The sequence below is a fragment of the Lycorma delicatula genome, chromosome 2 (genome assembly GCF_047948215.1).
Source record: "Lycorma delicatula isolate Av1 chromosome 2, ASM4794821v1, whole genome shotgun sequence".
NCBI classification, from domain to species: Eukaryota; Metazoa; Arthropoda; class Insecta; order Hemiptera; family Fulgoridae; genus Lycorma; species Lycorma delicatula.
Window position 1 is genome coordinate 196120333 of NC_134456.1, and position 1090947 is coordinate 197211279.

General features: G+C 30.0%; 5 protein-coding genes across 5 annotated transcripts; 4 read left to right on the forward strand and 1 right to left on the reverse strand.

Annotated features, from left to right (window-relative positions):
* Positions 1–14227: 14227 nt before the first annotated feature.
* Positions 14228–47960, forward strand: LOC142320345 (pickpocket protein 19-like). Its single transcript, XM_075358049.1, has 9 exons — positions 14228–14371; positions 16734–16908; positions 18448–18590; positions 20508–20664; positions 31257–31524; positions 36971–37024; positions 40851–41001; positions 46292–46398; positions 47440–47960. The coding sequence occupies exons 1-9, from the start codon at positions 14349–14351 to the stop codon at positions 47574–47576; spliced, it is 1215 nt and encodes a 404-aa protein (XP_075214164.1). The 5' UTR covers positions 14228–14348; the 3' UTR covers positions 47577–47960.
* Positions 47961–51070: 3110 nt separating this feature from the next.
* LOC142320025 (pickpocket protein 19-like) lies at positions 51071–69469 on the forward strand. The gene is made up of 6 exons (XM_075357705.1): positions 51071–51156; positions 56528–56731; positions 59915–60089; positions 66809–66951; positions 67055–67211; positions 69185–69469. The coding sequence occupies exons 1-6, from the start codon at positions 51071–51073 to the stop codon at positions 69467–69469; spliced, it is 1050 nt and encodes a 349-aa protein (XP_075213820.1).
* Positions 69470–141371: 71902 nt separating this feature from the next.
* LOC142320026 (thyrotropin-releasing hormone receptor-like) lies at positions 141372–246243 on the forward strand. Its single transcript, XM_075357706.1, has 3 exons — positions 141372–142163; positions 231504–231664; positions 246093–246243. Exons 1-3 carry the CDS (start codon positions 141372–141374, stop codon positions 246241–246243), a joined length of 1104 nt encoding a protein of 367 aa, XP_075213821.1.
* A 42591-nt stretch (positions 246244–288834) lies between these two features.
* Positions 288835–922063, reverse strand: LOC142320027 (dipeptidase 1-like). The gene is made up of 13 exons (XM_075357707.1): positions 921580–922063; positions 765473–765560; positions 644040–644051; positions 554951–555125; positions 451023–451179; positions 325438–325570; positions 316038–316188; positions 314756–314825; positions 307182–307358; positions 303493–303577; positions 300934–301009; positions 291602–291740; positions 288835–288939 (listed from the first exon to the last, which is right to left on the reverse strand). Exons 1-13 carry the CDS (start codon positions 922051–922053, stop codon positions 288835–288837), a joined length of 1842 nt encoding a protein of 613 aa, XP_075213822.1. The 5' UTR covers positions 922054–922063.
* A 127036-nt stretch (positions 922064–1049099) lies between these two features.
* On the forward strand, positions 1049100–1051617 carry LOC142320028 (uncharacterized; the record flags this gene model as incomplete). The annotated part of the gene is made up of 2 exons (XM_075357708.1): positions 1049100–1051157; positions 1051357–1051617. Coding segments are annotated over 2 exons (2319 nt in total), but the record flags the coding sequence as incomplete, so codon positions are not given.
* Positions 1051618–1090947: the final 39330 nt, after the last annotated feature.

Genomic DNA, 1090947 nt, shown 5'->3' on the forward strand with positions numbered 1-1090947 from the left:
ATACTACAGTAATCTTAAGAAATAACATAAAATTTGTATATGTTACAAGCTGAACAAACATATTTCAGACTATATTGCTTAAATAAATCATCTTTGTGAGTATTAGGTAAGTTAGTAAACAAAATATTTTAGACCTTATAAAAATTCCATTAGGTCTAAATGATAAAATATTTAAAGAATTTTAAGTAGCACAATTATTTTGCATCGATCTGTTTTATACTCTTTTCCAAGAACAGATATGATATTTGAAGAATTTATGATTAATAGCAATGTTTTAAAATTTGCTATAAGGGAATATCATAATCTATGTATAAACATATCTAGCATTAAACAGAGATTAAGGGAAGGAACAGGTAGTTATTATTCTTATCTTATTTTTCTAATTAGGAAGGTAGTTTGGGATTAGAAGAGATATTGATAATGTTTGCTAGTTTTGCTTAGTGAGTGCAATAATTAATAATATTACTAGTTGCTGAGAGCTAATAAATTTCTTCTTTCATAAGAACCTAATGTTGTGTACAGTAAGAAATTGTAGCTTAAATAATAAAAAAATATTTAACATGAAACTCTGAGGGGAATTTTTGATTTCATCAGAATTCTATACTTGTTCATGGACTTTTTTGTTAACATTATAAGTATTTTTTAATTACATTTGATTTATGATGGTCTTGAGATGAATATCCCAAGTTTCCTTACATACATCTTGCTATATTTAAGGGTTGAAATCAGATTTAGGCAGATTTATCCACATATTTTTATATGCTAAATGTAAAATATTTCATAAGTTTTACTGTATCTTTCTTCTGCTTGAAAGATTGTTTGCTAGTGGAGATGATTTTAGAATGACTGTTGTTTAATTAGTTTTATCTATGTAGTTTATATAACTAAATTTTATTTTTCAGTTGCAATTGGAGGAGTGGCTGGTCTCTTACTGGGTTGTAGTTTGGTTAGTGTAGTTGAAATTTTATACTATCTTGGAAGGTATATTTATGCAGTTTACGAAGACAGATATCCTAAATTGTATCCTTACATTCCTTAACATGTATCCACATCTTATTAAAAAATGTTGAATTTAATATACTAAAATTTATATTAATTTAAATTTATAAGTTATTTATCTTTATTATGTAAAAAAACAAAAACAAAATAAAAACATTCATATTAACCAAAACATCCTTTAATATTTGATAATACATTATCAAAATTATCTCAGCTGGCTACAGTTGAGATGATTTATCATTGAATCAGATGTAGTGTCATTTGTCAAGATTTTGCTAATCGATATCAGCTTATTTCATTCAGTGGTATTTTTCTTTACTTTAATGACATTATTCTTAAAATTGTACCACATTCCAAAATTTTATTACTGGAATGTCACTGATAATTTTTTTTATGTGGTGTAATAGAGAAATTTGGAATTCATGTAATATGGTAAATAAAAACAATGGATTTGCTTGTTATAATTTTTCTTACATATTTTGTTATAATTAACTTTCCTTTCCTGCTGTTCTTAAATTATTTCATCATGCTTTATATTCTTTCTTTTAATTTTGTACCATCTTTTGTTTGTTTAATTTTGTTGGCTAGAATAACCTTAGTGATAATATAGAATAGCCTATATACTGAAATTTGAAATTCCTAATTGCTGACAATGCTAATAACAGTATTTAAAAAATCAAACGTGAAATACTATTATTCTCTGAAAGTTAATCATTAAGCTTTGATTTTCCTTCAGATTTTAAAAATGAATTTTAATAATGTAATAAAATGTTGTGTCTTAACAGAAAAGTGAATAAAAAGTAAAGTAATCTAACAACACTCATTTATTTTACTGTTAATATAAAAAGAGTTATTAAGTTTCATTTTCAAAATTACAGGCTAACAAATATAAAATATAAATGGAATAAAGTGATTCAGTTATTGAAAAAAAAAATTTTAATTACTAATATAGAAAAAGGATGTTATTAAAGGATGTCAATTAATCATTAAATGTTAAAACCATTACATTTGTATTAAGATTATAACTTTATATATCTGCCTATAAGAAGGCTTTTTCTTATAATAGTGTAATCTAATAAAATAAGATTTAATTAAAGCTAAAGTTCTGTAAAACTATAAAACTGTAAAACTATTATAGTTTTTACATTTTTTTAAGATAGAAGTAAAGCGAATAAGATCATCTGCATTTGAAGACAAGGAGAACAAATCAGTCTTTCATACCAACTTAACGTGCTGATTGTTCTGCAATAATGTGGAACTATCGGCACATAGGTTGGCACAAAAAACTACTAGTATCCAGCAAACATTTGGCACAGTATTAGGACGACTGAAAACATTGTCAGTTTGATATAGATGATATTTTATAACCAAAAATATATACAATGATATTTAATTAAAACATTTAGTATCCTAATTAATATTAAAATACAATGATATTTAATTAAAACATTTAGTATCCTAATTAATATTATTATTTTAAAGTACTTTAAATAATTATTTTTTCTACTCAATTTATTGCTGAATCTTGCAAATTCCGAAGTCGCTATCGTCGGTAGATTCTAAAGAGCTTGTGTCTGATTCTGAACTCACATTTATCACAGAATTGTTGATGTCCACATCATATTAATGTTCATCTTCAATGTATTTTTATTCAGTGTTGACAACATGCTTGCAGACATTGCTCCACTCAGCTTCAGTCACTTTATGAGATTCCTCTTCAGTTAACTTCAGAACGTTCGACATGTTAAAAGTTGTATTTCTTTTAGCTACTCGCCCTTCCACTTGATTCCAAATCATTTAAATGGAATTTAAATCAGGGTGATAAGGTGGTAACCATAGAACTGTGTGACCGTAATTTTTGAAGATGCCATCTATTAGAAATTTCTTTGTTTAATTTTATAATATCATATAATTCAGTCTTCGTCATAATAGGAGAATAGTTAATTTGTTGTTCGGCTAACCATTTTACCATATCGTTTTTAAAAGAGTTACAATTTGTCTGCTTTTGTAGCAGAACATTGTGATACGATGCGTTTATATGGTACAATGACTGACCGAGGTGACAAGTTGGGAATACACTTCTACCATAACCATTTCGTGTACTTTTCGGAATCCATCGATTTGTGATGATCTCCTTATTTGACTCATACATAAATAAAGCTTTGTTAATGAATACTTTATTACAGCAGCATAATTATTAATAGTGAGCCCTTGGATACTGGTGTTTTCAGTCCTTCATGAAGGTTTGTTGTTGTCTACCCACGATTTTGGTGTAGCATGATTACTGTGAATGTAGGTTTCATCTGTTTATACAATCGGCCTTCCTTCTTCGCGAAACGGAATTTTTCCGCAGAAATTTCATTCTTTGCATTTTAATGTCATGCCGTTCTATTATTTTTTTCCGATTGACTTCAGTTTTTATCCATCTAAATCCCATTTTCAATAATATTCTTTTTAAAGATTTTTCTCTCCCTTTGAAATTAAATTTACTTTCGCGGGCTTTTTGCATAATTCTCTTCACAGTAGAAACACATTTTTCGGTTACATAAAATCTATTTATTAAACGCTTCAAAGCATCCGTGTCAAACCAATCTAAACTGCACACAGTACTGGGGCGATTTACACGTTTTCTCGCCGAAACAAACACGGATGGCATCTCATTTCATTTGATTTCTTTTCTGCTATAATTCTTTAGACCGTTCGTTTTGATACTTTTGTCGCTTGAGCAACCGTACTCAGCAGTTCAGTTTTCCTCACTATTCCAGTTCTGGTACTGTTTTGTAAAAAGAAATTGTATACAATGATTACAATTTCCCTTACCTGACTATGATGAACTACTGTACCTTTTCCTTCTGCCATGGGCATTTTAAAAGAAAATAACTGTATCGAAATATTAAAAATTTAAATGACTGAATTTATGATAAACCCTTAAATGAAAAAAAAACATTCAAATAGTAAAAATAAATCACTAACAGCTATTCACTTCATTACGTAAAATACACCGCAATAAATTTTTCTATAATAACCACTTCTAGAACATAATTACAAGCAATGTGTGACATGATTTTTCACAGCGCAATGATTAGAGTAGATTAAAAATGAGTAATGAAATTCTTAGAATTGCGTGTTGTCTTTACAATTCATAAATAGCACATTAGTTATCTATGATTCATGAATGATTCTACTATTATTAGTTGCTATATAACAGGAACTAGCGTACCCCGTCGCGACTTCGCCCACAATATAGATGTAGCTTCACCCGCAATGCTTTTTTAATAGCAAACTTATTTTTTTATAAATAAATAAATATTTAATCAACAATATTATGTTTAGATTTTCATTAAATCCTGATAAAACTGTAAATAACATTTTTTATGAAAAATACTGAAGGAATATACGATAATGAATTGTTGCTCAAAACTTAAATAAAGGAACAAAAAAAAGGAGGATAATAAAGATGAACAATATTTGTTAGACCAATCTATTTTATGAATGAATTAAAATAGTTCAATATAAAAGTCCAATAAAGATAAACAAAAAAATTATTACAATCCCAAATCTAGCATCCCCATCGCGGTTTCGCTCGTGCTTTATGGTTACTTGCGCTTCCCGACACGATCAAGGGGTCATGGCTCGCTTCGTTCTCCCATCCCGTTTTCTGTTGTTTCCCTTTCCTTTTCCTGTCTCTCTTTCCTTATTTCCCTATCCCTTTCCTCCTCCCCATTTACCTTTACCCCTCCTCTTTTATTTTTTTCTCTTTTCCCTTTCCATTTCCTTTTCCCCGTTTTCCCTTTTTTATTTTTCCATTTTTCCCTTTTTAACCTCTTCCCTTTTACCTTTTTCGATTTTTCCTTATTTACCTATTTCCCTTTTTCGATTTTTCCCTTTCTACCTTCTTCTCCGCACGTAAATCGGTCCAGCAGTTTTTTCAGTCCGATATGTGGACACACATATCGGAAACATTGCAATAGAATCGTAAAATATTTAGTATAGCGTTTCTTGCTTTTACATCCAACAAATAGCGCTATTATTAAAAAAAAAAAACATTTAAAAAAAACACGAAATTTTATTTTTTTATCGATTTAAACCCCTTAAAATCAAAATTTCGCAAAATCCTTTCTTAGTGCACGCCTACTTAAAGATACAGAAGTACCCTGAAAATTTCAATTCTCTACCTATAATGGTTTTGGTTGTACATTGATTACGAGTCAGTGAATGAGTTTGGACATTCTCTTTTATATTAATGGAAATTAAAAGAACTCCTAGTAATTAAAATTAAATAAATTGTTTAAAATGTCCTTCATCACTACTTACATAATGACCCACTCAATCTAAAATTCTCATAGTAAAAAATTTTATTTTTTTAAATTTAAATTAAAAAAAAATTAAGTTTACGGAAAACTTAAAAAATCTGTATTTTGACTTAAGTTTTTTTGCTTTACACCAATTTAATCGGCTACTACTGGAACTCATTAAATATTTTTTTTTTTTTTTACGTTAAAAATATATCAAACCACAACTTCATCCAACAGTTGGTTTTCGATTAATTTTGGTATAGGTATACATTTTGCCCCTAAGCAGAATTCATGGTAAAATTCTTTGTTATTCCTAATTTAAAAACAAAGCCTTTTCCGGACTCATGTTTATTATGAACTTTCTTCATTATTTTAAACAGAGAAATACAGCTGTAAAATTTAACGGCATTTTTCTGGAGCACTCCACACTCATTCTGTCGCTTTGAGGGCGCACACGATGTATTAATATTACTTATTTGACAGATGTAGTGAATTACCTCATTTCCATGCTTTACCTACGCTTTTAATCAACCAATTTCTTTGCATCTGACATCTTCAATTATTTGCTTATATATTCTAATTTTTAATTCAATTTTAATTAAATTATTTAAAGTTTAATTTAATATTATTTTATTTAATTTTAATTAAATTTATTTAATCCTCTTCCTCTTTCACATTTTCCTTCCCCCTTCCTCTTTTCTTTTTTATCTTATCCCTTTCCATTTCCTTTTCCCGTTTTTCCTTTTCCCCGTTTTCCCCTTTTATATTTTCCCCTTCTTCCTTTTTACCTTCTTCCCCTTTATATACAATTTAGAATAAAAATCCACAATTACATATGTTACAGCAAGTTTATGAAACCTGTTTTTTATATATTACCATACCACAAAATACATATAGAAAATGACAATGTTTTTAGTTTGCTTGTAACAGAGGCCAGTGCATGCAAAATGCTATTACATTAGGTCCTGCACCAACTTATTTGCTGATACATCTACTAGGATGTGAATCAAAGGATGAATTGTGAATGCTTGAGAAACTGGATTACATGTTCTTGATGCAATGTGAAATGAATAAATCTCAGTAAATATCGTCTCAGTACTTAGTGGCTGGTGATTAATGAATACTGAATCTTATCACTTCAAGAATATAAAATATCTAACTCAAAGCAGGAACAAAGTTGTAATGCTATTGTTTTAATGTGTCAACTAATCTACACTAACAGAATTACTATTAGAAACAAGAGAAGAAATGAAAAGGATAAAAAAATACACATACTGGAAAAATTATCAAATACATAAAAGAATTTATATATTCTTTGATTATGTTGGAATAACATTTATAAAATAGGTTGAAAGAAAACAAATTATCTTGGCCTAAAAGTAAGAATATAATATTATGGCTGAACTATTGTTTTACAGAAACTGTTATCATAATATTATATTTAAAAATCCTTTAGAAGATTGTACTCGTGTTGCACTATACACTATACAGTAAACCAGTATACACTATACATTAAACCAGAATAGCTAACCACAAAAATTTTTTAAAACTTGTCATTTATAAATTTCTATGTAGATTAATAGTAAACATTTTGAATAAATTTCTCCAAAATAGCTAATAAAATATCGTAACTAAAATCATTTAAAAAAAAATTTAATCAAATAAGTTGCCAAGTAATTAATAGTAATAGTGAATGTAATAAGTGACAACTGAAGGTTGTTTTTATTCTCTATACAATATTAATTGCATAATAAAATACGAAGTTAGTCTTGCAGAATACATTGAAATATATACAGAGTGACCTTTATGAAGAATACAACAAACTTTCAGGTCATGTTCTATTAATATGAAAGTAAAGAAAAAAGTTCATATAAACGTAGGTTCAGAAATAGTTCATTAGAGATTGTTGCCTGATGAAAGATTTTGTCCTAATTTCAGCACCTTTGGTAAAATTAAGTCAGACTGTAATTCTTGGGACCCAAATTAAGTGATAAAATCTGACCTGAAAAATTAAAAAAAAGTCCTAGAACTGTATTTTAGTAGTTTTTGAGAAATCTGTGGTAAAAGTCAAAAGACTAGGGTTGAAAACACACCTAAGTTATTTTACATTATGTTTGGCATGAAATAAACTTGTAGAGAATTGATTCTGAGTAAAATGATATGAATAAAGTTCATAGAAACTAAATACAAATGTAAGAGAAGTTTTTTTAAAGAAACATATCAAAATGTGCCAAATTTTAACATTTTATTAAATAAAACAAAAGTTTCATTTGTAATTTCAAAAATTACAAAACAAAAGAATTAAATATTTTAGAAATTGAATATAAGGCAGCAAAGACAGATGCAAACATTTTCAGGGAGGAAATAAATCACAAAATTATCACAATGTTGTGGATAAACTTATTAATTCTTACACAGAGTAATGGAATGTGTACCACTAAAAATTCATATCAAGCTTTCATGTCTCACTTTCTGCTTCTTTTTAAAATGGAGCAGTAAATGATGAACATAGTGAATGTTTCCATGAAAATGTTTCAGTGATAGAAGTACATAATAGTAAAGAGTGATACTATTTAACTGGAGACACCTGCCGTGGCTGAGTAATGCTTAATTGTGGGTACGGCCCTGTGAGGAGTGTCTGATGAGGTAGAAGGTTTAGTCAGTAGGGCATAAACATACATACCCACTCTTAGTAACATAATTGCTGTATTTATCAGTGATATGGAGAGAATTGAAGACATGTTTTGTAAGATAATTTACAAATTTTTAATGGAATTATAATTTTTTGATTACTCAAAAATACTGTAAGATCAGAAGAATCTAAGTTATGTATTTTCCAGATATGGATGGGACTTTCAGCAGACTTCATCAATTACTCAGAGATGAATCTCAGAGATGAATAATAATTTTTATTGTCAAAAATAATTTCTAACACCAATGATAGTATAGAATGTTTATACTGTGTTTGCTGAAGTAAAGATGATAGGCTGGTAAGGTGACCAATCACATCATCAAAATATGGTAATTCTGAATGAATTTTGATGCTCCATAAAAACTGAAAATTTTATTGCACATAGTGATTTTCTTTAGTATTACATACATTATTTGAATGTTAACTAAATGAAAAGTAAATATTGATCTGTTACAACAATCATACAACCAAGTATTGATCTAAGTATTGCTTTAAATTAAAATCATTAAAATTAAAAGCTTTTTGAAATTCAGTTGACATTTTTCTGATACAATTATTATCATTTAGATATCTTGTAGCTAAGGAATCCATTTGACATTATGAATTATTTAGCATTATGAATTTTTTATACATTTTCTTGTTATATAAAACTGAGTAATGTATTTAAGTTCTATACTTTGTTTTAGTAGAGTGTAACATCATTAATTATGCATCCACTCTGGAAGGAGTATTGTACCAAGTCCTCTTTTCATGGTCTCCGTTACGTAGTTGCTGTTGAAAGACCTAAGCTGGAAAGGTTAGTATTTTAACTGGAAATATTAGTGTTTTTGAATGTTTTAGTACTATAAATTATGTCAATAAATTTAAAAAATAACTTTCAACTTATAGATTTGTGTAGATTACTTATTTGATACCTCAGTTAGCTGGCAGGTATATTAGCTATTGATTCTAAATTTGCTTTGAAAACTGAAAACCAATCCTTAGTTCTTTTGATAAATATATGATAGCTTTAAAAACACATAAGACAAATTTTGGAAGTAATAGCATGTGGTGGTTTTAATTTTTCATGAGGGTCCAATCTCAGCAATGGTCGACCTGAAACTGTACAAGACTACACTTCATTTCAATTTATAGGATGATTCTCATTCATCCTCTGGAGTAATATCTTACAGTGGTTTCAGAAGCTACAGATAAAGAGAGGTGTACAAGGAAGTCATATGGTGTCCATATCATTATTTGTTTCAAGTAATTTCTAAAATCCTTGTTTAGTTTTGTTGATCAAGTTCATCTCAAATTAGCAGGATTTTAAGCATGTTTGGCTTTTATCAAATTTCAATGGGACAGTTTAAGTGCCTGAAACAATACATTAAAATATAAATTATTTTTATTTCTCTTTGTCTATTGCTGCTGTTTTTTAATTAATCAAATTCTATAATTTCATATAAATTTTGATGAAATTATAGAATACTGACTTAATAAATTAGACTAATTTGTCATTTATAAATCTGCTAGTATTATTAATGAGATTGACAAACTTTTATAAAAATATTTCAGATTTGCATGGTTCTTATTATTACTATTTGGTGCACTTGGATTATCAAAACAGCTCCTGGAGTCATGGAATCAATTCAATAATGGTCCAGTTCAAGTGATTGTCCAGAATCCAAGGTTTGATTTAAAGTATATTGACTTTCCAGCAGTTACCGTTTGCAGTTTAAACAAAGTCAATGCAATCAAAGCTAACATCGTGTTTGATAGGTCATTATAATTTTAAGTCAACATTTATCTTAAATCAACTTTTTATTAAAGAAGGAACTTATAATTGTAATAAAAATATAAATGTAATAGTTTTGATCAATGCAGACTTGTAGGAATATTATTTTCATGGAGGAAAGGAAAATCTTTATAAATAGAATATGTCATTTTGGATTATTGTAGAAAATTATTCATTCTTGAATGTTAGCTTCAGAATAGCAATATCAGCCTCAATTGTGTACTTACTGAACTTATCTGAATAATGTTAACACTGTTGTAAGTACAAGTCAATAAAGCCATATTTTATGCCGATTTAATATTTACATATTCCTGAATAATTTATTATGATATCGAGTATGACAGATAAATGGCCATTTGTGGAATTGGCTCTCAGTATTCTTTTGCATCATACGTATAAATATATTTATATATTCACAGAGTTTTCATATATTCATATATATATATATATATATATCACATATATAGTTTAAACAGGGTTCACCGAGCGTCTGCTACTTGTGAATATATATATATATATTAAAAGCCTCTTAAAGTCTCTATATATTAAAGTCTCTTAAAGCCTCTCTCACTCTAAAGTCAACTTCACCTTCACGAGTAGCAGATGCTCGGTGCACCCTGTTTATACTAATGAAGCTATGATGACTGAACGACTTCTGGTATAAGGAGTCCTCCCTTACCAAGTGTCAACAGTCTGACAAAGGTGGATGAGCAGGTAAGGATGAGGTAACCCCTTGTCCCAGGGATGAGAAATTGTCTCTAAAGGTGGAGGAACCAGTAACATGGTCAATGGCAGGGGGATGCCGAAGGAAACAGAAAACCACTACATAAATTATCCTGTATAGGATTCCCAAAGTACTAATATGGTTGTGTCCAATTCAAAATTTTCCGAAGCTTCAATTCCCCCATTCGGATCTCCGCAGGGCAATGTCCAAGCTAATATCGTGTATGATAGGTCATTATAATTTTAAGTCAACATCTATCTTAAATCAACTTTTTATTAAAGAAGGAACTTATAATTGTAATAAAAAATATAAATGTAATAGTTATTGATCAATGCAGACTTATAGGAATATTATTTTCATGAAGGAAAGCAAATGCAAATGCAAAGAGTAGACATCAGAAGGAACTTTTTAGAATAGGAACATGGAATGTAAGGACACTTTTAAAAGCTAGGAAGTTAGAGGAAGTTAAGATGGTGATGAGGAAATCAGAAATGGACATTTGCAACACTAGGTGGGCAGGAAACTGAGATTTTCGGTCTGAAGATTTCAGAATTATTCACAGGTCAGGAAGAGATGGAGTTGCACTAGTTTTAAGAGGGAAATGATAGAACAACGTTTTGAACACATACCAGCGTAGTGACAGAGTAATCATGGTTACAATTAAAGCCTAACCTGTTAATTTGTGTGTTATCGTAGTCTACTTACCTACAACTAATAGTAAGGACAAAGAAGTTGAGGAAATATATGAACAGATAGATGATTTAATGAAGTTTGTTAAAGACAAAGATAATCTAATTATAGTCAGTGATTTCAACGCATCAGTCGGTGAAAACACTAAACGAAAATGGATGGGCAAATTTGGATTAAGAAAAATGAATGCCAAAAGTGAAAGACTGCTAGATTTCTGTGAACAGTATGGAATGAATGTCACTAACAGATGCTTTGAAATGTTCAAGAGAAGAAGGTATACTTGGACAATGCCAAAAGATGACAGGAGATACCAGATAGAATATATTCTGGTTAAGGATAAGTATAAATACAAAATAAAGTCTAGTCATTCGTACCTTGCATATGACGTAGATAGTGATCATGTCCTTGTAATAGCAAAGTGTGATATTAGATTTCAGAAATACAAAACAGCTAGCCAGCATAAATGGTATGTAGGAAAACTCAAGAAAGAGTTAAGGAGCTGAAAATAATGACAGATGAGTTGATCAGCAGAGAAGAAGGATGGGAAGGAATGAAAGAAACCATAACAGTAACGTCTAAGGAAATAATAGGGCTAAACAAGTTAGAACCAAAGAAACCATGGATGGCCAAAAAAATAGAAAAATGACAGTGCCGGATTTACCTTGGACGAGACCCCAAGCAAATCGATATTTTTGAGGCCCCCCTTTCCCCTATGAGGCCCCCCCCTGGAAGTTCCAGTTGCCTATTATCCTACAAAAATTCATTTGATAAACATATAGGTTATGATAACAGAAATAATCAGACACAACCTGATACATTTTTTAATGAATCTTATTGACCTTAATTTTTCGTTTGAATTTTTAAATAGTATGATTCGAATACATACCTTGTATCTTTGACTCAAGCAACGAAACAAGATGCTTCAAGAATCTCTGCCGGTTTAGACGAAGATGAACAAAACGTTTGACCAAGGCGCCATCTTTTTGTTACACATGGAAATGAAGCGCGGGAAAAAATGGTTTGCATGACAAACCAATTTTAAATACTGTCGTTATAATCTATGCTATAAATATAAATGAAGCTTTTACATAATTGAAGATAGCAATTACAATTATACATAAGTTATAAAAGTAATACATAAAGTATTATAAATATGTTCTTTATTTTTTGTTAATTTTACTTTCATTTTTCAAAATTTTTTACTTCGAGGCCCCTGTCAAAGTGAGTCCTCAAGCAGCTGCTTGCTTTGCTTTGCGGTAAATCCGTCACTGAAAAATGGATGACCTCATCAAAGACTGAAAGAAGTTAAGAGGAAAAGACCTGGAGAAGTACAAAAGGATAAAGAACATGATTAATCAAAAATGCAGACTGGAAAAAGAAAGGTGGATGCAAGACAGAAATGAGTAGATTCAAAAAAAGGAAAAACTGACAGAGCTTACTCAAGTATTAAGTCAATGATGATAAAATCGAGAACGAAAACAAATATGGTAAGGAATAAAAATTGGGATCTTCTCTTTGATTTAGATTATGTAGGTGACATGTGGAAAAAATATATTGAGAAGCTATATGAAGGAAAGGATATTGTTAACAGTAGGGAATACCTGGAAGATGAAAATAGGGTGGATAAAGACATGATGGGACCGCCTGTATCTAAGAAAGAATTTGTCAATGCCTTGAATAACCTGAATAATGATAAAGCGACAGGCACAGATAACATCCCAGCAGAAAAATTAAAAGAATTAGAAGAGTCAACAAATAAGTGTTTGTATAGGATTATTAAACGTTGCTATGAAGAGGGAACGATACCACCACTAGATTATATGAATAGCAAAACTGTAATAATTCCTAAGAAGGGAAATGTGATGGATTGCACCAATTGCAGAACAATCTCTTTGTTATCCCACACTTCAAAGATAATGCTAAACATTGTTAAAAGCCGAATAAAAGGAAAAATTGAAGCAAATTTGGGAGAATACCAGTTTGGTTTCAAATCTGGTAAGGGAATTAGAGAAGCGATAACACTAAGAGTGTTATTAGAGAAAAGAACTGGGCTTAATAGGAAGATCTTTTTGACTTTTATAGACTTAGAAAAAGGCTTTGACAAGGTGTATTGGGAATTGCTGTTTCAAAAAATGAGGGAAATAGAGCTCGATTGGAGGGATAGAAGATTAATCTTCTTATAAGTAATTAAGAGTAGAAGGGATAGGCACAAATGTTCAATATGCTTGTGCTTTCAGAGGTAGGATATCTAGATGATAAGCCATTCTGTTTCATTTTTGAAAATACCTTCTTCAATCAGAGTTACAGCAGTCCACAAAACTGTAAGTATCCTTCATAGAAAAAAATCCTCCAGAAGAAAAAATTACATCTGGTTAATGCCAATAATTGAAGCAAATAACTCATACTCATAATAGCTCCACCATCATTGTAACCTGTTTGTCCTAACCAAAGTTGTGGCAAATTTTCATTGACTTACCATTGGCACTCAACTGTGGTAAGGGTGAAAATATCTGTTTTGTAGACAAATGTAATACGAAGGTAATTTTTTTCAAGGTCCGATCGGTCGCGAAATAAAAACCGCGCAAAAATAGGATGAACCTTTGTGCATATGTGTTGCGCAGAGTCTAGAGACTCTGCGCAACACATATGCACAAAAATATGGCCTTCAATCACCCACGTCACTTCGTTTAGTTCTGAACACGCAGCTAGCACGTAAACATGTCTACAACAATAGCATCTCCCGCCAAGTGTGAAGTGCGTGCGGTAATTCGATTTCTTCAGGCTGAGAGGTGTAATGCAGCTGAAATTCATCGACGAATAAGTAATATGTACGGTGAAACTTCAATGAGTGAAAGCAAAATGCGATAATGGTGCAGGAATTTTAAAGCAGGACATACAGATATTCATGATGCAGGCGGTGAGGGAAGGAAGCGAGCGTCAACCGATGATCTCGTTGAGCGAGTGGATGAGGCAATTCGAGAAAATCGTTCAAAATTTCTGTATTGTGTGATCGTTTCCTGAAATTTCAAGGTCAGCTCTCTACACTATTGTGAGTGAGTACCGCAAACTGTGTGCGTAGAAACATGACTGAAAACACAGGCGGCTTCGTTTTATGACGAGGGTATTAAAAATTGGTACTACGCAACGACAAATGTCTAAATCGTAGTGGCGACTATGAGGAGAAATAGCGTAACTATGTAAGTACTTGTTACAAATAAAAGTTTTTTTATTTTCACTGTGGTTTTAAATTCGTGACCTTGAAAAAAATAACCCTCGTATATATGTCTTCATTAAGCTGCAATGAATATTTCAATATTAAATAAATAAATATTTAGCTGCCAATTTTCCAGTGTTTTCACTGTGTTTGCAAACTCTGAAAAGAAAAGTGGCTTGTATATATGGCTTTTGAAAGAGAGCAAAACAGATTCATTGTACATGTTTACTAACCATGTAGGAACTTCTGTTTTTTCATATTTGTACATAGAGGCTATTCACAGTCTCATACTCATGAAACGTTGTCACATCCTCAGAAATATGTTATTTTGAAAAGTCATTAACTTAAAATTTTCCAGCATTTTACTCCAAAAATAAAGATAAATTCTCGCTGAGCCTACATCAGCTGAAACTTGTAGGAATTAATCTTCAATCTAACTAAGAATTAACCAAACTGTTGTTCTTGAGATTGGGAACTTGGACATGTGGAAACTGCATGTAGACATCTGTCTAACATGATTCATTTTCTCTTAACCTACCAGGTCTAGCAGTAAACTTGTCATAAATCAGCTGATTTTGAAGTTAAGAGTTTTAAGGTAAAAATCCTAATAAAGGCAGTTGCTTTAATACAGGTTTGGATACTAAGTCATAGATACCAATGTTGTTTGGTGGTTTCATTTGAATTAACCACATGTCTCAGGAATGGTCAGCCTGAGTCTGTTCATTCACACAGTTCTTAATGAGTTAACTTTAATTGTTGATCCAACTATAACAAAAACTTTCTCTTCATTTGTTCCAGAATGCCTGTCTGAGGAACAGAACACAGAGACAGCCTTCCTAAAATTTTTCATACTGTTTCATGTTATTCATGTGCATGAGTACAACAATACCCAATTTCTTTCTGGAAGTATGTTTAAAATTATCCCTGCATTGTCACAACAGGTGTGATTTTTAACAAACTTCAACAAACAGAATATTTTCTCACATTGACTTAGTGCTGTTTTTTCTACTATTGCTGTCTACCAGAAGTTCATGGTAATTATCTGCATGTGATTTCCTCAACAATCGCTCCACAATTTGAGAAGTTTACCTTCGTTTTAACCCAATATAATCAAATACTTGTTTTTTTAATTTGTAAATGGTATTATTTAAACTATTTCATGTGCTTTGAATAACCTTGTATCTATATTCCAGTTTTGTTTCTCTTACAGATTTTACCTTTTTCACAATAATTTCTATAAAATAATTATGATTTAAATGTAATAACAGTAAAATTTCCATTATTCAGTTCAATGTTGGTTTATTTATTTATTGTGAAGCAAATTTGTCATAAATATTATGTGATTGCTCCTCATACAAGTATTAATTAGGTTTAATACTGAACTAATTCAGTTACATTATCATAAAAATATTTTATTATATTTTAATATCCATACATTTTACTTCCACGAAATCAGCTTTGTCTATGTCTTTGATGTAAAATTAAACTTAAACTTTTGTCACAACAGACTGAACCCAATTTTATAATAAAATGCTGTTAATAACTTCAAAACATTTCTAGTTATATTAATGACTATTCAGTAACTGGTGCTGAAGTTCACTGAAGTTTGAACGACATAATGCAGCCTTCAGAACAAAACAAATTATTACATATAAAATGTAAACATCAAACAAACAAAGCCTCTGGAGTATTTAAACTGATCTGTTCCGAATGTGAAATATTCTACAAGAGTCAAATGGGATATAACTACAGACAAAAATACAAAGAAATCCCCCTCAATCAATCTCATTGTAATGAAGGGTTTAAAAGCCTTTTGGTTAGTCATTAATAACTTTATATTTTAAAATTATTATCAGCAATGAAGATTATAAATTTCATTATTAACAATTCCAATATCTTTCTATATTACTTATTCAGAGATGCTCTAATTCAAATAACTTTTGCCATCTCAATAGCAGTTTTATTTCCATAGATGTACTATTTAATTTTATATTAAAATATTTTGGAATCATTCCATCTTTTAAAAATTTTTTATTGAGTTTCATATTCAAGTTAATGTTTAGTCATTTGTATAGATATTATTTTTATTATTAGATATCATTAATTATATATTATAATTAAATAATGTATGTTATTATTATTGTTCTATTAAATATTGTTTACAAAAAAATGATTTCTAGTAATAATAATATCCAAGATATCTGCTTAATTTCTATTAAAACTAAATGAAACGTAAAATATTCTTTTAATCTTATAATTAATGAGAAATGTTTTATCATATACATAATATATTAGTTATATTATCCAGCATTTTTTAATTATTATATTTTTGTTCATTCTTTCAGAATGTTTGGAAACAGTTCTGATGAAGAAACAAGAAAAGCATTTTTGAGATCTTTAATGGCATTGTCTCTTATGCGTTACCCATATTACAACCATCCAGTATCTTTTCATCAATCTGTAAATTTTTCATGGCTTTATGAATTTAAAAATGAGGATATTGTGGAAATCATGAAAGAGGTTTAAGCGATATCTTTATATATAATATGAATACTAGTATTTTATATAACTACTTTAAAGTTGGCAGCATTTATTACTGTTTCTCATGACAAAATAAAAAGGTATCGTGCTTTAATTCTAGCTTGCTGTACCGCAATGCTAATAAAAATATAGCCGAGTTAAAGAAGAGCGTGTTAGGTTTATTTTTAAGAGAATTGAAATAAATGTGACTGAACAAGTATTAAATTTATAATTTGCATTTATTCTTTATTTCTGGATTTGTATTATTCTTCAATACTTGTAGCCTCCTAGTTTCATTTCTAAGAGCTTGTTTATCTTCAAGTGTTATGGGAAAAACCTTATTCTGTAATTCTTAATGTTTTCCTAGGAACTTATTTAAACTATATGGACTCAGCCATCAACCATATTTCTAAAAAAGTTATTTTTTTTACAAAAAAATACTTTAAAAAAAAAATAAAAGCTAATGGTTAAATCTTTACTACAATGTATGACAGCATGATGGATTATAAACATTTTTTTTCATATTTTGATATAAAGTACTTTTTATTATAATCTGTAAAGTCTACTTGAAATGTCTGACTTGCAAAAGAATGAGAATTACACTGTTAGCATTTCAGTATCTACCTCATTTAATTTTTTTTTTGATAAGTTGTTAACAGACTGGTTTGGTGTTTGGTTTGGCTGTTTTTCATTCCTATTTATTCAATGATAATTTTTTTATCAACATACAACCAATATCCTATACTCTCAAGTATCGATTTCATACAGTCCTCTTGTCTTACATGTTTTTAACTGGTACACTTCTTTCTAGAACCAGATTTCCTAACTCTGATCATATCAGTATAGTTGCTAAGAGTGGATTACAGAAAGCTGTAAAATTATGAGGTGAAAAAGCTGAAAAGGCAAAAGCTTCCTTGGAAGAGGTAATAAGGTGGATAAAAATAGATACAAATGTAAAAATATCTGATAACCTCTATAAATGGGGTAGAAGTGGTTAAATGAATAGTGTTTGTTGTTTAAGGGCTACAAAAGTCATACATTATAAGAGATATAAGCATATTATTTTAATTAAAATTTGTTGTTTAAAATGATTTGAATGAAAGGGAAAATTCACTTGATATGAATGAAAATAAAGTATTAAAATCTATTTAATTCTAGGTTTTAATAAATAACACAACACCCTGAATTATAAACATCCATTTAGAGTATGGTAATTAGTATTTCGGCACCTTCATTGACCAGTGAAGATAAGTTGATCAACTTGGCTAAAATGAGTAATACTGGCTTGAACTCTGCAGTGTACAATTCAATTTTTTTTTATTTTAAGTTCATTTTCATTTGTTCATAAATCATGAACAAATATTTTCATAAACAACAAGAATAAAACCATTACAAAACTGTAGATATAATGTACATCATTGATGATTATGCTGTTGACTAGTTAACAAAATCAATGGAAAATCTATGTTGTTTACTGTCACTTTTTTATTTACATATTAAATTACAAATTGTAATTAAATTTTTTATTGTTTTATGAAGGTTAACCCAACAATTTCAGAAATGTTTAACAAATGCTTCTGGAGAGGGTCCGGTTATGACTGCAATGATATGTTTCAACCTCAAGTAACAGAGGAAGGATTTTGCTACTCATTCAATAGTAAAACAGCTGAATTTCATAACATGTAAGTATTAGAAATCAGGAGTCTGACTTTTTACTTCTGTGGAATGTATTAATCTGTTTTGTGGTAAAATACTGAAAGCATGTTTGCTTTCTGCATAAGGAAGTAAAGAGGGTCTTTTTGTATAAAAAAAAGGGTGGAAAGTGTAATTAAAATTTTCTTTAAGTAATATTTGATGCACTTATTAAGTAGTTGTCCACTTTTTCTGTGGTATGTACCGCAAATCAATTTCTAAGCATAGATTATTTTTACTTATATTTAATATTTGAATTTTTATTTACTTATGATTATTTTTTTCATTTTATTAATAAAAGAAAGGGATTGTTAGTTAATATTTAGCAGTAAAAAAAGTATCTTTTTATTTAGCGGGAGAGAGTTGTTGGAATGTATCTGGCCGGCTCCTCATGTGTCACCTCTGCATCAATAGCAGCAGAGGTGACCACTAACACAACCTCACACAAACACACACAAGACTAAACAAAGAAGACGGGTCCCCAAGCCAACATCCTGTTATCATACAGCTAGCGTTATATTTCAATTAAAAACGATTAAATTCTATATCTACTCGCTCCTTAAGCCTTTAAAAAAAAAAAAAAAAAATGTTCAGAAAATATTCTCTACACACTAATATTTCTTTCCTTAAAATATTTCTGTAGAATACTTAATATTCCCCAAGAGTTCAGGGGCAAAGACTCCTGGCTACACGGTCGGACGAGTGAAGTGAGCCCTGACAGACTTGTTTTAATAAATCACTCTCCATAAAAAAAGATGGTGCATGGGTTTGTTTGTCTGTTTGTTGTGTGCTCACATTTTTATTTTAGCTGCTACTGGAGCAGAGTGGATTAATGGTGGTGCACCAGGCACAAATTATTAATTTCAAATGATTTATATTTCTCGTAGGCCTGCCTGCCTTTTTTTCTAATTTTAATTAAAATCGTTGGTAATAATTATTTTAATTACATCATTGTAATTTGTGTTTTTATTTACAATCAATCAAATTTGTTTACTTATTTATAAATACTTATTTAATATTTTTTAGCTAGCTTACTAATTAAATTTTATACAAAACGGTAAAAACATAATACAAGACATGAAGCATGAATACTCAAGTAATTTTTATTTAATCTGGCAACTATTAGCATATGGCCCAATTATAATTATTAATGAAAGATGAATGTAGTAATTGTGTCATAACAATAAAAATATTTGTTGCTAAGTTTGATATTTGTAATGTGGTTGGTTTACTCCGGACCATTTAAATGTGATCAAGCCACCAAATTCTTATTACAAAATAAAGATAAATATTAGACAAAATTAAGACAATCCACCAATATTTTATTCTTTTGGAATCATTTTCAAAAAGAGGTTTACAAATCATTTAAACTTACAAGAACAAGTTTGAAACAGCAGATATTCTTATGTAACTAAACTGATTAGATGGTTTGAAACTGGTACAACACATCTAAACATACACTATGACAATATATAAAAATAATTCAGAAATACAGAAAATCAGGTAATGGAAATGGAAAAGATTATTAAATTATTATAAACATAAATGTAGTAAATACAAAACAACTTTCATGAACTTTGTAAACAAATAAGCACACCAACACACACACACACATGCACAACCCCCACACACACATATCTACTATATTGTTAAGAAGTTTCTACTATACTTTATTGGTGAGTTCCTCTGATCAAAATAGTTTTAAAATTCCATATAAACATAAGTCTTGGCTTAATTTTTGAGTTACAGCTATTGAAAGATTCCACTAGATTTCAGCTCTAAGGGTCAAATAATGGTGTATTAAAACTTTATGATAATATAGATTATTAAGCAAAATTATTTTATTAGCTATTTTCTGTCTTTATTTATCAAATTGTTTTTATGCAAAACCTATTTTTAAATCTTAGGTCAAATTCAACATCAACTTTTAAAAAAAAAAATGGTGAATTTGAAACATTAAGAAATAATGCTGCAGGAAAGACAACTGGTGTGGAAATTTTTATGTTGACTCCACCAGAGGAACATCGCCTTCCATATGATACATTTCGTCCTGCTGGATATTCTGTGAGTAAATGAATACAAAGAAAATAACTATAGTTTAAATAAGTTTATCTTCTTATAGGGAGAAAGTAATTTCTCTCTTTCTAGTTTCTCTTGTTTCCATATTCACCTTTAATCTAAGTTACAATTGTTTTATACACATTTAAATTTTGACTAATACACTTTTAAAACATAAAATAATTTATTTCAAATTTGTTAGCAGTATCTTTATTAAATTTTTGGTTGAGCAAGGATTGATTGATTCAGGATAGAAATAAATTTATTAATTTTAGTATATTATGAAAAATAAGTAACTGAAATGTATGTCAGTTAAGTGAAGTGAAATCAACCTTTAGTGACAGTAAGAAGATATTAAACAATTCTTGTACCTATTGGTTAATCAAAAGCTTTTCCTTGTGTAGGTGAGCTATGTTAACCAAAGCAATATCATTTCTGTGCTAAATAATTAACTTTTAAAATACAAACTGTACAAAATTTAAGCTTAATGTTCATTTTTTACTAATATAAAATTATTTACAGTGAATTTTATGGTCATCCTTAGTGAAAATAGATCAACTGCCACTAATCTGGAGGTCTTGCTGCCTTGCTGACTACACTCTAGCTGCCTTTGGGATCACTGACCATTTGCCCTTTAGCAGCTACGCAGTAGCGATAATTAACTGCACACAGGATACATGTGGATTAGTGTTGTAAAAAAAAATTTTACACTATATTTTCAACTAAAATTAAAATTACTGAGGCTTGTTTCTGACTCATAAAGACACACATTAAGGATATGGACAAAAAGTATATAAGATCTAATATTATATTAAATTTCATTTAAATAAAATAAGTAAATAAAACTTATTTCCTTATTTCTGAATTACAATAGAGTAAGATATCATACATATATAGAAAATTAATACCTGCTAAGGAAAATCCTCCCACAGGTATGAGCTGTTATATTTTCAGCAGAAATGAAAAAAGAAGACAATTATAGATGTCTTAAAATTATAATAACATATTGCATATAGGTAGTAGAAAATAACATTAAAATTATCTTTCAGCCAAAAAACTACAGCATTAATTTTGGTTTAATAATAAAATTATATTTTTAACATAAAAAATATATACTTATTAATACATTATATATAGAGCATACCTGATAACTAAGTTACATCAAAATAGATTTTATAGAACCAAAGACTACCAAAATTTTAATTAAATAGAAAAATTAAAAACGCCAGTAGACATAATCCATCCATCCATACTTTTGTGACCTTCTTGGTAAGATTCCTGTATATAAAATGATGTGCAATGTAAATGATTGATTTTTCCAAGATATACTTAAATTGTCCTCTACGTACATTTAAGTCAGTATCAATATTTACAAAAGTATTAGATAATGTTCATAGACTGTAATATGGATCATGATGGATAAATGTATATTTATTTTTATTTATACATAACTGTTGGTTCTTAACATACAATAGCCTGATAGTTATACATGGAATTCTTGAAACAGCTGTTTAGTAGAGTAAAGCCCACCTTATGCCTTTATGAAATATATTAATACTGACTGAACATATGCAAAGTAAATTAACCTGTATGATCTGGTGTCTTTTAATTTGTTTATTTTATTGAATTTAAATGTTAAGTATTTAAGCGTACACAAAGATTATATGATGATTCCATCTTAAGTATGAGTCGATTTTAACACCTAGATATTTTACCTATGGGACTTTCTCTAATTTTGGGCACTGACATGATGAAGTTGCTAGTGAATCACAATCTAATAAGTGCACAATTAAATTAGTAAGACTAGTCAGTTGATCATGGTCTGGTAGGGGAAAAGGTTATAAATATACCTTTCTTAGTATTTTTTGGGACCACCAATTAGGTATTGCTTCAGAGGATGAGATGGAATGACAATTTTTTAGCGTGTGAAAATGCCATGCCTGATCAGGATTTGAACCCAGAATCTCTGGATTAGAAAGGCCGAGATGCTATCACTTATACCACAGAGGTCAGCACTTTTCTTGGTATTAAGTGTTAATATATGCTTTGTGAACCAAGATTTAATAGTGCCAAGGTCCAGTTCAGTTAATTTTTTAACTTCATCCCAGGATGGACCTGTGAAAATTAATGCTGTCTTATCAGTGAAGGAAATAATCTCATAACCATTTGTATTTAATTTCAATAAATCATTAATATATATTAAAAATAGTATAAGAGATAGGACAGTTCCCTGGGGCTGATGATATTCAGAAATGTTTTCCATATTGATTTTGCTGTTCCTGGTAAGAAATTATGATCTATTTTTTTTTCAGCTAAGAAGTATGCCATGAATATCCAGTTAATCCATTTTCCTTAGAAGTCTAGAATGTGGGATGGTATCAAAGGTCTTGGCCAAATCCAGGAAATCTGCCAGAGTCTTTATTTAATGATTAAAAGTTTTTGTGATATCTATTAAATGAGTAATATCATCTTGGGTGCTTTTTTTTCCCTGGAAGCCATATTAATTTGTATGAAATACAATGTGTTTATTTAAATAGTTAATTAGTCATTATTTGATTACTTTTTCCATGATTTTAGAAAAGTTGTGTAATAAGCCCATTATTTCTATTAATTATTATTAAAATAGGTTTTGCTATGTAGGGTGAAGATTTTTTTTTAATACAGGTGTTACTTATTCTGTTGATATCAGGTGCTGAGTTGTTTTTGAAAGATTTGATTGTACTCATACTTTCATTTTCATTAGTTGTTAGGAACAACAAGTGAGAGGATGATAGTGCCAAATCCAGATATTTATGAAGATCTAAGATATTAATTTTTTCATTTATTAACTTTTCTGCATATATTTTACATATTTCTGTTAAATGTTTGTTAAAGGTATCTGGATCTATTTCAGGGGATGCATCGTTGCATTTAATGTCCAAAAGTTCATTTCAACATTCCCATGTTTTTTTACTACTACCCTTAGATTGAAAATCTTTTTATTATAGTATTCATATTCGTTTTAGAAGTTTATTAAGAAGGTTTCTATATTTTTTCTATTCAGCTTTTAAAAAGTGTTAAAAGGTTGTTTGGCAAGTTTCTTGCAAAATAGATTACACTCTCTTTAAATTTAATTAAACAGTTGTTATCCAATTTTTTAAAGGCTTAAATTTATGGGATATTATATTTTTAACTGTTGCATTTTTTATGTGATGCCACAGTTTATTTAAAAGAGAATAAACTAAATTGTCTACAGTTGTGTTGACACTAGACATTTCATCCCAACTTTTATTTTTAAGACCTGTTATTAAATCGGTTAAATTTATTTTTTCAGTAAGGTTTGTATGAATTAATATTTTTATCTTGTTTAAACACAGTTGTAGACATATGCAATAATGTTCTGTAACACTGGTCTTGATTACTGAACCTAAAATCCTATCAGATTCAATATTTGAATTTTTAAAAAAGATGTGATTGATTGTACTTGAATCATTATGAATTCTCATAGACTTATTAATATATGATTTGAAGCAGTGAGGACATTATATTGAAATATTCATTTCAATATTGGTTTTGCTCTGCAAATGAATATTCAAATCACCAATCAGGACAGCATTATTACATTTTAAAAAAATTTGTGAAATACTCATTAAGGAAATTAAAAAAAAATATCAATAAAAGATGAAGGAGAACGATAAAGTGTGATACAAGTAATGCCAAGATTTTCCTGTACCACTAGGTTTATTATTATCGAATTAGCTTCAAGAAATTCATAGTTTAATCTATTTATTTTCAGTTTATCTTTATAAAATACACTTATTCCATTACTCTTATTTAAATTATCTGGCTCATGTATTACTGAGTATCCATTCAAATTATAATCAGTGTCGTTAATATCAACTATCCAGGTTTTTGTTAATATTGTATGAAATTGGGTTTGTTTTACAATTTTGAATAATGTATGCAAATTCATCAAAATTTGTTTAGGCTTTGAAAAACATTAGAGATTAGTAACAGGTATTTCTAGTATAAAGTTTTGGCTGAAAGTTAATATCATTAATCTCATAACACTCATGAGAAATTTCATCATAAAAGTTGTCACTTAGTACCATAATATGAAATTAATTAAATAGAAAAGAAAAAATCCAGAAAGATTTCTAAAAAGTGAAAAGAAAGATAAAGAGAATTAAAAAAAAACAAAAAACACTCTTGCTTTAACCCCATCCCATGTGGAACAATATTTTCAAAAAAACAAAGGTAGTAAAGTAAATCATTATTACATAAACCTATAATTAAGAAGTAAAAAAAAAATGGATCTCTTATAAAGGCATCACATCAAAACCAGTGGTAGGGCAAATTGAATATAAAAAATGACAGTTAATACAGAGAAATAAATCTATAAAACTATATAATACTGTTTAGCTACTAATAATATACTACTATACATTATAAATAATATTTATTTAAACTCGGATACTAAAGAAATTAAATAAATTAAAATTAATAAAGAGAAAATTAATATTAAAATAAACAATCTTATCACACCACAGATCAGCCAGAATGGAGACAAATAAATCAGTTCACGAACAACTGGAAACTAAATTTCTATTTATAGATAAACGTTAATTAAAATTAAACATAGGTTTTAAGATTAAATTCATACTAAATACAAAAGTTGAATTACAAACTGGAATAATTTGATAGTAGTACACCGTAATATTCACATGAAATCAGCAGGTTGGTGCATAGAATTAAATATATTTTTAATGTGATTAAACTGACAGGATTTTAACTGAAATATATATATCCAGGTCATCCTTATTGAAGATTTTTCTTATAGACTAAGATTTTTCCATGATGGACAAAGGCCAATTCATTATCGTTTTTGAGCCCCCTGACCATCTCCAGCACAGTATTGCAGTAATAGACAAGTGTTCCTTAATGAAGACAGAAGACTCCTTAAATTTATCATTAATTTCTGTAGTTTACATACCTCACTTTTTTTTCGCAGCCACAATACAATACATTTTGACACCCTAGAGACAGCTTAACAGTTATGACTGTTGATGATTTAACAGTTGATACTCTGTGTGAAGGGATAGTTTGATGGCCTTCAAAATACTGAGGAGATCTAATTTTTGGTCTGTGGAATTCCAAATACTTTATTATTCTCTATTCTAATTTGCTGCTATTGGGAGTGTATCTCATTTTGTGACTTGTGATATATCATTAATTAGTTTTGCATTTTCCTTCTCTATGTGTTCAAATTTTTTAACAGCAATTTTTTTGTTCCTGATTAATTAACTTCCCGGTGAATTGAACTAATTGACATTTTGTTCTTTACCATATTTCTTCAGAGCCTGAATTTGGGTGGCCCTGATTTTTCTATTAAAAGAAATAAAAGCTCCGAGCATAGATTAAAAAGTGATGTCAGAATCTGGTTAAATGTGGACTCAGAAAATCCCTCATTTTCTGATGAATTAACACAATCTCATCACATTTACAGGCAGCCCTAGCCTGGGAATTTTTCTTATTAAAAAAATATTGAATATATTGTTATTATGTGTTTGTTTATCTAAATCTCTTGAGTGAAACTCAGCTACTGAATGAGTTACAGTAGCAAATTTGTAAAACAGATCCTAAATATGTGGGCTAGCTGCTGCAAAAGGCATAGCTAAATAAGCAGTCCTGGACTGATGTAATAGGAATAACTCGTACAATGGGGTTACCTGCCTAAATCCTAGGTGTATTAAAAAGCAGTGCTGTGTCATGACAAGAAACTGCTGCAATATATTAAGTTTCTGAAGGTAAATGGTCTTTAGGAAGATGAGGATATCCCAAAGGTGACAAGAGTGGAAAACTTAGGAGTTAGGATTCTGAATTAAACCTGAAAGGGAATAGCAACTTTTTTAGTAGCTGTTGAAAGCAATGATTAATTGAGAATTAATGCAGCCTCAACAAATAAAATTTAAAGCATATTGTTTGTTTAAAAACAATGGAAAACTACAGCAAAATTTTATGATGAAATATGTTACATTTTTCCATTTTTAATTTGTATGACAATGTTTTTGGGGTAAAACTGAGGGGAAAAAAGAGTAATTGTAGTAGTAATTGTAATAGAGTAACTCTATGTGGGAGCTATTCAAAAGGAAATATGTGAAAGATTAATCATGGCATTCTTTGAGCCAGATTGTAGAATGTCAGAAATATAAATAAGAGAGGTAAACAGGAAATGCCTGGATTCAAATTAGATGTGTAAGTAAATAAGAGATAAGGTGAACTGGTAACAGGCCTTTTAGTCAGGAGATTACAATAAATTACCATGAAATCAAACACCAGAAGTGTAGGAGGTAGAATAGTAATGAACAAGATTTTTATGACAAAAGTATGTTATTACAAATATTTTGGTAATATTAAAGGAAATATTATTATTCTCTTAAATTTAAAATAGGGAAATTATTTTAAGAATTCATTCAAAGCCTGTATAAAAAATCAGGTTTATATTTCAACCATTTTATCAGAAGATGAAGAGATAAATAGGATGTATGAAGAAATACATGATCTAATCCAGCATTTCTCAACCTGTGGGTTGTGAAATTAACCTATAACTTTACACATAAACAATAATCAAATTATCTTATGAAAAAAAAAATTATTATAAATAATTTACTTGCATTTATAAGTACACATGTAAAGAAAATTAATTAATGAGATGTATGCACTTGTTTTTCATTTCTCAAAAGTTTCTCCATACAGTGATCTATGTTAGAAATACACAAAAGCAAATTGTTTTCAAGTGATAAAAGATTATTCATATATTTCAGTTTTAGATGAAAGACCCTTTTTGCAGAGGTAAGATGTGCTGAAAGGGATTAATAATGTTAGTGCTTCTGTAAATGAATTTCCATATTCACTTTAAGAAGCATGCCAAAACATCATATATTACATCGTGAAAACATCATGAAGCTCAATCAGTAACGTATCAGCTGCAATAACATTTTTAGTAAATAGATTCAGTACCCATTTCTTTAAAAAATATTTTTATCTTCCAGGAAATATTACGCCAACTTAAATTTTAGTTCATACAAAAATCTTCATGCAATCCAAGCAGTGGTGAATATTAGTGTCTCAACAAGTTCATCCAAATTTTTCTCAATATAACTGAAAATGAGTGGAAACATCAAAATTTCTGCTTTGAAGGCAAATAATCCAGATAGCAAGCTTCTTTATGAAAGTATGAACTTTGTCTATCATTAATAAAATGTTTTCTCACTTCCTTGTAAATTTACATTCAAGTCATTTAAATGCCGAAATACATCAGCAGAATTTTTCTATTTAGTTAATAAAATTACAAAGGATACATGAAGTTGATAAAAGATGCTGGCTTATGCTAAAGCAGGGAGATTCCAAGTAGAAAGCTGCTATCTCAAACATAAATTTAGAAATTCGAAAGAAACTCATAAGAAATATTTATAGACAGAGAAGCATTTACAACAGAAAAACATGGGCAACAGTGAAATTAATAAAATAAAGAACAATTGTGGCTTTTGAAATTTAGCATTTCAGGAGACTGCTAAAAATTAGGTGGGTATTAAACAAAGATATTTTGAACTGATGGAGAGAAATGTGTGGCAAAACCTTATACAATGAAGAACAAGGCTGAAGACTATTGATTGAGATTTTTGGGAAAAGTGAATTTCAAGGAGTAGTGGGTAAAAACAACAGGGGGAAGATAAGCTATATTAGAATGTATAAATCAGAAAATATTGAATGTAGGATGTAAAACGTACTTGAAGGGTTAAAGATTGGTTCAGAATAGTAAAAATGGAGAACTATATCAAACCAGTCAAATGTTTGAAATACCTCCCAAAAATAATGTGTATGAAGTTTGTTTCCTTTTATTGAGTCTATTTAGAATGCCTGGGTTTTGGCATTCGTATAATTGTGATAATACTTTTTATCTTTGGTTATTGCATGTGATCATTGTATCTTTGTTTGAAGCTGCATCCAAGTTTTTTAATCTAGAAATTTGTAGTCACAACAGTTCAATTTTTATATATCTGGGGATTCTATTATAGTAGTATTTTCTGTGTGCAATAGCTTGTTTTGATTTAATTCTGAAAACCATTTGTATCCAGCTTTTGAAATTTTATGAGCTCTTTATCTGTTCCTTTACCTGCTCATATTAATGTGATGAATTGTTGTTGTACTGTTTTTATTTATTCTTGCTTTTACTTATTTGTGTAGTAGAATCAGTAAGTGTCATTGTCTCCATTTTAGGGTACTGGGTGTTTGTATACTATCAAATGTTGTTTAACAAAGGATATTATAACTGATTACAGAAGTTGAAATTTTTACAAATGTACAATTTTTTGATCTTAAGTATCTTACTAACCATAAAATAAGTAAATTGTATGTCATGAATAATAATTCTGATTCTTCTATGAAATTTACAATAACTAAAGTTTACACTATCCAAAATTATGTGTTGCAGTATTATAATTTTAGTATATAAAAGACATACAACCTTGTTATTGTTTTAGTTAATATGTTTATTCATGTCTAATTTCCCATTTGATTAAAGTTGTAGAGCTGTAAAGATACACTTGTAATGTCAACTTTGCCATGAATAAAAAAAGTGACGAGTCATTCCACTAAGTCAAATTTATATTCATGTGATCTATAAAATGTTATTTAAGAGTATATGCCAACCAGAAAAAAAATATATTTATTTATTTATTTCATTGAGTTCAGTTCTTTATTGGGTAACTTGTACATAGTTTTTTATGGTGGGTTTCATTGTATATAAAATTAAAGAATTATAACTGTTCATAATTGACATAATAAATTTTGTTGAGATGAAACCTTTTCATATTGAATACGTTTTCAGAAATTGTATATTGTAACTTGATGTAACTTGTAATTGAGTTATATGACAGTGATTTATTATGCACCATTGTCAAAGAATTTTATTGACAATTCATATATAATCAGTTTATATTAGTTTGTTGAAACTTTCTTTCAGAAATTTACAATATGAGTAGAAATTTCATTTGTAAAATGTTTCTAAATATTTTTTTGTTTTTTTGAGTCAAACAATCATTATTACAATTGCTACTTTTTTTTTTATACAAATGTCACTGGTTTTACTTAAAAAAATAAAAGCATTATTATGGCTCAAAATGTTTCATTAGCTGTGAGACAAGTGCTTCATGGTAAAGACTTAATGATTCCAAGAGCACCAGGATCAGCTTCTTGGCAAGAGATTCTTGACTGATAAAGGTGCACCTGATACTTTCAGAAGCATCTAGTTCAAGAGATAAAATATTCACACCAGAAGAATCAAAATATTCAACCATACTTCATTACACAAGTAAAAATCATTGACTTAGTTTGTGACTTGTTTTTATCTAAACAAGTGAAACTTAGTTCATGCTTGAAGGATTAGAATTTATTACACAAACATACTAAAATTTTATTGCATAGAAATAGAAAACAAAATTTGTTCTGCTATTGTTAATTGGCTGATGTTTGATCTGGTTATTACATAGGTGTTCATAGTTGGCATATATTTATAGATTCATAAAAAAAGAGCTTAATTCAAGTGAGTTTTTCTCTATACGTTAGCTCATTTTGCAGGAGTGAAGGACAGGTATGGCGGCAGTATTTAATTTATTAAAGCTATTAAATATGATAAATACGATAAATCTGCAGTGACTTGAGTTATGGGATTCTTCTCAGCCTACAGATTACCTTAAAAAAATTACTGTTGGTTTTGTGTTTACAGGACAATGCGGTACTAATCAATGTTGCTTAGACCGGCCAAATTGAGATAATTTTACTTTAGTACAGAAATATCTCACTGCTTAGACTCAGAATTATTTTACCAGCTTTATGTATAAAACTAGGACTGATGACAAATTTTATGAAAACATTAGATAAAGATGAGGAAGGCTATTAATATCTAACTCAGGTTTTTCTGTTGTGATGCTAAATTAAAAGAACCTAAAAATAAACTCATTGGGCCATTAAAAAAAATGAATAGAATATTCATTCTAAATTCACTGGGCCTAAAAAAATATTGTGCAAATATATATTTGATAGTAAACTGAATACTAAGGAGCTAGCAGTATAAAAATCATTCAAAGATGTCTTTCAGGGTTTTCTTGGAAAAAGGTTGAAAATTCTGATTTGTTAATACAGGAACTTTTTGTTAATTATAAAAATTTAAGCTGCAGAATGTTACAGAAAATCAATTTTTTTACATTCTGATTTTGATTTCTTCCCTCCAAATTTAGGCACTAGGTTCCATCAGATGAGAAAGGATCCATCAAGCTATCTTACCAGTAGAATAGCATTAACAAGGCAGATGGATGAAATTATGATGATGAATTTGATTTTAATATTAAGCATAAAAAACAGACTTAAGTTTTTCTACTTGTGATTCAGTTTTGAAATTATTCTTTTAATTTTTAGAATAGTGTTATTAATAACATATATTTTTTTTACTGATATGGGCATTGCTATATATTTTCATTTGATGAAACACAATTTTATGTACTCTTTTGTACTCTTTTTTTAAAATGAATGTGTTTAAATGGTATGTTTTTATTCTTTAGGTAATGGTTCACAGTCCTCAAGACTATCCAGACTCTTCTTGCAATATTGCTGTCACAGAAAAAGCTGACCAAGTTTACAGAATTGGGATATCTGTATCAGAGACTGAAGGGGATTCTTCATTGATGCACTTGGATGAATCAGTTCGTGGATGTAAAGCTGTTGAAAATAAGCATTTCACTAATGATAATAATTGTCACTTAAAGTGCCGAACTTCAGAAATTCATAAAATGTGCAATTGTACTCCATATTATCTACAAACTAATTCAAGTATGATTATTAGATATTTGATTATTAAAAACTGTTATTTATTATTAAATTCCCATCTAAATAGCGCTATAGCAAACCTATGGCTTTAGAAGGGAAAGTATTGTAGTTGGTCCAATTTGGGAAAATAAAGTTTTCATCAGATCTTGACATTTTGACAACTAAGGAACCCAAAAAACCAAATGGAAATTTTCCAGATGTTAATGTTCATATGTACATATTTGGTGTCGACCACTAAATCATCTTATTTCTCCAGAATTACTGGACCGATTTTGACCAAACGTGGTCAGATTACTTCTTTATATAGGCTATTAATGCCATTAAATTTTCAACTTAATGGAGTGAGGCTATAGAGCAAGATCACCCCCAGTTTCTTGAAACTTTGCCTGATTATGGTCATATTTTTCTTAGGCACATTTGTTAACAAATTTTTGTAAAATCCCACGCCCACCACAAAAAATGTTGTTGTAGTAGTCTGCTATGTTGAGTCATCACATATGAGTCGTAGTATTAAATAAATAAATAATACTTAAAGTGTAAAAGAGTAACTTGGTCTGGCTGGGTCTCAAACTCTATCACCCGGTTTACTTGGTACCTGGTGCATTAAGCCTCACGGCTACACCAGTCTGCTGACTGTACAAACGAAATTTGTTCTATGTACATTGTAAAATTACATAAGTTTAGTTAGTGCCGACCATTGCCGCTACTACTGCCACACCCGTGCAAATTAAATATGGTATGCCTGGGCACTTTAGTTGAATCATTGAATTAAATAACAGAAAAATATTGCATTTCAATAAAATGATAAATATTTTAAATTAAGTTGTGTGTGTAAACCATGCATAAAAAAACTGTGTTGTCAGCATTTTTTTCACTACATCCGTAGACTCGCACACATTATTTTTATCAGAAAAGAATTACACAAATAATAAATATTTATTACATACTAATAACTATAATATTTTTTGTTATGAAGTGGTCTTTTCTATAGGAATTTATTAAAAATGAGAAAGTCAAGTGAAAAACCTTAAATGTATGCTAAGAATTTGAAATTCTACACCATTTTTCACTATAAGGTGGCAACAGTAATATTAATAGTGTCAGTGAAGAATGGACAATAAGTGGAAACAAGGCAGGACACAACATGATAGCAATGCAGTGGTATAAAGGAATGGCACCATAGTAGCTCCTCATTATAAGTAAGAACATCCTGAGCCCTAACACTGACTTTTGATTTTTACTGACTTTCAGAATGATTGAGGGCTGTGATTTTGAAGATTAAAGGTTTTGATTTCAGAATGATTTTGAAGCAGTACGTATCTATGGGAAATTGTCACCAATGCAATATATACAGATTTCTTCAAGAGTCATAACAGGGTGAATTTTTGAATATAAGTGTTTTCTTGTAACATGCTTGATCTAATGCTGTTTAACTGTTGCAACCATTCAAGATCTCTCTTCCACATTCACTATTTTTATCAGACCTTGTTCTCAGTAATTTTCATGTATATAGTCCACTTAAAGATATGCTTTTAAAACATTAAACACAGAGAAAGAAAAAAAATAATTTGAGTATATATGTATATATATTAGAACTTATATATACATATGTATATATATGTAATATATATTAGAACTTCCTAATAAAAACTTCTAATGTATGTACAATATATATAACCATCAGAAAAAATGTTTATATATTCTTCATAGCTATTCATGATTGATGAAAATTCCTGTTTTGGTCACATCACTGCTGGTTTCTCTTTTATTTTTCCATAAGAGTCCAACCTTGTGTTTACAGCTGATTAAAGCTATAAGGTATTTCTCTTACAGAAATTGCTACTGTATTCAGTAAAGCAGTTCCATGTTTTGTTGTTAATTCATGATATTGTATTTGGCTGGTCTGGAATACATAGCATGATGGTCATATAATGCAGCCAAAGAATTGTTATTAAAGGTTTTATAGTTTATATGGGTAAGAAAGGCACATATATTTGCTACATATCTTAACAGTAAGATCTACCTTCTATATTTTAGTGGGATAATGCTGGCTTCTGATGTTAAACCAGTCACCAGGCTTGTAAGGAAAGTGCCTGTGGCATATCTGATTCCATTATTATGTATTACGTCACACTTTTGTAGATGCAACTTTCTAGCGGATGAATATACAATAAACCATAATCGAGCTTTGATTGAAGCAGTGCGGTATATAGCTGCAGAAAAATCTCCTTATCTGAGCCCCACTTGATATTTGAAAAACATTTATAATGTTTAGGTATTTTTTGCATTTAACACTCACATCCTGTGTTTGTAGTCCCCAAGTAAAAGGATTTATCTAATAGTAGACCTAAAATGGTACATTATCGTTGTATTCAATTGGATGGTCATTAATGATTAAAACAGGACTATGATAAGGAGTTCTCTTCCTACAGAGTGTACACAGCATGTCTTCTCTGGTGAAAATTTGAAGTGATTATTCTTTGTAACATCATTAAGGGTGTTTATCACTTGTTGCAATTTATACTTCACCATAACTGTAGTGTTGCCGGCATATAAAATTACCAGATCACCAATGTAAATGCTTTTGCTGATTTTTACTGAATTAGCTAATATTAGTTTCTTGATGACGTTCCTGAACAAGGTACTGCCCAAAGGTGAGCCGTTGTGGTTTGCCATTTTCCAGTTTTTTCTGATGAGTACTTATTGTAAATGTGTACGTACAGTACACATTCACTATTGTAAATGTGTAAGTACAGTCGTTCATATAGTTGTGGAGAAATACCAATAGATTGCTGCCAATGCCCCATACATGTAATTGAAACATTATTCCATGATGCCATATCATATCAAAAGCCTCTGCAGGTCAAAGAAGATTCTGACACAGTGTTTTTTTGTGATGTAACTGTTGTATATAACATTTTATAAATTGATCATTTGTTCAGTAGTTGAATGGTACTGTCAAAATTCTACTTGATTTGAAGATAAGAGACCTTCTCTTTCTAAAATCCAAAACACTGTCCAAGGCAACCAGACAATTACCCATTATGCACTAGGCACCAGGCAAGACGCTGTCCAAGGGATGTCCCCAGAGCAGTGTGTTAGGTCCTTTGCTGTGGGTAGTGGAGTTTGATTCTCTCCTACAGTTGAGGTTGCCCAGTGGGTGTCGTACTGTGGCTTATGTTGACGATGGGCTCCTGCTAGTTGAAGAATGGCCGTGGAGGGAAGTTGAACTCTGAGCCATTCAAGCTTGCAGGATACTTGAGCTGTGGGGGTCACCAACATAAGATGACGTTCAGTCTAGAAAAGACTGTGATGATGCTACTCAGAGGCTGTTTGGCAGTGAGTCGATAAGTACATGTTTTGATGTCAGACCAGCATATCAAGCATATTCAAGTTCAAAAGTACCTCAGGGTGTTTCTTGATGAGAAATTGAAATTTAAGAAGCATCTTCAATATGTTGCAGAGAAGGCTTGTAGTGACTTCTTTGGAATACGAAGTGTGGCCAACCCTGATTGGGGGTCTTAACTTCAAGATCATGAGTATTCTGTATAAAGGCGTGTGCCAGGCTATTGCTATATGCGATGACTGTTTGGGCAGATAGGCTAAAATTCAAAAGCGATTGGGATATATTATTGAGGGCTCACCACCTTATATTGTTAACGGTAACAGGTGGTTACTATACGATTTCATGGGAGACAATCTTGATGATTGCAGGCGTGAAACTGATAGATTTGATTTTGTCTGAGGAGCAACAGTGTAATGTTGCTAGGAAGTCCGGTGAGTTGACTTCAGAGTAAGTTTGGAAAATTGAACAACATGGCAATGCTTTGTGGCAGGCCAGATGGGATGAGACAGTGAGTGGGCGTTATAAGCATGATCTCTTTCCAGACGTTGTTGGTTTGTGGGGCGCCTCCTGGGTACACCCTAACAAGTACATGATACAATTTCTTTCTGGGCATGGTGCTTTCAGGAATAGATTGCAGAGACTTGGACTGGTGGACTCCGGTATTTGTCCACAATGTGGACAGTTGGATGATGCCTATCATCTTCTTTACATATGCCGTAAGTACGAGCTAATGCACACGGAGACTATTTGCTGCTCAATATTGTCGGGAGAGGTTAGATCTCTGTGTAAGTTGGAAGGACTGGGCCGAGTGAGCAATCGTTGAGAATTTCATTTACTTGGCAAGGGAAAGGATTGCAAAGGAGTTTAGGGTTCTGTTTGGATGTTCCTTATCCTACATTTTGTTTTATTTTGGCTTGTTTTATGGTTTTTGGTTTGATGTTTTTATGTTTTGTTATTGTTTCTTGTTTTTGTGTTATGTTTTGTACTAATGTTGCATGTTGAACTCAACTTTTTACTATTTCGGGTACCTACCCAAATCACAACTACAGTTGTGATTCAGTTCCTTCTAGTTGTCTATTTAGTGTTGTTAAAGACTTAGATTTGTGTTTTGTTTATTTAAAGAGCTATCTAGTAGGTAATAGTACATCGATGGGAATGTCACGTGGTTTTCGCATCAGTGGCATTCTGACTGAGGCAAGGATTCTGACTGATGCCTTTTGCCAAGGTTTTGACCTTGTAAAGTTATGGGTAAAGCCCATTAGAGCTAGGTACGAAGAGGGTGGCGTAGACTGAAACCGTTACATGGAGGGTATCTTCCCCTATGGATCAGGATGATCCTATGCAGTAAATTATAAAGGATGTTTTACTTATGTGAGATGTAGCTTAAAACAAATTTAAATTGAGTCATTGCAAATTATTTAAAAAAAATAGGTTTAAGTAACTGGTTCTGAAGAAAATAAAAGAAACAAATTGTAGATACAATAAGAATGTAAACTAAACAAATTTAGTTTAAGAGCCAAATTGATTTTATGAAAAATAGAAATTTTGAATTTTTATGAATAAGTTTTAAGTTTTCACTTTTTTCAAACTACGAATGATAGTTGGTGGACCAGATTTGAAGAAATATTGCAATAAATCTTTAATTATTTCTATAAGTTTACAAAACTACCATAGAAATCTGTACTATAGACATATGTATACATTCTGCCAACAACAGAATCCCAATAATCGGAAAAAATTCAGATTATCGAAAAAATGCTTTGGTTAAAGTTATCTAAAATTGTGTTAAAGCTAGAAAATGGCAAATAACAGTTTCTGATCAAGGGTTGGATGATACTTCTAGGATTTATTTTATCTAACTTTGAGTTAGGGCCAATATTACACCAACTTGAAGGTGTCATTGAAAACATATCACCTATTTAAAACTGATTACTGAACTAATGGTCAAATTTATTCATGTGTAATTGTACGTTTAAAGTTGGGCAAATCCATCATCACTATGTATATTCCTAGCTGGTGAACAGTCATGAAGTTTTTATACATATTGCAATCATATACTGTTAATGATTCTATTATGAATCACTTTTATTTATTTTGTTGCAGGTAAGATTCAGACATGTGGGATTCAGCATTTGGACTGTTTATCACTAAATAATGGTAAGTCTTCATAGGCAGTTACTTGTCAGAAAATTTATCTTATTTAGCAAATTACTAAATTAAAGTTGGTATTAATTTTAATAACTGTATACAGAAATCATTTTCTTTTAACAATTACAGTGGTCGACAATGTGTATTAGTAATTATTCATTTTGTTTGTAATTTAAATATCTGTCATTAAAACATCACATTTTTAAGTTGATTGCCACCATCTACCATAATTTACTACTAAACAGTTGGTCACCCTGCAGATTGATAGTGGGAATACTTGCATATTGTTTTTGCCCATGTTTTTACTTTCAGTAGAAAAACAACTTTTGTTCAGTGTGATTGTGAGTAATTATATGCATTTTACTTTTAAAATTTTAAGCTTTTACTGCAGATCTTGTTAAAATTCACTAGATAAGTTTTGCTATGTTTGTGGATGTTTTCTATTAAATTCCCAAATTCTCTATTCAAATCATGCTATGACATTTTGACTGAAAAATTGAATATGCATTGAGTTGCAACAAAGTTTGTTCCTCGTTTGATGACCTAACAGCAGAAAGAACATCAAGTGGATGTTTGTCAGCAACGTCTTGAACAATGCAGTGATGATGAAACATTCATACAAAGGATCATAACAGGAGTTGAAAGCTGGGTTTACGGCTATGACATTGAGACAAAAGTTCAATAATCATATGGATTAGCAAAGGATTTCCACGCCCCAAGAAAGCACGTTAGTCTCAATCCAATAACAAAGTGAAACTCTCTGTTATTTTTGATTTTAGTGGAATTGTGCATTTTGAATTCTTGCCTCAGGGTGAAGCAGTAATTGTGCGTACTATCAAGGTGTTTTACAATGGTCACGTGAAAAAATCCACAAAGAGACAGGAGTTGTGGCGAGACTGCTTCGCAAAGTGGAAACACCGCTGGGAAAAGTGTGTGAATAGGGGAGGAGAGTACTTTGAAGGGGACAAGGATTATTTGGTTAAACAGTTTCTATATTCAGGTATTTTTTTAATTATAGCGAGCGGTGTGGAAAGGATTAATAAAATAATAATTTCAAAAATTTCAAATAAATTTGGAAGTTTCTTGGAAATCTTGGTGCAGTTATGGATGAACAAGGATACAGATTCCACTAGGACCATGGAGACCTCCAGTTTTGGATTTGCTGATGATGTCGTGCTAGCGGTTAGTGTAGCCACTAACAAGGATATTGCCAACAAAATTTGGACTTCATATCGAGCAGTTAGTGCCTGGGTAGCTGGTGTAGGATTGGAACTAGCGTCAGAAAAGTCAGAAATAATCTTAATTATTACTAGGAAACGACGCCCAACCCTGATCATTGAATTGGAGGGAAAAAGGATTGTGTCAAAGCCTGTCATCAGATATTTGGGGATATGGGTTGATGCATGGCTTAGATTTGGGACCCATATCTTATAGGTCAGACAGAAAGCAGAAAGAGTAATGCACCGATTGCGGCTGTCCTCCCCACAAGAGGAGGCTTCTGTTGAGCGTGATGTACTTCTCACTATTACATGGTGTGGAGATTTGGGCTAGTGCATTAAGATATCACCGATACAAGGGAGTGTTAGACTCACTGTATCGGAAGTGTTGCCTGCGGATAACGTCCGCCTATCGAACGATATCTCACGAGGCAGTGGAGTTACTGGCAATCCTGGTTGATCTACTGATAGCCCTCAGAGTGAAATGAGCCGAAACTAGGAGGTTGCCACTCTAGGAGAAAAAGGAACAACTTCAGGTCTAAACCCGGGAACTGATATGCATATGGCAGAAGTGATTGGACACGGGCCAGAAAGGTTGGTGGCCCTGCCGTCTGATTGGGGACATTCAAGCTTGGTGTGAGAGGAAAGATGGCCAAATTAATTTCTTCCTTACAGAGGTTTTGGCGAATTTTATTGGCCTAACCATCACAAAAAGCATGGAGATAATTTAACAGAAAGTCCACATTTTTAATTCTATTATTTGAACATTTTTCAAATAATAGAATTAAATTTTTCATATGGCTGGAACATATGTTCCTGCCATATTTTTTATAATTTTTTTTTCAAGAACGTCTTTCATCACATTGTATGTCTGTTTCAACTTAATACCATAAGTGATTAATATCGAAAGATATTTGTTACTGTTGTGTGGTAGAACCACTTTTAAAATATACTTGGACGAATCTATGAAAAGGTGCTAGTCCTCAGGTTTATAAACTTGTCCTATGTACAATATAATCTGATCAATATTTGTGCAATAAACCAAATTATTTTCATCAATAAAGGTCTTTTTGTCAACTTTGAAAGCCCAAAATTTTTGTATTTTTTTAAAGTAAATTCCCACCTTGCAGTCTTGATCTTAACAGTTCAGCTTGATTTTTTGATAAATTTAAATTCTTAATCAAGTCATTTAATTCACCTTGTGATATGGCTTATTGGAAGATAATTCAAAATCATTGTTGTGTTCTTCAGTACGGCCTAAGTCTTCATCGCTACTTTCGAAACATACATTTACAGATGGCTCAGTAACTAGAATAATTTCACTGTGAAATACAGGCCTGATTGCAGATTACAATGAAGGATATTTTATAGTATGTTTAGATTTTTTCGAAATTCCATAAACACTTGTTAAACAAAAGTAACAATCGGTTACATGATCCTTTGGGTCACGCCAAATCATAGGTACACCAAATGGCAAAGCCTTCTGTGTACCTTTCAGCTATCCTCTTAAATATACAGAACAATTAGTGCACTATATGAGGAGCCCACGTCTTATCCTTATCACCAATTTTACACAAAAAGTACAAACGATTTTTTTTTTTAAGTAAAGGTGTAATGTTTTTCTATTTGATTTTACGGTAAACCCACCACATACATAACAAAAGGCATCCACATCATTTCCACAATGTTGAGGCATTATGATACTGCACTGTTAACAAACTTAAGACAGTAAAAAGACAACAAAATTAATTCATTCCTAAATTCAGTGCTTAACACAAACAACACAGCTATGTTTTCAGCTACATGTTATGACCTGAACAAACATGATAATCTTGACCATGAAGGCTCCAGTGTTAGGTATGATGTCATAATATGTGACTATGATATGATTTAATTCTTTGTCTAGTATTGTTTATTTATAGCTTTCAAATTATGTTAACAAAAGTAACAATAAAAATGTGGTAACAAAATACAATATAGGAGCTTAAAATGTTAACTATATGCTGAAAAATGAAAAAAAAATCCTTTAATTAAAATTATAAAATTTTTCAAAAATGGTGTGTGACAGAAAGATTCTGAGTTCATACTCAGTGACATGAGTCACTGAGTATGACATTTTATAATTAACTATCAACAAGATTTCTTCTGTTAATCAAAATCACGTAATAATTCTAGTACACATTTTGTATAAAGTGGGTTTATACCCATTTTATACAAAAATTGTTGTTTCCATAATGTTTGCCACTCACTTGATTGTGAAACTGAAAGTGATGTGAAAACCTACTTGAGATGGGTAGCTACTTGAGGTGGGAGATAATTGTACCACATTCAATATTGCTTCTTCAGCATTGGCATTTTCTTATTTTTGGTTATAGAATCATCTGCCAAGAGATTATTGTGCAATTTGGAATTGCTCTATATATTCAAATACACATTATATAATGTAGTATTTATTGAGACTCAATTATATGTAACAAATAATCTATATAATTAAATCTGAGTATATATGTAATATATATGCACATGATTATTTATTTGTGTAAGTAGATAAAAATGTATTTCATTTTACATTGTTAATCAATTGCTATTGTATGTAATTTAAATGTGTTTTATTTCAGTTCGCTTGAGAACCTCAATTGCACCAAAAGGGATTCAAGGATTTCCTGATTGGAGCACTCCAGACTTTATGAATTGTGATTGCTCCCAGCCATGCTCTTATGTAACTTATGATTCAGAACTAACTATTTCACATGTAGTTACAGGCAAACTGTAAGATAATAAAGAAAATAATCATTATTCCTTTTTCTCCCAAAAGTTATTGTGATTGTATATATGCATGAATGTATTGATAATATGAAAATGAAACAGTGTGAGGAGGTGAAAATAAAAATACCATTTTATGTTTTATTAATCAGAAACAAACAAATATTTGAATTAACAAATCAAGATCAAGATGATTTTTTTAAAACTAATTAGCATGTTACCAGTGAAGTTAACTGCAATGTTTTGGCATCTGTAATAAAAATATTCGGGAACTATTTAAATATTAAATCAAGCAATACATCTGATTTATGCTGTTTTTGTTCATTTAATATGTTATTTTTATTAAATTTTATGTGTTTGTAAATTTCATACTGTTCTAGTGTTGAGATCTTTGTTTTATACATTATTCATAAAGATTTAATATCATGTTTAATATCTTTGTATATGTGCCCCATTAATACACGATTATTATTGAAAATTTTTTATTCAGTTGCTTCATTTGATTCATGTGCTTTTTCCTCATATCTGTAGGTAAACGTGTCTTCAATCTATTCAATATAGTACTTACTGGAATCAGTGCAGTTTATTTTCTACATTTCTGGGTTCTGGGTTCTTTGTTTGTCACTGTGTTTTGTTAGTATTTTGTATAAATTTTCCAGTATTTTGAAAGGGAGCCATTTACTTATTCTAAAATGTTGTGTTGCTGTGCAATAAAAAGTATTAATTAATTTTTTTTGAGAGTCACTAGCTACTTTCATACTGTTCTCAATTCCTTTCTGGTCTGTTCTTACCTTTTAATCTCAGCACATTTATTCCATCCTACATCCTCGGTTAACTATTTTATATGTGTTAACTTTTGTCTTCCTCTATGGATTTTATCTTCTACACTTTTCTAGTTCCAGATTAATGAAACATGAATTTTTCATTAATTCTGAATCTAATTATAATTTATTACTAGAACTCATCAACCTAGGAATCTCATCTCAAAGATTCTACTATAAATATCTTTCATCTACTCTTCATCTTTACACCTCTTTGTCTTGTACTTTATCAACCTACTTGATTTTCAACTTTATTCTGTATCACACATTTCAAATTCTCTATTATACTTTTCTATTCATGTTTTGGTATTATAAAGCACTACACTCCATACAAATATTTTTGAGCATTTCTAATTCATAGATCTAAATAAGACTTCTTTTCAGCATGAAAATTCTTTTTATTTGTTCTTCACTGCTTTTGTTTTCTATACCTTATTTATTTCATTGCTTGTAATTTTTTTTAATTATATAACAATATGTGCAGCTGTACTGAATTATGTTACACTACTTAACATTTAAAGTATAAATAATAAAAAAAAATACATAAAAACTCAACAAAGACAATGTACTTGAATTAAAATCCAATATGCCAATATTTTAACAAAAAAAGGAAAACAATATAAATAACACGATGTGCATAATTAACAACACTGACATACTGCACAGTACACCTCCTTCAAACAAGCACATTTCCTACTCATAAATTAAAGACACAATTCAAAATCCTTTAAAAAAAGTATCATTTAGGCATCTGTTTCAACCGCATTGCAGATTCTATGCACAACAAACTATTCATTCACGGAAAACCCATGATGATATGATTGTCAGCATATACATAAAGAAAGTAAAACAACTTTTCAACAAAGCTAAAGATGTATTTATTCTGCAGAACTTCCATAAAAATAAATTCTATGATACACTGACATAAGCCATAACAGAACAAAACTATTTCACAAGCAATATTAAATCCCAATCAGGTCTATCAGTCCGAGTCCTGTTTCTAGTCTTCTGGAGAAGCATTTTTAGAATACCTTGAAAATATTTCCATGCTATAAAAAAAAAGAAATAGATAAAATAGTTCATTGTCATTGTTTCATTGATGACAGTACTACAACACGAAGGTATTATAAGAATACTATATTCTTTAAATGCCTTTTGTTGCTTTTATTCTTGTCATTTAACTTTATAAATTAAATTAGTTTAGGCTTATTAAACTTACTAGGTTTTACACATATCCAAAATAGAAACATATATTTAAGTATGTACATATATTGTAGTTGCATATATTTAAAATGTATGGGAAAATCATTGAAATTGACACACTTATCCTCAAAAAAATATAATCGACCCTCTTTCTGTTGTAATTAACTATTCAAACATGCACCTTTCTGTAGCAAACAAATTACATTGCCTAAATTTCTCTCTCATTTAGGCAAATTACATTGCCTAAATTCATCACAAAACTTGTGCTCATAAATACTCAGATTCAAATTTTATTGAGCTCATTAGAACAAAATCATAAATGCATTAGTGCCAGAGAATACATATCAATTATACAACATATTAGTTAGTGTCTAAATAGAATTATAATTTTTACCATGGTGTAAACTAAAAGGTTTACAAAAAAGTACAGAAAAGCTCTTGGTTTAAATTATATTATTATATATTGACATAATATATAATCTAATATATCTAATCAGAAATATATATATATATATATCTAATCAAAATGTTTACAAAATATAATATTGTACGTTGATAACAAATATGAACTAATGTAAAAAGTTATTTAAGTATAAAACATAATTTTTATAATGTAGTAAATTCAATTACCAAGTTTTTAGAGTACCAATGAAACATTTCAAAAAGGTAGTTAGTGGTTTAGGAGTAGCAGAGGATGGTAATGGCACACCTTTTACATTACCCAGGTTCTCAACAGATTAACTTATAATTTATAAAGATAACTTATACAGCTTAGTTTTGAAAATATTTTTTTTATTGCAGTCATACTTTATGAGATCAACTCAGTTGTAATTTCACCCATGTCTATTCCTAGTAACACATCAAACAGCCTAGGATCAGTTTTAATAAAACCCATAGCCAAATTTTCAGTCTTTCAGATATCACACCAAAATATATAATAGATTATACCCATGATTATCTGCCAGCATCAATATTTCTTTTACTTTAGTTCAATTTAATTTTTTTTTAAGATGGATATTTTTTCTGGCTTTATGATGTTCATCATATGCTCAGCTTCTTGGGAGGTGGAACCCCATCTGGACAAACTGAGACAGTCCCCTACTTTCAAACTGTACCATCCTCCTGCAGAAAGTCATCCATCATCAACTGAGATAGTTTGTGAAACAAATTCTCATTATTGAGATCATTAATCATAATATCAACCAGTCATATTATGTTTTTATTTAGATCAAAAGTGCAAGTAGTCTGTAAGGACAATAATGAATGTGCTTAGGATGTTCTGTTGCAAATTTTACATTCTTAAATTAGTATTCTCATTCTCTGTTGCTAATTTAAATCCTAGATTTACTTTTTCTAAAGTTAATTTCTCAATAATAATTTTCAGGTTACGAATTTTTTACTAATAATTTACTAATAACTAATTTCTACTATAATTATTCCCACTTGTCTAATTTTTGCAATTTCACTTTTTTATCAAACTTCTTTTTAGAATGAATGAAACATTCATTCATGAATGAAACATTTGGATTTTGCTAACTTTTGATTTATTTTAAGAGTAGCATCCACAATTTGAAGGACTTTAATAATTCCTATTAGAACAGTTGGATCAATCATTTCCAAAATTCTGCATTTGAAAGTGAAAATTCTAAACTTTTCAAAACTTTTTCATTCAGCAGATAACAGTGAATTCCAATCAATTCTTATAGAGGCTTTTGGAAATTAATCCTTTAACTACCTTGTTGGACTAACCATTTTAAGGAACACAGAGGTATTAATTGAAACGCAAAAGCAATTAATCTAAAATTTATAATTTATAATATGGATATATTATAAATTATAATAAGAAAAAATATTAAAAAATATTAAAAAAATATTGGAGAAAAAAAATATATGTAGAATTTGTTGAGAAAAAAGAGAAATAACGAATATTAAACTAAATTTACTTTTAATTTTCTAAAAAGGATATTTGCCTTCACTGGTTTTCAAGTATTTTGAAAATCAAACAAAAACTTCTCGAGTTATAAATGGTAATTAATACCTATAATATATATATATAAACAAAATATTTGTTTTTAAACATTTTAGGTTAAATAATAATTTTTTTTTTAAGTTGATTGAATCAGTTCACTCTAGTAAGAGTAATCATCCAAATATTTAATCATGTCTTGTGTTCTTGAATTAACTTTATTCCTTGATCTATTATTTAACTAAATTAGTTGTAATATAAGCTTAAACTAACAGGTTAATGTTTGCGGAAACTTAGGTTTTTTTTAAATTAGATTAATAGAAGACTAATACAGTCTTAAAATACAGTCTTATGTATATTAAAATTAAAACAAAATTAACAACTGCAGTATATAAACTTTAAATAATGATTTCAAGTTAATGAAGAAACAGAAATATTACAAATTTTATTACATATATTTTCTTTGCTTATCATAATGTGATTGTGATTTAGACAAATAATTATGTTTAAATAATTTTATGAAAAATGCACATTCATTTTGATGTTTACATTGATAAGAAGCAAAACCTTATTTTTATGTCAAATATTTAAATTTTTTTATGAATTAGATTTTAGTGACTTGTTTTTTCACTGTTTGGCAATGGATGTCCAAAGCAAGGACCATTTTCATGTGGTCTGTTTTTTTACAATTTACAGATTTGTCTTTCACCACGCGCCATTTAAGGAAGTGATATCTTTTATTAAGAAAAATAAATAATGAGTGCTTAATGTTAAAATAAAATATAGGCTGCCAGACTTTAAGTTAAAATAAATTTTATGCAAAATGACAGTTTTTTAGAAAGCAGTACCAGAACTGTGTTCTGGCACCAGTGCACCCTAAAATTAACATACTTGAAATTAAAAATCATAACTTGGAGTAAAAAGTAGTTAAATTTTTACAATATTTATTTAAAATTAAAGTATAGTATGCATGTGGAGGTTATTAGTATTAGCCTTTCCTTGCAGGATGTGACAGTTTGGGCCAGCTGAACCAGATCATCATTAATGTCTCCTCAATACCCTGAACACCATTCATTTGTTGGGTTTTAATTTACAAAATGTCCTCACATGGTTATCAGTGATTGTTCAATTGTAACATAAAAAAGGAACATGTCACCTGCAAGCCCTGAATGAAGAAAGTTTTGTAAATATGTGGAGATTTTTACAATACTACACAAATTAATCATAAAAACTGTACTGTTGTTGACTGAATAATTGTTAGATAAAATGTATTCTAATTAAAAAAAATATATTTTTGTTGTTTCAGGACATTTGCAAATGATCCCTCTTTTGCTTATATTGATATAGCTTATAAAAGCCCCTTTGCAGTAAAGTACATTATGCTGGCACAATATGATATCAGTGATGTTTTTGGTATGTATTGTATATTATTTTAAAAGTAATATGATTTTTAAAGTATTAATAATCCCATAAAAAATTACAATATTTTAATTGATATAGAGAAATATCTGGAGGTAAAACATATTTACAAATGGTATCCATTTGGAAGTAGATTGAAATTCCTTTCTAAATCTGATTGAATCTTAAAGAAAAATTAATTTGTAGTTTTCAAATGATGTATCATTTGTTGCAAAATTGACAGATATTTCTGTAAAAAAGTGCAAATGGAACTCAGGTTCAACATAATGTGATATTCAGCATGGAAATAATGCACTGTGCGGATGAAAAAACTCTTGCTATATACCATATGGTTTATAGAAGCTATACTGTCAATCTACTTTATTTAGCAAACAGAAGGATTGTCATAAAGAGTTTCAATATAAAATATTTCCCAATAAATCAGATGAGTAGAATGTAATGAAACTATTTTCCATCTTATGTGATAAAGACATTTATTTAGTTGCTGATACAAATATTACATTCTTAATTATTGATGAATGATTTGATTCATGACACCTTTTGTTTTTAGTTTAATGATTGGTAATACAGGAATTATGTAATAAAATCCTATTGATTTAGGAAAAATACCTAATACAGATTAAGAATATTCATACAAAACTAAATTGATCCTAAAACAGACATTGTAAAAAAGAGTAAATTCAATTCTAAAAAATAAACTGAAGTAAAAAAACCATATGAGTTGAATTGCTTAGAACTTCCTTCTGTTTTGAAGATTGTACGAAAAAATGCTCTGTAGATCACTTTACTTTAGTTAAAAAAAGATATAAAGATGTTGGTATGTAAAGATGTTCTCAACTGAAAACATAGAAGTCAAATTTTCATGTTTAAACTGTTTAATATTTTCAGAATTTTTTATAGTAATTTTTGTTGTTGTACTTTTACAGTAACTTATGTCTTTGTATTTATAAGTATATTAATCCTTTTTTCCATGTTTAGGAAATTAAGAGATTAATAAATTTACTACTAAAATTAAATGTGGAATTTTTTTTGCAGTTTCAATTGGTGGTGTGGCAGGTCTTCTGCTTGGCTGCAGTTTGGTTAGTGTAGTTGAAGTTATGTATTATTTTGGGAGATATGTATATACACTTTATAAATTCAGGTTCCCTAAACCATACCCTTACCTTCCGTAATATGAATCTACCTATGCCAGTAGAAGTTACTTTTTTAATTGCAGAACATTTTATGTTTATACCGTATTTATTCTAGATACTGTTATGCAGAATTTATTCTAGATACTGTTTGTTTTGGTGAACTAATTGTGTTTTTGCATTTTCCGATTTATAATTTATAATACACTGGTATCCTATAAACAATAAATGTTTTTTTTAATTGTAGTATGAATATTTTATAACATATTTTACACGTTTATTAGTTAATACAATCACTGTATTTCATTTTAGAAAAAAAAAGTTTAATTTCTATATGTACAGCATATTTTCTTAAGTATTATCATGCTTTTTTCAAACTATTGTTATTTTAATTAATAAAAAGTTCATGTGGTCAATGAAATTATACACAGATTTGGCTAATTTTATGTGTAGAATTTAACTCAGTACTTGAATAAATATTAAAATATAATGATTTTGGTATTCTTTTTGTATGTTTTCCTCTGTTCTTATTTGCAAAAATTAATTTTTCTCTACGTGTTTAATACTTAATTTAATTTTCAGAAAATGTTCCGATGAAGAAGAGATGTTTACAAAAGTATTGAAGCTGGAAGAAAAGTAGTAGAGCATTTAATGAAAAAATTAATTTTTACAAATAATTATATTTTGCTGTTAGAATGCAATTTGCTAGATTATTTATTAATTTGTACTAGGTATTTAAGGGATTATAATTATGAAACATCCATTAAAAAAATAAAAATATATGAAATTTCATGTATTACGAACTATTATGAACAAAGTTGATCACATTCATATAATCCTTCATAGGTGAGGGAGCTTTACTGTTATGCTATCATCTATATTTTAACGAACCAGAGATTGTTATTTCAAAATTACATAAATTTCTGAAGTTGTTAGGAGCTATTCAAAGAATATTTAGTAGAAAGGTATGAAAAGAGAAAGTTATTGAATTTTATGTAAGTGTGACTGCGTTGATACTGTTATATTACACTGAAACTTGAAACCACGGCATCTGTGATGAAGTTTGGAAAATAACAGAGATATTATTCTAAGTAGAGGATTTAGGCTATAATTGTGAGATCATACATCAAGTAATAGTATGTGCTACAGTTACAAATTGAGAAAGTTATAGATTTAATAAGGAGATACAAAGAAGAATGGAAGATGCAAGTCTGTAAGAGTGACAGTAGTAATAATAGAATAGTTATATTTCTACTGGTCTTTGTACGAGGTAGATGATCAGATTATAAACTGATGAGGATGCAACAATGAAACAGTTTTTATACAATTTTAATGTGTATTGTTTATGGTGGTGGTGACATTTTAAAAAGAAATAATCCATTGAACTATTTTTAAAATTTGACTTTTTCATATTCACTTATAATTACTATTTAGATTTTTTTTTTTTTTCGATTTAGATTTCAGGGAGTTATAAATAATTTAGGCACTATGGAAATGGTATCATTGAACACAAAAGACTAATTGACATTAGCATTATAAAATTCATTAAGTAATATATAAGTTATAACAATGAAATGAATTCTGAATTTTAAATTACATTTTAAACTGCTGCATTCTACCTCAATCACTCTGTAATTTAGAAATGCAGTCTGGCCCATAACAACTTTAACTGGGTAGTTTAGATGTTGAACTGCTTTTTTCATTTTATTTCCATGTACTTCAAAAACCAGTTTGTGCATTTTGTTCACTTTTATAGAATATTTATTCTTCAATTTCATTCTTTGTTCATGATTAAAAGTAAAATAAAATATTTCTATAGTTGATAAATCGGTTTCAAAATTTAACAGTTGTTAAAAAAAGGAAAAAAGTTGTTTGTATTATATAATAAATGTTAATTTGTAGCAAAAAATTTACTTTTTGTGTCTTTGCTGTGACTAACTTTTTGGGCGACATTTTTATTTCTTTGAAAATTTTATCATCCTTACTCCTTTATTTACATAAATTGTATTTTAATTTATACTTAAAATTCTCTGCAATGGTAATTTGAAAAATTACCTCGGTATACTTGGTATAATTTTACAAATAATTATGTCAGTTTTAATTCAGATTTGTTTTATTCTGTTTGTTTTTTGTTGACGGATATGGACTAACTAAATTCTACTATATGTAACTTCTAATTTTGATTAGTCTTAATAGTAGTTTTGGATATTTACTCACTACTGCTTAGATACTGTTAGTAGTGGTTGCTATTTAATCAATTTTGATATTCCGTTTTTTGAGTGTTCTACTCAACAATATTCGTTTTATGGTAGTAAATAATGAGAATAATAAATCACTTTGATGATAGATGAATATTAGCTACAAAAGGCTACCTGATACAATCTTGTTGTCTGTTCTATAAGAACTGTTCTTCTGCTTAAAGTAATGAAATTGTGGGATTAATTATAATTTAAAACAATTCCTTACTGAAATCTGATAATTATTCAAATTTGAACTTAATTATTCTGAACCTTATTTAATAATCTATGAGGGTGAGTAAAAAATTAACTACACTTTTTGTTCTACAATTTATTTACACAAAGGTAGGGGTTCAACATGTACATCATTTTTCTACATAATCACCTCCCTTGTCAATGCACTTGGTTAGCAGTCCAGAAGTTTATGTATGTATTTCCTTCCAAGAAGAAGGTTCACGATTGGTTGCAAAGCCACTTTTGCACTACTTCCTGCAAGTCTAAGTCTGCGGAGAATCAATGACCTTGCAAAGCATCCAAACAGTTGAAAGTCAGAGAAAGCAACACCTGGACTGTAGACAGAGATTTTCAACAAGTTGAAAATTCAACTTGTTGATGGTTTGGCAAGCTGTGTGTGGGTGTGTGTTGTCACGCAACAACAATACTTTCTTCAACAATAGGCTTTACGGAAGCTGAGCTTATCATGGATGATTTGATGGGCAAAACCATGACTGATGTTCAATGAAGATGCTGCCTCATTGATGATAATTTGCCTATTTGCTAGAACCTTTTCTCGAGCTGGTTGAATTTTGTTGTCCATGGTGGAAGTTGATTGAGTTCTGCTTCCTCTTCGTGCATCACACTCATGCAGTCACTTTTAAACTTCTTGATCCACAAAAAAATCACTTTTACATGAAAAAGCAATGTCCCCGTATTGTGATAAATGCCTGTAATGAATTTCATCCCCTTTCACACCCTCTGACCAGAGAAATCAAAACATTGTTCATTGTTCATCCTTAGTAGAAACTGCTAATTGAGCAGATATATCTACACTGCAACAGCCGGAAGGCAAATTGCAGTTGCAATTGATGCAATTTGGTTCAAATTTCACACGCATGACTGCAGTCATACCAACTCTAAGCGTGCATGCGGAGAAGACAGTATGACAATCTTGAAGGTGTTTATGGCAAAAGTGTAGATAATCTTTGACTCTCCCTTGTAATGATTTTTTATACAATAAGTTATACTATTTAGGTTTTATTTTACTCTTTAAATGGCTCTTTAAACATTAAACATGTTACTATGCTAAATCAAGTATTAACAGTATCTACTATTACCACTTTACCAACATCATTACTGTTTTTAAGTATTCACAGTATACATCACCAGTAGGTTACTAGGTATTTTATGCTTATTTGCTGACGAGAGCTCTCCATATAATGAATGAATCTTATTTATCGTAAAGAACAGTATAATATCTTATTGTATGGAATCTTATGTATGTAACATCTTTTGTTATCTGAAACTAAGGGAATAAAGATTTGCTATTACATCCACAAAAATACAGTTCACTGCTCAAAATTCCTTTTACTTCTCTTTGAATTTTTATCTTTTTTAAAAACCAAATAATAAATCAAAGTTATCTTAAAACTTAAAGAAAAAAGAATTGAAAATAGAACAAGAACAAAATTACTAGCTAATATTTAGTATTTAATTGGTTTAGAAATAATTAAACAAAGAAAGGATATGATTTATAATTTATTAATACAAAATAAATAAAGGAAAGCAAATTTTGAAACTGAAGTTATTGTTCAAAATATTATTTAGTCCATGGTTTGGAGGTGATCTATTGCTCATTAATGGGAAAACAAGAACAGTTGCCCCATGACACAAGGAAATCTCTTGAAAAATCAGAAAATTTATGTTTGAAATAAAATTGAATTATAGAGTTAATGTAAATATATATATATTACGTAAAATAAAAATAAAATATAAATGTTAAAGTACTATATTTAATTTGAACATTTATATTTAAAAACTCATTCGCCTAAGATAATTGAGTTTGTTAATTGTTATTATTAATTACTTATTTTATAATAATAAAATGATTTCATTTACATATAACTGCTTTATTAGGTTTTTAATATGTTTGGTTTATAGTCACTTTTTACAGTATTATTTTGTTTGGTTTGGTATTACTACTGAAGTAATTTTTATAAATAGAAATAACTTTTATGTTTAAATTAAAGACTTGTAAATTAGGGACAGTAATTTGTTTGTTGCTTTTATGTAAAAAGAAAAAAATGCAATATATAAATCAACCATGTATATCTTTCTTATCATTTAACTTAAAAGCTTTCTGAAAACACTTTCTGCAAATGCTGATTTTATCATTTTTAAAATACTTTAAATCAGTTTCTATTTGATATTCGTTATAGTATTACTTCACTCATAAATTACAATTTTGGATCAATCCCTCAGCTACTGAAACTGAATAACACACTTAAATGACAAATACGATTTAAAATTTTGTTGTAGCAATAAAATTCAATTACTTCACATTTATAGAATTCAAAATGCATCCTTTGTGGAAGGAGTTTTGTTCAAAGTCTTCTATATATTGTCTTCATTATGCAGTTGCTAAAGGAAAATCAATGTTTGAAAGGTTATAAACTTTTAAAATGAAACTTATTTGTAGAAATGTTATTTATTGGATTAAAACATTTTTACATTTATAATATTAAAAATGTTGGAAAGAGAACATTATTCCCAAAGATAGGAATAGGAGGTTCAGAAAATTTTTAGATCCAGAAATAAATAATAGCAAATTAGGATTATTATTCACTGTTAAATTTGTTTTAAATCACCTGAAGAAAATTATATAATATTAAAAAATGAGGGGTTTTAAATATATTTTTAATGATAAGTTGTTATTACTATAATTCCTTTTTAAAGATTACTGCTATTATTCAACAAATAGAACTGTGCATTAATTGTGCTAACTGTTAAGTAAGTAGAACTGTGCATTAAAATACAAAAATAGTTGCTAATATTTTGATATCTTTTTGTGGAGTGAAGCTAATTTAAATTACTCAGGCTTTTGGAAAGGTTGTCTAAGAGAAGATATATATCAAGAATTGGAAGTAAATTGGGAGGGGATCACTGGAGGAGTTTCACTCTTGCATATTTAAAATTTCTCCAGATTATTATGTTGATAATTCCACAGTAGGTATTGTTTATTAAAAAAAAGTACATAGAGTTCAATGAATTTGAAAGAGAGACTGAAATATTCTGTTTTATAATTTTTCTCTATAAATGTAACTACTTTGTTATGCTTGGGCTTAGAAATGTAGATCTGTGTAATTTTTATAGGTTTATGTGTACAATTAATGTAAGTGTATCATACTTAATGGCTTTTTCTGCTAAAGGGGCCACTGTTTGGTGACGTTTGGAGTGTATTCCTTTGTGGTTCTGTTGAGATTAAAAAGTATGACCTTCTTCAAGTAATGTGCTTTTCATGTGTGAAATTATTTTGTAGAACTCTGAAATACAACTTTAAATTATATTTAAGTAATTAAGTTCATTCAATTTCATTCATAAATTTAGTGTATCAGTCTATCTCCATGGATAAATTCAAATTTAGAGGATGGTTCCTAGCTGGGTAATGCAATCAGATTTTGATACATGTTCATTTAAAATAAATTAAAAAAAAAAAAAATTAAACTGACTCCAAAAAAAACCAATTAAAAAAAATTGGACTGAAATGGAAAAAAATTTCACTACTTCAATACAATCTTTGAAACGTAATTTTTGAAGTCGGCACCAAATTCAAACAAACTTCGTAATCTGTATCTTATGTAATATTTATTTTACAAGTCATAAATATTTACATATGTATCATTACATATGATACATATTATTTACATGAGATATTTTAAATCATAATTCATTTAAAATTTGGTGCTGATTTTAAAAAATAAATTTCAAAGATTTTATTGAGAGCTTAATGGAAAAATTATTTTTTTCCTTTTCAGTCCAGTTATTTAATTCTATTTTTTTTTGTAGTTGGTTTAATTTTTTTTAAAGATTTTATTTTATTCTTATTAGTGCTAGAACTTTGTTAGAGCTGGAATATGGGCAGGCTTACAAAACAGACTGCTATTAAGAGAAATGAACGTTCTCTTGAAACAGGACAGGATTGTTTGTTGTCCATTACTCTTTTCCATTGATTAATACAATTAATCAGCAAAATGGAACCCCTGCTAGCAACTCGCCACTCAATTAAAAAAAGATTCATCAAAATCAGAGATTCTGATCAAAAGTTATGACCAGACAAACATAAAAATTAATATTTGCCTTGATTATAATTTTTTTTCTCAGTACCTTTTTTTTAATGGTGCACATACTCAATAATAGTGTGGGACCATTATGGAATTATCTGCAATGTTTAAAAAAATTTCAAACAAATTTGTACACATGGTGGAAAGTTAATAAGGAGGACTAAGGCTATGGTATATGGCTAAATTTGGTAGTTTTTGGCCATTACTTATTTTCAATTGGTTTAATACAATTAAATAATGAGTGTAAACACCGCTAAAAACTCATCTATCAATTAAAAAAGTAATCATCAAAATCAGAGATTCTGATCAAAAGTTATACCTGGACAAATATAAAAAACCCAGGTTGAATTGATAACAAACTTCTTTTCAAAGTGGTTAAACATTTTTGTACTAAATTTCAAATGTAAAATATTGCTGCAAATGGCAAATATTGGAAATCCAACACAAAATCATTAAATAATGTAATTCCAACTGATGTCAACAATTATCAGTGAGTTTAGACATGTTAATTTTAAGTCAATTGTAACATAACAAAGTACTAAATAAATCAGTTGACAAAATTTGGGAGAGATGCAAAGATTGGAGCACTGCCAACTTGATATTTTAATTTTTTTATTAAAGCAACATATTATGATTTATTTTTTATTTATATAGATATTAACCCATCCAAAAATGCATAAGCACAAACCCAAGCACACCTTTTGAACTGCACGATCACAATATAACAGTAAATAATTTTTTTTTGTTTTTGTTGAAATTCTAAAATCATTTTGGATTTAGTTTGAGAAACTTACATAGAATTACCAGAAAAAGATTCCCTTTCAAATTAAAAAGAAAAAACTCTTCAAACATGTTTAGTACCAAAATTACAAACCAAAACATCATTAAAAAATATAAACTTATATTCAGGTCGAATTGAAAACTTTCTTTTTTTTTAAGTGGTTAAAAACTGTAATTAGATGGATACATTTTAAATTAAAACTTTAATTCCAGATAAAAAGTGTCATAATTAAAAGTTAAGTGATATTTTGAAATAGGAATATTTCACAGAAAAAGACAAATTTTTATTATGTTTTAGAAAATACAAAAAAATAAATATACAAAGTGGTTACTGGAATAAAATAACTAAGTGACTAGATGTGCATTTACATTTTAGACAAGTGTCATGAATGCTTTAAAAATAAGTTAGAGAAACACTTACACACAGAGAAATAAAAACTTAGAAAAGATAAACAAAAAGCAATATATATACAAAACTGAGTTAAAGACAATTATCTTTATAAAACAAGTAAAAAATTGAAAACAATCTCCTTTTGAGCTACCCAAGCCTAAAGCAAAATGTTAGCATACAATACAGCCTAAATTCCTTGCTTAGTCTGGCCACATTATAAACTTGTTAGTCTTTCAGTACTTTAAGTGTTCAAAAACTAAATATTAAAAGAAATAAAAAATACTTTTTCCACTCATGAAATTTTACTTATAAAGTTCAAAAGGCTAAACTTTAGCACCTTTTTAAACAAAAAGAATGAACTATCTTGAATGATTATTGGAATAAAATAACTGAAGTTAAATAAAATTATGCGGTGTGCCCACTTAAACTCCTCATCTTTTTTCTTTTTCTGCTTAGCCTCTGGAACCAGCATAAGGTACTATTTATGATGATGAATGAGGATGTGTATGAATGTAAATGAAGTGTAGTCTGGAATTCTTTTACTTGTAAAACTTACCAACAATTTTTTATATGTTCATTACATCAATAGCTTCCTCAATGAATATCTTCAGATCACTCAAATTTTTAATATATATAGTGTTAAAATCTCTACTTTTTTTAATATTAAAAAATATTTGAAAGATATCTCTATAAAAATTTATACAGTTTAAAATGGTGTAGTTATATCTATTAGTTGACAGTGCATTAAGAGTTTAAAAATATCTCTAGGGAAAACATTTTCTGAATCTACCTGATAATTCACAAGCTGCACTCAGATCTGCTTTTCATATATTTTTTGTATGTATGGAAAATTAGTGCAATGATTTTTAATTTCATTTGTTAAAGAGTACCGTCAAAATATCTACTATGAAACAAGATATTCATGTTAAAAATGTCAAAAGTTTAGTGTTGCTTATATTAATAATCTGTATTATTTTTTAAAATAACCATAATGTTCTTGATCTTCTACTGATTGCAAAATACAAGATCGATGAAATTTTGTACTTTCTTTTTATCATTTTAAAACCACTAATTAACATACGTTATGTAGGAATCTCTTGTGCGTGGAATAATGTTTTATAATATTCTATAATCACTGAAGTACATTCTCTTATAGATGTTTATTTAAAAAATATTCTTACCTTTATGTCAAAAATTAATTAGGACAGTTATAGCATAGCTGAATTTTTAATTAAAAATGAATTTCAGAATTGCTTGGTTGGCATTGCTGATTGCTGGTGTTTTTGGAATTTCAAAGTATCTGTTAGAATCATGGTTTCAATATAATAATGGGCCTCTTCAAGTGAAAGTTCAGAATCCAAGGTTTGATCTACATAATATTGAATTTCCTGCAGTTACTGTTTGTAGTATTAATAAAGTCAATGCTGTGAAAGCAAATATGTTATTTGACAGGTGAGTGACATTTTTTTAATGTATGTTAAAAAACATTTAGGTTAGTAAAATTGAATGAATTTGTAATTTTAAGGATAAAATTCCATTTTTAATTTCTTATTTCTCAGGCTGGAACCCTGTTGTAAATGCTTGTTACACTTTTTTACAACCCATTGTGTTTGGATCTGATACTGATACAAAGTAAAACAACTATGTATTAAGTCTTTTCTTTTTTAAATAGTTATTATCAGCATTTACAGTTCACTTTAAGTGAACTGAAAATTAAGTGAAGCTTCTATGCAAAATGAATTTCAATTAATTGAATTATTTCCTTCTTTTCTCTTTATTTCAACAGAAGTTTCTGCAGTTTAATTTACTATTACTTTCATAGATCAAGATAATGAAATGATTTTTATACTTTCTAAATATCTGGAAGTATGTTTCAAACAAATGTTGTATTTCTGTTTTAAATATTTTGAAAAGGGTCTTTCTCAATATGTTTTGGTTTCCAACCTCTATCCTAGATAACTTTTTATGTTTAAGATAATTAACCTAAATTTTACAGATCAACTCTACCATACCAATCTAAACTTTACAGTTTTGTTTTTCATCTGTTTTATTGTTTGTTTTACTGTTTTGTTTTTCCTATTACTGAACTCATCTTTTATTATGTAGAATTTCTTCCAATTTTGTTCAAATATTGGAACGTAGAACTGTCTGAAATATTGTAGACAATTTTTCTATTTATTTTATTTTCTCATTCATTTTCTTGTATATAAAATTCTAACAGCAAAAAAAAAAAAAATGAAAAAAATAAACTTATCTTTACATCTTTTGTTTTTTTATCTTTCTGATTAAGTTTTTGTAATATATAAATAAAGTTAAGTTTCTTACTTAACAAATTAAGTTTTTAAAAACAATTTTATTTTATTTACGTAAAATTATATAACTATATATATATATATATATATATATATATATGTTGAATTTCAGTCATTCCACCAAGTACAATATTAAAGAAACATTCTTACCTTTAGTTCTTAAAGATTTTTCTTAAAGTTAAGAAAAACTTCAAATTTACTCTATATGACAATGGTTGCATGGGAAAAATATTTCACATGTTTAGCATATGACAAGCCCCCCCTTCTTACAATTCCATTTGGTCATCTCTTGCTGTAACGCTTGGTTATATCAAAAAATTGTTTCAGACGGAAGTTTTAAGTAATGTTTTTAGGACTAACGACCACTTTAAACCGTTTTGATACTGTGCCTATTAAGGGAGGTATGATTCTTTTTTGTCTTCAAAACTCCATTTTTTCCAACCCGTGTACCAATGGTTGGTAATATCAAAAAATTTTACTTACATAAGTTTTATGCCCTTGTCCAAAAAAGAACAGAACTTTAAACGAATTTGATATTTTACTTAATAAGAAAGTTATAGCGATATTTTGTTTTTGTTTTTTTCGAATAAGCCCCCATTTCCACCCACATGGTCCGATTTTGCCCGTTAGCGAACTCTACCCAGATTTTGGAATGAGTTATTTTTAAGGAACAATTTGAAAGTGATTAGCGTAAAATTACAGCAGTTATCGTGTCCACAAGAAATTGAAATATATATATATATATATATATATATATATGTAAACTTTTGAGCTGATGTGATTTTGGGGTCTGGGGGAAGTGAAACGCGAAGATATGTCGAAATTTTCCGGAAGTCGAATCATGATACACATTACAATAGGTAGCTTTCTTATGAAATGTAGCTGACATTTAATAACAAATAAACATAATATAACTAGTTTGGAAAATAATTTATAAATAATTAAATAAGTAATATTGAACACGAAAATAATAAAAAATTAGAAATTTTTGAAAAATTTTATATATATAAATATAAACGTGAATTTAGTCTCATGTATCTGCTGACAGAACTTATTGGGAATTCTGTAAGACAAAATTTATTTCTTACAAAAATTATTTAAGTTGGTAATACGCGTGATAAGATTTTAATAAAATTAAATGTTTGCAGTAATGTATTATAAAACAACATCGAAAGAAATTTTAAATAATTTAGGTAAATTTTAGTAAAAAATTTTAATTTTAATTGCAATTTTGGTAAATTTTAATAATGATTTAAAAAAAAAAAAAAAAAAAAAAAAAATGTTGACTGAACAAATGTACGTTCTGTAAATGTTTAATTTTTTTAATATTTTACTCAATAACCAATTATAAAAAGTAACTAAGTGTAAAGATGTTGAATAGTAGTTATATGCGTAAATGTAAATGAAGATAAATCAGTAAACATTACTGAGGATGAGCTTACGCCAGAAAGTGCTCTAATGTAAAGGAAATAAAGGTAAGAATGTTTCTTTAATTCTGTACTTAGCGGATTGGCTGAAATTCAATATATGTTGTTAAAAAAAATACATATATGTGTTTTTCATAAATAATATACTAGTATATTAATATTGCAAGACAGATTTTTGCTTTCAAACTCTATATATACTGTACATCAGCGGATGAAATCCATTCGTAATTCATTAGGTTGTAAATAGTTTTAAATGAATGCAATAAAATTATCATCTCTGTCGCGCACTGGTAGCGTCTTGGCCTTCATCTAAGGGTCCTGAGTTCAAATCTAGTCGGATATGACAATGCTACACAATTCTATTTCCACATCCTTACATACAATCTTCTGTGGTGAATTAATTCATTAAGAAAATAATAAACGTACTTCGAATTTAAAAGTAAATTCTATTACACCATTTTTTTTTATTCAGATAATATTTAGTTATATTTCAGTCCAAAATATATTTTTGTTTTAATAATTAGTTATAAAAAAAAATTCATATTGCCTAACAAATGCAGATTTTCTTTTACAATAAAATTATAATCCAAATTACTGATAACATTACAACACTAGAATATATTAATTATAAAAGTGTACAGCAATTACAGCATCAGAAATACAGTCAATAGATATTAACTGTATTGCTGGGATTCTTAAGAAGCACATTAAAATAAGGGATACAAGAATCATGCTGATGATATTCTTGTATAATTTCAGTACAGTCTTGCATTCGATAAAGTATAATTTCAGTATTTGTAATTTGACAGTTGTGATTTCTGACAATTTAAGTTACATATTTATATTTATGATACATCTTTTTTATGTTAAATTATGTTATGTAACATATTTTTTAGAATGTTTGGCAACAACTCTGATGAAGAAATACGAGAAGCTTTTTTGAAATCTTTGATGTCATTATCTTTATTACGTTTTCCTTACTACCATCATCCAATGAGATATAATTTATCTACTAACTTTCCATTATTTTATGATTTGAAAAATGAGGAGATTGTGGATATTATGGAAAAGGTTATGGTTCTATTTATTTTTTGTATAAAAGTTTAACTATCTTACTTTATCTATTTGTTTAAATTATTTTCTTGCATTTTGAAATGAATATAATAATTAACAAGTACGAAGTATGTTTTTTAAGTACCATTTTGTCTGCTGCAGCGCGGCTGTCGCTGTTTCGCCCATGTCCTCGACTAAATTACATACTGGCTTGCTACAGACGCCATTACATGATTGTTAGTTTTTGTTTAGTTTCTTGTATTTGTTTCTTAAATGCAAGAAGTATGAAAGCGGCCGAAATTCATAGACAGATTGTTTAGTGTACAGGAATAACGTCATGTCCGATGGAATGGTGAGAAAATGGGTTAGGGAATTTAAAGAGGTCCTACAAACTTACACAATGTGACATGGAGCGTGGGCGATCCGTCTGTCATTACTGATTACCTGGTGCACAGAGTTAATTAAAAACCTCGTGAGAATACATTGTGTACAATTCCAGCCGTAAATAAACATATTCTAAGAAGGAGATACCACATAAAAACACTGCACACGACAGAGCGCTGTGGAACAACGTGCTTAAAAATAATGCTCACTAAACTTACAATTTTTTGTAATTCCTCACAAAATTTGATACTTTACATTTAATTTAATTAATTCTAATTACTATTGTAATCTCTTTAATTATGTATTTAACTATAATTATTTATTTAATTTATATTTATTTTATACTAAATTTTGTACTAAACTTATAACTTTTTAATTCCTCAAAAATTTTTAATACAATAATATCCCAAACAATAACTACCATATTATTAAAAATAATTAGGTAAAATACATAACTTGAACAAAACCTTACCATTTCGAAACATTAAGAAAATTGCTTACCGTATTCTCTGTCAGTGTCTGACAAACACTAGATTACTTCTATTACATCCGATTCATCACTCCAGAAGTGTGCGTTGACGAAGAATCATCTCTAACATTAATTATTAGTTAGTCGACCACAACATTGAGAAATTATCTAAGTTTCACATTTTATTTTCTTCTTCTGTAACATGCTTCACGCACTGTTTCCACGTATCAGTTGATAGCTCGTTCACGCCTTTTTCAAGCAGGATTTTAACCTCTTTCATTTTATATGTATTTTTATTTCGGGCAACATAACCTTTTACTTGGCTCCACACTAACTCAGTTGGATTAAGGTTTCCTTTCGTTTCAGCTAAATCATAGATAAAAAATTTATTAAATTTATCACGATTGTGTTTTACATGTTCAAGGAGTTGTGCTTTTAAACTGTTTTCTCTAAAGTGGATTTTTTTGATTGCAGCCATAAAGCAATTTCTTGTTTCCTTTATGAATTGTTTGGAATATTTTTTATTTTTACACTACGGTACACAGCATTGTCCAATAATACTATTTTATTGCAGAGCATGCAGTAATACTATTTTCGGGTAATAATGACAACACTTTTTCAAACCACATTCTAAAATATCTCCATGTCATCATGGTAGCCTCCAGATTTTTCGGATTCAAAAACGAGTAATTCCCCTTCTAAAAGTCTATTTTCATTGCCAATATGTACCATAAGTAATCGCTTTCCTTTATTTTTTGGAGGTTGCAGAACCCTGCTTAATCTTGACAGAAATGCTGTTTTTACCGATGTAACTGTCGTATCACACCAAAGTCTTGAAGTGGTGTGGCCTTCATTTACCTACGTCTCATCCAAATAAAATTTATTGCTACCGATTTTCTATAATTTGCTATTTTTTAAAAATAATTATGCCGCCAAATTATGGTCTCTCGATCAACAATTACACTTTCTTAAATTTAAAATTCATCGACAACAGTAATTTGTATAAACTAGTGCGTCCAATCTTTGGTAAACTCTTGTAACTGTTTATCACAGCCAGCATTTTTTTAAGGTTGTTATTTCATTTCAAAAAAAGAAATTATGTACAGTCAATCTTATTACATTTTTGTCAACTTCATCTCACTTTCCCAGTACAGGTTTTTGTCGTTTTCTATTTTTAACAAGAGTTTCTACCTTTGCTTTCCTATTTATTTCAGTCCGTAATCTATTAATATTACTAACCGACACATCAGTTAATTCACAAGCAAGTTTCACTATTTCCTTTTTAACCAAAGTAAGATTTTTCTCCAGCAGTTGACTGAATACGTTACATTTTTTTTTCACCACTTAGCAAACCTTTCCCTTTTCTGTGCTTATTAAAAGTTGTTCCTGAATTATCTACCATGTCGATAAACTAATCGAATACACACATATACAGGCTAATCACACTATCAGATCCTACAATAATCAGTAATAATCGCACAATAACCGAATATACACTCACACTTACGCGTACAAAAAAAGTACTGAAATAGAACTACAATTAAAAGAAAATTAAAAATATTCAGTATGGAGAATTTATACTGCAATTTTGAAGCTGGTGATCAACAACGATGTTTGCTTATAAACATCCGGTAGTTACAACCGCTCGGCGCGTACGTTAGTGTGCTGTAAATACATGCACTACCACACTAGCAATTTGTTTATTTCACATCTCCTTAGAATGAACAGAGAGAATACATTAGTGGGTGATAGAAAAATTCTGACTTCATATTTGTTTTCAGCATAAAAAAAAGACTAAAATCATGTATCGCATGTTAGGAAACAAAAATTATGTTTATCAGTGTTATCAGACGGGTATTTAATTTTTGATAGCGGTTATATATTTGTTTTTATTTTAAGATGGACGAAGTTGGTGGACTGCGTTCCGCTCCTTTGTAGTTCGGGTTTTGAAATTTTATTTTTACTTGCGTTATTCCTTGGAAGGTTAGTAAGATATTTGCGTCTTTCTTCCGATGTTAATCCCCTTCTTCAGTCGGTCCACTGAAGGCCTTTCTGTCTGGCAGGAATGCGCCTGATGGTCCCCTAAGTTTTGAAGGGTGCAATGAACTTCTTTCGCGGAGAAAGTGTTATCTTTAGGCTAATCGTTGTAATATGAAGGAAGGATAGTCAATCTCCCTACATTGTACCATATATAAAACATACGTCTGAAGTTAGCAAAAGTAAATAAAAACGAGGAAAGCGAGAATGAATAATCCATGACATGAAGTAACAATATATCTTCGGTATGTGAAATTCTGGAAAGGCAAGATGATGCCTTGTTAGTAGACAAATGGTTTTGAGAAGACTGCTATAGTGAATTAAACAAAAGTGTTTTACAGCGAAATAACAGAAGCAAGTGGCTGATATTAAAAGATACTAAATAAATCCACTGTGTGCATTTAAAAATTAATTTTACGTTCATATTTTTGACATTTTCATATTTTGTTATCTTAAAGACTTAATAGTAAAAGACTGATATGAAGAATAGTTATTTTTCTTATTGAAGAGAACAATTTTTTATATTTTTCTTATTTTAAAATTTACATTACTGTAATACTACTTCAGTAAGACGAATAACAAACGTATGTAATGTGTAACAAAATATTATCTTTATTTTCTTAATGTTATAATTAATTATTTTAACGTTATTACTTCTTACAACAAAATAACATTGTCAAGGGGAAGTCCATTTTCGTTTCCCCTAAATTTCGCTCTATCAACGAATCTCGAACCACCTATTACAGCGGATATTCACGAGTCGACTGTATAATGAAATAAAATAATACTGTAATTAATGGTCACACAGATCAGGCAAATCTTTACCATTCATTGCGATTGCAATGTCTCAATTAATAATACCCTACAATATTATTGCTTAATAGCCTAGTTAGATGAAAGAAAATGATTGTTTTATTTATTCTGTTTCGGCTTAGTGATAAATAACAAAAACGGTTTTTGGTACGTGAAGGTTTTACTGTATTCCTACTGTAATTTTTTTTATATTGAATTCCAAAATGAAATCGGAATTTTTCCATCATAACAGTTTTTATGTGATAATATTTTTGAAATATTGCTTTTGTGATTAATTTTAAGTATTTTTTAGGGATAACTTACGCACATAACAGAAGGTTGGGTACAAACATAATATTATGAAGGCAATAGCTTCATGATGCATTGAGCGTATATGCATGATGATTACATTTGGGTCGGTTCTGTCATATCAGCACATAGCATTTTTCAGAATCATAAAGGGTGGAGCACAGGAAATGCATGATTTTTAAACCACTAGTACTCGCGGTGAGTAAGGGTAAAAAAAATTACCTTCAGAGACCTCTGGCGGACAGCTCAGACTACACAGTTTCAGTCACTGAAGGCAAGGAGCCTTCATGGGCAAGATTAATCATGTTGTGCAGGTCAAAACATGTAGCTGAAAACACAGCTGTGTTGCTTGTGTTGAGCACTGGATTTAGGAATGAATTAATTTTGTTGTCTTATTACTGTCTAAAGTTTGTTAACAGTGCAGTTTCATAATGTCTCAAAATTGTGTAAATGATGTGGATGCCTTTCGTTATGTATGTGGTGAGTTTACCATAAAATCAAATAGAAAAACATTACACCTTTAATTTAAAAAAAAAAATCATTTGTACTTTCAGCGTAAAATTGGTGATCAGGATAAGACATAGGCTCCTCATATAGTGCACTAATTGTTCTGTGTATTTAAGAGGGTAGCTGAAAGGTACACTGAAGGCTTTGCCATTTGGTGTACCTATGGTTTGGCATGAACCAAAAGAACATGTAACCGATTGTTACTTTTGTTTAACAAGTGTGTCTGGAATTTCTAAAAAATCTAAACATACTATAAAATATCTTTCATTGCAATCTGCAATCAGGCCTGTACCTCACAGTGAAATTATTCCAGTTACTAAGCCACCTGTGAATATATGTTTCGAAAGCAGCGATGAAGAATCAGGCAGTACTGAAGAACACAACAATGATTTTGATTTTGAATTATCTTCCAATAAGCCATATCTTGTATCACAAGGTGAATTAAATGACTTGATTAGGGATTTAAGTTTATCAAAAAATCAAGCTGAACTGTTAGGATCAATAATGCAAGGTAGGAATTTACTTCAAAAAATACCAAAATTTCATGTTTTCAAAGCTGATAAAAGGAAATTTATTGATGAAAATAATTTGGTTTATTGCACAAATATTGATCAGATTATGTTGTACATAGGACAAGTTTATAAACGTGAGGACTGGCACCTTTTCATAGATTTGTCCAAATATACTTTAAAAGTGGTTCTACCACACAACGGTAACAAATATTCTTCGATATCAATCGCTTATGGTATTAATTTGAAACAGACATACTATGTGATGAAAGACGTTCTTGAAAAAATAAATTATAAAAAACATGGCTCGAACATATATGGTGATTTGAAAGTTATAGCTATTTTGTTAGGCATGCAGTTAGGTTAGACTAAGTACATGTGTTTTCTTTGCAAATAGGACAGCCGAGTTAGGGATAAACATTATGTTACCAAAGAGTGGAAGAAATGAGACAACTTAACAACAAATGGGAAAAGTATTATTCATGAGCCCTTAGTTGAACCCAAAAAAAAATATTTTTACCTCCTCTCCATATCAAGCTAGGACTAATGAAGAATTTTGTAAAAGCAGTGAAGAAGGATAGTCCCAGATTTTTGTACATCAGGCAGAAATTTCCGAATGTAAGTGAAGGAAAAATTAATGAAGGAATATTTGTTGGTCCTCAAATAAGAGAGTTGGTCAAAGATGATATACTTAACTCAATGTTAAATAATGTAGGAAGTGCAGCTTTGGGTTCATTTAAAGACATTTGCAAAACCTTTTTGGCAAACAAAAATCTGACAATTACAATGGTATTATTAATCTACTTCTTACTTCATACAGAGCTATGAAAATACTTTGTATGTCTATACATTACTATGTCTATGAAAATACATTTCCTCCACTCACATCTGGATTTTTTCCTGGACAACCTCGGAAATGTAAGATGTTTCCACCAATACATTTTGGTGGTGGAAAGCTGCTATAAAGGAAAGTGGAATACTATCATTCTAGCCGATTACTTCTAGACATTAATTCGGGATGTGCCTGAGGCTATTTATAAAAGAAAAGCATCAGTGAAATCATTCTAATACAGATATGGCCATGCAAAATTATAAATTCTACTGATTTTAACTATATTTTTTGTTAATTTTTTTTGAAGTGTATTTATTTAAAACTAAGGGTAATAGAAAAATTGTATTTACAAATCTGTAATGTACACAAAATATTAATTCAAGAAATGGTATTATACTTAGAGAAACATTAAAAAAATCTTTTCTTGTGAATCATTGTAATTAGAAAATCTACCAGCAAGGTACTGATGTCTGGACTCTGCGATTAATACAGGGATTAAATATTCTCCAGTGCATTCTGGTGCAATAAAGCCGCAAATGATCCTCGAAGTGGTTAATCCTCTCTTGGTCAGATGGTGAAGGGTTACTGAGTTTGTTATATTACATTACTTTATGTACTTTTATGTTTTTCTATAAATGTACTTGTTGCACTCCAATTCCAGTAGACGTTTTTTAAAACAGGCCACATAATGTGTAAACTAAATGATGTTTTTCCTTGCGTACCTTTAGAAAAATATACCTACCATTAATATTGTTATGTTAAAACATAATGAAAATAATAAAACAATTACTTATTAATCAAGGAATTATTTTGTAATTACATATTTTTCACAATTCTAGTACTTAATGAAAAAGTAAACATCAAAATTTCTATTAATTTTTTTTTTAATTATTATTAGGTTAATCCAACAGTATCAGAAATGTTTAAAAAATGTAATTGGCGAGGTATTAGTTTTGACTGTAACTTTCTTTTTCAACGTCAAAAGACTGAAGAAGGCTTTTGTTATGCATTCAACAGCAAAACAGCAGATATTAGAAACATGTGAGTTCAATTTAATCTGTTGAAATTTCTGTCATTTTTTCGTCTCACTTTCTTTACTAAAATATGTAAATGTGTGTTCTTAATGTCAAATTAATTTTTACAGTTCAAATGTAACATTTCCATATAGAAATGAGGATGGAAAATTGGAAGCACTGCGCAATAATGCTGCTGGAAAACTAACTGGTTTAGAATTGTTGATGAAATTTCCTAAAAAAAAACATAGATTACCACAAGATAAATATCGGCCAACTGGATATTCTGTGAGTAAACAATTTTAAGACAATAAACAGTAAAAAAATTGAAATTGATTAATTTTTTCATATTGTAAAAAAGTTAGCATTAATGTATGTCAAAATAAATAATGTTTGTAATGTTAGAGAGTCTAAATATGTTACACTTCAGCTTTAATTTGATTTACTGAATGAAAAACTGGAGGCTGGAAAAGTGAATGTTCAACTATTAATGTCTTTTACCTAAAGGTATTAAGAAAGCAATGAAAACATTTTGCCCATTAAATATAAAAACGCTATCTTTCATTTCAAAAATACCAAAAAGCCCTATAATAAATGTAAAATATTGGTTAAAAACTTTTATTATTTTTTAAATTATTATGACTTCAATGTACTTTTGCTCATATTTGAACAGGGAAGATAAAATGATGGATGAAATGACAATTGAAAAAAATACCAGATACTTGTTGGAATCAAAACTGAGACCAATTGATCTAGAAGTCAGGATGTTAACTATAACCATTAAGTTGGCCAAATGGTTTTCATTATTAATGACAAAGTGACTTGAAAAGAGCTTAAATACTACACAAACTAGATAAATGGGCTAAACCCTGTATCAGATGGATATAGGGTGAAGCTCCCTAACTTCACTTTATATCCATTTATACAATAGTTTTTATGTATGAATATTAGAAACTATATATTTATACTTAATTCAAAATATATTATGTGTCTACTACTATTCAGTTTTACTATAATTTCTTGTGATCCCAAAAGTTAATAAATTAAGAGATTAAATAAATACTACTAGCAGTGAGATCACATATAGTGGTAGAGAGGTTGAAACAGATTAAATGCTTACACACTATCCTCTCCAGTTAAATTTTAAAGTAACTGTTTCCCAGATTCATAGCTTCCTGACCAAATTTGTTGTTGGTAGGGAACTAATTAAAATTACACCTTGTTCTTTTGAACCTAGGGTGTAATTCCAGCTATTTGTGTGCTATTTACCATCTGCAAAATATGAACATCAGTCAATAGATGCCAACTAAATAGGTGCATCAGGTAGACCAGAACTTCCAGATTACTGTATGTCTTTCTCATTCAGTTATCTGTAAGTTATACTTTTGCTTTGAACATTTTTTCTGTCACTCTTTAATACAGAAAACAATATAATAAAGGCAGAGCTAAAATAATAATAATAAAACTATCTTGTATCGTAATTATTTAAATACCAATTTCTGTGAGATAATAAAATTTATAACTCAATTTCTAAAGGTCTGGAAGTAGGTTTCTAGATTTTTTCAAAAGATATAGAGTATTTATCACGAAATTGTCTTAAAGGACACTCAAAATTAATAGCACTAATACCTAGGAAGTGTGTCATGATTTTTGTAGCGTATAAAAGAGAAAATCTCATTTCATTATTATAGTCAAAGAATTCATTTTCCAGTTTAAAATAGTCAAAATATTATAGACTTTGGCTGAAAATTGTACCAAAACTATATCAATATACAAAGAATTCCTGTAAAAAAGAAAACAATCATAAGAAATGTATTCTTATTCTCAAATGAGTATTGTTATAGCAGAAATGAGATCCTTTTATTTTAAGACTTGTTCACGTAGGATTGAAATAAATCTACTATCCAAGCATTTATTCTACTTACTACTAAAAGGAAAATTACTTTTTACAAAAAAAAACCTCTTTAGAATCAAATTTATTTGCTGTATGTAGTAATAAGTTAGGTATGAAACCACTATCATGTAGCTAGTTGATTAAAATCATGGTACATATTGGATGAATAATCTGATTCTACTTGATGTCAGTAGAGGCTGACATCAAGTGGTTGAAAAGTGATACAAATAATTACTACAAACTCAATTATTAATTCAAAATTAATAAACAATGCAAAAAAAAGATTAAAAAAAACCTGTTTTTATTTATCATTATGTCTTTTTTATTTTAATTATTTATCTGTTTGAATATTGTTATTATTTTTTAGATTATGGTGAGCAGTCCTGAAAGTTACCCAGATTCTTCTCGTAATATTATTATTAATCAAAGAAGTAATTATGTGTACAGAATATCTGTATCAGTTTCCGAGACAGAAGGTGATTCTTCATTATTGCATTTGGATGAATCAGTTCGGGGATGTACTTTTGATGAAAAGGGATCAAAAGGGAGCATGTATCTACAATCAAATTGTTTTTTGCAATGCCGCAAATCAGAAATTTATAAACATTGCCAATGTATTCCATATTTCTTACCACATAATCCTAGTATGTGAATATAAATATTACACTTTTTTTTCTATTCTTTGTTTTACTAGAATAGGTTTATAATATATAAAAATAAATAAATAATATATTAAATATAATAATATAAATAAGAAAAACTATTACAAAATTACAAAGTTAGATTGGAATAAATTTATGTAGATAAATTTAAAAAAGAATGGATAAAAGAACAAAGTGTGATTCTTGTAAGCACAGTTGTTTGTAAAAGATTTTTGATATAGAATAAAAAATATGGTAATTATTTGATTATCCTGATGTAAATAACTCTTTTTCTGTTAATAATATGGAGGCAAATAAAAAATAGTTTTAAAAAACACAATACTACCAACTTTTAGAAATGTGTTCTAAAAGTAAAAGAATAATACTTATTAGATTAATGTTTAAATACATTTAAAAAAAAGTAAACTACCTTAATAACCTACTATTATTTAAAGAAGAATTAAATAATAAAAATTTTAGTTTTCTTTTAAATTTAAAATAGGGGTAGGCTTACAAACAATGCTGCCAGTATGAAAAAAGTTGTATACAAGAAATCCAGAATAAAAGCCACAAAACTGTGTCTTGAAAATATCAAAAATGAATATGAAGAAATGACATTAAACAATTATTATCAAATATGAGCTAAATGTCTTGAATGTTGGAAAAAAATGTATGTACTTGTAAGTGTATTTATTATAAAATATCAAAATAAAAGAGTGTTTTTTGACAATATTGTAGAATAATCTGGTAATAACATAAAAATGTTTTCTTATTATGAATATCCTGACTACATCATCAAGCTCTAGTATTTGCAAAATTTTTAAATTGATAAAAGTTCAATCATATGTCTGTTGTGTCTGAAAAAATAATAATGTAGGGAGTTTCAGTATTATTAGGTATAATGTCAGCTTCAGTTGACATTTGTATTTACTAATTTATCTTAATTTTATTTGTATAAAAAAAAATCTGTAGTTAACTACTGAGAATAACAAGAAAATACTTTCAAACCAAGCTGTTTTGAATTACTATTAATTTGGTTTAATAAACTAATTTTAATTAATAATTTAATTTTTATATTTTTCCGTTCACCATTAACAATGTTTTCCTATAGCAGAATCCACTGGTACTATATTAGGTAACTGTTTGGACATATCAGTGAAAGGTTATTGGTTCAATATTTACTACAGAAGTATTTCTATAGTAAGTTTAGATTATATATCTTATTTCTTATATTTTACTGTAGAGAAATTTTATATTTCATAAAACACAATAAATCTTTTTGTTCTTTTTCAGAAAAAAATGTAACTTGTGGAATTCAGCATATGGAATGTTTGGCAAAAATTAATGGCAAGTTGTAATTATAACAAAACTATTGATAACTTAAAAACTAATTAAATTTACCCTTTAATTCATTATTAAAAATTAATGTGATTTAATAAGTTAAAAGAATAATATTATAAATTCGAGTAATCTGAAGCAAATAATTGTAATGATTCAGTGTTTTCAGATCAGTTATGCCTTGAAGCTTTAATAAAGTTTAATGAAAAGCTTTTATAATTAATACAAGGAATAAGGATAATATATTCACACTAAGGAATAAATAAAAATTGTTTCATTTGACCTCTCTGTAAATAAGGATTAAATTAATTCAACAAATTTTCAAATAAGTAAAATTGCAAAAATTATTAAATTAAATTCTTCAAAACAAAATCAAGAAGGAAATCTTTTAAAGATGGGTGCAAATTTCCTATTCTTTTCTCATAGAATTCTGGGATTATACATATAATTCATGATTATATTTCTGTAATAACATCTAATATTTTTTTTGTTTGTCTTCAGTCATTTGACTGGTTTGATGCAGCTCTCCAAGATTCCCTATCTAGTGCTAGTCGTTTCATTTCATTATACCCTCTACATCCTACATCCCCAACAATTTGTTTTACATACTCCAAACGTGGCCTGCCTACACAATTTTTCCCTTCTACCTGTCCTTCCAATATTAAAGCGACTATTCCAGGATGCCTTAGTATGTGGCCTATAAGTCTGTCTCTTCTTTTAACTATATTTTTCCAAATGCTTCTTTCTTCATCTATTTGCCGCAATACCTCTTCATTTGTCACTTTATCCACCCATCTGATTTTTAACATTCTCCTATAGCACCACATTTCAAAAGCTTCTAATCTTTTCTTCTCAGATACTCCGATTGTCCAAGTTTCACTTCCATATAAAGCGACACTCCAAACATACACTTTCAAAAATCTTTTCCTGACATTTAAATTAATTTTTGATGTAAACAAATTATATTTCTTACTGAAGGCTCGTTTAGCTTGTGCTATTCGGCATTTTATATCGCTCCTGCTTCGTCCATCTTTAGAAATTTTACTTCCCAAATAACAAAATTCTTCTACCTCCATAATCTTTTCTCCTCCTATTTTCACATTCAGCGGTCCATCTTTGTTATTTCTACTACATTTCATTACTTTTGTTTTGTTGTTGTTTATTTTCATGCGATAGTTCTTGCGTAGGACTTCATCTATGCCGTTCATTGTTTCTTCTAAATCCTTTTTACTTTCGGCTAGAATTACTATATCATCAGCAAATCGTAGCATCTTTATCTTTTCACCTTGTACAGTTACTCCGAATCTAAATTGTTCTTTAACATCATTAACTGCTAGTTCCATGTAAAGATTAAAAAGTAACGGAGATAGGGAACATCCTTGTCGGACTCCCTTTCTTATTACGGCTTCTTTCTTATGTTCTTCAATTGTTATTGTTGCCGTTTGGTTCCTGTACATGTTAGCAATTGTTCTTCTATCTCTGTATTTGAACCCTAATTTTTTTAAAATGCTGAACATTTTATTCCAGTCTACGTTATCGAAAGCCTTTTCTAGGTCTATAAACGCCAAGTATGTTGGTTTGTTTTTCTTTAATCTTCCTTCTACTATTAATCTGAGGCCTAAAATTGCTTCCCTTGTCCCTGTACTTTTCCTGAAACCAAATTGGTCTTTTCCTAACACTTCTTCCACACTCCTCTCAATTCTTCTGTATAAAATTCTAGTTAAGATTTTTGATGCATGACTAGTTAAACTAATTGTTCTGTATTCTTCACATTTTTCTGCCCCTGCTTTCTTTGGTATCATAACTATAACACTTTTTTTGAAGTCTGATGGAAATTCCCCATTTTCATAAATATTACACACCAGTTTGTATAATCTATCAATCGCTTCCTCACCTGCACTGCGCAGTAATTCTACAGGTATTCCGTCTATACCAGGAGCCTTTCTGCCATTTAAATCTTTTAATGCTCTCTTAAATTCAGATCTCAGTATTGTTTCTCCCATTTTCCTCAACTTCCTCTTCTTCCTCTATAACACCATTTTCTAATTCATTTCCTCCGTATAACTCTTCAATATATTCCACCCATCTATCGACTTTACCTTTCGTATAATATATATTATTCACCTTTCTAATGTATATTTACCTTTCTTTTATGTATATTTACCTTTCTAATATATTATATCAATTATTACATGTCAGTTTCTTTGTATGCTTCTTTAAACTCTACAGAAACCCTAAAAAAGTTCCAGAATTATTATTTGGTCAAAAAAAACCAAAAACAGTCTAGCTTTAAATAAGGAAAGGCTATTTATGTAACAAAATTGATTTTTTGACAGTGATTAATTTATGTTTGATACCTTCCGATAATTGTTATTTTGTTTTGATGACATTTTAACACTTTTGTACAGAATTTGTTGGTAAACTTGAAAAGCTGCATGTAACAGAAATTCAATCTGAAAAAGGCTTTTGATTGTTTGAATTGAGCCTATGTTATATGAATATTATGGGAAAAAGAGGTATCTCCGTAGACCTTTGGAGAATATTGCAATATCTTTATTTAGTGGTTAAATGTGTGTGTGTGTGTGTATGTGTGTGTGTGAGAGAGAGAGAGAGAGAGAGAGAGAGAGAACGAGTGAGAAAGAGAAACATGGGTGAGATATACTGAAACTAGCATTATTAATGTATTGATTCAAAAAGGAAAAAATTAGGAGTTTTAAAAATTGGAATGTTTTAAAAATTGGATGGAAGTACAAAGCTAAGTTGAGATTGAGATTTATGTAAAATGTAAAGTTTAAGGAAAGAGATAAGTTAGAAGAAGGTTTTCAATTATTTTTGGCTTGCTTATGATGAAAAGGCAAGAAATTGTGATGATATTAATGTGAGGGATGATTTAGGATCGCTTCTTCCCAAATCAGCTGATTTGGAAGTCGAGAGTTCTAGTGTTCAAGTCCTAGTAAAGCCAGCTACTTCTATACAAATTTGAATACTAGATCATGGATACCGGTGTTCTATGGTAGTTGGGTTTCAATTAACCATACATCTCAGGAATGGTTGAACTGAGACTGTACAAGACTATACTTCATTTACATTTATACATATCATCCTCATTCATCCTTTGAAGTAATACCTGAACAGTAATTCCCGGAGGCTAAACAGGAAAAATAAAGGGATGAAGGTATTGGATAAGATACCTCCTTACCAATGTTGTGAAAAGTACCAATGTTAACATTTTCTGTAGTAGTGAAGGATACGTACAGGGATATCCCTGTATATTCTCTTTAATCAAGATACCAAGAAGATTTGGTAGAACTTCTTAGAAAATTGGAGGAAGAATTAAGTGTAAACAAATGATACAGTTGAATGATTTTAATGGTTAAAATTGGAGAAAAGAGAACAGTTGAAGAGGAGCTGATGAAGCTAATAATTGTGGTTATAGCAATAAATGCTATGATATATTAATCAATATGTGTGAAAGAAATGATCTTATTATGAACAAAATGTAGTTCGGAAAGAAATGTTAAACATAGTTGCAACGATGTGAGAATGAACAAAGACATTCACTGATTGCTTACCTGTTGAAAAACTAAGATTGAAAAAGTAGTTAGGAGAAATTAATGGCCATACCTGATGATGAATCAGAACCTGATGTTGATATGATAGGAGCTGAGTAAAACATCAAAAGAAAGAATAAGGAAAAGAAGTGTGGTTGTTAAAAGATCGGGAAGTTTTGCTCTAGCAGAATAGCAAAAGAAATCTTTAATTTAAACACAACAAGAAGATCTACTAGAAAAATATTAAGAAAAAAGTGAATAAATCCTTAAAAAAAGATAAAGATAAATAGATAACTTTCTGAAAAAGTTTTAAAGTAATTGTGAAGGAGAGACATAGTGTCAATGATCTGTACGTAGTCTGATGATTACTTTCTGTTTAAAGCGAAAAGATGTCGATAATGGCGAGGTGTAAATTTCATTTACACAATTTGTAAGTTTTATTCAATTTATTTTCATGGGGTGAGGTGTAGATTTCACACCTCATAAGGTGTGAAAGAAATTTGTAAAATGATTTTTATGGAGTAAAGTACACTATGGTTATTAAATATGAACAAGAAAACAAAATAATGAAAGATTGAAATAAAGAATAGGGCATTTTTAGAAGACTTGATGATCTTTTTTGAAGATTAAAGTTCTTAAGAAGAATTTGAGAAGTCAGAAGCCTCTGGAATTAGTACAAAGATTGATGGGCAATGTTAAAGATCTAGGACATTAGGTAATCTAATTGTGTAGAAAAGAATGCAGAATATAAAATTTAAGAGAGGAAAGGTTTCAATTTGTAAGAATTAGGTTTAATAAATATTTTGCACTTAAACTATTTGTAAAGAACCAGTGGCGGCTTGTGTATGGGCACTGTAGAACTGCAGCACCCCCTATTTCCACTTGATATTATCAATAACATTTAATATAATGAGTTTTTTTTCTTTAATTCTTTCTTTATACTTGTACAATATATAATCCTTAAGCTTAATGTCAGTAGCCATCCCCTAGCTTATGAAAAAGATACCAAATCACTATGTGCTTAAATACAAAGTACCATATTCTTGAATGTGATAAAATGTAGAATTAGATTATTATCCTGCTTCCAGATATTCTATTTCATTCATATTTTTTTTTTATTCTTTTATTTTACAGAAAACTTTAACTATGGCCTTGAAAAGGCCCAGAAAAAGATTTTCTAGAGCAGCACCCTACTAATTTTAGCTATGACCTCCAGTGTAAAGAACCTGTGTGGAGGGAAGTTCAAAGTGCAAAATAAAATTATTTTTACAATTTACATTTTTTTTAATGTAAGACTGTTGAATTTAAATTCTGTTTTATATTTGAGAAAAATAACAATATGGATTTAACAAAAGTAAAATCACAAAAGCTGTTTATTTTGTTTGTTGTGTTACCCATGTATAATTATTTTGAAAAACAAAACTGTTACAGTTCTACTCAGGACATCCGCAATTTTTGATGCTTCTGGGTTTTCTACACAGAATGTACCAGCCATGTCATGTGCCTGTCTTTCGTCATGCAATAATATAATTTATGAGTCAGAAATGAGCATTATTTTTGGACGTATTTTGTAAGTTTTATTCAATTTATAAGTATAATATTATTCTACAGGAATATCTTTGTAATTTTAATATTATATTAGCATATTATTTTGTTTTATATAGGATTTGGCTTCATTTTTGGCTAGATATCCTTTCTATTTCTAAATAAAGTTAGTTTTTATGTAGAAGTCAATATTTATTCATCTGTTACATATCTCATTAGTTTATCTATACAATCTGCAGGTCTCTTGGGATAACCAATAAGTATAATAAAAAAAAATTCATTGTTTTTGGAATTACAGATATAAAATAAGTATTGGAAATATAAAATAATAAATAAAAATAAAATACTAATTCATAAAACAAATTCCATTATCACAATATGAAATTTGCTTTTAATAGTAATAACTCTCCTTACAGCCAAGCAGTATATAATAAATAATGAACTATATTAAATGCTTAATTCATAAACATACTCATGTACATTTTCATAATAAATAAATATATAGAAATAATAAATATTGCATAAAAAAATCATTTGGGATAAGATTTAATGTCTTTATTTGGAGTATTTACATGTAAGCAATGTTTGTAATACAACAAGGTGTAAGATGAAATGAACATTCAAATTATTTGCAATTTTACCCAGAATTTTGTGGACTGTTCAGTCTGATAGTGTAGCATATTGTATGAACCAGTGTACTTCATTTTTTAAACAGAATTAGTCATTTATTTTTTCCTGTTTTTGTAATATTATTTTTTAAGTTGTTACTAATAATATTAGTAGCTTATTTTATAAATACTCTTTCAATTTTTAGTGTTACTGTTACATTTTGCCTTTGACTGTTGCATGCTTGATGTGATATTTAATGTTAAAAGTTGAAATGTACAGGGAAAATATAGTAAATATGATTGACTACTTTTTAGGGCGTGTACTTTATTTTACTTGTAATGTTATTTATCTATTTCCATAATAAACTTAAACTTTCATGGTAACTATTATGATATGCATCGTATTGGTGTTCAGAAATACTTTGGATGTATGGTAAAGGTATGACTGTCAGTGTGACAGCTATGGAAGTATTGTTTTTCATGCTTTTCTCTAGCCACTTTTTGTTTACTTGTCCATCCAGTTTTATATCTTTTACAGAGAAAATTAAAACTTGAATAGTGATGTAAAATAACGATCAATTTATAAAAAATTATACTTTCTTTGTTACTGTTTCGTTTATGTTAAGTGGACTGTAAATAAAACAAATACCAATTCATATTAACAATTGTAAATTAACATGTTCATGATTTAATTTAATTTATATTACATTGTTGAAAAATATATACAATTTAATGTATGTACATGTCTACTGTATGATGTGTAAATTTTGACTGAAAATATGAATCTTCAAATGAGACTAGACTAGATGAAACGAGACTGGACCTGACTGGACCACCAGATTTTAGTGCTGAGCTGTCTTATATAGTGTGGATGGAGCCCAATGAACTGCCAGGAGCTGTGTCAATGGTATGGAGCCGAGTGAATCATCAGAAGCTGTATCTCAACGTACTGTCCACCATAATTTAATACATCTTACGACAATATAAAATTGAATCCAATAAACTTGGTGACTAGGTCGTGTCATACTGTTACATGCTATGCACTAACAGTTAATGAATAATAAAATAACATGTTTAATAAAATACAAACAAATTATGTTAAAAAGAAGGAAAAATTAATATTTAACATCATATGGTGCCAGACAGCAGTGCTTCCTGAACAGTAACATTTCTGGTATTTAAATAGTACAATTTCACTTGAAATTTATGAAAAAACTATTCTAAATGAAGTTTTATTTATAATGATAAACATCTCACTTTCAAATAGCAGAGAAAACTAATTTGCTTACAACGATATATAATATTCTCAGCCAGGTTTCTAGTCTTGGCCGAAATATTTTCATAATAACTCAAAAACATTCAGGTATTACATAGTGACAAACAAGTAGAAAACATATTATACTGGTATCACTAAATCATTTCATTAATGACATTATTCACCAGTACAAAGGGAACAAAAGACAATTTTATATATGCATCAAATTTATCAAATAATTATATTGCAGTTAACATTCACTGCAGATAATAAATCACTTAATTTTCTTGATCTCACCATACCTAAACTAGATAACAATTGCAACCCAATTCATTAAAATATTTGACACAGATAAACCTGTTGCCTCCATCAGTTAAATATATATACATATATACAAAATGTGGGAAAAAACTAAGTCCCAGAAAATATGTAATGTTAATTTACATTTACCAAAATTATTCTAAGTTTTCAAAATTTTTAGAAAAGATGGTTACTGTTCAGGGTATTGATTTCAAAACTACAAACAAATTACTCATAATCTTTCAGCATATTTGTAAAACATACACTGATAAAGCAATAACATAGGAGTATGTAAAGCAGACTGTAATTATTGTATGAAATATTACAATGTTCACACTGGAAGAACATTCTTTACTCTTTGCATTATTAGATACAAAATGCATATTCAGGAACCACAACAAAGAATTAACCTTCACAAATTATTTCACAGAAACAGGAAAACAAACAAAACCATTAACCACAATATGCAAATTTGACACACTGCACCTTCAAACCAAGACATCAACCCTCTTAAACGTAAAGTTTAAAAACATAATAAATTTAATGAAACTACATATTAGGTGAACAAAACAAACATACTACAGATGGAATATAATGGTAGCATTTATTTATAAGTTTAAAAATAGTAAAAAATAATAAATTGCAAAAATCTTGTTAATTGTTAATTAACAAGAAGACCACTTATTAATTCTTTTCTTCCAAACCAATGTCTATGAGTGGTGTTTGATTCCAGAAATATTTAATAAAATTTAGACATATTTATTCATAGTAGGTATCATGACATATTTGTGGATGAAGCATGAGAGTAGCCTGATTGACTGAATTGTGTTTTAGACTTAACCTTTTGTCGGCAGAGCCACACATTTCATGTGTGATGTTACAACTAAATCATTTTGTTATCCATTAATATGAGTATAATGTTATTTGTATTATTATGGTAATATTAATCTGAATTATTATTTAAAAGTTTTACATTCAAATTTTTAATTAACATAATCAAAAGTATTTAATATATTAAATAATATTTTCTGAACTTGCACATTGTTACTATAGATTATTAATTATTATTACATTCTTTTAAACTGTTGTTTCATAATTTATGATAGAAAATCTTTATATTCTAGGTCACTTAAATCTGACAAGTATTTTGCATGTATTGATGTGTCTTATAAGAACCCTTGGGCTATCAAATATGTTATGCAGGCTAAAATTAATATATATGATATTTTTGGTAAGAATTTAGTTTATTTTAGTTATTATCTTTTTGTTAATTTAGAAATTAATATTTTATTTTCTTTTGAAAATGTTTATGAACAAAAATATGTTCATACTATCTGTAAATATATTTATAATATCCATGAATTTAACCCTAGAATCACAAACTTACACTAATCTCAACGTGTAGTCTCTCAGACTACTGTGTGGGTAATGATAAGTTAATAAATTGAAAATATTTCAAAATCAATGCATGTATTATATAATAATAGTTGTTTATAAACTTAAAATGTGTTCTAATGATAATTTTATTTTTTTACAATAATTTTACTGTTTGGTATAGTCAATACATTGCATCGCTTGGTGTTTCATATAAATATGCTTTCTGCATTTTGAGTACAAAATGAGTCATTCTTCACTTTTTTGCAGGACAATAAGTGCAGATGTTTTGTGATGAAGATCCTGGAATTTGTTCTAATAATGTTGCTAGGTCCAGCAATTTCATCACTGTGACATTTTAATGTTCTTGGTAAATTGGGTAGATTTCGTCTCTCCTGGAAGAATTGGCCTTTCAGTTCCATGCTGATTTCTTTAGGAAAATCTCTTCTTGATTTGGGTTTTTTTCCAGTTTTAATTTCTTGGTGGACATATATTACATAGGAAGTAACCAAAACACTATTTATCACCCCATGAAATACACAAAGAGACCTTCTTCTAGTTTTTTCTAGAGCAGGCATTGCACCTGACATCTCGTCAAATTTATCAACAGCACTCTATGTGTGATTATAAAATTTATCAATATCAGATTTTTAACTGCTATTAATCAACCCCTTTTCAAGAATTGTTGATAATAAAATAACATTTTTTGCTGTCTTTGATAAGAAACCATTGTTTTTTCCATCATAACAAAACATTGATGTTCCAAACCTCTTATGCTTCAATTTCAAGTTTATTCTTTTTCAGCATGCCCATTGTAGTTTATTTATATGTTTCAAGCATTTTAGCTGTTAAGGGGATGGATGTGAATCAGTTATCATAAGTAATACTTCTATTGCTAGCATATACAGGTTGTGTTAATTCTTTGACAAAATATATAGCAGCACTTAGGTTTGCAGTCTACATACATTTCCAAAGACAAAGGTACATTGATAAGGTATTTTGTTTTAACATCACACATGAATATCTTAAATAACATAAATATTTTGTTTTGACAGAAAATATATTTTAAATGGGCAATGACCACTAAAGCCAAGCAATTGTTCATCAAGTGTTAAATATGTTCCAGGTATATAATCTATATAAAATAATAAATTCATCCCATATTTTTCTTATACGAGTGAATTTATCATTCTGTTTTCTTTCTTTCCTTGTATCTTTTGAATCGAAACAAACAGTTCAATAAGAAATCAATCTATTTCTACTCATCACTGAAATATAGCATGAACCACTGAAGGATGAATCAAGCAACTCCTCACTGTTTAGATGATTGTCTTTGTGAGCTGCTGTAAGAACTAATAACCCAATAAACGTCTTTATTTTGATTATATTAGTGATTTTTAAAGTGGCATTCTTTATTTTATATGCAGCAGATTTTATTAATTCTTTTATTAGTGATTTTTTTCTAACATTGAATCTGATTGAACACAACATTGATAACAATGTCAATCAATTTTTTTGTTGAAAGAACCATTTCTCAATCGGATTGATCCGATTGATTTTTTTCTTCATTGAATAAATAATAATGCCTCTAATGGTGTTTCTATTTGTGCTGCTTTGTTTCTGAGTGAAGTGAATCATGTTTCTTGCAGCTGTTCTTGTTCACACATTTTCTTTACCCTTTGATGACCATTTTTCCTTTTCCAATTGGTTTTTGAAGGAAAAACAATATTGCTGTGTGAAGCAGCATGTTGAAAAATAGATTGATCATCAATGGTTTCATTATTTTCAATATAGTCTGGGTCACTAGCAATATCATCTGCTTCTGAATTAGTTTCATGTGAAGGTACATCATCACCATTTTCAACATCAGTTTTATCATCATTTTCACTTAGAATATTGTCATTATTGGACGAACAACATCCATCAAGTTCCAATAAACATCCTGAATTTTCAAAACTAGTATTTAGTAAATCACATACTTTTTTTAAAATGCAACATAATGTATTTAAAAATGATATGGAACAAATATTTATATTACAAATTAAGAAAAACAATATTTTATACATTTATTTACTGTTTACAAAAATGATACTACCACTACTGGTTAAAAATCGGTATATTTTAAATTCTATATGAGGATAGAAAACACTAGCGTAAATCACGTTTTGTCTGTGAGACTATGACAAACTCACTGACAAAAAATGGGTGTAGTTGTTGCTTTGGTGTCAAGGCCAATACTATGGAATATTTTGAAAGGAAACTACTAGGGAGGTAGTAGAGTAATAAATTTCATCCCTCCCAAAGTAAAAGTTATTTTTACGAGGCGCATAGTCTGCCAGACAATGCATTACAATTCTAGGGTTAAAGTAGTTATTAGAACACTTCATTACACTACCTAGTCTAGTGAGCACTATCTTGTTGAGAAGATTAAGCTGGAGTGGCTAAAGAAAATAAATGTAAGGTTGTGATCAGTAATCTAATAATAACATAAAAAATTCTGTGAGAATGATTTTTTTGGGTATAAATAAAACAAATATTATCAAATAGCACAGTAACATTACAGTGAAAGGAACAGAGATTTTTGGATTTTCTTGGACATATCAACTATTTCATATTAATATACAACATCTATAGTAACAAATGTAAGATTGATATTAAGAACTAATATACCTGTACTAATCTTCAGAGTAAATGTTGAAAATAGTCTCCACCAACAGCTAAGCACTTGTGTACATGGTTTAACAATGCAGGTGTACCTGCATCAATTCCGCTGGGATAATACTGGTAATATACATCCTGACATTCTCCTTCAGTTCATTGTTTGTGTGTGAATTGTTTTGATACACTAGTCCTTACAATATTCCCCATAAATAAAAGTCATTGTCGATTAGTTTGGTCATAAGCCTCTACTCACTGTTCTCTCAGGAGTAAACTGTTCATGAACATAAGCAAGTGATCTCAGAAACATGTAATAAGTCACCCCATCCTGCTGGAAAAAGCAGCAGTCATGTTCTTCTCCTATCAGCTGTTGAACAAAGTCTTCCAAAATGGTCAGGTAGACTGTGATCTGTGTTGACTGTTAACAAATATTAGACCAGTAACATGCATGACAAGCACAGCACACCACATACCTATCTTCTGGTCATGTAAGGATACCTTTTAAGTGCCGATTTTCGGACACCCAATATCTGCTGTTCTGGGCATTTACATATACTGATAAATGAAACCATGCCTCATCTGACATGATAACATAAATGGGGCCAATCAACCGTCTACAACCATATTCAACAATCATGATAAAAAGTCACAAATTTTCTCTTGTCTGATTCCTTCAATTGTTGCACAGCTGTGATATGGTACGGTTTCAACTTCAAACACACCTGTTGCGATAGTTTTCTGGTAGAATTCCAAGTACTATGAAACCACTTCGTTAAGAAATAAATGCATGAAGTTCAGAAGTGCAGACAGATGGCACCCTGTTCTTTGGTTCATTTACAACAGATTCTGTTTGTCATCATTTCTTCACCAATTGCTGAATGCTGTGTTTAGCTGGGATGGCACGATTCGACATGCTTTACAGAATAACTCCTGTTGTTTCCTTCAAAGAACCAGTTCTCAATTCCAGCAGACATCTGACGGTCAAAGCATGGGAGGGATGGATGGGAGAGTTGATCTCATGACTCATGAGAGGGGAGTTCTTACATAGCAATATATGTCCCCTTCCTTTGTCCAATTTTCCATGCCAATATCCTGAGCATGAACTTATGATGTTATTTTTTTGTTAAATATTCACTTATCTGGTGGGGATATTTCGTGGACCCCTCTGTATGTGATTTAACATTTAATGAGTGAATGGCACCCATAATTGTTGATGCCACTGTAGAAAGAAAGTAAAATTTTGTTTTAAGAAAAAAAAATTATTTGAAAAATTTTGTTTTTGGTAGAGGCTTAGATGGGATAGGACCATAAAGGTGTTACAATGTTGAGTCATTCTCTCTTTTATAATGTATTATTTTCATTAAATCAATCTCTGCAAGAAGATGTGGATGCTAAGAAAAAATGTAAGCATATTTTTTGATTCTGTAATCCTAAAAGCTTGTAAATTTATCAACTCTGTCAGATGCTTTTATGATCACTATATTTTTTCTATAAATTTTTGATATGTTAGTGTAATTCAACTATCATTTACCATGTAACATTATTCACTATTATTATTTATATCCTGATAATGATTTCCTTCCAGAAAGATACAGAATACCTAATGAAATGTTTTCATTAACAGGAATAAATTACTATGTTAATTCATACTAATGGTCTTTCTTATGAGTATGTGTGCATGTAAAAAATCTGGGGTTCACGTGACTCTGGTCAGAGTTGTTTTCTTTGTGTCTAATGATATTCATTGTATATAATGAAAAGAATGAAGTTTTAAATAGCAATGGTGAATATCAGTGTGTATCAGTGATTTGGTTTAAAAATGATATGCGACATTATATTTAGCTAAGTGAAGAAGGCAACAGAAAATTCTAACTTCTCACTTTTATTAGAAAGACTTACATTGAATCTCATTCCTTAGAGTGTATATGACATTTCCATGAGTGATAGATGTTTCATATCAGGTTATCCTAAAATAAACATTTATTTATGGCACACAGCATACATTTATTTTTATAATATTAAAAAAAATTCAACAAGTATTTTAAGTTAATGTAAATACTTGATACTATTTTATTGTAATAAGAACAATCATTTTTTTTTTTACAACTTGTCTTCACCATTAGGTTTTGTGGCTAAAATTAAATACCTAATTTCTAGAATCCTGTAAAAGAGAGTAAACTGCATCTATAACAACCTGAAGTCCTTTCTGTATTACATTTCAGAGGGTAGCATTCTGAAAAATGAAATACCAAACAGAAGTGAAATCAATAGTTCATAAAACTATCCCATAGATTACAGAACTTAGCAGTAACTGGAGTTTCTCTTTTGATAAATGTTTGCATGCTGTAGTAATGTAAAAAATTAGTAAATGTGTTTATATTTTTAATAATTAACATTTTTGATGTTCAATTTTCAGTGCAAATTGGAGGAGTGGCTGGTCTTTTACTTGGTTGTAGTTTGGTTAGTGTAATAGAATTTTTATATTATTTTACAAGATACGTGTATTCAACTTTTAAATATAAAAATCCTAAACCTAAACTTTACCCATACCTACCTTAGTCATGTACTTCTTACAGTTTTGTGATATGTGGTAATCTTAGTTATGATATTTTTGAATTGTAAAATGCTCACTGAGTAGTGGAAGTAAATACATTATCTACTGAACGTGTATTTTTCTTTATTATAAATTTTAAATGTTGTAACATTATTTTCTATCTCAGGGGGACATCTTGATATTTGTATATTTTGAAGGTTCCACAACTGGATCATCATAGAGAGCAACATATGTCAAATAATGAAAAGATATGAAATTTGAATGGCATGTTAATGGCCAAAGCTACATTTGTAAACTAAATTCCACAGTTTACTAAAATTTAACAATCCTGGGTACAGTAACAAGTTGGTTGAGTAATATTGTTAGCATATATGAATAGTGATTTCTGAAACTTTAAAAAAATTACCTTTTAATAAGAAAAAGGAGTTTCTGAAAATTACTGTAAGACTATTTTTATAATGAGTAATAAAGTTATTATCTCTTAAGAATAAATAATTTTTAAAGACTAAAATTTTGCTTTAAAAATAAGTTAAATATCTTTATTTCATTAGAAGAAAATTTAAAACACTATCTGGTCATGCTAGATTAATACAAATTTATCCCTTGTGGTTGGGCCTGGATACTGAGATGTTTAGATTCCATAATTACAAATGAAATTTTGGATTAAGAAAAGTGCATTATATCCCTGGGAATTAATGTTTTTATGTTAATTCAGTTTTAGTTTTTCAATAACATGAAAATCTCTTCACTTATTATAGTATTCATTATATAGATCAGTAACATCTATAGTGACTTGTAAGATAAATAAATATTTAACATAAGTTCATGTTTTAAAAATAAATATGAAAATATGTATTCCTTTACTTTCTGGAATTTTTAGTAAATATATATATGTATATGCAGGACAGTCAGTATCATTATGAACCACAGATTTAATATATTAGCATCACTGGGCTGTATAGTGATGTATTTTAATATTTTTAAATGACATGTAGCAGTTTCACTACATTTATTTTACAGCAGTTATTAATATTTTACTAGTATCATTGTTATTTTTATTACTGCTAGAACAGAGCTACAGAAATAGAAACTGCAGTTCAGTTTTCAGTTTTGTTTTTATATTTTGTTTGTTAGCATATCTAAATTTCAACTTTTTCTTCTATTTGAGGACTAGCTAAACCGTTTGAATTTTTGCTGGGGATGGGACCGTAAAAGCAATGGGACCTCTTCATCCAGTTACGTGTAAACTATTGTTTGAATAAAGATCTTTAACAAACGTTATTAAAAACACACAATCCTGGGAATGGATTAAAGAGAATTTAGGACACTTAAGAAATTCTTGATTGGCACTTTAACTTTTGGAGGAAAACTAAAACTTATTTACCGTAGCTGATAAATGTAGAACAGTTATGAAAAATTTTCTGCAATTCTATGACATAAAAATACCCTGATTTCTAAACTTTGTGAGTAAACTAACTTGAAATTCCTAATTGAAATAACTATCATTTGAAAGTAGCTCTTAACCGGAAAACAATTTGTCTAAAAATGCGTAAATTGGTAGAGGTCATTGAGAAAAGATTAGTTATTAAACGATAATTGGTGAATTAAAGAAGAAAGTTCGTTAGCGAGTATCGCTGGCAAAAGATTTCGCCCTGATTTCTAGCCTTCAGTAAAATTAAGTTGGACTGAAATTCTTGGGACCCAATTTAAGAGGTAAATCTAGTCGTTTTATGTGAAATCTTAACTGAAAAATTAAAAAAATAGATCCCAGAACTGTATTTTTAATATATATATATATATATATATATATATATATAGTTAAAATTAGCAGGAATGTGTTCTAAATTTCATTAAAATGACTAAAATAACTAAATAATATCATTAGTATGATATCGGTTTGTGATTGTTGTATTATTGTAATGGGTAGTATGATATTTTTGAATTGTAAAATACTCACTAAGTAGTGGAAGTAAATACATTATCTACTGAACGTGTATTTTTCTTTATTATAAATTTTAAATGTTGTAACATTATTTTCTATCTCAGGGGGATAGATTAATTAATTATGTGTAGTATGGTTAATATTTATTTTCACTAAATATTGAGATGTCTGATGAAAATTGAATTAAAAAAATCGAAACGTCGTAAAATTAATAATTAGTGTAATTAATAAATTTTCATCCACATTAATTCTAATTTTCACTTAACATCATTCTAAAAAAGTACCTTCTACATATTTTTTTTATTTAATAATTTTGATGTTTCATAACCATGTAACAGCTTAATTAATCAATTAATAAAAAATTAAAGCACTGTAAAAAAGCAACGTAGTTAAAATTTTTATCATTTTTCTCATTCTTTATTTTAACATCTATTTTACCAAATTTTAGATAACTGTAAATTAAAAATAATTTTAGAAAACTTTGTATAAAATTAATCAGCTAAAACATTATAAATTCAATTTTTTAAATATACTTTAACTATATTAGTAACTTATATTTTAATTTTATAAATGTTATAATTTATTTTACAAACTTAAATTTTTATTTTCAGAGCCGTTCAATACTTCATAAGTTGCATAGAATCAAATGAGAACTGACAATTTAAATTTGTAGGTTAAGTTGATTGTTATTGAATGCACGTGTATACATATTAAAATTCATGAAAAATCATGTAAAATACTCACTTCAATACTGCACCTCACAAATTTGCACAATGTACATTTTTTAATTAAACTTTAAAACGTTATTTCAATAAATAATAATATAATATAATATTCTCAATAAGCGCGCAATTCCAGCAGACTCGGCAATGCTTCGCTATTGCTAGATCTGAGTATACATACAGATTACATGACAACAATTGAAAGTTTCATAAAACCTTAAAAAGCTGAACATTAGCAATTTAACAAAATTTAATCTTTCACTCTATAAAAGTCAGAATGAAAATAAATCCAAATGGCAAAACAACAGCACTACCTATCGGATTTAATTCACACCACTCTCTAATCACAGTATTCGGTGGAAAATAATTTTTTAACGAAATGTGTTGTGGCTGCAAAATCATTACAATTAATACTGAACATTAAGAAACTTACAAAACATTAAGAAAACCTTATAAAATTTCACCTTTAACTTTATAAAATTCAGAATGTAAATAAATCCAATTGTCAGAACAGCGCTACCTATCGGATTTAATTCAAACTATTCTCTAAATACGAATTTTAATGTAAGAACAACACTAAGCTACGACGCAAGTAACTGATATGCGAAAAAGCAACAAAATAAAAAATATTCCTAGAATCCGATCGCAGCACCAACTACCGGGTTTGACTGATAAACCAAATAAAAACAACTTCCAAAACGCGATCGCAGCTCTGCCTACCGGACCCACACGCTGCCTACCGGACCCAATTGTGAACCTTAACCATCCCAAGATCAACAACACATAAATAAATTAAAAAAACATTTTCACTTCAATACTGTACCTTACAAATTTGCACAATGTATATTTTTTAATTACACTTTAAAACGTTATTTCAATAAATAATAATATAATATTTCTCAATACGCGCACAATTCTAAACGCTATCGCAGTGCTGCCTACTTGTTACTTAATAAGTTGTGATTTTGTTTACATTGGCAACGGCAATACGGACTCTTTGTGATTGGTCGTTGTGTTTGACAGCGGCCATCTTGCATTGATCTGATTGGTTTTCCTTTGTTTACATTTCCATCTGACTTATTAGCCTCTTATTTATTAAAAAACTGTTTTCTCGCAATTTTTTGTAACACAATAATAACACAAAATTACGAAATATTTTTCTCAATATTTTTCTCGCAGCACCGACTGTCGGGACAAACTAAAATTAAAATAGAATATTATTGAATATTCGATACTGCGATGGTAGTGCAGTCTGCCGGATCCAATGTAAAACATTCCAAAATCAACAACTAGTTATATATAAATAATTAATTAAAAAAACATTTTCCAGTGGACCAAATTGTGAATCTAAATCATTCTCGAATCCCCTTGAACATACACACAAAATTTCATCAAAATCAGTCCAGCCGTTTAGGAGGAGTTCACTTTAATACACACGCACACAAGAAAAAAAATATATATATAAAAAGATATATTTTTATTATGTATAAATCTGGGGTAAAAGACAAAAGACTGGGTCGAAAAACACACTGTTTTACGTTAGGCGTAAAATAACTTTGCTAAATTTGTAATAAACAAACGTTTTAAATATAACTTATAAAGCAACCTCCTCCCACCAATCATCACCACATATTATTTACTTATGCCCCCTCGCCATTTACACCAAATTTTGAGGTATGTACACATGGACTCAAATTTAGTTAAAGGCCTTGGGACCTGTTCATCCAGTTACGTATAAACTATTGTTTGAAAAAAGATCTTTAACAAACGTTACTTAACGTTAAGATATTGTTAGATTTTTATAAGTTACTGTAAGGGGGTTTAGGGCAACACCCATACAGTAAAAAGGGTCTTTTATTAATTAGCTGCCATTGGTTGTCCTGGAAAGAACAATTTATTTATTCGTTTGCAAACACACGTCAAATATACTTCCGACTCGACCCTTGAAGACCAATTGAAATTTCGCCGTCAAAGTCGGACGGCAACAACCGAAGTTGTCACTGTTTGTTTTTTTGTTGTCAGAGGAGTAATCCCATTTACAGACAAAGTGTCGGGTTCGCGAACAGGTTCCGCGGTTGTTGTTGTGTATTAGCCTGCGCCTTACCAACTAACCTCCTCCTTACTGGTCTCCCCCTCCCGAGACCGGAACCGCATTTAAGCACTTGTCAGCCCCGGGAGGTGCCTTTGAGCTCAGCGTTTTCAGAGTCTCCGTGCATCATCACAGTCGCCCATCCATGCAAGCACGAACGAACGTCAGCTCCGCAGAGGGCTGTCTGTCTCTTCAAAGAGAAAGACAGGAAGAGACGTAAGAGTGGGGGAGGCTGTCTCCCCCTTTCCCACTCTTACGGTTATCTTCACCTCACTCCTTGAAGTCTTTGCTGCTCTTCGAGCTTTCCTAGAGCATAACATCATTTGGAAGCCCAATATCATCATATCATAGAGCATATCATCATCTGGAAGATGAACATATCATCATCTGGGAGTCCCGAGTTCCGAGTTCCACATTATAGTGTGGGTAACCAAGGCATGTTGGCTGTCTCCCATTTTGTCTCTCTGTTCAGCTATTCTCTATGTTCCTTCTCTCTTAGGATTCTTGTGGCTAGTTCTGCTACTGTAAGCCACTCCCTTTCGCCCATGAGCATATACTCCAACGTATTGTCCAGCGTCAGTTGGAGGACCCCGAAATCTATCCGTAGCGGTACCCACTTTTCACAGCCGAAGAAGATGTGCTCTGGAGTATTTAGTTCCCCGCAGTAGACACACTCAGGGTTTGCACATAGGCGGAACCTGTGCAGGTAGGCTCTAAATTTACCGTAGCCAGTGAGAAGCTGTGCGAGGTGGTAATTAAGCTCCCCGTGCCTTCTGCCTTGCCACGCGTAATCCCTGCGATGAACTTTCAGGTCCACCTCCCCTTCTCCGACGTATCCCATTGGGCTTGCCAGGCTTCTGTAAGCTGTTGCCTGGCATCTTCCGGTGCCGCTCCTCTACGCTGCTGGGCTCGTTATTCTACCTGTAACTTCACTGGAGGTTGTCCTGCCAGTACACGGACCGCCTCGCTCCCGTAACCATCCTGTAAGCTGTTGTAATACGTAGTGCCACCCTGCGCTCTACGGCCTTCAGCCTTGTCGCCGTCACTCTGAAGAGAACAGACGATACTTCTTTCGTATTTGAGGTCCATCATCTTCCATGAATTTATCTCGTAGATTTTATTAACTTGGCAGGTGAAGAAATTTTCTCGTTGAGTAAAGAGACTTTTCGATGAATCAGGCATGATGCGTTTTCTTAAGAGTCAACTATTTACTGACAAACGTTTATACCGGGTCTAAAACAATACGGCATCGGCTCTCTCCCTACAATTGCTAATCAATCACACACATCCAGTAGAATGTGATAAATATGTTTATCACATCCGGTGGTTGGATGCATAGGAAATGCTAATTAAACATGTGTTTACAAAAAGTTTTTATGATTCGTAAAGTTATTGAGTAACAGAAGTTGAAATACAAAAGGGGTTTGTATCCATTACCCTACAGATTATTAGTCGATTATTAGTCGACAGGTGTATTATTAAATTACTATTTACATTGTACATTTGAAGTAGATGAATTTACTTTTATGAATCAATTTGTTTCAATCTCCTAAAAAATGGCCAAGTGAATTTTTGAAACCTTTATCGCTTACATAAAACGGAAGGTAATCGCTTTACAAGGTCAAGGGTAAAACATTTCTCATTTGACAATTATTCTCATCTACATGTATTTTTTTACGTTATTTTTTCAAGCATGCCCTCTAAAGTCTTGAAATATATTTAATTTAAAGTTTAATAAAATTTTGTGCAAGTACATAAAAACGGTACCTTACTTTACTGAAACCGATAAAAAAATACTGTATATTAATTTAGGTATCTTGTTTTCTCTCGCTCTATCACTCATCTGTATTGAATATATGCACATCTGTAATCTTTATACTTGGTTTTATCCATTTTATGTAATTTATAATTAATCTATCTAAATTTATTGATGTATTTCTGGAAAGTAAAAATTTTTTCTGTAACTGATTAGTATTTTTATGGAATTACAAAAATAAATACGTGGAACATTACTTTTTCCAATATTTTTTCGGTGAAAACTATCTATATTGGTGTTTCACTAATGAAAAATTTCTTAAAATCAATTTTATTTTTCTCGAATTAAATTTTTGATTCGTTAAGATTAAATTTTCGAGAAAAACTAAAGTGATGTAAAAAATATATTTTATAAAGTAAAGTTACGGATATTGCAATAGAGTATAAACTTAATAACAAAATTCTCAAAGGTTTTCTGATGTTGACTTTTGCTTCTGAAAGGGATTAATAAAGGGGATTACGTTTTGTAGGCTGCATTGTGCTTCTGTTGGTATTGACTTTAATACGGTTTACAGGTCATTAGTGTACTATATTGTGTACCATTCATGATGTCGAAAATTGAATAAAGCAATCGATGAGGTAATAATTTATTGAACAAACAACTGTATGGTAAATAAATGTGCACTGTTAGAGTGAAATATACCACAACTATGTCTGTAATACAGTTACTGTAACTATACCGCAGTTAAGATCTGAAAGCTCATATCTAATCAATGTATTTGAATTGTCATGCAAGTAGAGATTAACGCCACGCCCTACTGTTGATAAACGTGATTAAGCAGTGCTATAATTGTTAATATTAACGTTTTTGGAATATAACTCCAGGAATTTCTGAAAATATTCCTCCAACTTATTGCAGTTGACAGTAATATTAAATTAACTTTTTACATAAATTAAGAATCTTTTTTATAATACCCCGAATTATATTTTTTATAAAATGCCATATTCGTCTCAAAATATCCCAAAATTTTGCGTAATAAATGAGTGATTTATAACAATTTTATTAATTTACGAAAAATCTTCTTCTATTAGCGTTTTTTATAATTTAAATGAAAAATATGATTGTGTACTTATAACGTTGATACAAAGCTGATCGAATTATTGCTTAATGCTAAATTTTGACGTCATTAATTCCGATGAAGTAGTTCAATGATGGATGCATATTTCTACTGCTCAATAACTCTTACATATCTTCTCTTATCTTCTTTTTTTTGAGAAAAATAACGGGAATTGAGAATGAGGAAACTTTTCGCCCCTCCCAAAAAAAATAATATCATTAGCTTTTTGAATTCGATAAAGGTATTATTAAGTTTAAAAGTTTTTTTTTATAATTCTTATACATATAAAAATAAGAAGAAATAATTATTGAATAGATTTTTCATTCAGAAAAAATCTGTTGTGGACACTACATGACTTCCTTGTACGCCTATTAAAAATTACATATACACACATTTATTTAAAATGAAAAGTACATAAAATTTTATTTCGTTAATAACTTCTGATATTTTTTCATTTTTTTTATTGTTATTATTGAATTATCATTTATCGTAAAACTTTTTTTTTACAATCAGAGGTTAATAATTATTTATAAATCATATACTTAAATTAAAAAAAGGTGATGAGATCTGATTCTAACCGATGTGCCTTCCTCTAGTAAGATCCAAATATTTAATTAATTAAACATTTATTGGGCTATAACTCTGGATTCAATGAAGATAAATACCACTTATGACATATTGTTGAAAAGCTCTCAGTGGAGAACTTATTACTGCAGTTAAGAAAAAGTCCAAAATACAATTTTTTTAGATTTTCGGCTTTTTTGGAGACTTTTGGTACAGTCGATTGTAATCAAAGGGAAGATGCACAACTAGATATTACAACAGTCCTAAATCCAACATTTCAACATCCTACGGCTAATCGTTTTTGAGTTATGCGAGATACATACGCACATACGTACGTACAGATGTCAGACCGAAACTAGTCAAAATGGATTGAGGGTAGGTTAAAATGGATATTTCCGTTGAAATCTGATAACCGAAATTTTTTGCGATCACAATACTTCTTTACTTCGTACAAGGATGTAAAAAATGGTGACAACTATCTATCATTTTTGGTTTTCAAATAGTCATATACCTGGTGTCGGTCGTGGTACTGAACAAATCATTTGATAATAATTCTGTGAAATCTCTTTTTGAAGCTGTACTGTCAAATGGATTGTTACAACTTTAAGGGCCCTTAAATAATTCATTTCCGTAGTCAATATTGAGCTTAATTCATTTCTTCTTAAAATTCAAGCCTCCCAAACATATAACAGAGAAGAAAAATATCTTTAAAAATATGTTTCGTTCCATGTTGAGCCGGTTGGTGCTGCACTCTAGCATCTACTAGCGCTGGCCGGCGAGTTAGTTCATACGATCATTCCAGTCGAGAATCCGGCCGGGTGCGGTCATGTATTTAGTCTAAGGTGACTAACGGGTCTAATGTGACCATTCGACTGCAGAATCCCGCCGGGTACGGTCATGTAATACCTAGTCTCAGGTGACTAGTGGTATTTAGCATTTTACAGTCTAATGTGACTCATGTTATTAATTAATTGTATTCAAGTATAATTCCGTCTGCTGCGGTTAATTATTCATCGGTCTAATGTGATTTGTATTGCATAATATTTTGAAGACTCTAATGTGACAAATTAAATTCAACTATTCAAGAAGAATATGGTTTTAGTTCATTTCATCATCTCAACCATCATTTCAAAATACAGTCCATACTCGCTCTACGACTTAGCAAAATATTTGTATAAAGTGTAGCTGTGGAATCGAAACATGAACAATAGGAAAAAAAGGAAAAGAAAATGATTAGAGGGCTTTAAAATATGATGTACAGAGGTGTTAAAAATTAAGAGGAATAAATAAATCAAGAAATGAAGAATCTTAAGACAAGCAATTTAAATATACGAATAAGCGTTTTGGAATTGTTACATCCAGGTTAAGTAACTTGATAAAGAGGGACGTGTAGGGAGTAAAGACTGTAGAGGAGGACAAAGAGTGGAATTTATAAAATGGATAAGATGTAGATGTGATAATTATATTGAGGTTAAAAAATGATATCAACTCAATCAAATGACTGTTGACTTTATAAAAAAACAGCATGAATCGTGTAAAAGTTTTGAATTATACAATTTAATTCTTATTCTTGAAATTTATCTTAAAACGGGTTTCATCTAATAATTAAAAACACTCTTAAGTTGCAGATCTTCAAGTTGTAAACATAAGTTATTTTGAAAAGAAAAGCAATATTAATTTTCAAACTTGTCGACATTTGAAATGCGTTTCCAGTATCGATTTAAGCAAGTTAAGTTCTATATTTTCATACGGATTCATATTCTACTTTAAAAAAAAGAAAACAATTTTTCCAATTTATTTTTATTTAGTATAATAGTTTTAAAGATGGTGAAACAATCATAGTTTATACGATGTAGTAGTATGTTAAGATATTTATATTTTTCATTCTTAAAATAACACACTTAGAATATATGGTTTACGATTTTTTCAAGTAGAATGAGAAGATAAAAAATTATGAATTTTGGTTCATAATACATACTGGTAGTGATTTACCATTTAACTTTTTATTTTTGAAATAATCATTAAAAAAAAACTTTTATTATCTTTAAAATAGGTTAAATAAAAAAAATAGGGAATTTATTTTGAGTAGTATACGAAACCACTAAAATATAATATAGAATTTACAAAAACGTGCAGGTCATTAAAAAAAAAAAAAAACATCTTTTAAAAACAGAAAGAAAAATGTTTCTCATGAAACGAAGAAAAAGATTCCGAAATTATTCTTTCCAACAAAAATAAACTAAAAGTTAAATTGACTCAAAATAATGTTTGAAAAGTACACAAATAAGCTCATAATTTCCAGTTTTTCATGCAACAACTTTTGAAGCCAGAGATTAAAAAAATACCCAGTTTTGATTTGACTAAACCTTAAATTAGCCATGACTTCAGAAACAGAATTGTTTTTTCTATAGAACAAAAATTTATAATCAGTTTCTCCTGAGGAAACTATTAGTAAATAATAAGTTATAATATTACATGAGAGAGGACCATCCAATGATAACCACCCACGAAAACAAATAGTAAATGATTACAATAACAGTAAACGTCGATGTTAATAAACATACTTAGAGTAGCCTATGTTTATGAGGGCCATGTATGAGGATTATGGCCACGGGGCGCAACAGGAGGATCTTTGAGCGGGTACAGCGTTGTATGGCCCTCAAGGTAGTATCAGCATATGCCTTGGTATGGACTGAAGCGATGCTGGTGATCACGGGGCAGTCACCTCTTCAGCAGCTGGCAGAGGCTCGAGTATTGGGCCACCGAGGAGTGCCTAGGGGGGACATACATGCGGCCCTAATCCGAGATTGGTAAGCTAGGTGAGATACGTCCACCAAAGGCAGGAGGACGCACCGCCTTATCGCGGATGTAGAGCCGTGGGCGGGTTGGGGGTTTAGTGAGCTGAACTACTGGCTCACGCAAATTTTGACCGGCCGTGGGTTCTTCCGCGCCTACCTGTGTGGTAGGAGGAGGGCGGATTACCACTACCGCCCTTACTGTGGCGACCCGGATACCCCGGAACACGTGGTGTTCTGATGCCCATAGTGGTTAGAATACCGCCTAGCTTGCTCGGCGATTACCCGACCGCTCAGCGTGGAGAGTATCATCGGCACCATGTTGCGGCACTCCAAGGATTTTGATACCATCGCAGAATTCGTGACGAGGGTTCTTCAGGAGAAGGATCAGCGGGCTCGGAGATGAGGGACAGCCCTCTGCGGACCTACCGTTCACTCGGGCTTGCACGGATGGACGGTATCGATGAGGCACGAAGATTCTCGAACCCCCGAGGGAAGAAGACCGAGTCCCGGCGGGGATGCCTCACTCGGAGTGTCGTCACCAAGTCAAGATTAAAAAAAAAACCAATCGTGCAGAACAAAGCTCACGGGAACATTTTTGCCAATTTTTTTTTCATATTATTATTGCTATTAGTACCGAAAGATGTCAGCAGATTTCGTTATGGCTCTACAACTGATCGTATGGCTAAGCGGTGCGTTTCCCGAATTCATTTCATTGCTCCGAACAAGATTTTGAATGAGTTCTGCAGTGATATAATTGTATTACTAACCTGAATATTAAATTATTAAAAATGTATTTTATTAATTATTTTTATATGCAAAAATAACATTTGTAGCAAATATATTTCTTAAGCAAATGTTATCAAGAAAAACTATTAATGGTTACTATGTAAATCTTCTTACATAAAAATAAACAAAAAAGATAAAAATATTGGAATGTAAATGTGGCATATATGAATGTAAAATATCATTCTATAGATATGAATAAACAACATATAAATCGCAGAATATGTTCAAGAATAGAAATGTTAACTGATTTTGTAAAATTTAAAAAATGAGAATAGAGTAATTTTTCAACAAAAAATTTTTTTGTTGAAAAAACAAAAACCAAACAAAACAAACAAACCCAAAAAACAAAAAAAAGCAAACCCATTTTTTTAAAAAAATTGTTTAGATATATAAAAAATAAAAATTTACTTGAATAATGAATATAATTTTATCCTATTCTTGGCTGTAATGACAATTTATAATTAAATAGTCATTGAACATAGGTCGTTATCTTTTAATATAGAATGAGATTAATTATTGTACATTAGTTCAGCTAGTTGTCAGTTATTTAGAAACCGCCTTTGATCTCAGCATAGCATAATTATTAATATAGGTTAATTATAGTTATAAAGATTATTAATATAAATTATTCTGTTAAGGTATTGTAACTCCATATTAATTACTTATAATCGAAGGCAACATTGTTAGATATAAGCAAGTACGTTGGCCTTCCATACCTCCTTTCAAACAAGGTGAAATTTCATTTCTTGTTCATAATACGAGTGCTTTTAAGCACACGCATACATATGTTAGTACACACATTCCCACAAACAAACTTGTTTCTCGTCATCAGTCACTACTAATTTGATACATCTTGGTTTTACATTTAAAACTACTTGTTTTAGTCTGTAATTTCTTAATCTCAAAACTGTTACTAAAAGTATAAAGTTACATTATGCTCATATTAACGTTTTAGGTTTTTTCTTCTAAAAGTTCTTACAAGATTAAAACATCATTCATTCTTTTTTCTACTAATCTTTCTTTTTATTTAAAAAAAAAGTCAAAAGTGTAGTTTATCTTTTCCTGGAACTCTTAAATTTTCCTGAAACGTTTCCTGATTTGGCTTATCATGAGTTGAAATTTTTGGTTTTAATGTTTGTCACCGCGTGTAATTCCTCTATATTTCATATGGCACTATGTAAAAAAGCTTCTCTCCTTTTCTTTCTTGATTTTTATATTGAAAATATTTTGCAGCTACAAATAGCTGCATTGTAAAATGTTTTAAACTTCGTTCTATTATCTTTATATGTCGCAAAATTTTTATACTGTTTTTGAAAAGCTCTGATTTCTTGAACTACTTTCCTTCTAGATTTCTGTTTTCATACTCTGACATTTTAAGAACAAGCCCATTATTTTTTCCTTTCTTTCATATTTTATAATTTATGATTTATATAGGAAAGCAGTATATATAAGTGTATGTACTGTTACAGCAGTACATATATACATATACATATATACTACTAATTTGAGGGCGGTCCAGAAAGTAACTTACTTTTGTGGCTAGCGTGAAGATGGGTGGGGATAGAGCCGCCATCTTGGCATTAAAAGTTTCTACACTCAGTACGCATCAAGCTGTCGTAGCGTGTGGACTGTGATTTTTCTCCTGTGTTCGTTGTGAAGTATTGAAATGTGCGCTTCAATAGAAAATCCCGCGAGTTGTGAGGTGCGTTCAATGATTAGGGTTTTACTGGCAATAAACCTCAAACCAATTGAAATTCATCGGCAAATTTGTAAGATGTGCGGAGATGGAATAATGAGTGAAGATGGAGTGAGGCAGTAGTGCATTCAGTTTAAAAATGGTCAATGTTCATGATGAGGACCGCAGTTGTCGGCCTAGCCTTGTGACTGATGAACTGACGATGATAATCAACGATAAAATCCGTGAAAATCGCCGCATTACGATTACGGAACTCTCGCTTCATTTCCCCCAAATTTCACGAAGTTTACTGCATGAAATTGTATCGGGGAAGCTTGGTTATCACAAGTATTGTGCAAGATGGGTGCCAAAAATCTAATACGGCAGATTATTACAGAGAAGAAATTGAAAAGCTTGTGCACCGATATTATAAGTGTTTTAATTTAAATGGCTACTATGTAGGAAAATAGTTTAAGATTGTCCTTTCAAATGTATATAATACATTATTTTTTTAATTGGTTGATTTTTTATTTCAAAACCTAAGTTACTTTCTGGGCAGCTCTCGTAGCAGTATTATAATATATTTACACTTTAATTGGTATTCAATCAAAATTATTTGTAAGCATGTGTAATCACCTCCAAATTCTATTGGCTATTCTTTATTCAGTAAATCCGGTCTGATTTGAAAATATAAGAATCAACTCAAAGAGGAATAAAGAGATTACTTAAGCTATTTTTAGGGTTTTCGAAAGTTCTAAGGTTTAAATCCTTAGGGCAAATGGAAACATTGCCTTGGCAATAGTGCACCGTTGGATGGTGACTCACGGTCTGCAAATAGCACCAGAAAAGTCGGAGGCGCTGGTGCTTGCAGGTAGACGCCAGCTAAGGGAGATGCGCTTCCCCATCGATGGTGCAGAGGTAAGCCAAGTCTCGAGGGCCAAATATCTCGGGGTCTGGATGGACAAGCGCCGTTCATTCGGAACTCATGTAGAGGAAGCAATAAAGAAGGCAGAACAATAGCTGAGGGCTATCTCGAGGCTGATGGCGAACACAGTAGGGCCACGAGAGAAACGTCGACGAGTCATAGCTGCAACCGTGACATCAGTCCTATTGTATGCGGCCCCTGCATGGAAAAGGGCAGTGGTGGTTCAGAAGTACAGGAGGAAGCTGGAGGCCAGTCATAGGAGGCTGCTTCTGCGGGTGACATATGCCTACAGGACGGTCTCCTATGACGCGATCTGCATCATTGCGGGAACGCCGCCAATAGACCTATTGGTTGAGGAACGATGCTTGCGGTTTGAAGGCGTAAACAAAGAGAATGCAAGGGCGCAGATCATGGCCATGTGGCAGCAACGGTGGGAGGCGAGCCAGGTAGGACGGTGGACTATGCGTCTGATTCCGGACGTGAGTGCTTGGGTGGGATGTAAGCATGGTGAAGTTGGATACTGCCTCACTCAACTACTTTCGGGCAATGGGAACTTTGATAGCTATCTGCATCACTTCAAGAGGAGAAGAACGGCGGGTTGCAGGTACTGTGCGACAGCTGACACAGCCAAACACACCTGGCTCGACTGTGTCAGGTGGGAGGACGAGAGACGTCACATTCTGGTGGCCTTAACACCAGATAACATCGTCGGACACATGCTCCAGAGTGAGAATGGATGGAGGGAGGTAGAGAGAGTGGCTCGTCTCGTACTAACATCGAAGAGGCAGGAGGAACCCCCTTGACGTGCACACGGCCCTCGATGTCAAAAGAGGCGTCGAAATGTGTTTACTTAGTTGTTGTTGGATTATGCTGCCGGATATACCGATGGACATGGAGTGGGGGATATTGTGTGCGGTGCTCTACCGCTGACGGCGAAGGAGGCATGGCGCAACAAGTAATGAGGGGTCATGGGAATGCGTGGGGGATCGAGGACAGGTACAAGTCCATCTTGATGCATGTAGGGGCCAGGGAGGCAGCCTCTATGCCTAGGGTGTTCGGGCCTACTCACGCGCAAGAGTGGGTGGGTCGGGGCTCCCCGATGATGGCATGGGGGACCCTCGAGGTGTGCATGGGGGGACGCGTAACTGTTACGGGCAAACGAAATGTGTGTCTTGATCAGGTACAATAGGGACTGGAAGGGTGCTCTCCTGCGGAGAAAACTTCTGATCACCGCAAGAGGTGATTAGTATGTTTTCGAGGAGGCACGGGAAACCCCGATGGGATGTCCGAGTTCGGACGAGCTAGAGAGGGCAGACTGCGCTGCCATGAAACCCTGAGGCGACTGTGTTAAGCTTTTTAGCGTTGGCTGGTGGTCTTGGGGGAGTTTAAAAAAAAAAAAAAGGTTTAAATTTTAGTAAAGGTAGTTATTTTTGTACAAATTTGGATATTAGATCGTGGATATCGGTGTTCTTTGGTGGTTGGGTTTCAATTAATCACACATTTTAGGAATAGTCGACCTGAGACTGTACAGGACTACACTTCATTCACATTCATACATATCATCCAAATTCATCGGCTAAAGTAATACGTTACGATGGTTCCGGAGGCTAAACAGAAAAAGAAAAGAAAGTAGTATTGACATATCTTCGTTTCTAAGTGAATTTTATAATAAGGTTTTGGGATTTTTAAGCCCCTATTCTTGGATTTTCTGTAGAAAATCATCAAACATACAACAGCTAATTAACACTGGATTTGAAAATATTGTTCCGAGGCGTCTATCAAAATCTGTTGAAATTAATAGAGAACTTTTATTTATGAAAATGTAGTAATTAAAATGGAGATGTTTTTTCTATTTAACCTAGCGTTTTTAAAAAAATTCAATATAATCAATTATATGTACAGAGTCCACGTATTTAACTTCCATTGGCTTACTGCATGCAATTTACTTGATCTTATGACTCAGTAATATTTTTAAATGCTAAACCAAAAGACTGAATCCTAAACAAAAAGTTCAATTCCTAAAAAAAATTAAATATTTGGAGCATACTTGACTCTTATATTGATTCATTATTACAGTTACGAACTGCTAAAGAAAAATCGTAGTCTCAAAGCTATATTTTGTTTAACGACTCAATTTTCAGTGTGTAAAAAGAAGGAAGCCGTAAACGAGTAAAATTTCTCTAATTTTTTCATACGTATTTAAGTATGTGTATATAATTCTTTCTCTCTTTGGTCAATAAAATATTGAAACTGTTCCGTTATAGAAAAACTATAAACCCAAAAAGTTGATACAACTTCAAATCATGCTGACGCCTGTTGGAAATTAAAGTCAGAAAACTTTTCCTCTGAACATTACTTCCTGTAAAAATATACATCTATATTAAATATATCACTACATTATGCGATTATATGTAAAACTAGATAAAATATTCTTTTGATTTGGTAACAAGTTTGAACAAAAACATAAATAAGGAAAGAAAATAAATCTTTCTCTGAGTGTAAACTTAAGGAAAAGTTTAAAAGAAAAAATGGTGAAGGATGGAGAAAAGTCATTAAATAAATATAATAAGGAGAAAAGGGGATATATTACTGATTAGCTATTTAGATTGTATCTTTAATAATAAAGATAGAACAATTTATCAGTAAAGAAAGAACAACATGGATGATCTGATAGGAAATGAGATACAGAATGTCAAGATAGAGTCTGAACTGAAAGGAAAAGAGACGGAGTGGAATTTTTTCTGTTTCATCCAGAAGGTTTCAAATTTGAATTTCGGGAAGTCTTAGTATTTTTATACATTATAATATTAAATATCTCATTCTTATGGGGGAGGGGGTGGTAAGCCTGGTATATATAAGACAACAACTAAAATTAACAATAAAATAAACAGAGTAAAGATCCTTCTGCACACATACTTCTGATAATGATAGTTATTGAACTTAATAATTATGTAGGATCACTTCTACCTTATTATTATTATTGTTGTTGTTGGCAAGCACATAGAAGTTAATGTACTTGCCAACAACAATAACAATAAAAAATATGTTTTTTTTAATACAATCCGGACAACAAAGACAACGATAAACGTAAAAAAGTAAATTTTCTTAAAAGGCATTATTTATCAACACAAAAAGCATTGTAATATTATTTTTGTACACTACTGGAACAATAAAATACCATTCAAAGAAAAAAATGAGTATACAACTAGTTATGTTTATTTATTATATTCAGATTTTTTAAAAAAATATAGCTCATTTTATATATATATTAGTTTTCCATTAAACATCCTTTTTTCTATGAAAGGAAAGTGTTTTTTAATGGATATTGAAGGCTTATTTTTCATTAAATGGACTCATTTTTGATGTAACTTTTTTGTATAGGAATTTGCGGTCCTGTTGTTAATTTTGTTTCAGGTAACTAAAGTGGATTTTTTTTAAAGGAAAATTGCTTTATCTACATAGAAAATTTGAAGATTTTTTGTTGTAGTCATCGTTGCATGGTATTCGAATTTTACTCCACAAATATGTATGAATCATTTTGTGCGATGTTATTCTTACATTCAAAGTATTTTCACACGTAAACTCAGGAAAACTAGTTAATAAATAAGGATATTATGGCATCATATTCTCACACCAATGAGAGAAAGTGAGGAAAATTAAGGATTGGTTTTTGGTATTAGTTTGTTTTCGATTTGGCACCGACTTTTAAATGTTTAAAAATCTAAAAATTATTAAAAACTATATTTTTAGTTTTTTGTAAAGTTTGTATTATGTATTAAGTTTTTTATTTAATTTTTATAGCAGAGCTGTGAAAGGATTCATATAACGGGTATTCTAATTGAGATCAATAATTGAAATATTGTAATTGTTATTTCCCTCAATTACTATCTAAAAGATTTGCATTTATTACAATATTCCCTTTCATTGGTTGTATAATATAATACTACTTAATATTTATTTAGTACTTCCAAAAATTTCATTCATTTTTTTTGTGTGAAAATATAAACTTTTTGTTACCTTTTCATTGTCTCCGTAAATTTTCAATTTTTTTTGATAAGTTTGTACCATAGAGACGCAATTTAAAAATATAACTAAATCAAACAGAATTTTTGCAAGTATCGTATTTACGGATAATTAATCTAATTAAATGAAATTAATATGAGGATAAGCATTCTAAACTGTTCTATTCGATTATAATGGTTTGTTGAGATCAGATATAATTTTCATAGCTAGAAACTTTACGTGATGTGCCCATAATGCTAGGAAAATGATTACCGAAAATGGAATATAACAAGTTTAACTATTTTTATTGATTTTTTGAAAATCTCTTTAGAGATATTGAAAAATAAACGTAGGTATAATTATATGCTATTATGGGCTTACATCTGGTTTTGATGATATTTAGAATATACTTTTGTCTAATTTAGGACCAGAGTTATTCGTCGGAAACGAATGAATTCATTCATCGGTAATGCCTTTCTCCCAAGGTACATCTCTGGTATGTTACACAGTATACTCACCAACCATTTCATAATTCAGAACTGTACAAGTGTAATATACATGATTTCGGATTAAATAGTTTGGTTTCACAGAAATTAAAATAAGAATGAGATTATATTCACTTAAGACTAATAGAGGATAGGTTAGGTGAGGTAAATAACGAATCCGTGAACTGAAATTCACACGATATCAACAAGTGCAACCTAACCCTCTCTTCGCTGGCTATCTTCGTCTAATTAACGTTAAATTGTTAGGATAAGCCCATAACTGTATATAATAACCAATTATTTAGCCCGAAAATAATTTACTCGTATATTGCAGTTGTACAGAGATGAATTTTGGTCACATTTTTGGTGAGAGCACTGTGTAACTTACGACGGACGTAACTCGGATGAAAGGCGTTTCCGACGAATAATCTCCATTGTACCCCATAACTTACGTCCTAAATAAGATATACTTCAAATTTCTCTTAAATCCAAGGTGAATCGATAATTGTATGTAATTACCAAAACATGTGTATTCTGGAAATAAAGAATATCGTAATTAACGTATTTACATAGAATAATAACTACTCTTATAAATAATGGATATAAGAAATTTTATTTTGAATAAGTGCAACAAACAGCACGAGTGAATAACTATTCTTTATATTAAAGCCGATTTGCTTTTTCTTTGATTTTTTCTTAACTATAAAAATATATGGTAAACAGAATTATACGTATAGACTTATTGTATTTTTATAATGCTTAAGAGAAATTTTCTCGTTTTAGAAATCGTAAGAAAATCTTATTTCCTTTGAAGGGAATTCTTAGTAAATTATTTAAAGAAATATTTCTTTCTTGACTAAGTTTATCAAATAAAGCATTAACAATTTCCTAATTACATAAGAGACTCAGACAGTTTTCTATTTATATATTTATTTTCAATTATTTCATCGTTGCCCTTTGTTCCATCTTCTTATAAAGTTTTAAAATACGATGGAAAACGGTTACCTTACGTAAGTTACATTTTTTATAATCTTACTGAATGATTTTGAGAGTGTTTTATAGAACAGTAGTAAAAAATGCCGTTCTTATAGTCTGCTTTATACTTATATATCTTCTGCTTTATATAAATATATCTTGCCAGTTAGAAATGGGATGACGAGAAAACATAGAAATTGGAGATGCCAAAATCGATATATCAGTCCTTGAATTGAAGACGTTCTTGGACAGACGATAAGATCTAAAAATATGAAAGTCATATTTTATTCAAAAGAGAATAAACAAGTGTCATAATTATTGTCAAACATCAGCAATTTTTTTTTTTTAACTGAAAGTATAGTATGACGGTAAATGTCATTAGAGAATCTTTAATGTACTTTTTTAACGTTATGTTCATACATTTGTTTTTTTTTAATTTTATTTTCTTTTGTAGTTTTTTGCGTTTGGCAATATTAATTTGTATTTAAGGTAGCTTCAATTTCTTACGTACTTTCAGGATTTTTATGTAATTATTTTTATATATTACTTTTCTTTTTGTATATTACCTTTGCATTTTATAATAATGTATGTTAGAAATATAATTTATTGTAATTATAATTGGTGGGCGGTGTGTTCCGTTCCTAGTTTGACCCAGCTAGCGCTGCGCTGTAGTATCTACTAGCGCTGGCCTGCGAGTCAGTTTCATACTTCCATTCGAGTGAAGAATCCCGTCCGGCGCGGTCTTGCATTCTCTTAGTCTAATATGGAAAAAATAAATTCAACTATCCTAGAAGAATATGGTTTCATCATTTCATCCGAATATCAATACAGTCCACACTAGCTCTAAAGACTTAACAATATATAATAATAATAATATTATAATTAATATATATATAAAATAATAAATATAAATAATAATTAATTTCTCAAATATGTATATTCCTTCAGTATATTAGAAGGGACGGACAGATACTGTTTTTAAATTTTAACTATGATTTTTTAATTTTTGTCTTTAAAAGCTTAAACTTTGATGATGGCTTCCAAGTAAACCGAAAGATGTAGAGAATACATCAACGTGCGGTAAGGTGGATTATATTAGTTGTTAATTTATTTAAATAAATGATAATTAAATAATTAATAATAATAATATAATAAATATAAATAAATAAGAAATTATTTATTATAATTATAACTAAACCTTAAATTTAATGATTATATAACATACTACGTACTTTTCAAAAATATTCCCATTAAAAATAAAAAAATAAAAAATATATATATATATATATATATATATATATTTATAATATAATATACTGTAAATAATTTAAACATTTAAAAAAATATTAAAATAAGAAAATAAAAATAATTTACATGGTTATATGTAAAGATTATCCGTAAATTACAATAAAATTAGGAAACTGCAAAAGTGGAAAATCAATGAATGCTAAAGGAATGAAGATTTAAGGACCTAATAATAATAAATTTGACGAAGCAACTATCAATTTACTTTGAATTATTATCATATAATGTTTCAACTTATTTTATTCTTTCCGGCCTCCGTGGCGCGTGTGGTAGTGTCTCGGCCTTTCATCCGGAGGTCCCGGATTAGAATCCCGGTCAAGCATGGCATTTTTACACGCTACAAAAGTTGTCATTCATCTCATCCTCTGAAGCAATACCTAACGGTAGTCCCAGAGATTGAAAAATAATTATTTTAAATATTAAAAGAAGGAGGAAACAGTGAAGCTCGAAGAATTCAAATTATTCTACTGAAATCTATTTAAAGATGTTTGTGGAAGGTATTTATTAAAACTTTCTATTTTTAATTACATGGTAAGTTTCGTCATATCATTCATTTTCTTTGTTATTTCTTATGAAAGTGTTAAGAACTCTGGTTTTTCTAATAAAATAAATATAACTTTGTTATAAAACTTTTTTGAAGTAAAATTTTACACATGCACATACACTTACTGATTTATTGATATATTCTGTGTGTATCTTGAGACATTAAGAGCAACGTAAAGTTATAGGAATTAAAATAGCAATAGTATTCAAAATATTACTAAATACTTAAATAAATAACAATAATAGAAATTAAATAAATACTTATTAAATTAATACATAATATACTAATGGAAAATAAAGCAATTATAATCCTAATTAATTAATACATATTAGCTTTAAATAAACTATTATTACAATAAATATAAAAAATTGTAATTTTAGATAAGAAAAAAAAATTATATATATATAAATTTATCTGCTTTGATATCAAAAAGGCGTACTACATGGCCTGGCGACGTGATGTTCTAAACACTCTCAAACAATGGGGGGGTTAAAGGCAATGCGCTTGCTTTTAGTAGGGATTTCTTAGATCACCCAACGTTCCGTGTTCGTGTTGGAGATTCTCTGCCGGGTAGCATCATGATGGAGAATAAAGTACCTCAAGGTAGTGCATTAAGTGCCACTTTATTTTCTTTAGCATCAGCAGTATTACTAAATGTACACAGCCAACTGTTTCATGTTCTTTATTTGTTGATGATTTTTCTATATATATTACGTCCCGTTCAACAGCCGCAGCAGAGAGACTACTACAGACCACTATTTCTCTCTTTGAAGCTTGGTTCAAGGTTACCGGCTTCACTTTCTCACTTGAGAAAACAAAATGTGTAGTCTTTTCTCAGCTGCGCGACCCTTCCATTCCGCAAGTTTTTATCAATGGAAAGCAAATTGCTATCATTCCTGATATCAAGTTTTTAGGATTATTTTCTGATAGCCACCTTACGTGGGTCAAACACATCAAAAAATTAATTAACAGTTAGATTGCACTAACACACAGAAATTATTAGTTATTTTATTACATTACTTTTGATTAAAAATAAATAATAAATAATTATACAAAGGGCTGAAACTACATTTCAACTGTTAACACTAAAGGAAATGTTAAATTGTTTGCAAATACCCAGAAAATATTCCAAATCATTGGTAGATATTTTTTATCGTAAAAAGGGATTTTTTTGCAGATATTTTTTTTTTGCCATTATTAATCCTCCTTGAATCAGGATAAAATGTGATCCTCACTTAGTTGGACTTGCACCAAAAATACTTTTAGATAGTAGAAGTTTGACAACAATTTATTTCATAACGTTGTAAGAAGTCACAAAGTTATAATCTCTATACGACATAAATAATTTATAAATTACCTACGTAGACTGATCTTCTAAACAATATTTTAATGAAGTTCTTAGTGACAAATCATTTTTCATTCATTGAAAGTTGGGTGCAATTAAAGTTGTTCCTAAAACGATAAAACAATCCCAAAAATTCAATTTTCTGCAGTATAATTAAATTATTACACCAGTCTGTTCTAAAATGTTTTAAATTTGTTTCATGAACGACTTTTAACAGTAAAAGGTATGTGAATATTCTCCCTAAAATATTCACATCTATAGCTAGAGGAAAGTGCAGCAGGGATTATGCTTCCGCGAATCGGTTAATTTGATAGGTGAGGTTGTAAGTTATGATATATATATGGTCGTGTTTAGAAGAGGCCATATGAAAGTGATAGTAGGTTATGTGAAAACACTGATTGAAATGTTAGCCGAGGCAGTTGCATCGTTGGTATCCTGACAGAGACCAAATTGATGACTGTGTTGTGTTATTCTGTTTAAAGGCTCTGAAAGATGATCTCAGGTAAAGCCCATAGAACTAGCAACGAATGGTATCGTGTGGCAACCGGTATTATCTAAAGGCGGGTATCTTCTCCTACAGGGGTCAGGATGTTACTGTTGGCAGTTTACTTCATTATACCAACTTTTTGAGATGATCGTAATTCAACGTGCTGTTGACTATTTAACCACTACTTTGGAGAATATACCAAGTGCTAGCCGTCTGTTCGTCGATGTAAGCAAAAGATTTGATAAAATATGGTATGGTCCAAGTTATTTCTCCCATCCGCTTACTTTCCTCCACACCTTCTTATTCAATAGCTTCTTCTCTTTTCGCAAGTGTACCTTATCGGATTTCTTTTTTATAAAGGCCGGGGTGTCCCATAAGCTCCTACCCTAGTAAATTCTTCTTCAGTATTTACACATAAAATATCTCAAATCCTCCTTAAATATGTTTGCTTATTTCGTTGAAAATATTGGTTTCTTTTAATCTTCTCATAAGTTCTAGAGTTCTGATTTAAAATTGTACACTAGTATTAATAATTACAAAACATAATACACAACCTTTGCTCTATTTCATCAAACATGTCCACGATTATTTCTAATATTGATGCAATATTAATGAGATATGAGATCTTGTTTACTTTGTCAAACGTCTTACTGAGAACAAACTTATCCACAAAAGTGTTATCCACTATTTAACGATTAACAGCTATTGAAACTTCTTTCAGTTACTAATATTAAAAAAAAAAAATATGTGGGCAGCACATGACTTCCTTGTACGCCTATTAAATTACATATACACAATTTTTAAAAAAAATGGAAAGTACAAAAAAATGTTATTTAATTAATAACCTCTGATATTTTTTCATATTTTTTATTTATCGTAAAACCTTTTTTGCATTGAGATGTTAATAATTATTAATAAATTAATATATTTAAACTAAAAAAAGGCAAGAAAAAGGTGATGAAGTCTGATTCGAACAGATGTACCTTCCCCTTCTAAAATCCAAATATTTCATTAATTAAAATTTCATTTAGCTGTAACTCAGAAACCAATGAAAATAAATACCACTTATGATATATTGATGAAAAGCTCTCAATGAGAACTTATCACTACTGTTAAGAGAAAGTTCAAAATCTAAATTTCTTTTGGATTTTGGGCTTTTTTGAACACTTTTGGTTCAGTCGATTGCAATCAAAATAGGAGGTGCACAACTAGATATTACAACAGTCCTAAATTCAAAATTTCAACATCCTCCGGCTAATCGTTTTTTGAGTAATGCGAGATAAAAATGTACGTACGTACATACAAACATACATACGTACGTACAGATGTCACACGTAAACTAGTCAAATTGAATTTAGTGATAGTCAAAATGGATATTTCCGTTGAAATCTGAAAAACGAAATTTTTCGCCATCGCAATACTTCTTTTACTTCGTGCAAGGAAGTAAGAAGTTTGCTCCATCCAATTTTGGCTACATAAAAGACTGATTTATAGTTTTGTTAAGGTATCAGTGACGGATCGTATTCAACGCTTTAAATTAATCTTCCTGAGCGTTTTTTAGTCGTCTCTTCAATTTAAATATCATTCCAGATCTTTCATAATTACTTAAATGTAGCGTACCTTCCCTAAAGGAACATATTCTTTAAATAATAGTAAAACATTAATATCTCCCTATTAAGATGTTTTTATATTTTTTGAAACAAAATATCAGCAAATAAAATAAGATGTATAGAAAATTGATAACATGAGAAGAGTAGAAATTAAAAACAAATATGAATCATATTCGACTAATAATAGTTTAATGCAGTTGGCTGAATATCTTCCTCTACCTCAAATAGTAATTTTATTTAGATAATTACTTATTTTTTATCTTATATCTTTTATTGCTCTTTTTTACGTCATCTGTTACTTATTGTCTTAATTTTACTTCCTTTTACGAAATAAAGGAATTATTGTGATAATATCCATTTTGACCATCCCTAAATCCATTTTGACTAGTTTCGGCGTGACGTCTGTACGAACGTATGTATTTCGCATAACTTAAAAACGATTAGTCGTAGGATGTTAAAATTTTCGATTTAGGACTGTTGTAACATTTAGTTGTGCAGCTCCCCTTTTGATTGCAATCGACTTGACCAAAAATGTTCAAAAAAGCCAAAATCCAAATAAATTTTGATTTTGAACTTTTTCTTAACTGCAATAATAAGCCCTCACTGAGAGCTTTTCAACGGTGTATCATAATTGGTACTTACGTTAATTGGTTCACAGTTATAGCCTAATAAAATTTCAATTAATGAAATAATTTGATGTTAGGGGAAGGCACATCGGTTCGAATCCGACTTCATCTCCTTTTTTTTAACTTTTTTTTTTAATTTAAATATATTGATTTATTAATAATAATTATTAATATCTCATTGTAAAAAAAATTTACGGTGAATAATAATTCAATATAAAAAAAAATATGAAAAAATATCAGAAATTTTTAATGAAATAAAATTGCATGTACAATTTTCGTTTTAGAAAATTGTGTAAATGTAATTTAATAGGCGTAGGAGGAAATGATGTATTGCCCACATCAGTTTTTCTTTGTTTTCAGGTTTATACAAAAATAAGTTAAAATATAATTTTGTTTTAATTGAATAATTTAGAATTAAACTTTATAAAATAAATCCTTTGATAGTTAATAGTTACCTCTATGTAATGGATGTGTAAAATACTCAATTTGCCATTAAAAATTACTTATAAGATAAACGTTAATATTTTATCGATTAGATTATTTATAAAACGTGATAACTTTTAAATTATAATGCAAAGAAAATTGAGATTTTGAAAATTCACCGGCTATAAAACCGGTCTACTTCTTTTCGGTATGAAACAATTGAATTAATGAGGCTCCATGGAATAAAAAATTAACGTTTTTATTTGAAAGAGTACCGTAAGTTAGAGTAATACAAGATTATTACTTTGAATTTAAAAAAAAAAATAAATATTTCTCTAAATGCGGGAGGATCGACGTAATAATACGAGAATATTATTATAACTGTTATTTAATAAAACATATATATATTTACATAGTATTGGAGTATTTTTATTCAGCCAATAATTTTTTAATAAATAACTGAACTGATGTAAAGTAAGTAGCCTTTAAATTTAACTTAAAGTAATTTTTATGTTAAAATTTTACGCAAAGCTTTGCCATTTTCACCAGTTTAAATTCAACAACATCATAATGTTTTAACAAGTGTTTTTCTATTGCAATGTGAAGTTTCAATAAAATTTACTAGAATATTTCAGTTCTTATAAAAGAAATATAGGAGGAATATAAATACCATGAAATAATTTTTTAAGTAATGAAAATAAAAACAAGTATATTTAAAAATATTTATATAACATTTTTGTGGTTTTTTGTATTAGTTCATTGTTAATTGCGATTGATAACGGTAAAATTTCAGATCTTAACACGCATTTGTCCTTTGGTATACATTATTTCTTTTTTAACTTGCGCTTATGGATAAACAAATAAACTCTAGCAAAAGTTAAAATTAAATATAAATATGTAATATTATTTCTATTTTTTTTTTTGTTCATTTTTAGTGCGTTTTGAAAATGTTGGTTTTATTATTATTAGATGTTTAATTTTATTGGAATATAGTCTCAGGCAATTTCACAATGCAAACCAGTTGTTTTTGTATAATTTTCTTGAACATTATATAGAACATTACTTAACTTTTCTGTTTTTTTTTTAATTGTGAACCAAGTTCTATATCATTCTACTGATAAATATTTTATATATCCTAGCTTATGTACAATCTATCAAAATTTTAAACAGAAATAATTATCATGAAACATTATTTAAAAATCCTAACCGTATAAACATTTTTTAAAATCATATATTTAAGGGAATTATTGAAATATTAAACGAGAACATCGAAGTCCACATAATATACCATTATTGACCTTAAGATTAATGAAGTTTTGGTTTTTGGTATTATCTGTTCAGATTTCTTTTATTAAATAAAATGTTCTTTTTCTTGAATATAGCTGAATTTTGTAGTATTTTACGCTGAATTCGAAAATGTAAGAGGTTTTTTTTCAACACAAAGTGGACGAATGTTTGGTCGTAGAAGTATCTGCATTAAACAGACTAAAATAAAAAAATATATATTTGTGAAACATAAATAAATAATTAAATAAAATTCTTATTGTTGACATAAAACACGACTACTGCCAAGCAACAGTTAAAATAATTACTAATTAAAAAAAAATTATTAATTTCAAATCAACTAGTGGAGTGAGATGTTATGTAAGTAAAAACAATTTGTTATATTATTATTGAAAACTAATTTTTAAAAAAAAATTATTATCATAATAAGTAATTTAGATTTACATTTAAGTTTTTAATTTATATTTTAGATTTTCATCCAACACTACTGCGTGAAAATCTAAACAAAAATAATTATTTTAAACAATTTTTAAATTATTCAAAAATATTAAACAAATCTTAATACAGTACAGCCCCGCTATAACGCGACTCGACATGCTGCGGATACGGATATAGCGCGGATTATAGCCTGTCCTGCAAAATATATCTGAATATCTGAAAAATTAAATAGGATGAAGAAATGCTAGTCACCCACCACTGTATTCGATATCGGTGTAAAACCCACCATAAAACCTTTGAAATTTCAACAATACGCTTCTAACATAACATCTCAATTAGTCACGGCCAATTATAAAGCCTTGGAATTCACAAAAACATGATTCAATATGATCAACTAAACTGTGATTCTAATATATTATTAATAGGAGAAATTCTTATGATATACTGCACATGACTCATTTCCTGTAACAGCAATTAGACCATCAATGTGCTGCCTATATAAGGCACAGTATACGGTATCTGAATGTTATTACGTATTGTGATCTATTCTGAGTTAATTTTACTGTGTTTATCATTAACGTTAAGTTTTATTACATTGGTTAATTTATTAGATTTTGTAGTATTTGTTTTTGTTTGTATTTACCTAACAAGTCGTCGAAACGAAAAACGTTTTCTGTAAAAGAAAATTGGAAATTATTGAAAAGGTTAAGGCAGGTCGTTCGAAATCCAGTTTATCCCGGGAATTTGGTGTGGCTGATACGTGGTTGGGTGAAAGAAGATAAATTGCGTTCTTTTATTGATTCTGAAGATGAAACAGTCAAATTTGACCGCAAAAAGGTTAGAATCGGTGATAATGTTTTAGATGAGGCTATTATACCTTTGGTTTTCGCAATAATGGAGTGCCGCTATCAGGGCCAATACTTCAAGCTCAAGCACTAAATTTCCATGAACAAATTAACGATGGAGAAGAATTCAGTGCTTCTAGCGGTTGGTTATCACGATGGAAATCCGTCATGGCATAGGCCAAGTAAATATCGAAGGAGAATTTCGTTCAGCAGATACGACGGCAGCCGAAAATTTTTCAGAAACATTACAATCAGTTTTTTATAGAAGAGAATAACTTCAGTGACGAACAGTTGTATGATTGTGATGAAAATACTTTGTATTTTAAACTATTCCCAACAAAAACAATAAATGCGAAGCGGGCACCAAATAAATCTAGTATGAAAATGAACAAAGAAAGGGTAACTTTTCTTTTGGGTGTCAATAAGTCAGGAAATCATAAATTGAAGCCGTTACTCATTGGCAAGTATGCCAGCCCACGTTGCTTCAAATACGTTAATATGAATTCATTACCGGTTATTTATAAAAATAGTAAAAATGCTTAGATGACGTGTAATATTTTTTTAACGTGGGTTAACGACGAATTTGCGCCTTGTAATAAAGAATAAACATACAATTGCGAAAAAAAAAACGATGACTTCTTATTTTAATAAATAATTTACATTCAAAGAAAAGAATATCGTATCTTCCGCACTTAACTTTTTTTTTTTCTTTTTTTTTTTATAAGTGTTGCGGATAAATACCATTTACGTACCCCCTACAAAGTGCGAGAGTGTCGGACTCGTACAGGTTCGGCTAGATGTTATCAGAACCTATGTATGCCCGTACCCTACCGACTAAAACTCCTATTTCACCGTATCTCCCCACCCGAGGCCGAATCAATTGTCAAGCATAGCACAACCTCGGGGGTAACTTTTGATCTCAGGGGATCAAGAGTCCCCATGCCTCATCACCAGCACCCATCCGCTCAGGTGCAGACGAGTGATGGCTGCGCAGAGGGGTGTCCTTCACCCCTTCGCTCTCTGTTTAGGTAACGTCTTGTATCTTCCCATCCATCAGTAGAAAAATGTTACAGGTCAGTTCTCTGTTCTGTTGGGTTGCCTATAGCTCCTAGAGTGAAGTGGCCAGGTCCAACTCCGCACTTAACTTGTTTCTGTGTAAGTACACATTAACTGTATTTGCTTTTTCTATTACACTAATATTGCTTAATTTTTTGCCTATTTTTTAATTTATCCCTTTTGTGATTTAAAATTTACTCTCGAAATAACGCGGTTAGCCTATAACGCGGGTGTCACTTAAGTCCCCCGATAACCGCGTTATAGCGGGGTTACAGTGTATTTATTTTATCCAATTTATAATTATTAATTTCATTGTAATATTTAATAAATAAAATTCTTTTAAAAATGTTGTTTCTCCAGAAATGCATAACATTTCTAACCAAAAAAATTTGGTAAATATATCGACAAATATTTTAAAATGTTACCACGTAAAAGCATTTTTAATGATTTGTGTTATAACAATCTTGTCAAAAAATATTTCTCAATAAACAATTATTATCTATTAAATTTATTATATATGGTATTTTTTATGGTTATTTTCAGTTATTATATATGGTACATTTTTTCTATACCGTTTTGCAAAAATGTTTACACTACATCTTTATAGTAGTTCTGTTAAAACTTCCCTTCCAAATGTTTTTGATACTTTTTTACATAACAAACATACCAAAAATAAAAAAAATATTCATTTTCGTTAAAAAACGTTGTCGATAAAAAAACCATTTTCTTAAAAACAGTTTACAAAAAAAAATATTTATTATCGATTTAAGGAAGAATTTTGAGTTTTTATATGAAAAAAAATGTATTTTATGGAGGTTTTTTGTCTTCATTCATTTGACTTGTTTGATGCAGTTTTCCAAGATTCCTTATCTGGTGTTACTGGTTTCATTTCGGTATACCTTCTACATCCTACATCCCTAACAATTTGTTTTACATATTCCAAACGTTGCCTGTCTGCAGAATTTTTGCTTTCTACCTGTCCTTCCAATATTAAGGCGATTATTCCAGGATGCCATAATATGTAGCCTATACGTCTTATCCTATACATTTCAAAAGCTTCTAATCTTTTCTTCTAAGTTACTCCGATCGTCTAATTTTCACTTCCATATAAAGTTACGCTCCAAACATATACCTTCAAAAATCTGTTGTTCCTTCTAAATCTTTTTTACTCTCAACTAGAATTACTATATCAGCAAATCGTAGTATCATTATCTTTTCACCTTGTACTGTTACTCCGGATCTAAATTGTTCTTTAACATTATTAACTGCTAGTACTGTGTAAAGATTAAACAGTAACGGGGATAGGGAACATCGTTGTCGGACTCCCTTTCTTATTACGCCTTCTTTTTTTATGTACTTCAATTATTACTGTAGTTTTTTGGTCCCTGTAAATGTTTGCAATCGTTCTTCTATCTCTGTATTTAAACTCTAATTTTTTTAAAATGCTGAACATTTTATTCCAGTCTACGTTATCGAATGCCTTTTCTAGGTCTATAAATGCCATGTATGTTGGTTCATCTTTAATCTTCCTTCTACTATAATTCTGGGCACTAAAATTGCTTCCCTTGCCACTATACTTAGGTCTTCTCCTAACACTTCTACTCTCCTCTCATTAACGACATTGTTGTTGTTAATGGAGGTATGCATTCGATTTATTTAATACACTTTAGCAATAAAAAATGTAAAAGAAAAGAATTTTTCGTTAAAAACACTTAATTCAATTATTTTTGTACATTTCTTTTTGATAAGAAACAATAAAAATTAGTTTTCGTAGGAGTTTTCCGTTCAAAAAAATTCATCTAAAGAATTTAAAAAAAAAGTATTTTGTTATGAAATATTAAGATAAAATGCACGTTGTAATAAACAAAAAAAAATCATATATTTCCCAAGGTATTTACATTGTACACGTGTTTAAAGAGTTAGTTAAAAAATATATATTTATATAAAATTATATATCTTATATAAAATATAAAATTTATTCCGAAGGTATTTTATGTTGCAGAAATAAACTCCTCAATTGTGACTTCCGAATTATGACTGATCGAATGAGAAATCCCAGTTGTAACTTTCCGAATTTAATGGTATAGAATTGGACATAAATACACACATATTCAAGGATGGAGGTGGTGGTAGGGGTACACACAGGCGGTTTGCAGAATTAAATTTAAAGGTAGTAGATTTAAGGGTATAAGATTTTAGGGTATTAGATTCTAGGGTAGAGAATTTAAGGTATTAGATATCAGGGTGAAAGATTTAGGGTATAAGATATCACATGATATTAGGGAATAAGATTTTGTTGGGGACATGTTGATACGGGTACAAGATTGAATTAGGATATACGATTTTAGGGTACAAGACGTTGTAGAGGTATCAAATGTTGTTGTGGTTAAGAGGTGTTTGGGGTATAAGAAGTTGTTGTTGTTAGCATGTAAGATGTAGTTATTAGATGTAGTTGTTCTTGTTGTTGGCGTGTAAGATGTTTTTGTCAGCTTGTAAGTTGTTTTTTATAAGCGTGTAAGATGTTTTTGTTAACGTAAATGATGTTTTGTTAGCGTGTAGGTAATAATATGTAAGGATACAAGATGTCGTTGGAGTAAAAGTTGGTGTCGGGGTATAAAATGTTGAGGGGTAGGAATTACATTTTCCAGTTGTTTCTTGTTAGGCGTCCAAGATGATGTTTTTTTGTTAGCATATAAGATATTTTTTGTTAGCAAGTAAGATTTTTATTGCTAGCGTATAAGTTGTGTTTTGTTAACGTGTAACTTGTTTTTTATTATTCTGTAGGATGTTTTTTTGGTTAGTAGCTAGCAAGATGTTTTGGTAGCGTGTAGGGAATATGGTGGTAGATAATATCTATTGTAGGGTAAAAGATGTGTTGGGATAATAGATGGTGTAGGGTTACAAGATGTGTTTGGGTTTCAAATTGTTGTTAGCGTGTAGTTTCTGATAGGACTATAGGAGGTCGTTTTATGTTAGAGTGTGAGATGTAGTTTTAGTTAGATGGTACATTATGATGTTAACGTGTAGGGAATATTATGGTGAAAAGATACAAGATGTCGTTACAGTACAAGATGGAGTCAGGGTACAAAATGTTGTAGGGGGTACAAGTAGTTTTCTGCCAGTTGTTTCTTTTCAGGCGTCTCGAAAGTTTTTGTTAGCGTGTAGGAAATATGATGTTAGGATAAAATATGTCGTTGCGATACAAAATAATGGCGCGGGTACTACATGTAGCCTGTTCTTTTTTGTTAGGGTGTATTATATTTATTGTTAGCGTGTAAGATGTCTTTTTGTTAGCGTGTAAGATATTTTTTGTTAGCAAGTAAGATTTTTATTGTTATCGTATAAGTTCTATATTGTTACCTTGTAAGTTTTTGTTTTATTTAGAGTGTAAGATGTTGTTTTTGTTAGCTTGCAAGATATTTTTATAGCATGTAGGAAATAATATCGTGTTAGGGAGAAGGATTTTTTTAGGTTAAAGATGTGTTAGAGTAAAGACGTTGTTAGTGTACAGGCTGGTTGTGGGGTTTTTTAATGATGTAAATGTGTAGTCTTTGGTAGGGATATTAGAGGTCCTTATTTGTTAGGGTGTAATATGTTGTTTTTAGTTAGCGTGTAGGGAATATATTAGGGTACATGATGTCGTTGGAGTAAAAGATGTTGTCGGGGTACAAGATGTTGAGGGGTAGAAATAATTTTTTCCTGTTGTATATTGTTAGGCGACCAAGATGTTGTTTTTTGTTAGCGTGTAAGATATTTTTTGTTAGCGTGTAAGATATTTTTTGTTAGCGTGTAAGATATTGTTTTTGTTAGCGTGTAAGTTATTTTTTTTGTTAGCATTTAAGTTATTTTTTGTTAGTAAATAAGAATTTTATTATTAGCGTATAAGTTGTGTTTTGTTAGAGTGTAAGTTGTTTTTTTTAATTCTGTAGGATTTTTTTTTGTTTGCGCGTAGGGAATATGGTGTTAGATAATATCTATTTTAGTGTAAAAATGGGTTGGGAAAATAGATGGTTTACGGTTACAAGATGCGTTCGGGTTTTAAAATGTTGTTAGTGTGTAAATTCTGATAGGACTATAAGAGGGGTTTTTTTTGAAGGTGTGGGATGTAGTTTTAGTTAGCTGGTACGTTGTGATGTTACCGTGTAGGGAATAATATGTTAGGATACAAGATGTCGTTGTAGTAAAAGATGTTGTCGGGGTTCATGATGTTGAGGGGTAGAAATTATTTTTTTTTGTGTTGTAGTTTGTTAGGAGTCAAAAATGTTGTTTTTTGTTAGCGTGTAAGATATTTTTTGTTAGCGTGTAAGATATTGTTTTTGTTAGCGTGTAAGTTATTTTTTTTGTTAGCATTTAAGTTATTTTTTGTTAGTAAATAAGAATTTTATTATTAGCGTATAAGTTGTGTTTTGTTAGAGTGTAAGTTGTTTTTTTTAATTCTGTAGGATTTTTTTTTGTTTGCGCGTAGGGAATATGGTGTTAGATAATATCTATTTTAGTGTAAAAATGGGTTGGGAAAATAGATGGTTTACGGTTACAAGATGCGTTCGGGTTTTAAAATGTTGTTAGTGTGTAAATTCTGATAGGACTATAAGAGGGGTTTTTTTTGAAGGTGTGGGATGTAGTTTTAGTTAGCTGGTACGTTGTGATGTTACCGTGTAGGGAATAATATGTTAGGATACAAGATGTCGTTGTAGTAAAAGATGTTGTCGGGGTTCATGATGTTGAGGGGTAGAAATTATTTTTTTTTGTGTTGTAGTTTGTTAGGAGTCAAAAATGTTGTTTTTTGTTAGCGTGTAAGATATTTTTTGTTAGCGTGTAAGATATTGTTTTTGTTAGCGTGTAAGTTATTTTTTTTGTTAGCATTTAAGTTATATTTTTTGTTAGCATTTAAGTTATTTTTTTTGTTAGCATTTAAGTTATTTTTTGTTAGCAAATAAGAATTTTATTGTTAGCGTGTAAGTTGTGTTTTGTTAGAGTGTAAGTTGTTTTTTTTAATTCTGTAGGATTTTTTTTTGTTTGCGCGTAGGGAATATGGTGTTAGATAATATCTATTTTAGTGTAAAAATGGGTTGGGAAAATAGATGGTTTACGGTTACAAGATGCGTTCGGGTTTTAAAATGTTGTTAGTGTGTAAATTCTGATAGGACTATAACAGGGGTTTTTTTGGAAGGTGTGGGATGTAGTTTTAGTTAGCTGGTACGTTGTGATGTTACCGTGTAGGGAATAATATGGTGTTAGGGTATAACAGGGAATAGTGCAAGATGTTGTTAAAGTATAAAATGTTGGGGAATACACTGGGTTAACATGTTTTGTGTTGAGAATGTAAGTTGTTGTTTTTTGTTAACGTGATGGGTGTATTTTCGTTAACTTGTATAATGTTTTTTTAGTGTGTATGGAATATGTTGTTTGGATACAAGATATTGTTGCAGTACAAGATGGAGTCAGGGTACAAAATGTTGTCGGTGGTACAAGTAGTTTTCTGTCAGTTGTTTCTTTTCAGGCGTATTGGAAGTTTTTGTTAGCGTAGATGTTGTTTTTGTTAGCGTGTAGGAAATATGATGTTAGGATAAAATATGTCGTTGCGATACAAAATACTGGCACGGGTACTAAATGTTTTTAGCCTGTTCTTTTTTATTAGGGTGTATTATATTTATTGTTAGAGTGTAAGATGTCTTTTTGTTAGCGTGTAAGATATTTTTTGTTAGCAAGTAAGATTTTTATTGTTATCGTATAAGTTCTATATTGTTAGCTTATAAGTTTTTTTTTTAATTAGCGTGTAAGATATTTTTTGTTAGCAAGTAAGATTTTTATTGTTATCGTATAAGTTGTATATTGTTAGCTTGTAAGTTTTTGTTTTATTTAGCGTGTAAGTAGTTGTTTTTGTTAGCTTGCAAGATATTTTTATAGCATGTAGGAAGTAATATGGTGTTAGGGAGTAAGATTTTTTTAGGTTAACGATGTTAGTGTACAGGCTGGTTATGGGGGTTTTTAATGATGTAAATTTGTAGTCTTTGGTAGGGATATTAGAGGTCGTTATTTGTTAGGGTGTAATATGTTGTTTTTAGTTAGCGTGTAGGGAATATATTAGGGTACATGATGTCGTTGGAGTAAAAGATGTTGTCGGGGTACAAGATGTTGAGGGGTAGAAATCATTTTTTCCTGTTGTATATTGTTAGGCGACCAAGATGTTGTTTTTTGTTAGCGTGTAAGATATTTTTTGTTAGAGTGTAAGATATTTATTGTTAGCGTGTAAGATATCGTTTTTGTTAGCATTTAAGTTATTTTTTGTTAGTAAATAAGAATTTTATTGTTAGCGTATAAGTTGTGTTTTGTTGGAGTGTAAGTTGTTTTTTTTAATTCTGTAGGATTTTTTTTTTGTTTACGTGTAGGGAATATGGTGTTAGATATCTATTTTAGGGTAAAAATGGGTTGGGAAAATAGATGGTGTAAGGTTACAAGATGTGTTCGGGTTTTAAAATGTTGCTAGGGTGTAAATTCTGATAGGACTATAAGTGGGGTTTTTTTGGAAGGTGTGGGATGTAGTTTTAGTTAGCTGGTACGTTGTGATGTTACCGTGTAGGGAATAATATGGTGTTAGGGTATAACAGGGAATAGTGCAAGATGTTGTTAAAGTATAAAATGTTGGGGATGTAAGTTGTTGTTTTTTGTTAACGTGTAGGGTGTATTTTCGTTAACTTGTGTAATGTTTTTTTTAGTGTGTATGGAATAATATGTAGTTAGGATACAAGATATTGTTGCAGTACAAGATGAAGTCAGGGTAAAAAATTTTGTCCGGGGGTACAAGTGTTTTTTTCCCAATTGTTTCTTTTTAAACGTATAAGATATTTTTTGTTAGCGTGGAAGATGTTGTTTTTTTTAGCGTGTAGGAAATAATATGATGTTAGGATACAAAATATTGGCGATGGTACTACATGTTTTTAACCTGTTCTTTTTTGTTAGTGTGTATTATATTTATTGTTAGCGTGTAAGATGTCTTTTTGTTAGCATTTAAGATGTTTATTGTTGGCAAGTAAGATTTGTATTGTTATCGTATAAGTTTAATATTGTTAACTTGGAAGGTTTTATTTTAATTAGCGTGTAAGATGTTGTTTCTCTTAGTTTGCAAGATGGTGTTAGGGAGTAATATTTTTTTTTAGGTTAAAGTTGTGTTAGTGTAAAGACGTTGTTAGTGTACAGGCAGTTGTTGGGGTTTTAAACTATGTTAATGTGTAGTCTTTGGTAGGGCTATTAGAGGTCTTTATTTTTTTGGGTGTAAGATGTTTTTTTTTTAGTTAGCGTGTAGGGAATATGTTAGGATACAAGATGTCGTTGTAGTAAAAGATGTTGTCGGGGTACATGATGTTGAGGGGTAGACATTTTTTTCGTGTTTTTTTTTTTTTTTTTTAGCGTTTAAGTTATTTGTTAGAATATAAGTTGTGAATATAAGGTCGTTTTTTGTTATGGTGTAAGATGTTGGTTTTTGTCAACTTGTAAGGTGTTTTATTTGTCTGTTTGTAAGTTATTGATAGCCTGTAAGTTATTGTTCTTGTAAGCTTGTAAGCTGAGGTGTGTGGGAATATGTTAGGGAGTAGAATGTTGTTAAGGTACAAGATGTTGTCGGGGTGCAAGGTATTGTTGAATTTTAATATCTGAGTTTGTTTTGGTGTGTACTGTGCGAGTTTTTCGTCAAATATAAACTAATAATTGCCAACATTCACATAAATATCTTAATGGATGAATAAACACGTGGAAAAAGCCTGGTACAGAGAAAAAAGGTACAGATAGATTTACTATGTTTAATGAAAGATTTCAACTCCTCGACTGCAAAGCATATCCTGAAGCAGACATTGATTGGGATCGTAATTTAGTGATAATGAAATGTTGATTGGGTTTTAAACGCTGATAAGGTATCGGATGAATCGAAAGAATTTATAACAGCTTGCGGAAGAGGTGGTAGAGAAGGTTTTTGAGAAGGACATCATCGCAAGAGGTCTGAGTAAAAACGATAATGTAGAAAACATAGAAGATGAATAGGAGAATGCTAAGAAGGAAGTCCTTAAACCAGCAGAACCGAACTTAGGTGAAACAAAGAGAACTGGTAGGAAACATTGGATTTCAGAGGATATATTGCAGCTGTTGGATGAACGTAGAATGCATAAGAATGCTAATGATGAAGAAGGTAGAAGGAACTATCGGAAATTAAGAAATACTATAAATGGTACGTTCAAATTAGCGAAAGAACAGTGGATTAAATAAATGTGTTCAGAAGTGGAATGAGAAATGATCATTGGTAAAATAGACGGCATACAGGAAAGTTACGGAGAATTTTGTGGTACATAAATTAAAATGTGTTAAATTAAGATGGTCCACCGATTTATAATATCAAAGAAAAGGTAAATAGGTGTTTAGAATATGAGTTATACGACGAAATGAATTAGAAACTGGTGTTATGCAGGAAGAAGAGTAAGTCGAAGAGGATGAAAAGAGAGATCCAATACTTAGATCTGAATTGAAAGGAGCATTACATGACTTGAATATCAGTCATAAAGGCTACTGGGATTGGATCGATACCTGTAGAAATGCTGCGCAGTACAAGTGAGAAAGCGGTAGATAGATTATACAAACAGGTGTGTAATATTTACGAAAATAGGGAAGTTCCGAACAGGTGTGTAATATTTAAGAAAATAGGGAAGTTCCGTCAGACTTCAAAAAGAGATTTTTTGTCATGATACTAAAGAAAACAGGAACAGATATACGTGAAGAATACAGAACAATTAACTTTCGAATTAAAAATCTTAACTAGAATTCTGTACAGAATATTTGAGAGGAGAATGGCAAAGTGAAAGGAAGAAGACTAGTTTGGTTGTATGGGAACAATGAAAGCAACTTTGGCGCTTAGATTAAAAATAGAAAGAAGATCAAAGCAAAACAAACCAACAAACATGGCATTGATAAATTTAGAAAAGGCATTTGATAACGTAGACTGGATTAAAATGTTCAGCATTTTAAAAACTTCAGGGTTAAAGTATAGAGATGGAACAACAGTTGCTATCATTTATAGGAACGTTACTGAAACATTAATAATCGAAGAACATAAGACAGAAGCCATAGTAAAAGGGAGTTCGACAAGGATGTTTCCTACCCCCGTTACTTTTTAATCTTTATATAGAACTAGCAGTTAATGATGTTAAAGTAGCAGCACTAGGTGAAAAGATAATGATTCTACGATTTACTGATGTAGTAATTCTAGCCAAGAGTGCAAAAGATTTAGAAAAAACAATGAATGGCATGGATGAAGTCCTACGCAAAAACTACCGCATGACAATAAACAAGAACAAAACGAAATTAATGAAATATATAGTAGAAATAATGTAAATGGATCAATGAATATAATAGGAAGAGAAAATATTATAGAGTAGAGCAATTTTGTTATTTGGGAAGTAGATTTGCTATAGATGGACAAAGCAGGAGCGATACAAAATACCGAATAGCACAAGCGAAACGAGCTTTTAGTCAGGGATATAACTTGCTTACATAAAAAATTAATTTAAACGTCAGCAAAAGATTTTTGAAATTATACGTTTGGAGCGTGGCTTTATATGGAAGTGAAACTTGGACTATTGGAGTACCTGAGTAGAAAAGAAACAGATTAGAAGCTTTTGAAGTCGCATGACTGAAGACAAAAGAAAATTTAATGGTTGAAGATTCCTTTAAAATCTAAATATTCTAGATGTTAAATGATTATAAAATTTTGTTCGATTAGTATATCATATTTTTTAATAAGTAATTGATTTTTTTATTATATTACATAACGCTTGAAATAAAGATGTGAGGTAAAAATTTGTAGTTTCAGAAAATTTATTTTTACCCTTAAAAGTTTTATTCAAACATTATATAAAAGTAGAAAAATTTCTCTAATATTGGTCAAATTTATTTGATTATATTGCTTATTTAAAAACTGCTTTGAATTTTTTCTTCAGCTTTTACTTTCTTGTATGAAATAAAGGAAGTATTATGATCGCGAAAAAAGTCGCTTTTCAGATTTTAAAGGAAATATCAATTTTGACCATCCCTGAATCCATTCTGACTAGTTTCGGCGTGATGGCTGTACGTACGTATGTATCTTGCATAACTCAAAAACGATTAGTTGTAGGATATTGAAATTTTGGATTTAGAACTGTTGTAGCATTTACTTTTGCATCATCTCCCTTTTTGATTGCAATTGACTTAACCAAAAGTGTTAAAAAAATCCAAAATCAAAATAAATTTGGGTTTGGGCTTTTTCTTAACGCAGTAATAAGCCCTCATTGAGAGATATTCAATGTTACATCATATGTGGTACTTATTTTCACACATAAAGCAAAATCACACATAAAGTGACATTTGTCACTTTATCCACCCACCTGATTTTTTAACATTCTCCTATAGCACCACATTTCAACTTCTAATCTTTTCTTAGTTTGGCTCTCAAACAGATATCTCTCTGATGTGGTTGCACCTTCGATCCAGCTACTCTGTATTACTAAGCACTCAAGCTCTCTCACCATCGGCAAGGCCTCATGATTCATAGAGCGAGTAACTGATGATAAATTTATCAAGTTTTTGAAATAATTAATTGTAATTGTATTATATGACCATAATAAATGTTTTCTTACATCGAATAAATTTTATATATTGATACAATAAATTTGTTTGTGACAAAAAAAAAACACAGAAGCACACAAACACACAGAAGCAATATTAACAGAAATTTATCAATGTAAAATCTTTAAAAAAACAAAAAACACGGGCATTAAGAAGAAAATTGTAAAATTGAAAATAAAATAAAAACATGAAGTATCTATGAGTAAGGAATCAAGTAATAGAATTAGTTATTACATAGTAACAATAGAGTTAAAACTAAAAAGAAATTAATTTTCTGTATGATTGAAAATGTGGAGGTTGGAGGTAACTGAATGAAAATTATGAATAAAGAAGTAATAAGGAAACTTTAAGAGAATAGAAGCTTAATCAAAGGAATTTAGAAAAGGAAAGAAAACTGGTTAGAACTGTCATGAGGAAAGAAGGGTTGGTTACAACAGTACTAGAACGATTAGCAGAAAGTGAAAATATGGTGAAAAAGGGTGAAAATCACAGACTATCTAAATGATATGGCAGTATTTATCTGCAAGTAAAACTTTTAACTGGGAATAAAGTAGGATGAGGATGGACGCAGTGCAAGGAAACTTTCTCGCAAAAAACCCGCATCATGGGTCATGAAAAAGCTCAAAATATTAAAAGGAAATATTTGTTGCTCATATATAGATAAATTTTCATAGATAATATTTTTGCTGATTCCAAACAAAATTGACAATACGACTGATCAGTAAAAATTGTAAACATTTAATAAAATATTAAATTAGCTTTAAACGTTAAGTGACTTAAACGTTAAGATAAAATGTTTGTTTATATTCAGAAAACTAATTCATATTATTATGAATTGTAATTTTTATGTGTTCTATTTCTGTGCTTTTATTTAATACACTTTTTTCCTTAATTATCACAAACTGGACAAAATAAATAATATTTTCCCACGTTTTACTTAGCTTTGCGTTTATCTTGAAGACGTATTTACATAGTGAAAAATATATTTGATTTTTTGTAATAATAATTGTTAAAAGCGTAAAGCGTAGCAATAAAAGCGTAAAGCGTAGCAATAAAAGCTTAAAGCGTAGCAATAAAAGCGTAAAATATTTTCACGCGATAAAGAATGTAAATCTATTATAAAATTTATAGGAACTTCAGATTTAAAAAAGTCTATAAATTTTATAATGGATTTACATTTTCACATTTTCTAAATCCCATAAATGTTTTTAAGTTTTAATATAAAAATATTTTATGTTCCCTAAAAAACGATACCGCTGAAGTTACGAAATAAACTCGCTTAAAAATATTCCATTTTGTATCCCATTTGAAAATTTAAAGAAATTTTTTTGTACAAACTATTTACTTAATTAATACTTTGTACGAGATCAGAAATTATCATTTGCAGCCGAAACAGTCAGATTATTTATGTTACTCTTTTGTGAGCGGTTTTTTTTTCATGCTCATATTTTTATTTTTATTTTAATAACCGCTACATTCTTTGCATTACACAATATTTTTGTTGCATACAATGTACTTCATTGTTTGTTCATATTTCTTATTAATAAACAAAAAAAATCATTTGTGTACATTGCGTGTACGTTGTTTTACACCATCAATAATACATATAATATTACATAAGAAGTTTCGCTTCCTTCAAGTGTCAACGCACTGACGCACTCGTTTTTATTTTTTTAAAGTTCCGAGTGAATATGGTATCAAATATTAAATGACATCATCGGGCTTATATCGTCTTTAATTCGAGCGGGTGTGGCGGAATACTAACTAAATTAATGTAATTTCACAACTTGCGTAGATCAAATTTCGCTTTTACGGCGAGGCTTATCGAGCCAGATTCCGAGTCAACCGGGTGATCGAGTTCGAAACCTAACCAGACCGAGTTACTTTTTTACACTTTAAATATTTATTTATTTAGTTCTACCGCTCACCTGTAACTTAACAAATATGCATAAGAAAGGCAAAATCTTGAGATACTGAGGGTGACCTTGTTCTACAGCCTCACCCCCTTGACCTTTTAAGTGGAAAATTTAATGGCATTAATGCCCTATGTATAGAAATAATCTGACTCAAGTTTGGTCAAAATCGGTCAAGTAGTTCTTGAATATAGGGTGATTTAGAGGACAACATCGAACACACGTACATACGAACATCCGGAAAATTTTCACCCAGGTTTTCGGTTTTTGGGTTCCTTAGGTGTCAAAACGTCGAGATCCGGTGAAAACCGCATATGCCCAAATTGGACCGAAAGTATTACAATACTTTCCCTATTGGAGTAATAGCTTTCCTATAACGTTATGTAGACAGGAAGGTAAAATTATTATTAAAATAAAAAATTAAAAATTACAATTGTCGATCAAGTTATACAATTCATTTCTTTCTTTAAATTCTGGCTTAACAAGAAAGTTCATTAATTCTATTTGAATCAATGATAATGTAATCCCTTTTTATTAAAAACCAATTCAAATTATGAATTGTTTTTGTAATATACGAGGAGAGGTGTATTAAATTATTAGGAGAGGTGTATTAAATTATTTTAGTGACTATATTGATTAACAAAATACGTTTTCAGCATTAAAAGTTACAAATTGTGAAAATTCTTTTGTGGAGGGCCCATGGTCAACTTGAAGTATTCCAGTAAAATTGATTATTAAGAAAATCAACATTTATTATCACCTAAATGATGATAATAAACTTAAAAAAAATATTTTTTTTAAATAGTTTAAAAAAATACAAAGATACAGCCATAATTCTAAATAAAGAAGTTGCAATTTTCTAGGAAGGAGGCGAAAACTTTTGGCTAATTTTTTTTCAAAAAATATGATTTTTACATTAAAAATGAATTAAAAAAATTTCTTTTGTTATCACTGACTATCGGAGTGGGATGTTCAAAAAGATTTATTGCGGTTTGGAGACTTATTATGTAGAAAATATACATGGAAAAAAATTCCATTAACACCTTTTAGAGTCATTTTTTGGGGATAGGAGTGAATATTAAATAAAAACGTTTTGTAGTTTGTGATCTTGATAAAAATCTTTTGTAAGAAATCTTCATTTTTTTGCTAAAATGTAAAGATTAAAAATAAGATTTTAGCCAAAAACAATCCCCTACCCCTTTTACCAATCTTTCCAAATATTTAATATATCCTTTTCCCCGAAGGTAGTATCTGTCTACCAAATTTGAAGAACATTGGTCAACGGAGTCCATAGTTATAAGACCAAATACAGTCAAAAACATCCTTCTGACAAAAATAGATTTTTTGGACTTGGGAACATTGGATTAAATTTTCTTTTTTGTAGGTTATTTTCACTTTATTTAAATCTATTATTTTTTTTGTTAATTTTTTAAATGTCTCTACAATCAGATCAGGAAATACAATCGGATCTGGATACCACATGACTCCCTTATGCGCCTATTAAATTTTTTTTTTTGCCATATGTTGAAATTTTGGATTTAGGACTGTTGTAACATCTAGTTGTCCAAAAAAGCCGAAAATAAAAAAATGGATTTTGGACTTTTTCTTAACTGCAGTAATAAGCCCTCATTGTTTTCAACAATGTTTCATAAGTGGTACTTATTTTCATTAGATCAGAGTTGTAGCCAAATGAAATTTTAATTAATGAAATATTTGGATTAAGGGGAAGGAACATCGGTTCGAATTACACTTCCATTTACTTTTTTTAAATTTAAATATATTGATTTATTAATCTATTACTAAAAAAAAAATTACGATAAATAATAATAAAAAAAAATATATAAGTAGTTATTAATGAAATAAAATTTTATGTACTTTTCATTTTAAAAATATCTGTGTATATGTAATTTAATAGGAGTACAAGGAAGTCACGTAGTGTCCACCTCAGATTTTTTTAAATCTGTGGACACACCAGTCTTATAAAATTACTCTATACTAATCTGTAAAACTTTATTCAGTCTAAATTCTGTGAGACAACATACTAATTATGATTCTTACTGCTTTATCAATTCTTACTGCTTTATTCTCATTTAAGTCTTTCAGAGCTCTATAAGATTCAGATGCAGATTATAGTGTAAAGCCTTCTCTGAAATCATAACCAAAATTTTTCCTCAAACATTTTATTAGATAATTTTTCCCGTTTATATATAATTTAAAAAAAATTTCCTCCCCTTTGTACTTCGGCATTTTTTCATTTTATAACAAACATTTTTCATCCGTATCACTGATAAAGAATATTTGCAATATATCTCGGACTTTATGTTTGGTGCAATATTTCTTTTTAATTTTCTTGATCTTGATCATACTCTCCAGTCACTTTCTCCTTTTGTTCTTCTCGTGTTATTCATTAAGTCTCCCATCACTATCAAAACATTATCTCCTTTTACAAAACTGATTATAGTTCTTCAAGTATCTCTATTGATTTAATAAAAAGAAGGAAATGATATAAAACATTTCCTTTGAACATAGAGACTTAGTACTTAAATTAATTTTGCAAAGCGTTTTAATTTAAAATAATTATTAATTCAGTTATTAGTAGGAAGTATTGATAAATGATTGTTGCTTTAAATTCTATGTTAACCATTCTTATAAAAATCATGGTCTGTATTTACCATTCTTATACTCAATTAAAAATTATTTGATTTTATTTTAAAATAAACTAATGTACATATTTATTTTTCATGAAATTTGTTTCTTTAAATTGTTTATTTTTCGTTGTATTTAACTATTTTTAGACTGTATATATATATATATATAAATACTAGTATAAAAATAGTTATTTATACACACACACACACACACACACACACACACACACACACACACACACACACACACACACACACACACACACACACACATGCACACACACACACACACACACACACACACATGCACACACACACACACACACACACACACACACATGCACACACACACACACACACACACAAATGAAGTTTGAGGAATATTTAATACAGAACTATAGTCATGAAACATAATTGGTCGTTGATATTTTCCCATTTTTATACATTTTTTTTTTTTGTAATATGAATATTAGAATATAAGGAAACTAAAAAAAATAGTACTTATTTTATTTACATTTTATGATATTTTATAATAATTCAAAATTTTAAAATTTTACTCTGAATTGGTTTTTCATACTCAATTTCACGAGTATTCAATAAAATCAGGCAGTGGCAATATTTGATCGAGAACAAAAACGCTCTGTTTTTAAAGGGGTGGGAATAAGAATCCTACTTCAAGCTGCGCAGCTTCGTGCCCAACTTCGCTTCTCTGATTTCAGTAGTGCGGTACAGGTTGCCTATGTCATATCTGTTGTCGACATATTGCTGCTAATACAGTTAAAGTATCTTATTTCGTGTCTTTTTAAACTTAGACAGGTACATCAGGACAATATTTAAATTGCTTTTAAAAGAAAATACATGCTAATATATACCTCGGATAGAACTTATTGTAACTATTTTTTTTTTTTTAATTCTGGGAATAATACTGTGTTGTATGAACCATTAAAATTATTTGAATTGATGAGATAAATTCTATTAATATTACAATGCAAATTAAGTTATTTTATTTTTATGTAAAAATAATGCTTTATAAATATAAGTAAATATGTCACACAACGTTTCAGTCATACATAAAAATATGAAATCTAGATTTAATCTGAAAGAAGCATTTAGTAATTTCTTTCTTAAACTTAATAACTTTTTAAGTAAATTATTGTTTATAAATTCTGATAGTTAAATTTTATAAAAATGAATACTAATTAAAATAACAGTATTCATTTGTTTATAAAACACCGTAGTATAAAAATTGTCATACAGTCGTTCATTATCTTATTATATTAATCGATACTTACCTTATATTTACTGATAAATTGTAAGTTAAAAAAAAAATACTGTAAAATATTTTTATGGCAAATATTGTTTATTATTCACTTTTTATTTAGCGCTAGAATAATTGTCAGCAAATTAATTCCAATTATATGTTTATTTACTTAAATGATTATTATGTTTAGACCATATATTTGGTGCATTAAACACGCGACACACACACACACACACACACATAAACATGAAGATAAATTCAGTACTAATAGATATTTGTTGATTCACGTAGCACTTCTCGAATTAATTTGACATTATCCAGCTAGAATAACGAAACCCTTAAAATATGCTTATTGAGTTGTATTGTGACGGCCTAGTAGATAATTATTACTTGGTTTTAAATGTCCTTAATTGTAGAAAATTAAGTTGGATTTAAAGTGTTTTAAAAGAGGTATGTTCTTCGATTTATAATTTATTTCAATTAAAAAATATATTATAATAGAGCTACGATAATGTTTAAAATGAGATATTAATGTTGATAATTTTTTGAATGCCAGAAATTTTTTTAATTAATCTGAACCATTGTGTTACTTATTATGTCAACACCTCATTAATTTAAATTAAAGTGAAATAATACTGGGAGTTAAGCGTAATTTTGGTAGAATTAAAAATTGGTAGTAGCAAGAAAATCAATTACGTTTATTTTCTTAAAGTATGTTTTACCAACATGTTTCAACATGTTTTACCAACAGAATGCCGTAAACTTTGCTCTACCCTTCTGATATTAAATTTTTTAATTTTTTTTTAATGAAATATATAAAAAACAATACACACACACACACGCACGCGCGCGCGCGCGTGCGTGCGTGCGTGCGCGCGTAATAATAATAATGGTTATAAAATCTGCACTACTCTTTCTGGTAGAAGTTTTTTTTACATACGGTCTCTATTAAAAACGCAGACTATCTAATAATATTTCAAAATTCAGGTGTTAGTCGCCATTTATTCACCGGATTTTTGATAAAATTATAAGCTATATAAGCTTATAAAATATAATAAAACAACTTAAGAAATGACTGGGTCAAAGCACAGCACATTAAACAAAAAATGTTTTACTGACCTTAGATAACATTATTTCAATGTTTTCATATTTCAATAAACAAATAATTAATATTTGTATTAATCGTAGCTATTTGATAAATGTAATAAAAAATAAAAAAATCTAAATAAAAATAAGCATTAAATAAAATAAGATAAAGCTATAAATAAAAATACCGATTCCTTCAATATTTAGTTTTTGCACTTTCCATTTACGAGATTTATTTATTTATCGCACCAAAACACAACACCAATTACAGTCAAAATTACAAAGATTTAACAAACTAATATATGCTACTGCTTCTGGAGTCGCCATCAGGAAATCTTCTTCATTTACGAGAGTAGCTACACCAAAGCACTTATAGTTTTGCACCAACTTCAATAAAATTAAAAAAAAAAAAAAATAGAAAATATCAAAGGGATGAAATCATTTTCTACCAATCTTTAATTGCTTATTAGAAACTGATAATATTTTTGTAAAAAATAGGTCCTAACGAAAATAGGTCCTAAATATTTCCTAACGACTAGTGAAAAATTGTAAAAAAGTTTTTGTGCAATAATGTTCTTATAATACATTATTTTAAATCTTCCCTATAATTAGGGATCATATATATTATTTAATTAAATAAGTAGTAAATTTGATAGTTGTTATGTTTGTAAACTTGGTGTAATAATTATCTCTCAATAAGAAGATTTAAATTTCACTACGTTAGTAGAAGTACTATCAGACATTAAAAAAAAAAAAACTCGGTAAATTGGCAGTGAAAAATTTAAATCCAATAAAAATTAATTCCAGGTTATCAATTTCAGCAATCTTTATATTTTCTCTTTACTGAACTATTTTTTTTTATCACTGTAGTAAGATTTTTCTTTTTGTAATTTTCTTGTTCCTTCATTATTTCAGTATTTAGTTTTTATTAGTTTTTATGTTTTAAGAGGTTCTTCATCAATTAATGGGTTTAAATTGTTTTTTGAATACGAAGTAACTTTTAATTAATTTTTTGTAAATTCATCTTAGGTTTTTGTTTAAAAATTACTTACGAAAAGTTATTTGAAAAAATTTCAAGAAAATTAATTTAAAAAAATATAATAAAAGTAGTTGTAAAACAATTAATTCTTAAGAATACAGGAAAAGTTTATTAAACATAGAATAATTATTTTCTTAGAATTAAGTATATTTATATATTTTTATAAATCATACGAGATGAAATCGCTTCACTTCAAAGTGAGATTACATAAAAATGATATATTATTTTTCAGTTCAGTTCAATTTTATTTTTATAAAATTATAATTATTTTTATAATTAATGCAATATTTATCGATAGAACAAAAAAGTAAGTACGAGTATTTTGAAAAAGTAACTTTATTAATTTAATTTTAAATTATCATTATTAAATTTTATATAACATATTATATTGTATTTTCAATTAAAATACATGAAACAACAAACAAAAAGGAAGCATATTTATGTATTATACAATAAAAGTAAAGTATAATTTTATTATTAATAAAAAAAAATTATTGTGAGAGTAAAATTACAGTACTAGTAGTTCCTAAATTACACGCGTAAATTGATGTTCAGTCACAATGATAAGAACAACATAGAAAAAACACCAATGGTTGAGTGATTTTAATAACTTCAAATAACTTTAAATAAAAAGATAAATGAGCGATTTAAAAAGTTTGTTTTTCTTTAAAAAACGGACCTTATTCAGAACATTCCAGTCAAACTTACAAAAGAAATACATTTTTCAAGTTCTAAGGTTTTGTTGTATGTTTGATTACAACTTAAGTTTTTTAACTAAATCTTTGACTAACCACAAGTAAAGAAAAATATTTCTTCAAACTTCAAACAAAAAAGTAAAAAGGAATCTCTTATTCATAACTTTTACGCTAGTTATTCAAGATCTATTTTATTTATGAAATAAAGGGAGATTAAAGTTTAAATTCGCGCGACTAAAAAAAATAACAAAACATGTTAAGGTATTATAAGGAATTAAGAATATTTTCTTTTTAATACCTTCAAAAACCATATCTTTATACCTGAGATTAATCTTAAAGAATTTATAAACTATCATAGTTTACACATTTATTATGTGTATTTCAACCCACAGTCATTGTGTTAAAGAAAAATTTTCGACATTTGTGTTAAATTTTCGAAATTTTCAGATAAAAAGTTTTTAATTATTTAAAGTATAACTAAGGAAATGATTTTATTTTAAGATATTAATTATATTAATTAAATTACATGACATTTTTGATAAATTTCTAAGTTTTAAATTTATATAAAAATTAAGAAACGACTTTTCAAACAAATATACTTGCCCAAGCAAAATCGCCCAGGTAAAATCGCCCAGGTTTAATGGTTGTAAAATATATTGTGAATTTGATGTCTCGAATTTTTTGAGATTCTATTTCTGGATGTTAATGTATTTTTTTCGATTAAACACACCTTTTTAAACATGATAACGAAAGGACTCAAGACAAAATAAGAGTTTTTCCCGGCTATTAATCTTACGAATGGAAGATGATAAAAGATAAATTGAGGTAAATTAATAATAAATTTAATTTCATTGTATTTTAATTTTCATTTAATATTAAATAATATTGCGTTCATATTTCGTTGAAATGTTTTCAGTCTAAATAATATCCTTTTAATCATTATACTAGCTGGAAGTTTTTGTATTACAATAAGTAAACGTTTTTTCTTTAACATTCTTCTAGGAAATAATATTTTCCTTTATATTAGAATTTGTCATTTTAATATAAATCATTCTTTTAACTGATGAAATTCACTTAGATTATTGATTACCCTCAGTTTTAATCATCTAAGATAGATACACACGCTACATATTAGGTACTGTATTTTGTAAACATTGTATTTTCAATGAGATTACAGGTTGAGAGAGAGAATACAGGTTCACGAGGGCGCAAAATGCAGTATGAGATAATTACACGGAGAGGAAAGGAGGGAGCATAAACAGAAAATTTTCTTTAAAATACGAATTTGAAAACAGGAACAAATATTTTAATATCCTTTAATTCTGTTTGCATAAAATATATAAGTAAAACTATAACTTATAATAAAAGAAGAAACCAAATTTTAAAATAAAATTCAAGCAATCAAAAAATCTAAGACATTAAGAAAGGTTGAAATAAGAAATAAAATTTCGTAAAATAATAAAGAACAATATCGTTAATATAAAAAAAACCTTTATTAAGAATAAAAAATAAAAAAATAAATAAATAAAAAAAGGTAAAGTTTTTCTAGTATACATAATGCAAGAAGATTAATCATCTCCACTGCATTTATATATAATCTACCGATCTCTATCCGAAGCGTCTTATCATTCATTCGGATCTCTAAATTTGAATTTAATTCTGGATTTGAATTTTGGTTAGAGTTGGTATATTTTACACGCCAAAATAATAAAAATATTTATTGATTACCCAATCTAAGAAAATTCTTGATTTATTTGAAGTTAAACTACAAGATATATTATTAAAAGAAAAAAGAATTACCCAGTGTGGTTTAAATATTTCTAAATAAACTTGTTTTTTTATAGTTAGATTTATGGTAAAATTAATATCTTCTCAATTATTTTTCAGTTAATGTAATAAATTTTGTTTTAGTTTCTACCGATATTTTTAATTTTTAATTTTCATATTCATTCAACATTACTTACATTTTTATTTATATATATTTTTTAAATAAAGCAATGTTGTTTTATGAAAGCGCGCGCGCGCGCGCGCACACACACACACACACACACACACATACACATACACATACACACTCAGCCAACCACCAAAATACACTGGTATCCAATGTCTAGCATTCAAATCCGTATAAAAGCAACTAACTTACTGAGATTTGAACCTCTAAATTTCATTTTCCAAAATCAGCTGTTAAACAGCTGCATCCATTTCTAATTTCTATTTTTGTTAAAAGGACTAAGAAAAAGATTTATTCAAGTAATCATTTAACCTGTTCTTTGTTTGGTTTACGTTTAACTAGAGTGAAATATATCCTGAGACTACTACAATTCAAAAAGAGGTAAATCAAAATTATATGTAGTATAAACAAATTAATAAATTCATTAACAATTAAATAAATAAATTTAATAAAAATAAATATAGTTTAATATTTATTTAAAATTTAATAAAAAAAAAAAAAATATAATTTAATAAATTATTAATGAGCAATTTCATTAAGATTGGTTTATATTTCTTGCATGAATGAATCATATCAGGAATGAATAGTTTTGCTGCTCAAAGGATATTAAAGGAAATTTACCAGAATTTTTTTAGAAGGATTAAGGAAATTATGCGAAAACCTTGACAGTTATAAATAAAAAAAATTATATACAATAAATTAGAAAGTGAGCAAGAGGGAAAAAAATAGAAGTGGAAGATTTTTTAAAGTACAAAACAATGGTTAGAGTGAATAACTGTCTTTATAATATACTTAATTAATATCTGGCGAAACAAACGTTTTAAACGGGCTGTAATACGAGTTGGTAGTAATAATAATAATTATAAAAATACAAATTGGACTTCTGATCGCGACAGCTTGCCAACGACTGTAGAACAGAAAGTACAAAGTACTTAAAAATGTAAAGTAATTTTTTTTGGGGCATAAGTATTTGTTTTTGTATTGTGTCATAATTCTGATGAAAGCGTACCATTATAGATATACGAGTAACAGAATCGTTTTAAGCCTTAATAGGGCTGATTAACCGCTATAAAACTAAACTAATGATGATTCGCAGTAGTAACAACAACAATAATAATAATGATAATAGATAATGGCAAGCTATTATATTTCTGTGACAAAATATTTTCTCAATAATAATGTTAATTATTTTGTTTGAAACACGAATGTGATATCTTCATTATTTAACAATTATATAAAGTTTCGTTATCATCTAACTTTGTTAGAGTTTAGCAAAATATGTTCACGAAGTATTTCATTTTATATAAAATTTATGTAATCTTTAGTTTAAAATTATTAAAATTTTAATCTTGAATTTGTCTTTTTCTATTTAATTTTCATTATAAAAATTACAAAAATAAATTATCGATTTCCATACCCAAAATATGTAGACTAAAATTAACTTATTATCACAAATTACATTGTTTGCCTGTTGTTGTTTTTTTTTTATTTTGTGATAGAGATTCTTTAAACAGTCTAATACCAGCTAAAAATAAAATAAATTGTTTTACAAAGAACTTTTATTCACTTTGTGTAATAAACAATTAATTTTGTGCAATAATAATGATAAATAAAAAAAAAATATTTCCAGGAAAAAGTGGCCTTACATAAAGAAACAATTTAACGTTATATCATTAAAATATTAAAGCATTTAATATTTGTTTAATTAAGTCAGTTTAAAAATAAATCCAATTTTAAACATTCTAATTTTTCTAACAATTTTCTGGATCATACACACACACACACACATATTCTCCCAACCACCAAAATACACTGGTATCCAATGTCTAGCATTCAAATCCGTATAAAAGCAACTAACTTACTAAGATTTGAACATCTAAACTTCGTCTTCCAAAATCAGCTGTTAAACAGCTGCATCCATTTCTAATTTCTATTTTTATTAGAAGGACTAATTTTTTAATTTTTCATCAACCTTATAAATAGAATATAGTTTGTCGTTTGTTCAAGGTGCTCTATAATTATTTAAAAAATTCTTTGTATAATATTCTGTACAGAACTTGTATGAATTTTGGTAAAAATGGAATCAAGTTGTTAAATGTGTTTATCAATTTTTCCTCCAATATAAAACGATTTCGACGCCCTTTGATATTAGATATCATTTAACAAAAATCTAGCCCAAATATAATAATTAAGAAAAGGGTATACTGATTATGATATTAATTATGATGCTTTATGTAATATTTGTAACAAATCGTTAATAAAGGAAGAGGAAATAACTTTGCGCCAAATATTACCACTAATTTTCATTAACTGTTCATTCACACGATATTCTGCTTGCCTGTACTCTCACATACATACGGTGTCCTCATACGCACACCTCATTCAATTTATATATTTTCATAGCTTTTCTATTACATTTTAATCAATAAATGTTTTCGTATAATAAATCATACACTTACTGTTAAGGATGGAAAATTCTGTAGTATTTTCATTTTGTATTCATTTTTTTATGAATTTAAAAATAAAATAAATTTTAAAACGAACGAGAAGTAGTAAATATGAATTAAAAAAAACCCCACATTTTTTTCTCAAAGTAAATGATCTAAAATAAAATACCCATTCTCGATTGTAGATGGAGGCAAAGATTTTATAATAAGAAAACAATTTTTGTAACAAAAAAAATTTGATGTGTACAACACATGACTTCCTTGTACGCCTATTAAATTACTTATACATTTTTACAATTTTTTTTTTTAAATGAAAGGTACATAAAATTTTATTTCATTAATAACTTTTGATATTTTTTCATTTTTTTTGTTCTTGAATTATTATTCATCGTAAATTTTTTTACGAAGTCTAATTCGAACCGATGTGCTTTTCCCTTATAAGATCCAAATATTTCATTAATTAAAATTTTACTTGCTTATCACTCTGGAACAAGTGAAAACAAGTACCGCTTATGATATATCGATGAAAATCTCTCAAATGAGGGCTTAATACTGCAGTTAACATTTGTTAACTGAAGTTTAATTTGCATTTGTTAAAACATTTAATTTGCAGTTAACGTTTTGTTAGAAAAGTATAAAATATAATTTTTTTTTGGATTTTGGGCTTATTTGGACACTTTTGGTTCAGTCGATTGCAATCAAAAGGGGAGCTGCATAACTAGATGTTACAACAATCCAAAATCCAAAATTTCTACATCCTACGGCTAATCGTTTTTGAGTTAAACGAAATACATACGTTTAGACGTCATGCCGAAAGTAGTCAAAATTTCCGTTGAAATCTGAAAACCGAAATTTTTCGCGATCACAATACTTCCTTTACCAAAAATACGGTAAGGGAAGTAAAAATATTTCGTATAAGGAAGTAAATATATATATATATATATATATATATATATATATATATATATATATATATATAATACAAAAAAATTAATTATTAAAGTAGTCTGCATTTTACAATTTTCAATATTTTTATTTTTTGGGAAATTTTATTTATCTTAATGGAAAAGTTTTACAAGAACTGATGATTTTATCGTCTTTTATTTTATCAGTTACAACAAACGTCTATTCTGTTTCTTAAAAAAAAATCTAAATAACGATGATTCTATTCTTTGTAACAATTTGTAGCAACAGACATTACCATCCAAAAAACCATAACAAAAAATTTATGTAACAATTTTTTTTAAACAAAAGTAAAGGTCGGTCTAAAAATAATACCAAAATAACTTTTTTCAATTAATTCTGATAATAAATTTCATTCTTTCAAACCTTTAAAAATTAAAAATTATTTATAAGTGTTACTTCATTAAACAGAATTCTTAAATTAAGTACGTAAATAGAATACATAAATAAAGTACAACAGAGTTTTGAGTACGCTAAGTGTGTTATAATTTTTTACCTACGTTCATTATAATCCCCACTGAGATATGATTCACTTAAAGCTGTCTCAAAGAATCATTTTCAGGGGTCCATGAATGTGAATTATATACGAATATACCATATGAAGATTAAAAAAAAAAAATTATCTGTGTTTAACTAACTTATTTGTGTTTATTTTTACTATTTTGCATATTATCATCCATTCAGGCAAATTACTGGAGCAATTCCTTTTTTTTTACTAATGGAATCTGTGTTGTGTTTTCATTTGTTTGTACAAATGGCAACAAAATCAAACCAATATCTTTCTTATAAGTCCTAGTATTATATTTTAGCTCGAAAAGTTTCCTGTGTTTTGTTTTAGAAATTGATATTGTTGTTAAGGAAAAAATTACTAATTATTTTCTAAATATCTAATTTATTACAGTTAAATTATGATCTAGATGGCAGTTAAATTCCAAACAAGCACCACCAAAAATTTGGTAATAGCCATAGTTAAAAGGACTCAGTGTATTTGAGCTCCGACGGAATAAGTTGTAACTCTGAGCAACATATATTTATGTAAAATTCATTGTAACCGTTTGATAAATCCTGTGTATAAACGCAATATTTGTTGAAATTTTGCGGTGATGACTGTCTATCTTTATCAGGTTTCCGATTGGGTTAAAAAATTTTAAGAGGAAAGGAAAGTAATCGAAGATGATGGTCCTAGTCATCTTTGCACATCAAAAATATATTCTTACGTTAAAAATATCGGTGAAATCTTTTGAAAAGATTGTCATCTGAGCACTTGAACAATTGCTGGCTAACTTTGATAAAAAAACCCACAGATTATACAATAAAAACATTCTAATTTCCAAACATCATTCGTCTCATACTATTATATATATATATATTTTTTTTTTCTTCAAATTAGTTCATCTGTCTTTTCAGGATTTCAGCATAGATTCTAATTTTCTTTCTCTCAGGAGTAAGTAGTAGTCACACGATATGACTTAATTCTTTTGAATTAAGTCAATTAATTAAATATAAAAAATATTTGTCATTAAGCTCCATTTTTACTTCATGTAATCATACGAGTAAGAATGTTATCATACAAGTTTGTTGTTTGTGTTTGAGAATATGGAATAGAAGTTTTGTAGCGCAATAAAAAATTCTGAGTGTTCAAGAATCTAATCCGTGGTCTTCCGAATGAATGATAAGATGCTATCTCTCTGCGAAAGAAGTTAGGAGAGTAATTTTTAAACTAAAAAGATTGAAAATAAATATATTCCTTATATTTTTAAGCGTTTATGGGATTAAATAATAACAGTTAATGAAGCATTTTATTATTTTTGTTGTAATGTAAACTATAGCAGCTGTAGAATTTCATAAAAAACGATTATTAGAAAAAAAATTTTAATATTATTTACTCCGAAAAAATGTAATTACATTAAAATGTCTGATTGCTATTTTTATGAAGAAATTAACGTGGATAATTAATTATGTAATTAGTAATTAAACTAAAACTTAATCTAAAATTATATTTTTAGATTTATTTTTATGTTACCTTCGGTAATGTTCTGTGTAAAAGAGTATTTTATAGTCATTTATATATATATACACACACACACACACACACACACACACACTCACATATGTATGTATGTATATGGGTATGTGTATTTTATTCACAAACACACCCACTCATTATATTAGTTTTTTAATTGTTATTTGCTTTTTGAACTTTTTAAATTTTTTTTCATCATTTGCATCATTAATTTCATTGAAAATTGTGAATTTTTGTAGTGTTAAAACAGAATAAATTATGGGTGATATTTCATGTTTTAATGGCACGAAGACTTTATCAGACTGTTTATCTTGGACTGTTAAAAATAACTGTAATATATCTTCCGCTGAAGGTTATGGGCCTCCTATTTATTATTCGTATCGATATCGTGCAGTAGGTACATTTTTTCAAGGTGTAGTGTTCATAATTGGATTATTTGGTAATACAATGTTTGTCACTATTGTTTGCCGTAATCGAAGTATGCGTTCACCGACAAACTGTTATCTTGTGAGTTTAGCCATTGCTGATTTATTGGTACTCATAGCTGCAATCCCAGAAAATATTCTCAGTTACTATCTAATCGGACGATTATGGGTGTTCGGAGATGTAGGTTGTGCTTTGTTTATATTTTTACAATATTTAGGGATAAATTCATCGACTCTTAGTTTAGTTGCCTTTACTGTTGAACGATATACTGCTATTTGTCATCCTATGAAAGCTCAAAAAGTGTGTACTTTAAAACGTGCTAAACGTATAATCGGAATTACCTGGTTAGTTGCAGCATTATACTGCTCTCCTTGGTTAGTGTTAGCGACAACAAAACCCTTACACTACAAAGGATTTGAAGGATTAAAGAAGTGCGATTTCACTCTGCCAAGGAATCAGTACCTCATTTACTTCTTCACAGATCTAGTAGTTTTCTACATCACACCTTTAGTACTTACATGTATCTTGTACGGCTTAATTGCACGCACTCTATATACAAGAATGATGGTGAATTCATCTTCCATGAAGAGTACCGTTCAGGCTGAAGCGAAGTCACGCATACAAGTAAGTACTGAATTCTATATTTTATTTGTAACAGTAATTCATATTTTTAATTGTTTTTATTACTTTTGTAGGGTTAAAATTGTTAATGTAGAGAATCATATTAAGGGAAGTTCTCTGTAGGTTTAACTGTGTCTGTCCGTTGTGAATGTGGCTTCTCAAGAAATTGTTACGATGAAATAATTTTTCACGCTGGTCTTCCTTAGTTACAATTAATCGAAGGGAAGCAAGAATGGAATGATTCGAATAAAGACGTCAGGACTATGTAGCTCTGTAGCTTTCTCCAGAGTTTGTAATTACCAATAATAATAATAATTTACATTTATTATCAGTCGCAATATTGATAATACGTATATACAATATTGATGTATAAAAATATAGATTAACACACACACGCGCGTGCGCGTAACCTTAATTTACAATGTTAACTCAAAGAACAACAAAATTAACATTTAAGTAGTCTTGTAAAATGAGAATTTTTTGTTTCTGTTGGCAGATAAAATAACTAATTTTCTCTCACATAATCGTTTATTGTTAAAGGATATAGGGTGTCATTAAAAAGTCTCAACATACTTTATTAGTTTTCAGCTTTTCAGCGTTTTTGTTTCTCTGAAGGAGCAAATTTAAATATTCTGGCATTTGTAATAAGATTCTTCTCAAAAAAATTTCAAATAGTATTGCTGAATATTTATTTTAACGGAAATAAAATAAGTTATTATGTGTAATCAATTTATGTGTAAGGGTGTTAGTGAGTTCTAGGGAAAATGTATCTTTGTAAAATAATTTTTTGTGCAGAGTTATAGTCAGGTATTATATTGTAGACTATATTATTTGGTATAAAATTATCTTAGTATTTTCTTAAGAAGGATTTCATAAGGATCGAGATTTTCTCAAGATCCTCTCGACGTGCACATTCAAAAAAGGTGCGGCAGGGAGTGTCCTCTTGATCTCAGTACACAAAATTTGGTAACTTCCTTCTTTTAAACCTGTCTGAGTATACACAAAATCCTCCGTGACCGGAGAGGAATTGTGAAAGGTAGTACCCCACGTAGCCGTTTCCTCCCCAGCCACGGTCCTAGCTCAGGAATAAGTTTCTTTGTCCATGTCCAGTCGTAGCGGCGTTCTATTTCTCTTGCCAATCTTGTAGCAAGAGATTAGTGGCATCTTTCCTGTCCATGTCCTCATAAATCCGGTTCATTTGGGTAGTCCGTAACTGGATCGACGGTACCCCGGTCAGGACTTCCGCCGCATCCGCCGATACCGTTTGGCAATACCAGTATTGCGTATACCGAAGGTGTTCAATATAATCATCGAAACATACATATAGAGCGGTATAAGGACTTACCCATGGAAGAGGTCAGCGGAGACCGAAGGGGTTGTAATATGTTAATTATAATATATTTGCGGATAAGTATTATTCTGTTTATTTGTTGTTTACTTTCTGGATTCAAAAATTACTTATGTGTTGATTGTTATTTTTTTGTTATTTAATTATTTCAATTATGTATCGATTACTTTGGACTTTACAATTATTTATTTTTCAGATCAAATTATTAGAGTAATTTATATATTGTTATTACAAGTTTTTTTTTTTTTTTTTTTTCCCCCTACTCCCTCGGGCCGGTTATCCAATTAAGTATACGCAGCCCGAGGAAGTGTCCTTTTACTCAAAGGAGGCCTCCCCACCCACCGACTGTATGTCCGGCACGGTAGGTCAGCCCCCCGGTCGGATCTTTCCTTTTTGTTTTCTTTACATTGCCTGCCTCAAATTCCCAGGGCAGGAACCGAGTCCGACTATGCCGTCCCCAGCCCCAGCCCCGGGTCTCGGTCTTTTGGTGTTGCCTGCCTCTAACCCCTCAGAAGGTAGGCCAGGCCCGACTATGTCGTTCCCAACCACCAACTACGAAGCTGGGTCTCGGTCTTTACATTCCCAGTCCGATCTCGTAACGACTACTCGCCGTCGTAGGTTTCATACAGAGACAATACTCATGAATATCCTAGTTCTACAATTACTTCAGTCTTTATTAGTACCCCATACGTCTTTCAGTATAATTTTTCTCTTTTAAAACTAAAAAGGAGAATTTTTCAATATTATTCCAATTTTGTCTAGAACTCAATATGAAGCTGATTAGTTTCTCGGGTGTGAGATTCTGTATTCCCGTGCGAAACCTAAGTGTTGTCCATTTATCGCATTCAAATATTGTATCATCAGCTGTGTCATCGCGTTCACAGTACCAACAACGTGGAGAGCTTCTTTTGCCAAAGCGGAATAAATATTGCTCGAAATTTCCATGTCCAGAGAACATCTGAGAGACATAGTCGCTGACCTCGCCATGCTTTCGTTTGACCCATTGGCTAATGTCTGAAATCAACCTTTTTGTCCACATAGCCCCCTCATGTTGACTCCATCTACGCTGCCATGCCTGTATAACCACTTCAGAAGCATCACCCCGTTCCATGCCCCTGAAAGCGAAGCCAGTGTTCCAAGACCTGGAGTTCTATGGGTTTTGTGGACGCCAGAACGCACGCCGTCTCATAAGATATTGTGCGGTATCCGAACATCACCCCAACTAGAGCCTGTCTATGTAGACTCCTCAATCGTTTAGCATTCCTTTGCGTGAATATGGCTCTATACCAAACAGGTGCAGGATACAATAAAGCCGAGGTGCATGCGGAGACTAAAACCCTACGTTTAGATGATCTTGGGGCATCTCGGCCAGCTAATAGCCTTATGAGGGCTTGTAGTAATCCTTCGACTCTCTCGCATCTATATACTATATGAGCACTAAAGCTCAAGGTATTATCAATTATCACTCCCAGATATTTAGCCTGATTGACACGTTCAAGCCTATGTTCCCCTATCTCAAGTTCAAGATCTCGCAGCCGTTTCCTTCCCGCCAACATAATATATTGACTTTTATCTACTGAAAGTGTTAATCCTTTGTCGGTTGGCCAGTTATTTACGATCTCTAGAGTATCATTGCTCCTTTGTTCGAGGACATCTTCTGATCTCGCAGAGGTGAGTATCGCTAAATCATCAGCATAGGACACTATTTCCGTCTCTTCAGGTAGCTGTAGTCGTAATACATCATCAATGACCAGTAACCAAAGTAATGGTCCCAGTACTGACCCCTGGGGGACACCACCATGAACTTGGTATCGTATGTCACCATCAAGCGTGCTAACCGTAGTCCATCTTTCAGACAGGTATTCGGAGATCTGTCTCCTAATGTAAGGGCTTATTCGCCTTCTGACTAAAGCTACCATGATGGAGTCCCACTGGACGGTCCCAAAAGCATTTATAATGTCGAGCATAACCAGTAAAGGAATCTTCCTGGTGCGCCATGTTCCAGCCTTGACTGTTATAGCCCAGCTAGTTATCTTTTCAATCGCCTGAAGCGTCGATCTGCCACGCCTGAACCCATACTGGTTGTTATGAATACCCCCGCCTGTCTCTAACTCAAACAGTAACCTTTCTGCGATCAATCTCTCAGCCACTTTCCCCATATTGTTTATGAGGCTCAACGGGCGGTAACCAACCACTTCTGCATTAGCAGTCTTCTTGGGAAAGAACACAGTGCGCGACTCCCTCCAACAATTAGGGAAGGTCCTGTTCTGCAAGCAATAACTTGCCACATCTGTCATTTCCCAAGGGGCTTTCATCATAAGTCCCTTGAGGATCGCAGCAGGAATACAGTCTGGACCCGGACTCTTTTTGTTCCTGAGTCTAGATACCGCCAAGGTGACTTCATGTTGTGTGAATCGACCTGCATCGCATTCAACCAGCTCCGATAGACCCGATTCAGCCACCGGAAAAAGTGTTCTCAATTGTATACCAGCAACCTCAGCTGTAAGGACAGGCAAACGTCTACCCAGTCTTACCATGACGTCTTACCATGAAAAGGACGTCCCCACGGGTCCGAGTCCAGCTCCAAGCATAACTCCTTCCAACGTGCTCTCTTGCTAGATTTTATTAGGTAATTTAGTAACCGCCTGGCATCAGCAAACATATTTACAGCATGCTCATACACAGCACCGCCTCTTCTACGGAGTCTAAATTTTCTCCTTCGCCAGTACTGCAGAATCCGTCTTTGGTCCGCAATCTCCGCGGTCCAACAGTAAGCGGGTTGATACCCTCTGATATTTTGGGGAATCCTCGCCATCTCCGTGACTATTAATTCCTGCAGAACAAAAGGCGTCTACGATGAAAGGCGACTAGGTTTCTAGTGTAGTGGTGAGAGACGGCATGCTGAGGTGTGTCGTTCTCAATGATCCACTGAGGACTCCAAGGGTTTAGATAGGTTCCGATGAAGAAGAAGAGTAAGAAAAGACCCGGTGCCACGTTACGGCTATTTGAGGTATGTCGTGGTTCCCAAATGGGCAAACAGAAAATCACTCAAAAGAGCTGACACCGGCGAGCCGACCTGCCATGCCGGACGTTCAGCCGGTAGGCGGAGAGGCTCGTTAGAGTTTACCAGACACTCCCCTGGGTGCCCAATACCAACCAGTCGGACCGGCCCAGGGGAGAAGTGAAAAAAAAAAAAAAAAAAGGCGTAACCTCTCTGCCACCCATGAGCTTGCGAGCAACTTTGTCAACCACTACTTCTACCTGTCTTTTAGACAATCTCAGCGGCTTTGATGTTCTGCCGATCACCGGTCGTATACCGTCAAAAGAAAATATCGTGGCAAAGTGATCACTACCAGTTTCTGACCTCAAAACTGAGGTCAGATAGAGCGAAGGAGAGGATTGATAGAGGCAAGGATCCCAACTATTGTCAACCAATGTCAGGTCTAATACAGATCTATGACCTCTGGCTTCAAATGTATAAGAGTCGTCATTTAGACAGATCATATCAGTCGCCATCATCATTTCTGTAAAGATTTGCCCTCTTCTGTTAGTATAAGTGCTAGCAGTTATCGTGGTCTTGCAGTTAAAATCACCCATAACCACGGCTCTGTTCGGTGACTGTAAGATGACCCGTTGTATTTCGTCAATGTAAAGTTCATACTCAGCAATTCCAATATTAGGACTCACGTATTCAGCCACAAGGACAAAATTCGGCAAAATAATCGCTAAAATCCCCTCTCCCCTATGATGCAACTGCCATCCGATCCTATTACTGATGTTTGTTATAGCGACATCACCAACAGCATCACACAGCCAGTCATGACGAGCAGCAGTACCCAAGTTCGGCTCAGTAGTAATCACGATGTCAACATTCAATTTCCTGGCGGTCTCTCCCACTAAATCATGGGACAGAATACTCCTGTTGGCATTGGACAATATTATACTAATCATTTCTGTCTTTGCCGCACTTTACGCCTCCGGTGCGATGGTCAGTCCCATTACAATCGAGGCATTTGGACGCCGCTTTACAATCACGTATAAGCTGGCCTGTACCCCTACAGGTGTAGCACAAAGCCGACCTATCAGGACCTCTGCACTCAAAACTGGTGTGTCCCAGCGCCCAATATTTATGACATTTGACAGGATCCGTTCTGATGTATGAGCGGCAGTGCACCCAGCCAACTCTAAGTCTATTCGAAATCAATTTTAGTGCTGTTCTATGATTTGTGATGACTGTAGCATTACGTGTATTAACTAAGGCGTTTCTTATCGAGGTGATCCGGAACGTTTCAGCGGCACCAATAACTGCAACTATCGCCTCACTAATATCACGCTCTGACGTGTCTTCTTTTAAGTCCTTTATATGCACAACCGCTCTTCTATCACCCCTAGTTCTTACGTTCACTTGAAGGTCTGCCGCTCTGTCCTTAAGCACCGTAGTAAATTGAGCTGCTTGCTCGGCATTCTTGATCCTGACCTCTAATTCTTTGTTTCTTCCTTTTCTTAGAGGAAGAACTTCTCCAGCTTCTTCCTTGTTTATTTTGCCCTTCATGGTACGGAGCAAATCCGCATAGGACTTGCCCTGTCCCTTGATAACAACTATCTTGCTCCCCTCAACCGGAGGCGTCGAGCGACGAGCCGAAGCAGACCTAGATCGCCCACGGCTTGAGTCTGATTTCCTGGGTACTACCAATGTTGAAAGTTCCTCGTTGGTACTATGCAAATAAATAAGTATTTTCCTCAAAATATTGACATGTTCACCAGTTGGTAGAATATAGGTCACTTTGCATACACTGACTAGTACCTTTCTTAATGCATTTATAATGCATCTGGCCGCAAGCTTTTCCGCTTTTTCGGAATCGAAGAAAATAGTAAATTTATTTTTCTTAGTAGCCTCCATTTGGAAATTTTCCATCATTGTGGAGGAGTCTAATGCGATCATGCCTGCTTGGATCTTCTCTGTGGCCGCTCTCTTCGATTTACTGATGTCAACAAATTGACATGTATCCCCGTCTGTCGGAAGAGTAACGACTTTCGCCTTGTTCATTGCCCACGCAGACCACCTGCGAGGGAGTAACTGAATTAATTCATCATCAGACAAATCAAGATTTAAGATTTCTGTCTGATCCGTGTCAGAAGCAGGATCAGTCTTAGTGGACTGCGTGTTAACCTCTACGGGAAGGGGCACATCAGACAGATCAGTTAAGCCCTCATGTATTCTCCTCAGCTTCTGCTCGTGGACTGCTATATATCTAGTCAAACCTGACCCCGTATGCTTTTTCAGGGCATCAATCGCGTGTCCAAACTGGTGAACCAGACTACCAAATGAGTAGGGCGACCCATCCTCTTCTTCAGAGGAGCCCTGACGGGCTCTCTTTTTCCCTTTGATGTCCATTTTCTTGGCTACAGACGATTTCGTCGTGCCACCACTTTGGGAGAATGTACCTTCCAAAGGAAGTGACCCACGCCTTCTCATGGTGTGGCACTGGACTCAGAAGACAATTCCGAGTCCAGCGAGTGGTCGAGGGGGGTAAAATATATCCTCCCAAAAATTTAATAAAAATTTTTTTGGTGGGAAGGGGGAGGGGTCAAAAGTTGAGGATTTTTGTGATCGGGATTTATATCAAGGAAGCTTTTGGATAGGGTAACTATTGCAGGAGTTATGAAATAAAAGGAATTCCCCCTTAAATTCGCTTCGTAGCACTCAGTAAAATGTCCTATACACAGTAGGAAGTATTAGAGAATTTCCTAAGTCCTTGACCGATGTAATCAATTATCGTAAATAACATTTATATTAATTATATTACTACTTACTGATATGTTATCTGTTATCAGCTGGAGATAACCGAATAATCACGTACAGCGAAGAGACGCTCCACTATAATCCTTATTGCCTGTGACAATAAGGTTGAAACGACAAAAATCACAATAAAAAACCCGTCCGTTAACCAAAAATCGTAAAACTTTCAAAACACATCCAGTAAACACTCACCTAACAATACCTATTGTCCGTCTCCAAGAAAAAGCCGGAAAAACCAGTCCAAAAATATTATAATTGCACAACAACACGTCCGTACGGTACGAGTACACTTACTCAACTGTTATTACATATTTACTTGTGTTCCGTTCCACGTCGAGCCGTCTGGTGCTGCGATCTAGTGGGTGCTAACGCTCACTGAAGAGTTCCGCTCGTACTAGCATTCGGCGCTCGAATCTGATCCAAGGCAGTCACGTCAGACTCAGTCCGGATGGACTCCATTCTTTGTTCGGATGAATGTTAACTTTAATGTTTTATTTAATTTTATATTTTTTTATTTTTATATTCAAGTTATACGTTATGTTACAATTCATTTCATTAACTGTCAAAACGACAATTCATTAAACCATTATTCAATATGCAACAAGGCGTTGTCTTCATTCATCAACTATAAACATACAGTCCAACCTTGCTCTAAAATCTACCAACTATTTTTATTTTTTGAGAATTATTAATGGGCGCTTCTTCTTCTCTTAATTTGTGATATAAGATTTACTTATGAGGTAAATCGATTGTAAATAAAAATTATTGCAAAACAAAAAAATATTAACGGAAAATTATTCGTGATATTATTTAAACCCTTAATTATATAATGATAACAAGTATTATTTAAGTAATATGTATGAAGTATAGTTACTATTACCTTATATAAAAAAAATATTAGAATAAAATAAATAGCTTAAAATAAGTATGTATTTGAATAATGTGTTTCATTAAAAGGAATTCTTAATACTAACTATTGTTAGTATAATAATATTTTATAAACGTATGAAAAACATCAAACTGTTAATAAAAGAAACCTAAACTAAGGTTGGTTGAATTTCAGTAGTTTTATAATGGTTAAATTTAAGTCTTTATACTTAATAATCTTAAATCTTTGTATTTTAAACTTTGTACTGTAAAGTTGTGGTATATGTTTTTTAATTGTTACATATATTGCTATTTAAAATCAATCAATCTCAATTATTATTATTTAAAAAAAAACGAGAAAATTATTTCTTGATAATTAAATTTAATCTAGAACAATTATTCTTGTTCTATTTATAAGGATTATTTTTTTAATATTATTTAATATCTTTCTAAAGAATTCGCTTTCATTCCATTAAGTTTACAAACTTCTAATAAATAATTTCTTTATTTTCATCTGAACAGCAACAAGGAAATTAATACCATTGAATTTCATGCATATATTAATGGTTTAGGAGTTCATAGTTTCTGGAGCACAATATAAGGTTTATTAGAATTCAGTCGGTGAAATTCTGATGCTTTACATAATAAATTGAGAAACATACTATAAGTAAATTTAGCCTAGGTATAATTTTAATGGTATCAGCACAGAATAATTATACAAGCAACAATAATTATATAATTAATATTGAATTGATATTAATATTATTTTAACTGATATTGGTTCTTAAAAATATAAAGAAGAAAGTAATTTTTTGTCGGAAATATGAATCATGTTACGCAGAATTAACTAAGTTTTAATTCTATAACAATATTGATTAATGTGATTCTTTTAAAATCTACATTCATTAATAAACTCAATTTTTTTATATATTAAAATAACATTTTACCTACATTTATATATATTTTTTTTTTATTGTTATATTTTCTTAAGAGGTTAGGTGTATTTTTTAAAAATAAATAAATTACAGTTTAATAAAATCGTAAAATAGCTCCTTAGAACATATGTCTCTTACTTTTTTTATTTCATATTTTTTATGTAAAAAATACGACTACCATTTCACTTATGAACTGCATATTTAATCTTGAAATAATTGTATGTAAGAAAACGTTTGGTTATTCTATCTGAAATAGAATTCTAGCTCTCTAATAGATATTTAGAAATTCTTTTTTTGTGCTAGTAAATTATTACTATCAAGGATAAATTAAAGTTGGAAAACTAATTCTATATTCTGCAAATAATTATGATTAATTATATATAGTAATGATGTTATATTTTCATATTGTAATATGAACTGCAGAAAGAAATTAATATATCATTAGAATTATTGTTCATTGTAATTAATAACAATTAGTGAAATAATATACTTGGGAAAAATAAAATCTGGATCAGCTTAAGGGAAAAATCGCATTTCACATATGTTTCAGATTTTATATAAAATATTCACAGCCCCATGGTATGCAAGAATCAACACTAACAAATATGCAAGGAGTGACTAGTAAAATATATTCTGTACGCAGTTAGAATTGTACAAGGAATGATAAGAAAGGTTTTGTACGCATGTACATGTAAGCAATTTTCCCAACGTTTTAGAAAAACACCCACTTGTATTCAGTTTAAAGAACTTCACTTGGTTATCATTTTAGAAATTTTGGTGAAGGGAGCTTCATACTGATGGAATATCAAGACTTTTTTACAATGTATCTTTTATATTTGTTTGTTTATTTGTACCCGCACAACGCGAGAACCAACCAACTGATTCCTTTCAAATTTTCAGAACAGATTCCTGTTATCCTGTGGAAGATTTTAAGCTATAAAACGAGGTCCTAGCGCTTTGGAAGGTGAATTTAACAATTAAAAATATTCATTAAATAAAAAAAAGATTAATCATTTTACTTCATTATTACATTTCTGGCAACAGAAATAAGTTATGAATTTTTCGTCGTCAGAGGTCACACACCTTTAACTAACGCGTGACCAAAGAACGCATTTCTTTAGTTACCATACTTACTATACTTAGACTGGTTGGGGCTCGTTTCGCTCGCTCAACCGGCTAAAAAAATTAAAATAAATAAAGCTTTTTCAGAAAGTTTTACTTCGAGGGTGGATTCTAAAAATAGTATTAGTTGTTTATTTTTTTTTGTGATACAGCATTTTAAATTATAAATAATCATTGTATTTGTGCCTAAACACCAGAAAAATAGAATATTATTCTACGAATATTTTGCTTTATTTGGGGATTAATACTGAGAAATTTGAAAGGTCCGTTTCTGGAGAGCAGAACAAAATAATTTTAATAAATTTTTGTTATATTTATTCTTAAATAGAAAAATTGTTAATTATTACACGTACAAAAATATTAAATGATAAATTTTCACTTATAAAAGTTGATAAATTTCAAAACCGAATTGCTTAAAAAAAATAGATTTTAATAAATGTTAATTGTTGTTCATCAAAACTCTACCAATGTGTTGTAGTTCTCTTATGTGTGCCGTTAAGTACTCAAATATACGTTTCACAAATTTAAAAAAAATTATTTTTGATTTAAAGAATTGCAAATTGACAGTATTAGCTTTAATTTTAAAAATACGAGTACTTATCGTATAGATCACATATTGATGCAATTTCGTATTTTCCCATAAGATTATTTTTAAAATAAATAATAATATAACAAATTGCATTAGTTAGAAAATAAATAAATAATTTGTTTTATGATTCGACATTAAACTCACACAAAACAATTGTATCTAAAAAAATTAAGTCTGAGTACTACAGCAAATCTCTAATTACGGCAGTATAATTAAAAAAAAAATAACCATCCGCTGTTCAAGAAAGACTCTACTGAAGTCGCTAATGATACAATTCATCATTGTTAAGAAGGCCAACTATTACAGGTTAATGGGTATTATTCATATCCATTTCAAAAATGACGCAGCACATCATCCACATCCAGTTGAGAAATGTTATCGAAGGAAAATGGACTCAGCTGATCTCATGGTCAGATAAGGCGATTTGATAGCTGCAATTAGTGTAGCCATTGTCATTGCTCTTTTTAGGAAAACCTGTATAAAGATTAAAACTTTTCAATTATTCAGCCAGAATTCAAGGAAGTCTTCTTAGGCATAGACTTACAGAGAATCTCACCTGCATGAACTCGTAGAGAGGGATTTACGTTTGATGAAATTGGTAAAATTTTGTTAGAACAGCCATTCTTCTAATATGTGGTGTTATTTTGTTCAACACAGAGCCTCGATATGCGTTTTACTATCCCTTTTGCACTTTACAGAGCATAATGTAAATGGAAGTCAACCTTCGAATTTTTGAAACTTCTGACTCGTAAGGGTGACGTATTAACTCAAGTCCGTGCCTAAATTCTGAAAGTGGTAACATTTACCTCGAACGGGAGATTTATATGCTTCTGAATGGTATTTTTTATTTTTGATCTATATAAGTAAGTTGTATTCGGTGTTCAGAAAGAATTTTATCAAGGTGAATGATTTATTACAAATAATACTAAAGATTCATATACACGCTGCTGTAGGGTAATCAAGAGAGGTTTTGGATCACAAGAAATTTCTTTTTAATATTGACTATAATCAATTTTTTTTTTTGTCTTCAGTCATTTGACTGGTTTGATGCAGCTCTCAAGATTCCCTATCTAGTGCTAGTTGTTTCATTTCAGTATACCCTCTACATCCTACATCCCTAAGAATTTGTTTTACATATTCCAAACGTGGTCTGCCTACACAATTTTTTCCTTCTACCTGTCCTTCCAAAATTAAAGCGACTATTCCAGGATGCCTTAGTATGTGGCCTATGAGTCTGTCTCTTCTTTTAACTATTTTTCCAAATGCTTCTTTCTTCATCTATTTGCCGCAATACCTCTTTATTTGTCACTTTATCCACCCATCTGATTTTTAACATTCTCCTGTAGCACCACATTTCAAAAGCTTCTAATCTTTTCTTCTCAGATACTCCGATCGTCCAAGTTTCACTTCCATATAAAGCGACACTCCAAACATATACAATAATTTTTCATATTTAATTCTTCTCGTTTTTCTCTAGTCTTAATTTTCCTTTGAAAAATTCTTGTAAATAGAAAGTGGCTGGGCCCAAAACATGAGAAATAAATATTAATACGAATTACATTTTGAAATAGAAAAAACTTGCGGGCATATCTAGAATGTAGAATGTCAGTTTGGTTACGTGATTTCTACAGGATTGTGTCCGATGAAATTTCTGGAAATCGCCGATGAATAAAGTATTATTGGTAGATATTAATTTCAAGCTAATACTAATTGGGTAGGCCGATTTCTTTGCTGACAGAGTTCTTCTATTCGAAGAACGGCAATAAACATTCAGCAGTTATCAGAAAAAACACGAAGCTAAACTGATAAATTCCAAAGATATGTCATAAATTTACGAAAAAGGAACAATTATTTCCTAGATCAAATCGGGAATGCGGATCAGAATGCAGTGACTTTGGAAATGCTTCCAAAATCGATAGAAAATACAGGTGCAAAGAGGGTTCAGATACGAACCACCGGTTACGAAAAACAGTGTTGCTCGGTGATACTGACAATACTTTCGGACAGGAGAAAATTAACCCCATTTTTATGTAACTTTTAAAAGAAAACATCTACCAAAAGGTGAAAAATTTCCACCCGATATTGTTGTACAAGCGCAAGAAAAGGGTTGAATGAATAATGAATTAGTAATGGACGGGTTAAAGCATCTGGGAACATTCTTTCTTTTCTGTTTAACCTCCGGCACCACCGTAAGATATTACTTCATCTGGAAGCATTGACCAGGTTTTTTATTAGGTGTGTGAGAACCTTCCATACTTGTAACGGACAGTTTTAGGAGTCATACGACTGATGATATAAAGCGAAGACCTATTACTGAAAAGTATGATCAGGTTATTAATCTTGGAGGAATGACGTCTCCTCTTTAACTTCTAGATATCTGTGTAAACCTACCGTTTAAAATTCAGTTGTGTTTATCAAATTCTATAAACATTACATAAAGTGGATGGCCGATATGACCCACGAGTCTACATCATCTGGTAGTAATTAAGAAATTGTCTTTGATATAGATTTGTGCGTGGATTGTTTTGGCTTGCTCAGAAATACCGGATGATTGAATAAAAACGTTTAAGAGATGCATTTCTTACAATCTCAATGGAAATGAAAACGATTATTTTTGGTTAACTGATTAGGAAGACAATTGCAATTTTACGGATGACGGAAACTCAATCAATGATGATAGTAATTAAGATAAATACTACTATAATTACTCTGATTTTAATTAAATATTTACACTATAGATTGATTTACTGATGTTATGCAAATAAGAAATACTGTTATATGACAAATATTCTACTCTTACTTAGTTATTCAAATGCAAAAAAGTAGCTAATTTAAAAATTTTTCCAATTTTCAAAACCTGGGTGCGCGTCTTATATGATACGCATGGTACATAAGTGTATATAATATTTTACTTACAATTAGAAGAAAAAAACAAACGGAAATAAAGAAACCTGATATTAGTTATATCACAAAAGGTTAAATGTTGACAGGTGGATAAGTGCATAATCTAACTCTAAGGAAGTACTTTTTATCACTAAGATTTACTAATATAGATTCTATTTCTTATCTTAAGCGCCAGTTTTAATAAGTAACATTTTATCTGAACTTTCTAAGGTTGTTATAAAAGAACTCATTTCAAAGTAAACGAATTATTTTTAATCAAGTCATTATATTACAAAGCTTTTTAATAAAAATTTTTATACAGATTTCCAAGAAAGAAATCCAATTTTAAAATAAATTAAGTATAAAATAAATGTAAACACGCACACACATACATATATATATATATATATATATATATATATATATACAGTATATTATTTTCCCCCCAATATGTACGTTGCAATCTGTTCAACTAGTGAATTTGTATTCAGTAGTTGAACAGATTCACCAACCTAAATTCATCAAAAAAACAATCCATCCACGGTCCAGAGAGATGAAGATATACAAGACATATCATGAAATTATAGATACAGGCCCGCCATTCCTGATATGTGCGGTTAGTTGAACCCCAACTACCAAAGTTGTATTCACTATCCACTATCGATATCGGCATTCACTGTCTCGTATTAAAATCCATACAAAAACAACAAACCTTTACTAGGATTTGAACCTCAAAATTTTCGATTTCGATAATCATCTGTTAAACAACTGATTGATTTCTGACAACCACATTATGAAGAAATTACACAATTTCAGAAGAAGTAAAGAAGTGTTCAAAGATAGCTTAACACAAACAAAAAGAGCCTTATTACATAAAAATAGCCTATCTACATCAAAACAAATTCATCAACTATAATCAAAATTTGTAAGGAATTTTAAAATTATGATTTAAGCACCATTTTCTATATTTAATAATAAATATAAAACAATTGCAGTATCGCCTTAATTTGTAGTTATACTGGATTTTATTGAATACAAATAGAAATTTCCAGCATCTTTTAACAAATTTTAGAGTTAAATCACGCATATAGTTCAGCTATAAAATTTTATCAGTAAATTTAGGAAAATTTATCATCACTACTCATTTCAAACTTAAAAAACCATCCTCCATATTCTAAGATTACCTGAACATGTTGTTTTAATGTATTTATATTATTATAATACTTTTTCCAATCATTTTAACACAAGTTCTAACAAAATGCTGTTACTTTTCTCTAAAATCTATAATATTTCTTTGTGTAGTAAATATATCAAACTTATTATCATAGATCATAATTTTACCCTCACAATCTCCTCTTTTACTTCATGATTGTAGGAATTTTGAAGGCTCCACTTTATGATAATTTGTTGTGGATGTGGCTTTCATCTTGATACCAAACAAGTAATCGGTTGACAATAATATCTTATAAAAACAATCTATTTTTTTTTTCTTTTTCATTTTTCTTTCTTTAAATGTGTAGATTTTTATGTGTGCACTTAAAAAGGAAAAATTATAGATATAAATGAATTAAGGTACCAAGATTTTATTAATTTGTTAGTTAAAAATAATGAAAAATATAAGGAAAAGGACAAAGAAAGATCAGAAGGGATTTAAAACTTGAATTTAAAGAGAATACTAAAATATATTTAATTATTACAGAATTTTAGTATACAGTGTTTACAAAAAATCTGTTGAGGTTAGAAAATTGGTGTAAAGTAGAAAGGAAGGCATTAGGGTTGAAGTGAATTAAAACAAAAACATTTCAACCAAACAGTAAATTGTAATACATTTTTTCAATAACTTAATTTAAAAAAAAAAATGTAGTTCGAATCAGTTGAAAAACTATTATTAGTCTTAAATGATATAACGATTAGTATGCTATAGTATAGATTAATGGATTTTAAAATTGATTATGGATAGATAGTTGAATACAGAATAATCTTCAATCTGTAGTTGAAAATATTGTAGTACTAATATATACAGTATATGATATAATGTATTTAATGGTTTATTAGACTTTTACTAGAGTAACCTGTGATTAATTTAGAACCCTAAAATATAACCCACCGGGTTGGTCTAGTGGTGAACGCGTCTTCCCAAATCAGCTGATTTGGAAGTCGAGAGTTCCAGCGTCCAAGTCCTAGCAAAGGCAGTTATTTTTACAGGGATTTGAATACTAGATCATGAATACCGGTTTTCTTTGGTGGTTGGGTTTCAATTAACCACACACTTCAGGAATGGTAGAACTGAGACTGTACAAGACTACACTTCATTTACACTCATTCATATCATCTTCATTCATCCTCTGGAGTACTATCTGAACGGTAATTACCGGAGGCTAAACAGGAAAAATAAAGAACCCTAAAATATGGTATACTGCATCAATGTAACAGAATTTGATTGTCATCATCTACTCATCCTTATCGTATATTAGTACTATAAGCTACTAATAGCAGTAGTACATAATATGATTTTAATACTTAATCAATAGATAACACTACGCTTAATATTACTGAAGTTATTCAAGCATTTAAATTTTATTCTGAAATATTGGCAGATAACTTGTTTAATAACAAAAATTCATTAAACATTTTACTATAAAGATTGAGGCAAGATTAGATAAGTTTATCACATTTCTTTACCAGGAAACTGTCATATTCCATTAGTCAAATTAATCGAATAGCTAACCACATTATCAATTTAGTTAAAATAATTTTTTTTTTCAATTTGTCAACATTTTTTTAATATAAAATAAAATATTACAAGCAAATATCGATCCTAAAATTTAAATTGGTGTTTAAATCAAAGAGAAAACATTTACGAAGTAAATAAAATTATTTCTTAATTACATTTATATTGACTGTTTTTAAAAATTTCAAGTTGTCATCTTAAATATTTAATAAATTTAAGTTTTTTTTTTTTTTATCTGGAATAGAATGAACGGTAACCACTGCTATAAAAATATTTTACAACTATATTCTCAAAACAGGATTTCTTTCGATGTGTTTTATTTTCGTAAAGAGTTATTGTTATTCTATTAAATTGTAATTCATTGATTTATAAAACTGACACTATATAAAAAGGTAGTATACACTGTAGTTGATTGTTATGCTCTTCATATTAAATTGGTTGCAAACACATTTATATAGAACAAAGGTACTCGTTATCAGACGGTTTAAATTTTTAATAATTTTAATTTTACTTTATACTTTTACGTATGAAACCATTTCTTTCAAAAGAATAGGAGCTAAAAATAAGTATCATAAGTCTCTATCAATTTTTTGTTTATTGTAAATTAATTCTTATCAATAAGAAAAAAAAAATTCGATTAAAAAGAAAAAAAAACTGTACCTAAAAGTGTAAATCATTGTTTTCAAAATTTTATACTTTAATTTACATTTCAATACAACTTTACTCTTAAGAAGATATTTCTTTCTTCCACTTAATTCTATTACTTAAATAAATCAAATTAATTCTGTCTAATGTCAATGTTTTATCTCAGTCAATTTTTTACTTTATTAAAGCAAAATTCGCCTTTCATTTGCCAAATATATTTTTTATATCTTTTTTTATGGTCCATTCGTTGGAATTTTAGAGTTTAGATTATAAAATGCAACTTCTAATATATAATATATGCAGTTCCTCATAATTTTACTAAACAAAACATAAAATTATAATTATTCTATTGACATGTTTATTATCATAGCAAAAAGTCTGGTTTTTCCATCACTAGAATTTCTTACTACTCCAAGAGGCTAACAGTTGGATTTTGAACGTGATGGTTTCAATTTCTGTTATATTCAATAAATAAACAACACCATCGTGAAATTATAAATATTATCTTAATAATTATAAATATTTTATCTATAAAAAAAATATAATTATTTATTACTTGTGTTTTTAATAAAAATATAATACGAATTATTAAATAAATAAATTTACTTTATTAATTCGAAGTAAGTGATCTACTTAATTTCATTAATAGTATCTTATTTTTTATGTATCTACGAAGAAAAGCGATGTTTATACAATGATAAAAGTACTAATTATTTGCGAACTAGAAGCTACTTGACCTTTTAATAAGGGGATTACATAGTACGCAGCTTGCCTCCCAGATTCTTTCAGTTAATATATAGCAATATATTAACTAAAAGAAGGTATTGCTACTCGTACCGTTTTATAGACAGTTTTAGGATACAGTTGAAAATTTATTTAGCTTTACAAGTTCCAAATATACTAATATATATAGTCTTTGTAAAAATCAAAATGCGTTTTAACACTTTTTAATAAATGATATTAATTTTTTGTGCTATATATTAAAGTGGTAACTTATACAGATATATAACTTTCTGAATCCGGTATCACTCGGTATATAAATAGAATGATATTTAAATATATATTTTTCAACAATATTTCTAATGAAAAATAGTTTTCAGTGGATTATTAATTCTTCTTATATATCTCAGAATGATTAATTAATTAAATTTAATCACAAAAATAATAATACAGAGACAATCATCAAACAACATACAAATTTAAAGAATGTGATTTTTCTTTTACAATACTAAAACAATACAATTTTTTTATTTCTTAACAATACTAAATAAAACTCTACGCAGATTTCACCTCTGACTATTAACCATAGGATGTAACTGCTGTTTTAATTCTCTTTATACTTTTCAATCAGTCTATGAACATATGGAAAGAGCTGCAAAAGTTTGATATAAAAAAAAAAATCACGCACCCATAAACATCAGTTCAGTTACATAAACGTTAGTGTCACAGTGTCACTTCTCAAAGTCTTAATACTCAATGGTAAACTGTTGGATGTATGGCTATTAGTAGAATTAAAAAGTATTGATGAATATACATATTCTCGTATTTTTAGAAACCTAATTTTAGAGATATCCGCAAAAGTCAATAAGAAATTGTAAGGCTAACTTTTTATCTTATAAAAAAAGCTCGTTATAAAAATTAAAAAATACAATTCTATAATAATGGGTGTACATAAAAGGATATCGGATATATTTAAAAGCTTCTTAATAACTCTTAACTTTGACTTATTCTAATGAATAGCAAATAAAATGAAATACTAACGCTTATAGTTTTTCTCTATTAATGTTCAATGTGATCTTTCATTACGCGGCACATATCCAACCGTTAGGAGAAATCGTTCCATACTTTACCCGTCTGGAGTAATGGAAGCGAGAACTGCTTCAATCCCGTGCATTTTATTTCATTCTATTTCATTTATGTTTTCATTCTACGTCTGATCTGGTAGGTCGGTAGATAGCGGAGACACATGCACAAGATAGGAATAACTTTGGTGTATAGAATCTTGTGCACGGATAAAATTCCATTAATGATAACGCTAGTATTTCTGTTACCCACAAAGCGAAATTTTTGGGTAATTTATTATAAGACAAGTTCTCGTGAGATGATCAAATTGATTTCGCTTGTAACAAATTCGAACCGTATTTTATTGCTCGAAGGGCTTAATAAAATTCTAAGCTCTTCATCATTAAAAAATAATAATTAATCAGAGCAAAAAAAAAAACACGTTTATCTGTATTCCGTCCAACGTGTACATAAATAAGAGTTCAAAATAATTTTCAATAGCACCTTCTGAATTTTGATTAATTTTTTTAGTAATTTTTTATTTTTAAGGTGTTTACTTTTAATATTTTATTTGTATTTGAATGATTGTTATGGATTTTAACATCTATTTTTTGCCTTAAAATTAATTTTTATATTTATAATTTATCTTATATTGACGTAATCTATGTAATGTGTTTTTATATTCTTATCAGCGTTAAGATTTATCTATATATAGTTTTATAAACCTCATAGAAAAGAATCGTAGGAGCTTAAATCGAGTGATCTTGGGGACCCAAACAAGCTCTGTCATCGGATCTATGCCGACCGATCCATTGATTGGGGAAAGTCATTCAATGAGTCACGTATAGAGCTGCCAATGAGAAGGCGCCCCATCATGTTGCCAAATAAAATTCTCTGATCCATCTTGCAATCGAGGAAAAATCCATTTACGCAACTCATCAAAATAAGCAAATCATCTTACGATTACTTTAGCGGAAAGGTCCCCCTTTTTCCTGACGGTCCGTAAACTTTCCGTCGGGATATTGAAAAAAAAAATTAATTTTGGGAAGTCCCTTTCGTATTGTAAGAGTTCATGGAGATTTTCTGGCCCCCAAATACTAACAGTTTGACTGTTAACTTTTCCACTAAGGTGAAATGTTGATTCATCACTAAAAATTAAGAAATTTTCATGTTGCAACATCTCGATCGTGAAGTCGGCACAAATGCATAGCCGGTAGGTTTCAAATGCTAAAACACATGTAAATGGCATGAACGCATATGTAAACGTTTCCTTAAAATATTCCATATTGTCTTCACCTGCATTGATAGTTCGTACCTAGCCTTCCTAAGAGATTTTTTATGACACGAAAGATTCCCTGATACGTTCAGTATTTTATTCAAATACCCTTGGTTCTCTGACGAAATTCTTCCTTTTACATAGGCATCCAGTTTTTAAACTGATTTTTTCATCGACGAATGTTGCGCGCGCGTTGTTATCACTTTTTTTTAACCTCCGCAACCTCCGTTACTTATTGCTACAGCAGATGAGGTGAATGATTTTTAGCGTTTGAAAATGCCATGTCTGACCGGGATTCGAACCCGGGATCGAATGTTGTTTTCACTTGGAGGATTACAATTAAATTTTCTGCTCAACACACGATGAACTGGAACTACAGATTCACATTTAACAAACTGGAAAACATAGAAGGCTATCTTTGCTATCTCTCTACTCGCTATCTTTGCTAGTGACACTGTCAAGCGGAAAAATATGGAATCAATCTAATGCGCCACTGATATTGTTCTTTTTACTCTTTGATTGTAGCCTTAATGAACAATGTACACCTCATCCAAGAAATATTATAACAAATTCCCCCGATATTCTTTTTTGAACGCCCGATGCATAAAAATATTAATTTACTTAAATATAATATACGTAATAGTAAACAAAAAAGTATTATTTTAATAAAATAAGAGTTTTATATATATATGTATATACGTAGCGTTTTTTTTTTTTTGAGTAAGTACCGTATTTTTTTTACATAGAAAATAACAAGGAAATCTTTTAAAAAAATTGAGCCGCGTGGGCCGAGTTTTATCGTGAAGCGGTATGATTCCCGTACTGACCTGCCAGGCATTCTGTTTTTGGATTGCATAATGCAGTTTAGTCAAGGTCTCACAATTTGTTTTGGCATTTATTGTTTCATTCCAAGGCAAAAAATCAACAAGCAACAGCCGTTATCTATCCAAAACAGTGCACATAAATTTCCGAGCTGACATTGTTTTCTTGAAATTCATTTTCTTGGGAGATGTTGAATTTCTCCATTCCATAGACTGATGTTTTGATTCCGTTAGATACCCATGTCTCATCGCCAGTAACAATTTTGCTTAAAAACGGATAACCTTCATTTCTGTAACTAGAGAGAAAATTCAAAACCCTGGCTAAACTTTTTTTTTTGTGTAAATCAGTCACCGCTTCTGGTACCCAGAATGAGAATGTCATCCAATAATTTAAGCATAACGATACAACTGCATAGAGAACATTTCGTGAAGTTAAAGGAAATTCATCATAGTATGGAAATGCCATATCGTGTACGTTTGTACGGCCCTCTTTAAATGTCCTAACGCATTTGCACACAATTTCATCGGAAATAGTACTAATTTTTCGATGAATTTCGGCCGCTTTCGTATCTCTTGCATCTAAGAAACGAATTACAGCACATATTTCACAATTGAACGTCCTATCTATAGTTATAACCATTTTAAACACGCACAGGAAACTGTAAACAATCACCTAATAATGTCTGTAGCAAAGCCAGTAGATGTAGTTAATCAGTGTACGTGCGCGAAACGGCGACAGCCGTGCTGCAGGGAACATATATCAAAACGTACTTACCGTTTTAATATACCTTGTAATATATATATATATATATATATATTCACTCCTCCGCCATTTTAGTTTTTAATTAATTTCTTTTTCTTAAAATAAAATGTAAATTGCTTAATACATTAAAACAATTTACTAAAATGCATTTAAAAAAAAAATAACATAAATAAAAAAATAATAATTTAATCGAAAGAGCAAACATAATCAATGAAAAATTAAGATTTTAAACAAAAATTATAGTTAAAAGATTACATTTTTTATTTTATTGTTTTTAGTTTACTTTCGAAAAAATCAAAAAAATCTATTAGGTACTTATTAAATTCTAAACCAAAACTAATTGAAATCTCTAATAATGCAATAATATAAATACATTTTATATTTTTTCATTTTACAAAGATACATGTATTTTAAATACATGTATCTTTTCAAAAAAAATTATTAGCAAAAAAGAACAAATTGCTAAATTAATTCTGTGCTATAGCCATTTTGTTATTGTAATGCAAAAATAAAATTTAGAAATTCCAATCATTATTATTGAAAAGAGAAATTTGATAAGTCTTCCTGCGTGGAAACGATTTTACACAGGAAAATTGTTATAATATTAAAATTTATTTTCTTACAATTTTAAAATTGTTTTTATCTTATGGCTTGAATTTTTTCTTATTCATTTTTTTGGAAGAGCTATAATGAAACAAGTAATAAATCAAGTTATGAAATCTTGATTTCTTATTAGTTCAACGTTGGTAACGCTTACTAAAGAAATTGTTTTTGTCGTTAAATTAACAATATCTATAAAATAAACAAACATTGTAGGTGGCTCAGATATACATACATATATTTTTTTTTAAATTTGTTCAATATTTCATTATAAATAACGTAAAATATATGAACAAAAATCTTGATTACATTTATTATTCTGAAAATTTATCTCGGTGAATGGAAGCTGATAATTCGATGATTTATAAATTTTATGACCAAAGGGTTTTGAAGGCTGAAAATGGTATTTTTTATATCTTAATTTGCATTGAAAGGATATTGATCAAAACGTGATGCCGTATGTTTGTACAAGCAGATCTCTATTTCTAGCCTGTTAAAAATATGTCATCAAAATTCATGACTGATCACGTCACATCCTTCAGCGTAAATCTAAAAATATAATTATTGAAAATATTTTTCTGTAATTATAAATATTCTAGTTTTTAAAATAAAAAATTACACAATACTACTTAAATTATTAAATTTTAATTTCTGAGAAATAAAAATGAGTAAGTGTGTATATTGTCAAACCTATAATTTTTTTTGGAGGGGAGGAGATCACCTGCATCGATTGCTATGGTTATTTTTATTCCTACTAGAAATTAGTAACGCATGAAAAATTCCATGTCTGACCGGGATTCGAACCCGGCTCCTCTGGATAAAAGGCTGAGACACTACCATTCCGCCATGGAGGTCGGCGGAGTGGTAACATATAATTTTAATCTTAAAAATACTTTATAATATACATATATTAAAAATTCAATTATTTTAATCTTTTACGAGTAATTTGAGATATAATTATTATTATTGTTGGTTTTCGCAGTCATTTATTCGAATTGATGATTGGGCTTAGTAATGTTGCGTCAGGCATCCTGCAAGAAATCAGACGGTAACTTTTCTAATTTACAATTGTGTTGACTACTAATCATACTGCTCATTATATTTGTTGTTTCTAAAATCACTATCTTCTGGAGGGGAGTTATCAAATTATGATTAATATCCAGTTTCGTAAGACAGTTCTTGAGATTTACAGGGATTTCTCCCATGGCATCTATCACTATTGGTATTATCTTAACCTCATTCTGAGATCACATATCTTTTATTTCGTCAAATATCTTCCTATCTTCTCGTACAACGTTTTAAAAAATTAAAAAACCAATACTTTTAAACTTTTATCAGCTTCCCCACCACCAATATTTCCCTAAAGTATTTTTTTGAGTTACTTACATTACTATTATCCTTAGGAAGATAAAAAAAATCCGTTAAAATACATTAAAAAAAGATAGCTTTTCTCGATTTTTGGAAAGTGGGAAAATTTGGGGACCATTTCTCCTTTGAAATGGTAAGATAGCCTTGTACACATGTACTGAGCTTTTAATATAAAGTGGGATTATGTTTATTACATTTTAAGAAAATTGACCCCAAACAAACTGTCCACCGTACTCCCTGGAGATATTGATCCCAAACCTTTACCAAAACATTATTCTACATACATGAGTATCTGTGCTAAGTATCATCAAAATCGGTCGATTCATTCAAAAGTTATTACTTCAAATATGTCAACACGCGCACATACTTTCGTACATATCTACTTTTTTTCGAATATTACCCCCACTTTTTTTTATTTTTGGGGTCCTTGGGACACGAATGTTTGTCGAGAAGTGGAAAAAACCTATACTCCACTTTTTGACCTATTGCCATACTTTTATTTGCATCATAGTTGTAGACCTATAATGCAAAAAGAAAAGTGTTTTTACTCTCCAGCTATGCCGGAGAGTAAAAAAAATTATATACTTAACTTTATGGCTGAATAGGTAAACAATAAACAAAACAATTTTTCGGGTGATTCAAAAAGGAATTCACAACTTTAAAAGCATATACAAATTTCTTTAGATAACTTACAGATTCGGTTGAGGTCTCATTTCATACCAAAACTTCGGTACTTCATTAGTACCGAATTCGGCCACCAGCACTGTCACCAATGTTGTTAAAAATGTATATACTTTCTGGTGCGGAACGTGCTCGCTGGGTGTTTTCGTTTCACGATTTGCAGTCAGTAACTGCAATTCAACGTAATTTTTGTAGAGAGTACGGTATTGAGCCTCCTAGTAGGCGTACCTATTTACACACTCGCTAAATAGAATAAAAAAAGATATTTATTTATATACCTTGTGCTTCCATTATTATTTTAAATTCCCACCAGTTTATTTAAAATATAATACAAATTTATTTTTTACACACTTGCATTACTGTGTTGTAAGGTTTAAATAGTAATATTTAATTAAAAAAGAACATAAATTCTTTTCACTTTTGTGTAACGTATACAAACGGTTTGCGCTTACATAATTTTAATTAATTCCCGTAAAAAGTTATTCTTTGTACTTATTTTATTTCTTCGCATATTTATCGTAAGATTTTATCATGGTTCCCTTTGGTCAATAGTGAAAATTCTAACAGTTCTTTTTTATACGAAGTCTATCTATTTTTGAGGTAACCTACGGGTAGATGATCATTTTAATGATATATGTGTTAGATATGTATAATTTACTCATAAAATCAGGTAATAATGTATTTGGTATTATGTATTTAATAGAAAATATATTTTATGTAGGTACATAAAATTTATTATTAAGTACGTACCTAACAAAATAAAATGTTTATTTATTACTTTTTCTGATTAGTAGAACTGTAACTTGGATTACCCTGCTTGAGGCTGGCGATGAAGACCGAGTCTCAGTTGTGGAAGGTGGCAGCAAGGCCCATCACTGCTCCTTCCCCATGACTTGAGGCGAAGGCACCCCCTGGAGCTGTGCTGTGCTCAATTGTGGATCCGGCTCCAGGAGGCGGGGGAATAAAAATCCCACTCCGTTTTGGAAATGCTAAACAAATTTATAAGTTTAGTGCCAAAATTAATATCGGTTTAATAACATAAAAAGTTATTTATGTTACTACAACCTTCAAATTACTAAGATTAATCCTGCATTTTTTTTCTCTACTCCTCCGGACCGGTCCAACAGTTTGATATTGTGCTACCCAAAGAAGTGTCTGTTTACTTTAACGAGCCTCCCCACCTACCGTCTGTAAATCCGGCATGGCAGGTCAGCTCTTTTGAGTTACTTTTTTGTTGCCCTTTTGACACCACGCCCGAACGTTTCTGTCGAGACGCGATTCGTGTCTTTTCTCATTTTTAGTTTAGTGTCCTAACATCCCCTGGAGTCCCCAGTGGATCTTAGAAGCCGACACACCAAGGCATGTCGGCCCTCACCACTGAGGCTATCCTCCCTATCCTATTCTAAACCTCCTTCGTCGCTCCTCTATGTCCTTTTGCTTGATCACCTGTCTTACGTAATCATCTACACGTTTCCACTGCAATTCATTTAAATTACCAATTCCACCGGACTTTTCCTTGCAATTCGAGCTTCAACTCTCAAGGCGTTCCACATAAAGCAATCAAAAAAAGTATGCTCAGCTGTGTCGTCCTCACTGCAGTACATGCATTTAGGTTCTGGTCTTCTTCCGATCTTATAAATGTAATCATTGAAATTACCGTGACCAGTAAACAGCTGCGACATATAATAACTGATCTCGCCAAACCTTCTGCTATACCAAGCAGTAGGACAGGTATTAACTCTTTTGTTCGTCTGGCGACCCCCCTCTTCTCGACATCATTTCTTCCATTTTTCCATAAGCCTGTTCTTGGCCTCATGTTTATCTATGCCCTGTGGTATGCTTCTTCTTTCTTCGACCTGCAGTTCAAGCGGTGATGTAGAAGACAGTACACACACTGCCTCATATGAAATTGTCCTATAAGCTGAATCACCCCTAGTAACAGATTCCTATGGACTCTGATCATTCTTGTTAGCTTTCTCTTATACCTTAAAGATCCTGCATTTTACCCTTCAGTCACCTACCACCCTGAAAATAAATTAATTTCAGATATTTTAAAGACAAAAATTAAGTCTTTATATGAATTTCTGTGAAATTTTTTTATTGATTATAGTATATTTAAAAAAAAAAGTTTTTAATAATAAATTAGTCACTGAAATTCATACTAATATTCAAGGGAATAAAACTAGTTGAGAAAATGAAAAAACTAGTTAAGAGATGAGAAAATGTTTCCATTTAATATTTATATTTAATAATAATGAAAATATTAAATAATATTTTCATTACAATACAGTATATTAAAATATAAAAATAAAATACAGTACTAAACTAACTAATGTAACTAGTTTTTCGACTACGACTATATATCTCTACTTGTATTTTATTTATGTTAGTTGAATCTATCTTTTAAAAATTAATTAAAGAAACTCATTAAATTAACTGCTCGGGAGAAAAAGGTTTACACAAGCGGAAGAAACAAAAAAAAAGTAATAAGACTAATGTTTAATTTATTATGTATATAATAATATGAACTAAGTTCAATTACATGTATCCCGCAGTGTAAGTTGCCTGACAAATATTTAATATTGGCTGTTGGCAATTACAAAGTTTTTCATAAATATGTTTCTTTTTATCAGTTTTTTATGTTCATTTACTAGGAGAATAATTTATTAAGTTGATATCATGAGAAAGCTACTTATTGTAATGGGTACTACGATTCGTCTTCCGGAAAATTTCGACATATCTTCGCGTTTCAAATTCCCCAAACCCCAAAACCAACGTCAGCTAAGTTTATATAGAAATTTATATATATATATAAATTTCACTTTCTTGTGGACACGATAACTGCCGTAATCTTGGACCAATCACTTTCAAATTGTTTCTTAAAAATAATCGATCCAAAATCTCGGTCGATTTTGTTAACGGCAAAATCGGAAAATGGGAATGGAAATTTTGGGGTGGCTTTTTCGAAAAAAACAAAATATTGCTATAACTTTTTTATTAAGTAAAATATCGAATTCTTTTAAAGTTTCTACGATTCTATAGAAGGGATCTTTCTACGATCCTAAAACTTATAGAAGTAAAGTTTTTTGATATCACCAACCATTGGCTCAGGGGGTAGAAAAAATGGGGTTTCAAAGACAAAAAAAAAAAATCATATCTCACTTAATAGGCACCGTATTGCGTCGGTTTAAAGTGATTGTTAGTCCTATAAACATTACCTAAAACTTTTGTCTGAAACAATTTTTGATATAATCAACTCTTACGGCAAGGGATGATCAAAATATTCCTGGAATTGTAAGATGGGGCAATAAACATGTGAAACATTTTTTCACATGCAACCATTGTCGTATTGAGTTAATTTGAAGTTTTTCTTAACTTTAAGGTAGAAATCTTTTTTATCCCCTTTTTAGTACTGGTGAAATCTTTTTATACAACTTTTTTTTTATTTAATTATATTAATTTATTAATAATTATTAACCTCTGATTGTAAAAAGGGTTTTACAATAATACTGAATAATAATTCAGTAATAGTAACAAAAAATAAAACAAAAATTAATAAAAATCAGAAGTTATTAGTGAAATAAAATTTCATCTAATTTTCATTTAAAAAAAAAGGAAATGAAGTCGTATTCGTACCATGCACCTTCCCCTTGTAAGGTAAGATAAGATTTAAATATTTCATTAATTAAAATTTTATTTGGCTATAACTCTGGAACCAATGAAAATAAGTTCTCCTTATGATACATCGTCGAAAAGCTCTCACAGTGAGGGTTTATCACTGCAGGTTAAGAAAAACTCAAAAATCCAAATGTTTTGTATTTCGGGCTTTTTTGGACACTTTTCTTCAAGTATACTGCAATCAAAAGGGAAGGTGCAAATTAGATGTTACAACAGTCCTAAAACCAAAATTTTCTCATTATTTTTGAATTATGCGAGCTACATACGCACATACGTACGTACAGACGTCACGCCGAAAATAGTCAAATTGGATTCAGGGATGGTCAAATGGAAATTTCCGTTGAAATCTGAAAACTGAAATTTTTCGCGATCACAAGTAAGTTTCTTTACTTGTACAAGGAAAAATCGTAATTTATAAATAAAAATTAATTATTTTAATTGGTCCAAACAATTTTTATTGGTAACTGGTCCCTGATTATTGAATTCACTGCTGTAAAAATTCGATTTCGCAGATCTTGAAGAGTAGCAGGCTTTATCGGTAAACCTACCGGGTTAGTCTAATGGTTAACTCGTCATCGCAAACCAGCTGATTTCGAAATTGAGAGTCCTAAAGTTCAAATCCTAGCAAAGGCAAGAATAACTATTTTACGGATTTGAATACTAGTTAATGGATACCATTGTTCTTTGGCGGTTGGAATTCAATTAACCACACAACTCAGGAATGGTCGATCTGAGACTATACAAGACTACACTTCATTTACATTCATAGATATCATCCTCATTCATCCTCTGCAGTAATACCTTACGATAGTTCCAGAGGTTAAACAGAAAAAAAAGATAAAAATTCTGAAGTAAAAGTTTATATACATATATTTGTTGTTATTTATATTCAAATGTTGACATATTACAAATTAGAATTATAAACGAGTGTTCTGATCTAAAGTAATAAAAAATATACATTTGCTATTTAGAAATTAAATTATCTATTTAAAAATTAAAGAGATAAAAAATTTCATTTAATAAAACGTTACAATATTAAAAATAATATAATTTGTAAAAAAAATACGAATTATATACATGTAATGACTCACGCTTAAATAATAAATTATAATATGAAAAAACAAGTTTAAAATTATTATTATATTATATTATAATACAATACGAATAGAATATGGCAGATTACATTTTAATATCAATGTATCACTTTATATTTAAATGACTAAAAAATAATGTGATATTCAAAAATTAAATGGCCGATGTTTACACTATTATAAACGAGGTCATGGTTTTAAATGGACGTTTATTCAAAATCAGTAAAAGATCTTTAATAATTAAAAATAAATTATTGTTTATATTTTTATGTAAAATATCTTTTTTTTTCAAATCGGATCAATTATTCAATGGTAAGGGGTTGTAAATGGGTAAAACCCCCAAATTATAAAATAGCTTTAAATTTCATTATATTTTTGGACAATCTTATGTTTTATTAGATTTCATAAGACAGCTAGCTACCTATTGTAATGGGTATCATGATTCGAATTCCGGAAAATTTCGACATATCTTGGCGTTTCACTTCCCCCAGATCCCAAAACCACCGTCAGCTCAAAGCTTTATATATGTATATATATATATATATATATATATATATATATATATATATATATATATATTTCACTTTCTTGTGGACACGATAACTGCTGTAATTTTGCGCCAATCACTTTCAAATTGTTCCTTAAAAATAACTCGTCAGAAAATCTCGGTTGTGTTCGTTAACGGCCAAAATCGGACCATGGAAATGGAAAGGTTTAAAGTAGTCGTTAGTCCTCTAAACATTACCTAAAACCTTTGTCTGAAGCAATTTTTGATATCACCAACCCTTACGGCAAGGGATGACCAAAGTTTTTCTGGAATTTTGAGAAGATGGGCTTGTCGTATGCTAAACATGTGAAACTTTTTTAACATGCAACCATTGTCGTATTGAGTAAATTTGAAGTTTTTCTTACTTTTAAAGTGGAAATCATTTTTATCCCCTACTTAGTGCCGGTAAAATCTACCTCCACCTTCCGGCGTGCCGAATCGGATTTTTATATTTTGTATTGCACGCGAATTTTAGTAAAAATTATTATTTTTTACTCCGTTGCACGAAGTAAAGGAAGTATTGCTATGGCGAAAAATGTCGTTTTTCAGATTTCAACGGAAACATCCATTTTGACTATCACTAAATTCGATTTGACTAGTTTACGTGTGACATCTGTACGTACGTACATTTTTGTCTCGCATAACTCAAAAATGATTAGCCGAGGACGTTGAAATTTTGGATTTAGGACTGTTATAATTTCTAATTTTTCACCTCCCCTTTTGGTTGCAATCAACTGAACCAGAAATTTCCAAAAAAGCCCAAAATCCCAAAAGATCTGGATTTTGGACTTTTCCTTAACTGCAGGAATAAGCCCCCAACGATATAACATAAGTAGTACTTATTTTCATTGGTTCCAGAGTTATAGCTAAATAAATTTTTAATTAATGAAATACTTGGATCTTACAAGTGTAAGGGACATCGGTTCGAATTCAACTTCATGTCTTTTTTTTTTAAATTTAAATATATTGATTTATCAGTAATTAATAACCTGTGATTTTTTAAAAAAAATTACAATAAATATTAATTCAATAATAACAATAAAAAAATATCAGAATGAAAAAAATCAGAAGTTAGTGAAATAAAATTTCATGTACTTTTAAAAATGAGTGTATGTAATTTATTAGCGCACAGGGAAGTCATGTGGTGTCCAAATCAGATTTTTTCTACGGTATTTGAAAAAGTTTTAACTTTAGATTTTATTAAAGATGAGGAATCCATTAACCGGAATGAGTCTTCAATGGTGAAATCTAGACTGGTTTTTTTACTACCCTGTTCAAATACTGAGAAGTTCTCTTTATGCCCTGTTTTTCTTCTTTTTTGTTGTAAAAGATATAAGATGAATAATGGAAAAGGATATTACAAGTAAAAGAAAAGAAAACATCGGGCAGTAACTTACGTTTTTCTTAAAAAAGTTCATAAATTGTAAAATATAAAGTACAGTCTTATTAATTTTTTATTTTTTTCAATAAAAAAAATAAATATTTTTCTTATATATTCTATACTTTAGTTAATTTTTATAGGTTATTAATATTTATTTTTGTCTATCTCTTTTACAGAAAAACAAATCAGTTCGTGATAAAAATATTGAATAAATAAATTTTTTTAAAAATTAATGAAAAAAATAATTTTGACCTTTTAGAATAAACAATTTTTTAATAAAATAATAATATTTTAAAAGTATATTTCAAATTTAATTTAGTTTACAAGTTTTCCTATACCAAAATCTTCGTTTAAATCGAACCTTGGTCGGTTGTTAATAATTAAGAATATCTCTTAAAACGTAAAACACTCACACACGATTACAGTTGTGGAAATTATTAGAAATAAATTCGACGATTCTAAATAAATAAAACATTCAGAAAGTGGTTCTTTTTTATGATGACAGATAGTTTCGTTTATTGTAGGAAAATCTGAGATTAAGGCAACGATCAATAATGATTCACAAACGAGGGATAGATAAGAAGTAAACACATTTTGTAAAGCAAATCTAACATTTTTTTCACCTTAAAATTATTAGAAAATATTGTTCCTTTTTTATTATTTATGTAGACAATAATTAAAAAAATAAATTAATCTGTTCTATAATAGTACTAATAATAACAATATTAATAATATTGCGGTAAGAAATAAAACTGTATTAAAAGTTGTGTATATAGATATATATAAAACGTATAATTAAAATAAAACCAATAAAACTGTAAAATTTACAGACGGGAAGAACGAGAGTGTAAATTAAAATTACATGTTTTCAAAAATCTATTAATGACGTTTTCTTTTAATACAACAGCACTTTCACATTCAAGAGAAGAAATTTCGAGGAAGTACACTAATATATACATATTAATATATTTTTATCTTTTTGTTTTTTTAAAAGAATTAATGTTTAAAATTTCTGCAAAGAACATCAATATGAACTGTAGGTTAAAAATTAATTGGCCGATTAAAAATTAATTGGCCAAACTATTACTGTAATTTTGAGAGTAATAAAAATGAATTTAAGAAACCGGTCTTTGAAAAATTAAGCTAGCTAAATATTATTTATTCTAGCAAATTACTTTTAAAAGGTGGTAATCAATAAGTAACTTACAGATTTTATCGAATGATTTCTACCGATTATAAATTTCCTATGACTTATAGATTATTTTTGTTTCTTTAAAATAATTAAGGAAACGATAGAGAATGAAATAAAGAAATTTTTAAATTACTTTAAATTATTGCATTTAACAATTATTTTATGCAAGTGTAAATTAAGTAACTATCAACCATAACTACATTATTTCGACTCTCTTTTCATTCATAAATAGCATGAATATCTTAAATTAATTCATCGCCTATTTATCAGGATCATTATTCTACTCTAGGAGTTTAAAAATCTGACTAATGGTTCAAATTTTTATTTTCACCAATTATGCACTCTAAAAATTGACTGTATCAGAATATTTCTGATTTATTAGTAACATTTTTGGATTATCAAGACAAATGAAACTAAAAAATTCATAATAGAAAGAAAATTAATTTCTTTAAAATTTCTTAATAGCTATATCATGATAGTTATTTCTCACAAATAAAATTCATTTAGTTAAAAATTTGGATAGTTATTTACGAGTCATTATATTAGAGAAATAGATAATGTTTTTAAACGTAAAATATTTTAGTTAAATCGATTTTTCTTGTAAAATTAGTATTCTCAAATCATTTTTATTTTTCTTTAACGTTTTTACAAATGAAATTGAAAATTTGAACTCAACATTTTTATCTAAATTCAAGGGTTAGAAGTTCATAACTCATTAAACAGGTTTGATTTCGTGTCATTGTGGGAGGCTTCCTGAATTACCCATTTCCTACAGACATTTATTTATATGTAGGATTATTTTTTATCAAAAATCTATCAATACTTTTTTTATATTTTCTTTAAAATTGAATGTTAGAAATCTGCGATCGACATTTTACTCCAATTTGTCAACCTTCAGTTTTTCCCTGGTATTAAGAAATTTTAATTTAAAGAAAAAATGGGAAAAATGTTGATTAAATTACTTTTTAAAAGTCGCTTTTATTTTGTTAAGGTTAATTTTTTTTTACATTTTTATTTAAAATATGAATAAGCTTATAAAAACGTAGTAGGTGCAAAATAAACGTCTGTAAGAAAGGCAAAGATGTGTCATAATTTGGATGATGATAAAAAAAAAAAATGAAGAGCAGGAAAATGACGCAAAAGATTGCTACTAGTAGGATTGCTGAGTAGGTATTATTTTTCCCCGTAAGATCTTTGATTAATCTTCTAGAATTTATACAAGAGAATTATTTTAATATCAGAATGAGATGCTGTAATACATCATTACAATCATTTAATTGCTAAAATGATATTAATATAAACATAAAAAGTATTTTTAAATTCTCCTAGCCATTCTAATTTTCTTTTAATAATTTTTTACCAACTTTCACTAGAAGAAACATTCATGACTTTCAGTGGATCTTCATCTGCAAGCAGGAAATAAAATTGTTAATATGGGTGTCCATCTAGTGAACAGGATTTAATATGCATAAAAAAAGATTAGATATAAGAAAAAAATTAGGTATAATTAGATAGATGTATAAAAAATTAGATATGTATGAATAAAAATTAGAAATATTGATTTAAAAATTTCGTCTTGTTGTAATTGGTAATATTTTTAAAATGGTGAACGGTAGAGAGCTATTTGAAACTGAAGTACCAGAATTGTTAAAATTTCATTAAGTGTAAGTACGATACTAAATAAATATTTTTGTTTATTATTTAATGAATTATAAAAAGTAGGGATTAGTATGAAGAAATAATTATCACCAAAATTAAATCGAATTGACTTATTAGAATGGAGGAGATTTTTAAAAAAATTACTGGTGGATTTAAAAAAAAATTTAATTAAATTTTTTTTTTTAATTTAATTTAATACACTATATTAATCTCATTTCTATTATTTTCAATTTTTTTCATATCATCACTTACGAAGTGTAATTTGAGCAATGAATCTTTGATGTATACAATATAAAAATGATATTGTATGTGTTGCAATGAAATCTAGTTTTGGCTTCTGTTATTCCAATGTAACCAGGACAAAACCACTTTTCAATCTATGTGTCAGAGAGTTAGCTTAGCAATCTTCAAAATTCGTTATTCCTTCCGGGTATTGGGTTCGAATTTCACCCATGGTTTAACTTTTTTCAATCGTAAAAACTTAAATGGAACTCTTTCCAGTCGTTACAAGATTCATTTCTTGTAAATATTAGTGGAAAGGAAGATGTAACTGGGCATCAACCTGTAGCTGTCGGAAGGAATAATAAATAAATAATATATCAATAGAAAATATGCAAAAATTAATAACACAAACGATCGACTTCAAATAAATATAATGAAAAATGGGGTACGTACACTAGAATGCGATGCGATACATAAGGGAATCATAGGCTTGTTCAAACTTTTCCAGGAATGAATGTAACTCTTGGAAGTTGGAAGTGAGTGAGGTAAAAACAGTTTCATTTTCTTTTTTGTTTTTACCAGAAACGAGTTTTTCACGTAATTGTGTTTCTAGTTTATCAGTTATTCAATGTTATCAATATGAAAATCTGATAAAAAGTTGTTTTTACTTTTTTATTTCTTATCGAAAATGATTTGTAGCGACCTGAATTGGTCCAAAATTATTTAACATTATTATTTTTATGAGATTATTAAATATAATGTAATAAAAAAAAAGTATTTAATCATTTAATTTGATGTATTTACTGTGATAAACATTAGTATGTTAATACGAGTACAAAGGTGATGGAAAAGATTTTTATTCAATTAACCTGATATTTAGCGAACCATCTTAAAATATGATTACCTTGAGCAAACACTTTTGTAACCTGAATCAACGAAGAGATTCTTTTCTCATACTCTTTACTGCAACCATGGGTTTCCATACACATAGATATACGTACACATATGTACAACAAAATACATGTAAGCATACTCCTACTCATAGAAGCCATCACTCAACTATTGATTCAGCAACAATTTATTAAAAAAAAATAAAGATAAAAAACCATAAAATTGCTAATTTATTAGTATTACTGATTTTTTAATTTGAATATATCAAATGAAATCAATATAAAATTTTTTTCTAGTAGTTTCTTTAAATAAAAAATATTTAGAAAATGAATAATCTTATTTATAAAACTTGTAAACCAGTGTTATATGTTATTTTATTCTAATTAATGAAGTATACTCCGCAAAATTTCATTCCAGTCGGCGGCGCTTCAATATGTAAATTAATTGTTTTGTTTTAAAAAACTACGGAACAAAAACGTCAGAACTCTTTCAAATGTACAATCATAAAAAAACTCTTTACGAGCTTTAAAATTTTTGTATCTGGTATTAAAATTCTTTAAAAACAACGTATTTGATGTATTTTTTTTTGTAATTGGAACACTTGAGCTTGCTTGATCATTAAAAATCTCGTATCTGACTTTAAATTCTATAAAAATCAAAAATCATTTCTTATAACTGCACAGAATTGAATGATTCAAAAATAATGTTTTTAAACTTCATAACTTTTTTTTTATCGAGGTTGAAATGAAATAAAATTTATTTTTTAAATTAGTGATGATAAATTTTTATCAAAATATTACATGAGTATTTATGAAAGTTAAGCCACTACGATCCCTAAAATAGTCTTTTTCGTATTATAAATTCTAAAAATTGATAGAAAACAAAAATTTACTATATTTTTTTAACAGTTTATTAAGAATGAATTGATGTCTGCAGAGGGTTAATTATGAAATAAATATTATACTGACCATACAATATATATTAATTATTTTTAAAAAATAAAGAAGTTTACTGAAAATAATTTATTTAATAAATTAATACATATAACCATTACTATATATAACGTTGAATTATAAAGGTGAAATCATCGAGAAAACTATTTATAGAATAAATTAGTTAAATATATTTGAAAACTATAGTTCACTGTATAATTGTAATCCGTATGTAAAATCTTAGTCGAAATTAAATAAAATTTAATAGTTAATTATTAATATTTATAATGAAATAATATATTTTTTTTTTTTACAAAAAATAAGTTGTCCCTTATTTTATAGTTTTGTAGAAACAATATATATAAACAACTAGAAAACTACTGAACTGATATAAAATATATCTTGTGGATCATGACAATTCTTTCAAAAGTGGAATTAAATGGAACATAATGGCTTGAATTTTTTCAGATAGATTAATGAACATAGTTTCCTACATTTATTACTTATCCATAAGTATTAATAAAAGAAAACAATTAACAGGTATGCTCAACAAATAAAAAGTTAATAAAAATAACTATTTTAATGATATCAAGAAAACACTTTCAGAAGGGGAGCTTCTACGAATGACATAAAAAATAAATTATTTTGAGGAACAAAATTAATTTTTTTTTGTACAAGGTACGAAATCTTTCATCCTTATAAACATTTTACGCTGAAGTCAAATATGTAAATAGATTTTCTCCATCATCCACTGTGTTTTTGTGATAAATAGGTACCTGTGAAAGAAATGTTAAAATTAAATGCATTATTGACTTACCTAAAATGTTTATTTTTATTATTATGTTGATGGTTTATTTTTGTGTTTGGCAACTGGAAAATCCCTCTTTACAGTGTAAAAATAATTTTCGAGCATTCGTGTTCTTCACAGTCGCTCGTATCTGCTTTCCATGATTGAGATTTGCTGGTGAAAGCATTCCCCGTTCCCGTCACTGACGGCATCAAGAATGAACGAAAAGAAATCCAGGTATGAATCCAAGAAATTAATTTTTAAACACATATTATAGCCTGTGTTTTTGTAAAATTCACCCACCCACAATGTCACGGTAGTTGAAAGATTTATGATTTCCGAAAAGATTTTGTACATAACTTAAATGACCTTCACGCTGACTTTTCGACTTTGCTTAAAAATTCTTTGAATTGTCCATCTGCAGTCAAAATTCTTATTTGGGGACCTACAAAAATCCCTTCCTTGATTTTAGCGTCACTAAAACTAGGAAATATTTCTTTCAAATAATGAAATCCAGCACACTTAAGATCCATTGGCTTAATAAAGTTTTAGAACAGCACAAATATTGTTACAGTAAACTGAATGGTTTTCTTCAGAATATAAATCTTCCTGACGAACATATTTTAATGTCAGTATGGGAAGATTGCAGCTTTTCAGCCTAGATATTAAAATCTCGGCTTGTTTCTTCAACAAGTTCAAATCCCGAACAAGATCGTTTAATTCATTTTGAGTTATCAGATGAGGTTAACGGGAAAAACATTCTACTTCAAAAAAAGGAACATCTTATTCTTTATGTCGAACGTCAGTGACTACCTCATATTCTGATTCATCTTTTAAAGTTAGATGTGTTGAAGAATGCGGTATAGATAAGTTTTCACTATGAGATACTGACCTTATAACACACAGTAAATTCGGGTACTGCACTACCTGTTTAGATTTACTACTTATTGCTTTTTTATCTTTGTAATACAGAAATAACAGTCCGACAAATGGTCTTGGGATTTACGAATACCACCGGTATGGCGAAACCACCGGTATTTATGTGCCGATTACCGTTTACCCCAAGCTCAGCTGACAGACGTTTCATACAGGTCAAACAGCAGATTTAACGGCCCAGTTCTTCTTAACTTGGTTCCTATCTTTATAGCCAAAATACTGTTCATATATTTTAACTAATGGAGTCAAACTTCATTGTCCTTCTTTAAACATCAAATCCCCACACAAACAACAAAAATTATCCGGATCTTTTGCCCACTTCCTTGGCATATTAATTCACTAACACAACACTTGATACATTAACTATAAAACACATTGCAATGAAACCACATTTCGTTCAAACATAGGGAAAGTTTAAACAATACTGGTGTTTTCTTTGTATTACTCAGAAGACTGCTCTGTGCTGGCATGTCAGAACCTACAATGAATGAATCATCATGCATATAAGGTATTATCTTCATAATTTTATATTTTTACTCCACTGTTTATTAGAAATTATTTGTATTATTTTATGTACATAAGTTATACGTAAAAAAGTACGTAGAATTCCGCAAAAAAATATTTTAAAAATATTATACAAAAACTGTGGGTGATTGAAAAATTTTGATCACATTTTTAGATTCAGGATAAAAAGTCATATTAGGAACACAATAAAACTTTCATGTATTGTGCATTGAGTATTGTAAATAAAAACAAGAAAAGAAGAAGACTGCAAGGAAAAAATTAACATAATCAGAAGAACTAGCTTTATAAGAAAAAATTCACTAACAATATTCTTTATTGTTAGTGACTTTATTTACCTTACCGAAAGGTAATGGGAATTTGAATTTGTGTGTGTTTCTCTCAATTACCAATCACAAAGTTGTTGATATTCTTGGTAGAATCTTAACTTCTCATTAACTGGTTATCTAGCATCTATGTAAATGAAAATCTATATATATCAATTTAATAACTTGTTATTTCCACCATCTAAGTCTTTTAGAAATTAACTCGATGGGATAAGCCGTAGGTTCTTCAGAAAAATGTGTGTTTTTTTTTTACTACATAATCGTAAAAAAATTAGTCAGGATACCATTTCTCACCGACTACAAATTTTCTGTAACATATTTCCATTCACAAATTTTCAGAATTACGGTGTTTCATATTAATAGTGTTTTCTTAACAGCTAGAACAAAGTAGTAAACGATTTTGTTCAAGAAAGAGGTTGTGATTCTTTTAAATTTTACATGCTAATTTATTTTTAAAAAAAATAAATATTAAAAGGAAATTATGCAAAATCAAAAATCAAGGATAAATTTCTTTGAAAAAAAAAACGTTGTGGTTGTCTAAATACACTCATATATAAAACACATATTTTTTTCTTAAACTTGATGTAAAGAAAGTATATTTTTGTACATAAAACTGCATAATTACATTTAATTTGATTTTGCAAATGCTACCATTTTCAAGATAATAAATATTTCTTTTATGAGATAAATAACTTTGTTTTTAGATAGTAAAAATACAATTGTAAGATTTGAACCATTCATATTGTAAGATTTGGAATATAAAATAACGTCCATTTTAAAGAACTTAGAAATTTGGCTGATGGTTTTCCTACAATTTTTATTAATTAAAACTACAGTAATTTTAGACATTCTGAAAACTTCAGTTCTTCTTTAATTATAATACTAATAATTCTATTTTTGTCAATATAAATCAAGAATTATAAGACTGACAAATTTCAATTATCTACGACATAAAAATGACCTCTGCAGTGATTTTATGTGTCCATATTCTGATTGTTTATTGTTATACAGTGTGCAGGTTTTTCTTCTACATATGTAAGGAAAAAATGGAAAATCCAAGTAATGAATCAAACCCTAAAACTAAAGATTGTCGGTCAATAGCACAATCATTCATTTGTACACACAAACGCAACTTTCAAAATATAAGTTCTTGCTCTTAAATATGCATTTAATTTAACAGTAAAATTTTATTTAATGGGGACAAAGAAGCGTATTTAAACGATAAAAAATATTTAACAGACTACACACGACAAAAGTATTTAAGAAAAAGCTTTGAAATACTCTATTTAAAAAAAAAATAAAAAAATCATTGCGAAGATTTTAAATTTATTTAATATTACGCGATTTTAGATCAATAATAAATTTAAAACAAACAGTAAAAATGATGTTTACAACAAGTGTTCGATTTCAGTTTTAAAAACTGTATATTTCCTGATTTATGAGGTTATTTGTTGATAAATTTGCCTCTGTTTACGTTCAGAAATTGCTAAAAGCGATTTTAATTAAGTTTTCTATTAAAGTCTTATTAAAAGGTTTTTTTTTTAATTTCATTATTTTAATATTGAAGTTCGTAATTTATCTGTCAAAGCCGAGTATCAGTAACGCATCAAAGAGTAGCAAAATTACTAACATTCTTTAGAAATTCCAAATTACACCCATATTGTTCATTTATTATTAAAATTTCTGCAAGAGAGAACAATAAGTTGAATAATGAGATTATAATTTCAAAGATGTAAATTCTGAAATTTTTTAACTGGTCCTTTTTTAAGTTCTCATTCTACAAATCATTTATGATAATGATGTTTGAACATATGAGCTATTATAAAAATCTTATCCTAATTACTTATTAAACTTATTTAATTCATTCATAAATTCAAGAAAACAAAAAAAAAATTCGCAAAAAATTAACTGTACAATTAGGTTGGAATTTTATCGTATTTTTCATATGCTACAATTATTTCACCTCATACTCCCATCCACAAGTCTTGAGTTTATGTGCGTATTAATCAGCAGACAAACAATATATAATTAATAAATAACCTATTAAAACAGGAAAAATATATAAACCAAAATATGCTTAATCTACAAAAAAAAAAAAAAAAAAAAAATGAAAGAAAAATCTTAAAAACTTGTACAATTTACAATTTAAAAACATCCTAGATTTAAAGAATAAACATAGTGAGTAAACGAACACAACACAGATTAAACCAATTCGATGTAACATAAAAGAGTTTTCTAATCGATACATAAGACCACGATTAAGAGCAAACCACTAACATCAATGAGAAATAAATCGAACAGTCTTTTAAAAAATCTTTTGGAAGCGAATTATTTTGTAGTGTCTAAGTCGCTTTAAAATTGATTTTGGAATGAGTGTATAGATTATCTCTTTGCGAGAAAAGAAAGTCAAACATCTTTTCTCTGAGATTAATGTGAAGGCAATATAAATTCGAGAGTTCTCAGGTTTCAATCCTGTTAAAAGTAATCGCCTTTATTCGGATTTGAATACTAGATCGTGGTTACCGGCGTTCTTCCGTGGTTGGATTTCAAATAACTACACGTCTCAGGTATGCTCCGCCTGTGTCTGTACTACATTACACCTCATTCACACTTGCTAAAGGGACACGGCTGCCTAAGGGCTCCGAATCCAGAAAGATGCATGGGATATCTGGAAATTTCCGAAATATTCATACGAAATACAAACAATGATGATTAATTGATAACAGAAATTTATGGATTGATAATTTCCCGTAAAATACCGAGTGTTGTTTTGGATATCGTCATGTAAACATAACTTATAAAAGATTTATAGGTTTCAGAAGAAAGTCATTAGGTTTACGTTGGGGAAAGAATTTAAAAATCTGTAAACTTTCTTTAATATGTTTAACATAATTATTTTTTCATTTCTTTTTAAGCAATAAATAATTAATTGCGTCAAAAGGATTTCTAAAAAAATATAGGTCGTCATAAAACTTACACTGGAACAGTGGGTTTAGATGAGGATTATACAAAAGTATAATTTGCATAAAATACTATGGGCAGAGATATGATTAATACTTTTTCTATGTACGTAGGTATGTATGTAAATATGTATCTATCCTATATAGTTATTAGATAAATTATCGTATGAGATTAGTACCTGTGATGGTACATTTCCATAACAAGACTAAAGCGAATTATAACTTGAAAAATTTCATTCTCTTGAAGAATTTCTTTTCCACTCGTATAATTAATAGATAGGTTTTAAAATTAGATTTTAGTTCAATTACTAACACCGTACGCATAATATTACATCATCATTGGATAAAAGATAAAACAGCTACATCTGACCTAAAATTTGTTATTTAATACACCGCAATTACTATTTACTGAGTATAATACTGTGGACAGAGATACAATTAATATATTTTCTTTGTATGTGTGTATGCATGATTTATATCAGAATAGAAGTTGTATTTCAAATATACATATACTCATATTCTGGTTATTATTAATGAAAAGTAAACATTCATAATATAAGAATAAATTCTAATCTTATTACTCTAGGAGCTGTGTTTTTTCTGATGAGAAGGGAATCCCAGTTACGGACAAAATCCGTAATCAATTGATTGCGGATCCGTAATCGGATCCGCAATCAAGCACTACAGGGCCCCAGGAGGTGCCTTTGGGCAAGGGGGATACGGAGTCTCCGTGCATCATCACCGCCGCTCACCCGTGCAAGCGCAGACGAACGATGGCTCCGCAAGGAGCTGTCCTTCACCCTCCCCGTCCTTCGGTTTTGTTCTTCGGCCTCTCAGAGGACCTTTGCATGCTGATACTCGGTCCTGACGCCTTAGCTTCTAATGCGGGCACCCCGTGAATGAGACCCATACCGAGTTTCGGCTTCTCCACGAAGGAACGAGGGAATCTTAGTGCTTCATCATTACCTCCCATCAGTGCAAGCACCGAAGAACGGCAGCTCTGCAGGGGGCTGTCCCTTATCCCCTCACCGCTCCGTCATCTCGACTTTTCTGTTGAGGGATGTGTGCGATAAAACTGATTATTGCCCGAAACGTCTCCACTCTGGACAATATATACTTGATAATTTTCTCGACTGCAAGAAGACCAGTGACTATTTCACAGCCGTGGCGATCGGTGACCCACGTCCGGTAGTCGAGTGTATGTCCGTACGTCTTGTATACCGGTATGTTCGACGGGAGTCGTCTTATAGACCATCAACTGATTACACCTCACAGTAATAAGCCAGGCCTCGGTTGGAATGCCACCGATGTAAATGCCTCGGTAGACATTTACATCGGTGATTTTTAACTCAGCTTTTGCCTTCGCTGCAGGCCTCATACGGACATCTTGAATGTCCTATATACGGAACACGCCGTGGTCAGTTAGAAATTGGGTTAACCAGTAGAATACCTCATCGAAGTTGTGGTTAACCAACGGCTCGATCCGCCAGATCAGCCGGTGAGTCCATCGGCCAGTGGAAGCTTGATCCCAGCGGGCTTGCCATTCTCGGAGGAGAAATTGTCTATTCATCACGTTCCTGTCAGCACCCTGGATGATTCTAATTCTCTTCCTGATCAGCTGCTGAAATGGGGGAATACCCGTAATAAGAAATGCTGATTCGTTCGAGACGGAAGAGTATGCGGAGGGTGATCAGCCTCTGCGTGCTCACCCTCTAGTATTCCACGATCTTTGAAGGTCGATGTCATTCTTCAGTCTTGTGTCAATCAGTTTTCCCAGTAATTTGCATGAGTTAGTCAACAAATCGGCCGGTAACTGTTGGCGAGTTGACGACCTGGCTTCCGAAGTAAAATCAAGCGGGATTCTTTCCATTCCCTCGGAATATGGTCGGATAATAGCATACCATTCGTGATTTTAAGAAGTTCTACTGAGGCTATTTCCACTAAAATGTGCACAACCTCCGTGGGAATGTCATCTGGTCTCGGGCTCGTTCGTGGCTTCAGTTTCTTACTGGTCAACAGCAATTCCTCCATGCTGAATAGAGAAGAGGTGTCAATTACAATCTCTTTTCTCTCGTCATTATCGTCATTACATTGGAATATTTCCCGCACAGCTTCCATTTCTTCTTGTTCTGTAAGGACAGGAGCTTCCCGATTTTTCCTGTCGGATCCGGAATCTTTTACCCCAAGGATCTTGGTCGACCACGTCACAAAGGTCTCTTCAGCATTTTTTCTTGGTCTCTTTGATAGCTGCTTGTACATCGTCCTTTTCACAATGAAATTAAGTCGAGCTAGAAACTGAGCGTCCTGTAAGCCCCTCCTCATAGTCCGTTGGAAGGATCGTTTTGCTACTCATGCTTCTCATCTGAGACTGGCGATCCTATCGTTCCACCAGTAGACATGAGGAGATGGGTTGCAATGGATAGATACGCCTGTTGTTGGGGCAGCAGGCGTATTTATCAGGTGACAGAGTATTAGTAAGTCGAGCTTGGATAATTTCTCCAAACCACATGCATTCCCGCCTGAAGATGATCTTCCTGTCTGGGCTTAACACTCCTATGGAGAACTGAGTCGCGAATTAGATGAATAGATGATCAGACATCGATTCTTAGTCCAAAACTTCCCAGTTTGCAAAGTCACGTACCCTGTCATCCGTCACAAACGTCAGGTTTATTGCTGAAGATGAAGATCCTCTCATAAATGTAGGAACTCACTCATTCAGGCATACCAGCCCCATAGCCGTCGTTCTCTCCCTGAGGTCAGTGACGGACTCAGCAAAATCAGTTGCTTTTGCATTAAAATTTCCGGCAACTACCAGAGTTTCGGCTCGATGGCGGTGGAGCTCCAGAAAAAAACCATCCAGAAACGACAGAATTTCTTCAATACCAGTATTCGAGGAGCAGTAAGAGGAAAAACTGTTAGAACCTCAATGTTCACCCACACAAAGCCTCTTCCCGAGCTACTGGTCACTACCGGTGCCCAATTCTTGACAAAACCAATCGCTGCAGTTGATAACGTGTCCAGAAGCCATATGTAGCCTGCAGTGACTGAGTCTGGCGGCTCGGAGAGAAGAAAAACTTCAGTGGACCGTTGGAGGGCCACCTCCCAAAAAATATCGAGCGAACGCCTACTTCTGCCCGTTTTCAGTTGCAAGAATTTCATTTTTGGGCTGTACAGTCATCCATATTGTGGCCCCCCAAATCACAAATCGCACAACTTCTTGGGCAGGTACACTGGGCCCTTTCATGTACTACCTGGCCGCATTTGAAACACAGCTTGGTCTGGTCCTTTGCAGACTAAAGACATATGTCTACCCCCAGCATCTAAAGCACCTCTCCTCCGGAACAGGTACCCGGGCTCTAGAGTGTACTCACCCGATCCTTACTCGTCGTGGTACCAATTGTTTGACCGCAACGTACAACGTAATGAACGTCGCAAAAAACTGCTGGTTAGTCGTCCTTAAAGTTACGCCTATGTTTGAAATTCATCACCAAATTTGGAATTGAAAACGTGCAAGTGATTCAGTAAATTATATAGCAATTTATATTGTAGCACTGAAATACAAGCTTTGAGTTTTTGACTAAATAAGTAAAATTAACTTTGAATCAACAAGTGTATAAAACATTTTAAATAACTTTAATCATTTCATATTCTGTAACCTGGTTTATTATAAATTTATGAGTACACAGGAATTTATTTCGAAGGAATTATTTTCCTTTTTGTCCATCGTAGAATGGATTTTAATGCATGGTCCGCATGGCGGTAAAATGGATTTTAATGCATGGTTAATGGCGATATGAATCGCCATTTCCGATAATGCATGCAATTTGGTAATGTAGATAGATATATAATTTGCAGAAAATAATTTTCATTAATTTTTATTAATGAAATTGTAATGAATTACAGTTTTCATTTAAATTAAGTTTCAATAATAAAGACTGATAAAAAAAATGGGAAAAAGGGAATTTGGATAGGGAAATTTTAAGAGTATAGTTAGTATCACTGCGTCACATTCCACTTTCATTATGTATGAACAAACATACTTATGTTTGTTCAGTACGTATGCATAATGAAAATTCTTTTTATTCGTTAAACGATTCATCATAGGCTACAAAGCTGTTACCGGATGCAGAAATATATATTAATTTCGGGGGTGCCATTGCCGCATAGCCATTTTCTGTTTTAAAATGTATATTTATCTTCCTTTTTTAAATTTTATGTTCAGCAGATCATGGTTATAGTTACATCATACTACAATTGTTTCTGAGAAGCATTAAACAAAATTGCACTAAAACGCATTTATTTAGTTTATCCCCTCTCGTATCTATAAAATGCAGATTTACAACGCCAACACCACTTAACGAAATTTTCGTTATTTATTGAATAAAAACCTAATTTAGTTACAATTAAATTACTTAAAAAATATAATTTATTCTTATCAGTATAAAATAGACATAAAACTTTTTATGTATAGAAATTGAAATTATGTATGAAAGAAATGTGAAAATTAAGATGTAGAACAAATTTTCACTGTTAGAACAATAAAAATCTCTGAAAAAAGGAATAACGGGCGAAAAAAAGAATCGTCAGTCATATGTTATGTAGTACTGTTGCTTATAATGTAAGTTAACCGGCGTGGTACTAAAGAATAAAAAAAAAATATATAAAATATTATTCATGATGATAATTCAGGTATCAGTATAACAGGAATTTTTCGGTTGATATCAATACTTTTTAATATTACTGAAATAATAATTTTAATATTCTTCAATATTCTCATTTCATGTGCTGCACCTCTAGTGACATGTCTTGAACTGTAGTAGCCTCATGTCGTGTGATAAGAACAAACTAACCTATAAATTAAAAAAAAAGAAAAAACTCAGTAAAATTTATTTCTATGTATATATATATACATAGAAATAATATATATATATAATTATCGGTTTTTTGAAACATAAATTTTGTAACTTCTGAAAATAAAGGTTTATTTTATTGTGATCTGATGTAATAATTAAAATAATAGTTGTGATTGGAAGTCAATCAATACCTCTAGTACAAGTCTGACTTAATTAACTAAATTATAATGTTTCTACAAAATCTAATTTAAATCCTATCTTAGTAGGACTTTATTTGTGACATCATCCACATACACTGATATATATTTGTATATATATATACAAATATTTATATATATAGCATATATATATATATATATGCTATTCCACCTGTGATTAGCATACTTTTAAAGAAAATTATCTTTTATATTTGTCTTTAATTTTTTGTTTGATGTAATAATGGTTGTATTCATGATAGTATCTGCAATAAAATAAGTTTTGGGTTACACTTAAATTTACCATTTAAATTAAAATCTTTGTGGTCAGTGATAATAATCTTTTAGTAAGTAAACTAAAGGAAATACAGTTTTCATTATCTTTGTCTTTTTCAAAATACAACGTTTATTAAAATGATTTTTAAACAACTACGTAACAATTTACAGTAACATTAAAAAATAAAAATTATTGTCATATAATTCAGTGCATTAAATTATTTACTCACATTGAAAATTTTGATGACTGTATCCCATCTCATCTAACAAAAAAGTAAGCCTGTTCTCATAAAAAATTGTAAAAATGTATACAGAAAACTAGAATAAAAATATAGTTAGTTAATCAAAGAGCTGCAATCAAAACTAATTCTAATGAGATTCAAAATCTAATCTTATGAGATTCATTCAGGGTATGAAATGGTATTAATCACTTCATTGTATAATGAGATAAATAAGTTGTTTGTTTACCTCCCAATCGACTTCTCATATTTCAATTTAGAGGTTGTTAAATATATACTTTAACTGATAAAGTAGGTTTGCCAAACAATATTTAAATGGTGTCGGGAGACCTGTATTATGGTTCTTAATTAAAAATTTCCCCTAAAAACTGAGTAAGGAGTTTATAATACAAAGTTATAACAGTTACAAAGTGCTATTTAGTACAAAGTTATAAATACACAGTTGCATGTTTTCAAGTGCAGATATAAAATTACAACTGTATTTCTTCAAATTCCTATCTTGAAGGATTATTGATGACCTGAATTTATTCAAACTGAAAACACTACACTCTATTTATCTATTGTAGTTTAAATAGCGTTGTTTTATTGTTTTCCATTGAGATAAATAAAAAAAAAATATCAGGAAATATAAATTAAGTAAAAACCTATAAACCGTAGATTACTTAAGAAATATTAATTTTAAAAATAGTATCAGGCTATCTCTGATTCAAACTGGTATTAAAAAATATGATTGTGGAAAAAGCAAGAGCTAATTGAAATCTAAAACACTGGAAATAATATTATATAAGGTTAATGTTTCAAATTAAAATGAAAGGGTTTTTGAAGCGTGATCCATGAGGGTTTTTTTTATATTTATACAAAAAAGAACAAGTATTATTGCTTAAAATACGATAAAAAGAAATTGTTAAGGTAAAATATTACAATGGTATAACAAATATAGGCTCTAAATATATACATTTTTTTTTTTTATTATAGAAAAGTGAAATATAAATAATATAATATAATATAAAATTGAAAATAGAAATATGTTATTCTGTGCTTTAAAGAAAAAACAAGTTTATTTTTTGACATCTTTCTTTTAGATTTTATCTGACGTGAAATGTAGTTTAGGTTAGAATGTTTATATACTCTCTTACCAAGAATAAAGCTAAGAAGCTTATAAAAAATAAAATTATTATAGTATTAATAAATAAAACTGGAATTTGAAATTATTACGTTTAATTTTGAAAAAAAAAAGTTTAAATACAATCTAATTAATCTCTTCTTACTTTTATATTTTAGGTTTCAATATTTGAATCAATTAATTTATTAATTTAAAGAAAATATTTAAAAAATATTGATTTCTTTCTTTTTGACTTTTTAAATTAATTTTTTCAAATACATCAAAATATGAAAAAAATCAACCCACCGGATTGGTCTAGTGAAAAACTCGTCATCGTAAATCAGCCGATTTCGAAGTTCAAGTTCTCAGGTTCAAATCATAATAAAGGCTTTTATTTGAATTTGAATACTAGATCGTGGATACCGGTGTTCTTCGGTGGTTTTTTTATTTTTAACTCCCCCAAGACGACCACGCTAAAAAGCTTAACACAGTCGCCTCAGGGTTTCATGGCAGCGCAGTCTGCCCTCCCTAGCTCGTCCGAACTCGGACATCCCGTCGGGGTTTCCCGTGCCTCCTCGAAAACATACTAATCACCTCTTCCGGTGATCAGAATTTTTCTCCGCAGAAGAGCACCATTCCAGTCCCTATTGTACCTGATCAAGACACACATTTCGTTTGCCCTTAACAGTTACGCGTCCCCCATGCACACCTCGAGGGTCCCCTATGGCATCATCGGGGAGCTCCGACCCACCCACTCTTGCGCGTGAGTAGGCCCGAACACCCTAGGCATACAGGCTGCCTCCCTGGTCCCTACACGCATCAAGATGGACTTGTACCTCTCCTCGATCCCCCTCGCATTCCCATGACCCCTCATTACTTGTTGCGCCATGTCTCCCTCGCCGTCAGCGGTAGAGCACCGCACACAATATCCCCATCGGTATATCCGGCAGCATAATCCAACAACAACATGAGCAAAGACACATAGTACAATCATAAATTCCTAACCTAGCAAAGTACATTAACAACTACAAAAACATAACACATTTCGACGCCTCTTTTGACATCGAGGGCCGTGTGCACGTCAAGGGGATTCCTCCTGCCTCTTCGCTGTTAGTACGAGACGAGCCACTCTCTCTACCTCCCTCCATCCATTCTCACTCAGGAGCATGTGTCTGACGACGTTATCTGGTGTTAAGGCCAACGGAAAGTGACGTCTCTCGTTCTCCCACCTGACACAGCCGAACCAGGTGTGTTCCGGCTGTGTCAGCTGTCGCACAGTACCTGCAACCCGCCGTTCTCCTTCTCTTGAAGCGATGCAGATAGCTTTCAAAGTTCCCATGGCCCGAAAGTAGTTGAGTGAGGCAGTATCCAACTTCACCATGCTTACATCCCACCCATGCATTCACGTCCGGAATCAGATGCATAGTCCACTGGCCTACCTGGCTCGCCTCCCAGCGTTGCTGGCAGATGGCCATGATCTGCGCCCTTGCATTCTCTTTGTTTACACCTTCAAACCGCAAGCATCGTTCCTCAACCAATAGGTCTATTGGCGGCGTTCCCGAAATGACGCAAATCGCGTCATAGGAGACCGTCCTGTAGGCACATGTCACCCGCAGAAGCAGCCTCCTATGATTGGCCTCCAGCTTCCCCCTGTACTTTTGAACCGCCACAGCCCTTTTCCATGCAGGGGCCGCATACAATAGGACTGATGTCACGGTTGCAGCTATGATTCGTCGACGTTTCTCTCGTGGCCCTACTGTGTTCGCCATCAGCCTCGAGATAGCCCTCAGCTGTTGTTCTGCCTTCTTTATTGCTTTCTCTACATGAGGTCCGAATGAACGGCGCTTGTCCTTCCAGACCCTGAGGTATTTGGCCCTCGAGACTTCGCTTATCCACCATCGATGGTGAGGCGCATCTCCCTTAGCTGGCGTCGACCTGCAAGCACCAGCGCCTCCGACTTTACTGGTGCTATTTGCAGACCGTGGCTCAACATCCAATGGTGCACCATTGTCAAGGCAATGTTTCCCTTGGCCTCCACCTGCCTCTCATCCCTTCCTTTGATTAGTAAGGCCAGGTCGTCAGCGAATCCGAAGACTTCAACCCCCTTCGGATAAGCCTGGAAAAAAACTCCATCATATGTGATGTTCAACAAGAGAGGGCCCAGCACAGAGCCTTGCGGGACCCCCGCTCGAATCTGAAACACCCGTTCATCAGTATCCGTGAACGTGCACACTTCCCTGTGACTTAAGTAGTTACCAATGATCGCTTGAAGTTGTCCGGAAACTTCTTTCGCCCTCAACGCCTGCCCGATGACCTCCCATGGCAGGCTGTTGAAGGCGTTCCGGACATCCAACATTATCAAGGCCGGAATCGCTCTTGTTCGCCGCGTACCATTTACTGCTGCGTCTACAGAATACATCACCTCACGAATTGCGTGGACCGCTGACATGCCTTTCCGGAATCCAAATTGACGAGGGGAGAGTCCCCCTTGCTCCTGTACCTCTGCCAAGAGCCGCCTTTCCACGACACGTTCATACATCTTGCCCAGTGTACTGAGTAAGCAAACTGGACGGAAAGATCCTGGCTGGTCTGGATTCCTCCCCGGCTTGGGTAGAAGTACCAAGCGTGCCTTCTTCCAGCATGATGGGAAAGCACCCCGCGTGAAGTCCTGGTTAAAACAGTCCATGGAAACCGTCCATGGACGGTGCTGGACTGGTTGGGGGGGAATGCCCCCCCATCATCTTGGCCACCTCCCCTGGAATTCTATCCGGTCCCGGACTTTTCTTAGGGTTGAGCGCTGCCGCTGCTCCCTCCAGCTCCTGAAGCGAGATTCGCCTTGGCTCTCCTATTGGCGTCGTCTGCCACTCGACGGCCGGTAGTCTGGGGAAGAGTGATTCCACTAGTCCGTTGATTTGCTCTCCTGGGATGACTGGCAGTCTCCTTCCCTGCTTTTTGGTGACAAGCTTATACGCTTGTCCCCAAGGATCTCCTTGCAGCTGGTCAAGGAGACGCTTCCACGACTCACTCTTCGCTCTCCAAATCTCCCGCCTCAGCTTTTTCCTAGACTCTCGGAGCTGTTGGGTCAGCTCTTCTACGTCATTTCTATCCAGTGCTCTACTCCTCTTTAGACGGCGACGTGCTCGTTGCACGTCCGCCCTTACTTCCCTGACTTCAGCGGTCCACCAATAAACCTTCTTCTTGAGGCGTCTTATTTCTTGAAGTTCAAGGTGGCAGGCATCCAGGACTGCTGCATCCAGCTCCTCAGGTTCCCACTGCGATCCTCATTGAATACTTTCGTGAGCCTCCTCGAGATGTACTCTGTCAACGTACCACGTCGCTTGACTTCTGGCTGGACACTTCCAGCCAGAAGTTGAGTGGCCCACTGGCCACTCAACTCTACCCACAATCCCCTGTGGTCGCTCCCTAAGTCATCTGCCAGCACTACGCACTCCTGTACAAGTGAAGCCACCGTTTCTGAAGCGTATGCGTGGTCAAGGACCGACCCTCGTTCTCCTCTCCAGAAGGTGGGGGTGTCATCATTGAGGCTGACCAGGTTGAGTGAGGTGGTGAGCTCTGCAAGAGCCTTCCCTCGCATATCCGTCACACCTCCACCTCCCCACCCCAGCGTGCTTGGCGTTGAAGTCGCCGATCAGCAAGTCAGGTAGGTCCATCCACCGAACATCCTCTCTCAACGCGTCCAGAAACGCCGTGAAGTCATCCCACGACGAGTTGGGGGAGATGTAGCAACAATACACGAGGAGCTCCCCCACCTTAGTGCGAACAAATCCTGCTTCCTTCCGCTGGTCATATAGCGCATACCTGCCCGACAAGTCGTTGAGCGCCGCATCCTCTCTGGGGTCTACCAACCAGTCTCGGCCCCTGACCACCCCTCCATTTGGCTCTGATGTCAATATTATATCGGCCTCCTTGTTGACAGCTGCCTCCCACAGGAGATCGTGGGCCAGCTCATTCTTATTAGCGTTCATATAGATGAGCTTCATTGCGTAGTTTTCTTAATTCTACAAGCCACATCTCTGAAACTGTGTCCGTTAACACCGCACTTGATACGGTTGGCTTGTTCCTTGCAGTCGCGACGGAAGTGGCCCTCCCCTCCGCAATTGTAGCACATCTTCGAGCGGTCCGGCCCTTTGCATGCCGCCGCTAGGTGCCCTCTTTCCCAACATCGGAAACACTTAGGGCCGTCTTCCCACAGGAGCACCCTACACGACTGCCTCTCATTCGTCCTCCCGCCACCAGCTGATCCGCAGCGTGCTTAGGAAACACCACCATCGCATTTTGTGCATATCCATACGCCGGGCGTATAGACATCACCTTTATCTATGACGTTTTAGTCGCTGGAAGAGCTTCCTGCACCGCCTGGAGTACTTCTTCCGCAAATACCTCACTGTTAAGACTCTTGATGTGTATTGCCACTGGCTTATCCTTCTTTCCGCCCGGCGTATTTCTCACCTCCTGGACACTACTGGCAACTTTTTCAGAGAAAGCCTGCGCCTCCCCCGCTCCATTCCTTATTTTTAACTCCAGTCCATCTCCCCTGCATTTCCTGGCCGAAATCACAGCCCCTGCTATTTCTCCAGCCGTCCCAGCCTTGACCTCCCGTAAAAGCTGAGTGTATGACAGCCCTTCTTTGCGTATGACCACCGTCATTGCAGCTTCTCTCGGCTGTTTGGGAGTACTCTTCCCCTTTGGCTTTTTTGCCATGACAATCTTGCATGTTACTCCGTCTATCCTGGCCCTGTACTCCTGGATCTTACGGAGTTTGTCTGCAATCCGCCCCTGGACTAGAAGAAGAATAGTAGGAACATTAAACGAATTCGATAATTTACTTATAAGCAAGTTATAGCGATATTTTGTTTTTACTGTTATTTTATTTTTTATTTTTGGTCACCCCTTGCAGTAAGGATTGATCAAATCAAAAATTGTTTCTAATAAACAATTTATTTAATGTTTACAGGACTAACTACCACTTTAAACCGATTCGATACTGTGCCTATTAAGGGAGGTATGATTATTATTGTCTTCGAAAACAAATTTTTTCCACCCCCTGGGTCAATGGTTGGTGATATCCAAAAACTTTACTTAAATAAGTTTTAGGTCCTTATCTAAAGAATAGCAGGAACTTTAAAGAAATTCTATATTTTACTTAATAAAATCGTTATGGCGATATTTTGTTTTTTCGAAAAAGTCTTCGCAGTTCCACCCCTATGGTCCGATTTTGCCCATTAACAAACTCAACCGAGATTTTGGAACATTATATTTTATGTATAAAATTGAAAGTGATTGACGGAAAATTACGTCAGTTATCGTATCCATAAGAAAGTGAAATATATATATATTTATAAGTGTATATATCAACTTTTTAAGTCACGGTGGTTTTTTGGGTCTGGGGGATGTGAAAGGCGATAATATGTCGTAATTTTCTGGAAGTCGAATCATGGTACTCATTACAATAGGTAACTTTCGTATGAAATCTACCTAAAAGGCTTGTCAAAACCTTTATTAATAATAAAAAAGAAATCACGTGTATGGGTGTTTTTATTAATTGCGTTATGTTTTAGTATGACTTTTACTAATCTCTCATATTATTATTATTTTTTTAATATGTATTTTACCTGCGGTATTTTAAACATTCATTAATTTTTAATTTGATCACCTTTGTAGCACAAACGTTTGCGTGTTTTCTTACTACACTAAAGGTTCTGAATTGTTTGTAGCTTGTCAACCACAATATAGTCCACTAATGATGTCAGTAGGTTTGACTTAGGGTTGCAGTGGCTTACCAAACATTAAATAATATTTTTAATCACTTAAATCTTTTTCGTAATTAGTTTACATCCAGTGATTTATAGTAATACATCCAAATTAAATATATTCAATATTTCAAAAATAACTACTTAAAACATATTTCTTAATTCAATTTGTAACATGTAGTTTATTAACGTCTGATTTTTCAACTTAATAAAACAATTTTAAATGATCACTTTAATGTGTTTTCTGTCTCTTAAACTTTTTTCAAATTAATCATATTTTAAAAACATATACAATTATATAATTTGTTAATATTTTCATGATTATTTTTAAAAACGAGTACTTTTAAAATAATTATTTTCATGCATGATGTGTTTCGAAACCATTTTACAATAATTTTATTTTATTTCTCGTTTTAGAAGCAATTATTATTATAGATGAGCTTTAGTAAGGATTTTATTTTTTCAGTCAGAATAAAATGGTATTTACAAAGTTTTCTTCATTTCATGCAGAATTTGAGTTTTGAAACTTTTGAATAAAAAACTTTTTAATAGCCATAACTATTTCATGGAAATCAGTATAACAGTTCTCGTGTAACAGGAACAATAAATAAAAAAAGAAAGATAAAGAATAAAAGACCACCCATACATCTCTATCCAGCATAAAGAAGTAATGGTGAAATTTAATTTATTGGAAAATAAAAAAGGAATTATTTTACGTAAAAATATTGTTATTAATAAGAGTTTCATATTTAATTTTTTTGTTTTAATTCTACTATATTATTAAGATAAAACTATTTAATATTGATGAATTTATAGGGAAAAGATTTCAAACATTTTATTTACAGCTAGATAGATTGAGGCTGCATAAAATTATTTAGAAAAATTCATTGTAAGAGATGATATATTTATGAGATTGTTTAATATTAAAGAAATCAAACGTATTGTATTTTTATTGTTGAAAAATACTCGCATTCCCTAAAAAAGAAATTTAAATATGAAACGACTGTAAGACATCTCGTCAGATTTCTGTCCTTCAACGGTTTTAACATCTCGTGTTCCTTTCATTTTCTGGAAATTTAGTTTTCTTTTAAAAGTAAAAATTTCCCTTCATAATTATTATGTAATACTAAAAAAAATTTGTAGAAGGTATAAAATATATTCTATATTTATGCATACTCGTACGTACACACACACAAATACACTTGCATTTCTCTTTCCTCATTAAAAATATCAAAACCTTCCCTTGCTGTAGAATATCTCATGTATATATATATATATATATATATATATATATATATATATATATTTTAAATGTATCTTTTAAATTAAACAAGTTTTTATTTATTTAAACAGTAATCATTAATCCTTTATTAAACAGTAAAAAGAAAATTATACTTTATTTGAAAAAATATATTTAGTTTGATATTAAAATTATTAAAATTTTTATTTACTTATTCTTTATCCGTAATTTTTGCAATACTTTAATTAAAAGTTTAAAGAACATACGTTTTTTCGATGTACTAAGTTTGGAACCAAGATAACTTTCTCGTTGTGCACCTAAACAAAAAGAGCTCTCCATTTTTCCATTATAGTCAAACAAGTATAAATCATTTAACTAGTTTTCACACAAGATTCTATTTAAAGTAATATATATGTCAATATATAAATGCATATGCTACTCAATGTGTACAAATTAAATATATTACAATTTACCTAGTTTTACTTACAGATTGTAAGTTACATTAAATATAGCAGGATTTTTTAACTTATTCCTTTAAGTTTACTTAGAGGATATTTTTAAAAAACCTTATTACAAACACACAAAAGCGCAGTAACCAGAAAAGGCTGCTGCATTTATTATTAGTCATTTTGAAATTAGAATATATTTATTTTACCAACAGTAAATACTTATGTTTTAGTCATAGTCTTGGATTCATAAAACAAGCCTCACGTCTTGAATTCAACGTTTTGGAATGTTTCCATCTCAGGTACACTTGCCATGTAGTTACTTAGAGTAACTTTCACTATCTCCTACCGAATTGCGTTTTTAAATTCGGTAACGTCAGAGAGAGTGTGATTGAGAACTTGATTTTTTTAAATATCGCCATAAATTAAAGTTTTCTAGAGTAAAGTCCCCCATGAATGGAAGGATCATTGAATGTCACTAAACTTAGAGAGAAGTCACCCGGAAAGTAAAGCACGTAAGGTGTTCAAACACGTCTCGTTATATTTCAGTTTTGAAGTTCTTCAAGTAGGCAGAAAGTTCAACATGTGTTGTAATGTCATGGAGATACTCTCATCATCCAAGAAAAAGTAGAGTTCAATAATTAATTTCTGTGTGCTGAACGGGCACACCACACATCGATCTTAATACTATGTAGAAGCGCCCAATCGGCAGTTGTGTTTGTTTACAAAGCTATGGGGGAAAGAATAATAAATAAACCCAAAAAAGGTTCTGTTTGCGTCGGTATGCTTCTATAAGCTTCTATATGCTTCGTCACTCATGTTAAAACACCTCTCAAGGTCACCAGATATATATATGATACAACTGCACCATCTATTGACAACGGACGCGCAATACTTTGTACGCAGTAACTAATTCCTAGACGATTTGTCATTTATACTGGGGAAAATGCAAATCATTGTGTAAAATTCTTTGTATACTTTTATCCGTCAAATTTAAGTGTTGGGAATGCAGAAACTGATCGACATGGGCTCTTCTCCAAGGCTGTTTTCACACGCACAATTTTCAGATGACTTAATGGTGTTTCGACGAGTAAGAATCTTTATTCTGCATGGATGCATTCTCACCTCACTGAAACACAACCCATTAGCGATTATTTTTTTTTCAAGACTGCCCCTCGTTGCTGATCACGAAATCACCGGCGAAATTTTCACTGCACAGGTACAATAAACTTGCTTAACACAAACTGTTACACGCAAAATATGCGCTGTTGCAAGGACCAATATTCCATTATTCAATCAAAGGCAAAACAGAATTTAATTACACCTGTATGCGATCCTACCATAACGTAGACAAGCACTATATCTAGCTCACAATAGTGATGCTAAATACAACAACCTATTCTCTTCTCTTATGAAAATTAAGTAATTCATTCTAATTAGTTGTTTAGACATCATCACTTCTATTCCTAATATAATTTTATAAGTGACGTAATTAAAAAAAAACTGTAAGTTGAGATATATGGTTCAAAAGATTTAATTTGGCCGGGTCGGATTCCTTAAAAAGAATTATACTTTTACTTATAAAAACCATTTCTTTAACGGCAGGAAGCAGGTTCTTTCCTAAATCTTCACTTATGAAATAACCAACCGATCTAGAATCAATGCTAGATTAAGAACTTTGATTAAGATAACCTAGTGAGTGGGTTTTAAAATCAGTATATATACATAGCACTAATATTAGTGTATATACTTTAATTTATCGTTAAAAATTATTTTTTTGGGTATGTTTCAGAGAGGTATTTTCTAGTGATACAAAACAATGTGATCCAGATATATGCTAAAACGATGTTTTTGACCAAATGTAATTTTAAATAAAAGAGAGAGCAGTATAGTGTCTGCGAGAGAGAAAAAGCAGTATTGATGAAGTGCTTATGCATAGATATTTTAATAGAAATTGAAATGATCCATTGCGTAACAGCTGACCCCAAAGCATAATTGCAGTTTACCTAAATGCACGAGGTAGAGTATAGGTGAAAACAAATTTGCTAGTTTCTCATTCCACTAGACTGATTTATTTAAAACTTATATAAGTAAATATTTTCCTTATAATTATATAAATATTTAGCTCTTAAATAATATTCACAATTATTTTAAGAATAATTTTATTATTTTTAAAATTTAAAAAAATGTTTCAAAGAAGCAATTTTGGGTATGTACCTTGAAGGTTTGATTTCAAATCCTCAGTCTGTCTTCATTCTATTAGTTATATTTTAACAATTTTTTACGGTAAGACTTTTTTATATAAATTTTATAGGAATGTTTTCACTTAAGGTCCATTTACTTGCCATGAATTAGACTAGAGATTTGGTTGAGTGCTACTGAGCTCATCTGTTAAATACCAAAATAATCAAGCAATTTTTAGTTTCAGTAATAGATCATATTTAATGACCTTAATTAAATGCATAGCTATAATGGAATTTATGATTTTTCATTTCTGAACTTTTATTGCATATCGTTCAGAATATCCAGATGATGATCGAGATGCCGATTATTATTTCATTAACTGCTGTCCGAAACAGATAAATAGCGATCGATCAAAACTAGGTTCTTAGATTTTTTATCCAAGATATTTGTAGTTTACCAGGGTTCCTTTTTTCAAACCTCTTTTACGGGGAAGCAACTGAAACGGTCATACCGTTCCTCATTTCACAGTTCCTTCCTTTAAATTATGTCTAAGGACTGAAAAATTGTTAAGTCTGGTAAGAACTCGAGTGTTTGAACTTTTTCACTTCAAAAACAGAAAATATAAAATAGCGGCGAGTCTCAATCTGATGGGAAAAAAAATCTCAGGTCACAAAAAAGATCTCATCAAAAACGTGCTGGCGATTTCTATGTGACATCTTATTTTTCCTCTCTGATCCATCTTCTAGAACTTAGAACTGTTTTCTTAGCTTGAAAAACTTACATTGCAATATGTTGAAAAACTTAATGACAGTATTGTTAAGACGTTGTAATTCTCCATAATGTAAGACCATAGTCCTGGTAGGGGATCCATTTTGGGGTTCCTCATTAGAGGCAAGGCGTAAAGACCGGTGTCCCGGTGGGGGCCTCCATTGGGGTCTCTTCATTAGAGGCGTGGTACACAAATAAAGATCGTATCCCGGCTACGTGGATGGGACTTTGTTTCTACCGAGGTATCTTGAGGCGATGGTACCCCCTGGAGCTGAGTTTATGCTTAGTAGTGGCTAATCCAGCTCTGAGGGCGGGTAATACACAGATTTAAAAAAAATCTCCATAATTAATACTTTATTAGGTAATCCCGATTTTATGGGAAAAAATTCCATGGTTTTGCTCTTCCTGATTTCATAATAGAATATTTATTCTTTCTTAATATACCTGTTGGTAATATTATGACAGCAGTATTTTAGGCACTGAAATCAGATCAGATACACAGAAAAATCTGTAATACTAAAATTAAAAAAAAAAGAAAAGTAATAATAATGTTAGATTTAATTCCATTCAGATCAATTTATCATCAAATTGCATTTAAGTTAGAAATGACAAAACCATTTTCAGCTAATAAGGACACTGTTGTATATATATATATATATATATATATATATATTGTATAATTTAAGTTTGATTTATTCCAAAACCAAATAAATCGGATGAATAAAAAACTGATTAAGTGAAAACGGATAAGTTGTTCAGAAGTGAGGTAGATTGACGGAAAGTATTTGATTTTAATACTTAAATGATATTACTACACAGTTTGTATATTTGTTGACAGTTCACCTTTGAAAAGTATCTTCAAATCAGTATCTCCTGCAGTCTCGTATTTCTCAGTCTGTTTGTACATTTAAAATATGCGTACGTATAAATATTAATACACACTAATATATTCCAGAAATGAAATACTTTTCATTGAGCAAATATCTTTTTTAATATTTTGCTGTAACCAACTGCTTGAGCGCAATATTTAAAAATATTAAAAACTAACTTGTAAGTCAAGTCTCAACATAAAATAAACATTTACTTATTAAATTACTAAAACGACTGCGTATATTAGATCTGTAAATTCTCTGAGATTTGAGGTGAATCAGTTACCCCAGACTGTTATAAATTCTTCATTTCGTTTTGCCACTTACTTTTCTTGGTTCTTTAATTTATTTCACGGTTTCTTTTTTTGATTAGTTATTTTTTGTGTAATTGATAAAACTTTTTTTGGTATTTTCTTTGCTTTTTATGTTCTAAAATTGATCAGTGATCTTTGGGTTCATCTTTGTATGTACTTATTTAAATTTACTATAAATCTATGTATACCGTATAAGGTATACATATGCATACGTGTGTATATATATACAATTCTTTGAGGGATTTCAATGAAAATTCTTCTTTGCATGTAATTTTTTTTGTATCCAAATCTAGTTATGGTTCTGGTAACTGAAATCGATTATAAACACGGTCAAAGAAAAAACTATGTTTAACCAAACTGAGGAACGATATTCTTTTGAACAATTAGCTGTGGAAATCTCAAGGAAAAATACGATAGTTACTGATTATTAATGTAATAATACACATTTTCAAAGTATAAATGAGTTATTCGTTCTCATTATACGGTTTATTTGCAATTTTTTCGTTTTAATTTATAATTTTTTTTTATTTTCAGACAACTAATCAAAAGTTTTATTTTTAAGAAAGTTTAATTTCTAATTTATTTTTAAAACTAAGAGATCGTAAACATAATAAGGACACATTTTTCCTAAAATGTAAATATTCAGCATAAAATCACGGAATCTATAATAAATTGAAGATGTTTCATTACTTTTGTTAAACAGATTAACCAATTTTACTCAATAATGTACATTATTTTCAATAATGGTTTTACCAATGGTCATGTGAATTAAAACTTTATTACGATATTTTATACGCTTCTCTACGGATAGATTTAGAAAAACAAATGATTTAAACTAAGTAAAGATTTGAGTGCTTAAGCTTCCATCTATTTCTAAAAGTAGTTAGAGATTTCGCTGTCTTTACATATGTAGTTTCTTAAATTATATTTTTAAAATGATAACGTCTTACATTTTACTCAAATGTTGATGGCTTAAAACACCGTTAGACTTTCATCCTTGCGGTTAAAAAATTCTAATTTCTATTTTTAAATAGATAAAGTAAAATAATAAATTAATAAAAACTAAGACTAAAAGTTGATGTGTAAGTAAAAAAAAAGCTTCAAAACGATTGCTAGTCGCGATATTAAGTTTCCCCTTTTTTCATTAATTTTATATCACTTTGGGAAGATATAAAATAACGCAATAAACATGCAATTTCACACACTTTATTGTTCTGTTACTTTTTGTGTATATGTACAAATTTTGGGCTCTACTTTGAATAAAATATTTTCAAAAGGAGTAAATATACATCGAGGGATTTTGTTGTTGTGAAAACATTTATTTACTTTATTCATAAATCAGAGTGAGCTTGTATAAATGTATCTCCATCGAGTTTTACTTACAATTAAGAATCACTGGAGAAATCCGAATTCTATCAAAAAGTAGAATTATATATATATATTAATAGTTTAAATTATAAAATAAAATAATTTATTAATAGTTAATATTTATTATAAAAATTATAATATATGTTAAATATGAATATATATTCATTATATATATATATATATATATATATATATATATATATATATATACACCGTATATATTAGAGAAGTTAACAATCTGCAAAATTTAATATATTTATATTAAACTTTACAGAAAATTTAGCAAAAATAATTTCATTATTAGATGAACAGAAAAGTTAACAGAGAACTTGTATTTTACAGAGTTATTTTTCGTGCATAATATTTTGTGTTGGTTGCTGAATAACTTTCTGTAAGATATCTGGGGTAACATTAAAAAAATATTGATTTTTAATTTGATATTTCATTTTTCAACATAGATAGTGAACTGTACTTAAAATATCAGATATTTAATAGAAAATTAGATTATAACCGTTATTCATTTAGTGTACGAGTGTCGTAATTCTTTGTGAGCGCTAATCTTGTGTTGTATGTATAAATAATTAATTCTACTGTAAAGTTACTTTAGTAAATAATTGCTAAAAATGTTTTATTTTCGTTTTAAATTTTCATTTGTAACAAAATTATTAAAAGGGTTGTTACTTTAATGGGCTCTGTTTATTTAAAGTTACGTTTATTACCTTAATTTGTGTTTATTCTACTATTTATACAGGATTACGCACGGACAAAACAACCATAACAAAAGTTAATAAATAGACTTATGTTGACGAGACTTCCAAATTTAAACGAGTGAAATATTGGCAATATTTGTTTTCTTTTTGTGTAATATTTTCCGATGAAACTATTGATGAAACATAGATTTTAGGGGTTTAATCGCTCAACATGCGGTCTACAACACAAGTAAAAATGAAACAAATATCGAGATTAAAAATTAAACCCGATTCATTTTGGTATATTTTTGCAATTTAAATTTTCAGAATGCATTCAGCAAAAAATTACAAACGATAAACGTAAAGTAAACAAAATTTCATGCAAAAAAAAATATTTTTCTGAAACGTTTTGTAAAAACACCTTCTCCCACCTTCTGGAGAGACTTTTATTTGCTGTGGATGAATCTTAGTAAAATATTTCCAAAGAAATAAAAGAATTAAAGCACAAAAAATTTTAAGCAATTTTCGAACGAAATATTTAAAAAAACTTTGACTACAAGTTTTCTTCCAGATAATAAACAACATTTGGTATTTGAGGAACACCTAGTAATTGAACTTGTAATATTACTAATCGAAATTGTATAGACTAAAATTATGCACTAAAAATTTTTTTCGACGTGTAATATATTATATACATTAAAAAATATAATTTAATCCTACATTGAACAAAATACGTATTACAGAGATTTTTGTTAATATTTATTTGAAATATTACGCGAAAATGTTTTTTTAATAATTCCAATTTCTGCAGCAATCTGAGTATTATTCGGCTTTCTCATATTTCTAAGGATTGCTTTCTGTTATTGACATCCGGATGAACAGTTTGATTATTTAAAATATAAGGTTAAAGGATCGCATAATGCATAGGCCGTCACATTTTATAAATAAAAAAGTTAAAACAAAGGTCCTGAATATGTTTTAGAATGTTTTTACTATAAAAGTGCTATAACATTTAATTAAAAATGTAATTAATTTAATTTAATTTAAGTTACGTTTGTGGAGAGTATAGAATTGAAATTCACATATTAAATGATAAACAATGTATGTATATAATTTTATTAATCACATTAAAATAAGTCGATCAACAGTATGATAACAATTAATAATGAAAAAGGACACATAATCTATTTTCCATAAAGTATGCATGTGTTACATACATATTTTATGTGTTACATAAAATATGTATATATGTGTGTGTGTATATATATAATGTATATATATATATATATATATATATATATATATATATATATATATAATGTATATATATATATATATATATATACATACTAATGCACAATAATTAACAATAAATAAAAACAATTAATATTTAATCGAATTGAACATAAAGTGGAAGACATGAAAACAGGCACAAAATTCCATCAAATTTTTACCATAATTCGGCTATTTATTGACCGATTTAAAAAAATAAAATTTCATTTTGTTCAAAATAAAAGGCTTAATATTTTAACAGGAACTTACATTTTGATAAGTTATATTTATGGAAATATAACGGATTAAAAAATAAACATGGCCGCCATTTTGTAATTTGCGAAGGTATTTAAGTCCTGATTTTTGCTAATTTTAAAACTTTATTACAAAGACGCTTACTGAATATTAATTTGATTCCTCTATCCAAACTTGAAATATAGATTTGTATATAAAAACAATAAAATGGCGGACAAGGGGAGAACGAAGGAGAAATTGCCATCTTTCCTAAGGATAATATTTGTTTAGGTTTTAAAAGCAGAATCTGAAAAAGTATAGCCAAATCACCATTTTAAAAACAGTCCGTACATACAATTACGCACACATTTTATATATGTATATATATATTTACATAAGAGTATAGTTCAGGCCTAAACTTAGATCGGATAACACGGCAATTTGCTTGCGTACTTCTTGTAAATATATATATATGTATATATATATTTAATAATTCTAGCTAACCCAGACTTAACTACTTAAATCATCATATTATATATATATATATATTGAAAAACATGTTAGCATTAAAAAATTTGAAAGATTAGCGGTATCTGAATGGATATAACGGCAAGTCTGTGTTAATAACGCCCATAAAATAGTAAATATTTTGCAAGTATATAGTTTATAGCTAATACTTTTAAAGGGCTATCCACCTTTTAACATATTATTTAATATTTTCACAATTATTATTAATTTATTGTAACCCGCTACGATGTAAATTATTTTGTTTCTTATGAAAAGGAAAAACTAATTAATTTGTTGCAGTAGTTAAAAGTTTTAGGAATTACATGAATCTAATGTATGGTACTTGAAAGTTTCATAAAACGTAGTTAAATTACTTGAAAATATTTTAAGGGTATTAAAGAAAATATTCTTAAAACTGTAAATTCGTTCTCTACCTCTGTAATAAAAATTGAAAATTATTTCCACCTTGATAATGACTCTTTTAGAAAGATTAAATAATAATACAAATAAATAATGGTAATAAAAATAATAATATTAATAATAGTAATAATAATAGTAATAATAATAATAATAATAATAATAATAATAATAATAATAATAGTTAAACAAATAATAATTTCAAGTCAATATGGTAAAATAGTTAAAGGTTCTTACATTTTTAGAAGACCTATATATAGTTGTAAAGATTTAACATTAGTAACATTTAAAACATAACATTTGTGTTATTTAAAAACTGACAACTTCTCAAAATTAAATTCTTAGTTTATAGAGAAACAATAAATAGATTCAAGTCAGTACAGACAGAAAGAAAAATTGTGAAAATCAAACTTTTAAGAAGGGTTTCTTAACGGAATTCTTTTTTAAATTTTTGAATAGTATTATTTCATACAACATTTTATTAAAGATTAAGACAGAAAGAATGAAATTTTCATAATGACCTTCTTTTGAAAATAGATAAATTGACAAAAGTATTCTAATTTTTCAAACAACTTTTCAAAAATAAATATCCATAATAAATAAATTAAATGTCATGAATTTTATGTTATAAAAACAAATTTAGTGATTTTAGATTAAATTAATTATGAGATAAAATCAAGATTTACTCCAACATATACACAAGAGCTCTTATGTTCACGCAGTATCTCTCTTCATGATACTTGTGTGTATATATATATATATATATATATATAAAAGAACAAGTCGATTTATCAACAATTCCCAGAAAAAACTACTGAATTTGTATACACGTTCTTCTTACGGTGTAAGTGCAAACTAGAAAAGAAGTTTTTGAAATTACATGTTTAAAGGGTTAAAATGAAGAAACAATGAAATTTATTATTTTATTAATTTCTCTGTAATTAATGAAAACATCTACTTGATTTTTGGTGTGCGTAATAAAATTCATGTAAATATCTAAAAAAAAACATTTCTAGATTTTTTTGAAATTCCGAGTTCAAAGGGTTAAAATGGGATAACATTAAATTTTACTACTTCTGAATTTCTCTGTTACGAATTAAAATATCAGCTTGATTTTTGATGTATGTAATCTTCATGTGAATATCTAAAAACCAGTTTATAGATTTTTTGAAATTTCGAACAATGATTCCAAATTTTCCCAATTTCCGACTATACTAAAGAGATATTACTCAATTTGGGCTTAAAAATAATCTTTAGATAAATATCTGAAAACCATTATACGGGTTTTCTGAATTTTATTATTTTAAAGGTTAAAACCATGAATCGTGTTTTACATTTTTGCCGTTTTATGCTACCGGTATTGAATCAATCTTTATGAGATTTGATAACATTGTGATGGTAATTTATGTTTGTAATTCTGATTATGCATTTCGTGAGCGAAGTCGCAACGGGAAATCTAAAAAACAATTAGTGGGTTCTGTACTGAACAAACTATTGTTCTGAAGAAATTACAGCAGAATAATAATTTTTATAAATTGAACCGGCTTTTTTTATTTATGATTATAATTGTCACATGCATGAATTTAATACACATAAAAGGTTCAGGGAACAGAGTTTCCTGTCTAGATGGGAGAGCGAATGAAGCAAACTATGACCGACTAAACATACCCTGATCGTGACGGAAAATGCTAGAACCCGTATAGTGATAGATGCTATATATATAAAATCATGATTAAATTAGTTAAGTCTGAGTTAGCCAGATTCATCAGCATTGACGGGGATAATTTTTTAACTGATAAGAATACTTTTCTTGTGTTAAATTAAACGTCAGAGAAATTAAAAATGAGCGATAACTGGTATAAACAATACTAGAGAAAATAATACCTTGAGCAATTGGTACAGATTCTAGTATAAATTATATAAGAGATCTCACATGAAATATAATTAGCAGTACGACACAATTTTTCTGTAGAATAAAATTTCTTTTTTAATGTTATTGAATAATATTTCTTCCTGTTGCAAAATATGCCAATTTTATTAAAATAACAGAAAAGTTTTACATTTTCTTGAATGGTATTTTACGAGCGCACGTACACACAAAAATTATGTCACTTTTTGCCGTGATTCATGTTATTTTCTTGTAAAATAGTAAATGACTTTAATACATATTGCTTCGTAGTAATGAAAAAGGGGCAATCCAGTCAACCTAATTTTACTTCATGTGCTAAAGTAATTATTGTTGCTGTCATGTCAGATTTCGTTTTCTAAAGAGGTTATTATTTTTTTTAATTTTTTTTTTATCTTACTGGTAACCAGTTTCCAGCCTACGCTTGAAAATACGTCAGGAAAGTTCTTATTAATTTCTTTAAATTTTTTTACAAATATTGTTTATGTATTTATTTTCAAAAATACTGCGGTACAGTAAGTGTGACAATAATTTGTATACAGTTGTGGTACACTTTTAATGAATTTTAAATTGATTCGTCTTTTTTTTTTAATAATATTCACGAAATATTTTTTCCCTAACTTAACATTTTAATGCTATGTTTAATTTGCATTTGTATCCTTTAACAAATTACGTGACTCATACGACTGGTTTATGTATATTTTATATAAATTCCTTAGATGTGTATAACCTTTTTCATATTAGATTTTTAACATTTTTTATCATCCAAAAACTTATGTTATCTTTAGTACCAAGACAAAAAATAAAATATTCAAGCTGAAACTATAAGGTTAAAAATTTTGATTGACTATCAAACAAAAATCGAATGCAGATAGAATAGAATGTATTTTAACCGAAGAAAAATGTTTGATCGCTCTTGCTATAACAATTCCAGATATTTTCATAGATCTGATACAGACGCCTGCCTCTTTGCACATTTCACAATCCATCCTCGAGCGCATGCACACACATAACAAACAGAAACAAAATATAAATTTAAAATTTTTAGAAATCTCATATAGAAAGTCAGAAGTTCAGATTAAAAACCGCAATAAGTAGTTTTAAATAATAAAAATCTTTAAGTTATGCTAATAGATTTATTAGTGACTGATTAGCAGTGATGAATAACTTCTGTTTTACTTACGACCTTACTTAATTTTAATCATCCTATTATCTTCACTTATTTGATTCTTTAGTAACCTTAGAACTAATATTTTTACTAACACTAAATACATGAGAATTTATTAAAATCATTTACTTCTTTCAACTTCGTGTATATTAATTTCTACGCTGCATAAAGTTTAGAAAGAATAATTTATGTTCTTATGGGATTTAAGGAAAATATTTTACATCTAATTTTCTCACTCACTGTTTTATACATAGATTTATTGTGAACCAATAAACCATATTTGTTTGAAAAATATACTTATCTAATGATATTATATATGGATTTCCTGTAACGTAGATTTTGTATTTTCATTTCCCCGCCTACTTCCTGTATCATTCAACCTGTTTAACCTGTATTGAATCAGGGATTTTTTAATAATTTTTTTAAGAGCTTAAACTCACGCTGGTCATTTATTTTTATGTAAAAAATTGATTAAACTTGTGTGTATGTATTTAGTACCGTATAAATTGTAGAAATCATGAAGCCATTTTAAATAAGCGACATTCAACATACAATTTGCTTATTATCTTACAGAACACCTGTATATTTCTAACTACATCTGAATACTATAAGAAATAAAGAATATAATAAGTCTTCCTTCATCTACGACGCATACTAGAAATTTATGTATTAAAAGGATGCACGAGACGCTAATTAATTATTGGTGATATATCATGCAATGGCAGTATATATAGAAGACATTATTTAAAATATGTGATTTAGAGTCCACTACATATTTAAAGATTTTCTAAGTTACAGGAAAGTTTTCGAATTTCTGGAGCTTTTATACTAATTTGAGATGAACTAAATCACAGTTGAAATAATGAGAAAAAATCAAGTAATTGCTATCAAATCGTCTACCACTACAGAAATCAATTTAAAATTAAGATATAATGTAAATAATTTTTATTATAAGTACAATGTATAAGCTTTAATAATATTAATGATAAAAACAATAAGTCTTCCGTAAATTAACAGTGTTACTCTGAATAATACGGAGTATCTGACTTTTATGTACTTTATAAATCTGAAGGAAGTTTTTAAAGATGAAATATATATTTTGGCCAAAAAATAAACATTTCGAACTTAGTCGATGTAGTTTTTACTAAAACCATTGGTATTATCTTGTAAAGCAATCTTAATTATCAAATTATAGTTTTTTTTTCTATATTATTTTATATTTAACTTATTTAAATAAAAATAAACATATTTGTTAATAACTCAGAAAACTCGGATGTTTACGCCGTTTTCATACATGCAATCTTCATGTTCTATAATTATTTTAAAGAAATTAAAATAACACATATAAAATATACTTAAGTAAAAATATTTAATAATATTTCTTAATCCTAACATTAAGTTTTAATTGATGTTATCAGTTAATTATTTTTTAAATAGTAGATTTTTTATAAGAAATTTATATCTTTGTCTTCATATATCTAAATTATTTCTTTCCAGTAATATAGTTTTATACAAAAATTGAATAAAAGGTAACGATTTAAAAATTCGGTTGGGTGATGGAGATGAAAGAAACAGAGAAGTACGTGAAAAAACAAAATTCAATTTAAAACGTTCACTCAACTGTGTGTTTTGCTGTTAACAGCACATCGGCCTTCCAGACTAGAAAAAGCCATTGCTCAATGTACTCTAGCCTTTTGTAAGATAATTTTATTTTAATATTTTTAAAATTTAACGGGTATATTTAGTCTTTTCTATATAAAAAAAAAACTCTGATTACTTATCTGAATTCGATTTCTTAATAAATCTAAGTCTACTTATGAATAATCGAATTTTTTATTTTAATTCTACTACGTTATTATTTATTAATAAAAAAAATCACCTCGTTATTATCGGTTTGGAAATATTTCTAGTGACGGAGATATCTGTGACTTTCTTTTAAAATCAGCCAATATTCCCCAAAATAATTAACGAAATCGCCTAAATTAGCGAAACTTTCGCTTAAATTTCATAAATATAATTACATCTCTTAGAGATAAATACAGAAATTAATTTTTAACATAGGCTTACTACTAATTTTTGGATTTAATTATTTTATAAAAGAAATGAAGTTTGAAAAATATAACTCAAAGCCGATGGGGCTCCATCTACTATTCAGTGGAGAACACCAGTAATATTACTGAACAAATCCCACGTAATTTCGAACGAGTCATTGACTCTTAAATAGATAAAAAGAGTTGTTTAAATGGTAACGCTCTTTAAAACGTTAACCTAAATAGTTATTATGTCGCTTTTAAAATTATAAAAAAAATATACAAAACCCTACGACAAACTAATTAAACAGATTCTAATAGTACGATTACAATTAAAAGTGTATAAAAAATCAAAATGCAACCATTACATTAAATGTTACACTGATTAAATTTGACTTACATTCAATCACAGATTCAAAGAAAAAACAAGCATTACCAGCAATAGAATAAACTCTAGAAAATCATTTGATAGAAAAAGGATACACATCAGATGTTTCATGAAGAGATTTAAACCTTCGATTGATTGTACCGAGCCATTTGGAAAATCATTTTCACGAACGTGAAAACAAATCCAACGTATGAAAGATTTATTTTTGTTTTACAGAAATCAAATTGTGACTGTTTCTCCAAGCCAGATATATTTAAAAAAAGGAATTATCTAAAGGATTATATTTTAACAAAAAACTAATGATTAAAAGTTTCTGTGTTTAAAAAGTAAAATAAGTGCTGTGATAGTAAACGACAATAAATATGTTATGTAACCAAATCTGTAATACTGCATCGTAATTCAACGCATATTTAACACAAATATCCGAACACGTAACTATTAAACCATTATTATTTTACAGTACATTTGATTATTAGAAATAATAATCATTTTCACAATACTCTACGATTTCGGTAATCAAGCAAATTTTTGTACATCTGAATTTGCACATAAGTTGGGAGTTAATGTTATAAAAAAAAACCTTCCGATATATGGTTACAATAATTCATCTTTTCAGTCAAAATATAGCGTTAATATTAAATCAAACTCTGTTTTGAAAATTTCATTTTCAAAATACAATGTACAGTATTATAAAAATTAATTGACAATTTACCAACTGATTCCAATCAGATTCGTTTTGATTTCCTAGAATTTTCTTAGCCGATCCAATTTTATTTCAGTATTATAAAACCAAATAAAGTCAATCGAAGTTCTTAATTTCCATTTATTCAAGAAAAAAAATATTAGGCTATGTTCTTGTCGGAAACCTGCCCGTTCATAGTCAGTTAAAAAGGCCAATTTCAACATTTTACTCGGAAGTACAACGTTAATTGTTTATCACTTATTGAAATTAATACTAAAATTCAGTATTACACAATGATGAAGAGAAAAAAATAAATTCTATCTTCAAATTTGTATGTAAACACCATAATTTTTCTACTAATAAATCTTCTACTAAAGTTATGGGAAAAACTTAAAAACTTGTACTAAACCAATTTATAAACTTTATGTGAACAAACTTCAACTAAACTTGGAGATCAAAAAAAGGTATATAACAAATACTTTTTTATGCAACAAACTGAGAACCTTTTTTTTTAAATTATATAATTTTAATTAAATAAAAGTGTCCGAAAAATTGAATTTTATTTTTAAAGTTTTCAATTTTGTTTATATGCGTTAAACCACTGATAATCTGTGAATAGGTAACGCGATGTAGTATGATAAATAATATTATAAATTTAATACGTCAAGTATCTCATTCTGTTAAAAAATATTTGTAATAAAATTATGATAATAGAAATTCACTTACTATATGAATCTTGTTACATCCAGACACCTGAATACAGAATCCAACGTATAGTCTCTTTTAGATGACTCTAGGACGTTGGTATAAAATGTAGAAACCAGTCGTTAATGCAGTGTTTGATTTGAGAAATGATATATATATATTGAAGTTTGTATAAATCAATTCTACGAGGTTTGTAAATCATCTGCAAGATACGTAGATGTGCTAGTATCGTGCACTAAAATAAATAAATACAATAAAATAAATAAATAAATAAAATACGTGCACTAAAAACAGAGTACATATAATTAACACTACAAGTAATATGAAAATAATTACTTTAGAATGTTAGATTCTACTCTAACTTTCTCTAGACTTAGAATAAGACACATTTTCCATGTGTCTTATACACATGGAAAATGAGGTCTAACCTGATTAAACAACTCAGTTTGGTTTGATAGGCAATTGCTGTTGACGTAGAGTAGATTCTGAACTGATTTGCAATCCTACAATCTGCAATCCTAGGGTACTGTTTGACTATCTCAACTCCTAGTAAAGCCAGTTATTTTTACACGGATTTGAATACTAGATCGTGGATACCGGTGTTCTTTGGTGGTTGGGTTTCAATTAACCACACATCTCAGGAATGGTCGAACTGAGAATGTACAAGACTACACTTCATTTACACTCATACATATCATCCTCATTAATCCTCTGAAGAATTATGTAAACGGTAGTTACCGGAGGCTAAACAGGAAAAAGAAAGAAAGAAAAGAAAGGTATTTTCTTATTGGTCACAATCCGCGATCGTTCGTTGTTACGTGATGTTTGAAAGTTATCAGAAAAGAAAAGTGCTTTAAGGAACAAATTCGTACTGTCTCTAGTGAAGATAAAATAGAATAATACTTACATTTTATTTGTATCTAACACTAGGTAGGTATATTTTATTGCATTTTGCTGTTTATGCGAAATATCAACAAATTTGTTGGCAAATAAAATGCCTACGGCCGTCAATCTTTTCAGTCTTTTTGGGACCCTGATACACACATATTAACATTCTGAACACATTTTATCTATAGCACATAAAAGCTACTACCTCAAAGCGGCAAACTCATTAAACGGGCTACAACGACGTACGCTACGAACGAGAGAGACTGTTTTCTCTGTCGTTGAACCCCGTTAATCTGTTCTCGCCATTAGAAGCTTTTTCATCATTTTTAGTCATATGGCATGTTTTAATTTATAAGTATTGTTAATATATTCGCGATGTGTATATGAAAATGGTATACAGGATCTAAATACACAATTAACAATAAAATCTTAAGGTAATTTATCGGTAGTGTTTTCTATTTAATTCAGTATTAAGATAATTTAATTACTGTTAGATATAGCTAAAACCTTTCTTTGTGATAAATTCTAGTTTAACATTTTTTCATATAAAAATGTATTAAGTATTATAAAAGGAAAATTTTTTTTTTTAAAAACTACTTAACTAAGCGATCCTTGTTAATTTCTAATGCGAATTTCAAAATTTAATGAACAGTGTCAAGTACACGTAACGTTTACTCTTGTCCTTACTGTTTTCCGTCTTCTTTAGGTGCTGTAAAATTCTTTATAACTGTACCTTTATTTTTCTCTCTTTGTTTACTTTATTTAGTTTACCTTTTTTGATCTTAATTGAACTGTTTCAATTAATTAAAGCTGTTCTTGAGAAATCGGGAAGTAGTATTAAGAAATTCTGAAGATTTTCGTAAAAAATTGGTATTATACTTTTACAGTATTTTTTTCTAATACACGAGTATACTTAGTTATTCATATAAACATTTCCAGAGAGTTGTTATTTTATCTAATTTTAATTCTTCTTATTATTATACTTTTAATTGTCAACTTGTTCATATAAAATTATTTCAAAAAATAAGAATGTTATACAAAAATAAAATCTTTTTAATATTTCTGTAAGTGTGATACCTTTCTCTGAATTGTTTTTTTTTGCGATTATTGTAGATCTGTAAATAGAATTTTTCTGTCACCCTCAATTTAATAGAAATGGCATATTATTATGTCTATAAAAATTAATATAACTAACGGAGATGTCATATATCTACATTAAAACTTCTTAGCATATGCACTCCATTTGTAGGTAGTCTTAGATACAACTCAAATTTAAGTCGAACAGTAACCAACTAGCATATTAAAATCCATTTGCCTTTGTAAACCAACTTTCCAACTTTGAAATATCTTGCAGGAAACGTCTACCATGTTCATTAATTACGTTCATTGCCCCAAAATTTGACAAGAAGAAATCCAGATGTGAATGCAGGAAATGAACTTTTAGTGATTACATCTCATCGTTTATTACATCCCATAGCTCTGTAAGTATTTATCACTTTTATCAATATCCTGTTAATTTAGGAATTTATAGACACCCAGAAAATTCTGTGTCTAAATGCTACCTTTTCAATGAATTTTACCTCAGTCAACACAGAGGTAAACATTTCATCTCTGACCAGTTCCCTTATCTGCTGGCCAACAAAAATTCCTTTTTGAATTTTTGCTTCACTCTGGGAATTTCTGGCTTATATACAGGAATTTTTGATTGTCCTTCTTCATAGCTTTTACAGAATTTTTTATTAATCCCAGTTTAATATAAAGGAAGTAAAAATATTTTTTCTGGATTAATAGAGGCTCATGAATAATGCTTATTCACCATGGTTCTCAAAGTTCTCACATTTCTTTCACTGCTTTCTTGCTTAATGCTGATTCCTAGTTCGGCTGTCTTGTTCTCAAACAAAACAACAGTATTTTGTATAGCGTAACTACATACCTGACAAAAGAGCTATTACTTTTTAATTTCAAGACACGTTCAAAGTATGCTTTTTATTATTTAATTTTTCAATAATAGTTTTCATAACAATAGATAAAGAATAACAATTCTGTAATAAAAGTATAATTCTGTATCAAAATAATAATGGATACAGAAGAATATTTATTAATGTTGTGAAGCAGAACTGCTTTTAAGCTATAATGGAGGAATCAATGAAAATGCGTCACTTCTCAGAACCATGAACTTGTTCTAATTGTAACATAATTTCATCAATATCTGTACACTAAACTAAGTATATTCATCAGCAAAGTATTGAAAAAAACCTTTCTGTCAACTTCGATAGCCCAAGATTCTTTATTTTATTTTTTTAAATATACTCCAACCTTACAATCTTGGGCCTAAAATTTAAGTTTGATTTTTTGGTAAGTCTAAATACTTAGCTCACCTTGTGATATAAAATGTGGTTCATTAAATTGTAATTTAACGTCTGAATCATGATTGCTTTCTTCCACAATGTCTGCTTCTTCATCACTGATTTCACGAAACAAGTTTTCAGGAACCTAGAACAAGTTATGAAACTGGAATGGAATCACTATGAAGTACAAGTCTGAGAACAGATGGCAATGAAGGATAGAGTACAGTGTTTACTTCTTAGAAATTTCAGACACGTTAGATAAACAGAAGTAGCAATCGGTTAAGCGGTCTTTTGGTTCATGCCAAACCATGACACCAAATGCCAAGGTCTTTTGTGTTCCTTTTGACCATCCTCTTAAGTTGAACGCACAGTTCCTAGATATTATATGAGGAGACCATGTCTTATCCTGATAACCAATTTTACAATTAAAGAACAATTTATAGATTTCTTTAATTAAAGTTGTAGTGATTTTATAGAAATCTTAACACACATAACAAAAACTGTCCGAATCATTTAAACACTTACGAGAAATTATGAGTGCTGTTCACTAACTTAATACTGACTGTAGAGACTATACGTTACAAGCAGTAAGGTAACAAAGCCAACAATCTTTGTGATGCACGGACATAAATCTTGTTCATATACGCTTCAATAGAGAAATATGATGTAAGGATATGTGATGCATGTGTTGTGACTTAAGTTATTGTTTCACGGTCAACAACTAATAAATAGGGCTAAAAATACATACTAAGCACACATAAAGTAAACGTATAAAACAGCACCTTTCAATGTGGGATGACGACTCCCAAGGGCGGCAGTGATATGAAAGAATGGTCGTGAAATTAGCCTACAACTATACACTAAAGAATCCTTTTCATAAGAAAAAAATCATTTATTATAAACATTTTACTTAAATTTATAAGTACACATGTAAAGAAAATAAATTAATGCGATGGTTGCGTTTGTTTTTCATTTAAAAATTTCTCCATGCGTGGATCTATGTTAGAAACACACAAAAGCAAATTGTTTTCAAACGATAAAAGAGGATTCCTGTATTTAGTTTTTAGCACAACCATAGACGAAAACCCTTTTCACAGAGATAAGACGTGGCGAATGGGAATAATATCTTTACTTGTTTTATTTTAACTCACAATGTTTTTCAATTTTCAATTTTGTTTTCATGTTTGTCCTCAAATATTGCATCCTTAATTAAACATAATTCCTGACATTGCCTACTGATAAAATTTTGCACAGTTACTAAGGTCGTGTGACAATACAATATTCAACCATTACTTTTGCAAACATTTCCCCGTACACGGGTAAATTAAGGGTGCCGGTGTAATAATTTAACATCTCTTTGATTTTTCAAAGAGAAATCAAAGAGATGTATTTCCCGGAGTATCTTCCGGGAAATACTCCGCCAACTGAAATGTTAGTACACGCAAATATATTTTCATGCTATCCAAACTTTGGTGAAATAGTGTCTTCATGTAAATTTTTCTCAATATAATCGGAAATGACTGGAAATATATCACAGTTTTTGCTTTGAAAGCGAATAATACGGATATGAAGCTTTTTAATGAAATAATATACTTTTTCTGTCATTAATAAACTGTTTTTTTTAATTGAATATTAAAAACATCACTTGAATTCACTTGCTGAATTATCTGATCACGAACATCAGCAGTCATGTCATTGATTCGCCTAGATACTGTGTCATTAGAAAGCGGAATTTTTTTCAGTCTTCTGCTTATTCCAGCCACAAGCGCCTATCAAAACACTGACCACATCAATTTCAGTAGCCAATATGAGGTTTCAAAAAATTTCATCGATTTACTTTTAGGACACGAATGCTTCTTCCAAGAGTCGAATTAATTTCTATGGCTTCATGCTTTCATCGAAGAGAACTTGGTCAAACAACCCTCTGCAGTTTTCCATCTAATGAGGTAAAAACTAATTTAAATAACAAATCATTGTACATATCGATTCACTGGACATAGATGGCTTTCTTCGTTTTTCTCAAATTTATATATTTTTCATAAGAATTTATTTGCAAAAAAAAACACAGTTAAACCGTTTGACGGCGCATTAAAAAAACCAAAACCTCAATTATTTTTATTTTCAGTGAAATTACGCTTTCAAAGACTTAATTAAAGACACCAGTCGCACGATTCAAATTCGAAACTAAACTGACATTCTTCAATCACATACACCTGATATGAAATAAAAGAAAGCGCACGTCTATAATCATGTATCATATAATATCAACAATTTTCAATATTTAAATTTTGGAATTTTTCAAAACATAGGATGCTGGAAAAATTCTGACTTCAGATTCGTTTTCACCATTAATAAAACAGATTTATTTCTTGTATCATATTTTAAGAAAAATTGAAATTGTGTTTGTCACGGTGATTAATGTTTTTTTTCTCCTCTGACATTTTACCTCCCGGCTGTAATTAGGGAGAATTGGTAGAAATAAAAATGAAATCCCGGTTATTGAATTTTTCTACATTTTGAGGTCTCCTGAGTTTTTTTATATATGCATACATGTGTTTATATTATATATTTAAATAAATATATATATATATATATATATATATATATATATATATATATATATGTAACTTTTATATATGCATGTATGTTTGTGTTTGCATATATGATAATATGTGTTTATTTCAATTGGTTTTTATTTCATAAAATTGGTTTACCAAGCGAAATACTAATAAAAATTTGCTACAACAAATAAACAATATTTACATTTGTAAAACTAGTTTGTTTGAAAATTTCGCCTTTATAACAATGTCATAACTTTCGTTTATTGTGCAATATATTCAGTCTCAATAAGATATTATAAACAGTAGCATATCATAATCAGCGTAAAGCTTTAATTAATTTTTTTTGTGTTTTAATTATGTAACAGACTGTAAATCGAATCCTTATTCAGTTTATTCTTAGACTGATATAATTAAATAAAACATGATATTCAATCTTTGTTGCAAATGTTCTACTTCAACTTTTCAAACGAATTGATTTACTTTGAAGGGACTCCTGGATGAAAGGCCAAGACGGTACCACTCCGCCGTGGAGATCGGAAAAGTAGTAGTAAAACATTATTTTCATCAATAATATTAATTTTTGTGACGAGCGTATTTTTCAAACAGTAAAGATTAAATCAGATATTCAGATAATTACTAAGTGTATTAATTTGTTTGAAAATTTCAGAAAATTTGCTATAAAAAAACTAAAAATACATTTTTTATCTGAGTTTTGTTAACTGTTTGTTTATTTTAATGGGATAAATTTTGTTAGTCTCTAAAAATTAATTACACGAGTACTGACACTCAGGAATATATTATATACTTTTTTTTTTAATTTGTATATATTACATTACTATTCTTTATGATTATTTTATGATCAGCTTTTAAGTTTTAATGTATTTTTCTATATAAACGACAATTATCAACATTAAATAAATTAGTGTTCTGCCTTTTAATTAGTGTATACATTTATTTTAACTTTAAAATACTGTATTAAAAACACAAATTCTTATATTGAAATATATTTTTTTACAATTTAAAAACAAAAATTTATTAAGTTATCGAGTTTTCTGCTTTGAAATGTTTTTGTTAAAATAAATTTTAATTGTATTTTTAATTAATATCTCAATTACGGAAATTAATTAATTCTAGTCTGCAATATCTGTACAAAATCAAATTTCTGGAAATGTAATTTAAAAAAATATTGAAAATTGTTATACTGTTTCATTTGAAAATATGTTTATATAATAAATAAATTCTTGTAAAATTCACAAAACGGTTTATTAGAGCGAGCAAGGGAACAGTCGGGGAATGAAAAATTCAGTCTGAATAAATAAATATTGTTCCTCTACAGAGTGAAATAATGAGCCAGAGAATAATCTAAATAAATGCTGTCAAATCAATGACAACAAAGGAAACAATTAAATAACAAGTATTGACTAAAAAGGATAGAAACAAGATAATATTTAAAAGTAAAAGCAGCCTGTTATTATTTTAATAATAATAAATGTTGTTTGTGTTTTTATGGCTTCAATACCAGAGTGATATCTACCTATAACATTCTTACAAAGTATTATTGCCATTAAAACAATGGGATGACATCAGGTGAATTGGCAAAATTAATTTGTCCCGTATGATAAAAGGAATGTCATTGAAATGTGTTTATTGAACATGATTAGATACAGTAAATTAATAACTACTAACATTTCCTAAATTCCTCTGATTATATGTTTTTGATTTTATATATATGTATACATTTTTATTCGTAATTTAAGAGATAAATTAGATGGTTTAAAATATATATTTATGTATGTATATACATACAGAGAAAGAGAAAGAGAAAGAGAGGAGGGACAGAAATCAAATATTTTGAAAAATCTGGACTACATTAACATTGAATAACTGTAGCTAGGGGTAATCATTAAATTAGTTGAATGAAAATGTTGTAATAGTTATTAGATATAACATTAGTGGGTATTTCATTATTTTATTATCTTTTAATATGGATTAGGGATGACACCTGTTTAAATTTTTTATTATACTTATTAGGATAATATTTTGATACATATATACAAACGTTAAGACGTTAATAAACATGTAATATGATGACGCACGGGGACTCTGAATACCCTGAGTCCTAAGGCACCCGCCGGGGCCGGGATAATGCTTCAATGCCGGTCCGCCCCGGCCGGGGGCTTTGGTGAGGGGGTTTAGGTTTAGTCAGCAGGGCGCAGGAACACATACGCACTTTAATTAACACCTTGCGGAACCTGTGGCTAATCCGACACTGCCCCTTAAGGGGCGTACATAACTGATATTCCGCATCCTCACCAAAAAAAAAAAAAAAAAATATATATATATATATATATATATATATATGTACATATAATGGAATGTAATGAAATATTTTATCACCAGTATCTAAACAAAATTGAATTTTAAAACTGAACTGTTATTAGTCTATCTGAGACGCTCACTGGTGTATGGATCGCAGAAGATTAAAAGGACAAAGTGAAGCTAAACACATAGTAAACTTTCCGCTTAGTAATTTTGCCTTTAATTAATTGTAGTAAACGGGTATATAATTAAAACAAAAAAAAAATAAATAAAATTTTAAAACTGTTTGACGTTAACAAAATTTAATAATATTGTTTAATATTTCCATTAGATATAATGAGAAATTATCAGATCTTGTTTTAATTTTAATATCACATTAAATATATAAATATTATATTAGATTGTTACGTAGACTAAACGGAAAAGTTATGTCAATATAACCATGGATAAAAGGTTTACCAAAACTGAATCTGTTATTAATGAAACTTATTTTTTTCTGAATTCTTAATTTTGTAAAATCTTAAAGAAATTCAGGATTGCAGAATGTCAGTTTAGTTTCGAATGTTAAGCGTGATCCTTATAGATCCTGTATTTAAAATTTTTAAAAGCGTAGTTTCACTGAAAATAATAATAATTGAGGTTCCGGCTTTTTAGTGTGAGGTTAAACGGTGTAATTAGTTTTTTTTTCAGTTAGATTCTAATGCAAAATGGATAAATTTGTGAAAAAATGAAGTGAGCCATCTACATCCAGTGAATCTGTTGGTAAAATACAAGATTGAACAAGGATAGTGTTTAAATTAGGTTTTATCCCACTGGATGAAAAGCTAGAGTTTGTTGTTTGATTTCAAGTCTTCTCCAATAAAGAAATGAAGCCATAAAAATTAATTCGGCTCTTGGAAACTAAACATTCGGATCCTAAAAGCAAACCCTTGGAATTTTTCGAAAAACTTACATACTCTGAAAAATCAACAAAAGCTTCTATTTGTAAATCAAGCCATTCTGACAAAAGTACACTTGTAGCATCTTATATCGTACCTTTAAGAGTACCTAAGATGTCCAAACCCCATAAAATCGCAGATAACCTCATATTGGCTACTGAAATTGATGTAATCGGTTTTTTGACAGGCGTGGAAGAAGCAAAAATACCGAAAAAAATTCCGTTTTCTAACGACACAGTATCTAAGTGAATCTATAACATGGCTGCCGATGTTTGCGATCAGATGATTCAGCAAGTGTGTTAAAGTGAATTTTTTAGTATTCGATTTGATGAATCAATTGATGTGGCAAACATTTCTCAGTTCTTATTTTGTAAGATATGAATGCGGTAGGGACAGATCAATCAAAGAAAATTTGTTGTTTTGTAAATCAGCATCTGGTCATGCAACAAGACAATATATTTTTAATGTGTATTTTTATAAAGCTATTTTTTGCTGAATAATGAGTATATGTTGTTGTCGACTTATTCGGCTGATGTATTTTCATATTTAAACGACGTAAATTTAAAATGACGTGATAAACATATTTTATTAATGACAGACAAAGTTTATGCTTTCATTAAGAATCTTGATATCTGAATTATTCACCTTAAAAAAAAAATCTTGGTAAGTTCCCACTCAGTTCGGATTATATTGAAAAAATTTGGATGAAGAGTACACTATTATTCACTACAGTTTGGATACTATAAAGGTGCATCTGCGAGAGCTAAAAATTCAGTTGGCGGAGTACTTTCCGAAAGATAAAAATGATTTCTCAAACAGGTGGGTACTGAATCCATTTATTGAAAATGTTGTTGTAGTTGCTAAGTTACCAGTTGAGATAAACGACCAGCTCATCGAAATGTTTGCCGACAAAACTTTACATTTATAATTCACATCTGAAAATTTAGATACGTATTGGCTTGCTCGTTGAAGTAAACACGGAAATTCATTCACAAAAGCATTAACATTATTAACTCCTTTCGCCACTCCTACTTCTGTGAAAAGGGTTTTTCGTCTATGATTGCGGTAAAAATTAAATATAGGAATAGTTTTTTATCACTTGAAAACAATTTGCTTTTGTGTGTTTCTATCATAGATCTACATATAGAGAAACTTTTAAATGAAAAACAAACACAACCATCTCATTAACTTATTATTTTTACGTATGCACTTATAATAAACGACACCCCCCACGGGGGTCGCGGTGATATATTGTTTGCGAAACGCTGCTGTGGAGCTATGCTGCAAAAAGGAAATCATATGTGGTAATCAGTCAAAAAAAGGGCTATGTGTTTTATCGCATTTCTCGACGTTTCACGACCCAGGGACTCCAAAAAACAAAAACGTGGAGGGCAATTCTTAAGTACATAAACATGTACGTGAATGTACGCGTATTTGAGGCTAAATAACCTTTGACCGATTTTCATGAAATTTGGCCAAAGGCTTGTGTATATGGGACAATCTGTGTGTAAAAGTCTGGGGTCAATATATCTAGGAGGTGGTGGTAGATAGTTTCTTTAGGATCAATTTTCTCAACGTTTTTCAAACATCCCCCTCTATATTAATCTCAGTAGATACCTACTGAACTTATCTTACCATTTAAAAAAAAAATTGCCCCATCTACGAAAGTAGATCTTAAATTTCCTTAACAATGTATTACTTTCTAAGCTATTAATTAAAATATTTACAGGTAGTAATTGGAGTAATATTTAATTAACACTACACATTTCTTTCAAAACGTTTCTTCGTTATTATCATTTCTATTTTTATTTTATAAACTTTTGGAATATTGAGAATATTTGAAATATTTATGTTAATTTTTAAAAATTTTATATTCGAACAATACTTAACTTGTATATCCTATACTTTAGAAATCAATTTTGTGCACACAAATAACAAATTCTATCTTCATGTGAATAACCAGATAATGTGTTAAATTTTGACTTTGTCATCTCTTGTTCAGTTAATGATGATGATAAATTAGCAGTTAGTAAATTCAGATAATTGCAGGATAGAAAACTTTTAAAAGTAGGAGCATAAACTAGTCTTATATTATGAATAAATCTCATGCATTAACAAAAAAAATTACTTTTCAAGAAATTCTCAATATAATTTCGAAATATAAATTTAGTATACCTGTAGAAAATGAATAGTTACAAATAAAATGATCAATTATGACTCCATGATTTCAGATGGATCTGAAATCCATTTGAAATCATGAATTTCAAATGAAAGTTCATGATTTCAAATAGAAATCCATCATTTCATTTATAAATGCGCATATATTTATTACAAACTTGTATTTAGCAGTATTACTCAATTTATATATAGCAGCATTAGTTAGCTATTGAGAATTTCAGCATTCAAATGAGATTTGAATTTCAGTATTCATATGGAATTTCAACATGGGTGGGGAGAATTTGACATCAGCGGAAGGTTGAGTTGATCAAAGCACCAGACTGAGAGTAATTAAACTAAAATAAAGTATCGATTATAATTAATCCTTCATATTTTCAACTTATGGGACCATACAGCTTATTTATCTATTAACAGTAACATTTTACAAAACTTTATTCATAAATTATAAATAATTTATCATTTATAGATTTATAATAGCTATATATGTTAATTAATATAAGAATTTCACAATAATTCAACACGTAATTAATTATACAGGTCGAATTGAGCTGGCATTAATTATCTGATTTTCCAGATGGAATCGTTTAACATTTCAATATAAATCAACCTGTATTTTACTTTGTTGAATAAAATAAATTATAAATTCGTGCCAGATATATACAATTATTTAACAGTGATTTCATAAATTATGATTCATTATAAATTTTTAATATTACCTAATAAAATAGTGAATAGATATTAAAAATAATAATAATAATAAACAGTCACCACAATAATTCTACAAGATTTATAGGATTGCCAAATACAACTTTAGATTGTGAGATAAATTAATCACAAATTAAAAGAAACAAAATCATTAAAAATATATACAGACCACTCAGTCACAATCGAATGATGTTTATGCATGGTTTTCAAACTATTATATATCAATTAGTGCCATTAATTCACAGGTATTCACGTGCTGTAAAGTGGCAATTTATTTGAATAAAGTTAAACGAATGAAACATTTTTAAAAAAAAATGTATAAATACTATCTCTGAAGAGCATTTATACATTTATTTCTGTAGAAAACACCTTTTTTATGTCCCGATTGATGTATATAGTTATTGGTTGAATTTTATTTCTATTTTTCAGTAAAGTTTTATTCATTTAGACTTTTTTCCCAGTTTTTAAGCTGAAATCAATTTTGAAAGCTACTATAATTATATTATTGTTCCCTGTTTACACCAATATCACTATGTCAATATCACCAATATCATGTGAATCACTAACCCCTGAGGCAGACAGATACTTACTACTTCAATATCCATACACACAAGCATATACACGCACAAAAGTATACACATCTATTTGTATATGCTTATATATAAACACGTATGTAGAGATTAAGCAAGTTAGCGCGAATGTGTGAATTCATAAAAGACAGGGAAGTGTGTGTGTGTGTGTATAAAAGAGAGAGAGAGAGACAGACAGACAGGCAGATAGACAGACAGATAGGCAGAGAGATAAGTTTTATTTAGAGCTATCAAACAGTTTATAACGTAACATATAAATGTTACTTTTTGTTACTTAGATAACTTAAACGAGACAACACTAGCTCCTGTGCACTTTGGGTACATTTTCTTATAAATCCTAACATCAAATGAATACAATAAAACGTTTAGATCATTTTACTAAAAATACTTGTACTTAGAACCAAGAAACTCACACGAAAGTAAAATGAACATTGATATTCTACTAAAAACACAAGTGGAAGTTTTCAAACAAAAAATAGAACTTTTAAAGTAAAGACCTTTATCAAACGAAAATTTTATTTTCGTAGGGGTAAATTTTATCGATAAATTGACTTCTTAACAAAATAAATAGATTTAATATTAGAACGGTATGTCATACCTTACGATAATAAAAATTTACGGAGATATAATCGTCAACAAAATATAAGCTTGTCTTCCATTCTGTGGGTGGGTAATGTTGAGATCCAAATAGAAATAATTATTGGAAGTGTAATTTTTATTATTTTATAGTCTTTTATAATCTTTATTATTGCTAGTATAATTTTTTATTTTTTGTTCCATAAACACTTTTAAATAGTTACAAAATAGTTTCATTTTCAGTTTGTGGACAGGTTGATGAAAATTTGGGTAAATATTTACATTTTTGTAAATATATTAGTTCCTAAACAGACGAATTTTTGGTAAAGATTTTTTTTTGTTAAGCTGACTGACATCATACATTTAATATAACCTTCACACAATAACCTTAACATTTCTTTCCGTCTGCTCAGTTTGTTCTTGTTATAAAACAATCATCTGTCCAACCCATCTATATTGTGTCATAATATTTGCACTCATTATAGGATCTTCCATGCTATCATTCTTTGGATCCATCAAATTATATATATAAACGATTGAGGGTCAAGGACTACCACACACAATCTATATTCTTTAACAATTAAATATCCTGCCAATTTCTAATAACGATTCTAACACGCACATGATCGGCGATCTCCATGGCTAAGTGTTAACGTCTCGGCCTTTTCTCCGTAGATCTCAGGTTTGAATACCGGTTAGGCATGCCATTTTTCAAACGCTACAAAATTTATTTATCATTTACCTGGAAACTGTAAGTGGGTGTAAGCCTGATGTTACTATGTAAATAAATAAATAAAAGATTGCATTCAGTTTTCACTAATCAATGTGTTTTTCCTTTTGTTCATGTTTGAAATCAGTACAGTTCAAAGCTATGCATCTGATTTCGTAGATCATAGGTATAACTCGTTAATTAATAATCTTTTTTATTTCTTTTCAGATTTAATATTCATAAACATAACTCATTCAGATTTAACCCCTATTTTTCTTCCTTTCTTAATTTCTTTTTAAATTCATCTTTCTTCTTAATATACAAATTTTGTTACGTTATAAATTTATCTCTTCTATCTCAGTGAATATAAGTTATGTTTAAAAGTATTTGTTACTCAACGAAGCAATATTAAAAATAATTTTGAAATAATATGTATTTTAAATTTGATATTTTTAAGTTTTTTATTAAAATTTTGTTCCCGGATAATTACAACAAATATTGCATGCATTATTATAAAACAAGGAGTTGAATGCTTTGATATCTTTTGTTGTTTAAAGAGAAAATTTTATTTAATCTGAACAGTAGTGCAGTGTAACGTACATTAAAACCTCAACTTTCAGGTAAAGCGTAGCTGTTATAAATTTCGCTATGTGAATTTAACTGTATATCAATTAAAATTTATACGATGTGAATTATTATTATTACCGTATTTTACTTTGATTAATTTACATCTACTTTGATTAATTCGTGTAATAAATGTATTTTGCGATAAAATTAATATTTAAACATGTAGAAATATATATTAAAAAATTTAAAGATTGTTTTACTAAAGAAAAATTACTTTTTACTGTAACCAAATTAATAGAGCTGTATGTTTAAATGTGGAAAAATTCAAATTTAAGAAATAGGTCAAACATTAAAATTCCAGTTAAGAATTTAGTATTTTTACATTTGTTAATAAAAAAAAAAACGTTTTATAGAACGACTTAATAATCTTTATTAAATTTTTCTTGAACCTCTGTCAGTTAGTAGTTATTTATGAACGTTTTATTCACCACTATTGCTTTTTTTGATATGGTATTATTTCAAAACAATGATATGCAAAATGAACGGGATTCAAACGCGGAATCTAATGAATTTTGATCTTTTAGCACAGCCATGTTTGCAAATGACATAAACATTTCTATAAATCCTGGAAGAAGGCGAAGGAAATTTTTAAATTAGCCATGATTTTATAGAAAATAATTCATTTCGTAAGGTTTTTTAAATTTTCGTTCAAGTATCTTAAATGTAAAAAAAAATGAAAGAAATCTACTCTAAATTATTACGCATTAATATAAACTACTGCTGAATACAAACCAGCTCATTTACTGATATACACTGCACTCTAATGTTAATTGTAAAAAAAAAATAAAAGGAAACTTTATAAAAGTGTCAACAGTCAACAAAGGTTTTAATGCGCTTTTCTAGAAAGTAAGTTTTGTAATTAATTAAAACTGAAACTGTATTGCTGCAAGTGTTTAAATAATTTTACATTTCAGATAACTAAATAAGCTCTTCCTATGTATGCCTTTGCATATTAATAAAATATTTGTAGAATAATATTCCCAAAAGTAAGCTGATTAAAATATTATCCTTGCTTTAACATTTTAAAAATAAAACACTGTTAAAAGAATTTTCAATACAATTTTCTGGTTCTATTTTGTAATCTTAATTTCAACCGGAAATTAATATTATTTCATTAAAATAAAGTTTTATCGATGGAGAAATCTATTGATAAATCTTTATCTTCTTTAATATGCTTAATTCGGTTACTTCCTTTTGCAATCTTAAAAAAAAAATTATCTTCATGAAAAATTATTATGTTATTTTTTTACCGCATTTATTGTAGTATTTTTCTTTAGCAAACAATGATGAACGATGAAATAATTCATAATCCTGTCTCTATTTATGAATTTGATTGGTGATGGTACGTAGATTTTAATTACTATTGATGAAAGTAGAATAAAGGAGAAGAAGTCATTTTTTTCATACTACCTTTACAAAATCTAATAGAATCTGTAATTTAACAATTTATGATAACATTTTTTAGATGAATATAATCTAAACGAAAGAACTATGAATTGTTAAAATAATTAACCCAATACAGATAAATATAAATAGAATGATTGTCAGTCGTTTTTCTAAGTTTTTCAGTTATCGTTTTTCATCGCAGTCATTTTTCATCATCATTCCAAAATTTTAAGCTTATAACAAATCAAAAGACCTAAAGACTAAATCAGAAAAAATGAGATAAAGGGCATGGTTGATATTTTAAAAATTTAATAGAATATTTAACAAATTATCAACTTTACTAAAAAAAATAGCTCTAATCTTTCATGTTAGTCTTCATTGACCAACTGCGTAGTATAGACGTTTTTCTACTTTTTTTTTGTCTTCAGTCATTTGACTGGTTTGATGCAGCTCTTCAAGATTCCCTATCTAGTGCTATCATTTCAGTATACCCTCCACATCCTACATCCTTAACAATTTGTTTTACATATTCCAAACGTGGCCTGCCTACACAATTTTTTCCTTCTACCTGTCCTTCCAATATTAAAGCGACTATTCCAGGATGCCTTAGTATGTGGCCTATAAGTCTGTCTCTTCTTTTAACTATATTTTTCCAAATTCTTCTCCCTAAACTAAAAACTAAAAACTAAAAACTAAAAACTAAAAACTAAAAACTAAAAACTAAAAACTAAAAACTAAAAACTAAAAACTAAAAACTAAAAACTAAAAACTAAAAACTAGGGTAACCCTTTATTTATTACTTACATTCAACAATTCATTCAATTCCTAAAAATGATCAAAACATGACTTTTTGCAACTTCCTCCGCCATTCTTTTCCAAAATTTCCTTTCTAAAACATTTTTATACATTTAAATGGATTTTTATTGAATTATTAAAAAAATATTTTTTGCTCTTCCTGCGAATTTACACACGAAAAATTTAAGGAGCAGTTCTCCTGCTCAAATGTTTAACATATGTTTAACATATCAATAAGAGAAGCTATTTAAGCAAGATCACTTATGAAACTTTTCTATCGTTAAAAATTAATCCTACTTAAAAGAAACAGCTGTTTAATTATTCATTTGGAGAGAAATTAATGTGAAAAAAATCAAGTCAGAAGAAAATAAATCATGTTAACGAAAAATCCTGATAAAAAATATCGATATGCTATAAAAATGTTGTCCAACTATTTTTTCAAGAGTAAATGAAACTATTTTTATTATAAAAAAGCGTAAGAAAGAGTCCTATGAGATTTCTTGTGAAACGATTCTCTGGCTCAATGTTGCCTATAACTCGTAAGTGTCTAAATATATTTATATTCTATTTTCATGAAAATGCAACATTTTTAATGTACTGAAATCCATAGTCATTCATAATTATTTAATTTAATTTTAGTTGGGGTCTATATAACATCTTTTACAAAGATATATAGAACAGCTGAACATTTTCCCATTGAGATTTTATATGTCTATCCAAATTTTCTAATGTTTAAAGACACAAACATACAAATGTATTGAACTTACTACCGATACATATTCCTGTTTGCGTAGGTAGATATATAAACACCCAATATTCCAGAGTCAATTTCTGGCGCCTGATTTGCTGGCTTTGTTGTTTCTTTATTCTTGTCTATAACAAAAATTTAAAAAATTCTTCAGAAAAGAGTTATAAACTCTTAAATATTAGGAGGTTAACCGGAAATATTTTGTTTTACAAGAAGTTTGGGTTCGATTATTTGAGAAAGGTTCGAAAAACAAATGAAAATTTTTAGATTTCATTGTTGCCAACTTACCTCGTCAGTAAAACCTTTTCCTTAAAATTAATTTTCACTAACATTGCTTAACTAAAAATTCTCTTGAAAAAAAACTAAAATCACTCTAATAATAAAGAAATTATAAAAAATCATGATGTTTTCTTAATAATAAAAAAAAAATGACTATGCATATTTTTGGTTTCTTGATTGATTGGCAATATCAACTTTTAATTCCATTTTACAATAAATATAAAATTAAAATATTTTCATATATAATATTCTATGATTTCATTTCCAATTTTGTTTTGTCCTTTAATTGATATATATTTTTTAAATAAATGTTTAGGATGAATAGTTGATTAAAAAATCCTTTTTTTTCTCTAAAATTTTAAACGAAAACAAAATATTCCACTGGAAAATAAGCTTTGAACAATTAATTATTAATGGAAGCAATTAAAATTGCTGGAAGTAATTGCTAATGACTTTGCTATCGAACGTTTCATGAAAAATTCCGTTTTATACTCGTGTAAGCATTTTTTTTAATCAGTCAGTAGCTTCTACAATAGAAAAAAGAGGGCTGAATAAAAATAAAACTTAGTTTGGAGGGGCAAAATATTCTAAGTGAAGTTTCTTTGTAAAAATTTTTAATTTCTTTATTTTAAAAGTTAATGAAATGTGTAAAAATAAAATTATTTCTTAATGAACAAGACATTTTCTTTTGTGCAAATAAAGTTATTTTTATAATAATATAATATGCTATATTTTTCAGGTGGTAAAAATGCTGGCGTTGGTGGTTGCAGTTTTTGCAGTGTTATGGCTTCCATACCGGGGTCTTCTCGTGTACAATTCTTTAGCAAGCCTTTATTCACGGGACAGATTCATGAACCTTTGGTATTTAATGTTTGCAAAGACTTGTGTATTTATTAACAGGTAATAAATTAATCATACTGATTTTTCTATAAAAAAATGTTTATTCTACCGATTAAATATTTTTCATCCGTCGGTATAAAAAAACAAATCAAAAATGATGTGTTTGATAAAACCTAAAAGCAAACGAAGTAAAATATAAACCTTCTGCTTTTATACGGATTTCGACATTTTAAGAAATAACATATATTTTAATATATAATAGTATTTATAGAAAAATATTATTATTTTTATAAAATATTTTTTATTATTATTTATGTTGTTTATATGTTAGGATAAAATACATTTTACGTTATACTGACATGTTATACTGGCTACACCTTCCTCCAGTTGCTTGACTAAAAAAACAAAATTAAAAGATTGAACACTACAGGAAATGCAAGTAACCATACAGCACAGGGGAAGCTGTGACAGGGTGCTAGTAGTTTATTCAGTTTAAATTATTTTATTCAGTTAATTTTAGTTAATTCAGTTAATTTTATTCAGGTTTATTCAGTTAAATTAATGATTAGTAAATAAAAAACGCTCGAAATTATTGAACGGAAAATAAATATTCATTTCAAAACATCACATCAAATGTAAAGGTGAGTCTATATTTGCAGCTATGTCTATCGTATCTGTGTTCATATTATTTATTACCTCTGGTTTGCAAAAATCATTCATTAGATTTCAGTGTACTCTTACGTCTTGTCATATCGAATCAAGCCTATTTTGTACAACTACACTTATTTCAACAGCTATCAGTGTTTGATAAATGATATATTGACATTCGATGGTGATATTAATCTAATGAAAGTAGAAATTTCTCTGACGTGTCAAAAAGATGATATGGACCATCCGCAGATTATAATATATGCATATAATTTTATTTCCAAGTTGGTTATTTGTGACTTTTTATATAATAGAACGCCCTTAAAACAAATCTGGTGATAGAACTTTTACATTCAGGAATGAAATACATGAATTTATATACTGAATATAATAAATAAAGTAATTATTACTGAATAATATATATAAAGTAATTAATATATATATACAAATGCACGTGACAAATGTTACAGATCTATTTATTTGTAGTTCTCTAAGAGAGTTTGGCAAGAATCATAATTGTGAAAGTACTGTAGAAGATGGAAAGAAATATGAAAAAGTGAAAGCATTAAAAGACAGAAATCAAGATGAAAAAACACAATTACATATTTTTATAAAAAAAATTATCAGATTAAAATTGTTTTTTGCTTGGAAAGAAAGAAAACAAGAGAAATAAATTAAAAATTTAAGGCCATTTTTAATAACATTTCAACATCAAATCTATATTTTTTCAACCTAAAATTTATATTAATGAATCCATTTTCTTACACAAAAACCAACCCTAGTGAAGTTCTTTTTAATCAAACTATTATTTATGGTAACGTCGAACTATATGCGGGTGGTAGCGACTTGGCCTTTTTTCTGGAGGTCCCAGGTTTGAATCCCGGTCAAGCATGGCATTATCACACGCTACAAAACTTATCATTCATCTCATCCTCTAGAGCAGTATCTAACGGTGGTCCCGGAGGTTAAAAAAACAAAAAAAAAAATTATTTTTAAGATGTAGAAAGTTTACAAATTTTGAAAGGTACTGTTTTTCGATTTTTTTTTAATCTGTCATCATTCTTAAAAAAAGTTTTATGTTCTTCGTTAAAAATTAAGAAGCTGCTAAAACATGAGTTCTATTTTAAAAGGATGGCAATTATTGTACTCATATTATTCCCTTTATTGTACTCATATAGTTCCCTTTATTCATCTATCACTGAAGAGTCTTTTGTAGTAATTAATTGAAAATTCGTTAAATATCTTAAAACTTGTAAGCTGAATAAAAGAAAGCTAACAGTTATGGTCCTGTATCAAAAAGTTCTTCTTAAAAACATAAAGAAAATTCATTTTCACCCCTCCCCCCATCTTAAACCATGAGACCGATTGTAATACCCGATTTTTCTTCATAAAGTCAAGTCAGTATTGCAGAATTCGGCCATGAAGAAGAGTTTTCTTTAATTTAATTTGATCTTTCTAAAAATACTGTTCCGGAACAAATTTTTTTCATTTTTCAGGGCAGATATCATTTAAAACCATTAAAGTATTATACCTCTTAATTGGGATCTTAAGAATAGAAAAACGGTTTTGCGACCTACCTAAAAATTTGTAATTTTTTTTTATAAATGCATTAAATCTCCAACCATTTGTAAGGTATCATTTTGTTTACAATAGATAATAATTTTTTTTTTTTTTTAACAAAAATGGTTAAAATTCTGGCTAATAAAATATAATATCATAAAAACAGTACATCTGAAATATTAGTAATTTTAAAATAACGTACAAGAATTTTTAAATTTGTCAATATAAAATCATCAATTATTAAAAAGTGCAAATCTACCTTACCAGCAATTAATTTTAATTTCTCGAGATCTTTCAGTCCTCAGACCATTGTCAGGAGATTAAAATGTCATTATAAAATAAAGTTAAAGAATTGAAATATTAAGCAGTCATGACTGATTGCTAGTTATCAGTATACTTCTTTAACTTTATTTTATAATGATATTTTAATCTCTTGACGATGGTCTAAGGACTAAAAGATCTCGAGAAGTAAAAATTAATTGCTAGTAAGATGGATTTGCACTTTTTAATAATCTGTTAATATATATGCGGTAACCATGTTTGAGAAATTGATAAAATTATCACATTTACTAATTAGAGGAATTTTATGTAAATACATACCACCAAATACAACTAAGTTATTTGATCTACTCTTAAGGTGATGATTTGTTCATGTTAAAGTTTTTTAAATTTTATACAGTTTGTGTAGTACCTCCCATGAAATTATACTTCAATAGCTGCCCAATTACATATATTTTTTTAAATAAATGTATTATGTAACACTAATGTCTTTATTTAATTTGTCAAAGATCTTCGTACATAGTATCTAGAAAGTATTTGTATAAGTTAAGTTAGGTTACAGTATTAGTAACTGTTAAAACACTAAAATCCATATTGTAATAACAAGACTGTTCGACTTTTCTAACATTTGATTGCAAAAGCTTCATTAAGATATGTAAACACTGGCAGTTTGCATGATTAAATAAATTGAAACATTTCATTACAAGGTATTTGTGGGCTATTATGAATTTGTATTTCTCATTGAAATATACTAATGTAAATGAATTCACACATTACGAATGGTTTTACGTTTTGTGGTTGAATATTAATTAAGCGTGAAAAAATAATATTCAAGAAAAAGTTAAATGGTAATATGGATTGTGGAAGCTGATAAAACTGAGAGCCTCTGAATTGATCAATTTACAAATAGCTTCTTTTTTAAATTCAGCACCCTAATTAGTATTAATCTTGTCTACATGAAAGTATGGAAGAAAACATGAACTAAATATTATTTTTGTTTATCCATCTACTTGTATTATTTTTATTAAATACATTTCACTTTTGTAGTTAAAAATGAGAATAAATAATTGCAAAACTTTTTTTTTTTAAATTAAAAGAATCTAACATAAATGTGTAATGTCAGGAGATACAGAAGAACAACTGATCAACTATGTAGTATTACTTTTCCGTCTAGCGCTGTAGCAGATCTACACCTTTAGAAGGGGAAGTATTGTAATCTATCCCATTTGGGCATATGTGGTTTTCATCGGATTTTTATGTTTTAACACCTCAGGAATCCAAAAAACCAAAAAAATGGATGGCAATTTTCTGGATTTTTGTATAAACGTGTGTTCGGTGTCGCACTCTAAATCACCTTATATTTCCAGAACTATCGAACGATTTTGACCAAATTTGGTCAGATTACTTCTATGTATGGGGCATTGATGCCATTAAATTTTCAACTTAAAGAGTCAAGGGGATGGGGCTGTAGAGCAAGGTCATCCTCAGTATCTTGAGATTTCGTCTAATTAAGGTTTTATTTTTTTTAGGCACATTTTTTAACAATTAAAAAAAAAAATATTTCTAAAAAAACAATTTTTGAAAAATCGACCCCCCCCCCCGCAAAATACTCTAAATAAAGTTAGTGGCTAAGTGGGTATTCTACGTCAGTAGTATTCTCTCTCAACTAAGAAGCGCTTGTGTAACATTGACATACGGCTGCTGACATACGCTTAGTTAGAATCATTGAAATAAATAAACAAAAAAATATTACATTTAAATAAAATGATAAATATTTTAAATTAAGTTGTGTGTGTGTGTGTGTGTGTGTGTGTGTGTCCTGCATCAAAAAAAAGTCGTGTGACAGGAAAGTCCTACAGCTGTGTTGCCAGCAATTTTTTTTTCTAAGATTTTGAAAATGAATTTTGAACCATTTAAAAAATATATAGGAGCAAACAGGGATTATGTTATTTACCACAATTTATTATTGAAGTAATTTAGGTTGAATTCATATAATTAAAAAAAAAAAATTAGCAAAATATGATGATACAATGTACCAAAATAGAATAATTGAAGTTTGAGTGAACTGTAATAAAGAAATAGAATTTATTATGAGAGTAGATTCTGTAGTAAACGAAAGGATTAGGATTATAATATTATATTAAGGATGATAGAAATAACAAAAGAATATTAGAACCATAGGATGGAAACAGAAAGTATAAAACCATGAAAGATGTCGAAAGCACAAAAACATTAACTGAATCAAAATATCAAGAAATGCGTTTAACGGAAAACGTAAAGTAACTTAGATTTTTCTAAGTAGCTTAAAAAAATCGACTGAAAGATGCTGTGATGGATAAAAGAAATATCTTAATTCTGTGTTGTCGAACACAGTTACATACACAAAAGAATTCATAACGAAATAGATGTTTTTATGTTTAACAAGTAAAGATTTATTTTACTAGTATACGATTATTGCACTTATTTAATGCGATGTATCTTATGTAAATGAAATTATAGTCTAACTATTGCTGTTTAGAAAAACTCTAAAATTACTGTATTAATCAGTTTAAGGAATGAAAAAAATTAAGATTACTATTTTATTTTATGAACTTTTGTACTCTTTTTTATAACCTGTTTCTTTTATTTTTCTGCATGTAGATTAATAATAAAAATTCTGATAACCCTAAAAAACAATTTATAAGCAGGATACGGATTTACGGTAAATTACCTGTTCATCAGTTTAAAGATAAACCGATGATTTAATGATAATCACATAATCATATTTTTCTTATAACTGAAATAAGAAAAAATTAGATTGCCTTAAATATATAGAATTAAATGCATTAACATTAATAAAAATAAATCTGTGTACATTCAACCCGTTTATAGTGTACTTGCTTATTTACAGTAAAAAAGTGAAAGTTGAAAAAAGTGAAAGAAAGATAACAGGTGAATTTTCTTCTTTTGACATAGAATACCATCTTCACTGAAAATTAATATACGTTCCCATTAAAATACAATTGACTAAGCAAACTTCTAAAAAATTAATTCTACTGTTTACTTTTTCCTTTTCAAAATAATATCTTTTATCTGTATCGGTTTTTAAATAATTTTTTTCAATTATTGGTTGGAAAGGGTAACTTTAAAAACAGCTACCTGTTATTGATTTTTTGTAATTATTTTCTCGAACGTTATACCACTGTGAAATTTTTCTCATTCTCTGTATGAGCTGGCTGCCGCTTAGATTCATCATTTTCTCTTGAAAAACACCGAAATTTAATATTTTTAAAAATAATTTACATTTGCGTTTGTTTTCAGTTTGTTATTTTTTATTTCGAAATTTTATACCAAAATATGTTTGTATACTTGTGTATCAAACAGGTTTCTAAAATTTTTACCGATACAGTGTCTAAATTGATCTTATAAATTCAGATAATAACGACTTTGATAAATATTTAAAACATGTTTATCCTTCAAGAATAAACTATCTTTTATTAACTAAAAAATATTAATTAAAGAAAAGTTAACAAGGTTACCTTTTGCTTTTATTTAATTCCACAGCTTTAAAATAATAAGCTAAAGTGTCTTAAAATACTTAAGTTGTCTGACTTCATTATAATATTTCATACTAAGAAAAAACAAAAAAATAATAAATTTTCAATCTAAATAAGCTATTAAAATGGTGACTACTTTTATAAAAATAACACTGACAAAAAAATTGAATGTTTCTCTAAATGTGATACCATTTCTTGAATTATTTTTTTGCGTACATTACAGATTTATAAATACAATTTTTCTATCACCCTTAATTTTAAATAAATTGCGCTTCAAAAAAATTAAGGGAAAATATAGTTAAAATCTGTAAAATTTATAATTTAGCATGGCTATACTTGTGTTAGAATGGTTTCTCTGGTGCTTTTCTTTTACAAATAGCCTCGGGCACATCCCGAATTAATCTTCAACAATAATCAGCTAGCATATATTCCATTTCCCTTTACAGCGGCTTTCCATCACCGAAATATCTGGGTGGAAACGTTCACCGTGTTTGTCACTTACTTCTCCGAGGATTTCCAGGAAAGAAATCAGATGTGAATGGAGGATTTTCAAAGACATATTATATCCCATAGCTCTGTATGAAGTAAGAAATTGATTAACAATATCGTGGTAATTGTCGGATTTTTTCACCGAGAAAATTTTTGCAAACGTCTTTAAATGAAGCCCAAGCTGCACTTTCTACATTATTTAACACTGAATAAAATACATCGTCTTTGACCAACTCTCTTATCTGAGGACCAACAAAATTCCTTCTTTAATTTTTCCTTCACATACATTCGGAAATTTCTGCCTGATATACAAAAATCCGGGACTGTCCTTCTTCATTGCTTTTAGAAAATTTTTCATTAGTCCTAGCTTGATATGTTGAGGGGGTAAAAATATTTTTTTGGGTTCAACTAAGGGCTTATGAATAATATTTTTCCCATTTGGAACTAAGTTGTCTCGTTTCTTCCACTCTTTGGTAGCATAATGTTTATCCCTAGCTCGGCTATCCCATTAGCAAAGAAAACACATAACTGCATGACTGCATGCCTAACAGAATAGGTATAACTTTCAAATCACCACCACATATGTTCCAGCTATGTTTTTTATAATCTGTTTTTTCAAGAACGTGTTTTATCACATCTATGTCTCTTTCAAATTAATACCATAAGTGATTGGTATCGAAGAATATTTGTTACCGTTGTGTAGTAGAACCACTTTTAAATTATACTGGACGAATCTATGAAAAGGCGCCAGTTCTCAGGTTTATGAACTTATCCTAAGTGCAACATAAGCTCATCAATATTTGTGCAATAAACCAAATTATTTTCATCAATATAGTAATGAGAAAGTTCTTTTTGTGGGCTTTGAAATCCCAGATTTTTTGTATTTTTTTTGAAGTAAATTCCCACCTTGCAGTCTTGATCCTAACAGTTCAGCTTGATTTTTTGATCAATTTAAATCCCTAACCAAGTCATTTAATTCACCTTGTGATATGTGTTTTATTGGAAGATAATTCAAAATCAAAATCATTGTAGTCTTCTTCAGTACTGCCTGATTCTTCATCGCTGCTTTCAAAACTTACATTCACAGTTGATTCAGGAACTGGAATAATTACGCTGTGAGATACAGGCCTGATTGCTGATTGAAATGAAGGATATTTTATGGCATGTTTAGATTTTTTAGAAATTCCAGACACACTTGTTAAAAAAAGTAACAATCGGTTTCATGATCCTTTGGTTCATGCCAAACCATAGGTACAACAAATGGCAAAGCCTTCTGTGTATCTTTCAGCTATCCTCTTAAATATACAGAAGAAATAGTGCATACTATATGAGGAGCCCACGTCTTATCCAGATCACCAATTTTACTGTGAAAAAACAATTATATGCTGTTTTGATTAAAGTTGTAATGTTTTTTTCCATTTGATTTTACGGTAAAGTCACCACGTAAATAACAAAAGGCATCCACATTATTTACACAGTTTCGAGGCATTATGACACTGCACTGTTAACAAACATAAGACAGCAACAAGACTGATCAAAATTAATTGATCCTTTATACTTACTTCATTCATTCAATCAGTAATATATAAGCGGGTTGCCTATTACAAGTCATCTTTCACTAATAAAATTTTAATTACCGTGTCAAAATGATTACGTTTATAAATATGTTTTTACTGAGGTAAAAAATTCCTATAACTAAATTCAATTACATAAAACTATTTCTTATAACTATTCTTTGCCTAAAATATAGCAAAGACTCCATTCAGACAATTTATAATGAAAATTTAAAATATAGATTAAATTTTTCGGTTAGTACTACTTTGAAATATTGGAAAAATGTTGTATGTATATAAATATTTATTTAAAAAACGTTCTTACGTTTTTGATTTTAAAATTTTCTTTTCGTTTTATACTCTTTTTTAGATATTAAATTATTATTTAAAATCGTGATTTAATATATATATATATATACTGTGTTATAATTTAAAATAAATAAATGTATATATATATATATATATATATATATATATATATATATATATATATATATATATACAGTATTTTATACAATGTAACTTAAAGCCTAATTTTTTATTTCCGAGAAAAATCGTTTTTTTTTTTTTGAAGAGTTATTAAACTAAAAATACTTAAAATAACCTGAGAGAAAATTTCATTTGGCAGTTTGTATTGCACCGTTAAGGTGTTAAAAAACTGGGAGAAACAGCATCCTAATTCAATCCTTTGACTGTTTTTGCTGGGGTTTACTTTGACAGTTCTCATCTATGTGTCAGAACTGCGTGGTATACTGATATAAAAGTCTGATTACTTTATAAAATGTGAAGGTTCTACTTCACATATCCACTTTTATCTGCTTCTAATTCAAATACTAAAGTAATACTTACTACTGAACTTTTTCTCTTACGTACAAGTTAAAATATAAGCTAAATAAATAAAGAAGAAAAAGCATTCTTTACTAAAATAAATCTCATAATAAATTAGACTGTATTTTAATAAGATTGGTTGTGGACTAGTAGTTTCCGGAGAGAAAATAAACATAAAAGATACGTATCGGTAACATAAATATTTGTATAAATGCATTATCTGTTAAATATTTGTTTATTTAACAGATATTGAAGGATATATAGATATATTATTATTATTATTATTAATTCAAATGGATTCCGAACATCGATTTGTTCAAGTTTTAGAACTTTACAACATGAACTTCTCTATTGCTATCTGCAATTACAAAATATTATGATATATATTGTACTTAAACAAATGTCGAACTGCACGACGGAGTTGTAGCGTCTCTCTGCCTTTCATCCGGAGGTTCGGGCTCGAATCCCGGTCGGACATAACATTTTTCATACGCTACAATTTTTTTTTAATTAATTTTTTTTTAAATAAATAAAAAAACCATAATAATCGATGGGTGGTTAATAGTTATTAACCACCCATCTTAAAAATCTTAAAATCTTATCACTTAAAAAGTTTACACACACGTCCATTAAGTAACTATCCGCCTTCAAAAACTGTACGTCAGAATCCAAAACAAAAACCAAAAAACCCAAAAAATAAGACTGAAATTGCAGAGTAACTAGAGACATGTGCTAACCACAAGAAATCCTCCACTCAACTGCCAAAAAAATCCTAATTTTTAACAACAGCTGCAGGCTCTTATAGAATCTATACAGTTAGTCATTAAGAACTTTTTCTATTCTATAGACTTTTGAAAGGCTTTTGATAAACTCATCAAAGTTGATATCACGATACCTTTGCTCCAAAACCTTCCTTGTTTCCAAACAATTCCGATAACTGGCTGTAAGTGATTTTTTAACTAAGAAAATGAATATTAATATTTAGTATTATAAAAAAAATTATTCAAAATTATTTTGGAGAATGTATTAAAATATCAATACATGTAGTTTACAATATGAAACAATCCAGAAGTTGAAGGATTGTTACATCGAATCTGTTTTTATTTGTTACCCTCTTTTTTCCCCATTCTGTGTAAGGTGGCATTTTAAAACTTTTTTGTAATTTCAGTGATTATTGGAGTCCTTGTGAGTGGTATTTTCCGCTTTAGTTATATATGTCTGTTAATATTACAATTACATAATCAAAAAGCAATATTAAATTACAGTGTTTCAGATATTTTTTCCATATATATACTAGTAGTTTAATTTTAGAACAAATAATTTAAAAAAAAAAATTATAAGTAATTTTATGAGAATATAATATTATAAATAAGCCTGGTAAGACAGTTACAGAAAATCATATTAATCTAGACTGAGTTTAGTTAGTTTATATGTACCTCGGCCAAGCCCTGGATTATGATTAATTTAAATCTATTCTTCTTCTTTTTTAAAACAATCCTTTAATTTAATTATGACATAAAAAATCCCGTACACTACAACATTGATTTACTTTTTCTTATATTTTCAAATCCATATGGAAAATAGATGATTTCCTAACATTTATAGAATAAATGTGAGTAATAAAATAAACAAGTTGAAGTTAAATTCTACATTACAAAATGTTAATTAAAGATAAATTTTGTATAATATGTTCGAGGAATTTTATATACTTTTTTAAAAATCAACAAAAATAACATTTGATGAGATGTAACTTCACCAGTACCTTAAGAAATGATTGCATAGAGAAGATTGGTGTACTGGAAGTAATAAATCATTGAAACGATTCAATTTGTATGCTAATTTAGAGAATTCAATTGATTTGATAGCAGATGTAACTGAATGAAGTAAAAAACGTGAGTCACGAATACAAACGGATGCTCTTTTTCAAAGTAGACTTAGCATATCAATTATTGGAAAATTCTGTATTTTTAATTTAAAAAAATTGTTTAACTTGATTAATGTAGTAGTCATTCAGTAAATTGCTCAAAAATTAAGGACTTGAAGAAGGAAAATTATAATTATATATGTAGTAGTAATCAAGCGTGGGTTTTTTTTTTTGTTTTTTCACCTCACGGACCATTGTTAAATATTGCCTCAGAGGATGAGATGAGTGATTTGTAGCATGTATGGGTTTAATAAATGTGTATATGTACATTATGTATATTTACATACGTGCTTCTACATAATGAATGTAACAGATTTATTTTTTTATGTAATTTAATTTAATAGTAAACTTAGACAATTCTATTTATCATTTTCATGTAATTATTTACAATAACTCCAGTAAAAAATAGAATTTGCATTTAATACATACCAAACAAAATGCATTTCCATGCCATTTAACTCAATCCTTAATTACATAATTTTAGTGAAAATGTTTTTTTACTTGTCACAATGGATTCCGGTTTACAAGTGGTGTTATTCTTCAGATTGATTAAAGATTAGCTATTATGGTTAAGAAAAGTAAAAAGCTGGTGATGAATTTAGATGAAAATGTGCCATAAAAAAAGTGTAAGTTTACACTTTTATGCCAAAAATAGACAAAACAAGTTGAAGAACGTAAAATTGCATAAGTATCAAAAATGAATGAATGAATATAACAGTTGTCATGTGTGTTCAGAAATAAGGAAACTAGTTCCCTACTGTTCATTTTACCCTTAATTGCATGGGAGTTATTAAATCTTCAATATAAAATTATTTACATTATTTCTAAACATAAATTTAATGATATTTATAATTATTAGATTTATAATATATTTCATATCTCTAAATATAAAATTCCTTTTCTTTTATTTTTCACCAATTTAAATCCTAAGAGCAGTACAGTTGAAATTTTAAGATCTTCCGTACGCAACTACTCAAATAAAGGAATTACGTCAAAAAATAAATAAATAAAAAAAAATCTATGATGCTATTATGAAAACACATCCTTAATTCAAGATGCTGTCAAATACACTGCGTTATCACTCAACAAAGTATAATAAAATGAAAAACCTTCCTCGGTTTCAGCATTGTACAACCAAAACCACTAGACAATAATGAGCATAAGGACTTCTGTTTTTATGAAGAACTCCAAAGGTTGTTTATCTGGTATCACTGCTGAATATTTTCCCATTCAGCATATTTGATACAAAACCTTTTACTAATTATATAAAGCACTTTATACAAATCTAGATGAAGTTTACTATGAAAAAGCTAAAACTTTAAATAGTAATGTGAATATTAATCACAATTTTAACAACTATTGTTATGTTTCATCTGAAGAGATAGAGAAATAGCTGCAAAAAAGTTCTTACCATTTAAGCAAACTTATATAACTTATATCTTTCTGATGAAATTATAATTATAATATTAATTATTATTAAAAATTATATCAAGCCTTTAATATATCATACAACTAAATTAATTCAATATCTTACGATCATACTACCAAATAATCCTAACGCTAAGTTACTTGTTATTCTCATGTTGAATGCCAGTGATAACACAGTAACGACTTAACATTACCCTTAACATGAGATATATTGATGTAACATCAAATAGTGAATATAATTTTAAATTCATAGCTTCACAGTTTATTTTCTAATCATCTGGCGTTCACCGCTACGGCGGCATCAACATTTTCTAATTTCTGTCTTTTCTTGCTACCTTTTGATCTGTACAACTAATTAGATGATCTACCATTTCCTGGTCAGCCTCAAATTTTACTTTAAGACTTTTGCAGTGCACTGTTTATCGACTTTATTTTAACAGATTTTCTTCCTTCTTTTAATTTTTTGACTTTAGGTTTGTAACCAGTGTAACTTTAATGCTAAGCATTCCCTTTAATGCTAAGGAGTCCGATAGGACTCCTATCTGAGTAACTCTAAAGGTCAAAACTTTCATTCCTGCCTTACTACTGGATTATTCTTGAACTACTTTTCAACAACACCCACTAAACACCTAATATACTTCATTCTTTCATTATGCCAAGGTTAGTGTTTTAGTGATACAGAATTCATAGATGAATATTCCATTTTGTTCTGTCTTTTTCTCTCTCACATGTAATCCAATCAACTGAGAGTTTTTATGAAACTACATTACTGAAAAACTGAATTTCCATATTCTGTTAGTAATGTCAAGAACTATTCATTACAACAATACAATAAGCAGCCTTTTAGAATACCCAACACTTTACACCTAGATTGATGTCTTGTTATCCTAATAGTTACTTATGCATCCTAATTAGGAAAACAGACGGGCAAAAAAAAAAATAGGCAGCTATCCTGATTTCCTATCAATCAGAATTATATAATAGATTAAGTTGTGAGTTAAAAATCTGATTAGATAATTCAAACAACATGCGCACATTAGATGCTAGGTGGTACAGAAAAAGAAGGTTGCCTATAAGACTGTAATATGTTTTCTGTGTAATGTTTTATTAGTTTTAATAAAATTCATTAATGTAAAACCAAACCCCTTGTTACATAAAAAAAAATTTTAAAGATTTATCTTTATTTAGATCAATTATACTTTGTGTTTTAAGAAAAGTAATTTTTTTCTTTGTACATAAGTAAGTAGAAAAGAATTTCTAAATATGTCAAAGGAGAAATGAAAGTTTTCTTTATTTGTGTTATTTGATGAATTCACTCAATCCAGAATTTCAAAACTATTCTTGGAAACATTTGTGGAAATATAATACTTAAGTTTAAAATTTAATTTTTTGCAAAAGAAAAACAAATGATTTGATCATAATTGTAAAGAACTTTGATTTGTTAATAAATTTTACTTGTTAACAATTATGCAGGTTCAGCAGTTTCAATAAATGAATCAACACAATCGATGATTTGAAGTAGGACACAATCTGTTCCAGAAAATCTCATAATATATTTAAGAATAAAAAACATGTCATGATAGGCTTACTAAAATGAGTGATGTGTGAAATGGTTTCCTGTTGCTATCTACAATGGTATAATGTTGCACATCTCCATGACGTTACTTAAAAAAATGCAGGTAATATTCAAGTCTTAAAGTGTGGGTTTTCTGGTAACTTGATTCACTCTGGTAACTACTTTACAGGAACTGGCTGTACAGTAAACAGTCTTATTGGCAAGAAAATTGGATTTGGTGCCCTTGTACTTAAAATGTTTAAGTGCATCTTGAATCTTAATCATGATCACATAAAAACAGAGAGATTAATATGAATTTGTACAAGCTAGATTAGAACATTTACAATTATTATCATTAAAATACTTATTCTATAAATAAAACAAAGATTGGTCAGTTGTGTGAATTTTATTATAGAAGATGAAGATATGAATTCGGTTTACATAAGCCAAGATGAATCCACTCCTAACCAGTCCTGATGGGTACACATTTTCACTAATAACAGAGAAAACTGAGATTTGTACAAAAATGACTGTCATTGATGCCTGATGGATGACTTTACCCTCATGCATACCTGAAAAGTATGATATGTATATGTGTTTTATACTCATAGCAACAATTCATGAAATGGCAAACTATAATCATTTACAGTATGTTGAAGCTAATAATAACTGTTTTGTGTGTTTTCAGTGCCATTAATCCAATCCTGTACAGTGCCATGTCATCAAAGTTTAGAAGGGGTTTTCAGAAATTATTAATTTGCCGTAAAACATCTAGAACTCAATCAATATCATCTGGTCGCACCACTAAAGGACAGTCTAATATAACTGAACTAATTTAAAATAATTAAAATTTAACATGCGTTTTTATCTTATATTTGAGATAAAATTATATTTTGTGAATATATATTAATTATTATAAAATATTAATTAAATAAAAAGATTCAGGTGAATTCATTGTAAGTATTGTACTAATTTAATTAGGATTGTTCATTGGCTATTTAAAAGTGAAATTCATTAATATAAGCTGTCAGAAATAAAAGTTATTGTTTAAATACCAGTGTTTTACTTTTACCAACATCCATGATAATATTCTGTATAACTGCATGAAAGTATAAGGTTTTTTGTTTTGTATTTTTAATTTTAACTTTGACTATTGGTACATAAAACTTATTGCATGGTACATTGATTACATTTTTAATATCAGTTATTCCAGTAGTGAAGTAAGAAAAAGGCAGTAAGTATAATCTAACCCACCGGGTTGGTCTAGTGGTTAACGCGTCTTCCCAAATCAGCTGATTTGGAAGTCGAGAGTTACAGCGTTCAAGTCCTAGTAAAGCCAGATATTTTTACACGGATTTGAATACTAGATCGTGGATACCGGTGTTCTTTGGTGTTGGGTTTCAATTAACCACACATCTCAGGAATGGTCGAACTGAGAATGTACAAGACTACACTTTATTTACACTCATACATATCATCCTCATTCATCCTCTGAAGAATTACCTAAACGGTAGTTACCGGAGGCTAAACAGGAAAAAGAAAGAGTAAGTATAATCTAAATACTATATTATATATAATATCTAGTATTAATAAAATAATATCTAATATTATATTGCATAATAGTGGTGTATTTTTTAGCTTACTGGTGAAAACATAAAACAGGTGGCAGTTCAAATAAAACATTTTTATAAAAAATACATATTTACATATGTTACAGTCTGTGTGTGTATATATGTATATATATATATATATATATATATATATATATATATATATATAAAGGAACATCTCCTGACTGACTGATTCATAAACGCCCAGCAAAAACTACTGAAGATAAATCTATGAAAATTTATGTACATTTTTTTTCTTATATTATAAGCGCACGCTAAGAAACGATTTTTGAATTTCTGAGTTTAAAGGGTTAAAATGAAGTAATAATGGAATTTACTATTTTTTTTTTTTTTTTTTAATTTCTCGGTAAAAAATGAACATATCAGCTTGATTTTCGGTGTGTGTAATTTTCATGTAAATATCTAAAAGCCAATTTCTAAATTTTCTGAAATTCGATCTTGAAGTGGTGAAGAAAGGTAAAAAAAATTTAAACAATGATTGAAAATTTTCCCAATTTCCGATTGTAGTAAACAAGATACTTACTAGATTAAGGTTTGCAAACACTCTACAGATAAATATCTAAAAACCATTTTCGTTTTTTTTAATTCGATTTTTTAGGGGGTGCAACGGTATACGGCGAGACGACTCAACCAACACAGCCATTGTTGCGACGCGATTGGCTACACCTGTTTTCGCTTACTTAACTTAAAACGTAAAAGCAATTAAAGAATTAAAAAAAAAAATTATAAACGAAGGTCACCTCTTATTGGTGCTTGTCAGATACGCTAAGAACCGGGAAAGATATTTCTTTTACCCTTACGAAGGTACGGGTATCCAGTGATAGCTAATATTTTTTAAAATGGAGGCCGATTGTTTTGAAACCCACATTCTTAGGTCACTCAAATTTTTATTGTTCTGAAGAAATTACAATACGCTGATAGCTTCCATAAATTAAATAGGCTTTAATTTAAATTTATTATTATTATTCTCATAAGCATGAGTTTAATGAACGCAGGTAATCCAGGGGGCAGAGCCCCCTAGCTAGACGGGAAACGCAAGCAACCACATAGTGCGGGCGAAGTCGCATTGGGTATGCTGCTATATAATTTTATATATATATATATATATATATATATATATATATATATATATACACACACACACACAGTAATCTAAAATGGTGGGCTGGCTAAACTTTTTCGGATTCTACTTTAAAACTAAACAAAAAATATCCTTAGAAAACATTCATAAAATTAAACAAAATTTCATAAAACTTTCTCAGAAACTATTTTTGCCATTTTGGGCTTATAAATTATTTTAGTAAAACTTGGAAAAAATAATTTAATACTTGTAACACACTGAACAACTTTTATTTAAAATATTTCTAAATACCGTCGATAATTAATTTTCCGATTGTTTTTACCATTAATATACTGATATTTTAGTTTTCTGATGTGGATATACAATTATACCCCACATCTTTCAAACGAATAAATAAAATATTCATTAGAAAAAAGAATTCATATCACAGTATCACTTCTTAACTTTTAGATTTCTTAGTACTATAATTGTAATTTAGCAACACGAAAATTAAATAATATTTTTAAGGTCTTTATCATTTACCTCACGATTGGGTGAGACGACTTGGATGAGTTTATCCAATTTGAGTGAAGCTACCCAAAAGAAAATTAAAAACTAGAAAAAGGAATACGGAATTAAATAAAAAATAAACTCTAATTAATATTCCCTTTAACTACCACTATTAATTTTTTTTCGGTTCTTTTCTAGTAACCTACTAATTACAAAACACTTTTAAAACCACTTCAAGTGTTACAGATTATTTTTTTTTTAAACTAATTTCCTGTTAATCGACATATTTATAAATTTATATATGTATTTTTTTTATATTTTCATAATCACTCAACTAAATTATGTATATGAGATATGGATAACCGTACTTGATTTTGTCGCTTCCTAGGCAAAAATGTTCATGTAAAAGCAAAAAAAAAAGTAAGTAGGGTATAAATTAAAAAGTAAAATAAATTAAATTTTCAAGTACGTACGATTTAAAGTTAGGCAGTAACTTAGTAATTAGGTGAAAAACAGATCCTTATTAACCAACCGAAATTCAGTTTTGGAGGCCATCAGTGCAATTCTTAATGAATATTTTAAAATTAATATACGGACAAATATTTCTTTGGTCAAGTGGTAAGCCAATTTGTCCGTATGTTCCTGTTATATATATTTCACATGCGAACCGAAAATACGACTACTACCGCAAAAGGGAAGTATTAACTGGTTTAATTTTTGTCTAATTTAGTCAGTAAAATTTGATGATGAACTTCTCTTATCGTAGAACCGGGTTGTAGCTATGATGCGAAGCCTATAACTGGAATGAATTTCTGAAGAATTATCTGGAAATTAACCTTTGTTTTCAACAAAATTAACGTTTATCTGGTTCTCTTACATTAAACCCAGATCAAACTCTGAACTCAGAACTTTGATTATTAATTACGTTTTGAATTTATTATAGACAAAATAAATTTATTTTTTAACATAACAAACATTTCTTGTTATTATTATTCAATAATGAGAAAATATATTTTAATGATGATACCGTGTACGCAAATTAATTTGTTTATGTGGTTTTGTCAGACGTTAGGTATATTAATTAATTACCATGGATGTCTTTATTCAACATTTTGAACTTCATTCGCTTTAATTCATTATAATTTTAGTTGCTTATCACCATTTTAATACATTTATTAATATATTATATATATATTTCCAGAAGTAAATAAACATTGCTTTAGAATTAAATATTATTAAATAATATATGAAGTATTTACTGAAGTACATCTATAAAAAAAATTCAAATAAACGATAAATGTTTAAATTCATTATACTCATACTTACCAAATAATTATTTGACTAATTATAAGTTCAGATCAAGTAGTAAACCTAAATTTCGTTTTTCAACTTTAAGCTATAAATAGATAAATTTATTTTTGTTAAAAACAACCATAAATAAAAACAAAGAGTTTATAAAAATTCCACGAATTAATTGATGTTTAATTTTAACGTTTATTTAAATGTTGTAAAAGAAAAACACTGTTCAAAATTTAATAATTTTTTTTTAATCTCTGGTAACGGGCAGTTAAACTTAGACTTTTTTTACAGTAACAACTGAAATTTTACATTATCTTTTACACAAAGATGCTTAAAATTTAAAGTAGTAAATACAAATTAGATACTGTGAATTATTAACATCGTTATTTTATATATTTTAAGAGTTTAACTTTAAAATAAGACTTATAAGTTAAGGCCAGAAGAAATTTGTTCCTCATTATAAGAGAAATATTTCTTGTTATAGGATAACTACATTTATTAGATTGCTTATTTCACTGGAAAGTTGTTGCTCTGCTGAAGCTATTATCTCTTCCTCCCCTGACGAAATCTCTTCCGCAACTTCTTGCTGTGACACAGAATGCAGCTCCATAAGTTCTGGTGGTCAGCTACTGGCTATGATCTTCCACTAGCTCTCGATGTTGTTGCTATCCACCTCTAGTCCCACAATCTTGGCCAGAGACACAATCTCGTCGATAACAGGCTCCATAGGTACTTGCTCAAACCCTTCGGAGTCCCATTCGACAACGCTGTCCGGACAAAGCTTCTTCCATGCAGAAATAAGGGTGGGTTGTCTTGGTGACCCTTTCCATGCCTCTTCGATCATCTTGTGGCAGGCAACGATGTGAAAGTGGTCTTTCCAAAACTCTCTGAGAATGAGATTGCTTCCTTCAGTTACCTCAAAATAACGCTGGAAGAGCTCTGTAGTGAAGACTTTTTTTAAATTTCAAATAACCTGCTGGTCCTTGGGCTGCAGTAAAGGAGTGGTGTTGGGAGGCAGAAACTGGATCTTGATGAATTCAAATTCTTCAAGGTGGTCATTTTCTAGGCCTGGAGGATGTGCAGGAACGTTGCCCATAATAAGCAAAGCAAGGAGTGGCAAATTCATCTCAAGCAGTGTTTTTTTGTGAGCGTGCCTCACAACGCTGCGGATGCTGATTCTTCTCTTATACTTTTCGAACAACCCACGGCTTGTTTTGAATGCTTCTTCTTTGTTCGTTGATGATCCTGACGTTTTCTTAATGAAGTTGGCAAAAATTAGTTTCTTCTTCTCACAAATTATGTTTTCGTTAATAGTGTCGCCTTGAATTTGCTTCTCGTTGATCCATATGTGAAGCAATCTTTCAAAATTATCGAGAATACGTGGCCGTTACATAGAAATTATTGTGAAACTCTTTGAAATATCAGTCTCCTTAATCTTATCTTTGTTTTTGTGAATTGTACAAATCGTTGATGTAGATCGATTGTATGTGCGTGCTAGGTCAGCCACGCTCACATCTTGTTCTTGTTTGTCAGTGATTTGGCGTTCCTAACTTCCCTAACATCCCTAACTTCTTACGGCATTTCCTTTGGGGACAAACATGTAAGCATATTTAAACTTTGCACTAAAAAATATATATATATATATATATATATATATATATACAATAATGTGTCTGAGTGCAACTTTCACAAGCGACAATAAGATGATAGCTAAACGCTGATAGCCAAGATGCAGGCAGGATATGACGTCATGATATCTCATCACTCGTTCTGCGAAACATCGCAGGTTAAGGTAGTCATTTTTTTACATTCTGTTTTGCTCGTTATGTGAATCACTCGTTTTGGAAGGTACTCGTTACCTATATATCTAAAAAATACTAAATAACATAATACATTATTTTTAATATTATCGCGTGTTCGCGGCTCGACCAGGATGTTGAGAGATCAACAATTAAAAATCTTTATATAAGTACGATTTGCTGCTCTAAGAACGTAGAAAATAATATAAATAAATAATAATAATGATCATAATAATAGTAATAATAAACGACAATAATAATAACAGCAACATTATTAAGAATAATAGTGAATAAGTGACATACAAAATAGTATTTTGAATAAGTACAAGATTTTTTTTTTAAAGAGAGTTAAATTATAAAAACCAGTATACAGTCCATTTGACTGAAGAAATAATAATCACCGCTAATATTAACCCCTAATATTGCATTAAAACCAGATAACATTAGACAAGTCTAAAGTTCTTACAGTTCCATTCTCTGAAAATACTATTACTTCTGCTGTTTACAATAAAACTGCCCTACACTTTATGAATGAATTTAATACTATCACTAACTCACCAAACAACTTCCTGGATTCAACCATTGTCTTTACTATAATGTTTATGACGTATTCTTCACTCGTAATTACTACACGCTGATTGAAAACGCCGTCTCACAATCGCGTTGAACACGGCCTCGCTAAACTACTCGCTGTGTTATCGCGTCTACGCCCGAACACGCCCTCGCCGAACTAGTCACTTAATACTCCATGGCCAATGTTCCAAGCAGGACTCGCCTCATTCTTTAACTGCTGAAGCGTGAGAACTCTCATCGTTCGCGATCTTACATTTTCCCATAAATTCCTATTCCGATCTCGTCGAACAACAGCGGTTGGAGGTGCCATTGTCTGTACTACAAAGACAGATTGTTAAACGGACTTGTTAGCCTGAGAAAATGATCGCTTTTAGTTCCTTTAATTATTTTTTTCTCATAATTTCTTTTTAATTGGAAGGAATCCGCTACCCAGGTCGTTATAATGGTCATTTTACAATATATTGCTTATATTAAATACAATATTTACGTATGATGAAGTCTGTTTGATCATTAAAAAAGTAGGCTAAAATAACAGCTTAAAAATTCTGTATTAAAAATTTTACATTTTCTTTTTTTCTTTCTATTGAAATTTCTGATATATTATCAACATAAATTATAATAAATATAAACTCTTTTGTTTTGTTTATCTTTTTTCTTAGTAATATTTTATTTTGGAAAAATAGAATATAATTTATTTCGAATAATATTTCAGACGTGCATTTCAAAATATGATGTAATGTGACACATACGTACGTGCAATGTACATACGTACAAATAAGAAACCTACGTGACTTACGGTGTATGTAAAAGTGACATTTTATTAAGATGTCAAACATATTACCTCAGCATATTATCTCAAAATAAAATTTGTTTTTAAATTCATTATTTCACTGTATCGTATATTATATTTTATACAATTACTTTTTGTTCTTTGAAATTAATTTCAAATTGTTTATATTTTAAAGTTTTTTACTAACTATATTTTTCATCTTTTTTAAACACTTTTTCTAATTTATTTTAATTAATTGTATATATTTCGATGACAAATTCATCGATAATGCGTTAAGAAAAAATTCATTAATATGATTTTTATAAAAAGAAAACAACCATAATTATCTGCACAGCATTCATTCTTTGTATATTTATATCTTAGAGGAAATTTAATAAGTTTGTAAATATTTATTGGAGCCGGAATTAAATAGTTTTGTTATTATTTTATGAAAATCAGATGAATAATTTCCAAGAAAATATTTTTAATCTTAAAAATGCCTTCTTGAACATTAATACTAATACTTAAATTTTTAGTATATTACATCTTAACTTAAACATCTTTTGAAAAAAATTTAGTTTTTAGTTGTTTTTCTATTCATGTAATTGTTCAATGCGATTAATATTTAAGGATACACGAAAGCAAAAGATAAAATAAATCACATAAGATAGATTCAATCATTTTGTTTCTGGTTACGTTCGGAAAATTTTGAGACGGCATTAAACAGAACTGAAACCAAATATTTCAACTTCTATTCCTTCCGGACTTTACAGCAAATTCAAAAACAAATCCTTCATTATGAATTTTTTATACTTTGTGAGAAACCTTTATAGAATCTCTGTATTAAAGTTCAAGTTTCTATCCAAAGCTATTTTTAAAATATTAAAAATGTTATGAAATTTATTAATCTCGTTTCAACCACTTAAAGGAGCATTTCGAATGTTCCTTTTTCTAAAAGTGATGTTAAAATTACAAAGGGAGCTTTCTCTAATTCAGAGTCACTAGTCTAAACAGTCACAGATATATCTGTGCAATAATGATAAATGTGGGTGAAGAGATGTAAAATTAATTTATCGAAAATTAATTTTTCAGTATAGATTTAAATATAGCTGTAAGTTTAGAATTTGGCATCTACGATAATTTACAATATATTTTTCTCTTGGTAAATGAGTACGCCACGCCGAAACTAGTCAAAATGGATTCAGGGTTGGTCAAAATGGATATTTCCGTTAAAATCTAAAAACCGACATTTTCGCGATCACAATACTTCCTTTACTTCTTACAAATAAGTAAAAATAGCTTTTTTCAAATTTTATTACTTATTTTCACATGAATAATGCGTACTATAATAAGAAAATGTGATACACCAATAGTCAGTTAAAATAAATTACAACTTAATAATATTTTTGAAGAATATTTTAAGAATTAATATAATAAAAAAATACAAATAGTGAAAATTAATAACACATAACTAAATAAAAATAAAAATATTAAAAGAGAAAAATTTAACATAGAAAATTGGCTTTATCTTTATTTGGACAATACCCGTATTAGGCGTCCCCGACCGAAAATTATGTATATAAAAGTGTTTTGGTAATACCATGTAAGTTTGTGTACATCTGTTTTAAGAACTCATCATTGAATGATTGCTAAGGGTTTTATGAAGAGTACATTTTAAAATATTGTAGGTCTATAACCAACTGATCTGAGAAATTTTAAATTGAATTTTATGGAGGTGATATTTCTTGGCCGATCCAAATAAGTTAGTTGAACTATGTATGATCAGATAGATCTTGGGATACTGTTGTAGGCAATTGATATATGTTCTATGAAAATAGAAAATTTTGAATTAATACAAATAACATAAAAGAAGTTAAATCATTAATTTAGGTTAGTCTTTTATTCATCATTAGACTTAATTAATGAACTAAAGTATGTCTAGGCATCTAAAAATTTTTCAGATGGGAAGGGAAGGATAGTTTCTTCTACAAAGTTTTAAGGAAGCATTAAAGAGTTAAAGTTAATTTTTAAAGGTAACTTAGAAAATTTTACATGCAAGTTGTAGTTGAAATTAGAAATTGAAAAGTATCTTTGTATGAATTATTTTTGTGGAGTTTTGTGACTGATATTAGTGAAATATGTAGGAAAACCAGAAAATCAAGAATAGATAATTTTAAAATGTGGTAGTATAAGAGAATTTTAAAAATTAGATGGATTGAAATTGTACTTTTCGTGAGTAAGTAATTAAGAAGATATGGAGATTATATAAATCTGTTTACCGTTTTTACAGGTAAATATACTGTAATAATGAATTGTAAGTCTACATTAAGCAGTTAATTTGATAATTATAGGAGTGGTAGAAGAAATATTAGTAATAACTACAGAATAAGACACAAAAAGTGGATAAACTGTAACAAATGAAGAAGATTAAAAGATTAGTAGCATAGAATTGAACTAATTAATAAATAATAATAGAAAAATGATTAACAAAACCCAAGGAACTAAGAAGAGTTCATTCATTATATGAATTCAAATGTTATTCTACTCTTAATTAATTTTATTATTATAAAATACAAATAAAAGCCCTTGCTTCCTAAAAAGAAAAACTGTTTTAGAGGAAAAACTCTTCAAATGTATTAGTCACTCACTGTATATAATTAAATAAACTTATTTTTAAACAATGCAATGTTTGTTTATAGACTTTAGATTTGATATAACATTTCTTTCATCATTTTTCATAATAAGTTAACAAAAGATAAAACAAATGTAATTTATTGAAATAAAAAATGGATTTATGGAAACATCATTGAATACCTTTTTTATTGTTTATTTTCTTTCTAAGTCGAGGTGCTTGTAAATAAACTATAATAAATTTCAACCAGCAAATATATTTAAAAAAATTGTAATTAAAGCTGTTATAAACAGTTATCAACTATGTGAAAAAATCTTGAATAAAAAATATAACTATTAAAATAATTATTTATTTATTTTTTTTTATAATTTGTATATTATTAAGATAATAATGAATTTAATTAATTTTACACAATCCTTTTACATTTCACAGTCAGTAAAAATTATATAAATAATTGTCGAATACTTTATTTTTACTTTTTAATGTAATGGAATGAATGTTATTACAAGTAAAGACAGGTTAATAAATTTATGGTTAAAAGGATATTTTAAATTTTTAATGCTTTTTTAATGGTGTTTGGTTTTGCAAGAAGTATAGGACTGACCATTTGTATTATCTAACTTGATGAAATTTCTTCAGTACTTTTGATTAAACTTTTCCGTTGTCAAAGAGTATAGTAACAAAGTGTTTCTAATTTCAGTTGAGCTTCGTATTTCAATCTCAACTTGAGGATGCATTGTAGATCAAATATATTGGATTTCAAGCATATATACATGTTATAATATGTTTGTAGGTGTAGTAACTGTTATGAAGTAATAAATGTGTCACAAAGTTAAGTTCACATTTAAATATGTATTCATGATCTGCTCAAACCACATTTTACTATCAGTCTACAAAGTGCGTTAAAATAATCTCAGCTAAATCTGGGACTTTAAATATTTAAGATCATGCATCAAAGTAGGGTAGTTTTTGTTATTTGAAAGCACTTTTTTTACTAAATGATTATTTTTTTAAGTTAGTAAAATCATTAATTTACCATTACAATTTGTTTTTATAGCTTAATAATTTAAATAGATGCTTAAAAAAATTATTTGTACTTAAAATATGTTTTCCTTTTAATCTTTATATTATCTATTCTGTTTTTATTTTCCAAACAAATAAATTTCCTTCTTTCGTAGAATTGTGATAATTATTTTTCTTGATTCTATTAAAAAGAAAGAGTTAATTTTATAAGAATTCAGAATATTGAAAAATTCAAATTCAAACCAGAATGTTTTTTTTACTACCTAAACATATTAAAATAAACCACAAGTTCAAAAAAACGCAAAACAAATTGTTTAATGACTTTCTCTTGCTGCTCATATTTTTAAACATATGGCAGAATATCATTTTAGGAAAAATCATTCAACTGAAATATTTGGTAGGAGTAGTAAATATTTTTCTAATAATAATAATAATCGAATAATTTCTATACATTCACTTAGCTCTAGGCAAAGATTTTATGAAAATCTTTCAAGCTATTTAAATATTACATAAACAACATTGCACAGTAAACATTTCAGTACACAGTCTTCTAAACTTACAACCTTCTAGAGTGTACCACAAGTGAACAAATATCAAGAAAGTTTGTTCACATTTTCAATTGAAAAACATTTTTTTATCAATAACTTCAAATTTTAATTCCTCAGTTTAATAGAAGCAGGTTAAAAAGAGCAAAATTTGGGTGAGTAGTATTCTTATAAAATTTTGAAAATCACTAGAAAGAGTTTAATTTCTAAGTCAAGATGTTAGCAGGCTTTACATTACTAAATCTGTTCAGATAAAATAAGCACCAAAATATTAAATTTAACAAATAAATAAATCAAATTTGACTTCCACTTTTATTTAACTTATTTTGCCTCTTACCAACTTTGTATATTTCTTGTTTTTTATATTTTTAACTGATCTCAAAAAGGAAAATGTTTTCCGTTTTACCAGTACAGTTACCACATGCTATGCTTACTATCAGTGAGCGTGACACTAGCCGCTAGATGTCGGGGAACATGCAGTCCACCTACGCTCCTGCACATACATTTCTCCCACCAAGCAAGTTCACCGTGCAACATTCCTACCCCTGTAGAGTTATGGCTCCACCACACACTGGCCAGCTTTATAAGCAGGTGTCCATTACTGTGAGAGCATATACTCACAGACTATCACCAGGGGACGACCAAGAAGATGAAGAAGTACCCTGGCTGACCCAAAGTGGAATCTCATCGTAGAAGTCACAATCCTCACCCGAGCAGTAGGCCTGGTCGGTCTGACAAGAAGCACACAAGCACCAGGAGGTATAACTGAGAAGATGGAAGCAGTCAAGCACTGGTTGGGGAGAATTACCTAGGCCATGCTGGTGGAAGATGACCGACAACAGGGCTCTGGGGGCCATCACTTCAGCAGACAATGTAGTGGGAACCCTACTACCGCTAAAGGAAAGCTTGGTCCAATTCCAGGACAAGCCGCAACTCCCTGACTACTATAAGCTGGGCCAAGCTGACCGATGGTGGCAGAGATCGGTGACTGGACACAGCAGCCCTTTCAAGACCTAATCAACACTCAAATGGCCCTTTTCAGGGGCACCACTGCAAAATTCCAAACAAACCTTTTCAAGGCTACTACAAGGTCCTATAGTCCACGTGTTGCCGAAGCCATTTGACAAAAATACATAATTTTTATGTATGCTCAAGTCTTACTTACCAGCAAATGAACTAATTTTGATTGCCACTTTAAGTTGGAGAGAAAGAGCTGCTCTATGGTCTGATTGTAACTTTTTCCAAGTAGATTATATAGGAGGTCTATATTAAATAAAAATTATCTATGTAGACAATTAGAAGATATGAAAAATATCTTGATGTAAAGATGCAATCAATGTGGCAAATGAGTGGTAAATTTGTTTGTCGTCATTGCTTTGTAAGGATTGCTATAGCATGATTTTATATAGCCTGATCTCACTGTAATATTCAACTATTTTCACATAAATCAAGAAAGTTATTTGTGGTACTTAAAGCAGAAAAACAGTTGTCATATTCATAAATTTTAGACAATCCAACTCACTTATTGTAGGGCAGTAGTTTACTTACCATTGTTTTTTCTACATTATCTCTATTATTTTTATTAAGATGTTTTACTTAGAAGACCTTTTGTGTCTTGTAAAATATTTTTTTTCAAACATGGTCTTAATTTGCTGATCAACCATTTGTTTAAAATAAATAGAAAATATTTATAAACAACAAAAAACATTATTTTATTTACTTAAATATTTTATAAAAAACAATTAAAACAAAAAACTTCTGAAAACAAATAGTTGACTTCAAAAATAATCTCTGAGAAATAAAAGATTAAAATTATTCAATGCCTTTTAAATTTCAACATCTCTGAGTTGGTGCCAAATCAAAGATTAGTTTTTAAATTGATCCGGAAATAATAAAATAAAAATCCTTCTTCTTCACTTTATCGAACTCAAGTTGGAACAATCTCAATTTTTCTTTTTCCAACTCTCAGGAACAACCTCCATTTTTCTCTATTCTTACATATTTCCTTTTGCAATTCCAACTCTTCAACTCTCTTCCCTATATTTTCCTTCACCTTATCCATACATTTCTCCATGGTCTTCCTCTCTGCCGCTTCAATGCTGCAGTTTTACACACTGTCTCTTTGCCACTCTCTGATTTTTCATTCTGATTATATGTCTTTTTTTTTCCTGTTTAGCCTCCGGGAATTAACATTCAGGTACAGAGGATGAATGAGGATGATATGTAAGAGTGTAATAAATGAAGTGTAGTCTTGCACAGTCTCAGTTCAACCATTCCTGAGATGTGTGATTAATTGAAACCCAACCACCAAAGAACACCAGTATCCACGATCTAGTATTCAAATCCAAATAAACGTAACTGCCTTTACTAGGACTTGAACTGATTACATGTCAAAACCAACTCATCCCATCATTTTACGTAACTACTTCATTCCTCAGTCTATTCTTCCTTGTTTTAACTTTACAGCATACAACAAAATACTTTACAGCATCCACAGCCTCAATTCTTGATCCCTTCCTACTTAACAACCATGTGTTGGAAGCAAACAACCATGTGTTTGCTTCATATGTTAGGATCAATTCTTAATATGTTTTGAATGTCACTTCTTCACATTTCTTGGGATTATTTTTACTCCATATCAAGTTTCTTATTGCATTGAAAAACCCACTTCCTTGTCTTATTCTCCTATTCACTTCCAACTCTAATCTTCTGTTCTCCTCTATCTCACACCCCAAATATACTCTTGACTACTTCAAGGTTTTCTCCAACCACTTCAATAATGCCTCTTTCACTTTCTCCCCTTGACTCTTAACCACAGTCTTACATTTCTTCCTACTTACCCTCATTCCCCTCTTTTCAATCTTGGTGTTCCACACATTTATTTGTTCTTAGACTTCCTGTTCCCTTTTCCCAGTACCATAATATCATCTGCAAACAACCATGTTTTCTCCTTCTTCCTCTTTCTCTCAGACCTTTCTTTACCTTCTTGTGAATCTCATCCATGACTATTGCAATTAAAAGTAATGACAGTACAATCCCTTATCTTAGCCTCTAATTCAGAACCATTCAGATGTTTCCTCTTTGGTTCTTAATCTTCCCCAACACTCCTTATACATAGCCATCACCATCTATATTAGTCTCTTTGATATTCCTTTACTATGAAGTGATTCTCTGACTACTGATCTCAAGACACTCTCATATGCCTTCTCAAAATCCATAAATGTCATGACCAAATCCTTCCCGTATTCGCAACACTTCTCCATTCTTTGCTTTATTGTAAAATCCAAATCAGTTTCGTTTGAAACCATATTGTTCCCCTTTTAATTTTGACTTTCAACTTTTCCTTTAATTCCTTTTTCTAAAATTCTTTTGAATAAGAATCCTGTCCTAGGATGAGATCCCTAACTGCAAGCATCAGGTGCAGTCCCAGGTTGCAAATAAGGTAACAGCCTTCAGCATGATGGTTAGCTGTGAATAAGGGGCGATCCAAATAAGTAGTAGCAGACAGGCAGCAGCAAGGCCTGAGGTGTGGTGAGGTATCTCATGGTAAGAATAGCCTACAATGCGAAGTTTGGTTAGGAAACAACCAGGGTTAGGACATTCCCCCGGAGCAGTGTGTAGTTCTTGACTTTTACAGGGGCTATAAGAAATGAGTTACTAGCAGAAGTGATAAAACAAAAATTAATTTTTTTTAATTGCTATTTTCATTTTTCAGTTTATAATTTATAAAACAAGCGGTCTTGTTTCAATTGTTTTTGTTTTAAGCAACAATTATACTTATTATTTATTTTGTAAATTTAAGTTCATATGATGAACATTTTATTTATTTATTTTTTTAATAACTTCATATTTATTAAAAATTTGTAAGTTTATTCAATTTATTTCAAAAATCTTCATTAATATATTTATGTTTTTAATTGTTATACATCAAATTTTAATTTCATTTATTTTTTGTAAAGAAAAGAATTCTCTTTATTAATAATAAAAAATTTCATTTATTATTTATATTGAAAAGAGATTTTCACTAATTCATCTCATAAAAAAAAAACCAAAAGGCTATTCTATACATGAGTTGAGTATTCCAAAATGTCATAAATCATTTTTATTTTTAAACACTTTTTAATGAGAAATTTCTATTTGATATGGTGTTTGGGATAAGTTAAACAGCATGAATTTTGTCAGATATACAGAAATAACAATTTAAAAAATTGAAGAGAACAATATTTTAGGTAGTGGTGCACTAATTGCTAATAATTGTTATATAATGTTGTGGACATTCTTAATGAATAGAATAAGATTCATCAACACACTCAGAATTATTATATAATAAAAGTTTTTTTTTTTAAATTGCCTTTAATCATAATACTTTCATGAAAACACAAAATTAGAGTGTTGCTGATATTTTAATGAAAGCTTTGTTAACACAAAATTATAATGAAAACATTAAGTTGTTTTATTGCTTTGAAGCAAATTTAAAATTTCTGTGTTGAATAGAGGTCAAATTTCTAATAGGCAAACAGCCACATGAGTTCGATTAAAAAGGGTCTGCTTATTCATGTATAGAATAAAATAATACAAAATACCAAACTATTTTACTGAATGCTTAAAAAAAAATTGAACTTGGTAAATTACTAACTTAGTAAGAAAGTTAATTTTATTACTGATTTCTTGATACTTAATTCCTCACTTTTTATATCTAACTGCATTATCATAATTATGAAACTTTTAGTTACAGGTGTACCAATATTTTTAAATATTTAATATAACATTAATAAAATAAATTATTTTTAATGTTGTATTAAATATAATTCTATAATTTTATATATATATATATATATATATATATATATATATATATATATATAAAATACATACAATAATTTACATTATAAATAAGAAGAAAATACCATAGCAATAGGATCTTCTGTCACCAATGCTTGTGATAAATAAGTTACTCATAAGTAAATCTACACAAAGAGTAGGGAGAGACTATCAGTAGATTTAAGGTGTCCATGAGAGTGTACTTTATTACAATGAAGAAACTTATTTCTCAACTTATGTGCGAACTGTTTTAGCGTTGTTTTAACTGTTTTAACAAACTTTACATTTAATTAAAATTCAATTCTGTCTTGTATTTGATTACAAACTTTGTTAATAAAATCTAATAAAAAAACAAATTTTACTTGTATAAAACAACTGTTTTTGTTTTCTACTTAAAATGTTAATTTTCCAAAAGATGGTTATAAATATTTAGTTTGCAGTGTATGATATAGATATTAAAGCAAACAGCTGACTTAATGAAAGGATTTACTGACAGATGAAATTTATAGCATCCATTAACATTGGTATTTTTTAATACAATGCTTACATGAAGAATGCTATTATTACTATAAAAACATTTGATTTCTTTTTTAATAACTTACTTTATGAGATCTTTATAAAATGATGAAAGCATTAGTCTAAAAACAAAAGATATTTACCAAATTAAATTCTAAAAAGGTAGTCATTACTAGTTTTGATTTTGTTACCTACTTTGATGTTCAAGAAAATACATTAATTTAAAAAAAAAAAATTTCTGCTCTAGCTCTTGCTGCAGTGTTACATGTTTTGTGGCTTTTTTTTCTAATTTGATCCTTTAAATTTTTTTATCCTATACACTAAGAAGTCAGAACAGTATTTGCTTTGGTGTTTATTATGGAAAGTAATATTTTGTCCTTGGACCAAAGAAATGATTTTACTGATCACTTTGTTATGTATATATATATTTTAGAGAATTTTATAAGGTTTAATGGGTAAAAAGAATAAAAGTTTGATAACAGACTGTTTTCTTTTTCTAGCTGATTCCTCTTCAATTAGAGAAAGAATTTTGTTGATATTGTCTCAAATATTTTTTTATGTAGTCTAAAATTTATTAATTTTATAATGTCAGTATTGTGTACTTTTTTTTTAGTAATCCTTAAAACACTAGTATGCTTAGCAATCTGAAAAGAAGAGTCCATTGAATGAAAATAAAAGAGATTTCATTACTAGTGTGTGTCAATAAAAATATGCAATATTTCATTTAATAATTTTTCAATTAAAATTAAATTGAGTTCATTAGAAACATTTATAAAGTTGAAGAAAAAAGGTAAAAATAAAAATATAGGAGGAAAATAGTGATATTAGATTACACAACAGTCCAGGTGGCTTAATCTCTAATTTTTAGGAAAACTTAAATCTCTGACCAAGTCATTCAGTTTATGCTGTGAAAAAGTTGTGGTTTGGAACTACCAGAAATAAAATCAACATCATCATTAACATCCTGCGACTCTGTTTCAGAGTTGTTCAGTATATCTTCTAGTTTTTTCTGGAACTGAAGGTACAAGTACACCAGAGTCATGAAGTACAGGGCATATTGCCAAATAACAATTTAGATTCAAAATCTCTTTCTTATTTTTTAGATTGAACCCTTGTACATTACAGGAACAAAAGTAGCAGTCATCAATGTGATTTTGTGGTTCTCTCCAGACCATTGGTACTATGAACCGAAAAGGCTTTTCCTTTCCTTTTATCCATTTGTGTAGCTCTTCCATACAAGTAGAACACATTGTATAAGGAGCCCATATTTTATCTTGGTCACCATGTTTTACCCCAAAATATGCATAGCACACTTTGTTAACAAAGTCTATAATATTTCTTTGCTGTTTTTTCACCATAAAATCTCCGCAAATGTAACAGAATTTATTAGGTGAGTTATCACAATCTCTAGAAGTCATTTTGTAATATAAAAACACAAGAACAGCAAAAATAAAATAAGTTCAAAACATGAAAGAAACTAAAACACTATAGAAGAGTTAGAAAACTATTTAACACTAGCAAAACCTTTCAACACAATGTTCTAATTGCAACTGATTTATTTTTATTTCAGTTGAGTGAAAGGGAGCAGGAATAAGCGAGTCATCACCTTAACTAATAGCATGACAAAAATGACTCATGAAGTCACTCTAATTAATCTATTATATCATCTTATTAGTTACTCATCTTACTGTATCAAACCAAAATTATGAACACTACTAGTATTCATTCCATATAAGCAAACTAATAATAAAATTCAAAAAGATTGCCATGTAGCATGAACCTAATTTTTATTCAACATTTTATAAATAAAAGAGATTGATTATCAATTTTGAGAATATTAAAAAAATTGATTTAGTGAAAAAATGGTACATAATGGAATTTTTTGATTATTTTTCCTGAAACCAGCACACAAAAATCTATGAGAATCAGTTATTAGTTTTCAAACAACGTTTTCACTGTAGACCTGAGTAATCAAACAAATAGAGAGATAAGCATTTGCTTATCTCTCTATTTAGCATTTGTTTAGTAGCATTTGATAATTAGGAACAAAATAGGTAACATAAAACAGATAGCATTTCATAAAACTGTCATAGAGTTATAAAGTTTTATACATCTGTTTGCTCTTTTAAAAAAAAATAATGTCTATACCCCTGGGCTGAATTAGAAAATGTTATGTGCAAATACTAAAAACAAACTAAAAGCTCATATAGTTACAACAAATGTATAAAATTTGGGAATGAAGGTATTAAAATAAACATCAAACAATAAAAATACATTCAAAACAATACAGAATAAAGTAACTTTAAAACCTCTACATCCCTTCAAAAATTTACTAAAATAATCTATAAAATTTTATTGTAAATTTATTTATATTTTTCGCTTAGTACCTGAAAAATTATTGTAAAAAATATTATAATCTAATTATTAGAAATATAATATTTTATTGTTTTTTTAATTTAAAAAATGTTAATTTATGCTATTTTGGCCCATGCTTTAATTAGAAACAACAATACCTAGAATCGAGGGAGAAACAGTAGAAATAAATAAACAAGACAAAAATTTACCATAATTGCCTACTATTACTACTGTATAATACTGTTTATTTCCAAGTACAAAAACAATATACATAATATATACCATACAATAAAATAAAAAATTTGTGCAACAGTCATAGTAATATATATGGTAAAGCAACATATTCCATGATATGTATTAAGTGGTGTATCTTGTCTAACTACTAAAATAACAAAGGGTAACAAAAATATCAGATGCAAATACAATACTTAAGTAAAAAATAATTAAAAATTATAATTACAACTTAATTTTTTAAGAACAAAAGATCATACATACAATTACATTATTCTATTTTAAACTTAGAAAATTGATATGAACAAATAAATCATTAATAACAGAGCACCCTGTCTTTGCACTAATATTAATTGTATTTAAAGGCATACATAATTTTCTAAAAGTATACTAAGGCTGTATATAAATGAATGTAATAAGAAACATGTAAGTAACAATTACTATAATTGCATTATAAATTACTTAAATCTAATTATTTATAAAATTTAATACTTTCTAATGACGTTAAAGCAAATATCTTATTTTAATGTTATTTTATATATTTAGTAAGTAAACAAAATTAACTTCGTTCAAAATTTACTTTTTTATGATAATATTAATAATTATTATTACAGTATGTACATAGTTATTATTATCATATTTTTATTTTCTACTTACAAAGGTAATAGTTAAATGAATTTATTCTTATTATTATTATGATTTACTGGTCCATTTTTATTAATTTCTTTTTTTTTGTAATACATAAAATGCTACATTTAATACATTTATTAAGTAATCAAAAATTTATAAATATACTTTAAAATAATATCTATACCTTCTTATTATATGACTCAAAATAATTCATATTTCTTTCCTTATGTAATTTAATATATTATTCTAAATTACCAGTATTCAAATGTAAATGCAATCATTAAAGTTATTAAAGTAAATTGTCTAAAATTTAATTCAGAAATTGCTGGTTTGCTAACTCTTACATAACAATGATTTTGTCAGGAGCTCAGACATTATTTTCAGACTTTTTTTTTGACATTTGGAATAAAAAAACAAAATACAACTGTGGATGGTTATTTCATGTTAGAATTTAATTATTTTCAGCCACGTGTTTGTTTTTTTAATGCTGTAGTGTTAAATACAATATTTTCCATTTTCATTTAACAAATATTGGATCTGCTTCAACGGTTTTTATTGCAGTTTTTATTGTATAGTAAACATTATGATTAATATTAAAAATTCTAGTACTGCCATCAGCATACATTATTATACACCAGTGTATTGGTATTTTGTATATTATGCTGTACATCGTTATACAAGAAAGAAGTCAGAAAACTGGGCATAATATATCTAGAATAAATATTTATTTACTCTTAAAGTTCTTATAATAGCACATATAAATTTGTTATTTTTTAATTTACATTAGTAAACTTTCAATATGATTATTTTTATTTCACTAAAATTTAATTCATTTTATAATCCATTGTTTTCCACAGAATAGTTTCTCTTATTTTTAAAAAATATTCGTTTATATATTTATTAAAATAATACTATTTTATGTATAGAAAAGTACACATAAATAAATAAATAAACAAGTTTACATATTTACCAGTGTTATTTCTGTGTCTCACATGCGTTCTCTAATAAACTAAAATCTATTAACAACATAATATATAGAAGTAGTCTTATTTGCTGCAAAACCCAAAACTTAAATTAATATAAAAGAGCATGAAACAGAATAAATTATAACATTATAATAATATGTATGTATATTACTTTCCCGTTGAATGTAATTGAAATAGCTAGATTAAAGGGAAAAGAATGGTGATTGTGTCAAAAATAGTATAACAGGTTTTTTGCAAATCTTTATGCTTTATAGTCCAGTTAGTTCATCTAGACCAAGAAAACATATGTATGTGCATACTTATGTTCATACATAAATATGACCGTAAGTGTAGGTATCAATATAAGTATATGTTGTACTGCTTTTGGTCTTACATTTCAGGATTGACCAAACTGATTTTCTTTAAACTTGTCTCAAATATCTCTATATATAGAGCACTGAGCATTTGTTTTTTTCAAAATTAATTGATGAGGTGGGCAAAAAACAAATTTTTATTTTCTTCAGAGGCTTTATAGAGAAAACTCTACTAAAACAAATTTGTTACCTTCAATTACCTATAAATAATAGAAAAAAAGGTTTTTCAAAAATCAACCCATCTCTTAAAGATTAAATATATGTTTTTATTCTTTTGCTCTACCTGCCTTCATTTAAGATATTTTTCAAAGTTGTTTTGAAGGTTTTTACTTCATATAAACAGGTAACAAGAAATGCCTACAACTTTTTTAAATTATAGTCCTGGACCTAAAATGCAAAAAGGTTTTTTGAAAATTTTACTTTTCTTACTTAAGCCTCTATTGAATAAAGGGGGTGCATTTAGATAAAACTTTACTTAAGTAAATTTGTTAAGCTTAACCTGTGTACGTATATTTTTAGAAAAGGTTTTCTTAAAATTTATTCCCATTCTCCAAAAAAAAATTTTTTTTCTGCTTTTTTTGTTTTGTTTTTTGGCTCTAACTCTTTTATTTCTATTATTAATAGCTGGGAAAGTCATGCCATACCAATACTTTTCCAGCAAATATATATATATATATATATATATAAAACAGAATTTTCTGAAATTACGACAAGAAAAAATATTTATTTTTTTGATGAGATACTTTGGTAGCTCTCGTCAGTAACAAGAGGATTACATGATTTTTTAATCCATGTTTGTTAGCAAACCATGTAATTTACAAAATTTAACATAACAAATAAAGAAAACCATAACCATATGAAAAATCATTAAAATGATCATTTGATTTGTCGATAATTGAGAGACCTGATAGTTGGATGTGTTTTTATTCATATGTGTAAAAGTCTGTTAAGATTTGGTTTTAAAAAATTGGTTTTTTAAAAATGTTAATAGTTAAAAAGTAGAAAAAACCAAAATACTTTTTCAAGTAAAAGTCAAGTTTGTTCTTAAAACAGACATTAAATAGATCAATATTATATTTTCTACGATTAATTATTTAATTAATAATAATGATATTACTTTTCCATCTAGTGCTATAGCTTTAGGAGGGAAAGTATTTTCTTTTATTGTTGCTATACATATCAAATTTGATTAATGTAAAAGATTTTAAATAATCAAGATTCTGGTGCTATTTTAATAAAGTATTTGTCAAACAGTATATGAAAGTATAAAATTACCCATTTATCACATTAATTTAATGATCTTTAATGATAATTTTAACCAAATTGTTGGCATTGACCGTTTGATTGTAATATGATACAGATAGATTTGAATATAAACTAGAATAATATGTGAGGCTGATCAAGGAGAAATAATTTTTCTTAAAGTCAACATAAGCCTTGATCAAGAATTAATTATCTTACAGTACAGAACAAAATTACAAGAGCAGCCCTCTTAGTAAAACACTAAGATATGTGCAATCATTTGAGATGAATGAAAGAGGCTGATTCATCCAATCAAAGATAATTGGTTCAAGAGAATAAAATCTATTTTCTGTAAATCTTTTTCTGTGCTAATATACCAACCATCATTTGGGCAAATTATTTGGATCATCCATCACTACAATTATTAAAAAATTAAATTATTATTAAAATTAAATTATTTGCTTCAGCTTTATTTACAGCTGTTCTGTAGTTAAAGGAATGAATAAATATTCCAGTAAATGATGTCATGTAGCAACTTTTAATAGAAATAGAATAGCTATATTATCAGTGTTCTGTGGTCACAAGGGTTCTTTAACCACATTTCACAGTATTAGTCGCTTGATAGTTGGGCCTGATCCATTGCCAAATGCATTTGCAACCTGTTGTATGACAGCATAATAGAAAAATAAATATTTCTGTCCATACTTTAATCTGGACTGTTTCATATTGGCAAATAATATTACAGAAGTATAAGAAGAGGCCTTTCAATAAAATTTTAGAGGAAGTAAAGAAACTTGATCCACCATTCTTGACTAACTCAAGAATGATTTGGCATCATTCCTGACTAAATTTAATTTTATGAATCTAATTTGTGTCATTATAACTTCACTTCAACCCATCTGAGCAAATTACCAATAAAGTTCCTTCTAAAAGAATACATTTGGTTTTATATGTGTAAGGTTTTTATACATTTTTAAAAAAGCTTTTAAATGCCTTCCTTTGGTATACCTAGTAAATACAGCTTATTCAAACAGAAAAATATTTGGATTGTGTAAAGTACCCAATTAATAAAACATTTTTAATTATAGTAAGTGTAACTTTTTAGCTCTGCTAAGAAGAACAGAGTTGAAAATAATTTAAACAGGATTCTGTGTGCAGAATACAAAATAAATTGTAAATTGGATAGCTATGCTAAATAGTTATTAGAAAAATTAAGTAAGAATATTCTCAAAAACTACTTATACAACTCTGAAAAAACTAAATAAGTATTTAAATTGTTTAATAAGTATCATCAGGATTTACATACAAGACCAGTTCACATACACCAGCTTAGTTTTAGTGATATAGACTATAACAAATGGTAAACTTTAGCTTCCAGTTTGGCTAATTGTAATTAGGCTGGATTTCTTTTTGAGTTTTTAACTTTAGTTTAATATTTTATAAATACTGGTAAACTTTTGTGTTGGTACATAATGAATAATAAATATAGTAATATTTTTTAGTATTATTATTACTTTTTTTTTTACTAATTGTATTATAACAACATACAAAGAAAATTTACCAGTTGAAATGTATGTTTGATTTTTATTTACTGTAAATGTAATAAGTATATATGTACTTCATTTGCATAAAATGAATTAACAAATTATTTCAGATTGCTTTTATTTTCACAAACTCTTTACATCTACTTCTTTGTCTCCATGTAGATTAATGGTAAAAAAATGACTATTCTGGTTTAACACTTTGAGTTTTGAAAAAATTGTGCATTGTACTGGATCAGATTTTATTAATTTCTTTTGAAAACTTACCACATTCATTTATTTAGGTTTCTCTAAAGACAAATATTTTAGAAAAAATAATGAAACTGGATTTTGTATCCAGGATATTTAAAATGATGTGTAATGTACTATTTCAAATTGAGACAAAATTTTTAAAATAGGTTGTCATAACTATTTACTTTTCCTATTTTCTATAGAATTTAGTTGTCAGATTTTTCTTCTATTTTGAGATACACAGATTACAGAGAGAAAATTCAGTATAATCTTAAAAAATTATTCCTTTTTAACTGAAGTCATCTGCAATCATAATTATAATTTATAATAAATTATAATTCTTCTTTTTTTGGATAATTTATCTTACTGTCCTGGTAACTTAAAAGATATCAGATAGTAACCAAAACTTTAGTACTATTTGTAAAGTGTAAAGAAGATGTAAAGATATTTTTTGAATAATAAAAAAGTTAATTATTCTTTTTACCTTATATTTTTTATGGAAAAAGGTGACTAATAAAATCATTAAGCGTAAGTTGATAAAAGTTTTAATTGTAAAAATTTTCAAAATAATGTAATTTATTCTTTGGAAAATATTTTGAAGCTAATTACCAATACTTTCTTAAGAGGATTTACAGGTAGCACTGATTTTACTAGTGCTCATCTTAAAAAAAGGTTATAAAACCCTTTATTATGTAGTTGGATAATAAATATGTTTACTATCTTGAGGTTTTTTCTAATTTTTCAAGATGAATATTATTAAAAGCACAACTACTGATAACACTACTCCAAGAAAGTTCTGCTATTAACCACAAAAAGTCTTCTGGAAAAAAAAAATTATTCATTTGAAAGTGAATTGACTTGAATTGACTGGCTTTAATAATTTAAAAATTTGTTACGTTATTTATTGAATAATGTTATATTAACTAACTTCATTTGGGAAGATTTCTAAAAACATTTCTTTAAGTAGAAGTTTACATCTTAAAATAAAGTTTCATCCCAAGTTCTTTCTCATTTTCTCACTACCTATCATTTTGGAGGTACAATAATGAGTGAAATTAGAATATAAAATAAACAAATCCTGTTAGTTTATTCTTTAAAACATTTAAAAAGCCAAGAATTTTTTAACAAATTTAAATAGAAAATATTTTCTAAATAAACATTTAGTTACTTAACTAAAGAGTCAAACTGAATTAGAAAATAGAAATCTGTAGTAAACACTTTAAAGTAAGGTTACAGACTTTCTGAATCAAATGCTGCAGGGAATGAAACTTAACTATTCCCTTAATGTTCACATGTCATCATACCCCAAGGCAAAAGGATAATGTACCATGAAGCTGAAAGCAAATTTTACTTTTTTTTTTAAAGTATATAGTATTCCTTTTTATTTAATTTGTAACACTTCTAGTAAACAATGGGATTGAATATATTTCTATTAGTTAAGACACAGTTTGATAATTTGTAGGCATTTTTATACACAAAATACACTGAAAAAGATTGTTTTATATGAAATTTATTTTTGAATAATTATGCATTACTTTATAGATTGTACAAAAATACATACATGTCTAAATGCAAACTGAATATTCAAAGTTTAGTATTTTTCTTAGAGAATCCTTTTAGTACAATAACTCAAACAGCTATGTAATTTATATATATAATTACCACAAATATATCATTTTTTTATATCATATATCAAAATATATTAACATGTATCAACAACCTAATTCTTCTTATAATCAAATGACATATCATCACTTATTCTTATTTTAATCAATTAACCCATTTAGTAGTATGAGAAATTTAAAGTTTTGTTTCTTTATTTTTGAGATTATGTTACCTTGAAAAAGGCATTAAATTTAATTATAGTTTGGCAATTGATATTTTCCAGTTATTATATAACAGCGAATACTTTTTATTTTACTATCATATTATGTGTTTGAGGTAACCAAGTTATATCTAATGTTGCCATCAGATTCAATAAAAATCCTATGCAGTACATTAGTATAGTCAAAAAAAATACTTGACAAAGAGTTAAAAGTGGCTTTACTGAAAAAGATTTAAGTTATTTGTGACATTTCAATTTTATCTACTCTATGGTGCGTTTATGTATAGTAAATAAAGAATTATGAAGATTATGCATGATACTTGGAAAGATTATTGACATAGTACATATTTTTTGAGCATTGAAAAATCTCCTATTCTTGAAAATTAATATCTCTTCCAGAATAGATTTTAATTTATTTTTAATGAAGTCTCTCCTATTAATTAAACAACAAGAAAAATGGAATGTAAAATATGAAGAACAAGTAAATTTTTAAAATAAATTAATAAAAGAACCCTAAATTGTTATTTTATTAATTTAAACATTGTTCTGAAACTATAATGTAAAAATTAATTTTTTTTGTCACTGAAACTTTTATTACATTAATATGAAATATTTGTTTGCAATATTTGATTTGAAGAACTTTTGAATGAAAATCTTCTTATAATAAAATGACTGTTTAGTAAATAATATTTGCGAAATAGTGTATGAAAAATGAGATTGAATGATTACTTTAAAACATGACATAAGCACCTGCGTTAAAATGACATGAAAATCAATATTAAATTACCTAAACAGAAAAGTAAATTAAATTATTTACTGATAAATCTAACTTACTGTCATGAATAATTAAAATTATCACACTAATCATAATAACAAGTTATTATGTTAACTATAGTGGTAATAAAGTTTTTTGTATAAAATTAATGTTATTTTTTTATTTATAACCATAATTTGTTTATCTTATAATCAGTAAATTACAGTATTTTTCTTGCAAAAGCAATCATGTTATTTCATCACAAATTTATTTCATATTTGTATGAATCTATTTTAATGCAATTATGTTATCACCTGTATAGTGATATAAAATAAAAATTGTATCTCTTTTTAACACATAATTCCAACATAAACTTTTACTTGTGTGTAGGTATTAAGATGAAATTGTGGATGATGAAAGCAAAGATTTTGCGAAATCCTACAATCAAGAAAAAAAGCCAGGAAATTTTGGATGAAATACGCCAAAATCAAAGGAAAATCTGAACTCGATACTTTCAGAGTATTAATCAGTTTTTCTGCCAACTGAACTACCAAAGTTAATTATTTATCAAGTCATCCAACCTAATATTTTATTATTCTTTGATAAATGAAACAAGTATATAAACAAGTTTTATTTCTTTTTACATTATTCTGCATGAATTTTTATTTACTTCATTTCAAATAATTACTTTTGGAGTGCATTTTCTTTAAACAATTTAAGAATATATCTATATTCAAACTGAACCTTACATAACAAATTTCAGTTTAATGTATTTACTTAGATAGTAAAGATAAAGTAAGATAGGAAAGATATTTAAATTGATTGATTGATATTTTATATATATATATACAGTAGGTATCGTTTATAGTGACATCGGATATAATGAATATCGGATATAGTGACCAAAAATTTTCAATGGTTGGTTTGATATGCTGTTAATACATGAATACAGTATGTGTATTGTTTATAATTAAATCGGTTGTAGTAAGATATCGCTTATTATGACATATTTTTTCTACTACGTCATACTTTTTTCCAGTAACGTAGTATATCTACGTTGTAGCTACAGAAATATTTTAACGGTTAAAATGAGTCACTTTTTCCTTTTTACCTGTATATATACTATAGTTCTTGTTTTTCTTATCTTCTTCCTGTACCAGATTATTGTAAACTGAAGCAACCACATTCAGTTGTTATTAATCTTTTGTTGCGAGTGTGTCATATCGTGCGGGTAGAGTATTTTATTTTACGTATCCTGAAAATTCACTTAATCGTGATTTAATTATGACTTCGCGAAAAACATTCACGATAGAGGAAAAGGCTCACATTACCTGGTGGTTAGAGAATGTCTAATAAGGATATTGCCCAAAAATTAGGCGTAGGTCATTCGACAATATCGGTGTTATAGAAGAACCGTAAAAAAATTAAGAAAAAGTTTTAAACAAATTTTATGAAATCAATAAAATTACGGCCTAGTCAACATAATGATGTAGACCAAGCGCTGTTAAAATAGTTTAAATACCAGAGGGCTAGTGATATCCCTATTAGCGGTTATAACAACTACGGTGAATGATTTTTCTGAAAAAATTCGGTAAACCACGTGAAATAACTTCAGCTTGGATACAACGGATCCGTCAGCGTCACGATATTATCTCGGGAAGAATAAACAGCGAGGCTCCAACCGGTGTCAGAAAAATGGCTAGAAACCTTTTGGCCAAAATTAAAAGAGGGTTATTCGGACGAAAAAATCTATAACGCTGATGAATCCAGTGTTTTTTTTTTTTTAACTGACGCCAGAAAGAACCCTTCGGTTTAAAGGCGAAACGTGTTCGGAGGGAAAATTATCAAAAGGAAGACTAACAGTACTAATTGCTACAAATATGACTGGAACTGACAAAAAAATCCTAGTTATAAGGAAAAGTGCAAAACCCCGCTGTTTTAAACATTTGAAATCGCTTCATGTTATGTACGAAAGTAATAAGAATGCTTGGATGACATGGGACGTAGGTAATGACATCGAAGGTAACGATAGCGACAACGATGAAGCCATCAACCCGCAAAATCTTCCAGAAGTTTATATTTATATTTTGGTTACAAAAATGGGACCGTGAATTTAAAGATTGAAAATGACAAAATCCTGCTCATTGAGAACTGTCCGGCTCATCCACACGTTGAAAATCTTTCAAGTATAAAGTTAGTGTTTTTACTACCGAAAACAACAGGAGTCTTACAGCCCTTAGATCAAGTTGGTGAAAGTCCACACAAGAAACACCTAATTTTACAAATGATACAAGATTTAGATCAAAAAAAGAAAACACAAATAACTATTCTGGATGCTCTAATTATGTTAGAAAGATCATGGGATTTCTCCGCATACTAAAAAATTGCTTTCGACATGCAGGATTTTTACCACAGACTGGCGAAGTTAGTGACGTCGCATGTGAAGGCATCCTCAAGTAGCGTGGTTACTCAATGCTTCAGGAGTCAAAGCGGGAAATCTCTTGACAGCCTCATTAGAAGCAAGATTGATTGGAGAGGGGATGGATGATGGAGGCTCCTGTCAAGAATACATTTCACGTGGCCTACGTGGACTCCAGAGAAGACAATGACCTCGCACAATCTCTTGTAAGAATATTTAATAAGGTCAAGACGTTTAATGTTGGAAAGCTGGGCTAACTTCAAACAGAGTTATACGGCACTTCGACCGCTAACCTTACACGAAAAATATTGGAATGCGTGGGGAGGAAGACGGGGCGGAAATATCACCAAGTCGCCCAAGGAGGCAGACTTCCCTACGCACGAAATGATGAAATACCGGCCGAGACCACGCACAAGGTTGAAACACTTGTCGTAAAGCCTACAGCGACGTACGCGGACCTATTGAAAACGGTACGGAGCAAGGTCACGGTGCCCCCAACCACGGAGATTCTTTCCATACGGAGGACCGGAGACCGTATGGAAATAAAAATCAGAGAAGAGCGAAAAAATGGCGGGGAGTTTAAACAAACGGTCACTAACACAAAAAAGGATGGGAAGGTGACGGCAAAGACAAGAACAAGAACTACTGCGCTGCGCATAGGGACCTTGTATGTGGCACACAAGGCGTAGAAATAACAGAAGATCTGAGGAAGATTACAAGCTCTGAGCTCCCCGACAATATATGCTATAAAATAAGAACTGGCTATGGCGAGACACGTGTTGCCTTCTGTCGGCTACCAGCGCCAATGGCAGAGTTAATCATGAGGAAAGGCAGAGTGAGGACTGGCCTGGTATCATGCAGGGTGGACATTAGAGAGCAGCCTCTGTGGTGCTTCCGCAGACACAGACCCATGGGGGAGACCTTATAGACTGATAGCAAAAAGGGCTCTGTGACCCAGGGAACCCATTACAAGGGAACGTAACGAGATCACACATATCATCGATGGTCTATTTCCTCGTCGAGATATGATCGCTATGGAAGAACAAGGCGACGATGACCCCCACACCGCCCTTCACCAAAGAGGAACTGGCTGCTGTTGTAGTACGGATGCCAGCAGATAAGTCACCTGGACCAGACCTCCTGCCTAACTTAGTTATTAAAGTGGCGGCCGTGGCCGAACCGGAAACGTCCCTCGACGTGTTTAACACCTGTCTGGTAGAAGGAGTGTTCCCGATAGTATGGAAGAGCCAAAGGCTCGTACTAGTTCACAAACCAGGAAAAGATCCGGAGCTCCCCACTTCGTACAGGCCTTCGCAATGATAGATGCAGTTGCCAAACTCTTAGAGCGAATGCTACAGCACAGGCTTCTTGAGGCTGTTGAAGGGATGGGCGGACTCTCTTCGAAACAATATGGTTTCCGAAGAGATAGGTCCGCCCTAGACGCGGTAACTGCTGTGTGCGAGGTGGCTCACAGAATTACACGCGATGATGGAGGCCGGCCCACCGGCAGAATGTGTGTACTGGTCACCGTAGATGTCAGGAATGCTTTTAATAGCATCACTCACGCAGCTATTAGGCATTCCTTAATATCCTGTGGGATACCTGGATACATTACCAGGATAATAATTTCATATTTAACTGGGCATAAATTAATCTGCGAAGTGGAGGATGGCGTAGTGGAACGTGCACTGGATAGGGGAGTACCGCAGGGGTCGGTCCTTGGACCAATCCTCTGGAACCTTGCATATGACGAGATCTTCCGCCTGCACCTGTCCCCAGGAGTTGCACTAACGGGATATCAGATGACCTCGTCATGGTGGTCGATGCAATTACCAAAGGAGAGGCGGTGGGGAAAATACAAAACGGCTATGAAAGCATCAAAGAATGGATGCAAGGAGTCGGGCACCCGAGAAAACAGAGGCGGTTATGATATCAACAGCTAAAAGGTGATCCAGGCTGACAATCACCATCGAAGGACAGCGCATCACATCCAGGCCGGCCGTAAAATATTTAGGCATCTGGATTGATACCAGGCTGCGATTTGGAACGCATGTGTAGAGGCAAGCAAGAAGGCGGACAGGGTCATGGCGCTAGTTGCCGCCCTGCTGCCTAACTGCAACGGATCAAAGCAACAACGGAGAAAAATCCTGGTAAGCGTGGCCCACTGTACTGTATGGTGCAGAGGTGTGGGCGGGAGCCATGGTATACATCAAATACAGGGAAACACTGGCGACATATCACAGACGGTGCTGTCTACGAGTCATATCCGGATACAGGACTGTCTCAGGAGCGGCTGCAGAGGTTCTAGCAGGACTTCTTCCTATCGACCTGGTGGTTGCACAACGGAGAAGGATGGGGGAGATTAGGGCTCTCTCACCAGAAGAGAGAAGGCAGCAAAATAATAACATAAAAGTCGAGATGACAGCGGAGATGGGACCGGTGCGAGAAGGGACGGTGGAGACTTCGGATGCTTAGTGATGTCAAACGATGTAGAGGCAGACGCCACGGCTCCCTAGATTATTACTTAACGCAGTTCCTGACGGGCCATGGAGGGATTAGGTCCTACCTGTTCAGGTTCTGCCTGGACAATTCCGATGAATGTCCTGTCTGCCACGAGGAGGAAACCGCCTACCATGTATTTTTTAAGTGCGCAAGATACGATCGTAAGAGAAAAGACGTTCTACATAAATAGATGTTTTACATAAAGAGGATATGTTCACCCCAGAAGAAGTGCAAGATATATTATTGCACTCGGAGACGAACTAGAAGCCTGTCACTGACTATACCAGGACAGTCCTGCGGGACCTAATTACCTAGGGGAGATCCGCATCAGAGCTAGGCGTCAGAGGACATGTAGGCGGACAGGCCCTCGGCCGAGCGCCTAGGGGGCCCCCGGGCGCGTGTGGGTGGCCTTGGCGCGATGAAGCTGCGGGCACTTCACACAGGTGTTGGATGGCAGCCTGGGTGGTTTGGTATTTTAGGTAGATACTGTATCTGTGAAATGAACAGCTGTGTGCAGCTTCTGTGGGTTGCGCTTCTGGTGCGACATACTCTGTATTTTTGTTTTTATCTTTTAGTACTTACATAATTTTTAGTTTTAGGTATTACATTGTTTGTTAGCTGTATTTGTATATGTATTTATATTATTTTTTGTACTGACTATTTAATGATCACATGTAAGAATCTATATTGTGTTTTTAAATTAAGATCTGTACTTGTAATATGATATGACGTATGACTGTGTGTGTGTGTGTGGGCGATCAAATCCTACCTGATGGAATGCATTATTAGCTATACCAGGGAGGGTGGATAGCCAGGGGGGTGGGGGTTTAGTCGGTAGTGCGCATAGGTATACATACGCTCTTTCTATAACCTAGCGGGACCTGTTAGCGACCCCGACACTGCATCGGCATCTGTAAAATGGATTCCCCACCAACACACACAAAAAAAATTGCTACCTAAACATCGGTTATAATGATGTAAAATCGTTGATTCCTTGGAGGTCAATACTATAAATGATATATACTGTGTATATATACATTCCTTTCTAGCGAATTATTTTTTTTTGAAAGTATTTAGAAAACTTTAAAAATAGAAAAAAGTTTTGTTTATTGTTATAATATTTTAGATGACATTTCATTATAAATACTATTATTTGATTGTAATATGGTCATACCTTAAACAGATTGTTGATTCACAAAACAATTTAAATATCTATGAAATAATTGGTTTGTATAATACAGTTATATTTTACAACATTAAAAACATTTATTGGTTAATTTTATGTATATTATTTGATAATATTACACTCATAAGTTTTGTTAAGAATATATAAAAAGTATTATGAGTTTACTTAATCTAAAAACTACCTTAAAAAGGTTTACTTTTCTTTTACAATTTATAAGCTCTAAAAATTAATATAAATAGACCAACATAACCAAAATGAAACCAGAACACTGAGTGAATTCTCTAAATTTCTCCTGAATTATTTTTCAACAAAAAAAAAAAAGGATGAAACTGAAAATAAAATTCTATTCAAAGAAATTCTATAAACTATATTTATTCATTATGCTGCTTTAACTGAAGTTTTTTAATTTTTGCTCCTGAACTAATTTTTTCTATATGGAATAAGGCAGAAAAAAGAAAACAAATTATTTATTCATAAACACAAATAAAATTTTAAGGAAGTAATAAAATTATCAATCAAATTTTATTTTAATTTTAAAAGTTGCATTTGTTACATAAGTGTCAGAAATATTTTAAAATAAGAAATGCTGGTCCTAAAAATGACAGATGAAAGATCAGGGTGTGTATTTAAATTACAACATTTAAAAATGTTTATTTTATTCATATCTGAAATCAGCAGCTTCACATAGTTGAGTATGAAAGTTAAGTGGAAAACCAATAATACAAGATGGTGTAGAGATGTTTTGGTGATCCTTACAATCTATGAAAACAAATTTTGTAATTAATATAAACAATTCCTACTTCAACTAAATTCTCAAGACTGACATGAATTTAGATATATCAAAAATTATGGATGTGCTGTTCAATTCTAACAAATATACTTATGTAAATATTGCTGTATGTTCAATAACAATGATGCTCTGGAGTTCATTTACAATGCCAATGATGCCAGACTGGCATCATGTTTTTTTTTTTATCTTTAAAAACGTTAATCTTAATTTACTGTTACATTTACTATTAATTGCACTAATTTAGATTTACTTATGAAAACCATATTTGTAAATGATATCATCCTTGATTTACTTAATTCTGACTTAGTTAGTCTGACTAGTTAACATAAACTTACTTCTTACAACAAAAGCTATTAAATATGAATTCAACTGGCTGACAAATATCTGTTTAAATGGATCATAAATCAAATTTGATAATCTAACTATGATTTATTTCAAAGTACCTGACAGGAGTGCATATAATTGTTTAAAACTGTGTGTGTTGGCATTAATAAATGATGGTAAGATTACTTTTACCACACAAGTGTTTTGTGTCTGTATCTTACAAAATGTATCTCAATATTTAAGACGTCAACACATCAACTTAAAGCAAAATGGGTATGAAATTACTAGTAAAAGAATGGGTATGAAAAGATGGGTGTGAAATACGCATTTCATAACCATCGGTGAAGCACAGGTAAAAAAATATTTATTCTGTAATAACTTGCTGAAATTTTCATACTATTAAATTTTTAAAAGCCAAGTAATGAAAATGAAACATTGACGAATGAAGAACTTGAGTTGCAATACTGATTAACATAACAAAAAATCTATTTAGGTTCTACGAAATTGAGAATGATGAATGAGATAGATGTACAGATTATATTTTTGTTATTTTATTGTCACCATAATAGAGATCTTAAAATGTGATTATAATTTAATGGTTGTCACCATAATAGAAATCTTAAAATATGAATAGAATTTTGATGTAGTATTTGTACAACTGTAGACTTTTATTTTATATGCTAAGTTTTGAATATGAACAACAAATTTTCTGAACATATTTAAATAAATATTTTTTTACTGAATAACCAAATGATTTATTTTCTATTTTTATTTTGGCAACAGTTAAGTATATATATATTTATATATATATTTTTTTTTTTTTTTGAGCATCTTTATCCTTGCTTTCAAGAAAATTTTATTTTCAAGATTTTATTTCCAGGTACTGTGGGTATCACTAGTTTCTAAAGAATGTAGTTTAACAATATAAATTCTTAGTTGAAATAGAAATATATAGATTATGAAAGAATCATAAATAATTACTGAAATTTTTACAAGTAACATATTCAATATATGGCAAAATATGGATTGTTGTAAAGCATTAAAAAGCATTTTACAAAAGAGTGTATCATGGGAAATATCATTAAGTAATATTAGCAAATTACTTGACAAATAACTGAGAGTAGTTGGAGAAGCTGATTAATGAGATTGGTGCTTGGTGTAAATTAGAAATTAAAATATGAATTGGAGTTCTAATGTGGTTTAAGAAAAGGTAAAAGAGGAAAGGTTCTCATAAAACAACTCATACAAATAAATGACTGATTCACTGCTGTTCAGCAGTGCTAAAATGTTTACTTAATAAATCTGAAAATGTATGAAGGCTGACACAGATAAGTTAATGTGGCTTATTACTTCTCTTATCTGACCTATAGATAAAAGATAAGAAAACTGAAGTCCTTACTTCTCTTATCTTTTCCCTACAGGAAAGAAGTGATACGGGCTGATTATTCCTAAAATCTCTCTCAAAACTAATTGTTATACTTTAACAGTGTGGCTAGGTATACTTTTTTCCAGTAGTTGAGTTCAAAATTAATGGTGGAAGAAATTCTGTCCATTTTACTTCATCTTTTCTGTTCACTACAGAGGGCAAACTCCCTATAATTTACTATTTAATTTTATCCAATTTCAGGCTTAACATCTATAATACAGTACTGATAATGAACTCCACTAAAAATACATCAGAGTAGGAAGACAATTTAAATCCATTTAAGAATAACTATCTATATCTCTTATCATCTATTGGGGATCTGGCTAAATAATTTTTATTTCAGTAAAATGCTAGAGTATGTCATGCAAGTTCAAAAATGTGCAAAGAATATTATGTAATTTTGGATATAACTTTAGTTTTTTGGTAAATATAAAAGATAAGTGAATATTTTTTTAATTTTATAATATAAACTACCTGATAAAGAATATTGAGATAAGATATATCTTACCTTAATTTCATTATGAGACTTTCACAGGATCCTTCATCCTCAGTCATCATTGTACTACTTTATTAAACTGCATAATGAAATTAATAATATAATTTCAACAAAATAAGTGAACATTTGTATTTTTTTGATAAGTTGTTTAGTTTTAATGGGATTGACAATAAAAATGATCTATTAACCTAAAAGACTTTTAGATAATGAAATATTAAAGGAATAAGTATTAAGATAAAGGCTAAATGATGATATTAATTTTGTTAAGTAATATCTTCATTACTTTTAGATAAATAAGAAATCTGTAGCAAGTTTTTCCCATTAAACCAATTTGAATTAAATAGAAAATTTCTATTATATGTAATTATAATTACATATAATAGAAATTTTCTATTATATTATATGTTATTTTTAATCATAAATTCTTAATTTAATAATTTTTTTATTTAATATAAAATGAAATTACACAGGGGTAAACCTAAGTTTTGTGTCATTCTTGTAATAATAAAGAAATTGTTGTAATCGGATGTATATTTTATACAATAAAAATGATTAGCTCACACAATATATAAGATGAACATTAATAGTTTTATTAAAAATTAAGTCAGTGGTTAAGCTGTTACAACTAATCAGATCACCTTAATCAATGCTAGACTCTCAATGTTCTTAAAAAGTTTTAAGTATACACAAATAAGAACTCCATCATGCATAAACTTATTAGATAAGTAATCGAGTTCAATTTCAGTAATTGTCAATCATACTAGCATGTCTTCTAAAGAAATCTTCTTCAAATATTTTATGACATTCTTAAAATTTTTAAATATAAACAAATATATTTCTTCAGTAAATCTCCAACTGTTTTATCTGTCTGTATTATATTAGTTGAAAAAATTATCTTTTGTTGATGTTTATATTTTCTTAGTAAGCAAATTTATTACAATTTTCTCTGGTCTGAGTTATTATTATATAATTATACTGATAACAGTAACTTTCAAAATTAATGACAGTATATTATGATATTATTCATTATATTGTACAATATAATGAATTAAAGTGATTTCTAATAATAATTTTCCTTTTTCCCCTGTAATTAACAAATAATCATAATTGCAAATAATATCTTCATGATTCAGAAACACCTCCTTTCAAGTTCAAATTAGTCAGGAGGATCTAGTATGGTGTTGAAATTTCAACTGCCATACATTAAGTAGTAAACTAAGACTGATTTCTTGGTTGAATGTTCTCATAATAAATATAAAAAAATACATATAAATGTAAATCATGCATAAAATATATGGGACCAAACACTTTTGGCAAAGATCATAGAATTAATAGAGTATTGGGTGTGAATATCACCACAGATGTGAATAAAAAATCTAAATAAAATCAGCTCACTGGATAAACAGACAAAGTCTTGTAACAAAAATAGTTCACAAACTAACTTTTTAAAAATGTTTTTGTAATTTGTAATTATATAACATCAAGTTTCTTTAAAAATGAAAGCCATGTACTGTATTTGCAAGATCATAATCATGAACTAATTTTGTAAACTATTCATGTGGAAGTCAAAATTTAATAACTGATGCTAACATGATAAATGCAAAAAAAAAACAATTATAAATATTTCAAATTTGTCAATAAAATCCCAAATGTGAAACAAATTATTGTTATTTTCTGCCTGAGGAAACTAAAAACGAATTGCTCAGAATCATGCAGAAAGACTTATAACTTAACTATGACTTAAACCAACTTATAAACCTATCAAAGTGGTGCATAAGTCTTCCCTTTACTTTCATTATCTTGCCAGTACAATATTAATGCTACCTACAGTTTATTTTATACTATCGTCAATAATCTGTCCAAGAAATGTTTTATATTAATATTTTTCAAAGCTTAATTGTAATAAATCTGTAAAAACCTAAAAATAAAAAAGTAGAGTTCAATAATGAAATCAGATTAATAAAAATATTTTTATGATAATTAAAAACCTACAGTTATATTTTTTTATTTATTACAAAATTAATCAAGGTTGATAATTGATCAAAGTTGATGAAATGAAATTTTTTTACTCAGTTTATCAATTTGATGACAGGTTATATTTCTTTTATCTTTTTGTGTTTTAATTCTTCTCAAAATTTTCCATTCATTTATTTTTATCAAACAGATTAACTACAAAAGAAAAATAATGTTAGTTTTTACTGCTGATGAAGTCTGGACTATAGAATATTTATCCTTACGTTGTAATTTAAGCTAATGTCAATTTTAATATCTTAATTCTACTTTATAGCCATACATTATTGATAAAATTTATCATATTTATTTTTAATATAATGTTCATAATTTTTCAGTCATAATTATTTTTAAATTTTATTTATTTAAAAATATTTTCTAATCACAATAAAAATTACACTAATTAAATAATGCCACAAAGGATTTTTAAATATTGGATTTCTTATGTTTGATTACTACACAGTCTGGAATTTAACTAAAGAAGAAATTTTAATGAAAACTTGAAGTTTGTTACCATCTTCATTTGAATCCAAATTAATTTTGGTCTTGAAATGTAGCAAATGACAGCACCTTGTTGAATGTCTGACTTTTCAACACATCTGCTGGAAGACTTTAAAGATCAATACTACTCAGGAACATCCAAGTGATGCTATTACATGGTATAGTTCATACACAATTACCTTGAACAAAGATTTAAAAAAATATAATCACAATTTAACTTACTAATTTCACAAGTTTTTTCATATGTTTCTCATAATACTTTTTAATAATTCCTTCTATTCTCATGGTACTTATAAAAGCTAATAAGCTAGTGAAAAGCTACTAAATCTCTCACGTGTATCCTTTACGGAATAGACAGTGCATGTAACATATTATTTTGTACAGAAATATTATTTACTTTGTATGTTGCAGCCTTACCAACGAGTAAGTTGCATTAACGAAGAATTGCTTTTTATTTGAAAAATGGTTAATTGGAATCCAGTTCCTCTAATAAACAGAGTGAAGTTGTCACTTGTAGGGCTTACAGGGCTAAATATCACCTGCATTTCAGTGGGCTTGGTGTGGCGATATGTAACAGCATATTTGGAAGTGAAGAAAACAATGAGAAACTATTTCACTCCTCACATTTTTAGTATATCTGATATAGCACACTTATTCCTTGGAAAGGTAGCACTTTCAAAGTGAGAGGTATCTCATCTTCCCTTGTTTAATTCCATGAGATTAGTTATAAATGTCATGTTAGTAAAATATTTAGTGAATGTAATTGCATTTGCTTCAATAAAAGTTTAGGGTGTCTGAATTATCTTTAGCATATTTTATTAAAAGTTGTTAGTACATGATATTACTATAAGCCTGTACCTATGTCTTACCTTACCATGTATTCTATCCTACATAAATTTTCCTGATTGCCTTTTGCCAACTAAAACACATAGTCCACATAGAATAAGTTTTTATGCTAATATAAACTACAGATATTTTTCATTGTGGAAAATTTACCAATATTATATCAAGGTTAGTGATAGAGAAATTTATTGTATATTCTTTCACATTTTTGTATTAAGATCTTGAAGTTACACAGAAGGTAATAATCATAACCATTCCAGTAGTCTTCAAAGATTATCTCAACAAGCAAATTTACAAATATTTGTCCAACTGTAATAACTAACTTGCATTAAATAAAGTAAAACTTTAACTAGCTTTAACTTTCTGATGCTGTAATTTTTTAAATCTGCCATTCTCTGCCTTTCATCAGCTGATTTTGAGTTCAACACCCAATCAGGTAGAGCATTTTTTAAATACTACAGCATTTTTTAATATTACACTGGTCAACATGATTTTTATCTCACAAATACCAATAGGTATACTTAATGAAGTATTTTATCCTATTTTTAAATATGTATTTGGAATTTCTCCATCACCCATGTTAAATTGTTATTTTATTTTTTTTAAATATTTTTAAACGTTTTTCATCTATTTGTCAATTGTCAAGTTAAAGCTCCTACAGCATTGTAAATATGAAGGAATGAGTTAACTGAAAGGGTAGCGTTGCTACTGTTGTGCAGGTTCAGATGTGTATAGACATGTAAAAATGTGATCTAGTGTAGCACACATTCATCAAAAAGATGCCAGTTGTGAGATAGTAGTAAATCAGTAAACACGTCATTGTGAGTATTTTGTGTGTCTGAATTGTTGTGTATTACATATTACAACTATTTCTTTTAATTAATAGTTAGTTACAAAATACCTAGAGTTTGTTTAAATCATCCTAACAATCTTTTTTATGTATGTGGTGAAATGACGCTCAAGTCCCTAAGGTAAAACCTTACTACATTAGTAAAAAAGTGAATTTTATTTTGGGTGTAGTCGGAGACCAAACAACTGTCTGGGCCTCATATATCTGTTGTTTATAGGCGTGTTCTAGGCTTCTCAATGCATGGAAAAATGGCACAAGGCACATGCCATTTGCTATCCCTATTATTTGGAGGGAAGCCAAAGATCACTCTTCTGACTGTTATTTCTGCTTAACAAATATTAAAGGGATTAAGTCAAAATCAAAACATACAGTGATGTACCCTAACTTGCAATCTGCAATGAGACCAGTTCCACACTGTGAAGAATTACCCATACCAAAGCCTCCAGAAAATGTGACATTAGATAAAAAGAGCTCAGAGTCTGATGGAAGTAAGGAAGAAAAAGAAACAGATTCTGGTGATACAACTTATGAACAAAGCAGTTTATCTGAGCCTCATTTACTGACTTGAGAAAATCTTAACGATCTCATACGAGATTTAAAGTTATCCAGAAAACAGTCTGAGATGCTTGCTTCCCAGCTAAAAGGATGGAATCTTCTTGAAAAGAATACAAAGATATTTAGTTATCATAATTGTCATTCTGAATCTGAAAACTGTTTTTCTGAAGAAAATGGCTTAATGTTTTGTAAAGATATTTCTTCTCTTATGTAGAAAGTTTGTAATGAACATAACCTAAGAGAATGGCGCTTGTTCACTGATTCCTCTAAAGTTAGTTTAAAAGCTGTGCTTCTGCATAATGGCAATAAATTCCCATCAGTACCTGGTGGCTCACTATGCTAGTATGAAAGAAACATATGAAAACTTTAAATTTATATTGAAAAGCATAAATATGCAGTGTATGAATAAAATATTTGTGGTGATTTGAAGGTAATTGCACTTATTCTTGGTCTGCAGTTTGGTTACATAAAGTACTGTTGTTCTTTGTGTGAATTGGATATTAGGGACAGAAAAATCTATTCTTTTTAGAAATTTAGGCATTTTTTTTTGGGGGGGGGGGGATTTAGGTCATTCTTTACTAATAAACGAGAATCACTCATTCCTGAACAGAAAAATGAGAATCATGACCCATTGTGTAGTCCTAAAAATGTTTATCTACCTCCATTACATATCAAACTAGGATTAATGAAGAATTTCATCACGGCCATGGACAATACTACTGGTTTCATGTACTTAAAACACAAGTTTCCTAAAATTAGTGATGTAAAAAAGAAGGAATATTTGTGGATCCACAAATACAATCACTAATGGATGATGAAAAGTTTGAGGAGCAACTGAATCCACTGGAGAAAGCAGCTTGGCCAGCATTCAAAAATGTTACTCTGAGTTTTTGAGAAATCAAAAAGTGAAAAATTACCGTGATATTGTCAACGATCTTATAACATTTTATAAAAATTTTGATTGTAATATGTCCTTAAAAGTATACTTCTTGCACTCACACCTAGATTTCTTCCAGGAAAATCTTGGCACAGTGAGCGATGAGCACAGGGAAGATTTTCATCAGATTTCAGCTGTGGAAAAGAGGTATCAAGGCAAATGCAGTCCTAATACACTGGCCGATTATTGTTGGACCTTCAAGAGGGATAAAATTTTTGAAATTATAAATGCTTGTCTCTTGAAAACCTTGTATGATGGGGAAAAACCAATATCATATTTGAATTCAGGAGAAAAAATACTATCAGAATCACATATTTTTCTTCCTAAGACAAAAAAAAATTCCTTTTTGTTCCTCAGCATTATCATTCACCAGCAAATGTTAACAGGTCTCAAGTTATTTTGTTGCTGTATACTTAAATAAACAAATAATAGAATGTTACATTAAATTTGTGTTTCAGAACAAAAAGTAAGTAGATACATAAACATAAAAAAACATTACTTTTTTCAGCAAAAACATTTATCTTAATTTTTTATTTATAAAAATTTTATTGTCTAAAAAATTTCTATTGGAAAGTTTTATTTTAATTTATTAAAAAAAAAAAAACATTTAATATTTTAAAGTTTAAACTGATCTGAACAGTATTTGATCACACACAGCTTCTTTTTGCTCTTTTTCTAACTGTTCTCATATCACATAATAATTTCTTTATTGTTTTGTTTAATTTGTTGAATTAATTACATCTGAAAATTTAATATTTTTTTCTGCTCAGGTCTATTATGTTTAAACAATATATGTAAAGTATTCTTTCTGCAGTCAATACCCCTTTATATATGCATCCAATTTCAATGAGGTGATTTGTAAAGACCCCCTTAAGATTACCATAAAATTTATCAGATTTAATTTAAAATAGGTGCATAGTGCTTAAAGTTTTTTTTTTTAATATACAGGTGAGTGTAAGTTTGGTTTGCCAGTATATTATTATTTAATCTGTCACTGCATTTTCATTTACATAAATTTGGGTTGTGGCTTTATTTACCAAAATAATAGGATTTTATTTTGTAAATTACTAAAATTTAAAAAAGTTATAATTATGACCTATTACCTCTACTCAAGAATTTTGTGATATTGTTCAAGAAAGATACCTTTTCCAATTGTAAAATGGATAAAATTTAAATTAAAAAAAAAAAATGAATTAATGGTTAAACTATCAGATATGACTCACCTCCAGCAATAAAAAATATAAATTATTAAATGTTATTTTTCGCTACAATGGATCTTGTGATGTACAGTTGCTACGTCCTTTAAGATATCTAGGTGATATTGTATCTTCATAAGGCTCTTCTCCAGACTTTGCCATTTTATCTCGTACCTGAAATAAAAAATTAAAAGTTTATACTGGATTTTAAAATAAAAATTTTTTTAAATAAATTAGAAATTACATTATCTGCTCTAATTCATCTTGTTCATATTTAATTCACCTTCAATTATATACTCCTTCTCTATTCTACATTTCAATTCAGTTTATTTCCACGATTCCACATAAAAATTACAAATATTTAAGTACATTATTTTAGTATTTAAGTAAGTAGGTATTTGAAGTACAATATTACATTGTTATTTGTTACTGATAACAATATGATGTAGAAATTTCAGTCAAGAATATTTTCTCTCCTTTTTCTAAAACAGAGAAGTATTATTGTTTATTTGTCACATTTAACATACTGTAAAACAGAAGTTTATAACTTGATATTTGCCATAAAAGTAATAATAATAATGATCATAATAAAAACAAATAACAAAAAATTGGCTTTATTAACTGCTATTATCAATAACAAGATAATCTGCTTAATACAAAAAATTTATAATTCTTGTGGAGTAACATACTGTTGAAAACTTTCTTGGCAGACAGATATGGTGTCGGAATTAATTCACTGCAATACAATCAATCTGATTTGTTCAGAATATTTATTTTTTGTGCTATCCACATTACATTATCATATCATCATGTATTCTACACTTAGACATGGTCTATTTAGCAGATCTGTCATAAACACAACCATGTTTCATTGTTTCAGTGAAATTATGTTACAGGAATTTCTTCTTTCATCAATCATAGACCACTTTTTTATCTGTTCTCTGATGTTTGGGGATAAGACTTAAACCTGTCAACGAATTTGAAAAGAGTTTTTCACTTCTAGTAACTTTATGTTTTTGATAATATGAAATTCTTCACCTTCTCAGAATATTATATCTTCTATAATTTCAGTCTCTCTGGTATTTAAACTTCACTCTTAATATATTTTCATGGCTAAAAATAAATTCTTAAAGCATTATCAATCTTCTTAATTGTACAAATTTTTTCCACCTTTATAATTTACACACTCATTTATGAATATAGGGTTTGCTTCACTCGCCCTTTCCATCTAGTCAGGGGGCTCCACCCCCCGACACCAGATGTGTTTATTATCATCATACTTGTGAGTATAATACTGAAAAATTAAAGTTTGCTCAATTTATAAAAAATTAGTGTACTGTAATTTCTTCAGAGCAACAGTTTAGCCAACACAGGATTTAAAACTTTGAGTCATTTGAAGTATGCATATTACATAGTAGTCAGCCCTCATCTTAAAAATAGTAGTTATATCTGGTTACCAGTACGAAGGTAGGCAAAAAAGGTATTTTGCACAGTTCTTAGCATTACCCAGCAAACATGGAGGTGACCTCTGTGAATGCTCTTTTCTCAAATCAGTCTTTTCTAATTCTATTAAAAGTTACAATAAATGGTAAATATTAGTAGAGGTAAATTGAGAATAATTAGTCTAAGTTTACTGATCAGTACATGTAATTCCACTTTTTTTTATTAAACAGGACTTTGTAATTATAATTATCAATAGCTGGGAAAAATTGGTATTTTGTTGAGTAGTACGGATAAGGGGTATTTTAATGTACTACATAAGAGGTATATTCTATTTTGTATCTACTTTTTAATATTTAAAAAAATATTAGTCCTTAATGAGGTATTCTGTTGACATCTTTCCTTGTACCTTTATTGGGCCATTGAAATGTTTTCAAAATCCTTGCTCTATTAGAGTGCAGGTAAGTTTTACATTCTGCTGTTTGATGTCAGTACAGTCATAGATGTGATTAAACAAGTGTGTAGAAAAGTATATGTATTGCATTTAATTAATATTATATCCTAAGGAATTTTGAAAAAGCCTTTTTCTGTAAATGTATTCAATAGTTTTTTCCAAATGTATACAGTTTGTCTGTTTTAAATTCGTACAACTTTTTCTTTATGCAAAACAATTTTAACTTCTTCTATATTTTGAAATTCTGGGTCCATCTTTAGACTCATCCCTCTGCAATACTGCCAAATTTTTAATAAAGACTGACTGACTAATTTTTTTAAAGAACTATCACTCAATGACATGCCATGGTATGGGGTACAGATTTTGATAGTAAACGACAAAGCACTATTTTTGCGAATATTTTTTATGTGTAATTTATAATTTTAACTGCTGACAATGAAGTATTGACTTCAAAAATGCTACAATTGGTAAGTGCCACTTTTTAAAGTATTGTATTTGGTGGATTTGATTTTATAATTTTATTATTGATTAAATTATAAATACATAATTTATAATTTAAATATATTAAATTTAATAGATTATTTATATAATTTAATAATAACAGAAAATAATTTTGTAATAATTATATTTACTACTTAATTATTTGAGATGGCTATGCTACATAGCAGACTGAACAGCAGTAGTGAGAGTCACTAACTTCAGCTGTTTTCAATCTGACGAAGATAAAAGTCTATTTTAAAATCAACTAATTTAGAGTAGTTGCAATTATTTTTTAGGGAGTAATATCTATTAATACTTCAGATATGATTGATGATGCTAGCAGGATTACATGCAATAAAATTCACAGATTCACATACAAAATTAAAATAATGATCTGTAAAAGAACATTCAGATTATCTTTTATTAGAAAGTATAAAATAAAATTTTGATAATGAAACAAACCTTTTCTACAGCTTCAAGTACCCTAAGGAAATTTAACCCAGCCAATTTTTTAAGATCTTCAATAGACCACTGGCCTGAACCAATCAGTTCAGCAAACAAAGCAGGATAAGATGAAACATCTTCTAATCCTTTAGGTGTGCTGAAAAATAAAATGAGTTAAAATCACTAATTTAGAAATATATATTATATTCTCAATGCTTTACTCACCACATTGTTTTTCTTAAACTCTATCAATCAGAAACAACTGTCTCAGAGCCTACCAGAACTGTTACTGCACAAAGTTATTATTTAAAACATTTTTTCATGAATTTTTCTTATTTTTAATTTTAGAGTTCTTATTATTAATATTTACTTTTTCTTCTTTATATTTTTAACATTATTTGATTACCAATGAAACCATTGTTTACCAAAATGTTGAAAATTTACTGAAATTACTGAAAACATCACAATGGTAAAATGTTAAATTTGCATATTAATAACACTGATTATCATAAAATTTGCAACTGAAAAGGGAGTAGATATTCTTCATAGTACTTTATATGCTGAATCTGAATATGTATTCTGAAACAACCCACCATGTAACATTCTTAACTTATAACCCCTTAAATTTAATTATTCCATCATTCGTGGAACAAACAATACAAATAAGTTAGTACATCTATATATTTGCTTATTAATGTCTGATTTATATTGTGAAGTATGCTGTAGAACTATATTTGATATATAACAGTTGAATGATGTCATTTCATGTCAAGCCAGATGTGTATAGACATGTCAGTTAGTCTACTAATGAGTAATTCAACAGATGAAATTTTCTTCAGAATAAGTTCAGCTCTTAGTACGACTTGCTGTTTTCTTTGGTTGTTGTAGTGGTTTTATCATACACATATTATAAAGATTGTTTCGTAACGGCTGCCATAAATTAACTGAATGATTTTTGTGACAGAACAACTTTTGGAATTATTTTATTGAACATCAACATTTGTTAAGTTGTGTGTGTGTGTGTGTGTGTGTGTGTGTGTGTGTGTGTGTGTGTGTGTGTGTGTGTGCACGGGCGTGTTTGACATTGTGTTTTACTACATTTCATAGTGAAAAATTTTATAAAGTATTTTAAATAATTAAGTATTTATAAATTAAAACTTTATTATAAAAAATAATTAAGTATTTCTCTATTATCTCAGTCTACTTTTAATCATAAAAACATTTTGAATTTTGCAATGAATAAAAATCAGGCTTGTAAAAATTATCCAAATATTTTTTGTTATGTTTGTGGAGAATTCACCATGAAAAGTGAAACTAAACCCAGTATCAGATCCTCTGAAAACTACTTACAAACATTATTTTGACTGTCCCTTGAGAGACCAAGTTAACTCCTGAGCTCCACATGTAGCATGCATCAAGTGCTATGTTAAACTAACTGTGGTTAAAAGGAAAAAACAGCATTTGCTTTCTGGTGTACCTATCATTTAGTAAGAGCCTACTAGCCATTATGATGACTGCTATTTTTGCTTAACAAATAAATCTATTGTCAATTCAAACAATAAAAGCAGTATTGTATACCCAAGTGTTTCTTCAGCTATGAGAACAGTACTTCATGGTGTTCATTTATTGTTACAGTTGCTCCAAGTTCTCAGAAAGAAATTTCTGATTTCCCAGAAGGCTCAAACAATAAATCCTCAACTTCAATAGATATTAATTACATTCCAGAAGAATCAAATACTGATCCACATCTTATCACATAAACAGAACTGAGCGACTTAATTCGTGACTTGTATTTGTCAAAACTACATGTACAACTCAGAGATTTATGTCTTAAAGAATGGAATTTATTAAACAATGATACTAAAATTTCAGTATATAGAAACTGAAATGAGAATTTTACTGATATACTTTAGGAGAGATGGTTTAATTTCTTCCTACCATGATGTTATGGAGCTAATGTCTGAAATAGACATTGAGTATGTTAATCATGATTGGCGTTTATTTATAGACTCATCAAAAAGAAGCTCAAAGACAGAGTTGTTGCATAACTCAAATAAGTTTTCTTCTATACTGGTAGCACATGCTGTAGAAATGAAAGAAACATATGAAAGTATGTCAAAAATTTTAAAAGCTATTAAGTATTATGAACAGTCATGGCGAATCATTGCTGACCTGAAAGTGATAGGGCTTTCCCTCAGTCTCTAGAGTGGCTTTACAGAATATATGCGTTTCTTGTGTTTGTTGGATAGTCGGGCTACAGATAAACACTACGCTAAACACTGGCCAAAAACATTCAGTTTTCTCCAAGAAAGGAAAATGTCAAATAATATGCCGCCTTGGTTCAATACTTCGGTTAGGTTTAATTATACTAAATTTTATTATTTGCTGGTTCAATTAAATAAATTAAAGTCTTTATTTCATTAATAATACAATTATTTTTATCATACTTTGAACTTGTATTTCATATATATATATATATATATATATATATATCATTATATATCATTATTATATCATTATATATCATTATTATATCATTATATATCATTATTATATCAATATATATCATTATTATATCAATTAATGTTACATTCATAACAAACACACAAGTTCAGTCTTTGGAGGATGGAACTATACTGACTAAAAGCAGGGCATTAGATCAATTCAATTAATAAGAGTAACAAAAAGAGTGAAAATTTTTAGAGTAAGAAAAAAAATGAAAATTTTTATGTTAAAATTTAAAAGTCCTCCATTAATAAAATTTAAAGTTCCTCCTTTTAATAAAAAAGGAGCAAATAAAACTTGAGTCGTAAAATAAATGTCCACAAAAAATCATACTTTTTTTTTTGCTTTTAGTTGTATTTTATTATAATTATTAATTTATCACATATTTCATTATAAGTGAAAAAACTATTACAAACAATAACATGAATCATATGATTTTTGCAATTACGAGGGTTATTTTTTTTTCAAGGTCCGATCAGTCACGAAATTAAAACCACAGTGAAAATAAACAATTTTTTATTTGTAACAAGTACTTACATAGTTACGCTATTTCTCTACATAGTCGCCACTCCGATTTAGACATTTGTCGTAGCGTAGTACCAACTTTTCAATACCCTCGTCATAGAACGGAGCTGCCTGTGTTTGCAGCCATGTTTCTATGCTGGTCTGCAGCTTGATATCTGTGCCAAAATGTTGTCCTCCTAGCCAGCTTTTCATGTGAGCAAAGAGGTGAAAATCGGATGGAGCCAAGTCCTTATCCTCACGTTCTTAGTATGGTGGGTGATCAAACACTTCCCAATGAAAACTCTGCAGAAGCTTCTTTGTTACAGCTGCAGTGTGCGGCCGAGCATTGTCATGGAGAAAGACAATGCCTAATGACAACATTCCTCTCCGCTTATTCTGAATTGACCTTCGTAGACGTTGAAGAATCACGCAGTATGAGGCTGCAGTGATGGTCGTGCCACGTTCCATGAATTCCACCAAGAGAACTCCATTCCGGTTCCAGAACACAGTAGCCATACACTTTCTGTTGGAGAAGGTTCGCTTGAACTTCTTTGGTTTACTGAGAGAATGAGAATGCATCCACTGTTTGGATTGTTCTTCTGTTTCTTCAGTTTCGAAATGGACCCATGTCTTATCCTCTGTGACAATTTTGTTCAAAAAATCTTCTCCTTCATTGTGGTAGTGCTGGAGAAACGTTAGGGAAGCGTCCATTCTCATTGTTTTGTGATGGTCGGACAGCATCTTGGGAACCCATCTCGCACACAGTTTGCAGTACTGAAGTCTCTCTCACAATGGTGTAGAGAGCTGACCTTGAAATTTCAGGAAACGAATCACTCAATACAGAAATTGTGAACCGACGATTTTCTCAAATTGCTTCATCCACTCGCTCAACGAGATCATCGGTTGACACTCGCTTCCTTCCCTGACCGCCTGCATCCTGAACATCTGTACGTCCTGCTTTAAAATTTCTGCATCATTGTCACATTTTGCTGTCACTCACTGAAGTTTCACCGTACACATTACTTATTCGTCTATGAATTTCAGCTGCATTACATCCCTCAGCTTGAAGAAATCGAATTACCGCACGCACTTCACATTTGGCGGGAGATACTATTGTTGTAGACATGTTTATGTGCTAGCTGGGTGTTCAGAATTAAACAAAGTGACCCGGCGTGATTGAAGGCCATACTAGAGACGCTGCGCAACACATATGCGCAAAGGTTCATCCGATTTTTGCATGGGTTTTTATTTGTGACTGATCGGACCTTGAAAAAAAAACCCTCCTCGTACAATAAACCCATAGTGTTACATACATGATAAACCCATAGTGTTTATTTTCAAAATAACAAACATGTTTTGTTGTGAATAAATGAACAGTAATATAATTAATTTGTTAAAATTTATGTTTCGTTGAAATGGTATTTACATTCATTTGTGATATAAAATTAATAGTACTCATATAAAAGTGTAATAGATTAATTAAAAATCTTATAATAGTAATTTGAATAATAATAATCAGCATATTGCTTAAATAAATAATACAATTGAATATTTTAACCTATAATAATTTGAAATTATATTCACGTTAATCCTAAATAATAAATAAATCAATTGCCATGACGAATCATAAATGGACCGCCGTAGACTTCTGCGCATGTAGAGAATGGTCGAGAAGGAATAACTCTGGAAGGTGATAGCTGACCAAGTTGTTATACCTGGCTTTTTGCATTATATCTGAAGTATACCATACATTTATGAATGATAGAAGAAATAATTCTCTTACCATTTATAATCCACTATTTCTGATGTAAAGAATGATGTGTTAATTGAACACTGGAATGAAAAAGGTGCAAATGCTCAGCATTAGTAATCAGTTTTTTAATATTTGCATTTGGATATAAAATAAGAGGATGTTTAACATCAAAATGTAATCCAAAGTGTTGTAGTCTGCCTCCTATACAAAGTAAGCCTAAATTACAGAAACTGATCAAGTGATATAAGTTTGCTATGATTAGAAATAATTTGTTTTTAAGATTATTTATTTCGTTACTAAAATGCATGTGTTGTGATTGTTGAATAAAAAAGTTAAGAGTAGGATTTAATTCCTTTGTAGTTAGGGAGCCAATGAATCATTCTGTTTTAATTGATTTATCATTATGAAAAAAATTTAAAACAGTAACTAAATGTGCTAATTGAAGTGTGTAGTGAAGAAAGTCGTTCTGTGTAATCTAATACAACAGTAGATACAAATGATATTACTAAATTTTTGCATTTTTCTATTAAACATTAAGAATCATATTATAGTTATTAAAAGTAATACTATTATCTTTTGGCCATTGGAAAGAAGATTGTGAAAGCCATGGAGGACCATGCCACCAATGTGATATGTCAAGTAATTCACTTTGTGTACATCTAGACAATATGTCTGCTGGATTATCAGAGGATTTGACATAATGCCAATTAGCACTTGAAGTGTTTTTCTGAATATCAGAAATTCTATTGCTGACAAATACTTTCCACAATTGTCCATGCAGCCAATGTAGTGCTATTGTAGAATCTATGTGTGAGTATATCTCATCAAAATGTATGTTTAAGTCAGTAACTACCTTTAATAATAAATAACTAAGTATTAAACAACAATAAAGTTCAAATCTTGGTAGTATAATTTGTTTTAAGGGTGATAATTTTGCTTTAAAACAAAGCAAATTAGAAGTAGTTATATGATTAGCATATACAATTCATATGTACATGCAACAGCCTTAGCCTTTTATAGAGGTATCGGAGAATCCATGCATTTAAATAGAATTAATTCTACTATCAATGTTAGGTTTGATGGAACAATTTATTTTAATTGATTCAATCAAATGAAACTGGTTGTATAAATTGAGCCATTGTGTTAGTAACATGTTGGGTAATATTTCGTCCCAATTAAGTTTAAGTTGCCACAATTGCATAAAATGTTTGTTTATCTGAGACAATAATAGGACCAGTTGAGTTCTAAAGGATCAAACACACCTGCTATAATGAACAGAATATTTCATTTAGTGTCTTTTTTAGAATCATTAGAATGAGCAATTTGGAAAAGTAGCATGTCTGAAAAATTATTCCAAAGGATGCCTACAGTATGTAAATTCTGTTTTTGATTTGAAGGAATGGAATAATCGTGTTGAGAAGAAGAAATGGTACTATTATTGGAAAACCATTTATGGAGTGAAAAATGATATTGTTGTAATAATTAAGAAATATCAATTTTCAGTTGATAACTTCATTTAGTTATCTGAACCTGTTATGAAACCATCAACATAAAAATTATTTCAAATGGCCTTAGAGGCTTGTGGAGAATCATTTTCATTTTCATTAGCTATTTGAATTAGACATCTAGTGGCTAAATATGGTGCACAAGCGGTCCCATATGTGACGGTTCATAATGTGAAGTGCTTTATTTCTTGATCTGGAGAATTGCACCAAACAATACAATGTAAATTGGAGATTCACTACATTTAACTAATATCTGACGATACATTTTAGGTATGTCAGATGTAATGATGGACTCTGAATCTAATATGGAAAATTGGTCTTGTTAGACCATAGGTTCGACTAATAAAGTATCACAAAGGCCATTAGTGATTTTAGCTGAACTGTCAAAGACAACTCAAATTTATTAGTTAGACTAGAAGGTATGAATTCTGGATGGTGGGGTAAATAGCACACATTCGATTTGTTAATTAACAAATCATTGGAATTGAGTAATGACATGTGACCTAATTTTAAATATTACTGAATGAAAGCGGAATAGTCCATTTTAAGGTTGGCATTGTTGATTAGTTTTCTTTCTTAAGATAAGAATCTATTTTTAGCATTAACAAAAGAATCGCCTAGTTGAATGCTATTATCTTTGGGTGGTAACAACACCACATATTTGCCTTAATTATTTCAAGTAATGTTGGACTAAAAATGTTTTTCACATGTAGAGCTTTCATTAACTGCAGCATCAGTATTAATTTCTTCAATTTTCCATAAATTCTTGAGTGTAATAAAAGAATGGTGTAAAACAAGTAGAATAAATCAAAGAAAAGTTAAGAAAATTTTATTTAAAAACAGTATAATAGTCCAAAATGCATTCATTATACATACCAGTTTATAATAAATGCTCTAAAAGCGCCTGCCATTTTCAGCACATTTCTTGGCATGCTTCAGTACTGCTTGTTTGTTCTTTTCAGTTCTTCAGAGGTGACCTTAAATCGCTCAGCTACATCCATAATGAGGAAAAATAAATTCCTAATTCCTTATCTTTTTCTTTTGTATACAATATTTTTAATACATCCCCAGATGAAATACTCTAAAGGTCAGATCAGGTGATCTTGGTGATCAGGAATGTGGACCTACATGACCGATCCATTTCTCAGGGAGATGATGATTTAGGTGATTAGAAACGGTTCAAGAGAAGTGGGGAGGCGCGCCATCGAGTTGGAAGTATACTTTGTGTCTTGATGCTGGAGGCATCTTCAACCAGCTGCAACAATTCTAATTGAAGAAAAAGCATGTAGACCTCAGCATTTAAACGGCCAAGTAATATGAACGGTCTAAAGAGTTAATTGTGAAGAAAACCGCACTGTATGTACATTGACGCTAAATCGGTGTTGAAAATTGCCTTCCACAGTTTCATGAGGATTTGTCTCTGCAAATGTATGCTCATTATTGCTTATGTTGTTGAGGCCATCTCGAGTGAAATTTGCCTCGTCGGTAAACAAAACATATTGTAGAGTTGTCGCTTTGTATTCCACCAGTTGCAAGAACCCCAAGTGAAACGGACCATCTACTGGGCATAGTTGTTAAATTGGCTTTTTGTGATAAGGATAAAACTTGTTTTGTTTAAGCGCCCTTCAAACAATCGAATGCAAAAATCCGCTATGAAAGACGTCGTGTACTGACGCATCGATTATAATTTCATCAATAACAGCGTCCTGTTGGGCAGATCGTTCGTAACTGGTACAAATCCTAGGTAATGAATCTGTTTCCCGAAGATTGTGCTACTTGTTTTGGGATCCTGCGATTCGGAAATCGTATTTCATATTCTACTGCAGCAGCTGTAGAATACGATAATACACATTCAAAATGTATACCATATCAGCGTATTTCTCTGTTGTAAATAACTACGGTATTATTTCAATGGCAAATCGATCTCGCTGAAACTAAAATTCACAGAAAACCTTCGCTACCGACAGCACAGTTCACATTACCCGATATATTTAATATACGTTTATATAGGTATTGCTTCACAGGATGAGATGAATGACAATTTCTGTAGCATGTGAATTTGCCATACCTGACCGGGATTCGAACCCGGGACCTCCGGATGAAAGGGACGTTACCACTCGTGATTTAACATACTTTACAGGCTTACAGAATGATTAAAACATTAATACACTATTGCTCATTGTTGTCAGCTGTTGATTTATTTTATTGCCAACATTGAAATAATAATTTTTCAAACAATTTACTATATTTCTGTAATTAATAAAAAAATTATTTAAGTAATTTCTGTTTCAGAATTGTGGTATAATATTCCGGTTTTTTAACGGATATTTTTAACAGCAAATCTTGTTTTTACAAATTTTTCACATCACCAAGAAAGAATTTGGTTTTTGTTTGAATTAAAAAAGTAATTTTCCGATGAATGCAGTGATGTAATATTTATAAATAAAATTCTCATTTTTCTAACTCTTTTTTTTATTTCACTTATCTTACTTCACTTTGTTCAGGATTAAATTTTTTACAAGTTTTGTTTTAAAGTTTTATGTGTTATTACCAATTTAACAAAATTGATGTACGTCAAACATAAAAAAAACCAAGGTTTTTTACTCCAATTTATTGGTTTTCACCCCAGATTTCTTAAAAACTACTGCGCATACGGTTCTGGAACCTACTTTTTTCGAATTTTCAGATCAAAAACCATAAGAAATCACTAAATTAAATCCCTCCTTAATTAAGTCCTAAAAATTTCAGTACGACCTCATTTCACTGGGGTAGTGAAAATCAAATCGAAATATTCCGCTAGGCGTAACTCGCAAACGAAGCATTTTACGACATATGTTTTTCCCCATTATTTTCAGTAGTTGAATAGGTTAAGAAAGTCCTGGTTGAAAGAAAGTCCTGGTTAAGAAAGTCCTGGTTGTACAGAATGTATATAAATTACTCAGCAACTTTGAATGAGTTATGCATATTTATGTTGTGTCAGTAATTAGCTATTAATAAAACAATGACTCCATTATTGATAATTATCATTACACAATTTTTATTTTTAAAATGTATTTATACTATTTAGCGTAAACTAAACTTACAAATTTATCCCATCGTATCCTGCACCTAGACCAATGCTGTCGATACCTGCTACTTTCCTTATGTGATTTATATGTGCTGGAAAGAAAGTAAACTTATTAATTTTACTTAGTAATATATAATGTACATACATTTTATATATGCAAATATATATATATACACGTACAAAAAACCTTTGCATGGTGGAAGTTTCCGTGAACGGAATTATTAATGAAATAATTTATTTTAGCAAGGAAATTAAATTGGCATCTCATGATTATAATTTTTTTAAATTCTTCATTCTCTTTAGAAAAAAAACTTTCTTATCCAAAATTCTCTCCTTTAAAACCAGTCTCTTCTCTAAAGTTAACTATATTCTATTCTCTTTTTGACTATACATAGTCATTAGACTAATAATGTTGTAGATCTCTTGCTTTTTTTTTTGTAAGTAATGAAACATTTTTGTAGAAAGATACTTCTCTTCTATGTTCTCATAAATTCTGTACATTGATCTACACGGCTGGCTATTCAGTTCTCTTCTTAAAAAACAATAATTGTTATAGTGTAATCATTTACGTCTATGGCTTATTTTATTTTAAATTCTTACCTCAAACCACAGACTCTTCTTTAGATCATTATCAACTATTTTTCCTACTCCAACCACTCATTTGATATTTCCCCTCTGCTTATTTTTCCACCTGCTCTTTTTTTACTCTCTTTAAGTCTTTTGCTCAAACTTCTGATACTGATACATTTAACTTCTTTTCTCCATTTCTGTAAATATCTTCCTTTCCATAATTACATTTTTCTCTATATCTTTACCTCCCTTTCTAATATTCTTACTTTATCATTTTGTACTTTTTTATTATATTATTGTAGAACCAATACAGTTTTATATCTGTATTATATTTCTCATTTTTAAATTTTCTGACTTTGCCCATCAATTCTAATATATTTATTATTATTCTGGATAACTAACTTTAATGTTATTAGATAACACTGTAGGATTTTTCTTTAGCCTTATTTTTCTTTAACCTCAACTTACATTTCAACACTATTTAATTGTGACTCACTATTGATATAGGGTCCCCTGGATAGATTTTACAACACATAATTTAATTTTGAAACCTGACTTTTAAATCTATTATTTAATGTGTCTTTTGATTCATTCATTAGTACTGTAGATTTTATATATTTTTTTAAATGTGTTCATAAGCTTGTTCTTTTCAATTATTATTTCTTTCTTATCCTTTTGTTATTATGGAATTCCAATCTACCATTAAAATAAAAAATTTTATATTTCTTTACATTTACATGATGAAATTGTCTTATCTTTACTCATTTATGTTTCAACATTTCATTTTCTGTCGATGGATGTCATATAAAGTTTCTACAGTAGCGCAAATCAATATGCTACTGTAATAGTATCGGGATTTGAATCCTTTTTGACCAAAATAATTCTCTCACTATGTAGCTTGTAATACCTGTGTTTCCATTCTTTGATTTTTTGTAAATTATTCTATAATTCCCTCACCAAAACTTCTGCTCATCTTTTTGTCTTATTCACTAACTTCTCTATACCTAAATTCTAGTTACAAAAATGGATAGTCACGTCTTGTCTTTATTAATCTAACCTTTCACTTTTAATTAACCTTCTAACATTTCAGCTGCTCTGATTTGATTGTTGTAGGTTCTGTTTTTTTTATGGCCTCTGTTTGAGTAGTACCACCAAGACATTTGATTAGGAGACTGTTTAATCTACAGATGGTCTTGGTGATATGAAAGGAGGGTCAAAATATTAGGCTACAACTTTACATGTAAACAATGATGAATCATTTTGTGAGAAGAAAACCATTTATTAGATACTTTTTTAAGTACACAAGTAAAAAAAAATAAGGAGATGGTTGCATTTGTTTTTCATTTAAAAGTTTCTCCATATCTGGATCTGTGTTAGAAACACATAAAAGCCAATTGTTTTCAAGTGATAAAAGACAGTTTCTATATTTAGTTTTTAGTGCAACCATATGAAAAACCCTTTTCACAGAGGTAAGATGTGGCGAAAGGTATTAAAATGTAAATTATAGTTGAATGCAGCTAAATAGTTTTAATTATATTTAAATGGATTGTGGTTGGACAGGGTTGCAAAATATTCATTATATATTTTTTTTAATTTTTGGGGGTCATGGAGCTAAAAAGGTTGAGAGTCATTGCACTAGAGCAATTTGTTTACTTACAAAAAGAAAAGAATGAAGAAAATTATTTTCTTGTTAATTACATGAAATTTAAAGACTAAAATATGTTAGCTTCTCTTGATTTGACCATAAATTTGTTGATACCCTTAGCAACTAGTAGTAAGAAAAAGGTTAACTCTTTTATAAGAGCTGTTCTTTAATTTTGTCTTACCACAGATATGTAAACTAGCACTTATAGTGTGGTTTGTGCTTCTCAAAGGTATGGAAGCTTTCTTGTTAATGATGACAAGGTTTAGTGTTTCCTAGAAAGAGAAAACGATTAAATAATTTTTTTAAATCTTTGCTAAGCTAATGAAAAACATGTATAATTTGCATTCTAAAAATAATTACCAACAGCATCAGCAACAGTAGCAGAGTCTTGACATGATAAAAATCGTGAATAGAAGTTTACCATTACCAAACCTCCATTTAAACCCTATAAAAAATTATACATAATATATATTAATTATCACACAACTGTCATCATATTTCATTTTATCTTATTTTGAGATTACAAGTATTTATAATTCAAATAAATATTAAATTTTCTGAAAGTATGGAGTCATCATTCTAAAATGATCATAATACATAATATTCCTGTTTGTCAACAGTACTATCACCTATTAATTTATAAATCTTCAGTGTCACTGAAGAATATTGCTAGAATAAGAGTTTTGAAGTAGTTTCTTTTTGCCATATAATTGTTATAACTTGTCCAGAAGATCAACAAATGCAAAAAATGAAAATAAAATAAAATTCTTCTCAGTGAGTATCATAAATTTATAGAATTGTTAATACAGACATATTCATAAATAGTACATGTATCTATATTATACAATTCTTTAGCAATTATCCAATTTAGGTAGAGTATTGAGGATATTTTGTATGCTGGTACTCTAGCAATTGAACAACAGGTTGTATATAAAACATTAATTTTTGTAATAAAGTTCGCTTCTGGATATGAAGCTACTTTTAATTAACTTTCATGGTACATTCTGGTATTTCTCCGTTTTTAACAAATTCATTAAATTGTATTTTCTAAATAATAAAAGTTATTATTATATTTATTATAATACTTTATTTTCATGTTAGAATCTAAATACAATGCACAAAGTTTTTTTTAAACAAAAATTCAGATTCAGTGAAGGCTTTATCATCAATGGCATATTATATACTTTCAATTTATTTACTTCTACAACTTTATTTATGCCTAGATGAAAGAAAAATTAATAAGTGATGTACAAGAATCTCTTGATTAGTGCGCAAAAAAATTTGAGACCATCCCTTAATATATGCAGTACCAAATTTGATTCGTGCGCTCCAACAAGTAAGAATTTTTTTACAAACCCTCTGAAGTGTTGGCAACTAAATCTTGGGAATTGTATTCTACATTATTAGAGGACAGAAATAAATTTATTCATTTATTTGTTTTTTAATTCTGTTAATTTTGTGACTTTTGTCATCAAAATATTATATTTTAGATTTGTTTGCATTTTATTTATTATTAAATCTAGTGCGATTGCCAACTACTTAATGTGTAATAGGCATTACATTGTTGTATGTATTATTTGATTTGATTTATTTAAATCAAATAAAAGCTTGGGCGACACAATATTTCTTTGAAGAATGGTTCAATATTCATTTTGTCCCACAGTTGAGAAATACTGCAAGGAAAATAATTTAAACTTTAACGTTTTTTTTATTTTAGATAATGCCCTAGGCATCTCACTACACTTAATGATTAAATAGTAATTGTAAAAATTATAATATTTCTACCACCAAATATGACCGCTTTACTACAACCAGTGATTCAAGAAGTTATTTCTACATTCCAAGCACATTATACATGAAGAACTTTTGCCCAAGAAGTTCAACTTACAACTGGAGATAATACAATCACTCTAGAATAATTTTTGAAAAAAATTGAAATTAAACTAGTATTTAAAAACATTCACAAGTTTTGGGAAGAAGTAATGGCCAATTGAATGAGATCAGTCAGGCAGAATATTCTGCATGAATGACCAGTGATTTTGATGGTTTCAATATTACAGTTAGAGATGTTATTGATGAAATTGCTACATTAGGAAGAGACCTTGAATTTGAAGAAGTAAATTTGCAAAATGTTAGAGAATTATTGGAAATGCATTCAAAAGAACTAAGTAACAACGATCTACTTGAAATTGAGCATCAATAAGCACATGAGCAAAAAGGAAGCAGAAGAAACAGAACTCACACACAAAGAAATTTCAGTCAAAAAACTTGAGGAATTGTTCAAACAATTGAAGAAGCATAAGATCTCATTTTAGAGATTGATCCAAATGAAGAGAAAATATGAATGTTCACCAAGGACTAGATAAAAAAATTGACTTAACACAAAATCATGGAGGAGAGGAAGAAAGCAACCACTATTCAATTGAAGCTAAAAAGGTTTTCTTAGAATAAATTTTTAAGTTTTTTGATAAAATTTTAAGTTTTATTAGATAAAATAAATATATAATTGTGTAAAAAAACAATTTATGCAATTTTGTAAAAAATAATTTTTTTTGTGTGAAAAATAAATTTCAATTCTTACTATAAATTTTTAAATACCTATATATACATATTTCTCAGTGATTGAAAGTGTACTTTAAATCGTGTAATATTATTATTAAAACATTACTTATTTCTTAAGTTTTGAAAGAAAAAAGATACAAGGTTGTAATTTTAATATTTTCTAGGATTCATTATATGTATTTCTATTGGCTACGTATTTCTATATGGTTTTGTATAGTGAGGATTTATTAACTACACTAATCAAAGGATTCCTGTACTCAAGTTAATCACATTATTCACATATGATTTTCTGGGATAGGTCTCTCTTTAGTTAGATATAGTAATGTTCTGAAAAATCAGACTGCAAGAGATTACATCTTGAACTTGATTCATCAGTATTAACACGGAAAATATTATATGGAAGTCTGCTGAATTACTGAATTCCCAAGCATAAATATTTCTCTTATTTTTGCATATGATGAGGCATCAGCATTATACCTACATACAGCTCAAAAGATGCTTAATCCTGTCTTTGAAATTGCAGAACTAACTTTGTAATTGAATTGATCAAATTCTATGCTAGGATCCTGGTGAGACCACAAAAATGTTTACATTTGGTGTACTTCATTCTATAAAAAGAGGTAAAAATACATTGTATATTTTTATTATTGTTGTAGTTATAATCTTTACATAGACCATCTAACAAATCACACAAATTTTTGCTTTTATAAAGCAGGTTATCCCCTCATTTTTAATACTTGGCAAATTTCTAAGTCCATAAACATCAAACACAGTTCATTAATGACAAACCAAGTAATTCTATCATGTTAAAAGAATAAAGTAAAAGTGATTGTAAAAATTACTGGCTTCTTGTTGCTTTCACACTCTGCCTAACCAAAAATCCATACTACTTATTTATGTAAATTTATTAATAATCAATTTGAGTTGAAACTGTATGATAAGAAAAACATAATGTAAAGAACATATAATATGAAACTGTTAAAAGGACTGGGCTGCTATTTTCTAACTAACATGTTATGTAGTCTAAAATAACACAGATGTAGCAAAAAATTTGTCAGCCAGGAATCATGCTAGTGATAATTATAAATTACTAAATAACATTTAGCTCAAAACTTTTGACAGCAAATTGTAATGTACTTTATAAAGTCAAATAATAGAAAGTTTTGTGTTACAACATTAAAACCTGAACCTATTTGGATATCTTTCCTAAATTATGAAAACGAGGAAAAATACAGTTTATGTACTTCATTCCTACAGCAACCTTGAAAAGTTTATTTGGTCCTTTGGAAAAGTTTATTTTTTTAATCTTAAAAAAATTAAAATCAAACTTAGATCACTAGAGTTAGATATTTATGTAGTCTGTTTTCCAACATTTCATTTTTTATTCTATTTTTTAATACTGTCATGTTTTTTTTTAAAATTCAACTATAGCGTGCAATAATATAAAGTAATTCAATTTAATAAGATGAATGATAAACTTAACTTACCAATTGACCTAAAATATGATCAGGAACATTTCTGGAACTATTACAAAGAGCTCTTGCTGACGAATGTGAAAATACAACAGGAGCTTTAGTTACACTTAATGCTGCTTTCATAGTTTTCTCTGATACATGCGATAAGTCTACCAACATTCCAAGTCGATTCATCTCTTTCACGACTATCTGCCAACATTGTTTATATATCATGGACCAAAAGAAAAATTTAATCCGCTGTAAATTTCATTTTTTGAATATTAATAATTCACCATTTTATTTTTTTAATAGTACTCACATTACTTTGATAACATTTTTATTGTTATGAGGATAACTCAACTCGACTTAGCTCAATATACCAGCACTTCTTGGCATGTCTGAGGATTGACTTCTAACAAATCTTAGATGAAAAATGTAATCGCAAAATGAAAAAAAAGTCTGATCAAAAATCAGAAATTTAAAAAAGTGAGTATTTTAAATTTGAAATTATACTTCTTTACAACAAGTTCCATGATTAATTAATTATTGTCTAATTTTAAAACTATTGACAATGGTTAAAATAATAAATATTTTACTAGAATTTGGACCTTTCAATATCATGGAACAACCGTAATAATTATCATACCTATCTAGCAACACTTTTTTCACGTCTCTTGCAAGGAGATGCAAATGTAAAATTTCTGTAGCTTAATTATATAAATCTAGTTTTAAATTTATTATCAACATGATAAAATTTACTAACACTTTTTCAAAATATTAGCAATCATCAATGATTCATTTTTAAATTATGTTGAAATTATTTTTTAGATACTTTTCAATTAATTATACAAAAAATGCATATTAATGCTAACTTCTTCAATTCAACTGCTGGTGAGAGAGTTGTATGGTGACGTCTTTATTGGAAAGTGCTTATGAGGTAGAATAACAACCTTACAATATCTAAAGTACGTAATAAGCACACTAAAATATAAAGAAAACTCACTAAATTTTACAACTTATTCATAATACTTTTATTCACCCCACATCGCACAAACATATAGTACTGCTACACTTGCTACACCATCTAATACTACACTAACAACTCAATGAAGTAAATTCAAGATCAGCGGTTTAGTTGTCACACATTAATCAATAAGCTTACAAAATCATCAACATTTTCACAAAAGAAAATTACTGTGTTATAAAATATATAAAATCATCCAGCATACAAAAAAAAAACACCCCAAATATTAGTTTACACAGTGGATGCAAAAGAAACATTTACAGTCTTTGTAGGCATTTTTAAAAATGTGAGTCACATTTTTAAATCACTTCACTGAAACATGTACATTCAAATATACTAAAATAATACATGTTAATTTTACACAAAGCTTATAAATATTTATGCCTAAACAATATGATATTTTACATAAAAAATTTGAAAAGAAAACAGTATAGTAAATGAATACATCTAACAAGTATTATAATTGACAATGTGCTAGAGGTGTTTCTTAATTACTTAAAGGCAGGCATTAAAAGCATTGCTAATTCAAACTGAAGGATTAACATAGCTCTGAAAACATCATCTGGAAAACAATTTCTATATAAATTGAATGTATATTTTAATCATTTTTAATTTGCTCAATCTAAGATTGTACATTTATAATAATATAAAGAATGGTAGTGTGTAAAGAATAGTAGGATTACTGTTTATAAAATTGTAATACACATAAAACAAAAATACCTCATTCATATTGATTAAAAAAGATTGATTGGATTAACAATTTTCACTAAAAAGTGTCACGTTAAGAAATATCAAAACACTTTTGAAATTGATGTATATAATCATCTTTGTGATATTTAATTAACTATATCCAATATCAATGAAGCTGAAGCACTGATAGACTATTGAGCTTAACAATACTGACACGTATGGAGGAACATACCCTTGTTTTTTTTGCCCAAAGTAGGCATATTCCTTAAAGGGCAATTTTTTGGAGGGATAAAAAACATTATTATAAACTGCCATTAAATCTATAGAACAAGGTGACTGCAAAGTTAGCACATCTCCACAAAATCCCCAATGGTTACGAAGAAATCATTGAATTGTTTAGTAATCATCAATTGATTTATTTTGCTAGCAAAGAAAGCATTCTTCTTGGTCATCTTTAGTCTTTCAAGAATGAAGTAAGTTTCCATACGTACTCAAATTCTATTAAATAATAACTGTTTACTATTAAATAACTAAATTGACTCAGTAAGTTTTTGTACAAAATCTATGTGGTTGTAAATATTTACTTTAATCTAATATGGTCTCTATTATTGGGTGACATTGTTATTAACAATAAATTTTCCAATTTTCTCAGTAGAATTGTTTGATTTTATTTAACTCGTACATAAAGTACATAACTCGTACAGCAAGTTTCTCTTTTTAAACAATTATTCTTTCCCTACTTAGAGTAAACACACTTAAGAGTAAATAAAAAACGTTTTTCTTAAAAAAATAAATTTCTTAAAAAAGGGAAATTTTTTGTATAGTACAAAAAAGGAAGTGGGAGGCTGAACACAAAAATTGTGTTTGACCACAGGCATATAGCAACAGCCTCATTTGTTGCATTATCAGTACCTATCATCAAGTTATTTTAGCATCAAGTATCAAATAGTTCTATTTTTTTTATTATTTTTTTTGTAACCTCCGGGACCATCATTAGGTATTACTTCAGAGGATGAGATGAATGACAATAGTGTGTGAAAATGCCACGCCAGGACCAACAGATGAAAATGAAAGGCCGAGACACTACCACTCGCACCACGGAGGCCATGAAATAGTTCTAGTTACTCCTTTTCAATCAAAGAAAAAGTGGTTGTAATTGTTACAAAGTTGAGTGAACGAATAATTTACATTACATAAATTGCAATTATATTTTCTCTATTTAATGTATGGTCCCTGATTAAATAAACACTTTAACTAACAAAAGATGAAAACTTTAACAGCTCTTAAAGCCTAAGCTGTTTAAGTAGATGAGTTTAGGAGAATTTATTTTAGAAGATTTTATTCTTTAAAATTCTTTGGTTAACTTTTATCTTTATCAGGGGCATACGCGAGAGGGGTTACCGGGTTTAAACCGCCTCCCCCTTGAAGGACTAAGACTTTTTAATATTAGGCCTATATAAAATAAACATACTATAAATTTACACATATATATTTGAGTTTAAAAATCCATCGTATTCTTTCCTCTGATTTCTCACTGTCAGAGTAACAGAATCTATCGATATAAGATCCAGTCCGCCGCCTACCTTCTTCAATAATAAAAACCCGCACAGTACAACAGTCAATGTGGAACACAATAGCCGTCATTCAGCATTCTGAGAAGGCGGCAGTGCTCTCATTGGCGCGGTGGGTGTCAAAGCATATACACTCGTCGTCTACTGAAAGAGAAGAACCATCAAAGCCGTGCTGCTTATTAAGAAGGTACGATAATAATACCGACCTTGTAATAAAATAAGGACACCATATAAACCATGTAAGACACCATATAAATTTACTTATGAAACATATTGTCGGGACAGCTCTGCAGTGGCAGCAGTGCATATATGAAATACTATACATTGTCGAGTGGTAGTCAGGCGTTAGTCTGAGTTCAGATTATGTTGAGGAAAGTTTGTTTAACGTTTCGTGTATTTTGCAGTTGATATTTTTAAATAGAAACTTCACATTATCGTTCCGTGTTCTTTAATTGTAAAAAAGCGCCCTCAAAGTTCAATTTTTTAGCAAAACATCATGTGCCGGTAGTGATTCTTGTAACGTTAGTGAAAATTTCACACTGCCAAATATTTATTCGCTGCCGCAACGTGACTATACTGTCGCAAACGTTCTTCCCGAAACTAGTTTCACACCCTCCTGTGAAAACTCGGCTGGTATTGAATGTACATCGACATCACTCAATAATGTTGATGTGCCTGCTGAATCATTTAGAAGTGAAAAGTGTATTGTTCTGTTTCCGGAAGCTTCAACATCTTCAAGTTCTAGTGAAGCAAACGCTTATGATATTGGTGTTTACTTAGAAAAAGACTTGTCTAATTAAAAAAAAACTGAATTTCTTGAACAATATCTGGGAACCAAATCCAGGTTTTGTTTTTCCAACAAAAGGAAAGAGAAATCTGCGATTTCAGTTTAAATGGCTTTACCGCTGGAAGTGGATTGCATATTCCGAATTTAAGGGAGGGAGTTTTTGTAAATTTTTTGCACTTTTTACTCCAAGAAATGGTGTTTGAGTTGGCAAGCAACTCTTAGGTCAACTTTGTAGTCAGAAATCTGAGTACTGGAAGGATGCCGTCGAGGGACTTTCAGAACATGAGAATTATCTTTATCACAAAGAAAGTTTGGAGGTAGCCGGTACTTTGACCGAAATTTCGTGTGGGAAGAAAAAGGGTATAGATGTGGTGATAGATACTGCAACAACTCAAAAGGTACTGAAGAACAGGAAAAAACGTATTCCTATTATTGAGAGTATTTTGTTTTGCAGGAAACAATGTTTCGCTCTGCGAGGCTACGGGGATTGGGGACTATTACAGGACGAGGTCGACCAAGAACCAGAAGAAAATGATGGCAATTTCAGCGCACTTCTTTGCTTAGTAAAACTGAAACTGTATTAAAAAAATATGTTGACTTGTAGTGTTGGAAATGCGCATTACACCAGTCCTAGAATACAGAATGAAGTAACTGAAGTGTGCAACGACCTGATTGTTAGAAATCTCGTGAAAGAACTTAATACCATCACTTGCTTCTCTATTCTCGCCAATGAGATGTTAGACATATCAGGCTTAGAGCAATTATCACTCTATGTTCTTTATGTTGATAGAGGAAATTTCACTTGAAGGAAAAGTTTCAACAATTCGTACGATTGTGATCAAGGATATTATGGAGCTATGTCCATGTCAGGAAAAGTAAACGGAGTCGAGGCACATGTAAAAGAAATAATTTGTACGTCCACTGCTCAGTACACAGCCACAACTTCCAATGCTTGTGAAGTAACTGCCATTAGAAAATGTATGGGTACAATATCGTGTCTGTACGTATTTCTTAATACCCCTAAAAGGCAACATGTATTAAAATCGGCGATAAGTGAAATGGAAACTACGACTTCATGACGTGAATAACTCGTTCAACTTTGCGCAACACGTTGATTGGAAAAGTCCGTGGCCGCTGTGGTGGAATTATAGGACCCTATTATTGCAACCCTTCAAAGGATATCAGAATGGAACGACAAAGACTCGTTCTCACAAGAAAATTCACTTTTGTGTGCTTTTACTGACTGTCAATTTGTGATATCGCTGTTTTGTATTCAGTCTCCCATTGTGTAAATTCCTGCAGAATTCAGCTATTGATCTCGTGGAAGCAGTGAACCTTGCTGAACATATTAACAGTGAAATGAAATGTATACGCAAAAATGTTGAAGAATTTTCTAAAATTTTCATTTGTGCTTCTAAAGTTAGTTTGGGGGGTCCTCCATTCAAATCCCTTGCATGACAGTGCGAGCAAAAAACCGTGTAAACTTGGACTTGGACTTGGCGTCACTAATCAGTGATGCCAGAACATTATTTCCGTATCTCTACTTTTATTCCATTTCTGGATACCTTCATGTCCCAACTAGATTCGCATTTCTTGAAACACTAGGAAATATTGAAAGGTTTTTAGTGCCTTTTTCCTATGAACCCAGACCTTTTGCTCCTGCCATCTCAAGTTTATGCTTTCACTTTGCTCACAGAATTCTACGACAGTTACATAAGAAGCAGTTGCCAGGATGCCCTGAATAATGAATTAAAGTTGTGGTATAGAAAAATTGCATGTCTTGAGAAGGGAGACTAACTGAAAATGGCCTCAGATGGGTTAACTCTCTGCAGTCCCAACATAATGCCAAATATATTCACTTTGTTAGAAATATTAGCTGCACGCCATGTGTGAATACAGATGCAGTACCAATACTCACGTATGTGTTAGGTATAATAAAAAATAGTGAAGCAGAGTTAGACGAGTTGAACAGACTCACTAGAAAAATATTCTACCAAGAAAAGTCCCACCACATCCACTCGTCAAAAGAAAGATTCACACTCCTGAAAAAGGAAGGTGGAAGAGGAGTACTCGATATTAAAAATCTATGCTACAGCCAGAACGAAAACTTAAGGGATTACTTCCATGGCAAGCAGCACCCCTTCTATTAGGCCATCGTAGTGGCAGACCAAAACTAAACACCATTAAACCTAGCCGACAGGACTAACAGCATAGAACACACGAAAGAGAGCAATGCAGATAAAATTCTAGATTGGGGAAGAAAAGAGCTGCATGGAAGATATCGGCACCGTCTAGAGCAGGAAGGAGTCGACAAAGCAGCTTCGAGTAATTGACTAGTGCAAGGAAAGTTACATTCTGAGACGGAGGGGTTTATATGTAGCATACAGGATCAAGTAGTAGCATCAAGAAATTATAAGAGAGTAATTCTTAAAGAAAATATCAACAACAAGTATAGGCTGTGTATACAACACAATGAAACAATAGGCCATATACTCACTGGCTGTCTGATTCTAACTCCAATGGAGTACACCAGGAGGCACAACAACATGGCAAAAATTGTACACATGGAAATCTACAATAGATGCAAGTTAGAGTTTCAAAAAGGACCCTACTATACTTATCAGCCAGCCTCCTTTTTGGAGAACAACGCAAAAATTTTCTGGAACGAGGGAATTGTAACAGCAAAACCCATCAACCGTAATAAGCCGGATATAATAGTAGATGATAAAATGGAAAAAGTAAACTTAATAGATGTAGTCATCCCATCAAGTAACAGCATCAACACTAAACACAATGAGAAGCTGCAGAAATATACAGATCTTGCTTTTGAAATTAAAGAAATGTGGAATCAAAAAGAAGTTTATATAATCCGAATAATTATATCTGCGGAAGTAATAATACCGTCTACTTTGCACAACAGTCTTGAAAAACTGAAGATCCAGTGGAAGACCCACGCGCTAATGCAAAGGAGCGTGATAATTGACACCTGCCATGTTGTCCGGAAGGCACTTAGTCAACAATAGCAAGGTACTATCTTGTTGGTATAAATTACTCCGAGTTTAAGGAATGTCACCGGCAAAAGTGAAAGTGTGGGATAATAATAAAATAACACAAAAAATTTAAAATACCGATGTCAATTGTAAACAGTTTTAATAATGACCCCTTTTAACAAAATTCTCCATATGCCACTGATCTTAATTATAATATTTTGAGAAAAACATTACAATGAAAATAATCTGTTTAATACTTTCTAGTCACTTCTTCATAATAGACAAGTGACTGGAAATCACATCCAGTCACTTGGAGGGGTCTGAAATGAAAATGTTTTTTTCATAAATTCTTTCCTTCAAAAAAAAGTGCTCAAATCCTACAGAAACTGACCAGTATAAAATTAACAGGATAAATAAATTAATAGGAATTGGTTGTGTAATGCATTTATACAGGCATAGAGATAATTTATTTAAATTTTCTGTTGTACTATGTTTATTCAACTTAATACTAAATTTTGTATACACATTAATAACAATAACCTCACTTTTCCAAAATTTGTTAGTCCTCCATGTTCAGGTTTCTTGCCTGGACCATCGACTGTAGAAGAATCTGCCCTAAAAAAATAACATAATTTGTAAACTTGAACTGTTAGAATCAGTCATAGTGAAAATAGAAATAGAATCATTATGCTTTTTTAACCAATTGTGTAATTAACAGGTTGAATGAGAAGTTAATACTGTTGGATATTAATATTTGTAAAAATAAACTACAAGATGTTCTGCAGCGCTGAAGTTTAGAACTAATTCAATTTAAGTTTTTTTTTAATTGAATTTCAAATACCTTATATCTGTTGTTTTTTTATTTATTTTCTGAAAATGGATTTGGTATCATAGTTTTTTGCTTAAATCTTTTTTTCCTAATGTGTATGTTGTAGTCTGTTTACTAGTGAACATTAAGCAACCTACCCTGGCTCAGTGACACAGGGATGATATGTAAAACATGTAAATGAAGTGCAGTCTTGTACAGACTCAGGCTGATCATTCCTGAGATGTGTGTGGATAATTAAATTCCAACCATCAAGGTACACTGTTATTCACTGTCTACTATAAAAATTCATACAAGAGCAACCAAATTTTATTATGATTTGAATTTATGAACTATAAAAATGTATGAACGTTCATAATTTATAGACAATTAAACTTTCTTGAACTATAATTTATTTCTTATTGAAAAGCTTAAAATACTGACTATAACATTTTGTTATATATATATATATATATATATATATATTGCTTAAAAGGTTTTGGAATAAATGACATCAAAAGTTATCAGATAAGACAAAAGAATGCATCCATTACAATTTAGATGTTTTCATAAAAAAATGCAATATCTCAGCAGTAGAATTCTCAAATTGAAGAAAGTATATAAACTATATGAATGAAATTCATATAGTTTTAAGCAATTTAAATAAAACTTTCAAATTAGAGTATATTCTTTTGAAGATAATTAACAAAGAAAGTTTTTTAAAATTATAAATTCAAAATTTTTATCATATTTTAGCTTCAAATTTTAAATCTGATGTTTTAGAGAATGATGTATTAAATGGAAATGTATTTAAAGTTTTCCTTTTTTAATTATATTATTGTGCTACACAATATTCAAATCTGTCTAAAACAAGTATAGTTTTGTATTCAACTTATTATTGATGGAATTTAAACAAGGATTTGTATATCTTGTTTCTAAATTATTTTTCTTTGACCATAAATTATTTAATATCCTTTTTCTACTGCTAATAATCTGTAAAGAAAAGTGACAAATAAATTTACCATTGTGTGTTACATGTAGAAGTAAGAGTTAAGTAACGAACACCAAGGCTGTACAGTATTCTTAAAACAGATAAGCTATTCGCTAATGAATGACCACCTTCAACTCCAATCAAACTGCACATTTGGCCTTTTGAATGCGCTTCATAAATATCTGGAAATAAACATATTATAAAATTTAGAAAAATAATCCATTCTACTCCAACAAATATTTTTTATATTCATTAATAAATTTAAATTATAATTAAAATTAGGTTTTTTTTTAAAAAAATTCACTTTCTGAACATATTTTGTTTCTGAATTATTTGGCAGCTGTTTTTTATTTGAATATGTTCTGATACTTCATCATAAAACCTATTTAAAATATGAATCATTTAACTTGCTTTCTTTTTATATGAAACATTTAGTTCCAATAAGTGGAACACTATAAATTTATCTTTCAGACAAATACTTTACAGAAATATTTATTTAAATTTCTAAATAGATTAAAAATATAAATATGAACAGGACAGATATGATAAACTGACAAACCATTTACTCTATAAGGTTAAATTTAGTAATAAATTATTTTACTGGGCTATTCATATTTTTCATATGATAGCAAACACTAATTTGAATTAATATTATGATTTCCATAGTATTGCTAGTACTTAAAAATAACTTTTAATTTAATGATGGGCTGAATGTATCCTTTAAAAGAAAGGTATATTAAACATTAGTAAATTAAAATATTGTAACAGGACAGGTATAGTGGACCTGAGTAATGGATTCCTGCCAATTAAGAAGAAAGTTGTAGGAAATATAATAAAGGGTGGAATCCAGAAAGGGGCTAAAAGAAACCCTTTTAGTAAAGGTAACAGGTCTATTTAACAATGAAAATTTGTAATACTGCCTACTGACACAGCAAAGGAAATAACTGTGAAAGAACTTTATACATTGTGCCTTATACTTTATCTATTGTGCTATTTTTTGTTAATACAAAACTAGTGGTTTATAATGTTAAGATACTAGTGCAACAGTCATGCTAATGTCTTTTGTCAATGGGACTGAATTCTGATTTTCATTATTTATCTACCTGTGAATAAATCCTGACGATTACTTTAAATTCTGTTCTGTATGTAATCACTATTTTATTATTATTATTATTAACATTTATTATTACCATTATTATTATTATTTTTGCTGTTTTTTTTTGGGGGGGGGGGACATGTGGGCATTGACTTCTGCGATCATTAGCACTTGTCACATTCTTAAAAAAGATTTGAATCAGATTATCAAAGATTTTATGTAAGGGTGTAAAGGGCCATTACATTTTATTTAAATACACAAAATTATCAACACAGAACATTAATCACAAACACTGAGGACACTTACAGGATGTAAAGGGCCCTGATATTAAAAAGAAAACAATAAATAAAACACAAAACAAAATAAAAAGAATGTTTTTACAATACCATCATTATTCATATCCAGAATCCATATGCAGAGAGTCCATATACATAGAACTCTTTTCCTTACCTTCTTTATTAAGCATTCCTGAGGCAACTGGAAATACCGTTAAGCAGCACATAAGTCACTCCAGGATGTCGTGGCAGTTCACTCCTCCCTTTAAATTGTCCCGAAGGACTTAACCCATTGGAGTACTCCCTGTGTCATTGGAGCAATTCAAACACCTGTTCAGGATAGCCAAAAACCCTTTGCTGAGGAGACTACCCTTTGTGGTCCTGGCTCCTGGCATGCCGTGCACATACCGTTTGCCCTGCTCCCTCAGTCTACCTAAAAATCTACGTTTTGCAGTGGTATTCAGTTGCCTGATCATGTTATAATGAATTTCATCTGGACCAGCAGCTGTATTGCTGGCTTTCTCCGTGTTTTCACAAGTTTTTCTATTTTAAAAGATACATTATATGAATAATTTATATCAATTCTGAAATTTAGTAGATCCTCAAGTTCTGTTTTATGCATTTTAAAATATTCATTGTAGTTAGCTATCCTGCTGGCTTCTTCAAAATGATTGGCTGATAGTTGTGCAATTTCGTTTGGAGTATACATCATCTTCATACTGAAGGTAAGTTGTGGGAGCAAAGCTTGCATGTCCACAAATAGCCCTCACTTTCTTCCAAACACCTGATGCAGTTGTGTTTCTGCCAAAGGATGACATGTATTGCTGTCAGGATCGTTTTATAGAATCTATCATAAGTGTTTTTGAAAACTCCCTGTATTTTTTAAAGGCAATTACAATCAGTGTTGGATATTTCTTAAAGCGTTATATACTTTTTTCTTTCTTTTAACAGCTTCACTGAATTTTCTAAAAAATCGTTCCAATTTTTCTGAAACATTTTTCTAAATTGTTCCACCACGGAATGTGTTGCTAATTGAGTTTTCCAGATGTTTTGGGAATATATCTTGATGCTGAATCAAGTGTAGCATTCTTATAGCGTCGATATTGGCTTTGATAACTCCAGTTGTTTCAGGGAATATCGTCCTAGCTGTGAAGCTCATCCAATCTGTCGTATCAAACAGCCATCGTTTGAAGATGGGATATATCTTTTTTGTAACGTCAGTTACAATTTACACCGGAAAATGATCACTTCCATGAAGATCCTCTAAAACATGGAAAGTGAATCTCGGTGCTATCGATCTACTTAAGTGCTAGATCTATACAGAACGTCGATCCATCTCTGGCATTGAAAAAAGTTCCTGAACCATCATTTAAGATAATGAAATCAGAAGTCAATAAAAACCTTTACAATTCTCTTCCACAGGGATCGATCCGACCCTCAAAGAGAATTATGTGAATTAAAGTCACCCACCAGTAGTATGGGTGGAGGAAACTGAGGAATTAATCGTGTTATGTCATCCTCCTTCCAATCAAAATTTGTCAAGTATATGCTGCAGATAGTAATCTGAAGCTGACGTTTCATTCTGATTGCGACCGCTTGTAAATTTGTGTTTAGATCAACAGCTTTGGTGGTATTTCTAGTCGATGTTAATATGGCTACTCCAATTCTAACTCTTGTATTTGGCGGTTGATCTCGCTGAAATTATTTTATCTTCTTAACTGGAAACATTAATTTCGGCAGAAATGTGTTTCTTGCAGGCATATACTAATTGGGTCTACATCATGTATCATGCGTTGGAGTTCATGGATGTTTGACAAACATCCACTGATGTTCCACTGAATTATAGACTTGCTAATTTTTTAAATTATTTAATCTCTTGGTTTCGCCTTTCAGCCATCCTTCTTTCCTCTTCTTTTCCATTTTACGAACAGCTTAGTGTTCGTTAAGAAGATCTTTGCTTGTATAGCTTCTAGCATCCAAATCAGAGACCATTGAAACCGAAGATGATGATGGACATGGATCGGCGCTTGGTTTAGACAGCAGTTGTGAGGCGGGAACCTGACAGACCCCCAACACAGGAGTTGTATAAGTCACCGCCTCAGGTAGGGGGGAAACAGGCCCCCCTGTATGGTTTATTGTGGACTCTCTAGTTGAGAAGCCACCTCGGTTGTAGGAGGCTTGGGAGCCTCCATAGAAGACTGTGAAGCAGTGACTCTCCTTGTACCATCATCCAATACATCATGCAAACTCACTTTTGTCTTTGGTTTAGTAGCTGTCTTCTTGTGGTCAGATTCACTTTTATTCATAGTCGACTTAGCCTCTGGAGGCTTTACTTTTATTAAAGGCTTTTTAAATTCCTTGTGAGTGAGAGCATTCATTCTATTATCTATTATTCTCTCAATCATGGTACCCAACATGGGGGCAAGTTTGCCGAGAAGCTGGACTGTATCAACAGCAGTCGGAGGAGGAACTGCAGCCGCAGCTTGAGCATAAGTTGTTGTTTCTCTAGGCTTGCGTGCGCTTACAGTCTTCTTTGCTATAAAGCAGCTGACCTTTTGCAGGGGTTTGACTTCCTGCACAGCTACTTCGTCTTTGTAAGTAGGACCACACCACACCACATATGCATATTTGTGGCCTTTCTTACGGAACAGCGATGAGGCCAAAATGTTGACACTTGAAACCTCATGAGTTACGGCACAATAGCCTGTACATCCAGATGGTGTATTCCTGCCCGCACTTTCTCTGGCAGGCATGGTTTATTGAAAGTAAGCACATGAGATGCAGATGGAAAAACTTTGTCGTTCCTCCTCATGTTCAGCCTTCGGTATTCAAAAACTCCCTGAGGTGTCAACTCTTCTACAATCTACTGCTCTGTACAATTGAGAAGATCCCGACCAACCATAACACCCTTTTAGGTATTGAGGGTGCTGTGTGGATTAACTCATACAGCAAACTCACCTATCTTCTTCAGCCCAAGGATCTTCAGCGACTGGTTGTCATTCGTCGTCTCTATATGAAGTCCGTTGTATGTTTTATGGATTTCCTTTACAGGGCCTCAAGCGCAATTGTTTATCTCTTGAGCGTTAAGGAAAGGACTTAAAAATTGCCATCCTCCTCTACTAACGACCAGATATTTTGGTTTACCAAAGATATTCTTAAACAGAGCTCTTTGTATGCTCTTTACTGCCTTCTCCATCCTTCCAGCCTTAGTATTCTTTCTCCTTTTTGCGTCAAGCGATGTGGTTGGTTCCAAACAAGGGTGTTTGTGTGAACCCTTTGTCACGTTGGATGATTGTTCAATTTGCATGCTTTTCATTCCCTTCTGTATTAAGACTAGCCGCCGGTGTACACCCCCACTCCAGGGCTAACAACCCTGGAGGTTCTGTCCGGGTACTCTGGTGGATCTGTTATATGTCCTGGCAGAGAGCAGATGCGCAATCTCTGCACTAACTTCTGGCCTCTACGTACTGAAGTTTACAGGGCTCCCATGCACCGACATACGGAGGCACCTTAGCTACATGCTTACCATTGCAGGAGGCATGTGGACAGCGAAAGGAGCTGGAGCTCCGTTACACCTGCAATCACTTAGACCCTAGCCGCCACATCACCAGCTTTAATGATGGTGGTAATCCATTTCCTTATTCATTAAACTTTTCATATCTGCAGGTAGCCGAAAAATCAAATCCTTATTATATGACCTGTAGGTGGAATCAGGCCGAAGATATTTCCATCTCCGAGGGAAAACACTCGGAGCCCCATTAGCCAGCATAATGAATAGTACTTATGTACAGCTGTTTCCGCTCTGGACGTGGAACGTTTATGCTATGTTCTGGACTTGGGGATTATCTACCTCAGAGCATTTTTGTTGTTGTTGTGGTTGTGATCATTATTTGTTATTTATTATTGTCATTATTCTAATTATTATTGTGAGTTGTTTATTATTGTCGCATATTATTATTATTATTATTACTATTGTCATTATTATTGATTTGTTTCGTTTTACTTATGTACTTTGACTAATAAATGTAATTATATAAACATTTTCAATGGTCATTCTCTCAATATCCATATTGTCTCGCGACAATATGTTGACCAAAAAAAAAGTTTTCTTAAAACCATACAGCCAAATAGTCGTAAAAGTTTTAATTCTTATATCTATTCTTATATCTGACTATTACACAATTCTTTCTGACCAGAGAGAAAAAACAGGTATGATTTATTTAACCATAATACTTCTGGATAAACTAAGTAGATTTATTAGACAACTACTGAAGTTTAAAAGAATACATCTAAAAACAAGTTAACTAAGTTGAACATCACCTCATCCTATTTTACCATGTCTCAAAAATTACCTTAAAAGTTTTTATTTTTTTGGCCCAGTAACTATTTCACCAACTCATAAACTTCTGAAACATTATTAAATTTGTTTTAAAACTTATTCTTCCAGCCAAATAAGTTAAAAATTTATGGAATGAACTGAGATTGTTAATATATAATTGTACAATGAGTAACATCATCATAAATAAATTTAATGTAAATTATATCTTTATAAAAACACTGTTTTACAGATATCCTTACTCTTATAAAAAAAAAATAAATAAGTAATAAAATAAATGCTGAAGTAAAAATTATAATAAATATTTTTTTTTTGCTTATTACTGAATTTTATTTTCAAAAAAAATATTTTTTATTATTAGTATAGATTTTAATTTTATTATTTATTAGGTAATAACTCAAGGATTGATTAATAAGTCAGGTCTTCTACACATGGAAATACTATTAATTAAAGTAAAGCAGAACTATAGGTATTAGTGTACTATTATACCATGTAATACATAAATTAATATAAGGTACTGTAGCAGATGGTATTTCTATGTTTAGAAGTTAATATGTATGAGTATAATGAAATTTCTATGAAAGGACACCTCCCAACTATTAATGTTCCAAATAAAACATATATATGACCCCCTAGATTCTTGAGTTAAAATTCATTAATAAAAACATACTCTGATTGGGAAAGTTTTAAAGAATATATGAAAAAGCACACACTCAAAATAATGTGTCTAATTTTTCCCTGGTTTGAAAAATTAAAAAAAAAAAATTTGGCTATTCATAAAAATGCATCATTTAACATTAGTTTTGAATACAGTATGAATAATAAAATTATACACTAATTTCAATTTAATAAGTTTCCTTAAACATTACGCTGAGTTTTATTATAAAGCAAGGAACTTGATTTCTTATTAATAATTTCAAAATTAATAAAACTTTCATTTATGAATAGGATAAGATGACCAAATTACAGTGTAAGTTATTAAGTAAATTACAATATTGAAACAAATAAGTTTGTTAATACTAACTTAAATTTTTATATGAAGAAAGTGAAAATAATATTTTTAACTTTATGCAGAGAACTTCACCAGAAAATGGTGAAAATAGTGACAAGGAGTCTGGAAGTGAGATTTTGATATCCTGAAGACCACTCACTAATAATTAATTCAGGGTTAAATAATCAAACTAACATAGCTGTAAGAGCCTCTAGAATAAAATTAAAAATAAGAGAACCCTGCTTTGAGACGGCACAATGTTTTTAATCTTCCATTAAACAATTTTTCATTATATCTGATTGAAAAAATGCAGTAAAAACAAATTACAGATTTTTTTTCAATTAAATTTATAAAACGATATTCACTTTAAAAAATACATTTTTAAATTCAGTTTTTAATTTTAAGTTTACTACGGCTTATTTACCTAGTTTACTGGTTTATATCGACGTGGGTCGAATTAATTATTATTTGCTTTTGTTATCTTTTAATTTGTTTTTGTTGTTGAAATCTTGTCCAACCCACAACAATCAGAGGGTGCGATTCGACCCGATGAGGAGGGATTTTCTCCGGTAGTGGAACGACGTCCTCCAGAAGGGAAGCTTCTCGTTGCGGGAAGTCCTCTCCAACAGTAGTGGCCGTGAAAGCCTAGCGGAGATGGTAATAGAAGAGATTTGACGTGCAGATCGGCTAGTGACCAGGCGAAAAGAGAACAAAGGAGAAGCGTCGGCTCAGCGACAGCAGAGAACTCACCGGTTCTGGCCTCTGTCGGTGCCTCGGGTAGTGAGAGAGGTTATCCGCCCCTACTAATGAAGTTGGGTGAGGATATTGAGGACGACGGGTCGAGACTTTTGAGGACGGTGAAGAAACACAGGCTGCGGCTTCCCCCCCCCCCCCCAACATCAGAGGAGAAGAAAAAATCTGAGGTCAGCAGTAGGGGTTCCCTGTCCTCATGGGAGGACGCCTCTGATCTCGAACGTGGTTCTGTCTCCCGCATGAAAGAGGGGTGGCCAGGGAAAGCTAAACCGGAGGGTGGTGTAAGTGCCGACCTTTGGAAACAGAAGTGTTTGGCATTTAACACTGGAGTTTTATTCTGGTATATCAAAGAACTGAGCTTACTTGTCGGCCAAAACGAGACCACTAAGCTGGAAATAAAGGAGTGTTCCCGCAATATGGAAGGTATTTCCCGTACGGTGGAATTGTTTAAAGACGTGCTTGACGATACAACTGTGGGGCCTCAGGTGAGGCGGCCTGCACAGCTGGACAGACCATGAGGTCTGTGTGGCCTCATGGTGGATGAGGCCACACAGACTTACTTCATCATCACGGATGTGGCCTCACGGACACCGGACAGGGACATGCGGCAGAACATGGCTTGAACGGGTAAGGATCTGAGGCGGGCGATCGATAATGAGGACACCGACGCAGACTTCAAATGGCTGATTTTGAGGGGCTGGGCCTGAAGAGGTCTTCCAATCTTCAGCCCTGGTAGAAGATGCTACAGACTTGGGACTTGGAAGAAGGTATCAGATCCGTTTGGATTATTGATACGGCGATTAGGGTTGACAACCTTGTTCCATAGGGCTTCATGGATTAGGAACATGGCTCGTGCCAGGTCCCAGGGTGAATCTGGTCCTTTTTGTGCGATCGACTACCCACGATCAATCTGGCAGGGATGATACGTGTAAGAAAGATCTTGGAACGACGCATTACATTTCAGTAATCGACTCGACGGTTGGGGTTAATGAGCCTCTGTCATCTGCAGATCCACAAGTGCTAAGGAAGTGCTGAGTGCTGAGGAGTCGACAGGTCTGTTTTTACAGGGCGCCTGGGAGGATCGGACAGTTTTTAAGGCGTACCGTTGAGTATACGTGTAGGTGGGTAGGGAAGCGGCGTTTTGTTCATTTGTTACGTCCGTCGTCAACATTACGTGCGGTAAGGACGGCTATATACGTAAATATTGTAAGCAGGAGCCTCGATGTACATCCTGCAAAGTTGTACGGCCATGCGCCCGGAGATCGAGAAATTTAGGGAAAGAAGTGAAGAATTTTCAGCTGTAAATGTATCTTTTTATTTTAAATATATAAGCCGTATTTTTGCTCTATAAAAATAAAATTGACAGTAATTCTGAAAAACACATGAAAATCCATGCCATGGTGAATAGAGGTATGAACTTCTGGGGAAGTAGTAAAGCAATAAATGTACTATTTATGTGGTACATATTTAAGAACTGAAATTTAACATAGTTAAAATGATATTTTTTCCAAAAACATTTAGAAGACATGTTTATCTTTGTCCTACATCAAGGAAAAGATGTATCATTTGTATTTTCAGTTTTTTTTGAAAATAGATTTTTTTTAGGATATTAAGATACATTGTTTTTATTAATAATTTATTATAGAAAAAGATTATTATTATTTTTTTTTTATTTTAAACAAAAAACTTGGAGTTATTTAAAAATTAACTGTGTAATTCACCCCAACATGACTGTTTTTAGCTGGTAAATAATAGATTTGTAGATAATTATTTAAGTGATTTATCTATAATAACTGTTTAATTTTGGGGTTTCTGTAAAAATTATTAATATTGATAAAACTTCTTGCTTCTGACAAATCTGATTTGTTACACCTGAATAACTAACAACATTATTATCAATTACAAACTACGTATATGTATACAAATGATTTATTAAAACTATAACTGTCTGAATGTATTATGTTAAAATACTACTATTACCTTTGGCAGATGTACAGAATGTTAAAGGTGGATTATATTTATTAGTTAATCTTTTGATGACATCAATTTGTTCTAGGGTTAGTTGGACAGCATCCTTAAACTGGGACTCACAAGGCACGTATGCAGCCCAAAACTAGGACAAAATAATTAAACAGAATAATTAATTAACTAGAATAAAACTACAGCTTAATTATTTTTCAGAAAAAATTAAGCTAAAAAATTAGAACAATAAAACAATCACAATACATATTACTCACAAATTCTTAAGTATAATATATCTATTTGAATAAAGATACATATTTGATATGTAATAATTGATTTTATTTACTTATAAGCTAAGTTTTATTTTGTTTATAATCTATTTTATTTACCAGTCAAATAAAAATTTACTTATACTTTTGTTTCACACTTTATCATTTCAGTAAAGAAAAAAATATGCTTCATTGTGCATTTTTTCATTAATATTGCAAAGCTTATAAATGATAAAACTTACTTAAGATCTATAAGTTACATCTTCAGGTTTCATAATTTTGCACTTCTCTTGATGGATTCAAATAATTATTTTGCAGAAGAATTAAAATGAAAATTGCTCCTCTTTATTTAGCTTTTACAACTCATTTCTTTATTTATAGTAAATTGTGATTTTCAGTCTTACCAATATTACCCATACCTCTCTTTGAAATGAAATAAAATAAGCCTTTAAGGATTCTAGAACAATCAGCTTTATTCTGGTTTTCAAAGTAAAGGCACTGTTTCCTTAAAAACAAAATAAAAAATAAAAAATTAACCACTCTTCTATATTAGATAATACATTTCATAATATGCAATTTAATATAAAGATAAAATCATAATATTACATATTAATTTATTGATATTTTAAGGTCAGATGAAGAATTCTACCTTAAATTTTTTATCAAATCAAGAAACATAGCTTCTCTGTTTATCTTCCTCTTTGAAAACATAGAACAGTTATAAAATGTCATTCTACTTTATAGTTCGATAGGCTTTAATGTTGAAGCTTTAGTTCAAATTTTTTTTGACTGTAGATTTGTATCTACTAATACTTATTCATAGAAATCATTAGAAATTTATCGTCCAATAAGTAGAGTTGTAATTTCAATGATAAACAATTTGGGTTTAAAAAAATTCTAAAGCATTAAAAAATTTTTATTAAGGTCAAACAAAGGCAGATTTTTTACAAATGGAGAATTAAAGCTCTTTAAGCTGAGGTTACGAATTCCTTTTTTTGTTAAGTTAATAGATTGGGTGAATAACTTACTAATTTTACTTCTAGATTCTAACTTTATAAGGTAAGAAGATTTATGAAAATAGGTAAATATACACAGGTAGTACTTTGTCATTATTTACCAATTAAATTACAGTTAATAATAAAAAAAATAATACTTTTACGACAGTATACAATGTAATTTAATTATTTATTTAATAAACGTTTTCTTTTGTAGGTTTCAAGAGGTGTATATCTACTATAGTTCAAATACAAAATTTGTAAGTGGTAGAAAAAATTTGTAGTACAATATTTGTACTACAAAATAGGTACTACAAAATATATAATATTAATACTACATATTATATAATATATAATATTTGTACTACAAAATATTTATAGTACAAAATTTGTTAAATATGACATATAAAGTTTGTACTGACTGGCTAATTCATTTTCAACTTATAGTAGTTAAAATTTTCATTTTAGTTCCTCTATACAGTGATTACTATTTTCTCAAATTACTAACCATCTTTTGGCATTAATAAATGTATTATGTTTATAACAAATCTTTAAAGATGTACAGAAAATTCTATCCCAATTGTACTTTATTTAAGCGTAAATATTGTGAAAGGAGAAGATGAACAAAACTAAATGATTTTTGATAATAGAATTTTCTCAATCAACTATTATGGGGACGCAAAGAGATGATTTTTTATTGAATAAATATAAAGGATTTGCATAAAATTGGGATGAACAATTTAACATCTTATTCATGCAAATTAATGCAATGATTTAGATATTGTAGTCCTGCAAACAGAAATATACATGCAAAATTATTGAGCATAATATTTTACATTCCATTCTGTTAAAAATAACCTTTAAAAATTACTTCTATTTATATTTTTATTTATTTTATTTAATCATGGTATTTTATTACCCAAATTATTATTGTTAATTTTATTAACAAGAGAGTTAGCTGATATTTAATTATATTTTATATGAGGATAATGCTCAAATGAAATATTTCATTAAAATATGATTTATTCATAAATAAGATTTCTGATTGAGCCCAATTCACACGTTATCACATATTTTACTTGGCCAGTTAATTTATATTAAAAAAAAATGGAGAAAAAATATTCTGTGTAAGTTGAGTTAAATGTATTAGCTCATAATTAATGCTATACCTGTAAGATTAATATAATCAGCCTTACAGGAGGGTTATTAAAATTCCCTTACACTTGATTCTATACCTGAACTTGTAAAATGTATAAAGTAATATATTAGCTTATTAATAGTCTGACTTATTATTAGGTGGATATTGGTAAGTGTATTTCATGTTGTTACCAAATAAACTGTTACAATTAATGTAACAGGATGCACAAATTTATTGGGGTTCATAAGACAGTAACACTACTCTCCAGTGAGGATCTAGCAGAAAAGTTGTGTACTTTCACATACTATAAAGTTCTGGAAATATGGTTTTCCTTAAGGGATCCTGTTCTCTGATGGCAATCACAATTCTATATTGCCTGTGTAAAATTATTGATTAGCAATGCAGTGCTTCTATCCTAGATATTGATGTTACAGTCTTCTGAAGGATTGTGCACAAGATGGATCCCCTGGCTTGATGTCCACCTTGATTTGGGCCTTTTATAATATCTTCAAAGTATCCACTCTTATTCTTGATTCCTTCTTTCTCAATGAATTTCTATTGGTTTCGGCTAAATCTGATTGCATCTTTGTTAAGGTTGTGAGGATATAGAAGTACTATATCCTGAGTATTTATGTATTTAGAGGGGTGGCTCTATAAAACTAACTGAGTGTTTTGTTTCCTGTCCATTGGTATTATAAAATGTTTAATCATGGTTGATACATTTGTCAGGTAAAGTATACCATGCTCTTCCTAGCTAATGCAGTACAATACAAAGTTAATATTACAAAGCAATGAAGGAGAAGTGCTCACATAATTTTCATAGATGGCCAGAAAAATAATTATTTAAATTCATCAATTGATCAACATTAATTAGTAATTATTTAATTATTTATATATAAGAGAAATAGTTATATTAAGATTTTAAAACAAATGGATAAGAAGAAGAAAGAATACGTGTTTTAATTTATCACATTTACGTACAGACTAAGAAAGTATTTAATAGAAAGAACTATATTGCTTAGTTAGATAAGTTGGATTAGAAGAAGCATTTAGTTAAGTGTTGTGTTTGGAGTACACTTCTTTATAAATGTGGAACATTTGAATAGTTAAGAAAAATGGAAAAGAAATACTGGAGACATTTGAAAAATGGATATGGAGGAGATTACGTAGGCAGACAGAATGTAAAATTGAAGAAGTAATGGGAAGAGTTACTGAGAATATTAAAGATTAATTTGAACAGGTCAGAATGGAGAAAGCTAACTTTGGCTTTATAGTTTGGAAAGAATGTATGAGAAAAGAAGGCTTGATTAAAATAGTGAAAGAAGGATCAGCAAAAGGTTAAAAAAAAGAGGCTGAAAAAAAAAATAGAAATGTGAAATACGGAATTCTAAAGTTAAGCTGGGAATAGAGAAGAGTGGAAACAGACATGATGTGAGGAATGTGTCAGGATGGATAACTGAGATTGTTGAAAATGATGATTATATAAGATATATTTGTTGTTTTTATTTACTGTTGTTTTTTATTACCGAAATTTAAAAAAAAAATGAATAAAATTATCCACCTCAATAAAACTAACTGAATAATACAAGATTTAAAAAAAAAATATTAATGTTATTTTATGTTTATAACTTTAGAGAACATAATACATTTTAATTATTTATGTAATGTTACAGAGCATAAATTTTTAGAAATGTTATAATGTTGTAATAAAGGGAAATTTAAAGAAAAACAACTCTAAGAAACAAAGTTAAGAAAGAGTTACTGAAGTAATTATCCAGTACTATGAATTTGAGAATAAAATTTAAATAATAAAATTATTTATGATAAAATGAATTTTTTATTTTTCACTGATGCACTAGTCCAGGATCAAACTAAACAAAACTGTGATAATGTAAATCAATTGTTCAGAGTTAAGAGTCAGGTAGTTTGGGCTATATAGAAAGTTGCATAGGAATATTTACCCTGCCCATCCCAGTTAGCTGTTATTTGCATAACCTAGAACTGCACACTGTTTGCAGCATCCATTAGAGCCACACAGTTGTCCCAACTTTCCAACTTCCACAGCTTAAGTCCTGCCAAATTCTCAGTACCTCTCTTCTTTCCTTCCCCCTTCCTTCACTTTACAATTCATTGCTCTTGTTTCTTGTGCTGTCCACTAGGAATCTCATTTTCATAAGAGAAAATTAAACTGTTCAAATGTGACTACATTGCTAGATAAACTATTATATGAAGTATAGTAACTATTTCTAAGTTATAATTTCTCTTCCTTATAATTATAGTAAGCTGTTTCATTGGTTGAGTATCTATTATGTTTAAAAATAAATCTACAGAAATCTTTTATAAACTATGGATATGGAAATAAAAAGTCTTTAAGAAAATAATAAAGTAAATGTCAAAGTAATGTAAAAAAATAAAAATCATTAAATTTTAATAAGTTTCTTGTGAGTGCAAAGAAAGGGGCAAGGTAAAACTTTTAAAAAAATATTTTCCATGCTTCTGCTTTTGACTTCATTTTGCTTTAAAGTGGTCTTGCATAACAGATTTGTGAGTGTGTATTTGTATAAATTCAAATGAGAATGAATGTGTCAGTATGTGTGAGTGATCATACATGTATTAATGTGAAATTCTTTCAAGATTAACATTTCTTTTGACATGAAAAACATTTAGTTTTATGTTTTAGTCCATATTAAACTCTGTTATATGTTTTCTATTTCATAGATTGCTTATTTTCTGCAATGTTAAAAGTTACTACTCTGTAGTGGAAATTACTGAATTTTAAAAAGACTTGACTCATTGACTGTGGTGTTTAGGTGATGCTATTATTAAGGGTGTTGGAAAGGTTAAATAAGTGACAAAGTATTAAAGGAAACCTGTTTAGCATGTGAAGTAATATTAGCATGATAATGTTGCCAATCCTAACAGTGCTCCTTTCTGCACTTGTTACTGTGTTGTACAGAGATATTGACAAAAGGTTGCTGGCTTCTGACTGCAAGTATGTGGCGCTGTTCCATGCCAAGAAACTACCAGATGTGTTTATTGATGTTGGGGCTCTACTTGGACCAAATTACATGAATTAGCCAGATGAGGCTGTTGGGTGTGAGATTGGAAGAAAAGTAATGATTGTTTACTCTCACTGACTGAGTCACTGGTTGACAAGTGGTCATTATAGATATTAATTTCTGTTGTCTAGGTGGTAATACAATAGTTAAAACAAAAAAATAAAATTGGATTCAAACAAGTAGGGAATGGAAATATCTCCTTGTTAGTCTTCAGTCAATGATATTAGCTATCTTAGGAAACACTATGTCGAATATTACTGACAGAGTAAGATTTTTTAGGCATTGGGTAAACCTTCCAAATCAATTATGATTGGCAATTCTGTTGTTTAATTTATTTCAATTTTCACTTTATTATTTCAGTTTTTATAGAGCTCAGAACAATACAAAATGAGTGAGTTTTTCTGTTAACAGAACAATAAATAATTTGATCAGTTTTTTGTTTTCTGTTTTTGTAAAGTTTGATTGTTTATAAATTTCACATTATTTAGATTTGTTAAAACTTTATATTTTGAATTTGTGTGTGTTATCTCTACAAACTATTTGGTCTCAAAGACATTGCAATATGAAAATTTAACATACATATAAGCGTATTATAACCATGATCTAATTATACTTGAACATATTTTGAATATGAAATATTAAATATCTTTCAAAAAATTGAAATTTATTTGACAAAATCAAAATCCAAATGAACTAACTTTTTTTAACCTCCAGTACCACTGTTAGATGTTGCTTCAGAGGATGAGATGAACAACAATTTTTGTAGCATGTGAAAATGCCATGCCTGACCAGGATTCGTACCCAGTACCTACGGATGAAAAGCCAAGATGCTACCACTCGCGCCACAGATGCCGGCGAATTAACTAATTTAATGTTTATCAAATACACTATTAAAAACATATTTACATCACTAATAGAGAAGCTATGTAACAATTTTAAAAAATTCCTCTAGAAGCACAATCTCATGTATTTAGAAAATGAATCAATTTTTTTATAGTTTTTTAAATTTTTATTTCCTTTTTTCATATTAGTTCTAATTGTGTTGAAATTAGAACATGAAATATTTAATGTTGCCCTTCGCAACATTGTAAATATTTCATATAACAATATTGAATTCGTGTTTAATAAACCATCTCTATTTGACAATGATTATTTAGGAAAGCTAGATTTAATAAACAATTTGGATAGTTAACTGAAATAAAAATGAGATTTAAAACAGCTAATGTCAAACCGATAATCATAAAGTTGTTACTTATAAATATGAAGGATTGTCCTAAGAAAGGATAGGATAGTCTCACTAGGTATGGCTAGAGCAGAATTAAAAAAAAAAAAAAGATTTAATGTCTCATATTGTGAAATCTTATTTAATTTAATATATTTTGCAAATTGTAATAAAAAACTCTGAATACTATTTCTAATTTTCATGTTATTTTAGTACATAAATAATTATGTATATATTCTATATTTTATTTGATCTATATACTCATTAATCTTAAATTAATAATCTTCCTAAATTTTGTAACAATAATGAATCGCTAACAGAATAGTGCTGGAAAATTATATTAAAAAAGGAGAAATTCTTAATTTAATCTGAGAAAGAGATGTTTTTGTCAACATATTGTTGCAAGGAAAATATAAGTTTCCTTGCTAAGCTTAAAATATTGGCTTTTCTTTTTGAATTAAAAAAAAAATTAATTAATTTCCTTTTTAAAGAAGTGGCTTTAAAAATTCCTTTATTGAAAATTAGTTAAGAATACTTAGAATTCCAATATAACAGATTCATGATCATATTATTACAAGCAGTATACATTTTAGGAGAAAGACTGGTTTTAAAAATTTACGTTCTAGTAACTGTTTCATAAGTAATAGATTGAGTAGGTTTATGAAAGTCTATAAGACACTATTTGAACAAGGAGTTAAAATTGTTTTTAATTGGAAGTCTGTTTTACTTACAGAAGAGTTTATGCCTCTTCAATTATTTGTCTTTCTTGTTATGCAGGTAATTTAACTTAGGAGTTTATCGAATTTTAGTATAAACAAATCTAAAGTTATAAGTTGAATAATAAGTTGAAATCAATCTTTGCAATAGTCAAATCAATTCCATGAAATCTCTGTGTTTTCAAGTATATTTGTGTGTGTGGATTATGTTGTACAGTACAGTAGTATAATATAATACTGTAGTATTGTAGTATATAATATAGTAATATAGTATAATGTAGTGATTAAAATGTAGTAGTTCAAAAATATAAAATACAATATATTCTTTTGGAAGATATCTTTAATGTATTGGAATTTCATCCTTTTTTTTAAATTGTGTTTATTATTTAATTTGATGTTAAAGAAAATAACATATTCATGTTATATTCATATTCAAGAAAAATAATTTTTAAAAATGACACGTTTTTAATTTCCACAATATAATGAAAATAAAATGTTTTAAGTTTTATTTTAATCCTTTTTTTCCTGTTAAGACTGTATGAGTTGTTTTAGTGAACAGAGGAGAAAAAAGAGAGGAGTGGTAGAAAACAACGTGCCAAGCCGGTGTGAGACCTTAATCCTCCAGGTGGCTCATCAAAGAAAATGGGAAGAGGCAAACACACCACAAGAGGTGGCTTTTATAAATCAAGCTTACCTCCAGGCAAGGAAAAATTATTTTAGCTCTGCCAAAATAGAAAGATATTTTTAACGTATTGGAATTTCATTTTTTTTTTTATTGAGCTGAGTATTTTCAGCAGTGATATTTTTTGTGGTTATGATATTATTAGAGAATTTTATAATATTTCCTAAAAATGTTTTTAAAAACTAGGCATTATAATTTACACTGAAGACTATATTTACATTATTCAATGTAGAATTAGGTATTTCAAGTGAATTAGTTTATTATTCCTGATTTTTCCTGAAATTCTTTCTCCTGAAATTTAACTGTCATATTTTATGTTTAATTAGGCTTAAATATTTAAACTGCACTAATAAATTTTTTTTTTAGATATGAAATTGAAAATACGTTTTACATATTACAAATATGTTTATTAAATTAAATATACCTTAAATAACCTATACAATGATTAAAAAAAATCATATTAGTTAACACAAGTAATAAATGTTTTTTATTAATATTGCTTTAAAACATGGTCACTGAAATCAATACACGTTGCTCAAAACCTCTACACAAAAAAAAATATTTTAGCTTTACTGCATCAAAAAGTTTTAAGAATAACATTAATATCTAGTAAATTCTAAAAATTGTGATATTTTATGTTTGTAATTTCTCTTGTTACTTTGAATTATTAAAATATAATGTGTGTTGAAAAATTTAAGATATACTAAATAATATAAAATATCATTTCTAATAACAATTGATGTTTTATTCAATGATCCTTTTCATTTTTTATTTTTATAAATATTTATATAGGTTTATATAAACCTAATTTAAATAATTAATCACAGGATTGAGATTTAAAAATCTTCTTCACCATTTTACAAGCTGTCATATATTTTTAGTGTTTATTTTTTAAAATCATAGATATATAAAAAAAAATTACTCACTTTCAAAATTTTAATCCTTTGAACACAATCTAACCTGTAAAAATTTTCCGTCTGAAAGTACCTGCTTTTCTTTGTTTATACCCAATATGTTATATACAGTATCTAATGAGGAAATAGATATACTTTAGAAATGGATTCTACAAGTTAAAATAAAAAAAAGGTTTCTATAAAAACTGAAGTTGTATACAAAAATTTCTATCTAAATGTAAATTAATATCACAATGTATTTCTGTGGACATCACTTATGGAAAAATTTTGTGGTTTAAAGTATATTTTCATATGACAAATTTAAAAATTTGCATAAAGCTACAGTAATTGAACCCTCAAAACTGTTTCAAAATTAGACAATATTTTTTTTAAATTTCTAACAGCTTTTGCAAAGATCATTTTTTTCATGTTCGTAATTAATAAATGCTGTTAAATTACACCAATAATTAAAAAAAAAAATTAACAATAATTCTATAAAAAATTGAATCTTGAAAAATTTCAGGTTGTAATCCTGGTTAGGCGTAATATTTTTCATATTTACAAAATTCTTTTCCATATTCCCATGTATAAGCTTCAATAAATTCTGTGGTAAATTAATTAATTCAAGGAAAAAACTCTCAATCATAAAAATGGACTCTGCTATATTTTTATAGGTAACAATGCTGAACTTTCAGTATAAATTAAAGCAATCTAATGAAGTTTTGTTAAAATCCCTTTAATTCTTTGTAGATAATTGCCATGTAGGTATTGATTTTTATATTTTTTACCTTTTTAAAACTGTTGTAGACAATTTATAATATGTTTCAAATAACTGAATATACAGAGAAAATAATTTAACTACAATGTATTACTGGCCCCAGTGGTGACAGAATAATTTTATCACTTCATTGTTTTGTTCCCTTTTCACCAAATTTTTTTGCACAAAATTAAAATTGTGAGTCCTTAAATTCATTGGCAATTAACAAAGCTTATTTATTTAAAACATAAAAAAAGTAATTTTTGAAAAGAGATGTAATGAATTTTATTAAAAAATGTTGTTGGACAATAATGGAATTTTAATACTTAATTTTTTACACTCTTCAAGACAAATTTCACTTACTACCACAAATTCTTTTCCATATGTAGCATTTACGTGTATGTATATATGTATATATATATATATATATATATATCAATTCATATGTATAATCAATTTTTATGTAGAAATCTGGAAAAAATTTCAGAAGTAATAAATGGAAAAAAATATTTCCGATTCTTGTTTATAATAATCTGTTGTGGGCACCACATGACTTCCTTGTACACCTTTTATATTACATTTACATTTTTTTTGAAAATGAAAAGTGCATAAAATTTTATTTCATTAATAACTTCCGATATTTTTTAATATTTTTTTTATTGTTATTATTGAATTATTATTTATTGTAAAACATATAAATCAATATATTTAAATTAAAAAAAAAACAGGTAAATAAAAGGAGATGAAGTTAGATTTGAACCGACGTGCCTTCCCTTTTTAAGATCCAAATATTTCATTAATTAAACTCTGAAACCATTGAAAATAAGTACCATTTATTATATATCGTTGAAAATTCTCAATGAGTACTTATTACTGCAGTTTTGAGAAAGTCAAAAATCCAGAATTTTTGGATTTTGGGCTTTTTTGGTTCAGTTGATTGCAATTAAAAGAGGAGGTGCACAATTAGATATTACAACAGTTTTAAATCCAAAATTTCAACATCCTACAGCTAATCGTTTTTGAGTTATACGAGATACATATGTACGTATGTACATATGTACAAGCATCATGTCGAAACTAGTCAAAATGGATTTGGGGATAGTCAAAATGAATATTTCCATTGAAATCTGAAAACCAAACTTTTGGGATTATAATACTTCCTTGTATATTGTACAATGAAGTAAAAATATTTCCTTTATTATGTCCTGTAAAATGTGTTCCTGAAGTACCAGTACGTCTCTCGTGGTAAACTTTGTTATTCATTTTTTCTCTTTTAACCTTTTTCCTAATTTATTTTTTTCTGGATTAGGGTGCGAGATTAACAAAATGTTTACAATCAACGCAATGTTGTTCCTTGACATACTAGAGTAGAGAGTACTGTAGTAGAGAATTACTTTGTGCGAAAAATACTGTCTGACTTGGATTTGAACATGGAAATTTCTTATAAAAGATGATCATGCTACTTTGTCTTTCATCACGACTAGTGATTTCTTGTTTGTTCTGAGTGAGTTATTTGTTTGAAAGTGGTTTCTTGTTTGAGTATGTGATATAAAAATTTTTCGAAATTGAAAGTTTGAATAACCTTCTATCAAGTGTATTTCTTATTTCTATATGCAAACATTATTTAATCAGTTTAGTCTGATAATTTAAAGGTTTTAAATAGTTATTTTTTGGTATATGAAAAGCAAAATCTTATTCGCAGTGGAACTACGTAAGTAATTTATAGGCGTACGAATTCCAGTTGGTATATTTCCAACGATTTTTTTTTTATCCTATGCAATACAAGATGGCAGCTTTCAATGTTTTCAATTCAGAGAAATTTCGGTGCTAGTTATCTGGAGGTTTATTGCAAAGAGATTCATTTTATTAAAGTGGGTATACATTGCTCATGACTATCGCTTAAGGCAAGTTCAACCCAGGAGGCAGATCAAACTGCCTGATTTGTCACACATGGTGGAGATGTTTGGGTGAAGAAGTTTGTTCATCAGTCATTTGAAAACTGTTTTAATGAACAATATATCAGCTGCAGCTACATCTATTCTAATTTAAAACAGTCATAATGAACAATATATCAGCCGCAGCTACTTCTATTCTAATTTATAATTTAACTAAGGAAATAACTAAACAAAAGCACCAATTCTGATTCAAGCAAACATATTGAAACCGATCTCTATGTGCTAATAATCTGTTTAAAGAGTTGACATTTGAACTAATTAAAAACAAAGTAAGAAATTTTAGCTGAATGAAGAGACAGGACTTTGATACATTAATGCTCATTGATGGGAAACTGAGGTAAAGAAAATGCACACAAATATTTGAGAAGCCATTTCAGAACAAGAAAGTTTAGCTATAATATTTACATTTTTGGTCACTGGAGATAGCTAAAAGCTCATCCATTTGTAGAGAAATAAACTAAAACCATCTCCACTGACATAACTCTTCAAAATTTGCCGCTGCCCTTAAAACCAAGAATGAGCCTTTCGGCTTAAAATCATCTCTCTGTATGTTTAGGCGCGACGGTGTTCGCAATTCCGCACAAGGTAGTCTCCACTGTCCACGGCAAATTTTTTGAACTTACCTCTTGCATTAGTTGCGGGCAAAAGAGAGCCACTTTTAAAAATAAAACTGGTTTAATGATATTATTGAAAACATCACTGACTTATTATTATTATTTAAACAGAAAAAAACTGAAAAAAAATTCGTAAATGTAATAAAACATTACTTCAGAACAACAGAGAAGCAAGATCGGGAAAAACATGGATAAAATTGCATATTTTGTATATTCTTATAAACTTCATACAGCAAAGAAAAAAAAATGTTTAAAATACAATTTTAATGTTATCATGAACTAGCAATTTTCTTGAAGAGGCCAAAGATAAAACTAAACCCATAAAATGAGCGAGTATTTGTAAAGGAAATAATTTCAATTTGGGATATGTAGGGTAAATAAAAGAAATAATAAAAATAGATTACAGGAACATTAGACTCAACATAATATAGAACGCAAGAGAAATTGGCTGTAGTGCAATGTTAATATATATTTTTTTAAATATTTTTTATTGATGTATTTATTTTCTTATGTTTACTTTTCCCCTGTGATGATAGTATAACAATCAAAATGGTTATCTAGTTTTAGATATTATGTAAAGTTTTTATCAATGATTTCTGAAGGTAAGATTTTTTTCAACTAATAAGAGAATTATAAAAAAAAATTAACACTTCATATATATTCCCAAAATTTCTAGTATCCAGAATCAGGAAAGGATTTCAAAGCACAGAAATGGATTGCATTTTTGAAATTATGGGTAGTACTTATGTTTTGATTATGGATATACATGATCCTAGAAATGATAATTTTGTTACAAGCTCTCTAACTTATGCCAAAAACCATATGTTAAAAATTAAATTTAATATTCCTTTAGAGATAGCTTGTTTAAGTGTTAATTACATAAATCATAAGTGTTAATTTATGTAATCAACACTTATAGAAATATAATATAACAGCCAGGGATTAATGATTGCTTTTTTTATACTCTTACAATGAACATTATAGTTTTTGAAAATTTGCATTTTAAAAATATTTTTTTTGTTTTTAAGATGTTTAACTTTTTTAAATGCTTCAATTTTTTTAATTGGAATGGTTGCATGGTGTATCTGTTTCAACCGATCTATTATGGCTTTTACTTTCTGAACAAAGGTTATGTAATTTCGGTTTGTGAATTCTGTCGTACAATGTCTACCAATGTGCTGTATATGTTAGGATGTGTCCAAATTGATCTCATATAAGTGTATTTACAAAAAAAGGTAGAAGGTAAGTATGGTATAATAATATAGTAATTATTACTAAGATTACAGAATAAGGAATAATGGAATTTTGGCTTTAAAGGTAGGACACTGCTCTTATTGTAAGTTTAACATCATCTCATTCGCAGAAGTTACCCAAAAGATGATGACTGTGAATTATTAATTGACCAAGTGTTGATGTGCCATAGAAGATTTGATCATTAGTTTGGGATGAGAATTAGTATAGGTTACGTGATAATTTTTCAAGGATAATACCTGCCATATCATTTTGGTTTATACATCAGTCAATAATTACAGACAAGATTATGAGTGACATACCCAAGGGGGAACCAGTACTAATTGTTAAATTTGAATCTTATTAAAGAATTTTTAACTTAACGGATAGAAATACTTAATAGGAAAGGATCAATGTACATAAGTATAATTGTAAGAAAGTATTAGACATGTTATTCTAAATCTGATGTAACATATGCCAATTGGATAACCGTTTAATGTTCCTACTTGATAAATTAACATTGGATTGTGACAATGAATTTCATATTAGCATTTCTTAAGGGGGGAGACATCTACCTAGAGCAAACTACGTGACTTTCATTGTAGAGTAATGTTGGTTGGGATAAGGCTGAAGTATTCATTATGGTAGGAATCTTTCCCTTCAGGGCTGTAGATAGATTTATCTATACACAGTAGTAATTTAAAACAAAAATATATACTATAAAGTACAAAGAGTGTAATTTAGCATGTTTTATTTCAATTTAATAATTGTATGCTCCATTACGTGATTTTCACTCAGCCCGTTATTTTAACACAGGAAGAGAGAGTAAGAGAGAGAAAAACAATTGTAAGTTTACATCCATCTGTGATGGTTTTCTAATAATATTATTATACTCTTTATTAAGATGAAGCCAATTAAAACAATGATGGGACTAAATTTACATAGCGGACTTCTATCCTTGGGTTGAGATAATGAAAAAAAAATCCCAGTAGAATAGTGAGTGGGTGGATGATGGTTAGAGAAAGTTCAAGAGAATGAGAACTCTGATCCCCTCCACCGATGCAAATTGATTAGCTGGTTCATTCCCCAATTCGTGATAACAATGCACCACGTTACTTTACTACCCTCATCCCTCTTTACAATATATAACCCTGGATAGTCATTCTCTTCATCACAATAATTACAAGTTGAACAGCCAATACACTAAACAAAAATCTGCATCTTTACTTGGCAATTAACTTTACTATAAGCTATTAATGTTAAAAATAATCAATAACTTACTTAAAAATAAGTTTTCAAAAGTACTGCTGTTGATGATTTTCAAAATTTTTTATGATTTTTCATTCATTATAACTCATTTCAGCCTTAGAAAGTTTTAGGGGACAATGTATGAAATTTAAACAGATTTTAATTAAAAAAAAAATTAATCAGCATGAAATTACAAAAAAATAATATCACTTGTTGACTAAAATACAGTTGTTGAATGTATATATCGTTCTATTATTCACATTTAATGATGAACCAAAGACGCATGAGGTTTTATTTATTATTAAAAGTGTATTTTAAATTCATTACTATAATTTTAAGAATTTTTAAAATGATATTTTAGTTGAAATATTTTTACTGAGAAAGAAAATTGTTTGGTGGAATAGAATACATAAGCATTTACCTTTATTTTATTACAATAGAAGGATTATTCCCAGTTTTTGTTACAGCTATGAGGAATATAAAGCAGGTGAGTTACTAGCTACTCAGTTGCTTTCTCTGAGAGTAATAACGTTCATTGAACAGTCAGTCCATCTAATGAACAGAATAAATATATTACTTTTATGACTGTATATTCTAAATTTCAAAGTATTTTACATGTTGATTGTCATTGTAATTCTATTTTGATAAATAAATATTGAGTAGTAAATACTTCATTCTTCATTAGTTTTTTCTTTTCTTCACATAAGTTTTTTAGTTACCTGGCATCATAGCTTTAGAATCTAGAGATCTGGTGCAAGAAGGAAAATATGGTATCAGTTAAAAAATAAGGTATTGATTTTTTTTAATTTCTCGAGGTTTTATGGCCCAGGCACCTCAAAAAACAAAAAAAGTGGAAGGTAATGTTCATACATAGATATGTATATATGAACGTTTGTATGTGTGTTAGAATGTTTAAATATTTGAAGCCTAATAACGTTTGACTGGATAAACCGATTTTGATGAAATTTTTACAGTGACACGTGCGTTTGGGGCAATTTGTTGGTATTTGCATCCGTGGTGTCCTGACTGAGGCAAAACTGATGACTGTTGTGTTATCAAGTTTAAAAGGTCAAAAAGATGACCTCCGGTAAAGCCCATCAGGGCTGAGAACGGTGCTGTGGTGATCGGGATCATCACAAGACGGGTGTCTTTCCCTACAGGGGTGAGGATAAAAAAAATTTTGAGTTCAATATCTCCAGGGAGTGGGGTAGGTAGTTTTCGGGGTCAATTTTCTCAAAAACTTGCAAACATAATCCGATTTTATATTAAGCTCAGTACATGGATGCAAGTTTATCTTACCATTTTTTAAAAATATTTGGCCCAAAATTCACCCTTCCCTAAAATGTTACTTTTTATATTAATATAATTAAAATTTAAATAATACATTTTTAATAATAATTTACAATAAAATTTCATCATAATTTACCCTCCTCAAAAAAAGATCTTAGGTAAATATTTGTTGGTTGTACATTTTTACAAGATTTCATTAAAACCTTAAACACATGATATCCATGAATTAGATAATAACGAAAAGAGTATATCTTAAAGAATAATAAAAAAAAGTTGATATAGATATGTATATATTATTACTTTTTTTTAATTTCCGGATCCTAAAATTTAATAACACGATATTACACGTAATAATTATGCCACTTTTACAACTAATTAAGGAAGCTAAAAATCATTTAATAATATCGGGTAATCATGTGTAGAGATTACATTAATCCTTAAAAAATTATTCGTTTTATTAAATTAAAAAGGATGGATTTTTTAAAAGTATTTAATATTGTCCTAGTGGAAAATTTATTAATTACAAGGGGACAAGTTTTTTAAATGTTACGTCACCAAAAATAGTGGCAAATAATAATCCTGCAGAGTTAGTAGAAGTTGTAGCAGCAGCACACTAAAATTGATTAGGAAGGTGTTGTTTTCACATTTACTCAAGACATAATGGCTTCCTTTTGCTTAACGTACGCATATTCTGTGGATGAGAATGGTGTTCTCAGTGCCTGAAAAGAAAGAAACCAGCCCCTTAAATTTGTAGGCTATTTATTTTAACAGTAGATTTGTTACATTCATTTCTTATGAAAATTCCTGAAGTTTCCAGATATCCCATGCAACTTTCTGATTTCAGGACCCGTAGACAGCCACGTCTCTTGTTCGTAACGTGTAAGAGAGGTGTAGTCTTTACAGAGTCAGGTCAAACATACTTGAGAAGAGCGGTTAATTGAAACCAATTCACAATTTTTTTAAATTAATGAAAGGACGAGCGCTTTCGTTGATTTCGTACATAATTAGCTTCTTGTAAACGTATCTTAAAATCAAATGCTGCATATATGTTGAAGAATAACTATGCGGTTGTAGGCATGACATGATATTCAAATTATTTCAGAAATACCCAAAACCATTCACAACTGCTACAAATTCCAGAACAGGTTTATTAGGGAAAGTGAGGAATAAAGTAGTTTCTACTCACGCCTTTATTTAGCCGAATGCAGAGTTACAAATCAAAACTGGTATATCAGGCCCCTAGAAATAAAAGTGATTTTCTGATTTTCTTCTATGCTTATGAGAATATAATTACTAATTATATACTTATTATTCGATATTTCTTTTCGATCTTCGAAATAAAAGTGATCCATTCGATCTGTTCACTTTTGGGATAGGCTGTACAATGAAACTTATTGCTCTTAGAGAAAGCAACTATGACTGATGCATAAAATATTTCAGATTCGCAATAAAAATTGGGACAGATAATTTAAAGTAACAGATTAATATACCCTTTTCTGTTGAGAAACAATGAGTTATGTTTAGTAAATACTCTCCAAATGACAGAAATGTATTATAACACATTAGTGTAAAAAAAAGGAATATTGTAGGGTAAAAAAAGGGATATATTACAAAGAGAAGGATAACATTGGAAATAAACAGTCTGGAAAAGACAAACTAAAAAATAAAATATAAATTTATAATTAAAAAAAAAGGTTTATTACATTTCAGAGCTGGATAAACTGAATTCCAGATATTTTATTACACGTACATTATTCATTTTGAAATGAAAAGAAACTTGTAAATGCTAATGTTAAAGCTAAAATCTCATCATTTTAATCCAATCATTTGTACCTCAATAAATTAAAATTTCTGCAATATGTAAATTGTGTTTTACAAATTATTATTTTACATAAAATTGTATTATGTAGTTTGAAATGTTTAAGATAGATTTTTAAACGTGTGTAAAGAATAACAATTATTAGACAATAAAAAAAATAAAAAAAACATTAAAAAAAGTTACTTTAGGAACTATGTTAGTAACTAATGTTTCATTCAATTTAAAATTCCTCTTTACTGTAATTTACTCACACTTTCCGTTTTCATTTCAGTGAATAAAAATCTCTAGTTGAATAAATTAATGAGAACAATATTCTTGAAAAAATTGTGTAATAGCAACTTCTTGCGCTATTACAACTCGGTTTATTCTATTTCCTTAATACCCATAAACTTTTCCCATTTAAACAACACAAATGAATTGTTTTTCTACAAACAATACTTAAAAAAAGGAAGTTCGTGAAATCTTTCACAACAGTTCTACTTATCTATAATCTTTTAGTTTAACTAATTTCAGTTTGAAATACTTAGAATTATACAAATATAAAATCGTAATTTCCAAGAACTGAGTTTTAAAAAATTCCTAACAAGTTTAAATTATTGTTCTACGTGGGAGTTAGCTTCTTTATTTTCTAATTTATATAGTTCATTTCAGCAGCAACATTTAAAAAGATGAAATTTCTCATGCAATAATTTTAAAACAAGATAAATGGAAGACATTCATAAAATTCATTATTTTAAACTATAAAATCTCTTTTAATATTGGAAATGATGTATAAAAATTTAGTTTATTTCTTTGTTAGTATAATATGGTTTAATTAATTTTACGCCACCTCTTATACTCGTATTTGTCTGGGCTTTTAAAATGGGGTTTTTAAAATTTGTTCCGCTTGTTATCCATCCTAATTTTTGAAATTTAATAAAATCAATTTTCAAAAATAATTATATATTGTTTCTTATCAGCTGTTTATATATTGATAAGTTGCTCCTCATCAGTCTTTATTTTAATTTTTTTCCTGTTGCGTGTTTGAGTTTACTTTTTTCTTTTTTTTTTTTTTTTAGTTGTAGGTCTTGAGGTAGGTTACATAACCTAGAGGTCGCGGCGTTGCTATAGGCCAGTTTCCTGCTGTTACGCGTAGCAACGACTCAGCGGACGGCAGCTTCGAGGCTGTAAAAAACACATACGAGGTGCGACAATAAAGTAATGAGACTGATTTTTCTTTGCAAGATGTGGCAACCCTGCAGCTTGCGTAAGCACACTATCTTTGACCTTGGTCTATAAGCTACTTTTAGTTCAAGCGGCACATTGGTGTAACTGCTCAGTTGTGAGTTGTGCTGTAATAAGTGAACACATGTTTGTGTCTCTCGTCACAGAATGAAACCGCAAAATTTTGCACAACGGTATGCCATTTCCTTTTGCGTTAAATTGGGTGAAAATGCGACGACAACTTATGGTAAGCTTCAGAAGGCTTTTGAAGAGGAGGTTATGTCAAGAGCTCAAGTTTTTCGGTGGCATAAAATTTTTAGTGAAGGCAGAACGAATGTTGAAGATGAACACCGCAGTGGACGACCATCAACCTCACTGACAGATGTCAACTTGACCAGGGTGCGTGAAATCGTACGATCTGATCGAAGATTATCCGTGAAAATGATTGCAGATGAACTCAACATCAATCGAGAAACTGTTGTCTAATATTAACTGAAGATCTTGGTATGAGAAAGATTTGTGCAAAAATGGTCCCCAAAAATCTCACACAACAGCGAGAAACACGGAAAAATGTGGCAGCCGATCTGTTAGAGCAAACGGAAACCAATCCAGATTTGTTGAGCCGTGTTATCACTGGTGATGAAGGTTGGTTTTTTCAATACGATCCAGAGACAAAACGCCAAAGTTCGCAATGGTGCTGAAAGGGATCACCCAGACCAAAAAAAGCTCGCATGTCAAAGTCAAAAGTGAAATGCATGCTTGTGTTCTTCTTCGATTCCAAGGGAATTGTTCATAAAGAGTGAGTGCCTCCTGGACAAACAGTTAACCAATATTTCTACAAAGAAATTTTAGAATGACTTCGTAAACGAGTTCTTCGTGTCCGTGCCAACATTGCTGATAATTGGATTCTGCATCACGATAATGCGCCATCCCATACTGCTCTGTCAGTACAGCAATTTTTAACCTCAAAACAAATTTCAATACTACCACAGCCATTTTATTCACCAGATATCGCTCCGTGCGACTTTTTTCTATTTCCAAGAGTCAAAATGGCGGTCAAGGGACACCATTTTCAAACAACACAAGATGTCCAAAAAGCTGTGACGAGGATATTACAGAAGATGAGTTCCAGAAATGTTACCATCAATGCCAGAAGCGCTGGAATAAGTGTGTGCAATCAGAGGGGAACTACTTTGAAGGAGACAACACTAAACATGACTAAAACGGTAAGCAACATTTTTTTTCACATCAGTCTCATTACTTTATTGTCGCACCTCGTAAGATACCATTGTAGTTAAAATGTAACCTATGACTTATTTGTTTTTCTTCTAGTTGCAACTTCGCAGGCTTATGTTACTGGTGTTACATCAAAGGCAATCAAAAACATTTATTCATCAATTTAACAAATTATAGGTGAACAAATAGATTCTTCAGCTTAGCCATGAATAAAGTGGAAAAAGACCACTGTTCCAAACAGAAAATAATTCAACTAATTTCAAAGACCGAATGTTAAATGTTCTCTTAAATGTATAGAAAAATTTAATGCAATAAATTTTCTTTTTACATGGTATTACTGAATATATCCCGTTAACTGAAGCTAGTAGATTTATATTAATATTCCCCATGTACGACTCTGCTTAATTCTTTCATTTCTAATCAAAGTGCTAGTTAAACCGTAATTCCTTTCTTTGATTCAGTATTAAATTAAGGACATAGCGCAGGAAGCCATTTATTTAACATTCCTAAATTGGATAAGATCAGCTACAAAACTATAACTGGAATTATTTTTAGTTATAAGGTAATTTTTAACGTACGGGCTTGAGCGTGCTTATATTAAAACAATCAAATTCAAATTTAGCCATTCAGTCGCGTTCGACTCTTGGCGATTTCGTTAATGCTTTTTCCATTAGAATTTTCCTGGCAGGTTTTTATGAGTGGTTTGCCATTGCCTTCTCAATATGGTTAATTGAAACTCAACCAGCAAAGAACACCGAAATTCACAGTCTAGTATTTAAATCGGTATAAAAGCAACTGCCTTTAAGAGGACTCGAATCTTAAAATTCTCTACTTCAAAAATCAGCTCATTTTGCGATGATAAGTTTAACCGCTAGACTAACCCGGCGGGTTAGTCTATTAAAATACTCAACAATATTTTTTTTATAAGCAATCCATTACTTACAATCCTACATATGTTGCGTATTTTAATTGTCATTTTTTTCTTTATTATGCGAAATTAAAAATTGCTTGGGACGATTTTCAAATAATCAACCTAAAATAGTACGGAAAAAGACGTATGAATTGACTATTAAAAAATTAGCAGGTTAAGATATTAATACAGGAATGACGAAAACAATTCTTTTCAAAAATGAAAATAGAATTTCTTAAAAAAATAGTTTTTTCAGATTTACTGATTATAAAATCAGGCGAATGGAAAAAAATTAAATAAGTAGGAAAATCTGGTTTTGTAAATAATAAAAGAAAATTATTGGCAAGAAAATATTGAGTAAAATTATTTTTCAATGTGGGTTAATAGCGATAGAAAGTCCTTGAAATAAATTTTATTGTAGGTGGAAAAATAAAAATCCGTTATTTTGAATCGATCTGATTTAGTTTATTTATTCCCTAAACCAATAAATTATTAGTACAATTTTTTTAAGCCGTATAAAAGTCTCTCAACATAGTTAATAATTCTCAGTAATGTGCATATTAATTTCACACTTTTTTTCTAGCTTTCACCTAATTTTTAATTTAAAATATATACCTAATTTATTCTTATTTATATACTCGTATTCTGGGCTATCCTAAATCAACCTTTTCCTCCAGTATTTACGGTATCAACGTTTCAATTTTTTACCACAAGATACAAATCTACCCTTGTCAGATTAAGAGTTATTATAACCCTTAATTACTGTCAACTATTAATTTATATTTAGATATTACATTAACTATTATTAATTTTTAATTATTACATAATTATTTTCTAATTATATCTCAACTTTAATTCTTTAAACATTTTATACCTTATTGGTTTCCATTCTTTTTAAAAAAATGCCTTATTATATCCAAAATAATTTTTTATCATTCTCAACCAGCTGTTTCTTTTTCAGTCCTTCAATTTTTTCTTACATTACTCTTCCCATATTTCTCATAATTATTCTTAATGTTTAAAAATTTTTAAATAGCGGAAATATTTCAAACTGTATTTTATTAATAGAATAAAAGATTAATTAAACCGTCTAATTTTATTTTGTCTTCAAATGTCATTCTCGTATTCAAATATTTGCCTATTTAGCTCATCATTATTTTCTTCTCTCCTGAAATTTATTTTTTTACCTTAACGGTAATTCAACGAAATTAAAACGACTGTTAATGAATTTTTTTTGTTTTATTGATTTCAAAAACTATTGATTATCACTTATCAAAATCATGATCTTCCAATTATCACAATGTTCTTTTGCCGACTTCCAAAAAATAACTCTGTCATTTTGAGAACGTAATTGATTTAGTTAGATTCAATTAATATTCTTTCCAAATTTAATTTGTTAATTGCAAACTGTAAATGGGTGTGCAAGACATTCGGCAATAGTGGATCTTCTAGCTAAACTCGTATTTCATTTAAGATTTGGACAACCATGCCAGTAACATTCTCTTTTCTCTACTTCTCTCTTTAAAAAAATACCGTAGTTATTTGAAAAGTTTAGAAAAGAAAAATAACAAAAGATGGCTTTACGTAATTTTTCATCAACAGACTCTCTCAATAAGAAGATAACTTAAATACTGTAGTATTTAATATATTTTTAAACATCCGAAAATATTAATTACGTTTTAAAAATACAGTTTAAATTATTAAGTATCATAAACTAATTTTATCTTGATAAAATTCATTTCAGAAATTATTTGTTTAACATATACGTCACAGAGACGTTAAATCTATTTTTTATGTAAAAATACCAGTTGAAAGTACCGATATACCATCAATATTTTTATTAACTTCCCACTTTTGAAAAAAAATTAAGTCATATTTTTAACGGTAATAAGTACGCGATAACCAATCATTTTTTATCATTAAAGAAATAATGAATAGTTAATAAAGGATCTTACATATAACTATAATTCTTTAAGATTCGAAAACTATGTAATCGATCTGCTTTATAAATAAAAAGTTCATAATAAAATCTTTACTTTGTTTTGTAAAGGAATGCAGTTAGCATTTTAGTAACATACATTATTGAAAATGTAAAAATAAAAATCTTTTCAATTTTTTTTGGTGTGTTTACTACACGAAATAATTACAGATTTCAGTTCTCATTTTCTACTGCGGGACAACCTGTCAACATAATTCTTTCACGGTTGAGCTGTAGCGAACAGACATGACAAACGAGTAAACTTCATCAAGATACATCCAGTATAAAAGAGAAAATTTATTTGAAAACGCCAATTTTTCACCGTAAGACGAACATAATTATTTTATTTGCAGTTTAAAATTTTTTTGTCATACTCTAATAATCTACTACGTTTATTTAGTACGTATAATTCTCTCAATGAAAAAAAAATTTATTTTAATTTTTTTAGATGCCATTTCACAGGACTAAAAACAGATTCAATAACAAGTTTTATTAAAATATTAAAATTTATTTTAATTTGAATGCCGATTTAATGATTTTACAAGAGTTTTTGTAATAAAATTAGTGGAATTGTCTGAGGAATAATGAATAGTTGTCTGAAACGGATTACTTTTTCCGAATTTTTTACTCGGTTACATTATATTAATTTAAAGAAATGGATTAACAAGAAAAAATATTTTGTGGTTAGTAATTCAAGGCGCTCAGTAATTCTGAGTTCGCACAACTTATACGTAGTGGCTGAAGTGCGGAATATTTGTTCTTTGGTGATAACAGAATAACGCTAAATAAATTTAAAAAATCTTGGCCAGTTCTACGCACCAAGACCGACTTTTCGTTAATTTAATTTGGTTTTAATATTTTCAAGCTTTCTTTATTTTTATTTGGTTTAATATTGTTAACAATAAATACCGTCTATAAATACCGTCAATAAAGAATCGTCTACGTTCTAACTTGCAGCATCATGTCAAACCATGCTTCTAACTTGTCCCGCTCAAATGTTTTCGATTTTAAATCGAGAGTCACTCAAAAACGACTCCAGCAATCTTGATAAAATTTTCACATGCACAATTTCAGATGCACTATTACAGCATATATAAATTTAAATGAAATTAGTCCTGTAATTTTGGAGACTATTGAGCCACAACATTTTATACATAAGCCTATAAATATATAAGGAAACTACAATTAAAGTGAATGATATTTTCGTACTCTTCATACCTCAAAACGTAAAGAAAATACACTTTCATTTCTCCATTCCTACCATGCGCTGAAAGTATTACCGTACTTTTCTTCAAAAGTCATTAAACAAATTATAATGCTACAAGTGTTGATTACGCCATGTAGATAATTAACAAAAAACTTCTTTTTATCATTTAATCTTATTTCTGTAAATTGAAATTTTGAGTAGGCATTTAGTACGCTTCCACTCACTTCAAAATCTAAAGTTGATGAATCTCTCATGCGGTATCAATTTCGAAATTATTATAAAATCAAGTTGTTACCTCTTTTTCTGCAGCAAGATTAGATTTACGGTAATAATTTTTTTTAAATCTACCTTAACTTTAAATATAATTTAACTAGGAAGCTCCTATTAATTATATTTTATGCGTTAATAACAATGAATAAAAATATAAGTAAAAAAGTGTGATACCCATCATTTTTTCGCAACAATAATTACAATAATATAAAAAGAATGATTTTTAAACACTTGCCCTGTTGAGAATTCTAGTTTGGTTAACTATTACACTTCGACCACGACACGATTGTTTGGTATATGTTTCTGAAAAGATTAGGTTGATTTTGGACACATGAATTATAATTGTTCTCCATAGGGTTGCAAGGCAGTGAAAACTCGTTAAATAAAAAAAATATTAGGACACTAATTAGTTATAATTATGCCGTATTACTACTCAAAATGCCATAGGAATGGACTTTGTCTATATTTTCAGACAATTTCTTCATAATTCTCTTAGTCCAGTAAAGAATTAAATTAGGGATGAAAGTGAACTTAAGTGATTTGAAAAATAATCTAAGAAGATAGCAGCTGCTTAAGGATTGTTGAAGATTTTCAGTTTGGCATTTAAATTACTTATTATATTATTTATATTACTTATATATATTATATACATATTATATATTATATTACTTATATTTAAAATTTATTAACGTTTTTTTTTTCTTTTTAAACATCATTAATAGTAGTTAGAGTATACTGATAAGGACTGTTTAATTTACTATATCAGTGATTCTTCTTTTTTCTTTTTCAGTGATTAGTCATTTGACTAATTTGATGAAATTCTTTCTTTCTGTTGTGTGTTACTTCGCAGCTTATTCCAGTTAGTTTTTCGTTTCTTCTTTACGTCATTAATCCTTTGTTATTTTACTCCATAATTTCAAAATTCTGTAACTTCTAACATATTATGGTTCTAGTTTAATTTCTCATTATTTTCCTTTTTCTTCTTTCTTCTTATCAATTCATTATTTTAACTCTTCATTTTTTAAAATGGAATTTCTCCCTAAATGGGAGAATTGATTCCATTTAAACTTCTTGTCACTCATTTAAAAAAAAAAAAATATATTGTTACTATGTTTGATATTTAAAATTCTCAATTTATTATTGTCTGTAGGTGGCATATTAAAAAACGATGCATATAACAAAATTCTGAAATAAAGTTTTCACTATTTCAAAAACGGTTTCCACAAAAAATGAAGTGTTTCTATAAGATTTAGGACCATATTACACTACAAAAGTAACGAGCGATTTTCTAAAGAATAAAATATTTAATTGCTAAAATGGCTAAGAATCTTTCCCCATGTTATTATACCTAAAAAGCAAAAAAAATAAAAAAAATTAAAACGATAAATAAGTATATACAAAAACTGATCTCGTTAAATTAGTACCAGATATGCGTTCATGATAATGAAATAAAAACATAATTGTATGGTTGTTTATTCTATGATAAATTGTATATGTGAACTAATTATGAATAAAGGGGGCTATTTATTATTATTCACGTATTTTAGGAGCATAACATGTTTTTGAAAATTTTAATAAATGTTATTAAACAAGTTTATTCGGTTTATTTTGTACGCTATCGTGTATTATGTGCCATAAATTTAGGTTCTGACATGAGTAACGTGTCATTCATATCAGGTTACTGATTATAGTTTAACTTATATCAGTGTATAAATATAAGTCAGAATATAAACATAGATATTTTAAAATATTGATAAATCTATATGTATGAGGAATATATTCTATGATTCTGAATATTTTAAAGATACATTTTAGAAAAATGTTTTTAAGTTCTTTTGCAATTTATTTTAGTACCTAGCATATTGATTAGGTCACGACGTCTAGACCAGGATGCTTAAAAATAAATGAAATTTATATTTTTATAATGATTTACAATTTAAAGCAAGAAAAATGTAAGATATTCCGTTATTACTGTAAAACAGGATTTATTCTATTTTAAAAATAAAATGGAACTTGTAGATTTATTTTCACCTTTTTGATAAATAAATACATTTCATTTATTTATTTGAGAAGTGTGATATATTATTTTAGTCTTTTATATGATAAAACCCAAGATATGTTTGTAGAGAGATAATACGATGTATTTGTATCTGCTACACAGATCATTTATATTAATAAATGATCTGTGTATCAGGTACGTTCTTGTTCAAATTTAATGGAAATTAAACGGTCATTTTAATAAATAAAATATAGTAATAACGTGGGTTTAACATCCAAAGAAATGTAACTATACAGTTACTTGGATTTAAACTATGGTTCTGCAGCGTCAGAAGTATCAGTAATACGAATTTATAGCAAAAATTCTAATTTCTTTAATCAATCTTGACAAAATACATTTACCAGTAATTTTAACTAAAACAATAATTTTTCATTATAAAAGAAGGAAACACTTCTTGATTTCTGATAGAGATCTCTTTGTTTAAAAATTACTATAAAATCATCATGAAATCTGAATATTATTTTTAAAGTTTATTATTTTTCTTTAATTTTTACAAATATAGTATTATAAATAGGAAGTAGACTATGAATTAGATTTTACCAATGAACATTAAACTTTTAAAATCTCTATATTCCAATTATGTAAAATTATTATTAATTTAATTTATAACGTATGAGTTTTACTCTTACTTTTTAAAGTACCATTTTCGAAATATTTATGTAAAAAAATAGATTGAGTAAATTACATTTTTTAAATCGTTCCAATTAATATTTATTAATTTAAATCATCGTCAATTAATTTTTTTTTTCTGATTTAAACACATGTAAGGCAACGAGTTCGGCAATTAAGTATCACTCGGTCCCCTCAGGATATCGTGGCACCAGCCTGCTCTCACTGCCTAGCCCCCTGTAAAGGCATCCTACCGGAGTCTTCCTAGTATCATCAAGACACGCCGACTTCCTCTTCTGGATAGCCAACCCATCCCTCAGCTGGAAAGTTGCCCTTCTCGACCCTAACCTACGAAGCGTCAGGTGTGTATTTCGTATATCTGGTGTTTACCCCAAGCGACCCGTCCTCTCACACCTTGAGGGTCCCCCATATTATCATCGGGTAACTCCGACCCCCCACTCTTGCATGAGGGTGGACCAGAAACCCTAAACATGGGGCTACCTCCCTAATTCTAGACATCGCCACGTTTCGTCCCAGGCTTCATTATTTCATGAAAGCAAAAGTTCCCCTTGCCACAAGGCTATGTAAGAGTCAGCCTGCATCCCATACGCTGTACCCTGACTCCTTCTTCCGCAGGATCACTGCAACCCTTTCCGCAACCGTCGTCCATTCCTCGCCAGCTCCAAGCATTTAGGCTACTGTGTCCTCCGCCGTGATCCGTCCTAGGCCCGCTCGTGCTTTGATCTCGTCCCATCTGGGAAATTTATAAAATGTGTGCTCCGTAGTATCCACTAGTCCACAATAAATACAATATTAGGGAATTCCCTTCTCCAAAACCTGTAGAGGTAGGATCCAAATCCTCCGTGACTAGAGAGGAGCTGGCAGACGTAGTAATTAACTTCCTAATGCTTTCTCCCCAGCCACTCCTTCAGACTTGGAATCATCCGACGGGTCCAAGCTCCCGTATTCGTTGTATCCCACCTCTTCTGCCACCTCTGAAGTAGGAGAGGTATTTTAATTTTAATTATTTTTTCAAAGTATGCATCTGGAAAAAATGCGTTTAAAATTCTTAATTAAATAAAAATACGTACGGGTAATAACCAGAAAAAAAGGAATGTGGGAAGGAATTACTCTATTAGCTATTCAGTGGAAAGTGAAAGAATAAAACTAAGAAGATGAATGAGTTAGATACGTTTTCAAAATAAGACTGGTAATATAACTTACTATTAAAAGAAAAAAAAAGCGACTAGTGATCTAGAACCAGGAGGAAAAAGTGATGATAAATTTAAAAAAAACTTTCATAAGTAATTTACCAGTATAAAAGAAAACTAGATATACAATTATCCATCAGTTTGTAGCTACATAACTCGCTTGATAATAAGGTAAAAAATTAAGAGCAATCTTTATTTTATTCTCCAATAACCTTTCTGCTAATTTATTCAATTTCATTTAATTACTTAAAATATTTTCAGAAAATTAACAATAATTGAATCAATGTACCGTTTGTCGACTACTTTTTAATCTAACCTAAATTTAACATTTGTCCAAGGAACAAATAACACCTCTAAATATGTCCTATGAATTTCCTAATAACAAATCTTATGTTAAAAATCTTACTAAACTGTAACTGAGGTATTTTTGAACTAGTGTTCCCGATGTAATCCTAAACGGTTTCGCGTAATCCTTACTTTAGTCTTGTGTGATGAATATTTTTTTAAATATACAAAAACGTTTGTGTTCATTTTAGAAAGCCGAGTAAGAAAAAGTACGTAATAATGAAAAGAGGCTATTATTATGTTTCAAATATAGAAATAATATAAAATAAAAGTACGATAAAATATTTCACTCCTCTTATGGGTGATGTATAATAACTTTTGCTAGCGAGTGTAAACAACTAATTTTATGAAAATTGTACACAACAGCTACTATATACAAGAGTATGAGTTTTATATGACCTTCACAGTACTATATTCTTCCTAGCAATTACAATTTTTTTACGTACAACCTCTTTATCTTTATAATAAAGGTTACTTTTAATTACATTTTTTAAAAATTATTATTATTTTTCGCTTATCGAATAAAATATTGTTTTTAAAATTTTTTAATACTATTTTTTTACAAACTTTTAGAAGAAAAGTGTGGTATTACTTACGGTCGCACGGTGGGATTTGGGGGTGAAAATGAATTTTCTTTACGTTTTAATGTATGAGGTTTACGAAAATTCTATTCGTATATAACATTTTTTAACTAGGAAATCTCAAAAATAACATCCACGTAAAATATTTTGTGGCTAAAAAATCTCCAAAACTAGTAAATCAATTTCGCTGAAATTTAAATACGCTGTAATAATGTACCCCTACGTAAGTTTTGAGTGTGAAAATTTTATGAAGATTGGTTGAGTGTTTTTCAGTTACGCTAAATTTAAGGTCAACAACAGATAACATAACCTTAATTTGTGGTTATGTTGACTTTGTATTTGTGTATCTTTCATACGCACAATGAAGTGAGTCGCAGTGTTGAGTAAATTACAAACTTGATAGGTGTGCATCTAATCTTATTTTGAATTATTTTATCAAATTAAGGTTAAATAATTTAATTTTCTTATAAACGAAAATATATTTTAATATAAAAAAATAAATTATGCGTCTTTTAATTTTCTCATTTAATCTATGTTTCTTATTTTCTTGCGAAAATAACTATATAAAAAAGAAAAAAAAATTATATATATAAAATAAAATAACGAAATGTCAGTCTTCTAGTGCACAACTGCGCAAGAATTTTTTAAAATTATTTCTATCTGAAATAGCTATTACTTGAAAATTAGCTGACGACTGGAAAACTATTGATGGTCCAAGAATCCCTGAATTTTTTTTTTTAGCTTCTGGGGCTACCATTAGGCATTGGTTCAGAGGATAAGATGAATGGCGGCAACTTTATAGCGCATGAAAATGTCATGGCTGACCGGGATTCGAACCCGAGACCTCCGGATGAAAAACCGGAACTGAATGAATAAATTGCCTGAACTGAGTGAAAAAAGAACGTTATTAGACAATTAATAAGGCAAATATTTAGATTTTATGACTGAATTCGTGATAATGTACTTAATTTAATTGTAGAAATCAAGTTGATTAAAATAAGTCGATGAAGAATAATTTTATTTAGCTATTATTATTCAACTGTCATTCATTATTCACGCATTAAAGATACATTTCAGCAATAAAATGAAATTTAATAGCTTAACAGGAAAGTAGTTTAAGTAAATTAAGAACATTCGCGTTATCACAAGACGACCAGTATACAAAAAATATTGTTTTCTATATAAAATATACGCTTGGGATGTTTTGAAAATTTCAACATAATAGCTAATTTACTTTACTGAAGAAGTAGGTGGAACAATCGCGGTTTGATTATGCTTATAATGGAGTGGTAGGTATTGTTTATCGAGGGAATATTTCATTAAGATGGTTTGGATGTGGGAAGCAATTTATTAAAGGTAGAGACAGTTTATTGAAATTGTCGCTCACACTACGTAAGGAATATTAAACGTAGATTACACAAAAAGATTCAATTTCATCTACTTGAGGTGAATGATAATAATATCAGGTAGATATAAACTCCATTCTGCGAAAAAATAATTTATCAGAATTCCACACACGTACAATTCACGATTTCACTGTCTTGGTTGCCAAATCAATCGGCAATCAGTCTATTTCGATTCACACTAATTATAATAAACTAATCGTGGTTTAATTTTATTCCCCAATCGCATTTTTGTTTTCGAATTTGTCTAAATAGTCTTCTTGAATTATATATCTATCAAAACATTTTTATGAATGTTTTCAGTCATACGAAAATTAAAAGATTACCTCCCCTTTAAATTTTGTTAAAGAGTAGGGATATCTATTTGACTGTTTTGAGGTTCAGGCTACCTTTATTTTCTTGACATAAATTTTTATATGTTTAACTTATATGAGGCGTGCATTAGATCGTGATGAGAAACTTAAGTGACAGAAGTTTCAAGGGTTGAGATCTTTCAAGAAAATTTATAAGTTTACACTTTCTATTGGTATTGCGTAAGCGGCAACAGTTGAGGAGTATTTTTATTCTTACTTTAAAAAATACTCATTTTCGAGTGTGTTTCTTAAGTACTAATTATTTGTCAATATTTTTTTTTTTACTAATATTTTATTTAAAACGAAAAGATGTTTTACTAAAATTTATTAAAATGATCTTTAAAATCGTTCAACCCAGGTAAAACTATATTTTTTAATTAAATAATATCAAGAAAAATTGTGTCATTTTTTATTAATTGTCTTGGAACATTGAAATACCTATTTTAATTAAAACAATCCGATCTGTTCCTTGTAAAATTTAATTTATAGATTGTTTGGCTCCATTTTGTAACTTAAAATGACCTTAAACTAGTAGCATGTAAGAAATTATTGAAACCATAAACATACCATACTATGAAATCAAACAGTAACATTAATATTAATTCTAAAGAGATTTTAAGCAAAACTTAAGAAAAATTAAAAAATGCAATTGTTTTATTAGGTACAAAATTCATACTTGAAAATCTGATATGAAATACTACAGAATATAAATTTACATTGATCGAAGAACAAATATCAATAACATCTATAGCATTACTGATTTACTGTAAATCTCCGAGATAACACGAGTTAAATGACACTAGACTTAAATAAACTTAGTTTATCAACTTTTCTTTTATTTAAGATAGGTATAAAGATAGATGTTAGTAAGTTTCCATACCATAATTATTCTATTTTTAATTTAATTTGAATGGAATAGTTTAACAGGTTGTTAAAATATAAAAATACAACTGTTTTAGAGTTTTTGGGCGGAGAGGAGGTAGAAGTTATGCATAAAAGAAATCTAAAACTTCACGGGGGATTATATTTTTATAAAGACTTCTTTTCCTCATGAATTTAGTCAAGCGTAAAAATTTAATAGACGTAAACATTTCAGTTTAACCGAACGAATCAAATTAAATACGGTAGCTGGGAACAAGTACAAAGAACAGTTTACTATTTTTAACCGAGAAAGAAAAGGAAGCAATTTTATGATTAAATAAGGCAGTTGAAAAAATATGTTTATAATCCTCTCTACTACAACCCTGCAAAAAGTTCCCACATTTTAATACTTTTAATGGATGCCTAAAGTAAAGATTATTTCAGTCAGCTAAAGTATTTTTGAGTTGTTAAATTGTAAATTTATAGTTAAAGGTTAAAGAAATTCGGGAATAGATAAATAAATCGTTTATAGAAAAAAACCGTTTCTGTACCTTTAAATGGATATCATCATCTGAAAATTCAGATATCTAGGTGAGTAAAAAATAGGTGAGAAGACAGTTAAAGAAATGAGATCTGAATTCATAAATGAATGTGAACCATAATTTCAAAGTTTTAATATTATACATTTTCTGTCAGCTCCGAATAAATTCTCCTGACATCTTGTTGGTTGAGATAGACTTAAAAATTGCATTTCCAAATTTATAAAAACTCTTGTAGTTCGATTTCTTACGGAATAAAACTTTGTTACAAATTCGAAATATATTTGTAAAAACCTTAATATTTGTTTATTATTACATTCACTTTATAAGCTGAAGTTTGTGATTTGAGAATATGACACCAGGAATATTTTTATTTACGAAAAATTCCAATTTGTTTTTTGGAATGTAAAATCATGCAGTCAGACTATAGAAAAATCCTTTAGTCTGAAACCAAACACACAACTGAAATTTATTGGAATGAATCAGAGAGAACAGGAATGGATTATGTAAGGAGGTTAATGGGATTTCCAATAATTGGTGCCTGAAACAATAGGACCAAAACGATAAATCTATTACTTTTTGACATCTGTACAATGCTATTTTTAATTTTAAAAAAATATTTAATTTCCTATTAATAGATCTGAAAAATAAATTATGTAGTAAAAATCAGTTTCGACTACGGATAATGTGACGATACTTTTTTCAAAAGATATCACGTGATTTTGTTTATTGTGCACAATAAAGAATTAATGTAACGGAAAGAACAGTACGGTCGATTTTATTTCTCGTGAACGATTGATTACATTATGTCTTAATCACCGGCTATCAAAATAATTATAATAAATAAAAGTTTTCGTTGGTTATGTAAACTTGATTTATATTCTTCACTGACATGGTAATTTAATAAAAAAATTATTAATTAACTGCAAATTGTTATCATTTCACTATAATGTAAAAACACATTAAAGTATTAATACATTTTAATTACACGATAAAAATGTGCTCTTATTTAAAAAGAATAATTATTATAGTAATATCTCTGAAAATAAATATACAAATATTCGTAATAAAGATTTAAATAAAAATTACGAAATAGTTTTGAAAAATATCACATTCTATAGTGGTCATCTTTAGCGGTATTCATTCTTATAGCAAAATATATAGAATCTTTCTCTAAAAAATGTTGAACTAATTCATCGAATACAAATGAACTAGATTAGATGACAAAAAAAGATTAGTCCGTTGCTTTTGTCAGCTTATTCAGGCAAATAATACTAAACGATTCGGTAGAGTAGTAATTATTTTTATCTTCAAAACAGATTTTCACTAAGAAACACAGACTAAAAAATAGCGGTACGTGTAAATATAATATCCTTCAATTATAATTGTATGACAATTATAAATCACTTATTCAGCAAAGCACTAAACACTGTTTTATGAAGTTGACTTTTATTCAATGCAATTTTCCCCATCCAAACCATTTAACAACCAGTATTAATAAATCTGATGATAGCAAGGATTTAATCTTTGGAATGTAAGTATATTATATATACTCATAAAATATAATAATTAGGATAAAGCTTCTAATCAAAATGTTCACGACAGATTAATAAACATTATTTTCTGAATAGATCTAATTATCTTAGTTTTGCAAATGTATTCTAAATGTTATTAAAAAGTAGGCGATATACTTAAACTGTTTATATTTTAAAAATGTGCATGAAATATATGCTCACATAAAAAAAAAGAAACCGTGTAAACTAGAGTGATGCTCCATTATTATTTAAAACCATCTGACAGTATTTTACTGTATAAGAATATAAGAAGATAAGTTGTATGTTGTATATTTATTTTGCAAAAAAAAAGAGGATTTAGAGATAGAAGATGAGACATATTATCGCTACTGTTTTTATTTTTATTCATACATTTACACAGTATTTTAATTTTAAAAAATAGAAGAAAAATGAATAATGAGTTAAAATTACTAAGATTCAGAGTTGAGAAGAAACATAATAATGTGAATGAAATATAATAAAGAAATATAACAAAATCTTCGGATCCGGAATTGTAGTCAACATTAAAATAAATAAACCAAGAATATTAAAATATAATAAAAAATTATACAAACACAAATAGTACAACATCGGTCATTATGCAGCTTTTAGTAGTATTAAAAGTTGTTTATTACAAAAAAATTCTTTTTACAACTAGACACAGTATTTGAATTTTGTTTTCATCATTAAAAATAAAAACCTTTTAATATAGGTTATTTTTATATATGGATATTTTTGTTAGCCAAAAAATATTTTTTTTACATTCTGATGATTGCATAAAAAATTTTTTTTACTCTTTCTAATCTTAATCACATATCGAATTAAATACAACGGACAAAACCTAAAATCAGTCTATACATGTAATAAAAAATGATAACTATGGACGTCCCTGTGCCCGCATCACGCAAAACTACCGGCCTGGTTTTTAATTAGAATTTTTCAGATTTATACCTTAAAGGCTTGATCATTATCTCCAATTAAAATTAAAATCGTATCACTTTTCTGATTCAGTTTGTGCGTTTTGTTTCTAATTAAAGTTGAACTTCTCAAATTTCTGTTAATTTTAATAAACGCTATTCATATCAATTATTTCAAAATTAAATTCCCTGCAACAATAACTATTTTTATTTATTTATTTTATATTTGTACCCTGCTCTCCTGGTCGAATCAACAATAAAGTATTACACAATGATAACTAAAAAATTTTATTTGTTTATTGGTAAATTAACAAAGTTGTTTTATTCCAAATCTGGAAATGTGTATTTTTCAACAAAACATTTTCGTGTTTACCGTTTTATTTAAAACCTATGTCAGATAGAGGTCTGGAACCACTTTATTCAATTTCTTAGATCAAAAACCATAAAGAAGTACCAAATTTACCACTCGATTTGTACCCCAAGAATTTTAGTAGGGTTGAATTTCACAGATGGAGGAGAAAGTTGGGATAAATATTTCGCAACCCGAAACTCGCTAACAAACCGTTTTCTGACCTATGTTTGTATGAACCTTTCTCTTGGCTATAGAATCATCTCACCAGCGATTGCCGTGCAGTTTGGAATCATTCTGTATAAAAATGCATGTACTACGCTGTATATTGATCTAGATAAAAACTATCAAGCAGGGTATTTTCAATAGCATTTTAAAATAAATCAATTATAATATAAAAGTTGGTTAAATGTTGATTTAAGTAAGTTAATGTAAAGTAAGTAATGTTGATTTATAACATGGATCATTTTTAGTTTATTTTTGAAAAATATAAGTTAAATCTTTTAAAATTGCAATTTTTTTTTAAAGAAATTAATTTGATTTTTAAAGCAATATTATGGAAATAAGTCTTACGCTGAAAAAGGTTTCAGTTTGTTTGACTATTGGCCGTTTAAGAGAATTAATTTACTCCGAACTTAAAAAAGTGTTTTTGATTCCATGTCTTTGAGATTTATTTCCTTTAATATAATTTTTCTAATTAAATCATACAAATTATTAAATAAGAGAAAAATAAATAATTAAAATATAATTAAATATATAAGTTGAGTTCCAGGAACCTTACATCTTGAACAGAAATCAAAGTTAAATTTCTCGCTGCTCTTAATTATTTACAACCATTTTGCTTTAATTGGCTTTCAAGAACGCACCTCTATGTGTGATTATTAAATCGTCTCTTGTGCATCATCTATTAACAATGATATACTGTATTTAATTAAAGATTCTTTCTTTATTTAAAAATTAATTTTCAATTTTTTTTCCGCTTGTTAATGTATTGCTTTACCTTGAAATGTTTTTCTTTGTGTGGTAAAACTACGCTGAAGTTTTAATAATAATTTTAGGTAGGTTTCATAAGAAAGCTACCTATTGTAATGGGTACCATAATTTGACTTCCAGAAAATTTCGACATATCTTTCCTTCGCGTTTCACATCCTCCAGACCCCTAAACCACAGTCAGTTCAAACGTTTATATATATATATATATACATATATTTCACTTTCCTGTGGACACGATAACTGCCGTAATTTTGCGCCAATCACTTTCAATTTGATACATAAAATACAACTACCCAAAATCTCGGTCGAGCTCGTTATTGGGCAAACTCGGACCACGGGGATGGAAATGGAAGGGGGCTTTTTCGAAAAAAACAAAATATCGCTGTAACTTTCTTACTAAGTAAAATATCGAATTCCTTTAAAGTTCTTACTATTCTTTGGATAAGGGCGTAGAACTTATCTAAGTAAAGATTTTAGATATCGCCAACCATTGGCCTAGAGGGTGGAAAAAATGGGATTTCGAAGACATAAAACATCATACCTTCTTTTCTTTAATAAGCACAGTATCGAATCGGTTTAAAGTGCTCGTTAGTCTTGTAAGCATTACCTAAAAATTTATCTGTAACAATTTTTGATATGACCAATCCTTACGGCAAGGGATGACCAAAACCAAAAAAAATCAGTAAAAACAAAATATCGCTATAACTTTCTTATTAAGTAAATAATTGATTTCGTTTAAAGTTCCTAATATTCTTTGTATAAGGGGCAAGGGTTAGAAAAAGGGGGTTCAAGGATAAAAAAAAATCATAGCTCCCTTAATAGACACGGGATCGAATCCGTTTAATATGGTCGATAGTCATGTAAATATTACCTAAAACGTATCTCTGAAACGATTTTTGATATGGCCAACTCTTACGGAAAGAGATGACCAAAATAGTGTTGGATTTGTAAGAGGAAGAGGCTACCCATATATTAAATATGTGACACTTGTTACATATGAAACAATTGACGTATTGAGTGAATTTGAAGTGAACGCATTTAAACTGCCGTGGCTTAGTACTGTGTATATTTTAATTTTTGTAAGTGAAAATATTTTATTGCCAAGAAGTGTGATTTTCCTGTGTGGTATCCTGCTTAATGTGAAAGTGTGTAAATATGCCTAGAAAAGTTCGTTATATTCAAACAAGGTAGGGTATCTAACGTACCCACCGGGTTGGTCTAGTGGTTAACGCGTCTTCCCAAATCAGCTGATTTGGAAGTCGAGAGTTGCAGCGTTCAAGTCCTAGTAAAGCCAGTTATTTTTACACGGATTTGAATACTAGATCGTGGATACCGGTGTTCTTTGGTGGTTGGGTTTCAATTAACCACACATCTCAGGAATGGTCGAACTGAGAATGTACAAGACTACATACACTTCATTTACACTCATACAATATCATCCTCTGAAGAATTATCTAAACGGTAGTTACCGGAGGCTAAACAGGAAAAAGAAAGGGAATCTAACGTAAGATGTAATCTGGGTAATGTAAGCCTGTTTTACTTTCAAATTATCTTCTCAACGTCACTGTTGTTAAATTTATTCATATTTTTAAATAAAACTTTCTAGAAACATTATCTTTTTTATATCATTACAAAGAGACAAACCTAGAATCTCCCACTAATCCCCAAATAGGTGTGTTGTCAAACAGTTCAGGAAAAATCATAAGGAAGTCTTGATAAATTTAGCAATAGCTTGTAGTCTACTGAGAAAACGTAGTGTCCGTAAAACATGAAAAATAATGTTTGATACGAGCTCGTAGAATCCGTGTTCGCCTACTCCTATTTTGCCCCGGTGAAATCTACCTCCGCCTTCCGGCGTGACGAAAGGAATGTTTTAATTATAATTAATAGCTGACTTAATTATTATTAATTTATGACTTTTTTTCTTAAATTTGTATTGTATTAAAACTTCCTGTACTTATCACCTTGGGGAAAGTACAATTTTTTTTTTTTTTTTTAACTTTAATGAAGTAGTAATATAACGACACAACATTATCTTATTCATTTTTGAAAGTCATAAGCGTTTTATAAATTTAATCAGAGTCGGTCTCTAGTAGAAAGAATATTGAGGAAGTAGAAATGACCGTCTGTACGGTGTTAGGTCTAAGTGGCCAAGGGTCGGGGGTAGCAGAAGGGCTCCCTTGTGGTACTACAGTGCCAATATAGAAAGCCCATGCTTTATCATTTATGCAGCAAACTCCCTCTCTTCCAAGTCCATCCCTTTTTCATCCGAACTAGGGGCAGAACTTCAGTCAGCAGCATCTTACTAAACCACCATATTATAATTCTTTGTAAATGTTTTATTTCGTCTCTAATTTATTCCTAATATCTATTTAAATATTTTAATCTTTCTACATAATTTTGTTGAATATTTGAAAATGTGAATTCTCATTTTGTTCCAGTGAAATTTTAATGGCAAAATTAACTCCTGTTTAAGTTTTGAACAAATTATTGTTTGAAATGGAATAAATTTTTGTAGGAAGGTAGAGTAAATGTTTAATTTTAAACTGTTCAAAACTTACTATGTTGTTCTGGATACAATTGAAAAATCAAACTATATAAATAATTCGTGTTTGAGTTATTTGATTAGGTAACGTTCTGTACACGTCTCATGTATTGTGACTTTTAACACAGCATTATTAATAAAGTAAAACTATCGCTTTTAATTAAAAAAATGTCATATACCAGTAATATAATTATTATTTTTTTTATAAGTTAAAAAGTTTTTCGTTTTTTTTATTTTTTTATTAGTTTTTATGTTAGTTCATTTGTTAAACAAATAAAAATCTGTAAACAAAAGTTAATTATTCTTTTAGAAGTCCAAAAATTCAATCTTTAAAAACAGATGACATATTTGTGTTAAAAATGTATTCTTTGCAGGTATATTAGTAATTAATTAATTGAATAAAACATAAAAAATAAATGTTAAGGGTAAAAATAGCATTGAGAAGTAAAATCCACGCCAAAAAAAAAGCTGACAACACAGTTGTAGGACTTTCCCGTCACGCGGCTAATGCCGCGTTCTGGGAAAGTCCTACAATTATGGGTTGTTTCAAATGCACGGCTTACATACACATACAGTCACAACTTAATTTAATATATTTATCATTTTATTTAAATATAATATTTTTTCGTTTATTTAATTCAATGATTCTAACTAATGCGCGCGTGCATACCGTATTTAATTTGCACGGGTGTGGCGGTCCTAGCGGCGACGGTCGGCACTCACTAAACTAATGTAATTTCATAACTTACGTAGAACAAATTTCGCTTGTACAGTCGGCAGACTGGTGAAACCGCGAGACTTAACGCACTAGATACTGACTCAACCGAGTGATCGAGTTCGAAACCCAGCCATACCGAATTACTTTTTTACACTTTAAATATTATTCATTTATTTAATTCTACCGCTCACCTGTTATGTCACAACATAGCAGTAGTTTAGAGTATTTTTTTTGGGGTGGGTATGCAATTTTGCAAAACGTTTTTTGCAATATTTTTTAATTGTTAACAAATGTGCCTAAGAAAAATAAGACCTTCAATAGGGGAAATGATGAGATACTGAGGGTGACCTTCCTCTACAGCCTCACTCCTTACCTTTTAAATTGAAAATTTAATGACATCAATGCCGCATATGTAGAAGTAATCTGACCAAGGTTGGTCGAAATTGATTCAGTAGTTCTGGATATATAAGGTGATTTAGAGGTAAACACCGAACACACTTACATACGAAGATTAACATTCGAAAAATTTCCATCCGGATTTTTGGTTTTTGGGTTCCTTAGGTATCAAAACGTCAAGATGCGGTGAAAACCGCATATGCCCAAATTGGACCGACAATACTTTCCCTTCTAGAACTAGAGCTCTACTATAGCGCTACCTAGACAGGAAAGTAAAACAGGAATAACAATATAATATTACATTTAGATTTTAATGCACTACAAACTTTTTTTTAAATATTAATATTCCCATTGAAACGACGGGAATAAAAAACACAGAAATAATACTTTTTGCATATTTAATTAAATTTCAAAAATTAGAATTCGACAATATGAAATCAACTAATCAATGATTTGGCATCGACACCGAAAAGTTTACATTAATGAGACATTATCATTATTATTCTTTACTTCGGTTTTTTTTTGTTAGAAATAAAAGTTTGTCTTATTTTGCATATTTTATGTTTGTTTGAAGTATTGATAACTCTAATATAAAAATCACTACCCTTGTTAACTGGCTGTTCATAAAATGAAAAAAAAAAAAAAAAAACGGGGAAAAACAACGACAATACTGAAAAAAACTTATTTGCCAAAAACGTGAACTATGGCTTTTTGAAATTCTAGAATGCTATTAAAAACCTAATGAAATTTATTATATTTAACGTTAAGTTTTTTAATTAATTTTGTTAAATTTTTATGTGATAATACTTATAATTCTTATAAAAAGTACAGAAGGCTAAATATCATTAAGATATAACAAACAATTCATTTATAAAAAATGATGATGACAAAAATTGAAAAATATGTTCAAATCTTCTATGTTGACTAAACACCTACTCTTCTATAAGAAATGTTTATTTTATTCAGAAAAATTTACACCGGAATCACTAGAGAAACTATAAATACCAAAAATAATCATTCGGATGTAACGTAGGGATTGAATATATAAAATAAAAATTAATTAAAAAAATGAGTTGACTGAAAAATCTATTTCTTTTTGTGAACGTATATTATTTCTGTTCCAGAAAAAATGAAACAGGCGGTTAATTTAAATAGAATTAATTAGGCATATCGTAAGCTCTTTTTAGAATTTATTCAAATATACAATATACATTTACTTCATACTAATAAATAAATAAAATAAAATAGAACAAAAAAAAAATAAATTTTCTAGAAAATACTCGTCGAAATACATAATTTTCATCAAGTTAATGGTTTTGTAGCTTGTTCTGAGTTATTGGAGTATTATGAGATAAGTAAATGGAGTTAAATAAGATTATTCAACCAATTCAACTTTACTAGGAAGTTGTAGTGTTTCTATTCTTAGTCTATTCAATGACTTGTAATCACGTACCCATTTACGCATGATGCTGAACCTATAATTTAATAATGTTTTGTTCTCACTCAGTTACAGCTGGTAATATAATTATTATACAGCTAACCTGTTTTGTTAACTGAATCCATGTATTTGTATGAAATCCAGTTGTAATACAACGTTTTTGAAGTAATTGAGCCGGTTGTCAAAATTTTTTTATGAAGAATTAAGTAAAATATCTAATTAAAACATGAAGTAAATGAGAATTTATTAATTACAAAAATAATTACAATTTATTTACATTTAAAAACCGTTAATCGTTACCACGAAGTAACTTATTAGTTTGCAATTCCATACCTTTAATACAATAATATTTTGAGTAACTGTAAGCTTATATTGAAGTCTACATAATTAATTAACTGGATACGTTTTTACTAACAAAGTATAGATATTACTGAAATATACATATTTAAAAAAATTTTTTTTTTTTTAATTGATAAAGTAATTTATAAATGTAAATGTATAAATTTAAATGTCTTTTATGAAGTTATAAATTGAACAAATGTTTCAAGAATAAGTTTCATAACGTAAGGATATGATGTATTTTTTATTCGTTTAACAATCACAATAAAATTAAAAATACTCGTAGATAAGGTAGTTTCCTAACCGAGACAAAATAGGATAAATTTGAAATTGTACTAGTTTTTCCTTACAATACTAATTAATATTTGGAAATATATACCATTATATGGTATTCTGCCAAATAGAAGGTTCGTCGTACATTATTATTTTGATCAGCACTTTTACAAGACCAGCTCGTTTGTTTTTTCGTAAACCTTTCTCCAAAATTTTTCTATCAAATTTAATTCTATCCTCCTTTCATTTCTTTTATACCTTCTTTTTGTTCTTATAAAAAATATTATTATTTGCCTTCCCTTCCTTCTTTCTACATATGATTCAAGATTATTTACTTATATTTCATTTTTCTTTCTACTTTCCTCCATTTCCATTCATATAAAGTCTCTACCATAATTTAATAGTTTTTCCTTAAGATCTAAATTTCACAGCCGTGCAACAGAACATACTTTAGTCGACTAATTTCTTTTTCATTTCAGTCTTTGGGTAATAAAATTTCTTATTAAATTCTTCTTTCGCTATGGCTAAATAGTGGAATGTATATTGCTGCTGATATTCAATTGATAACGTAATACATTAAACATAGACATGTAAACTGGAAGGATGATTCACGGACGTGAATTCTGGTGCTTTTGAATTATTTAATATATTTTAGATAACGTAACCGTAAATGGTGGAGGAAACGTAATATAGAAGACGGGGTAGTTATTCTCAAAATTCATCCTAAGTTTACTAGTAACGTGATAACTGAACTGGTTCCCGCCGCCTTCATCACTGATCCGAATATATTCTAGCACATCAGATTGCTATGCATATTAAAATGTTGATATTTACCTTTACATTTCACATTTTGTCTCTTTTTATTAATTTCATTTTAGAGGCTGGCTGTATAATAAACGACTATTGCTCGTTAGAAAGTAATTCTAACTAGTATTCCTCGTATCTCTCATGTTTTACATGTATCACTTAAGAAAGATGGATGTATTTTGTATAATGTTACCAAAAATAAAAGATAAAAAATAAAAATAAAAGGGCTAATAGAATTAGCCCTAGTACGCGTACTTCGTAGTACGCTTAGTAAACGATTAGTAAATCGTTAAGTAAGTTAACGATTTCCTCTAGGTGAACAGTTTTGGTTTCTAAAAGAGTTTCCCACTCAATTATATTTATTCGTTTTTCTGCCTTACTCTAACTCTTGACATATTTTTTTAACGTAATATTCTTACAACGCCTATTCCTCTTTCTTTATCAAATTTCATCATTTATGGAGTTTGATTTTATCTTTTTCTTCAGAATTTTTTTTCCTAAAAAACTTTTTCCGTTTAACATATTCCTGCAGAATAAATTAATTGATTTCATCTTAATTATTCTTTATCCATTAATAAATTCGATTTTTTCAAGAGGAAATTGATTTTATTTTTTGGTTAGTAAAAATTGAACATGTACGTAAAACAATTTTGTGCATTTTTAAAAATATTTGATACAATTATTCAAAATTCGTAAGAATTCATTAAAACATTCATTTATCTTTGTTTGTTATATATTTACGAGCAAACTTGGTGCTGTTTTTAAGTAACCAAGTTTTGACAGAAATCCTTAGTGTAAGTGTTAAACAGTAATCATAATTAGAAATAAAATCTTAAAAAATAAATATACAAAGAAAGAGAAAGAAGATCCAAGAGATATTTTGAAAAACTTTTACCAAAATTTCAAAATTTTATTTAAAAATGATCATTTAAAAAGCAACAAAATATGTTGCGTCTTTTATCCTTAGTATATATTCAGTATTATAAAGGATTATAACGAACGTTTTCGATTGAGGTTCCCTTTATACATGTGTAGTAAAGTTTAAGGTTATGGCTACATTAAAGAGAGCATAATATTTGTGATGTGATGGATCAATAGAATTTCAGATAGAAATAATCAATACCTTTAAACGAGATAACATATTTGCACCCCTTAAATTGCTAGTAACCTCAGACAGAGGTAATATAGTACAAGTAATCGTTAAAAATTTTAAATTTCGAAATAATTATATATGCTTTATTTTAATTATTAAATAAATAAATGCACACGTTTTACTGCAGTAGATGCTTTCGTTCTTGTTCTAATTTCTTACTGGTATTTCCTTTTCAGTCGTTAGTCATGGTGTTAATTTTATTTTTGTTGATAATAATATTTTGAGTTTCTTCATAAATGAAAGATTTCTATAAATTGCTAATAAGAATAATAATTTTTTATTACTGTAAAAATACGAGTATTTTGTGCAGGTAATAAAAAATTTAGCAAACTATACCATTACGTTCTTTGCTGTACTTCTTTGGCAATAAATTTCATCCTTAATAACCCGCTTTATAATAAGCAATAAAAGAAAAGAAATATCCTTAGCTTGTTTCATAAACACTTTTTTGTTTACCTAAGAAATTTCATTTTGTTATTCGAATTTATCTTTCAAAAAATTAAGAACTACCTTTTCTGACTTATTAGATTTTAGGTCAGAATGAAACGCATTAAAAAGTAAAAAAAAAATAAGCTTTATTTATTACCTAACAACTAGTAGTTCTGTAAACAACAAATCTTGTACATTTTACATTGAATTTAACAAATTAAACTAAACGTCAACATTGAAATAATAAAGTGAAAATTAAAATAAAGTATAAAACGGAACTGTCAATGGTAATTGATTGTGAAATGTTTAGCCAGTTCCAAACGTAATCTTAGTGAAAAAGCAATATCGTAAACACTATTTCCCAGGAAACCGGGTATCACTGAGTGATGACTATCAGTGAGATATACCTCCGACAGAATGGGGAGCTTCATTCCAATTTATTTTACATTTTTATTATTTTTTAAACTACTATAAATATATATTAATTACTATAATCAAACTATAATCATTTAAATTGATATTTAAAAATGAATGTGTTCAAAGAGAAGATCTGATGTATTAATTCTGACTAATATAGACATTTTCTAAAAACTGCATATACCGGCATTATTAACTTTATGAAAAATCGTTACTGTTAAATTTCATACAATTCAAAAACGGATTTCGGTAGTAAAGCTTACAAACACATTTATAGGTGAAATTTCAAAAGATGGAGTTATCCTAGCTTCTCTTAATATTTTTTAATTGTTTTTGCTCAGTTTGGACGTTTCTAGCATAATGGTTTTCCAGATATTGATAATTTATTAAATAATAATTATTTCAGCCAGAAAATATTATTCTAATAACCTAAAATGTCTACATTTTGGTAAAGTTAATAAGTTAGTGTACTGATTAATTAAAACGGAGCGTTTTACGACGCAAACAAAATTAAATTTAAAACAAACTCTTTTGAGTTTAAAATTAGTTATTACAGAGAAAAAAATCTTTTCTGTAAATAAAATTCTTCCTCTGTAAGAGAAGAATCTCTAACAACCATGTTTTACTACGTAGTCTTTGCAACTGCTATTATGGACTGTTTCATGATAAGATCATTTTCATGGGTAAAATTTCTCATATTGACATGAAACATTTTACCGCATTTTTATTTAAAATTTTTCTTTTTATGTCTCCATCATAATAATGGATACTTTTAATTTTTGTACGCAAATTATCATTCAACTTATCTAATCGAACATAAAAAAAAGATTCCTGAAATAGCTATTTATTTGGTCAATAACTGGAAAACGCCAAAATTGTGAGAGAAAAATTGTAATAAGATTAATCATTGGACAAGTAACAAGAGATAAACATTAAAAATTATAAAACACGATTGCCGAAAAAACATTGCTCTTTTTGTTCTGGTTGGGTTACATCATGATTTGGTACCAGGTATATAACGGGGTATTTTGCATGTCTTGTAAAGTTGTCAGAAAGTCTTAATTTTTTTTTTATCAATGATTCAAAAAATAAAAATAAAATGAATTTTTATAGTTTAATATTTATAGTTTATAGTTTGGGGAAAAAATAAGGCCATCCTCTATTTACACGACTGTCCAGAAAGAAGTGTAAGGGTTTTAGGGTGAATGTATGTATGTATGTTTTTTCAACCGTACTAGCTCAACGGTCGAACCGATTTAGATGTATTACCCCGCGTTGAGTCCTTAAGTTACGGGGAGTGTTACCTAGGGGTGACACCCCTAGATATCTATATAATATCTATATAGCCTAGGTGCTATGTAATTTATATACATGTATGTTTTCAAAAAATTTAAAAAATGTACAAAATTGTCAAAAAGTCAACATGATTCAGAATTAATTCATCAGATCGGTCTCTTTGAATACTTTAATTTTTATATATTAATAGTTTTTTTATAGTATAATTAATGTATTTTTTTAGTAGTTCAAAACGTAATTGAACAATATTAAAAATAAATTGAAATGAAGCTCCCCATAATCATTCCTAAGTCAACATAACCATTCCTAATTGCTACAACTCAATATTGATTATCATTTTCAGTCTTTATACGCTCTAAATCTCTTTATTTTTCTAAAATTGATAATTTATGAATGCTATTAATACAGAATTCTTTTAATGAACAAATATCAGTAATTTAGTTTAGTCGTTAAGAAAGTAATTTTTATCGGCTTTTTGTAAAACCGTTACATATTAAAGTTATTACAATTTACGTAATTAAAATGATATTATCTCAAGGTAGCTAAAGTCTACTGAAAAAAAAAGTTATGTGAATAATTTTTTTGTATGGTAAGTTCTTTAAACTATTTTCCGATATAAGTTAGGTTTATTGTAAACATAATTATTATACTCTTTGGTTACCTTAATATGAAGTATTGTAAAATATAGGTACTCTAAAACGTGTATTTGTGCAAATGCTTTCGTAAAAGATTTACGTAAATTTTTTATCGATAAAAATTTATTACACTGTTATTAAATTTAAGTTACCAATCTGAACGTTCTAGTTTGGAACTGAATTTATTTAAAGTACAGTTTCTTAAAATATATTATTGTATAGAGTATCGAGTGGTTAAAAATAAACGTTTCTTTACCTGGATTAAGAGGGTTACTACTGAAAGAAATATTTATGAGTTGCTAAAACAGTTTATGTTCTGGAAGAAATAAATGTGTACATTTTGGCAAAGAATTTCTTAGCTAGTGGAGAAAATTTTAAAAATTATTTTAAGAAAATAATGAAAGATTTCACCTATTTACTTGTATACATAGAAATAGATTATATATATATATATATATATATATATATATATATAATCGAATTTATGTATTCGTGTTTAATTTTACATTTAATTTAATAATCATTAAACTAGTAGTTTATTTACATTAAAAATAAGATGTATAATTATTTATAAATCAAATTTTTTTTTTCTAGAAATAAAGCACAATAAAAAATAACTTTTTTCTACATCACATCACATTAAATTTCAACTGGGTTGTAACCAAATTATAATAATAGTCTTGTTTAATTTAGAGTTGCTAATGTATAGTATCATTTAAAATGACTGTAGTGGGAAACTTACATTATTGCATTCGGTTAGATATAAAAGCATCCACATCTTTTCTTTGATCTGAACCAGTCACCTGATTTATAATAGTTGAGAAAATATTCTGACTACACTTTGTGAGATCTTTTATTTCTTTACAACCATGTTTATTTAATAATGATTCTAAAGTATGAATAATTTTAATAAGGTGAAAATCTTGAAAACTTGAAGTTGTAAGATTACAGGTTTATAAATACAAATTTCTAGTCTCATCCATCACAGTTGATTAGGATACTTCAGCTCAGAATATTTAAATATTTACAAATAATCAGGTAACGATTGCAAGTTTTAAAAATTATGTTTTTCTTTTTGGATAAATTCTTTATTTCTTATTTTAGCCTGTAAATTTTTACTTTTTGGAAGTGTCTGTTAGCAACTTTTTTATTTATTTTTATTGTAGTGTTGTTATAAATAATCTTTTATGCAAAATTTGTTAAATTTTATAAGAGTAGAAATATAAAATATTTTATTTTTAGCATTTAAATGTTGCTATATAAAATTTCCTTGACAAGAATAAATAATTTTATTTAACTGTCATCCTAAACGATTTCTGAAAGATATTTATTAAAAAAACATACAAAATTCATGGATGAAATTGAAATCAAGATTTTAAGTTAATCTAGATTATTAAATATCTTAAAAATTTAATCTTTATTATATTTTACATTTATTTACGTTATTTTTATTTTAAGATTATCTAAACAAAGCGGTTAGATAATAATGAAATTAAATACAAAAATATAAAAATATCCTTCCCCATATTTATAAAATCACTGATTTTACTACAATCACAATAATCAAAAGCCTGCTACATATTCATGAATTATTGAGTGATATTAAAGTATGGATACGGCTTCTTATTTAAAAACTGAGTGATACTAGGGGTAGAAATAAGTGCTGATCTACATTGTTAAAAATTACTATTATTTTATGGTGCGTTTGAAATCTTTGTACATCATCTTGAATCAAACTTTTTTTTAAATAGGAAAGTGGAAATATTATACAAGATTTTAATGTAAAATATTACGGGAAAAACGATGCCAAAAATCATTTTCAAGAAAAATTTCTTAGTTTTTGAGTTATAAGCAATAAAATTTGCAAAAACCGAAAAATTGAAATAGTAATAAATTGAGGTAAAACGCCATGTAGTAGTTTTTGTATTCCGTATTTCCTTCAAAATTATAACCACAAATTTCAAAGAGATAAAGTTGAAAATAATGACCTAAACCTTAATAATAACAGCCTTTACATTAATAAACACTAATAATAATGCACAAAATTTGTAACATTACTTCAAATTAAATGACTAGGGCAACTGATGTTATTTACTCTAATTGCCATAATATTTTATTTTAAAATTTAGTTAGAAGTTTTCCGAATAGGTATTTGACTGAATACTTCTCAAGGGTATTTAGACAAATTTAAACGCAATTCCGTTGAGTTTCTTTAACATTTTCTTAAAATAAATGAAACATGGATTCACCACTATAACCAGAGACTAACAACATTTCAAACGGCGAGTGGAAGCAGATGAAAATGCAGCTTAGATAACGAAAATGATTTTATCTACAAGAAAAGTCATAGCTGTGGTTTTTAGGATTCTCGTGGTGCAGTGCTCATACACAACTTGGAAAAAGGCAGAACCGTCGCCGAAAGGGAATAGCGAACTAATACTGGCCCGGTTGCTACGAGTATTAAGGCTATTCCACATCTGGTCAAAAAGAAAGTGATCATTTGCCACAATAACACGCTTGAACACACGTCTTGGATTGTTACTGCAAAACTCTATGACCTACGCTAAAGTGTTTTCATTTGTTATATTCGCTGGATTTGACTCCAAGCGATTATGTCCTCTTCCTGATCCTGAAGAAATGTCTTTGAACGAAAATTCATTTAAATATTGAGGTCGATGCTGAAATAACCGTTTATTTTAAAGAATCGGACAAATCGCATTATACTGAGAATGTTAAAAGATTGGAAAGCCACTGGTCTAAATGTATTGAATTGCAATGTAAATACATTGAAAAAAAGATGTGATATAAAGAAAAACTTTTCTAAAGAATCTTTTATTTTCGTTTCAGGCCGAGAACTTTCCAAACAACCCTCATGTAACGCAACATTACTAAACATGTTTGTCTTAACACATGATCAATTAACATAGTTTGACCTTATAAGAGACCAACAAATTTCTCATCCCCTATTCGTCAGAAGATATCTTCATTTCGCAATTTTTCTACCCATCTAACTTTCAACATTCTTCTGTAAGATCACTTTTCAAACTCCTCTATTTTTATCCTTTCTCTTTTACCTTTTGTTCATTTTTCACCAATATAAAGCGCTTCACTCCCTATAAATTTTTTAAAGAATTTCTTTCTAATTCTTAGATCTATATATAATACTAACTTATTGTTATAAATACTTTCTTTTACGCATAAAAGATCTTTTTACTTATCCTATTCAACTTTTGATGACCGCGTACTTCATCCATCATTTGGAATTTTAAAAAACAACAATATAATACATTCAATTTTAAAAATAAACAATAAAATCTTCTCTTTCTGTTATAAATGTGTTCGAATACCTTAGTATTTAATTCATCTTTATCCTTCTTCCATTAGTTCTCATTATCTTTGCTTTATTCTTTTTTATTTTCAGAAGTTCTCTCCTAGCAATACATCCGTATAATTCAAAATAATCTTTCATGTCTATCAAAAGAAGATTGATATCAAAAAATTAAATGTCTTTATTTGTTCCTCCTTAGATAGATATTCCACTCTGAATTTGTCTTTCAATTTCTGAATTGCTTTCTAAAATAAACAACTGCAATGGAATCAATTCAGATTACATTTTCTCACTTCTTTTAGAGTTGGAGCTTGCCTTTCTTCACCTTTTATTCTTTTAACTAAAGGTGATTCTAGTAGAGATTGTAACTGCCTCTTCTCTCTCCGGATTTTAATATTTTTTTTCTTTTTAATTTTAAACATTTTATTTCATCCTACATTATCAAGTATCAACTGATTAATTTAGAGACAGTCAAAAACTACAGTTGTATGTTTAAGTAAGAAGCCAAAATGAGAAGTTATTAACTTGATTTGTTGTAACGTAAACAAAACTGAATTTTTGTAAAGTAACCGCATATTTACTGCTCTAAATCTGTAATAATTTTTTTTTAAATTGTTTAAATTTTTTCCAAAATTTATTGTATTAAATAATTTAGGACCGAAAACATTTAACCAAATTTTAAAATTAAATATCTTGATAGTAAAAGTAAATATTATCAGTTAACATAAGTTAGTCATACATGATGGAGATACTAAATTACAAATGAGTGAAAGGGTAACCAACAATTTCATTTTAGTGAAAACAGGTAAGAAAAAATCATATGCAAGCGCATCTTGCGCACAACACACACACACACCCAAAAATACATAAAATACACAGGTACATCTAATCATCTCGATAAAATGAGTTATTTATTCACGGTATCCGTCCAAGACCATGATTCATTACATAAAATATCCATTTTGACAGATCTTCAAAGAAAAAACTTGACTGATACACCAAAACGTACCTTGTCATAATGTAATTCATATCATTAGATTACCCGTCTATAACCAACAGGTACTTACAATAAATTATCTGCTTTTATCGTGATTTTTTTTCTTTTGTTTTCGTAAGGGGAGGAAAAAGCTCTGCCAGCCGCCGCCAGGCCCGCTCTGACGGCAAGTGCGGGGCTCTCACCCGCTAAAAAATCTCCCCCTCTAGTCACGCAGGGGCCATACCTAAGCCACATAGTATGTACACAGCTCCTGCGCATTCACTCGGGCGCTCTTGTCACCGAATTAGAATAGCCAGAGCGACGTCCGCAGGGGATCATCGGCGAACGACGACTCCGAGGAGCCCCAGGCACCCGCCTCCTAAGACTGGCCGTCCACAGCCATCCGGCATTGGTCGCTCCGTCTAGGGTCAACTGCACACTTCCAGCCTGCCTGCTCTTCTCCTCTGCTGCCTTGTTTCAAATTATGGCTGACACCGCAGTCGTTACCCCCGTCCAACCATCTCTGTCACCCAACATCACACTTATCCACATTTACTGCGTCATGCAAAACAACATTACGTGTTCCACCGTATCTTTTTCCCAACAATCATAGCAGCATGTCGTAGTACTTCTACGCATACGGTACACGTAACTTGAAAGAATCCGTGCCCTGATCGAAACTGCGTGAGCTCGTAATCGGTATCACTGTGATTCCGCTCTACCCAGCTCCTAACGTCACTGATGAGCCGGTGTGTCCACCGTCCTGTCTCTAAGAAAGAATGTAATGTATATAGCAGTTTTGAGATATTTTATGCTTGAACCTCTGGAACTTCTGGAATATTAGTCTACAAGACATTATAGAACTAAAAATAGAGAAATATAAGGTATCTGACTGACATTATCTTAACCTAGGGAAAGAGGTTGATCAACTTACGTTCTTCAATACACGTATAAGTACTTTTAAAATTTTGTTACTGTAGCATCAACGTGACCATTTCACAATATATTTTCATTAAATCTGATATATAAAATTTTTAAGAATTAAATTTATGATTTAAATTATAGGAATAACATCAAAGATCAATCTTTCAAAGAAGTTGATGACATTTAACTTTAAATAGTTTTGCTTTATTAGTAGTGAGGCAATGATGAAACCACTGCGATCTTTATTAACCTCAAAAGGTTTTTATGACTTAAGAGTAAAAAATTAAAAAAAACCATTGGAATAAAGATAATTACAATATATTGGAAATATCACTAATATAACAGCTAAATAGAAGAGATCGTAAGACAGTATCGAGTACCAGTAGTCTTAATACTCATAATTAACAAGGTTAGGTAGAATTCGAAGAGGCAGAAATGAAGTAAATTGACCGGTAGGTTTAACAGAAAAGCCCTGATTACTTAATTTCAAAAATAATAAATAACTTCTAGTACCGATAAAATGCCTTAGTAAAAAATTACGCAAATTTATAACAATTGCTTATCTCATACATTGGAAATATTGTGCTGGCAGGCAACGTTTGGAATATGTAAAACAAATTTTTAGGGATGTAGGATGTAGGGGTATACCGAAATTAAACGACTGGCTCTAGACAGGGAATTTTGGAGAGCTGCATCAAACCAGTCAAATGACTGAAGGCAAAAAATAAATCTCATGCGTAGAATTAGTAATACGAGTCAAAACTGTTCCAATTAATGCGACAAGAAAATCGACAAGACGACTGAAATTTATTTAAAGATAGAATTCCAAAGAAAAGAGCATATTATTTAGTTAAAAATAGTAAGTTCAAATCATAAGGAATATATCAATAGAATACTGACTAAATATAATCAGACAGCTCAAAATAACTTTACGAAATTTTGACGAGTGAGCGATATCAAACGTGCTAATATTAAGAGAGGTTTTTTCAGTAATTTAAAGTAAATATTGATTGTAATTGGAAGGGATCCAGGAGGTAATTGATAAATTATTCTAATAAAAATTCCGGCACCTCCGACTGCGTTATTATTATCTCTTATAACAGTCTTTTCGTCGAAACATTAAAACTAAAATCGATCAACTTTCACGTTATAATCATGATACTGGAGATACAGTAAAAGTTGGAGCATTAGCAAGATTAACAGTGGATTACAAAACGTTATTGAATTACATCGAAATAATTAACTGAATTAAATTAACATAACACTCAAAGAGTTGGGTGAAGTTTACAAAGTTATATCAAGTAACACAATCAGTGAAGTACATCCTTTAGAATAACTAATTATAAAAACTAATTATTTATTTTCAGTTACAAATATTAACTTATTTACCAATATGAAATGACTATTAAATATATAATATACCTTATAATAAATAAATTGTGAAAGGCTAAAACAATAGTTTACCATTTTAATGACGTATTTATTCAAAGCAAGGATCATAATTTAAGATTAGATGAAGTATCTGTATCAGTGTGTTTTGCGCGCGCGCGCGCGCGCGTGTGCAAAATCCGCTCGCATATTGTATAAATATCGTTAACTGTTGTAACTATTGTATAAATATCCTAAACTGCGATTTACTTTTTAGTTTTTTTTATATTTAGTATCTTTAATAGTACTTTAATGTTATTTCATATGTTTATATTTTTAATTTTTTAATGTAGACTTTAATCACATCTATTTTTTATTTCATAATTAATTTTTTAATTTTTGATTCTGCTCTGATAGAAATTTTACCAAGGTTCCTCTTTCATTACTCTAGATCAGATCATTTTTATTCGTGACATATCATATTATCTACAAATATCTGACGTGATGTTTTTAATATTTTATTAACGACGATCAGAAATAAAGGAATTATTCAGTAAAAGTAAAATAATTACATTTCTACAGCTGATCTTTAATAATATCTGTCTGGCTATTCCTATTAATTTTCTGTATACTGAACCGTCTATGATAATATTTTGTGAACTTTTCACTGAAATAAATGTTCTGTAATTTAATTTTAAGATTAATATTACGAGTAATTTTTTAAGTATGCAGAATGTGATTTGTATTCATGGTCATGAATTATAATGAAAATAATAACAATGAACTTATGAAGACTGTATTTAGGTTTTTTCGATACAATTATAGTAAATAAATTATCAATAATAAACAATTTACAAAATTTAATTTAAGAGAATATGTTTCCATTCGAAGGATTACCCTCTGATAGCACCATTTTTTAATCAATCGTGATTTCCTAAGTTTTATTTTTTATAAATGAATAATCATTAATTTCCTTTTACTATATTGGTACGCAGGACATTTTCCGATCTTTTATAATTTATTTAGAAATTAAATTTTTTTTATTGATCATACTTAATAGAATAGTAAAACATTTCTAATACTTAAAATGTAAAACTAGAAAATTCTCCGGAAAATCTGGTTGACGATACAAAAAATTGACAGGAATTGTTCTTGAACAAAACAATAATTGTTCTACAGAGAAAGCAAGCTTAAAGAGCAAACAGCTTGTTATTACGACTACAGAACAAAAATGGAGGGAAATATAGAACAATGCATAGAAGAGGTTTCAGAGAAGTAAACATAGACAAGTTTATACTACACTTTGCGATGTATTAAACCGTATAACCAACAGGAATTTAACTCTGTACAACATAAAATAATTTCATTTATTTCCCTGGAGTTGGTGATACCGCTTTTATTTTATATTTTATCATGCTTAAACTTTTATTCAAATGTCATATTTCTTTCTCGTACTTTTGTTTTGACACGATAATATTATTCCTGCGGGAACGAAACGGTTTCAGTAAAAACTTGTTTCCTGTATTACTAAATAAAATTACCCACAATTTTTATTTTTAATCTCAGCAAATAAGTTTTTAATAAAATTTAAAAACAACGGTGATGCTGAATGTGTAATTTTATAATTGAATCGGTAAAATATATAATTTCTTAGTTGTATTCACCTATAAAAATCTTAATTGATTTAATGTATTGATCTAACATTGTACTGAATTTATCACGGGTAATACAAGTTACACACGGAACATTGTTCTGTCGTTACTTTAAAATTAATAATCTCCTGGTTTTCAAAACTGATCACAATAAACATCTTCCAATAGTATCATTCCAAGCAAAAATGCAAAAATGAAATATTGAAATTCTGAATAATTTTACTCTTTGTAAAAATGTTAACGAATATATAGCATTACAACTTTTATTATGAACAAAGATGGATTATTTCATTTAATTCCTTAATAAAAAGTAAACTTAATTATTTTCTAAAAAAAATGCTTCTGTTTTTATATCGGTTAATGTTTGTAAAATTTAACTGATTGTTAAAACGCATCCCGAATCATTATATAAAAAGTTATACTATAAAAGTACATAAAAAAATGCGAAAAACTGGGAAAGACGAACATTACAATTATTTTTATTAATAGAGAAGGCATTAAAAACTTAACTGGATGTTCTTAAAAATAAATAGATAATTATCTAATGTTGTGTATTCATTTTTCTATAATAATAGAAAATTATTAACGAACAAAAGATTACTGGTCCGCTAAACCTGATTTATTATAAATTGATCGGTATATACGATGTAAATACTGAAACCACTACAACAATGAAATAACAGAGAGTTTATTACAAGTATCCAGTATTCTAATCAAAACCAACTACGAATGTGCAGCTGTAAATTTATACTGCTTTTAATCATTAATATTCTTTAATTTTTATTATTCTCTATTTTAAATACGGATTTTAGAGAGGTGGTTCACAGTCCGCACCCACAAAAAATCTAATGAGGGTCCCACATCTGGAGATTAAGATGTTGATAAAGATGTTTTTGGCATTCATTAAAAAGTATTTCTTTATATATTGTTGCGAAGCGGTAAAATAACAGGAAAAATCAGGCAAAAAAAGACGAAATTGGGTAAATGTATATAGTTTAAGTAATTTAGGAAAAATTAATTATCGAGAACTAACTGATCCAAGTGATAAATAGTTATTGACAATATCTGGGGGAAAAAGGTGATTTCTACTTATAATAGCCCATCATCGAATATGTGCGTAAAATTATAATTATAAGACTGTTATAATTAGTAATTAAAAACGTTTTCGGTAAGATGATATTCTACACAGAGTAATTTCCTGGTAGTGGATAATTAAATATTCAAAGAATTTTTCTTATGAGAGACCTTCCTCTTACAGGAGTTTTAATTTAATTGTGTCACTAATAAATTTATCATTTTGAACATACTTAAGCGTAATTCTAAAAAAATGTAGCAATACAACCTTCATTTACTACTAAATTATAAAATATTTCTATCCAAAAAGAATAAAATAAATAACATACGGCTAAATGACTTCACAAAATGTTTGAATTGAATAGGCTGAAAATGAATAAGTTAAAATTATACCGCCGCTGAATACAGCTTTAGTCTAAGTTATTAAATCCCAGTTTAGCTTTTGTCTTATTAAGGCTTTGACCAACCATTACTCAGCTTTTTATTAATTAAAACCCCAACGACCTAACAATACAAGTAATACGAGGATTGCAGTCCAAATAAAAGAAACAATATTTAATGTTGAAGTTAAATGCAGCAGTTTTAGACAAAATATGTTATTAAAGCTGATAAGCTTTGCTTATATACTTTAATAACATACTAAAAGTCATTACTATTATTGTTTATTGTTATAAAAACTTTAAAACAAGTTGAATCGGATCAATGTATCATTTTCTGGAAACAATTTCTTTTATTAGAGCTATATAAATCGAAGATAGAAATAGAACAGAATATTCAATAAAGATTTCAAGTACTGTACGATCTAAAAAATAATAGTGTATATATATATATATATATATATATATATATATATACACTATTATACAAAAAAAATAAATGGAAAATGAACGCAAGAAATGCGATAAATTTTGCACGGAAACGTGATGTTGATAAGAAATACCGGATGAAGAATGGTGGTCTAGTTGAAAAACCAGAGGACATGATTTGATAAGACTGAACTTTTTCTAGTCGTATGCAACAAAGTTAAAATTATTGCTGCGATAGCCAACATCCAGAACGACTACTTAAAAAATGAAAAAATTTTTAACCCATATTACAATGAAAAACATTGTAATTAAATGAACAACTATATCTGAGAAAGCGTAGTTTGGTATAAAATGAAACGAGTTTTTATTTATATTAATAATAATAATAATATAATGTTTAAAATGTTTTCAAAAATGACGCAAAGGCAAAAATCGTAGAAACCTATTAATTTATAAAATTCGGTTTTTCGAACTACATTTTTACTGAAATTTTTCCATTTCGTATATCATTATCATGGCATTTATGATCCCGGTATTGAACATAAAGTGGATAAACATGACTTCGATACAAACAAGAATATTATGAGCTTTAAAACCATTTCATAATAAAATAGGGTCAAAATTTGATAATCATATAAAAAAACAAATCCCAAACAAAAATTAAAAAAAAATTATAAATTTTTTACACATAACCAAGAGAGAATTACATTTTAACATATTTTTACAATATGTAGTACCCTAAAACGAAAATACCGCAAGAGAAACAGCAACGCCTATATCGCTGAAGATGACAAAAAACTGACCAAAAGGATTATTACGTAACTTAAACAAACGTTCAGTTGAAGTAAATTTGTTTGTCACAAATATTTATCAGATTTGAAGGTACAGTTTATGTTTGACTGAGTTTTTTAATAATAATGAAGTAAAGAAAAACGGTCTGTTTAAAAATATTGTTTCGAACTTGTAATTAAATAAAATACCATTCAATCCACACCTATTTCCTTGGTAGTTTCTTAGCTATTGGTATTCAACTATTGGTAGTTTCTTTCGTTTTTTCCGCATGATTATGATACGAAATTGCTTCATTCTTCTAACCAATTTTACTATTTAAGGTGTCTATGGAAAAAGAATATTCAAGAATATATTCAACAAGTCCTCCCCCCTTCTCTGTCACTAAGTTCAGAAAAACTCGAAAAAACAGTTTTTTGAAGAAAACACCTTTAGAGAAATAAGCAAGTACATTTTGAAATGGTAGCTCTTACATTTTTAAATGGTCTTTTGCATTATCTTTACAAAAAAAAAATAAAAAAATAATTTTTATTAATAAATTGTTGCTATTTTACCTACCTTTGTTCAACATAAAACTTTTCGTTTGATTCAAATATGAATTTCAAAAATCTAATATTTTTCAAAGATTTTACTTATCCCTTGTTTTCATGATGAAATCTTTTATGAAGGTGAGCTTAATTATCTTATTGTAGGAAAAACGTTGTGACAATTTGGATACTGGAAGAGGATAACTATATCTTAATTCTTGTATTAACTCATTTCAACTCAGTATACTTAGTTCAAACAGGTTATAATTCCACGAAAAAGTTTACTGCTGAAAGACAAAAATGAACTTAGATCTTCATTTTTTTGGTGGCTGCCAAATTCAGGAACGATAAAGATTTTTCATAAAATCCAAAAGACAATTTTTAAGTATACAATTTGTAAAGTTTATATAGTAACATCGGCTGTTAGAATTCAAAAGAAGTTATATAGAAAAAGGAGGTTATATAGAAGTAAGCAGATACTTTATGAAAAGCAAACTATGTTTTCAAGTGTTTTTTATAAGAACATATCGTTTGCTTGTATTGAAAAAAAATTTCAGAATGGAAAACAAGGATTTCTTAATGAAGTTTTTAGCTCATTAGTGTTCAGCTGGGCATAATCTAATATATAAATGAGAAAGTTTGTGGTGGTTTTGTCTGTTTGCAACAGTATCACGCGAGAACAACCAACCGGTTGCTTTCAAATTTTCAGGGCCGTGATATCTCGGGTAAGGTTTTATTTAAGTCATAGATCGAGACGCTAGCCCCCTTGGAGTGAAATTGTGAATCTTTCCTCTTACACTTACGACCTAATATCGATTTTGATTTCGTTCGACGTAAAAATAATGTATTATTATGAGTTTTATATTATATCATATTTTGAGCTCACTATCTTGACCCCTTACCGAGTTGTAGGGTATTATAGGGTTATGGAAAGGGAAACCAAAAGGGATACATTCATCTACGTAGGAGCGTATCAGAACTTTTATGTCAAGAACGAGGGAACATTTTAGGAAAGTGAGTTTTCAGGCTTTAATTGTTATTTAGCAGTATTATTCTCACAACCATAAGAATAACGAGCTCAGCGGGTGTCTAGGGAGTGAAACCCCTGACCGGCTAGTATATGTATAAAACACAAGTATATTAAACAAGATTAAAGCGGCGAGGAAATTTAAAGTTTTGTAATATCGAGTAAATTTTTCCAGATAAGAGTGGTTTTTCAAATATTTATATTACGGTAGTATTAATCTTACATGAATTATTTCATTTTCTATTATAAATCCATTAATTTATGTTACTTTAGTTTTATGCGCTCACATCTTTTTACGACATTTTAGTATGATTAAAAGGACACTAAAAAAAGTACAATTGAATAAAGACAAAGGAAATAATGATACTAGCCGGTTAATGTGAGATTAAATAAGAGGGCAGTAGATTAAAATTTACGTTTAAGGGGATGAGAGGTAAAATAGTATTAGAGGGTTTTGTGGATGCGGTGGGACAACACAAGAGAAGCAGGAAGTACACCCTCCTCGCTTCATTTGATGGCCTCATTTCACCTCAACCCTCTTTTAAATATTTTAATTAAATCCCACATACCTTAAAAAAGTAAAAATTTATTATTTATGAATGAGAATAGCCAATGAAATGACCACGTATTTTATCCACTTGAACTACCAAAAAAAAAAAAAAAAAAAAAAACTGAAGAAAGTGAGAAATAATTATTTTTTAATGGTCTATTCTTTACGAGTTTTCAAAATTTATTTTAGGCATAAATCTTTTTTAAAATAAATACATAGAAATTTTTAATAAAAATGAAAGAGCACTTTTTTATTCAACTCTAATATATTTTTTTCATTTCACGTGAAGTTATTATAAATTATAGAAATTGGGTAATAAAAAAAAAATCGTAAAACTGAAATTATTTTGTTTTCGTTACTTCAGTAATTTTTATGATAATAGAGAAATTACGAGGGTCTTTTCTGCATTTTTCAATTTTTAGAGTTAATTTTAGTAATTCAAGGGTGGAATTATGAGGTATTCAATAGTTATTTTACTTATTTATTTTTTAATAATCTCCGACAAAAGAACGAAAGAAGATCCCTTAGCTAAAGCTTTTTAAAAATTTTTAACTATAAAAAAAAAAAATAAAATAAATAACGTAAATTCATTTCAAATATTCAATAATATTTAAAAATTTTAAAAACAAGGTTTAAGAATAAGTTTTTTTATTTTCAAAAAGATGTGGAAGTAGTGCCTTTCGTGTTCTTTTTTATATGTGCAATTTTCTAGCTTTATAACTTAAAAAAAGAAATATTTTGTGAAAAAAGTGTTTAACATAAAATTTGTATTTATTATGTATCTGTTAACACCTTCACAAATACTCATTTTCAGAGCATAGGTAATTATTTCGGGATACTAGGAGTTAAAAAAAATGACATCTACATTTATTAAAATAGCTTTTAAATTTGATAAGCGTCTTAAGCAACTTGGTAAGTATGATTTTGAATTTAAAAATAGAAAAAAATTTAATCATTTGAATTTATTTATTATTATAAAATATATATATATATATATATATATATATATATATAATTTAAGTACGCTAACTGAAGACGAAGGAAATTTTTCCTTTTTTTTTTAATCAGTAAAAATCTATTTTCACTGAAAATTTCATCAAAAAGAGTTATATAGTTGCTTGAAAGCATATACGATTTGATGAGTGTAAAAATACAAATTAACGTACTACAAGTTCTACAAAATTGTTTTGTCAAAGTTTTAGAGCTCGAAAATTGCAAGTGCCAAATAAGGTTGTTAAAAAGTATTTTTCCACTTATTTTTGTAAATGTAGACGACGTGTTCCTGTAGTTTAAATGTTTAGTCCCCAAATAATTTAGTTTACAATTTAGATTAATCTTTATTTAAAAAAAATATATATATTTATATTATCGCATTGATACATTCGTAAACAAATGAAAGGGAAGGAGTCAGTTATAAGTAAGTAACTAATGATTAACAATGTGAAATCAGCAGAAACCCAAGCTAAAGTCTGTATTATTTTGAGTTTTCAATTAGTACAGATGATTAGTTTAGAAGAAATTAGTCAACCATTTTTCTATAAATTTAAGCTGCAATCTGTTAGATTCGAACCGAGGCCTTAGAATTATTATTCTATTGTTATATTATTTGGTAATATATAACATCCTATTCTCTTCTTATTACTTGTAATATAGAAAACTTTAGCGAGTCTTTTTACAATGAAAAAATTAGAAATGCTTTTTACAATGTAAAATTTTGTATCCAATCAAAAATTCAAAACATATTAAGCTAAAATCCTGGATATTCATCTGAAATGACCTCTTGATTCAGAGAATTGTATTTTCAGATAATAATAAATAAACAAATCGTCATGTTTTGTGATTTAATGAAATACCTAACAATACAAACGCCATGTAACTGCAAAGAGATTTTAAAGTCAGAACGGATGTTTAAAATCATTTTAAGCAATAAGTAACCAACGTTTTAAAAAAAAAGTTTAACTAAAATTACATTTTAAAAATCTTCTCTTACGATCTTGATTTAAAAAAATATATTTTTAACATATCTTCTACATGCATAAAATATGGATTTTATGTTTAAGAAGAAATATTTGGTGAAATGAACTACTTCAGTTGACATAGTTCATAAAAATGTCTTATTAATTTTGATTTAAACTTGTTTAAGAGTTAGAATAAAAAAATTAGGTGTCACGAAAATTATTGTTAAACACTAAAAATATATATTTTAGATTAATTTTTAATTAAAATGCGGTTCAAAGTTGATTTATATTAAAATCTAGACTTTCAAATGAAAATCATCTAATTTCTACACTTTTTTTCCGAAGAATTGAGACTTTCATAGTTCATTTAAAATTTGTTTTGTATTAAGCAAATTATAACCGCAATAAGTTGCAAAACAAAGTAAGTCTTCATTTTTATGAGAATATTTTTTGGTTGAATGACGGAGGTTATAAAATAGGTCATAATTTTTATGAAAGGACAGCAGTATTTGATCATATTATTTCGAAACTTACGACGTGTTTTTTTTTTTAAAACCATTATTCTGATACTGCTGATAAGAATACTGATTACAATAAATCCAAGCAGTTCAAATCTAAAAATATATAAAAGTTTTACTGTGAAGGTACAAAAAAAGTATAAACAAGCATTTTTCAGATTTAAATATCCAAAAGAATATCAGCTAAATAAAATTTAATTTGTTGCTTGAAATACATTTTAAAGAATTACGAAATATTGCAAACTGTTTTTTTAAGGAAAGTTTTACATCATTTTTGTATTGCTAATTGTTTCAAACTGTAGTCCCTAGTTTAAATAGATAGTTTTATCTTTATTAGTCTCAGGGTAACTGGTTGAGTCTTTTTAAAGCCCAGATTTCTGCTCATATAAACAAAAGGTTAAAAAAAGAGCGTGCTTTTGTAAATTTAGTCTATTGTAATGTTAATTTTGTTGTTGTGTTTATTTTGATCACCTAATGTTTAATTTTTTTTGTTAAACTACCTATTAGCTACATTACTACATCCTGCTGTATTATAAGATCTCATAATGTTTTTAATAGCACAACCAAATTCAATCTTTTAATTAACAATAAGTGACAAAAATATTTGAAAATATTTAAAGATTTCTGGTATTATTTAAAAGAAAGTTGTTCACAAATGCCTTACTTATTTATTTATTAATAATATAATTTATATTAAAAAATATGTTTAATTTTCACCGAAATATTAAAAAAAAACAAGAAAATTCTGCTTTTTTTAAAGAATTACTTTGTATTCTTAAAGAAGATACTTACTTTAATAATGAAGCATTAAAAAAAGATTTAATTCAGAAAACGATAGTAATATATTCGATACAGATATAGATCCAGATTATCCATTTTCTGAGCAAGAATATGTTGCAGAAATGATTCAGAATTAAATTGAAAGGTAACAGAATTTATATGAAATGGAGTTGAAATAACTGTAAAAGGAAGAATGGAGTACTTTATGAAATAAAAGTGAAATAATAATAAACAGTAATGAGAAATAAAGAAAGAATAGTTTTTTAACCTAATAAGAACAGCAGGAATCGAATAAAAAAAATTGATACATTTGATCGTTCCAAACAATAACTGTGTAGCATTTGAATTTTTACTAAATAAAAATTCAAAACTAATTAGTAATTAGTTAAAAAACAGTAGTTAATGTTAATCAATGTTGAACTTTAAAGCCTCAAAAAGAACTTTCCCCTTTATTATTTAAATTATCTTTCTTGTTGACAATAATATTTCTTAATATTAAATATATTTTAAAAATAAAAATATTTTTATCTGACGTCTAGTAAGCCTTATTCCTAAGTATCTTTATTACTAGTCTTATTTTTACATTATCATTAAATTACATTATTATTCATTATTATTAAATAAATAATTGAAAAGAGTGATATTTATTCCAATACAATAACATTTTTGATTCCGTAAATTTATAGCATAAGAAATCGTCATAGGTTTCTGCCGTTAAATTATGTCGATTTTCTCAGTGTATCTTGTAATAATAAATTTAAATGAAAAATTATTATAATAATATTAATAATAATGTTTATAAAACAATCATATAAAATAAAATAATAAGGCACACTTTAAGAAGAGTGACATCTGATTTTCCTATTTTTTTTTTAGTACCCTATGAATTTACAAATTTAGAATTCTATTAAATAATTATAGTTATCTTACAGAATCTTAAAAGAGCGCTCTACCAAAAAAGATATTTTTTCTGACGAAAAAATAGCTGAACGTGTTCAAAATTTATGTGAAAAGTCAGTAACTTTTCTTGAAATTTTTAATTAAGTTTTGTGTATTTAGCTTCATGATAAAGAATTCTTTCTCATTAAGTAACCGTCCTTTTTCCCTGTTATATTTTCTCTTACATTATAACGAAAGTAAAAAGGGTAAATTAATAAATTGGAAAAAAATTAACTAAGAAAACTACTTAAGAGCAGTGTTCTACTTAGAAATTTAAAAACATATGTAAAATATATTTTGATAAGGAATTAACCTTTGCTAAGGAATTAACCTATCTGTGCGCGAACGGTACCAAACTGTAGTATAACTTATTTAAATATAATCTGTTTTCAAATTAATATAAATATTTATGCTAACAATCCTACATTTCTAAACTATGCATACATATTTATCAAGATTCTATTGAGAGTTTCAGTATCTTCTGATATGATGTTAACCTACACTTAAAATAAACAAATTATTAGTTTTTTTTTAATTAAATGCTGTAAGTAATAGAATTTGGTTCTTTATTTGAATTTTTAATTAATTTTGCTACTTCATTTGAACTTGGGGGCAATTTAAAATTTAATTTACTAAGCATTTGGCACCGTTGGTATTAATACAATTGTGTAAATTAAAGTTCCACGTATCAAAAATTTTCAAAATATATTTCCAAGTACTTTCGGAGCCGTTACTCCATCATCAGGGATTTCTTATAAGATGTTAATTCAAATGTATAATTATATTTAATCTAAAAATTGTTACGTTAATAATAGTCGGTCGTCAAGAAAAAACTAATTTGTACATTAATAAGTCTTTAACGTCATGTTCGTAAGATCGTAAGATATCTATGATAACAGTCGTAAACATCTTACGGACATGACGTTACAGTCTTATTGATGTAAAAATTATTTTTTATTTCTTGACAACCGACTACTATAAACGTAACAATTTTTAATTCAAACATAATTATACATCTGAATTTTGAATTAAGATGATGGACTTATAAGAAATCCCTGATGATGGAGTAACGGTTCCGAAAGTACTTGGAAATATATTTTGAAAATTGTTGGTAAGTGGAACTTCATACAATTTAAAATTACTTTTCTAATAAAAAAATAACATTTTTAATAAAATTCATTAGTTAATTATACATTATATTAGTTGTGCTGATATAGTAGGTAGGTTATGACATGCATGTTATAAGAAGTAAAATGAATTATTTTTTTTACATTTGGCAATAAAACGTATATGAATTTATAAGTTAAAAACCGAATACAATTAATTAGATATAGCATTTTAAACAGATCTCCTCTTCTTAAATATGAATTCAAAAAAAGAAATTACGTTTAAGTACGATGTCAAGTGGTTATAATGTTTAGTAAATTTACATTAGTAAAATTATAAATTTAACTGTTCAACTAAATTATACTATTTTTAATAAAAACTAAAATTGCAAGTACTAAATTCAAAAAGAAAGAAAAGTATTTCATGTAAGCTTTGAATGGACCTTTTAATGTCCATAAGGTTCTATTATCATTTTCAATTATTAATTTCCAAATTTTTTAAAACAATGATTTCGGAGGTATGAAAAAATTAATTCACTTTAACGTGTTTTTTTTTGTATCTAAAATTATATTTACAATCGGTTTCGTAGCTTAGAAATCATAAGTAATTTTCATGACAATAATTAAGTTATAAAGAGGTTTCCCTTGAAACACCTTAATAGCATAAACATTGATAAAGTCCAGCCAGTAAGAAACTAGAAATCGTAATAATGTCCAGTACTATAAATTAAAACACAATATAAAAAGAATAATGGTAACATAAGAATAACTAACATTAGAAACATAAATCTTCATAAATATAAATAATATTGATCTCTATGCCGGAGGGTAGCGTCTGGCCTTTAATACGGAAATCCCGGGTTCAAATCCTGGTCAGGTGTGGCACTTTTTCTTACGCTACAAAATTCCATTTCAATATCCCACGCACAAGCTTATGTGGCAATATCATCGAGCAAAAAAAAACAAAAGTTTTTTTATGGTGCATAAATTAAGGAGAGAGCCCTCGCCTTGAGCATCACTATTAAGTTCCTTGGTCCAGTACGTGTGCCCGCTTTAACCGCCTTACATCTTTTCCTTTTTGTAAGAGATTAACAGTTAGATAGTTTACGTAGTCGTTAACTCTTATTTTGTACTTAGTTGCAAATAGATCGACTTCCTCTCGAACACACGGTAACCCTATGCACTCGTGAATTTCGTTGTTCCGTAAGAACCATGGCGCCTATATAATATATCTTGAAAATTTATTTTGGAAACGGAATAATTTCTATATTGTTGGTTCTCGCCGTACCCAAGATTGGATTTCGTTTATCCAAACCAATTTTAGAATCACTTTGTATAAAAGTAGTTTGTTGGATAGGGATAGTTACGATAGTTCCTACCTAATAACCAGAATAGCTCCTTAAATTTTATAGCTAATTCCTTTTTTCCTTATTGAGAACCTTACATGTTAGACGACGATGTAGGTGAATACCTAAATGCGGTATGCTTTCAGTTTGCGGGGTGTAACCTTCATCTAAATGGATTACTGGTCAGTCAGCTCTTCTCATTGCAAATGTCATGTGAGTCGATTTTGCTTGATCGATCTTTATTTTCCGTTTCTTCAATACTCGGCTAGAAGGTCTATCCCAGATTGCAACTTAATTGAGGCTTGAGTTGAATAATCATCGTCAGCCACGATTGCCGTGTTGTCGGCAAACGATGCAATAGTGATATTATCTATGACTGAAAGGTCCGCAGTGAAAATGGAGTAGAGAGTAGGCCACCAACACTGAGCCCTGAGGAACATTCAAGAAAGTATTAAAGGATTAAGATAACTCCTTGATTTTATACTGGGAGAAGCGTCTGTCCACGTAACTACGCAATTTGAATAAGAAGGTTGAGATAGACTTGGTTTTAGTTTGTGTAGCAAGCCAGACAGCCAGACCTTATCGAATACTTGCTTTATATCTAGAAAGGCAGCCGAACAGAATTTTTTCTCCTCCAAGTAGTTGGTGACAATACGAGTGATCCTGCGTGTCTGGTCAATGGTAGAGTGAACACCGCGGCAACAGAACTGGTGGTTAGTAATAACTTGTCCCTTCCCTAATTCAGGCCATAATTTCTGAAGGAATAGCCTTTTTTACTACCTTAGACTTAATATGGGGTAGTAGGCTTTGGTCTATACGAGGACACATCATGCATTGCCTTACCCGGCTTAGATACCACCCCTACGTGAGACACCTTTCATTCCGACGGCTAAAACGTCGTTCGAAGGAAATCATTAAACAGTTGAGTCATGTTAAATTACGAGCTTAGATGATACCATAACGAGCATTTTGTTGGTAACGAAATCAAATTCAAGGGTTTTCATTGAGCCTTTTCCATTCAAGACTGAGGAACGAATATTTTAAAATTGTGTCTAGGCAAAAATTATAGAGATGCGATAGAAGGCATTAAAATATACATTGTACGGTAATTCTAAATTTTACTGCATAATTACAAAATTAGAATGATTTACAGAAAATAATATAATATTCTTAATTTCATTGTGTGAGATGTGCCGTTATTACATAAATAAATTTACTTATTTAAAAAAATATATAGATTTGGAAGTAATAAACGTAAATATTTTTACAGGTAGGTAGTATGTGAATACTAATTCACGTGTTTGTTTAATGATTATGTTTGAAATCAGTTATTATTGATTCTTACGGAAAAAGTATGAATGAAATTTTTTGTATTTCAACTCACGTAAATACTTGCTTTATACTTGCAAGTAATATGATAATTACATAATTTGATAATACAGTATGTGATTTTCTGAAGCAAAGGAACTGGCCAATTAACTCTAAGTTAGCTTTAACCAATTAGTATTCTTTTCCAATGTTAGATAGTAATTTAACTGTTTTAAAGTTAACTGTATTAAAGCCTATTTAAAAATAATAATAAAAAGATAATGGATAAATTTTAAAATATGGCTGATTATTAATTAAAGAGTTTTGTTAAGAGTAATTTTCTCCATTTGAAGAAATGCACAAGGAAACGGGTTGAAAAGATGTTATTTGATATGTTTATTTTAGAAAATTCAAATGATTTCAAAAGAATTTTATCACCTCGCAGTACAAGAAAAATATATACTTAAGCCTATTTAGACTTCTTACAGTAGGCTAAATGATATATAAGTTAGCTATGTTTATAGTAATCTAATTTTTAACAGTAATAAATACGAGTAAACAAGCATTATAAAACAATATTCTAATTGAAAAGAAAAAAATTATTTTAAAAATATCTGAATAAATTTTTAATTTGATTGTATAATGCGCTATGAATAACTTTTTTCTTTTCTTCTACCTTAATTTTTTAAATCTGTTTTATAGGTTTTTCCTAAGAATTTTTTTTTGTGTATGTTTACGCTGCCTGGGCCTTTTTTTATATTTTTACACTTTTTGTGTTTATTTTTTTGTTCTACAATATGAAATAGAGTTTCCACCGTATCAGAAACTGAACTATTAATATAATGCAATCATGCATCCACTAGAATACATTATTTATTAATTGTCATTTGTATTTGTTTGTAGTTGTCAATTGTCATTTATTTCTTCTTTGTGTTTTTATGAATAAAAAATTCCAGTGAAAATATGGCTTGTACGAATTTGTATCTCAGTGTGTTTATTTAAATTTATTTAAATAATTTACATACTGATATATTTATTTAATGTTTTTAAATACCATTGTAAAGTGAACTGACGGATTGGAGCAATTATGGCTCTTGCTTTGTCCGTTTTGTAAAATGACTACTTTCATAAATAGTATTAATTTTCATAAGAAATGGGGGAAAGAAATATTTTGTACTAGTTGGAACTTTTTTTTTCTATTGTTTACAAACTTGTTCTCTTTATATTTTTATAATTTCATTTTCAACTGAACCGCTAACTAAGCTGGATGGAAGAGTATAATAATAATAATAAAATGGGTTGGTTTATATAATAAAGAATGCTTTATAATTGAAGTTTAAACAAATAATAAAAGATTAAATATATTTCGACAAATATACTTTTTTAAAAAGTCAATTTAAAAAAAAAGTTACAATTTACCAACATTCTATTACTAATTCGTAAGCGGGAATTGTAAAAAACTTAAACTTACTTTAACATTAAGTCTGGTAAAACCACATGGGGAATTGTGGAATGGCCTCTGCTATTTGCAGGTCCATCCCACGGGTGTTAGAGAATAAACAAGGTTGGCGGGTGTGCTTGTGTGATCCACAAGGGCAGGCCGGACAAGTCTTACGGTGGTCCGTATAGTACGCAGGTAAAAGAATGGGGAAAAACCTTTTCGTTCATCTGACACGGGCATCCCCATCATGGAAGCTGGCATGTAAGAAGCGACCCGCGGGTCCGCCGACTACTACAGTTGTGGTCAAGGATGAGGGGGGGGACCTTTGCAGATCTTCTCGGCTCGGTGAAAGGGGCAGTTTCACCAGGGAAAACCGGAGTCCTCTCCGTCCGGCACGGCCAAGGGGAAGACCTCCACCTACAGGTTCGGGCGGACAGTGGCAAGGCGGACCAACTCAGCAAGGATATTGCCGAAAAGGTAGAGGATGCTACTACCGTCCTGGCTAGAAGGGGCGGCAGAAGAACCCACGTCCTGGTTAAGGACGTGGATGCCCTAACATCACAGGACGAGTTCCTTCGGGAGCTTCGTAAGACGGTAGGTGAGTCGTTCACTATTGACGTCCTGTCAATGCAACCGGCTTATGGCTCCACTCAGGTGGTTACACTGGCAGTGCCGCTAATCCTGGCCGACAAACTACTATGTGATGGGCGAGTTCGGATTGGGTGTCGGATGCTGTTGTGTGGTGCGGCATACTTTTGACAGCCTTTGCTTTAGATGTTGGAATCCAGGCCACAGGGCCTAGTTCTGTTCGGGCGCAGACAGAAGCGGCCACTGTTTTATACGTGGTAAGGCTGGCCATTTATGCAAGGACTACCAGCAGGACCCTAGGTGCTTATCCTGCAAGTCACATGGTCATGCACGGGAGGGTAGGAGATGCAAGATGACTCTATCGGAATCTGGAACTGCTTCTTCGTAGGACATCATAGTGTCTCTTGAGAGACACCATGGTGACACCACCCCTTCCTAATCCGGGAGTGGGTGGGAGGCCTCGGTCTCCTGCTTACGATGATCGGGTGGGGACTCCCTTGCAGTACCGTTGGGGGGAATGTAAGACCTAGTCCCGGTGGGAGATCCTTTCTGGGATTCTCCATTAGAGGCACGGCATAAAGATCGAGTCCCGGTGGGGGTAACAGATGGGGTCCCCTCATTAGAGGCATGGTGCCTAAACGACCGAGTCCCGGCTATCTAGCGGGAACTTTGTTCCCGACGAGATAGTTAGAGGCTATGGCACCCATCGGAGCCGCGTTTATGTTTAGTTGCGAATCCGACTCCGGGGGACGAGAAAAAAAAGAAGGAAAAAACTCACAGCCTAATTAGCCACTCAATATTTTAACCGCTGAATATGAATTTATTGTTATTTTCCTCTCCATAATTAATTTTAGTTAGATTTTATAAGAAAGGTAATGGGTACTAAGATAAGACTTCCGGAAAATTTCGACAATATCTTCGCGTTTCACATCCCCCAGATCCCAAAACCACCGTCAGTTCAAAAGTTTATATAAATATATATTTTCACTTTCTTGTGGATACGATAACTGCCATAACTTTGCGCCAATAACTTTCAAATTGATACGTAAAATATACGACCCAAAATCTCGGTCGAGTTTGTCAATGGGAAAAATCGGACCATGGGGGTGGAAATGGGCAGGGATCGTTAGTCTTGTAACATTAAAAAAAGATTTGTCTGAAAAATTTTTGATATGACCAACCCTTACGGAAAGGTATAACCAAAACCACAAAAACAAAAAAAAAATTAAAATAAAAACAAAATATCGCTATAAATTTCTTATTAAGTAAAATATTGATTTCGTTTAAAGTTCCTATTCTTTAGATAAGGGCCAAGGGTTGAAAAAATGCGTTTCAAGGACAAAAAAATCGTAGCTTCCTTAATAGCCACAAGTTCAAATCCGTTTAGTGGTCGTTAGAACTGTAAATATTACCTAACAATTTTGCCTGAAACCATTTTTTAAAAAGCAACCCTTACGGAAAGGGATGACCAAAATATTGTTGGAATTGTATGAATAAGAACATGTGAAACTTGTTTACATGTGAAGCCATTGTCGTATTGAGTGAATTTGAAGTGAACGCATTTTAACTGCCGTGACTTAGTACGGAGTATATTTTAATTTTTCCAATTAACAATATTTTATTGCCAAGTGTGATTTTTCTATGATAATCCTTGCTTAATGTGAAAGCGTGTTAATATGCCCAGACTTAAGAAGAAAATTTCAGTATATACAAACCAAGTAGGGTACCTAACATAAGTTGTAACACTTACTGTGGGTAATGTAGGCCTGTTGTACTTTCAAATCATCTTCTCATCATCACTTTGTTACATTTAAACATGTTTCGAAATAAAACTTTCTGAAATATTGTTTTTTTTATCAATTCAAAGAAACAAACCTAGAATATCTCCCTAATCCTCAAATAGGTGTGTTGTCAAGCAGTTCAGGAAAAATCATAAGGCAGTCTTGATAAATTTAGTAATAGCTTGTAGTCTAATGAGAAAACGTAGTATCCGTAAAACATGGAAAGTAATGTTTTATACGAGCTCGTACAATCCGAGTTCGCCTTCCCCTATTTTGCCCCGGTGAAATCTACCTCCGCCTTCCGGCGTGACGAAAGGAATTTTTTTTAATACACCGCGAAATCAAATATACATTAAGAAATTATTAAATTTTTAGACTAACTTTGTACTAAACTAATTAATTAAGGATTTTTTAAGCAAATGGAATCTCTTATAAAAATAATAATATCAGAATAATTTTAAATTAATTTCAAGTTAAATATTTAGTTCTGTTTTCCTCTAAGTGTTATTTGATTACAATTTGCTTCGTAATCATCGCTTTTTTTATTTACAACTTAATATATATATATATATAACAGCTTAATTAGAACGATCATATCTTTTTTTATTACAATATTACATACTTTTACTTTTTCTAATCTCATCAGCAAACTACGTTCTACCTTCTAACAAATAATAGTAAAGAGTTAATATATTATTTATGAACAATTCTTTGGTTAGAAAATACTTCTATTTCATTTGCGATGAAATTGTAGTTGCATATTTAGTTGGTTATGTACTTTTTACCGTACATTAAACATATAAGTAATACATGGTATCATGTAGGTTATTATTTTTTGGGAAGGTGGAAGGAGGATGATTCAATTTAATACAATGATATTTCAACACAAACTAAAATGACAACTATATAAATTCATTTTCAAAACTAATTCGATTAATAATTGAGCTTGAAGTTTACGTGAGAGTAGAAGAGAATAAAGAAGGTGGCGCAAGGGTGTGTAGATAACCGCATTATGAAGAATCTTATCTTCAACGGTAAACCAATCCCGTTTTTTTATTTTGTTTTTAGTTATCTTTCAGGTGTTAAGTATACTTTTCACCCTTTTCCAATGTTGTTTTGTTGAGTTATTTTACATTTCCATCGACTGTATTATGAAAATTTATCTGCACTTTTCGACAAAATGTCTTCCCTCTTCACCTTTTCAACAGTAAATTACATTTTAATGTTTAAAATTTAGGTTTTAAGATAAATATTCTCTATATAGTATTAATAATTATTACTCAATTTTCACTGATAAACACATTTTCTAATTTGAATTGTTAACTAAAAATTGAGTACCATACAATAATTCTTTGTTTTAATAACAGTATTGTATACTTTTTCGAATTGTGTGATAATTTTTTTCTAAAAATTTTCAATAACATATTAAAAGAAAGTTAAACCATCAAATTTTTAATTTATTTTCTTGTAGCATTCTATTAATGCAAAGCAGATGATTACTTAAGCTGGTGAGTAATTCAGTTATGAAAAAGGATTTTAAGAAAATCTCTTCTAGGGGTTATATCATAACAGAAATGACCAAATTAGCTTACTTCTATAATTCAGCCTGCTATATATAGAAAATGAGCGAAAACAAAAGTCTATTGAAATAAAACGAATATGTGTACAAACACCGTTTACATAACATGCAACTCCAGAACTAACTGCGCGTATCGATTATTAAACAATCACTGTCAAGAGATAAAGGAATTAATAAGACTAATTATAAATACGAAAAACCAAATGAAAAAATCTAAGTTAGTTAAAATATAAAACGAAAACAAAAAAAAATCATATTAATCCAAAGAGAAAGCAGGAATATTCGTTTATCAATATCAATTAATTGATTTTTCCTGGAATAGCTCAGAACAAAAATTGTATGACTGTTTTAACTGTTTTCAAAATTATTTTAGTATTTTCGTATTTGGTTCTCTTTCTCCCACCCACTCTCTCTCTTACTCTCTCTCTCTCTCACTCACTCTCTCTCTCTCTCTCTCTCTCTCTCTCTCTCTCTCTCTCTCTCTCTCTCTCTCTCTCTCTCTCTCTCTCTATGTCTGTCTGTCTGTCTGTGTATGTGTGTGAGTGCGTGCGCATGCACGTGTGAGCATGTGCTTTTGTATTTTTTGGTTTTGTATTAACGTTCTCGCTTTTCGTAATACCTTTACAATTTTTGACAATTCGATATTATAATCGGCACAATTGGTTAATTATCAAAATCTTTAATAATCAAAATTGTTGATTTTACTTAAACATTTTTTGACTATAAGTTTAGGTATTTTAAATACTGCTTGTCCTCTTTCCCTTTAAGTTTATAACTTACTATTCGCATTAGAATTATATTAAAAAAAAGATAGTAGTTTCATTTAATTCCCCAATAAATTTCCTAAAAATTCCTTTTAAAACTTTTAACTGAAGATTTTTCAGATCAAAAATTTCAGGTTAGTGATCCCGGATTTTTTTTTTAGAAATAACAGTAATGGTTTTGTAATTTGAATTCTTATGACATAATTAAAAATAAACCGAATTTGTGCGTGCGAGCGTGCAGAAGAATTCTTACTAAATTGTCACATCCTTGCGACAAATAGTTGTTAAGTACATGAAAAATATGAATTATTAATCATTTAATTGAATATTACAAAACGTGCTTCTATGAATCCAAGATTTTATTAATATTTATATATATTGTGTTCTTTCATTTATTTAAAAAAAAATAGTGTGTAGTTTTTTTTTATTCAACTAGTGAAGAAAAATTAGTTTCAATTCATTCTTAAATATACATGCAAATTTTAATTATCTTTTATGAGTTTTAACTGGATCTGTCCGATTATCTGTCAAGAAATGAATTATTTTGGTTTGTACGTATTTTTACATCTTAGATCTTGTTACTTCTTTAATTTATTTCATAAAGCATAAATTAAACAAATTTACACCTGCTTACCTTTATTATGTAGAGAGGGAAAATAATACTACTATGACCTATCAGTTAACAAATCTTGATGTTGCTGCCGCCACAACTCAGCCAGGACGAGTCTATGAATGCTCAGCTTGTGCCGCATTTTATTGTGGAGTATAGCCAATCTCCTTGTGGTTTCTTTTACCTGAGTATCATCACCAGTTACAGGATCGAGACAAGACAGTTTTCATGTGATTCAAGACTTGGTGAATGTAGTTACACTGTAAATTTCGAATTCCCCGATATGTCTTCAATTTATCGAAATAATCGTGGTCTTTGGTTTTATTTGACAGATAGTCATATAGATCTGTCTAACAAAGCTCTAAATTGAAATTTTCTTTGAGTAACCCCTTTTCTTGTAGATAAATCACATTATTGAAGTTTATCAACAAATATTAGAGAAAAACTGGTTGAAAAATATATGTTATTGTAAGTCTTTAGTTACATTATTATACTTAAAATTATTCACGGGAAAAGTTTTATCGATCCTCGTATAATTCGTATTATTTTATTATTGGGATATTGTTGGGGTTTAAGACATTAATAACAAGTCATGAAAATTTTGTGAAATATATCAGTTTCTTTTAAAAAATTACCATATCATAAAACGGCCACTTTATCAGAACGCTTGTCCCTATATGACCCACCGGGTTGGTTTGGTTGGATGGTAAACTCATCATCGCAAATCAGCTGATTTCGAGGTCTAGAGTTCTAAGGTTCAAATCCTAGTAAAGGCAACTGCCTTTAAAGTAACTACTTTTATACTAGATCTTGGATACCGGTGTTCTTTGGTGGTTGAATTTCAATTAACCACACATCTCAGGAATGGTCGACCTGAGTCTGGGCAATTCTACACTTCATTTACATCTATACATATCATCCTCTGATGTAATACCTTCCGGTAATTCCGGAGGCTTAACAGCAAAAGAAAGAATGACTGTCCCTACATAGAACATTATTGCCGCTATATAGAACTCAAATTATTTGAGAGAGCAAATTATAACCCTTTAAGAAAGGTAAGAGCTGATTTTTTGTGATAAACTTCGTGAACGTAACAATGTTTTTAATTTTCCAGAAACAGAGACCAATCCTCCTCAATCAGGTGACAAGAATATTACAAAAATTCATTCAAAAATATAATTTTATGTCGTTTTTACTGTGGAAAATGAATATCTTTTAGCTACTTTTTTTATAGGTAGATTTAAAAACTTGTTTCTGCGTATAAGTTACAAAAATAAAGTTGCATCACGACATGACGCTGAAATTTAGTTAATATTCGTATTCAACAAAATACAACCACGTGTTAATTACTTGCTCCAAGTTAATTATTTGTTTTAGAGTCTTTTAGAGCTTAGTCATTATGATTTCAAAATAACACAGATAAATAAGCAACGTGCTGGTATGAGAGTATATTTACAGTAGAGTTCATTTATAGTAAGTAATAAGAGGAAAACTTTATAAAAGTATTAATTAAACTTTCTTGAACTAATTACTTAGTATTTCATGAAACTCAATTCCTGTTTATTATTATGTTCCTGTTTTCGATTAAAGACATCTTAGGGATATATATTACCAAGTTTAAAACACCCATAAATAGTTTTGATACATCTTCAAATCCGTAAATAAAAATATTTTTATAATTTGTTAACAAAGTGGAAAGTCTGATTTACAATTTTTTTATTATATCAAGATGGATGTTAATATATTTAATATTTATTTTCTAATTTAAACATAATAATATTAAAGAATTTATGTTAATATTTTTCATCAAAATTTTTAACATTACAATAGAAATAAAGAAGAGGGAATTATTTTTTTCTTCTAAGAAAATTTAGATATATTTTTAATACTATGTAGTAGTTTTCTTTTATGAATGAAGAAAGTTACTTCATTTTTAATTTTTTTTTTTATTATATTTAAATATGAATTATTTGTATGTATGTATGTATAGTAAACAGTTGTGCATAATATTACTGGTTATATGTGACCTACAATGAATCGCAAGTCTATTTCAAAAACGATATGGACACTATTCAACACTCCAATGATTAGAAAGTCAGGATTAATAAGAAGACTGAGGAGTGAATTAGTTTCGGTTGTCTTCTTCACTGAATTAAATAAACTGTTGAATATCAGCAGGTCCACTGCAATTCAGGTGATATTCAGCTCTACAAGCGATACCTTCACTATGTTCACCATATGGTCCGGTTGGGTTATGAACATCTTTATTCTTGATGAACTGCCAGAGAAAGCTTCTCTGACTAGTTCATATATATATATTACACGCTTTACATGCATCACAACCATAAGAAAGATTGAGACAGAAAGGAAAACATTAATAAACCCCTTTCCGTAATATAACAATGTGTTATATAGATTATTTCAAATCAGTAGAAGAAAGTTTTTTACACATCCTGAAAAAATTAAGAAATCTATTAATAAAAATATCCCTCCACACTTTGGAGAATGACTCCACATTATCAAACTGAAGAAAACATTTCCAATCGATATATAGATTTACAGTGAAAAAATATTAATTTTCTGTCTGCTAGGCGGTATTTTTAAATTAATAACTTTTCATAAGGTATTGTATCAAACGTTTTACGCACATTCTGTACGCGATATTTAAAAAAGATATGAAAAATCAATAAATAAATATTTTTATATATATATGCAACATAATTTTTTTTAAAATTAGAATATTTAATATAAAAATTCCATTGAAACTAGATATATTAGAAAAAAACCGGCAAAAAATTGCGTAGCATTTTAAGCTTCGTTCTTGACAAACCTTATTCTGATATACACAACTGGGTTTTAAATATTAATGACTATTATTTTTACTAAAAGTCGATCAACTAAATTATGAAATACAAATAGGAAACGATTTTGGAAATCGATTTTAGATAAATACTTTAGCGAACAACTTTTGAAATTGGTTTGTAATGAGTGTTGCAGGAGGTTCTATATTTAACTAGCTGCTACCCGATGCAGTAATATAAACTAGTAATAATTAATAACCCGTTGTATATTATTTCCCTTATAAAGAAAGATTTTAATTAAATGTAGTGCGTTAATATTAAATCGTTTTAATCGTTCAAGAAGAAGATTAATAAATGTCAAATCATGTACCCTCTTTCTTTACCCCCTTGTCTGTAGGAATATAGACTTGAAATCATGCAATGTGATAATTTTATGCCTGTTTTCATACATAATTTTCGCGTTAAACTTTAACAATATTAATCATATCGTAACTGTTTATTGATAAAATTGAAAAAATAAGGGGAAATGTTATTCACATTAAAAGGGTTTACAATTTATGAAATAGATTATTTTTAGATAAAATAATATTTACGAAGCTATTTGATTGCAGTTCTGGAATTTTTAAAGATAAAATTTCAAATTTATGTATTTTTTAGATATTTTTAGGTACATACAATATATACAAGATTTCACTAAAATACAAATAGAAAAAATAGAGATTTGTTCTTAAGATTTAAATTTTATTTGAGAAAACACAAAATGATGAACGAAAATAAAGCGAGTTAGGAAAATTATCTACTTTTTTCATTTTTGGACTTAGGGGGTTGCGAGATCTGCCATTCGCAAAACTACGAGAACGAAATTTTGGACCGATCTATCTACATTACCATTATGACTGCTTATAACAGCCATAGAGCAATAGACGGGAAATTAAAGAAAATAAATGAATTTTTTATTTTTACAAAGATGATACATTAATACAAAATTCAAAAAAATACTTTTGAAATATTAATATTTTTTTCCTATTATTAATCTTTTCTTTAATCTTTTCTTTAGTTTTGTTGATTTAAATATATGGTATGATAGATATAGGATTATTTTTTCAGTTTATGTAGGATTATTTTCCCACAACTAGAGTTTTTTCCATAACTATCCCATATTAAAATTATTTTCTTATACTTTCGAAACCCGTGGACCGATTTTTAAAATTCAAGTTTTATCTTTCTCGTAAGATTATGTACTTGCCCACTGTTTAGTTAATTTTCCAAATTTATTAATTATTAATGAATTTCAATTTTTTGTGTTGAAGAAAAAAGTAACAACGATTTATTCAATGGGTACCTTTTCAAGTGAATGATACGTCTCTATAATTAATTAAATTGTAAGGACTTGACCTCTTCAACACTCTTATTAAGTTGAATTAAATATTTCTTTTTTTTAAATTTTACTTTGGCAAATTTTCAAGCCTAAATAACGCAGTAATTAATGGACCGATTTTTATCATTTTAATCGATCATTTGTATTTGTACTTTTCTAAAGATTAATTAATTTATTTTTCATTTATTTTTTATGTATGTTTAATTTAAAATTTTTAAAAATTGTGTAGAATGATAAAGAAGAATCTTTAATTAGATAAATAGACTAACGTATATTTCTATTTTCATATTTGCGTCATCAATAGAGACGTATATAATTTAAGCCAATAATCTACTTTTCTTTATCGTCGGTAATTTTTAAATTTTGTCGTTAAACTAATAATATTATTTTTATTGTTATTATTATTAAACTTTATTTTTGTTCACCGACAGCAGATTACATGATCCAAAAAGGAAATTTTTCCTTAAGTTCAGTAATTTTATTTTTTCCTTTTTCTAATTTAAACGATTAATTTAAAATTAGATAGTTTGTATTTACATTTTCAAAAATCCTGTTTTCTGAGCCTTTGTTCAGGTAGTAAGAGCCTTTGTTCTGGCAGCCACGCAGTTAATCAGGCAGTCCAAGTCTAGCCGCGATGTAATGTAGTTGTTAGCCAGCCACCATGTAATGAACTGCTGTCCCGTCAGGATTTCTCCAGTTCGATCAATATAAATGTAACACGTCGGGTTAATAAATTATTTTAAACTTTAATAAAAATATTTTTTTAGGACTACTAATTTATTCTTTTTTATATAGAAATAGCGCCTCAGGAGTACACCGTTTTGTTTTTTTTTTTTTTTTTTATATCTATTCAGATTTGTTAGCGTTGTTCTATTGTACTATATTTATATTAATAATGTCAAATGCATAACTAGTTTTAGAAATTAATTTTTTTTTTAGAAATTAGCTTTCTCCTTACAAGGAATCCCGGACGACAAATCCTGCTTCCTTCATAATTATTATTACTTTTATTTTAAATAATAACGCATAATCTTTCTCTCTTTTTACTAAAATAATATGTATATATTTTTTATTTTTTAGAAAAAAGGGAATGATACGTACTCGTACGTAATTATTAATAAATAATTTAAAAAAATTGCATTTTAAAAATTACATACTTATTTCTTTAAGATGAAAAAGCTTATTTGTATTTCATTATAAGACCCGTATAATAAATTGGGACAGGGTTTACATAAGAAATTCATGAAGAAGTAAAATAAAATTAACAACAAAAAATTTTTATTGTTCAATTTAAAAGCTTATTATTTTTTTTATATATAATCGGCGCCGTAAGTTTTCTCTATTTTGCTGGTTTTATGAATAGTGTTTTAATAATCCCAACACGGTTTAGTCCTTGGGAAATAACAACTGCTCTTAACAATATCTAGGTTATATTAAAAATATAGTAGATTTATATGATATATATATATATATATATAGATTCTGTGGTACATGATACGCACTTTTATATGTGATTAGATTTTTTGTGCAATGATGCATTAATATATATTTACTAAAATTTAATATTTTTATAATCGTAAATTTTATTTACACATAGTCTATGAAGTATTGTACACAAATTACGTACGTATGTATACATATTTTATCTATTGCATAAGAATAAAGTAAATAGATTATACTTTAATTTTCAGTATTTTTATATCATACTTTATAAAATTCATCATAATGCATTGTTTTATAATAAAAAAAAAAAAAAAAAAAAAAAAAAAATAGTCAGTAATAACGATGTGTTATTACGATATTTTACAACGTAGTGGCTGTGGATTTATTGGGGAAAGAAGTTGATTTATTTATCAAATTTTCATTTTGGTTAATTCTGATGAAAGCAGAAATTATTCATAACCGACTTAAATAAAATTTCTTTTAAAAATCAGTTAAGGAATAAGGGAAGTTTATTTAAAGCGAATTTATTTGTTTTTGGTAATTTTTAAAATATAATAATCAGTTGATATCATACTTTAATGTAAACAGATATCCAATGATTTTACTTCATTACATGTTATGACAATACAAAGTATTTTTTAGGTAGGCTGTAGACATTTCAAACAAATAATATAAATTTTTCATTACCTTCTGTTAAAAGAAATTGTAAAACAAAAAGGCAAAATCACCGTCGCGCCATAGATTTTTCCGATTTATCGATCGTTTTGAAATTACCTAATTTCCAAAATAAATTTTGATTAAATAATTCAGAACTTATACAACGTTTTATCAAAAATACCAATGAAATGTTTCTAAAAAAACATTAACAAATTTACTTTTACCGTCAAATTTATCACTTAGAATTTTTTACGTTTATAAATATATTTTTTCTTTTACTAATTAAAATTTTCAGTTATAATTAGTTTCCCTAATCTATTACAGATGTAGAAAAGTATAAATTACTAAACGTATAAAATAATCTTCTTATTCAAATTTGACAACATATTGTCAACTCAAGTTTTTAAATTACTTTTTATGATACTTCACAACTTTATACATATACTTTCTGTATATTTAAGCAGAAAATTGGATTTTTATTAGCTTTTATTACTTTTTACTACATAGAAAATCGGTCTAAACCTTCTTTTAATTAATATACTTCTCTTTAGTTAAGAATAAATAATTAAATAAAGAAGAAAATAGGTATAATTTTAAAGGTTAATAATAATTAATTTTTATTTCTATTAATGAGGGAAGGGTTAGATTTCAAGCGATATGACAATAACTTGAAGGATGTGGGATATTTTGGTCATTATTATCCTGCTTTGGTATTTCCAATTTTGGTAATAAATTAGCGACAAGATTTTATTAAAATATTAAAGAGAAACAAATTATTTTGAAAGGCATTGTTCTTACAGTGTACTTCCCAGAGAATAGACAAAAGAAACTTACCGTTATTAGGTATTGTTTAAAAATAAACATATTTTAACATCTTAAAAGTAAAGAAATAAAATATTATTTTCCCAAATGATTTATAAGTAAGATTCTAAAGTGAACATTTTAGTAATTTTTTTTTCAGGGTTACTGTTTTTTATGGTCGTTTAGGAAGACGAAAAGTCATTTCTTATTTCACCCATGGGAAACGATAGGCAACGTACAGTAAGCTAAAAGTAAGGAGTTTTGTTTACTATTATTGGATAAAGTCTCTAGAAGCCATAATTTCTTGTGGTAAGAATTTCATTCTATAAATATTGTAATTTACTATGTGAGGACATATATATATATATATATGTGTGTGTGTGTGTGTGTGTGTGTGTGTGTGTATAATACATCTGTTATTATGAACTTTCAGCTTATTGCAACAGCATAAATATACCAAACATGCACAGTCGCTCCAAATGTAATATTCTTAAAGATTTTATAAAAAAAATATAATATATGATTTTTGATATACTAAAAAAAAATTAATGTCATTAAAAATTAAAAATAAATTTTAGGAAGAAAAAAGAAATGCGGAATTTTTTTTGTTAATAACTGATCGATTTTCCAACTTCGTTACAAGATAACCTCGTAAATTTAAAAAATGAAATGCTTTTGTACGAATTCATATTTTAAATAGTATTTTATTATTTAGGTTTTTAAAGAAATATGAATATTGATTTACTTAAAACAGGTAATTTAATTTTATAAACTTTAATAAGAAAACATGAAACTTAAAATTTTGCTGAAATATTGGAATATTTTTTTAAAGCAGAAATAGGAAACGAGTCTAAAATATGGAATATCAATGGTGTAATAAACCGAAGGGAGGAACTGATCTTCTCCTAGTCGTTATCTTTCACTCAGAAACTCACATTGCTAACAGAAACTACTTGAACATTAGAAACTGTTCAGTGTACACAACCAACTATCCAGCTGGAAGGGCACATAAGATTGTGGCAAAAAATGAACTACTGCATTCAGGCAACCTCGATTGAGATCTTGAATTGGTAGGGTGTGTTAGACTACTAGCAATCTACACCGGTATTCACGATCTAGTATTCAAATCCGTATAAAAGTAACTGCCTTTATAAGAACTGGAAATTTGGAACTCCTGACTTCGAAATCAGCTGATTTGCGAAGACGCCTTCGCCACTAGACCACCGGGTGGATAATTTTCTTTATCTAGCAAGGTCCTGCTACGTTAAGATTTCTTGAAACCGGTATGAACTTTCGGAATTGAACTCTGGAGCAAATCAGTAACAGCAAAGCGGACATCATTCAGGAGTTCCAGAATAAAATAATACTGCATGTGACACAAGCGCCGTGGTTTGCTAGGATTTATGAGACACTATTACGTAGGAATTCCATACGTTTGTGAAGAAGTTGTACGCCTAGTTTCGAGATATTTGTCCAGGCTGGAGAAACGTGTTAATCCTATAACTTTGAATTTACAACAGTGAGGATGTTAGGAGGCTGAAGAGGTTGATCCACGTGCTTGATCTGGTTGATAGATAGTTATGATGATCCGGTTTATTGGAGATACCAATTCTTATAATTGTTTTTATTTTATTTTCGATTTTTTAAAATTATAAGTGCTTCGTTTATTATATATCTATGGTTATTTTAAAGTTAATGTTTCATTTATTGTTTTGTTTCCGTACCGAACCTGATTAATGGTGTGAAGATATGCAGTAAATCTGAATTTCTTCTTCACAAGTATAAGCCAAAAACCTATTACTTTTTCCTTCCTTCTTTTATCTTATGTAACCTGGTCTCTTTATCTTTTCATCTGCCGTCCTAGGCTTCTTCTACCCTTTGGACTATATTTCTCACTTATATGAAAATTGGATCCTATGGTGAATAGTTCTGTGTAAGATTTTACCAATTCATTAATATATGTCTAAAACTATGCTAGAGTTCTCAGACATTAGCAGATATTACCATGTTAACTATGATTTTTCATAGTTAACTACTTTTCTTATATTTATTCATAATCTTATAAATTATTCTTGTACTCTTTGAGGATTTTCATTGGATGATCCTATTTCAAGTGATAGTCTATCATAAGACTTACTTGTAGCTTCAATATGGAAGCTAACTGTAAATAAATGAATTAAAAAAAAAAAAAAAATTGGAATGTATTTTATATGTAACGCCACTAATTCAAAGAACAATAAATCTCTTGTAAAAATATAAATTGTATTAATGTTATATTATTACATTTTTTGTTAACCACTAATCTTGTGGCTAACAATCTATGAACTTTTTATCAACAAATTTTTGAAATAGACTATATGTATGTAGTCACTGTAAACCAGATACTGTAATGGTTAATATACATATATATATATATATATATATATATATAGGAAGTTTTCCAAAAGTCGCAGTATAGCCTATTATTTCAGAATTTTTGAAGAAAATGAAACATTTGGATACACCAACGTAAATTAGATATGAGAGTCCCCTTTGGAGCATAACACAACAATGGCCGTTATTTTAAAACCCGTCATTTTGAATCGCCGTCCATTTATTTAAATGGAAAGGGGATCGTGTGACGTATCAAAACAGATTGAAATTTTACCAGGAATTCATTTCTGCAATCAGATTTTACATAACTGTTACGGTGTAGAAGTTATTGGCATCTAAAAGTTTGAAAATCTAATTCTTTTGCAGGTGACACATGATGGCTTTGTCGAAGGAAGAGCGAATTGAAGTGTTCCTGATGTCTGTTGCACGAAGCAGTCGAGTTGTTGCTGCAGATTTCAACCAGAGAGATCACCGATTTCGCATAACACTGTTGCATGTTTCATATCCAAATTCAAGAAAGCTGGAAATGTGCGACAGGCAACATAGTGGTGGTCCCAAATCTTACACTGATGAGACAACCTCGACGACGGTCTTGGCTACTTTTACGAGGAGCCCACAACGCAGCACTCGATGTCTTGTAAGGGAAATTGGTGTGACTCATTCCTCTATTCTGGGTTTTCTTCATAACAACAAATGGCACCCATTTAAGATGCGAATGCTGCAAATACTTTTTGAGAATGACCCAGACAGACGTATGAAGTTCTATACGTGAGCATTACGTCAATATCAGAATAACTCTACATTTCGACGGACTATGCTATTCAGTGACGAGGCAATCTTTTATGTCAGTGGCGAGGTGAATCGGCAGAATCACCGACATTGGTATGATGAAAATTCCCACTGAACTGACCCATCCAATGGGTCACTGAAATAACATCTCTAATTGGAGATGTTAAAATTATGGTGAGGTGTGGGATATGGGGTTCCCGTGTGGTTAGATCTATCTTCATCGATGGAACCCTTAATTCCGAGCGGCATTTGGACATGCTGAGAAAGTGTCTATCATTCCCTTTTAAATGAAAATGGAACATTCCCTTCGTTTTTTTCAAACGCCACACCTTTGGCCACACTCCGCCACACTTTTGGCTCGATGTCCAGTTGCCTGGTAAATGGATTGGTCAGGTGGCCCAGTAAAAAACGCCACCAAAATCACCCGATCTCACATCTATGGACTTTTATTTGTGAGGGCACTTGAAGAAACTTATTTACGCATAGAAGATTCGTGATTTTCACCATCTGCAACAAAGAATTACGCTGTGCTGCACGGAAATTGTACCAAAAGTGCTTCTGCGCGTGTCTGCTACTGGATTAAGCGACTGGAGTTATGCATTCAACAAAACTGTCGACATACTGAACACATCATGTAGCCCTTCAGTGTCAAATTTGGATGCCAATAACTCCTACACCGTAACAGTTATGTAAAATCTGATTGCAGAAATGAATTTCTGCTGAAATTTCAATCTATTTAGATACGTCACATGATCGCTTTCCGTTTAAATAAATAGACGGCGATTCAAAATGGCGGCCATTGTTGTGTTGTGCTCTACAGGTGGTCCTCATACCCAATTTACGTTTGTGTATCCAAATTTTTCATTTTCTTTACAACCTCTGAAATAATAAGCTGTACTGCGATTTTGGACCACTGTGTTTATATATGTGTGTATTACTTCTGAATTCCTTTTCCATTTTTCCTGTTTAGTCTCCGTGAATTACCGTCAGGTATTATTTCAGAGAATGAGTGAGGATGATATGAATGAAGTGTAGTCTTGTACATTCTCAGGTCGACCATTTCTGAGATGTGTGGTTAATTGAACCCAACCACCAAAGAACACCGGTATCCACGATTCAAATCCGTATAAAAGTAACTGCCTTTACTAGGACTTGAACGCTGCAACTCTCGACTTCGAAATCAGCTAATTTGCGAAGACGTGTTCACCATTAGACTAACCCAGTGGATATTATTTCTGGTTTAATTATTTACTTCTTGTGGTATTCAATAAAATATATTCTTTCTAAATTAATTGAAATATAATAAATTAATTTGGATAAGATCAATTATTTTATTTATCGCTTTAATATTAAATAATATTTTCCCATCATTCCAGTTGCTTCTTCAGAATTAAATTTGATATAAATTTTCTATATCATTATTATGATTTCTAGTATTCCTCAATGCAGTATAGTAAGTAATTTTACTTTTTATTTACTGTATGATGTCGCCTCATAGAACATGATTTCCTAATTTTAAAGAATTTTGTTGACAATGCAACAGTACTACAACTATATTCGCTACCTACTCGAGACTCTGCAAACTTGGACTCAATGGCAAAAATGAAACCTAATGGTAAAAAAAGAAAGCATCATCTCATATATATATATATATATATATGTATATATATATATAAGTTTAAGGAGCAAAATATATCGAACATTAACAGTACAAATTTTCTCCAGTTTTTCTTCCAAGGGAATGAATTAGTTGAATACCACAATATCGCATCTGTGTAGACGTTTATAATGGAAAAATATATATAAGAATTAAACGAAACAAACAGCTTGGAATAAGACTATTTCAGTTATTTTAGCTAGTTAGCAAGTCACAGGTCTCCATGGCAAACAAGAGAAAATTAAATAATACTAAAGCCTTTCTAGATGTACGGGATGTAATCTACATCAGCTACCCATGACATACTTAAAACTTCTCAGTAAAGTTGGTAGACTCTTCACCGGTGATCCATAGTATAATACTTGACAACAGGTATAGCAGGATCCTAAAATTTCAACGTTAAAAAATTAATTACTTTTATAATGAAAAAGGACCTGAAATATTTTCATAAATTACAACCAATTTTAAAATAAGTTTACCTCAAAAAAGTATTCAAAATGAAAATATGTAAAAAAATTGGTTTATCATATAAACTTGTTTATAACTGTCACTAATTAAAAATAAACTACATCGTTTAAAGTAATTAGATTCATATAAACTTGTCGTTATAAATCAGCTGATTTCAAAGACGAGAGTTCTCGGGATTAAATCCTAATAAAGTAGTTGGTTTTATAGGAATCTGAATACGAGATCGTGGATACCGATGTTCTTTGATGGTTGGGTTTCAATTAACCACACGTCTCAGGAGTGGTCTGCTTGGATTTGTTCAAGACTACACATTTACTGGTACAGTTGAATGACATTGATAAGTGATAATGACTTAAATTGTTGATCAGACTGTAAGTAAAAAGAATAAAAAAAAATCATATTGGTTGTTACGATTTTTTTTTTGCCTTCAGTCATTTGACTGGTTTGATGCAGCTTTCCAAGATTCCCTATCTAGTGCTAGTCTTTTCATTTCAGTATACCCTCTACATCCTACATCCCTAACAATTTGTTTTACATATTCCAAACGTGGCCTGCCTACACAATTATTTCCTTCTACCTGTCCTTCCAATATTAAAGCGACTATTCCAGGATGCCTTAGTATGTGACCTATAAGTCTGTCTCTTCTTTTAACTATATTTTTCCAAATGCTTCTTTCTTCATCTATTTGCCGCAATACCTTTTCGTTTTCACTTTATCCACTATCTGATTTTTAACATTCTCCTATAGCACCACATTTTAAAAGCTTCTAATCTTTTCTTCTCAGATACTCCGATTGTCCAAGTTTCACTTCCATATAAAGCGACACTCCAAACATACACTTTCAAAAATCTTTTCCTGAGATTTAAATTAATTTTTGATGTAAACAAATTATATTTCTTACTGAAGGCTCGTTTCGCTTGTGCTATTCGGCATTTTATATCGATCCTGCTTCGTCCATCTTTAGTAATTCTACTTCCCAAATAACAAAATTCTTCTACCTCCATAATCTTTTCTCCTCCTATTTTCACATTCAGTGGTCCATCTTTGTTATTTCTACTACATTTCATTTCTTTTGTTTTGTTCTTGTTTATTTTCATGCGATAGTTCTTGCGTAGGACTTCATCTATGCCGTTCATTGTTTCTTCTAAATCCTTTTTACACTCGGCTAGAATTACTATATCATCAGCAAATCGTAGCATCTTTATCTTTTCACCTTGTACTGTTACTCCGAATCTAAATTGTTCTTTAACATCATTAACTGCTAGTTCCATGTAAAGATTAAAAAGTAACGGAGATAGGGAACATCCTTGTCGGACTCCCGTTCTTATTACGGCTTCTTTCTTATGTTCTTCAATTGTTATTGTTGCTGTTTGGTTCCTGTACATGTTAGCAATTGTTCTTCTACCTCTGTATTTGAACCCTAATTTTTTTTAAATGCTGAACATTTTATTCCAGTCTACGTTATCGAATGCCTTTTCTAGGTCTATAAACGCCAAGTATGTTGGTTTGTTTTTCTTTAATCTTCCTTCTACTATTAATCTGAGGCCTAAAATTGCTTCCCTTGTCACTATACTTTTCCTGAAACCAAATTGGTCTTCTCCTAACACTTTTTCCACTTTCCTCTCAATTCTTCTGTATAGAATTCTAGTTAAGATTTTTGATGCATGACTAGTTAAACTAATTGTTCTGCATTCTTCACATTTATCTGCCCCTGCTTTCTTTGGTATCATGACTATAACACTTTTTTTGAAGTCTGACGGAAATTCCCCTTTTTCATAAATATTACACACCAGTTTGTATAATCTATCAATCGCTTCCTCACCTGCACTGCGCAGTAATTCTACAGGTATTCCGCCTATTCCAGGAGCATTTCTGCCATTTAAATCTTTTAATCCTCTCTTAAATTCAGATCTCAGTATTGTTTCTCCCATTTCATCCTCCTCAACTTCCTCTTCTTCCTCTATAACACCATTTTCTAATTCATTTCCTCCGTATAACTCTTCAATATATTCCACTCATCTATCGACTTTACCTTTCGTATTATATATTGGTGTACCATCTTTGTTTAACACATTATTAGATTTTAATTTATGTACCCCAAAATTTTCCTTAACTTTCCTGTATGATCCGTCTATTTTACCAATGTTCAGTTTTCTTTCCACTTCTGAACACTTTTCTTTAATCCACTGTTCTTTCACCAGTTTGCACTTCCTGTTTATAGCATTTCTTAATTTCCGATAGTTCCTTTTACTTTCTTCATCACTAGCATTCTTATATTTTCTACGTTCATCCATCAGCTGCAATATATCGTCTGAAACCCAAGGTTTTCTACCAGATGTCTTTATTCCGCCTAAGTTTGCTTCTGCTGATTTAAGAATTTCCTTTTTAACATTCTCCCATTCTTCTTCTACATTTTCTACCTTATCTTTTTTTACTCAGACCTCTTGCGATGTCCTCCTCAAAAATCTTCTTTACCTCCTCTTCCTCAAGCTTCTCTAAATTCCACCGATTCATCTGACACCTTTTCTTCAGGTTTTTAAACCCCAATCTACATTTCATTATCACCAAATTATGGTTGCTATCAACGTCTGCTCCAGGGTAAGTTTTGCAGTCAACGAGTTGATTTCTAAATCTTTGCTTAACCATGATATAATCTATCTGATACCTTGCAGTATCGCCTGGCTTTTTCCAAGTGTATATTCTTCTATTATGATTTTTAAATTGGGTGTTGGCAATTACTAAATTATACTCTTGCAAAACTCTATAAGTCAGTCCTCTCTTTCATTCCTTTTGCCCAGCCCGTATTCACCCACTATATTTCCTTCCTTGCCTTTTCCAATGCTTGCATTCCAATCTCCAGCTATTATTCAATTTTCATCTCCTTTTACGTGTTTAATTGCTTCATCAATCTCTTCGTATACACACTCTACCTCATCATCATCATGGGCGCTTGTAGGCATATAGATGTTAACAATCGTTGTCGGTTTAGGTTTTGATTTTATCCTTATTACAATGATTCTATCTCTTCCCTATCTTCTTACTCATTATGAAACCTACTCCTGCCTGCCCATTATTTGAAGCTGAGTTAATTACTCTAAAATCACCTGACCAAAAGTCGCCTTCCTCTTCCCACCGAACCTCACTAATTCCTACTACGTCCACATTTATCCTATCCATTTCCCTTTTTAAATTTTCTAGCCTACCAACCTTTTTTAAACTTCTAACATTACACGCTCCGTCTCGTAGAATGTTATTTTTTAATTTTCTGGTGACCCCTTCCTTAGTAATCCCCACCCGGAGATCCGAAAGGGGGATTAGTTTACCTCCGGAATATTTTACCAAGGAAGGCAATGATGGAGGATCATTGCTTTATGAAAATACAGAGAGCCACATTTTCTTGGAAAAAAGCAGCTGTAGTTTTCCATTGCTTTCAGCTGCGCAGTACTCAGAGGACTGAGTGATGTTGATATGGCCGTTTAAGTCATTCTGATTCACGCCCCGAACAACTACTGAAAGAGCTGCTGCCCTCTTTCAGGAATCATTCCTTAGTCTGGCTCTCAACAGATACCTCTCCGATATGGTTGCACCTTCGGTCCAGCTACTCTGTATCCCTGAGCACTCAAGTCCGCTCACCAACGGCAAGGTCTCATGATTCATAGAGGAGGACGTATTATTTTTCAAACATCAAATATTCACAGTTTTATTAAAAATGTTTTTAAAATATATTTATTTTAAAATGCTCGTTTTTTTTTTGTTTTATAAAAACAATATTCTCTAAATGAATCCACAGTTATACATTAATATAAAAAAAAATATATATTTAGAAATTAGAATGTAATTTACTCTTAGTACTACAAAATTTATTCTTGAAAAATTATGTTAAATTAGTGTGTACATTTATACTCAAGTGGGTATTTTTGAAATTAACAATAGCGGTTAAGAAAATAACCGCTTTGAAGCTTTGTCAATTATTTTTTTAAATAATTTTTTTTAATTTTAATTTTTACTGCTAATTTTTTTTGAGTTATACGATATTAAGGGAAGGTAAAAATGGATATTTCCCTTGAAATCTGAAAACCGAAATTTTTCGCGATCACAATACTTCCTAGAAAGTAAAAACATTATAATTTAATTAATATGAATTGAAAAAATAGTATGTAATAGTATTTAAAAAATAAATATATTTAAATATTTTATGATTTTTATTGGTAAATTCCCCCAAAAAATGCAAATTTTATAATTTCTAATCTATTTATAAAGATTATTTTAAAACTGTGTATTTGATATACGAATAATTTTAAGTAAAACATTATATTAAAATTTATTTCATTTTGCATTTTCTGTTTCGTAATTTAATAAAATAATTATGTAAATGAAACAGATGAGTCTGAATTTTATATATATATATATTTTATTTATTAAAAAAATAATAAAGAATAAATAAATTTTAACTTGGTAATATTAATGAGAACGCTTTTTTTATAAGAAAATATTATATTCATATTGTTTGTTTAGATGAATTAGTTAAACTCAGCTGGCTTGTGTTTTATTTATATTTACGGTACAATTCATCTCTCCTTTCATGTTTTAATTGGTTTCAAACGAGATTCTTTAAAAAAAAAGGAACAAATAAAGCCACGCAGAAATAAGTATGTTTGAAAAATAAGCACATCGTTTTACGGTCTTTTCTCGTTGTACAGTGTAAACTAAGTGTTTCGTTTCAATTAATGTTTAATTAATTAGCCTGTTTCGTTTATATAGCCATGTCATGAATATTCAAGTAGACACTGCGGACGGCAGGGTCGAATATATTTGTTTCCTTTCATGACCTGTCCGTTGATTTTCTACAAAGGAACATATTTTGCTCCATTAAACAAACGGAAGGTTTCCATAATTTTGGCTACATCGCTAGAGAAGGCCTCTTTCACGAAACTGCAGTACTACTGTCACTGTCAGGAATAAATGACATTTATTTCAATACTGTGTTGATTTCTACTAAAAAGCTATCCTGATTTTAATTCCTGACTAATTTCAATAATATTTTTTTTTTAAATGAATTTCATATATACATATATTAAACAACATTGTAGAATTCATACTGAGTATAGCTTTAAAATATTTACTCATTCCGTATGCCTTGGGTTTAATTTGTATAAAAACTATGAATATATCTATTTTATCGAAATAATTCGATATTTAATAAATTAGAAATATTAAAAAAATAATTCCATTAAAATAAGATGCTGCAGGAAGAATTGAAATAAATTATTTCAGAAAACTATTTTTGAGAGATTTATCCTTACGTACTTGTCATTCAGAACTTACGGACAGTTCATGAATATCATTTTTATAAGAGTACTTGTAATATGTAAATCACACACCAGGTGTTATCTTTATTTCATATAAGCTATGCCTTCTATAGATCAGAGTGTTTTCTTTTATTTGTGTATACGGTTGGAATCGATCCCAGAATTGTCTTTTAGTTACCAACGAATACTACTAACTGCTACACTATTTGATCAGTCACTGATGTATTTTTTTTTCTTTCCTTACCACCATTCTGTTCCATAAGGTGGGAGTTGCCTGCATCACCTTCTCTAATCCTCTCTATTCTTTCCTTCATTTCCTTCAGAGTTTTCCCCTCATATAAATATCTCAGTCTTTCTCCCGTTCTTGTACCATCTACTGTATCATTCATGTCCTGTTTGACTTTTCACCGCTCATTCTTTTTACATAACCTCACCATCAATCTATCTTTTGCTTTCCTCGTTTCTATTTTTTCCCTGATCTTTGTTTTATTTCGTATCCTATAATGTTTTGTATTCCCATTATATTTCACAGAACTTATACCCCTTTTATCATTTAAATAAACTGAGACTTCTCTGACCAATTTATTGCTTGAAGTATAATCAAAGATTCTGTTGTACTATTAAAAAACCTTTTTTCTTATACATTATTTATACATTTATTATCAAATATTCTGTTTTATAAATACAAAATCCGCGATGTCATGTTTATTTTATTTGATATCTTTTACTTCCATTTCCCTATCTTCAATTATAATAATACCTCAATATTCATATCCGTCCTCAACTGTTTCAACCTCAGTTCCTTCATCAAAATTGTTATCTTTCTACATCCATGCTTCATTATATTCAACACTTTGCTTTAATTTTTGTTAACACTACTTTTTTTATTATATCTGAACCTCCTAGTGTCATTTATCATTCGAATTAAATATGTTTATTGAGGCCATCTGTTTTGACGTATTAAAAAACTGAAAGGCTTTTCAAACAAGTGTAAAAACTTTAGAGATATAGAATATCATCATATCAATATTAATAAGCGTCATCAGAAGGGTGAAATAAAAGAATTAATAAGTTGAAGATAAATTGCAAGAAAATTAATGATAATATATATTAAAGCGATTGTCTGTTAACTCTTATATATAATGATAACGCAGAAGGTTTATTGGTAAAGTAATTCAGTTTAATTCCGTCGCTTAATAAAAACGTTTTACTTTTTTTTAAATTATTGTTATTTCTTCAGAAGTCAGAAATGATTAATCTTGTTTAATCTGTAAAATTACTTAATTATTTGTTCACTCAAGAAATATTACGTCCGAATATAGAGAGGTTAGTTTTTCTATTTATAAAGTGAGGATGAAATAATAATCAAATGCCAGAGACTTATGAGAATCGATCTCAGAATTGATCAATGAGAAGCCAAGGTGTAATGGAATCCATAACAAGGAATAGATGATGAAGGTAAAGAAGAAGAAAAAGATCTTAAAGGAATTGGAAAACAAAAACGTATATTGAGTGAATTTTATAACATAAATTAAAAAATAGGAAACAATAAAATAACTATACGTAGTGAAATTTCTTTCAACTTGACGAAGGATACTAATTAAATTTTTTGCATCAGTTATCAAAATTTATCTATTTTTTTAGCAGTGGATTTAGTACTACATGACATGTTCTCTAACTCTAAAGAAAATATCATTTAAATTTTTATAAAATATTAATGGTCTACATATATTATTTCGTTAGGCTTACTGGTTAAACTAAACATTATCCGCGCAGGCTGGTTCAACAGTTTACTTCAGTTTTTCTTTGTAGATACTAAAAAAAAAAAAAAATAAAATAAATTAAACAGAAAAAATATGTATTATAGTTCCGGTAGAGATCCTCTCTTCAGTTTTTGACTAAATCAAGAAATAAGCAGGAAGCATATTTGACAAAGGTAATAAAATAATAAAACCCAGATTTAACGTGACGTGAAAAATTAACAACTTCTTTTTGTACAAGTGCCCAAAGATAATATGAGGATTACTTAAAAAAAACAAAAAACAACCAATATTTTGTGCTTCTTTATTTTTGATATTTAATATGAAATGTTAAATTAATGTTATTAAACTAGTGTTACTGCCGCAATATAATCGTATTTCATGTTCTAAAAAAAAATATATATAAACAAAAAAAGAAACACGCTCTGCCTAGTTTACGTGGGATATTTTTAGTTACCGTTCTTGTGATTATTTTTAAATTAAAACAAATTAAACTCTGACTTATGTATGTTTATAATACGTTTTTACAAAATATTATATTTGATATCTGGTCAGAGGTTAATTTGGGAATTTACTACGTAATATATTCTTTCCACATGTATGTCTAATTTAATATCGGCGGACGACAACTGTAGCAGCTCAGATGTCAGCTGGAGCACAGTATACGTACGTGCTGGTACAGCGTCAATCTCACACCGCGCAGATGACAACGTAGTTCTCTCATTATAGAGGCGCTGCGGCCCCACCACTATCAGAATCTAATAAAAAAGCGTGCACGAGAGTGAGTTTTTAATTCATCGTCGACCACCACCTGGAGAAGACCAAGAAGAAGAAGAAGATAGAAGAAAACAGAAGAAGTTCCCTGGCCGCCTCAAGTGGGACCTCTCGGCGGATGCCAGCATCCCCGCCGGAGCAACAGGCCTAGCCGGCCCACCGAGGAAGCCGCTAGACGCGGAAGCTACCTTCCCGCTCCAGCTCGCCGGGTTTCAATCGTCCTGGCCGGAGGAGACTCAGCAGAAAGGGCCGGCCCAGCGTGGGATTGTTCGGGGAGAACCACCTCGGCCGCGCCGGTGAAAGACGACCGACGCCGACCCAACACTGCGGGGCTCTGGGGGCCACCACTGCCACGCTGTAGTGGGGAACCAACTGCCGCTGAGTGGAAGCCAGATCTGATATCAATGGACGAGCCGCAACTCCCTAAATTGGGTCCAGAACCCAACATCTCTTCTCAGAGCTAACGCAAAAAACGGCTCTTTTCAGGGCTACCACAAGGTTATTAGTTACAACGAGCCGTCGAAGCCAATCGACGAAAACAGCAGCCCTTCTCAGGGCTACTACAAGGTTATTAAGTGTCACGTGCCATCGAAGCCATTCGTTGACAATATATATATATATATATATATATATATATGTGTGTGTGTGTGTGTAATAATAATATTAATAATAAAATCCTTCATTTAGATTTTGATGATTAAAACCAAAATTTAACTATTAGATCGTGAACTTTGCAAGAATTACTATGGTTTTAGTAAAACGGTGATCAATCACAATTATTTTTAACAGTTACGTAAAATAAAGTTATACGTGTAATAGATAGATAAAAGTTAGAAAAATGATAAAATAACCCAGTTCATGAAAATCAATGTGAAGGAAAACAGATTACAAACAAAAAATTAATTATAAGTTTTATAAAAAAATAATATAAAAAAAAATCAGTGTTTTAATGACTGATGTCATTAATAAACAAAAGGTATCAGAACGGGTATTCTGAATAAATTATTAAAAATAAAGTTACTCCCATAAATCTTTTATAGTCATATCATGAAGAAGCAAAAATAACAAAATGTAAATTTATGAAGTTAGGAAATAGGAGGAAAAGTGAATATTTAAAAATTGTAAATAAGTTTTAAGTCATAACTGAGGATTAAACAGAATAAAAAGAAAGAAAGATATTATTTACGTATTTTTTACGACTTAATCTCGTGTAGGGTGAAGGCTGATGATTGAAGTTTTAGTATTCTTTTATCCCTATCTTTTCTCAGTGCGTGGTTTGCAGACATGAAGTCAATTTCAGGCGGTTTCATGGGCAACTGCTAACTAGTAAAATAAAACATCCATTACACCCAAGGCACTGATCAATCACACGTACAAACTATACAAAATTTTTCATTTTTGTAGTGGAAATTCCCTTGTGAGTTTAATAAAAATTATAAAAGTGATATGCAGGTATTGAACTAATATATACAAAATAAGATTAAACTTGTTAAAATCTGATTACCATTATAAGAACAAATTTTCATACTGTTATTTGTTATAAAAAAATTAAACATGATTGAAGGTCATAAACTATAAAGTAATAAAGTCTTTAAGCATTCTATAATTAAAATACAAATATTTATGGAATATTTCCATTACTGTCATGGATCCAAAGCTTTCTTCAGTTGAATTTTCAACAATATATGGTCACGTATAAACTAAATAAATATAAAAATCATAAATAACAAATCAATTAAAAAATTACATAAATAAGTATCTTACATTAGATTTAAATCGAATTACAGGAAATTCATTAAACAATTCAAATAGTTAAACATTGGCCGGGAAAAATTAAAAAAAATATAATCTGATTTTATATGCTAGTATTAATCAATTACCGTATCTATAGTCCGTATCAGAAAACAGTGCAGCATATATAAAAATGAATTCAGCACGCATGAGTAATATCTCACTAGTAGTTGGCTGAATTATTCTGTCACTCCCACGTGCAATTATTGCTTTAAAATTACGTACATTGAAGAAATGTTAAGAGTAGAATTTTTAAAAATACTAAAAATCAGTTAAACAAAAATATATTCAATATCAAATAGATGAAATCGCAAAGTCAAAAAATTTTGTCTTGTTGCGTCTTCCTTCATTGCAATTTTAACCCAAGAGAATTGATAAGGACACAACTCAAAGGTTACATTGCGAGTAATAACATAACAAGTTAAGTTATGTGATGTAAAAGATTTAATGATAGAAGGTATTAATAGAGTAGTTGCAAATGCCTGAAAAAATTGCATTCAACATATAATTAAAGAAAAAAAAGAATGGGAAGCGAGGAGGGAGTTTGCGTGAAAATGTTATTGAAGGTATAATGATACATTTTGGACACAAGGACAATAGTTCATTAGACAGTAGCTTATCGGGTATTACAGAAATACATTGAGGTAATAAATATTTGTTCTGTTTTACTTGATGAAATTTGATAAAGCGTAACATACTATCTTAAAAATTTTATTTTTAAGGTAAATATATAACTTTTTCATAATTTTCTAATTTTTTTATTACGTATTATTTTTAATTAATTTTTATGAACAAAAGCGTGCAGTTTTGTGAAACAAATTATAGACCGCTCCAACTAATTTTCAGAATAAAATGTCAAAAAAATAGAGAATTTCCAAATAAATTTAAAACGCTTTCATAAAATTAAGAAAATTTTACATTTTTATGTACAATATAAAAAACTGAGGGCCACTGAATACATTATAATTAAAAAAAAATACACATTATTATTGATTTATTTCTCACTTTAAAGTTCCTACTTCTAGAGCTGAATAACAAACAAACACATGAACGTGTGATAATATTTCACACTTGTAATGTTATATGTGAGGTAGTGGCTGCGGTAGTGGTGGTGTTGGTGGTGTGTGTGTGTGTGTGTGTGTGTGTGTGTGTGTGTGTGTGTGTGTGTGTGTGTGTGTGGAGGCGGATATTATTATTATGTTTCATTATAATCAGCTCAGTAAAGAAAACAGTGAAAAACTACTTATCTCCCGTTCGCGTTTAGCAACTAACATTTAGTTTTTTATGAAAACCTTATAATATTTTTGGTCCAAAATTTCATCATAAAAAACTACACAGGTATGTATTTTCTTCTTATTAAAAAAAAATTATTTGGTCATTCGATAGGTTTGTCACAAAATTTCTTAAATATCCATTATTAGGTACAGGTATCATCGTAGTTGGCTTATGTTAACTTTTTTTTATATGAAGTGTTGTATGTTACAATACTAAACCACTACTAAATTAGTTTTGTATGCTAAAATAATTTAGAGGAGAAACAGTAAAATTATTATTTAGTTAGTTAATTATATTCCACTAATGACTTCATTTCATATAAGAATGAAGTGACTTAACTATCTAATTAGATTTCAATTTGCAATATGATTTGTGTTTATAGAATATCTTCAAGTTTATTGATGGGAAGTGGTGAAAAAATTTTTTTTTGTATTTTTTAATATGCATTATCTGTGGAACTAACGCTTCAGAAGAGCTTATACTTGATTGATTACTACTAATATTACAAACGATTGACTAATTAAAATCAAATACTGTTAAAGAATTAAAAAAATTATTTTTACGCACTCCATAAAAAAATCTCATTTTATAAAAATATGAATTTAAAGTCAATGAAGTGTAAAATATAGATACATACATGAAAACTGCTCTCCTAGCTGTAAAAGTTGGATCTGGAAGTCGTAAAGAAAGGCGTCTGGCATTTGGCTGGACCAGGGAAATAATGAATGAGGACTGTGTATTGTACAAGAGGGAATATATACAGTGCATTATACAGGAGTTTCTTGTAACCTTCCTACTCGAATCATATTTAATTCAATTCCACACAATATCAATGAGATTTGCTACGGAATAACCGAAGGGTCTTGTGCACCCTTTACAGTCCTAAAATAAACTTTTGTAATAATTTCATGATTTAATTCCTTTTGTTTTATTTAACTTTCTCTAAAGAGATTATGTATTTTGAAAACTCAATCGTAGGAATAGCGTGAATTTTATTCACATATGAACATATTTCTTGTAAGGAAATGAAAAGGTAAGCTTTATTAGAAAAAAATAAAATAAACAATAACAAATGGTCTGAGTTCAGTTTCAGTAAGGAATTTGAAAGAATTTATTATATACTTAAGAATGAAATTAAGACTTTCATCTGAATAATTTATGGAGCTTGTGAATATTTTATTAATCTAATAAAATATATTAATAATCTATAATCATTCAACTTATAAGTTAATTCATTAATTTATAAGTTCAAAAATTTATTTCTACAATATGAGTTTGTAAAAAATTGCTTGAATCAAAACGTGTTACTTTTAGTCTCTTAACCTCTTATGTTACTTGTTTATGTATTGATGTAAATATTATTCTCTTTTTTATTCCTATTTTTGCTTATCTTCTGTTATTATCAGCAGTTCGTGTATTAACCAGTTTAATTGCTTTCACAATTATTTTCACTTATGCGTTCGACAACTGGAGATTTAACTTCTGTCAAAAAAGCAAGTACAGTTCTTAATGATATAATGGAAAAATATTGACTTATATATATATATATATATATATATATATATATATATATAGGTGTGTGTGTGTGTGTGTGTGTGTGTGGTAAGAAAGAGTGAGAGCGAGGGTGTGTGTGTACAAAGCACATATAATGCTCAAATTATACTTCTTTAATGTAAAATTTTATTTCTTATACGTTTTCCAGCGATTTCAAATATCTTTACCTCTTCTATGATGATACAGAAGACTACAAATAGCGTACCATCTGTTAAAATAAATATTCAAAGCATACAGTATTTATATATTCAGAACACTTCTCGAGGTCTTCTGAATATATAATTAATAATTATTAATGAAATTAATAATTGATTCCTGTAAATAATAATGAAATTAATAGTTTATTCCTGTAATTATTAATGAAATTAATAATTATTAGAGCTCTCCATACGAGAAGAAAATCCTATAGTGAAGAAACAATATTTATAGACAAAATTCTTAACGAATAATTTTAACACAGAAATCCAAAATTAGTAGGATGATACATCAAGATATCGAATACTTTTTACTCGTCTTAATGTGATGAGTTGTGAAAAATATTTTAAAGAAGAAATCAATATTATCGAACCTCTGCAAGAAATCGACTGCTTAAAATCAATGTTAATGCAAAGTAGAAAATATAAAATTCAAATTAGGTTAATACCTAAAAACACTAAAATGTGTGTTAATATTATTTTTTTTCAAAAATGAATAAAAAAATTATTGTATATTCCAAATTATTCTTTAACAAAATATCAGATTGTTATTCGGAGAAATCCAATGTAGGCTAAGATGATCTTAAATTAGAAAGAAAAAGTAAAGGGGCCAGAGTGGTTAAAATATATAACATCAGATTTTCTTTGGTAATAGACCCCTTTTAAGACGTATTATAGATATCTGTTTCGATACGTCAAGTGCCACCTAGGAAAATATTGTTCCTAGAAAGAGGCAATATCACTTGTAACATGTGCTCTTGTAAAGGTAAGTACTTATCAAACTATAAAGTATCTTCAAAATATAAAGAAATAACAATTTTTATATCGCAGTGCAAATTGTGAGTTACCATCAAGAATTTTTCACCTTTCAAAAAAAATAAACTAACCTTGAAGTCGTCAGGGATATCTCACTACATAACTTCATGCAACTCTCGTCAATATAAAATATTATTTCATACGTGCTAGAGGCAAATTAATTCTCTAATGAAAATCGGAAACAAAATTTTCAATATCTACCACCTTCAAGGGACCATTATCAGCTCAACATAATTTTTTTATACCCACAAGCTCTAAAATCAATCTTTAATAAAAAGCACCAACAAAACTCTCCCTTATTCCTAACAACGAATTCAAAGAAGCAAATTGAAAATCAGATAGAAGTAATCAGAAGTCATAAGGAAACTCACAAAAATGTCACATCTTTTTTCTTACATAATTGAAGTCGTAGTACACCGCTTTCGTTTAGGCCTTAGTATGATAATGAGCTGTATAGGCAAGAACTACTTACATTTATCATAGGTCAGAAATTAGATGATAAATTAATATCAGAACACACAAAACATGACTTTTTTTTAAAATGTTTCATTTAAAATACATTGATCTGACAGTAATTCAGTTACGTTGCAAACGGAAAGGAACATGGCGGATAGGCTTTACTTTTAAAGAGTTCCATCCATTAACTACAAATTACCTCCATACCCAATACATGAGATAAAAGCAAACAGATTTATTGAAACTAGTTGTCTTAGACTACTTTATACTTCTACAATTTATTTACAACCCAAACAAAGGATTTATGCTGAGATTCTAATTCTAATAAGATATTTAAACATATAAGGTAGGATACTTATATTTCAGGTAAACTTGTATACAAGAAGTACGTACTGGAGTTAAAGAATAATATCTCCAAGGGGTAGGTACTGTTAAAGTAATTTAAGACAAACTTTGATCTGTTTGTCTGCAAGCAAACAGGTAAGCTATCTACGTATTTACCGATTGATAAAATATGAATCTTAAATCTCCTACGTTTTACGATAAAAATAAACATATCAAAACGAGAAATTAGTCAATTAATCTCATATCTGAATATTTGGAATTATTATGCACTTTAATAAATACACAGATGGGGTTCTTTTAGCTAATGAAGTTGACAAAAAAACTGCAATTTAAGATTTAAATCCGAGATTTATATTCGTAATACTGCAGAAGATTTGATAAAGAACTACGCATTAGGTTAATAGGAGGAAGCCACGTTAGTATTGAAAGAATTGACAACATATCAATCAAACATTTTGAGAATAGTTAACAATAAGAAAAATACGACAAAAACGGAATTTACAGAACACTAGAAAACTAGAATAAATAAGTGTATTTTAATAACGCTGCTCAAAATCTTGATTAGATGTTGCAAAATATTGTAATTAATCACTTCAGCAACATTCAGAACTCTTGTCCTTACGTAATGACAACAACGGCTTATTACAGAAGCTCTTGAAAAATTTGAAGCAACCAAAAGGGTTTATTCTACTTTTATAAGTTCCAACAGGCTTGAATGAAAGTAATTATGAGAAATCTAAATTTATTACTGAACATTTCTTATTTAAACCACTTTAAAGAACACTTGAAATATATTTTGAATGTACGGATTAGGCATTTAACAGTACTTTTGTTTATGAAATCAAAATCTATTTAAAATCGAGAAACGGTTTTCCATTTAAGATGTAGGAGATAACTCAACGTTTTAATTAATGTTTATATTTTTAGAAATTCAATTATTCGTTTAATAACATATTATTTTTACTCATCATAAATCTGAAAAAAAACAAAGATCAATTATGAATTTATCCAATTTAATAAATAATATCGGACTTTTCTATAAATTAATACCGCCAACAGCGCTTTTTAGTACCACTCATCCTAAGCCTAGGGCCTCATCTTACAGCATGTAAAGAAGTATGCAGGTCACAATTGGGGAAGAAGGAAAAATTTCCCAAAGGTGAAAAGCTTTGAAGGGCTAGGAAATAAAACTTAAATTACAGGTAGGTTTAAAGAAAATAAGCTGACTTAAAAATAAGTTGAAAGAACAAATAAATTACTAAATAAAACAAAGAAAATATATTATGTGTACTTTGGAATAACCTATTTAATGAAATATAAAAACTAGTTCTGAAAAATTGTTCAGAGGAGAAAAAAAGATAAAATGTATAATAAGCAGTACAAAAAATGTACTTCTAGTTACAAAATGTTTGTTGTGCATACAAAAGAATCATGATTTTGTTAAAAATTAATTTTTGCTTTTTTTACATAGCGTTTTCTCTGTTGCTCCAAAAATGTAAAGTTTATCGGTTAGCAACAATTTAAAGAAAACTGAAGATTTTTCGAGGGGAAAGGATTTAATAACATCAATCAATTTAAAATGTTGAATGTAACTAATAATACATCCCGGAATAATTCAGGTAAAAAATTGATTTGATCACAGTTTATCAAATAGGTATACCTTTTGAGAAATAATGTGATATGCTTATATGATAATGCATGTGCAATTACTTGGCAAAATGTGTTTCTTTCGAAGGAAAAATTTTAGCACCGTTTTTCAATTGAGAGCTGAGTTTGTCTTTCTATTAATCATGGTAGCACTGGAAAGATTAAAAATGGTTTCTCTGTGACTGATGAAGGGATGTTCTCTGTGTAATATACAGATTCAGCTCTATATAAATACAAGATATATTACTTACTCAAAGTCTAATCTCAGTATCTATCTCCGAGCTACTGATCTTAGAAGTTTTTTAAGTTTCCAAGTTATAAACAAAAGGTTAGTTGTGTGCCTTAGTATTGAAGTTTATTAATCATTAAAAAATCTCAATTTATCTAGTTATAAAACAAGCGTACTGTTCTATAAACTTGCTATTATGAAATATTTCAAAACGAAGTGTTCCATACTATCGTTTATTTACTTTGTGTGCCACTAGCAGTGCAAGACTGTATGCAAAATAAAGAGAAAGTGAATGAGTAAGAAGTAGACTGTTTCATCAAGTAACAATTAAAAGAATTTTAAATTAAGTCTTAATAACGATGAAAACAGTATAATATGATTGCCTTATTTGACTCAAAACGTAGTTTCACTGTTCAGTTCATGTAAATAAATTATAAAACAGCAAAACGTGATAATGAAAACTGGAAAATAAGTAATGATTTTATTATGCATACATTTTACCGAGATAGCCTTCTGCTTTAGTAACTTTGTTGTGTGGATAATTTACCTGTTATTCATAAAAACAAGCAAAAGCACTCTACTCTGTGATGCATTTGATAGTCATTTGGTAGCTCACATCTATTCACAGGTCACTCATATTCTTCCTCTTTTCCTCTGTTTTGTTTAATTTAGCCAATTTTAACGTATTTGATTCAGCAAGCCATCATTAATAATGTTTTATCTCAAAATGTTAATGTATAAAAGTAAACAGTTCGTTATATTTGTAAAAGCTTAATAATTTTAAACAATGAACTGCTGTATAAGAGTAAAGATCATTAAAATTACGCTTATATGAAATGTAGTAGGCCATACATCGACATGTAATAGACAAAAGCAACAGACTAATTGTTAGTCTAATATTTACTAACATTGTGTGTAATATTTACTAATAATATGTGTAACATATCATTGGACACATATTATATTAACACTACGTGTACAAATGTCGTGTTAGTATAATATGTGTTCCACCAGGTTGGTCTAGTGGTGAACGGGTCTTCCCAAATAAGCTGATTTGGAAGTCGAGATTATTTTTACACGGACTTGAATACTAGATTGTGGATACCGGTATTCTTTGGTGGTTGGGTTTCAATTAACCACACATCTCAGGTAAGGTCGAACTTAGAATGTACAAGACTACACTTCATTCACACTCATACATATCATTCTCATTCATCCTCTGAAGTATTATCTAAACGGTAGTTACCGGAGGCTAAACAGGAAAAAAGAAGAAGAGTGTAATATGTGTTACGCTGTCTTTTAAGTTTAATGGTATAATGATAAATCTAGTAAACGATACCGAAGAGCCGAGATTTCAACTATGCTAATAAATTTATAAAGTGATTCCAAATTGCAAAGCAATCTCTCGGGAGATGATTCTATAGCCGAAAATAAGAAAAAAAGTTCATGTAAACACAGGTCAGAAAACGGTTTTTAGCGAATTTCGGCTCGCGTAACATTTAGCCAGGTTTCTGCTCCCTCTGCGAAATGAAAATGTAGTAAAATTATTGGAGTACAAATTTATGGGTAAATTTGATGCTTCCTTATGGTATTTGAACAAAAAAAATCATTAAAAGTCGTCCCAAACCTATATCTCACTTGGATTTTAAGAAAAACGTAAAAGTTAAAAAAACGAAAATATTTTAACGTAAAATACACATTTTTTAGGTTTATAATAAAATAACTTTGTTAATTTACCAATAAATAAATGAAAAATTCTAGTTAACATTAGAGAATTTATTTCTGCGAAAATTGATATAAATAACGTCAATTTAAAATTAAATACAAATTTGAGAAGTTAAACTTTAATTAGAAACAATTCACACAAATTGGATCGGAAAACTGATACGATTTTCATCAATGTTTGAACAACATAATATAAATGAAAACAAATAGAAAACTTATCGATAACAGAAAAAATTAATAAAAAAAAATAAATATCACATACTTTTTGGTTTTTTCTAAAGATTATTAAATATCAAAATGTTTACTTGATAAAGCTGTAAAACGGTTCTTCAAAGGAATTGCTCAATGTGTCCGCCATTCTATACAGTGCATAATTCAGCTCGACGATCCCATGATAGCTCCAGTTTCTATTATACGATGTTTCAATTCTGCTTGTGGGCCAATACGAGCGGAATATACTAACGACTTTAACCAACCCCAAAGAAAAAAAAAGACCCTTTCGGTACGCCGGAAAGCGGAGGTAGAGTTCACCGGTACTAAATAAGAGATAAAAAATATTAAGTTAAGAAAAACTTCAAATTTACTCAGTACAACAATGGTTGCATGTGAAAAGAGTATCACATGGTTAGCAATGATAAGCTCCACTCTTCTTACAATTTCAGCAACATCTTGGTCATCCCTTGCCGTAAGGGTGAACATATCAGAAATTGTTCAAACAACAGTTTTAGGTAATGTTTACAGAATTAACGACCACTTTAAACCGATTCGATACTGTGCCTATGAAGTATGATTTTTTGTCTTCGAAACCCAATTTTTTCCATCCCCTGGGCCAATGGTTGGTGATATAAAAAAAATTACTTGGTAATGGTTGGTATATAAAAAAATAATTGGTTGGTGATATAAAAAAAAATAAGTTTTAGGCCCTTATCCAAAGAATAGTAGGAACTTTAAACAAACTTGATATTTTACTTAACAAAAAAGTTATAACGATTTTTTTTTCAAAAAAGCCCCCTATTTTCACTCCCAAGGTCCGATTTTAACCATTAACGAACTTTATGAGATTTTTGATTGTTATATTTTATGTATCAATTTGAAAGTCATCGTGTTTACGAGAGATTGAAGTATATATATATATATAGATATATATAGACTGACGGTGGTTTTGGGGTCTAGGGGATGTGAAACGCGAAGAAATGTTGAAATTTTCCGGAAGTTGAATCATGGTAACCATTACAATGGGTAGCTTTCTTATGAAATCTACCTAAACTTATGAGATCTCTGCTGGCGAGAGATCTGGTGATCCAGGAAGCCGTTTTACTGGCTGATTTCGACCAATCCATTGCTTACTAAATGTGTTATTTATATTTAAATAATTCATAACATCACGGACATTAGTGAGCAGGTACGTCATCATTGAAAAACACATCTGCACTTTATCTGCAAGTTCAGTTTCTTCCTAGAGTTTCATCAGATTTGTTTGCAAAAAATGCAAGTACCGTTCTCCATTGTGTCCTGACGGTAAGAAAGAAGGATGTATGAGATTATCACCAAGACTACACCACACTTTAAACGAAAAGGTGCGATGGAAATGAGTTATTGCAGTCCCATGGGGATTTTCTTCTGCCAAAGTGTGTTTCGATAATTTACAATGTCATTTCTTGTAAAACAGGATCCACCTGTAACTAGAATATTACTTAGGAAATCGGGATGATGTTCACATTTTCTAACTAAACATTGACAGAATTTCATTCGTAACGTTCGCCACACACTTGATTGTGAAACATGAAAGCGACGTGACAACCTTCTGGTGCTTGAGATGGGAAATAATTGTACCATATTCAATATTACTTCTTCAGCGTTGGCATTTCTCACAAAACGTTCACGAACAGCATCGAATCGTTGCGGTTTAAGCAAACCTGTTTCTCGAACTCGCCTCTCCAAAGACTCAAATGTTTTACGGTGCGGTACTCTTCTATCTGGATAATTTTCCCGGTATTCACGCACAGCAGCCAATAAATCTTTATTTACATTACGACAAATTTATAACGAGTCTGTCAACTCTCCAAATGGAAAGAAATTTGTGGCATCTTCCGTTGTGAATGACTGATCGAACAAAAACACCGCTCCAACAAATATTCAAATGCTAGACACTAAAGTTAATTTTGGTAAATTAACGACGTTATTTTATTCCAAACCTAAAAAAGTGCATTTTCCGATAAAATGTTTTCCTTTTTATTCCGTTTTTCTTAAAACCTAAATGAGATAACTGGGACCACTGTGTTAAATTTCTTAGATCAAAAACCATAAGGAAGCACCCAATTTACCCCTCGATTTGTACCCCAAGAATTTTAGAGAGGGAGCAGAAAGCAGGGCTAAATGTTTCGCAAGCCAAAACATTTTATATGAATGTTTTTACTTACTTTTTGGCTATAGAATCATCTCCCCAGAGATTGCCGTGCAATCTGGAATCATTCTTAGATAGGCAATGAAAACTGTCTCCCTTCATCGTTAATAAGAAATAAATACAAATGCATCGGTGTAAGTAAGTGATTACTGTAACCATGATCCTAAGAATTCACAAATTTTGAAAAAGTACTGCCAGAAACATTTTTTACACGTTATTGTAAAGGTAATTGAATAGAAGAGAATGAAGACCGTGGGTAAAGAAATTGCCAATCTTTATCCACGGCATTCAAATTTAAATTCTAAAACCGTTTGAAAAATGGATATTTGAAGAGGGAATATGGTTTTGTATGGCTAGTGTACTCTGAAACTTGTCTTTTACATTGGAACTCTCTCCTTGTAAATAAAAAATCATATATTTTCTCTAATAAAGATTAATTTCATTCGAACAAATAATTTCAAAATGAAACACGAAACTTAAATAGATAATCTAAAATTTTTATTTGTTTATTCACTCAGAAGGAATTTGTTAACTTACAACTATATCATACAAATTTTCTTGTTTGTCCATAAGTAAAAAATAATATCACAAGTATATCTGAAAAAATTACGGATTCTCTCTTTAAAATAGATAAGAAATGATTTAGATAGGTTTTATAAATTCTCATTTAAAATAAGTAAGTATATCTTGGCTAAATACTAATTTTCAAAAGAGAAAAAATTATGATGTATAATAATATAAATAATAACTGAAATAATTAATTATGTTTAATAAAATCAACATCTGTAATAAGTAAATTCAGATGAATGGACTGACATTTAATAAGGAATAAAATAATTCAAAGTAAGATATTAAATACACTTTTTGCAGTTTTATAATTCACGAAATAGATAATGTTTAAGATCAATAAATTAAAAAAAAAGATAAAAGATACTGAAAGGTAGAAATTTTAATGAATTTTTAATTTTTTCATCCATGAATGGATTTAATATTAATTTATACATTTATTTGCTAATAATGAAAATTTTATTTTGTAGAAATTAATAAATATTTACAGATAAAGATAAAAAAAATTGACATAAAAATAATAAATCTAATCAAATTTAATTATTAAAAAACAAATAAATATTACATTTTAAAACCCACGTCATGTGGATTAAGTAATAATGTAGTGGTGAGTAATTTCAAATAGTAAATTTCTTCTTTAACTAACGATACAAAATGTCATAAAGTATATTTTATGTCTTAGAGAAAGATTAGCTTTGCGGTAACTTTTATGAGCGGATAAATTATGTAAATACGTAATTTATATCCCCTTTTAAATATAATAAAAATGAGAACGGAAGGAATTATTTAAGACTTTATACTCTAACTGAATTTATTAATGATACGATACCATATCAATTGTTAAACACCATTAAAATTAATTTTTATTCCGATGTTGGAAGAAATATCACAAAGGTATAAGATAGATAGATTATTAGATTATTAAGTCAGTACTGCATGGTATAAAAAGAGAATTTAATAATAAGTTTTAGAAAAGTAAAAAAAGAGATTAATTTCTTCAAAAAGTAAACATAAATATATTGATATTTCGAGAAGGTTTATAATCTCATAATTTTTTAATCTGACTAAATTTGCCAGCACAGATGAATAGTATTCATAGATAAATTGTATGTACTGACAGATATGAAGTAATCTGATAATAAATGCACGGCATTCATTTTTGATGGATACAAATTTAATCAGTCTGTCTTTCCTAAAGGTTTTGCATTAGTTCTGATAATCCTTGATTAATGTCAGAATCATATGACATATAAAGCATATTATTTATTCGTTAGGTAATATAATGGTTTTATTATTATTTTTTTTTACACGGGGAAGTTATTTTAATACCAACATTAAGTACAACTGTTCATGGTACTTGACTTCACCAGTAGCAACGACCACTATAATAATATAACATAACAAAATGAAATCTAACAAAGCTAATTTTAAACATTTTCTTTAATTTTATACCATCTTTCTAAAATGTTATGGCCACCAATAAAAATTAAAAAAAAAACTTAATGTTGTAAAATGTAAAAAAATATCAGTGTAATGTGTTGAATTAACTACAATTGTAAAACAATGAAGCCTTCTAGGAATTAACTAAATATTCTTATATTTTTAAAAATCTTATATGAAGTTATTTTCAGTGTTCTTATATTTTTTTGGCAATTTAAACAAAAAATGAAATCTTTTTTCAGTCTTAATCTAAAAATTTATTAAATAAAGAATATTTTATACTTATCAAACTGTGAGATAAAAATATGTTAAATAAAGAATACATTATACTAGTTTTGAAATTCGCATTTATAAATACTTATTTGCGAATTCAATTTTAACAAAATAATTTTATTTTCCAAGATCTATTATGGAATTGTATCCTTAGTACTAGCAAGAGATGAAATAACCAATATAAAAAATATAAGCAAAATAAAGCAACGGACCCAAGAAAGAGGCATACAAAATTTCTTTTTCAGTCACAGAAAATGACACTAATATGCTTACAAAAATATATTGATTTCGTTAATGAATAAGATATTAGCACATAAGATAGGACTTATTTTAGTAATACGTAACTGTATAATTTGTAGCAAATTATCAAATTTCTACAGTTATACTAAACCAAAGTAATAATCAATAAAAAAACATTAAGGTAAAGAAACAAATATATGCTAGTCTTTGTGCCAGAAAAAAGAAGAACCATACAGAACATAGAGGACATTACATCTGAAGCAGTTGGTAGGTTTAGGTAAGCTAGGAAGTATGGCAGATACTGAGGGAAAGTATTTATACTACAATTCAAGATATCATTCAAATGGAAAATAAGGAAAATTATGCAACTAGAGAATTGCTGAAAAGCAATCTAATAATAATACAAAATACAAATATAAAGTTATAATACAAAAATGGAAACATATAAAATGCTAATTACACCAGTTGTCACCTATTGATGTGAGAAGTGAGCACTGCCAAAAGGTGAGCGAGAAGCGTTAAGAAGATTTTTAAAGGAGGATCATACGACGTACTGTGGTCCAATTAGAGAGAATAATAGTGAAGAGGTAGATAAAAGTGGGAAATAGAGGAGGTTCTGAACCATGAAGATATCGTAAAATTCAACTAATACGGTGGCTGGGTCATGTGGAACAAATGAATGGAAAGCGCGCGTGCCGAAGAAAATAATTAAAAGGAAAGGTATATAAGAATAGAAGGAGAGGTTAACAGAAAGTAAGATGGGTGCATGATGTTCTTGATGATCTTGTAAATGTCGGTTTGTAAGGTTACATGGAGATTGCGATGAACAGGGAACGTAGGTACTAGATCGTGGATACCGGTGTTCTTTGGTGGTTGGGTTTCAATTAACCACACATCTCAGGAATGGTCGAACTGAGAATGTACAAGACTACACTTCATTTACACTCATACACATCATCCTCATTCATCCTCTGAAGAATTATCTAAACGGTAGTTACCGGAGGCTAAACATGAAAAAAGAGAGAGAGAGAGAACGTAGGTAAGGATTGATGTTGGGAGTCAAGTCTCACAGTGGGCTATAGTGCCAAAGAAGAAAAAAAGAAGGTAAAATATAAATCATAATTAGAAACTAAACTACTGCTTTCTTTGACTATAGTGAACGTGAACTACGTAAAAAAAATTCAAATCACTTGTCTTCAGCAAGTCATTGTTTTAATCTACTTACGTATTTCTTATGCTAATATATTTAACAAAAGGTATCAAAACCAATTTTTATCTCTAAAGTGGATAAAATTAATAGTATCTAAACTTTAACGAGAATCAGAAGAAGAAAACATACTGTCCATATTGTAAACTAAAGTCTTAAACTCTGAAGATGTATTTTTACTTGCTTTAAATTGGTTCTTTCTGTTAGGTAATCTTTTAATGGAATTAAAAAAACGTCATTGAAGATATCAAATCGTGTTTAAAAAAAATAAAAATATGTCCAACTGCTGAAGTTTTTAGTGGACTAAATATAATTTTCTAATTGTATATACTTTATGATAGCGAAAAGAATCGTTAAGAATAAGTTTTGGGAGTGATTTATGATTTTAAATTTTTTGAGTACTTATAACATGTCAAACTAATTCGAAGTAAATAATTGTTCTAATCGTATTCAGAGTTAAATGAAACGTGTAAGAAGTTTTTAAAATTATTCATGGTGAATGAGTATTACAAAATAATGACCAAAACAATAAAACAAAAGAAAAGTTTTCAGAACTTTTTTAATTATATTTTAAACGGACTTTTCTCACTAAAATGAAATAATAAATTCGTATTATAACAATTAATCAACAATATAAATATATATATATATATATCTATAACAATAAAAAGATTTTGTATTATGTAGGATACTTTGACATTTAATTTCGTTTAAAAAGAAAAACGTACAAAAAACATACATGCGTAATAATAGCTGTTTAAGATATAAGATACAAATCATTAAAGATATCAGTTTTTTACTTGATGGTAAATTAATTTAGATACCTGCTAAGCAGTTATTAAAGTAAGTAAAAAAATTTTCCAAAAAAAGTAGAAAATAAAACGAATTGTTTTCATGCATTGCAAAAAATAACTAATTCATAAACAGTAGTATTCAAATAAACAAAAGTAAAACTTTATTAAAAGTTCCTAATTCTCTAAAAAAGGTTGTCACGTATAGAACCTCCTTTGCCTTTGTGAGTTCTGTACAAACATTCCGTAGGTATGGCTCATGTAATAGTGTATTTGATCCTGATACAATTAAATTATTTCTTTCTACAGAATTTTTAAATTTCTTAAGAATGGTTTAAAATTTAATATAAAACTTTAAATTTTTACTTGGTTATAGAACACCGAAAAGGAGGAAATATTATTTTCTTTCATTACCCTTTAATCACACAATGCCAAAAATTACATTTTTTTTTAATGGTTCATATTTAGCGAGATATTGAATGTCGGTGTCAATTTTATCCGCGTTATATATGTTACAATCTTGATGGTTAAGTTGATTGATGTTTTAAATTTGACCTCATTAAGTAGTTTTCCCTTTAAGTACAGATTACATTTTTGGAAATTTTATTTATTTAGTTTTTCATTTTAGTGAAAATAACAACTAAATAAATAAAAAATAAAAAATATTATTCCACTCTTTTTTAAACAATCCAGTTTGAATGTTGCAAACACTGGTCATGATATTCATCAAAAACCAATACTAATAGCTAACAATTCACTAACTACGTCACATCTTTTTACGAGATGTGGTTAACAAAAAAACTGGACTAATCGATCTACAAACAGCGTGCGCGTGAAGGTCAAACAATATACGGCTGAGTTACTTGACAAACCCTTTCTACACTCATGCCGCCGAGTCGACTGCGGACCCCTTAGTCGGGCCGTTGGCTTCGTTTGTATCGAACTTTGCATTTACAACCCATGAAACTCAGAAAATCCATCATAGAAACTCATTCTTTGTTAAAAGAAGTATACAGTGATGAATATTTACCACGCACTAGGTTTTTGTGTGATTTAAACGGTTCAAAGAGGGACGAGACGAGACTGAAGAGACCAGGACATCTATGTTTTTTGACATTCATGATGGGGTTGCGTACGCAAATTAAGTTCCTGGCTCAAACTATGATCAGCAATACTACCTTGAGGTCCTAACTACGCTCCGTGAATGAGTAAGAATAAAGCGGTCCCAATTGTAGAAAAAGTCATGGATTCTTCATCAGGACAACCTCCCCAGCCCATATTGCATTGTCTGTCAAGACGTTTTTGAACAAGTATGGGATTCCTGTGTTGAACATTTACCCTTTCACCGGACCTTGCCCGGCGTGACTTTCTGATTCCCTAGGCGAAATCAGCAGTGAAAGGAACGAGATTTGAGAAAGTTGAAGCTGTTAAAGACAAAGCGACGAAGACCAAGAACATGCTTTCTGAATATGACTTTAAACACTGCTTTGACCACAGGAAAGTTCGCACGGAGTAGTGTAGGGATCGTGGAGGGGACTATATCAAAGTGGATAATTTTAAAATTGTTAGGAATAAAGATTAAGGTTTTTATAGCATTAATCCGGTTCTTTAACCGCACCTCGTTTGTAAGTTTAATTAAAGATTGAAAACTCATTTCAATCAAACGGAAAAATCCAATGGTAGCCCTTTTCCCCCGTTTTTCATTAGTTACTTTTATGTTGACTTGTTCAAGTTTATTTTATCATAGAAGATTGTTTTAAAAATTACAATATGAATAGAAAAGTTGCATTTTTTAAAGAATTGTAACAAATTTTTTAAATTTTTTATTATTTTTTTTTTTGCAAAAAATAATTCTAAAAATGTATCATATTGACTCCCATCCCATACGAACATTTTTTTTCACATTGCCTAATTTTGATTTTCTGACTAACTTATTAAATATAATTAAAGTTTTTTTAAATAATAGCTATTTCAATTACGAGAATTATTGTTTTAAAAATTAGATACTGATCTGTTTTTTTGTTAAGTTAGAAAATTAATGTACGAGACACCGTGGAATTTGATATTTTCTGCGCGATTGGTGTTACATTATATATTAACCATTAAAAAAAAAAAAATCCTTTTAGCAATGTACATAAACAAAGTAAAATCCAATTTACTTTAAGTTTTAAAGTTCGTGGAAATTGTTGTCGCGAACAGGTGTTAAGTGTAATTTTAATTACAGTACTACTACTAGTACTATTACCTACCGATTGTACTAAACTGTTACCCTTGTACCAGTAATCGTAATTTATTGGAAAAAAAAGTGTTAATTATAATAATATTAATTGTTGCTATTATGAAAATTTATTACCCAGTATTAAAAATAACAAATCCTGAAAATATAGACAAGATATATTATTTAAAAATATTAAATTAACACACCATTAAGTAATGTACAATCTGTGAACATTTCCTGTCAAGTGAAACAAATTAGTCGTAACAAATGAATCACTCTTTAAAAGTCCTGACAAACGGTAGACATATTTTATACGGATAGCAAACATCAAACGCAATAATAATTACCCTATATACCCATGTAACAGGCGCGTCATTTTTTTTCCGGATTGACGCTAGCAAAAATAGCTTTCGTGTCTTACACGGATTTTAAACTTTCACACTGATGATGATGTAATCATAAAATGTATATATATATATATATATATAAATCATCCATTGAGAATTGTAATAAAAACTGCTTTGTTTTGATGACCAACCTACTCCAAAATGAATTACTAAAATAATGATTTACAAAACAAAAAGCTTGGCTATGAATAAACAATTACCGGTATTCAGAAAATTAAACTCTTATTCGCAGCGTGGCCCCAGAATTATCGGTAGCTGTCCATAATTTTTTCACACATAAGTTACATTTATTTGAGATGGACAAATTTTTATCGATCATTTTGTAGTCATTTATTAATATCCGTCAGTCATTAATATCCGACCGTTCACGACAACGACCGTTCAATACGTAAAGATTTCATGTGTAACTACAGAATGAGAAATAAAAGACCGCCTTCATTCATTGTTGCAGAAAAGTTACATGTTACTTCTTATGCAAAGCAACACTGAAATCATGGCTGCAGGCAGAAAACTTGATACAGCTGAATCCTACATTAACGAGTAGCGAAAGAAAGAAAACAGATTACCTATAAAACCAATAAAAAACAAAAGAGTATCTCGTAAAATACGAAATACGAAAATAGAAGAAAAAAACTTGGGGCGCATGTATGGAATATTCATCAGTTTGAATGTGCGATTTCTGCAGAAAAATGTCAGATGAATTAAATATTAGTAGGGTTGAATTTAAAGGTAGTCTTTAATGGGAACACCAATTTCTTTGTTGATATAGCTTTTCTAATCAAAGAAGGACAGCAATAGCACAGCGATTAGTAGAAGATTACGAAGATAATCACACAAAGTTTCGAAGATATATCATAAATTTACAAAAACATAAACAATTATTACCTAGATCAAATAGTATATGTGGATTAGACACTTATAACTTTCGAAATGCCATCTACAACAAAACTGAAAATGAAGGATGAAGGTGAAAAGAGTGTTCAAATACGGACAACCGATTCCGAAAAAACAACGTCGCTCAATGATGTTAACAGTACTTTCGGATGGGAAAAATTATTCCCATTATTACGTAATTTTTAAAAATAAAAATCTACCAAAAGGTGAAAAGTTTCCTCTCGATATTGTCGTACGAGAACAAGAAAAGGGATGGATGAATTATGAAATAGTACTGGAATGGATTAAATGCGTCTAGGAGCGTCGACCAGTCGTTTTGTTACGAAAACTTTCCGTACTTGTAATAGACAGTTTTAGGGGTCATAAGGCCGGTTGCTGGAAAGTATGATGATCAGTTCCTGGTCGAATGACATCTATTCTGTTACCTCTAGATCAGCATAAATCGACCGTTTAAAACCAAACTCCGTAAAAAATACACAAAGTGGATGACTAACACGGGACTACATCATCTGGTAAAATTAAGAAACCGTCTTCGATACATACGGTGATTGTTACGAGTAGATTATACCGGTTTGATCAGAGATACCGGATGATTTGATAAAAAAAATCATTCAAGAAGTAATTCAAACGCTCTCGATGGAAACTCGAGCACGGATATATTTGTTAAGGAAAATATCTACTGAAATTTCTATCCTTTTCATTAAATGTTTACAGCATAAATTAATTTACTGATATTATGCAAATAACAAATCATATGTTCAATCTTGTATTTATTAATAAAATGCAAAAAAGTAGAATTATTTTGTTACTTTCTACATTTCAAAACCTGGGTCCGTGCGGTACACGGGTGAATAAGGTATGGTAAAATAAATGCAAGTGGAAGCAAAGAAAAAAACACTTTCAGTCGTTGCTTGTGCTTAATATGCGTTTCAGATGATACCCATTTTGATTTTTTCAATTTGTGTTAGCGTATCTTGTATAGAATAATTTATATTAAGAGTTTAAATTTCTGTATTTTTTTTATTTTAATTTCATGCAAAATGAATGATTTTAAAACCACATTGCAAAATGCAATTAAATCGTCAAACTGAGAGATAATTTATAATCTGTACGATTTCATGAAAAAAATAGTGGAAAAATTTGGAAAATCGGGAAAAGACGATTTGCATATTATTTCAATTCAATAGTATGAAAAAAAAACAGCATGCAGTGTAAAATAATTGGATTCTGAGAAAAAATGAAGTGTCGTAATACTTCAGTTCAGTAGGTTGTAACCTATACAAAGTAGACGTGAACCCCATTGAAATGGTATGACTTGAAATAAATGGTTATGTTACCAGACTGTCACTTATGACATTGACAATATTAAAGAGATATGAGAAAAAAAAATGAAATAGAGACGCAACGCATTGGAAGCCTGATTGCGAAAAAGTAAAAAAAAGTAAAACCTAAATACATTAGACAGTAGTAAATAATCGATAATACATCAAAATCTTTTATAACTTCTTTGGAAGATGTTAGTGATACTGAAAGTGACGATAGGGAAAACTCAGGATTAAGCAATTTGGATGATAAAATTCTTGATGAGATAAACGTAAAATCATACTATTTTATTATCAAAATTTTATGTGCAAACCTAATAAGGTATCGAATTAATTATGTTTTATTTCATTTTGAATTTTCAGATTTAATAAATTAAATTATTTTTTATATATAATTTATTTGAAAAATTACTTAATATACATAAATTTATAATCTATATATATAAAAATGTTAAATTCGTTTGTGTACGGCTTCAAAAACTCAAAATGTTCTGCACCGATTGAGCTAAAATTTTAGCACGATATATAAGCCGCATCAAAAATTGTTTTCATCTATTTTTAATACATCTATCTATCTATTTTTAATTTGTACATTTTTAATTTGGAAATGTAAACAAAGGAAAACCAATCAGATCAATGTAAGATGGCCCCTGTCAAACACAACGACCAAACTTTTTGAATTATATTTATCAGCTAAAACATCTGTATTTTATTAAAATAAAAGAAAACACACGATAAAAAAATTTTAGCACGATATATAGCCCGCATCAAAGATTGTTTTCATATATTTTTAATAAATCTATCTATCTATTTTTAATTTGTACAGTTCTTTAATAAATAACAGGCTAATAAATCAGATGGAAATGTAAACAAACGAAAACCAATCAGATCAATGCAAGATGGCCGCTGTCCAACACAACGACCAATCACAAAGAGCCCGTATGGCCGTTACCAATGTAAACAAAATCACAACTGATTAAGTAACAAATTTCTTTGAATTATATTAACAGCTAAAACATCTGTATTTTATAAAAAAAAAAAACAAAAAAAACACCAAAACAAAAAGAAAAGCCACCAAGAAGGATGACTTACAGTAAATAAATTAAAACACCCAACTTTCTTATAGCCCAGATAGACTTAAGACTATGCAAACAAAAAAAGTCGAAATAACAAAATACACAGAAAATAATATCCGTACATTTTGACCAATAAATTCTTTGTTAGGTTATTTTTTTACATATATATGACCAAACAATCGTTTTTTGGTCATTTAGCGTTCTTTGCTATGTAAAAGTAAAGAACAAAATTCACAAATAGTAACACTTAAACCACACAACTAAGTAATCGTTTTTTTTTTTTGTTTTTTCTAACCTCCGAACCACCGTTATGCATTGCTTCAGATGATGATATGAATGATTTATAGCGTATGAAAATGCCATGCCTGACCGGGATTCGAACTCGGAACCATCGGATTAAAGTCCGAGACGTTACCACTCGCCCCACGGAGGCCGGCAAACATATTCGTTAGGAGCCGAATAAAAACACGACTTACCAATATGGCGTTGTGTGTCAAACCAATTTTATACGGACTATAATTACTTTTAATACGCGAAACCCTTTGCAATGATTGAACATTAACTTAAACCTCTTCAAAAATTATTCCTTTTGAACTAAGCCACATTTTGATATCATTGTTTTTCTATAACACGGCTGGAATTCTTTTCGTTTAATGATAAGAAACGTTTTCGAAGACGATAACCAAATTCACTTCCAAAGGACATAATACACCGCTAAACTATTTCTAAATAATTCAAATTCGTGTAATTTTTTTTACGAATCGCGTTTTTATCAAAATCTCACCTTTTTCTCAATTGACTTGCAGGGTTTTGTTTTCTTTGGAGACCGTAATTCATTAGTAGATTTATACTCGAGAATCACGTTGTACACTGAAGCAGCACAACTTCTATTTACGTTAGCAGTTTATTAACATCTGAAATCGACGCCGTTTGATTATTCTGTAATTTGTAAGCATTTCTCTGCTTTTATAAGCATTTAAAATGATGTGTTATTTCACACGTCTTAAGGGCTTTTTTTCGCAGCCCACAAATCTTTATATATAAAAATGTTAAGTTCGTTTGTGTACGCTTCAAAAACTCAAAATGTTCTGCACCGATTGAGCTCAAATTTTAGCACGATATATAACCCGCATCAAAGATTGTTTTTATCTATTTTTCGCATCAGTCACATACCCGAGACCGCGAGAAAACAGTTTTTTTAACGGTCAGCTGTGTTCCAGTGACCGCGCCATCTGCCGGAAGCTAGGGAAACACTCGCCATACTAGCTAACGACAACCGCAGTCACATGTGAAACAATACCTGTTCCCAATTACATTGTTTATTAACAAAAAAAAACCTATCCACTTACATCTGATTCAGATTATTATACAATCTGAATTAAATATTCACTTTAATACTTTTGTGTGATCGTGTCGTGATATAGCTGCGTCTTTCACCAAGCTCTGAATTTATTAGAAAACGACCAACAGTGGGATATATGTATTAATGACGCGTGTAAAACTGCACATCCAAACCAAATTTGTGCATTATTCGCAATTATATTGACCGCTTGCTTCCCTTCATCTCCCACAGAGTTATGGGAAAGATATTGATCGCATATGGCCGAGGATATTTTGCATAGAGTACGCCTAGAAAATACCAATATGACCATGGAATTTACAGAAGGCATTTACAACGAAGTATTGATAAATATTGAAGACAAGTGCTTAGCTATTGCGAATAAAGTTCTTAATCAATTGGGAATGCCAGCACCCACCCGAGCTGCGATTGCTTCATTTGATGTGGATTTACGCAGTGAACAGAGTTACAACATTGGTGATCTTCAGTCATATGTCCAATCAAACATTCCCAAATTAACGCGTGAACAGAAAGGCATTTATGATCGCATAATGCAAATGATAAATGACGGAGTTGGGGGGACCTTCTCCTTGGATGCGCCAGGAGGAACTGGGAAAACATTCCTCATTAGATTGATTCTAGCAACGGTTCGATCAAAAAATGACAATTATCCTGTTGCGGAATATTAATCAGCCAAAGCTCTGCAACGGCACGCGACTTGCAGTTAAGAAATTGATGAATAATGTAGTGGAAGCAACGATTTTAACGGGGTCTTTCAAAGGTGAAAATGTCCTCATTCCTTGAATACCCATAATCCCGACAGATACGCCATTTAATTTAAAAAATTGCAATTCAAAAATTCGATTGGCATTTGCAATCACAATCAATAAAGCCCAAGGTTAATCTTTAAAATTGTGTGGTTTAGATTTAGATGCGGGTTGCTTCTCACATGGGCATCTGTATGTTGCGTGTTCCCGAGTCGGCAAACCAGACAGCCTTTATATCTACGCAGACAGTGGAAAAACAAAAAAATATTGTATATCCATAAGTATTGCAAAATTAAACTTCTATGAAACGTATACTTTGTTTTGTTTCTCATTTCTCATCCATGCAACCACAATGTGCCACAGCGAAGCGTGGCGGGTAGAGCTAGTTTTTTATAAATGTGTGTACATTTATTACTTCTGCGTATAATTATTCATTTGTTGTTTATTTTAGATTAATATTATTTAATGTAATTATTCTATTGTTCTATTGGAATTTAGATTATTTTTTTTATTACTTGAATGATGATTAAATTAAAAATTAAATTCATTTAAAAAAAAAATTAATAATAAATGATGCATAATGATACAAAAAACAACAGCTTTCCTATTACAATAAAAGGCAGTAAAAATTTTAGCTGGATTAGGTTCCGTTCGCCCCAAATAAGCTTCAGATTTTGGCAACATTGTCTGTAGTTTGAAAATAAAATAAATTGTTTATAAACAACAATTTAAGAATTTATGGAAACATTCAATCATTTTTTTTTTACTTTTCCGAAACAACCAAATAGTTTACCCAGAAGATAGTCGTATTTATACGCGCAGCATAGATACAATATCTCCATTTCTTGTATATATACTGCGTTTATTGCCCTTTTGTAATTCAAAAACACCAAGCTCCCCCCTATTTACTGGTTGAAATTCGACGTTAATTCCTTTCTTAAATTTTTCTTTACAAAATCATACTGACTGAATGGGGTTCCTTACAAAGTTTGATAACTGTAATATTTGAACTTCTGTTCAACCGTTTTTTAACGAGGTCATGATCTAAATTTTATGGAAATTCCTTTACGTGTTAAAAACAAACTTTTGTCTAATTTAGTTTTTGTATACATAAAACATGTATAATCAAGGTAGTTATAAAAGAGGTATTCAAGATTAAAAAAACAGGGCCATGGACAACATAATTGGATAAGTTAATTCTTCACAAACTCACAATATGTTAGATTCCAAATTACTCCTCTCATATATTAATTTCATTATAATATTATATAATTTTAGACTATTTTCATAGCAGATTGTTTAATGTGAATAAAATAAAATATGATGAGATAAAGATTGTTTATTTTCTTTGAAACAAATCAAAAGTGTCAAATTTTCTGAGTAGTTAATATAATATTTGCTGCTTTTTCTTTAAAATTTCTGAATCAGCTCAGATATGAATTAGGAAAATATCTGAGTTGAATAAAGAGATACCGCATTGTTAAACAAACTGACTCAAGAGAAGTACGGATAGGAATATATCTTTGTCAATAATCTAAGTTTTATAAAAAAACCATTAATGTATCCATTAAAGTAGATAAGAATTGAAGAATTCATGGATTTTCAAGATGTTTTTAAAGATATATACTATTATATTTATTTCTAAACGACGTCATCAAACAATATTAGAGAGCGTCAGAATATTTCTTTTTATTAAAATTTAATCTTCAAGGGTTTTATTTTTTTATAATATCTTACTTAAAATATATTACAGGTGTACATTTAGTGATAAGTCCAAGTATTGTGAATTTATAAGTTTTATTCAATTATTGGAACCGAATAAAAAATTATATGCAAAATCGACGTATATGTACGTATACGTACTAATTTACTCATTAAGTGCTACAGATAAATAGATTTAAAATAAAAAAAATAAGTTGAGTTTGTAAAATAAATTTCACATTAATTTAAAATAACTAATGTTTCTGTATTAATGTCAAAACTAAATTATTATTAATTAATGTGATTTTAATTACGTATTAATAACTATTACGGTTGATAAATATTGATTCAGCAAGTAAAAAAGTATCAAATTAAGTAACATGGATTCAATTATAAGCTTTTTCGAACTGTTGAATTTTGTTTTTAATCAACGGCTTTGTTTACATTTAGTTCGTGCACTCTTGTCGACGTAGTTTGTTCCCTCACTTTTACCTTCAATTTTACTTTATTTAGCTGTTCCAAATTGATCTGAATAAATAGAACAGTTGCTCACAGTACTTTTTATTTTATTTTATTTTTTGTAAAAAAAGATTGAATTTCATATAATCGTAATTCTTTTAAAAAGCAACTTTATCAATAACATTTATATTAAGCTTTAAATATCTAAAAATTTAATAACCTGTTCAAAAAAATATGTGAATTTAATGAATATGTATATATATGAAATTTTGTGGCGGGTTCTGTCTGTCCGTTTGCTATAGGATCACATGAGAACGAACCAATCGATTGCTTTCAAATTTTCAGGATATATTCGAGTTATCCCAGGGAAGGTTTTAATCCATAGATTGAGGCTCTAATCCCGAAGTTGTGGACTTTTCCTCGACAAAAAATTTGTGTATTTTAGTTACCATAGTCACTACTACTCTGTCTATTATAATTTAGTTTATTTTACAAGTATTTTTAATGTCTATATACAGAGTTATCATAAAAGAATGGTGCGGTTTCAGTAATTCATAGGAAGATTGTAGGGAAATTTCTAGATGTTATATTGGTATCCCTGAAAGCCTCCAACCCAAAAGTTTGTTTTAACCAATCAGCAGTTGTAATCACAACGTCAGTTCTTATATTGTTGTTGCGGTGAGTTTAGTGAGTTACTATGTTCACGGATAAAGACAAAGCAAAGTGTGTTTATTGATGGCTGAATTAAAATCCGTAATTTTAGTTCAACGTGCGTTTCGATGTGAATTCGGAAGTGATCCACCACACAAAAATAACATAACACGTTGGTTCAAACAATTCGAAGAAACTGGATCGGTTAAGAAACAGAAATCAACCGGCAGACCAAGTGTACCAGACGAAACGGTTGAACTAATTAGACAATCGGCAATTAGAAGTCCTGGGAAGTCCATCCCCCGTCGAAGCGTCGAATTAGGTATTCCAAAATCAACAGTTCACAAAGTTTTACATAAAAGAAATTACACACTTATAAAATCCAGATACTGCAGGAATTGAAACCCGATGATGGTGTAAAACGTTACAAATTCGCTGTTGAAATGTTGGACAGAATAAGTGAAAACGAATCATTTAGATGATATAATTTTTACAGACTAAGCTACATTCCATGTGAATGGATGTGTTAACAGACACAATTCACGAATATGGGGCTCTGAAAACCCACACGCAATTATTGAGAAACAACGCGATTCGCCTTAAGTTAATGTTTGGTGTGGTGTGAAAAATCGTGTAATAGGGCGTTTCTTCTTTGCTGAAAAAACAATTAATGGAGTTGTGTATCTTGACATGTTAACCAACTGCTTTCCTCAGCTTGATGAACTCGAAAACATTCATCAACTTTATTTCCAACAAGATGGTGTTCCCCCGCACTTCAATGGTCATGAACGCTTTGAATGAAAAATTTGGAGATCGATGGATAGGCCGGCAAAGACCCATACTTTGGCCTCCAAGGAATCCAGACCTGACACCTTGCGATTTTTTCTTGTGAGGGTACATCAAAAGCGTTGTTTATACACAAAAAATTCGCGACCTAAACCACTTAAAAAACAGGATTAATGAAGCAATGACAACCATTAACGAAGAAATGTTAACTAATGTTTGGAGAGAGTTGAGTATCGTTTGGACATTTGTCGAGCGGCTAAAGCCGCACATATTGAAATTTATTAATTATGTAAACAAATGTTTGAGATGACAAATTTGAAAAATAAAAAACATAAACTGTAAGTAATTCTGTTTTAATTTAAACCGCATGTTCAAAACCGCACCATTCCTTTATGATAACGCTGTACTTTAATTGTTATTTATCAGTATTATTTTTACAACCATGAGGATAACAGCAGTGGTCACGGGGCTGCGCCCACTAGTTAGACGGGAAGGGCGAGCGAAGCGAGACATGATCAGCTAGTTAATTTATAAACCTAATTAACAATTTTAGGGAATAAAGATATATACATATATTTTTAAATATTCCATTTACCTAGGACAAAATTAAAAAAAAAAAAATTCTATAATTTACAACCAGTAATGCATCAAATGATTTTAAATTTTACGTTTTTATTTTTCTTATAATTATAAAAAAATATCCATATGTAAAAATTTGTTTTAATGATACCGTTCCTGATGTAAACAATAATAAATGAATTATTTCGTTCCAGATTGTCTTTTTTTTAAATAATCTATCTATGTGTGTGTACCAATAAAACAAGAAATTTAAAAATGTTGTAATTCATTTATCTATTCTAAAAAACTAACTATTATAAATTTACAGATTATTTAATAACATTAATATTTATTTTAAAACATTTAATTCTGAATAACAAACTATAATAGTGGCCACCATTCATGCACTCAGGTTCAATTATTATATATTACATCACACGACGTAACATATCTTCAGAAATTGCGTTAAATTTATAACGAATTTTTCCTTTAAATTTTTAAAAATTTCGTGGAGCTGGATCACTGAATTGCCTAACTTTTGTAACAGTCACAAAATAAAAAGATCACGTACTGAAAGCCAGCGATCTCATTTGGCAAAAAAATATCATCGTACCTGGAAACAAAGAAATACGAAACAACTGTTTGACTGTAATCTATGTGACTGGTCGTTGCAGCTTCTTGAAATCATTTGAATTCAGATTAATATGTTACTGAAGGAAATAAAACTTTTTTCAACCATTTGGACACATCGTTCTGCTGTGAAGAAAAAAATAGCATTCCCAGTATTATCCTCAAAGAAATGTGAACTGAATGTTTTAGAGGGTGCTACTGCGCACAAATACTGATTTTAGTACTGTGTTCTGGTTACTGATGTATTTCATTAGAGTTGTTTGTTGTTTTTACCAGATTTTTTTTTTTTTTAATGTCTAACAAGTGGAAATCCGATTCATAATTCAGCTTATTTTGAATATATCCTCGTTACCATTTGTAAGTTCAAAAGTTATTGTTAAAACAAAACGTTATATAATTAAAAGCGTCTCTGAATGCCTGCACTGGCATTGACTTATTAAAATTTTGGGTGTTTGATGAACTAGGCAAGTGAAATTGGAAGTGTGTGGAAGATCGTTGGAGCTAAGTAGTATTTCAGCTGTTAAGGGTGTCCATGTTTTCAGTTGAATGTACATTCCTTTGTTTAGGAGGAAACTTCATGTTTAACGCTAAACTAGTTTTTTAATAGTTCTTTACACAAATATTTTAGGCGTAGGTGGATAGAACCGAATTATTCCAACATATATTGAAGTGGCGTCAAAACAATTGCTGCGCAGTGATAAAACTATCGCCATTTATTTTTTTTAGGTGCTACTCGAATTTTCATAGTTAAGAGAACGGAACGAAAAAGTTACTGTAATATCACATGAAATGGGGATTCAGTTCTTGATGAGAGTGTTTTTTACAATAAAGAACACTAAGAAACATTCCCTTATTTTAAAATATTTCATGTTTTCATCGCTTCTTGAGCTAAAGTTATTTTGGTGAATAAGGATATATGTGAGAAAAGGTACAAACATAGATCATTTCAATTATAGACTGTATATGTTTATGTTACGCTTACCTGAGCAGAGACGTGTCCGGCACGGAGACGTTGTAGATCAGTATGGGACCACGCACTTTGCGACCACGGAGGAACTTGACGTAAATCTTCCGCAAATTTCAGATCATTAAGTCGATTGTGAACAAACTTTCTGATATTCCACGGCAAATCATTGTGTCTGCACAAAAAGAAATAAAAATAAAGAAGGACCTCCACAAAGTTTTGTTTATGAAGTACACAATATTAAAGTAATAAACTAATTGCAAACTGATAATATTTATTTATAAATTCTGACTTCCTTGAGATTAGAGTACAAAAAACTCGTTACGTTAACGAGTTACGCTCGTTAACCTAAACGGGCGTAACTCGTTAACGTAAATATAACTTATTCTATAAATATGCTAATTTAAAAAAAAAAATTAACTAATTCTATTAAATTTAATAAAATATTAAAGATAACAAAAAATGAATCTGGATTTGAACACTGAAAGAAAATTGATCACGTAAAAATAATTACGTTAAAGTTTAATTATAAAAATTGAAAAATGGTTTAATATAATCAATTAATTTGATTAAAATACGTATCCAGTAATTTAACTAAAGTAACTCTAGGTTTCTCATCAGAACTTATTAAATTTCACTCAAATTTTTTAGACCAAAGACCGTAATATGTTTAAACGTATATTTATTTATACTGAATAGTCAGTTTTTTATCTCTCTAAAACTAAAACGGCTGAATCGATTTTCGTAAGATTTTTAAATTTTCTTGAAGAAACTATAATAATATAATAATATCATACTGATCTTTTGTTACAAGAGAGGACGTTATATTCAATCGGTGAAAATAGTTACTTAAAACACTTTTAATTTAGTATATACGAACTTGTTTTACTTGTTTTGAAAGTTTGAAGAGGTATAAATATTAAAAATCAAGGTAAAATTCATGAATATTTGTGTAGTTATTAAAGTGTACAATGCATACATAAAACAATTATTAAAACATGTATTACAAAACACAATTAACGTATTTATAACTCAAGATAACTATTAAATATTATTTATATTTTTTTTTTATCAACTGCAACATAACTAGCAAAATATGTTATTAGAGTTTCATAAAATTAAAAAAAATCACAAAAGCTGTTTAGTTACACGGTAACTTTCTTTGGTGTTACGAACGGAATACAAAACCAAAAAATTGATTACATTACAACAAAATAAATATAAAAACCAAAAGAGATAAATATGTAAAGCGCAACAATTCGGCATCATCCATTGTTTATGAAACATTACTATTGGAGAAGTCATAATAGGAAGGAAACTTCTTATTTCCTTAGGACATATTTGAGTTTCCATAATTAAATTATGTGTAACAATAAGGGCAAAAATGGAGAATTAACATAAAAATTAATATTTAAAATATTACATAACTTACGTCATTTTATCAGGAAATATTTTACAAATACACAGTTATGTATAATTATTTTACAAAGCCTAAGATTTGAAGTAGATGAATTTCAGAATGCATGTAATAATTACAAAAAATGATTATATTAACAACAAAGTGATTAATTTAAAAAAAAAAGTTTATGATCTTAAATCTTTTCTTCGAATAAGATATAAGCTAACTAAAAAAAATTCAAGTAAAACTCTGCATATTCGTTAAGTTTTTACTGATATTTTCTACACAATATCATTATTATTTTTTTAACAGTATTTATAATTAGGTTTAAATAATAAAATTTACTCATTATTTAAATTTCAATGAGTTAAAATATTTTCTTCAGTGTTCTTATAATAATTGTTAAATATCTCAATACTGAGTTAATAGATGTATTTCTTTACTTTTTTATTTGTTAAAAAGGACTCCATTAATACCGGATATATTGTCGATGTATTGAAAAATGAAAGTCTCAATTTTTGTCCGTTTAAGTAGTACAGTTTTAGGAAACGTATCTATCTATTTCCGACTACTATCTGCTCATATAACGTTAACGGTGGCCAAAATGTCAATGTTATGCACTTACTATCTTCCAAGATAAGGGCAAAATTATTCAGTAAGAATGCTAACAACATTCCTACACGGCTAAATATAACGAATGTAACTTTGATTCGTTATGAAATATTTTCCTGATATTATATATATATATATATGTATTGTGATTTTTTATTAACATTTATTATAATATGGATTAAAAATGTATGTAGATATGTATTATATTACTTATTTAAAATAATAAAATTTCACATTTTAGAAATAAATTATTACAGACATATAGTACATTTACCCCAGATATATACCCTATGATACGTTTAATAGAGTTTTGAAATAAATGTTTAGTTGTATTGATCTAATAATAATTATCATGTTACAATAAAGTAATTACAAGCACTAGTATTTAATATGTTTAATGTAACTTATAAATGGTAATTAAAGTAAATACAGTTAAAATATCAAACAGTCACATATAGTTGATGTATTTATTATGCAGCAATTTCTTTCAATTTAGCTAAAAATATATATATATATATATATTAAGAGAGCAGTAAAAAAAATATTTGTTTTGCATTTGAAAATAGTCGTCAGAGTGGCCGCAATTATTTATGTTGCAAATAAAGTTATTTTATGATTTCTGTAGAATCTGCATATAACCAGTATGAATATTTTCATAATAAACTTACTTCGTTAATATGTACTGTAATTTATTTCAATGAAATACAGCGTAAGTTGCGGTGTATTGTATAACTGTTATCCACATCATTTTAACCGCACTAATTTAAATATTCTGTTATATAATGATGTGTTAATTATAGTCTACATCAATATGAAAATGGTATCTTTCCTTCACATAGGTTATTAAAATGAATTTTGTTTTGTTATGCTTACCATGAGTGGTTCTACAGTATATCTAATTATTCTATTTAACTAGTGACTACTATGCTGACATACTAATAACACGATCGATGTACACACTTCAGTCATAATTTTAAGCACCTCACCAAACAATTTCTAATAAAATGTATAAATTATTTCCTATTGATATCCAATATACAATATTATATTTAAGATAGATAAAAAGTGAAAATTTTAACGATCAGAAATTTATAAATTTTATATTTGTAGAGGGAAAATTTGTACACTTTTTATGTTTCTTAATATTTTCAGGAAGATTATACAAGATTTTACGATAAGTTATAATAAATTTACTGTGTAATATCACCTAAACATATCCCACATATTACTAAAGGGTACATGCTATAATCATTTTATGACTATTCAAAATATTGATTTAGTAGTTTTTATGTTACGTAATTAATCGAAAATTTGGATGATTAACTTCTGATAATAAAAATTTAAGAGACTGTTCTGATTACGGAAGTGAAAAGAAGATACAGACACAATAAGAGAGAGAGAGAGAGAAAGAGAGAGTGTGTGTGAAAGAGAGAGAGAGAGAGTAATTGTTTTTAGGTGCAATTGTTGAGGAAGTAGTCCCAATAATAAATCTGTAGTAAAATTTTTAAATCAAGATTTTTCAAGACTGGGTATCTCAATTCCTTAATTATAATAATATTTAATTACATTAATTCTGAATTCAATGTTAATGTTTATTTTGAATGCTAACAACCGAAAAATTTTTTGAAAAGCGTTTTATTATTTAATTGCATACATGTTTTTCAAAATTGTAGTTCGGAGGTAATAAAATACAATACGTTATAAAATTTATAATTCCTTAAATCTTTTGATCTTAAAATAAATTGCTTAATTTTATTATACTTATTTTGAAATAACCGCAAGCTCATTTTGTTTGCGGTTTTGCCCGTAGACACTTCCAAATACAAAACAATGATAATACTGTTGATTGAAGTGCAACTAACCTATCTTGCATAATAATTCTAATTTAAGTAAGCAGTTTTTATTTATGAAAAATTAAATCTTATTATTGCTGACAATCTTTATTGTAATAGATTAAGAACCGATCGAACTCTGCTGGAAAATAAGGAGAAACCATAACGTAATGCAATGGAAGTAGAATACAGGAGGTTTCCGATTATAATAACTTGAAAATGGAACACCTTTTCTTCGAAAAAAAGGATATATATATATATATATATATATATATATATATATATATACCTAGGGTGCAAGTCTTGTTTTCAATAATTCATCATGTGGTCGTTAATAAGAAATAAACTGCATGACTTGTTACGTTTATGTATTCCGAAAGCAATACATATTGTCAGACCGCTATTTGGAAATGTCTAAAATCTAAATTTTCCAAGATTTGGGCAAGATGGGAAAAGCACAAACCCGAAGATTTGAGCAACCATATGTACGAGTATAAAATTAAATATTTTTAAAAGTAAAGTAAGAGAAGGGAAAACAAAATCTTGGGAGCGTTTTATAGCAGATGAAGAACGTGGTCTTCGTGGACATCAAACAATCTTATATATATTTATAAAAATGAATATTTGTTTGTCTGTTTGTCCCGTATGCGTTCCTATATCACTCATTCGATTACGATGAAACTCTGGTGAGTTGTTGTGCGCACGCCCGTGAAGGTTTCTAAATTAGTTTGGACCCGCTAGATGGCCCTGGGGTTGAAATATTTGGAAAAATCGCATTTTTGGTCCGATTAGAATATTTATGAAACAAACAAACGAACAAGTATGCATACAGACTTTCTTCTTTATATATATATATATATATATATATATATCTAGAGAGAGAGAGAGAGAGAGAGAGAGAAGATAAAAGATTACCTGTATGGATAAGATATATACTACAAAATATCATTTTTTTTAAATTCATTCGGAAGATCTCGCAAGCAACAAAGTACCTAAGCAAAAAGAAAAAACCTGAAGATATCCCAGAAAAAAGTATGTAAGTTCTGACACTTTTCTTTAAGTGGTCAGAAAAAGGACTGTGAAAGTGCATTAGTGAATGAAGTGTAAAAAATAAAAATAAAAATAAAGTGTTTAATAAATTTGTATATTAAATGGTCTGAAAAAGGACTGTGAAAAGGTGTCAAGATTCAGGTTTCATTTGCTCTGTTTTTATTAAAAGGAAGAACTTTAAACTTTATTAAAGGAGAACTTTTAAATATTAAAATAAAAGTTTTCCCTTTTTTTATTACTCTTATTTAAATATGTCTAATGGTCTACTTCGGGTTTTATCCTTCAAAGACTACATGTGTTTATTACGAATGCATAATTAAGTAATGCAATAATGTTATGTATATGAATTTATAAGATCAAAGATACTAAAAATTGAATAACGTATTTAGTGAATAACTTGTAGCTACATTGTAGTTCCACCAACCAACCTACCTGACTTTTATTGACTATATTAAAACTTTAGATGAAGTTAATAGATATAAATTGGGAGAATAATGTCAAATAGGGGATATTCTCAGCGTTTGATGAAAATCATTAAAAGTGTTTATGATAATTTACTATTATGATCCAGATGGTAAAAAATGTAAGACTCCATTCCAAAAAATCAGTGTGTAATGCAAAGTTGCAGCTTATCACCTGCTTTGTTTAGTATTTAGATTGAAATCCTTTCTGAAGGTGATATTTGGAAGTATATTCTAGCAATAAATTGTGTGAGGTTTCTTATTGAATGCTACCATTTATGCCCATGATTAGATAATTTTCCACAGTACTGAATATCAGCTACAAAATTCTTTTTAATTTAAATTGTATCATTTATACAATTACAAGTTATAACTATTAAATAAAGAAAATAATATGAAAATATCATTACAAAAAACACAGAAAAATAACTTTATCGGGCAAACATCCGCTCAGAATTAGTCTTGGACAATTTTATTTTGGAACATGTTATCCATTTCAACTATCTGGGCGGTGATATTACAAAAGATTTCGATAGGGATATCGATGGGGAATCGCGAATAGCTTTAGTTGTTTGTGACAATTAATAGAAAATTCCTCAAGAATAAAACAAATAGCGTTAATTTCATTAAGTAATATTGTCTACGCTAAGGGAAAGATTAAAGAATACTAACATTCGACAAAAACTACAATTCAAATGTCTGCAAAAAAGCTCTTTTTAAGTGAAAACAGGATTTTAATAATAATTTAAAGTATATAAAGTAATGGAAAATAGCCACATTCCAAAAATATGTAGCAATGTTATAAAAACAATTTGGAAGACAGTGATTGGAAAAAGAAGAGATGATTAAATGAAAACCGAGGAAAATGAGTAATCCTTACGTGGAGAAGATGATGAAGAACTATTGCAAACGTGATAACTCCCCAAGAGGAAAAAACGTCTAAAGTAAATACGATAAAGAAGTTAGGAAAATGATTCCAGTTTTTAAGGATAGAGGACTCCTTTATTATTTTAAACTATTAAAGAAAACTAAACTAAACTAAACTAGTATTCTCCGTAGTATTATTATTTTTATTATAAGCTAAGATACAAAAACGAGTAAATGTTTATAATTCATAATAATCTACAAGAAATTACAATTCCTCTTTGCATTTATTTTAATAATTTAATCTGGTAAATCCTCTTACTGCGCCACAAACCACATGAAATTTTGTAATTCTAGGTCAAAGTACATAATATAAGTCATAGGCTAAAAAAAAATCCATCAACGTACATAACTTACATTTACACAAAGAATTTTGTAAAAGAGATTTTACAACTTTGGACAACGGGATATTCATACTGTTGAAAACTTTAAAATACTTCGGAATTTTTTTTTGTGTATTGTAATACTTTTTCTTTGTTCTATACTTTTACAATCAGATAAATAAAAATTATTTACACATTTTTAACGATAACCTCAAAATTAATTACCTTTATCATATATCCAGTTTTATTTATTCAAAATCAAAGCTTCATTACTTTTACATTTCTTTTAATTTGATCATTCTTTTTTTAATTAAATTTTATTCCCTTTATTTGGTGATTTATTTCATAAACTATACTTGCAAGAATAAACATTCTGAAGATTTCAATCATTATAACAAGAGAACACCATCTGTTGGCTTTCTGCTTTTAGATGAGTATTTTCTTTTCAACTACTCAAAAGATTTTATATATCTCATTCATTTCAGCTATCTTTCTTATTAATTAACTTATTTTTTAGCTTTCTTGGACTTCCGGATGCAAATATCATATTAGTATGTAAAATTACTCACTGTTCCCCAATAATTCACCAGCAAAATATCATCTTCATTAAACTAGTTTTAGCGATTAATATTCATTAAACTTTTTCTGTAGTCAAGGTTTTAACAAGGAAACGATTTTTCCTAAAGTAAATGTGCAAAGTTTATAACTATCTACCTTATATGTACATTTTCAAGCAACTGTGTAAGTAACTTGCGTTCGCGTAAACGTTACTGTAAGTCTTAAGAAAGTTTTATGTAAGCTATCGCTTCAAAAACTGAGTTCTACAAAATGTAGAAGGTAACATTAATTTTCTTATCCATCATAATTTTATTTTCATCTTCCAAAGAAAAGTATAAACAAAAAACAAAACTAGTAACTGTTTGTATTTTTATCTTTCATTAAACTAATATCTGTATATATATTACGAGCAGTATGACAAATTCGATGATAATACTCGTACATAATTACCGACTATTATGAATAATTCCAAATAATATTGGAGAATATGCTTAATTTATCAAACATACAGAGTCGATCAAAATCAATTTACTGTTTTTATCCAACTTAATTTATTTTATTTTATTTGTTTGTTGATTCTGTTATTATTCTACTGTTTTTATTCTGTAATACTTTTGTACTACATTACTGAAAATTTAATGTATATTTTTATCATTTTATTATATCTATTTCGTTTTTAAAGATTTCAGTAATTGTTATATTGAAGCATAATTACACTTCATGGTCGACCATAAACTTTTATAAGTATTTTAAGATATTTCAAATTTGCGAGGCACTGTGCGCTCGCCCACTAAAAAAATCACAAGAACATTTTAAACGCACTCACTAAAAATTGAGGTTAGAAAATTGCCTAGTAAATATTCAACTCTATGCTTACATGCGATTGCGATAGTGTTTTTTTTTTAGGTTTCTTGGATAAATTATTAAAAAAAATCAGGTAAGAAGCAAACAGTATCAAGTTAAGTGTAAGTTTCCATTCACATTATTTAATTTTCTTATTTTAGATCACTTCATCACTGTGAAATCGAAATGGCAGATAGAAAAACAAAAAGATTATTTGGAGCTCAGTATAAAAAAAGGCAACAAGAAAGACAAAAAAACAAATGAGAAACTTAATGATATCTTAATAAATTATTTGGCGGAACTACCAACCAACCTTCGATATCATCACAAAATGTTACTGATATTCAAGAAGGTATGAAAATGAACGACGAAATAGTAGTCACTGTGTCTACAAATATTGAAAATATAGAAGAAAAAGTAGTGGAAGATGATGTTGAACCTTTAATTAATACTAGATGGTGCAACAGAGTTGACGCAAAAAACCATTATGATATAATTTAAATGAAATACGTGAGTCATTGAACGAAAATTTCCAGTTATATGTCAAGAGTGCAAAGCTCGTCACACGGCAAGTTCATTGTTGAATAAAATTTCAAATTGTAATTCTTTATGTTCTATTGTAATTTGGTACAATTTTTAAATTAATGTTGTAAGTAAAATTTTACAAAAACCAGATGAAAATATTAACTCTTGTTTAAAGTATTTGAAAGATTTAACTAGGTCTTTAAAAAATTATCGTTCCGACGAAACATTTGAAAGTTTTACTCTTGCTGCAAATAATTTAGCACAGGAAATAGAAATGGGAATGAGCTTTGTATATGTTAGACCTAAAAAAACACCAAAAAAAAAGATTATGAAACAGATGAAGTAATCATTATTAACCCAAAAATTACTTTTAAAGTTAATTTTTAGAACTGCATTCTAGGTAAACTAGATACTCTATTGAGACCAGATATTTTGTTTTGCATTATATACCAACATTTCAGATGAAGTTTGCAAATCATGCAAAGATTTTTATCTAAAATTAACGGATGAACAAAGAAAAGAATCTGACATCGATGGATATGATTTATAGCATGAAAGTTTGTCAATAAGAACACATATAAAAGCAGAAAACATTAATTTACAATATATCACTCCAATATATATTTACAATATATGTACTCCAATATATCTTTAAAAATAATCTTCAGGGAACATTTCCTAATTTATTTATAATATTAAGAATTATTTTAACTCTACTAGTTTCTGTAGCATCAGGTGCACGTTCATTTTCAAAATTAAAAATAATAAAAACTACTTAAGATTGACAACGTTATAAGAACGTTTAACGAATTTGGCAATTATGTCAACTGAGTACAAATTACTAGATCAAATTGATATGCGTGATTTGATAGCTGAATTTGCGTACAATAATGCTCATTAAACTTACTTTTTGTAAAATGATATGATACCTTTTTGTTATATAAAAATCTTTTATTTTCGTACTATATTTATGACTTTTATTTTTTTATTTTGTAATAAAAATTACAGACGGCCAAAAGTCAAGAACCGTCCTTGAGGCAGATCCCCCTGGCTAGACGGGAAGGGCGAGTGAATCGAGCCGTGATTGGCTAAACGTCCCTGACCGCGACGGGGAACACAAGTAACCATGTAACGCGGGTGAACCCGCGACGTGAATGCTATTATATATACATAAATATTAATTTTAAATAAAACGAGAACTAGAAAGTATAATTGTTGTAAGAATAAATATTTAGATTGGCTTAATAACAATAATTACAGGCTTATTTTTCAGTAAATAAGCAAAAGGACGTCTGTATACCGACATAAATGTGGGCATGAATTTTTATACACATTCATCGCTGATTTTTATTGTCAAGAAAAATAAAGCTGTTAGGTAGTAAAAAAGCATGAAATTAGAGATTCGGTTTCAATAACGTTTAAAAATTGAAATAAAGCAAATATTCACATTAAGGTTTACGTTCTTCATAAAATTAAAAGTGTATTAAAGGAAAATAAACAGTATATTCAGTTAAAGATTTTATTTAAAACTGAATAAAATGTTATATAATTTTTATCAAATTAAGTTGTAAATTATGAAAGGTAAATAGTAAATACTGTTCATACAGCTTATTTTCTGTGTACATCGTATTATCTACGTTAATGTTAGTTGTAGTGCTATTGTAATTTGTTGTATTAAAAATTTGTTTTTCTTACTTAAGCGTTTAAGGAATCATTTAATTCGTCCAGTTAGAACACTTTATGAAATCACAGTAGTTTATACAATTTTTAGGACACTGTGTTTATTGATTGTGATTATTTATTTATTGCCCTAAACCTACACTGAATTTGAATTTTTTAAATAATTTGAGCTACTTATTCTGAAATATTTTAATATAAAATAGATTATATTTTACTTATTTTTTTTTTTAAATTTATTTTGTGTACGAGTGAGGCAATAAATGTGTATTCATTTAGTTTGGGCAAGATATTTTATAAGGTTAAGTTTTTGTATAAGATCAATATTTAGCTGATTTGGATTGTTACAATAATCTTAGAATAATGATTCTAAAATCATAAGAGTTGATTGAAAACGAGTTGTTTAAAATTTGGTTAAATGTCTCTATTGATATTGGTTTCTGCCCAATTTGATAGTCGATTTTGCTAGTTTTTTGCGATAGTAATGTAAAGAAACTTTTTTTTTAACTCATCTATTATTATTATGTATATAATAATATATATATACATATATTTATTATGAATTGTTCAGACGTTTTTGTACAAAGTTGTTACGTTTGTACGGTTAGGTGTCATAATTGTATCTGTGTTAGTGCAAAGTAATATAAGCGCATAATAAGCGTGCGTTTTATGTGTTTTAAAATGATTTCCGTTAGAAAATAGGGAAAGATTACGAAAATTGTTTGTAATTATTGTTTAGGAATTCATGAAATTTTCTTTCCATACTTAATGACTTAATAAAAAAAGTTAACAAACAATATTCAATTTTACATAAACGATTGCATAAATATATTTTAAATTCAAAACCAACTTTAGTTGAAAAGTTGAAATTAGATTTTACGAAGCAACTTTTTTTTTTTTTTTTTTTTTTAAAATGACCGCTTGAAATAAATTTGGTTCTGGTTGTTGTTAAAAATTTATTAAAAAGCTCTGTTAATATAAAATGTTCGTCCACACAAGAAGAACAAACGCCAAAAATGTTCACACTACTGTAATCTTTTTATTGCTGAATATGTATCATTAGGAAGGAGCTATCATCAAGGATAGCTTCAAAGCTACCTTCGTTCCTAATAGTTATCAATTATAAATTCGAATATTTTCTTAAACGAGATCTCAGCCGATGCATTTATATTCTCAACGAACTTATTTACCGAATATATAAATATACAATATCAGAGATCAAATACAGATTACGGTGTCACTTTTTAGACCAGTATCATTTCTGTTTTTTGTTGCTGAAATGAAAGTTCTAATCATTATTAAAGTATAGGCTAACTGTACTCAAACATAACGCAAATCAAACTGAACTATTCATAGAGTACATAATAATAAAACAATAATAATAATAATAATAATAATAATAATAATAAATAATAATAATAATAATAATAATAATAATAATAATAATAATAATAATAATAATAATAATAATAATAATAATAATAATAATAATAATAATAATAATAATAATAATAATAATAATAATAATAATAATAATAATAATAATAATAATAATAATAATAATAATAATAATAATAATAATAATAATAATAATAATAATAATAATAATAATAATAATAATAATAATAATAATAATAATAATAATAATAATAATAATAATAATAATAATAATAATAATAATAATAATAATAATAATAATAATAATAATAATAATAATAATAATAATAATAATAATAATAATAATAATAATAATAATAATAATAATAATAATAATAATAATAATAATAATAATAATAATAATAATAATAATAATAATAATAATAATAATAATAATAATAATAATAATAATAATAATAATAATAATAATAATAATAATAATAATAATAATAATAATAATAATAATAATAATAATAATAATAATAATAATAATAATAATAATAATAATAATAATAATAATAATAATAATAATAATAATAATAATAATAATAATAATAATAATAATAATAATAATAATAATAATAATAATAATAATAATAATAATAATAATAATAATAATAATAATAATAATAATAATAATAATAATAATAATAATAATAATAATAATAATAATAATAATAATAATAATAATAATAATAATAATAATAATAATAATAATAATAATAATAATAATAATAATAATAATAATAATAATAATAATAATAATAATAATAATAATAATAATAATAATAATAATAATAATAATAATAATAATAATAATAATAATAATAATAATAATAATAATAATAATAATAATAATAATAATAATAATAATAATAATAATAATAATAATAATAATAATAATAATAATAATAATAATAATAATAATAATAATAATAATAATAATAATAATAATAATAATAATAATAATAATAATAATAATAATAATAATAATAATAATAATAATAATAATAATAATAATAATAATAATAATAATAATAATAATAATAATAATAATAATAATAATAATAATAATAATAATAATAATAATAATAATGCCCTGAGGTAGATATTCCCCACGTCCGGAACACAACATCTACGTTCCACGTCCAGGGCGGTAACAGCTGTACTCAAGTACATTACATATAGCTGGCTAACGGGGTTCCGAGTGTTGTTTCTCGGATATACTTTTTTCGGTCGATTTACATCTATAGGCCGAATTACAGGACTGGACTTTACGGCCACCTGCAGATATGACATTATTAACGATTACGGAAATGGATTAATTCCGCCGTTAGAGCTGGCGATGTGGCGGCCACGGTCAAAGTTATTTGCAGGTGTAACGGAGACCTTTCGTCGTCCACATGCCCCCTGCGATGGCAAGCATGTAGTTAAGGTGCCCATGTTCGGAGCATGGGAGCCCTGAAAGCTTCGGTGTGTAGGGGCCTGGAGTCAGTGCAGAGACTGCGCATCCGCTCTCTGCCAGGACATATGCCGGTTCCACCGGAGTACCGGAACGGACCTCCAGGGTTGGTAGCCCTGGAGTGGGGGTGTACCCCGGCGGCTAGCCTTACTACAGAAGGGATTACTTGTTCATGAATTTTCCTGAACAAACCAACGTGGCAGAGGGTGCACGTAAACACCCTCGTTTAGAACCAGCCGTTTCGCCTGAGGCAAAACGGAGGAAGAGTACGGAGAGTAAGAAGATAGAGATTGAGGCTAGAAAAAGCTTACAGAAGGCTTTTTTTAAAAGTAGTAATGTACCGAAACCTAAATATTTGGTCATTACAAAGGAGGATGGAAATTTCTCGAGGGTGAGTCCTTTTCTCATCGCTCGAGAGATAAACAAATGTGCTGGAGGCCCTGTAAAGGAAATACGGAAAACTTTTACGGGACTTCATGTAGAGACTGTTAATGATATACAGTCTCAGAAGATTTTAGGGCTGAAGAAAATTGGAGAGCTAGCGGTACGCGTTGATCCCCACGGCACGCTCAACACCTCAAGGGGTGTTGTGGTCTGTCGGGATCTTTTAAACTGTTCGGAGCAAGAGATTGTAGAGGAGCTGGCAGCACAAGGAGTAATAGAGTGCCGTCGGTTAAACATGAGAAGGAACGGTGAGGTCTTACCCTCGGCTTCTCATGTCCTTACTTTCAACCGGCCTACTTTGCCAGAAAAGATAAGAGCGGGGATTCACCGTTTGGATGTGCGGGCATTTGTCCCACAGCCGATGAGGTGCTTCAAGTGCCAACGCTTTGGCCACACCGCTCTTAGATGCGAAAGACCGCAAATATGCGTGTGCGGTGAAGAGGTGCATGAGGGAGAGCCATGTAAAGAGCCTCCTACATGCATAAACTGCAAAGGAGCGCATTCTTGTAGATCAAGGAATTGTCCTGTCTACAAAGATGAGGTAGCTGTGCAGGAAGTAAAAACCCTGCAAAAAGTCAGCTACTTCGATGCAAAAAAAATAGTTAACGCCCGTAAGCCTAGAGCAGCAACATCTTATGCTCAGGCTGCGGCTACTGTTCCTGCTCCTGCTCCGATTGCTGTAGATGAGGTACAAATTATAAATAAACTTGCTCCCACTTTGGCTAACATGATTGAGAGGATCATCGAAAACAAGATGAAACCTCTTGGCAATAAAGAACTTGTTAAGCCAAAGATAGTGATACAGCCTGCTGAAGATAAGTCGATAAAAGTGAAAGTTGCTCCTCCAGAAAAGAAAACGGACAATAAACCTGAATGTCAAGTCCGTCTCAGCGAGATCCTCGATGAAAAGAAAAAGGCGATACCTACAGAGTCTGTTATGGAGGCTCCCAAGCCTCCTGTAACTGAAGTGGCCTCTAAGCCTCAGAGGCCACAAAAAATCACACAGGGGGGGCGAGTGTCCCCCCTCCCACAGGCGGTGACCGGTGCGACCCCCGTGTTGGGGAGCGGGCAGGTTGTCGCCTCTCAATCGGCGCCTGAAACCGGCGCCGATCCATGCCCGTCGTCGTCGGCGGCTTCGGTGGTCTCCGATACGGAGACCGGAAGCCTTACAGGCGACGACCTTCTCCGCGAACACGATGCTGTTCGCAGGATGGAGAAGAAAAGGAAAAAGGGATGGCCGAAAGGAAAACCCAGGCAATAATTTAATTAAAAATTAAAAATTAGCGAGTCGATTGTACAATGGAACATCAATGGATGTTTTTCAAACATCCATGAGCTCCAACGCTTGGTACATGACGTAGACCCGATTTGTATATGTCTGCAAGAAACGCATTTCCGCCGAAATGAAAATTTTAAATTAAAAGGATTCCATATATTTCGGCGAGATCAACCGCCAAATGTAAGAGTTAGAGGTGGAGTAGCTATATTAACATCGACTAGAGCTACCACCGAAGCGGTTGTTCTAAACACCAACCTACAAGCGGTCGCCGTTAGAATGAAGCGACCGCTTAAGATCACTGTGTGCAGCATATACTTACCGAATTACGATTGGAATAAGGATGACATAGAAAGATTAATTTCCGAGCTTCCCCCACCTGTTTTACTGGTGGGTGATTTTAACGCTCATAATTCTCTCTGGGGATCGGATCGAGTAGATCCCCGTGGAAGAGAACTGGAAGGGTTCCTGATGAATTCTGATCTTATTATTTTAAATGACGGATCAGGAACCTTTTTCAATGCCAGAGATGGATCGACGTCCTGTATAGATCTTGCACTCATAAGCGGATCGATAGCACCGAGGTACAGCTTCCATGTTATAGACGATCTGCATGGAAGCGATCATTTCCCGGTGCAAATTGTAACTGATGTTACTAGAACAATATATCCCATCCCTAAAAGATGGTTATTTGAAAAGGCAGACTGGACGAGCTTCACAGCTAGAACGATGCTCCCAGAAACAACTGGAGTTATCGGAGACGATGTCGACGCCATAACAAATGCAATAATCGAGTCGGCATCGAGATATATTCCCAAAACATCTGGGAAACTTACAAAGAAACCCGTTCCATGGTGGAACGATGAAATAAGTGAAGCTATAAAAAGAAAGAAAAGGGCGTATAATGCCTTTAAGAAGCGTCCTAGTATAGAAAATCTTGTTGCCTTTAAGAAATACAGGGCGTATGCAAAACGTGTTATGATAGATTCGAAAAAACGATCCTGGCAGCAATACGTGTCATCCATTGACAAAACTACTACTGCATCAGATGTTTGGAGGAAAGTGAAGGCGATTTGTGGGCGTAATGATTTTACTCCCATAACTAGCCTTCAAGATGAAGATGAAATAAAAGATACTCCATATGAAATTGCAGAGCTGTTATCCAATCATTTCGAAAAGGCCAGCAAAACGGCCAACTACGAGGAAGGTTTTCGAACCAAAAAAGAAGAACACGAAGGTCTACTAAATTTTGGAACTGAGTATAATTACTCATATAATGTACCATTTAAAATGGAAGAATTCGCGAAGGCGTTGGAAAAATCAGGTAACACAGCTGCTGGTCCGGATGAAATCCACTATAATATGATCAGGCAGCTGAATACCACTGCAAAGTGTAGACTATTAGAACTTTATAATAAAATATGGCGGGATGGAACGTACCCGCAGCAGTGGAAAAAAGCTCATGTTGTTCCAGTACCAAAGAAAAATAAAAATTTAACAGACCCCAATAGCTACCGTCCTATTTCTTTGACGTGTGCTATGGGGAAAATATTGGAAAAAATGATTAATAATCGACTCGTCTGGGTTTTGGAAAAAGAAAACCTGATATCATCGTATCAAGCAGGTTTTCGACAATACCATTCTACCACTGATCAAATGATCAGCTTAGAGGACATTATATATAACAGCTTTATTACAAGGAAACATTGTGTCGGAGTCTTCTTTGATCTTCAGAAGGCTTTCGATATGACCTGGCGTCATGGTATAATGCTCCAGTTACATGAATGGGGCATTCGTGGCAATTTGCCTATACTGCTCAGCAACTACATGAATGACCGTACCTTCCAAGTACGCGTCAACAACGAATATTCATGTGAAAGAATCTTGGAAAATGGCATACCGCAAGGTTCGCCGTTGAGCGGTACCTTGTTTACCATTGCCATTAATAAATTGATATTAGCCATTCCAGTAGAAATCAGCAAAAGCGTCTATGTTGATGATCTGGCAATCGTATATGCCAGCAACAAGACTGCTATAGTGAGGTACAAATTGCAACGAGCGATCAATGCTCTAAATGAAGTTGCAAGGAATACAGGATTCCAATTCTCACCAGAAAAAACGTGCTGTGTACACTTTTGTAGGAAGAGAATTCCTCATCAAAGTCCTGCTCTGACAATTGATGATAATCCAATACAATATAAAGACAGTGTAAGGTATTTAGGACTAGTATTGGATAAATCCCTCACATGGGGATTACATATACAGGACTTAAGTGATAGATGCAAAAGAGCCCTAAACATTATAAAATGTTTATCGAACCTAAATTGGGGCTCAGGAAAAGAGACATTATTGAGACTGTATAAAGCATTGGTTCAATCTAAACTAGACTACGGATGTATCGTATATTCATCCGCTAGAAAGTCGCACTTAAGAAAGTTAGACGTAGTTCATAATAGCGGAATAAGATACGCAACAGGTGCTTTCCGCACGAGTCCGGCGGCTAGTCTGATGTCTGAAGCCGGAATAATGCCACTACATTATAGAAGAGAGATCCTCTTGTTAAGATATGCAGCAAATATATGGGCTTTCCCTGCCCATATAAATAATAAATTGTTTATGAATCATCCCATGGCTGCATTATACGAACGTCGTGCTACCTATTCCAGACCAGCCGGAATTAGGTACCACGAATTAAGAAGGAAATATGAAATTGCTATACCAGAGACACTAGCAATTTCTACTAGAGAAATACCGCCATGGCTCTTGCCAGCGGTAAATACAAGTTTGGATCTCTCTCAAGGAGAAATAAAAAAGAAACCAGCAGTGATCATCCAGCAGGAATTTTTAGCAACCGTCAGTAGTTACGAAGAACATATTAGAATTTATACTGACGGTTCTAAAACCGAACATGGTGTTGGATGCTCGATATATGTAAATGAAGAAGCCCACTCTTGGAGACTGCCAGATGTGGCCAGTGTCTACACGGCAGAACTCACTGCAATTCAGCAAGCTCTTCGCTACACTGAACACTATTGCGAAGAGAGAGTGCTAATATGTTCCGACTCATTAAGTGCACTTGTCGCAATTCGGAACAAGAACATTAAGGATGTCCTAATTGCAAACATCCTGTCCATTTTATACGTTCTAAAACAACGAGGACAGCGATGCGTATTTGTATGGACTCCGGGGCATGCTGGTATTACAGGTAATGAAATCGCAGACGAAGCTGCCAGAAAGGCAACAGTCTGCGATGATTTGGATGCATTTCCTGTAAGAGTGGCAGATATTAAAAACCGTCTAACAAATATAGTAAGAAACAAGTGGAACGCTGAATGGAGGAGTTTAAATACAAAATTAAACTCAGTTAAAACTTCTCCTTATAAATGGAAAAGCGACTTTAAATTGACTCGCCGTGAACAAGTAGCGGTGACCAGACTTAGAATCGGTCACACGCGATTAACAAATTTATATTTGTTAACCGGCGAAGTGAGACCAATGTGCGGTGTTTGCAATAAAACACTGACAACCAAGCATCTAATAGAAGAGTGTACCATATATGAGGACCTCAGAAAGAGGTTCTGTTTTACAAATAATATTAGTGCTGATCTGGATAATGGAAATGAAGAAAATATAGTTGCATTTTTACACGCCAGTGGACTTCTTAAAAGTCTGTAAAATGGAAGTTTAAAGCTGTGGAAAAAGATACTCTAAGTGGTAGTTATATATATATATACATATAGAAGAAAGAGGAAAGATATGGTATTGAGAAGATTAATTATAATTTTAAGTTCATGGTCTTTTGAGAACCTATCTCAAATTTTAATATTGGGGCCCTTTACACCCCGTAAGTGTTTGTGATTGTCCTTGTCTTTCATGTTTTAATGTTTACTGTGAAGTTTGTGTTTTTAAATAAAATGTAAGGGCCCTTTACACCCTTACATATGACGATCCTGATGGAGATAAAAATTTCTTTTAAAGAATGTGACGAGGGCTAATGACCTTAGCAGTCGATGCCCGTAAAAATTAACAAAAAAAAAAAAAAAAAAAAAAAAAATAATAATAATAATAATAATAATAATAATAATAATAATAATAATAATAATAATAATAATAATAATAATAATAATAATAATAATAATAATAATAATAATAATAATAATAATAATAATAATAATAATAATAATAATAATAATAATAATAATAATAATAATAATAATAATAATAATAATAATAATAATAATAATAATAATAATAATAATAATAATAATAATAATAATAATAATAATAATAATAATAATAATAATAATAATAATAATAATAATAATAATAATAATAATAATAATAATAATAATAATAATAATAATAATAATAATAATAATAATAATAATAATAATAATAATAATAATAATAATAATAATAATAATAATAATAATAATAATAATAATAATAATAATAATAATAATAATAATAATAATAATAATAATAATAATAATAATAATAATAATAATAATAATAATAATAATAATAATAATAATAATAATAATAATAATAATAATAATAATAATAATAATAATAATAATAATAATAATAATAATAATAATAATAATAATAATAATAATAATAATAATAATAATAATAATAATAATAATAATAATAATAATAATAATAATAATAATAATAATAATAATAATAATAATAATAATAATAATAATAATAATAATAATAATAATAATAATAATAATAATAATAATAATAATAATAATAATAATAATGCCCTGAGGTAGATATTCCCCACGTCCGGAACACAACATCTACGTTCCACGTCCAGGGCGGTAACAGCTGTACTCAAGTACATTACATATAGCTGGCTAACGGGGTTCCGAGTGTTGTTTCTCGGATATACTTTCTTCGGTCGATTTACATCCATAGGCCGAATTACAGGACTGGACTTACGGCCACCTGCAGATATGACATTTTTAACGATTACGGAAATGGATTTATACCGCCTTTAGAGCTGGCGATGTGGCGGCCACGGTCAAAGTTATTTGCAGGTGTAACGGAGACCTTTCGTCGTCCACATGCCCCCTGCGATGGCAAGCATGTAGTTAAGGTGCCCATGTTCGGAGCATGGGAGCCCTGAAAGCTTCGGTGTGTAGGGGCCTGGAGTCAGTGCAGAGACTGCGCATCCGCTCTCTGCCAGGACATATGCCGGTTCCACCGGAGTACCGGAACGGACCTCCAGGGTTGGTAGCCCTGGAGTGGGGGTGTACCCCGGCGGCTAGCCTTACTACAGAAGGGATTTTTTGTTCATGAATTTTCCTGAACAAACCAACGTGGCAGAGGGTGCACGTAAACACCCTCGTTTAGAACCAGCCGTTTCGCCTGAGGCAAAACGGAGGAAGAGTACGGAGAGTAAGAAGATAGAGATTGAGGCTAGAAAAAGCTTACAGAAGGCTTTTTTTAAAAGTAGTAATGTACCGAAACCTAAATATTTGGTCATTACAAAGGAGGATGGAAATTTCTCGAGGGTGAGTCCTTTTCTCATCGCTCGAGAGATAAACAAATGTGCTGGAGGCCCTGTAAAGGAAATACGGAAAACTTTTACGGGACTTCATGTAGAGACTGTTAATGACATACAGTCTCAGAAGATTTTAGGGCTGAAGAAAATTGGAGAGCTAGCGGTACGCGTTGATCCCCACGGCACGCTCAACACCTCAAGGGGTGTTGTGGTCTGTCGGGATCTTTTAAACTGTTCGGAGCAAGAGATTGTAGAGGAGCTGGCAGCACAAGGAGTAATAGAGTGCCGTCGGTTAAACATGAGAAGGAACGGTGAGGTCTTACCCTCGGCTTCTCATGTCCTTACTTTCAACCGGCCTACTTTGCCAGAAAAGATAAGAGCGGGGATTCACCGTTTGGATGTGCGGGCATTTGTCCCACAGCCGATGAGGTGCTTCAAGTGCCAACGCTTTGGCCACACCGCTCTTAGATGCGAAAGACCGCAAATATGCGTGTGCGGTGAAGAGGTGCATGAGGGAGAGCCATGTAAAGAGCCTCCTACATGCATAAACTGCAAAGGAGCGCATTCTTGTAGATCAAGGAATTGTCCTGTCTACAAAGATGAGGTAGCTGTGCAGGAAGTAAAAACCCTGCAAAAAGTCAGCTACTTCGATGCAAAAAAAATAGTTAACGCCCGTAAGCCTAGAGCAGCAACATCTTATGCTCAGGCTGCGGCTACTGTTCCTGCTCCTGCTCCGATTGCTGTCGATGAGGCACAAATTATAAATAAACTTGCTCCCACTTTGGCTAATATGATTGAGAGGATCATCGAAAACAAGATGAAACCTTTTGGCAATAAAGAACTTGTTAAGCCAAAGATAGTGATACAGCCTGCTGAAGATAAGTCGATAAAAGTGAAAGTTGCTCCTCCAGAAAAGAAAACGGACAACAAACCTGAATGTCAAGTCCGTCTTAGCGAGATCCTCGATGAAAAGAAAAAGGCGATACCTACAGAGTCTGTTATGGAGGCTCCCAAGCCTCCTGTAACTGAAGTGGCCTCTAAGCCTCAGAGGCCACAAAAAATCACACAGGGGGGGCGAGTGTCCCCCCTCCCACAGGCGGTGACCGGTGCGACCCCCGTGTTGGGGAGCGGGCAGGTTGTCGCCTCTCAATCGGCGCCTGAAACCGGCGCCGATCCATGCCCGTCGTCGTCGGCGGCTTCGGTGGTCTCCGATACGGAGACCGGAAGCCTTACAGGCGACGACCTTCTCCGCGAACACGATGCTGTTCGCAGGATGGAGAAGAAAAGGAAAAAGGGATGGCCGAAAGGAAAACCCAGGCAATAATTTAATTAAAAATTAAAAATTAGCGAGTCGATTGTACAATGGAACATCAATGGATGTTTTTCAAACATCCATGAGCTCCAACGCTTGGTACATGACGTAGACCCGATTTGTATATGTCTGCAAGAAACGCATTTCCGCCGAAATGAAAATTTTAAATTAAAAGGATTCCATATATTTCGGCAAGATCAACCGCCAAATGTAAGAGTTAGAGGTGGAGTAGCTATATTAACATCGACTAGAGCTACCACCGAAGCGGTTGTTCTAAACACCAACCTACAAGCGGTCGCCGTTAGAATGAAGCGACCGCTTAAGATCACTGTGTGCAGCATATACTTACCGAATTACGATTGGAATAAGGATGACATAGAAAGATTAATTTCCGAGCTTCCCCCACCTGTTTTACTGGTGGGTGATTTTAACGCTCATAATTCTCTCTGGGGATCGGATCGAGTAGATCCCCGTGGAAGAGAACTGGAAGGGTTCCTGATGAATTCTGATCTTATTATTTTAAATGACGGATCAGGAACCTTTTTCAATGCCAGAGATGGATCGACCTCCTGTATAGATCTTGCACTCATAAGCGGATCGATAGCACCGAGGTACAGCTTCCATGTTATAGACGATCTGCATGGAAGCGATCATTTCCCGGTGCAAATTGTAACTGATGTTACTAGAACAATATATCCCATCCCTAAAAGATGGTTATTTGAAAAGGCAGACTGGACGAGCTTCACAGCTAGAACGATGCTCCCAGAAACAACCGGAGTTATCGGAGACGATGTCGACGCCATAACAAATGCAATAATCGAGTCGGCATCGAGATATATTCCCAAAACATCTGGGAAACTTACAAAGAAACCCGTTCCATGGTGGAACGATGAAATAAGTGAAGCTATAAAAAGAAAGAAAAGGGCATATAATGCCTTTAAGAAGCGTCCTAGTATAGAAAATCTTGTTGCCTTTAAGAAATACAGGGCGTATGCAAAACGTCTTATGATAGATTCAAAGAAACGATCCTGGCAGCAATACGTGTCATCCATTGACAAAACTACTACTGCATCAGATGTTTGGAGGAAAGTGAAGGCGATTTGTGGGCGTAATGATTTTACTCCCATAACTAGCCTTCAAGATGAAGATGAAATAAAAGATACTCCATATGAAATTGCAGAGCTGTTATCCAATCATTTCGAAAAGGCCAGCAAAACGGCCAACTACGAGGAAGGTTTTCGAACCAAAAAAGAAGAACACGAAGGTCTACTAAATTTTGGAACTGAGTATAATTACTCATATAATGTACCATTTAAAATGGAAGAATTCGCGAAGGCGTTGGAAAAATCAGGTAACACAGCTGCTGGTCCGGATGAAATCCACTATAATATGATCAGGCAGCTGAATACCACTGCAAAGTGTAGACTATTAGAACTTTATAATAAAATATGGCGGGATGGAACGTACCCGCAGCAGTGGAAAAAAGCTCATGTTGTTCCAGTACCAAAGAAAAATAAAAATTTAACAGACCCCAATAGCTACCGTCCTATTTCTTTGACGTGTGCTATGGGGAAAATATTGGAAAAAATGATTAATAATCGACTCGTCTGGGTTTTGGAAAAAGAAAACCTGATATCATCGTATCAAGCAGGTTTTCGACAATACCATTCTACCACTGATCAAATGATCAGCTTAGAGGACATTATATATAACAGCTTTATTACAAGGAAACATTGTGTCGGAGTCTTCTTTGATCTTCAGAAGGCTTTCGATATGACCTGGCGTCATGGTATAATGCTCCAGTTACATGAATGGGGCATTCGTGGCAATTTGCCTATACTGCTCAGCAACTACATGAATGACCGTACCTTCCAAGTACGCGTCAACAACGAATATTCATGTGAAAGAATCTTGGAAAATGGCATACCGCAAGGTTCGCCTTTGAGCGGTACCTTGTTTACCATTGCCATTAATAAATTGATATTAGCCATTCCAGTAGAAATCAGCAAAAGCGTCTATGTTGATGATCTGGCAATCGTATATGCCAGCAACAAGACTGCTATAGTGAGGTACAAATTGCAACGAGCGATCAATGCTCTAAATGAAGTTGCAAGGAATACAGGATTCCAATTCTCACCAGAAAAAACGTGCTGTGTACACTTTTGTAGGAAGAGAATTCCTCATCAAAGTCCTGCTCTGACAATTGATGATAATCCAATACAATATAAAGACAGCGTAAGGTATTTAGGACTAGTATTGGATAAATCCCTTACATGGGGATTACATATACAGGACTTGAGTGATAGATGCAAAAGAGCCCTAAACATTATAAAATGTTTATCGAACTTAAATTGGGGCTCAGAAAAAGAGACATTATTGAGATTGTATAAAGCATTGGTTCAATCTAAACTAGACTACGGATGTATCGTATATTCATCCGCTAGAAAGTCGCACTTAAGAAAGTTAGACGTTGTTCATAATAGCGGAATAAGATACGCAACAGGTGCTTTCCGCACAAGTCCGGCGGCTAGTCTGATGTCTGAAGCCGGAATAATGCCACTTCATTATAGAAGAGAGATCCTCTTGTTAAGATATGCAGCAAATATATGGGCATTCCCTGCTCATATAAATAATAAATTGTTTATGAATCATCCCATGGCTGCATTATACGAACGTCGTGCTACCTATTCCAGACCAGCCGGAATTAGGTACCACGAATTAAGAAGGAAATATGAAATTGCTATACCAGAGACACTAGCAATTTCTACTAGAGAAATACCGCCATGGCTCTTGCCAGCGGTAAATACAAGTTTGGATCTCTCTCAAGGAGAAATAAAAAAGAAACCAGCAGTGATCATCCAGCAAGATTTTTTAGCAACCGTCAGTAGTTACGAAGAACATATTAGAATTTATACTGACGGTTCTAAAACTGAACATGGTGTTGGATGCTCGATATATGTAAATGAAGAAGCCCACTCTTGGAGACTGCCAGATGTGGCCAGTGTCTACACGGCAGAGCTCACTGCAATTCAGCAAGCTCTTCGCTACACTGAACACTATTGCGAAGAGAGAGTGCTAATATGTTCCGACTCATTAAGTGCACTTGTCGCAATTCGGAACAAGAACATTAAGGATGTCCTAATTGCAAACATCCTGTCCATTTTATACGTTCTAAAACAACGAGGACAGCGATGCGTATTTGTATGGACTCCGGGGCATGCTGGCATGGCAGGTAATGAAATCGCAGACGAAGCTGCCAGAAAGGCAACAGTCTGCGATGATTTGGATGCATTTCCTGTAAGAGTGGCAGATATTAAAAACCGTCTAACAAATATAGTAAGAAACAAGTGGAACGCTGAATGGAGGAGTTTAAATACAAAATTAAACTCAGTTAAAACTTCTCCTTATAAATGGAAAAGCGACTTTAAATTGACTCGCCGTGAACAAGTAGCGGTGACCAGACTTAGAATCGGTCACACGCGATTAACAAATTTATATTTGTTAACCGGCGAAGTGAGACCAATGTGCGGTGTTTGCAATAAAACACTGACAATCAAGCATCTAATAGAAGAGTGTACCATATATGAGGACCTCAGAAAGAGGTTCTGTTTTACAAATAATATTAGTGCTGATCTGGATAATGGAAATGAAGAAAATATAGTTGCATTTTTACACGCCAGTGGACTTCTTAAAAGTCTGTAAAATGGAAGTTTAAAGCTGTGGAAAAGATACTCTAAGCGGTAGTTATATATATATACATATAGAAGAAAGAGGAAAGATATGGTATTGAGAAGATTAATTATAATTTTAAGTTCATGGTCTTTTGAGAACCTATCTCAAATTTTAATATTGGGGCCCTTTACACCCCGTAAGTGTTTGTGATTGTCCTTGTCTTTTATGTTTTAATGTTTATTGTGAAGTTTGTGTTTTTAAATAAAATGTAAGGGCCCTTTACACCCTTACATATGACGATCCTGATGGAGATAATAATTTCTTTTAAAGAATGTGACGAGGGCTAATGACCTTAGCAGTCGATGCCCGTAAAAAATTCAAAAAAAAAAAAAAAAAAAAAAAAAAAAAAAAAAAAAAATAATAATAATAATAATAATAATAATAATAATAATAATAATAATAATAATAATAATAATAATAATAATAATAATAATAATAATAATAATAATAATAATAATAATAATAATAATAATAATAATAATAATAATAATAATAATAATAATAATAATAATAATAATAATAATAATAATAATAATAATAATAATAATAATAATAATAATAATAATAATAATAATAATAATAATAATAATAATAATAATAATAATAATAATAATAATAATAATAATAATAATAATAATAATAATAATAATAATAATAATAATAATAATAATAATAATAATAATAATAATAATAATAATAATAATAATAATAATAATAATAATAATAATAATAATAATAATAATAATAATAATAATAATAATAATAATAATAATAATAATAATAATAATAATAATAATAATAATAATAATAATAATAATAATAATAATAATAATAATAATAATAATAATAATAATAATAATAATAATAATAATAATAATAATAATAATAATAATAATAATAATAATAATAATAATAATAATAATAATAATAATAATAATAATAATAATAATAATAATAATAATAATAATAATAATAATAATAATAATAATAATAATAATAATAATAATAATAATAATAATAATAATAATAATAATAATAATAATAATAATAATAATAATAATAATAATAATAATAATAATAATAATAATAATAATAATAATAATAATAATAATAATAATAATAATAATAATAATAATAATAATAATAATAATAATAATAATAATAATAATAATAATAATAATAATAATAATAATAATAATAATAATAATAATAATAATAATAATAATAATAATAATAATAATAATAATAATAATAATAATAATAATAATAATAATAATAATAATAATAATAATAATAAATGCCCTGAGGTAGATATTCCCCACGTCCGGAACACAACATCTACGTTCCACGTCCAGGGCGGTAACAGCTGTACTCAAGTACATTACATATAGCTGGCTAACGGGGTTCCGAGTGTTGTTTCTCGGATATACTTTCTTCGGTCGATTTACATCCATAGGCCGAATTACAGGACTGGACTTTACGGCCACCTGCAGATATGACATTTTTAACGATTACGGAAATGGATTTATACCGCCTTTAGAGCTGGCGATGTGGCGGCCACGGTCAAAGTTATTTGCAGGTGTAACGGAGACCTTTCGTTGTCCACATGCCCCCTGCGATGGCAAGCATGTAGTTAAGGTGCCCATGTTCGGAGCATGGGAGCCCTGAAAGCTTCGGTGTGTAGGGGCCTGGAGTCAGTGCAGAGACTGCGCATCCGCTCTCTGCCAAGACATATGCCGGTTCCACCGGAGTACCGGAACGGACCTCCAGGGTTGGTAGCCCTGGAGTGGGGGTGTACCCCGGCGGCTAGCCTTACTACAGAAGGGATTTTTTGTTCATGAATTTTCCTGAACAAACCAACGTGGCAGAGGGTGCACGTAAACACCCTCGTTTAGAACCAGCCGTTTCGCCTGAGGCAAAACGGAGGAAGAGTACGGAGAGTAAGAAGATAGAGATTGAGGCTAGAAAAAGCTTACAGAAGGCTTTTTTTAAAAGTAGTAATGTACCGAAACCTAAATATTTGGTCATTACAAAGGAGGATGGAAATTTCTCGAGGGTGAGTCCTTTTCTCATCGCTCGAGAGATAAACAAATGTGCTGGAGGCCCTGTAAAGGAAATACGGAAAACTTTTACGGGACTTCATGTAGAGACTGTTAATGATATACAGTCTCAGAAGATTTTAGGGCTGAAGAAAATTGGAGAGCTAGCGGTACGCGTTGATCCCCACGGCACGCTCAACACCTCAAGGGGTGTTGTGGTCTGTCGGGATCTTTTAAACTGTTCGGAGCAAGAGATTGTAGAGGAGCTGGCAGCACAAGGAGTAATAGAGTGCCGTCGGTTAAACATGAGAAGGAACGGTGAGGTCTTACCCTCGGCTTCTCATGTCCTTACTTTCAACCGGCCTACTTTGCCAGAAAAGATAAGAGCGGGGATTCACCGTTTGGATGTGCGGGCATTTGTCCCACAGCCGATGAGGTGCTTCAAGTGCCAACGCTTTGGCCACACCGCTCTTAGATGCGAAAGACCGCAAATATGCGTGTGCGGTGAAGAGGTGCATGAGGGAGAGCCATGTAAAGAGCCTCCTACATGCATAAACTGCAAAGGAGCGCATTCTTGTAGATCAAGGAATTGTCCTGTCTACAAAGATGAGGTAGCTGTGCAGGAAGTAAAAACCCTGCAAAAAGTCAGCTACTTCGATGCAAAAAAAATAGTTAACGCCCGTAAGCCTAGAGCAGCAACATCTTATGCTCAGGCTGCGGCTACTGTTCCTGCTCCTGCTCCGATTGCTGTAGATGAGGTACAAATTATAAATAAACTTGCTCCCACTTTGGCTAACATGATTGAGAGGATCATCGAAAACAAGATGAAACCTCTTGGCAATAAAGAACTTGTTAAGCCAAAGATAGTGATACAGCCTGCTGAAGATAAGTCGATAAAAGTGAAAGTTGCTCCTCCAGAAAAGAAAACGGACAATAAACCTGAATGTCAAGTCCGTCTCAGCGAGATCCTCGATGAAAAGAAAAAGGCGATACCTACAGAGTCTGTTATGGAGGCTCCCAAGCCTCCTGTAACTGAAGTGGCCTCTAAGCCTCAGAGGCCACAAAAAATCACACAGGGGGGGCGAGTGTCCCCCCTCCCACAGGCGGTGACCGCTGCGACCCCCGTGTTGGGGAGCGGGCAGGTTGTCGCCTCTCAATCGGCGCCTGAAACCGGCGCCGATCCATGCCCGTCGTCGTCGGCGGCTTCGGTGGTCTCCGATACGGAGACCGGAAGCCTTACAGGCGACGACCTTCTCCGCGAACACGATGCTGTTCGCAGTATGGAGAAGAAAAGGAAAAAGGGATGGCCGAAAGGAAAACCCAGGCAATAATTTAATTAAAAATTAAAAATTAGCGAGTCGATTGTACAATGGAACATCAATGGATGTTTTTCAAACATCCATGAGCTCCAACGCTTGGTACATGACGTAGACCCGATTTGTATATGTCTGCAAGAAACGCATTTCCGCCGAAATGAAAATTTTAAATTAAAAGGATTCCATATATTTCGGCGAGATCAACCGCCAAATGTAAGAGTTAGAGGTGGAGTAGCTATATTAACATCGACTAGAGCTACCACCGAAGCGGTTGTTCTAAACACCAACCTACAAGCGGTCGCCGTTAGAATGAAGCGACCGCTTAAGATCACTGTGTGCAGCATATACTTACCGAATTACGATTGGAATAAGGATGACATAGAAAGATTAATTTCCGAGCTTCCCCCACCTGTTTTACTGGTGGGTGATTTTAACGCTCATAATTCTCTCTGGGGATCGGATCGAGTAGATCCCCGTGGAAGAGAACTGGAAGGGTTCCTGATGAATTCTGATCTTATTATTTTAAATGACGGATCAGGAACCTTTTTCAATGCCAGAGATGGATCGACGTCCTGTATAGATCTTGCACTCATAAGCGGATCGATAGCACCGAGGTACAGCTTCCATGTTATAGACGATCTGCATGGAAGCGATCATTTCCCGGTGCAAATTGTAACTGATGTTACTAGAACAATATATCCCATCCCTAAAAGATGGTTATTTGAAAAGGCAGACTGGACGAGCTTCACAGCTAGAACGATGCTCCCAGAAACAACCGGAGTTATCGGAGACGATGTCGACGCCATAACAAATGCAATAATCGAGTCGGCATCGAGATATATTCCCAAAACATCTGGGAAACTTACAAAGAAACCCGTTCCATGGTGGAACGATGAAATAAGTGAAGCTATAAAAAGAAAGAAAAGGGCGTATAATGCCTTTAAGAAGCGTCCTAGTATAGAAAATCTTGTTGCCTTTAAGAAATACAGGGCGTATGCAAAACGTGTTATGATAGATTCGAAAAAACGATCCTGGCAGCAATACGTGTCATCCATTGACAAAACTACTACTGCATCAGATGTTTGGAGGAAAGTGAAGGCGATTTGTGGGCGTAATGATTTTACTCCCATAACTAGCCTTCAAGATGAAGATGAAATAAAAGATACTCCATATGAAATTGCAGAGCTGTTATCCAATCATTTCGAAAAGGCCAGCAAAACGGCCAACTACGAGGAAGGTTTTCGAACCAAAAAAGAAGAACACGAAGGTCTACTAAATTTTGGAACTGAGTATAATTACTCATATAATGTACCATTTAAAATGGAAGAATTCGCGAAGGCGTTGGAAAAATCAGGTAACACAGCTGCTGGTCCGGATGAAATCCACTATAATATGATCAGGCAGCTGAATACCACTGCAAAGTGTAGACTATTAGAACTTTATAATAAAATATGGCGGGATGGAACGTACCCGCAGCAGTGGAAAAAAGCTCATGTTGTTCCAGTACCAAAGAAAAATAAAAATTTAACAGACCCCCATAGCTACCGTCCTATTTCTTTGACGTGTGCTATGGGGAAAATATTGGAAAAAATGATTAATAATCGACTCGTCTGGGTTTTGGAAAAAGAAAACCTGATATCATCGTATCAAGCAGGTTTTCGACAATACCATTCTACCACTGATCAAATGATCAGCTTAGAGGACATTATATATAACAGCTTTATTACAAGGAAACATTGTGTCGGAGTCTTCTTTGATCTTCAGAAGGCTTTCGATATGACCTGGCGTCATGGTATAATGCTCCAGTTACATGAATGGGGCATTCGTGGCAATTTGCCTATACTGCTCAGCAACTACATGAATGACCGTACCTTCCAAGTACGCGTCAACAACGAATATTCATGTGAAAGAATCTTGGAAAATGGCATACCGCAAGGTTCGCCTTTGAGCGGTACCTTGTTTACCATTGCCATTAATAAATTGATATTAGCCATTCCAGTAGAAATCAGCAAAAGCGTCTATGTTGATGATCTGGCAATCGTATATGCCAGCAACAAGACTGCTATAGTGAGGTACAAATTGCAACGAGCGATCAATGCTCTAAATGAAGTTGCAAGGAATACAGGATTCCAATTCTCACCAGAAAAAACGTGCTGTGTACACTTTTGTAGGAAGAGAATTCCTCATCAAAGTCCTGCTCTGACAATTGATGATAATCCAATACAATATAAAGACAGCGTAAGGTATTTAGGACTAGTATTGGATAAATCCCTCACATGGGGATTACATATACAGGACTTGAGTGATAGATGCAAAAGAGCCCTAAACATTATAAAATGTTTATCGAACCTAAATTGGGGCTCAGGAAAAGAGACATTGTTGAGACTGTATAAAGCATTGGTTCAATCTAAACTAGACTACGGATGTATCGTATATTCATCCGCTAGAAAGTCGCACTTAAGAAAGTTAGACGTAGTTCATAATAGCGGAATAAGATACGCAACAGGTGCTTTCCGCACGAGTCCGGCGGCTAGTCTGATGTCTGAAGCCGGAATAATGCCACTACATTATAGAAGAGAGATCCTCTTGTTAAGATATGCAGCAAATATATGGGCTTTCCCTGCCCATATAAATAATAAATTGTTTATGAATCATCCCATGGCTGCATTATACGAACGTCGTGCTACCTATTCCAGACCAGCCGGAATTAGGTACCACGAATTAAGAAGGAAATATGAAATTGCTATACCAGAGACACTAGCAATTTCTACTAGAGAAATACCGCCATGGCTCTTGCCAGCGGTAAATACAAGTTTGGATCTCTCTCAAGGAGAAATAAAAAAGAAACCAGCAGTGATCATCCAGCAGGAATTTTTAGCAACCGTCAGTAGTTACGAAGAACATATTAGAATTTATACTGACGGTTCTAAAACCGAACATGGTGTTGGATGCTCGATATATGTAAATGAAGAAGCCCACTCTTGGAGACTGCCAGATGTGGCCAGTGTCTACACGGCAGAACTCACTGCAATTCAGCAAGCTCTTCGCTACACTGAACACTATTGCGAAGAGAGAGTGCTAATATGTTCCGACTCATTAAGTGCACTTGTCGCAATTCGGAACAAGAACATTAAGGATGTCCTAATTGCAAACATCCTGTCCATTTTATACGTTCTAAAACAACGAGGACAGCGATGCGTATTTGTATGGACTCCGGGGCATGCTGGTATTACAGGTAATGAAATCGCAGACGAAGCTGCCAGAAAGGCAACAGTCTGCGATGATTGGGATGCATTTCCTGTAAGAGTGGCAGATATTAAAAACCGTCTAACAAATATAGTAAGAAACAAGTGGAACGCTGAATGGAGGAGTTTAAATACAAAATTAAACTCAGTTAAAACTTCTCCTTATAAATGGAAAAGCGACTTTAAATTGACTCGCCGTGAACAAGTAGCGGTGACCAGACTTAGAATCGGTCACACGCGATTAACAAATTTATATTTGTTAACCGGCGAAGTGAGACCAATGTGCGGTGTTTGCAATAAAACACTGACAACCAAGCATCTAATAGAAGAGTGTACCATATATGAGGACCTCAGAAAGAGGTTCTGTTTTACAAATAATATTAGTGCTGATCTGGATAATGGAAATGAAGAAAATATAGTTGCATTTTTACACGCCAGTGGACTTCTTAAAAGTCTGTAAAATGGAAGTTTAAAGCTGTGGAAAAAGATACTCTAAGTGGTAGTTATATATATATATACATATAGAAGAAAGAGGAAAGATATGGTATTGAGAAGATTAATTATAATTTTAAGTTCATGGTCTTTTGAGAACCTATCTCAAATTTTAATATTGGGGCCCTTTACACCCCGTAAGTGTTTGTGATTGTCCTTGTCTTTCATGTTTTAATGTTTACTGTGAAGTTTGTGTTTTTAAATAAAATGTAAGGGCCCTTTACACCCTTACATATGACGATCCTGATGGAGATAAAAATTTCTTTTAAAGAATGTGACGAGGGCTAATGACCTTAGCAGTCGATGCCCGTAAAAATTCAGTTAAAAAAAAAAAAAAAAAAAAATAATAATAATAATAATAATAATAATAATAATAATAATAATAATAATAATAATAATAATAATAATAATAATAATAATAATAATAATAATAATAATAATAATAATAATAATAATAATAATAATAATAATAATAATAATAATAATAATAATAATAATAATAATAATAATAATAATAATAATAATAATAATAATAATAATAATAATAATAATAATAATAATAATAATAATAATAATAATAATAATAATAATAATAATAATAATAATAATAATAATAATAATAATAATAATAATAATAATAATAATAATAATAATAATAATAATAATAATAATAATAATAATAATAATAATAATAATAATAATAATAATAATAATAATAATAATAATAATAATAATAATAATAATAATAATAATAATAATAATAATAATAATAATAATAATAATAATAATAATAATAATAATAATAATAATAATAATAATAATAATAATAATAATAATAATAATAATAATAATAATGATAATGATAATAATAATAATAATAATAATAATAATAATAATAATAATAATAATAATAATAATAATAATAATAATAATAATAATAATAATAATAATAATAATAATAATAATAATAATAATGCCCTGAGGTAGATAATCCCCACGTCCGGAACACAACATCTATGTTCCACGTCCAGGGCGGCAACAGCTGTACCTTTGTACTTCACATATAGCTGGCTAACGGGGTTCCGAGTAAATTCCTCGGTTATGCATTGTTAAGTTTGACCTGGTTCCAACTTCAGGTCACTAAACGGACTGGATTTTTGGCTACCTGCAGGAAATGGAGTAACATATGATTTTGGATATGGATTCATACCATTCTTAGAGCTGGCGATGTGGCGGCCAGGGTCAATGTTATTGCAGGTGTAACGGAGACCCTTCCGTTGTCCACATGCCCCCTGCGATGGCAAGCATGTAGCAATGGTGCCCATGTATGTCGGTGCATGGGAGCTCTGAAAGCTTCGGTGAGTAGGAGCCTGGAGTCAGTGCAGAGACTGCGCATCCGCTCTCTGCCAGGACATATGCCGGTTCCACCGGAGTACCGGATAGGACCTCCAAGGTTAGTAGCCCTGGAGTGGGGGTGTACCCCGGCGGCTAGCCTTGCTACAGAAGGGATCAATGTTCATGAATTTTCCTGAACAAACTCACGTGGCAGAGGGTGCACGTAAACACCCTCGTTTAGAAACCGCCGATTCGCCACAAGCGAAGCGGAAAAAAAGCAAGGAGAGTGATAAGATTAGAAAAGATGCTGATAAAATCACTAAAGATTTGAGAAAAGCTTTGTTTGGTAATAATGTTCCCAAACCAAGATTTTTGGTCATTACAAAAGAGAATGGTAACTTCCAAAAGGTAAGTCCATTCTTAATTGCTAGAGAGATTACAAATTGTGCTGGTGGTCCTGTCAAGGATATCCGTAAGACGTTTAACGGATTACATGTCGAAACTATAAACGACATGCAAAGTCAGAAAGTCCAGGCGTTAAAGAAGATCGGTGAATTTGCGGTTACTGTCCAACCGCATAGTACACTCAATTCATCTAGAGGAGTTGTTGTTTGCCGTGATCTTCTTAACTGTACTGAAGAAGAAATAGTGCAGGAAATGTCTAGTCAGGGAGTGACACATTGTCGCAGACTTTCTATGAGACGAAATGGTGAGATTCTTCCTTCGGCCTCTCATGTATTGACATTCAATAGGCCAAGTCTTCCTGAAAAGGTACGAGCTGGCATCCATCGGCTTGATGTACGGGCATTTATTCCGCAGCCGATGAGATGTTTTAGATGTCAACGTTTCGGACACACTGCCGCTAGGTGTGAAGCGCAGGAAATTTGTATATGCGGAATGAAGGTACATGAGGGTGATCCATGTAAAGACCCTCCAGTCTGCATTAATTGTAAAGGGCACCATAACTGTCGATCCAGGAACTGCCCAGTATACAAATCAGAAACAGCCATTCAGGAGGTTAAAACGCTTCAAAAAGTCAGCTACCCTGAAGCGAGGAAGATTGTAAACCTACGTACACCTAGACCATCGACTTCATACGCAGAAGCAGCTGCTGCTCCCCCCACACCTAAAATCAACGTGGAGCAGTTGCTTAATACGATGGCACCAAGTCTCGCGACAATGATAGAAAGAATCATTGATTCCAAGATCGAGTCGACTCATCAGATACAACAAAGTAAACATGAGAAGGCTCATTCCCGGACTGACGTCGCCGACAGAAGACCCGTACCAGCTCAGTTTAAAAAACCGGCAAAATCTTCGATTATAACTCCAGCAATAGACGTAATGAAGAAAAATCTTGATTTATCCGACAAAGATCTAAAGATCATCCCGACGACGAGTCATATAGCTAAGGATACTGTGACAAGAGTACAGGAAAAATCTGCGTCAACCAAAATGGAGGTGCAAGTAACTATCGAAAAAGCACCGGACACAGACGATATTAAAACTGTACCTACAGAGGCCCCAAAAGCTCAGAGAACAACTGTGGCGAGAGCATCTGTATCAGCTGGTCCAAGCACAGCCTTAGACATAGAATCGAGTTCATCAGCCGCCGAAAGTGCATCGGTTGCAAGTTTAGACTCAATTGCAACGATGCTCACAGCACCATTGAAGCTTTCATCACCTGATGTAAGCCGGCGAACGTCATTGGCGTCAGAAAGAGAAGACGATGCCATGTCCGAAGCCTCAGACACTCTGTCGTCGGAAGTTGAGGCCGTTCGCAGAATGGAAAAGCGGTGTAAAAAGGGTTGGCCGAAAGGAAAGCCTAGAAAGTGATATAATTGGACCAGAAATTATAAGGAAAAGCAAAATTTTGATCATTTTGTGAAATTTTGAACCTTTTTTTTTGTTTTTTTTTTGAAGTGGGATGGGGCTAATGACCAAAGTAGTCGATGCCCCTAAAAACCTCAAAAAAAAAAAAAAAAAAAAAAAAAAAATAATAATAATAATAATAATAATAATAATAATAATAATAATAATAATAATAATAATAATAATAATAATAATAATAATAATAATAATAATAATAATAATAATAATAATAATAATAATAATAATAATAATAATAATAATAATAATAATAATGCCCTGAGGTAGATAATCCCCACGTCCGGAACACAACATCTATGTTCCACGTCCAGGGCGGCAACAGCTGTACCTTTGTACATCACATATAGCTGGCTAACGGGGTTCCGAGTAAATTCCTCGGTTATGCATTGTTGAGTTTGACCTGGTTCCAACTTCAGGTCACTAAACGGACTGGATTTTTGGCTACCTGCAGGAAATGGAGTAATATATGATTTTGGAAATGGATTCATACCATTCTTAGAGCTGGCGATGTGGCGGCCAGGGTCAATGTTATTGCAGGTGTAACGGAGACCCTTCCGTTGTCCACATGCCCCCTGCGATGGCAAGCATGTAGCAATGGTGCCCATGTATGTCGGTGCATGGGAGCTCTGAAAGCTTCGGTGAGTAGGAGCCTGGAGTCAGTGCAGAGACTGCGCATCCGCTCTCTGCCAGGACATATGCCGGTTCCACCGGAGTACCGGATCGGACCTCCAAGGTTAGTAGCCCTGGAGTGGGGGTGTACCCCGGCGGCTAGCCTTGCTACAGAAGGGATCAATGTTCATGAATTTTCCTGAACAATCTAACGTGGCAGAGGGTGCACGTAAACACCCTCGTTTAGAAACCGCCGATTCGCCACAAGCGAAGCGGAAAAAAAGCAAGGAGAGTGATAAGTTAAGAAAAGATGCTGATAAAATCAGTAAAGATTTGAGAAAAGCTTTGTTTGGTAATAATGTTCCCAAACCAAGATTTTTGGTCATTACAAAAGAGAATGGTAACTTCCAAAAGGTAAGTCCATTCTTAATTGCTAGAGAGATTACAAATTGTGCTGGTGGTCCTGTCAAGGATATCCGTAAGACGTTTAACGGATTACATGTCGAAACTATAAACGACATGCAAAGTCAGAAAGTCCAGGCGTTGAAGAAGATCGGTGAATTTGCGGTTACTGTCCAACCGCATAGTACACTCAATTCATCTAGAGGAGTTGTTGTTTGCCGTGATCTTCTTAACTGTACTGAAGAAGAAATAGTGCAGGAAATGTCTAGTCAGGGAGTGACACATTGTCGCAGACTTTCTATGAGACGAAATGGTGAGATTCTTCCTTCGGCCTCTCATGTATTGACATTCAATAGGCCAAGTCTTCCTGAAAAGGTACGAGCTGGCATCCATCGGCTTGATGTACGGGCATTTATTCCGCAGCCGATGAGATGTTTCAGATGTCAACGTTTCGGACACACTGCAGCTAGATGTGAAGCGCAGGAAACTTGTATATGCGGATTGAAGATACATGAGGGTGATCCATGTAAAGACCCTCCAGTCTGCATTAATTGTAAAGGGCATCATAACTGTCGATCCAGGAACTGCCCAGTATACAAATCAGAAACAGCCATTCAGGAGGTTAAAACGCTTCAAAAAGTCAGCTACCCTGAAGCGAAGAAGATTGTTAACCTACGTACACCTAGACCATCGACTTCATACGCAGAAGCAGCTGCTGCTCCCCCCACACCTAAAATCAACGTGGAGCAGTTGCTTAATACGATGGCGCCAAGTCTCGCGACAATAATAGAAAGAATCATTGATTCCAAGATCGAGTCTACTCAACAGATACAACAAAGTAAACATGAGAAGGCTCAATCCCGGACTGACGTCGCCGACAGAAGACCCGCACCAGCGCAGTTTAAAAAACCGGCAAAATCCTCGATTATAACTCCAGCAATAGACGTAATGAAGAAAAATCTTGATCTATCCAACAAAGATCTAAAGATCACCCCGACGACGAGTCATATAGCTAAGGATACTGTGACAAGAGTACAGGAAAAATCTGCGTCAACCAAAATGGAGGTGCAAGTAACTATCGAAAAAGCACCAGACACAGACGATATTAAAACTGTACCTACAGAGGCCCCAAAAGCTCAGAGAACAACTGTGGCGAGAGCATCTGTATCAGCCGGACCAAGCACAGCCTTAGACATCGAATCGAGTTCATCAGCCGCCGAAAGTGCATCGGTTGCAAGTTTAGACTCAATTGCAACGATGCTCACAGCACCATTGAAGCTTTCATCACCTGATGTAAGCCGGCGAACGTCATTGGCGTCAGAAAGAGAAGACGACGCCATGTCCGAAGCCTCAGACACTCTGTCGTCGGAAGTTGAGGCCGTTCGCAGAATGGAAAAGCGGTGTAAAAAGGGTTGGCCGAAAGGAAAGCCTAGAAAATGATATAATTGGACCAGAAATTATAAGGAAAAGCAAAATTTTGATCATTTTGTGAAATTTTGAACCTTTTTTTTTTTGTTTTTTTTTGAAGTGGGACGGGGCTAATGACCAAAGTAGTCGATGCCCCTAAAAACCTCAAAAAAAAAAAAAAAAAAAAAAAAATAATAATAATAATAATAATAATAATAATAATAATAATAATAATAATAATAATAATAATAATAATAATAATAATAATAATAATAATAATAATAATAATAATAATAATAATAATAATAATAATAATAATAATAATAATAATAATAATAATAATAATAATAATAATAATAATAATAATAATAATAATAATAATAATAATAATAATAATAATAATAATAATAATAATAATAATAATAATAATAATAATAATAATAATAATAATAATAATAATAATAATAATAATAATAATAATAATAATAATAATAATAATAATAATAATAATAATAATAATAATAATAATAATAATAATAATAATAATAATAATAATAATAATAATAATAATAATAATAATAATAATAATAATAATAATAATAATAATAATAATAATAATAATAATAATAATAATAATAATAATAATAATAATAATAATAATAATAATAATAATAATAATAATAATAATAATAATAATAATAATAATAATAATAATAATAATAATAATAATAATAATAATAATAATAATAATAATAATAATAATAATAATAATAATAATAATAATAATAATAATAATAATAATAATAATAATAATAATAATAATAATAATAATAATAATAATAATAATAATAATAATAATAATAATAATAATAATAATAATAATAATAATAATAATAATAATAATAATAATAATAATAATAATAATAATAATAATAATAATAATAATAATAATAATAATAATAATAATAATAATAATAATAATAATAATAATAATAATAATAATAATAATAATAATAATAATAATAATAATAATAATAATAATAATAATAATAATAATAATAATAATAATAAATTATTCATTATAATTCGACCACAGTCATTTCAGTAGAGTCTTCAGATAGTACCATCTTTAGAAACTACCAGTACGATATGGCATCTCTTCTTTTATGGATTAATATTCACAAGAGGTTTAGAGTACGTTTCGTTGTAATATGTGGAAACAATATAGTCCTTTTAAATTACAACATTAACTTAATGTTTTCTAATACTAAATTTTATCCTCTAAGCATTTCAATTTCGGTATACATGCATGTAATATAGTAATAATATAAATTTCAACATTCAAGCTAAGAATATAATACATCGTTAAGTAATAAAGTAATACTTAATGGTCTATTGTAGATTTATTGCTTACATCGTTAATTGAATTTTCTACATTTTGGATTTAAAAGAATAAAAAAACGAACTCCAGGAAAAAAGTTAAAAAATGATACAAGTTGACATATATTCTTTAAAATGGTAATACCGTAAAATTATCAGAGACATCAGAGCAGTTAATCAATAGGAAAAACGATGTCATCAACGGAAACATTCCAGTATTCGGAATAGTAACTATCATTGCCGCTTATCTACTTCCAATTCCCTAACAAACTAATGGCTTTTAATGTAGCCAAACTGAAGCAAAAAAGAGGAAAAATAACATTTTATGTATTTCACAGAATTTTACACTATAAGAATGGAGTAATGTATTTCAGAACCATTTTAATAAATTATTCTGATCGAAAATTCAAACAGGTACACAGTGGAAAATAAATTTTTGTTTAACGAGATACAATCTTATATATTGTTTTTTGTAGACTTTAAAAATTATTAATGTATATTTTATGGAATGTGTATTACGTAATTAAATATTAAATTCCTTTAATATTTCTAGAATACAGCAATTGTATTACTAAGCACAAAAGAGTACGTTGATATAATTGTAAAAGTATTCGATTTTAATGATCTATTGTTTAGTTAATTATTTGTTAGTTTAAACTAGCTTTAACTATCAAAACACAATCCTAGGCTGATTTTAAACTCTGACATTTTGCACAATACGCTCAATATTTTTTACTTTAAGGAGTTAATTTCCAAAAATGCCTTTTTATTTTTGTGTTTTTTTTGTTGATATAAGTATGTGCATTCTTATACTTATATATGATCTATGACGAGATCTCAGCCGTTGCATTTATATTCTTAACGAACTTATTTACCGAATATATAAATATAAAATATCAGAGATCAAATACAGATTACGGTGTCACTTTTTAGACCAGTATAATTTCTGTTTTTTGTTGAATTTTGTAATTACTGAAATGAAAGTTTTAATCATTATTAAAGTATGGCTAACTGTACTCAAACATAACGCAAGTCAATCTGAACTATTCATAGTGTACATAATAATAAAACAATAATAATAATTATTGAATAATAATAATGAATAATTATTTATTAATCATATTTTTAGCACCTCCAAGCATTTTTAATAGGAAAATATTTAAATATTTAAAATTTATTAGGAAATATTTATTTCCTCGTATATTACTTATTATGAGACTGCAGATTTTTAATTGAATGGGAATCTTGAATCCTTTTATTTATCTTTTTTAAAATATTATCATCGTTTCTGTATGTAAGTTAGTTACCATGACCGTAATGACTGTAGATTATCAGTCAAGAAACAAAGTCACTTTAAATAAATAGTCAAAAAATTTCAAAAATAATAAACATTCCTTGCTAGTCTTACTAAAGTTAAGGAATGAAAAGCCGATTGCGCTGAACGTTGAAACTGAATCTTGAATTGCGCTGAACCTGATGCTTGACCTTGTCAACTGAAAGTTCTCTAAATTAAAGGTGTATTTATAATACCTACAAGTGACGCCTTTTCTTTATTCGTCATAGGGATTGGGTGAATATGAACATCAATACGCTCAGAAAAAGATACTTACACCGATGTCTCTTGAACATCAGATATTGTACATACATCACAGCCAAAAGAAAGATCGAGGCAGATATTATGAAGCAACACGTTAATCCCAGTTTCTATGTGAAACAATGCACAACATCTCAGTATTCTATCTTTTCTCAATAGTGGAAATATAATTATTTATTATTACTATTATTACCATAATACAATTTAGTACAGAAAATATGTATTATTAATTTAATAATATTGTTAATTAACGAAAATTATACTCAAAAAGAACTTGATAATTTTCGCAACGATTTATAATAAAATAAGTCATATCCGCAGAATGTTATATTAGTTAAAATATTTGAAAACCTAAAAAATGTGCTGCTGTCAAATGAATTAAAATTTTTACAAACCCATTTAATTGTTTAAATTACACAATCTCAAAACTAAAATTTGGAAAATCGACTTAAAAAAGTTACACAAAACCTGAGATTTATCTCGGATTTTTAGATTTAAAATCCACCATTTACACAATAAAACGCATACACAACACTAATATGAAATATTAATAAACAAAAAGTTAAATAAGAATTCATTCCAAAATATAGTGGAACCAAAATCAACTTAATATTATTTCATAATATCATTAACTAATAATACCATAATATAATAATTACAGTTTGATTTATTATAAGTCATCCGTTAGGTTTTAACTTTTAAAGAATCTTCGAAATGAATTTTAGAGAGTAAATTTATTTGTTACAGAAATATATCACGCAACGGGTTCTTTTTTTATCAATTTCATTTCTTTTTTTTTAATCTATAAACTTTATCAAACAGATTACTAGTTTCGATGCAACATTAAGTTATTCACCTTTTCTTTCTTAGGTTAAAATAATTTAGCGAAAAATATTATATAAAAAGGAAATTATTTCACTTCTTATCGCATAATACTGGTGTTTCAGGTTATTATAGTAAAGGAGCACGGTGAAGATGGCCCATTAGAAAAGAAATCAGGTTATGCCTGCTCTTTCTCACTCACTCCATTATCTCTCTCTCTGTCTCTCTGCACGACTGCGTGCTCCCGTGCGTTTATTTCTAGCAGTGACGTTCGGTCGAAAGTATGAGTTACATTTTTTCCTCGCATTAGTTCTGTTTAAAGTTTACTGTATGTTTTAATACGGGAAAAAAGTAAAAAAATAAGAAATAGAAAAGGAAAAAGAGCAAATCAAACATTTAATTTACAATAAACAAATGACACAGTAGTATCTCTCAGTTAAATACTCGTACACGGGAGAGGGTGTTTACTGAAAGAGCCAACAGTCAACAGCTAGTAACCGAGTTTCAGGCAAAACCCTCACATAACAGGATGATTTCGTTTCTTGTAATTGTATACAAAGGGAACATTTTTGTAGGGCATGTTAGTAAAAAATAATTTTTACAATTCAGGTTGAGCGTAAGAAAAATCATGAGTAGTAATAAACATACATACTAAATAATTAATTACCAAAATATTGAAACAGGTTGTAGTTACTGGTGTTTTCGTTAGTGTTATTTTGCTGTTTATTTAAAAAATATTCCACGAAAATTAGATAAATATAATACAATATAATAAAAAAAGTAATATAAATATATTACTTTTTTATATTTTTATTTAATTTTTTATATTAATATAATAATATAACATAAATATAATATAATATATATATATATATTGTCCAGCAGCATTATTTTTTAAATTTTTTCATTAACAATCCGAAATTAATAACTACATTAATTAATTAGCTCTATATCGATTCATTTTTAACATAATATATGATTAAATAGATAAGTATAAATGATTTACTCATTACTCAACGTAAATTTACTGCTTGATTATTAGCACTCAAAAGTAGAAGTTGTATTTTTATAAAAAAAAAGATGATATCGTTATTTAATCTTTATAAATTATCTTGTTTTTTATTAATATACGAATATTTATGTAAATAGCTGTTAACGAGCAGTTTGGTGTACCTTAACGCACCAGCTGAGCCTGTGGTTAGGATCGTGTGTAATCAGGTGTTAAAAGAGATATTCAGCGGTGGTAGTATTCTTAAATTTATCTTTCATTTATTTAAAATTCATTTAAACACTTTTTTTCTAAGTGTAGAGTATAGAAAAATATCGTCATATTAATTATGCAATATGAGAAAATGAAATTATGAATATATACTTGTTTGTAATAAATACATACACAGCCAAAGAAATTTTCTTAACGTATTGTAACAGGACCACTATAACGGACCAAGGTAACAGATTTCTTCCAATTAAGAAAAAAGAGGAAATAATAATGAATCTAGAAGGAACTAAAAGGAATTCATTTCTTAGAGTAACGGGTTCGTTTAACAATTTTTCTTTCTAATACAATGAACGGGACAGTGAATATTATTACACTACAACAAAAGTTACTGCTTCTGCAGGTCAGAGGCTATAAATTTTGCTAGGGACTAGCGGAGAAAATCAGTGGTTAGGCTAAGCCGGATTCAGCGCAGTCGTGATAACAATCGATAACAGTGAGTAATTCTGCGAAGCCATGTTCGGCGCATTCGTGATAACAGCAATATAAGTAAGTGTAGTATTCCAGTATAAATTTATAAAGTGTAGTATAAGTGTAGTAAGTGTAAGTATTCCAATGTAGTCAATGGGTGATATAAGAAGTCGTTGTAATTGACGTAAGAAATACTTGTCACTAATGCTTTATCTGAGAGTAATGCATTTAATTATATAATTTATCCCAATAATAAATCTAGTGAAATAGTCACTTATGGTAATTTCGGTGACTAAACTTATGCAACAAAATTTTCAACCATTAGACTAATTTACTCCACTCTTACAGTAATCGTACACTAGCCAAGTTTCAGTATTCTTTAAAATTATTACGCACCTATACAAATGTTTTAATATTTTTTAACTTTCATTTTTATTCCAATTTGTAAATTTTTAAGGCCCAGGAGTCCCACAGGTTCCCATCCACGCAAGCATGGACAGACGACGGTTCCACTGAGGGCTGTCTTTGGTGGTTGGGTTTTAAACACACGTCTCAGGAATGGTCAAACTGAGACTGTACAAGTCTACACTTCATTTATACTCATACATATCATCCTCTGAAGTAATACCTCAACGGTAATTCCCGGAGGTTAAACAGGAAAAAGAAAGAACCTTGATATATTAAGAGCGCCTAAGTGCTTATGTAAAGCTTGAAATTTTAATATTTTCATAATATTCTAAGTTTAGCATATAGTTTACGTTAATATTAATAAAAATAATAACAAATTTCAATTTTTTTTACTTAAAGAAAATTAAGCTCTGGCGTATAAGCTGTTTTCATACAAAAACGTCACAGCCATATCTTGATTTATTGTACTGTTGCAGTAGATTTTGTGGCTGTAAAATAATTCGTAGACCTAGTGAAACATTGACGGAATATGAAATATAATTGATGTGGCAAGGGAATAGGGATAATACTACCAAAACTCAAAATATGGTTACATTGTACTCAGGAATTCGAGGAAACATTTCTTCTTTATCTTTACAACTGTGCTATTAACTAAAAATATAGCGCTGTTGCATTGTCTTTATTAACTTTTTTGAAGATATGACTACGACACAACTTGTTTTGCAAACAAACAAAAAATTAAAACAAACTTTTTTTGTTTAAAAATTAAAAATATGCACAATAATGAAGAGTAAATAAAGTAAGCTTTAAAGTGATATATAATACTTAAAATATGATTTTTTTTACTTATGGCGGCGTTATTTTAAATATGTGTTATACTGTATTTATGGATATAGTTTATGAATAAATAAATAAATAATTTTCTAAAATCGATCCTTTCGGGAATCCTTTCTGCATTATACAAATTATATTAATCCGATCAACCCAAGTACAAAATAAATAAAATAGGATGGCATCTACCTTAATCCTTAATCCAAGCAAGAGCACTTTCGCGAGTACCTCACATCATCAATTGCTCTATATAATTTTTCAAATCGTTCGTTGCAAATCACACATTAAAATTAAAAACTCTATACTATACGCGAGATTTAAAATTGTTAAAAATTTTTTTCAATTAAATAAAAAAATAATAAAACTAATTTTTTTTAAATTATAAATTAAAATTAAAATTAAAAATTGCATATATATGTATACATATAAAAGTACCAAGTATCTGTACCAGTAGTTATGTAACTTATGTTAAAATATTAACCTTATCACTGTAAGGTACAATTACATAACTTTGGCTAGCTAGTCTACATGGATTTTTATTTTACTTTTATTAATGATTTTAATTTTGACTTTTAATTTAATTTTATTAATAACTTTATATTATATATATATATATATATATATATATATATATATATAAAAATTGCATATATATATATATATGCAATTTTTAATTTACAATTTAACGTTTTTGAATTTAAAAAAAAAAAAATTTTATTTCTGTTTTGATTTAACTGAAAACGATCTCTTAACAATTTTAAATCTCATGTATAGGATAGGGTTTAAATTTGCAACGAACGATTTAAAAATGTATATAGAGCAACTGATGATGCGAGGTAATAGCGAAAAAGCTCTTGCTTGGATTATGGAATAAGGTAGGTGTCATTTATTTTATTTATTTATTTTATTTTATTAATTCTGTACTTGGGTTGATCGGATTAATATAATAAATAAATAAATAATTTATGTGAAAATTTTAATTTTTAAATTAAAAATTTTTAAAACATTGCATAAATAAATTCTACTCAAATAAATAATAAATTCTAATATTTGATCATAACAATTATTATTTATTAGTTTGCCAGTGTAATACTACCCACAAAATTATTTTTAAATGTTAAACGCCTTTTTTTTAGTAATTTTTATTATTTATTAAAATTCCAGAATAATAAAGCGGTACAGTAAATTGATCAAATTATCCATGAAGTTAGCAATATGGATTAAATTTACTCCACTTAACACACCATTGCTACTTTTGTTAGTTTTAGATTTTCCATATATTGCCACTTTATTAAACGTTTTTCAGAATTTGTCTCAAAATGCGTTGTTACTGGGCTGTATAAAAAAACAAAAGTAAATAAAAACAAGAGGAATAAAAATCTGAAATATGTAATGAAAAATCGTATAATTATGACGTAATATAAATTTCTCAGTGAAATTTAGATTATCGTGCTAATGATAAACTCTGCTTGCAGAATTTCAAAAAGAATTATTTCTCATAAAATAATGAGAAATAATCAGTTCTTATTCGGATAGGTTTTTATTCGGAGAAGATAATGTTCTTGTTTGAACCTAATTAAACATTAAAACATAAATAAAAAAACCAATGAAGTAAGGACGTCATAGACTTTTATATCAGTCGTTTTAAATATGGATTAAAATATCCATGGGTAAAATACTTACAATAAGTTACAATATTAAAAATAAATAAATACGTAAATGTAACTTCTTTCCTTGTAAGAAAATTGAGATTACACGATCATATTCAGGAATTTTTCGGTTAGAGGTTCTTCTAGACGAGTGTCACATTAGTCACTTTAGTTCTACATTTGAGGATATATTATTGGGTAAATATTTATGGAGTATATGAAAGTCGTATGAATAATATAGGGCTGTTTTATGCACTATCTGAAGTATTAATAATCTTGTATTGAAAGTTAAAATAGAAACTTTAATTAAAAATGTAGTGCATTATTCGGAAAAAGTTGTATAATTATAAAGTCGATTAATTTTAGTTTCCTGTTTAGATAGCTCTATAACTTTAGAAGGGAAAGTATTATAATTGGTTGAGTTCGGGTATATGGAGTTTTACCCGGATCTTGATGTTTTGACACCTAAGGAACCCAAAAAACCGGATACAAATTTTTCGGATTTTAATGTTCGTTTGTGCATGTGTGTGTTCGGTGTTGGCTTCAAAATCACCTTATATCTCCAGAACTGTTGGGCTGATTTTAAACAAGCTTGGTTAGATTATGTATGGAGCATTCATGCCAATAAAATTTCAACTTAAAAGGTCAAGGGAGTAAGGCTGTAGAGCAAGGTCACCCTCAGCAGCTCTAGATTTCGCCTAATTAAGATCATATTTTTCTTAGGTACATTTGTTAACAATTAAAAAATAACAATATTTGCAACAAAAAAGTTTCTTGCAAAATCGCACCCCCACCCAAAACAATCTAAACTACTTCTATGTTATGACGTCTAGGTGTGAGTAGAATTGAATAAATTAATAATATTAAAAGTGTAAAAAAGTAACTCGGTCTGAATGGATCTCGAACTTCATCGCCCGGTTGACTCGGTACCTGGTACGTTAAGCCTCGCGGTTACACCAGTTTGCCGACCGTTCAAGCAAAATCTGTTCCATGGAAGTTGTGAAATTATATTAGTTTATTTAGTGCCGACCGTCGTCGCTAGTACTGCCACACCCGCGCGAACTAAATACGGTATGCGAGCGCGCTTTAGTCCATTTTTCCAGTAAAACCTGACTTTTACAAGTTTTTATTTACTTTTTATTGGTTGTATTTACATTAATTTTCTCAGAATTAAATTTTCTACAAGTTTTGCTAAATTTTTCGCACTTATTAGTCATCTAATAAAACTATTACTACTAGTACTACACGCCTAAAAAAACTTGTTTTTCTACAACGAATTTTGTGTTTTACGTCGGATAACTTAAAAACTACTGGATTTACAGTTTTGGAACCTACTTTTTTTATTTCCAGCTCAAATTATATAAGAAACCATCAACTTTACTTCTTAATTTGAATCCCAAAAAATTGCAGTAGAGTTTCTTTTTATTAGAAGAACTAAAATCCGAGCGAATCTTTCGCTAGCCAAAACTCAAAACAACTCGTTTCCAGACCTACGTTTATATGATTTTTTTTCATTATTTTCAGTAGTAGAACATGTTCTGAAAGTTTATCCGTTTCTTTGAGGGACACTCTGTACATATATTTGAACAACTCTTATTCGATATCCATTAAATGTATTTTGGTTTTTCAGCTTGGGAAAAAAATTGTCTATGTTTTTAAATCTACCACATTCGCAGTATTAGTTATGCAACTGGGATGGGTAATTTTTTATCTATTTAATAATTTAATCCGGGGAGGGAATCCGTTCTGGAGGCATTATTTGACATACATATATATTTGATTTTCAAACACGTTTTACTGTTCAATAGTTTTATAAAAACACTCTTAACAACAAATCAGGATGGGGAGTGCATAATGACTGGTTAAGATACCACATATACAAAAGTATAATTTTTGTGTAATATAACAATGAAAATTGTAGTATTTAATTTTCCAAAGATTTTATAATGAAGATGGATAAATGATAATTAAAACGATTAAAATTTTGATTTTACAATTAATTATCTTAAAAATATTACAAAACTATTTCAGTTTATAGTTGGAATCCGAACAAAATTCTTATGTATATTAACATTTAATGTTCTCTATACTTTAGTAAAGTTAATTATATACTATCGGTTACTTTAATTAAAGTTTATACCTATCTAATATAAAACAATGAATTATCATTTATTATGTAAATCAGGCGGAGTTTAATTTCTTCATGTGATAATCTCTCTACCTGAGCAGGGAACGATTTACGAACAAAACGTTAAACTTCTACTGTATTCTGAGAGGGTCTTGTTTCAATATGAGAGTTTCAAAACAGCATATCCTTACATGCCCCTAAGTTGGTCCATATGTTACGTCGTCCCGTTTAAACATAGAGGTTATTAACTTAACCCAGCTTAACATTGAGCTTCTACCTGAGACGGTTGTATTATAAATCACACTTACTCTAATTGGAAGTTGACTTTATGGATTACAGGAACTTATTGCATAATTTTCAATAAACAGAGTTCATTTTCAGTTGAATATTTGACCTTAATTACAATCTGATGGAAAATATTTAGTGCTTTTTTCGAAAACATGTGTAAAATTTATCTTTCAGCTTAGGTTTTAATTAAAAAATCTCCTCTTAAATTCTATATAATAATTAATTCTATATAATAATTAATAATAATTCTATATAATATATATAATATATATATATATATATCTTTAAAAGATATATATAATGTATAAAACGATAGGAAAAGTAATTAGATAAAGTGCTTTAAATAATTCTATAAAAATTTCAATAATTATTTTCAATGAGAATTTAAGAGGAGATTTTTTAATTAATTAATTAATTATATATATATATATATATATATATATATATATATATATAAATTTCCTCACCTAAGTCCCGTTTTGACCATAAACTACTATCCAGTAGAATACAAGGATAATGTGGGATTTTTTAGGTCTATTACTAGATAAATCCCTTATATGGGGAATGCATATACAGGACTAGAGTGATATATGTAAAAGCCCTAAAAACCCTAAATATATATATATATATATATATATATATATATACATATATGAAAGAGAATTCCTAATGAATTAAACTACAAATGAAATTGTTTTTAATAACTGTGTATTAGGAAGATTGGTTATATTAAATTTTCTAAAAAAAAGTAGTTGGTGTGAAGAAAGAAGGATTCGTTTTCATGAAAATTTTGCTTTTAAGTATTTTTAAGCTTAGCCAAAAATATCACAAATTACTTTGAAGATAATATCAAAAGATTAGTATTTTGGAAATAACAGTTGTAAAAAATTAATAAAAAAACAAGGAATAAAACACAACCGTCCTTAAAAATTATATTTTTACGTTTATAAATTTTTGAATTTTATACAAAAATATGGGAATTTTTTTTCATAACAATTTTACAGTTGAAACACCGATACGAAATCTTTATTATAATTTTTCTTTAAATACGGCCTTTACAGGGTGAGAATAGCTTTTAAACGTTATCACAAAAGATTTTAAACATCATCCCTAAAAAAGTGGGCTTCCATAAATTCGTATAATTTTCTATAATTTCAACTTATTCCCTTAGTTTTAATAAAAATATTTTTATCAATAAAGGATCGCTACGGTAAAAACAGTTTCCAGCCTGTATTCCACGAAAATAGGATACATTTGGTAAATTATTTTTTGTTGTAAAGAACCAAAATATTTTGAGACTTTTTAGTTAAGTTTTATATCAATGTGGAGCATCATAAGAAATGAATGAATTTTTGTAAATACTAATAACTCTTTACTGATTAAACTAATCATAATAGAAATATTGTTGTCGTTCTTTAGTTTATTAATAATTATTTGAAAGGATAATAATAATAACAATTTATAAATAATATAATATGAATAATAAATATAATAATAATTTCCAGTAGAAACCAGCAAAAGTGTCTATGTCGATGATCTGGCAATTGTATATGCCAGAAACACTACAGCTATGGTGAAGCTTAAATTACTACGTGCGACAAACGCCTTCAACAAAGTTGTGAGGAATAATGTTTTCAAATTTTCACCAGAGAAAACGTGCTGTGTACACTTCTTTAGGAAGAGAATTCCTCACCTAAGTCCCGTTTTGACCATAAACTACTATCCAGTAGAATACAAGGATAATGTGGGATTTTTTAGGTCTATTACTAGATAAATCCCTTATATGGGGAATGCATATACAGGACTAGAGTGATATATGTAAAAGCTCTAAAAACCCTAAAATCCTAAAAGATGTTTAAAAGCCCTAAATATTATTAAATGTTTATACAATATCAATTGGGGCTCAGATATGAAATACTACTGAGGCTGTATAAAGCATTGGTTCAATAAAAAGTCGACTGCGGTTGTACTGTATATTCATCCGCTAGAAAATCGCATTTACGAAAGTTAGACGAAATGCATAACAGCGGAATAAGATATGCCACAGGCATATCCGTATAAGTCCGGCGACTAGTCTAATGTCGGAAGTCGGAATAATGCCACTACGTTATAGAAGAGAGATCCTATTGCTGAGATATGCGGCAAATATATGGGCCTTTCCTACCCATATAAATAATAAAATATTTAACAATCATCCTTTTGCTGCATTTTACGAACGTTGAGCTACCTATTCCAGGCCAGTCGGAATACGATACCACGAATTGACAAGAAAATATGAAATTTCTCCACCAGAGACATTACCGATTTCTAACCGCCATGGCTTTTACCAGTGGTAAATATAACATTAAATCCCCCATGAGGAAAAATAAAAGAAAAGCCAGCAGTTATCATCTAACAGGAAGTTTTTATAAACCGTCAGTAGTTTCGAAGAATACATAAAAGTTTATACTGACGGTTCTAAAGCGAACACGGTATAGGATGCTTCATATATGTAAATGGAGAAGCCTGTTCATGGAAACTGCCATATACGCCAAGTGTTTATATGGCAGAACTTATTGCCATAAAGCAACCTCTTCTCTACTCTAAATATTTCTGCGAAGAGAGAGAGCTTATATGTTGAATCTTTAAGTGCACTTACTGCAATTCTGATTAAGAATATTAAGGACGTCCTTATTGCAAACATCCTGTCCATTTTATACGTTTTAAATCGACGAGGACAGCGATGTGTATATGTATGGACTCCTTGGGCATTCTGGTATTGCTGGAAATGAAATCGCAGACGAAGCTGCCAGAACGGCAAGTCTATGATAACTTGGATATGTTTCCTGTACGAGTGATTAGTTAGTTAAAGTGACTAATATATATGTCTAACTAATACAATAAGAAACAATTGGAGTAATGAATGGAGAAGATTAAATACGAAACTAAACGCAGTTAAAACTTCTCTATATAAATGGAAAAGCGACATAAAGCTGACTTGCCGAGAAGCGGTGACCAGACTTAGAATCGGACACACATGAATAACAAATTCATATTTGTTAACCGGCGAAGAAAGACCAACGTGCGGTGTTTGTAATAAAGCACTTGCAGTCAAGCATCTAATGGAAGAGTGTACTACATTTGAGGACTTCAGAAAGAGATTCGGTCTAGGAAATAGTGTTGCTGCTGATTTGGAAAATGAAAATGAAGAAAAAAATAATTGCGTATCTGCACGCCAGTAAATTATTAACAAGTCTATGAGAAAATTCACTCTGAGGAATCTCAGAGCGAAGTAGTTTAATTCAACATATTAAAAAAAGGGGGGTCTTGAAGCATGGCAGGTAAAGTGCCGGGAGGTAGCTCTCTTGCCTAGAACGCCCGGACTCCTGCATGAGTGGGTGAGTTGGGTCGGATCCGATGATGGCATGAGGAACCGTCGAGCGTGGAAGGATGGTCCTACCTGTTGCCAGGTGGTCAGGATCGGGAAGGGCAGATTCCCCGCCGAGGGGTTCTTTCGCCATCCTGAACAAGTGGTCGAATTGCTCTTATGACGCGGGAGGGACACCGATGGGTTAAGCTCTACGGGACAATTTAATTTACGGTAGTCAACTGTCACGGCATCCTGGGGTGACTGATGTAATGCTTAACGGCCGCTCCAGTTGCCCCGAGCGTGCTTAAAATTAAGAGAAAAAAGAATATTGGTATCGTGAAGACATTATTTTTCAGTTTTATTTTTGTGCTTTATTTATTTTTTTAATTTTAATATCGGGGCCTTTTACACCCTGTAAGTGTTCCCAGTGTCTGTAATATATATGAGTGCTGTATTGTTTTTTGGTGTTTTTAAATAAAATGTAAGCGTCCTTTACACTCTTACATATGACGAATCTGATAGTGATTTAAACCCCTTTTAAAAAATGTGACGAGGGCTAATGACCTTAAATGTCGATGCCCGTGTAACAAAAAAAAAAAAATAACAATGTTCAACTCTTTTATTGGCAGAAATATTAAATTTTCAGTTTCATGAAAACTTCTTTAATAAAAACAACTACGTTATAACGAGATTTTTCATAGTGGATATCTAGCATTAAACTAAAATTTTGTAACCTTAATATTGATTTAATCTTGCTGAGCTAAGAAAGTGTATATGATGTATTCCTTCACAACAAAAATGGCTTAATTAATTTAAAATTCTTCAAACAACCTTTACAGTCTTTTTGATAACTGCGATGTATATGAAGTGCCTGAGTTATTGCAGACACCAGTTAAGGTTGCTTCCTTAGGAGTAGGCCTAATGGTGTTTACCATACCTGTCTCTTATGGTGAACAGAATTAATGGGCCACTTGTAGGATTGAATATAACCTGCATTTCAATGGGTTTCATACGACGTATACTGCAGTAAGATATTCATTTCGGCAAAGATAGCAACATGAAAAGACTTTTTTAATTTTCCTCTAAGCCTGATTTGATTTTCCTTAAAAATTACTATTCCAGTTTTCAGAAGTAACTTTTGGCACATATTAGTTAATTTTAAGCTCTTTCTGTAGTGGATTACAAGTTATGTACTCATAACTTTTCGTAATTTTTTAAGATGTTTCATGTAATTTTAAAAAAATTTTCTAAAGATACGTAAACGTGCTAATTAAATGATTATGAGGAATGACATTAGATTTTTGAGAACAATAGAACAAAATCTGACAATTTGGAAAGCCAGTTTAAATATAGTGACCTTAAAAAATCGAATGTTAATCAATTAGAAATGGTGATAATGATGACAACGATGAAAATACGTCATAATTGCTAGAGTGAGGCCAGGTATTACATATTTAATCAGCATAAATTTATTCTAAATTTAATCAATACTGGACTTAAATTTTAGTTTCCATGAAAGAAGGGCATCACGATTTAATATTACTTGATGAAACATAATAAAATTTGTTAAATTTTTCTAATTCTTTCAAAGAGTTGTTTTAACCTATCTTAAATACACAGACTATTATTTTTCCCAACAATATTAAGTTACTGGTAGATTATCAGACAGGTGAATAAAATGAAAATGCACAATTTTAATCCAAAACTTTGGTAATATTTTAAAATATTTTAATACACTAGAATATTTCTTTCAAAATCTGAATTAATAGACATACATGCATTATTTTTTTAAATTAATTTCACCAGATTTTATATGCATTCGTGATAATTAGACCCTCTGTAAGTTTGAATACTATTAGTAATATTTAAAGAATAGTATAAGCAAGATGTAACAATAAATCTTAAATTTATAAAGACTGCAAATGAAAAAAAATTAAATATAGATGGTTATTAATTTTAACTGATTGTTTTCTTTATTTAAGTATGGAATCTTCATATACAAAAAAATTTCTATGTACATTTTCTGTGGAAGATGTGATAGAAGAAGCGTCACGAAAAGCATCACAACATATCTTCCAGCCAACTACAAAAAACTGATAATAATTAACATAATAATAGAAAAAATCAGTAGTTTACTAATAATCATTAAACAACATGAGGAAACGTGATAAATCTTTAAAAATATCTTTCAGTAACATTGGAAACTCTACTGAAGAAAGTGCTGCAAATTAATCCTGAATGACCGTCTGCAGGATCAGTTCAGTTAATAAGAAATGAGCCATTTATAATTTTAATAATTTAAAAATATTACCTTGTTTCCGTCATACATTTCGAAATTAAAAATTAATTTTTTACAAATGTAAAGCCTCTGAAAATTACTATTATTTTTAATGCGTTTTAGTAATTGGATGCTAAATATTATGTGCGTTTAATAATTCAAGATATTACACGAATGCAGTGAATTATTTCTGGAAATTGAAATCAGGATCACCTGCTTATCAGTCGGTAGAAATATCTATTCAACTATTGATGCCGTCATGCATTTAAAAATCTTTTAAATAATATTTTACCAATTTATAATAATTTTCAAGAAAAATATCAATTCATAAAAAAACATAAAACATAAAAGTTTAGTAATAAATTATTACAACTATTGTAATTAATAATAATTTTTCTGGAAAACGTTCTTTTAGAGATTAAAAATTTTATTTGTGTAATTTGAGTGATACAAAATTTTGTTTTTGAATTACCAAAAAAAAAATTGTTTTTAATAATTTGATTGTAATACTTTGCCAATTTTTTTTTTATTTTTCATTTTTTGTTAACTTGTAAATTTAAGGAAAAAAGATAATTTGGATGAGAAAATAGTCAGAACTATTGCTCATAAAACAACATAAAACAAAATTGTTTCACAAATATTAGAACTTAATGGTTGAGTGAATAAACAATAAACAGGTGTAATTTCAGATGTAAGGACGAATTTTTTCAGTCCACATTAGAAGTTATAAAGTAAGAAAAAAGAATTATAAATGTTTAATAAAAAAAAAAAAAAAAAAATCTTAATAACGTTAGATATGTCGAAGTTTTAATGCACATTGGAGTAATATGTAAAATGTTATATGCAAAATTTTCAAGGTAGAGAGTGCATGAGGCATCTAATTACAATTAAATAAAAGTTAAGAATATTCACAGTTTTATTCCATCAGAAAAGAAGGTCAAGTAACCTGATTCTTCTTAATCTGTACCAGTATTCACTATTTTCTAGTAGGGTAAACACCAAGAAGTTTGGACGATATCCAAGATGTTAGTGAAACACGTATCCAAAGATTTTCGCGTTGGAAAGTGAAATTTCTTCTTTTATAATTTGTAAAATCATTATGAAATGTATCATTTGTAACATACCATGGAGCTTTGTTGATCACTCTCAAAGTTTTCCATGGGACCGCTAAATAATTACAATATTCGATTTACTCGAATATCGTAATATAATCATCAAATACGTCTTGTTTTGTCATTGTTAATTTTAAATTTCCAGATTTTATATTAATTTTAAATTTTGCTGAGATGGTCCGGAAATTTGGTGAAAGCTTAATAGGCGAATTTCTCCGTTTCAAGTACAACTGTATAATTTGCGAGTGTAGCGACGATGATGTTGGTCACTTTCTAGGATATTAAATGTAAATAGCGAGTATAAAAAAGGACCTTAGGGTATACTCTAGATTTTATCAGGTGGAGTGCAAACGTTTTGAAATTTATTTTGTAAACAACTGTTTGACAGAAATTGTTCTAATATAATGAAATGACGAGGAGATTCATTTTTACTTTTTAAAGAAGGTTGAGTTACCAGACTTTATCGAATGTATTACCAATTAATAACCTAAAACTGTTTTTTAATTGAATAACATGTCTAGCTGTAGTATCTCTAGTTGTGGTTTTATGCGATTCACCATTTCATACGTCAATAAAATTAAGTTTCTAATCGAGAACAACGATTAGTTGATATGGCACCCAACTAGCTACTTTATAACTTCTATTTTTTCTTTACTTCCAATTTATCTGCAATTGTATTATTTTTTTCAACTGAATCAGTATTTCTGATTAATTTTTTCAACGAATATTAGTCTCTTTATTTGTTTACATCTCCTACAATATGATTTTCTTGAGGTTACTTTTAATCTTCGAGTCACCAACTAATTTTTTACATAACTAATGTTTTTTTATTGATATTCACAAGTTGTGGGAGCAATAAATCAAAGAGATAAGCTAAAAGAGTGTTTGATTCAACATACCATCAAATATTCCAAAAAATATATTTTGATATTTTCGAGAAGAAAGTGATTCTTTTCTTCGCTATTCTTCATCAATCTTTTAATATCAACACATTCATTGTATTACAGGCATACATCATTAATTATCTGTTTTATATAATGCAGTTTTGGTCTTCTCTTACACTATGTATTTCCCATACAGTATATCTCTTTTATATACTGAACATTTGTTTTTTTTTTTTTTTTTTTTTTTCATTTGTAGTCTTCTCTTTCTATTGCCAAATTAATCATAGGCCTGAAAATAAGAAATTATATTCCACTAATCAGATATTTTATTTTATATGACTCCTTAATATATAATTTCCTTACACTATATTTTGTACTTTTCTCTCATCGATCTAAACATATTTTTGATTTCTTATTCGCGTCCTAGCCACTTTATCTCCACTATTTATACTTTGACATGTAGCATAGTAAAATATATTTATCGAAATGAAGTCATCATTTAACGTACATTTTATAATTATTGGGGTTTTACTGAAGAAATAAGTAATTTCTGTTTATCAATTTTCTTAGTATTTAGAACTTATATACGAATAAGTAAAAAATATTGATTGTTTAATTAATATTAATTTTAAGGTAAGTATTATTTATTTTTTCAGTTTTTATTAGGCTTTAAAAACACAGAAATATATATATATATATATATATATATATAAAACGTCGGATTCAGGCTTCTGTGGTGGAGTACTAGCGGTTTAGTTTTTCATCTAAAAGGTCCGGGATTCGAATCCCGGTTAGGCATTGTTTTCTTTTTCATAAGACTATAGCAGAAATTTTGCTTCAAAATCTCTGTTCCATTCTCAATTCCCACGAGTAAGCTTCAACCTTATGTAGTGAATCAATTTTATCAGTCCAAATAAAAAAAAAAAAAGTAAATAAAAGAAATCTCTTTAAGTATTCGTTGAATAATTATGATATTAAATAAATAATATAAGTTAGATGCAATTTTATAGTATTTTTTTGTTGTATTGTTTAAAAAAGAGAAGCTTTTCAAAATAGCTTTTTGGCTCGTCTTCTAGAAACATGCAAGAAGTTGAGATGAAAGATATCTTATTTACATAAAATAGTAGATATAAAATAAAATTTATTATTTAAAATTTTTAAAACAAATTCTGCCCAGCAATACTTTACAATTTTAAATTGTAAAAATTATGTTACACGTTTTATGTACGATTTTAATATTTTAATAATATTAATAAATTTAATAATAAGAGCTAATTTAAATTATTAAATATTAAATAATTTATAAATTGAAACAAGGTTTACACAGTTATGGATGCACATGAGTTTCATTCTATATTTATGAGTTAATAATGTTAACTCACAATGACGTACCCATTGAAATTATTTTCAGTTTAATCTCATAAGTAATGGATATAATTTAAAAGAAAAAATTTCAAACAGAAAATGAAAATAAAATACATTTTATTCCACTAATTATGATTATGTAATCAGTTGTTTCTTTTCAGTCTAATCAGAAATAGATAAAAATTGTTTATTTTTTTTACAAAGTACAATGTAAGTTAATGTATATGTACTGTTCTTATAGTTATATCAGGTATTCTTATTATTTTGCTGTTATATAAACAACATAAATTATACAATTCGTAAAAGTTTGTTTTAATCTATTTAAAATAAAATCATAAAATTCCATTCATTTTTGAATTTCATGCGATATATTATAGAAAAAGAAAATACTTCTTCAGTTTTCCCGCAATAGAAAATTGAAGCAAGTTAGAAAAAAAATTAATGCTGCTTTTTTTTGCTTGATGAAATTCACAACAGAAACTGGAAGCTTGTGTCTAGGAATATGAAATTTGATTTTTGTTGCGTATGAAAAATGCCATGCCTGACCGGGATTCAAACCCGGGACTCCGGATGAAAGACCGAGACGCTACCACTCGCGCCACAGAGGCCCGCATTATTTTAAACTAATAAAAATTTGTACGGATTGTTCTATAGTTTATTGAATTCAAAAGCTACTATTTTTAAATTTTGGAAACACTTCTTTATTTTTAATTTTAATGACGAGTTGGAAAAACAATTGATACGATTTGTAAAATTTTATTTATTCAATATTATGAAACATTTTATTATTTTTTTTTGCATATTTATAAAATGAATTCAATTTTAATAGTTATCACATAATTATATATGCACGTATTTTCAGAAAATTGTTGAAAAAATGAAAGTGTTTCGGTTTATGCCTACCATTTCATAAATATGAGTAGATCGCGAGTTGATGGAGTGTCGAGTACTTAATGTAACAGGCCATTGAAGAACAAAATGTACATGAGTGGCTATGTTTACTCTTGCATACATCTACGGCTGAGATGAATAAAATAAAAATAATATAAAAAATATATCACTATATGAAGTAAAATCATCAAATAAAATTATCTGAAGCGTTTATGGGTCTAACGATTGTGGGGAAATTAAACGAAAATTAATTTCATTATTTTCAACAGATCGGAATATTTTAATCCCATGAAAACGTTTATAAGGCTCACAAGGCATCAATTTTTAACTAACATTTTAGATTCATTTTATTTCCTGCTAAAATTATAACTGAATTATTTTTTTTTTGTGTTTTTTTTTTAATAATGTAGATTTGGATCACACAATTTTTTCATTTTTATTATTTTTTTCTTTTGTTTTATGATCTCATTTTAATAATCCCCAGGTCCCATGACTTATTAATTAATAATCGAATATAATCAATACTTTTATGGTACAATGATTGCTAGATAATTTTAACTTTAATCACAGCTTTTACAGTTAAAATACGAATCTGTTAAAATTGACTCTGTTTGTTTTGTAATGGTAATTTCATTATTTCAATTGTTTTTTAGCAATTTTTTAATTTTATACGATTTTTTTATTCTATGAAGTAATTAATAAAATACAATGTGTGACGATTCATAGAGATAAAAAAAAATTATTAATTTTATTTCTTTTTATATTTATGAACAAAAATAAAACACGTATTACCTCAAACGAAAAGATAATTTTAAAGCTGTTTTTATAAAAATAATTATTACTATTATTATATTAAAACTAATTATAAAAATAATCAAATAACAATTTCACTAATGAAAAGTGAAATTAAACGTTACATTTATTTATATAAATGAAAATGAAAAAATCCTTGTTGCATGCAAATTGTAATGCAAATTACAGTATGGCTTGGTAGGTTTTTAAATCTTTGCTGTGTTTATTTAATAGTAGTAATTACTGGAACTTTAAAAACATAAAACAAATAATAATTATTCTAATTTCTGCATTGTTCGGAGCTTAATTACTCTTAACTTAACTGGCTAAAAATGGATTAATTCTGAAAACTGAATACAAATTTTTTAATGGATACTTTTACTCATATGAATGAAATGACTACAATCATTGCATTATAGCATTTTAAGTTTTTTTTTATATAACTTTCCACAAAATATGAAATTTTAATAAAGTTACTTTTTATGTCGTTTTCTAAAATAAAACTCTAAGTAATGAATTCTTTTTAAATAGGTCAATTTTTTCATCGAATCATAGCAAAAATCTGTATGTGTATATATATATATACATATGTATATACAATATATACATATATTTTAAAAAAATAAGATAGTAATGTTAAAGTATATTTGTTGCTAATTAGGGCACATGTAATCCGACTACACAGAACTCTGTAAAAGTACAAAGATTTTAATTTTTTTAAACAATTAAATAATAACTAACATGCTTAATTATTTATTATTTTATTTTTCTTATAATGTTAATCTCATCTCTATTGTGTGTTACGCCTTTTTTTTCTTTTTTCTGTTTAGACTCCGGGAATTACCGTTCAGGAATTACTTCAGAGGATGAATGAGAATGATATGTATGAGTGTAAATGTAGTGTCTTGTACAGTCTCAGTTCGACCATACCTGAAATGTGTGGTTAATTGAAACCCAACCACGAAAGAACACCGCTATCCACGATCTAGTATTCAAATACATATAAAAGTAACTGCCTTTACTAGGACTTGAACGCTGGAACTCTCGACTTCCAAATCACCTGATTCGGGAAGACGCGTTCACCACTACATCAACTCGGTGGATATTGTGTGTTAAGCCATCTTGTAGAAGCATAACGGATTTTGGGGTGGAATAATCATTTATTTAGTGAGCTGGGGTGTTTAATTTATTTGTCTCAAAATGGTATAATTTCAATTAAATTTCATTACGTATTTCGTTTGATAGTCATATTTTATTATTTTGGCTGAAAATTTGTATTTTTTCGTTACATACATATGTATTAAAAACATATCTGTGCTGAGTAAATCCAAGTAGGTTGTAAAACGATATTTCTGTATTTTATTAATATTGAGAATATCGCTAGCATAAAGGTTTAGTTATAATTTCTTAATCGTGATCATTTTTGTACTGCATATCTAATTGGCGTAACTACTTTGTAGCAAAGGATAATGTATAAGTAACACACGGACATACGATTCTGAACTGTAATTAAAGTGTTTGGATGGACTAACTTTTATAAACGTCATTTTTTATTTTTTCATAACAAGATTTTTAACAAGAAAAGTACAAGTTAAAATCTCTGTTTTAAAGATATATTAAAAGATTACTAACTTTATAAAATTTATTTTTAAAAACCCAAATATTATAATAATCAATCTTTAATAAATTTGTATAAATAAAAAAATAAAAAAAACTGTATGACTTTTATTTTTGAGAACGGATGAAGACTCAACTTGTAAATGTAGCCTTTATAAGGTAAAATTGCGCTAGGACTTTATAGAACTCCCCCATTATCCAAACTTAAAATCATAACAAACTCCAATTAAATCAAACTGCTTTTGAAATAGACAAAATCACTTAATATTCTTGAACATGTCTAGGTCGTAATTATTTTTATACCACGTAAAAAAACGAACGCATATTTTTACAACTTAGAAAACTTTTACTGGGTCTGAACACTTGTAAGTCATAAATTTTAAATCATTTTATCTAAGAGCATGGAAAAATATAAAATGTTCATATAGACGTTCAGATTAGCTTTATTAGAACCATTTCCTTTATATAGCAATGAATGATAGAAAATAGTAACAGATGCTGAGTAACTTACGTCGAATTTTATTGGTAGCGATTATTTATTTATCTACAATTATTGCTGGAGTAACCCCAGCGAATTTTGTTTAATATTATTTACTTTATTTGGGCATCGACTTCCAAAGTCATTCATTAATCCTCGATAAATTAAAGACTCAGAACATGTAAGCACTCTCTTTTCGCGGAAATGTTCTGTGTAGCGAAAAGCTCTACCATTTAAACACTCACCATATCTGGCATTTTCCTAGAATAAGCTTGTCCATTTATGTATATAGAGCATCCAACACCATGATCAGTTTTAAAATCAATACTGTAAATTTTTATATATCTTTCGTACTTACTGTTGATTGACGAAAATTCTTTTTGGAAGGCCACTGGTTCAACTGGTTCCTCTTTTATTTATCCACGAGAGAAATTTAATTCTATGCTTATAGGTGGCAAAAATCATGGTGGTTTTTCTCTCATAGAAATCGGTAATATATCCTGCAAAGTAATTTCGTGTTTAGGTGCTAAATCACGATAGGGTATTTCGGCTGGTCTGAATATGTACCGCGGTGTTCATACAAAACAGCCAAAGGATTATTATTACAAATTTTATAATTTATTTGGATGGCAAAGGACAATACATGTACTGCATATCTTAATATAAGATATCTCTTTTGTATTGTAGTGGCGGCTATTATTATGCTATAATATTATGCCTGCTTCAGACATTAAACTAGTCACCCGGCTTATACAGAAAGCGCCTGTGATATATCTGATTCCGTCGATATGTATTACGTCTAACTTTCTTAGTTACGACTTTGTAGCGGATGAATGCACAATACACCCGTAATCGAGCTTCAATCAATCCAATGCGGTTATATACGGTTATATAGATATAACCGTAGAAATGTCTCATTATCTGAGCCCCAATTGATGTTTGATAAACATTTAATAATGTTTAAGGTATCGAAATTTCAAATTCTGTTAGGTATTTATACCTTGGTAAGGTATTTATCTAATAGTACACCTTATTGGACAAGATGGTCAAAAAACCATTAATCTATGGTCAAAACAGGACTACGATGAGGAATTCTCTTACTATAGTACACAGTACAGTTTCTCTGGTGAAAATTTGAATTCGTTATTCTTTACAACTTCATTGAAAGCGTTTATCGCTTGTTGCAATTCATATTTCACCGTAACTGTACTGCTAGTGGAATATGGGATTGCCAGATCATCGACGTAGACGATTTTGCTGATTTCTCTTGGGATGGTTGGGAATATCAGTTTATCAATTGAGGTCGTAAACAAGGTACCATTCAACGGTGAGCCTTGTGATATGCCATTTTCTACTAATTATTCTGAGTTCTCACTATACCCGTACTTAAAAAGTACGGTCATTCAGGTAGTTGTTAAATAATACCGGTAGATTGACGGAAATGCCCCATTTATGTAGCTGAAGCATTGTTCCATGACGCCAAATCATATCAAAAGCCTTCTACAGATCAAAGTAGACTCCGCCATAGTGTTTCCACTTCACTTATTCCATTATTCCACCACAAAACGAGTGGCCCCTTAAGTTTCTCAGATATTCTGGGAATATATCTTGATGACAAGTGAAATATAGCATTGGTTAAAGCGCTAACATCATTTTCGATATCTCCAGTTGTTTCGGAGAGTTGCGAATCAGCAGTGAAACTCGTTCATCCTGCCTTATCAAACAACCATATTTTTGGGATAGTATGTACATTCATTGAAACAACAGTTAGGATTTGCAATAAAAAGTGATCACTTCCGTGATCGTCTTGTAAAACTTTGAAAGAACATTTCGATGCAATCGACATATTTAATAAAATTAAATCTCTACAGGACGTCGACCTGTTTTATGGCATTAAAATAAATTCGTGAGCCTTCATTTAAAATAAGAAAAAGCTCGGAATTCAAAACGAACTTTTCGAACCTCTTCCCCGGGAATTTATTCGATCTGACCCCCAAACAGCGTTGTCTGCATTGAAGTTACCCATTCGTAGTACGGGTGGGGAAAGTTGGATAATTAAACGCTTTATGTTATCCTCCTTACAATAAAAATCCGGCAAGTTCGTGGTCCAAATTGTAATCTGAAGCGGATGCTTCATTCTGATTGTGACCTCTTGCAGATTTGTATTTAATTGAACCGCTTCACTGGTAGCGCTAGTCGATGTTAATATGATTACTTCACCTCTAACTCTTATTCTAAGTAGTTGATCTCGCTGATAAATATTATATCTTCTTAAACTGGAATTTACATCTTGGCGAAAATGTATTTCTTGCAGACATATACAAATATGATCTACATCATGTACTAAGCGTTGGAGCTTAAAGATGTTTGTCAAATATCATCGATGTTCTCTTTTTTTTAATTCTACGAACTGCTTAATGTTCGAAGATTATGTCGTTGCCCGTGATGTACTCAGCCTTCAAGTTGCAGACCAAGGAAGCAGCAGAGAAGGACGGGAATGGTTTTGCGCTCTATGTAAGCGCAGATTTAGAGGCCGGTACTGGGGAGACACCCATAACTGCCGCCAACCACCGCCTCCGTAGGGGGAAAAGGCTCACTGTGTGGTTTTAGGTGGTCTTTGCGGTTTTGGTTGCCAGACGACCACTGAAGAACATGGGCTCAAAGCTTCCTTAGGGGGTTCTGAAGTAATCACCCTCTCAACAGGCTCATCTGGATAATTAGGTAAACAAACCCGAACTTCAAATTTGCCTTCCTTCTTTTTCTGCTTAGCCCATTTGAATCATATGACGTCCAGAGGTCGTCACGCGATTTTTTTGCACATAAGTCATACGACGACCTCAGGTTACAATGCTGCAGTGCTCCACATACATGTATATATTTCAGTATGTAGCTCATAGACGGCATTGTAATGTATTCTGAAGTGAAGTTCTGACACGTGATTTTCGTAAATCCCCATTTTTAGCCTCGCTCACTGCTTCTTAGCGAGATAAAATAATCTCTTTATTCGTATTTTTTTTATGACCTTAGTAGCTGAAAAAAAGGTTCGTGGTGATGATGAGGAAGTATGGATTGACAACGTATTTAAAAAGCGTTCTAAACAGTGATAATGAATGTAGTGATTTTTCTGATGATGAATCAAAGTCTGAAGCAAGTTGTAGTAACAGTTATAGTGAATCTAGTGATGAAATTAATGAGGAAAGCGATGATAATAATGATGATGCGTCAGGCCCTTCTAAGACCGCACGTACGCGATGCAAATAAAACGAAGTGATTGGAATTTGACAAAATCTCAAAATAAGCCCATTGGCTTATTTTGAGTTTTTTAAAAGAATATATAATGATATATTCTTTTAACGAACACAGTAGAATTTCTAAAGATATATTGAATAAGTTTGGGTCAGATTCACCTTCAGAACTTCAAAGTTTTTCGGAATATATGGAACCTCTGTCTGATAAAATTTGTGACGAAACTAATTCATACGCTACGAAGCAACCGAACAATCCCGTTGGGGAAAAATAAAAAAATTGACGTGGTATAAAGGATTATTCTTCTTTTACAGATAAATGGTTTGAAACTACTGCAGATGTAATTTTGATGTCGCAGATGCGAAAAATCGCGTATCCAATTATATTGGAGTAAAAATATATGCATTGATACTCCCATATTTCTGGAAAAAATGCGCAGAGAGAGATTCAAGATAATTAAAAATGTCTTGCATTTCACTAATAACAACAATGAAACTGATAAACTAAAAGAAATTAGGCCTACTATACAACATTTTTCTACAAGATTTTCCGAATTACATCTACCTTCTCAGAACATAGCTTTGGATGAATGTCTAATGAAATTCAGAGGTCGCCTTTCATTTGTGCAATGTAATAGAACTAAATGATCAAGATTTGGAATAAAATTTTACAAAATTTAAGAATCTAGTTTAGGCTGTTGTTTATATTTATAAATTTATGTAGGTGATGATATGACAAATCCTACCCTTCCTGCCAGTACTAATGTTGTGATCGACATGTGTGAACCATTATTGGACCGAGGTCACACACTGTTTTTAGAAAATTGGTATTCTTCTCCAGATTTATACAGAAGACTAACGGAGAGAAAACAAATGAAATTGGAACTGTGGGACATTTGCAATAAAAAATCTTTATTGGTTGATTTTATTTGTATTACTGTGTTCCTCAACATACCGCTAGGAGATTTAATTATGATTTCTAACTCAACTGTGTAGTCATTTAAAAATTACATCATTGGGTTAGTTGCACTTTTATTCTAATTTGATACAAACACTGGTGGCTGTAATGGATAGTCTCGTAGTTTTCTTTTGAGAGGGAGATTTCATTTTATTATCGATTGCTATCTCTTATGTATGAGTACAGCTGTTACCCTGTTACTGTCCTGGACGTGGAACGTAGAAGGTATGTTCCGGACGTGAGGATTGTCTACCTCAGGACATTATTATTATTATTACAAAATATCAATCACGATTTCGAAAATTGTTAAAAACTAATTTTGATACTATTTCAAGAGTACGTAAAAATTTCAGTAACGCCAGATAAAATTAAAATGGATGAAAAATATAAACCGCAAACCTGCTCATTCTTTTCTAATTACAGTAATAATTTTTACAATGCAGAAAATTTCAATAGAAAAAAGTTAGATTTTGCTTTAATTATTATCACTAAATCTGTTAACTCAGTTAGCTGCCCTAAATATTGAGAATTCTTATAATTTTACGTAAAATCCAATAAGTTTTGTTTTTATATAGGAATGAAGAACAAAATTCCCTCTTTATACCATCCATATTGAAAAAATATCTTTGTTATCAGATAAAATTACTCAGAAATCGGAGTAATGTATCGGAGTAATGAGTAAACATCTACATTTTTATAATATAATTTAGCTTTAATCATTTCAAATCTTCTAGTACTTAGTTTGCGTAGACCGTTGATCCGACAAATAAAACTGATGAATCTCTCATCTGGTATTCACTCCGAAAGAAGAGCGATTTAGAAAGTTGATAAATCCAAAATCCAGAACTACGAGATCGTAAACAACATAGACAGTATATTAAAAAACGTTTTAATTATGTTAGTGATAAATTTAAAGTAAAATTAATTTTTTGTCAGAGAAGGATCGAATAATAATACAGCTACAGAAACAGAAGTTCGGTGTGAAAGGTTTAACACTTATTGAATCTGAAAGTAAGAAAGATAAATTCAAAGGTAAATAATGGATTTTACAGTAGTATTTTATAACTGGAATACTCTTATACTAAATATCATTAACTGGGAAAATTATTAACTCAAAAATTTTGATTTTTTTTTTTTACAAAGTTTCAGTAACATAGTTTTACCAATAACATTTGTCATATCAATAATTAGGGAAGATGTACAGTAAGTAAATATGGAATATCATCCCAACTGACTGGACAATGTTTATGGAATCTCTAGTAAAAGACTAAATTGAGCTTGTTGGAAATGTAGTAAACTGATTGTAACTATACTGAAGAATTTAGGTGTTTATAATGTACGATACGATCTCCAGTTTTCACTAATTAAGATAAGGAATAGAAAAGTTATATATTAGACTAATAATGTGAGATAAATTAAGTTATAATATTCACAAGAAACCTAATATGTAGAAAAATCAATTGCATTTAAAAAATTAACAAAAACTACTCTCACTTTTATAATTTTGGTGGAGATAAATTTATTAAAAATTATAAACAATCGTTTTTAACTTATATGAAATTCCTTCTCCAAAGGATGATTTGAAATCATTAGTAACACCTCCTGCAATAGATAATATGAAGGGATAATTAGAAGTATTAATTTAATTTCTCTGTTTATTAATTGTTTGATAATAACAATTATAACAACAAGAACAATAATAATAATAAATATATATATATATATATATATATATATATATAGAGAGAGAGAGAGAGAGAGAGTGAGAGAGAGAGAGAGAGTAAATGCGAAAATTTGTCTGTTTGCTCCAGAGAATCACGCGAGTAACAACCGACCAATTGCTTTCAAATATTCAAGATACATTCCTGTTCCTCAGGAAAAGTTTTAAGCCATAGATCAAAAGCCTAGCCCCATTGGTGGTTAAGGTATTAAAGATATTCATTCATTAAAGGAAAAAAGCGATCCCTTAAATTCATTTTATTTCTGTCACCAAGGCAACAGAAATATAATGAAACAAAAGGGTTAATTGTTTTTTCTTTAATGTAAATCTATAAAGAATTTAATATTCTCATAAATATGAGAACAGCGAACGCATCGGGGGTCTAGGGGGCTCGGCCCGTGGCTTGATGGTCGGGAGCGCGAATCGAGCTTTGACCGGCTTATATATAATTTAAGAATTTTATATAGAGAAATCTTAGTCAGATTTCTATGTTGCATTTATGTAGAATATTTTGATAATCGAAGGAGTGTTTGGTAAAATTATTCTATTTTAATTTTTATAATACTGAGTAACGAAATCGATCCGTCTTGTTTATTATTGTACGGTTTGTTTATTCTTTTCGCTGATGTTACATCGAATAAAATAAAAATATTCATTCACAAATACACTGGTAACAAACAGCACAACAATTAACGTTTTAAAATCACCTCACAGAAACAGAACATCCCTAAGCCATTAAACATTGTATAAAAATCTTTGGCATACTATGTAAACGCAAGAGAACTCAACACATTTAAAAATAAAAAATTCTAAATCATACTGAATTTGGAAAACAAAAAACAATATATTAAACGAAAAAATACTAAATTAATAGAATATATTTGTAATCGATTAAATATTAAAGTTGTTTTTTAAACATTTTTAGAAAAAAATAAAATAAAAAAGTAATTAACGCTAATTATGAATTCTACTGAAAGACAAATTAATAATATATATATATATATATAAAATATATGTATTATAAATTATTCTATATATAATTTTAAAAATGAATCGCTTACAATTATGAAATTTTACTTTATTTTCTTTATCGTGGCCTAAATATAATTAATTTCAACAATTATATTTCCCATTGAAACAAATTAATAAATAGATAGAAAACAATCTCTCACTTTATAACTAGCTTAAAAAAATAGCAATGCATAAGCAATAATTATTCTACGGTATGGAATAATGTCTTAAAGGATCTTCTGGAAGCGATGCTACGGATCGCAAATATATATATATATATATATATATATATATATATATATATATAAAACAACTTATTTGAAAAACAAGTGAAGGTATCATAAAATTTAGATGTGTAGTGATGTAGTACTACATGCAGTAAAGTATCTAAGATAGATTAGATATGAATATAAAATGCATAAAAAATATTTTATAATTACTTTATGTTTTATAAAAATATATTTTTATTTTGTTATGATAAATTGAGTTGTTGCAGTAATTTTTATCACTATTGATATTATTTTGTCATAAGAAATTAAAATGAAAACATTTCGAGAAAGATTATTTGCTGAAATACTGTTAAACGGAAATTTAAATCATGAGATGAATCATCGGCAGGTTGTTTTGCTTGTAGGTTGAACTGACGAGGCTTTAGCGTGAATTTGTTATATACTGTTCATTCAAATCCTTCCCATTAATGTATCTGATAAAAGTATTCCTTGCTATTGAAGTCTAAACCTGATCTTCTGTCGCAGAAAGATTCTATAGAAAGTATATTTTTCTACGAAGTGTAATAATATAAAATTGAAATTCATTCTTATTAATTCTCAATACTTTTTTATTCTTAAAAAACACTTAATTTATTTTATATACATTCTATAATCCTTGAAAACAGCGTATTTTTTAAAATTGTTTGTTATATAAAAGTAACATATTAATCATATAAATAATTATTTAAACATTAATCTGCAAACAAACAAAAGTTTTTAATGAAACATTTTAAATAGAAATAATGTTACTTAACAATCATTTGATTTTGATGCATTCCCAAATGTAGTAAATATAAACATTTAGGGAGTCGAAAAAATATAATTTGATAATTTAATTTTGCAATTTTTTTTTTTTTATTTCATTTCATAAATCATATACTTTGATGAATCGATATTTAGTAAATTATAAATTATAATATTATTTTTTTAATTTATATTTTCAGTTGCGCTACCTTTGATAAAAACGGTAGTCATTTTTTCATAAGAAAAGAAATACAATCTTCACTTCTGTCAAGTAGTTCTTAGAAATTATGTTTAATCTTTGATATTATTCTGTATCTATTAGTTATTTAATATTAAAAAAAAACACACGTTCTTCTTTTTATTTATTAATTTTGCTATTATTCTGGTCTTGGAATTCGACACCTCGAGTCTTGATCAACATAGTTTATAATAATAATTATGAACTAATCTGACTACCTTATCTCTCCAGTTTAGCTTCTTATTACACAAGTGCATTACATATACGAGGAAACTGGCTTCTGAATAGGGCATAAAATTAAATTAAAATTAATTTCTTTAAACATAAAATTAAAAGTGATTTTTACTCTTTGTCACTTGTGTATTGTCTATGGATTTAAGTCATTAATACATAAATAAATCGCATAACTGTTTAACTAAAAAGTAATTAAAAATTTGCGTTAATTAGGCCGGTGAGAAGGTAGTAACTCATCTTAAAATGGTGAAAAATATGCCAAATGGCAATACAATGAAAACCCGTTTTTAAAGTTAAATAAACTAAATAAAATTATATCACAGCCTTTTAATAAAACATAAGGATTTCATAAGAGAATTCAAGACAATAAGGTGAAGTATATAAAATTTAGAAAAGTATAAAAAAACTTAACTTTAGGCGTGGCAGATGCTTTTGTTTAAATTTTCAATGTTATTTCAAATAATAACTATTCCAAATGTACGTACTAATTTTAATAGCAAGAAGAACATTAATAGTAATGATTATAAATTATTTTATAGTCTGCACATCTATTTTTACTTCCATCCACATTTGCCCAACTAAATTTTATTTTTAGAAAGCTGAAATAAAAAATTAATACGTAAGGAAAATGTGAATAGACCAGTATATACCATTTTAAGTTGGCTGAAAAAATAAAAATGACAGGAATACAAAAACAGAATATCAGATCAAAAATGATAAGAATACAAAAACAGAATATCATGGTCAGACGTACAACAATATTTTTCAATTGTAAATTTTTATTTTTCCTCCCGCATTACATGTCATTCTAGGTACTATTTTATACAGTTCTTGTTATGAACTGTTGCCGTTAAGCTTCTCTTTGTGTATTATTTTATCCTTTTGATAACTTAATATGATTACACCTCTTCTTCTGATGTTTTTCAGCCGCTTCCAAACCACTTTAAAAACATTTACAGTTTTCTGCAATAACCTTTTTCTTCTTGCGGTTCTTCAAAAACGTGGAATATGTTTTTTAATTTTGCAATGGAAGTCCCTCCCTCATTATCAAGTAATAAAAAAATATTCCACTACCTCTAGGATATTTTAGTAAATATCTTAATGATTCTTCACTCTACTTGTATGTGTTGTATCCACAACACACAGTTATTCGTATTTATACATCTCTATTTGAAGATTTCCATGATTTTAAATAAATCTTTTGTGCATTAAAAATAACCAATTATTTGGCTGATGCAAAAGTTGTAATTTCAATCTGCAGTCATTTGTTTGATGATGGAAGATATACGGTTCCTTGAATAGATTATCTTCCTGTTCGTTACGAATTTTCATCTCTGTTTAGCAACTTCATGTAATACTGCGGTAGCTGCTGATCATATATCAATTTCTTATGAAGCAACAGTTTTTTCATTATCATCCTTCTCTTCAGTTGAAGCATGAGTAGATAGAATTAAAATATTACTGAAGATTCATTTGATTCGGGGAACGTAGTCGATTTTTAACTTACTGATCCTCACTACAGAATAATAATACTTCATTGCTCTTTATTGATTCTTTCCTCCGGGATGTAAAGTCAGCTTCCTTTTGAAAATCAATTCTTCCCTTTATGCATGATCCTTAATCTTAATTTCTTTAAGATCCAATACATCAACTTCTTATTTATGTAGCTCATCTGTCAGATTGTGTCTGCTTGGAAAATTAAAATTTTTTCTATTTCCTAAATTTTAATTTCTTTATTATATATATCATTTCCGTTTTTAGTCATACTATATCCGAGGCTTGTTTGTAAGTTACGTGCTTTGCGAAGGAGGGTTGCTGGCCTAATATCCAGCCTGAAGAGACAAGGTGAACCTCTTCAATTGATTGTTCACTTTTGACCTATTTTGATCTGTTAAAAGAATATAAAGTTCCGCCAGCACAATTCTCAGGATAATTTAAACTCGCAAGCATCTTTACGTATCAAGAAAATAGCACATCACTGAAATCTAAACTAATAAATTTAATAAGAACACTTGTTCTTGAAAGAGAAAAAAAAATATAAGTGTTAATATTTTAATTAAATTATTCTTTAAAGTAAAAAGAAGTAAAACAATAGAAAAATATTCTTGGAATCCACTCCTTGAAAAAGAGATAATAGAAAAAGGTTCAGAGATTGACTAGCGCTCTTAGAAACAGTTTTGTCGATGTAGTCGTAAATATTAAGCCTTGTGACTGTAAAGATAAGAGGTTCGTAAACTCGTTTTTTTTTTTGTAATAAACTGAAACCATCTGAACCTACAAGATATTGAAAAAGAATTGTACTCTCCTATGAAATTGATCACTGTACAAACGTAAATACTTAAAAATCCAATGATTGTAATTTTAAAAATTATATTAGATATATATATATTATCTGTTATGAATATACAATATACACTGTGTAAATATTAGTTATTTATTTATCTATTACTATTACAAAGATAATATGCTGCAACTTGCAACTATTAAAACCAAACATTACAAATTGTTTGCAGTGAAAATTAATAATAAAAGATATTAAGTAGTTTCAGTTATTTTTATTTAGTATAGAATCTGTATTTAATGAAAATATATTAAACAAGTAACATAAAATACTAGGTATACAAATACATAAAAAACGTATTAACATTTGCATAGTCATACTTAATAATTCTGAATAATACCGTATTTTAATAAAGGCAATAAAAAAATTAAAGTGAATATTTTATTATTTTACTAAATATTATGTTTTGATATTTTACACAGCGGTATTTGGATAAAATATATTTAGGTACATGTGACGTTTAATGTAGCTTTTATGTGTTATAATTTCAGTGGTTCACACAATATCATGACTTAAATTAAATCTTTCGTAATTTAAATATATTTCAACTAAATGTGTTTACCCGTGAAATTAATTGTAATGTATTCGTATTATGAAGGATGTTTTATGTTTTATTAGGACATCAATTTACCATTTTAGGCAATAGTATTTAGATAGTTAATTACTTCCTCCGGAAAGATGAACTTAATATACGTATTAGATTTATCATATAAAAAGTTTTATCTTAGATATAGGCGTTACGCTGGACCGAAATAAAATGGTTTTGATTATAAATTGGCAATTTATAATTAAATAGAAAACGGGTTAAAATGTTGAACTTTATAAGTTCCGCTTTACTTCTCCTTTAATTATGAAGTGTTATGTTTTTGAACTTACTGTAACTAGCCATTTAACTTTCAATATTAGGCTGTACATGGAATTACATAAAATTTTTGTTAGGGAATGAATTTTGTGCCAAAAGAGTTCTAGGATATTGACTGAGGGAGATAAAATGTTAATAGTTAAAGTCACGAGAGTTAATGAAAGTTGTTTCCTTGTTGAAAAAATTTAGTTAAACTGAATTGCATTCTCTTATTGCAGAAATAGATTTTGAAGGTTACTTCTGGGAAACGTTAGTTTGTGATTTTTACTTAAACTGTTATATCAGTAGTGAAATTTTTTTTTAATAATAATTATTATTATTATTATTATTATTACGTATCATAATAATACGTAATAAGCCGTTCAAGCCTTAAAATAATTTTCTTGTATTGTTTATTGTAAAAGGGAATAAAAAATTAAATAAGATAAATATAAAACAGTAATTTAAAAACAATTTTCTATTTGTTCCTGCATAAAACTGTTTTATAATTCATGAGTGGCCTGACGGTGATTAATGAAAAGAAAAAAGAAATTTGCATATGAAAACAAACCACTCAGCAATGAAGCTTTATTCAGCATTTTATTATTTATATATCACTCTAGCACTTACGGTTTATAAATCATTAATAATTTTATAGTTTATAATTACAAATAATTTTTTATTTCTATACCACGTTCTTCTCATTCACCGTCAGCAGTTGTTAGGAATTCAAAAGCAGTGAATTTGGCAAACAAATTCGTTTTGTGTTTCCTGTAGAAACTAAAGACTTTAAAATTCAAGTATTCTGTAGGCAGGTTACTTTCAGGTATATTTGAAATGTTTCATTTCTTACCATTAAGCACGTGGAATTGACTAGGAAGCTTGTGTACATTGAATAAACATAGTGTAACAAGGCTGGTATAACGGACCTGAGTAAAGGATTCCTACCAGTTAAGAAGAAGGAAGTAGAAAATATAATAATGGGAAGAATCCAGAAAGAGATTAAAATAAACCCTTTTAGTAAAGGTAACAGGTCCGTTTAACGATCCTCTTTTGTAATGTTGCCCCCTGACACACCTAAACAGACGTTGTTCCGTGAGAAGAGTTAGCGGACCCAGGTTTGGAATTTCATAGGAAAATGTGAGGGCGGACGATCATTCTCATGATTTGAGTTGAGTCCGTTCCGGCAGGTAAAAGGGATAGGAGTAAATAAATATTCCGGGGAAGACCAGTTGAAATAAGTCTAAGCCAGACATTATAATGTCAATCTGCGAGTTATGTTTCTGCGAGGAGAGCCTGCAAAAGAGTGCTACGATAGCGGAGTTATTATGGGAGTTTGAAGTGGGAGTATTCTGCGAGGACAGTGAAGGAGGGAATTTCTTCGAATTAAGTTTGACGCGATTAAAGTGACGTCACAAGTAATTCCAGCGCGGACAGTACTTGAAAACGAGAAATGGATCGGTGAGTTACTTTTAAGACTATAAGTGAAAGAATAATGTACTATATTTCATTCATAAATTGTTGGGGTAGTTTTATTTGTGAACAGCAGAGATATTGGCAGTGAAAGAAATTTATTTGTCTCTTCTACTACAGTTGTTAATACAAGATTATAGGTTAAAAATGTTAAGAGTAGTGGTCATGCTAATGTCTTTTGTCAATGGGACTGAATTCTTGTTTTTTACCTACCTGTGAATAAATCCTGACTTACTTAAATTACTGTTACTTTAAATTCTGTTTTGTATATAACCGCTGTCTATTATTTTTTTGTCCCACACTTTCACAGCTTTTACTTTTGCCGGTGAAATTCCTTAAACTCGAAGTAATTTATACCAAATTTAGATTAGGCTTGCTATTGCCTTCCGGGCAAGATGGCAGGTGTCAATTATGACGTACTTTTGCATTAGTGGGTGAGTTTTCTACTGGATCTTTAGTTTTTCGAGACTAATGTGCAAAGTAGATGGTATTATTCCCTCCGCAGATATAATTATCGGGATTATATAAACTTATTTTTGATTTCTTTAATTTCTAAAGCAAGATCTGTATATTTCTGCAGCTTCTCATTGTTTTAGTGTTGATATTGTTACTTGATGGGATGGCTAACTCTCTTGGGTAAGTTACTTTTTCCATTTTATCAACTATTACTATATCTGGCTTATTACAGCTGATGGGTTTTGCTGTTACAATTCCCTGGTTCCAGAAAATTTTTGCGTTGTTTTCCAAAAAGGAGGCTGGCTCATAAGTATAGTACGGCCATTTTTGAAACTCTAACTTGTATCCATTGCAGAGTTTTATGTGTTCAATTTTGCCTGCCATGTTGTTGTGCCTCCTGGTTTACTCCGTCCGAGCTAGAATCGGATAGCCAGTGATTATATGGTCTATTGTTTCATTGTGTTTCATACATTGCCTACGTTTGTTGTTGATATTTCCTTTAAGAATAAATCTCTTAAAATTTCTTGTTGCTACTACTTGATCCTGTATGCTACATATAAACCCCTCCGTCTCAGAATATAACTTTCCTTGCACAAGTCAATTATTTGAAGCTGCTTTATCGACTCCTTCCTGCTCTAGACGGTCCGTATGCCTCCCATTCATCTCTTTTCTTCCCCAATCTATCTATCTCTTTTATTTGCATTACTCTCTTTCTTGTGTTCTACGTTGTTAGTCCTGTTGGCTTGGTTTAAGTTTTGGTCTGTCGCTACGATGGCTTGACAGAAGGGGTGTTGCCTGCTACAAAAGTTATCCCTTAAGTTTTCGTTCTGGCCGCAGCATAGATTTTTAATATCGAGTACTCCTCTTCCACCTTCCCTTCTCGGGAGCGTGAATCTTCCTTTGACGAGTGGATGTGGTGGGACTTTTCTTGGTAGAATATTTTTCTAGTGAGTCTGTTCAAATCGTATAACTCTGCTTCACTGTATTTTATTATACCTAACGCATAAGTGAGTACCGGTACTGCATATATGTTCACTGCCTTCACTTTATTTCCCCATTAAGTTCCGATTTTAAAATTAATTTTAATCTCTTTTCATATGTTTTCTTGAGTTTTTCCTTAATGGCTTTGTGCTCCAATTCTATCTTTTGATCGCATCATAGGTACTTGTACATGTCCTCTTCTTTCATTGCTTCTATGCTACCCTGGACCTGTAGGTCGTAATTCTGCGCCTGGTGGAACAATGGCGTTTAATTTGCATTTACTTATTCCTAGCTCCATTTTAAAGTCTTCACTGAACATTTCGACAAGTTTGAGCAGTTGCTGCAGCTGATGTTCAGTCCCTCCATAAATCTTTAAATAGTCCATATAGAATAGGTGTGCCTATAGAATAGGTGTGTAATCTCCTGCTCGCGATATATTGTAACCGTATCTTGGCCTCCTTTAGCAAGCTTGAGAGCAGGTTGATAGCCATAGAGAACCAGAGCATTCTCATGACGTCCCCTTGAAATATTCCTTTACTTAAATTTATGGGTCCTTATTATTGATTTGTCTTATTTTATTTATGTTCTTAACTAATAAATTGTAATTATATAAACATTTTCAATGTCAATCTCTCAATATCCTGATCGAGCCGCAAACACGCGACAATATTTAAAGTGAAGGACCACGTCAATCAGCTACATTGAATATTTCGACAAAATTGCAATGAACTGTGTGTCAAAAGTTTTCTAACCATTTCAACTCGATAATAAATTTGAATATACTGATGGGCTTTTTAAACTGTTTGATATAAGGTGATAAAATACGAACCCAATGAGTTTTCTTTACGAGGTAAAAGAAAAAGTTAATCGACAGTTCAGAGATAAGATGAATTTACAATCTAACCAAAACACTGCTGGAATATAAATCTACAAAAAAGTTAAAGAAAAAGCGTTTACCCCATAACGATGTGGCATGGCTGAGTTCCAAAACTGTTAAGAGCATAAAATAACTTATTACACTATTCACAGTTAAAGTTCTTTATCATAAATGCATTCCATTTATTTAATTATAACAACGTGGCACTCAGTTATGATTAAAATATACTGTTTAGAATAGGGTCACACTTATAGCATAGTATATTTTAAAATGAATTGAGTAAAGCTTTAAAATTCAGAATAGTATATTTTAACTTAAATAAATAAATGAAAAAAATATAATAAATTAATAAATAATTAAAAATAATTAATTCTTAATTTTTCTCTCAAAAATTAAAACAAAAACTTATAAATTATAGCATGGAGGTGCAATCAGATAGCCTTAAAATTAACAGTCATCTAGAATAAATGTATTTATTTAAATTTGTAAAAATTAAAGATAATATATCATAAAAAATCGAGATAGAGTATAATTAATTACAAAACAATAAATCGTGAAAAGATAAAACCAGAATTCTTAAAACCTTGTTCAAAAAAAATATTTGGTCATAATTAGTCTTTGATTAGAGTAGAAAAAATAAATTCTCTCATAGGTTGTTAATATCTTGCAGTAAACTGAACTTTAACATGAAACCGGATTACAAAACGTGAAACAGCATTACAAAAGAAATAACACGAATGCGAAAACAAAAAAAAAACAAAGCAAAATGAAAAGATGAAATTAAAAAGTTGAAGGTTAAAATATTATTTTAGAATAATTTGTTTTTCATTAGTAAAGAAAATATACACAATTTTATTTTATTTTTTTACTTTTTAAGATACAGATTCATAAAAAAAAAAACAAATTAAGTTAATTAAATACGAGTTAAATAGTGAGACAACTGCTTCACAAGACGAAATAAAGAATTAATAAATTTAATTAAAATGAACTACAGAAATTTTTAATTACACAAACTAGATTTCTAAATAAAAAATGCTAAAAAAAAACTGTACCTCAAAATAATTGACTAAATAATCATTTAAAATGTAACGAATTATTAAAAAAAAAAAGAATGATATAATAAGAAGAGAATTAAAATAAAATTATTTTTAATTTTGCTCTGATAAGTCAAAAAATTATTTAAGTTATAATTTTCTTCTATTTGAAGTCGGTTCAATTTTATTTCGACAATTTTTTTATTTCTTCATTTTAGTTTTGTAATTTCATCAAAGTTATGAACAGGCCTACAAGACAGACTGCTCGTAAGAATAAGGAACATTCTCTTGAAACAAAACCGGCTCGTTCAAAACGACTTAAAAGTTTGAGGGAAAGGATATCTAGGATACGGAGTTAAAAATATAATAATAAATAATTAGATAACCAACGATTAAAAAACACTATAATAATAGGAAACTATTTTTTATTTTATAAACACGGTTAGTTTATAAAGTAAAAAATAGTTTTCTAACAAAGGAAGAGTCTGATAACGTGTATGAGCGAAGGCTGTCTAAAATGGGGGTGTAGAAAAAATATAAAATTTTTATTATGTTTATTATTATCTCATTATTATTACTATTATTATTATTATTTTTTTTTTTTTTTTTGAGGTTTTTAGGGGAATCGACTACTTGGTCATTGACCCATCCCACTTCAAAAAAAAAAAGAAAAAAAAGTTATTCACATTTCTATGAATCATAAATGTTCAAAAATTTACGTTCTTCTAACTTCGAATCCAGAATATTACTTTCTAGGCTATCCTTTCTTGCGTTTCTCCATTCTTCTGACGGTCTCAACCTCTGATGACAGCGTATCTGAGGACTCAGACATGGCATCGTCTTCCTCTATTTCGGATGCCAGTGACGTTCTGCGGCTGACGTCAGTTGATGAAAGTTTCATCGGTGCTGTTAGCATCTTTGCTAGGGAATCTAAACTAATAAGTGATGATGTCTCCGCGGCGGATCAGCCGGACTCTATCTCTACTGCAGTACTGGGTCCAGCTGAAATAGATGCTCTTACCGAAGCTGATCTTTGCGCTTTTGGAGGCTCTATTGGTACAGGTTTTATTTCATCTGCGTTTGGTGGTTTCTCAATAAAAACTTGTACCTCCATTTCCGTAGATTCAGATTTTCTTGTCACAATTTCTTTAAGCTTGTGACTAGACGACGGAGTGATCCGTTTCTCTTTGCTAGATAAGTCAGGATTTTTTGTTCTTACTTCAGTTGGTGGCTTAATAATCGCAGGTTTAGCTGGTGATTTAAACTGTGCTGGTGCGTCTCTGATGTCAACGGTGTCAGTCCGGGGATGAGCCTTCTCATCTTTACTTTGTTTTCTCTGATGAGTCGACTCAATTTTTGAATCAATGATTCTTTTAAGCATTGTCGCAAGACTTGGTGCCATCGTGTTAAGCAACTACTCCACATTAATTTTAGATGTGGAAGGGGCAGCCGCTGCTTCTGCGTAAGAAGTCGATGGTCGTGGTGTACGTTGATTAACAATCTTCTTCGCTTCAGGATAACTGACCTTCTGAAGCGTTTTAACTTCCTGAATCGCTGTTTCTAATTTATATGTAGGGCAGTTTCTTGAACGACAATTGTGATGCCCGTTACAGTTAACGCAGGTTGGAGGGTCTTTACATGGGTCCCCCTCATGTGTTTTCTCTCCACATATGCATATTTCCTGCGCTTCACATCTAGCTGCTGTGTGTCCGAATCGTTGACACTTAAAACATCTCATCGGGTGCGGAATAAATGCTCGTACCTTTTCAGGAAAATTCGGCCTATTAAATGTTAAAACATGCGAGGCCGAAGGAACAACTTCACCATTTCTTCGCATGGTTAGTCTGCGACACTGAGTCACTCCCTGACTCGACATTTCTTGTACAATTTCTTCTTCTGTACAATTAAGAAGATCGCGACAAACAACAACTCCTCTGGATGAGTTCAGTGTGCTATGCGGTTGAACAGAAACCTCAAATTCACGGATCTTATTCAACGCCTGGACTTTTTGGCTTTTCACGTCGTTGATAGTTTCGACGTGCAATCCATTAAAAGTCTTTCGAATTTCTTTAACGGGACCACCAGCACAATTTGTAATTTCTCTTGCGATTAAGAATGGACTAACTTTTTGAAAGTTTCCATTCTCCTTTGCAATAATTAAAAATCTTGGCTTAGGTGCACTGTAGCCAAATAAGCTTTTACGTAAATCTTTACTGATTCTATCAGCATCTTTCTTGATTTTGTCACACTCTTTGCTCTTTTTCCTCTTCGGTTGTGGCGAATCGGAGGATTCTAAACGAGGGTGTTTACGTGCACCCTCTGCCACGTTTGATTGTTCAATATTCATGAACGGTTGATCCCTTCTGTAGCAAGGCTAGCCGCCGGGGTACACCCCCACTCCAGGGCTACTAACCTTGGAGGTCCGATCCGGTACTCCAGTGGAACCGGCATATGTCCTGGCAGAGAGCGGATGCGCAGTCTCTGCACTGACTCCAGGCTCCTACTCACCGAAGCTTTCAGAGCTCCCATGCACCGACATACATGGGCACCATTGCTACATGCTTGCCATCGCAGGGGGCATGTGGACAACGGAAGGGTCTCCGCTACACCTGCAATAACATTGACCCTGGCCGCCACATCGCCAGCTCTAAGAGTGGTATGAGTCCATTTCCAAATCATTTATTATTCCATTTCCTGCAGGTAGCCGAAAAATCCAGTCCGTTTAGTGACCTGAAGTTGGAAACAGGTCAAACATAAAAAGCATAACCGAGGAATTTTCTCGGAACCCCGTTAGCCAGCTATATGTAATGTACGTAAGTACAGCTGTTGCCGTCCTGGACGTGGAACATAGATGTTGTGTTACGGACGTGGGGATTATCTACCTCAGGGCATTATTATTATTATTATTATTATTTGTTATCTCATTATTATTAGTTTCATTGTAAAATTTGTTCAAGTTCAATACTAAAAATATATTGCAATTTATATAATACCAATCATGACCAATTATTGAAGGCAAAAATAGTTTTTCATTCTGTACATTTTTTTAGTGGTTCAATACCAGTCATTAATCGTGTGGGACCATCGTGGGATCATCCGGTGTTGTTTAGAAAAAGTTTATCTGGAATTATGAATTAGGTGGAAAGTTATGCTCGGAAAAAATTAAATACGGGTTAAGAATCTCCTCCATTTTGAAGTCTGTTAGAGCACAACGAATTTTGGTTGATAAATGGCAGTGATACAGTGGTACATGGCAATTGATAAAGACGAAATATACTTAAACAAAATATATAAACGAGATATTGACAATAAAAATATAATAATAAATAATTAAATAACCAACGATAAGAAACACTATAAAAATAGGAAAGCTAACACAGTATTTATAAAATAAAAAATCCCTTTCGGCATGCCGGAAGACGGAGGTAGGTTTTACCGGTGCTAAGTAGGGGATAAAGAAGATTTCTATCTTAAAGTTAAGAAAAACTTCAAATTTACTCAGTACGACAATGGTTGCGTGTGAAAGAAGTTAGCGTATACAAGCCCCGTCTTCTTATAATTCCAGCAAAACTTTGGTCATCCCTTGTCATAAGAATTGGTCACATCAAAAAAATTGTTTCAGACAAAAGTTTTACGTAATGTTTAGAGGACCACTTTATTCGATACTGTGCCTATTTAGGGAGGTATAATTTTTTTTTAATTTGTGTTCGAAACTCCATTTTTTTTTTCACCCCCTAGGCCAATAGTAGGTGATATCAAAAAACTTTACTTACATAAGTTTTAGGCCCTTATCCAACGAATAGTAAGAACTTTAAATGAGTTCGACATTTTACTTAATAAGAAAGTTAAAGTAATAGTTTGTTTCTTTAGAAAAAGCCCTTTCCATTTCCACCCCCATGATCTGATTTTGCCCATTAACGAATTAGACCGAGATTTTGGGTCGTTATATTTTATATATCAATTTGAAAATGCTTGGTGCAAAATTACAGTGTCCACAAGAAAATGATATATATATATATATATATATATATATATGAATGTATGTATAAACTTTTGAGCTGACGGTGGTTTTGGGGTTTGGAGGATGTGAAACGCGAAGATATGTGGAAATTTCCGGAAGTCAAATCATAGTACCCACAGATACTATGATTCGACTATGACTATAGTACTATGGTGCTCATAGGTTGCTTTCTTATGAAATCTACCGAAAAATAACTTACTAATAAATCTGTCTGACGAAAAAAAATACTATATCGTTTTAGGCAGTCCTAGTTTAAATGGAAAGTTAGTTAGCTCAAATTAAGTCTTTCTTTTTCCTGTTTAGCCTCCGGTAATTACCTTTCAGATAATACTTCAGAGGATGAATGAGGATGATATGTATGAGTGTAAATGAAGTGTAGTCTTGCACAGTCCCAGTTCGACCATTCCTGAGATGTGTGGTTAATTGAAACCCAACCACGAGAGAATACCGGTATTCACGATCTAGTATTCAAATCCATATAAAAATAACTGTCTTTACTAGGACTTGAACACTGGAACTCTCTATTACCAAGTCAGGTGATTTGGGAAGACGCGTTCACCACTAGACCAACCCGGTGGGTAGCTCAAATGCAATCTACCCTACCTAAACTTTACTAGGGCTCGAACCTATTGTTTTCCAATGTTTTGTAAGTATTAGCTATTATTTTTATGCGAAAAGGCCATTTTAGGACAATGCAAGTATCACTTCTTTCTAGCTTTTATCTCTTCTTCCATGCCTTTCTTATTTTATTTACACGGCTTCGTTTTTGCTCAGCCATTCATTTTCTTCCTGCCCTTTTTACTGTCATAAGAACTTTTATATTGTAAATAATTCTTTGGAAATCCTTTTTATCGCAACAGTCCTCTTTTTTCAAGTCTATACTTTGGTAGTACTCTTCCATTGTTTCAGGTAACCCTGATTTGCTTTTATTGTTGAAAAGATTGACAAAGATTTCTTTATTTATTTATTTGAGATCATTCTATCACATGCTCAAAAAAAATTTAACCCTTTTTTCTTATTTTAAGTCCTATTGATATTGATAAATCTCCCTGTTAGATTTCGGTCAGTATCCTTCGTCTTCTGCCTTTGGACCATGAATTTTCCTTAGTAAGCTTCTTTTGATTTTAAGGAATTTCTCAAGGACGTATACATTTATATAATGTTTTAATCTCGGGATCATATAGAGATCCTTTTTACTGTAGATGTCTTTAGTGATTTTAATATTCTATTTTCAATTAACACTTTATCTTTTCCTGTTCTGCTTATAATCTCCCCTAGATATTTATGGTGTTGGTGAAATTTATGTTTCTGTATTTAGTCCCTAATGACTTTTGTGTGAATGATTTAATGTTCGCCTTGATTTACGTTTTGGTAAAGGATATTTGTAGACCTACTTTATGGGTTATTCAAATAGCCCAAAAAAGCTTTTCTTAGCCATTTTTTTTTAATTTTTACAGTTTTTCGATTGTGTCTTACTTCGATTCAGTTAAAAGAACTAGGTCGTCAGCAAAGGGTTGGCATCTTATTTTGACGTTTTAGGTTTTTCATCCGATCTTCACACCTACATCATTCATCTGCCAAAACGTTTTCATTATTTTGTCCAAAACCAAGTTGAGTATGGATGGTGATAGCCAATCACCTTGGCTCAATCCTGTTAAGTTTATTCTGCCATAAATTAAAATTTGGAGATTGTGAGATTAAGTTTAATAAGTAATAGTTATTTACTTGATTACGTTTTTTATTGTTCAATTTCAGTAATTGTTACTTAGTTATTTTTCTTTTTAATTCATATTTACATTTTTTAACTTTCTTGTATTATTAGTACTTTTAGCTACTTTTCAGGATATTATTTTTGTGGTTTCATTTTAAACACCGGTTGGCTTGGCTCTTTCTTTGCATTTCTCATAAAGGTAATAAACTCTGAATTCAAATACTTAAGGTAAAAAGAAAATTAATTATATTGGTACTAAAAGATTTGTATATCTATTAAAGTTCTAAATAAAATTTTGTATATATTTTTCCTTTGGATGGTTTTAATATTTAAGAATGACGTAACTTTCACACATAAATCTCAATAATATGTAGCTTGAAGTAATTTGTGATCTTCCTAAATTTGCGGCCTGCCTCTAGCACATGTGCAGAAATTACATGCATGTGGCAAACACCACTATAAACAGCTGGGTTGGTTATTCCAGTAGTATATCGATATGCTTTGTGTTCCGGTAATTTTAATAAAAAGATAGGTATTTTAATGAGTTGAGCTTTTTGATAGAGTTTGATAAAAACTCAAACTATTATTAATTTTATCTCCCCTTTTTAAAAATATAATCTTAAAATACTTTAAACTTTGTTTAATACGTATTAAGTAAAATCATATATATATAGTAAACTGTTTATGTAAAAAATAAATTCAATTTCTTTACTGTTATGCTTAAGACATTTTATAAAATTTTAAATAGAAGAAGAAAAAGTATATATGCGAAATATTGTTTTTTTTTTTTTTGCAGTATATATTAATTAATCAATATTAATAAAGACGATTTTAAATGGATTCGGCTTGGATAGAATAAGCCGTGGTTCTAAGGCCACGTAATCTACAGTCAGGAATCTTTCAAATTGTGAGAAAATTGTAATATAGTCGGTATAAATTTTACACCTGATGAAATAAACAGGGTGATTTTATAATTGAATTCATCAAGAACACATAAAAACAGATTAATAACAAAATTAAAAAAAAAATAACATAATATTATGTATATTATTTTCCGGCGAATAAAGCTAGAAAAGTTGTTTTGGCTTTTTGTTATAACTTGAATAATTTTTACAAATTCTTTCTTATCTTAGTTTTTATTAAGGGATTATAAGAATTAGAGAAAACTTTTCTTAAGCAAATTAATTAAGCTTAAACTATATATGATTATTCTAAGTAAACGTTTTCTTGAAACTTAATCCCCACCTCTAAAAAATATATGTTCTGCTTTTTGTTATTTGGCACTAACTCTTTTAATTTTTAGTTTTAATATTTAATTTATTAATTTGTTTTATTTTCTTCATCACTGAAAGATTTTGTAACGAAAACTGAGCAAGATATTGATTGCATGACTTGACCGGCGTAGCCGGAAAAGTAATGCAATAATTTTCCAGTTTTTTTTTAATCATATCTATTAATATTATATATTTTTTGATGCTAGTAAATTTTTTAAACCGAATTTCTAAAATTAAGAATTCTTTAAACGTAAAATTTCTTATGAAAAACATTACTGTTAATTAAAATTTTTAATAAAATTAAACCTATTTAATGCTAATTTTTTAAAAAGTATTTTGCGTGAAAATAATATTGTGCCAAAAAAAAAATAATAGAATTAATTATGTAAAAGAAGAAAATTAACAAATAATTACGATCATATACAAATTTTGTTGATTTTTACTTAATGCTTAGTAACATAATGTCAATCATTATGAATGACGTGACCTCGTAGGAACATACTGTTATTTCGTGAAATCATGTTATGTTTCATTACATGGCTGTCAAAATTTTCCCTTGTTAATAGTTATGTGGTTTGCTCAACGTCGTTAAATATTTCTGAGTATTTTCCAAGTTAACTTAATTTAAATAAACTAGGTCACATTCAATATTGGTTGTTCATTAATTTAAAACAGGATCAAATGTTAAAAACAAACAGCATAGCTGGTTTACATTGTTGTTGTTTTACATTGTATTTAATACATATGCATTTTATAGCTGTTTGAATAGAAAAATTAAAAATATTATGAATGAGAAGATGGCATCCATTATAAAAAAGAGTAATTGTTGTTCCTTTTTTTACTACGTCTAGTCCGTTACGTAAGTTTTTTGCTCTAACCCCAGCGCTGGGGTTAGAGCAAAAAAATTGGGACTGGTTTTATTGATTCAGACTCAAGCAAGAAGTTTAATATTTTTTTAAAGGTGTAGAGATATTTTGTCAAAGTTAACAAAACTATGGTATATAATGATCAAAAAATAACTTAACAATTAAAATATCAAGAAGGAAATCTTATTCAAATAGTTTATGTTTTTTTTTTTTTTTAGTAAAGAGTACGTCTGCTCCCGTATTAATTATGATGGACAACTACTATTTTATCCTAATTTAAAGAAGAAATGAAACATGAAAATGCCAAAAAATAAGTATAGCTGTAATCTGATCAAAATGTGAGTGATTATTAAAATAAAGGTGATTGAGCATTGTCATTAGATTATGTAAATGACTGGAAAAGTGGATTGTGACATTCATAGAAACATCCCATATAAGTAATCATTAAAATGATAGAAAAAATGGGTGTCCGAAAAAACCAAAGTAAATTAAAATTTACTTTTTTACAACCGGAATTTTTCCGATCTCTATGGCAGAGTGGCAGCATCTCGGCCTTTGATCTGAAGATCCCGGGTTCGAATCCCGGTCAGGCGTAGCATTTTTCACATGCTACAAGATTCAATTTCTATACTCCATGTACAAGGTTCAAGCTTATGTGGTGATTCATAAAAAAAATAAAAAAATTTATACGTTTTATTAATGGAAGTACAAAGCCTAAAATATTTTTACTTTCTAATGCAACTCAATATGAGCATTGTTTAAATTCCTGCAGATGTCAAACCATTAATCCAACACATTCCACACTTTGGTGAGCGTACCTGCAGGAATCGCTTCCATAGCTGTTATTTTTTGATGCAATAAAATGCGTTGTAGCTAGTATTCATCAGCAGAAATGAAGTCTAACATGGTTATTACAAATTTAACTCTTTTTGGCTTATCGTTAAGTTTAACTTTCTGGAATGAATATTTAACGTAGTAGCTGCAGTTTATAAGCAATCATATCCTTAATAAGCATAATGGTGTGCGAACATCATGGACAATGCTTTTTAGGAATGTTTAATTGACGATTAACACTATTCTTTTGAGAAAATAGTAAAAATATTCTTTTGACCTTATCCTTAAGAATATAATATTTATTAAAATATAAATAAATATATATATATATACATTTTTCTATAAGGTAATAATAAAAACGGGGAAAGAGATAAAAGTTTTTGTAATTTTTTTACCACATGCATGATAATCATTGTCAGAAAATGTCTAATAACACAGGTCAACAAAAAAAAAAAAATAAATAATAATTTAGAACCAAGTAAAAGTTTAGGTGATTTTGAATGTATTTGTTATGCTAAATCTTAAATATACGAAAAACTTAACCAATAAATTCTTGTTATTTTTGGTGGTTTTATTATTTAATTAATTATTTTTGGAATTAATATATATTATCTTTACATTGCATTTCACTTACATTGAAAGTTATTAATCTTCATGGTATAAGTAGTTTCTCTGAAATTTCTTAATTGTATGCTTATTTGGAAAGATAAAAGCCTGTGTTAATTCTCTTTTATTGACAATATTAACAGCCAACTTTTATGTATATAAAAGAATTCAGTAAAATATATATATAATAATATTTAAATTTTCATTTGAATAATTATTTAGTAACCTTCACCTCATTGGAACTTTCATTCAAGATACACTAAAAATAACTAAAGTAATGTAATTTAAAAGTAGCCTATTTAAAAAAAAAGTAATAACAATATATTGTAAAAGGATTTATCTTAGACTCCCATACAATAAAGATTTATTCTTTTAGAACTTTCAAAGTACGTGCGTAGATTAATTTTTAGCAATCTCATTGGAAACGGCCATATTTCTAAATATTGTTTTGTTTATTGTTCAAATCTCTGGACGAAGCGATTTGGCTATACCGGTAAAACCAAATGTTATGCGTTGCAAAACATTAAGCACGTCTCATGATATCATTAAACGTGAGTTTTGTGGCGAATAATACCGGTAGCAGTGTTTTTTATGTTTGTGGAAAGTTTGGTCATGTCGTTAAATAATATTACCTTGATGAGAGGAATGGGTTTTGAAGCTTATTCCCTTGATCTTATCAGTGAATTTGACCTTTAGAGTTTTCCCTTCGTCACTTATCTTACTCTTTCACTTAGCCTATTTACATGAGTACTATGCAGTTAAACTTTATTTCACAATTTATCAACTCATCAAGTCTTCTTATAATAATTATCCTTAAAATTATTGTATTATTTTTGTGTGATTATTTCATGTATGTAGCTGGTAAAATTTTGTTTTACACATAATTTCCTTCCTTAAATTTCTTTTTTTTTCATATAATAATTCATGATATAATTTTTTTAAGTTTATATGATAAAATATTTTTTTGAAGCCTGAAATTTTATAGATAAAGATAGATGAAAATTGACGATTTAGAGCGATGGTCAGCATTCTGGTTTCTGATCACGTGGTCTTGGGTTCAGTTCTTTGAAAGGGTTTGAAATTTTTCCTATAATCATTTCTGTCTCTTTGATAAAATATATCTGAATGCATATTCGAGTTAGAAAATGATAAATGAAAAATTTTTAATTAATCTTGTGTAAACAATATTAATAAATACTAAAGTTGAATTAACAGATTATTAATTATTTACGGCTCTTCAAATTTAAAATAATATAATATAATTATTTCTAACATGGAGGGAATGATACTTTAAGAGCGGTGTGGAAGGATACGAAGAAAGGTAAATATTAAATAATGACAAAGTATTCAAAACATCAGTGAAAGAGATATGTCAAACGGTGTGAAATTTATCTATTTCTGCGATGAAGGCAAATAATATTTTTTCATCGCCTGATAAAAATTAATTCTCTTAGATGTAACTGACACCAGTACAGTTATCAACAATTAATTTTTAAAATACAAGAAAATAAAATTAGTCGTAATGAAGTATTTTTCACAAATTATGACTCGCTTCGTTGATTTTATAAACAATCTGTACGAATTAATTTGTAATTAGTTCGGTTATAAGAGGTGCTTCTGGTTTTGTATCAATTCAGATTAAACCATAGTAAGTTACTGGAGTTTCAGACTGCACTTGATTTCAATTGAATCTGATTTCAAAACATGTCCTGCCTCTATCAAAATAAGCTCAAAGATCTCACTGAAAATATTCTGTGAATATTATAATGAAATAGTACTTTTAATTAATTAATTAATTTACACACACACACACACACACACACACACACACACACACACACACACACACACACACACACACACACACACACACACACACACACACACACACACACACACACACACACACACACACACACACACACACACACACACACACACACACACACACACACACACACACACACACACACACACACACACACACACACACACACACACACACACAAGTAACACGTAAATAAAAGTCCATAGAATCATTAAACTACTGATGAAATTAAATTCTGTTTAAATTAAATTAAATTTTGATGAACAGATTTCAAAAATGTAAATTGGAAATAAAGTATTGCTGTGTTTGTTATATCTATGTTTTAATTAACCATATTCTAGAAATTAACATAAAATATTACGTAAGAAAATTATCTAACGAAGCGTTTGTTAGTTTACTCTTAGAAGAAATTTAATTTAAAAAACAGAAAAAATAAATAAAAAAATGTAGACTTGCTTTAATACTAAATAGGACTTTAGTTTTATTACTTGAATTTAACATATGTACAGTTTCAAATATATTTATTAAACAGTAATGACGTAAAAGTTATTTTATACAGTATTTCATTTTAATCTCCCCAGGCGATTTTCTCATAAACTATGCACAATAGAAAAAAATTAATAAAACAGAAGTTACTCAGATTGGAGAGGGATACCTTATGCAACCTTGGATTTGACCTTGACCGTTACAGGTTAACACGATTTTTTTTTTCAAATGCAATGACCTAGTTATGACACCATTAATGAAAATTCCAGAAAATTTTACATTGAAACACGTGGTCAAACATATGACCTTGGGTCTTTTTTTTTTAAGATCATACGGCTAACCATCAGAGATAGTGTTATACGGGTGATAGTGGTTTTGAATGTCATATAATATTTTTTGGAATATTTATATTCTAGTCATTTATCTCACAAACTATGGGAAAGAGAATAAAACTGACTACACTATCGTATAACACTCTCTCTGATAATTAACTTTAAAACCTTACGTATGACCTATAAAAAAGGTATTTAAATATGTGGTCATATGTATGAACACATATTTAAATATAAAAGTTTCTGCTATTTTCTTTCGTGAAGTCAAAAATTGATATTCCACTTGAAAACGTCGTGTTAACTTTAAAATAAGGTCAAGGTCAAATACAAGGTCACCACTATGTGGTGTCCTCCTTCAATCTGTGTAATTTCTCTTTAGGTAACATTTTTATTGTGTTTAGTTTGCGAGAAAATCGCCCGGAACGATTATAATGAAACATTCTATATAATCTAGAAACAATATAATAATGTAAGTCGAGAAAGGGCAAGTTTTTAGAAGATAATCCGGTTAATAGTAACTTTCTGTTGATTTAGAACTCAGAATAATTTTCTAACTCCTAAAATACAATAATAACCTACTCTTTTTCTCAAATGTGAACAACTAATATGTGTACGTCAATTCAAATTTAACTAATATATGATGTGTTAGATATAACCTGTGCAAGAAAATATTCTACTGTACATATGCTTTGCTAATGATTTAATTTAAAGAATTTGAAAAATTTATTACAAAACATAATTTCTGTTAAAAGTATATATATATACACTATTTTAAGATAATTGTAGTATTATATTTCATACGTAGAAATCTTATTATACTTTTATAAAAAGTATGATTTGTTGTAAGATATCAAATTCCCGTTTTTAAAATCTGTTTACTTATTTTTTTACAGGTACGCTAGTTTTAACGATTCAATTAATAACATTGATATTATAATTAAAAAAAAACCACATTATTTTATATATGGGAATGTATAAAATATAGATTATACGTATAACCTGCCGGTTTAGTCTAGTGGTTAAACTCGTCATCTCAAAAACAGTTAATTTTTGAAGTCTAAAGTTTTAAGGTTCGAGTCCTTTAAAAGCAATTGCTTTTATGTGATTTGAATGCTGTAGTAGACTGTAGATACCGGCTTTTTTTGGTGGTTGGGTTTCAATTACACGTCTCAAAAGTGGTCCATCCGAGTCTATTCTGAACTACATGTTTACCAGTACATTCACACTTACATTGCCTCTGCCTATAAACACGTACAAGACACGGTAGTAGCTAGAAGACTGGTTGGTGAAAACATATACAATCTATATATATATAAATTATTATTATGTTTTAATTTACTGTCCTATTTTTCTTCGCGATATCAGCCAACAAAACAGAATAAAATAAATCATAAATGAGTTGGAACCTCAACACTAAAAAATGTAAAATAAAGAAAACTAATAAATGTTTTGCGTGAAACAATAACCATTATTTAAATAAAATATTACCTATTACTAATAGAAAATCATTATTTAAAAAAAAATTATTTAACAAAGTGGTAGTATATTATCGGTTACAAAAATCTAAATAAAAGTCAATCTCTTTCTCAATCGCTTTCATAGCTATTGTCTAACAGATTTAGAGACATGTAATTTAGATTTTGTTCGAGTTTCTCGAGGTAATTTGTGTAATGATGTTTCTGATATTAAGCGGATCCGCTGATGTTTGCAAATCACGGAATTTCTTATTGACGGTACTCTACATTTTATTGACGATAAAATGTTTTATAATTTTTTATTGACGATACTCTACATTCCATTTTTGAAAAGAACAGCAACCTACTCGTATGTGGGAAAAATAATTGTTTAGTATATTTATTAATCAATTCTGTATTTGGGAAGGCAGTATGCAGAATATGTATTCCAGTGTTAATCTCGAACCTGCATATAACTCCATTAAATTTGTAGTGTAATTGTCAACGAGAAATGGAAATTGCAATATGGGGTTTGGTGAATGATTATTCCTGCAAGTGCTGTTATTGAGTTAGCTGCATTTAAAATAATCTACGATTTCGCGATACTAGTATGTACATTTTTGTTACTATTTTTTCACTTGTGAGAATTTCAGTAAGCTTAATTCAATGTAATTCCTGTTTATGTAAGCTTTAATAAAATAATTTATTGTTACGTACAACTTAATGTAAAGAAAATTTTAACGAATCTTTTTTTTTTTAAACAAAGTTTTGACCATCGTAGCTTTTTAACATTTAATTTAAATAATTATAATCGAAACTTTTAATACCTAATTTGTAATTAATATTTTTAAAATTAAAATTTTTGATGCATTTGACAAGTACAATGGTTAAAAAATAAAATAATTATACGTAAAATAAGTAATTAATGGTTTAATAATAATAGTAATGACTGACTTTCTATCCCAAAATAGACTGAAGTTGTCAATAGCGGAAAATATTAAACTTTAAATTAAATACTGCTGATTATGTTATAAAACAATGTGAACATAAAACTTTCAAGGATAAAGTGATAACTTTCCTGTGACATAATTTTCTTTTATTAAATTTGTATAGCATTTTGTACACACATGAAATATGCAGCTCTCAGCCTGTACACATTTATTATACCGCTTAAATTCAGTTCAGAGTTCCAGGCTAGGTTAGAACTTCCCTTGTCCACAGTAGTTTAGTTTCTTTATAATAGATATCTTGGAATATATTATTGAATTTCTGAAGTAAATTTCCACGTGCGGTTCTATCAGGTTTCATTCATTAGAACGAGAAACCTTACAGTGCTAAAATAGTTTACTAGTGAAGTGTATCTGTTAGAAGTTAGTCAAATTTGTTGAAATTAATGTCTCTATTTCTTCGTAGCGATTGGCTAAGCTTTACTCCTTCCTTTGATGTATTTGTAACGATCTTATTTGCATGTTTTAGTAATTGTTTACGAGTACGTAAAATCACGCATGATAGTCGCAATTTTTTTTAAATTAAATTTTATCTTTTAATAAATATTTGATTTGTACTATTAGGAATCTTCAATAGGTGGCTTAAAATAATATCAACATAGGATTGGTCGGAATTATTTTCTGAAATTATACTTTTTATTAGGAAATGTAGGAAAATTATGAATATTAATATAAAAATGCTGTTAATCTGAGTAGTAAGGCTACGATCTCGTCATAATTTTGTTAGTAAAAATTTCCTAAATTCGACATTCAAAATAATTTTCTGGTTGAAATACTAAACGCAAAGCGCAAGTTGGAATTTTATATCGTTCTTTCCTTCAGTATTTAGCTACATTATAATCTTTCGTTGAAATCAATCAGAGCGAATATTGTAATTTTTTGTAAAGTCCAATTTTTGGTAGCTCATGGCCTGTATAATAATCTTATGGATTCAAATTTAACACTTTAAAATGACATAAATGTTTTATATCCCATTATTAACTTGTGCTTCTAAGGCAAAAAAACATCGGTAGAGGTTTTTTATTACCCAATGATGGGCGTCAACCAATTTACGTCAAATCTCTTGGGGATTGTTTTTCTATTTTCCTACGAATAATGGCTTTGCGGGTGAAATAATGTGTATTTTTTAACTCAATTATCTTTGTTTTCCTCTAATACTTTTATTGTGCTTAATATTCTGAATTTATACTATTTTAAGCTGCCTTGAGGGACATGAAAATATAAAATAGAAACATATCCTTCGTTTCGAATATTTGATTAGTATAGGTTTTTAATTTTAATAAATCTGAACGAAAAAGAAATTATCTATACAATTTAATTTGGACGGATGTGGGATTCATCCATTGGGAAATCTAGTAACTATAAAGAGTTCAGGTTATATATTCACAATAAAATATAATTTTTCTCTAATAATATTCATTTGTATATATTTTCATACGAAGAAGAAAAAAATCATTTTAAAAAAATTTGTTACGTAACAATTTTTAAAATTTTTAAATTTGTAATTAAAAATATAAGGATTAAATAACAAATTAGAGAAATAAATTTACCGAAAGTATAAAAATATATTCTTTTTAATTTTCGTTTCTTGATGTAAGCTGAGCAAAAATAAATATCAAGAATATAACATTTATAAAATTTAACATTTATGGATAATTCAGAACTCTGTTTCTAAAATTGCAGCTGCGACCGCAAGCGGAGTAGTCCTTGAAGTTTGTCTGCTCTTGTGGTCCTCTGGACTAAGGATTAATTCAAAGAAGAAGTAAAAAACAAATTCAAGAGAATTACTTATTGCATACTACAGTTGATAATCACAAAGAAACGGGAATTCTGTTGCCAAAAAATATGTTGAATGCTATTTATGGAGTTTAGAAATTTCATGAGGTAAGAGCCTCTATCTTTTTCTCGCCAAGGACTGATATTTTATAAAATTTATGACATTACTTTCTCTACTCCTCTCCGACAAAAAAGGGATTTTTAGTTTTAAACATGTTTTAAATATGTGTTGAAGACTATTTAGGCCTACTGAATTAAAAAATCGCATGCAGTGAATTTGTATGTATCTCTTTCACTCTCAAATCAATATTTTATGAAATTTTATAACACTACTTTGTTCTCACCGATAAAGAAAGGGAACTACTGTTTATATTAATTATTTAGAGAGAAAAAAGTCTGACAACACAGTTGTAGGACTTTGCCGTCACGCGGCTTTTTTTGAGGCATGGCTTACACACACATACACACATAACAATTTAAAATATTTATCATTCTATTTAAATAAAATGGTTTTTTATTTAATTCATTGATTCTAATACAGCGCGCGTGTATACCGTATTTCTTTCGCGTGTGTGTGGCGGTACTAGCTACCACTTCAAATATTTTTTATACTTTAAATATTATTCATTTATTTAATAATACCGCTCTACTGTAGATCCACTGGGTTAGTCTAGTTGTGAACTCGTCATCGCAAATCAAGTATTTCAATTTGAGAGTTCTAAGGTTCAAATCCTAGTAAAGGCAGTTACTTTTATACGGATTTTAATACTAGATCTTGGATACCGGTGTTGTTTTGTGGTTAGGTTTCAATTAGCCAAACATCTTAGGAATGGTCGACCTAAGATTGTACAAGACTACACTTCATTTACAATTATACATATCATCCTCATTCACCCTCTGAAATAATACCCTACAGTGGTTACGGAGGGTAAACAGAAAAAGAAAGAACCTCAACTGTGACGTCACAACACAGCAGACGACATAACAGCTGTAATTCAGTGCTACACTAGCGCTCCTTTGAATGAGAGGGGATAATATTGAGGCAGTATACCCACTTAGCCACTAATCAATTTGGATATTTTTTTAGGATGGGGCTACGATTTTGCAAAAAAACATTTTTGCAAATATTATTATTTTTAAATTGTTAACAAATGTCCTTAAGAAAAAGAAGACGTTAATTAGATGAAATTTCGAGATACTGAGATACTTGCTGTACAGCCTCACTACCTTGACATTTTAAGATGAAAATTTAATGGCATCGATGCATTTAATATAGAAGCAATCTGATAAAGTTTGGTCAAAATCGGTTCAGTAGTTATGGGAGTATAAGGAGTGCAAGACCGAACACACATACATACAAACATCCGGAAAATGTTCATCCGGTTTTTTGGGTTTCTTAGGCGTCAGAACGTCAAAATCCGGTGAAAACCGCATATACACAAATTGGACCGATTTACAATATTTTCTTTCTAAAGCTATAGCTCTGCTATAGCGCACGATGGAAACTAAAAATTAATTTGTATTTTTTACTAAATATTAAACATAATATAAAATTAAAGGAATTAAGTGTGAATACTACTACATGATGGGACAATTAATCTTTTTCTTATCATAAAAAGCAAACTTGAATTTTGAAATTCGATATTCTTATTTACCACTTTTTGTTGATACAAATTATTAAAAAAATGTGTGTGTGTGTGTGTACATACACACACACACACACACACACACACGCACACACACACACACACACACACACATATATATATATATACATACATAAATGGATTATTTAATTTAATTTTATTAAATTACTTCATATTTTATATATATATATATATGCAATTTTTAATTTTTAATCTACGTATATTATAGGACTTTTAATTTCAATTTTAATGTGTTATTTGTTTCAAAAGATTTGAAAAATTATATAGAGCATTATATGGTGCGAGGAATTTGCGAAAGCGCTCTGGCTTTAATTATGGAATAAGGTAGGTGTCGTATTTTATTTTATTATTCTACTTTGGTTGATCGGATTAATACAAATATAAATGGACTAGTGTATATATATATATATATATATATATATATATATATATATATATATATATATATGAATTATGCAATTATTAATTAATTATATATATGCGTTGAATAATGCAATCTATATTAAATTTTAAAATTTTATATCAATATTCGGAGAAATTATTATTATTAGTAAAATATACAAGTACACACACACACACACACACACACACACACACACACACACACACACACACACACACACACACACACACACACACACACACACACACACACACACACACACACACACACACACACACACACACACACACACACACACATATATATATATATATATATGTATGTGTATAAATACACACCGAATATTGATATAAAACTTTAAAATTTAATATAGATTGCATAATTCGTCGCGTAAACAAAACCTCATTAAAAATATGATCATCACATATATATGATTTCACTTCTACGATTTATGGAAGGCGTATGTAGTTATTTAGCACAGTGCATTCGGAAAGTTGTGCACTGGAATCAGGGAAGTGTAATAACGAAATTTTCTTAATTATTACTTAGTACTTTTATTTCATTATTTTATAGAAACGGATATTATAATAACTGGAAAAGTTTATAAACGATGTTGAAAATAACATCAGTATAACACTGCACACATTTCATTTTATTTTCAAACAGTTTAACCAATTTGATGTACTGGAATGTCTCTTATATTTTTATGCCATTATTGCGGTTTTTAGTTCGTCAGTCGTGCGTGGTCTGCTATGATATAGTACTTATTTTGCTGCCCTCGACTGAAAGTCATGTTTGGAAGTCAGATCAGGCGATCGTGCAGGCCACAAACTTCTCAAAATGATGATTCGTTCACCAAAGACATTTCGTAAAAAGATCATTATCCTGTTAACTGTGTGTGCTGTGGCACCATATTGTTGGAACCAACCATGATTGATTTTCACTTTTGTTAACTGACTAATAAAGTTCGCTAAAACGGCACAATAACGATCACTATTATCTGTATTTTGAAAAAGAATTGGATCCACAGTGCTCGTTCTTCTCACACCGACACAGACTCAAGTATTCGCTTCGTGTAATTCATGGGGGCTCGTTGTGGATCACAGTTGTGTATTTTATGAATTGATATACCCTTCCAGATGAAACCACGCTTCATCTGTAAAAAAAAAACGTAATTTCGAGGATACCTACGGAATGTTGGTCAATAAAACGTCTAAATCATTGACAGTAATTTAATCTTTTCGAATGATCTGTATTTTTCAGTACTTGAACACACATTACTTGGTAGGGGAAAAGTTTCAGTTTTTTTTTTTTAATTTTATGTGGGGTAACAAGTTGATATCTTGCTGCTGTGCTAACTTACGTATTGACTTTGATAGACTTTCGGCCAAAGTATCCGAAATGTCAAGCAGTTTCTCTTCGTTTAGTATAGCTGGTTCTCCACTTCGATCAGCGTCTTCAACAAAGCCTGTTACCCGAAATGTTTCGATAAGAGTTTCAATTACATTATAGTAAGAAACGGGTGTATTTGGAATCTGAAAGTCCTGTTCAACGAGAAAAATGCGTCCTCTACTGATATAACCATTACCGGAATCAAATATTGATTCCGATGCACGAAACGAAGCACGTTTAATCACAACTCAACAACACGTCTTGGTTTATTACTGAGCAAGGCCAAACGATCCCACACGGCAACCAAGCTAACGACGAAAGAACAAATGAACTCAAAAATTCTAACATAATGCACAGCGACTTTCCAAACGCAATCTATTAACAATTAACTAAGAAATCTCGTAAACTAGAATTGTAAACGTTTGAAGAATTTATTTCTCAAATTATATTTACAATCGGTTTCATAGATTAGAAACCATAAGTAAATTTAATGACAATAATCAAGTTATAAAAGAGTTTCCCTTGAAACACCTTAATTAAATTAATTTTATACAGCAGTAAATCATAAGAATTGATAAAGTTCAGCCAGTACTGAAATAGAAATCATAATAATGTCCAGTATTACGAAATAAATTCCAACATAAAAAGATTAACAGTAATATAGGAACAAATAACATTAGAAACATAAATGATCATAAACAAAAACATAAATAATTTGATGATATACATCTTAAGAAGAGAGGTCTCCTGCTGAGTATCACTATTAGATTCCTAAGTCCAATACATCTACCCTCTTTAATCACCTTAGATTTCCCCATTGTCTAAGAGGTTAACAGCTAGATAATTTACGTGGTTGTTAAGTCTTATTTTGTACTTAGTTGCAAACCGATCGACATTTTAACAAATGTACATGATATATACCAATAATGAAGAACATAAAGAAATCTAATTAATTATAATATTATAATTTTTATGAGATTATAAATTTATAATTAAATACAATTTATAATTAATATAAATTCAAAAGCTCAGTAGATCAGTTCATGGAATAATCAATTGATTCACTAAAAGGTCCTGATCAGTTCCTGGGTTTATTTTGATATATTTTAATTCTTCACTCTTATCATTGATTTACAAGTAAAAATAAAAAAAAGGATAGGTTAATTATTTAGGAATGTTATGTTTTGTTTGACGGAAGAGATGATGAAAAAATAATATATAGAAATTGTATTAGATTAAAGACTTCCACCAGTCTATTTCGACATTTAACCTTTGCTACCTCTACCAATAATATTGTACTATACCTCTTCTTCAGCATTACATCCACGTGTGATTTCTTTTATTTAACATTTTTTACGTTAGGTCGTATTCTTTTCCTTCCTTTCCTTTTTATGAGTCTATTTTTACGTTTTTTTCTTTTCAATATATGCTTTCCCAGATGTAGTATAACGTTAAATATATAAGCATGTGAGAAAAATACAAATTCTTAAAAATAAAAATTACGCATATAAAGATAGTGTAAGAAAAATTATTTCTCAGGTAAAAAATTAATACTATAATTATTTATATTATTCTTTTATTTGATAGAAATAAAAAAAAATAATAAAAATTTAGGAACCAATTTTTTGACGTGTTTTAAGACCAAGAGATTATTATTCAATTTTAAATTAAATATTCTGTACTTCTAATTAATAAAGTTATCTGCAAAGAGTTTTCATACTATTTAAATCAAGTCAACAATTAATTTTAAAAATATAAAAAATTAAAATAAACTTTGTAATTTTATAAAAATCTTATTTTATATGGTTATTTACATCGCACTCTGTGAACGTTTGTAGATTTTTAGTTATTAAAATTATACTACAAGTCAATTTGCAAACCCTAAAATATGAGTTGTACTTATCAAACTGTATTCGAGGTACACGTATTTTGAAGGAGTAAAGTATATTACATGACTACTTCATCACCAGTTAATAACTCTCGATAGCTCATACTCATCCACAATAACATACGTACAGTCAAGAAATGCCAATACTACGTATATTCAACAGACCAATAGAATTTAACCGATCTAAACCAATTCTCTCGTCTCCAACTAGCACAAATTCATATAAACGTATCAAACATTATTGATTTCTATAACTGAGCCAGCGCATTAATTTTTCATACCTTCGTATTAATATTTCTAATGCAGCAGTATTTATTAATAATTTAAACGTCAGTAATGTATATTATTTTTCTATATAAAGTTTTATTTAATTTCTCATCGGCTTATTCATGTTATTTTTACAAAATAAAATAACTAATTTTTGAAAAGTTCACAAAATAAAATTACCTTACACTAATTATACTTTTAATTAGTTGTTCTCTTTTTTCAATTAATATTTATACAACTTGAATTGTGCCGTGGGGACACACTGAAAATTGTAAAGAATATTCTATCCTATTTTATTACTCATATGTATTTATATTAGTAATAATATACTATCATTATTATTACTGATGTATAATGCAAACATATTGATGTATTGCGAACACAAGATGTTCGCCATTATTAAAGAGGTTTCATCTTGATTTTTAAAACATAGTAATGCTCATTAAACTTTATTCTGAATACTTAGCTATTAATTATGTTTAAAATGCGCTATGAATTAATCCGTTTGAATGTTGAATCTTATTATAAAATTTCTTGATATATTTTTACGTCTTGCAGGTTAATCTTACGACTTAAAGTACATAGGCTTTTACATTTAGTAAACTATTAAAAGGATTTAAGGATTATTTCATTTCCGGTTGATAAATGTATCTGAATTATTTATATTCTAATTAGATTTAGGCAGAACGCTGGATACATTATCTTGTATGTGTAGTGTCACAACTGTAATGATTTGTTGGTGACCCTTGACATGAATCACACAAGTCATGACTAAAAGCAGTATAACTATTCACAATAATAACCCCCCTCACAAAGATCCCTTGCAAAGCATACTGCAGAAGAGAAGAGGAAATTATTGCCTTTTTCATTGTGACAAATATACTACTGCATAACAACATTTCCAGCCCACCGAAAATGGTGGTATTAATTCATTTATATGTCACCTATAATTTATTTTACTACGAGAACTAGCTGTTTAATAAATATGGATAAATCGTCATTACTTTCAGAGAAATTAAATTTGACTAGTACCTCTTGTACAAGTTGCTTCATATTATGCATCATAATCATAAGAAAGAAAGAGACAAATAATATAAAACAACAAACTGATATTCCCTTTCTCTTGTGAGTAGTTGCGTTTTATATGTTGGTTCTTGTCCGCAAGGGAAAAGTTATTTGTATCCTGGCAATATTATAAAATAACAGCATATCACATATATATATATATATATATATATGAATGATGAATTAAACTATGTAATACCTTGAATTTTATGTTACATTTTTATCATTTATTTCTTGATTATTTGTATTAAGCATTAACTATACGTAATACCGGAAGTAAAATTATATAAATGGTTGTTTAACTTAGAGAAGCATAAAACATTTTCAATCTCAGTACTTGAGGTAAATAGTACAGTTCTGATTTAATGCCTTGTTTTGACAGTAGGTAATACTTTTTCCTTTTGTGTTCTACGACATAGTTTTCAGTTCAATGAACTGCAAAGAAGTCCTTTTAAAATTTCTTCCGAATAGATCGTTCTTTAGCATCATCTAAGAACAGTATAAATTCCTTTTAACAGAACATGTCAAATTACTTTCTTTCTATTTTTCTAGTATAAATAACGAGCATATAACTTTACAACGCTAACTTTTTGAATAATAAAATTTTCTTAAAGAACAGAAGAAAATAAAAATTCACTGATATTCTGGATTCATGAATCAAAAGATGGGTAATGATTTTATTTATAACGGGTACATTTATTCATAATAGGGTACGTAAATTATGAATCCGCTCTAACAACACAGAAGTATGTTCCAAACATTTGCCTACACAATAGTTTATAGACTAAGCTATCAAACAATAAAAATATTCAGTTTAAATGGATTTATAATTGGTACAGTAAGTTTTATTTATTTAAATATATGTCGACTTTATTAATTCATATATGGAAATAGATAGTAGTTATAAAAGTGATCCCGACCCTAAAATAAGCAGGAAGGAGTAGATTTCTCTCATCAAAATAAAAAAAACTGTATGTTTAACCATGAGGCTAGAAACACTTAGTTTTCCATCTATCTATTTTGGGTTTATTTCAGTATAAATGTATGTCTTAAGAATCGATTGAAATATTAAAAAAAAAAAAATTGGTGTGCATAATAAAACCGATTGTTTCAGTGAAAAAAAACAGTTATGAAAGTTTTAATAAAAATATTCAAAATGGTACACAATTGATTTTAACGTCATAAACATTGTTTACCCTTTACGTCACCAAAAAAGAGTAAGTTACATAGGTGGAACAAATATAAATTGTGTCAGATTTGGAGACGATCTGCTGATTGCAGCTAAAACCAATCAGACATTACGTGGGATGTTAAAAGCATTGGAATTAGGGATGAAAGAATATGGGATGAAAATAAATCTGAGGAAAACAAAAGTTATAAAGGTGAATAAGGGGGAAGTTATGAATGTTGTAACAACGGAAGAAAAAATTGAACAAGTAAAAAGATACAGATATTTCAGGAAAGTACTAAATGAAGACTGGAGGAGTAAGAAGAGATTAAGACACGAATTGCAACGGTGAAAGAAGGTATTTTAGGAAAAAACCTACCCTGCAGCAATATGGATCTGAACGTAAGGAAGAAATCGCAAAAATGTTATCTTTAGAGTATTTTTTTTGTACGGTAGTGAACATAGACACTGTGGAAAAAGGAAAAAGATAAGAACGAGGATTTGAGATGTGGGTCTAAAGGAGGATGGAGAAGATAAAATGGGTAGGCAGAGTAAATAAAATAGAATTATTAGAAAAATAAATGAAGGTAGAACAATACTGGCAGCTATCAGAAGGTGGGAAGGAAACTGGAACGGGCATATAATTAGGGGAAAAGGAATAATAAATACAATTCTTGAAGACTCCAATGAAGGTGAAAAAAGAAGAGGAAGGAAAAGACTGAAGTTAATAAATGACATAAAGATGGGTAGTGAAGGTTATGATGAGATGAAAAGAAAAGTATGAGTCAGAAACAGATGGAGACAGCAGGGGTGTCAGGAACCTGCCAACAGGTAGAACACCACATGGTGATGAATATCTCGGTTACTATATATTTTCTAAATTTTATTTTATAAGAAGACATCTTAAGTAGTTCATACTGAAAAAAACGATATTCCATTTGTTTCAATAAGATTAAAAACTACCATGTTATTGTGAGCGAATTTTTTAAGTCAGTCATTCTGAATCACGATTAAATTATTAGTATCTTCATTAACAAACGAATGAACACAATTAATTCTCCTATACTCGTGCGCGCGCGAGTGAGTGAGCCCACGCGCGTGTTATTAGGCATTTTTAATAGTTAATTGGAAGCACCTAATACCGTTTTTTTCTTTTTTTTAGAAGCATTTTTAATGTTGCTTTAGACTGTGATGTCTGATACCCAGGTTGTAATTATCTGGATGTGTGGATGAGTGTATACGATAATTAAAAAAAAAGGACTGGCGAAAAAAATAAGGTCGCAAGGGATCGAATCGTGGACACGTATAGCGACAAGGGAGTTATTGTTGAGGGCGTTTTTAGTCCATTTACGTACAAGAGTGGTTGGATTGGGGCGCTCCGATGACGCATTAAGGACCCTCAAGGTATATGAGGTGGACGCGCGATTCGAACGGGTACGCGTGAGTTACATACCCGGACTCTGATTAGGGTATAGGGACGGGAAGGATAGCCGTTCTGAAGAGAGGCATTGGGGCAACTGGATAGAGTTGTCATGTTTCAATTAACCAGGAGGAATCCCGATTGGCAGGGCAGCGATTTTAGCTGTATGTACTAGGGTGGAATATTCTACAGCTACGTCATTCAGGGCCGACCGAGGCAGCGTCTTCTAGGCGATTACCGGTTGACCGTGTGATTAAAAATAGTCGAAGAAAACAAATTTGTAAATAATCGTGGCTGAATGAAACTACACAACCAGTTAAATACTGTTATCGAATAAAAAACTAATTTTGTGTTAGTACAATGACTTTAAAAATTTGGTTACTGACCCATCTATTAAAGGAGTCTCTCGCAGTAATGCGGAAGCTAATTGAAGTCGTTCCTGATACGGTGCTTCAGCACGAAGCTGTAATGCTAATGGAACAGCTACCCCCGCAGCAGCAGCTAAAAGAACAGCAGCAACTATTAGCCAGCGTTGTCGAAACCTTAGTAACTCCATACAACCTGGAAAAAATCAAATACAAACGTAAATAACTCTCTATTTTTTTAACTAAATAGAATAATTTATTATGATATATATATATATATATATATATATACACCAAGTAGGATTCAAGAATTTATCATTTAATGGTAAAAATGTGTCAAGGGACGGTAAAAAATGTGAAAGAAGAAAAAATTCTCAGTAGGATGGGAAAACAATTTAATTATTATTTTTTTTATTTCTAAGGAAGATTCAAAAGTCAATAAATTATCTCATTTCAAATATAATTCTTACAAATTATTTTTTAGAGAAAAGTGACATAGAACTTTACGGTAAGTATTGTAACAAAGATGAAAAACAAAATTTTCTTTAATTGCATTTATGGTTAAGATATTCTCCAAAAAAAGTTACGCTTACTTAAAAAATACTTTTAAGTGTATTTAAAAAAAACCTTTTGTGTAAATTTTAAGTTCAATAGTTAAACAAATAATAAAAATTTTGTGAATAGGTTTATAAGATTTTCACAGTTATATTATTAAAAAAGTTCATAAAAAGTTGTTTAAGCTAACTGAAACAGTTACGTTTTCTATTAGTAGGTGATAATAATAATTAAGTTCTACGATACTTAAGAAATGTGTACGCTTATTTCTGTTTTGAATACTACAATGATTAAAAAATAAATAAAAAATTATATCTCATAGAATAAAATCTTAAATATAATTCTACGGTCAGAAAACTTATTGTTATACGAGAATAGAAACATTTCCCAGACATCAAAATTGATATTTCTCGTTTTATATTTAATATTCATAATAAAATAAGCAAACAAATAACCAAAAGAATCGGCAGTGGATAATTAATCATTCATAAAATATTGAAACCTCTTAGGGATTTTAATTTGAAAATTTCAAATGTAAAAATTTCCAAATTTACAGTACTCAACAAATAATTTTTTTAATTTAATTATAATTGATAACTTTGATAATTACAAATAAGTTGGATTTATGATTGGTGATGTAACGCCGAAAATGAACTCCTTTCAAAAAATTAATCATCATTTCACTGCTAGAATTTGGCAAATTACAAGTATCATTTATATGGTAAAATTATTGATGTACTGAAGTTCGATAATAAAACAAATATTTCTTACAGAATTGTAGTATTTGTCGTGAATATGGAATATTATTCTCTTTCTCGAAATAATGGCCTTATATTTGGAATGACACCATTCACACCTGCGCCACAACTTGTGTTGTCAATGATCTAGTGTCTTCATTAAAAATATTTTAAGGTAATCTGCCTAATTGCATTTAAATATTGAAATTTAAGTAAGTCAACCCGAGATCAGGACGATTACGTAATAATAATAATAATACATTAAAAAGTCGCCGTTTTGGCTCTGAGAGTAATAAATTTGAAATAGCTTATACAATATGTTATAAATATTGAAATAAATTTGAATACAAGTGATGCGTGTACCAACAGAAGGAGAAAAGATGGAAACGTAAGAGTAAGTAGAAGTAAAAAAATCAACAAAAATTTACCGGTTTTCTTCAAAAACATATTTGAAAAACGGGAGTGTAAGTTAGTTGTGTCCAGAAACAAAGAGCTAAAAACATCTTGCGAAGAGCCTTGTACTTTACAAAGTACAGTACTTCCACGAGCCGCGCAAGAAGTAATTCGACTGGAAGAATTTAAAAGGCAGCAGATGTTGCGAAATTATAACGGTAGAAGCTAACGTGCTAATAGATAATGCAAAAAAATATTAGTAAAACTTAGGATAATGGAGTGTAGTTATAATAAATATACATACATATATATATTTTTTTTTTTTGCGGTAATTACAAATTATAAGAATTACTGACTGGCCAGTAGTTGTAGCGCAATCAAGAAACTGGTTTACTGTTTAACTGTTCCTGCATTAGATTCCAATCAAAAGACTTATATTTTCATTACTTCATTTCCGTCAACATAAAAAAAATTATCTATAAATTTAGTCGGATATCTTTAGAATGAACAAATGAATAAAAACATAATCCATAAATATTTTTCTTAAAAATGTAACTCATATAATAGTCTAATAATAATTCTACGTAATAATTATGTAATAATTCTAATAATAATAATAATGTCCTATGTAATATTAGGACATTATTTTACGATGTTTTTTCTTTTCAGTTATCATTCACGTAACTAGTTTGATGCACTTACAACATTCATCTGTTCTATTTTTAATTCTAATTTCATATGTTTTTCACTCTAATTTTTATGTAATTATATTATTGTTTTTCTTCCCTCACAGTTTTGCTGTTACATTTCTTTCACATCAAACTGAGAGAATATAAATTTTATAGAATGTTAATGTCGGTGACTCCGAAGGATATACAGAATCTTTCCAAATTATTATTTGATTTAGACAAAAAAAAATCTACTTCATGTCTTAACAACTAAATTTCCTATCAGATACCTTCTCATTTGTCGAGGTCTTTTCCATTTCATTTACATTTTTTTCTGTTTAGGACGTAATTAAGAGGTGGGCATTGTTTCGCTTTTTAACCTATTTTAACTTATTTTGCTTATATGACACTAATAACAATTAAATTAGGTAAAAAAAAACACACACAAATTCTTTGGCTACAAATAAATTACTCTTGTCCCTTCGATCTTTATTAAATTTTTGCCTTACCTATCAAAATATGAATAAATAATTTATTCTATGTCTTAATCATATGCACAATAGAAATGAAACAAGTTTCATTATCTTTTTTTATCTCACCAAATCATAATTTTTGAAGTGAAAGCGTCCATCATATACTATGTTTAGATTGTAAGAAATGCTATTCAATATCGAACTAACTTAATTCATTGAATCCATAATTAATTACTTAATTAATCAATTAATCGATTAAATTCAAATTTTTCCAATAAAAAAGCGTGGTGTGATAATTTGTTTGCTGTATGTGCGCACATTTTTATTTTGATTGAAGCGCACGAAAGATTCATTCGTTCGAAAGATTTATTCCTGTGATAAAAAAGATATATCTAAAATTATATATGTGTTTTGGGGATAAAAAAGGAAAACATTGGGAGTTAGAGATGTGTTAAAAAATCATATCTCAAGAAACAGCTAAAAATGTTCACGATTCGAAGCTTTTCGTTGTAAAGGTTTTTGTTGTTATTACTCTAAATTTATGAAAGTTATTTAGTTACGATTGGCAAACACATTTAACAAAGTCATGTGTAACGAAACATAAACCATGTAGAATTTTTGCGGCGGGCCGTAGACCCGGTTTTTTTCTAGTTACTGATATAATTCATAATGATATGAAGGGTTTTTGATGAAATCTCGCTGATCTTTCAAGGGTTGTTACTTTTTAACTTATGATATTTTTCCATATAAATATCTCTTGTTTTTGTGTAAATTTTTGTTACGAATACTTTTTCCTGTTTATCCTCCGGGAATCACCGTCACCCACTCGTGAATCACTGTATTACTTCAGAGGATGATATGTATGAGTGTAACTGAAGTGTAGTCTTGTACAGTCTCAGGTCGACCATTTCTGTGATGTGTGGTTAATTGAAACCCAACCACCAGTAAGATAACTAACCTGAATCCGAACAATGCCTTCTCTATGAAAATCTTTATATATCAAAAGAGTAGTGTAATGGAATATGAAATTAATTATAAATGACAATAAAATATACAATAATGTTATTTATTATCAAATGATACTTAAGAGCTAGAAATCTATGTCAAATAATAGGCGATATAATAAAGATGTATATTAATGATTGGTCATGGTTGTCCCAAAAAAGGAACTATACTTTTGTAAAACTTCGTTTTGTTGATCTTGAAAAGCGTACTATTGATTATTTCGAATTTGATACATATATTCATAAGTATGAAATATGTTTTAATACTAGAATTTATATTCTAATGAATATAATTTTACATTATTTCTGGATTTATTACAAGCAAAACATGCGAGCAACGCACAAAAGTAGCTGGAATGTGTTATTAATTATGAAAATATCATATATAATAATTATTAAAAATAAATCTGAGGTAGATACTTAGTATTTGGTAACTGTTTAATAAATCATTACTTTTCTTTTTCCAGAAGTAATTACAATGTTTAGTTTGTCAAACCAAATTTTTAATCCATTAGTAAAAATAAAACTACTGATAATTATTTTCCACATGAATAAAAAAAAATCGCCATATATCTAATGTAACCAAAAAGTATATGTGAGTAATAGTTTCCATTTCATGTTTTAAAAATATTTTTCTTCCATTTTATTTCTTTATAATAGAAATTATTCTGTAGATATAACATATTGTATAACATAGAGTGAATGTAGTATCATATTTTTGCCATAAAAAGCTCTTGTTGACAAGGCTACACACTTCTGTTTAAGTATCATAATATATTTTATTTCTCTTTCAAAAACAAACGACCCTTAAAAATTTCTGAAAGTTTATTTTAGCTAAACAGAAATTTGTAATGGATAGAAATAAAAAAAAAATTGAATACATAATTGCGAGATGTACACAATATATGTGAAAAAGACTTCTTTTCTAAGTAAATTAAACTTAATATTTTTTAAAAACATTCACTTACATTTAATAGCTTTATTTATTAATGTTTAACTAAAGAATAAAAGGTAAGATATATTAATCTATTATAATATAATTGATTTATATGTAATTGTAATTATATGAAATTAAAAGAAGACAAATAAAGAAAAAAAAGACAGACCTAATAAATCTTCATCTTAAAATAAGTCCAATCAGAGATATTTATATTATAACATATAAATATTACCCTCCTCTATGAATCATGAGACCTTGCCGTTGGTGAGGGGGCTTGAGTGCTCAGGGATACAGAGTAGCTGAAACGAAGGTGCAACCATATCGGAGAGGTATCTGTTGAGAGCCAGACTAAGGAATGATTCCTGAAAGAGGGCAGCAGCTCTTTCAGTAGTTGTTAGGGGCGTGAGTCAGGACGACTTAAACGGCCGTATCAACATCACTCAGTCCTCTGAGTACTGCGCAGCTGAAAGCAATGGAAAACTACAGCTGCTTTTTTCCAAGAAAATGTGGCTCTCTGCATTTTCACATAGCAATAATGGAGGCGCCTTCCTTGGTAAAATATTCCGGAGGTAAAATAGTCCCCCGTTCGGATCTCCGGGTGGGGACTACTAAGGAAGGGGTCACCAGAAAATTAAAAAATAACATTCTACGAGTCGGAGCGTGGAATGTTAGAAGCTTGAAAAAGGTTGGTAGGCTAGAAAATTTAAAAAGGGAAATGGGTAGGACAAATGTGGAAATAGTAGGAATTAGTGAGGTTCGGTGGGAAGAGGAAGGCGACTTTTGGTCAGGTGATTTTAGAGTAATTAACTCAGCGTCAAATAATGGGCAGGCAGGAGTAGGTTTCGTGATGAACAAGAAGATAGGGAGGAGAGTGGAGTATTTCAAAACGCATAGCGATAGAATCATTGTAATAAGGATAAAATCAAAACCTAAACCGACAACGATTGTTAACGTCTATATGCCTACAAGCGCCCATGATGATGATGAGGTAGAGTGTGTATACGAAGAGATTGATGAAGCAATTAAACACGTAAAAGGAGATGAAAATTGAATAATAGTTGGAGATTGGAATGCAAGCATTGGAAAAGGCAAGGAAGGAAATATAGTGGGTGAATACGGGCTGAGCAAAAGGAATGAAAGAGGGGACCGACTTATAGAATTTTGCACGAAGTATAATTTAGTAATTGCCAACACCCAATTTAAAAATCATAATAGAAGAATATACACTTGGAAAAAGCCAGGTGATACTGCAAGGTATCAGATAGATTATATCATGGCTAAGCAAAGATTTAGAAATCAACTCGTTGACTGCAAAACTTACCCTGGAGCAGACATAGATAGCGACCATAATTTGGTGATAATGAAATGTAGATTGGGATTTAAAAACCTGAAGAAAAGGTGTCAGATGAATCGGTGGAATTTAGAGAAGCTTGAGAAAGAGGAGGTAAAGAAGATTTTTGAGGAGGACATCGCAAGAGGTCTGAGTAAAAAAGATAAGGTAGAAAATGTAGAAGAAGAATGGGAGAATGTTAAAAAGGAAATTATTAAATCAGCAGAAGCAAACTTAGGCGGAATAAAGAGAACCGGTAGAAAACCTTGGGTTTCAGACGATATATTGCAGCTGATGGATGAACGTAGAAAATATAAGAATGCTAGTGATGAAGAAAGTAAAAGGAACTATCGGAAATTAAGAAATGCTATAAACAGGAAGTGCAAACTGGTGAAAGAAGAGTGGATTAAAGAAAAGTGTTCAGAAGTGGAAAGAGAAATGAACATTGGTAAAATAGACGGAGCATACAGGAAAGTTAAGGAAAATTTTGGGGTACATAAATTAAAATCTAATAATGTGTTAAACAAAGATGGTACACCAATATATAATACGAAAGGTAAAGTCGATAGATGGGTGGAATATATTGAAGAGTTATACGGAGGAAATGAATTAGAAAATGGTGTTATAGAGGAAGAAGAGGAAGTTGAGGAGGATGAAATGGGAGAAACAATACTGAGATCTGAATTTAAGAGAGCATTAAAAGATTTAAATGGCAGAAAGGCTCCTGGAATAGACGGAATACCTGTAGAATTACTGCGCAGTGCAGGTGAGGAAGCGATTGATAGATTATACAAACTGGTGTGTAATATTTATGAAAATGGGGAATTTCCATCAGACTTCAAAAAAAGTGTTATAGTTATGATACCAAAGAAAGCAGGGGCAGAAAAATGTGAAGAATACAGAACAATTAGTTTAACTAGTCATGCATCAAAAATCTTAACTAGAATTTTATACAGAAGAATTGAGAGGAGAGTGGAAGAAGTGTTAGGAGAAGACCAATTTGGTTTCAGGAAAAGTATAGGGACAAGGGAAGCAATTTTAGGCCTCAGATTAATAGTAGAAGGAAGATTAAAGAAAAACAAACCAACATACTTGGCGTTTATAGACCTAGAAAAGGCTTTCGATAACGTAGACTGGAATAAAATGTTCAGCATTTTAAAAAAATTAGGGTTCAAATACAGAGATAGAAGAAAAATTGCTAACATGTACAGGAACCAAACAGCAACAATAACAATTGAAGAACATAAGAAAGAAGCCCTAATAAGAAAGGGAGTCCGTCAAGGATGTTCCCTATCTCCGTTACTTTTTAATCTTTACATGGAACTAGCAGTTAATGATGTTAAAGAACAATTTAGATTCGGAGTAACAGTACAAGGTGAAAAGATAAAGATGCTACGATTTGCTGATGATATAGTAATTCTAGCCGAGAGTAAAAAGGATTTAGAAGAAACAATGAACGGCATAGATGAAGTCCTACGCAAGAACAAAACAAAAGTAATGAAATGTAGTAGAAATAACAAAGATGGACCGCTGAATGTGAAAATAGGAGGAGAAAAGATTATGGAGGTAGAAGAATTTTGTTATTTTGGAAGTAAAATTACTAAAGATGGACGAAGCAGGAGCGATATAAAATGCCGAATAGCACAAGCTAAACGAGCCTTCAGTAAGAAATATAATTTGTATACTGCAAAAATTAATTTAAATGTTAGGAAAAGATTTTTGAAAGTGTATGTTTGGAGTGTCGCTTTGTATGGAAGTGAAACTTGGACAATCGGAGTATCTGAGAAGAAAAGATTAGAAGCTTCTGAAATGTGGTGCTATAGGAGAATGTTAAAAATCAGATGGGTGGATAAAGTGACAAATGAAGAGGTATTGCGGCAAATAGATGAAGAAAGAAGCATTTGGAAAAATATAGTTAAAAGAAGAGACAGACTTATAGGCCACATACTAAGGCATCCTGGAATAGTCGCTTTAATATTGGAAGGACAGGTAGAAGGGAAAAATTGTGTAGGCAGGCCACGTTTGGAGTATATAAAACAAATTGTTGGGGATGTAGGATGTAGAGGGTATACTGAAATGAAACGACTAGCACTAGATAGGGAATCTTGGAGAGCTGCATCAAACCAGTCAAATGACTGAAGACAAAAAAAAAAATAATAAATAAATATTACTTTACTAAAAAAAAATAAAATAAATAAAATTAGACATATAATATACTTATTTATTATTTATTTCTGATTATTTCTCTTTAGGAGAGGCGTAAACTTGAGCCAATCATGGCTTTACTTCCTTCTTCTCTTCCCAAAACCTCTTCATCCGTTCACTATGTTTCTTCTTCCTCTCCTTCGTCCATCTTCTTCCTAACGTTTCTGTTTTCTGTTCATGTTAAATTTTCTTATTTTTATAGTAAAATATAATTATATATAATAAAATATTTCTATAAGTAAGAACATTTTTAACTAATTAATACATATATATTTTTATTTATTTACTATCAAATGATATTTAGCAGCTAGAATTCTATGTGAAATAAATCGGCCATATAATACATATATATTGATGTTGCCAAAATAAGAAGTACATTTTTGTAAAACTTTGTATTGTTGATCGTGAAAATAAATCTGAATTTAATTACTGTTATTTCACGCAGTAATTAATTTTGTGTACTAATATTATAACATATACACATTTCCCTTGGGTATTTATTAATTCTGTGTTTAATGATACTGTTGTTATTATGGTTTTGTATTATTTTCCTTTCTCCCTCTGGGCATAAGCTCTACATTCCTTTTTATTTACCAGTGGAGTAGCACATCAACTCATGCCTAGCATGATTATATATGTAATGTATAATTATAAGTTTTTGTACATGCAATTCACTGTATTAATAAAATAACTTAACAAATCGCTATGTTTTAATTTGAGTTATTAAATAATCTACGAGTAAATTAGGAATCTCCAAAAGGAATTACAGGAATATAAGGTTAGGTTACCTATTACATTTATTCTAGTACACAGTTAAATATTCATCTAACTATGAATCTTTTAAGGTAACAATGTATTTATTAAATATACACATACTCGTAAAAAAACAATTAATAATGTTCAACGGTCGGTTGCAAAATACTTATATATGTTACGTAAAAAAAAAAAATAAATAAAACCAATCTAACTATCATTTATAAAAAAATGTAAATTTAAAAGATCGTTAATCTGTTCAGAAAGTAAAATTTATATACTTTTATAATGTATACTGTTTAGTAAACAATATTTTTCTTCTTTTAAACAAGATCAAACGTTTTACGATTAATAATAATTTTAAGATTTAGTTTTCTTCCAATAATAATTTTTTTTTACGATTTTAATTTCGCCAACTTAATATACAAAATATTAACTTATAATTAAGTTAATTAGGACTACACAAAAAGTAGTCTTGTAATTTGCAGTACTCTAAATAGTTTAACTCTGTATTATTAAATTTAATTTATGTTTTTACCTGTTAAAACCTGCGAATAAAATAGTTTAAAAATTAATTAAATTAAATTAATGTAAATAGTTGTTAAATGAATTTTAATCCAGGGAAAAAATGCAAACCAAATTTTAAGAAACTCAAATTATTATAAAATGGAAGTTAAAAGTAAATCCGAATAAGTCAAGTCATATTACGTTTGCAATGAGCAGGTAAGACTGTCCTGAAGTCCATATGGACGGGGTCGTCATTTCACACTCTGATCGCGTTCGGTATCTTGGGCTCCACCTTGATTTCGTTTAACGTGAAAGTACCACGTGAAAGAGAAAAGGAATAAACTTAACACCAACTTTAAGATACTTTATTTATTTTATAACACTGATTTAACAGATTTACAAAAAACTACGTTATTTGCATGCTTCTTTAAAAGATGAAGCGTTAGCCATTATTAAAAATTTGTCAATAACGAATGAGAATTATGGAAATGCTTTAGATTTACTAATGATTCGATTTAACAAATATTTAATTGCTTCTCATAATGCTGATTGCATCGTAAGGTTCTGACCTTACGATTCCATAAAAAGAGAATCTGTAGATAGATACTTTGTCTAATTTTATTAACGAAATATCCTCACACCTAAACTCACTTGAAGCATATGAATTTATCGTAGTCCAATTTCTAACATCTAAGTTGGATTATAACACTTTAAGACTGTGGAATGATAAATTAAAAAATTAAAGGTTTCCCACCTTTAAAGACTATATAATTTCTCAACACGAGACGCAAACTTTTCGAAAACAATAAATATTATTAAAACATCTTTTATTATTAAAATATATCAGCGAAAACAATGTTCACAACTATCGCACGTATATTTAATTAATGAACTAATAAGTTGCAAATAAACCAATCGTATAGTCCGTCATTAATTTATAAATACTTTCACTGGAAAAATAATATGCACATTTACATTTTTAAACTCCTTGATATAATCATAAAATGGATACATATTAAAAAAATTATTCCTTTTATTTGAGTAGCATATAAAAATGTAAAACATTATCTCATGATAAAAAGAAAAACTAGAAACTTTTTAAAAATAAGCAGTTGAGCAATTTTCTTTAAAGGATTAAAAATTAAGTATTTAAATAACAATTTTTTAATAGTAACACTGCGATTCTGGACGTTACAAAAAATTTATCACACCTTAATTTATTTTTTTTTTATCTATATATCAGTGTCCCATGTTTAACCATGTTAAAGTTTGGTCGAAATGCGTTTTTATTTAGAGTCCAGAAGTAAACAGCATTAGGAATATAATAAAATTTAGGCACTAATAACTTAAACAAAATGAATTAACGTGTGGATGATTTTTTCTCTTTATAATTTATATGCAACGGAAGGGAAACTGTACGATTACATGCATTTACAAACAGGTAAGTTAAGATTTTTCCCATTTAATTTAATTTTTAATTATATAAAATGTTTCCCATTTAAATTCATTAAAGTGAGTATCACAAGCTGTTGGGCTACTTTTGAGTTAGGTAACTGTTGACTGTTCGGGAGCCTGATAATTCAGTTGTATGTTTAATTAAAGTTAATTCGTGAAGGTAATCTACAAGATTACGTAATTTTGCAAGTTACCATATCTTTTTCTATCAAAAGTGAAAGGCTAAAAACTACTCTGGAACCCAAGAACTTCAAAATATAAATTTATTGTAACTTAGAAATTTATATTTTTGGATTTCACGATTAGTTAATTTTTTACACTGATCACAAGGAGTTTAAATGTTACCCTTTATGAATTATAAAAGTAGTTCATAGTTCTACAAAAGTACAAACGAATCCACCCAAAGGGTTGTTAAGTAACCGATTCGGTTCTCGGAATTCAATGTATGAAAAAACCAGTGATGCAGTTTTTAAAATGCTTATACTTAAAAAAAGACAAAAATATCTTCATGGTATTGTAAAGTTGCGGTCATAATAGTTACAAAGAAATTGTATTCTGCTATCTGTATATAAAAAATAATTGTCAGAATGTATTTTAAATAGTTATTTAATTACTTTTTATTCACTTAGGACCCGTAGATGTACAATATCTATTTTTTACAAATGACAGCGAAAATTCTTATTATAGATGGGCTCAGCAGAAGAATTCACAAGAACGGATGAAAAATTAAGTCAAAAACAATGTAAATTGGAATTTTTAATTTCAAAATTACACTGCTTTGAAAATTTCCAAAAAATATTACTCTAAATGACGTTTCAAAATTAATAAATCCTTTACTTGTACTATCATAAGAGGAAATTCGTTTTTTATGTAAGAAAAAGTAATTGACTAACATTTACAAAGAAATAGTAAAAGATCTAATCAGAGAATAATAATATACACACATAAAAAAACTTTAATTAATTTATTACACTGAAATATTGTTTGAGAACATATTTTCATGTTTGAATGCTTATTATATTTTAGATTATTTTTTTTTTAATAATAATAAATACTCTCTATTGTTATATTATGAACACTTGTAAATTGTTATATGCTAGTGATGTGAATACTAATGAAATAAATAAATAAATTAATTAATGAGAAGAGGGAGCCGCAATATTAAATCTATGCATCTGTATTAAATAATACCCGAGGGACTTTCCATTTGATAACTACAATCAATTACTGATGTTCCGTAAATTACTACCTAGGGAATGTGTCAGTGAATCTGAAGAGTTAAATCCCTCTGTATAATACAATAATTGTAATAATCATAATGAATTGTTTGTTTAAAACATACATTTTGTGGTCAATAAATATGTTATTAAAAAGAATTATAATATAGATGTATGAATAAATATTGAACTTTCTATAACAATTATATATTTAATGTCAATAGGAGTATTGATATTTTTTCGTGACCTCGCATTTATTAACGTATTTTATGTATGTTTATATATATATATATATATATATATATATATTTATGAAGTATTTTCTTGGAAAAAACAACATTCATAATTTTCTTATTCTACTTTATTTATTTTTTATTACTACGTATATTTATTTTGAGTTGCAGGCAACAATATTGAAAAAATAAATTAAATAGAATGAAAAATGTTAATTATTTTTTTTGCACGAAAATATGATTTCTGTGTTTTTATCTAATGACAGTTACATGAAAATATTTCAAACTTTTCTATTTTTTAAACGGGTAACCAAACCAAATTAAACAGTGTTGAAAGTCTTATATCTCAAAACGTTTTCAGATCTTTTAACACTCATTTTCATGAAAATAAAAGAAAACTTAACATTTTATTAATATATTTTTTAAAGTCCAAACTATTAACTTTTAACAGTATTGAAATGCAGCGCCTGTAAAGTTTTATTTCAAATTCTTTTAAATCAATAAGAGAATAATAAAGATATACTCTTAAATTTCAGATATTACAAGAAATGAGTTGAATTAATTTTATGATGTTAAAATCAGCAATTGAAAATTATATTTGGTTGTGATGGGCTAAAAGGTTTTACCTTCATATTGGAGTCCAAATGTTATTGTGTTTTTCACTTCAACCAAACATGATTGTCAATCAAATATGACAGTTTAGGTTTGAATGATCATTCATCCTTTTTAAAACTTATTGATTTTTACCTGTTACATGAGTTTCTGATATGAATTTTAAAATAGAATTTGTTCTACAAAGATTATTGCTTTCTTTTTCAATATTTAACATTAGTAACAATCAGTTACTACAAGAAAAAATCAGGGATAGTAACTGTAGAATCTGATGAAAATAGAGATTATGTGTAGTTAAAAAACCAAACGCCTCTCGATTACTGAAGAAATATTTTTATGTATAGATATTTACTGGAAATATAATCTTAAGAAAAATCCTTAAACCTGAATAATCCTAATTTTACTACAAAAGTAAGAGAAGTTTTTTGCAGCGATCATATCATTGGTCTCAAGAGGATGTTTAATATAACAGGTAAGAAATTTTTGTTTGCAATACTTTTAACTTGGTCATTTTTGATAGTTAATTTGTATACTTACCAACCTTAATGAAGTAATATATCTTTAACTATAAGTTTGCGAAGAATGAAACTTAGTGAAAATAAAAATGTAATATCTTTATTTCATATTTGACTCGCAAATGTATTGATGGGTTATTACAATGACTTACTTTCAAGATGTATGTAATTAATATTAATTAAGTTTTTTCTTAAATCTTGTTTTCAAATGCATCTTGAGCGATGAAAAGGTAAAAACTATTTGTTTATAGAGAGGGTTGAGTTCTGTAATATCATTATCAAATATATGATAGGCTTCCTAAATAAACTAGAAAGAAAAGTGTAAAAGCTAGTATAATGTTTTAAAAATGTAATCAGAATAGAAATTAAAAAAAATATATTACAATAAAATTGTAAACCGTACGGTAAGAGGCTCGCAGATATCATTTTTTCCGCTAAAAAAAAACAAACAATTTCTGTAATATAAATAGATCTGTTTTTAACAAAACGATACTGATATCAAAAAAGATAAGGCAATACAATTATATTATCAAAATTTGTTCTTAATTTAGAATTTTCTTTAAAAAGTATTACATGTTAAATATATGTAATAGACAACAGATATACAATAATAGATAATGTTTAAGCTTTCCATATAATAAGCAAAATATAGAAAAGTTTGCTACAATACTCTTACCGGCCCGATTTCACTTATAACATTTAACATATAACATTTACAGAAGCTATACAATTCTTATGATTATTCGTTGTTTAATAAATGAAATCGGGCTGGAAGAATTTTGTAACATTTTCTTTTTTTTTGCTTATTATATGGAACGCTTAAACATTGTTTATTATCTATTATTGTATATCTATTGTCTATTACAGGGCTTCTTAAACTGTGGGTCGCGACCCCCAGGGGGGTCGCAAAGATCTGATACTTTTCAATCATTATAAATAAAATTTTAAAATTAGTATACACACTACGTACAAATATAAATACAAATAAAAATCATACAAAATACTATTGTAGTTTTATTATAACTATTTTTTGAAAAAAGTGGCAATGCAAAACTGTTATGTAGGGCCTATAAATGAAAATATGGAAGTAGCATTTAAAATAATAAATACAACGCGCTCCTCGATTTTCAACTGAACGTTCGACATTGATGTCTGGCCGCCGGCGTCAGTGTTTGCAAGATAACTTAGTGATTATAAGTACCCAGACGCCGCGTCGCCTTACAGCTTACACATACAATACGGAAGCATAATCAAGCTAGGCTAGGCGAATCGGCATATTATTTTTATAAAAGAATAATAAAAAAATTAAATGAAAGCTTCTTTTTCGGCGTCTTTGTGCGCTGCACACTTTGAACACGCCATGCGTCGGGGTTGATCTGATCGTAATTTGTTGTCATTGCACTGGTAAAGATTCGAGTGTAGTTATTTTTCTGTTTGTACTTCAGTTTGGACTCAGCTTTGTCTTCGTAGTGACATGTGTGTATTTACTGTGTAATTTTCAGTTGGTGTTTTTAATTATTACGTTAAAGTTCAACTACATTTTGTTTAATTATTTATTATTATTTAACCATCATGGATAAATGGCTAATTAAAATTCCAACTAATAAGTCTGCCACGCCGTCACAACCAAGTTGCAGTGCTTCAAATCCGACTTCTAGCAAAACAAAAAAAAGAAAATATGACGAATCATATTTGCAGTACGGCTTCACATGCTCTTCTCACAACAATGAAGAACAACCAGTGTGCTTAATTTGCAAAGAAGTTTTGGCTGCAGAAAGCATGAAACCGTCAAAACTGCAACGACATTTGAATACTAAACATGCAACGTTATCAAAAAAGCCAATAGAATATTTTGAGCGTCTTTTGCAAACATCAAATAAAGAAAAGAACACTTTGGAGAAGTATGTTACTTTGAATGATAAATATCTATTGGCATCGTATGAAGTTTCGTATTTGATAGCAAAAACGAAAAAGCCTTTTACTATTGGAGAGCAACTTTTACTACCTGCAGCTATAAGAATGTCTGAAATTGTTCATGGAAAACAGTATGCTGCTGAAATTAGTAAAATTCCATTATCAAATGACACTGTGTCCAAAAGAATTTCAGACATTAGCAATGATCAATTTCAACAGCTTCTTATGAGGCTTAAAGACAGCTCAAAGTTTGCAATACAACTGGACGAGTCGACAGACATTTCAAAAATGGCACAGTTGTTACTTTTTGTAAGATATATTTATGAGGGAAGCATTCATGAAGATATACTGTTTTGTCGTCCTCTGGAAGGTCATACTCGTGGAAAAGATATATATAAAAAAGTAAATGAGTTTTTTGAAAAAAGAAGGATTAAATTGGAAAAATTGTGTTGGTGTGTGCACGGGCGGTGCTGCAGCAATGACCGGACAAGATCTTGGTTTTACAGCATTTGTTAAAGCTGGAAATGATCATATTACATTTACACATTGTATGATTCACCGAGAGGCACTTGTTGTTAAAAAAATTGCACCAGAATTAAACACTGTGTTTTTTGATGCAGTCAAAATCATTAACTTTATTAAAAGTCGAGCACTTAATAGTCGATTGTTTAAAAATTTGTGCATTGATATGGATTCGGATTATACAAGTTTATTGTTACATGCTGAAGTTAGGTGGCTATCAAAAGGTCGAAGTTTGAAACGATTATTAACTTTAAAAGATGAAGTTCTTATATTTCTAACAGAGCAAAATTCTAATTTGGCCGATTATTTTCAAGATAATTTATGGCTTCTCAAGCTATGCTATTTGGCAGATATTTTTGATAAAATCAATGATATGAATTTATCAATGCAGGGAGTCTGCGTTAATATGTTTATGTTAAAAAATAAACTTGAGGCCTTTGTTAAAAAAATTCTTATATGAAAGAACAGAGTGGAAAGTGGATCGCTCGAAATGTTTCCATTTACTGACGAGTATATAATTAGTAACAATATTTCAAAAAAAGATACTCCTATAACAAAAATTATAGTTAATCATTTGAAGGATATGGAAGTTTACATGCATAGGTATTTTCCCAATGATATCGATACACAACAATGGATTTGCAATCCATTTTCAATTGAAATGGAAGAAATTAATTTTTAAACTTAAAAGCACAAGAAGAATTTGCCGAATTAACAAGTGATACTACCTTGCGACTTAGATTTTCTCAAGTGCCTGTGCATGAATTTTGGATAGAAATCAAATCAGAATATCCCCTACTATCGGAAATGGCAATGAACAAATTACTGCCATTTTGTACAACATATTTATGTGAATCAGCCTTTTCCACATTAACTTACATAAAATCAAAATACCGTTCAACTTTAATAAACGTTGAAAATTTATTACGATCTGCACTAACTCAAATTGAGCCTAGATTTAATTATTTGTGTAAAAATAAACAATCACATCCGTCACATTAATATTGTTTGATGTTAATAATATGTTTTTATTAAAAAAATTGTTACAAAAGTTTATTTTTTCTATTGAATATATAGATATAGTTTTATGTTTTCTTATAAAAAAATTGTTACAAAAGTTTATTTTTTCTATTGAATAAATATATATATATAGTTTTACGTCATTCTATTTATTGTGTTTTATTACGACCGATATCCCGTCAACGTTTCCAATTATATATATGTGAAATGAATGGGTACGTATTCTTTAATCCTTATTTTATTTACATTGTAAAATAGTGCGATATTACATCTACATCTACGGTTAATATATATTTCATTATATGGAGGAGGGGGTCGTTTAAAATTTCCTAAGCTTGAAGGGGGTCGCTATATAAAAAAGTTTAAGAAGCCCTGGTCTATTACATATATTTAACATGCAATTTTTTTTGAAGAAAATTCTAAATTAATAGATTTTAATAATAGAAATGTAGTCTTATCTTTTTTGATGTCAGTATCGTTTTGTTAAAAATAGTTTTATTTATATTACAGACATTTTTGTTTCCTGAGCGGAATGATATCTTACCGTACGGTTTACAATTTCATTGTAATTTTTTTGATATCACTGCCTTTTGTTAGATTATTATTTTTTTTTAATGAATTAATGATTGTTATCTTACAGATTTATTATTAAAATTTATTGCCTTAGAACAAACAAATAGAATTTCACAGCCAATTTTTTTTTGTTGGTAGTCATATCAATCACTTTATACCGTATTTTTGCTTTTTAATAAAACTAGTGTAATGACCTTTACGAATCGAAAATCCGTGATGTAATTTTACACTTATTACTTTATAAGTGTAACCCTCGATTTGTATCCTTAAATTCGATTTTACCAATCGAATACATTTCTGTTTTATTTATTCCTTTTTTAATAAAACTAATATAATCTCTTGTAAACTAATACTTTTATTTTTTTTTAAAGAAGTGGTGGGAATTAAAAAAATTGTTTCAGCTTCGTACTTTAATTTACATAAGAATATATCCTATTAAAACAAGCTGTAGTATATTTTCATTTAAATTTAATTATTTCAAGTACATTATCAAGTTTTTATACGCTATCTAGTACAACAAGTACTGCTATCTAGAGGCGCGATTCGTAAAGGTACATTAAAAGAATGAATACAATGACATATTCAAGTCCCGCGGTTCATCAAATGGGAAAAAAAACGTTGTCTAACAAAATTCGAGGTATTTTTCGGAAGTATTCTTTATTACTAATCTAACTGAACTGAAGTATAATATTTCACGCTTATTTTCCCACATTTTCATTTCACTGATTAGATCATGTTTAGAAATGTAAACGTAGTTCGTTTACTTTGTCAACTCTTTGTCTTACCGACGAAGTTCTAACGAACTCTGTGATAAACGATTTTTAATAAAGGCTTGAATTTAATTGCTATGATATAATTACCAGCACTTAATTCATGTTGATGAAGATTATTAAAAAGAGTGAAATCTTCTTTTACTTTTTGTGTTTTTAATATTAAAAGTATCCCCATCAATCTACAACTCAAGGGAGTTTATCAGCAAGGCAGGTTTCCTATTATTGTAATGATGGTAAACTAATGGAATGTAGTTAGCACCACGCCCGACAGCAAGTAACTTCCCTATCAATATAAAATGAATACCATTAGTGTTGTGAAAGCTGAAAAGTCATTTCTTACGTTAACAATATTAACCAGTCTGTCAGATTCGAGCCTGCATAATCTGTCTTTGAGTCTAGGTTTTTATAGCTACTTTGTTCTAACACCCCTATGATAAAATTGTAGATCGATTTAAAAGTCTTAATAAAAAATAATTTTATAATTATATCTAAATATTCTTCACCTGTTACAATATTTTTAGTTATCTATTTTTTATGTTCAAGCAAGAACTACGTGTCTACCGCAGATGAATTAGACTGTATAAATATATAATAATTTTAAGTTAAGATAAAAGAAAATAAAAAGTCTTTGAATGAATAATATTTTTTCAGGTTATACAAGGTCAATAAAGGATAAGTTAGTATTAAATCATGAATAATGACAAATTACGATAGTAGAGTTGACAGATGAATGTAGAAACTATAAAGAGATAATAAAAAGTAAAGGAAGTGGTATTAAAAAAGGATTTAAAAGAAATACGATTAAATTAAAGAATTAATTAGTAAAATTAGATTGACTGAAAAATAAAGTATGTGAAGTTAAAAGAAAATAAAACAGAAAAACTATATAAGAAAATAATGTAAATTTTTTAATATTAAGTAAAAATATCATAAGTATCACTGATTTAGATCTGCTGATAATTTGAGAAAAAACTAATAAGAAATAAAAATACACCATCCAGTCCCAAATACTTCTGTTTTATTTACAGAATCCTGAACACTGATACGATATAAAGTTCTATGAATGAAATGTAACAGATGAGATGTTTGGGGCTAAAGTTTAAAGGGAACTCCAAACTAGGTTGTAATCTTTTGCACAAAAAAATTTACACGAAAATAATAGATTTTATAGCATCATAATTACAGTACTGTTCGGATAAAGTAGGATTAAGTTAGTTACACATCATGAGAGTGCCCTAAAAATGCAATAAGAATTACATATAACATAGAAAATACTAGAAAACTAAGTCAATAACTATGACAACTATCAGACATTATACTTCTCCCAAATTTTTAAAAGGAATTAATCGTTGAGAAAGTGAAAAGACTTCCATGTATAGATAAATTCTGTTACACAACATGACCGTGGATACATAACAAGAAATTGATTTTAATTAATAAATTATTTCTATAAGTAAGCTGAAATTAAAACAAAAACTGTTTTCGTCGAATTTAAAAACAATAATTTTATTAAAAATAATAGAATAGAAGGTAAAAGGAACAAAAGAAAAAATAAGCTGTTGGCAAGAGCAACATATAAAAAAACAGTGCTAAAATATTGAAAAAGAAAAATTATTTATAATTAAAGTCAGGTAACTGTAATAAATATTAAAATAAAATTAAGATTTGCGTGTAACATATTTTCAGTATTTTTTTTTAAATATGCAGAAGAACCATTAATTTAATTATCAGCAATTCATACTTCACTTAGTTCATCTATTTCAAAATTAGTTATAAGGAAAATTCATGTATCCTAAAATAAGGTATCTATGCTAAGCATAGACGATATGGAAATGGAAATAAACATATGATTCACTTGAAATAAAGGAGAATTTTGAGAAAATAAATATCGTTTTGGCCGAAGCTAAGAATAAGGAAACTAAAGGAATGATGTAGAATCATAAAAGATTAAAGACTGCAAAATATATATATACAAATAACTGAGGATGTCAATGTTCAAGCTGTGATGTGCAAACTGCGGTATTACTACTTGACCTGAAAAAATCAACTCCGCGTATCGAATCGAAGTATTACTTATTATCATCATATTGTACGCGGTAACAACTATCATATTTACATTTAATAATTATAAATAATACGTAATTAATTCTTTTATAACCTTTATTTGTACTAAATTATTAATTTTTAATAATAAACAAAAGCTTACTTGAATTTTCTTCATGCATCAATTCAAACTACTGGCAAGTTCACCATCCTCGCTAAACGAATCACTATTACTGTCACTTTCGTTTTCACTTTCACTATCATGGTTTACAAGTATAATATAACGTTCTGTCATTTCATCTACCAGTGGTTCCAGTTTTTCATACTCTTTTTTAATATTTTTTTACTTTTCACAATAGGGTTTCCAGTCATCTTCATTCATGGAATTAATTTTCTCCGTTGGTAATTTTTTCAACATTTGTGAAAGAAAATGTTATTTTATCTCTCGCCACGTGTCTTTTTACGGTTGACCATACCAATTCGATCGGATTCAAATCAGGATGGTACAGTAGGAGTCTAAGAACACGATGCCTATGTTTTTTTCAAAAATTCATCCAAGTGTTTTTTGTACTTTAGTTTTATGTAACTTTACTAATTCATATAACTGTGGTTTCAGTATTTTTGAACTCTACGAAATATGGGTTTCTCCAGCCAACCGGTGATATCTTCCCTTCTGGAGTTAGATTTTGGCGCTTTATCAATACCTGTATTGTTATAAGGGGCGTTATCAACAACTACTACTACTGATACTGGTGGAAGATTTGGAATAAATTTTTCAAGCGCCCATTCCATGAAATTGTCTGTATTCATGCTGTCATGGTAGTCGTCACTTATCGAACTGGCTTTCCAAGTTAGTAATGCGTTCGGAAAAGAATGGATTAATTAAATCCGAAATACAACCGATTAAATTGAACTTTTATTAATTGGCACATGAAGCCCCCTCAACAATACCATTAGACCACGACTTTGTCGAACAATGCGAAATTAAAACGTACGTTTCTTCCAAATAAACAATTGTAGCATTGCTTTGTCTGCACTTAGCCACTGCCAGAAAATATTTAATTCTTTTCCACCTGATAACGGATTTCTCAATTAAAAATTTTCTCTTATTTTCAGTTTTACACCATTTGAAACCTAAGTCTTTCAAAATAACAGCTAAAGTTGATTCACTGCCTTTAAAATCAATAAATGACTGAAGTTCTTACCTTATATTTTTTAAAGTAGGTAATTCATTCTCCTTTGAATTCAATTTATTAATTGTTCTTTTAACTAGACCTAAATCAAAATTGTTCAGTCCACTGACAGGTTTCGAACGTTGTATATATTTTTCGACGTGCTGAAAGAACACGATTGGGATATTGATTGAAGAATCATGTCTTTTTTTCACTTTTGAGTTTTTGAATCTGTGTTCTTGATATCCCGCAAGCAGCAGCAGTTCTTTCTTCGCATTTTTTAATGTCAGTTATATGTTTGTCGTTAGCTAATTTACTTACTTTTAGAACTTCTTTTTCCATAAAATCATAAACATTATTGATAATTTCACGTGCTTAACTCCTAAGTATTTTTTTTTCTTAACTTCGGATTTTAATTCTGTCATAACAAACCACACTGATAACAAACGAAAAAAAATAAAACAAATACGGAATTTCAAAAAATTTGCGAAAAACAATGAGTAACTATAAAATAATATGACTGCACAAAAACGCTATTCGAATACCTTCACTGAATACGACATAAACTGGACTAAAGTTTATTTCTTTATACACACATTGTGTACTACGAATTACGGATCTAAATATTGTATAACCGTGACGAAATGCATAATTTCTAACTGCATGTATAAATTTTTATAGGCCTGTACGTAATACCAATCAGAGCAATAGACACTGGTTAAGAATTGTTATTGTTTACAAGTTTGAATTATTAAGCAACTTTATACGTGTAATCAACTCAAGGGGAAAGAATTGAATAAACAACATAAATGTATTGTTTGGGCGTCCGTATTGTTTGTACGTCGAAAAGCGAAATAAAAATAATAATTACGAGCAAACATAATGTTCTGGAAAACAATAATGTAATGAGAAGTCAGCACGTAACGTCACAAGTTCTTACATTCTCTGGGGCAACTATAATTATATTAAACGTAACAGGATAGCATAATGAACTGAATAGAAAAGAATGAACTGAATAGAAAATTGCATGCAAACACATCGATTCAATTAAATGGTTTCTAAAAAAATGGTTAAAATCATAAAAATAAAAGTATTTTTGGTAGAAACTCTTTAGTTTTATATTTTTTTAGGAAAAACATTTAAATTTACATTAATTCAACGAAAAGTAGAAAATCAACACGTTAATTTTTCTTAATAATTAGGTAATAGAAAAGAGAGACATAATTTTCATGATGTCTTCAATAAATCATAAATTCTGGAATAAGAGTAAAAAAATAATACTGGTGAACATAAAATTTAAACATAAAACTGAAAAGGGAGTAGATATTCTATATATAGTATACTTAAATGCTGAATCTAAATATGTATTCCGATACAATCCATCACGTAACGTTCTTGTTACAACTTCTTAAAACTATTTGTTCCATCATTCGTGGAAAAAACAATACAAATAAGTTAGTACGTCTGTATGTTTGCTTATTTGCATCTGATTTATATTGTCATACATGTGACAGAGTTTCATTTGATACATAACAGTTGATTTCATGTCAAGCCAGACATGTATAGACATGTCAGTGAGTGATATAATGAGTAACTCAACGTGATGAAATTTTCTTTAGTATGAGTTCAGCTCTTGGTATGACTTGCTGTGTTCTTTGGTTGTTGTAGAGGTCTTATCATACACATATTATAAAGATGTTTCATAAGTGATGCCATAAATTTAGTGAAAGAGTTTTATAACAGAGCAACTTTTGGTATTATTTTATTGAACATCATGATTTTTTAAGTTGTGTGTGTGTGTGTGTGTTTCACGCTGTGTTTTATTGCACTCCATGATGAAACAATTTCATAAAATATTTTAAGTAATTAAGTATCTATAAATTAAAACTTAATTATTTTTATAATTAACTGAGTATTTCTGTAATATTTCAGTTTACTTCTATTCATTAAAAGATTTAAAATTTTACAATAAATAAAATTATCCAAATATTTTTTGTTGTGTTTGTGGAAAATTCACCACAAAAAGTCATCAAAAACCAGTATTGAATCTACTTAAAACTGCTTAAAAACATTATTTTGACTGTCCCTTGAAAGATCATGATAAACACTGGGCTTCACAAATAGCATGCTCAAGTGCTATGTTAAACTAACCTAGTGGTTGAAAGGAAAAAAAACAGCATTTTCCTTTTGGCGTAACTATGATTTGGCTAGAGCCTTTTAACCATTATGATGACTGCTATTTCTGCTTAACAAATGTTACTGGTTTCAATTCAATCAATAAAAGCAGTATTGCATATCCAAATGTCCATTCAGCTATAAGGCCAAAACCGTGGTGTTGATTTATCGATTTCGATTACTCCAATTTCTTGAAAAGAAATTTCTGATTTCCCAGAAGGCTCAACTGATGAAGCCTCAACTTCAATAGATATTAACTACATTTCAGAAGAATCAATAACTGAACCTCCTCATCACACAAGCAGACCTGAGCGACCTAATTCATGACTTGTATTTGTCGAAACAACATGCAGAACTCCTAGGTTAACGTCTTAAAGAATGAAATTTATTAAACAAGGATGCTAAAATGTCAGTATATAGAAATCGAGAGAAAAATTTACTGAGATATTTTGGAAGAGATGGTTTAATCTATTCCTGATGTTAGAGGACTAATGTCTGAACTGGAAATCGAATATGTTGTTCCTGATGGCATGTTTTATAGACTCATAAAAAAAAGCTTAAAGTAAGTATTGTTGCATAACTCGAATAAGTTTTCTTTTATACCGGTAGCACATGCTGCAGGAATGGAAGAAACATATAATAGTATGTCAAAAATTCTAAAAGCTAAAAGTGTGTGAACATTCATTGCGAATCATTGTTGACCTGAAAGTGTAGGGCTTCTTCACGGTCTCCAGAGTGGCTTTACAAATATTTGTGTTTCTTGTATTTGTGAGAGTCTGGCTACTGACAAACACTATGTAGTTCAAGACTGACCAAACAGAAATCAGTTTACCCCAGGAAAGAAAATGTTGTCAATATTCCCCTGGTCGAAGCAGATCGTATTATTTTACCACCTCTACAAATAAAACTACGAAGAATTTAGTAAAAGCATTAGATAAAGATAGAGACGACTTTAAATATTTAGTTGTGGTTTTTTAAAAATTAAGTGAAGCCAAATTAAAAGAGGAAATATTTATTGGGCCACAAATAAGAAAATTAATATATGTCTGCAAAATAATGGAAAGAATTTTAATTGTAATTATTATTATTATTATTATTTTTATATTCTATTATTTAAGAAATTTCTCAATATTTTAAAGGATCATAACTAAAAATCAGAGGGTAATGAAGAAAATCTAATTTCATTTTAAGATTCAGCATAAAAAATACATTCTAATTCACCTACTTTTATCTCAGTTCCAAATTATTATTTTTTGGTTGACCCGTGTAATCATAATTTTTAGTATTAATTTTATCAAAATTACTAATTCTAAAAGTAAAGTTTGTAAACTACATAAATGTTACATTTTGTTATTGAACGTTTAGTATTTTTTTGTCATTTAGCTTTAAGCCATTAGAGTGACGTTTTAAACATGACAAAGTTGATTAATTATTTATTTTTTATAAATGTGTTACGATTTTAAACATCCCATAAAAGAAACTGATGATAATTTTAATTTAATTATCACTTTTGATTAATGTTATCGCAAAATATAGATCTATCCTCTATACAATTCCTCATGTATTGCGTTTGGAGAAGGTAATCTCACTCTATAGTTCATGTATCGTCTGCCGTTTATGTCACACGAGAAGACTAATGGGAGAGGTCACACTGCGCATCCTTGTGAGCACTTTTTTTGGTTATAGTACGGCAAACAAAAATAGAAAAAAGTGGTACCTTGCTCAACAAAGCTCAAGTAACGCCTACAGATCCTGGTTACGAAAACCACAATCCTCTTTCTACATTGCTGCAACTGCAGGTAGAATCAAAGTTGATAAATTCAGATGATGATGTCAGATGTCATTGGAGTAGGGCACGAGCTGTGCTTCTCCCTAAAAGTGACTTTGGATTATTGAGAAAAAATTCGTGCTCTTCATCTTCTCATCATTTCTGTTTGTATTTAAAAATTGATTAATCCCACTTAAGTTGCTAGCTAGACCCTAAGAGACCCATGGGCCGACCCTTCGGGCTTAAATTAGGCCTCAGTGCAAAAGAAAATAAAACAATTTTTTTATGGAAGGTAACTAATTTACAGCTCACCAGTACCTATAGGCACAGCCAAATGCTTCACCGGAGTCATTACCTAACTCCAGCTGAAATCGACATGGAGGCAAAAACCTGTACATTAAGCAAATCTGACCTAGGGCCACCTGCTGCGCGCAGGTGGCCCTAGAGTAGGCTTTCCACAAAGTTTAATTGAATCATGAGACTACTGATTTGAGCAAAACCGCCCCAAGTTTGGAAGTCAAGATCCCTTACTGCCCGAAATGAACCATCACCTCTGTGGTTTCAGACGCCAATCAACACCCAGCTGATTAAAGAACCAGTGAAATTGCAGAATTTTTAAACTTAATTGAGTCTACCTGTACTCGTATAGACCGCTCTCAAAGGCAGGAAGATTACTGCAGTTTCGTAACCAGGATGTTTACAGAGTTATCTAAGCTCTGATGGTGGTAATAAAGCTTTACTGAGCTAGATGCCAGTTAATTCTGTCTTTCGTTTTCCGTCTTTAATTATTTCAAGCATAAACTGTTTTCATAACTATGTTTATATAAATTATAATGTCGGATAAGCGTCTTTATTTCCACGTTATCATCGTAGATATCATGAATTTTAGAACCTGTTCTAAAGGCAATAAACATAAACTGTTGAGAAAGTTAATGAACATTTTTAGAAATAATGGAATACCCGGAAAATAAATAAAAATTAAGTTGAACTCGAACTTAAACACAGCACTACAAGATGTAGCTCTACTCAGGTATTTAATTATCCGAAAAACTGGTAAATTTTACAATGCTCATAGCTTTATTTTTTAAATTTCAATACTATATTTGTTAGTATACTATATTTGCCGTAAAGAACTCAGTATAAAAGAAAAGTAAAAGAAAGAGAACGTCGTATAGTTTATTTACATTCCACAAATATTTTGAAAATTCGTTTTAGTGTTATAAAAATAATTATGTTCAGAGATTCTGTCATTATGTCAGGTGTCTCTCAGCGCTCTGTAATGGGTCCTGTCCTGTATTCAATTTTAACTGTGTATCTTCAAACCCTGGAAGGTTACACTGACGCCACATTTGCCGATGACACTGCTATCTTTGCTTTAACGAAGACCCTGAACTAGCTTCGCGTGAGCTGAAAATGGCATCGGACCTTGCTTGCGCATGCAGAAAAAATGGTGGATAAAAGTTAATCAGGATAAATCGAAGCATGTCACGTTCGCCACGTGAGAAGGGGTGACTGTGCCAATGTAAACGTGGACGGTGTCTTGATCTTACAAACAAAGAGAGTGTGAGGTACCTAGAGATGCATTTAGATATGTATTGGACCTGGAAGTACCACGTGAGGGTGAAAAGAAAACAACTGAACGCGAAATGTAGGACTGCATTGGCTTCTGCAGAGAATCTCACACCTCAACGTTGTCCAATAAAGTTCTGATTTACAAAGCTATCCTACGATAAACAATAACCTATCACACAACAAGTCTTATTTGCACTTATTGTGCGGTGTTGTGGGCATAACAAATAATAATTACATAATAGATATTATACATCGCTTCCGAAACAAGGTAACACAGAAAATTGCGCCATGTTCCACACGGAAAGATGAGATTCACGAATATCTGGAGCTTCCGACGGTTCATGATTTTGTGAAACAGCACAGTACTAATACTAAAGGCGTTTAGAAAATCACGTCAACCACATAGCAATCAATCTGCTTGATAACAGCGGGGACGTCCGAAGGTTGAAAAGTCTCCATGTGCTTGACTTAGGGACTACTGAACGACAATTTGCAGTTACTAATCGCCAAATGTAGTGATGTTATTTTTGTTTAAAGCTACAACTGATTTTGTTCTAGTCAATTTTTACATTGCTTTGTGTTTATAGACTCACTATCGCTTGATTATTTGTTTGGTTTAATTGACTATTTGTTTATTGGTTACTATGTTTTTTATTGTTTGTTTTTATGAAGTATGAAGTGAAGGCAGATATATTTCTTTTACTAATGAACTTTAAGAACATTGCTTACTGATTACATTTGTTATGGATTGAATTATTACGGGAGTTTCTTAAGAACCCCACACCATGTGCTTATTATTAAACGATTTAGTTATGGTACAAGTTAAGGAGCTGATAGTAAATATTCCAGTTTGAAAAAAAAAAAGAAAAAATTATGTATAAATTAATATACCAGTACAATGATTGCGTTAAGCATAAACACTACTCATATGAGTGCCTTCATTTTATTTTATAAAAAATAAATCATTGACAATAACCAAGTTATTAGCTGTTGTTCATTTTCTTTAAGCAAAGAAAAATATTTTTGTACGTTTTATAAATAGAAATTAAATTTTTATCTGTATGTAACATGCGAAATATAATTTTTTTTTTGTACAGTTCTGCTCTACTGTTACTAAGTATATATATATATTTTTTTAATGTATGTAATGGAATATTACTTTTAATAAAAAAACGTACATTACAAGCGCACATTACATCCAACACACACACACACACACACACACACACACACACACACACACACACACACACACACACACACACACACACACACACACACACACATACACAGAATGTTAACAAATAACATCCTCACGAAAAATGGCGATTTCTCCTTCGTTCTCCCCAGTCTACCATTTTGTTATTTTTATATAATAATTTATATCTCAATTTCGGATAGATGAATAACTTTAATATTTGGTTTAACTTTAATTTTAAAGTTTTAAAATTAGCAAAAAGTCGGACTTAAATATGTATGCAAATTACAAAATGGCAGCCATGTTTATTTTTCAATCCGTTATATCTCCATAAATATTAGTTTTATCAAAATTTATCTTGTTTATTAAGTCTTTTATTTTTAACAAAATGACATTTAATTTTTTTTAAATCGGTTAAGAAATAGTCGAGTTATGGGAAAAAATTGGTGTTATAATTTTGTCATAATTATTAGGTCTATTATTGTGAGAACATTATTACCTAATTTGATACTAATTTACAATACTAGATTTTTATTAAAAATAAATAAAAACAATTAATATTTCATTGAATTGAACGTAAAGTGGAGGACATGAAAACAGACGCATAATTACATAAATTTTTTTTTTCTTTTTTATATATATGTAGCAAAAATATTAATTTTTCTTACATAAATTAAAACTGGTACAAAAATAAAATGAATTAATAATGATTTCATTGTTTGTAACAGATTGCATTTATTATGATATTCTTAATGCCTTGGTTTTATAAATATCTGTTACGTGAAAAAAAAAAAAAAATTTTTCTTCAGAAGTACCTTACCTTTTCTGAAATTAAATTACGTGTTTTTGTTTCAAGAAGAAACTCCAGAACGGTGCTGCTCATTCCTGTTATTACAATTCGGTTCTTTTTTCCCAAAGACAAAGAATTTCTTTATGAGTGTAAGAAACTATTCTTAGAAACAAAATAAATTTAGTACAGATCTTTACAGTTGCATGTCATGCACAATGCATATATTTCAAGATATTTTATTTACTTACATTGTTTTTAGACAAATAGTTTTATTTGCTTATCTTTTTTTACAGTTTTTTTCTTTATGATCTGAATACTTTTATTAAATTCTTGATTCTATAAGCAAATACAAGACACATTAAATTTTAAACTTGTATCTGCAAGACTGTATGTTACATTTCTTCTTTTTTTGCATATTTACTTTAAGTAAATTACTGTCTATTATTTAAAAACTTATATAACTAACTTTTATAACATTTTTAATTATTATAAAATACTAGTATAACAAACACTTCTTGATCCACTACTCGTTGACAAAATTTTGAATTTTTCGTTAGCTATGTGTTAAAAAATTACTTAAATCTTTAAAATAATTTGCTTTAATTTTGAACTACAGAATAGTATAAATTGATTATTTAAAAAAAAATTTTGATATACTGATTCAGAAAAGTAAACAAATAATTCGATAATTAGATCAGGTAAAAAATGATAATTCACGTCTTTTAAAATATAATTATTTACCACTTAAATTGGGTTATCGTCTTAATAAAGTTAAAATTCAACGGGAAAGTTTTTTTATTGTTTTTATTCAGCGAGAGGGGAAAAAATAGATTTTTTTTAACCTTGTTACTTTGGTATTAATGATACTGATAAAAATAACTTGTTTAATGGATCATTTATTCCTTTAAAGGTAATTCAGGTATTTTTTTATCCAATAATTAATAATTTTTTCGCAGCGAAAACATAACTTTTAAACGGGAGGGGTAGATTGTACCAATTTTTGAGTATGTAAAAGATTTTTATTTCACGTTATCTAAAAAAAAACTTTTCTTTTTGAATGCAAACCAAGTGCAGTGATCACTTTTAAAAATAGTTTTTTTTTCAGTAATTAAAATTTATTTGCGAAAAATTAATTCCCTATCGATAAACCAAATATTTTATATTATTACTATCTATGACGATCGGCAGTAAATTTATACGAAGGTGTGAATAGTTTTAATACCTAACTGAACCAACTTTACTTTAAATGAACTTCTTATTTTTTTTTTTTACTTCTACGTTTTATTTCTAATCGTTTTTCGACCTTCCTCAATGAGGATAGTTATTTTTAGCATTGTAATTTGAGATGGTTATTTTTGGTGTTATTTATAAAGAAAAATAATAAAAAATATAATTTTTGAGAAAAGAAATAGGTAAAATGAGATCGGAAGTTATATGTCTGTTTACTTACTAAAGTTCAAGCCCGTTGAGATTTTCATACACGTTTAGAATATCTAGGTTACATTTTATGTATTAAATCAACGATGTATCAAACAGTTAATTTTTCTGTATAGGTCTACGTCATAGATCTACTTCTATGACGTAGTTGGCAATTGTTGACTCGTTATTTTTGTGTTTATTTATACGTTTTTGTATGTGTTTGAAGCTGAACCATGATTATTCGATAGATAACTTTATCGGATCAGTTTTGTTTATAAATTCGTAAGTTAGTTAGTTGATGATTGTTTTGTTTTTTGTATTTTTTACCTGAAAGCTACATTATCAAGCTTTTATTATTTTATGAGGTGTTTTTTTTTAATTTTCCTTTAGTGTGATTCTTTTTATAATGAAATAGATTACAGGATTTAATTTTATCAATTTGCGTGTAGATACTTTTCAGTGTTTTCTACATCATCTCCAGATCATGTAGAAATAACAAGTATAATTGTTATTTGTAATTAAATTCCGTTTACTTTTGTATCCATTCAGATTTCATTCTTCCAGCTGACATAATTCACAATACAAGGATATAGAGGAATCGTAATTCTGAGTTTAATTGATTTTACTTTTTATCTTTAATTACCTCTAGGTTTTTAGTATCTGTGTCAATTACAATAGACATCAATTTTTTTAATTCTTTTTCTTTGATTTCATTATCAATGTAATATTTACTTAATTAACTTAATTAACATTCACTTTTTTGGTTGATTTTTTAATTAATATATAAAATAAAACACGATATCGAATCGTTTTGAGAAGATTAAATTTGTTTGCTTTTTTTTAAATGAATTGCAAACGGGTGAAAATAAATTTTAAACAATTTTTGTTTTTTTAAGATATTTTTTCAGGGTTACATTGGAATCATTTTTTTGTTATTTTCGAATGTTTGCTTATTTCAAAGAAATTAAACTGGTTAAACAACCTTAGAAATTTTTCATTTGGGTTGAACCTATTTAACTTTTCAAAATAAGAAAATAAATTACTGCTTAAAAATTCACTTTAAAAAAAAAAAAATATAAAGTATATTGTTATGCTGACTTAATTTAGAAATTACAATTTTTATAAACTTTAAATAGAGTTGAAAGATGAAGAACAAATGAAGACAAATGGCAAATGTAGAGACTGAAATATATAATTGGAACAATTATATAATTTTAATTATCTTAATGTATAAATATATTATATAATATTGTATACAATTAATTGAATATACGGGGAAAATATATTACGCTATGCAAAAAATTGCATGTGTACTTTAAAATAAAGTAGTTTCTATATTACCGTATTACAACAATACAAAGGAAAAGCTTACAATACAGTTTCTTCGTGTTATTTCAATAGATGCTTAAACTCCAAACCGCCTGAAAACACTTTTGAGCACGATGCTATACATTCCTGGTACACTTCCACAGTCAGGATAGGGACTGTTTTACAAGCTTATTTAATTTCATGGCGTAGTTCCACTATTGACTTCTTGCTGTTCACTACGACCTTGAGTCCCTTCAGTCCTCCAAATATATTTTTACTTTTATATGTTTATAATTAATTATATGTTTACTTTTGGGGGACTGAAGGTCCCCCATATAAGGGGATTAAATCAGGCGAACGGGAGGTACTAAATCGGGCTCTTTCTCCTATCCAACAGTGTTATCCAGGTAGGCTCGCATATCTGAATGAAATTGCGGCGGGGCTCCATCTTATTGAATAAGAAATGGATCGTCACCAAACAAAGCCTCAACGGATGATTAAATTAATGTGTCCAATATCTCCAAGTAAGCCTGAAGGGTAGCCGTACCTTGGGGAAAGAACGGTCCAGTTAGTGGCCTTGATCATAGCCAACACTAAAAATTGAATCCTGGAGAATTGACTTACAGCGCAAACGAGCAATGCTTAGGAGTGTTGGCGGTTCAGTTCCATATTCTTACCACCAATACCACTTCAGAATGTGTTTTCGCTCCTAGAATGTCAGCCGTATTTACGCCATCGCTCACTTTCTCAACTGTTTACATCGCATCGCGAAGCGCATCATAACGCATCGATTAGTATTAATGACATCGGTTGCTGAACGAAAGTACTACACGTTGAACCCGTAGCCAATCCGAATTGAAGCGTATGTGCAACGTGCTTTAAAATCTGTATACTTTTTTTTTATAACAACCCGGTATAATTGCCCTGTTTTTTTGCAATATTGTGCCGGCCAAACACTTTAAAATAAATAAAATATTTGAGCTGCTACATGAACTCTAATACATCATGTTAGAGTTAAGAAAAACGATTTAAAACAAATTTCCCAGAAAAAAAAATTATAAAAGATAAAATATTAATTGTTTTTGACTAATATGTCTTGTCTGGATAATTGTTTTATAATTTTTTCCTTGATTTTCACTTTTAGCGAAATACTCTTGAATATTTCACAAAAGTGAGAGTATATGAAACAACGTAAGAAGAAATCTACTGGGTGAATTAGCTAAAGCTAAAGCTGAAATTAAAATAAACCTGTCGTAAATTAAAATAAGATCTGGGAAACTTTTATTTATTTTTGGAAAATCTTTAGACGGATACCCAATAATCCCCTAGATTTTAGTATTTATTTTATGACCAATTTTACAGTAACAACATTTATTTGTAGATTATATGTTAAGAATGTTAAGTAGGATTAAATTATTACAAAGACTATCAAGAAAATGACTCTATAATTGCAATCGGGTACGTAATTCGGCTACAATCGGGTAGCCCCTAGTGAAATTTATTTTTGGTTTATAATCTAATAATTCTTTAAATTAAGACAATTAAGAGAAAAATAAAATCAAATTATATTGAAAAAAGCTTTAATGGATAAGTTTTTTTTTTACCTTTCTACGGTTTCCTTTGCGCGTGAGAATGTGATTTATATATGGAAGGTAAAGGTAAAAAACAGGAAGGTAAAAAATTTATTTATACACGTACAAATATGTGCGTAAAGATGTAAGAAACCGATAAAATAGCTTCTTCAGAGGAACGTTTTTCTGCTTTATTTTTTGACCTTCGTATTTACAGAAAAATAAAGTTCGAAGATAAAACGATATAAAAAAATCATGCTACACAAAACATATGAGCTGTCATACCAAATTTCTTCCTCATTTTAAAAATATTTTATTTTTCTGGGATGTAACATAATAATTTTTTAATCTCTTTAGTTATTTTTAGATGTGACATTTTCTATATTGAGTTGTAAAATATAATAGCTTTTTTTTCTATTACGTTCAAAAAAATTTTTCCTAATGGCTATTTACTAATATAAAAATATAATTATGCTCCGTACTTTTAAAGCTACTTGTTTATTCCTAAATTAAGACATAACATCTGAAAATATAATCAAGAGAGCAAAAATTGTACACTTTTTATGATATTTTGTATAAATTTTCTATTCTTATCAAACCAGAACTAAAATTATAGCAAAATTAAAATAAATTTGTATTAAATATTAAACATTTACTAAGACTAGCTGCACTTCAGCGAATTATGACATACTCTACTTTATTAGTTAAAAGTCAGATAGTTGAAAATTTATCAATCATAAATGTACACTCCAACTTTAACATAATTGTTCAGTGTTTTCCAATTCAGACACTCATCTCCTTACCATTCTAACGTAAATTCCCTCAATAAAATTAAAAATAAATTAGTACGTACTTTATAATAAAACACAGAAACAATAATATAAACATTTTTTAGCTTTATTCATTTCTAATACATAAATACGAGAACTTAGTAAACAAATCATTTTTTTCTAAATTAAATAAATAGTAAAGAATTTTAATAAATAATAAATAAAAAAACCAAAAAAATGGAAAACCGACCCTCTCATTTTTACGTTGGTATCGTACCAATCAACAAAGAAAACAACAAACGAGGCAGAAAACTACCCTGGGGAAACCAATTCGAGCAAAAAGTCAAACCAGTCGACTGTATAAAAAAAAAGATTTGGTGCTAGAATATCCAACATTAGCACAGTAGAATTTCTCTCTACAGTAACAAAAAACCTTTATTAAGTGCACTATGAACATTTGATGTTTGAGGTTTAAAATCAATAAACTTTGATTTTTTTATCCCTATCAAAATTCTTTTTTTGTAAGAGAAATGTTTGTTTTATTCAAACTGTGATCAATTATTATTTATTTTATTTTTATCCTGAATAAATTTCAAATAAAAATATAAAATTTCACGATTATTAAAAAAATCCCATCATGTATTGTAATATAAATATAATGTGAAATGAACAAAAAAATAATTGTTTAATCTTGCACGATATTGGGAGGTCAGTAAAGTAACTAACTTCTGATGGATTTTTCCATTACTTTCTGTTATTTTTTAATCTGTTTTCTAATCTTTTTTTCTATTCTACATTTTTAGTTTATTATTTCATGTTAGTCTAATGTTTGATTTCCCGGTATTTTACATCTTTCACATTTCTTTTTATCTCTAAGTTAACTAACTGTGGGTGAGTAACCTCGTTTTTCATTTAGTAAAAAGTTTTCACATGATTCTATTTTTCTTTTGAATTTTAAACAGTTTTCAATAACAAAAACTTTCGAAAGCCACCATTCTTTGCCTTTATAACTTTTCTGTTTATGTTACATTTCTATACAGGGATAAAATTCAAATAAATAATTTTAAAAATTTATCAATCATAAATTTGTGTGTGAAGGTAGCAAATTTCATTTTTGCATAAAGGCTCTACTTAACTGAGGTAATGTGCTTTTTGTGTTACAATCATCTTTTGTAATTGTACTGTCTAACATAATAAAATTATTTAATTATTAAAATCATTAAAATTATTATTCTTTATTTCAAAATTAATGTATTAGTCATTCATCTTAATACATAATAGGCGGTACTCATTCACCGTATCCATTCTTAATTCAAATTGCAAGGTATTGCAATATAAAATATATATTATATGTTACCTACTTTTATACCCTTTTTTTATTTATATTATATTAAGCTGCATATAACTTACTGTAAAAAGAAATGTAACTAATTGCGGTAGCAGAATTGTTACATTAAGTGTTATTTAGCTAACTGCTTGTTAGTTATCGGCAGATCCAACTTATTACTTATAAGACTTATTAAGATATTTAACGAAAATAAAGTCTCAATATGTTCTGCTTATTCTGTAATTAACGATGTTAAATAACGGCTAGTTTGTGTGATAAACAGCGCGATTGTGTTACTTTCAAAGAACATATCAGATGCAGTTAAGAGGTCTTGGCATCCTGCTTTGTATTACTAGGCTATGCCCGGTAACAGAAGTCATTTCACTCTTGTGTGAGACATTTTACTTTTTTTATGAAGAAGAAAATCTTTTGTTTTTATCTTTATATATATTTATGTATATTGTATAAAATACAGGCAATTTTGGATGCTGACAACATAATAGGCTGCTACTATTTGTATATTTATGTATATTTTTATTTTAATTCCCTAAGAATTTGAAGACTGACAAAACATTTATTACTGAAAAACGTTTAAAGTACGTTTAAAACCTAGAGCGATAAAAATGCTAATTTAAATTAAATATTAAAAAGGCTTAACAAATTTTTTTACCACTTCTGTGGCCGTTTTCCATTTCTGTTCTTTTGACCTCATTCTCGTTTAAGTACCGTTAATTCATATTTTACTTGCGACATAAATGATCCATCTTTACTGATAAATGTAATGACAAAGTTGGGTGTAAATCATCTTTGAGTGGTCTGGGTAGCATTGTATAAGGGTAGTTGATCCACATTTAATCTTCTTGTTGATTAAGTACATCAGAAACTGCCGATTATATAATGTTTTTCAGGCGTCTGAGGAAAGGATGTAAAATTTTCTAGTCGCCTAGTTCTCCAGATCTGTACTCCTTCTGATTTATGAGATGAATGCCAGTAACCCTGAAATCCATTTTTTTTTGTGCCTAGTATATAAGAAAGAATACCGGGGTTTTAAGTTAATAAAGTATTTCTTGGATGAGGAGTACGGTGTTGATTTCAGACTAGAATCAAAGAGCAAAAGAAATAGCTTAGTTTTTTACATGGTCGGTGATGTTTTCCTATCTTTTGCAAGCGGCACCAGCATAAATGACGACCCCCTAAACAGAAAGACTTCTGAGTATTACAGGCTCCTAAACGTGAATCTGTAGTAACAGTTCAACGCATGTTTCGTTGAGAGTTTAAATGTAATCCTCCAAGTGTCAATAACATTCGTCAATGGTATTATCAGATTTAAACGACCGAATCTCGGTGTAAAGAGAAGAATACGGGATTATCAAGGGTGTATGAAGAAAATATGGAACATTTTAAAGAGTATTTCCTGCGTAATCCTAAAAAAAATATTTTAGGAAGGCCAGCCACGAACTAGTGATGCCGGTTATAAAAATGTGAAATGTTTTAAGGAAACACATATATACGCACCCATACCATTTACAGCGGTTATAAGTTTTCAAGCCCACCGACTATCCTGTGGATGCCGACTTCGCAATCGAAATGTTGCAGTATGAAGATGATACATTTTTTTATCATTCTGTGATCTCATTTAGTGATGAACCAAGATGACATCTTATCTGAAAAGTTAACACACATAATGTACGTATTTGGGAATCAGAAAATCCCCATGAATTCTTTAATGCAAAAGAGACTTTCCCAGATTAAATGTTTTCTGTGCGATATTGCGACGGCACGTATACGGGCCATTCTTTTTCACTGAAAAGGTGTAACAGGATCTTAATTGGATATGCTTCGAACACAGCTCTTTTCTCGACTGCAAGATGGACCAGAGAGTTTTATTTGGCAGCAAGATACTGTCCCTTCTTAGTGACATAATTCTGTACAGGACTGCTTGAATGAGATTTTCCTCAACCGTTGGGTTGTTCGGCATGAATACAGTGATATATCCCAACCCCGTAGGGGAAGACATCCATTTTCTGATGATTCCGGTCGCCAAGCCATCCCCTCCGTTCCGAGCTCAGAGGGGTTTTACCGGAGGTCGTCTTTAGAGCTAGATTGAGGTGGTCTCCAATGTCACTCGATCTGACCCCTGGTGATTTTTCATTTGGGGTTTTATGAAGGATGTTGTTTATGTGCCTCCACTATTCTACCCAATTTGAGACAGAGTTATGAAGCAGATAGTTCCTGTTCCAGACATGCTAGTTATGTATAGAATGAACTTTCCTATAGTTTGGATGTGTGATTACAGTGTTTGTGATTTGTGCTTTCGGTGACGAAAGGTGTTTACATTGAACACATACAAGAAAAAACTGTAACGATACATTTTATTTGTTTCATCAATATTACAGAGATTCATTTTATTTGTGATTCATTATTCTAAATCAAAATTAAGAGATAATAATAAAGAGAGGTTTTAAGAGATATTTAGCTTTAAAACCTCGATATTCTATTTTTTACACTCTGTATTTTAGGAGATTTGGCTTAATCAGACCAGCTCTCTGGTCGTTAGGAATATTATTCAAATACTGAATGAAAAATAAACTTTATTACGGTTTGCAGGATTACAGTTGTGTTTCATCAATTTTACAGTTTCTGCAGACTTTGCATAAACATGATAAGGATAGAACTTTCTTCCACAGAATTAAAATTACGGAGTAAAAAATCAGTGGTAAAGAAATGGGGTGAAAGGAATGGTACATTATCATATAAAAACATCAGCTTTGGGAAAGCTTAACTACCTATCCTGTTAACGAGTGCATTTTCACTCAAAATCCCTCGGCAGATCGGAAAAGTTTTACTTTGGTAACAGTTTATAATGGATTAAATATTTTGGGTTGACATGATTGTTTTAGCAAAGACTACCTTTTCTTCAGATATTAAATATCTATCAGCGAGATGTAAAAGAGATTCTAAAAGATTAAAGAACAACTTTACCCTTTTCCAAAATTCTGTGGCATCCATCCAACCGTTCAGCCAGAATCCAACTCAAGGTATGGGAATTTTCTTCATGAAAAAGCATGCAAAAACAAACCCAAGAACCCTCTAGGAGTTAAAGAACTATCATCATCTTTATATGTAGTACTTTGCCGAATGTTATATCCTTAAGACTACTGTTGTTTCCAATAAATTGTTCATGTTCCATGGTTGGTCTTTTTTTATCTTCCATTCTTAACTTCATCTATAAATTGCAATTACTTCCTTTCTTGCCTACCTTCTCCTTCAGGTGTTTTCAAAAACATTGTTATCAGTGATCCTTTCCTCCCGTAACCTGTCTGCAATAGAGATCAGTTCTCGTCATACTAAGAATCTTAATATAGAAATTGAACATTCCTTATTTGAGCCACATGTTTTTATCATCAACCTAACTATATTTCAAGTGGGTATTAAAGAGTTCTGTACGACACAAAACTAATTGCATCTCAGTTGATGAATTAAGGAATATCCTTCTCAATTTGATTGGAACTATACACTTCGCTAATGTGGATAATTAACATTATAGTTTTTAAAATCTGACTGATAATGGTGCAATTAAAAATGGATTATTTAAAAACATTTTATAAATCTATTTTTACATTTTTATAACAAATTTTATAAAAAGAAAGAATATTAAAATGTCATAAAATGATCTAGCTTTCTATATTCTGTATGACAAAAAAATTAGGGTAATTAACGTGCAGTTTTGAAGAAATAAATTGTTTAAACAATAGCGAACAAGATTGTTATGAAGAAAACTGTCCTGAGAGTTTTATAAAATTAGCTCAACTAGTTAATTTACAGATTTCAATATTATTTATTCAAAATTCGTTGTAGAGTATAAAAAATACTGTATATTAAAATAGATTATGAAGAAAAACCACTAAGTAATTTTAAGCCTAATGTTTTATTATAAGAATAAAAAGGTGAACACTAGGTAAAATATTTTATGTCATTTGTTTGTATTCCTACTTTTTTAAATGTAATAATCTATATACTGGGAAAAATTTCGGTAAAAGATACAAAATAAACTTAACAAAAAGAAAACTTACAAGAGAATTCTTACTTTTGAACAAATTATATTTTTTTTTTTACTTTCCTTGCATCGTAGCTCTAGAGCTACGCTGAAAGAAAAAACGTTTAGTAAACCGTCAAAAAAATGAAATATAGGTTTTCTCTGTGTATTTTTCGATGTTTCATGACCCAGAGAGCCCAAAAAACCAAACATAGTGTGAGGGTAATGTTAATACATATGTACTCGTGTAAGTGTGTTAGGGTGTTTGAAGCTTAATAACATTTGACTGAATAAACGGATTTTGATGAGATTTTGTACAGACACTCATGGATATGAGGCAAATTGTTGGTAAAATTTTGCGGTCAATATCTCCAAGGAATGGGGTAAATTGTTAATTAGAGCCAATTTTCTCAAAATTTTCGTACAAAATTTCACTTTATATTAAGTAAAGTATATAGTGATTCTTACCATTAAAAAAATAAAAATTGCCCCCAAAATTCCACCATCTTCTTATTTTTTGCATATTTTTAATATAATTTTTTTTTATGTCTTCCTAGACATGATTGTAAAGCAAGCCACCTCAAAAAAAAAAAAATGCTTTGGGAGCAATGTAGGCGATGGGGAGCCGATCAAAGTTTAAAAATATCGATTATTTTGCATTCTTAAAACTTTTTTAGTTTATTTAAACTTTTATTCTATATAAATAAAAATGTAAATAAATGTTCGTTTCTTCAAAATTTTAAATCTCCGAAAATTCTTCACCGATTGTTTTGAACTTTTGACTGAACATTGCATTCGAATAAGCGCGTGTTTTATATACCTACTATTTATATACCTAAGTTGTCACACCTGTGAAAGGTAAAAACATGATTTTTTAAAAACAGCGCTATCTGTTGGACGTAAAAGCAAAAACGCTATATTAAATATTTTACAGTTCCATTTCAATGTCTCCGATATGTGTATCCGCTGCAGACTTAAAAGCTACTGGGCCGGGAAAAAGGGAGAAAGTAAAAATTGAAAAAGGTTAAAGAAGAAAATGGTATAAAGAAAAAAGGGGAGAACGGGGAAAAGGAAATGGGGAGAGAAGAAAAAATAAAAGGGAAAAGAGGATGAGGAAAAGATAAATAAGGGAAAGAGAAATGGAGAAAGGTAAGTGAAATGTTAAGGAGAAGGAGAAAATGGTGGAAAGGAAAAGGTAGTATGGTAAAAATGAATATGGGAAAAGTAAAATGGTAAAGGGGAAAGGGGGAAACAAATCTAGCAATAAGGAGGCAGGAGGAGGTCTGCTAGTATTAAGTAATAATAATACATCGAATTTCATCATAATTCACCCCCATCATCACTAAAAGAATTAATAGATAACTTTTATTGGTTGTACATTTTTCAGCGGAATTTTTTTTTTAGTTTCATCCATTTAACATGGTAAACGAAGAAAAATAAAGGTTTTTTTTTGGGAAGCTTTGGATGTCAGAAGAAGAAAAAAATAAAAAGTCCCGATTTTTTTAATTTAAAAAAAATTTTTTGGTTTATTTAAAAATATAATGATAATTCTACAATAAGACTTCATCATAAATTACCCCTATCCAAAAATATAAATCTTAGGTAACTTTTTTCATGTATAATTACTTTTCCACTATATAAGAAAAAATAATCAATGCCGTGAAAGTATTACAATATTGTCAGATTTTTTTGTTATAATTAGAATTTTAATACACTTACACATTTATCTTCAATTTTTTTTTTTAAATTCGGTAGTAAGTATGAAAATGTTACACGTCATGCAAATATTCATGATTTGAAGTATTAGAATTTTTAATTTACCTATTAAAGTTGTAAACTTCGTCGTTTGAACTTTTATTTTGTACCTTAACGTTTTAATATTACTTCACTTTTGTTTTCTACATTAATTAAATGAAAATTTTGTTTTAAAAATATAAATCTCTAATAAACTATTCTTGCATATGCGAAGTTTTCCACGCATGTATTTGTACGGATTACAACTTTTTAATTATGTTAAACATTTACAAACTAAAACTTTTAGCTTATGTTAAATATTCTCTGTTATATTACAAAAAAATTCATGAAAGGAGATATAAAGTTGATTGCAATTAGTGAAAAATAACTAAATTAGTTAAACATATCAGTATCAACTAAACTATGGTTGAGCTAAACTAGATAAACTAGCAAAGCCTGTTTCATTTCGTAACCTTTATTTTAAGATAATGTAATAAATAGATGTATTAGACGTAATAAATAATTTTATTACAATTCAACGAATTACAGAATACTTAATTGGTGTAATGTAAGAAAAAATCAAAAATGATAGAATAAATCAAAAAGTAAATTTTTTGTATACTTGTATTTACATGGAACTACTGCAGTTAGGATTTATAACAAAAATATTTTTTTTCTTAAAGATTAGGAAAACTATAAAACTTCGAACTATGTTTCTCGGTCTTTTGAAATGGATTGAGTATTTCTAGTAAGGCCGTATATATAATCCCATGGGATGTATTGTGATGGGAATGTCATTTTTGCTTTTTTATGTTGCACAGAGTAACTCCTTACAAGGTGTTTACTTCAGAAAACTTGTTCTACATACTGTATGATGCCGCAAATCCCAAGTAGCCTGTACTGCTTGGTGACATATGGTGCACTCTCAAGAAAAGTTACTACTCTTGCTTCAAATTAATATTTCGAAACTTTTACTACAAACTTTTATTAAATATAAATTCGTAATCGTGGTTAACTTTTAACGTGATTTATTATATTATAAATAACTTGCGACGATGTTAATTAATGTTATCTCGTTAATACCAAAGTGCTTAACTAATCTGCTTGGATAAATGTAAGAGACGTATTTACAATATCGGTAAATTTAAATAATGACAGTTTAATTTAAGTAAAGAAAATAAAACATAGATTTGAGATTTGAAAAAAAAACAGAATGTAATTTTGATAACATTTTTCTTTCGGCAACAGAAATTAAATTATAGAATTTCTGAAAAAGAGAACTTTATTACAAATTCCGTTAAAAGTATATCAAAGTAACAATGATATATGATAGGAAAAAAATAATGAGGAATTACACGCCTATCAGAAACTTCAACATTTGTTTATTACTGTAGTAAAATTACAAAGAATAAGCTAACATAAGTGAAATGCAACTTATTTCCATACAAAAAATAAATTTCCTCCATTGAAATATGCATCCATTATTTTGAAAGATATTCTTAAATATATTAGTGTGTTCTATGACGATTTACGATTGCTAAACATAAAGAGAAAAACAGAAAGAAAATGATAAATATCTTTAAAATGTGGTTTTTCCAGAAATTGTTGAAAATAAAGTGGGGGTCATAAAATTTAAAATTAAGAGATGTTTTTAGAAGAATTATTGTACAGAAGATAAATTTGTGATATATTCTCTTATAAACAAACAAACAAACCAGATTGATACCAGTTGTTTCTGTCATTAACCTATGAGAAATAATGAACTTAATTACAACATGTAAAGGGACTTTTTACAAAAATTCCTTTCTGAGGGGTATCTTCTTTTAATGATGTAAAGTAATACTTGGCTTTTTTTCTTAAAAAAAAAAGTGTTCTATTATTTTATAACATCCTAAATCCCAAATAGAACTAAAAGCTTATTTATTTGACTTTTCAACAATAATAATAAAAAATACTGTGTTCATTAATTATATATTTTTTGAAGAAAAACTTTCTCGTCATATTTTATTCTAAAAACGTGTAGAAAATTTAATACGAAGAGCACAAAACTTGACAAATTTGATTTCAATACTTTTTATTTGTTTGTAATATTTATATTCATTAATATCACTAATAATATTTTAATATTTATATTTATAAGTATGAATTTTAGTACATCCTTTTATCCAGTTCTCATTTATCCTAGGTTTTCCTCTTAATTCGAAACGTAAAAAAATTATTTTAAGTGTAATTCCAATGGTGGCCATTTTTTCTTATGTGGATTTTATTAACTTATTCTAGAACATTTTTTTTTAAACTATTCAGTTTTTACAATGTGATGAAGCAGTATCTTTTTTCTTTACCCACTATGCAGCTACCATTCGTAAATTTATGATATGATAACGCACAGCCTACAAGACACGTTTTCTAATCTGTTGCTGTAGTACATAAAAAAAGGCATATTTCCCCATTATAAAAAAAAAAATCGTACGAACCTTTTAAGTCAGATACGTGCCTCCCTTTTATTTTATAAATTATTATCGTCTGTAATTTTAAACATTTTTCTTCTTTTATCTAGCTTTACTTTATTTAAGTAGTTCAAGGTAATTCTTGCATCTCTATATAATCATACAGATTTAATTAATGTAATTTTGACAAATCAGGATGCACTTATTCGGAGTTGTATTACCAATGCACAATATAATTAAATGAGAGAGATTTTTTTTTACAATTTATAGTATAACATTTAGCTGTAGATTTCTTCTTTTAGTATTTCTTATTTCTTTAAATTTCTTTTAGTATTAAAAGGAGGAAAAGTTATCGTACAAAAATCTTCTCGCAAAATTTTGTACCAGTAGCAACTTATTTAAAGTAACATTTATAATATTAAACAATCTACATTAAATTCCACTAAGATTAAATAATTTTATATTAAACAATTTAATTTTTACATCAGGAAACGTTGTAAAAATTAATAGAAATGAGCTTATTTTTAAGGTATATATGTAGGGTCAATATTTTTTTCTATCTTGAGAAAACTCTTGACGTATCAAAGGAACATGGTAGAACTTAATGACTTGACTAAAATAAGAATATTATGTTTCATACTTATATCAAATACTTAATTTCTTCTACGGGTTAAATTAACATCGAGTAGAAACAAGACAAGATGAAATGCAAAAACAATTTATTGTGACGTTAAGAATATATTTTCATTAGCTTTACCGTCCTAGAAATTTAATTTTAATCGAGTACTCGTAAACTAATGCAAAGTATTCATTTTCTTGTGTAATACATTTGATGTATTTAGATTTAATAGCTTAGATCTTTTCTTAGATTTAATATTTAAAATTTTAATTAGTAATTTATTATTCTTTGATTTTGTTTATTTAAAAATAGCCTTTCATGTACAAGATATATCTGCACACCTACACGAATTATTATTTATTCATTATTTTTCTTATAAGAGTAATACATAGTGATGTTACATTATGAACAGAAACTTTAGCAATAGAATTTAACGTTTCTTTACATCAACAAAATACTTGCTACAATTTTTTTTAAGTTCTTATCGATAAAAATATGAATGAATAAAATTATTAAAAAAACAAAAAAACAGTAGGATTTATTCATGTAATATTTCTTTGATTTACAAATGTATCTTTCAAAATATTTTGGCGTACTTGTATTCACAGAATAAAATTATTTATTATTAATATAGTTACAACAGACTGACTCCCCATTACACACAACGTTTTTATGGTGGAATGAGAAATCAATTTTACAACGTATGAAAAAAGTCAAGCCTGACAAGTAATAGAAACAAAAACCTTCAAGATAAAATTGTACAAATATTATTACCGATTTGTGATTTTAAAATCATATAAATATTAATATCTCTCATAGATTCAATAAACAAAATAATAAATTGTTTTTAACATCATGCATAAAGTATTTTATAATTATCATAACATGACTGAAGGTAACAAACACATAACTACGTTAAACGAAAAAGTAGACAAAATAATGTCTTAGATAGATAAATATTGTGCTATTTACACTTACATGAAATATTTTTTAAACTTAATTTATAAAAAAAGAACAAATATTTTCATACAACGCCTTTTTTTACAGTTGTCAGTAATGTATAAAGCAGTTTAGAAAAGTTGTACTCATTTTAACACTTTTGAAATGTTCTGAGAGAGAAATGTACAAAATATTCTTTCCCCTTTGCAACTGTCTGCATCACTGTAATGCCCTACTTAAATGAGCATAGTGGAAGGTATTTTGCTCCCGCTAATATAACGTTGAGTTACAGTTTTAACTTTCTTACATAAAACGTAAAAGTGTTTCTGCAAAATGAGAAATATCAGTGTTTTAATAATATCATTCATTAAACTGCAATCAACTTGATTATTATGCGTTTAACAATATTTTTACTTTTATTACGTTAGCTAAGTTAATTAACATATTTCTAACTAAATTTTAATAATTCTTTATTACCGTTATCATCATTTTCGAATAATTTAGTTAATATAATATGTTCATATTTGTGCTCACACATAATATTTTTTTTCAAATTTTTGTTTGAAACTAAAACGTCACATACATACGTTCATAAATTAAATCTTTATTTGTGATGGCTTATTATTTTTAGTTGGATTTAGAAAAGAAGTAGGTATCTCAATTCGAATCTATACAGCTTTACTTTTTTTACATCTTTACGACCAAATGAACCAATTTCGATGATTCTCTTTTTTCCTTTTGAACAGGAAGTTCATCTGTGGTGTGTAGTAAGTTTCTTCAAAGTAACTTCAACAGAAGATTGTTCGAAAGAAAAATTAAACGGTCACGTAAATAACTTGAAAATACTTTTAATTTGTTGTCATCAGTATTAATCTTACTACAAAAATACTGAAAAATTGTTTTAACTATACTGAATTTTAGCAGCATAATGAAATACAGTTTGGATTTATAAGTATTTAACGACTAATTTTACTTAGTTTTGTATAACATTTATATATTAAACTATCTTTATTTTATGAAAAACTGCTACATGCATTTGAAATCATCTAATAAATCATTGATGTTGTCTATTTTTCCTTAGCTTAAAGTGTATCAGCATGTATGTATAAGATGTACCTAAGTTAAAGCAATGGAGGAAGCTTCTTATCAGACCTTAATTCTGTAGATACGGCTGCTACCTTAAAATTTGCTTGCAAAGTTATGCAAGGTTTATTCCGTGAATTTTGTTAAAGTTTTGCGTCAAACTTCAAGTTCTGCAAACTCTTTAGTATACAGATTGATCATTTTGGTCTAGAACTTCAAACTATTAGATGTAACCGCTTTATGCCCAACCAAGAAATCATCTTAAATACACAACTTATTTAAAATTCATTAAAATCAATGTATTACACAACTCGTATCGAAAAACTAACTATAGCTAGTTTATGAAGTTTGAGGATTTTTGAATATATTATTAATCTTCATTAAGAAGATTAACATAAACGATTTTATTTGAATAAACTTATGTCTATCTTTCAAAAGTAGAGAAATATTCTACACAAGTCGCTGCTAGGTATTTGAATTACTTAATCATTTGTATTATTTAATCATTCAGTGCGCCGTTCAAGTAAAAAGCACAATGTTTCATAGTAATTATTTGTTAAAAATCATATGAGATACTAGGGTATTTTAGTCCGTAAAATGTTTCATTATTTCATTCTACTCTTCGAAATGCATTAGTATAGGAAGAATATTTAAATTTTGAGAGGGAATTTGAACGAATATAAAATAATAATTTAATTTTTGTTAAGTAAATTATAAATTCAGTCAATTAATAATCTAATACACACACACACACACACACACACACACACACACACACACACACACACACACACACACACACACACACACACACACACACACACACACACACACACACACACACACACACACACACACACACACACACACACACACACACACACACACACACATTTACCTGTAACATTTACACCTGTAACCTGTTGGTTACAGACTTGTAACCAACAGGTTTCGCGTAAGTATTTAGATGTTTAATAACTTATAAATATATATATATGTAATTTATAAAATTGTAATTAATTGAATGATTGCCAATCAGTCAATTAGTCACTCTATTGGCTTATAACCAACAGTTTTAACGTAAGATGTTTTATAATATTTTTAATATAATTTAAGAAATAATGAATCTAAAAGTAAATATTTTTAAAATAATAAGAAATATAAATTTTATTTTGAAATAAATCACATACTCTGATAAAGATATCTCAAAAAAAAAAATATTTCTTATATGTACAAACAATAGAAAGTTCGTAATTTCTTTAAAACACTTCGATCAAGCGTAAGTGGAATTAAAAAAATTGTTTTATACTACTTTTTTTTTTTTGAGAAATTATTTTTACAATTGATGTCGCCAAAAAGATTGCGATAGTAAGTAAAATTTTTGCTTACTTGACTAAGGAGTCGTAGGCCATTCATAGATAGCCGACATCAAATACAACAATATACCTCTTTTCAACAACAATACAACAATACCTCTTGTCACGAACGAGATAATAAAAAAAACAAAGATAACGGATAACAGAGGTAACAGATAAGAAATAATAAAGTCAGATAAATAATAGACATAAAAGTTTAAAGTCACCCGAAGTTAAGTCATAAATATTAAAATCAGATAAAAGCAATTGAGTCACAAAACAATAAAAACACAAAATTATCGGTAGACAATCACACCACCAACTCAGTTAACTACAACCAACTTCAGCATATGACAAATTCCAGTATAGATTCTTAAAGTTTAAACTATGTTTGACGTAATTACAGCTGTATAATCCCCCTAATGCACTCTAATAATCATCCATGTCCTCAAAGATCAGTGAGGTTTAGTACACGTACCCTCCTCAATCGTCTTACTTTCGCAATCTTGTCAAATAGATTCAGCGCTAGATGATTCACACCACCTTACATATGTAGTCCAGCTTACATGTGTCCAAAATACATATGTATTCCTACTGGTTCTCTGTATTTTCTCATGAACAAGTGGCACCCGAAGATACCCGTACATCTCATCGTTCCTAACGAACCACGGAGCCCTTGATACCATCCTCAGCACCTTGTTTTGAAAGCGATAGATGATTTCAACGTTATTATTACGATTAGTCCCAAATACTTGTGCATCATACCTACATATTGGTTTGAGAAAAACCTTGTACAGCAACAGTTTATTCGTCAAGGACAAATGAGACAGTCTACCAAGGAGTTAGTACATTCGTGCCAGTTTAGTTTTCAGTTATTTCCTCTTCTCTCTGATATGAATCGTCCAGGTCAATAGACGATCTTAATCCTAGGTACTATACCACCAGGTATATATACGCACCAGGGATGAGAGTATTTTCCAGGTAAACCGGAGGACAATTACTCCTTCTAAATCCCACATTTCCTCCTCCTGGTAAATGTCAGATGACTTGATTTGGCAGGATTGACTTTCACCTACGGAGCCATTCGTTGATAAGGACGAGTGCAGCATCCAGTTAGCCAAAGGGTGTCGGGTTCACCATTTACTGCCAAAATTGCTGTGTCGTTTGCCAAGGACGCAATTGTAAAATCTTCTGTACTGAAAAATCTCCAATATACATCAAACATCGGACCTAAAACCGAATCACCTAATCAGTCAGACAATCCCTAGTTTTATTTAACTTAAGAAACCCGCTGACCCAGGTAACTACGTAATACAAGATACATCAGTTGAGGTAGCCTTGACTTCAAATTGAAAAGAAGACCAGTTGGGAATCCAGTGTTTGTCGATTGTATGTTAAATGTCAAGAAAGGCTGCGGAGCAATATTTTTGCTTTCTAGGCACCAACCTGCTGATCACACTAACAATTCTGTGGACCTGTTCGATGGACGAATGGCCGCCTCTGAAGCCAAACTGGTGATCAGAGATAACGTTACTCTTCTCTTAAACTTGCCATAATCTTTGAAAGAATAGCTTTCCAAAAGATAGGAAGCAAGCTACAGGCCTGTAAAAATGCGGATTTATTCGGCTTCAAAACCATAAAAACCTTCGATACCTTTCCGAGGAGAACTATGCCGAAATATCGCATTCAATAGGTGGGTAGTATTAAGCAATCCTAAAGAAGATGGTAACATATATAACATTTTACCAGTTACCAAATCAAATCCTGGGCCAACCTCGACTAGTTTGATCAACCAATCCTACCGATACTTCCGCAGCCGTAACGGGTTTCAACGGGAAGCATAGAGGAAGCGGGCTTCCTGTTGCTTCTGAACTGGATCCAGGAACTCAAAAATCTCTTCCGAATCGTATGGCTTGAAGACATTGCTTAGGTGTGCAGCATAGGTGCAAAGACCTGCGTTTGTGTGTATGTGTGTGTATGTGCGCGCGCACGCACGTGTGAGTAATATGTATAAAAAATCATATAAAACTGAATCAGTGAAAGAACTGACACCAAAGCTTTAAATAATATTTAAGTGTATGTATTCGGTTTTATGAAAATAGAGGAAACAATGAAAGGGAAGAAAAGAGTAAAAGGGAACGAAAATCTCATACATATATACTGTTTTTATGCATATATGCATATATGCATATATATATATATATATATATGATATATTGGATTTATTACTTTATTTGATAATTGGAAATTATTTTATTCGCAAGTAAATATTTCACTATTATAATTCTCTACTTCAACACCTGTAAACACTAGTGTTTTTAGATTAGAAGGTTAGATGGAAAAACCAATGAAACTATAAAGGAAAAACAGAATTTAAGTTAATTTTACTAACGTGAAGGGGTAGACAAAAGATGTAATAAAGAAATACGGAGATCGGTTAGCGGCTATATAAATCTGTTAATCAATTTGAATAAATTGCTAGTATGTGAAATTTATAAATAATAAGTAAAAAACAGGATGGATGAATGTGTTTTTGAATTATTTCACTTCAAAAAACTTAAAAATCAAAGTAAAATATTTTGAGTTAAACTGCATGGTTCAATATGGGTGTTAATTATCTTGAAATAAAAGTGAAGATAACTTTAAAAAATGTTACTCAGTGTTTTGTAATATTAATTTAAGCATGTTCTTTAGAAGTAGATTTGTAATATTGTAAAAAATTATTACATTAACAAGAAACATATTTTATTTATTTTTTAATAACTTATGTTTATTGAAATATAATTTTTACAATATAACTTAAAATAGTTTAAATTTTATTAAAAATATTCATTGACTATGTAGTATCTTCTAATTTTTATATTAGTAAATATATTAACAATATAAGTATTTTTTGATTATGAAACAAATTGACTGAGATTGCCGAATTAAATTATCTTGAATCTTTTTTTTCATCGAAAATTACATGTTATGTTAAAGACACAAATAACATGGTCTTTCCCTTGTAACTGGATTAATATGGAAATAAAACCGGGCTTCACAATGTTGGATAATTAAAAATTCAAATGAACATATGCATTTTGAGCGGAATTCCCTTCCATAAACTCTATGTCTTTCCCATGCGGATTACGCAAATGAAGTTAAAATTTTTGGTAGCTTTTTGAGGGAGTTAATTTATATACATCTGCTTTAAGTAAAGTGAGATTACTTATTTTAAAATTTTAACGAACATTTAAATATTCTATGAAAATATGTGTGTATACCATGAATAAATATCATTTGTTACTCTCACCGGTTCCATATAATAAGTATTAATGATATTACGATGTAACTAACGTGCTTTTCTGATGCGGATACCTTTTTAGATTAATCTTATGAATGACATGATTAAAAAAAAATTATTAATATATTTAATCTCTATATATAAAATAATCCATATCGCAGTAGTTCATTCTATTTATAACAATCTCGTTTACTGTTCTTTTTTCTTCAAAAAAATAGATAAAATGTTTCACTTAGTTCTGTTATATATTTATAGTCTGTTTTATATAAATTATTTGTGAAAAAATTATTTTATTATGGAAAAAAAAACAAAAGTTATAGGAAAAAGATTATGGTGATGGAATATTTTGTCAATTTGCATAATAAGAGAAACAATTCAAAAATTTGTTATGAAGAAAAAAGCTTAAAAAATACCTTTAAAGTAATTTATGGAAGCCTTTAAAATACGAAGCTTAGCCTTATTGAAAAACAATTTTCATGTAAAGGAAAGGAAAACCAGAAGCTTTTCTTTAGAAAATAAATATTGATCTTTGATGCTTCAATTCGTAATAACGTGGTATTCTGAAAGGTTTTTCTCATACGTTATAAACAGGTTTACGACGTTAACTTGTGTATTTTTCGTTTATCCTCTTGCTTTTATTTTCTTATAAAATAAATGTAATAATACAAAATGCTGTGAAAACATTCACGTTTACATTTTTATAGTAATTCTATATGCTGAAATGAAGTAATATATAAAAGCTAAAAGTAAATTTTATGAAGCGATGTCAAAAGATATTTTACTTATATCTAAAAATCATGAATCGCATGAAATTATTATTATTATTATTATCATTATATCACGATCAATATTACTTTTACAATGCCAGCCTCTAAGGGAAAGTGGTATGCACTACCTTTTCATCCAAAAGATTCAGAGTTCAAATCCAGGTCAGCATGGCATTTCTATATACCCAACAAAATTCAAATAATATTCGATTCGACGAATACAAAGCTCTAACTTTTCATAAAAGGCATGATCATTTTTCTGTCACATCTCACGAAAAATTCAAGCGATTTTGAGAAAATAATGTATTTGCTCAGCGTATTGTTAGCTGTTTCATGCTATTTTATCAGTTGTCAATAATTAAAACAAATTATTCAATCAAAATATTTTGTCGCTTTTTAAAATTGTGTGCTGCTACTTTGTGCGGGGGATTATTTTGAGTAATTTTCGTGTTTTGATAAGAGGTAACTAACAGCTATTTAAAAGAAATATTTAATGTACTTTATTCGGGCTTTGTCCAACTGAGCTTTAGGTTATGATGGATTCTGTACCAGCTGGTATAGTCTACAATAGCGACGTTAATGTCCCTACATTAACGTCGTCAAGTAGGCAACCGAGCAGGGTAGCTCGAAGAAAATTCATCAGAGATGATATAGTGAATAATTTATCTAAGAATTCAAGCGATAACGACATTGTGGTTATAGAATCCCAGCCAACCTTTAGTCCGTGAAGAATCAAACCTATCCCGAGAAAAGAAACTACATTTAATAATCCGATCATTGGGGGATTATCAATATCAAATAGATTTAATAGCCTTCCATTAGATGACGAATTTTATATGCCAAACAGAACCGGTCATGCCCTCACGTATCTTACTTTACGGGATAAATGATGTTCTTAGGTTATACGAACTGATAAAAATGTTCTTGGGTAAGGGAGATTACAACATACGACTGGTAGGAGGGAAAAACTTCAGAGTAATAGTTTCTAAATAAATTGAAGTGTACATGACAATCACAAAACTAGTTCGTGAACATGAATTAATAAGTAATACCTTCACTAAAAAGGATCAACGAGCCTTTCGTGTTCTGATTAGAAACCTGCACCACTCAATCAAACTGGAGATGATCAGGGAAGAAATCCAAGGCCACAGGCATGGGAAGAGGGACATAGTAAATGCACGCCATACAGTAACCAAAGAGCCAACATCAACATTTTTCATGAACTTAGATCCGCAGGAGAACAATAAAAGTATATTTGATTTAAAATGCATAGCGAATTTCAGCATGTCGTTTGAAATACCGTGGAAATCAACCGGCCTCGAGAAGTGCATGAGGTGCTAGCAGTACGAGCATACCAAAAACAATTACATGAGGCCGTTCCACTTTGTGACGTAAGAGATAGGTCACCGAACGGCCGATTACCGCAGGAAGGGGAGCATTCCTGCAACCTGTTCTTTAGGTCAATCCGACCACTCGGCAAACTACCGGAGTTGCAGAGTACACCAAGAATATTAGAGAGGAAACAGAAACAAAAGACGAATCAACTTACTTCAAGAGTCGAATCCGCTAACCGTAAGGTAACTGGCCGAAATATTTGATAACAATTTCCCCCCGCTGAGCCATGGAGCATCTGGGAACGTCGGCGCAAAGCTTGAGTCTTTCCACCCAAGCTGCTGCGGCGGCTGACCGTGTTGGTGAGAATAATGTAGACAGGTTAGATGGGCTTCAGGTCCGGATAACGTGCCCAGGTCGGTAATCAAGCGCCTGGTGGCCCGGCATCCCTGGCTTGTATTGGATGTGCTCAACGACACCTTGTCTAATGGCAGGTTCCCCAGATGCTGGAAGAACGGGAGGCTAGTCTTGCTTCCCAAAAGTGCACCCACACCAGGGGTGGAAATGAAGTACCGCCCCCTCTGTCTACTCAATGTTCTGGGGAAGGTGTTCGAGACGATGGTTGCTGAGCGCGTCAGGGAAGAGATGGCGGAGACAGGTGGGCTTGCAGATAACCAATTCGGTTTCAGGAAGGGCAGGTCCACCGACAAAGCGGTAAAGTACGTGACGAACTGGGCCAGGGAAACAGCGGCCGGGACATGGCGCACACGGATGATCCCAATGGTGATCCTCCTGGACGTCCGTAACGCGTTCAATAGCGTCCCCTGGAGGGTGGTACTGGAAGCGCTGGGATCAAGAGGGGTAAGCGACTACCTCTTGGTCCTAATAAGTAACTATCTGCGCGACAGGGCTGTGGTTGTTGACACGGAAGACGTCCCTGCCAACTTCCACATGCACGGGGGCGTGTACCGCAGGGCTCAGTACTGGGTCCACTACTGTGGAATCTGGCGTACGACGACCTGCTTCGGGAAGAACTGCCTGGAGGAGCGAGGCCGGTGGCATACGCCGACGACCTAGCCCTGCTGGTATCAGGACGGACAGAGGATCAAGTGGAGTGGATCGCCAACGAGGCGACCGCCCATGTAAGTGAGTGGCTCGAAAGCAGAGGACTGGAGCTAGCCCCGGAAAAAACATCCATAGTGGCTATGGTAGGGAGAAGGAGGCTAAGAAGGATGACGGTCAGTGTCAATGGCCATGAGATAGAGGAGTCAAGATCGGCCAAATACCTCGGGGTGTGGCTGGACAGGTCCGGGAGATTCACCACTCACTTACAGAAGGAATCAGAGAAGGCTGAAAAGATCATAACCGACCTGGGCAGGATACTACAGAGTAAAGAGGGGCCAAAGGCTGGCAAGAGACGGCTTCTGTTCTCGGTGGCCACGTCTGTACTAATGTATGCGGTTCCGGTGTGGCGCGGGGCTCTTGAGGTGAAGAGAAATGTGGCAAGATTAACGTCATTACAGAGAAGAGCCAATATAAAAATTTCGTCGGCCTATCGGACGATTTCGGCGGTCGCGGCCGCGGTTATAGCAGGAGTCCCACCGATCCATCTGCGGGCACTGGAACTGACCAGGAAGTGTTAAGGGGTTCCGAAATCTGACGCTCGGAGGCTGCTCATGGAGGAATGGCAGTGAGAGTGGGTCACGTCGGATAAGGGAGCCTGGACGAGGCGGTTGATACCGAACATCGACCCGTGGTTTCGGAGGGGTTTCGGAGAAGTCAACTATTATCTGACGCAGCTTCTCTCCGGACACGGGGAGTTTGGAGTGTACCTCGCTAGGTTCCGGAGGAGGGAAGACCCGACGTGTCTTTATTGCTCAGAGGAGAACACCCCGGAGCATGTCTTCTTCCAATGCCGTAGGTGGATGGCCTTGAAGAAGCTATCTGGTCCAGAGTGGCTGACCCCGGAGAACATCATCGGGCACATGCTGTGGGGCAGGAGACAATGGGATCAGGTTTCGGGACTGGTGACGAAGATCCTTCAGATAAAAGAAAGAGAGGCTGAGGATTGGGACGAATAGACGGACACTGAGAGCGGAGTTGACTAGATCATGAAACGTAGGTTAGTAATTTTTGTAATTTGTGAATTAATGATGTGATTTTAAACTTGTGTATTAATCTTTTTTGGGGGGAAAAAAAAAAGGCGGTGAAAAAAAGGCAATGAATCGTGGTGACGATTAGGGCCAGGCAGCCATCTTGCCTAGGACAGTCTGGCATTACGCAAGAGCTGGCGGGTCGAGCTGCTTCTAATGATGGCAGGATGGACCCTGAAGGTGTGAGAGGGCGCGTAAAAAGGAGAAGGGCACGTGAAATGCGTGCCTGGACCCTGGTAGGTCAGGGTCGTGGTGGGTAGCCTCCCTGCGGAGAGCCATCGGGACCTTCCACAAGCGGAAGGTTTGGATGGCTCGAGGATGCACGGAGGACCCCGATAGGGGCCTCATCAGGCCAAGCTAGGGGTGGAATCTGCTTCCACGTCACTACGGGTGTAACGTGAGGTAATGCCGCAAGGTGATGCCAGTTACCCCCGGGGTGGTTAAGAATGATAAAAAAAAAAGTAAAAAAGGTTAGATGGGCTTTCATCAAATATAAATATCCTAGTTCAACAGACTGAAACTTGAAAGTAAGCAAGATAAGCTTGTTTACTAAGGTACTTTCGAAAATTTGTTAATGAAAATGTTTCTTCGAATCGTTACATGCAACTTTAACGGCAACTTTCTAGACGGGAAAAACCAGAAACTATGGTAATTACCAATTCCTTGGAAGTGATACTAGTTTAAGAGACGCACTTTACAAACCAGATTACCTTACGCGTCAAGGTTTCTCGATGAAAATGATAAATTACCCAGATGGGAGGGTTCATGGGGGAACTACGGTACTGGTTAGGAATTCTCTGAGGTATCACCCCAACTGCAAACTCTCGCCAAATCTAGCGATGTATTTTTGTTTATTTTTTATTTTTTGTTTAAAAATACAAGTTATCTTGTTCTTGCCAATTTCTATATTGTTATGTGTCTACCAACTTGCTTTAACATGTATAAACTTATAAATATTGTTCGAAAGGACTTCATACAGATGAAGCAAGAATTTTTCCAATGACTCCTTAATAAAAATTACAAAAATCTGCAAGAATTTCTGTAATTTTTAAACAAGTTTATGCGTACATTTACAGAGATTAATAACTGTGAACTCTTAACTAAGCGTGTAATAACTAAGAGTGATTACGGGTCTTGTAAAACTATTTAATTTTTAGAGCTGACATTTTTCAAATAACACCTGTTTCCGCACCTGTCATCTAACCTATGATAAACTGTGGCCCACCCTTTATTTGGGTGTTATCTAACAATAGCACTTGTTCATATTAAATCGTGTAAATGAATATAGTGTAAAAGATGTTATAACGAGGTCGTTTGTAACGAGAAACCGGTTGTAAAGAGCAAAAATAAAATAATTGGTTGGTTTTCTATATTATTAATGTATAGTAAAGTCTGTTTTAATTAGCTAATAGCGAAGTTAGAAGCTGGTTATAACGAGCAAATTTTTTTCGAATAATACATTTATTTCCAGAGTAAATAAAAATTTGAATCATTTTAAAATACAGGTACAGAGATTAAATTTTAAAGTCATTAGTACTGTATGTTAATAATATTGAATATTACAACGTCTTGTTCAATTAGACTTGGGAGGCAATGACCTCTTCACACTAACTAAAAAAGGATAACAAGAAACAACCTGGTTGCAGCAGTAAGCAATGTACAGTTTTGTACTGGCTATTTCTGGATGCTGGGCAATTCCATTTCTCCACTATCATGAAGTTTATACAGATAGTACGACGAAAGGGGTGGAAGGGTAAGTAATTTTACAGTTGACACTTAAATTTAGTAGTCGACTCTTAAACGGGTTTGTTGCTGCTTTACACAGAGACTCACTTGTTTAACTCGGGTTGAAGTTCGTGTATTTTCTGTTAAAGTGTTTTGTTTGTTGATAAATTTTTATGGCGAAGAAGTAATAGCAGGCGCTAAAAGAAAAATTCTTTCCGTTTGTTACAAATTAAAGATTATTGAGGAATTAGAAAACGGGTGTAAAATTCATAGGCTTTTTATTTCCACTACCTCAACGGTTTGAGAGAACCGTGATAAGTTAAGGGTAGCTTTCAAAAAAAAAAAAAAAATCAATTTTAGATAAAGAAAATATGTGTCTTTTAAGACTAAGTGAAAAAATTATTTGCAGGACGCTGTTATTTCATTCAAAGTGAAGAGAGTGAAAACATTTCCACAAATGGACCCAATTTGAAAATTAAGGCAGAAAAATTTGCTGATCAGCTAGTATACAAAGGGTTTGTTTGTAGCGATGGTTGGCTGAACCGATTTTAAAACTCACATCATATCGTATTTGGAAAAATTATCAATAGCGTAGATAATTTTCACATTAGCAACTGGCTGGGTGAAAAATAGTCAATAATAAAATCGGATTGTGAATGGGAAGACATATTTAATGCTAATAAAAAACTGCTTTATTTAAATATTAACGCCGGACAAACATTTAAATTTAAAGTGGAAAAATGTGTCGGCAGAATGCTTTAAAAGTAAGGCTTACTGTTCTTCTGTGTCTGAATATGACTGGAAATAAAAAAAGAAAACTGTCAGTCATTGGAAAATCAAGAAACGCCCATTTTTTTGTTTGTTTTAAAAGAATCTTAAAAAATTTCCGGTTATGTATTTAGTCTATAAAAAGGCGAGGATGACTTCTACATTTTTTGAAGCTGAAATTCATATTTGGGACTACGAACTGAGAATAAATTATTACTGTGGATATTTTACGCTAATTGATAACTGCCGATCACACCCAGTACTGGAAAACTTATCTAATATAAAAATTGGATCTTTGCCTCCAAATACTACTGCAAACCTAAAACCGATTGATCTAGTTAATATCCACTACTTTAAAGTTCACTTCAAATATTTATTGGTACTATAATTACTTAACCACTGAAAAGCAAAAAAAAAAAAAAAAAAAATGTAATCCAAATGTTTTGGAAGCTATCATATAAATCAATAGGGAATGGAATAATGTATTTTCAATTACAATTCAAATTCATTTAAAAAAAAACCGTCTTGTTATAGTTGCATCCGATGAAGATAACAAGCTAGAAGAAGAACTACCAATCTCTGATTGGATTTGGATCATTGATTCAAAAAACGTGTTTAACAGATTTGATATGGATGATTATGTGCATAAGTTAATAACCAACGACTTCAGAGCTTGCCAGACGGCATACAACTCCGCAGAATAAACAGATGCAACAGCCGGCAAGGACTAACGCCCACACAATGGAAGACACTGCCAACCCCGTGCACCGTCTTAGAGCCATTCCTGTATAAAATCAGCTCCTGGTCGTATTCGCTCATAAGTTCTTGAAAACGATGAATTATTTCCCGAGAATTACGTTGCTTAAAAGATACTAAATCCAGTCGAAGAAAGATCGACGGAAGTAGCCACGCTGGCGATTCACACACCGTTGATTCAACAAGTCTGGAAAGCACAATGTCGTACTTATCCATTTATTCTCAAGCTCTGATTCCGGCCGGCCTGGTGTAGGTCTGACGTCGGTTGTAAGCATCTTGGAAAGGATGTCTTGTAAAACCGCACATAATCTTGAAAATAAAAATAATCAGAACATCACAATATTAAAATGTTCTATGATTGGAGGGAGACTGGAAGCAAGCTGTCTTGACTGAACCTATTCTTCATATCAGTGAATTTTTATCTCAGATAGAATGTCAGAAAATTAAATGCGCTGTAAGCAGAAGAAGCAGAAAACAGAATGTTATGTAGTGCATACAACCCAAACTCACTATGAACTTCACACTACGATTACTTTACACTAACTCACTCTTTTTTAACGATTAATTTACAACATAATCTCGAAGCTTGTGCCGTAGGAGTATGAAATCGGAGATTTTGTAGCGTATAAAAATGACAAGTCTAACTGGAATTCAAACCGGGGACCTTCAATGAAAGACTAAGATGTGACTCCACCATGGAGACCGTTTTATTATGTTATATAAAATTACATAAGCAGTTTGTTGTATCTTAACTAAATAAGAACTATTTTTTTTTTTTGTAACTTCTTAAGTTTACAGCTATTTCATAAGTTTTGTATTTCTAATTCTATTTTGACCTACTTTAGCTGTTGAACAATTGTTTAAGAAGAAAATACTCATTTAATTTCTTAGTACTTTGTTTAAACATATCTTGGCGAGAGCTAAGTAGTGTTTTATTTCAATAATTATTTAGCGCATAGCTCATTCAACGTTTGAACAATGTTACTTAAATGGCTAACAAATTAGCTCTCTTATTTATAGTTTGTGTTGAAGAAAATCTGACCAATTAAAAAAAAAAAAAATAAATAAAGAAAAATAAATAATCGCATACTCTGTTATTTAAAATACCAGCTGTATAAACTTTATGTACTTATAAATTATTTCTTGCAGAGACATTCAAGTAATAATGAAATGAAATAAATTTTTATATTCAAGATGCTTGATTTATTTATAAAGGAGTAACTTAATAGATTTTATAAAGTAGTTATGTGCACGATATTAAAGAAGACTAAAACATATGTAGACTAATGTTTAATTTTAAAAAATTTATATTTTTTTAGATTTGAATCGAGGATATGTTAAATGGATGAGACCTTAGAAACAAAGATCCGCCCAGACCACTTTAACACTGTTGAGTTATTTCCTCGCTTGTAAAAAACCGCACATAATCTTTAAAAAAAAAGTAATCAGAACATCACAATATTAAAATGTTCTATGATCTATGGATCTATGTTTGTAGTCTATGGATCACTATCAACTTCAAGCAAGAAATTGCTTGAATTGATTTGCTTATTCTGCAAGATATTAAGATCTCCATTATTACCGTGTATAAATAAATAAAAGTTTTTTTAACACAATTGATAATCTAATTCATAAAATATGAAAGGTAAATCTTCATATTAAAAAAAAATTAAGCTAAACCTTAATTTTTTTTAATAAAAGTATTATGTGAAACTTATTCTTGAATTTAAATAATGAAAGTATTAAATTAAAAATTTATTAATTTTTCCACGTACATTATCAAATTTTTTCAGGAATTATCGTTTGTTATATTAATCGTTGAACTGAATCGCATATTTTCGTAACTACAATTAAAAATACTTGAGAGAAATACTGGAAACATTTGTTGTTTTTTATGTCCGAGCGCCGGGTGAGCTCATAAATATAAGGCAAACACAAGAATTGATTCGGTGAAAGAATATAAGTTTAAAAATAGCCAATCTATAACAGTAATCAACTTAATATTATATATAATTAATATTTCGCCAAATGAAGGGTAGAATAAGATTCAATATTTTGTTTCTACTATAAGAAATGCAGTTACAGTTTTTTTTTTTTTTTACCTTAATTAGTCAATTGATATAGAGTTATTTTTATTTCATTGGCGAAAAAATCGTTTTCAATACATGTACAGAGAAGCTTCAAAAATCGAGAGTAACTTCAACTCATTTTTATTTTTTAAGCAACCGTTGGCAAAATATTTTGTGCCACAGATAATAAATAGATTTTGCAGTTTAAATTATAATGTACTAGAAATACGATTTATTTTAATATTTTTAACTTTGTTTATTTTTTATAATTATTTGCGTGTACGTATAAAATGTAATTTATGACAGAAATTTTAAGTAAAATATAACTTGTTAGGTTTTTTTATTTTTTTTTTTTTTTTGCGGAGTGGGATCAAAAAATTGTTTAGTTATTTTAGTATTGAAAATATCAATTTTAATCAATCTGTATATATTTATTCATTTACTAGCAGCAAAATGATTACACCATATTACGATAAGTTTATTTTTTTAATTACCAAGAAAAAGGATATGACGTTACTTGAATATACTTATGAGCACCTCAAGGTTATAAGGGAAAAAAATAATTACAAATGATAAGATCATTAATATAAATTAACAAAAATGTGACCAAATAATTTAATATTTCTTCCTCTCATGAATCTCTTATAATATATTCCCTCCTGTTTGTGAAACGATAGTAGGGGGATAGTTCTATCTAAATTTTACTTTTGATGTTAACTCTGTGCTTGTATGTTTTTCTTTCACTTAAAATCTTAACTATCACTAAGTTTTGCGATCTTTTTTTACCGAATGAACTGTCTTATATTACCGGTTATCTACTTTCATTTCAGTTTCCTAATTATACAAAGATTTCTTTTAATTTTTGTTCAAATATGTATTTTTCTCGCAGTAAACAGTAGTGACCACTTATGCCACATATTTTTTATTGGTTTAATATAAAAAACACAACTTATAATAAAAAATATTTAATGAAAAAATGTCAAGGGGGTTTAAAAATATTAGATGTAGAAATAAATTTCAGTAGTCTTGAAATTTACAATTTTATTTAATGTATATATATAATTGTAAATAATATATATATATAAACATTAAAAATAAAAAAAATACTACAAAATAATTCACAATTCAGAGGCCGCTATTGAAATTCATTTCGAACACATATTTATGTTCACGTTGAACGAGACAAATAAAGCAAGTTTTTGTTTTTAATTAATATTATTTAAAAATTCATCAACAGAGTAAAGTAAAATCTTTTAACTGTATTTTACAAATACAGTTTGTATTTGTAAAAATACAAATGTATTTTAAAAATATGGTGGGAAGATTTTTCAAATAGTTCGGGAATTTATTAAAAATGGCAACAGAGATATAATAAATTTCTTTCTCTTATGTCGAAGGATTATTGTGTTGAGTTATACGAAAACAATTCCGATATCTGGTTTGGTGATGTGGATATTGTTCCTTTTTTTAAAATAAAGTGACCATTTTTTTTTTTAGCAAATATTTCATATTCATAAATATAAACACTAAGATAAGTTAACATATTTAATTTTCCAAATGTAGGCCTGCTTGAATCACATTTACGAGCGCCAGAAAGTGATCTTTATATCTTAAAAACTTTATGTGTTTTTTTGACAGAGCCCAACAGATGACATTTTACTTTAGGTTCAAGGATATACGTAGCGTTATCATTAAATAGTGTTATCATTAATGAGAATCCTATCCACACGATCACCAATGATACGTCTACCTGAAGACCACTGTACAAGGTTTTATTCATATATTTATGTATACATATCATGAAGTTCGTTAGAACTTCGCCGGTAAGAGTCCGCAGAACTGGACGGCACATCGAAGTCAACGAACTATGTTTACAGTTCGAAACATGATCTAACCTAAAAGTAAAATGAATATGAGGAAAAAAAATTAAAAAATAAGCATGAAAACATTGTATTCCAGGATTATATTTGTACAATATTTTCAAAAAATCCCTTGAATCTTGTTGGACAACGTTTTTTTATCAAATGGGACCACGTTTCCGGTCTGCTAGAGACCAATTTAACAAAATGGCTAAGTAATACAATGGGTAACTCTCATCTATACAGACGGCTCTCTCTCGGCCGATAGATGTGGCTGTTCTATTGTACTCCCTGACACCGTGATATTATATAAGCTTAGTACCTGTTTTTCTGCGTTCTTTTGCGAGGACTATGCGATCTACTCCGCCTTGAAAGTTATCGAGACCGGTAATTACGACAGCTTTCTAATAGTTAGCGACTCTAGGAGTGTACTTGACAGCTTGAGCTGCAGACGTTCTGAAAACATCATCCAGATTATTCGTGATATACTTTCGAAGATAAATAAGACTGTAGTATTGGTATGAGTCCCTGGCCATTGTGGCATCCTCGGGAACGAACAGGCCGATGAGGCTGCCAAGATAGCGGCTATAAATGGCCTCTGAGTACAATTAACATGTGAGAGAGAGACTTCGTGAGGTCCGTCCGAGTAAAATTGAGAGCTTAGTGGAAAAGTTCTGGCTGCTGAGTCCTCCCGCGCCATTACATAACATCCGGAAGAATTTGCTCGAGAAACCTTTTTCCCCGAGCAACACAAGAGACTAAGTCATTTTAACTCGGCTAAGGATTGGACACACCAGGCTCACCCACGCTTATCTATTTCGCTCTCCTCAGCAGATCTGTGACACGTGCAAGTTCAAATGGTTCGTGTACCACCTGATCTTTGATTACTCAATCTTTGGAACCATCCGAAAAAACTTAGACCTGGGATCTCAGACATGAAATCTCTTCTAAACCGGAAAGAAGGTCTAAAATGACAGTTACAGTTCCTCTCCTAGAATGCACTGAAGAATGCAATTTAGTGTTTTTTTTTCTGACTTGTATAATTTTGTTTGTGTTTGTCGTTTGTTGTCTTTGTTTATTATTTATTATTCCGGTTTCTTTATTATTTATTTTTGTTATTTATGATCATGTACTGTTATTTTAGTGGCTAACGACTGTAACTGTTGATGCGACTGTAAATAAAAACATTAAAAAGAAAGAAAAAAATAGTGTTTTTCTTCCATTTGATGAACCGCGAGACGCGAATATGTTACTTTTTCCTCAAAAAGGTGAGTTTACGAATGATGCCGCTAGGTAGCAGTACTTAATAGTACTAGGTGGCGTACAATAAGTTGATAATGTACTTGAAATAATAAAATTAAAAAAATATATACTACAGCTTGTTTTAATATAAAATGCTCTTACGTAAGTGAAAATACTGAAGATAGAACAATTTTTTTTTTAATTCGCATCCCTTCATTAAAAAAAAAATAATAAAGGTATTGGTTTACAAGAGATTAAAATTGCTAATAAACAAATACACGAACAGTAGGTAAGTGTTGGAAATGTGACAACAACGATTTGTTACATAAAACAGAAATAAATACGATTGGCCAAATAAAAAAAACATTCATTTCATAATAATGATAATAATAATATAAAAAGTGTGTCTACGGATACGATAAAAATCGAGGGTTACACTTATAAAGTAATAAGTGCAATATTACATCACGGGATCTTCGATTCCACTAGTTTTATTAAAAAAAGGAAAAATATGGTATGAAGTAAATGATATGACTATAAAAAAAAGAGACAGAAATTAAAAGATATGTATTTGTTTGTTCAAGAAATGCAATAAATTTTAATAACAAATCCATATGATAACAATCAGTAATTCATAAAAAAAAAGAATAATTTAACAAAAAGCAGTGATATCCAAAAAAAATTACAATAAATTGTAAACCGTACGGTAAGAGTCTCGCAGGTATCATTTCTTCCGCTCAAAAAAAATTTCTGTAATATAAATAAAACTATTTTTAACAAAATGATGCTGATATTAACAAAAAGACTACATTTCTATTATCAAAATCTATTATTAATTTAGAATTTTGTTTAACAATATGTGTTAAATATTTTTAATAGACAATAGATACACAGTAATAGATAATAAACAGTGTTTAAGCGCTACATAATATAAGCAAAAAATAGAAAAATTTGTTACGAAACTCTTATCTCTGTAAATGTGTTATGTGTTAGATAAAAATGAAATCGGGCCGGTTTGAGTTTTGTACCAAATTTTTCTATATTTTGCTTAGTATATGGAACACTTAAACATTATCTATTATTGTATATCTATTATCTATTACATATATTTAACATGTATTTTTTTAAACAAAATTCTAAATTAATAACAAATTTTGATAATAGAAATGTCATGTTTTACCGTTTTTTATATCAGTGTAATTTTGTTAAAAACAGTTTTATTTATATTACAGAAATTTTTGTTTTTTGAGCGGAAAAAATGATATCTGCGAGACTCTTACTGTACGTTTTACAATTTCATTGTATTTTTTTGGATACATTTATTTACAGTATATATATTGTATTACATATATATATATATAAAATACAAAAAAAGATATAAAGAACAAAAAAAAAAATTTTTAATATTTTATAACGTAAATTTAATTCGATTATCTTTGTAATAGTATTCATTCGATTAATTCGAATCATTCAGTTCAAACCAAGCTCATACAGTGATAGTACTTACAGTTCATAAATCATTAATTCAATTCATTAAATTTTGTGCTTCAACTGGCTATTACATATATATGTATATATTTTTTTTCAAGATGATATATATCAAAAATTCTTCTCAGTTATGCCATGAAACATAGGTAAAAATTTGGTTGGGATTGATCGAGTAGTTTTTTTTGTTTATCCCGAACAAACAAATTTCTCTTTCTATAATTAGTATTTATACTATCATATAAAGAGGATATATATATATATATATTATATATCTATATATAATATATATATATATATATATATATATGTATATTATATATCATATTCACAAACTAACAGAAAAATTAAAATTTTCCTAATATTATTACAATATTGATATTTCTTTCGATCGGAAAATAATTTAACGGCACATTTTTCGTTTAACTTTGTGAAGGAAAATTAGTTATGATATATTTCAGATGAGATTGTATATAAATATAATACATATTTATTTATTATAATAAATATTATGGTTTAATTACAGTTTTAAAGAAAAAGAAAGAAAGAGCAAGGCTAAGTTAATGGTAGTATCAATGAACGCACAATATGTCAGGTTAGGTCTCACGTCAACGAAGCGTATTCTAATAGACATATTTAATATTAATACAATAAGCTATAATGTACGCTGATTTACCAAACATTATGTTTTCACAAAAGTATTATGCCTAAATATGAAGTGGCGAGTATATATACTTCACATATCTACATCTTCATGACGTCAGGCTATCATCCAGTCAGACATTCAACTTCAGCTTTCGTCTGGTTTCATACATAATTTTTTTTTAAACATTTTTTCCTAAAATTATAAGTTATAAAAAATAAAACAACACTATATGAAAAAGTTCTAATGACAAAGAGAGCGTACGTTATTAAATTTGCATAACTTTTGGAAAAAAAAATCAGCTTTATTAAACAAACTGAATACTCATATCTCTTCTCTTGTCTATGAATAATCATATCTGAGTATTTATAAAAATGTAAAAAAAAAAAAAATAACTTAAAATGATTTTTCCAAAGAAATAAACTTAACGTAAAGGGTATATCAGTAAATACGATATGCGGTGTAGATTTGAACAATACGCGCTACGAATTGCAATCCATCAATACCTTAGAATTCTCTTCATTAAACAAACATTGCGTTCAAGAATCTTCATAGCAAGTTACATCTCTCCGTGAATTACTAGACGCTTCATGAGTAGATGTCCTTTAAGTTTCGGCATCCGAAATTACCTCTGCGTAAAAGCATTAGTGAAATATTAAACTTACCAGCTGCTTTACACTTGTGCAATAAATGTGTGTAATTATGTCAGTGTAAATGGAGTTTGATTAATCAATTAAAATTACATTTTATATACCTGTTTTTTTTTTGGTGAAGATCAATATTTTTTAATTTGATTTGGAAGTACCAAATTAAGTTCAACATTAAATTTGTTTTTATAATTTGTGATCAATTTGTTTGAAATAACTTAGATTTGGTAGTACAGTAACATAAACCTAACTCAATTTGAATTAGTCAGTATCTATTGGTTTGAAAAAAGTTAAATATCAATTTTGATATATTTATATTTTAAACATAAATACAATGATGATTTGAAGTTTTGAAATTAAATTCATTGATTTTTTCTTTAAAATTACTCTACAAAATATTTTCGTAATAATGTAAAATTTGTATTATACATAACAACGTTTGGGCCTAAATGTCTAATAAATAAAATTTTTAAATAAAAAGAAAATATATATATTGTGTATCGTTTAAAGCGTGGTAACTTGATTTTAAATTCATTACTTATGTAGAAGGTTAGTTATTACGCAAAATTTCCTGAGGATGTAAGTTTAGAGCTATTTATAACTAGAGTTATTCACATATTTTACTTCATTAATAAAGTTGTAACGTTCATAATTCCTACCGGTAATTAAGCATAATTTCTCATTAAACACATTTATATTAACATAAACATTATACATATATCGACAAATATTCAAATTCTGAATAGATTAGTTTTAATTAAAAATAAAAAAATCCCAATTAATATTTTCTATTTTATTTTATTTTTAAAGATTTAAGTGTATTTTAAGACTTTACCAAAACTAGTAAAGTTTATAAGTACTCTAAAATAACTTACGATCAAACTGAAAATTTAATAGGTTTTTAATTCGCAAAAGTTTTATTAAAAGGAAAGTTTTTAGGATCTGAAGGAGTTTATATATTGAATGTAAACAAAGAAAGGATTAAGCGTTACAGAAGTTAGTACTATATACTTAACCCATGTTTTTATTGTGCTAAGTTATTATATGTAATATATTCTATCCTACACGTTTTACAATGTGTGATCAGGTAACTTCTTTTCATTATTTTCTTCCATGGATTAGCCTGTACCATTCATTTTTAATTTTAAATTATACTTTCTTTAATAACATTTCAAAGAAGCCATTAAAATTTAAATGATGTTTAAGCTATTATTAGCTTAATAATAATAATAATAATAATGTTAGTATGTTATATAAGCCATTAAAATTTATAAAAGTTTGAAAAACACCAAAGAAAAAAATCAGAGGAAAGATGTGCTGCCATAAAAAGATAATGAATAAAGATTTTTCCATGAAAAAGGTAAATAAATATTACTTAAAATTAATTTACTAAATTGTTAACTTGTTAACTTTGTTTTTTCTCTACACTTCGGCCTTTCCATTGAGATCTTAACAACTTTAAGACAACCAGTTAGGTAAATAATAATACAAGTCCTTAATTTCAAACATAATAAATAGTATCCTGTGCTTTCCGTTAATTAAGAGTGCAGTTTCTGCGTTAACATAATACACAATGACAGTTTTACTGAAAATACACAGTTCATGAACTAAATTACCGTTGTTATTTTTTAATTAGTTATAAATAAAAAAGAAATAGCTCTATAACAACCTATAACTTATATATTGTCTTCTAAGTTTAATGTGCCATCTTAAACTAGATGTAATCACCAAAATTTAGTTGAACTGACACGTCACTTCTGAAAATGGCATAGCTCTCTTTAAAATAAGTAACCAATGAAGAGAGACCTACAAGGGAGAATGAAGAGTAAAGGGGAGTTTGCATCGTACCTTTTAAATAAAATTGAATAAAATGTTCCATATCATATTCCCGACCTTATTTTAATATCTTATTTTATATCTTATATCCATATCTTATTTTAATATTCCCAAAATCCAGGTGATATTCAATCCTATAAGTGGCACTCTCACACGAAATTTTTTTAATTAACATAACTAATGTCAAGGAAATCAGCTGTAACAAACGCTTCCTACATTTCAGATGCTTTGCAAGCGTCTAAGAAGATGTGAATGAAATTAAACAGTTTTATCAATATTACAATCTAAATTTTATCTAGTGAATAGCAGAATGAAAAAATTGATTACTACTCATTTTTTTCCGTTTCAAAATTGAAAATTTTTATTTTTACTCGCTTTTCTATAACACAATATTTTTTTCATGTTTTTCCTCAAATTTTACATCCTTAATTTAAAGTATTTCCTGACAATGTCGAGTGATTAAATTTTGCACAGTTACTAATCTCAGGTGACAATGCAATATTCAATCATTACTTTTGCAAACATCCCCCCCGTACAGGGGTAAATTAAGGGTGCGGGTGTAAAAAATGTCAATATACGATGTCTTTTGAAATTCAAATTAACCTACTAATTAAACTCATGCAATGTACGATAATAATTTGATTAAAGTATGACTAAAAAGTAAAAAGCAAGTTTTTAAAAACTTTGTAAAAGTTTTGTCATATTATTTCTGGTGAAAAAAAAATCTTTATGATTAACGGAATTGAATTTTTAATTAATATACGATATCTAATGGAAAGACATCCATTCATTCCGAACAAAATTTGAAAAGCACATTTCATAATCTAACAGAAAGAGATAAAAATCTAATACAAGAATTATCACAAAAAATTCAGAAATATTCAAATGTTCCATCTGTATCAATAAAGTTATTTTTATTTCTGAGAATTTTAAATTATATGAATAAATCTCAATATTGATTAATCAAAGAAGAGCTCCTTTACTACATGTTACTGCAATTCTAACCAACTGTAGAAGAGAGCGTCCTAATTAACTAGTCTAATATTTAACTTACTTAGACTGAACAGACAACAAAACAAACTAACCACAAAAGCATTTATTCTAACTGACGTTAAATACACATACGACACAACAAACTTGAACAAAGAAAATCCTCTTTAATTTAAAAAGTAATGTTTTTATTATTTTTATATAATATAAATAAAAGTATCCTTGGTTTAACATCATTATTAATTTTAATTTAATAATTTCTATTATTATTTAAGAATAAGATATAAATTAAACAATTTGATAAAAAATGGTAAAATCACCTGAAGAATTATTCTACGTAATTACAGAAATTTTATTAAGTAAAAAACAAACCGTATTATTTCTTCATAAACTACAATACTTGATAAATTATTACTTCATCGTAAAATCTTCCCGATATAGTTTTTCGATTTTTATTTTATAAAATTTTAGTATGTTTGACCAGTGACATATTCTATATTTTCCCCGTTTTTAGCATCAACCGATTACTGCAAAGAAATATTATACTTTTAGTTAATAGCACTTCAAATTTTTTATTATTTGTTCACCAATGTTTCATTTTTGTTAGCGCTTACTCACATACTCCTTCAGATAGCATTGCCCAATAGTCTTTATTACCGGTAAAATCAAGTATTATTAACAATTGTTTTTAAATATTATATTTTGATAAAAAAGAGAATTTAAAAAATAATTCAATTTCAAATAAATCTTTAGAAGATTTTTACAAATACTTAAAAGCTTTGAACATCAGCGTACAATGTTTTAACATGATGTTAAAAGGTTAAAACATGTTACATACTTTATAGTCTAAAACAATAACAGCCTGTAACAATAATAATAATAATAATGCATAAGACCAGGATTTAAAATAAATTAATATTTCATCACTATTCCAAACATCTTTCAATCTGGGCGCAGCTTATAGGAGCTTCAGTGACTGAACATATAGTTTTTTTCAGTATATGTGTATTAATATATTACACACGTATTGCACATTGTATCTATTACATTATTTTATGTCATACTAACTTGTATAGGTAATAAAAGTTATTGTCTTATTCTTTTTCCTTATTAGTGTAATAGAGCCTTCGTTTGCTTGTACAGACTCCATTTCTACGTCGATATACATACGTAGGCTTAACTTTTTTGACATTGTGGCAATATTTTTACATTTTTTTCCTGAGTAACAAGTACACTTAACGTTTTCTGTTAGTTTATAAATATTGCTCCTATTGAGAACCAACTTAAATATTATAAGTAGTTAAAAATGTTTTTTAATAACGAACTATTAATTATAATTTAAAAAAAATTGATTTAGAAGTGTATTATTTAGGAAGATTTTTACAACTATTAAAAATCTCTGTGAACGTGATATATTCTTTCACTTAAAGGTTCTGTTAAGAATAAATATGTTTTAAATACCATTTAGATATCTGTAAAATAGAGGCACTGCACAAAACTCCACCCTTGCACCTCGACTATTTTTTACTTTTATAACTGCATGACCTATCATAATTTACAGAATACAAAAACGTTTTTATTTGTAGATAATTAATTTTTTTTAATAAGGGAAAAGTATTTTGAAAACCTCTACCTAACCAAGTAACATTTCGCGTATTAAATTTAAATTGTTTAATGATATCCAAAAGGGAGTAATGCTTGAATATACATAATAAAAAAAAGTATACGGGACTAATCAAAATCACATATTTTTGAAAAATCGTTAAAAAAAATATTAAACATTTTTATGTGTAATTACCTATATGTAATAAAAGAAACAAAAACTTTACTCATATGCAATTTCTTAAATAAATATTACCGGGAACTTAAGTCAATGCAGTGCCAAAACCTAGAGACTTTTATCATCAGTTCAAAACTGTTTTTAATGTTAAATCAATTAAAATAAGATTTTACTGTCATTAGAAGTAAAAAATAATCGATAAATAATTTTATTTTTTTATGCTTTACATTTTAAAAAGCAAATTACTTCCCAAATAAAGGAGTTGTTAATGTTTTCTTAGATGAAAAATTATAAAAACCTACGTGTTGTTTGTTTATTGTTTGCTAAATTGGTAAATATTTTTTGAATAATGTTAACAAATCTATATTTGAATTAAGTGCTGGAACGTGATCCTAACTAGTAATGACTACGGTTATATAATATAGATGACAAATTTTCTAATTTTTTCCGCAACATATATTTTTAAATAACAAAGATTTTTAACTCCTATTTAAATCTCAATAAACATGAATACTGTTAAATACTTTTTCTCATTCAAATAATATATAATATAAAATACAATAATACAATATAATATATATGTAGATAAATAAATAAATAATACATTAATAATTACAGTAATTATAAACTTTGGGACATTTCATTTTACATGAAAAATTTAACAGGAAAAATTTTACGTTACTATATTCCAACCTTTCTCTTTTCAGTTTAATTTTTAGTACTTTAAAATAAGTTAACGCTGCCTTACAATAACAGGTTCAGAGTAAAACCCTAACAACGAACTATTATTCGAAGAATAACGAGATCTAAAAAAAAAGAAAATAAACAAATAAAATTTGGCTTTGCTAATGTTCTTTTTTTTATTTTTTAATAAATTCAAAACTTCTATGTTATTCTAAGGATAACAACTAATATAGTATAAGGAAGGATAGTATAAATCTTTATTTTAGATAAGTTATGACACTGTTTCCTGGTAACCAAAATTTGCACGCGCAGCGTCCTCTTAGTAGCCAAATACGCTTGTTTTTAACAATAAAAATAAATAATACTTCTTGTTCTTCTCAAGAATTCATATTTTGTGCAAATTAAACCAGTATAATGATTTAGTTGGATGTACAGAAAATGTTGGTTTCTAAAAAAAAGAAAAGCTTTAAAAATAAATAAATAACTTGAAAATCCGGATATGTAATGAATTTTTATAGAACTTAGCCAAATTTCCTACAGTTTTACTATTAAAATTACAAAATTCCTCCTAAAATTATAAACTTCTATATATATTAATTATAAACTTAATATTATAAACTAAATATATATATATATATATATATATATATATATATATATAGAGAGAGAGAGAGAGAGAGAGAAAAGTTAAGAAAAAAGTTTTTATAAACACTGGTCAGAAAATGGTTCGTTAGCGAGTTTCGGCTCGTGAAACATTTATCCCTGCTTTCTACTCGCTCTGTGAAATTAAACAGTAGTAAAATTCTTGGTGTTCAAATGGAGGGGTAAATTTGGTGCTTCCTTATGGTTATGATCTGAAAAATTGAATAAAAGTGGCCCTAGAGCTCTATCTCACTTAGGTTTGAAGAAAAAAACGGGGTAAAACACGAAAATGTTTTGACGGAAAATACACTTTTTTAGGTTTGGAATAAAATAACTTTGTACACAATTTAATTCTGGGGTAATTTATGTAAATAATGTCTATTAAAATTAAACGTAAATTTGAGAAGTTCTATTTAATTAGAAACAAAACACACAAACTGGATCGGAAAAGCGATTCCGTGCAAATTTGGAATCACTCAGTATATCAATTATAAAAAATGATGGTAATTCTTACCTTTCAATTTTAATGAAAAAATAAAACCACAAAACTAAATAAAATTAAATTAAACATTATAAAAAAAAAAATAAATACTCGACTTCATAATCTTCTATAAACATAATTCTTAGAATATTTAGAAAATGAGCAGTTTTTAAAATTGTTTAAAAAATATTTTACAATTCAGATCCAATTAAAATGAATTTTTATCGCTTATTTTTATAAGTTCTCTTCTTTTAAAATAAAAAACATATTTTTATTTATACGACAAAAAGAGAAACAAAATCAATCTCTATTTGAACCTAAGTAGAATTCTGAAAAGTGTTCTAATTGCAACAAAAACACTTTCTTTAACATCTCATTGACTTGATATTCTGAATTATCATCGTTGTAGAAATTATGAACTCAGTTTGAAAGGTTTATTTGAAATAAATATTGATAATAATTAACTGCAGGTGTAAGTAAAAGAATTTGTACGATTTACACTATTTTATAAATTCAAAATTATCTTTGTTATGATGAGGACCATGGATATAAAAATATAAGATTAATTTTCAGTAATTTAAAATTGATTTGAAATAACAAGTTTAATTACTTATTTTTGCTATGAGTGTTGGTATTTATTTGTTACCATTGATAGGAAGCTTCGGTCGAGATTAAAAAAAAAATATTTCATACGTATATTGTTCAAAATTTTATTTCCTTTAATTGCCTGAGAATTTTAAATTAAATTTACCCAACATTATCTGGCTGACATTTTTACTTTATTGGTCGACTTTATTACTTCCTTGCACGAAGTAAAGAAGTATTGTGATAGCGAAAAATTTCAATTTCAATAGAAATATTCATTTTGACCATCCCTGAATCCACATCGACTTGTTTCGGCATGATGTCTGTACATACGTACGTATGTATGTATGTATGTATCTCCATAACTCAAAATCGATTAGCCGTAGTATGTTGAAATTTTGGATTTAGGACAGTTATAAAATCTAGTTGTGCATCTCCCCTTTTGATTGCAATCGACTGAACCAAAAGTGTACAAAATCGAAAAAAAATCTGGATTTTGGACTCTCTTAACTGCAGTAGTAAGCCCTCATTGAGAGATTTTCAACGATATATCAGAAGTGTTACTTATTTTCATTCGTTCCAAAGTTATAGCAAAACGAAATTTTAATTAATGAAATATTTGGATTTTATAAGGCGAAGGCACATTGGTTCGAATCAGACCTCACCTCCCTTTTATTATCTTTTTTTTTAATATAAATATATTGATTTATTAATTATTATTAATTATTAACCTCTGATTGTAAAAAAAAAAAATAAATAATAATTCAACAACATTAAGAGAAAAAAAAAAAAACAGAAGATATTAATGAATATAATTTTATGTACTTTTCTTTTAAAAATATGTGTACATGTAATTTATTAGGCATACAAGAAAGTCGTGTGGTGTCCACATCAGATTTGGTGAAACAACTGATTATTCGTTTTTGTTTTCATTTTGTTGATGGTTACATCATAATAATTTGATAAACAAAGTATTAGACAGATATAAGACTTAACATTTACTTAAAAAGGGACTTTTACTCTATTCTAATGTCAGGTAAGATTGTGGAATTAATAATTGTATAAATATTTGATATTAATAAAATCTAATATTTTAGCAATTGTTAACTGTCCACTTTATTAAAGAATTGGGGGATCGTATCTCACTTTCAAATCAAATAGGTTTAAATGAAGTACAGTAAAAATGTGTACATGTAATTTAATAGGCGTACAAGGAAGTCATGTGGTGTCCACATCAGATTTTTAACTAATAAGGAGTTAGTAGTTCATAGTTCAAATAATTAATTTTGCCAAAATGAAGGCGGTAACAGGTTCCCCAAAAGAAATGAAAATATAACTAAAAGAAAAGTGGAACCCTTTTCTTCACTTCACGCTTTTCTTCCCCATCAGTATTTAAGAGCCCAGTATTTAATAAAATTTCAATCAGTCTGTTCTAACTGACTGAATTAGAGCCATGGAGCTTAATTTTGAACAAAGTGTACGAGGCGACGAAGTATTGATTTTGCACGACGTAAAATTTACTTTTACGAAAGTGCTAAAAAATAATGAATCGAATTGGCGTTGCAAAATTAAAACATGTAAAGCTAAAAGGTGGGACCAGAAAAGTTTGTATTCAGCAATAAATTACAACATGATCATAAAAAGAACTCCAAATTATTAAACAAACAAATATTATGCCTGACATATACTATGTTAAAACAACATAGTTTGTTTTAATATAAAACAAACTATTTTGTTTGAACGTAAACATAATTTTTTATTTCAAATTGACAAAATTATTTATGTTAAAAGAAAATAATTAGGGACTTTTCATGAAAGTTACATTATATTTTTATTTGTTCATTTTTGCGGTTTTGTAGGGTAATCTTTTAATTTCATTCTGATTTTTTCTGTTCTCAGTAAGTAATATTGCGAAAAGAAAAACGATTGAAGATTTAATTGAGAAACCATAAAAAATTATTCACTCAGTCTCAAAGAAAAACGTCAGGACTTTGAACACATTAACCATGAGGAACATTAACTTCATACGTAATAACATATACCACGAAAGAAAGAAAATTCAGTCCTCATTGCAGATGAAACAATTTTTAATTTTTGAAATTTCCATTTTGGATAAAAATTTCTTGCCTATTAGTAGCCCCGTTAAAAAAGTAGTAGTTTTTTCTTGTAAAAGAAATTTGCATGATCATAGAGTGCAAAGAAAAATTATTTTGTTGATATATAATTTTGATGACAACTACTTGAAATTTTTCGAACAGCCTTCTATTTTGCAAGTAAAGGTAAATTATCACATTTTTACCCTATGATTTTCAATCCCGACAAACAAATTTTCAAAAATCTGTGAGGATATATTTAAATTATTAAACAACAATCTTTAAATTCTAAATATATAGTACTAGATTTTTCTGGTGAGGGGAGGAACCACATTTATGGACAGAGTTTTGGACACACTAACAGGTTACGCAAGATCTTGTTAATGCGCGTACATATGCAAGCGTCCTACCAATTAAACCTCCACCTTACCAACTCCCCTACTGGAACTGGACCCGCAATTAAGCATAACACAACCCCGGAAGGTGCCTTCAAGCATGACAACTTCGGCATGACAGCTCGGCTCGCCAATTGGATCTTGCTTTAGTGCTCTGCCTCCAACCTCCGGAGCGGTGTCGCCAAACCCAGCTACGCCATCACTGGTACCCCCCCCCCCTCAGAAGCCGGAACCGGTCTTAACTGCCCGCCTCTAATCAGGCCCCAACGAGAGGGACTCAACCGGGTCTCGGTCTTAACAGTACAGCAGGATAGTGACAGAGTACCGGTGCCTCTTCATCGTCGACCATCTAGACAAGCCCGGACGAATAACGACTCCGCAGGAGGCTGTCCGTCACCTCGTCGACCACCGATCTTTCTGTCTCAGGACTGAGGTTATGAACCCCGAGACTGCAGTAAAATTATAGATGTTAGTCATGAAGCAGCATATAACATTATCAAGATCGATATGTCCTGTAACAGCCGTGCAGTTTAGTCTGCTCTCTTCCCACCTGTAGCAGTAAAAGGTGACATGTTCTGAATCATTAAGCTCCCTACAGTAAGAGAGAGTAGTAGCTTTTGACAAAAGTATACACAACTCATTATAATCAGTTTGGAAATGCATGACTGACTAGGTTTCAAACCCAGGACCTCCCGATAAAAGGCTGAAACTTTTAGTTTAAAAACAATAAAAAGAGAGATATACACGGCTATCTCTTAGCACAGCTCGCTATCACATAGACCATATCTTCGAAAATAAAAGGCACAGAATTGTTGTTAAAATAGCCAACTGATTAACAGCTGTAGATATCAATAGCAATCATGAGCTACTTGTAATGGAAATGCGAATAATAGCTTTAAAGAAGGTAGAGAAAGCCAAGTAGTCAAGAAATAAAACTTAAAAATGTTAAAGAAATTGGGTGAAGAACAAACGAGGGAAAAACTAGCTAAGACAATTAAATAAAGCAACAAGGAAAATGAGAACAGTTAGGAGATCTGGATAAGAATAAAATATGCAATAGTAAAAACAGCAGAGGAAGAATTAGACTATTTTGAGGAAAATAGAGCCAAAAAATTGTGGGTAACAACAGAAATCCTAAATAAATGGAGGAAAGAAGGAAGTGTAAGAATAAGACAAGAAAAATGAAAGACCAGTGTTTTGTAAATTAAACAATGAGTTAAGGAGGGAAACCCAAAATGCAAGCAAAAAGTTGAAGAAAAAATGATATTATACTGAGGAAGGTGATTGAGCATTAAATGGGAATCGTAAAATGAGAAAAATTGAGGATGAGAGTGGTAAAATGTTACATGAGGAGAAAGAAGTAAGAGAAAGATGGAAGGAGCACTTGGAGGACTTGTTTATGATAAGGAGAAAAACTTGAAGAACCTAAACAAAGGAGATAGTTATAGAAGATAAATGACCATCGATATTAAAATGTGAAATAAAGAAAGCAATTAAAGAAGTGAAGAATAAAAAATTGACTGGAATAGATGAACTTCCCATAGAATTTTTTAGTGCTTAAATGAGGGAGAAATAGTTAAACTGTGTAGTAGGATATAACATACTGGAAAATTTCCTTGAAGAGTTTGTGAAGATTGTAATGATATCAATTCTGAAAAAAACTAGTACTAGTAAAATATAAAAACACAGAACAATAAGTTTAACAGCTCATGCTGTTAGAAGGTTATTAAGCGTTCTGAACCAGAGGTTGGTAAGAATATTGGAAGCAAATGCAGGGGAGGAAAAGTTTGGGTTCAAGATGGGAAAGGAAAAAAAGATGCCATTGGTTGGCTACTGCCATTTGGTAGGAGGGAGATACTTGGCAGAGGTGGAGAAATGAATCTGTTTCATAGATTTAGGAAGACATTTGAGTCAATTGTGAGAAAATGATGAGATTTTTAAGGAGAAAAAAGGAGAATGGAAAGGTAGAAGAGTAATTAAAGAATTGCATACATGAGACAAACTGCAGTAATGAAACTTAAGTAAGAATATGATTGAATAAGTGGGTCTAACTTGAGGTATTAAGAAAGGATGCTGCCTCTCACCAGTACAGTTCAACATTTGCATTGAAAATATCATAAGGAATATATTAGAAGACAGAAAGGAGTAAGTATAGGAGAAAGAAAAATAAAATTCACAAGATTTAATGATAATATGTTAATTCTAGCTGAAGGCTGCACACACACACACACACACACACACACACAAACACACACTCCCACACACACCCACACTTCAAAGATTGTTAACAGCCCTCTGGAGGAAGAAATGGAAGAATATGGAATTAAAACAAATGTAGGAAAACTAAAGTAATGGAGGAAAACACGTGAAGAAAGATTATAAAAAGTAAAAAAAAATTGAGGACAATAGTGAGAGAGGACTGGAAGTGCGCAATGAAATTAAAAGGAAGGATAGCAGTAGCAGTAGCAAAGGAAGCTTTTAGTAAGAAGTAGAAATTGCTATGTAGTAAACATCTGGACTTAAAATTAACTTAGAAAGGAAGAGGTTAGTCAAATGTGTGTGAATTTTTTTGTTGTATAGAACTGAAGCATGGACAATGGACAATGAAGAAAAGGAAGAAGGACAGGGTTGAGGCTTTTGAGAAATTCTTATGGAGAAGGATGGAGTAAAATGAATGGATAAAGTGAGGTATGAAGAAGTTATGTACAGGATTAGAGAAGAAAAAGCATTTATGCCGGAAGAACACAAATGAGATAATACTGATTAGGACATGGGGTTAGAGGTAATGGAATATAGACAATTGCACTGGAAGGGCAATATAAAGAGAAAGGCAGCAAGAAAGAAGAAAAATGAAGTTAATAGATAGGGGAAATTGTAAACTGTAAAGAGATGAAGGAGAAAGCGTGGGACAGAAACGGATTGAAACAGTAGAGGCGTAAGTAACCTGCCGCCAGGCAGAACACAGGTTATGATAATATTAATTAACTTTAAGATACTTAAAAAAAGTCACCATAAAATTCTTTAAACTCTTTTTTATACTATAATTTTTCTCTATTTGATTGATGCCAGTTAAGTGAATTACTTGAGTTTCTTTTAGGTTTACAAGTTAAACAATTTTTATTGTTCAAATGTATATTAAGTAATTACCAAGAATATTTTTTTATAAAGTGCTGTTGTTTGTAAAGTTTAATTTGAATATTGTCTGTTTTTATCACTTTAAATTAAACCAAAATATTTATGTAAATGTGTAGATAGATAACAAAGGAACCGACTTAAGCGATACCGTGAATTGTCCCACCGTATACTTAGAAGATATTATTCTGATAAGGACTTATTTCTTGTTCTGTGGATACAATATTTTTTATAATTGTACTGAATATTAAAATTTATAAATTATTGTTAAGATTCCAGTAATATTTAGTGTTTAAATGACCTTTAAAATGTCAAACCGAATTGTACTTGACCGGACTATACACATTTATATTTAATCGTGTGTTAGTTTCGTTTTTCTCACGTTTGATTTTTAAAGTCTAATAAATTATTGTTAAGAGTCCAGTAATATTTATTTTTAAATTACATTTTTTCCCCTGTTTAGCCTCCGGTAATCACCGTCAGGTATTACTTCAGAAGATGAATGAGGATGATATGTATGAGTGAAAGTGAGATGTACTTTTGTACAGTCTCAGGTTGACAATTTCTGAGATGTATGGTTAATTGAAACCAAACAAACGAATAACACCGGTATCTACGATCTAGTATTCAAATCCGTATAAAATTAACTGTCTTTACCAGGATTTGAAAGTTGGAATTCTAGACTTTAAAATCAGCTGATTTGTGAAGACGCATTCACACTACACCAACCCGGTGGGTCATTTTAATGACCCAAAAAAAAAAAAAATGTCAAACCGAACTGTACACGACCGGACTATACAAATTTATATTTCATGGCGTGTCAGTTTCGTTTTACTCACGTTTAATTTTTTGCGACTAATCTAAAACTGAAGGTAGATTCATAACTATAAACCAATTATTAACTTTCATTTTTTCTTAATAATTTTTCCCATTATTTTTTCAATAATACACCTAGTGTTAGGTAATTTTTAAAGTATTTCATCGGGAAATATTTATGAACAAATTATATTTTGAATCAAAAGGTAATTAGAGTCAAAGGTTATAAGCTACATTAGTATACTTATAACTTAGGTAACTTAAAAATTGGTTGCTTATAATAAACATTGCAAAGGAAAATAATTATATACTTACTAAAAATAAACTATAGGTAATAAAGAAATAATATTGACAGATTATCAATCAATTATTATTATTATTTTCTTTTTTTTGATATTGAAGAGTAAATAAAACTAATTTTTTTTTTTAAATATGGTGCATAATTACGTATCAGGTCAGTATGAAATAGAAAGTATTAAACATAATATTCGAATAAAATAACAAGAAATTCACGACTATTTTGGGTTGCCTTATGTTCGTGACAAGATCTACCGGTTCGATTTAAGCTACAGTCAGCGATTAGACAATCATGTGAACTTTCTAGCAATTAATCTCCTAGACAGCAAAGATGATGTATGGCGACTGAAATAAGCTGGACTTAGGATACCTGAATTACACTTTAGGAGGAGCCTAGCACCCTTCTTTCAGTAAACTTGTTATGCTATAGTTTTGTTTATCTCTATCTATTGTTTAATAATTTTTTGTATAATTTTTTCGTTTGTTTTTTCACAGACTATTGTGATCTTTTGAATCACTGTGATCCCAGTTAATGAAAGTGTGTTTGTTTACAAAAACTCTTTAAGTATATGTAGTTTATTTATATATGTACGTTTTAGAGTATTCGCTGTAAAACCCTCCTCATGTGCTTTTTTTATTGCAATTTACTTGTGGTTCTGGTTAAGGAACTACAATAAATGTGCGATTTAGACAAAAAGAAAATAGAATAAAATTACCAGTAGTAACAATAATAAAAGTGAATCTTACTGTTAGAAAAAATAATAGGTTTTGATTATTTTATACATTTTAATTTCTTTGTTTTCGTGTATTCTTTTCAGAGAAGAAATAAAACAATAAATTAACTGTAAAATAATAATAATAATATTGTTATTTATTACATAAGCTAATATTGTATTTGAAAATTGCTGACCAGAGATGGAGATGTCACTTACATATATTATTATGATACAGATTTAAATGAATTTGAATTAATCATGAATCCGTCACGACGTAACAAAGGATCACTGAAAAAAAATTGTTTAATTGTATAATGTAAAATTTTAGGATGGACCGAAGGTGGATTAAATTATTAAGCCGCAACATATCTCAGACAAGGCTTTCTTTACCTATATATTTTTTATATAATGAAATAATTTTATTTATATTGACATAAACATCTTATATTTTTATAGGATTTTGTTACTCTTATTACATACAAAGTAACTTTAAAAAAAATTATAATTTACTGTAAAATTATTATTTTCTCTGAATTATTTAAGCTAAACACCAAAAGAATTTACACGACCAAATATAATGCAGATGTGAACGAACTATACATCATTACAAAATAAATTATATTGAAATAAGCATAGCCATTATTATTACAGTATCAATTAAAGATTACTATAAAAGTTCAAGGGTCATTATTAAATTATGTATTAAAAGGAGTTTTTCCCACTTTTTACGTGATTAAATATTAATAAAAATTTAACCATAGAAAATTTCTCCATGCACATATTGACCTCGCACTGAATTCTTTGAAAATTTTAAGGTGTCCCAGGAATAAATAATAATCTTTCAATTTATCTTATTCCCACAATTAAGTCTTAAAAGACCAGATTTACGTATTATTAAGCAAAATACTGTATTTTGATGTGAGTCTTGTCTCCAAAAACTTCTTCCAGCATGCTGTTAATAGGTTACATGCTGATAACAGGCGTATACATATATATAATTATATGTTCGGATGAAAAATAATTTCCTTCTCTGAACTCTGTATAAAGATTAGAAAGTTTTAGGAAGGTTAGCGAGGAGTGCAATAAATTCTGATTAAAATCAATACCATTTTAGTAGTCGATTTTTGATTATCTATGGCAACAGGTGCACCGTAACTTTAGATTCTCTCGGTAGTTTCTTTACGAGCTAGGTTTTAAAGAGAGATATTCAACAGAATTTTTGGTATGAATTTTTGCTTAATAAATACGTCTTAATATACAGAAATAGAAAATTAATTTTGAAAAATTAGAATAAATCTTATTAAAATGTACAACTATTTTTTAATTTATCTAATTTTATTCTTTTTTCTATATACCTGAAGCAAATACATGACGTTATTGTTTCATGAACTAATACAATGAGCTTCATATTTTTATTTTTAAGATCAGGTAGTTCACAAGCGTTTATGAAAATTTCGGTACTATTTAGTACATTACTATTTCATAAGTATTTATAATCATTTAAAATTTAAACGACTTAAAAAAAATTAAACAATCTTCCTATTAACATTTGTACCAGATTTAATTTTCTTACATAAAATTAATATTTAAAAAAAAAAATTTACAAAAAAAAATAACAGGGTGTAACAAGTTTCATATTAAGATTAATGAAATCTCTTTCAGGAGTATATATATTACAATATTTTATAATAAATACGATATTTTAGCATACCAAGACGTTATTAATTAAATCTATTAGGTCTTTTCATGTAACATAAAATAAACAATTCTTATTTAAAAATGGATTTATTTAGTAACTACCATTTTATTATTAAATAACTGAATAAGTACAAGATTTCTACAAAGGAAAAAATAAAGAGGAAAAGATTTCTAATACTATAAAAACTATCATAGGTTGTAACGTAAAACGATATAGAATAACGTTAGCGAATAAGGATGGGTTTCATAGCCACTTGTGCAATAGACTTACTACTACTGTTATCCTTTGAAAGGAAAGCACTTTGAAAGGGCCAATGAATGACGTCATAGCTGTAAAAGAGAACTCAAGATGCTTTCGAAGACCCTAACTGCTGTACTTTTATATACTTTCTATAGTTATTCTTTGTAAATATTTCACCTCTAACACAATTTTATCAGCATGTTTATCTTTATTTTCAAAAAATTGCTTTAGTACGCTTATTTCATTACATACACAATATGAATAATATCAACGATATATTATTTAAATGCATAAATATAAAGGATTTTCGGACATTAATTTACTACCTATTAATTTAAATGTATAATTTTGGTAATTATGTCATAAAATTGGTGACTGAATTACCAAGCGACTATGAACAAGCTGATGCATTATGGCAAACATTCCTATTTTCAATATAAATAAATTTCTTTAGTAACTAAAACAGAAATATTATTTATTAACAGATCAATTTATCAGCGAAATACAAATTATAAATGTGATCGGATTTGATCATGAACATTCCGATGATACGGAGACACTCCAGTCAGGTACACAAATCTGCAATTTCGTACAAAAATCTGATGTGGGGACCACATGACTTAATTGTACGCATATTAAATTACATATATAATTTTTTTTTAAAATGAAAATGTACTTAAAATTTTATTTCATTAATAACTTATGATATTTTTTCACATTTATTATTATTTTATGGTTATTATTGATATTATTTATCGTAAATTTTTTTTACACTCAGAGGTTAATAATTATTAATAAATCAATACATTTAAATTTAAAAAAAAGTTAACAAAAAAAAAATAAGGAGATGAAATCTGATTCGAACCTTTCCCTTGATTCAAATATTTCATTAATTAAAATTTATTTGGCTATAACTCTGGAACCAATGAAAATAAGTACCACTTATAGTATATAGTTGAAAAGCTCTCAATGAGGAATTATTACTGCAGTTAAGAAAAAGTCCAAAATTTACTTTTTTTTTGGATTTTGGGCTTTCGATTGCAATTTTTTGCAATTTTTCGATTGCAATTGATCCAATCAATTGCAATCGAAAGAGGAGGTGCAATTCAATGAAGGAGGTTACAACAGTCCTAAATCCAAAATTTCAACAACCTACGGATATTCTTTTTGAGTTATGCGAGATAATACGTACGTACATACAAACATATATACGTACGTACGTACGTACAGACATCACGCCGAAACTAGTGAAAATGGATTCAGATATGGTGAAAATGGATATTTCCATTGAAATCTGAAAACCACATTTTTTCGCGATCACAGGTCTTCCTTTACTTCGAACAAGGGAGTAAAAATACAAATTAAATGAAAATACGTCTGTCAATCTCATGTGTTTTTTCATATCTACAATTTACCATGCTGTCTCGTCTCATTAGTTTTTTTTTTTTTTAATATGATCCACATAAAAGATGTAATACAGTTGGTCCATCACCAGCTGACAGGTTTGTTTTTTTTTTATCTCCGGGATCACCATTAGGTATTGCTTCAGAGGATGAGATGAATGACAAGTAGTGTTATTCAAAAAATGTAATGCCTGATCGGGATTCGAACCTGGTACCTCCGGATGAAAGGCCGAGACGCTACCACTCGCGCCAAGGAGGCCGGCTGATAGTTTTATTTATAATTTATATTCATTACTTCAATTGTTCATTATCTCTATATATAAATGAGAATGGCCTGACTGACTGAATCATAATCAACGTACAGCCAAAACTATTATAGGTAGAGTCTTGAAATTTTCAGGGTACCTTCGTATCTTCACGTAGGCATGCACTAAGAAAGGATTTTGCGAAATTCTGATTTTAAAGAATTTAAATAAATGATTTTAAGGGGTTCAAATTAATAATCGATAGTATTTTCAGTATCGATTTATTTGTGTCGAAAATATTTGTGTTTTAAGATCAATTGATATTGAATGAATGGATTACGGTAGTAAAATTTATTAATAATTCAATTTTATAATTTAATTTAAATTTTATTATTAATGTTGTTATTTATTGTTTATTTCTTCTGGCTCTTATTTGTTGGTGTTGGTTCTTCCTACCGATCGTTTATAAACATATAAGAAAAAAGTAGTCATATGATTCTTTATGAGTCAACAGGTTAGTGTAGTGATTCAAAAAGTGAATAAATATGTCAATTGGAAAAAACCGTTAACATGTCAACGATACGTTAATAACCCAAACAGTTAAAATTATCAAAGGAGACTCCTTTGCTATCAAAGCAGATTCCTGTTCCAAGCACCTGCGTTTCACTTCTTCAGTGATGAAGAACGATGCCAGGAAGTACGAAACACAAACGTTTCGTACGTGGCTGATCACTGGATTGACTTTGCTCATATATCTTACAAATCTTCAAATGGTGGCAACTTTCTAACTTGTGAGGAATATGTACGCGAAATGTCAATTTATTCAGTCTTCGGTGGTTATTGCGAATTAGTTGCAGCTGGTAAGATTTTTCCATTTTTATTTGAAGTTTATTACAACTGCAATCTTTATTGGAAATATGGTACTGACACATTGCCCGTAAAAATATTGCGTCTTACTGGGAATATTAATAGTGGTCATTTCGATGTATATTTGCCTGATTTAGAAGACAATATTTCACAAAATTCTTCTTCAACTATTCCTTTTAGAAATAACAAAAAGCGTTGTGCGAGGTTCACGGACAGAACAAGAAAGAATCAAGTCAAAAAAGCGGCGAAAAAGTATGCACAAATCAATCCAGAAGGTAATAGAATAACTGTGATAAAGTATCAACAAAATCATTCAGAGGTCCGTAGAGCTGCAATAGTAGCCTATCAAAATAGGCATCCCGAAGTACATAGAGCCGCTGCAGCTACGTATCAAAGCAATCATGCTGAAGTTCATAGCACATCCTAAAATCGATATGAGTGCAATTCCAAAATCGATATAAGATTCCATGGATTTGTACAGAAAATCGTTTGCGCCCATGGAAAAATAAAAGACTGTCTGGTTTGGCTTACGATCCGATGGAAAAAAGGGTAGAATTTTTTTTTGGGAGCCCGCAAGTAATTATTATGATGAATGATGATTATGAGTGATAAGAACAGGAGTTCTATTATCTATTTCTCACATCATCTTTTAAATATAGTAACATAAGAAGCAAAAGCATCACGCCAAAACATTCAATAAATATGTTTAAAATTCAAGTATCGTGTGGGCGAGGGCGTGACGGGTTACCTACTAGTAAAGATAACACGTACAGTAAAGGATCTATCTAATCATAGTTACGTTTACGTACCACAATGTGATAAGAAATATATTCCAAACAAATATACTATATTCATAAATGTTTATTTAAGAACTGAAAAATGAATATGTGACACCAGAGTCAGCAAAACATTTCAACAACGTCCACCACTATTATACTCTAAACGTCCACCAACTGTATTCTCTAAAGAAAAAATCTGATGTGAACAACACATGATTTCCTATTAAATTACATTTACATATGTTTTTAAAATGAAAAGTACATAAAAGTTTATCTAAATAAAAATTTCTGATATTTCTTAAATTGTTTTTTTGTTATTGAATTCATTGTAAATTTTTTTTTTACAATGAGCGATTAATAATTATTGATAAATCAATGTATTTAATTTAAAAGAAAAAGTTAAAAAAAGGAGATGAAGTATGATTAGAACCGATGTGCCTTTCCTTTGTAAGATCCAAATATTTCATTAATTAAGATTTTATTTGACTATAACTTTGGAACCAATGAAAATAAGTTCCACTTATGATACATCGTTGAAAAGATCTTAATGAGGACTTATTACTGCGGTTAAGAAATGGTAAAATCCAATTTTTTGCGATTTTGGGCTTTTTTGAAAGCTTTTGGTTCATCGATTGCAATCAAAATGGGAGGTGCTCAACTAGATGTTACAACAGTCCTAAATCCAAAATTTCAACTTCCTACGGCTGAACGTTTTTGAATTAAGCGAGATGTACGTACATGCATGCATACATACATACGTACCTGCATATATATGTACAGACGTCACGCTGAAATTAGTCAAAATCAATTTAGGAATGGTCAGAATGGATATTTCCGTTGAAACCTAGAAACCGAAATTTTTCTCGATCACAATACTTCCTTTACTTCGTACAAGGAAGTAAAAAGTTGTATAAATTTTTTTTTTTTATAATATAATAATTTCACATAATAGATAATAATTCTTATATTTACTTTATAAAATTTAAACTTATTTTTACAAAAATAATTTTTTGCGTAAATTTACAGGTAACAAATACAATTAAGTTAGTTTTTTAATTCCTTTAAGTATATTTTATCCTTTACATATATTTTTTTTATCAGTAAGCTAAGTGTATAACTAGGATGGAGGTGTATATCCTTCATTTTTCATCCAGATAAAAAATGTAACAATTATTGTTTTATTTATTTAATGAATAAATCAATAATTGAATTTTCCTGCGTTTTTATTTTGTATTAAAAAATAATTTGGATACTCAATCTTTAATAAAGCTAAAGATACTTCAAAAACAACTCTTGAAAAGGTATTATACAAAAAAAACGAAAATTGATTGTAAAATATATGGGATAAATTAATATGTTTTTTAAATTGTAAGAAAAATTCCTATTGAGAATATAAATTATTTTTATTTTTGGATAATAGTAAATAACTTCTGTAGGTATATCCAGTAGACACAGACTTACAGAGTATTTACCGTAAAATGGCTATTAAATGCTGTAAAACGTACTGCAAAATTAGCTTAAAAATTTAATTCGTAACAACTGAAATTTTGTAATGTACTCCTGTACGTATTTGATTTTACTACGATTTTTTTTTTTAATATTAACTACAGCAAACCAAGTGGTATGATTTTCCATTACAAATAAATTAATCTAAAATGATTTATCAACTATGTGAGAAATAACGCTTAATTTTGTAAGCAAATAAATTATGGCTATTTTAATGCATGTGCATGATATTTTTAACGTACAAAATAATTTTTTTTTGTAAGTTTTAATTATATTACATAGTTTTTAATTTCCATGCATTATTGTTAAAGAAATGGTAGAAATAACACTTTGGAGTAAAAATATCGCAATAGTTCATATAGAAATAAGTTAAATTAATAAATTATGATTGATTAGACTGCATTATATTGAATTTTTGGAAAATTAATGTTTGACTGAACTTAATTTGATGAATAATTGTATTTAGATTTGTTCCATTTAATAACTGGAAAAAATGGGCCCAAATTTTTTTTAATTTTAAATATTATTTATGCATATTAGTAAGGTAATATAACCGAAACGTTTTTAAACAATCTGTTAGCAGACAAAGACCTTCCGGTAAACATCATAATATTTTAAGAATAAACATACATCCTACATCAGATTTAGTTAGGAAGTGATTTTTAATTGCCTTCTTCACTAAATCAAATGTACTAGCCAATATGCTAAGCTCAGAAAAATGGAGTTATATTCTGCCCTACATATGACGCTATCACTGTACATTTACTGTCAGAGAAAGAAACTCTAAATAGTGCTGCTTATACTACAGATGGCTTCAAACGGTACGAAAGACTGGGAGAAATTTTAGACTGATTATTCCTGTACATTATAATGCATTATATTATATACTATATAGTATAGTAGTATAATATAATTTATACTGAAAATTTTGTTTCGTTTAATATCTAGTTAAAATCTATATTAAAACGTTTTAATATATTTTTTTCAATAAACTTCGAAATTTTTACGTTTGTATTTATTTTCTATGTGGTTTATTCGTAACATTTTACACAGAATAAAATTCTCTACAAATTTTGTTTAAAATTTTATACACATTTATTTCTCATTTAACGAAGTTATTTTATGCCAAACATAAAATAGTGTGTTGTTTCTCGATCCCAAATTTTTGTCTTTCACCCCAGGTTTCTTTAAAACTACTAAATATACAGTTCTACGAACTATATTTTTTAAATTTTCAGATCAGATTTTATGTAAAGCCACTAATAATATCCTATAATTTGGGTCCCAATAATTATAGTCTTGCTTAATTTTACCGGAGGCAAAGAAATCAAGGCCAAATCTTCGGGCAGCTAACGAAGCTTTTCCATACAATACATTATTTATTCCCTTCAACTTGAAATGAGAATAGTATGTATGTATCTTTACATAAATAAGTGTTGAAATTCCTTCATGCAATGCATTTTTAAAAACCAGTTAACTTATCTTTTCATATATATATATTTTTTTTTTTCTAACAAAGGTGCCTTCTTTATTCACCTTTGTAAGAAACAGCTGTAAGATTTCGATATTGCACTTGATCACAGTTAAATCCTATAGGTCCAGATCAGTTTTACAATTTTTTTTAAATAGTTGATGTTTTTATACCAGCAGCTTATTAGATAAAGATAATTCAAAATGTCTGCCCAACAAGTTGAACTCTGCACAACAAGCTGAACATTCCATGAGCTTTATCTCAAGTTACCTTCTTTTCTCTCTTACAATATGAACTTTCTACGTTAGTCGACGGTCGAGATGTAGACCTAGGTACTCTCACACTCTCAGTTTGTAGAATTACAACGCCGTCAAGGTGGATCCGTGAGCAGTCACATCTCCTCATCGCAGATGTCACATGGTTCGAATTTGCTTGTTACGCTTATTCTTCACATTTCAACCACCTCTTGATTAAACTATTCTATGCTATAGTTGAGCTGGCATCAACAGTGATAGCAGCTGTATCATCTGCAAAGGAAGAGACTGTAACCTCTTCTACCGTCCGAAGGTCTGTAGTAAAGATGGAGTAAACAGTTCCCAAGACAGAGCTCTGAGGAACCCACGCCTTGATTTCGAAGAATGTGGAAAACTCCTGGTTATTTTTCACCTCTGAAAAAGTCCTTTTAAGTAGTCGTTTTAAGTAGCCGCGTACAAAAAGATAAAATTATAAAGGCTCATCTTTAATTTGTACAAAAAGCCAGGGCGCTAGACCTTGTCAAAGTCCTGTTGAATATCTAAGAAGACTGCCGAACAGTATTTATTCTCTTCAAAACTTCTGCTGATCACGTTTACGAGCCTGTGTGTTTGCTCAATAGTGGAATGTCTACAACAAAAACCGAACTGATAATCAGGAATTACATGGTCATAGTCCAAAACAGGTTACATCCTCCGAAGGAACAACACCTTTCAAACACCTTCGGTAGAATAGGTCTCAAGCTTATTGTCCTGCATGAAGCTACACCATGTACCGGTTTGTCTGATTTTGGGATTATGACTATTTTTAAGATATCCCCTCCGTTAGGAAGTATATTGTCTGGAGAATGCCATTAAATAGGTATGCAATATACATGATAGCTTTGGAAGGAAGCATAAAAATAAAATTTGTTTGTAATTAAATCAAAACCAAAGCTCTTCTGTAAGCGTTTTCCCTTGTTGATTAATAACTTCATTTAGAGAAAAGAATAAGAATAGGAAAACCCATTGGGATCGAGTTATTTAAGAAACCAACGATTTCTTCCTCACGAGGTCTTCGTATTTTAAGTGGTTGAAAGCCATCGTTCAAGTTAAGTCACAAATATTTCAGGCTTCTCCTTATCACTCTTAGGCCAAGACCCAGACAGATGAAAGGATGTTAGGATAGAGGTCGAGGAATATTTCTCGTCGCCCATAGCGATAACTGACTTAACCTAAAGGCGAGAAAATTTCAAGATAACACTTAAATGACTCGTAGCTTTACAATAGCCTTTTAAACTTATGATCAGTCCTGTTTAGAGATGTCCTGTCCTCGGATCTCCTGTATCGTTGCAAATTTCCCCTGAGTCTCCGGTTCGCAGCAAAAAAATCTAATACCTCTCTCGGGTAGCCTGTAGCCCTTCGACCCTCTAAGACTTTAAACTTCGGTGTCGATCTCCAGCTTCCTGTAAAATAAGCAGCTTCCTGTAAAATTGAGGTCAAATTTTGCGTCGCATTATCGATATCATCGGAGGATCTCAACAGAAAAGGTAATACCAACTCATCCTCAATCCAGCTACGGTACGAATCCCAGTCTGTTCTGTTGTTATGGAGTACTGGGGACAACGCCTTCTTAATTACTAACGTACGTGATAGTGAGCAGGATAGCTGAATGCTTTCGTCGAAATGAAATTTTTATCAGCTTCGGTATATATCGGTGAAATTTCCGAGGATACGAAAATGTTCAGCAAGTCAGGGATCTTATTAAGATCCGACGGCCAGTAGGTAGGCTGCATTCCGGAGATCACAATCAGATGCGTGCTAAATCACAGCCCTTTGAGCCCTGCTTCTTGGTGAAATTAGTCGAGATCCCCGGAGAGGATGTTTAGCAATCCAATCACCACTAATAATAAAACGCGACGCAAGAGTTGAAAAGAAATCAGAGAAAGTGGCAACAGTTGTCAAGTGTCGAGGAAGGTAGTAAGTATACTGCAGACACGCCAATTTCTATTGAGCTAGCCTTAATTTAATCAGTTCTGTACGTCGGCAGTTGATGATATTTTATAATGTCTTTAACTATAACTGCAGTACCTCTGTGTGCTCTGCAATCGGGATGGTTAGTACAAAAAATTGAATAGCCTTGAATACGAAGGAAATTCCGATCGTGAAATGCGTTTTTTTCTGAAAGCAAGATAATTGAATAAAGCGTTAACTTTTCTCTTCCACTCTGCTAGTCCATTAATTAATATTCCACGTTACTACTCTCAGCAATTTAGCCATTAACATAGTCTGGTAATTACTTAAGTCTAGTAATTATGTAATTGGTGAAATGCACGAATATTTTAGATTTATGTTGCATCCGAAATGAAATACAACCGTTTCAGTTTAAGTATGAACTGTGACTTACAAGAATCAGTTAATTTTGATCTAGACAACGTAGATGACGTTATAAGATTAAAATGTCTATACATTTTTGGATCTTAGTGACACTATAGTATCTTTAGTGCAATTTCAGCTGTGAGTGCTGTGCATTATCTCTTCGATTTTTATTTAAAAATTTATTGCGTATTCTTTTCCTTTTCTTCTCATTGTTTCATCATCTTTCTTACTATTTATGACTTCTTTTATTTTTATTTCTTTTGTTCTACTGTTAGATGGTAAAAGTGCATCATTATTTAGGGTAAGTGCTGCTTGCCACAACAAAAGTTCTTTGTAATACTAGTGTGTAATTTTTCAGGAGTTGTGCTGAGAACTATCATGTGATTGCGAGTGTGATCGAATTTACTTAACTTAAAATGTAACCGATTGTAAATAAATTTTTGAAACTCTCTCTCTCTCTCTCTCTCTCTCTCGCTATATATATATATATACTTATATATTTTGCACTATATATTTACAAAAAAAAAAATACAAGATTAAATAGCTAGTAAATTTTGGAGTGTTAATTCTACTATTTGTTAGAAAGATTTGTGTTATACTTAATTTCACTCTTAATAAACTTTTCTATTCCCTTCTCGGCAATATAACAATGATGATAAAATAATAAAATATATCATACCACAATTATTACTCTTCCGATTAAATTATTATATGTCTACAGATTCTTGCATAACAAGAAATAAAGGAAAAATAAAACTAAATATTTTATTTTGGTGAAATTTAATGACATAGAGGTCAGTTTTTATATAATAACTTGTTTTTCCAACGAAATCACATATATATTAACCTACTTGAGTACATCAAAGGATATTAATAACTAATCGTTTATTCAAGGTTAGTATTATTATAAACAAACAGATAACGTTTAAAATATGTCATAAAATTTACCTTTTTTTAACATCATCCATTAAATACTTTCACATTTCACATTTTCATCTAGATAACATAATAGAAGAATTTTAAACAAAAATATTACGTTGTCAAGGTTTGAAGATATTTTCCTTATAATTAGTACTGAAAACTAGAATGTTACAGCAAATAGTGCATATTAAAACGGTTTTTATATTCGAAGCATTTTTATGTAAAACTTCAAGAAAATGAATTGTCGAACCTAAGGAAGAATATATGTGTTTTTAGAAAATATAATATTTATTCGGTAGTATTTACTAAACACTGTTTTCCTTCATTATCTTTCGTATTACCTTCAAAAAGCATAATGGTTTTTACTATTGTGTTTCTTTTGATTTCTTTTTCATACAGGGGGCTTATTATGTATCTATGTCTAAAAAGTACATACAAAAATTAAAATCTTGACTTCCAAAATGTAAAAAGAAATAAACAGTATATACTATTCAATTATTCTTTAAATTTCGACTCGGGCAAGTCAGCCCCACATGAAGAGTTAGTAAGTCCGGTGCTCGGTGAAATTTTTAATTGGCATCAAAATATCAAAAATAATGAATTTAAAAATTATTTTTTTTATTCTATTTTCTAATCGAAAATATTGGCATTAAAGTAGCGAGTATAAGCTACAATGTATAAAATAAAATAATTGAATTTTATCCAATTAACAGAGTAGGTTACCTTACTGTTTTTACTGTTTCTTACTTTTTTTTTTAAACAGGTTCTATACTTTTCTTATTGATACATACGGATATTAATATAAATAGATTGGAAAACAAGATTGTTTTCTGAAACCATTTACAAAAATTTTACTTAAAATTTGAACCTAGATGGATGGCCATTCCCAATATAAAAGATAATCATCATCAGTTGCCACTACACAAAACTATAAATATATGTTTTAAAAAACAAAGAAGTAAAAAGTCTAAGAATAAAAAGGGAAAATAAGAAACAACAAACAGCAGTCACAAAAAACAATTAAAAAAGTATTTTTGACGGGAATTCAAGAATAAAAATTAAAAGAAAATAATTAAACAATTATAAACAATACATTTTTTCGTTCAAGGCAAGGTCAGTAAAAGGGCAAATTTAGTTTTAAAATATCTAAAATATTATTATCAGAATATCTAAATTTTGAATCCAAATTGGCCTCCATGACTTAGTATGCGCCTTTCTCTAATAGTCTGGGTAGATAAAACTTATCTGATGAAAGAAAAAGAAATATCTTTTTCTATCTTTTTATCTTTTTATATCTTTTTTTATGATTATTTTAAGATTATTAATAAATAATCTTAAAATAATCATAAGATATATCTGTACCTATGATCAAAATGTTAACGGTGGGAATAACTATCATTATTGAAAACTAAGTAAAAATATAATGGGAAATTTTTTCAGAAGGATTTTTTACCAAATTTAAACTTCGAATAGCCTCTTGAATTTTTGGTCTCCTACCCATTTCATTCAACAATGAAATGTTTGCTTTACTAATAAATAAGTTATCCAACTACCTAATATCTGTTTGTTTCATACATTTTTTAAAACAATAGTTTCAATAACACTCGTTTTAATTCTATTTTGTAATATGTCGCCATTAGAGTATCAAGAACAACAAACAAAAAAAAAAAAAACAAAAAAAAAAAATATATATATATATGTAACCTTTTACCTCAGGGTTATTATCTTTTTTTTTCTGTTTAGCCTCCCAACTACCGTACGGTGTTACTTCAGAGGATTAATTCAGGGGATAAATGAAGATAATATGTATGAATGCAAATGAAGTGTAGCTTGTCCAGTCTCAGGTCGACCATTCCTGACATGTGAGGTTAATTGAATCCCAACCACCAAAGAACACTGGTATCCATTATCTAGTATTCAAATCCGTAAAAAAAATGTTCTTGTCTTGGTTAGGATTTGAACCTTAGAATTCTCGACTTCGAAATCAGCTGATTTGCGATGACGAGTTAACCACTAGTCCAACCCCGTGGGTTTACCAATTAAGCCTGCTTACCTGAGAAGTCGAATTGTTGCAGCAGTGAATTCAATAACCAGGGACCAGTTACCAATACAAATAATTTGGGACAAATTAAAATTCTTTATTTCTAAATCTCAATTTTTACATCCTTGTACTATGTAAAGGACGTATTGTCTTCTTGAAAAATTTCGGTTTTCAGATTTCAACGGAAATTTCCATTTGATCATTGCAGAATCCATTTTGACTATTTTCATCGTGACGTCTATACGTACGTATGTGCGTATGTATCTCGCATAACTCAAAAACGATTAGGCGTAGAATGTTGAAATTTTTTATTTAGGACTGCTGTAACATTTAATTGTGCTCTTTCCTTTTTGATTGCAATAGACTTGGTCAAAAGTGTCCAAAAACGCCCAAAATCCACAACGTTTGGATTTTGGAGTTTTTCTTAACTGTAGTAACAATAACCTCATGAGAGCTTTTCAACGATATATCATAAGTGGTACTAATTTTCATTGGTTCCAGAGTTATAGCAAAATAAAATTTTCATTAATGAAATGTTTGACCTTTACAAAGGGGAGGTACATCGGTTCGAATCCTACTTCATTTCCTTTTTTTAAAAAGAAGTACATAACATTTTATTTCACTAATAACTTCTGATTTCTTTTTTTTATTGTTATGATTGAATTTATTGTAATTTTTTTTTTACAATCAGAGGTTAATAATTTTAACTTCTTCTAGGAAATTTACCACTATCCTCAGAACAATAAAGATAACAAACACTAAACTCGTCGAAAGTGTGATCATTTAATAATTGATTTGGAATGACAACAATTGCAATTGGAGGTTATGTGTGGTAAACTAAAAGAAAATATGAAACTAGAATAAAAGACTATATAGCACATTATAAATACAGAAGACCAGAGAAATCGGCTGCAGCCTAGCGTTGCTTGAAAACTGCTTATAAATTAGGTTTCAAAGAATCAAAAAGAACTAATATAAATCATTAAGGAAACTACTGACTGACAAGTAAATAACTAAATATCAATTTTTTTCTGAGACAAATGTTTATAGGAAAGTAGAATGTTTTATAAACCTCAAAGAATAACAATATCGAATAAATTTTATAGAATGAAAGGAAAAACTTTGATTAAGTTGGTACGATCATTTCAACAATATGGGAATGTTGGTTTGCTTTCATCCAAATGTAGAATTGCAAATATATAAATATAATCCGTACGTTTGTCTAAAGATGCAAACTTGTAGGATGTGAAGTAAGAGAAAGATCATTGAAGAAATGATGAACTTTTAAACTAGTTATTACAAGAAGAAAAAATAGAGCAAAATGGTTACAGTTAAATAATAAAATTAAACCTAAATACATGCAATTTAATCATATTTAAATGTATTGAATGAATATATTAACAGTTTTAAATTCTTAGTGGTAAAAAAAAATCGTTGCACACGTATAGGAATGGTTTTGATTATTGTACGGGAATATATAAATAGAGCAGACTGACAAAATCAAATTAAAGTAGAATTATATATAAGTAATTTCTATTTTTTTTTTTTTTTTTTTTTTTACTGCAACGTTAAAAAAATATAATAAAATTTATATATTAAATATACTAAAACAAGAAATTACCATCTGTTTAATATGATGTATTTTTAAGTAAAAGACGCAAGTATAGTAAAAATTTATTAGCATCCTAATCCTTTATACAGTATAGTGCATCCTAATCCTTTATAGGGCTTTATGTTCTAATTATTTTACCAAGCTTAAGGTAAAATATAGGTTTGTGAAAAATACAAATATAACTAAAATGGTTTTTAAAAGTATTAGAAAGTTACATAAATTACCATGATTTTTAATCAAAAAATTAACTTCCATGAAATTAATAGTTTAACAGATGAATCCTTACAAATATAACTGCAAGAAACCCATCAAGGAAGCAATAAAGATTTTGAATGAATGATTGATGGTCCAATCCAACGATACTTACAAAATATAGAAGTACATAATGTTAACACGTTTTTGTTTGAAATTACACGCATTTCAAATTAATACCGATTATTTAAACAAATAAAGAGAACATCAATCGGTAACTCCCTGTCAGAATTCCTAATTGATCTTTTCATGAGTAACCTTGAAATAAAAGCTACAAGAGAATTTTAATATCTACCGCGAGTTTATGTGAGTTTAATGAATGATATTATTTTCAGTTTTTGATATTTCTCATTACATTGAACATTTTTATAAAAAAATTAAATGAAATGAATAAAATCATTAAATCTACGTATGAATCTAAAAGTAAACAGATGTTAGTTATCATTATTGGATTTAATTCGTAGAATAAATCACTTTCGAAATAGACCGAAAACATACCTACTGATAAATTGTCTCTATTATAAATTACCATAGGTAGACAAGTTCTTTCCGTGATATGTAACATAATATGACAGCTTTTTATGCTTTCTAAACTATGATTTAGAACAAACCAGTAGTAGTAGTAGGAGTAGTAGTAGTGGTAGTAGTAGTAAAAATTCTAATACTGTTTTAATGAAGCACGCTAAAATTATAAATAATTTATTTACAGATAAAAAAGTTTGTAATTATTAATAATTTATCACTAGTCAGGTAAATACATTTAATATATATGAGTACCTGAAATCGTACTGCGGCCTTGTTTTTTCGAAACACATTCAAGGTTACTACAGGTTGTGTTCAAGATCGCAATAACAAATTCAGAGAACAAGGGTTGCGATCCTATTTCCTGTATGGTTGCTGTCCCGTATGATTTACAGGGGCAAATACCGACGTAATATAACTCTCCGAATGCTACAGCTTGCTTCGAAATGCTGTCAACGATTTGAATGATGTAAGTAGTTAGCTGTGGTCATCATAATGAACTTTTACCGAGATTTTACATTTATTAGTAGTAACCTTCCATCCAACGAAAAAATTAATAATTATAATTAGTAATTTTTATTTGTTTGATTTTTATTTATTATTTTAATTCTAATAATTATTAGAGGCACTTCATTAAAATAATAGTTTTGGTTCACCCGTTGAAACATCGTAAAATTCGTAGACAGTATTAGTAATGTCAGTTTTGCTTACATTTCAAATCTCATCAAAATAAAAGGGGGTTATTGGATACAATATATTTTATTAACTATTAATAAAAAAAATAATAGTAATAACTCTGTTACACTAGATTTAATATTTTCTGATATACTCCTATAAAACTATACATTACCTGACAATCTCAATAACTTTTGTTACGAAGTACGTGATTTAAATTTTTTTATTATAATCTGAACATTGAATACATTTATGTTGGGCAATATAAGCGACTTACAGAATTTAGAGATTTACTGCTTACAGTTGAAAAAATGTATCCAGAAGTACTGACTGGTAGTTACTTCTTTTCAAACTCACTCCTAACTGTACATTTTTGGTAGATTTCATAAGAAAGCTACGTATTGTAATGGATACCATGATTCAACTTCCGGAAAATTTCGACTTATCTTCGCGTTTCACATCCCCCAGACCCCAAAACCACCGTCAGTTCAGAAGTTTATATTTATTTCTCTTTCATTCTCTCTCTCTCTCTCTCTCTCTCTCTCTCTCTATATATATATTTAACTTTCTTGTGAATACGATAACTACCGTAATTTTGCGCCCATCAATTTCAATTTAAAACATAACGACTCAAAATCTCAGTCGAGTTTGGGCAAATTCAGACCATAACGGTGGAAATGGGGTCTTTTACTAAAAAAAAAAAAAAACAAAGTATCGCAATAACTTTATTATTAAGTAGATTATGGAATTCGTATAAAGTTCCTGCTATTCTTTGGATTAGAGCTTAAACATATTTAAATAAAGGTTTTTGATATCATACCTACCTTAATAGGCACAATATCGAATCGATTTAAAGTGGACACTAGTCCTCTAAACATTACCTAAAACTTTTGTCTCAAACAAATTTTTATTAGAGCAACCCTTACGGCAATTGTAAGAAGATGGGGCTTGTATGCTAAACCTGTGAAACCTTTATTCAAGTGCAAACATTGCCGTATTGAGTAAATTTGAAGTTTTCTTAACTTTAAGGTAGAATTCTTTTTTATCCCCTACTTAGCACCGGTGAAATCTACCTCCGCCTTCCGGCGTGCCGAAAGGGATTTTTTTTAATCTTTTAAAATAACAGATTCACTGAGCGATAAAACAGGTTGTTCATTTCATTATGTTGGTTTATCTACAAATAATAACAAAGAAATGTGATTTAATTTTCATTATAATTTCAAATTCGTATATATAACACTTGGTAATGTTTGTCAGGTATTAATATTGTTTGAAACAATTATGTACTCGTAACGATGATTGTATCAATTATTATTAAAACATAATTTATAACTGTATGTAGGTTTATTTATTAATAATATATAAAGCTTACTTGTAAATCCTCGAAACACCTACATAATCATGCACGCTCAATGTTTTATCCATAATAAATATACGTTTAAGTTTTTTATCAAGTGTAAATGAAATATGCATTGTAAAGGTCTACATGTTGAAAATGAAAACATACGGAAATAATACAAATACTGCCTTTTAATTGAAATGGAATTTATTAAATACGATTATATTTCAGAATTGACAATTAATTATGCATTTCAATAAAATTTTGAGAAAAATATTTCATTTAATTAAATATTTAACAGTGCAATATTTATTTAACAGATATTTTTGTTTATATAATGAATGATAATCGTTATTTGATTTTTAAAATGACATAAAAAATCGTCCGTTTTATTTTTAAAAAAATAAAATAATTAATTTTAGCCAATACAATCATGTAATAATTTACATTTCAAAAAATAAATTAAATAATTTTAATGAAATTCACTTTCAAGAATTCAAATGAAAAATTTCTACAACTTGAAAAACTAATATTTTGTTAACCCTTAATTAGGCGCAAAATTGAAAAAAATGTAATTGAAATAATGTTTGAACATTTGGAAAGCAAATTTTTGTTTAGTAATTTTATTAATTTAAGATATATTTAGGCCTACACAAAATACTAATCTGTATAAAAATAATTCTTCGTTTAAAATGTAAGCACAGGTAAGGAACCTGCGAATAACAATACAAAGTTTACTCGGTTTTTACTTCCTTGTACGAAGTAAAGGAAGTATTGTGATCGCGACAAATTTCGTTTTCAGATTTCAACGGAAATATCCATTTTGACCGTTCCTGAATCCATTTTGAATAGTTTCGGCGTGACGTCTGTATGTACATATGTATGCGTGTATGTATCTCACATAATTCAAAAACGATTAACCATAGGATGTTGAAATTTTGGATTTAGGACTGCTGTAACATCTAGTTGTGTGCCTTCTCTTTTGATTGCAATCGATTGAACCAAAAGTAACCCAAAGAGCCCAAAATCCAAAAAATTTCGATTTTGGACCTTTTCTTACTACAGTAATAAGCTCTCATTGAGAGCTTTTCAACGACTAAGTGGTACTTATTTTCATTGGTTCCAGAGTTATAGCCAAATAAAATTTTAATTAATGAAATATTTGGATCTTAGGGGAAGGCACATCGGTTCGAAACCGGTTTCATCTCCTCTTTTTTACCTTTTTTTTTTAATTTAAATATATTGATTTATTAATTAATCAATATTATTAAGAAATATACCGTTTAAAAATTTAAACATACAAAAATAAATCATTAAATTTGAAGTCTAAAAGATAAGTGAAATACCAATAAATGTTGGTTTTCTATTTATCTGCTCAAGTATCAATTCTGAATGTATTAAAAGTTTGTTTTTTAACTTTTAGGTGGATTTGGTAGTGGCTCTGGATGATTAATTCTAGATTACATAACAATTTAAAAATTTTCTACTGGAGCGGGTCTTACGATACCAAGGATATGAATGCTGGATGCTTTTAAGAACGATAGTATCATATTCAATGTTGCTGCCTCTTGGATGTTGCTGTCTCTTGGTATAATACACTTATTTTTTACTGATGCACTCATACGTTACGATTTTATTCCCATATTGTTTAAATTCAATTATGACCCTTATCATAGTCCAATATGAAATAAAAATGGATTAACCTATTATTTTTTTAATTAAATAAAAAAACAATATTGAATTCCAGAACTTATTACATCTAAATTAAAATGGAAATATATTCACCGAAAAAATATATAGTTCACTGTATGCGCACAATATATAATTATTTATGTAGTTAATTAAAAAGATTTCGTAATAGGCATTTTCTTCTTTTTTTTTTAGCTTTCGAATTAAAAAAGGAAGAAAGTGCGAGTATTTACAACAGTAATGCTACTGTTGCGTATAAATTGTCGCTTTCCGGAATATCTTTCTTTTTTTCCGAGATAAGGGCGTTAATGTTTACTGAATCCTGTTAAGCCACATCCCGCTGGTGCTTCATTTTAAAAAGTGTTAGGTACCGGAGGTAACAAAGGTTTAAAACGTTTCTATGTCGTATAGTCAAACTTACAGTAAGTGAGTATGGAAAAAAATAGAATCCCAAATTCCCAAATTACCATACGGAAAAAATATGTGAACGATTCAAAAAAAATCGGACTTGTTTGTTATTGTGAAAATTATGATTTTGTATTTTCAAAAATTAGATTAAAATATTTGGGTAAGTTTTCATGCAATCAACTTATATTATCTTCCTATAAGTTATCTCTAGAAAGGAATATGTTGCGTACTACAATTTTTAAAAACAGGAATAGCATTAATCATAAATCAAAATATTTTTAATTATATTGACAACACTGAAATATTTTAATTTCTATTTATTAAGATTAAAAATTGACAGCGAAACGAAAAATCTTTCTTTGTATTATCCTTTAAATACGTTATTACAGTAATTTGAATTTCACCACTTAAAACAATGTATTCTAATTCTCATTTATAGCCAGGTTCTTTTTACCACTTTCTAAAATTAAATTGTCTTTTTTTTTTGCCACTCCTTTTGTGATTTTCTGTATCTTTTTTTAACTGCTTTTATTTCTTTTCCATCTCCCATCAAAGCTTTTCAAATTTGTTGGCAAAGATTGGAATGAATATTACGGTAATTAATAAATAAAACAAATTAAGCATAATTTTCAATTCAATTATTATTGAAATCAAATTTTTACCATTTGTAATTAAGTTGTCGTTTGTAAAGTTTGTTTTGGAAGTACTTTTCTCGGTACATTTTTCTTTGTTTGTACTAGTCCATTTTTTGCGTAATGCTACATCTGACAAAATTACAACACCATTTTAAAATTATCTTCATTTTTCAAAACGTTATTACAGCCAAGTGCTCAATACTTATACGAGAATTTACATATCTAAAATTAATTTTTTTAAATTTTGATAAATAAGATAAATATTCTAAAGTAATCTGACAATCATATATATAAATATTCTAATAATTTTAAAGTAAAGTAATCTTATCTAATCACGAACGCGAAAAACAAACGGCGGACTAGATTAGAGGCAAAAAAAATCATAACAAATTTCTACTATTAGCACCAGCATCTGGTGTAATATAACCCCCATTGTTAGATAGTCACGATAGTCATTCAGCACCGTTTAAACGGATAGAAAGCCTTCCACTAGCTCAGGAACGGGTTCTTGTCAGTTGATACCTTACTCATGATTTATTTTTATTTTGAAGAATTATGCTATGTCTATTTTTTTTTAATTTGCAGTGATGCTGGTAATGAATATCTACAGTCTTGAAGTAAGTATAAATGTACGTTATCTGCCCAATTTTCTGTTGACCAATGAGTCCCTCTAAACTCCATAAAAACTTCCAAAAACATTTCTTTGATATTGGTTTTAATTCTGATTAAGATTCATATTTATAACTTGTTGAAGGCTTATCTCTTTTTTATGGGACAAAGCCGGATGAATGGTTAGTTTTCTATTACTTTAGAATGGTAAATTTCATTGTAAAGATTACCTTGAATTTTTAACCGTATTCTAAAAATAAACAAGTTTACAATTCAATACATAAATACCAGTTTTATATTCAATTTATTATTCAATCCTTGCTTTTCAACAAATAGACAAAAAAACAAAGGTCAAATTTGTCGGTTTCTTTTTAGTCTTTGTATGTTGAAAATTGTCTTATCGTTTTTCAGATAATTTTTTCGTTATTTTCTTTATTTTTTTATTTTTTATTGTAATGATTCGTTTTTATTTTGTAAAACAGGTTCCACCATTGGTCGTGTTGGAATTCTTTTCATATAACTAAATTAGAAAATTTTTTAATTAAAAAAATATGTATCACCTTCACAAGTCATAGATCACCGTTTTACCATTTACTCATGAAAAAAAGTAATAGGAAAAAAGAGTGAAAGTATAACATATATTTATCCGTTCCAAAGAGCCAAAGCACAGGCACGGTAGTAGTCATTTAGTCTCAATTATAGACTCCATTTTTTTTCAAGTCGTAGATATCAAGTATTTGTTTCTTGCAACGAACTCTTTTTGATATTCTCAGCAGATTTTGTAGGCACATCGTTAACTAAAGTAAGAATAAAAAGTGTAAAATAGATTGTAAAACTATAAAACTGACTCAAACGATATTTAAAAGAAAAAACAATGATTTTATAATTCTTCTTTATTAACATTTGAAGTTTTTTAAAATAAAAATTAAAGGATAGTATGTTGGTAGTTATTATTAATTTACAAGAGGTTGTGTTAATATCGACGTAGGAAGAAGTGGTTTTTAGAAGCTACCATAATTCTCACCGTTATTCTTGGTTTTGTTACAATTTTTGTGTTTCGTGCGTGTATGCTTATATACTTTCAGGTATGCTTATGTGTGTTTTTCTTAGGTTTTTAGTGTTTTCCGTGCATGGTCCCGCGCGCCAAGTGGAATAATTTTTTGTCGTCCTTAAATCCCTATTTAACCTATTACTATAACCTACCTATTTCTATCCCATCTAGCGCTGTAGCAGAACTATAGCTGTAGAAGGGAAAGTATTACCATCGGTCAAATTTGGGAATATGCGGTTTACACCGGATCTTGACGTCTTGAGAAGTAAGGAACCCAAAAAACCAAAAAACTGGGTGAAAATTTTCCGGGGGTTTGTATGTAGCCTACTTGTGTGTTCGGTGTCGTACTCTAAATCACCTTATATCTCCAGAACTACTGGACCGATTTTGATCAAACTTTGTCAGAATGCTTCTATATGTGTTGCATTGATGCCATTAAATTTTCAATTAAAAGTTCAAGGGGGTGAGGCTGTAGAGCAAGGTCACCCTCGTCACGAGATTTCGCCAAATTATGGTCTTATTTTTCTTAGGCACATTTTTTTTTTGTCCTCAGTCATTTGATTAGTTTGATGCAGCTCTCCAAGATGTCCTATATAGTGGCAGTCGTTTCATTTCGGTATACCCCCCTATATCCTACAGGCCATTTCTTAACAATTAAAAACTAAGATATTTGCAAAAAAACATTTTGCAAAATCGCGCCCCACTCCAAAAAATGCTCTAAACAGTGACTAAGTTGGTATACTGAGTCAATAGTACCTTAAACCACACAAGGAGCGCTAGTGTAGCAACGATGTGTTAAATTAAGTTGTGTGTGTATGCGTGTGTAAACTGTGTGACGGAAAAGTCCTACAACTGTGTTGTCAGCTTTCTTTTATTCTTTACAATATTTTTTCATTTTATTTTGCTTCAGCTTAACAATTTTCATTAGTATATTTCGTTCTAGACAGTCTTAAACTATTAATCTGCCACGTGCTGGTTATAGGTTAGGCTTCCCAACACCATCCGTTCTATTCACTAGACCATGTCTAGCAGTGTCCTTGCTCACCAACACTTACCCTTACTATTTAACTATTTCCCTTTTTTCTTCTGTCTATTCTTTTATTAATCCTGCATTTATATACTTCATTTTATCTACTCTTTTTCTCTTATTAGTTTTTTCTTTTCGTTTCTAAACCTCTCTTCTTCGTGACGTAGTCCAAGGGATGCTTTCCGTTGTTATCCGATAATCTAGTTAGCAGAATAATGACGCGTTGTGATTTTAGGTTTACTGTTCGGTCTTGGTGTGCTAGCCAGTGCCCTGGCATCCTGCTGCCTTACATTTTTGATTTTATCCATTATACATGCGGTGGGAGTTGTATAGTTTAAGCCTTGTTCAAATCCCTCCAGCATACCTTTATGGGTATAAATTTCTGTCAAAATATTTTACTGTAATATTTCAAACTGTATACGCGATTGTTGTTAGACATTCTAACAGCTAACCCCTTTTTCCCTTTTCTCCCTCGTTCTCTCTTTTCTCACTGCCTCATCTTTTTAACTAAATAACCTCTTACCAAATTAAATAAATAAACATTGAAATAAAAACTGTATAAAATTAAAACACTTTAACAAAAATTAATAAATTATTTAACTATTTCATTTAAACCAAATAATAATTAATTGAAAGTAATAAATCTAAAAAAGCTAATTTAAATAATTAAGATATAATATATATCATATAAACAAAATGTCTAAATATGCTTCAGATGAGACAAGATCATACCAGGCAGTAGGTATTAAAACCGTTATCTCTAGCTTGGTATCGCAGATCAAGACCCTGCCCGTCGTGTACCCACCTACACAAAGCGGCTGATGACCTTCTTCCGTTCAAGGGATCATATGTGTTGTCAGACCAAAAGGAACAGTAGAAGTTGCTACCCAAATAGCAACGAGCGACGAGCATCGTTTTCTTATTTCACACGGGATGGCAGATGACGAGGTTGTGGGTCTTGTCTGTATGAGGTAGCCAGCGGATTGCTTGAGAACATGAAGCTCGTGAAGCAATCCGTTTGCAATTAGCATAAGGCGGATACAGTTGCGGTCATCGATTTAGCGACCAACACGAAGGATATTCCTGGTTAAAGGGATCCTGGCGAGAGTCTTCTATGTGCAGAAGGTCTTCACCAGGATCCCCTGGCTTCGGCCACTCGTTTCGGGAGGGGGGCTGAATCACAAACTTTATAAACTCCAAGGAGAGCAAGGAACTGGCTGTCAGGGGGCAGAAAAAACTCTCCAAAAACGTGGAAACGTTAGATACGGTCAGGCTGGGTGTCAGACTCCCATCCGATAAGATTGGGCTGATCATGGGCGATTGGTGTACGGAGCGATTGGGCTGATCGTGTGATTGTCTGCATCATAGAAAAGCATGCAGGAGAGAATTTGGCGTACTTACCCCAGAGAAAATAACTGGAACTATGCTACAAATCAAACGATCGTGGTCCACAATGTTGGTTAAGATCATTCAAACCAAGTCAGCGGAAGATGGGACCTGCGTCAGGGAGCACTTGCAATGTGAGTTGATTACTGGGCCAATTACGATGGAAAGTGTTGTGGGCCGTATGTTGGCGAATGAGGTACAATTCCATGCTATATCTGATTTTATCACATGGGTCCTTCAACAGAATAATAGGGCTGCTGGGGAAACGAGGGGATGAGGGACATCTCCCTGCTGAGCTGCTGTTCGTTTGTGCATGCACAGATGGGTAGCAGTGATGAGACACGGAGACTCTTCCGTCCTCTTGTATAAAAGACCGTAGTTACGACAAGAATGCTCTTTTGGGTGTTTGAGGCAAACAGGGCATAAAGATCGAGTCCCGGCTCTTAGGGTGGGGGAACAGCAACCACACAGTCGGGCCTGGTAACGCTACTCTGGGATTTAAAGGCAGGCATTATTAGTTAAGATCCAGCCGACTTGTTAGAGTAAAAGGACACTGCCCCGGATTGTGTTATGCTTCACTGTGGACTCCAATTCGGGGGAGAGAGAAGAAAAAAAAATTAGTGGAAGATCTACTTCTGAGTCAACCTTGGGGCAGAGGTTGACTCAGGTAAAAAAAAAAAAAAACACGCAGGATCCCGATAATTCGAGGTGAGGGTTCAGCAAAGGAGGTGTGATGGTGGCAAGACACATGGGTGCTGTGATAATACCATAAGTTGAGCCCGGCATCCCATGTTGTAGAAGGGGAAGAGTTTTAGTGGGTAGACCCGCAAAGGGGAATCTTACACTACTATGAGGTACGAGAATGTTTCCCCTCCACCAACGAAAAAAAATTATTTATTTGGCCCCGAGTTTTCAACGTCAAATTTTAAATAATAATTGAGAACGTGTAGCTTTTCCTTTTACTGCCGTTTTTTTTCTAGTTTGTATTTTGTTAGAAAAAAATTCAGTTTTTTATAAATTTGTGGAGTGGGATAAATACTCTTAGAAATATAAACTGTTATAAAATATAATAGAAAATATTGTTTTCATTTTATGATGATATCTACGAATAACTTTCTATTAATATGGACTGCTCAAAGAGATACATTTGTTTGTGACTGATAAGGATTAACATTTGCTGCAAGACAGGCTTTACCGTAAAGATCATTCGTTTGAGGGATATTGTTTTGGCTCATGGAAAGGGGATATTTATGGCCAAAATTAATTAAATGGCTAGGAAGCAGAAGCTTATTAGAATATTATTATTATTGTTATTAATACAATAATAATAAAACATACACGCGCCCGCGCGAAAATATTGGTATAATTATTGAGATTTCAATATCGAAGATTAAAAATATTATTGCAATTAAGAAGAAGTGGGTGGAAAACGATTTACGTGTGTTTTATTATTGTTATATATATATATGTATTTTAAATTAGGTACTTGTAAATTTGAAAATTTGAATAAATATCATGAATGGAAATAATTTCTACTATTTTTTTTTTTTTTTTAATAATAAATTAATTCACTACAGAAGCTCTTTTCGTAAGATTCCGGAGTGAATTAATCTATTACTTGTACAGAAGAATATGAAAATGGGAATTTTGTAGCGTATGAAAAATGACTTGCCCGACTCGGATTCGAATCCGAGACCTCCGGATACATGGCCATGACGATGCCACTCTGCCATGGAAATCTGCGGTTTTTAATTAATTTTATTAATTAAAATATTATAATACATGAGAACATGCAGACAGTGGCAATCATAAGAGTTAACAGTACAACAAAATCGCTGCTCGTAAGAAAATCATGGAAATTACCTGCTTTCTTAAAACGACTTGATTTTAACTCAAACCTCGAAAAAATATATAAACAGAAATTATAAGTTTTTCTATTTTGTTGAAATGGAAATTTTTATGGTAAATCTGTTCATAAAAACATTTTTTTAATTTTATTTATTTTTGTGTTTCTTTCCATATTAACTTGGTAAAATTATAACGTTGGTAAACATGTAAGTATCAGTATTGGTAAACATTTTAACCTTCGCAATATTTATTAATATCAGTTGTATCAGTTCTTATTCTCAGTAGCCTTTTCAATGTTTTTATTTAAAAAATCCTATCTTACCTCGTTCCAAGTGTAATATCCAAGATAAATACTAATTGATTCGGACAGTATTTGGTATTTATTTCTTTTGGTATATATTTCCGTTATTACTGCATTCTTACCTACTACTTTAGCTACTGTACTATTTTCTATTATTATTATGTTCCCATTGTTTTAAACGGCATAATTCATCTAAGAGCTCTTTTACAAAATTTATGCTGACGATTTTATATGCTATTATTGATTTCAATATTATTTTCATTTACTCCCAAACTCTAATATACCGTTATTAAAATTAGTCTTACTTTGTATTACTTTATTATCATAGGAATATAGAAAAATTTCTCAAATTTTGATTTTATACACATAAAATAAGTGTGGATAATATATGCATGAATAGGGTTATTTTACTTTACGTAATTCTGGATTACTGGAAAATAAAAACTATATAGTGGTAAAGTATAATTGGACACAATATTATTTTTTTCCCGTATATCCATCTCTCAATTTAACTACATTTACTTCACGATCATGGGTATATTAGCTTATAAGCTTGTAGCTTATGGGTTTACAGCTCATAGTATTAGTCAGAAAGGTTACGCTAATCTAAATACGTTCTACCTGATGTAAAGACACAACCACATTTTATCAAATTATAAAACTACAATCAATAAATGTTTCATGTTCACTACATAATACACTTATACAAAATGAATACCAAACAGAATTAACTACAGCGTGCATAAAAGTACTGTACGTACTTGGTATAATAACGTTTTTTGGAATAGCAATTTATTTTTTGAAACAAAAAATTGAAAGAGAAAAGATTAAACAAGTAAATGAAATTTCAGGACGAATAATTTCTATTTAAAGAATAATTTTGTAACTGTTAGATACAATGTAAGCAATAAATAAACAAAAATAGCTGTAATTTGATAAACCTGAATATTATTATTCAGAAAATTATTTAATTAATGTTGAGTTAAAATTTTCAATCCAAACCCGCCAATAAAACAGTTTCGTACTTGGGTCTATGAATTTAGCCCCTCAGACTTATTTAATAAAATTGCGGTTAGAATTTTGACAATGGCAAAAAAACTAATATTTATAAAGTAGATATTTCTATAGTCATAATTAATTAATTAGTCATAATTAAGTATTTTTAGATATATTTTTTTAAATTTAGCTATTGTCTTCATTAAAAATAATATCCTTTTGTTATATAAAATTCAAATAAATCAGTTCAACAAATGAAATTGATAGATGATAATTTCAAAATTATAAGTTTTACTATTGATTAAAATTAGTTATTTCATATGTAGTTGATTTTGGAAATTTAATTTATTTCATTGAAGTAAGACTTGTAGGCAGAGAAAATGAAAATATTAATATTATGAAATTTATTTTCAAATTATTTTTCTGAATAAGAAATTAGATACATTATACCAACTAAGCTGAAAAAATCGTGAAGGGGATGAGACGAAGGAAAAAGTTCCTGTAGAACCTTTTCCTTCGTTGAATTCGCTGCAATCCATAAGTTCCATTTGTTTTATTACGTTTCATATCAGAATTGATTCAATAGTATTTTTGTAATAGTTACTCTTGCAAAAAACCAAATATTTATTTATTAAAAGTATTTAACATTTTACTCAACTAATTAGCAACACCCCGTAGGGAAAAACACCCTCCATGTGTTCGGTCGCCGCCACCCTCTCTGTACGGGCTTTACCTAAGGTCATCATCAGAATCTCGGCAAAGGGCATCTCTCAGCCTTATCCTTGCCTCATGGTATCCTGAGGGATACCACCGATGCGAATACTATATATGATATTCCCATCGGTGGACTGCTAGGAAATGAACTCTTTAAAACAAAAAACATCTTTGTCGAGTCTCTAACAAAACTGAGTGACATGAAGGAACTGAAATTAAAAAAGCAACTACATACCAGATAGGTTACAAGTTAAGTTCAACACGTAACTATAACATAACACTAAACAAGAAATAAGAATAAACTTAAGAATAAAACTAAAACTAACTAAGGGGCGTCCCGCAAACCAACAACGTCAGGGAAGAAATCATGTGTATGACGCCCACCTTCTGCTTCATCAGATGTGGCCTGCCACAAAGCATTTCCATGCCGTTCTATATCGCGAATTTTTTTCTGAAGTTAATTCATCTGACTTCTTAGCAATGTAACGCTGCTGCTTTCTGACGTAATTAAATCTATCGGTTTCACGCATGCAATCACGCTTGCCTCACGTTAAATAGTACAGTAACCTCTCTTTTTTATTAATAATATAAGGCGTTGAGCTCTTAATAATATTTCCCGTTAGCTTTTAAAATTTTAGTCTATCCGTCCAAACATGCGCAGTATACAGCATAATTATCTCGCACACACCCTTATACAGGATACTCATAGTTTTAAAATTAAGTCCCCAATCAGGATTGACCTCTCGTTGAATACCAAAGAAAACTCGACAGGCCTTCTCCTCGACGTAATTGTGGTGCTGCTTTAAATGCAATTTCTCGTCAAGAAGCACTCCGAGGTATTTTTGAACCTGAACATATTTAATGCGAAGGCCTGACATCGAAACACGAACCTGACGTTTCACTGCCAAACGGCCTTTAAGAAGTACCATGGTGGTCTTCTCTGGGCTGAACGTCATCTTATGTTGATGATCCCACAACTGCATACGAGCCACCCAGGTATGCATATGCTACATACCTGGGTGGCTCGGAACTCAACCTTCCTTCTCAAGACTAATTAGCAACAGTGTTCATTATTATATTGTCATTGTTATAATTTGCTTTATTATAATAATATTAGTTGACACACCGCTCTAGATTAGCGATTATTTATATAAATAAACCAACGCGAAAAAAATTTATTTCAAGATTTTAAAGATTAATAAAAACATTTCTATTCTAAATTACTTAATTAAATCATTTTTTATGCTTATTTTTCTACAGTACATGATTGCCAAATATTATTCATGTACATATATCAAATTTCGTCTATTAATGTTATTAAGGAATTTAATTTAGTTTTATAACTATGATTCAGGCACCCTCAAAATAAATAGTCAATTGTAAAGATATCCAGAGACCTAATAGGCTTTACAATTGTTTCTATAAGACCTACCCGACGGTCTGGAAATTTATTAATTAAAATTTTTAAGTGAATTCTTATGATTTGTCACAAGGGTAATGGTGTATGGTCGAAATTTTTATGAAATGAAATCATGATAGAATTGAATGGCAGAGTAAACATAAAAATTAAACCTTAAGGAAACAGGTTGTGTATTGTTTTAAAGATAAACGATGTAAAATTACTATGAAACCAGCTTCGTAACTTCCATTTCTTCATCAATGATACCAGCGCTTTGCAAGTTTCACTTGGATTACACCACACAATTACTGTCTAACAAAAGTTGTGAGTGATTGCGTTATACTCTGATTACAATAAATTTAGCGTCAAACGATAAAAAAATTCTGAAATACTATAAGAACAAATAAATGATGACAATAAAATACGATTTGTAAGCGTTTTATAAAAAACTTTTATTTCTCATAATATCCCGTATATAGCAATAAATACGATCAGAAATTAAAGAGATAAGAACAGAAGAATAGATCATCGAAAACAGTAGACGAATAGTGAAAGGTGCCACTCATATCATCTGAATGTGTTAGAACGTTAGATAGCAAAATAAACTGCGCGCTGCCGAGAGCCAAGCACGATCTCTGGGTCAAATACGTCTCGCGTTAATCTGGCATCGTTGTGGCCGATATCAGTTTCCAGTGAAACATAGAAAATGATGCAAAAATGTTAGACTTCACTACACAAGCACGTGACAGTTGGTCAAGAATATGAATTTATTACTACTAATGGTCTCACAATAACTGACATTTCTGAACTGTGTTATTTCTTCAAAATCCACGCATCTAACGATCACATAAGATAAAGTCACGATAATAAATAGGTGTGCTCCTGATTAAGCCTAATTTTTTCATACATGTACTGGGTGTTTGTTGTTCCGTTCTATGATGAGCCGGTTGGTGCTGCACTCTAGCATCTACTAGTGATGGCCGGCGATTTAACCTAATATGACCATTCTACGTAAGAATCCCGCGCAGTGCGATCGTGTTTTCGTTTCAGTCCAAGGGGACTCATAATTTCTTGATAATGTTCAAGTTCAATTTTGACTAAAGTGTCATAAATTCTTAAGTTTAATGCAACTATTGTAATTCAATTAAAATGTTGAGGGTGACAGTAAATTAAATATAACAATTCAAGAAGAACATAGCGTTGCTTCATTTCATCATCTACTATCTCATGAAAAAACAGTCCACACTAGCTCTAAATTCTACCAATAATTAATAATTTTTTCATACTTGTACTGGGTGTTTGTTTTAAAACACAATCCAAGCAAAATACTTTTTATAAAAGTTAATAAAATAATTTCGGATTAAGAGGTTGTCAGCACTGCCTATTGTTGTTGTTTTATAATCAGCTGATAAATTTTACATCCCTTTTTGTGAACAGTTAGTTATTTTTGGTGGTCTGTTTTTTATTAAGAAGAAATGGTTTTGATCATAGAAGAAAGTATTTTTATTGTGAAAAATTATTTAACTATTAAATCTTTTGCTTTGTGCGAAGAAGCTTTTCATTTTGCAGTTCCAGGGTAAGAATGCAACAAATATACCTTCAATTCATCGTTTGATAAAGAAATATAGAGGGACTGTTTCTGTTTGCAATCAGAGACAGAGGCTGAAACTTTCACTACTTAAATGAGAAAATATTGGAAGATGTTAGGGTAAGCTTTTTAAACTTACGTAACAAGTCATTATGAAAACTTTACGCAACAAAAAGGAATATATCTGTTTAGTGTCTTTAAAGTTACCCGCTACTTAACATAAAGTCATGCAGAATTTCTGTATCACATGAATTACACTCAGTTAATTATGCTGCTATCAGTGGGTTTAACCAAGTTATTTGGGAGAACATTAAAGTGTTAGATACTATATTTTTTTTTACAGAAGAGGGTTGGTTTCATTCCATTGATTACGTTAATAGTCGGTATGATCGCTATTGGAGTTCTTTTTTTTCTGTTTAGTCTCCGGAACCACTATAAGGTATTACTTCAGAGGATGAATGAAGATGATATGTATGAATGAGAATTAAGTGCAGTCTTGTACGGTCTCAGGTCAACCACTCCTAAGATGTGTGGTTAATTGAAATCCAACTACCAAAGAACATCGGTATCCACGATCTAGTATTCAAATTCGTATAAAAGTTAAATTCGTATAAGAGCCTTTATGAAGATTTGAACATTAGAACTCTCGACTTCGAAATCAACTGATTTGCGATGACTATTTAACCACTAGACCAGGCCGGCGGGGGTCACTACTGGAACTCCAACCAACTTCATATTATCCGTCCACGACTCACAGAAAATTGGTGCGGTGTGCAATTTCAAGGCGAACAATAATTAGCCTCATTTTCTTTGAAAAAACTCAATGCAGATCTCAACTAAGAAATTGTAACGCCATTAATCGCAAATTTAGAATTAAATGAGAGAGATTCGTTGTTTTAACAAGATGAGGCCACGTGTCACACGGCAAGAGCAAGAGCGGACCTTTTGAACAACTTCTTTGGTGAAAGAGTAATATCGAATGGCTTATGGCCAGCTAGGTCACCCGATCTTTCTCCTGCAGAATTTTTTCTCTGGAGATATCTAAAAGGTTATGTATTCAAACATAATCCGCACACTATTGAAGAACTGAAAACCAGTATAATCAAGAATTACAAGAAATTGGAAAAGGTATACTTCGAAAGTTGCACGGAATTTGAAAAAGAGAATAAAGGCTATTGATGAAAACGGTGGACACTTTCAACATTTGTAATAAAAAAAAATTATCTCAGTATTGTTTTGTACAAATTATTTAATATTTATGACTAATCGCATTAAATATGGCACATTATTTTTCTTTAAATGGGTTGCGCTTTAAAACAAACACTCTTAGAAGAATTGGTGCTCTTTCTTGAAACGGTAAGATAAATAATTTTTTAACGCTTTTCTGAACGTCTCATCGAATTCTACCGACTAATGTGAAACAAAAATTGCCTGATAAAATTCTGTCTAAAATAAAAACCGTAAAATTTGTATAATTTAATAAACAATGAGCGATTTCTGTCCAAATTTTTTTCAGACCATTCATTTAAAATATAATCAATGTTAAAATTTAAGTAAAAAATGTTTAAAACCTTTTTACGTAAAGCAAAAAGAGGAGTTACGAAAATTTAATTTATAGTAAAGTTTAGTTCAGTTTTAAAAAAAATAATGTTTCCCAAGTCATACAGTTTTTATTTCGAAAATCAGATAAGCATACGTAGGATAATCTAGACAAAAAGTGTACGGAAACAAAAACAGTCTCATTTACAATGTCCTGCATCCCCGACTCCATGACCTTTTGTACATCTATTTCTCTTCCTTTAGCTGCATACTCAGTTGCTACTACTGTATTATTATACCAATTTTTTCCTTTATATTTTTTCTCCTTCATGGTGTTTTCATACAAAATATATCGTATATGATTTAAAATAAATGCTAGTATTTTTTTCACCTGTGCTTCCTTCCGTGAATTTATCATGCATCTCATACTATTTTAAGCTCAAATGTGAACTTTCTACAAAATAATTAAAGGGAAGATTAAATGGATCCTCTTTCATAATGTGATGAAATACGCATTTAACTCCTATTTTAATCCATCGGAAATATGTTCTTCGCTTATCACAATCTTCCAATTTATTTACATTTACAGTTATTCTGCTTAAATATTTACCCTTTAAATTTCGGTATACCGTATAAAATATTCATTAGTTTCCTAATTTCTCACCAGTTAAAATCATTTGTAATTTTCGGTACTGTTAGAGTTAATAATTTCTATTTTTTTATTTTTTAGAAAGGAATTAAGATCTTACTGAGCATTTTTTTTGCTATTTCTTTTTTTTCTACCGTTTTTTATTGTTATAAATGTATAAAGTCTTATGTGAACACCTCATAACTTCCTTGTACGCCTATTAAATTACATATACAATTTTTCTTTCTTTTTTTTTAATGAAAAGTAGATATAATTTTATTTCATTAATAACTTCTGATATTTTTCATTTTTTTATTTTTTTATTTTTATTATTGAATTATTATTTATCGCAAAATTTATTTGAAAATCAGAGGTATATATTATTAATAAATCAATATATTTAAATCAAAAAGAATTTAAAAAAAGAATATGAAGTGTGATTCGAACCGATGTGCCTTCCCCTTGTAAGCTCCAAATATTTCTTTAATTAAACTTTTATTTGGCTATACCTCTGGAACCAATGAAAATAAGTACCATTTATGATACATCGTTGAAAAGATCTCAATGAAGACTTATTACTGCAGTTAACAAAACGTTCATTGACACTTTTAGTTCAGTCGATTACAGTTAAAAGGGAAGATGTACAACTAGATGTTACAACAGTCCTAAATCCAAAATTTCAACATCCTACGGCTAATCGTTTTTGAGTTATGCGAGATACATACGTACGTACAAACGGCACGCCGAGACAAGTCAAAATGAATTCAGGGATGGTGAAAATGGATATTTCCGTTGAAATCTGAAAACCGAAATTTTTCGCGATCACAATATTTCCTTTACTTCGTACTAGGAAGTAATAATAATAATAATAATAATCGAATAAAATAAAATCTTACCATGCTAAAGGTAATTACCTAATTATATAAAAAATATGTTTGTTTTTTTTTAATAAAAAGGACTCATTGTATTTATTTTTTCCGCGGAAAGTAAATAAAAATAAAAATAATGGAAGAAAAAACTATATGGTATTTTATGGTGAAATTTTCTATCGGAAGGATATGGCTGTTGTAGCTTCAAAAATATTAAATAACTTATTTATTTTTTTGTTGAAATCGGCTAATACGATAGGTATTTTTAAAATTTTGAAAACAACTATAATATTCTCTATTCGTGAAAATTAATCCTTTTTCAAATTTTTAGATAGGAGAGACAAGATGGGTATTCAGTGTTACATTATGAAATTGTGGATTTAATCATCCCTTTTATTATGCAGTAGTAAGTTGCCATTTGGGCTTAGAAAAAGTAAGAGATATATCTATCTGCTGCTAATTTATCATCAAAAATTAAAATGTAAATATGAAGAAAACACCAGCTTCCATTTTGGATCACGTACGAAGAAATAATACTAACAATATAATCCTTTTAGATTGCAAGAAACAGTTTTTAAGCAGATTTTTTTTACTGTTTTATTACTTTTATAATTTTTAGAAGAGAGGGACAATTTTAAGCAAACATTTTTGTTACTTTATATTAATTTTCCTAATTTTTTTTTTACTTGATTACAAAACACCGAAGGCTGTTGGCAGTTAATACAAGAAAAAAATTCGACACGGTAAACTCTACGAGCTCTGATTGTCTGCGTGTCTACACCGCTAAAGCAAATGTTATATGCTCCCGCTTTTCTCGGAGTGGATAGATTTAGCTTCATAACATACCAATATAGTAATATCATTCTATTAAGTCGAAAACAGTCAGAGTTCCGAATATTTTACGGCACTTAACCGCACGTACACTCTCAATATTTTTATTCGTTCTTTAATTTTATTAAAGATTTTCAACGAAAAAGGTAAAAAAGCTACAGTTGGAATTTCAATCAATATGGACGACCCGTTACTAAAATATCACTGTTAGACCTAAACCTAGAACTCAATATTCATTCGTGACCTAGCTATTTTAACACCTCTTTGTATAAAATACAGTTAAAAAATTAGCTCGATTGGTCGAGTCGTTATTGAGATATTGTTAAGAGCTACAAATAAACATCCATCAAGAATTAAAAAGAAAAAAAATTAATGAATAAACCGTATAGCCCTTAAAGTTTAATTTTTCACTTTCTGTAATTACTATTTTAACTACATATTTATTTATGTACGTGTATGTGTGGCTTCTTTTAGTTAGATGTATACTCTAATAAAATGTGTTCATCTAAATCAAGAAAATTATTTTTTAATGTAATATGTAATTTTTCTCCCTTTTCATTGCAATGTGTTTATTGATTTTACTTTATAAATAGGAAAAAACAATAACACGAAAAGTTAGATTGAGCATCATTTTAAAAAGTTTTTTCTTTTTTATTTCTTTTAGACTAAACAGTTCAGTTAAACTTTGAACTGAATTTGAAATAGAATTTTTTACTTTTCTACAAAATGTAGTTATCTTTCCTTACTAGTGAGTACTGTGCTGTAGTTGAAGAATTCAGAATTATCTTCGGTTCTGTACAAAGTTATATTTTTGGAAAATAATTTTTAATGAACCAAAATTACTTAGAATAAGAACTAAAATCTTATTACATTTAATCTGTAACCTTACATTTTCAATATTGATGATGTCTTTTTGTGTATTTCATATTATTCAAAACTCTTATTAAACATACTTCTACCCTTTTATATAAAAATCAAATTATATTCTTAATTGACAAATTGATGTACGCATAAATTATAACTGTAAAGAAAGTCATAGTAGCCTAAAGTTGATACATATTCTACGAGTATTTCATTGATATACGTGATCGCTAGTTAGGACGTTTATAAAAGAATTACGGATTTTGCTAATCTACAAAATAGATATTTTGTAATGTTGCTAATAGAAAATATTTGAAAATTCTCTTTACATAAATATTTATTTTTTGTGACATGACTAAATTTACCTACATTTATAAATCACCTAGAACCAATTTTCATTAATCACTTGTTTATCAGGAAATCAGGATTAATCAAAATGTCAGCTTGGTTTTTAGAAATAACTTACTATATTAACTTAGTTGTATTAAATATTGTGTATTATGGCTAATTTCTTTTAGGTAAGGTTGAGCTAAAAATATGTACTAATATATTATTATTATATACTCAATGACTACTTATTATACCGGAAATATTTTACGTCGGACATAGTTCTGGGTTCGTTGCGAAAGAGGGGATTTTGAACAATTACTGTAACTGAAATTTATTATTCTGTTATCATTTATCGTTTTTTGTATTTTATTTATTTTTTTTTTGTTTTGCTATATTAAGAATAATGTTTATTAACGACAGAAAGAATAATACGATATTCTGTTTCTTTTTCGTTTAATTAGCTTCAATAAAAACGATTTTTAAAAGTTTTGATTCACTTTTTATTGGCTGAATTTACATTAACTTTCTCAGAATTAAATTATTTACAAGTTTTTTTAGTAAATCTTCTGCATTTATTAGTCATTTAACAAATCTATTGTACTACAAACCTAAAAAAACTGTATTTTGACTCCGAATTTTGTGTTTTACGTCGGTTATCTTAAAATCTACTGGAAACAATTATGGGATCTGCTTCATCTTATTTCTCAGCTCAAATTACATAAGAAATCACCAACTTTATTCCTTAATTTGGGTTTAAAAAAATACAGTAGCGATTTTTTTTATTAGAAAAGCTGAAATCCGGACGAAATCGTAGAACTATGTCTATAAGAAGTTTTTTCATTATTTTCACCGTAGAACATGTCCTAAAGGTTTCTCCGTTTCTTCGTGGGACACTCTGTATATGCTTACATAATTATTACTTGCGGATAAAATTACGTATAATTTCATAATTTTTATAATTGCTATCGAAATTTATAATTTATAATATTTTGGCATTTTAAAATAGTTATTAATTAATGCCATAATTTAAGAAACTTCAGTTATCTATGAAATCGAATTATTAAACGTTGATGTGGCCGTTGGCAATTTATTTCTGCATTTTACTGTTCTTTTTTTCCAGGATGTTACTCTGTGTGAGACATTTTAAGAAGTATAGAGCTGTCAATGTGTAAAGAATGCAGGTTACTGTCTTACCTGAACCCAGTTTAACAATATCAGATTTTCTACAAATCTATACGAACTTCATATCTAGTTAAAGGTCTAATTTAAAAAAAAATATATTTGAATTCTTTGTTGTTGGTGTTTCTTAGTCCTGAGAATAATACAACAATACTATTTCAGGAGTATGTTAACCTGAATCATAAGTCACCGATAATACTTTATAGACGTCATTGCATCTCATCCAGTGGTTAAAATACATAACAATATAAGTTCCACTCAGCGGAAAAAATGAAATAGGTATTTTAAAAAAAAACAAACCAATTACCACAGTAAATACAGCAGCAGTTTCATTTACATTCTTAATTAAGTACTTCCACTGCTTTCATTAATAAAACAAGGTAGATGCAAAACCATACGTCAAAATGTGCAACATACAAAAGATATTGGGTATACTGTTAAAATATGTTCGTATTTAAAAGAAATACCTTCTTTCTTGTATTACCATTTTCATAAACAAACAGTGTAATTTACTTTATATCTGAAAACATCGTTTTCTCATGATTTATTTTCCAACCAAAACTCTTTCTAGAATTTAAGGCTTTTGTTTCTTATACTTAGATTAAAGCTGTGTATTTATATTTTAATTTAAGGAAAATTATATAGTCTCTGTTGAGAAGTGAACATGAAAGGTTGTGTTGAATAGTGCTCCTGCGTTAGTGTGTGTTACTAGTGTTTGTGTGTTGATGTTCTGCTTTGTTTCCGGCTACCTGTGTCCATGACCATGTGACGTCGGCAACATCCCGTTAGGACGCCTACCCAGGCCCTCAGCTACATACCAAACCTATTGTCAACGACCGGATAAGTTTAATATCTTTGTTTAAAAATTTTCTAATTTTATTTATATCAATGAGTTAATATACGTATTAGTGAATACTATTGAACATTTACAAGTAATTTTATTCCTAATTCTTAAATTAATTTAATATAATTAATTTATAAATATTAATATTATATTTATAAAGTATAATAACTCTGTTATTAAATTTTGTTAAATTGATATTATTTAATTTAATTAATTAGGACATTAAATTGGACTTTATGTAAATTAAATATAATATAATAAATAATTTTATTGTATTATATTAAATTACTTCTAGTTTTAACTTTTTTACTTTTTATTTTAAATTTTCTACGGCAGTCATTCATCGAAGTGAAAAATAGTTAAATAACTTAATATTAATTTAAATTTTAGCAGCAGTACTCTTTGGACGATACTTTCTAAACGGAAAGCTATCTAATCCGAACCCGTCCTCCTACCCCTCGTTCACCCTCCAGGAGTTTTCTGATGGAGGAGAGGATAATGGTGTGGGAGTAAGAAAACATCTAAAGCGTAGGTCGGTAACCACGGGTGATCAACCCTCCGAGGAGCCGAACACTACGAGGGGCAGCTCTGAAACGGCAGCTGCTACCATGGAGGTTAGCGATGGAAATTCCTTGCAACCTTCGTTCACTAGGCGGGAGAAAATCTTACCTATCGTGTTGGACTGCCCCAAGGAGTGGCCAACGCTGGCGAGAGCAATCTCCGCCACTATAAGAGGGCGCCTGGTAGCCAAAAGTACTGGGCTATCTAAGGCTGCAGCTAAGCAGCGAAGGCGACTTCAGGGAAGTACAAAGTTTTTTGCATTCCAAGGGAGTCACCTTTCACTCCTTTAAGCTCCGAAAAGATAGGGAGCTCAAACTGGTTATCCGGGGCATCCCTTATGGGGCCACCCCGGAAGAGGTAAAGAGGAGCTGACCTTGCTCGGGTACGAGGCAGTTTCAGTTAAAAAGCTGAAGACGAGGGACGGAAGGGACCTTCACACTAATGTAATGGAGCAGACTTGTGTACATGTGGAACATCTAGGCACGGTGTATCGGCTGATTTCGGTTATAATAAACCAAACTCAGCAGTACCCGGCGCAGATCAGGATGCCGTGTACAGAACCAACCGCCGTGTACTGCCAACCAAATTAGAAAATTTGGTTGGGACCATGATACTCATGGGCGACCTCAACGGTAAGCACGAGTCTTGGAACAGCAATCTGGTAAGTGCAAATGGCAGGTTGCTATACGAAAGGGCTCACCTTCGTTCATCGAACGGGCAGATCGAGACCTGATGTACTCGACATCGCAATCATGAAGGCGGTAACGACTCCGGTCATAATTGAAACGATAGAAGACCTCAGCTCGGACCACTTTCCTGTTTTATTGGAGTTGGGTCAATCAGAGGGCGGCCGAGACCCCCAACTATACCCGAAGTTCAGTGAATTAGAAAATGTTTTATGAAACCCTCCAACGGGATTACAGACCAGCGCATGCTGAACTCCTGACCACACCGGAGAAAATCAGTGTTGTGCCCACACCGGTCGAACGCGTCACATCGTCAATGACCGAGGCTCTGTCAAACAGCTCTACGGAAAAGACCACGAGGCCTATCCGTAATAATCTCCCACCTCACGTCTCTAATGCTACAGCAGAAAAGCGCCGAATGAAGAGGATATACCGAATCACCCTGTCCCCCGATGATAAAAGGGCTTTTTATATTCAAACGGACAGAGTGAAACAGCTGCTGGCACAACATCGGGAGGATTCGTGGAATGAATATCTCGCCTCTGTCTCAGACGACCATTCTCGGTGTTCAGGCTAAACAAAAAACTACGAGAAGGAAAGAAGCCCCGCCACCCGGTTGTGGGGCAACGAGGCCTTTGGCATATTCGGAGGCGGACAGGGCGGAAGTATTCGCCGACACCCTGGAGAACCAATTTACTCCAAATCCCCCTTCCACCCCAAACAACGAACACACAACCGAGGTGGAGTCCTACCTCGTAGATTATTTAGCGCAGGTGGAGGACGCCCCACTAAAAATAGACCAAGTCACTGAGGCGGAGGTTTCCGCTGCAATCAAAGACCCAAGTCTCCGGCTGTTGACGGGGTGCCCGCGCATTCCGGAATGTTTCACCCGATCTTGCAGCAACCATAACCACAATATTCACGTCAATTTTGTACGTTGGATATTTTCCGAATTGCAAAAAAACTGCAAAGTTGGTATGCCTACCCAAACCTGGAAAACGTCTGCTCTTTCCCCCAAATTACAGACCGATTTCCTTATTACCAGTGTTGTCAAAGCTATTCGAAAGGATTTCCCTGCAGAAACTTAGGCGACATTTGGGAAAAGGAGTACGGCCTGAGCAATTTGGGTTCAGGGAGGGCCACTTGACGACCCTCCAACTGATTAAAATAATCGACAGTCTTGTCGGAGGCCTAAATATAAAAGCGGTAACTGCAACCGTTTTTCTACATGTGGCTAAAGCCTTTGACAAAGTTTGGCATAGCGGCTTGCTGTATAAACTCGCACATACGACGATTCCCTGACGCTATGTCAGATTGATACGGTCTTATTTCCTAGACCGACAATTTGTTGTACGCTTAGAGAGAAAAATCTCCTCTACCGGAGAGGTAGCCGCTGGAGTCCCCCAAGAAGCAGTGCTTTCGCCGTTCTTGTACACTGCCTACGTCAACGATATGCAGCTGTCGGAAGGAGTCAAAACAGCTCTACACGCACACGACACGGCATATTATTATGAATCCGGAAGTGTAGATTACGTGATCGAGAGACTCCAACGACAATTGGATCTAGCAGAGCCGGGGCTCGATATGTGGAGAATCAAGGTCAAAGGTGAAAAATCGGTGGCAGTGATGTTCACATACAAGACACGTGCTTCAGCCAGGCAGCTGGAAATCTCAGGAGAGAATATGCCTTTTGGGAAAACAGTCAAGTACTTGGGAGTAGTCCTGGACAAACGGCTTACTTTAGGAGAACATGTTAAATATCTGACCCAAAGGGCAAAGGCCGTCAGGGCCTCACTATACCCAGTACTGAAAAAGTGCCAGCCCATATCCACTGGCGACCAAATTGCTCATTTTTCGGCTATCCGTCCTGCCGATTCTAACATATGCTTACCCAGCATGGAGAGCTTTGTTGAACTCCACGCTTCAAAAGAAATTAGAAGCCGTCCAAAACACAGCGTTGCAGACGATATTTGGAGCACCGTGGTTCGTCAGAAACGTCACTCTTCGCTACGATACGAGACTACACACTGTATCCGAAGTGGGGGTGGCACGCAGGCTGTTTGGGAGAGCGGCCTTGTCCAAACACGGCCATCCTCGGGACATCTGCCGAGAGAACCGTACTCCACAGGGTATAAGAAAACGGCCATATTAAACGAACCACCGTGAAGAAGCGGTACGAGAGTCAAAAAATGACAAACCAGGCTTAGGAGCCTATATATCGCGTAACCTGTAAATGGAATCCGCGTGAAAATTCTGGCAGCGAAATTAACCGTTTTCGCAATTAAATTTTGTCAAAATTATAAAAAGCTAGACAACACCCCACACCGTCCCACGAAGAGACCACAATTTCATTTAGTCAGCATATGCGACTCCCTCCGGAGAACGGGGCGCACTTCTCCCTTTAAATAAATAGGGCTCCGTTAGGGGCACTCCTGCTAGCCCATAGGTGCTGGTACCGAAAGGACTTCAGCGGATGGACTGAAGGGGAATCACGCCGGGATTACTAGGCTCAAAAGCTTACTCTCTCACGGTCAGAAGCAGTAAATAAATTTCACGATGGTCCATACGGATAGGAATGCAAATTACCAAATCCGACCATAAATAAAACTTAAAAATTTATAACCGCCACTAAATAACCGATGAAATCCGCCCTATAATAGAAAGATACAGCAGCAAGGGACACTGTCCAGGCTCTGCGATCTGTAGGGAGAAATATTGAAACTCCCGCCATTCTTGCGTTGCGTTCCGAAAATTATATGACAATAATAATAAACTAAAAAAATAATCAAATGTTTTTCATCATTTCCTCACTTATTTAGTTACGTGTTCTGTGTTGTACAAAATTGTTGATACTTTGCAGTGGTTGTAATTAACCATTCTATTTAATAACTAATTTAATCTTCAATCAGTATTATTGTAAAAATGACAATCGTTTTTGTGAAATAATCTGAATAAATGTCAAATAGTAATTTTTAAAAAAATCTTTGTTACGTAATTAGTTAGGAAAAATGTTAAATTATGGATAATGATCCATTTAATCCGTTTAGGAACTTGTAAAAAAGTAAAAGTTGATATGATTAAAAAATATATATATTCTTTAAGATGGAGAAAGTAAAAATTTATTCACCGACTAAATTTTTAGCTATTTAAGAACAGCTACAATTAAAAAAAAATAGTTGTAATAGAACTTAGCAAAACGATAATTCAAAATAAAAGTTGTAAATTTATTAAAGTTTGTTTCTTAATAATCAAAAAGATACTTAAAAAATTGTACTTATCTTTTAATTGAATTCTAATAAAAGAGGTCTCAAGCCTATAAATTGGTATGATCAGACCTAATTCACATCACAAAATTCACGTTTTTTTAAACTATTCTTGTTTGAAATTAAAATAAAACTGAAAATGTAAAATAAAATGAACTTAAAGTAAACACAACTGATTTCAAAAATCGATTAAAATTATAAACTACTTAATGTTTTCAACTTCCTGCAACCAGCTCCCACGTTAAGATTATGGGATTTTTTATAATTGTTTTTAATCTATCACCAAATTTAAAAGTTGAAATTTAAAAAATTGAATGCTTTTTTCTAAAGATTTTGTAAGTCTGTTTTATTATTTTTCTCTTTTAAAGTTTAATTTATATATGAATCTTACTTTTATATAAACCTCTATTAAACTCAATATTACAATAAATATAAATTAACAAACCCTGATAAAATTTGATTTTTCATCTTATAAAATAAAAGTAATGTTAGAAAAAAGAAACATTTACAAATTTTAATGAAAGGTTTCAATAAGCTGATAGATTGTTAAAATTATTTTAATTTGGCTTAGCTTCATTAAAATGAAAGTTTATTTCTTCAGAATTTGAAAAATATATGTAAATATATATAAAAAAAACAACACTGTTTTACTGGGAAAAAGATTTTTGCATTAATATAAAATATATGATATCATCTAAACATCGTTTTGCAAGCATCTAAAATAAAAATAGAAATAATATAAATGTGTTTTACCCTCTTTTAAGTTACTAACGGGTTCTGAACTATAGGACAAAAGATGTTAGGCAATAAATAAAAAGTTTTAAAAGTGTTTCTTGGGGAAAGTTTTTAAGAAGTTGTTTAGAAAAGAACAAAACTAGGATTAAAGAAAAATAAAACAACAAAATGTAAATTGAAAAATAATTTATAATTCACCCAAATATTCAGGATTAGCTGATTCTATAATTTAATAATACTACGTGTTTATTATTTTCACATTTACATTGTTATTATTATTATTATTCTTTTTTCAAGTAAAATACAATTGTTTTCTGAATTAAAGTGAACCATCTCCACCATTTATATAGTAGTGTTTTTAAAAAAGAGAATATTATAAAAGTATGAAAAACTTTTACTGAAAAGTATTTTAACTAAGCTAAATTTACATAAACTGCAGTACTAGTAGCTGTAAGTATCTCAAAATTAGAAAATTTAAACAGTAAGTATAAAAAGTAATACAAAATTTGTAATTGTACTATTTAGATAAAATAGCTAAAAAGGAATTGTAAAACACAATAAATTTATTACTAAAAGTTTTAGTTTTTCACATATGTTGAGCATAATAAAATTTAATAAAAAGTGGAATACTTAGGGATAATATTAAGTTGTGCAAGAAATTTGATGAACCTATCTGAGAGATTACTGGTATTATTCAATTTTTTTTAGATTAGTTCAACAGATTGACTTATTAAAAATTTAAATAAAATTTATAATAAAGCCAAATTAATGATTCGCACTAAATATTAAAACATTTGTTTTAAGCCATTCTTCAAACTGCGATATTTAGAAAATTTAACCAGTAAAAATAACAACGCCAAACAATAATAACAGTACTAAACGTAGTAGTAATAGCAATAAGCATTAATTCGAAATTTAAAGAAGCGGCTCAAACAAGCCTTGCCCATTTTTCAAAAATGTTTCTAAAACCACCTTTCTCAGGTTTTTTGTTAGATTAATGACATTTTGGGGTCTTATGATATTATTTGAAGAAGATCCCAATGTCCTATATGATGCCGGTGCACTGGAGCAGAAGAAGTATAGAAATTTGTATTTCTGAAAAGCTTTATGTCTATCACACATTCGAACACGAAATATTCATACTGTGGATAATTACTGTTAGAAATGTGGAGTAGTTATTGGTAATTTTATTTAGAATCTCAGTAATAATATAAAGTAATATATTTTACACGATTATGAAAATTGTTATTAATTAAAGTGTAAAGTATAAAACGGTAACTGTTGTAATTATTAATTAATTACTAATTAACAGAAACTGGTAAATAATTGTTTATTTTATTTTTATTTTTTAAAGAATATAAGTTAATGTTTAAGAAAAAAAATGAAATATGATAACAAAGAAAAGGGTTTCAGACAATCCAAAAGAGATTGTCAAAAGAGATTTTATTCGATCTGAATAAAATCAGAATGAATTTTGAAATAAATGAATAGTTTTTAAAAAGGAATAATTAAAAAAAAGGAAATATTAGTATAACAGGTAATAACAACAGGCAGAAACTTCGATTTTAGAAAATTAGTAGTTGAACATTGGCATAAATAAGCTGAAAAGAAAATTATAATTACCTTTGAAATCTTTTAAATATTACAAGTGTATTGAAAATTAGGCACGTTGATAAAATACTGAATGAAGAAATATTAAGATGAATATCAGATGAGAAGACTTTGCGGAAAATCTTTGTGAAGGAACAAAATAAGCTGGAAGATGTATTAAGAAATTCAGGCTGGGATAAACTGGTAAAAAACCATAAAAGTTGTGTAGGAAAGTAAAAATAGGAATTTGTAAAATAAATAACTAAGGAACAGGATTTAGTAGTTATGTTGAGGTTAAAAGATTACATAACCTAGGAAAGAACGAAGTATAGTTTATCAAACCAGTCAAAAAAAATCTTTGTTGCTGAAAAAAATATTGATAAATATTTAGTCATTACTAAGAATTGAACGTAGTTTTTCTTTGTACAGTTAATAAATATTAAAAACCAATCGTTGATTATTGTATTTTTTCTCAGAACATAGTATGTATTACAGCCAAAGCCCATACACCTACATATTTTAACCCATATGCAGTGAACACATACGTTTTTCTCTTATAAATTACTTGTTTAACTTTAATATACTACTGATAATAGAAACTTAAAGAAAATCCTAAAATTTTAAACATAACTTTAATTAAAAAGGAATAATTGAAACTAAAATCGTTGTAATTTTAACGATATGAATGTAATTGTCTGCTTTATTAAACATCGAAAAGCAGTTTTAAATATTTGCCTTACACATTTCCCAAAAATTAAATATTGCTGTAAGTCGTGAAGTAATACTTATATTAACATTTTGCTGTTACAATTATATTAATCACTTAAATTAAAAACTTATAACCATGTTTACTCAGTATTCTAATAATGTGTAAGACACATAATCTAATAAAATAACACCCAAGAAAACAAATTTAAAGGTTTGTTGTTTTTTATAAAAATATGATGATAATCGTAAAACGTTACGAGAAATAAAACGCATAACAAAAATTAAAAAAAAAAATATTATTAGTATTTCATGAAATTTGTATAACGCAGTAGATTATGAATATTTGAAGATATTTTCTTAACCATATTGGAAATCACAAAAAAAGATTGTTATCTGGATGTAGATATGGTAGTTATCTAGATGTAGTATAATCTCTTTTTTTTCAAATTCTTTAAATTTACTTTTAAAAATATACATATTTATATAGCCTATGACAATCCCAGTAACATAAGGATTCCAACGTGTAGGGTCATACTTCTAAATCGGTTCAGCAATTTAGTTGCTAAAGACAAAAAGCGTACATATATACATACACCCTAAATACATTAATTACCTTTCTGGGCAATCGTGTAATAACCGTGATCTGTGAGATCGAGAGTGAACCTGAAGCATGAAAAAGTTAGCCTTTAACCTGCTAACAAATACCCCGTTTTGAATTTTGAAAATCGAACGATTGTTTGCAGAGATATTATAAAAGCACACCATTGCACTTCCAAAAACAGCGCTCCAGGGATACCCCGTTTGTTACCACATGATAGTGATGATTGGTCTAGGCCGCACGAGGTGTTTGCATCATCTCACTAAACACTCTAGCCTCAAAAGCAGTAAATTAAAAATTTATTTAATATTATTTTTATTTTACTTAACGGTAATTTCATTAGACTGGCATATAATGTTCAGCATTTCAAAAAAATTGGGGTTTAGATGCAGAGGTAGAAGAACAATTGCTAACATTTACAGGAACGAAATAGCAACAGTAATAATTGAAGAACAGAAGAAAGAAGCCGTAATAAAAAAGGGAGTCCGACAGGATGTTCCCTATTCCCGTTACTTTTTAATCTTTACATAGAACTAGCAGTTAATGTTAAAGAACAATTTAGATCCGGAGTAACAGTACAAGGTGAAAAGATAAAGATGCTACGATTTGCTGATGATATAGTAATTCTAGCTGAGAGTAAAGAGGATTTAGAAGAAACAATGAATGGCATGGATGAAGTCATACACAAGAACTACCGCATGAAAATAAACAGAACAAAACGAAAGTAATGAAATATAATAGAAATAACAAAGATGGACCACTGAAAATAGGAGCAGAAAAGATTTTGGAGGTGAAGAAATTTGTTATTTCGGAAGTAGAATTACTAAAGATGGACGAAGCAGGAGCGATGTAAAATGCCAAAGAGCACAGGGGAAACGAGCCTTCAGTCAGAAATATAATTTGTTTACATCAAAAATTAATTTAAATATCAGGAAAAGATTTTTGAAAGTATACGTTTGGAGTGTCGCTTTATATGGAAATGAAAATTGGACGATCGGAATATCTGAGAAGAAAAGATTAGAAGTTTTTGAAATGTGGTGCTGTAGGAGAATGTTAAAAATTAGATGGCTGGATAAAAGTGACAAATGAAGAGGTGATGTGGTAAATTGATGAAGAGAGAAGCATTTGGAAAAATATAGTTAAACGAAGAGATAGACTTATAAGCCACATATTAAGGCATCCTGGAAGGCTTAATATGTGGCTATTGGAGGGACAGGTAGATAAGAAAAATTGTGCAGGCAGGCAACGTTTGGAATATGTAAAACAGATTGTTAGGGATGTAGGATGTAAGAGGTGTACTGAAATGAAACGACTAGCACTAGACAGGGAATCTTGGAGAGCTGCATCAAACCAGTCAAATGATTGAAGACAAAAAAAATTAATTCTATTATTTTTTGCAATATTATTTATTCGATTAATTCGAATCATTGAGTTCAAACCCAGCTCACACAGTAAGAATAAATATTCACAGTTCACAATTTATTAATTAATTTCATTAATGTTTGTGCTTCAACGGGATGATCTCCACTTCTACATATATATATATTTATATATATGTAGAGGCTATTATACTCCCAGTAAAGTAAGAATTCCAATGCGAGGTCATACATATCTAAATCGGTTCAGCCGCTGAGCTGTTATAAAACATACATACACCGTAATACATAACACTCCTTCTTGGGCAGTTGTGTAATAATAATTATGTTTCAATAACTATTACGTATTCTCATCTTTTACTATTTAATTTTGTATTGTGACTAGAGAGATGCTTGAAGTTAAGGTCATTAAAACCTTTTTTTTCCTTAAAAAAAGTGAAAAGATAAGATGATACTTCGCAATATAAAAATGTTGCGTAACGGATTAATAAAATTAAGTTGAAAATTATTAATGTCAACTTTGACAAAAATTATTTTATGCGTGTGACTACTGCACCAAATATTGCATTCGATATTTTTTTATGATGAAATAAACATCTTAGTAAAATCCACATCAATTTCTTAGGTTTTCTGTTCATCAGAACAGTTCCACACTATTGAATTATCTATGGTAATAAAAAATAAAAGAAAATTACTTTGAGAATTACTGTATAGAATGATACAGAGCTCGATTGATTGTACTCATTGGCGCCAAATATCTTCTTTTCTTCAAAACGGTCTTCAGTTCATTTAACAAGAGATCGAAGACTAAAGGCTGTCACGGCAGGATCATTTATATTCTTTAGCATTCTATTCAACTGTAATGAACAAGAATTCACTTTATATCCTCTGGTTTTACAAATCAATCAAATACATCAATCAATTTTATTTTCATAACAGCACTTAATGTCAATACTGTAGTAATTTCTTCCCGTTAAAATATTACGATGACTCACTGTTTTTCATGAATATTAAAAAAGAAAATTACTCTCAAATGAAATTTAACTGAAATATTATAATGCAATATTATTTTAAATAAATATAATAAATAAGAAAAGAAAGTGGTTTAAATACTTTTATTTTAATAAGTTAAAGAACATATTGTTTCCTATACTTTTCTTTTTTAACTGTGACCTAAACCATGGCATCTACGGTAAACGATGCGATATTGTAACAGGTAACCAAAAAACTTGTTTAATCATTTGTAGGAATCCTTACCGCTTAATAAAAATGTAGTGAATATTACTCGAGATGTTAACGAAATTCCCAATTAGTATATGGTAATAAAAAAATCAGGAACTTATAGTAAAAATAAAATAAACAAAATTTTAAAAATGGGTAAAAACGTGGAATGTAAGATTAATATAAAAAATATATTTTAAAATTAAAAATAAATAGTTTAGGGTAAGAGGTAATAGAAATTACGGAGAAAAGAGGTAAGATAGAAAGAAGAGAAAAGATTTTGTTCATGAAATTGCTAGAATAGAATACAGTTTGCTAGAATGCGACAGAATCAGACTACAGTAGAAACATTAATAAGAACAACCGATATATTATCCACAAACACCCAAGCACGAATAATATTTTAGTCAGTATACACTCAACAATCAAGTTAACCCGCATTGGAATTTTAAACATTAAACTTTTTAACAGAAATGAAGATAGATTAAATTTTGGAAAGTAAATTATTTATTTACATATTAAGAAAACAATAACAATTTTGTTAAAAGTAGGACTTTAAACTGTAATGCCACAATATGAAACGAAGAAGAAAAAAAATAGTTGGTGTATATGTACAAGATCAAAGTCAAAATAGATAATAAGTATTTAAATTTTTTTATTACAATATCAAAGTGTAAAACAAATTTAAGAGTAGATTATGCTTCTTAAAAATTATATGAACAAGAAAAACGCATTTTAACGTTTATTGGATTGGGATATAATATAAAATGGATTCGTCATTTGTGCCTTTCCATTATTCATTAATACGAATTGAATGGTAAAAAATTGAGGAGAAAAAATGATAACCTGTAGAGTAGAAAAACAAGGATGCAGTGTAAAAACACATGAAACAAAGATGCAGTCTTGCAGTTTACTATTCGTTTCCTTGTAAATAAAACTATTGGTAAATGAATTTATTGAAAAAAATAATTTTTCGATGAGAAAAAATAAAAGTATTATTTTCATTGAATAGATTCATTTTTGGTTTGTATTATAACTACACAAACTAACTGTGTGTATTGTAACTATACAATAATAGTCTTGTTACGTCTTTTTTTTCATACATTTACACACATTTTAAATTTGCAAAAATGTTATCTTCTCTATGATTAAGCGAAGACTATGGGAACAACGAGTGAGAAGAATGGTTCCCGTTTAAAAAGGTCTTAAGCATTAAACAACAGTTTAATGCTTAATCCGATACAAGTGTCATTGTTCAAAAATGCTACTTTAAAAAGTACGAAATAAAGATTTCTTTTATGAAATGATACGTAACGTTGAAAATATTCTGAAAAAATAGTAAATTGTAGATGGAGAGAAAAAAAACTGAATCGATATTTAACATATTTCGTAAAATTAAGTATCAATGTAAAAAGTACTTTATGGATCTGAGGATCTCTTGACATAATCGTTTAGCACTCTTTCATTTTTCTACTTAATGAGTTAAATATGAATGTAAAGGTGTGAATCAGTAATTAGTCACTTTTAAAATAGAATCAAGATAAAGAAAAAGAATGAAATGATGATTGTAATGGATGAGATATATTTGTTGTGTATCAAACTCAATGCGTACGAAAATTAATAATCACATATATATATATATTCTTTTAAAGAAATATGAAAAAAAAAATTGCATAAATCCTATAAACTGTAAAATGGAAAACATTTTTATCCCGGATATGTTGAATAGTCTCGTTCACAGTAAACTGTTTCTCAATCGGCGCATTTACTTTCTTTCCAATTCCTTTTTGGATTTCATCCAAACTTCTAACTAAAATGAAAAAAGACTTGCCTTTGGATTTCTGCAATATTGTGGGTAAAAGAAAAATAGATTTATTTTTAATTTATTTGAATATTTTTACTTTTATAATATTAGTTGTGTATGTATGTGTGCTTATTATTTGTGAATAGGTGTGTTAATAAATAAACAATGTAATTTAGCCGTTTATTTAATTACGATTAAGACATTCATGATAAATGTTGTTCTTTATTGTAGTATGTAATTAAAAGTTAATGAAATAAGTTATGGAAATTCAGCTAGATATTCTATGTACGTTTGCTTAATTTTATTGAAAGTTTGTTGCAGTTACGCAGTTGTTAACTTTAGAAGTCAACACTTTCTAAGCACAAAATAAATTCATTAGTTTCGAATTTTGAGCATATAATGCAATACGTTGTATACAATGATAAATAAATTATTTTTTTCAAATCTTTGATTAAACTTCAAAATAAATAATTTGATAAAAATTTAACGCTCTCCTTAAACAAGATCCGATATTGTGTTTTAATTATTTTTAATAAAATATATTTTACGAAATCTGAAAATGTATGGTAATACATACTGCAGGAGATGTAATAGATTTATGTTTGAGTTTACCACCCTTTGAAACATTGCACATACGATATTTTTAAATTTCTACGTTAATACACATGCATTACGGCGTTAAGAAAATTGGGCCTGATTGGTATGTTTCGACCAGTGGTCAGTGAACAACTGAAAAATTATCGAAAACTGTAGCCGTATCCACCTTTGAAATGTAATGTATACCGTAAAAAAATAAAACAAATTCGTGATTATAAATAATTTATCATATTATCTTATGACTCCAGTTATAAAAAAACTGATGTTATTTTAAATTTATTTATTTCACTCATAATGAGATTAATAATTGAGAAATGAATCAAAATTATCAACGCTAGTTTGTTTTTTTTTGGTCAACAATAAATAGAGATACATTTTTTCCTTATATGGAAAATTTTTTATTTTCTACAGTAACTTAAAACTTCCTTAAAAGAATTTATATTTGCTAATTTTATCAACATTTAACTAAATTTGAATGTTTTAATTTCGCCAACTGACATTAAATCTGCCTTCCATTTTACTTGTAAGTATTGTTTATGAGCTTGATTTATTTAATAACGATTCAATCTTTTTGTTCATGACTAGTTGTGGTAAAAAAAAATTGAACGCCTGATTGGTATCCAATATAAAGATGTAAAATAACTGAACGTAAAATAATTTGTAAAAATAGTAAAATAAAATATAATCCACTTTAATGAATACGGTTATAATCAAAATGAAATACCGAGTATCTTATTTTAAAGAATACCGTCATTATTTTAGGAATAATGGAATTAAAACCTTTAATTGTTATTATTCTACTTCCGCTCAAAGTCTATTTATAATTAAAGAGAAGATTTAGAGGGCATCCTACGCATTAAAACGAAACTATTTTATTAAATTGATATTCTATTTAAGAAAATAAACTGAATTAAAAAAAAATGGTTATTAATTCACGGAGGTCATAAATTCACGTAGATCAGCGATCTCCGTGGCTCAGTAGGTAGCCTCTCGGCATTTCGTGTGGAAGTCCCGGTTTGAATTCCGATTAGGCTTGGAATCTTTGCAGACGCTACCAATTTCAACCAGGCTAATGACAATAGCTTTCATAACAAACAAAAAAAAAAAAAAAAAAAATTAAAAGAATGATAAAAATATATTGATACAGGAATAGATTATATTTTTAGAGGACCGCTTAATTTCCAAAGAAACTGAGGAATGTTTTAAAGCCACAATTCAAGTTTCTTCATTTTTTGTTGAAAATCCTAGGTTTAGTTTCCAGTTGATTTCCAGTCTTTCCGATTTGCAGCAAATCTTTAAACTCCCAATAAGTACCACTTTCCATGTCTTTCATAATCTGATCGATATGCTTGAACCTCGGTTTTCCTGTAGCATTCTTTCATTCCACTGCATCTTCTAATATAATTTTAGTCAACCCGTCATATTTAACAAATTACCAACCAGTTAGTCCTTCTTTGTTCTAACTTGAACAAGAGGCAAGGTTATCATTGCCAACCATCCTCAATAGTCACTTTTCAGTCCACCAGAGTTTCTTCATTCTGTGGTAGCACCACATCTCAAAAGTTTAATTCTCTTTTCATCCTCTACTCCAAAATTCAGTGTCCTTACATAAACACACACAACAAAAGTTTTTAACAGCTATTTCTTGAGGTTATCATTATGTTTATTTGAAACGATTAGATACGCTTTTTGATAAATCGATTCTTAGTCTTGTTATTATGGCTCACTATTTCCGTTTTCGATCGATTATTTGTCGTTATCTTACTGCCCAAATATGCAAAGCAATTCACATCTTCTAAATACTTCCTCCCAGCAAGCACTGCGCTTTCGTTTATTACGACTTGTCACAAAATCAAGATTATTCGTTATTAAAGAAAGAAAATTTCTGTTCTTACAGCAGAATTTGGAATGCTGTTAAGGCTACTGCACTTATGCATAGTTAGGAAACCAGTAACTGGCTTTTGATTACGATCCTTCCATCTTTAGTAACAGACATATGTTATGTCTCGTTGAAGAATTATAATGTAGCTACATAATAACGAACAGATTGGATCATATATTGAATTAATTACAAGAAATAAGACGTAACTTAACCAACTTAAGACTGAAAATGCAGTAAAATATTACAGTTATTCAATTCAATCCAGTATAATTTGAAAATGCAATGGTAATTGTAACGTTTATAAACGACTGATGAAAATGAGAATAAAAATGAAAAGATATAACAAGTAGGTAGTTACTAGCCCCGAATTTCAGAAAGATTCGACTTTAGGTGAGTTCTACAGAAGGGACGAAAGAAGGAGAATGAATGAGTGAATTCTAAAACTGGAGTAACCCATTAGTTACAAAATGAAGGAGAGAAATTTTACAAAGAAAACCATTACATGTATAGGTATTTCTTTAACTGTTAATGGAGGGGATTCAGATGTCGTTAAGCTAAAATATATAGACTATAAAGTAATTTATAATGTGCAGGAATAAAACTAAAAAATAAATTTCATAAAAGAATTCCCTAAAGAAAAAAATATTAAAATAGAGAGAATATTAAAGAGTAGAATATTCTCTCAAATAATTTAATCGACCGCAGCAATTATAGAAAAATATAATAATTTAATTCATAAGTTAGCTAACCCAACCGAATATTTGAATTAAAACATACTCGAAACTTTAATTTCTTAACGTATGTTGTGATAAAGTGATAACAAAATAAAGACGAAATAATCTGAATATATATAATACCTACACTGCAGTGAAGTAAATCTAAAACTAATTTAAAAAATATTACACCCGTAAATGAGCATTACGGAAAAAATATGTAGAAAAATAAATATTATTTAGAATAATTATTTTAATAGTAGATTACACAAATTGAAAATTAAAATTTCCTTTTCGTTAAAACTCAAGTGATTTTTTCAATTCCTTCCTATTAAATATAAGATATTAAATGTGAATGTAACATTTACGAATATACAGAGATCATGAATCATTCGGCTAATTTTTGGTGTTAATAAAAAAATAACAAATCAATGTACTTACAAGAACGTTTATTGTTAAATAGAAAATTTTAAACAGTTTTGTTTACAATATATTAACTTCAATCAAATTCCACAAGAGCACCTTCTGTGTCGCGTAAAATGTCTAGTAGGCGATATTCAATTTCATATCACACATTACGAAGAATATCTAAAGTTATTTCATTAATTACACCTTCGATTCTTCTTTTTACGTAATTCATGTTGACAACCTTCGTTGCGTAAATCCTGTCTTTATCAGATACCAAAAGAGAAAAATCGATTGTCGTAACATCAGCAGACGAGATGCCAGGTAATTGGTTCCTCACAGCCAGTCCAAAGTTGAGGAAATTGTTCAAGTAGGCAGTCCCTAATATGAAAATCCCAGTGTGGTAGTGCACCATCTTGTTGAAGGTAATCGTCGGGTGGCCGATGTTCAATTTGTGGTATGGTACTGTATACTACTGTCACACGTTTAGATAACTAGCGCTATTAATCGTTGGCTCGGCGAAGAAGAATGTTCCGATCACTTTATAATCACTCAATGCACACCAAACGTTAATTTTCGGGCTATCAAGTTGTGTTTATTGAACAGCATGAGGGTTCTCGCTGCTCCAAATCCTACAATTGTGACCGCTAACGAGACCAATAAAATGGAAGCTAGCTTCGTTAGAGAAGATTATATTTTTCTAAAAACTCGTAATCTTCGTTCAATTTATCTAATATTTCCTCGGCAAAATTGTAACTGCATGGTTTATCATCATATTCAATTGCATGCACTAACCAAATTTTGTATGCATGAAGGTGCTTTTTCAAGCACCTTCAGAGGGAATACGGTGAACTAAACTATTGGCTCACGCAGTTCCTGACCGGCCACGGCTACTTTCAGGTGTATTTACACGGTAGGAGGAGAACAAACAGCTCGAACTGCCAGTATTGCGACGAATTAGATACGCCTAAGTATGTCGTATTTCAATTCCTGAGATGGGAGGAAGAGAGACATGCGTGTATTGCGGTAGTAGGACTAACTCAATCGGACAGAATAGTGCGACTGATGCTTACAAGCGAGAAGAATTATCAGATCATATCTGGTACATAAAATTAATTATTCAATAGAAAGCCAGGAGGTGAACAGAACTGCCTAGAAAAGTTCTTAACAAGGTGAAGACATAAACCGGAGAGCGAAGGGGTGATGGACAGCCCTTTGCGGAGTCGTCGGTGGTCCGTTCTTGCGTGGATAGGCGGCGGTAATGATGCGCGGGAACTCTGGATCCCCCGAGCTCGAAGGCCCTCCGAGGCTCGGTAATGCTTAACTGTGGATCCGGCCCCGCGAGGGGAGTGGTGAGATGGGAGGTTTAGTCGGTAGGGCGCTAGGGCACAGGCTCACATTACGTACTCTAATAACATCTTGTGGAACCTGTTAGCGGGCTTGACACTTCGCCCGTAAATGAGGTTCTTCTGACTCATCAGAAAAAAACATTCAAAAATTTCAAAAAGAAAAGCAGTTTTTCTTAAATCTAGATAGCACTCGTGCTCATTCAGCACACCAAAAAAGTGTATAAACAACGTTCAAAAATTTAATAGATTAAGCAGTTTTAACTGATCCGTGATTAGTGTTTTAAAACAGTTAACGAGTTTCACGCAAATAATAATAAACTGCCTACACTAAAAAAATTACATGAAGAACTTCAAAAAAGTATTCAAGTTAAGGGTTCTAGAATTACACTAGTAGCTACGAAAGAGTTTGGGTTTAAGCAGTGTAAAACTAATAATAATAGGAAACCTTTGATTGAGAAGAACAGAACCGATAGAATTTAATTTAAATTTAAGAAAAATGACGAACTGCAGAAAAAAAAATTCTCCGAATATTTACTTGGACGAATCGTATATTTTAACTTCTCATTCGACTTGAAATCGTAGTCGGATAACAGTGATGCAGGAGTAAATGTGCCGATTAATAAAGGTGAACGGTTAATCATAAACCACGCTAGCGAAGAAATGGAGTTCATTCCAACGCGATACTAACTTGAAAAATTAGTTTAAAAAGCGGTGACTATCACGAAAGCTTCGGCAACAATTTCATGAAGGGGAAAAATTAATTTCTTGTCTTTCCCCCAAAATCAATGGTTGTTATCGATAATGTACCATACAACATATAACTTTTAGAGAAGCCTCCGAATCCAAACGGTAGAACAAGTGGCATGATTAATTGATTAGAAAAGTTCAACATTCCGTTTAATAAAGCAGTGTTAAAACTATAACTATATAACGTAATTAAATCGCATACAAATTGAAAAATAAAGTCCCTTTTTGATGAACTATTAAAAAAACTCAGGCGTCAGATTCAGCGACTTCTATCTTACCATTCAGATTAAAATCCGATCTAAATTGTTGTGGTAGTAATAACATAACATTTTTAAAGTCAGTAATTAAAAAATTAGTTGAGGAAAAATTGAATAAGGATGATTGCAGAAAACCACATTCCGAACATGTAAAGAAAGCTGAAATTAGTATACGATGGAACCGTTAATTGATGAAATGACGGATAAATCTATCATACATCTATACAGTGGTAGTGAAAGAAAGTATTCCGTTGAAGGCGAGAAAAGATGGTGAACTTGCACAGGAACTTGTAGTACATGCTATATACTTTCTTTCTTTTTCTGTTTAGCCTTCGGAACCACCGTAAGGTATTACTTCAGAGGATGAATAAGGATTATATATGTGAATGTAAATGAAGTGTAGTCTTGTACTGTCTCAGGTCGACCATTCCTGAGATGTGTAGTCAATTGAAACCAAACCAGCAAAGAACACTAGTATCCACGATGTAGTATTCAAATCCGTCTAAAAATAACTGCCTTTACTAGGATTTTAACGCTGGAACTCTCGACCAAATACAGCTGATTTGCGATGACGAGTTCACTACAGGCCAACTTGGTGGGTTACTTGCACAGGAACTAGACATATAATGTAAACTTCAAGTAAGTGTTAATAATAATAATAGTACAACCAACAATGAAAACAATTGTACAAAAAAAAAAAAAAAATTAATTCTAAATGTTGTACAGAAAAAACTGTATAATAATAATTATACATATAATTTAGTTTAATTACAGATATGTTCATTCAAGCACTAGTTAGAGTTTTATAGTTTAAAAATTCACCTTAACTAAAATTTTTGTTTGCGAAATCCTTATTTATTGGATTATTAATCCAAATTACTTAATAAGGAATTATAACTAATAAAACATGAAAACTGTAATTAATTAAATGTGAATAAATAAAAGTATAACGATTATTATTGCTGTCCTATTTGATTGGTGTAAATGTTTTCAGGTTCGGTAGCAATGCAGTTCAATCTTCAACACAAGCTATTATTTTCATTGTACGCGCGGTACATACATAAAAAAAAAAAAAAAAAAAAAAAAAAAACGCCTGTCACCATTTTGTATAATTCTGGTTAAATTTATAACGAACACTGAATATCGGCGTCATAATGAACATGATTAAACAGCGAATATGATAAATGCCAATCTCTCGGATTTTTATAACAGGGATTGTTGAGAATTTAGAAACTAAAATAACTATTTTAGGGGGACAGGTTATTCGGACAGAATAACACGTAAAATTTTTTTATTAAGAACTAAAGTTTTCCAACATTTATTACTATATAATAACGTAATCAATTAATAATAATTATTAAAAACAAAGGACCAGCTTGATATAAATTAATCTCTTTATAATTAATAATAAATAAATAAATTAATTAATTATAAATATTCTACTTTACTGCCCTTCGGGATAAAAGTTAATAGCTTTTAACTCAAAAGATTGACTTTTAATGACTGTTATAATATTCAACTCCTTATATTTTTTGCTTCTATTGGTGAAACGATCTCTATAAAAATATTTTATATTTATATAAACAAAGAAAAAGTCTAAATTTTCCTTTTGTATGACAGTTACTGATATTTATTAACAATAGTTATTATCGTGCGATTACTGTAGTATTAATAACAGGTTTCATTAACAGTGCTTAGAGGGAATGTAAATTTGTGAGCATGGCCATACAGAACTTTGCATGCGTAATGGTTAATGGGGTGTTCGATTGAATGGCTTTTGTTTTAACAATAGCTAATCCCCAACAATTTGACAACAAGATGGAAACTACGGATTAGAATCCAAAATTATATCTACTGATCGTTTAAAATGTGAACTAATGTTTCATATTAAATATATAGCTAAATTAACTTTTTGCAAGTTCAACTAAAAGTAAAATTGAAATCTTTTTGTAATTTAATGTTTGCACAGAAATATTATCAAAATGAACTATTGCATTATTAAACATTGTATGTATTCTAATACTGTACTATGTTGTCATAATATATTGGTAGAGAAATATTTTACAATGTACTAAAAAAAAAAAAAAATGTTTAATTTAATCGTTTCAATTATAAATTATTGCTTAACATCTTTGTATAATTAATATCTACAAGGTAGACAAAACTTCTAAACTAATATAACGTAAAGGTTACAGGTCAGACAACTTATAATATATACTGTATTACCGCTTAGTGAAACTTGACTTTAACATTCAATATAGTTTTAACAGGATGTTTCTTAGCGGAAGTTAAACCGGCTGAATTATTGTGATCAGCTAAGAGATATACAGAATCTCATTCTAAAATTAATTCAATATTTCTAAACATTTTTTCAGCGTGAAAAGTATTAAATAAGATTAATTTTAGATAGCGCTATACATAATAAAATTGATGTAAATTATGAAATTTGAGCACATTCAAAGCTAAATATATATATATGTATATATATATAAATATATATATATGTATATATATATATATATATATATATATATATTTCATGTATTTATTCATTGAAGTTAATATGTAGAATAAACTTGTAGTTATTTTAATTAACTAATGTTGCTTAGATTTCTAAAAGATAAACGTAATATTAAAAGAGACAAATTTTGCTCAGATGAAAGCAGATTTGGTGAGTCCAAGTGACTGGAAGGAAATAAATTTCATAATGTTAAACTATATATGCACACTGTATAAAATCCAGGAGAACGAAAATTAATGATATCTTTCAAACGAGAATAGAGGACTCTACTTTCTTATCTACTCTCTGCGGAGAAAATCCATCAGATAATTATACTCAAATCGTAAACCCAGTAGGATGAGTTACGAAATGAAAGTGCTCTAATTTCTGCTGTCTAAATTTATATCTGTATTTTCTTTATTTCGTATAAAATAATCGTGAAACAAATATATATATAAAGAGGATATACAGAAGATATCTTCTTCTTTTTTAATAAAAAATATGGATACAAAAACTATAATGGTAAAAGTAATAAAAATTTAAAAACATAAAAATGAAATTGTTTCAATGTGAGTCAGTAAATAAGTTGTAAGAATAATACAACGTAAAATATGCTAAGTTTCCGCGTATTTTATCAATGTATTACCGTAATAAATTAGTATGCACCGATTAACAAGAGGAAGGGAGAGAAAAACCTTGGATTTCCCAAAATGTAAAAACAAATTATGAATTTTTAAATGTTAAATATAATTTCAATATCTATTCTAACAATAAATTAACAATTGTAAAGTTTAAGATATTATGAGTTAAGGTTTCTTACCGAGTTTTACATCGCCAATCGTATTATGTAATGGGTTACATCCCAACTCCGTAGGGAAAGACACCTAGAATGAGCGATTCCGGTCGCCACACCACTCCCTCCGTTCCGAGCCCTGAGGTGCTTTACCGGAGGTCATCTTTAAACCCTCTAATTAATTACATCTCACAGTCATCAGCCAGACCTCAGTCGGGATGCCCCCGATGTAAATGCCTCGGCAGACATTTACATCGGTAAAAATTATTATCTCAGCTAACGCCTTCGCTTTAGGATTCTTTCGAACATCTTCACTCTTCTATTACTACAATATCACCCTCTGAACTAGCTAACTGAAACCGCGGAAGCGTGAACCATGTGTCTAGTCCAATTTTAATACCAGCGCTTGTGACTATAAATGCCTCAACCATCGACTAAGTAACGAGTCAATTCAATGCTAACCTCATACCTTTCAAAATGTGTTACACGTAACAACGAAATTCAGTCCTACATCCCATCATCTATTATAAACATCATACATGAAGACCGCCCTCCGCAAGGCAATGCCACACATCACGGCTGCATGGGCAACCATGCCCTCGGTAGCGCAATCACCCAACCACCGCCGATAGCGGCTCAGCCAATTCAACAATCATTGCTTGTGAATTAACAGAGCCTCATTGACAAAACGTCTAACCAAAATCTAAAAATCACAAAGTAATTCCTAGGGTGATTCCCGAAAAGTGCCGTTTTCTACAATTATGATATTGTTACATCTTGTAGACCAGTTAATTCTAAGTTCATTTGGAGACATGTTGATATAGCTCCTACGGCACCTATTACAACTGGTACCTTAGTAATCTTCTTTTTCCATAGTCGGTGAAAATCAATTTGTAAGTTCTTGTATTGTGTTATATTTTTCAAGTTCTTTATCGACTATATTATCCAAACACATTTTTCTCGCACTACAATGATGTCTGGTCCAAGTGCGGTCAGTTGGAATTTTGAAGTCCCAGAGGATCTTCATCTAATAGTCCAGTCATGGGAGAAAAAAAGTCGATTTTTGAAAAAAATTGGTAAAGTTTGGTTAATAATAAGTTTGGTTTGGTAAAATTGGTAAAAAATTGGAAATACTTGGGGATGCAGATTAGAGTAAGTTTAACTTCGTTATATGCGACTAGACGAAATTTTCTCTAAGTGGACAAAATGACGGCCGTTCAAAGATGGTGAAAATCGGTTTTTCAATTTTGTAGGCCAAGGTAAACTTCCAAGGCGAAAAAGTTATGAATTTAAGTTGTGAGCATTTGCAGTACCTATAATTTAAGCCTTTAAACGTTGAATTTTGTTAATTAGTATTGCATAAAAGCCGAAAAACCGTTAAAATTGGCCGTTTTTTCAAAGCCAAATTTATTAAAAAAAATAACTTTTCTACTAATTTGTATTATTTTAAAAGTTATTTCTTATAATTCCGAATTCAATGAGTGTTACACAAGAAAATTGGCTTATTCGTTGCTGAGATATTGTAATTTGTTTATAAAAAGACTCTTTAGGCAACTGTAATTATTTTTTTGTTTTAAGAACTTTTTCCTGTCCATTTTAAGCGCAATCTATTTTTAAAGACTTAAAATTTCAAACGGTGAAAAGCTTTAGACCAAAAATTAATGGAAAACTTGTTTAAACTTCTTCGATAAATGAACAAAAAGTAGAGCGTGCTCGAGTGGTAGTCGTGGAAGGAAAATTGGTTCGCGGCAGTCGCGCACGAATAAACATGAATTCGTAACTTCAAATCGGTACCGGTTAAAATGTACTCGCTTGTGTTCAAGTTGTAATGGCGAAACTTGCGAGAAGGCAGCGATTATCGAATAACATGACAATGAAAACGCTGACAATAATGCCAACTAATAATTGATTTACTGCTTCTATTTCATAGGTTTATTAATAACTAGTGGATTTTTATTAGTTTTACAGAAAAAAATAAGATGAACTTTGAAAATATTTAGAAATCTATAAATATGTAAAATAATATGGTGGATGCATAATAATTTAGTAAAGATTGGATGTAGTTTTAGAATTTTATATTATCGTAAATTTTTAACATCTCTGTAATCTATGAAATTTTTACTTTACGAATTGACGGTTGTTTTCCATCAACATGAATGCAAATAAGTTTTTATACTTAATGGAAATGAAATAAAAGGTAAGTAAATAGAATCTGAGACAATACATTTATAAACGATTTTTTTTTTTTTTGATGTGAAATAAGCTGAGCTGCCTTGAAATTATTATTAAGCATTAATCTTCTTTCTAGTAAATGCATTTCTTTTAAGGGAGAGATGTAATAATGACTGCAGAAATAAATGAATTATTTGAAAAAAGTGTTTTCCTTTCTGAGAGTGTTTATAATTTTTATCGAAGTGAATACAACAATCAACCAGAATCGTAGTGACATCTGCTCAGAGTTTGATTTAGTTTACGTCGAAACAAGACAGATGAAGAGAAGAAAACAATTTTGCTGTTTATTTGCATCGCATTTAATATGAACAGCTTGGGCTTGGCAGCGGATAAAAAAAGATGCGAATTCTAGGAAAGCGGCATCAATATCCGAGGCAACAAACAGAACACCCACGCACGGATCCGCGCGTCACTTCACAGTGACTTGTGGTTTGGCTTATGTTTTTATTGAAATATCTCTGCTTTTCCACACTTTTTCTAGAAAACTGATATTTCTTTTGTTGGAAACAATTTAATAGGTTTTTCCTGATGATTTATATAAACAGCTGTTATTTATTTCTTTTAATTAAAATGGAAAAGCATCACGTTTTTATTGTAGAACACTACTAATTATTACTGAATGAAAAAAATAATAATTCTGCTGGTACATTGAAAACTGTATTTAATTTGATAGTAAAATGAAATAAAAGGAAACAGAAAATACGCAAATATATACATTCATCTTGTCACAATTAATTAATGTAGAGGTCCAAATCACTGGTTTATTAAAATTGGAAATATGATACTCAAATATCATTTTTAAATCAATATTTCATTGCAAATTATCCTTCAACTAATTATTATTTGAGACCAGAAAAATAATAAATATCGTATTTTGTTTTTTCATCTGTGGCGTCATTAAATTGACAATTGTAAATATATAAATATTAGCTCGTAACATAAAAAACTTAATTTGAAAAAAATTTAGAAGTCTTAATTTACAAAACCAATCGGTAAACAGTAAGTTTATGGACAAGATACATACTGAACTAAAATTTAAAGAAAAATACTACAGGATATTAATTATAACTTTGAAAAATCTGTAAATAGTTCGAAATTTTTTATATCCTGCTTCAAAACATCAATGAACATGACCGTAATAATTTTTATCTTATAAAAGGATAAAAATAAATAAACAGAGCACAAATAAACTATCAACAAAAAAAATCATGAACAAAATACTAAACCTCTTATTTAAAAAATGATTTGATAACCCTAAACAAAAAGAAATTATATTTTATACCCCCTGGTTTATTCACCTTGTGGTGAGTCCTTTTTTACCCACCATCTTAATTGTTGGGTAAACACAAATATTTGTTTTGTTGTTTTTTTGTGTTTGTTGTTCTCCTGCTCCGCTGGGCCGGCTCAACAATCAGGTATTTCTCAGCCCAGGGAAGTATCCTTGCGATTCTAATGAGCCTCCCCGCCTACCGGCAGTACGTCCGACATGGCAGGTCGGCTCACCGGTTCCAGATCTTTTCCTTATTTTCATCTTGTACCTGCCTCTAACCGTTAAGGCCAGGGACACCGGCCTGGCTATGCAGTATCCGGGCTCTGCCCCAGCAGCCGGGTCTCGGTCATTTTTTTCCCCCGTAAAGCAACTTCTCCCACTTCTTGTAATCCACTTCCTTCGCTCGAATAACCTCAGACACGAATCTTTATATTGTCAGCCATTTCTCTTTTCCTCTCACCATATACATTGTTGTAGTTTCCAGGGTAATCTCTTGTATGTTATATCTTTTAGATCCTTCCAACGTGGAAATTCAAAAAGCGTGTGACAGGGAGTGTCCTCCTGACTGCAGTACACACAATTTGGAAGCTCCCTTCAACTAAACCAGTGTAAGAATATACCAAATTCTCCGTGACCAGAGAGGAATTGTGACAGGTAGTACTCCACGTCGCTGTGTTTTCTCCCCAACCACGGTCCTATCTCAGAAATAAGCTTCTTTGCCCACAACCCAGTTGTAGCGGATTTCCACTTCTCTTGCCATTCTTGTAGAAAGAGATTAGAGGCATCTGCCTTTTTATGGCCTTATAGATCCGTTTCATTTGGGTAGACCGTAACTGGATCGGCGGTACCCCGGCCAGGACTTCTGCCGCATCCACCGATACCATTCGATACGCTGCCACGATACATAAATTCATTTGTCTCTGCAGTGATGTCATCATCATCACATTCCTCTTGCTGTTTAGTGCCACAAACCAAACAGGCACTGCATACAATACTATAAAAGTCGCTACTATCATCAACAGCTTTCTTTAGCTGCACTGGGCTACCACTTGGCGCCCGTCATTCTACTCAGAACGTTGACGATCCTCTCCGCTTTACTGCATACTTCAATGAGATAAAAAAAAAAAAACATTGTTTTTGAAGTTGGTTTCTATCTTCATTGCTTTTATTCTAAATCGAACGAAAGGATTTTTAGTAATGTAGTAGTTTATTTACTAATTTGGCATATTTAAGTGTATTTTATAAAGTTATTAAATAGTTTTTTAATTCTTTTTTTTTATTCTTTTAGGTGTTGCATTCTTATTTTGTTTGAACGTAGAATATTTTCAGTTTCGTAAGGGTTCTAATAAGGTTGGTTATGCTGGTTTATTTCAACCTTTTAATGATGTATTTGATGTATTTAAGGATTTATTGGTTGGATTTTTTTACCGATTTCTTTTTTGTGTGTATTAAGTACTGGTGATTAAGTTGTGAAATTGTATGAATCTCAATTTTTTTTATAAAATATTACTCAAACCCTGTTAAAAATATTTAACGCGCTTTGAAGTTCTTGAATGATTAAATAAATTGTAATCCGACGAAAATATAAAATTAACTCATAAAAATGTCATCCTTCAAAATTTATTTTCACATATGAATTAAAAATCACCAGGGGTAGAGATGTTCCGGGGATCAAACCATTTCTTCACGCGTATTCTTCAGCAGAATGGTCGAGAGGATGGGGTGGTTAGGGGATGAGGGATAGCCTCCTGCTGAGCTGCCGTTCGTCTGTAGTTGCAGTGATTAGGCACTGGGACCGGCACTGAGACCGAGTCCCGGTGTGGGCCCCTTTTATGGGACGCTCACATTGGAAGCATTGGCGTCAAGACCGAGTCCCGGATCCTCGGGTGGGGTTCAGGGACGACATAGTCGGGCCTGGATACCTTGCCCTAGATCTTAGAGACAGGCACTGAAAAGATCCAGCCGGCGGGCTGACGGGAAGCTGCCCGTACAATCACCTAGATCTAGTTATCAATCTTTTTACACAACACCTACCGCGCACGCCTATATGCGCGAGATATACATCTGACCTACAGTCATGAAACGCAGGCTTGCTAACACGGGAACAATTAACACAATTAGGAGGAATGATCCTATTCTTACTTGGAAAGTTAGTTCTTTACTTTACTGAACATTTCGTAAAAAAATCGTAATTTTCTGTTTCTGTTTTACAAAAAACATATCTGTCCTAATCGTTTTGCATACATTTTGTTAAAATGTGAAGAAACATAATCTTTTTTCATTTAAAATATAATAATTATTTAAATTTAAGAAGAAAATTGAATAAGTACATTTTACATTGAATCTAGAGACAAATTAAAAATTTTGTATTAATCAATAAATTCAACACAGTTTGTATAATGTTCTAATAATACATTTTAATAGATATAAAATTTGATTTTTTGAGTATCTATGTAATTTTTGATAATTTTCAGATTTTCTTTTATTCTAATTGTACTGTTAAATCTATGAAATATTTTTCCTTGATAGAAAAATGCAAGCACTATCTTTAGTGGTGCATATTGTAATTATTGTAAGACTGCACGTATTAAATGCACCCAGGAGAAGATTTAGTTTCGAGTATTATGAATTTTGGTTTGCTTATCTTGCCTTAACTACTTTAATCCACGTTTTAGCAACTCTGTGTTATCTTTACTAAAAATACGAATAATAATATATTTCTCTAACTTTCTGTGACATCAGTATTAAGAAACTGTATTGTAAGTACTATTTGAGGTAAGGTAAAGAACCGTTTAAAAATACAATATTTCCTCAGGGAAAAAGGAATTTTTATAGAGATATGATACTATGACCAGCTCGTTTTTTATTACTGAGTGATAAACAAATCCTCATTAAAACCCTCTCAAACAGATAGAAAAATACGAGAAAATTTTATTAATTTAAAGTAGATGTTTATTTGATGTTACTGTTTTTTCCCTAATCACCCTCTATTTTTAAAAATAACTGAAACTTGGTCTCAATAAAGGAAACATATTTTTTACAATTTAAAGCTGTCTATTTTACCTATTGCCACCATTCTCATATCCACCGGGTTCAGAAAACTTCTTCTAAAGAATAAAAATTTTGCTGGCTTTGGTCTGCAACAAGTTTATCTACAGTTAATATTATGCTTATTGGGGATTCGAAACCAGGTATATTCTACTGAAAGGCAAATTTTCTTCTAATCAGTCAAGGAAATTTGTTTAGGTGTATGTTATAATTTTATATTTATAAAAATTCATTCATTTTATAAGTTTACTTGACTTCTTTGCCTGATTCAAAGAAAAATATAAGTTGACTTGAAAAGGTAAATTTGTCAACGGTAAGTTCGAGATATATCTAAATAGGCTTTTAACGAAAAATATCTATGTTAATATTATTTTACGAGATTTCTATTAGACTATCGGTCGGTATTTCACTATGGCTACATAGGATTTAAAAAGTTAATAATTATTTCTAGGTAACTAATGTAATCAAATATTACTAATGTTTTTATTGATTAAAAATATAAGTTAAATTATATCACAATAAAAAACCGGATGATTTACGTCTAAAACTGTACAAGTCATTTATATTAAAAAGCAACTAATGTAAAAACATAAAAGCAATTTAGAAAGGAAAATTTTCACGCCTTTATTCAAGCAAAATAGCAAGGGGGTATAAAATCTCATGCATTTCACGGCTCATAAATTACAAGAAATCCAAGAGATAAAAAGAAAGTTATGACGTAGTACAGAAGTCGAAGTTCCTTTGAATGCATTCATCCTTACTTTCAAGTATTCGTAAAGAGAAGAGAAAAAGTTTACTTCTCTTAAAAAATTCTACTATCAATAAAACCTTTATTTTTGTTTATATGAATTTACGTGCTAAATTAATTCTCATGGTGTGCTAACTTAAAAAGCTTTTCGTGTTAATACAGAAATAAAAATGTTATATTTTTATAATAAATATAGTTATTTTATTTTTGTATTAAATATTTTTCTGCGATACTTTTTGATGTCACAAATTAAACTACTCTACTCACTTATGAAGCTGTGTTAAATGCATATTTAATTTAATTTTTATTATAATTCCTTAAAATTTTACTTTATTTATTAAGTAACTCTAAATCATCTAATAAGAAATCTATAATAAAACATAGACAAACATCAACTTCTAAATATTTGATGTCTTCTACACTTATTGTAATAACTATTTGCCTATGAATTTGAAGCTTATAATTACATCTAATGAATTAGATTCATTACAACGGTAAAAATCAAAGGGTCTTATTTTATTCCGTAGTCAGTTTTCTCATACAACTCAGTTACCACGCTACGTAATACTAAGACGTAGATTTTATATTTTTATTATCTGATTACCATCTTCAGAAGATACTTGCCGAAATTTCCGTATTGTTAAACGTTGATTCTAATGCACAGAATCCTATTTGGGGGTCGGATCAAAGTAATTACGACGAATATTTCCAAAAAAAAAATTAGATGGTCATCTAAATTTTGAAACCAAAATGAATTTTTTATACAATGTACTTGTGAAAGCGTTGGAGAAACTGGTAATACAGCATCTGGTCCAGGTGAAATACATTACATCATGAATAGACAGCTAAAAACCACTACGAAATTTAGATTGCTAGCATTATGTAATCAGCTAAGACGGGATGGAATGTACCCGCGGCAGAGAAAGAAAGCATATGTTGTTCAGACTCCAAAAATATAATAATATGAACGATCCCGAAAGTTACCTTCCTATTTCTGTCTGCGTTTGCAAACGTCTGCGTTTGAAAAAGTCTTCTAAAAAAAGATAAATAATCGACTCGTTTGGATTTTAGCAAAATGTCTTTTATCCTCGCATCAAGCAGGATTTTGACAGTAACTACTGACCAAATGATGAATTTCAAAAATACTTTATACAACAGTTTCATCACTAGAATATACTGTACCGGAGTTTTTGATCTACAGAAGGGTTTTGATATAATTTGGGGTTCTGGAATAATGCTTCAATTATACGGCAATGGATTGTTTGCAGTAATCTACTGGTATTACTTGGCAATTGCCGCCTTAAACCGTTGTTCGGCTACACTAGCTTCGTAATATTACTTGGCAACTATATGATCGACCGTACTTTTCAAATAGGAATTACAATGAGTAATCGTCGGAAAAAAGATTGGAAAATGGCATACCACAAGGCTCGCCGTTAAGAGATACATTTTTTACGATCGCCATCGATAAACTGATATTAGCCATTCAGAAGAAATCAACAAAAGCGTTTACCTCGATGAGCTTGTAATGATATATGCCAGTAACAATACAGTCACGCTGAAGTATAGATTGCAACGAGGGATAAACGCCCTTACCGAAGTTACAAAGAAACGGATTCAAATTTTCACCAGAGAAAAAGTGAGAATACACTTCTGTAGGAAGGGAACTCCTCATCGTATTCCTACCGCATTCGTAGACCATCGATCTCTATTCAAATTAGATTAGTAATCCAAAAATGAAATTCAAGGATGTGTCCGTTGTCGAAATAAGACCGGCGATTCATTTTAAGGTCAGATCAGATATGTAAACGTGTGTTACAGAGTATTTAGTTATTAAACAATATTTTGTTTTATAGATAATATATTGTTTTTTAATTTATTTAGTATAAAATATACAAAATAAAGTGGATGTACTGCATGAATAAAGTGGTGATGACTAAACTTAAATTAAAGTTGACATATTATTAAAAGATTGTGAAAGGTAAATTTGGTAATGCTAATAAATTTTGTATTTAACTATTTTACTAAACTAAAAAGGCATCCTTCTTGAAGGGGTGAAGGATAATACGCTATATCCTTTCAATCAGAAGTCACGGTTTTAAATCACAGTCAAGAATGGCATATTTAATACGCCAAAAAATTGCATATTCCACACTGCCATGCACAAGTTGTAAATTAATGGTCAGAAAAAATACTTTTCTCTACTATATAATAATAAAAAGATGGTGATATCTTTTTAAAATTTCAAAACGGATATTAAAAAGCTGAATTGAATTTTTCAGAAAATGTAGACATTTAAATAGTTTCATATCACTTTCATCAAGAATTAATAAGTTAACAAATAAAAAAAAAAAAAAAGATAAAAAAATCTTCTTTTTTAAGATTATTGATCCCGCACTGAGTTTAAACATAGAAAATGTCATATATAGTATGCATAGTTATATTTAGCTTGAAGGTGGTCCTGGTTTACAAATTTAAGTCCAACAGAATCATAAAAAGATAAATAATATTAAATTTGCCATCAGTATATAATCACACATCCTAATCCGGACAAATTATACAAAATGCATCTTCTAAAAATCCTGATAGTCTTGATAAAGATGGTGACTGAAATTTGCAGCAGTTAAAATAAATAAAAGTAATATGAAGTTTATAATATCTATCCAAATAAAATACTAATAAAGTGGTTTAGACTTAGGTCTAAATTAAAAAAGCATAATTTAATTTGTTACTGATAATTGAAGTTCGTATCAAATAATTATGATACTCACTCTTACGAGTATATTACCCTTACATTTAATAAAAAAATGGGCAAAATTTTTGTATTCGTTTACGATTAAATTGAATTAAATAATTTTTATTTATTTTTTAGCCCAATAAGCTGGTCTGCTGGTAATCTCGTCGTTGCAAATCACTTTAGGAAGGGAAGTCCTCATCGTATTCCTACTGCATTCGTAGACCATCGATGTCTATTCAAATTAGATTAGATTAGTAATCCAAAAATGAAATTCAAGGCTGTATCCGTTGTCTTTTTCTTAACTTTTTTTAAATTTAAATATATTGATTTATTAATAATTATTAATTAATTAACAGCTGATTTTCATATTCAAAGGTTTTCAGATTCGAATCCTATAAAGAATTGGTTGCTTGTGTAGGGATTTGAATACTAGACAGTGGATACCAGTGTATTTTGGCGGTTGGGGTTTAATTAACCACATAGCTTAAGAATGGTTGATCTGAGTCTGTACAAGACCACACTTAATTTACATGTCACACATATCATCCTCATCTCATTGGGCTGGTAGTGGGGAGTTTATTGTTCACTAGTTGAACAGATTGCAACGTACATATTAGGAAATTAAATATTTTTCTTAGTTGGCGTTAACATCGTTTTAACTGTATAAGTTATGCAAACTCTAATATTTTCTGATTAATTAATTAATAACAAATTTTTAGTCTAACTTTACTGGTATTATATTTACAAGATGATATTTTCGATCACTAAAATGTAGTTTTCTAAGACTTAGATTAAAATTACTTTAGCCAATTTCCGTGGCACAGTTATACCGCGTTCTCGGTTTGAATCACGGACAGGGTAAGTATTTTCCATATGCAAAAAAAATACTCTCGTGACTAAAGGAATGTAAAACTGCGTAGTCGATAAAAGAAAAACAACAAAAATTTATTAGAATATTTGAATTGTAACATATTTTAATTAATATCTTTCTATTCATTAAATACGTATTACAAATACATTATTACTTTATTAAAAAAAAATATTTATTTACAGGCCTATTATGAATTTATATCAAATTAAATTGTATTTTTTAATTTTCTGGTGTTTTTTCTGGTTTTTTAAAGTAATGAAATGTAGTAGAAATAACAAAGATGGACCACTGAATGTGAAAATAGGAGGAGAAAAGATTATGGAGGTAGAAGAATTTTATTATTTGGGAAGTAAAATTACTAAAGATGGACGAAGCAGGAGCGATATAAAATGCCGAATAGCACAAGCTAAACAAGCCTTCAGTAAGAAATATAATTTGTTTACATCAAAAATTAATTTAAATGTCAGGAAAAGATTTTTGAAAGTGTATGTTTGGAGTGTCGCTTTATATGGAAGTGAAACTTGGACAATCGGAGTATCTGAGAAGAAAAGATTAGAAGCTTTTGAAATGCGGTGCTATAGGAGAATGTTAAAAATCAGATGGATGGATAAAGTGACAAATGAAGAGGTATTGCGGCAAATAGATGAAGAAAGTAGCATTTGGAAAAATATAGTTAAAAGAAGAGACAGAATTATAGGCCACATACTAAGGCATCCTGGAATAGTCGCTTTAATTTTGGAAGGACAGGTAGAAGGGAAAAATTGTGTAGGCAGGCCACGTTTGGAGTATGTAAACAAATTGTTGGGGATGTAGGATGTAGTGGGTATACTGAAATGAAACGACTAGCACTAGATAGGGAATCTTGGAGAGCTGCATCAAACCAGTCAAATGACTGAAGACAAAAAAAAAAAAAAAAATTGTATTTACTTCCTTGTATGAAGTAAAGAAAGTATTGTAATCGCGAAAAATTTCGGTTTTCAGATTTCAACGGAAATATCCATTTTGACTAGTTAAAGCGTGACGTCTGTACGTACGTACTCGCATAACTCAAAAACGATTAACAGTAGGATGTTGAAATTTTGGATTTAGAACTATTGTAACATCTAGTTGTGCACCTCCTCTTTTGATTGCAATCGACTAGATAAAAATGTCTAAAAAAGCCCAAAATCCAAAAAAATATTTGGATTTTGGACTTTTTCTTAACTGCAGTAATAATAAGCCCTCATTTAGAGCTTTTCAGCGATGTATCTATCATAAGTAGTACTTATTTTCATTAGTTCCAGAGTTATGACCAAATAAAATTTTAATTAATGAAATATTTGGATCTTGCAAGAGGAAGGCACGTCGGTTCAAATCCGACTTCATCTCCTTTTCTTAACTTTTTTTTTAATTTAAATATATTGATTTATTAATAATTATTAACCTCTGAGTGTAAAAATGATTCACAATAAATAAAAATTCAATAATAACAATAAAAAAAAAATAAAATATGAAAAAGTATCAGAAGTTATTTACGAAATAAAAATTTATTACTTTTCATTTAAAAAAATGTGTATATGTAATTTATTAGACGTACAAGGAAGTTATGTGGTGACCACATCAGGTATTTATTTTATTTCAACATTTTATTTATAACTAATAAAATTTTGTTAATAATTTTAAAAAGAATGATTTAAAGAAGGTAGAATTTTTTATCTTTCTTGGGAATAGTATCCCGTTAAAAATATAGCCAAAGTGACACCTACGATGATTAGGATATCGCCTTTTCGTACGTTATAATTTTAGAACAAAAGCTGTAAATAATAAATTTATGACTAAAGTATGATCTTAATAATAAATTTGAATTCAACATATTCGTATTTATTTATTTACTATTTTTCCATTAAAGGAATTTTATTCTATTTTATGAAAGAAAATAAATAAATTAACATAGTAAATTTTTTCATATAAATCATTAAAATTTCAAATATAATATATATATATATTAGAATCATTACTGAAAATTATTTAGTTAAATATGTATTTGTTACTATGTTTGAATACTCTATTAATATTAATAACCTAAAATTCTAGAATTAAACTATCTTTATGCCTACCAAAATATATTATTCTTTATTTACAATACATGACAGATAATAAACGATAGGTATAAATAGCTTGTTACAAGGGTCTATAAGTAGATTCCTTCCCCTCAATTCAAAAAATAAAAATTAAAAATCATTAAATATGGCTATAACAGAGAAGATAATAACAATAAATAAAGTAATTGTGATATTTAATAACTCGGTCAAAGCTATCATGTATACACAGGTATTGTAAAAAAAAAACATCGAAATGTTCTGCTTATGTATACATGTATATAATTAATTCATTTGCATGATTATATTTTTTATTCTTAAATTCTTCTCCTACAGTAAGTAAGCAATCTTTTATAGAACTTCATCATCAACTAATAAATTACAAAAACATTTCCCCGAAAGGTATAGGAAAAACGTCTGGTTTTTTCGAAAATGTTTCTTTGAATATTTTTTTAATAACTTTTTCTAATTATTCTCATTCCTTTAAATCGGTTATTAAAATAAACTCTGGATATGTAAACTATAAAAAAAAATTATGTCAATTAAATGGTGTAATCTCCGTTACAAATTTGCGATGTAAAACAACCCTTTCAATGCAAGTTGTTTCAAATTTTATCTCCGTTCTTCGATCTTGAGCAAAGAAGTTAAGAAACATTTCACCGAAATAGAAAAGCGGGTTTAATATTTTGTCCTACGTGTTTTACTAGAAAACGTTTGGCTTATATTTTGCCGAAAATCTTCTTTTTTTGTTATTGGGTGTGATCCACAGGGAAGTATTTCAATTAAATATATATCAGATACTAGAATTTTATGTAAATTGCTATTTCTGGTTATAATAATCTCAATGAAAAAGTTTAATTAAAACAATATGCCGATAATTTTAACTTCCTTATTACCTAAGAAACAAAAAACACAAGATACGGTAATAAACCGAAATAAACAAACTGAAATAATGACGCTTTTACTTCAGTTTTTTATAAAACAAAAACGCTTACGTGAAAATAATAACTTATAATTACTTATGACATAAAATAATCCTTGCGGCACAATAAAAGTTCTATTGTGCTCAATTTCTGTTTGGCTCAAACCAAATTTTGCTTATTAAGAAACAAATTCTAAAACTATTGTTTGGCAATTAATCGTAATTTTTGTTTGTATTAATATTTATTTGTGTTTTTTGAAATATCAATCACCTAACAGAGAACGAGAGCATTTCCATTTTTTATTCAAAACGTTATATGTTTTCAATCTCGGACAGATTTAGGAATTTATACAAATATAAATTTTCACATATATATTTTTTAAGTAGGTTAACATCATCAAAAATATCCAGCCGTAAACTTCATACCAAATTTCTTATAAAAAACCCATAAACTGGAAAATGAGGTAAACAGCTGAAAAATGATTTTTTGTTTGTACGTGTGAATTGTATTAACAAAATGAATAAAATTATATCTTTCGATATCATCGATCGGATGTGAAGCGTAAATTTGATCAGGCTGTTATGTTTTTAAACACAATGTTATTATAGTTTACTAACACTAACCTATAAATATTTAAAACGATCGTTTAACTAAATCAATATAAGTATATCTAATATTACGTTTGTTTCAAGGTATTGAAAACGCTTCAAGGTTTGCAGTTCAAAAGTATTCTACTTAAAAAATGTTTGACTACTGAACTATTGTGGCAGTATATTTCGACCACGCTCCTTTACAGGAGTTGAACGTTAACCCTAGCAAACCTTTACTTGTTTTCCTTCCGTCCTGATAAACTCCTTCTTTATTTCCTTTTGTCCAAGTACTTAGTTCAAATCTGTTGTGTATCTCTCTCGAATTTGGTTGTAATATGTAGACATAACTTTCTCTTTAGATTTAATTTTTTTTTTCTTAATGATAATAATTATTTAAAACTTGTTTTACAAATTATGAAATGAAGTCTTAAAATTAAATATCTCAAGTAATAATTATTAATTTGAATTTTATAATCACATACATATATTTATTTAATAATGACATTTCTAATTAAATGTAGCTTTCTAAAATTTGAAATTCATATTTTAATGAAAAAAATGAATGATGTAAGACGGCTCTTCTTAGAAGATTATCATATTTTGGAACTGTATTATTTTTTATTTCGCATTATTTTAAGTATTTTATAATTATTGTTAAGTTGTAATTGTCTTGCTATCATCACTGATTTACTGGTAAAAATTTTAAATTACAATTTTCGTTAATATACTGTTATGTAACTCATTGATTATCAAGTTATTGATTATTCACTAATCAGGCATATTCAAAACTCATATAAACCAATATGATACCGGAATATACTACAAAAATGAACGAAATAACCAAAACAAAGATCAGAATCTATTCTAATCCCATATTTTATTAACTTTAAATTGAAAATCGCAAAGAAAATTCGTTCAAGAAGTGATTACAAAAATATAATTAAAACTAAATTTATTTAAATTAATTATTTTTTATATTACATCTGTTTAAATTTAATTGTTTAACGTCATCAGTTGACACAAAGAAATTTGTTAACGAAAATTAAACAAAATGATGTCTGTTGAAATTAATTAAATAAATGAACATAAGAACATAATAGCACCTAAAAATTACAAATTTTGTAATTAAAAAAAAATTATGAATTGCTGCATTAAAACGATACAATTTGAAAATAAATGAGTGCATAATATAGTCACAACTTTTCACTCGGATTGCCCCTAAACACCATTTCACGTTTATAGAATAAATAAGATAGGATAACGTGAAAGACAAATGGCACGAAATGTTTTTCAAACTATACTATTATTTTTTATTACAATACACTTATAGTTAATTGTTTCAAGTTAATTTGTTAATGTTAATAATCAATTTTAAACCTTATCAGACTTCGAATTATAAATCCGAGTTATCATTATTCCCTGCACAAATCATTAGTAAATTCATTACAGTTTTAATTAATTATAAATCAGTATCTATCTATATCATTTATATTATATAAATATAATATGGACGTGCAGACACACACATACATTAATAATTCCATACGATATTGAATAATCATAACTAGTTTTTAACTTTGATTGATGCTTACTTTGATTTATTATCATTAAGCAAGTAATAGTTGATTCAGATAATTTTGATAATTTGTGTAATACTGCATAAATCTATAAATTGTACTTTTGAATTAGATTTTAAACTTCCTCCAAACAAGGAAGCTGATTAAAAGATAGAACTAAATACACACAATACCTATAACTGAGCTGTACGTTCTATTGTTAATATTCATGTCTTTGTTTATACACTCTTTAATAATGAAGATATGTATATATATATATATATATATATATATATATATATATGTGTGTGTGTGTGTGTGTGTGTGTGTCTACATTATGTTAATTTTAATGTATTATATTGTGTATTCTATTAGTCTTGATCGGTAACAAACTTACATATTTACATTTATAACTGACATTAACTAAATACGAATGCTGATCATTGTAAATCAGAAACATTTAATTAAAACGGAATGTTTTGTTCATTTACCTTACTTATGAAGTAAAAAAATATATTTTTAAATAAATATGCCTTTTGACATTATAATTACAGTAACGTGAGTGTTAGTGTGTCACGAGTTAGTGTTACAGTAACACGTTAGTGTTAGTGTGAGCTGGCACGAATAAATAAAAAATTACCAATTTTATTATTGTATTTAAAAGGGGAAAAATGTAGTAGTAAATTTTCTTAAAGAAAAAAAACTAATGGTAAGAAAACCACACAAAAAAACTCTTAATTTACTTATCTAACTGAGGTCGGTTAAGTCATTTAAGAGAGGAGATAATGAGTCTTTTAAGTTAAAAAACCAACAGTAACGAAAAAATTATCTCTGAAACAGAGATTTATTAAAAGTTATATACAGATTTATGTAAAATGGATAATGAAACATTTTAATAAATTAAATCCAAATAGAAATAACTAATCTCATATAAATATAATTGTGTCTATATAGAGATAAAATATTAAAACTTAATTAAGTCAAAATCTTTTCCCTCATGGTATAGAAATCGTTGACTTACATATTTTCCTTAATGTTAAAACGTTAATAGAAAACGTTAATGTTAATAGTAAAATGTTTTTTAAGTGCTTACTGTTTAATTATTACAATATAAATTACTGAAATAGACAATCATAAGTTGTCTGAAAAAACAGTAATTACATTAGTTATGTAATATAATAATAAACATTACATACTAAAAAAATTATTTAAAAACAAATCTTGAAATAATTTATTTATACCATATTAAAAAAAAAAGAGACAAATATTTTTGTGCAAATTAGCTACAATTAGGCTGTATTTCGTTCGGTTTTTGTATGCGTATTTGACTTCGTATTTCGAAAATGAATTAAAAATCATCATTTCATATAAACTGATGAATATTACTTATTAATTCCTTTTTTAAATCTGGTGGAAGGTGTGATATTAAGGGGAAGGGTCCCTCCAGCAGGTAAAACTGTATGAAAATTCTACTAAATTATTTTTCTAGCTGATGAAAAAATAATACCTTCGAAAATTAAACTGAACATGATACCACGAAAAAATATTTTTTTTTTTAAATTGAGAAGGTGTCTTCATATTTTTTAAAAACATTTTACAGTATTTTTTTTACTGATTCAACCCAAAACTCCTTTTTCAGTTTAGCCTCTGAAACCATCTTACGGTATTACTTTAGAGAATGGATGAGGATGATATGTATGAATGTAAATGAAGTTTAGTCTTGTACAGTCTCAGGTCGACCATTCCTGAGATGTGTGGTTAATTGAAACCCAACCACCGAAGAACACCGATATCCACGAGCTAATGAAGCAAGTCTGTGTAAAAGAATCGTTAGAAACTATTTTATATTATATTTTCTAACTGAAGGATTATCATTTTAGCATTACATTGTGATACGGGATTTTCATCCTTTTCACAATATCAAGGGGTAATATATCACCACTTCTAAAAACAGGATTTCTATAAGATGAACTTTGTACTATTTAGCTAAGGAATTTTTAATTTTATTATTTTTATATTTCTACCCAAATTATAGAAATATAATTCTATAGATATAGATATTACATTGTTGCACGTATATAAACTGGCTTAAAACTGCGTGGAAGAATCTTTGAAAACCGTGACAAAACCTTGGTAAGAGAAGCGTCCAATCCCTGCGTGAGATTTTCGGTTGTTGAAGATTTTTCTGACTGCAATAATTTATTGATTTATTTTTATTACCCCAACAAATATTTATGTTTTATTGTACATGATAACGAGAAAGAAGATATTAACGGGTGAAGAAATGTCGACTTCTTTCTTAATGAACGCTAAATAAGTCTTATTTAGAAGCAATTAACTGATTTTTCTGTAGAAATAGAAAATGTTTTAATGCGCCGAAAGTTACTAAAATAGTTTTAAAAACAAATCGTAGTATAAATAGAATAACTATGAATGGGATCGATTCCTAATGGTGATACACGAATTTTATCCCTATTAATAATGAAAATAATATTAAACATGTAAGTCATTGTTAGGGCAGACTGACATAATACACGAAAAACACATTTGAAATGTTAAATTCTGATGGTATACTTTTAAGTAATAGATTAATGAGATAAAAGTTAAATGATGGTGACAAGAATTTAGAATTATAAGTTAATTAAATACAGAAATACACTCCCTAATGCAAAATTTAATGTGTTCGATTGGTATTTTACCTGTTTGTATCTCTATAACTTTAAAATCACACCACCTATCTTCATGAAGTAACTATCACACAATTTGTCATTACGTGAGTCAAACAGTATGTATAAGAACATAAAATAAATAAAATTAGACCGTAGATTTTAAGGAATTTAAATTTCTTTTCCATAAACCAAAAAACACATTTTTGAAATCTATCTTCTGGTATATCAAAATCAAATTAAAGTTATTATTATTATTAAACTTATTAAGCAAATCAGTAAAAAGATTATTGCAAATTAGAATATCACTAAATAAATAAATCAGTATAACACACACACACATATATATATATATATATATATATATATATATATATATATTTATATATATGTGAAAATTTATACCAACTGGCAATTTAGTCGTTGAGTAAATGAGATGGTACCATACGGACGTGTTGTTATGCTGTTCCGCGATTATAATATTTTTGACTGTTTTTTCCGGGTTTTTCTTGGAGACGGACGATTAGTTATTAGCCGAGTTACTGGATGTTTTTTGAAATTTTTATGATTTTTGGTTAATGGACGGATTTTTTATTGTAATTTTTGTCGTTCCGACCTTATTGCCACAGGCAATAAGGATTATAGTGGAGCGTCTCTTCGCTGCATGTGATTATTCGATTATCTCTAACCCGATAAGAGGTAACATATCAGTAAGCGGTAATATAATTAATATACATATTATTAACGATAATAGATAACATCGGTAAGTACACAACTTACCATTTAACTTGAATTTATTTTAAAATAATAATTAGAAACACCGAGTGTTTCTGAGATTACGGGTTCTCTGTTTAAGTTGATCTCCCGAAATCTGACCTCCACATTTTTTCGAATGGGGGCTCTAAAGAAGTGTTTTTCGGCGTAAAAGGCAGTACTGACGTCATTTTTAGGATGGAGGCAAAGAGAGACCCGAGATTAGCGAGGAAGCAAGTTGGGTCTACTGAGGAAGAGAAACAGATGGAACCTCAGTTCTCCCCCATACCACGTTGAGTAAGGTGGTAGACAAATAAAGTACCTCGGAGAATCCATCAGTACCACAGATAAGTGTAACTGACAGAGCAGCAAATGGAGGTGCAAGCGTTTAGCCTCTGTGGAATGGCGGTAAATCCTTCCCAAGCTAAGAAAAACAAGAGCGTTCTCCTGTTAGGAGAGAGGGTTCCGTTGGTGGATCTCGGGCATCTCAGGCCATGGAAGCTGCGGTAGCTGGCCCGACGGCAGTAGTTTCAGTTTTTTATGTGACCTAAGCCCGAGCACTTAAACACCGCGACACCCGCACGAAATCTCTGATTCTACAGGCCTAGTAATCCACGAATATCCTTTCTTTTGCATTAAAGGAAGTCCGCAACGTCTTCTCACATTCTACTACATAATGAACTAAAGGGCCTTCCCTCTTGCCAGTACAATGTATAATCATAAAGGGATTTTTTAAATTCACTCTCTTGCAACTTGTATTTTTTGTACGGACCGGCTCCAAAAATTGACTTTCCGGTAAGCCCTAGGCACATCATAAACAATTATGTGGGGGCGCAGCGGGCAAATTGGAATAGATCTTACTGGGTACGTCTTTAAATCACGATTACTTAAAATCTTCTTCTCCGTCTCACCATCATCCCCGAATATACGTACCCCAATCGGATTATCTTTCAAACTAAAAATTCTTAAACCTTCCTCTTATGCCCTAAGACTTTTGGTCAACAAAATCTCTAAAGTCTGCTGTATTTACACCTTCCGGTTTATCAACTAAGATAATCTTCGGCCTGTCCTTCCGACGAGCCACAGATGCAAAAGTACGTGCCTCCTCCTTTAAAACTTCAGTAGGGTGACATCCCCCAACGCCTGCCTTGAAGCCACTTACAAAACCTTGCAACCTCTTTATTCTCTTGACCGATAGAAAATGCAAATATTATATTTCAGTAAGCTTCCTCAAGCGTACTGAAATATAATTAGCACTTTTTTTTCTTAACATTTCTTGTTTTTCCTACGTGCTCCTCCAATTCTGACACAATTGTCAGGTCCGTTGTACGTAGGACCCGCCATATGAACACGCATGCCGGCTGCCATCCCAATAATTACCACAAGCAGCGGCAGCAACCGCTCAATTTTGGTTACGGCGTGAACCGCTGCCGGGGGGAGAGTGGGAGGCCACGACACCGTCGGTTTCAAGCCTTCACGGTGAGTATGCCTTGCGAGCATCTCCCGCAGCGGACGATTATCGTCTAATATCGCTGCCCATACAGCGCAAAAGCAAACTGCGTGTAGTGGCCATGACTTTCATCTACCGTAGTGTTTCAACCCTTGTCAATGTCTGCCGCACGGGACTCACTTCTACGCCAACAGGCGTAGAAGTGGGTCCCGTGCGGCAAGAATGTTTTTAAAATCCCTCTCAACAGGCTTATGACAAGGGGGAGAACCTCAAAAACAATTAAGCGTCCCGCAAGTTTCCTAACGAAACGCAACAAATCAGAACAAAACATAAATAACATAATAAACAAAACACAATTAACATTGGAAAAAAAAACATATATCTCATGAAATATTTTAAACATAATACATTGCCAATATAAAATGTCGACCCGCATTACAAAACTATGGAGCATACATCCTAAACCTAAATAAATCATATTGCTTCACGAAATCAGGGACATTAGCGGAAGGTGCTCCTCCCGCAATACACTACCCTATCAATTGGCGCAGGTTGACCAGCTTACACCCACTGAGCTCCATCACCCGCAACATGCGTCCACTAGGACAGTATATATTTACAAATTTTGTATCACAAGTGCCTCCAAACAACGACGATCGTAAAATGAAGAACCACTACCGTTTCCCAAGGGGATGCAGAAGGGCAGAAAGCGTTGATTGTTCTTCCTGCCAGGAGCTAGATACGCCGAACATGTGGTATTTCGGTGCCCTCGGCGAGACGAGGAACGCCGCGGTTGCTGGAGCCGGACAGCTAGAGGTACAAACCATAGTCGAGATAATGTTACACAGTCGGACAAACTATGACGCGGTGGCAATATCAGTAACCGGAATACTCTAGAGAAAAGATCATAAAGCCAGGAACATTCAGGGCGAATAGAAAGATCGTAGCGATGTCCTCGGAGTTGAGACAGAAGAACTGGCCCGGAGAGCTAGGGGGTGATGGACAGCCCCCTGCACATTCACCTCTGTAACTGTTAGTGACACTATATACAAAAGAATTATTTTTACTGTTTCTTTAATTTAAAATACTGAACTGTAAAATAATAAAAACGAATTATAAACTAAGAGTATGCATAATAAAATCATTACATAATGGTGTTGATGTTAAGATGTGAAGATCATATACAACATTTTTCGAAGGAGCGTATAACAACAAGGTTAGGCGAATTTATTGCCTTTTATACCTTATTCTTTTTACTTGAATTGGTAATGGCGATGTTACTCTATACATATTACTGATGATTGTGTGACAATCGAAACTCAAATTTAGTTATATATTTATATTTTACTTAATCTTTTCTTGAAAAATTTATTAGTACTTATTCGGTTAATTACTCTAGTGTAACTGCTGTAGTGTGTAACTGAGTAATTACTTACAGAGTAATTCACTCTTCGGAGAATATAATTAGTGATCATTATTGGACTACCGGAATTATAAGTTGCTGATGAGAACCGTCTGATTGAGCAGTTGGAATTTATGTTGTTTTAATGAGAAATTTACTTGGATATTAGATTACAGGAATTTTTAATTTTTTAAAAGAAAAGATTTCAAATAGTCAGATTTCAAAATTGTGTTTGCGCATTAGAAGGTTTATCAATTGTGTAGCTGTTGGGATGCAAATTTTTAAATCATTTTTACAATTCTCGCCAATGCCAAGAATCTTGAGTCGTTTTTCTTACATCATCTTGTTTATAATTTAATGAATATTAATCTCTAATTTAATAAAAATTTGAATTACTAAAAGTAATAACAAAAGTATTAACAAAAAAAGATTACAGAAATATTAGAAGCAATTTTTCTAAAATTATTCAAAAAACAAATTGTTGAAATTGCTTTTTTAAAAATTGGCTCAAGTTAATAAGTGGTACACCGATCATGAAATAATCCAGGCTTAAAACTTATAAAAAAAAAATACATCTTTAGACATGAACAAACATCAAACATAATTATTTCCGTTTAGAAAAATTAATAAACGGTCTAAAGTAAACGAAAACAATATTCGAACACTAGTGCAAATACAAACTAGTATACCATTCTAATAATGCACCTAATCTGTTTGAAAAAAATTTCATGTTTGTTATTTTAATTTATAGAATTATAACATTTAAATTTAACGGTAGAATGGTCTAGTACGGATACGTAAACGTTCATCTTTTTAAATGAATGGGATGTTTATTACTTTTAATCTTTGAATAAAATATTACTGGCTACTAGACAATCTAACATGTCCCAATCTAAGAACAAAAATTGAATTCTCTTTACGAATAAAAAGACAACAGTGTATTTATACGTTTGTACGAGTAGATATATCATTGCAAAATCGTACAATTTTCTATTTGTATCTTCTTTTTACTGAGCCCTAAGCTAAATATTACGATAAATTTTGAAGTGATAAATACTCGGTTAATATAAATATTGTGTAACACTTCGTTTAAGAAAGATAGAAAAACAGAAGAAATGTAAAGTGTATGTTTGATACTATAACCCTGACAATGGTTGTAGACTGCCGGTAACAAATCACCGTCGAAAATAATATAGTCATTCTCAAAACAAAATCATCCAAACTAGACTTATTAGTGAAATTGTGAAGTGTAGTAATGGTTTATTTACTAAGCCTTCTTTAGTTTAACATCGGTATGCTAAGCCCACCAAAATGTAAGTAATATTCATTCCTAAAAAAAACACCCTCACTCTTAACAGTAACTCCGTTCTTCACAGGAACAACATTACTAACAGAAAAAGCGACTCTGTACAGACCTCTGGAGCTCCATGTGTAACACAGTTGGAAGGAACATATATATTTAAAAAAATATTTGATGATTTTGAATACATTTGCAAGTAATAATATTCAGGAATATATAGATTTATATACAAAAATATTAAAACGGGAGCTTATTCTGTAAAAAGAGTATATCTCATTAAAAATGAAATGATAATCCTGCTACGAGAAACTTGCGTATTTAAAAAATCCATTTGCTTTTATATCTATTAATACTCCACTCAACAATTTCAGTGTATTTTTTATAATCTATTGAAGACAATATAAGACTATATGTTTGTAATTCATTCCTTTTTCAATTACATTATTATTATTATTGTTATTGTTACTATTATTATTATTGATTACTTAAGTTTTTATTTAAAAAATAGTACTTAATAAACTGAATACGTTAGTCTTATCTATTTTTTATGCATAATGATAAGATATTTTTCTTTCATTTTTTAACCCTTACTTCACTGTAACATATGGTTTAACTATGTTCACGATCTACTGCGTTTAGTTCCACAAACATGTGATACCTATGTAAACATGTGTAAAGACCAATGTAAACATTTCATATAATGTTTATATGTGTCCACGTATATGTTTACTTACAGTTTCGAGTGATGGCAAACCATATTTAAGGTGAGAAATCGAATAACTCATTTTCATAGATTCTTATTTTTACATGGAATTTCTTTCATAAATAATTCAATAAAAAATTTTAAACAAAACTACTTTCTAATACTTTTACAACATAAATAAATATCTTTCATGATAAAACTGTAGCAATATATAACCTACTATTTTTTTTAAGTTCTGAAATTAATTATTTTGAATTTTCACACTAAAATACTTTTAGTACCTAATTACATAATTATATCATTATGCTATAAAAATTTATTGCTATGAAATGATGACAATGAATAAATACAAAAAAATATATTCAAATCTTTTAGGTAGATCACATACTACTATTTCATACTACTAGAAACTACTACTGTTACTATTAAAAAATTTTCCACTAAAAAATAAAAAAACCAGTCATCAAAATTTGTGAATATGGTAAGAAGGAAAATTTAATATATATGCAAAAGATAAGGTAACATACACATAAATAACTGAATGAGAAGAAATAAAAACCTTTATTTCTTTATTGATGTCAATTTCTTAATTTATTTATTAATATTCTTTTCTAGAACTTTATTTGTAAAAATATCATCTGCAGTTAGAAAAATATCATTTAAAAGAGCTAAAATATTTAAAAAAAATTATCCTTAATATTTTTATGAGCTTCTTTCATCTAAAACTCATTTTGATGCGTTTATTATGAGGTTATTTATGAATTTATGAGTTTTAAAGTAATATAAAAAAAAATTAGGAGTTAATTCATTGAACTTGGGTTGATAAAATATTAATAAATAAATAAATAAAAATAAATTTAATCGCGAAAATTTTTGGTGAAGATGCATCCACCTTTTTTGTGAATCGGGTTAGCATATTTTTTTTATACAAAAGCACAATAGGCGTAATATCTCTTTATCTAACGCTGATTTCACTTTAACTTTTATTTACACTATAGATTAATTTTAAAGGGTAATTTTAAACATGAATACAGTAAATTAATCTACTAAAATGTAGAACATCCAAAATTACTGCAGTCTTGTTTCTGTCAATCAATCTCCAGCATTACCTAAATCCACATTATCGCCGGCATAATGGATGGATATCGTTACCGTCATGGATGCACAAAATCGACTTTATACTGAGCTTTAACCTTTTAACTCTGAACCAAACGTATTAAGTTTTCAGTAATAAATAATATAGAACCTAATAAAAATTTGTTCTAATATGTTTAAACGTGTTTAGAATGAATGGGTTTATTTGTCGTAATATCTTATTGCTTTTTATTTTATTTTTAAACTTATTGCTTTTTAATTACACTGTGTTAAATTTGTTTTTCAGAAATAGGAAACAATTTTCTCCTAACATTAATGAAATTTTGATATAGTTACATTAAATTTCCCATGATTATTAATATTAAATAATATTATAATTTACTCAATTCTCTTGCAAAATGTTTTTTTAATAATTTTATTACTATATACTTACATTTGACTAAATGTTGATAGTGTAACAGGACTAGTATAACGGACTAGGGTAATGGATTTCTTCCAATTAAGAAGAAAGAAGGAAACATAATAATGAAAAGACGAATCTAGAAAGAACTAAAAAGAATTCTTTTCTTAGAATAAGGGGTCCGTTTAACAATTTTTTTCTTTGTAATACTGATAATGAACCTCCAAAAGTTCTTATTTGACCACAAGGATTACAGGAACGGGGAAAATTTATCGAAAAAACACGGGCGCGGACAATGTAAACGTAAGGGCGCTCAAACAATTAAAGGGATAAACAGGTACTGGTTCTGCAGATCAAGAGATATAAATACTGCCAGGGACCAGTGGACAAGGTGATTAGTTCTGTTAGGTCGTATTCTGTGCATTTGTAATAACAGTGATATCAGTAAGCGTGCGGTAACAACGAGTGAATAGTATCTCAGGAGTATTCCAGGAGGACAGTGGTTGAATATAGGAAGTTGTTCAGTGAGGTAACGGTAAACAGTAGTGAGTGACAGTATTATATTCACTTATAGTGTAGGGTAGTTCTATTATAAACAGTAAAAGTAATAATACTTGCATAAAGTGGACTCTATGAACTTTATACTTTTCTATTATAATCTTGTTAACGCAATATTAGTTTCTGTCAGTCATTATAACATTTTTATTAAATGAGTAAATGGGACCGTATTGTTGTGTTTCTAATTTAATTGTCATTTAATCAATTTTGTCTTTTTATTAGAATTTATATTTTTTTTGTCATATATATATATATATATATATATATATATATATATATATATATATATAATTATTTTAAATTATTATGATTATTATTAGAGTAATAAATTGATTTATAAGACAATGTAACGTTTGTTGTTAACTCTCTCTCAATGTCCTTGTCGAAACGCGAATACGAGACAATATGAAATTACTTTTTCATTTTTCTGTGAGAAATAACTGAACTCATTGGTAAAAAATTTCACGTGGTTTTAATTTGATTTCTAATTCCAAAGTCTGTTGTTTAAACAAAGAAAATAAAGTTATTCGATATGTATTAAAAAATCCGTTCTAGGTATAAAGTACAAAGAGCTGATGAATGTGATATTAATTTTCAACTTGTCAAAGCGTAAAGAAAAATTGGATCAAAAAGCATCAAAGAAAATTAATACACAAAAAAACATAGTGAAACATATTAAAATAACGATAAATTGCGTTCTATATCGCTAAAGAATATATTTATTTATTTTTATTGAATTTCTCTTCAGATCTTAAGAAGAGGGACGCTGAAGTCAAAATAAAATTCTTATATCTATTTGTAGATATTCTTGACTCTAGACTTAGTGTAGATTATTATTTCTAATTACTTTTCTACATATGAATTCAATTTATTATTACAAAATATCTCAATGAGTGCGAAATATTTTCAATATAATTATATACTTTATTAAGTGTTTTAACCACACTTTTAAAAATTCATAATTTTAAGTATAAAATTTAAAAAATTCCGTACATAAAAGGCTGATTACATCGTTAAAAGTTATCATAATTTTACACCGGATATATATTTATACATAATTATACCGAATGAAATAAACTAACATCGTTAGTTCTGAGGTGGGTGGTACTTGAATAACGTTCAACATGCATGAAGGTTGGTTTCACAAATTATCTAAAACTTTCCATAATCCAGTAATAATTAGTCTGGCTCTACTTGTATAATCCAGGGCTATCAAACTAAATCAGCCATCGGAATAATCATTTATTCTTACCGCCAACACTCTTATGTGTAGACAAACATTAAATAAAAAACAAAGCAGTAATGTATACCAACACTGTTCATTATTTTCTAAGTTTAAATGAGAGAATTATCTCAGTATTAATATGTCTTTCAATGTAATGGCTCGATTAGTTTAATTTATTACATGACAAAACCAATACATTTTATTTTAAGTTTATTTTAAGTTTAAAAATATAGTTAACGATTTTCCTGAATTATCGCAGAATTTACTTGCAAATTAAAATAGAGAGAATTTTAATAGCAACATAAATTTAATTAAAGAACATAATATTTTCACTAATCTAACGATAATTTTGATAATGATTACGGGTATTATACATTTTAAGTAAATGTACTGAATACAACTTATACATATTTCAAAAGGTGAATAAATCAAGACTATTTTTAACGTTAATATAAACTCCTATTTTTTTAACCCTATTTTTAAAAGCGATCTATAACTGAAATTTAAATACTTAACTTTTTATAAGGGACACTCGTATTTAAATATACACAAATCGCAATAATAAATTTAATAATACTGTCAAAATAGTTTCAAGATAACAGTATGATTATAGGATAATTATATTTTAGAGCCTTAAATTTCAAAATATTCCAATAAAAAATACCAAAATTTAGTTTAACAATTCCATTGTAATTTAAAATGGCCTCAACTGCAACCACTAAAAAAAGTCTATTTTTATTTTATTTTTTTTGTAATAGCTGAATTGAAGGAAGTAGTTCATTAAACAAAAGACGATCCAAGATATTATTGATTTTTAAAAAATGTCTGTATTTTAGACTGCGGTAAGCTAGTTTAAATCTTTCTCAATTCTTATTTAAATGAGTTTAATTTGATAAAAATTTACGCAAATAGCAATGTTGAAAACACTTGTATGAAAGCCGGTCTACAATTACCATCAAAAGATGTATTTAGAATAATTTTGATGGTTTTTATACTGATCGTGAACATTCCAGCAGTTCTACTTGTACTACCTCGCAGTCGAAAAATGTAGATCAGTTTATAGATCAAAATATTGTAAAACGAAATGACGTAAATAGTAGGATTTAACAACATGATAATAACAAATATCAGTATCCCTAATAACCTTAACAAAAATAGAGCATTGAATAAACAAAGAAAAACATTTGGTGCATGAGGTGACATAGTTAATTTTGGATGATATGTAAACGAGGAGCCTAAGATAGTTTTACAATCATTTTCTCTTAGATTAAATGTCATACATTTTGTTTTCTACTCGTTACTTAGAAACCTATTTCCTTAAATCACTCTGAAGCCTTTAAAGGCAAACTTTTAGACAAATCATATACATCTTTCATATAGAATAGAATCGTCAATAAAATGCCCATTCATGTTTGAAATCCTGAAAGGATTATCTTCAGCATAATCTGCTGTTGCTAAGAATAAAAATGGATCTACTAATGATCCTAAGATTAACCGTAAATGATACAAAGATCTTAACTTCAGATTTAAACAACTTTCTTCTTGTAATCTATGCGATATCTATAGTAATGTGATTTAATTTCCTTACAAAAAAATGACTTAATCAAATAATACCCGTACACGAGTGTGTTTTTAGTAATTTGGTTTGTCAAACTGGGTATTTGAGAAAAGTATATTAACATCTAAATTATCATACTATTTCGCATCAATAATCCCTTCAGAAATTGCCACCAACGATGAAATCATATATATTCATGTTTAACAAATTAGATTTAAAGTAACATCTATCTTTAATATAAATTAACGTCGCTTTTGAACTATTAAAGCATCTTAGAAAATTCGTCTTTCAAGACATTCATACATTAAATAAGAATTATGAAAATTTCATTAATTATTATTTTATTAAGTTGTTTATAATGCAGGATACGTCCTTGAAAGCAGATTATTTCTTATACATTCTCTTCAAAAGACCTTCTGATATTACCAGAAACTATTCAAACGTAATAGTATTAATTTAAAATTATGATGTGTTTTTTCACTTCCTAAGTGATAAATTGAAAGATATTAATTTTTACCTCTATTATTTTATTTCATCAAATAAAAAATTCTGATGTGAATATCACATGACTTCCTTTTCCCCCATTTAAATTACATATATACATTTTTTGCTGCACTTCATTTAAATTTATTTCATTTCAAAGTGAGATACAATCCTCCAACTTTTTAATAAAGTCAACAGTTACACAATTGCTGAAATATTAGTTTTTATTAACATCAAATATTTATACAATTAATAATTCAACAATTTTACATAAATTATTAGGATAAAGTAAAAGTCCCATTATTACTCGTATTATTAGATCAGTATTATTCGTATATTCGTGCGTTGCTGATTAACAAAAGTTTCATATGTCTGGTGTGTCGTGTAGATAAAATTTAATAATTAAATTGTTCCGTTTAGTGAACTCCTGTATACTGGTTACAAAAGTTAATTTCGACCTTACGGTGTAAAATATTCAGTTTTTATTATTGGATTATTTGGTGAATAATCAAAAATGAAAAAGAAACAATCATACAGGAAAAAGAAACATAAAATAAAGAAATACATCTCAAAAAACCGACAAAAAGATGAGTATGAAGAGGAAGAAAATATTAAGAACAAGGAATGAATAAAAAGATTAAGAGACGATGATAAATTTAAAGGGGAAGAATATGTTAAAACCAAAGAAAGAATAAAAAGATTAAGAGAGGATGATGAATAAAAAGAGAGAGAAAGTTTTAAAACTAGAGAACGTGTACACAAATTAAGAGCTGAAGAATTATATCAAACCGAATATCGATTAAATGATCGGCAACAAAATACAAAATAACGAAATGATGATCAACTCCGACTTCGCGAGAATATTGTCCGATAATATCAGAGGAGTAATGAACTAAAAGATAAGAATTTTTTGCAATTATTTAAAATCGGGCAAGTATATCAAATAAATAAATAAAAATAATATATATAAATAAATAAAGTATAAAGATCGGGTATCAATGTATATATTGTTCTTGTGAAAGACTACTTTTCAAGCACTCGGTAGTTAACTTTAATGTAAATAAAATTAAACAGAAATTCCAGAATAATTAAATAAAATTAAACTAGGAAATTAAAAAATAATACGATTCTAAATTATAATTTTCAATTAATATTAAATAATTAGATGATCACTAAATCTATTACACATAAACATATGTAGTAATGATTCTATTTTCTGGTTAAACTCTGGGACCACCGTTACGTATTGCTTCAGAGGATAAGTTGAATGATTTGTGTGAAAATGCCTTGCCTGACCGGGATTTGAACCCGGGACCTCTGGATGTAATAATGCTTATTTTATTAAATTACATGTGCACATTTTTAAAACTACTTAAAATTCTATTCCACTAATAAATTCAAATTTTTTTTCATTTTTTTTTTAATTGTTATTGAATAATTATTTATTGTAACTTTTTTTTTACAATCACGGCTTAATAATTAATAAATCAATATATTTAAAAATAAAAAAGTTAAAAAAAAAAAAGGAGATGAAGTCTGATTCGAACCGATGTGCCTTGCCCTTATACATCCAAATACTCGTATATAGCCGTGATGTATAAAAGATCTCAAGAAGGGTTTATTACTGCACATAAGAAAAAGTCCAAAATCCAATTTTTGGGGGTTTTTGGGGGATTTTGGACCTTTTTGGACACTTTTGGTTCAGTCGATTGCAATCAAAAGGGATGGTGCACAACTAGATGTTACAACAGTCCTAAATCCAACATTTCAACATCCTACGGCTAATCGTTTTTTGAGAAATGCGAGGTAGATAGATAAGTACAGACATACGTACGTACAGACGTCACGCCGAAACTAGTCAAAATGGATTCAGGTATGGTCAAAATTGCTATTTTCGTTGAAATCTGAAAACCGAAATTTTTCGCGGTCACAGTACTTCTTTTACTTTGTACAAGGAAGTAAAAAATAATAAATGTTTTACTGTTAAATAACTGAAATATTTTAACTTACTGTATTAACCATTGATTAAAAAATCTTTTACAAAGTAGTTAAAACCATGGAAAACGAAAATTTTTTTTTGAGGATCTGAACAGAATATAGTTTGAAATAAATTTTTTATTTATCTCTTCATGCCAGCGATAAAGGTTTAAATATTAAACATTACTCCATTCTGAATGTATCATTAGAAGAAACATAAATGGAAGTCCACAAATTGAAACAATAAAGTTTGAAAATTCGTAATATATCAGTTAGGAGATGCTTTTTTGTATTAATACTTTCAGGTATTACTCCAGCTATATTATTTTTATATGCTAACATCATAAAAAATAAAATTTTGAAGAAGTCCGTTGGGATTCAGCATCTTTTCTATATTTTCTCAATTACGTATTTGACTTTTTTAAAATATTAAAAAACTAATCCCACTAACACAGAAACTACTTCACAAATGCCATTTGTGTATAGTTTTCCCGTTTTTAAGACAGTATAAAGCCGAACAGGCTCCAGCATTCATACACTTTAGCAAAAAATAGAAAATTATTGACGAAGAATTATTTTTGGACATCGTTGAACACTTAAAAAATCTAGCCGTTATCTTTTTACTGATAGAAATTTTATTTTTTTACAATCGGCGTCTGATAGAAAGTCTTGAATCTTATCTGAATTATCATCTAATAAAAAGATATTGTATATTATACAAGTCCCATATCATTTTATTATATTCTTAATAAATATTGCAATAAATTTATTTAAAATAAAACAGAAGATTCTTTTTGCAGAAATTGTATTGTTTTGTAAAACTATTAAGTATCAGTCCATTGATTAAATAAAACTGATTATTTTTACTTTATCAGACTGAATTAAATTTTATAACAATATGTTTTAACTGATATATACTCAAATACCTTTCCTTCAAAACTTTTATATCTTTTTTCTGTACTGCTTTTATTATCTAATCAAATTTGTATTACTATTATTTGTTGTATGAAAGATTTTTTATTCATTTGTATGAAATTTAACCATTTCTGTTTACTATTAATTACTTTTATATTTCTAGTTTAAGTTAGGATTAAAATTTTATTACAGTTTACCTTGATTCGACCTATAATATTTATGGTATTTTATTTTTTTAAAGATCAGTAGACCTAACCATTCTTACTGTGATGCGTATAAAATATATACCGATTTGAATAAAATATCCATTGTTTATTATACCAATTAAAATTGAAAAAGTAAAAAAGATCCTTTAAAAAATCAGATTCGATGTCACATAAAAATAAAAAATAATAAATTATTAATTATTGTATTTCGGAATTTCTTTTCGCTAACATTAATTTTGTAAACATTCTGATTTTTAGATTCCATTTTACTTGAGAAAATAACAGTGTCAGAAGAAACCATGCGTATGAATTCTCACAAATTACGTATGTAATATATATATATATATATATATATATATATATATATATATATATATATACACATTAGAAAGAGTATTTGTATTCTCTGTATAGAAATGAAGCTGTATTGTATGAGTGTTTACTCGAGAACAATGCATTTGTGTACATATGATGAGGTTCGGTGTTGTTTTAATCGATATCGTACGAACGATTAATCGTTATCCTTGCATCTGCCGTGTCGTGTTGTGTGTTTATTACACTTCCTTTACTCCGTGATAAATGAACATCGCCAGCAGTGAAATTCTTCCATACAAATTATAATACAACGTTTTATATATTTGTGAATTAAATAATATTTTATAATTATCTGAGACAAAATTGAAATGTAATGGAAAAAACGAGTAAAAAATAATAATTGTTTAATTTGATACTAAGCATTAGAGCTTATTCTGTTAATAAAATAAATTTATAATATTAAATTAACAAAACAATTTAAAAACAATTAGTATAATTTTGATTAAAAAAAAGTAAATTATACAATTAGAATTATAGTACTCTTTAGTACTTCACGTATATAATCTTCATTCACGCTATATAAACCTGCAGTTAAAGCCTACACACTTGGGAGAATTAACAAACTATAATAAATTTTAGGCACTTTTCTAAAAAAAAAAAAAAAAAAAAAGTATTTTTATTTATTTGTTTCACTCAATTAAACTGGTAATTGGATTAGGTAACGAAGATTGTAATATATTTTAAGGTAATAGATTTGTTATTTGATAAATTTACTCCTCTTAGTAACATCAAAAAATAATTCTAACTTCCACTATTAAAATTATGGCAATTATAAGTTAATTATTTTCTTCAACTTTCTGCTTCAATAAAACGTTAAAAGGACTAAAAAGACGCTTATCGGTGTTGTAAAAGCTTAAATTTAATGATAGAAATGTGTACGCAGAAAGAATCTAAAAGCTTGAAGAGCTTTTTTAGTGGATTCAAATCTGAGGTTCCCTGAATTAAAATTTGTTTACGATTATTTTCTACTTTACAAAGTGAAATAAAAAACAACATTCGAAAAACCTAGTACGTATCTAGAAAAGAAGAATGCAAGTAATTATTATTCTTCTTTTACCGTACTTTGCTTTCCTGATTCGATTTTTCCCTTACTGAGTGATGGTACAATACACATAATTCATTGTGGTATAAAAGAAAGTTGTACACTTGTGCGTTATTTTTACATTATCTTTTTCTTTCTTTCTTAGATTAAGATTCAATCAAAAGAGCCGAAAAACAAGAAGTACCAGTAAGAATATCATTCTGTGAGAGTAATGGTTTTCATTATATAAACAGCGTCTAAGTTGAATAAAGATGTAACATACTGGGTTGGATAGAGGTTAAAGTTTAGTAGGTTTAAAATATTGACATACAACATTATGTTAGGCTCAGTGAGGAAGGAAACAGAAAACCACTTCATTCTACACTTTCTCTTGACTTCTTGGAATTGATAGTGCTTTATTCTTGAGAGTGACTATCTATTTTTCGATGCATCTTAAAACTATAACCGTTAATTTAGTTCCTTAACTTAGTTAATATACTCTTTAAAAAAAAATAAGAAAATTAGATTGAAGAATGACTGGTTATTGTTTTGTTGTTAATTACGTTTTATTTTGGTTTCAGTAATTATGTAAATGATAATTATGTATGTATAAATACCCGTGTACATGAAAGGATCTAATTGACATCAAATGCCGGCCTCCGTGGCGCGAGTGATAGCATCTCGACCTTTCATCCGGAGGTCCTGGGTTCGAATCCCGGTCAGGCATGTCATTCTTAGAAATCACAAATCATTCATCTCATCCTCTGAAGCAGTACCTGACGGTGGTCCCGGAGGTTAAAAGAAAAAAAAAATTACGTCAAATATTCCTATTGCCTAACCATATATTGGTAACATTCTTTTAATTCATATAAACGATTTATACACTAAAGAAATTTGACTTAGCCTTTCAATTTAAATGAGATGATAAAAAAAATAAGCAGACCTATTGTAGTAAAGTTATTAAGATAAAATTTATTCCTATTAAGTCAAAAAGTAAATCGCCAGGTAAATCTGTTGGTTAAACTCGTCATTGCAAAACCAGCTGATTTTCGAAGTCGAGATTTCTAAGGTCCGACTCCTTGTAAAGGCAGTTCCTTTTTTATTGATTTGAATGTTTGACTGTGGATACCGTCGTTCTTTAGTGTTGGACTTCAATTAACCACTCATTTCAGGAGTGGTCGACCTGAGTCTGTTCAACACTAAATATTTACCAGTACATTTACAAAAACATTGCAGCTACATCAGACCTGGCCAGTCGATATCAGTAATTGAATTACTGATATCCCGGCAGTAGTTGGAAAATTGGTTGGAGGAAATTATAATAATAATATAAAGATTCTTTAATTTAAGAGAAGATAAAAAATAAAATTCTGGTTGGAATACCTTAAAATAAAATTCGGAAATTATCAATTGGGTAGTTGGTAAAAGTTCTGAATGTTTTCTTTACAGTTATACGAATTTAGTTTTGTGCAGAATTACATGAATCTAATGACTTTAAAGTTTAAGAAATGAATTGTTTTACTAGAAATTTGTTGAAATTAATGTACAAATTAGAAACATTTTTTTTTTCAAATTTAAACGATTCGGATGTCAATTTAAATAAAAAATGGATACCTTTACTAAAACACAAAAAAACAGTGGAAGATCTTTTAAAGTGAAAGTTACACATTCTTTCCGGGAAATTTAAAGAGTTCATTTTTTTGTTTTTATTTCTCAAAATTAGATTGTTAAAGCGAAATAATGTGAAATCGGTCATCCTGATTCTGATTTCATACAAAAATTTAGAAAAATCTGTTTGAAAACTTAGGGTTCAAAAAACCATACCCCCAGCACTCCAAAGAGCCTGAGCTCACGTTCGATGGCAGTTATTTGTGGTAAAGCTGTATTTCCGTTTGTATGGTTTAAAATCAGACATTCAGCGCTGCCTATGGGCAGCTTTAGTATTAAGAACATTCTGTATACTATCAGTCGGAGTTGGACAGTCTTAGAGTATACATGCGCGCCAGTACGGCCTCTGCATTATAGTAATATAATTTAATGTTATTAATCTTATAAATATAGTCTATTTAGTTATCAATCAGTGTGTAATTATTTTATGTATAATACAGTCCATTATTCTGCTACAACGTACAGCCCGTTATCATTGGTCCTCCGGGCCGGATATGAACCAGCGACCTATGTCCAACTCCGACTGATAGTATACAGAATGTTCTTAATACTAAAGCTGCCCATAGGCAGCGCTGAATGTCTGATTTTAAACCATACATCGTTGTTTTTTCTTATTTTTAACATGCTATAAGTTTCTGCTGTCTTTTTATTTTCTTCAAAAAGGTTTTTTATAGGGACTGTGTGTTTCACATACTGCCTATATAAAAGGCGCTATGAACCCTTATGAAGCGCAATGCGTGTTGCTATCTATATTTGATATAAATAACTATCTTAAATTAAAAAAAATTAAGATAAATCTTAAAAATAAAAAAATTGACATAAAACGTCCCTTTCCAAAAAAAAGTAATGTAATATTTTTTTCTTTTTTTTTATTTTATTTTATTTGAAGTCTACTTCAAACAGAAATTTAGTAAACTATTGATTTTTATTTCTCATTTCAAATTGATTATTAAATTTCGAGATTTAAAAAAAAATAAATGTGTCTTACCTTTTACTTTATAGAACGGTAATTTTGAAGTTAATCTTTCTTTTTTTTAAGTATTTATTTTATTTTATACTGAAATGAAAGTAACAAAAATAGTATGAATGTATTCTGTAAATGTAGCAGAGTGTAATTACTGTTACTAAGCTAGATTCAAATGCATATAATACTCTCACGTGGTTTTAAGAGTGAATTACAAAACGTAGGTAATGTACCGTGAGTAAGATAATTTACTATCCCCAAAAAGAGTGAACAGATAAAAATGTATGTTTAATTAATTAAATCTTAGATTTCATTTATTTTATTAAATTCTTTTATATTAGCACTTACTCTTTTAAACTTCAGTGATTTACGATTGCTTTTTGTTCTACATTACAGAAACCGTACAACGGATGTTTACGAGAGAAATACTAGTTTTAAAGGTGAAATATTATCATGAAGATAAATTTTCGTTGCCTTGGACTAAGCGGTCTTGGATTTATAAAAAAAAGACCCGTACTTTAGTCTCTAGTTGAGGGTGATTAACAGAGTTTATCCCAGGCTAATGTAGTAAAATTTGAATTGCAGATTTCTTTTTAAAAGAAAGACTAAATTATACATTAATATTATGTTCCTATTTTTTTTTTTTTTTTTTTAACTTAAAAATTAATTACTAGATATTTAATTTTAACTTTACGTAACAAATTTTATAAAGATATATTTGTGTAAGTTAGACAGTAGAGTAAAAAAAATTGGAAAAATATGATTTTTGAAATGGCATTTAGTTAGAACGGATGAAATTTAAGGAATGAAGTAAATTATTACATAAAAAATAACAGTTTATGAGAAAAATAAAAAATAATGTAAAAGTAATCTTTATATCTTTTAAAAATAAAAAAAAAACGTATAATATCATTAGGAACGCTAAACAAACGAGTTGACAAAAATAGAATAAAAATGCAACTTACATCTCATCCCAACGGTTCGACTAATCTTATCACAACAACTTTTACTTCAAAATCTATCTTTAAATCCGTAGTTAATTCAATTCCTTTTTTAACAACCAGTTTTAGAGAATTATAAATAGATATTAGAAAAAATAGGCAGCAATATTGTTTTCTACAAATGAATATATTTTCATACGAAGTATATAAAATTAATAAATGATAATGAGACATGATAGCGAGGATAATAACAATAAAAATAATATGACAATAAACCATGACACAAGTAAACAAGGAAATTGAATACGATAAAAAATATTGTAGTTTACAAACAATAGAGAACGAAGAATGAATTTGACAGTAATAATATATATAATGAAATGAAACATACCATTGTATTTTAACGTATAGTCAATTAACTTGGTTATTTTAACAAGAACTAGTCTTCATCGCTGTCAGTGTGAGAGCAAAAGTGTACGATTGCTAACCAATTTGTTTCTGCATTTCAAGCAGAATGATCGAACATCGTCTTTATACCGTTTTGTTTTCAGGTAATCTCAATTTAGTGTTTTTTTTTGTTGTTTTTAATATTATTATTAAATTTTGTTTTATTATTATTAAATGTTGAAGGATCGTGCTGGAATCTTATTTTGGTTTGGTTTGCTTGGCATTTCTCCCGCCACACCCCATTCGGTCGCCCTAAAGCATAAGACCGAATGTCTGTGCCACAAACGGTTACTGAGCCTCGAAACAGTTTAGCGACCAGTGTCCTAACTTGCTCCTACAGCTAACCTTAAAGCGTGAACGGAATAAACGTGAAACCACACACCACTCGCTTGCGTGTCCCACCACCCACTTGTCATATATCACTAAAATGGGTAGGCTCACCCCGTCAACAACTAAAACATATATGACTATCAAAAATTAATTTATCTAGTGAAAAACAGCAATTCTCTGCCATGCCTAGACGGCTGAATGGCAGCAAGTACCTGTCCACTATTAAAGTGCTTGGAGCCTTAATCTGGCTAGTAGCCAGCCATATCTCTCGGTTAGCTTCCTACAGCAGCGCGGTAGGAGTCTTTTTCCTTATGTAAACTACTGATGTCGGTTGAACAAAGCAACCGCATTAAGGAACTCCCACACGGTCCGACTATGCGGTTCTCGCCACATTGACTCGCCGCTTGTGAGTGGCCAATTTTCCCCTTGAACTCCAAGTTCCAAGGTGGCCTGACTTCTGGCCCCTCCAAGAGCTGGGCAATCGAACATCATGTGCTCGTTCAACTGGGCCTCCCCGTAGACGTACAGCTGATGAGCTGTGTGTCTGAAACAAAGCTGAGGAGCCGAAACAAATATTGGTTTAAATTTACATGGTTGAAGAGAACTCGGGCTCCCGTTGTCCTTAAAAACGAAGGAGAGGCATGCCATCCCCCAGATTCTGTATAAATCTATATGGACCTTCCCTTAGTCGTGGCGTTCCATTCTTGCTGCCATGTTTCCATTGCGAGGCTGTAAAGTCTCCTCCGCAGGCGGGAGATGAGTAACTGTTCGAAATTTAGAACCGGTGCATTGAGATCACCGTTCCGTTGCGGTACAGGCCCGGCTCGAAATCGCATCCCAAATATCTCGGTCTCCCTGCCTCTTCGCAATTTCCACATGGCCGCCCGAACTTTCACCACTACAATTATTGGGAGAGCCTTTTCCAATACACTGTTAGCCTCGTAGGAGGTTGTTTTAATAACACCTGTGCATACAATTAAGGCTCTGCGCTGGGCAATCCTTAAATTTTAAATAAGTGCTCAATTTCTCTCCAAACTATGCATCCAAACGGACGCCGTGTAAGAGGTCATACTTTCGAAGACATCTCGGTACACCATGTACAAATGACGGCCCGACAGTTCGTAATCCTTTCGATCAATCCTCCTAAGCTTGTGCATCACAGAGACGGCGTCCGCCTCTACTTGCCTAATGTGGTTGCTAAACAGCAACTTCTCATGAACTCGAACTCGACTGATTAAACAGCCTTTATATTTAATACTGGAGTTACGACTGTATAATAATTTGTCTGCACCCTTGAGAAGCATAAACTTCGTGTTGGCCACAGAAATCCTTAAATTTTGAATGTCCATCCATCAAGCCCTCTGCGGTTGACAAAGCAGCCTGCGGTCGTGAATTCCCTCGAACTAACAGGAGACAGTCATCGACAAAAGCTTGGGTCGTGACCCCTTCCGGGAATGTCACTGCCAAAAATCCGTCGAATACCAGGTTCCGAGCGAGGGAACGAGAACAGAGTCCTGCGGGCTTCCCCTGGTGTCAGATTTTTCCACAACTACGTGGTGCTGGAGTCGTTATACAGTTGTAATATCCGATTTACTCACTGATCCTTAAAGCTGTATTCCTTGGCTCTGTATTTCTTAGTATGGTTTGGTGTAACAGCAGCTTTTTCTTTAATGATTAGAAAGCTCTTTTTTCTATCCAGATCTCGCAATTTCAATCCTGATCACTTTCGTAGGCAGCAGATTTATTTAACCCATTCTAGCAATACTTAAACGTTTTAAATGTATTCTCAAATTCTTTACGTGATTTTATTGAGATAATAAACCGTTTTTGAAGATATTTGAGATCTTGGTTCTTTCTAATAAGTAAATGAAAATCGTTTTGATTAGTCCTCGAAGTTACAATTTTCCACTTTTTAAAATAATCCTGGATTTTGTTGGGATAATTCTGAATTTTGTTGGTATTAGAAATCCAATTGGTGAATTTATCAACCACAACTGTATTATCTGTTTTACGACCTTTCGAAATCTATGAAATGAAATGTGAATAGAATGATCCGAATAAAGGAACCATATTTGATCAAATGAATCAGAATTTGGCTTTTACTGATGAATAATTCTTATCATTTGAAACAAAGATAAACTAATTACATTTTTTTCAATTACCCAAAGGGAATTTAAAAAGACAATTTAAAAATAATTCAGACAAGCTAAATATATATATATATATATATATATATATATATATATATTCATCCACTTCAGGGAAACATGCTCTTCCATATTTGGATAACCAAGTATAATCAGACAACCTTTTTTCTGATAAAATCAAAATCAGGCTAGTGGCAGGTATATATTATGCGTTAAAAAACCTTTTAATCGAGGAATATGTCAAGGGCATCAAACATTTAGATATGCAAAAAATTATAAGAGCAGCAGTGAAGGTCGCGACTAAGATTTGGGAGTATATAGAAGGTAGAGGAGAAACATATATTTTTTGAGAGAGGGAAATTGCTGGAGAAGGCGATGGCTGGGTGATGTAAAGGAAGATGTCAGAGGACTAAGTGCAGAGATGGTTTCAGATTGACGTAAATCCGGCTGGCATTCAGAGGCGGTCAAGGATCCTTGAGGTAGTATTGAGATATGAAGTGTAATGAGATGTACCATCTAAACGATTTTTAATAAAAATGTTTTATCCAAGAGTAATCTACATCAGCGGCACAATATCGGAATGAGCCATTTACATAAATTAAAAATCTTTTTCAAAAACAGAATTTTGATTTTTATGATTCTTAAAATTTATTTACACATTTCATTTTATTTATTATTATATTATATATCTCGTTATCTTTATTTGCATTTAAATTATACGGGGTGGATAAATGCAAATCAAGGGATGGTAGGCAGAATAAGATGGTAAAGGAATGGGAATCAAGTTAGAGATTAAAGATGGTTGCTAGGCAAAAGGGTTGATGGAAAGATGACTTCGTAAAGACACCAAGTTTAAAGCGTGCGCAAACAGCAAAGGATGGAGATAAGTGGTAAAATTTGAGGCAAATTTATGCACATTAAATGGGCCTAGTTCCAAAATTCAATTGATATATCTATACATTTGTATGTGTTCAGTGCTTATATATATATATATATATATATATATATATATGTAAATAATAATTTATATTTGAAGATTAAAGTATAACAACAATATTTAATTCAATGTATATGAGAAGATATAGTACATCAGATAACGGAGAGCAAAATTACAATGTTAAATTATTTTGTTGTACAATTCTTTGTTATATCTTCATTTTTTTTTTACTTTTTCTTTGTAGTAGTTACGGGTATAAATCTGTTAAAGAATCAAAAAAGTTTGTTAAAGGATCTATATCATTCTTATGTATTTATTTATTTTAATTGATTTTCTAAAACTCTATTGCAATCAGCGTGCAGAGTTTCTAAAGGAAGATTATGATTTGGAATTCTATTTACAAATTCTTCCTTTTCATCACTCAGATAAATTCCTTTTTAATTCACGTGACAGCCAAGATAATTAATTCGTCAAAAGCAATAAGAAACTTCATTTGAAAAGCGTATATTTTCAGTATTATAGTAAAAATATATTAGTAGCCTACATTTATTTTTTTATAATTATTTTTTTCTTTTCTTTTATTTCAATATTAGAATTAACTTTAAAATATTCACGCGAGATTGTATTGATCTCATTCTATGTACAGAAGTTACAAGCAGAAACATTCTTTTTTCCAGTCTTTATTTTTTTAAAGTTTTTAGATTATTGCATAGTTTTATTTTTTTTAAATACTACGAGAATCTAGAGCATAATTATTCTAAGCATAATTTAGAGATGATCTATGTGTAATTACTAATGAGGTACTTACCAGAAGCATGTAATAAAAAAATTATTATACCGTCTTAATCTAAAACAAATTTTTAATATTTTTCATTTTTAGGCCAAATTTTTTATATTGTTAGGCGAGTAGATTTTACAGTACGTTTACTGCTTGATTCTCTTCCTGATGACAAACCACTAGAGAGGATAAAGTTTGAAAATAGAGAGCCACCGTCTGAAAAATGCATACAGCTGAAATTCATATATTTAGCCTCCTGACGAACGATGAAGATGCTACTATTCCACCAAGGAGGCAAACAGGATGGCAGCCTCCGTAATGTAGAACTAAAAGTATTAGGATAAAACTGAAATATTTTCAATTACCGAGATTTCAAAAGTTTTATGTACGTTTTTACTTAGAATAATAAACTAAAGCCTTCTTCTGCTTTAAGATACCAGTTAACAACCGAATAACGGTAAGAAACTATTTGTAAGACTTATTGGTAAAAGAATCTGTTTAAAAGAAATCATTTTCTACAGAACAATCAACACATCTTAATCCTTGAACTCGTAAAATGGCCTTCTTATAATCTAATCTTATTCGAAACTGTATGAACTGCTTTGTATGTATCACATTCATAATCATTAGCAGGTATGTGATTCTATTTATGCAGTGGTAGTTCTCTCAACAGATTATCATATACCGATGACATACTCGGTAATGAGATTTTAGTATTACCATACGGTACTCAGAGCGGAGTGATAATTACAATGTACGTTTTCATAATTTTTATTACTATAACTTCCTTATTTACTTTCTATCGAATCTATCAAGAATGTGTATGTTGTAATTTTCGTGTTAATTGCTGCAATTAACGGTATTAAATATTTACGGCAGTAGATTTATATAGAATCATGGATAAATTTTTAAGTGGGCGTAAGCGAGCATTAGACGATAGTGAAGCATTAACAAGTAGAAACGCTTCATAGTGAGTACGTTAACAAACCCCGAGAATTAAAATTAAAATCATATGAAAAACAAACATGATTTTTAAAAAACTTTTGTATAGGAATGAAAAAGCTTTACTTGCCTCTTACAAAGTTTCATATAAAATAGCCAGATGTAAAAAGCCTCACACCATTGGTGAAGAGCTTACCTTGTCAACTACAATTGAGATTGTAGAAACTATGCTTGGAGATAATTTTTGCCAAACAACTGCAGCTCATACCTCTATCAAATGATACTGTTCCCCGTCGAATTGGTGACATAGCTGTGAAAGATTGTTTTCAATTCAGCTTGATAAGCCAATAGATAGCAGTAAATTTGCTTATTTCATTGACTATGTTCGATTTTGTGATGGTATGTCAACTGTAGAACTAGTTTTCTGCAAACTAATAGAACTCAAAACAACACTCTCGCATTATTTGCTATCTTAAATGATTTTATAGACGAGGAAAACATATGTATGCACCGCTGGTGCTCGTTCACTGTTTGGAAAATTTCAAAATATACAAGCACTTACGAGACGAAAATCTGGACATATTGCAGTGTGTCTGGACATATTGCATGAATCACAGGGAAGCTTTGGCTTTCAAAGAAATGAGTCCTGGTCTTATTATTGTGCTAACAACCGTTGAAACCGAAGTAAATAATATAAAAATGAGACCCTTAAAATCTTTTCTGCACTTTGTAAAGACATTGGTGCAATACAACTGACTTTCTTTCTTTTTCTGTTTAGCCTCCGGAACTATTGTAAGGTATTACTTGAGAGGATGAATGAGGATGATATGCACGATATAAATGAAGTATAGTCTTGTACAGTCTCAGGTCGAACATTCCTGAGATGTGTGGTTAATTGATACCCTACCACCAAAGAACAACGGTATCCACGCTCTAGTATTCAAATCCGTACATTCATCTGGGTGCAGTACATTCAGCATTCTATTATTTTGCAAGGCATGATGGTTATCACGCGGGAAATTTTTGCATCGTTTGCATCACCTCAATGTTTGTAAACATTGCAATCACAATCACAATCATCACAATGTTTGCATCACATCAGCTAGGGAGAGGGAATTTTACCTCATGAGAAAAGGGAAGACCCTACCGAGAATGGTTCTCCCCAATTTAAGTGAGCATGGAAGAGCGAGATCTAGATCTGCCTCGAATAAAAGAGGAACTCCGCCGGTTACGGAGAGTAAGGCTGTGGTAGTACAGGCGCCGGGAAAAACATACGCGGATCTCTTAAAAACAGTGAAAGATAAAGTCAAGGCTGAGGACGCAGGGGATATCTTATCCATCAGGAAAAGCCGAGACCAACAATTAGAGGTCAGAATTAGCGGATCACAGAAAGCAGGTGAGTTTTCCTCTCTGCTCAAAAATAGGGCTGAAGAACTTCAAGTTGACATTAGAACCAAAGGCGACCGTAGAACAGTGGTGCATGTCAAGGACCTACTATACGATACTAAGAAAGAGAAATAAAGGAGGCGATCGAAAAAGTACTTGAAGTTGGTGAAGGTTTTCAAATCACATAAGAGAAGCGTATGGCAATACAAAAAATGCCACTGTGGTCACTAACCAAAGAAACGCTACTAAGCTCATTGCATCAAGGTTGAGGGTTGGCTGGGTGTGCTGTAGAGCATACATACGCACAGAAGTTGAGAAATGCTATCGTTGCAGGAATACAGGGCATGGCAGGAGAGAATGTAGAGGTCCGGATCGTTCTGAATTATGTTTCAATTGCGGCAGACCGGGACACGTTATTAAAGATTGCAAAGAAGGAACGAGATGCCTTGACTGCGGATCTACGTCACATAGAACTGCTAACACAAGTAACAAAAATCATGTGTAAGATATTTCTAATCAATAATAATAGGAGCAGGCTATCGGTGGATCTTTCGGTAGAGATGGTCACAAGAGGCAGTTTCAATTTTCTGGTGGCCACGGAACCCAACATGTACTCGATGGCCAGGGATCAATGGTTACCCGACAGAAATGAGGATGTAGCCATTAGGAGAATCGTAGGCAACGTGGATCATAGTTTATACCATAGAGAAGATGGCATTGTAGCCATAGAACTAAATGATATAATAATTATCGGAATATATATCAGCCCGAATTGCGACATGGAGTTTTTTTCAGCAGAAATTACTTAGCTTACAACAACTTATGACACGCTCCCGTAAAAGAACAGTCGTGTTGGGAGATTTTAACTGTAGGACTGCATTGGCTGGAGCTACCACCTCCAATGCTAGGGAAAGAGTTCTTGAGGAACTATTGGAGGCCACCGGGGCGTCCTGCATGAATGAAGGGACTGCCACGTACTGTGCGAGAGGACATGAATCGATCTTAGACTTAGTGTTAGTTGACGGCAGGTTGAATATTAATACAATTGATTTCGCAGTCCTCAATGAGGAAATCGGCAGCGACCATAAGGCCATTTCAGTCACTATTGGAGATCACCCTACAGGAACAAGACAGATACACATCAACCACCGATTGACCGACTTCCAGATCCACCGCGTAATCAGAAACGCGGCAAATAAAATCATGAACTGCGCACAAATAGACCCGGTGATATTTCAAGACATCATCAAGGAATAAATGGCCAAGATACCGCAAAACAACAATAGACATCTTCCGGTATACTGTTGGTCACTGGAAATAGAAGACCAAAGGAAGATAATGCAACGGTGTAAAAGAATTGCACAACGTTTACAAGCTAGAAACGGCATGATAGAGGAAGGCAATCTAGCTGTAGAAAACTACAGACAAGCCAAAAAGAAATTGAACTTTCTTATAAAGCAAGCGAAAAGAAGTAAATGGCTGGAACTGTGCCATGAACTTAATTCTGACCCCTGGAGCAAGGCATTTAAAATCATCACTAAACGTCTGAGCAAGCATGTGCCGACGTTGAGTAATGAAATGTCGGCACAACTAGTAAGAACATTATTCCCCAGAGCGGAAAATCCTAACAGATCAGTGATTGGTTGCGAAGGCGACAGGTTTACTCAGCAAGAGGTAATGGAGGCTATCGGCAAATTGAAGAATAAAATATGCCCGGGACCTGATGGCATAACAGCTGCCATCATTAAAGGTCTTGCAAAAATAACACCCTGGGAAATGGTGGACATTGCCAGCTTTGGCCGACAAAACAGGTGTTTTCCTGACTGCTGGAAGGCAGCCAGGACGGTCTTTCTCCCCAAGGCAAGACCAGTCAATGAAACAGGAGGTTATAGACCAATTACGCTAATTAACAATATGGGGAAGGTCGTAGAAAGATTTATTGAAACCAGGCTTAGGAAAGAAATTGAGGAGAGGCAATGCTTACACCCAGAACAGTACGGGTTTAGGAGAGGATGCTCTACTATAAGTGCTATTGAAATAGTTAAAAACTGGACTTTAACAACTAGAAGTGGATCCTGGAGAGTTAGGAAAATTCCCCTCATGATTATGCTCGATATCAAAAACGCTTTCGGCACAGTACCGTGGATAGCTATGATAGAGGCCCTACAAAATATGCATATAAGTGACTATCTGATTAATCAGATTAATCATTACCTGCATCTTAGGTTTATCGAAGTTAAAACGCTTGAAGGTAAAGCTATATATCAGGTGTTTGGAGGCGTTCCTCAGGGATTCGTGCTTGGATCTATCCTGTGGAACGTCTTCTATGACGGGATTTTTAGATTAAATTACCCGGAAGGGGTATCAGTGGTCGGCTATGCGGACGACATAGCGGCTCTAGTGGAAGATAGAAATGTAGATATCGTAGAGGACAAAGCCAATCGAGCGCTATGTCTAATTGACGAGTGGCTGAAAAGAAATCAGTTGCAGATTTCCCTTAGGAAATCTTGTTGTATGGTTCTTGCTGGTAGAAGACCCATCAGGAACATAAATATAAACATTAGAGGAGAAAGAGTCATCGAAGTCAACGAAGCAAAATACCTTGGTGTTCTGCTAGACAAAAGCTTAAAATTTAGTAAACATGTCGATATGATTTGCAACAGGGTTACCCCCACCATTAAGGCCTTGAGGGGGCTTTTTCAAAATCATGGCACAACTAAGATGGAAATCAGGAGGCTGATAACGGCGGCCACTACATCGGCGTTATTGCATGCGGTCCCGGTATGGGGAAATGCAATAAATACACAGAGAAATAAAACTAAACTAAAAAGTGTTCATAGACTCGCTCTTCTTAGGGTGGCTGCAGGCTACAGAACAGTGCCTCATGATGCGTTGTGTATAATAACAGAAGTTCCCCCTATTGATTTGCAAATTAGAGAGAGGACATTAAGAGCCACGGGACTTCCCAGAGATGAGACCATAGAGCTAATACAGCAAGAGTGGCAGAGTACGTGAGCGCACTCAAGAGTTAGGGATTGGACGAGAAGGCTAATCCCCAACATAAATACATGGGTTGGTAAGAGACTGGGTGACGTGAACTTCTATAGCACGCAACTATTGACAGGTCCCATTTATTGGTCAATATTTATTCAAAATTAGGAAGAAGGCCACCCCACTATGCGTTTATTGTCAGGAGATCGACGATGTAGAACACACCATCTTCGCATGTCCCAGATGGGCTGATAATAGAAGGGAAATTTTAATTAATAGACTGACCCCTGATAATTTAATTAATTGGATTGTGTATAGTCAGGAAAATTGGGACTGGTTCAAGAAGTTCGCGGGGGAAATTCTCCATATTAAAGAAGACGAAGACAGAAGACGGGGGTCGTAGTTAAAGTAGGGAAGCGAGGACAGTCCCTCCGTGGAGGGCCCGCATGCTGAAGTGTGCGGGTTCCTGAGAAGGGAGGGAACTTCTGGGGAACTGTGGGGTAAAGTTAAGACCGAGTCCCGGCCGGCGGTGTCAGCCCTGCGGGTGCCTTGGTGCTTAGTGGGGTCGGTGCCGCCGGTTTGAGGCATGGTAAAAGATAAAGACCGAGACCCGGTTCCCTGCTGAGGGGCTGAGGGACGGCGTTGCCGGACCTTGGCCATGAGGTGGGGGATTAGAGGCATGGCAAATGGAAAATAAAAGATCCGAGACTGGGGGTGCTAACCTGCCGTGCCGGACGTGCTGCCGGTGGGTGGGGGACGCCTCCTTTGAGTATATGGACACTCTCCCCGACTGCGTATACTTAAATGGATATCCCACCGGGGGGGGGGGAGAAGGGGAAAATAAAAGGAGAGGGAATTAAAGTCTATGAAAGCTTTCAGCCTTCAGGTGACGTGAAGGCTGCAGCACCAGAAGGCGCTGAGTGTCGCCTCCTGCTATAGGACAATCTTCGCAAAGGCTGCATGTGTGGTGGAAGGCATCCCCCCCCCCCCCAACTGAATTATAGGACAATTGAATTTTGAAATGAGCCAGTTTTTAACGGGTTACGGATCGTCCAACTTCTACCTATACGTCCGAGGAAGGCACTCGTCGGACGCGTGCATTTACAGGTAGTGCGATACACCGGAACACATAATTTTCAGCTGTAGCCGATGGGCCACGCAATGAGAGAGGTAACAGAAGCGTTGGGAGAAATAACCGCTGCTAAGATTTTCACATTCACAATCTGGAGAATTGGTCTTCCATTACGAAAATGATCACGATCATGAAGATGAAGACAGACGAGGAGGTAACGGCGTAGGACCGCCTGCGGTGCTACTAGGTTGGTGCCCTTCCTTGCCGGAGTATCTGCCTATGATGATGGCTGCATGACTCCAACGACAGCTGCCTCGACGACACACCATAATGGGATCCCCTTATACACTCATGATGCAGTGTAATTTCAAATATTTTGAGAAAGCGATGGGTAGGAGGAGGGGTTTTAGTCGGTGAAAGCCCGTCATACGGTGGCTAATAGAGCTTTCCCCTCTTTCGAAAAAAAAAGTATTATTGTAACGTGAAATTGTGTAAATGTAAAGGAAATAAATTTGTTCTACCTTACGTGCTCTCATTAACATTCTAAATTCCGCACACGTATTTGCACTCCTTCAAATTGTGTCATGTTCGTTAGATATTAATTTACATTATTCAGTTATATGTAGTATTAATTTTTTATACCAGTACTCTATTCAGGGTTATAAATTATAAGAAGGTTTATGAATTATATAAACATTACGTTTTAACTGAAATAAATTGAAATGTGTTTTATATATTTCATTCATAAAAAATCTCTTAATATCCAAATAGAGTTTCAACAAAATAATTGTATTTAATTAAGCGATTAACTAGGCAGTAATTATCACCTAAAAATTTTATTTTCATAGCAATTCGTAGCGTGTTTTAATTGATCTTTGGCACGCTATTAACCCTCAATTGTTTTTATGTAAAAAAATTGAACAGAATCGATCACTTGTATTAAAATAAAAAATAACTTTTCAACTATTGTTGTGGTTTTAACTTTTGAGGTCGGTACCAAATTAAAACAACTACTCGTAACTTATTAAACCTTAATTAAGCACCAAATTCATAAAATCTAATTTTAAGTAGTAAATTTTTACAATTTTAGAGCGGTTTTGTCAATTTAAAATTTTTAATTACACGTTTTATATATCTTAGTATCATTTTTATTTAAAGTATTAAAAAAATCTGATATGGACACCACATGACTTCCTTGTACGCCTATTAAATTACAAATGCAATTTTTTTGCTGCATTTTATTTAAACTTATACTGGTTAAACTTTATATAACCAATATAAAGGAAAAGTACATAGGATTATAGTGGAAAGGTTAACGGACAAGTGTTTAAACTTTTGTGAGATTTGGTCAACGGATTACATTTTTATTACGTTTTTTTGGTTACGAAGCCATTTAGCTTATAGAAGAATATAAGTACTGGAGAAGTGTTTTTTTGGACAGTTAATAAGTTTTCAAGAGGAAGGGTTCAAGAAACGTACGTAAAGTTTCATTTGATTTGGTGAACTGGAAAATTATTTATAAATATTTAAAATAATTTATAGGTTAAACATTGGCAGGACAATACAGGCCTGTCAATAGAAGTAAACAACAAATTAGAAAATATTTCGTTGTTTGCTGTAAGACAAGTGAAAAATGTTTTCTAAGTCAAACTGCTCAGTTATTAGGGAAATTTCAAACCTTAATAACTTTTGAACGGGTGCGTTTAGAACGAAATCCTTTACGAGATTACGAGAGTACGAGAGGTTTGAGGGAAATGGCATAAAGACCGAAACCCGGTTTCTGTCGGCGGGGATGGGGAACGGCATAGCCGGGCTTTGCGGGAATTAGAGGCAGGCAAGAAAAGATCTAGTACGGGACCTGCCGTCCTGGGTGTAAAACCGGTGGGCGGGAAGACCGCCTTAGAGTCAAAAGACACGTCTCTGGGCCGAGTATACTTAATTGGATGTCCGGCCCAGGGATGTAGGGGAATAAAAAACAAAAACGAAAAAAAAAAAGGAATTCACTAAATGGAATAGTTTAATTATTATTATTAAGTTATATTTATGCAGCACACCTGAAATCCAAAACCTTTGTTAATCAGCAACTCCATACCTTTTCTTCGACCAGAATCACTTCCCCATAACAACAAGAAAATGATGTCATTTGAATGATACTTACATTTTTATTAAATAGAAGTAGGAATTCGAAAGATAGATAAGTATTTTGAAATTAATAATTTACAAATCATTCTTATAAAAGAAAATAATTTTTCTAGTAAATATAAATTTTTTTAAAAATATTATTTGAATTCATACATCAACATTAATTAATGAAATAATTCTCAACAATCACTTTAAACTGAGTATAATTCAAAAAATCCCTTTCGGCACGCCGGAAGGCGGAGGTAGATTTTACCGGTCCTAAGTAGGAGACAAAAATGATCTCCACCTTAAAGTTAAGAAGAACTTAAAATATACACAATACGACAGTGATGTATTTAAAAAACTTTTTCACGTGTTTAGCATACGACAAGCCCATCATACAATTCCAGCAACATTTTGGTCATCCCTTGCCGTAAGGGTTGGTCATATCAAAAATTGTTTCAGACAAACATTTTAGGTAATGTTTAGAGGCCTAACGACCACTTTAAACCGATTCGATGCTGTGCCTATTAAGGGAGGTATGATTTTTGTCTTCAAAACCCCATTTTTCCACCCCCTGAACCGTTAGTTGGTTATATTAAAAAACTTTATTTTATAAGTTTTAGGCCCTTATCCAAAGAATTGTAGGAACTTTAAACCGAATTCGATATTTTACTTAAAAATTTTTTTTTCTCGAAAAATACGCCCCCACCACATTACCACCCTCACGGTTCGATTTTTCCCATTAACGAATTCAACCGGATTTTGAGTCGTTATATTTTATGTATCAATTTGAAAGTGATTGGAGCAAAATTACGGCAGTTATCGTGTTCACAAGAAATATATATATATATATATATATATACACAAGAGAAATATAAATATAAAAGAAATTAAATATATATATTGTTCGAATTCGACGTACTTACAGACGTCATGCCAAAACTAGTCAAAATGAATTCTGGTTGAAACCTGAAAACCGAAATTTTTTGTAATTGCAATACTTCTTTTACTTCGTACAAGGAAGTGAAAAGCAAAAACAACAATCCTCATATAAAAGGCCGTTCGCATAAAGGAAAAAACTTTCGTGATAAATAAAATGAATTAGAATGTATCAAAATGCAAAATCCTAAATTTTCGAAATAAATTTCTTGAATTAAAGAACTATAAGAATGCCCTAAAAATACACGTAATCTAAACACGATATTAAAAAGTACACTGTAAGTAATAGAATAGTATAAATATGCAGTAACAATAACATACTTAGCGGCTAATGACAAAAATATTGAAAAATATCATCAGTTGCCTTAAATATATATTAAAAAGGGAATCATTTAAAAAAAAAGAAACATTTTCTTAAGAAAAATAATTTAACTGCAAAAACTAGAAAAAAACTGACTGCGAAAAAATCTAAAAAATAAAATAAGCCTAATCAAAATCGATTCATTAAAGAATCGATTTTATTAAAGAACTCAATTTTATATTTCTGTTATCATTATAAGTCGTGAATGTAAATTTTACTTACCGTTACTTTTGCTAGTTTTTTTAAAAATAGTATGACCGTCTGTTTACTAAGATCACTTTAATTAATTGTTCAAAATATATGAACAAACAGGTCTTTATAATTCAGGCTATAAAACACTCACCATTAAAGAAATAACAGTTAATAATTTTTCTTAGGATGTTTGAAGTCTCTTATGTACTTAAGCAAAATTTTTTAACCTTATGCCGGCGGTTTCATCAGAATGATTTAACGTGCTCATTGTAAAATTGACATACTAGGGCTCTTTCTGGTCAGTTTTTTCCTTTCTCTTATTTTAATTGCTATACAATCTTCTTAAGTAGCAGCTTTAGTAGTAATATATATATATATATATATATATATATATATAAAATAGCTTCTCTTCTATATATATTAGCAGTCACATTGTACAAATATTCAATCATCATTAATGATTTGTCATAATTATAAAGTAATATGACGTTAATGTCTTAATATATCAGAATGTTTTATATATCAATAATTCTATTTAATAATGATGAAGTTATATAAAATATGAATGATAGTCAATTTTAAAATACAATTCAAAGTTCAATCAACATTTGTGTCTATAAAAAGCTAGTTCTTTTACGAAGTTTTCAAAAGTACAATTCTCAAACTTTATAACTGATTTTAAGCACTCCTGATGTTGGACTTCATGATTACACACAAAATCCTACTATAAAAATTGGCCTAGATCCTTTATTATTGTAAATCGATCTATAATACTATATAAGATAAAGTTATTTCACATCTCAGATGAAATATATTCAACGAAGTAAATAATTTTGGATGTAGACTAAAAGCATCTACGTAATTATAAAATACCAGTTAAATAAAAATGTTCTTTAGATTAAAAAAAAACGTCCTTTAGATTAAAAAAGATAAATACGTAAATAGAATTGCCGAGACTTTTATTTCAAATAAAGTTTTTTACTATACATATTTAATATAAACACATAAAAAAAATTTATCATGAATCAAAATTTACACAGTTTTAATATTCAGGAGGTTTTAATATGATGATGATGATGCAAATAAAGCAGTATTAGTTTTATATCAAAATCTGTACTGAAATTTTCAATTGAATACGTATTTAAAAATTCATGAGAAAAAGATTATATTTTAACTAAATAATATAAAAAAGAGAGAGAAATATCTATGAATTCACAAACAGGCATAAAAGAAGGCTCTCTTTTTTTTTAAATTCAAGAGGAAAATACAGATTGATTGAACTTAATTAAGAATTTTGCTAGCACAAGAAACGAAGGCGCTGTTGAGATTATGAACATCAAAATGCTTTCTCCTTCTTTTCTGAACGTCAACATCTTTGCTTCGTAGAACTGTGACTCTGTTCAGACTTTCTAAACTCCGAAATGTCAATTTGGGAATTATGTAAACTAAGACATTTAATTCCTTTCGAATATGCAAATTAATATGACGCAAGATACGACAATTCGACAGCACTGAATTAACAAAACACTGCAGAGAAATTTTGAACTCTTTTCTTTAAATATAAAAAAATGAATTTCGATTAAAATACCTGAATAATATATTTATTTTCATCTTTAATTAAGAAAATATAACAATTCCACTTCTGTAAAATAATATTAATTTATATTTCCATGAATTTATTAATAATCAACGCAAATGGGAATGAAGTTCTATTCGTTAGAAAGGCATATTTTTAAAATTACCAGTTCGATATTCCTTTTAGTGGCTACAACATCCGTGCTTGATATTTTATGTTCTTAGATATGTACCGCGATAACTTTGTTATACAGAATATATGAAGTACAGAATATATGAATGGGAGCCAATAATTCAAATGTTTGAAAACAAAGCTTCGCAAAATATGGCGTAAGACCGAGCAAAAATAGTGAATAGAGACGCAGTTATAAATAGATGCTCCAATCAATACGAGCACTATCTATAATTAACTGCACCGATAAATATTTGTGAACAACTGAACCACAAAATACAAAATTCTACATTGGACAATGATGTACCAATTATCAATTGTACCAATTATAGAAAAAAAAATGTTTATTCAATAACGTTACCAGATTAAAAGAAAAAAACTAAACATTTTCCATTTTATTTTGAAAAAAATTTCGTTAAGAATTATTATTGTACTAGCATTAAAAAAACTACTTTCCAGGCGGTTTTTCTTAATTTGGTTGCTATAATCTTTACATTTGTAGATGTTCTCACATAACTCACAAATATCTTCCAAAATAGCTTATCCATTCTGATAAATAACTTGAACCTAATACTAGGTTTACTATTTTACATAAATATGACCATATCACCAAACTGTAGTTGGTTTTAAGCCTAAAAGTAAGCATCACACAAAATAAGGTGCCATAAACTAAAAAAGATCACACAGTTTTAATTCGGATCCAATTCGCATCCAGAAAAAATCAAAGCAACACATTTGTTGAAACAGAAATCAAGGATAAGCGAAAATTGGGAACTTGGGATGATTTACCATTTACAGACTATGAAAAGAGAGAAAATTTCCCTCGAAAGTGTATTTCAAGATCTCTTTAAGGCAATATGTATGTACCTTACCAGAGGGAGTATATATCTCAATGCTTTCAGAGACTGGAATATCTTTACCTAGGATAGAAGCGACGCATTAAAACAGTGATTTTACATCATTTTGTATGATGTAGAGAAACATTTATCGCTTGTGTAAAGGCTGAGGATTCCTTAAGAATAATCATCTTTCTCCCATAGAATCATGTAGCATGTTAATAATTGAAACTAAACTTTCAATTAGGTCCCCAATTGAGAATAAAATTTAACTGCACTTAAACTGAAAGATTCTGAGATTTAAATTTGAAATTAAAAGTGGCAATGAAAACAAAAACCTTCAATCATGATTAAACTAAATCAGAAAGATAAGAAATTAAACAGAAATACTGCTAAAGATGAAAGCATACATTTGTGCAAAATTGTATTAAGAATAACGGTTTTATGACTTCAAACGACTACCAGTAATTAATACTTAAAAATCAATTTGTAAAAATTATATTGTAATATTTAGTTACAGTAACCGCCACTTAACGACGAACTTGGATGATCAGCTCGCACGTTACTGCTATAATACTCTTCTCTGAAACATTGGCACACCGTGATTTGTCATCTCTTAATAGCATAATTATGATGCAATTGGAGTTTACGAAGCAATGTATTTTTATCTGTTTACAGTATTAAATGACATCATGTTTCAAACACAAAACAGTTATTTTGTTTTATATTTGTTTTTTGTTTGCTTTTCCATGTACATAAAGTTCAGTTCTACGGTTACAACTCTCAATACGGTTCTTTTGGCGTGTGTCGAGTATTTTGTTACAGTCAATCAATTTATGGCACGATATTTTGTAAAACGTTTTTATCATGGTATACGGTTCAAAAATTTTTAAAGTAGTTCGTTCACGTGCGAATAGTTATGGCTGAATTTAAGTCTGTTGTGAAAGGTAAAACCTTCGAAAACAGGCGCGCGAAATCATAAACAACGTGGTTAAATTAATGAAGAAAGAATCTTTAGCTGTAAGAAAATTAAAAAATGACAAGCATTTTAATTGATATGTGTGAAGATAAAACTGCTGCTTCCTGTGACATTTCCAGGACTCAGGTCTCCCGCCGGAGATATCGACCTAAAGTTTTATCAAAAAATTTCCTCATGTACGCGAGAACAAAATTTTATCAAAATCGGTTTATCTAGTCAAAAGTTATGAAACTTCAAACAACAAAGTACATCATGCACGTCAACGTGTATGTATATGTACACGTCTTCTTCTTATATATACGTATGTATGTATGTATATGTACATACATATGTGCATGTAGAACGTACATGCATGCATGTGGATAGGGAGTTACATACGAACCATACCTCCCCTTTCTTTTTTTTGTCTTTTGGGGTCCCTGGGTCATTAAACGTCGATAAATGAAAAATAAAACCACACCCCAGTTTTGACTGATTACCATACTTCCTTCCTGCAACATAGTTCTAGGGCTATGATGCCAAGAAATTAAAATTAATATGCGGAAAACGTAATATTTTCTTTTTTTTAAATCTAATCAAATAAAAGTATAATTAAAAAGTATAATTACAAGAAAAATATGTTGATAACAGCTGAATAAGATCTATTGATTTAAAACTTAATCGTTTAGGTGATTAATTTAATCCAAGTAATAATTACGGACAAACCTGCAAAAGAACGTGGAACTGAAATTTTACTAGAGTTTATCAAATTAGATTTTAAAGGAAAACATTTTATTTGCTAGTATTCTCAGTTGAGAGATCCATTCGATGAAAATACCATTATAAGAAACAGAAACATCATATTAAACGGTCAAATAAGATTTTCAAAACATTCTGATTAAAAGATTCTATAAATAGGAATTGGATAGGCAGAATAATAACTTATTAAGTCCTTAAATGTTTATATTTTAATAGCAGCACTAATATAATACAGCATTTAAGCATAACCCAGTTGAAATGAGCAATTTCAGTAGGAGGGTTCACATCGCAAATAAAGGTTAAAATAGATAAGTAAAATAAGAAGAAAAACTTTCCTAATCACGAAAATTTGTATAACGAATAACTAAGAGTGCTCCTTGACTAATTACAGTGCATTACCAATTTTTTTTTTATACTGGAGCTTTAGAAAAATATTAAATGTAAAGAACAAAACACGCTGATATATGGTTTAACAACAAAAATTTAAATTACACATTTTTCCTAGTTTTCAGCATTTATCACAGTATATTTTAGAAAGTAGTTGTTATCATTGGAAAGAAAAATTAAACTAAATTTATACTTTTACTTCTGTAGTTGTTTTTCAGTAAAACATTAAATACACTTATCTTTGATTGAGAGATGAAATAACATAACAGTTGATCGACAGAAGATTAAAAAACATAACAGCGGATCAATAGTTAACATCAACATCATTTTTTCCGCATGAAGGCTTAACAACACAATATAATTTTACGTACTGAACAACAAAATAATGTATATTAAACGGTGTACGAATAAAATCATATATATATATCTGTATATTATAAAATGTATTTGTAAATTAGGTGACACAACTTAATTGTTACAGATGGCCCAATATGAAAAGACTATAATATAGAAAAATGTGTAGCCACGCTCAAGTAAGGCGGACTATGCTAGGCTACAAGAGGAAAAGTGGGGTAAAGCAGTCTTCCGTTTTTTTCACTGAGCAGAGAATTCTGTGGCATATTTACATGGCCAAATTACCAAAATAAACCGATAATCAGCTACAAAAGTGACCATCAGTCGATTCACCATAGTAATATTATTAACTATAAAATTATTTTCAAAAAAAACAACTGGCTAAAATCAATTTTACCTCAAGCGTTTTATAAAGTCAAAACTATAAGAAATATTAAGATTAAGTGTAAATTAAAAAAAGATTATGCATCCCTTTTCGAGAGAAATAATTAGTTTAAAAATTACAGCAAAAGCAATTAAAAAGTACCATTTAATCGTGATTTTTAAAATATACCATCATGTACATAAACAGTAGTTGTATAAATATTCTAAACAACTTATTAAAGAACATATCAAACAAACGTTGGAGTATCGTTCTCCTGAATAGCATTTAAACAATTTATAACCTTCTCTGTACTCGCATTAAAAAAAAATCATATTATTAAAGAATTATATTTCCATTTCATAAACGATTTTTTATTTGTAAGAAGATAAACAATGTATCTAAAGAAGATAAAAGAGAAATTAAAAGGGTATTGTTTTATAGAATTATTTCTTTACCTCTCGGAGAGGGACGCCAGGAAACTTTTTCGCCGAAAGCAGATCAGGGATAGTTTAAGCTTCGATATGGGTGACGTATCTGAAAGCAAACTGATGCTGAGATTTCTGATTCTCAGATTGACCCCCTGCCATGGAAAACAATACCAATACAGTACTACATACTTCAAAGTCACGATGTCCAAAAGACGTCGCAAATGATTTTCCTGTGTGTAATAAATATGAAATCCTCCCGATTGAGGATGACATCGTTGAAAATAGCCGGTAATCTCCCGTCTATTATTCTATACGAAATAATAGATGTAATGAGGCTTTATGAGCTGCTTAAATGATAGTGACCATGTAACTATTGCGTAAGGGTAGTTAATGGTAAGCAAATATGAGTTATCTCGAAGGATGATGACGCTTACAAGAAGATTATTGATTTGGTGCGTGCGCAAGAATTAATTGGGCACAAATTTACTAGCAAGGACGAAAGGGTGTGTTCGGAGTGGTTCTGAGGAATCTCCCCTACTTGATATCTACCGAGATTATCAAGGAGGAAATTGTAGGTAATGGACTCAAGGTAAGAAGTATAATTACTATAGCTACAGGGAGACTAATTAAACCATTGTCGATGTTCTTTGTCAGTTTGTAACCCAATGAAAATAACAAAGAAATAAAATATACAGCTAAATGTGGGGTTACATTCAAAACACCAAGGAAACCCGGTTTGGTACAGTGCATGAGACGCCTGCAGCATGGATACACGAAAAATAATTACATGTAGCCTTTTCGCTGTGTTAAGTATGTAGAGGATCTTAGACTGCGGATTGTCCTAGATAGGACAAAAATATCCCACGACTTGTGCGCTCTGCTAATCCTACCACCCTTCTAACTTCAAAGGGCCAAGAATAAAAAAGCTTGGAGTGGAAGCAGAGGGAAAGAGCCCAGCACGTTACGAGGACTTCTAATCCACTACAAAATCGGAAGAAACGAGCCACTTTAAATTTGGGCAACGCCAACTTCCCTAAGCTAGTCATGAAACAGCTAAAAATCTGAACAACCATTCTAGCATTTATCCGGGAACAAATTCTGCGGCTGCTGAGCTCAATTTTAGCGACGCTGGTGAGGAAAAACTGGAGAAGCTAAATATATAATATAGAGCTCCTTGTACAGCAAATAGGTAACCTGGTAAGCCTACTCACCGCGGCGATGGCCAAAATCCGTTGATGGCTAGATTTCTCAGGATTGCTGCCTGCAACTATAATGGCCTCACTTGTCAACGCTAGGGACTAGAAGCACTGATTTTACGGAATCATTGGATGCTATATTAATTTCCGAAATGAACTACACTAACCGTAATTATTTCTGTGTCCGGGGATACTCGGTTATCGCGACTAATCACGCAGATGGTAGGGTCCATGGTGGCACTTCATTAATCGTCAAAAATGTAATAAAGCACCATCAACTACGGAGTACAGGACTGACCACATACAGGCAACCTCAATTGAGATTCTTCATTGGATTAGATCTTTAAGAATATCTACAATATACTGTCCTCACCGTCATGTGTTGAGGGATGACTTGTTCTCTTAATTTCGTTCGACGTTGAGTACCCGTTTTGTAGCAGGAGGGGATTGGAATGCGAAGCATCATCTGAAGATGCCGGCTCTTCACTAATTGCGATAGAGCTCTAAGGAATTATATAACCAATATGCGCCTGAATGTCATCGCTGGGATAACTGGAACTGGGGTATTCAGACTGCATTGTAGTCGCTGGCGGTGGAGTCAGTGCATTTCTAATTGAATCGCGATGGAGCAGCAATCCAAGGGAGATTGCTTGGAAGACTTGGTTCGGTTGGCGAAGATCCCTTCATGTTGATCGGAGATCCCTTCATATCGAGGAGGTCGATTGGTAGGTCTCCGCCGAGACTGTGAGTTTCCGCTGAGGATCCCGTGGTCTCCAGGCGAGGAGTACCCCTACTCCCACGTTAATGTGCGCAATTGCACAAATGTAGTACTACAGCTACTGTTTCGAATTGCGCAGGGAGGACGATTGTTGAAACTGCGCAAGGAGGGCACAATGATGAAGGACCATGACGACCATGGTTGTCACCATGGGACGGTGATAGAAGTCCGAAGGGCGTCCTCTCGCGAAGTCGTCACCATGGAACACCAATGTATTTACGTATACATATACAGTTCTTTCACAGATTTCAATGGAAAGACCTTTCTGCATGTCATTAATTTTTTTTTCTTTTAGTATTCAAATTTACTTATAGTTGCGGTAAATTGGAACTAATTGTAAATTAAACGCTGCGGTAAAAAAAATGTTCATTAACTATATAGTCGTAGGTCTAAACGTCGTCAATCAGCATTAAAAGTAGCATTATACAGAAAAATAAACCTGGATAATAAATAATAATTAAAATTCTGCAACTTAAAACCATATGCCTGTTTTAAACCAGTTGATGTTGTTTCATAAAAAGTAAGAACAAAGAATTAAGAATTAAATATTGCTAAAAATAATTCTAAAAATACCTGAATGCAGCTTAAATTTACTTTTAATGTTTTTTTAATTTATTTTTAAAATTAATCTATGTATATCAAATACTACGAGAAAAATTCATTAGAAAATAAGAATGAACCAGAAGAAAAGAGATGAACAGAAAAATTTAAATAATAATGAGAGTAATAAAAATAATAATGTAACTAGAGATTAAAGGATTTTGATATTTATGCAATAAAATTAGAAATGGGTGATGAAGTAAAGAAAATATCAGAAGTAGGCTTTATCAAGTTAGAAGAGCTATCATGCAGAAATAAATCTGTTAATATTAAAGTATACCATTCTTAGGAATATGTAAGCAAATATGTATATATTGTAGTAATTTTACATTGTAGTACGGAAATATCTTTATAGTCAAAATTCTATAAAGTATGAATAACTAGAAAGAATATATTAAAAGAGAATTTTTAAAAGATGGGGTTACAAGAAAATATAAAAATTAGGTTAATAAATTTTTGTTTGAAAGATAAAATTGTTGGTGAAGTAGTAGTTTCAAATAAATGCAAAAAAAACAGGAATAAAGCTGTTGGGTCAACTAGATATCAAGAACAAAAAATTATGAAGTAAAGGCTAGTTAATTTGATGTTGAAAAAAAGTGTAGAAGGGAAATTCAAGTAAACCACGATCAAAGAAAGATGTTCAGGTAAATATGTATAATTTACATAAGCTTTAGCTTTTCTATGTAGTAAAAAAAATATCATATAATAAATTTTACTATATCACGTTGATTGAAAAAAGCATATATTAATGATGAAGAAGAAAGTAAGTTAAAATCCAAAAATTATCATAGGCGAGGAGTAGATCAGGAGTACAAAAAATGAAAGTCTTACGTTGTATCACGTCGTGAACAATAATGTAATTTTAAGGATAAAAACATGTAATTCTAATCGATACCACTCAATATAGATTTCAGATATACCTCTTGATAGAGAAAGCTTGTAAACTGTCTATCCTAAGAGTCATATTTACGTGCCGGGAACCTAAACACTATAACGTAGATTAACACGAAATGTTTACAGCTTGGAAAGCGTGAATTCGTTTATACTAAGAGTCAATAGTTAAACATGAGAATTTTCGTCAACCTTGGGCTAATACTGCATAAACTATGTTTTATAATACACTAAAAATATACTATGTTTTATAATAATAATAATTTGCATTCATATAAAATACACACAGTATTATTTTTCAACATAAAATAATGTAAATCTAATTAATAACATTTTTTATTCAACTGAAATTAAATTTATCTTTATCTTTATAAGGAAAATATTAATATATTTATTATCTGAAGGAATTATCTTTTAAGTAAAAGAAGAAACTCGGTTTTCATTAAGTACTATCTACTCAGTAAATCTAGTAAAGTAAGAATTAGGTAGAAAGAAGGGAGCCTTAATGACACTTATTAAAATTAAATCTGTGATAACCCGACACGTAAAGAAACAACCTGTTATTGCAAAAATAGCAAGTTATAAAAAGCATTTTATTTATTTTTTTGTATAAACCTATTTTATTGTTATTGAGATATTAATCTTTTATAAAAATGTTTGTTATATAAATATTTTAGAATAATATAATACGCTGTGGAATGTTATGAAAAGTATGTTTATATTATTTTTAATTAAAAATTAAATGTACGAAGTTACAAAAGGAGTAATATTTAATTGTTTTAACTATTACTTACTTTATTTACTATTTTATTTAGTATTATGTGCTTAATATAATTTTATATAGACCTTAATAACAACAACTGTTAAAATACTGATGCTTTCATAATGCTTCTAACGTTTTAAATTAATTTGTTATAAGCAGTACAAAAATAACATAAAAACGTTTTCTTCATTATTAATGTAATTAATGAAATACGATCCAGTGTTTCTAACAGTAGCGCATTCTAATACGTGAGATTTGCTAGACCTTGTGAGCCCTCGAGCGTATCTACACAATACACGCGCGCGCGCGCACACACACACAAATCAAATACAGTTCTCAATTTTGCGCTGATACTTAAATCACATTTTCTTCTTCATCATTAATATTATATATATGTATTCTTTTTTTAATCAATTTGATAAAGTAAAATTTACTATATGACTTTTTTTCACTACATAGAAAAGCTAAATTATGTATATTTATCGTAACATCTTACTTTGATCGTAGTTTTTACTTGAACTTTTACCCTCTACTCATTTTTTTCACCAAATTAACTATCCATCACTTCAAAATCTTTTGTTCTTGATATCTAGTTGACCCAACAGCTTTATCCCTTTTTTTACATTTATTTGAAAGTACTTACTTCACCAACACTTTTAGCCTTCAAACAAAAATTTATTAAGCTAATTTTTAAATTTTCCTGTAACCCCATCCTTTAAAAATACTCTTTTACTATATGCTTTGTAGTTAGTCATACTTTATATAGTTTTGACTATAAAGATAATTTATAAATACTACAATGTAAAATTACTACAAAATACACATTTTTGCTTATAAATTCCTAAGAATCGTATACTTTAATATTAACAGATTTAATTCTGTGATAGATCTTCTAATTTGATACAGCCTACTTCTGATATTTTATTTACTTCATCATCCCTTTCTAATTTTATTGCATAAATATCAAAATTATTTAATCTCTTGATACTTTATTATTTTTATTACTCTAATTATTCTTGACTTAAATTTTCAAAAAAATTAATTAAACCACAATTTTTGTTTATTTCTGTCTTTAAGAACAACATGGAGCCGAATAGGGGGGAAGGGATTAAACATATATAAAAGGTGGAAAATGAAAAAGAATACTTATTTATCAGGGTAGATCAGAGTAGTTTACAGCCACCGTTTTACTTATCTTCCTTATAAGACGAAAACAAAAAAACTTGATTTTTTAAGGTGAAATTATTTTTTTAATTTATTTAAAAAAAATAATAATAATATAAAATAAAAGTAATCAGTTTATTTTTTTATTTTTGTAGAAAAATTGGAACAAATCTTTTATGATTTAACAAATTTTCTATTTTCAAATTTTTTCCAATCGAATATAATTACATATTTGATAAAAAAAAATAATTGTATATGTAAATATTATCTAAACACCTTGAAATGCCTGATAAGTAAGATATCACTGAACCTCAGTTAGAAAATACTTACATTGAAAAAAAATTATTTTTTCTTTCAAGGAACAATATAAATTTAGGTCAAGGACAACATGTTTGCCACGTACTAGAATAAGAAAAAAAAAATACTTTTTTTTTTTTAGCAGAGGAGAAAAGTTGAATAGTGGACGGAAGAAGTGCCTGCTACATATAAAATGGTGGAGAAAAAATATTAGATTTTTATTAATTTCTGTCTCAAATCTTTACAGTGTAACTTTTTCGTTCAAAGCCAACTCAAAAAAAAATAATTTGAGAAATTCACGTTTTAAACAATTTTCAATATAGACGAGATATAGATTTATCTATATCTCGTCTATATTTCTCCATTACGTTTTAATCTTTACATGGAACTAGCAGTTAATGATGTTAAAGAACAATTTAGATTCGGAGTAACAGTACAAGGTGAAAAGATAAAGATGCTACGATTTGCTGATGATATAGTAATTCTAGCCGAGAGTAAAAAGGATTTAGAAGAAACATTGAACGGCATAGATGAAGTCCTACGCAAAAACTATCGCATGAAAATAAACAAGAACAAAACAAAAGTAATGAAATGTAGTAGAAATAACAAAGATGGACCACTGAATGTGAAAATAGGAGGAGAAAAGATTATGGAGGTAGAAGAATTTTGTTATTTGGGAAGTAGAATTACTAAAGATGGACGAAGCAGGAGCGATATAAAATGACGAATAGCACAAGCTAAACGAGCCTTCAGTAAGAAATATAATTTGTTTACATCAAAAATTAATTTAAATGTCAGGAAAAGATTTTTGAAAGTGTATGTTTGGAGTGTCACTTTATATGGAAGTGAAACTTGGACGATCGGAGTATCTGAGAAGAAAAGATTAGAAGCTTTTGAAATGCGGTGCTATAGGAGAATGTTAAAAATCAGATGGGTGGATAAAGTGACAAATGAAGAGGTATTGCGGTAAATAGATGAAGAAAGAAGCATTTGGAAAAATATAGTTAAAAGAAGAGACAGACTTATAGGCCACATACTAAGGCATCCTGGAATAGTCGCTTTAATATTGGAAGGACAGGTAGAAGGGAAAAATTGTGTAGGCAGGCCACGTTTGGAATATGTAAAACAAATTGTTAGGGATGTAGGATGTAGAGGGTATACTGAAATGAAACGACTAGCACTAGATAGGGAATCTTGGAGAGCTGCATCAAACCAGTCAAATGACTGAAGACAAAAAAAAAAACAAAATAGATTTATCTCCCCTGTATTTTTGTTGATAACAATTTGCAGTATAGTTGTCAATCAAAAGTCTCAAAAGTCTACTAAGACATCCTGAACGAACATTCTTATTATTATTACTATCCTCTCAATTATTCATTCATTTCTAACAAAGTTGTTATATCTTAACTTTTCAGACTAACTCAGCTTATTACATATTACATGTTTTATTGAGTATTAGGCTTTGATGTACTGATATTTATGATTTAATATGTATGAATTTTTATTTATTAAATTTCCCTTAGATCGATCATGTGACCATTATTTGATGGCCGAACAAATACTGTGTTAATCGTAATTTATTAATACTCAAAATTATGTCAATCATAATTTATAATCTTATATGACGTCAGTTCCTTTTCATTATCTGTTACAATTAAAAAATTAAACATTTTTCTAATTTTACATTAATTTTTTTTTTAATCCGCAAGTGGCACAAATGTTTTATGGTTGTAATAGATCTCTACTGTGGTTCTTAACTGAGGCGGATTTATATTTTATTGTTTCAATTATAACAAATTTGATGATGGAAGATGCTGTTGTTCATGGAACATGAAAGAGAGGATTAATCAAGCGAAGCAATCATGTGATATTCGCAATGAGGAGAGGAGGCTGCCCACGGGTTCATCGCGACGGGATTCTAATCACATGCTTAAGGTATTCGGTACCTTGGTCTTGATCTTGATCGTTGTCTGACGTGAAAGGTCCATGTAGGAGAAAACAATTGGATATTAAGTTTAAGGAAATGTACTGATTGTTGAGCAAGAGATCACAGTTTTCACTATCCAACAAACAATTATTGTACACGACGATCCTGAAACCAGTTTTGGATCTATGGGATCCAGCTTTGGGATACAGTAAGCAGCGGTAACGTGGAGAGTATGCAGTCATTCCAAAACAAACTCTTGAACAGCAACTCGGAGGCGCCTTGGTTTATAAGAAACAGTGAAATCCATGAATATGGGTTTACCATATTTTCGAGAAGAAATACAGCGATTCGATACGAAATGTAGATTACGGATAAACAAATACGTGACTATTTAGCTATTAACCTTCTAAATAGTGAAAGAGTTAGAAGGCTAAAACAACTCCTCGTGTTGGACCTTCGTGACTTTATGTGATCTGAGGTGGAACTACATCAATTTGGTGTTACCATAGCTATAATCATATTTCACTTCGTTCAATTTTAATTATTAATTACAGTTTTATTTACATTTTTCTCCTGTTTATGAATTTTTTTGATTGTTTTTGTTTTGTGTTGAACTACCAGTAACACTGTTCTTAGACATGACTTTATATGTGTACTACTTATATTTAATGTTCTTTATAGGGATATTAGTAAGTAATTCCTTACGAGCTTCGATGGAAGCCTTTCCACATGTGATGATATCTAATGATGGTTTCTGTAGTAGTGTACCTGATAGTACATTTTATTTTGAGACAAAAATAAAATTAAAAACTTCAGTTTTTCCGACGTTTATTGGTCTTACACTTAATTAAAAAAATTGATGTTTATATTTTTTATCCATTTTAGTAAACTTTTCATTAGTGGGTTTCAAAAAACTTGATGGCTTACACTGTTATTGAGTAATGATTATTACAAAATGTTAATCTTGGTAGCTATTTTGAGGCGATTCTGACGGCCGATCACGGTCATTTGTATACTTTTGTAATCCTCTAACGATGCCTAATCCGAAGTCAAAATCAAAATCTGGGACAAAAAGTGTTCAGACGCATATATATTGAATTCAATAACGAACTTTTCATTCGTTGATAATATTTTTATACATAATAACTCGTTTAATAATCTTGTCTGATAAAAAAAGTATATTGTATTTTCAAAATCGATCAATGTTGATTAAAGAATAATATTACATTATAGTGCAGTTACAGAAAATTATATGTTACTGTCAAGCATAAAAGGTTTCTCAATTCAATTTAAAAAAATAATAAATTGCATGGTACATGGAATAGAAACAAAATTTTATTTCACATCGAAAAAAATAATAAAGTAATTAAAATAAATAACAAGTAGAATGAAAGAAGATAGGGTGGCACCGATAAATTTATGAGTAAAAAATCAGTTAACATTGGATAAATCATTACCAGCATAGAACACAATTTATGGATTATTACTTAGATAAAAAGAATGTATGTATACAATATCAATATATATATATATATATATATATATATAGTACTGACGAAATCGTTCAAAGATACTTTAAATAATAACCATCGAAGGGAAATGAATAATGACTGTTACCATCAGATACGATAAAAGCTGTGTTATCACAAACGATATCATTTGGAATAGAGTGGTATTTTATAATTAATATCACTCTTATAACTGTAATCATATTAGCTGTAATTACGCTTGCTCTGATTTATTAATATAATCAACATTAAATATACCTATCAGTAACAGTAATAATTTATTAATACTGCTATTTGTAATATTATAGATATATATTTTCGATTTAACATTAAATATTTTCCGGATACGATGAGGAAATATAACCAGTAACATTATAAAAAAATTTAACTCGGTAGTGATAAAAAATAAAAAGGTATTAGTTTATATCAATTACAAATAATAATTAAAGAAGAGGTAGGTATCCTTCGATAAATTACCTAATAAAATAAAATTATACGTCTAATGCTGCTTACAACTTTTGATACTGAATTGCGTGATGCTACGAAAAACTATAACACGTATAACCGATGTTTTTAAGTCGAGATCTATATTGCATTGGATTGGGAAAATGCATCGAACAGGAAAACGTTTCCATTAACCGTAAAGAAAAACATAAACATGTCTACACTAAAAAACCACTCTACTCGTTTTATAAGTTACTTCTTTTTAGAAAACAAAAAAAAGATGAAACTAAAATAACAGAAACGAAAAATTTTATATAGTTGATCAAGTTCTACTAAACTAAAAAAAAAAAAAAAAAACACTAAATAAGAAAATAAAGAAATATGCTTTCTTTTATAAATTAATTACGTTTTATTTTTATGGTTACAATTTTTTTTTTTTTTTGAAAAAAAAAGAAAAGTTACTTAACTGAAATTTTAGGTAACATAAAATATGACTTTAGTGAATAATATGAAATAATACCTAGCTAGGGTAAATATAAATTTATTATGACGTATCAGGGTTAGCAATAAATTCGTTCGATTTTATTAAATAGCTTTGGCAATTATAATCCTATTACAATTACAGTTTGACGAAAGATTTATTTAACCATACTTTTGTGAATATCTTACGTTAATTTCAGTGCATGAAATTAATATAAATGGAATTTTATAATAAATAAATAAAAAATTCAAATACTAATTCTCATAATTGGACATTTTTCCAGTTTTACATGATGCAATAATTAATGAAATATAATAATAAAAATATACTATCTTCCATACTTTTAAATAAAATCCTAATTATACTAAATTACTTATTAACATGAATGAAATCACCTAAATGCTATAAAATTTAAAAACCTCTTCATATGACGCTCAACTAGTAATAAATTTTATTTCCAAGTGGTATTCAGATTTTATTCGTGATAACATTTCAAACCATGTATTGCTATTAAATATTTATTAAGATATAAATATCAATAATTTTAGTAATACTCGATAACTCTTTACTCCAAAGTAACTCAAATAAAATAAGAGTGATTAAATTAAACATTATTAAATATTAGTATTAACAACAAAGAATATAAAAAATGCCTAATATAATTCTAAATAATTGATAAAGTAATTTTAATTTTAATTCTTACCGGTAACTGAAGAATTTGAAGTTGCAGTTGAAGCCGGATAAAATGTTACTTCCTCTTTTGGCTGTTGTGGAAATTGTCCGCTTTCATCCTAATAAAAAAAAAAAAAAAGTTTAAATTAGAAGGTATTTACGAGTAATTTAGACGTTAAATGTTTTTTTTAATTATGCTCCGCATAATTAAAAAAGCATCCGCCTACGTAAGCAGATAATTAATCAATTTAACCAATATTTTAACTAAGGGTGTACTCAACAAAAGATGTCAACATCAATAAACTAAGAAGAAAGTTCGAATATGTAATTAAGGGAATAAGTAACTCAGATATTCTTTGTAATGTATGGGTGAAATGGAACATCATTTACACATTTTACGCACTACAAAAGGTGCTCATGTAGAACTTGTTTAAGGTTAATAAATATTAAGAACAAAGCTGTTTGAAATGTCCTGATTAACAATTAAACATGTATGTAAGTATATTTCTTTGTTAATTTTGTTATTTTTCAATTAACACCTAAAACTAGCTGAATAATTTATGATCTCCCTGGATATTTTATACTGATGTACTTATTTTTACCAGTTTAAATATCGTAATAATACATTTTTTTCCTTCCAGAGATCCTTAGCTATCACTTGGTTACAGTTTTTTTTTTTTTTTTACTTAAAAATGTGAAAAATGAATGAATTTCGCATCAATAATTTTTTCACCGTAAAGTTACAGAAATTATTATGCCAGTTGTTTATTGCTAACAAACATATTTCTAGACATTAAAATTAATTAACGTAGGATAAATTAAATAAGTTAATATTATTTACATTGATCTTTACTTTATCTCGGTAGCAACAACGCTGTAAAATAATTTTGTAAACTGAAATAAGTTTAGATAAATATCTACCTATACATCAAAAACTGTGTAGCTAAAACTTGATGTAAAAAAACGTAGTCAATATGTGTGCAAATATTGAATTTGTTATAAAAGCTGGACTTTATTTATTATAATCAAACAACTACAGTGAATCAAACTGATTGCTTAAAAAGAAATCGTACGCAATTTAATTTTAAATAATGGAAACTTTATTTAAAATATAATTTAGCGTCTAAGTAAATTATTTTCATAAGCTGTCCAGATCTAAACTATGCTGTTAATTCGGCGTTTCAAACAATTTTAATTTCATTTTCATATCTGAACTAGATCTTTAGATATTACAGCTGAATATATTAAATATAATGAGGCTATTACACAGACAGATATATAACAGATCTTGAAAGGATTTATAGTTTTTGAAAAAATGTAAAAAACATCAACAAATGTGAAGACCTCAAGAGTCTAGAGGGTCCATTTTATTTAGAGGTCAATTCACTATCAATCCTGTAAACAAAAGAGTTGGTCTTCGGCTAGACTAAATTACTGTACGCTAGTTATTTTCCATCCGCGTTTTGTATACTCAGTTGTCTAAATTATAAGCACAATTATTTTTTCTAGTATTAATTAATATATATGTATTATGATTTCAGAGGATTGTTTTTGAACTGTAACGAAAATAAACTTTTTAACAAAATGAAAAAGAATGAGTGGAAAAACGAAGTCAGTAAAAGGAAATTTTTCGTAGATAAGAAATTATTAATTAAGTTACTATTTCTTTTTTTTAATGGGTGTCTAGGATCAGAATTATCATTCCATTAAATAATATTAAAGATCAAGTTACAGATATTATTATCAAAACTAATCGAAAATGAGTTTTACTAATGAGATTTAAAAATTAAAAGAAACAATTTTTCCCATTTTGTTATGTCTAAATTGACTTGGCAATCTTTTCGTGAAAATAGTTCAAAAAGTGACTACAAAAACGTAAGTCAATGAATTTCTTCTAAGATGCATGCGTTGAGTGACACTAACACACGCAAGCTTGCGTGATGATCTTCAATCCTAATTTTATTTGTATATATATATATATATATATATATATATATATTAGAAAAGAAAAAAGGTATATTGGGGTGAACTTTTTCAATATGATAAATAAAATTCACATTCAATAAACGTAAAATGTAACCATAAAGTGGATTAAGCGTGTAAACATCACGAGGTCACCGTGCATAATTAAAATAGCTAGGGCGCTATAAAAGAGCTTAGTTAAGTAATTGGGACCTCAGGAATTATAAAAAATAAACATAATGACTTCTCTGCATGCTGCCGTTTTAATCCTTTGATAGCTTCTCAAACGGTTTTTGTATATCATACGTCATCCAGTTACACTGAAAGTAACTATTCAGTACCCGCAGTTTACGCTATATAGTACCGGTCGGGTCACAGATTATTATCTCTGCGTTCCGGAACTAATCCATTGTAATGATGATCCGTTGAATGAATAATTTAAATAAATTTAAGTTGGTATCCAAGAGCAATAAAATATACATTAAGTTGATAATAAAAATTATGTTGCTTTCAAAGTCCCAGTAGGGTTGTGTGTGAAGAAAAAACATTTTTTTTCTGTAAAGTAGTATGTAACAAATCACCTGATGGAAAAAATGCAGTTTTCTATCGTTTAAAACTATACCTTTGTACTCTATATGAAGCTTTAATATTTTTAAAAAGTAGTTTAAATCTATATGAAAAAATATAAGTGCCGGGAATTATATAGGTAACGGTTCATAAAATATTCACTTTGTGGTGTAACTTTTTACGATTCATAACTACGATAAAGATTTCATAAAATTCGATGATTAAGTTTATTTAACAGGGAATTTTTACCTCTCAGTTTAGCATTTTACGACTTTTTTCCTATGATCGATTTCGACATGGCGGCCTTTTTTTTTTAATTACTGATATTTCGGTTCTCAGTTTTTAAAAATGTATTACTAATGGGATAGCTCATTTAAATCGTTTGATTGGATACTTGATGTAGGATTTGTTGATTTTAAATTTCCATCCTTTAGTTTCGCAACAAGTTTAACGATTGTGTTGCTGCTACTGAGTATCTTCTGTATCAATGTAACATCTGTACTCAAGTGTAAATTACTACAGTAATTGAAGTTTGCACTTTATTACTGTGCATCAAGTTTAATCAGTATCAAGTGCTGCAATTAATTAGTTTGCTTTCATGGTTCAGAAATCAAATGTCGACATCAAGCACCGCCGTTGTCGTTTGCTGCTATTATTTATTAAATCAATATTATTATTAATTTAATATAATAATAAAATTATTTAAATTTTTAATTCGCTATTTTACATGCTATCGCTTTAGCAGAATTTAATCTGGTACTGAATGGATATTTTCAAATTCATTTTTTTCTTAATTACCAAACTGCCATTCTCTGAGAAAATACCTGATGAATTCTTCATGCTTCGATAACTGCGTCAATGTTAACATTTTCTAGAAATCTTTTATACGATTCATTCAAGCATATTGTAAAATCATACTGGGAATAACTAGGTAAAATATTTTTAACATAATCTCAAGTATAACTTTATAAAAATAGTGCAGTTAATATTAAAAAAAAACCAATGAAAGATTGTTAAGAAGTTAAAATGGTAGAAAAAAACCACTGCAAAACAATGAACTAAAATTTGGATTCGTACTTTCCAGAATATCACTGCAGACTGCTTTTTACTTCCTTGTACGAAGTAAAGAAAGTATGATCACAAAAATTTCAGTTTTTAGATTTCAACGGAAATATCTACCCATTTTGACCATCCCTCAATCCATTTTGACTAGTTTTGCGTGACGTCTGTATCTCGCATAATTCAAAATCGATTAGCCATAGGTTGTTGAAATTTTGGATTAGGACTGTTGTAACATGTAGTTGTACACCTCCCCTTTTGATTGCGATCGACTGAACCAAAACTGTCCAAAAAAGCCCAAAATCAAAAAAAGGTGGTTTTTTGAATTTTTTTAATTGCAGCAATAAGCCCTATTTGAGAGCTTTTCAACAATATATCATAAGTGGTACATATTTTCATTGCTTTCAGAGTTGTAGCCAAATAAAATTTTATTTTATGAAATATTTAGATGTTACAGGAAGGCATATTGATTTCGAATCAGACTTCGCCTCCTTTTTTTAACTTTTCTTTTTTAATTTAATTATATTGATTTATTAATAATTATTAACCTCTTATTGGAAAAAAAAATTATGATATTATTTCAATAATAATAATAAAATAAACAAATATCTGAAGTTTTAAATCTGATATTCACATCAGATTTTTATACAGATCTTTCTGCTATTAAAAACATCCTGCAGCAAATTTGAATGAGTAATGTAAATGAAAATTTCTACTAGTGTAACATATAGTAGAAAAACGAGTGACCACTGATAATAATACATGAAAAACATAATGTTTTTTTTTTTTTTTTAATTTAATGTAGTATTTTAATAGCATTTATGAAAGTCAATGGTTTTACTAAAGTTTAGTGATTTTAATAAATTAAAAAATGGAAAAAAGGTTATGAAGGAAAAAGTAATTTCCATTACAACAGCTGGGAATATCGGTCGTCTGTTACAAAGCAGTTCAATAGCTTTACGTAAGCATCTGAACAGTATTTTTGGTGTGTAGCTAACACTAAGTATTCAATTTACATAACTGTTATTATTTCAACTAAATCAATTTCTTTAATTTTTAAGTTGCTCTTTGCAGTATTTTTAAACTGTTGAAAATTTAAAAAAAAATATTTTCTAAAAATAAAACACGAGTATGTGCCCTATTTCTTTTCATCGGTTCCAATTGTTTTGATTTGTTCCCATTTGGTTCAAATGGTAAAAATAAAATACTTGGTAATATAAAAACGAATATTAAAGTTAATAATTTCTAAGTTATTTTGTAAATGATTATGTATTACGTCCATTTTTTACATATTTTTATTTTACTTATGATATTACCGCTAAATTACTGTACTGATTTTTAAAAATAATAGGAAGAGTTTTAAAAAATTTACGTTAGTCTTAAACTGTTAATGTGTAACATTTTAAAGTGTTAGCTGTATAATTATTCTAAATGCAAAATTTTTCTCATATTGCTTTTTTAATTTTTCCTTTACAACTATCACAGCCAAGAAGTAAATAATTCTTAGAATAAAATTTGTACTTAAAACAAACGTGAATAATTTTTAATGGTGTATTCTGGATGAAGAATCTTTTTTTTGAATATACATCTTTTAACTTAAATATGAATATTAAAGTTTTTTTCTCTTTAAAATTATGTCATACATCATTTTATATAACTATATAATTCGATCTATGTTTGAGCTTGCTTTTATACTATACCCAAAATGGTTAGCGACGTAATATTTTAAAAAGTTAGAGCAATTTGAATAATATTTATCCGACATAATTTTGTGTTATTTTGGATGAAGGTTCTAGTTTCATAATTTTTTCTAACTTTTCCCTTTTAGATAGATTAGTTAAATTGCTGTATTTAAAATAATGAATAATTTATTGTGTAATATATGTATATCTTATTAATTTTTTCCACTCTACCCAGCCGGACCGGATCCACAACAAAGCAAAGCACAGACCAGGGTGTTGTCTAGTCAAACGGGTCTCCCCGTCCGCCGGCCATAAGTCTAGTGGAACTGGTCAGCCCGCCTGTTACATCTTTCATTGCCTGCCTCATACCCCTAGGCCGTGGTATCCAAGCCCGAATATGTCGTTCCTGGACCCCACCCTAGAAGCCGGGACTCTGTCTTCACGCCAATGCCTCTAGTGAGAGCACCCTGTGCAGGGCACTCTCACCGGGTCTCGGTCTTTTTCGCGAAGGGATGAGAGAGTCCCAGTGCCTCATCACTACCGCCCATCCTTGCAAGCACAGACGAACGGCAGCTTCGCAGGTGGCTGTCCCTTAACCCTTCGCCACCGATCCATCATGGCTTTGTGCTGGAGTATCCGTGTCACAAAGTCATTTACCGCACGAAATATCTCTGCTCCCGATAACACACAGTCTATGATTGTGTCGCCTTTAAGGTGCCCAGTCACCAACTCACAGCAGTGACGTTCATCAGCCACATCCGGCAGTCGAACAAGACGTGTTCCGGTGTATCCAGCTCTCCACGAGAAAGGCAAAAGGGGTCTCAGCTCTCCTCCTGGCATGTAAGTACACCCGAAACACGCCGTGGCCAAATAAAAATTGGGTCAACCAGTAGGTGACTTCACCAAAGCTGCGGTTGACCCAAGGCTCGACTGCTGAATCAGATGATGTGTCCATCGCCCCGTGGAGGACAGATCCCAGCGGACCTGCCATTCTCGGAACAACCACCTGTGCATATCACTCCTGTCAGCTCCTCTAATAATGCCAATTCTCATCCGGTTAGTTGTTTAAATGGAGGGATGCCCGCAATGACGAACACTGCCTCAGGCGAAACTGAAGAGTATGCTGAAACGATGTGGAGGGCAATCCGTCTCTCCACACCCTCCAGTACCCGCCGATTTCGATCAGCATCCTAGGGCTTTCGAACAATGACCCATATAGCAGAACCATGATAGTCATATGCTATATGGCTATCATATTATATGCTATATAATACAACTTTCTTTTGGATGACCGGGGGCCAACCACGTTGCGTAGGATCCTACACAGTGCCCGCATCATCGCTCCTGCACGATCAGATGTCTCCCGCACGTGTACAGAAAACATACGCTGTCGGTCCAGCCATTCGCTAAATACATCAACGACTCCAACTAGGGTACTCCAACTGGGGGTACCAACTAGGGTACAGGCTCCGCCAACCGTGATCCGGATCGGAGAAAGAGGATGCTGGCAGGCATCAGATGAATGCTGTTTTCTCAGGAGACAAGGTTATCCAAGTATCCATCAACCAGTGCTGCACTAGATCGATAGCGTTAGTGGCCGCCGTAGCTACGTCGTCTACAACCCTCGTCTATACTAGCAATGCCAGATCGTCAGCAAAGACAACCAGTACAACACCTCGAGAATACCTCAGTCGAAGCACCCCATCAAACACCAGGTTTCATAACGTCGGACTAAGTACTGATCTCTGAGGTATCCCACATGTGACCTGAAAAGAGAGCTGTGAGTCCGTTGAATTGTAAAGCAGACGTCTTTCTTCCAAGTACCTTTGTACCATTTGTCGTACATCGCCGTTTACCTGCTTGTCCCGTAGGGCCTGGAACATATCACCCCAGCGCAACGAGTTGAAAGCATTCTTTACACCAAGCATCACAACCACAGGTATGTTTCTCTTAATATAATATTAAATTATTATTATTATTATTATTATTATTATTATATTATATTAATATAATGACTAAATATATTTCCTTTTATGATCTTCATTTTTGCAGTAATAATCATCGGTGGATGGTCTGATGTTTACAGAACTGTATAAGTAAACAGAATTTTTATTAGATTTACTTATTTATTAGTTAGTATTTAAAAAAATAGTCCCGGGAAATTAAATTTATGTAATGATTTTGACCAAGTTTATTATTATTATTTTTTTTTATAATTGGTAGAATAATACAAGTATAGATTTACAGAAATTAGTGTAGTTTAAATATTTTTCATAAAAAGTATTAAAATGAGATTACTCTGAAATTAAAAATTCAATTCACGAACATAGACGTAAAGCCAAGTGAAAAGCTTAATGATTTTCTAATTAGAAAATAATGAAAATATGACGGGAATGGGCTTATGAATAATTTTAATAGTTGTAGATTTTTTTTTCTTTTTTGTACAAACCTTATTAAATTAATAGTGTCATTATGTGAACATAGTTTGAATAATTCAACATATAAGTATATGAAGAGTGGTTTAATTAATATTTATAGCACAAGCATATATGTTTTTCTATGAAAATAAAGTAAAATAACTGTAATTTTAACGACATCTGAATGCTAATAAAGAGACTTAAATTAATTTAAAAACACTACTATCATTTTAACTAATCTAGTAACTTACAATTACACAAACTATATCACTAATCTCATAATTATTAGTGGCTTCCAAAATTTTATTCGTTTAAAATAAAAAAATTAATTTAAGCAACTAGAAATAACAGTTGCTTGAGTTCCGCTGTGTGTGTATATTGTAATTAAATCGAATTTTACAAACTATCTAATTGTCATATTGTAGGTTAATAAACTTAATATGTTTTTGGTTTAAGTGCAGGAGTTGTTTTACATGATTAAAAAAATTTTACAATATAAAAATAATTTTTAATTCATTGTTAAAAATATTTAAGAATTATTAAATTTTTTAATAATTTTTTTAATAATAAAAAAAATATTTAAATAAAGCTGTGGAAATATTTTTTACATAATATGAAATCAAATTAATTTAATTCAAGATATGCAATTTAATTCACTAATTTTATTCTATCTTATAACAGCTGTTTCTGGTAGAAATTATGTTTAAATATATTTCCATAATTTTTTAATTTTTGTGAGATGAACAATGTATCGTTTTTGTGGATCGATATCTTTAGAACTTAAAAGGGTATTGTATTATACAATTATTTTTTGACGCTTAATAAGCCTTTTTTTTTAGTCAGTCTTTTAAACGGTTACGCCGGTTAAATTCTAGCCTACGTTGATGATCATGGATCAGGTATCAGCTGTTCAAGGCGATGAAACCGATACTTCAAGTGGTGTTAGTATCTTATCTAACAGAAAACGTGGACCGTTGATGTCTTCGAAGAAGAACAGCAGGAAGCTTTCTCAATGAAAATTGATCAAGGATAATTTAAGGTTCATTATGGGTGATATATCTGATATCGAAATCGATGCTAAGATTGCTGATTGTCAGACTGACCCTTTGTGCCTCGGTAAAAAATACCAGTAATACGTATTCTAAAGTTGCGATGTCCAAAAGACGCAAATTATTTGCCTCTGTCAAATAAAATAATAAAAGCTCCCGGTTGAGGATGACATCGTTGAAAACAGCCGGGAGAACTGTGTTACCTCCCCGCCGATTATGCTGTAGATGTAATGAGGCTTTATGAGCTGCTTGAAACGGTCGTAACCAAGTGATTATTGCGTATGGTAATTAATTCTAAACAAATACAAGTCGTCTCGAAAGATGTTGACGCTTACAAAAAGATTACTGATTTGGTAGGCGCGCAAGAATTGAGCACACATTCATGAGAAAGAACGAAAAGCTGCGCAAGTAATGCTGAGGAATCTGCACTACTTGATTCCGAAATGATCAAGAAAAGAAGTTGATGGTAATGGATACAAGGTAAGAAGTATAATTAATCCACGTCACAGGGTGACGAAAGAACCGTTTTGTGAACCGAATGTAAATAACAATGATATATTTAATCTAAAATATACTGACAAATTTTGTGTTAGTTTCAAAACTCCAAGGAAACCTCCCGGTTTGGTAAAGTGCATGTGATGGCAATAGTGCAGCCACACAAAGAACAACTACATGAGGCCTTACCGTTGTGTTAAATGTGCTGTGATCATTGTTCACGGATCCACCTCGATGGTGTTTTCTTCTTTTTTTTTCTCTCACTGTTTTATAGTTTCTCCTGTTTATTAATCCTTGATTGTTTTTGTTCTGTGTTAAGTTAACAATGGTACTTTTCTGTGACTTAACTTTATGTGTGTACTTACACTGAATGTTCTGTATAGAAATATTAGTATGTAACAGAGTGTAAATTTTATTTTTAGAAAAAAAATTTGTTTGTTTCAACTGTAATATATACGATATATCAATATGAATCAAAAATTATTTTTGCCTGATTTGAGAATGTTCTTAAGTTAAATTTTCATATTAATCGAAGTTATTTATCATTTTTCTGATATCGCTACATAAGCTTGATGCTTATGCATGGGACATGGAGATGAAATTTTTTAGCGCATGAAAAATGTCTTGCCTGACCAGGATTTGAACCCGGAGATACGATTTTAAAAATGTGTACTTGTTAAAATGGTTTTACGGCTAGAACTACTAAAATTTATAATTTTTTATATATGCGATAAAATCTGTGACAAAATTATGAGTTTTGTTTGGAGATTTGAGTTTTTGTTTGTTGAAAATTTAATAATGAGAAGGTTTATTCTCGACATTTAAATTCTTTACACAGTTTTTCTTTTAACAGAATTATACTCTGTTTTCTTTTAGTATATAAAATTGAATAGGTTTTGTAACATAGGTAATAACGGGGGGTTTATTTTATTTTCATTAAAATTTAGCCAAGCCATGTTTTCCGCTCACCATTTCTACCCATATTTCTTTATACTTATGATGATTCCTAACTTTACATTTATTACAGACTTTTAATTTAAGGAGATAAAGTGGAATAAGGAAATTATTATTTTTTTTACTTCTAAATATTATAATTCTTTAAGAAGTATGTATGGCTTATCTAAGTATAAAATCCACAGGGTTAAAACCAGTCTTTATATAAAAATTACAGAAGTTAAATATTATTAGTTATTAAATACGAGTAAATTCTAGGAAACTATACAAATATTAAATTATCAACCAATTTTACATATTTTGTATGTGCGGGTATTTATGTGAGTAGAACATTTGAAAGCAAATTATTCCTACAAATAAATTCAAATGAATAACTAAATAAATAAAAAAAATTGAAAAACCAGCTACCACAGACTTATGGAGTATAGTCATAAATAAATTAAGAAATTGAAAATATTTATTTTCTATAATTCTAATATAATGACATAAAAATTAAATATGTGTAAACAAATATAAAACTTAAGACATCAGTGATTTATGATTTTAAATAGGAAAAGAAATGAATTTAGATACAACCTGACTACCCTGAATGAGGGATGTGAAAAACATAAAGTGCACAAAAGATAGGAGATACGGGACAAGTTTTTGACTGATTATAGTTCAGGTCGTATACGATGTAGTTGCTTGCCTCTGTTACTATGCCTCCAACCGAATCTGGCAGGTTTTACTGCATCGAGTCTCGTAACTTACTCATAAATAAAACATACACTAGCTTTACTTTATATTATTCACTTTGACTACAAACCTTCCTGTAAAATGTTAAGTCTGAACGCATTAATTTTATCATTCTAAAAGTAAAAATGAAAATTTTAAAATTCTATAACATTTTTTTACAAACATAATTTTTTTTTTTCTTGTACAAGTTCTTAATCAGTAGCCCACAACAAAAAGTAACTTTTTTACAAAAAGGAATTGCAGTTTTACTTTCGTGCAAATGCAGGTGGGTTAAAATAAACATTAAAATTTAATTTTGTATTACTGTCATCTTTAAGCACTAAACGTTTAGAGGGAAAATTTAACGACTTTTTTGTTGTTTTTACTTATCTATGCTTCTTGGAAATTATTACTAGATTCTCTTCGTCTTGAGGCTTTTAACGCAGAACTGTTACTGGAAATGTACATGATGACGTTATATAAAATCGAATGAGTGACTGAATTAATTAACAATAGTTAACAGTTAAATTATTTATTCCATTCTATCATCTAATTATTTTATATACGACTATATATATATATATATATATATATTAGTTATTTCTTAAAGTAGTTGTATTTAAAAAAAAACAACTTTCTTTTATTTTTACATAAATGTACATTACAATTGATATATATTTCATTATATTATTTGTAACTGTTAGATATTCCTTCTAATGAACTACTTTGTAAAAAATTTAGCACACCTGCTAAATTTAACAAAATGTTAATTATACATATTAACAAGTAATAACCACGGAGAAAACTGAATAAAATATTTCATATAGACAAGGTTTCAACGCAAATAACAATTCTAAGAAATAAGAGATTATTAGGAGCATGTGCACTATTTAATGTTTATATCAGCTAAATACTTTGCTCTTACTTATATGTATAAGTATATATATATATATATATATTATCCGAACATAAAATTGCTGGAAAGAGAAAATAACTTTTAGCATTTTACTAATTAGGTCCAACGAAAATCACTGAAAAACATGGTTATACGATGTATAACCATGTATGTATGTAAGATAAAAACGATTACGTCTGCTAAAATTTATAAAAATGAAAATGAGTACAAAATAATAAAAAGCCACCACGCGGCTTTTTCCTGATGAACGGCTTAAACACTCATACACACAAAATTTGACATAAAATATTTATAATTTTATTTAAATATAATATTCTTTGTTTATTTCATTCAATGATTCTACTAAAAGCGCGCGCACACCGTATTTCATTTGCGCGAGTGTGGCGGTACGTGCGGCCACTTTAAATACTTTTTTACACTTTAAATATCATCCATTTATTTAATTCTACCGCTCATCTGTGACGTTACAAAATAGTAGACGACTACGCAATCCACCGGTTTGGTCTAGTGATGAACTCGTCATGGCAAATCAGCTTATTTCGAAGTCGAGAGTTTTCAGGTTCAAATTCTAGTAAATGCAGTTACTTTTACACGGATTTACATACTTGATCGTGAATAATGTTGTACTACGGTGATTAGGATTCAGTTAACCACACATCTCAATGGTCGACCTGATACTATACAAGATTATTGTATATTTACATTTATACATATTATCCTCATTCATCCTCTGAAGTAGTACGATACGGTGGTTCCGGAAGCTAAACAAAAAAAGGAAGAAAATTACAACCAAAGAGGCAAGAGTGCTACACTAGCCCTCCTTGTTTAGAGAGGGGGTACTACTGACACTTCTCTATACCGAATAAATCACTAGTTTATTTAGAGAATTTTTTGGGGTGGGTGTGCGAGGTTTTCAACATTTTTTTTTTGAAATATTATTATTTTTTAATTGCTAACAAATGTGTCTTAGAAAAATAAGACCTTAATTATGCAAAATCTGAAAATTCTGAAAGTGACTTTGCTCTACAGCCTCACCGCCTTCACCTTTTAAGTTGAAAATTTAATGGCATTAATGTCTCATTTAAAGAAGTAGTCTGACCAAGTTTGTTCAAAATCGGTACAGTATTTCTGGAGATATAAGAAATGCAAGACTGAAAACACACACACACGTACATACGAACATCCGGAAAATTTCCATCCGGTTTTTTTATTTTTTTTGGATTCCGTAGGTGTTGAAACATAAAGATCCGGTGTAAACCGCATACCCAAATGGGACTGATTACCATACTTTCCTTTCTATAGCTATAGCTCTAGGCGGGAAAGTAAAAAAAGACATACATGATGAAATTTTGAAATTGAAATTATATACACATTCTCTTTCGTAATGTTTGCAACGAATTAAATGAATAAAATAATACATAATAATATAATATAAATAAAAAATAAATAATAAAACCGGTGAAAAAATAATAAATCTTCGCTTGCTGAAACAGTAATTAAAATAAAATTAAAAAACTTTTTTAAGTCGTATTAAAAAGTGTAAAAAGTGATTTTTACATATTCTTTATACTGCTTGATTTGATCTTTGCCACATGAAAAAAATTATGTTATCTTGAAAATTAAAGGTAAAACAGAACCCTAGAAAGGAGTATTTATTTATTTAATAAATTATTTCTTTATAAATAAGATAATTCTATAAATTACACAATATTATATTGACTTTATAATACATGTAATTAATATTATATTTATTATTCATATTTTTATTGTGTAAAATAATATTAAAATCAACTAAATAAGTAAAGAAAATCGGTATTATACATCCGCGGACGCGCGCATGCGTGAAAGAAAATACAAAATGTCGCAAAACATTTACATTCAAAAATTATTGTACAAAGTATTTATATAATAATACGTAAGTGGTAAATAGTAGTAAATGAAATAAAAATAAATTTATTTTGGAATTTGTTAACTTTTGGTCTAACAAGAAACTGCAGTTTAATGATGTTAACAGTGAAACACGAAATACTTAGGCTAGAGTTAAAATTATTTTACCACCAAAATGAATTTTGTAAAATTATTATAATGATAATTTAAACCAAGTCCATTATTATGTATAAAAGTTGTGTATATTATTAAATACTGCAAAAACCTTCAGTAATTCTATTTCTTTACTCATTATTGTTACTGACAATTTTTGAAGTATTTCTTAGTTAAAAGAACTGGTTGGACCTGTTAGAACCATGAATATCATACAATTATTTTTTATAATTGTTTATTGTTTTATTCTATGTAATTTATCTCCAATCTATAAAAATAAATGAAGTAAAACATTTTCACTAATATCCTTCAGGTAACTAGTGAATTTTTAAATATATCGATGATTGACTAAATTACATAAGTGTAACTGCTGTAACTTTGAATAGGCCTAAATATAAAATTATTAAATTGGTGTAGTTTAATTATAAAGATAATAAATTCTTTATTTAAACGTGAGAGAACAAATTAAAAGATATTACTTCTAAATTTTAAGACCATTTCATTTGGATATAATGCTATCTGTTTAAGCAACTTTACCTCTCAGCATAAACCTTTTTAATTAGTTGCTTTCCTAATAGTAGAGACTTCCGAATTAGCTTATAGTGACACCTGGCGATTAATAGAAGTTCCGATAGTCTGGTATTCTAATTAAAAATTTTCTCCCGTTGTCGCTGAGTAACCATAGCCTATAGGTTCTATTAATGTCGTATTGCCTCGTTTGCAATGTTGCAGAAATTTGAACGTTTAGTATGGATTACTAAATTTGAAAGTCAAAATTATTCTGTGAATTAAAATTTATTAATATGAATCAAACTGATGGTTAACTTTAGCAAAAATATTAAAAAAAAGCTAATCAAATAATATTAAATTTCAAAAGTACAGATTATTAATTACTTACGTACAACTGCATCAAAACTGAAAAAATTGTTCCAACAAAATTAAAAGAATGAAAAAATATAGGATTATCAATCAATTTAATTTTAACACTTTTGTCATTGTTATTGTCAGGGATATTTTTCTACCACAAGAAGTTAAAATAGAGAAAAAGCACTTTTTATTTCTGTTTTTTTTTTTGAGGATTTTGAGATCACAGTGGACCACTTTAGTCAACTCTGGTTCGTCTTTTTTTTCTTGATTGTTTCTCAATACTTCATTCTGTCAGATCTTGCTTTTCTGAGTTCTTCTGAACAAACCCTCCTTGTTTTCTTTTCTTTATAATTAAATCTGGAGTTTTCTTCTTTCAGTATTTTTATATTGTCAGTTTTGTTTCGTAAACTTCTATTGTGATTTCTAATTCTTGAATATCTTGTTTAATTTCGGTTATCCAGGTCGGTGTTTTGGACATTTTCCAGTATTTCTCGACTGGTTGCTGAAGAGCCTATTCGGTTCTGTTCTTATTATGTGTCCAAAGAAGGAGATTCTTTTCTTTCTAAAGTAGTCTAAAGCTGGTTGTATGTCTTTATTATACATATACCTCTTGGTTTGGTATGAGTCTCCATTCTCCTCCATCAGTAAGTCGTCTTTTATTTATACATGTTCCTAGAATTCTTCTTTCTATTCTTTGCATCTCTGCTGAGTAGGAAATGTTGGATTTTAGTTTGAAGAGTGTTTCGCTTCCATATGATATTACAGTTTTGTAGTGTCTGAGTTTGGTATTTATTGAGATGCATCTTTTATTATATGTTGTTTTGGTGGTATTTTGTACATAACTGAGCTTTTGTGATCTTTCTTTACCGTATATTTTTTCTTTGAGATCATGTGTGACATTTTCTCCTAAATATTGTCATATCCGTTTATGAATTACTTGGTTCAATACCAGGGGATTTATGGCCATTATTTTATTCTTTTCATATGATATTCTTAGGCCTATTTTTCCTGCTAGTTCTTCCAATGAAGTTACTTGGATTCTAGCTTCTGCGATGTTATTGGCTAGAAATGCTAGGTCATCCGCGAATTCTAGACAGTTTATTTTGATATGGTTTACATGTTTCCTTGCTTCAATTGTTACGTGTGGTGGGTCTTTTTTGTACCACTTTCTCATTACATATTCTAGGGCGCAGTTGATGAGAAGTGGGGATAGCCATCTCCTTGTTTTAAACCTGTTTTGATTAGGAATGGTTCTGATATTTCTCCTCTGAATTTTATTTTCGATTATGTGTCAGTTAACGTTAGTTCTATCATTTTTACTACTTTTGGGGGTAATCCTAGGTTTCTTAGTATTTTCAGCATTGATGGTCTATGAATACTGTCGTAGGCGTTTTGGAAATCTATGAATGATATTACAAGTTGTCTCCGTTTCATTTTGTGTACATCCATTATTAATTTGAGAGTGATTATTTGCTCAGCACAGCTTTTCCATGGTCTAAATCCCCGCTGATATTCTCCCAGTTCATTTTCGAGTTGATCTTTTATTTTATTCAGTATTATCTACAGTGATTTTTCATTTCTTATAAAAAACACTTTTATAATATACCAGAAAACGGTCATTCGTGGCGCGAGTGGTAGAGTCTCGGCTTTCATCAGGAGGTCATGGGTTCGAATCCCGGTTAAGCATGGCTTATTTACACGCTAAAAAAATTGTCATTCATCTCATCCTCTGAAACAGTACCTGAACGGTAGTCCCGGAGGTTAAAAAAATAAGACTGTCTATGTAAAATAAAGGTAAAATTTAATAAAATTAAAAATCATATTTCTAATTAATTTACTATTTTATTCTGCTTATTTTATTTTATAAATCATGAGTTTTATATTTTATTTTATAACTAGATTTTTTTTATTTTGTATGAATTGCGGCTTTCTGTTTTGTTACTATAACTACTCATTCCTGTGGTATAAAGTACACATTTTATTGACTAGTTATGACCAAAATATCTCAAAGCGTTATTTCTTTGCATATAAAAAACGTCTCTAGGTTAAAAAAAAAAATCTGAGAGAATAGTTTAATAAACGTTTCATTTAAAAAACGTAGATTAAACTTTTTCTTTATCGGATTTGACTGGATTTATGTAGCACAGCTTCTTTTTAAACAGCATTCAAAAATTAATCTGAGCGTTAAAACTGTTTTTCTTTTTACCGTGTTTTTATAAAATTGAGTCCATATTCTTCTCTTCTTATCTTTTACCTCTTACTACTTGTCTACAAGTAATTCCAGTTAGTGGTTTGGAAGCATGTTACATTAAACTTAAAGTTCAACAGTATTCCTACATACTTCTCCAGTTTTATTTGGCAAGATGAAAATAATGCCTATTAATATCTGTAGATATTTTCCCTATTACCATCTTTACGTACAAATATAGCATCTTCAGCTTTTCCAAATAGTATAACATTTTAGAAAGTATATCAACTCCTCTTGCTTTATTTTTTTAAATCATCCATAGCTCTATCAAATTGAAACCGTAGTTTAATACCTATTCAGAAATCAAAAGCTTTTCTTTTTCTAGTACAAATTATTTTTTCTGCTTCTTTTCGTCTTTCTATATTTCATGTCTACTAATTCACTTTCTTCTCTCAAAAAATATGTTTATTGCAATTAATTTTTTTCCATATCATAACATTTTCCTGTAATATATAATATCGAGCATGCCCCGGCCATTGCTTCGCCCTCGCTATATGGTTACTTGCGTTTCACATCGCGGTCAATTTTTTTTTTTTTATTTTATGTTTTTTGCCAAGCAACTGGAGGCAGGTGCAGCCAGTCATAAATCATCGTATCCCTTAAAAAATCTAAATTCAAAAAACCTCGAAAATGGTTTTTAAATATATATCTGAAGAATATCTGCAAACCCCCAAAAAAAAGCATTCCCGTCATGACTTTACCCGGTCTGTAAGGTTTTCTGCGTTTTCCGTCGCTTCAAGGGTTACTTAGCCGGTCTTGGCTTGCTTCACCCGCCCTTGCCATCTAGTCGGAGGACTCTGCCTCTTGGACCCCTCTGTGTTCATTAAACTCAGCTTGTTAAAATAATAATGATAAATAAAAATTAAAACCTATTCAATTTACAAACAATGTCAGTGTATTTTAATTTCTTCTGAGCAACAGTTTGGTTACTACAGGATCCGAAAGTGATCTAAGAAAATGGGTTTAAAAACATTCAGTTTCCTTCATAAAAATATTAGTTATAATTTAAAAATATATTTTGTCCCGTTTTTATCATTATCCAACAAACACCACTACGAAATGACCGTACTTCGTTTCTCATTTATTTTTTTTTACCTAATTACTTTTTTTATTTTTTTTGTTTAAGTAACTGAAAACAGATGTAACCAGACGCATTATCCAAACAGTAGCAACAGTGGCTGTGATGGTTAATCCGACGCGTACACCAACGCACCCCTTAAAAAATCGAAATTCAAAAAACCCAAAAATTGTTTTTAGATATTTATCTGAAGAGTATTTGCAAGCACCAATCTGGGGAATATCTCGTTTATCATGGTCGAAAATAGGTAAAATTTACAACCATTGTTCAATTTTTTTTACCTTTCTTCACCCTTTTCAAGGTCAAATTATGAAAAATCTAGAAATTGGGTTTTAGATATTTTCATGAAAATTTCACAACAAAAAATCAAGTTGTATTTCTTCATTTGTTACCGAAAAATTAAAAATAAAAAATAAAAAAAATTTCATTGTTACTCCACTTTAACGCTTTCAACTTGGAAATTCAAAAAATTCTTTCTTAGTGTGCACTTAAACCGTAAGAAGAAAATATACGCAAATTTTCATCAATTTTTCGTTAGTAGTTTTAGCTGGGCGTTGATAAATTAATTAGTCAGTCAGGATATGTTCTTTTATATATATATATATATAAATTTTTATAAATTTTATATATATATAAATAGATAGATATTATAATTATTTATCAAATTATGGCTTTATTAGTTTGAAATATTTAAAACATCACAGTAAGCTAATTATTTCATGTGGCGTACGTACTAGGGCTAAAAATTGTTACATTATTTCACTTTATAAGTTATATAATATATTAGTCACCAAACCAAGAATATTTCACATAATATATAATACATATTAGTGGATGAAACTAAATAACTTTCTTCCACATCTATTCATGCGAATACATTTTTATTCAGAAATTGATTTTAATGAAATAATATTGAATTTCTCCATTGATATTTTTAATTGAAGTATGGTCTCTAAAATATATTATATAAAACTATATTATATTATATTACATTTAACTATAGAAACTCTTTATTCGAAAGTATATAACTATAATTAAATGAAGAGTTTCAGGATAATGGGGAAGTCAAGTACTGACGATGTCGTCCGTAAATAATTTGATAGCGGTAAACGGGCCGGAGGAGAATCATTCCTCTTCTAGAATTCATAAGGGGTAAATATTTATTTAATTATATATATATATATATATATATATATATTAATTAGTTTTAATTTTTGCTTTTAATCTGGATACATACCTTGCTTTTCATATTAACATATATAAAATTGCTCAATATCATTAATATTTTTGTAATTTAAATATTTCATTATTTTTAACGTAATATGTTTTAGTATTGATCGTTTTGTGATTGCAATTATTTTTATGCATCTGTATGCTCACTCAATTAATACTCATACGAATATAAATTACATATATATGTGTTTACGAGTAGACATTTTAAAATTAAACCTTTAAAACACTGTCAAATACTGTCACAGTTATTTTAATGACAATATTTAACAAATGAACAGTGATTATACTTAAAAAGATTGTATTAATTTAAAATAAAGCTGGCTAAAAGTTATGAATTCCTGACTATTAATAATAAAGATTTTAAGAGTTGAGCCAAAAAACAGGATATACATTTTTAGAGATGGGGAATAAATTTTAAGAATTTTTTTCTAAAAATATTCACATGTAACAAATTTGCTTAAGTAAAGCTCCTTTCTAAATCTAATACTTTCAATAAAGACTAAAATAAGAAAAAGAAACTTTTTTGCATTTTAAGTCGAGCTCTAAAATTTAAAAAAAAATGGTAGATATTTGTTGATAGCTCTATATATGAAGTATAAACATTCGAAATATATTTGTAAAATATTTAAACTGAAAGCAGATTTTTTTGGAATTATTTATAAATGCATTATAGGTAACAAATTTGTTTTAATAATGTCTTCTTTAAAAATCCTCTGAAGAAAATCGAAATTGTTTTTTCGCGATATACCCATCCCGAAATGAATTTTGAAAATATAATATGGTCAATGGGCCATGTATAAAAATATTTTAGCCATATTTGAAAAAAATCAGTTTTATCAATCTTGAGGTATAGCCAAAAGCAATGTGACACACTTACATACGTACGCAAATACGTATGTTTTTTTAGCCTAGATGAACTAGTTGGAACATAAAGCATAAAGATCACCAAAAAACCCGATAACCCCTTTTTGAAATGACCACATTGATGGTTTGAAAAGTCCTTAGAAAAATAAAAACTTCTTAATTATTAGAGGTAAACCTTTTTTATTTCTCAATGTAGTCTCCTTTCAAGCTTATATATATATATTCTTGAAAGGAGACTATATATAAGCAGGAACTGGAGCACATTATAATGTGCTCCAGTTCTTTAATCCCTTCCAAATAGTGGCTGATAGAATCCCTTCCTGTCAGCTACTTTTTCATGTTAGGGAACAAATAGTAGTCCCAAAGAACTAAATCTGGAAAATAGGGTCATTAGAAAGAAGTTTAAAATCTAAATCTATCAGTTTTGCAGCCACAACTTCAGAAAAGTGTATAGATGCATTAAAAAAGTTTTTTTTTTTTTTTTTCAGTGGTGCAAAAGGACATTTTTTCGGCCAATTGTGCATGGTTGCCTTGCAGTTCGATTTTTAAACCTCCAACAACGATAACTGTAATAGTATTTGCCTGTAATCGTTGAACCTTTTTCTAAATAGTCAATGAGGATTATCTCTTGCGGATCCCAAAAGACAGCGCCATAATCTTTCCGGCCGAAGGAATGGTCTTCACCTTTTCTGATACAGACTTCTCGCTGGCAACCAATTGTTTGAATTGTTCCTTGGTCTCAGGCGTATAGTGGTGTATCTATATTTTGTCTACAGCGATGAAAGGACGCTTAAAATCTTGTGAATTTCGTCGAAAGAGTTGAAAACCGCTCATGAAAACCACATACGATTTCATTGTTGGTCAAATGTAAGCAATCGTAACACCTACGTTCAGGACAGCTTTTTCACGTTCAAGTGTTGATGCAAAATATTATCCCCTTTCAAACGAGATACACATAGAACTAGCAATTTCACGCACAGTCATTAATCTATTAACACCATATCACAAATATTTACAATTATTTCTGAAGTAGTGATCTCAATAGTGCGTCCAAAATATTCAGCGGCACTTGTTCTCGTATGACCATAAAAAACATTTTGAAACCACTTAACAACTGTTCTAATTAAAGCTACAGATTAACCAAAATATTTAACTGGTGTTTTTAGTCTTCTGAGGCGATTTATTCTTCAGAAAGTAATGTTTAATCAATAAAAGAAACACTTTTTCACCCATATTTTAGAAACCACTTGATTTTTTCGATTCAAAGAGATGCCAGATGAGGAGAAATTAACTGATCAGATTGAAACATGATGTTGTTCTTCTAAAAGATGCTACTAACTGAAAATTCCCTCGATACGGACTACGAGATGCGGCTGTTTGTCGCCTTCATCCGTTCGGCTACACCAGCTAGATCCTCGATATGTACTACTGATTCATATTGTCGGTATTCGCATGAACTTTTCAAACCACTTCCGTACTTTCCCGTTTAATATAGTTATTTTAGCTATATTCGCCGAGAAAGTAAAAAGATAACAATAATTGAATTTTAATAAATGATTAAATAAATGTAAATTTTCATGGTTGCATGTCTAGATTAATATTTTAAATATTTTATACGATTTTTAAATTATATTAGTTTTATAGGATAAAAATAATTACGTTTAGGATAACTTAATTTTGGTGTACACACGCACACACATACACATAAGAGGTATCCCAATAACGAGTTAGTGTCGAAAGTACTTCAGATATTTAATTAAATTCTTTTGAGGATTGAGTGTTTTCTTTCCAACAGCTTTTATCATCTTCTATTTTTCTTAAATCTTTTTTCAGAGTATGTTTATTCCTATGTAAGAATAAAATTTATAGATTTTTTTTGGTAAAATTAATTGAAAAATTTGTAATCAATTCTTTAATCCATTATTTTACGAGATACTGTTATTTATTGAGATAATTTATAATATTTATTTCGAATAATGTAATTAAATATACAATAAATACAATTTAAATTTATCACTTACAATAACCTAAAGATAAATCAGAACGACATGCCAAAAACCGATGTGCCTTCCACTTGTAAGATCCAAATATTTGATTAATTAAAATTTTATTTTGCTATAACTCTGGAACCAATGAAAATAACTGCCATTTATGGTATATCGTTGAAAAGCTCTCAATAAGGGCTTATTACTGCAGTTAAGAAAACGTCAAAAATCCAGATGTCTTTTGATTTTGTGCTTTTTTATTCACTTTTGGTCCAGTCGATTGCAAACAAAAGGAGAGGTGCACAACGAGATGTTACAACAGTCCTAAATCCAAAATTTCAACGTCCTACATCTAATCGTTTTTGAGTTATGCAATATATACCCGTACGTACAGACTCCACGACAAAACTAGTCAAACAGGATTTAGGATTAGATTTTGACCAGGATGGTCAAAATGGATATTTCTGTTGAAATCTGAAAACCGAAATTTTTCGTGATCACACTACTTCCTTTACTTCGTACAAGGAAGTAAAAAGTATTATGTTGACGGTGAACTGGTACTTGTAAATAAAAATGTTATTAATGATCTCCGAGGCCGTCAAAGAAAAATGTCTCTTGCAAAATAATGATCAGTCTGTGCTTTGTCTTTCGTGTACCAGACCACAACAATATCAACACTAACTTTTTTTAATACTTGACTCTTACAGTAATTTTTCCTCCAAAAATCCTATAGATTGAACTAAAAGGAAAAATTAACTTTAAAATAAAATACTATACAATTGTACAACTTTAAATTCGCATAAAACTATTATTCATTATTATTCAGCTTATCAAAACAAATATACCATCTTTAAATTTTAAAAACAACCATTCCTGCCCGTAATAGTTATTACTTGAAAATTAGTCGATAACTGGAGAAGTGTTAATAGAAAAAAGCCCTCATTGGGTGAAATAATGGTAAAGGATTAATTTATCAGGTAGTAAGATTAGTAACTATTTATTAGCTCTAACAATTATAAATGTTAGAACTACCGAACAATAATAATTATTATTGTTAGAAAATCTTTGTATACACTAGTCAAAAATTAAATTAGATAAAAAGAATTAATGTTAAGTATATGATTACCATGGAATTTGTAGTAATATAAAAATAATAATAATAATAATAATAATAGTATAGCATTATAATAACGGTAGTTTTGTATATGTATATTTTATATATATATATATATATATATATATATATATATATATATATGACAGAGAAAAGAGGTGAAATAAAATATATAAAATAAATAAGAATTTAAGTTATTGTTGGAAACAAAAAATATCCAGCAATATTTACGGAAAAGGAATGTAAATTATTTCATTACCTAAAATGAAACATACATTCCAGCAACTAAAATTTACCAGTTACCTTTTCTTGAAAAAGAATACTATTTGAAATAAAGACGTTTAGAAAAAAAAACAAATTAAAGAGATGGTATAGTAATAATAAACATGTTCAATATTACATGAAAACAAGGTAATTATTATTTTATATTAAATGTTGCTTTTACTTAGTACATCTCTATTAATAAGATTACAAGTATAATGTTACCATAAAACGAAATTCTACTGCATATTTCGCTTAGTTCAATTATTTCAGTATTAGCGACAAAACTTGGATTACACTAAATTTTTAAAATAATGATTCTAATATTACGTATTATTGAAAAAAAAAATAATTAATTAATCATCACTTTTTTTATTTACCTCAATATTTACCAGTTAAATGCTTGGGAAATATCAAAAGGATTAAAGATTTTACTTCTATTCATGTTTATATCAGTCATAATTGAATATTTCTCATCAAAATAAGATTTGTATTAAACAATATATAACCGGTATAAATAAAAGAAAACTAACATTTTATTTGTTTTGTTACTATCTAAAATATGGATAGCCTTACAAAACGAAGGAAAGGAGTTTTATAACAAAAAGCCCTTCACAAAAAAGACAATCGTAAGAAATCTGCATCTTAATAAAAGAATTGCACAGAATCTAGTTAAACATACTTCTACCGAGAGCCAAGGCTGTCTAACTGAGGTAGTATTTATATTATATATACCTTAATTTTCACAATAATTTTTTTAAAAATATTTGCGTAAAAATATTTTAAATATCAGATTATATCAGACTGTACAGTATAACATTAAGAGGTAGTAAATATCCAACACTAGTAATTCAATCTTCAAATTGTTCATCAAGATTATTTAATATTTTGTTTAAAAATCTTCTGCTTAAGTTTTCTTAAAATTACGAACTACGGTTTCACCAGAGAGGATCTTTCTCTAAAAATTAAAACGGAGACTTTATATTGAAATTGATTCCTTGGTGAAATGAAAATGAAAAGAAAGTATATGTTTCAAAATAATAATCTTCTATTTTCTGTAATAATACTTCTTTTCTTCTAATACTTCTGTATTTTGTTGAAATTGGTTAAAAAGGGTAAGTGATAATCCTGTATACTTATAGTTTTCTTTATTATAACATATAATGAAACAAAAATCCAACATTATAATTTTATATGCTGCTAATAAGTTTGGTAAAATATCGTTACAGTTACAATAAAAGTAGTCACGAAACATAAATGAAACTTTTATCTTTTCATGAAATAGGAGGCTGTTTCATCTGGCAACTTAAAGTAGGCACTTCATTTTGGTTGTTATAACTTTACGATTGTTAGACAATATACATACTGTATATATAATCAAAAAAAAATGTTCTATTTTATCTTTTTTTAGAACTCTTTGCAAAGCTAGAGCTATTATTTTCGTTTACAAAAAACAGCAGAAAAACACTTTTTTTTCTTTTTTTATATGAAAATTGCAAGGGCTATAATATAAAATAATTTTGTGCATACGGAATTTAATTTTTATATATATGAAGTTTTTGACTTTTTTCTAATTATTTCAATGGAAATTGACTTTTATTGTTATTTAAAACCGAAATAATCGTATAGAAATAATATTTTGACAGTATAAAATAATTTTAATACAACAATCATGTATAAAAAATGTAATTATATTTATTGAGAAACATACAGCTATTATTTATGTACACTGAATTTATTTTTTCCTAATTAACTAGCAGTATTACTTATTAAACTTAATCATTTTTTATACGAAGTTTAGATAAAATAATACCGACTAACTACAAAATTAAATATATAGAATAGTACTTCAGTTAATAATCAAAGTTATTGATTGAAATTAAATTTAATACACATAAAAATAATAAGTAATTTATGAAAAACAAATTGCTACTGTAGTAATTAGAAAGACTCGATAAAACAAACTAATAAACAATTTTTTTTATTTAGTACTGAAATACAACTGTCATATTTTAAGGTGATATTCTCTTCAAAATTTTATGAGTACAAACATATCTTTCAAATTGGTTATTACAGAAAATCTGTATTTTCTGATAGGACCAAGCGTTTACTATGTTTTTCACATATTAGGATGCTTTTCTGAACTTGAGATTGACTTTCTCACAAATACAATTTTGATTTTCAATTTCAGAGGAATCAACAAGTTAGGTTTGATCGAGTATGGTATGATAAAATTTGTAGAAATTACCTATTAATAATTATCTAAATGTATCAATTTATTGTGTTTGATAAATTATTTTTGCATTTACTGATCAAAAATTTAACAACCCATTATAGTAGAATCAAGGGACACCTATTACTTATTCTGAAAATGGAAAAATCTTATATCATTTTCCACAGCCTTCATTAGTATATTCTAAGAGAGCTCCTTTCTATATCTTTTACACTGAAAAATTTGTTATAATGTTTTTAGAATAGTTTACTGATATGATCTACTGGGAAATAAACATCTTTTTAAGTAGTATTATTCTTTTCTGCACTACCAGAATCATTTGACGGCCAAATATGCCAAAACGTTTTCACATTTTTATCGTCAAAGACATTTTACTGCTCCTTTTCCGAATTTTAAACAAACTTTCATCAAAGCTTAGATCTAAATCACTTTTGTTATTTAAAAACACAAAGAAAGGTTAATTTTGCCTATTTCTCCTCTAGCTCCAAAAACCCGCTTAATATTTGAAATTTTTTTACTTCTCAATCGATAATCTATTCGCAAAAAGTAAAATTAACGGAATTATAATTCGAATAAAATATTCGAGACTACCCTCATATATAATATACAATACAACATCAACTTATAATACAATAAACAAATTTAATTGTATAACACTCGTAATACACGCGTTTGTACAAATAAAACAAATACTGCAGCATAACGAATAGTAAAATTATTGTGCACATTTGAATAGTAACTTCAAATCGCATCGTTTCGGCCTTTTAACCAGGTGGCCACGGGTTCTCATCCGGTCAGGCATAACATTTTTCATATAATAAAAAAAGTCTAATCCGTAATCTCGCGGACAAACTTTAAGCTTATGCGGTGAATTAATCACCTATAAAAAAATTCTAGTAATATTAAAAATGTTTTCCATACAGATTTAGATATAAAACACATTTATAAACAGTACCGAAACAGTTGACCAATAACAGTAGGTATTATTAAATTTAATTTGAGTAAAGGGAAATAGAATATCCTTCATAATAAATTCTATTTAAATGCTGGTCTAGATATAGAGTTAAACAAGCTTCTCATTATGTTAGAGCATTTTATACATATACATACATTTAAAAAAAATACATTTAAAAAAAATTAAAATTACATTTTTGATTATTACTATTTTTTAAGTCCTTTGTTTCGAAGAGAACTTTGTACTTTGTAACATTCTCATATAGGTTAGCACATTTTATACTGTCACAGTCTTCATAATATCAATATTTGAGAGGAAGGAATTCAATCAATTATAACGTAGCTGCTATTGATGAATTTCACACTGAGTTTCAAAAACTAATTTTAAAAAACCTTTTAATCGATTAAATCTATAGCTTAAATGAGAGCGGTCTCAATTTACTGTTATCGAGAAAAGAAAAAAAAATTTAGTTCTTTTAAAGGAATGAAAGTGGCCAAACGAAGCACTATTTTTATGATAAAGAGGATGGTAGAAATTAAAATTTTCATAAATTGTTTTAAAAAAGTGTTGTAATCCAGAGCCATTTAAGTTGCTGTGGTTTACTTGTAAACCCACCCTACATTTGGAGAACGCCTTATATCATCAAAATGTTTTTATATTACCGCCGGGTAATGGAAAAGTTATTCGTAAACTGCTTACCACTTAATTTTATCGTTTATCGCTAATATGATGATTAAACCTAGTAAATAATTCTTTTAAAAATTATTTTATTACTGAAATTTATTTCAGAAATATAGAGAGGATCTGAAATAATTTTTTAAACTATTTTTATACTCAAGGTAAGATTACGTCAATTTTTATTTACTATTTATTACGTGTTTAATATTTGATATTAAATATAGTAAATACTAACATCACATATGAGAATTAATATATTTACTCGATATATTTAAATAAGTAAAACACTTGTTACAGTTATTTATGTCAATTTAGTTCAAGTTGGATTTACGATTTTAGTTTTTTTTTTACATTATGACAATTATCCGTAGTTTCCTAACATCTGTGAATGCGATCCATCATTCATTAATCCGGACAATCTATCGTTAAGTGCAATAATAAAAATAACATAAGAAAAACAGAGGAAAAGAGTGATCAACAAAGCACTGAAAGCCTACAATATAGGCTAAATATACAGCATAAATACTCATATATACCGCACTACCATCCCTAAATATACCAAAATACACCGAATTGCCATCAGTGCCAGCCTGACGGCGGTTGGCAGAACTTTTTCCTCCCTCTAAAGAAAAAAAAAAGAAGTATTGACTGATTATTATATTCACAATTGTTTTTTTTGAAAGTAATGTTGCAAAGAAAATAATTTTTTTAAGGAAAAAAGTAAACAAATGTTTGCGTAATTTATGTATATATTTTTTTTTTCTGAATTTTTATGGGCATCGACTGCTAAGGTCATTAGCCCTCGTCACATTCTTCGCCGGTTAACAGATATAAATTTGTTAATCGCGTGTGACCGATTCTAAGTCTGGCTACTTGTTCACGGCGAGTCAACTTAAAGTCGCTTTTCCATTTATAAGGAGAAGTTTTTACTGAGTTTAATTTTGTATTTAAACTCCTCCATTCAGCATTCTACTTGTTTTTTACTATGTTTGTTAGACGGTTTTTAACATCTGCCACTCTTACAGGAAATGCATCCAAATCATCTCAGACTGTTGCCTTTCTGGCAGCTTCGTCTGCGATTTCATTACCTGTAATACCAGCATGCCCCGGAGTCCATACAAATACGCATCGCTGTCCTCGTTGATTTAGAACGTATAAAATGGACAGGATGTTTGCAATTAGGACATCCTTAATGTTCTTGTTCCGAATTGCGACAAGTGCACTTAAATAATCGGAACATATTAGCACTCTCTCTTCGCAATAGTGTTCAGTAAATAGTGTATATATATTAAATAATATATTAAGCTATTTTAATATATACTACTGCCCTTAATACCTACTGCCCTTAAAAATACAGAAATATTTCTGTATTTTTATACTGCCCTTTAAATTTAATTTGAAGTAAAAAATGTTTAAAAGACTGCAAGATTATAAATCTGTTTTATATCACCCTGATCTTTCGATTCTTATTTTTGATTATTTTAAGTATTTTCTATTTTCAAACCTTTTTTTTCATAAATATAATTTTTATATTTTACCTCTTTAAACAATATTTTTTATTAGATGAAATAAATGTTACTAAATGATTGATTGTTTTATTTACTAGGATTATGATTATGCAATTATATATTATTTTAATTTTACTAAAATTGTGCCCTTTATTGTAAATATGTGTAATTATCATTTTTTTGTATTAAAGTTTTAATATTATAAACATTTTTATTGACTTTTAATATTATTGATACGCAAGTTTCTTTTAAAAAATGTTGTTCTACAGCTTAAACTTGTAAGCTACTGAACATGTTCTGCATATGGCTGAAAGAGTAACTATACTGCGTAATATTGTGTCCATTTAGACGTGAACCGCTATGTATATGAATATATATGCATATTTAATTCTAATCTACATGGATAGTTATTTGGTGAACGGTTAATATTATAATACTAAACGAAAGAACTTCCTAGTACATGAAATCGAATTTAAAAGGGGAACAGATGATGCTGTATAAATTTACATGACGACCAACTGTTGCCTATAACTACCAACACTAACATATAGTTTTACAGAAGTTTTAGCAGACTGAGCGATAAAATTGTTTATGTTAACGTATTATTGAAAAAACTATAAGAAAAATCTGATCTGGGGGAAGAATCTTTTAAGAGTTTCTTCTCTAAAAGTTAAACCATCATTCATTTTCATTTAAAAAAGTCTTCCTTCGCGTTTATTTCAAAACTACTTTCATACCCAGAATGTTACGACCCTATATTTCATTTAAACTACTGCGGCTAAGGAAATGATCTAGCCGACTAGAATTTCTACCTGATGATTATAAGTCATGGTACAGTTTAAGCATTAATTCTGCTGGCAATCTATTTCCGATTTATTGGTACTATAACGTACTTTGGTAATACACGAGTATTTAATATATTCCTCTGAAAGAAAGCTACTGGTTATCTACCTGCTACCGTTAATGGAGGTCGCCCTTAAAAGAAGAATATCTTTACATAGCTGGTTACAGTAACACACTTTACACCAACATTCGGGCAGGCAGCTAAATATAGACTTCTTTAAAACGTGAACAAGAAACTTATGCAATAAGTACCTTAAACTGACAAATATGTTTTTATTAATTTTACCGTCTAATTTTTATAATTCCTATAAACTGAGTTCTTACAGAAAAAAGCAAAAACAAAATGATTTTTCCAAAGTTAAACGGGATGACTTTTTATGAAGATATGATAAAGTGCAGAATAAATTGGTTGTATCATTTATGATATCCTGAACCAGCATATAGGGGTTGGAATGAGTAGAATAGCTTAGTAAAGAGAACCGGCGGGTGGCAAAATAAGTAGGATGAGACCTTAGCGGGAGGTTTAGAACGGGAGAAGAGAAGCAACCGGAACTTAAGTTCGCTCTGCGTGTTGGTTGCATTCTGTATAGAAAAGAAGGGTGATAAATACACAGCTAAAAAGCAATGCCACGTATTATTTCCCTTTTACTATTCACACAAACAAACTTCTTTTTTTATCCTTTGTATGTAATTCCCCTAGATTTTTAAACACAAAAATATTCCCTTTTTCTGCACGAGTTCATTTTATTAAATTTCCTCATCCCTTTCTCTAAAAAACAAATACTGTAACAGAAATGTAGTAACCATTTCTTATGCCGTTGAATAAGACAATTATTCCACTTGTAAAGTTGTATATCACATATACATTTTTAACAATTCTAAAAAAATAATATACACGCATCAAATATCTCACAAAGTAAATTGTTCTTGTCGTTAATTGATGTACACGTAGATGGTGCTGCGGTAAGAAAAGTACATCTTAATATTTCTAACGTTGGGGGTCAAACTCCAATTTAGATCTGTAATCAGCACTAAATTCCTTTATGACGATTAGTTCCAATTACGGTTTTCAATATCACATCTATTTTATTATTTATCTTTTAACTATAAATAAATATTGATTTAATTAGTACATTTTATTAAATAATTAAAATATACGAATAATTTTTTTTATTACATTTGAATGCATAAAATATTAATATTTTTTAATAGCACATTGTTACAATAGTTTTTTTTGTATTTAATAATTTTCTTGGTTGATTTTTTTTTATGCTGTTTTGTGCTAGTCACTGTCAGTTACAGATTAGTTTAAATCAGTAAATATAAAATGACAGACATTTTAATATCGCAGTTTTTATTTTTTTATTTCTATGTAGCTATGAAAAGCTGTTATTTTCAATTGGTATAATAATCATTTTTCTACAAACACATGCGTAATTAAATCGTAAACACGATTGATTAATTCATAATTTCATATTTTGTTATACGATACGAGTAAATCTATGATTAAATATTAAAAAAGTAACTTTTTAAAAAAACATAACGGATATATATATAAATATATATGAGTACTCGCAGTTTTATTATATGATCTTGTAGCTATTCAATACACCATTTTCGCGTTTGAGTTATAACTTGAGTAAGATCAATCAACTGTCAACGAAAATTACGTTCGTATAGTTAAAATAACTGACGCTCACACGTCACTAACACTTAATAAATAATAATAATAATTTGATTTATATATTAACCCTTGAAATACGCATAGAACTTATTTAAATTTTATTTGGAATAGATTTTTATTTATTTAATTTGTATGCAAAAATTAAATTCAACAAATTTTTAAAAATTAAAATTAATATTTATACCATACTAATATTATATTTTTATTTTGTAAAATTATTTCTTTATCAGTACCACCACCAAGCATACGGAAATTGAATACCTTATAATCAAGGTTAATTAGTAATCGAAACTGAAAATTTCTGGAAAACTTTCAATTTTTAAAATAAAAAAATACGCATTTAAGGACTTCTTTCAATGATTTTGTGAAAACCTTTTTCATATCTTAAAAATATGTGCAAATATTTTCAATTCAATAGGAATTAACGTTACAACATAGTTTAAAAAATATATTAAATATCTATTTATATTTTACTCATCGTTTATCGTATATTCTAATTTCTTTTAAAAGAATAATAATCTTTTTTAAAAAATAAAATGAATTTTTTAACAACTTTTTAAAAATTACTTCAATTTGTTAAAAATACAGCATCAATATAATAATAAATATATTACAATTTTATAAAATTTATGTGAATCTTTTCAGCCACAATAAAACATCATAGCAATCATACATACAGTATTATCGGTTTTATAATCGGATTTGTGTAATTTGTTCCATGCAATGAAGTGGCGGTAACAATATTTTTCAATATCATTTCGTGTTTAGAAAAATATAATTTCATATAATAATAATAATCTGAAGTAAAATTTTATACCATGGGAGAAAATAAGCTAAATAAAAAAACGAAATCAAAATAAATATAAATAATGTTATCACAAACAGGTTGTTAACGGCTACGTGGAAATTAAATTTCACGTTTGTGAAAAAAAAAGATAGGAATATTTTTTTTTTCTGAATTTTTATGGGCATCGACTGCTAAGGTCATTAGCCCTCGTCACAATCTTTAAAAGAAATTACTATCACCATCTGGATCGTCATATGTAAGGGTGTAAAGGGCCATTATATTTTATTTAAAAGCACAAACTATACAAAACATTATGACGTAAAAGACAAGGACAATCACAAACGCTTACGGGGTGTAAAGAGCCTCGATATTAAAATTTGAGATAAGATTCTCAAAAGACCATGAAATTAAAATTTTAACTTATCAATACCATTTCTTTCTTTATATATATATATATAAACTACCGCTTAGAGATTCTTTTATCACAGCTTTAAACTATCATTTTATAGACTTTTAAGAAGTCCACTGGCGTGTAAGAATGCAACTATATTTTCTTCATTTCCATTATCCAGATCAGCACTAATATTATTTCTAAGACGGAACCTCTTTCTGAGGTCCTCATATATGGTACACTCTTCTATTAGATGCTTGATTGTCAGTGTTTTATTACAAACACCGCACATTGGTCTCACTTCGCCGGTTAACAAATATAAATTTGTTAATCGCGTGTGACCGATTCTAAGTCTGGTCACCGCTACTTGTTCACGGCGACTCAACTTAAAGTCGCTTTTCCATTTATAAGGAGAAGTTTTTACTGAGTTTAATTTTGTATTTAAACTCCTCCATTCAGCATTCCACTTGTTTTTTACTATGTATGTTAGACGGTTCTTAACATCTGCCACTCTTATAGGAAATGTATCCAAATCATCGCAGACTGTTGCCTTTCTGGCAGCTTCGTCTGCGATTTCATTACCTGTAATTCCAGCATGCCCCGGAGTCCATAAAAAAACGCATCGCTGTCCTCGTTGTTTTAGAACGTATAAAATGGACAGGATGTTTGCAATTAGGACATCCTTAATGTTCTTGTTCCGAATTGCGACAAGTGCACTTAAAGAATCGGAACATATTAGCACTCTCTCTTCACAATAGTGTTCAGTGTAGCGAAGAGCTTGCTGAATTGCAGTGAGTTCTGCCGTGTAGAAACTGGCCACATCCGGCAGTTTCCAAAAGTGGACTTCTACATTTACATATATTGAGCATCCAACACCATGTTCGGTTTTAGAACCGTCAGTATAAATTCTAATATGTTCTTCGTAACTACTGACGGTTGCCAAAAATTCCTGTTGGATGATCACTGCTGGTTTCTTTTTTATTTCTCCTTGAGAGAGATCCAAACTTGTATTTACCGCTGGCAAGAGCCATGGCGGTATTTCTCTAGTAGAAATTTCCGATGTATCTGGAATGGCAATTTCGTATTTACTTCTTAATTCGTGGTACCTAATTCCAGCTGGTCTGGAATAGGTAGCACGACGTTCATATAATGCAGCTATAGGATGGTTGTTGAAAAGTTTATTATTTATATGGGCAGGATAAGCCCATATATTTGCTGCGTATCTTCGTAAAAGGATCTCTCTTCTATAATGTAGTGGCATTATTCCGGCTTCAGACATCAGACTAGCGCCTGTTGCATATCTTATTCCGCTATTATGAACTACGTCTAACTTTTTTAAATGCGACTTTCTAGGGGATGAATATACGATACATCCCTAGTCTAGTTTAGATTGAACCAATGCTTTATACAATCTCAATAATGTCTCTTTGTCTGAGCCCCAATTTAAGTTCGATAAACATTTTATAATGTTTAGGGCTCTTTTGCATCTATCACTCAAGTCCTGTATATGTAATCCCCATGTAAGGGATTTATCCAATACTAGTCCTAAATATCTTACATTGTCTTTATATTGTATTGGATTATCATCAATTGTCAACGCAGGACTTTGATGAGGAATTCTCTTCCTACAAAAGTGTATACAGCACGTTTTTTCTGGTGAGAATCGGAATCAGTTATTCCTTGCAACTTCATTTGGAGCATGGATCGCTTGTTGCAATTTGTACTTCACTATTATTAGTGTTACACAGATCTGCATAAAAATTTAAAACTTTATTATTATAGTGACAGCACAGAAAAATAATCTGTTGAAAATTTTTCTTTTTGTTAATCGCGGGAAATTCTTTAGGAGTATGTATCGAATAGTTGAACTTGAACTTAAATGCATAAAAATATATTTGTAAATATTTTAATTCATTGGAATTACAATAACTCTTCTAAAACATGTATCCAACACAAAAATATTAATATCAGTTGAATGGATTTTATTAATGAGCAGGAAAAAATCAGAATTTTAGTGGTCCAGAATATTTTGTATGTTCAGCGGTACAACAGAATGTTTCCATGGTCTTTTCTTAATATTTCGTAATACCATCCTCTACTAGGGTGGTCTCATAAATAGAAGAGATCCATCGTTTGGATCATTTTTTCCTTGAATTGAATCTAAATTCCTCGTACGCTAAACTTAATTTTCAGAAGTCCTTTACTTTTGAAAATATTACTTTGTACTTTTTAGTACATGTTAAAATATTTATTTTTTTAAATTTTCAGTTTTTGTAATAAAAAGCATCTTTAAATTGTTTTTTATTATATGTTATCCAGATACCTTTAAAGGAAAGTAACGACTTAAACATAATTTTCGATTTTTCGTTATCATTTTTATAGAATGGGACAGTTGTAGCGTAATGGTGTACACTCTGATTTATGATAATTTTATTCAAAAAAGTATTTTCGAGTGAAAATTAAAAAAAAAAAAATAACTGGAAATCTTAAGATAAAAAATTATATATATATATATATATATATATATATATATATATATCTGCATTTCAGAGAGGCTTAGATCAATTTTCTTTACGTATTTTCCGTATCACTTTTTCTATTTTCTCCCATAAATCAAGCGATTTCTTGCGAACGACTTGATTTTATTTAGGCAACAATTTTTGTAAGCCTATACATCTTTTAATGAAATATAAAACAAATTTAAAAAGTACTCTTAAAAGAAAAAAATTTAGACTTTTTGAAACAATGCAAAATCAAGAGGCCAAAGGTGGTGGATTTTTCTTAATTTAATACTACCCTCAAAAATTTTGATTTAATTGATTAAAAACGTGTTAATCAAATTTTATAGGAAAGTTTTTATTTTTTAATTTAAATTATTATAGAAAAATAAATATTGTAATGTATACTTTAAAAAATAAACTTTAATTCTTTCAAAGATTTTTTTACTAGTGACTTTACATATTTAACAGTCTAACCTTTATTAAAATAAAAACTATTAGTAAAAGTAATAAAATTTTCATAACTTCCAAATATTTGAAAATGGTTAATTATAAAATTTTATGCTGCACTCGTATACAATATTATTTTTCCTCCCCCATACCGATATCAGTATCAAATTTGGCTTGTTGCTGGTAGCTGGCAGGATATGAAATGCTAGGTTAAGCTATCCCCATTTAATAACCGCTCATGGCGTTAGTAATATTTCATAAATACAAAGCCTCACTTGTAACATCATCTCCCGAACACTAATTTCAGGCTTTGTTGTTTGAAGTTTGGTATTTTAACCAGAGAACCAATTGTTAAGGTATAACCATTTAAATCGATTAATGCGGACAAATATTAGCGACAAATAAACAAACTATTTGCAAACAAAAACCAATGTTCTAGATAATTTAGTAAAAATATAGCCCGTGAACGTAAAAGTTTATTTGAATATATTCTTCACGAGGATGAGCACAACTTATGCGCTTGCAAAGCTAATCTATAAAATAATAATAACCTATTATAAAACGTGATAAATATACTTCATAATAAAAAATAATAGGTACAGTTTTTACATTAAAATTAAATTTCTTTTCAATTTATTAAAAAACTTTTATAAGAGTTCAATCACTAATTATCATCATATGATATAATTAATATCATTGCGTAGATTAAAAAGACTGTTAACTAATGCATTATTTAAAATGCATTCAACGATAAACAAAAAATACATGATTATGCTACAAAAATAGGAAATATAAAAGTCAAGAAGAGAAAAAAATTAATGACAAAAATACGGTTACTTTTATCTTTTAAAACTTTTAACTGAGATTTATATCATCGCTTCACCTATCTTATTGAATAGATCTTTAAATTCTATTATATGGCATAGGTTTAAATCTTATCTCAATTTATTTTTTCTTAAATCCACGAACGATCTCTATACGTATATTATAGCATTTTATACGAAATATAATTCAAAATACAATTATTTATATTGTCATTATTTAATTAACGTAATCGTCTCTTTACTACGGCACAGAAAATACAAAGATTTAAATTTATAAAGCTTTCTGTTTAAAATTCTAAAATAATTTATCATGATTAAAAACATTTCTGTTAAACGTCAAATTATTCATTTAGTTATTAGATTTTCACGAAAAAATTAATGATAGAACATTTATATTTTCGTAGTTTTGTTTGATGACAAATTTCACACAGCTAATTAATAATACTTTATTGAGATCAGAACCTAATAATAACTTATATACATAAAATGAAGAACGGTACGTGACATTAATAAACATAGAAACTGCTCCATTTTCCTAAAATTATAAAGGAAAATAGTAGAAAATCCTTGATCAGGATAGCAACAAAAAAATAATTTTTAATAAAGCGGTTATAATCCACATTAATATATAAACAAATGATTATCCCATCGGTTCGTGAGATTGCACAACATCGCAATGTCAAATACCTGCAGAGGCTGGAGAATCATGTAAACCACTTTGCAATTAATCTACTCGATAACAGCAGAGACGTCCGACGGTTGAAACGAACCCATGTACTCGACTTAGGGTCTGCGTAACAGTTTGGAATCTAACACGGTCAAGTTTAGTGGTGTCGTATCTAATTTCTTGTTACTTTTCTTTCTTTTTCTTTTTTATTTGATATTAATGTTTGTTTTGTGGACTATGTGGTGCTGAAATTGTTCGTTTGTGATTTATGACTGAGCTTGAAATTTCATATTTGACTTTAAGATTGCTTCCAACTGTTTACTGTGTTTTATTTATTTTGGGGATTCCTTAAGGACCTTCTTATCACGTGCTTTTGTCAGGAAACTTACACAGGTAAGCTCCACAGGACAGCCGATTGTAATTATAATTGTTATTGAAGAAAAAAAAATGATTATACGAAATAACAGTGATGTAATTATGTAAGTATTCACAATATCAATTAATAACGATTTTTTACATAGTAGATAGACGAAATTGGTAAAAAAAAAATTTAGTTATACTTCAAAAATATTTGAGTACGTATGTAAGTATACGTTAAAAAGAATTTAGTAAATTGAAGATAAACTTACAATAAAAAAAATTAAATTAAAAAAACATCAGCAGTGTAGTGATATTGTTTTAGAAAAGGAAATACCTCATTAAGTAAATATGACCGGAGGTCGTTAGGAAATGCATCAAAATGGGAAACAGAAGCGTAACAACCTTTTTCTTCTTGGCTAAAGTAAGATGTTGCACACGAAAACACTTCGTTATAACAAACTAAGAAATATATAATATTATTACCGGTTATCTCGAAAGAAAGATGTACTGCTCTGCGGCGTTTTTAGACGTCCTTCGACAAGGTTTGGTTATCAGGCCTACTCTTCAAACTGAAGAATAGGAATTGCCTTCCTCAACCTTATTTATTTGATTCTACAAAGTTTCTTAGACGGTCGCTTCTCACAGGTTAGGTATAATCAATATCTATTTAATTCTTTAAATGTCTCGGGAATGATGCAGCACTCGGTATTGGGACCGGTTTTATTCCTAGTATATACAGAAGTATATACAGAAGTAAATCTCGGACAAGGAAAGTCAGAAGACTTTCCTTGTCCGAGATTTATTGAATTGCATCTTACGCGGATGATACGGCGATCTTAGCAGTTGACTCTGGCCGGATTGTAGCTTCGGAGAAGTTTCATTCAGCGTTAGATGCAATCAGTACGTGGCTGGACAAATGGAAAATTAAGATCAATTAGGTGAAATCTACCCATGTTACGTTATTACTAGGAAATGAGACTGCTCTACAGACTTCTCGGATAACGTTGAAAGTTCTCATACAACTAGTGTGAGGTACTGAAGTTTGGTATTTTAACCAGAGAATCAATTGTTACGGTATAACCATTTAAATCAATTAGTACGGGCAAATATTAGTGACAAATAAACAAACTCTATGCAAGCAAAAACTGATGTTCTAGATAATTCAGTAAAAATATAGCCCGTGAACGTAAACGCTTGTATGAATCTATTCTTCACGAGGCTTACACATAATTCGATGTATGACGTAGAGAGGTCATGTACTGGAGAAGAAGAAACAGACTTACCAGAAATTCAAGCATATGTATTAGGTAACGGGTATTGATTCTTAGTTGTCTTTCCACAACAAGATCCTTCTATATCTGACCTTCTTGAAACCGATATGACCGTATAGGACTCAGCTTTGTGGGACGATTAGTGAGAGCAATATTTACCACTTGTTTAACAAGGCGAATCGTATTTCATAAATCAATATGTACAAACAAACAAAATTATCGTTAAAAAACATTGCTTTTTTCCCTAGTGTATCCTACAACAAAATTATTTTCCAAATTTAGGATTGAATAGCTATCATTATTAATAGGGTACTAGGAAAGTTATCATTTTGTTAAAATATCATAAAACCCTTCATCACGTGTATTATTTTTTAAAAACCAGACAATATTTGTTTTCATTTGATAGTACGAGGAAATACATTAAAAAAAACTATCAATGAAAGAAATATTTCTCAATTTTTTTTTAAAATTCCGTTTCGAAAAAGAAATTGTTATGAAAATCAATTTTTTGCTTTTGATAATAATACTGAACAATGAATCAAAAATGAATAATTCTGTTTAAATAATAATAATAAATGTTCATACAATTTTAAATACTAATAAATAAAAACGTTTAAAATAAATTTTAAAAGTATTTTTAAATATATTTAGCTAATTTTGTTCTAAACAGAGATTATAAATTTAATTTTTCATATGTAGCTAGCACCTAACAACTTTAATGAATTATACTATTGTAAATATGAGATAAATTCTCACATGGAGAAAATAAATTGCTCTATTACTACTAGCTGGCTCAGAACACAACTTATAGCAACTGAATATAGTTACCCGGAAGACCGGATTTGTAATATTGTATCACAGAATTAAACCGTAACTGTATTAGCTGCATAAATTTAAGTATTAGGTGTTTGCCTTTTGTTGCAGATTATATAAATAAAGATATATATATGTGTATACATATATATATATATATATATATATATATATATATATATATATATATATATTAATTTTCAAAAACATCATGAACATTATTTTTAAATTATATTACAATCAAATTAGTCATGTAAATATGGCACTGAATTTATGATAATATGAAGATATTATCATAAAATATTATCATTAAATTAGTGAAGACTAATTTTAGTACAATAATTGTAAATTTGCTAATTATTAACTTCGATGAAAAAAAAAACTGAAAGAAACTTTTAAGAATCAAATTCTATGTTGAGCAGTCAGTAAATAAATACTATTTTAGAGCGTTTTAAGTCACATCAGTGTTTACCTAACCTTCGGAATAATGAAAATAATAATTTAAAAAAATATATTATTATGTAAGCTTATTTACTTGTTTTTAAGGTCATTTTACGCAAAAAAATTATTCTTTAGGTTTACTATGAAAAATGTATTATAGAAATGAATACTAGATTATATTAAGGTGAAAATGAATGCAAAGGTTATCATGAGAATAAATTAGCATGATGAAATAGAATTTATACATTTACATGTAGAGTTATTGGAAGAAGTAATATCTGAAGTATTAGTACAATAACCGGTAGTTAGAACCATTATAAATGTGCAACGTCAATCTTGATTTGTGAAGTAGCTATTGATATTGCAACTAAATAAATTTTAAACTAGCTTATTTTATTCATGATAATTGGTATTGAAAATTAATAAAAACTAATCATTTTTGTTGATAAACTAAGAGAAAAAATGGTTTAAAAATTTATTTTTGTGTTTTTGAAAAGTTACTTAAACAATTACTGAATACGGTTGCAAGTCTAATTTTAAAGGCCATGACAAATGTTAGAAAATGTCAATTATAAAAAAATAAATTTTTGTTCGATTTTTAAAAACTACTCGTTTTTTTTTTGAAAAAGTTTTGTATAATAAAAAAATTCTTTATAACAAAATATTTTTATTTTTTTCCCCTTGTACGAAGTAAAGGAAGTATTGTGATCGCGAATAATTTTGGTTTTCAGATTTCAACGGAAATATCTATTTTGACCATCCCTGAATCCATTTTGACTAGTTTTGGCATGACATCTGTACGTACGTACGTATGTATCTCGCATAACTCAAAAACGATTAGCTGTAGTATGTTGAAATTTTGGATTTAAGACATGTAATTTAGGACTGTTGTAACATCTGGCTCTACACCTTCCCTTTTGATTACAATCGATTGAACCAAAACTGTCCCAAAAAAATTCATCATCTTCCAAAAAAAATTTGTATTTTAAACTTTTTCTTAACTGCAGTAATAAGCCCTCATTGAGAGCTTTTCCACGATGTATCATAAGTGATACTTGTTTTCGTTGGTTCCATAGTTACAGCCAAATAAAATTTTAATTAATGAAATATTTGGATTTTAGGGGAATGCACTTCGGTTCGAATCAGACTTCATCTCTTTTTTTTAAATTTAAATATATTGATTTATTATTAATTATTAACCTCTGATTGTAAAAACATTTTTACAATGAATAATTCAATAATAACAATAAAAAAGAATATGAAAAAATATCAGAAGTTATTAATGAAATAAAATTTTATATGCTTTTCATTAAAGAAAAATGTGTGTATGTAATTTAATAGGCGTACAAGGAAGTCATGAAGTGTCCACATCAGATATTTATTTATTTTTTTTATTATGTTTTTGATTTGCTATTTAACTAGTGAATAAGGATTTATGAGTAATTCTCAGCAGTTTCATTGTATTAATAAGATTTCGATTCAAAAAACACCTTTAGCAGTGAAAAGTTTTTTTGAAGTTCTTAGTTTCTGATGCCATTTAAACTTTTAATTACGCTTAGTTTTTATGTTACACAATCCATTTTATCTCTTTCAATTTTTACTGGTTCATTAATTTTTAATTTTGCATAAAAAATAGATTTCGATAAAGACTAAAAGCGTTGTGTTTTGTAAATAATAATTTACATTGACTATTCCTTAAATTTAAATGAGAAAAAAATGAACCAAAGGTTTGTCTATCATTATCACTAATTACTAACAGTGGTTGATGAATTTGCAACATCAAGAAGGATTCATTAACTTCAAAATTAATGAAATTTATTTTAAGTAATTAAGGGGTATTTGTGAAATGCGTTTATTTAAAAAAAAAGTATTAATATATTTAAAAAATTTACTAAACTTATAATTGAAAAAAATATATAATAATGAACAAAAATCTTTATATTTTGAACTTCTGTAAATTTTCTGAATCAGATAATGGAGTTAGATTTATTACTGTTACAGATTTTCCACAGTATTTTGCGATGACAAATCTATACTAGTTAGTACAGTTTATTTGATTTACGCAAAGATAATGATTTTTTTTTTATCCGTAGGTTATTTATGATAGTAGCGTCGTTTATATGATAGATCGTCCGTCAGATGCTATATTTTTAAAAATGACTTCAACTGCTGTCACTATTTCTGTTCGGTCTAATTAAATTATTTTTTTCCAGTTTTATCATACTTAATCAATTTATTTCATTGTAAAATGTCCTTTTCCTGATTTTAACATATCCTTTGCTGCGTTTCAAGATGACAAACACAATGAATAATCAACGTATTATTATACTGGAACCTATTTGAGAATAACAACTGACCATTTTATATTTGATGTAAATAAAAATGAATGCTTGCTCGTAATAAATTCGCCTATAAAATAAAATATATTACTGCAAGAAAAATTGATAAGTATGTTAAGGCCATTGCGACATTTAGGGTGTCATCATTTTTATTTGTCTATTTTTAGGGTGTCTCATGGATGGGTGTACAGAAAAGATCATTCGAAACCTAAACTTGGATGTGAAAAAAGTAATTAAATTATCATATTTTTATTCTATAACTGCTTTTACGAAATTCTTTTTATTTTTATTATTTTATTACTTATTATTTCTTTTTATTCTTATTATTTATCTTCACCCTTATTATATAGTTACCAATGGAAAAATTGCGAAAATAGGATAAATCCAATTTAAAATTTTATAACATAAATAAAGAAATAGTAATTGAGAAATATATCTACCATCTTCAATACAAAAGAATACTCTTAAGTTAGATTAAAATTGCCCAATATATATATATATATATATTTCTTTTTTATATATAAGAAGAAAAAAATCACGGTTTTTTTGCTTACATATTCCAGTTCAACATGTTATAGAATTTCCATTTCAACAAACAACGATAGATGAAAATTTAATATCAAAACAGTATTTATTTGACTTAAAATATCTGAGTGTAATTATGAGAATGATCCAGTGATAAGACTGAACGAAAATGTGGTGTTGTAGATTAAGACAGCAGACAGATGTCAAATTAACAGAAATTAGATTACTTATAATATTATTACTTACTTTAAACGAAAGGAAAAATTATAATTTCGATCAGATTCAGAGGATTTGAAGTTATCTAGATGATTATTAATGTGAAGTCAAGAGTAATTTTTTAAATTATTTACGGTAGATATTTCGATCTTTGTAATGTGACAGAATGTAGAGAATAATTAAATGGCGTATCCCAATGACCTACTTATACTTTTATATCTTACGCATAAAGTACAATATTCAGGAGTATACACATATTGCAATATCCTAGTTTTTAATATTCTAGTTGCAATATCCTGTATTTTGGTTTTCTGTTGGTATTGTATTGCTAATTGAAATTATTACATGGCCTGATTTTTAATTTCGGTGATTATTAAATCTAATTCAATTGATATATAATTTCTGGTTACGCTTCAGAAAACTTTGTTTTCTTTCTACTGATAATAAAGGATTTGACATTTTCTCATGCAGGTACTTGATAGGTTTTTTATAAGAATCAGAGGAGTATTAACAAAGATTGTTACACTTTGTCTAGCAGTACATAAAAAAATCAATTAATAAGCTGTGAAGGAAAACAAACGTACATTATGCTTAAGAAATATTGTACCTTTCAAACAGTCTTAAGAAAGACAGAAAAATAAAAATTTTTGTAAGTTTCGAAGTTAGCCTTTTTTTACCAGAAATATAGTTTATAACTCAATGGATCTTAGCGAATGCTTAACTGTTACCTACCGATATCTTATAATTAACAGATAATACGTGAAATTTATTATTATTAGAACGACTTATAATGTTTCTGGATAATTTTGGGCGTGATTATTATGAAAGAGATCCGGTGCATTATTACAATAAAGTTAGCTTTTTTAGGAAATATTCACTTGGTGATTATTTTTTAGTTCCAAACTTAAGAGTACTCAGTGGCACTGTTGAGTCACCAATGCGATGACGTTGCCGAGTGTATTTTAAAATGATGGAAGTTACTTCATTCTTGCTAAATATCCGAAAAATAAATAAGCATTTTTTTATAAACACCTGAGTTTTGTGAAATTCCCTCATGATCAAAAATCATATGCAGAAGTTCGAAACGTTTAAATAAGAGTATTACTGTAGCACGCTAATAAGTAAAATTCATGTTGTGGGTTCACTGTGCACTTGCATTCTCTTGATAAAATTATAACACAGTTTATAACAATTTTTAACATAAGGTTGCTTTAATATTCATCGTATCACAAAAGTAAAATCAATTAATTTTTTTTTAACCTATAACCGTTTGTATAGTATTTCTTTAACCTCAATGTTAACTACAAAAAACAACTCGCGTAACTTTTTACTATGCAGACTAGGTATATTTACAGAAGATTTCCCTGTGGGTATGTCTACATCAAACGATGTAATATCACAGGAGATCTAAAATTATCCTCTGACAGATGTCTTTTCTCGAGCAAAATCAAAATTATATACTGTATATTAAAAAAAAATCTAAACAGATATCTTAACCGTCTTTTTTAACATATTCTCTATTAAATATTTTTCCGAACGTTTTAAAATATTAATCGGAACACTCTTTTCATTTTAATAATAAAGAAATAATATTAAAAATAAGGGCTGACTTTTATACTTTATCGATAGTTCAAAACGAAAAACTTTTTAATGAAAAATTCTGTTTTTTTTCTTGTACAATAAAAATTTCATTATTCATTTTTCAAAATATTCTATAATAATAACATTATAAAATTAATATTCTAAATACAGTAAACATGCATTTTAATTGTTTTTCATTACATCATAATGCCAAATTTATTATTAAAATTATATATATTCGTAATTTACTATTAGCGTAGTTACGATTAGTTATGATTGATTGATAATTAAAAATTAATCTTAATTATTTAAATATTAGAAAATAATTAAAGATTGTTTGGACTAATTGAATGTTTTTAATGAAAATAGAATTACTAAAGTAAAAGAAATTAACATGATAATTTAAAAACAAAAACCGTTTAAACGTAAATATAAATTAAATTATAAATGATATAATTAAAATTGAATTAGAAGGTTATGTTAGATATGGGGAACGAGCCGCAACGTGTTAGGCATGGCAAATGTTCAATTCGTCGTCCAACACACGGTCCATTGGATATGCACGACACAACTCATTTCGGCATATTTACTTCATCAACTTCACCTCCCTCTCGCCATTACTCGCTGCCATTTTTCGTTCAACTGCATCACTGCATATCCCGATAGAAAACATATTAAAAGAATATTTTTCTCAACTTTTCCTCAAGTATTTTTCTCTAAAAGAAGAAAATTACATTTTTTATTGCTATTTGATAGAATCTGATTTTCAATAAAAGTATGAAGTTTATTATTTAATTGAATTAATTAATTCAAAAGGGATAAAATTAACTGATAATATGTTATTTTACAACAAAATTTATGCTGTTATATGCATTACTTATGAAGAGCTGTTGCAGCGAATCGATGAAGAAAGAAGCATTTGGAAAAATATAGTTAAAAGAACAGACTTATAGACCACATATTAAGCATTCTAGAATAGTCGCTTTAATATTAGAGGGACAGGTGGAAGTAAAACATTGTGCAGGCAGGCAACGTTTGGAATATGTAAAACAGATTGTTAGGGATGTAGGATGTACGGGCTATACGGAAATGAAACGACTAGCACTAGATAGGGAATCTTGGAGAGCTACATCAAACCAGTCAAATGACTAAAGACAAAAAAAAATGCATTACTCGAAATTTTTACAATCAGTAGAAAACAATCGATATTTTTACGTTTGAGTGATGGTTAACCCTTTCCAAAGAGATAGATAATTTTACTGGAACGGGATGTATAATTGTTTCTCTTTATCTCGAACAGAAAAGAAATTAATGCTTTTCGTTTAGGTCAGAAACCTTCTCCCTTCCACATTTACTTTTGATCGCATTTCCGCACGAAATTTCCCAATTATTTTGCGTGTAATAATCCTGTCAACACTTGTTGACAGGATTATTACAGGATTACGCAAATCAGTTAGAAGAAGAAAATCTTTTATCAAAAAAAGCGTTTAGATACCAAAGAATAAAAGTAGTTTCTGTAAATTTTTATCGAATTTTTAATGTGAAATGACACCAGATTTTACATGTGGATAACTAAGCTTAGTCATTACAATTTTAAAAGCAGATTTTTAAATTAATACTTTAATGAAATAGTACATATAGAAACCCATATATAACTGGATTTGGCTCAGTTAATAAAACAAGATATCATAATTTTTATTTTTTTAATTTTAATTATAGGATTTAAATATGATGACGCAGAATTTTTGCAATTAAAACAATTATGGTAAGACGGAATCAATTGTTTAATGTTTGATAACCTTATATTTCTTTTTACTCTTTTTATTTTATTTCTCTCTGCCAGTGAGTAAAAACAGTAAAAAAATTACGTATTTAATACTATAAAGGAAAATATGAATGTTTGACAAAAGTTAAAAGAATTCTGCAGTGGTTAAGAATAATTTAAAAGAAAGGTAAAAATATGAAGAGAAATGAACGATGTTTAAACTTTTCTGACTCCTGATCCCGTTAATAAAGATAGAATTTATTAATAAACGGTGAAAAACATTTTTTATAAGGGTATGAGAACTCAAAAAAATGAATAATAAAATTCAATTCTGCAATAAGATATCCCGAGATTGTAAAATCCTTAGTTAATAGAAAAGCATTAAAAAAGATTAAATAATAAAATACTTCGTTGTATTTGAACAAAAATTAAGTTCAACTTTCAAAAAAATTTAAACGTCATAATTATAAATATTAGCCGATTTCCGTGGCGGAGTGGTAGCGTTTCGGCCTTTCATCGGGAGGACCCGAGTTCGAACCCCATCAGGTACGGCATCTTTCAAACACCACAAAAAATTCCATTTTCATATCTCACACATAAGTTTCATGTTTATGTGGCGATATCATCAAGAAAAGAGATAAAAGATTAACTAATATTTACTGATGGCTCTGGCAAACCGATGCCTTTTTTGAAAAAAGGGAAGCAAATCAGATTCATTGTTTTAGCAAATTAATGAACCAAATTAAATTTTTAAAAGGATACAAATAAAAATAGTTTTTATGTTTCTTACTTTTTTCTCTCAATAAATTAATAAAATTTACCTTATGACACCTCATTTAGAAAAAAAAACGAAAAATAACGAAATTTCCTAAATAAATTTTCAATATAACACTTTAATTAGCGGATCATACCTTTTTTGGAGTAGGCTGTAAATAAAATGAATTCGTTACGGGTATTGGATGAAATCCAACACCAGTAAGAAGGAGATAACCTTTTTAAACTCTCCCCACTCTTTCCTCTAAATTTTATCAGTTGTATCAGTTAATCCTCGAAATGCGTAAATTACCATAAACATTGTCATAATTAAACTACTTCTACTACATAAAAGCCAGTAAAAGTCAATCCAAATTCAGAACTTCATGTTTAAATTCAAAATATTTTAACATTATGGGCTCAGAAGACTTCGAAAAATCAGTAAATTCAAAACATGAAGGCGTTTTCATTTACAACAGAAAGCAAATATATTAATATTAGGAAAAGTAAAATGTTAAGGAGAAAACCTAAACTAAACTTGACGAACTTAAATTACTTAGTACAATATCGATCCAACTAATTTAAAATAAACATTAAACATGAGAACATTTGATAAATAATTTATTGAACAGAGGAACTATGTTCGCCAGAAGAGATAAAATCTACTGATGATTTTTAATTTTAGAACACAGAGTGACCTAATACATTAAAGGAATAAGTAGAAGATTATTTGAATATTTTATAATCTTTCCTTTTATCTTCTACCTCTTATTATTACAACAAAAAGCTTGCGTCTATTAGGTAGGCTTCCTCCTTATTTTTTCTTTTCTTTTAACTTTTTTATATTTTTAACAATGTGACCTTTGAAGTTAAGTAGTTCTGCCGGCCTCCGTGACGCGAGTGGCAGCGTCTCGGCCTTTCATCGGGAGGTACTGGGATTGAATCCCGGTCAGAGATGGCATTTTCACATGCTACAAAAAATTTTCTATCAACTCATCCTTTGAAGTAAAACTTACCTAACGGTGGTCCGGAGGTTAAAAAAAAAACTCAAGTAGTCCTATTTTTCGAAGTTAATACGAAATTTTTAGCCATACTTTTATCTTGTTTATTTCCTCCAAGACTTGAAACCCAAATTTCTTATATGAATCTACTTTTTGTTAGTGATCATCAAAAATATCCATTCGATTATTCTCGTACACAATCATCCTCGTGTATGTGCTGAAATTTCCTCTTGTTTTCATTTGAGTATCCCAATTATCAAGACATATAGACTGCATATTTGAGTACATCTATTTTCTTCTACAACATTGTAACTCAAAGTGTGTTTCTCTTGTTTTGCATTTTTTTAATTAAATTTTTTTTAACTGTTTATCTTACTTAAATAATAAGTTTTAATCTAATTTGTAAAGATTCCTATAAATTTTTTTGTATAAATTCAGATATAATATTGTATATTTCAAATATGTTAATATTTAGAACAAAAAAATTATATACGTTACATAATGTAAATAAACACTTATTTCACAAATTTTATTTGATTAGTTTCCAAATATAATAATTAAATAACTAAGTATTTTCGTTAGATAAATAATTGTATTACCTGTTCTGAAAAATCAAAAAGGGTCGGTATTTTCCTGCAAGGTACATTGTAGTAAAAACCATAATCTATCTAATCTATCTGAACCATTTACAGTATTTCTTATAACAAACCGATCAGTCATTCCTAATCGACTGATTGGCGTCAATCCAGCAGATCCATAAGCTTTTATGGCTGAAGGGATTTTGATATCTTTTTAACCCTACTATAATTAAGAACGATATGTAACCACTAAGAATTTTTACCTAAATTATTATTTTTTTTTTTTTTTTTAGAAATGATATATTTATGAAAAATTAAAAGAAAATATATCGCAAAGTACAAAAAAATAAAAACAGGGTATATAATTAAACTGGAATCATTTGTGCATTGTTTTTAAAATTACTATTAATGATATTTCCTGGAGGAATAGTTTTAGTGTGATACCAATTTTTACATTTTAAAATAGAACGTTTTTAACATCCTTGAAAATGTTCAAAATCAACTTCCATTAAAAGTAATGAAAGTAATTTTTTTCACTTTCCTCGCTGTAGTGATACATGGTGCTAGAACAGCTGTATAATGGGAAAGTACGTAGATCGTTCAAAAATAAATCTAAAAGTTGGTATTTTTTTAAGTTTTCTGCCTTAAGGAGACGTTAAAAAAACTAATAAAAAGATATTTATTTATTAATAACATAAAATTAATAATTAATATAATAATTAATAAAAAGATATTTATTAATAAATTAATATATTTTTATGATTACTACCATAATATGCCATATACTAAATGTTACAATAAAAAGATAAATTTAAATAGATTGTAAATAATCTTCGCAAAAACGTTTTATTCCAATGCTCCCAGTCACAAAGATCTATTTTCATCAGGTGAATGTTTGCCAGAGTGTTTACGAATGCAGTTGCCTTTGCCCCGTGTTTGATCTAACTCTGGACCCCGTGAACCATTTTCAAACTTGGCAGACGGGTACTACCTTCAGGGAGGAAAAGAATATATTATACTTTTGCAAAAATTGGAAAAAGGAGTAAGTAAGGGTGTTTTGATTGAAATAAAATTTCAATTGTTTACTGGGATAATTCAGATAAAAATTTCACTTACAAAATTTGAAGTTTTTTATCAATATCACAAATAACCAAACCTTTTTACGTATAATACTCACCACCTTCCCAAAAAATGACTTTATTTATTTTTCTTCTTTTTACCTACATATTGCTTCTGAAAAATAGTTAATGGGAGTTTGTTTTACTTAAATATTTTAGATTAATAGGCTTTTAACCCTTTTTTCCTTTTTCCTGTTTAGCCTCCGGAAATTACAGTCAGGTATTACTTCAGAGAATGAATGAGGATGATAAGTATGAGTGTAAATGAAGTGTAATCTTGTACAGTCTCAGTTCGACCATTCCTGAGAAGTGTGGTTAATTGAAACCCAACCACCAAAGAACACCGGTATCCACGATCTAGTATTCAAATCCGTATAAAAGTAACTGCCTTTACTAGAACTTGAACGCTGGAACACTCGACTTCCAAATCAGATGATTTGCGAAGACGCTTTCACCTCTAGACTAACCCGGTGGGTAGGCTTTTAATAAAGCCTACTATATAAATGGTTTTTTGCCCATTCCACTCCAAAATAGTCTGTGGTAACAAAAAATGTATTTTTTATTAGAAAAAATCTGATGTGGTCTTCAGTTGACTTTCTTGTACGCCTATTAAATTACATTTTTTGTTTCAAACGAAAAGTACAAAAAAATTGTATTTCACGAATAACTTCTGATTTCTTTTCATTTTTGTCTTTTATTTTTATTATTGAATAATTATCTACTGTAATTTTTTTTATAATTAGAGGTTGAAAATTATTAATAAATCAATATATTTAAATTAAAGAAAATAAAGATATAAAAAGAGGAACAGAGGAAGTCGAATTCGAACCGATGTGCCTTCCCCTTTTAAGATCCAAATATTTCATTGATTAAAATTTTATTTGGCTATAATTCTGGAACCAATGAAAATAAGTACCACTTTAATAAAATCTCTCACTGAAGACTTATTACTGTAGTTATGAAAAATTCCAAAATCCAATTTTTTTTAAATTTTGGGCTTTTTTTGACATTTCTGGTTACGTTGATTGCAATTAAAAGGAGAAATGCACAACTAGATGTTACAACAGTCCTAAACCCAAAATTTCAACATCCTACAGCTAATGGTTTTTGAGTTATGCGAAATACACACATTCAGACGCCATATACGAGATACAGACGTCACGCCGAAACTGGTCAAAATGGATTCAGGGATGGTCAAAATGGATATTTTCGTTCAAATCTGAAAATCGAAATTTTTCGCAATCGTAATACTTCCTTTTACGAAGTAAAGGATACTTCCTTTTACGTAAAAGGAAGTATTTTAACTATTTTAAATTTAAATCTATGTTGCAAGATACCCATTGCATTTAAATTGTAAAATTCTTAATTTTTTGAAAGCCCTTACTCTTTAAAGTTCTTGATAAAAAAAATTAACCAAAAATACTGATCCCTTATTCCCTAGAAATTTTAAATCTTTGTTTATTTAGAATTCTGGTTGTAACTTTGTATTATAAAAAGTTCCTTTTTAAAATTATTATCACTTTTAATTAGGGATTGATTAATTCTTGAAAATAATAATTTTTTTTTTAATATTTCCCCTTGAGTACGGGAGCGCTCAAGTTAAAAAAAAATTCTAAATTTAAACTTTTAAATGCTTCAAACGTATTTTGTTAAAAAATAAAGTCACTAAAATAATTTAATACCCATTCCTTGATGGAAATTTAAACAAAATGAATTTTAGTGAATATTTTAATCATTCTAAAACCCCACTTATACATTAACCTCCAGATTTTCAAAAAGTGGAAAACATACAAAATATTTTTCGTAATCAATTGTAATATTTGCATATGATGAAATATTAATTTAAAAAAATTTATTATTGCTTTATTTTGCTGAGCACCTTGACTTCAAAATAAAAGTTAAAAATTTTAATTTAAAGAAATAAGTAATTTTATATTTATTTATTAAATATGAATTTTAATCAATACATTAAAATTTACTGCAATACTTGCAGTAATTTTGAATTATTACGAAAAAAAAAAAATTTGAATTATTTTATCATAAAGTTCAAATAGAGCTTAAAATGATTGAATGAGAAAAATGAATTGCTTATCTTGACCGGCGTAGCCGGAAAAATTATATAATTTATTGCTGGCTTTTTCTCTTCATTATCTCCGCAAATGAATTTCATACCGAAAAACAGAACTCCAACAACATTAGCCTTCCTTATTTTAATCTATTCTCTACCTTCTCTTTTAAATATTCAATAAATACTTTGATAACTGAAATACCTATCTTTGTATATATTAGTATTTTTTCAATTGAAGTGTTCTAATAAAATTATTGATAAAACTTTTAAACTGATTTTATACGAATATTTTATCCAAACTGGATAAAATTAAGTACTCTTAAAATTAATATATATATATATATATATATATATATATATATATATATATTAATATAATACATTAATATATATTAATATATATATATATTCTTCTTCCATAGTAATGTAAAAGAATTATATTTACATGTATCGGGGTTATACAGTATACTTCGTATCCTAATTACAATTTAATTCAGAGTTCAGTTTTTAAATTTTCCATTAAAGGTAAAAGATAAAACAGAAAAGATTTTCTGTTTTAATTGAAAATAATCGAATAATCAAAATATTTATAAAAGATAGGCCTTCCAGAAAATAATAAAAGATATTATATAAATTTTTATACCAAAACATTTTCTAAAAAGAATTTTTCGATAGAAAATTAGAATTTTCGATATTATTTGTCCTTGTATACTAATGATTAAATAAAAAGTACAATTAAAATATTTAATTACAACGGTTAACACCGGTTACTTCATTAATTTTTAAAATTAAATTTAAAAGCTGGATATGTTTGGTTTCTAAGCCAGATTTATTGACATTTAATGAGTTAAATAATTTTAAAAATATTTAAAAAAAATTGATGGTGAAGGCATTGGTTAAAGGACTGAATGAAATGGGAATACATTATGAACAACGATCTAGAAGGAATTGTAAAAAAAGGAGAGGATGTAGTTGATATCAATCGGCAGATAACATAAGTGTAAAAGGAAAGTATGAATGAGTGAAGAGGATATCAAAGGAGAGAAAAGCTTACAGCCAGCATGCGAAGATCTACCCAGTGGCGGAAATATGTAGCATGATTATTTTGTTTGAAAAGAAACATCTATGTACTAGGAAAACAAAATAAAAATAATGGTGGGGGAGGGAGAAAATTACATCTTTGTTCTACGTTTGAATTAATTTTCTGTGATTTTGGTTACGGAATAATAATTTTATAAAAAAAATTATATGTAGAATTTTACTGTATTTCTGCTTATGTAACGAACAATGTCACACAGGCTTCTAACAACCTAAGACTAGGTAATTTTTCATCTCAAGCTACGTCGGATGGTCACAGTAAGTCTCCTATTCACTTTACAAACGTAATGAACCACAAAAAGACATCAAAGAACATAGAAATTGTCAATGGAACGTGGTACTTCCTTAAAAATTAAAGCTTTAAGTTGAAAAGCAGGTCGACCTCTCCTACTCAGAATCTCACTCGTACACTCACCTACGTGATACACGAGGAAGACATTCATGTCAGCTCTCCCAAGCCGTGTCATTTCCCTTTCATTTTTATTTTTTATCTTTTATAATATTATTATAGATTAAAAAAAATATAATTTGCTTACTACATATTCTTTTTCTTCAGAAAAAATGTCTTTTAATTCTCTATAAGAAATAATGTAATATGTTTTATCTATATAGTTCTCTATAAATTATCTCTTCAGTATTACAATTAGAATTAATCTATTTTCTTCATATAATAATAATTAAATGTATACAATACTCAACACCAACTGGTTAAAAGCTTTATTTGAATATCAAATTATCTGATTGTAATTTTACATTAAAACCTTTTTAATGGAATATATTTTAGTAGCGTTTTGTTGTATGCAAAAACTTCTTCTTTTAATTTAAAAAAAGAAGTTGAAAATTAAAAATATTACCTTTCAATAATATTATGAAACTTTGTTCAATATATTTAAAATTATAGTCAAAGTAAAAAATGGTTTACTAGAAATTTGTACATTTTTTGGCGTGGATAAAACTTTACTAACAAACTAAATATTCCTATAAAAAAATCTGATGTAAACAACACGATTTCCTTGTACGCCTATTAGATTACATATATACATGTTTTTAAAATAAAAAGTACGTAAAATTTTATTTCATTAATAACTTCTGATATTTTTTCTTTTTTTTGTTATTATTGAATTATTATTTATCATAAAACTTTTTTTTTTACAATCATAGGTTAATAAATTATTAATAAATCGATATATTTAAATTAAAAAAACAATGTTAATAAAAAAAAAAAGATGAAGTCTGATTCAAACCGATGTGCCTTCCCCTTGCAAGATTCAAATATTTCATTAATTAAAACTTTATTTGGCTATAACTATAGAACCAATGAAAATAAGTACCACTTTGATGCATCTTTGAAAAGCTCTCAATGACGGCTTATTACTGCAGTTAATAAAAAATCCAAATTTGTTTGAATTTTGGGCTTTTTTTAGACACTTTTGGTTCAGTCAATTGCAATCAAAAGGGGAAATGCACAACTAGATGTTACAACAGTTCAAAATTTAAAATTTCAACATCCTACGGCTAATTGTTTTTGAGTTATGCGAGATACATACGTTCATACATACATAGAAACATTTATACATACATACGTACAGACGTCACGCCGAAACTAGTCAAAATAGCATCAGAGATGATCAAAATGGACATTTCCGTTGAAATCAGAAAACTGAAATTTTTCGTGATCACAATACTTTTCTTTACTTCGTACAGGAAAGTAAAAATAACATTTTAAGAACTGAGCAAATTTTCATTTATTTTTTATGAAGTATTTTTTGTGATTAATTTATTATTTTTAAAGATTTATATTATTTGACATTGTTTATATATTATACTTGTGTAAAAACTAATTATGCTTACGTTTAAATACGACTGCTCGCAAAGCAGGTAATCTGCATCTTAATAAAAAATAAAAATGTTAATACAAAGGAACAAAGTAAAGAGGCTGTTACGATTGTTAAGTACCTGGAATAAGGAAATAGAATTTAGTATCATATTTTTACTCTTAATTAACTAGTCTAATCTTTTTGAGTTTTCGCATGAAAATACTTATATTTTCGATAAATGATATCAACTCATTTATCATAAGTTATAATTTACTAAGCTTACTATTTATAGTGATGGTATACTAAGCAAGTTTGATGATAAAAAAAAATGTTGTCAAATCATCTATGTAGACAAAATAATTTTTTGTTAAAAATAAATCTTTCACTTAAGTTATCCAGAAACTTAACAACGAAATGATCAAGGAACTTTCTCTAAATAATAAACCGCGATATTGAAATCTAACAATCGGGTAAAGAGTAAGGCTTGAATATACATTTTTAAAAAATTCATACTCTTCGAACTGAGAACTTCCTCCTTTTATTAAATTTGGTATAAAAATAAAAAATAATGACATAGAGAGGAATCCTAATAACAGTAACTAGGGGTCCCGTGCAGCTACGCAGTTTCAGTAAATAAATTAATAAATAATTTACTTTGTGGTTATAAACTTCCGTCCAGACTGAATTTGCTGTGCGTCTGCCCTTACGTTTCATCACCACATTCATATTTTTAAAACGGTTTTCGCCTAATAGAGCAACCTACCTAAAAACCGGTTCAAGTAGGTTAATTTACTATTCGGTTCAGATCTGTCCTTGCGCCTTGTTAAAGACGTGCAAAATGCTAACCGTATAAGAAATTGTCTTCGTTTAAATGAAAATGAGAAATTAGTGTACCAGACGGCTTCATAATTCTAATATAATTGTTGTCATACATTTTTTTGAACTTTCACAGAAAAATTAATTAATTTTTTTAGAGAATAAGTAATCGAGTGAGCGTAAGGATTGCTTGTTGGTTATCTGTGGCCTGATGTAATAAGTGTTTAATACCCCAACGAAATCTGTAACTAAATTAGTTAATTGCAGAAAAACTAAATTTTTTTCAGTTTGTTTACCAAATTTTTTTAGTATATAGGTTAATTGCAACATTAATTTTGTTAGCAATCGTTAAATATATGGAATACAGATATTTAAATTTACGTCACTGGTGAGGATGTATATAATTATTAAAAGCAAGTTATTAGTAGCAATTTTTACTTTTATGTAGAAAAAAAATTATTGTATTAAAGAATTACCACGATTAAAAAAAGAATTCATTTTATTTAGATTAATATTTTTACAATTTTTTTTTTTTTTGCTTTTTGAGTCGACTCAAAAAGTAATAATATAATCATAATTTATCTATTACTATTAATCGTAATTGTAATAATATTCTCATAAATTTATTCTGATAATATTTTTATAATTTTTTTAATAAAAAAAATTGTAAAATCCGACATACTTACTGATGAACAAAGCCTTGAAAACATTATGGGTGAAAATTAAGATCCACTTTTTTATAAAATTGAGAAGTTCTACGATTCATTAAATACCATTCATTTAGAGATCAGTTCGCCTTTGTGTACTAGTAAGAAAAAATGTAAAAAAAATAAAATAATGAGTGCTAAATGTGAATAAAACGAGTTTTTGGACAAGACTGAACAAATAAACTCAACACATTATTCAAAAAATCAAAAATAATGTGAAAAAATCAGTTGTGAACAACACGACTTTTTTGTTCGCCTAATAAATTTACATTTCCACATTTTTTTTTACATGAAAAGTACATAAAATTTTATTTTATTAAAAACTTCTGATATTTTTCATAGATTAATCGATACAGGTTCATCGATAATTCTGTATAAAATTTAAATGTATTATTCACATATATTCTGTTAATATTTACTAAATCATAATGCATAATAATGAATTAAACTCTAGCAACAAAATAGGAGTTTTTTAAAGCTAATTTATGTTTTAAGAATCATGTTCAAAATTTATTAAATAAATTACACACGCTACAAAATTCATACGTTATCATCAAGAAATGAGCAAATGTAATTACGCATTAAATTGTTGTTCCTAAAGACATTAAATAATATCCTTACAGTTAAATCTCTTTGTACGATAATTAAGAACTTATTCTACGCTGATTATATCAATCAGTTTTCAAATGTATTGTGTAGTTGAAATGCATTGTGCCATATTTCACATTTCATAACTAATGTATTGTGATCTAAATTTGATAACATTGACTTGAAGTGAGATTTGGGCTAAAGTAATTTAACTTATTACTGATAATTAGTTCTAAGTTACTAACTTCTCAGGTCGACTGATAATTAATGCTGCAACATAATTCACCAAAATATATAACTGCTTAATAACATTTTTGATTTTAATTATAATAATTTAACAATAATCCTTGAATAATTCTGACATTAATAATTTAATCAAGAAATTAATTATTATTATTATTATTATTATTATTATTATTATTATTATTATTATTATTATTATTAAATTATTAATTTAATTAATAATTTTTATTATGATTCTTATTCTAATGTATGTTTTACCAAATTCGTATTATCCCTTGTATCTTCTCCAACCAATTGCATTCGAAAGCTAACGTATAGCATTCACTTTTGTTTTAATTATATGCTTTCTCTTTGAACCAAGTACCAAAATGTTATTAGATACAGGAAAACTAGTAAGCAACATTAGTCTAATCCTCACTATATTATAAAGTGGTAAAAAAATGATTTAAACACGAAACTTTAAATAACTCGAGACCTAGCTGTTGTACTGGAACGGGCAATGGCTCTAAACACTGGGAAATCAAGTCACACGTAATGTGGCCCTACTCAAAACTTTCTCTCAACTCTGAGTCGAAATATGAATGAACATTAGTTCTCCCTACAATATAAAATGGTAACAAAAATGATGGCCAGTTGTTTTATAAAATGTTAAATTTGTTTTCAAAAAAACGTTCAAAAACATACAATATCATCAATTTTTGTTTAAAAAAATGGTTCCATACTTAATGTTTATAAGTTTTAACTTCGTTTCTTATATGTGACCAATATTAATTGTTATATGTCTTCTGTTTATATGTCTTCTTTGTTTCTCATATTTTTTTTTTTATACTCAATTATTTGTTCTGTTTCGATAATCATTAATTTTATCATTGTTTAACATTAATTTTCATTAATGTTCTGTATACCTGTGTTAAGTAATGTTACCATTTAAGTTTTTTTCTGATCTTAGCAGTTAATTGTGTGTGTACTTTCTTACGCTTAGTTATATTTTTATTCGTTATATGTTTTATTGTACTGCACTTCGTTTAATCCTTTATATTGTCTTGGGAGATATCACTGGATGCCTCCCTTTCAGTCGTTATTACTCTGTACAATTCATTTATGTTTCATGGTTCAGGAAAGTGATTGTAACCAAAGCAATATGTATAGAAAACACATAGATTAAAATTGGGTAAATTATTAAAATTTATTCTAAAGGTAAATGACAGATTAAGCTTTTAATAAAATTTAAAGTTAAAACTGTTTTATTTAAGTGTATGCTAAATTTATTTTTACCTCTTATAATATACTCGTATATATAACTATATTTATACCTTTATTAAAGTTATCTGTATAAATGTTAATAATTAATATGTAAGAAGGAATCAGTATGTATAAAACTTATGTCTGTATTAAAGAAAACATAAGTTGCGTCGGAAAATTGAGATAATTATAAATTGTATTTATATAACTAAATTTATAATTGAAGTAGTTTTTTTAATACTTTAATAATAATCATACAATAACTTGGACAGATGTCCAAAATTTATTTTTTTTTTAAAGAATTTAAGAAATTTTTATTAGTTTATAATGTGTGAGTAATTTCGTAATTTATTTGTAAAATTTAAAAATAAAAAACTTAGGGAAAACTTAAATAATTTCATAAAATTTTTGGGTTTATGTAAACAAAAATAATTTTGTTTTCTTTTCCGTGGGATAAAAGTTATTATTACAATTTTTGAAAAGGTTTTGTGCGATTTATGGTTTCAAGTTTTTATAAATATATTCCGTATAAACATAAGTAAATAAATAATCTACATAACTCCACATTTCGGGTTGAAAATAATTATGAAACAATTAAATTGTATTAAACTAACGATTATGATAATAACATTTAGCAAATAAAGTTAAAACTTCCTATGAAATTAATTTCCCACTTAACATAGTTAAAAAATAAATAATAATAATAGCAATAACTATGATAGAGAGAATATTCGACAAAAATGATAATGCCCTAAAACAGATACCCACCATCAGAAAACAAATTTACCTTCCAGGTCCAGGGCGACAATTGCTGTAAATAAATACAATTCAGCTGGTCTACGGGGCTCCTAGTAATTTCCTCGGAATTGATATTTCATTCGACCTGAATTCCATCTTCAGATCACTGTACCGACTGGATTTTTCGGCTATCTGCATATACGAAAAATTGAAAAAGAATTTAGAAATGGACTCATACTATCTTTAGAGATGGCGATATAAGAAAGCGACCAGAGTCGAAGAGATTTCAGATGTAACGGAGACCCTTCCACTGTCCACATTCCCCCGCGATGGCAAGCATGTAACTAAGGTGTCTATGTATGTTGATGCATGGGAGCCCTAAAGTTTCGGTGTGTAGGGGCCTGTAGTCATTGCTGAGATTGAACACACGTTCTCTTCCAGAAAATATAGGTTCCACTAGAGTACCGGACGGACCAACAGAGTTGGTAACTTTGGAGTGGAGGTATATACCAGCGGCTAGCCTTGCTACAGAAGGAATTAAATTTTCAAGCAATTTGAAAAACAACCAAACGTAGCAGAAGGTTCACGTAAACACCCTCGTCTAGAACCAACCGTATCGCCAGAAGCAAATCGGAAAAAGAGTTATAAGTCAGGAAGAATACGAAATGAAGTGCTGTCTGCAGACAGCTGTTTTCAAGAACAGCTTATCCAGACCAAAATATCCGGTAATAACGTGAGAAAATGGTAATTTTGCGAGGATGATTCCTTTCTTATCGATCGTGAAATAAATAATTGCTTTGGAGGCCCAGTAAAGGAAATTCGAGAAACCTACATTGGACTCCAATTGAAACAATCAACGAAATACAGAAGCAGGAGATCCTTGAATTAAAGAACATAGGCAAGTTTTCTGTACGAGGTGATCATCTCAGCACCTTCAATACATCAAAAAGTGTTGCCGTCTGTCGAGATCTACTCAACTGTGCTGAAGAGAGAATTGTAGAGGAGTTGTCACTGCAGGGAGTAATAGAGTGCCGAAGGCTGAACATGAGAAGTAGTGACGATGTCCTACCGTCTGCTCTTACCTTTAACAACTCAACCCTACTGGAGAAAGTGCATGCAGTAATACACCGTTTGGATCTACGATATTTTGTTCCTCAACTCTTGAGATGCTTTAGATATCAGCGTTCTGGTCACAAAGTGATTCGAGGTGACCAGTCATTGCGGTCTTTCTGCGATCGATGCGAAAGACCGCAAAAATACATGTGTGGTGAAGAAATTCATGAAGCAGAACCATGCATGGGTTCACTTGTCTGCATAAACTGCAAAGGACAGCATTCATGCCGTTCAAGAAGCTGTTCTATTTGCAAAGATGAAGTAGATATTCAGATCGTAAAAACCGCAGAGGTCAGCTATTTCGAGGCAAAGAAGTTTGTAAATAACCGTAATCCTATAGCAACAACTAATTTTGCTCAGTCAGCGGCTATAGTTTCTGCTACAATTGTTGATACAGACCAGATCCTTGGCAAGTTTGGAGCCAGTTTGGCTACTGTGATAGAGAGAATATTCGACAATAACTTAAATTCTTTTTTTCATAAAGAAGAAGAAGACTCTCGTATCAGGTATTACGTCAACCAAGAACAAAAGTACAATTGAACAGAGCAAGACAGATACTAAACCAGAAGTTCAGGTTTGTCTGCATAACCTGTCTGATGGGCCTATAAAGGCTGACCCTAAGGGGGCCCTTAGGGCACGACCCTAAGGAGGCTCCGAAGCCTCATAAAAACCACAGAGTACATCTAAAATAACAGAAGGGGGCCTGTTTTTCTCTTGGATATTGGAGAGTTGCATCAAACCAGTCAAATGACTGAAGACAAAAAAAAAATACTCTGTTAGTACTCTCTTAAGGAACATTATTATTTTATCTATTCGCTTATTTGGTGAAATTTTTACAACTGCCATAACGAATTTAATGCCGTTTGCTGAACAAAAATCTCCAATATTTGAATTTCTTAGACTTATTTCACTTGTATTTGTCAAAGTTATATCAAATTTTGAGGCTATCACAATTGAATGACTTTTTTTTTACATATTACAAATCTTGCAGCTCGATTTTCTTCTCTTTTAAATTTAGCAATGCAATTGAAATTAGGAATGTTCAGTTGTTGATTGTCGTCCATTCGCGTCTCAGAGAGTAATAAGACATTAACATTCTGAGTGATTGTATTGGTAAATCCAATCTGTGATTTATAAAGCTTTGACAGTTGAAGGTAAATATTGAAACACCTTTCTGTTAGAGATAAAATTGTCTTATCTTTCGTCTCTAAAGTACTTAACGATAATCATTAGAATTCTTGTATTAATGATGCAGTACGTATAGTTTGTTTGAGGCCATGATAAAATATTTATTCAGTCTGACCTTTATGAGGCGTAACACTATACAAATTTTCAGTGCTGGTAATGCGTAAGAGTTCTACGTAAACAATTTGTTTTCTCGTACTCGTAAATGACTTCATTAAACGTTCCAACGTGTGAATTATGTAGATGGTCATCACACACGCCGCCAATAAAGGAAAGTGTTTCCGTTTGACAGTAACAATTTCATTAGTTGTTAAATGTATATTAGCTGTCCGTAACTCTACAGGTACCGCTAAATTATCTAATTAATTTTGTACAGCCAACTAAGCAGCTTTTTTTCTTTATTCCTGACCAATCATTGGCGAATCAGGAAATTCTAACCAAATTCTGAAAATTATGTTATCCTCACTGAATTCTAAGTGTACCAGCTTTCCAAGTGCACCATTAGCTAAACCATCAGAAACGTCTTCATCAGTTGTAATTATATAAAATCTATCTTTTAAGGAAGTTATTTCGTAAGGTAGTCTTATGTCATTAAGAAAAGACATGGTGTTTACAGTTCTGTAGGAAGAGAACTCCTCAACGTAGTCCTGTTTTGACAATCGATGATCATTCAATTCAATACAAAGTAATGTACGTTTTTTAAGCCTATAATTAGATAAATTCTTTACATGGGGACTAAATATACAGTACTTGAGTGTTAGATGCAAAAAACCCCTAAACATTATTAAATGTTTATTCAAAATAATTGGGGGCTTAGAAAAATAAATATTTCTGCGGCTATACAAAGTCCTGGTTCAATCAAAGCCTCGATCACGGGTGTATTGTATATTTGTTAAGACTCATATCTCTCTTTCTTGTTATTCATTTGGAAAGTAAATACATAAACTGTCTATTTCTTCTTATTCATTTGTAAAGATAAATAAATAAACTGTCCCTTTCTTCGTATTCACTTGTAGAGTAAATTTGTTTATATTCAGCTGGCCTATCTTATCAGCTGATATTTTATAGTAACAACGTATCAACGTATCTAATTTATTGTACTGTTCAGTCTTCATCTACAATTCATAATATCATCATGTACATACTCATCAAGTCATAGCATATTCAATAATGTAATATTTTATAGTATAAAATTTAATTTATCATGGCTGAACAATGATTATTATTTATTTGAATTATGAACCAGCCAAATTAAGATATAGAATTAGTACACGTAACCGAGGTATTAAACCAAGGCGGGTATTGATTCGAACAATATCCATCCGCTAGAAAGTAGCATCCACGAAAGTTAAACTGATACATCAGTTTAGATCAGTTCAGGCGGAATCAGATATGCCACAGGCGCTTTTCGTACAAGCCCGGTAACTAGTTTAATGTCAGAACCCGGCATAATGCCACAACATTACAGAAGAGAGATTTTACCGTTAAGATATGCAGCAAATATAAGGGTCTTTCCTTCCCATATAAACTATAAAACTTTTAACAATTATCCTTTGGCTGCTTTATATGAACGTCGTCCTATCTATTCCAGAATAGCCGGAATACGATATCATAAATTAACAAATTACTTTGGCATTACTTTACCAAATACATAAGTAATTTCTACAAAAGAATACCGCTATGACTTTACCAGAGGTAAGATTGGATCTCTGTTACGGAAAAATAAAAGAAAAACTAGCAGTGATCATCCAAAAGGAATTTTCGTCAACCATCAGTAGCTATGAAAGATATATAAAAATTCTCTCTCTCTCTCTCTCTCTCTCTATATATATATATATATATATATATAAATAAATAAATGGACAAGCCCATTAATGGAAACTGGCAGATAGGGAAAGTTTATACAGCAGAGTTCATTGTCATTGTTAAAAAGCAAGCTCTTCGCTAACAGAAAATTTCTGCGCTGAGAGAGTCCTCATATATTCCGACTCGTTAATTGCACTAACTGTTAATCAGTACAAGAATATTAAGGTTATCGAAAACATCCTGTCCATTATGTATGTTTTAAATCCACGAGGACAGCTATGTGTATTTTGTATGGACTCCAGGGCATGCTGGTATCAAAGGAAACGAAAGCGCCAACGAAGTTTCCAGAACGGCAATAATTTGTGATAATATGTATATAATTCCTGTTTGTGTGGCAAATGTTAAGAATCGTCAACCAACATTATTAGAACACGTGGAGTAATGAATGGAGAAGACTAAATACGAAATTAAATGCGATTAAAACTTCATATAAACGGCAGAGCAACGTGAAATTGATTCGCCGAGAACAAGTGGCGGTGACCAGACTCAGACTCGGTCACACATGAATAACAAATTCATATTTGTTATCCGGCAAAGAAAGACCAATGTGCAGTGTATGTGATAAACAGCTTGAGAATTTCAAAAAGAAGTATAAACTAACAAATAATATCGCTGCCGGAAATGACAAGTAATATTACTGATTTGGAAAATGGTAAAGAAGAAAAGATAGTTGCTTATCAACATAGAGTGGATCATTGACAAGTCTGTAAAGGCAGTATGATTGCTTAAGAATTTCTCTATGTAAAGTAGCTTGCTACGAACATTGATTTTATTTAGTCTTCATGGTATTGTCAAGACTTTTCAAATTTTATTTATTTTTCAAGATGTTTTTTAATTTTATTTTTTATGATTTTATTTACGTTTTAGAACCTTTTTCACCCTGTAAGTGTTATTAGTCTGTGTTTAAATAACACGCTTATGTGTTTAAATAAGTGTCTTTAAAAGCTTTGTTTTACGTTATTTTGTGTTTTTAAATATAATGTAAGGGTCCTTTACACCCTTACATCTGACAAACCTGCTGAAGAATTAAACTCTATTTTAAAGAATGTGATGAGGACTATGACCTTAGAAGTCGTTCCCACATAAGCAAAAAAAAAAAAAGTAATAATAATGAGCTATATTAGTTATTGAAAATTTAACATTCATACACTTTTTATTTATTTAGGTTTTATGAAAAGTAATACGAAAGGGGTTTTACTGAAAAAACTGGATTACTTAAAGACAATTAATTTCTTCAAATATAAAAAAGAAGGAATAGAATCCACCGATAAATTAATAGACATAAATGTTATAAAAATAAGTACACAACAGAAAAATTGCAAAAGGATTTTAAATAATGTAACATTATTACGTGCCAGAAGTTTTTATAAAAAGGTATTTAAACAATGATAATTATTAAATTGTAATTATACATAGAGGTGACAGTTTAAAGCTTTTACCGCAATTTCAATAAGCAATCAATGTTTTAATAATTAATTCTTTTAATAATATTTTTTTGTTTTATTTGAACTTTGGAAATATGATGAATTATTAAAAGCATAAAGAATAACAAACAAACCATTGACTTTAAATTTTTCACATACCGGTACCAGCTGCCAGTGATAGCTACTGTCGTAATGAAAATATATACGATGAAACAGGAGAGTTTCATATTAAGCAACAAAGCAAAATAAAATTATATTTCTGCTTAGGATAAAACAATTCTGTTCGATCACATTTATTTTAAAACATCCGATCTCAACAAAGCTTTAATTTTTGTCATTTTTTAACATTTGTTAAAACAACACTAATTCGTCATTAATCATACAAGTTCTGATGAATCTAAAAAAAATTTTCTTTATTAAAAAAGAAAGGAAATTTTAGGAAAATAAAAATACCGTAACAATAATTATAATTTATTTTTATTGAATTTCTTCCACTTTTTCTCATATCGCAATCCTGACCTTTGCAAATATACCCTACCTTATGTTGGTTTGCGGAATGACTTATTTAGTTATAAAGTCCATACAGTGGGAGAGTAAAAAACCATAATGTTCTACATTAGATTTAACACGAAAGGAAATTTATTAAAACAAATAAAATAGAATTTATAAGTAAATAATTATAATAATAAAATAAATATTAAAAAATATTGAAAAATAAGTAAAAAATTGTTAACTTTTGCATATTCTACGTTATACACGAGACCGTGTTATTATTACTCAAGTATTCAAAACAAAAACATTAAATACTAAACTAATTTTGAAATTATAGTTAACATAACCCATTATTAATAAATTACACAAGCATGCTACTAAGATCATACTTACATAGAATATTACAAATACGTTTATGAAAACATAATTTTAACTGGAATGCGAAACGTCAAGTACTTCTAAGAGCGATGTAAATTTACGTTTCACGTTCAGTAACAAAATTACGCATCCTCACCTCCATTACGACTGACAATAATAAGGAGAAAGGGATGTTTGTGAAACATAAAGCCCCATTGGGGTTAAACAAGAGAGATAACATGATTGAAAGACAGGGAGAGATGATTTAGAAATTCGAAGAGAGAAAATGAGACCGACAGAAAGAGATACAAGGACTCTGAACAAACAACTTTCCACATAATTATGACAATCACAAGTTGCTGGAATTCCCTAATCAACATTGTCCGCCCCGTCTACTAAACTTGATAGTTTAATGTTGCATAGTTAGCAGTTTAACAAGTCAAATATTGCAAGTAATATATTATTACTAAACAATGAAATTATTCAATAGTTCTATCACGGTTAAATATTCGTTTTACACCAATAAAGATTTTATGAAAGTTGCGTTAAATTATTTCAAAGGAAAAAATATGTGGATAAATTTCATTATTATCTATTTTTTTTCTCCTTTTACATTTTCTAAGTTTGTATTTTCTAGTTCACGATCATCATAAAAAGAATATTTTTTAATTAACGGGTAATGAATGCTAACGCCATCTCAGATATAAACGTTGTGCTTTATTAACCCGAACGGAAATACTTTGTGGTTTATTTAACATTTTATTACTTATTTATTAAAAAATAAATTGAAAGTGTATAAACATATATAGATATTAATATTATTACATATTTTTTTTAAGAGTAGACTGTATTGCGTTAGTTTGTAGTTAACTATATCTGCCTCTGAGTTCCTTTTGGATGTGAGGAACACATAGAAACTGAGATTCAAGAGGCACCATTTTGAATTACTTTTTCTAAGAATAATGACGTTCAGCCAGTTTCTGTGGTTATCAAAGTGATGGTGTCATCACTTAGGTAAGACTCTATTTGGGAGAGCGTGACGTCGTTATGTGGAATTCATTCCTCACTCTCGCTAGTGGTGAGGAGAATTATTGTTGTTTATGAGAATGACTATTTTGTTTTCGAGAGTTGACTTGTTTCTCATGATACTTTATGGTTGCGGCACTTCACAAACAAGGTATGTAATTTTACAAAGCACTACTTGTAATCAACATAATTAAACGTAACTACATTCAATCACTTAGTCAGTTTTGAATCGTACTTTGTTACAAAATATATTAGTTTGATATGAGTTAAGCAACAGTACCAATCGAGATAAAGTTAAGAGGCAACAGTTTCGATTATTTGCGCTGTGTTTTATACCTAATGGTATACAAAACACCTACTTTTTGCTTAAAATTTCTTATTCAATTGATAGCGACAATGGCCAAAGTATTCCTCCGCATATTATGATTTACGTAAGTAGTAAAACAAATATTCTTGTTTACTTTCATTTCAACATTTCTACTTGTACAGCTAAAATATTTGCACGGTTTTTAAAAATGTTCTCCATAAGAGAAAAGTAATGCAATAACTTAAATATTCTAATAATTTAAAAATATTTGTTTGATTCTAGTTTCTCCACCTGTATCAAAAATAAAGAAAACAAGAGTGATATGTGTGTTTGCTAAAGATTTTTTTCAGATAGCTTGAAACGAAAGAAGATGAATTCATATATATATAGCAATAGCTGTTATATGTGATCTTTTAAAAACAATTTTTTTTTGTCTATCTTTTAGTATTTATAATCTGTACCTCATAGGGGACCATAAGTGAATTTAATTAATGATAATCACGTGAAATGAGATCTTCAACGAAACCCCTAATAAAGCACGCTCTGGTTCAACATTTCATATATAGAAAAAGCACTTATACAGAGTGATTCAAAGAAACAGGAAATTTTGAAAGTTGTGTTGGTAGCCGTGGGCGATTGGTACCACTTGATAAGTGCGCCAGCCTCTCTAACCTAACCTGCCATTTAGTTGTCATGGATCCTTGGAGTGGTGCGCAACGTGCATTTGCTATCAAAGCGTTTTACAAAAACAATGACAGTGTGGAGGGAGCGCGTAGAGAATTTTAATCTGGGACGGCACGACCGTGTTCCATCAGCACATGCAATTAAAACATGGATATCTAATTTTGAGGAAACTGGTTCGGCAATGAAAAAGAAACCTCCAGGCCGTGAGCGAACCGTCCGTACACCACAGAATGTTCAACCTTTACAAGATGCTGTCACACGAAGTCCACATCGGTCAATCCGTCGTCTTTCAGCATCTTTACAATTGCATAGTTCAAGTGTTCGAAGAATGTTAGTGAAGGACTTGCAATTCCATCCATACAAGTTGCAGATCGTCCAGGAACTGAAACCGAACGATGCGGTTGTGCGAGCACAATTCTGTAATGTAATGCTTCAGAAGATAAATGATAACGAAGAGTTTGTTCACGAACTATGCATGTCAGACGAAGCGCATTTCCACCTCAGTGGATTTGTTAACAAGCAAAATTTCAGATACTGGGCGCAAGAAAATCCTACGCAGCTACACCAGCGTCCGTTGCACAGCCAGAAAGTGACCGTGTGGTGTGCTATGTCATCTTACGGTGTTATAGGCCCTTATTTTTTGAGGATAATAACGGTCTTGCGATTACAGTGACATCGGCTCGTTAAGTAGCCATGCTTGAAACTTTTGTTGTGGAACAACAAAAGAGATTTCCACCAATTCTTAACACAGCCTGGTTTCAACAAGACGGAGCAACGTCACATACTGCACGAATATCGATGGCAGCTGTACGCCGATTGTTTGGACAACGTGTCATTTCACGAAATGGTGACATTAGATGGCCTCTCAGATCGCCTGATCTCTCAGCTTGCGATTACTTTTTGTGGGGTCACTTTAAAAGCAAAGAGTTCCACAGTAGACCTGCTACAACGGAAGAAATGGAGGCAAAGATCCGAGAAGCAATTGCGGAAATTCCAGTTGAGATGTTACGTCAAACCATGAACAATTTAACGAAGAGACTTGGTGAGTGTTTGCGTAGAAGAGGAGGTGACCTGCAAGATGTCATCTTTAAAAAATAAACTAAAATGTATGTATCCCAAAATGGCAACATTTGTACAATTACATGATATAAAATTCATTTTCTAAAAAAAATTTTTAATTAACGTTATATAATTTTTTTAATTTCCCCGTTTCTTTGAATCACCCTACATAAGAGGTCCAAGTAAAGTTCAATACTTAACATATCATTAGTATCACAGGTAGAAAAAATAAAAGTAAAAAAAAAAAACATTATCATCAATACCAAAATATGAAAACAACACTATAAATAAAACAAATATTCGTTGTAGCTGTAATTTGTAGACTAAGTGACGTTCACTACACAATGACAGACTCATCCTGCCTTCCCACTCCTAGGTTCGTTCTCCCGGTCACTCCTCTGGTTACATCTCCCACTTTCAATAGTCACACTACAGTTAGCAACATATTTCAGTTTAAATATCTCAAAACAAAAATATCGATATGTTTTTGACAAAATTAACCTAAAGTGTTCAAAGGGAAATAAATAAAAAATCTATATTTTTAAATTTAAGTTGTAGTAAAATTTAATAATGTTCCGTAGAAATAGTTTCTTTTTATTATTTATTTTAAAAAACTTCTTTACAAATTGGATCTTCAAAAGACTTTATCAGAAAGTTATGCTTAAAGAAAATTTAGATTTCGCAATGGAAAATTGAATTACAGTAACACCTGTGTTGAGCACCTGACAGCAAGTTATAGAAATGTAAAGAAGTTCTGCCATTTCGTTTTTCAAAAATGAAACTAAAACCTACATAAATGAAAATAAAATAAAAAATAAAGAAATAAAATTTAATTTTGATGTTTTCAACTAAAAATTTTCGATTATCTGGAAAATTAAAACTGGCCCAATTTATCACGAAAAATGTGACGAAAAAGTTGTAATATTTTCCTGGCACTGGTTATTTAAACAGTGTCTAGTAAAGTATACAGTTTTATATAGTGAAAAAATAATGATAAATAAAAAATTACCAGATTTATTTTTTGAGGTGGAGTAATTTATAATAAATTTCATATAAATTATTATTACATGTTTAAATAAACCAAAAAAGTTCTAAAAATTAAAAAAGAAAGTTTCGTTTTTTAATTTTCTTCTCTTCACCTTCAAAATCACCTACCAAGCGATTTTTTTTAATTTTCTATGTTTATTATGTTAAATAGAGGAAAAAAATTAAAAATAAAGTGATAAATATACAACCAATAAAAAGATATTTAAGTTTTATTTTTGATGGTGCGGGAGTGAATAATGTTGATTTATGATTTTACTGTAATATTATTATTAAACGTTTATTATTAAAAACCTTTTGGAAGGGCATGTTATTCCTGACCATCAGTTCGGCTTCATACATGGTCACTCAACAATCGAACACACAGGATTGTCAATTGTAGTGGAGTGGATTGTCAATTGTATCGTTTGCGGATGACACGGCAATCGTGGCTGTGAATACTGACTCGTACGTAGCTTATGCTGAAGTAAATGGAGATGAAAGTTAATCCGGCTAAGTCTACGCTTGTCACGTTTGCGATGAGTGGGGGATGACTGCCCGCAATTACAAGTTAATGGTGACGGCTGGCAGTCGACACACCAACAGGAGGGGACAGATCCTTGCCGATCTCCTGGAAACTGCCGGCTGCATCTGCATTAATGACGATACGCCCACGTACGTAGCGAGAGGTCATCGGTCGGTGCTTGACCTCACCATCCTGGACTGTAGGTGGAGGAGGAATCAGTACCAGTGGATGGTTCTCTCAGAAGATATAGCGAGCGATCACCGCGCCACTATCTTGGATCTGAAAGACGTAGATTTCAGGCGTGAAGTGCACTCCCCCCCACCGAGATTCTCATCAGTACAAATAGAGCAAATCGTCAACAGGATTGCAAGTAGACTGTCTGATAGACATCAACAATCACCTGAGGCTTTATCTAATATAATAAAGCAGGAAATGGACAGAATGGCAGCTAACAATACAAGGAGGCGCTCCGTATATTGGTGGACTGCTGAAATTGAAACAATGAGACAAGAGCTCCAGTCCCTTAGGAGAAGGAAACAACGTATTCTTAGAAATAACAGAGAAGGGTACCAGGAAATAGCCAATAGATACCTCGAGGCAAGAAGAACGCTCAATAAGGCTATTAAGAGACGTAAAAAGGATTGCTGGATCAGACTCTGCGAAGAGCTTGACAGCAATCCCTGGAGCCAGGCATATCGTATTGTGACCAAAAAGTTCGGGAGACGTATGCCTATCCTCAATAAGACCAGTGTTGCAAGGGAGGTAGCCAGGTTGTTCCCGCATACAGTGCCTGATATCGTGAGATCCACACCTTGCGACAATAGAAGATTCACCATGGAAGAGCTGCAACTTGCGGCGAGGAGTTTGGCAACCAAAAAGAGCCCTGGCCCGGACAAGATTCCCGCGGCAGTGATCAAGGGGCTGGTTCAAAAGGCTCCCTGGGAGATGCTCGAGATTGCCAGCCATGGCATGGAGAACGGAGACTTCCCCGACTGCTGGAAGGAGGCCAGAGTGGTATTCCTACCTAAAGGCACCTCTTCGGAGGAAGATATAACCTATAGACCCCTGAGCCTCCTTAACATGATGGGGAAGCTAGTAGAAAAGATGCTGGCTCGCCGCATCATCAAAGAACTAGAAGAGGGAGCCGGAATCAGTCCTAACCAGTACGGGTTTATGTGGGGGCGATCCACCGTGCAGGCTATCTGCCGAATTTCGGGATGGGCCGACGAGGTGAAGAGAGGCACTTGGCGAACCAGGAGAATTCCACTGATGCTATCACTAGACATAAAAAACGCGTTCGGGGCTATTGGTTGGGGTCATATTAATGACGCAATTCCGGCTAGGGACCTCAGCCCGTACCTGCGTAGGCAAATTGAATGTTACTTGTCCAACAGAGGATGTCTGGTGGAAGCACAGGAAGAAACAGTACATTTTCAAATGCACGGTGGAGTTCCGCAGGGCTCTGTTTTGGGGCCGTTGTTGTGGCTGGTGATTATAGATGAACTCCTTCAGAAGGAGTTTCCTGTCGGCGTTCAGGTGCTGGCTTATGCAGATGACCTTGCAGTCCTCGTAGAGGGAAGGACGGTCTTGGAGGTGCGGGAGAGGGTGTATGCGGCCATCGACACTATACAGGAGTGGTTGAGGTCCAGAGGTCTGCAACTGTCTACGGAAAAATGCCGGTGTATTGCCTTACGGGTAGAAGAGTGCTAGAACCGTTCAATATTTCCATCAACGGTCATGCTATAGAAGAAGCGAATAACATCAAGTACTTAGGAGTTATCCTCCAGAAAAACGGTAGATACACCGAGCACATAGTCAATGTATGTAACAAGGCAGAAAGGATGATAAAAAGTCTAAACATCATTATGTCATCGCGGAATGCCCCTCGGGCCTCAAAGCGCCGTTTACTGGCGACCACCGTCGTGTCTTCGCTTATGTATGCCGTTCCGGCCTGGTGGCGCTCTATCGCCATCAGGCGCAACAAAGAGAGACTGGCGAGGACGCACAGGTGTGTGCTCCTAGGTGTTGTGTCCGCATACAGGACAGTGTCCTATGCCGCCCTGTGCGTGTTATCGGGTACACCTCCTATTGACCTAATCGCAAAAAAGAGGGTGGAGGGGGCACAAGGCAAGCCAGAACAAGAGGTCAGGGATGTCGTTTATAATATCTGGCAGGAAAGATGGTCGCAGGAAGCTGTGGGTCGATGGACGAGAACCCTCATCCCCAACATCAAGCCATGGTTGTCGAGAAGATTTGGTGAGGTTGATCATCACCTATCGCAGTTTTTTACAGGACATGGTTCCTTCAATAACTACCTGCACAAAATAGGCAAGAGAGAAGAGCCAATTTGCAACTACTGCAACGAGATAGATGATGCTGAGCACACCTTTTTGAGTGCAATAGGTGGGACACACTTAGACATAGTAAGGCACTCACAGGTATAACTCCAGAGACAACAATAGACTACGTGCTAAGAAGCGAGTCAAACTGGAATAATTTTGCTAGTTTTGTTAGACAAGTTGTTCTACAGAAATACTCCGATGAGAGAAGACAAGGTGTTGGCTAGAATAGGACTGGGTGGACAGCCTTGCTGGTGAGGTCCAGCATGCTGCGGTGTGTTGGCACTGATGAGCCACCAAGGACTCCACGGGTAACAGTCAGGCAAGAGCACACTGAATACTGAAGGGACCCGGTACCGCGTCGCGGCGAACTGGGTCTGGCGTGGTGTATTAGTATTGCCCTTTTGGGTCCCCAAGGGGCCAATATTGATAAAGAACTCTCAAAAAGAGCTAACCGGTAGGCCGACCTGCCTTGCCGGTATATAGCCGGTAGGTGGGGAGGCCTATTTGAGTTTAAAGACACTCCCCTGGGCGGCGTAATACCAACAAGTCGGTCAGGCCCAGGGGAGCTGAGAGAAAAAAAAAAAAAAAAAAAAAAAAAAAAATTACAAGTTAATAGCATTCTCATCCCGCATGCTAACAGTGTAAGATACTTAGGACTGCATCTGGAAATATGATGTGGAGAAGTCATGTCAGGGAGAAAAGGACGCAGCTTAACATTACGTTTAGGAAGATGTACTGGTTGTTAGGCACGCAGCTATTACTAACAAGCAATTTCTGTACTCGGCGGTCCTGAAACAGATTTGGACCTACAGAATCCATCTATGGGGCACGGCAAGCAAGAGTAACATCGATATCGTACAGTGATACCAGACATATTGAAAAATATAAGTGAAGCGCGGTGGTTTGCCAAAAACACTAAAATATACGATTATTTAGGATTGCCAAACGTTCGAAAGGAGATACGGCGATTTGGTACAAGATACAAAATGAAACTGAATATACATGTGAACTGGCTCGCGGTTAACCTCCTGTATTACAGCGAGGACGTTAGTCACCTAAAGAGATAACACATTCTCTTTAGACGTGTATATTCTCCAAGATTTGAGGTAAATCAGCGACCCTAGTGTGTTGTGTGTTGGCAAAATCTTTCATTTCGTTTTGGGTCTTTTATTTGTTTCACTATTTCTTTAAATAGTTGTTATTCTTTGTCTGATTATTAAGACTATTTTTGGTTTTATCTTTGCTTTTTATATTCTGAACTAGGTCAACGTTCTTTAGATTCATCTTTGTACGTACTTATTTATGTTTATTATATGTTTACGCATACTGAGTAAGAATTGTATACATATGCAATATCTTTGATATATATGCATGCATATATGACACACACATATATAGTTTGAGGGATTTCAATGGAAACATCTCTCTGTATGTCTTTGACATGATTGGCTCTGCCATCCCGAATATTGTCCCCAAAGTATTTAAAAGAAGTTTTAAATCTGTTAAAACTAAGTAAGCACGACTGTCTAAAAAACTGAAAAAATAGGATGCCGGCCAGTGCAAATATTTACACGAAAGTGTAATGTAGAAGTTCGGAGCTCCTAAATTTCGGACCATTGCCATTAGATCCGTGAAGGCTGCATACCAATATGATTTGGTAAAAATATTCACCTACCATAAATTTCCCATTTTCTATATCTTTGAAATAACAATGTTCATTTCGTTCAATGTATTGATTTTGCTGCGTTATTTGTATATTGTATATATTTTTTTTTTCAAATATATTTAAATATATATATGTATATATACATATTAATAAAGCCTATGACATTTCTGGTAACGTCAGGATTCCAACGTGGGGTAATACAAAAACAAAAAAAAAAAACTGAGTTATATCAACAGAGTATGGCATTTGTTGCTCATTATTCCCCACAAAGGTTTTTACAGTATTGTTAAAAATGTATTTTATTAGTACGATTTTAAAAATTCCTTGAATGTTTTTAAAGGATAGGGTGATTTTCTAACGCTTAACTGAAATTTTATTTATGTATGCATTGCAATTTATTGTAATACTACTCACAATAACATATAATGTAATTCCCACAAGGCTTGAACATACTAAGTTCTGAGCAACGTTGTCGTTTGTACTGCTTACGATAAATCCATATAAACAAACATTTTCCTTTAGGTGAAAAAATAAACCATACTGTATCTTTTTGTAGATTTATTGTTCTGAAAATCATATTTTTCATTTTTTTTCTACGTAGAGCATAATATATAACAATAAATCCTAACAAGTATTTTTTCAGTAATTTTAAATCATCTGAGCAAAAACAAATTATCATGCAACATTATTATAATTTTCCTTTGTTCAACTATGTAACATATTGAGCATATTTCTAAAAATAAACGGTAAATTAAATCGTTTAAGCAGTTTAATAATTGATTATAATATAACTGATAGGTCAATGATCATATAAATCACTGTCATATATTAATTATAATTTTTTTAATACTTTAATTTTAATGTAAGTACTAACACTAGTATTACACGACTTCTGTTGATCGATTAGTAGTTACTAATATTTTTAATCAGCTGTTTTATTATCCTGCAAGACTCTATTCAAATAAAGGTGCACTGTTGCTTATGTTTGTAACTGGCTGCCCATATAAACAGTGTACTTTAGTCGTTGCGGTTTAATTAACTGCCCGGAATTGGTTTGACTAAAACCAGAATTGGACTAGCTTCTAAATTGTAACAGAGTAAATAACTATTTTGAAACCTTATTACTCACTTACAGTACACAATAATACTCATATATTACAAGGATATGTGTTCGACATTAAAATATTTTGCATGTATGTATAATTTTAAAATTATTAAATATATTAATAATTATTTATATAAAATAATTTTTCATATGGACATGTTTATAATTAAAATTGTATTAAATAGCCAAGTAATAGTAAAAATGTCCAAATTTTTGTGATTGGAAATACGAAATGAAGTAGATTTTAAAAAACCATACAATATAATGATTTAACTAAAGAAATAATTTTATTACTTTAAAAAGAAATTAAAAACGAATAAGTTGCTTAAAATAAATCTTAAAAGATACTTACAGATTTTAATAACATTAAAAACATGACACAAAAAAAAACTGAAAAAATATGAGATCAAAAACGGAAAAACGGAAAAAATGAAAAATTCCTTAAAATAAGATTAACGCAAAAGATGAATCTTATTTAACTGGAACAGTTAAAGAAGCCTGATATTTGGTGGTAGTCTTTATTTTTCCTGTTTAGTCTTCGGTAATTACCGTTCAAATAATACTTCAGAGGATGAATGAATTATCATTCATACATATTCATATATGAGTGTAAATGAAGTGTAGTCTTGTAGAGTCACAGTTCGATCATTCCTGAGATGCATGGTTAATTGAAATCCAATTTGTGGTAGTCTAGTAAAATTTTTCTACTCATTGTGCGAAATGCACTTTCCTTATTGTTATAATCTTAGCATGAAGATTCTTGGTACATGATTACATAAAAGGTGAATTTTCTTATAGCTTGGCTTACTGCATTAGAAATTTGAAAAGTACATTCTTAAAAATAATAAAAATATTATTCCCTTTTACGAAATAAAAGTATTTTATATAACTTAATTAATAAATGTATGAAAAATATACTTTTGTTTAGAAATTCAATTTGATTAATAAAAATCTCTGAATTATATAGATTGGTATTTTAAAAACTATCACAATTTTTTATTTTAATATTCTTTGAAGTAACGTAATCATAATAAACCTTTTCTATAATCGGTTTAAAAAAAAACAAATAATTTTTAATATGGAATTTATTTACCTAATATATACGAGTAAATAGCATGTAACACCTTATCACTACAAATATTAAACTGAAATGAACAGTATAATACACCATTGAAATATTTTACTGTAGAATTCCAGTGTATGTAATTTTACGGAATTGTATTTTATTTAGTAGAATACTGAACTCTTGATGGTAGCATATCGTTGGGAGAAAGGAGAAAAAAGACACCACGAAACAGCGGAGAAGAAATTGTGTTGTAAAGCGCAGTTTTATGTCGACCGTCGTATACGCTACAACGTATACAACTGTAAAAATCAAGACTGTTACTGCTGTTACAGTTTCCTTTTCATCTTTGCTGCATGAAACGAACTCAAGTAAGAACTATATAACTCTACGAAGGCGGTAGAGAAAGAAAGGTTCTTCTTCTATGTCGAGTATACTACACTCAGGCCACTCAGAAACTCACCGGTCTCATTTCTGAATAGATTCACCCGAGATAAGATAATTATGTTCATTTTGCAGAAAATTGAAATACATCAGCATACTACTTTACCTACCTTCTTGCGTATTCATTTTGAATACAACAAACATTGCCGACTCTCATTGCTTTTAATTAACATGAGAGGCGTCGTCATCTTCTTTATCTTCCTCCACCCGCCTCCAAGGAAGATTCGTTCAATTTAATACAACAAGCAACTTACGCTAAACCACGAGCTGCTATTACTGTACGTGATAGTTTCCCCTAATTTCATGACTTGTTTACTAATTATAATAACTGTATTACATTAATTGCCTTTTTAAATACGCTAGTACAACAACATGTAAAAATACTTTATTAAAACATTAAGCTAAGGAAGTTTTTTTTTTATTTCATTGAAGTTTTTAGTGAACTGAAATTATTTTTCCTCTATATAATTTTCTTTTTTTTAATCTTTATTCATAATGATTTGGTTAGCAATTAACAGTTTACTCATTTTTGTCATTTATCAACAAAATTTCTGTTAAAATACTTTACGAAATTATGAGATGTAATAATGTAATCCATCTTATGCAATCGTATTAATTAAATTATTATAGTTATTAGATTTATATTAATAATTAAATTTACAGATTATTTATTAAAATTAATGTCAACATTTGTTGACGTTAATCTTTTTCTTTTTTTTTTTGTTAAGGAATAGATCTTGTTCAACATTATTCTACGAATTCCAATGAAAAACTAATTAAAAGAAAGCATTTAATAAAAACTAAGTGAAAATAATGTTATTCGAATAGATAAAAGTAGCAGTATTTATCTTTCAACATAACACATTTAAAGTAAAAATATATCTGCGCCAAATAATTTTTATCTTTATCAGTACTCAAAGTATAGAAGCAGTGTTGCAATATTAGTATTATAAAAGAAAAGAAAAATATAGTCATCATAAAAGAATAATGGGATTTCACTAGCTCAGATAAAGGAATTAAGAACATTTAAAGAAATTATGTTGGTAGCAATGTAACCCACCACCCACAAAAATGTTGAATCAGCTATTTTAACCGTACATCAGTCTCCATATTATTATAAGATTGTATGTACGTTTATATCTCGCATAACTCAAAAACGATTATCCGTATGATGTTGAAATTTTGGATTTAGGACTGTTGTAGCATCTAACTGTGCACCTCTCCTTTTAATTGCAATCGACTGAACCAAAAGTGAACAAAAAAGCCCAAAATCCAAAAAGATTTAGATTTTTTTATTTTTCTTAACTACAGTAATAAGCTCTCATTGAGAGCATTTCAATGATGTTTCATAAGTAGTAATTATTTTCATTTGTTCCAGTTATAGCCAAATAAAATTTAAATTAATGAAATATTTGGATCTTACAAGGTGTAGGCACATGGGTTCGAATCATCGAATCAGAATTCATCTCCTTTTTTTTATTATTTTATTTTTTTTTATTTAAATATATTGATTTATTCATAATTATTAACGTCTCATTCTAAAAAAAAATTACGATGAATAATAATTCAACAATAACAAATATATATATATATACATATATATATATATATATATGAAAAATTATCAGACGTTTTTAATGAAATAAAATTTTATGTAATATTCATTTTTAAAACATGCGTAAATGTAATTTAATAGGCATACACGAAGTCTACACGTTGTCTACATCAGATTCTATTAACTATGTTTTATTTTCAAGAAAAAGCACAGTGTGTTTTGTAGCATGCCGAACTGAATTCAACAATGTTAGTTCTAAGTTAACTTTGACGTATGTATGAAAACAGTCAGTGCACATAAAATTTATATCCGATACTACATAAATTGGTTCAAAATATTAGGCTCTGTTCTCAAACAAAAACCGCCTGGAAGGCCAACAGCATCAGAAGAAAGTGTAAGAAATTAAATTTGTTAATAGAAGTCCTAATGGATTCTAATAGATACTAATGTTCCTCGTCAAACCCTCGAGGTCAATTCCTAAAACTAACTGTTCAGAAAGTTGTTTAACCTAAAAGATTACAAGTATATATGTATAAAAATTCAACTACTATAAGAAATAGAACTATTTCATACCGACGAACGTTTCCAGTTTGCTCTTAAAAGTTACACAAAATTAGAAAAATGAATCTTTAACAAATGACGTAATTTTTACAGATGAAGCTACTTTTCATCATTATAGATCTGTGAATAGACACGTTTCACGAACATTGGGATCTGAAAACCAACATTTCTTTTTTTGAGAAAGCATGCGAATACCTAACGTTAAGGAATGGTGTGTTTAATGAAAATTCGTGTAATCGGTCCTTTTTTCTTTATTACTAGTGATGGAATGTTTATCTTTGTATGTTAAATGACTGTTGCTTATGAAATCGAAAAAGTACATTGAAATTTTTCCTTGTTCCGCCCTCAAGTTTTAGCATGTTCGTCAGCCACACTTTGAATGAAAAATCTGTTGATAGATGGATAGGCCAATAAGGCCCTATCCCTGGCCTCCAAGAAGGCCGGGCCTAACCCTCTATGTGTTATGTTCTTATAGTAATAAATTAAAATTAATATGCAAAAATCAGTTTCATCACTTTGTATTTTACCCTCATATACGAGAATATATATATATATATATATATATACGTATATATACCGGTTGATCATTTGAAAAGTTACCACATTTACTATTCAACAGCTTTCAGTCCCATCGTGTTTCTGTGTGATAATGAATTTTGGTGAAAAGAAAATTAAAATCCGTCCACCCCTTCGCTTGGTAGGTGCGAAAAACGATTTGGAGTAGTACGTTTTTAAATCTCAGCCAACAAGAATAACTGTAAATTACGTGATATTAATTCTTAAACCATTTGAAATAATCATAATCTGCGGAGTAAAACTGTGAATATTATTTTTTAAATTACCAACACAGAATGTTGCACTTAAATGTTTTCTAAATTTTCAAAGATTGAAAACTTATTTTTTTTAATGAGACGATGTAGCTTGTGATAAGTCATTGGAAGGCCTTTTGAATGAAAAGTAATTTGGTGCAAATAAAATAAAAATTGGTTCACTGGAATTGAAGTAATAATTAAAAATGTGTTTTTTTTAGGTTATGTTGGGATTCAATGTTACTAACCCAAAGCATTAGGTCTGACGTCGTCCGTTCTTGTTAAAAATATGGGTTTTTGGTTTCTCCAGCGTTGAAAAAAGGTTCTAGTAAACACAACATTATAATATCAGTTAAATATGAGAAAAACCAATAACAAGGTACCTACTTCTCTGTTGGCAACATGTTGAAAAACTGATTACCTTGTTGTTACAGGTTATTAATTTCTGCCAAATATTGAGATCTGTGTTTCTATGGTAAATTTTTGCAAATTGTTTTCTTTCATATTGTATGTAATTAGTGGCAAAAATTATATATTGTATTTATTTCATCATCATGTTTTATGTAAATTGTTATATTCTTTTGTTAAATTTGATTTGTGTTATTGTTCTACCATTTGGCCTTTGATTTTTTGTCTTTAGTAAATTTGTCTCGCTAAAATGACTTACAATCTGGAAGAAAGGATTGAATTAATTTTTACATAAGGAGAACAAAATAAGTGTGCTAAAAGAACTCCCCAAGCGTTTAATGAACGGCATCTAAATAGTTAATAATAATAAATAGTTTCACACTCTTACATTGTAAAACTTGTAAAAAATTCCAAGAAACGGTATCTGTCATGAATAAGAGATGTCCAAAGCAAAAGGTTTTAGACGAATTAACGTTGATTGAAATCATGGGAAATGTAGTAGCAAATCCTCAGAGCTCTATTCGTAAAATATACCGTGAAACTGGGGTTTCTTATGGTTCTGTTTTCACTTCATTAAAATTGAATAAATGTTTTTCCGTACGAAATTCAACTGCATCAAGGTCTGAATATGGATAATGCTGAAAGAAGGATTGAATTCTATGAACAAATGATTCAATTAATAGATGCTAATCCAATGTTTTCGAAAAATTTGTGTTTTTCTGACGAATTCACCTTCTTTCTAAATGACTTTGTTAATAAAATGTAACTGACAATACTGGAATTGTCTGGGATTTACGGTGATAACATAATCGATCTAGTATTTATCGGTGGGAATTTGACACGTGAAATGTATTTGCAGTTGCTGGATGACGTTATTCATCCACTAATGTTCCATGCCTTAGGAAATCAGTTAGACGAATATGGGAACATGTTACTTAACGAAAAAATTCTTCACTTTCAGTAAGATAGAGCACCTGCTACTGTTCACTTCCACTTCGACAATGGTTGGACCGAATGTTTCCTGGGATAGGTGGAAGAGGAACAGTTGAGTGGCCACCACATCTGCTGATCTTACACCACTGGACTTATTTTTTGTGGGGTCATTTAAATTCAATAATTTATAAAGAAATTCGTGCTAACGTACAAGAGTTGAAAAATAAAATTGTAAGAACATGTAGGGATCTAACTGAAGAAACTTTAATAACAGTAAAATGTGAATTCCACGAAAGAGTTTATTATTGTTTATAGGAAAATGGGAACCACTTTGAACAAATTATTTAAAAATTGACACTTTTATTTTATTAAGGGAAAAAATAAATGTGTTTCATTTATTATTTCTTAAGGATTCTTATTGTTAAAAACCTTCATAACAAAATTAAATAACGAATGATTTAAGCTTTGTTTTTTTATTAACAATTTTTTTCATTTATGGATTAGTTTTTATTTAATTATTAAGTTTAGTAATAAGTTTTTCAAAATGTTACTAGCAAAGAAATAGGTACCTTATTATTGGTTTTCCGTGTGCTTAACTGATGTTATAATACTGTATTTACTGGTACGTTTGTTCAATGCTGGAGAAACCTAAAACCCATATTTTTAACAAAAACGGACGATTTCCGACCTAATGCTTTCGGTCAGTAATACTGTATTCCAAAATAACCTCAAAAGACCACATTTTTAATCATAACTTCAATACTAGTGAACCAATTTTTATTTTATTTGTACCAAATTGTTTGTCATTCAAATTGAAAGGGCTTTCCAATGAGTATTCAAAAGCTACATCGTCTCATTTGAAAAAAATAAGTTTTCAATCTTTCAAAATTTAGAAAACTTTTAAGGGCGAAATTTTGTGTTGGTAATTTAAAAAATAATTTTCACAGTTTTACTCCGCAGATTATGATTATTTTAAATGGTTTAAGAAGTAATATCATGTAATTTTATAGTTATTTTTGTTAGACTGAAATTTAAAAAAGTACTACTTCAAATGGTTTTTCGCACCTACCGGACGGGGTGGTCGGATTTCAATTTTTTCACCATAATTCATTATTTTTTTCGGGTTGTCAATTAATGCAATTAAATGTTATCATTGTCATTTAAGATTTTTGAGTTGGGTAGGTGTAGCAAAAAGGTTTGGTTCCACCCCTTTGAAAATAATTTTAAAAAGGTTCTCTCCGAGAATGGTGTACATGCTTGCAAACAAAAATACGATTGGCTGTTGAATAATAAATGTAGTAAAATTTCAAATGATCACCCGTTAAATATATATAAATTATTTTTATTATAATAATAACAATAATTTAAAATAATATAATTGACTAATTTATTTTTGTCAGTGTTTATATTAAATTTCTGCTAGGTACCTGAGGTAAGTAACTTTGCAATATTTTATTTAATTATTATTATTGTTTGGTTTATTTTAATGTATTTCTATTTTGTGTTTTGTATTCCAGCATTAAAAAAACAATCATACTGAATATATAAATTTAAAAACTTCCTTGTATGGAATTAACATGATAGTCCGGCATTGCAATAATTTGTAACTTAAAGCTTAGTAATTATTTTATAAGAAGAAATATGTATTTTGTTGCAATAAACAATTTTCCATACCCTAGTCGTTTATATTCGGCTATAAAACCCCTTATACGTAAGAGAAAGTATTATTCTATTTACTCATATTGTAATATTCAACTTAGACAGTAAAGAATCAGATTAATTTTTCTAAAGAGTATAGTCATGATTTATCTAAAGAAACATCAGTTCTTTTTCTTTCTTTAACACTTTTCATTTTTTTATTTTCTTTAGTGAATATTTATAATTTAATAAGTATTAAATGCTGAATGGAAATTAGCTACTATAGAAATAAAATGGCTATGTTTATTTTATTTTATAATCAGTTTTTTCAACTTCCATATTTTTTAGAATTTGTATTTTATAAAACGACAAATTATAAAAAAAGAGGGTGAGACATTAAAACAGTTTTGTGTTGAACAAAGCAGAAATTAAGTATTTTTAATAACGATGTGCTGTGTTCATTAGGGTAAAATCCATTGGCGGTAGTTAGTAGAAGTGAAACACTGATTCTGAGGGATGTAGTGTATAGCAAAACAATGGTATAATAGGCAGTTGAATTAAGCAAAGCAACCAGCGGTGTGCAACTGGCGGAGAGGTGGTGGAATTCCTGGCAAACACCCAGATAACTAGTAAGGAACCGTGCTGAAGGACGCGCAATCTTGCCCCCTGTTACGTTACTGCACTATCCCGCCCTGTTTCTCATACTCCTTACGATAAAGTATAAGAAGGATGGATAGAGGGGCAGATGAACAATACTGCTACAAATTAGTTGAGCAACTATCTGAGAACATTCCCGTAGCGGCAGTGCGTAACTGTAACAGTTCGTGTTACCATCTGTAATAAGTAGAAAACAATAATTTCTCAATTTAATCAGACAGAATCACGTCAGTCGTAAACGCACGTGAGTAATACTGGAATTTCTTTACTAATCAAATCTGAACGGACTGACATATCCCCAGTACAGAATTATAGCCAAATTACCTTTTTTTTTCTTTTGTTTATATTTTTATATCTAAGACAATATATTTATTATTAGGTTTTAATTTTTTTTTCATGATATTGATTTTTGTACTACCATTTTTAATACGTATGTAAAATTTAAACATTTTTCTACCGAATACTTTATTTTTAAAAATTGATAATTTAAATAGAATAATTACTGCCTAGTATAAATAACACACAGACGGGAATTTGCTTGAAATTACATTTTTTCTCTACGGTGCGGAGTCACATTTTTCACAAGGTCTAACCAAAAATATTAGGAATTATATTAATTTAAAAGGATATACGAGTATAATGCACAGACTAGTTCTTTTCTCACGTCAAACGCTACTACTTTCAAAATACGTATAATTGACCGTAATAACGATGGTACGAAAGATGATATCTACCTCTCTGTAATAATCACGTACAACTATTTATTTTTATGAACAAGGTACATAATAAGTAACCGACGTATTATTTTTTTTAAATGTACTTTAATAGTAAGGAAGCATAAGAAACAGGATTCTTGAAGATGAGGAATCAATATATTAAATAACAAGCAAAATAAAAAATATTTTGATTATTTACCTTTTCTAATTAAAAATATTTTCCATATTTATACTAAAATTATATTAAAATAAACAGATAATTTGTGTGTGAATATGTAGAAATTATGGTGAAAAACAAGTTTTTTATAGGACTAACAAGCTGGCAATTGAAAGTACGAGTAACTTCATATTTTATAGTGCACCATAAACTACAAATATAACTATAACTTATATAAACTATAACTATAAACATTAAATTTAATTTTGTAGTTCAGTACGTATACATTTTAATTGTACTAGGTACTAATCTTAAGAGCTAACTAACTACAACCTAACCAAACTTCATCAAAATAGAATTTAACCTGACAGCTCAATTAGTGACGATGCTAATTTTAATTTAAATTATTTGCAAATAAATACACCCACAAAAAGATAATAATTTACGATTTCTTACATACGCTTTGAAAATTAATTTTCTTCAGTTATATATATTTTGCGTACAACCATACTTAATAATTTGCCTTTAATCTTACTTTTTTCGATAAAGAGTATTGAAATACATTTTAAGGATTATTCTCATTAAAATTTGTGTGTAACTAGTTTCCAGTTAAACAATCAACTGTTTTGTACCTCTATCCAAGATCAAAAAGGTAATTGGCAAGAAAATGAAATTTTTCTCTGTCGCTACACAATATACAATTAGTATCTCTGAATTTCCTTAAAAGTTCTGGATTTTGAGTTATATCTTGAATGATCGTGAAAACATAAAATTAATTAATTAAATTTCTTGACATCGTTATTTTCACGAAGATATTTTTAAATAGATTTTGATTTAATTTATATTTTAAAAATCGAACATTAAATGTAGTCCCATTTTATTTCTGTGATGTTGAAGGACCCGGTTCAAACCCAGTCACAGATACTGTTACTTTTAATTTATTTTCTATATACACAGGTCGTTGAGTTTCAATTATCTGAAAGTTATTATCTAATTAATGACTCATCTACCTTGCATACGGCTACTAGAGAACTAAAATTAAAATTGAAGTCATCTGGTTAATACTATAACTTGAATAAAAAAAAAGTTGACAACACAGTTGTAAGACTTTCCCGTAACACGGCTGTTTTCCGATGCACGGCTTACACACACACACAATTTAAAATATTTATCATTTTATTAAAATACGATATTTTTTGTTTATTTAATTCAATGGTTCTAAACTAAAGCGCACGCGCATACCGCATAACATCGCGTGGGTGAAGCAGTACTAGCGACCATTTTAAATATTATTCATTTATCTCATTTTACCTCTCATATGTGACGTCACAATATGGCAGACGACTACAGGAGTAGACCGGCCGCTAAGTGGGGTGTGTAAAAGGGTGGCTGAGTTAAGACCTCATTTTGATGGGGAACAAATTTGTGTATCCAACGAGATGCTAATAGAAAAAACTGCAACGAAAAATACACACTGTATGCCTTCTACACACGTTTCAAAAATATTAAAATTCTTTGGAGTGGGGGTGTTTTTTGTAATTGTTCACAAAAATATTTTTAAAAATGCAACGAAAGTCACCCCTTGTGCTACCTTCTCTAATTCTTCAAAATTAAAACCATTTTTACGGGTGGAGGTGAAATTTAGTAAAACGTTTTTTATAAAATTTGTTTAATTTATTAATATTCACAAAATTACTTAAAAAAATGTATATAACCTTAATTATGCAAAATCTGGAGACGATTTCGTTCTGACCTATTGAATTGAAAATTTAGTAGCAACAATGCCCCTACTATAGAAATATTATAAGTTTTTTTAGAATCGGTCAAGTATTTCTGGAGATATAAGGCGATTTACAGGCCAACATACATACATACATGCGTACACACATACATACGATGTGCGACAATAAAGTAATGAGACTGATTTTTCTTTGCAAGATGTGGCAACCCTGCAGCTTGCATAGGCACACCATCTTTGACCTTGGTCTATAAGCTACTTCTAGTCCAAGCGGCACATTGATGCAACTGCTCAGTCGTGAGTTGTGCTGTAATAAGTGGACACGTGTTTGTGACTCTCGTCACAGAAATGAAGCCGCAAAATATTGCGCAACGGTATGCCATTTCTTTTTGCGATAAATTGTGTGAAAACACGACGACAACTTATGGTAAGCTTCAGAAGGCTTTTGGAGAGGAGATTATGTCAAGAGCTCAAGTTTTTCGGTGGCATAAAATTTTTTGTGAAGGCAGAACGAATGTTGAAGATGAAGACCGCAGTGGACGACCATCAACCTCACGGACAGATGTCAACTTGACCAGGGTGCGTGAAATCGTACGATCTGATCGAAGATTATCTGTGAAAATGATTGCAGAAGAACTCAACATCGATCGAGAAACGGTTCGTCTAATATTAACTGAAGATCTTGGTATGAGAAAGATTTGTTCAAAAATGGTCCCCAAAAATCTCGCACAACAACAGCGAGAAACACGGAAAAATGTGGCAGCCGATCTGTTAGAGCAAACGGAAATCAATCCAGATTTGTTGTGCCGTGTTATCACTGGTGATAAAGGTTGGTTTTTTTTAATACGATCCAGAGACAAAACGCCAAAGTTCGCAATGGTGCTCAAAGGGATCACCCAGACCAAAAAAAGCTCGCATGTCAAAGTCAAAAGTGAAATGCATGCTTGTGTGCTTCTTCGATTAAAAGGGAATTGTTTATAAAGAGTGGGTGCCTCCTGGACAAACAGTTAACCAATATTGCTACAAAGAAACTTTAGAAAGACTTCGTAAACGAGTTCTTCGTGTCCGTGCCAACATTGCTGATAATTGGATTCTGCATCACGATAATGCGCCATCCCATAACTGCTCTGTCAGTACAGCAATTTTTAACCTCAAAACAAATATCAGTACTACCACAGCCACCTTATTCACTACATATCGCTTCGTGCAACCTTTTCTATTTCCAAGAGTCGAAATGGCGGTCAAGGGACACCATTTTCAAACAACACAAGATGTCCAAAAAGCTGTGACGAGGGTTTTGGAGGATACTACAGAAGATGAGTTCCAGAAATGTTACCATCAATGGCAGAAGCGCTGGAATAAGTGTGTGCAATCAGAGGGGAACTAATTTGAAGGAAACAACACTAAACATGACTAAAACGGTAAGCAATATTTTTTTTCACATCAGTCTCATTACTTTATTGTCGCACCTCGTCCATACGTACCCACACTTTGTCGCGGAAATTTCGATGCCATTTTTCGTTTTTCTGGGGTCCTTAGGGGTCAATTCGTTAAGATTCGGTGAAAACTGGATATGCTAATTTTAACCGATCACCATACTTTCCCTTCTATATAGCTATAGCGGCTATATAAACGGGAAAGTAAATGATAGAAATAAAGGTTGAAAAATAATTTTAGTGAGAAAATTAATGATCGAACACTATTAATCAAATAAAAACATATGTCTGGGCAACAAAAAGTGATTTGATATATTTATATACAAATGACTATGTTCTACGTTCGATTGATTAGTTAAAAATTAAAATTTTTTTCCGTACAAAAACTGATGGAATCTACATTCTAGAAAAGCTAATTCTAAAATATATTGTTTATAGATGTGTAACGACTTCCTACTTATTTACATTTCTGGAAGTAAGTACAGTATAGGTTTCTTTACAATATCGGAGAACATGTGGAAAAAATCATTCCTATTACAACTTCAGAGGTATTCATAAAGATTTAAATAATGGCTTACTCTTATTGTAATGCTGTAAAATTTCATTTGACAAACTTTTTTTTACATCTTGAAATATATCTTTCTCTTTATTTGGTCAAACTCACCTTATCCTACTACCCGATTAGCAAATGAAGGGACAAACAAAAGTCGTGCAAATTAAGGGTAAATATTTCTTTAAATAAATTTTCTACGTTAAATATATTAACAAATTAATATTAATCAAATGAAAGGAATATGTGTGAATAATAATAGTAATGTACTGTATCATTAGAAAACATCCATTTTTTAAAATGCTAAAATTTGTAAATATTGATTTTTATTTACTCTCTTAACTCAGCTTCAAATAATGGGCAGGCAGGAGTAGGTTTCATAATGAACCAGAAGATAGGGAAGTGAGTAGAGTATTTCAAAACGCATAGCGATAGAATCATTGTAATAAGGATAAAATCAAAACCTAAACCGACAACGATTGTTAACGTCTATATGCCTACAAGCGCCCATGATGATGATGAGGTAGAGTGTGTATACGAAGAGATTGATGAAGCAATTAAACACATAAAAGGAGATGAAAATTTAATAATAGTTGAAGATTGGAATGCAAGCATTGGAAAAGGCAAGGAAGGAATTATAGTGGGCGAATACGGGCTGAGCAAAAGGAATGAAAGAGGGGACCGACTTATAGAGTTTTGCACGAAGTATAATTTAGTAATTGCCAACACCCAATTTAAAAATCATAATAGAAGAATATACACTTGAAAAAGCCAGGCGATACTGCAAGGTAGCAGATAGATTATATCATGGTTAAGCAAAGATTTAGAAATCAACTCGTTGACTGCAAAACTTACCCTGGAGCAGACATTGATGGCGACCATAATTTGGTGATAATGAAATGTAGATTGGGGTTTAAAACCCTGAAGAAAAGGTGTCAGATGAATCGGTGGAATTTAGAGAAGCTTGAGGAAGAGGAGGTAAAGAAGATTTTTGAGGAGGACATCGCAAGAGGTCTAAGTAAAAAAGATAAGGTAGAAAATGTAGAAGAAGAATGGGAGAATGTTAAAAAGGAAATTCTTAAATCAACAGAAGTGAACTTACGCGGAATAAAGAGAACTGGTAGAAAACCTTGAGTTTCAGACGATATATTGCAGTTGATGGATGAACGTAGAAAATATAAGAATGCTAGTGATGAAGAAAGTAAAAGGAAATATCGGCAATTAAGAAATGCTATAAACAGGAAGTGCAAACTGGGGAAAGAAGAGTGGATTAAAGAAAAGTGTTCAGAAGTGTAAAGAGAAATGAACATTGGTAAAATAGACGGAGCATACAGGAAAGTTAAGGAAAATTTTGGGGTACATAAATTAAAATCTAATAATGTGTTAAACAAAGATGGTACACCAATATATAATACGAAAGGTAAAGTCGATAGATGGGCGGAATATATTGAATAGTTATACGGAGGAAATGAGTTAGAAAATGGTGTTATAGAGGAAGAAGAGGAAGTTGAGGAGCATGAAATAGGAGAAACAATACTGAGATCTGAATTTAAGAGAGTATTAAAACATTTAAATGGCAGAAAGGCTCCTGGAATAGACGGAATACCTGTAGAATTACTGTGCAGTGCAGGTGAAGAAGCGATTGATAGATTTTACAAACTGGTGTGTAATATTTATGCAAAAGGGGAATTTCCGTCAGACTTCAAAAAAAGTGTTATAGTCATGATACCAAAGAAAGCAGGGGCAGATAAATGTGAAGAATGCAGAACAATTAGTTTAACTAGTCACGCATAAAAAATCTTAACTAGAATTCTATACAGAAGAATTGAGAGGAGAGTGGAAGAAGTGTTAGGAGAAGACCAATTTGATTTCAGGAAAAGTATAGGGACAAGGGAAGCAATTTTAGGCCTCAGATTAATAGTAGAAGGAAGATTAAAGAAAAACAGACCAACATTCTTGGCGTTTATAGACCTAGAAAAGGCATTCGATAGCGTAGACTGGAATAAAATGTTCAGCATTTTAAAAAAATTAGGGTTCAAATACAGAGATAGAAGAACAATTGCTAACATGTACAGGAACCAAACAGCAACAGTAATAATTGAAGAACATAAGAAAGAAGCCGTAATAAGAAAGGGAGTCCGACAAGGATGTTCCCTATCGCAGTTACTTTTTAATCTTTACATGGAACTAGCAGTTAATGATGTTAAAGAACAATTTAGATTCGGAGTAACAGTACAAGGTGAAAAGATAAAAATGCTACGATTTACTGATGATATAGTAATTATAGCCGAGAGTTAAAAGGATTTTGAAGAAACAATGAACAGCATAGATGAAGTCCTATGCAAGAACTATCGCATGAAAATAAACAAGAACAAAACTAAAGTAATGAAATGTAGTAGAAATAACGAAGATGGACCACTAATGTAAAAAAAAGTAAGAGAAATGATTAGGGAGTAGAAGAATTTTGTTATTTAGGAAGTAGAATTACTAAAGATGGACGAAGCAGGAGCGATATAAAACGCCGAATAGCACAGGCGAAACGAGCCTTCAGTCTGAAATATAATTTGTATACATCGAAAATTAATTTAAACATCAGGAAAAGATTTCTGAAGGTATATGTTTACAGCGTAGCTAGCTTTATATGGAATTGAAACTTGGACAATCGGAGTACCTGAGAAGAAAAGATTAGAAGCTTTAGATGTGTTAAAAATCAGATGGGTGGATAAAGTGATAAATGAAGAGGTTTTGCGGCAAATTAATGAAGAAAGAAGCATTTGGAAAAATATAGTTAAAAGAAGAGACAGACTTATAGGCCACATATTAAGGCATCCTGGAATAGTCACTTTAATAATGGAGCGACAGGTAGAAGGAAAAACATTGTGCAGGCAGGTAACGTTTGGAATATGTAAAACAAAGTATTAGAGATGTAGGATGTAGGGAGTATACCGAAATAAAACGACTAGCACTAGATAGGGAATCTTGGTGAGCTGCATCAAACCAGTCAAATGACTGAAGACCAAAAAAAAATATGTATATATAAAATTTTGAACTGATGATGGTTTTGGGGTCTGGGGAGATGTGAAACGCGAAGATATGTCGAAAAGTTCCGAAAGTCTAATCATGGAAACCCATTACAATAGGTAGCTTTCTTATGAAATCTACCTAAAAAATCGATAAAAAATGTTATAATGAAAATTTAAATCACAAAAGAAATAATAGCGTGTTAAAATTACTGTTAAATTTGTATGAAGGTTATTTTTTTGGTACTAATTTTCGGCGTACGAGGCAATTCAATTTTAAGAAAAGTGATGTAAATACCGCCTATTATATAACACACAGACTTAGAAGTTCAATTTTAATTTGAAACAAAACGCACAAACGGGACCAGGAAAGTAATACGATTTATACAGACTTACATACAAATGCTAAAAATTACAAAAATAAATTTGAATGACATCCTTCTAAAACATATTAAATTTTTTTATTTTTTCATAGGTTGAATAAAACAGCTCATCAACAATTAGTCTCTAGCATTTGAACATTCATTTTAGCAGTGTTTGTGCTGTTATTGCTAGGTCAATCATTCACTACCATATGTGATACCGCAAATTTTTTTTTCATTTGGACAAATTTTTTGTTTGGACATGTTTTTTTTTGGGCATGTTGGTAATTTATATTAAAGTAAATAAAAATGGATTGACTTACTAATTTCAAATTTAGCTTCATAATTTTGACGGAAAATACAGTTTTTTGAAGTGTATTTTTCGATAAAACCTTTTCGTGTTTTATTCAGTTTTTCTTAAAACCTAAGTGATATAGAGGTCTGGGACCACCTTTATTACATTTCCTTGATCAAAAATCATAAGGAAGCACTAATTTAACACTAATTTACCTCTCCATTTATACCTCAAGAATTTTATTAATGTTTAATTTTATAGAACGAGCAGAAAGGGCAAGGGTAAACGTTTCGCCAGCCCGAAACTCGCTAACAAACCGTTTTCTGACCTAAATTTATACGAATTTTTTTCTTATTTTTGGATATAGAATCGTCTTCCGAGAGATTGGCGTGCACATTGGAATCACTCTGTATATTTAAAATAAACAAATAATGAACACATTTATTATTTATTTTAATTTCTATACAAGTGTGACGAAAAAATAGAAAATAAATTTGTAACACAAATACACAAATTTTTAAAATATTAACAATTGATTTCGATTCAGTTTCAAATAATGTGAAATTTTACATCCAAAAGATGATACTTTAAAGTATTTAACCAACTCCTTTTTCCGTGTACTCAACTGTACCTACGTATTCCACTATAATTTATATGAAGTGAGCTTATTTCTTGTATTCTCTACTAAGAAAGAGCTGCATAATAAGCTCCAAAAGAAGTTTTTTGAAAAGAAACATTACACGTAATTTACAATTGGCTTGTTTAGAATTTTTAAATAATTTAGAAAACAAAAATAAATTTATTCAATAAAACAATCGTTGATTCTATTTTCAATTAATTAGACGAAAATCCTAAATAACTAATATGCAATGTCCAGTAGTAACCAAATATTTTTGGTAGGTGAGTAACGTTCGTTTTGATTCTGATTAAACCAAACACTTAATTGGAGTGCAGTTAATTTTAATTGCTACATTAGTATTATTGAAACACTAACCTCAATTTTAAAAAAAAGCAAATCTTTTTTTCTAGATTTCAATACGCGCGAAATATGCTAATGGTATATAATGTATAAGTAAAGAAGACATTACGATTATTCTTGCTGTCTGACAATGTTTACTGGATGTTATTTTTAATTAAACGCGTATATAATACAAACGAGCACGTTGTGTAAAATAATAGATTAGTTTCGTTTTGTTACAGTATTAACTGCTAAAAATGTTTAGAGCTATCTCTTTAAAAAAAGGTTATAATTACATAATTTTCGATAAAAAACACATTTTTAATACTACATATTATATTAATGAAGTTATTGTTATTACCTTTTACCATGAACAACGTAGGTGAAACGGTTTCGTATTTTTAAATTGCATAAATCTAACACTAGACACACTCAAACATACTAGACAGTGCTTGTCGGTCTCAAATTGTATACTACCAGTATTCGGAAGTTTTCCGTACATGATCGTTACAGTTCGGCTTCTTAGCTGTGTACTCGCTGTTATACAGGATGACGTAATTCGAACTAGTCGTGCTTACGGTGTATGCGTAGCGATTCACAAACACACAGAGCCAATTCTGTAGCAGTCTGCAAGCGTTTTATACACTGTTTATGTTTAAAAAACAAGAGGCTGTATCAAAATATTTTACTCCGTTAAACTGTCCTATACAACAAAACCTTTTACAACTAATTTGTATTCATCAAATAATTTTTTATTTAAATAAAACATTTATTATTCTTATATCCATCAGATACAATTAAATTTAATTTACACAAAATTTACTCTTTCATGATTGATTTTTCTGATTAATTAATTTTCAATAAAATTTAAATAATTAATGCTACTTTTCTTTTCACGTCTTGTTGATCTCAAAAAAAACAACTGCACATTAAAAAAATTAATAATATTTTTTTTTTTTTAATAATTAACTATAGTTACTATTTCATTTATATACGAAGGAAATCCTGTTTATATAAAAAAAAATCAAACATGTATATGCGCGTTAACGTTCAAAATTCTGATTTTGTCTGTTGTATATTTGAGAAAAAGGTAACTTGGGAAGAGACATTTTTCATAGTTATTTGTTTTAAACAAAGCCTATGTAAAACGTTTTTTTTAAGGAAGAGGTTTAGTAAAAAATGATCGAATAGATGACACCACATTAGAAAATTGGCCAACATCCAATATTGATTTCAATTTTTTAAAAAAAATGGTTTATGTAAAATGAATATTAATTAAACTAGTGAATTAAAAATTTAATTTAATTTTTCATTATACTCTGCTATGATGTACGGAGTGTACCGAAATGAAACGACTAGCACTAGATAGATTAATCTTGGAGAGCTGCATCAAACCAGTGAAATGACTGTAGACAAAAAAAATATGTATTTCCTCAGGCACCATTCTTTTGAAAAATTTTAATTAAAAGCACGTTTTGGTCTAGCAAACCATAGACCATAGTTGAACCATGCTAAAATACACTTCTTACATGAATTAGCTGCCTTCACTTCTTACATGATACAGCTGCCTTCTGTATCCCTCTGATGAAGAAAGCTGAACTATATGTCTAAATACTACGGGAATATCATATGAACCAATCAACTGCTGTCTCAGGAAAGTTATAATAGTTTCTTATGAATATATCACTTAAACATAGCTGACGTGAGGTCTATTTTTTAAGGATTTATATTTCACTATCCGATTTTTTTTTTTTTTTTACTGTCTTTTTCACTTCATGACGTGGTATCTCAGTCATTAAACTAATATATATTTCACAGATCGTCACTGAAATTTGTACCTGGAATTTAATTTAAAAAGTTCAAACCTACGGTGCCTACAGTTCTGTGAACTGTATGGAGTTTAAAAATACATATATATGATGTTTTTTATAAATGAGAAATTCAGAACTTCTTTTTAAGATTTAAAAAAGTGGAGTAATATATATTTAACGAAAGCAAATTACCTTGTTTTTTTTTTTGTAATTAATTAGATTTGGATCTAATTTCCAAAGGATGAACATTAAATACAAATAACGATTTATAAATCTCTTAGGTAAAATTACTTAAAATTTACTTAGGTATATAAAAGTGATTGAATATTATGTTTTATGTATATTCTCTGCTAGAAGCTGAAGCTGAAGCTTAATTACTGACGTAAGTAATTAATCTGGTCCTGTGAAATGTTTATTGATGACCAAAAAATAGTGTTTTATTAAAATATTGTTGAAAAAATTAGAATTAAATTTTTTAAATTATCGTTTTAAAAGTAAAATTGAAAATTTTATAGTATTTGATTTTCAATGAGTATACTTTTTGTTTGAGTTTTTGTAAATTTAATTTATATTTAATTTTTTACAAAATCTTATAATTGTTTTTTTTAAATTTAAAATAAAGACGACTTGTGTAAAACATTATCATATGAAAAATTGGCTTTTGCAATGTAAATAAAGATGAGAAACTCCCTTTTCATAAAAATAAGAAAAGAAATACAGAGTAGTAACAGACAGAGGCTGCTATCAAGCTTTATTTACGGATCTCTTGAATCCGGTAACAATAACTTTTATTTATCTTAAATTTCCAAACTTTGCTCTAAATTACTTTAAATAATAGAATTGACATTAAGCTGTATCCTATTACATATTAACAATCAAGACGAAAAACAATTCTTACGCCAATTAAATATAAAATATTTTACGAACACAATGTAGCTTATCGGATAAAAACATCTTCCATATGTATTATGTAGAAAAAAGCATAATATATGACAACTTTCTTTAAAAAATTATAAAAGAAATCAGCATTATTTGTAGAGTATCGGTAGGACGTATATGAAAAAGCTACATTTTAAAAGAAACATTTATTTTCTGGAAGTTCTTAAAAAAAAAAACAAATGATATTTTTGCTTAAATTAGTAATTTTTATGCAAGTTAAGTCACACAAGTTTAAAATTATTTGACTCGAAGGGTCAAAGACATTAAGTCACTACCGTTACTGATTACTTACAAACATATTAATGCACGCACTCTCTCGTGCACACATATACTAGTAATTCCGGGAGATGATGGATGAGCAAATGGTTGAATGGAAAAGCGGATGTTAGATAGACGTACCTTTACCCGTTTCTAGCTAGTATAAGCGTACATGATTACACACAAAATTGGACATTTTCATTTCGTAACATACCGTTTATAATTTATGTATTGTTTATGTGTGTTATAATTAAATCTTGCAATAAAGCTGAATATCAAATAAACTATTAATTTTTATTAATTATTCTATAAATAGATTTAATGATTATTAATTTCATTTTCTAATTTTACCCACACATCCGAGATAGTCTAGATAAATATAATTTTATATCACAACTCAAAGATATCTACTTACTGTTAGCGATAACGTAAATATCTTGTGTGTATTTTCTTACTAGTAAACATTTATGAAACAAAAAAAAATTATTTATTGGAAAATAAAAAAAGCATATTATCCTACACTACAGAATACAAATGGTGAAAAATTAAATATATTGAGGGATATAAAATGAAGATTAATAAGAACGCAGTATTAAGTTAATAAAATTCTGGTACGATCTTAATTACTCAAGGTTAGAATAACGAGATGATGAAAAAGTTAGTTTTTTTTTGGAAGAACGTGTTTCAAAAGTTGTAAAGAAGTTGATCGAGAATTTTTATTTAACTTAATGAAGTAAAGGTAAAATGTTAGACGGAAAAATTATCTTGCTTTAATTACGATAATTTCTTACAATATTTCAAAAGTTTAAGAAATAACTTTTGCAGAGTTTAATTTAATCTGACTCCTACCATATTGTGCTACTATTTTTCTTCATGATAGGATTCATATATATGTTAACTCTACAGTAATCACGAATTTTTTATCTACAAATCCAATACTTCATAACAAACTTTGTAATAATTATATAAAGTAATAAATCTAGGATAGTCTGATTCTCAAATAAATATTTTTTAAACTAAGTAATTTCATTTTATAATTTGGTTTTTTCTTATAATTAAAAAAAAAAAAAAAATAGAAAAGCATACTTTCTTGATTACTTTTTAATTTTTAATGATTTTAATTTTTTAATGATTTTTTGATTCGAGTTAACGTTGATGATTAATGTATCAAAATCTTGTTTTAAACAATATACGTTACATTACCAAAACTTAATCTTTTTGTTTAGTCCTTCTGTCAGTAACAGATATTTTATAGATGGAATAATATTTATAAATAAAAATATATGATAAGATATTTCGTCCCACTACTAGCGATATAAAGTATTTCTCGGAAGAAATTGATTAATTGGTATTTTCAGCAGCTTTTTTAGTACAGTCTTCATTATTACCTGATCGTTAGAATACTTTTCCTCCATGCAACCGACGGTAATTTTCTTGCAGGTTCCTGGCGTAGTACTATGTTCTTAAATATTACAACGGACTTTGCATAAATATTTCCTTTTTTAATCATTGTTCGTCTAGAAGTGAATGATGTTTTAATTCGATATTGATTGAGAGGATTGAGGGAATGTTAATAATATCATTGTTATCACTGGATTGATGTTTACAAATTGAAAGATTACGTAAGATTGAATACTTTTCATTATAATTTTTTTAAGTTTTTTTAAACTTTTTGGAGTTACTTAAATATTTTTTTAGCATTTACATTTCTTTGAAAGATATTACTTGTTTAACCATATTTGATTTCCAAAAGTGAGTATTCTGGTGTTCAAAAGTTAAAGAAGCTGATTTTTTTTTCTCATGAAAGTAAGGTTACTCTTTAAATAAAATTATGTTCCCATAATCAGTAATCTAAAGTAAAATTTTGTTTAAAAGTAGCCTGATAACAAACTCTTGAGTGACGGAAAATGAACCGGAGAGGTTAATTTAGTAACTACTTCGAAATACTTTTATTTAAATATTATAATTTCAATTCCATTGGCGTAATGATCATGTACTTTCAGAATAATTAATATACTGATTTTCTTTCTCTCAGTTTAAAAAAATATGCCATTTTTTAAATTTATAAAAAATGTTTCTTATTAAATTAAATATTACATTAAAAATGTCAAAAACTTCCGAGAAATTTTGAAACAATTAAGACAATAAATTTTTATGAACGACTCTTCATGTTTTACAAATATAAATTTATGTTACGTTAAAAAGAGGTGGAAAAGGCAATTTCTTTTGCTCTTATTAAATATTTTAGAGGAAAATATTAATACTAAATGAGATGATAGAAGGTTAACTAAAACGTGATTGTGGAGTAAAGTACGAGTAACTCCGTCACCAATTTTTTAGGTTGTTATGAAATAAATCAATAAGAACAAAATTTTTCGTCAAAGATATACCCATTATATGACTCATCCCTTCCAGAAATCTTTTGCATTATAAAAAAAGATAAATTTTAATCTAGAAGCCCTGCAACAATAAAATGCAATCTTATCAAGTAATTCTTCAACTGACACTGCCTACGATTAAACACGTGTTTAGTTATAAATATAACTCATATAAAACGTAAACTATTTGTACAAAATAGTTTTTTTGTTTACTACTCTATATTGTTAAGACAAAGATTTATACTCCATTAAATATAAAGAATTTTTTTCCGTATATTGCATATGTATTATGTATGTGAAAATAGTGCATATCACATACACATTTGCGTATATGTTAATAATTATCTATTTGTATCTGAATCACTGTTATTATTTAAGCCAATTTAATATAAACGTTTAAAAAATTGGGTATTGGAAAGTTTTTTCTTCCGGGAATGTACATAGACATCATTCGTAAGTTCAATTCTTGGTACACTCAAGAATGTACAGCTAGAAACAAAAAAGTGGAATGAATGTAAATGGATTTTAACTTTCTTTGCTACAGTGTAACCCTAAATAATGTAAAACAATAATATCAACTTGAGATCATTTTTAAAGGCCCTATTACAGCAAAGATTGTACTAAAGAGGAAAGAAATTTATCCAGTACCAAACACTGAACAAAAGTTGACTTGATTAATGATTCCTGCAGTGCTATTCATATTCAGGAAACAACACTGTGGAACAGAGAAGGATTCAACTCGACTTAAATTTTATTTAACTAAATTTAAATTAACTCTGATTATTCTATGATAATAGTTTATGAACAATATCTATCTGCACATGACAAAAATAGGATATATTCCTCTGAAATATGGCTTTAGATTTCTTTTAAAATCTCCAGTAGAATTAATGTAATAAGAAAATATTACCTTGACTGTAAAACATTAAGGTAATATTTTATTGTAAATGTTTTATAGCCTGAAGGCTATTCCTTTAGCGTAAAATAAATTATATAAAAAAAAAATAATTAAATAAAATAAAATTATACAAAAATAGAATGAAATAAATAACTATTATTAATAATAAGTTAATAAGATAATAAGTTTCACAAATAGAAATAACAATAAAAAAGTAAGTAGCTAAAAACATAATCTTCAGTAATTAAGCACTGCAACAGACAATTCCAAAGGTAAACATTAAAAAATTATTTAGTATATTTTCTTAAATATTCTTAATTACATTCTGAGAACAAATTTGTTTTACAATTAAGAATTAAAGAGTTCTATTAACAGCAGTAAATTAATTTATTTTAAGTAAATAAACTAATCTTTAATTTATGTTTTCTTGAGTGTAACCGAAAATAATATACAATGGTATAATGAAGAAAAAAAAACTAAATAAGAAAATTAATCATTCATTCTAAATTAAACATTGTTTTATTTCTTAGAATGATTGAACAAAAAGTAACTTCCCTCAGAAAAATGGTGAGAAAATTAAAACTAAAATAAAAAAGAATAATATTAAACTGAGAAGTTGTTTGTTAAGGATAGGAGAAGGCGGGAAGTGTAGAAAGATGTTTCTCATTAATTTGCTGGCGGGCAGATGCACAATCAGCAAGAACTGTAACTGGATGGCTACCTCGTTTTGCTACCTCGCGAAAATAAATGTCCTTTAGCTGACAACTTACTGCTACCAAGTAATTTCAGTCTCTTTTTTTACTTTAGTTTCCTCTGCAAAAACAATTCGCTGAGAACTTGTAAAATCTCTGCATAATAATTTTATTGATTTATTCAAGCGGTTCTTTGGTTACAAACATTAAATTTTATTGCCTTTTTGGAAATGACGTTGTCTGCTCTGATCCATTGAATTTACAAAATTATTTGGCTTTTGCTCTAAAAAAATTAAAAAATCATATTTACCGTTATGAAACTGTTGTATGAAAATAACAATACAATTAACCTGGTTAATTATTAATTTTTTTATTAAAATATGATAATTGTACAGTTAAAAAACAAAATTTAAAAAAGTTAAAAACAGTTAAAAAAAGAGAATGTTAACTCCCTGTGAATATAGTTTTTTCATCATATTAAGTGTTATATTTTTTAAATTAAATTTCATCATGGGCTCTCAAGAATTACATTAAGTAAAAATAGTAACCAATCATATGACCATTGAATCTTGAATCCGAGTAAAATGTTTTACTATATGTAATCTTCTGTTAATGTTAAATGTAATTTCTGAGAAATTTTTGTACTAATGATGATATAATCTACTAATTAAAAACAAAATTAATCCCTGTAAAGGTAGCGTTATCGCTGAAACGTTTAGTTAAAATTTGTGGTAATAAATTTAATTTGTTTTGTTGATATGCCGCGCTTTTCGTGGTATAATGTTTACAATAACAAAAGTGATGAAATTCTTTAATCCATATTTAATTTTAATTATGCGGTATAGGGAAAAATTTAATTTTTTTCATATTAATAATAAAACTGCTTTATTAAATTCCAAATTTTTTAAAAGTTAGAGAAAAAATTCAAGCCCGTGAGCTCCTTTTCACGGTAATATGACCGTCAGAGGTATACGAAAAAAATACAGTCTGTAAATAACACGAAACAACTAATACTAAGCTATAGAAAATTATTTTAAATCTCTAACATTCATAAAAGCCAAAAACCAACCTTAATATTCTTTCTTGGAAAAAAAAAATATTTCATCAATTAAATTTTTGAATTAGTTCTTCATAACTATGCTTCTAGGCTACAAGGCAGAAACTAGCCAGCTAAAATCATTCACTATCATCAAATGAATCAAGCTCCTTGCTTCATTTTCACAGAGAAATTTTGAACGGATATTCCATATATACTGCAGATCTACGGCTGTTGTATTATGAAATATTATAATACGACAAGATTTCCTAAGGTTAAAACTTTTGGTACTCGGTTTTTGCTATTACTCGATCTTTTGTGATCCCTTAAATCTGAAACTGAAAAAAAGTAGGAAACATTTCTCATTTCTTTATTTTAGTTATCAAGGAATGAGTGAATGTTTGATAATGATTATCTGTTAAATTTAAACTTACTTATGGAACAATTATACTACTACAGTATAATGAAAATCAAATAGTGGTTATTTTTTTTTAAATCATATTGGTAATAAATCCAGTTGACAAAATTTCCCAAATGCATTGACAACTTTTTTTTATGGATTTTCAAAGAATTTATAGAAATCACTACTGTGCCCGGTCAGATGTTCTAAGGAATGCCGTAGAGAGGGGTTCAATTTTTCTTTACGTTTGGAATCTGCTGAACGCGATTGTGCAACGTGTATGTATGATGTATAAGATTTTTTCGTCCATCTACTGGACATAAATCTTAACTGATTTTGACAAAACTTGGTGGGATGATGTAAACCTATTGGAAATAGGGCCGATTGTTTTCATCCAAACGAATCGGTCACAGGAACCAAAGTTAGAGGCAATAATTACATTTCTGCGAGCTCCATCATATGCGAGCTGGTTTTCCAATGTCCCAAAATATCATGTTTGTAGCCCAAATTAGATTTTTGTGAGTAACACCAGGTCCGAGCTAGTTTTACTGTTGTACTTTAGTTTCGCAATAATCAAAAATGCGATCTGGTATGAAGGAAAGGAATGGGTGTCCTAAAAACGAGTGTGGAAGATTTAATCGTTTTGGTTCAGTTTTGGGTAAATTTGAACATTTTTTTGTGACCACGGCCCCAAAACCATGCAATGTATCAAAGTGAGTTTTGGGTAAGTATCAGTATTAAGCAATTGATGCAGTCGCAACTCAACAACTATGTAAAAAGGAGGAAGAAAAAAGTATAATGTACTCGTATCTATTGGAGTAGCACACACTACCTCGCAGTATTTTAAAAGAACTCATGATACTAACAGAACATGAAATTCAAGAAATACAAAAAACAATAAAAGGTAGCTAAAACTATAAAAGCAATATTAATTTCAAAAATTATTACAGTAGTGCAATATCTTTGTTTTTCTTAACTAAAACCAGAAATCCGCCCTTCTGACGCACTTAACTACAACAGAGTTTTTTATTTTCGTTTATTCACAACAATATTAGTTGATATTATTAAAATTATAGAAGGAAAAAATGATGCACTATCTATTTTCGTTTATTTATCTTAACTAAATATAAATAAATTAAAATATATATATATATATATATATATATATATACGAAGCTCCAGAGAAAATAATTCATTAACAGAATTATGAAATGGACTGAACGAACTAATATCATGATTTCTTTAAATAAAATTCTATAAGTAATTAAAAAGAAAAACTAAAGTTCCAATATTGAATGCAAAGCTACTTTTCGTTATCAGAGGCCTATACTCCCTGACTGGATTTAGCATTAAATAAATACACGCATTATTTTTAATTTTGTATATTACAGTATATATTGGTTTTTACTGGTTTGCTTGGCATTTCTCCCACCACGACCCCATTCGGTCGCCCTAAAGCATAAAACATAATGTCTCTGTCACAAACGGCTACTGAGCCACGAAACAGTTTAGCGACCAGTGTCTTAAATAGCTCCTAGAGCTTACATAACAGCGTGGACGGACTAAGCGCGGTGCCATACACCACCGGCTTACGTATCTCAACCGCTCACTCGTCATATATTTACTAAACTGGGTAGGCGCACCCCATCAACTACTAAAAATATATATGACATCCATAAATTAAAATTTACTTCTTCTAGACAGAAATTCGCTGCCACACCTAGGTCGCTGAATGCTAGCAAATACCTATCCACAATATTAAAGCGCTTGGAGCCTTAATTGGCTAGTGGTCAGCCATATATCTCTAGGTTAGCTTCCGACAGCAGTGCGGTAGGAGTCTCCCGACATCAGTAAATTACTGATGTCGTTTGAACATAACAACCGCATCAAGGAACTCCCACACGGTCCGACAATGCTTGTCTCGCCACATTGACTCGCCGCTTGTGAGTAGCCAATTTTCCCCTTGACCGCTAAGTTCCTCTTGACCCGGTCACTGGCCCGCCCAAGAGCAGGGCAATCAAACATCAGGTTTTCATTTGATTGGACGTCCGCACAGACGTACAGCTCCTCAGCTGCCAGGCGGAACCGAAACATATATTGGTTCAAATTAACATGGTTGGTGAGCACCTGGGCACCCGTTGTCCTTAAAAACAAACTCAAGGCATACCATCCCCCCAGATCCCGTATAAACTTGTACAGGGATCTTCCCTTAGTCGTGGTGTCCCATTCCAGTTGCTATGTTTCCATTGTGAGGCTGTGCAGCCTCTTCCGCAGGCGGGAGACGGGCAACTGAACGAAAGTTTGATCAGCTTCATTGTGATCACAGTTCCATTCCGCTACTGGTTCGGTCCGAAACCGCATCCCAAATAACTCGGCCTCCCGGCCTCTTTGCAATCTCCACATGGCTGCCTGAACTTTCACCACTAAATCGATTGGGAGAGCCTTTCCCAATTCGGTGGTAGCCTCGTAGGAGGTTGTTTTAAAAACACCAATGCATACAATTAAGGCTCTGCACTGGGCACTCCTTAAATTTTGAACAAGTTCTCTATTAATATCCAACCTATGCGTCCAAACAGGCGCCGCGTAGGAGGTCATGCTTTCAAAGACACCTCGGTACACATATACATTTGACGGCCAGACAACCCATAGTCCTTCCGAGCAATCTTCCTAAGTTTGTGCATCACTGAGATGGCGTCCGCCGCTACTTGCCTAATGTGGATACTAAACAGCAACAAAACATCATCAAACAAAACAAAACACACATATTACAGTATAAGAATTATTTAATCATATGTAAGTTACGCAAGCGCAGTAACTGTATCTAATTGTTCTGCATTGTTATGATGGCTACCTACCAACCACAGAGCAGCTTTGAAGTTAAGTAACAAAAGAATTCCGTAATGAAAGAGTTGAGGTAAAATTATTTATAGAAAAATTTAAAAACAAATTAAACTACTCTTAGAATTAATGAGTCAACTACTAAGGAAACTTTGTAACAAGAAAAATGTCATCTTAAAGAATTTTATCATCGAAGTATTTATTATCTCTAGTAAATTTGTGGTGTGATTTATAAAACGTTTACATTACAAAAAATTTATAGACTACATCGAAAAGAGCTAAACTTTTCTTTACTGAGATGAAGAAATATATATAGTACGCTGTTTCTTAGGAGAAAGGGGTAAATTAATTACCTGCTTCTCACTTGGCAATAAAGAATTTAACGGCCTGGTTTACAAAATGCTAGTCACAGTTACTTTCTTTGAGAGTAATGATTTTTTCTGTTTAGTCAATCCGTCTGATATTTTCTCTCCATATCTTTAGTAAAAAGTGCATCCATCCATCCATGTTTCATTAAACTTTAAATAAACTGTAATTCCAAGAACCGTACTTACCGATTTATTTTAGATATCTAGGTTTTTATATTTTATTTCTAAGATTACTATATCTACAACAACTATGTTACGAATACTGAAAGGATACGTATTTCTTTCTTGTAAACAATATATTGATTCATTACTGTCAAAATGTTAGCAGATTATATTTTTCAATTAACATTAAAAAAAAAAAAACATGTTAAAAATCTGCAAAAATCAAAAAAAAATTAAAAAAGAGGGTGGTAAGTAATTTAAACTGGTAAGAAACAAATTATAGAGACTGGAAATTGTATTTAAGATAATTTTAATCAAGAAATTCTATTAAAAAATTAATAACCTGGAAAAGGTGACAACAATGAATAACGATGAATAATAATAATATTACAACAAAAAAAATAACGGAGCCATTATAGATTTTCAAAAATAAAAAGTTTCAGTACTGACGTTTTTTTTGGGAATTATAATTTACAAGATTTATAGGAATTAAATGGATTATTTTACATAAATGATTAAATTAAATGTATCGAATAAATAACATCCAACAACTGTAGAAACATCTCTCTAATTAAACGCTGCTTCGGCTACAGTGGACGTTTATCCTTAGCGTTTCTTTCCATTTCATTCTTATTTTGATATAACTCTTTCTTCCATAATTTTTCATTATCTGAATAATTCTATTTTTCTTCACTGATAAAGTAATATTTACATTACTGATTTGCAAAATGTCTAATTAATCCATTTAAATGAAGTTTAAATTATAACCTCCAATTAACATTATCGCGAGGTAAAATTGTACATAATAAAAAAATAAAAACTATTTCACTTCTATATACAATTTGAAAAAAAAATAGTTTCATTTGAGTGAAAGTAGGAGTGGTTCTTATAATGTTATTAATACGTCAGCGGTAGTAACACTGTAACTTGATAAATAAATTCTTTGTTTTTTAAAATATTTTAAAAACATTATTGTTTTAATGTTATTTATTGTAATCAGTTTTCTTATTAGCTTTTTTTATTTTGATGCTTTCTTGAAGGTATTTACACAACTTCAGCGAAGTATTATACAATTTTTTGTATCTTTGCATAAATAAACTAGCAGACCCGGCTATGTTTCGCTATTGCTAGATTTGAGTATATATAACACAATTGAAAGTTTAATAAAACATTAAAAAATTAAACATTACGGAACTTAACAAAATTTCATATATATTTTTTGATTTTTGCGTACTATGATGGGGGGGCGCAAATCAAAAATTCAAATAAGACCAATCGTAATTTGATACATAATTTTAAATAACTCGATGAGACGTGGAAAATAGTACAATTAAAACTGAATTGTGATTGCCCACTTCAAAATGACGGCCAACAATGTGTTTGTTTCAGATAGCTAGATTTACTTAGTACGAGTATGCTCCCCTTTATTTGTTTTTTTTTTGTTATTTGAGGTATCCCTATTCTGTATTTGCAAATCTTCTCCGATAAGAAAGTCTAATTCAGTGAGCCCCAATTTAGTGAGTTCGGCCTTCAGGAGGTCAGGTACGGCTCAAAAAGTTTAAATGGGCATATGGTAATGTGATACTTTGTTTTAAAATTGAAGTAACCTCTCGGTAAAGGAAGACTACCGTAAACCGTATCAAGTTATCTAATTATAAAAAAGGATAGAAAGGATTGTAATTTACTTTTCAGCCACCCGGTATATATAAAACCATTTTTGTCTTTATCTTTTTTGGTTGATGAATTATGAATTAATCCGTCACAGAAGCTTACAGAGAAGCCTGTTCGTCGTGTTATGTAAATGCATATTTTATATGTATGGGATAATATACACGTATATTTTTTATTTATATTTACGGCTTTGTTGTAATCTTTTTTCCAGTATTTTTTGTGGTTAAGTGTTATGTAATTTGTTCAAATAGCAAATAATTTTAAAGTCTTTGTATACTTTTATGTATTGTGTTACTGCTGGTCTGTTCGTATTTTCCTTTTCCATTGGAAACGACTAGGAAATTTTCCTGCTTGTATCTCAAGTATTTCACAATTCTTTTAAATAATTATAGGAAAAATAATTATGGGCTGGGATCTAATTTATTTACGACATTATCATAAAATAATATATTTAATTTAGTTGCTTCTTGCTACTTCCTTGTACGAAGTAAAGGAAGTATTGTGATCGCGAAAAATGTTGGTTTTCAGATTTCAACGGAAATATCCATTTTTACCATCCCTGAATCCATTTTGAGTACTTTCGGCATGACATCTATACATACGTATGTATGTCACATAACTCAAAAACGATTAGACGTAGGATGTTGAAATTTTATATTTAGGACAGCTGTAACATCTAGTTGTGCACTTCCCATTATGATTGCAATCCACTGAACCAAAAGTGTCCGTAAAAGACCAAAATCCCAAAAAAATTTATTTTGGACTTTATCTTAACTGCAGTAATAAGCCTATAAGCCCGCATTTGAGAGTTACAGCCAAATGAAATTTTGATTAATGAGATATTTGGCTGTTACCAGGGTTAAGGCACACCATCGGATGGAATCAGAGTTCATCTCCTTTTTTTTAACTTTTTTTTTTAAATTTGAATATATTGATTTATTAACAATTATTAACCTCTGATTGTAAAAAAAAGTTTTACGATAAGTAATAAATCAATAATAACAATAAATAAAAAAAATTGCAAAAATATCAGAAGCTATCAATGAAATAAAATTTTATTTACTTTTCATTTTAAAAAAATGTGTAAATGTATTTTAATAGGCGTACAAGGAAATCATGTGGTATCCACATCATTCTTTTTTATTATATTTATTTAAACAATTTTCGAATATAACAAACAGAATTCGTAATCTTCTTAGTAACCATAATCATTCCGTGATTCATAACCATTAGTAACGGACTTTGAATACGAATAGTTTTCACATATAATTTTTAAATTATATTCGTAATTTGGTCAGCTGTTTATCTTTTTATAATTAAAACGCTCAGGTTTATTTTTTATTCTGATTTTTTTTTGTAGAAATATTTTTAATGATTTTTAATACTCCATAGCTTTGTATATTATTTATTCCTTGAACATATAATTTCTTTTGTGCTGTAAGACAATAATTATTTTAATTTTATTACTGTTCATAAGTAGAAAAATATATTTAAAAAGAAAGCAGTGTAATATTATTTTATTGAATAAAAGACGTATTTGTTTTGATATTTTTAGAGAACACAAGCACAAAACGCTCAAACATAAATCATACAAGTAAATTAATTGGTATCCTCCCATGGGAAACTGCAAGGTTTTTTTCTAAACAAACCTAAATGAATAGTCCTTTTTCGTTTTTATATTTACACAGTTTAACCACAAGTATGATTTTAATAAGAAAGGGAATATGCATTTACTTTTGGCCGTATTAAACGTTGTATGGTGTATGAAATTTACAAGCTAATATGAAATTTATAAAACATAAAAAGAAGAAATGAGTATCTTAAAAGCAAAACATTATGTAAAACATGTACTTTCATATGAAAGTCTTTGAAGAAAGACAAAATCATTAAATAAATGTTAATTGATAAATATATTAAAAAAGAAAAAATTGTTATAAAAAGCAACATAATGTCTGACACAGACCATACAGTCAAACAAAGCTTTCGTGTGATGATAAGCATAAAGATACTCGCTTCAAAACATCATTTGTTGAAAAGTTTTGTCTACCAGATGTTTTTGGTAGGAAAGAGGGTCACAAAGATGAAAGTAAAGGGATGTAAATGCTTGAAAGCTCTTATAAAATCATGTCACGCTTTAGAATTCTTCGATCTAACAAAATGAGACGCCCTTTCTCCCGGTTAACATCACGCAGTTAGCTTTACGCTTAACTAAGCAAAGAAAATTGAAGCATGCAAGACAAATTAGCGAGCACTTTTTAGTTGCAAATGTAAATAATTGCTTTCATTTATTCTGAGATTTTTTAGGAAGGCTCCAAAAATTTTATTTATTAAAATTCCTATAAAAAAATATGAGGAAAAGAAGGAACAGGTTGTAAGAATGTATTGATTTTATATTGAATACTGCGCTTGAATTTATAAGTACGGAAGAATAAAATTAATTTTAACCAAAACCATGAATCAATACAAAAGAAGGTTTAGAATTTTTCGTTTATTGAATGCAAATTGTTTTTCGTTAATCTGCTTTAAACTGAAAATGTAACACTAAAAACATTAGAAATTAAACATCTTAATCGCTTTGTTAATACAATACTTATTTTAACATTATTTAAAATAAATTTACTCAAGAAAAAACTGCCACTAATCATCGCGAATAATTGTAAACTATTTTTGAAAAACTATATCTTATTTAAGTAAAAGATAAAAAACATTCTGTTCGTGTCATTATATTTAATAATCCGCACAAAGAAAATAATAAGTACAGGAGTCATTTTATAAGTACTATTCAAATGATTCTGAAATGTTCTAAATTAAATTAAACACAAAATTGATTTAAAAAAAGTTATGTCTTAAAATGCGAAACACCATTAATATAGAACAGTTTTAGAAATTATACACGCATTAAAATTAATAACACAATAAATAATAAAACCGATTTCTCGAATCTGATACATTATACAGTGGTTTTGTAAAAAAAATATGGGGGAAGGTGAACTATGGGGGCAATTTCTCAAAAAAATGGTAATAATTTCACAATTTACTCTACTACTGAAAATTAAAAAAATATTCTCACGCAAATAAATCCAGGAGTGCTTTGTTTACTAGTACCGGATAGCGAGAAAATTATTTCAGTATAGTTTAAAATATCAACAGTAAAATGGCACTTCTGAAATTCTTGGGGTTGAAATTATGGAAAAACGTTTGGTGGTGTTTCATGTTTTCTGATTAAAAAAATATAAAAAATTAATAGCCCCAGAACTGTATCTCCTATAGTTTTTTAAGATAATTGAAACAAAAACAATTTTCTCAAAAAGTCAAGGGTGTATTTTTAATTCCAATCTGTTGGACATAACACTTTCTTCGGAAAATATAAGAGATAAAATTCTGGGGCAAAGATTTTGAGGTCAGAAGCTATAATTTTTATCTCGATAATCTTTTTCCTGTAATTTTTATCCGTAGGATTTCTATATATCCTCATTTTTATCGATAAAGCTGAAATCGGGGAGAACGATTTCAGCTTATTTTTGCTTATTTTTTTCGGTTAGCTGGAAGTAAAGCATTTCTCGACCTTATTAAAATATGATATTTTTTCCTTATTTTCAACAATAGAATATATTGTAAATTAATCCAGTTTCAACGTAAAATATTCTATATATGTTCTGAATATACTGTTCCAACTCTTCTGTTATCAGTTTTTTTAGAAACCTCACGAACATTTGTGTTTAAACGTGTTTGTTTATAATGTATGTAATGTGTGTGTGTGTGTGTGTGTGTGTGTGTGTGTGTGTGTGTGTGTGTGTGTGTGTGTGTGTGTGTGTGCGTGTGCATTTATTATATATATATTATTATTATTATTATTATTATTATTATTATTATTATTATTATTATTATTATATATACATATAATATTCATACATTTTTTTACTGTAAAATAAAATGTTCTTCCTACAATGTCCAATTCTTCGTACATACAACTTTTTTGAACCACGACCAGTCCAAATAATTGGGTTGTGTGAAGATTTTGATATGTTGTAACTAGTAAAGTCTTAAAATATTATTATGAAAAACGTTGTATTTTATTTTGTGTACTTTATTGTGACAAACGTATGAATGATTGTGTGAAGAAAAATAAACGTAACTTCAGTAATAATTTAAAATATTTTGTAAACACAAATTCTTATAATAACAAAACCAAGAAAATAAGCAATTTTAAGTTTTTTTCTGCATAAATAATACCACACCATAAAAATACACGGAATTACACGCAGTAACTCTACTTTATTGCAAGGATGTTACAAACATATGACAATAATTTTTCAGTAACGTAACATAAAATATCATTGTAACACGTGCCTCCATTTTTTAAATACTTTTTTCACAAGGAAAGCAAAAGATGTAGTAAAGTATTGAAGTTTTCAACTTTTCTACAAATACCTTATTTTTACTAACCTTTTATGTGACCAATAAGTACGAGTATATAGGTACATATTTTTTTAATTTATAACCACGAAAAGTAAAACATCAATGAGAAAAAAACATTCTTTGTTAAAGTCAAAGTATATGAGTAGAAAGGTTTGCGAAAATATTTTTACTTCAAAAAAAAATTACATTTTCAATTTTTAATACAGAAGTAAAGCTATAATTTTTATTAAAAATAAAATACATTTTTATAAAACTTAATTCTGGTAAGGTAAAACGCAAAGTTGTTGAGAAAATTTTCTAACGAAACTAATTAAGATAAACAAAAAGATATAAAAGAAATGAAGAGGAGAAAAATTAAGAGCACATTATACTTTTTCATTTTAAATTAATGGCTTTTTAATAACTTGCTTTAGAAAAAGTTCATGTATTACGCACTTCAACAGATTTCTTCAAAACGTTTAGGTCTTTTTTCAAAAATTAATTAGATTTAAAAATTTAATCTGATGTGACTACATGTTTCAGTCTTATTCCTTGAATCAGTTTAATTTGCTGTTGTTCCTTGATTTCATAGTAAGACGGTTGATAAAATTGAAATAAGAGACCTTTAAGACAAAACATTTAATTAGCTAATGATAGTAATGTAATATTAGATTACGAATTTTAAGAATAACATGTTGGATAATGGGCTAGTATTTTGTTTAACGTAAGTAAAAGCTATTTTAGAATACATTTAAGTCAAGGTAAGGCAAAAAATTCTCAATTTAAAACGTTATTCAATATTCAGACAAATTTGTGTATCGTATTTACACCTTCACATACGGGTGTATAAGTAACGTAGACTACTATTTAGTAAAGTACACTTCTGTTATATATTACTTGAATCTTGTTTTATGATAAAATCTTGTTTATTTCAGAAAATAACACTTATCTTTGTGATCTGAAAAATATTTTTAGAAGGCAAAGAAAGGTGCACCTCTCTTATTATAGTTTTTTTAGAGTAACATGTAGAACAAGTGTAACATGCATATCTTATATAGTGTAACATGCAGATTTGTAAATTTATTGGTTTAATTTTTTTTTTAATTGTTCTTATAAGAAATTAGATAGGCTTATAACATTTTTCTTTGCTCGAAAATATACGACGTAGAAGTATGAGCGGTGAGAAAAAACTTTTTAAGAATATTTTTCCTCTAAAGGCTTACCTTTAACTACATCAAAAACTTGGAAACCTATTTCGGAAACAATATGTTATAACCACTTTTATGGACTCGTTTTTCATTCTATGTTCTATATTTACACTCAAGGTAAAATTAGTTTTTCCAATGATCCAGACCTATTATCAAAGAAACCTCTTTTTTTCACTCAAGGAACTAATTACGTTGTTTTTTTTAATTTCTCTTTAAAATGTAGTTATAATCTTAAGTAAACGTTTTTATAGTAAAATAAATGATTTTCAAGATAAAGTTAGTGCCTAAATAACAGCTTTATTTATTTATTTATTTTTTTTTTTGGCAGAGTAAAACACATTTTTAATTAATAAATTTTAAATTTAATTTGGTAAATTAAAGTTGATCATTCCAATAAAATTCAACCTGTACAAATCATATAACCTTTCTTCATAAAATTAGGATTTTACATAATTTTACAACTTCTGAGTGTTCTGGTTGTAGAGTCTATTTCAGTTTAGCATAAAACAATTTTCTACAGTATAATATATTTTTATAAATCTGATATACTGAATTTATCATGTAGGCTAAAGATCAGTTTCTACAATTACTAATAAAAAAACAGTTAAAAATAAAAGTTAAACATTTTTTAAAACTATTTTTACATCTTTAATATGCATCAAAATGAATGTACAAAGTGTCTTCCATAAATATAGGGCAGTATTTAATCCAATGTATTAAACATTTTTTCCAGTAAAGTTTTGTTTCAATTTATAGAATCGGTTGAGTTTTCAACCTACACCTTGAGATGGTTCATGTCATTTTTATTTGAATAAAATATTGTATCTTAGACAGATACTCAGAATATAAGAATGCAAGGCCTCTAATCAAGTGAAAAGTTAGCCATATATTTGTTCTCGACCTCGATATCCATTTTTTTAGGAAATTTTTAACTGGGTAGATCTAACTTGAAGAGCTTAGGGAGGACGTACCCCATCTTAATGCCAAATGTAAGGATGGCTTGTGTAGAACATAATTACTTTTAATCCCTAAAAAGAAACAAAATTTCATATCTCAAGGTATTACACTTCCGTCAATAAAATAAGAATGCAACACTTTTTTCTGTGAACACACATAAAACTTGAACTCGAGGAACATTAAGTTTTTCTATGTAATTTACGTGAAGATTTTCTTCTGACTAATAAACATAACTATGAATCGTAGTTCAGTTTAAAGTATACTTCATTAGACCGTCACCAGAATCTGCTTTACAACCAGTAATAAATTTCTAACAAAATTTTATGCTTCTGACAAAATTATTTTCAGAAAACAGTCTTAGCCGATAAACTTAAACGTCAATTAAACCACTGTAGCCACTTAAACGTCAATTCCGTTAAGTTTTTGATAAACCTTTTCTAGGTATTTTCAGCCTTAAGTTTTTCGGTTGAGATTGTGGACTTTTATAAATGTCCAGTCAACTTGCTTTACTTTAATATGCATATTAAACAAGCAAAAATTATTTTCAAAAAATTATTTCTCTTTGTAACTGTTTTTATTATTAATAATAGAAACAGATTTTTAACATACATGATAAATTCATTACATCAGATTTATAGAAAGAATTAAACTGAAGAAAAGTGTTTTAGGCTAAAAAGAAATCTACTCTATAACTAAACACTCAGTATTTGCAAAATAATATACAGTTATCAATTCAGGAGCCATTTTTTTATATTTTTTTTTAATACTTACATTCACATCGAAATTCTCTAGGACTTCAATCTTAGTAGATACTTGAGCCCTTATAATAGTACAGTTGGGCCTCCTTATGTAACAGACTATTTAATTATAATATTGTTGAAAAGTTAAAACTTGATGAAATATTTTCTGTACGTCAGTGTAATTAATTATTTCCTTTTTGTCTAAAGTTTCATAACGTATTTCTTCATTATTTATCTTTCACGTAGTATAAATTTCAAATATAACTATCTCAAAATTAATTATTTCCATATAACGTAACTGACTTACGTATTTTCCTATGTTATTATAATTTACAGAGTACAGTAAGTTTCAAAGAGCTTTTACATATTCATTTACAAAAAATACTTGAAATAAAATTAATAATCTCTTTTTACCTTTTAATGCAAAATTTTTCCAGTTTTTCTGAGATTAGGCGAGAGGGATTTAGCGAACTTCCTAACCTACTAGAATTCATAAGTGTGAAAATTTATAGAGCTTGAAAAATTCCATATCTCAGAATTTCAACATAGTCAGAAATCAACAATAAATGGTATCTTAAAAATTTGTGCTTAACATGTAACAAAAACCTAACTATTCGTTGTTAATGGTACATATTTCCGAAAGTTATTTAATAAATGTATTAAAATGCTAAATAAGCTTTCATAAATGTATAAAGGTTGTAGAGATTTTTAAATTATTATTATTATTTTAGTCAACTTAAATGGAATGTTCACACCTCTTACTTAGAAAAAAAGCTGAGAACTATATCTTTAATTTTTTTAATAAAAAACATTAATACTCCCAGGGTCTAAGAAGATTTTATACCATGCCCTATGTGAATCCAATATGAGATATGGACTTGTATAGTTCAGTGGAGCCCCAGATTACTTTTTAGCACAGGTTAGGTTATTGATAGCAAGGATTCAAAAAATCATAGTTGAGAGTACAAGTATAAAATTGCTGTCCTTTGATAATTCAGTGAAATTCGTAAAAATAACAGAATTCTATGATCCTCAGATATTCAAATTGTTGAATAATTCCAATCATGGTCTGAGAACCACAACCTTGAGTTACCAGCCTAAACGCACAATACATGCTATAGAAAGAATTGTCCGGAGGAATTTGTGCCGGAAATGTTGAGAGGTGTAACTGAGGATTTACTGGACCCAAACAAGTATAAATTAAAAACAAATTAAAGTAATTCTACTTATGTTGAACTGTCATTATCCAAGAGGCGATTTGGTTAGTAGTTTTTAATTATAATAATAACAAAAAAAGAAGGTAAAAGATTTTAGGTTAGGCAATTATTGATAGTGTGTTATACGGTGTAATGTGTTGTATTATACATATATACGTTATGTTATATATGGTATAATAAAGTGTATTGAATTGTGCATAACATTATGATGTATTATATTATTATCATTCCATACATAAGTTATATGTGTTTACTTCCTTATATGAAGAAAGGAAGTATTGTAATCGCGAAATATAAAATATTGTAATCGGTTTTTAAATTTCAACGGTAGTATCCATTTTGACCATCCCTGAATCCAATTTGACTAGTTTCGGAGTGACGTCTGTACGTACGTACGTATGCATCTCGCATAACTCAAAAACAATTACCCGTAGAATGTTGAAATTTTGGGTTTAGGATTGTTGAAACATCTAGTTGTGCGCATTCCCTTTTGATTGCAATTAACTGGACCAAAAGTGCCAAAAAAAGTCCAAAATCCAAATTGTTTTGGATTTTGGACTTTTTCTTAACTGAAGTAATAAGCCCTCATTGAGTGATTTTCAACGATATGTCACAAGTGGTATTATTTGCATTGGTTCCAGAGTTATAGCCAAATTAAATTTTAATTATTGAAATATTTTAATTTTACAAGGGGAAGGCACATCGGCTCGAATTAGACTTCATTTCCTTTTTTTAACTTTTTTTTTTAATTTAAATATATTGATTTATTAATAATTAATTATTTACCTCCGATTGAAAAAAAAATGAAAAAATCTGAAGTTATTAGTGAAATATAATTTTATGTACTTTTCATTTTAATTCAAAAATGTTTACAGAGGCTAATAATTATTAATAAATCAATGTATTTAAATTAAAAAGAAAAAGTTTAAAAAAATGCTAGGTGTATGAAGTCGGATTCGAACCGATGTGGGCATGGCTATGGATCCGACACGTTCTCACTTACACCACATAACTATTTAAAAGACATAAAACAAGCTTAATATATAAACTAATATAAATTTCTGAAACGGACACCACAAAAATTGTGATGAAATGTGGTGTCCACTACAATCATTTTTTCTTTAAATCAATATTTTTTTTATGTATCATATATGTAAAGAAACAAAAATTCAATGAATGTTATGTTAGCGACTGTGTATAATTCCATGTTACTAACTGCTAATTGTTAGCGTAGCCTAAGTATCAAAATTGTAAGATGGAGATTATGTGATAAAACTTTTAATGAATTGTAAAAGGTGTGTGTTACTACCGAATGGTATTTTTAAGAAATCATTGATTGTAAAACTTTTCGTGTTACATTGCTTTCAGCAGCTTGGAAGCAATAATACTTATTTGTACTATTTTGTAAAATTTTACATGAAAATAAATGTAAAACCAAAATTATTATTATTTATAATTCATATGACTTAGAATTCAGTAGCAAACTTATGTGGGTGATAAATGAGCAAAGGAAAAGCCAGCTTGATTTTTATAGATTCCTACTGGAAATTGAACACATTGTTTCAAAATTTCAACGGTTTTCTTTTTATTCTTAATACTAAGGAATAGTTCATTTATAATTGAAACAAACAAGAAAACTAAATTTTATGTTAGTTGTAGTTCATCATTAATAATGTTATTTTTTTTTTAAGATTTATTATAAATTATGAAATAATAAAATCCTTAAAATCTAAATATTTAAAATCAGTAAAACTTGAACCATAAACTTTGAGGTTTTACAATGGTTTATAGCATTAATACAGATGTTGATCTAAGATCAGTAAAGACTTGCGTGTGTAAGTAAAAAGGAAAAACTATTCCCTTGTGAAAACCTGCTCTTTAAATTTTGCACGGAGATAAACAAGAAGCAGACGTCGAGCGTGCACTGAAGACGTTACATGATATCAGGAAAAAAACGGATATTTTCATCGTAAATCTCCCCGGATTTAAAGAAACAGGTCATTGAACTTAGAAATTCATAAAATAAAAAGTCATATTCACTATTAAAAAAATTGTACCTTGGCTTACCTCAAGAAGTTAAAAGGTATTGTAAATTATTATATTTATCTCAATAAAAATAACTTAAAGAGTTTTATTGTAAAGAAAGTATCAATCATTTTTAATAGCGAAGTAAGATTTTTCAATTAATTTTCTTTAGATTACTATAGAATAATTTTTAGTCATTATTTTATTTTAAAATTATTATATTATAAATACTATAACAACTATAAGATTGAATTATTTTGGTTTCCTTATTTTATCTTCAAAGTAACTACAGTCTTACGTCAATTACAGTTAAATCATGATGAGGATAAGATAAACCTTGTAGCATTAGATAAATTCCATGCTTGACCGGGATTATACGTAACTTTGTTTTTTTTTGTACAAGCTGAAAAGGGGATGGATTAATGTCACTTTCTTCTACGTTTGCTTGTTTATATAAAGTTGGTCCTTTTATTTTTGTAATATAAAAGTGCTTTTTCTACTTTTCAAAGAAAAGTAATATTAAAAATTGTACATCAATAAAAAAGTTTTACATGTTGTGTTGCATATACTTGTAATAAAAGTCATTAATATAGATGATTTGGTTACTTAAAGCAAATCATTTAAAATATTTTTATCGTAAAACTTTATCCTTAATATAAATTTATTTAACGGTAGTTGCCCCGTTGTTCTCAAAAAAAATACCGATATAGAATTTAATAAATGTATATGTATAGACATATATTTTTGAATTAGAAAAGTTTATATTTTCAAATTGATTTAAAAATAACATGTTTTAAGTGATGAAACTAACTTGAATAATTGCATTTATTGTAGACAGTGTTTAAAAGTAAACCTGAAAAATGAAATTATCAGCCTAACAATCATTAAAATTTTGTATAGTCACCGTATCAATAAATTCCATCTACTCTTTCTCAATCCTTTGGTATTCTATTTGACATTATTTTTATGCTTTTCCATTTTATAAAAATGATCATTGTAAACTTTACATAAAATTTTTTAACATTGTGGTAAATTCTAAAAATCTAAATTTCTTCTCTTACGTTATAATTGCAAACGTAAAGATCAAATCAAGAAAACTTTATAAAACAAGAAACAAGAAAACTTAGGATTATAGGAGAATAGAAACTTAAAAACACTCCCATGAGAAGTAGTAAATTTCTAAAGATCATCCACTACGTTGAATTTTTATTTTTAGCCCGGTTCACGTTAGTCTAAAAAAATTAATTAAAATAAATGATGTAATGTCTTTAGTATTGTTATTAAACAGAATATTAATCATGAATATGTTCAAGCGCTCGATCAACCTCATTAGTTTGTCTAAAATAGATGTATATGGGTATTATTAACATATAGTCAAATAAATTCTTAATTATATGAAATTTTAAAGAGTTATTTGATCATTTTTTAAAATCGAAATGGAAAAAATTCTCACATTTGTCGCAATCATAAACTGTCGAAATCTGATGGGCTACAAACAATACGATTTATTTTTTCCTAACGTTATAAGCAATATTACTCATGAATGATGTAAAATACAATGAATATCTCTTGCTCTCATCTTTAAATTCAGTCAGTGCCCATTTTTATGATTTATTACAACAGAATTTATCTTAACATCCTAGTCTACTGTATTCCGTAAGCTACACCTCATTCGTAAAATATTAAAATTGATAGGAAAGTGAGCAATATACATGAAATATATAGGTTATAAAATCCAAATCCACATAATATAAGTGAGATTTTTGCATCCATGATAATTTTTTTTTTTTTGTTTCTTACATGTATATACAAATACATAAAGCTACATACATAATATAATATATATATAAAGCAGACATAAATTCCAAATATAATATTTTTTTTTTTATAATTCTTTTATAAAAGTATTTTATGAAGATGTCACTCGCATGATAAACATAGTGATTCAGGAGGAGAGGGAAATAATTTGGAAACTGATTCTACAGCTTGAAATAAGGAAAAAAATTCATGCAAACATATGTCCGAAAAAGCTTTGTTATTGAGTTACGGCTAGCGAAAAACTTCGTCCGGATTTCAGTCCACCCAGTGAAACGTCATACTTAAATATTTAAGACGTTATAAAATGGGTAAACTTGATGGTTTTTTTTTATTATATTTTTTTTATTTAAAAAAATGAATAAAACAGTGCCCAGAACGGTATTTCTCGTAGTTTTCATGATATCGAAGGTAAAACTCAAAAGTTCGGCAACAAAACACGTATTTTTTAGGTTTGAAGTACATTTTTCCTTATTTCAAGCTCTAAAATCAGTTCTTAAATTTTCTATTTCTTCCTGAATTACTCTATATATTAAATAAATTATGCAATAACTGGTCTATTTCCGAATAAATGGTTGCATGAAAAAGAGAGGAAATTGTTGCATGAGGAAATTTTAATTTTGAGTTATGTATTCGATATATGGGTAGCATTGTCACTAGAACTTTTGAATGCACACATTTACTTGAATTTTAAGCAATAATGTTTAAGTTTAAGCAATATATATTTTCTCCAGCACATTAGAATTTTATATTTTTACGATAAAAATATATTAATTGAAAGTTAATTTTAATTTTTTAAATTTGCTAATTTTACTTATTAATTCGTTTAAAATTCAAGAAGATATGACATAATAAATAACAAAATTATTTTTAACTTACAGCATGCTGAAACTACCACTGCAATTTTAAAAATATGATGTAGTCTAATGCTAAAACTGAAATACCGATATGAAGAAGTTTTTTTTAAAACTATTCCGTTGTTATTGAGAATACAGTAGTTATACTGAATACTAACAGATAGAAATCATTAATATGAATGAAATCATATTTATGTCAAGCGAAAAACTATTAACATAAAAAATCATAAAAAATCGTTAAATTTACCCGTAGATAAATTTATTGTTATTTTACCCTTGTTTCTCATATCCTTTTCGGCTTAAGCTTGAAACATGCATACAGCCTGAAACTCACTCTGACACAACACGTGGCGTAAATGAAACAATTACTACCCGTTTACAAATCACGCTTGTTGGTATTTATCTGCTGTACTTTTAACGGGAACTGGTGAATCAACTTAGTTAATTTCACTTACTTAAAATAATTATTAAGATAATAATTTCATGAATAGAATAAGTACGAGCAAATACGGATGGATTGTTCACTATTGACTTTTTACCTACACACAAACCCTTGTTTGCCTAACAATAATCATTTCTTGAAATAACGTAAGTTTTTAACACGCAGTAATATAATTAAATTGAATTTTTTGCACCTTTTAAAAAGGATGAAGAGTAGAACTTACAAAAATTAATACCTTGTTTTCCATGTTTTTTTTATATTTGAAAATCTCCTGTTTATTTACTCATCACTAATCCTTCATGATAACATATAGGAACGTATTGTTTTGTATACCGATTAAGGAAAAAAACTTTGTATTTATTTATTTTATTTATTTTTTTCACACTATAAATCCAAAAAGCAAAATAATTAAAGTAAATAATTTTAAGTTTTTATTTGTTTTCGTAGAGGATAAAATACTTTGTTATTTTACACGACCACTTACAACCTGTGGGAGACCTTCAATAGGCATTAAACTTTACAAGGAGAGGTCGTAACTTTGATATAATCAAATATAGACACTTGAATGAGAAAGTGTTTATCTTATTATAAAGTTTTCTTCTGTACTTCATAATAATAATAATAATAATACTGGTTTACAAAATCATCGTTATCAATTTCCGTTTTTCAATAACCGCTTCAAATTCTCTTACCTAAATTTCAGCGAACAATTCAGAAAATAGTCAATCCTTATTCTAAAAAAATCCCTTTTTTATCCCTAATACAGTACTATTGTTTTCAGAGAACTCTTGTTTCTTTGCCCTTTCTATGGGATTACGTTCTGTAAAGTCCACTAAGTTATCGGTTTATTAAAGTTATCACAGTCTCTTGTATTATTCTCTCTGCAAATCCGTCTTTTACATTCATCTACGAATAAAGATTTTTTCTATTTATTTCATTCTTCACCTTTTCAGACTTTTAGTAAATATTAAACATTTTCTGTTAATTTTAATTATCCATTATATCTAGATTTCTTTCTAAATTAAAAATAAAAAAGAGATAAAATAAACGAGTATAGAAAAAAATACAGATTTTCTACAAATAAATATCCTAACTACATTTTTAAAGAAACAAGTAAAAAGCATTGTTATCTATCTTTGCTTTCGCATTAGTTAAAACCATATCTGTAAGACATTTTTTGATATTAAACATTTTTTTTTGCAAATATATTTTGTTAAGATAAGTATTAATAATAAACAACAAAATAAAAAGCCAAAAGAAAACAAGAACTTATAAAAACATTTTTCATAGATTCGTTAAACACGTTTTTATACGTTAATTTTATTCTCTAAATGGATAATTTTTTTAAATATAAAAATAAAGATTAGAGACTGAAATACAGCCTTACCTTATTTATTATAACTGGAAAAAGCTGTTATGTATATAAAATATACCATCTGACTAAATATAAAATGACAAACTCGTTAAAATTCTCGGGAATAAAATATTATTTGTTTCATTATAATGAAAGATTAAACATCTCTAAAAAATTACTGAAAAAAAGTACTTAAAGTAAAATAATTCAATCAATAAAGTATTTCTTAGCACTACCAAATATTTTTAGTATAAAAAATAAAATTTTCTAGCGTTTCTTAAAATAAAATAATCTTATCAGGCCATCAACTGAATGAAATTAACTTTTTACAGATTTAGTGATTTTTCTGTATAAAAAGTGAACCAAATATTGGACTGCTTTAAAAACAAAATTTATTTTATTTAAAAAATGTACCAAAAAAAGTAAAAATAACTAATCTTGTTTTACGTAAAAATTGTATCTACTGTATTTACTGTATCTATTGTATTTTACTGTTGTATCTATTATTAAGTATGTATGAAATTATTACTTCAATTTTAATTATTGAAATTTATATTATTGTGAAAATTATTTATAAAATGATCTCATATCTACTAAAAAAAAAAGGAACCCCTTAGAAACGGTTTCATCTACGATTACATTAAATAAGCAAGTTACACAGAACCGAATATAAAAATTAATATTTAAGCTGTTCAAGAAAAAAAATAAGTTTATTTACGGTACAATTTGAATTAGATTTTGTTTAAATAAAAACAAATGAATAAAAAAAAACATTGACATTTAATTTATGCCGCAAAATTGAATGTGATAAAAAAGATTATATGAAACCGTTGAAAGAAAAGTAAATACGATTATTTTCAATGACGTAATATTTCCAGTTGGTGGAATGAGAATTATTAAAACAGATTCAGTTTGTTAGTGGAAGGAAATATAAGCTTTACAAAGAATAAATTACACTGCATATTTCGTTATTAAAAAAAAAAAAAAAAAAAAAAAAAAAAAAAATACTATGGTGACATAGTAATGGTTACTAAAAAGTTAGTCGTTATTATGAAAAGGTGTATTCAGAAATTTTATGAATCATCAAACCTAAGCGGTTCAATGCAGGCAGTCTAAAATAGGAATGATTGTCCTTGCAACAATTGTTCTTGTCAGGGATTGCAAGTTGACATGTAGCAAAGAGGAAGGATATTGTTCTGTAAAAAAAAAAAAAAAAACAACAAATCGTTTCCTGAGCTTGATCTACTCCCCCTGGAGTCTGATGTAAGAAAGAGAAAGGGAAGTGGTACCCTCTTTACCATCTCCACCGCTAAATCCCCAAACCCCTTGGCCCGCAACTGCCGCAGCGCAGTCAAGCAACAAACTCTTTATGTCTAGATAGACTTGAATCCGTTGCGGTATCAATAAACAGAACAGACGTCTCTAAAATATAATGTATCGAATAATCCATACCGACTAGTCATCTGAGAATTTCTTTCTTATCAACAGGGAAAAAATTTTATGCATTCATTAAATACATCAGCAATGCAAATTATCTCTTCCAAAAAAACTGGTGCTAAACGTTTAAATTAATACCTCTATCCTTATATTTTAAAAAAATTATCGATTTGATAAATTTACTTTTAGCCAGATTTTTAATTAAAAAATGTTATGCCTTCAACATAACAAAGCTGATTATTATGATAGTAAAATTGTACAATACTTCTTCTTTACTGAATTTCGTGAAATTAAAAATAACTAACTAAATGATTTACCTATTTAATCTCAGCAATAATTTTAATTTATTTTTAACGTAATCAATTGGCCGAAAGAAAGCTTTAGATGCATTAAGATTTTTAACAGAAATTGTATTAAAATGATGGGTTCATTTTCTCTGGAAGCCTAAATATCTATATTTTTATGTGATTCTTTACCTTGCATAAAATATTACTTCTATATAACTCCTTGATACTTCTAAAGATAAAAAACTATTAGAATCCATTTTTAGTGTGTATATCTTTTTAAAAACGAAAGCAAACTTTTTATTGTCAACACTTGATATCAAAGTTAGTTACGTTATTTAAAATATATTAATAAATTTTCAGAACACTAAACATGAATTAAATTTTTTTTATTTATTGATTTATATTGAAAACCTTTGCACTTTCGTGTGCAAATGATAATTGTAGTTTTAAGAAGTAATTTTAACTGCTTAACAGTAATTTTACATAAGTGGAAAAAAGCAACTTGCTGAACAAAAAACCAGAAATAAAGAAAAAAGTAGAAATGGGCAATAAGAAATTATAAATACATATCAAAAATAATGAAGAAGATCAAGGGATTACGTAAGTATAAAATTATTCTGAAAGAAAGAGGAAGGTGAACAATATTAGATTGATGAAAACGTCGTAATTTAGGACAGTATGCGAATAATGAGGAGGGACTGATTTCTCTGGAATTGCGTATAAATGTTAAGTAACCAAATATATTTTTAAAAAATAAAAGCTAATTTTAATATATTTAAATCATTTAAGAATTTTTATAAAGACATTTTTCACTCAATGGATAGGAAATAGCCTCAAAATAGATCCATGAGTATAGTTACCCCACCGAAAACGAGGACGCAGTAACACAACTCTAAATGTCTGTACATCCTTAGCACAGATCTATTAATAATAGTCAAGTCATGATTGATAAAATACTAGCGGGGAGAATGGGGTCAAGAAAAGAGGAAATACATTGTAATTGAGAAATCCGTCGCTTTTTACCTATAGATTTACTACAAATACACAAAGGTTCCACGAACCTAACCTCTTACAAAAAATTAGATACCTTTAACCAGCAAGGGAACTGATAACCAGCTCTACTGATTGAGAACGTTGCTTCCTTAATGAAAATCCTCAAAATTACCCTGTCTTCAGAACTATGTGACCTGAAAGTAACTAACATTTCAGCTTTACCCAATCCGGAAGCTAATGTACTGAGAATACTAATATCATGTTCTCACAAAATTTATTTAATCCAATGTGTATATGTATATATATATTTTTTTCATAATAGAATTTCTAATAATAAGCAGTTTTAGTTCATTCAAAATCAAATATGACAGAATATTGGTTTAAATTATAAGTACATTTTTTATTAGTAATCATACAATATTTATTTTTCATTCCTTTCTATTCTGATGATTGGTTCTTTCTGAAAAACTCAACAGAAGATTTTTAATTACTAAAGAATTTCAACTTCCTCTTTCTTTTATAATTTTTGTCCTCCCTTTTCTTCTGTTATCAGATTAGTTAGTGACTGGTCATTTTGAAATAAGTCTCACTGTTACGAAAATCAGAAAAATGACTGCAAAAAATTAGGAACAACCTGTTTACTTCTTTTCAAAAATCTCTTCAATAAATTTATTTTTTATCACCTTCGTTCTATTAATCCAGCGAATTTTTACTGTTGCAAGCAATTTATTATAGATATATTCTCTGTATTTTTTCCGGTGTTTTTATTTCTTACAGATCGATGGTCAGGGATTGTATACCATAAAAAGTGGAACCGTAAAAGTACATCCAGTCTGTGAAACGCCTTAATATTGTAGATTCTTGTGGTTAATTCGTCCACCATTCATAATAATTAAGTGGAAAGAAGAAATTATTGTTAATGATTTTTAAGGAATTTTTCTGGCTTTTACTGAGAAGATTCAATGTTTAAAACTTTTTTCGCTTTCATTTCCTGTTCAAAAAATTTACTTTCACAATAAATTCTCATTTTTCTCTTTGCTAAAATGATTTTCATTATCCATCTATTTCTGTGAGTATACTTAACTAATTTACAAATTTAAAATTATCTGTTCGTCATTACTCTACGTGTGTAAGTTTGTCTCTTTTTGTCAGATTTCAGTATTAGGTTTTAGTCGTGTTTGGTTATTTTCTGAATTCATTTCATACAATAACCAAATACAAATTAAGTTTTGCAGTTTTTTTGATAAGATAAAATGTTTCTGCCAATAAAATATCCTAATTTTTTTTTGTTGTAATATTCATAATAATTCCAAATTTAAAATTTTTCCTTTTATTTATACGAGTATATATATATATATATATATATATATATATATATATATATATATATATATATTTTAATACTATCACATACGCATCGGAGAAGGAATGCATCTTAATTACCATTTGTTTATCATACCTATATGCTGTTGGAATTGGACTTTTATGTAAATTGTAAATAAAAGATTTTCTTTTACATATCAATTCTAAAATTTTTAACAATCTTAATATTTTATTTTAATCCGTTATATCAAACGTTCTTTTCAGTTCTAACATAACAAAAAAAAAATCAACTATACAGTTCTTAAAGTTTCAGGTATTAATAAAATCCAAGTTAAATACACATAAATAATTTTTTGATAAAATTTAACAATTATTTTTATAAAAAGAATCGTTCAAATGCAGTGAAATAAAGTTTTGAGTAGATGACATTACTATTAAATGGCTTATGTAGCTCCATTAAAGTGTGTTATTGTGTAAAGTAATATTTCTCTGGCCAAACCACTGAGATGTCAGTACCACACACTGAGCTCTGTGAATTACCGACTAAGAGTTGATATAGATTGCTGTGAGATCAATTGCTGATTTCTTTTGATTCAGCTTACTACTCCCAAATGATTCCAATCTAAACACAATGAGTTTAGTTTTTCGCATCCGCATACACGAAATACATTCATTTTATTACTAATGTAAATAAAACTAAGATTAAGTCCGATCTTTTAAATATAAAATTTTATATAAACTGGGTTATATGTGGTTTAGAGCACTGAAAAAATTCTTCTATAATTCACATGAAAAAAAATGCAACTAATTAGAAAATTACAATATAACTTTAGAGGTAATGTTTCTTTTAATGAAAGAAAAAAATTTAATACACATAAACATAAAAAATATTTATAAAACATGCACTTTATTTAGTAATTAATTTTTTAATTTGATTATCGCTAATTACGTTTAGAAGTTACGTAAAATAATATGACTTCATTGATTAATATGCAAATTACACAGTTGTAATTGTATTACTGTACGGACATTGACTATTATATCGTTTGCATAGTGAAGCAAATAATTTTACCGTACTCGTTTGCTTAATTCCAAACATATTACATACTACCAGCCAAGTATTACTGAAAACAAGTTTTATAAATATCAGGGTTTTGCAATTTAAATTAGGATTTCTAAATGAAAATTTTATGACACGTTAATGAAAAACCAACAGACCAGGACTCCAAAAAAATAATACTTTTTTATGTACAAAAAATTAATACTTTTATTTTGAAATTAACATAAAAATAAGTAAAGAAAGAAATGTCTGTTAATTATGTAAATGTTTTCTTAAACTAGGAAAAGGCGTAGAAAATTAATTCAATGTACAGATGTTCTTTTTTTAACATCGTCGATTTAACGGTTTGATACATTCCTCCATTTGAGTTAATAAATTATATTTCCAAATAATATGTAATACATTACCATATTTTCTCTACCCTGAAACTACTTTTTTCTCAGCTAGATCTCAAAACCTCTTCATTTCAAACTTCAACAATCTGCATAATTTTCAAAATTATTCTTTAACTTTTTTTCAAAAATTGTTTAATTTTTCTTATCATCTAGCTTTCTAATTAAAGTTGTTTGATTTCAATAAACCGCTTATATCAACTATAATTTTTTCAAAATTTTTTTTGTTTGTAGATTTGTTGCCCATTGTATTATTTGCAAGAGGGTTTTCCTTTGTTAGGGTTACCTTCATTACTTCATTTACCCTTCATAATTTTAATAAAAAACAAATTAAAATATTAATTTATTTTTGAAAATTCTGTATTCTACATACAGAATCTCTTCATTGGAGATCTAGATGTATGGTTATTATTTAAGTTGGTTACCTTGTTTTACATCCTACACAGTTTTTACAATAAACGAGGACAGTTCTTTTGTATGCATTAAATAAATTGAAAGTACAACTCGTTAGCAGAAGTTTGCTCCATTTTTGCAAAAAGTACTCCCGATTAAGGTCATTATAATGTCTACTCTCTGGAGAGAGAGAGCCAAATCTATTCTTTGGATAGTATTTTTTTCTACAGTCTCTACTTATTATTAAATTTCTCTCTATATATAAAAATTATTTTTCACTATTAATTTTTTTTTTCATTTTGATTTGTGTTACGTGGGTTAGATTGAATTTCAGGTACAGCAGTTGGTCATACTGCTACTCGGTCCATACTAAAAGAGGATATTTGTAGTTCTTAGTGTAATCTGGTAGGAAAGGTTACTTCTAAATTGATTTTCGAACTCTGTATCAAGTTCTTTTAGCAGCACAATAATTCTATTACTTAAATGTCTATTGAATAAAACCAGACTTCTTCATCCCAACAAAATAAAGCAATAATAAAAGTATTCAACTCGTCTTTGTTTTTTGTTTTTCTTTTACAATTCATCAAGAGTTTTGTTTTATTAGCATTGAATTACATTTTTCTGTAAATAGTGATTTTCAATCTGAGTCAAAGTCATAGATATTTAACTCATATTTAATTTTCCAGAAAGTGTAGCATGTGTAAACCTGCAATAAAGAACAATTTTAATTCATAATAAAGATTACTTTTACTTAATAAATATTTTGGGATCAAATACCGATTAAAAAGTGTTTTAAGATTTGTAGAGTGTAACTTTTTATAATATCAAATCAAAAAAGAGTAGAAAACACAAGAAGGTAAAAAAAGTTATAATTAAAAGGTTTAACTTTACAAAATTTTTAAGATTAGGTGATAATAGTAAATGTTTAAATAAAAAGGTTTTCATAAGAACTAAAAGAGAAAAAAAATTCTAAATGATTTTCGCTAAAAGAAAAAATCTTTATGCATTATTATAAATTAGCATCATCCAAAATTTACTGAATTTCATCTATAGAAAAGGGCCAAGGGTAAAAATCCTATGTTAAACTAGTGTTAAATGGGTACTAAAATGAGGAAACAAGAATTAGCTAACATGTTGAATTAAGGTTAAATTTTCGTAATATGGCACCGTAGTTATTTTATATACAAAATATAAATAATGAGATCGAAATATAAAGAGAGAAATATAAATAAAAAGAACCTCAATTGTTATCTTTTATAACAATTGAGATTCTTTTACTGACAGGACATGTTTTTACTTTCACATATGGCTGTTACTATACTTTTAGCAATAAAATTACTGTACTTTTAATAATATGACAATCAATTGTTATGGATGTAAATTTTTTTAGTTTATTTTATTTTAAATTAATAGTTATATAAAGTATTTATAATTAATTAAGTGGATATTCCTGAGGATGGACGAAGGTCCATAAGCGCTTGAATAGATTTAAACATTTTACAGCTGCTTGTAAGCTGAACTCTCATTATTTATATTTTGTTGAATTAAATCAGGCAGAAAGAAAGATTACTCAAAAATATATCACAGCAAACATTATCTCATAAATAAGGAATTGAATGAAATATTTCTAAACGTTTCAAAAATGTACTTCAAACATATACCTGGTGACTGAAAATTAACTTAAACTCCCCTCTAACTAGGCACATTTCATAACAAAGCATACATATTGTAATGGGTTCCATGATCGACTTCAAACACCCGAATGACCTCAATAAAATTAATTGGTACTGATGAAACTGGATTAAAAGCGAGCAAAAAATTTAAGCTTTATTTCTCAAATAATACGTATTGGCAATTAAATCACTTTTTGCTTAAACCTTCCAGCAGTTTTATTGTCCTATATCATGAAAGAATTACAAAAGGCTTGTATTTTTTAATTGATTTGTTTTTTGTCTGAATTCTAAAGGTATAAGAGTTATTGGTCTAATTATTGCTTGGAAGCATTTCAGTTAATAAAATAAGTCAGAATAATTTCAGATGTAGTCTACGTAATTAAATTTATAGACTATAGATGTATGTATTTATTTATTAGAACATGATAAGAAATAACTATTATTACACAACCTCCCCCCCCCCACACATACACACAAAGTAATTTACAACCCCTCTAATTTTTAGGTAGATTTCATAAGAAACCTACCTATTGTAATGCGTACATACAGAAAATTTTGACATATGTTCGCGTTTCACATCCCCAGACCCCAAAACCACCTTCAGTTCAAAAGTTTATATATATATATATATATATATTTCACTTTTTTGTGGAATAGATAACTGCCGTAATTTTGCATCAATCACTTTCAAATTGATACATAAAATTTACCGACCAAAAATCTCAGTGAGTTCGTTAATGGGCAAAATTGAATCATGGGGGTGGAAATGGAAGGGGGAATTTTTCGAAAAAACAAAATATCGCCATAATTTTCTTTTAAGTAAAATATCGAATTCGTTTAAAGTTCCTACTATTCTTTGGCCTTCAGGGGGTCAGGTGGCAGGGAAGGCTGAATCGTTTTAAATTGGATTTAGGGTCATGTAACAGGTTGTTTTAAAGGGCTTTGTGAGACAAGAAAAACGGTATCAAAGAAATTTAATTCTATTTAAATAAAAATGTCGACCACAAATGTCATTAAATTAATTAAAGATTGAAAAAATTAATTTTTAGAATTTTTCAATTACCTTTTTTTAATTCAACTTACAGTCTTGAAGAATTTAATTTAAGTAAATAAAAGTTTTAATTTTAAGTAAGTTAGGCTTACAAGACTTATTCGTACATTGAGAATGAAAATGAAATAAATTTTAAAACCGCCTCTGCCCACCCCCCCCTTCATTCGCTCATAAGACCAAATACTCTAAATTGAGGCTTATATATATATATATATATATATATATATATATATATATATATATATATATATATATATATATATATAAGGGGGGGGGGGCAGAGGCGGTTTTAAAATTTATTTCATTTTCATTCTCAATGTACGAATAAGTCTTGTAAGCCTAACTTACTTAAAATTAAAACTTTTATTTACTTAAATTAAATTCTTCAAGACTGTAAGTTGAATTAAAAAAAGGTAATTGAAAAATTCTAAAAATTAATTTTTTCAATCTTTAATTAATTTAATGACATTTGTGGTCGACATTTTTATTTAAATAGAATTAAATTTCTTTGATACCGTTTTTCTTGTCTCACAAAGCCCTTTAAAACAACCTGTTACATGACCCTAAATCCAATTTAAAACGATTCAGCCTTCCCTGCCACCTGACCCCCTGAAGGCCAAAGAATAGTAGGAACTTTAAACGAATTCGATATTTTACTTAAAAGAAAATTATGGCGATATTTTGTTTTTTCGAAAAATTCCCCCTTCCATTTCCACCCCCATGATTCAATTTTGCCCATTAACGAACTCACTGAGATTTTTGGTCGGTAAATTTTATGTATCAATTTGAAAGTGATTGATGCAAAATTACGGCAGTTATCTATTCCACAAAAAAGTGAAATATATATATATAAACTTTTGAACTGAAGGTGGTTTTGGGGTCTGGGGATGTGAAACGCGAACATATGTCAAAATTTTCTGTATGTACGCATTACAATAGGTAGGTTTCTTATGAAATCTACCTAAAAATTAGAGGGGTTGTAAATTACTTTGTGTGTATATGTGGGGGGGGGAGGTTGTGTAATAATAGTTATTTCTTATCATGTTCTAATAAATAAATACATACATCTATAGTCTATAAATTTAATTACGTAGACTACATCTGAAATTATTCTGACTTATTTTATTAACTGAAATGCTTCCAAGCAATAATTAGACCAATAACTCTTATACCTTTAGAATTCAGACAAAAAACAAATCAATTAAAAAATACAAGCCTTTTGTAATTCTTTCATGATATAGGACAATAAAACTGCTGGAAGGTTTAAGCAAAAAGTGATTTAATTGCCAATACGTATTATTTGAGAAATAAAGCTTAAATTTTTTGCTCGCTTTTAATCCAGTTTCATCAGTACCAATTAATTTTATTGAGGTCATTCGGGTGTAGGCTACTGCTACTAAGTGACTTTAAAGAAAAGAAAGAACTCATTTTTTTCTAGTAATTTTTCTTTTTAAGAATCTAATTAATCTTTAATCTGAATCTCGTTCTATTTTCTTACAACGGTTATTTCTATTTTACAAAAAGATAATGGATTTTTTTTAGTATTTTTTTTTTAATTGAATATCGGCATTATAACATTATAAACAAAAATTTGTGTTCGAGTGTGATGCGTATTTGCTCTCTTACTAGTGAAAAAATATTACCCGTTTCTAACCCTCAGCGATATTATTAAATTTTTTAATAAAAAATTTATAATCTATATTTATAAATTTGCAGTCTGTTATATTTAATGAAATAGTGAGCTATTTATTAGGAAAGGTTTGTGGTAACTGTAATTACAAACAAAACATTTAATTTAATTATTTAAATTATTTATTTTTAAATATTCGTTAATAATAGCATAATTACCTTAATACTAAAGTAAAAACAATACATTTATATGCATTGTCTTCCGAAATAATATATAGGCATATGAATGATATACTAAAATAGAAAAAAGAAGATAGACTTAAGCTAGAGATTAAAAAACAAAAAAATGTGATATCAAAAATTATGTCTTTTCTACGATGTTCTGGTTCAACCGAGTTAAAGATCAATTGACAAGTATACTCTTTAAAAGCATTAATTTCCAAATGATATTATATATGAAGCCGTAGGTTGTTGTTTTACGGAAGGTAAATGCCAATGATGAAGGAGTTAAAGGTCTAATTAGATGACTGTTAATTTCATACTGCAGTGTCATTAAAAAAACAGCTGTCTTTTAGGAATAGATAATTAATTTTTACTTACTCATTTCTTAAATATTTATATAGACATATTACAATTATTATCACGAACTAACTCGACTACCTATAGGCGCAGTACAAATGACGATCAACTTTTCAACAGCTAATTCACACACATATAAATTAGAAATCAATTGATAGCTCGTGATCCAGTGTTACATCTTAATAAAGACGAGATTCCCTTGTATCTACCTATATTGTCATATATAAAAGGATCTTACTTAATCAAAATACAAAAATCCATTCACTGTATTTTATTTATTATTTTCAACCAGAAATTCCTACACTACACTTTTACTAACTCCACCCACATCTGAGTTTGGAGTTAAACGAGTAGTTAATAAAATCATTAATAATATATTACATATAACTGGTTTTCTATCACGGTGCATAATTTTAATTGGGAAGTGCACTTTCCAATAGAGTGGAAAGCTTTGCAAATAGTCGTGGTCTCTAAATTACCGGTACACGGTGTGACTTCATTTAGACTAATAAGTTTGTTATATATTCTGTCGAAGGTATTTGAAAGGTATTCCTTTGGAGAGGTGGCCTGTTTCGGCCCATCAGTTGTGTTTCCTTTGTGGACATTCCACTATCGAGCAAATACAGAGGTTTGTAAACGTGATCAGCATAAGCCTTGATGAGAAAAAATATTTTTTTTCTCATCAAGGCTTCTGCTGATCAAGGTTGCCACACCTTGTCACCTTTGTTAAGGTGTGGAACCCTGGCCGATTGCACAAATTAAAGATGGACCTTCCTCAGCCATGGCATTCTAACTCCACAAACTGAAAGTGTGACATAACTAGGTTTACAATTTAAGTCGACTGACGTGGAAATTTCATATAAGAGAGAAGAGATGGGCAACTTGAGATAAAGCTTAAGGAAATGTTCTGGTTGTTGGGCAGAGGATCTTATTTGTCCTTTTCTAATAAGCTGCTAGTATACTTGACAATTCTGAAATCTATCTGGACCTATGGGATCGAACTATAGGGTACCACGAGCAAAAGCATTGTCGACATATTACAGGGGTTTCGGAGTAAGATGGTGAGGTATATAACAGAGGCACCTTGGTTTGCAAGAAACAGTGAGATACAGGATTTTTTAGGATCCTGTATCCTGTATTTTTTTCAGGAAGGTCCAGGCGAAAGGAGATTAATATTTCAGTTCAAGGTACGGACTCCCTTGAAGGTACGGACTTCAGTTCAAGGTGCGTAACTCTCATACAAATCAGTTAGCAGTGAACCTACTAGTCAATCGGAATGACGTTAAAAGTGTAAATGTAAATTTACTTTCTACATGTGTCTCTATAGTGTCTTAATGTGTCTATAATAACTTCAGATGTGAGTAGTGTTCATTATCTATTCAACCCTTAATTTCAAAACTGTTAAACTTTTCTTTTTTATTTATACTGCTTCATGACATGTTTTCTACTAATTATGATATTTTATTTTGCTTTACTCTAGTTTTGTTGTGCCATTCATAATTATTGTTAATTGTATTTGCTTGTATAAAACATATTATAATACTGGTGTGTGATCTTTGAGAAGTTTCGCTCAGGACTCATTACTATGTGATTGGGTATGTGTTCAAATTTACTAAATATTTATATACATGTAACCAAACAGTAAATATCTTTTAAACAACAAAAATAATTATAAAGAGATTTCTTACATCTGGTTATATGTTTTATAGACTATATAATATTATATTTCAACTATTCTATACAATATTATTACGGTAAATATTTTCCTTTTATATAATAAACGAGAAGTAAACTTAAAAATGTCTTCAATAAGTGGACGCCCACTATCTTTCTTTTTATAAGTGTAAGCCTGTTTTTTCTTACTGATTTACGAACATACCATAAATATTTTAAATCTATAGAAACTTTATTTCACATCCTACTTATGACTTACAAACAATGTTGTTTTTTGAGATTTGAAAAATAAATAACGTGAGTCGTCGTAACCTTTGATTTACTTAAACTTACATACATATTGTCCCTCACCCTATTCAAATATGATAATTATTTCGTAAAATTTAAACAAAACACTGATTTGTTTCATTACTGTCATATTTATTACGATAAATGACCATACAAAAATAAATATAATTTAGCTTCCACTGTTACCTGACAGTAATCAATCTAAAAATGAAAAAAAAAAAAAACAAATTAATATGCAAGCTACATTTTAAGCATTAACCGATACCTGTGTCAGTTCACATTAGAATTGATTATTATTTCGTAATCCTCTCTATAAAAAATTCGTTGAAAGAAAATATTGAAGTGGTTTTTTCCAAATCAAAGTAGTAATGATTTAATACTGAAGTTTTAATTAAACATTACTGAAATAAATTATGATAGTGACTGCAATGAAAAAAATGTAAGATGAATTTTGGATTGTAAGCTAAAATTTAATATATCCTCGTATTTATAAAATTCACTAATATAACCTTAACATAATACCGAACAAAACCTGAAATAATAATAACGAGAAGGTTGAAAAGTGTTTATACCTTAATCTAAGTAAACTAATGTATATATATCTTCTGATCTTTAGTTACAGTATTTTAAGATATGAATAAAGGAATAAAGGAGAGGAAAGTGAAATTATCTTTCTCCCAATTAACTTTCTTAACTTTCTTCTAAGGAAACTTAACTTTCTTCTAATGAAAATGATTGTTTGTATATAATAATATAATTATAGATCGGTTACAGCTACATACCGCCGTCATTAAACGTTTACTGGAAATTTAAAAAATACTAATTTAAAAAATATATATGGTATTGTTTAACTAAAACGTAGGATTCTTTAATTCAAAGCCGGTTACAATTCTGAACTTCTTTGATTTTGAATGTCCAATAATTTTTGGTTATAAAAGGAATATAGAGAATAAAAATTCTACTAGATTTCTAACTTGCTCCAAGCTTCACTATCCAGTTCCCTTTATTACTTTTCTTTTTTTCAATTGAATTAAATATTAAGAAGTTTACACATTTTCTTACCAAAGTTGGTTTCTTACTTTTTTTTAATTATTTAATTGTTTTTCATTTGTCGTTTTTCTTTATTTGTCACATTAGCTACGTAGATCACTGGAGATTTCAAACTTTGACTCGTTACAAATTTTCCAGCTTTAAGGATTTAGTAGAATCTTGTACATTTAATGTAGCAGGCAAACAGTACACCACTTTTTCCATAGTTGAGGCCAATTTAATTTTTTAATATATGCATGTTTTAAAAAACAGATTAATATTATTTGTTTCAATAATTTGAATATATTGTGTTTTCATAAAATAAATTTAAATTAATGACGGTTTGAAATAACATAAAGTAATTTTACGAATTTAAGTTACATTTTCATTTTTAATTATATCGTGTTTAATCATATTTTCGGTAAATTGGAACCGATTGTAAATTAAACACTGCGGCAAAAAAACTAAAGACAGAGAGATAGAAAATATTTTTCAGGAAATAAATGACTTCTAAATTCCTATATATATATATATATATATATATATATATATATACATAAAATAGATTTTTAATTTGTTTTATTTTTGTTTTTTATTGTAATTTTTGTTGCTTGAGATATCAACATTTATTTATAGCTTTATGATAGCTTTGTAATAAATAAGAGGATTAACATAAATCCAGTAGAAGAAATGACTTAGGTTGGGTTTCCAATATAGTAGCTTAAAATTTTTAATTTAAAAAGTAAACATTTTCTATTGCCAACAGGTCGAGGTATATGCGAGAATTGTTTGTACTTCTGGAATAAAGTTTGGAAATAAAGGAAATAGAGTTCAGAACTCATTCTGAATCCTGCCAAATGACTACAATCATGCATTTAGCTTTAAACAGAGAACGTTAAAAAAATGTAAAATGATTAAAAAATTAAAATAATTACAATATAAAAAATTAAGCAGGTTCTTTATAGTAAAAGGACATTTTTTTCATATAGGGCAATTATTTTTATTTTTTATGTCATTACACATTTTAAATAATAATCTTTTAATTTGCATTCAACAACTTTAAGAACTAAAAAATACAAGAACGACGTAATAATAAAATATTCAACATTATATGCAGTGCAAAAAATTGAAATAAATGGAATAAAATCGATATACAGTACTCGTTTATACAATGCAAAACAAATATTTTTTTTTCTAGAGGAATAACGATGAGGATGAAAATCCACGAACAAAAACGCAATGAAGTGTTTGTGAGGTGGCATGATACCGGATGGGTTTTGCGAGGTAAGTTATCAATCACTGGTTGTCCATCATGCTAGGATAGCCTACTGGAACACGTCAACAGCAGCTGTCTGATGTCTGACTGACCCCAAGAGTTCTGTATCTATCTATTGAACCTAATCAATACCAATCTCCTGACTCCCACAACTTCCATTTTAACCCCCTTAACAATCCCTCCCCAATATTCAACACTTCATTCTCGATAAAAAAATTATACTTTTTTAACAATTCTAAAAAAACTAACATCATCCTCGTGAGGTTTTTATAATATTGATATTTCAATTATAAAATGATCAGCTTAAGTAATGTTATTTTTATTTCACAAAAATTTGTAAATAATAAATCAATCAATCGTTTTTTAACCAGACTACAATGAAAATTTAATAAAATATTCAAAAATCAATTTTATAATTTACTATAGCATTAGGTGTAAATTTGTTTTTTTAATAAACGAAAAATAAAAGTTTTAATACGTAGTTTTGATGAAAAAATGTTTAATTCAAGACGTAATGTGTAAAAAAAAATCAGTGTAAAAAAAACGAAATAAAATTACCTTCTAATTCAACATATATCTCTTTTCAATAATATATTCTTATTATGTGCTCATATTCTTATGCACAATATTGTTTGCAAATCCTTTCGTATCCATTCCTCGGTTTATAAGCTTTAACAAATTTTTAATTTTTAGCTTGTTACTGTCACAAATCATTTTTGTCATCCTCCAGAATAATTTATTTAGATTCTATGACCACTACTTCTATGTGCTACTTATATTGTTAAGATAAAAAATTGAAATTTTAAGTTTAAGATGAAAATCGGTTCTACTAGTCAAAATTGAAAACTAAAGTGTGCAGACAAAAAAATATATAGGGGTTTAATATTTCTTAAATTTCTCTCTTACAGAAGTAAATCACAAAAAAAATTAAAGAGTAACTCTTAGAGTTTTCCCTACGAGTGTTCACTATGAGCAACTTTCGTAACTCGGCACACATCCAACCGTTAGGAGAGTTCGTCTCACTTCAGCCAGCAAATCTGGAGCAATGGAAGTGACAACTGCTTCAATCCTGTACCTCAAATCGGGTAAATCAGTAGGTAACGGATGCAAATAACAAGATTCTTTACAAAACCCTAAAGCAAAGATCCAATGAGAAAACCTCCAGGGTCAGATCGGGTGACCTTGGAAGCCACTTTAAACAAGTTCTGTCATTTGGTCCATGCTAACCGATCCAGTGGTTGCGAAAAAGTCATCCAACCACTTTCCTATAGATTTATTTCAGTAAGAAGGTGCAACATTTTGTTGCCAAATAAAATTTTCTGGTCCATCTTGCAGTTAAGAAAAGAGCCACGCAGCAAATTCCAAAAAGTAACTCTTTTTACGCTTACTTCAGTGAATTAGAATGTATCCTACAGCTCGTAAACTTGCTGTCGGAATATTGCATAGAAAACATTTAACTTTGGGGAGTCCCTTTCATATTTAAAGAATCCAGAAAATTCATTTAAAGAATTCCAGATACGGAATTCTATAATGTGCAAATACAAATATTATGTATGTTAACTCTTCTACTAAGATGATACTATGACTCATCACTAAATAAAATACGACTAAGAAGTCCTCCTGTTCTAGTTACAACATTTCGATTATAAATTCAGCTCATACAGCGTAATCTGTAGGCTTCGAAATCTACAACGGCTGTAAACGGTATGGACTCGTATGCAAGGGATTCTTTAAAAAATTCCACACTGGCAATACCGACAATGCTAATTTTCGACTGGCCTCCTAACATATTTTTTTAAGACTACATAGAAAATACTCCGACAAGTTTAACGTTTTCTTCAAACACCTTTATTGATCTGAAGAAATTTTTCCATTTACATAGACATCCGGTCGTTTCAAACTAATTATACCAAAGGTTGTTTTACTTGGAAGAACACAATTAAACTATCTACGGAACGCACGTTGAAATTTAACCACAGATTCACATTTAGCAAACTGCAAAATACAGAAGTCTTTGTGTTCAGCAGTCGCCATCTTTGCTAGACGTGCTGTCAAGCAGAAAGGGAAAGACAAAGAATTAATATATGGCCATGGTAATAACTAAAACTCTTCTTTTCACTCTTTGATTCTAGTCTTAAATCAACACTGTACCTTAATATCTCCAAAAGATATTACAACAAATTAAAATCCTGATCTTTTTTTTCGCACTTATATCTCTCTCGAATATGTAAGTCCTCTTTTTAGGGATAGATGTAAAATGTTTTTTTTTTTTTCACTAATTAAAAAATAAAATTTAATTCTCAGTATAAACCTGCTTAAACTGTTTTTCAAAAATTTTTCCAGAATCAAATTCTTTCGTTCATTTTTAGTTCTCCAAGTATAGAATACGCAAATCGTACAAAAATGTACAAGGTGAACACTATGCAAAGGCATATTAGATTAAGCCTACGGTAGAAAAAGAGATCAGCATTTAAAAATCACGGTAATTTATGTATATATAATTGATGAGCATTTATAAACAGGTAACAGCCTAACTACATTCAATCTAATTTAATAAATATGACGCCACAACTTAATATTTCGCTCACATTTTTCAAGGATCATTCACTACATCAATAATTTCGATTCCTACATAACTTTAAAACGTTTGGTAGATTGTGATGGAGCAGTTGTACAGCATTACCTTACTCCTACTGGTTATAGTTATGCCTGTTACATGGCAGACATAATAACTGTTATCAATATTAATAACAGTAATTATGCTTTAATAATCTATACCGAATAGTCTCATCTTTTATTTACAGATCACTTATATACATAGTATATACTTTTAATTATACCGTAGTATGAAAATATTTGAAAAACATTTCTATTATATTTCAGAGAAAATTAATCTTCCTTTAAATATATTCATGTGTTTTTGCAGCACTTTCATTTTTATGATTATAAAAACAAAAATCTGATACATCAATTTTAAATAAGTGCGCATCAAACAACAATTTTTAGCATTTTTCGTAAACATTTAAAACAAAACTGTTGAAGATTAAAAAAACGAGATTAATAAAACAAAACTCGAGAAGACCAACTTTCCTTTTCCGACGCCCTCACAATTGATTTCACAGTCAGAAACGCACTGATTTCATTCGATTAACTAATAGCCCCCTACACACAAGCATTAATCTTCAACTCGCTTACCACTGTGACTCTCTGCATAAGCGCGTAAGAAAATACTAAATAGGAAACATATGAAGTTTTTTGTTTTGTTAACATTTTTCTGGTATAAAGACAATTTTTTGTTTATTTCAAATCAAATATGCTGTAATTTTTATAGATAGAATTAAATGCGTTCTAAAAACATCAATAGTAACTCAAAGATAGCATGTGTAATGACAAAATTAACACAACAAGAATATATAAAAATTCCAGTAATATGAATAAAACCACAAGGTAAAAGAAAAAGTAACATAAGAAAAAAATGATGCCATAAACGTAACACAGCGAACATTAACATTCATGTTAGATGATGCACGACACAAGAATAGAAGCTTCTTCCTAATCATCATTATTAGGTTCCTAGGTATATTACATGTAGCCGGTTTAAGTTGCTAATGTAACACACTTAGTTAAAGAGGTTAACCGTGAGATGGTTCACGTAGTCATTAATCTTTATTTTGTGCTTGATTCCCAATCAATTGACGTCTTTCCAAACATACGGTAACCCTAAGTACTCGTGGATTTCGGCTCCAAACCAACTATAGGGCCTGCGTTATCCATCTCGCAAATCTCTTTTGCAAGTGCTGAAAAGATTCTATATTAATGGTATATTATGGTATATTTTGGGGAACTTACCGTTCCCCAAAAATGGACTCTGTACGTCCAAATCGGTTTTTTTTTTTAATCACTTTGTGCAATAGTAGCTTGATATATATTGACAATTCCTATTTCCTGCCTATTAACCAGTACATGTCCTTAAATTTGATATCTACCAGTTTTGCTTTCATTTAATATGAACCTTCCATGTTAGACGACGATGTAGGTGAATACATAAATACATACACTCTCAAATCGCGGGATGTAATTACTACCTTATGGATTCTCGGAAAGTCACCCCTTTCTCATCGAGAAAGTCATGTGAGTCGAATTCACTTCTTGATTCTCTGTATTTTCCATTTTTTCAACCACTCGCTACAAAGTCTAGTCCCGGCTGCAATGTAGTTGAGACTTGATATGGATCATCATCGATGGCCATGAATATCGTGTTATCGGCAAACGACGCATTAGTGGTATCATCCGTAACAGGAATGTCCGCAGAAAAGACGGAGTATAGAATAGGTCCCAACACTGAGTCCTGCAGAAGACCAGAGAAATCAAAAACAAATCCTTATATTTAATCTGGGAAAAGGGACCGTCCAAGCAACTGTGCAATATCAGTTAGAATCGTTGAGCTAGATGTGTTTTTAATTTGTATATCAGACCATGCAGCCAACCATTATCGAACGATTGCTGGACGTCTAGAAAGGCAGGAGAACAAAGTTTTTCTCCTCTAAGCCTTTGGTGACAACACGAATGATTCTGTGTCTTGAATGGTAGATTGGCAAATGGGGAAACCAAATTAGTGGTCAGGAATAACTTGTCCTTGCTCTAAAACTGGTCACAGTATCCGAAGAAGTAGCCTTTCGAACTTCTTGGACAAACAGGTAACAGGGAACAGAATTGGCCTGTACGAGAACACCTCATGTAACGTCTCCGGTTTAGGAACCATTTGTGTTTGGGATACCTTCCATTCTGAAGGGTAGAATGTCGTTGGAAGGATACAATTAAGTAGCTGAATCATATAAATTACGGCCTTAAATGGGAGCATAGTGAACCTTCTATTTGTAATCAAGTCCAAGCCAGGTACTTTATATGAGTTTCGCTCCTTCTCAATCACCTTTAACAACTCCATAGTGAGAACAGCCACAGTAAATCGAAGACTCATCCAAGAATCCAATTTCGATAGTCATAATATTCTTTTCACCGGTGCATTTACCTAGCAAAAAGTTGAAGTTCTCATTGTCACTCCTAGCCTATTATCCATCTGATTTCTTAAGTGGATGGAAATGATGTAACAGTCGTTGAAATTTCCTGGTGGCCTTCCTCAAAGAGTAATCTTCCCTTTTTAAAGGTAAACGACTACTGAGGTAATTTTTAAATATCTCTTCTTTGAAATATTTTAGCACCCGTTTTTCTCTCCGAGGAGCCCCGTTTAAAGACCTCCTACTCTCTGGTTTCCTGTAACACTGCGTATCCTTCTGAGACGCTTCTATTCAATCACTATTTAATTGCCACTATTCAATCACGATTGACGTCATCAAGAATTAAATTGATGAACGAGGACGTAGGGTACGAAATATAGTAAACGCCCATCATTGCTCAAAAAATCCGTTGTCTACATTTTTCGTTAACCTTGAGCCTAATGAGAACAACTAGAAGATATTCAGTGTATGTATGTATTCATCGTAACTGTAGTGTTACTTTCGAGACACCCTGTAAAGCTTCGAGCCTAGTCTACTATGAGAAGTCAATAATAGGAGCATTCAAAGAATAATTTTATACGACTCTTCAGGTGTGTGAAGTGTGCAGAAGGACATAGGAAAGCTGACTGCCCTAGAAAAGACCGAATTAATCCTGCTGTTCGTTCAATCACTTTTCCATTCAGATCACCAAATTATAGAGGTTGTAGGATCTATAAGGAGATACTGGAGAGAAAAGAATGGCAGAAGGTGCTACGTGCCAAAGGAAGTGCTGGTCCGCACGGGCCTAGAATGAAACTGTCGACTTCATTTAATTTGACCAACGTTAATTTTTATTCTTTAGGACGAGAGAGATGAAGCGATCCAAGTATCCAATCCTTATGCCGCAGTTATGGGAAGTAATGTCTGTGAGGATCGCGAGGACAGAGAACAGAAATTGACCTCAAGCATAAAGTTTTTATTACAGTAAATTGAAAGCCTAATAAGCTTACACAGCAAGGTGAAAGCCAAAATCTGTTAATGGACAGGTTTATAGAATGGCTACCTGGAACATTAATGGACTTTTTGCCCGAAAACAAGAATTTAATTAAGGACGTTTATCTTCACAGTATCGTAAGATATTGTCCTATTCTGCGAAACCCACTTCACCGATGGAAATTATCTTCATCTTACCGATTACTCTTATATACGACTAATAATCCGGTCGGTAGAGTGCATGGGGGCACTGCGTTCCTCATATGGAATACGATAAGACATCATCACTTACCGAGTTTCAGCAGTAATCATATCCAAGCGATTTCAATTGAAATTTTTCACTGACTCCGGTCCCTCAAATTATCGGCGGTTTACTGTCCTCCTAAGCACATGATCTCGAGTTAAATATACTTTGAGTTTTTTGAAACACTGGGCTCGAATTTCATTGCGAGTGGAGACTGGAATAATAAACATGTTCATTGGGGAATATGACTTAAAACAACCCGAGGTAGAGCTTTACGGAATTGCATTTTAGACATGCAACTTGATATGATCTGCGGATTTCAATCGACATATTGGCCATCGGATATGAATAAAGAACCGGACCTATGATAGTTTTATGTGACTTCCGGTGTATCATCTGTATACACTTCTGTGAGGATTAGCTACAATTCAACGTCTTATCATTCGCAAGTCCTACTCACTGTAAGCACAATGGTATTTCGGAAGAAGAAACATCCGATTCTAAACGGTAACAAGACAGATTGGGAGTCTTACGGACCTGGAATGAAAATGAACAAACTGGTCATACCCATTGAGTGGAACTGGTCGTCTGACTATGTTACCGAACACCTGACCTCGGTTTTGCAGGAAACAGCCTGGCGCTCAACGCCTGCATACTTACATGAGAGATAAGGTGAAAAGTAATTTAAACAATTTAACTTTTTTCTGTTTTACTATAAAATTGAGCACAATAAAGTAGTGTACGTATTATAAATTTATCAATTTTTATCATAAATTTCCTTTTTACCCAGGTATTATTCTCATTTTTTGGGTAAGTATTGAAGTTTGTTAAGAATTCCCAGCTTTGCATGAACTGCTTTGTACAATACAAATATACATTTATATCAGGGAAGATAAATTCTTTTGTGACTGTAATACCTCCAGTAAGAAAATTATTACTGTTAAAAATTATCCCACTCTCAGAATTTTGGGAATCTTACGTTTTGATATCCTCTCAATCTTAAAACACTTTTTGTTTTTTAATCTCATGTAGATGTTTACAGGTATTTAATTTTGGTGTCTATATATCTCAGAAATAATTTAAATTACAATCATGACATTTTTCTGCGATAACTTTAAAATTGAGATGTACTGATTAATTTAATTACTGAAATGAAAACAATGTTATTAGAAACAGGTACATAATATTAAATAAAAAAATATATTTAATATTAATTAAATATGAATGAATGTTTTGAATATTTTTCCTATTGTTTATTTTTAGCTTATAAGAATATAATAAAATCGGAAATAATGCTGTAGAAAAATGTTGGAAAAAATACAATCCTATTCCAAAATACTTTGTAATTTAAAAAAAGTTTCGTAAATTCTATCCTATGAACGTCAAAAGTTTTTGAATTTGTTTTTGTAGTTAATAATGAGTTAGCAGGAAGGGAACAATAATCAACAATTTTGAGTGTCATTGACAATAAATTTTAATTAGGTAATCTGTTTTTGTCAGATTGTTTCAAGAAATTGTAATTAAAGTGTTTTGCTGTATTATTAGCTATATTTGCAAATATTATAGTAATGAATACTTAAATCTGTAGCTAATCTTTACAAACTGGCCCAACTTCTTACAGCAGTTTAAGAAATCATCCTAGAACCACTTGGTAAACTAAAAAAAATATCGTATATATATATATATATATATATATATATATAAATGAATATATGAGTATGTAAGAAAATTTTCTATGATGTGTGTTTGAATGTGTATTACCACCTGAGGCTTAGAGAATTTTAAGTGAAAGTTGTGTATTTAATTTACAAGTTTGTATAGTTGATTGGTTAACCCAAGAAATTAATAAAGGTAATATTTATAAGTAAAATATGTCTTTTTATTATATTTTTTATTGTATATATATGTATATACATGTATATATGTATGCATAGTATATATGTATATTTGTAAAATTTGTTGCTAAGGTAATATGATTAGATTTAAATCTTGCTAACACAGGTGGCCTTCGGAGGTAAAAAAAAGTATCAACTTATATTAGGATATTAATGAAGTTTAAAGAAAAGAGAAATATCAGTGTAATGGATAATTTTAACAGTTCAATAAACTTCAGTAATAGATTAAACATTTGCGGATTAAGAAGAAATGCATAATTTTAAATATATAATGCAGGTTGACGCAATATTCAATATATGGAATGTATTGTGCCGATGTACAGTAAGTAATGAAAGCTATTGTAGTGCCAATGTTATGGTACCCAGTTTTAAAAATTACTTCAACTTCTAAACATTTTGTCATATCAGAAAAACGATACGACATTTCTGTAAGGATCTTATCCTTTGTAACATTGCTTAATTCTTTTTATCTTAAAATGAACATACCGGTTAGTCACAATTATGTGAATATATCGATTTTCAACTTTTTTTTAAATACTTTACAAACTTTTATACTCTTTTTTCTTTTAATTTATAACTCTTTAATTAATCAAAATGAGAAATAACGAGAAGTATTTTTTGTCCTCTTTAATTCTACTTTTTTATATGAAGCAAAGCAGAATCGATTTTATTTAAATATACGTTGAGATTTCATAACTCCAACATGAATGAATTAATCTCCCTTAGCACATCTCGAAAAAGGAAATCGTGTTATATTTAAAATTGAACAACAACATATCAACTAAATTTGATTTTCAAAGAATGCATTTTTATCTAACATTTTCATACATGAAAGATTTTATTTAAACGTTTTTAACAATCTAAAAGCAAATAAAATTTATACAGGGAAAAAATATATTTAAAATCAACTATCGGAAACAATTTTATCGTAATCAAATTGGGAAACTAATTTTCTGGAATTTGAACCCAACACTTAATAGTTATAGTCTTGTCATCGTGGAGTAATATTTGTTTGGAGGGAAAAGCTTTAAGAAGAAATATTTGTTAAAAAATTAAAATATACTACAGAGAAAATCTTCAAAAATCATTATTAACCATTAATAAAATGTAAGATAAAATTAGATAAAATGTAAGATCTGAGGAATGAAATATTTCAAAAATAACTAAAAAGAGAACAAATATCAGCTATGTTTCTTTTAATTATAAGAAACATAGCTATAATTCTTGTAATGAAATTTAAATTGGTTCATTGTTTTATTTTTTCAATTGAAAAATAATTATTATATTATTTTTCAGCTGAAATGATACACAAAGCGTTCTTTGTAACAATAAAGGAAACTTGTAGCATTAACTAAAATCAAAAACAGAATACTAAAAACAACATTTTACTAGAATAAAAAATAAATCTTTAAATGATAATAAAACAAAACCTGACAAATATACTTTAAAATATTTAAGATTATTTTAAATGTGTAGTTACCAATTCTAAACTGATAAATTTCTTTTTTTAATGCAATTTAATTTTAAAATATTAAACATTTTTTATATAATTAAGCAGGGTAATAAAAAACCCAGCTGTTATTAACTGAAATTATTTACGTATAAATAAAATATCTCAGTTCTGTGAAATAAAGAATCGTTTTGGGTATGTATTTTGGGCGATGTGTATATGGTACTGTAAAAAACGTAATTAGAGAATATCAGTATTCTCCGGTGCATGTCGACACATACGAAATACGTCGGTGAATGACCGAAGTGTTTGTTTATGTTATATACATTCGGACATCGCCGCTATATGTTGACAAGCACAGATAAGTTCTGGTGGGGGTCGAAACGATTACTAGCCCATTACCAATCAATAAAGTAAGTAGATTAAGAGAAAACCTCGTAAAAAAAGGAAGTTTAAATTTAAGTGAAATATATATTTTTGACTTTTTTACTTACACTAGCTTTGCTTGCTAATCTCGTCTTTTAATTTTGTCTTCAGTCATTTAACTGGTTTGATGCAACTCTCCAAGATTCCCTATCTAGTGCTAGTCGTTTCATTTCAGTATAACCCCTACATCCTACATCCCTAATAATTTGTTTTCCATATTCTAAATGTTGCTTGCCTGCACAATTATTTCCTTCCAGCTGCCTCTCCAATATTAAAGCGACTTTTCCAGGATGCGTTAATATGTGGCCTATAAGTCTGTCTCTTCTTTTAACTATATTTTTCCAAATGCTTCTTTCTTCATCTATTTGCTGAAAAATTTCTCACTTTATCCACTCATCTGATTTTTAACATTCTCCTATACCACCACATTTTAAAAGCTTCTAATCTTTTCTTCTCAGGTACTCCGATCGTCCAAGTTTCAATTCCACATAAAGCTACGCTCCAAACATACACTTTCAGAAATGTTTTCCTGATGTTTAAATTAATTTTTTTATGTAAGCAAATTATATTTCTCGCTCGTTTCGCCTGTGCTATTCGGCATTTATATCGCTCCTGCTTTGTTCATCGTTAGTAATTCTACTTTCCAAATAAATTCCTCTACCACCATAATCTTTTCTCTTCCTATTTTTACATTCAATGGTCCATATTCGTTATCTCTACTACATTTCATTACTTTCGTTTTGTTCTTGTATATTTTCATGCGGTAGTTCTTGCGTAGAGTTTCATCCATGCCATTCCATGTTTCTTCTATCTTTTTTACTCTCAGCTAAAATTATTATATCATCAGCAAATCGTAGCATCTTTATCTTTTCACCTTGCACTTTTTACTCCGAATCTAAATTGTTCTTTAGCATCATTAACTGCTAGTTCTATATAAAGATTAAAAAGTAACAGAAATAGGGAACATCCTCGTCGGACTCCATTTTTTACGGCTTTTTCTTATGTTCTTCGAATATTACTGTTGCAGTTTGATTCCTATAAATGTTCTTATACCTTTATACTTGAACCCTAGATTTCTTAAAATGCTGAACATTTTATTCCAGTCTACGCTATTAAATGCCTTTTCTAAATCTATAAATGCTAAGTATGTTGGTTTTTATTTCTTTAATTTTCCTTCTGCTATTAATCTGAGCGCTAAAATTGCTTCCCTTATTCCTATACCTTGGCTGAAACCAAATTGGTCTTCTAACACTTATTCGGCTTTCCTCTCAATTCTTCTGTACAGAATTCTAATTAAGATTTTTGATGCATGAGTAGTTAAGCTAGTTGTTCTGCATTCTTCACATTTATCTGTTCCTGCTTTCTTAAATCCTTTAATGCTCTATTAAATTCAGATCTCAGTACTGTATCTCCCTTTTCAACCTCTTCTACTTCTATAACACCAGTCTCTAATTCATTTCCTCCGTATAACTCTTCAATATATTCCACCGACCTATCGACCTTTTCGTTTGTATTATAAATCGGTGAACCATTTTTTTTTTAATACATTGTTAGATTTTAATTTATGTATCACAGAGTTCTTTTTAACTTTATTTTGTGCTCTATTTCACCAATGATCATTTCTCTTTCCACTTCTGAAAACTTTTCTTTTATCCACTCTTCTTTCGCTAATTTGCACTTCCTGTTATAGTATTTCTTATTGTCGATAGTTCCTTTTACCTTCTTCATCATTAGCATTCTCATATTTTCTACGTTCTTCCATCAGCTGTAATATATCCTATGATATCCAACGTTTTCTACTAGTTCTCATTGTCCCGCCTAACTTCGCTTCTGCTGATTTAAGAATTTCCTTTTTAATATTCTTCCATTCTTCTTCTATATTTTCTATTTTATCGATTTTACTCAGACATCTTGCGATGTGCTCCTCAAAAATCATCTTTACCTCCTCTTCATCAAGCTTCTCTAAATTCCACCGATTCATCTGACACCTTTTCTTCAGGGTTTTAAACGCCAATTTACATTTAGTTATCACTAAATTATGGTCGCTATCAATTTCTGCTCCAGGATATGCTTTGCAGTCGATGAGTTGATTTCTAAATCTTTTTTTAACCATGATATAATCTTCCTGATAACTTACAGTATCACCAGGCTCTTTCCATGTGTATATTCTTCTAATATGATTTTTAAACTGCGTGTTGGCAATTTGTAAATTATATTTCGTGCAAAACTCAATAATAAGTTGGTCCCCTTTTCATTAATTTTGCCCAGCTCGTATTCACCCACAACATTTCCTTCCTTGCCTTTTTAGATGCCTGCATTCTAATCTCCAAATCTCCCCGAACCGGGGACTGGTTTACCTCTGGAATATTTTACAAAGGGAGGCGCCTTCATATTTGTTAGATGAAAATGCAGAGAGCCACATTTTCTTGAAAAAAAGCAGCCGTAGTTTTCTATTATTTTCAATGGCGCAGTACTCAGAAGATTGAGTGATGCTGATATGGCCGTTTAAGACCTCCTTATTTATGCACTTAACAACTTCTGAAAGAGCTGCTGCCCCCTTTCAGATCAACCTCGTCTAATTAACGTTAAATATACAAATTATACATGATATTCTCCAAATTGCAGACGATTAATCAAATTCACCGTATTCAGCATGCAGTAATCGTGAAAGTTGAATAAAAATATTTTTATAAAAAAAATTGAAAAAAAAGGCAATTCATTTATTTATTTGTATCGTTCTCGTTCATTCATGCAGTTAACATATTCAGTTTATCCTGATTGGCCCTTTCAATTTATAAACACTAAAAATTTGATGACATCTTTTTATAAATGCGGTGAATTTATTCATCGCTTCCAATGTTGGAGAATAATATGTATAGTCAACCCCCACCAGAGGTTATCTGTGTTAAAATAGCTTTAATTCGCTGATAGTGATAGGCATAAAGTTTCTGCTAATGCAAAACTTTCCAAACTGTTGAGTTATTAATATTGAACTCTAAGGCCAGCTCTCTAATACTCTTTTTGGGACAGTTACATATTTCATCTAACCTCCCTCCACGAATTTAGGTGTACATATTGAACGTAGTCTTCCTAATTTATCAGCTTTTTCAGATTTTAAGCTGCGAATCTCTGAGCCGTCTATGAATGGATAAAAACATTGTGTGAGAAGGTAACATTCGATTACAGCCGTCTCGCCTCAAGGGAGTTGTAACGTGGGAGTCCGTACATTAAATGCATATCAGCTATTTCTAAGATAGTATAAACATAATTCACATTACCGGCCATGGTGAATAAGATAATGGTAAAAAAGATAATTAATTAACTCGTGCAGCACAGATTCACTTGGTCAATAGCAAAAGACAAACTGAATATTAATTTTTGTTTACGTTTACGTTTACAGTAATACTTGTTAATTGCATGTGTTTTATTGTAAATTATTTTTCAATACTAATATTATTTATTATTATAATATTTTCAATTCGTAAAGGCATTTAATTTTATTTGGGAGGAAATGAAAACAGGTTTTTTAATCTAGTGACTCACTTCAAGAAGTTTTGCCATTACTTGGTTATTTACGAACAGATTTAAGGAATAAGATTTAAGAATAAATAAGGTGTCACTTTCTTTGTCATAAAACGCTTATTATTGTTTGTAAAATATAATAATTAAATAAACCAGCGGTTGGAAAGATATTTACAATTAAAACGTTAACATGGCTGTCATTATGAAATGATTTGAGAGATTAGATTCGTTATTTTTGTACAAGTAAACCTCTAGGTACCCTAGTAGTATAAGAAATTTCAGCACAATACGATGAATCCATCCATGAGAAATAAATTTTTATTTTAATAATACAAAGTGGCGGATAACCGGAAAAATAAGGTTTACGAACATTATGTTTTTTTTCTTTATTTCGATGTGGGGACTACATTGGTCAAACTTTCCCAAGCTTTGTATAATTGTTGGTACATTTTTATAAAGTTAACCTTTTAATCTATCTACACGTAATAGCATTCGTTACATTTTGCGATACAAATTCCTGAATTATTGTACGGATTTGTATTTTTTTCAAAGGATGGAATATGAAGGTAAAAATATGCTTTACATGGTAAATGCTATCATTAGTTTACATGCTATTTTGCATCCGTGAATTTTTTTTCTATAGTCACTTTGAACGTATTCTTAATAATGAATTTACTCTCTTTAAATAAGGTTTTTTTTACTATTTAAAGATGTTTTTTATCGATATTATTAAATATTTTTTTTATTTATTTTGATTGTTCAATTATTTGATTAAAAACCAATGTGTTATGTTGGTACTGTCGTACTCGTATAATTAATTTGTTATTTTTTTTAAAGCTGTACACATGTGCGCATCTAAACGCTGTTTTTAACAGTTTTTTTAAATAATTTTTCAACCGTTTTAAATATTTTGTAAACTGAAGATTCTACTTAAACTGCAAATATTACTTAATATTATTTAGCAGAATCGTTTAGTAATATCTATCTTAAATAACTTAATGTATGTATGTGTGTGTTCACGCGCGCGCGTGTGTAATTCATTACTATTTTTTACTTAAAAATAATAAATTTTATAACTTTTAATATTCATAAAAATTTCGGTATACATTTTTTTTTGTTTTTATAGAGTTGTTTAGTAAAATCTCAAAAACTGAGGTAGATCTAGATAATTCTTTTATCACTGTTTTTATTATACTTTGAAAATGATTTTGTGCATAAATTTAACCAAATACTTTTATTATTGGATAACAGTACGGCATAAATAGAGAGCCTGTCTTATTTTATTCAATGTCCTTTTTCACATGGCGATGTTTGTAATAGCAAACTCTGTTAAGTTGTTTAACTGGAAGCTACCAGGTTCCGGAAGTAAAATTTTGAAAAAGGCTAAATTTAATTTTAAGGAAAAATTAATTTTTAATATTTACTAAGGAATATACCAAAAATAAATTAAATTAAACCTTCTTTCCTTTCAGTAAAATCATTTTTGAATTTACAAACTCAAGGATATTTCAATGAAACTTTCTGTTAGAAAATATAATCTAAAACAATCTTCCTTTGAAATTTGTTTTTCATTTCGAAAGGAGAACGAGGGGAAAACCGATTTCTTTTCGGAAAATCGATTTCATGATTTACTCACTGAGGAATCATATTTGGTTAAAAATTAAAATAATGAAAATTAAAGAACCTAGAATGCTAAACAATTTTTCCCATTGTAAGAGAACTGTTTTAGTACTGCTGGAAAAATAATTTAAAAAAGAATTTCAAAGGGCAATAAATAACATTGGGAAAAGTTATCGTATTGAAGTTTTTGAAATTTTGGCCGATGATTTTTTTCAAGGTAATAGATAATAACTGGTGATATATGGAGGCAAATAGAATACAATAACTTCTTTTTCTGAAAATAGATTAAAGAAATAGTTAATTAACAAAAAAACCGGTGTTTGAAATTGAATTAATACTTAATTCAATTAGGCCTTGGTTTTTTTATTAACATTTTATTTATAGTCGCTCAATAATTAAAGTTATTAGCGACTGAAGTGTAACTGTAAATGTGTAGTTAAATGTGTAGTCTTGCACAGACTCAGGCCGACCATTCCTGAGACGTGTGGTTAATTAAATCCCAACTACCAAAGTACACCGGTACCTGTTGGTTTCTACATAGTATTAAAATTTGAATAAAAGCAACGACCTTTACCAGGATTTGAACCTAAGAACTCTCTGTTTTCAATAAATAATATTATTTTTTTCAACAAATAATACTTGAATTACATAATATACTTTATATTTTGAAAATATTCCAATTTAAAAATTAAAATATTTTGTTGAACAACTAAAATTACTATCAATAAATAAATTTATGTTCATGAATTGAAGAAATAGCTTGGAAAAAATTGCAATGACATTAAATTACCGATTCAAATTTCTTTTTATTTGATTACAAGATAGTTTTTTCACACAAAATACTAACATAATAACAGTGATTTTTTTTTTTTTGCTCTCTTACTACCGGATATTGAAAATATGAAGCTAATGTGTTTCTTGTTGAATTAAATAGAACATTACCTACAAAATAAGAGACACTTAACATTTTTCAAACACTGCAGGTCCTCTTTTTCATGTGTACACCTATCTGAAGAAACTAACACCCAGACGAGGTGAGGGTTCTTTCACGAGCATTTCAACCTTCATTATCTGCTATTCTATTTTTGAAGAGGTCGTTTTTACCTCTAACTTCTTCCTTGCGCTCGTTCTGTTACCTCAACGTCTGTATATTTTCTTTTTTTTCAATAATAAGGTGATATTCCTAATAGTAGACTAGTATGTAGTCTATATATGATATTCTATGAATAGCCGTAAAAATAAATGTTATAATTAAAGAAAAATATTTTTATAATATTGCCTTTAAAAAGGAATTTCAGGAATAATTCTAATAATATTAAGATTAATTATACGTATATTATATATTTTAGGAAACAATATCTATTTCACACATAAGTTTTTCAGTGCCCTGCCTACGGCTGGGCGAATATTATGATGACTGGAATTTTCACTGCGCGACTAAATAATATGTAATAAAATTTAATTGTTAATTTCTAACTGATTTTTTCAACAATTTTTAAACAAAGGTCAAGGTTCTCAATTCGACCAGAATAAACCTTTTTTTTATGTAAATCTTTTAACTTTACAATTTATCAAATGGGCATTTCAATGATTCTTTTTTTGTTAGAGTTGGACAAATTTAATTTTTGTCAAGTTTAGCCTTTGCTTGTACTAAAATTAGTGGGTAATGATGAAATTAAAATCAAAGATAAAGAAAAATCCAAAAGTATTAATTTTGTATTTATCATTTAGTTTTTCTTTAAAAGAAAATACTCTATTTTTAAAGTATTTTGTGTGAAAAAAGTTCGTAGAGGATTTGATAGAATATTTTATTCTCTCACACAAAACAGTCTAAAAAGTAATCAGTTTTTTTACTGCTGGAACACCATTTGTGAAATATTAGTGAATATGGAGCCAAAATATGCTTACGTACTTAAAAAAATTAGAAGCCTGCTTTATTTTTTAACTATTACAGTCTAATTGGCATTGTTTCTACAACAACTTAATAAGGAACAGAATTCTAGGAGGGCCCGTAGAAAAAGGGTTAACGGCAAAGTAGACAATATCAGGAAGCCAATATTTCTGCAGGTTCCCTCATCCTTAGCAAGGATCCATTTTTAGGAATGTAGGGATCCAATGCTATTAAAAGCGTTGTTTTTCGTAAATAAAAATTTACATAAGATTGAATTTAGTTAGCTTTATATTTAAAGTACTCGGTATAATACTATAATACCTTATCGGATATTACAAGTGTTTTCTCATAGAAAGTAGCACGTGAGGAATTTTACCAATTAATATTAGAGCTAAAGAGCTAAGGATGCAATACTCTTTATCACATATTTACAAGGAAGTTGCTTATTAGGTATTGTAAAAGATTTTTTTTTTGTATCAATCCCAATCAAAAATCTTCCGCATATTGCAAGTAATGATATTTCAATGAGCAACGAGTATTACTGGTTATACCCTATTATCACGTTATAGCATTTTAGTTAGATACTTATTTTCATATATTCAATTTTTTAAATCATTATAAAAGCTTTTTTGGAATCAGTTCAGAAAGTTGCATAGAATATTAAAACTGGCATAAATTACTTATTTCCAGAACGTCTTGATTTCCTCCACCAGATACTTATATATTTATTTTCTTATTCCTTTCTTGTAATTTTGAACATAATCATTCAATAAATTAATGCCAACAGCGGCGTTATTTAATAAAATTAAAGAACGCCTGGTTACTTTATAATAGAACAGTTATTTTTAAGAAATATTTACAGACGGTTTTATTAATTCTTTATTTATTAGCGAACAGTTTTTGGAAGTATGCTGTTAGCTAATTCATGGCTACACAGATTTCTCTTAATAATTCCTTTATCAGTGCCTACTTATCTTTATTTCTGATATAGAAAATAATTTATTCAAAAAGCTATAGCTATAGCTAGCTATAGTTTCTCAATTTTGTTAAGGTTTTTGCAGTAACTGCTGGTATTGTTAGCTTTATTCAGTACCCATCTAAATTTCTCTGGACAGTAAAAGTCCTCCTAAAAAGTCTACAGACAAAGCAATTCCAATTAGACCAAGCAAACAATAAGGACACAGAAACCCAAAGAATTCCTTACATCCTTAACACGGATCAGATTGGCGTTTATCAAAACCCTACAGAAAACTAGTATGGAGAAAAGGATCAAATGTAATAGGAAATAATGATAGTAAAGGAGCAATATGGACCCAAAGTAACTAAAACAAGGTAAAGGAACAAAGGGACCCAAAGAGTGACTACCCGCATGAGACGCATTTGTCCCTTCCAAAAAAAAAAAAAACATTCATCTCGAATGAGAGATTAAGGAGGTATTTTTATCCAGATAGATGCAGCAAGTTACTAATAAATAATTTCTATAGACTAGCCGGTATTGTGTGTCTTGTGTGTCATTTAACTGAATTTTATTAATTATTTTACAAAATTTTTAATGTAGTGAGTCACTAATAACAGATGAAACCTATAGGACTGATTCTTTACGCATAAATCAGATAAGATTATTATTCTCAAACATCTTAACTAGGAAAATGCATTTAACTCTTTACTAAATAAATTTAATTTTGAATTTTTTCGTGTATACTTCTTAGTTGTGTTTTACTCCAAAAATTAAAATAAAATCGTCTTTAACGTAAAAAACGTTTTTCTGTAAAATAATTTCAATAATTTTTTTGTACTACCAATCTCAATAGTAATGAGTATGACAAAACCATTAGTGTAATGTGAATGATAAACTTTTATTCTGTCGCATTACGGTGAAAATTCATGTGAGTCACTAAAAACAAAATCATCAAAATTAATGTTATCCTATATTCTAAATACTGCTCACTTTAATTGTTCAAGCGATTGTTTTTTTTTACTTTTTTATTTAAGTAATGGTCCATATCCTATATAAATTTAAAAATCAATTATAAATATAATAATGACAGTAAAGTGTCGTTAACAAAATATAACTATCATTGAAATCAAAAATTAGATCATTTACGATTGAAGATAATTGATGTGATTGTACGTTTACGAATTAAAATAGATTATTCCTAATTTTAATAAAAGTCAAATAAGACATGTAACATAAAGAACTAAAAAGCTATAAAAGTAGATGTTTATAGAACTAAAAATTAGTCTTCGCACTTCTAAAAATGGCATTATAAAATTCTTGAATGAATAATATTTTTCTTGTAATATTTTTTGTCATAATGGCAGGTTAAAATATTACTTTCCTATGTAAAATATAAACAGATGAAAGCTTAGCTGTAACAACTTAATGGTATCATCTAATCGTATAATTTTCTCAATTTTGTTCTCGAGGTACCTACCATTTGCTGTTTGACCAATCATAACCACACATTATCATTATCATATATGGCAAACACATCTGCTTTAAACTTGTACTGTGTTCTTAACTTTACTTCAAAAAAGAAATTGTTTAAAAATCGTACGAGAAATTTTGTTATAACATTTCGAAATTTATAAATAATGTACAAATTTCAAACTTATTATTTTTTTCTAAATCAAATGAATTAAAGAGGAGGAATATAATCTATCATTTTGAGTCACATTTCTGAAACTGTAATCGCAAAATAGATATCTCATTTAAAATTATTATTTACAATTTAAATATATATTCTGATAACAAAAAGTCAACTTTTAAGCAATTAATAAACAACAATTTAAATATTTAGAAAATAAATTGAGCACTATCGAGGTGCAGGACCCAGTAGCTTTCTTTAAAGAAAATAACATAAATAATTTTTTTCTATTTTACAAAGATTTATCTTAATAAATATACGTTTTAAATTTTATTTTACTAACTTAGTCGTTTATCAATAAAATAAAAAATAATAATTCTTGTAGACATACCTCTCTTAACTGCCGATAATTTCCATTTACAAGATGATCACACGAACATCTGCAATCAGGCATTTGACCAAGAGCAATAATTTCCTCATCGTCTTCTGATTCAGACTGAAGACCTCTACGACTGTACCTGCTGCTACTGCGAGAAGCTAAACGGACTCTTGGTTCAACGGTTTCCCGTCCGTCGTAGATAACAACCGATTGACTGGGAGCCGGTGGGCATGGAGGAATATCATCTGGATAATAATGATATCGCCAATCTTCTTCACAGCAGCAAACCTCATAACTTCCACCGGTGCAATAAGGCGGCGTTTCTACACACACTTGATATATATCACGACGACTGTTAGCAGATAATAATACCCTTTGATCTTCCCCACAGCTTCGCCTTCGTGGTTCCTCTTGACATGTTCTTACATCTTGGGAATCCAACCTTGTTTCTTGATCATTTCTACTGTACTCGGCGTACCGGTGCATCGCGGAACACCTCCCTGTGAATAATCGAATACTACTATTAAACACTGTATAGTAGCAATTGTAAAATACTAGTAGTAGATGATAATGTTTTAACAAATTTACTGAATTTTTTACTATGCATCTATTAATTATTAGATGTAAATTTTTTGTGCAACCCACATTTGTTTGGCTACTAGACAATAAATCTTTAGATCAAAAACTAAATTTTAAAATTTACTTATGTGGTTAAATTAAATCTTAAAATAAGCTTGTTTTTTCAAGAATATTTATATTGATATTATTTAGGAATATCTTGACCCCGTAGGGAAAGACACCCACCATGTGACAGTTGCGGTCGCCACGTCACCCCCTCCGTACTAAACCCTTATGGGCTTTACCAGAGGTCATCTTCAAAACCTCGGCAAAAGGCATCTCTCAGCCTTGCTCTTGCCTCAGTCAGGATGCCAGCGATGTGAAGGCCACCTGTGACTTTCCCATCGGTGTACTTAATACCTCAACCTACCGTTGACGCTGAGGCACTGCCGAATGCAGAACTGAAAGAGGGACGGAAACGGTCTCTCCCGCTCTCTCCCGTGCTACCTCGCGTAGGCCTGCCCAACATCTTTCCTTCAGTGTCTGACATTATTTTTCACTAAAAACTTAACCAAATGAAAGTAAATATAAGGTAATAGTTTATTTACAAACGTATATTAAAAAAACCAACCAAAAGCAGTACCGTTGACAAAGCGATCGGCTAATAGCAAGCCACCCATTATAAATATAATAAAAATATAATAAAAATAATAATAATAAATGACAGAGACTGAACAACTACAAAACAATATATGTTATTACATAACTATATAACAATATATGTTATTTTTGTTGTTAGTTAACAACAAAAATAACAAAGAAATAGCAGCCCCCCTTGAAAGCGGTATAAATAAATAAACCGCTACCAAGCTAGCCTAGATACCTACATAACTAAACATATTAATATTACCAATATTCAAACTCATGTCAATAATATTTCAACTCATATCCAAGAAACTTGTTCCAAAGCAGGAAGAACGATCAAAAACTTGCGCATGGTATTAACGAACATGGCTGGACCGCGATCATCAAGGAGAAAGTTGTTCGCGCACGTGATTAATTCGGTGCTCCTCTACGGTGCACCAATGTGGACTAAAGCATTAGATGTCGAACGTTACAGAAGAAGTATGGAAGGGGTGCAGCGACGAATGGCTCTTCGGGTGGCGTCCGCATATTCTTCAGTCTCAACGGAAGCTTCACTGGTTAGGAATACTGGTGCGGGTAGGAATACCCGCACTGAAACAGGTGGCCAGGATGAGGAAAAGAGTGTCTGAGGGGGAACGGAGGAGCACGGTCTAGAATGACATGATCGGGGAGTGGCAAGCTAGATAGATGAAAAGTCACAACTAAAGGGAGATGGATGTATCGACTGATAAAAAGATAGGACCCTGGGCCGAGAGGGAATTGGGGGAGCTCAGTTACTGGCTTACCCAGTTCCTGACCGGTCACGGGGGCTTCAGATCGTACCTATTTGCGAGACACAGAGCTGATACAGAAGAATGCCCCTATTGTGGAGAGGTCGATACCCCCCGATTCTATCACTTGCCAATGCCACAGGTGGGAGATTCAGAGGAGACAGATAGAAGGCATAGTGGGATCGATAGATGCAGACAATGTTGTGGTAAAAATGTTGAACGGTGAAAAAGAGTTCCAGGCAATAGACAAATACATATTTCGGCGGTACTTTGGAGAAGGGAGGAGGTGGCTAGAGGGTGAGGGATAGCCCCATATGGAGTAGTCGTTCATCTGGCTTGCTTGGACGAGCGGCGGCGAGAAAGTAGCGGGGACACCCGATCCTCTCGCGTCCTAAATCTTCAGAGAAAACAACACCTGGGGTAAAAACAAAATGACCTGTACCGGCAGGGGGCCGGAAATGATAACCCCTGTTAGAGAGGGCTATGAAAGAACCCAAACCGCAAGGGGGCCAGTGCTGGCACCTCCTGTTTGAGTGGTCAATGAAAAGACCCAGACTGCCAGGAGGCCAGTAATGGTATCCCCTGTTTGAGTGGGCAATAAAAAAAAAGATCAAACCGGCGGCCCGACTCGTCATGGCAGACGTACAGCCGGTATGCAGGAAGAGCCGTTTGAATTTAAAGGACACGCCCCTGCATCGAGTCATTCTTAATTGCTGATCCAATGCAGGGGTACAGGGAAAAAAAGGTATTCTAAATTTAAAATGGATTCACCTAATATAAGATGTCAGCTACTCAATTTGATAAGTACCTTTGATTTGTAGTTAAAGTAATTTGGTTTTTCTACCGCATAATAAATTCAAATGGTAAAATTTAACCAGATATTTTATATAAGTTAGGCCTTATCTCTTTAAATATTGAAGTGGAGATCAGTAAAATAATTTTGTTTAGCTATGATACAAATCTGTCTGCGTTAAAAATACGTGGATTCTCTCTACATACTATACATTAGATATTAATTTAATGAAACATTTTTCAAAACAAAATTAATTGAAACTTAGATAGGAATAATTTTATCTTAAATTTGCTTCATTTTTAGAAAGTATTACAAATTCTGCTGTGGATTTAATAGTTATCATGATCTTGAAAATATGATTACTTCTGTCCAAACAAGCGTTATTGTTGAGTTGATGAATATGGAACAGAAAGAAGTTAATTAAAGAGTTTCTAAGGGTTGCTTTCGTGAAATAAGCCAAACTAAATATTCGCCCTTTTGAGGATAAAATTACTACAAGAAGATTAGCAAATTTCGTGAAAAAATTAAAAATGCTCTCATTCACTGGTTTTTATCATTCTGTATATTTGTATGTCTGCGTGTGCATGTTTACTTTCGTGTACGTGAATGTGTGATGTGTATGCTCACGCGCCACTTAAATAATACCCATAGTAATAAGTAATCGTGTTTATATAACGAGTAAATAAGATAAATCTGTATTAATTGTAGTGAACTATAATCAAGTTAAATAAGAGTACAATATAACTTTTATGTACGATAAACCTAAATAAATATATTGTAACTGTTTTTACACTTTATTTTTAAAATTTCTATAATACTTAAAAGTCAAGAATAGAAATATTAGATATTACTCAATTAACAGAATTAAAAGTTTAAGCTGAATTATTTTATAAAAGATAAAAAACACTCTACTGGAAAGGAATATTTATTTCATTAAAATTTTGTACTTTTATCAAATCGTTATTAGTACTGTTAGGCACTTACTGTTAGAAAAATTATATTGAGGGATTTTAGAATGTGTAATTGTTCATAATAGTAAATTACAGTAAGGAGTGGCTAGTAGTTTTAACTGAGAAATAGTTTTACAATTAAACGAAGTCAAAAGTTATGTCATTACCAACAGACACATACTCAAACACATTTTTCTCTCCTTCCATCTATCTATTTGTAAAACAAACAAACAAATATGCAGATATTCACACACACACACACACACAAACAAACAAACAAACACACACTTGTGTTCTTACTTTTAACGGAATTAAAAATAAAATTTATTCGTTTCAGGAAATAAAAACAACTCCCAACAATAGAAATATGTTCTTTGGTTCAAAATATATTTAATATTTTCCTCTAAAAATACACTTTTATTTCAGAACAATAGATACATTTTGTAAAAAACATTTTAAATAAATAAATCAATATAAATACTGAACTGGAAAAAATCCAAGGAAAAAAGAAAACAAGATAGATTTATTTATAAACTTTAAGATATTTGAAGTACTAAAATTTGTTTTATATGAAAAAAATTATACTACACTTACATAAACGAAAACAACAAACAAAGGCTGTAGACTGTATTCGTTATATACTGAGCTAAACTTTTTGCAATGCGAGTCAGTAATACATTGTGTGTGTACAAAGCGTACACACGCACATATCTCTAATGAAGAAACTAAAAGCAGAAAAACAATATAAGTAATTTTCAAACTTATATCTAACAAGCACTTTGTTTACGACAAAATTAATGGAAAAAAATGTTTTTGTGGAAAAATAATTTGTTTGTTAAATTAATATTTTTTACGAATATTAAAGGAATTTAAATGCATTACTATTAATTTTGATCGCAAATTAATAAGTTTTGCCAGATTATTGTACTATGTATTTAAAAGAGTTTTGTAATAGAACTCAAGAAAGAGAAATATGTTAGATTTTCAGACTAATTAAAGAAATAATCATGAGTATCTAAGTTAAAAACTAATTTTTTTTTTTATTAACATGGTGATTACATTATTCGATTATTAATTTGGTTTGTAATTAAAAAGTAGCATTGATGATTTCTGTATTAAATGTTAATGAATTTTTATCTATTGATTTTTTATGAGAAACTTTGAATAAGTAAGTAATTTTTCCTTATTCTTTAAAATTTAAAAGCATTTATTTGTATTTGTAGCAACGAAAACATATATTAGCAGTTTTGTGGTAAATGGAAGAATTGAATAGTATCCAACAAATCGATACATCTGTTTGAGTCTACGGTTTAAGGTTATCCTTTTGATTCGAATTCAAGACTCAATAGGAGTGTTTTCTCAAACAATTCTGATAAATCAATTTGGTTTTCTGCAGTATCAGCTACTTGTTCTAAAATAAGGAGCTCATAGATTCCTTTCTGATAAGAAAATTTACGTGAGAAGATTTAAGAGGAATATTTTACTCTCATTTTTCGTTTTACAAAATACTATTAGTTTATGAATATATACTAAAACTAAATAAACGTAAAAGGGTTTTAAGTTATCGCTTCACTAGGTTTTGAATTTAAAGTTATATCCTAGGATTTATTTTACACCATTTTAAGGGAAAAAGGAAGCGTTTCATGCCATTACGAATATAATACTTTTTAAACCAGAAAATATTCATTATAATTTTATACTAGAAAAAGCAACTGGTTTTTCTAGACTTCTTAATCATACTATTGCTAATTTAAATTTTATTTTATTTAAATTTAAATTGAAACGTTTTCACATAAAATAGGCAGACAATTAAAAGACTTTTCCTGTGAATTGAAAAATAAGTTCAGTTGTACGCATGCTTTTTTCTTTAATATAATTAAAAATAGATTTTAAAAAATAAATAAATCTTCTAATCAGATTTACTTGGTTTACTGATTTAAGATTAAATTATTTTCTACTTTCAGAGCAAAATAGGAATTTTTATTTTTAGTAACGTACTGTCAGTGCAGTATTTTTACGTATTAGAATATAAATGTTTCAAATAACAGATTGAAGCTATGAAACATATTTATTTATCCTTACTCTGTTCATGTCTAGTTACTCTATATTTAATGTCCACATTAGTATGGTAATTACAAAATTGATTTATTTCCCTTATTTGAACCGAAGTTAGGTGTCTGTAAAAGGGGTTTCCGCTGCTGTTCTATTGTGTTTGGTAACTTGCAATAGATGCTGGTGATGAATAATACCCCTTCTCGTTTCACAAGCACGTGTCTTTCCATATAAGAAGTTGTTTACCTTACAGTATTCTGTAGATTATAAAAAATTAATATGTTGTTCGAGATATAACATACACTCGATATTAAAATATACTTAGCAATAAACTACTGATCGCATACTTCCTTTCTAAAACTTTCAAACAACGTTTTGTATAACATTATCTCTTTCTCTTAAACTTTGGTCTATAATAGCTAAAAAGTTTATTTTTATTAAATTATTTATAACTTACATATTTTATATGCAAATGATGCTGTATACGGGTATGATAATATTTTTAGATTGTTAATTCAATGTTACAATTCTTAATAAAATGATGTTAGTAAAATTTAAATTTTTAACACATAACAGGACCAAAATTAAATATTAACTGAATTTTAAAAAGTTTAAATAAGTTAATCTGAATAAAATTTTAATTAAATAAATGAAGCTATTTTTATTACTTCACGCAGTAGGCAAAGAGATACTTTATTTATACTACATGATGCTAAGGCCATTTCGTGAAATCTGTGTTTGTTCATCGTACTTTGTGATTAAATAAACTGCTTAACTAAAATAGGATATATGAAGATTAAAAATGGAAAAGAATTAATGTCTTTTAAAAGACATTACTCTGTTCTTGAATTATTACCATAGAAAAAATACTACAAATACTTATTTTCTAGATAAATATGTCATTTTAAAAAACGTACTTTTTTATGAAAGATGTTTACAATAAATTAAAATTAATAACATTATTAATACGAAAGAAATTTAAAAAAACTGTTAAAATAATAAATATATCAAAAGTTTTTCAAATAAATTTATAAGATAGAAAAAGAATGTTCAAAGAGATGTTTGTAAAACTTCAGAAATAGAAACAAAAACCAATAGTGGAAGTCAAGTAAAGCGAAATAGAAGCACGATTACGGAAATGAAAAAAAGAAGATGAAAAGGCAACGGGGGGGGTGTTCACTTTAGACCTCAATATTTCATCTTTTAGTAAAAAGTCATGACGATAAAGTTAAAAGATACAATAATATCGTTTGAAATAAGATTTAAAAGAATACTCATGATGAGTTTTACAGTCACAGAATATAATAGGACCGAAAAATGATGGGGTTATAATTAAATTTTTATTATTTTGACAAAGAGTCACTATGTGAAAATACAAAAAGAATAAATTTTATAATACAAAAGGATCAGAATAGCTTAGTTACGATGTACTTCGTTTTAAATTCAAGATTTGCTGATTCAAATGCGGCAGAGAAAAATTGACAACGGCTACCTCATGTTTAGTTAGAGAAAAAGTTAAAAATAGTTTTATTCTGTCAAAATCATATTTCGAGTACTGTGGTTTGTGAAATAACCTTTAACAACATATAAAGAGTCTAAGCTCTGGAATCTTTGTACTTCATTTTTTAAATTTGTATCAAAAAAATAAATGGCATCACATATAAAGTATAATTTTTCCTTAAAACATGAAATACAAATCGCGGCATAGAGAATCAATTTTGAAAACATTATTTAACTGTTGAAATCTGTATAATATCACAACATTCGGGAATAACAGTAATTTTTTGAATAATTTTAATTTAAAAAGCAATCAAAATAATACAGTTAGTCATACACCAAAACAATGATATTATTTTCTTAATTTATAAAAGAAATTAAAGATAAAATTTTCTAAGTTTTTGTATTATGAGTTTGAAAGATAAAGACCAGGATGAAAGCATTTTTTAGTGAAAAAATATGTAAGTTACAAGAATATTTAGAAAATAATTAACTTCAAGTACTGACAACTCAGGAAAAGATTTTTGAAAGTGTATGTTTGGAGTGTCGCTTTATATGGAAGTGAAACTTGGACAATCGGAGTATCTGAGAAGAAAAGATTAGAAGCTTTTGAAATGTGGTGCTATAGGAGAATGTTAAAAATCAGATGGGTGGATAAAGTGACAAATGAAGAAGTATTGCGGCAAATAGATGAAGAAAGAAGCATTTGGAAAAATATAGTTAAAAGAAGAGACAGACTTATAGGCCACATACTAAGGCATCCTGGAATAGTCGCTTTGATATTGGAAGGACAGGTAGAAGGAAAAAATTGTGTAGGCAGGCCACGTTTGGAATATGTAAAACAAATTGTTAGGGATGTAGAATGTAGAGAGTATACTGAAATAAAACGACTAGCACTAGATAGGGAATCTTGGAGAGCTGCATCAAACCAGTCAAATGACGGAAGACAAAAAAAAACTGACAACTATTAAAAATAAATAACAGGGATATCGAAAAATAAAATAAAAAATAGTACGTGTATGATAACAAGAGCAGAATTGAATATGCAAGAACAGTTTTAATTTAGAAAAATAAATTAAATGTTCCTTTTAGTAAGTGGACTTACACTAAGGAATTTTTAGCAATACAAAAAATTATTCACACCAAAATATCAAAAAGAAAAATTCAAGAACGGATTCTAAGAAAAATGAATCGTAATCAGTCACTGTATACAAAGAAGTTATTTTTAAAAAATAAATAAAATTGACATAAAATAGAACCGAAATTTAAATTTAAAAAACCATCATTTATGAATCACTGTCTATCTATTTTTATAAAAGAAATTAAAATACTCAAAAAGAAATACTAATACAACTTAATTGTTGACAATAAGATTTGAAAGAAAAAGTTAGTTAGCAATATGTCTTCATAACTTAAACTGTCCTATTTGGCTGGTTACGTAAATCTTTCATTCCAGATGAAAATTTTAAGGGGTTTAGACTGTATCTTTAATTAATCTTTTCTTTCAGTTTTAGAATGGAAAAATAAACAATCGATTATTTTTGTTTTATTTTACAACTTTTTGCCTTAGGATTACCTTGGTAGCATTGGTTGTTAATTGGTTTATTATTACTATAAATTTATTAATAAATTTTATTTATTTCAGTTGTTTTTGCTTTTGTATTTATTATTAACTGTTGTTACTTCTTTAATATTTACTAATGAATTATAAACAACCAAAATAAGCATTTTGTTAATGATTTTTATGCCTACTAATCTATTTGATTTATATTTGTTATTATATTTCAACAACTTTAATTCACATTCTTTTTTGAATTTAATAATAGAAATATTTAATTGACTTTACATGAAAATTTATATGGGAAATCTAAGTTCAAAACGAAGTCATTTAATAAAAAAAAATATATATATAATATAAAAATTATTGACATGACATAAAAGTTAAAAGTGTAATGTGTTGAAAATGATGAAATTGCTAGCATTATTTAATTTTTAAATGATAGAACTATTGAATAATATCTAAACTCCAGTAAAAACTAAAAGGAATGGTGAAGTGCATCAACGTAGTAGATTGATTGATAAAAAAAGGATTGCTTTATAATTAACATCATTAACTCTAAAAAGGATGACGAAATAGAATAAATGAATGGGATGTACTCGGAAATTTACTCATTATATATGTAGATATTATATATATGTCTTTATATAATTACTGATGGTTTGAACGTGATAAAAACGAAAATTATATTTAAATTATAATGAAAAGATAAAAATTTAAGAATTTATTATTTATTATTCATTCTCACCCTACTGAACCATTAATTAAAAATTAATTAAAACTCCATTTACGCAGTTTCACACTGAAGTACACAAAACAGATTGTTTTACGTGATACAGAATTCAAATTATATATATTGTATATTTAAGTTTAATATTATTACCCGAATATGTAACGTATTAAACAATATCTTCTATTTTTCTATTTTCTTCTGCTTACTGTAACGCTCTTGTTCCAATTATATCAAGAGTTAAAATTTTATGCATAATAACTTTATAATATTCAAATAATTTGATTTTTTTTATAAATTCTGGTAAAATCCTTGATAATATTACTATACCGAAGAAAGATCTAGAGTAAGAAGAAAACATATTTAACCTAAGTAATAATTTTGATAATTTTTAAATAATTTCTTACATGTATGTATGAATATGAAGGAAACTGTACAAATTTCAACGTAAAAAAAAAACAAAACAAAAAACAGGAAATTATAAAAATATATTTTATTTTAAAATAACCGAAAGTAATAAAAAGAAGTTCCGTTAAACTAAAGGATTTTATTTATTTATTTAAAAGCATTCTTTAGAGACGTTCTGGTTCTTATAAAGTTGGAGACAACTCATTAAAAAACGTTCGAAAAAGTTAAACTTTCAAGACTAGTCGCATAATCCCACATAAAATAATACTGGAATAAAATGTTATAGAAAGAATACTGAAATGTATATTTTGTATTTCATATTTTATAAAAGATTAAATAAAGGAAGTAAAACTTCGACAGTTAATGATTACAATAAGTTTAGTTAAGCTTTCTAAATACGTAAAGAGAAAATACAATAAACCTGTCTTTTAGTTTATATTATAGACTGTAGGCAGTAGTGAAATATAAGATTTAATTTCGTTTGTAGATTTATGAAAGGTGCTAAAGAAGTCAGAGAAAGTTGTTTATTCGACTTATCTTCGTATGTAGTGCTACAGTAATTTCTTCTTAATCCTCTTATTGATTTAATTATAGATATATTAACTTTCTTACTGTTCGAATCCTTTGATATTAAGAATTTCCTGCAAAAAAAAACTGTGTAATGAAATTGACCTAATTACTAATAATTTGTTCAATATAAAGCTAAATTATATATAAAACTTATACACTGAAACAAAATTGAATATTCATGTTCAAATTTTGCTTCATAAATGAAAAAGAAAAAAACATTTTTATAGAAATTCATTATTCCGATAATATTAGATTAATTTAATGCCATAGTTTAAGCATATATAATTACAATTAAATAATTTATCAAATTTTCATTACTATATAATATTTTAAACATGTATTCATTTAAAAGGAAAAGACCTTATCGATTCACTCATTACCATTCTTCTATTTTCCTTAATTAGAGAGTTAGTATTTGAAAGTGTTATTTCTAAAAAGAACTTTACGAAAAGAAATCAAAATTAATTTTAATTGACAACTAATAAAAGGTTAAATTAAATTTATAAAAAAGTCGGTACCGCAAACAAACTTAAAATCTTTTCCAGAAATACTTCCCTTAGGGAGTAAGCAACTTCTTAGAATGATTTTTTTCTCCACTCACTGCAACACTAGTAAAGTGTAGTGCAAAGTACTAAATTATATAAAAAAATATTTCGAGATTTTTCTATAAACCACACTTAATATGTTGAAAACAGTTCCGTATTTCCATTCAGTATTTCTCTGAGAAAAATTACCGGTCAATAATGTTTTGCTAACTAAACGTTACACTGACTTTACACATTATTAATTCTCCATCTCATAATTGTCTGAGTAATTGGATTTTAATATAATTATTTCTGAATGGTGTATTTAGGAATAGTAATTATTCTCAGAAATATTTCATTAATGTTTTAAAAAACATTAAACTTAAATTTTCTTATTTTTTCATAGTCTAACTCCTTAATTTTTCTCCTAGTTAAATACGTAAAGAAAGATATGAAGTATTTGTTTCTTTATATATCTCTACTCCATTATAAAAGTTTCTCTTACAATAATTTTTAAAATTATTGTAACAGAACTTTTTTCCCCAATATAAAGAGTACATATACGCCAAGCACTACTTAATGCTGTGTAGTTAAGAAATACCCCTCCACACGTAACAGGTGACAGAAAACAAATCACACCTGAAAATAACAGACACATTCATTCTCAAACATAATCTAATACCTCACATCAGGACAACAAGGGAAATTGAGGCTAATATGATTTTCCATTGATTTCTCTATTATACCGATTATGCTGTTACACAATATTTTGTCGAGCTCCCCAAAGTGTATATAAATTTTAGCTCTACAGTTAATAAATTTTCTCTGTTCAGAGTGTGTCTAGATGTATCAAATCTGTTCTTTCAGAAAAAGTAATTCCGACTGGTGCCGCTTGTATCTCAGGTTCTTTACAATTCCTAAACTCATAAGAAACACTGAGTTAGATAAAGTAACACAAAATATATAATTTTACATATTTTTTAATATTACATATTTTTTAATACACGTAAAAAGAATTGTTTTACATTTCTATGCAAATATTTTCTTGAAAGTAGTCTTTGGGCATTTGTAACAGTTTCTTTTCAACATACCCAACCTACTGTCTGTCATTATCAACATTTTAACGCAGAGATCAATAAGCGATCTATACCGTCAAGTCAATCTGGAAATCTATCTATGAACAAAATCTGTGAATGGCCTACCTAACGTTTAGTCATTGAAATAATTCTATTGTTAAATTTTTACAATTTTTTCCCTCCCACAGGGGGGAGAAATATTCCATTTCCGGTAGGATGGCGTATTTCTCTCCCTTTGGGAATTAAGGATATATTTAATAATTTCTACTTAAATAGTCAATATTTCCCTCATTTCATATATATTGAATTTATCATCTGCAGAATATAGCAAAATTCTATCAAAACAAGTTTTGACGATAAAAGAGATTAAGAATTAAACATTACATCCGTTTGTCTTCTAAAGGGTTGGTTTTAAGAGAAATTTCTAGATTTTTAGGAAATAATACTCTGTGAATTGCCTCAGAAAGTATTCCTGATAAATGTTTTCCTTGAACCTTGGTTGAAGCAATACATTGCTTCAATCTAGGGTTTCGAATTGGTTTTGTACAATCGATTTCTGTCCCTTTTTACAAACTTAGAGGTGAGAGTAACCAAAAGTTTCTAGCTCATGGAATCCTGGCATCCCTTTTAACATGTTAACTTAACCTCTAGGTAGTTTATAAATTAAATTATGTTTACTAGCCTCTCGGTCAAGTTTTTCATTTTCCAATCGCTATTTAATCCATTCTTATTACAAAAAAAAAACGTCAGATAGCCTTAATTTATTGATACCTTGTAGTTGCCGAAGTTAATTAACTTTCCTTTTCTTTCCAAAAATTGCAGAATTAATTTCGTAGTCAGTACGAGTACGTAAGCTTATAGGTATATATTTCTTATATTTTAATAAATACATATATTATTTTATATATTTAAAACTAACTGTATAATATTGCAAATATATGACGTAATAATATTATTGTGACAACTTTTCCGGTGAGTTTTTCTGTAATTTAATTCAAGCTTATGTAACTTTAAAGAAAATATCTGTAATTTTTCAAAAACCTTCAAACTAAAACTTTCTATTATTTAAGAAGTTTTAAGTTAACTCGTAATTTTGTCGTAATTAAATTTTTATTTATAGTTATAAGATAGTAAGATTTAGTTAATTAAATTTTTATTTATAGTTATAAGGTAGTAAGATTTAGTTAATTTATTTTAAGCGTACTCTAATATTTGTCTAATTAACAAAATGAGTATTGATATCGATACTCTGTAAAAGTTAAAAGCCACGGGCATCAAACTTAATTGATGTAAACCGGCACGAAGAAGTAAACAGATCGGGATTCACGTTTGGCTAACTGACCAAAAGTTTTATACAAGACACATCATCAGGAACAAAAATGATTTAAGAAACAGAAAATACAGTAAGCTCCTACTTGACTTCCGTTTGTTTATTTATTTATTAATTTACAACTTTTTTGGCAAAAAGTAAACTACCAAAAATGACAGCATCTATTTAAAATGAAAACATACGAAATGCATTAAAATAATTTATAAAGTGAAGTGCAATAAATAATTTATTCATCTGAGTATTTCTATACATACTCATTTCAAAAAATTATTTAATACTATAAAACTTTATTATTAAAAATAAAGTAGCATAAAACAGTTAAATTTCAACTAAATGAATTACTTATCTTTATATTATTACATTTCATAAAAATCTTTTCTCATCAAGCTACGTCTTTAATATTTATTTTAGAATGTCAGCTCAATCCTTAGTTTTTCAGATAACTTATTAAATATTTATTTTCTGATGTATAAAGGATCCGATCTAAAAATCTATTCTACGTTTAGAAGAATCCAAGGAATGGTCTGCTTATAGCAAAATATTGTTATACACAAGCAGACCTATGTATCTAGAACTTCATTCAATTTGTCACGACTCCAGTATCCATATACAGTACGAGTATATTTAACATCTGTGTGGAAGTGTTTCTGTTATAAGAACCTAGGAACTAATCCATAAAACAAAGAAAAAGTGTGTGTATTCGAAAATTTTGGAGCAATTTATATGAATATATAACTGTTTATTGAATAAAATTCTTAAATGCTTTTATTGAGATTTAAAGATTTAAAAAAAAAAGGTTTTCGTAATAACATATTTACAAATTTGGAAAAAATTAAAAGAATTGATTGAAGCATTTTGAATAACTGGAGGAAAAATATTGAAATGGTAATATCATTGTTTTAATGGTATTTGAGGAGTTAAAGGGTATTAATTAATACTATCACTTATTGGAGAAACCAAAAATCAGCGCGAAATTATTTTGTAATTTAAATACAGAGTAACATTAATATTTACCATTATAATTCCGCTGTTATGAAGTACGATTTGAAAAAGCAAAGTGTCATTTTGTTCTTTCTGACGACAATTTAGGACTATTTGTGAAAAATTAATATGGCCGCCATTTCTATAACAGAAAATAAGTAGGTACATATATTTACCCACCATGTTGGTCTAGTGGTGAACGCGTCTTCCCAAATCAGCTGATTTGGAAATCGAGAGTTCCCACGGATTTGAATACTAGATCGTGGATACCGGTGTTCTTTGGTGGTTGGGTTTCAATAAACCACACATCTCAGGAATGTTCGAACTGAGAATGTACAAGAATACACTTCGTTTACACTCATACATATCATCCTCATTCATCCTCTGAAGAATTATCTAAACGGTAGTTACCGGAGGCTAAACAGGAAAAAGAAAAGAAAAAGGTGTATATATAACTTTACAAAATAGTTTCAATCACCAAGTCGTAAATGTTAAAAGAAGCTATAACGTACATATTTCTATGCTTAAACATATATTTAATCAACAAGTAAAAAGAAAAAAAATCTTTAAGTACTTATCTAAAATCCTCGCAAAATTACATTTTTTATAATGATAGTATGTTTAAACAATAATTCTCAACGGGAGACAGTATCAAAAACCACTAATTACCGTCAATTAGGCAAGAGAAAAACCTTCAATTTTTTTTTTAAAACATCATTATCCTTCACTAATAAGTTAAATATCTTTAAATTAAATATTAAAATATTGATAGCCTAATTTGGTTCTGACCTGTTTAATAGAAACTTATTATTGTTGAATTAAATATTCTTCTATTTGTAGCTTATGATTTCAATTAGTCTCTACAGAAAATTTATGATCAACATTTTTGGGTGTCAATTAATTATTAACTGTACTTCGTTTATAAATTTTAAGTTTTAATAATATTTAAATAGTAAAATTTTCAATAATTTCAGAATTTCTGCCTAAAAAGAAGAAATTATTACATTTTTACATTATTACATTATACATTTTTTTTTTATTTATATAGTCATATTCCAGACGTTAACATTTGGAAAATTAAACCTATTTAAAATGGTGGAGAAGAGCTACGCAAACGGTCCTAGGCCAGAAGGAGTGCCTACCAGCGTGCCAGAGCGTGAAACTCCGCAGAGCGGAAGGCCAAGAGTACCAAGAGTACCTGGCGGTAAAAATGGCCCTCGTGTCGACGATAAAACGGGTTAAGAAACGGTGCTGGAGGAAGCTGTGCGAGCAGATTGACGAGGACCCGTGGGGAAGAGGGTTCCAAATTGTTGCTGAGCAGTTCGGTAGATCATTATCTGTGCTAACGGAAGAGCAAGTCCGGGCTAGTGTTAGGGCACTCTAAGGTTGTTGGGCCACCGGAGAGTTCCCAAGGGGGACATACATGCGGCCCTGTTCTGAGATTGGCAATCTAGTTGGGGGGGATACGTCCACAATGGGCAGGTGGATGCACCGCCTTATCGCGGATATAAAGCCCTGGGCCAGTTTAGTGAGCCGAACTACTGGCTCACGCAATTTCTGACCGGCCATGAGGTCTTCCGCGCCTACTTGTGGCAGGAGGACGGCAGATGACCCCCACTGCCCTTACTGCGGCGACCCAGATTCCCCAGAACACGTGGTGTTCTGGTTCCCGCAGTCGGATGAACACCGCTTAGCTTGCTCGACGATTACCAGAGCGCTCAGCGTGAAGAACATCATCGTCACCATGTTGCGGAACCCATTTTTGACACCATTGCAGGGTTCGTGGCGAGTGTTCTTAAGGAGAAGGATCAGGGGGCTCGGGGATGAGGGACAGCCCGTTCGCACTTGCTTGCACAAGTGGAGAGTAGCGATGAGGCACGAGGACTCTCGCACCCCCGAGCGAAAAAGACCGAGTCCCGGCGCGGTTGTCCCACTCGGGGTGTCCCCGTTAGAGGCATCGGCATACCGACCGGAAGGCTGATACGTGGAGGCCTGTTAGAGTAAAAGACGCTCCCCTGGGCTGTATAATACTTTTAACTGCAAGATCCAGCCCGGGAAAGAAGAAGAAGAAAAAAACCTATTTAAAAAACGAAAAATCGATTAAATAATTGAAATTTCTACTGAATTGTATAGAAAAGAAGTATGATATATTCTGATAGTAATAAATTCACAATCTTGAAACATACAACCCTTAATTGGGTATACATAAAATAATGTAGATTACTATAGTTGTGAAGAAAGTAGACGTTTTAATTATTTATTTGACATGTAAAGATAATCCTCAAATCTTTAAAGAATTTGTAATGATCAGTATAATTAGAAAATCAAAGAAGATAGGTGAATGAAACGGGAAGAAATTTTTCAAGGTAATCGACTTTGAGACGGACTAGTGTCCTTCCCAAAATAACTAGTGTTAAACTATGTGAATTGCAATCAGTAAAATAAGTAATGTTTAAACTATGTGGACTGCAATCAGTCATTATAATTGGTCAAAATTTTATAATCTAAACACGAAGAGCTTTACAATAAATTAAAAATTTCTTCAGTTAAACCAATAAAATAAAAATAAATGTTAGATATTTAAAGAAAATAACTCCCAAAACTAAAATCCGTGATTTATAATCATAATGATAAAAATGAACATAAAATTTTAATGACTGAACGTTTCATCATTATTTATTTTTAATGTTCTGTAAAAGTGTAAGTATATTAATACTGTCCTTTTCTTTACTTTTATTAATACTCGGATCTTTAACTTTATTAATGCTTGGATTACTTTTAAGGGATTGTAGATTTTCTAATTTCTTAACTTATATTTAAATTTATTTGAAATATTTTATGTTTTTGAAACAATGAATAATCATCCTTCTTTGTGTCTTTTTGACACAACGTTTTTCATTAAAAAACATTGATCTTTTTAGAACAAATATAAATTAATATAAAATCAGACAATATAGATAGAAATTAATTTATTAATAATTTATCTGTTTTCTTTAATAAATTATTGTATATCTCAGTATTTTTTAATATTCAACTATTAAATTTCTTTTTAGTATTGTTTGATGTTAAACCTATTTTATTTTGTTGATCTAACTGAAAAATACGTTGATTGGAATATTTTATAATCAAACGTTAAAATTTTTTTTATAATTTATTTTCTAATAATTTTAAACATTTATTTTTAAATATTCCATGTCTGGAAGAAGTAAAGCCAATTTTTTTTCTCTAAAATTAAAAGTTACTGATTGTGATTGTTTTTATATAATCAATATTCTTGTTGAAAAAAATATTAGTTAAAATTTCATATTAATTTTCAACGAAAGAGCAGACGTTTTAAAATCAAACTATATATTAAAAAAAATAATAATAATTATAATTTATCTTACTTATATTTAAAATTTAATAAGTTGAATGACCAAATTTTGATGATTTTTATTTTGAAGTGTTTATCAGAAAGCCGTGTTATAATTTTTTTCCAGTTTATTTACGTCGAAAATTATTCAAACAAGAAATAATTCTACCTATACAGACACTATAAAAATGTTTTTTTTTTGTTTTTTTTTTTATAATTTCTGAGCATTGTGTTGTTTTAAAAATCTTGCGCGAAATTTAAAAAAAATAATTTGGAAAATTTAGTTAAAATGGAATACATTTCTCTACCAGAAAGTCTTAATTCACGCTCAATAACAGTCTCTCTATTCATTAATTCTTAGCGTTACGTTTCTTTTTGCCTTTTATCAAGATTAACCAGGTTTACGTTGCTATGGATGATTTTTTTTTATGAGCAGCTTAAATAGGTTTACCCGTCTTTTAAATAAAAATGAAACTAAATTAAGTACAGGAAGTTAACGATTTCAGGTCTTCTTGAAATGTTTATTTTTATTAAAAACTGGTGCCAAATTAGCGATTTTTTAATTCGCTATCGACTTCTAAAAATCGACTTTTAAAAAATAATTTAAAATGTATTTTTTTTTTAGTTTTTGTTTTTATTTAGTTCATTTTAAGAAGTTCGTTTTAACAAAATCTTGGAAAAAACGGAACATATTTGTACGCCCGATAACCGAGAAAAATTCTGTTCTTTATTTTTGAATACATTACTTTTCAATTTCTTAATAAAGGAGACCAATTAATCCTTTAAAGAGAAATTATTTAATTGTTTAGTAATGCTAAATGAACATTAACTTAAAATTTTACGGATTAAATTATTTCTAGTTAATGTTAGATTACAAAATAAATTTTTATATAAGATAATAAGGAATTAATTCTAATGCAAGTCAAGTTTTTATTTATTTGGTTATTAATAAAACAAAGTAAGTAGGTAAACTCTATTAACCATACATACCTTATTCCAAATTAAATTTTCCATGAATAAAAGATTTAAAGTCTACTTTTTTCTCGCAGAAATCTTTCAACGTTACTAGATGTTATAGTCATCAATCTAAATATTGCTGACACAACGTGAATTATTTTAAAAAGTTATCGCTGCATTATTAAACGCTTTAAGGGAAATAGAATGTTGCAATATCATTTAAATTAATAAAAATCATTTTATATCTGTAAAACCATTAAAATTATCTTATGTTAGTGTTAATTAGTTTCTGTTATGCAATGTTAAAAAGCATATAAAAATTATTTTAATTAACTTAGGAAATATTATGATTATATTAAGTACCCCATAATTTTTTCTTTACTTTTTTATAATAATATCTGAAAATATTTAATTGATTAATATGTAAAAATATTTTTGAAATAAGCAAAACATTTTAAAACGCTATCTTTATTGTTTACGTAATATTTTTACCGTTATCAATTTTAAACGTAGAATAAATAACTTTTTAAAGTTTTTACACTTGCAATTATTTATTTTTATTTTTTTAGGAAAGTAATTCAGAAATAAAAACTTCCATGTTATAAATTGAAAACAAACATTCTTTGTCAAACAGAAACCACCTTATTTTCCTTCCCACGAGAGTACAAACTCCTCGTTTTTATTCATTGTACGGTTTTACTGAACCGAAATTAAAAATGGAAAGAATGAAACCGACTTACTAATTCGTTTTCATTACAACAAAAAATAATACTATAAATACATTAGCTGTGTTGTACTAATAATTAGAATTACCGTTTTTATTAATACCATTAAATTGTACTGTATTATCATTATTATTATTATTATTATTAAACTAAAACAAATTTCAGATGATAATTTAATATTGTTGTACGATTTATGCAAATCTAATGAAATGAATTCACTTTATTTTGTAACGGGAGAGCACTTTAACATAGGCTGTTATCTACAAAGTAACTCAAATATTTAGTTGAACGTAAACGAGAAACCTCACACAGTTAATTCAAACCAAGCGAGTAGGTCTGGTAGGTATTAACATTAAACTCCTTAACAAAATAGAAGAGTTAACAACAACCATATTGACTTTCGTAATGTACATCATAATTATTAAACATGTTATAACAACTATTTTATTCTTCTTAAATATGTAAACATTCACATATACTATTTCATAACACTCAGATATATGAGAGTAACACAATTAAAAATTTGAATGAGTTTTTTTTTAATTTTACGTAACAAAATATTATTAAAATGAAAAATTGCGAGTTATTCTCTTTCTATTTAAATGTTATAATGTTATTGAAAGACTTTAACAGAAATACAATTCTAAAAAGGAACAAACTTATAAAGTTTTGTTTTTATTTAACCTTGAAAAAATAAAAATCTTAAGTAAAACTGTCTTGATTTATTTTTCATGAAAATTGATTAAAATGTTTAAGATATGTAGATAGATTCCTTCTAATAAATTTAACGGGAGCTTAACAAGGATGGCAGTCTTGAATTCAGATTCATTATTAGTAATATCTACCAAAATAACGTAAAATTTGAATCCTAAAACTAAATCTCTTCAGTAATTTCTTAAAATTAAAAGATTTTACATCATAAAAATGAAAAAAAAAAAAAAAATAGAACGATTATTATTCCATAATCTTTTAAACTTAAAAGATTATTTTCCATAATCTTTTGACATTTTAAAAAAGTACTTTTTTCTCTTCCAGATAGGAGAGTTAGGTGTTAACAGTTTTCTGCTTCTCACAGCCCTTTCAACACCTAGTTTCCTTTCGGAATACACTAGAGAAAGAAGAAAGAACACTACCAATCTCTCCTATAATCCCTTTCATATATTGATGAAATCCCTTATTCTACTGTCATGTAATATTTGTACCTTTACCCGATTATGTAAACCTATGAAAAATTCATTTTAACAGACAATATTGCTGAAAATTTTCTAAAATTTTATTTAACGTGAATTTAAGCAATAAATTTTAGAATGAAAATGACATATTTTACCTGAAAAATACTAAATTTTGTCACAAATAGTAATTAGTGTGCTAGAGAAATAAAAATAATCCTGATTGCTGAGCCTGCAAAGGATTTCGATGATGCCATGTTGATGTTTTATGGCGATCAGGAATTTCAGTAATGTTGGAATAATAAAAATTGATCTTTGGAATAATAGTATTGATAATATTTGTGTAATTATGTAATATTGATAAAAATAATTTTAAAAAAGTTGCTAACTTCTTTATTTTATTTTGATAACTTTATAATAAAACTACAATCAATCAATTACAATCCAAAAATCCATTTTGTTTTAACACCATCTGTTCTCTAGTTAGACTGCTTTATTATTCCATACTTTCCTTGTATTTACTCGTATATATCAACAACTACCCGACGAGAATAAGAATTTATAGAATGTTCCTTAAAGAAACACAAGATAAATTATTATGCTTTTAAACTTTTACAAAACTAATTAACTTCTTCAAAGCAAAAAACAACCAAATAAGTGTTAAAGAAATCAAAATGAACAAACAAGAAAACGTAAATACATAAAATATTAGTTTATAAAAGTAATGGGAAACTTTCAAGAGCAATCTACAACTCGACAACAGTGTTTTATTTAACTATCAAAAACAGAAAATTTAATTAAACGTAAGTCGATATGAAATTTCAACATATTAGCCCTTAAATAATAATTAAAGTAACTATAATTTAATCCGTTTAAAATTAAATAAAAAACACATTCGAGTAAATTTTACGTAATTTTGACAAATAAACTCTTATTCATTTCGATTTATTTTCAGTACTTCGAAAAATGAATTCTTTACCAAATTTAGAAAATTCTTAAAACTTATCATTGAGGGAATTATGATTAAGAAAAATAATAATTTTTTTAGGATATATTAGGACTTCAGATCTCAATGGACTTGAAAGTCTAAATTAGTGGGATAAAAGATTTTACATCTTGATAACATTAAAACACCTGATTACTTTAGTGATATAATTTTACGATATACCTAAATAAAATAATTCACCCGAAAAGTATTCGAAAGTCTATCCGAAGTATTACTAAATCAAATAAATAATTACATTAGTCAATTTATTTTTAATGGTTCGATATTTAAATAATATAATTGTTTTATTTAAATAAAGAGATATTCTATAAATGATTATTGAAATAAATTCGAAAATTTAAAATATAAAAACATAATTTTATGTTAACATTTTAAAAACATAATTTTATGTTAACATTTTAAAAACATAATTTTATTTTAACATTTAAAATATAAAACATAATATTTAAAATTTAAAATATAAAAATTCGAAAATATAAAACAGTCGAAACCTTTTTTCAGAAGTAATTAAATTTTTAAAAAATGATCACATAACGTTTTCATACAGCTTCTAAAAAATCAGTTTCTTATTTGTTTTTATTTTGTTGACATCATTTGAATTATCAAAAGATGTAATTTATTTTACTCTTGCAATATTCTTAATGAAAATTGATAATGATTTTCCTAAATTTAGCATTTCTTTTTCATAGAAGAGAGAAACATTTACACAAAATAGAATTTAAAAAGTAATTTACTTTTACATTTTTCTTAGATGATTTATTAGGTCTTTTTACAGGCATTCAGTATTCGACTACCTGCATATTCCTCAGTAATACTTAAGTTATGTTCATTTTGTACATATATCATCAATTTACTGGTCATTGGAAGTTGTGATCTGATCCGAAGAAATTGATTTAATTTTATGAAATGTAAACTTTTTTTTTGTGAAAATTCAAAAAGATCGAGTGGTACTTTAAGTTTTCTTCTTTAGGCAAATCATCCCGTACAGTGTATACATATAATTTACGTAAAATAAAACTGACAAGAAGAGATATTCTTTCATGTATTTCATTTACCACTCATTTTCAGCCTAAAAACATTTCCTAAAACTAAAATAGAAAAGTTAGTTCTTCATTCTAATCAAGGATTGAAATATAGTTAAAAAAAGGATTTTAATCTCGTAAGAAAAAAATCCACAAATAAAATATGTAATAACGGCAGTAAAAATAACTTACAGTACATGACCAAACACAAAGGTATTTTTTAATAAAAATTTCGTTTAATAATTTGTTAGAACATCCTGAAATTCAATTTCAAAACTACTGCTCTCTAATTGAGAATAATGTGAAATCCATGAGTAAGATGCCAAACTCTATTTAACGCTTAGCTCAATCCTTGAAAATTACTAAACGAAAGATTTACTTCTTTTACAGCATCGGTAATCATGTTACAAACCGATTAGATTTTCTCGTAACTAGACTACGAAATTTATTTTTTGTCATTAAACCACTCGGATAACGTTGAAGACTTATTAAAAGAAGATTCTCGAATATTTTCATACTAAAATGAGTATTCTTATTTTTGGACGTAAAGATTATTCTCATGTGTAATTAATGTTTGCGAAGATAATTCTAGAAGAGTCTGGTCTATTTTTCTTTTATCCGAATAGGAGAAACAAATGCATTAAACAATGCAGAAAAAACTGAATATCGTTCGTTCTTGACAGTGCTATTAGTACAATTTGAAGTAAAGAAATCAACATTTTTAGTATTAGTATATTATAATCACAATTTCAAAAAAATGTGTTTTCGACTTTTTGAGAATTTTCAAGCTCATTCATCGGTGGCTTTTTTAATAATTAAAATATTGATTTTGATTGTATAACAATCAAATTAAAATAAAAATCGATTTGGAAGCTTCTCCACGAATGGTGGGATATTAGGTTATTTTACTGACTATATTGTTTAAAAAAATACACTTTGATCATTAAAAATTTGAAATTGTGAAAATTTTTTTTTCAAGATTCCCTCATAATCAAGTAGAATTATTGGAGTAAAATAAAGTTTTAATTAATTTTTTTTGTGATAATAAATTTAAAAAATAACTTTTTAAAATTGTTTTAAAAAATACAAAGATACAGCCATAATTCTATATAAATAGTTTTAATTTTCTAGGAAAATTTGATTATTATAAAAAATTAGGAAAATTATATTACATAACTATTCGATTAACTATTTATTTTTTTGTTTTCAAGAAATAGTTGAATAAGTGTAAAGCAACAATTATGATCTTTACATTTTAAATGCAGTGAGTAACTGCGGATTTAAATTTTAAAAATTAAACAAAATATTTTTTGTAACCATACCACTGGAGTGGGACGAGAAAAAGCTTTTCATAGTGGTTTTAAGCCCTATTGATGTAAAAAATATTGATGAAAAAATTTCCATTAACTCAGTTTCTGAAGCAAGGTACAGATAAAAATACAAAAAGTCATTTTTGGAAGGGACGTAAATATTAAATAAAACGTTTTGGTAATTTGTGATATTGATTAAAAAAACTTCGTCTTTTGGAAGAAAACCTTTTTTTCTAAAGGCCCCCAGTAAAAATTTGAAATTTTATTTCCGCTGAAATATCCTCACTTTTTCCAATTTTTGCAAAAATTTAACACATTCTTTCTTGAAGGTAATAATTGTCTCCAAAATTTGAAGAAAATCGGTCAACGAGGTGCAGATTTATAAGAACAAATACAGGCCAACATACATACGCACAGACGTTCGTCTGGCAAAACAAGATTTTTTTTGGACTCAAGAGCATGGGAATAAAGTATTTTGTCGCAGATTATTTATATTTTTTTTTAATTCTTACTTTTCTTCTTCTTTTGTTAAAATTGAAATCCTGAGCGTCTTCTTTTCAGATTTAACTGTCAACACATAGTTATTGATTTAATCATTTTCATTAAAATTTGACTCCTTAATGAAAATGTTCATTGGTATAAAATATAATCGTAAAGGAAAGAAAGCAATATAATAATTTTTTCGCATCCGTTTTGTCATATTTGAGATTATCAGAAAACATCCATATCGTTAAAAAGTACTCTATGAATAAAGACAACTGTTAAAAGACGAACGTCTAGAAATAAAATCTGTCGAAAAAATGTTTACGAGTATTTTGAAATAAAATAAAGAAGGAAGGGAAAAAATAACTAATTTTTAATGGCAGAGTTATTTCAAACAGAAATTGTTTTTTTGCAGCAATTCAACGATTACAGAAAAAGATTTAAAAGTTCTTTAAATGTTTTCTTTTAATCAAAATATATTTAACATCAGTCATGGGTTTGAATGAAAGAGTTTATGTCTCGATGATGAAAGTCAATTTTGTTTTTACTTTTATAAAATCAATATTTTATCAAATCGTAGTTAATTAATACTTTTTAATGTTTTTTTTTGTTATTCTCTATTACTTTTCCCTTCTATTTCAGTATCAATTCCAAAACATTACAATAAATAATAATTTCCAATAATTCACTTTAAACTTATTTTAAGTTAAGTCATCAATCAAAATGGATTTTTATTTATTTTTGTTAATTTCTTCTTTATGAAAAAGCAATATAATGTAACGTAAATTTTATAATTCGTCTGCAGTCTAAACTTCTTTCTCTATGGTAACAGAACGCTACAATAATTTATATTTTAGCATTTTCTCTGTAAGCATCTTTATTTAACACTTCGCTTGATGAGTTTCAAAAAATGTTAGCATTTGATTTGAAAAAAATAACGTCCATTATTAATCCATTTGCTTTTATAAATCGTGTTACACATTCAACGTTACTAACTAAACTGAAATAAATCATTACAACATCAATTAAGTATGAGAAAAATTGGAGGTAACATCAAAATCAAATGTCTAAATTATATTTTCAAAATCATTATCTACAATTATGCAGAAATTATTTCCTTAGTGAATATTGAAAAAAAAAATCTTAAAGATAAATCCTTATATCATGTTTAATACTGTAGTGTATGTGTGTCTGTATATGTGCGTGCCTACTAGCACCATCTAATATATTTTAAATAAACACAAAAACAGCAAAACGCAAGCTCAGTTCTACAATATAGAAACATATACACTTGACGATGTTTTCCTTTCACTCGTTATTTACAGATAACATTTTTTGCTTGCTTTTTTTGGAACAGACCCTCCAATAACTTTTTTTAAATTTTTACTTAGTGTATTATCTCTGAACAAGTAAAAAACTAAACTACATTTTACACTTTATTTTACATCAGGTGCTGTAAAATTAAACAGAACGTTTACATTTCGATTTTTATGAATGCAATTGGTATGAGCATAACGGGAATTTTTGGAATTAGAGCCCAGTGGTATTTGTGAAGTATGTAAAAGCATTCAATGGACATTCCTAAAGCCGGTTATCCCATAGTTAATTCCGGGCATTTCATGAAAATTTTGATACTATGCAAATGGTAAATACAACCAATACAGAATATTAAATAAAATTATTTATAAATACGTAATTTTTATATACATTTATATGTAATTAACAAGATTGTCCTAGTATAATTATCCGAGTTAAATGCCTTCACCATTAACTTACTTTATGTTTTGTAGTGTTTAAAAAGATAAATAATCAAATTACTTTGTGTAAAGATGAAATAAGTTTTTTTTTAAATACTACCAGCGCATTCGTATTAAAAATATCGTAGCGAATTAAAAGAAGAAAAGATGTTTTTAGATAAAGTTATTTTAAAATATTCCAATATTTGGAATATTACATTAGCCCACCAAACTGGTCTAATGGTTAACTTGTCGTTGCAAATCAGTTATTTAAAGCTGATTCTTGAAGTCGAATGTTCAAATCCTAGTAAAATTTAGTTGCTTTTATAAGAAATTGAATACTAGGCAGTGGATATCGGTGTACTTTGTTGGTTGGGGTTCAATTAACCACACATCTCAGAAATGGTCGGCCTGAGTTTGTACAAGACTAAACTTCATTTACATACCATCCAAATCTCAGTGAGCCGTGGGGGTGGTATATTTTTCCTTATTATTCACTAGTTGAAAAGACTGCAACGTACAAATTAGGGAAATATACAAATATATTTTTAACTATTCCAAAGTGTAACTGTATTGAAAATTTACGGTGATCAAACTTCCTGGAGAATTTTTTCACAAATTTTTCTAGGTTTATTATAACTATAATTAGGAAGATTTTACTAATCCAATATTTCAAACTACAGTAAATACGAATTCCGCGGTACATTAACTTTTGACTATTTGAATTCAAAATGAATGGACCTGTATAACTTATAAAAGTTTAATTAGCCATGACTACAAGAAAAATTTACTTCATCTTTTATTTTTCGATTAACTAAATCTAAAATAATTCACTAATAAACTTAGAACTAAATGTAAGCAACAAAATATATTTTTAACTTTGCACCATACAAAAAATATAGAAACACAAAACTGAGTTTAAAAATAGATTTCGTAAAACATTAAATTTATAATACCAATTTTGAATAGATTTATATAAATCAATATGTCAATTGACTTTTATTTAAGGGAAAATATTCAGCAAACGACTCATCTCTTTACTTATTACCTTAAAGATTATGTTTCACGTATTTTTTATAGTTTTAGTTGAAAAAGCTGATTAAAAAAAGGTTTTAATTACAATCTTGTTAAAGTAAACTTAATTACACCTATAAATTACAATTATTGTCATATTAAGTGAATGGAACAGATGTTTTTCAAAATTTTATATAAATAATTTTAACTAAAGCCAGTAGATACCTTTTTTAATTAAGTTAAAAAATTTATAACAATCAGTATTAAAAATTGTTTCTTTGTTTGAAAGATCTGAAAAAATTGGAAATGATATGCACCGAAATCGATTAAAAAGTATGCAATGATTGAATGGAAAAATATTTCTGTGTATTAAAAGGAACGAATAGTTTTACTCTGAATTTTTCTTTGCCAATTTTTTTTATGATTCAGTTTTCTTTTGAACCCACAGAAAAATAAAATAAGATATTTAAATTCCCTTAGTAAGGGAATTTACTTTTTGTGATATCATTCGGCACACGATATTCTTTCAAATGTAAAAATGTATAAAATTGATATATATATATATATATACATATGTTTTGTACCTGCATAAAAAATGAAATATATCAATTTTTTTATAAATTAATAACCTATAACGATAATGAAAGTTGAAATAATTATGGAAGGTGTCCGATAGGTCTCATCGCAAACATTTTATGTCCAAAAGATTGTTACAATTTAATAAAAATAAAACTGCCTAACTGTTTAGACAATTACGTTTATAATAGAGTAACAGAATTTGAGATTTATGATTAATTAAAAAATACTACTACCCACTATCCATTTTTATTTTATTAACTTTAATAACTAATATTTTATGATGTTATATTTTTATCCAACTATTGCATCAATCCAATGGTGCTAGAGGAAAATAGACCAATCATCCTAACTCATTGCTCTGGTTCAAGTCCACTTTAATACATCGTAGTTTACGTTTGTGTGCAAACTAAAGATTCTTTTTTGTCTACACCCCTGGATTGGTCCTCCAATTAAGCATGTGGATACCAACTCAACCTAGAGGAGTGTTGTGTGACTCTAATAGGCGTTCCCACCCGCCAGCAGTGTGTCCGGCACGGCAGGTCTGTCCACCGGTTCTGGATCTTTTACCATCATTAGTCTGCCTCTAACTGACGGGACAGAGATGAACCCAGGCCCGGCTATACCGTTCCCGGATCCCGTCCCAGTCGCCTCGACTCGGTCTTACTTCTTTTTTTTCAGACCATTCCCCACTCTCGGTATTCAGTTTCCTTCTGATGTATTATTTCCGTAACCAGTGTTTCAATTGTTTCCCATTCTGCGGTGCCTTGTAACATGTATGCCATAATGGTTTCGAGAGCAATCCACCCCAGGCTATGTCTTTGCTTGAGTCTTTCCCATCAAGCTAATGATTCTAGCTTTAATTGCAGTGATTTTATGTCCGTTTGAGGCTTACGTGAAGGCGAAATTGATATATATTTACTGATGCAAATGTCTGCCGAGGCATTTACATCGTTGGCATCCCGACCGAGGTCTGGCTGATGACTGTGAGATGAAATCAGTTAAAGGGTGTAAAGACGACCTCCGGTAAAGCCCCTCAGGGCTTGAAACGGAGGGGGTGGTGTGGCGACCGGTAACGTTACAAGGTGGGTGTCTTCCCCCTACGGGGTTGAGATGAGTGATTTTATATCAAAAGTATCTATTATTCACTCAATCACAACACAAATTGGTTTCAAATTAGACATGCACATTCAAGCTGCTTTAACGCTTTGTGAAAGTTTGAAACATTACTTAGTTAAAATTATATCCCATCTTTTTCTGTAGTATTTACGGTTTCAAGATATAAATACAATAGGGAATACAGTTGATTTACGGTTATCAGACAAAAACTCAGATTAATATAATTCTATTCCAAATGAAAATGTACCTTCATTCTACTTTAGATCAACTGATTATGTTTTAATAAACATCCGAATAAAATTTCTTAATCAAGTATCATAAAATACCAGATTGCCGAAACAAATAAAATAATAGATGCTTACCTTTTAGATACATGTTTTTATTATCTTACTGTGAACACAACATATTTTCTATATAACATTTATATTATTATTATTTTTATTTTTATTGTTATTATTATTTTTAACACTAAATTAGTAGAACAAGCAACTACCCAATTTTTTATAAGTTTTTTAAATTATTTCGTTAAGAGTTTTATGTATTAAGAATTCAAATTTTATATTTGAAATTAAAAGGTTTATAAAAATGATTGTTCGATCAAAAAACACAAACTGTATAAAATATTATTAAAATGGTGTTTTTTCATAGTTACTGTTCAATATAAATATTGATAAATAATTAAATGAATATTTACAATAATTTTTGGGAATAAAATTAATTTATGAAGAAACATTATCAAAATATGTTTAATTTTTTTTAAGAAATATTTTTGTTATTCTCTTAAAATGAGACCATTTTAATATTAATTACTGTTTTGTTATAAATAGCCAAACATTTTTATTAGCTAATTTTAAATTTCAACCTTTCCTAATAAGTTCTTACAACATACATACATATGCGCGCTCATGTTTATGTGATTATAAGAAAGATTAATCAGCTGATTTTAAATCTATTAAGTTTCATTTAGGTTGCGTAAAAGAATTAACAATATTTTAGCTCAGGTAAAATTGAGACGATTTAAAAATATAAAAATGTAAATTTTATTTAATATTTTGCTAGGTTTAAATGGCTTTTGTAATGAAGAGACTAGCTGTACTGCTTCAAATAGTAATAGCATCATAATCCCTCGATGGGTATTTTAAAATAAGTATCTTATACCAATTTAAATAATCCTGTATAGACTACTGCTGAGTAAGATATATTCGTATTAGGTTATAGGATTTTTTTTTAAATTAACTTTTTTTATGAATAATTTATTACATTATTAATTTTGAATTTTTATACTTTTATTATTCTTTTGTATTACAAAAATGTATTCTTAATTCAAATAAAAAAGATTAATTTCTGTTTCAATGGATAAAAATCACTAAAAAGAAATATTAACCATTTTTTTATAAATACATTAGCCGATCAGATCCTTGCTGGGTTCGTTATCCTCATGGTTGTAAGAATAATTTTGATAAATAATAATTTTTTTTTTTTTAAATAAAAAATAGTAAATAAATAATAAGCCTGAAAAGCTCTCTTTCCTCCAACATTTCCCTCGTTCTTGATGTAAAAGCTCTAGTGCGTTTCAGCTGTAGACAAACATATCCCTTTTGATTCCCCATTTCAGTTCCGAGCATGACAATACGAACACATTTCTGTCAAATATGTCCATAATCAGCGTACTTAATCTGTACAAATAGTTAAAGCCACTGCTGTCCTTATGTGACAATGACTCAGTATGAACTCGTGAGGGATTTAACTGCTACTCGCGTTGCAAATTTATTGCAGCTCGAGTCTGGGCGTAGCGCAGTCCGGTCAGCAGTTAACCGAAAATCACGCAGTTCAGCTGTTTCAGAGGACCGAGATACTCTCTCATTTATTTAGTAGACTATGAATAATAAGGAAGGCTAATTCTCTTTCTTGAAGGTACATTTTTTTAACTTTTGACAATCCAACATTGACAGGAAAAATAAACAATCAAACCCCATAAAAGTTTGATAAATATGTTAATTCAATAATGCTAATAATAATAATAATAAAAATAATAATAATTTAATAATAATGATATAATAAAATCTTTAAAAACATCTGAATTCAGGATCTTTTTCTGTTACAATGGCAACAAAAATACAACGGAGTAAAAGGATTAATTTTTTCTTTAATGAGTCTTCAAGACATTCATTAACACATTTTGAATGAAAATCAAGACAATTTTATTTAGGGATATTGACCAAGCCTCTATAGTATAGATCTGAAAAATTTTTCCAGTAGTTTTTCGTGATGTGCTCACAAGGAAAATCCTAGTTATCATTTTATTATATGTATAGATCTATTTAAAAAGTTTTTTAAACATGCAATATTTAAAAAATTACAGAAATTTTACCTTAACTTAGATCATTATAAAAAAGGGACAAATTAATTGCTTACATAAAAGATATCCATCCATTTTATTTTGAATAGAATGTAATAAAATTTAAAAAAGTTCATTTTTCACTTTTGCTCATTAATTCCTAATTTAATGATCACAACTACGCGAAAAGACAGAAGGAAAAGTGGTATTCCTATTTAATTAAAAATACGTTCGTATCTAAAGAATTTTTATTTCTATACGTTACTTTCCACTTAAACTGTAATTGTGGATTATGTAATTTTTAATATTATTTGTTTAAAAAAATATCTAAAAATTTTAAGTGACGATGTATAATTTAGTTTTTAGTTAATTAATTTTCAATTTAAAAAAAACTGTGCTCCCAAGTAGAAGTTTCTGATAAGATTGTAGAAACGTAATTCGTGATTATATTTCATGTAATCAAATTAATTGTTACTGCTTCTACTACGCACTAAAACCAAAACAAAATTTCTTATGTTTGCCTTGATCGGATTATATACTTCTAGAAATCTGCTTAAAACTTATTTTTCTAAAAGTTTCTGTCTTTGATAAAAGGAAATATCTTTGTTCTCTTTTTTTCGTACTATCATAAAAGTAATTTAATTGTTATCAAATGCATTTTTTTTTTTTTAAGCTTACAAAATTTAAAAATCTGATGTGGACACCACATGACTGCCTTGTACGCCTCTTAAATTACATAAACACTTTCTTTTTTTTAAATTAAAAGTACATAAAATAATATTTCATTAATCACTTCTGATATTTTTTTCATATTTTTTTTTTATTGTTATTATTGGATAATTATTTATTGTAAAAGTATTTTTTTGAGATGAAGTCAGATTTGAACCGATGAGCCTTCCCCTTGTAAGATCAAAATATTTTATTAATTAAAATTTTATTTGGCTGTAACACTGGAACCAATGAAAATGAGTACCACTTATGATGTATCGTTGAAAATCTCTTAATGATGGCTTATTACTGCAGTTAATAAAAAGTCCAACATCCAAAAGTTTTTGATTTTGTGCTTTTTTGGACACTTTTGGTGCAGTTGATTGCAATCAAAAGGAGATGTGCACAACTAAATGTTACAACAGTCCGAAATCCAAAATTTCAACATCTTACGGCTAATCGTTTTTGAGTTATGCGGGATACATATGCACATACGTACGTAGGTACAGACGCCATGCCGAAATTACTCAAAATAGATTCAGGGATGGTCAAAATGGATATTTCCATTGAAATCTGAAAACCGAAATTTTTCGCGATCACAATACTTCCTTTACTTCCTACAAGGAAGTAAAAATGATTAAGTTCAATCAGTTTTTTTGAATGACCTCAGTAAAATTAATTTAAATACCGATTATCTTAAAAAATATAAGTAAATATCACTTTTTTTAAAAATAACACATTTTATGAATAACACAATCATAAATAACAACAGTTATTAAAAAAAGAAAACAATTTTTTATTTATTGCATATTGTTATCTATTTGGTGAATGCAAATAATCATTGTGTAAAGGAAATCAATCACTTTCCCTCAGTAGAAAAAAATTCCAAACAAGCAAGCTTTTAGGAGTTTTTATAGAATATTAAAACAGGAAGAAAAAGAATAAGTGGGCAGAAAATTACGTTCAATCTCTATTATTATTTTGTATAGTATTACTTGCTTGTTAATGTTTTGCAAATAATTGTACAATTAATTTTAATATACATCTAAGATAGAATAATGTAACGTAGTACGTTTAGATATTATTTTATTAATCTATTTTTTTGTTTCTAGACTTCCAATCACGAAAAAGAATATATATATATATATATATATGTATATATGTAGAGTACGAAAAATGGAGACTGCCTATCATCTCACGAAGAACATTCACAATAAAAATTCCCTGCCATATAACTCCAAATTAAGGCACTATAAAACTATAGTCCTACCAGAGGCACTGTACGGAACAGAATGTCTGCAACTTTTTTTTCAAGAAACAGCAATAGTAGAAAAAAGATTTTAAGAAACGTTTTTGGACCAAAATATTAAGATAAAATTTACAAATTGAAAACTGAAAAAGAAAATTACAATTATACAGAAAAAATAGGGGACTTAAGCCGGTTTTATGAATATTTACGCAGAATAAACAACTAAAGATTGATTAAACAAATATTTAATTTCTACATAAACAAACCACAAAGAGCAACCGGTATAAAGAAATAGAAACAGATCTAAAAACAGTAAAAATTTCTAAGGATCTGTGTAAAGACAAAAATTAGAAAAGTGATTCGGAAATCTTAAGTATCAGAGAGAAAGAAAAAGAAGAGTATAAACTTAAAGAGATGGACGGAAGAAAGGCGATAACAACAGAGTAAAAGAATGAAAACCTTTTGGGAAAACAAAAAGAAGTCAGAATTATGCAAACGTGATCTGTAATGGTCGGAAAGAAAAGAAAAAAGTATACGAGTATATTACATAAATCAAAATAAACCTAAAACTGTAGTTTTTTAAAATTAAGGAAGGGACTATTACTTTTTTTCTATTTTAATAAAAATAGTTTCTCAAATTACATTCTGGTAATAATTTCCTTAAAATATTCTGAGTACTAGGTACTATAAAAATATGAAGATTAGGTATAAAATAGCGAATATTTTATACCTAATATATCGATTTTATATGTAATACAATTTTATATGTCTTCTTATTTCTAATATTAAGTTATTGTAAATTAAAAAATCGTTATAGGAAAAATCATTGCAATATTTAAGATAAGTAGTGCATTTTTGACTGGTGACTCGGTTATTAAAAAATAGTTTATATTAATCAATACTAGAGAAAAATTAACTAAAAGAGAATGCAGAAACATTTTATTTTTGAATGTAAATCAAACGATTCGAAAAATAGTTTATGTGGACCTGGAACCAATAGAAAAACAAATGGAGATAAATGAACAAGACATAGTTGCTGCCATAATTTATTTTCGATCAAAATGCTATAGATTAATGGAATAATTGATTTTGTACTTTGCCTCCTAAACTTAAAATATTACTAGCATCATCTGAAAATAAACCTTTCTTATTAATAAACATTAAAGTAAAATACATAAGAAAGTTGTCAGTTGTCCTATTAATGAAAAGCAATTAGTTACGTTTTATTAACTGTTTAAATATCACACCATTTGTTCTCTAATTTACCACCGATGTAAGAACATTATAGATTGATTAACTTTATTTGTTATATCAAGTGGTAGTAATCTTTTAAATTATTTTTTGTAAGAATTGGTCGAGTAAAATACTAAATAAAAATACTAAAAAAATACTAAGTAAGTTCCTAATTACACTAATGGTGATAAGTGTAACAGTAATTTGAACCCGCAGTAAAAATAATACATATTATCGGAGTACTACTACATTACTAAAGCACAGGAAAATTATTTCAAAGTTAGAAGTAAAAACATTATTGATTAAAACTAGTGGAGGGAAATTTTAGAAGAGAAAAAGAATGATTACAATAAGACTTAATTAAATAAATTAGATAATAATGGATTTTAAAGAAAGATTACGTCATTTTTTGATCAGGGAGGAATTTCTATCATATTCTTATCTATACACAATTGCAGATCTAGGAAAATTGCGTTAATCTAATAACTGATCAGTTATTCCAATATCTTTTTTAAAAAGTCATTGAGTAATCTGATGGAAACTTAATATTCCATTTGTATCTTATTCTCTGAAACTAAGTAAAAATCTAGTAGACGTTAGGAAGCAAAAAAATAGTTTTAACAATTATTTCACTTCGAATACAACGAACAAAATCTAATAAAGGTATGAAAGTAGGAATTCTTTTTTCAAACAAATCTATAAATAATTTTTTTTTTAATTTTAAATTTAGGACAGAATATAAAGACTTAAGTTTTTTTAGAAAAATTATTTTTATTTTTAATTTACAATGAAAACGTCAACGAAAATCAATCAGCAAAACTGCACAATTTACGAACTATTTAATAAATGAAAAAGTTAAAATCTTAACAATAAGGTAACAACAAAAATTTCTAATTTCTGTTAAATAACGAAAAAATAATTTTTTTGAGCTACCCCATTCACCATACAACCTATTAGAATAGCCTACCTAAAGCTTTCAAAAACATATTTATTGCTAATGATAATCTCTGGTCACGGAACCACAATGTTAATTGTTTTTTATGACATTACCGTTTTTAAATAAAAACAGTTTTAAGTTCGTTTTCATTTGTTATCACAAATTAATAACTGGATATTCAGTTTATAGATCGTGTTATATACGTTAAAAAGAATTAGAGATTGAAATATTTCTTTGTTTCGTCTAAACAGCGAATGGAACAGCCTGCCTAAATTTTATAGAAGCAAGTGCAACGAATAGACAATGAGAAAGTATAATTGATTGCACTTAGACTGATCAAGACATAGGTATATAAGGGTAGTGTCGATAATAAAATACTAAGTAAGTTCCTAATTACACTAATGGTGATAAGTGCAACACTAATTTGAACCCGTAGTAAAAATAATACATATTATCGGAGTACTACTATATTACTAAAGCATAAAATAAATATTACAACTGAATAAACGGTTGTAGCCAAATCTTTAACTAGAAGATAAGTTACAATAAAAAGTCAATTCCCAAATCTTAAAGATAAAACACCGATTGAGCATAAAAGGAAAGCCCTACCACGGCCAACCAGCCGACTTAGTTCAACGGCCAGCCAGAGCAGAGGCTGATTCACACGTACGCTATCTCAGCTCTGTACTAGGATATAACACACCATAATAACTTATAAAAACAGACACAACACATAAAACTAATATCAATTGAAATTTACATTAAAATACGAATAAAAAAAATTTATTAACTTTCCTAAAAGAAAGCAATCTCTGTTTTAAAAACACTAAACATGTAGTTAATAAAACAAAAATTTGAATTAATAAATAATATAAACATAATACTAAACTTAACATAATATTAAAACAAAAGTATACCTTGAATATTACTTGGAAAGTTATGAAAAGTTATTACTCTCCTGTAAAGCGTCTTCAGTAAACGTTCAAACTACAAAAAGATAATTTGGATGACGTAACTGAAATGTAAGGGGCAACAAAACCTTCAATGATTCTACGGTTGCAAAGTACTTGGTGAAAAATCCTACGGTATGTAACAAAATTGTCGTAAGTATCAAATCGAACGCTACACAGTAATTTGCAAGTTAAATACATTTAAAATATTTTTATCAGTGCGTTAAAGTTAGAAAAAATAATTAGATACGGAACTTTATATAAGCCGATTTATTAGGAATTCCTAGTACTGCTAAATCGTCACTGGAGTCTTTTGTGTGCCAACTACTAAATAATTTATGCTATATAAAAATTACTGTAAAATTTTTGACAATGAATAATATATTTAATACGATCAGTGTCAAATATATTAATTTTTAATGGCAAACCTTCATCACTTAGCACCTTCGACACTTGGCATCAAATATTAAACCACTCGTCGAATATTACAGCAAAAACAATTGAAATCGATATAACATAAATAAAATAAATTTAAAAAAAACATTAAAAACTATTCATTTATGGTCAGTTATTAAATATTATAATGTTATATGCAAAGTAATAATTTTATTTTCATATACTTGAAAAATAGAAGAGATTGAAATTTCTACCACACATTGTCAATATAATTCTGTCCATAGCGCTAAGCATTTGATAATTAATTTTGATATTAGTAAGTGAATATATATATATTATTATTTTTATTATTATTATTATACTGGTATATTAACAATAAGACAACAAAAAACTTCTAATGTATGTTAAATAACAAAAATAAAAATTATAATAAATGTATACATTTATATAAGTTTATGAAACATTAATGAGTATATGTGCATACACATGGGTGTGCATGTAAAAGTTTATTTTACCCGTACTTTTACACTTCTTGAATTAACTGGTAAAATTATGCATTGTTCATTTCTGTACGTAAGGAAGAAGTGTACAAAAATCAATGTATCGAAATGGTAGAAAGTAATAAATTTCCAAAACTTTATTATAAAATTCAGAAAACTAATAATTAAAAAAAAAAAAAATTATATTATAATAAAATAGAATTACGGAATTCTAAAAAAGGTAGGATAAAATGAGATACAATTTATTAGAATTCAGGGGAACTGTTGAAATTAAGTAATTCAATTATTTACACACACACACACACACACTTATATAATTTCTATATATATATATATACATAGAAAGAGAGAGAGAGTAACAACCATTACGTAACTAATAATTAAATATTTCTTTTTACGAAAAATATGACTTTTTTTATCAAAAAACCACCAATGAAATAAAATGATTTTTTATAATAATAAACGGGGTACAACTCATCATGACATGATATTTAAATGTAATAAAAATTCAACGTTTTTATCGTATAAATAAGCAATATTATTTTAAAAGTTGACGTTTATATTTATTAACATGGATCAAATAAATTCCAGCTTTATATTATTTGATTTAAAACCTACGTTTAGATGAACTTAATTGGGTAATTTTGGATAATTTACAACGTAAAATGCAGATTCCGGGAGGGAATAACGTTGCTTTAAATTAGGGGAATGTTGGTCGTTAGTGTCCCTTTAAAAGCAAATGGAAGAGGTTAAATTTTATTTTTAATCCTGAATTGCAACCGCTGATTTACACAAAGGAAATCGGTATTAGATTTATTATTTTTTCAGTTATATTTTAAAAATCTTTCTACATAATTCAAATTAACAAAACATCCATTATTGATCAGTGGATTTTTTCTATCTAAAAATTAAATAGTTAAAATTTATTTTTCTTGTTTTTTTCAGTATATAAGAAATAAAGACGGATATTCCTAAATTACTTATAATTCATTGATTTAGTAATTTAATTGCACACAAAATATAAAACCTAATAAATATAGTAACCAATATTTATTGTAGATTAAATACTAATGAACTAGAATTAATTATTTTTTAGTTTTTTTTATTAATTTTGTTAAATACTACATTTTACCAGATTAAAAACTGGTGAACTGTTATTCCCTAATTGCAGGTATATATATTATACGACCTAACCTTTCTAAACGTATTCTTGAACCACTCTAATAATATTATCAGTTATTAAAAAGCTAAAGCAGCACTCAAGGATGATCCAATGGAACCGTTGATGATTATTTTATAAACTTTTATGCCTTCGAGGCCGTAGACCAGAAGAAAATAAGGAAAAGAATATAGGGTAAAAAAATCGGAAGGACATGATACCTCTCAGAAAGAATGGTTGAAAAATCAGGAATTCGAATTACAGACAGAACTTTGACTTCCTTTGTGGAATGGAAGCGACTCTGTCTTTTATCTGAAAAGCTTTGAGTTAGATTACCGGTTAGACGTGACAATTTTTAAAAGCTGTGAGATTTATCTCTTATCAAAGAAAAAGATACAACTATTTAAGTTGTGAGCGTGATTGAACAAATAAATAAATTCCCTAAAGACATATTTAAAAAAAATTTATCAGTTACAAAAATTGATGGAAAAAAATTGTTTGTTAGAGATTGAGATGGTAAATATGCAAATTATATTTTTAATTTTTTTGATTATATTTTTAATCCGAAATTGGTGGTATATTCACATACTCTGAATTAACAGAAACATTTTTAAAAATGCGATATAAATATCTGTCATAATGAACAATTTTAAAAATGGAAAATAAATGAAGCATCATGACATAAAACAAACAGATATTTCATGATAATGGAAATAAATTATTACATATATTTCTTTTACTTTCCCGTCTAGCGCTATCGCTCTAGAAGGGAAAGTATTGTAATCAGTCCAACTTTGGCAAACACGATTTTCACTGGATTTTGACGTTTTGACACCCAAAAAACCAAAAAAAAAAAAAAACGGATGGAAATTTTCTGGATGTTAATGTTCTTAAGAACGTATGTGTGTTCAGTGTTGGCCTCTAAATCATCCCAATTTTGCGATTTTGTAAAATCGCACCCCCGCCCCAAAAAATGCTGTTGTAATCGCCTGATATGTTTTGATGTCAAAGGTGAGCGATAGAATTAAATAAATTAAAAATATTTAGCGTAAAAATGTCCGGCTGGGTCTTGAAATCGATAACCCGGTTAACTAGGTAACTGGTGCGTTAAGCCTCGCGTCTACACAAGTCTGCCGACCGTACAAATGAAATTTGTTCTATGTAAGTTGTGAGATTGCATTAGTTTAGTTAGTGTCGACCGTCGCCGCTAGTACCGCCACACCCGCAGCGAATTAAATACAGTATGCGCGCGCACTTTAGTTAAAATTGTTGAATTAAATAAACAAACAATTATTGTATTTAAATAAAATGATAAAAATTTTAAATTAAGTTGTGTGTGTAACGATTACAGATGGCCGATTTCTAATTCGAGATTTGTAAACAGTCTTTTTGTTATTATCCAAAATAATGTTACTGTTGTTAAAAAATGTTAAGCCTGGACTTTTCATCCCGTTTTATCCCTAGCTAGTCCTTTTCATCCTCATCAACAGATACTTGCCTTCAATCTTTCGATTTTTACATAAATATTTTTAATAATCGCTGACTTTGTCATCAGCGGGAAATTTTGCTTACAAGACATAAAATCTGATATGAAGTGTAATCGACAGCATGAGATTTTTTTGTCTTGATTAGTCTTCAATTAATGATTTTCCTATTTTCGTTTCTTAGTAGCCTGGGTTCTCTATTAAAACGTATACCATTTCTTATTGAATAACTAATCCATATTAATTTATTACTTTTTATTGATATTTAAAACATATTGTTTATTAGGATAAAACAAAGGTAAAAAATTATCGAGGAATATTTCTTTGCTGGTTACGTAAAAAATTCTTTCTAAATTTATCCTTGACAAACTACTCGTAGAAGAAAAAATTGATCCGCAATCTGGAAAGTATCAAGGTGGATTCAGGAAAGGGAGATCTAGCGCAGAACAAATTTTTAGCCTGAAAGCAATCATCAATTAATACAACTTCGCTTACAAGAGAATAGTGAACAATTTTGTAGATTTTACAAAGGTCTATTTGGTTTCGGTTGACCGTAAAAATATTGTTTAACGTTTTTAAAAAATTTGGAACAAACCCAAAACTAATAAATCTCTTCAAGCAGACTCTCACAGACACAAAGTCAAAAATTAAATTTAAAGGGGAAATATCTCATCCTTTAGAAATCAAGATAGGGGTCAGACAGGGGTTCGAACTGTCTCCTCTTCTTTCCAGTATAGTCTTGAAAAAGGTCATGAAAGAACAGAGAACAGCTTGCCAAGGTAAACTTTTGAAGCAAGGCAACAAAAAAAAAAATATATATAATTAAATATTAAAAAACTCTAAATTGGGATATGCGAGGAAGAATGAGACCATTGATTTTCTAACCTTTGCTGATGATCTCGCCCTCTAGGCAGAAGCTATAGAAACGGCAGAACGACTAAATGTTTTACATGGAATGGCCAAAAAGTCAGGCTTACAAACTTCCATAGAAAAAAACAGAGTATATGACGAATATTAAAAATGCACCAAAATTTAAGATTTAATTTATTAAAAACGCTTAATTATGGAACAAAAGGCGAACAGAACTGCAGTTTTAGTAATTTTCGAGAAACCTGAGTAAAAGACAAAAAATTTGGGTTCAACACAACTTTATACAAATTATTAACTGTTTCATATTACTTTTAAAGTGATTAATTTTTATTATTACAGGAATAAACTTTAATAACCACTGAATAATTATCGTGGTTCATAATTAAATAATTAAGAAGACGAGAAAATTTAGGTCTTGGGTGAAGTTAACCAGTCAAATAGAATCGACAAGTAAGCAAACGTTGTCAGGATCAATAAGATTCAAAAGTCCTATGGCCTAACGAAGAAAGTGTACAACGAAAACGGTTCTCAAGGATAGGCCAGATCAGGCACTATACAAAAATAATCAAACCAGGAGTTTTATATGCGTCAGAATGAGAAGCTCTGAACCAAGGGAAAAAAATAAACTGGAACTTGCTGAAAAATGGTTACTAAGCAAATTCCTAGATCCCAGAAAAAATGACAATGATTGGAAATTAAGGAAGAATGAGTAAATTTATCGGTATTTAAATAGCATCACGGAAGCAGTATGTAAGCGAAGACTGGCATTCTACGAACTTCTAACAAGAATGGATTCAAACAAGGTTAAGAAGAGAATTTTTGATAAGTATAATAGTGAAAGACGAAGGTCAAATGGTTCAACCAAATTAAAGAGTACCTAAGAGCAGCAAATATACACATGGCGTATGAATTTAAAATACAAAATGATGGTTAGGAAAATAATCTAGAATTCATCCAGAAGGAGTAGAAAGAATTCGCTAACATAAAGTGGTAGGAAGAAAGAAGAAAGCGGCTCAGTAAAGAATGAAGGAGTATTGGAGTCCTAAAAAAGTAGCCAGAAGTTAACCTAGGACCTACTCGTATGTGGTCCGACAGTAACTAGAGTGAAAAAGTAAGAAAAAACCATTAACGATTACATAAGAAACATTGCAAAATTGAAAAAGAAATGCATTCCAGAACTGTAATTTCAGTCGTTTTTGATAAATCTGGAATAGAAAACAAAAACTTGGGGTTGAAGTCAATTTTTTTTTTTTAATTATTAATAACTGTTTCACATATTTTGTTTTTATTTAATTGAGTTTCACATTATTCTTAAAGCTATTAATTTATTCGTTTTGATAAGTAGATTTTGAATAAGTAAACTTTTAATATAAGGAAAAATATCTTATTTATCTCATGCATTATTGATACTATTAATAAAAATTATGTGATTATATATATTGCACCAGTTCGGGTGGTGTAAAAGATTATCTGTCTGCTTTATCTTGTAAGTACCAATCAGCAATTTAACCATTGTATTCTATTTTATTATCGTTAATGAATTTGTTGTTTAAAAAAAGAAACATTTTTTCTCTATTAATTTTCTTTTCATCTCTGGTTAATAACTATTAGGACTATACGGACTTTCTTATTCACATATCAAAACCAGTTATTTAATTTTGAAAAAGTAATCATTAAACGAAGGTGGTATTATTTAAAATGGCCAGTCGTTAGTTTAAAAACAAGAGAACTCTTTTTCTTAAATTGGATGCTAGGCGGTTGATACAACGTATTTTCAAAACTTTTTTTGTGCTTAGTTTTCTTCAGTATTTGAATAAGAATTTTTGTTTAAAATGAAATTTGTAAGTTAACAGAAAACTGATTAAAAATCAAAGTAATTAATAAATTTTGTTACCATGATTTTTAATGTTTATTAAGCTTCAGTTTCACCAGCAGATATACAGATTGATTCTAATAATCTTGATCATAAATCCAATAATTTTCAGTTAAATCATTAACTATAAAGTAAAAAAGGTAAGTTGTTAACAGCTAATAATTTTTCTTTGTTTAATAATATTTATTATTACAATTTAACGGTATATATGTTTTGATCTTTTAAAAAATTGCTTATTAAAATTGGTTACACTTCTTCGTTTGTGCATTGTACACCTATTTTTACATTCTCAAGAGAAGATGCACAGCAGAAGAGAATTTATATATAAATACACGTTTTTATGTAAGTGGTAAGATAAATGATGATAAAAATCTAATAAAATAAAACCGGAAAACCAGTTAATATTTGTAATATCATGTTACTTCAGTTTTGGTCTTGTTTAGCATTTATTTTATATGATTTTTTTTTGTATCTACAGATTCAAATCTTCTATATTTTCTATCAATTTTATACAGTTACCTTTCATACATAATAACTTTTTAATTCTTTTATGGTTTTTATACTGCTCTAGAACCGATTTCACTGTTTTAATTCAAAAATATATTTTTTTAAATCTAGTTTTTTGTTTTTCTCATTCGCTTATATCTTGCCTACATCTACAGCCAATCGATTTTTATTTTTTGTTACATAAACTAAAACTGCTTATATTATATTTAGCTATTTAAATTCACATTTATTAACTTCGCTGTTAATATTACTCTTTCCATCACTATAATTTTTAGTTATATATAAGTTACGTTATTAATCATCACACGTAAAAAAAAAAAACTTACAAGTATTATACTCGGTGAATTGCAATACTAAATATCTGCTTTATTTAACACAAGATTAATACGTTTAATTTAAACGTGAAAAAGAAAAAAATGTACATATAGATATTTATTTGTGAGTTTATAAAAATGTCCAAAAAAAACGTTTAATTGGTTCATTAAACCTATACTTGAAGTGAAGTTTCTTAAGAGAGTTGTGTAAGGTTAGCTAAGAGTATAACAGAATGAAGAAGCGAGTAAAATAATAATTGACCGGGAAAAAAAATGCGACAGATCCATTACAAAGTATCCAATCAATTTTTTACATGAACTTATTAAAACAACTAAGGTAGTAATTTTTTTATAAATACAAAAAATTTAGTTTTGAAATTGTAAGAGTGAACATCTGAACTGATAAAGTATCACTGAATAAAACATCTGATAAAATAAATAGAATGACCTGATAAAATATCTGATAAAATAAATATCACAACAAACTCTGGAAATATAGGATAGAACTACTATCAAACAAACCTGCTATGAAAAAAAAAACCATTACGATGATAAATATTGAAGAGTGTGTAACTGTAGTTAATGCCATTGTTTATTTAACTGTATAATGTATACACAACTGAATTTTATTTATACAAATAATTATATACACTTTGCAAATATATACAATATAGCGCATATACGAGTTAAATTCTCTGAAAATTATATTAAAAAGTAATTTTTTTAACTAAAAAAACTTAAAAATAATTATTTTCTTTTACGAAAGTAATGAAATTTTATACATTGTTAAAACTATTCTATAAAAACAAGTCATATTATGCACCACAAATATTTTGGTGGGGTTATTAAAAAAATTTTATACCAGCACTTTCTAAATTCTAAAAAAATCTGATGTGGACATCACGTGACACCTTGTAGAATATTAAATTACACATACACGTTTTTTTTTGTTTTTTTTTAATGAAAAGTACATCAAATTTTATTTCATTAATCACTTCTGATTTTTCCCATATTTTTTTATTGTTATTATTGGATTATTTGTTTTTTTGTAAAAGTTTTTGTTTTACAATCAGAGGTTAATAATTATTAATAAATATATTTAAATAAAAGAAAAAAAAAAAACAGAAAAAGGAGATGAAGTCAGATTTGAATCGATGAGCCTTCTCCTTGTAAGATTCAAATATTTCATTAATTAAAATTTTATTTGGCTATAACTCTGGAACCAATGAAAATAAGTACCACTTATGAATATCTTTGAAAAGCTCTCAATGAGGGCTTATTACTGCAGTTAAGAAAAAGCCCAAATTACAAAAAATTGGATTTTGAGCTTTTTTGGATATTTTTGGTTCAGTCGATTGCAATCAAAAAGGGAGGTGCACAACTAGATGTTACAACAATCCTAAATAAAAAATTTCAATATCCCATGGCTAATCGTTTTTGAGTTATGCGGGCTACATACGTACAGAAGTCAAGCCGAAATTAGTCAAAATAGGTCCAGGGATGTTCAAAATGGATATTTCGTTGAAATTTAGAAACCGAAATATTTCGCGATCACAATGTTTCCTTTACTTCGTACAAAGAAGTAAAAAGAGAAAATTGTTTTAAAAATTAATTCAAGATTGTGTATTTCATTTATCATAAATTTAGGGGAATATTTTATTTCTTTTCATTACGTACAGTTACTTTTGCATCGATTAAAGCATCACGAAAAGTATTGGTGTGGGAAATACACCTATTAAAACGAATCCGTATTAAATTTTTATTATTTTTCTTGATAGAAACTATTTCGTTAAATTGGTTTTATCTTAACAATCTTTCTGCTTCATGAACTTCTACCCTTTTGTTCCTACAGATTTAAAAGTACATATAATTTTTTTCTATAAAATTCATGTCTTTTTTAATCTTATTGATTATTTTCAATAACGAGTTCATTTTATAATTGTCTATTCTTTGTTTTTATTAAATTTATACATTCCAATCTCACAAAATTTTATGTGCATTAACAATTTTATTTATGGATATCGTGATTCGGCTTTATCTAAAATGCGTATTGAGCTTTAGTAATCTATTTTTTTACTTTCTAATTTTGTATGTTATATTTTGAATTTATTATGTGTTTTATTCTTATTTGTAATTATAATTAAAATTTTAAAATTTTATTTCGATTACAAGCTATTTAAACAAGTAATAATAAAGTAGCAGTCTATAATTAAATGCGAATTCAAAAAAAATGTGTATATAAAAATTGGAAATATTTTTTTGGTATTTTATGAAATATTTTATCACAATTTTTAAATTAAAATAAAGTCATGACAAGTCCTTATGTTAATTAAACTTTATAAGAAAAACTGAAAGATAAAATATTACATTTGTTAATTTTTTAAAAAGCTCTCTGTAAAAAATTAGCTATTTTTTTAAATCATCCAGCGAAACAGATTAGAAAAACACTTTATACAAACGTAATAATTTTTTAACGGTAAATCTAAGTAAATTTATGTTTAGAAGAACCCTTTATATACGGAAGAATACTTTCACATCGTTTCGTTAAGTTTTGTTCTATTTTTACACTTTTTTCTACCTGATGTTATTAAAGGATTTACTGTTTTGATCCCGAAGATAAAATAATTAAAAAATAAGGTGAAAAAAAATGTAATATAAAATATTTAATATAGAATGTACAAAATAGTTCTATTCCATTTAACCGCTATCTCTTCGTTTTATTTGTGTTGCTCTTTAGATTACCAGTGAAGCAGAAATTTAGGATTTCCGTTTCTGAGTAGTCGATTCTGAATAAGTTCATAATGAAAAAAACCAGTAGCTGTATAGCAAACGAAATAAAACGGGTGGGAAAATGTGAATTGAGTTTCAACTCTAGAAGGATATTACTCTAAGTAATATTCTTCGTTAAAGGAAATTAATTTAAGTAATATTCAAGGTAATATATTTTACCTTATTGGTAAATATATTGATTTTTTTATTACTAATTCAACCACTTTTGTGAAGTGGTTGAATTAGAGCTGCTTTGTACTTCTCTGCGAGTTCTTCTTTTTCCCAAATTTCTGTAAGCCTTCTATGCAGCAAGCAGAGTTTTTTCTCATTGGCATATTTCCACATTTCCGGTATGATGGAGTCTTTATCACATCTCTGTTATTTTTGAGGCTTTATATTATGTTTCTAATTTCTTCCATTGTTCTGGTTCTACTTGTTGGAATATTTAATCTGGTTCTTCATAGTTCAGTAGTTTCCTAAAATATTCCGCCAGGATTTCACAGTTCACCTTGTCATTAGTTGCCACCTCTTCGTTCGTCCTTTAAAGCAGAAATTTTGAGGAGTGTATTTTGTAACTTCTGATTAAAGATTCTATAGTGATTTTTACTGTCACTTGACTGAAATCCTTGGTTAATTTGGTCAACGAGACCGTTTTCATAGTTTTCCTCGCTTTCATTAGAATGTTTGCTGCTTGCTTACTTTTTAGTTTAAATTCAACATGGTTCACTGCGTTTTATTAGCGTATCAGTTTTTTCTGGATTTCAACCGGTTTTCTAACACATCTTCTCACACCTGATTTCACCATCTGTGCGTTCTCTTCTTTATGGATTCACCAAGGACTTGCTGGCCGTTGACCCCTTCGCACCGCGAAGGTTGATCAGCAGGTCGCCGCTGAGGCCGTGAGTTCCAGGTAAGGATCCCGTAGTCTGCGCGAGCGAGGTACCACTATCCCCTCGTGATCAAGTGGCATCGCACGCAAAATCTGCGGTAGCCTCTGCTTCGAGTTGTGCAGGGAAGGCGGTAGCAATAACTGCAAAAGGAGAGCTCGGTGGCGAGGGGCGAGCCAAGTCGGAAGGACGTCCACTTGCGAAGTCGAGAGTGGCTGATGACAGCGGCGTGATGGTCTACCCTGAGCGGCAGGTCTCCGGGGAGAAGCCTGTAAAGGTGAACTCCGGGTCCAACAGTTCAGGGCGGATGGAGGAGATGCAAGCCGCATGGTCCAAAATCTACTCAAAGAAGGGGTCGCGTATTCCAGTCGAGTTACGGCAGCTTGTCGATTCGTATCTGTCTGAATGTAGCTTGATGGTTGCTGAGCTGGCGTTAAAATGTGAGAGCCACTAGAGCACTAACCGTGCTTTAGATTCAGTCATTGATCGGCTGTAGAGCAAGGGTGGACCAAGTGGCGGAAGGAGTCAGGGACTTCAAACCGGCAACGGGGAGGTTCTTTGGTGAGATCCACACTTCTTTGAAACGGGTGGAGGAGAAGATAAAAAAGCCTGCCTCCTTCGCTATGATAACAACCCCGACTGGACCTAAGCGGATTAGTCCCCGCCGCATTCGCCGGCTAAGTAAGCCACTGTTAAGGTGGTCCCAGTAACGCCTAGTCCGGGGGCTTCATCAGCGGTGACGGAGCTGACCCTGAGAATGGTACATCGACGTCACCTTGGTAACGGGCAATCTGCTTAGGTGTACAAGTAGTTGGACTGTCTGGCCTAGGCTTATAACCAATGAGATCGCTTACGGTGGCGGTCGAAGGGCTACAGATTCGGGTCGCTATAACCTAAGGGACCTGGATCAGCACAGTCTGTGGCGCACTGTGACGCATATTTTCTATCAATGTAATAAGAGAGCCGCTTGGTAGGCTGTTCTCGGGGTGCTTAGGCTGGGGTTGCTTTCCGACTTGTAAGGTGGCTTTGGTGAGAGTGCTCTTAAAATCAGGAAAGGATACAGTGAGGTCAGCAGTTATCGACTCATCAGCCTCTTTCCGGTAATCGGTAAGTTACTTGAAAGGCTGGTTGTGGAACGACTCTGGGAAAGCATCGATACGAACTCACTTTTAAATCGATGCCAGTACGGCTTCATGAAAGGGGTTGGCTCCGAGGATTGCATCTTAAATGCTCTTGCCGAGGTGGAAGGCGCCGACTGTAAATATGTTTTGGAAAATTTTTATTGACATAGAGGCAGCATTTCCTTTGTGTTGGAGTTCTGTCATCTATGAGTTGGAACGCCGCAATGTTCCCGTAGCCCTGGAGGCCGTAGTACATGACAATTTGTCTAACCGTACGGTTCTGTTTAGAGATGCGCACCTGGCTGTGGAGAAGTCCATCACGAAGGGAAGCCCGCAGGGTTCAGTTCTCGGTCCCCTGCTGTGAAACCTAGTATTTGCGGATTTCTGAGACTGACATTCCTAGAAGGGGTCACGGCCCAGGCTTTCGCCGATAATTGTCTCCTGTTAGTTCATGGTAATTCACGACCGTAGCTAGAAGATTATTATTATTATGGTTTATCTAGCGATAATAATTATTAATCACTTTAAGAGTAATGTACAAATTCAATTAAATACGAATAAAAACAAGATGATGAGAAACAGTTAATAATTTTTAAGAAGTTGGCTTCAACCCCATTTTGTTGTCTTTGACCAAGATTTCTGGAAGATTACTAAAAATACAGTTGTGAGAACTATTTTTTTTTTTTTTTAATTTTTCAGGCCAGGTTTGATATAATTTACCACTTAATTTGGGTCCCAAAAATTACAGTACAGTTTAAATTAATTATACATTATAATTACATTATAGTTTAAAGGCGCAGAAAGAAATAAGAGCGAAATCTTTCGCAAGTAGACACCCACTAACGAAACGTCTCCAAACCTATGTTTGTATAAGCTTTCTTCTTTATTTTTAATAGTATAACAGGTCCTGAAAGTTTATTACATTCTTCATTAATCACTCTGTATTTTCACTATGTGTATTTATAAATCCTCTTGAGAATTTTTATTTGAAATCTCTCTAGATTATTTGGAATAGTTTGTTTTTTAGGTAATATGATAATTTAGATTTACCAATAAAATTTAATTAATAAGCATCTATATTTTACGGCACACATGCGATGTCGGTTGAACAAGTAGTAGTTAGGTGTAAGTTATAAATTTTTGTTTGAAAATAAAATAAAATACAAAAATTTGATAAAACTTCTTTTTTTTTAATTTCACTATTTACATGGGTGAGTAAATTTTTAATGTTAAATTATTGCAGTACGATTTTGTAAAGGCTGTCGTATATCAGCATCAGGAAATATTACATACGTTTTTCAGTCTAACTGAACATATCGTTAATAAACTATTGCATCTTAAATTGTATATTTTATTTCATACATGTACTGAAATCTGTTGTTTTACAAATATATGTTAATATTACAATTCTCTCTTGGAGTAATAGAATATCTCTGTTATTCTGAGTTTGAATCTAGTCAGGCTCATGCTATGTATTCTCGCACGCTGCAGAATTCATTTCGTCATAAAAATATTAAGGGAGAGTAAATGTAATTATGAGAGAGAATAAATTATTTATTCTTACTTCAAAAGTAATTAATTATAAATTTAAAGTAATATTCCATTGACTAATTTTATTATTATTATTCGTAAAATTAGATTAGTACACTAATTAGGTAAGTTTCTAATCTTCCTTAAGAAAAATTAAGCCGAAAGTACTTGGCTACCTTTCTAATACATTTTTTTCTGTAATAATGATAATAAAAAAATAAACTAAAAAGATCAATAAATCTTATTAAACGCCTACAAGTTATAATTGTTTATAAAATTACTTAGATTATACATTTTAATAATACCTTATAATATTAAGGACATAAATAATAGCTGTAGTAATAACAGTAAGGATAAAATTAAATAGGCACATTTTATTTATAGATACATCTGTTCTTATTCAGATAAAAGATGAATAGCTTTCTGTAGAATTTGAAACATCCAGTTAAACGATCACACATTACTCAGTGTTTGTTTCTGAATCCCAACGTTATGTCCTGTTTAAGAAATCAAGAAAGATATTTTTAATTAAAAATGCTGAACATTTACCTAATTAATCATGATCATTACTTGTTTTTTGTAATATATATATATATATATAATCTCACATAGACAAACACACACACTCGCGCGAGCGCATATTTTTGCAACTAAACAGATTGAAAAGAATTATAGTCTTTACAGCAAGTGGTAGAAACTTAATCTGACATTCCTGTAATTAATCAGTTGTCCTTCGGCAAAGTAATAAAGTATGTTAATATAATTATGATGTACATTGAAATTTATATATAGAGTACATTACATTAAATATACGTGGTTTAAATTTAGAAAAAAGAACTAACTATTTGACCTCTTACTGCTTCATATCAAAGAATCAAATTTTATCTTAAGCCGATGGAAGGATTGTTTTATTAGCATATAGATATTTTCATGACTTTCAAAATTTCTTTTATGGTAATAACATAGGGATTACTTCATACCTTAAGAAATGCAAAGGTTTTCTCCTATTATCTAATTTGAAAATATGGTGTTCACTGTTTTGGAGGGGTAAAACATCACTGCCTCTCATTTGGAAGGTTCTGGGTTCAAATCTCGGTCAAGCATAGAACTCTTCATAAGCTACATATTTCATCTATCATAAAATGATAGTAGTCGTGTTGAAAGCTTGAAATTGCTTTAATAATAAATAAATATCTGTACAGAAGAAAAAAGGATTTTTGAAAAATAATAACTACAACTTTCTGCTTGTTTATTTTTATAAAGTAATTTAATTAAAATTAATGACGGTCCCCTAAGACCTGAGATTAATATTTGAATTCTGTTTTTTTTTTTCCAGTCACTATTTTATATGGATCGTACTACACATTGTTAAAAATGTACAGTGCTAGGCCAATTAAAATAAAGAATTGTACAATAGTCACAATGTTTAAAAATTCTCTTTAGAATTTTCTATTCCAACTCTATCTTAAAACATAAAAAACTATCTTAATCTATAACTGAAAAGCTTTATCTGCAACAGTACATTTTTTTATAGCTATTTTTTATTCTATTGATTCTGTTTTTGTGTTTGTTATTTATATTAAACAGTTCTTAAAAGAAATTTATCTTTTTATTATTAGCAGATTGATTGTATAGTTTACATAATAATGGACATAATTACGTCACGATGCACTTTAATAATAATAAACAATAAAATCACTCAGAGGTACGGGAAATATTAGTGAGCAAAAAGGGAACGAATACAACTGGTTTGCGAATTAGAAAAGATAAATACGTAACTTCTGGGTGATAACTTAGTCACCTATGAAAATGAGATAAAGTGAGACGCTTCACTGCGCATAGAAAAAACCTCAAGTTTTCCGGAACACAACATCTATGTTCCACGTCCAGGGCGCCAACAGCTGTACTTATGTAAATTACATATAGCTGGATAACGGGGTTCCGAGTAAATTCCTCGGTTATGCTTTTTACGTTTGACCTGTTTCCAACTTCAGGTCTAAAGAAAAGTTTATTTGGCTATAGCGTACCTAAGCCAAGATTTTTAATTATTACAAAGAAGAATGGAAACTTTCAAAAAGTTAGTCCATTCTTAATCGCAAGAGAAATTACAAATTGTGCTGGTGGTCCCGTTAAAGAAATTCGGAAGACTTTTAATGGATTGCACGTCGAAACTATCAATGACGTGCAAAGCCAGAAAGTCCAGGCGTTGAAGAAGATCGGTGAATTTGCGGTTTCTGTTCAACCGCATAGCACACTGAACTCATCCAGAGTAGTTGTTGTTTGTCGCAATCTTCTTAATTGTACAGAAGAAGAAATTGTACAAGAAATGTCGAGTCAGGGAGTGACTCAGTGTCGCAGACTAACCATGCGAAGAAATGGTGAAGTTGTTCCTTCGGTCTCGCATGTTTTAACATTTAATAGCCGAATCTTCCTGAAAAGGTACGAGCTGGCATCCATCGGCTTGATGTACGAGCATTTATTCCGCAGCCGATGAGATGTTTTAAGTGTCAACGATTCGGACACACAGCAACTAGATGTGAAGCGCAGGAAATATGCATATGTGGAGAGAAAACACATGAGGGGGGCCCATATAAAAACCCTCCAACCTGCGTTAACTGTAAAGGGCATCACAATTGTCGTTCAAGAAACTGCCCTACATATAAATTAGAAACAGCGATTCAGGAAGTTAAAACCCTTCAGAAGGTCAGTTATCCTGAAGCGAAGAAAATAGCCAATCAGCGTACACCACGACCATCGACTTCTTACGCAGAAGAAGCAGCTGCCCCTTCCACATCTAAAATTAATGTGGAGCAGTTGGTTAACACGATGGCACTAAGTCTTGCGACAATGATTGAAAGAATCATTGATTCAAAGATTGAGTCGACTCATCAGAGAAAACAAAGTAAAGATGAGAAGTCTCATCCCCGGACTGACGCCGTTGACATCAGAAACGCACCAGCACAGTTTAAAAAACCAACTAAATCTGCGATTGTAAAGTCACCAACTTGCGTAAAAATTAAAAATCTTGATTTATCTGACGGAGAGAAACAGATCACTCCGTCATGTAGTCACAAACCAAGAGAAATTGCGACAAAAAATCTAACTCTACTGAAATGGAGGTGCAAGTTATTATAGAAAAAGCACCAGACGCAGATGAAATAAAACCTGTACCAATAGTGCCTCCAAAAGCGCAAAGATCAGCTTTGGTGAGAGCATCTATTTCAGCTGGACCCAGTACTGCAGTAGAGATAGAGTCCGGCTGATCCGCCGCGGAGACATCATCGCTTATTAGTTTAGATTCTTTAGCAAAGATGCTAACGGCACCGGCGAAACTTTCATCAACAGACGTCAGCCGTAGAACGTCACTGGCATCCGAAATAGAGGAAGACGATGCCATGTCTGAGGCCTCAGATACGCTGTCATCAGAGGTTGAGGCCGTCAGAAGAATGGAGAAACGCAAGAAAGGATGGCCGAAAGGAAAGCCTAGAAAGTAATTTTTTGGATATAAGTTATACAAGAATACAAATTTTGAACATTTTCGTTTCATGAAAATGAATACTGAACCTTTTTTTTTTTTCCTTTTTCTTTGAAGTGGGATGGGGCTAATGACCAAAAGTAGTCGATGCCCCTAAAAACCTCAAAAAAAAAAACAAAAAAAACCTCAAGATAGAAGATATTCGGGATAATAGTAGTTAATTTATTAAATTCCATTTCTAGATTATATCACAGTAAGTTTGTCACAAAATAATCAAGAATTATTTTGATATTATACTATAAATTTTTTCTCGGAAGAAAATCAAATCCTGCTTTCACTCTGAAATATCTACCTTTGTCATAAATTTAATCTTTCTGAAATAATTAAGGAAAAATTTTCATGTATATAATTTATTAATATGTAATTTATAGATGTATTTTTTTTTTAATAAAAGATTCTGATGTGTAAGCGTTTCGTAAAAGAGATCTCTCTCTTACCAAGTCAAATGATTATCTGTTTAGATTCTAACATGAATTATATTTTGTAATTAACCTTTTAACTGAAAATAACAACAAAAAATGTAAATAATTATCGTAAAAATATTTAAATTATTATTTTCTTTTTCATTTTTAACAAACTAGTTATATATAACATAAAAAATAACAGTAATAAACCAAAAATATATATGAATAAATAAAGCTATTATAATAGTTCTTTTATTGGGTGATTTGAAAGTAATAAATTCAGCTATTAAGATTACAAGTATGCATGTTCGTAAAGGTAAATGCTTTTATATAATAAAGATAGGTATTTATGATAAGATATTTAATATTATATACACCTGTTACAATCTAATTAATGTATAACATTCCTAATTTATGTAACATGATACTCTCTACTTTTCTTATGAATTATATGAATGTTGTTTCGATTTTCCATAATATTTAAACTAACTGAAAATTAAAATATCGTTAAAACAAAGGGAAAACAGGAATATTGTACAAATATTTGATATATGATCATAATATTCTATTAGAATTAATCATTATTGTTTTATATTTTGAACCAATTTGGTATGCAGGTTTTATTATATTTGTATATTACATATTATTATATTAGCAGTTGCTAATATTACTATATGTATTAATATATTGACTTTATATATTAATAGATTAATTAAATTTACAACCATATTCTATTAAATTACCTAATATATACGTAATAACGAAATTTCGCCCATGTCGTATTAATCGTTGGTAATTAAATAGAAAAACCAAATTGAATAAAGCTTACTTTTTACTTTTATTAAAAAAAAAATCTAAACATTACATGAAATAAAAAACCAACATGGCTTTATGAATAAATAAAGAATCAACATTCATTTTGAAATGACGATGTTTTAAGAATTTACACATACCCCACGGGAAAAGAACACATCCAGTAAATTCTGAGATGAGAAAAAAATGTTAGAAAAGAAATGTTGATGCAAAAAACAACTGTATATTTTAAAAGAAATAACATAAATTGGTATTAAATAATAGAAAATGAAAAAGAATATATAAAAAAGAAAAAATATTCCTTGTAATAATGTATAATGGGTACATTTTACGTCAAATAATGTAGTTTTTTCTACATTACGAGTTATTAGTCATTACTGGTAATAAACGCCAAGTAACTACTCATTGTTTTTCTAATGTATAAAAAAGAATATTAAAAAAAATTTTGCTCAAAATTTATGAGAGAATAAAGCTGTAATATTAAAGCTTCTGATGTAATAATTTTAAGTTTATTATTCAATACTGTATCGTATTACAATCTGCCTGTTCAAAAAAATCTGTAAATTTGTTGATTTTTTCATATCTTAATTGAAAAGTATCCATTGATTATTTATAATTTTTAACTAATTATTCGTGTTACTATAATTTTTATCATTTTAATCATTTCGGCTTTCTAGGTATTCAAATTCTGTAAGAAAGATCATTTTATATGTAGTATTGAAATGGTTCATTTTGACATGTACAGTAATAGTGTTCAAATTTCTGTATCTTACAATTTTTAAGATCTTGTAAACTACATCAATTTTATAGGAATTTTATTTTAATTGAGTAAAAATGTGTATATATTTAGTAATTGCCAAAAGGATTTTTTGAATTCCATAATAATCATGAAAGTCCTAAAATATGTACACCAAAAACAAGTCAGATAATATCATCGAGAAGGTTGAAATAAAATCTTCAAAACGTTTAGTTTAAAAAATTCTCCACTAGGAAAAGTTTAAATGTTACATACCACAATGCTGTCACAAAAAATATTACCGTAATCAGAGGTTACATTTTTTCAGAATTATGTTAAATGAAGTCAAATAAGGAAATCCTATCCTATTTTTAAAACTTTTTGGACACATAAAGTCCTCCTTTAATTATCCAGGTAAACGGGCACAATCTGGTATCAAGGAAAAAATTTACGTTAAAACACGATTAATATAACCTGCTTAATGGAATATCCCTTCAAGAACTACTGAAATGCATCATAATAGGAGAGAAATATCTAGGAATACTGTGGCTGCTTACGCTGTTCTACGGCTACTAATGAATTTTTATAATTTTATGTTTCAGGTTGATGTTCCTTGACCACATCTACAGCATTATTTGACTTTTTTAATGAAATCTGACAAGTGATTGCCTGACAAGATGCCACTGAAACGCCAACAAGTTCTTCAGATCTCACGCTTATGGACTTTTTCTTTTGGCGTGTTGTGATTGATAAAACACACGCTGTAGAATCACGAGATTACCACGAGTAAGGAACAAACAGAAGCTTGTCACAATCTAGATTGTGTAAAATTTTCCGCTTCAGTTTTCTACAGTTCCTAAATACTAATAAAGATGGAATACTGATACTTCATCTATTCATAGGTATCAGTCTAGGAAAATCATATACAGTATTAGTTTCAGTCAGTAGGTAACTGAATTTTGTGTTATCTGGAATATTCATTCATATTTTACTACAAAAATTTTTACAAAATATATTTTATTTCTTATTTTAATTTTATCGTAATAATTTAGTTAAATTGAAAAGAATAAATATTCTGAATTTTTTTTGGCAATTTTTTATTTTCGTATAAAACTATTATTTAAATGAAAAAAGAAAAGATCAGTTTAGATTTGACAGTACATCGTATGACGATGGATAAAATGCTCATTATTTTCTATTTCATTTTATTTACTGTATTTTATTTTTATTTTTTTTAAAGTTATAGGAATCGGAAAATTAAGTTGAATGGTTTCCAGTCATCTGTGCCAATTCTAATTCAAAGGATTCGAGTAGACCCGTATCCAAAAAATTGAACAAAAATATTTGCCAGGTCAAATTCTTTTTTCAAGTTTAATAAACTAGTAAAAATGTAGTAAAACTGGTAATTTAATAAACAGTAATGGTTGATGCTTTCAATACCAAAGACAAATTCCTGGAATATAATTTTCTAATACGTTTTCTTACTAATATTTTACAAATATTAGTTTTGAAAAGTTTTTAATGAGTTTTAGATTATCTGTTATATGTACATATCATCTATTATACAATATACAAGAATCTATAACGTATAATCTATTATATATAATTCAGATTATTCTATTTAGTGTTAAACTATTTTTAAAATAATAGATACTGCAACAGATCAGCCAATCAGTTCTGACTTTTATCTTAAATTTAAATCTATTAAAAGTTTTAAACTCAAATTATTCAATCCCGATACTGTAATTTTTTTTTTCTTGTTTAACCTCCGGGACCACCTTTCGGTATTTCTTCAGAGGATGAGACAAATGACTTGTATCGTGTGTGAAAAATGCCATGCTTGACTGGGATTCGAACCCGGGACCTCCGGATGAAAGGCCGAGACGCTACTACTCGCGCCACGGAGGCCGGCTGATACTGTAAAAATTAAATTAATTAAAGCCCATTCAATCACCTTCTTTCAACACTTTTGTTAAGAATTTTTGCAAAAGTGTTTTTGACCTTTTTATTCTTAAGAGTAAAAAAAAATTGGTGTATGTTATACGAAGAAGGGAGATGCACAGATTGGACATCTTCTCACGTACTATTTACCACAGAGCTCTTTATGTCCGCCTTCCAACGAAATGGTTGTGGTAGAACGACTTGCCACCGGTAATACACACTAACAAGTAATATGAAGTCGTATTTCATTTTATACCATGTCATCTTAAAAACAAAGTATAACAGAGGTTTTATTTAAAAGATTATGAACTTTAATGTGGTATGGTGTATTTTTAAAAGGGATTTATTCTACGAAACTCTATTTTTAGTCCTCTACCATAAAAAATGCCTACTTTCTGTTTATTAGACTATTGAGTGTTATATAACTTAATAAAGTTTTTCTTGAAAAAATTTCATTCTATTCTTTTCCTTTATTAAATTTTCTAAGAACGAATCTAATTTTTATAAACATTTATAAAAATCAATTAAATATTAAAACTGTCTAAAAATATTCAGAAATGATTATTTACGGACCATTATGTAATAAAAAAAATCGTATAGTTACTTCATCATATACAATAAATAAAGTATCTACGATACATAATTTAAGTATCATCTTTACATATTTTAGTGCTTGTTTACGGGCAAACATGAGTTATCATAAAGAATGTAACTTTATTTAATAAAAGAAATATTTATACGGATATAACACAATTACTTTTGTGTTAAGTCACTTCATTTGAGTCAATCCTAGCTAAATCGAGTCACGTGATATTTACCATAAGGAGGAATCATTGCCTTCTGATTCAACTGGATAATATTCTCATCTCTGAGGCGGACACGGTACGGTACCTAGAGTTAAATCCAGATCGCCTATTGACCTGGAAGAATCACGTCAGGGAGAAGAGGAATAAGAAGAAATAATTGAATTCTAATCTTGCACACAAATTAACTAGCTGCTTGGTAGACGGTATTATTTGTCCTTGACGAATAAATTGTTGCTGTATAAAATTTTCCTAAAACCAATATGGAGATATATTTGCACAACTATGGGGGAGTATTTGCAATAGTAACGTTGAAATCATCCAACGATTTCAAAATAAGGTAAGTATTTAACGATGTTATAGAATTTAAATCAGTACCGATATTAATTTAATTTTAAATTTAATAGGTAGTTAACTTTTAGGAAAATTACTTTATTTGGACACTAATATTTCACAATATATGCCTAAATTATTTTACAAATATCTACAGAAATAATAACAATGACATGGGTAAGAGAAATTTTGATTGTTCGTATAAATAAGTCAGTTTGCACAAATTAAATTTCATCATTTTTTTTAGTAATGATTAAATTTGTTATAATAATTCAATAAATTATGTACATATTTAACTTATTGCGAAATAAGAACAAGTTCTGAGGTTTAAACATTTTTGACCCTTCTCAACTGAACGGATAGTGGCAGTACATATTTTTACCTACTTTTTAAAAGTTTACGTAAATAAAACGCAGATTCTATTTGTAGAATCTACATTTGGGAACAGCTTGAGTCGATTATAAAAATAAATACGCTCTGTAAAATTAAAAACAAACGATTCAATAGATTTCATAAATTTTCAAAAAACTATTGTTCATATTAGCTAACAAACAAATATATGCTAAAGCATTCTTAATCAGAAATTTATAACGTTTTCGTTTTTATATCGTACAAGTTTGATTATGGATGGAAAATAAATAAACAAATACAAATTATTTCATTCAGTTTTATATTTTACAAACTTAAATGGCTAGTTGTGTTGGATAATTATTTTTATTCTTACCTACTTTATAATAATGCAAATATTTATTTTATTCAATGGTTGTTTGTTTAAATAATAAAATAAACTGTTGTTCTGTGTAAAAATATTTTTTATTTTATTCGCCGATCTCCACGATGGAGTAGTAGAGTCTCTGCCTTACATCAGGAGATTCTGGATTCGATTCCTGGTCAAACATGTCTTTTTTTACAGACGACAATAAATTAATTTTATCATCATACATCGGAAGCTGTTACAGAGCTCCAACCAGAATAAAAGAACGGAATACAGAGGAATACTGTAGGGTTTTCACTCCTTCAACTTAATTAAGACATTCAACAAATTTATTCATTGTTCCGATGAAACAAATTACAATTTTTTTTTTTTTTTTTTGCTGTAATTCTTTATTTCCAATCGGTTTGCCTTAAAGAAACTATAAGTAAATCTTATATAAAATGTTCTTATGAGTGCGTGAAAGAGTCCTCAAAAACAAATAAATAAACATATAACATACAGTACGTAAATAATCCTAATAATTTGACTTCAAAAAAAAAATAATTGCAAAGTCCAGGACTAATAAACACCAAATCCTAATAATTAAGTAATAATAAAATAAAATCGTAATAATAATCAACACATAAAAATAATAGTAGAGTTCAAAAGTAAACAACACATAATCAGAATAATATTTAGCCACAAATAACTGTTATCATCATCATTGACCTAATATAACCGGTTCGAGACACATACCATCCTCCTGAATTGTTCCAAAACCTCACATCGTTTAACTTAGGAGGCTTACTATTAAGATCCGATCCCTAATTCCAACATGACGAGCCTTTTGAACAGTCTGAGATCATTGCTATTGTCCAACAAATTTAAAGCGAGATGGTTAAGATGAGAATTAAATCGAAATATATACTTCGTTCTCAGACGTCTATTCTCTTCGCTAACAAACGGGATCCCCAGATGCTCGTGAATCTCAGCATCCTTTACGAAACACGGTGGTTGCACTATGCTTCTTAGAATTTTGCTTTAAAACCTTTGTATGACCTCCAAGTTGCTGTTACTAGTGGCGCCACATTGTTGAATTCCATTCGTTTGGACTGGCTTCAAGAACACTTTGTGTATCAGAACCTCGTTTGACACAGTTAAGATCTTCTGCTTACTAGGCAGCACTTTCTCTTAAATTTTACATCGAGCTGTAAAATTACTCCCTAAAGTGATCCCTTCATGTCATGCGACAATCCAGGTGTAATCCAGGACACCGAATGGTGTTGGAATACGGAATATCTACGTTGTGAAGGTGAACTCACGGACAATCTGTCTTTCTCATTGTAAATGTTACGTGTTTGGACTTTGCCGGGTTAACCCGTATCTTCTATTTAGCAGCCATAATTTGACAACCTCCAACGTCGTTTGAAGTTTTTCAGAAGCCATAGTTGCCGTCAACCTCCGGTATAGCTGTATCATTCGCAAAGAACGCAACGGTAGCATAGTCCGAAGTAGGAAAGTCCACTGTGAAGACCAGGTACAAAATAGGCCCAAAATATTACCCTGTGGAACACCCTGAATCAGTGTAAAAAAGCCAGACAGCTCCTGGCAAAGTTTAACTTGCTAGAAACGACCATCTAGGTGGTAGATATGCAACATTAAATAGAAATTCTAGGACAGCCATTTCTTTAACTTGAATAGAAGTCTATGTAACCAAGATTATAGATATTTAATTCTCTGAAAAAATGTATATATATAATATACTACAGTTTAATAACTAGTATGTTTTAAACTTTTTTCCCTTTATTTCGAGTATTGGTTAAGCAAGTGTAATGTTACACTAAATACGAACTTTGTAAAAATTATTATAATAAGATTTAAGCATTTACTCATATTATATTTGAACACATTATATAATTATTACACTTACAAAAATCCTGACTAACACTCCTACCGACGAGAGCAAAGGAATGAGATACTTCTAAGCATAAAAACTTTAAATTATATCTATAGTGACATTATTATAACTTTATTTTGAAACTTTTTATTTACATTTTATCTGAAGTACTTACATTCTGATGCCCAATTAAACCTGTTCTACTTTCTTTTATTTATAAATGAATTGACTATTTTTTTATTATTTTTTTAAATTTAAATATATTCACTACTACACATCTTTTTAATTATGATTTTTTCTTCTTTCGTTATAGTCGCCTAAGGACCATGTAACAATTTCATTTCCTTCTTCTTCGTTGTTTCCTTATCTTCCAGAGCTCTTTCATTTTTTTCGCTATCGGTTTTTTCCTTTCCTCGAACCACTTTATTCAAGTTCTCTTATCTTTCATACCTTGGAATCCTATCTTTTTGTACTGTTTTTTTCTGTTATTTTATCCCTTTTTATGTTGTGTCTTTTCAGATTTTTTTTGATTTCTTGGATCCAGCACGTTGTTAACTTCATTACCCAAAGGTACTTGAAAATCTGTTTATTTAACTTGTCATTCATTCTACATAAGTCACCAAAGAAACTAAATATTTTTTCTCATTGTTTCTGAAATTTTTTCTACATTACGTCATTATTTCTTATTTTCCAGCCTTCGTTTAATTTTAGTGGACCCAATATTTGCCTAATAGTTCTTCTTTCTAAAAACTCTAATTTACAATTGATAAGCATTTAGAAGCGTATAAATTTCTATTTTAATTACAGTGCTATAATGCGTTATTTTTTCATTTTTTGTTATAGATATTACGACCATACGCTCTTTGCATTATATGAATCCTTTCATCTATGGTGGATTTCTCTTATCCATATTCTTGGATTGTCTCTTCTAGAAATTTAAATGTTTTAACCTTTTTTTTCTGTGTGACCGATGTTAAATATCAAACAAAACAAAAACAAAAATCTTGGTGCACTCTTAATGTTGAACATGAATTTAGTTTTTCTAAGAAATTCTTAAACCTGTTTTACTAGCTAATTATTTTAAGAGATTAATTTGCGTTGCCACGCTGTTAGATTTTTGGAAAGTATGGCAAAATCGCGTCCGCAAATGCTAGGCAATTTATTTCATTAGGTTTATTCTTCCTCTTCGATTTTATTGATAAAATTTTGGATTCTGTTAATTACTCATTCCAAATTCTATTTATTTTTTTAAACACAAATTAAACAGAAGTAGTGATAAACCATCGCCCTCACTAACCCCTGTTTTTATTTGAAAGGGTTTAGAATTTTTTCATATGAATTTAACTTATGTCGTTGTGTCTGTGAGTTTTACGTATTGGTTAGCTAATTTTTCTTTAACACCAAATTCTCGAATGATTTTGTTTAATGTTTCTCTATCAACAGAGTCAAATGCTTTTTTAATATGGACAAATACTACAACTACGTCTTTAGAATTCAGCATTCTGTGCCGTATTATTGATTTTAAAGAAATGTTTGTTTTGAGCTGAATTTGCCCTCTTTGAATCCACCCAGAAACTCACTTATTTCCTTTTCTAAAGTTTCTTCGACTTTGTTTAGTAAAGGTTTAGAAAATAGTTTGTAGGCAACAGGAAAGAGAGATATCCCTCTGTAGTTAAGATCTTACTTATCACCTTTCTTGTAGAACAGATGTATTAGAACCACTTTCCAGTCTTCTGGGATCTTTTCGGTTTTCCATATTACTTAAAAAAGTATTTTTAGAGCTCCTATGATTTTTTATACCGGCCATTTCAAAAGTTCATCTGTTATGTTGTCTTCCACACTAGGCTTTGTTATTTTTCAGTATTTTTATCAGATTTTTAATTTCTTCAGATTTTGTCGGAAAATCATCTTCTAAGTTTTCAACCATGTCTAAAAACTCTAATTTATCAATTGGTTCTGGAATATTTAGAAGTATATCAAAATATTCTGCAAGAATTTCAAAGTTTTCAGGATTACTTTGGCCCATTTTACCGTTTTATTTTTTGAAATGACACTAACTAGGTGCTTGGTATTCTTTAATTTTGTACTTGAAAGTTTGATAGAAATCTCTAAAGTTGTCTTTAATAAAGTTTTCCTACATTTCCAGAAACTGAGATTTTTCGAAAGCTCACTTTGTTTCTCTTATAATCCTTCCTGTTTTTTTTTCTTTATTGTTTGTACTATTCATGATGTTCATTTTTTCCAAAAAATTTCCACTATTTCCAGTTTCGAATCTTCTGCTTATGCTTCACATTTTTCATTCCATCAATTATTCTTTTTGATCCTCTCTCGACCATAAATCTTTTTAGCAGCACTGTTTATTTCTCTAGACAGATCTTGCCAATCAAATTTTTGGTTACTTTTATTTCTTCTTGAAATGTTTCTATCGTATTATTCGTTACAGTAATTCTACCTATGTTATGTTTCACTAATTTTGATGGTCTTTTTTGTTATTTTTAGAATTAAAAATGTAATTTTAATTTTAGAAAGGTAATGATCAGAATCATTTATTAAAATATACACAGCTATATATAAAATAAATGTATAATAATATATATATATAAATGAAAGAAAATTACCTAACGTATTCTTGATGTATTACAATTTTTATATCGTAAAAGAATGAGAACTACATACTCCCGAGGAAATCTTATAGGAGAATTACCACCTTTATAACTTAACAAATGTGAAACCTGGAGTTATTAACTGTAGATGAATAACTAAACATTATATCGTATTATAACTGCAGGTAAATAATTGAAGAAACAAGAAAAGGATTTACAAACACTAAATGTATCTTCTTAAAAAACTTAATTCGTATTTATATATACATATTAGCATTTGCTATAGTGACAATATAAATAAAACCTGTCTGAACAAACTCTATATTCGTCATCGTTAACCTACAGCTACTGTAAACCATTAATTGAATTGTTTACGCTGGGTGCTATTATACTAATATGTAACTTTTCGAAAGAGAGAGAAAAGTAGAAATAATAATAGTGCAGTAAAATCTTCATGATGGAGAGTATGATGATTTGGATTTCTAAATATGTATTTAGTATCTTTATTTATTTTACTGTACTTGACTTTATTATTGTTATCTTATTTAAACTTATCTTACATTAATTAATTAATTATTAAATTTATATTCAAAATATATCTTATTTATACTCATAATACCTATTATGATTCTTTGGCAAATTATTTTATTTTTGAAAATAAATTTTCGATATAACCTCTTCTAGTAACCATTTTTTTTAATATCGATTTACATTTTATAATTATATTTAGTTGTTTAATATCTGTAGAGATTTCATTGAAAATTCGAGGTGCCATAAAAAAACAAATTCTATGGAAAATTTCTTTGTTTGGTTTGGGCGGTTTGATGCTGCATATTTACTTCTAAGCAGTGCGAATGTAGCTCAGTTGCTGCTGACCACGTTTTATAAGTCTTATTGAGTTTTATTGAAGCACAAGTATCAAAGGGATAAGAGGTTCCATTCCCTGAAAATGGGTATGGAATTAAATGTTGGTTTTTGGAAATAGTTATCATAATATATTTTTGTCCTATTATAAAAGGTTTTAATATAAAATAATAGGTTCTTCCCCACAATGATATTCGATATAAAAGTATATATTTAATAATAAACTGCTTAGAAAATTGCAACTGGCAACAGAATATAATTGTTTTCTTAAAATGAATTAATCAGCACTACCCACTATTTATATTTTTGTTATATGTGTTCTCTGCTTTTTTATAATGAATAAATTTACATAGAATAATTAAGAAAACGTTATTACCTTGACAGTCTGTGAGTGAAATGCGTAATTAACATCCTCTGTTATTCGTAATGATTTTTTGTTAATTGTATTTCACGTGTTTATCTTCCTTAAAAATAAAAAAAATTCCATGAAAGCTTCAAACCAAAATAACAACAAAAAAAAACCAGTAATTAATGTAACGCACCAGCGTTAGACGCTGAGTGATTGAATAGTCTATTATTAAATTTAATTATTTTTAGGCAGTTAAGAAATATATAAATATTAATCAAGGGTATAAAAGATTACTGATAATCTTTAATAGAAGTTCAATAAAAAAAAAAATTATTTTTAAAGCTAACTGTAATATATCATTCATAAATAAATTTGTCTGAAAAGAAAAGATAAACAAAAGGGCGTCATAATACTAATATTTCATATTTTTATTTAAGTAATTTAGAATTAGAAAAAAGGTAAATTCAGGAATAAATAGTATTCACTTCAAAATTTATCAGTAATAAATAAATTTTAATAGTTATAAAATCTATTTATTGTTATTACAGTAAAGATATTCTGATTTTAAAGAGGAGTAGTAATTGTAGAACCAACTACTCAAAAATAAATATAAGCAAAAGGTAACGATAAATTTGAACCGGTGTAATGCAAATCCATAATTACGAAAAATATTATGTTCTTGTATCAAGTAAAGATATCGTAAAATATAGATCTACCATGTAAATTGTCAGTTATATGTAATTTATTATTTAAGTAGCTTTAACAGCAGTAATTAATAAATTCAATTGTGAAAGGAATTAAAAGAAAGAAATGAGTTTTATTAATTAAGAATAACAAATAAAATACAGTGATTACTTTATTTTGGTTGGATGAATTTAAAGCAATCCTTTTCTTTCTTTATGATAAAAGGACAGATACACCTATTAAGTCCAAATAGGGGTGTAGACTTGATTCTCCATCGTCAAGTGGATACGTTGGTTATCGAGATGTTAATTTCGAATTAATAGTTTTATTATCACTGTAGGTGAATAATCAAAGGAACAAGAAAGGGAATAAGCAGAAAAACACGTATGTTAATATTTATAATTTTCGAATTTAAAACGCTTCAATCTTGAACACTAAAACCTACCTTTTCTCCAGAAGGAACAACAAATCGAGAACCGTTTTCAGTACAGGAAATATATCCCAGAGAGAATTTTTTCATCCAGGAAATATAACATACGTAATTATAAATGTATTATTATGTAGATAAATATAGTGTTTGTATGATAATTAAAAAATATATGCTGTTATATTAAAAATTAAATGACTTATAATTTCACTTATCACAAACTCTTTCCAAAAAAAAGACTCCTGAGTATAATCTAACGCTTTAATAGTTACGTACGTATTACGTATTACCTACGTATTATTATAATATAATATAAAATTTACATATAACTTTAGAATAAAATTTATCTTCTATTTAAAAATTATCAAATCTCTGAACTTCACAGTAGTTCAAATTAATTGGTTTTCTTTATTTTAATTTATGTAAAAAATTGCAAGTATGTGTCCATGCAGGTGTAAAATACATTCTGCAAGTGCATACATGCGTACGCAGAACCGAATCTATAATGATTTTTAATTTCTACTAATAAACTGTATGTGCGAATAGATGTTATAGTATTTTAATAAAATGTTTCAAAATATGTTTAAAAAAGATTTAATACTTCTGACAGTTAAGAAAACTTTACTTGAAAATATAAGTTTTTAACGTCAACAAGAGTGAGATTTTAAGTGTAATTCAAGTTGTTTTTAAAGCCTTTACTTAATCTTGCATTTAGACCTTAGCTTCCGATTTCCCTTTGAGATTTAACACAAACTTTCTTTTTACTTTCTATTTCGAATCTAATGTTACTGTAGTAGAGGCTATTGGCATTCACAAAGAGACGGGATTAATGTTCAAAGCACTCACTACCTACGTATTCACACACGCAGCAGTACCACATTTACGTACAAATATTCATTCGTACAAAGGAAGCTTTTCGATTTGGTTAATAATTTATGATATACATCATCCTATCAGTAAACAATGTTCTTTGTTAACATACGCGTAACATAGTGTAGTATACAAAGATTCAGAAAGAAATTAATAATGTAGTACAGTATTATCACATTACACACGTATTTTTATCACAAGAATTTTTAATAAATTCAAGCCATTACTTTGCCTTTTGCTCTATTTCACCCGCTCTGATATTCATAAAAGAGATCTAGATAAATATAGTGTAGAGATTTGCTAAGTTATAAAGAAAATTATACATGTTTAATAATTAAATATATAAATTTATTTTAAATTACATTTATATATATGTCGGCGTCCAGTCGCTAGATATAAAGCCCACATTCTTTTCTACTAAATTTTTTTCGTTTATAATCGGTATAATTACTGTTATAAAAAATCATTAGTAATATTTTATTTAGATAAATAAAAAAAAATATTATCAGTATATAATTCTGTAATAAATTATTACATTATAATCCATTATGTTATTACCAATATTATTCTTAATAAGATTGTTAAGTAGGTATACTATTTTAATAAGGTAATAATTTATTTATATTATAATGAATTTAGTTCTTAAATAATTTGTAAGTTGTTCAAATGATTCTTTTTTTTTTATAAATCTATTAATGTGTAAATGTATGAAATGTATCATTTGCAAATTATATTGATGTTTTTTCATCGTTAACACATTAACTATAACTCAATTACTTTTTATTTTTTTTAAATTTTGAAGTGAATAAATGTATTAGTAGGAAAGTAAGAAAGTAGAAGAAGTAGAAATATAAAAAGAAAAAAGAAATTTTTAATCATTGATAATAAGCAGTATTACAATAAGGAATAGATGAAATATATCTCAAATAACTGAAATCTAAACTTTTGTATTTAAAATGTTCATTGTTAAAAATAAAATTTTATTATTTATTTTATGATTTAAACTGCAATTCATGTATTTACAGATAATACTCAGCTATTTCAGTAAATATTGTACTACATACAACTTAAATTCACATACTTAGCTGATGAAGTAATAATAATAATAATAATATAAAATAAAAATGGTAGTTAAAAAATATGTTTATTTTTTCCATGAATTTGAGTTGTATAAACACCGAACACATTTAATTCAATAATAATACTAGTGCATTTGTATATACGGTCATATATTGAAAAAATTCAAAAAATGTCAAACGATAAGAAAGGAATACATGCGGATGAGTAAGCAAACTCTTTTTAAAATATAAGAAAAATAAGATACGTACAGGCTAATGGGAAAAGATCAGGCCACTACTTTTTATCTATATAACTATCCCTACACACTAACAATATAATGCACTGCACAAGTATATGTGCATATAATTTATTCCATCTGTGTACGCGTTCACCTGCGTGGATAAATATAAACAATAGTTTGTAAATGAACAATAATTATTTCATAATAATTTTATATCTGAGTAAAATATTTATATATAATGGTCCCAAACAGCTTTTAATTATTTGAAAAATAATATTAAAATATAAAAATTAATTTAAACTTGTGTTTTTATATCTAAATTACATAGTTTTTTTTTTCAAAAAAATCGTTTATAATTTTTTAAGTACAGTCTATCTTACAATATTTTTATTTACTTTAACGAATAGCACTATTTTGTTCATTAAAATTAATTTTTATATTTTCAAATCACAATATGTACAATTAATTCCTAAATAATAGTTGAAACGGGCCCACTTCATGGATGAAATTCTTAAATTTTTTTTTCGGCTGTATTTTTTTATACATTTGTTTAGAACAATAGAATAAGCGTGATGTCATGCTATTTGCCTACCTGGTGTTAGGGAGATGTTGCTACACCGAGAGCGCACGGCAAACTGCCGGTCTTTGCAGTCATCTAGCGCATGCGTTGAAATATCTATCCCACATCAATAACCAAAAGATGAAGAATAAAATTTACTTTTGTTTGTTTGTTTGTTTTTTCCCAGATACAGTGCGGTCTTTCGTAAAATATAGTACAGTATATTATTTTCATTACTTCTTATTTTTAAAAATACAAGTTTTTCCTTTCAAAAACAAAATGAATTTTTATGCTATTATTGTATAGTTGTTATAAGATTGCGTGATCATTATAAAATATTTTTTTTACATAAATTTTCCACCGGCTCCAAAGAAAGTATCATTCATAATTTCCTTAAAGTTTATTCACTTACCATGTCATTTATTTTAACATTCGATATCCTAAATTTTCAATCAATTGATTTCAATTCTCATTAAGTTTTTAGAATATTTTTTTCATTTATATCTTCATTACCAAATAGAGATATTAATATGAGTAAAAATTAATAACTCTTGACTCGTAAAATTATACATGGAAATATTATTACTAAGAAAGGAAAGAATTCTGTAACGTCGTACTGAATACTGGTATATCAGCATTAGTAAAGTTGGATGTTATTTTAAGGTTATGTGAAGTATATAAAATTTTAAGTGAAATAATTCTTTACTGCAATCTGTATAACATTAAAAAAAATTAACAATTTTAAAAATTAACGAGAAAGAAATATCCATCCAATCCGCTCTCAGATGAACAATAAATTTACTTTAATGGAAGAATACGTAATTTATGCTATCCTTAAGTAAATTTTCAACAAAATAAATGAATGAAACATTTGTCATAAAATCCTAATAATTATCAGTTTTTTGGAACTGCCAAACCCAAAATGATAATTTATATTTTTCCATTGTTATTTTAAAATATAATAGAACCACAGAAAAATTACAATTTATTTATTTTTCTGATAGTTATAGACTATAACAGTTACAGCGAAGAAATAAATTTATACTATAAATAGAAATTAGATTATTGATGACATAAAATATCCAGTGTAAAATATTAATTTTTATTCTTCCTAATATGTACGTTGCAATTTGTTTAATTAGTCAACAATCGGCAACCTCCCCACCAAGGCCCAATGAGATGAGGATGATATGTATGACTTGTAAATGAGGTGCAGACTTGTACAGACTCAGGCCGACCATTCCTTAGACGTGTGGTTAATTGTACTCCAACCACCAAAGTACACCAGTAACCACTGTCTATTATTCAAATTCATATAAAATCAACAAGCTTGTGCCAGGATTCGAATCTCAGAACCTTCGACTTTGAAAATCGGCTGTAACACAATTGATTTCCGACGAGTAAATTCTAGACCAGACCGTTGGGCTAATATAAAATATTTGAAAAAAGTTTCATTTAAATTAGCTTTTACACATTAAAACTTGAAAAACTTTTAAGTTTAATTCTATTTTTTTTTATTTTTACTTTTTTATTTATTTAAAAGGATAACTGTGTTTCTTTTAGTGCTGATGAATATTTTTTTCTCTCAGATAAAAAATTGTATACCATTTTCGATTGATTATGTAACAGACTTACAAAGGAAAATATGCTGTACGTGGCATTTTATTTCTATACCCTTAGATTGATCAGGCTAACCTATAGGCTTTAGCGCTGAATTTAAACATGGAACAGCTATCAGCTGTTTCGAATAACGATTGTGAGACGATCTGTTTAATTCTTATTAGGAAACGTGAGCCACTATAATAATAATAATTAATTATTAGGAAATGTGATGCTTTCGAACATGGTCCCGAGAAAATTATGTCTTAGAAAGTTAATAAGAGATAATATTGTTACCAATATAGCTGAGGCCTCAGAAAGTGTTAACAATGTTGATATCATGTACTCACAACCAGGTTCCCTTCCGTGGCAGTCTGTGCCGGTGCTTCGGAAGTCGACGGTATTACAGTCCCCAAACGATACCTCAAATGAGTTGCCATTGTTAAATCGGTTTGATTTGAGTCCACCTAATTGGCGTTTTCATTCCATGCACGTTCTGTGTACGATACCTAGGACTGCTCCTCGATCGTCACCTGACATGGAAGATCCACGTAAGGGTAAAATGAAAACAGCTAATCATCAAGTTTAAGGAGCTGCACTGGTTCCTTGACGAACTCTTGCTAGGCAAGAGTTCACCGTGATCGTTGTCCAACAAACTGTTAATATAGAGATCTATTCTAAAACCCAGTTTAGACATATGGTATCCAACAACTGTCCACAATGACTAGTAGCAACGTCGAAATTATACAACGTTTTCAGAGTAAGTTGGCGAGAACCATATCGAAGGCGCCGTGGTTTGGTAGAAATAAGGAAATCGTGATTTCTAGGATTTCCTTACGTTCGAGAAGAAATCCAAAGGTTCAGTTCTAATAAAAGTGGAGGTTAAACAGTCATGCGACATATTTAGCTCTAAACCTTTTCAGCAATACAGCAATAGAGAGGATGTAAGGCGTCTGAAACGCCTTCATATGCTGAACCTGGAAGAGTGTATTTGATTCTTGGGTTGGAGTGAGCGTCATCTAGATTACTTCATGGGAAGCCTAGTTTCATTTTTTTTTTCTTTCATATGTTACTGTAATGTTGTTTTGTTTTCCTTTTATTTTGATTGTGGTATAATTTGTATTTTTTCTATTTTATTCATGTTATTGAACATAATCTTTTACACGTCTTTTTATAAGCTTTTTCTTATATATGAACTATTTTACTTGGGTATATTTTATTGAGGGGTCGCTGGAGACCTCTCTTCAGGTGAATATTGTAATTAAATACTCATGGTCCCTTATAAGCGGGATCCATTGTAAATGAAAATAGAAAAAACAAATTCTATATAATTTTATATTTAAAAACACTTCAGCTACCTAGTATTACAATTTTTTTATCTAATTAAACTGAAGATAAATATTTCTTATTTATATATGTGTATTAATTTTAAAAAAAAAAACTATAATAAATATTTTTTATTTTGAATTGATAATGTAAGATGAGTTACATGTGTATTTTTATGTTTTTGAGATAATTTATTTATTAAAGACGAAATGTAACAGAAATTTTATTTATTTTTTATATCCAGAATGTTATAAGAAAGATCTTTGTATAAACACTTGACCGGGTTTCTTGGTTGACTGAAGATATTCCAACTGGACATCGATCAAAAAGATGTCAAAATCAATTTTTTATAGATTTTTATCTATTTATTCATTACATAAAACATATATACATATCTATATATATATATATTCAAAAATATCTACAACAAAAACCTTCAAATATTAATGTAATTTACACATATTAATATATATTTTTTAATGTAATAACAACAAAAAAAAATAATCGAATAAAAATCCTACTCCATCAAAACACATATTTACAAAAAATATTTTAAAAAAGTTCACTTAAATTTTTTAGAAGCTTATCAGAAGTAATAAATAATAATTTTATAATTAAAATACAAACCTCTGGTCAGAATCAGTTTTCACATACTTTTCTTTCTTTGTATGATATGAAGTGTTCTGGTAGTGTAGGCAAGTTTTTAAACAGGTTTACCTAAAACGACACCTCTTTACCCTTTTTATTAACTTATTTGTGTTTGTTTTTTTCATTTTGTAAAGACCTAGAAGTATTTTTTTTGTGGAGTGTTTATTTTTTCTTTCTTTGTTCATAATCTTTATTTTTTTATTTATCAACTTATTTTTTTTTTAATATAATAGTTTCTAACACGTACTTGTATTAATCAAAACGTCAGCTTAGTCTTAGATTAAACTAATTATTTTACAAATAGTTTTACAGCACTTTTTGTTTTCCAATTTAGGTTTATCAAATCTACTAATTTAGATATGCACTATTCTCATTAAATTAAATCAAATATTTCTTGATTTCCACATATCCTGTGGTTTAAAACAATAACTGGATTTATTATTCTGTGGAATAATAATAGAATTTCATTATGGATAATAATTTTATGATCTTAAAATATTCTGGGCAAAAATTATTAATATAATTGTTTTTTTAATAAATAATAACACATTGTTATATTGGGGAGGTAGGTTAGTTTTTCAACGAAAGATTTATTAATTCTACCAATTAAAAACATTAAATTATTTCAGTATATTTTGAAAGGACTTTTTTTTAAATGTATAGTGCTACATGCGATTTCAATTCTTTGAAGATATCACTATTCTGATTACAAATATTTTACAAAGAGGTAAATTAATGTAACTTCGCTTTTAGCAATTTCTTTCAATTTTTCAGTTAATTAAGTACAAAATAAAAACGGATTGTAGTTAATTAAAAGAGTAACAGGAGGAAATTGTGATCGGTAATTCAAAGCCTAAAACAAATTAACATGTCTTCTTTTATTAATTTGGAACAGAGCCAGAGTTGTCACCTTTCTATTATTAAAGAAGTTTACTACTATTTTGAAAAATCATAAGCCTAATTAAATTGACGGGATAAATTAAGTTATACAAACCATTATTTTTTAATTTAAATAAAAACTTCAATCACTTTAGATTTTACGAGAAAATTATGTTCATATAAATTATTTTATTTTGTCTTTATCGATAAAACGTTTAACATACCAACATTATTTGCTCTTTATTGAAAAAATGCAAAAATTTGTTAAAACAAAAATAATTTACAATTTTTTTAAAAGAGAATCTTGTAACCTTAATCCTTACGATGACTACTAATCATTAACATACTAGCATGTTACTTTTCCAACGTTGGAAACGTTTAGTATACTCGTATAATAAATGTAACTTTCGAAAAAAAAATAACAATAATAGTTGAAGAGAAGGATTTTCCTAATATTCTGAAAATTATAGCTTTAATATATAACAAAAATAAATGTTAAGATAGATTTAGCATGATAAGCAGTATGTATAACATCACGTACTGTTGTATATCGGCATACTGCTGCAAGACCATCGTAATGTAGTTGATATTCAGTTTTACAATTGATACCTTCACTTAATTCACCATTTTAACTGGTTATTAACAAAATACAAAACCTTATTAATCTCAGAGAGGTACCTCAGGTACTTCCTTATAGCATAGCAGCAATAAAAAAGACAGAAAGTGTAAACCAACAAAATAATGTATTATAATAATCGAAAACCAAAGCATTATATGCACTGCCGTTATTTAGTAGAGAATGAGAATGTAGTGATTCGAATATCCTAGAGTGCAGTATTATAACAAAGCTATTTTAGTAACTGCGACATAAAAAATATAATCAGTAGTATATAAACTGTAAAGTTAATTTAACTGTTGAAACTTTTTTTTCTGTAGAATAAACAAATCTACAATCGGTTTCTCCTGATGAAACTATAAGTAAATAATATGTTAAAAATATTACATGAAAGAGCCATCTAATGATGCCCCTCACCAAAACAAATAGTAAATAATTATAATAACAGTAAACGTTAACGTTAATAAACATAATAATAGTAACAACTATGATCCAATAAACACTCATTATGACAAAAACACTGTCACCACTGGGTTTTATAATTTGTCCAATCTACGGACCACATATGTTCAACATATTCAGTTCGTACGCGATGTTTGTTATCAAACGGAAGATAAACACAAGTAGATAAACGAACAAATAAAAACAAAATTGTACAGTAATAGTGTTAAGAGACAACATTAAACAAAAATTGTAAAAAATAGTAACAAAAAATACTACTGGAAAAAAAAGAAAAAGAACATCAAACAATTGAAATGACTCTTTTCAATGTCATCACCATTGTCTAGCAGATTCAAAGCAAGGGGATTTACATGTTTATTTAGCGTAACCATGGATTAAGAAATGAAACGGACAATCTCTTCCCGAACACAGGGGATCCCCAGGTATTCATGTATTTCAGAATTCATGACGAACCAAGGCGGTTGGGTCACTTTCCTCAATACCTAGTACTGTGACGTTTGGATCACTTTAATATTGCTGTCATTAGTCGTCCCTCTGAGCTGAATCCCATATGACCATATCGGTTTCGAAGGACCTTATACAGAAGGACCTTGATAGAGAGAGACAATTGAGAACCCCTACTCTTTAGCTAGTACATACACTTGAATTTCTGGTCAATCTGTTTCTTCTTCTTCAGTACCTGACCTCACCACACCATGTCGACCGGTCTAGTTGTAAGCTAAGGTGTATATCGCATAGGACTACTTGGATAACATTAAAATTCCTTTGGCAGTCTTCTTTCCTAGTCGTAGAGATATCGTGGGTAGATTTCGTCAGACTGACTTTCATCTTCCATTTATGCAGCAACGTACTGATTGCATCCAAAACCAACTGAAGCTTTCCCAACGCTTATACCTAACCTACAAGAATCGACCAAGTAATTTTGCAAAATCATATAATAAGGTTGAAGAAGGCAAACTTTCAATTTGAAGAGCAGTCTTAAACCAAACCTTGTCAAAGGCCAGTTGTACGTCTAAAAGCGCTATAGAGCAGGAGTTTGATCTTAGATAAAACCAAAGTGATAGTGGGATATTACATCCTCACATTCCAAAATAGATCACAGTTTTAAAGAAAAAGCCTCTCGAAGATCTTAGATAAAAACGGCAGGAGGTTAATCTACCTGTAATCCTGTGAGGGTTTACGTAGCTTAAGAATCATCGTCATCTCAGAGACTATCCATTTCAGAGGGAAGAGTGACGTTCAAAAAATCCCATTTAACAAGTATTTTATGAATAATATAGCCGCAAACGGCGGCATAAATAACATCTAATTGTTATAGAGTCGAACCGAGGAGTCTTTCTTATTTTCTCTATCTTCTTGAGTTCAGTACGTATCTCTTTCAAAGAAAATAATCTTACAGGTAGCCTCAGAGGGATAGGACTATTCAAAAAGTCAAAACTTTCTCTCTCATCTGCTTCTTGCTCATCATGTGGCCGCAACACTTTGTTAAGATCTTTAGCAAATAGCACGCTGTTTGTTGAAATGTTGAGAAGGTCACGGCCTGTTCAACATCTCTACAAGCCCAAGTCAGTAAAGGACGAAGTGAGAGGGGTGGCCGCTCGAATTTCTTCGTAACTTTCTTCGTAATGAAAAATCGTCTAACTTGATAGGGGGACAGATTTTCAAACAAAATTCCTGAATGACTCGTTCTTGATCTTCCTCAGCAATCCCTTTAACCTTTGAGCAGCCCTTTTCAAGGCTGTTATGTCTTTCGATTTCCTGTAGCGCTGCCAATTCCTCCTGATGCTTCTATTGTCAGAAATGAGGTCCAACAGCTCCCTCGGATAGTCCCTGCCGGTCAGATCAGCACGCTTTCCACTAAACGTGGAGTGACAAGCAGTCTCCCGGGTTGTTGAGCTTAAGTATCTTGCTCGATATCATCTGCACACTTCAGTACCAGAGTTCATGTAGAACTCACATCGCAGACTTCATCTCGCCGACTCACATCGGCAGACTCTCCTCGCAGAATTGATATAATAATGGCTCACATAGACACATTTCGTAGTACTCATTTTTAACTAGTCTTGTCGGAAGTATTTATATTCCTATCCTCTTTACCTGTGCCGGACCAGACCGCAGTTGAGCGTGAGAACAATTGACCGAGCCCTTTCATTCTCATGCATTTCTAGCCTGGGTCCGGTAATTCTTCTCACGAAGTAACATTTGTTTAGGTGTGTCTCAATGGGCAGTATTACAAAAGATGATAGTTAACGGATCGGTTACCTTTATTAAAAGGGTTTCTTATAGCCTCTTTCTAGATTACTCCATTATATTTTCTACTACTTTCTTGTTAATTGGTAGGATCCGTTACTCAGGGCCACTATATCGATCTTATTACATTTTGTTATGCCTGCTCAACGGTTGCGGGTAATTTCTTCATGAGTGGATACTCGTACTGATTGGTAAAGGATATGTTGTCGCTAACATCATCTCGCGACACATTTGGTGTGTGTAAAACAGAAATCGTTTACCACTCAGGAGTCATTGTACAAGGTCAATAACGTCCGACTTAGACCCACTTTCATTCCCTGAAATTCCACACATGTTGGCAACAACCTTATCCCTGATTAGTTTGTGTCGGGTAACTTTCCTGTGAACCCTTGTGGTATAATCAAAAGACACGAGTTTTTTTATAACTGGTGAAGAAGGTACATACATACACACCGTTTCATAGTAATTATCTGGACCAGTCCGAAGCCGTTCCACTACAACGGGCTAGGTAATAGGTTATGTTGTAGCCAAATAAGAGTAATTCAATTAGTAAAAATAAAAGTACTTACCTATTTATTAAAACGAATCATAACGAGAAGATAAAATTGTTTATTATATAATACCTTTTTCATTTTCCTGTTTAACCTCCGGTAATTACCTTTCAGATAATACTTCAGAGGATGAATGAGAATGATATGTATGAGTGTAAGTGTAGTGCAGTCTTGTACAGTTTCAGCTCGACTATTCCTGAGATGTGTGGTTAATTGAAACCCAACCACCAAAGAACACCGGTATCCACGATCTAGTATTCAAATCCGTGTAAAAATAATTGACTTTACTAGGACTTGAACGCGATTCAAAATCAGCTGATTTGAGAAGACGCTTTCACCACTAGACCAAGCCGGTGGGTTATTATATATTACCTGATAATAAATAATTATCCTCAATTCTACAAGAAATTAAATAAATGAATATAAACTGTTACAACAGTCTATATTTACAATTTTTCAGTTTTATACAGTACGTTACAGCAATTAAAATAGTTTTGTTAAAACATAAAAATATGTGTCAATAAAAATATATTTCTTTGTCTTTACAAAAGAACATTTTTACTTTAAATCTTTATGTCGTAGTGGATGAATACTAGAATGAAGTGCGAGACCGTTTTGGGTGAGCTGTTTTTTAATTCAAAATTATACTTTATGTCTGACTAATATTTGTGCATAGCTCTTTTTTTAGTTTTTGGAATTCATACAACACATCGGATATAAGCAGTTTTATAATTCGTGGTTGAACCTCTTTTAACACATTAGATTTAATGATTGCTTAATGTACGTAAGTTCACGGTCGGAGTTGTTCGACCAGTTAGTATAAGTAGATATATTTTAAATTAACGGTTTCATAGAATCTAAGTGAAACAGATATAAAAATTCAGTTGCTCCTATGCTAAATTTTGTATAGCTCTGTAAGAAAGTAAATAAAAGTATAGATATTATTTTCATTACTTAAACATCCAACTTTTTACTGAAATGCAGCTACTACATGAAATATTGTACGTATATAATAAAGTAAAAACAAAGATTCTTTTTTTTATAACAAAACAATTCATCAATCTGTTTTCACAGAGTAGCTACATAATTTTGAACAGTGATTCATTAAAATATTATCAACAATATTCAGGAGAAGACTGAATAATTTAACAAGCATTAATTAATCATTTAGCGTTTAATTAGCGCCTTTCATGTTTTAAAAATGTCATTTTTGTTTCTTAAAATTTGTTCTACATCGATCCAAATTTGTACATGTACATGTTTGTATCTGTTAATGTATTAGTAGGACAAACCTAATCATCTTTAGTAGGTTTATATCTCGCAATATTTTTTAATATTGAAAACTACTTTTTTAACAGAACTGGTTTTCCCTAATAATCTTTCAAAGAACCTCGTTTATTATTCTAGGATTTGCATCAATCTATCTTTAATAAACTAACTATTAAAATTGTTTTAACTGTTTAGCAATAAGATTGCATTCATTCTATCCTTTACTGACCTGCTCATGATAAAACAAGAGAACAGCGACCGAATTTTCACATAATATAAAATACCTACCAATCAAAAGTTCATAACTTAATAAATACATAAGATGAAAACTTAAAAAACATTTTTATATATGTATATATATACATATATATTATATTTTAAATGACCATTAATAGAATTTGTATTATTATTTATTATTTTAAGTCTCATTAATTGCTAAAGTCATTAGCAACATGAGCTCATGAGTAACATGAACTTGAAACGATGAGAGTTACTTTTTATCCCTTTCCAGAATAAGTCAGAAATTGAATCCATATACTTCTACACAGCTGCCGAATTGGAAAATATTAGTTTATTTTTTCCAATAAAACAACGTTATCTAGATTTATTTCTTTTTTTATTATTAAGATTAAATTTCAACATTAAAAAAATAAATAAGAAAAATGAAACAGCAAAATTAATCTAAAACATAAAATCAAAGAAAATAAATACGATTATAAATGTAAATAAAATATTTATTATGTAAATAGTAAAGATATTAATTTTAAAATAATAATACGAGATAAATATTATAAACTGTTTTCAGTACATATTATTATAACAACTTTATTATATTAAATATAAATAATATAGTAAATAATATAAATTCATATGTTTTTATGTTATTTTGAATGACTAAAGATTTTTTTTTCATTTTTTATGTTTAGTACAGCGTATATAAACAATTGCAATTGTTTATAAAAACATTTTAAAAAATGTTATAAAATTTTAACATTTGTTAAATTTTATAAAATTTTATAAAGAATTTAGAACTAGAAATTACATCTTTTTGCCGGTGCAGCATGACTGTCCTATATCTGTTGACCTAAATTCGCTTGAAATTCGTCTGCAGCTAACCGTTATATGTTACTGTCAAGCAGCTTTTCAATAAAACTGCGCTATTAGGTTAAATAGTACAGTGATGAAGAAATAATGTCATCGTATAGAAACATATGTGATACATAATATTTTACTGAATTTTAGCTTAATTTAATTAGTTGGACACGATATATATATTAAAATATACACGTTTTAAAGGTTACTAAATAAATAGATTTACGATAAAACTATACATTTTATCCATTTAGTGAATGCACTGTTTATAAATGACAGTAACGTTCGTATTTAGACTAAATTTTATAGCGAATCTTTTAACAGCCAAAGCTTTAGTTATATACTTGTTAAATTATTATTACCGATTTCCGTGGTGAATCGTAAAGTCTCTGTTTTCATGTGGAGGTTCCAGTTCGATTCACCAAGAGGCATATTCCGTTGCTTTATATTCAGATTTATCTCTTTAATTATCCCTTTTTATTTCAATTAAGCATTAGGAATTTTTTGTCTTAAATTAACAGTAATGGTTTTATTTGAGAGGAACGTTGGTTAATCTGTCAGTTATTGTATATTATGTACTTTCACGGCAGATCTTTTATATAGAAGGGGGGAAAATTTAAGATCTAATTGCGAAATTATAACTCTACACTTTTGATTTCTCCACTTAACGAGTAATAAAACGATGAAAAAAACCCAAAAGGAAGATAAAGTCTATTTGTTAGAATATATGTATAGGTTTGAACTTATGTTCTTTTATCTTCTGTTGAGTTAACTCTGGACTCGATGAACCCAAAATCTTAAAATTTAGCATGACAACTTCCATATACAAAGAATTGAAGCTATTGAAAATGTTAAATGGTTGGTGATATACAAAGAGGTCATATGTTATACAGTCATACAGTCATATATGTCTGTATATGTTATACAATTATACAGTCATATGTTATATGTCATATAGTGGTCATATTTTAGTAGCGGATGGACTAAATTAAGATTTTTCTTTATTAGTTTTTAACTCTTCTAAAAATATATATTTTAATAAGGTTAGAAAATTTTCTAAAAATGGCTCAAAAATTTAAGAATAAAGGGTTTAATAGAAATTTTCAACTTTCCTTAGATTTGGAGGAAGTTCAATATTGGTATTTATACACTTGTTGGGAAAGTAACACGGATTTTTAACTGATATTGTTGTATTTGTGGGAAAAATAAATTCTTTGCACTTGTATATTTATTCCGTTTCAATAAAAATTTATTGCAGATGGTGTTTATAAGATGATTTTGATTTTATAATTAATGTATAGATCACTGATAGAGAATCCGAATTTCATGTAATTATTAATCGATTGATTGTTTCATATTTTACCTAATCATTTTTATTCTATGCTTATATTTTAACCTTAATATACTTATATCTTACACTCTCTATTACTAGTTATATATATATTTTAATTTTTTTCTTCCTCTGTAAATTTTACCTTCTATATAATCCTACATAATTTCTATCACAAATTAATTAAACCTTGATGTCTTATTACATGGCCTACCAACTAAGTTTATCTCTTTACAAGATGGTCGAAAACAAAATGATTTTCGGGTCTATTTTTTTACATATTTAAAAGATACTATTAATAGAAGACGTTCCTGATGGAACGTCTTCCATTTTTTTTATCAAAAAAACTTCAGTTGTTTTATGATATATTATAAGTTAGATTACTTCCATGTAATTGACAAATGAAAAATTTAGGAGTCTCAACAAATTTGGAGTTCCAGATAGATTGCTTAATCGTATCAATAAGAATTACATTTGTGTAACTTTGAAAGAGATATATTTCTGAAATGTTATTGGATATTGACTGTTTCGTAGTCTATTAATTTTTGTTTCTCATCAGAGAAATTGACCGAAATAAATTAGTTATAAAGATGTTAAATAAAAATTAAAAAATGGAATGATCTGGCGTTCGTTATAAATAATACCTTAATCAGAAAAAAAATAATCCAGCATGTAATTTCATTAACTTTAAAATAGTTAGATTATCTAGGAATAAAATCAAAGCCAACGTTTGCAAAATATCTGACGCTAAAAATTTGTTAAAAGAAGTTTATAAAAATAGAACTTTTGAAGAAGCTACAACTTGTTTGCAAGTTGAAAGGAAACAACCGATTGAATAAAAGTATAATTTAACAATTATAACAAAATACTATAATTTAAAACTGAGTTCTGCTAGTTTATCGGCTGAAAATATTTAGATTAGAAATTTTTCTTTATTATAAATTGCAGATAGAATCTGGTTCCATATCGACTGAATTCTATATGATTCATTATGCGGGGACCATGTGTACTGCAAAAACAAGCCCAACCACATACAGACGTGCTTTTGACGTATGAACCCCAATCCACACTACATATACTGACCGCCGAGTAAATACTAAACCACTCATCTGAAAGTAGTTTATTGCTACCGAATAGTGTAATACATAAAACAAAACTTTACGATTATGGGACCTCACGCTAGCCGCAAACCTTCTGACATTGTTGTACATTTTTATAAGTTAGAATTGGTACGATATTGTTATTTACGAATTTCTCACATTTATAAATCCCATCATTCGTTTATATATTGTTTATCCTTCCCTTATTATTCGTACATAGTAACGTATCAACTAGGCATAACTTATGGGATAGTAGTTGTATATTTTATGTTTCACAGATTAACACGGTTTTAATAGATCGCGAACAAAGAGGAATACAATATGTTTGCATCTCACTAGTTTTTCTTGACTATTTGGAACTTTGCCATTCAATGGACATGTTGCAGATTGAAAAGATACGTTATATCTACGTTATGCACTTCGATGTAGAATTTGTTTCCGATACTGATAAAGATGTGAGGTCACGATCAAGCGACTGAAACAGGAGGGGTCAGGAGGCCTATTGTCCGACAAAATTAGTATACATGAAGGTGTAACAGGAGTCACACCCATGTCTATAATAAATTACACAACATTGCTAACCATTTCATCAGCCAGCCAGTGAAAAAAAAATAGAACAAAATCGACTAAACCGCACCGATGTTTTACAAAATTCCGTATACGTAACAAAACAATCAAACTCAAGGAAATACTCGTACAAGTTATTGTCACTGTCCTATAATTTCAGATTTTTTTTAGATTATAGGTTTATTTTCATAATTGGAAATCTGGAATAAAAATGTTAAATAAGAATGTATTTATGTATAAAAGTTACTTAATTTGATTATATATAAAGTTATTATTTATAGTTGAATCCATCTAAATAGTTTTTTAAAGCATCTCATTTGTTATTGCTTTAAATTAAATAATTTTTTTTAAATAAATTATTTCCTGTTTCTGCCCAAAAATGTATACTGCATTTTAAATAAAATTACTTATAATAATTATTATATACTAAATTGGTGTATATATTTTAAATTAAAAATTACATTTTTTCGTTTATCTCTTTCCAGCTCTTATTCAACTTGTTAGAGTATTGGTCATTACTCGTTTTTGAATTATTTGAAATCGTGTGATCACATCATAACGACGGAAAAACTGCCTGCTAGGATCCCAAACTACCCTGATTTTGAAAGAAAGGTGTTAATTTTTTAATGTTTAATCAAAATTTCAGTGAATTTTATTTAATTATTTTAAATAAATTATATTTATTTTAACTTGTATGAAATGTTTCTATAGGTAGCGTAGATATGTATTTTAAAAAGATTAATAGCAACCAGCTAGAGCTTTAGAGTTACAATATTTGAACTCAGTGTGAAAGCCCTAAAAGAATAGTTAAACAATTAAAAAAAAGAAAAGTTTATTGAAATATTCAAATTGTTTTTGAGTTAATAGATGTGATGTAACGACTACAGACAAAATAATATTAAAACATTGCAGTAAACACAACATATTCATCGTAATTTTATTATCTCTTACCCTCACTACAAATGAAAGTCTTGATGACATTATACAAATAGTATCACAAACTCTAGGAAGAGAAAAGAATAAATGAATGGAATACAAAACGAGAAAATATTTAGAAAAAAATTTAGATAGACTGAATGAGGTTAAATTTTGGCTAGATAATTGTAAAATAGAGTGAAATACAAATGAACGTATTTAAACTGAAAACAATTTACATCGACAATTAAGTTGTCATCGTAAAAAAAACGAATATTTTTCATCGGGGATATAAAAGTAACTATTTCTGATAACGTATAACATTTCTATTCCCCAATGGTTTCCTTTTAATTTTATTTACGTTCAATTAAACTTTTACGATCAATTATCAAATTCAATGTATAGCCTTCATAATTCCTTTATGTTGTAATAAGCTAAAAAGATATTTGGACCCAAAGATTTGTGGTCATAAGATCATATAAAATCAATACTTATATACAAAATAATTATTTAAATAGAATTTTCTGCATACTTTAATAAGTGTCATATATATATATATATATATATATATATATAATTTTATAATATATTTCATTATACAGAGTGAGCAAAATAAAACTGAACCCATAATGAAACCGCTACCCAACAATATTTATGAAACTCACACGACTAGAGCGACTGGTAACATGTGGTTACCAGTTACCAGTACCACTGATGTGGTAACCACCTACCTGGTTGTCAGGTGGTTACGTGTTAGCGCAGTTTACGTTTTTTTGCAGTACAGTATTGTGAGTGCAGTTGTGTTTGTGTAAAATGCCTTATTCAATCCAGGAGAGGTTAGCTACATTTGAGGCCTATATTCGTTCTGGATCGTTTGAAGAATCACGTCAAATATTCGCAGAAAAATTTTCAAATGCCTGGATCCCGGCGAAGAGTAGCACACGAAGTAGTTAAAAAATGGCGTACAACAAGTTAGTTTTCAATTGCATAATGATAGGCAACTTTCCGTTAGAACTCCACAGGCCATGGCCGATATTGAAAGGAGATTTACTGCCAGTCCAAAAAAATCACTACGCAAGTTATCCCAACAATCTGGTATTAAATACACATCTTGTAAAATTCTTCATGAACTAAAATTGAAACCATAACGTGTTACAACTGTGCAACTGAAGGAGACAGACAAACCGAAACGACTTGATTATTGTAACTGGCTTTTCGAAAACATTGTTGATGTACAGATAAAACCGATGTCGTATTTCATATCGGACGAAGCATGGTTTCATTTATCCGGTCATGTTAATTCGCAGAACACCAGGTATTGGATGGCGAGGAATGTTCACGAGATATTCGAGCGTCCACTTCACGATGAGAAAATTAGTGTTTGGTGTGCCCTTTCCGATAATCGTATAGTGGTACCAATATTTTTTGACCGGACTGTCAATATACAAGTTTACCTCACAGTTTTAAAAGAATTCTATGCGCAATTAACTGATAATGAAAAAGAAAACAGCTTTTTCCAACAAGACGGAGCAACATGTCACACATCAAACGTTTCAATGAATCGCGTTCACGCAACTTTCACAATTGAACGAGGTGTCAGCAGAGGACGGTGGCCTCCCCGTTCCCCAGAGTTGTCTACTTGCAGTGTTTTCCTTTGAGGCTACTTAAGGAGAAAGTTTATGCATCTAATCCCCACAATATTGAGGAACTGAAGGTTCCTCAATATTGAATATAATATAATTCAAATAATAATAATATAATAATATAATTCAACGAAAAGTCACGCAATTGACAACAACATTTTTCATCAGACGACTCTCAATATGATCAATCGAGCACTAAAGTGCATCGATACCTAGGGTGGTCATTTTCAACATTTTTTGCAACAATAAAAAATAAATGGTAAATAAATGCAACATTTATATTAATTTTTATGTTTTTCTTATTTAATCTAACCGTATCATTCATAAAATTTCATTCCAACGTAACCTACCGCTTCTGCAGCGGTTACGTTATGGGTTCGGTTTTATGTTGCTCACCTGTATAGTTTTCAGAATTTCATGTTATTAAAGATAAATCCATTAACTAAAATTTATTTTAAAAACTTATAAATTTACCTATAACAGTAATGGTGATTATAATAATAGTAATAATAATATTTAATTAATTAAAAATAATAATTATGAATACAGTATTTATAAATTTACGCTAAATTAAATTAAATATTGTTGATAAGTACCTAAAATTAATAATTTTAATATTATACAAAATGATATGTACAGTATTAAAAACTAAAATTGGCATAAATCCAAAATAATAAATACTTTTTTCTGCATAAAAAGCTGCGGAAGTATAGATGACAGATTCCTGTTATGAAAATAACTAAATCAAAAATATTAAAACATATAAAAATAAATTTTTAAAAAGGTGAAATAACTGTATAAACACAATTAGCAAAAGGAAGAAGAAAGTTTTAAATACAATGTTTTTAAATGAAATGTCGATGTATGTAAACCACTGAGGATTTTTAAAATGATTTACTCGTTAAATTACTTTTCCTACCTTTTTAAAAGTTTTTATTTTTAATGTTTTTTTTTAACTGAGCTAACAAATTTTGTTCGTTCACATTTTATTTTACATTCATTAGAATTTACAGCTTTTTTCTTTATTTTTTTCTTTTTTTTAAATAAAACACTTACATATATCCCAGCATTCCTGTCGCGGTTTTGCCTACGCTATATGTTTACAAAACCTCAACAATTGGAAGCAGATTTTAGTAATAATGTAAAGGCCGCTGCCCTTAACTATCCACAACTTACCGGATAAAATAAAATGTTTAGATAAAGGGCGTAAACTCAAACTTTTAATGAAATCAGGAAGATATTGAAGCTGTTCAAGAACTACCTTGCCTCCAATACAGCAAAGTCCAGGAATTTCATCATTCCATTTTTCAGCGTTGCAATAGTTGCTTATTTCAGTCATGTTACCTGTTTAAATATCTTTAAAATTCAGATAGTCAATTTCAGAGTGATATCCAAAAGCTGATTTAAGCCTAATATATTTCTCGAAAGTTGAATTCGATTTTGAGCCGAGCGAATACTTTTTTTTTAAGTCTTTGTGAATATTCTAGTACAGATTATCATTTTCTACGATCATAAACTTTAGTACCTTCACAAGTTCTTCTTCCTATCTGTGAAACCGCCGTAGACGTTATGAAAATATTAATGCCAAATGAAAGTTTAATCTACGCCAATTATGTGTACGGATTACCCTGGTGGAACTTCTTAATTCAGGATATAAAAATCTACAAAGTGCTACTTTATTCACCTGAGGATGAATTCTCGGATGTCGTCATCAGATTAGACAACTACGTTAAATTTAGTGTACACGCATAATAAATCTCAAGAAGATGATATCGACATTGAAATTCAATATACCTCAAATCATCAAAACTTTGTTAAATACATAAACAGTCGTCATTCCGTTTAATTTTATTTTATAACAATAATTTTCTAAAGGAATTGATACTGACATAGACAACCTCCGATATAGGCAACAACAATCGATATATAGAGACAACTACATTAAACTTAGTAAAATAAGTTCTTGGTTATTTATTTATACGTTTTTTATCATTTATGATTCATAAAATAATAATTTTTATTTTAGATTTGAACTACATTAAACATTCCGGGGTCATAATAAAGTTAAGTTAAAATTTCGTTATAATTGGTTGAGTAGTTTTCGCGGTTATTGAAAACAAACGAAAATGACTTTTTTCAGTATATATTTGGCGAGATTTTATTCCAACAGTGTACATAATTTAATAAATAGGTAACTAAAAATAGCAAAAAATAGTATATCTTTATCCACCCTGTCATTTCATAAACAAAGTAATTTTTAAAAATTAATTTATTTTTATTAAAACGAAATTTAAAAAAGCATGGAATTATCTAATCAAAGTGAACTTTTATTCAAAGTTTAACAGAATGCGCACATACTGTTATTATACTGACATCTAGCTTTGCCTAATAGTCGTGCTTTAATCACAAATGTTTATCAGTCACATATAACAGTTATCTCTTCAGTCATGATTGTTCCATATTTTTAGCTCATAGGGTGCTCACTCACTCACAAACCTTTATCTATATCTTTCTTTTATAAGAATGATATCATTATAAGACCCATTTTGATTTACCCATTAAAACTGATGGCTTAATTCAGTTATTCCATTTGTTATGTATAATAACATTACGTGAAACATTACTAACGGACTGTCCCCTGCGTGGATGCCTATGACTACTTACACCATACAATCTATTTCCAGTAGAAATTATTATAAATATAATATTTTAATTTTTATTTCTCATCTAATACTTGGCTACCTCAAATTTTCACCTCAATTTCCTAAAATATCGAACACGACAAACAATTTTTTTTGTCCATATATATATATACAGAGAAAATTAGTTATTGCATCTTAAGTCAAATTAGTTTTTTTATGGAAAACTAAACGTAGGCTATATAAGTTTCATATCATAAAAGTGCCCGAAACTCGAAAAAGATTTATCTAATTTCCATGATTTAAAGAATATTTGAATTAAATATAGAATCTTTATATATTTTGTTTTTCTTGACACCATTTAGACAAATGATGAATAAAGAGTTTGCAACAAATTATCAGATAAGAAAAGTCTCAAAGAAAAATACTTGTGTTTATCTCTAGTCTGTTGTGATAAACAAGAATAACGAAATAAAACCTTAAGTTCAACCGCTCTTCCATCTTCCGTGGTAGAGCAGTAGTACTCAATCTTTCACACGGAAGGTCCCAGATTTAGCATTGCATTTTTCGTAAGCTACATAATTTCTATTCCATATTCCCACGCACAATTTCGAGCTTATGTGGTGAATTAATCATCAATCAAGAAAAAAAAATAAAAAGTACTGAGACACCATTTTTCAATAAAATTAAATTAATATAAAAATTAAAATTATTTTTTATTCTGGTTTTTATTCATACTTTTATTTTCAAAAGCGATAATAATTTTTTTATTATAAAACTTCAACAGTTAGTGTCATGTGTAGGAAGAAAGTCTGGATAATTTCTTTTCCATAGATTTGTATATTAGTTTACAGTTTCTATTGTTATCATTTTGGAAAAAGTGATCGGTATTACATCATAGGAAAAGCTACTTTACAGAGACTTAGTGTTTAAAATACATTTTAATAAATCGTATATGAAAACATAGACAAAACCCAACAGTTTATGTGTAAGATTATCCAGAAGAGTGTAGTATTATAAAATTTAGATGTCTTTTTTACTGAATGTACACGATTAAATTATGTAATAACAACTATTATACCTCAAAAACTATAAAAATTATTGAAATAAAATCTTTAAATATTACTGATATGCTTTTTTTTTAGTTGATTTGATGTTTAATAAATTGTTATTTATTACTATTTTTGTTATTTATTTACTATTATTTCATAATAATAGTAATAATAATGATAATAATAACAGTAAACGATTATTTATTTATAGATGTGTTTATTTTAAAACCGTACAGTAACAAAGTGTCTGTACATCAAAAATAGAATAACTAATATTATAGTTAATTTAATTGATCTGTATCTGGGAAAAATTATATTTCCAGAATATTGATTTCTTTACTAACATAAATATCGTTTAATAAGTAATTAAATTTGAAAGAAAATCAAGTACAAAGTAAATCTCTTCACCACTATTTATGAAGTTTAGTTTACCAAACAGATGATGGTATAGTACGTACCATCTCCATAGTACATACATACATTTCAATATAAACCACTTACACTAAAATACTCGTAGATTTTATCAAACAAGGACTACAATTTTTTTGTAATATAATTTCTTTTTTTTGTATTAATACCTACATTATATAGTTTGTAAAAGTACTTAAAAAATGAAAACATAATCTTAACGAAGATGTTAAACAATTTAAACATGTAATAAAGCAAAGCGAAATAATGAGATAAATACTTTACCTTGAATTTGTCAGGAGTTGTTTGCAGAGTAAGTCTGCGTTGCAGTTCATCAGTCGACTCACATTTCGAGCTCTGGAAAGAGCTTCCTGCCAGATCTGCACTCCGTATAAAACCACTGACGAGAGTACACTTCAGGAGTACGGTCCTTTGGCCCCTTTGGTAGCCATGATTCTGATCAATGCCTGAACTACCTTCTCGCCCTTTCTGGCTGCCTCTTCCACGTGTATGGAGAATGTTCGATTCCCGTCCAGCCACACTCCCAGGTATTTTGTGGCTGTACTGGAGTAGATTATAGTATTGCTTACACAGAAACTGGTAGTACTCAGCCTCTGTCGGCCGGACATCAACACCACCTTCACCTTTCCCTCCGTAAGGCGAAGACCATTGGTGGACAGCCATCTTTGTATTACCCTGGCCTCTTCCTGTCCGATAGTCCTCAACTCATCTTTAGTTTTTCCTACTATTACCAGAACCAAATCGTCAGTATATGCCACCGGCGAGGCGCCCTCCCTGAGCACCCCATCAATAGCTATGTTCCGCAGGATAGGACCTAATACCGATTCCTGTGGAACACCCCTCGCCATAGTGAACTTCACCTCACCTTCCTCATAAAAGTTTAATTTGTGTTACTTTCTCAACGAATTTATTATTCTGTTTTGTTTTTTAAGTTAAGAGTGAGTTGCTTGCTTGAATGTTATCATTTCTTATGCCCATAAATTGGATTACAAATTTTAAGAATATATAGTTTATTTACCATTAATTTAAATATATTGAGTTGAAGAAACAATTTTTTTAGGATCATCGTTATATAAAAGTTTTAGTAAAGATGACAATACTGTGACGTAAAAACAAACAACCAAGCACTTAATATAGTCAGCCCTTAACAAAAAACACTTAATAAAGAATGCAAGGGTTGAACCTTTTGGTAATAGTATTATGGTATCTTCAAGAAGAGAGTGAAATTTTTTCTCACTGATTCTGACGTATAATAGATGATTGGGTGGTAAGGAAGAGATAAATTATAAAATTATGTTTCTGGGTTTTTTGTTGATGATTTATGTATGTATATATAGGTATGATAAGAATTATAACAATATGTTAAGAAATTTATACTGGTTTTTCTATTTTAGGACAATATACCGAGGTATTTTTACTGTTCTATTATTCCAAATTAATGAAATGAATAAATAATAATAATTATTATTATTAGTTTAATTCTTTCTTTTACGTTATATTTAGATGTTAATAATAACGTATAGGTCTATTTTACTGACGTGACCTCCATGGAGTTTATTTTATTCAAATATCATCCATATTTAATTGTTACGGTGAGGTTATATATTTCTTAATTAAATATAAATAAATATTTCAAATATGTTTATGTTTCATTACTTTTTAATAGCTTACCTTTATTTTGATACGTAACAAACTCAGCTAAATTAATCAAAAAGAATACAATGAGAAAATTACAGAGATATGAATGGAGAATAGCATCAACTAATCAAGTTACTGATAACTAAAAAAAAAAATTATAATTCTTAGAAAAAAAAATGATTTATATTAAACAGTAATAGTACGTGGAAATTAATTAATATAATTACTTGGAAAACACACATAAGACGGTATAGAAAATGTATAACAGTTCTCAATGTAAAAAAATGAAGCATTTAATAAACTATTAATAAAAAATGTAATAAAACAATTACTTTGAACGTTTTATAAAAGAATCATTATTTTGAATTATATTAAAGCACTTTCATTAATTTTACCAGCGTCTATTTCTAAGAACTAAAAAACTGTATATGTCAACCAGACTGCAATACTGATTGTCAAAATAAAGTTGAAGCACAGAAAGTAAGAAAACAGTAGGATTAATATTAATACTCATAGATAAGACCATAATCACGTTGCTCCGAACCGACACATTTCATTATGAAACTTGTTTACTGTTATTTCTAATTATTCTATCGTCAATTATATAAATGTGTATCTACTGATAAAATAAAAAGCTAAGCTGTCTCTACAGTCATCTTTAAGAGTAATTTTTTTTTAGACTTCTCAATTAAGCTTTTTTCCCCGCTCCCCACAGCCGGACCCGCAACTAAGCATAAACTCAACTTCGGAGGTGCACTTGTTTCAAACTACCTCGGAAGGACGCAAGGTCCCGCCCAGGTAGCCGGGACTCGGTCGTTTTGTTTGCCACACCTCAAGTGAAGTGTTCCCGAAAGGGAACTCCTCACCGGGACTCTGCTCTTGAGGCCTTGCCTTCAGTGGGAAACCACCAGAGGGATCCCTCATCGGGACTGTCTTATTTTTCCCCCCAATGGCATCTCAAGGGTGTCCCCACCCGATCATCGTAGGTGGAATACCGAAACCTACGATGATCAGGTGGGGAGATGCCATAATGACATGCCATGCTTTATTGGGGAAGAAAATAAGACCTTAGTTCTGGTGGTGGACTTTTCTGGGAGTTTCCCACTAATTCTCAATTAAGCTTATCACAGCTTAACTCTACTATGTTACTGTAACCTTACTTCTGCATCATTCTACTTTTTACTCAATCTTTAAAAAAAACAAATAATAATACTGTGAAATTTTGCACATCGGTTCGAATCCGACTTCATTTACTTTTTTAACTTCTTTTTTTAATTTAAATATATTGATTTATTAATAATTATAAACCTCTTATTGTAAAAAAAATTTTACAATAAATAAAAAATCAATAATAACAATAAAAAAAAATATGAAAAAATATCAGAAGTTATTAATGAAATAAAATTTTATGTACTTTTAATTTTTTTTAAAAATGTGTATTTATAATTTAATATAGGCGTACAAGGAATCATGTGGTGTCCACATCAGTTTTTTTTATTATTATTTTATACAAAAAAAATGTCAAATTTATTTCCAAAATCCATAGTAAAGTGATATTTATTGAACACTGCACGCAAACACCCGGGCTACCAATTGTAATCTTGACAGTTAGTGATAACTTTAGGAACCTTGTTGTTGACTTCTTTGTTTGACAATGTCTCTCGTAAAGTTTTATAATAAACAGTACACTTCTTGTGTTTTTTTGCGAGCAGCCTCATTTCGGTTTGACAAATATGTACTTTAAACGTTTATTTTTGCAGGAATTACAATTTCTTTATTTTGTTGAAGAGCTTTTGTTAATCTTTTTGTAAATTTATCGATGTTTGCTTTTCTTTAGACAAATTGTTATGTATTATCCAAACATGCATACCTGGTAATCAAAATAAAGTTAAAAACTTAATTCTCTACCATTTTATTTCTCTCTGTAATGGAGAATGTAAAAAATTGCATCTGATTATCATCTCTACTTCTTTTTACAGTTATTGTAATTAATGACAATTTGTTTTTTTTTATTTCACCACCTTGAAAATTTACCAATTCTCTCAACGATAAATCTTGCAAAGGAATATTAGACAGCATTAAAACTCTTTTTTATCTTGCCGTATTATAACTCCAGTTTCCTTTGACTATTGGTTAAAAGGTTTTCCGTACCTTGGTTTCTAATGAACAATAATAATTGTAATATATTTCCTGTTACTTCTCATTGTCTCATTTGGTAATTTTCTTCATAAAAAACGATTTATCCAAATGTAAAGGTAAAAATTATCTGTAACAGTGTTCTTCTCAGTTTATCACCAGTTCCTTCTAGTAATTCATAAACTGTTGACTAACACATAACTTGTTCCGATGCAATACTTTGTTTACCGCAGTAAACGATTAAGTTCGAAGAAAAACTCACGGACTATAAAAAATATAAAAAATTAAATAAAAATTAATTAACATAGATAAAACAATGTTTAAAAAAATACCGACTTTTCAATATTTTATTTTGTTTCCTTTTGCCACGCTCAAACATTTACCCAGTCATCAATACTCTCAAAATACGTAATGCTACCAGAATACACCGAAAAATTGCTAACAATAAGTACCGCAGATGAAGAAACGACAGCATTCCAACTTGCAGAATCATAACGAACAACGATTCAATTTACCCAGCTCAAATTTTTTCGACCTTAAATTGAGCGTAACTCAAGAAAATTCAACTAATTATCATCAAATTTTCACATGTACAACTTGAGATACACTACAACAGTAATATCTGAATATTAATGAAATTGATTTAGTAGCTTTGGAAATTTCTGACTTAAACAAAAAACTTATATATAAAATATAATACATATAACGTTTTTTTTTAATATATATATATATATATATAATTTTAAAAAATTAAGTAAAAGTTATATTCGTACTAACACCTCATAATGTAAATAACGTAAATTACGATCCCGCACTCCCACCATGCGCCCTAAAAAAATACCGTACTTTATCGACTTCAAAAAGTCGGTAAAAATAGCATGATAGCATTTCGAAATTCTATACGTGAGCATGTATATTCGTTAAATTTAAGAAAATATTATATTTTATATATACTTATCAGAAGGTAATCGAATTTTTATTTACTATCATAACATTATTTTTTTTATGTTTTAGGGGCATCGACTGCTATGGTCATTAGCCCCATCCACATAAAAAAGTAGACTTAGATCTTTATATTTCACATGAAACTAAGCACTGTTAATTAATTCTTGGTTATACACTCAAATACAGAAGTACAATCACGAAAAAGCTTGATTCTTGAATATATTGTTTTGGTTTACCGCCTAGGCTTTTCTATTAGCCACCCTTTCTTACATCCATTCTCCTTACGGTCTCTACTTCTGATGACAATGTGTCTGAGGCTTCGAACATGACATGTTCTCCCTTTCAGATACCAGTGATGTTCTGCGGCTGACATCAGGTGATGATAACTTTGACGGAGCTGTTAACATGGTTGCTATTGAATCTAAACTTGATGCGATCTCCAATGGTGTACTATCAGCGGCTGAAGTACCCGATTAAATTTCTAAAAGGCATACTTGGGGTGGCTGAAGTACTCTCACCCTCTTTATTAGGTATTCTCTGGGCTTTCGGAAGTTCCATAGGTGCCTTTCTGCTAAGGGCCTCCGTAATGTTGGAGACATCATTTTTGTTTTTACTATATTTTCTTTTTCTAAGCTTTTCTCTATCTTGTCATTTCCGTGCACGGAGATTTTGCTAATTTCAACTTTTGGTTCCGGCTTCTTCTCTTGCCTGCATTAACAGCTGGTATTTTCTTCTCTCGTTTTAAGCTGTCCTCTCTGGTTGGACGATTCCTATGTTTGTTGTCGACGATACGTTCAACCATACTTGCTAACGCTGGAGCCAGTTCCGTAATCACATCTTTTGCATTAAAAGAAACAGCAGGAGATGACAAAGCTTGTGCATATGACATTGTCTTCGGCGATCTATTTTTACAATTTTCTTCGGTTCGACGTAGCTCATCTTTTGAGTAGTCTTCATATCATGGATTGCTACCTCTTCTTTATATATTGGACAATTTTTAGATCTCGCTGAATGACTTCCCTGTCAATTGATGCTCACAGTTGCACCCAGCATGGGGTCATCAGGATGAAGCGCTTCAACACAAAAACAGATCGGTTTAAAGTGCAACGTTCCGCTATGTGTCCATATCTCTGACATCCAAATCATCGCAATTGCGTCGGGAGGAACGGACTGATGTCTAGTTTGTAAAAAGACATCTTTTCTAGGCACTTAGTGAATGTCAATACATGCGACGCGGAGGATTGTACTTCTTCATTGCCTCGCGTGTTCAATCGACGACAAGCTGTAACTCCCTATTCACTGAGTTCCTCGACGATCTCTACTTCAGTGCAGTTCAACAAGTCCCGGCACGCAACTACACCCTTCGAAGTATTTAGTTTCGTGGGGTAATATTTCAACGTCTAATAGTCCAGTATTCTTCTCCTTTAACAACCTTGAGGATTGTAATTCGTTGACCGTTTCAGCAAACAGTCCTACTGCAGTCTTTCTTACATCTTTTACCGGTCCACCAGTAGCTTCCGTGATGCCTCGGGCTACCACGAAAATTCAACGTTGCCTTTTGGTCGAAAGTTGGTTCGATCCATCTTCTTCATTTCCAAAAATTCAACACTCTTCATCCTCTTCACCTGCGAAGAGATTTTTTACGTAGACCCTCTGCCACGGTAATTGTGGATGTTAAAAATTCCATACCCTATATCATCGTCAGTCGACATGTCACAAGTTGCGGGCGGAGAGACAGATAGGCGTGCCTCGGATCATAGATCCTGCCTGGGTTCCCGCAGTCCGCTGCCTCCCACAGATTTAACCAGGCCGGGGAGTCAGGTACTACCTGACCCACGATACCGACATCCTAGTGCTCGCACGCAGCAGTATGGGCTCCGATTCCCATGGGACAATCCCTGCCAAGAACCGAAGCGACTGACTCACTGGACGGCGCAAGACTTCGGCAGAGCAAGCTCACAGCAGCCTACCCTCAACCCGGCTCCACGACAGAGAAGAAGAATGAGCACTCCCCATCCGCACTCCGCCAAGCGTCGGCAAATAGATCAAGGTCATGCCTCCCACCTCCGCTGCAAACAGCGAAACCGAGAAACACAACCGCAACTAGCTCGGAGAGCTCGGGACTGCCAATCCCGTACTCCACAGGGAGCTCCTGAGCAAGACAATACCCTGTTGGCCGACACGCCGAAGTACCATGTCGTTACCCGCCCCGGATGTATACGTAGATATTGTTGTACGGACGTGGGGTTGGATTTATTCGGGGCATTATAATTATTATTATCCTATTTTATATCTCAACTAAACATCACTTTCAAATCAAAATCCTTTATGCGCTTCATTTTATCACCAATAAATAAATTCAGTGGTTTATAAACCACTTCCGATTCGAATTCCATTAACAGGGGGCAGACCATATTATCCAGGAAAATATACTGGCATACTTTCTTTAACTACTTCTCGGAAATATTTTCTAGTTGATTTATTTTTGTTAAATATTTTACTGACTTAATATAACTAATGTATTTTTTTTCTTTTTATCTGACGTCCTGAATGCCTTATTAGTAGGATCTGTTATCTATTAATTTTCGTTAACTACACTCGTCTTTGCTGACTTAAAGATTTTTATTCGGATTTACTACTCTCATGTGATTCATTTGCTCTTGTTGATCGTATACTACATTCGATCTGTACATATTTATGTAAGATTTTCTCCAACTATATTAATAAGAGGTTACACTGGTGACAAAAGATTCAAACGGCTTCATAAAATTTAATTTTTGATTTTCTTTCCCTACTTTTTTTTTTTTGAAAACGCAATCAAACAGTTGGTGTTACTAATTAATTCATATTATGTTATGTGCTATGGTGATATGTGCATTTACAGCTTCGCTGCAGGTAGTTGGATCTTAGATTCAAGGTGACGATTTCAGGATTCAATTTGTAGTTCCTAAATTCAAAAATATAATTTAAGATTTTGAAAAGCAAGAATAACGTAACTTTCAATTTTTAATTTTATTTAACTAACTCATGAAGATTTTTCTTACTATTTATTTTATCATATAAATCGTAATATTAATTTTAAAAATTGTACGCTTACAAAAATGTAATATTTTCTGGATTAGAGAAGGAAAATTTTAATTTTCATCATAGATATTCAAGTTCATGAGAATACCTAACATTAAAAGATATAACAACATGAGTAAGAATTTTTAATAATATTTGTAATGATAGATATCGATATATTTTTAATTCTAACAATTTGAATTTTACAGCAGATCCCTATTGTAATGTCCTTCGGGATAATTTCCCAATAACGCAATTAGAAATTCTCCAACAGTAATGGGTTGGAGTATATATATATATGCTTATCTAGTATAAAATAAAAATGAAGATAAATGCTGAATTCTGGTTTCCATTTAATTTAAGTTAAGCCTAATTCAATTTTATATTAATTAAATAAGTGTTAGTGCATGGGATAAATTTCATGCAAATATTATCGTATAATTTATACTTGAAAGAATTATTTTTTTTATTAAATAAAGAAATCAGCAGTTATTCAGGAGAATACGAATGACGGATAGGCTTAAAAAACAGGATTAGTAACATAAAATATTTGCATTACTTTTAATTAATTGCCTGGGGAAACAAAATTTAATTTGAGTACATGCTTGGTTGTATTTAAAATACCATACTAGTAGTTAATTTTAATAAAAAAATGTTATTTTTTTATTGTTTTTGTTAAAGGTACAATGGAATCTCGAAAATACATATATTATCTCCAATTAATAATCATTTTTTAAATGATTTATAAAGTATAAATTTTAAATTATATTTTCTTTTATATGTAATAAATTATTTATTTTTATTAGAATATGGGTGCTAATAATTTATGATATTAGTCTGATATAATTATTTTGTAGCTGTATCTCTGTTTTTATTAGTTCATCATATTATATTTATATCGTAAAATCAGCTTATTTATAATATAAAATTATTTAATTTTTTTCATAAATCAGACTTCAATAGTTTTATATATTACGCTTTCTTTATAAACTCAGTGTTGTTCCACTCAATATTTCGTTCATATCTTCGATTATTAGATCCGGCTAAAAGTTTTACATCTATCATTTCCTTCCATTACAGAATTAGTTAATCCTATGTTCCGGTATATAGGCTACTCCAAGCTAATTTTCCTATGAGAAATTACCACAATTTATATCTTTACTTACATGATTTATAACAAAACAAATCAGTCCATTTAAAGTTGTAAAATTGTATCAACCTGTTTAGTTTAAAGATAATTTTGTAACATCACACTTCGGAAACCTTTATTACTTAATTTTATTATTTTATATTTACTATTTATTATTACTTTAAATATATCAAAAAAAAAAAAAAAAACAGGAAAGATGTTCTAATTTCTTTGAGCATTTCAACAGTTTTAAAATGAACCTCTAGTATCAGAAAATGTAGAAAATTAATTCTATCCTTCCAACCTTACTTACGTTATTATTTATATACAGCACTGACTTAATTTTTTATCTTAACATAAATGATAATAAAGGAATAATGTTAAATAATATAAAAAGAGTTTTGTTAGTATTGAAGAAGTAAAGACTTTCACAATTATAAAAAAAGTTAGAATAAAATAAGAGTGTAAGAACAAAGGACATGTTCTCTTTTTTTATAATAAATAGAATAAATTCCTTTAATACTCAAGATACTAAACCAATTTTTATAATTAACATTAGGTTAAATTGTTTGTCAGATATAAACGTCTAATGCTTACACACGATGTAGACGTCTGTAACCATTTTTGGATTTTTAAGTTCGGGGAAAATTATGAGAATATGAAATTGGAGGAATAATTTAGTAAACGATAGAAGTATCCATTTTATTGCAGAGGGATTTTATTCTCTTTGCTAAACAAGGAAAGCTTGACATATGTATATATCTGTTTTATCAATGTTATTTTTTCTATACTTTGTTTATTCTTAGTAATTTTATTACTACTTTGTTTATTCTTAGTAATTTTATTACTAACTTAAAAACTTCATGAGAAAATCACGGTAAACATCAATCACACAAAATTATAATGTCAAAATAAATTTGGCTTCATTTTTTTATAAAAAAAAATTTATCTAAACAAAATCAGGTAATGAAAAAAAATAATAGTGTAAGGTAAATAGGATATGTTTTAAAATAATTACCGAACCTGAATTTTTGTGTTTTAAACAATCTATTCATAGTTACAGTACATACACTTTTACATTATTAAATTGGCGAAGATGGAAAAACAATTTCATAAGTGAGAAATAGTTTAAACATGAACCAGCTTGGTCATAACAAAATCATTATTTATTCCCCTCTATATCAAACCCATTTTTTCTTTATTTATTCATTTTATATAAATAAGAACTATTTATTTGAAATTAATGTTAAATTTCTTTGTTGGAGGCTAACAAATAATTCCGGAGACTTACCCATATATTAATTAATTTTACATTAAATTCGTACTGGCGTTTGTTCCTAAAAAAAAACGAAATAATAATATGAAAACTTACTGTCGTTTAAAATTATTGAAAAATTAATAAATATTTCTAACAATGAAATTATAATTTATTGTTTCTATCTGATCATAAGCATTTTTCAATTCAGTTAGTTAAAAAATTATATTTTCTTATTCATACCACACGTTTTATCAATTTATTAAAAATAAATACATTTTTGTCCAGAAAAATCCATATTTTATTTAAAATTGTTTACTGAGAACAATAATAATTACAAATAAAATTAAAAAAAAGAAACATGAACGCAAACGATCGTCATTATTCATTTATTTTACGTTTTCTACTGTTATTATATTATTAATTCCGTTAAAACGATTGGAAATATGAGTTCATACCAATTCCCTAGTGAAATTATATTCTGCATTATTAATATGTTTCTAAATCGGAAAATATATTTCTAAAAAAAATTTTTATTTTACAAAATTCCAAAAAAATGTTAAATTTGATCAGCTTACATCAACAGGTTTGATTACCGCTTTTATTTTTACTACTTTTATTGCCGCTTATTCTGAAAATTGTGATTGTCGAAAATTGTGTTTGTAACAGCTGTTCAAAATTTAATTAAAATCAGTTTTTTTTAGTTTTTTTTTTATAACAGGATTGTAAAAATTAGAAAGCTTCAAATAAAGATATATGGTCATTATAATTTAAGTTTAAGAAAAACAAAAAACTAATTTTTTTTCTTTATTTTGTGTGTTTACTCGTTTTATTTGTTTCTTAATGCAGAACTAATAAATAGAAACAAAAAAACAATTCCAGTAAATGTTAATACATTTAGTGAAGGTGAGGCTATTGCAGTATGAGGAGGAGCCTCCTTCTGCGTAAACAGCAATCGTTAAAATATGGCGTGAGCTTCGTATGTTGGGAAGCCTTACTCCCACTATGTTTGCGCGTGACACGAAAAGAGGCGAAATTTACTCATCAAAATTATGTCTTTTTGAGAAAGTGTATATAGTCTAAGGATAACTGATAAACATTCCTATCAGTTCAGTAAAGAAAGTTTGAATTAAGAGGTTTCCTACTAGTTTGTACGCTGAACCAAATACACTGTTGCAAATTGGTCTATAAAGCCCTCCAATATGTAGGTAATACTTACTCCAACAAGCGATACCTTCTTTTTATATACTGTAGGTTGTAAAATGATCGTCGTTAAGATAAGAGAAAGTAATTATTGCGTGTCTCTTCTACATGATACGTAAAATGTGGTTTTATATTTGTTAAATTTTTTTTAAAAAGATTTGGAATACAGATTCAACAATAACCTTCATACCGCTTTCTGTGAAAAACAATATTTTATACACTGCCAATTTGTTCTACGACGTAATAAAGGAAGCGTTAAACATTATTATACAAATTTTCTTGTTCAACTTATAAAACATATCACATTTGTCTGTCAGGAGAAGTACAGCTAAATTACATAATTATATTTATTTTTCTTTCGAAATAACATAAAAACTCCTTTGGTTGGGTAAATATTTGATAGAACGTAAATAAAATGGGTATTATAAATAAAAAAGAACATCTTACAATTAAATAAGTTTGGTTATTTAAATATTTTTAACTACAACTAGAACCATTACAATTTAAGCAGTACGTGTCAATGAATAGTAAGATAGTGGCATATCATGCATTACTCTGGAATTATTTACTAAAGGGCTTGAATCATAAAAATGTTAATGGCCTTTGGTAATAAAGAATATACCATTTTGTTTTATGGATATTTTAATTTTACAATCTGTAGATTTTAAATATATACTCAACAAGCTTTCATAAATTTGACACATTACCTTCTTTCCAAAAAAAAGAGATAATTACTATTATTGCTGATTACTATTATTATTATTATTATTGTTTTAATTAAATGTTATACATAAGACGTTTAAAGAAAGGGATAATAGACTAGTAAAATTTGTTTATCTTTTTTATTTGTATCAAGAGTTAAAATAAAAAATATTATTAACGCTGATTTATTGGTAACCTGTAGAACTGAGACACTAACATTCCTGTTTAAAATTAATATCTAGCACGTTCGATCCTTTGAAATGATGATATATGTTTATCTAAAGTTATTCGAAATAATTTCAATATAAATTTCCAACTAATTTTCGTCAAAATCTGAAAAATATTTTGATAGTGTGTTTTAAACATAACAAGACATGTCGTTTTTACCGTTAAAATTATATTAAACCTCTTTATTAAGTACTTTGTAGAAACTTTTAAAACCTACGTAGCAGTTTTTGCATGTGGGCGAGCGGTTGGCGTTGTGACACTGAGCCTTAATGTGCCCCTTTTAGTATTCCCATTCACACTCTCTCTTTTAGTTATATGACATACGATCACCTCTCTCTCTCTCTCTCTGTATATATGTATGTATATATATATATATATATATATATATATATATATATATATATATATATATATATATATATATATATATATATTAATCTGGTGAATTCATGAAAACCATCCAGGATTTTCAAAGGCAATACATTTAATTTTCTAAATTATATTTAATTCTTATCTAAAAAAGTATCATTTATTTAAATTTAATTCGATTTGTATATGAATTCAAAATATTATAAATATAGAAGATAGAATATTCGATTTGAATATAGAATCATAACAACAGATATTCTGGAGTGTCATAACTACAAATCAAATAATTAGTTATTACTTTTACACACAAAATCAACAGTTTTATTCAATACTTCATAGCAAGATTAATATAACATTTACATATTTAACATTAATATTTATTCAAGAGTTATATTCAATAAGTAGAAATCTTTATTTATTTACTTTGGGATTCAACATACATACTAATACAAAAATAAAGTAGTACATAACAGATAATGTAATTCAACATAATGTAGAACAGTTTGTTATATTTATAACAATAAATAAAAATAACTTTTTTTTGTTATGAAAGAGCGGGATGACCATAACTATCAACAGTTGTGGTCATTAGTCGGTCGAAATTGGTAGAGTATGAAAAGATAGAATACCTGACCGGGATTTGAACACGAGACCTCCGCACGAAATGCTGAGACGCTACCTACTCAGCCAAGGAGTAGCCAATAAGGTCGACTAAGTAGTAAAAGTAAATTTTCTACGTAAACATCAATCCAGTTTTTTTTTAACTAGTCACTTTTCTGTACCTCTTGCGTTCAACCTTTGATCTCCGCTTCAGCATACTGAGAAATAATTAATGATTTTATTAACATTGTTTTGTACAGATATACATGTGCACATAATTTTGAAAATAATCCACTAACAATGGGAAAAAACCTTCGCAAGTATTTTTTAGAATTTCAATAAAGTATATGTAATGATTTCACGCTCGTGTTTACGTAAAATATTACAAATATATACAAATAAAACATATACTTTGCTCCTTACCAATGAAATAAAAATTCAAAAATAGAAACAAAATTGTGACAAAACTTTATAGGTTTTCATTTTTTTCCACTTAAAATTTTTTCATGAATTACTGGGTCGCTAATCTAGATAAATTTCTAGATTTTTGAAATTCAGAATTTAAAGGAAATTAATTTTTTATTCATTACCTTTGAAATTAATTTTTTAAACCGGCTTTTTATTAATTCCTCGATAACAAATGAATATATCAATTTGATTTTCGGTATGCGTCATGTGAATATCTAAAACCTGATTTCTATATTTTTATGAAATTCGACCTTAAAAGGGATGAAGAAAGGTAAAAATGTTGAATATTGATTGAAAATCTTTCCCATTTCCGACTATATTAAACGAATTATTCAGTAGATTTGGGCTCGAAAATACTGTTCGGATAAATATCTCAAATTCATTTTTTTTTTTTTTTGAATTTTTAAGGAGTGTGACGTTGTACAGCGCGGCGGCAACCAACGCAGCCACTGCCATTGTTACTGTATGTTCAACCCGACTAGGTACACATGCCTCCGGTTACATGACAAAAACATAAAATAAAAAAAAACTGACCGCGACGGAAAACGTAAGTAACCACATAGAGCGGGCGAAGCCGCGACGGAGATGCTAATTTTCCAAACTATATCAGTATATTTTCATTATTTCATTATCATGCCACACCTTAATGTGTTACGTGTGACTTAAACAAAATTTTTTTCAAATTTTATTTAATTATAATTCAAGAGACTGAACTATGTGAATCGGTTGAGTTGTTTTTTAATGTAAAATATTTATTTTAAGAAAATGAGAACCATATATAACACCATCTTGATAATAGAATCAAGAGCTACAATTTTCTGAAAGCCTTGTTTATTAGTCCTATACTTGCAATTGACGTGGACCTTTTTGTTATTTTTCATTATTATTGTTCCGAGACGTTACGTGACACCAGTACACCACATAATAGGACAGCCGATGATGACGGAGGGAAAGACATAAAACAAGTAATCACAAACACTCACTCACACAAGTTTGTTCCGGATCCGCTGAGGGAATTGGATTCAATTTTTCAATGTGATTAGAAAATTTCTAATCACATTGCGGTAGTTTTTACCGACTTTTCGAAAAAAACTACGGTATTACTTTCGGTATTACCGTATTACCCGGTAAGATTGGGGATGAAATTGAATTTTCTTTGCGTTTTGAGGTATGAGAAGTACAAAAATACCATTCACTTAAAATGTAATTCCCTTTTATATATATGTATATATGTAGAGGCCTGTGTGTAAAATTTGTGGCTGAAAAATTCCATAACTAAGAGATTAATTTCATTGAAATTTAGATATTCTGTAGTTGTGTATTTAAGTTGTGCTTGTGAAAATTTGATGAATACTGGTTCAGCTAAACTCAATTTAAGGTCGGCAACAGAAAAAATAACCTCAATTTGTGGTTATGTTGACTTTGTATTGGTGTATTTTTCATACGCGCTTTGCAATGAGTCATAGCGGTAAGCGAGTTTAAACTTGATGCTTGTGTGTAGTGTCTACTCGTTATTTTTAATTATTTCATAAAATTGCGGTTATAATAATTTAATTTTCTTATAAACAAAAAATAAATTTTAATTTTAAATAAGAAAAAAAATTACACCTCTTTTAGTTATCTCATTTAAGTTATGGTTTGCATATTTCTTTAGCAAAAAATTTTACAAAGAAAAAACGAAAGAACTTTTTTAACTCTTAACTGTTTCTACCTGCATATATTAAAAATATTATTTTTCTTTATGAATTCGGTTAGTATTTAATTTGAAATATGCTAATTTTTTTTAAGATGAATTTATTTATTATCATGATCTGAGTCTCATATTAACGAACCGAAATTAGTATTTAACTAAAATTTTATTTTAGTTTTCATTTATAATGTACAGATTACATATGTATTTTTAATATCTTATTTTTTCCACACTGCTCGCGATTAATAATGATAAATTCTAATTATATATTTATACTTAATACTGTAGATCTTCTAAACTACTATAATTTAATTTAATGTTTGTTTTCAGAGTACGAACGTCTTAAAATAAATTTTTATCTCCTTTTTATATGAATCTACCTTTCAATGAAATTAGAATCTCCTCAGTTCAGTAACACAGATTAACTTTGACACCCGTCAATGAAGATACTAAAACTAACTTAAGACAACTGTTGTCGGGTATAGTAGCTTCTTATAATCTTCATCACTTACAAAGTAAACCGTAACTTCATCACTTTCAAAATAAACCAGAAATCCTGAAAACCGCAGAACACAATTTAGAAGAAAAAATTGTTTTCAAAAATTTTAAATAACTTGTTAAAATTTGAATGAATATAAAAATAAATTATTAGTACAAATTTTAATTAGACTTATTTTATAATGTGTTAGAAAACAAAAGATAAAAAATCTCATATTTCTATATTTATCGTTAAAATGTAATATTCAAGGATCACATGATCCGGTACGTGTAGTGATATATTTTGAAAAACAATAAATGGTCATAAATCCCCATACGATAGTCATCAGAACGCTGGACACGAAGCCAACATTTCCGTGTTTGGAAACAGTGCAGGACGTGAGTCCCTAACTCCATACAAATCACTGCAGCTTTTCTCTGTAAAAAAAATTATTATCTCACATTCATAAATGAATCATTTTGTTCAAGGATTCCGAATAATAATCGTTTTAATAATAATTTCCCTAAAGAACTTACAAATTGTTTATGTATAAATATTTTTGTAATCAAATATAAATTTCTTTTTATTTAATTAATATATTGATTTAGGTTAATTCAATGAAACTTATTAATGATTTTTTTTTTTATTAAATGTAATAACACGTTTTAAAAATTAAACTGTATAAAATAGTAATACTGATGCAAGATGATTCACTGTAAAACAAACATGCTATGTACTTAATTTTTATCTTATAAACAATTTAATCTATATGCTTTTAGATTATGCTTTTTACTTAATATGCTTTTCAGGAAAAAACCACTTGAAAATACTATCCACGTGATACTAATCGTGTGGATAGTAGTATTAATAATAGTATTTCCATTAGTCGTATCGTAAAAGTTTTTAGTATCTTCTCAGATGATAAACTCTCGTGGATGGATCTAATTTATTTCATTTTCAACAAGTTCAAATCATATTTCTCGGTTTGAAACATATTAATAACAGAAAACTTGCCCGATACGTTCATTTACATCCGAAATATACTTAATTTCAGCGCTTCTTCAAAATGTTAGATTGAGTTTTCAGAATATTAAAATGACAAGCCAACTCATTCTTTGGCATCAGTCAATTGAGCCATGTAAATCGATATTTCAAAAAAAATATATTAAACCAAGTGACAGATTTTTGCTTGCGACTAAATAATTTTTCAGCTTTTTAGAAGTTGAAATATTATTACGCTATCAAAATGATTTACTTACGAGTTTATTTGAAATTAGATTAAAGATTTGATTTGTTATTATTAAAAAAATACTCTGTAGATTGAGTTTTTATACTGATTTTATATATTTGTATTAAATCAACAATCACGTTTTAAGTATACTTAAATATTTATTCAAATATATTTCAGCGCCTTCAAAAAGTTCATTTTATTACGTACAGTTTAAAAAGAAAGTGTATTTATTTTGTTTTTAAAGAAAGAGTTTGAAAGTTCAAGCTAAGATGAATCAAAGTTAGCTTGAACTTTCCGCGGTACCTTTAACCTGAAAGGTTCATGTGAAGAAGAAGAGAAAGTAACTTAACATGAAATTCAAGGAAACATTCTGGTTGTTGGGCAGGAGGTCTGAGTTATTTTTGTCTAATAAACTACTTTTATACTTAGCAATTTTGAAACCAATATGGACATACGGCGTCCAACTTTGGGGCACGGCAAGCAGGACAAATGTTGAAATAATGTAGTGGTTTCGGAAAAAAACTAACGAGGTTTATAACTGAAGCGTCGCGGTTTGCTAATAACAATGAAATCCATGGATGTTGGGTCGACGTTACTCGTGCACAGAAATATAGAATGAAAATTTTAAAGCGTTTGAAAAATGTCATACCTGAATGGGATTCAAACGTACAACTTTCCGGATGAAAGGCTGAGACGCTACCATGAATCAATTAAATTTTTTTTAAAAATAGATTTAAAAACGGTAATTACAAAATTTAAAATTACTGGAAAAATTTAATTAATATAAATAATAGTAAATGGTTTTTAACAATTCAAAATTCGGAACTGGACAATAACCGATTAACGTTTTAAAACCATACTCATATATATATATATATATATATATATATATATATATACTCCAAAAGAAATGCACACGCCAAAAGAAAATTCAATAAAAAAAATATTAATCACCTTGTATTTAGTTATTTGCTAAATAATCAACATTATATGAAGCATATTTATTAATACAGTGGAGAATAATTAATTATTATTTTTCTTAAAAGAGGAAATATTATCCTGGAAAACATCTGGATTAAAATAAAACTTATTTAGCTTTAGTTATTTGTATGGACATAATTTTTTATGTAGTTACTGTTTACAGTTCAGTGTAAAGTTCAAGTTAATTTATAATTTGAATCAAAATAACACTGAAGATATTTTTTAATTAACTTTACAATTTCCTTTAACATCAGAGTATCAGCCGAAATATCCGGCTGCATTCGAGTGTTGATAATGAACATGAACAGCTACTACTGACTCAAAGAAACAATAAAAATTTTTATAAAAAAAAATATATGAGGCCAAATAAATTCAAAATTACAACTTGTTATACGGAGCAGGGATCAAAGTTTTTACACGGAAAAGTCCCTCATAAATATTTCATGTTAAAAGACAGAATAAATTTCCAGCATGGTTGTGATTGTAACCTTCAACGTTTTATTAGCTTACCATATTTTATTAAAATCGGTGCTCCTGTTGTTATGAAATGAGCGAAAATTAACGGAAAGAAATAGTGTAAAACAAGATAATATTCGGCTGTTTTACGCATATTCTTTATTCACTCGAATTGTCTGTCGTCCGGATAAATATTATAAGAAACCTCATCTACATTTTATTATCCAACCGAATTTAAATGTTGTACATTCGTTATTTTTCGATGAAGTCATTGGTGACATCAACTAATTGAATATTCATGAAAATGGTGAATTTTCATACATGATGAACTTTAATACGGAGTACTACGGTAAAATAAATAAAATTTACTACAATAAAATTCTGATTTCATAGGATGACTTGAAATTATTTTTTAATCTAATAGCACGTTTTGAAAAACGAAAAAATAACAAAAATAACAATAGGTAGGATTTTTTTTAATAAACCTTTCTGACAAATGGAACGATAAGCGCCGCCACGGTTTTATTTTTAATCCAATACCATATGAACTAAATTATTTTTGGCCTAAAAAAGGTTTACTTTTTAGCATATTTTAAAATAAAGCTTTCTTTAAAAAGTTTGTGGCATAAACACTTCTTAAAAGGTTAGTTGATTACTCTTAAATCACTTTTTACTGCTTTATACGAAATAAAGGAAATATTGTGATCGCAAAAAATTTCTGTTCTCAGATTTCAACGGAAATATCCATTTTGACCACTCCTGAATCCATTATGACTAGTTTCGACCTGACGTCTGTACTTACGTAAGTATGTACCTCGCATAACTCAAAAACGATTAGCCGTAGGTTGTTGAAATTTTGGATTTAGGACTGTTGTATCATCTAGTTGTGCACGTCCTCTTTTTATTGCAATAGATTGGACCAAAAAAGCCCAAAATTAAAAAAAATTTGGATTTTGGACTTTTTCTTAACTGAAGTAATAAGCCTTCATTGAGAGTTTTTCAACGATATATCATAAGTGTTACTTATTTATTTTTTTTTGGATCTAGTTACAGCCAAATAAAATGTTAATTAATGAAATATTTGGATCTTACAAGGGGAAGGCACATCGGTTCAAATCTGACTTCATCTCCGTACAAGAAGTAAAATAAAGTCAGGAAAGGAAGTGTGGGTTTTTTGCATCTCTCGACGTTTCATGACTCAAGGACCCTAAAAAACAAAAAACGTGGGAGGGGTAATATTCGTACGTAGGTACGTAAGTACGTGCGTTGGCGTGTTTGAAGATTAATAACGTTTGATTGATGATAATAACTTAAAATGACTTTGATGAAATTTTGTACAGAGACTCGTGTATATGGGGCAATTTGTTGGTAAAATTTTGGGATCATTATCTCCAGGGGTGTTGGAGTGGATGGTTTTGGGGGCCATTTTTTTTTCAAAATTTTGCAAACATACCCAACTTTATATTAAGCCATGCTAATCTTATTCTTATTTTTTTTAATTTTGCCCTAAAATTCCCCCTTCTTCAAAAATTGAGAAAAGCTACCTTTATATGTATTGTCTTTTTTTAACCGATTTTTTTTTAACATCTTTCTAAACGTAGTAGTAGTAGTAGTAGTAGTAGTAGTAGTAGGAGTAGCAGTAGTAGTAGTAGTAGTAGGAGTAGCAGTAGCAGCAGCAGTAGCAGCAGCAGCAGTAGCAGCAGCAGTAGTAGTTGTAGTAGTAGTAGCATGAGACCAAAAAAAAAAAATTCTTTGGAGATAAAATTGGAGGTATGGGTGCCGTTGAAAGTTAAAAATATAGATAGATTTCTTAATTTTTCAAAACGTTTTGATTTAAACTTTTAATAGTATTAAAAATTAAAACAATAAATTGTAATAATAATATTACGATAAAATTTCACCATAATTCACCCACCCCCCGGAAAAAAAAACACCAAGAATCTTAGGTAGCATTTTATTGGTTGTACATTTATTACTGAAATGTTTTTTTTAGTTTCTTCCATTTAATATAGAAGACGTAGAAAAATAAAAAAATTTCTTGAAAGTTGATTTTGGAGTTGAAAAAGCAAAAAATAAAAAAAAAATTCTGATGTTTTTAATTTGTTAAACTGTTTTTTATTTACACATATGTTAATTTTAAATAAAATTTCATTATAAATTTTCGCCACCCAAAAAAAGAAATCTTAGATAACTATTTACACATCTACATAAATATTTTGTCATTATATAAGATTAAATAACCAATGCTAGGAAAGTATTACAACTTTGTTGTGAGAGTTTTTTTAAATAAATAGCAATAATTTTGAAAATAAAACAAAATACTGTATCAGTAAAGGAAACGGTGAAAAAAAGAATAAACATTATTTAATTGTAGTAAAACATGTTTGCTGACTTAAGAGAGTTCTCTTTGATTAGTTTCTCATCAGCAAAACAGCTTTTATTTTACGCGGTGAATTGGTGGCCCGGATGATTTTACTACAGTAGAATTGACCGTGCTTGAAATTTACAGTGGGTTCCAGTCAGATCCGCGCCGACAAAACTTGTTTTAAGATTAATTAATTATGTTTCCTTTTAATATTTTTATTAAAACTCAGATTCTTTCCGTATACATTTGTGATAAAAAAAATATAAAAATTAAAATTTTATAAATAAAAATTAAAAAGTAAATACAATAACTTTATAAAAATAATTTAAAAAAATTGTTTACTGAATTATATTTCTGAGTATGTTTACGTTTTGTTTAAACTTTAAATATATTATTTTCTTTAACTTTTTATAAGAAAAATATAAAGGTTAAGCGGTTCAAGAGGAAGAATGGTTTTTTAAAAGATATGGCCTTGGTTTAAAAATGTTCTATTGTTATAAATTTGTTACACTATACTTCAACATAACGTCCATAATGTAAGAGAAGATCCCTACTTTACTTATAGATGTCACATTATTTAAGATAATAATAATTAACAACGACAGATAATTGATTATTTTGCGAAATTAAGTATTTATTCTTTAATGATAAGATTTATTAATAACGTAGACTTGTTCTGACTTTTTCGATTTAGCTTTGATAAATGTGTACAAAATTTTATTGTGAAAATGTCAATTAATTTACATTTTTAAATTTTGTGATGCTGGAGGACATCTCATTAAATAAAAGATAAAAGTATATGACCTTTTAATTGGGCATGAAACACAGTGTGAATATGATTACTTAAGTTCAATTTAAATTAATGTATAAAAAATGTCAATTTGTACCTAAAAAATAAATTGCTTGTTGAACGGTAATAATACAGCTTAATGGTTATAGCATGAAGTGAGACGATTCAAAGTAAAATCAGAATCGTTTGATGAATGAAATATTACGTTTTAATACGGATAACGAAATAAAATGAACATTTCGTGTTATGTTCTTCGTTTATTTCGTCTTGTTTTGTAAGAAAATAGGAAAATGAAACAGTCAGAGGTTTTAAAGAAGTAAGAAGGAAATTTAGAATGAGAGGATTCTACGATGAATTTTTAGTTTTATTTGAAAATATTATTTCTATTGGCCTCCTTTACAGCGATGATAAAACGATGATGAAATCCATTTCACAAAAAATGGCTTCATTTTTTCCATATACGAAATAAAAAAGTTACTACGGAACGTTTTTACCTTGTTTTATTACTAACGCAAATTTTTTTTTTTTTGCTATATTGATTACTTATAACCCAAAAACGAAGGCATTCATAGATAAACGTTTTTCATCATCATCTTTCTTGTAAAATATTACGTTAAAATCATGCATTATATGACCCCCTTCCTACTCAAAACAAGGTTTGATTCAACATGGTGGATCCAAAATGGGGGACAAAAATTTCTAAAACACCATAAAGTTAGAATTTTTTAACAATGTACATCCGGACTTGTTACTACCTCCTAATATATCCCTCAGTTGTGAAATATGAAGCCATTGCCATACATTAATATATCTCTAAATATGTAAACTATATACTAACCTTCTAATTTAATAGAGCGACACTTCGGGCCAAGGAAGCAAAGGAAAGGAGGAGGGGTTTCTAGTAGAATAGATTACCTAAACAAAGCCGTGTGTAACAGGTGAAGAAAAGGACTGGAGAGCGATGTGGTGAAGGACAACCTCCTGCTGAGTCGTCATTCGTCCGCGCTTGCGTGGATGGGCGTCGTCGATGAAGCACGGGGACTGGATTCCCTAAGCTCGAAGGCAGGTTCCGGGGCTGAGTGATGCTTTATTGCCGGCCCGGTCCCGGGAGGGGGAGGTGGTGAGATAGGTTCCTCCGACTCATCAAAAGATAAAAAATAACCTTCGTGGCACGAGCGGTAGCGTCTCGACCTTTCATCAGGAGGTCCCGGGTTCAAATCCCGGTAAGGTACGACATTTTCACATGCTAAAAAAATGGTCAATCATAAAATATTATAAAAAAGTCTTTAAAATATTTCCATAAAATTAAATAAGGCGGAGAAAATATTAATAAAATATTAAAACGCAATACAACATTAAATATTTTTTATTGCTGTTCGAATAATTTTTATAAAGTATTGTTGATTTTATGAATTATAGACATCGTATAACAGAAGATGGAGCTAACTATTAGGAATATTTTTTTTTTCAGCTCCCTGCGTTGGTCCTGCAGTCAAGTTTGTGGAATAACTCAATCCAGAGGGGTGTCCTCCGACTCCAACGGGCCTTCCCACCCGCCGGCAGTACGTCCGATACGGCAGGTCGGCCCGCCGGCTCTGGATCTTTTCTTTTCTTCATGTGCCTGCCTCTAATTGACGAAGCGAGTGTTAACCCAGGCCCGGTTATGGACCCCCAGGTACCCCACCCCGTCAGCCGGGACTCGGTCTTGATTAATAGTTTTGCCTGCCTTAAGCTTTGGTACGGGAGGTCCGGGCCCGTGTATGCTGTTCCCGGTTTCCGAACCCCTATCACTGAGACACGTCTTGAATTTTTTTAGACCGTTCTCCATTGGCTGTATTCGGCTTCTTTCGTCTTTATAATTTCTGTCACCAACGATTCAATCTTATGCCATTCCATTATACCTTCAAACATATACTTCACCGTGGAATCCGGTGTAATCCACTCCAATCCATGCGTTGTTGAAGTTCAACCCACCTATGCCACTCGTAATATGTATGTTCAGGGGAATCAATCAGGCCGCAATGCATACAGCTGGGCAACTCCCTTTGTAGGCAAACGAAGAAGGTATTCACCATACTCCCCATGGCCAGAGAGGAACCGGGTAATATAACCCACGTCCCCATGACCCCTCTTCAGCAATGGTTCCAGCCTCGATATCATCCGTTTCGTCCATCTGGCCAAGCGTGCTTCTTCCCACGCCTCCCACCACTCCTGATATCATAGTTTTTTAGCATCCGTCTTGGACATTCCTTCACATCTTCGTTTTGTATGTAGGGCCATTAACCGAATGGGAGGTACTCCAGCCAAAATATCCGCCGTCACAGCCGATACCGTTCTATAGGCCGCAGAAATCTTTATCGTTGTGCGGCGCTACAGTAAGGTCAATCTTTTCTCGTTTCTTTTCTTTTCCAGGGCTTAGTATTGCCAAAGGCAATAAGGTCGATAAAATAAAATACTAAATAAAAAGGTCAGTCCGTATCCAAAAATCATAAAATTTAAAAGACGCATTCCATAAATTTCCACCGACAATTGCCAATCAGACAGAAAGACCGTTGAAACGATAAAATCAGAATACTAATAGAGCGCATCGAAATACGTCCGAATCTCTAACTCAACTAAGAATAATATTTGATTTAATTTATCTTACCGCCAATGTAAACGTGAATTTTTCATGATTATTTAATTTACTTTATTAATAATTAATCGTTCAAAACTTAAACACCCTTATTAAATTAAATCTGTATATCCATTTAGTGACTGAATAATCCAGTTCTCATCATAAGATAATTATATCGTCTATATTTAAGTAGTAATTTTTGATAAACTTGTGAAAAGCTGGACTAGAACTGGACATACAGCAATAAACTTTACAACGCCTTTTCAATTACTCACATTGCATAATGCACACTTATTTTCTATTATCCATTTTATACATATTTATACAAAGCAAGATAATTATCTTGCCATTGATAAACATTGGTATAAATATGATCATAAGAATCAGTTATACTAGTCAGTGAGTTTTATAAATTTACCACTTGATTTTGATAAACGGATGAAATTTTATCGATGGTTAATTATAAATGTGACCATCACTCCGATTTTCTAAGTAATATTCTAATTATTGATGAATCCTGTTTTACAAGAAATAGCATTAAAATTATCGAAACACTCACTTGGGCAGACGAAAATCCCCATGAGACTGCTGTAAGTGATTTCCAGTACACTTTTTCATTTAATGTGTGGTATGCTCTTCTTGGTGATAATCTCATAGGTCATTTTTTTCTTACCGCCAAGGCTCAATGGAAGGTGGTAGTTGGATTTTACGAATCATTTAAATAATATATTTAGTAAGCAGTAAAATGGTCACCTATTGAGGTGACCATTTATAGTATACTGGCCTGAGATCGGGAGATTGCTCCCGATCTCAGGCCAGTATACTCTTTCCTTTGCTGTTGGATGAAGTCGTTAGTCTAATCAGCTCGAATTGGCACAAATTGTTTAGTCTAGCATTTCTCCCACCACCACTCCATTCGGTCGCCCTAAAGCATAAGACCGACTGTTCGTCCGACTAACGGCTAATGTTCCTCAAAACGGTTAAGCGACCAATATCCTAATTAGCTCCTAGAGCTTAACTAACTGCGTGAGCGGAATAAGCGTGGTGCTCTACACCTCTCGCTTGCGTGTCCACCCGCTCACTTGTCATATATTACTAAAATGGGTAGGCGGACTCCGTCTACATACTAAAATATATGACTTGTCAATAAATAAAAATTTATTCTGTCAAGGACAGCAATTTGCTACCACGCCTAGGTCGCTAAATGTCAGCAAGTACCTGTCCACCATATTATAGCGCATGGAGCTATATTTGATGGCCAGCCATTTCTCAAGGGTAGCTTTCTATGGCAAAAGCCGTAGGCCTTTCTACGGTAGGAGTCTTACATCCCTTAAACTACTGATGCTGGTTGAACAAAGCAAGAGCATCAAGGAACTCCCACGCGGTCCGACGGTCCGACAATGAGGTTAACGCCACATTGACTAGCCGTTTATGAGTGGCCAATTTTCCCCTTGACCTCTAAGTCCCAGGGTGGCCTGAGTTCTGCCCCCCCCCTTCACCCAAGAACTGGGCAGTCGAACATCATGTTTTCGTTCGACTGGGATCTTCCTGCAGACGCACAGCTCATTAGCTGCCAGGTGAAACTGAAACAAATATTGGTTCAAATTTGCGTGGTTGGAGAGCACTTGGGCTCTCGTTGCCCTTAAGAACGAACTAGAGGCGTACCATCCCTCCACATCCTGTATAAATCTATACAAAGACCTACCCTTACTTGTTGCGTGCGACGCTTGCTTCCATGCTTCCATCGCGAGGTTGTAAAGCTTCCTTCGCAGGCGGGAGATGAGCAACTGTTCGAAAATTAGAACCGGTGCATTGTGATCACCGTTACGCTGCAGTACAAGCCCAACTCGAAACCGCATACCAAATACCTCGGCCTCCCTACCTCTTCGCAATTTCCACATTGCCGCTCGAACTTTCACCACTAAATCGACTGTGAGAGTCTTTCTCAATACGGTGGTAGCCTCGTAGGAGGTTGTTTTAAACACACTAGCGCATACAATTTAGGAGTGCGCTGGGCACTCCTTAAATTTTCAACAAGTGCTCGATTTCTTTCCAACCTATGCGCCCAAACGGACGCAGCATAAAAGGTCATACTTTCGATACACCTCGGTACACCATATACAAATGGCCCTGCAGCCCGTAATCCTTTCGAGCAATCCTCCTAAGCTTGTGCATCACAGAGACGGCGTCCGCCGCTACTTGCCTTAAGTGGTTGCTAAACAGCAACTTCTCATCAAACAAAACACCTGGGTACTTATGAACTCGAACTCGGCTGATCACACAGTCTTTTTACTTAATATGAGGGTTACGACTGTACGATAATTTGTCTCCACCCTTGAGAAGCATACACTTCGTCTTGGGCACAGAAATATTTAGTTTTTGCATATCCATTCAGTCCTCTGCGGTTGTCAGAACCGCTTGCGCCCGGTCTTCTAGCTGTGGTCGTGAATTCACAAACTAACAGAAAACAGTCATCGGCGAATGTCTGGGCCGCGATCCCTTCTGGAAATGTCAATCCCAGAAATCCGTCGAATACCAGGTTGCACAGTAAGGGACCGAGAAGGGAACCCTGCGAGCTTCCCCTGGGGACTGATTTTTCCGCAACTAGATGCGCATCCTTAAACAGAGCCATACGGTTAGACAAATAGTCACGTACCACGGCCTGCAGGGCTACGGCAACATTGTGGCGTTCCAACTCATACAGAACTGAACTCCAACACAAGGAAGGAAATGAAGTGTCTATGTCAATAAAACTTGCCAAAACATATTTACAGTCGGTGCTTTCCACCTCGGCAAGAGCATTTAAGATGCAATCCTCGGTGCCAACCCTTTAAATTTCATGAAGCCGTATTGGCCTCGATTTAGAAATGACTTCATATCGATGTTTTTCCAGAGCCGTTCTACAACCAGCCTTTCAAGCAACTTGCCGATTACCGACAAGAGGCTGATGGGTCGATAACTGTTGACCTCACTCGGATCCTTTCCTGATTTTAAGAGCCTCACCAAAACCACCTTCCAACGATTCGGAAAGCAACCCCAGCTAAGGCACCCCGAGAACAGCCTGCAGAGTGGCTCTCTTATGATAGGCAGCAGATGATAGAATATGTTCGGGTAAAGCTGGTCAATCACTGGTGCTTTCTCAGTGCCATAAGAGAAACCATTCGGTCTATATCTACGGGATCCACAGCCCGTACTCCAGGGAATGGTATCTCACCCGTCCTGACGCCGATTTTTGCTTCCAGAGCATCTGGAAACAGAGTATCCAGGAATGCCTGGTAAGTCGCCACATATGTTAAAGTGTGGTCCCGACCACTAAACCCGCATCGAACACTGCACAATACGTGCAATGGCTACAAAAGAAGAATTAATTGAGACATCGTATAATAGAAACTGGAGCTACTGTTAGTAATAATATTTGATATTATTAGACGTGCCCAGATAGCATAGATTGGCCGAGCTGAACTATGCATTGAATAGAATGGCGGCCACATTGAGCAACTGGTTTAAAGAATTGTTTGCAACTTTATCAAGTAATTATTTTGATATTTAATAATTTAAAAACAAAAAAATCGAAAAAGTATGCGATTTTTAGGTTTTTAAATTTAATTTTTATTTATTTTTGTTATTGATAAGTTTTCTTTTTGTTTTCATTTGCATTACAACTGTTCAAAAATTGATGACAATTGTTCTGTATAAAATCCTCTCATTTTTCCTAACCAGTTTGTGTGTTTTGTTTTTAATTACAGTTGAATTTCTTTGTGTTTAATTTTAATAGAAGTTATTTTTCATCAATTTTCTCAGAATTAAATTCTCTACAAAGTTAACTAGAAATTAATATTTATTTATTGATAAATTCACAAAGTTATTTTATCCCAAAACTAAAAAAGTGTATTTCCCGACAAAAATGGTTTGTGTTTTACCCCGTTTTTCTTAAAAGCTAAGTGAGATAGAGTTGTGGGACCACTTTTATTCAGTTTCTTAGATCAAGAACCGTGAGGAAGCACCAAATTTACTCCTAGATTTTGTACTTCAAAAATTTTAGTATGGTTTAATTTCACATAGAGAGCAGAAAGCAGAGCTAACTGTTTCGCGAGCCAAAACTCGGTAACGAACTGTTTTCTGACTTATGTTTATATGAACTTTTTTCTACTGTATCCATTTTATTCATTTGATATATTTACATAGATATACTGTAATTATTCTATAATCATACTGTAGTTATTTTTATATATTAAGTAAAATACACCATTCTTTTTTATTTTGTGATGCTACTCTAATCAATGTTTTCTCACCAAACATAGTTTCCTTTAATCCTTCCAGACAAATTCTTACGATCATATTTATACCAATGTTTATCAATGACAAGATAGTTATCTTGTTATATATATATATATATATATATATATATATATATATATATATATATATATATATATATATAATGGATATTGTAGAACAAGTGTACATTCTGCAATGTGAATGATAAAAAGGTATTGCAAACTTTATTGTTGTATGTCCAATTCTAGACCAGCTTTTCACAAGTTTTTTTGAAAAAGTAATGTTTAAATAAAGACGAATTCGTTATCTTATGGTGAGAAGTGGAATACTCGGTCACTAAATGGATGTACAGATTTAATTTAGTAAGGGAGTTTAATTTTTGAACGTTCAATATTAATAAGGTAGATTAAATAAACATCAACAAATTCAACAGTTTGTTTTATTATATTTATATAAAAAAAACTTTAGGTATTATAATTTTCTTTAAAGAAAACTTCAACTTCTCCAACGGTTAGAAGACCAAAAGAATTATATGCAGAGTTGGTTTTTATTTATTTCATATTTTTTTAAACTACATTATTTTTCTTTTTTTTAATTAAATCAATTGGTTCTTTCTTTTTCAACTTTTATAATTCATATTTTATTTTATGTACTGCAAGACACTTTTTTTAAATACTCTTATTAAACATTATCAATTTAAAAACAGAAAGCACTCTAATTTTCATGCAAAATTCAAGAAAATTAATTGGAAAGCTTGTAGAAAATAAATTTATCTAATCACGAATTTCAGATAAGTCTTACCTTGGCTTAGCAGTACGAGCAGTTACTTAATATTGTTTATACACATTTTTTCTTACTTTTTATTAAGAGGCAGGTCTCTCCTGTTTCTTGATCAGTTTGCAAATCAATGCCTCTATAATTGATTGCGTTCAGATCACATCCGGTTTTAATAAATCTAGATTGTCTTGTTTATATTACAAAAATTTATTCACATGTTTATACAGAGCGTTTCATAATGTTCTTCGGAGTTTCGAAAATTCATTAAAAAAACTATTTCACTCATAAGAATAAAACAAGTACTGTACGAAAGAGTACTTCAAATAGTTTTTTCCACATATACTAGGCAGTTAGTAAACCATTTGCTGGCTAGGCGTCGGCAATAGAAAAAATGGCTGCCACAGGAAGCGAGAAGTCGTTTTGTGTGTTAGAATTTCACTTGTCAAAGTCAGTAATTTCTGTGCAACGTGCGTTTTGGTTGAAATTTCATAAGGAGCCACCAAGTGACAATTCAATTCGTGCATGGTATAAACAATACAGTGAAACTGGTTGCTTGTGCAAGCGAAAATCAACTGGTCGTCCATCAACCTCAGAAGTCAATGTCGAACGTGTGCGTGCAAGTTTCATTCACAGTCCGTCAAAATCGACTGCGGCTGCAGGCAGAGAATTAGGAATTCCGAAAACAACAGTGTGAAGAGTTCTCAGTAAACGTTTATTATGCAAACCGTACTATCTTCAATTAATCCAGCGTCTTTCTGATGGAGATAAACATCGTGGGCTCGATTTTTGTTTACAGTTACAGGAAAAGATGTTAGATGAAGGTTTTCTAAACAAGATAATTTTCAGCGATGAAGCTACTTTCCATATTAGCGACAAAGTAAACCGTCATAATGTGCGAGTTTGGGGAACTGAAAACCCACACGCTTATGTGGAACACATTCCGGGATTCTCCGAAAGTAAACGTTTTTTGTGCGATCTCTCGTGAGGCAGTAAATGGGCCGTTCCTTTTTTATGGAAACGGCAGTAACCGGGATGATATACCTGGATATGTTACAAATATGATTTGTGCCTCAGCTACACAACGACTTCAAATTCCAGCAAGATGGTTGTCCTGCCCATTTTCATAACGAGGTTCAACAGTACCTTAACACAACATTACCTAGGCGCTGGATAGGACGTGCGTCTGAAGAAGACCAACACATTATGCTGTGGCCACCAAGATCACCAGACCTCACGCCATGTGATTTCTTTCTCTGGGGTTACATGAAAGATAAGGTGTTTATCCCACCAATGCCGCACGATATCGCTGAGCTAAAAGATCGCATAGTCAATGCAATCAACTCTATCGAAAATGACATCTTAGAACGAGTTTGACAAGAGCTAGACTTTCGTGTTGATGTGTGCCGTGTCACCCGAGGAGCACATATTGAACATTTATAGATTTTAACAAAAACTGTTTGAGTCCCTGCATCACCTCGTACAACTTTCATTTAGGTAAGTGAAATACTTTTTTTTTGTACAAAATTTTTGTAAATCCTAAGAACATTATGAAACACTCTGTATTTAATTTTTTATCACTGCTAAATGATTTCAACCTCATTAGTTCTGACCTACAAAATAAGGTTATGCATACATTTTTGTTTTGCAATTCTCTATTGTTTTGAGAAAGTTTATTTATTTTACATCTTCTGTTTATGTCTGTCATCAATATTGATGACAGTATATTTAATTTTTCATCCAGAAAAAGATATAAAATAACTACAAGATGATGACAAAGCGAGTTTGTATTTGGAGAGTTTACGAACTACTGGTGTATACAGTCTCGTTCCAATAATACTAGTAAAGTAATTGCGACTTCTGCTTCGAGATTAGATTGTTGTTTTAAACATTATTGTCTGTTATGTATGGACGCAGGCGCATTTCACATTAGTGTTAGTAACATTATATTATTTATTAGGCTTTGTGTATTTTATTCATATTAATGAATTAATTGATGTCATTTTAATTTCAATTTTTAGCAGTAAAACTTCAGTTTTTGTTCGGCTTAATTATGGCGATTTTTGTATAAATAATGAATTTTATCATTGCCCTGTTATTTTTTAATAAGAGGAATTGTTTTCTTAGTCAATGTACTTTAAAACACAAGTATGATGAAAATATATCGTACTAAAAAAAAGTATATACAAGAAATTTTTTTTTTCCGTTTAGCCTCCGGTAACTACCGTTTAGATAATTCTTCAGAGGATGAATGAGGATGATATGTATGAGTGTAAATGTCTTGTACATTCTCAGTTCGGCCATTCCTGAGATGTGTGGTTAATTGAAACTCAACCACCAAAGAACACCGGTATCCACGATCTAGTATTCAAATCCGTGTAAAAATAACTGGCTTTACTAGGATTTGACCGCTGTAACTCTCGACTTCCAAATCAGCTGATTTGGAAGTCACGCGTTAACCACTAGACCAACCCGGTGGGTATATACAAGAAATTAAAGTATAGATTTGTTACATCAATTTTTTTGGTTTAAGTAATGTTATTACGACGAACAGAGACGGGTGAATCATAGAATTATGGGTTAAAAGAATAAAAAAAGGTGTGAAATTTGTTAAAACAAATAAAATACAGTAACCTATGTTAAACGGACAACATTTCTTGTTTAGAACGGCTTGACAAGCATGTCAGTTTGTTCAGTAGTTAACTCTTCATCGCAAATAAGCTGATTTTGAAGTCGAAACTTTTAAGGTTCAAATCCTAATAAAGACAGTTACTTTTATAAGTATTTGAATACTAGATCGTAGATACCGATGTTCTTTGGTGGTTGGTTGACAATTAGCCACACATCTCAGGAACGGTCGAGCTGAGACTGTACAAGACTGCACTTCATTTACATTCATACCCATCATCCTCATTCATCCTCTGAAGTAATACCTTACGGTGGTTCCGGAGGCTAAACAGAAAAATAAAGTAAGACTATATCAAATGACTATCTCAGAATAAATTAGGAGCTATGTGATTATAAAATGGCTGTCATTGTTTAACTAAATGAAGTGTATAAATGGATCTCACACTGTAATGTTGAAACACGCCTGGTCTGTATGGGTGTGAGAAATTAATTTTCTCCCCAGATGTACGTACATTCACTTTATATTTTTAATCTTCAAAGAGATACGGATATTTAAGAAGTTGAAATTCCTGATTACCAAACTCTTCTACTTTAAATGGATTTCATGTTTTAGCTACTCTCCAAGGTTTTTTTACAAATGTTGTTTTCGTCTATAAGTAATAATGTTAATGCATTAGTTTTTCCAGATTGTGTCAATGAAGGGAAATATAAAATTTGTCATAAGTTATTTCATTATGGTTAAAATATCAACAATAACCCTTATGATTAAAATAACACAAACCACAATGTTTGTGTTACATTAGATCACATGAAAAAAATTAAGCCATAGTGCTCTGACAGGTATGATTGTTATTAAATCTACTGCATTATTGATTTTAAATGTATAGAATTTCAAAAGGAACAAAGGATAGAATTAGCTAACAAGTTATCCAACAAGCATATATTTTGTAGAATAAATATTATTTTTAATTTTAAAAGGATAAGCAGGCGCACAGATGTTAGCATCCTTGGCTATTTAAATAACAAATCCCAAAACCTATTGCATTTTAATTTTTTAATTGATTTCAGTACTGTGATTTAAGGCAAACAATGCATATGTTTTAAGAAAGACAACATGGATGAAATGTTAGGTGAAAAAATATTGCACCCTTGTCAGGAATTTAGACCATAGACCGGCTGATTTAGAAGCCAGCTTGCTAATCACTACACTGATCATAAAATCACATTCTGTATATTTTTATTAACTCATACACTCCCAATAAGGTCTTAACTTTATGTCTAGATTTTAAAATAAGTTATTCATGTTACTTGTGCTTCATTTATGTCTTCTCTGCTTTTGGGAAAATAGATCCCGATCTGTATCACACTAAATATAGTTTACTAAATGAAATACTTAATTTTATTATTTTTAGTTATATAGCAGAGTTAAACTTGCTTTAAAAAAAAAAAAAAAAAAGCTAATAGTATATTTATTAATTTTGCATCCAAAGATATACAAGTGAATGTGCTTAAAATGGATATTTTAGATCATTTTTTTTTTTTTTTTTTTTTTTTTTGGTGTCAAAGGTTGAAATAATTGCTTATAATTACCTATAACGATAGAGTAATAACTCTGTTAACTATAATGATAGAGTAAAATAGTCATTTTAAATATTTATTTTAATACTTCTTTGGTAACTGATCTAGTCCAAAGTTTTTGGGATTTGGACTATATTAATAGCTAAAGCTGCAATTATCAAGGGCAAGTACTTAGGTTTTTCATTTGAACACTAGTAAAATATTGTACACTGTATGTAAAAATAATCAGAAAATTTAAAGATACAAAGTTAACAATAAAGTAACTATAAAATTACTATAAATTCTGTTTCATAGCAATTATTCAAAAATTACAATAAAAAATAAACATTCATATTCATTATAAAATTTTGAAAGTAGAAGACATGAATACATAATTTGGAGAAATACTAGAAATAAACTGAAAGACATTATAAACAATGACTAACAGTGGATAGAGTTGTATACTTATTTTATATTGTAACATTTTATATTTTGGATACTGAATTCAAAATAGTAAGTTTGAAAACCTAGTTTAATCTTCATAAATTTACAAAAAAAATTATCATTTCTCTTTATGTATATATATATATATATATATATATATATATATACTAGCAGATGCGACAATGTTTCACTATTGCTAGATTTTAGTATATATATTTTAATATGGAAGACAAATTTTTTTTTTTAATATGGAATAATTTGCCAAATTTAAAAAAAAAATTAAAAGGGATGCCATGAAAATAATTATTAGGAGGAATGGTAAAATATTACAATGCTACTAAATAACTTTATTATTACTATTATATTTCCCAGGGTTATGATATCGACTGCTGTGGTCATTATCTCTTTTCTCAAACAATAAGGAAAAAAATACTTTTCCCTCCCTTTAAAATAACTACTGACCTAGTCAGAATAGTAGTTTTGTCAGACTAGTTTTGATCATTCAGAAATAAACTTAAACCCCAGAATAATACAAGATGACAAGACCCTTGCCACTTAAAATCAATATGTTCCATTATTTAAGTTATGAGTGATTTTTTAAATTATTAAGAAAAATGTTATCAAATCTATCAAAATGGCTTAACAACTTCTTTTTTCTTTCTTTTCTTTTTCTCTTCCCAAAATTTCATCTGTTCTGATTTCACCTTTTCTATCACTGGGCATTTTCTGTTCCACAGTTATGTCAGATTGCATATGAACTTTCAAAATTCATCTCTGTTTAAAAAACTTTCCTGAGTTAGACTGAATTTCTGCATTTCTATTTTCATTTGTTTGATGTAACCCTGTTCATTTCTGTTTCAAAGTTTTATCAGATTTGTTTGTTCACCCTAGATTCATTCATCCTCATATGTACTAGAAATCTTAATCTTCTTTTTCTACAGGTGCTTCTAATGTGTGGATATGTTGATATATCTCTTTGTTTGATTTAAACTTATGAGTAATTTGGTCTTTTTTAGATTCGTATATTTTTCTGAGTATTCTATTTTTTTACTTTTAATTTTTTTTTCTATACTGGTAAAGCAAATTGTTTCATACCATAAAGAATGACAGATTTAATTATGTTGTAGTTATAGTTCCCTCTAAGCCGTGCTGGTGCACAGCCACGCAATGATTTTAGAATATTGCAGTAAACTGGACAGAGAAATTTATTTCTCGCATATTTACAATCAGCTGTTGTAAATATGTAAGGTATTAATGACGTGTTTAACTGTTTAAGGAGTAACATACACCATGACTTTGTTACGGGAGTTTATAACTACTGTTTACTATAAAAACATTCTATTCAGTTATCGATACATCATACAAAAAACTGTAATGTTTACACATGATGGAGTTGGTGTTATGCTTGAAAGGAAAAATGGAGTAAGCAATACTCAACAGAGAAACATCACATTTAACTGAACAATACTGTGTAGCACATAGGAAAGATTTAGGATTAGATGATGCATGTAAAAATGTATACGGTATATTATGCAGGATATAGAACATTTTATTAGAATGGTGTACACAGTGTTTCATCCATTATCAAAATGAAAAAATTTGAAGAATTAGCTCAAGTGTTAGAGCATAATGTATCAGGGTAACTTTTATTTATTAATAATCATAGTTTTAATTTCAGTTATAGAATATTCTGTATTTTAATGTTTTTAATTTTTTTTCAGATGAAAAATATATAAATGACATTCAGTTAAAAAAGATATATTATTAAACATATTTTTTCAATTAATAATGGAATTACTAATTTTATTGCTAATATAAAGAATATTTAATATATGTATGGAAAAAAGAATATTGCCATTTTTTAACAGATTGTCTGTAGGAGTGGTAATGTATTAACCTGTAATGTATGTTTGTTCCCTTCTGTAGCTTCGCAGATCCAACCAATACAACCAAATTTGGTTAGTAACAGGTCTTTGGTTTAAAATAACAAAGGTTATTTATTTCCAAAAGTTTTTTATTGTCTTATAAAAGGAGGGGACATAATTTCAAAATTTTCTATTTTCAAATTGTTATGATGATATTCCATAAAATGACAAAAACTTTCTGCTTCTTGTGATTTTTTAAAAAAAATCATCGTTTTTTTATATATAAGAGAAAAGTATGCTCAGAAAAAGGAAGCAGGTTATTGTACACATCTACCTAGAATAATTTAAGAAATCGGACAAAAAAACAGTTAAACAAGTTTTTCATTCTTTTTTACAAGTGGTTTTTCAGGATACAGTAAGTGTGCAATTTAATATTACTTCTACAGTTTATGTTGTGTTCAAAAAACTTGTTTAAGTATTTTTTGTTCGTTTTTCATAATTATTCTAGGTAGATACGTACAATTAGTAGTTATCAAGTTTTTTTGTTTTTTACTAATCATTTTTTACTTGTAAGTTAGTTTCTTGCGGTGTAAAAACTAATTATATATTTTGGGGTAATGTTTTATATTTTTAAGGTTTGCTTTAAAATTACGATAAAAATAATGAAAAGAGTAATATTGTACTTAAACTTTATAACTAACAAACTGTTAAAAGTATCATCAAATAAAAATATAACATAAAATTTAAAAATTTTGAACATTTTTCAGGTTTTAATTGTAGATCAAACTATTTTAAAATAACTCACATATATGTGTGCACACACACATACACACACACACACACACACACACACACACACACACACACACACACACACACACACATATATATATATATATATATATATTTATATATGTATAACATATACGAGGGAGTATATTATATAGTATATAAGTATATATATTATATATAATATAAATGTTTTTTCTACTTTTACAGCCTCTGTAAAATTATTACCCATCTTGTTCATTTTCTGTCCTTGGTTTGTAGTCCATTTTAGAATTCCCATTTTCCCTGTTTTTTCCTTCAGGTCTGTTAGTATTATCCCCAGGGTTTACATGCCTTATTGTATTTCTGCTAGCAAGTTAATTTTGTTTTTGCTTATCCATAGTTTTTCTATTACTTGTCTTGAGATTCCATTGCCTGGAATTCAGATTAAAAAGGAAATTATTTTTTTTATTGTGCTTGTTACAGGTTCCATTTCCTTATAAACTGCCTCATTTGATATTATCCTCCAGTGTTCTTTGTAATATTTTTTGTTTGTTTTTGCAGGTCCTTGCTATTCTTCTTTCGAGTTTTAGAATTTTGTCTATCTCTGCTCTGTGGCTTGTTTTGAATATAGTTTCACTAATATATATTAACTATGATTGTTTTACTAAGCAGTCATAAAAATCTTCATTTACAGTAAGAAATTTGGTGAGGCGGAAGTCAACCTCCCCCTGTCACCTTCCCACCCAGTTCTTTAGCTGAGGGATAAGGTGCCTGGTCCAACTGCCCTTCTCGCTGGCCGTCCACTCCTCTGCCAGAAGCTATAATCCTCTCCCTCGTCTCCGATTTTGATATTCCCACAAAGTGAAGGCATCGCTCCATCACGCAAATGGCATCATAGAAGACAGTCCTGTATGCGCACATGATGCGCCCGAATTAACTCCAATATCTTACGATGTCAGTTTTCAAGTCTTACGGCGACCAGACACGCGACAAGTTTTCATTTTCTCGGTTTTGCATTGCATTCCAGTTCGTTTGTTTTGTTCGTTTCTGTGATTTTTTTTAAATCGTTTGGTTATGTTTTGTGGTGTTTTTAGTTTTTGTGTGTTTATAGCTCAAGTGCCTGACTTTGGTCTCGTTTGGCGTTTTATCGCTCTATACTTTTGCGATATCACCTGTTTGTTCTTATGTTCCGTGTTAACTTTTTAATCATTAATTATTGTTTTGTGTTGACTATTTGTCTATTTACTTTCTTGTACCTGAATTAATGTTTATTTATTTTTTAGTTCTAATAGTTTTTTTTTGAAACCATATAATATAAACCATATTTATATATTCTTTTTCATTTGTTAATAATATTATATTATATTGATGAGTTAAAACGAATAAACATTTACATATTTCATTAAGTATAAAAGTTTTCTGATATTAACATTTTTTTTTTTTTTTCAGGGTATAATTTTTTATTTTCATAATGTGTACGTTGCAGTCATATGCGATCATATACATTTGATATGTAAATGTAAATGAGGTGCAGTCTTGCACAGATTCAGGCCCTCTATTCCTGAGACGACTGATTAATTGAACCCCAAGCACCAAAATACACAGTTATCACTGTCTACTATTCAAATTCTAATAAAACTGACTAACCTTTACCAAGATTTTTCTTTTTCTGTTAAGCCTCTGGAACCACCGTAATGTATAACTTCAGAAGATGAGTGAGGATGATATATATGAATGTAAATGAAGTGTAGTCTTGTACAGTCTCAGGTCAACCACTCCTGATATGTGTGGTTAATTAAAACCCAACCGCCAAAGAACACCGGTATCCACGCTCTAGGATTTCAGAAAGAAATCATTACTAGGATATGAAACTCAGAACTTTCGCCTTCGAAAATGACAAACATTAGTATAAACTGATAACGGAATACATTGCATTCATGTTTTAATGTGATTTATTTACAGCCGTCATCACCGTCACCGTCGCCGCCGTCACCGCAGTCACCGTCGCTGCCGCCGTCACCGCCGTCTTCATCGCCGTCTTCATCGGCGTCTTCACCGCCGTCTTCACCGCCGTCGCCACCGCCGTCGCCACCGCAGTCGCCGTCACCGTCGTCGTCACCGTTGTCTCCGTCACCGTCGTCGTCGTCGTCACCGTCGCCGTCGCCGTCGTCGTCGTCGTCACCGTCGCCGTCGCCGTCTTCATCGCCGTCTTCATCGCCGTCTTCACCGCCGTCTTCACCGCCATCACCACCGCCGTCGCCGTCACCGTCGTCTCCGTCACCGTCGTCTCCGTCACCGTCGTCTCCGTCACCGTCGTCTCCGTCACCGTCGTCGCCGTCACCGCCGTCGTCGTCACCGCCGTCGTCGTCGTCGCTGTCGTCGTCGTCGTCGTCGCTGTCGCCGTCGTCGTTGTCGTCGCCGTCCTCGTTGTCGTTGTCGTCGCCGTCCTCGTTGTCGTTGTCGTCGCCGTCCTCGTCCTCGTTGTCGTTGTCGTCGCCGTCCTCGTTGTCGTTGTCGTCGCCGTCGTCGCCGTCGCCGCCGTCGACGTCGCCGTCGCCGTCATCGCCGTCGTCGCCGCCGCCGTCGCCGTCGCCGCCATCGTCGTCGCCGTCGCCGTCATCGCCGTCGTCGCCGCCGCCGTCGCCGTCGCCGCCATCGTCGTCGCCGTCGCCGTCATCGCCGTCGTCGCCGCCGCCTTCGCCGTCGCCGCCATCGTCGTCGCCGTCGCCGTCATCGCCGTCGTCGCCGCCGCCGTCGCCGTCGCCGCCATCGTCGTCGCCGTCGCCGTCATCGCCGTCGTCGCCACCGCCGTCGCCGTCGCCGCCATCGTCGTCGCCGTCGCCGTCATCGCCGTCGTCGCCACCGCCGTCGCCGTCGCCGCCATCGTCGTCGCCGTCGCCGTCATCGCCGTCGTCGCCACCGCCGTCGCCGTCGCCGCCATCGTCGTCGCCGTCGCCGTCATCGCCGTCGTCGCCACCGCCGTCGCCGTCGCCGCCATCGTCGTCGCCGTCGCCGTCATCGCCGTCGTCGCCACCGCCGTCGCCGTCGCCGCCATCGTCGTCGCCGTCGCCGTCATCGCCGCCATCGCCACCGCCGTCGCCGTCGCCGCCGTCGTCGTCGCCGTCGCCGTCATCGCCGTGGTCGCCGCCGCCGTCGTCTCCGCCGCCGTCGTCGTCGCCGCCGCCGTCGTCGTCACCGTCCTCAGGGGCGGCGACGGCGGTGGCGGCGGCGGCGGCGGCGGCGGCGCCGACGACGGCGGCGGCGACTACTGCGATGACGGCGACGGCGACGACGACGGAGGCGACGACGACGGCGGCGGCGACGACGGCGATGACGGCGACGGCGACGACGACGGCGGCGACGACGACGGTGGCGGCGACGACGGCGATGACGGCGACGGCGAGGACGACGGCGGCGACGGCGACGGCGGCGGCGACGACGGCGATGACGGCGACGGCGACGACGACGGCGGCGACGGCGACAGCGGCGGCGACGACGGCGATGACGGCGACGGCGACGACGAAGGCGGCGATGGCGACAGCGGCGGCGACGACGGCGATGACGGCGACGGCGACGACGACGGCGGCGACGGCGACGGCGGCGGCGACGACGGCGATGACGGCGACGGCGACGACGACGGCGGCGACGGCGACAGCGGCGGCGACGACGGCGATGACGGCGACAGCGACGACGATGGCGGCGACGGCGAAGGCGGCGGCGACGACGGCGATGACGGCGACGGCGACGACGACGGCGGCGACGGCGACGGCGGCGGCGACGACGGCGATGACGGCGACGGCGACGACGACGGCGGCGACGGCGACAGCGGCGGCGACGACGGCGATGACGGCGACGGCGACGACGATGGCGGCGACGTCGACGGCGGCGGCGACAACGACGACGACGACGACGACGGCGACGGCAGCGGCGGTCGTCGGTCGTCGGTCGTCGGTCGTCGGTCGTCGGTCGTCGGTCGTCGGTCGTCGGTCGTCGGTCGTCGGTCGTCGGTCATCGGTCATCGGTCATCGGTCATCGGTCATCGGTCATCGGTCATCGTCCATCGTCATGGTCATCGTCGCCGCCACCGTCGCCGACCTCGTCCCCGCTGCCGTCGCCACTGTCGTCGTAGTCGTCACTGTCACCGTCCTCGTCGTCGTAGTCGCCGTCTTCGTCGTCGTAGTCGCCGTCTTCGTCGTCATCGTCGACGTCATAGTGGTCGTCATCGTGGTCATCGTGGTCGTCATCGTGGTCGTCATCGTGGTCATCGTGGTCATCGTGGTCATCGTGGTCATCGTGGTCATCGTGGTCATCTTGGTCATCGGTCATCGGTCATCGGTCATGGTCGTCGTCGTCATCGTCATCGTCATCGTCATCGTCATCGTCATCGTCGTCGTCGTCATCGTCATCGTCATCGTCGTCATCGTCATCGTCATCGTCATCGTCATCGTCGCCGCCGTCACCGCTGTCGTCGTAGTCGCCGTCCCCGTCACCGTCCTCGTCGTCGTAGTTGTCGTCGTCGTCGTCGCCGCCCCGTCGCCTGTTAGTATACTTTTTTTATTTATTTTAAAGTTTTCTCTTTCCATTTTTAGTTTTGCTGAAAATCTTACAAATATTTTTTTGAAAATCTCTAGGGTATTCTTTGCCCGGGTCTTAGTATAACCCGACAACCACTAGGTGACCATACGTTATTTCTAATTTTTCTCTAAAATATTCTTGGCCCAGGTTTTAGCATTACTCGACAAATATTTATCTGAAAAAATGTCCAAAGTCCAAATCGAGTGAATATCCCGTTAGTATAGTTAGAAATGGAGAAAACTTTTCAGTATTTTTTTCCCCGCGTTGATTAAATATTTCAGTACATATTATATAATACATATTAAAAATTACACCATTCGACACGATTGGATCACTTCATTCGAGCACTTTTCTCCAGTCAAAAATCAAAATAATTCTATGTTTAATCCGTATCAGACACCACAATAACCTAATTGTAACAAAAACTATAATCCAAAAAATCCAAATATTCAAATGTTTACAGAAATCCCAATTCCTTTATAATTACCCACAATTTAATTATTCATAACCAAATTTTTATCAACGTCCAGACTTTCAAAACCCTAACCAAAGACCTCAATTCAAAAGCACACAAGAAACGTCAATGAGCATTAAAAAAAAAATTCAGTATAACCTCCAAATAAATACCTCAAATTATATCAGATATCAGGAAATAAAGCTAAAGACGAACATAGGAACAGTTTCTCAATTACGAATTTGTATACAGAAATAAAAACTGCATAATCCCCCTTAAGAAATAAAAAATTAGTATGTAATAAACCAATCCATCGGGTTGGTCTAGTAGTTAAACTTGTCATGCAAATCAGCTGATTTCGAAATCGAGAGTTCTAAGGTTCAATCCTAGTATGTTACTTTTATACGGATTTCAATGCTATTCAATACTAGATCGTGGATACCGGTGTTCTTTTGTGGTTGGGTTTCATTTATTTTGTGGTTGGGTTTCAATTAATCACGCATTTCAGGAGTGGTCGACCTGCGACTGTACAAGACTACACTTCATTTACATTCATACATATCATTCTCGGTCATCCTCTGAAGTAATACCTCTGGGTTGTTCCGGAGGTTAAACAGAAAAAGAGTAGAGTATGTACTAAACCAGTTTGCATAAACCCGAAAAATAATATTAACAATAAAAAATGTAATACGTTGCCAAATAAAAATGATAATAACAAATAAATATAAGAAGAAATATAGAAATGAGAAGAGTTAATAATAAGAATAATATTAACAGAAATATGTTGTTAAATATAAGTGATAATTAAAGTCGGAAGAAAATTAATAACTATAATGAGAAGAAATATAGTAGTCGTAATAAGAAAAGTAATTGTGTTAATGGTAACACTATACTCCCGAATAAAAATTATGAAAATAAAAATAAGAAGAAAAATTGTAGTAATATTAATAATTATAAGAAAAATATTGACAGAAACAAGTTGCCGAATATAATGAAAAATAATGTTATGAAGATGGTAAACCCTGATACAGTAATAAACAAAACGCAAAAATATTAGCTAAATAGTTCAAAAAAACTACTAAATTGTGAAGAACCCACAGAACTTTTCCAGATTGACACACACACACTTATCAAATCAAACCAAAACCAAATAACCCACCTGCACTAAAAGAACTAAACTAAGCATTAAAAGAAATGAAAAATCACAAAGCAAGCGGGGAAGGCCAGACAGTGGTAGAACTTTGGAAATACTCTCCTCCAAGGAGACCTAGAAAATCTCCAAAAAATCTGGAAAGAAAAATTACCTAAACACTGGACTACTGCACTCATACACCCACTAAGCAAGAAAGGGGACAAAACCAACCCCGAAAACTAGAATTTCACTATTAGATTGCACATATAAAATACTCTCAGACTTATAGACCATCAATGTTGAAAATAATACGAAACCTAGGATTACACCAGAAATATCAGAACCATTCCTAATCAAAACAGGTTTAAGACAAGGAGATGGACTATCCCCACTGATCTTCAACTGCGCCCCAAAATATGTAATGAGAGAGTGGTACAAAAAGACTCACCACATGTAACAATTGAAGCAAGGAAACATGTAAACCATATCAAAGTAAACTGTCTAGGATTTGCAGATGACCTAACGTTTCTAGTTAGTAACATCGCAAAAGATAGAACCCAAGTAACTTAATTGGAAGAACTATCAGGAAAAATAGGCCTAAGAATATCATATGAAAAGAATAAAATAATGGTCATAAATCCCCTGGTATTGAACCACGTAATCATAAACGGACATAAAGTCGAGCTAGTTGAACGGTTTAAATACTTAAAAAAAAAATCACATGACCTCAAAGAAAAAATAAAGATCACAAAAACACAATTACGCACAATACCACCAAAACAACATATAATAAAAGATGTAGCTCAATAAATACCAAACTCAGGCCTATAATATCATATGGACGAGAAACACTCTTCAAACTAAAACCAACATTTCCTACTCAGCAGAGATGCAAAGAATATAAAGAAGAATTCTAAGAACATGCATAAATAAAAGACGACTTACTGATGGGGGAGAATGAATATTCATACCAAATCAAGAGGTATATAAAGACGTAGAATCAGCTCTGTACTACTTTAGGCTCTTCAGGAAACTGGTCGAGAAATACTGGAAAATGTCCAAAACACCGACCTGAATAACTGAAATTAAACAAGATATGCAAGAACTAGAAATCACAATAGAAGATTTATGAAACAAAACTGACAATTTAAAAATGTTAAAAGAAGCAAACTACAGATTTAAAATTAAAGAAAAGAAAACAACTAGGGTTTGTTCAAAAGAAATCAAAAAAGCGAAATCTCTCAGAATGAAGTATTGGGAAGCAATCAAGAAAAAAAATAAAGACGAACCAGAATTGACTAAAGTGGTCCACTGTGACCTCAAAATCCTCAATTAAAAAAAATGTTGATGGTAACAATAAACTAATAGTAGTAAGAGGAATACTGGTGTTAGCAATAATTTTAATATAATTAAACGAAGAATTTACGAGTAAATTTATGAAATATTAGGACCAATCAAATGAACTGGGAGAAAAGGAAGAAATAATTAAATTTATAAAAATATCGGGTGCTAAAGAGCACAAAGGAAATAAAATAATTTAATATTTACAAGTCAAAGAAAAACAAAATTATTCTAAATTCTAATTAATAATTATCGAATTTAATTGATGTTTAGATTTATTAACATATTATGAAAATATATTAAGAATTGACTAACGTTATAAAATAATTAAATAAATATCGAAGATTTTTTTATAAACAAGAAGAAAAAATGAAGAAAAAGGAAATAATTTTGAAATAAAATAAGTAATGCATAGTAAATTATTAATAATAATGAAATAATAAAATAATCACAGTATTTAGTAAAAACATAATATATTAGAGAATCATTTTAATACAATCATAAATGAAGATATATACACAAGCTACTCATTCAATATTCTTTAAAAAATGTTTTCTATATTAGTTATTGCTGCAATTTTAAAGCAAAATATAAAATCTATTGTTACTGAAGGTGCATTGTATTTATTATTCAGAAGGATTCTCCGTATAATTTAATTTATATAAAAATAAAAAATTTATAGATTTATTTATTTATAAACATTTGTATTCTCCGTATATTAAATGTTTTGAATTATTTTAAAATATTTTGCTTAATAATATTTTAATAACTGGATTTTAATAAAAATTGTAAATATTTTTTTAAGTCCCGAAGCACAGTTTATCCCAAATATTTACACAAGTGAAATAAAAACAATAATTAATAAGAAATAAATTTTGGAGATTAAAATTAGAAGAATGTGATTATAAAATTGTGTATAAAAAAGGAAAGGAGAATCAAATTGCCATAACTTACTGGTTCATCAGTTATTGTCAGTTACGGTAAATTTTGGAAAGAATCAAATTATATTAAAAAATAATCCACGTAAAGATACAAAAATTATTTGATAATAGTAAAACTAGAATGTGTAGAAATATTTGAAAATAATTTTGTTAATGATGTAATTATTTTATTAAATAATATTTAGTTCCAAACATAAATTATCTTATTTTTGAAAGTGATCTTTACGAAAGATTTACGACAGTAGTAGCACACTATTTTAAAATGTCAATTATAGTTGTATAATGTGAAAGTAAAGAATTAGATATTGTCAATAATGAAGAATTACAAGTAATAATTGATAATTATCACATAAGCAAAACAAATCACAGATACAAGAAACATATGTCAAATTAAAAAGTAGATATACGCCAAAAAAAAACACGCAAAATTAAATTAATAAATGTGAAATATGTTTAGAAACAAAATATGAAAGAGTTCCAATAAATTTAGAAATGAGTTAAATTAAACACCTACTAACCCACTACAAATAATACACGTAGTATTTCTTTAAGTTAATTAGTTCATTAGTATCAATGAAAACTGTAGGTATTGATATTACCAATAGACTAACTCTAAAAATCAATAAAACTAAGTTTCAAACTTTTAACAGTCGTCTTGTAATTCCTACTCTAACCTTTACTTTAAAAGTCTTTAACTGGCAACAGGCAATTTTATCGTTAGCTAATCATTTAATACGATACATGAGTTTTAAAGTATTTTGTTGTCTTGATTTCAATTATTAGTTTTCATTTTAAGTAATGTAGTACAGCTACGTGTTTTCTCCCTTAAGTATAAAAAAAATTCGATGTTTACAAAACATACCGACTGTAAGACCTATCTTAATGCGAGCAAAGAATTGCTCACATTTCTCTCTACAAAACATCCTTTTATAACTCCCTTTTCATTCACTTATTCTCTTCCTCTTTTTTCGCTTTCTTTTCTTTATCTTCTTTTCTATTCTAGTAAGTATAATCAATACACTCACCTACTTCACATTCCCAGTTGAAAACATACCAGAGTATGATGTGCTTGAGGTATTTACCTCTCCCAACAAAGATTTTTCAAAGTCTTTTTTGATCTTCATAAATGTCTTCCATAAGGCGATATCGGCATGTATACTGTGTTTTATCTCAGTTAAAATCTGTAGTTCTTGTCTAAAAAAAAAATAATTATTCTAGAATTTTTTGCTGAAGTCACAACTGCAGTTCTACAATCCATAAACGTTTCTATCAAACTTCCTCTTAATAAAACAATTTTTTTTTTCTAAGGCAAAAGTTCTTTTGAAAGTTATTTTAAAAGATATTTAAAGGTAAATGTCAAGTTTTTTTTGTTTTTTTAAAAAAGCCGGAACATGGCTTTAGCCACGTGACGGGAAAGTCCTACAACTGTGTTGTTAATCATTTGTTGTTAAATGAGTAGAAAACTTATAAACGATAAAACTTTCTTTATGTTTCGATTTCATAAATAAACAGAAATTTTATTGTGTAGCGTTTAAAATAAATCTCTTTTATTTTTTGTCCGATTATTCTTTAATAAAAATCTCTTTCTTTGCCAATCTCTTTGTATTTACTAAAAAAAAAAAAATAATAATAATAGTGTATTAAAAGTTACTCATGATCATTAAAGAAGTAAACAAAAGAATATTTATGTTATATTTTAGTGAATAGAAGATACGCATTTAGAGACTGCTATGGACATTAAAAACCGTAGTCATTTAACTGGTGGGAGGAGTCTTTTAGGAATACAAGACCATCAAACAAAAATGGTATTACTTTTATCTAAAAACAAAAAATTAATTTCTGGGATAAACTCATAAGAATTGATAGATACAAAAACTAATATCCAATACGTGTTTGTTTTTCGTTTAGATACTTTCTATAATTAATGCATTTTACTGAAACATATTAATTTATGTTTCAGTAAGCTTGGCTTTTTTATTTAATTGTGTGGACACAAGTGTGTACTTTGTACAGTGGTATGAGTAAAGAGAATGCATAGAAAGGGGAGTTCTAGTGAAAAAGGACAAACTTTGTGTAGTGTCAAACAACGCGTTGAAAATCCGCAGTCAGTGCGTGTACGTGTAGAATATGAATGAACACATGCTGTACGTCTCCTTCTAACAGAGGCGCCAACACCGGCAACGTTTTACAAATGAACATTCCGAAGCATAATTATTTATTTGGCCTCCGGGAACTTGTTTATCAATCGGAACAATCGATCGTACCTTGTGTAGTCATCAATTGTTAAACGTCATTTCAGACAAAGATTATTATTACTGGTTTTATATAGTTTAATGAGTTTAATCAACAAATGTATTGTAACCACAAAAAAAAATTATTTTCCTGAAAAAATAATAAAGATTTCCATGCAACATATTAAAACATTGTAAATATTCGGTTAATCCACATAGTAAACTTATTACATTAAATTAATTTACAAAATAGAATAATATTTAACCCACCCTGAGTTAGATAATCCCCACGTCCGGAACACAACATCTACGTTCCACGTCCAGGGCGGCAACAGCTGTACTTATGTACATTACATGTAGCTGGCTAACGGGGTTCCGAGTGTTGTTCTCGGATATGCTATTTTTTGGCCGAATTTCATCTACAGGCCAAATTTCAGGACTGGATTTTGCGGCCACCTGCAGGTACGAAACTTTAACGATTATGGACTTTAACGATTGATACCACCTTTAGAGCTGGCGATGTGGCGGCCACGGTCGAAGTTATTTGCAGGTATAACGGAGGCCTTTCGTTGTCCACATGCCACCCGCGATGGCAAGCATGTAGTTAAGGTGACCATGTTTTTCGGGGCATAGGAGCCCTGAAAACCTCGGTGTATAAGGGCCTGGAGTCTGTGCAGAGACTGCGCATCCGCTCTCTGTCAAGACATATGCCGGTTCCACCGGAGTACCGGAACGGACCTCCAGGGTTGGTACAATGCAAGTTGAACAATCAAATGTGGCAGAGGGTTCACGTAAACACCCTCGTTTGGAACCAGCCGTTTCGCCTCAGGCGAAACGGAGGAAGAGTGCGGAATCTAGAAGGATTGAGATTGAGGCTAGAAAAAGCTTACAAAAAGCTTTTTTTAAGAGTAGTAATGTACCTAAACGCAAATATTTGGTCATTACAAAGGAGGGTGGAAATTTCTCGAGGGTGAGTCCTTTTCTCATTGCTCGGGAAATAACCAAATACGCTGGAGGCCTTGTTAAAGAAATAAAGATGACCTTCACGGGACTTCATGTTGAGACTGTAAATGATGCCCAGTCTCAAAAGATACTAGGGCTTAAAAAGATTGGAGAACTGGCTGTACGTGTCGATCCCCACGGTACGCTCTACACCTCAAGGGGTGTGGTCGTCTGTCGGGATCTTCTAAATTGCTCGGAGCAAGAAATTGTTGAGGAATTGTCATCACAAGGAGTAATAGAGTGTCGCCGATTGAACATGAGGAGGGATGGCGAAGTCCTACCTTCAGCCTCTCATGTTCTCACATTTAACCAGCCTACCTTGCCGGAGAAGATAAGAGCGGGGAGACATCGATTGGATGTGCGGGCATTTATCCCGCAGCCAATGCGATGCTTCAAGTGCCAACGGTTTGGCCACATCGCTATCAGATGTGAGAGAACGCAAATATGCGTGTGCGGCGGTGAGGTGCATGAGGGAGAGCCGTGTAAAGAGCCCCCTACATGTATCAATTACAAGAGACAGCATTCATGTAGATCCAGGAATTGTCCTGTCTACAAAGACGAAGTAGCTGTGCAGTAAGTTAAAATCCTGCATAAAGTCAGCTACATCGAAGCAAAGAAGATTGTTAACGTCCGCAAACCTAGAGCAACAACAACTTATCCTCAGGCTGCGGCTGCTGTTCCTGCTTCTGCTCCAATTACTGTAGATGAGACTCAAATTATAAACAAACTTGCGCCTACTTTGGCTAACATGATTGAAAGGATCATCGAAAACAAGATGAAACCTTTCAGCAGTAAAGAATTTGTTAAGCCAAAGATAGTAGTACAGCCTGCTGAAGATAACCTGTAAAAATGAAAGTTGCTCCTGTAGAAAAGAAAACGCCAAACCAGAATGTCAAGGCCGTCTCAGCGATTGATCTTCATGATCTTCATGATAAGAAGAAAGAGTGAGTTATAGAGGCTGCCAAGCCTCCTGCAAAAGAGGTGGCCTCTAAACCACACAGGCCACAAAAAACCACACAGGGGGGCGAGTGTCCCCCCTTTCACAGGCGGTGACTGGTGCTATTCCCGTATCGGGGGTCGGCCAGGTCGCCGCCTCTCAATCGGCGCCCGAAACCGGCGCCGATCCATGTCCGTCGTCGTCGGCGGCGGCTTCGGTTGTCTCCGACTCGGAGACGGGAAGCTATACGGGCGACGACGTTATCTGCGAACAGCTTCGTGTTCGCAGTATGGAAAAAAAGAGAAAAAAGGATGGCCAAAAGGAAAACCAAGACAATAATGTAATTTAATTTAATTTAAAATCAGCGAGTCGATAGTACAATGGAACACCAATGGATGTTTTTCAAACATCCATGAGCTCCAACGCTTAGTACATGATGTAGACCCGATTTGTATATGTCTGCAAGAAACACATTTCAGCCGAAAAGAAAATTTTAAATTAAATGGATTCGATATATTTCGGCGAGATCAACCGCCAAATGTAAGAGTTAGAGGTGGAGTAGCCATACTAACATCGACCAGAGCTACCATCGAAGCTGTTGATCTAAATACAAATCTACAAGCGGTCGCCATTAGAATGAAGCGTCCGCTTCAGGTCACAGTTTGCAGCATATACCTGCCATATTTTGATTGGAAGGAGGTTGACATAGCGCGATTAATTTCTGAGCTTCCCCAACCTGTCGTACTGGTGGGTGATTTTAATGCTCATAATTCTCTTTGGGGATCGGATCGAGTAGATCCCCGCGGAAGAGTATTGGAAAGGTTCCTGATGAATTCTGAACTTATTATTTTAAACGACGGGTCAGGAACCTTTTTCAATGCCAGAGATGGATCGACGTCCTGTATAGATCTTGCACTCATAAGAGGATCGATAGCACCGAGGTACAGCTTCCATGTTTTAGACGATTTGCATGGAAGCGATCATTTCCCGGTGCAAATTGTAACTGATGTTACAAGAAAAATATATCCCATCTCTAAAATATGGTTGTTTGAAAAGGCAGATTGGGCGAGCTTCACAGCTAGAACGATACTCCCTGAAACAACTGGAGTTATCGAGGACGATGTCGACGCTATAGCAAATGCAATAATTGAGTCAACATCGAGATTCATTCCCAAAACATCTGGGAAACTTACGAAGAAATCCGTTCCATGGTGTAACGATGAAATAAGTGAAGCTATACAAAGAAAGAAAAGAGCGTATAACGTCTTTAAGAAACGTTGTGTAGGTTATTAAAATAAATTCCGGGGAAATTCCTGGGTCGGAAGTGCTGTGTAAAATAGAAAAATACATTTTCCAGGTACTCATAAACCCAGCTTCAGAAGCATGATAAAAGCACTAGGCGAAATGAAAGACTGAGTAAAGGAACCATGAAAAAGCTTCTTTCACTCGATATGAAAAAGCTTCTTTTGTTCCAAAAGAAGCTTTTTCATATCGACCAGCATATACTGGATTGTTCGAGATGAATTTACGCCGTAATCTTTTACTTTCAAAAAAATAAGTAAAAACAGGTCTTTCATAAACTTTCTTTTTAACCGTTAATTCTTTTTATTTATAAAAGAACTTTACTTTTATTGGAAAAAATATATCAAAAAACTGTCTGAGAAATTAGTTTAAAAGTTGTTACTTTCTAACGTAATATTTTTCATTAATCTGACTGAATAGCGTTTATACTAATATATATTAACTTTAACTGGCTTTTGATTTGATCAACCAAAATGAACACAGAAAGATTGTATAATATTACAATTAATATAGTTTGGATATTATCGACTTATGCTTATTCTATATATCACTGTTGAAAAAATCTTCAACTTTTCGAGCAGCTTCTTCCTGAGTTCATTACCAGTTAATTGCTACCGCATTAGGTGGCAATTAAACCTTTCATCTCGTGAAAAATATTAATCTAAATCATCATGTACTGAATCTTACCGTTTCAAACAATATCGCGACTACTGTTGCTAAACGTTTTTCAAATTGCCTTAATGTAGAAAACGTAAATTTGAATTGTTAATATTAGCTTAGAATAAATTAAAATTTCTTCGTGGATCGTATTCAGTATATTTAAATATTTTCATACAAAACTTAAAGTACTCTTTAAAATGTCGAGTGCGTAAAATAAATGTAATAATTTTTAATGAATATAGATATATTTAATTAGTAACACATTTTTACTATTATTATTCAGAGTTTCAAATATAGAATTTGTAACTTAAAAAATATATATTAAAAAAAGACAATATCGTAGTGTGTGTGGGTAGACGTAACTGTAATATTTAATATATATTGTATGCTATTTACTCTCCAAAAGATTCTAACTTGTTTTGAAGATAAATCAGCTACAGAAAGAAAGGGAAATCCGATGAAGCGCACATATTCAACCAAATATGAAGAGCGAGAGGAAAGAGAGAAAGGGTGAAGGAGGATAAAAGACACAGATATATGCTGTTTAGACAGTAAGTAGGACTTGCTTGCCTCATGTTCAGCGGTATCTATGTGTGAGTATGCGCCCTTTACCTTCATCTCTCAGCCGGCCTCCCACACAAAGCAAAGACCACATAGGAATACAAATCAGGGTGTGGACCGTCAAAACGAATCCACCTTATCCCTTGAAAACTGAACTGAATTTATTTGACTGTAAATAAATATTAAAAAATCCTGTCCCTTTATTGCAATTCTCTTCAATAAAAAATAAAATTGAAATATAAAACTTCCGTTTATGCGAACGGAATGAATAACGGTATATGACCTACACGAATATGTTTATAATAAATCAATAACGAATTAACCGGTTGGCTCAACCACCTTGTAATCGAAAACGTGATTTATCATTTTTATTAAAATTACAGTATGTGTAATTAATGTTACCGTATGTGTATTAATTTTATTAATTTATTAATAATTTGTTTTTCTGTTGAAACATATAGAATCACTACCCGATATTTCTTCTGTACCAATTCTAAGTTATTCCGGGAAAGAAACACTCAATCTATTTGGGCGTGTATAAGATAGTGAACAGCAATTCCAATAGGTCGCCTTTGCCTGTGGTAGTTTGATAATGACAAGCAAAATTTAAGATGATTAATTCATTCGTGTTCCAGACTACTACATTGCGAGTTTATTATTTTAATACAATAGGTACTTATTCATTCCGTTATTAATAATTATTATTTAGAGCAAGTACTTTCAATACGCTTGAGTTTTGTTTTTATCGTTTTAATCACTTCTACCAGAACTAAGTGCATGATCATCATTTTTCCAATTTTGTTTTGTATACTACTTTACTGCTATCTTCCGCATTACATCAATAATTGTAAATTTAGGAAAACTTTCTTGTTGTATTAGTCTATTAAATCGTTTTAAACCATATTCACAATTATTTTTAATTAATAATACGGTCATTTGATCACTATCTAACACAAACAAATTATTTTTAAATGTTTCACACAAATTTTGTTTTATATTTTACCTGCCTTAATTCATTCAGTAAAATAGTAAATCCCAATGAACAACATTATTAGGAAGTAATATTTTTAAGTAAATTAATCATGGATAGAATTGCAACGTAATGTGATGCGTTAAATTACAAAGGCTTACATTCTCGGTAGAAGCAACTCTGCTTTTCATCCGAAAGTTCTGGTTCGAGTCCTGGTCAGGCAAGACATTATTTCAACAGTTCAAAAAAAATTCATTATTATCCATCGCATGGACAGCTGTTTCAGCCAGAATGAACAGAATATTTGTTAATATCTGTTGGGATTTTCTTCTTGTAGACAACTATGAACACTCAACAGATCTTTATTAATTGTTCCAGTGGAATGTATTACAGATATTTAATTATGTTAAAAAAATTAATAATAATAACAATAATAATAAAAAAATAAATAACTATATTTAAAAAAAAAGAATTATAAAGAAGACTATAAAGATTTTTTTTTAAAATTATAATTAATAACATTATAAGATTCAAGTGATAAAGAAAAAAATGATAAATGATACATCTCGTTAGCGCAAAATGTTATAAAACAAATTTTCAATTGCTTAAAATTTCAGCAATGTTTTCAGAGAAATTTTTCAAAATTTGATTTCATCAATTTTTTTGCTACAGTGCATTTTGATTGCGTAAATTATAAAGGTTTCTGTGAAAGAAAAATGTGATTGATTTTTTCCTTTAACTTTATATTTTTAATGTATCCTTTGAGAGGAAATGGAAAATTTGTTATTTTTCATAACGACAGAACGATTTACTGACAATTCGAGTGAAAAATTAATGAGTTTAAATTGTGTAAACTATTATGTACAGGTAAACTAAACCGTTTGTAAATAATCCCGTACAAACAGAAAAATACAGAAATATAGAACAGAAGAAATTTAGTATATGGATTTAGGAAGACCTCCAGACGTTATTCTGTCTTATCCTAAAAATCCAGCTTTAGACAAAAGTGTAGGTAAGGATAATAAATATTTAATAACGACGAAAAGTTAAGCGTCTCATTTAGGTCTTATTAAATTTAGCGTTTGTCTATCTATTAACAAAACAGTAGGGTTTGATTTTGTTTGCAAACGAAATCAACTTTATCACTTTAAAAGAACTTATCTAATTAAACTATCAGAAATTTCGCATAATGAGCAATAAAAATATTGTAATTATGAAATGGAATGAGGAGGATAATCCCACTGGCTCTCCGCGTTTTGTATCTTGAACTGAAGATGTAGATATAAATTTTTACGTGTGTATTCTCATCAGAAGATGAAATTTCAGCTACCTGTTTTCAATTGATAAGGTATCAATTTAACCAGTTATAAGTAGCTTCTTTGGTACCATAGCTATTAAGTTTTTTCATCAGTTAAAAACTTGTAACTAAATCGAGTGTTTTACTGAGATCGGAAAAGCTGAAAGTGGAATCTTTTTGTTATAAACGCAATTTAAAAAAAGACTTAAATAAATAAAATAATATAAATAAATTAAATAATTCCTAATAAATCAATTTTAAATACTAAAGATAAGTACTAAAGATAAATACTAAAAACATACTTTTTTCGCACATTTTAGTTAATAATTTTAAACAGACATTATTAATTTTTGCTGACTATAGAAATATATTTTGAAACCAGATATCTCTTGAATAAGTCTTTTTATAATTAATTTACTAGTAGATTAAAAGTGATACATTAACAAAAATGTTAAAGAATTAATAAAAACATATCTTTCCAACTCCTGCATTTGTGTACATCATTTTTTTTAAATCATGTTAAATATCTTAGAAACTTTCTTATATATAAGAGGTCGTGAAGGTTAGAAGAGGTAGAGGAAGGAAAAACGTTTCAATCTTGAATAACTTTGAACAATTTTTAGGTGAAAAAAAATCATTGCAAACTACACTTCAAAAACTTTCACTCTATACCTTGCATTTACGTTTAAAAAGTTTTCTTTCGTTTTAACCAACAAGATATTCAGGAAAAGAATGATTTAATATCAAAAATCTTTGTTATTTCCTAAATGTAACCATTTTGATACAATAGACAAGTGAATTGAATAATTTTTGATGGGTTTTTTTTTCAATTAACAGTTCAGGAGATATTCTCGGCACGGATGAACAACAAAATTATTTCTGATTAATATAATTAGTGAATTCTAATAATTTTGTTGATTTTTTACATTTCTGAAGAAATTTAACAGATACTTACTAGTCTACGTATTTTAATTACATTTAATTAGGCTCCTTTTGATTTTTAAATTCATCCTTATAATTCTGTTACCTGAATAATAAAACTTAATGACTACTGGATTATATTGTTTTCTGATAATTTAACATTTAACTCCTCACTGTTATTCTTTCTTTCAAATTTCATTTCACCTTTATTTCTCTTACTTTCAAATTGAATTTCTCTCTTAGCAATGAATCCGTATATTCATTATGTTTTCTTTTTATTATTATCGTTTCTGTTATTATTACTACTATATTTTTTACTCTTAATAAGAATTAGAATATTGGTAAGTAAAAAATTGTTTACTGGATTTTTCCTTAAATTAGAATAATAATTACAAAGCCTATAAAAATTCTGAAAATGTTGAACTTAATTTTTGCGATAAAAATTGTAAAAGATTTTCCAACCTTTTATACAATTACAATTTAATTAAGAGCAAAAAAATTATACCTTAGATTTTCTTCTTTTTTAATCCTGGAAATTAATTGAAAACTTGAGGGATTAAAACCCAATTGTTATTTGTAGTGTAGTAATTGTTATTTATTCTGCACTATTCAGTAGCAGGATATTATTCAGTGATATAGAATTACAGCAGTAAAACAGCGATGTATTTATGTTCAAACCAACACCATTAGGCTTAAATATTGTAGTACCATAGTTACATGACAGCTGAAACATCCAGGACAGCAATGCAGTATAGTTCCCTATATATACACAAAACACTAGGTACGAAACAGATTGATTTAATCCGATCAACAATATAACAAGATTAAGTTCCCTATAAGCATGTTTCACTTTCTAGTTTCATTACTATAATATTCTATCATTTAAAGAATATATTATTTCATTACAATTATAAGGTAAATTGTTCATAGCCTTTAAAAAAAAAGAAATAGTAAGAAAATTACATCGAACGTACCAGTGAAACGCTAAATTGCATTAAATTCCCGCTATATTAAACATACTAATGATATGTCACTGTTTATTTACCTCAAATTCTATCATAAATGCGAGAAGGGAATTACTCAATTAGCCGGTGACAAGTTGATTTACATTAAGCACCTACAAATACATATAACTTGACTAAGATAATATGAAGTTCACTATTTACTTATTCGTTGTATAGATTATAATTTACGTTATATAAATATAATACAATAAATACAACTGATTACCAAAAGGGATTAAAATATTAATAAGAAAATAGATCAAGATAACAAATCTTATGCAATACAACTTGTACTAACAAATAATATTATTGTTAATGATAAATTTTATATTTTAAAAATTAAATAGTTATTTTTTTTAAATCATAACGAAAATTATTATAAAATCTAAATTAATAAAAATAAATAAAGGGTTAAGTACATTTAAATGAAAAAAAAACAACTACTTTAAACGAATAAACTACGAATTTGAAATAAAAATCTACCCTTATCTGTCGACTTAACAAATATTTTAGAATAAATATTATTCCCTACTTCCAAACGCAACAAATGGTGAAACAATTATTTGTACTACTTACACCTTTAAAAATCATCAGGATCTACAATAACCGTATGATCCGTGAATATATCTTAATCTCTTCACGATTAATATTCGTACATGTATTTTTCAATCTTCAATGCGACCTGCTAAATGTAAAAATGTAATTTTTATAGGTCTGCATTTTTAACATTACATTTAATGAAATTACAAGTCAGGAGAAAACTTGTGCGGAATGTTTTAAAAATTAATAAACAGATGGTGACTACCGAATTAACATCTACAAAAGAAAAAATCAATAACGTATCGTTAGAAGCGATACAACATAAGTTAAACTGTAAAATTGAGAAGGAAGGACTAAGAAAGAAGCGGACTGCAAGGTATTCGGAGGTAGAGGACCCTTGAGTTAGGAGCCTCACGGGACTTGACGAGTCTGAAGGGAAATCTGCTACCGCCTGACCACACAAATAATAATTATTGTGGTCATTCAACGGCCATTCGTTGCTGCAGATCCCAGGAGAAGTACCAGTGCACTCGTTGATCAAAACGTAATTCGTAGGTATAGCCTGTGAGAAGAACGACTTCTATTTTCAGATAATGTTCTGTTCTAGTCTCTTTTATCTTTAAATGCTCAGTCTTCTTTTCTATAATTATAAATGAAAACAAAAAATTTAAACCCGCTCACAAATACATAATGAGTTCATATGTGTACAGCAGATACACTACATAAAAGCTAAGCAATGAGATTATAAAAAACAAAATTTAAGTGCATGTGTTTGAGAGATAGTATTTTTTTTCTGAGTTAAAAAATCTGTTGTGGATGCCACATGACTTCCTTGTACGCGTATTAAATTACTTATACGCATTTTTTTGCTGTATTTCATTTAAACTCACTTCATTTGAAAGTGAGATACGATCCTCCAACTCTTTAATAAAGTGGACAGTTACACAATTGCATTGTGGTGGAAACCACATTGCATCACTTTTTTATTGGTGTCCGTATCAGCATTTTATATTAGTTTACATATTAATTTTGTTTCACGCCGCTCAAGAAGTACTTGAGCGGCGCTCAAGTACACTTACACTTGCGGCGCTCCTCAGTAAGTGAGGAGCGCCGCTCCTCGGATTTTGTCGGATCCGTAATCATGGACACATCGATTCGAATCCGACTTCATATATATATTTTTTTAAATTTTTTTATTGAATTTAAATATATTGATTTATAAATAATTATTAGCCTCTGTAAGATTTTTAATTTAAAATTAAAAGTACATAAAATTTTATTTCACTAATAACTTCTGATTTTTTTTTTTGTATTGTATTGTAATTGATTTATTATTTATTGTAAAGTTCTTTTTACAATCAGGGGTTAAAAATTATTAATAAATCAATATCAAAAAGTTTGTTCGAACTTCGCCGTTAAGCGTCCGCAGAACTGGACGGCACGGCGAAGTCAATGAACTACGTTTACAGTTCTAAATATGACCTAACCTAAAAATGAAAATGGGGGAAAAAAATAAGCATAAAAACATAATTCAGTTCAATTAGATTTGTTATAAAGAATGCTTTCAAAAAATACCTTGAATTTTGTTAGACAACGTATTTTTCTTCCATCTGATGCACCGCGGGACTCGAGTACGTCACTTTTTCCTATAGAAGGTAGATTTACAATCGCACCGTTACGTAGCAATACTTGATAATACTAGGAAACGTACAAGAACATGATAATGTACTTGAAATAACAACATTTAAAAGAAAATATACTACAGCTTGTTTTAATAGTAAATCCTCTTATGTAAATGAAAGTACTGAAAATGAAATAATTTTTTTAGTTCCCATCACTTCATTAAAAAAAAAATGAAGTATTAGTTTACAAGAGATTATAGCTGCTAATCAAAAACACAAACAGCAGGAAAGTTTAGCAAATGTAGCAACATAGATTTGTTACATAAACTGAAATAAATTCGACTGGTAAAATTTTTATCCTACAATTAGTATTATTTTTTGTAAATTTGTATGCAATATGATGAACCGTATATATAATGTTACGTTGAGTCCACGAGGGCTGTTGGAAGAAGACTATGAATGTAGTATGGAGCCGGCCTACATAATGTGTACGGAGCCGAGTGAACCGTTAGGAGCTGTGTGAGCGTCCGGAGCTGAGTGCAGCCGAGTGCATCCAAAAGGAGTTTTGCGAACTGGTCGAAAGATCTTTAGATTTTAAAGTCCTTAAATAAATTTTTATTAACATGCAATGAATCTGATTAACTAGTCAAAATGAATTCAAGGATGGTCAAAATGGATATTTCGACTGAAATCTGAAAACAAAATTTTTCGCGATCACAATACTTCCTTTACTTCGTACAAGGAGTAAAAAGAAACTGTTAAAGTAAAAACTTTATAAACTCTATGATGAGTTTCTAATACCGTAACAACTATTAATTAAAGTAATCGATAACAAATACCTAAGCTAAGAAATTTTTTTTTGGAAGAACAAATCAGAATTTTGTTTCAATATCCCTTTTTATATAAAATAAAATTTGTAACTTTGTAATATTTGCAAAAAAAAAAACATATTAATAAACCCATTAAAGAGAACTTAATGTGTACGTTACATAATGTGTAAGTCAGTTAGCCAGTCATAATTATTTACGCTGTAAAAAAATAAAATGTAAAAAATTATTTTTAAAATAAATTGCTTTTATTTTATAGAGAAAAAAAATTATCACTTACTGCTTTTATTTAGCATGTTTTTATACACTTTGCAGAGCTCTTTATAATCTTTTGCTTGCCAGAAAGCTTCTTAAGAACGATGTTTTTTTTTGTTTGTAATATCTGAGATGGTAAATATTCATCTACGTAGTTTTAAGTTTTTAAATTTAATAAACACAAGTATACTGATAAAAATAAATTTTTACAAAAAATTATATATTCGGCTGTTAGGTTGCAATTTTGTTAACTATTAATTTTGTGTATATACAGAGAGTTTCTAAAATGGTGGGTGCTATACTTTTTCAGATTCTACTTGTAAAATGTGTTGAATCAGCAGTTTTCAAATTGTTGGATAAGTGATATGGTAGTATTGAATGACAAACAGGCACCTGACCTTAATCCCCTTAATTTCTTTCTTGGGGCCATTTAAAATCAACTGTTTATCACTCACAGGCAACTTCTCTCAAAAAATTAAGGTAACATATTGAGATAGAATGTAAGAAGATTTCACCAGAAACTTTTCACAGAGTGAGAGAAGGTTTTGAGTAGTGACCATATTACTGCAAGGAGAAACAGGAAGCACAGTTTATAAACTTAATATGAAGGGACAAGCAATAATATTTTTAACTGAAATAATTTTATTGAGCAGTATTATTAATTCATTAGATTATAGGACCTTTTTTAAATAAAAAATAGAATTAATTACACATGAAAAAGTAATTAAATTGCAAACTGTTATTTACTCAGATTAAATAAAATTCATCAAAACTGCTTAAAAGAAGTATTCGAAAAATTTTAATAATTATTTTTTTCAATTTTTAATTAACATAATGATATTTATGGTTATCATATTAATTTAAATAGTTGGAATTTAGTTATTTTGATACTGTTTTGCTTGCCTTGCAAAGTCCTTTAAAACAAGCTATCACATGACCATATATTCCATTTAAAATCTTTGAGCTACCCTTGCTTCCCACCACCCTGAAAATCAAATACTCTAAATTGGGGCTTACTGAGTTAACCTCTCAGTAACTTCTCTGGAGAAGATTTAAAAAAAAAAGACTGGGATACCTCAAATAACAAAAATATTAATACAGTATACAAGCATATAGTTCTAGCTATCTGAAACAATTTTGTTGGCCATCATTTTATATTGGGCGATCAGAATTTAGTTTAAATTGTATCATTTGTATGAACTGTATCATTTTTCTCATCTGAACGAGCTCATTAAAATAATAATCAAATGACTATTGATCCCACTTGAAATATTTGAATTTCCCTTCCCTCCAAAAGCCAAATAGAATGAAATATACATTAGCCCCTTGGTTCAAGGAAGAATGCTGTCAAATAATATCTTATAATTACCTCAATTATAAGAGAAATTAGAAGGAGTGTAATTTACCTTTCAACCACAGTATATATCTTATATATAAAGCTGAAAGTATGTTTTTCTGTTTGTATTTCAGAATATATTATTTAAAACCTGAAAAATATTATTGCAAGATAGAGAGTTAACTAGGCAGATTCAACAAATACAAATGAAAATAACTGTAAGTGTTAATAAAATTCAAAAAAATTACATTGAAATTGTAAACCATACAGTAAGTCTTGTAGATAACAAAATGATACTGATATCAAAAAAGGTGAGAGACTACATTTCTATTATCAAAATCTGTTATTAATTTAGAATTTTGTTTAAAAATAATACATGGTTAATATATAGACAATATATATACAATAATAGATAATAAAACATGTTTAAGCATTCCATAAAATAAGCAAAAAATACAAAATTTTATTACAAAACTTACCGGCCCGATTTCATTTAACAACCTCATAAAATTAGTAGGGGTAGTATAAAGTCATTACCTCAATTTTGGTTAAATTTGACAATTATAAATTTTCTGTCACAAATTTATCATCTATTAGCATTTCTATTGCTTGTTGACTTATTAATGATTCAACATCTTTTCTTCAATTACATATTTGTTTTGAAAGTAATTTTTACTACGACTCATATTGTCTTTAAAGTATTCAACATTATTTCAAGGTTTCACCTTGTTCATCGTGATGAAAATTCGAGTTTTTAATTTAATGTATGTTTTAACGCAATATATTTACTAAAGGATATTAAATCGGGCCGGTAAGAGTTTTTTAACAATTTTTTTCTACTTTTTGCCTATTATTTGGGATGCTTAAATATTTTGTATTATCTACGTATTATTGTATATCTATTGTCTATATATTTAACACAATTTTTTTTAATCAGAATTCTAAATACATAACAGATTTTGATAATAGAATTGTAGTCTCCCACGTTTTTTATATCAGTATCATTTTATCTACGAGATTGTTACCGTACAGTTTACAATTTCATTGTAATTTTTTTGGTATTACTGCATTTTGTTAGATTATTCTTTTTTTTATGAATTGCTAATCTTACGGATTTATTACTAAAATTTATTGTCTTTCCAAAAGAAATATACATTTTTTTGAATTTTTTAGCACCAATTTATTTTTACTGACAGTTATATCATTAACTTCCTATCAAATTTTTACTTTTTTAAACTAATTTAATGACTTTCACGAATCGAAGATCCGTAATGTAATATTGCACTTATTATTTTGATAGTGTAATTCTCGATTTTTATCGTATCCGTGGACACATTTTTTATATTATTATTAAATGAACTTTTATTTTTCCATCAATTAGTTCAAATAGTTTTAACTGAAGAATAAAAGTTTTTGGACGCTATCTAGTTCTATCAGGTACTGCTACCTAGTGGCGCAATTCGTACTACATTTTTGCGGCACTTTCCTACTGTTCCTGTTTTTTGTGTTTTGTTTAACAATTTAGCAGCTATAATTTCTTGTAAACTAATTTTTTTTTTTTAAAGAAGTGATGAGAATTAAAAAAAATTGTTTCATCTTCAGAGCTTTCATTTACATAAGAGCACTTAATATTAAAACAAGATATTTTTTTTAATTTTAATATTTCAAGTACTTTATCATTCAAGTTTTTGTACACTAGTATTATCAAGTACTGCTACCTGGCGGCGCGATTCGTAAAGCCACCATTCTGAGGAAAAGTGACATATTCGAGTTCCACGGTTCATCACGTGGAAGAAAAAAACGTTGTCTAACAAAATTCGAGGTATTTTTTTGAAAGTATTGTTTATTACAAATCTAACTGAACTGAAGTATATTGTTTTCATGCTTACTTTTTATGTTTTTCCCCCATTTTCATTTCAGTTATAGGTTACGTCATGTTTAGAATTGTAAACATAGTTCGTTGACTTCACCGTACTGTCCAGTTCGTCTACGGACTCTTACCGGCGAAGTTCGAACGAAATTCTTGATGAATAAAGTGAAATTAAGTCGATTAAACTCAATTATGGTGTCAAAACAAAAAATGTGGAATCTAATAAAATATTATACATTATTGTAAAAAAAAGCAAAATAGATAACTTCTCATCAGTGCATAATTTGTACAATTCAAAACGATTAGCTCGTACAAAATATAAAAATAAAAATGTATGGATCCTAAGCAAAATAATTTATTATTTAGTATTGCTGTTGTAAACCATGTTAAATTAATAAAATTATCTTACAAAATTATTACCTTTAATATCACAATTTAAAAGAGAATACACTTTATAAGATACCTTTTGTTTTACATAACTGTATCTAATCTTAAAAAGTGTGTATGATATTACACAATAATAGCGTAAATTAAACATGATGAAACATCAAAAATTTTAATTATTTTATGCATGTTATTAAATGAATGAAAGATTTTTTTTAAATACATATCGAAAAATCAGTGATGGAAATATTTTAATTATCCAATATTTGTTTTTTAATTCTATACTAAAAGTAATTTACATTTCTTATACTTTATAAAATTTAGTATCTGTGTAACTTATTACATAATTATAAATATGATATTAAAAAATCATTTAAAAAAGAGCAAAACAAAATCTTTTTTTAGACTATCAATGAACTGTTTTTTATGACTTATTTATTTTAAATTTTAATCAACAACTAATTTTTCTATAAACATGTATTACAATATTGATAAAGCTACTGAGATTCATTTCAGTTCATTTTAAATTTTATGGTTATGATACCAAATAATCAATCCATTTCACAAGGTTATAATCTCTTAATATTATATATCATAAAAATGGAACTTGTTTATTTATTTGAAAGCTAGAAATCAGTTGATTTAGATGAAATAATTTTGGTACTGTTGAAATAAATTAACTAAGAGATACAATAAAATGTACAAGAATGTCAAGAACTTTTACGAGTAATATAGACAGTTAAGATCATATACCTCTTACTTCAAATTGACTGTATTGGATCAGTACTGCACAACAAAATCAGTCAGAAGCTACTTATTAAAATAACTATTAATTTATAGCAAATTCATCATATTCAACAGTGTAATGAAGAATAAATAATTTTCCCTGTGTAGGTTTGTATTTATGTGCATAGGCATGTATTTATTTAATCAATTCTTCTAATAATTTAGGAGTACAAATAGGTCTGTCAAAATTCCATTAAAATATTCTAAAGTCAAGCATAAACAACATTTCATAACACTTCATTATTCTATTCAGAGGACGCCTCGATATTTGTATAAATTGTTTCTATTCAAAGAACAATAGCAATTTTGAAAGCATTGTGAAACCATACTCTAGGCCTACTTTTAACAAAAGAGTCAGGAACTAAACCATAACAAGTTTTCAAATAGTTCAAATGCATTATGATTTATTTTATTAAGTAATAAAGCATTAATATTACTAAATAATTTTAATAATTTTATATGATAGTATAAACAAAACTACTCGTATAAATGAATTTTCAAAAAAAAGATTCAACAAACAAAAAATTTTATCAACAATTTCAAAGCTCTGTAAACAAGTAATAAATGTTAGATTTTCCATAGACACTATTAATGAAGTGATTGTTTAAATGATTTAATCAACAATAATAACCTGACAAATATTATTGCAATATAAACTGTTAATCAGGCAGAGATTCAACAAATACATAATATAAATGAAAATAACTGAAAATGTTAATAAAATGAATAAACTGAAATAAAGTTGATTACACTCAAAACAAAAGCATAAATTCAGTTTATTTTTAAACAAGATTACATTCACCGTTTTCCATAACATGCTTAGTAAAAGTTTTGGATTAAACATCCATTAACTAAATACAAAACCATCCCTCACATCAATCAAGTAAGTATGGCTTGAAAACTGAAAGCAATAAAGCTCACAAGCTTCCCCTAAGGCAGTTCTAATTTTGAGTTAGTTACCGTAGCTAGAAAACTACCTGCTCTCACTGCACATGTGCCTTAGTCAGTCAGTGATGGATCAGAAGTTTTGAGGGGAGGTTTGCAAGTAATTGAAAAATATTAAAAATTTTATCTAATTACTATTATTTAAATAAAACTATTTTAAAGCTTACAAGTTTGAAAATAAAATTAAAAGTTTATTTTTATTTATTAACTGATTTACGGTTATTAATTAATTAATAGATAAATTATGTTCACCCTAAAAATATAATAATTATTTCATTAAATAATATTTTTTTAATAACTGAATTATAAATTACCTTAATTTTTATAATTATTTACCACATAAAGAACTTATTAAAAACTTTTTTTATATACAAAATAGTAACCGAAGCAGTATACAGGAATTGCATTAAATCACCTCATACATACACAAGTTACCATTGAACTCAAAGATTAAAAAAATACAACAGATTTAATAGCAATCAGTGAAGTAACAAAGGTTAAAATTGGTTAAATGTTTAAAAAGATTTAATTATTACTTCAACAGAATCTCTGTTATTCAATGGAGTAATAGAAATTTGCATAATTATTTTTAATCCTCTTTAAAGTTGAAGATTATGACTGTTGCTTGATCTTTTCTGGGAACTACATAGAAAACACACAGCTGAGATAAACTGATATGTGCTTTAATATTTATATTATTTATATATTTATATTTATATTTATATATTGATATATATTTATTTATTTTTAATATTACATCCTCAGACATGTTTTATATACATTTTTTTAGTTGAAAAAATGCCAAGCAATAACCAGAAATAAATCCAAGACCAGCTCTTATATGTAAGAGCTGGTCTTACCTATTACATTAACTGGAGGCCAGTTACAATACCTTGTAATATGGATAGCATTAAAAATTTGCCTGTAGTCATTGCCACTTCAAATTCCTTTGAAATGACAATCAAATTCAACAAAATGTTTGGGTAGTTAAAGCAACAAAAAAATTAGCCTTTTGATTCACTGTCTCTTTGAGAATTCTTTAATTTTAATTTAAAAAAAAAGAAATTATAAAATTTAATTTTAATAATTAACATAAGGATTGCAGGTTTAAAGAACTGCAACAAAATTTTATCTGGGAATTCACTATAAAGTGTATTTAAATTGACTAACTACACTGACCTAGCCACAATTGTAATGTACTATGATTAGATTATCTCATAACAATAAAATAACTTTGCAGATATTTATGAATTATACAAAATAAAGATTTGTGAAATATTCATGGCAAAATTGTAATTAATTTGAATTAACACAATTTAAATGACTCGTTTACTTTCTTATTTGAGAAAAAAAAATCCATTCAAAAATTGTTCTATTTATTTCCTCAATCTACATTGTTTCATGAAATCTTAAAAATATATTAGAATTCTGCTTATAAAAATATAAGCCTAAAAATTGAATTTTTTTTTTTTGTTAATTTAGAAACCTCTGTAGGATTACAGTTATTTTTGTATTATTTAACCCTAACTTCCTTAATAATTCCTGATCACTCTTAGTCAGGGGTGTAGTTTTTTTAAACTTACCTTTGCCAAGGATTTAATTCTCATGATGACATTTGAATTTTATCAAATTAACGTTAAGTGTTATTAAAAAATAAAGTTCTTCAATCAAATTCTTCATAAGTAACTTTATTTTTTCTCAGATTGCCAACAAAATTCATGAATTATTCAATTATAATCATTAAATCATCTCGGTAATCTCTATACAAAATATTTACTATATTTTTTTTTTTTTTTTTTTTAACTGAATTTTTACGGGCATCGACTGCTAAGGTCATTAGCCCTCGTCACATTCTTTAAAAGAAATTATTATCTCCATCAGGATCGTCATATGTAAGGGTGTAAAGGGCCCTTACATTTTATTTAAAAACACAAACTTCACAATAAACATTAAAACATAAAAGACAAGGACAATCACAAACACTTACGGGGTGTAAAGGGACCCAATATTAAAATTTGAGATAGGTTCTCAAAAGACCATGAAATTAAAATTAAAATTAGTCTTATCAATACCATATCTTTCTTTCTTCTACGAAGTCTCATTTATAGTTTACTTAAGCACCCTCGGGGCGACCAGAACCGCCGTTGAGCAGTATATCAGTCGTGCCAGGGTGCCGTGGCAGTTGAATCCTTCTTATATCAGGCCATAGGCATGCACGGCGTACACCCATAGCCTCGCGCCCTCAATTCACCCTTGAGGGTCCCCCATGCCATCATCGGACACACCCCGACTCACTGCTCTTGAATGCAGGTGAGCCAAAATGGCCTAGGCAAGAGGGCTACCTCCCGTCACTATACGTGTCACGCTTCGAGACTCCCTTATATGTATATATAAAACTACCGCTTAGAGTATCTTTTACCACAGCTTTAAACTTCCATTTTATAGACTTTTAAGAAGTCCACTGGCATGTAAAAATGCAACTATATTTTCTTCATTTCCATTATCCAGATCAGCACTAATATTATTTGTAAGACGGAACCTCTTTCTGAGGTCCTCATATATGGTACACTCTTCTATTAGATGCTTGATTGTCAGTGTTTTATTACAAACACCGCACATTGGTCTCACTTCGCCGGTTAACAAATATAAATTTGTTAATCGCGTGTGACCGATTCTAAGTCTGGTCACCGCTACTTGTTCACGGCGAGTCAACTTAAAGTCGCTTTTCCATTTATAAGGAGAAGTTTTAACTGAGTTTAATTTTGTATTTAAACTCCTCCATTCAGCGTTCCACTTGTTTTTTACTATGTTTGTTAGACGGTTTTTAACATCTGCCACTCTTACAGGAAATGCATCCAAATCATCGCAGAGTGTTGCCTTTCTGGCAGCTTCGTCTGCGATTTCATTACCTGTAATACCAGCATGCCCCGGAGTCCATACAAAAACGCATCGCTGTCCTCGTTGTTTTAGTACGTATAAAATGGACAGGATGTTTGCAATTAGGACATCCTTAATGTTCTTGTTCCGAATTGCAACGAGTGCACTTAATGAATCGGAACATATTAGCACTCTCTCTTCGCAATAGTGTTCAGTGTAGCGAAGAACTTGCTGAATTGGAGTGAGTTCTGCCGTGTAGACACTGGCCACATCTGGCAGTCTCCAAAAGTGGGCTTCTTCATTTACATATATCGAGCATCCAACACCATTTAGAACCGTTTTAGAACCGTCAGTATAAATTCTAATATGTTCTTCGTAATTACTGACGGTTGCCAAAAATTCCTGCTGGATGATCACTGCTGGTTTCTTTTTTATTTCTCCTTGAGAGAGATCCAAACTTGTATTTACCGCTGGCAAGAGCCATGGCGGTATTTCTCTAGTAGAAATTGCTACAGTCTCTGGTATAGCAATTTCATATTTTCTTCTTAATTCGTGGTACCTAATTCCGGCTGGTCTGGAATAGGTAGCACGACGTTCGTATAATGCAGCCATGGGATGAATCGTAAACAATTTATTATTTATATGAGCAGGGAAAGCCCATATATTTGCTGCATATCTTAACAAGAGGATCTCTCTTCTATAATGTAGTGGCATTATTCCGGCTTCAGACATCAGACTAGCCGCCGGACTTGTGCGGAAAGCACCTGTTGCATATCTTATTCCGCTATTATGAACTACGTCTAACTTTCTTAAGTGCGACTTTCTAGCGGATGAATATACGATACATCCGTAGTCTAGTTTAGATTGAACCAATGCTTTATACAGTCTCAATAATGTCTCTTTTTCTGAGACCCAATTTAAGTTCGATAAACATTTTATAATGTTTAGGGCTCTTTTGCATCTATCACTCAAGTCCTGTATATGTAATCCCCATGTAAGGGATTTATCCAATACTAGTCCTAAATACTTTATGCTGTCTTTATATTGTATTGGATTATCATCAATTGTCAACGCCGGACTTTGATGAGGAATTCTCTTCCTACAAAAGTGTACACAGCACGTTTTTTCTGGTGAGAATTGGAATCCGTTATTCCTTGCAACTTCATTTAGAGCATTGATCGCTCGTTGCAATTTGTACCTCACCATAGCAGTCTTGTTGCTGGCATATACGATTGCCAGATCATCAACATAGACGCTTTTGCTGATTTCTACTGGAATGGCTAATATCAATTTAGTAATGGCAATGGTAAACAAGGTACCGCTCAACGGCGAACCTTGCGGTATGCCATTTTCCAATATTCTTCACATGAATATTCATTTTTGACGCATACTTGGAAGGTACGGTCATTCATGTAGTTGCTGAGCAGTATAGGCAGATTGCCACGAATGCCCCATTCATGTAACTGGAGCATTATACCATGACGCCAGGTCATATCGAAAGCCTTCTGAAGATCAAAGAAGACTCCGACACAATGTTTCCTTGTAATAAAGCTGTTATATATAATGTCCTCTAAGCTGATCATTTGATCAGTGGTAGAATGGTATTGTCGAAAACCTGCTTGATACGGTGGTATCAGGTTTTCTTTTTCCAAAACCCAGACGAGTCGATTATTAATCATTTTTTCCAATATTTTCCCCATAGCACACGTCAAAGAAATAGGACGGTAGCTATTGGGGTCTGTTAAATTTTTATTTTTCTTTGGTACTTTAATAACATGAGCTTTTTTCCACTGCTGCGGGTACGTTCCATCCCGCCATATTTTATTATAAAGTTCTAATAATCTACACTTTGCAGTGGTATTCAGCTGCCTGATCATATTATAGTGGATTTCATCCGGACCAGCAGCTGTGTTACCTGCTTTTTCCAACGCTTTCGCGAATTCTTCCATTTTAAATGGTACATTATATGAGTAATTATACTCAGTTCTAAAATTTAGTAGACCTTCGAGTTCTTCTTTTTTGGTTCGAAAACCTTCCTCGTAGTTGGCCGTTTTTCTGGCCTTTTCGAAATGATTGGATAACAGCTCTGCAATTTCATATGGAGTATCTTTTATTTCATCTTCATCTTGAAGGCTAGTTATGGGAGCAAAATCATTACGCCCACAAATCGCCTTCACTTTCCTCCAAACATCTGATGCAGTAGTAGTTTTGTCGAGTAAAAACTATATTTTTATTTTTTACAATAGATTTATTATTACTATTTTAAGATTCAATTTTTAGCAGAGACCTTGCATATTTATCCTATTATTAATAAAAAAATGACTGTAACTGATTGTGCGAGTACAATGAGCAAATACGGAAAAGTTAATTAATAAATAAATATACATGATTACAATTGTAATGGCTCAATGACATCATAACACAATCTAATGCATTCTTCTCACAATTTAAAAAAATGTAAACTACAGTTTAAAGTTCCTAACAGAATATGAACACAAAAATCAATTAACTTCCTTGCTCTGACCATATCTAAATCAGAACACCTAACTGTCACATTTACGTTCATCTCTATTCAACCAACACACAAATATACATCTTTATCACACATTAACACTCACACCCTTACCAAGTTACAATTACAGAAGGACTCTTATAATATATGATTGAGGTTAATGACTACTCTGCAGAATTCATACAGAATGCGTAAAATACAAAACAAAATCAAAATTGTTGCTAGCCGCTAAATAATGATATTATACATAGCATTAGCATTCATAATTAACAATTTTACAAAATTGTCAACATTCTCACAAGAGAAGGTTACCACCCTCAAAAGAAGGTTTCACAACCACAAACAAAATATTCAAAATCATACAGCAAACTAACAAAACTCACACCAACACTACAGGTATTAATAAATACAAGAAGTACACATTAATATCAAATTATTGCATTAAATATCCACAGACAGGTTTTATTTTTATTCACCTACAAGATATGTACAAGCATTAAACAAAACAGAGTAAATCTTCATAAATCAACATATAGAAATAGCACAAAGGCTGTCCAATCAGTCCATGAATGGACAACATCAAAATCTTAACATATTGTACAATATTAAATTCACACACAAATTTGGTAAAAACAATTAAATAAACAGGCTCATCATCGATGAAATATATAATTTGACCATATGCTAGAGGTTTCCTAACTACTGTAAGGTTATAATTAACAAGTATACCACCAAAAACTCTATTGATGAAAGAGCTTCATAAGTAATTAGCGCTTCCTAGTGCAATTCCCACATAATTTGAACCTGAGCTATTAATAATCTTTTTATTAAGAATGAATATACTTTACTCATTACATTAGTTTTGTTGATCTTTTACAAGGGATGTGTTTTATTTTTATGATTACCTTTACTTTAAGTATTGGTTTGCGTTTTGCATTTGACAAGCCTTTTGCAACTTTACATTCTCTAAGGGTTTTATTATTAATGTGCTTATTTCTAATGTTTTTTTCTCCCAACTGCCAAAGAGTCAGTGATACATATTGGTAAATGATACATATTGTCCTCAAGTCATAACATTTTATCCAGATACATCTGCTTTTATCCATTTATATCCCATCAACTGTTAGATTTAAACTGTTAGACCGTGGCTGGGTCCAATGTTTTAAACATATGTCAACATTTCCATTTTTAAATTGATTTAACCTCATTGTAACCATTTATTTTTTGATTTTATCTGTGTATCTGAATGCATCTAATTTTACATTTAATGGCAATGAAACATGTTTTCTATTTGAAGTCGTTTTATATTAAATATGTAAATAATCACTGAAAAAACCTTCATTTTACAACAGGATATTAGGGGGGGGGGGGGGGCTACAACAAAACAAAGGACCTACTAGAAGTAAATAACCTTTTTTTTTCTTTTTTCCATATGAATGTTTGTTACATCCTTTATTGCCTCATTCTCAGCAATGTCAACCGCTTACACTATCGTTTTAACTACAACAGACAACGGAGTATATTGCATCGTACAATCGGTAATTATTAGACAGTAATCTGCAGTTCAGTTGGAGATATTCGATGAAGACTAATTCGATCTGTACGTCTGCAGTACCCACCTTTAACAAATCATTCTGCTTCAAGCAGTCGGATACGAATAAAGGTGCGAATTTTATAAAGTTGCATATGCCGATTAAATTTCTCCCTAACTATTTTTCATAATAAGATTTACAAAACCAAACGAACACATTGTACAATAAATTGCTATAGCTCTGCATGTTTCTTAGTATAGTATACAGAATTTAAATACAACCTCATATTAATGATGGTGCAATTGTCAAAATTCGAACTGATCTTGTTCGCTAGGTTCTTCCTGTCCGTTTGGAATTCTACTATGACATAACGCGGCTTTTCCACCTAAGAAGCAGATTTTAATGTCCACACATTATTCTGTGTTCTAGGAATAGATGGACACTCGTATAGAATCTACCTTCGGAAAGCCACCGTTATAGGTGTTTTGTTTTAAATCCTCCTAAAGAGCGGCAACCGTTGACCGTCTGCGATTTGTAATTAAGAGATCTTACACACAACTTTATAGAGTGTCAAATTATAATCGGTTTTACCAATCACTAAGTAAACAAAATTACTATGGGAAGAAGACCTTTTAAGCATCAGTTTTTGTTTTACGTTTAAAAATATTCTCTTGTCTTCTACGAATCCCTTTATTAACGAACTCAAGGACAATGAATCATAAATTCTTCATCTACCGAGGTGTGTTTCATAGAGCTGACGTCAATTCGATAGACTAGATATAAGTTTGTCGTTTTTCTTAGAGTAAGCAGTGTTTTGTTTTGGTGGTTACATCCCGATTTCTTACGTGGTCTACTTAAACCCCAAATTTCATCGAATAGAAAATGAATACAATTGCTGACCGCTTCTGAACTGACATCTACCGCGTTATCTTTACCCAACAATATACCCATCACTACCAAATAACTTTCCACCGGATTGTGTAGAGGTCTTGTTGATGAACGGGTATTCATCGTTGTTTAGTGTTGAAAAGACGAATGGCACATGAGCGTGGTATTCGTATCTGATGACTGAATCATCCAATATGGCGTTCTTTGTGTCCACGTTACGTATGTAACTAATTTTAAAACTGTAAATCCCAACGACTTTAGAAAACTTCTGTTTTCTAAATTCTTATATCATCCTCCTCCTTCTCTTTTTTGGTCGATAAACACTTATCACTTAACCCATTTTTAAATTTTATTTTCGTTTTCTCAGATGCAGACGAGCAGTAACTATTTCATCTTTAAAACTGACTATATCTCCGTCCTGATCTACAATTTGTATCGTGATGTTGTGTCCATCTCGTATTGATGGAAGATAAATTAGATTGTGTTTATAATTTTATGGCCCGTTCACCGAGCTAACGGAAATCGGATCGGCAGAGGTGTGGTATTTATACGGATCTAAAACGACCGAGTCGAAGCCTAATATCGATCGGATTGTGTTCCGTCGCGTAAAATCGACTTTTAAAGAACAGTACAGTGTACACCTCATAGTTTTCTTATCGTAAAAGATACAGGCGGCTCTGATCATATTTTATACGTTTCATTATACGCCGATTTCTGTTTTTTAGCTTGATATTTCAAAATCACTCACTATTCCATATTTGCAATCTGGAAGTAACAGCACTTTCAGAAAATTGTTTCTTCCAACTCGTTAATATACAGCTCATCCGAATTTTCTATTCAAAGCAATTATTTAAACAGATTATAACTTTTAAGCAATAATATCCTGTTTAAACCTTACATTCAATAACCGGAAGTAGCCGATTAAAATCATTTACAATCCATTTTACCCAGTTATAGCCGATTGTATGCAGATATCCGGTTTAACCCGTTTATATCCAGTTTTAATTTATTTTTCTAGTAGTATCTGGTCTAATAGGTTGTGTCCGGTTTTAAACTCTAACACCAAGATAAAACTGATTACATTCTGGTTTTATACAGTTTAAACCATTTGTATTTACTATAAAGTGTTTTTTTTTCTTAACCTTATTACTTATATTACATTTTACCCTAGTATTTCTGGTATTAACAGGTATTTTATACACGTACCTTGCATTTTTAACAGTTACAACCCGGTTTTATTCGTTTATATCTTTTTTAAACCGGTTGTATCTGGCTTTAGTCAGTTCTATTTCAATCATTTACAAGTAGTTATATTTTGTAACAATCATTTACATGCGTATCTAACCGCTATGTTCGGTCGTAAACATTTTTCGTCTGACTTAATTCGACGTAAGAGCTTAAAACGGATATATATAGTGTTTCTAAAATGGTGGACTGGCTATATTTTTTCGGATTCTTCTTGTAAAACTAAATAAAAAATATCCGTAGAAAAAATGGCAATTTCTCCTTCTTTCTCCATCTATCCGCCATTTTTTTTATTTTTATATAATTTATATCTCAAGTTCGGGTAGACCAATCACATTAATATTTGATAAGCATCTTGGTAATACAATTTTAAAATTAGCAAAAAATCAGGACTTAAATACCTTCGCAAATTACAAAATGGCGGCCATGTTTATTTTTAAATCTGTTATATCTCCATAAATATTAGTTTTAACAAAATCTATGTTATTTACTAAAATATTAAGCCTTTTATTTTGAACAAAATGGCATTTTATTTTTTTTTAAATCGGTTAATAAATAATCGAGTTATGGCAGAAAAAAATGTTTTAATTATGTGTCCGTTTTCATATCCTCCACTTTACATTCAATACGATGAAATATTGGTTTTATTTCTTGCTAATTCTAGCATTGTAAATTAGTATCAAATTAAACAATAATTTTCTCACAATAATAGACTTAATAATTATGACACAAAATTACATCTTTTTCTCCCATAACTCCACTATTTGTTAATCGACTTAACAAATAAGCGAGATAACATGAAGTTATTAATTTTGCATAAAGGATAATACTTCGTTGTAGACTTCAATATCACGGACTTGAATACTAGATCGTGGATACCGGTGTTCTTTGGTGGTTGGGTTTCAATTAACCACACATCTCAGGTATGGTCGAACTGAGAATGTACAAGACTACACTTCATTCACACTCATACATATCATCCTCTGAAGTATTATCTAAACGGTAGTTACCGGAGGCTAAACAGGAAAAAAAGAAGACTTCAATATCTAGCAAATATTCAGACTGGTTTCAATATTACTTATTGTCTGAAATTGACAAGTAAGGCTAATGAAAATTTTAGGAAACTTATCTGTATTGTGATTACGATGAGTTTTCAAAGTTAATAAAAAAAAAAATAATAAAGTACTTGATTAGAGTAACAGAAGAGCTTAGACTATGAAAAAATTTTATTTTCAATATCCTGCCTGATTGTATAAATAAATTTAATACTGCTTCCCTAATTATTTATGAGGTAATTTCTGATCTTGCCAGTTTGATATTGTTGTTAGGTATCTTTTAAAGATGATTACTTCAGAGGTGACGACTTTAACTTGCCTGTTGTCAAGATTGATTAGTTCCGTGCAGCTACTAGGGACTTAGACCAGCCCAGGATGTGGGTTTGGATGGTAATCCTCAATTATTACTAAAGGTATTGCTAATTTCACACCTATCTTAATATCTAGTTTCAATTAGAGTTTAATCATTGATGATTTCCCTCCAGTCTGGAAACAAGCTGCTGATAGTTATTCCCATTCCTAGAGTATAACTTCTGTTTAGTGTATTAACTTCTTTCTGCTTTTGATGTTTTACCTAAAGTTTTTGAGCATGTCATTTATACAATATGTTCAATTATCTCACCTTACCAGCATGATTTTATTATGGACCTTTATACTTCCGCCTTTGCAGATAGATATTTTGTTGCTAGTCTTTCAGTTGTAAGCCAAGGTAGGTTTAGCTTTTGATAAAATGCCTCACCATTTGTAGAACAAAAATTCCATTCTATTGACTTCAGGAATGAAGCTGTTGTTGATCCAGTGTTGCTTGCAGGAAAAATCATTCTAAGTACATTTTAGTGGGTCCATTTCTAGTAAATTTGTATCAGTCAACGGTATTCTGCAGGATTGAAATCCTAGCCTTCTTTTATTTGTAATTTTCATCAGTGATGCTGTAGCAAACACCTGTAATTATAAGTTGTTTTCAGATGATGTTAAAATTAAATTCTACAATTAAAAACATGTGATCACTGTAAATTTCAAGACATTGAAGACGAACGGTTTCTTGGGTCATTAAAAATAAAATGCCATTACATTCTGGAAAAATAATTGTTGGAATCTTCTCATGTAAGACAAATACATTATTTTGAAAATAAAAGTTAGATGCCTAATTTTTACGAAGGGAAAAAAAGGCTATCAAAGACCTCTCACCATGCTACTTGATTTAAAAAAATTCTTTTAACAGAGCACTTTAGCTTAATTGTTAGCAAAATAAGAACCTTTTCTACTAAGTCAACACTTTGAGAATACCAGTAGTTTGCTTTTGCTGAACAAATCACTTATATGGAGTCATCTGGAACTTGCTACAGCAATTTGAAACTGAGAAAAAGCTTGCACTGTTAAATTGCTTGAGGTATTTAATGGTACCGATTAAAATATGATTATAATTTTTTGTATTCCACTAACAATAAAGCATTAAGCATTACTATTTTTTTATAAGTTCTATTTTATTTTTAGCAGAGCACAGTTTAAATGTTATTAATATTTTTTTTCTACCTGTTTTCCGTTACATGTGATTTCTGTAATATTTCTAAATTTGGTTAGTGATATAAATAAATACATGTGTATTGCATGTTGCTTTTTAAAATTATAAAACTAATAATTTTTAAACCTCAATCAGGAACTGAATTATTCCACTAAAAAATAACTAGGTTGAGTAAAATGTTCAACTTCATTTCACAACATTAAGTTTAATAAAAATTAAATAGATGGCTGGATGAAGTGAGATTCATAAAGTATTAAAATATAATTATCTTAAAAACCATTTTAATACAGAACTGCAGTCTTAGGTGTATATATTTTCATTAAGCAGGGAGTAAAAAAAATGTTGTCAACAGTACACAAAAAAATCATGCTACATTACTTATACCACAACAATTTTTAGAATACTGTTTTGGAAAGGATATAATTCCCACCAGTAATTTGTGCACTTTCAATAACTATCAAGATCATTACAGTCAATACTTCAATGTGGTGCAATCAATAAGTTAAAAAAATATTAAATTAACAGATGCGGTGGAACTTTCAATACAATAAAAAATAAAAATAAAACGAACCAAAATTACTTAATAGTAAATTTATTTTTACATTACGGTTGATAAAATTTACTTACATAGGCATAAAATACCTATGAGATAGTAAAATCCCAACATTTTAAGTTTTTAGATATTAGTGCAACATCTTGTAAACTGGAAAAAGTGCTATCTAGTGGTATCATCTACATAACATATACACGCACGTGCATATGTACACACACAATTTATCATAATGAACTGTATGGGTAAGACAATAGAAATGATTCTAACCTCTAGGTTAGAATTGGACAAATTTAAGTTGTAAAATAAAAAAATATATAAATATGCACATAAATTTCCATACATTCTATTTGAAATTTTGTTGTAAATGATAAAGTTTTTTTTTTGCATGGCATTACATAACATAAAAGCAACTATGCTTTTAATTTTCTTTTCTGTTTAGCCTCCAGAACCACCATTAGGTATTACTTCAGAGGATGAATGAGGATAATGTGTATGAATGTAAATCAAGTGTACTCTTATACAGTCTCAGGTCAACCATTCCTGAGATGTGGTTAACTGAGACCCAACCACCACAGAACACCGGTATTCACAATCTAGTATTCAACCTTTACTAGGATTACCTTAGAACTCTCGAATTCAAAATCAGGTGTTTTGCAATGACAAATTCACCACTAGACCAACCCAGTGGGTCTAATTATCTTTTATTGGTGCAAAGAAAAAAACTTATATACAAAATTTATAATCCAAAATAATATTTCTTTCAAAGTTATGGGGTCTGATTCTGAAAATTATACTCAGTTACATTACATAATTTAGAAATCAGCAGATTTCATTTTTAAAATCAGTTTTATTATATATATATATATAAACATGAAAGATACTAAGATATAAAACCTTTATAAAAATACTCTTGAGGTCATTTTACTTAATAATAAATGACAACAAAAGCTGTAGATTGCTTTATTGGTCAAATTTTTAGTGAAATTATTTTAACTAAAACTGCTAACAAATAGTAATTGTTTCAGATTAGTAAACACCAGTAGGTTATGTGATGAAATGTTTTTTTAAATTATTTCTAAATAAAATCTGATTTAGATTTCTCTACATTCTCAGATTTGCAATTTTTGAACTTACCAACAATTATCATAAGCAATTTTACCAACAGTTGTCATAAACAATTAGGACAACCAGCAGCAAATATACATACATATTTACCTAATTTCAGAGGCTTAGTCTGAAAATGTACAACAGTACACACTATCTTGAGATGCTTGATATACTAAGATTGATAATCATTTTTTTCCAGTGTGAAGTGTATAACGTGTTAAGTCACCTATAACCTAACAAGAATATTAAATTTGAAAGAGCAAACCCATATTCAGTATATTAAAGATTAAGTAAAATATAAAATATAATTAATGAAAATGACTAAAATGAAAGAAAAAAATAAAGTTTATCAACAAATTTTGATTAATTAAAACATCATCCAAGTCATATGGTATGTGAAATTAGAACTGCATTATCCATCCCAAATTTTCTGCATTATGGAATCAAATACAGCATTCTCAGACCACAACAGCTGACCTGTTTTATTGCTTTTAATTTATCACATGCCAAGTGCATATAATATTCTCTTATAATAATTATATCTCATAAAAATCCAAATATAAGAGATATAAGAAAATACTTGATACTTAAAATATAAGTAATTAATCAGTCTAGCTTTATATGTTTGACTCTGAAACTTGTTTAACCTATGAATAAAAGGGTCATAAATTTAACAGAGAATGATAACTAAATTAATGAAAATTATTATCTACTAGCTGTACCCGCCACGTTTCGCTGTGGCACATTGTGGTTGCATGGATGAGAAATGAGAAACAAAACAAAGCATACGTTTCATAGAAGTTTAATTTTGGAATACTTGTGGATATACAACATTTTTTGTTTTTCCACTGTCTGCGTAAATATAAAGGCTATCAGGTTTGCCGACTCAGGAACACGCACATACAGTTGTCCATATGAGTAGCAATCCGCATCTAAATCTAAACCACACCAATTCTGAAGATTGACCTTGAGCTTTATTGATTGTGATTGCAAATGCCAATCGAATTGGGAATTGCAATCTTTTAAATTGAAAAGGTGTATTGGTCGGGATCATGGGTATTCGAGGAATGAGGACATCTTCACATTTGAAGAAAGGCCCTGTTAAAATTGTTGCTTCCACTACGTTATTCATCAATTTCTTAACTGCAAGTCGCAGAGTTTTGGCTGATTAATATTCTGCAACAGGATAATTGGCACACCTATTTTCAATTTTAATATGTGTGGTGGGATCCCTGGCAGATAAAGTGAGTTTAAAAATTTTGTTGGATAATTAACAAATTCATCTGCTTCCACAACAGTGTCTATCGACTTATATGTAATTTCCTCACTTTGAATGCTGGATTGAATAACATTATTAAGTTGATGGACATCTTTATTCATTGCGGCAAGGATAGCTCATTCACTGAGCCAATCGTGATTTCTATGATTAATTTGAATATCAGGAAATACTTTTTCGATTAGTTCTTCTTTCGATGTTACTAAATTACAAAAATTATCAGGAAATGATATTCGTCTAGACATCTCATCGACTGGTAGCTGTCCGTTTCCAATATCCAGTAACTGTCGTGAGAATACCTCAGCTGATGGATCACTCTGCAACTGGACACGCATATTTGTAGTCAACTGCAGTGTACGTATGTATCGCAACAATGTTGAATATTTCAGGCAAGCATTTATTTCGTCTGCTGGTGTCGATCGAGAAATTACAGGCAATGTTTGCCTAAAATCTCCTGCGAGCAATATCAAAGCATTCCCGAATGGATGAATGTTTCCACGCAAATCTCGTAACGATCGATCAAGAGCTCTAAGCGATTTTTTATGTGCCATCGTGCATTCATCCCAAACGATGAGTTTACATTTTTGTAATATTTTTCCCATACAGGATGCTTTGGAAATATTGCACGTGGGAGTCTTGATGATTTGCATGTTTAATGGCAACTTCAGAGCTGAATGCGCAGTCCTTCCACCTGGTAACAATGTCGCAGCTATTCCAGACGTAGCAAGAGCTAAGGCTATGTCATTTTTTGATCGAACCGTTGCTAGAACCAATCTAATGAGGAATGTTTTCCCAGTTCCTCCTGGCGCATCCAAGAAGGTCCCCCCCAACTTCGTCATTTATCATTTGCATTATGCGATCATAAATGCCTTTCTGTTCACGCATTAATTTGGGAATGTTTGATTGGACATATGACTGAAGATCACTAATGTTGTAACTCTGTTCACGGCGTAAATCCACATCAAATGAAGGAATCGCAGCTCGGGTGGGTGCTGGTATTCCCAATTGACTAAGAACTTTATTTGCAATAGCTAAGCACTTGTCTTCAATATTTATCAATGCTTCGTTGTAAATGCCTTCTGTAAATTCAGACAAAAGTGAATATTTAACCTAACAAAGGATTTTTTGGTCATTATGTAGGGATATTATTTTCTGTGTATTTGGTTATTTCGACTTTTTTTGTTTGCATAGTCTTAAGTCTATCTGGGCTATAAGAAAGTTGGGTGTTTTAATTTATTTACTGTAAGTCATCCTTCTTGGTGCTTTTCTTTTTGTTTTGTTTTTTTTTTTTATAAAATACAGATGTTTTAGCTGTTATAATTCAAAGAAATTTGTTACTTAATC

Excerpts from the sequence above, each read along its gene's own strand:
- LOC142320027 (XM_075357707.1), bottom strand. The coding sequence starts at position 922,053 with ATGCACCGGTACGCCGAGTACAGTAGAAATGATCAAGAAACAAGGTTG. Across the intron at positions 307,359-314,755 it reads GACTAACAAATTTTGGAAAA|ATAGTCGTGAAAGAGATGAA; the intron begins GTGAGGTTATTG and ends CAATGTTGGCAG. Across the intron at positions 303,578-307,181 it reads ATCATATTTTAGGTCAATTG|GGTTTAAATGGAGGTTTGGT; the intron begins GTAAGTTAAGTT and ends AATTTTTTATAG.
- LOC142320025 (XM_075357705.1), top strand. The coding sequence starts at position 51,071 with ATGCTAAATCAAGTATTAACAGTATCTACTATTACCACTTTACCAACA. Across the intron at positions 66,952-67,054 it reads ACAGCAGATATTAGAAACAT|TTCAAATGTAACATTTCCAT; the intron begins GTGAGTTCAATT and ends TAATTTTTACAG. Across the intron at positions 67,212-69,184 it reads ATCGGCCAACTGGATATTCT|ATTATGGTGAGCAGTCCTGA; the intron begins GTGAGTAAACAA and ends ATTATTTTTTAG.
- LOC142320345 (XM_075358049.1), top strand. The coding sequence starts at position 14,349 with ATGAGGAGAAATAGCGTAACTAT. Across the intron at positions 16,909-18,447 it reads TTGTGGAAATCATGAAAGAG|GTTAACCCAACAATTTCAGA; the intron begins GTTTAAGCGATA and ends TGTTTTATGAAG. Across the intron at positions 37,025-40,850 it reads CTGTTTATCACTAAATAATG|TTCGCTTGAGAACCTCAATT; the intron begins GTAAGTCTTCAT and ends GTTTTATTTCAG.
- LOC142320026 (XM_075357706.1), top strand. The coding sequence starts at position 141,372 with ATGGGTGATATTTCATGTTTTAATGGCACGAAGACTTTATCAGACTGT. Across the intron at positions 142,164-231,503 it reads AAGCGAAGTCACGCATACAA|GTGGTAAAAATGCTGGCGTT; the intron begins GTAAGTACTGAA and ends TATATTTTTCAG. Across the intron at positions 231,665-246,092 it reads ACTTGTGTATTTATTAACAG|TGCCATTAATCCAATCCTGT; the intron begins GTAATAAATTAA and ends GTGTGTTTTCAG.